The 1113125-nt window shown below is 44.6% G+C and overlaps 7 protein-coding genes and 1 long non-coding RNA gene across 23 annotated transcripts; 3 read left to right on the top strand and 5 right to left on the bottom strand.

The window, feature by feature from the left end:
- Nucleotides 1–2754: 2754 nt before the first annotated feature.
- ucmaa (upper zone of growth plate and cartilage matrix associated a) lies at nt 2755–16280 on the bottom strand. The gene is made up of 5 exons (XM_043713261.2): nt 16124–16280; nt 15174–15239; nt 14999–15094; nt 6933–7031; nt 2755–3667 (listed from the first exon to the last, which is right to left on the bottom strand). Exons 1-5 carry the CDS (start codon nt 16179–16181, stop codon nt 3570–3572), a joined length of 417 nt encoding a protein of 138 aa, XP_043569196.1. The 5' UTR covers nt 16182–16280; the 3' UTR covers nt 2755–3569.
- A 46468-nt stretch (nt 16281–62748) lies between these two features.
- Nucleotides 62749–87823, bottom strand: phyh (phytanoyl-CoA 2-hydroxylase). 2 transcript variants are annotated; one of them, XM_043714171.2, is made up of 9 exons: nt 87674–87823; nt 85538–85593; nt 80505–80615; nt 73862–74030; nt 71955–72036; nt 71001–71182; nt 69019–69168; nt 65422–65556; nt 62749–63202 (listed from the first exon to the last, which is right to left on the bottom strand). In XM_043714171.2, exons 1-9 carry the CDS (start codon nt 87725–87727, stop codon nt 63149–63151), a joined length of 993 nt encoding a protein of 330 aa, XP_043570106.1. In that variant the 5' UTR covers nt 87728–87823; the 3' UTR covers nt 62749–63148. The 2 variants fall into 2 exon arrangements, with proteins under 2 accessions (XP_043570106.1, XP_043570105.1); XM_043714170.2 differs by having other exon boundaries at nt 87635–87753.
- An 11024-nt stretch (nt 87824–98847) lies between these two features.
- sephs1 (selenophosphate synthetase 1) lies at nt 98848–158337 on the bottom strand. 2 transcript variants are annotated; one of them, XM_087999338.1, is made up of 10 exons: nt 158202–158337; nt 157666–158030; nt 136174–136277; nt 128712–128819; nt 121888–122042; nt 118085–118175; nt 117432–117531; nt 103342–103554; nt 102426–102663; nt 98848–99929 (listed from the first exon to the last, which is right to left on the bottom strand). In XM_087999338.1, the coding sequence occupies exons 2-9, from the start codon at nt 157856–157858 to the stop codon at nt 102449–102451; spliced, it is 1179 nt and encodes a 392-aa protein (XP_087855464.1). In that variant the 5' UTR covers nt 157859–158030; nt 158202–158337; the 3' UTR covers nt 98848–99929; nt 102426–102448. The 2 variants fall into 2 exon arrangements, with proteins under 2 accessions (XP_087855464.1, XP_043570112.1); XM_043714177.2 differs by lacking the exon at nt 98848–99929 and having other exon boundaries at nt 101547–102663.
- A 15282-nt stretch (nt 158338–173619) lies between these two features.
- bend7 (BEN domain containing 7) lies at nt 173620–218342 on the bottom strand. 4 transcript variants are annotated; one of them, XM_087999336.1, is made up of 9 exons: nt 218067–218342; nt 214486–214560; nt 205006–205074; nt 199977–200093; nt 197995–198284; nt 186731–186956; nt 184759–184878; nt 181706–181762; nt 173620–176064 (listed from the first exon to the last, which is right to left on the bottom strand). In XM_087999336.1, exons 1-9 carry the CDS (start codon nt 218125–218127, stop codon nt 175991–175993), a joined length of 1089 nt encoding a protein of 362 aa, XP_087855462.1. In that variant the 5' UTR covers nt 218128–218342; the 3' UTR covers nt 173620–175990. The 4 variants fall into 4 exon arrangements, with proteins under 4 accessions (XP_087855462.1, XP_043570110.2, XP_087855463.1 ...); XM_043714175.2 differs by having other exon boundaries at nt 205006–205329; nt 218067–218341; XM_087999337.1 differs by lacking the exon at nt 205006–205074.
- A 1731-nt stretch (nt 218343–220073) lies between these two features.
- Nucleotides 220074–250292, top strand: prpf18 (PRP18 pre-mRNA processing factor 18 homolog (yeast)). 5 transcript variants are annotated; one of them, XM_043714178.2, is made up of 11 exons: nt 220074–220164; nt 221264–221341; nt 221485–221511; nt 225026–225127; nt 226909–227022; nt 228525–228671; nt 235746–235814; nt 240444–240584; nt 244195–244266; nt 247662–247817; nt 248886–250292. In XM_043714178.2, exons 1-11 carry the CDS (start codon nt 220099–220101, stop codon nt 248964–248966), a joined length of 1053 nt encoding a protein of 350 aa, XP_043570113.1. In that variant the 5' UTR covers nt 220074–220098; the 3' UTR covers nt 248967–250292. The 5 variants fall into 5 exon arrangements, with proteins under 5 accessions (XP_043570113.1, XP_043570114.1, XP_087855461.1 ...); XM_087999335.1 differs by lacking the exon at nt 220074–220164 and adding an exon at nt 220309–220512; XM_043714179.2 differs by lacking the exon at nt 221485–221511.
- Nucleotides 250293–266460: 16168 nt separating this feature from the next.
- Nucleotides 266461–1032190, bottom strand: frmd4a (FERM domain containing 4A). 6 transcript variants are annotated; one of them, XM_043714187.2, is made up of 24 exons: nt 1032077–1032190; nt 967267–967403; nt 572927–572992; nt 519540–519634; nt 483016–483108; nt 448168–448252; nt 421827–421883; nt 406034–406056; nt 386035–386118; nt 374033–374098; nt 373417–373474; nt 360826–360912; nt 348290–348366; nt 347734–347872; nt 342624–342765; nt 317660–317793; nt 312212–312334; nt 301284–301512; nt 299709–299765; nt 298640–298877; nt 295780–295947; nt 291355–292217; nt 275529–275628; nt 266461–268460 (listed from the first exon to the last, which is right to left on the bottom strand). In XM_043714187.2, the coding sequence occupies exons 2-24, from the start codon at nt 967309–967311 to the stop codon at nt 268358–268360; spliced, it is 3132 nt and encodes a 1043-aa protein (XP_043570122.1). In that variant the 5' UTR covers nt 967312–967403; nt 1032077–1032190; the 3' UTR covers nt 266461–268357. The 6 variants fall into 6 exon arrangements, with proteins under 6 accessions (XP_043570122.1, XP_043570119.2, XP_043570123.1 ...); XM_043714184.2 differs by lacking the exons at nt 967267–967403; nt 1032077–1032190 and adding exons at nt 271539–271613; nt 636779–637189; XM_043714188.2 differs by lacking the exons at nt 967267–967403; nt 1032077–1032190 and adding an exon at nt 820028–820573.
- Nucleotides 669541–673845, top strand: LOC148145803 (uncharacterized). 2 transcript variants are annotated; one of them, XR_015761046.1, is made up of 3 exons: nt 669541–669620; nt 671921–672081; nt 673488–673845. It is a non-coding gene; the product is annotated as an uncharacterized LOC148145803 (long non-coding RNA). The 2 variants fall into 2 exon arrangements; XR_015761045.1 differs by having other exon boundaries at nt 669554–669625.
- A 73689-nt stretch (nt 1032191–1105879) lies between the features above and the next one.
- Nucleotides 1105880–1107804, top strand: LOC122561481 (apelin receptor A-like). Its single transcript, XM_043713226.2, has one exon. The coding sequence runs from the start codon at nt 1105944–1105946 to the stop codon at nt 1107009–1107011; it is 1068 nt and encodes a 355-aa protein (XP_043569161.1). The 5' UTR covers nt 1105880–1105943; the 3' UTR covers nt 1107012–1107804.
- The last annotated feature ends 5321 nt before the right edge of the window (nt 1107805–1113125 follow it).

The following is a 1113125-nucleotide window of genomic DNA, read 5'->3' as shown; positions in this document are numbered from 1 at the left end:
AGTGGGAGTGCGATAGTTGGACCAGATATGTAATAATCTGCATTCCATCTTTTAAAAAAAAGTCCAAGCAATATTTTTAAAAAGTCTTTTGTTTATGCAACTTTTAAAAAATAGTGTGCTTAATGTTTTGCTTGGTAGGTTCAACAGAAATGCTCCAGTTAAAATCTTCTAAAGAAAACTATTAGGAAAGACATTTTCTTCTCTGCTGACTGAAGGTACCTCATGAAACAAGTTCAGACTGTTTCAATTCAGTTTCTACGAGCACAGTGTAAATTTGTAACTGAATGAGAAATTGCTGAAAATCTTCACCCTCTGTTGAGAGAGAAACTAAGTCAATTCAGGTCATTGAGTCAATCCAGTCCAAAAGGAGGCTACTTGATCCATTGATCCATCCACTGTTAGTTCACTGTAGAGCAAAGACCTTTCATTGGAAATTTGGAAATGAAAAAGATTAGAGGTGTACCAATGTTTAAGCAAGTATGGAGGCAGGAGAAGGAAAGACCTATGAATGATGGGGGAAATTAAATGACAACTAATGATTCAAGGCAGATTGGGGATGGTGGAACCGGTGAAGAAACTATAGGTGTTTTGAGAGGAGCAGTAAATGGCAATAACACAATCATTAGCATCACTTGTGTGAAAACAAATTAAAATGGAAATTGTTGGTCATTTTCTCATTTCAAAATACTTATCAATCTTAGACCATGAAATGTTTTTTGTAATATGTGGGGATAAAAAAATTGTACTCAAGCAGTGAGGTTGTACTTGTGGAGTTAGAGAAGAGATACATTGTGAAGCGTAGGTGGGAACTACCTTCTACCTGGTTAGAACAGCTTACTCAGATACTAAAATGAAAAATATTACATTCGCAAAGTTGTTATTTTTAAAAATGGCATACTAAATAGCCCGGTCCTCAGTTTTGTGTTGTTTGAAAACATTTCCTGAAAAGTCCAATGTTAGACAAAGTATTTAGTTTGGCCAGAATGTAACTAAGTGAATCCAGATACATCGCGTTTTATAGTATTTCCTGCTGATGAACTGAATGTGTTTTCTGCTTTTGAAAAATACACACATGTTCATAAGCCATCAGGAAAAGGATTTATCTACAAAAGTATGCATTGCTTCAGGCCAGGTCTAGTAACACAGTAAACAAACATTGAACCATTTTATTGGCAATTTTAAAAGTATCATTTTACTTGTCAGTAACTGTATCTAAAGTTAGTCGGATCTGATAAGACTTCTGCCTTTGTTTCTGAACTCATTTCAATTATTTCTTTTGAAACAGATGTTTTCAGTGGGGAGTTAGATCGGATGATCGGAAATTCAAATAGTGAAAGAAATTCTTTCTCCCAACACTGAAGATTTTTAGCATCCAGGTGTTTAGGAGGATTATTAGATTTGATAGGGGAGATAAAATCTTTTTTTTGTAGTGTGGGGAGTCCAGATCCAGGTGGGTATGATCTTAACATTGGAGCAAGGTTGTTTAATGCCAATGTTCTCGAATGGGATATAGTAACATCTCCAACTGGTAGTGGTTTAATCTGAGAGTCACCACATCTCAGGCAAGGGGAGAGGTTGAGAAGGAGAGTGGGAATTGAACCCACAGTGTTGGCATCACAAACCAACCATTCAAGCTTAACTGACCCCATTTTATAGGCTAAGGCAAAGGAAGGTATAAGGATAAAGCAAAATGCGTTGGATACTGGAATTCTAAAATAAAAGCAGGAAGTGCTGGAAAAGCTCAGCAGGTCAGGGAGAGAGAAACACTTAACCTTTCCGTTCCTGTTGACTGTTCATTGGAATGGAGAAGTTGGAAACACCAGGGCTTTGATGCTGTTGAAAAAGGGGTAAGAGTCAGGCAGAGCAATATGGAAGGCCAGGGATAAGTTAGAGGGTGGGAGGGATTAAAACCAAAGGTATTGTAAAACATAAGGCAAAGATAAAGAAACAAAACTTTAGTCCAGCGCAGGTGTAACTGCAAAAGTAAAGGTTAGCTCTGCCTGAAAGGAAAATCATGATTGATGCTGAGTGAGGAGTTAGATTCTAAATCAGCCATTATCTGACTGAATAAACCACAAGCTCCAGCTACTAATTGGCCTTTTTTCTGTTCCAATTTCCTATATACCTGAACATCTCGTTCAAATTCAGTCAGTACACATCAGAAATGTTGGCCTCTAACCAGTTGTTAGGAGCTTTAATGCATGGGTTGCTTTGCAGATTATTGGAAACTCCTTTTTGGTTACAAGTTTTGGTTTTGAGTTTTGGTTACAAATAGAATTAGCTTTATTGACTTATGGGACAATAGGTGAGTAGCTGCAGTTTTAAACAGGTTACTACAGTGTTTGACAAAGTTAATAAAAATCCCACTATTTTCTGGAAATTACCTGCTTCAATGGTAGAGATACATGTACATTGGGCAAAAGAATTTCAGTGCAGAAAGGTGGCTGAGGTCATGTAAATCTGCTGAGTTTGTTGTTAAATGGTGTACCATAAGATATTTCCGAGCAATAAAAACTCCTAATAGAAACCGGAGTAGGCCAAACATGAGACTTGGCAACCTTAGAATTTCTTGGAGTTCTCGATGTATGGAGCTGACTACAATATTTAAATTTCATGGATTAACTCAGTTTGTTTTACAGAAGCAAAGTATATTTGCCTTCAGTAATGTCAGCTTCAATCACCAATTATGGAACTTGACATCAGTGGTTTAAAAAGTCACTATTAAACCTTTAACAAACTCTACCAACAAAAGTATTGGGATTAAAATTATTTATTCTGTTTTTTTTTAATATTCTGCATGCAGTTGTAGTACAGCTTAAGTACATAATTAAAATTTATATAGTAAAAAGGAAATTATACAGCAGAAATATTTTAATTGAAGGGGAACCTTCAGCTGCCTGGGCTCTACACTTTGAGTTTTCTTTCCTAAATCTCTCTGCCCTCCTAGCTCTATCTTCAAGACTTGTTTAAAAACTTACTTCTTCAATTAAGTACTTGGACATTTCCCTTAATATTTGCCTTGATGTCTAATTTTGTTTTATACATCCCTATGAAGCGCCATGGGACTTTCTATAACAATAAAGGTGCTTGATAAATAGAGGTTGTTGCTGAGAAAAGCTATCCTTCAATACAGGGAATCTTAGATTAAATAAACCCTAAACTATGGGAAAAGATTTTAATAGCTTAAAGCTTTTGCTGTTTCTTAGCAGTCTGATATTCTGCACATATGTTACTTATGGGAGACTGCCACATGCAATTTTAATATTCCTCTTTGCAACAAAATGTGAAAAATCTTTTGAATGAAGCAATGCTTCAAATTTGTGAACTTGTTACAACATTGAAAGAAAGCCATACAGTATTTATCAAAGCTATGCCCTATAGAAGCTGCACACAATAAATCAAAAACATAAGTTGATTCTTCATCCTTCTGTTGCCACTTTGAAGAGAACTTTAATGAGATTGTAAAACACAAAATCTGTTCTATCTAACCAATCTGTACATGATGTTGCCTTATATTAAAGTATGTAGTTTCATCTTTGACTTATAAATCTGAGGCTCACTGGATTCATTTAATAAATGTAGCGGTTGTATAGGTACGAAGGGTAGAGACCATCATAGTACCACTGACGCCACGACTCAATCTTTTCATGAGACCTTTCATATTGTTCTATGGAATAATTAGAAGAAAAGGATTAGATTGAAATTGACAATTAACTAAAGAAAAGAATTACCAGAGTGTTCCAGATTTGCTCTTGCTCAGACTGTATTTTTTGGGTTATTCAATAATTATTGTTGGCATGTAAAAGGCATCGACAGCATAATTGTTTATCTGATTGTTGATTTGAACTGAAGCAATATCTACCAATGAAATAGTTTAACTTCCAGAAAATGTATATGCATCCCTCGTATCTCCTGTTTGTGGTTTAATATTGTACATTGGTAATACTGTACTCATGAAAAAGTGGAGAAATATCACAGCCTTGCACTTCCATGGTGAAGTAAATTATAAAGCATCCAAATGAGGATGACATGGATTATAATAGTCAGTAAAAGGTTTTATTTTATTTTGTTCATGACGGCTGTAGTTTTAATGAATGCACCTACTGCTTTCAGTATTGGATTGAAGTTGTGTGCTGTTTAAAATAGTGTTTAAAACTGCTACATGTGGAACTAGAGAGCAGGTTCAATGATAAGTATCACATAAGATAGCGGTTGTAAGTTTGAAGACAAATTCATGGTCTGAATGAATATATTTATATACTTCCCTCTCAGTGGGAACCTCCTTATGATTCAAGCCATAAATGTATCATAAGCTCTTCATTCTGATATGATAACTTCAAAAAAAGCTTAAATATATATCTAGTCATATAAAAGTTGTTGCTACAGCTAAATATTTGGTCAAAATGCAGGTCGTTGACATTTACACAAGTAACATTTTGGAGGTATTGAAATCCTGTCTTTGTCACCTTGCTAGTAGAGTGTTTGCAGGTCAGAGTCTGTCTCCATTAGCGCCACCACTGGAGCTGATAGTATATCTGCAGACTCCAGGAGCTGTTCAGTCACATTCAATACTGTGCTTTTCTATAATTCTATCAATTCAGCTTGCACAAGGTTGAGTTTGCCTTTGGAAGCGAGTGATAAGAACCAAAGAGTTTGCAAATTTTGGACAAAGTCAAAGATCAACTTTTACACAAGATCAACCATAACTCAAGTAATATATGGTAGGTATTTTTAAAAGATACCATGTTCTGTACTCCTGATAAACTGGTTAAATTCAGTAAAATATTACTTCAATTTTGAAAACTGCAAATTCTATGAGTCTTCCACAATAGTGCAACTAAGCCTGTGATCCAGCACCAAGGCCACCTACTTCCACCTCAGGACATCCCCTCAGCCTCTACTCTGCCAAAGATCCTGTGTTGCAAAATTATAAAAATGGGCTCAACCCATTCAGTCTTTCTTCATAAGACAAACCCTTTCATCACAGAAATCCTAACGAACTTCCTCTGAGCTTCTATTGTAAGTATGTATTAAGCAAATATACATTGTACTTTTTATGTGGTCTCACCAATTCCCTACACAGATGTAGCATAACTACTCTACTTTTATACTGCACACCCTTACAATAAAGGTCAACGTTCTACTTGCTTTCCTGTTTACCATAACTTCCTGTTAACTTCTGTGATTTGTGTACAAGATCACAACGTACAGCAGCAATCTGTTAGTCTTTGTTTTAGCTAATGTTCTGCTTTGTCATTCTTCTTGTTAAAGTGAACAATCTCACATTTCCCCAAATTTTATTCAATTTTTTGGCCACCCTCTACCTGTAATCATTTGTGGACTTTGTCCTCCTCATTTTACGTCCTTCCTAGATTCCTCACTGTCGACACCTCAAACATCAAGGACAGTGAACCAAAATCCAATGCATCCGCGCTCCAAGAGGCATTTGGAGACTACCTATTTTTGTATCATCAGCAATTTCATCAAGTTATTAATATAGAGTGTAAATAGATGAGGCCCCAGCATTGATCCCTGTGGTACTTTACTGTTTGCCAAAATGAAAAATTCTACACTTAACTTGCCTCTTAATTTTTTCCTAGCGAGCTAAACACCATCTAAGAAAGTATTTTACCGTAATGTCACAAGTTCTTATCTTCTGTAAAAATTTCTTATGTGGTACGTTATCAAATGTCTTTGGGAAATCCTCTTTATCTACTCTAGACATTATAATCTCAAACACACCTCATGTAGGATTGTTACACCGAGTGGAGAAGACTTTTGACCTATTAGTCTGAGGCGTGAAATAATAATATTTTCAGTTTCTAAAACGAGCCTTTTTCCGGGAGTAAAATACTAAGGTTAACATTGACTGCCATTTCTGCCATCTCATACATCTCTGTTCCAAAAGGATAACTTGTTACTGACCATTACCTCCAAAGCACTGAGTAGTTTGTAAAGAATATATCATAATAGCTTGAGTTAACTCCTGATTATTGTCATCAGAAAGCTATTTTGGGTTTGTTTTTGCAGTTGGCCATGTAAATTTGACAATTGTACGTTCAAAGACATTGCTAATTCAGTAAAATATTACTTTCTGCAGAACCCCTCAGTTGAGCAATAAGCCTCTGGAGCAGTTCAACATAATTTCATGGTAAGTTGCCAGTCACCTTTTCGGAACAGAGATCCTGCCATGCAGGTTAGAAAGGGTAATTTAACAAACATTCAGTGCAGATCAATGTCACACTGTCAAAAATCTGATCTTATGGAGATTATTACAGAAAAAAGGAGGATTTTTTAAAAAATTAGCAATATACATAAACAAGAGGACAAAGATTTACAGCGATCTGGAAACAAAGCCAAGGTGATGTGAGAAAACAAAACTTCAGATAGCAAATAGTGAGTGTGGAATGCACTGCCTGGACATGTGGTGGAAAGGAGTTCAATTGTGACATTCAACAGGGCATTGGATTATTATTTGGATAGAAATTATGAGCAGGGACATGGGGAAAAAGGCAGAAGATTAACACTAGGGAATAGAAGGAGAAAGTGAGGACTGCAGATGCTGGAGTTCAGAGCTGAAAATGTGTTGCTGGAAAAGCGCAGCAGGTCAGGCAGCATCCAAGGAACAGGAGAATCGACGTTTCGGGCATAAGCACTTCTTCAGGAAACCTGAAGAAGGGCTTATGCCCGAAACGTCGATTCTCCTGTTCCTTGGATGCTGCCTGACCTGCTGCGCTTTTCCAGCAACACATTTTCAACTAGGGAATAGAACCAGTACAGGTGCAATGGGCCAAATGGCCTCTTTTTGTGCCATGGCAATTCTGTGATTTGAGAATTTTGTATTTTTCTAGTTAACCGCATAAGCCATCACGTAATTCACTTTGAATATACTCCAATTTTACTCATCATTTAGGTTTTCTCTGAATCCTTACCATCTTGCTCCTCTTCTGCAAAACTCTCCCATTCATTCAACTGTTCCTCATGATATTCCTTCCTTCGTTCATCAGCTGCAAGCCTTTGTCTGTTCTCAGCTGCAGGGAAGATCGTTTTTGAACATGTGTTGACTTCTGTATCTTTACCAATGCACATATTTCAAATTGTTGCAATGATTATCCAACCATTTCTTTTAAAGCATGATAATGAGATTATTTTGCTATAATAAATTAAAATTGTTCACTAAGCATGGTAAAATTCATTTAATACTGGTTTTGTACATTGAGCTTCTGGATTAAGTAACACAAACTTCATTTTGAGATGAAACTTCCTTGGATTAAAAAAATCTATTAGAAAATCAACATGAAATGTGGCAAATTATGAACAAATGCATAAAACACAAGAGGGGAATGATGATGTAGTGCTGATATTACTGAACAAGACAAAGCTATGGGGTCTTGTGTGATTAAATTGAAATAGAGTTGCAACCAATGCATCTGGTGGAATTTATTTACTAAATCTTGATTTTGAACAAAATAGTTTCAGTATAAACAGTTTGACCATGAAACTACTGGATTGCTTTAAAATTACACCTGATGTGCTGAAAGCAAAGACGACAAATGTCTTTACTGGCTGGACTCCACGTGACTCAGGACTCTCAACAATCAGGTTGATCCTTAACTGTTCTGAAATGGTCAAAATGTCTCAAAAACAAAGCCATTCCTGAAAACAGGTCTCAAGCAAATCTGTCAGCTCAAAGCTGAACATCTCTGAGGCACTAAGAGCCATCAACATGTATTCAACTACAATCTGTAACTTCATGGCCCAGCACCATTAACATCAAACTTGGAACTGACCCCTGGTAATTGGAGAGTGCAGGAGGGCACGTCAGGAGCAGTACCAGGCATACTTAAAACTAAGATGTCAAAATGGTGAAGCTACAGTTACCTACTTAACTGTTCTTTGGACTGTCACAGATAGGCAATTAATGCTGCCCTAGCCAACAACCCCACATTCCATGAATGAGCATTTTTTAATAATATTAAACAGATAAAAACAACATACAATAGTCAGGCTGAGCAATCCTGGAACCAACAGATCAGATCTAAACTCTGCAGTCCTGTCACAATCAGTCATGATTGATGGTAGATAATTAAACTATAGAAGGCAGAGGCTCCACAAGTATCTTCAACATTGTAGAAGCCCAACATGCCAATGTAAAAGACAAGGTTGATGCATTTGTCGCTCTCTTTATCCAGAAATACCAAGTGGATGATCCATCTTGGCCTCCTCCTTAGGTCCCCTGCAACACAGAGGCAAGTTTTCAACCAGTTCAATTCACTCCACCTAATATTAGCAATGGCTGAAGTCACTGATACTGCAAAGACCCAGATATGGCCCTAGCCCAGCTGTTTCAGTATAGCCACAATACTAGCATCTACTCAGCAAGGTGGAAAATTGTCCAGGTATGTCATGTCCACAAAAAGCAGAATGAACTGTACCATCAGTTGTCTTTTGATCCTCAAAGTGACGTATGGTGTCATTTACAGTGTAATCAAGCAGCCTTAATGGGCAATAACTTGCTCACAACAGCTCAGCTTGAATTCTGCTAAAACATTCAGTTCTTGACTTCATTACATCCTTGGTTCAAACATGCTTAAAAGCACTGAATTCCAGAGGTGAGGTGAGTGTGACTGTCCTTGACATCAAAGCAACATTCAACCAAGTGTGGCATCAAGGAGTCCTAGCAAAACTGGAGTTGATGGGAATTGGGAAAATTTTACTGGAGGTCATATCTGGCACAAAGGAAGATGGTTGTTAAAATAAAGCAGAACTGTGGATCCGAAACCAAAACAAAATGCTGAAGAAACTCAAGTTCTGAAGAAGGGTCACTGGATTTAAAATGTTAATTCTGTTTCCTCTTCATAGATGCTGCCAGACTTGCTGAATTTCTCCATCATTTTCGGAAGATCGTTGTGGATGTTAGAGGTCAATCATTTCACACTCAGGATATCACTGCAGGACTTCCTCTGGGTAATGCTGCAGGCCCAACCATTGTAACTGCTTTGTCAATGACTTTTCCTGCATCACAAAGTTAATGCTGGGGATTTTTACTGATGGTGATAATATTGAACCATCTACAATTCTTCACATACTGAAGCAGTTCATGTCTGTGCACAAAATCGAGATAACATTCAGGCTTGGTTGATAATTGACATGTAACGTTCTTGCCACACAAGTGCCAGGCAATTACCATCGCCTACAGGAGACAATCTAATTATCTTCCCTTAATTGACATTCAACTGCATTACCATCATTGAATCTTCCAACAACATCCTATGTTTAAAATTGATCAGAAATTAAACTAGACTAGCTACATAAATACTGTGGTTACAAGAGCAGGTCAGAGGTGAGGAATATTGCAGTGACTAACTCACCTCTACACTCCCCAAAGGCTGTCCACCACCTACAAACCAGGACTCTGATGGAACACTCCCTACTTACTTATAATCAGTGCAGCTCCAATTCAAAAGATTTAATACCATCCAAGATAAAACAACTTGCATGTTTAGTACTCTATGCATCTCCTTAAACATTTACTTGTGGGTCATTTGCAAGATGCACCAAACCTCCTAGGACAATGGCAGCAGATACATGGGAATGCTCGCCTCTGAGCCACTCACCAGCCTGACTAGAAAATATATCACTGTCCATTCAGTATCGCAGGGTCAAAATCCTGGAACTCCCTCCTTAACAACATTGTGAGTGTCCCTGCACCACAAACACAACAGTCACCACCACGTTCCCAAATGCAACTGGGATGGGCAATAAATGCTGGCAAGCCAGTAACACACTCATCCCATGGAACAAAAATTAAAATGTTTGTTCACACATATTAAAAAAGTAGAACATGGATTAAAACTAAATGTGAATAGAACATAGAAGAATACAGCGCAGTACAGGCCCTTGGGCCCTCGATGTTGCGCCGATCCAAGCCCACCTAAACTACACTAACCCACTATCCTCCATATACCTATCCAATGCCCTCTTAAATGCCCATAAAGAGGGAGAGTCCACCACTGTTACTGGCAGGGCATTCCATGAACTAACGACTCGCTGAGTGAAGAACCTACCCCTAACATCAGTCCTATATCTACCCCCCCTTAATTTAAAGCTATGCCCCCTTGTAATACCCGACTCAATACGCGGGAAAAGGTTCATACTGTCGACCCTATCTAACCCCCTAATCATCTTGTACACCTCAATCAAGTCACCCCTAAACCTTCTTTTCTCTAGTGAAAACAGCCCCAAGTGCCTCAGTCTTTCCTCATACGATTTTCCTTCCATACCAGGCAACATCCTGGTAAACCTCCTCTGCACCCGTTCCAATGCCTCCACATCCTTCCTATAGTATGGCGACCAAAACTGCACACAATATTCCAGATGCGGCCGTACCAGAGTCTTATACAACTGCATCATGACCTCAGGACTCCGGAACTCAATTCCTCTACCAATAAAAGCCAGTACGCCATATGCCTTCCTCACCGCACTATTTACCTGGGTGGCAACTTTCAGAGATCTGTGTACATGGACACCAAGATCCCTCTGCTCATCCACACTACCAAGTATCCGACCATTAGCCCAGTACCCCATCTTTTTGTTATTCTTCCCAAAGTGAATCACCTCGCACTTAGCTACATTGAATACCAGCCCAATAAGATGTCAAAGAATTTCAATTAAGTTTGTTTAAAGCACTACAATAATTTACAAACCCAATTTAAAGGTAAAATTTAGGGGTAGCCTCATTCAATATGAATGCATCAGATTCTGTACCATAAACAGATTCAATGAGAGCCTCTTGTAAAATAGTGGTAATGTCCCTGCCTCTGAGCCAGGAGGCCAGTTTCAAATCCGAACTGCTCCAGAGATGTGTAATAACGTCTCTGAAAGGCTGATTAGGAAAATATGGAGACTGTTAAAATTTACAATTCTATCCAATTTACATTGATTCATAAGGGGCAAAAATCTTTTCCACAAGAAGAAATGAGTTCTCCTATTGTACTGTTGCCAGTCCTCATCCAAACCAGTCTCAGATATAGCATTGGCAGAGCATGGACGTAAATTTTCTTTCAGCACAAGTCCAGTGGCCCTCAAAATAAAACCTAACAATACATAGGATTTGAAGGAAAATGTATTTTAGAAGCAAGACAACTCATGGAAATGGAATTAAATGGCTATCAACAGTAGAACTATCCACAGATAAACCATAGTTACACTTTTTTTCCAGACCTCTATGCATCATTTGAAATAGCTGCCATTCATGGATTGTAGGAGCATATGCGATGTTGCTAATGGCATATTGAATGAGTAACAGATGATGGGTGGGAATTTTACTATACAGCCATGAAAGAGCCCCTTAGGCATACGAACAGTCCTTCAGAGCTCCTGTGCTAAGTATAGAATGTACATCTAGATGGTTGTGACAAGCTCACGGTTCAGCAGAAACATTGATTAGGTTAAAATAATTGGCAGAGTTTCTTATAGACGGTGCGAAGCACCTCAAAGAAAGTCTCAGCTTCCTTGTTAATGTTGGCTGTGGACTGAAAACCATTGCCAGAGTCTTTATGAGAGAAATCCTGATGGGGTTAGGGACATCATTCGCCATGCTGATAACAAATTTGATTACCATGGCAACCTGAAATTAATGTGGGCTTGGAAGCTAAGTATTGACCTTTCAGATGGTAACAAAAACACTGTTTATATTAGGATTAACAATGGATTAGTCAGTGAGGAATAGAGTGAAATTTGGTGAAAGTTTCCAGTGGTCAGAGAGTAACCACAGACTGATGAAATCTGTCGACATGTTTGCTGAAGTTGGCAGCTCTGAACATCTGTAACATTTACTAATTTGCCATAAAACACTTTTTAAAAGCCTCAAAAAAAAATTACTTCCAAATTTTGTCGAAATAATTTCAGATTACTCATGTTTAGGATATTAAAGTATTTAAAGGTTAAAAAACAAAACTAATGCTAATGGTTAAACATTTGTTAAATCCTAAATGTATCGGATGCATCAATTTTCAGATTACATTGATTTAGACAATGTAACCTTAAAAAAAAAGCTGAGCCAATATCACTGATCAGGCAGTCAAATATTAAGAATTAAGTTATTTCAAGTGCCTACCTAGTCAGGATCCTAATCAATTTCAATTTCCGAGAGTATAATGTTCTCCTGAAGATTGAAACTTGTTCAGTTATGAATAAAATGGATTTTGCACCTTAGTAAATTCAGCCAATTTCCTTGATGCATCATGATTTACGGCCTCTTACATTATTAAAGTAACATGGAGTGAGAGCAGGTCATGAAATTGGTCTTCATCAGTAGCACAGAATGAGTATCACCAAATCCACTGATTTCATTGAAGCTGAACATCGATCTGGCAGGGCTGCTGGTACTAATATCCAAGCAGATGATTCTTTTAAAATAATGTATTCTTGATACTTGGGCATCATTGGCTGGCCAGTGTTTGTTGCCCATCCCTAGCTCTCCTAGAGAAGGTGGCAGGGAGCTGCTTCCTTGAACCGCTGCTGTCCACGTGATGTAAGTACATGTGCTCCGCTATCAAGTAATTCTGGAGCAACTTGTTACAACTGAGGACTTGCTAGGCCATTTCAGGGGGCAGTTAAGGCCAGACTGGCAGATTTCCTTCCTTAGATGACATAATTGAGCAGATTCTTTTTGCGACAACCCAGTACTTTCTTGACCATTTATTGAGTAATATTGTGTAAATTATTATTTAATTTAAATTTCCCCAACTGCTGCTTGAACTGATCTCTCCAAAATCTCATTAATCCACATGCCTGGCTCCCTCAACCACCAGTGTTGTGCTCTCATCCCCTAGTTACCTAAAGACTTTCTGAAATTTGAGTTAACTTTTACAATTGCAACTTTACCAGTAGCAGGTGCACCTGCCCAGTCGGTTTTGTTTCTGAATTTATATTATCTAGCACTATCACATAAAGAGACATTGTTGAAATAATAAGCTCCTTCTCACAGACTCCATGTTTCTGTGGCATAGAAATAATGACGTTCACTTAACCTGTGGAAGGTCCAAGATTTGAAACTTTTCAGAAATATGATGAGGAAAAACCATAAGGTGGGGTCAAGGATGACCTGATTGGCCATGATCTCATCGAATGGTGGAGTAGACTTGATGGGCAGAATGGTCTACTTTTGCTGCTAATGGTCTTACACCCAAACTTTTCCAGCCAGACAAAATCTGAAACTCGTCTGTCCTGCCTTCCTTTCCTGTGATTGAGAGTTTGGTACTGGATTCACCTGAGAGTCAGAAGATTCGGATTAAAATTTCACCATGGAGCTAGTCTAAGGTAGCAGTACTCAGGTACACAGTCTGTTTGGAAATGTATTTTGTTTGTGTGCGATATTAAATTGTGCCTGCTCCAGTCAATGTAAAATGAGCCCAGTATTTTGAAGAGCAGGGAATGCTGCGGGTGTCCCAGCCAGAGCATTCCTGCATCAAGGAGGAGAAAGTGAGGGCTGCAGATGCTGGAGATCAGAGCTAAAAATGTGTTGCTGGAAAAGCAACACATTTTCATTCCTGCATCAATCAAATCACCCAGTCGGAATAATGTGCTCATTCCTTCCTCTCCTGTGTGTCCAGCACTTTCCCCTGCAAATCGACCTGGCGCTGGTAAAAAAAAATACTTTGGGCTGTTCTCAAGGTTGAAAAAGCTCGTTTTTAATTATTTTTGAGACCCAACATTCAGAAACATCCGGTTATTACGGAGATTTCGCAAGGGTAAGAAAATGTTGGGACTGTCCGGACATGGAGTTATTTCACATCCCACTCCAAAGCAATTTACTAATGCAGAGTTTGAGAGCTTTTTGGTTTGTCAAGATATTATTGCATTTTATGCATCTGATCATTGCTAAATTAAATTGAGTGCAAAATACAATCGGTTAGAGAGAGAAGCTATCGACTTTGCCTGTGATTATTGTAATCTCGCTGTGCCCCAGGCTAACTCCCTCCCGGCGTTAGAGTTTCACAGGTCTCCTGACTGATAGGATTGATGGCCAACGCACAATGGTTTAATTTTAAAGCAGCCAAAACTGCCTTCAACAGGGAGATTGCACCATTCAGAGTGCCTCGGACTCAGGAGAGTATGTGCAGGGAGAGCAGGGGGTCAAGATTTGGATTCTAAAAATTGATAGTCCCCGAATGGTCCTGGGTTGGACTAGGCTCCAATGAATGTGAAATCTGGGTGGACTCGGCAGTGAAGGAGCCTGACTCCAGACTGTCCCATACCTCCCAGAATGAGCACAGTGAAACCGCTGTGCTCTTCCAGCACCACTAATCCAAAAAACAGTGAAAGAACAGGCTTCCCATGGCAGAGACACCTGATAACAGCAGCTTCTGTCGAGATCTCAGAGGCTTGAAGTTTTCTGTTTGACACCTAACCCACAGTACACTCTCACCCTCTGTATCTCCCCCCACCCACAGAGTTTCAGCTCAGGGAGAAATGGACTATATGGAATCCCCAGGCCAGCTATTCCCAATCCCCATGTAGGGCCACCAAAGACCAGCTCCAGACATCCCACTCCCTGGCCTGCAGGATATTGGATAGTTTCATTTTGGTTAATTGTAACTCAGATTTCTAAAACTGAGAGAGCCCCGGGGGGAACATTCACAGGACCCAAGAAACATCAATTCCTGCTCCCCACCGCCCACTCCCCATTCCCAATTACCGGCTGCTTCCTCCGTTTAACCGGGGCAGTCCACCGGCCCTTCTCTCCTACCCGCCCCCCCCCCCCCCCCCCCCCGTCCCTTCTCTACCTCTTTTATCTATCTCCCTCCCCTCTGCCTCTTTCTCTCTCCATCTCCCCTCGCTTTCTCTCTCTCCCTTCCCTTTGACTCTTTCCCCCTCCGTCTGTTCTCTCCACCCCCCCCCCCCCCCCTCTGCCTGTACAGAGACAGAGGGACAGCGGGTGTGTGTGTTGGGGAGGGAGGGGGGTAGAGCTGTAGTTTTGACAGTTCAGACTCACCCATTATTTCAGCCCTGGATTTCGGCGAGCGCTTAGCACGTCGCTTAAAGAAATTAGAGGCGTCTTGTTCAGAGACGAAAACCTGCCTCTTCATTCCTGCCAAATCAATAAAGAGACTTTTCATTGGAGCGAATAAAAGCGGTTTGTACTGAGTCAGTATTGAAATTCCTCTTACGTTCCTGGTTTCCTGGTTTGCTCGCTTTATCCATCGGCACCGCGGCGCTTTCACTCTCCCTGAGAACTACAGAGGAGAAAATCAAAACAAAAACACCTTTAATTGGGATAAAGGCGCAGACTACCAACATTGAAAAGACAATGAGGACAGCCAGTCAGATTTTTCAAATACTGGGGGCTTCCATTAGAAACTTGCACAGTTTATTCAGTGTCTCCGCTGTCTCTCCCCCCCCGCCACTCCCTCCAGCCCTGTCCGAAGGGAAAATATCCTTCGGGTCTCCTGGTATTAATGAAAACACCAAACCGAGCAAGTGCACATTGAGAATAAACAGTCCCCAGGGACGGCTCTCCTGTTTTACAGCAGCAATTCCGTGATTCTGAATTCTTACTTCTTAAACATGCGTTTCAGTAAAAGGTAAATGTTTTGTGTTAGCAATGTGTCCGTGTAAAATTCCAGGACCAAGGGAGTTAAGTGTCATAGAGAAGCTCTGACTGTGTTTGCAATCATTCAGGTTATTACAATCATCCGAGCCAGAGAGCTCTGGACAAGCGACAAACTGGGGGACACGTTCTGTCTGGGTCTGCCTGTCTGTCTCTCTCCCTCTCTATGTCTGTCTGCCTCTCTCCCTGTCTATGTCTGTCTGTCCCTCTCCCTCATTCCCTCTCTGTGTCTCTGTCAATCTCCCTCTCTATATCTATCTGTCTGTCTGTCTCACTCCCTGTCTGTCCGTCTCTGTCTCTTCCTCTCTATGTCTGACTCTATCTGTTTCTCTCCCTCTCTATATCTATGCCTGTCTCTATCTGTCTCTCTCCTTCTCTATGTCTGTCTGTCTCCCTCTCGCTCTCGACGGTCCCTGACAGAAGCTGGAACTCAAGATTAGAAAACACAAAGCGTGCAAAACTACAGCATTGCTGTCAGAGTACAGGAAAATTTGAATAATTTTTACTCACTTCCCAGAATAAAGATGGTCCCGAGACACGAAAGCAAAATAAACTGTTTCCATTCCATTTTCCCGGGGATCTCAGTGCTCAGAACAATCGTGAAGTGGGTCAGTTTCTGAAAGCAGTTTGAACACTCCACATGTGTTAGAGAGAGGGGCAGAGTGCTGGCATTTCAACCTGACCGGGGCGGGGTTCTGGCTTCTAAACACTTTCATCTCCAGAGTCAGGAACTTGGCCCCCGTGAGGGTACGAAAGCGAGAAACATGCTTCAGATCACAAGAAATAGAAACAAGATCAGAAATTGCAGGAGAAACTCTGGCAGCATCTGTGGAGAGAAAGCAGTGTTAACATTCCCAGAATTCTCTCCACAGATGCAGCCAGACCTACTGAGTTTTTCCAGCAATTTCTGATTTCCAGTGTGAGCAGTTCCTTTATAGATTAGATTATGTTCCCTGCAGTGTAGAAACAGGCCCGTCAGCCCAACCAGTCCACACCGACTCTCTGAAGAGAAACCCACCCGGATCCATTTCCCTCTGACTGATACACCTAACACTATGGGCAATTTAGCATGGCCAGTTCACCCTGAACTGCACATCTTTGGACTGTGGGAGGAAACCAGAGCACCCGGAGAAACCCACGCAGATACAGGGAGAATGTGCAAACTTCACACAGACTGTCGCCCGAGGCTGGAATCAAACCCGGGTCCCTGGCGTTGTGAGGCAGCAATGCTAACCACTGAGCCACCGTGCTGCCCCTTTTTAGAAATAGGAACAGGAGTAGGCCATTCAGCCCCTCAAGCCTGCTGTGCCATTCAATAGGATAGTGACTGATCCGGCGTTCCTAATGTCCGCTTCCCTGCTCTTTCCCCATAATCCTCAATTCCCCAACTGATCACGAATCTATCAGTCTCAGCTTTAACTGTACACAAGGACTCTGTCCCCACAGCTCTCTGTGACAAGGAGTTCAAACACAACCTTCAGAGAAGACATTTCCCATCTCAGTTTTAAATTGGCACTACTTTATTCAGAGAATATGCCCTCTGGATTTATGAGGGAAACTCTCTGTACTCCCTACATACTCCCATGAGGGAAAACAACCTCTCAATATTCACCGTTAAGAAGCCTATGTGTTTCAAGGGCTCATCTTTCATTCTTCTAAACTCCAATTCTAAATTCCACTTCAGGTGTGTCCTTCCCTTAACCAGTTTTCATTGGATATTGACAATCAATAGCCAGTATTAAATATATTTTAGTCCGGCTGAGATAGACAAGCTGAATTTATAATGATTATGTTGAATGGAGCACCCCATCACATAATGTGCTGAGATTTTATTAAAAATAGGAATGCAAAATTAATTTTAAAAAAGTTTAGTAACAAGCAAAACTGTTATAATTCTGCAAATCAAAAATCTTGGATACAATCTTCCGTGAGCTTCTGGCTAGATTAGTCTAATTGTGAATCAGCAACATTATGAATTTAGTCCAACACAGAATCAAATCTCACTGTGATCAAACTGATGTCAAATATTATCTTAGACATAAACAAAATATATGTTTCTTTCAAACATTTATCTTCAGCCTTCAACAGAAATTGTATACAGTCTGCTGCCAAAAACCTAATTATTTCATAGATTCCCTACAGTATTGGAAGCAGGTCCTTTGGCCCAACAAGTCCACACCGACCCTCCGAAGAGTAACCCACCCAGACCCATCCTCCATTTACCCCTGACTAATGCACTTATCCTACACAATATTGAATATTATGGGCCATTTAGCATGGCCAGTCCACCTAACCTGCACATCTTTAGACTTAAGGAGGAAACCGGAGCACTCGGAGGAAACCCACGCAGACATAGGGAGAATGTGCAAACTCCACACAGACAGTCACCCGAGGCTGGAATCAAATCTTGGTCCCTGGCGTTGTGAGGCAGCCGTGCTAACCACTGAGCCACCATGCTGTCCCTTATGGATAATATTGAATGATTAATAATGTGTGGAGTTAATTTTCCCACATTCCTTACATTTGAGTCCTTTTCATAGTGAATAATGTTGACACCACATCACTGCTGCTGAAAAACAAGTCGAAAATTTCAGCACCGTTTTCAAAATGTGGATCCATCCCTGAAATCACCTCAGATATTAATGACAGGAGTGTTGCACATTTCTTATTAAAGACAAGATATTGAATCATTCTAAATGTATAGAATTTGGGGAGGTTGCTGGGAGGATGGGGTCTGAAGAAGGGTCACTGGGCACAAAACGTTAACTCTGTTTATCTCTCTCTCCATGGATGCTGCCAGACCTGCTAAGTTTCTTTAGCACTCTGTTTTTGCACATGACAAGGTGTTTGAATTATTTTAATGTCATTCATTCGTGGAGCATTCACCGTAATCACCTGGATCATTTGCAGCAAACTGTGCATGCACTCTTCCTGCAAAAGAGAAAGTATGTTAGAGATTGGGTAGACTTTTCCCTTCAGGACCTGATTTCAAATCCAGCCCAGGAACACAGGCCTTTACTGTCTACTGAGGGCAATGGGTTTGTTCAGTTTTCTTGGCAATGCAGTAATGTGGAAAATGTCAGCCTGCTGCAGGAGGTGAGACTGAAGCCTGGTTATTGGAAATTGTTCATCTCTATCTACAAGGTGATGGCTCTCGAGGTATCCTGCCGCTCAGCTGTCTTTAGTCCTCCAGCTTCCACTAATCCCATACTCTCTTTCAATGCCCATCTTCAGCATTTACTGCTGTCACCAGCCCACACTCAGTAGTAGCAGTGTGTACTATCTACAAGACAAACTGCAGAAATTGACCCAGGTCCCTTTGACAGAACTTTCCCAACCCATGGGCACTACCTCGAAGGATAAAGGCAGTAGATGCATGGAAATAATATCACCTGTAAGCTCCACTCCAAATCACACATGGAGGAAAAAAAAATAGAAAATAGGAGCAGGAGTGGGCCATTCAGCCCTTTGAGCCTGCTACCCCATTCAATATGATCATGGCTGATCGTCCAACTCAGTACCCTATTCCTACTTTCCCCCACACCTTCAGTCCTAAGAACTATAACTCTTCCTTCAACATTCAATGTTTTGGCCTCAACCATCTATTTACTCTGTTTCTCTCTCCACAGGAGCTGCCAGATCTACCGAGTTTCTCCGGCACCGTTTTATTTCAGATTACTGGGACTCCGGGTAGGGTTACCTCGTTACCAGGTCTCGCAGCCTGAACTTGGAGAGTCCTCATTCTGACAATCTCGGTTATCATCCTTTCCCTGCCCTTGTTTCCATCCATAATATCAGCAATTAAAAGGAATATTGGTTCAGACAACCCATCTCATTTTCAGGTGTGCATCCTAGAATAATGTTACATGGGGCAACACGCCTGACATTTCCCTTTTTTAGACAGTAATACAAGATGCAAGAAAAGTCAAAAGGAAAAGGTGCAGGCGCAAAACAAGGAGCTATTTTGTGATGTTGCAGGCACTATGTCATTGCAAGTTATTTTTTGAGGTTATTGCCAACTGTCATTGGGCTTGACTAAATCTTTGTCTCTAATAAATTTCCCTCAGCTGAATCATCATTTCTTAGATGTGCCTACAATCCCAAAGCTAGTTAACCTGTAATTTCCTGGTGCCAGTCAATCTACCAGGGGAACTATTGAGTAAAAACAATCAGGAGAGGGGAGAAGAGAAAGGGAATATTTGAAGGACATAGAACATTATAGCACAGCACAAACCCTTCGGCCCTCAATGTTGGGCTGACCTGTGGAACTAATCTGAAGCCCATCTAACCTACACTACTCCATTTTCATCCATATTTTTATCCAATGACCATTTAAATCCCCTTAATGTCAGCGAGTCTACTACTGGTTGCAGGCAGGCCATTCCATGCCCCTACTACTCTCTGAGTAAAGAAACTACCCCTGATATCTGTCCTTTGGTTTAAATTGAGGGCTGATAGATATGTCCCTCATGCTAGCCATCAGCATCTGAGGAAAAAGGCTCTCACTGTCCACCCTACCTAACTCTCTGATTATCTTGCATGTCTCAATTAAGTCACCTCTCAACCTTCTTCCCTCTAACAAAACCAGCCTCAAGTCCCTCAACCTTTCCTCATAAGGCTTCCACGCCAGGCAACATTCTAGTAAACCTCCTCTGAATCCTTTCCAAAGCTTCCACATTCTTTGTATAATGTGGTGACCAGATCAGTACACAATACTCCAATGTGGCTGCACCAGAGTTTTGTACAGCTGCAACATGACCTCGTGGCTCCAAAACTCAATCCCTCTACCAATAAAAGCTAACACACCATATGTCTTCTTACCAACCCTATCAACCTGGGTGGCAACTTTCAGGGGTACAATTATCCCTTTCAGGACATTATGCCTTCAATGCAATTCTAGTTTCTGGCTTTCCAGTAATCTATTAGGACCCTGTGAATTAACTGGTTATTTGATATATCATCTGTATTGTATAATGTGGTTAGTAATTGAAAGGGTTAACTGATATCATAAGATAAGATTGGATTACACTGATGCCTCCGTGGGCGGCACAGTGGCATCAGTGGTTAGCACTGCTGCCTCACAGCGCCAGAGACCTGGGTTCAATTCCCGCCTCAGGCAACTGTCTGTGTGGAGTTTGCACATTCTCCCCGTGTCTGCATGGGTTTCTTCCGGGTGTTCCGGTTTCCTTCCACAGTCCAAAAATGTGCAGGTTAGGTGAATTGGCAATGCTAAATTGCCTGTAGTGTTAGGTGAAGGGGTAAATATAGGGGAATGGGTCTGGGTGGGTTACGCTTCGGCGGGTCGGTGTGGACTTGGTGGGCCGAAGGGCCTGTTTCCACACTAAGTAATATAATCTAATAAACTGCACCCATCATGATATAAGCAAATGGGTGGAGCTAAACAGTTTGAGTTCAGATTCCAGTTACAGTTCAATGCTAACGATCCCCATTAGCAGCTATTCATTTTCCCAGGCTGACCTGAACCCATCCCATTGTTCACCCAACTGTGTTCTCTCTCTCATGGTTCCATCTCCACCTATCACTTACTCTTTCTCACTCCCCCCACCCCCGCAATCATCAGCATAAACACCAACCTTTTTCTAGCTACAAACAGTTCTGAAAATCATTTTCCAAGCTTCAAATTGGTTCTGGGCCTGAAACGTTAGCTCTGGGGTATAAGGCTAGTCCCAATAAGGGTGACTAACAACATCATTTGTTGTAAAAACCCACCTGGCTCACTAATGCCCTGTGGGAAAGAAATCTGCCATGCTTACCTGTTGAGCAGCACAGTAGCTCAGTGATCAACACAGCAGCTCAGTGGTCAACACAGCTGCCTCCCATAATCAGGCACCGAGGTTCGATTCCAGCCTCGGGTGACTGTCTGTGTGGAGTTTGTACGTTCTCCCTGTATCTGCGTAGGTTTCCTCCCACACTCTAAAGATATGTAGGTTAGGTGGATTGGCTATGCTAAATTGCCCATCATTTTCCTAGCTTCAAATCAGTTCTGGGCCACAAATGTTAACTCTGCTTTCTCTGCACAGGTACTTAGTTTTTCCAGCAATATCTGATTTTGTTAATGCTCAGTCCTATGTAGCTAAATAATCAATGTGTACATGCACTTATGTCTAGTCTGAGATCTCTCAAGAGACTTTCATGTAATTCAAATGGAACATAACCAGCTAACATCATGCAATAAATATACCCTGTTTATCAAACCTTTACGTGACTCTGCCTTAGACATCCTTCACCACTAGGTTGTGCAGGCTTGGTGGGTTAGCCATGGGAACTGTAGGAGTTACAGGGATGGGTTGGGTCTGGTTGGAATGCTTTTCAGAGGATTGCTGTGGACTTGATGGACCAAATGGCCTGTTTCCATAATGTAGGGATTCTGCAATTATCTGGCCTGGCCTACATGTGACTCTAGACCCTCAGCAATGTAGTTGAATATTATCCACCCTCTGAAACGGCCTGGCAAGCCATTCAGTTCCAGGGCAATTAGGGGTGGGCAATAAATGCTGGCCCTTGCCAGTGACACCCACACCCCATGAAAGAATAAAGGAAAAATTGTGCAAATGTAACTGAAGAAAACCTGAAGCAACGGATTGGAACAGAGCCTGTGAAGGAAACTTAAAGGCAGGAGAGAATTGGGATGCAGCCAATGAAGGAACAGCAGAGCCAAAAAAACCAGGAGAAGCTCAGACTGGAGCCAAGGAGGGAAAGGCCAAGAAGAGGCCGAGAGAGATTTGGGAACGTAACCAGCAGAGGAAAGTTTCCACTGGTAGGGAACAAGGTGAGTGTTAATGAAGGAATGGTGGAGCAATTAAACTTTGGGATCTCTCAATGTATCTTGAATTGGGTTCTCTGACATTTATTTTCTGCTAAGCAGACATGAGGAGTAAAGTACAGCTGTGAAACCGAAAAAGCCATCAAGGAGAACCTTGCTGCATTATTTTAAGGAAACCAAAATATGTGAGGAAAATATATTTTCTTTCCAAACATTCAGTGACCAGTTTGCTTTGTGGTGGCTGAGGTATGAATATTGGCAAGACATCTTGGATCCCTGACATTCACCTGAGCAGACAGATGGGTCTCAGTTTTACAGTCCCACCTGAAACACAGCAACTCCAAGGATACTTATCTGTACTGTGTCACAATATATTGGGGAATAATGTGCTAATAATCAGGTCTCACTGCCACCAAACACAACAAATACTGGAGACCACAGCAGATCAGATAACATCAATGGAGAGACAACAAGTTCATCTAGATTTGAAATGTAACTTGGTCCCTCTCCATGGAGTGGATGCTGCCTGACCTGCTGTGCTTTTCCAGCACCACTCTAATCTAGACTCTGGTTTCCAGCATCTGCAGTCCTTGTTTTTACCTCTCTCCATGGATGCAGTTTGACCCACTGTGATCTCCAACATTTGTTGTGTTCAGTACAGATTCCAACATCTGCAGTAATTTGCTCCTTCATCCCTGCTACCAAAGTTGTGACAAAATGTGAGAATGTTTGAAACAGCCCAATGAAACCACAAAAACCCAATTTGGCTGATTAAGGGCAAAAGCAACCCACGTCTGGTACCTCAGTTGCCAAGATGATAACTCCATCCATTGTCACTCAGCTAACTTAACAAGAGTAGTGTGTTATGAAGGGGAGGTTGACACCCCTCTGATAATTAAAACCAAAACACCCAGAGAAGCTCACCCCACCTCAATCTGTTAATAAAAGTGTAACAATTGGTATCCCCTACCTCTTACCCCCAATCTGTTATAAAGGAGTAGTTAAGTGAAATGAAATCCTTTCACCCACTCTATAATTAACAAGTAACAATTTATTTATCTAGCTCCAACAATGAACAAGTTAATAGAATTACTAACAAACAATTCCCCCAACTACTAACTATTCCCTTACTGACTTAAATCCTAATAGGATGCTGTTCAAATGTACAAGTCCCACTTTTATAAATCCAAGTAATAAGAAAACAATAAATTAAAACATAGTCTCTCAAAGTTCACACAGAATGTTTCTTCCAAAATGCTCCCCTGCCTCTTCAGCTTTTCTTCTGCTGTCAGAGATGTTTCCTCTGTAATTTCTTCTATTCTGAACATCTCTCTCCACTGAATTCTGGCATCAGGAATATTATCTAAGAATGCGTTGTACCTTTATGAATAAGTATTGCATTCTTTCCCCCCCCCAAGAGCTGAAAAGGTTTTTATCTCTTCAGATGGCTCCCTCCCAATTTTCAAAATGCCCACATCTTTTGTATCCTTGATTACCTGTTAATTTCTTTACAATCAGATTGGTTCAAGGTTGCTAGCACCACCAGATTTAAATTTGGTAGGTTTTCAGTATCTAAGGGCTTGGTTTAAACTAATTGGCTGATTCAAGCTCGTTACCAAAACAAAACAAGCCTAAGGTTTTCCAGTCATGCAGCCAATTGTTATTTGTGTATATTTTAGAACTATCTGTGCCGCAACAGCTGATTACAGACCCATAGTTTTAAATCATTTCCAAGCTTTGAAAAGCACTTCATCTCTTAAAGGGACCACACACTCTGCCATCCTATCATTTAAACAAACAAACTATAGCTTCCTGCCTTTCACTTCCCAGATTTCTACACAACTTTGTAACATGTGAAAAGAAAGGATTTCTAATTCATGCAACTTACCCCTTCAAACTACACACACACTCACACAGACACCAAAGACAGCCACACACATACACACACACTCACAGCTACACACACTTACACAGCCACACACATAGACAGACACATACTCTCAAACACACATACACACATTCACAATCAAGGTAGAGAAAAGGCAGATATTATGGATGGAAAAAGAATATAGATAGGGGATGCAACGTTCTGAAATGTCAAAATTCCATAACACAAAATGGAATGTTCTCTTTTTTTTCACAGTTCTTTTGACTTTTGCGATGATGATACACCGTTGTCTGTATGGTGATGGTTATCCTTTGACTCAATAGTTGATCACCATCCACTGAGGTCTTTACTTGTATGAATGGAGAGCGGGATGGAGTTTAAAAATAGTTTAAAACCATGGAGCATATGCTGCAGCTGTACAAGGTGCTAGCGAGGCCAGACCTGGTGTACTAAGTACAGTTTTGGTCTCTTTACTTGAGAAAGGATGTACTGTCTCTGGAGGGGGTGCAGAGGAGGTTCACTAGGTTGATTCCGGAGTTGAGAAGATTGTCTTGTGAAGGGATATTGAGTGGACTGGACTGTACTCACTGGAATTTAGAAGAATGAAGGGGGATCTTACAGAAACATATAAAATTATGAAGGGGATTGATAAGAGAGAAGCAGGGAGGTTGTTTCCACTGGGGGGTGAAACTAGAACTAGGGGCATAGCCTCAAAATAAGGGGGAGCAGGTTTCGGACTGAGCTGAGGAGGAACTTCTTCACCCAAAGGGTTGTGAATCTGCGGAATTCCCTGCCCAGTGAAGGTGTTGAAGCAACTTCATTAAATGTTTTAAAGGCAAAGATAGATTTTTGAACAGTAAAGGAAGTTAGGGTTATGGTGAGTGGACGGGTAAGTGGAGCTGAGTCCACAAAAAGATCAGCCATGATGGTATTGAATGGGGGAGCAGGCTCGATGGGCCGGATGGCCTACTCCTGCTCCCGTTTCTCATGTTCTTATGAATCCTCTGTTTTAGGCTTTTGGATGTTTTCTGTCTCTTCTCCCCCACATGGGATCAGGATGGGAGAGGGGGGTGCGGTGGTGTCGTCTGCAGGCTGTAAGTTTTCATTCTTTCTTGCTTTTGGCACTGACAATGTTTCATACACTCTGCAGTTCAACCAATCAGAGAACTGTTGTCAGGCAAAATTCGCCTGGTATCGTTCGGTCTCAACTTGTCCCTCCCTCTTGTTACTGAAAAGCAACATGTTACAGGCACAGCTCAACCATGTTCAACATTTGTTTTACAAGTTGCAAAGCTCTCATACTTTCTCAATTCAAGCAGTCCAACATCAGCTTATGGTTCCAAAGAAGTGAAAAATATGTGGCCCCTTACAACTGAGGTTTTGACCTGAAATACAGGTTCTGGAATGGGATTACTGACTCAGAATAGATAGTTAATCAAATCATAGTACATGGAATATAATTCCACTACAAGAGAAAATGATCTGTCTGCTCTTATAGCCACTGGCACATTCACAAAGCTGCCCAGCCAGAAAAATGAGGCAAAAATAATGTTACCCACACAAGGAACAGAAAAGAAATTTCTCTCACAGTCAATTCCAAGTCAAACCCATGCTAAATTGTTAGACTTTTGCTTGTTTTTTTGCAAGTTTATAAAACCTTTGACATAACTTATCTTCATATTTAGTTTGAAGTCAATATTTTAATAATTGTCTCACTTTATATCCAGGAGTGTGTTGCCAGAAATTAACACGTGAGGAGTAGTCCTGGTATAGTGTCAATGGACTAGCAGTCCAGAGCCACAGGTCGATGTTCTAGGGATGTGGCTTCGAATCCCAAAACGTAGCTGGTACAATTTAAACTCAACAAAAATCTGGAATCAAAAGCAAGCCTAATGAGGACCACAGAGCTGTTGTAAAAACCCAGCTGGTTCAATAATGTTCTTTCCAGGAAGAAAATCTCCCAATCTTACCCATTGTAGTCTACATGTGACAGAACGCCATCTCATCTACAGTGTTCGTTGCACTCGATGGGGTCTCCTCTACACGGGGGAGATAGAACGCCAACTCGCAGAGCATTTCAGGGAACATCTCTGGGACACATGCACCCAACAACCTCACTGCCCTGTAATTGACCATTTGAACTCCCTCTCCCACTCTGCCAAGGATGTGCAAGTCCTGGGCCACCTCCACCTGGGCCAAATCCAAGCCACCTGATGACTGGAGGAAAAACACCTCTTCTTCTGCCTTGGGGCCCTTCAACCACATGGCATCAACACCAATGTCACTAGTTTTCAAATCTGCCTTCCCCCCACCTCAACCCAGATTCAACCCTTCACTGCCCTCAGCACTGCCCTCTTGACCTGTCCTATCTGTCCATCTTCCTTCCTACCGGCCTATCACCATTACTCCCCACCTGCATTCACCTATTGACTTTCCAGCTATCTCTTGGGCTGCACGGTGGCACAGTAGTTAGCACTGCTGCCTCACAGCGCTAGAGACCCGGGTTCAATTTCCAACTCAAGCGACTGTCTGTGTGGAGTTTGCACATTCTCCCCGTGTCTATGTGGGTTTCCTCCGGGTGCTCCGGTTTCCTCCCACAGTCCAAAGATGTGCAGGTTAGGTAAATTGGCCATGCTAAATTGCCCATAGTGTTAGGTAAGGGGTAAATGTAGGGATAGGTGGGTTTCGCTTCGGTGGGTCGGTGTGGACTTGTGGGGCCGAAGGGCCTGTTTCCACGCTGTAAGTAATCTAACCTCTCCCCCCAGCCCCACCCCCACCCTCCTATTTATTCCCACCTTCCCCCCCCCCCCCCCCCCCACCTCCGCGCACCTCCCTGATGAAGGGCTTATGTCTGAAATGTCAACTCTCCTGCTCCTCGGATGCTGTGCTTTTTCAGAGCAACACTTTTCAACTCTTCATGACAACTATGACACTGAGTCACATAAAGAGATATTCGGTCAGGTGACCAAAATGCTGCTCAAAGAGGTGAAGGAGTTAATGAAAGTGAGGAACAGTAGTGGAGAAATTGTGGGAATAATCTCCAGAGTTTGCAAAACAGGTTCAATCTGAGTCTTGCAGCCTGATTAAGTTGTTTAAGAAGATAACCAGCCTCCTTCCCTTTCCCTGCCCGTGATAGGAGCCAGACATCACCCATTGGTGCCTGCTTCATGACACATTTTCAATTTTTGGTCATTTAGCTAACCAGCCCACATCAATTTGATACTGAAACACCACCTCCCCCTCCACCACCACCCCACAAGAGAATTTCTTCAAGTGTGGGAAAAGAGTGAAAGAGTAAAGGAACATGGTGATCCAGAATGATATGTTGTACTCCAAACTGATTAGAGTGACAAGCTTTGTCTAACAACAGATGTTCCCCTATTAAATCAAAGTAGAAATTTCTACCAATTCAGTCACAAATTCACCGCGTGTTACTATTGGCATGGGGAGTAAGGCAGTGAGCTTGTCTGATCAGACTTACTGCATTTGAACATAATAAATATCCAGAGAACAACCAGGAGAGAAGACTGTTTGCTAGCTTTATCAATTGGAACACATTTCAGAACTCAATTATTGATGGATTTCTTTGTTACTTTAATCAAATTGAAAATATCTACAGTTTGCATTGGTTATCAGTCAAACATGTTGCACCTGTCCAATTAGTTTAACATCTCAGAGCACATTTCCAGTACCTCCAGAAATCGATGTAAAACTATTGTACCTTATCTTGGCTATATCAGTGTAAAATTACAATGAACTTAGTTTGTTCATTATTACTCACCTCAATCAATAGTTATTTAATTGTTAGAAATTTTAGCTCAATAACAATTGGAAACAAATTGTCCCAGTGTCCACTGACCTTTTCTCACGTATGAGGAGGTTAAGTTGATGAGTCAGCAAATGAAAGAGGGAAAGGGCATTGTTTGGGTTGTTGACCTACAGGATCCGGTGGAGTTGGAACATGAGTGAATTCCTTCGGAAGTGACTCAGGGCATGTATTCATCCGGAGTGAATGTTGCTTCTCTTAGTGAGTTGTGACCCAGGATTTGAAGAAGTTGCTCTCCTGCTAGTTGAAAGAGCAGTAGACAGTGGTCACTCAAAAATATACTTGAACTCCATTCAGATATTTTGGTATAATGGAATCCGAACTCATTTTATTTGCAATTTGTCTGTCCAGTTTGAGTTATCTCTTTGTCTCAACTTACTCACTACAACAGAACTTGTCAAGATTTATGCTCTGTGTCATCAGCCAATGAACAAAGATTCCTTTTCATCTGATTATGTTCCCTCGATGGATTCCCATATGGATTCCTCCTTCTCACCACTGCTTCTCTTGCCAAATCCTTCCACCCCCTCATTTACAGTTATCTTATTCATTCTAGCACTTCCCTAGACATGAGGCTTTTATTAATTTTTCCTGTAACTCATCATTTCAAAAAGAGTGTTTGGAATGTAATCTCCCTTGGCTGGTTCTAATACTTAGAAACCTCATTAAGAGCTTATACATTTCCAACTCGTATTGGTACCTAGCTGTTGTGGGAGAAAGTGAGGACTGCAGATGCTGGAGATCAGAGCTGAAAATGTGTTGCTTAGCCTGCTTGGCACACCTTCCTCATTCCCGAAACGTCGATTCTCCTGCTCCTTGGATGCTGCCTGACCTGCTGCGCTTTTCCAGCAACACATTTTCAGCTGCCTAGTTGTTGTCTCAGACAGGGTTCTGGACCCCTGATTCAGGTCTGTGCCCCTGAGCTCAATGACTTTGCTATCTCTTCCACAGTATAATTTCCTTGCCCATTCAAAGCACAATTCTAAACCATTCTATTTTGCTATCATTGAATTTTATTTTTCAACAGTGAATGGATCGATTTATTCATATAAATGTGTGCTTTTATTTCCAAATTGTGAGAAAGTGTGTATGTGTGAACGCAATATTGGTGAGAAACTGCATGAGCTGGCTGATCCCCAGCCCCAAGAATAATTCAGAAAACCCTTCGACATGTCTTGCTGTGTAGATTTCATTAAACCCCAAACTACATTGCAGTGGTTACAAAAGGAATGGTAATGACAATAGGACTGACAAATCACAGAGCAGCAACAGAGATGACAGTATTAATAATTGGGCTGAGAGTAATGGTAACAATAGCAGTAAGCTGAGTCTGAATCATTGGTCACTACTGTGATGATGCTGTCACTTTAAAACATTTCTGTATGGGTTTCCTCCGGGTGCTCCGGTTTCCTCCCACAATCCAATGATGTGCAGGTTAGGTGAATTGGCCATGCTAAATTGCTAATAGTATCAGGTGCATTAGTCGGGGGTAAAAGTAGGGGATTGGGTCTGAGTGGGTTGCTCTTCGGAGGGTCAATGTGGACTGGTTGGGCTGAAGGGCCTGTTTCCACACTGTAGGGAATTGAATCTAAAAACAGTTATTTTGTCCAGGAATTGTTTGAAGAGGGGTTGTAAAGGCAGACTTGCTGAAGTGGTTCTCTCTATCACTTGCTGCTTTATCTGCTAGGTATGTAAGAAGTCCTGTTTAGTGGCTTTACCAGGTTGACACCTCGTTTTCAGGTCTGCCTGGTGCTGCCCCTGGCATGCCCTCCTGCATTCTCCATTGAACCAAGGTTGATGCCCTGGCTTGACGGTAATGGTTGAGTGGGAGTTATGCCAGGCCATCAGGTTATAGATTGTGCTGGAGTACAATACTGCTGCTGTCGATGGCCCACAGCACCTTATGGATGCCCAGTCTTGAGTTGCTAGATCTGTTTGAAGTCTGTCCCATTTAGCACGGTGATAGTGCCACACAACACGATGGAGGGAATTCTCAATGTGAAGGTGGAATTTGGTCTCCACAAGGACTGTGTGGTGGTCACTCTTACCGATAATGTCATGGACAGCTACGTCTGCAGTCAGTGGACCAGTAAGGATGACATCAAGTGAGTTTTTTCCCTCTTGTTGGTTCCCTGCCCACCTGGTGCAGACCCAGTCTAGCAGTTATATCCTTTAGGACCCGACCAGCTCAATCAGTAATGCTGCTGCTGAGCCACTCTTGGTAGTGGACAATGACATCCCCTGAATACATTCTGTGCCCTTGCCCCCCCTCAGTGCTTCCTCAACTTAATAATGCATTTTTTAAAAAAGTATAGTTTTATTGGAATAAATTAACAATGGGGAATCCTGTGTGACAAATTTATGAGAGTTGTTTGAGGACAGTGGCATTAGGAACACAATGACATTAGCAAACAACTGTTTCTATTAATGTTTGGGAAGTAATCATTTGTTGGAGCTCTCCAATTTGAATTTGAAAACACACCCATTGCTTTTCATTCGCCACTGGTTTGGTTAAAACAGACACAATTGCACAAATCCACACGCCGAACTATTGAAGAAAAATAGAAAATGCATGACAGAAAAAATGAAATGGAAGCAGCTGACAAAGGAACAAAAGGAACAGTTTTTGTTATTCAACTTGTATCTACAAATCAGATTGTGAAAATGCAGGCAGCTCATCCAAGCACATCCGATTCATTTAACTTTTTATTTATTCATTTGGAGAACATGGGCGTCGCTGGCTGGCCAGCATTTCTTGCCTAGAGACAGAAAAACTGCAGATGCTGGGATCCAAGGTAGACGAGCAGGAGGCTGGAAGAACACAGCAAGGCAGGCAGCATCAGGAGGGAGAGGAACACAGCAAGGCCGGCAGCATCAGGAGGGAGAGGGACACAGCAAGGCAGGCAGTATCAGGAGGGAGAGGAACACAGCAAGGCAGGCAGCATCAGGAGGGAGAGGAACACAACAAGGCAGGCAGCATCAGGAGGGAGAGGGACACAGCAAGGCAGGCAGTATCAGGAGGGAGAGGAACACAGCAAGGCAGGCAGCATCAGGAGGGAGAGGAACACAGCAAGGCAGGCAGCATCAGGAGGGAGAGGAACACAGCAAGGCATACAGCATCAGGAGGCTGGGGGAACACAGCAAGCCAGGCAGCATCAGGAGGCTGGGAGAACACAGCAAGCCAGGCAGCATCAGGAGGGAGAGGAACACAGCAAGGCATACAGCATCAGGAGGCTGGGGGAACACAGCAAGGCAGGCAGCATCAGGAGGGAGAGGAACACAGAAAGGCAGGCAGCATCAGGAGGCTGGGAGAACACAGCAAGCCAGGCAGCATCAGGAGGGAGAGGGACACAGCAAGGCAGGCAGCATCAGGAGGTGGAGAAGTCAACGTTTCAGGTGTAACCCTTCTTCAGGACTGGGGGTGGATGTGGAGAGAGATGCAGATAAAGGGGGTGGGTGGGGGTGAGGTGGGGGAGGGTTTTGGGTGGGGAGTGGGGCAGGGTGGTGAGGTAGGGATGGGTGAAGACAGGTAGAGGGTACGACCTGGTTGGTCGATGGGAGGAATGAATCCGTTTGGTAGCTGGAAGGAAGGGTCGGTCAGAGGGATGGAAGGGTGGGGGAGGGGCTGGGAAGGGAGTCGGGGGATGTGGAGAGAGGTTATTTGAAATTGGGAAAGTCAATGTTGAGTCCTCTGGGCTGTAGGCTGCCTAGGCGGAAGATGAGGTTTATCGCTGTCGCACTGGATGGTCATGTTGGAAAGGGAATGGGAGGTGGATAGCTTACATCACACTGCTGACTTGTGCCTTCCAGATGGTGGACTGGCTTTGGGGACTCAGGAGGTGAGTTATTTGTTATAGTATTGGTAGACTCTGACCTGCTCTTGTAGCCACTGTCTTTATGCGCTGAGTGCAGTTGAGTTTCTGATGAATGGTAACCCCCAGTATGTTGATAATGGGAGATTCAGTGATGGTAACACCATTGGATGTCAAGGGACCCCAATTAGATTGTCTCTTTTGGAGATAGGAGAAAGTGAGGACTGCAGATGCTGGAGATCAGAGCTGAAAATGTGTTGCTGGAAAAGCGCAGCAGGTCAGGCAGCATCCAGGGAACAGGAGAAGCCCTTATTCCTGAAGAAGGGCTTATGCCCGAAACATCAATTCTCCTGCTCCTTGGATGCTGCCTGACTTGCTGCGCTTTTCTAGCAACATATTTTCAGCTCTTTTGGAGATAGTCATTGCCTGGCATTTGTGTGGCGCGAATGTTACTTGCCACTTGTCAGCCTAAGCCCAGAGACTGTCAGATGAACATGAACGGCCCACAATTACAACATAGGAGTTATAGAGATGATTATGAGCAGAGTAATGTTGCTCAGTCTTGCCCAGGTTTAGCTGACCTCAGCCAGCACGTTGCTAAGCAATTCATGCAGCTGCTTTGAGAGATGGAAACATAAATGGACCGCAGATCCTGCTCCTGAACACAGTGATTCTGGGACAGCATGACTGTCGACTCCCCAGTGGTGAAATGACCCTGTCAAAAGTCATCTGCAGGGATGATGATGGGTAAGACTGCTCGTGTACTGAGCTAATAGATAATTAATACCCTGGAACTGTATTTTGAAAAAGAAAGTTTTCAGGAGAGGAAAGGGAGAATAAATAGCAATAAATGATACAAAAATAATAACATAAAATGTTTCCAGTGATACAGAAGGCAATCAGTAAGGAGAATGGTCGCATGGAGGTTAGTAGAAGGATCAGAATTAATTTACCAAACAGCAACCTGGCTCAATGGTTAATACTGCTGCCTCACAGAGCCAGGGACCCAGGTTCGATTCCAGACAATTGTCTGGGTGGAGTTTGCAAATTCTGTCCATGGAGCGGGTTTCCTCCAGGTGTTCCACTTACATCCCACAGTCCAGCGATGTGCAGGTTAGGTGGGTTGGCCATAAGATATGCAGGGATACAGGAATGGGATAGGGGATGGGTCTGGGTGGGATGCTGTGCAGAGGGTTGAAGTGAACTTGCTGGGCCAAATGACCTGCTATAGGGATTCTCTGATACTAACACTAGTCTACTCCTCTAAAGAGCCTCACATGGATCGGAGAGTCGGATGTAGTCCAACTTTGTCAAACTCTTGCACTGATCAAGTGAGGAATGATGCAGGAGAGAAGCCGTGGTCCACAAGAGAACTACCTTGGAGACCTTGCCCCTAACTCTGTTGACCCAGGTGCCCATCACCCATCCTGTCAATTTACCCAGGACGGGCAGGAGCAGCTCCAAACAAATTTCTGGCTGGAGATTAGGAAGTGCATTTCAAGTAACCCATCCTGGTCCGCTAGTCCATGCCCACAATCCAGATTCTACCTCACAGCCAAGCTGCCCTGCCACTCCGTGCTGTTCCCAAGTTTATAATTTATATTGTACCAGCTCCAGAGAATTAAACTGTGCAATTCTTCAGTCTGACCCTAGTACCTGTGCACATCCACAGCCTGACCCTGATGCCAGGTACTCCCACAGCCTGTAACTGGTACCTGTATCATCCACAACCTGACCCTAGTGCCTGTACCTTCCACAGCCTGACCCTGGTGCCTGTACCTTCCACAGCCTGACCCTGGTACCTGTGAACTTCGAGGAGAAAGTGAGGTCTGCAGACGCTGGAGATCAAAGCTGAAACTTTATTGCTGGAACAGCACAGCAGGTCAGGCAGCATCTAGGGAACAGAAGATTCGACGTTTCGGGCACATGCCCTTCTTCAGGCATGTGCCCGAAACGTCGAATCTTCTGTTCCCTAGATGCTGCCTGACCTGCTGTGCTGTTCCAGCAATAAAGTTTCAGCTACCTGTGAACTTCCACAACCTGACCCTGGTACCTGTGCACTTTTACAACCTGACCCTGGTCCCTGTATCTTCCACAGCCTGACCCGGTCCCTGTATCTTCCACAGCCTGTTCCTGTACCTGTATCTTCCACAGACTGACCCTGGTCCCTGTATCTTCTACAGTCTGACCCTGGTCCCTGTATCTTCCACAGTCTGACCCTGGTGCCTGTATCTTCCACAGTCTGACCCTGGTACCTGTATCTTTTACAGTCTGGCCCTGGTGCCTGTATCTTCCACAGTCTGACCCTGGTACCTGTATCTTCCACAGCCTGACCCTGGTGACTGTGTACTCCCACAGTCTGATCCTGGTACCTGTACCTTTCACAGTCTGACCCTGGTGCCTGTACCTCCCACAGCCTGACTCTGATACCTGTGTACTCCCACAGCCTGACCCTGGTACCTGTGTACTCCCACAGCCTGACCCTGGTACCTGTATCTTCCACAGCCTGACTCTGATACCTGTGTACTCCCACAGCCTGACCCTGGTACCTGTATCTTCCACAGTCTGACCCTGGTACCTGTATCTTCCACAGTCTGACCCTGGTGCCTGTATCTTCCACAGTCTGACCCTGGTGCCTGTATCTTCCACAGTCTGACCCTGGTCCCTGTATCTTCCACAGCCTGAACCTGGTGACTGTGTACTCCCACAGCCTGACCCTGGTACCTGTATCTTCCACAGCCTGACCCTGGTACCTGTGTACTCCCACAGTCTGACCCTGGTGACTGTGTACTCCCACAGCCTGACCCTGGTACCTGTATCTTCCACAGCCTGACCCTGGTACCTGTATCTCTCACAGCCTGACCCTGGTACCTGTGTACTCCCACAGTCTGACCCTGGTGACTGTGTACTCCCACAGCCTGACCCTGGTACCTGTATCTCCCACAGCCTGACCCTGGTACCTGTATCTCCCACAGTCTGACCCTGGTACCTGTGTACTCCCACAGTCTGACCCTGGTGACTGTGTACTCCCACAGCCTGACCCTGGTACCTGTATCTTCCACAGCCTGACCCTGGTACCTGTATCTCCCACAGCCTGACCCTGGTACCTGTGTACTCCCACAGTCTGACCCTGGTGACTGTGTACTCCCACAGCCTGACCCTGGTACCTGTATCTCCCACAGCCTGACCCTGGTACCTGTATCTCCCACAACCTGACCCTGGTACCTGTGTACTCCCACAGCCTGACCCTGGTACCTGTATCTCCCAGTCTGACCCTGGTACCTGTACCTTCCACAGTCTGACCCTGGTGTTTGTACCTCCCACAGCCTAGCCCTGGCGTATGTACCTTCCACAGCCTGACCCTGGTACCTGTATCTTCCATAGCCTGACCCTGGAAACTGTGCACTTCCACAACCTGACCCTGGTACCTGTGTACTCCCACAGCCTGACCCTGGTACCTGTATCTTCCACAGCCTGACCCTGATACCTGTGTACTCCCACAGCCTGACCCTGGTACCTGTATCTTCCACAGCCTGACCCTGATACCTGTGTACTCCCACAGCCTGACCCTGGTACCTGTATACTCCCACAGTCTGACCCTGGTACCTGTGTACTCCCACAGTCTGACCCTGGTACCTGTGTACTCCCACAGTCTGACCCTGGTACCTGTATACTCCCACAGTCTGACCCTGGTACCTGTGTACTCCCACAGTCTGACCCTGGTACCTGTGTACTCCCACAGTCTGACCCTGGTACCTGTGTACTCCCACAGCCTGACCCTGGTACCTGTGTACTCCCACAGCCTGACCCTGGTACCTGTGTACTCCCACAGTCTGACCCTGGTACCTGTGTACTCCCACAGCCTGACCCTGGTACCTGTATACTCCCACAGCCTGACCCTGGTACCTGTATACTCCCACAGTCTGACCCTGGTACCTATACCTTCAATTGTCTAGACCCTAATTTCTGAAATTCTATGCATAAACCTTCATGTCCTCATCCTCCCCCTTAAAATGTACTCCCCCGCAATCAGAATTTTGTTTTTTGTATTCATTCATGGTAAGTCGGCATCACTGGCTGAGTCAGCATTTATTGCCCATCCCCAGTTGCCCAGGGGCAGTTAAGAGTCAATCACATTGCTGTGGGTTTGGAGTCAGGTGTAGGCCAGACCAGACAGTTTCCTTCCTTAAAGGGCATTAATTAATCAGAAGGGGATTTTGCTGACAATTGGTAATGGTTCATGGTCATCATTAGATTCTGAATTCTGGATTTTTAGATTAGATTACATTACAGTGTAGAAACAGGCCCTTCGGCCCAACAAGTCCACACCGACCCGCCGAAGCGAAACCCACCCATACCCCTACATTTACCCCTTACCTAACACTACGGGCAATTTAGCATGGCCAATTCACCTGACCCTGCACATCTTTTGGACTGTGGGAGGAAACCGGAGCACCCGGAGGAAACCCACGCAGACACGGGGAGAACGTGCAAACTCCACACAGTCAGTCGCCTGAGGCGGGAATTGAACCCGGGTCTCAGGTGCTGTGAGACAGCAGTGCTAACCACTGTGCCACCGTGCCGCCCAACTAATTTTTATTGAATTCAAATTCCTCCCTCTGCAATGAAGGATTCAATTGCATCACTTGGGTCTCTAGGTTAATATTCCAACGATAATGTCAATAAGCCATTGCCTCCCTTATCCATGATGATCATTTGAAAAGCAGATGCAGGTGGTTTCCTTCCAAATTCAGGCCTAGCAGCGATACCTTTATGTCAAGCCTCCTCCTCGGTGGTGCACCCTGGCAACGGATTTTTTCTGCCGGGGCATAACCTCAACGACGACACGCAGCTCCTGTTCATCGACCATGACGGTTTAGAGGCCACTCTCAGGACACTGCCTGTCTCTTAGCAGGACCTGATCCTCCCCCTTTTCTCTCGGGGATCTGGGGTGGAGGGTGCTGCACGCAGCGGTCCCCCTGCAACCGCAGATTGCGGTGGTTCACGGACTCCCAGCCCAACTGCTTGTTCTGTGGCGCTGTGGAGTCTGTGGACCACGTGTATATTGGGTGTGGGCGTTTGCACTCCCTTTTTGATTTTCTTAAAAACCTCCTCATCTGCTTTTGGTTGCACTTCAGTCCCACGCTCCTGATCTTTGGGCACCCGGTACGGAGGAGGGAGGGCAGGTCTGAGGACCTCCTCGTGGGTCTGCTCCTGGGCCTGGCCAAACTGGCCATCAACAGGTCGAGGCAGCGGGCCATGAAGGGGGTCGTTAGGGCCGACTGCCTGCCCCTCTTCCGCGGTTACGTTAGGGCCCGGGTGTCCTTGGAGAAGGAATACGCGGTGTCCACCAACACCCTGGAGTTGTTCAGGGAGAGGTGGGCGCCGCAGGGAGTGGAGTGTATTATTTCCCCCTCCAGCTCTATTTTGATTTAATCCCTGCCCTCCCCTTCACTGTTTGATCATGCAGCATTGCCCTTTGATGTGAAGGGCACTGCTTGTCACTGGCCACTCGGGTGTTTCCTTTCTTCCTGGTGGTGGAAACTGAATAAAGATTTATGCAAAAAAAAGAACAGATGCTGGTGTGATGTGTTGAATGTCCTGTTTCTGTGTCATGAGACTCCTGGGATGCTATGATTCCATGATGTTCAGGAATTCACCATCTTAGTGCTTTACATCTATTTGCAGCATTACACATTTTTTTGAAACAGAGGACTGAGGTGAACAAGGCACTGCTATTACAGAACTGGTAATACATTTGCTCACCTATTGCCTTTCCTTGCATTACCTTTACTGGAGGAGAACACTTCAGTGGTCTGGGACATTCGACCTCGGACCTTCGGATGACCATCCTCCAAGGCAGACTTCGGGACAGGCATCAGCGAAAAGTGGCTGAGCAGGTGCTGATAACCAAATTCGGTACCCATGGGGATGGCCTCAACCAGGACCTTGGGTTCATGTCACACTACAGGTGACCCCATTGCACTCTACACACACACAGACTGACGGACAGAGAGAGAGAGAGAGAGAGAAAGACACACACACACCCTACAGACACACACAAACACACACATCCTACAGACACACACACATCCTCTCACAGACTTATATCCCTTTACACTCACACTCACACACATACACACACTCTCTGACAGATACTCATAATACACACACACAAGTTTGTGGGGTGAATTTGTACTTGCAGAATTACATTTTATTTGCTCAAAAACTGTACGAATCCATGTAAGATTCTGTAAATCCGTTTTTTAGATGAGAATCAGTCTGACCATTGTGGCACAGACAGCCTCACACAGGGCAGCTCACACCTTCAATACATTATCTGGGCTGACATGACACCAACTGTTAAAGTTCACCTGAGAATGTAACTTTTAAAAAAGTTCTGTTATTTACATATGAAAGAACTGAAACCAACATGGTCATTCTAAAAGATGAGAGACTTAACAAACAATCCAGGTCTTTTTCAATGTGTAATTTCAGTTACATCACACTGTAAACTTTTGCTATAAATTCTGTGTCTTATAGTTGTATCCTCCACAACCACCTGATGAAGAAGCGGTGCTCCGAAAGCTAGTGCTTCCAATTAAACCTGTTGGACTATAACCTGGTGTTATATGATTTTTAACTTTGTACACCCCAGTCCAACACCACCTCCTCCAAATCATGGTCTAGCATCTGCAGCCAGAAGACAGTGTGATGAGCAGTAAACTAAAACCAAAATCTGCAGATGATGGAGATCGGAAACAAAACCAGAGACTGCTGGAGAAACTCAGCAGGTCTGGCAGCATCTGTTCAGAGTGAAACAGAGTTAACATTTTGTGTCAGTGGTGATGAGCACTGTTTGTGCAGCCTCTGTTGGCGAAAGCACTTTATCTAGTAAGAATTCATTCCCTTATATGATATGTAGCATTACATTCAAACTGAACATCTGTGTCTTAAAGATTAATACACAGGAGACAGCAGGTCAGCAAACCTTGGAGCAGCAATAGATACTTGTATAAAACAAACATTCTTGATTGGGAGAATCAAACTTTGCCACTTAGGCTTTTGGTGATGGAGACTAGCCAAAACATTTACAAAGAGTGTTCCGTTTAGATTTTCATTAGCCTGGTCAGATTAATCTTGCATGTCTAGTGATTCAGTCTCTGTTTCCAAGTTCTAGATCGATACAACAGACAAGGGTAGGGCTTATACAATAAATGGTAGGGCCTTGGGTGGTGTTGTAGAACAGAGGGACCTATGGGTGCAGGTACATAATTCTTTGAACTTTGTGTCACGTATAGACAGGCTGATTATTAATGTGTTTAGCTTTCCTTCATTGTTCAGTCCTTTGAGTACAGGAGTTGGGACATTATGTTGTGGTTGTACAGGATGTTGATGAGGCCTCTTCTGGAATACTATGTCAGTTCTGGTCTCTCTGTTATAGGAAGGGTAGTATTAAGCTGGAGAGGGTTCTGAAGAGATTTACCAGGATGTTGCTTGGGAGCAAGTGAGGGATGCAAATGCTGGTGAGTCAGAGTCAGCTCCTCAGATGCTACCTGACCTGCTGTGCTTTTCCAGCGTCACACTTTTTGACTCTTATGTTTGGCTTGGACTGATTGGGCTAAAGGGTCTGTTTCAATGATGTGTGACCCAATGACTCTATAATACAATAAGGTACAGCACAGGAACTGGTCATTGATGTTATATTGTCTCAGGTAGGTTAGAGCTCTGTGCTTGTTCAGATGAAAGGCATGGCTAAAATTTTGGTCAGTTCTGTTCTTTGGTTTGAACTTTATAGTTAGAGCAAAAAAAAACAAGCCTCTGTACAGACATTACACCTTGCTGAAAAATGTAAATTGGTTGCTCCTTGCAGCATTCTGAAAGGGGCTCATGTTGTGTTTCCACGCAAGGTTGGTGGTGGGTGATGTGGTTGAAGTTAATAAACAGCTCCTGTCTGTTTATGCCAACCAACACCTCATTTCTGTTTATAATAATTACACAGACACGCTCACAGACGTGCAAAAATAGCCTTATTCCTCAAATAAAGTACGTAGATTTGCCACTGCAAGAAACAAACCATACTGTTAATCTGCAATGTTTGTACTATCAAGGTATCCTGCTGGGAAAGAAATTGCCATTTCCAAATTACCATGAAAGAGGCCTTTAGTCATAATGAGCCTGAGGAAACGCCTGCTCTTTAGGTCATAAATTGTCCATGGCAAGCATTCAAACCCAGCAGTGAGAAAATAGTCCACTCTGCCCAGTGTTCATGTTACTGATCTTTAAAAACATCATTTAAGGTCTCGTTAAGGAGCTTAAAACACAAAATATTAATTCTCAGAAATCGGGGAGGGTTACTGTTTGAGTCGATTATTTATGCTTGTGCAATAAAAAATGACAAATCAAAACAAGGGGGGCAATAGCTAGTGGGACTAGTTTAGTTTGGGATTCTGGTCGGCATGGACTCGTTGGACCGAAGGGTCTGTTTTCGTGCGGTATGACTGGATAACTCTTAGTGGTATTATCACTCAGCACTTTTAATCCAGGGCAGACAAACAGGAGGCTGGAAGAACACAGCAAGCCAGGTAACATCAGGAGGTGGAGAAGTCAATGTTTCGGGTAGTTGGCATTCATTTTATTCATCCAGGGGATGTGGGCATCACTGACTGGGCCAACGTTTAACATCCAACCCTATTGGTTTGAGAAAGAGGTGGTGAGCTTCCTTCTTGAACCACTGCTGTCTATGTGATATAGATAGACTCACAATGCCATTAGGTAAGGAATTCCAGGATTTACACTCAGTGACACTGATGGAATGGTGATGTATTTCCAAATCAGGATGGTGAGTGGTTCGGAGGGGAACATGCAGAGGATAGTGTTCACAAAGGAAGGGATTGTTTTCAAGTTAACTTGTTGTAACTAACTGAGGGAAGGGATCCTGATGACTAAAGAAAGGGGTGCTGGTTCATCCCTCTTTACCAGGGCACTGAACAATTTGGGGTATCCCATCTGGAACCATAACCATTTGGGAAACCCCACGGGGGTTTGGGGTGGGGGAATTTGATTGTAACACAATCGGTTGTGTGCTTGATGACCTGCATTGACCTACCTATTTGGCAATGTCTCAATATTAAACTGCCCATCCTTTAAAACTAGTCCATGATCTCCACCCTCCCTATCTCTGTAACCTCCTTCTGCCTTACAACTCTCTGAGATCCTCCAATTCCAGCCTCTTGCCTATTCCCAATTTCCTTCATCCGACCATTCAGCTTAGCTGCTAATGCCCTAATAACTGCATTTTACTTCCTAAACCTCACCACCTCTTCCTTTACAAAGCTCGTTTAGTTCATGCGATATGGGCATCACTGGCCAGATCAGCATTCATTACCCAACCCAACTGCCCAGATGCATCAGTCACATCATTGTGGGTCTGGAGTCATATGTAGGTCAGACCAGGTAAAGGTGGCCACTTCCTTCTCCTGAGAGAACATTAATGAACAAGATGGGGTTTTGGAATAAAGGCAATGGTTACCTGGTCACCGTTAGGCCATCTTCTGATTTGGTACATTAATGAATTTAAATTTCACATCTGCCAGAGTGTGATTCAGGTCAGTGTTCCTCGAATGCTAGTCTGGGGTTCAGGTTTGCAAGTTTGACATGAAATGTCTGATTTATTTTTGATACCCTCTATTTTAAGGATGGGGTTTCAGATTTTACATTTGTAACATGTTTTCTGTGTGTCTGATGTCAGTAATTAACTTGTAAGTATTTCTGTAGTCATGGTGATTTATTTTAAACTAGTTTGAGAGGGCTACCTGGGCAGCCTAATGGATTTATTTATTTTAGGAATTTATGAACTTGCAAGGCTGACAATAGCAACTCGGATTTCTGTTAGAAATGCCTGGACTGAGAGTTTTTCTTAAACTTAAGGGAAAACACACATTATGGACTGAGAGACTTTGAGTTTTACTCTGTCTTCTGAAGTCTTTGCATGGATAAACAGGTATAGAGCTGTGTTCCCGTTTAAACTCAGAAGTATGATAGCTTCAGGAATAACCTATCTCTGGTTCCACTCTAGGAGTGAAAGTCATAGTTCCCTGGAACTTATTGAAGCGTTGGAGAGAAGGACTCTGGTTGAGTATTGTACAAAAGTTGCCTTTTGTAACTGAGCAAGGATTTTTTTTGAGAACTTATAAAAGAGCAGTTTTGGATTAATGAGATTGTAATTTTACATAGAACATAGAACATTACAGCGCAGTACAGGCCCTTCGGCCCTCGATGTTGCGCCGCCCTGTCATACTAATTTGAAGCCCATCTAACCTACACTATTCCATGTACGTCCATATGCCTGTCCAATGACGACTTCAATGCACTTAAACTTGGCGAATCTACTACCGTTGCAGGCAAAGCATTTCATACCCTTAGTACTCTCTGAGTAAAGAAACTAACTCTGCATTTAAAATTATTTAAATAATTAAATTGATGTGTCGGCCGGGCTGGGGTGGACAAAGTTAAAAATCACACAATACCAGGTTATAGTCCAACAGGTTTATTTGGAAGCACTAGCTTTCGGAGTGCTGCTCCTTCACCAGGTAGCTACCAGATGAAGGAGCGTCGCTCCGAAAGCTAGTACGTCTAACTAAACCTGTTGGACTATAACCTGGTATTGTGTAATTTTTAACATAATTAAATTGAGCAGTTTATTCTATTTTATCTTCATTTCTTTTGCCTAGTAAACTTCCCTATTATTGATATTTATATATTGTTTTATTGTGCTTTTGTCTCAGTGAGAAATTACTTCATTAAATTCAAACCAAAACAAAATATGATCTCTCCACAATGCTCAGTGTGAGCACCACAACTTTTCACGTTATACATTAACGATTGAGATGAAGGAACTGAGGCTATTCTGGCCAAGTTTGCAGATGACGCAAAGACGGGTAGCATTGAGGAGGTGGGGAGACTGCAGAAGGATTTGGACAGGTTGGGAGAGTGGGCAACGAAGTGGCAAATAGAATACAATGTGGGAAAGTGTGAGGTCAAGCACTTTGGTAGGAAAAATAGAGGCATGGACTATCTTCTAAATAGGGAGAAAATTCAGAAGTCTGAAGTGCAAAGAGACTTGAGAGTTCTAGTCCAGGATTGTCTCAAGGTAAACTTGCAGGGTGAGTCAGTAGTTAGGAAGGCAAATGCAAAGATGGCATTTATTTTGAGAAACTTGAATATAAAAGCAGGGATATACTTCTGAGGCTCTATAAGGCTCTGGCCAGGCCACATCTGGAGTAATGTGTGCAGCCTGGGGCCCCATATCAATGTGGGTGGACCAGGACAGATTGTGGGTGATGATCACTCCCAGGAACCTGACCCTCTCGACCATCTCCCCCTCAGCCCCACTGATACAGACAGGGGCGTGGTCTCCACTCCACTTCCTGAAGTTAATGACCAGCTCCTTCCTTTTGCTGACATTGAGGGAGAGAGTGTTGTCTCTACACCATGCCAAGCATTCCACCTCGATCCTGTATTCTGTTTGAGATCACACCTACAACACTGGTGTCATCAGCAAGTTTGTAAATGGAGCTGGGGTGAAATTTAGCCGCACATTTGTGTGTACAAGGAGTAGAGTAGGGGGCTGAGCACACAGCCGTGAGGATACTGGTGGAGGAGGTGTTGTCGCCTATCCTTACTGATCGTGATCTGTGGGTTAGGAATTCAGGGATCCATTTGCAGAGGGAGGAGCAGAGTCCTAGGTCTCAGAATTTGGAGATGAGTTTGGTTGGAATTATGGTGTTGAAGTTGAAGCAAAAGCCAATAACTAGGTGTCTGACGTAGGTGTTCTTGATATCCAGATGTTTCAGGGATGAGTGTAAGGCCAGGGAGATGGTATTTGCCGTGGACTTGTTGCGATGGTAGGCAAATTGTACCAGACCAAAGTAATCTGGGAAGCTGCAGTTGCTGTACGCCATTAGTAACCTCTTGAAGCACTTCAAAATGATGAATGATTTTCCTTTGGCACTTAACAGAGGAAAGATTTAGAAGGCACCTGAGGGGCGGTTCTTTCACTCGGAAGGTATATGGAATGAACTGTCAGAGGAAATGGTAGAAGTGGGTACAGTGATAAAAGGACAGATACATGAATTGGAAAAGTTTAGAGGGATATGGGCTGAACGCAGGCAGATGGGGGACTAGTTCAATTTAAGAAACTTTGTTGGCATGGATGAGCTGGACCGAAGGGTCTATTTCCATGCTATATAACTCTATAGCTCTATCTGTAGCTGAAATTTATATATTTGAAATAATTCGAAATTACTATTTGAAATAAATCGGAATCATTATTAAGTAGAGGAACCTGAGCCATTATTTCTGCCAACTGGAGTCTAAAGGACCAGTATATTGGGAAATTTTGCAAACTTTGATAAAATCTTTAATTTTTATGATGACTCCGGGAATAATGGGACTTGATTTCTAGCAGGCCAGTGAGGCATGATCTACAACGAAATCTTAAAAACTTACAATATGACAATAATAATAGCAGGAAAGATCTTGGTTCAATTGCAAGTTCCAGATGTTTGGGTGTAACGTTGTAAAGGCAAATATTGTAAACAGTAACGTCTTTGGATAATTTTCACATTCAGATTACTTGTTACATTATTAAATAAACCAATGTCTGTAACAAGAAGGAAATTCACAGGAACTTTATCTGGATGTTTCCAATTGTAGCTGAAAAGAGTTCACTCACTATTGTAATGGATTGCTGAAGCATTGTTTCCTTCTGTTGAGGAATGTAGGGTGTTTATAACATTTGTTCTCTACAGTAACGCTCAGCCTGTATGTGCTCCACCAGGAATTATACAGCAATTGCAAACCTGACACTGTGCCTCTTGCAAATGTTCTGCCTTTTATGCCTGAATTCTTGGATCATCTCGAAACAGCTCAAAATAAAACTCGTAACTTCCCAATTACAACTGCCAATCATAACTTGATTACAAACAAATCTTGTACAGGTTGTTTAGCTATAACGCGCTTTTCGTTAACCTGAATTTGCTGTAACCCGATTGATGAATTGGGGACATTGTTTCTAATGTGTGCTGGCTGTAACACAATTACATTACCAACACTTTAAGCTCTATTTCTAAAGTTCGATCTTTCTCTAATGTGGGATTGCACAAGAACACAACCATTGAGTTGCAGAAGAACTGACTGTAACTCTCCCACTGGTATTTTATATCAGCTGGTGTGCAGTGGGTTGAAATTTTAGCTCTGAATCACAAGGTCCCATCTCAGGACTTGAATGCATTAACTGAGGGTGTGCTGCAGTGTCAGAGATGCTGTCTTTTGGATGAGGTGATATGTCAAAGGCCCATTTTAACCTCCTGGGTGGATGTGAATGATACCATAACATTATTTCAGAGAAGAGTGATTAGCTATTCCTGATATAAACACAAAATGCTGGAGAAACTCAGTAGGACTGGTAGCAAATGTGGAGAGAGAAATAGAGTCAACGTCTTGTGCCTGGGATGACTCTTCTTCAGGTACCACCATCTTCTTCCTGCACCTGTTGTATTTTGCTTTTGTTTGAGTTGTCTGGAGTCCTAGCCAATATTTATTTCTCAATCAACATCACAAAAATATAGATTATCTAGTCATTTTCCCATTGTTGTTTGTAGAGGCTTCAAATTGGCAGTTTCATTTTCACTCATGGGATGTGGGCAATGCTGGATGGGCCCAACATTTATTGCCCATCCCTAGTTGCCCCTTGAGAAGGTAGGGGTGAACTGCTTTCTTGAATGGCTGCAGTCCATGTGCTGGAGGTTGACACTCCCTCGGGGAGGGAATTCCAGGATTTTGAGCCAGCGACACTGAGGGAACGGTGATATCTTTCCAAGTCAGGATGGTGAGTGGCTCAGAGGTGAACTTGCAGTGGGCTGGTGTTCCAATGTATCTGCTGCCCTTGTTCTTCTAGATGATAGTGATCACGGGTTTGGAAGATGCTATCTGAGTATCTTTGGTGAGTTTCTGCAGTGCATCTAGTAGACAGTGCACACTGCTGCTACTGAGCATCGGTGATTGAGGGAGTGGATACTTGTGGATATGGTGCCAATCAAGCAGACTGCTCTGTCCTGGATGGTGTCGAGCTTCTTGAGTGTTGTTGGAACTGCACCCATCCAGGCAAGTGGGGAATATTCCATTACAGTCCTGACTTGTGCCTTGTAGATGGTGGATAGGCTTTGAGGAGTCAAGAGGTGAGTAAATCATGGTAATGTTCCTAGCCTCTGACTTACTTTCATATCCATGGTATTTATATGGTGAGTTCAGTTCTATTTCTGCTCAGTGGTAACCAATAGTATGTTAATACTGGGGGATTCCGTGATGATTATGCTATTGAACATTAAGGAATTTGGCTTATATTCTCTTTTGTTGAAGATTGTCATTGTCTGGCATTTGCAAATTGCCACATGTCAGTCCAACCCTGGATATTATCCAGATCTTGTTACATTTGAACATGGACTGCTTCAGTATCTAAGGAGTCGTGAATGGTGCTGAACATTGTGCAATCATCAGCGAACATCCCCAATTCTGACCTTATGATAGAGGGAAGGTCATGAATGAAGCAGTTGAAGATGGTTGGGCCTAGGACACTGCCCTGAGGAACACCTGCAGGTTAGACCAGATATCCCAACCCAATCTAGTCCCACCTGCCAGCACCCGGCCCATATCCCTCCAAACTCTTCCTATTCGTATACCCATCCAAATGCCTCTTAAATGTTGCAATTGTACCAGCCTCCACCACTTCCTCTGGCAGCTCATTCCATACATGTACCACCCTCTGCATGAAAAAGTTACCCCTTAGGTCTCTTTTATATCTTTCCCCTCTTACCCTAAACCTATGCCCTCGAGATCTCGACTCCCTGACCCCAGGGAAAAGATTTTGCCTAGTTACCCTATCTATGCCCCTCATAATTTTGTAAACCTCTGTAAGGGACGCTCCAGGGAAAACAGCCCCAGTCTGTTCAGCCTCTCCCTATAGCTCAAATCCTCCAACCCTGGCAACATCCTTGTAAATCTTTTATGAACCCTTTCAAGTTTCACAACATCTTTCCGATAGAAAAGAGACCAGAATTGCACGCAATATTCCAAGAATGTCCTGTACAGCTGCAACATGACCTCCCAACTCCTGTACTCAATACTCTGACCAATAAAGGAAAGCATACCAAACGCCTTCTTCACTATCCTATCTACCTGCGACTCCACTTTCAAGGAGCTATGAACCTGCACTACAAGGTCTCTTTCTTCAGCAACACTCCCTCGGACCTTACCATTAAGTGTATAAGTCCTGCTAAGATTTGCTTTCCCAAAATGCAGCACCTCGCATTTATCTGAATTATCTCCATCTGCCACTTCTCAGTCCATTGGCCCATCTGGTCCAGATCCTGTTGTAATCTGAGGTAACCCTCTTCACTGTCCACTACACCTCCAATTTTGGTGTCATCTGCAAACTTACTAACTGTACCTCTTATGCTCGCATCTAAATCATTTATGTAAATGAGAAAAAGTAGAGGACCCAGCACCGATCCTTGTGGCACTCCACTGGTCACAGGCCTCCAGTCTGAAAAACAACCCTCCACCACCACCCTCTGTCTTCTACCTTTGAGCCAGTTCTGTAACCAAATGGCTAGTTCCCCCTGTATTCCGTGAGATCTAACCTTGCTAACCAGTCTCCCATGGGGAACCTTGTCGAACGCCTTACTGAAGTCCATATAGATCACACCTACTGCTCTGCCCTCATCAATCCTCTTTGTTACTTCTTCCAAAGGGAACAGTTTTTTAAAAATGTGAATTCCCATTAGCTATTATGCAATTCTGTGAGACCATGAGATGAATGTGTGGATAGATTAGATTAGATTCCCTACAGTATGGAAACAGGCCTTTCAGCCCAACAAGTCCACACCGACCCTCCAAAGAGTAACCCACTCAGACTCGTTTTCCTACATTTACCCCTGACTGCTGCACCTAACATTATGGGGAATTTAACAAGGCCAATTCACCTAACCTGCACATCTTTTGGAAGGCGGGAGGAAACCAGAGCACGCGGAGGAAACCCATGCAGACACAGGGAGAATGTGCAAACTCCACACAGACAGTCACCTGAGGCCAGAATCGAACCTGGAATCCTGGTGCTGTGAGGGTGCAATGCTAACCACTGAGCCACCGTGCCACCCCTAAAGAAGACCAAATGAGAAATCAATCTGGGACTACCTTTCTCACCATAAAACAGAAAGTCTTATCAATTTATGAGGATCAAAGGAAAAAAGCTGAAAATCCTACCCAAGTGCCTGTCTTCAGTGCTCGCAGTGGCTGCTTTGCTGGGTTTAAGAACCTCTACGTTTTTCATAACATAAAGTTATGAGATGAAGCTGCCAGTGCAGATGGGGAACGTGTGCTGTCATTTCCTCCTGTGGTGAAAACATTAATTGAGGAAGGCGGCCTCACCTAAGATCAAATCTTCAATTTGGACGAGGCAGGTTTATACTGGAAGCAAATGCCATCCTGAACTTATATTTCTAAGAATGAAGCACACACTCCAGGTTTTAAGATCACAAAGGATCATCTGACTGTGTTGTTGGGTGCCAAGGCTAGTGGAGACTTAAAGCTTATGCCTGTGTTGGTGTACCACTCTGCCAACCCATGGACCTTGAACGGTTACCTTAAGTGCACTCTGGCTCTTAGAAGACAATGACTCCGATGCAGAACGCAGCAGGATTGCAGTTTGTGGCATTCAGTCTTATCTGGTCCCCTATTGCAGAATTACATTTTATTTTGCTCAAAAACTGCATGAATCCATGTAAAACTCTGTAAAACTATACAGAGGGTTTGTGAGTCTGACATCGCATTGGGACACAGACAGACTCCACACCTATTGTTTAAAAAGCTGAGCTACCTTGAGGATGTATTTTAAAAGAAGTTGGAGGATTAAGAACAGAAACCAGCATATCCCATTCTCAAAGATGAATGTTTTAATCTAAGATTGTTTACTGTATCACATCTCCATGACACTGGATTCCTTTGGCTATAAATTCTGTGAGCATGATCTTAACCTCCACAGCTACCTGAGGAAGGGGCAGTGCTCTGAGAGCTAGTGCTTCCAAATAAACCTGTTGGACTGTAACATGGTGTTGTGTTATTTTTAACTTTGCAAAAGTGAGGACCGCAGATGCTGGAGATCAGAGTTGAGAGTGTGGTAATGGCAAAGCACAGCAGGTCAGGCAGCATCTGAGGAGCAGGGGAGTCGCTGCTTTGTGCAAAAGACCTTCATTAGGAATGAGGCTTGTGGACCGAGGGGCTGGTGAGGTAAATGGGGGTGGTGGGGTGGGGCTGTGAGGAAGGTAGCTGAGAGTGTGATAGGTGGATAGAGATGGGGATAAAGGTGATGGGTCAGAGAAGAGGGTGGAACAGAAGATTGGCAGGTAGGACAGCTCATGAGAGCGGTGCTGAGTTGGAAGGTTGGATTTGGGATAAGGTGGGGGGGGCGAGGAAGTGAGGAAACTGGTGAAATCCACATTGATGCCATGAGGGTGAAGGGTCCCAAGGTAGAAGATGAGGTGTTCTTCCTCCAGGCGTCAGGTGGTTAGGGAGCGGCAATGGAGGAGGCCCAGGACCTGAACATCTTTGGCGGAGTGGGAGGGGGAGTTGAAGTGTTCAGCCACGGGGCAGTGGGGTTGGTTGGTGAGGGTGTCCTGGAGATATTCTCTGAAGCGCTCTGCGAGTAGGCAGTCTGTCTCCCCAATAGAGAGGAGACCGCATCGGGAGCAATGGATACAGTAAATGACATGTGTGGATGTGCAGGTGACACTCTGATAGATGCTGAAGGCTCCTTTGGGGCATCGGACAGAGGTGGGGGGGGAGGGGTGGATGCAGGTTTTGCAATTCTTGCGGTAGCAGGTGAAAGGGCCAGGAGTGGAGGGTGGGTTGGTGGGGAGGGAAGCATGGACCTGTTGAGGGAGTTGCAGGGGGAATGGTCTTTACAGAAAGCGGATAGGGGTGGGGAGGGAAATATATCTCTGGTGGTGGGGTCTGTTTGTAGGTGGCAGAAATGGCGGAGGATGATGTGATGTATACGGAGGTTGGGGGGGTGGAAGGTGAGGACCGGGGGTTCTGTCCTTGTTATGGTTGGAGGGGTGGGGTTTGAGGGTAGAGGTGCGGGATGTGGACGAGATGCGTTGGAGGGCATCTTTAACCATGTGGGAAGGGAAATTGCGGTCTCTAAAGAAGGAGGCCATCTGGTGTGTCCTGTGGTGGAACTGATCCTCCTGGGAGCAGATGTGGCGAAGACAGAGGAATTGGGAACTTTGTCCATCCCAGTCCAACACCAGCACCTCCAAGTCCTGGCCCTCTATGAACAGTTTCTTCATGAAAGAACAAAGGTGGCAAAAACTAGAAACCCTTTTTCAAGCCAAGCCGCAAGAAACAGTCTGAGGACAATGAACCACAGCCATCCACTTCTGGACTAAATATTTTCTTTTATCGTAACCCTGCACCCAGAACTGCGCCTGAATGTAACAATGATGCTGATGATGGCCCTCTGCCCGTTTTAATACAGTACCGTAACTCTGCAAACTCAGAAGCCTCTTAATGTGTCAAATTTACTGTATTATTACATTAAAATACAGGATATGATTTCAAAATTTACCTAGGCTGTGCTGATGTTTGCATTCGGCTAACTAGTATTATTGTTTTGATTTTTACTGGTATTTTTGGTGGTTTGCCCCGACCCTGATTTTCCAATCTGCCCTGTTATTTCTATTGCACGATTATCTATTACACGACATCACACAGGAACACAACTACCACGTTATAGCAGAACAGACTCTGTACCTGCCTTTGGCCCATATCCCTTAAAACCTCTGCTTAAAAAAAATCTGTCTCTCACATTTAAATCTCAGAAGCAAGATTATTTCTTGTTCTTTTCTGAATTGTTACCCGATCATCACGGCAATGTTACTCAAAGCTGCACATCAATAGCAAGTGTCAAAAGTAAAAAGGTTTTAACGCACACATTTCATTCACTTTGCACATATCAAGACCAGCATGGTCCCACAATATGGACACTTATCAATGCTTCTGAATGCAAGAAATGGTGCAAAATGAGGTGATCCTATAGCATCCTCTAGTGGCTACTGAAAGCCAGCTTAAAAATCAACTCAAAGAACAAAGAACATCACAGCGCAGGAACAGCCCCATCAGCCCTCCAAGCCTGCGCCAATCCAGATCCTCTATCTAAACCTGCCACCTATTTTCTAAGGATTCCTTTGCTCCCTGCCCACTCATGTATCTATCTAGATACATCTTCAATGATGCTATCGTTCCCATTCATACCACCTCCACCGGCAACATGTTCCAGGCCCCCACCACCCTCTGTGTGAAGAACTTTCCACGCATATCTCCCCTAAACCTTGCCCCCCTCACCTCGAACCCATGACCCTGAGTAATTGAGTCCCCAACTCTGGGAGAAAGTTTCTTGGCTATCCACCCTGTCTACACCTCTCATGATTTGGAGACACCAGTGTTGGACTGGGGTGTACAAAGTTAAAAATCACACAACACCAGGTTATAGTCCAAAAAGTTTATTTGGAAGCACTCTGAAAGCTAGTGCTTCAAAATAAACCTATTGGACTATAACCTGGCATTGTGTGATTGTTAACTTTACACCTCTCAGGATTTTGTATGCCTCAATCAGGTTCCCCCCCCACCTCCATCTTTCTAATGAAATAATCCTAATCTACTCAACCTCTCTTTGTAGCTAGCACCCTCCATACCAGTCAACATCCTGGTGAACCTCATCTGCACCCTCTCCAAAGCATCCACATCCTTTTGGTAATGTGGTGACCAAAACTGTATGCAGTATTCCCAATGTGGCCGAACCAAAGTCTTATATAACTGTAACAACTCTTGTACTCAATACGCCGACCAATGAAGGAAAGCATGCAGTATGCCTTCTTGATCACTCTATCGACCTGCGTTGCCACCTTCAGAGTACAATGGACCTGAACACCGATATCTCTCTGTACATCAGTTTTCCCCAGGACTTTTCCATTTACTGTATAGTTCGCTTTTGAATTGCATCCTCCAAAATGCATCACCTCACATTTGTCTGGATTGAATTCCATCTGCCATTTCTCTGCCCATCTCTCCAATCTATCTATATTCTGCTGACAGATAGATTTCACTACCTGCTACTCCACCAATCTTAGTGTCATCTGCAAACTTGCTAATGAGGCAATCTATACTTTCCTCCAATCATTTATGTAAATCACAAACAACAGTGGTCCCAGCACGGATCCCTGTGGGACACCACTGCTCACAGGTCTCCATTTTGAGAAGCTCCCTTCCACTACTACAATCTGTCTCCTGTTGCCCAGCCAGTTCTCTATCCATCTAGCTAGTACACCCTGGGTCCCATGCGACTTCACCTTCTCCATCAGCCTATCATGGGGAACACTATCAAACACCTTACTAAAGACCATGTATATGACATCTACATCCCTTCTCTCATCAATCAACTTTGTCACCTCTTCAAAAAATTCTATTAGGTTTGTAAGACATGCCCTTCCCTGCACAAAACCATGCTGCCTATCACTGATAAGCCCATTTTCTTCCAAATGGGAATAGATCCTATCCCTCAGTAACTTCACCAGTCGCTTCCTTCCCACTGACATCAGGCTCACAGGACTATAATTACCTGGATTATCCCTGCTATCCTTCCTAAACAAGGGGACAACATTAGCAATTCTCCAGTCCTCTGGGGCCTCCCCCTTTTTCAAGGATATCTGTTAAAGCCCCAGCTATTTCCTCTCTTGTTTCCCTCAGCAATCTGGGATAGATCCCATCTGGACCTGGAGACTTGTCCACATTAAAGTCTTTTAGAATACCCAAAACTTTCTCCCTCCTTATTTCGACTTGACTTAGAGTAATCAAAGATCTATCCCTAACCTCAACATCTGTCATGTCCCTCTCCTCGGTGAATACCGATGCAAAGTACTCATTAAGAATCTCACCCGTTTTCTCTGACTCCACGCATAACTTTCCTCCTTTGTCTTTGAGTGGACCAGCCCTTTCCCTAGTTACCCTCTTGTTCCTTATATAGGAATAAAAGGCTTTGGGGTTTTCCTTAACCCTGCTCACTAAGGGTATCTCATGACCCCTTTTAGCCTTCTTAATTCCTCATTCCAGATTGGTCCTACATTCCCAGCATTCTTCCAAAGCTTCGTCTGTCTTCAGTCACCTAGACCTTACATATTAATTAATTATTAGTTATTAAACTCAGCAATCTTTACAAGATATCCTGTAAATACCAGAACGATTCACATCTTTGGCGTTTAGTTAGTTTTGCTATGACCAGGTGAGGAGAGGCAATTGACTCACCTCTCTCATATGTTTGTTTTAAGCACAGAGTTATATTATTTTAATTAAATGGAATTAACGAGTTCACACCAAAAGGGCTGAATTTCAAGTTGTCTTGAGTCTAAAAAAAAGATAATTTTCTTTTATTACCTACAATGCACAAATGGTGATAAAAACATTCTACTGAAGACACACACAAACCAGGTACTGAACTTAAAAAGAAGCAAGTGTCTATGACAGACAGGAAGTCTCAGACTTCCACAGTATTCAGGTTTTTTTTTATGTCTCTAGAGTCTTTGAGATGTTAGATTTTAAACCAGTCATATGTGCAGCAGGTGGTGTATTTGTAGGTTACAAACTCGGAGTGAATGGTTGCTGTCCATTTATTTTCTCAGATCACCCCTGTCTCCATTCGAACGGTCATCAGCTTTTTCAGAAAAGTTCTGTGCATTCACTCAATTCTACCTTCACAATGTCTCATCCTCATACCCAAAACAAGCTGACAACTCTCCTCACTTACTAGTTAGGATGTTCCTTAAAATCATGTCTTCTGCTATTTGGAGATTTCCTCTAAGCCACTCAAGATGAAACCACTCAACGATTATACATAACAGCACTTCTGCTTCCAAATCCGTGACCGCTACTAACCAGAAGGACAAGGGCAGTGGATAACATAGGAACCCTACCCTCTATAAGTTCCCCTCCAAGCCACTCACCATCCCGCTTTGGAAATATATTGCCAATTCTTCGGCGCCACTGGGTCAAAATCCTAGAATTCCCTAACGTTGCCAGTGTCCCTAGACTAACGTTGCGGGGGCCCCTAGACTAATGTTGCGGGGGCCCCTAGACTAATGTTGCGGGGGCCCCTAGACTAATGTTGCCCGTGTCCCTGACTAATGTTGCGGGGGTCCCTAGACTAACGTTGCAGGGGGTCCCTAGACTAATGTTGCAGGGGGTCCCTAGACTAACGTTACGGGGGTCCCTGACTAACGTTGCGGGGGTCCCTAGACTAACGTTGCGGGAGCCCCTAGACTAACGTTGCGGGGATCCCTAGACTAACGTTGCAGGGGTCCCTAGACTAATGTAGCAGGGGGTCCCTAGACTAACGTTGCCCATGTCCCTAGACTAACGTTGCGGGGGCCCCTAGACTAACGTTGCGAGGGCCCCTAGACTAACGTTGCAGGGACCCCTAGACTAACGCTGCGGGGGGTCCCTGACTAACGTTGCCCGTGTCCCTAGACTAACGTTATGGGGGCCCCTAGACTAACGCTGCAGGGGACCCTACACTAACGCTGCGGGGGGTCACTAGACTAACGTTGCGGGGGGTCACTAGACTAACGTTGCGGGGGGTCACTAGACTAACATTGCCCTTGTCCCTAGACTAACGTTGCCCGTGTCCCAAGACTAACGTTGCAGGAGTCCCTAGACTAACGTCGCAGGGGACCCTAGACTAACGTCGCAGGGTCGCTAGACTAACGTCGCAGGGGTCCCTAGACTAACGTCGCAGGGGTCCCTAGACTAACGTCGCAGGGGGTCCCTAGACTAACGTCGCAGGGGGTCCCTGACTAACGTTGCCTGTGTCCCTAGACTAACGTTGCGGGGGGTCCCTGACTAACGTTGCCCGTGTCCCTAGACTAACGTCGCAGGGGACCCTAGACTAACGTCGCAGGAGTCCCTAGACTAACGTTGCAGGGGACCCTAGACTTAATGTTACGGGGGACCCTAGACTAACGTTGCAGGAGTCCCTAGACTAACGTTGCAGGGGACCCTAGACTAACGTCGCAGGGGACCCTAGACTAACGTCGCAGGAGTCCCTAGACTAATGTTGCGGGGGGTCCCTAGACTAATGTTGCCCGTGTCCCTAGACTAACGTTGCCCGTGTCCCCAGACTAACGTTGCAGGGGACCCTAGACTAAGGTTGCGGGGGGTCCCTAGATTAACGTTGCAGGGGACCCTAGACTAACGTTGCAGGAGTCCCTAGACCAATGTTGCAGGAGTCCCTAGACTAACGTTGTGGGGGGGTCCCTAGACTAACGTTGTGGGGGGGTCCCTAGACTAACATTGCGGGGGGTCCCTAGACTAACGTTGCCCATGTCTCTAGACTAACGTTGCGGGGGGACCCTAGACTAACGTTGCCCGTGCCCCTAGACTAACGTTGCAGGTGACCCTAGACTAACGTTGCCCGTGTCCCTAGACTAACGTTGCCCGTGTCCCTAGACTAACGTTGCGGGGGTCCCTGGACTAACGATGTGGGGGGGTCCCTAGACTAACGTTGTGGGGGGGGTCCCTAGACTAACATTGCGGGGGGTCCCTAGACTAACATTGCCCGTGTCCCTAGACTAACGTTGCCCATGTCTCTAGACTAACGTTGCCCATGTCCCTAGACTAACGTTGCGGGTGTCCCTAGACTAACGTTGCCAGTGTCCCTAGACTAACGTTGCGGGTGTCCCTAGACTAACGTTGCGGGGGCCCCTAGACTAATATTGCGGGTGTCTCTAAAGTTGCAGGGGTCCCTAGACTAACGTCGCAGGGGACCCTAGACTAACGTCGCAGGGGACCCTAGACTAACGTCGCAGGGGTCTCTAGACTAACGTCGCAGGGGTCTCTAGACTAACGTCGCAGGAGTCCCTAGACTAACGTTGCAGGGGACCCTAGACTAACGTTGCAGGAGTCCCTAGACTAACGTTGCAGGAGTCCCTAGACTAACGTTGCGGGGGCCCCTAGACTAACGTTGCAGGGGTCCCTAGACTAATGTTGCGGGGGTCCCTAGACTAACGTTGCGGAGGTCCCTAGACTAACGTCGCAGGGGACCCTAGACTAACGTCGCAGGGGTCTCTAGACTAATGTCGCAGGAGTCCCTAGACTAACGTTGCAGGGGACCCTAGACTAACGTTGCAGGAGTCCCTAGACTAACGTTGTGGGGGGGTCCCTAGACTAACGTTGTGGGAGGGTCCCTAGACTAACATTGCGGGGGGTCCCTAGACTAACGTTGTGGGGGGTCCCTAGACTAACAATGCCCATGTCCCTAGACTAACGTTGCGGGTGTCCCTAGACTAACGTTGCGGGTGTCCCTAGACTAATATTGCGGGGGTCCCTAGACTAAAGTTGCAGGGGCCCCTGACTAACGTTGCGGATGTCCCTAGACTAAAGTTGCAGGGGCCCCTGACTAACGTTGCAGATGTCCCTAGATTAACGTTGCGGTGGTCCCTAGACTAAAGTTGCAGGGGCCCCTGACTAACTTTGCGGGGGTCCCTAGACTAAAGTTGCAGGGGCCCCTGACTAACGTTGCGGGGGTCCCTAACATTGCCCGTGTCCCTAGACTAACGTTGCAGGTGTCTCTACTGTTGCAGGGGTCCCTAGACTAACGTTGCGGGGGTCCCTAGACTAAAGTTGCAGGGGATCCCTCGACTAACATTGCAGGTGTCCCTGACTAATGTTGCGGGGATCCCTAGACTAACATTGCAGGTGTCCCTGACTAATGTTGCAGGGGTCCCTAGACTAACGTTGTGGGGGGGTCCCTAGACTAACATTGCAGGGGGTCCCTAGACTAACGTTGTGGGGGGTCCCTAGACTAACATTGCCCGTGTCCCTAGACTAACGTTGCCCATGTCTCTAGACTAACGTTGCGGGTGTCCCTAGACTAACGTTGCCCGTGTCCCTAGACTAACGTTGCGGGTGTCCCTAGACTAACGTTGCGGGGGCCCCTAGACTAATATTGCGGGTGTCTCTAAAGTTGCAGGGGTCCCTAGACTAACGTCGCAGGGGACCCTAGACTAACGTCGCAGGGGACCCTAGACTAACGTCGCAGGGGACCCTAGACTAACGTTGCGGGTGTCCTTAGACTAATATTGCGGGTGTCTCTAAAGTTGCAGGGGTCCCTAGACTAACGTCGCAGGGGACCCTAGACTAACGTCGCAGGGGACCCTAGACTAACGTTGCGGGGGCCCCTAGACTAACGTTGCAGGGGTCCCTAGACTAACGTTGCAGGGGTCCCTAGACTAACGTTGCGGGGGTCCCTAGACTAACGTTGCAGGAGTCCCTAGACTAATGTTGCGGGGGGGTCCCTAGACTAACGTTGTGGGGGGGTCCCTAGACTAACGTTGTGGGGGGGTCCCTAGACTAACGTTGTGGGGGGTCCCTAGACTAACATTGCGGGGGGTCCCTAGACTAACATTGCGGGGGGTCCCTAGACTAACGTTGTGGGGGGTCCCTAGACTAACAATGCCCATGTCCCTAGACTAACGTTGCGGGTGTCCCTAGACTAACGTTGCGGGTGTCCCTAGACTAACGTTGCGGGTGTCTCTAAAGTTGCGGGGGTCCCTAGACTAACGTTGCGGGGGTCCCTAGACTAAAGTTGCAGGGGCCCCTGACTAACGTTGCGGATGTCCCTAGACTAAAGTTGCAGGGGCCCCTGACTAACGTTGCGGATGTCCCTAGATTAACGTTGCGGTGGTCCCTAGACTAAAGTTGCAGGGGCCCCTGACTAACTTTGCGGGGGTCCCTAGACTAAAGTTGCAGGGGCCCCTGACTAACGTTGCGGGGGTCCCTAACATTGCCCGTGTCCCTAGACTAACGTTGCAGGTGTCTCTACTGTTGCAGGGGTCCCTAGACTAAAGTTGCAGGGGATCCCTCGACTAACATTGCAGGTGTCCCTGACTAATGTTGCGGGGATCCCTAGACTAACATTGCGGGTGTCCCTGACTAATGTCGCGGGGGTCCCCACACCTACACACAATGCAGTGACTCATGAGGCAGCTCAGCAGCAACCCTTCAAGAGCATTTTGGGATGTGCCATAAATGTTGACCCAGTCAACAATGCTGTCACCCCATGGGTGAATGTTTTTAAAAATTAAAGTTCCACCTAAGCCAGCAGAGAGAGCTGTGAAATGTGTGTATGAAATGAGGGTGATGCCTGCTCAGTGAATAAGAGAGCACAGATGGAGTCTTTTAATGATGAGGAGCTGCTTCATTCAGTTCGGTTCAGTTGTAGCCAATCAGGGATCTGTCCTTACTCTTCCTGTCTATCATTGGTGCATTGGAAGGATTTACACATCGGTTATCATCCTGTTTGGCCACATCCATGGTCCCCAAGCCCATCAAAATGAGAGATGGACCCTGATGTTCCCACTGACTGTACCACATGACTGCTAACCTCAAGTAGAAACTTGCTTGATTACATGGAGGTCATTGATAATTCCAGATTGCTGTATTCCTTTTGCCAGATTTTTAAAGAAGTATCATTTAAGGGATGCTGGCCTCACAAAGTGTGCCAAGCCAGCATTTAATGCCCATCCTTATTTGCCCAGAGGGGCAGTTAAGCATCAACCACATTGCTGTGGGTCTGGAGTCACATGTAGGCCAGACTGAGTAAAGACGACAGATTTCCTTCCCTAAAGGACATTAATGATCCAGATGGGCTTTTAGGACATGGTCATCATGAGACTTTTAATTCCAGATTTGTATCGAATTGAAATTCCACCATGATGGGAATTTGAACCCAGATCATTCTGAAGGGTCTGAAGGAGGGTCTGGTATGACCCTTCAGGTTAACTCTGAACCAAAGTTAATTCTGTTCCTCTCTCCATGGATGCTGCTAGATCGGTTATGTTTCTCCAGAATTCTCTGTATTTGTTTCCCAAGAAAGTACCGACGGTGTATGGACTAATAACCCAGCAACAATACCACTCTTCATCATCGCATTTGCTCCAAAGGGCATCAGTTAGAACAACAGTTCTAATCATAACTGCACCCTTTATATGTCAGCTTTCTATGTCCCCATGACTGGTAAGGATCATATAGGGGCACAGTGGAAAATGTGCAGTACAAAGTAACATATTCAAAGGCTGCAGGTTTATTTGCTGCAGGATTCTGCTGGGTAGCGTTACCTTGATATTAGTCCCTCAGGTTCACACACCTTTGCAGCCTGGGCATCTGGTTGTTGGAGAGAATAACCATCCTGCTGTTTATACACTATCAAGGATTCTTTCTGATAGAATACCTTGGTGCATCAACGAAGGGAACCCTGCCTTAAAGTCAGTGCCTGTTCCAACATCTCAACACCATCATTCACTGATATGAAAGTATTATCCCCATTGGTGATCAATGGGAATTCTTCAAGTAGCCTCCTTTCACATTGTCATATTTCCTTTATAGCTCATTATTGGAAACTTTAAATGAAAAATTACTGTATTATAGCCTGCAATGGAAATCTCATGACCACATTCCTTCACTATATCAATATAAAACATTACGTTAATTAACTAAAAATATTTATCATGTAAAATTCTCTACTTCACTCTCTTGTAATACTGAGCTATCTTGATTCATTATGAATTTTGTAATCCAAGCACAGAATGCAATTTGGAAATTAAGATCTAATTTTTATTACTTCTATAAAAAGAAATCACACCCATTTCTGTCCCAGTCTGTTTGCAAAATCTTGTCTGTCACTGGAGTGGAGGCAGAGGAGGGATCCAACGATGTATAATTGCTGCTGCAGCCCTTTGAATCACTGCAGCAAGAAATCTGTTTTCTAATTTACCAGCCGCAGCCGACAGCTCATTAGACAGATGGACCTTGGGGTAAGTAAAACCGGAAAAAGATGCAGAGGCAAAGCCATATTAACAATGCTGGATGGCTGGCTTGTAATATAGAGTGATGCCAACAGTGTGGGTTCACTTCCTGCACCAGCTGAGCTGACCATGAAGGACCTTCGTTCTCACCTGTGTGGTACCCGTCAGGATAAAGCATCATCAGGTTAGCTCAATCTAATGAGAGAACATCCCTAAGATTTGGGAGGACTATAGTAATTTACTCTTACCTTTGCACTCAATATCTGCCTCTCTCTCAGACATGCTTCTGACATCACTGCAAATTTATATTCACAACAGTTAGATTATGGAGTTAATCACTAGCAAATCTTTTAGTTGCTTAAAAGTATTTTTTTTTTAAAATATAGGTAATTTCGCCATTGGGTAAGTTTTTTTCCATCACTACTGTTGCTAATGCAGCACCATTTCCACATGGACACTATGTTTCCTGGATCTATCAGGTCACGGTATTTGAGGAATGAAAATACCCCAGCCAAAAAGCAGCAAACTGAAAAACAAGGTTCAACTGGAAAAAATATTGAGTTACATTCCAGCAATTGCTGCTCTTTCACTTTTGAGAAGTCACTCAAAGTGTTTTGGAATAACGGCAATTGCTGAGTACATGTGATTTTGATGATTTCACTCTAAAAGCAATGGAAAGATAAAAACGTGAAGTTTCTTACTCAGAATTTTGAATAGCTATTTGGAGTGTATTTAACTGGAAAGGCTGTGTGTGGAGGGGAGGTAATGCCTAGTGATATTGGCACTGGAACTGTTAATCCAGAGACCAAGGTAATGTTCTAGGCACCCCAGTTTGAATCCTGCCATGGCAGAAGGTGGAATTCGAATTTGATAATTTATTTTTAAAATCTGGAATTAAGAGTCTAATGGTGACCATGGGACCATTGCCGATTGTCGGAAAAACCCATCTGGTTCATCAATGCCCTCTAAGGAAGTAGACTGCCTTCCTTACCTGGTCTAGAATACATGTAACTTCAAACCCATAACAATGTGGCTGACTCAACTGCCCTCTGAGCAATTAGGGATGGGCAATAAATGCTAATATAGCCAGTGATCCTCATATCCTGTGAATGAATGAAGAAAGGTTATTGTGGAAGTGGACCACCGTAAAGGGAGAGATAAGGGGCAAACATTTACAGGACTGATGCTGTACCCCTTTATCCTAACCTCATTGGACAATCACAAACCAGGATATAATGAAGCAGCTCCAAAAGAGAGAGCCTGATGTGGTAGAATGGTCTTACTCCTCTTTAACCTTTCAAGCAGGCAACATTTTAAAGATGACCTATAAACAGCATATTAAAGAAAGGTACATCAAATGCGGTTAGCCATGTCAATTCTCAGCACTGAGGGTATAGTGAAACATTTCAAAAGCGATTGTGTGTCTGTGCACGTGTCAGGAGCGATCCTGCAACCAAGGTCCCTGAAGAGTTAAATATTTCTGCTGAACACTCAGACTGGAGTCACACAGCTCCTAATATACGTCATATGAACATACCGTCACTGATAAAGGTTAACAACAGAAGGGACCGATTAACCAGTGACGTTCACATGATAGTTAATTGTGTGTTGAGGCTGGTTGAATTGCTTATATTAGACAATAGACAATAGGTGCAGGAGTAGGCCATTCACCCCTTCGAGCCTGCACCGCCATTCAATATGATCATGGCTGATCATTCCTAATCAGTATCCTCTTCCTGCCTTATCTCCATAACCCTTGATTCCACTATCTTTGAGAGCTCTTTCCAACTCTTTCTTATTTGAATCCAGAGACTGGGCCTCCACTGCCCTCTGGGGCAGAGCATTCCACAGGAATTAATACACAGGAAGAGATCATGTAACTGAGTAATGATGGAACCCCACGTCTCTCTATCATGATGATAAGTCACGGGGCATTGCTGGTAACCTGGTTGTTGAAACAGAATAATTAAATAAATCACAACACCCAGAGGTCACTTCCAGCATCCAAGAGTTTCTGAAGTTACACTGATGGGAAGAAACCTCTGGGGGTTCAGAAGCTTCTTCACTGGACAAAGGAACGACATAAACTTTATACATTGGTGTTCAGCTTGACTTTCGCTATTACAAACCAATCGTATTACTAATTGATCACATACACATCCAATCAGGTTAATCATGTGAGTGCACGGTCAGTGATGGGCAGCCTTATTGACAATCCTTTGTCCTCCATGATCTCACGGTGTTTCCCGGACCCTCTTATCTCTAATCTTGGAGCTTTCACAATGCATTGTATTCAACTACATTCCTATAGTGATGACTTCTGCACCTGTAATTCAATCCCCCTGGCCAGCAGTCTGAAGACCCTTACTTGCTGTCCAGGGCTGTATGCTCAGAGCAGACCTGTGAAATCTCTTTAATGGTTACTATGATTTTTTAAAGGAAATTATGTATGTATATTCAAAATCTATGATTATCTGGGAATCTTAACTAAATTAAACGTATTTCTGATGGATTTCAGACTTTAAATCAGCTAAGTGTGGAATTCAGCTATCAGCATACTCAAGTGTGTCCTTATTCAGCTGCTTGAATGTAACACCTTTTGTGTGCTATTGTTACCTTGGATATATTCTGCCTACAAAGCTACAATTGTTCTAATTTATGGTTTACTTTTAACACAAAATAAGTCACTGCTTCAGCTAACAAATTTGCTCTGCCATCGTACGTCAACTAAAACTCACGGCAGCCATTTTTATGTCACCTTCAGCCATGGCCAACCCCAACACTGGTCAAAATCTTTGATTTAAAAGTATTTATATGTGGCCTTTTGCATACTGACTAATCAATACACTAACAGACCTTCTGTCTTAAATAAATTTAATTTTATATCACTCAGCAATATTAATTAACAGATAGAGAATTTGAAACGTAATAAAATTAATATCAAACAACATTAGTGCAATCAGGACAATCAGCATGCCTTGGTGAATCACAGACAGCTAAACTGCAAAACATTCTTTGAGTTGACTACAGCGCTGCCTTACTTATAACTAATGTCGCATGAAGGGTTAAAACAGATAGAACGTATGCTAGCAAAGGTCATTCTGAAGTCTATAAAATTACACTAAAGATGGTGAGATTATCGATTGCAAGTGCAAATAGCTAATGAATCATAAATGTGACAGATGACATAAGGAACGTTTGATGTAATCAGACAGCACCCTCTGACAATTACTCAGAGCCAGATCCCAGTGATTAATCTATAGGTTAGTTCTCTCTCCTTGTACAAGACGTCCTTTGATGGTCCAAATGTCCTAGAAAGATGAAACCACAGAGGTATTAGCATTGAATGCCTTCGGATCAGATTCCACAAGAGCTTGGTGACTTGGGATTACCGTAGCTGCTATGTAATGATTTTAGATTCCCTACAGTGTGGAAGCAGGCCCTTGGGCCCAACAAGTTCACTCTGACCCTCCGAAGAGTAACCCACCCAGACTCATTTCCCTACATTTACCCCTGAATAATACACCTAACACTATGGGCAATTTAGCATGGCCAATTCAACTAACCTGCGCATCTTTGGATTGTGGGAGGAAACCAGAGCACCCGGAGGAAACCCACACAGACACGGGGAGAATGTGCCTGAGGCCGGAATCGAACCCAGGTCCCTGGCTATGTGACGCTGCAGTGCTAACCACTGAGCCACCGTGCTGCCCTCTTTGTACACTTACTTTAAAAAGGGATGAGAGAGAGTTTTAAAAGTATTGCAAATGCATTCTTCATTGTAATTTTGAACGTTTCCTTCCCTCTCCTTGAATCTTATGGAATTACTACTTTCCGGTAATCCCTTTGATCTTTGCTGCCCCTTATCTGATGGAGAGGGATTCCCATTTAAGATGGAGAGAAGGAGAAATTTCCTTTTTCAGAGGGTTGGTAGTCTTCAGAATTTTCTTCCTGGAGAGGAGTTCTGGTCACTTTGCTATACTATTAAACTGGACAGGGTTCAGAAAAGACTTACCAGGGTGTCGCCGGGAACGGAAGGTTTGAATTAGAAGGGGAGGCTGATAGGCTGGGGCTTTTTTCACTGAAGTGTAGGAGATTGAGGAGTGACCCTGCAGAGGTTTATAAAATCATGAGGGGTGTAGGTAAGATGAATAGCAAAAGGTCTTTTCCCTAAGGTGGGGGAATTCAAAACGAGGAGGTATAATTGTAAGGTGAGAGAAGAAAGATTTAGAAAGGACATGAGGCACAACTTTTTTTTTAAACCCAGAGGGTGCTTTGTCTATGGTAATGAACTTCCAGAGCAAGTGGTAGATGCAGACACAGTTACAACATTCCAAAGAATGTCTGGATAAGTATATGAATACGAAAGGTTTAGAGGGATATGGGCCAAACACAGGCAGGTGAGACCAGTTTAGATTGGGAACATGGTTGGCGTGGACAGGTTGGACATAAGGGTACATTTCTGTGCTGTATGACTCTATTCATGGCTAAGTTGAACAATCTTTGATTGACAAGGGAGTTGTGGGTTATGGGAGTGCAAGCATAGGGCATTCAAGACTGGACCAGATCAGCTGTGACGTTACTGGATGGAGGGGCAGCCTCAATGGGCTGAATGGCCTTCTCCTGTGTCTACTTCTTGTTATCTTGGAGCTACAGTTCTGGAATTCCGCAAATTCAGCAGCATTCTCCAGCAGTTAAAATCATCAGCAGGCTGGAGATTGGGAGAAACTGGCTGTGTGTGTAAAAGGTACAAGAACAAGAGGGGCATAGATTTCAAAAGGAGCAAAGGTGGCAAGTGAAAACCACGTTCACACAGAGCGTGGTTTGGGTATGAAAGCACTGCCTGGAAATGTGGCCGGTTCAACTGAGGCATTCAAGAGGACATTCTATTTTTATTTTGATAAAAATAATGTGTAACGGTGTGGGAAAATTGCAGGAGATTGGCATGAGGGAATGATGGTCACTTGAAGACGGGCTGAATGGCCTCCTGCTGCACTGTGAGGCTGTGATTCTGACAGTTAACATCAGAGAAATGCAGTAAATTGTGTTTTGCCTTTAGAGATCTTAAGTTTGATTGGTAAAAAGGATGTCGATTCTCTTTTGTAAATGTGACAGTCGATAGTGTCATATCCAATGGCGAGTGTGAGACCATCATTTTGGAATCTTGTTCTGTGAGGTGCAAGTCAAGACATTTAACATTGTCACAGAGTTTGTTGACTTGCTCGCAATGTTGGTTTAAGGACAGAGTGTACTGATACATAGCAACGATAACAACAATTGCCTTTATGTAGCTGCAGGGATGGATTCCTTACATGAATGCCAGGTCTTTAGGATAGTATAAATATTTGCAGACAATGTCCCACAGAAAGCTTCAAATACTGATGCTCAAAACTGTAGCGGCCACAATCCATTTACAGAAGAAAGTAAACAGCATCAAAATAATAAAGAACCTAAAACTTGTAGCAACTACGTTTCTTATAAAACAGTATGTCAGTTTGACAAAATGTACTTTATTTTTAAGAAAACCTACCGCCAAAGTTACATCTTCATCAATATTGTATTTCCTTCGGCCTACCCCAAGTACCTCTTGCTCAACATTCTCCTGGGTGGTACCCTTTACATCAATGTAGTAACAGTCAGAACTTGCAAAGTGGCACGAGATTGCCTAATAAGGGAAAAAAGCAAATCAGAATGCAAACACAGAAGTAAATGAAGATGTGGAAAGCAATGAAACATATATCCATCCAGACAGACGTCGATGGACAGGCGAAGATCCTCTGATTTTCCTCATTTGAGAAAACGTTTCCTCATTTGTGGACAGCAAGCACAGAACTAGATGGCATAGGTTCAGGGTGAGAGGGGAACAATATAAAAGGGACCTAAGGGACAACTTTTTCATGCAGAGGGTGGTACGTGTATGGAATGAGCTGCCAGAGGAAGCTAGAGGCTGGTAAATTATAACATTTAAAAGGCATCTGGATGGGTATATGAAAAGGAATGGTTTAGAGGGATATGGGCCAAACGTTGGCAAATGGGACTAGATTAGGTTAGGATATCTGGGCAGCACAGATGAGTTGGACCGAAGGGTCTGTTTCTGTGTTAGACAATCTCTATGACTCAATAACTCACCTCATTTGAAATTGTGAGATCTCCCATGAGAGTTGAAAGAAATTGGAAGCCCCTGCAGGGCCAATATGGGGGGAATCTTCAGAGAAATTCCTCTCCTAACCATAAAATCTAGCTCATCTCCCTGGTTCGGAATCCCCTGCCATGATGGCATCGTAGTTACAGCATTGGGTGAATAATCTGGGACGTGTTTACATCTCCCCACAACAGCTCGTAGCTCTAAATGCAATGACTAGAAAAGAAAGCTGTGATTAAAGAAGTAGTCCCAGTAATGGTGATCATGAAACTAACATCAATTGACATAAAAGGCCCATTTGTCCTTTAGGGAAGGAAATCTGGTGGTGACTCTTAACTGCCCTCTGGGCAATTAGAGATGGGCATAAACACTGTCCCAATGAGCAATGCACATATCACTTAAAATAGTACGGAGGAAACAAAATTGTAAGGGTTGACCTCTTGCACTCAGAAACAGGCCCTGCTTTTGTGTGACTTTATTCAGGAGCCACTGCACAAAATGCCAAATTGTTCCAGTATTTTACGATTATCTGGGAGATAAACTGTGCCCTGACATCGATCCAAAATCTGACTTTTAATGTCAATGCTCATTATCACCAAGACATTATGCTGGAATTTATGTGATGTTGGTTTAAAAAAAGGAATCAAATTCAAGTTTGCAACTGTTTGAGTAAAGATAATGAAAACATTAGTAATAAAAAGAAAATCAGTTTGAACTGAAAATGAAGTGCCATCAAAATGAATGTAACCAGTCACTCAAATCTGTATCTCCTGTTTGATTAAAACCTTTCCTATGGTTTCACATACTGGGATGAAAGTCGCCTACACTTTATCCGACTTGGGAAAAAAAATGCCAGACCCAAGAATACACAAGTGAATTGCATCTCAGGGAGCTGCCGTTTAGGAGGAGTGGGGGAGAGAGAAAACGGATTTATAGCTGCAGAAATAAAAGGCTTGCCTTCTCTTTTGTTCAGAACATAGAACAACACAGCACAGAACTGAGATCTCCCGTGAGAGTTGAAAGAAATTGGAAGCCCCTGCAGGGCCAATATGGGGGGAATCTTTGGCCCTCAATGTTGTGCCGACCTGTGAACTAATTTAAACCCATCTCCCTACAGTATCCCATCATCATCTATGTGCTTATCCAAGGATTGTTTAAATCTCACTAATGTTTCTCATAGTTTCTCTCAGCCACTCAAAAAGGCAATGCCTGGAGATAAATCAAATCGAGAAAGAAACATCCATTCAGCAAGAACTCAAATTGATACATTAAATTTTGGGACTGCTAAAGTTACAAATCATTAATTAAACAATTGTGGTCTCAGGTTAAACCTACCACCGTAAGCTGTCGAAGGACTTTTTAAAATTGCCTATACCTAATAATCTCCCCTTTTACTATCTTTATACTTTTTTGTGTGTGCCGCATGTGGAATGTCATACTTTATTGTTTATCTTGGAGTTAGTCAGTAATAAAGTTTGCCTTTTTTCGCTTAACTGGCTCCTTAACTTTGATGCTCAGTTGGCTGGACAGCTGGTTTGTAATGCAGAGGGATACCAACTGCCTGGTTTCAATTCCTTCTCTGGCTGAGGTTACTGTGAATGACTCCCCATCTCAACCTGATGGTGACCCTCAGGTTAAACTCATCACCATCTGTCTGTCTCTCTCAAATAGAACAGCAGCCCCTATGCTCCTCTGGGACCTTTACAATGTTATAACTGAGGCGTGATATAGCAGCTTGCTAACTAATCTTTGTTGAGGCGAACCAAGCCAGTTACAAAGAGCAGTGTCGATTCAGCCCTCCTCACGTGGTTGTAACAAGGCATTTACTGAGATTCAGTTGCCTTCTTGAAACCAGACAGGAAATTATATTTCCAGCATCTCCATCCATACTTCCTGCATCACTGTCTACTCCTTGTCTTTAAATAAAAGGACAAGTGGGCACCTTGCTTACACATTGGATTCTAGCTACAAGGAGGTACACCATAACATTCCAATTAATCTTTTATCCTCCTTTTAGTTGGGGAAATACAAACACAGAAGGACAGTGAAAAATATTCTCCAGTTTTCATAGAATAATAGATGGAACCTGTGACTGATATTACCATAACACAAATAAAAAACACTAAACATAACTAAATTACCTCTGTATACTGCTGTACCTGAATATTACACTGAAGGCTTTTGACTTGCAAAGCACTAACTCAGAATGGTGGACATATCAGTTCAGTGCACCTTCTGACAGGACGATCTCTGTGTTGAGGCAGTCTGTATATAGATCAGCAAGAACATAGGAGCAGGAGTAGGCCATCCAGCCCATCGAGCCTGCTCCCCCATTCAATACCATCATGGCTGATCTTTTTGTGGACTCAGCTCCACTTACCCGTCCACTCACCATAACCCTTACTTTCTTTACTGTTCAAAAATCTATCTTTGCCTTTAAAACATTTAATGAGGTTGCTTCAACTGCTTCACTGGGAAGGGACTTCCGCAGATTCACAACCCTTTGGGTGAAGAAGTTCCTCCTCAGCTCAGTCTGAAACCTGCTCCCCCTTATTTTGAGGCAATGCCCCTAGTTCTTGTTTCACCCCCCAGTGGAAACAACTTCCCTGCTTCTCTCTTATCTATTCCCTTCATAATTTTATATTTTTCTTTAAGATCTCCCCTCATTCTTCTAACTTCCAATGAGTATAGTCCCAGTCTACACAATTTTTCCTCATAAGCCAAATTTCTCAACTCTGGAATCAACCTTGTGGGTCTACTCACAGTACATGGACTGTAGCAGTTCAAAAAGGCAGCTCACTACTACCTTCTCAAGGGCAGCTAGGGATGGGCAATAAATTCTTGCACCAGAATTAAGAGGGTCCAGGTTGAGTTTGTAGGGTTAGTTGGTTTTGCACCATAAGATGATGGATCCTCTTCAGATCTACTGCATTTAAGTGCGTCTCAGGTCTGACCTTTCACCCCTCCATACAAATGTCCCTGTACCTTCCGGAAGCCCTGAGTCCGATTTGTTCCTGATCCGTGAACAAGCAGAGGATGGAAGAATACGGTGTCACCCTTCTCCATCACGAGGTGAATCCTGGGATGACTGGGGTCATAATCACGCACGCCATGATACATCTTATTGACACCATCCTGAATTTACAGTAGATGGAGAAACAACACATTAGTATTATGGTTAACAAAAATCAACTATCTTCAGTTAAAATTAAGAACCACAAATCTGGGTGCTTAAAATTAAATTAGAAGCTATTTGGAAATATATCGCTGTTCCTTCATTGTTGGTGGGTCAAAATCCTGGAACTCACTCCCTAATGGAATTCTGGGTCTACCTACAGCACATGGACTGCAGTGGTTCATGAGGGCAGCTCACCACCACCTTCTTAAGGGCAACTACAGATGGGCAATAAATGCTGGGCCCAGCCAGTGACATCCACATCCAATGTATATAAAACAAACTGAGGCTGCCAATATGGGATAACGGCTGGGTAATTTATTTTTTCCCATACTAACTGAGGAATAAATATTGGCCAGAGCACCAGAGATAACTCAAACAACAAAATGCTGGAAAAAGACATTGGCATTCTGAAAAAGTGTCAGTCTGGATTCAAAACGTTAACACCATTTCCCTCTCCACAGGATGCTGCTCACCACCTCATTCTCAAGGGTAATTAGTAAATACCTGCCCAGCCAGGGACGCCCATATCCTGTGAAGAAATAAAAATAAAAAGAAGCTTTTTTTGTTGAAAACTAGCGATGCTGCAACTGAGAGAGACAGTCGTTATGTTTTTGACAGTTGCAGAAACATTCTTAATTCTTGCTCCAAAATGAAAAGTGAGGTCAACATTTAGTCGGTTCATTCTGAGTCCATAGTTACTATCTCGCAATAAACTACATCTTGCTTAGACCAGAACCACCTCTCATCAGAAATGGATTTCCTGCACCACACTAATCCAAGGTGCCCCTGTAGATCCCCAACTACAAAAGATGGTTGGGGCGAATCTTCCTGATGGTGATCAAGATCCAAGTTGCTCAATATAACATGGTGCTAGCATTGGTCACCTACAGGGTTTAGTTTAGCTCTCCTGGCACAACAACCAACACAAGTCTCACATTAAAAAATAAAATAAGGATTAATGAAAGCAAAATCAGAAAAACAATTTCTAATCAAATCTAATGGTTTGCTTAGCATACATATGCTTTCATTGTGCAATAATGGAACTATGTTTTAATAGTTACCATGACAATTGATTCATTGAGTACATTTAAGACAGAGATGGATAAGTTCATTATTGCTAAGGGGACCAAAGATTACAGCAGAAAGCAGGAAAACTGGGTTGAGAAACCTATCAGCCATGATCAAATGGTGGAGCAGACTCGATGGGCTGAATAGTCTAATTTCTGCTTCTCTGGTCTTATAATTGTCCACCTCATTACTGCAGTGCTTTGCTCGCAAAAATATTATGGTCAGGTTATTTCACTCATCTTCCACACTCCTCTCTATGAATTTCCTCATCTGCAGTTATTTTCCTCTTGTGGGGAGAGACTGAGGGAGGTCATTTAAGATTTAAGGTCCCCTCTTTTAAAGCAGAAATCAGGACCTATTCTTTTTCTGTCACACAGTTGATAGTATGTGGAACTCTCTTCCCTGGAAAGAACTGCAGGCTGCGTCGTTTAAGTTTTATTCAAGACTGAGTTAGACAGCTTTTCAGTAGATAAGGGTGTCAAGAATTGTGCAGGAGAAGGGGCATACAGGAGATTGGAGCTAAGACCATGACCCGATCAGTGTCAGCATTACTGAATGGTGCAGCAGGCTTGAGGGCTCACCCCAATCCCATGACTATGTACCACCTCCCTCCCATTTCCTACCCAGAGTGATTATCTTCACATCGTGTGTTTGCAATGGTGGTTATTCTTTATATTATTTATTGTTTTGCACACAGGTGGCATGGTGCCCAAGTACATACCTTCCACTCTGGGTAGTCATGTCGCTTCAGTCTGCTCTTGTGAGTCCCTGGCAGTACAACAAGGCATCCATTGTTGCGGTCCACTCTCTCCATGGCCGTCCAGGCACACACTAGCTGATCCGCAGGGCGAAATGGGAAGTAATGCAAATCCTGGTGCATGGGATGACGAGATGTCTTTGTTCCTGGAAACGCAAAATGAACGGTGATCACTTCCCCAATTTCAACAAACTTTTATCATCTCTCTTCTGCTCTTACTGAGATATTAATACAGTTTCGGTGAATCCCAGAATATATCTTGAGCTACCAAACTTCACATTACCACCGAGATCTCCTATACATGAGGGAAAGGAAAAACAAACAGAACACTCCACCTTAATAACTACTTCACAAGTTAAAGCTCACTATAATATAATGAAGCAAATGACTTGCAGCTGTTATCAGAAAACTGAAAATAACTCTACAGGCAGAGGGAACAGCATTACTGTTGAAGGATTAATTGGTTCAATGCCTCAAACATTAACAGCTGGAAACTTCTCTGCATATGGCAATATAAGAACACATTAATTACGGATGTTAGAAAACCGACAGTCTTTCCAAACTGCTATAATCAGTCACTGCGTTGATTTTTAAAAACTTCACTCATTACAGGTGGACATTGCTGGTTGATATTGTCCATTCCTAGTTGCCCGTGAGATGGTGCTGATGGGGACTATATGCTAGTCCCACCCAGGGACACCCACAGTAAGGGAGGGAATTCCAGGATTTTTGACCCAGTGACAGTGAAGGACCAGTGATATAATTTTATGGTGAGTGGCTTGGAGGGGAATTTGCAGTGACTGGTGTTCCCAAGTACTTGCTGCCTTTGTCTTTCTGGATTGAAGTGCTTGTGGGTTTGGAAGGTGCTATCTGAGGAGCCTTTTAAATACGTATTCAGTGAACCTTTATTTCCCTTACCCGTATCGGGGGGCTTGTTGATCAGCATGGTGTGCATCGCCATAATGTTGGGGCCTGTAAAGCACTCCACATATTTCAAGATCTAAAAAGCAGAACCAAATCTAATTGAGAGGAATGGCATCTGAAAAGAAACATCAGAGATGACTTCTCTTTGACAATGAATTGGCTGCAAAGCGATTCGGTCAGTAATTTCAAGAATTCAACAAACCACTTGAAAACAAAGAAACTTTACCGTGAAAAAGATGATATTGAATCTGCTGAGGATTTATCACTCAGGTAAGAGACTGACTGACGGAGTCATAGATACTCCAGTATGAATGTCATTTAAATGTTTCACATTATTAATGAAACTCTACAATGTCTCTGATAAGCAACACTGAACTGGTACAACACAGGAGGCCATTTGGCCCGTCATGTCTGTCCTGGCTCTCTGCAAGAGCAACACAACAATCCCTACTTATACTCAAAGATAGTTTCCTAATCAAACTGTTCAGAGATTGATCTTGGAGTCACTCTGCATAGAAACAGACCCTTCAGTCCAACTACTCCAAGCCAACCATGTTCCCAAACTAAACTAGTCCCACCTGCCTGCGCTTGGCCCATATCACTCCAAACCTTTCCTATTATTCAAATGTCTTTTAAACATTGTAACTGTACCCATATCTACCACTTCCTCTGGCAGTTCATTCCAAACACGAACCACTCTCTGTGTAAAAAAATTGACCCTCATGCCCTTTTAAAACTTTCTCAATTTAGAAATGCAGCCCCTAGCTTTGAACTTGCCCACCTCAGGGAAAAGACTCTTGTTATTCACCTTATCCATGCCCCTTTAAATCCTAGAAGGTCTATCCTCTATCTCCTAAGCTCCAGCGAAAGAAGTCCCAGCCTATCGTAACTCAAACATTCAATTTGCGGCAACATCCTAATAAATCTTTTCTGAATTCTCCTCAATTTAATAATATCCCTTCTATAGCAGGGTGACCAGAACTACACACAGTATTCTCGACAATGCCTCACCAACACAACCTTAACATCACATCCCAACTCCTATACTCAAAGGCCTGAACAATGAAGACAAGCATGCTAAATACCTTCTTAACCACCCTGTCTACCCGTGACACAAATTTCGAAGAATTATGTACCTGAACTCCTAGGTCTCTCTGCTTTACTACATTATCCAGGTCCCTACCATTAACTGTATAAATCCAGCCCTTGTGAGTTTTACCAAAATGAATTATCTTGCATTTATCCAAATGTTATTTTTTAAAAATATCATTCACAGGATGTGGGTATCTCTGGCCAGGCCAGCATTTATTGCTGTCCCTAATTATCCAGGGGGCAGTTAAGAGTCAGCCCCATTGCTGTAGGTCTGTAATCACATGTAGCCCAGACCAGGTAAGGATGGCAGTTTCCACCCCTAAATGACATTAGTCAACCAGATAGGTTTTACTGACAATTGACAATGGATTCATGGTCATCATTGGGCTCTCAATGTCAATTTTTTTTTAAAAGAGATTGCAAATTCTACCATCTGCCATGGAGGATTCGAACCCAGGTCCCCAGAACATCATCTGGGTCTCAGGATTAACAGTTTAGAGATAGCACCACTAGGCCATCACTGCCCTGCTTCTGGACAGGTGGGACTTGAACTCAGGCCTCCTTGGTCAGAGGTACAGACACTACCACTGTGCTACAAAAGCCCTTCTATTCCCTTAGCCATATCTTTTGCTCTTCAAATAATTATTCAATTGTACAACCTGCACTTCTGAAAGCCTTGATTCTGCTCCCCCACACTCTCAACTAGTGAATTCCTGAGAACTGCTGGACATATTTCTATCCTCAGGTATCCTTCCTTCATATGAATTAAACACAGCCTTTGTATGCAGTCTTCAATTCTGGTCTCTCACCTCTGGCAAGCAGCAGTATTTAAACAGTGTTTCATTGTTCTCAAAACTTTGGATCTTAGAAATTGCTCGTTGATCTGGAACATATTCCGTTTTAGAAATGGATACATCCCTCATTATTGTTAGTCCCGGAACCTCAACTTCCCTCCGGCAAATCCTCTCAAACTCTTCTCTGAAAAGAAAATTGTGTATCTTGTTATAAAGTGTAAAAATTAACATTCATTCAGTTCATACAGCATGTTGACAATTAGTAGTTTGTTATCGTTAGTCTTCAGTTTACTCCTGAAAAAAACCCAAATCTATTTCATTTTAAGTGGAATGGTAGAAAAATGGATTTATGATTACATATGCCTGTAGTCTTCCTTTCATCTGGTTACGAGTTCCGCAGCGATTTGATCCTATTCAACAGGTCCTGTCCCCTGTCGGATGGTTCTTTATAATGACTGTCACTACTTCACATTTCTTGCTTACTGATTTGGGTTGAATATCATTTCAGTTGTTGATCCAAAAGTTTGTTTTAGCTGTTTTGTTTTTGTAACATTTCTAAGCTTGCCATTATTTCTACTATCTCAGGCCTCTTCCGTCTAGAAAGGAAAAATTTCTGATGCCTGCCCAGCTAAATATTTGGAAAAAATAATTATTCAGTACCTTTACTATCAATGTTATTGAGTCATAGAGATGTACAGCATGAAAACAGACCCTTCGGTCCAACCCGTCCATGCCGACCAGTTATCTCAACCCAATCTCGTCCCACCTGCCAGCACCCGGCCCATATTCCTCCAAACCCTTCCTATTCATATACCCATCCAAATGCCTTTGAAATGTTGCAATTGTATCAACCTTCACTACTTCCTCTGGCAGCTCATTCCATACACGTACCACCCTCTGTGTGAAAATGTTGCCCCTTAGGTCCCTTTTATATCTTTCCCCTCTCACCCTAAACCTATGCCCTCTAGTTCAACATCTTTCCAATAGGAAGGAGACCAGAACTGCACGCAATATTCCAACAGTGGCCTAACCAATGTCCTGTACAGCCGCAACATGACCTCTCAACACCTGTACTCAATACTCTGACCAATAAAGGAAAGCATACCAAACAGCTTCTTTTCTATCCTATCTACCTGCGATTTCACTTTCAAGGAGCTATGAACCTGCACTCCAAGGTCTCTTTGTTCAGCAACACTCCCTAGGACCTTACCATTAAGTGTATAAGTCCTGCTAAGATTTGCTTCCCCAAAATGCAGCACCTCGCATTTATCTGAATTAAATTCCATCTGCCACTTCTCAGCCCATTGGCCCAGATCCTGTTGTAATCTGAGGTAACCCTCTTCGCTGTCCACTACACCTCCAATTTTGGTGTCATCTGCAAACTTACTAACTATACCTCTTATGCTCGCATCCAAATCATTTATGTAAATGACAAAAAGTAGAGGGCCCAGCACCGATCCTTGTGGCACTCCACTGGTCACAGGCCTCCAGTCTGAAAAACAACCCTCCACTACCACCCTCTGTCTTCTATCTTTGAGCCAGTTCTGTATCCAAATGGCTAGTTCCTCCTATATTCCATGAGATCTAATCTTGCTAATCAGTCTCCCACGGGGAACCTCATTGAACATCTTTCTGAAGTCCATATAGATCACATCTACCGCTCTGCCCTCATCAATCCTCTTTGTTACTTCTTCAAAAAACTCAATCAAGTTTGTGAGACAGGATTTCCCAAGCACAAAGCCGTGTTGACTATCCCTAATCAGTCCTTGCCTTTCCAAGTACATGTACATCCTGTCCCTCAGGATTCCCTCCAACAACTTGCCCACCACCGACGTCAGGCTCACTGGTCTATAGTTCTCTGGCTTGTCCTTACTACCCTTCTTAAACACTGGCACCACCTCTAGTCTTCCAGCAACTCACCTGCGACAATCGCTGATACAAATATCTCAGCAAGAGGCCCAGCAATCATTTCTCTAGCTTACCACAGAGTTCTCGGGTACACCTGATCATCCAGCTTTATGTGTTTCAAGACATCCAGCACTTCCTCCTCTGTAATATGGACATTTTGAAAGGTGTCACCATTTATTTCCCTGCAGTCTATATCTTCCATATCCTTTTCCACAGTAAATACTGATGCAAAATACTCATTTAGTATCTCCCCCATTTTCTGTGGCTCCACACAAAGGCCACCTTGCTGATCTTTGAGTGGCCCTATTCTCTCCCTAGTTATCCTTTTGTCCTTAATGTATTTGGATTCCCTTTGGATTCTCCTTAATTCTATTTGCCAAAGCTATCTCATGTCCCCCTTTCTGCACTCCTGATTTCCCTCTTAAGTATACTCCTACTTCCTTTATACTCTTCTAAGGATTAACTCAATCTATCCTGTCTATATCTTACATATGGTTCCTTTTTCTTAACCAAACCCTCGATTTCTTTACTCATCCAGCATTCCCTGTACCTACCAGCCTTCCCTTTCACCCTGACAGGAATATACTTTCTCTGGATTCTCGTTATCTCATTTCTGAAGGCTTCCCATTTTCCAGCCATCCCTTTACCCGCGATCATCTGCCTCCAATCAGCTTTTGAAAGTTCTCGCCTAATACCGTCAAAATTGGCCTTTCTCCAATTTGGAACTTCAACTTTTAGATCTGGTCTATCCTTTTCCATGACTATTTTAAATCTAATAGAATTATGGTTGCTGGCCCTAAAGTGCTCCCCCACTGACACCTCAGTCACCTACCCTGCCTTATTTCCCGAGAGTATGTCAAGTTTTGCACCTTCTCTAGTAGGTACATAGACATACTAAATCAGAAAATTTTCTTGTACACATTTAACAAATTCCTCTCCATCTAAACCTTTAATACTATGACAGTCATCCGCCGTCACTTCCGCCACCTCCAAACAGACCCCAGCACCAAGGATATATTTCCCTCCCCTCCCCTATCAGCTTTCCGTAGAGACCACTCCCTCCCCGACTGCCTTGTCAGATCCACACCCCCCACCGACCCAACCTCCACTCCCGGCACCTTCCCTTGCAACCGCAGGAGGTGCAACACTTGCGCCCACACCTCCCCCCTCACTTCTCTCCAAGGCCCCAAAGGAAACTTCCATATCCGCCACAGATTCACCTGCACCTCCACCCACATCATCTACTGCATCTGCTGCAGCCGGTGTGGCCTCCTCTATATTGGGGAGACAGGCCGCCTACTTGCGGAGCGATTCAGAGAGCACCTCTGGGCCACCCGGACGAACCAACCCAATCAACCTGTAGCACAGCATTTCAACTCCCCCTCCCACTCCACCGAGGATATGCAGGTCATTGGACTCATCCACCGCCAAACCACAACAACCCGACGGTCGGAGGAGGAGCGTCTTATCTTCCGACTGGGAACCCTCCAACCGCAGGGGATGAACTTGGACTTCACCAGTTTCTTCATCCCCACTCCCCCCACCTTGTCTCAGCCGGATCCCTCCAGCCCGGCACCGCCTTCCTGACCTGCAGTCTTCTTCTTGACCTCTCCGCCTCCATCCTACTCCGACCTATCACCCTCACCTTGACCTCTTTCCACCTATCACATTTCCAACTCCCCTCCTCCAAGTCCCTCCTCCCTACCTTTTATCTTCTCCTGCTGAACACTCTCTGCTCATTCCTGAAGAAGGGCCTGTGCCCGAAACGTCGAATCTCCTGTTCCCTGGATGCTGCCTGACCTGCTGTGCTGTTCCAGCAATAAAGTTTCAACAGTCCCAGTCTATGTTCGCAACGTTAAAATCCCCTACCTTAATCACCCTATTATTCTTACAGATAGCTGAGATCTCCTTACAAGTTGGTTTCTCAATTTCCCTCTGACTATTAGGGGGTCTATCATACAATCCCAATAAGGTGATCTTCCTTTTCTTATTTCTCACTTTCTAACTTCCCTGGATGTATTTCCAGGAATATCCTCCCTCAGCACAGCTGTAATACTATCCCTTATCAAAAACACCACTCCCCCTCCTCTCTTGCCTCCCTTTCTATCCTTCCTGTAACATTTGTGTCCTGGAACATTAAGCTGCTAGTCCTGCCCTTCCTTGAGCCATGTTTCTGTAATTGCTATGATATCCCAGTCCCATGTTCCTAACCATACCCTGAGTTCATTTGCCTTCCCTGTTAGGCCCCTTGCATTGAAATAAATGTAGTTTAATTTATTAGTCCTATCTTGTCCCTGCCTGCCCTGACTGTGTTTGACTCGCTTCTGTTCTCAACTGTACCACTCTTAGATTGATCTCTTTCACCATCTCCCTGAGTCCCACCCCCCCACTTTACTAGTTTAAATCCTCCCGAGCAGATCCATCAAATCTCCCTGCCAGTATATTAGTCCCCTTCCAATTCAGGTGCAATCTGTCCCTCTTGTACAGGTCATTTCCACCTCAAATGAGATTCCAATGATCCAAAACTGTGAATCCTTCTCCCATACACCAACTACTCAGCCTTCTGCTCTATCCTCCTATTCCTGCCCTCACTAGCTCATAGCACCGGGAATAATCCAGATATTACTACTCTTGAGGACCTCCTTATTAAATTCCTGCCTAACTCTCTGTAATCTTCCTTCAGAATCTCATCCTTTTCCCTTCCTATGCTTTTGGTTCTAATGTGGACAATGACCTCTTGCTGGCCTCTCTCCCCCGTGAGAACATTCTGCACCCTTTCTGAGACATCCTTGATCCTGGCACCAGGGAAACAACACACCATTCTGCTTTTTCTCTGCTGGCCACAGAAACGTCTGTCTGTGCCTCGGATTAGAGTGTCCCTTAACACAATTGATCGCTTGGAACCCAAAGTATCCCTCATTGCATTACAGCCAGTTTCAATACCAAAAACTTGGCTGTTCGTGCTACGTTCCCCTGAGAATCCATCACCCCTACATTTTCCAAAACAGCATACTCATTTGAAATAGGAATAGCCACAAAAGACTCCTGCACTAGCTGCCTACCTCTCTTACCTTTTCCTGGAGTTAACCCATTTACATAACTGTATCTGAGGCTTTACCCCCTTCTTTTAACTGCCATCCATCACATACTGTTGCTGTTGCAAATTCCTCATTGCTTCTATCTGTCTCTCCAACTGATCAATTCGATCTGATAAGATTCACAACCAACAGCATTTATTGCAGATATAATCTGCAGTAACTCTTAAACTCTCTTTAAACTCCCACATCTGACAAGAAATACATACCACCATACTAAAGGCCATTTTTGCTCTTTCACAATCTACAGACCCAGAGAATAACACCATCTTATTCCTCTACAAAACACTGCCCCAGGTTAAGTTAATAATTATGGCTTATATTTTAAGTTTAAAAAAAGAGACTTATCTCCAAAAACATATAATTAAAAGAACCCACTCTACTCACTACTGCAGACTTTCTTTAGGTCCCACTTAAAAACAATACACTTAACTGCTTCTGAGCTGTGAACTTCACCCAAACAGTTCCTCCAAGATCAGTTGTGAATTTCACTGTTCATTAATCTTCCCAGACGCACTCTGATGTCCAGCGATACATGATTTCAAAATGTTCATCTTCAATTTTTAACCTGTTTTCATTTTTAATGGGATTTACCTTACTCCTTACTATTTGTGATGTTATTGGGAATTTGGATTTTAAAGTGGAGGTAATATTGATGTGTAATTTCAGCTCTGTGAAAATAATTTCTTTAATCCCCAGAGGTCAGAAAGTCATTTGGAACAGTGAACTAAAGACATAATTTCCAATAAGGCACACAATTTAAGTTAAATGACTAGAAGAACTATGACATTAACTAAAGAAGTGTTGACAAAGTTAAACTTCTTTAGAGAGCCACCATTAACTTGGATTCAGTTCAGAATCATGTTCCAATTCAGAATAACACTTTGACACAGGCAGAACGACGCATGTTTTTTGTTTGTGACGTTTCCAAGTTGCGTGAGTTTTTGTAGAGGTTATTGAAACTATTAGGACTGAAAACAAGTCAATGCTGTCAGAATGGAAAGTCAGATAAGTCAGAAGTTAACAAGTTAAGACAGGAATGACACTGTACTATGACTAAATATCTGTAAAGGTTATTGCTGGGAAAAGGTTGAAACTTTGTTTTCTCTCAGAGGGAAGTAAATCCATGGACCTCCCTACCATAAGGGTTGCAGACTTTTGATTGGTAAGTATATTTAAGACTGTGATAGGTTTTTAATCAGTAAAAGTATCAAGGATTAAGGGGGTAAGGCAGGAAAGTAGAGTTGAGGATTATCAGATCAGCCATAATCTCACTGAATGGCAGAGCAGACTCAATGGGCCAAATGGCCTACTTCTGATTTTATATTTTGTGTTTTGCTGTTTATATTAAGATCTTTCTAAATTTTCAAGTGTATATATTTTTATCTTTATCTGTTATTTCCTTTTATGCAATAAACTTGTATTTTTTTGTCAAAGAACATTGGCAGCATAGGTTCACTGACTAACCGCTTCAGTAAATAACTGCAAAAATAAAACTTAGGATCTATCAAGACCATGTTTCATTCAAGATCTGACTGGATCATAGCAGTTATAATACCGAGGGAATTGAAAGTGAAAAGCTTTGGCAAGTTTTTAGGATGTGATAAAGTACAATATAAATGGAAGCTTTCTTTCCTCAAGACTTAACAGCTCACCTGTAGAGCTCAATATTCTCATTAGAAACCAACTTCTTAATAAGGAGGAATCCATTTTCCTCATAAAACTGTCTCTGCTCAGGGGTCAGAACTGTGTTTTCCAAAGTGTAGCTAGGTATAAAAAAGACAACTTGAAATAACAAAATTGAATGCAAAGTAGTTTTGGAACACAAAGTTAACACAAAAAATGTTTTACGTTAGTGCCCAGAGCTTAATGTAGAATACACTATCCCATAGATACTCTGGCATGATCCAACTAATTTAACACATGCACAAGAGTTCTTAAACAGCAGCAGCAGAAGACATTTGACCCAAAGAGAATAAAAATTAAAAATCCTAGAAGGTTAAAGGAGACAGCTATTCATACCTTCCTTCAGGACTCCCACCAAGAAAATATAGATGAAATTATTGTTGTTGATAAATTTGGTTTTAACAAAAGTTGAATTAAACAGCAAGCTGACCAACAGCAAGAATTCCATTCCCAAAAAATCAGTTCAACACCTTGGCATGTTAATTCAGTGTGTTGCCAGGAACTCTGGTACATCACCCACTCACAATTCACTCAGTTGGTAGAGTCCCTCATTATGTTGCTCGACAAATCCTGGAAAAACTTTTCAACAATTTTCTTCCTCTACGATACTCAATTAGGTCAAAACTCAGTCACAAACATGACATGCGTTTATTGGCTGATAACATTCCACCAGTTTCTTGAGATTACATAAGAAAACAGAGGGCACTGCTTCAGTTTTGAGGGCAGCTCGGAGGAGGTGGGACTATTTTGCCTGACAAGGAGAAGGCTAACAGGAGATTTGATCAAAGTTTTCAAAATCAGGAGGGGCCTGCACGTTATGGACATGTTATGGACTCCTCCTGGTCATAAAGGATCAAGAATCACGGAGCACAGATTTAAAACAGTTTGCAAAAGAAGCAAACATGAAAACATCTTCACTCAGCAAGTAGTCAGGGTGTAGAACACAATGTTTGAAAATATGATAGAAGTGGGTTCAACTGAGGCAATCAACGGGGAACTGTTTCTGTTTAAATAATTATCTAATCTGCAGGGTTACAAAGAAAAGATATGAATTTGGCACCAAGTCGAAATATTGGCAGAGTGTTGGTGCAGGCACAAATGGGCTGAATGGCCTCCTTCTGGGCATCGTCATAATTCTATAACTGCAGCAGATGCTCTTATCAAATTTTTTTTCTTGGATCTTGTCGGGTATGGAAGGTTTGAATTGTAAAGAAAGACTGGGACTTTTTCCACTGGAGTGTAGGAGGTTGAGAGGCGACCTTATCGAAATTTATAAAATAATGAGGGGTATAGATAGTGTTAGTGGTAGTTGCCTTTTCCCAAGGATGGGGGATTTCAAGACGAAAGGGCACATTTTTAAGGTGAGAGGAGCGAGATTAAGAAGGACATAATGGGCAAATGTTTTTACATAGAGGATGGTTCACGTGTGGAATAAACTTCCAGAGAAGTGGTGGTTGTGGGTACAGTTACAGCATTTAAAAGACATTTGGATAAGTACATGAATAGGAAAGGTTTGGAGGGATATGGGCCAGGAGAAGGCGCGGGGGGAGGGGGGAGAACTCTAAAACCCATTTAACAACAAATCAAAGCACAAGGACATTTTGTAAATCACACTGATTAATCATTAACTAAAATAAATATTACCAGGTCTTTATTGTGGACTGAGGATCTAAAACAATTTGCAGCTGTCATCAGATTTTTCCTGTACTGAAATGTCTGGACCTTTTGCCTTTCAATTAAAAAAAAGGCATCATTGGGAGTTCACTGCTGATCTCTAATTGACTTTGGCAAACTGGTCGAGAATGTGATGCTGGTCAGGCAGCATCTGAGGAGCAGGAGAATCATTGTTTCGGGCAAAAGCCCTTCATCAGGAAGGACAAACCGGTGGTGAGCCACCATCTTGACTAGCTGCTGTTGAGATGTTGCATGGACAGTGGATATTCTGCAGAGGTTTAATACAACTGAATAACTTGCTCGGCCATCTCATAGCACAGTGTAAAAATCAACCATGTTTTTTGTGCACCACTTGCTGGTCAAACTGGGCCAGGAAATGACATTTCTTTCCCTAAAAGAACTTTTGTGAACCAGGAAACAATGGGGTCAGCCATTCAGGACTGAGATGAGGAAGAATTTCTTCACACAGAATGTTGTGAACCAATATAATTCTCTATAACAGAAATCTCTTGGGATTAGTTCATTAGATATATTCAAGAGGGAGCTGGACATGGCTCTTGGGCGAAAGAGATCAAGGGGTATGGAGGGAAAGCAGGAATGGGATACTGAGATTGCATGATCAGCCATGATTGAAGGGCTGAATGGCCTGCTCCTGCACCTATGTTTCTAGGAGAGTTTTAACAATCTGGTACAAAATCTTTGAGGATGTTATAGACAAGTTGTTGAGGGTCGAGTGGTGGATGTTGTGTATGTGGACTTCAGTAAGGCATTTCATAAGGTTCCTCATAGTAGGCTCGATTAGAAGGTCAGGAGGAATGGGATACAGGGAAATTTAGCTGTCTGGATATAGAATTGGCTGGTCGACAGAAGACAACGAGTGGTAGTGGAAGGAAAATATTCAGCCTGGAAGTCAGTGGTGAGTGGTGTTTCACTCACTCACACAAGAACAGGGCTCTGTTCTTGGGCCTCTACTCTTTGTAATTTTTATTAATGATTTGGATGAGGAGATTAAAGGATGGGTTAGCAAGTTTGCAGATGACAAAGGTTGGAGGTGTCGTTGACGGTATAGAGGACTGTTGTAGGCTGCAGCGTTACATTGACAGCATGCAGAGATGGGCTGAGGGGTGGCAGATGGAGTTCAACCTGGATAAATGTGAGATGATGCATTTTGGAACATCGAACTTGCATGTTGAGTACAGGATTAAAGACAGGATTCTTGGCAGTGTGGAGGAACAGCGGGATCTTGGTGTGCAGGTACATAGATTCCTTAAAATGGCCACCCAAGTGGATAGTGTTGTTAAGAAAGCATGTGGTGTTTTGGCTTTCATTAACAGGGGGATTGAGTTTAAGAGCCGTGAGACCTTGTTGCAGCTCTATAAAACTTTGGTTAGACCGCACTTGGAATACTGTGTCCAGTTCTGGTCGCCCTATTATAGGAAAGATGTGGATGCTTTGGAAAGGGTTCAGAGGAGGTTGACCAGGATGCTGCCTGGAATGGAGGGCTTATCTTACGAAGAGAGGTTGATTGAGCTCAGACTTTTTTCATTGGTGTAAAGAAGGAAGAGAGTGGTCCTAATTGAGGTGTACAAGATAATGAGAGGCATAGATAGAGTTGATAGCCAGAAACTTTTTCCCAGGGCAGAACCTGTTAACACGAAGGGTCATAGTTTTAAGCTGGTTGGAGGAAAGTATAGAGGGGATGTCAGAGGCGGGTTCTTTACACAGAGTTGAGAGAGCATGGAATGCGTTGCCAGCAGCAGTTGTGGAAGCGAGGTCATTGGGGATATTTAAGAGACTGCTGGACATGCATATGGTCCACAGAAATTTGAGAGTTTGTACATTAGGTTTACCTCACATGAGGATGAATGGTCGGCACAACATCGTGGGCTGAAGGGCTTGTTCTGTTCTATGTTCTAAAATCCTAAGTGACACAGATAGGGTAAATAGCCAAGGTCTTCTCCCTCTTGGGGGGGGGGGGGTAGTCCAAATCTATAGGGTTTAAAGTTCGAGGGGAAACTTCTAAAAGGGATCTAAGGGGCAACTTTTTCACACAGAGAGTGGTGCGTGTATGGAATGAGCTGCCAGAGGAAGTGGTGGAGGCTGGTACGATTACAGCATTTAAAAGGCATTTGGATGGATGTATGAATAGGAAGGGTTTAGAGGAATTTAGGCCAAGTGCTGGCAAATGGGACTAGATGTTGTGGTTCTGTTCGCCGAGCTGGGAATTTGTCTTGCAAACGTTTCGTCCCCTGTCTAGGTAACATCCTCAGTGCTTGGGAGCCTCCTGTGAAGCGCTTCTGTGATGTTTCCTCCGGCATAAATAATCCGACAAATTCCCAGCTCGGCGAACAGAACCACAATGAGCACCCGAGCTACAAATCTTCTCCCAAACTTTGAATGGGACTAGATTAATTTAGGACGTCTGGTCAGCATGGATGAGTTGGACAGAAGAGTCTATTTCCATGCTGTACAGCTCTATAACTTTGTGGTAGTTTAATGATCACGAATTATAAGACCAGCACTTAATTCCAGATTAAATATTATTTTTGTTGAAAATTCTGAGAATTAATACTATTAGAGAAATGATAAGTATAGTGTCTGGACAAATACAACAATTGAATAATAGAAACTTTGAAACCAAATGTCCTTCAACGACTGTTAGTTAAATTGTGCACTAAACAGAGCATATTGCTCAGAAACAGCTATTCACCCATTCACCTCCCATGCAGGTTTTGCAGATTGTTGTGATGAATTTCCCATGCCTAATTCCCACAATGCAACATTAGCAGTTACTATTCCAAAATAATAGCCAATAGAAAAGACTAAACCAATGTTTAATCATAATTCTTTGACATTTTCTATGTTTTTTAAGACACTACAATCTGAATTTCGAGATCAAACTGGCGAAGTTAAGATCTACATTACGTGAGGCACCAATCTGGAGAAGGCAGTAATTCAGCAACAGTGCATGATAATTTCTCTTCAAGCCCTTCCCTCGCTGTCAATAAATGAACATCTTGGAAATCTCTCCCTAATGTCAACATGAGCCTACCTATGCTAAATGGTAGCTGTTCAAGAAGGCAGCTCACCACTACCCTAAGCATTCTGAGTGTTCGATAGCAAATAAATCTGGCAAACCCGGTGAATTTCTACAATGGCTTCGAGTAAGTGATTTGTGAAAAGTGAATGGCAAGGGGATGGAAACAAATAACAGGCAGATTGAGGAAATTAGCAAATTAGGGCATGTCTCAAACACCTGTAATTGCTACTGTGCACTGTTAACATGCCACTATTAATTCAGCAAGACTTGGTTCATGACTGTACTTACCAGAGCCTTCTAGGATGAGCATGTGGAATGGTTTCACCAGAGGTGGGACCAGTTGTCTGAAAGATGGATAAAGGGAGGTAACTTCAGCTTTCATGATGGGACCTTGCATGTTGAGTGCAACATTTTGACCATTTCTGGGTGTAAATTTATTTTTGATGCAGCAGGTCATAATCTGAAATGCGCTGACAGTAAGGGTGCAACCTTCCAAAGGGAATTTGAGCATTGAAGGTGAAAATCTGGTAAGGAGCAGAGGAAAGGTGGTGGTACTTGTTGGATAATGCCTTCAAAGCACCAGCACAGACTCCGATGGGTGAGCAACCTTCTCCTGTACTGAATCACTGTCATTAGATTCTTTTTGGAAGCTTGCTGAATCACAGTGGGATCAATGATCAGGTAACTCAGGAGCAAAGAAAAAGCAACCAACTGATGTGTAATCAGATCTACAGTTTCAGTGCAAACTCTTTGAAAAGATGAATATTCATAATGTTTCAGGATTCAAGGGTGTCCCAAAGCTGAGAAGTACTTTTGAACTGTTGCAACATAGAAAACATAGCAGCTAACTTACAGGCAGCAAGGTCTTAGTAACACCAACAATGAGAACAGACTGACCAAAGTTCACTTAACCCAGTTGGTTTGTAGCACCTTCTTCTATGAGTGGTGGGTTCAACTCCCACTTTAGGATTTGGACTGATACTCTGATGTAGTACCAAGGGAGGACTGAACTACTGGAGGAGCTGCCTTTCGGAGGAGCTGCCTTTCAGAGGAGTTGCCCTGCTTGGGCTCAGTCAGGTAGACACAAAGGAAAATTCCACCACACGCTGTTGAAGGAATGCAGGGGAGCGATCACCAGTCTCCAGGCCAAGTTAACCTTCAGTAAATTACAAGAACAGAAACTCATCGGATAGAGGTGGAGTCACTGGAATACTAATCCAAAACCCCAGGGTAATGCTTTGGGGACACAGGTTTGAATCCCAAAACAGCAGATGATGAAATTGCAGCTCAATTAACAAACCTATAATAAAATAAAACTAGCCTCATGATAACCATGTAATCACTATCCAAAGTTATCAAAAGGACACAATCTGGTTCACTCTGATGAAAAGTCGTCTGGACACAAAACATTAGCTTGCTTTCTCTCCATAGCTGCCTGACCTGCTGTAATCTCCAGCATTTATTTTGCCATTATTCATTCACAGGATGAGGGTATCATTGGCCAGGCCTGTGTTTATTCCCCATCTCTAATTACCCAGAGGGCAGTTCAGTGTCAACCTCATTGCTGTGGGTCTGGAGTCACATGTAGACCAGAGCAGGTAAGACAAACAGTTGCCTTCCCTAAAGAACATTAGTGAACCAGATGGGCTCTTCCCAATAATCGACAATGGATTCCCAGTCACTATTAGACTCTTAATTCCAGATTTTTATTGAATTCAAATTTCACCATCTGTTGTGATGGGATTCAATCCCAGGTCCCCAGAACCTTATCTGGGTTAACAGTCCAGCGATAATACCAGTAGGCCATTGCCTCCCCATTTGTTGTTTTCAGTTTACAATCTGGTTCACTTTTGGGAAGGAAACCTGTCTTCCTTACCAGGTCAGGCCTACGTGTGGGCTGACTCTGAGGTCTTGGAGCAATAGATATGGATAATAAATGTTGGCTTACCCCACATCCCATGGACAAATTTTTAAAAAATAAACGATTATATTACAACTGTTGCAAACATTTCCACCTTGCTTTCACTTCAGTAGTGTTTACTGGGTTTAAGGCACTTTGACAAGATTTTAAAAATGAAACTTGATTATTCATTGTTGGGGAGACTTGGCCATTTATTTCGGTACATCTCGGCTGCGATGTCTTTTAACAGCAAACATATTTTTTGAAGATCTCGAAAGGATTAACGCTTTAAAATGATCTTCAAACAATAACTGAACATGTTTGAAGTCTCAACATATCACCTGACCCAGTCTGCTCCCTCTGCATTTGCGTGGCCACCGGGGGTTCCACCAGTGGCCTTGCCTCAGGACCGGTCCCATTAAGATTTAAGCATAAAGCTAACAGAAAGGATGACAGGGGAAAGAGAGAGAGGAATTTTGGTTCACCTCTTCCCCAGCGGGGTGCCGAGAGTTTAAAAAGGATACGACTCCGGAGGTTAGATGTTGCTGGAGGACTTTGAGTCGAGCTGCTGCGGACATTATTCCTTCTACAATGTCCAAAGAGAAATGTCAAAGTCTCAGAGCAGACCAAGGCAGAACTCTTAAGCCCAGAGGGAGAGAGACGCCCTCGGAAATTGCGTACTTACCGTCTCTCTGACACAGACGCCTCCTTAACCCTTTATTTGCAAATTATTGGCAGACCGCTGTTTAATGCAAAATGCAAGTAGCCGTCCCCAGAGCTTCTTGAAAAAGTCTGCAGTTCTGCAAACAAACCAACCCTTACTGAGTCCCTTTCAGTAACATTCACGCTGAGACGTTCACAATTTTCTAAACAAAAAACTCGCATTTCCAAGGCCTCATTTCCAACGTCGGGCTGTAACTTTACAGCTAATGAAATATTTTTTGAAATTTCAGTTTGCACACAGCACACTCCCGCAAATAGAAATGAGATAACCTACAATATCACTAAATCCCTACAGTGTGGAAGCAGGCCATTCGGCCCATTGAGTCCATACCGACCTTCTGAAAAGCACCCCACCCAGACCCATCCCATCCCTGTAACGCTCTAACTTCGGTGGTCTTGACATGCTTTGAAAGGCTGGTCATGGCATTAATCAACTCCAGCCTCCCCACTACTCTTCACCCACTCCAATTTGCCTATCGGACCAACTGATCCACAACAACGCCATCACTTGCCCTTCACTCATCCCTAGAACATTTTGACACCAAGAACATCTATGTAAGAACCTTACACATTGACTACAGTTCAGCCTTCAACACTATTAATCCCTTGAGACTGATTACTAAAGTTAGTGGTCTCAGACTAAGCTCCCCACTCTGCAACTAGATCCTCAGTTTCCCGACCCACAGGCCATAATCAGTGAAGACTGGGGACAATATTTCATCCTCACACACTCAACAATGGAGCCCCCCACAGGGTGCGTACTTAGCCCCTACTGTACTCACTGTATACCCATGACTGCGTCACCAAATACCAGACTAATGCCATTTACAAGTTCACTGATGACACCACCATAGTCGGTCGAATCTCAGATGGCAACAAAACTGACTACAGATGGGAGGTGGAAGACCTGGAAAAATGGTGCACTGAGAACAACCTAGCTCTCAATGCCAGCAAAACCAAGTAACTCATTATTGACTTTCGGCAGGATGTTATCTATGCCCCCCCTACATATTAACATCACAGAAGTGGAACGAGTGGAGAGTGTCAAGGTCCTGGGAGTGGTTATCCACAACAAGCTCTCTTGGACTCTTCATGTGGATGCACAGGTTGCAAAGGCCCAACAACGTCTCTTCTTCCTCAGGCAGCTGAGGAAATTTGACATGATGGCGAATACCCTTGCCAACTTTTATAGGTGCGCCATCGAAAACATTCTGTCTGGATGTATCACTACCTGGTATGGCAACTGTACCATTCCCCAAGTTCAAAGACGGTTACAGAGAGTGGTGAACTCAGCCCGGACAATCACAAAGGCCAAACCCCCATCTATAGAATCCATCTACCAGGCCTGCTGTCAAGGAAAGGCCACCAGCACTCTCAAAGGTGCATCCCACCCTGACAATGTGACAATAAATTCAATTCAATTCAGCTAACCTGTACATTCCTGGACAATTTCTCATCGCCATTCCACGTACCCTGCACATTTTTGGACGGTGGGAGGAAACCCGAGTACCCAAAGGAAACCCATGCAGACACGGGGAGAATGTGCAAACTGTACACAGGTACCTGAGGTTCAATTCTAGCCTGGGATCCTGGCTCTGTGAGGCAGCAGCGTTAACCACGGAGTCTCCATGCTGCCCGATTGTGGTTTTTACAATAAGACCAGAAGACATAGGAACAGAGTAGACCATTTAGCCCATCAAGTCTGCTTTTCTATTCAATGAGATCATGGCTAATACGATAATCTTCAACTCCAGTTAACCAATGTTGATTGAGGGATAAAGATGGGCAAAGACAACAGGAATTTCTTACCTGCTCTTCTTCAAATTTGTACCAATATATTTTTACATGTCCATCTGAGCACAGCATCTCATCCAACAAGTGGCATCTCCAATAGCTCAGAACAGATTCAGATTTACCTTCTGTGCTCAAATCCTGGATTGGAACATAAACAGTCAATCATCTGATTTAGAATGAGAATTCCCAGCTGAACCAGAGAGCTCTGAGAATGGAATTGTTCCTTAGAAGGAGCAACCGATTTGATGAACATAAATTTAAATAGACCATGAAATACTACAGAAAATCTCAGTACGTGCACCGATAATTCCCATCTCTACAAACGGAGTTAACTCACACGATTTTCAGCAGAGATAGTGTATGTAAGTATTTAACTCGTATGCAAACATTTGGTGGTGGCTTCGATTCAGAAAGGTAAGGGTTCAAGTTTCACTCCAGACACAAAAGCACCGATTCTAGGTCGACACTCCCTTGCAGTTCTGGCAAATGCTGCACAGCTGAAGGTAAAATCTTTCAGATTAAATGTTACACTGAGGTGCGTATATTCCCTCAAGTGGATATATTTTGAAGAATAGCAAAAACCAACATTCTGGGCAAAATTGATCCCTCACTTTATCTGGTCATCATTGCTCTGTTGCTTGCAGTATTTTGCTGTTGACACATCAGCTGCCACATTCCCTACAACAGTAACTACAGTGCTAAAATACTTCATTGGCTATGATGCACAGTGGGAGATGCTAAATAAACAGAAGCCCATTTCTTTTGGCTGTACAAGTTAATTTCAAACATCCACACAATTGAACTGCATAGTCTCTTTTCCATAAAACAATGTGTGTTCAATTAGTAGAGTACACCAATATCTTCCAGATCAGCTATGTTGTTTTGTATAGTCATTTGCACCACAAGAGGCCTTTCAATTTTTTTGTGGACTCCCCATGGAACAAGACAATTGTCCCACTCCCCAACTTGGTTTCTATAACCCTGCAAGTTTATTTCCTTCAAGAGCACATCTAATTTCCTTTTAAAATTATTATTTGCACACTCATCACTCTCTTGGGCAGCAGGTTCCAAGTCATTACCACTTAGATTTAGATTTCCTAGAGTGTGGAAACAGGTCCTTCAGCCCAACCAGTCCATACCTACCCTCTGAAGAGTAACCCACCCCAACCCATCTCCCTCTGACTAATGGCACCTAACACTATGGGCAATTTAGCACAATCAATTCACCTGATCTGAACATTTTTGGATCATGGGAGGAAACCAGAGCACCTGGAGGGTACCCACAGGGGCGACGTGCAAACTCCACACAGACAGTCGCCAGAGGCTGGAATTGAACCTGGGACCCTGGTGCTGTGAGGCAGCAGTGCTAACCACTGATGCACCAGGCCGCTTACTGTGTATAAAGGTTCTTCCTCCTGGATCTCTTGATCATAAATCTGTATAACCTGGTCCTCAGTAGAAACAGCTAATGGGAAAGGGTATTGCTTATCTACGTTATCTACAACTGTTGCAATATTGTTCACCTCATATCAAATCTCAATTGCCTTTGTACCAAAACAACACCAGACTTTGCAACCCAAGTTTTCTAATAAATCCCCCTGCACTCTCTAAGGAATCTCTACATACTTCCCAAAAAGTGTTGTGAATAGAACTGGTCCAAAGCAAAACCTTATGTGCATCAATATAACTTTCTTGCTGGTTAAATGTGTTGACTTGCGGGGGAGGGGAATGGAATAGGTTAGGAAGAAGGACAAACCTTTCCAGAAAACCATTCTACTTATTAGTAAATAACGTTTAATGCTCTCGATTTTTAAAGAAATTCAACTTTGTTGTTTCCTGTTGATTGTGCCTTTGTCCACTCCGATCTTTAATTGTTTCGTGTCTAGTTTTTCTATGTTTCTCACCAACTGTTCCTCTCATATAATCCATTAATCACTTGTACATATTTCACTTCCTTCCACCTTGGCCCCTCCTCTTTCTGTAATATTACTACGCTTGTTTGTCATGGTTGGTCAAACTCCATCCTACTGTCACCTCTACAATCTAATTTATGCCAACCTTGGGCTTCAAGGTTCTATTAACATGGGTGGGCTCCCTGTTTAATAGGTTGCAATGCTTAACCTTGACCAGGAATTATGGATCCCAGAAATTATCTTCTAACACAAGCTCAGACAACATAGCACGTGAGACGGTAGAATTGAGATATATCAAGAGGCAAAAAAATTAGCAAGAGTGGTATATAGACCACCAAGCTGTAACATTGCTGGAGGAAATGGAATTAAAACACAAAATCAGAAATGCATGTTGTAAAGAATCACCTGTACCTATGGTGAAATATTTGTTTCTGAGACTAGGATTGAATTTTGATATGGGAAACTATGATGGTATAAGGCATGAGACAGTTTGGATGGATTGGGAGATGGTACTGAAAGGAACGGTAATGGATAGGCAATAACAAATATTCAAACACTGAATGGGTGAACTACAAAAATTTTTATTCCTGCCTGGCGCAACAGTACAAAGAAAACAGTGACCAAGCCATAGCTGAGGAGGAAAGTTAGAGATAGTCTTAGATTCAAATAATTTTTATAAAGTCACAGAATTTGACAAAAAAAACAATAGACCTGAGCAGTGGGAAGTTTAAAAGTTAAAGGAGAACCAAGGGATTGATCAAGATGGGAAAATAGTTTGCAGAGAACATAACAACTTTTATAGTAAGTTCTCACAAGTATTTAAAGAGAAAAAGATTGGTGGAAACTAATGTATTTCCCTTAATCAAAAATAATGAATATAATGAACAAAGAAATGGCTAATGAACTAAATTCATACTTTGCTTGTTTTCACAAAGGACACAAATAATGTACCAGATGTAGAACACAGGGTTCAGTGAAGAGAAACTGAAGCAAATCTGCATTTGCAGAGAAAAGATGTTTGAGAAATTGGTGAGACTAAAGGCTGAGAAATCCCCAGATCCTGATAATCCATATTCCAGAGTACGTAAGGAAGTGGCCACAGAAATAATGGATGCATTGGTGGTCATCTTCCAAGACTCTTTAAACTCTGAAACACTTCTGATAGATTAGAGGGTGGATAACGTAACTCCACTATTTAAAAAGGGAAGAGAAAACAGGGAATTACAGGCCAGGGAGTCGGATATCGGTAGTAGGAAAGACTCTAGACTCCTTAACAAGGATTTTATAGCAGTGCATTTCAAAAACTGCAGTAAAGCAGACACTCAGCATGCATTTACAAATGGGAAATTGTGCTTGATGAATCTATGGCAATTCTTTAAAGGATGTAAGGATGCAATCCTGTCCTCGCAAACAGAAAGCAAAGATTAAAAATAAATGGGTGTTTTTCTGAATGGCAGGCAGTGACTGGTGGGGTTTCACAGGAAACAGTACTAGGACCCCAGCTATTTGCAATATGTTAATAATTTAGATGAGGGAACTAAATGTAACCTCTGAAAATTTGAGATGACACAAGGCTGATTGATAGGGTGGGCTATGATGACACAGCACGAGTTGGACAGGCTGGGTGAGAGATGCACGGCTGTTGTGTATATAATGTTGATAGATGTGAGGTGATCCGCTTTTGATAGCTATGATAGAAAAGCAGACTATGATTTGAATGGCTGTAAATTGAAAGATGGAAATGTTCAATGAGTGTGCCCTTGCACAGTTGCTAAAAGCAAGCATGCAGGTGCAGCAGGCAGTAAAGAAGGCAAACTATATGTTGGCCTTCATAGTGGGAGGATTCAAGTACCGGAACAAGGATGTCTTGCTGCAATTATACAAATCACTGGTTAGGCCACATCTGGAGTATTGTGTGCAATTTTGGTCTCCTTATCAAAGGATGTTCTTGCTATACAGGCAGTACAGCAAAGGTTTCCCAGATTGATTCCTGGACTGGATGCAGAACTGGCTCAAAGGTAGAAGACAGCGGGTGGTGGTGGAGGGTTGTTTTTCAGATTGGAGGTCTGTGACCAGTGGAGTGCCACAAGGATTAGTGCTGGGTCCTCTACTTTTTGTCATTGATATAAATGATTGGACGCGAGCATAAGAGGTATAGTTAGTAAGATTGCAGATGATGTCAAAATTGGAGGTATAGTGGACAGCGAAGGAGGTTACCTCAGATTACAACAGGATCTTGATCAGATGGTCCAATGGGCAGAGAAGTGACAAATGGAGTTTAATTCAGATAAATGTCAGGTGCTGCATTTTGGGAAAGCAAATCTTAGCAGGTTTTACACACTTAATGGTAAGGTCTTAGAGAGTGTTGCTGAACAAAGAGACCTTGGAGTACAAGTTCATAGCTGCTTGAAAGTGGAGTCGCAGGTAGATAGGATAGTGAAGGCGGTGTTTGGTATGCTTTCTTTTATTGGTCAGAGGATTGAGTACAGGAGTTGAGAGGTCATGTTGCGGCTGTACAGGACATTGATTAGGACACTGTTGGAATATTGCGTGCAATTCTGGTCTCCTTCCAATCAGAAAGATGTTGTGAAACTTGGAAGGATGTTGCTAGGGTTGGAGGATTTGATCTATGGGGAGAGGCTGAACATGCTGGGGCTGTTTTCCCTGGGATATGGGCTGGGTGCTAGCAGATGGGATTAGATTCGGTTGGGATAGCTGGCCTGGATAGGTTGAATCGAAGGGTCTGTTTCCTTGCTGTACATCTCTATGACTCTCATAGGACTGACAAATGAAGAAAGGTTGAATCAGTTAGGATTGTATTCATTGGAGTTTAGGAAAATGTTATAATATTCTAACAGGACTAGAGAGGTTAGATGCAGGGAGCATGTTCCTGATGGTGCGAAGGTCCAAAACTAGGGGTCATAGTTTAAAGGATAAAGGGGTAAACGTTCTAGGATGAGGTGGAGAAATTTCTTCTCCCACAGAATCATGAGCTGGAGAATTCACTACCACAAAGAGTGGTTAAGGCCAAAACATTGTGTCTTCGAGGAGATAGATAAGGCTGTTGTGACTAAATGGATGGGGGTGGGGGTGTACAATAGGGTAGGCAAAAGGGAGGACTGCAGATGCTGTAAACCAGAGTTTAGATCAGTGGTATTGGAAAGCTGGAAAAGCTTTTGCCTGAAACGTCGATTTTCTTCCTACTCGGATGCTGCCTGACTTGCTGTGCTTTTCCAGCACCACTCTAATCTGCACAATAGGGTATTGAGCGCAGCGATCAGCCATGATCGTATTGAATAGCAAAACACGTTTGAGGGGCCAAGTGGCCTACTCCCACCTTCTATGTTTCTATCTTTCAGCCTTTTCAAAAGTGTATAGGTGTCAAATTATTAGCTGCTTCAGTAGTGTAATGTCACTACTGCACATGCTGTTATTGGCTGCCATTTAATTTGCTGTTAACTAAAACACATCTCACAGCTGATGCTTAATATGACATGTTTCTCAGTTCAGCTTTTAAAATGTCAGTGTTGCACTACGTTCATTTCACAGCTGCAGGAATCTTGGGTTATCCTTCATGCATTTTTACCGGTCAGTCCTTCCTTAACCTGAGACTCCCTCCTCTTCTCATTCCAACTTTCCAGTAGCCTCTGCACTTGACAAACCGGTTTTAATTTTAATTACAATTTAATTTAGATGTAATCACGGTGAAATTCCAGGAAATTCCCTTTACTCTTCATAGCCATTTGCCCCAGCTAATCTGTTCACTTCAACATTCTTTGCTGAATAGCATCAGATCTGCTAATTTTCTTAAAAAATATATTCAATTAGGGGTATACACATTGCTGTTAAGGTCATGCCTAATTGCTCACGAAGAGCAAGTGTTTAGCTGCCTTTGTTGATTGCTTGGCAGATTACAGTCACTTAGATCTGGAGTCAAATAAAGGTTAGACTTAGTTCAGATGACCACTATCTTTTCCTAAAGGACATTTACAACAATCCTTCAAAAGTAAAACTAAATTTCTGTAGGTGCTGAAAATCTGAAAGAACAAAAAAAACGCTGCAAGTCAGGCAGACTTAATATTTCAAAAAATCTTTCATTAGAATAATAGCTTTGTGTCAGGACTTTTAAAAAAAAAGATTTAATTAACCAAACTTCATTTATGATTTGGAGGTGCTGGTATCGGACAAAGTTAAAAATCACACAAAGGTTTATTTAAAAGTACAAGCTTTTGGAAGGCTGCTCCTTTGTTGAGCAGGTACACAGAATTTAATAAGTAAAAGATCAGAAGTGCCATATAACTGATGCAATATTTTCAACAAACTTTGATGGCTGTTGATTTTTAAAGCACTTAGAATAGGAATGCAGGTGTTAATATGTAAATCCCAGAATTTATTTCAAACTACAGCTCTGAGATAAACCCACTGATAACTTCGGGTTTTAAAAAAAAGTGACATTGCAGCGGAGACAATGCATTAAAGCTGTGAAGTTAGAGTCTGTCTATATCCCAAACTGGAGTCAGACTGGTTTTATTTCTAAAGTAGGAATTCATAAAATATCACATTGACTGCCGACAGATTGTGTTTTTTGAACAAAATAGAATCTGGAAATGCAAATTCACCCCATAGACTTATGTGGGTGGGTGCGTGCGTGTGTGCATGCTTGATAGTGCTCGCAAGTGTGATATGCCTATGACAGGGTGTGCATATGCATATGAAAGACAGCATTTATCTGAGGGTCTTTGATTGTGTTTGTGTGTGTCTTTGTGTGTATGTTTGCTTGTGAGAAAGTAAGTGTGTATAGAGTAGTGGGGTCATCTGCACTGTGACATGAACCCAAGATCCTGGTTGAAGCTGCTCTCATGGGTACCGAACTTGGCTATCAACCTCTGCTCGGCAATTCTGTGTAGTTGCGTATAGAGTCAGAGAGATGTACAGCATGAAAACAGACCCTTCAGTCCAACTCATCCATACCGACCAGATATCCCAACCCAATCTAGTTTCACCTGCCAGCACCCAGCCCATATCCCTCCAAACCCTTCCTATTCATATACCCATCCAAATGCCTCTTAAATGTTGCAATTGTACCAGCCTCCACTACTTCCTCTGGCAGCTCATTCCATACAGGTACCACCCTCGGTGTGAAAAAGTTGCCCCGTAGGTCTCTTTTATACCTTTCCCCTCTCACCCTGAACCTATGCCCTCTAGTTCTGGACTCCCCCACCCCAGGGAAAAGACCTTGCCTATTTACCCTATCCGTGCCCCTCATAATTTTGTAAACCTCTATAAGGTCACCCCTCAGCCTCCGACGCCCCAGGGAGAACAGCCCCAGCCTGTTCAGTCTCTCCCTGTAGCTCAAATCCTCCAACCCTGGCAACATCCTTGTAAATCTTTTCTGAACCCTTTCAAGTTTCAGAACATCTTTCCTATAGGAAGGAGACTAGAATTGCACGTAATATTCCAACAGTGGCCTAACCAATGTCTTGTACAGCCACAACATGACCTGCCAACTCCTGTACTCAATCCTCTGACCAATTAAGGAAAGCATACCAAACGCCTTCTTCACTATTCTATCTACCTGCGACCCTCGAATTCTGCCTTGGAGGACATTCACCTGAAGATCGGAGGCCAAACGTCCTTGACCACTGAAGTGTTCCCCAACTGGGAGTGAACATCCCTGTCTGGAGATTGTTAGGCAATGCCCATTCATCCATTGTTGTAGCGTGTGCATGGTTTTGCCAATATATCATGTCTCGGGGCATCCTTGTCTGCAGTGTATGAAATAGACAAATGTTGACCAAGTCACATCAGTATCTGCCGTGCACGTGGAAGATGGCATGAGACCTTAAGTTATCTCGGGGCTGTGACTTGAAAGAAATTCTGGGATTTACATATCGATCGAAACCTGCACTCCCATTCTAAGTGTTAAAGATTTAACAGCCATCTATCTTTATCTAATACATTGCATCAGTTGTATAATACTTTGATCTTTTACTTGTAATTCTGTATCTTACGCACCTGCTCCACCAGCTACCTGAAGGAGCAATGCTCCAAAAGCTTGTACTTTCAAATAAATCTGGTGGATTATAACCTGGTGTTGAGAGATTTTTAAATTTAATTTACAAGCAGCAATGGTGGGATTTCAATTTGTGGATTTTATATTACATAACCATGTTGGTATTTTTACAGCAAGGTGGCATGCTGAATATAAATAGGTTGGAAGACCAGTCAGCTTGCTATCCTCCCGTCAGCTCAAAATTGGCTGGGTATTAACATTGGAGTCCAACTAGTGAATCTAAATAATGAAGGATCAATTGACCTTTTTATAAACATACTCTGCCCAAACCATTATACTATATCAGATTGACCTGGAGTGCTCTTTAAGCTACAAAGGTCTTCAAATTCCACTTGTACCAGACATGTCACATGTCTGAACAGGTAGATTAAAAACATCTAATGATTGGCCTGGGTAATTGTGTGGGAGTAGGTAGCCCATTTTTAAAATGGCAGCAAGTACCATCTTTGGAAGGTGCTCTTAGCCTATTGGGGGAAATTTCCCTCCCAAATGAAATAGCCTACTTTCTTCCTATTCACACAACTTGTCAACTCCACTTGATCCAGAATCTCACTAGGCTTTCTGAGTGGGCCGATCTGCAGCCTCACCAGTGCCCACAGCGGAGTGGACTCCTGGAGTAGCCTGAAAATCTGACTGACCATCATATCCAGCATCTAATTCTTCCTCCCTAGTGAGGGGTCCCACTCTACTAATTTAACCTCTCAGCTTTCACATTTCCAGCAAGTACAGTTTTTCCTCAAGCTGTGAAAATCTCATATTTACGTATCTATTAGTAGGAAGGTATCAACAAATGCAGAATTTAAACAAAGCATGCTGAACTCTGTTGCAACAGTGTTGTCATACATTCCGTCAACACAAAAGTACAAATTCCTTGGATCATAAATGAGTTAAGACTTATCATTTATCTTGGAGACTACAAAGCCATGGGGACTTTGCCAGGAACAATATTTCTGTAACAGTATTTTCAGATCTGTTGCTGAGAAAATCATTCCTTTGAATGAAATAAATAGGTTGGTGAAGAATATTGCTGAGTTTAAGACACATCAAATGTTGGATGTATTGCCCATTTACAAGATGGTTAGTGGAAAACTGCGATCGATCGGATACCTAAAAATGAATTTCTCTCATGTGACTGCTGTGGTGTGTCAAGCTTAAGAGCATTAAAATGGCAGCAAGCAGGAGTTAAAAAGCTAAATTATGATCATACACCTGCATTTGTGACCACAATTTTCAGATTTTATTTCAGATCAGAATTAGTGATAAGTACAATCTTTTTCACTCTTTATTTGGTCTCTTGATTTACAAAGGTGCTTGAAGCTCAACATGGAGCAAACTACCAGCATTTGGTTTTTCAAAGTTTTCAACAAAATACTGGTCCATAAAGCAGCTTATTTCAGACAAAAAACCTTTTTAACATTTGGCCTGTCAGAACTCCTATGCAGGTTGCTGCAATCTTTAATCCAGCTGGTTCTAAGCTTCTAAAAAGAGGCCAACTTATTTGTAAATTGGAACAAATGTCTAGAGATGATTGAGTATTTATTCTCAATTGATGCTTACATCCAGATGGTACAGATTAATTGCCACTAGATGGCTTCTGGATCATCCACTTTAAGTGTGGTTCTCTTCAAACAGGAGGTAGAATTCAGTCTTAATGCTATCTGTAGATTACTTTTACTGTTAGAACTTTACCTGGTTTCAGAAAATAAGTAGATTTGTATCCACTAGATTACCCTTCTCAAATTCTATTTGAGAAGCTTTAAAAAGGCGACTCAATTGTTTTTTCCAAAATAAAAAGAGAACTTTTTTTCCACTGCAGTATTAATAGTAAGCAAAAATTATACAATGGAACATCCACTGAATTACCCTTTTCAAAAAAGCTATCCAGAATTTAAGATATCTAAGGCACAGCCATTTTATAAATCAAACATTATCAACAACTCTTTCTTACAGCCTTTACAAGATTTAGACAAACATGTATAGCATTCTCTAGAATACTCTTGGGCATTTTCCCCCAGCACTGATGTTAAGGCAAACGGTCTTTACAATTCCCAGGTTCATGATTCTCTCCTTTAAAAGCTAAACAAATGAGACAGTACTCAGTCTATTGCAGTTCTCAACTATCTTTGAAGATCTCAATAAAGAAGAGCCATACCAACTTCTTTGCACATTTACTTTAAAAATGCATGGTAGTGATCATTTCATTCCTTGAGTTTACTGAAATGCTGCTTTAGATGTCAGGCTTAAATCACAGATATTCAATAGATTTGGCCACCGCAACTGCAAAAAAACAAAGTTAAATTTCTTGAATAAGTTGGTGAGCTGAAAGACATTAAGTGGTACCAGGGAAGTCGCAACTGGCACTTGAGAAAAATAAGCAATAAAAAATGTAAAATTTGAAAACAGTTCTAACTCATGAAAAGTTAACCAGAATAAGACAACAGTTCTGTTAATGCACAGGTTTTTAAAAAGTAAATCACGAATAAAGTCAACACAATGATTCAGAAAAATTTAACTAATTCCCAACAGATCTGATATCATGATTAAGTCATTAAGTGGGTTATGCTAGAAGGCAGAACATCATTCCTTAAAAGCAGAATATCACAGATGCTGGAAATTGGAAATAAAAATTTAAATTGTTGGAAACAACAGGTAAGGTAGAATCTGTGGAGAAATGAGAAAAAAACAAACAAACATTCAAGTTAGGGTTTATACCTGAAATGTTAGCATCGTACCAAATGGAGAAAAAACAAACTGTCTGTCCCACAATCATGGTTCAGCGTCATTTGACACTGCTACTCAGTAACATAAAATAAAAATGAAAATCACTGGAAACACTTGTCATCCACCATGTGGGTCTTCTCAAGTATAATTGACCTGAAAATGCGAGAAAGGTGCAAAGGTTGCCAAATAAACTAAATTTGTCAACACCTCATGCACAAAAGTAAAGAACTTGATTCACACATTTGTCATGCGTTTATCCTCCAACAGTTCTTTTCCATTTGGCTGTTAAATAATTTGTTCTGCTAGTAGTTTATCCATTATGACTCGTTAAAAGTCCTGAATGGGTACCTATTGTTGCGATCAGAAGGCAAACTATTTCTTTGAGAAAAAGCAATAGTTTTGTAAACAGATGGAATAAACTTGCACTATTATAAACACACCTTTCAGTTGACCTGATAAGATAGTAACTGAAGTTTTTCACAATGTCAGAGACAGCAATACCTTTCTATTTGAAGAGAACTATTTAAAACAAATTAAAATATGCAATTCCTTAAGCGCCCAAGTTCTCAAACACAGATGCACAAACACAGACACAATATGTACTTCGCTATGAAGTTAGCGCACATTAGAACAAACAAACTCCTATGGTCAAAAAGCTGCATGTGGAATTCTGAATCAGCCCTAAGTCACAGTTATTTTATCTCACTGCACCACTGAAAACCACCTTAAGAACAAATTAAGCAAAATAACAATGCAGGAGTAGTCGGAAATGGGAAAAATGAAATCAACAACAATTTCAACAAATTTCCGATTTAATGAACAGGGTTATTGTGCTATGTGAAAACTATCAGGAAGGAGTAGGGGCGGGGGGCATTGGGGAGATTAAAAGAAAAGGTGGAGAAAGCAGGAAAAAGACCCCAAGAAGCAAAATCCTAAAAAAAACTTTATACACTTTTAACAGATACGAAATCAGAACAAAGGCATGTGTTTACTAACAAAATAACATACAACAAGGTGGATGCTGACAGGAACTGTGCGGAAAGGAGGAATCATTTCAAATATTCATTAGACTATTATGTTAAACTTAAGATGTGACATTGGCGATATAAATCACATTAAAACAGACTAGTCGAGAATTGAGAGAGTATAATTAAAAATAAAAGCTAAGCAGCATTATGCTAAAGATTATTTGTATTTATAGAAAAGCAGATGCAGATATCACTTTACAAAATATAAAATGTATTAAACACTAATAACCACAGCACATAATGTCAACATAATTGATTATTATATTTTTAAAAAGTCATAGTGTAGTTCATTCTGAGCTTCAATCTTAGAGTATTTTACAGTAGCCTTTCGTTTGGTCTGTAACATTTTCTGCATGATAAAACAGCGAACCACAGTGTAAACTAACACGTGTTTGCTACAAAATAATAGAAAACATACCATGATAACATTATTGTTTAAGATTTACCATACTGGAAAGAAACATTTCTTTTCCAAGTGAAGTGCTGGCCATGCGAATATAGCACAGAGGACCTACTCATTTTTACAGACAGATCAACTGAGTCAAGTCAACACTAACAATACATCTTAACAATGTGAAAAAACATTACAAACCAAAGACCAAATGAAATCATGCAAACTGCTGCATTCCATTAATCGTTATAACAACTGTAACTCTTTCTGAAAAGCTTTCAAGGCAACAAATTTGCTGACAAGTAGTTTTCATCTAATATAGTGATCAGACAAATGAAATGCTGCTGCACTGCTGTTGGTAAGGTGTGCTCTATGTGAAGCACTTTGAGAGAGCCTATGCGGCACAGACAGTAAGTGTCTAAAGATTCAAAATGAATCAACAGTATTGGATATTAAGTTCTCAACTTAGAAGCTGCCTTAGTATTAGGTGCATCTTCAGTTAATGTAACAGAAAAACAGGGCAATGGATTTTTTTTTTTATATCCACGCATGATCTGCCAAAAGGCCAACACAAGGCAGACAAGTTAAATTTACAAAGTTGCTTGGGATGGCATCAGAACTGCAACAAGTCACCTTTTCTGTGTGCATTTTTTCTTTTAAGACGTGGCACCAGGAGTTGGATTAACGTTTTGTGTTGCAATTGTTGGAGCTACTTCGATGATCCGTGGTTTGTCAATGATCCTGGCACTACGATTGCCCTTCTCCACAATCCCAATTATCCACGCCTGATATCCTTCGCCATATTTTGGTGATTTTATTTCTGCACAAAACCGAGCTGCTTGTTCCCGTGGAAGACAGATCAAAAGGCCTCCTGCAAATAGAAATGTTTCACAAGTCAACCTTCAGAACACGGTGACAGCGAAAACTGAATGAGTATCTGCCCATGTAATTATAGGGCCATTGAAAGGGGCTCGCAGTACCTAATCATTATTGATGGGGCTATCATGAAACTGTCAAGATTCCTGCTTTGGATACGCCGGTGTTGGACTGGTGTGTACAAAGTTTAAAAAGCACAACACCAGGTTATAGTCCAACAGGTTTAATTGGAAGCACTAGCTTTCAGAGCGCTACTCCTTCATCAACCACCTGATGAAGGAGAAGCACTCCGAAAGCTAGTGCTTCCAATTCAACAAGATTAATTAAACACACTCACCATTTAGATATTTCAACTGGGAAGCATGCCAAACGCAAACATGAAAGAGGGTAGTGCTATGCTCAAGTGCAAAGCCCTGGAAATGAAAGGCACTCACATTGCTTCAAGCTCAAATGTAAAGAGTGCTTAAATGGACAAAGTATTAGGAGACAGTCAGCAACAACCAAATTATAAGGTGAGCACCTTCAAATGGACAGGCAACTCAGAAAAAGCAGTTTCCAGTACAGTACTGACTTAGGTAGAACACTGAATGTTCAATAATTACACAAGTACTACATTTCTGCACAAAACCAAGCTGCTTGTTGCCATTTTCAAAATACTATTCATAGAAGTTACCTGATGTTTCAGGGCAAGTGCCATGCATTAATCCAAACATATTCCCGCATGCTTTGCTCACTGCTGCCATCTTCGCAAGGACAGGAAGGTTATGGATCACAAATGACACTTCATTTCGTTGCTGTTTTGCCAGGTTCTGAGCATGCCCAAGAATCCCAAAGCCTGTAATATCCGTGGCTGCATGTGCATTGAAGGTGTGCATAAGGCCAGCAGCTGCAAAGCAGAAAATTAGAACATTGAACATTACAGCACAGTAAAAGCCCTTTGGCCCTTGATGTTTCGCCAACCTGTGGAACCAATCTGAAGCCCATCTCACCTACACTATTCCATTCTCATCCATATATCTATCCAATGACCATTTAAATGCCCGTAAAGTTGGCAAGTCTACTACTGTTGCAGGCTCCTACTACTCGGAATAAAGAAACTACTTCTGACATCTGTCCTGTATCTATCACCTCTCAATTTAAAGCTATGCCCCTCTGTGCTAGCCATCACCATCCAAAGAAAAAGGCTCTCACTCTCCACCCGATCTAATCCTGATTATCTTCTATGTCTCAATTAAATCACCTCTCAACCTCCTTCTCTCTAACAAAAACAGCCTCAAGTCCCTCAGTCTTTCCTCATAAGACCTTCCCTCTATACCAGGCAACATCCTAGTAAATGCCTTCTGAAACCTTTCCAAAGCTTCCTCATTCTTCCTATAATGTGGTGACCAGAACTGTACACAATACTCCAGGTGCAGCCACACCAGAGTTTTGTACAGCTGCAGCATGACCTCATGTCTCCAAAACTTGATGTATTAGCTTTTATTAGTAGAGACATCATATGCCATCTTTACAGCCCTGTCAACCTGGGTGGCAACTTTGAGGGATCTACATACACAGAAACAGGTCTCTCTGCTCATCTACACTACCAAGAATCTTACATTCGCCCAATACTCTGCATTCCTGTTACTCCTTTCAAAAGTGGATAAACTCACACTTTTCTGTACTAAACTCCATTTGCCACCTCTCAGTCCAGCTCTGCAGCTTAGCTATGTCCCTCTGTAACCGACAACATTCTTTGGTAGTTTCCACAACTGTATCGACCTTAGTAATTTACTAACCAATCCTCGTACACCCTCATCCAGGTCATTTATAAAAATGATTAACAGCAGTGGACCCAGAACAGATCCTTGCGGTTCACCACTCGTAACTGAACTCCAGGATGAACATTTCCCATTAACCACCAGCCGCTGTCTTCTTTCAGCTAGCTAATTTCTGATCCAGACATTAGATAGACATTAATACATTAAGCAGCATATATCGCAACTTGTTTGCAGATATGCTGTAGTTTTTAATGTGAACTTTTGCACAAGGGAATCAGGAATTGATATTAGATATAAGTATTAACATTAGTTCATAAATGTCACATGAGAAAGCTTAAGATTCAATGCCTTTGAAACTTATATCGATCCTAACTGGTGGCTAAAAGCTCTCCATCCTCTAGTTAAGCAATGAGCAATCACGAATAGGAACATTAAAAAAACGTAGTTGAAAACAATCCCCTGAAGTCACATCTGCTAAGTTTCAGAAACATTCAAATTATTGGAAATTTATGAACCATAATTTGAAAAGGGATCGTTGTTATAATTATATGAAAATCCTCAATTCAGACAAGCAGCTGAGCTGTAGCAAAATCTCCATATTTATAGAGAAAGCAGTGTCGAGACTTAAAAATAAACAGTCACTATTATTGCAAGTAGATCAAATTGATGACTGGACCAGTTGGTCAAGATGTCTCTAGCAGTTAAACATATAGCGCCAAACTACACAAATGGAGAAAAACTGCAAGTCTGATAGATGTTCATAATCAATTCAGCTAACCTCAGTCACAGTGGCAGTTGTCTGCAACACATGTATAAAATGTGCTCAACAAAAATAACTGAAGAAAAAGAAAAAGGGTAGTTTGTTTCCTAGTTTCTTTAATTAGAAACCGCAGGTTATACTGTGTATTTTAGTGCTCAGTTGCAAAATCTTATTAGAGTCATAAGAGATGTACAGCAAGGAAACAGATCCTTTGGTCCAACTCGTACAGATATCGAACCTAATCTAGTCCTATTTGCCAGTACTTGGCCCATATCCCTCCAAACCCTTCCTAGATGCCTTTTAAATGTTGCAACTCCACCACTTCCTCTAGCAGCTAATTCCATATATGCACCACACTGTGCGTGCAAATGTTGCCCCTTAGGTCCCTTTTAAATCTTTCTGCTTTCACCTTAAACCTATGCGCTCTAGTTCTGGACTCTTCCATCCCAGGGAAAAGACCTGGTCTATTTACTCTATCCATGCCCCTCCAGGACACCTTCACCAATCAATCCCATCGCCCCGTGGCCGAACATTTCAACTCTTTCTCCCCCCACCCCCCAATTCCTGAGGACATGCAGGTCCTGGAGCTCCTCCACCGCCACTCCCTCACTGCCCCACACTTGGAGGAAGTATGCCTCATCTTCAGCCTTGGAATACTTCAACCCCAGGGCATCAACGTGGACTTCAGCAGTTTCCCCATTTCTCCTGCCCCCAACTTATCCCAGTTCCAACCTTCCAGCTCAGGACTATCCTCATGACCTGTCCTACTTGCCAACCTTCCTTCCCACCTATCCGCTCCACCCTCCTCTCTGATCTATCACCTTTATCTCCACCCCCATCCACCTATTGCACTCTTAGCTACCTTCTCCCCAGCACCACCCCCCTCCCCCATCTATCTCTCCACCACAGAGGTTCCCAGCCTCATTCCTGATGAAGTGCTCCTGCCCGAAACATCAATTTTCCTGCTCCTCCGATGCTGCCTGACCTGCTGTGCTTTTCCAGAACCACTCTAATCTTGTCTCTGATCTCCAGCATCTGCAGTCCTCACTTTCTCCTAGTTGATCTCGGACTTAGCCCCACTCTCTGCAACTAGATCCTCAGTTTCCTGACGCACAGGCCACAGTGAAGATTGGGGACAATATTGCATCCTCACTAACACGAGCCCCCCCAGGGGTGCGAACTCCGCCTCTGACTGTACTTCCAGTATACCCACAACTGTCTCACCAAACACCAGACTAATGCCATTTACAAGTTCACTGATGACATCACCATAGTCGGTCAAATCTCAGATGGCAATGAAACAGACTACAGATGGAATGTGGAAGACCTGGAAAAATGGTGCACTGAGAACAACGTAGCTCTCAATGCCGACAAAACCAACAAACTCATTATTGATTTTTGGCGGGATGTTACTCATGCGCCCCTACACTAACAGTGCAGAGGTGGAATGAGTGGAGAGTGTCAAGCTCTTGGACTCTTCACGTGCATGCACTGGTTATAAAGACCCAACAACGTCTCTTCCTCCTCAGGAAATTTGACATGACTGTGAATATCCTTGCCAACTTTTATAGGTGCGCCATAGAGAGCATTCTGTCTGGATGTATCACTACCTGGTATGGCAACTGTACCATTCAAGATAGAAGACGGTTAGAGAGAGTGGTGAACTTGGCCCAGACAATCACAAAGGCCAACCTCCCATCTGTAGAATCCATCTACCAGGCCCGCTGTCAAGGAAAGGCCACCAGCATTTTCAAAGATCCATCCCACCCTGGCAATGCTTTTCTACAACCTCTACCATTGGAGAGGAGATACAGAAGCCTGAACACACGCACCAGCCGGTTTCATAACAGTTTCTATCCCCCTGTTGTTCGAATACTGAATGAACTCTCAAACTCTGAACATTCGTCTGTACCTGTGTTTTCTTTGCTGCTGTTTACCTATTATTTACTTATCTATGCTACCTAACTCTGATCTGCCTGTATTGCTTGCAAAACAAAGCTTTTCACTGTGCCTCGGTACACGTGACAATAAATTCAATTCAAATCCATCTGCAGTCCTCACCTTCTCCTATATAACATGGGTGGCATGGTGGCACAGTGGTTAGCACTGCTGCCTCACAGCGCCAGAGACCTGGGTTCAATTCCCTCCTCAGGCGACTGACTGTGTGGACTTTGCACATTCTGCCTGTGTCTGCGTGGGTTTCCTCCGGGTGTTCCGGTTTCCCCCCCACAGTCCAAAAATGTGCAGGTTAGGTGAAATGCCATGCTAAATTGCCCGTAGTGTTAGGGGCGGGGGTAAATGCAGGGGAATGGGTCTGGGTGGGTTGCACTTCGGTGGTTCGGTGTGGACTTGTTGGGCCGAAGGGCCTGTTTCCACACTAAGTAATATAATCTAATTTCATAGTCTTAGAGTAATATCAGTAAGAACTAGAAGCAGCCAACATGGAGAATGCAGCAAAAACATTTTCATTAGGAACTGAGATTTTTAGAGATCCCGCAATAAAGATGTGATCAACAATTGGTTGATGGTATTACTTCGGAATTAATCCTATTGAAACAGGTGGCTGTTAGGTAAAGAAAGGATTAGGGTTGGTCGTGATCAAAGACAAATTTTCCAGTATCGTCATCTAGTGGAGATACTGGTGGGGCATGGTTCCAACAAACAGCAGCCTAACAAGATTGAGCACTAAGTAAAATTGAAAGAATGTGGATGCTGTAAATCAGAAAAGAAAACGTTCCTGGATAAGCTCAGTAGGTCTGGCAGCATCTGCAAAGAGAAACCAGAGTTAACATTTTGGGTAGAGGGACCCTTCCTCAGAAGTGATGGTAAATGTCAGTTATTATTCAGAAGGCAGGGTTGGAGGGGCGGTGAGTAAGGAGTAAACAATAGGTGGGATAGAGCTCAAAGAGACAGAAAAACAGCTAGCCAGACAAAAGGAGTGGATAGCAATCTTGAGAGGGTGAATAGCTGCTAATGGGGATTGTTAGTGCTGACAATGGATTGCGCGTAATAGCAGGCAATGTGAGATACCAGTGTTGGACTGAGGTGGACAAAGTTCAAAATAAAACAACACCAGGTTATAGTCCAAAAAGTTTATTTGGAAGCACTAGCTTTTGGAGCACTGCTCCTTCATCAAATGGTTGTAGGAGCAGCACTCCAAAAGCTAGTACTTCCAAATAAATTTGTTGGACTATAACCTGGTGTTGTTTGATTTTTAAATGTTGTCACAAGACCTGGTGTGAGATGTGGGGACTGAGACTTAGAGTTCAAGCCTTCAAATTTTTGAACTAGATATTGATTCCTGAACGCTGTAAGATCCCCAAGCAGAAAGTCAGATGTTTTTCTTCCAGCTAATGCTGAGCTTCGCTGCAGCACTGCAGCAAGCCTGAGACAGTGATACTGGCCAGGGAACAGAATGGTGTGTTGAAGTGGCAGGCAGCAGGAAGCTCAGGGTCACTTCTGTGGGTATAACATCGGTGTTCTGCCAAGCAGTCACCCAGTCTATGCTTCATCTCCCCACTGTAGAGATCACATTGTGAGTTGTTTCTTAGCACGTCGAATGAGCTGGGGATGAAATGGAACTGGGAGTAGTGCAGCCTTGAGCCAATGTGATATGATGCTCTGGAGAGAGAGAGAGGTCAAGAGAGTGTATATGACGATGCATGGCACTGGGTGTGGATCTCAGGATGCAGCAAGAACATCTGTCTGTGCAGCGTTGAACATCTGTGATCCTGGATGGATTCAAAGCACGAGGGATGAAACTGGAGTTGGAAGCCACGTGGGGAGAGTCTGAGCAGGAGGCAGTCAACAAGGAATGTGACATCACTATGGAAACTAGGTTTATCAAATAGTTGGCCAAACACCAGATATTAGTGAAATTAGTGTTGGTGGAGAAGAATAAAAAAAGATTAGAACGGAAATCCTGTCTATTGCATTCACTGGACACAATGTGGTCTCCGGATTAGTGGTGCTGGAAGAGCACAGTAGTCCAGGCAGCATCCAAGGAGCTTCGAAATCGACGTTTCGGGCAAAAGCCCTTCATCAGGAATAAAGGCAGTGAGCCTGAAGCATGGAGAGATAAGCTAGAAGAGGGTGGGGGTGGGGAGAAAGTAGCATACAGTACAATGGGTGAGTGGGGGAGGGGATGAAGGTGATAGGTCAGGGAGGAGAGGGTGGAGTGGATAGGTGGAAAAGGAGATAGGCAGGTAGGACAAGTCCAGACAAGTCATGGGGACAGTGCTGAGCTGGAAGTTTGGAACTAGGGTGAGGTGGGGGAAGGGGAGTGAGGAAACTGTTGAAGTCCACATTGATGCCCTGGGGTTGAAGTGTTCCGAGGCGGAAGAGGAGACGTTCTTCCTCCAGGCGTCTGGTGGTGAGGGACCGGCGGTGAAGGAGGCCCAGGACCTCCATGTCCTCGTCAGAGTGGGAGGGGGAGTTGAAATGTTGGGCCACGGGGCGGTGTGGTTGATGGTGCCGGTGTCCCTGAGATGTTCCCTAAAGCGCTCTGCTAGGAGGCGCCCAGTCTCCCCAATGTCGAGGAGACCGCATCAGGAGCAACGGATACAATAAATGATATTAGTGGTGCAAGTAAAACTTTGATGGATGTGGAAGGCTCCTTTAGGGCCTTGGATAGAGGTGAGGGAGGTGTGGGCGCAGGTTTTACAGTTCCCGCGGTGGCAGGGGAAAGTGCCAGGATGGGAGGGTGGGTTGTAGGGGGGGCGTGGACCTGACCAGGTAGTCACGGAGGGAACGGTCTTTGCGGAAGGCGGAAAGGGGTGGGGAGGGAAATATATCCCTGGTGGTGGGGTCTTTTTGGAGGTGGCGGAAATGTCGGCGGATGATTTGGTTTATGCGAAGGTTGGTAAGGTGGAAGGTGAGCACCAGGGGCGTTCTGTCCTTGTTATGGTCGGAGGGGTGGGGTCTGAGGGCGGAGGTGCAGGATGTGGACGAGATGCGTTGGAGGGCATCTTTAACCACATGGGAAGGGAAATTGCGGTCTCTAAAGGCGGCGGCCTTCTGGTGTGTTCTGTGGTGGAACTGGTCCTCCTGGGAGCAGATATGGCGGAGGCGGAGGAATTGGGAATATGGGATGGCATTTTTGCAAGAGGTAGAGTGGGAAGAGGTGTAATCCAGGTAGCTGTGGGAGTCGGTGGGTTTGTAAAAAAAATGTCAGTGTCAAGTCGGTCGTCATTAATGGAGAGGTCCAGGAAGGGGAGGTGTCAGAAATGGTCCAGGTAAATTTAAGGTCGGGGTGGAATGTGTTGGTGAAGTTGATGAATTGCTCAACCTCCTCGCGGGAGCATGAGGTGGCGTCAATGCAGTCATCAATGTAGCGGAGGAAGAGGTGGGGAGTGGTGCCGGTGTAATTATGGAAGTTCAACTGCTCTACATAGCCAACATGGCCCATGGCTACCCCTTTGGTCTGGAATGTGGTCTCCTCTACATTGGGGAAACACAGCACAGACCAGGTGATCATTTTATGGAACATCTGTGTTCTGCCAGCAGAAATGAGGTGAAGATTCCAGTTGCCTGCTACTTCAGCACACCATCCTGTTACTTGGCCAATATCTCTGTCTCAGGCTTGCTGCAGTGCTCCAGCGAAGCTCAGCATGAGCTGGAAGAAAAACACCCCATTTTCCACTTGGGGACCCTGCAGTCTTCATGACTCAATATTAACTTTAAGACTTGAGCTCTCTCATGTCCCAGCCCCCAACCCTCTTCCCCACACACCAGGTAGAGATGTACAGTATGGAAACAGACCCTTCAATCCAACCTGTCCACGTCGACCAGATATCCCAACCCAATCTAGTCCCACCTGCCAGCACCCGGCCCATGTCCCTCCAAGCCCTTCCTATTCACATATCCATCCAAATGCCTCTTAAATGTTGCAATTGTACTAGCCAACATCATATCCTCTGGCAGCTCATTCCATACACGCACCACCCTCTGCGTGAAAAAGTTGCCCCTTAGGTCTCTTTTATATCTTTCCCCTCTCACCCTAAACCTCTGCCCTCTAGTTCTGGACTCCCCCCACCCCAGGGAAAAGACTTTGCCTATTTACCCTATCCGTGCCCCTCAATTTTGTAAACCTCTATAAGGTCACCACTCAGCCTCCGACGCTCCAGGGAAAACAGCCCCAGCCTGTTCAGCCTCTCCCTATAGCTCAAATCCTCCAACTCTGGCAACATCTCTCCAAGTTTCACAACATCTTTCTTTTCCCTCAGGATTCCCTCCAACAACTTTCCCACTACTGAGGTCAGGCTGACAGGTCTATAGTTCCCTGGCTTGTTTTTACCGCCCTTCTTAAACAGTGGCACCACGTCTGCCAACCTCCAGTCTTCCGGCACCTCACCTGTGACTATTGTTGATACAAATACCTCAGCAAGAGGCCCAGCAATCACTTCTCTTGCTTCCCACAGAGTTCTCAGGTACACCTGATCAAGTCCTGTGGATTTATCCACTTATAACCGTTTCAAGACATCCAGCACTTCCTCCTTTGTAATATGGACATTTTGCAAGGTATCACCATCTATTTCCCTACAGTCTATATCTTTCATATCCTTTTCCACAATAAATACTGATGCAAAATATTCATTTAGTATCTCCCCCATTTTCTGTGGCTCCACACAAAGGCAGGCTTGCTGATCTTTGAGGGGCCCTATTCTCTCCATAGTTACCCTTTTGTCCTTCATATATTTGTAAACACCCTTTGGATTCTCCTTAATTCTATTTACCATGTCCCCTTTTTGCCCTCCTAATTTCCCTCATAAGTATACTCCTACTTCCTTTATACTCTTCTAAAGATTCACTCGATCTATCCTGTCTGTAGCTGACATATGCTTCCTTCGTTTTCTTAACCAAACCCTCAATTTCTTTAGTCATCCAGCATTCCCTATACCTACCAGCCTTCCCTTTCACCCTAACAGGAATATACTTTCTCTGGATTCTCGTTATCTCATTTCTGAAGGCTTCCCATTTTCCAGCCGTCCCTTTACCTGCGAACATCTGCCTCCAATCAGCTTTCGAAAGTTTGTGCCCAATACCGTCAAAATTGTCCTTTCTCCAATTTAGAACTTCCACTTTTAGATCTGGTCTATCCTTTTCCATCACGATTTTAAAACGAATAGAATTATGGTCGCTGGCCCCAAAGTGCTCCCCCTACTGACACCTCAGTCACCTGCCCTGCCTTATTTCCCAAGAGTAGGTCAAGTTTTGCACCTTCTCTAGTAGATACATCCACATACTGACTGGTGATCATATTTTCTGCTACAACACACATCCCATTATCAGCCACTAACAGTCCCCATTAACAGCTATTCACCCTGCCAGACAGATTGTTACCCACTCCTTTGTCTGTCCAACTCTTCTTGTGTCTCTTTGGGCTCTATCCCCATCTTTCGTTTACTCCTTACTCCCTTCCCCTACCCTATCTTCTGCATAAAAACTGACATTTTCCGAGCTATCACTTCTGATGAAGGATCACTAGGCCTGAAACATTAACACTATTTCTCTTCACAGACGTTGCCAGACTTGCTGAGCTTTTTCAGCAATTTCTGTTTTTATTAAGAATAAACAGTATCAAGATATGAGGAAAGAATATTCTTGGAGATAAAGGATTTCTATTAGCTTTCAATGAAATAGGATGTCAAGTCTCCAACATACATTTTCAAAAAATGATAAACTAAATAATAGAAAAAAAACCTCTGACAGATTTCAAAAGAATATTGCCCCAATCTTCTGAAAACAAACAAGATATTTCAAGAGCAACAGTGAAATGAAGAACAGACAAAACCATTTAATATGGCAATGGTAAACATACAACCAAATGGTGTCATTCACAAGGTGAAGGTTGCAGAGATGAGGAGGAAAACTTAATGTTTTAAAAATTTCACTCATGGGTCATGTGGCGTCGCTGGCATTTATTACCCACCCCTAGATGCTCTTGAACTGAGTGGCTTGCTGGGCCATTTCAGAGTGCAGTTGAGTCAATCACATTGCTATGGGTTGAGAGCCAGAAGTAGACCAGACAAAATAAGGATGGCAGATTTCCTTCCCGACAACCAGCAATGGTTTCATGGTCAGTAGTAGATTCTTAATCGCAGATTTTATTATAAAATTTACTGAATTCAAATTCCAGCATCTGCTATGACATATTTTCAAACCCAGGTCCCAAGAACATTAGCGGAGTTTCATGAGTCTAGTGATGATATCACCAAGCCATCAGACCTCCCCTGATGAGGAGGGATAGTGGAACATTGTCATGGAGTGAGTGAGTGAGAGAATGAGAGATTGAGATTACTGCGTGGCAATGTGGTTTAGAGAGAACATCTACTCATCCAATTTAATCTTTCCCTGTAACTAAAATTCTCCAGAACTGACACATCCTCATTAATCTCCTCTCTAGTACGATCACATACTTCCTGCGATGCAGTGACCAGACTGCACACAGTACTTTAGCTGTGGCTTGGCCCATGTTGATGTAATTCTAGCGTAATCTTCCCTGCCTCAATTATTAAAATAAAGCATCTCATTCCTGACACTTTTTCTAGCTGTTTGGCTACCTTCCTCTCCAGGATGCAGACATATTTTCCTGCCGTTTGTTGTGAATTTCTTTACCTTGCTTGCCCTCTCCAAATGCATTACACATTCATACTCGAGTTGAATTAAATTGATTGTTATGTGTGCCGAGGCACAGTGTAAAGCTTTGTCTTGGGAGCAATAAAGGCAGATCACAGAGTTAAATAAATAGTAGGTAAACAGTGGCAAAAAACAAACACCGGCACAGGCAAATGTTAAGAGTTTGAGAGTCCATTCATTATTTGAAAAATAATAGGGTAGAAACCTGTTTCTAAACCAGCTGGTGCATGTGCTCAGGCTTCTGTACCTTCTCTCCGATGGTAGAGGTTGTTGAAAAACATTGTCAGGATGGGATGGACCTTTGAGAATGCTGGCAGCCTTTCTTTGACAGCGGGCCTGGTGGATGGATTCTATAGATGGGAAGTTGGCCTTTGTGATTGTCCAGGGCAAGTTCACCACTCTCTGTAACCGTCTCCAATCTTGAATGGTACAGTTGCCATACCAGGTAGTGATACATCCAGACAGATGGCATACCTGTAAAAGTTGGCAAGGATATTCGCCATGTCAAATTTCCTCAGCTGCCCAAGGAAGAGATGTTGTTGGGCCTTTGTAACCAGTGCCTCCACATGAAGAGTTCAAAGTGGCTTGTTGTGGATGACCACTCTCTGGAGTTTGACACTCTCCACTCATTCCACCTCTGTGCTGTTAATGTCTAGGGGCGCATGAGTAACACCCAGCCGAAAGTCAATAATGAGTTCCTTGGTTTTGCCGGCATTGAGAGCTACGTTGTTCTCCGTGCACTATTTTTCCAGGTCTTCCACATCCCATCTGTAGTCTGTTTCATCACCATCTGTGATTCGACTGACTATAGTGGTGTCATCAGTGGACTTGTAAAAGGGACGGAACTTCTCCTGGTTGAATTTCAATTACAGATATCCCCCGCTTTTCGAACGTTCACTTTATACAATTTCGCTTTTACGAAAGACCTCCATTAGTAACTATTTTTACAAATCTGAAGAGGATTTTCACTTACGAAAAACAGCAAAATTTTCCCCATATAAATCATGCACCTTTGCTTTACATCATTTTCGGCTTACAAAAGGTTTCCTGGGAATACTCTACTTTTGGATAGTGGGGAATACTCGTGCCACTAATGTGCCTACCTTTGTAGTCTGTTGATATTCTCTTGCAGGTTACAGCTTTCTTTATTACCAACACGTCCAATTTTTCCAACTGCAAACTTATTAATTCCCCATTCGCTTAAGTTTAAATCTGTGCTATGCATCACCTAATACAAGGGATATTAGTGGTGAGGCCAGTAAAACGCCAGCAGAAACAGCCTTTCAATCACAAAAATTACAAAGAATAACGATTGATTTTCTAGACAGCCAACCCACTACTTGCCCTGGAGTCCCAGGAACATCTACTTTTCTTCCAATTCTACCGTCTGGAACCTTGAGAAAAGTTTTCCTAAAATCTAAGAAACTACATCGACCATGTTATCCTCTTCCTTGTTACCTCCCTCAAAAGAATTAATTCAAGTTGGTCATAATTATCCCATAACAAATCCATGCTGACTGTCCTGAATCGATTTGACTGCCTTCCAAATGATGATGAATAGCACCCTTCAGAATTCCATTTCCCTAGTAATCTTCCCATCACCAAGCATAGGCTGGTACTTGGTCTCCCCCTTTCTCCCTTTTGAACAAATGTACATTAACATTTGTAAGCACAATGTCTGAAGCCAGGGACGACTTGAAAATGGTTGTCAGCCTCCACTGTTCTCACTGTTTAATTCAAAAGATGCCAATGCCTAGACACATTCCTTGTTCCTGCAGGGGACATGTTCCTGCATATGACTTTATGTAGCTTCTAGCAAGTGAGCCACATTGGACACCTGACCAATAACCTTAATATTTCCTTATCACATCTAATTTTTTTGCACTCTTTCAACTGAATGTCTCCCTCCTTAATGAAGACAAATGCAAAGTATTCATTAAGATTATGTTTCTTTTTCACACAAAGGTAATCTCTTTAGTTTTTAATGGTTCGTTTTTTCTTTTTTTCTCCTAATGATCATTATATCCCTGGAAAACTTTACAATTCTAGAGGAGGTTCGGGAACAATGTATCATTGAAGATGGAAGGACGGGTTGAGAGTGTGGTTATGAAAGCATCCAATTTCTTAAGTTTTATTAAGAGGAGCATAAAGTCTAAAAGTTAAGCTGCAAAAAAGGAAGGGCAGACGTGGTAGGATGCATGAGTGGAAGGTGAGGGGAACTACAAAGGACAGGACGAAGGCATCTGCAAAGAAGAGAAAACCGTTAACAAAACAATGCTCAGTTTACTAGGAACTAAGAACATTTGAAATCACAGATGTAATGAATTCCTTGCAAATCAATGTGGAATCTCCGGCTTAAGGCAACATATGTTCAGGAGCAACTATAATGGAAAACGTTGTGGATGTTGTAAAATTATTAATTGCAAACTTGTGATTAACATGTGCAAAAGCAGTAACAAGTATACTAACTACCTTATTAAAATTTTCCAGCTTTGTATGCACATTATGAAACTGCATTAGCTGTGATCTCACTAGACTTTGGGAGTGATGACTTTTTGTACGTAGAAGCATGTAAATTATTTTGGGGAGAAACGTTTATTGCTAACTTTTGCTAGTTCTTTTATGTAAATCTAAATACAGTTGTGTTCAAGAAATAAATATATTCCTTGTGTGTTGTGGCTTCACGTTTTGGTGGGTGTGTGGGTGATGTATTTTTAGATGGATTGACAATATTAACAAATCCTTCCAATTCTGCTTCTTTGTAAATACAAAAGTACTGCGGTAATAGGACTGCAACACTTAATGAGTAATCAAGAGTGAAAAAGATGTTCGTAAAAAATTAATAAGTAGCCCATAATTGAATTTCAAGAGTCTTTAAAAAAAACCTCAACTTGATAATGTAATATATATATTAATGGACTGGTAATCCACAGGCTAGAATAATAATCCATTATGTAATTACATACAGTCATACTTAATTTGGCAATTTTAGTTTAAATTGATATTCATTTGTACTTCAACTTCTAAAGTTCATTAATTTTTAAGCAAAAAGCATTTAGCATAGATATGGAAAAGTGTTTCAATTTTAATAATGATTGGCTAGTGTTCAGCCACATTCTCTATTCTGGCCGGAAAGGAGGCAGATGGGAAAAACAAAGCAGTAGAGACAACATTATAACAGACTAAGCAGGCTGATAACATGTCAAAAGTTTGCCTGCTCAATTCAGCAAATCTATTAATGGAGGATGATTAGTATTTGACTTAACTCAGTGATAACATTAATAATCAAAGCTGTAAATGAACTTAAATAATCTTCCTACATTCTCATATTACTCCAAAAATGTGTGGTTGGGAGAGGGGGGAGTGGAGAGTCTTTTCTTCTACAGAGGATGACAGAGTTAGGCAACAACTTCTGTACTTCAAATAGAATATCACAGAACAGCCATCTATTTATAAAAGACGACCAGCATCATCAGCATTTTTATAATATTATAAAATCTCGTGTACATTCGAAATGACAAAGAGAATTTTTTTTATAAGGACAAATTATTTAGATATTCTTACAGCATTAATTATCAACGATGAAACAAATCACTTAGGACATACCGGTTCTGTTTAATCGTGCCATGTTCATCATTGCTTCCTGGTAGGCCAACTCCACATCTTCTTGAGTGACAACAAGCTTAATCTTATTCCATTTTTCTGGCTGTTAGTAAAAATATGGTACAGATAATATAAAATTATAATTAATGTAGAATTATACTGAAAATACTTCTGTAAATTAAAAATAGGTTTAGAAATGTGCACTCCTGGCAACAAATGTTATTGATCAGGAATTGTTTAATGGATGGTGATCAAATGCAAAGCATGGCTGAATTTGCAATGAGCTTTGCAAAGCAGGCTACTCTACATGTCAGGGATTAAAAGTCCTAAAATTACTCATGTCTACATATAATATGGAAATTCAACCACCAGAATGCCATCAACCAAAACTTATCGCTTTTCAAATAGCCAATGAGGAATAAGTGTACAAATGTAGAACTTTTTAAGTTTACAAAGAAACTAAACATGTGAAGGATCATCTTGTGGCATGACTAGAGTTTTCATCAATACAATCATAAGAATTAAAAATCAAGGGACAAACATACAGTTTTAAATTGAATTTTGAGCATTACTCAAATACTCATTTTTTTTTGGTGATTACAGGTAGAAACAATTTAGTTAAATACTGCACCATTATAAATGTCGAAATTACTTACTATATCAAGCCACTGGTGCACAGCAACTGCTACTTGAGTTCCAAGTGGTTTTGTTAGTACCAAAACATCGCCTGGCACTGCATTGTCCGGCCTGCAAAATAATTTCACCATACCATAAAGAAGTGCACCATGAATGCTTTGTTACTTCAGTTGGTAACTTATCAGTTAAGCTAAATGCTGAAACTTCTGAATAACATCCAACACTAACAACTGTGCAAATTAAATTAGCTCAAAACAGAAGATTTAGTCAAGTCTATGGATGGCCTATGAATCCACTCAGCACTGTATCGTTCTATAGAGTGAAACTAAATTATATAAATGACATGATTGTTTTTAATATCATAATTTTTTTTTAAAAAAGCACTGAGTCAAACAAAGTTGCACAACACATCCATAATTTAAGATCTATAAACTGCTTTGATTTCAAACTCTTGTAAAATCATACAAAATTAATACCTTTTTCCCATTTGTTTTGAGAGAAAAGTCAATGAAAAGCATTATTTAAATATAATTGCAGCAAAACAGGATCAATGTCATTAGTCACAAGCCTGGCTCTAACTTATTTGCATATGAAGTTACGAAAATGTTGGCGATATGTACTGATAACCATTGAACTATTTTTAGTACAAGGCAAATCAGCACCCTGAGAACTTGTCTTGGAAATGCAACAAAATTACCCTGGCATATCAATTTCACTAAACTTCTAAAAAGGAAATAGAAGGATGCAAGAATATTTTTACACACACTGAAAAACTTAAACAATAATAGTGGAAAACACAGAACAGATTTTTAAAAGGGTTAAAAATAATCTGTACATTGTGGGAAAAAAACAGACTCATGAATGACATTTATTGATGGCACATTTTCAACTGGACTGAAAAGTATTTTAGAGCACGTAACTGTTACAGTATATGGTTGTACAAGTCACTAGTTTTCATAATTCATATCAATTACAGTTTATAAAATAATCACTTTGTTTCACTCAAGAAAGCAACAGTTTACTAACAGTTCTTAAGTTACTTCCTTTATTGGGAAAATAGACAAACAACTTTCCACTACAATTTCCCACTGCAAAGAAAATCATGGTGTGGCAAGTGAAAAACCTACTACTGACTTCTCAAACATAGGATTATCATATTCTCCCCACAATGCTTGCTTGTCTTGTTCTTACCATCAATCTCTTTTGTTGGTTTTGAATTTGTAGACTCCCAAACCCTTCCCAACTCACCAATATTTATGTGCAAGCCTGGAGTCTGGTGGGCTACTGTAACCCAGGGTGCTTAACAATCCAGTGTGGTTGCTCTTTAGATAAAATCTACATCCATGTACTTTCAACAGCTGCTTGACTAATTCTGCTTGCTTCAAACTGTGGGCTTGGATGTCAACTCAACAACATGATCACTCTTTTGCCCAAGATGAGACAAAATTAAACTTAAGAACTTCTCAGTTATAATGGACATAAAAAAGCCAAGTGAAATTTTTCACATTTTATAAAGCAAAGTGTATGCTCTCAGTGCAATATATTATTAAAAATGGGCAATGGGAGCTGTTTGTGTATGTGCAGAATTGTCAGTTTGCCCCTGTATGTGACACAGTGATAATACTCTAGCTGGGGTCTGATCAGTAATTCAGAAATATTTAGCATATCTTCCTTTTTTGTTATATTTTGAAGCCAGCATACTGAAGTTTGCTGCCCAAAGTGATCACTAATTGAATATGTGACTGCACTGATCTTAAAATAAGTTAAATCTGCACATAGGGTGGGACGGTGGCTCAACGGTTAGCACTGCTGCCTCACAGTGCCAGGGACCCGGGTTCAATTCCTGCCTCTGGCAACTGTCTGTGTGGATTTTGCACGTTCTGCCTGTGTCTGCGCGAATTTCCTCTGGGTGCTCCGGTTTCCTCCCACAGTCCAAAAATGCGCAGGTTAGGTGAATTGGCCATGCTAAATTGCCCATAGTGTTAGGTGCATTAGTCAGCGATGGAATGGGTCTGGGTAGGTTGCTCTTCGGAGGGTCAGTGTGGACTTGTTGAGACGAAGGGCCTCCCGCCACACTGTAGGGAATCTAATCTAAAGTCCTCCAATCTTGGGTCCCCTGCTCCAGCCCCAGACCACACTGCATTGACAGAATGTTCCAGTTCTGCGTGTGCGTGGTGTACCACCTAGAGGTAGCCTTGCCCTTAAACATTTTTTTAAGGCTGTGTTTATGTTACAAAGTTAGTGAAATAAGGAAAATACCAAAACATCAGCACCAGAGGGCAACATAGCACTTCAGTGTTCCAAGACTGTCAAGAATGAGGGTGCAAATCCACCCCTGTAAGTTCCTGGAGGCTTCAGGTTCAGCTTCAGTAAAGCTGGAGAGAGGCCAGATACTTTCTAAGAACAATATGAGAAAGCAGCTATTATTTCAGATTTCTTTCAGGGCTTCCTCAAATTAAGTCATTTGTCTTTCTTGCAATTATTATTGGATTTAAATGATCAGACCGTAATTAAATATAACTTATGACTAGTTAAAGCCTGAAGTCTCAAACATTGAGGGTGTGAAAAGACAAGTCTAATACTACATATACAATTAGAGGTAGCCAATTAGTCGTACAACAAACCACAAAATATTTGGATTCACCATAAAACTGAATGCCCAACCTGTCAAAATGATAAGTTCTAATGGACAAGATCACGTTAAAAGTTTACTTTTTGGAAGAGGCAAACTTGTTAAAAAAATTCTTCTATTGGTTTCAGGCTTTGTTGGAGAATAATATCATATTCTGAGTAACCAAAAATGAATAAGTTTCAGAATCCACTAACATTCACAGTAAAAAAAAATTCATTGGGTCGTCAATACTCAAAAATACTGTTGTCAAAGTGGCATGACACAAGGCTGTGATCATAAATGCCAAATGGTGAGCTTTCCATCTCAAAGATAATGACTGAAAGAAGAGTTCAACTAAGATTTGTGCTTTAAAAGTCGGTTCAGAAAAAGATAAAGCAGTACATTGACAGAGCGAGGAGTTAAGCTTTATAAAAATTTACGTTTTACGAATGACATTTGAACAAATCACATCTGCAACTTAAAATTACCACAGAAGTTCAGAGACTTTTTTTTCCCAAAGTCATGAAAACCAATACAATATATATTGAATGCAACCAAACTGCAGTCATGAGTATTTGAAGACATTTTGTCTAAAATTTATAGGAATGGACTGGGCTTCTATTTCAACATCCCAGGTGCATTTTTAAAAGATATGACGACTGTAAATTCCCATGGGAATGAAGAAATATCTGACATTTTGTCCATTTGCAATATCTAATTACTACAATGCATTGAAGAAACCCGTTACCTACCTTTCCAGGGCTATTTTTATTCTTTAGTGAGGACTTGAATATTGATTGCACATAATGCAAGATTTTGACAATGTTGACATATTGACAATTTGTTTAGTGCCATATCATCTGGCATCTTGTGTCAATTGGATTGTAATCCTTAAGTGATTGGAAGAGTTCACTATTGGCTGCTTTAAATGAGTTACACAGATTGTTAACAGGTCTGTTCAGAGTGGAAAACAAAGCAGTACAAACTGTTATATTGTGGCTCCACAGCTATCAGTTCCAACCCTTTTCAGTTTACATTCAATCCCTCAAAATTTAGCAGTAAATTCAATAGAAACTTTAAATGAAAAATCCCTAAACCACAAAGACAAGCATTTATCTTGAACAAGGCAAAAATATCCATAATCTTTGATCCAATATACATCTGAAACATTTTTGTGTTAGAATAGTTACAGATACCAATGATTAAACTTACATGATGAATTCATTTGGTTGGCACACTGTTGTGGCCACACCTCCTAAAATGATCCACGGGTTTAATACAGTTTGTCCACCAGTTACCGATGTACCTGCCTCATCTGCTGCATCTTTAAAACCCTGTATTATTAGTGGCATTACTTTGTCCCGCTCCTGTATGTAAAATACAATTAGACTTTAAGATTAACTTAATATTTTTCAAAACCAGTTCCACCTCTTAAAAATTTTACAAAATGTTATACAAGTCAGGATATAAATTTTGTGTTGCACACCTAATTAATTCACTTATTTTAAAATACTTGGATTACAAATGATGTACGAAAGCCAATATCAATTATCAATAATTAGCAATTGTTTTAAAAAAGTCAAATCAAAACTATTTTCTACTTATTGTTTATTAAACTATGACGTTAGAGACTGATACATGACTGGGTTAAATACAGATGTGCTGCCAATTTCCCAATCATATGAAATAGCCCCAACCTCTCAAAAGCAGATGTGATGCTTGGCCTGGAAGGAGCCAATATGAAGGCATTCATTTCGGTTAACCCAATCTATTTAACTAAAATAACTTAGTTCTATTTTATTCATTAGTTATTCTATTTGAAGTTCCTGATTCCAAGGATTTGAAAAAGGCTGTTCTTTGCAGCACAAAGTTGTTGAGTGGTCAATCCTGAGTCAGAACTCCTTAAATCAGTAAACATGCAAGTTTCAGAAAACAATGCAAAATAGACACTGATGTAAACATTTAGTTTACACAGTTCCAGGACAAGTAGCTCAATACTCCAACGGATCAATTTGAATTGTTTAATATTTCACTCGAGGCACCCACATAGGTCTCTTAAGTGAGTTTGCTTATTGTGAGTGCAAAGTAGCAACTTTGGGCTGTGATTAACAATTAAACCCTAACCTTAAATTGCCCAAATCCAATTCAGATAGCAGCCTTTTTACTAGTGATCAGAAGAGATTGGAACTGGGTTCAAACCTGGTGTAAAAGGGTAACAGCATGAAAATGGTTTACACTACTGATCTAATTACTGTAGTCTACATTTGAATTATTTCTGCTTTCATGCTGACCTATCACAATCCATGGAATATAAAAATGCATGCAGTCCATACTCCCTGCAATTAGCAACGGCATTCTTTTTCTGAATATTTGCTGGACAAATACCAGCAGGGACCATAGGAAAAGATAAACTATCAACTGATAAAACTAATAGTTCCCCAAGACTAAAAAAACAAATTCTATAGTAAAATCTTAGTATGAGCAGTTATTATTGATACCAACTTCCATACCAGAACTGACTTGAAGCATGAAATGCACTCTTAGTAGAGTGACAAAAAAAAAAATCCCTTCCAAGTATTGACAGCATGTAGTTTTATAGGGTAGGGTTCAAGTGGTTGTTTTTCTTCGTAAAAGCATTATACCTTGGTCTAGATATTCAGGTTCTGGCTAACACAGTGAGGAATGGCTGTTTCAAGACCTCTGGCAAATTTACCCTACAACACGTATTCAGCTATGTACAAAAGTGGATTCCACAGATTCTCTGTCATGAAGTGGCATGTCAGTTCATTGCACTTTCATACAACCATAAATTCACCCCAGAAAACTAGAACACTAGACAAAGTTCCGTATTCTTCTTGAATGATTATAACCAAAATCTCTCTATTTATAACATTTTAAGTTATATTTTTAAAAACAAAATCATTAAACTGCTTTACCAACTTAGCCAGCAGTCTTTACTTTTCAGACTGATCTTGGAGGAACTGTTGAGTGAAGTCCACAGCACAGAACCAGATAAGTTAATTGTTTTAAGAGGCCTACAGAAAGGCTGCAGTAGTGACTAGAGTGGGTTCGTTGTCGATTATGTGATTTTGGAGATATGTCTCTTGACTAAACTTAAAATATGGAGGACGAGGAGGAGGATCTCAGATACACAGTCACATAGTTGGGTTAACTCCAGGAAAGGAAGAGAGGTAGGCAGCTAGTGCAGGAGTCTTTTGCGGCTATACCCATTTCAAACAGGTATGCTGTTTTGGATAATGTAGGGGTTGATGGATTCTCAGGAGAACGTAGCACGAACAGCCAAGTTTCTGGCATTGAGACTGGCTCTAATGCAATGAGGGGTACATCGGGTTCCAAGAGATCAATTGTATTAGGGGATTCTCTAGTCCGTGGTATGGACAGAAGTTTCTCAGGCCAGCAGCAAAAAAAACAACAGAATGGTGCGTTGCTTCCCGGGTGCCAGGATCAAGGATGTCTCAGAGGGTGCAGAATGTTCTCATGGGGGAAGAGGGGCCGGGAAGAGGGGCCAGGAAGAGGTCATTGTCCACATTGGAACCAATGACATAGGAAGGGAAAAGGATGAGATTCTGAAGGGAGATTACAGAGAGTTAAAAAGGAGGTCCTCGAGAATAGTAATATCTGGATTACTCCCGGTGCTACGAGCTAGTGAGGGCAGGAAAAGGAGGATAGAGCAGATGAATGCAAGGCTGAGAAGCTGGTGTATGGGAGAAGAATTCACATTTTTGGATCATTGAAATCTCTTTTGGGGTAGAAGTGACCTTTACAAGAAGGACGGATTGCACCTAAATTAGAAGGGGACTAATATACTGGCAGGGGGAATTGCTAGAGCTGCTTGGGAGGATTTAAACTAGTAAGAGCGGGGGGGGGGGCGCCCAGGGAGATAGAGAGGAAATAGATCAATCGGAGACTGGTACAGTTGAGAACAGAAGCGAGTCAAACACAGTCAGGGGAGGCAAGGACAAGGTAGGACTAATAAATTAAACTGCATTTATTTCAATGCAAGGGGCCTAACAGGGAAGGCAGATGAACTCAGGGCATGGTTAGGGTGCCCTGGGACTGGGATATCATAGTAATTACAGAAACATGGCTTAGGGATGGGCAGCATTGGCAGCTTAATGTTCCAGGATTCAAATGCTACAGGGGAGGATGGAAAGGGAGGCAAGAGAGGAGGAGGAGTGGTATTCTTGAAAAGGGATAGCATTACAACTGTGCTGAGGGAGGATATTCCTAGAAATACATCCAGGGAAGTTATTTGGGTGGAACAGAGAAATAAGAAAGGGATGATCACCTTACTGGGATTGTATTATAGACCCCCTAATAGTCAGAGGGAAATTGAGAAACAAACTTGTAAGGAGTTAGCTATCTGTAAGAGTAATAGGGTGGTTATGGTAGGAGATTTTAACTTTCCAAACATAGACTGGGACTGCCATAGTGTTAAGGGTTTAGATGGAGAGCAAATTGGTAAGTGTGTACAAGAAAATTTTCTGATTCAGTATGTCAATGGACCAACTAGAGTAGGTGCAAAACTTGATCTACTCTTGGGAAATAAGGCAGGGCAGGTGACTGGAGAGCACTTAGGGGCCAGCGACTATAATTCTATTGGATTTAAAATAGTGATGGAAAAGGATAGACCAGATCTAAAAGTTGAAGTTCTAAATCAGAGAAAGGCCAATTTTGACGGTATTAGGCAAGAACTTTTGAAAGCCGGTTGGGGCAGATGTTTGCAGGTAAAGGGACGGCTGGAAAATGGGAAGCCTTCAGAAATGAGATAAGAATCCAAAGAAAGTATATTCCTGTTAAGGTGAAAGGAAAGGCTGATGGGTAGAGGGAATGCTGGATGACTAAAGAAATTGAGGGTATGGTTAAGAAAAAGAAGGAAGCATATGTAAGGTATAGACCGGATAGATCAAGTGAATCCTTAGAAAAGTATAAGGCAATAGGAGTATACTTAAGAGGAAAATCAGGAGGGCAAAAAGGAGACATGAGATAGCCTTGGCAAATAGAATTAAGGAGAATCCTAAGAGTTTTTACAAATACATTAAGGACAAAAGGGTAATTAGGGAGAGAATAGGGCCACTCAAAGATCAGCAAGGCAGCCTTTGTGGTGGAGCCACAGAAAATGGGGGAGATATTAGATGAGTATTTTGCATCAGTATTTACTGTGGAAAAGGATATGGAAGATATAGAAAGTAGTGAAATAGATGGTGACACCTTGCAAAATGTCCAGATTACAGAGGAGGAAGTGCTGGATGTCTTGAAACGGTTAAAGATAGATAAATCCCCAGGACCTGATCAGGTGTACCTTAGAACTCTGCAGGAAGCTAGAGAAGTGATTGCTGGGCCTCTCACCGAGATATTTATATCAGCGATAGTCACAGGTGAGGTGCCGGAAGACTGGAAGTTAGCTGACGTGGTGCCACTGTTTTAAGAAGGGTAGTAAGGACAAGCCAGGGAACTATAGACCAGTGAGCCTGACCTCGGTGGTGGGCAAGTTGTTGGAGGGAATCCTGAGGGACAGGATGTACATGTATTTGGAAAGGCAAGGACTGATTAGGGATAGTCAACATGGCTTTGTGCGTGGGAAATCATGTCTCTCAAACTTGATTGAGTTTTTTGAAGAAGTAATAAAGAGGATTGATGAGGGCAGAGCAGTAGGTGTGGTCTATATGGACTTCAGTAAGGCGTTCGACAAGGTTCCCATGGGAGACTGATTAGCAAGGTTAGATCTCATGGAACAAAGGGAGAACTAGCCATGTGGATACAGAATTGGTTCAAAGGTAGAAGACAGAGGGTGGTCGTGGAGGATTGTTTTTCAGACTGGAGGCCTGTGACCAATGGAGTGCCACAAAGATCGGTGCTAGGTCCTCTACTTTTTGTCATTTACATAAATGGTTTGGATGTGAACATAACAGGTACAGTTATTAAGTTTGCAGATGACACCAAAATAGGAGGTGTAATGGACAGCGAAGAAGGTTACCTCAGATTACAACAGGATCTTGACCAGATGGGCCAATGGGCTGAGAAGTGGCAGATGGAGTTTAATTCAGATAAATGTCAGGTGCTGCATTTTGGGAAAACAAATCTTAGCAGGACTTGTACACTTAATGGTAAGGTCGTAGAGAGTGTTGCTGAATAAAGAGACCTTGGAGTGCAGGTTCATAGCTCCTTGAAAGTGGAGTCGCAGGTAGGTAGGATAGTGAAGGCGGCGTTTGGTATGCTTTCTTTTATTGGTCAGAGTATTGAGAACAGGAGTTAGCACATCATGTTGCGGCTGTACAGGACATTAATTCGGCCACTGTTGGAATACTGCGTGCAATTCTGGTCTCCTTCCTATCAGAAAGATGTTGCAAAACTTGAAAGGGTTCAGAAAAGATTTACAAGGATGTTGCCAGGGTTGGAGGATTTCAGCTATGGGGAGATGCTGAACAGGCTGGAGTGTCCCTTATAGAGGTTTACAAAATTATGAGGGGCATGGATAGGGTAAATAGACAAAGTCTTTTCCCTGGGGTCAGAGTCCAGAACTAGTAGGCATAGGTTTAGGGCGAGAGGGGAAAGATATAAAAAAAGACCTAAGGGGCAACGTTTTCACACAGAGGGTGGTATGTGTATGGAATGAGCTGCCAGAGGAAGTGGCATTTAAGAGACATTTGGATGGGTATATGAATAGGAAGGGTTTGGAGGGATATGGGCCAGGTGCTGGCAGGTGGGACTAGATTGGGTTGGGATATGTGGTCGGCATGGATGAGTTGGACCAAAGGGTCTGTTTTCATGCTGTACATCTCTGCGACTCTATGACTCGAGTTACACATAAAACACTCACCAGGACAGCACTAATGTCAAAGTACTCAAGCACTGTGAAATGACAGCTACAGCCTGGAGACAATAACTCTGGTTCCATCTGTATTCTAAGATAAATGTTATGCTGTCCTGGAGCCTGAGAAGGCTATTTTAACTGTACTCAGCAAAACACTGATTAAAGAAGCTATGAGTACCAAACTGCTCACAGCAAGTCAGTCAGCAAGTAGTACAGAACATAGAACAATAAAGCGCCATTCGGCCCTCGATGTTGTGCCTACCTATAAACTATTCTCAGCTCGCCCCCCTACACTAACCCATCATCATCATCCATGTGCTTATCCAAGGATTGTTTAAATCTCCCTAATGTGGCTGAGTTAACTACATTGGCAGATAGGGCATTCCACGCCCTTACTACACTGAGTAAAGAACCTGTCTCTGACATCTGTCTTAAATCTATCACCCCTCAATTTGTAGTTATGCCCCCTTGTACAAGCTAACATCATCCTAGGAAAAAGACTTTCACTGTCTCCCCTATCTAATCTTCTAATCATCTTGTATGTCTCTATCAAATCCCCTCTTAGCCTTGTTCTTTCCAAAGAGAACACACCCAAGTCTCAAGTATCTTGGACTTGTATGTTTCTTTCAAACTAAAAAGGTAAGAAGTGGAGAATGGCAGGTGTCTTTTCCCTAGGGTGGAGGATTTCAAGACTCCGGGGCATATTTTTAAGGTGAGAGGAGAAAGATTTAAAAAAGACAACCGGGGCAACTTTTTTTTTTTGTTTTTACACGGAGCATGGTTGACGTGTGAATGAACTTCCAGAGGACATGGTGGATGTGTGTATAGTTACAACATGTCAGACATTTGGATAAATATATGAATAAAACATGTTTTGAGGAATATGGGCCAAGCACAGGTAGGTGGGACTAGTTTAGTTTGGGAATATGATTGACATGGACTGGCTGGACTGAAGGGTCTGTTTCCATGTCATATCATTCTATGACTCTTAAGTGTATAAATTGGAATGCTGATTGTGTTTATTCCATGGATGCTATACACTCCCAGTGCTTTTGTTTACAATTTAACACAGTTCTTTTTACTTCACATTTCTACTGTTCCGTTGGTTAATTGACCATTGCCTTTAAAGAAAGATTACACTTTGGAAACTTAAATATGCTACGAGCATTACTTGGCTGTCTTTGTTAATATTGTAGCTTACCTTATCTGTCATTTTATTGCTGACTCCAAGCAACATCAACATATTGTCACACTCTGTAACACCCATGGCATAAAGATCACTTAGAACATTGGCACAAGCAATTCGACCCTGTAAAAATTGAAGGGAGGAGTGAAAACAAGAATCAGAATATTAATTTCATATTACTTACCATCTAAGCGATTCTTCAAAAGGAAAACTCCAATACAAAAACACTTTATCTAAAAGTTACAAAGCAAAAATTATTATAGTAAAATCTAGAGCATGTCGATCCAATATAAATTTCATGTAGATATAAATTTACTAACTTGCTTTATGTTAATGGTATTCTATTGCACAGAAAAAGAGGAGACAATACTACATTGGAGACTTTATTCACAGGTGGCGTTCAGGCTGCACTTTGCAAACCACAAATGCACTGTGAAATGCCAGCAAAATCACAAAACAGGGCATGGACAGCACCGTCTGTAGTTGCCAAGATCATAATGGCTTGTAACTTTTAAACCATGTGGTCGTTCCAGGCTGCTGCAGACAATATCTCAGGTTACTGCACATTGCGGCTCATTATACAGAAGAAGCATACAACTCACAACAAGGTGCAAAAGAGCAGTTGGTTTTGGCTAAATGATCGTCTCAGCCTGAACTGTAAATTTTCCTAGAGTCCAAAGTGCCACTGAAACACAATATCATGTATTCTCACCGGCTCTTGTCTAACATTCCTCAGTAGAAAGAGGCAACACTTGATAAACCTGTGTTTTGTTTGCAAGCTTTGGTATTATTACATCAAACATGTTTGTGCCTGGCTCCCTGGCATCACTTTCTTTCATCTTTACCACAACCAGTCATGTCAAAGGGTGACTATTTGCTGATATGGTTCACAAATACTTCCAGTCACCAGAGTATTGACACTGAATAATGCCCACAAGAAGAACATTTGTGCTTGAGAAATGCTTTTGCTATCACAAGACTTCAGAAGCCTCGTCAGGTTTCTTCAAATATCATAATGGCAGCACAGTGGCTCAGTAATTAGCACTGCAGCCTCACAGCGCCAGGGACCCAGTTCGATTCCAACCTCGGGCAACTGTCTGTGTGAAATTTGCACAGTCTTCCCGTGTCTGCGTGGGTTTCCTCCAGGTGCTCCAGTTTCGTCCCACAATTCAAAAGATGTGCAGGTTAGGTGAACTGACCATGCTAAATTGCCCATAGTGTTCAGGGATGTGTACATTAGGTGCATTAGTCAGGTTAAATGTAGAGTAATAGGATAGGGGAAATGGGTCTGGATGAGTTGGTCTTTGGAGGTTCTTGCTGGGCCAAAGGGCCTGTTCCTACACTAGGGATTCTATGGTTCTGACTTTACTGAGGGACAAGTTCATTCTAATTCCTGGACAGGAAGTAGTGAAGAGCAGGAACTGCATTAACCACCACAGATTATTATTTTTGCCATTTATTAAACAATTTAAGCATTCATTAAAAGTTACTCTATTTAAGTTAAACAGGTTATGCAATTTTGCTAACACATTTTATATGTGTGCTTGTATTAATAGTTATACTGGATTCATAATAAAGTCGTGAGAAGATGCTTTCCATGCACATTATAATCACATGATTTCCCCCTTATGGATTAATGTCTGTTGTGACACTTAGCTATGCAAGGAGGAAATTAACTCTTAATAAAAAGGTTAGTTGCATAGCTTGCTAACAAGAAACCCATAGTGAAAGTCATGAACTACTACAGATCAACTGGTCTTCAGTTTTAGGTAAAATAAAGAACTAGGCGGCACCGTGGCACAATGGTTAGCACTGCTGCCTCACAGCGCCAGAGACCCGGGTTCAATTCCCACCTCAGGCGACTGACTGTGTGGAGTTTGCACGTTCTCCCAGTGTCTGCGTGGGTTTCCTCCGGGTGCTCCGGTTTCCTCCCACGGTCCAAAGATGTGCAGGTCAGGTGAATTGGCCATGCTAAATTGCCCGTAGTGTTAGGTAAGGGGTAAATGTAGGGGTATGGGTGGGTTGCGCTTTGGCGGGTCGGTGTGGACTTGTTGGGTCAAAGGTCCTGTTTCCACACTGTAATGTAATCTAATCTAGGCATTATAATCAAATTGAAGGAACGAGAGTCAGAATTGATTCTGAATCAAAGGGCTAAACCTTATTTTGTTGGCTGTGCCGATTTAGTTGTGTTTCATGGAGGCTTTGAGAGTGCACAACCAAATGAGTTTTCTCAAACTGGCCGAGGCACACCTGGCATCCAATACTAGCTTGATTCTACCATTTGTTGTAGCCGACAAACGTTTTCCCTCACTTGCTCTCAGCAACCCAACACCCCATCCTCATAACCCTAAATGGCCTCTGCAAGGTCTACTCACTTACTCAAAGGCTTCACCACATTTCCCCCACCAGCATTAACAGCTGTGCCACCCATTTTCACCTCACTCAATCCTTTCTCTCATTCTAGGAGAAAATGTGCACAACACAGCACAAAAGGCCAAGCTATGTGCCGGGCTGTCTGACATTTGGCCCTTCATCTCCTATGAAGAAAGGAACCCGACTACCTGATGGTCAACTGGCACTGGACAGAGTGTGCTGTGGATCCTTGACCAAAGGCCATCGCCCTCTACTTGATGGAGGACTGCTGACAGCTACGATCAAGTCAGTGCCCTGACGTTTGCCCAGAAATGGTACTATTGGACATCCAAGACGATAGTCTGGAGGAGAATGGCAGAGTTGCCAGGGCAGCATGGTAGCTCAGTAGTTAGCACTGCTGCCTTGCAGCATAAGGGGCCCGGGTTCGATTGGGTTGTATGTGTGGAGTTTGCACATGCTTGTGTCTGTGTGGGTTTCCTCTGGGTGTTCTGGTTTCCTCCAGATGTTCTGGCTTCCTCCAACAGCCCAAAGATGTGCAGATTAGGTGGAGTGGCGACGCATAATTGCCCTGTAGTGTCCAGAGATGTGCAGGTTAGGTCGAATACCCACAGCAAATGTGGGTTATGAGGACGGGGTGGGGTCCAGCTGGAAAGCTCTTCAAGAGCGTCAATGCAGATTCAATGAACCAAATGGCCACTTTCCACGCTGTTGGAAGAAGCGCGAGAGTGAGACCGACTGTGTGTTGACATGTGTGTGTTTGGTAAAGTGTGCCTGTGTGTGTGTGACGGAGTACAAGTGTGAGAGAGGATAAGTGTGTAGGGTGTGCGCAGGGTGTGCGCAAGAGTGCGTGATTATCTAAGAGTGCGTGTGCACTTGTGTGACAATGTATTGTGTGGTGCAGTCACCTATAGAGTGACACGAACTCAAGGTCTCGGTTGAGGCCATCCTCATGGGTACCGAAACTGACTATCAGTCTCTGCTTGGCCACTCTGCTTTGTTGCATATCACGAAGACTGCCTTGGAGTATGGTCACTGAAAGATCAGAGTTCAAATGTCCCTGACTGTTGAAGTGTTCCCAACTGGGAGGGAAAATCCATGTCTGGCGATTGTTGCGCAGTGTTCATTCATCCACTGTTGTAGCATCTGCTTCGTCTCACTAATGTACCATGCCTCAGGGCATCCTTACCTGCAGTGTATGAGATAGACAACATTGGCCAAGTCACATGAGTACCTGCCACGTACATGGTGGACGGTGTTCCCATGTGTAACAGTGGTATCCATGTCAACACTGGCACGTCTTGCAGGGATTGCCTTAACAGGGTTGTACGATGTTGTGGTCAATAGTGTCCTGAAGCCTTGCCAGTTTGGTGCGAACAAGGGTGAGTTTAAAATTTGGCAGTTGTTCAAAGGTGAGAAATGGAGGTGTAAGGAAGGTCTTGGCAAGGTGCTCATCCTCATCAATAATGTGTTGCAGGCTGTGAAGAACATGGTGTAGTTTCTCCACTCATGTAAAGTGCTGGACAACGAAGGGTACCCTATCGGTTGCATCACGTGTCTGTCTCCTGTGGAGGTCATTATGGTTTCTTGCGATCGATGAGTTCAGCATTATATTCACCCCACCGCCCCCCACACATGTAAATCTATAGAGTGAATTTGCATTTGCAGATACATTCTATTTCTGCTCAAAAAGCACACAACCTGCAGGCAGTCAATCCATACAACATTTTATAAATTCCTACTTTGGAAATCGAATCAGCCCGAGTCAAGATTAGGATACAGACAGACTCTAAACTCATACCTTTAATACAATGTCTGAGCTGCGATGTCACCTTAAGGTATCTTGTGAACGTGCCTTAAAAGAAGTTCTCGAATTTACATATTAATGTATAGAAACCTGCAACCCATTCTAAAAGATGAAAGACTTAACAGCAATCTAGGTTTGTTCAATATATCATTTTAATTGCATGACACTGATCTTTTCCTATAAATTGTGTCTTATCCCTCCCCACTAGTTACCTGATGAAAGAGCAGTGTCTGAAAGCAAGTACTTCAAAATAAACCTTTGGACTAAACCTGAATGTTGCGATTTTTAACTTTGTCAACCCCGGCATCTCCACATCATGCCGACCATCGATACTTCCCCTATAAAGCATCTGCCTAGCAGGAAGCTCATCTTGATGTCCAGAACTTTGATGGAAAATGCAGTTACTTGCCCCCAATGAGTAAGATCTCACCGGACGTCTCATGCAATTCTGCCAGATTTCTCACCATTAACCAATGTTGTCCAATGCCCTATAAGATTCTGCTTGAGATTCTGCCTAACTATTTTCTAAATTACTCTAAAGCAACAGACCTACGGAGAGCCTTACCACAGTGCACCTAGATTATGCAAACATATTTAACAAAGTTCTATATGAAAGACTACTGATTAAGTTCCAAGTTTGTGGGATCTAGGATATATATTAGGAATGCCTACAGAAACAGGTGGCCAATAGATGTTTCTTAAAATAAAGATGTCGGAGTCAAGGGAGGTGACTGTGGAACTGTGCTTCAAATTTGCAATGATTTGGATTCAAAATAGATGAAACCTGCATATATTTTTCAAAAGATGCTTAACTAGAGGGAACTTAGAATTGAAGGAACTCAGAAATAGCAAAATGAAAAAGTGTTTGCGGACAAGTGTAAAACACTACACACAACAGAAAAGTGGGACAAATACAGTATGAACTTTTTTGAAATAGCTGAAGAGAAATTTAGGACTTTGGTATGCACATTATAATCAACCAAAACAGCAATCCCAAAGCCAGTAGAATGCTGAACTATATAACCAAAGCCAAAAAAAAGTGCAGGTAAAATGAAATTGTGTTCCTAGTTTTGTCAGTGACAAAAAGACACTTTACTGGAAAACAGTGCTGAAAAGAATTTTAGTAATAATCCCGAAGTCAGAAGTCTCAGTTACGAGAAAGAATAGAAATTGTATGATCACATACTACAGTCAACTCTGAAAGAAGCCTTTTGGGAACTTCCTTTAGAGTTAATAATGTGTTGAGTAAATCAATCAATAATTTATTCAATGTATTGAAAGTAATACAGCTCAATAAAATCATAGAAGTTGAACAGAAACAGGTGGTTTCACTTGCACCTTGATGTTTTAAAATTCCACAATAACTCAAAAGTTTTCAGCTACTGCCAACGCAGTCCTAGTTATCATAATGTAATTTTGCACTTAGTGAAATTTTACACCAGAAAGGACAAATGTCATTGTCAAGCTTACTTCATCAGTACCTTAAAATTAAATTCAAAAAAATTTTAGGTATCTAACAATATTGTCACATTTCTTAATAAACATGTATTTGTTAACCTACATTATTTTAGTCAATATATCTTTAACAGGAATTCAAACAAATTTTGATTCTTAAAGATAAAGTAGGCAAAGGGAACTGCAAAGTTTTTTTGGCCAATATTAAATCTATGTTTATCATAAAAGATTGGCTTTAATGAATAAATTCACCTTCCAGATACTCTGTCCAAAAACAATTCAGGAAAAAGTGGCTTGTCTGATGGTACCCATCCATCAACTTAAATATTTGCTCCTTTCACCCTGAGTAACTATGAAGTATCTGAAGCATGTAGCACCTATAAAATGCGCTTCAACTAGTCATACTGATTCCTTCAACAGCACCTATCAAAACTGTGACTTCTATCACTTACAAGGACAAGAACAGCAGCACCTCCAGATCACACATCACCTTGATTTAGGTAACTGCGCGTCCTTGTTGTTGGGTCAAAATACTTGAACTTCCTACCGAGAGGCACTCTGGGGGTACATTCATTACAAGGCCTGACATGCAACTGTCCATCCCTAATCAGCTTTGAGAAGGTGCAAGCCACTGCACCTTCTCAAAAGTGATTAGGGATGGACAATTGTTGTTGGCCATGCAGTCGTGGCCACATTTTCTGACTGAAACAAAATCTAAGGGATCTCCTTTAGCATTGTTATCAGATTGGATTTTTGAGTACAGTCGTGATTTTTAATTGCTAAAATAATGTTCTTACAATTAACTTCACAAAATAAAATGCTAAAAAAGTTACGTACCTCTATTACATTCTCACTGCTTCCATTCTGACAAAGTGGATAATAGAGAAACATTGCCTATCTCAAATATGGAAGCAACAGTACTGCATAATTGATCTCCAATATACTTGTGAAAACATCGGTAGGGATTTATCCCAGAACACAACATACATCATTTTAAGCAACTCTTCGTGGGCGGCACGGTGGCACAGTGGTTAGCACTGCTGCCTCGCAGCGCCAGAGACCCGGGTTCAATTCCCGACTCAGGCGACTGACTGTGTGGAGTTTGCACGTTCTCCCCGTGTCTGCGTGGGTTTCCTCCGGGGGCTCCGGTTTCCTCCCACAGTCCAAAGATGTGCAAGTCAGGTGAATTGGCCATGCTAAATTGCCCGTCGTGTTAGGTAAAGGGGTAAATGTAGGGGTATGGGTGGGTTATGCTTCGGCGGGTCGGTGTGGACTTGTTGGGCCGAAGGGCCTGTTTCCACACTAAGTAATCTAATCTAATCTAATCTAATTCACCAAATTAGGCAAGATAATTAGGGCGGGGGTGCAAAATAAAAATCAACCTTCAAGAGACCAACAAACATGTGGCAAATTTTCTAATTATCATCATCCTTAATCATCAAATGAAGGGTAAAACTCAAATGGGTGACCAGAACAGCATGTCGAGTTACCACAGGTAAAATGATATGTTATGTACAATACAGAGTACTTGCCAGCTGCAGTTAAACTTGGTACATTTGATTATAAGGAACACTGGTTAGAAATTTTCTTTTAAAACCTAATTTATTCATAGTTCACAGAACCATCAACAGGGTGCTAGTAAAAGTCAAAGATTAAAGTATAAGAGCTAAATACATATGAGGGTTTTAAGTTTCAATACTTTCTGCTGACATATGACAAATTTTCTATCATGTACATACAAGAATGAATCAGTAGATTTGGATAGTAAATGCTTGCGTTTTGTCTAATATTTGTAAACCCTTTTAGTATTACTCGATATATACAAATGTATTATAAGTTTCTCACCATCATGTAAGGATCATCAACAATGGGATAAAAATAATCTGTTGTTTGAACCAGAGACAGTCCGCCATGTCTTAAGGGAATAACACATGTATCCATTCCAATACCTGCAACATTAACAAAGACATGAAAAATAACAAAACTTGTCAAATGACTAGAACACAATAACTGCTCTAGGAAGTAAAACGTAGCACTGGTTGGTGGAAATTAAGCTCTCTCAACTACTTGAAATTACAAATGATTCATTGCATTTTGTTTGGCTCTAATCATTTTGGAATGCAAAGATTTTACCAATGGATTATTTATGTTACCCAGACAAATGACAGGCAGTTTGCATTCAAAGTTACACACAGGAAAATGATTGATGTATGTTGCTGCTGCTGGTAATATTAAGAACATTTGACAAGTACAAAAAAATAATTTGTTTTATTTAAATACTAATAATGCTGAGAAACTAAACATAAAATTAAAATTGGAAATCCTTTAAGATGGGATGAAGTAGGAATTTACTTAAAATGTACAGTTCAGATCTTTTTCCATCAAGATCCATTTGCAACTGGTGTATATCTAAGGACAGCATTAGAGGTGGTTACTCAACAGCATTTAAATAATAAATTCACCACATTTTATTCATAAAACAAGGTTTTCAATATGCAACAGGAGAAAGGTCACAATGCAGTTTGATGCTGCAAAATGCCAATGATTTAACATCAAAAAGAGTAAGCATCCTTCTTGGTGAATATTAGGTCTTGTCATTATCACTGGTGCAAAGTAAACCCCAACAATTGGGATATGCTGGAGAAAGAGTGTAACCTATAAATTGGTAATAAATTTGAATAAAACTGATAGGATTAGAACCTGGACATTCTCCCACTCTTCAGCCAAGAAATTAGTCAATTAAGAGTAGGCAAATTGTAATATGCATGAATAAAAAATGCAAGCCTATAAATCATTTCTAATAATACCTTAAAGTTTAAAATTTGAGACCAACATATTACTAGTCATTACTAACTTCAAAATAATCCATTCGTATAATAATTTTTAGACAAGAGGTTTTTATTCGAATGAAAGCTAAAATTAATCTTTTCCATTTATCAAGATTTTGTAGGTAATCTATTACTATCCTGTTCACTGGACATGCAGTAACTACTTAACCAGGGCAGCAGCAGGGTGCAGGACAGATTGGTGAAAAGAATCACATCAGATACAAATGTAGTACATATTAAAGTAAATTATGAATTGATTCCTAGGGTACACAACATCTACTGATTCACCACTGACTACTCAACTGGTTACATCCTCAAAAAATTCCAGAAGACTGGTTAAGCTTGATTTTCCTTCAGCGAATCTGTGCTGTCCAGGATCAATTATGTCACCGCTTTCAAAATGTTCAGTTATTACATGCTTAAGAATTGAGGCCAGCATTTTGCCCACCACCGATGCCAGGCTGATCAACCCATAATTTCCCGTTTTCTTTCTCCCTCCTTTTTTAAAAAGAGTGGAGTTACATTAGCTAACTTCAGTCCATTGGAACTCTTCCACATTGTACAGAACGCTGGAAAAATGATCACTTATGCATCCTCTATTTCTAGGGCTGCTTCCTAAAGTACTCTGGGATGCAAAGCATAAACCCCTGGGGTCTTATCAAGTTTTAATCCATCAATATCCCCAATACCATTTCTTGACTGATTAGGATTTTCTTCATTTCTCCTTCGTGCTTGACTGTCTCCTAGCATTACTTGTGCCCTCCTTAGTGAAGGCAGATCCAAAATATTTGTTCAACTAGTCTGCCATCTCTTTGCTGTCCATTATGAATTCACCTGATTCTAACTGCAAGGGACCTATGTTTGTCTTTACCAGTCTTTTTCTCTTCACATTTTTTATTTTTATGTTTTCTGCAAGCTTATCTTCATATTCTATTTTCCCCTTCTGAATTAAACCCTTTGTCCTGCTCTGCTGAATTGTAAATTTCTCCCAGTTCTCAGGTTTGCTGCATTCCCTTGCCAATCTGTATGCCTCCTTTTTGGCTTTAACACCGTTCCTGATTTCCTTTGTTAGCCATGGTTGAGCCACCTTCTCTGTCTTACTCTTACACCAGACAGGGATGTACAATTGTTGAAGTTCAGCCCCTTGTTCTTCAAATGTCTGCCACTGCCTATCCACCATCAACTCCTTAAGTATCCTTGGCCAGTTTTTCCTAGCCAATGCATGCCTCATATCAAAGTTAGCTTTCTTTAAGTTCAGGACCCTAGTTTCAGATTTAATTGTGTCACTCACCATCTTAATGAAGAATTCTACAATATTACGGTCATTCTTCACTAAAGGATCTTGCACCACAATGCTGCTAATTAATCCTCTCTCGCTACACAATACCCAGTCTACACAGGGTATTTACACAGGGTAAGAGGAGATACCCGGACGTAGAATTTCCTTGAGAATTATAGTAATGTTAAATGTTATAGCAATGTCAGTATATTAGTAATGGTACACCCAAGTCAAAAGCACCTGTTTATGCTGCAAAAGTCTCAGGAAATTATATGCCACATCATAATTTCTTCTTTGCCACTTTGCCATCAAAACAATTAATAATAATAGGCCACATCCCATTAAAATCAATGGTAATCGTTAATTTGCTTAATTAACACTACAACAATCAGTATTGTCACTTCGAACTCAGTCATGCTGCTGGGCTCAACATTTGGTCTAATCACAGGAACTCATGTTCATGCAAAAAGTGTAGTTTTCTTTAAAGCTGGGAGTGTTTTTTAAAAAAGAATTCTGGTGAACATGTTAAATGCAAAATGTGCAACTGCATTTGCAAAAACTGTTTGCAAAGTCTGGGCAATCAAACTGCAATTGTTCCCATTCTAAAGAATAAACTTGAAAGCTAGCAATAACACAAACATACGAAATGGCATCCTCCTTGGGGCCATTTAAGAAGATCATGGCAGATCTGTTTGCATTTCAAATTCTAAATTCCCACCCATCTCCGATTGCCCCTTGTTACCTACCTAACAAGAATTTACCTACCTTTGTCTTAAAACCATACAAATGTTTGCTGCCTTCTGAGGCAGAATTCCAAAGCTGTAAAACTCTCAGAAAAATATTCCAAGTGATTCCTAATTTTTAAACTGTGCCTTTTTTGGTCTGAACTGACCCACAAGAGCAAAGATCCTGTCCATGCCCACCTAGCAAGACCATTCAGAATTTTATACTCAATTAAGTTAACTCTCATTCTTTGAAATGCCAGTGAAAATAAAACCAGCCTGTTCAAGCTATTCTCATCGAGCAATCCAGATATCAATCTTTCAAATCTCTCAACTGCCTCCAATGTATTGTACGAAGAGACCAAAACTAAACACGGTATCAGAGATGGACTCTCATCAATGCTTTGTACAACTGAAGCATAACATTCTTGCTTTTCTGTTCAATTCTTCTTATAATAAAGGATAGCATTCCATTAGTCTTCAGGCCTGATGTCTTGAATTGCTCCTAGCTATTAGTGTCTCAATCTGTGCTGCAAGTGTATTCTTTAAAATGACTTTTTTCATTGGAATACCAAAATCCCTCTGCACTTCTGAATTCCGCAGTCATTCTCCATTTAAGTAATAATGTGTTTATTCTTCCTGCCAAAATGACTAACTTCACAAGTTAATGAGTTAACACTTAGTCAATTTAATAGTTATTGGTGCAATTTTTTTTGTTTTCTTTACCATGATACAAAGCACAATGACCACTTTCACAAAATGAAATGAGTTTCCTAGTCAGTGACATACATTAATCTTCTGGTCTCCAGATAATTTGCGGCCCCTTGGAAGTAATGATGTACTGTCTTTGTGGGACATGTCCAGGAAGTTTGAACTTACAAGAACTCTCAAAAGAGTCACAAGTTACTGATTCTAAGGTAGAGGTCAAAGACTTTGAACAGTTCCAAATTACCCACCTTGACAGTTACTCAATGTTTGACAGAAAAATCCAAGAATAATTCTCCCGGGTAGGTGAAGCCTCATCTCCTAATCCTTGCATATTTCTGTACGTAGATGATTCATTTACTATATTAGAATCTGCAGCTACAGAAAGATTTCCTTGCAGACATTAGGATCTACCTTACTAATGCACTTTTGAAGAACATTCCAGCAAACTCTTTTCATTTGATGCACTAGCTGAGAAATCCTCTAATAAGTTCTCTATAATTGTCTACTGCAAGCTTACATACATTGATCAATATGTCTTGGGATTCTCAGCATACCATAGCTAATTTACACACCATAGCTAATTTACAATTAACCTGTTCAGATGTCATAAGCACCTTTGGAGCACATGGGACTTAAACCTCGGTCTTCTGACCCAGAGTTAGCATCACTATCACAATAGTCCTCAGTCCGTGCACAATAAGCTTGGCCTCATTAGTAACCCATCAACAGTGCCTGAGTCCTTAGTATCAAATGTATTTTGCAGGATTATGTGCACCTCCTTTCAGATCAGATGAGTTGAGTATCACTCTGCAAAAAGTCATACAGGTCTACAGCCAGTGCAGTTTTTCCTCAAAGGTACCCAGTCTACTTCAAGTTAGGACAAGATATCTTAAAACTGACCAACAGGTGTTGCACTCCACTACTATGCAACAACCAGTATTCTAAGGATGTTGCTGTCAAGCCAAAACTGTCGTCATTTGGTCTACCACAGAAACTAGTAACATGGGATACTATCAGAGCATCTGGACAGTTGGCAGCATCCAAATTTACTGACTGGATTCAACCAAACAGTCAGTGCTTGTAAAATCCAGGATTCTGTGATTAAGCAGCACCTATTTCAACAATTCTGAGTATGCCTAGAATTACACTAAAAACCAACTTAAAATTTAGTTGGGCTCACAACATGGCTTACTTGCACTTGCGAGAAGTTGCATGTATTCATGAATACATTCTCAGTTCTTGCGACAAAAGGAATTGGTCCAGGGTATTACACCTTTTCAGTTGGGTGACTTTGTTTCTGGGTGCACAGCCTATGGCACATTTTGACCAGAGTGGACACACTTTCTTGAAATGAATTTAAACAGAAGGTTTGGGGTGATTGCTCTGGGCACATTCTCTATGACAGTGCCTGGATCAGAGCCCACACTGTCAACCAACTTGCATTAAGTTGCTCAAATCATGTAAATTGTTGCTGCTTTTGAAAGCTGGCACTCTTTGTAACATTGCTGATGAGGGCAAGATGAAAAGCTTGGTCTGCATATCTGTACTATCAAGCAACTATAGAGAAGCATACTAGAGAGGATATGGCTTTACTATGCATATAATTTTGAATCGCTGAGTTTCAAAGTGCTTGGTTTTGATACCGCCCAAGGTGGAAACATATACCTATCCCACAGCACTCACATTTTTTGCAGTTAATTTTCTTGTTCCCAATTTTATATTCCCAAAAATACAAAACACTAACTACACTTAATTCAAAGAAATAATTCTGACTTTGGTTCAAGATAAAAGAATTATTTTAATCCTGATCAGCATTAAATAATCTGTTCAAGAATCCAAAAACTGACTGAGCTACATGCTGATGTAGCTCCCCTGATTGATAACAGACACTACAAATGGCATTATCTGTCAGAAAAAAATATATCGAGCAGCATATTTGAAAAGCAATTTGGTTCCATTAATAAATAAGGAATACTGCTCACGAAGCAGTATTGCAATTTTCACACATTTTTGTCCCATAACTGGATAATTTTAAAAGGTGCATGATTTGCTTTTTTTGAAAGCAAGTTAGGAAATTGTTTAAGTTAGTTAGCTCATAACAACACAATATGTGTCGGCATAAAAAGCACAAGGCGACAGTTTATCCAACATACGAAAGAAATCCAGAGGATAACAGGCACTCACCACTGGATAATGTTAACAAAAATTCCAAACTATGTCATTTTGTCAATACTTTGCATGGAACCAGGTTAATTTCCAAAAGGAATCCAGGATAATAAATGGAAAACATTAGTTAGAAACATTTCCTTTAATTATTAAAATACAAAGATTAAAATAAATCACACCACAAATCTAAAGACATGGAATGAAGAATCAACTAAACAGGATCAAAAGTAAAACTAAACATGGTGCTTGGGGATTACTAATGTTAGAATTTCCAGCAATTAAAATCAGTATATTAAAATGAAAGGTATGTCACACCCATGGATAAGCTTTCTGAAGATCAGTTGCCAAGAACTCATCGGCTGAGCAAAATGGGCTATCAATAATGCTTAAGAAAACAAAAAGTTCCAAGATAATAGACTACAATTAATAAATCATTATCATTTAACAGAATTGATTTCCTTTGCTGAAGATTTTCAGTAGAGAGAAAGAAAATTATAATCCTGGTTAAGGCAAAGTAGCAATATTCTAGCATCTAGAAGCAGTTAATTCATTTTTAAAAAGTTGATTGCCACTGCTAATGAAAACTGTGCAACATCTTCAGTCCTCTGATTTGCATGCAATATTAGAAGACGGGAACAATGTGCATTTGTATAAAGTTAAAAATCACAACACCAGGTTATAGTCCAACAGATTTACTTGGAGGCACTAGCTTTTGAAGTGCTGCTTCTTCTTCAGGTGGTCATGAAGCAAATTCAGACAACACAAGTTATAGCAACAGGATTGCAGTGAAATAGAATGTAACAGTAAACAAATTTATCTATAGTCTTTCATCTTTTAGAGTGATATGTGTTAGCTTCGGTTTCTTCATCTGTAAATCCCAGAACATTTTAAGAATTACATTCTCAAGGTCGCTTTTAACAATAGGTGTCATCTCAGCTCAGATAATAAATTGAAGGGGTGAAGTTAAAGTCTGTCAGTATCCCAAAGTTAGGTCAGACGGATTCTATTTCTAAAGTGGGATTCACAGAATTTAACTTATTTTGCTCAAAAACGGCATATAATGTAATTCTGCAAGCACAAATTCACCCCAAACTTGTGAGGGTGTCTGTGTGAGTGTGTGAGTGAGTGAGTGAAAGTAATGGCATACAAGTCTGTGAGACAGTGCGTGCGTGAATGTATGAGGGGGGATCTGCATATGCACGCATGAGTGTACAGTGCAGTGGGGTCACCTGTTGTGTGACATGAACCCAAGGCCCTCGTTGAGGCCATCGCCATGGTACAGAACTTGGCTATCAGCCTCTGCTCAGCCACTTGTGTTGTTGCCTGTCCCAAAGTCCGCTTTGGAGGATGGTCACCCAAAAGTTCAAGACCCAGACTGAAGTGTTCCCCAACTGGGAAGGAACACTCCTGGCTGTTGATTGTTTGTGCGGGGTCCATTCATCCGTTGCCACAGCCTCTGCTTGGTCTCGCCAATGTACCATGCCTCCTGAAGAAGGGCATGTGCCCGAAACGTCGAATCTTCTGTTCCCTAGATGCTGCCTGACCTGCTGTGCTGTTCCAGCAATAAAGTTTCAGCTTTGATCTCCAGCGTCTGCAGACCTCACTTTCTCCTCAAGGCATCCTGGACTGCAGTGCATGAGATAGACAACGTTGGCCAAGTCACATGAGCACCTACCACATACATGGTGGATTGCGACCTGATGTGTAAATGAAGGTATCCAGGACGATACTTTGATACGTCTTGCAGTGCCTGCTATGACAGGGTTGTATAGCGTTGTTGTGAAAGCCAGACAGTTTGCTGCGAACAATAATCTGTTTCAGGTTTAGTGGTTGTTTAAAGGCAAAAAGTGGAGGTGTGGGGAGGGTCTTTGAGAGGTGCTCATCCTCATTGATAATGTGCTGCGGGCTGTGAAGAACATGGCGTAAGTTTCTCAGCTCCCAGGAAGTACTGGACAACGAAGGGTCCCCTGTTAGTTGTAGGTCGTGCCGGTCTCCTGAGGAGGTCATTATGATTTCTTGCTGTGGCACGTCATAATTGGCAGTCGATGAGTTGAGCATTGTACTTCATTCTTATGAGGCATCCTTGAGTACTTTCAAGTGTCCATCACGTTGCTCCTCATCTGAACAGATCCTGTGTACGCGTAGGGCTTGCCCGTATAGGATGGCTGTTTTAACGTGTTTAGGGTGGAAGCGAGAGAAGTGTGGCATCATGAGGTTATCAGTGGGTTTGTGGTAGAGTGAGGTGCTGAAGTGCCCATCCTTGATGGAGGTGCATGTGCCCAAGAACGAGACCGATACAAAAGAGTAGTCCATGGTGAGTTTGATGGCGGGATGAAAAGCATTGATATCCTTGTGTAGTTGTTTCAGTGACTCCTCGCCATGGGTCCAGAGAAAGAAAATATTGCCAGTCTATCTGGTGTATAGTGTTGGTTGGAGGTTCTGCGAAGAGGAGTAGTCTTGTTCAAACCTGTGCATGAAAATATTGACATATTGGGGTGCAAATTTGGTCACCATTGCTGTTCCTGGAATCTGGATGAAGAACTAGCTATCAAAGATGAAAATGTTGTGGTCGAGGATGAAGCGGTTGAGTTGTCAAACAGTGCTTGGCAATTGTTGGTATTGAGTACTGAGGCTGTTGCCATGATGCCGTCATTGTGGGGGATGCTGGTGTAGAGAACCTCATGATGCCGCACTTCTCTTGCTTCCACTCTAAACACATTAAAACAGCCATCCCCTATGGACAAGCCCTACGCGTACAGGATCTGTTCAGATGAGGAGGAACATGACAGACACTTGAAAGAACTCAAGGATGCCCTCATAAGAACAGGGTATGATGCTCAACTCATCGACTGCCAATTACGACATGCCACAGCAAGAAACCGTATGATCTCCTCAGGAGACAGACAGGAGCTGCAGCCGATAGGGTACCCTTCATTGTCCAGTACTTACAGGAATACCACCATTACACGTCAGACCAGAACCTACCATGTGCGTGGCAGGTACTCATGTGACTCAGCCTTTGTCCATCTCATACGCTGCAGGCAAGGATGCCCTGAGGCATGGCACATTGGCGAGACAGAGCAGAGGCTGTGGCAACAGATGAATGGACACTGCACAACAATCACCAGCTGGGAAGGAACACTCCACTGCACTATACACACTCTCACACAAAAGCGCATGCATATGCACATACACTCACTCCTACAGACCCAGACACACACACGCAAAGCCTCTCTTATACACAAGCTCCTTCTCATACGCTCACACATACACGCCCCACACAAGCACCCTCTCAGACTTCAACTCACTACACTCACACACATACTCGCTCAGACATTCACCCCCACATGCACACACTGTCTCCCCTGCACACACACTGGTTTGTGGGGTGAATATGTATTTGCAGAATTATATGTAAAATTCTGTTAATCCCACTTTAGAAATAGAATCAGTCTGACCTAACATAGGGACATAGACAGACTGTAACCTCACACCTTCAATACATTATCTGAGCGGAGATGGCACCTGTCGTTAAAAGCTACCTTGAGAATGTAATTTTAAAAATGTTCCGGGATTTACATATGAAGGAACCAAAATTAACATGATCACTCTAAAAAGATGAAAGACCCAAGCTAAATTTGTTTAATATTACATTCCATGACACTGCAACCCTGTTGCTCTAAATTCTGTGTCACATGATTCTGCTCCATGACCGCCTGAAGCAGCAGTGCTTTGAAAGCTCGTGCCTCCAACTAAAGCTGTTGGACTATAACCTTGTGTTGTGTGATTTTTACCTTTGTCCACCCCAGTCCAACACCAGCACCTCCAAATCATGCATTTGTACAGATCCCTTACTGTAGGAAAAGAATCAAAGATTATGCAGCAACATAAGCAAACAGAATTTGAAACAGAACCATACAAAGAGCAAATAATATCAAGTCAGATAGCAAGAGCTTCTTTCAATATATAAAAAAAAGAAGAGAGAAGCCAAAGTGAATATAGGCTCCTAAGAAAATGAGGCTAGGGAAATAATAATGGAAAACCAGGATATGGCAGAACAGTTGAATAAATACTTGGCATCGGTCTTCACAGTAGAATATACTAATAGCATTCCAAAATTATTAAATAATCAAGGGCAAAAAGAAATTAATAAAGTAACTATCACTAGGAAATAAATGTGGAAAAAAAACAAATGAAGCTAAAGACTGGCAAGTCCCTTGGACCCGAGAGGACGTATTCTAGAATACTGAAGGAAGTATCTACAAAGATACTGGCTGCACTAGCAGTAATCTTCCAAGAATCCTAGATTCTGCAAAGTCACTGAATTGGAAAATTGACAATTGAACATCTTTATTTATAAAAGGGAAGAAAACAAAAAAAAAGGGGCCACACATTAGGCAACTTAATAAATTGAGAATGCATGGTGTCTGAGATTATATATGAGCGAGGGGTGGGGTGGGGGAGTAATTGATAGGTGGGATATAGCCCAAAGAAAAAGAACAGTTGGACAAAGGTGTGGATAACAATTTGTCTAGGAGAGTGAATAGCTATTAATGGAAACAGTTAATGGCTAACCATAGGTAGCGTGTAATGGTAGATTATGCGATAATAAGTCCTGGTGTGTGGGGTTGGGGGCTAGGCCATGGGAGAGTTCAGGCCCTAAACTTACTGACCTCAATATTGTTCAGGGGTCCATAAATGGAAAATGAGGTGTTGTTCTTCCAGCTTGTGCTGAGCTTCACAGATAACTAAGCTGCAGAAAGGATGTTTCACTATGTGAGAGACAAGGACCAGAAGGCATTATCTCAGAATAAGGATCTTTCATTTCAGACAGAGATGAGAAAAAAATTGTTCTCTCAGACTCGTGAATCTGTGGAATTCTTTACCACAGCAGGCTGTTGAGACTGGGTTGTTGAGCTGAGACAGACAGATTTTTAATCAGCAAGGCTATCAAAGGTTAAAGGGAAAATTCAGGACAGTGGAGCTGAGGATTATCAGATCATGATCTCACTGATTGGTGGAGCATTCTTGTTTGATTCAAAGGCCTACTTCTGTTCCTACATCTTATGGTCTTATTTGAGACCAGGTGACCAAACGTTTCATTAAACAGATGGATTTTAAGGGATAAATTGAAAGAAGAAAGGTAGAAATGCAGAGCATCAAGGGTAGATCAATTAACAGATCAGAATTAGAGGTGGTCCAAGGTTGTGGTAATGGGATGGTTGCAAGGCTGGACAAAGTTAGAGAGATACGGTGGGACAAAGCCACGTGAGATTTAAAGACAAAAGATGATAATGTTAAAGTTTCAAAAAATCTAGATGTTCCTAGAAAGCGAACGAGTGTAAGTCAGCAACCAGAACAGTCATGGGTGAACAAGACTTTGCGCAAATACAGAGATGCACAGAACAGTTTTCGATTTGCTTATATTTATCAAATGCACTGGATTAATCAATTCCAGAAGCAAAAAGGCATGTACACAAAGTTTAGAAATTGATAGATGAAGATAAGCTTCTGATTGCCAATCACAAAACAAAACAGGACACTAAGGGTGCAAACAGTCTGGTTCAACCCGTGACAGTGCACACAGGAAAAAATGGAATTTGTGGTGTGCAAGCAAGTTACTGTTACTAACTATAAATGACTATTGTTCAGTACTAAACCACTGATAAGAGTAAAAAAAAATTCTTTATTGCTCTACAATATCTTCCACTGATGTGGTAGCCAAGGTTTGCATCTTCTCACATCTGCAACGCATCACAGAAAGCCATTATTGCAAGAACAAATTCAGGTCTCTCCAATCATAACAGGAATTGTGCAAGATTCTGACTTGGTATCCAATGAAAGCAGTGGTTGTTACAAAGGTGTCTAACACAGCCTGCTCGCAGCACCACATCCACAAACATTTAATCAACTTAACCATGGATGCTCAGTATAGCAGTTCGTACAAATTGCATGATGCACTGTGCAAAGTCACTAAAACTCCTTAGACAGCACCTTCCAAATCAGTGACCACTTCGATCTAGAAGGTCAAGGTTCGCAGACAAACGGGAACACCACCTACAAGTCATTCACCATCCTGCAAGACCCATGTTCCGTGAATGAGTAAAATAAAAATGCTGGAATTGCTCTGCAGTCAAGTAGCAACTGTGGAGAGAAAAGCAGAATTAATTTTTCAAGTCCATTCTAATGAAAGCTCATGGACCTGTTAACTCTGTTTGCCTCTTCAAATATGCTGCCTGACCTGAGTATTTCCAACACTTCTATTTTCTTTCACTCAAATCCAGTTCACAAATAGACATGAAAGTGCTAATCTAGCACAACTATTATTACAAAGACAGAAATTGTTGGAAAAGCTAATCTATTGTTGACTGAACTAAAGAACGTTTTTATCTCCCATGTAGAATGGTACTCGATGCCTCCTAGCCAGTTGTCTTCACAGTATTGAAGTAGATTCAATTAACTGAATGTCCTGAATTTACCGCATTATTTGGCCTCTTCAGAGCATAATTTATTAAATTATAGATTGCCAATCACAAATATTGCACTTAACACTTTCAAAGTGTCTTCCTATTAGAAAACTAAATCTATATCCTTACTTAAAATTCAGAACTAAATTTTCAATACAGCTGATCCATAGAAACAAAAAGTAGAGAAAAATCTTTCCAATTGACCAACATAATTTTTTTAAAAAACTAAATAAAAATGTTATGCAGCTCTCAGGAGGACAGTGTCAATGGCAACACATTCCAAATACAAGTGGTATCCTACAGCCAAATGAATAATGTTCAATTTTGGAAAAAAACGGCTTTCCACCCATTTATTGACATGTGTTTGGTTCCATCTTATAATTTATTTTGTGGCTGAGAGTGTAAGCAAACATTTCCAAGCCACAAAATGAAAAACCATAAATTAACTTCCATTTTCTCTATACATGCTGACATTTTACTTCACACATCACTACATAGATGGATGGAGTGGCTTTAAATGATTGCTACTAAACATTTTCCTTCCTCTGTATGTTTCCCCCCCCAACCAACTTCTGAAAGCATCTACTTATGTGAAGGTTATACTCCCATTTGAAGTGGCAGCTCCAGAACCTTGTACATTTCTGATTCCTTATGCAAGATTGGAGAAAGTGTGAGAGAAACAGGCATGAAAAAACAGGCACAAAAGTGGCTCATAAAAAGAGAAAAAAAAAGCATGAAAAGGAAGAAATTGTAATTAGATTATCTGCACACAAATTTTAATATTTATAATGGTCACTTAGTTTTTCTTTAGTGCTTTGTGTCCTATTGTCAAAAAGGAAAGTCAGACTAAATATTTCAAGATATATTCACCTTAAAGGATCAACTGTGCTTAGTTCAAATACATACAGACGTGGGGATTACAGGTGCCAGAACCAAAAGCAAAAACTATTCCACGAGTTTTTCTTGATTTGGAGAGAATTTATGACTTTGAAACATATTTCAAAGTTATTGATAACAAAAAACGTTAAAAGAAAGTTAACTCTGACAAATTTAAAGAATATATTTTAGGACTTTTAGTTTCAACAAAAATATAAAATCACCACCTTCTGGAGAAGACTCCATCTGAATGGACTCTAATTGACCGATCCCAGGACTGACAATATGAAGAAAGACTGAATTGAATAGGACTATATGCAGGAAAGAAGTTCCTGATGACTAGGGAGTCCACAACCAGGTATCAAAGGGTACAAGGACGTCATTTAGGACTGAGATCTGGTGAGCCTATGGAATTCTCTGCCACAGAAAGCACTTGAGGCCAAAATATTGAACATTTACAAGGAGATAAGAGTTCTTATGGCTATAAGGATCAAAGAGGATGGGGCGAAAGTAGGAAAATGGCACTTGAATGATCAGCCATGAACATACTGAATAGTGAAACAGGCATGAAGGGCTGAATGGTCGGCTCCTGCTTCTATTTTCTACGTATTTATGAATGAAGGAATTCTTGGGTAATACTCATTTGTACTAAAAACAGCAATACTTATACTTATTCTGTTGCAAAATGTTTAGTTCTGCAATCTGAGCAACTATCACTGTAATCAACATTTGGCACATAGCACAAATTGACTATGGCTTAAAGAGCATGGTTTTCATCAGGCTTGTCAGCAATCTCATGTTTACTGCTGGTCTTTCACTACAGACATTTACATGAAATTCTACAAAAAAAATTTCCAAAAACAAAATCAAACGTAACTTCAGTCATGCATTTTGCAAGAAGTTTTGATCATCTATTGCCTATTCATTTTCATGAACAATTAAGACTGACTGAACCATAATTGCGAATTAATAGTAGTAACTACTCAAAACACTGCTGAATAGCTTTATTTGATTGAGCTAGTAGTCAGGAAGGACTTCAATTGGAGCACACAACTTGTAGTACGTTTCAGACATAGAAAGAGGAGCTTTAAGATCCTACCTGAATTTTGACAGCTAGAGAACACCAATTAGCTAGATGGACAGACCCAATTTTCTTGAACTAACGCATCGAAGAATTTAAATTTGCAATCACTTACACAACAACGATACCAATGATGCAATACAGTTTTCCTTTATAACTACTATTTTAGTCGAATCCCAGAGATATGATCTCAAAAATTCCTGAAGAATACCATGGTTCTTTCCCAGAGCAGTCAGCCTTGAATTTCAGGTTTGTATTTTGTTTTAAATTATATTTTGTGTGTTTTTGGAATGTGGACAATATTGCCAAAGTAGTATTTATCGTTCAGCCCTGGGTATGCTGATCATAACAGTAACCATGCCTAGAATGTAACTTGTGTGGGCCAGAAAGTTACCATCTCTAAAAATAATCCAGCAGGTTTCATGACCATTTTCTAGCATCATTTCACAAGTTAACAAATATTTTTGAATTCAGTTTCACCAACCTACTAACAACATTAGACCTGTAAAACAAACACAACCTTAATTTTGATTGTTCTACAGTAGTTAGGCTGTAGATCAAGTTCTATCCAAGAGGCACTGAAGGAATGCCACAGTTAAAAAAAACTATTTTTTGGACATGTTAAACTGAAACACATTTTGCATTCCTGCAAATGCAAAAGTATGGTTGTTCACCAGACTTCAGTAATCTCAAGTTTACTGCTTGTCCTCCCTGCATGACATTTACATGAAATTGTACAAAAGAAATGCAATTTCAAAAATCAAATCAAATGTAACTTTAGTCACGCACTTTGCATCAACCTATTCCTTTTTTTAATGAATGGATATATGAATGAAGGATACTTGTATTACTGGGAGAACGGTTATGCAATACTGTACTTAGGACATAAGAAATAAAACTATAAAAGGAATCAATTTGAAAATAAAGCATGAATTGAGAACTTGCAAATGAAGAGAGGAAGAGGTTGGTCAATACAGGGCAACAGAATTAAAAATCTAAAAAGGATGGAAGAAACCCATTGGTAAACAGTTAAGAAAATGAAAGAGAAAACAGTGATTGTAAACAAACTATGCTCTTTCAGAAAGGTCAACTTTTCTTCCAGAGTTTTGCAACATCATGCATTGTCGCCCTGCCTAACCTCAAGTCTTCATTCATTCCACCAACATAACAAAATGAATCCAACACTATGATATCGGAACTTCACCATGATGGGTCAATGTATAATATTCAACCAATTCTGTTAAGCGGATGGTAATTTATTTGAGAATTCAAAGTTTGGGTAATTTATTTGAGAATACCAAGGAATGGCAAGTGAAATACATTCCATATGTAACAGAGTGAATATGATATAGTGTGACTACATAAAATCAGTGATAATACAAGAATTAAAGTTACTTGCAGGTGTTAAAAAGATAAACAACAACTTGGGCTAATTTGTGAGATTGCTACTCAAAAGAGTGGAGTTTGAATTTATAAGATTTTATTACTCCATCTGTAAGGCAACATGCAGGCAAGGAAAGGCGGCTGACAGGAAATCTGATTTGGGGACTCAAAATTCTGAGCAGCCTGAACAGAATAGATATGGAGAAACTGTTCTCACTCATGAAAAGTCTAAAGAACAATAATGCACAGATTTTAAGTAATTTGGCAAAAGAAGCAAATGAAACATTTAAAGAAATTCTTTCATGCACAGAGTGGTTAACGTCAGTAATGCACTGCCCGAGTATGCAGTGGAAGCAGGTTCAAGTGAAGCATTCAAAAGGGAATTTCACTTAACTGAAAGTCACAATGTGCAGGGTTACAGGGAGAACAGAACTAAGTGCACTGCTTATTTGAAGAGCTGGCACCGATATAATGGGCCAAATATTCTCCACCTCTAATTTAACAACTCTGGGATTCTGTAAGTGGAGCTTAAAAGCAAATACACACTCACTCTCAAGGTTTAGTATAAATTTGCAATCTTATATTGAAATATGTTGCTTGCTTTTTAATAATTCATTTTGCTTCTTTAAAATTTTAATTTCAAATACATAGTATCTCAAAGACCAGGAGAACAAAGAAAAATTAATGAGGGAAGAGAAAAACTAAAAACTAAAGTTACAATAGGCAAGATACAAAAGTAATGGATCCAAGGAGGATCGCAAAAAAATCCAGTCTTCTGAATTATTTGTATAGAATGAAACAGTTGTATTACAGTTATTTAAACAAGAGTACACAAACTTACCAATTTGCCCTTAACTAATATTTTTCCGTTTTACCTCAACTACCATAACTCTACATTTATAATTGAGATTAAATACCAAAGAGCTCCATATTAATGTTTAACAAGTCCACCACTCCAATTACATAAGGCACTGTAACTGCTACAGTACTTTAACTATTTACTAAAAACAGGAAATCTTAGAATTTCATCAGGTTGTTTACAGGAATTAAAAAAATGCAGATTTAAGTTTGCAATCAGATCAGCGACAATCATATTGAATTACAGGGCAGGTTCAAGGGACTAACTGGCCCATTTTGCTCCTAATTCATATGTCTATGTTTCACCATCTTCAGAACCACTTCCTTGCTCAAGTTCTCTCCACTGACCAACTCCATCCTTCTCCAGAAGCAGATTTCACAGCCAAGATCCATGTTTCAGGTCCATAAAATACATCAATGCCAAGCTTGAGTATCCTTGTCTTTGGATCTCTATGTATTCCTATGCTGAGCCATTCTTTATGTATGAAGAACACATTCTTTGTCACTGCTACTCTATTGCTGATTTACTTATGGCAGTAACCGTCATGACAAGCTGCTTCTCAAATCCTTAGATTATGAAATCTATTCCAGATGTTCACCAATTATTGTGACCGATATAGGACCGATTCCTGGACCTCTGGGATTAAGGCCGGTTTTCCCTAGAATTTAGAAGGTTAAAGAGTGGTCTGATTGAAGTATTCAAATATTAGCTGAAAAAGACAGGGTAGATAAAGATGAACTTTTTCAGGGTTCAGGGTTCTAGATCTCGGGGCCATAGTCTGGGAATGTTTAGGGCCAGACCGTTCAGAAGACATGTTAGGAACCACTTCTACAATTAAAAGGTGGTAGAGGCTTATAACACTGAAGAAGGGCTAATGCCCGAAACGTCGATTCTCCTGTTCCCTAGATGCTGCCTGACCTGCTGGGCTTTTCCAGCAACACATTTCCATCTCTCATCTCCAGCATCTGCAGACATCACTTTCTCCGCTTATAACACTTCTGCAAACGAGTGTGGATGTTGGTTCATTTGTTAATTTAAAACGTGAAATAGATATTTTCTTTTAAAAGCGCAAGTATAAGGGGTTTAGGATATAGGCAGATCGGCCATAATCTCACTGAATGGCAGAACATGCTTGAGGGGCTGAATAGCCTACCTCTGTTCCTATGTATGTCATTTCCTCCAAGTTTCTTAATTTGCATTAACTTCCATTCTGTAAACTTGCATCACTTCATTCATTCTTCTCGTTGGTATCTGGAGATTTTCTACTCTAAAAGCCACTAGGGCCAAGCCAAGTACAAATTCCAAGAAGGGACATCCTACTTCTGCACTTTTCTGTACTAATCTTGTTCTTTAAAATCATGGCTTTGCAAAGACGGTGTTCATCAACTGCTTTCTCCCACTCCACTCTCAATTATACGAGATTCAATTTCACCAACACTTCCCTGTTTGTACCAGCCTTAAAGAGATAATTATTTTTCAACTTCAATCAATTCAAGATTGCCTTTGGCACTTTCTGCAGCTTTTGCCAGTTCATTTATTGACAATCCACAAAGCAGGTGGACACTTCTGCTGCTATTCTATACTTCTTTTGCTAAACAACACTTTTCACTGAATCTTGGTTCATGTACAACAATAAATTAAATCAAACAAACACTCTCATTACGGTTGCAACATTTCTAACTCAACAGAACCTTTCCTAAAAATGGACTGATCACAGCCTATGCACTAACTTGTTATATTTCCAATCATTTCTTAAGACCTTTAACATTACCTTGGATGCAAAATTGTGGTGCAAAATACTTTTCACATTTTGTGGCAGCATCAAGGATAGGAGCGCAATCTGAAACCATAGTGGTTGAGTGCCCTGATGAAAACTGCCCAAGGTTTTTTGTGTGTGTGTGTGTGTGTGTGTGTGTGTGTGTGTGTGGACAATGGCAATATCAGCAAAGTTTCAGTGATGGTGGCACAACAGCTACATCCACAAATGACAATGGCTGTTTAAAGGAATAGAATCTTTTGGGAAGAATATTAGACAAATAACGTCAGCAGAACAAAGTTCTTGTTGCAGTGAAATGAAACAAAGAACCACAAAATGTTGGAGACTGAAAACAAAAACAGGAATTGCTGGAGAAACTCTGCAGACCTGGCAGCAGAAGAAAGCAGAATTAGTCTGGCGACTCTTCATCAGTATTCTCCAGTAATTTCTGTTTTTGTTCTTGTTGTAGTGTCCAGCAAGGAAGGCAGGCCTCCCAGGTTGCCAGTAGACAAATTAGTTAGGATTGTGATGAGAAGGAAGCTTGGAAAAGTCCAGATAAAAATGAAAAGGTACAACTTGGACATTTGGAGAGTCTGACAAGTGAAATAGGTGGATTATAATTTTTTTAAAAAAGGGATGATAATCATTTTTAAGTTGGTTAATAAGGCCAAAGTGGCATTGCTATATGATGGAGAATGAAAATGTGAGATAACTGACTAAGACAATGATAGACTTGTCATGTGCCGCACCATGCCGATCCAGGGGAGCTTTTTCTAATTACAGCATTGTAAATACCCACATCAGCCAATTTGCACTTATCTGAAAGAAAGAAAAGCTCGGCAACTTGGTGCCATATGACCTGTTTAGGTCAGGTTTCAATGATCGAGCTTCAAAGGCTTACAACAGGTGTGTGGAAATTCATAAAACACATTAATCTTACCAATTAAAAACAAAATAAGTAAAACTCAAAATACAAAAGGGTCTAACAGCAAAAAGGAATCAGACAAAAGGTAATGGCAAACAGATTACGTCTTGAAGTTATATTTCAACAGGTATTTGATGCTTCTTCAACATCAATACTGAGTAAGAAACAGGAGCATTTGGTGCTATTTACTTCAATCACAGAACAAGAATATTTAGTTTCCCCAATACCAAAATCTTAATCAAGCCAATTAGCAAAGCAATGAAAATGCTCAAAGCATTCAACAGGTTTGGCATCTGTGGGGAAATACTGATTGAAAGTTTCAGGTTCACAAAGTACTTCAGAATTTCAACCTGGAAATGTTAATTTTGCTTCTCTCACTGCAGATACTAAGTATTTTTAAACTTTATTTCAAATTTGCAGCATGTGCAGTATTTTAAAATTGTACCAACCAGCAAAGTAACTTTGTGAAGGGACATCATTGCTCTCGGAACAGGAAGAAGTCATTTCATTCCTTGAACATGTTCCAGGATTCAATGAGACCATGGCTTGTGTGATCTAACTCTGTGCACACTATTTGCCCATATCCCTTCGATTAACAACTTAAATAAGTGATTTTGCAACAACTGTTGCCTGCAGTAGAATGTTTCACATGTCCAACTATCTTTGCATATGGAAGTGCCTCTAAACCTCAATCCTCAAAAGGTCCAACTGAAATTTATAGTCATAATTTAGGATTGCTCAATCTGTGGAAGTACCTTCTACCCAGCTATCAATTCCCTTAATATTCTGAAAACCCAGATTAAATCACTGTTCAACTTTCCAAATTTCAGGGAATAAAAGCTCTTTTTTGTATTTTTGTCTTAACCTGTCCAAATCCAGGTGTCATTCTGGTAAATCTCCCTTCAAGGACAACATATCCTTCTTAAGTAGTATTGCCCAGAATAGAACACTGTACTTCAGGTGTAGATAAACCAAAATTTTGCACAGCATAAAAAGCAAGGGAGTTCTCCCTGGTTCCCTGGGCAATGTTTATACCTCACTCAACATTACAAAACCAGATCAAGCGGTCATTACCATATAATGTTTGGGGGGGCAGTAGCTCTATTTTCTACATTACAACATTAACTACACTTCAAACATACTTCACTGATTGCAAAGCACTTGGAGACTGTGGACATGAAAACACAATATAAAAACATTTTTCTCTTAATCTCCAGTATTCAAGTCCTCTACATTCCACTCACATTTTTGATTATTTTCTGCACCTCATGATATTTTAACAAAGTTCAAGTTAAAAGTCTCTCTAGATCTTTGTTTCTCAATGTAAACACTCTCATTCTCTATGTAAATATGCAGTTAAACAATTAAATGGTGATACAGAAATGTCTAATATCACACGCTACTTTCACTTGCCAAATATGTAAAGGATTAACAAATGTCTCACTTAATCACTTTGTCAAAACAAATTCAAACTTCAAACATTGACTGTACCATAGAATGGATTATTCAAAACATATACATTGCACTTATTTGCTACAAGGGTTTTGAAGGGTTAACAAATTTCACTAGTGTACCACTTCTTAAAAAGCACGTTGAATAGAGAAACCAGGCTTTATCACCATTTTTAAAAAGCCCTCACCTAATTGAAAATGTGCAAGATCTGAAAACTACAAGAACGGGTGAATGAGGGCAAAAACATTGGAACTTAAAAGAAAAATGTAAAAAGAAAAATTTAAACAACAGAGGTGGGGGGGAGGAGCAGTTCAGTTAACTTTTCACCTTTTTTTGCAATAGCTAGAGCTGGTGATAGTTAAAGAAAGGTAAAGGGGGCAGTTAGAGTTCACTTTTCAATTTGCAAAAGCAAAGTCGGATGATAGTTAAAACAAGGGAAAAGGGGAGAAGTTACGAATTCACTCCACTCCCCTTTTTTATAAAGCCAGAATTGGGATAAATTAAAATGAGGAAGGGGGCACAGTTACGAGTTAATTTTTTATTCCCAGATTTTGTTTTCAGAGTCAAAGTTGAACGAAGTTAAAACACGGAGAGGGGAGCAGCTGGAGTTCACTTATCACAAAACCGGGGCTGAAGTGATCATTAAAGAAAGAGGGAAACGGGGGCGGCCGAAGTTTACTTTTCACTCCCACTTTTTGTTTTTGCATGCCCAGAACCGAGGTGGTAGTGATAGCAGATGAAAGAATGTGCAATGTGCAATAGAAATAATACGAGTTGCAACGCAGGCTATGGTTTTTAAGCTTGCTATCCCCGAAGAGGTTGCAGGCAGGCTCACCCAAACGGGGCATGACCGCCCCCAGGAACTGCTCGTCCTCCTGGTAGTGATTCTCCTGCAGGGCCTCCAGCAGTTTGAGCAGGACATCCTGCGGCACTTTACACCCCGTCCCCTTCAGCTCGGCAAAGCGGGTCAGGCGGAAATTTTTATCCAACTCATAGTTCTCCGGGTTGAACGTCTCCCTCACCGACATGATCGATAACTCATAGGTGTTTGGTGTGCATAGAGAGGTTTAAAAAAATCTTCTAAAAAAAAAGGAAATGTACACGTGTGTGTGTGTGTGTTTTATATATTCACTCTCAACGCTTTAAAAAAGATGTCTCTTCTGTCGCCCTCCTCCTCCTGCTCTCCGCCGAACCTGTGTGCTGAGAGAGACATGGAGATGGTTAACAACAGCCTCCCGTGGCTCTTACAGGGTTAAAATGCTGCTTCTTTTATATTTTGCCGGCCGCTCTGAGGAAATTTTTTTTTCCCCTTTTGGTTAACGGTCGCGGTTTAAATTTTTTAACCCTCGATGGTTCCAGTCGGTGCCTTACCTTCGATCCACGCGCGCGCCTCGGCGGGCAACCCGAGCACCCACAATCCCACGCGCGGGGAGGATCGCGTGCACCAAACGCGCGCTCCGCCGAGTGAGGGGAAACGGGAACCGAAGCGCACGCGCAGAGCGCCGGTCGCCTCCCAACACCTAAACTGGTCCTTTGCGAATCCGCGGAGTGCCATTTTCCGCCGCCGCCCGCCCGACGGAGACTGTGCGCATGCGTGCAGAGCCGGCGGCCGGCCGTTTCGCCGAGAAGGTAAACGCCGTAGAGCCTATGCGCAGGCGCTATCCCTCTTACTCCCCGACAGCGAGGGGAATGCGCAAGCGTAGCAGTGAAAAAAAAACAGGAGCCGTCCACTGAGGGTTGGGAGTTATTGCGCAGACGTGGTTGACGGTGGCCGGCATCTCCATGCTCGCGCGCGCGAGGTAGGCGAACGAGGATGCCTTGGTGGACGGCGCGAGCTCGCACGTCTTGCCCCCTCCCCCCAATCACGCGCCTGTTAGTCCGCACGCCTTTCAGAGAACAAACTCATTCGGCGCCGGGACGCCGACTAGAGAGGAGCGTAGGTTTTGCTGCTGCGAGTTGTGCCCACCCGAAACAATTCTCTTTTTCCACTCTTACGTTTCTATCTTTTTGCAAGGAATTGTTGCCAATGAAGCGTGTGGTGTGCAAGGGTCTCATTTTATTTTCGGAGGGCACGACGACGCTTATCCCGAAGTGGGCCAAATGGCGCCTTTATTGCCGTCCCCTTTAAGAAGTCACGGCGAAAAAAAATTAAAGGGATTGGCGGAGTTCAGTTGAAAGCGATTCTCTTTTTCTTATACTCAGGTAAATGGTGGTCTGTGGCGAATGGTAGCCTTGCACTCTCTCTCATTTTCAATCTAAAACCATATCCGATGTGCTTTTTGTCCCGTGTGGCTGTTAGATGCGACCTTTCTTTCGAGCAACTCCGCGAGAGACGGTGCCTGCACTTTTAAAGGGAACGTCCCTCCGTATCTGCGGAGGAAATGATTTCTTGTCGGCACACGACTTTTTTTTCAAGAGAAAAGATTAAAAGCTTCCACAACCTCAAACCCCCAGCACGCAAAAAGGCGGCAATAGGCCCATTATTAGTAGATTAAACTGTTGAGTTTTGTGTTCCACTTCATTATTCTTAACTGAAGTGTGTCAACCCTTGTTATATACTATAGAGAAATTCCCCAAATGCACATGCACCTGCCTTGTTCAAGGGCAAATAATGTTTGTATTTCCCTTTGTGGTTTAATTAGTACTGATTATTGTATGACATGTATAACGTAGAAACAATTAAATACATTTTTAGTTTGGTTTAATTCAACTAATTTCAAACGATGTATTTGTCCAATGAAGTCAAATATGTATGAAAATATTTTTGTCTACATATAACCTTGTGTTGAAGTGTTTTTTTGCATTAAAGACAATTGCTTTTTACTTGGTGCATTTAATGTTGTAAAACATTCTATGGTGTTTCCTGAGTTGTATCAGTAAGATACATTTTTTGACACTAAAAGCAAAATGCTATGGATACGGGAAATCTGAAAAATGAACAGCATGCTGGAGAAACTCAACGGGTCTGGTAGCATGTGTGGAGAGAGAAGTTACACGTTTTGATTGTGTGACTGGAATATATGACTCAAAACATTGACAGTATTGCTCTCTTTAAATCAGAGTTTCTCCAGGACTGTTCTTATTTGAGATTTTATTCTACTAAAACAAAACTCTATTGAAGTAAAATTGTGACAGATGATCAGTAGTTTGATCAGCGATAGGATTTTAGGAACATCGAAGAGATGATGGTTTCAAGAGGGAATGTAGCTTCAGACTGACACTACTGAAGATGGAATTACTAATGGAGATTTTTAAAATTGCAGGTGTATGAAAAACTAGCACTGGAGGAATAAATACATGGCAGATTGAAAAGCAGAGCTGGAAATGTGTTGCTGGAAAAGCGCAGCAGGTCAGGCAGCATCCAGGCAACAGGAGAATCGACGTTTCGGGCATAAGCCCTTCAGGAAAAGCAGTGCTAGGGAAATTCAGATCTGGCTGTATGTGGATAGAAAAATTAGTTTTGACTACAACATGATTCTTCAATGGTGGCAGATTATTAGGCTGGAAGAGGCAATGTAGATGCAGAAGAGGCGAGCGCATGGAAACATGTAAAAATCAGATGAGGATTTAAAATCAACATCATTAAAGGGGGAATTAGTGAAGGTCGATTGGAGTGTTGAATAAATTTGAAATGAGTTGAAATGTAGGTAGAAGTTTGGAATGTGTGGAAGTTGGGAGCAGCTGGGCGACCATTGTAATCATGTTGGGTTGCAGCAGCAGATGGATTGAGGAAATCGAAGAAACTTGTTTGTTCAGGATAAAGCCAGCTTGCTTGGCTCTAGCTGTACAAAAGGTTTATTCTTTCCACTACTGACGCTCAGTCACGGAAGTGTATAACATTCACAAGATGCCCTGCAGGAATTGAGCAAAGGTCTATGCACGACACCTTCCAAACCCATGACCATTTTTTCCTAGAAGAACAAGGGTAACAAACACATGGGATTGCTACCACCTGCAAGTTTGGTTGAAGCTTTTCTCCATCCTGGTTTAGAAATATTACTACTCTTCAGTGTCACTGGGTCAAAATCTTAGAACCCAAAAGAATACTTATCTCAGTGAACCTGAACCCTACTCTTGAAGGCAGTTCACCACCTCAAGTTCAATAAATACAGAAGGGCAATAAATACTGGCCAAGTCAGCAATGCCCCCATCCTGTGAATGAATTTTTAAAAATGTATTGGTTCAAGTGACTTGCATTGGCTGCCAATCTAGAATTTTCAATTTTTAAATTCCTCATTGTTGAATTAGAATTCCTCACTGGCTACACCTATGTACCTCTGACTACTTCCAGCCTCATCTACTCTTTCAATGTTGATTTCTTGGACACCCGCAGTTCTTAGTTGCTTAACCATTAGTGGCTGTGCCTTCAGCTGCTTGAGCCCTGACATGTGGAGTTCCCTTACTATCTCCTTTTAAGACACGTTTAAAACCGAAGTGTCTTATGATGTCAACTTTGATAATCTTCTGATGTGTTTTTGAATACTTTACCTTGTTAAAGATGGAATATAACTGCAAGTTGATATAAGGTCTACAAGACTTGGACCTAAATGACCTCAAGATAAATGAGATATTTTATTGGTGTGCTGGATGTGTTTGGATGAATTGGTAAGACTTTGATTAATTATTTTATGTACTGGGAGATATACCACTGTGCTCTTAGTGAAATGGGTAAATAGCTACCTTCCCCTTTCCACTAAGAATGTTTACCTGCAGATTCTTCAATGCTGTGTCCTATCCAGAAGCAGGAATGTTCAAAAGGACTCCGTAAAACATAAAAGATAGTATTCTGAAAGGAAAAGTCATGCTGAAGGAGGAGAACAGGTCAAATATCATTTGAAAGAAAAACTAGGTTAATGTTAGACTAAAATTCTTGATCTGACCTGATTCAGTTTTTGAATAGCAGCAATTCAATACGCACAAATGGAGCTGTAATGTTTTTACTGACCTTGTTTACTACTTTTTTTTTTGTTTCCTGCTTTTGTCCTGTTTGTATAGAATAAATATTTAAGACCAGGCTGTTATAGACACATGATTGATACTAATTAAGTCGCTATTTTCCATCAAAATATTTTTTACTTGCAAATATCACAGTCATCTTTCAAAACTATACCCCTTCCTGATTTGAGAGATGTTGGAAGATAGGTTAAATGATCAATGCTTTCACTTGTTCCTTTCACTTGCCACTTTCCTATTGATGCAAATGGGCAAAGGCTTCTGTTGTTTAATTCAGCAGCAGTGTTGTGAACCTCAATATGATCATTATTGATCACACTTAAGAGTCATTGACCTCTGTTTTTATCAAAAGATAATTGACTGTTTCTTTGCTTGGGGAGAGAAAAGGTGACTGCACAAATTATTTGTTTTTTGAATTCAACATGAATCCATTGCCCTCTTGCAAAAATTTTCTTAAAGGTTTTTCTCTCAAACACATTGCTTCCATCACCTCAGGTAGGTAATGATGATTAATAAATTCAAAGGAAACTGGATGAGCACTTAAACTGAAATAAACTTGCAACAGGAATAGAGCGGAGAAATGGAGGTATTGCTGCGCAGAGCATGGGCAATTCCTTGAAAAGCAGAATGACCTCCTCCTGTGTTGTACTGACTTTGTGGCTCTATAGTATCGAGCTGGGAATGGTAACTTCATGCTCTGAGATAAATTGATACTGTTTCAAAAATATAAGGATAATTTAATACTTTTGCAATATCCTGCAGTATAATGGAACAGCTTTTCCATTTTGAAGTTTTCAGTTTGTGAAATGGGAATGTTTTGTTAACAAATATCACCTTTAATGGTCTGTTTGGTATGTCTGTACCTGTAGTGTTTAAGTATATACATGGAAAATTAAACAAATTCCCAGAGATAAATAATTGATACATGTTTATTCTGTTTTAAGGTAGAAATCAATCTGCAGTCATTAATTTTTTTGAAACACACACAAATAACTTGAAAGAACCTTGAACGAAGATTCATTTTGTTTTATGAGAGGAGTATTTCTTTGCAAGGTTCCCCTTTCATTTATTGAGTAAATGGACTGCATGACTTCAGCATTGATCTCTCCGTGTAGCAGATTTAATATCGAGCCTATGCAAAGATGGATCATATAATCAAACATAATACTGAGGTATTCTGTTCTTATCCAATCTTTCAGTTATAAAATTTATACAAGGGTCCATCTAGTGAGTTTTTTCCTATTTTAAAAGTATAAATAGGAAGCAGAGTAAGCCTTACTCTTGTCACAATTGAGTGGGAAATCTTTCATTGTGATGTGGTTAGTGACATATTTAAATCAATGGAATGTTTCCCTCTATTGTTTATTTCTCCCACTTAGTCATGCCACATGCACCAATTCCAATTCTCTCCCCCCAACCAGTCACCAAACTTAACCAAACATTTGAGTAAACTTAGACACCAGGGTTGCAATGTTCTTCACCCATGCTTTGCTAACTCCTGTTTCACAACACTAACTCATCCAGAGGTCTGTAGCCAACATTTAAGTCAAAACATAAAGCGCACGTTCTCTCCCTCATTGATCTCCACTGATTACCTGTTTCCAGCGCCCCAGAAAAGCACATTAAAAGTTATTGCTTTGAAACTATGAATTTAGATCAAACAATAGAAAATGCTGAACATACTTGGCAGATTGGTTTGTACCTGTGGCAAGAGAAAGAGTTCATGTTTTCAGGTCTTTCCTCAAGATTTCCTACACTGCAGTTTATTACTTGTACAAATTAAGTTCATTGTTAATGTGCCTCAAATTGGTTAAGAGTATGAAATAATTATTGATTATTTATTCCATTGTTTTGGATTGAATCATTACTGACAAAATATTTAAGTGAATTTCGTCATATGACTTTTTTTTGCTTTTGATGCTCTAAAGTTTTGACCAGAACAGTTCAAGCTGTTTTCTTTCTAGCTATCCCTTAGCAGCTCCTGATATAGCACTCCTGAGATTGGCTTCATGTGAGAACAGAACCAATCTGGCACAAAACCAATGTTCTTTCTTTGACTCTCATCACACCCCATTATTAACAATTAGGAAACAGTATGAGGTGGGGGGAAGAATTACCCATCAAAGATCAACCTTAAATATTGTTTGTTTTTATAAATTCATCTACTTTGCATTATAACCTTCAATATCCTGGAGGGAGTAAAATTAAGTAAGGAGAAACGATCAAAGTAGATATTGTGAACTTGGGGTGTTGTCATGCAAACTTATGTAGTTATTGATAAATGTTTGCATTTTGAATTGTGCAGTAAGCTTTGACTCTATAAATTTTTTCGATTTAAGTAGGAAGTAGAATCCACTTGTGTGATGAAATCTTACACTATTTGGATCTAAAAGCTACTGTAGCCCTTTGCAAAGTTTAAGTTAAAATGTTCCCAGATGGTTCTTTCAGAAAACACCATTTTACTTGGCACCTAACTATTGTTTTTAAGCAGCTGGTGGTGACAAGATCACTTCCAAACTGTGTTGCACAGTTTGCATCTGCACTGCAAAAAACATTTTGTCTGAATGTAAACTTGTATGTGATGTATGACTATTGACTGTAGTGTTGATATTCACACTTGCAGCTGCTGTAGAGTTATGCAGAACACAATATGTAGCTCTTGTCAAAGCAAAACTGTCATAGAGATGTACAGCACGAAAACAGATCCTTTGGTCCAACTCATCCATGCTGACCAGATGTCCCACCTACCAGCACCCAGCCCATATCCCTCCAAACCCTTCCTATTCACATACCCATCCAGATGCCTTTTAAATGTTATAATTGTATCAGCCTCCACCACTATTTCTGGCAGCCCATTCCACACACTCACCACCCTCTGTGTGAAAAAGTTGCCCCTAAGATCTCTTTTATATCTTTCCCCTCTCACCCTAAACCTATGCCCTCTAGTTCAGGAGCCCCCGACCCCAGGGAAAAGACCTTGTCTATTTACCCTATCCATGCTCCTCATGATTTTATAAACCTCTATAAGGTTACCCTTCAGCTTCTGACGCTCCAGGGAAAAAGCCCTAGCCTGTTCAGCCTCTCCCTATAGCTCAAATCCCCCAACCCTGGCAACATCCTTCTAAATCTTTTCTGAACCCTTTCAAGTTCACATCATCCTTCCGATAGGAAGATCAGAATTGCACGCAATATTCCAAAAGTGGCCTAACCAATATCCTGTACAGCCACAATATGACCTCCCAACTCCTGTACTCAATACTCTGATTAATAAAGGAAAGCATACCAAACTCCTTCACTATCCTATCTACTTGCGCCTCTACTTTCAAAGAGCTATGAACCTGCACTCAATGGTCTCTTTGTTCAGCAACACTCCACAGGACCTTACCATTAAGTGTATAAGTCCTATTAAGATTTTCCCAAAATGCAGCACCTCACATTTGTCTAAATTAAACTCCATCTGCCACTTCTCTGCCCATTGGCCCATCTGATCAAGATCCCATTGTAACATGAGATAACCTTCATTGTCCACTTTTGGTGTCATCTGCAAACTTACTAACTATACACCCTATGTTCACATCAAATCATTTATATAAACGATGAAAATTAATGGACCCAGCACCAATCCTTGTGCCACTCCACTGGTCACAGGCCTCCAGTCTGAAAAACAGCCCTCCACCACCATCACCTTCTGCCTTCTACCTTCAAGCCAGTTCTGTATCTAAATGGCTAATTATCCTTGTATTTCATGAGATCTCACCTTGCTAACCAGTTTCCCATGGGGAACCTTGTCAAATGCCTTACTGAAGTCCATATAGATCACACCTGATCTGCCCTCATCAATCCCCTTTGTTACTTCTTCAAAAAACTCAATCAAATTCGTGAGACATTATTTCCCATGCAAAGGCCATGTTGATTATCCCTAACCAGTACTTGCTTTTCCAAGTACTTGCTGTCCCTCAGGATTCCCTCCAACAACTTGTCCACCACCGACATCAAGCTCACCAGTCTATAGTTCCCTGGCTTGTCCTTACCACCTTTTTAAAATAGTGGTACCACGTTAGCCAACCTCCAGTTTTCTGGCACCTCACCTGTGACTACTGCCCAAGGCTGGAATTTAACCCGGGTCCCTAATGATGTCAGACAGTAATGCTGACGACTGAGCCACCGTGCCTTGGTAATTTAGTAATATCTCAAAACTATTTAAGAAACTAAAGCTAAGTGCAAATCTAAACAATAGTTTAAATTAAGTAGCGAGGCTCTCAAAATATTTTCAATGTTATTTCATCTGGAAAATTGTGGATCCCTTATTCCTAACTACGTGAAGTAGGACTTACAGGGTGTAACAGAATTTACAGCCACCTATTCGTGTAAATATTTTAGTTTGACATGTAAAACAGGTCTCTTCTTTGAAAGGATAAAATTAAAAAGTAATTCCAGGAAACCGTGTGCACTTATCAAACAGACTAAAATGGAGCAGTGGTTTCCTAGTTTTGAAACTCAAAGCACCATTGGACACCTTGTTAATAAATGACGACTTAACAAAAATTCAATAACTTTAATCAATAATGACTACAAGAAGTCAACAAAATGAATGTTGTACAAGGCAAACAAAATCCTCACAATCATTATCCAAATTTAAAAAAAAATTAGCCAATGCATCAAAATTCACTGATATCAATCTTTCCACCAAAGAAATTCAGATTATCAGATTCATTTGATATGGATGTGAGTTTGCTCGTTGAGCTGGAAGGTTCAGTTTCAGCTGTTTTGTCACCTTACTAGGTAACATAATCAGTGAGCCTCCAGTGAAGCAATGGTGTTATGTCCTGCTTTGTGTTTATATGTTTAGGTTTCTTTGGGGCGGTGATGTCACCTCCAGTTTTTTTCTCCGAGGATGGTAGATGGGGTCCAAGTCAACGTTGATAGAGTTGCAGTTGGAAGGCCGTGCTTCTAGGATTTCCTGTGCATGTCTCTGTTTGGCTTGTCTTAGGATGGATGTGATGTCCACAAAAGACTAAAACACTTGGGACAGGACTCACTCCACCCAAGAATTCCTGAACACCATCAAAGACACCAAGATAGAAGACGATGCAATAATAATCTCCTTTGGCATTACAGCCCTGTTCACATCCATCAACATCAACCTGGCCAAAGAAATACTGACTACACTATTAGAAGAACCAAAGACACACACACCAGGCACCAACTTCATCAACAAAAATAACCTTGTCAAGCTAGTGGACTTATGCCTCACCACCCACTTCAATTTCAATAACAAGACCTACAAGCAAATCAACGGAACACCCATGGGATCACTAATATCAGGGTTTCTAGCAGAAGCAGTAATGCAGACACTCAAACATACAGCTCTCCCAACCGTCCAACCCAAACTTTGGGTCATCTAAGGATGATATCTTTATCATCATTAAATGAAACAAATTAGAGGAAACCTTCAAGACCATCAATAACATCCTTACTGGCATAAAATTCACAACTGGAAAACAACAACAAACTGCCATTCCTAGATGTCAGAGTAGAGCAAACAGTTAATGGGGAACTTCAAACCCACGTCTACAGGAAACAACACATATGGACCAAATACTGAACTACAGAAGCAACCATCCCAACGCCCACAAAAGAAGCTGCATTCAAACATTATTTCAACGAGCCACCACACACTGCAGCACTGAGGAACTACGCAGAGGAGATGAAAATCACCTATATAGCGTATTCAAGAAGAACGGATACCCAATAAATAGTCTGCCAAATTCTCAGCAACAAACCCAAACAAGCAGACAAAATGCGCCCAAAACCTTAGCCACTTTACTCTACATCAAAGACATCTCTGAAATGACTGCCAGGCTATTCAGACCCTTTGGCATCATGGTAGCCCACAAACCCACTAACACGAAAACAGCAGCTCATTAACTTAAAAGACCCTATACAGACAACAAGCAAAACCAACGTCATTTACAAAATACCTTACAGGAACTATAATAAACACTACTTTGGACAAATAGGCAGACAACTAGCCACCAGGATACATAAACATCAACGAGCCACAAAAAGACAGACCCACTATCACTAGTATCCTTACATACAGATGAGGAAGGACACCACTTTGACAGGGACAACACATCCATCCTCGGACAAGCCAAATAGAGACATGCAGAAGAATTCCTAGAAGCATAGCATTTCAATTGGAACTCTATCAACAAACACATCGATTTGGACCCCATCTACCATTCTCTGAGAAAAAGAACTGGAAATGACATTGCCAATCCAAAGAGACCTAAACACATAAGCAGAAAGCAGGACATACCACCAATGCTTCACTGGAGGCTCACTGATGATGTTACGTAGTATAGTGATGAAACGTTTGAAACCAAACCTTCGAGCTCAGTGAGCAAACTCACATCCAGAACCTCAACCTGAGCTACAAATCTTTTCAAAACTCATTTGATAGTACAGCAAAACTGGCTAATGTGGAAAGCATCATTCCTCTGATTTTGAACAGATTCAATGTTTGACACTAAACCAAATGCTGAACAGGTTAGCACATTACTACGTACATAACTACATCAGTTATGTGGATACAGTGAGAAACAAGATACATTTGACAACCTCATTACAAGTTTTGAGTAACGTTTCACTTCAAGAATAAAGAAGACTCTGGTCAAAAATAATTAAGTCAACATAACTGAATCCAAGACTATAAGTGCTTCTGTAATCCTTTGTCTGTGGTATTCAGCGTGTCATGTTTAGATACTCTGAAGTCCCTTGCTATCGTGAGTAACAAAAGTCTTTCTAAACACACTGGATTTTTGTCTGGTCTCTCTGCAGATAAGGGTTAGGTTAGCCAGGCAACAATCAGACTCTGGGAATTCCTCCAACAAACATTTCATTTCAAGAACAAATAAGATATGGGTAAAATCATACTTCAATAGTCGATACCAACTCCCAGCAGAATCTATAGATCATTTCATTAATAACCTGTATTTACGATCTGAACTGTATAACTATGTAAACTTACAATGAGTTCATTGGCAAGAGAATAGTCATTGGTCTTTTAAATAAATCAGTTACTGAACTTCAATCAAAAGAGGACCTAACTATGATAACCACTTTAAACAGCAGTGGATAAAGTGTCTCAAATTTTTAGAGCAAAAATTCAATTTAATGCAGAACACTATACAGGGAATGTTTACTACTTCCAGCACATAGAGCATTTGACCAGGGGATACAGACCTCTCAACTTAAAACCATGTGAAAACTTCAATGTGAAATCCTAAACAGTTTAATGCTTCAATATTTTGTCACAGGTGTAGTTCTAAAATACCACATCACTGAAGAGAAAACAATCTAGCTTTACTTCAACAATGTAGTCCTTGTACGTAAAGATGTCTTGAAGATGTCTTAATCTAAAGAACATACCAAGCAACAGACCACATTGTTTTCAAGCCAGAAGGTATATTCATGCTTTGGAATAGAACCTGGAACAACAGCAAATACCTGTATCTTTATATGAAGAACAACTAGTTATGGAAAACCAATAATACCTGGCCTATGACAAATTAACCAGCCATCTAATGTAAACTTGTAAGAAGTAATTTCCTTAAAAATTCATGCAACCAAATTTAAGCTGGATATGGGCACCAATGTTATAGTTATCTCAGATATTAGTCCACAGTTAGCTAAGGTGAACATTTAACCACATATATTTAAAACTGTGTGCAGCTGAGGTACTTAATCTATAATTAAGAATTTAGAGTGATACAACACAGAAACAGACACTTCAGTCCAACTTCTCCACACCAACCAGACACCCCGATCTGACCCACTTCCATCTGCTACCATTTGGCTCTCATATGTCTTTTATATGTTGTAATTGTAGTCAAATCCATGACTTCCTCCAGCACCTTCCATACTTGCACCACCCTTTGCATGAAAAAGGTTTGCCTCAGGTCCCTTTTTAAATCTTTCCCATCTCACCTTAAAGCAATACCCTCTAGTTTTGGACTCCTCCATCTTAGGAAAAACGCTTGGCTATTAACCCTATCCCTGCTCTTTATGATTTTATAAACTTATAGAAGGTCATCCCTCACCCACTAACACTCCAGGGGAAGAAAGCCATACCTATTCAGCCACATGTTATACTGTTATTCAAAGATCACATATATGAGGAGAAAGTATACATAATCAGTTACCAGCAATCTTTTCCATTGTGTAAGAAGGCATTTTACACAAATGGTGAACAATATCTTCGAGCGCTAGTTTTCCAAATTATTTTAAAGATTGGGAAAATGTGAAGCCCCTTACAAAGTTGCTTTGAAAGCTGACATCATATCACACGTCTCTTTACATCTAGGAAAATCTCTCATCTACTAACAGAAAAAAGTAAAGGACATGGTCAATATGGGTGTTATTCCCCTGTGACTAAACTTACATAATGTTGCTCAGGTATGGTCACAGTTCCCAAGCCCAGTGATTCCATTTGAATTTGTGTGGATTTCACACAAAGTTACTAAAAAAAAAACCTTTGTCAAAGTTTGATAAGTTGGCTATGCTTCCCATCAGAAGAATATTTACAAAGCTGGATGCCAACAGTGAGTTTTGGCAGGACCTTCTCATTGAGATATCTGGACTCCTCACACACTATCATTACCCCTTTTGGTCAATACTGTTTTAATGGACCGTCCTTTGGTATTATAGTTTTCTAATGTACTATGCCCAACATTGTACAAAGGTTAAATGGTGACATATGCCACATGGATGATATCCTCATACATGCTCAAACTACTCAGTTCCATGACTGGAATGTGCACAATGTTCTGAAACATTTACAAGAAGCCTTATGCTGAATGATAATTCTGAACTTTCTAGGGATTCCATTGGTTCCTTTGGTCACATTGTAAATAAGGATAGGACGGAGGCTGATCCACAGAAAACTAAAACAGTCAAAGACTTCCAGCTCCAAAATCTTCAGTGGTGTCTGAGCATGGTCAGTCTTTTGGCGAAGTTTGTAACCATGTCTTGACTCTATTATGGAACCCTTGAAAATTTTTTTAAGGAAGTCACAAGCTTAGTATTGAGCTGCAATAATAACAGATGAGCTATCAGAATGTTAATGACATGCTGACTTCCATCACTGTCTTCCCACAATTATTGCAATGGATGCCTCAGCCACAGGTAGTGAGGTGGTTCTTGTTCAGGGATAGCCAGAATCTACATGTTGAATGTGGAAACCTGGTTAGCCATCAAGAAAGAGGCTATAGCAGTTATATGGGCCTGTAAAAATATTTTTGGTGGCGTTTTGTGCCTCAAAGTCATGATTGAGACCAATCATAAATCTTTGGTCACCCTACTGGATGAGGAAAAGTTAAAACCATTACTCATAAATCTGAGATAACAAAAATACCTCCTTGTGTATAATGGTTTTAACTTTTCCTCATCCAGTAGGGTGACCAAAGATTTATGATTGGTCTCAATCATGACTTTGAGGCACAAAACGCCACCAAAAATATTTTTACAGGCCCATATAACTGCTATAGCCTCTTTCTTGATGGCTAACCAGGTTTCCACATTCAACATGTAGATTCTGGCTATCCCTGAACAAGAACCACCTCACTACCTGTGGCTGAGGCATCCATTGCAATAATTGTGGATTATATGACATATATATGACATATATGTCTTATATGACATACTCATAAATCTGAGATAACAAAAATACCTCCTTGTGTATATGTCATATAAGACTCAGTATGTCATATAAGACTCAATACGTCACAGGGAAGTATCTGACATTGGTAGATGCTCTTTCTAGAGTCATAGTTGATGTACTCAGATTTGATGTCAGTGATTCTGGGGCCGATCTATACTTGTGTGCCCAGGCATCAACATTATCTTGGCTGCCTTGCCAAACAGGTGTCACCTCATCAGGGAAGAACCAAGTGCTTTCTCAGTTTATAGACCACATTGAAAACACTTACTTTGAATACAAACAGCACTTCATTATCATTGAAGATTTACTGGCTTTTGATACTCAACTGGTCATTGCAGAATGATATGCTTTGGAGGATTCATCAAAAACAATTAGGCACAAAGTGCAGAGTAGTCCTCTTATCTTGGAAAGACTGAGTCTTGTATGAGACTCCTGAAGCAAATTTGTTATACACGTGGAGACATTTTGCTAACCCATAAGATAAGATAACCAAAGATTTTTGATTTTGGTAGGCCAGGAATCTCCAACCAGTAAAAGGACCTAACGTTAATTGTAATAGTTGTGCCATATATAACAAATAATGTTAGGGACCTCTCAATTCTACCAACTTTCCTTATAGACTTACAACTTGTTTGTACATGGACCATTTCATGTATGAAGGCCATTTTTACAACCATGGTTGGTCTGGAGTCACATGTAGGCTAGCCCAAGTAAGCACGGCTGAATTCCCTCCTTCATAGTAGTGAACCAGATAGGTTTGTTATATTGACAATCATTGCATGATTACCATTAGATTAGCTTTTTAAAATTTTTATTAAGTTAAAATTTCAAGATTTGCCTCAGTGGGATTCTAACCCATGTCATCAGGATTTGGAGATGCCGGTGTTGGACTGGGGTGTACAAAGTTAAACATCACACAACACCAGGTTATAGACAACAGGTTTAATTGGAAGCAAACTAGCTTTTGGAGCAGCGCTCCGAAAGGTAGTGTGCTTCCAATTAAACCTGTTGGATTATAACCTAGTGTTGTGTGATTTTAGCCATGTCATCAGAAAATTCTTGGGTCTCTGTGTCTCTATCCAGTCCAATAATATTATCACTAAGCCACCATCTCTCCACCTATTTGAACCTATAGGATTCACATTGCACAAAGAACACTGATCTCATACAAGATGTTCAACATAGATCCATCTCGATAGTGCTTGGGATAAGAAACAATGGTTATGAATCATGACTAGAGATATTAACACCACTTCCACTGGAGCAGAGAAGATTTGATTTGCCATCTTTTAAAATTCTGAATGTCTTTAACAGAGGAAGTATGGAAAAAACAATTTCTTCTTGATATTCTGCTGAAAATCTAATTCATGCTTTGTTAGTGATGGGACTTCTTTATTCCAATGTTCAACTGGGCAAACTCTAGTTTCCACCTTCCATAAATTTAACCAAATCCTGAACTCTTTATCTTATCTGACTACTCTTCTGTGAGGCATTTCAAAAACACTGTATGAATGCATGTTGTTTGGGAGCCATTGCAAGTTGTCATTCAATTCAAAGCTAAAAAAGTGAGAAGAGAATCCAGAAATCCTTTACACACCAGATGGTTAAACCAGAGAATATTTTTCTAAGATTACTGGTTGAATAAGATATCATTTTAAAGGAAATTTAATATATTTCTAAGTACAGACTATGACAAGGAGGCATAAGATCAGCTTCGGAATGCTCACGTAAAAGAGCCAACATTGACTCAAAGGGACGAATTGCATCCTTCTGTGCCATAAACTAGAATTCCAGGCAAGGGGGTGAGCAGAGAGAACAAATATGGGCAGTGTTCCTGTTTGGAAGTGTACGACCCATTAGTAATCAGCGAGGCCAGTGTTACCAGGCAACCTAATTTTTGTCATTAAATAGTAAGAATGAGTGTGATGCAGGGGAAGAAAAAGTATAAAACATTAAAAAAGATTACAGCTTCTTGGCACTTTAAAGGCCATCTTTTTATTTCCGAAGAATGGACCAATACCAAATCCAACTGATTTGCTGTGTTCCAGTGAATACAGTGTCCTTCCCAAAGGCCAGAGGCCAATAGAGTCAAAGCTACTGCAAAGCTGTAGCATCATTTAAAAGATTCATATTTTTATTGGTGTTACTGTTTGGTATAGCGAACAGTGTTCAACTGTTAGACCACTGGGAGAATCACCATATTACACCAAGTTCAACATCAGCATCTGTAGAGCATTAAAATAAGTAAAATTTGTTAAAGAGGTTAATAAAGCATATTATATATCATGGTAATTTTTTTTAGGCAAGAGTAGTTCTTTAAGGTGACACAACATTATCTCTTAACAATTATATTCATCTTTACAATAAAAATGCTACAAGTATTACAAATTAAAACTGTGACAATATATTACAATAATTTTTACTCCAGTTCAAACAATTTCACAATTTCTAATAAAAATCAAAATTATTTACATTTTCCAGTGATCTTATAAAATTATTTTAAAAAGGAATCAGTTTTAAAAATCTAATGATTTAGTAATTAGCTTCCAAAAAATACCATTATACAATAATTTAATTCAGAAATAATGTAATTGATAGTTTATTCCTGAATAATAAGCGAGTAATATCAACTTGTGTAAAGCAAGGACTTCGTTTAACTGCTTTTTCATCATAATTAGTGTTTGAGCATTTGAAAACATGGTCAGCACCTTTGGAGAAATGTACCCATTTGTTTTTAGTGATGATAATTAAGAGGAGCTGGTTTAAGTACTATTTGGAAATTAGTCGGAAATGCATAATACTGGTTTACTATTAAAAATTCACATTCATCACAGATACCTCAATTTGAATCTACTGAGCAAGGTACAAACAAGACAAGTAAAATAACTTTATACTAGCCTGAAAGAATCACCCTGAATTATTATGCCATCAGGTTTGGGGGATAAACTTGCCTTCATTTTAAAAACGCCTACTGCCTGAGATGAGAGCATTCCCGGAAAGGCCAGTATTGACTACCCATTCTGACATATATTTGAGAATGTGGTGATGGGCTACACACTTGTACCTTTAAGAATTGACAATGTACAGTGATAAGTACATAACTTTAAATTATATTTTGTGTTAAGAAAGGTGGTTAGTCATGTTTAGAGTATCATTTGTGAGCTTGGGGATGAACAGTGAGGAGGTTCTTTTTGTTTTTACATGCATTTTAATTCAGTTTTATAACCTGAATTGGAGTGCTGAGAAAGTTAGGGGCTCAGTGTATTTTTAAAAATGTGGATTGTTGCCTAGCAACATGAATTCAGTGACACAGAGAGAGAGAAAGAACAATCCAGAAGTTCAGAAGTGTGTGTGTGGGCAAGGGAATGCCGCAGAGTAGAGCCAAGGTAGCTGGACATCAGAATTTGAGGAACTCATATGGGTTTGTTCTGAGCTAAAAGTAATAACAGATTTAATTTGCAGTTTATTTTGGGTGAGTGCACAGAAATTCACTGAAAAGAAACAGATTGTGGATGTCCCACTCTGAGTCTAACAAGGGAGCTTTAGTGTGAAGATAATGTTGACTGTTTACTGAACTTTGAGTATTTGTAAAGATATCATTGGGATAAAAGAGATGGTATGAAGTTGAATTTTTTTCTGATGTCTATACTGAAACTTTTCCAACTTTTCCTTTGTCTAGTATAATAGTTAATTTTTTTCTCTGGTTTAATAGATGTTTACGACACTGGCAGCCTCTTGTGAATGTATTCAGTAACTGGCTGTCATTTTGAAAGAAAACAAATTTAAGATCTAACAAACGAGGTTTTGCACTGAATTTATCCTCATTCAACTTGTCCAGTATTGAGATCAGCTGGGATCGTAACAACAGGTACTTTCCGCAAAGTTAATAATTGGTGAGTTCCAGGATTTTGACCCAAATGAACAGTGATGTACCACACGTCAATGTAGAAGAAAAATCACGCCAAGTACAAAACAGGCTGCCTGCTTTCTTTTGCCTGTTGGACAGTGGCATGCAAGATTAATTTATGCTCAATAGACTATTTTAAGAAAACTATTAAATACTAAACTCAAATTGAACAAACAGAAAAAAAAAGTTGCTTTGGTGTATTCTGTATAATTTTCTAATGATACATTTTGGTGTTAGTTGTTAAATTATAGAAGTAATTCTGTCCATGTTTTATAATGTTCCAATAGCAAATTCTTTACAATACTTTTGACAGCAGCACAGAATGGTTATTACGAACACAAAACACAGATTCATAAGAACATAAAGCATCAATTTGTAAGAAAAATAGTTAACTTTGAATGTTAAATAAATGGAAGATTTGCAAAGAACTTAACAGCTGATTTTGTTGGTGTTTTGAGATGCACCAATGAGGGAAAGAGAAATACACACAAGGAAAAAAATGAATGAGTAAAGGACTGTCTTTGATCCAACCACTACAAGGTTTTGTGTTGCATTAGAAAAACAGCTGTCCACACATCACAACTGAACTGTACAGACTGGTTCAGAAGCATTCCACATATCGCTTGAGCTGGCTGCATTAGAGCTCCCTCCTGAAACAGAACATATATTTCAGGACCATTAGTCATTGATTAAAGAAAATCAGCTCATTGAGTACAAGACCACAGTCAACACAAAATTTCAAAATTCTTTTCTGACTCATAACAGCCATGAATTTCCATTATTTTCAAGCAGAATAAATGGGAGACAGTCAAAGGAAAACCAACTGAAAGATCAAGGAAGATACAGGATGCTGCACATTATTATGAATGAAACTTAATCAAGTTACTTTATACGCTTGCTTGTGAAATTCAGCCAATATTTTCAAACAAGTTTCAATCTTTTTACACAGAGGGCAGTACGCATATGGAATGAGCTGACAACAGAAGTAGTTGAGGCGAGTACATTAACAACATTTAAAAGGCACTTGGACAAATACATGGATAGGAGAGGATTAGAAAGATATGGGTCAAGTGCAGCGAAATGGTATAAGTGTAGGTGGACATTTTGGTCAGCATGGACCAGTTGGGCCATGCTGACCAAAATGTCCTGTGCTGTAGGACTCTGACTCGAAGTTAACTGTCACTTCTAGGAGATTGAGGGGTGACCTTACAAAGGTCTATAAAATCATAAGGAGCATAGATAAGATGAATAGCAAAGATCTTTTCCCTTAGCTCTGATGAAGAGTCATCTAGACAGGAAATGTTAGCTTGCTCTGTCTCTCCATGGACATTCCCTGACTTGCTGTGATTGCCAGCATTTCTTGTTTTCAGTCTTTTCCGTAGAGTGGGGGACTACAAGACCTAATTTTAAGGTGAAATGAAGAACATTTAAAAAGGACCTGAGGGGCAACTTCTTCACACAGAGGGTGCTTCATATAGAGTCATAGAGATGTATAGCATGGAAACAGACCATTTGGTCCAACTCGTCCATGCCGACCAAATATCCCAACCCAATCTTGTCCCACCTGCCAGCACTCGGCCCATGTCCCTCCAAGCCCTTCCTATTCATACACCCATCTAGGCACCTTTTAAATGCTGCAATTGTTCTCGCCTCCACCACTTCCTCTGGCAGCTCATTCCATTAATGTACCACCCTCTGTGTGAAAATGTTGCCCCTTAAGTACCTTTTATATCTTTTTCCTCTCACCCTAAACCTATGCCCTCTAGTTCTGCACTCCCCAACCCCAGAGAAAAAGACTTTGTCTATTTATCCTATCCATGTCCCTCATAATTTTGTAAACCTCTATAAGGTCACCCCTCAGCCTCCGACGCTCCAGGGAAAACAACCCCAGCCTGTTCAGCCTCTCCCTATAGCTCAAATCCTCCAACCCTGGCAACATCCTTCCAAATTTCACAACATCTTTCCAATAGGAAGGAGACCAGAATTGCACGCAATATTCCAACAGTGGCCTAACCAATGTCCTGTACAGCCACAACATGACCTGCCAACTCCTGTATTCAGTACTCTGACCAATAAAGGAAAGCATACCAAACACCTTCTTCACTATCCTATCTACCTGCGACTCCACTTTCAAGGAGCTATGAACCTGCACTCCAAGATCTCTTTGTTCAGCAACACTCCCTAGGATCTTACCATATAAGTCCTGCTAAGATTTGCTTTCCCAAAATGCATCACCTCGCATTTATCTGAATTAAACTCCGTCTGCCACTTCTCAGCCCATTGGCCCATCTGATCAAGATCCTGTTATAATCTGAGGTAACCTTCTTCGCTGTCCACTACATCTCCAATTTTGGTGTCATCTGCAAACTTACTAACTATACCTTTTATGCTCACATGCAAATCATTTATATAAATGATGAAAAGTAGTGGACCCAGCACTGATCCTTGTGGCACCCCACTGGTCACAGGCCTCCAGTCTGAAAAACAACCTCCACCAACACCCTCTGTCTTCTACCTTTGCGCCAGTTCTGTATCTCCCTGTACTCCATGAGATCTAACCTTGCTAACCAGTCTCCCATGGGGAACCTTGTCGAATGCCTAACGGAAGTCCATATAGATCACATCTACCACTCTGCCCTCATCAATCCTCTTTGTTACTTCACTGTCAGAGGCAGTGGTAGATACAAGTACAGTTACAACATTTAAGAAACATTTGGATAGGTACATGAATAGGAAAGGTTCAGGAAGATGTGGGCCAAACGCAGGCAAATGTGAATAAATTAGTTGGGGAAATTTGATTGGCATGGACGAGTTGAACAGAATTATCTGTTTCCATGCTGTATGACTCTGACTATTTTTCTAGGGCTCCTTGATGCTATACTGAGTTGAATGTGGTCTTGATGAAAAGTTCTGTCACTCTCTCTTCACCTCTTCAGCTGTTTTGTCCATGTATTAACCAAGGTGTAATGAGTTCAGGAGCTACATGGCCCTGGCAAAACTCAAACTGGGCATCACTGAACAGGTTATTGCTGAACAAGTGCTGCTTGATAGCACTTTTGATGACATCTTCCATTACTTTAATGATGGCTTGGAGTAGACTGATTGGGTGGTAATTAGCTGATTTGGATTTGTCCTGCTTTGCTTGCACAGGACATGCCCGGGCAATTTTCCACATTATTGGGTAGATGCCAGTGTTGTAAGTGTACGAGAAGAACCTGGCTAGAGGAATGGCAAATCTTCAGTACAAATACTGGAATGTTATTAGGGCCCCTAAACTCTGCAGTATCCAGCGTCTCCAACCATTTCTTGATATCACATGAAATGAATCGGGTTAGCTGAAGACTGGTATCTGTGATGCTGGGGACCACTCTAGAGGCAGAGATGCTGGAGGCTGGAAAAGCGTAGCAGGTTAGGCAGCATCCGAGGAGCAGGAGAGTTTGATGTTTCGAGCATTCCTAACGAAGGGCTTATGCTCGAAATTTTGACTCTCCTGTTCCTCGGATGCTGCCTGACCTGCTGTATTTTTCCAACGCCACTTGTGACTCCATGTAGGTAACCTCTATTTATCTGCCTTCATCTATCTTGGACACCTCTTCAAAAAACTCAATCAAGTTTATCAGACATGATTTCCCATGCTCAGAGCCATGCTATCCCCAGTGAGTTGTTTAATTGTCCACCACCACTCACGACTGGATGTGCCAGGACTGCAGAGCTTAGACCTAACCAGTGAGTTGTGGGATCGCTTAGCTCTTCCTATCACTTGCTTTTATTCTGTTTGGCATGTGAGGAGTCCTGTTTGGTAGCTCCTCAGGTTTACATCTCATTCACCTATGTGTAGTGCTGCTCGTGGCATGCCCTCCTGCATTCTCCATTGAACCAGGGTTGATCCCCTGGCTTGATGATAATGGTTGAGTGGGAGTTATGCCAGGCCATCAGGTTACAGATTGTGCTGGAGTACAATTCTGTTGCTGTTGATGGCCCACAGTCTTGAGTTGCTAGATCTGTTTGAAATCTGTTCCATTTAGCATAGTGATAGTGCCACACAACACGATAGAGGGTATTCTCAATGTGAAGGTGGGACTTGGTCTCCACAAGGACTGTGTGGTGGTCACTCTTACCGATATTGTCATAGACAGATGCACCTGCAGCCAGCACATTGGTAAGGATGAGGTCAGTGTGTCTTTCCCTCTTGTTGGGATCCTCACCACCTCCCACGATCCAGTCTTGTAGCTATGTCCTTTCGGACCTGACCAGCTCGATCAGCAGTACTGATGGTTGACATTGAAATCTTTGGCTCAGAGTACATTTTGTACCCTTGCCACTCTGAGCATTTCCTCCAAGTGTTGTTCAACATGGAGGAGTACTGATTCATCATCCAAGAGAGAACAGTACATGGATATCAGCAGATGTTTCCTTACCCATGTTTAACCCGAAACCATGGGACTTCATAAGGTCCGCAGTCAATATTGAGGACTCCCAGGGACCTCTCTCCTGATTGTATACCGCTGTGTCACCACCTCTGCTGGGTCTGTCCTGCCAGTGGGACAGCACACATCAGGGATGGTGATGTCTGGGATATTGTAAGGTATGATTTTGTAAGTATGACTATGTTGGGCTGTTGCTTGACTAGTCTAAGAAAGCTCTCACAATTTTGTTAGTAAGGAGGACTTTCAGGGTCCACAGGGTTATTTTTGCCATTGTCTTTTCTGGTGCCTCAGTAAATGCCAGATGTCTGTCTGGTTTCACTTCTTTGAGACATTGTAGTGACTGGTACAACTGAGCGCCTTGCTAGATCATTTCAAGGGCAGTTTATGAGTCAACCACATTGCTGTGGGTCTGGAGTCACATGCAGGCCAGACCAGGTGACGATGACAGATCTTCTTCCCTGAAGGACGTTAGTGAGCCAGGTGGATCTTTCCGACAAATGGCAGTGGTTTCATGGTCATCAGGAGACTCATAATACCAGATTTTTTTAAATTGAATTAAATTCCACAACTGCCATGGTGGTCCCCAGAACATTATCTGAGTTTCTGGGTTAATAATCTAACCATACTATCACAAGGGCATCACCTTCCTGCAATGATTTTCTTTGTATGACATGATAACATATGTTATAAGTAAAAAGATCAAGTTTCAAGCCTTAACATCCTCTGATATACCACTTTGCATGCCTTTGTCTAAAAGGGATCTTGTGGCACTGTGGTAGTGTCCCTACCTCTGAACCAGGAGACCCAGGTTCAAGTCCCACCTGCTTCAGAGGTGTGTCATAACATCTCTAAACAGGCTGATTTGGAAAATCTCTCAAGGAAGTCATAACGGCTGTGGCTCAAGTCTGTCCTTGGGCTCAATGGGGGAATACTTTGTTTATGACCTGTATTATGTTCTCACTCAGAAGTACTCTGCACTTAAAATTCTCATTCAAGGTATCTGCATTGCAAAATATATTATTTAAATTACTGCATTTCCTTTCTGACAGGCAATTACTGACCATGATTCCAAATGTATTCACCAAAATTATAAACTTGTATTATACTCTTCCAAACAGCTTAACAAGTCATTAGTTATAAAGAAGTCAAATACTGCAGATTCTGACCTTCCCTTTTATTCCATTTGTCCCTTCTCACTTTTCAACATAAAATCCATCACACTTCCACCTTGCTTCAGTTTCAAAGAAGAGTCACATTAGATTCAAAATGTTAACACTTTTCTACACAGGTGCTGCCTGATCTGCTCAGTTTCTCCAGCACTTGTTTCTTATTTATTTCTTCAGTTATGCTATTAATCAACAAGACTACTGCACCACTTTAGTTTCTGTCTGAGAAGCTTTGTTCATGAAGCAACTGGATTACAGCCTCCACACCAGGATTGGACTACTCTATGCGAAGGTCCTAGAGCAATTCATAAGGTGTACATTATTAATGGACTTTCTGATGAGGTCCCAAATAACCTGCTACTGGTCCTACCAAATGAACATGAACGTATGTTCCAGCTCCTTGTTCTTCTCATTCATATGGCCATTTCCATGGCAGTACTTGAAAAGAAGCAGGAGGTTCTTGTGAACACAAACATAGCAACGGTCAGATCATTGGACATTTGCAGTGTTACAGACTCTAGATATCCTGGTCAACATTTCTTCCTTAATGAACACCATCAAAAACAATTCTGTTATGACCATCATCACTCAATCATGTGTGCGACTTTGCTGGTGCTGCATTTGCATATATATTGTTTTGTATCAGAATGGTGTGTTCCTGAAATGTGTTCAATAGGACAAACATCATTGAACATTACCTGGATTTAGAACAAAACCGCTTCCCATCTTTCCGCTGGATTCAAATTGTTCCAGGACTAGAAACACAATCATGCAAAATCAATTAGATTTATTTAATACAGAGATTGCATATAATTAGATGAATCAGATTTATGGAATCGATTTAAATAATTAGTAAAGTATAGCATTCTGCATATGTAAGAACTAGAATAAACCTAATAACCCCTCAAGCCTGTTCCAACTATCAATAAGATGATAGCTCATCTTTCTCCTCAGTGACCACCTTTCTGCATTGTCTCCTAATTCTCTTTCACTTCCAATCCTTTCATTCCAAACATCTATCTCGTCTTGACTATATTCAACAATTGAGCATTCACAGCTCTCTGTTATACAGCATTCTGGAGATTAAGAGCCCTTCGAGAGAAGAAATTTCTCTGTATCTCAATCCTGAGCCTTTATCCAAAGACTATGACACCTAGTTTCCATCTCTCCAATCTGGGAAAACAGTATCTCAACATTTTTCCTGTTCTAATGAAATCACTTTTTATTCTACCCCATTCTATCCATGACTACCACCCATACATGTAGTCCAGCCACCTCCAAACCTACTGAAAAACTATCTATCTCATGCTAGTGTTTATGCAGTCACATTTTAAAGGTTCTGCAAGATCTTCTTATCCTGCTGTTTCTTCTCCCCATTATTAGATGCAAAAAGGATCTCCAACTTTGTGCAGTTCCTGAATTGCCCAGATGCTGGTTTTAATCTACACTTCGACAATATTTGTATCATGTGTTGAATTCTGAGTCTTGCTCATTTCCATCTCAGCTGAAAATGTGTTGCTGAAAAAGCGCAGCAGGTCAGGCAGCATCCAAGGAGCTGGAGAATCGACGTTTCAGGCATGAGCCCTTCTTGAGGAATGAGGAGAGTGTGCCAAGCAGGCTAAGATAAAAGGTAGGGAGGAGGGACTTGGGGGAGGGGCGTTGGAAATGCGATAGGTGAAGTCAGGAAGAAGATTGCAGGTTAGGAAGGTGGTGCTGAGTTCGAGGGTTGGGACTGAGACTCATTTCTATCTCAGGTCACCTCACACTGTTCCTTCAGAAACTTCAGCATAATTTGATTGAGTTTACACTTGCATTCCTTTATTTCAAACAAAATGCATAATATGCCTTCTCTGCACTAAACTGTCCCTGCGCCTATCTACTAACCTGTCAAAAGTCTGATGCCTTTTGGTACAACAAACAAGGGCAGGGCTTAAAGAAGTAATTGTAGGGCCTTGGATAGTGTTATAGAAGAGGGACTTAGGGGTGCAGGTATGTAGTTCTTTGAAGTTTGCGTCACATATAGACTGGGTGGTTAAGGTGTTCAGCACGCTTGCCTTCATTGTGGGCGGCATGGTGGCACAGTGGTTAGCACTGCTGCCTCACAGCGCCTGAGACCCGGGTTCAATTCCCACCTCAGGCGACTGTCTGTGTGGATTTGCACGTTCTCCCAGTGTCTGCGTGGGTTACCTCCGGGTGCTCCGGTTTCCTCCCACAATCCAAAGATGTGCAGGTCAAGTGAATTGGCCATGCTAAATTGCCCGTAGTGTTAGGCAATGGGTAAATGTAGGGGTAGGGGTGGGTGGCGGGTCAGTGTGGACTTGTTGGGCCGAAGGGCCTGTTTCCACACTGTAATGTAATGTAATGTAATGTAATCTAATCTAATCAATCCTTTGAATATAGGAGTTGGGAATTCATGTTGACGGTTGTACAGGATATTATTGAGGCCTCTTCTGGAATACTGTGTCCGGTTCAGGTCGCCCAAATGTAGGAGAGAGATTATTAAGGTAGGAAAGGGTTCAGAAGAGAATTATCAGATGTTGCTGGGTATGGAAGGTTTAACTTACAAAGAAAGGCTGGATAGGCTGGGAAATTTTTCACTGGAGCACAGGAGGTTATAAGGCAATCTTATCAAAGTTTATAAAATAATGAGAGATAGTTCATGATAGTTGTCATTTCCCTTGGATTGGAGTTTTCAAGAGTAGAGGCACATTTTTAAGGTGAGAGGACAGAGATCCAAAAAAAGACATGAGGGGCAATTTTTTTTTCACATAGAGGATGGTTTGCGTGTGGAATGAACTTCCTGAGGAAATGGTAGATGTGGTTACAATTACAATGTTTAAAAGACCTTTAGATAAGTTTGGAGGGATATGAGCCAGGACGAGGCAGGTGGGACTTGTTTAGTTTGGGAAAATGTTCAGCATGGACTGGTTGGACCACAGGGTCTGTTTTCCGTGTAGTATGACTCTAAGTGTTTGTAGCGACTCTTAATCCGTTTTATGTCAACAGTAAATTTCAGTATTAAGTTTGCATATCCACATCCAAATCAACTAAAGAAGGCAGAATCTATATTTTATGGAATGGAAGATTAAAGAGTCAAGTCTGATCATTAAATATTTGCTACTGCTTCAATGAGACATGAAAGCAAAATGTAAGAGTCATTCAACAGCATGACTATACAAAGTTTTATTCATCTAAATATAGATCTATTTTTAGATCCAGGAGTTTTCTTTTTTTCTGTAGAATTCTTGGAGACTTTGTAGTAAATAGGTTATATTACTCCTACTTCAGGTTTCACAATATTTGAAAATGAAGGCAAATGTAATTCATTCAAAAATGTAGATTATTAGCCTTCTATAATAATCACTGTTTCGAGGGTGGTGATGTAGTGGTAATGTCAAAGGACTGGTAATGCGGAGCCCCAGAATAATGCTTTTGAGACATGTTCAAATCCCACCAGGTCAGGTGAATATGTAAATTTGTCTCAGTGATATTGAGCATGAAACAAACATCAGCTGTGATAGAATGACATATGTTTGATTACTAATCCTTCAGGGAAGGAAAGCTGCCATCCTCACCTGGATCTGGTCTACATGCAACTCCAGATCTACAGGAAGGCAGCTCATTCTTAACTGGCCTCTGAAATGGCAAATCAACCCACTCAGTACGAGGGCAATTAGGGATGGGCAATAGATACTGACCTCGCCAGCAATACCAACATGCCATTGAAGTAATGCAGAATACCTTTACTTACCAGAACCCCTTTTTAAACGCTTTCTGGCTAATTTAATTTGATCTTGGAGAATCTGTATCCAATCCTTTGGTCCAGGAAGTCTATCAATCTGATTTAATGTACAGTATCTTTCTGTGAAAACTGAAATATTTAAATTTTAGTTAATTGAACACTGAAATTTATGCCAGTGAAGACATACTCTTGGATCTACAACTTGCAAAATATATATCAATAATCACGTGAAATAAATATCAATAATCACATAAAATTATGGTGTCACCAGAAATTGAAAATTATGTTGTATTATCTAAATCCTTCTTGATCTTAAACAACTAACAATCTCATATCCTTCCCATCTCTAGATGATTGTTCTGTTCATAAATCAAGGTTCTGAATGTTCATGATACATTTGTAAATTGATCTCATGCCTTGTAACTGAAGACCATGACCAAGCCAGCCCGTCCCCTGCAAATCAAGGTTGTAAGTTCAAGTCCCATTTCAGATATTTAAAATTATGTTGATAAGTAGAAACGTTTTCCCTGATGGAGGGATCAATGACTAGATTGAAGGTAAGGGGCAGGAGGTTTCAAGGGGGTTTGAGGAAAAACCTTTCCATCCAGAGGGTGGTGGGAATCTGGAACTCTCTGCCTATAAGAGTAGTACAGGCGGAACCCCTCATAACATTTAGGAATTATTTAGATGTGTACTTGCAATGCCAAGGCACACAAGGCGATGGGCCAAGTGCTGGAAAATGGGATTAGAATAGTTATGTGGCGGTTTTTGATCAGTGACGTTTCAATGGGCTGAAAGGTCTTCTAAGAACTGTTGACCTATAATCCAAGCTGGCACTTCATGATGATGCAACGTCTACTGCTCTGGCAGGGTTCCTTTCTTAGGGTAAGGGAAGCATCATGGTAATATCATTTAATTAGGCAGCAAAAGGTCTGGGCTAATGTTCTGGGGACATAAATTTAAATCCCACCAAGGGAGCTGGAGAAATGTAAATTCACAAATCTATTTTGTATCCTTCACGTGAGGAAGTCCCATACTGTTATTTGTCTGACCTACATCTGACTCCAAACTAGAACAATGTAGTTGATTCCTCACTGTCCTATGAAAAGCCACTCACTTGCATCAAACCCTTCAGAAAAAGAGCTGAACCTTCACCAAGCAGGTTGTAATGCTTCAAGAAGGCAGCTCACCACCCCATTGTCAAAGATATTTAGGGACTGACAATGAAAACTGACCTTGCCTGCGTCACTCATATCCAAAGCTCAAATATAAACATGTGAGAAGCAAATCATTCATTGAGAATTATGTCATAACTCCACCTCACTCCACAATCAGGTCTGGCAGCATCTGTAAGGAGAGAAAAGAGCTGACGTTTCGAGTCTAACTGTCCCTTTGACAATGGGTCAGTTAGACTCGAAACGTCAGCTCTTTTCTCTCCTTACAGGTGCTGCCAGACCTGCTGAGATTTTCCAGCATTTTCCCCATTTGGTTTCAGATTCCAGAATCCACAGTAATTTGCTTTTATTCACTCCACAATCAGCCTTTTATTACTGAACACAGGCTCAAAAGAAACTCAGATTAGTGACTTTCAAATTAGACATTTGTAAAGTTCACAATTTTTTCACACATGCAATTGCACAGAATATATGACAAGCAAAGTTGAAAATGTTTTATATTAATGTGAGCAAATTAAGTAATGTCATTTTGGATGCAAATGAACTATTAACAACATTCTTAAGGCAACCATTGCCCCCAAAATTTAGAAGCAGAAACATGAGACTCAATGTCTTCATGATCATGTAATGCTGCTCAGTGCTCTATGTTCATTCACAAGACTATGCACAACAGCATAAACAAGAGGTTCATTCTGAAGTATGATATAATTATTGAAAAATTATTCTTCACAATGTCTATGATGGGGCATCCAGTCCTTTTGATTAAACATAATACACATTTTGTTAATGTATTCTTTTAAAATTACCTTTTATTGCTCCCACAATGTTTTGATCAAGACCTTTTCGATTATCGTTGGCTCCTCTTTTTCTCTTCCCGTTTGGAAGAGAACTAGCCAGTGTTCGGTCATCAAAAAATGCAGAGACAAGTTTCCGAAAAAGCAAACTTCCCGAGCGAGAGTAGTTCAATAATATGGAGACCAGTTGAGATTTGGGGATAAACACGTCATAGCCTTCTGCAAGCCGGACCTCTGGCTACCAGACATGAACAGGAAATAAAGTGAAAGTTCTTATTTGATTGAACTGTGCCTTCCTCCATTGCCCCCTGCTCAAACCAACAGCACATAAACAATCCCAAAATCAAAAACTGTAATAAATCTGAAGCACTGTTGTATTTTGCCACTGCAATAAAACATTCTAGTGAAACTTCCGAAATTTGTTTAAAATAACAGCAAGTTTTACAATCTTTCCTTCACATCTGTTTCAAATCAACTTTCCTTTTCAAATGAAAACAAAAAATAAATATGATCATTGCCACTGCCAATATCTTTCTACAACATGTCTTGCGGTATATTTTTATGTGACAATTATTTGGTCAACATTCTCACACCAGAGTTATTTCATGTAACAGATTTTCTTCTGCTGTTACTTCTAAATTCTAAACATGTGATTCCCCCTTTACCCTGCTGTAAATAAGCTCTATTCTACTCAGAATGAGTACATCGCTGAACATAGTAACAAAGGCTTCATTGTGTTCAAACCAAGATACAGTACACACCCACTCGACTCCATTTTTCTCATGGCCTCACATGATGGACACCTGTCTTCCATTCCTGCAACAACCTTCATGGTTTTAAAACCCAAATCAATCTTGGTTGTGTCCTCTACTGACATCGGCCTTTATGAATTTTAAAAAAGTTTATTCTATTGGGGATTGTGTGTGTTTTTGGTTGGAACAGCATTCATAGCCCATCGCTATTGCCCTTGAGAAAGTGGTACTCAGCTGCCTTCTTGAAACACTGCAGTTGATGTGCTGTAGGTAGACCCACAATGCTCATGGAATCATAGATCCCAACAGTGTGGAAACAGGCATTTTGGCCCATCAATCCACACTGACGTTCCAAAGAGCACCCCACCCAGACTCACCCGCCACTTCCCTATCCCTATAACTTCATATTTCCCATGGTTAATTCACCTAATCAACATATCCCTGGACACTGTGTACAATTTAGCATGGCCAAGCCACCTAACCTGCACATTGGGAGGAAACTGCAGCACCAGAGGAAAATCACGCAGACATAGGGAGAATATGCAAACTTCATGCAAACAGTAGCCCGAGGCTGGAGTTGAATCAGGGTCCGTGGCGCTGTGAGGCAGTAGTGTTAACCACTGAGCCACCATGCTGTTAGGTAGGGTTTTGACCCAGTGACACTGCAATGTATCCTGGTGATATATTTCCAAGTTAGGATTGTTTTACCGATATCTGCTACCATTTTCCTTCTAGGTGGTAAAGGAAGGTTTGGATAGTGCTGTTATAGAGTCATAGAGAAACAGACCCTTCGGTCAAACCTGTCCATGCCGACCCAATCTAGTCCCACCTGCCAGCACCCGGCCCATATCCCTCCAAACCCTTCCTATTCATATACCCATCCAGAGGCCTCTTAAATGTTGCAATTGTACCAGCCTCCACCACGTCCTCTGGCAACTCATTCCATACACGTACCACCCTCTGCATTAAAAAGTTGCCCCTTAGGTCTCTTTTATATCTTTCTCCTCTCACCTTAAACCTATGCCCTCTTGTTCTGGACTCCCCGACCCCAGGAAAAAGACTTTGTCTATTTATCCTATCCATGCCCCTCATACTTTTGTAAACCTCTATAAGGTCACCCCTCAGCCTCTGATGGTCCAGGGAAAACAGCCCCAGATTGTTCAGCCTCTCCCAACAGCTCAAATCCTCCAACCCTGGCAACATCCTTGTAAATCTTTTCTGAACCCTTTCAAGTTTCACAACATCTTTCCGATAGGAAGGAGACCAGAATTGCACACAATATTCCAACAGTGGCCTAACCAATGTCCTGTACAGCCACAACATTACCTCCCAACTCCTGTACTCGATACTCTGACCAATAAAGGGAAGCATACCAAACGCCTTCTTCACTATCCTATCTACCTGCGACTCCACTTTCAAGGAGCTATGAACCTGCACTCCAAGGTCTCTTTGTTCAGCAACACTGCCTAGGACCTTTCCATTAAGTGTCCAAGTCCTGCTCAGATTTGGTTTCCCAAAATGCAGCACCTCGCATTTATCTGAATTAAACTCCATCTGCCACTTCTCAGCCCATTGGCCCATCTGGTCCAGATCCTGTTATAATCTGAGGTAACCCTCTTCGCTCTCCACTACATCTCCAATTTTGGTGTCATCTGCAAACTTACTAACTGTACCTCTTATGCTCCCATCCAAATCATTTATGTAAATGACAAAAAGTAGAGGACCCAGCACTGATCTTTGTGGCACACCACTGATCACAGGCTCCAGTCTGAAAAACAACCCTCCACCACCACCCTCTGTCTTCTACCTTTGAGCCAGTTCTGTATCCAAATGGCTCGTTCTCCCTGTATTCCATGAGATCTAACCTTGCTAATCAGTCTCCCATTGGGAACCTTGTCCAACGCCTTACTGAAGTCCATATAGATCACATCTACTGCTCTGCTCTCATTAATCTTCTTTGTTACTTCTTCAAAAAACTCAATCAAGTTTGTGAGACCTGATTTCCCACGCACAAAGCCATGTTGATTATCCCTAATCAGTCCTTGCCTTTTCAAATACATGTACATCCTGTCCCTCAGGATTTCCTCCAACAACTTGCCTACCACTGAGGTCAGGCTCACCGGTCTATAGTTCCCTGGCTTGTCTTTACCGCCCTCTTTAAACAGTGGCACCACGTATGCCAACCTCCAGTCTTCTGACACCTCACCTGTGACTATCGATGATACAAATATCTCAGCAAGAGGCCAGCAATCACTTCTCTAGCTTCCCACAGCGTTCTCGGGTACATCTGATCAGGTCCTGGGGATTTATCCATCTTTAACCATTTCAAGACATCCAGCACTTCCTCCTCTGTAATCTGGACATTTTGCAAGATGTCACCATCTATTTCCCTTCAGTCTATATCTTCCATATCCTTTTCCACAGTAAATACTGATGCAAAATATTCATTTTGTATATCCCCCATTTTCTGTGGCTCCACACAAAGGCTGCCTTGCTGATCTTTGAGGGGCCCTATTCTCGCCCCTAGTTACCCTTTTGTCCTTAATATATTTGTAAAAACCCTTTGGATTCTCCTAAATTCTATTTGCCAAAGCTATCTCATGTCCCCGTTTTACCCTCCTGATTACCCTCTTAAGTATACTCCTACATTCTTTATACTCTTCTAAGGATTCACTCGATCTATCCTGTCTATACCTGACATATGCTTCCTTCTTTTTCTTAACCAAACCCTCAATTTCTTTAGTCATCCAGCATTCCCTATACTTACCAGCCTTCCCTTTCACTCTAACAGGAATATACTTTCTCTGGATTCTTGTTATCTCATTTCTGAAGGCTTCCCATTTTCCAGGCGTCCCTTTACCTGCGAACATCTGCCTCCAATCAGCTTTCGAAAGTTTGTGCCTAATACCGTCAAAATTGGCCTTTCTCCAATTTAGAACTTCAACTTTTAGATCTGGTCTATCCTTTTCCATTACTATTTTAAAACAAATAGAATTATGGTCGCTGGCCCCAAAGTGCTCCCCCACTGACACCTCAGTCACCTGCCCTGCCTTATTTCCCAAGAGTAGGTCAAGTTTTGCACCTTCTCGAGTAGGTACATCCACATACTGAATCAGAAAATTATCTTGTACACACTTAAGAAATTCCTCTCCATCTAAACCTTTAACACTATGGCAGTCCCAGTCAATGTTTGGAAAGGTGATCATCCCTTTCTTATTTCTCGGTTCCACCCAAATAACTTCCCTGTATGTATTTCCAGGAATATCCTCCCTCAGCACAGCTGTAATGCTATCCCTTATCAAAAATGCCACTCCCCCTCCTCTCTTGCCTCCCTTTCTATCCTTCCTGTAGCATTTGTATCCTGGAACATTAAGCTGCCAGCCCTGCCCATCGCTGAGCCATGTTTCCATAATTGCTATGATATCCCAGTACCATGTTCCTAACCATGCCCTGAGTTCATCTGCCTTCCCCGTTAGGCCCCTTGCATTGGAATACATGCAGTTTAATTTATTAGTCCTATCTTGTCCCTGCCTGCCCTGACTGTTTGACTCACTTCTGTTCTCAACTGTATCAGTCTCAGATTGATCTTTCCTCACTATCTCCCTCAGTCCCACCCACCCCCCCACCCACCTTACTAGTTTAAATCCTCCCAAGCAGTTCTAGCAAATTTCCCTGCCAGTATATTAGTCCCCTTCCAATTTAGGTGCAATCCGTCCTTCTTGTACAGGTCACGTCTACCCCAAAAGAGATTCCAATGATCCAAAAATGTGAATCCTTCTCCCATACACCAGCTCCTTAGCCATGCATTCATCTGCTCTACCCTCCTATTCCTGCCCTCACTAGTTCGTAGCACTGGGAGTAATCCAGATATTATTACTCTTGAGGACCTCCTTTTTAAATTTCTGCCTAACTCTCTGTCATCTCCCTTCAGAATCTCAACCTTTTCTCTTCCTATATCATTGGTTCCAATGTGGACAACGACCTCTTGCTGGCCCCTCTCCCCCGTGAGAACATTCTGCACTCTCTCTGAGACATCCTTGATCCTGGCACCAGGGAAACAACACACCATTTTGCTTTTTCTCTGCTGGCCACAGAAACATCTGTCTGTACCTCAGACTAAAGAGTCCCCTAACACAATTGATCTCTTGGAAGCCAAAGTACCCCTCGTTGCATTAGAGCCAGTCTCAATACCAGAAACTTGGTTGTTCATGCTATGTTCCCCTGAGAATCCATCACCCCTACATTTTCCAAAACAGCATACCTGTTTGAAATGAGTATATCCACAAAAGACTCCTGCCCTAGGTGCCTACCTCTCTAACCCTTCCTGGAGTTAACCCATCTATGTGACTGTATCGGAATGTTTCCCCCCTTCCTATAACTGCCATTCATCACATATTGTTGCTGTTGCAAATTCCTCATCGCTTCTATCTGTCTCTCCAACCGATCCACTTGATCTGATAAGATTCGCATCCAACAGCATTTATGGCAGATATAATCCGCAGTAACCCTTAAACTCTCTTTAAACCCCCACAGCTGACAAGAAGTACATATCACTGCAAAGGCTACTTTTGCTCCTTCACAATCTACAGACCCAAAAAATAACACCGTCTTATTCCTCTAGAAAACACTGCACCAGGTTAAATTAATAGCTAAGGCTTATATTTTAAGTTTAATCAAGAGACTTATCTCCAAAAACATATCATCAAGAAAGAACCCACTGTACTCACTAATGCAGCCTTTCTCTTGGACAGACTTAAAACAACAATTAACTTATCTGAATCTGTGTTGTAAACTTCGCCCAAACTGGTTCCTCCAAGATTAGTTGTGAAATTCGCAGTTTGTTAATTTTCCCAGATGCACTCCGATGTCCAGCGACATGAATTCAAAAACAGCAAAGGCAGTAACTGTGCAGGTTCTCTCTCTCTTTCTCTCTCTCCTGCACTGTCCTCACCATGTGCTTCCTTTGTCTGTTCTTCTCCCTTTTAAAACTGCTGTTGTTTTGACTTTTTTTTCCAAAGTTCCAAAACAATGCATTAGCATATAAAACAGTAATTGCTGCCTCTGGAATTTAAGGAAATCAAGTCCAGCACCTAAAATACCTTAAACAAAGGAGCAGCTCTTACAGCCAGAAATTTTTACTGATTTAATCATTTACTGATTAAAAATCTATCTCAGCCTTGAATATCCTTAAAAACTCAGTCTCTATAGCCTTCTGTGGTAAAGAACTCTACAAATTCACCACTGTCTGAGGGCAGAAGTTCCTCATCTCTGTTTTAAATGGGCAACCCCTTAAACTTGAAATGATGCTGTCTGGTTCTAGACTTTCCCACAAAAGGAAACTACCTCTCCACATCTACCTGTGAAGTCCCCCAAGAATCTTGTGTGTTTCAATAAGGTCTCCTCTCATTCCTCTAAACTCCAATGAGTACAGACCTGACGCAACTCAATTCCTCTTCACAAGAAAATCCTTCCATACCCAGGATCAGCCTAGTGAATCTGCTCTGCATTGCGCCTCAGGTCGGTATATCTTTCCTAGACAAGGGGCCAACATAAATTCATCAGCAAGATACCAACTTGGAACAGGCCAAATTAGGAGCACAAGTTGCAGAAACTTCGTTTCCTTTGCATTTAGAAGAATTAGGAGCAATCTAATTAAAATTTGAAGGCATTCAAAGGTATATATGTAGAAACTGTAATGGCAGACTCCAAAATGAAAGGACATACTTCTAAAATTACAATGGACAAGTTATGAATAAAATCAGGATTTTATTGACACAAAAGGGCAGTGGAAAGCTAGAATTCATTTCCCAAGAGGCTGTGGATGTTGCATCAATTTAAATTTCATTGACTTCAGGAAGAAAGGGGAAGACATGCCCCTACCTACATCAATGGAACTGAGGTGGAGAGGGTTAAGAGCATCAAGTTCCTAGGAGTGGCGATAACCACCAATCTGTCCTGGACTCCACATGTAGATATGACAGATCAAAAAGGCACAACAATGCCTCTTCTTCCTTAGCCGTTTTAGGAAATTCGGCATGTCCGCAGGACCCTCACTAACTTTTACAGATGCACTATAGAAAGCATACTATCTGGGTGCATACTGGCCTGGTATGGCAACTGCTCCACCTAGGACCATAAGAAACTACATAAAGTGGTGTGCATAGCCCAGACCATCACAGAAGCCAACCTCCCATCCATGGACTTAATTTACACTTGCTATTGGTGCTGAAAGGGTCTCAACGTCATCAAAGACCCTTCCCAAATAATACAGGTACTATAGGGGGTACTCCCAGGGATGGGAGCCTCAGTAGAGGTGTGATGAGTAAGGCAGAACAAAGTAGTAAGACATTATATAATTAAAGTAACTTGAATGTAATTTAAGCTAGTATTTATTCAATATGTTTGTTGTTTAGTTTCAGTTAAGTAGATAGGTTTGTTTTGGTAGAATAGTGGGTTGTTTAGTAACAATGGTACTTTGTTATGGCCTTGTTCTTTGTTCTGTTTGATGGTGTTATTTCTTTCTTTATATATAAATGTTTTGTAAAAGATTTTAAAAAGCTTTTCAATAAAAAATATTTATATTAAAAAAAACCCTTCCCACCCCGATAATGCTCTCTTCCATCAGGCAGAAGATACAGATGCACACATGCATGAACACTTATACCAGCAGGTTCAAGAACAGCTTCTTCCCGGCTGTTATTAAACTGCTGAATGGACCTCTCTAGCTTCATACAATGTTGGTCTCGCTAATGTTAATCTTGCTTTGTGTATCTCTTGTGCAGCCGTAACCTTGTATGTCTCACTGTCTGAACACCCTATGATCTGTATGTCCTTGTTTGCTATGACTTGTTTGCACTGCTTGCAAAACAAAACGTTTCACTGTACTCAAGTACCTGTGACTACAATAAATCAAATCAAATCAATTTGAGACGATGGTCATTTTAAGATTACTTTCACTGTTCCCCATGCTTCTCAGAGCCAAAACATCAAAAGAACTTCTAGTCCTCAACGATGGCTACCAGATTCTTCAGGAATGATTTGTCTGCCTATGACAACTGCTTAACTGCCAGATCTTTGAAAATATCTTCTCACATTTCTGATGAATATCAACTTATAAAACCTCCACATCAAATATTTCACAGGCCACCCTAGCAATTCATTCCCCAAATGTATACAACACAAGTGATCAGATTATTTATAAACTAGAGGGCATTAATTTGTTTGATTTTCCCTCTTCTTAAAATTAAAAGCAAACACCCTGACTTGAAGTCCTTCAGTAAGTGACTTGAATTATATATATTCATTTATGTAATTGTAACAATTAACTGCAAAATTCTTTATTTGCACTTTTTCCTTTTTCTTAAAAGGCAAGATGCAACTTCTTAAAAAGATACTTTTGGAACTGAATTTACATTTAATTTTAAACAATCCGTTTCATTTTCAATCTCTACCAGAGGTAGCTGTTGTAATATATTCCTGTGCAACCTTTCAATTCAAGGTCCAATACCAACAAACTGTTATATTGGACCAGATCAAACCCCCTGAAAATACGTTAAGACGATTGTCCAGACCCTAAACTTTTCTTATTTTAAAGGTAAGTGTGAGGTGTTGTATTCCAGATGCAATTCAACTGGTCAAACTACTCGACTTTAAGTAAAACACACTATTTTTACACTAGAGTTAAAATACAGACCAAATAAAAATAAAAGAATTGGCTAAACTGTAACCATAGAAATGCTTAACTACTACTAATTAACTGTTCCAATATAGTAACATCCCATAAACACACGCTTGACAAAGGCAAATTCAGTAAAACAGATTGTCTTATATGCAATTCCGGCAGCAGGAAGAGAACCCCAGCTTTTAGCTGTAACAAAGAGGGGAATAAGACCTCCCATAAGGCCATGAGACCATAAGAAATAGGAGTGGAAGTAAGGCCATTTGGCCCATTGAGTCCTCTCCGCCATTCAATCATGGCTGGTGGGCATTTCAAAGCCACTTACCAGCACTGTCCCCGTATCCCTTAGTTCCCTGCAAGATTAAGAATTTACCAATTTCTGCCCTGAAGACATTTAACGTCCTGGCCTCCACTGCGCTCCAGTAGCAGTGAATCCACAGGCCCACCATTCTCTGGCTGAAGAAATGCCTCCTCATTTTCATTTTAAATTGACCCCCTCTAGTTCTAAGGCTGTGCTCACATGTCCTCGTATCCCTGCCTGACGAAAAGATCAAAGTAACTGCTGAAAGCTAAAACTAAAAATCTTGGTTCAATGGAAGCTTGATCCCACCCATTCAGGCTGCTTCTACGGTTCCAACTTCAAAAAAAACCTTCCTTTGTTGCAATAATCACATAATCCATCACATTGTCTGTTCCATATATCACCATGACAGGTTTAACAGATACTGGATACTGGCAAGACGATATTCTGCATCTATTACCAGACATCATTTCATTTCTATCATTCTCCACAAGGTTACCCAGAACTGGAATGAGGTTCCGTTTGCTAGTCTTGTCTCCATCTGATCCAGCTTAATGGCTGCTTCACCATAAACTGATGGAACTTTCTCGCATGGGCTGTAAATCAAGAACAGCTTCTTTGCCTTTCTTTCTCTCCCACTCCTTTCGTATCACTGAGTTCATTCACAGATTTTATTGTTGTTTCACTCATTTGAAAAGATAGTTGTTCCCTTACCAAGTTGTTACTGGAGTTGAACACAAGATAGGAATGCTTGTCCTACCCACTCGCTGTGCATAAATCCACAGCTTTGTCCTGTGAGTGAGTGCTCTGTACTCAAATGGTTTCACAATGAAACTCTTGTAAATATCAGTTAACTTTCACACATCTTGTGGAACTGCTCCAACCTACATATTCTGTGACATGACTTGATTGAAAAGCTAGTTATTGGTTAGGATTATGTGCTAACTTTAGATGATTAAGTGGGTTATTGAAAACAAAATAGTTTTAAAGATAGAATGAAAGTCAAGCTTCATTAATAATGTTAAAACTCTACTTGTGTCAATTGCTGTTTCTATTCTGAGATATTGCTCTCTCAACATCTTAAAAAGAAAATCAATTTTAACAAAATAATGAGTTGGTCATAAACTTGTTTAGAAACTAGGAACAGTAAAAAGGTTGGGTAGTTGGTTGCTGGTGTACAGACAGTCCGATAAGAAGTAATTTAGAGTGATTGGATTGATATACCTCCAAATATTTGCTGTAGTTGGCAACGTTCAGATCGAGATCTCACCATGCATAGAAAATCAAATGCACAAACCTTCACCCTGATTCCAACTTAGAGTACTCAAGCACTGTTTAACAACAGAGCTTAGTCATTCAAAACATGATGAGCTGTCACTCAAAGCGATGCCCTAAACATTGAGAACACTTGGACAATACACTTTATAGCAAATATAAACTGTAGCACATGAATTTTCATCCGTAATTCTTTGCAATAGGGGTACTAGTCCTTGATATGCTGTTCAAGGAGGGAGAGACAATTATTTCACTGCAGTGGATAGTGAAAACATTGGGAAAGTTATTCCAGTCTGCTTTGATAATTCCCACTTGCCAGCTTCAAAATATCATTGACAGAGATCTGGGAACAAATCAACAGTGTTTCGTTACGATGGGAATGATGCAGGGTCCAAAGTAAGATGAAGGATGAAAAATTATTAAAAACCTTTACAAAACCAAAAATGTAAAGTCTATTCAGACCAATGAGGGACTTGTATCAACAACTAGGAACATTGTTATGAAATTACTTAATCTTCATTGAATAATCCCTGATAGAAACAAGTCTGAAATGTTGGTCTGATCACAAAGTCAACTGAAGCAAAACATTCAGAATTCCAAACATTTTTCAGTTCCAACCAGCTTATTTTGTAAATGACAAACCAAGTCATACAGCAGTGGATCAACAGCTCGAAACAGAATACTCAACCACTTATATCTATATTTTTCTTAATGACTGATCAACCTTTTCAAAACCAGGTATTGATCCAGTTTACCTTAAAGATGTTAAACTAATGCAGCATTAAATTTCTTTATGGAATCAAAACAAAATTCATCCTCGTTTCGTTTCTCAGTTCCTGAAGATACTTCCTCTTTTGCTGGACAATTGTCAGGGAACCTCTGGTTCTGTGATCAGCCAGCTGGCCATTAGCACTGTCTGGCTGTTTCATCACAAGCCTGTCATAGTTTCAAAAATTCATTTCCAGCAAAGGTCTCAGAGGTATTAGGAATGGAATTCTTGGCTTATCTCAGGTACTGAGGTCAGTTATAAAATACTCTACAACAGAATTGAGATCAGCTGACTTAGCGCAAATCAAAGATCAAATGCAAAAATATTAATTTGCTACACTACTCATTGGATAAACTTACTAAGCCAAGCTTACACTCCTCTTAAAAGAAAATTGCAGTCTATACAGACTGTCCAATGGCTCTCTCTTGGGGCGTTAAACTCTGTATCCCATGTTCCAGGTAGTGAGCTTCTGCACTCTATGTAATAAATCCTTGTACTTACCTCTAAGAGATCATTGTTTTGTAAACTGTCCAGTTCTGAAATGTAACTTTGTATCCGATTTGGTAGACTCTGCCTTGGATTAATCTCGGTGGTCAATTTCTCTGTTGATAACGAATGGCTCTTTTCAGTCTGTGGTAAACTGATGCTCTGATTGTGAACTTTAGGATTTGGTTGAGCTGGAGCAGGCCTGATCCTGTGGATCAGTCTTTTTTTAATGATTTTGTTCCGTAGAAAACTCGAACGAAAAGTAGGAAGATGGGACGACGGAATGTGCACGGTGCTCTGAGGACCTGTAAAGAAACAAGAGGTTTTAATGTAACTCCAGGTCACTTTCTGGTGTCCGCAATAGTTATAAAGACTTCATTTTCACAGATTAAAACTGTATTTAATAAATAAGTACTTCAAGCTAGAAAAAACTATCCATTTCTAAAATATCTTTTAGTTTTCCCTTTTTTGCTGTTACGGTTTTGTGGCTCAGGGAGGGGCAGGACTAGCAGCTTAATGTTAAGGATAACATTATAGATGTACTTAGGGAAGATATTCCTGGGAGAATGTCCAGTGAAGATGTATGGTTGGAACTGAGAAATAAGAAAGGGATGATCACCATTTTCCTCATTCACGATTTCACCAGTTTCCTCATTTCTCCTCCCCCCACCTTACCCAAGTTCCAGCCTTCCAGCTCAGCACCGTCCTCATGACCTGTCCCATCTGTAGATTTTCCTTCTTCCCTATCTGCACCACCTTCCCCTCCGACCTATCACCTTTACCCACACCTCCATCAACCTATTGCATTCTCAGCTACCTTCCCCTCAGCCCCACCCCCCTCCCATTTATCTCTCCACCCCTCCAAGGCCCCCAGCCTCATTCCTGATGAAGGGCTTTTGCCCAAAGCATCGACTCTCCTGCTCCTCAGATGCTGCCTGACCTGCTGTGCTTTTCCAGCACCACACTCTTGAATCTAATCTCGAGCATCTGCAATACTCACTTTTGTCTATAAATTGTGGAACACCACTAGGATCTTTATTTTGGCCCCAGCTGTTCACAACATATAATCAATAATTTGGATGTGGAGAACAATTGTAATATTTTCAAGTTTGCACAGTACACCTAAACTAGGTGGGAACTACGCTATAAGAAAGATGCTTTGCAATGGGCTTTGTGTGTAGTTAAGAATGAGGCAGATAGTAATATAAAGTGAAAAAATGTGAGTTTACCCACTTTGCTTGGAGGAACAGATGTCCAGAGTTTTTCTTACATGGTAAAGAAATGAGATGTATACAGGAACAGGGTATCTTGTCAATAAGCCACTGAAGATTATATACAAATGCAGTGGGCAATTAGGAAGTCTTATGGAACTTTAGCTTTGATTGCAAGTGGACATGATTACATGGTGAATATCAATCCACAGTGCCACTAAGAATGGAGATCCAGGATTTTGACCCAGTAATAGAGAAGGACCAGTGATATCATTTCACGTGAAGGCTTTGGGTGACTTGGAGGGGAACTTGCAGGTGCTGGTGTTTCCATGTATGAGCTGTTCATGTCCATCTAGGTGGGATAGATTGTAGTTTTGGAAGCTGCTGAAGGAACTGTCGCGTACTACTGCAATGCATCTTGCAGATGGTACATACTGCTGCTACTGTGTGTCAGTGGTGAGGAAGTGAATATTCAGGTGGTAGATAGGAGGCTATCATTCAATGCAGATCAAACCACAGGATCTTGCTGAATTATACAGCTCAATGCTATACTGAAGGAAGAATACTGAAAATAATTGGAAACTAAAGATTTAAGTAAATCACACTCACATTGACAAGAAACAGAAAGACTACTGATTCAACTGTGAACTTTAGAAGTTTATTGATGCAGTCTACACTGTTGGAAGATTCCTTGATACATGCCTTGTTTTTCTTCCAAGAAAGCATTTAAATTATAGAAAAAGGAAGAAACTTTACATCATTCTACACAATGAAATCAGACCATACCTGCTTGTCCTTGCATCAGTTCACGTAGAGTTCGAAGCTCGTGCAGTATGGCTAATAATGTTGGCTGACAACTGCACATACAACAGTTCGAACCCATTGCAGAATATGGCATCTCTCCTGCAGAACAACCCAATGTTCTAAATTAATTCGGTGTATGAAAAATGAGCAATAACCCTAGTAATACAAATAACATTTTAGGAGTGAGAAGGAACAAATTTTGATAATTTATAATGAGGTTGGGATTCAGGGTGAGCTTGCCAGTTGGATACAAAATTGGCTTCATAGTAGGAGACAGAGGGTGATGGTGGAGGGTTGTTTTTTGGACTGGAGGTCTACGATGAGTGGTGTTCCACAGGGATCGGTACTGGTTTCACTTTTGTTTCTCATTTATATAAATAATTTGGATGAGAATGTAGGAGGTATGGTTAGTAGGTTTGCAGATGCCACCAAAATCGGTGGTATAGTGGTCAGTGAAGAAGGTTATCTAAGATTACAGAGACATTGATCAAATGGGTCAATGGGCTGAGGAGTAGCAAATGAAGTTTAATTTGGATAAACGTGAGGTATTGCATTTTCATTATACAAACAAGGACATGACTAATATAATTAATGTTGGGGGGCTCTGGCTAGTGTTGTAAAACAGAGAGACCGAGCAGTTCAGGTACATAAATTTTGAAATTTGCATCACAGGTAGATTGGGTGGTTAAGTAGCCATTTAGCATGCTTGTCTTCACTGTTCAGACCTTTGAGAATAGGAGTTGGGATGTCATGTTGAGGTTGCTCAGGGCATTGATTAGGCGTCTTTAGGAATCTTTGTGCAGTTTTGGTCACCCTGTTATAGGAAGAACATTAAATTGAACAGGACTCAAAAAGATTTACCAAATATTGTCAGGAATGAAATGTTTGAGATAGAAAAATAGAAAAGCTGGATGGGCTGGGAGTGTTCTCAGTGAAACACAGGTGGTTGAGGGGTGACCTTACTGAGGCTTATAAAATCATGAGGGGAAATGATAAGGTGAATAGCAAAAGTCTTTTTCCTAGGGTAGAGAGAGGAGAAAGATTTAAAAAGGACCTGAGGGGCAACCTTTTTACACAGAGAGTGGTTCGTGTATGGAATGAACAGCCAGAGGAAGTGGTGGATGTGGGTCCAGTTACAACATTTAAAAGATATTTGGATAAGTTTATGAATAAGAAAGGTTTAGAGGGATATGGGCAAGCACAGATGGAACTAGCTCGTTTGGGAACATGGTCTGCGTGGACTGGTCTGTTTCCATGCTCTATGACTCTGAGGTAGTGGCCATCTGATAGGTGATTTACCAATTTACTTATACAGATCTATTGCACCAAGTCATATTCATCTACCATTCTGATATTCACTGACCTACATGGGCTGCCTCTCAAGTAATGCTTCAATTTTAGAACTCTACTTATTTTCAAATCCCTCCATGTTCGACCTCTCCACTTCTGAAACCTCCTTAACCCCACAACCCTCTGAGATTTCTGTGTTCATTGAATTCTAGCTTCTCTTGCATTCCCAGTGCTAATCTCTTCACTTTTGGCCACAGTGCCTACAGCTGCCTGAACTCTAACGTCTCTCTGTCCTCTCCGATGATACTGTTAAAACCTACCTCTGATCAAGCTTTGGCCAGCTGCCCTAATACTGTCATATGTGGTTCAATGTCAAATCCTGCTTTGAGAGCACGCCTGTAAAGTCCTTGGGAAATGTTATTACATTAAAGGAGCTATATAAATAAATATTGTTGAGGCACTTGTGCACCTGCGTCCTCAGAACTCCTGCCGCCTCTCCTTTCTTGAGAATACGGTACCAGGATTGTTGGCTAGTCTTTGATTTGAGGTTATCTACTCAGTGTTGCAAAATCTGCCATTGGCTTTCAAATGACAGGTCAGACTGATTCTTGATCTGCAGATCTTTGGGTCATGGGACTTGGAGTGCAGGAATTGCCTCTGTCTGCTAGGGCAGCAAGAGAAGAGAAAGAGATATACAAACTGCCAAAATCTGCAGAGAAATACTGAAGTTGCAGATATGTAGGAAAATAAGGCTAGAGAACTAAAAATGAGCTGAGTCCAGGTACTGGCTTGTACTAAGCAAGTTATGTGGCAAACAATGTATTAATGAAGTTTTGTGGAAAACAATGTATTAACTAAGTTATGCAGAAAACATGGAAGATGAAGTAATTTAAAAGCCTCATCTGGACAATGAGTAATGAGGTAATGCTACCTAGGACCTGGGGTCTGGGCCAGTGAGGTAAAGGCAGCGATAAAGCAAATGAGCCTGAGCCAACGGGGAACAGACAGTACAGCTCGAAGTAGACAAGGAAAGGAATAAGACAATGATGCTCGGGCGTGGAACCAGTGAAAATTCAAGAGACCAACCATCGTAGAAACAGATCTTACATCAAGGATGGTGATAACATCAACGAGAGAAGGAACAGAGCACCTGGCCAACATCAGCAGCTCTCCTGCTCAGGTATTAACTTTTGTATTTCTGGACTACTCAGGGAGTGTTGGTGTAGAAATAGGTTCTAGTTTGTGGTAAAATGTATAAGCCACATATGTATTGTCTAATACATTAATAAAGTGACTTCTGAGTTACGAGAGAATTGACTCTTCTCCTCTCTGTACAGGAGAAAGTGAGGTCTGCAGATGCTGGAGATCAGAGATGGAAATGTGTTGCTGGAAAAGCGCAGCAGGTCAGGCAGCATCTAGGGAACAGGAGAATCGACGTTTCGGGCATTAGCCCTTCTTCAGGAAGAAGGGCTAATGCCCGAAACGTCGATTCTCCTGTTCCCTAGATGCTGCCTGACCTGCTGCGCTTTTCCAGCAACACATTTCCATCTCCTCTCTGTACAAGCCACTAAGCGTAGCTGGCAATTTCCAGGCTACAATTTCCAGGCTTCTCTGCTTTCTCCCTCTGCTTCATCTTTAAGGTGTTTGGACTTAAAGTGTGATCCAGGTTGATGGACAAGTTGTCTGATTTGGTAGTAACCTCCTCCTTGTCATTAATGTGAGGAGATCTTCATAGGGCGTGTACAGCTTTTTATTTGTTCTACTCTGGAATGCTGATCATTTGAGAATTGAGAAAAAAATAGGAGCGGTTGAGGGAAACATTTTTCAGCCATCCAGAGATGGTGTACAATTCATGGAGATGGTTTTGAGATAACCTTTTTGGAATGTTTGTGGAGATGGTTTCAGAAGGACACTCATATTGTTTAGACAGTCCTCCCATTGATTATGGAGGTTGCAGAAAGGCATGGATGATGCATCTTCTCCAGCAGTCTTATTTGTTTGGATAAACAGTCAATTAGATTAGATTAGATTACATTACAGCGTGGAAACAGGCCCTTCGGCTCAACAAGTCCACACCGACCCGCCGAAGCGCAACCCACCCATGCCCCTACATTTACCCCTTATCTAACACTACGGGCAATTTAGCATAGCCATTTCATCTGACCTGCACATCTTTGGACTGTGGGAGGAAACCGGAGCACCCGGAGGCCCACGCAGACACGGGGAGAACGGGCAAACTCCACACAGTCAGTCACCTGAGGCGGGAATTGAACCCAGGTCTCAGGCGCTGTGAGGCAGCAGTGCTAACCACTGTGCCACCATGCCGTGCAGTACAGAAATACGATGACAACAACTGCTTCGTACACCAGAGCTGTTGGTGATGTCTTAGTTGTCAAATACTCAGCTGGCATGGCTGCTATACTGTTGGATCAATGTAGGTGAAGTGCACAATACATTCCAGAGCCTCTCCAACATACAGGCAGTTTCCAGGTTGAGAAGGGCTTCCAACCTTGAGTATCTTCAGAAGTTCATCTGTATAAAGGTCAGGCTGGACAATATAAGGTAGCTATTCATAAATAAACAGAATGTTCCTATGTTGGATCTTTAAAAGTATAATTATGGGATAGTGTTCAAATGTAGCAGCATTTGCAAGTCAGATGTTCAAAAGTCAGAGATCCCCTGTATACATAAATTGGAATATTTGGCACAACAGGGTGACTTTTATAGGGGGTAAATATGATTTAGTATTCCTGGATAACAGAGACACTTTGATAAATATCAAACCTGGCATTTCAAACCTAGTATACAAAACTGATTTTCCTGCAGTCTGTAAAATAAAATTAAAAGGAACTTGATTTTCCAAACAATCCAGTTGCAGAAACTTGCTCATTAGCCACTTTGTATGAGTAAGAGTAAATTAAATCAGAGCAGGAGGAAGCCATTCAGCCCTTCACTCCTACTTCACCACTCAATGAGATCATGGTTGATCATTTAACTCCACTTCACTTTCCTGCATTACTCTATATTTCTCAACTCTCTCCTTGTCTAAAAATAGGTCAATGTTATTCGTGTATACGCTCAATAATAGATCATCCACAACTCCCTGTGGCAGAGAATTCCAAAGAGTCACAACCCTCCAGGTAATGAAATTCTTTCTCTACTCAATCCTAGTTTTAGCCTTGTTTTACACATGATGTTGTGTGTCCCCAATTCTTGATGATGAAATATGGATGGAACATCCTTAATTGTTTGATCGTCCACCACCATTTATGACTGGGTGTGGCAGGACTGCAGAGCTTATCCACTGGTTGTGGGATGACTTAGCTCCATCTATTACACACTGCACCTGAGTTGCCATGAAAAAAGTCCCATGTCCCAAGAATACTTATCTTATTGATCAGATAAGTTTATATCTCATGTGTTCTGTACATTTATCGTTACCGGACAGAACAGAAAAAGGCGTGTTGAAATCACTGGATTGATCTTCATCTCCTTCATAAAGTTCACACCTCTAAAAGATGTGTGTTTGGAGCACCTTTTGAAAACTGCTGAGAGGCACAAGTCAATAATATTTTGGGTGGAGATTGTTTAAACATTTTTTAGCTCAGGAAAATGTACTTGGCACACAATGTTTTCATTTTTTCTGAAAGAAACTAGAATATTAAAACTCACATACTCTCTCTAAAATAAAAAATTCACACACCATTCCCTTTTCGCATACCTTGAAGTCTTTCAGTATTCGCTGCTATGACTGGCTTAGATGATCTGGATCCTTCGCCACTATATCCTCCTGAAACACAGGATTTCTGTCTTTGAGTTTGGATATCTTTCCAGATTGTACTCTGGGATGAATGAGGCTGATCGGGACAGACATTGACCTGGTTTATATTACGTTGCAGCCATGTTAAATTTGAAGCTCCTGGTTCCTCCTTCAGTTTTTCTCGACCAGGCATCATTTGCTGATGGATTCTTACACTGTTAACCTTGTTATTTAATAAGCGTCTCATTCCTGACACTTGTTTCTTCAATCCCTCGCATACGTCACCTAGCAAATTATACCAATAATTGTTCAATTTGAAAATTACATCAATAGTTATTCAATAAAAAAGCTTGCATTGTTATATGTGCATGAAAAACAGTGCAATTCAGGATTATGTCAGAAGTCAAACACCAGGTTGTAGTCCAACAGGTTTATTTGAAATCCCAAGTTTTCAAAATGCTGCTCCTTCGTCCAGTGAAGTCAGGTGAAAGAGCAGCACCCCAAAACCTTGTGATTTTAAAAAACCTGTTGGACTATAACCTGGTATCATGTGATTAGATTCCCTACAGTACGGAAACAGGCCCTTCGGCCCGACAAGTGCACACCGATCCTCCAAAGAGTAACCCACCCAGACCCATTCCCCTACCCTATATTTACCCCTGACTAATGTACCTGCCGTTATGGGCAATTTAGCTTGGGCAATTCACCTAACCTGCACATCTTTGGGCTGAGAGAGGAAACTGGAGCACCTGGAGGAAACCTACGCAGACACGGGGAGAATGTGCAAACTTCACACAGACAGTTGCCCGAGGCGGGAATCGAACCCGGGTCCCTGGCACTGTGAGGCAGCAGTGCTAACCACTAAGCCACCGTGATGTCTGACCTTCTCCACCTCAGTCCAACACCAGCACCTCCACATCAATTCATGATTATAAGTGTTTAAAAGTAAAACTGTTCTGTTGTGGCAAACACCCCAAGCTGCTGAAAGAAGCCACTGAGGAAGTGGCAGAAGCTTTGATCACATGTTTAGAAATTGTGGCAGGGTCTGGAAGAAAACCATTGGGAGACTTTTGTTCAAGGGGACATCAAAGAGTAAATTATGAACCATAACTCAGTGGTACATTTCAGACTCAGACTTCATAATGAATTATCATTTAAAAATATTAGTCAAAATAACAAGATCAGTTAAAGTCAAAAGCAAATAGAAAATGCTTGGCAAATAGATGCCAAGCAGATCTGGCAGGGAGAGAAACAGAGCTAACATTTCAAATTGATACCTTTTCATTGGAATATTCATTATAGTTCAAACCAAGTTGTGTATGACGAATTTAAGAAACCTCTTTGAAACGAATTACCAACTGGACAGTAATACGTAATGCAGTTTGTTAGGACTTCCAAAAGGTATTGAAGGACTGCGATAGCAGGACCCTTAAAAACATCCAAGTATTGTGGTGAAAGGAGCAATGTAACTTGATCAATGTAACATAGATAGAAAGATGGCTGAATTGATCACCTCAAGATCCATCCTTCGTCCTATTGGCCTGTCCTCTGCCACGACAGTCTTTGTTAAAAAAATTATGAAATATGAGTAGCAATGCCTCTGACACCTCTTCCCAGGATCTCTTAAAATATCTGGATCTATCCAGACTAGGCGTTTATCCTCCAAGTTATTTAGTTTACATCCTTTTTTAAATATATTTTAGAAATGCACTTATCACATTGCTCATAACATCATGCACTGTTATTCAATATCCTCGCTCCGTGGTAAGTATTGAAGCAAAATAATGATTTAACCTTTCTGTCATTTCTTGATAAATATTGTACTATCCTGTCCATCCATTCCCATCATGGCCTTTTGTTTTTAATTGATGAGGTTATCCCTCTGCTGTCTGTCTGCTTTACATTAGCCTCTTACTTATTCTGCAATTGCTCCCTTATGGCGTCCCGCTCATTATTTAGTTTGCTCGTCTTTCTGTAGATATTTTCCTGCATTCCGCTGAATGTCAATAACTATTGTTATCTGACAAAATAGTTGGCTACTTTATCGTTCCAAGTTCTATTCTTAGCTCTGCATTTTACCTTTCCTCTAACATTAAACTGTGTTATATATGCTCATGATTGACTGGGTGTTCCTCTGCATGTACTTCTCTGAACTGCTCTAGTATACTCCCGTTGCTAGATCAATACTGAACCCTCCTTATTGGAGTTTTAGTCTGCTTAGCAGTAAGGAAGCTGCATACGTTGTAAGAAGTCAATCTTCTTATCCCCTTTCCCTGCCTCTAGGTGATGATAAATTTGCAGAAATGTTTCAGATACCATAGATGCCATAGTACAGATACCGTATGCAGCTTTGGGCATCAGTGTTATACTGGGATCACTAAGGCCACTGTAGACCTCACAAGACCATCTTTGGGAAGGCAAACTCTACTCAAGTAGATACTTGAACTGTTTCCACAGCAGCATAGAATGAATAGGAAAGATTATCTAAAATATTTTGAAGCATTTTGACAGAAAAAAATTGTAAAATATTAATTCTTCTAATTACACAGTCAGAGATGAGGAATCAACAATATATAGATAAGCTTAGCAGCTGGGCAGCATCTGGGGAGAGAAATACACAACTAACATTTTGAGTCCAGTGACTTCCAAAGAAGGGTCTATTCTGAAGTAGGGTCACTAGACTCAAAACGTTAACTGTTCCTAGCACCACAGATGCTGCCAGACCTGCTGAGTTTCTCCAACAATTTATTATTTTGTTCATTTCAGATCTCCCATATCTTTGTTTTATATTAACCAACAATTTCTCTTTTTTTAAACTCACTCTTGGGACAAAGACATTGCTGGTTGGGCCAGTATTTACTGGCTGTCCCTCGTTGCCCCCTGAGGTGGTGGCCAGCTGCCTTCTTGAACCGCTGCAATCTGTGTGCTGTAGGTAGACTGCCCAGGCTTTGAGAACACAACGAAGGGATGGCGATGTATTTCCAAGTCAGGATGGTGAGTGGTTTGGAAGGAAACTTGCAGGTACCTGTTGCTCTTGTCCATTTAGATGGTTGTGGTCATTGGTTTGGAAGGTGCTAAGGCTGAATTTCTGCAGTGCGTTTTGCAGGGAGGTGATGGCTTGGATTTAATCCATTGCAAGCACTTAGTTCTATCACTTGCTGCTTATGCTTATCATCTGTGCTGTGTCTAACGGGAGAGTAAGAGAGAGAGTGTGGGAAAAATCTTTATGAAGTTGCTTAAGTCTGGAAAACACGACTACATACAGTACTCAGGCAGAGACTTGTAATTTTCTCAGTGAAAAGTGTACACATATTTGAAGCAGAACAAGATGAAGAGTCAAGAGGATGCAGGAGACATGGGATTAGTTTTGGATTGTTCTTCAGAAACGGTGTCGTGGACAGCGAAGAGGGTTACCTCAGATTACAACAGGATCTGGACCAGATGGGCCAATGGGCTGAGAAGTGGCAGATGGAGTTTAATTCAGATAAATGCGAGGTACTGCATTTTGGGAAAGCAAATCTTAGCAGGACTTATACACTTAATGGTAAGGTCCGAGGGAGTGTTGCTGAACAAAGAGACCTTGGAGTGCAGGTTCATAGCTCCTTGAAAGTGGAGTCGCAGGTAGATAGGATAGTGAAAGCAGGTGTTTGTTATGCTTTCCTTTACTGGTCAGAGTATTGAGTACAGGAGTTGGGAGGTCATGTTGCGGCTATACAGGACATTGGTTAGGCCACTGTTGGAATATTGCGTGCAATTCTGGTCTCCTTCCTATTGGAAAGATGTTTTGAAACTTGAAAAGTTCAGAAAAGATTTACAAGGATGTTGCCAGGGTTGGAGGATCTGAGCTACACGGAGAGGCTGAACAGGTTGGGGCTGTTTTCCCTGGAGCATCGGAGGCTGAGGGGTGACCTTATAGAGGTTTACAAAATTATGAGAGGCATGGATAGGATAAATAGGCAAAGTCTTTTCCCTGGGGTCGGGGAGTCCAGAACTAGAGGGCATAGGTTTAAGGTGAGAGGGGAAAGATTTAAAAGATATAAAGATATAAAAGGGACCTAAGGGACAACATTTTCACGCAGAGGGTGGTACATGTATGGAATGAACTGCCAGAGGATGTGGTGGAGGCTGGTACAATTGCAACATTTAAGAGGCATTTGGATGGGTATATGAATAGGAAGGGTTTGGAGATATGGGCCGGGTGCTGGCAGGTGGGACTAGATTGGATTGGGATATCTGGTCGGCATGGACGGGTTGGACTGAAGGGTCTGCTTCCATGCTGTACATCTCTATGACTCTAGGCCAAAAGCACAATGAAGCAACGGGCTTCTTCCTACCCTGTAAAGGTCCGTGGTCGCACTTGGATTCAACGACACAAAGAAACTTTCATCGCTGGTCATCTGAAGTAATCTGACTAATCAGCTGGAACTAAGACGATGATTTAAGCCATTCTCCAGGGGAAGGCACAGATACAAGGTAATTTACAAAAATAAGCAAGTGTGATGGAAGAGAAAAACTGTTAATATAATATAATGGGGTCACTCTTCTATGGCCCTTTGCAGGAAATTCTAAGCTGCAACTTAATTTTATACAGCACATTTAATGTTGGGAATTGTCCCAAGGAATTATCCAAAAGTAACAACACTGTGTCCGAAGAGGAAATATTTAGAGATACAATGGCTGAATTCTGATATTTATTTTTGCAATGTAGATTACTTATTAAAAGGAGGAGCTTATAAATAATTATAAGAATATGCTGTATGCAACTACAAAAATCGTTGGAAAGAATTAGCCTTTATACTGTCTTCTATCACATCCTATTTTACTCTCTCATTGTCATTAGCTAATTTCAATTCAATGAAAATTGGAATGAAGAGACTAATGATGACCATGAAACCACTGCCGATAAGTGTGGTGCTGGAAAAGCACAGCAGGTCAGGCAGCATCTGAGGAGCAGGAGAGTCGACGTTTCAGGCATAAGCCCTTCATCAGGAATGAAAGCATTGCTGATTGTCAGGAAAGAAAATCCACATCTGGTTCACTAATTTCCTTTAGGGAACGAAACTGCCGTCCTTACCTGGTCTGGCCTACATGTGATTCCAAACCCACAGCAATGTGGTTGACTCTTAACTGCCCTCTGGGTAATTAGAGATGGGCAATAAATGTTAGCCGAGCCAGTGAGCCCTCATCCTGTGAATGATTTAACAAAACATTGCTCCTTTAAACATTATGTGCAAGTTTCTGCCCCTTTGACCACAGGGGATTTGCAGAGCTGGATTTATTAACTGATATCTGTCAATTATATTTATTTAAAGCCACAATTAAGTCTGAGGAAAGGCATGGGACAAACATTCATTGCCCATCCCCAATTGCCCTTGAGAAGGTGATGGTGAACTGCCTTCTTGAACCACTGCAGTCCATGTGCTGTAGGTAGATCCACAATACTGTTCGGGAGGGAATTCCAGGATCTTGACCCAGTAACATTGAAGGAACGGCGATATATTTACAAGTGAGGATGGTGATTGGCTTGGATTGATGATGTTCCAGATATCTGCTGCCCTTGACCTTTTAGGTAGAGGTGCTATCTGAGCTGAATAGAAAGCATCTTATAAATGGTACACACTGATACTTTTAAACATCAGTGGAAAAGGGAGTGCATGCTTATTTATATGGTACCAAACTTCTTCAGTGTTGTTGGAGCTGCACTCATCCAGGCAAGTGGGAAGTATTCCATCATACTCCTGACTTATGCCTTGTAGATGGTGGACAAATTTTGGGGAGTCAGGAGGTGAGTTATGATTGCAGGATTCCTAGCCTCTGATTTGCTCTCCAGGCCACTATATTTATATGTCAAGTTCCTAGGAGTGACAATAACTGACAATCTGTCCTGGTCTTCCCACGGTAGATATGACGGTCACGAAGGCAGAACAACCTCAGGTGGCTTAAAAATTTAAGTGTGTCCATAAGGACCCTCACCAACTCTTACAGAATGCTTTCCATTCTGCATCTATCTGGTGCATAATGGCTTGGTATAGCATCTGCCCAGGACCATAAGAAACTGCAGAAAATTGTGTGCACAGTTCAGACCATCACAGAAGCCAACCAACATCCCATCCACGGATTCCACTTACACTTCTCACTGCTGCGGAAAGACTCCCAACATCATCAAAGACTCCTCCCACCCCGGTAATTTTCTCTTCAAACCTCTTCCATTAGGCAGAAGATACAGAAGCTTGAAAACACACCAGCAGGTTCAGGAACAGCTTTTTCCCAGCCGTTGTTAGACTGATGGATGGACTCTCTAACTTCAACTTATGTTGATCTCACTAATGTTAATCTTGCTTTGTGCATATCCTGCGCAGCCATAACCTTGTATGCCTTGCTCTGTCTGAGCACCCTATGATCTGTATGTCCTTGTTTGCTATGATCTGTCTGTACTGCTTACAATACAAAGCTTTTCACTGTACTTAGGTACATGTGACTGCAATAAATCAAATCAAATAAAACGAGTCCAGTTCAGTTTCTGTTCAATGGTAATCGCTAGGATATTGACAATGGGGGAATTCACCTTTGACTGTCAAGGGTCGGTTGTTAGATTCTCTCTTATTTGTCTTGCATGAATGTTACTTGTCACTTTTCAGCCCAAATGTGTCTCACTTGTCTTGAGAAAAGCTTGTAAAGTTATGGAAACTATCACTTATTACTGTATGTCATTTCAACCTGTCAGAGGAAGGAAAGCAGTTGATGGGTTATGAGGAAAATAATCAAACATTATCTTGAAGAAGTGTTCAGAAGGATATGATTGCAGTGAGTTCACCATGAAAGCCCCACCTGAGGGGTGGTCACCTTCAGGTTAAACCTCCACTTGTCCCTCCCTCTAAAGACAGAGCAGCTCCATGGTCCTCTAGGACTATGGTGACTTTTTCTTAAGCTGTAGACAGTCAAGTGTTTAAAAAAATTATGTTTAAAAATGTAATTAGTTCATATATAACTTCGTTTCTTCCTCCTGGTTTTAACAATAGTCATTAGCCCTTTCCTTGTGGTTTCTATTTTGCTTAAAATTAAATAAATAAACAAACAGAAAGCAGGAATGGTTGAAAGGTCAATTACTGAAGGGCACAGATTAAAAAGGATTGGTAAAAGGGTTAGAGACATCAGGCGGGCCAGAATTCAGGAAACATTGCCTGAGTGGACAGCAGATACAGATTCAAAGGTCACCAACAAAAAGGAAATGGATAAATATTTGAAGGAGGAAAGTACAGGGATATTGGGGAAAAAACAGGGGGTGGGAAGGAATTGGATTGTTCTTCAAAAAGGCCAGTACACATCAGCGTTCCCTCTAAGGTGTGAGACTGAACAGACACTCAATAATCTATGCACACTGATCGTCGTGCCAACTCTATTCCCAGGTAGGCAAGCAGGAGGCTGGAAGAATCTCCAGTGGGCGGCACGGTGGCACAGTGGTTAGCACTGCTGCCTCACAGTGCCAGAGACCCAGGTTCAATTCCCGCCTCAGGCAACTGTCTGTGTGGAGTTTGCACATTCTCCCCGTGTCTGCGTGGGTTTCCTCTTGATGCTCTGGTTTCCTCCCACAGTCCAAAAATGTGCAGGTTAGGTGAACTGGCCACGCTAAATTGCCCATAGTGTTAGGTGAAGGGGTAAATGTAGGATAATAGGTCTGGGTGGGCTGCTCTTTGGAGGGTCGGTGTGGACTTGTTGGGCCAAAGGGCCTGTTTCCACACTGTAAGTAATCTAATCTAATCTAACACAGCAAGCCAGGCAACATCAGGAGGCTGGAAGAACACAGCAAGCCAGGCAGCATCAGGAGGGAGAGGGACACAGCAAGGCAGGCAGCATCAGGAGGGAGAGGGACACAGCAAGGCAGGCAGCATCAGGAGGGGAAGAAGTCGACATTTTGGGTGTAACCCTTCTTCAACACCGACTTCCAATTCCACACACAGACCTCAGAGTCTGTGCAAAAGATAACAAAATTGGATGGAATTTAGGTACAGATTGAATGAGCTTAGTGACCTCCTTCTGTGCTTCTTGATGATTCTGTACATAATATGAACCTTCCAGTTTTAGCTTCCATAAAATAACATCACTTGTCTTCTATTCTGAGAAAATATTTCAAAATTATTTCACAGATGACTCTATAAGTGAAACATGAATAAGTGGTGCACTGTTTCTCAATATCAGCTCTTGCCATTTGTGCTTGAAGACAGGAATGAGTTGATACAGTAGCGCAGCACATTATAAACCAACAACCGGTACCATGGATATGAGCTCTTGAGTCACACGGAGGTGTAAACTCGGTATTGCAATTGCACTTAGCAATGGGCAGGCAATCTTTTTGAAGAAATAAAAATGCTCATACAATGAAATCCAAAGATGTGCAGGTTAGGTGAATTGGCCATGCTAAATTGCCCATAGTGTTTGGTGCATTAGTCAGGGATAAATGTAGGGTTGGGGAATGGGTTTGGGTTGGTTACTCTTCGGAGGGTTGGTGTGGACTTGTTGGGTCAAAGGGCCTGTTTCCATACTGTATGGAATCTAATCTAATCTAATCTAATGCACAGGACTAGGCTACTTGAACACACCTAGAATTAGAATTAGAACCCCTACAGTGTGGAAACAGGCCCTTCAGCCCAACAAGTCCACACCGACCCTCTGAAGAGTATCCCACCCAGACCCATTACCCTACCCTATTGTTCTAAATTTCCCCTGATTAATGCACCTCGCTTACACATCCCTGAACCCTATGGGCAACTGTGGGAGGATGCCGGAGCACACGGAGGAAACCCGCGCAGACATGGGGAGAACATGCAAACTGCACACAGACAGTCACCTGAGGCTTGAATTGAACCCGGGTACCTGGCGCTGTGAGGCAGCAGTGCTAACCACTGAGCCACCATGCCGCCCTATTAATGACTGACCTGATACCTAGCTCCCATTTGCAATCTCTGACTGGGTTAGTTTGTAACTGGCGGATAGGCAAGACAAAGAAAGAATTTTTCTAAAATAGACATTGTGGAGGGCTGATGAGAGAGTTTGGAGCAGTAGGGTGTTTGTGTGCGCAAAAGAACTATCTTTGTCTCTGTAGCCTAAAACTTCATGGTGAGTCAGCATTATTACAAATTGTAAAAATGGAAAAGCATTGGGAGTATTAGCAAGAAGTATATGAATATTTTACACACAAATTAAGAGCAGGAGTAAGCTACTTAGCCCCTGAAGCCTCCTCTGTCATTTAATAAGATCTTGGTTGATCTGATTACACCATATTGCTGCCTACCCTGATAACCTTTTACCCCGTTATGTGTTTACAGAAGGGAGCCACCACGTCCACACCAACCAACAAAGAACTGACTGCACTAATCCCATGTTGTATCAATATATATTTTGTTGTTTTCTGTACAATGTATAGATAATGAAATAAAAACATACCTGTGACAAAAAGTGTGTCATGTGCCTGCCCTAGGCTTTCAATGCTGCTGTCAGAACAGTTATCATCTTGATAATCTGCAACAAATACCTCTGGTTAGTTAATGTGTACTATTTTGGTTTAGCTGCCCATAACCATGTGTTATAACTGCTCAAAAAAATAAATGTGAATCATATTTTTAACAGAAGCTAACTGGCTGAGAGATGTTCACTATTCCTTTAGTAAGGTATTTAGACAACAGTGCAATAAACATTCATAAATAAAATCAAGGAGCAGAAAGGGCAGGTGGAGTTCAATCTGGAAAAGTGTGAAGTGATTAATTTTGGAAGGTCGAATTTGAATGCCGATTACAGGGGTAAAGGCAGGGTTCTTCACAGAGTTGGAGGCACAGAGGGATCTAGGGTCCACGTCCATAGATCCCTTAAAGTTGTCACAGGTTGATAGGGTTGTTAAGAAGGTGCAAGGTATGTTGGCTTTCACTTGCAGAGGGATTGAGGTTAAAAGCTGCAAGGTTATGCTGCAGCTCTAAAAAGCCTTGGTTAGACCAGACTTGGAATATTGTGTTCAGTTCTGGTTGCTTCATTATAGGAAGGCTGGGGAAGCTTTGGAGAGGGTGCAGAGGAGATTTGCCAGGATGCTGCCTGGACTGGAGGGCATGTCTTATGAAGAAAGGTTGAGGGAGCTAGGGCCTTTCTCACTGGAGCGAAGAAGGATGTGAGGTGACTTGATAGAGGTGAACGAGATAATGAGAGACATCGATAGAATGAACAGTCAGAGACTTTTTCCCAGGACAGAAATGTCTACCACAAGGGGACATAATTTTAAGGTGATTGGAGGAGGATATAGGGGAGATGTCAGAGGTAGGCTCTTTACACAGAAAGTGGTGGGTGTGTGGAATGCACTGCCAGCCATGGGAGTAGAGTCAGATACATTAGGGACATTTAAATGATTCTTGATAGGCACATGGATGATAGTAAAATGAAGGGTATGTAGGTTAGTTTGATCTCAGAGTAGGATAAAAGGTCAGCACAACATCGAGGGCCAAATGGCCTGTACTGTGCTGTACTGTTCTACGTCCGAAACGTCAAAACCATCATTGAATTCCATCCCTTGAAAAGTCCATTCTATCATTGTAGCAGATTGTATTTTAATTAACTCCCAATGTTTTGCTTGTTATTATACCCAATTATCATAAACACTTATTTGAGTAAATATGTTTCCTTTTATAAATATACTGAATTTTAGAGTTCATATTCAGTTTTTCATTCATTTCTAATTTTCTCCTTTTATTTGAAACAGATAATATTATTAAAACTATCAGTGTAAAGATTGGATCTTTTCATTTCACTATATTGTAGACTGAAATAGGATAAAGCAAAGGATTGCTGCTCTTTTTAAAAGACAAAACAACTGCAGATGTTGGAATCCAAGATAGACAGGCAGGAGGCTGGAAGAACACAGCAAGCCAGCCGGCATCAGATGGTGGAGAGGTCAACGTTCAGGATTGGGGGTGGGTGTAAGGGGAGCTGCAGATAATGGGGGGTTGGGGGTAGGCAGGCAGAGTGATGAAGTGGGGATAGCTGAGCACAGGTAGTGGGTACGACCTGGTTGGTCAATGGGAGGAATGAATCTGGATGGTAGCTGGGAGGAAGGGTCACTCAGAGGAATGGAAGGGCGAAGAGGGAGAGAAAGAGGGAGAGGAAGGGGAAAAAGAAGGGGGAGGGGGAGGGTATTTGAAATTGGAGAACTCAATGTTGAGTGCTCCGGGCTGTAAGCTGCCCAGGCAGAAGATGAGGTGTTGTCCCTCCAATTTGTGGTCCGATTCGCTGTGGCAATGGAGGAGGCCAAGGATGGTCTTGTCAGAAAGGGAGTGGGAAGGGGAATTAAAATAGGCGGTGACTGGGTGGTCAAATTGGCCACTGCGGGCCTGGCTGAGCTGTTCAGCGAAACGTTCCCTAAGTTTACGCTTGGTCTCCCCGATGTAGAGAAGACCACTTCGGGAGCACTGAATACAGTAAACTAGATTGGAGGAGAGGCAGGTGAACCTCTGTTTACCTGGAAGGACTGTTGGGACCCTGAATGTGGGAGAAGGGGGTGGTGTGCCGGTAGGTTTTGCATCTCCTGTGGTTGCAGGGGAAGGTACCTGGGGGTTCGGGGACAGTTCCTGACACTCACTGCAATGCTGTTGAAACAGTTGTTGGTTCATACAGTGGGGAAAGCCTAGTTGCAGATGATTGGAGCCTGGGAGCTATGTACAAATGAAGCTTCAGCTGGCAACAAGTAGCTGTTTGGATTCATGACCAGTTATTGATGACACACCGCTCTAGTCTGCGAACAACTACATGCTTAGTTCCCAGGTAGCTTGAGGCTGTTGGGGCAGAAGTCATCACACTTCTCAGCAGGAAGGAGGTGTTTTTGTTGTGCAGTAAAAGCATCTCAAGCTGTTTATTTTCCCTCAGCAGTTGTTGTAAGCTGGGGCCTTTAATTAATAAGTCAAAGATATTTATAAATGAATCAGTCACCCTTTGACTCCTGCAACCAAGAGGAAATAATTGGAGCAGGATGATTGTGAAGCAGTATTCTGATCAATAAATGGGTTAGCTCAGCAAACCCTGCAGACACAGACCACTGAACCACCTTTCCAGTTTTTCCCTCCACCCAAAACACCCATTTTTTTGTATCTTGTTTTTGTCTCGGTGTGTAAAGCATAAATAATAAATGCATTTATAGAGTTATATGTCAATGGTTCATAATTGTTTCTGTAGTTCAAATCTATTTACTTTAATAGACAGTAATTCTCATTAAGTACAGAATCTGGTCTGTGCCTTCTGTCAACCTGGGTTTGAAAGTCAGGTAAGAAATCTGGAATTTGATCTCTCGGACCAAATCATCCAAACTGACCTCGTCCAATTTGGCCCATAACCCTGTAAGCCTTTCATATTAATGAATCTATCCAAATGTCTTGTACTCGCCTCAACCGCTGATTTGAGGCGTGCTTCCGATGAAATGTTAATCAGGATGTGTTTATGTTTTGATGGAATCAGACACTGAAACAAATCCTCTCTCAGTTTGGTGGCTGTAAGTTGGGATCAATCGTTGGTTAAAAAAAAAGTTTCCTTCACACCCACAGTGGAAATTGCGTGAGGCACAATGAAGATTAGCACAGGCAAAGATGCAGTGTCAGGTTAAAAACTCTGCTAAAAATGATGATAAAACTAGATCCCAATTACAATCAGAGAAAGGAAACACCTAACTTCTGCAGGAAATGCAATTTCAAATTAGATGCTCCTTCCCTATTTCCTGATATAGGATCTCAATTTGTGATAGCTAGTTAGTGTTTCATGCTGGTTGATATTTTCCTGGTTAAGGATTTTGCTGGTTATGTTTTCCAGGTTAATGGTTTTGTTGGTTAATGTTTCCCTGGCTAAGGATTTTGCTGCTTGGTGTTTCTCTAGTTAATGGTTTTGCTGGTTATTGTTGCCCAGTTTGATAGTATGGCTGGTTATGTTTGCCTGGTTAATGGTTTTGTTGGTTAGTTTTCCTGTTTGATGGTTTAATGTTAACCCGGGCCGCTGTCTCTCACCTTCATTCACTCTCTTGAAGCTCCGTGACTTCCTGCTCCGTTTCCTCTCGGTGACTTCCATCGATCCCGCCGCAACTCCCGCACTGATCCTCCCCGGGGCCGGGACACACTCAGCCCGCCGCCTGCCCGAGCCGCCGCTTCACTTTGCCGGGGACCAGGCGCCGTCAATCACCGGCACAGGGAGAGAGAGAGCCAGGCCCGACCGACCGTCCGTCCGCCTTCAGGAGCAGAGGAACTCCACCCGAGAGGACCTGAGGCAGGGGGACCCTTCATCCGGGGGGACACTCCACCAAGGAGACACTCCACCCTCCACCAGGGGGATCCTCCACCAGGGGGACACTCCACCCTCCACCAGGGGGACACTCCACCCTCCACCAGGGGGACACTCCACCAAGGAGACACTACACCCTCCACCAGGGGGATCCTCCACCAGGGAGGCACTCCACCCTCCACCAGGGAGACACTACACCCTCCACCAGGGAGACACTCCACCAGGGAGACACTACACCCTCCACCAGGGGGACACTCCATCAGGGAGACACTCCACCAGGGAGACACTACACCCTCCACCAGGGGGACACTCCACCAGGGGGACACTACACTCTCCACCAGGGGGACACTCCATCAGGGAGGCACTACATCCTCCATCAGGGAGACACTCCACCCTCCACCAGGGAAACACTACACCCTCCACCAGGGGGACACTCCACCAGGGAGACACTCCACCCTCCACCAGGGGGACACTCCACCAGGGAGACACTACACCCTCCACCAGGGGGACACTCCATCAGGGAGGCACTACATCCTCCATCAGGGAGACACTCCACCAGGGAGACACTCCACCCTCCACCAGGGGGACACTCCACCAGGGAGACACTACACCCTCCACCAGGGGGACACTCCATCAGGGAGGCACGACATCCTCCATCAGGGAGACACTCCATCAGGGAGACACTCCACCCTCCGCCCTTGATTTCAATACTGTTTGAAGAATTATGAGAATTTTAAGATAAACAAATCACCATACCTGATGATTGCCACTGCATTCTTTTAAAAACTAATAGATAAGGTTAATGCAGATACATAACTCATAATTACCACTGAATTCTTGAGAGTTTGAAATTGTGCCTTACTGAAAGTTTAAAATGAGAGAGGGAGAAACTGGGAAACCAGTCAGTTTATCCTTAGTTGATAGCAAGTTATGGGAATGAATCCGTACAATGTGGAAACAAGCCATTCGGCCCAATGACTCCACACTGACCCTCTGAAGAGGGGCCCACCAGACCCCCCCTATATTTCCCATGGCTAATGCATCTAACCTAGGAGAAAGTGAGGACCACAGATGCTGGAGAGTCAGACTCAAAACACGTGGCTCTGGAAAAACACAGCATCTGAGGAGCAGGTGAGTTGATATTTCAAGCATAAGCCATTCACCAGCACCTAACCTACACATCCCTGAACACCATGGGCAACTCAACATGGCAAATCCACCCTCACCTGCACATCTATGGAATGTGAGAGGAAACCGGAGCACCTGGAGGAAACCCACATGGACACGGGGAGAATGTGCCAACTCCACACAGACAGTCACCCGAGGGTGGAATCAAATTAATTCTCACTGAGCAATTGAACCTTACAAGCTGCCCAAAGAGAGTTGATTCCATTGAAAAGGCAGATTATATCTTCCAGCCCACCAAATGGACTGCAGTGGCTCAAGAAAGCAGCTCATCACCACCAATAAAAAGGCAATAAAATATAAACAGAAATTGCTGGAGAAACCTAGTGTCTTGTAGCTTCTGTGGAGAGGAAAATGGAGTTAACAATTTTTATGATTTTTTTCAGAACTGGAGTAATATAAAACTAGTTCTGCAATATTTGCAATACATTATTTAAAAGTGTGAATTGTGTTAAGGTTATGGGGGGGGGTTGGGATAACTGAGGAAGGCTAGGCCGTGCCGTTGCTATGGCGACACTTCCTGCGCTCCGCCCTCTGACCCGGACGTGACGTATTGTTGTGGCGGCGGCCGCGAGGATGGAGCAACTGAAGGCGGAGATCGAGAGAAAACGGCGGCTCCTGGAGGACAGCCAGCCCTCGGGGGTGAGGGAAAGGGAGGGAGCCCGGGGGGTGAGGAGTGCGCCCCCCCCCCCTCCGGGGGTGAGGAGTGCCCCCCCGGGGGTGAGGAGTGGGACAGGGCCTCCGGGGTGGTCCTTGGGGAAGGCGAGAGAGGGCCTTTGAGGGGTGTGTGTGTTATATCTGTGTTGGTGGGGGAGGAGAAAAGCAAGAGAATAATTTATATTCACCAACTTAAGCAACATTTCTACCACCAACATACGTGATCGTTGGAGAGAAGCTTCTGGATAAATATAAGAAAGATCGCAAGCTTTAATTGTTGGGATTGTTATTCTCTCTTTCCCCCTCTCCTGAAGGTGCAAACTTCATACAGGAGTATGTTTCCCTGTCTTTTAGTTTACTTTGTTGACTTATCTTTTTGTCTTGAAGTTTCTCTGAATGTTTTGTTTTATCGATGTTTGATTTTAAATTGACACTCCTTTATATCTTATAATTAATAGTCTGTATGTGGTGTTCTATAGATCCTAACCCTGGAGTGTAATGTGTTGATGGGAGCAGCTTGAAGTGTTCAATCTTGTAGAGAGAATGCTGACCTCATCGAGGGGTGAGGAAACATCATTCATAGGTTTGAATCTGTCCAGTTGGAACAGTTGCAGAGACCAGGTGATCTACAGCCTAATTCCTCCCTCTCCTGGTGGAATACGATATGATGACATGAGAGTAGAGCTTTCAGCACCATGATATTGTCTATCCACTGTGCAGGTCCATAGGAATGGCAAAAGCACTATGATTATTGGCAACAGTAGGCATAAAATGATCATTGGGCACATTTTCTTAGCTGAGGCAGATCTTGAAATAGAGTTAACATGGCCATTTTGACATCCTGCATCTCAATATTATACAATCAATGGTGTAACTCCTTTCAGCAAATGGGACACATTCTTATGACCCGCATTTTACAGCTCTCTATTCACATTCCAATGGTAGTGGCTATTGTGGGATGAGAATCTGAAAAACTATTGTTTAGCTTCCCACTGTGGTGATGCGTAAAGCTGTTCACAACACAATATTTCTTTCAGAATGTGGTGAATAAGATACAGAGAAATTTACTTTTGTATTCTTTCAGGAATCAAAAAAGTTCTTCAAACGTAGTGAACTCGCCAAGAAGGAAGAGGAGGCATATTTGGAAAGATGTGGCTACAAGGTACTTATTTTAGTTTGAGGTTATGAAAGGTGAATGAACAAATGTGACTTTTCTAAAAGTGTTGCAACCAAATGCATTTCACCAGTGAGATTTATCTGTGAGAATTTAACGTCAAATCTTTCCTGTGAAACTTGTATCAATAGGTTGTAACTGAGGAGCCAACACCAAAGGTATGGGTTCAAAAATAAACTTTATCTTTTTGTTTTGGGCTGTTAAGCAACCCATGTAGCTGACTGCATGACAACAAATAGAATGCAAGTAGTGAACCTGTGCCTTGGCTTTTAAAATTTGGCATTGTTTTATTAGACTTGTTCAGTTAAATAAGATTAATTTAATAAAGTGCTTTTTCAGTCATCAAGCCAAGTAAGTTTCATAATCCATTTGAATAATTTTTTTACTTGTTTCTCATTTATTTAACGTATGACTGATTTCAGATGAAATACTGTATAGATTCTGAATTAGAGTAGAAAAGTACCATATTTCTTATTACGGAAAGCTAGCTTAAATTATTCCTTTAAAAGCTGTGTGTGGAATGAGGCAGGGTAAGAACAAGGACTGCAGATGCTGGAAACCAAAGTCTAGATTGGAGGACTATGGAATCTAGACTATGAAATGAGGCAGTATACTGAATGCGCTGTCACATTATGAATATGTGGGAAATCAGGTTAGAGGACAAGCTTATAACAGTAATTTTCTTGATGTCAGAAAAAGGATAGGCATTTATTTCACTCGATAAGAGAAAAATAATTGGCAAGAGAATCATTTTCTAGTTATGCCTAGATTTGTGATTGGTTTATAGAGTGGTATTGGCAGGTTTTAAATTCTCTATTTGTAGAATAAAAATTTTTAAAGGGGGAATAAAGAGGAAGAAATTGATTTTAAATACATGAATTCTGTGATTGAATAATTGTATTAGGGTAAGAGTTTAAACTGTAATTTTTAAGCTATTTATGTTGATCTTAAAAAGTAAGAAAACTGTTAGTTACTGTGGTAAGTTTCTACTGACAGAATTGGTAGGTAACATTAATAAAGTTATTGTATCGTGTATTGCATTTTTCTTCTCGTGCTAGTCCAATAAAAGAGTAGATTACTCAGAAATTTAAAAAATAGCATTGACACTCTTACATGCATGAAAGCACTTGGAAAGCTTGTGCCTGAATCTTGTGTCTGCAGTGTTGGTAGAAAGTACAGTTTAAACCCAATGCTGTGGTATTGCAGAAGTAGCTGTTTGCCTGCTTTAATGGTGTTACTGCAAGTCACATTCTGTTTTGCATTGTTGATCCAGGCATGGAACTGAAAGAAAAACAGCATGAAATACAAGGATATTGTGAATATTTATCAGCATATGTGCTTTAATTTATTGTGGGAAATGGTTTGGAAATTGTTCCAGAACATTAGAGACAGGTGCAAAGGCTAACTGGCGTACAGTGCAGAAACATCACATTTATCACAAGTGGCCCGTGTTCACTTTGAAGCTCCACATGAATGTACTGTCACCCTCCTCCATCTAAGTATCTTAGCACCTCCTTCTAATCATACTAACCACTGGCCAGTTTTTACACATTATCATCTTTTATCAAATGCAGGTTTATGTTTTTGATCAGCATAATCTGAACATTGTGTTGAAACCTACCTTTCATAACCTGTTTGAATTATGTAACACTTGCATTTCTCTAAGGAAAAAATAAACATGTTGGCTCATTGAAAATGATGGGGCTAAAGAGTAAAACACTTCAAACAGTTGTCGTCTTTTGTATTCTTTTATTGTAATTAAACATTGATAAAGCACACTTTCCTAATGTTTCAAGCGTAAACCTCTACCAAATACTGTTATTTAGAGAGGTTTAATTAAAATTAAATAAGAATATTACATTCAAGCTCATTCATTTGAACTTTCCCATTTGACATATTGTCAGCTTTTCTCCTTACAAACTGTATTACATGTTGACATTGATCTGTCCTTGAAATACACTCTGCAAATGATAGCAACATTCATCCAGGCAGGAAACTGGGTTGAATGAAAATCATATGCTTGCTAGCAGTACTATGCAGAATATAAATTTGTGATTAAAAGTAAGCAGTAACCCTATTGGCCTTTTTTTAAAAAAAGTGCTTCATTAGTAATCCATTGGCTTTCAGATATTTTGGAATATCCAAAGCATTTGGAATTTGCAGTTTAAGTCAGGCTTCTTGTGTACCTCCCACTTCGTTCAGCTCCATTGGTGATTGAACCTTCAGCTGTGTACACTCCAAGCTTTGGATTCTATTCTCTTTCTGCTCCTTTAGGACATTTCTAGTAGTTGTTTGACTACAATTTTTGTCACGTAACAATGCCATAAGATACAGGAACAGAATTAGGCCATCCGGCCCATCGCGTATGTTCCACCATTCAATCATGGTTGATATGTTTCTCAACCCCATTTTCCTGCTTGCACCCAATAACTCTTGATCCCCTGACCAATCAAGAACTTATCTATCTCTGAGTTAAATACGCTCCATGACTTGGCCTCCACAGCTTTCTGTCAGTGAGTTCCACAGATTAACCACCCTTTGGCTGAAGAAATCCCTCCTTATCTCAGTTCTGAAGGGTCGTGCCTTCACTCTGAGGGTGTGCCCTTGGGTCCTGGTCTCTCTTTTCTACATCCACTCTATCCAGACCTCTTCGTATTCTGAAGGTTTCAAACAGATATCCCCCCCCCCCCCATCCCCATCCTTCTAAACTTTTGCCAAGTATAGACCCAGAGTCTTTAACCACTCCTCATATGACAAGTCCTTGATTCCTGGATTGTACTTGTAAACATCCTCTGGACCCCCTCCAATACCAGCACATTATTCCTTAGTCAGTACATTCTAAATGTGGTCTGACCAGAACCTTATACAGCCTCAGTATTACATTTCTGCCCTTGTATCTAAACCTCTCGATATGAATGGTAACATTGTATTTCTCTTCCTAACTATCACCAGAACTTGCATGTTAACCTTAAGAGAGTCCTGCATTCTGACTGCCAAGTCCTTTCGTGCTTCAAATTTCCAAAGTCTTTTTCTGTTTTAGAAAATATTCTGCACCTCTATTCTTTGTACCAAAGTGTAAAACCTCAGACTTTCCCACATTGTTTTGAGTGGCCGTCTTTGGGCAAGTTTAAAACATTCAAATTAGGTGTTAACTAAGAGTGATTTCCATTTCAGTTCAAAGTCCCAAAAATTAAAATATGTGGCTCTCTTACAATGTTTAAGTTGCTCAATTATAATAATGGGAAGATAATGGGAAGAACAAAATAGTATTCAACAAGGAAGGGTTTGGAGGGATATGGGCTGGGTGCTGGCATGTGGGACGAGATTGGGTTGGGATAACTGGTCGAGTTGGACCCAAGGGTCTGTTTCCGTGCTGTACATCTCTACAACTCTATAAGCAATGCAAAAAGTATACTATGTCTGTTTCAGAAAAAGGCAAAGTTTACCATTTTTAAAACTCTAGTCTTTTGTAGGAATCAAAAAATAGCAGATGTTAGGTGGTTTTGGTTTAATCATGTTTGGGAAAGCTGATCTCCCCCAGTGTTTCACCAAACAGGAAATGTGTTGCAAACAGGTTACTTATAATTTTTATGATCTTTTACTTGTGTGATGCTGTAACTTAGAGGTTAGTTCTTGCACTAAAATGTAATGACGAATACGGTTAACGTACAGGTGCAAACAAAACCAATTGAAGAAAATGCTGCCTCTTCAAATCCAGTGCTTGAACTCGAACTTGCAGAAGAGAAGTTACCCATGACCCTTTCCAGGCAAGAGGTAAGATTAAGTCTTGATTCACACTGAATTTTGGAAACTGCCAAAATTCAAGATTAGTTATGAAATAATACATTTTCAGATCCTTCATAGTTAATCAAAATCCACACTGTTTCAATTCAAATATTCTGTCAGAATTGGAGGCAGCATCTTTGGTAGTTAATTTGATACATTTGGTTTCCATGATAATATTTCATTTTCCATGCTATATTGTCAAATTAAGTCCTCAACAGAACACCAAAAACATCAATATATAAAAGAAAAGTTCTGGTTATGAAAGCTTTCTTGATTTTAGTTTTCTGCTTGTCTGCTATATGGTATGCTTTGCAAGAAAGCAGCTGAATAGTCTATATTCTGGTCTCTGCGAAACCCTATTTTAAGCTAGCTGCTATTGAATATGCTCTAGCAATTTTTACTACTTATCATTCTTTTCTTTAGCAACTTTGAGTTATAGTTGCCCAGTGGCTTGAACACTCTGCATTGCTACAGGAAGCGCAACATCACAGTTGGGTGCTAAAAGATGTTGGCCAAGTGCTCTGCCCTTCTGTAAAATTATTTTTACAAAGTTTATTTTCCTTTACTTTAGAACAGACATACAGGGCCAACATTCCTCTAGAAATAATACTTCTGAGCAATGCACATCATTATGAATATGCAAATTGGGTGGATGCATGTAGCAAGGAAGAGAAATCCCATGAATTATAAACCACTGTAAGCTACTGAACAATTTGTGCTGCTCTGCTATTGACGTTGTGCAAGTGGCATTGTGGCATCTTGCTTTTAATATCCCTGAGATTTACTGAATTTTTATCTCCCTCGCATGTTATACTTGCCGATAAAAGTTAAATTTGATAATTAGTGATCTAGGTATCTTTGACAGCATAAAATTGAGTCGCTGCCAATTAATCTCTCTGGCCCAGAAAGTGAAAAATCAGAAGTCTGTATTCTTATTCCTATATGTTGTAATTCCTTTGTGGAAACATTTAAAGGTCTAATTTTCTTTAGGAAGTCTTACTTTTCCTTTATTTCCGCACCCCCCCCCCCCTCCCCATTTCTCTCAATCTGTACCTGATATAACTTTAAATTCAGCTATTCAAATCACCCTCCCTCTTAGTCCTTCATTTGTTTATTTCTCGATCATTAAATGTAATTGGTTAAGGGTAAAACATCAATCTTATCATTCAGCAAGGTCCCAAATGCTTTGTATACCTCTGTCCAGTTATCAGTTTGCACTTGAGAAAACATTGACAAAATGTTTTTGAATTGATGTGTATAAGAATAAACTAATAGGGCCACAGGGTGTGATGTCCTGACCTACCATATTCTGAGCTATAGAAATTTTCTAAGTCAAATTTTAAATTGAGTATAATTATCGAACTTTATGGTGCTTGTGATGGAGTTGCCATAGATGGTGCTGTTGTGCTATGACAATTAATTTTCATTCAAAATTGGCTCAAGTGCATCAACATCTGCCAGAGAGTAGCATTACTTCACTTATTTCAGGGGAAGTCCCAAAAGAGAAGGAAAAATACTACACCATGCTTATGCTTGGTTTTTAGACAGGAAATAACTTTGACTTTTCATAATTATGTTGGAACCTGCAGTTTTGTATTGGATTGCCTTTGTTCAGGAAATGCTTGATAAATAAATACTGCAGAAATCATCTTTTTGCTCAAACAACATTTCACTCATTCAGAAGCTGATCAAAGAATGGCTTATTATTGCAAATATATTTCTGTGCAGAATTCCTGTGATCAAATGAAACCATTTTGCTGTCTTTCAAGGTTATTCGACGGCTACGTGAAAGAGGAGAACCAATTCAATTGTTTGGTGAAACAGACTATGAAGCCTTTCAACGTCTTCGAAAAATAGAAATCTTAACTCCTGAAATTAATAAGGTATTCTTTTTTTGAGTAATGTTTCATTGTCATTTTTCATAGGAATGATCCCTGAACTTAGCATTAACACAAGCAAGAACAATAAGACCTAGATTTAAAACGACGTGCAAATGAAGCAAGGATGATGTCAGAAAAAACTTTTATTCAGTAAGTAGGATATGCAGTGTATTGCCTGGAAGTGTAGTGGAGACAGTCAATTGAGGCATTCAAGAGAGTGTTGGATTTGTTTTTGGATTGTAATGGTGTGCAGGAATATGGAGGAATAGAAAGTAGATTGGCATTAGATAATACAGCCAGTGGTGATGCAATGGTCCTCCAACTGCATTATCATAATTCTGTGAGCTGCTTTTACATGAAAGAATATACATTGTGGTAGCATATTCATATATGGTGCACAGGAACTACCTGGCGAGAAGATTGCTGAAGTGTTTACAAATTTAAGATTTGCAACCCAGAAAGAGACAAATGAAGAGGGGGCACATGCAGGTTCAGTTGAGAGAGAGAGATAAAGATAAAGTGTGGTTTAATTTTGGCAGTTTCCAGACTATCAGAGCTTCAAATAAGTCTGTTTATGCTGTTTTAGGAGTTGAAGATGATGAGCTGGGAAAAGCCCAGAGTTATTTCTTGAGAATTCATTGAGTTAGTTTGTGACTCTGTGTGTGGGTCTGCAGAAATTCACTGAAAGCAAATTTTTGCAATCTCAACGGTTGAGTAAGAAATTCAGAGTTAAGATAGGAGTGATATTTCACTGGACTGGAGTTGAGTTTCTTGAGTATATTGCTGAGAAAAAGACTGACTCTTTTTACTGTTTTTGATCAGATGTTTCCTACTTGTCATAGTGTACGTGAGACTTGATTTCTTTTTTATTTAGTAAACTTGTATTTTTGAAGTACATTAGCACCCTGTTATGAATAGGTTCAATGATTGACCATCACAGTAACCAAATGGTAAAAGTAAAACTTAGGGTCAGTCAAGTCCGGTTTCACTCTGGAATTTGATTTGTAATGTATTTTTTATCAGCTGGGATCATTATAAATAATATTGTTTCCTTTTATTAATATTGATATTTTAATCTGGTATTTTCAAACCAGATTCTGAGAACATATAATAAGATGACCAGGATTAGGAACAGGAGTAGATCGTCTGGCCCCTCAAACCTCATCCGCCATTCAGTAGGATCATGACTGATCTTGTATGCCTAGCCTTGCATTACTTAAAATAACTTCGGAAGCTTTCACATAATAAAACCATATGTATAAGAAACCAGAACATACAAAGACATAGCTACAACTGCTATAAATTTGCTAAAAAAACCTGAAATATTACTCACCTTAGGTAGTTTTGTGATTACTATTCTGCATGATGAAAGGTTAATGTAAGAGAATGATAATGTGCAAAGCTATCCGAACAACAAATGAACCAACAAATATGTAATAATTCTAATTAGCCATTCCAGCCTTCATAACAACTCTAATGCTTTTGTTCTGTCTGACTTCCTACAGGGTTTGAGAAATGACTTGAAAGCTGCTATGGATAAGATAGACCAGCAGTACTTAAACGAAATTGTCGCTGGTCAGGAACATGGTGAAGAGGAAGGACAGAATGACCTAAAAGTTCATGAAGAAAATACAACAATTGAGGAACTGGAGGTAAGAATTAAGCTTTACTAACTCGTTCTTTAAGATAATTCAGAGATAGGACGAACCAAAGCTTTACAATGTTTTAACAATTTGCTTTATTAATATTAAAACACAGTGGTTGGGGGGGGATCCAAGATGGCAGCGATCTAACAGGTCTGCCTTGCTGAGCTTTGCTCCATGACTCAGGCGAAGTGGCGCTTTTACCCTCCTCAACTCAGCTATTTTGAAGAAAATCAATAGTTTAATATTAGTAAAGTTGTTACATACCAATTTTTTCAGTCAGGGAAGATGACTAGAGGCAAAGGACAGAATAAATTGCAACAGGCAGGACACTCCCCTGCAGTATTAGACATACCCGCACCTGCAGTTGTGGCCTCTCCCGAACTCCTGATGGACTCACCTACTCGACAAGGCTTGGCTGCGGAGTTCGCAAAACTCTGGGGGAAGATGGAGGCATCGATTGAAGAGAGTCATGCCAGGCTGCAACTGTTCGCGGCCATGCTGCAGGAATGTGAGCAGGAGCTGCAGAGTCTCAGGAAGCTAGTGGAGGAGGTCGAGCAGCGGACTGTGACAGAGACCTCGGTGGGATGTATCAGGCTCTGGCGAAGCAGGTTACGTGCCTTAGTCGAACAGATCGATAACCTTGAGAATCCAGGTCGAAGAAAAAACACCCGGGTGGTCTGGCTGCTGGAGCGAGAGGGAGGCGAGCAGCCAGCCAGCTTTTCCGAAGAATGGCTACCGCAATTTCAGGGCTGGGAAGCCGACGCGGGCTTGGTACGGATTAAGAGAGCTCACTGGGTGGCGGTGCTCAGGCCCGGTTCCAACCAGCACCCCTACCCAGTCCTAAAGGGACAAACAAAAAATAATGGAAGCCTCCAGATCACTAGGAAAGGATCCAAAAAGCCCTGGTTATTAAAAGATCAAAGATTGTTTTTTCAGGACTTTTCAGCAGCTGTGATCTGCAAGAGGAAGTCCTTTGAGGTGAAGAACAGACTGAGGAATCTGGATATTCAGTAGTCCATCAGGTACCCAGCAGTGCTCCGCTTTAATCATGAATGATCCGTGCATGTATTTGACTCCTCAGAAAAAGCAAAGAACTTTGTGGACACTTTGGAATAGATTAGATGATCCAAAGAACGTGGACAATAATGGTTCTCTTTTCTTTTCCTTTTATTTTTTTCTCTACCTCATGTACTTCTCCTTTTTCTTTATTCCGTTATTATAGAAAGTGTTGTTGGTCTTTTTTACAGTGATAATTGAAGTCAGTGTAGGGTTGGGGATGGGTGAAGTACCTACTTTAAATTTCTTTGTCCTTAATTCCTATTTTGGTTGTTTATGCTTCGCTTGAGCTTGGGGCGTGGCTCAAGCTAGAAGGAGCTATGGAGGTGTAAATGGGTAGTGTAAGCGCCCCCTGTGGGCAGGGGGAAGAGTCTACCATCAATTTTTTTTGTATGCTTTAATTGGTTTAGTTTGTTGGTTTTTAGTAACTTTGAATTCCATGTTCACTCAGACAGTGAAGAGAGAACTCTCCTTCACGAAACAAAGGCTGTTTGAGCATGGCAATAGGTCAGGCAAATACCTGGCATATCTGGCCAGGATAAAGAGCATCCTCCAATCCGTAACATCAATTAGATTAGGATTCTTATGTGTGACTCTAAAAGGATCAATGCGGCATTTCGGAGTTCTTACTCTGAGTTATATCGGTCAGAATGCTGCAACGATAGGTGGGCTATGATCGAGTCTTTTTTTTAAACTTCAGAACTACTTAACGTCCCTTTGACAGTGCAAGTGATATAGGAGGCAGTAAGATAGCTCCAAAGTGGGAAAGCGCCCAGCCCTGATGGTCTCCCAAGTGAATGCTACAAAGAATTTATCAATATCCTGTCAGAGCCGATGCTGGACATGTACAACTATTCGTGCAGTCATGACTGCCTCCCACCATCCCTGAGATAGGCTAATATCTCTCTCATTCTCAAGAAAGGGAAGACCCTGGGGGACTGTGCTTCTTATAGTCAAGAGTGTGATACTGGAAAAGCACAGCGGGTCAAGTCGTGTCAGAGGAGCAGGAGAATCGACATTTCGGGCATTAGTCCTTCATCAGCCCTTCCTGTGCTTCGTATAGGCCTGTTTCGCTATTAAATTTGGACTTTAACATTTTATCCAAGACATTTTCATTGCAATTGGAGAAGGTATTGCTTTGTATTATTAAGGAGGTCCTTTTATAAAGGGCCATAAGTCCTCCAATAATATTAGAAGCTTACTGAGAGAGTGGTGGCTGTGTGGAATGCTCTGCCCCAGAGGGCAGTGGAGGCCCATTCTCTGGATTCATTTAAGAAGGAGTTGGATAGAGCTCTCAAAGGTAGTGGAATCAAGGGTTATGGAGATAAGGCAGGAAGAGGATACTGATTAGGAATGATCAGCCATGATTATATTGAATGGCGGTGCAGGCTCGAAGGGCTGAATGGCCTACTCCTGCACCTATTGTCTATTGTCTAATATGGTCCAAGTGTGTTAGCACCAATCAGTTCAGGGTTTGGTGATCTCTTTACATGCAGAGGAAGAATTCAGTCAGGTAGCGTGGCCATATCTTTTTTTTATATACTCTGGAACAATTTGGTCTAGATGAGGTCTTTGTCAGATGGATGGGGGTCCTGTGTAATGACCCTCTGGCTGCGGTTCTCACCAATGGTATAAGATCCAATAATTTCAGTATTGGTAGGGGCAGTCGGCAAAGTGGTCCCTTTTCACCACTACTTTTTACATTGGTGATTGAGCTGCTTGCAGAGGCTATCCGTAAGGACCCTAACATAGCTGCCTTGGAAGTGGCATCGAGGGCACATCAGATTACGTTATATGCAGATGATGTTCTCCTCTTCCTATCAAATCCGGCAGTTTCTGTATCCCATTTAATACAATGTATTAATTTATTTGGCTCTCTTTCAGGATAGAATAATATAGTAGATATAAGTTCAATTTTGCAAAGTCAGAGGTTATGCCCATGCGGGGTCTTGAGGGAATACCTGATATCACAGGTGAATTACGATTCCCCTTTAAATGATCGCAGAGGGGTTTTCTTTACTTAGGTATTTTTGTTACTCCCACCTTTGATCAATTATTTAAGGCTAACCTGGCTCATTTGCTTGACAAGATTAGCTAAGACCTGCAAAGATGGGAGGCCTTTCCAATCTCTTATGTTGAATAGTCCTTATCAAAATGAATGTCCTTCCTTGTCTGTTATATCCCATGTGAATACTTCCCCTGATGTCTCCCAGGCAAACGTCGCGGAGACTCACTGGTTGGCTTAATTCTTTTATTTGGCGTCACAGGTGGTCCCTCTCTAAGCTTGCCAAATTGCAGTTACCCCAACGGTGTGGGGGAAGGGAGGGAGAGGGACTGGATTTCCCAGATATTAAGAGATACCTACTAAGCTCCCTACTGTCCTTCGTGAGCGACAGGGCCTGAGAGGACCCGAGATCAATATGGATGGATATCGAGGCCTCCCAGGCAAAGTGCCCCCTTACTGGGCTATTGTTTATGGATAAGATGAGGATAGTCATAGAATACTGTCAGAATCCCGTCAAAGCATGGAGAGCAATGCAACAGAGTGAGGGCAGTTTTTCTAAAACCTCCATTCTCACCCCTGTAGTTGGTAAGCCTGGTTTCCAGCTAGGGATGATGGACCCTGAATTCAAATGGTAGGCAACTAGGGGAGTCTCCTGTTTGGGAGACCTGTTTGAGGGGGAGGTCATGATGACCTTTGACCAAATGAGCCGCAAGTATGGATTGCCCAGCCGATTGCCAGTTAATTTCAGGTTCGGGACTTCATCCAAATAAAGACTATGCTTTTGACCAACCCTTTATAGGTCTGACACAGAGAGGAGAGTGCTTTGTGCTGCAAACACTCTCTTGGTTAGTACTCTCTACCACCTACTGGGGGATGGCGCCTGGAACAACATTGAGCAACTATGTGAGGTTTGGGAGCAATAGTTGGGAGTGGAGACCCTTCAGAGACATGGGAGGACATTTGGGAGAACGCGTGAAAGATCTCTATCTGTAACAGAACACACGCCATGCAGTTGAAGGTTCTTCATTTGGCCCCAAATTGTCTTGCGAAATTGAAAAAGGGAGCATCTCCAATGTGCCCCAAGTGCTAAATAAGCATAAGAACCCTCACTCATTGTTTGTGGTCATGCCACAAGCTTTGTTGCTACGAGAGCACTGTGGTCTTGGGGACCGAAATTAAGGTAGACTCTTGGACTTGCTGAATTTATCTTCCTTAGACTCACATGGGAAAAAATTATTTAACATCCTCACTTACTATGTGCGGAAGAATATTTTGATGAGTAGGGTGTCTGAGAACCCTCCAGGCCTGTTGGGGTGGCTTAAGTTAATTATGGAACACATTTGTTTGGATTTCCTCACAAACATGGTGCACCATAAGACAGAACTGTTTTATAACACATAGCAGCGCTTTTTGAATTACCTGGACACAGGCTTGTCTGCCATTTTAATGAAAGCATTTGTTTAACCATGGTGGTTAGGTTTAGTGAGCCTTGTGCCCTGGGAGGAAGAATCCCGAATAAATACGGTTGTAATAATTAATGCTCCAGAAGGTTGGGCACTTTAGTGTGGTTGTGCTGAGTGGCATTATTTATTTATTTATTTAATAGATTTGTAGTGATTGTAGTTTTGATTTGTAGAGTAGGGTAGTAGTTAGTTCGTTGTAATCGTTGTTATAATTTTAAATTGTTATATTTTTGTAGTTTTATAATTTTGTAAAGAAAACCTTTCTCAATAAAAACACAATGGTTATACAGAAAGGAATTATTGCAGCCTTAATTAGAAGTACAAGTCAAAGCTCTGAATGCCAAAGACTTAACTCGGCTTTAGGATATTGAAATGTTGATTCTTTCCAGAGATCTTTCCTTGTATTCTTCACATCTGTGTCGTGGATTGTAGACTTGATTGTATGAAAATTGTAATATTTTACTGATGTCTGAGCAAGCTTCTGGAAGTTTTCTTCCATCCCTCACTTCCATTGTTCAAAATTGGTTGATATCTGATGTTTCCAGTTGATTCTGATTGACTTTCAGGCCGAGCTGGTGGTGGCTTTATCTTTAATCTTCTAGGAAGCACTTCTACACACAAAGCCTGGTGGTGTTTGGAACTCGCTCTTCCGCAAATGCCAGCGGATGCTGGATCAGTTGTTAATTTTCAATCTATGATCGATAAACGTTCAGCAAAGGTATTAAGGGATATGCGGCAAAAGTGAGGACTGCAGATGCTGGAAACCAGAGATTTTATCTCTCCACCCTGGAGGCTTCCTGCCTCTATTCCTGATGAAGGGCTTTTGCCCACATCATCGATTTTCCTGCTTCTCGGATGCTGCCTGACCTGGTGTGCTTTTCCAGCACCACTCTGATTTAAATTAAGCGATATGGATCAAAGGCAGGTACAGGGAGTTCGGCTGTAGATTAGCCATGATCTCATTGAATTGTGGTGCATATTCGAGAGGCTGATAGGAACAGGAGTGGGCCAATGTTCCCTTATTTCTAAATGCATCATCTCAGTTAGCCTTCTGCACATCTTAAGTAATAGTAAGATGTGTGGAATAGTAATAACACTGTTTGGACCTCGTCAGTATACACAGCATTTCACCTTGAGTTCTTACAATTCTAACCAATAGTTGCCACCAAATTCTGCTTTTGGGTAATCTAACACTTGCAGCTCATTCTTTGTATTTTCTTTAAAGTAGCTGCTATTTAGTAATCTTGCTTGTTTTGAACTATTGAGAACTGATAACTGTGTTTTAGAAGTTAATTCCCCTTTTCTGAAACAAAATTCAAAACTGCTGAGACTGAATGTTGGGTGATCTAATGCTTTCATAGTTTGAGATTATCATTTATATTCAATAATATGAAAAGTCTCTGAAAAACCTGAATTTAGGGAAGATACACACAGGATCATCTAGATTTTAAAGCTGTAGAAAAGAATGATAAAAAGATACCAAAGGAGCTTTAAAAAGCTGCTTTCAAAAGGGGACAAACATGTTGAAAGTATAAAAACTATCAAAAGACAAAAATAGAAATACTGAAACTCTGAAATCAGTATAATGGAAATCTTTAGCATCTCAATCACATCTGATAGACTAGGATTTGAATGAGATGCTTCATATTCTGATATAAATATTGAATCTAAAACATTAATCTGTCTTTTTCAGAACATGACTGACTGACTGTAGTTTTCTAGTGTTTCCATATAGATTTCTGTGCCAGCAACATATTTTACAGCATTTCATGATAAACATTGAAAGATAAATGTCATAGAATAAATGATTACAAATGAAAGGAGCGGACACTTGTAAGAGGATATGCTGCAAAAATTGATGTAAGCATTTGTGACTGATATAGTTGGAGGACTGAAACGCTATGTCGGGGTTATCACAGCAGAGGGAGACTTGGTAACATTGGTCTGAGAAAGCAGTGTTTCTTTCAGTGCTGTAAACTTGCTGAGCAACCAGCAAATCAAACTTTTCCTAATTTTTGACTCTACACTGCTTGTGGTAAATAAGCCATGAATATTGAAGGCTGCAGATCCTCAATTCCTGAGGTGCTAGCTTGTCTGCTGTAGAAGACATCAGCTGTCCACTGTGCTAGTGAGAAGATGTATCCAGTAAATACGGTCAAGGTTTACTTGCTATGACCAAGAAACAGAATCTTCAAGTTTAGTAGATGATGAACCTATCATTGGCAGCTTGAGAGAGTCTTGCATAATATTCCTGGGTCTGGGTCCAGAGCCAGTATCTGTGAAAGTGTTTATTTGTACAGCATATCTGCACTAACGTTCTCAATGTGAGTTGCAGTCTTTTTAATTCTCCCTCTTGCAACATCTGTACAATGTCACATGACTATCAAACGAAAAAGCATTAGCCATTTTAAAAAATAAAGCAATGTACTTTCATAATGTCACAACAGCTACAAATAAGTTGTTTTTTTTTTCATGCTAACTGCTGTTAATTGGTTAATTCACAATACTTCCACAAATTTCAACGGATGGTTTGTTTGTTTGTTTGTTTTATTACAGGCCTTGGGTGAATCCTTGGGTCAGGGTGATGACTCTAAAGACATGGATACCATAACCAAAGTTCTAAGGGTAAGACAGCAAATGCTAGCTATATTTTTAGAGCACTTCTTTCGGACAGTGAATTATGCATATTTAACGAGTTGGTCCAAAGAGTTAACCAGCCATGTCTGACATGATGAAACTATCCTTGTCCGGTGGCTATTATTTAATGCCTAGTATACAGGAGCCTAATGCACAAAACTGCTCATAATTAAGCATAATTGCCTCAAAATTGACAGTCCCATGGCAGGGAGACCACGCAATAGCTAGGCTGGAAAAGAACCACTTTCAACGTTTTGAGTTGAAGATGTTCTTTAGAGGCATGTACTGAGGATAAATTACAGGAGATTTAATCTGTATCTGGCATGCTGTACCTGAAGTAGACTGCTTGATGCTATCAATTAACGTTTGAAATGGAAAATGTTGTTTTCCTGGGCAATAAAGTTCCTTTCTTCAATGAGCATGAATTTATTAAAAGGTGTTCTTACCCCCCATAAAGCCCCCAAACTTATTGATTCTGAAGAATTTTAGGTAGTTTAGATGTAAAGTTTCCAGTGTGTGCACATCCCCAAAAAAAAACCTACTGAGAAAACTGTAATCTTCCATGGAATCCTAAAATTTTAAGGCTTAAACTTGTCTGAGATGGTATATATCAGGTCTTCATCTGTGATGGTGTAAACATGGCCTAGGTTTTGTGCATTCTGACCAGGAGAGAAAACGGTTAGCTTTAACAGATGATTAATATGTCGTTGATTAACTGAGAGAATCCTCAGTTTATAAGTCCCCTATTTATATTGTCAATATATTTTTCCAATCAAACTGCTGAGTGATGGTATTACACACCTCTGGAACAGGTGGTCTTGAACCCAGACCTTTTGGTCCAGATGTAGGGGCACTACCACTGTGCCACAAGAGGGCCTCCCTTGGACAGTGACCCTATTTGAGCAGTGACACTGTTGGAGGAATGAAGCCAGCGCTTCCCGTTGGAAAGCATGATTCTGTTACAAAGGTGCCCAGTATGGGGCTTGAACCCATGACCCTGAAATTAAGAGTCTAATAATCTACTGACTGAGCTAGCCAGCTATATTTCACAAGGATATATATCACAATGTGATGCAGCTGTCAGTCTTAGTAGGGTTAATTGTGACTGAAATTGCCTGATAGACTTTCTAATCAAAGGTTCATATGTACTGAATAGTTAGATGTTTTGATTCAATGACCTCCCCCGTTCACTGTGCCAGCAACCCGAAGTAATCATTCCCATCTCCAGACATCCCAGTAATCTGCATTAACTGTTTTTAACATCTGGATGAATTTTGCTGCTGCTTAAATGTTTCAGATCTACTTTCAATAAACCTTGCCTGTTGCGCAAAGTTGGCCTTCAGTACACATGGTCAAACTGTACACTTGTATATTCAAGGGGTATAAATGTAGTACCCCTTTGTGATTTGTACTCTAATATTCTATTTCACTTGTTTTCATGAGGACTTTTCCAGTCTTCTCAAAAACAGATGGACAAGGGCTTTAGTGGGATGAGGCTAAATACAAATCCTTAAGCTACTTTATTTTACAGAAAGTAGGTAGGCATAGAGAATAACAATTGTCGTCAGATCACACATTATCTAAGTACAGAACCTTACAGCAAAGTTATAAATACTTTACCATAATCCCTATTAGCAAGCTTCCTTATCTTTTGCTGATTGTTCGATCTCAGCTGACTCTAGAGTTGAAGTAAATATGAACAAATTTCCCCTTGCCAAACGGAGTTCCCTGCTTGACCTAATCAGATGAATTACTTGACTTTGGAGGCGCCATCATTTCTCCAAACCTCCAACTTTGGAAACTGGGAGCCAGTGTTTTAATGTCAAATTTCTAGCTAAGGCCTACCTCGATAAAATCTGAGCTGTACTGGGAGAGAGAGCCAGGTTTGTTTTTTGGCTATTGTTGCATTCAATGGAATTTGGAGGATTTTCTATCTCGTCCCCATTAGAGATTCAGTAATTAGCTCTTTAAATAACTCAATTGTCCCATTACCCTGGAATAAGTTCTTTGCTTCACTTAGTTCCTTTTAAATAGTTTTAGACATTTCTAATCAACTTGTTCAAAATGTTGTGGCACACCTCTGGAGCAGTTGGTACTTGAACCTGGGCCTCCCCACTATTTTCTTGAACACTACCTTAAATGAGTTAATGAATTACCCTGACCATAATAAGGGTGGCAAGTTGAATTTAGAGTCATACAGCATGAAAACAGATCCTTTGGTCCAACTCTTTCACACTGCCCAGGTTTCCCAAACTGAACTAGTCCCACTTGCCTGCATTTGGCCCATATCCCTCTAAACATCTCCCCCTATTCATGTACCTGAGCAAATATATTTTAAATGTTGTAACTGTACCAACATCTACCATTTCTTCTGACATTTTGTTCCATGAATAAACTACCCTCTGCGTGTAAACAATTGCCCCTCAGCTCCTTTTCCAATCTTTTTCCTCTCATCTTCAGATTATGCCCTCTACTTTTGAACTCCCCCAGACTAGGGAAAACACTTTTTTTTTGTTCACCATATCTATAGCCCTTGTGATCTTTTAAACCTCAATAAGGTCACCCCTCAATCTCCTATGCTCCAGTGAAAAAGCCCAGCCTATCCAGTCTCTTGTTATAACTCAAACCCTCCAGTCCCAGTAACGTCCTTGTAAGTCTTTTCTGCATCTTTTCCAATTTAATAATATCCTTCCTATAGCAGGATTACCTAAATTGTATACATTACTGCAAAGTGGCCTCACCAACATCCTGTACAGCTGCAGGATGATGTCCCAACTCCTACACTCAGTGTCCTGTGTAATGAAGGCAAGCATTCCAAACGCCCCCTTTACCACTCGAGGCCACCAGCATCTCAAAATACTTTATAGCCAATAAAATGTTTTAAAATGGAGTCACTTTTGTAATGTAGGATACGCATTAACCAATTTGCACCTGGTAAGCTGCCTCAAATAGTTCTGTTGTAGGAATAGTCTGTGTTTTTTCTAGTACTCTGCACATTTGCCTTGTCTTAAATAATAACTCATTGCTAAATAAGACTCCTCTCTCGACTGTTTTCATGATGCAGAATAATCAAAAATTTTATTATAGTGTCTCCAGTTCTTGTCAGCTGGTCCATTGAGATTACCACTGAAGGTGCAGTCAACAGAGCAACAAGGAAGGTTGAACAATATACGTATAAAGAAACCAATTCCAATAAGTAGTAATAATTTAAAACCAAACATCAGCTGTCCTAAAGCATTCGGAAGAAATATAGTGGAAGTTTGATGTAACTTGGATCAAATACTCTCAAATTAATTAGACTGCAAGGATCTCATGGCTCCCAATGCCCACCATTTTCCCTCCCTCAACAGGATTCCTTCTTCATCTTGACAACCCCACTCTGTCTTCAGCTTTGCCCCTTGCTTCACTTTTGGACTGACCTGACGAATGGCTCAGCTCACCCACCGAATCGCAGCTTGCGCACACAACCACCAGCCCACCCACCCTCAAATAAAGCCTGTTTCTCTGCTCAGCTCACTTGTCTTGTGCCATTTTGATCCTGCACAGGATCTAATGTCAGCGGTTCGTTATAACAGCGTACAATCCTTTGGGCTCCAACAACTGCATTATCTCAATTTTCACTGCATTTTAGAAACTGTTTTTGACTCAACATATCTCAAAGCACATTTTGTATTAAAAAATGTAGGTATATTATATGGGATTGGGATTAAAAGATAACTTTGCCAATCCATGTTCTTTTAAAACAAAAGTGGATTCAGTGCACTAGCCTAGTCCGATGTCCAAAAAAGAGAAACAATTTGATGCATAAGGTCTGTCAATGTGAAGAAATAGCATACACATGTAATTGTGTCTTCATGTAGGCTTTACAGAATGCAATCATAAAATGAAACCAGAATTGTGGATTATACGTTCATAATCTTTTGTCATTTTACTAATGAAAATCTCTGAACTGCATTTTGAATGTTTTGAGTCTCTATTCAGAGGTAGAACAAAGATTTTTAAACGGCTTTTTGCAGCATCCAAGAAACTTTGCTCTGCATATCTCAGAGTGTTCCATGAAGTAGAAACAATCCTCAATCCTGAAAGGCAGTGCTTTGATCTCCTAATATTTTAAGATTAAAGCCTGAATTGTGAAATCTGATGCTATTGCGCTTCTCCTGACCTGCTATTTATGTGTGTTTCCTAATACTTGACAAAAAGTAGACTTTTCTTCTCTAATATAAAACAGAACTGCAGATGCTGGAGACCTGAAACAAACAAATAACTGAAATTGCTAGAGAAATTCATCAGGTTTGGCAGGATATGTGGAGAGAAAGCAGCGTTAACGTTTCAACTCCTGTGACCTTCAGAAGAGTTCTGAAATGTTTGTTCTCAAGATGGTCATTCATCTGCCTGTGGAACTCCCTTGACCAAAAAAAACAGTAGAAGCAGCACCTTTGACACAGATTCTTGAAAAGCAAAGGACTGAAAGGTTATTGAATGCAGTAATTAGAACAGCCATGATCTTAATGAGTGGTGGAGCAGATTCAAGGGGCTTAATGGCCTAACTTTGCATTAATAACTAATTTGTGTGTTCTTCAGAGTTCTCGAATATATTTTTATGATTTCGTTCTATAGTTTCTTCTTGATGTTTGGGCAAAAGACCTGAATGCCAGGGAGGATTATTTAAAGTGCAGTGTTCAGGGTAAACTTGCTGGAGCCACCCACAAGCAGACTGAATCCTACTTGAAACCTCTCTTCAGGAAACTTCGGAAAAAGGTAAAAATTTTGAAACTGATAGTCACTTCTGCTTTTTTTTTATTTTATAGTTGAGTTTTCTACCAGTTAGGTATGTTATGGTTCTGTTCGCCGAGCTGGGAGTTTGTGTTGCACATGTTTCATCCCCTGTCTAGGTGACATCCTCAGTACTTGGGAGCCTCCTGTGAAGCGCTTCTGTGATGTTTCCTCCGGCATTTATAGTGATTTGTATCTGCCACTTCCAGTTGTAAGTTCCAGCTGTCCACTGCAGTGGCCGGTATATTGGGTCCAGGTCGATGTGCTTATTGATTGAATCTGTGGATGAGTACCATGCCTCTAGGAATTCCCTAGCTGTTCTCTGTTTGGCTTGTCCTATAATAGTAGTGTTGTCCCAGTTGAACTCATGTTGCTTGTCATCTGAGTGTGTGGCTACTAAGGATAGCTGGTCGTGTCGTTTCGTGGCTAGTTGGTGTTCATGGATGTGGATCATTAGCTGTCTTCCTGTTTGTCCTATGTAGTGTTTTGTGCAGTCCTTGCCTGGGATTTTGTACACTACATTGGTTTTGCTCATGCTGGGTATTGGGTCCCTCGTCCTGGTGAGTTGTTGTCCGAGAGTGGCTGTTGGTTTGTGTGCTGTTATGAGTCCGAGTGGTCGCAGTAGTCTGGCTGTCAGTTCGAAAATGCTCTTGATGTATGGTAGTGTGGCTAGTCCTTTGGGTTGTGGCATGTCCTCATTCCGTTGTCTTTCCCTTAGGCATCTGTTGATGAAATTGCGCGAGTATCCGTTTTTGGCGAATACATTGTATAGGTGTTCTTCTTCCTCTTTTTGCAGTTCTGGTGTACTGCAGTGTGTTGTGGCCCTTTTGAATATTGTCTTGATGCAACTTCTTTTGTGTGTGTTGGGGTGGTTGTTTTTGTAGTTTAGGACTTGGTCTGTGTGTGTGGCTTTCCTGTATGCTTTGTGGTGAATTCTACGTTCGGTGTTCTCTGTACCATCACATCTAGGAATGGGAGTTGGTTGTCCTTTTCTTCCCCTCTAGTGAATCGGATTCCTGCGAGCGTGGCGTTGATGATCTGGTGTGTGTTCTCTATTTCTGTGTTTTTAATGATTACAAAAGTGTCATCTTCATATCTGACCCAGAGTTTGGGTTGAATTTGCGGTAAGACTGTTTGTTCTAACCTTTGCATTGCCGCTTCTGCTATGAGTCCAGAGGTGGGTGACCCCATGGGTGTGCCGTTGATTTGTTCATATATTTGGTTGTTGAATGTGAAGTGTATTGTGAGGCACAGGTCCAGTAGTTTGAGTATGCGGTCTTTGTTGATAGGTTCCCCGTCTTGTTGTCTGTTCTGTATATCCAGCAGGTTGGCTATTGTTTCTCTGGCTAGGGTTTTGTCGATAGAGGTGAACAGTGCCGTTACATTGAATGAGACCATAGTTTCTTCCTTGTCTATGTGTATATTTCTGATGATGTTCAAGAATTCCTGTGTTGACTGTATAGAGTGTCTGGATCCGCTGACCACGTGTTTCAGTTTCTGCTGTAGTTCTTTAGCCAGTTTGTGTGATGGTGTCCCTGGTAGTGATACTATGGGTCTGAGTGGGATGTCTGGTTTGTGCACTTTAGGTAGTCCATAGAATCTGGGGGTGTTGTTGCTTTCAGGTTTCATTCTCTGTAGGTCAAACCTAGTTAACTGTCCGTTTTTTCGTAGGTTCCTCAGTGTGTTGTTTATCCTATTGGTGAGCTGTGGGGTGGGGTCAAACTCCCTCTTTTGGTAGGTGTTAGTATCTGCAAGCAGTTGTTGCGCTTTTTGGATGTACTCTACTTTGTCCAGGGGTGAGGTCAAACTCCCTCTTTTGTACAGAGAACACCGAACGGAGAATTCACCACAAAGGTATACAGGAAAGCCACACACACAGACCAAGTCCTAAACTACAAAAGCAACCACCCCAACACACACAAAAGAAGTTGCATCAAGACACTGTTCAAAAGGGCCACAACACACTGCAGTACACCAGAACTGCAAAAAGAGGAAGAAGAACACCTATACAATGTATTCGCCAAAAACGGATACTCGCGCAATTTCATCAACAGATGCCTAAGGGAAAGACAACGGAATGAGGACATGCCACAACCCAAAGGACTAGCCACACTACCATACATCAAGAGCATTTTCGAACTGACAGCCAGACTACTGCGACCACTCGGACTCATAACAGCACACAAACCAACAGCCACTCTCGGACAACAACTCACCAGGACGAAGGACCCAATACCCAGCATGAGCAAAACTAATGTAGTGTACAAAATCCCAGGCAAGGACTGCACAAAACACTACATAGGACAAACAGGAAGACAGCTAATGATCCGCATCCATGAACACCAACAAGCCATGAAACGACACGACCAGCTATCCTTAGTAGCCACACACTCAGATGACAAGCAACATGAGTTCGACTGGGACAACACTACTATTATAGGACAAGCCAAACAGAGAACAGCCAGGGAATTCCTAGAGGCATGGTACTCATCCACAGATTCAATCAATAAGCATATCGACCTGGACCCAATATACCGGCCACTACAGCGGACAGCTGGAACTGACAACTGGAAGCGGCAGATACAAATCACTATAAATGCTGGAGGAAACATCACAGAAGCGCTTCACAGGAGGCTCCCAAGCACTGAGGATGTCACCTAGACAGGGGACGAAACGTCTGCAACACAAATTCCCAGCTAGGCGAACAGAACCACAACAACGAGCACCCGGGCTACAAATCTTCTCTCAAATCTTGACCGGTTAGGTATCCTCTGATTGGTGCACATTTTTTAAAACATAGACTTGTAGTGCACTTTTTAGAATGAAGAAGTACAGATTTCCAGCAGGAAATTAATCTTTTAAATTCCATAGAGGCTGTTTAAAGGAAGTTTACTAGGTTGGCGTGTGGACTGACCATGTTGTCCGATGAGATAAGATTGGGCAGGCTGGTGGTCTTTCCATTGGAATTCAGAAGTGCATAAGGTGATTGGATTGAAGTGTATAAGATCCTGAATGGCCTTGACAAGGTGGATGTGGAAAGGATGAGTGAGTCCAGAGCTCAGGGACCCTGGTTTAAAATTAGGGCTCCCCTTTTAGGACAGATATGAGGAATTTCTTTTCTGTTTGAGGGTCACGTGAGTTTGGAACTTGGCCTGAGCAGTTGGTGGAGGTGGGGTCATTGAATATTTTGAAGGTGGAAGTAGTTAGATTTTAGTTAGGTAGGGAATCGTGAGTTATCAGGGAGAGATGGGAACGTGGAATTTGGAACACAAACAGACCGGGGACAATCTTACTGAATGACAGAGCAGGCTGAATTGGCCAGATGACCTACTTTTGCTCCTAATCTATATTTTTGTAAGTATTCCCAACTCTCAAAGTTAGAATGTTTTTAACTTTAAGCCCTGTGGCGATAATGAAGTTTGATAAAAAAAATTGGAAATATTTTTTCTGTGCAATTACTGCTGTGTCAATGTTTGTGGACTATTTGATTGTTACAGTTTGATTAGTCATATAAGACTTGGATAAATGCTACATTAATTTATTGTAGTTTCTCTAAATACAAGTTTAAATGAGTGTTTCTTCTACTTTCTCCCAGACTTTGTCTCAGGACATCAAAGAATCCATAACAGATATCATCAAATTCATGTTACAAAGAGAATATGTTAAGGTAAGTACTTTAATAAAACCCATTTCTTCACACTGCAGTCCTTAGGTTGATATGCTGTTAGTGTGGGTCTTCCAAGATTTGAAAATGCAATGGTGAAGGAACAGCCAGGTTCCTGAATTAGTATGATGTGTGGCTTGGCAACTTGGTGCTCCCATGTTAAGCTAACCAACCTGTAGTTACCCATTTTTGTCCCCCTCCCTTTCTGAATAAGGGTTTTAAATGAGCAGTTTTTCGTTCCTTTGTGACTTTTACAGAATCACTAAAGATTCTTGGAGATGACATCAGTGAGTTCACTATCTCTCTCTCTATTTCCTTTAGTCAGAGGCTATCTGGATAGAGCTTGGAAATAAAAAAAAGGGTGATCACTTTGGGATTATGCTGCAGGCCTCCAGAAGTCAGAGGGAGATAGAGGCGGAGCAGATATGTAGGCAAATCACAGGAAGGTGTGAGAGGAACAGAATTATCATAATAGGGGATTTCAACTTTGCTCGTATTAACTGCGACAGCCTTAGTGTCAAAGGATTAGATGGGTGGAACATTAATGTGTGCAGCCAGTAGCTAGATAGTCTTACTAGAGAGAGAGAGAGCAGTGCTACATCCAATCGTAGGTAATGAAGAATGTCAAGTTTCAGTGGGAGAGCATTTTGGGGATAGTGACCATTAGCCTAAGTTTCAAAGTCCTTATGAAAATGGATAAAGATAGTGCAGAAGTTAAGTGTCTAATTGGGGGAAGGCCCGTTTCAATATCATTAGTCAGGTACTGGGAGCAGTTACTTGTATGTAAGTCTATATTTGGAAAGTGGTAATATTTTAAAAGTAGTTTACTGAAAGTTCAGGGCCAGTGTGTTCCTCTAAGATTGAAGGGCAAGTCCAGGGAACCCTGGATGTCAAAGGATATTGAGAGTTTGACAAAGAAAAAGAAGGAAACGTGTTAGGTACAAAGCATTAAAAACAGGGATAATCCTTCAGAAGTAAAGAGAGTGCTTGATAAATTAAAGACAGAAGGTGGTGAGGAGATAAGCACTGTAACTATCACAAGAAAAAAGTACAAGGGAGACTCATGTGGCTAAAGGCTGAGAAGCCCCCTGGACCAGATACATTGCATCCCAGGATACTCGAGTCATACAACATAGCTGTTCAACTTAGTAATTGTGTCAGGAAGATGGGCTGAAATGTTGTCAACCTACGACGATTCTGGAACAGGGGAGATTAGTAAGCAAGATTAGATCTCAAGGAATATAGGGAGAATTAGCCAATTGGATACAGAACTGGCTCAAAGGTAGAAGACAGAGGGTGGTGGTGGAGGGTTGTTTTTCAGACTGGAGACCTGTGACTAATGGAGTGCCACAAGGATCGGTGCTGGGTCCTCTACATTTTGTCATTTATATAAATGATTTGGATGTGAGCATAAGAGGTAGAATTAGTAAGTTTGCAGATGACACCAAAATTGGAGGTATAGTGGACAGCGAAGGACAATAGGATCTTGATCAGATGGGCCAATGGACTAAGGAGTGGCAGATGGAGTTGCTGAAGAAAGAGACCTTGGAGTGCAGGTTCATAGCTCCTTGAAAGTGGAGTTGTAGGTAGATAGCATTGTTCACTCAGAGCATTGAGTGCAGGAGTTGGGAGGTCATGTTGCGGCTGTGCAGGACATTGGTTAGGCCACTGTTGGAATATTGCATGCATTTCTGGACTCTTTCCTATCGGAAAGATGTTGTGAAACTTGAAAGGGTTCAGAAGAGATTTACAAGGATGTTGCCAGGGTTGGAGGATTTGAGCTATAGAGAGAGGCTGAACAGGCTGGGGCTGTTTTCCCTGGAGTGTCGGAGGCTGAGGCATGACCTCATAGAGGTTTATAAAATCATGAGGGGCATGGATAGTTAAATAGGCAAAGTCTTTTCCCTGGGTTTGGGGAGTCCAGAACTGGAGGATATAGGTTTAGGGTGAGAGGGGAAAGATATAAGAGACACCTACGGGGCAACGTTTTCACGCAGAGGGTGGTACGTGTATGGAATGAGCTGCCAGAGGAAGTGATGGAGGCTGGTACAATTGCAACATTTAAGAGGCATTTGGATGGGTATATGAATAGGAAGGGTTTGTAGGGATATGGGCCGGGTGCTGGCAGGTGGGATTAGATTGGGTTGGAATAACTGGTCGGCATGGACGGGTTAGACCGAAGGATCTGTTTCCATGCTGTACACCTCTATGACTCTATTAAAAGTCTCTGTGACTTTAATATCTGAACTCCTTGGTGTCATATCACCCATGCTGGGGAAGCCTGTGATGCTCATGGCTGGATAAGCTGGTAGTCAAGGATAAATCCTTATAAAAGATCAACCTTGCTATTTGGTTTCAGTGAGATCATCATAGAATCCCAGCATTGCGGAAGTAGGCCATTCAGCCCATCGAGCTGAAAATGTGTTGCTGGAAAAGCGCAGCAGGTCAGGCAGCATCCAAGGAACAGGAGAATTGACGTTTCGGGCATTAGCCGAAACATCGATTCTCCTGTTCCTTGGATGCTGCCTGACCTGCTGCACTTTTCCAGCAACACATTTTCACCTCTGATCTCCAGCATCTGCAGTCCTCACTTTCTCCATTCAGCCCATCAAATCAGTACCAGCCCTCTGCAGAGTATCCCACCCAGACCCAGGACTGAACCTCGTGACATTTATCATGGCTAATCCACATAGCACATCCCTGAACACTATGGGCAATTTATCATGGCCGATCCACCAAACGTGCATTTCTTTGGACTGTGGGTGGAATCCAGAGCACCCGGAGGAAACCCATGCAGACACGTAGAAAATGTACAAACTCCACACAGTTACCAGAGGGTGGAATTGAACTAGGGTCTCTAGTGCTGTGAGGCAGCAGTGCTAACCACTGAGCCATTGTGCTGCCCATGAGATGTATTGAATGAAGCTGCTATGGCCTATTGTAGCTTGGCATTTGGGAAGCTACAGAGAAACGTCAAAGCCATCCAGTCTTATAAATTTTGCAGCATCTGTTCATTATGGCTGTGATGTTGAGCTGTTGTCTTTCTACAGGATCCATACATTATACTTTGATGTTTAGTAAGGGAAATTACAGAAGACACCAGCATGCAGCTGAACATAATTTTATTATTTCAGAAATGTTGAAGTTTCATTTTATGGAAAGACTGTTCCAGGATTACTGTCACCTGAAAGTCTGTGTCTTCAACACATAAGATGCACAGAACTAATTGTCACTGTTGAATCAGAGTTTGTGCAATAGCAATTTGCATCATCTGGCCATTTAACTTGCATGAGTACTTCTGTTCGATTTATTACGTAAAGTTAATGAACAGTTAACTAGACCACTTTTGTGTCATCATTAAGTGTAGATTTTGTATGAAGCATTTGTCTTCTCCACAGGCAAATGATGCCTACCTTCAGATGGCCATTGGCAATGCTCCATGGCCCATTGGAGTTACCATGGTTGGTATCCACGCCCGTACAGGTCGTGAAAAAATTTTTTCCAAACACGTGGCACATGTATTAAATGATGAAACACAGCGGAAATACATCCAGGTTAGTCCGTTAAATCTTAAGTGAGAGGTTTTATACTGAACTGTGAAAGGTACTTTCGGCTTTTATTAGGCTAGTATGATTTAGTCATCTTTCCACATTTATTTTCTGGTGTAAATGGTCTTAGGAAAGGTACAATATCTGGCTGACACCAGTAAAGGAAAATCAGCTTTTGTATATTCGCTGACTCGCATTGGTACAGGAGATCAACAATCTAATATGTGTTGCCTCTAATGACACCCCAATGTTGTATGATATTATAGATGTAAAACACACTTTTTCTGAACAAAAGGTCAGTCATTTCATGATTATGGTTTCTTGACCGTAGTTAGAAATGTTCAATTGCTTCAGTTACTTTCTGATTAGCCTTAGTTTATAGGCAGCCACAATTATCTTGATTTGGCTATAGAGAGCATTCAGCAGTGACCTTGGAGAAACATGTCTGGTTAACTCATTAACTGCACTCCATAAGCTTTACCTCTTTGTGAGCATCAGAGATCAGCTAATGTTTAAAGAAACTGAGAAACTATGAAAACAATGATAAGAAACAAATCTAATATTTCACATAGCATTTGACAAGCTATGATGAAATTAAGAGGGAAGCAACATTGGACATTTAGCTTAATTCTGAGGTATTCACTTTAATTATGAACAGCTTGTGCAAAGTAGAAACACATTGTTGATAACAATTGCTTCGTAATTACAGGTACAATGAGTCCATTGAAAGACATTTTTGCAGATTGTTGAGGGGGCACCAGATTCTGATTTTCATATGTTTGAAATGAACATTTGGCTGGTAGCTAAAATTGTACCTGTATTTCAGTATTGAATCTCCCTGATACTATAGAAAATTATTTACTGTTAAGTATGGTTAGAGCGTTGGACATTGTACATTGGAATGTGAATTGCCTAATAAATTTGCATGTGTCACCTTTAAAATTGTAAAACGTCTCCAAATTCCCGTTTGATCATTAAAACTTGTGATTCAGGAAAATGCTTAGCCTTTTAGATTACATTCATTTGCCAAAAACCATTGCCCCACTTCACTTTTCCTCAATGGTGTTCTTCCAGGGCTTGAAAAGGTTGATGACCATCTGCCAAAAGCATTTTCCAACAGATCCGTCAAAGTGTGTGGAGTACAATGCACTTTAACCAGCTAGCTTTTGAATGGAACCTTTTCTGTATAATTCCTGGATTGAACTGTTAAGAGTCAGACCTATCGGGAGCTGTAAAGAAGAATTTGTGGGACTGTGCAAGTATTTCAAACATCAATGAAATGTTCTTCAGAAAAGCACAAGCATTAAAGCTGCATGACCCCACAGTTGTGTTTGTTTAGTATTAAGTAACTTACAAGCATCTGCATCCAATTGTTTTTAATTACCCTTCTGGTAATTCAAACCAATTTTTTGATAATTTAAGTCTCGTCAATAGAAATATGCTCACACAGTCTTTGGGAAAATACTTTGAATTCAGGATTGTGTTCACACAAACTTTAAAATGTATGGTTATTGAATATGTTCTGTCATTGATGGTTTTGCCTGAATCATCTGTAAATTATTGTAACTTAAATTTTGAACTCAGTAAGATTTCAGCCGTACTTGGTGGCCATTACTGAGGATTGCATTCTATATTTTGCCCAGGTACTTGCCATTTTCATGACACCAGCAAATGATTGCATTTTCTTTAGCAGTTGAAGGCACTATCGACTCACATTTGCTGTGTCAATAATTGTGTACCACTTCATATTACATTCAAATGCATTTGAGGCAGACTGTCCATACTAAATGTGAATTGGTATTTTGGACATTCTTCAAGTTGTTCTTATACCAAATCATCTTGCTTTGTGTTATCATACAATGCTTTTGTTCTTTCCATTACTTTATGCTGCCGAGTTTAAATTGTTGGCACTTGCACAATAGTCTTGGTTTTGTAAAAATACTGTGTAAATGTTTCATGTTCATGCTGTCTTGTCTTGGCTGCACCTTTAATGTCTGAAACCTGATGCTGTAAATCAGGATATTCTCTCAAAAATCTAATTTTAATATCTCATGAGTATTGTACATGGCTGAAATGTTTAAGCTTGCAGTAAATGCTCTTTTAATTTTTATGTCATTTCCAGGCTTCGAGGAGGAGTAGACAAGAAGTAGACAATAGTTCAGCACTTGAGCAACAGTTTTCATACATTCTCTTTATTCCATCCATTTTTATTTTTGGAGGATGTGCCTGGCATTTACTGAGGACCTTATTTAGTAACAGTTAATAGTGGCTATGCAGTTATATAAGTTGGAACATCCAAAGTACTCCACCTCATAAGTTTACAAAAGACCAGGAAATGCCACTGTAGAATCTGCTGCTGTTTGTGGCAGAGTAGTAGCAAACAGCCAACTATCTTTTCTATTGTCTTGGATTGTAGGATATACTGAATAAGCATCTGTTTTGCAATGAAATCTTAATTACAGCCAAATTTAATAAGCCAAACATATTTTGTGTCCGGATCTTTTGACTCATTGAATGTTGTGTATGGGTAAAATTTTAATTCCAGTCATAGAGTCACAGAGCATGGAAACAGATCCTTTGGTCTAACTAGTCCATGCCTACTTGTCTGCGTTTGGCCCATAACCTTCCAAACCTTTCCTATTCATGTACTTATCCAAACATCTTTTTAAATGTTGTAACTGTACCCGCATCCACCACTTCTTTTGGTAGTTCATTTCATACATGCAGCGCTGCCTGTGTTTTTTAAAAAAACGTTATCACTTGTGTCCTTTTTAAAACTTTCTCCTCTCACCTTAAAGATATGCTCCCTAGTTTTCAACTTCTCCATCTTCGGGAAAAGATCCTTACCATTCACCTTATCTATGCCCCTCATGATTTTATAAACCTGTATGTGATGTGGGACAAAGATTGGCAAATATACTTCCAATCCTCCTCTGCCAATATCACAGACAAGGCAGGAGTTAAAAAGCAGAGCCCCAACAATGCAGTCCTGAAGTCTCTACCTATATGCTGTTCTCAGCTCCCCGGAGTGAAGTTCAAACTGCTAACCCCTTGTAGTTCAGAGACAAGTGCTGTTTCTGGACTGTGGTAACATCAATGAAAGCAAAGTCTGTGGCAATCTTATGGGTTAAGTCACAAATTGTGTGCAACAGCAATGTACATATTGACTGGCTTTCATGTAATCAGTTATCTGTAAGTGCTTTCCAGAATCAATGGCTATTGAATAGGAATTGGGTCATGGGTTGAACCCAGCTGGTGGTTATACTGGACAAGTCAGATCCTAGACATTATGGCATTTTAGACCATAAGTTTTAATTTTGTAATTTGTTTACCTTGATGGTTAATTGCTGAACATATTCACAAGAGACTGCCAATATACTTCAAATGGACAACATCCAAAATAGTTACACACAAAAGGGATTAAAAAAAACTATTCCAAACCATATTAAAGCTTTTGGATGTAGGTTTGCTCGCTGACCTGAAAGGTTTATTTCCAGACGTTTTGTTACCTTACTAGGAAACATCTTCAATGGACCTCATGCGAAGCAATGTTGAAAATTCGTGTTTTCCATTTATATGTTTGGGTTGGTGATGTCATTTACTGTGGTGATGTTATTGTATTCCTGTGTATATACCGTGTATTCAAAAAGAATGAGTACCCAATGAACATAGTCCACTGATTTCTCAGCAACAAACTCAAACAAGCAAACAAAGCACGTCCAAAAACCCTAGCCACTCTCCCCTACATCAAAGGCATCTCAGAAATGACTGCCAGACTACTCAGACCCCTTGGCATCATGGTAGCCACAAACCCACCAACACACTAAAACAGCAGCTAATGAACTTGAAAGACCCTATACGGACAATAAGCAAAACTAATGTCATTCACAAAATACCGTGCAAGGACTGTAACAAAGACTACATTGGACATACAGGCAGAAAACTAGCCACCAGGATACATGAACACCAACTAGCCACAAAAAGACATGACCCCACCCCCATTAGTATCCTTACATACGGACGAGGAAGGACACCAGTTCGACTGGCACATCCTAGGACAAGCCAAACAAAGACACATACAAGAATTCCTAGAAGCATGGTATTCCATGAAATGAACCTTTCAGTTCAGTGAGCAAACCTATATCGAAAACCTCACCCTGAGCTACAAATCTTCTCAACACTCTATATAAAAGCTATTTAAAACTGTCATTACAATTATCAAAGATAATGTTCCAATTCTTTTACCCTGAACAATAACTTCACAGATCCTTAAACCTCAGTGTAGGATCACCCTGTTTCAATTCTAAACTTTCTTCAATTGGCAATTAGTTTCTTTCTGGCTATTGTCTGCCTTCACTCAATGCTAGTTGCTATATCTCTTCATGAGACCCTTAAACTGCTAACACTGCTTTTAAACATGAATTTCTAAAACACCTCTTCCATCGCCTTCCATTTCTAGAACTTCTTCTTACTGACTTTAAATCACTGCGGATCTCTCTTTCTCCTGAAAACAACAAATGCTGGAGATCACAGCGGGTCAGGCAGCCTCCATGGAGAGACAGCAAGCTAACGTTTGGGGTCAAGATAACTCTTCATCAGAGCTGATGTACAGTGTGGAGGGGACAGCATTTATGCTATATTTGGGGGGTGGATTGTAGAGTGGTGGGGGAGAAAGGATGTTAATAGTTCAGATTAAGTGATGGAAGTGTAAGAATGGCAGAACAATGGTGTGTCTAACTGCCAGACTGGAAATAACAGACAGTCCCCTTGGGGTGGGGGGAGGGGAGAGAGGACATGGTGACAGAATGTAACAAATAAAGAAAGGGAAGGACTGGGATTTGGTTCACAATTTGAAGGCGTTGAACTCAATATTAAGTCCAGAAGGCTGTAAAGAGCCTAGTCTTAAGATGCAATGTTGTTCCTCCAGTTTGCAATGTGATTCACTGGAACACTGCAGCACGCTGAGCACAGGCATGTGATCAGGACGCTGTGTTAAAATGACCGATTACGGAATGGTCAGGGTCATGCTTGCACACAGACTGGAGATGTTCCACAAAGTGATCACTCAATCTACATTTGGTTTCTTCAATGTAGAGTAGGCTACTTTGGTTGTAGTAAATACCATACACAAGATTGGAGGAAGTACAGGTGAAATGCTGCTTCGCCTAGAAAGACTGTTTAAGCCCTTGGATGGTGAGCAGGGAGGAGGTGAAAGGGCTGGTGTTGCACCTTCTGTGGTTACATGGGGAGGTGTTTGGGCCAGGGGCTCGGCGGGGGGGGATGTTGTTAGTGGTTAGCGAATGGGCTAAGGAGATCCGGAGTGAACTAACCCTGCAACATGCAGACAGGGGAGTGAGGGGAAGATGTTTTTGATGGTGGCGTTTTGCTGGAGCTGTCTGAAATGGTGGAGAATGATCCTTTGAATGCACAGGCTGGTGGGATGAGAAGTGAGGACAAGGGGAACCCGATCATGCTGTTATGAGTGAAGGGAAGGGGCAAAGGCAGAGCCACAGGTGATAGGTCATCAAATGCTGGAGATCACAACAGGTCAGGTACCATCCTGTTTTCGTTCTCCTGTCCTGAGTGCATTGCTGCTCTTGCAGCCTTTCTACCTGAATGACTCCCTTCTGTTTGGAAGAAACCTGCACGCTCTCGATCTTCTGGATGGTTCTCCTTTTCTGGAGAGAAATCATTTTTGTCTTTGTCTCCTTGATCTTATGACCTTTTATTGCTAAGCAATAGCACTTTTACTTTCTCTGCTACACTTGTTTTATACAGTTCAGAACTATCCACCTTGAGATTTTTTTAAGGCGTACTTTAAATGTACATAAACATATTACCAGGCATTCTGGCGCCACACTCAGAATTCAAACAAAAGCAAGCCCTTTCAAACGCATACAATACAGAGTTGCTTATCAAACTTAAAGCTAAATCTGGTCTTTCCATATTAAGACCCAAGTTTCCAAATAGAACTAATGCACCATGAACCTTCTCATAAGGCAGGAAAAATTATTGATTGAAGTTTTGATTAAGCATTAAGGAAGGGCACTGATATGGGAGGTGGTAGAAACTGATACAATAGCAATGTTTACGGCGCATTTAGACAGACGCAAACAGGCAGAGAAAATAGGGATGTGGGCCATGTGCAGGCAAGAATGGCATCATGGTCAGTGCAGACATGATGGGCCAAAGGGCCTGTTCCTGTGTTGTACTTTTGTGTTATGAGAGACACATGGCAAAGAAATTAGGTTGGCCAACATTTCAGGCTGAATGTTAGGAAACCCATTCTGGTTGTCTGGTCCACCTGAATGTATCTATTAGTTTTCCTTTTGATGGAACATTTTGATTTGAAGAAAAATTTAGAATATTTTAAATGGATTGTCAGGAGTTTTACTGGTACTTGGAATTAATGAATGAATTTTTATAGGGCACACTTTTGTTCTTCAAGAAAATCTTGACTGTTATGTGATATAAAATAAGGGAACCGTATGTTGTCAAAACTATATCTTTGTATTTTGTTTTTGAATGTGGGCTCTTCCTCCATTTTCTTCACCACACCCACCCCAGTAAGTTACCTGAAGCTAAGGATAGCCAGTTGTTTCCTCCCATCAGTTAATGTACACTGTTGCTTTAAGCCAATCTGTCAGAGACTTTATAATCTGTGAACAACCTAGAGGAAAAGATTTTGGAAACAAAAGGAGTCCACATCAAATCCTGAAGACTGGTGACATTGAACTGCTTCCCCCAATACATTTTCTCTCCATTTGTAGCACCAACCTATTTGTCTAGCTGGGTTAAACATGAACACAAGCTAGCCACAAAAAGACATGACCCCCTCTCCCTCACAGCCCTACACATGGATGAAAAAAACCCACCATTTCGACTGGGACAACACATCTATCCTGGGACAGGCTAAGCAAAGACATGGCAGAGAATTCTTAGAGGCCTGGTACTCCAACCAAAACGCCATAAACAAGCACATAGATCTAGATGCCATCTATCAACCCCTCAGAAAACGCACAGGAAATGACATCACCACAAACCCCAGGAACCCCATCGAGGAGAAAGATATAAATAGAAAGCAGGAGACAACAGCTTCGCTTCACTTGGAGGTCGCCACTGATGATGTTACCTAGCCAGGTAATGAAACGTCTGGATATCAAACCTACAGCTCAGCGAGCAAACCTACACCCTAAATAGACTCATGTCAATATGCTATTGTTTGCTTGTGCTTAGAATATACTTATTTGTAGTAAATTGAAATTCTTCTGAAGTGCAGAAACCTGGGCTGTGTTTTCTGTTAACCTGGCTCTATCAGAGAAGTGAACTTGAGATTTTGCATACTTTAATAAAATCCTTAACTTCATGATGCGTAACATCTGTCAGCTGAAATCTAATCTTTCCACAATTCCAGCTTTCCCTCTGCAATAAAGTATTTTCTAGCAATTAGAGCTAATGTAGAAAGAAAAGATGTACAGAATGCTTAAAAATATCTGTGGAAGCAAAACCTATTTGCCATAGCATCTTACTGATTTTGCTGCCACAACATCAGCAGTGGGTATTTCTACAGCACCACCAAAGTAACAATGTAATATGGTGCTTCACAGGAGCACTATCAAAATAAATCGTTCAAATGGCAGTCTAGTGATTCCGTCAGCAGTTACTGGAAGAGCAGCTTGCCATAAGTCACTGGGGAATCACACTGAAAATCGAGCGCCGCTACTCTCAGACTCATCACAAAACTTAAAACTTTAAAAACTACACAAAGATGCCCCAATTTCCCTGTCCTTTAGACCCAGGTTTCTGTATTTAACAGAACTCCAACTTAGAGTCATAGAGTTATACAGCATAGAAACAGACCCTTCAGTCACACACGTCCATGCCGACTACATATCCTAAATTAATCTAGTCCCATTTGACGCATATCTCTCTAAACCTTTCCTATTCATATACCCATCCAGATGCCTTTTAAAGTTACAATTGTACCAATCTCTATCTCTTGCTCTATCAACTCGTTCCACACACACACCACCCTTTGTATGAAAATCTGTCCCCTCTGGACTCAACTCTCTCCTGTCACCTTAAACCTATGCTCTCTAGTTTTGGACTGAGCTGATTCTCGTGCTGGTGAGAATGCTGCTTCTCAGTTCTTTTCTGGATGCTTCCAACGGTTTGTAAGAAGTATAAGTGGCTGGTTCAGTTATAAGAGATCTCCCACTTATCAATGAAGAGTCACAGCTCGCAGCAACTGTGCAAGGATAGATAAACCAGTTTTCTTCAGGTTCAAAGTGGCCTACTGTGGAGAACAGTAATTGGCTGAAAGTCTGAAGGCTCCCCTGTACAGTCCCAGCCCCAATAGCGTTATAGTGTCATACAGCACGGAAACTGATCCTTTGGTCCAACCACAATCCCAAACTAAATCTGGTCAGTCACCTGAGAACTGACCTACATAACATTTGGCAAACGGAAGACCTTTGATTTGCTAACTGGTCACTAATCCACTAACTGATCCACTGCATGTTACCAACCAAATCTCCTTCAGCTCCAGTTCGTCTGTAACCTTCTACGATGGCTGCTGTGTAAACAGTACTTTCAATGAGTGTCAGGTTAATTCTTTCAAAAACATGTCGAAATCCTTGCAATTCCCAGTTTTAAAACAGTTCTCATTTCAGTCCACAAATAGAAAAAAATAAAAATAAGACACATACAAGTTGATAAAAGACTGTTGAGCGAAACTTTTATTTTGGACATGCCGTCTGACCTGGAGAGTATTTCTAGGATTATCTTTTTCCATTATTAATGATAAACAGAGTTGCTATCTGGGCATATTGAAAAAATCATTGCAAAAGTGTTATTTGGATCAGTACATCGAATTATTGCTGTCTTGCATACATTATGAGTAATCTAACTGTTGTAAAACCTTAATTCACAAATAACAGGAGAATATTGAACTTTCCAATGGATCTGACCTCCAGTTAGATATTTCATAAAGAATTTGCAATCTAATAATAGACAATTTCATGCTAAATAAATGGACTTTTGTCAATATTCCATCTTGGGATGTAGGCACTACTGCCCATACCGAATTGTTCTTGAGAATATGGCAGTGACCAATCTTGAATATAACTCCCATATTACTTTGGGTCTGGAGTGTCTAAGGAGGCAGGGCTCCCTCCCTAACCAGAAGGGTTTTTAACAACAAAATGATAGTTTCATTGCTAGATTTTATTTCTGAAATTCCGTAATTGTTTTACCCAAGTCTCACTAAATATAAAACACAAGAGAAAATGTAGATTCAGTTGAAGAGGAAATACATTTTTCAATACGTTCCATGTAACCTATGGAAAATAATTCAGTGCATTTGGATTTCATTCATCCTCCCATGTTTGTTCATCTTGTTTCATTTCTTGATGGAAAGAGTTGATGATCTATTCCCATGGTCCATCCAAAGTTATTCCAGACTTACAGCTACCTGGGTGAACACAAGCATTGTTACCTTTAGCAGGTGGGAAAGTCCTTTAACTTTACTACTTGGCTGAGATCACGGATTTGTTTTTTAACTTAATGCAGAAGCAGTTATGCTAATCTGAGATGATTTATTTGCAACTCTTTTCCATAAATAGTTATTTCACATTTAGATGTCTGCAAGAATTTCAAACACAATATTTGCCAAGTTATTATAGATAATGCAGAAAATAAGTGGCGCAACTAGATTAACCTCTCATAAATGAGTTAATTTATAGTCGAAATGATCCCTAGTGACAATAACACTCCATTGCAATTCATGGAATGAAGCCATTCAGAACAAGTATAGTCTGAAAAAATGTTCTCACGACATTTTTTACGTAACAGTTTCCAGCTGCCTCTTATATTTGAAGCCAGCAGCGGTCTCTAGATTGCCTCCATGTAAACTTTTATTATGACAGCTGCTTTATATCATGAATCTTGTTTCCTCACAAATGTATTGGTCAAACTGACACCTCAATTAAAGCTGAACAACACTGAACAAGATCCATTTGATTTCTCATCTGTGGTATAAACCTTTCCCCTTTTTGTTTCTTACCCACACAAGGTAGTTGCTCAAAGAGGCAATTCATTTAGTGTAAATAGCAACCATTTCACTTCTTCCTTGTTGAACTATAGCCATTAAATTGTCTCATGAGTTGTTAAAAAGGAAAGTTGTCAAGCGTAGTTGGGAGTAATGTTTACCTGAGTTTCTCAGGCTTATGTGAGCATTTTTCTTTCAACAAGTTAAATAAAATGATCTGAATGTTGCAAGGTCAATTTCAGATGAGGTGCTGTACAAATTACAAATTATAAATGTCATTGAGAGTTAAAACAGATGATTGCAAAAGTGATCAGGAATCTGTTACAAAGTTGAAGTTTTAATTTTGCTATATTAAAAATTTTACTTTGCAAGAGGTTTCTTCCACACTTCTCCAACTCAATTGTAATAGTTTATTCTGCTAAAGCTGAAGCGATGTCAGAAGTCAGATGACACCAGGTTATAGTCCAACAGGTTTATTTGAAATCACAAGCTTTCGGAGTGCTGCTTCTTCATCATGATGAAGGGGCAACGCCTTTGAAAGCTTGTGATTTAAAATAAACCTGTTGGACTACAACCTGATGTCATCTGACCTTGTCGACCCCAGTCTAACACCATCAGCTCCTCATCAAGACTAGAACAATTTTAGAGGTATCTTGATTTGTTCTGTGGTCAGTGTGACACCCAGTGTGTTTACCAAATGCTTTATTTTAAAACAAATGAGTGGATAATGAAAGGCAGTTTATTTTATAATGCTGAAATTTAAAAACATTTTTGTTTTATTTTTAATAATTCTCCAACACCCATGCAGACAATGCTTCCCAAAATGTTCATCTCACAGAGTTCCCTTGTAAGTTTTTATACTAGAGAGTTTGTATGAAGAACACAATACTTGTTAGTGCAGTAGTGAGTTGTTCATTTCAGAGACTCAATTTGATATTAGTCTGTCTCCTATGGAATTACATTTGAACAAAAGAACAGAACCTAGATTCAAATAAAATTGAATTGTTGTGTTATGGAACAATAGTACAAATGTTCAGAGTCTTTTTAAAGTTGTATATTTAGTTTTCAGTTCATTATAATTAGTAACTCAGTTTTTAGTTCATTATATCATTTTAGTTCCCATTTTTAATTAAAACTTTCTCTGAAAGTTTATCACAAAATGTGAAATAGGATCAGAGAGGATCATGCAGCCCTTCCAACAAGCACCCGAGCTACAAATCTTCACATAAACTTTGAACTTGCTATCCCATTCAATATATTGATGGTTGATCTTGAACCTTGTTCCTGCCCAATCTCAATCTGTCTTGAATCCCAAAAAACCTAACGATCCATTGAACTCCGTCTCGAATATGCCCAAAGAGTAAACACTGATAGCCTTGAGAAATTCAAAGTCTTACAATTCTGTGATTAAAAATATTTGTTATCTCATTCACAAATGGCCAAACAAAGTATATGTATTATATTCCATGCAATTCCTCCTCTCCCAACCTCCTCTAGCTTTAATCTCCTAGGCTCATTCTAATATAATCTTCACACTCCAGGAGTCAATCTATTGAAACTTCACAATACCTGTTCTCACAGAAATACGATCTTAGACATGGAGACTGAACTGTGTACGATAATCCGATTGTGATCTCCTTCTATTGTTCCATTCTCAAGGCGAGTATAAACAGTTTATAAAGACAATTTCTAGCATAGGTATGGAAGAGGTATTTATAATGAAAGAGTTGACAACCAATTTGTGTCTAGTTAGCTGTGTAAATGATCAGCCTAATGGAACCCTATTTTGTTTAATTAAGAATGCTACAGGATGGCTCAAAATTGAGGTGTTGTCCCATGGGAATTAGTTTTGCATTCTTTTAGCAAATAATTGACGATCTTAATTGATTGTGATCCCTGCAGGGAATGAAACTTAAAAAAGACAAATTTAAACTTCTGGATAGTAGCTGAAAAGACAAGACAGCAAGATTTCATATTTCAAAACTTATATTGTATTAAACAGATGACAGTCACTATTGAAATAACAATATTTTTATCAGCAACTTGTGCTTTAAACTCCAGCAAAGAACATTTCCCTATTATTTTTAACCCCAGAAAAAACGCTTCACAAGTGTAATTTATACTGCTGATGCTTGATCTTACTGGACTCAGGCAAAGGGATTCTTAGCTCCCAAATGTATATATCTTTTCCTTTCCATTACCAACCTGGCAACTTGTAATCCCAGAACGATCTTTCACAGTGAGGGTTTCACCTGGAGAGTTTGCCTTTAGCAAGAACTAGATAAATCTTCTTGCCTCATTACAAATTCTCACACTCTTGGGCTTTTAATTTCAAGTGGGGATTCCCTCCTGGATCCCAGTAGGTTTCCAGTCTCCTGGAGTTACGGGATACCTCAGAAGACCTTGTCTTCTCAAGCTCTATCCATGGAAATGTGAATCACTTGGCCTTATATTCAGGTTTAACTGCATTATAGACCCCAACTCTCTTTTATCTTGAAGGTAAATGTGCAGTTTAAAACGTGTCATTCTCCACACTTCCTTGGGATTTTGGAGAGGAGCAATGTAAAATGGGGAAGCAATGGCCTCGTGATATTATCATTAGACTGTTAATCCAGAGACCCAGGTAATGTTCTGGGGACTCGGGTTCAAACCGGTAGATGGTAGTTGAACTCAATGAAAATCTGGAATTAAAAAATCTAATGATGATCATGAATCCATTGCCAATTGCCGGAAAACCCATCCTGGGTCACTAATGTTCTTTAGGGAGAGAAGCTGCCATCCTTACCTGGTCTACATGTGACTCCAGACCCACAGCAATACGGTTGACTTTTTACTGCCCTCTGGGCAATTAGGGATGGACAATACATGCTGGTTTAGCCAGCAATCCCCCCATCCTGTGAATGTATGAAAAAGGATGCTGCTGCTATGAACCGCTTACTCTCTTTTCCAGGAAAACCACTCTTTAATCTTTAACTGTTACATCATCCAGGCCTGTAGTCAGTAGAATTCAGAATGCATTTCATTTTATTCTCAATTAAATATACCATCTCAAAACATGATAATCATATGCACCTCATGTTTTGTAAAATCTAAGGATGTAAACATCCATGATTGCAGAGGTCAAAAAAGGGCCCCCAATTTTGCAAATATCTAAACTAGCAAATTAAGTGCAGGCAGTTGTATAATGGGTCTTACATTCAATACAGTATGGACATAGTTGCTGTATTGATTAAGGTAATCATTTTTAACGGGATAAGTTTATGTGAAGAAGGTGTTTGGTATGCTTTCCTTTATTGGTCAGAGCATTGAATACAGGAGCTGGGAGGGCATTGGTTAGGTCACATCTCTATGACTCTATGTTAATTTGCAGATCCTAATTCAGTAATGGGATATTCTTGTCTTTCTGTTCATGCAATTTTGTAAGATCAAAATATTTTTTGTGACATCGGTTTATTGTGAAAATACAGACCAGGTGAGAGTGAATCAGCAAGCAGTTTCCATTGCATCAGATGTATCTTCTGTTCATCCTTCACTGAAAACATATCATCTACTAAATGTAGGGTATTTATAGCTGCCTGCTTGCTTCTTTTTGACTCTCATTCACAGTTTAACTCTAACTCCTTGCTTCTGAATAAAACTTCACTAGCTTGCTGCTGTGGAAAGAAATTAATATCAGCTATTAACATTACCTTAAACAGTACATGACTTTTATCATATTACTTTTAATAGTGTATGACATTTATTTCCATAACTGTTCCCAAATGCTTGGTTATCTTGGTTGAGTTTGACATTCATACCTAGGAGAATCTAATATTTGTGAACCTTGGCTTGCCTGCACGAGATTAAAACAAAGTATTTTTCAGGATTCTAAATAATCGTTGCTTGAACAGGCACGGCTGGATAATTGGTGATATGTTTGCGCTCATGTCGAGGTAATTAAGTCACGACAGTGCAAAGCTGTGTCAGAAGTTGTGCAGGTCCCGATAATTTTCTTCTACAATCAGGTAACTTCTCAAGGTGTTCAAATAAACACGTGATCTATGAAGGATTAAACCGGTTTAAATTGAATATTTGTGTTCAGTATTTGACTATCCCAAAATAAATTGGAAATTATGTATGATTGTTACAGATTGTACTATTTGAGGTGGTTTGGTGCAGAATATGCGGCCGCAGAATCGCTGGCCAGCATATGATGTAGAATGTTAGAATCTGTATAGGATAGAAGCAGGCCATTTAGCCTGTTGACTCCACAGCAACCCTCTGAAGGATATCCCATCCTCCCTACCTCTGTATTTCCCACGGTCAATCCACCTTGCCTGCACATGCCTAGTTACCAAGCACAATTTAGCACAGCCAGTCCACCTAACCTGCACCGTTGGAGGAAGCCAGAGCACCCGGAGGAAACCCACTCAGACACATGGAGAATGTGCAAACTCTACACAGACAGTCGCCCGAGGCTGGAATCGAACACAGGTCCCATGCACCTTGAGACAGTGGTGCTAACCACTGAGCCACCGTGCTGCCCCATATGGTGATAATGTCTCTGGGCTAGTAATCCAGAGCTCTGAGTTAACGTTCTTGTGTATTGGTGCAAATCTCACCAAAGCAAATAGTGGAATTTGACTAGCAGCCTCTGACAGTTGTTGCAAAAACACATCTGGATCACTTTAAGGAAGTAAATCTGACAACGTGGCTCCAGAAACGCAGCCTTGTGTTTTATTCTTTTAGGATGTGGATGTTGCTGTCATTTATTATCCATCCCTAATCGTTGTGGACCTAAAGTCACATGTAGGCCAGACCAGGCAATAAGAGCAGATTTCCTTCCCTAAAGGACATCAGTGAACCAGATGGTTTTCCACAGTAACCGACAATGGTTACATAGTCACCATCAGGTCAAGTAGTCCAGATTTTTATTGAATTTAAACTTCAATTTATTGAATTTAAACTGTAATGGCAGGATTTCAACCCATATCTCCAGAGCATTACTCGCAGCTCTTTGGATTGCTAGTTCATTACCAGGATACCACACTGCCTCTATAGATGACGCTTAACTGCTCCGTGGGCAATTAGGGATGGGAAGTAAAGCCAGTGATGCTCAAATCCAATAAATGAGGTAGAAAAAAACCTCCTCTGATTCCCTACATGCACGTTTCTACTTTTGATCATGCTGTTCGACAGTAGGATAGTGGGGTGGAGGAGTTGGCACATAAAAAGAATTGAAACATTTTTTTCACAAGGAAAGCAAGAGAATCCAAGGCCATGCAACATTAGCCATGGTCTTGTAGACTTGGCTTGTTGTAGATAGCATTCGATAAGGCGTGGATGCAAGTTATTCACCATATTGTCAACCAGATTGGAAAGACCAATGACAAGCTGAAATTCAACAAGAGGAAAAAAAAGTTCTTGCGGGGCTAAAGGACAAAAAAAGCTGCTATGATGAAAACGGAATTTGCTGGACAAATGCAGCAGATTGGGCAGCAGTTATGCAGAGAAACACAGTTAATGTTTTGGAAACTGGTACAGGTATTACTCTTCTTCAGAACTGAAGTTTCTGGAAAATGGTGCTTTTTTAATAGTGTTGTCAGAGGGGGGCAGTTGAACAGATGGTGAGTGTGCCCAGAACAAATAGATAATAATAATAATAAGGAAGTGATAGAGATGTAAAATGGGTGTAAATGTTAGCTGTAAAAAAGAGACAATTGGGTCTGCACTGCTGAGAGCAAAGCCAAACAAGCACAAACAAGACACGGCCAAGGGATGGACAAAGGATATAAGAGGACAAAATACAGAGATCATACTCTGAACTTATAGAATTCAATCTGAGTCCTGGAGGCTATAAAGTGCCTGAGCAGAAAATGAAGTGCAGTTCTTCTTGCATTGAGCTTCATTGGAATAATGCAGAATGGAGATGTTATCCTGAGAGCAAGATGTTTTATTCAAATGGTAAGCAATTCTGTTTTAAAAATTAAAAAGCTCCGATGTTTTTTCTCATAGTGCACATCAGCCTGTACAGTTGTGTAAGACATATCCTGGACAGCAGGGACAAGTTGGGCTGAAGGGCCTGTTTCGATGTTGTGAACCTCTATGACTCTACATCCAAGGCAGCTGTGAATTGAAATCCCAAAACCGTTTGTGTAATAGCAGAAACCCTAAATTATTTTTAATTCATAAAGATCCAGAATCTAATTTAAGCACTAGAGGGAGCCTGTGCTTCAACAGTATTTATTAAGAGAAGCATTTTTCAATTTTCATTTGAGCATTGAATTGAATCAAGGGAAGTTTAACTGGCACAAGCAGGTGGGATGTTCCAAATGCATAAACAGCAGTTACTGAAATTCCAAGAAACACACTGCCCACTTACTAATCAAAGCTGATTTAAGATCACAATAAAGTGGTGAATATTTAAGACTGAAGAGGAAAGTCTTCTCTCAGAGGGCTGAGAGTCTTTGGAATGCCTTGCCACAGAGAACTGTGGGGGCAAAGTCCTTGTGTATATTTAAGACTGAGTTAGATTGATAGCTAGATAGATGGATAGATGGATGGATGGATGGATGGATAGATAGATGGATGGATGGATTCTTGAAGATTCAGGGTTACAGGGAAGAGGCAGGAAAGTTGATGTGAAGAATGATCCCATTGAATCATCCATGATCTTATTGAATCACTGAGCAGACTCGGGGAGCCAATCAGCCTACTCCTGTTCCTATTTCATATGGTCTTGCACACCAAATATTTTCAAATTTTGAGGAGAAGTCATCAACTTGACATGAGAACCCATAACATTTCCCTTTTCCACTTCAGGCAATGAATTCCCTGAAACCCACATTTCCAGTGAATCTGCCATGAAGAATTTGAGAGAATAGGAAAGGCTGAGATGGATATGGGCCAAATGCAGGCAAACAGAGCTAGTTTAGTTTGGGAAACATGGTTCAGCATGAACATATTGGACCGAAAGGTCTCTGTCCATGCCATATGACTCCAATATATGTCATTACCATGACAGGAGATGAAGGTGTTTTGCCCAAAACATCGATTCTCCTGCTGCTCGGATGCTGCCTGACCTGCTGTGCTTTTCCAGCATCAAATTTTCGACTTAACATTTGAGAGGGCCATTCAAAAGTCTGATCACAGCGGGGAAGAGGCTGTTCTTGAATCTATTTGTATGTGTATATTCAAAGCTGAGAAAGAGTTTTTAATTAGTAATGGAATCAAGGGTTATGTGGAAAAGGCAGGAAAGTGGAGTTAGAGGTTATCATGATCTCATTGAATGACAGTGCAGACTTGATGGGCTGAATGGCCAACTTTTGTTCCTGCTATCCTCTGTATGCAGTTATGCTTCATACAGTCTGTTGCTGTATGCTCAGAAGTGTAAAGATCTCACATCGCTGAACTAGATGGAGCTTTTCAGCAGTCAATGGAAATTTCATGGGTTTTATACCAGATTTTTGAAAAAAACATTAATATAAATCCCTCCACCTGCAATTGGAAGTAAGGGGCAGACTTGAACCCTTGTCTACACAGAATTAGCCTGGATCCCTAATATAGTGTCATGGCCACTATATCAGCATCTCCCCCAATGATATTTAATTATACATGTCAGATAATCCACATTAGCTACAACACTTTTAACCTTCCAATTTTCAAATTATTTATGCAGTGAAGTGTAGAGTGGAACTGATTTGCTGTCAGTGCCAGATTACCAGGAACAAAGGTCAAAGTCTATTTTATAGTTGTTACATCGCACAGACAATGGAGTGTCACCTATTGTTGGAGCGTTTTGAAACAGCATTTAGACAAATTGCAAGTTCGAAGTCCTTCAATCACAGCTGAAGCCTCCATTCTGTGTCTCAATGAACACCATCTCACTAGCATTTCAAAGCTGTTCCTCTTTAGAACATTAAAACTGTATGTAGAGGATACATACTCAAGCTTTACTCAAAGTCAATAATCCTCACAGTGACACGTCTTTTTTTGTCAAGTATTTTCACCCTCAACACTCCCCACATTACTGGTTTCTGATGAGCCAAAGTCTTGGTCAAAAAAGAATGATATCAGCAGCACTTTAAGTTCAGCAGCTAGCCCTGTCTCCCAGTTGCCTGAATCAAAGACTTTACTTTGACAGCATCACCAAGAAAGAAGGAACTTACATTAAAATAGCGCCTTGCACATCTTCAAGAGGTTCCAAAATGCTTCTCAACCTATGATTTATTTTTGAGGTTTACTGAATGTCGTGTAGTCAAATACAATAGCCAGTTTTCCCAAAGCAAGTTCCCACAGACCGCAATGAGATGCATGACCCATTCAGCTGTCCGGCTCGTGTTTTCTTTGTGGGGATTACAGTTGGACAGGACACTGGAAGAACTTTCCTGCATTTCTTCGAATAGCACCAGTGGTTCTTTCTCTCTGGAGGAGACCAAGGGAGTTCTAATGTTTCACAGGGAGGTGATGCCTGTAATGAGGCAGAGTTTGACATAAGATGGCACGCATCTAGAGTTGTCTCAAGATGAATGCACTCCCAGAGCAGGCTGATGCTTGTAGCTAACCATGAGACAGGTCATGTATGTGACAAGTCCATTTACAAATACCACAGTCAAATTCTCATAACATTCAGTAATAATTTATTTTGTTAATTTCAAGAACAACCAAATTCATTATCTTGAAAATGCTTCATTTAAGAATTGTTGACAACACTGTTCTGCAAAATGTAAAGGTACTATACAAATTCTTAATACAAAAGGAATAAATTAATCGCAGAATTACACAATTCTGCATTTTCTACACCATACATAATCTTCTTTGATTAAAATGAAACAGAAACCAGAGGAGGGGCAGGAGGAAAGAAGGACATTTTACATGCTCTTTTAAGATCCACAGCCATTTTCTGGGAGCAATCTACTGAATTAATCATAACTACATTGCTTTAATTTACACAACTTGTAAGAAAACTATTGACATTTATAGGTGTAAAACCCTACAACTATTCTAGTGGTAACTGTTTGTTGGGTAGCACCTGAATCTGGTTTGCTATGTCCAAACTAAAACTAATACTGATTTAGAAAACATATTGGAATTTTAACATTTTGCACAATGGCATCTGAAACTGTGTTTAGAAAAAATTCAGCCTCACAATGAATGTATGGTCATGTTTGTGAACGTCAGCCTCTCCGATAACTCAACATCAATTCTTCCGGGTCCACTCACAAAGACAAACAGTGCTGTCTGGGGCTTTTTTTTCAGCTTGCTGAAGCAACCCTTTCTTGTCCATGGGACCACACACAATGGTTCTGCTTCAGCTTTTTACTAAGCAGTGTTCCCATAAGCAGGCATTCTTGCTGCTGTCTCCCCCCACCTCCCCCTCCCCCTCCATAACCACCACTCCCCCCAATCTCCCCGCCACCCACCAGCCCTGCGCCAACTCCACCACCGTCCAGTCAAACAGGAAACCATCAAATATTCAGAAGGAGAGAATTAAAGAAAATAAGCTCCCTTTTATATTTTTGGCAAGATCAGTGTCCTGTTGCAACAGTCACCTTGCTGTGAAGTCTGTGCTCCACGGACTTTGTGAACTTTCCGTGCCAGCCATTAAATTATTTCTGATGAGTACTTCATGGGAAAATATTTTTTAAAACTTTGTGAGGCCTTCTAAGGGTTGACAACTCTCCAAGGTCTTGTGCCATAAATCAGCTAAAGTCCTTGAAGAGCATACACGATCGATGAGCTGTTTTGAAGCTTAGACTAGGGCTGGAATTGTACCATTATGCAATATTTGTCCAGTCCAGAAATATGCAGATTATGTTAACTCTGTGTGCTTTTGTTCTGACCATTTTTGATATAATTAATGTAGTAGCTACTAAACCACGCTTCTGAGTATCAGGAACAGTTCATCAGCCTCTGTATATACTATCCACAAATATATTACAAAACTCTGTTGCTTTATTGTAGGAAAACAAGCTTTTGTGCACTCTGGCATGTCTTACAGTGAAGAATGCATTTTCAATATCTTTAACATATTATATGCCAGAGCCATTAATGAAACAAGAGATTCACAACTTTTTATTTGTCAGGTAACCAGTGGTCAATGTCTATCCAATTCTTTCCTTTTAGCTTTTCATTGGTCTTTGGTAATATTCAAGTAAACTTGGTTAAATTCTGAAGTACTTTATTATTACACTGTCTGCATTAGGGAATAAAATAAAATCATGCACCAGGCTTTAAGCGCAGGAGGTCTGGTGCATATGATTCACAGTTTAAAAAGCAGTGTTGTGTGTTATTCATAAAGACCTTAGGACTGATGGCCAGTGGTTACCTGAGGGACTGCACAGTCTGCGGTACTTCAATTAAGCTTTGTCTTGGTTTTGCGGATTGACTCCTTCTGTGAGCGAGCTCAGAGCTGAAGTTGCTGGTTAACGACTGTGTGCAAGAGTAAGGCAGTGACAAGGGGCAGTGAAGTGATCACTCAGGGGTGTCAACGTTTTGTACTTTGATTTGAGGTCAGATGTCAGACGAGAGTTCCAGGCTTGGCATTGTCACTCCCATACCACTGAACGTCTGCCAATTCTGAATAGAGTGGGGAGTCCATGTAGCAAGTATCCTGGTAGGGTCTGCAAAGACAAGAGACTCAAGTCAGGGAATCAGATTATGTCTCAGAAAATCCTTAATTTCAGTAATGATACATGAAAAGATGGTGTGAAGGTCCTGCACAATGAGATCAAGGATCATGGCGATGACATAATTTGACACTTCTAGCTTAGAGAAAATTGTGTTCTCTCAATCTATGCTGCATTAAAGCATACAGGCCTTTGAGCTAAAATGCGTGCTTCGTCAACGCAAATTTGCTGTACCATGATTGACGAATTGGGGATGCTGTTCCTACAGCACAAACTTTTAAAACATGGCTGTGATGCAATAACATCACAATCCTTAAAACGCTGTTTCTAAAGCACAATTTTTCTATAACACAGGGTTGCACAAGAACGTAACCATCGCGTTAGGGAAAGACTCACTGTACACTACAGGGAAAGCAAGGTGAACCCATACCAAAGAATCTCTCTAAGACCAGTGCCGGTGCTGCCTGGGCAAGTTAGCCTTGAGGGCGAGGTTCAGAGTATGGATTCACACAGTGTGAAATAACTCAGCCCCATGTAAGAAACTGGTCAGCTGGCCAAAGTATTGGGCAGCCTCAACAGTTGACCCTAAACCTCTGAGCCACATTGACTGGCATCTTTGAAATCCTATAAGTCCTGTCTCATAAAGCAGCTGGAACACTGTAAATCTAGCTTGGCTTTCTGTTGTGCAGCTAACCCCTATCAGTTATCAGCTTGATGAAAAACAGGGTGTCCTTTGAAATTCTGTAATTTCAAACACAAAGCCACCTTGTTTGAAAACCTGACAAAAAAAAAGTGAAGCTTTTCCAGGATTTCTTCTTTTCACAGCAGTTTGAAATCAAGACGTGATTTTCCCTTCTTTTGGGTAAATGATACGTCTGAACTAAGGTTTGTCAAGAGTTTGCAAATTCCTCTTACATATGGCTCATTGGCATCCGCTCTATCCTTCGGTGACAATAGGACGACGTGACTAAACACTCTCAGATCATAATACAGACCAGGCACAACACACATATTTAAAGTGTGCCAGCTGCTTATTGGTTAGCAGTGACAACCTTTCACTTTGCCTCAATGGATCGACCATGAGAGACCATCTCTCAGAATGTTAGACACAACCAATCAAAAACTGTGCCATTCAGACTCCTCAAGGTCCAACCTTGATGGTCCATTGTGTAACACATGGAGTCAGACAGATCAATATTCTCATGGGAATCAGAAGGAGAAGGTGTATTCTAACCACCTCAACAACAATCTATAAAATCACCTCAGGAGATTGATACAAAATAAACCACAGAATTCACTGACTCAGTTTCAATTACAGACAGGAAGCTAAATAACTAATGGTTTCCGAATGGGATTAATTTTGCCCTGTCATCATCTAATGGGATTGAATAGAAAGTGTTTGGATTTTTATTTTTGGAAAATAACTGAGTCAAATCTTTAACAATAGCAAACACAGAAATTTCTGGAAAAGCTCAGTGGGTCTGGCAGCATCTGTGGAGAGAAATCAGAGTTAATATTTCGGGTACGGTGACCCTTCCTCAGAACTCAGAAGTTCTGAAACGGTAACTCTGATTTCTCTTCACAGATGCTGCAGACCTGCTGAGCTTTTCCAGTAATTTCTGTTTTTGTTTCTGACTTACAGCATCCATAGTTCATTTGGTTTTTATTGAGTTGAATCTTTAGCATTTTCAGGACATTTAAAATTGAAAAACATTGCTTCAGTTCACCAGGCATGGATTCTTATTCGTTAATGAGGTATAGGTATATATTATCTACCCCTAACTGGCCTGAAGGAGGTGGTAATGAGCAGCCTTGCACTATGAAGACATGGCTATTGAATTGTGTCACAGCCTTTCACAGCAATTGTTGGTATAATTTGATGGTGTTACTAGGCTGTTTTAAAGGGAATACAGTATAAGGGTTAGCCACATTGCCTTTGAGTCACATGTAGGCCAGACCAGCTAAGAACAATAGATTTCCTCCCCTAAAGGCCATCAGTGAACAGGAGGTGATTTTACCACAATTCAGTGATTAAATGGTCACTGTTACCGATAGCTGTTTATCCAAGATCATTGAAGCAAATTTTAATTCCTCAGCTGCTGTGATTACCCTAGAAAACTGGTACAGGCGTCTTGTCCTGGATGTATCCACCAAGGGAGTCTCCTCCCAGTGTACAGGCAGGGGTTAAGGTCAGACCCTGGTAATTTCCCAAGTGGGGGGTTTGATAGGATCAAAGTGGGCAGTAGTTTCAGGCTAATGTCTCTACACTACACTTTCAAGCATAGAGTAAGTGTTAGGCAATCAGGTGCACAATAATTCCAAACAAACCTTAAGGCTCAAATACTGAACACATGACAGGAGACAGTGCAGCAGAAACGAAAGTGAGGTTCGGACCTTCTGGTAACCGGGATTGGAAAGGAGAAAAGACCAAAGTTAGGCTAAATGCCTAGTGTCAAGCCACACATTGCATTTACTTCCTGAACCTATTGGAGTGGCTATGGTAATAAAACATCTAAAACAAAACACTGGACTGTTGTCTCAATTTTATTTCTGTCACGTAGGCATGATTTCAACAAAGCTCAGAAACAAAAATAGAAATTGCTGGAAAATCTCAGCAGGTCTGGCAATATCTATGGAGAGAGATCAGAGTTAACATTTTGGATCCAGTCACTCTTCTTTTGAATGTTCTGAAGAAAGGTCACTGGATCCGAAACGTCAACTCTGATTCCCCTTCACGGATGCTGCCAGACCTCCTGAGCTTTTCCAGCAATTTCTGTTTTTGTTTCTGATTTCCAGCATCTTTCGGTTTTCTCCCCCTTTCAGTTTTTATTTATTCACTCATTCATGGGATGTGGGCATCGCTGGCTGGGCCAGCATTTATTGCCCATCTCTAATTGCCCTGAGGAAGTGGTGGGGAGTTGCCTCCTTAAACAGCTATAGTCCTTGGGAAGTAGGGACAGTGACAGTGCTATCAGAGAGGGACGATAAGAAATGAACTATCCCACACACAGTTAAATGGCACAAAGACAGACAGTGAGGGGCGTAATATCACATAACCGATTATTACCATACCTCTACTTTACAGGGCTTTGGTGAGTTGGCGATTGGGTCTGTTCATCGTGAGGTGTGCTCGTTTCTGTTGTACCTCTACAGAAAGGCAGGTGAAAAGAGGAGCAGATAAGACTGAATATTAGTAAAAAGAAGAAAGCAAGGAAAATGTTAGTTAGAATTGATAGTTAGGAAACTAGCAAGAAACTTAGTGATTCCATTTTTTATTGTTAGAACAGTGAAGAATTAGGAGATAACATTGAAACTACTTTATGTTACAGTAATTCTGTTCAGATTTCAACTTCCTACACCTTCTAGAGACATTGAACAGTGACATAGACAACAAAACAGTGACTCGACACCAGTTATAACATACAATAATTCTTCCTGTGCACCCTCACCCTTAACTCTGTTAAATTGGTTCATTTCCTTTCAAAAGGTTAAGTTTACCAAAACTGAATCAGATTTTGTTAAAACCAAAATTTGCAGCTTTTCATTCCTACACCAGAAGAGTGGGGCGAGTGGGGGAGGGGCAGCAATTATTTTGTCATGTTGGCTCTCAGCTAGTCACACCCTTTTGCCCTTTCTCTGAAACCCTGCACCTTTTCCCCTCTTCTAAGATATTTATCCAGCTCCCTTTGGGAAGCTCTGATTGTATCTGTCTTCCACACACTCTCAGGCACTGAAGATCCTGAAGGATTTCCTCATATCTCCTTCAGTTTGTTTGCCAATGACATGAGAGTGATGTTCTCTACCCCCCTCCCCCTCCCACCCATCCACCAGAAGAAGCTTCTCCTCTACAGAGACTCCTCATTAGTCTGAACGCTCTTTGTGAGGTCCCTTATGGTCTGTTCGCTAAGGAGAACAAGTTTGCTGAAAAAAAGACACATTTTATTGAAACTTTCCACCAGCAATAATAACAAAGGGAAAGAAACATTTATATTGTATGAGAGGAGAGTGCTGATTGGCTTGCAGTGAGACTACTGATTGGCAAGTGGTGGCAGATTTGTAGAGATGTTGCCATAAAGAAAGCACCAGTTAGATGTTGTTGACAGTTAACTGCCTAGTTTTGTTTAAATTTTAAACCAGGCAAGTTGAATCGGATTTGTCAAGGCATTTCCCTCAGCATTTGAACCAGGGAGTGTCTGTCAGCTGCTCTGTTGAGTTGAAGCAGGTATAGAACATGCACATGTTCTTTCTGGGTAGAAGGGGTGGGGTCTTGTGTATTATTGTATGTAGCTGTTGGTACTTGCAAGTAAGTGTTTCTGCCTGATTATCCAAAATTGGTTGTCAGTGTAATTTGCAGCACATTTGGGATTATTTAGTAAATGCTGCTCAGTGATAGAATTAGATCTAATGTCAGACACTGTATTTTGGGTTTTGCAAACGTTGGCTGTTTGGGGTCACCATGGTGAATGAATAGAGCAGACTGTATCAAACAGCATATGCCTTTGGCCGGTTGCAACAAGCAAGACTCTGACTACACATAACAAGCTGGTGCTTGCAAAACCCAAAACAAAATTATATGTGTCTCTTTTTTCCAGCAAACAGCAGGTTCTGTACTATGAGATGGCTATTTGTAAACCACAGTTTTATGGGAATTCCTGCATCGAAACAGTAAATTTTGTATCTACAGAGGGAGTAGATAATTGAGTGGTGTCATTTAAATGAAGGCTCCACAACTGAAAGAGAACACTGCCTTCACTGATGCACCTATACCATGATATCCTGGTATCAGACGGTGAGAGCAGGGTTTGGTGTGTAGTTCCAATGAGGGTGTGAGAATATAAAGTGGATCATGTTGACTTGGCACTCCATTTTACACCTATCTCAGGTTTTGTGTGCACAACAGTCAGTGGTGTGTCTCATGTTATTGGAGAAGGATAAAATAGTCCAAAATACACAGCCACAAGGAAAGTGAGGACATTGTTCCAGGTACCTCTTGTGTGCTCTGTACTTACTCATTACAGAGACATAGCCAGAAACAGAAATTGCTGGGGAAATACATCAGATCTGGCAGCCTGAGTTGAGATGGAGACAGACTTAACACTTCAAGCCCAGTGACTCTTCTGCAGAACTGGACTTGAAACTTTAACTCTCACTACAGATGCTGCCAAACCCGATCAATTTCACTAGCAATTTCTGTTTTTGTTTCAGATTTCCACCGACTGTAGGTCTTTGTTTTATTTTAGCAGAGACAGAATTTTTGCCTGAGCAATTATGTAGCCACGGATGGTGCTTATAACACACAGAGCAGACTGGGGGATGGTCCCTCCATAATAACAAAGATGGTCCCTCCATAATAACAAGCGACTGTGGGATCATTCAATGAACAATTTTCCAACTTGTGAAAAATCAACAGGGTTCATTCAATCTTGCTGAAGATCTGTGATATGAGTTGGAACACTCAGTTTCAAATATTTCATTTACAAGTTGCAGTTTTTCTTCACTGGAACTTTACGAAAGTTACAAGTTTGAATTCTGTAACTTTAAATATAGGTCAAGTTTAAACTGTGGTTGAAATAAAATTCACATGCTCCAATATATTGAGTGCTCTCTTTAAACATGTTATCTTACTCCTTTCAGACACAGGAAAGAGTTTTTGAAAGTGCTACTTATTAAGAAGCTTTTAGGAACAGCAGGAGACCAGAAGAAATGAGAGGAACCATAGTGTTTAAATTCTGAAGATGAGATTAACATAGAGATAATGTGAAACCAGAAAATACTGGAAATGTACAACTCCAGCTGTCAGTATATGAAAGAGGAAGCAAGACCAGACTCATAAATCTTCCTATTTTGCTTTTTGAAGTGTCAAAAGATACTGGGACCTAAGGATCTGTATCTCCTGGTTTCTGTAATCTCTGGAAATTAACTGCCTTTAATACTCGTGGTCAGAACTCACACAAACACCAGGTTATAGTCCAACAGGTTTATTTGAGATCACAAGCGTTCGGAGCCCTGCTGCCCGGTCAGGTGAAGTTACAAAGGAGTAACGCTCCGAAAGCTTGTGATCTCAAGTAAACCTGTTGGACTATAACCTGGTGTTTGTGTGATTTCTGACTTTGTCCACCCCAAACCAACACTGGCTCCTCCACATCATGGCTTTAGTACTCATGAAGGAAAGTTCCAGAACATGTATTCCCTTTGAATTGGTTTAAACTTTTTAAACACCCTGTGGGAGGGAGAGGGTTGACTTGTATTTTGACTGCATCAAGTTCAGCACCTCAATACCACAGGCCGTTTTCTTTCAGACACTGCTAGGTACACTGTGCACTTCCGATATTTTCTGCTGTGACTATCTCACATGCTAAACAAACGTAACAGCTCCAACTTGTACAAAACGACTGGGATGGAAATGTGTTGCTGGAAAAGCGCAGCAGGTCAGGCAGCATCCAGGGAACAGGACAATCGACGTTTCGGGCATATGCCTGACCTGCTGCGCTTTTCCAGCAACACATTTCCACCCCAGCCGTTTTGTACAAGTTGGAGCTGTTACGTTTGTTTAGCATGTGAGATAGTCACAGCAGAAAATATCGGAAGTGCACAGTGTACCTAGCAGTGTCTGAAAGAAAACGGCCTGTGGTATTGAGGTGCTGAACTTGATGCAGTCAAAATACAAGTCAACCCTCCTGAAGAAGGGCTTATGCCCGAAACGTCGATTCTCCTGTTCCCTGGATGCTGCCTGACCTGCTGCGCTTTTCCAGCAACACATTTCCAGCTCTGACCTCCAGCATCTGCAGACCTCACTTTCTCCTCCAAAACGGCTGGGAGCCTTACCTTACAATTCAACAGAGCAATACAAATGTTAAGCATTGTGCAATGTTACCCTGGACAGCAGCCATCATCGCTGATGAATTTTGTGGGATTGCTGTTATTAACACTGTTGTCTCACCTGTCGACTCTACTGTCAATCTGTGAAAGCTTGAGCGTCTTTGGTGTGATAATTATTGAAGGCATATTTTTCTATTGTATGATCAAATTGCTCTTCAAAACTTCTCAGACTACATGACTCACCCACTCTGCCAGGATACAATGTGGTGCGGACTGCTGGAAGGAGAAGAGACGACTGAGTCGGTGGACTGTGCTGTGCTCCTCTGATTCCGAGGTGAAGCCACTTGAAAAGAAAGAAAACAATAAAGGTCAGACAAACACATCAATGTGAAGAGTAACCTCACTGAAGACAGGAGATAAATTCTGACTAATGCAATATTTTTAGGATTATGATATTTGATTCAGTATTAGCCTCATCAAAGGAGACAGTACTATTATGTTATAATATTTTTCCAAATACAATGCAATTGTTTCGAGTGAGATGAGATTCATTGAGTGTTAGGCTGGGGTCAACTGGAGCGTCCTACACTCATCCCCTGGCAACTGGTCTTTACTTCACATTAATATAATTTCTGCCTGTAGTTACTGTTTAGATTTGCTCCTCATGTTGCGTTTTTTATTTCGTTCGTTATTTTAGTTTAGACGAGTATTCGACAAGATCCACTGCAGTAACTCACCAAAGGTCCCTACAACAGCATCTTTTAAGACTTCCATCTGGAAGGACAAAGTCAGCAGATACACGGGAACACCACCCTCTGCAAGTTCCCCTCCAAACCACACACCATCCTGACTTGGAAATATATTGTTGGTCCTTCAAAGTCCTGGAACTTCTTCCCTAACAACATTATTATAAAATCATGAAAGGTATTGATAAGGAGAATAGCAAAGGTCTTTTCCCGAGAGTGGGGGATTTCAAGACTAGGGGGCATACTTTTACGGTGAGAGGAGATACATTTAAAATAGACATGGGGGCAATGTTTTTACACAGAGGGTGGTCTGTGTGTGGAATGAACAGTCAGAGGAAGTGGTGGATGCAGGTACAGTTACAACATTTAAAAAGACAATTGGATAAACACACGAATAGGAAAGTTTTCGAGAAATATGGGTCAAATGCAAGCAGGGGGACTAGTTTAATTTAGGAACATGGACTGGTTGAACTGAAGGGTCTATTTCTATGCTGTATGACTCAATGAATGCACTTACACCAAATGGACTGCAGCAGATCAAGACAGCAGCTCACCACCACCCTGCCAAGCGTAGCCATGAATGTGAAGGTGCCGGTGTTGGACTGAAGTGGACAAGATCAGAAGTCATACGACACCAGGTTATAGTCCAACAGGTTTATTTGAAATCACAAGCTTTCGAAGCGCTGCCCGTTCGCCAGGAGGAGTCGTGTGATTTCAAATAAACCTATTGGGCTACAATTTGGTGTCATGCGACTTCTGGCGTTTTCCCAAGGGTAAATACAGAAGGGCAATGAATGCTGTCCCAGCCAATGATCTGCATATCCCACTCACTATGATGTAATTCTTGTAAAGAAAATTGTTAATTATAAATCTCACAAACCATTAACTTACGTGGCTCTTATTGTCACCTTGCTTGTATATTTTAAAGGTAAGACCTGCCTTTTTTATTGTACCTTTCACAACTCCAGTGTATCACAAGATGCCTTATAGACAGGGGCAGACTTTTTGAAGGGCTCGCTCTGTGGTATCGCAACAACGGAATGGTCGAGATGAGCAGCACATCCTACAGCTGTACCTTGTAGTCATTTGGAACTCCCACACATTATGCTAGTGCGTTTCAAAATGAACCCAAATCCATCAGTCGCCAACTGGGCATAACTTGCGACACAAATCTCAGATAGTTAGTAACATGGGACAGCAACCCAATTCACTGTGTCTCTCACAGCAATGTGTAATCACAGAAATGTTATGGCAAAGAAGAAGGACATTCTGAATGCACCAATGCTCCAAACGAGCAAGTTTTTACTTTCCCCCCAATCTCATGTTTTTATTTAAGTAACCATCCAATGCCCCTCCTGAATGCCTGAATCAAACCTGCCCCACCCCCACATTTCCAGGCAGTGCATTCCAGACCCTAACTACTCGCTGTGGGAAAATGACAGCAACTGTCTTCTTTCACCTCCAAAGACAGCAATTCTCCAGCAGACATTTATTATTCTTCGTGATATGCTGCTCATTGTTACACAGCAGACAGATACACACCTGCAGTATTTTGTAATTTTACTCAGATAACAGCAGGTTTTGCCTGAATACGGAATAAATAAATTCCCACTCCTGCACTATTTCTTATGCTCTTACAACTGTCCAACATTGCAATTTAGATGGTGGAGGGAGGTTTATCAAACCTGTTTTAAAAAGCACATGCAAAGTCTCAATTTTAAATCTGAGATTAAGAGCTCTCTGTTATCCAAAAGTGTTTTTAAATTATTTGTTCATAGGATGAGGGCATCGCTGGTTAGGCCAGCGTTTATTGCCCATCCCAGGAGTCAGGTGGGAGTTAACCACATTCCTGTGGGTCTGGAGTCACAGATAGGCCTGACCAGGAAAGGATGGCAGTTTCCATCCCTGAAAAACGCTAGTGAATCAGATGGGTTTGGGAATGTCTAGGGATAAGCATGAACTTAGATTCTTGGAGTTAGGTCCCAGATTTTTTTATTCATTCACAGGATGTGGGCATTGCTGGTTGGGCCCAGCCTGTCCCTTGCTGCCCTTGCGAAGGTGGTGATGAGCTGCCTTCTCGAGCTGCTGCAGTCCCTGGGATGTAGCAAGACCTACAATGCTTTTTCTCTCTCACAGTTTAGTCCATCTGAGCAGCTTGCTAGGCCATTTCAGAGTGCAGTTAAGGGACAATCACATTGCTCTGGGTCTGGAGTCACGTGTAGGCCTGACCAGGATAAGAACAGCAGGTCAATGGTGAAACAGGAGTTTTTTCTCGATGATCTGAAATTTTCACTATAATTATTAATGCGATTTATTGCTGAGCTGTTTATTCCATATCAGCAATGATCCTAATGGCTAGTGGATCTGGTTCGAGGGGTCAGTTGACTTCCTCCACTTCCAGCATTATAGCCAACGAGAGAATTAAAAGGTTACATTTATAAAAGATTATTAATGGGAATACATTCACCACTTTAACTGCCTTTTCTGCCAAAGATTTTAGCCGGTCAACTTTGATAAACTGTAGAATAGTAAGATCTATTAGCAGAACAATATTATTGCAAGCAGAGTATGTCTCCTTGTGACAAACACAGGGGGGTATCTGTGGATTAATGTTAATGAAAAAGATTGGTTTCCTGCTTTTATGCTCTCAAAGGTATTTCCCCCAAAAGTATTTAACAGAGAAGAAAATGTTGCTGAATATAATGTCTAGAACCCTCGTGCTAACAGTGCTGTGCGCAGGGACACCAACAGTAAAGGCATTCAGTTAATCTCACTGGCTGGATATTTTCGGGATTAATTGTGTGACAAACTCTCTAAAGAACGCTCACAGCCTCTCCTCTGATAGCTTGAAATTTTATTTTGTACTTTAACCTCATCAGGGCTCTGGAACGTATGGCCTTCCTTCAAATATAAAAGGAGGCCATTCTGTCCATAGTGCAGCTCAGCCTATCCCACTCCCCTTTTCTCCATTACCCTGGCAATTATTTCTTTTCAGACAATTTATTTTAAATGTATCACAGGTACGTTTTTACAATTCACTCGGGGAAAACATGGGTGATGCTGACTCAGTTGCCCTGGCATTGCAGGCAAGGCCAGAGTCTATTGCCTTGTGGTAAGGAGTTCCAAAGACTCTCAGGTTAGGTTTTCCATCTGTCATAGCCTTTCCCCTGCTTTAAAATGGGAATTAGGAGGATAACCACGGGACCAGTCTGCCTGGAGTGGGTGAAGATAGAAGCGGGAGGCTGGGTGAATACTTTAAAAGACTGGGATGGTTTTTCAACATGATGTTCATATGAGACTTTATGATACTTAAAAGCACATCTTCCAGTAAGAAGCAGTTAGAGAGTGGAACTAGGAAGGAACAGAACAGCACTTAATTTAAATGAAGCAAACCTTAAGATATCCCTGGATGAAATACAAATGAGGACACATAAAGAAAGTGTGTGTGTGTGTGTCCGTGTCTGTGTGTGTGTCTGTGTGTGTCCGTGTGTGTGTGTGCATGTCTGTGTGTGTGTGTGTGTCTGTGTGTGTGTGTGTCTGTGTGTGTGTGTGTCTGTGTGTGTCTGTGTGTCCGTGTTGTGTCCGTGTGTGTGTGTGTGTCTGTGTCTGTCTGTGTGTGTGTGTGTCTGTCTGTGTGTGTCTGTCTCCGTGTGTGTGTGTGTCCGTGTGTGTGTGTGTCCGTGTGTGTGTGTGTGTCCGTGTGTGTGTGTGTGTCTGTGTGTGTCCGTGTCTGTGTGTGTCCGTGTGTGTGTGTGTGTGTCTGTGTACATTCTGTCTGGAGGAAGCTGGCCATATGTTCTATTTTACTAACTTGTATTCTTTCAGCATTTTCTCAAATGAATAGCTTCACAAGTAATCTTTCACACATCACTGTGGTCCACAGAACATAGAACAGTACAGCACAAGAACAGGCCCTTTGGCCCACCATATCTGTGCTAACCATGATGCAATTCTAAACTAATCTCATCTGCCTGCACATGGTCTCTATTCCCTGTTTGCTTATGCATTTGATTAAATGCCTCTTAAACATTTCTATCGTATCTGTTTCTACACCTCCCCTGGCAGCACGTTCCAGGCACCTATCACCCTCTAAGTAAAAAATCAGGCTTGCACATCCCCTTTAAACTTTCCCCTCTCACCTTTAACCAATGCCCCCTAGAATTTGATATTTCCACCTTGGGAAAAAAACTCTGACTGTTCACACTATCTATGCCCGTCATAATTTTATAAACTTCTGCTCCAGCAAAAGGAATCCAAGTTTGCCAACCTCTCCTTATAGCTAATACACTCCGATCCAAGCAACACCCTGGTAAACCTCTTCTGCACCCTCTTCAAAGCCTCCACCTCCTTCCAATCATTAGGAGACCAGAATTGTACATAATACTCCAAATATGGCCTCACTGAAGTTTTATACAGTTGCAACATGACTTGTTAACTTTTACTGAAAACACCAAATGCTGGAGATCACAGCGGGTCAGGCAGCCTCCATGAAGAGAGAGCAAGCTAACGTTCCAGTCTGGATGACTCTTGTTATCTTTTATTCTTTCATGCCCCCACTGATGAAGACAAGCATGCTGTACGCCTTCTGTATCACCTTATCCACTTGTGATGCCACTTTCAGGGAGCTTTGGACTGGCACCCTGAGATCCCTCTGTACATCAATGCTCCTAAAGGTCCTGCCATTTACTATTACAGAGGTGCTAACAATGCATAGTTTCCATCTGCACTCTAACAGGGAGAAACCAGTGGATCTATGACATGGGCTGTGCGATGTTACCTGTGAGACATTATTCAAGTGCTTGCTTTAAAACAGCCAATGCGTTTAACCAACTTGCTCCACATTACTGCAGGGAGAAATGACAGAGAGCAGGACTTGAGAGGTTGCTTCAGAACTCAACAAGAGCTGCCTCCTGATGAGGTGCAGGGTGTTGCTATAGGAGACGGACTGGTGCAGATGATGACAAAAAACACAGAGCTCATGGTATCCTGCTACAATGCTGGACAATTGGACATTTCGACATCCATCATGTGTTCTTCCATTTGAAAGGAATTTTATTTAATTATTGTGTCGGTTGTGGGCATCACTGGCTGAAGTTTGTATTTGAACTAATTGGTCATTTCCAACCCATTGCTGTGGGTCTGGAGTTACATGTAGATCCGAACAGGTAAGGCAGACCCTCCGTGTGAGTGAACTGGATGAATTTGGAATGACAATGGTTACACTAGACCAACTTTTTGTTGAATTGATCCATCTATTGTTGGATTCAAACTTATATCCAGACAACATTCGCCTGAGGTTTGGATACTGGCTTAGTGATGTTATTGACACCCCACTGTCTCCTCACAATCCTTTCACTTATCATACCATGATGTTTCTGGTTTGCAGTTATTACCCAAACTGTACATCACATTGGATTGATTGGCAAGTGGATCCTAATTGGTAGAGGTGTTGCTAACCGAGCAGCAGTCTCCCCTCAAACAGATTAAATGTTAGTTTTCTTGCAAATTGTCCTGATGAGTGTGAGATTAAACGTTTTGGCAAGATGTGACTCGAGCAATTATCTGTGCTAGCAGATAACTGTTTGAATTATATCAGTTAATAGACTATATATATTTGAGTAAAGGTTGAGTTTCTAAAGCTAATTTTTCTTGTCATTTAGGGGTCAGTTTGAACACGAGTGACATTTTAGAGGAAGCTGAGGTCACTGTCCCTCACTGAATGCTGGGGTGGAGTCTGTGTCTATTGAGCGAGTCCTCCCCGAGGCAGCACAGACAAGGGAGACCTGAGGTTGAGGGAGCTGGGCAGCTGCCGCCAGCACTGTGCTTCTCCATAATCGACTCAAGTGTTCGGAAAGCTTGGTCAAAAGTTGGGATTGATTTTTGACACTAGACTGACCGTTAGTGTCTATGGTAATTCAGAAGGTATGCTCGATTTAAAAGTTACTTCTAAGTCCCACAATATAATTACAACAAATCTGCATTTTGCAAGTAAGGGCTAGCATTCCAACCTGGCCCTGGTCCTAAACCAATCCAGATTTCAGGTTACTGTGCTGCTCAATTTTGACTAGAGCAAATATCAAAACTTTATGGCAGTGACATTTCACATCTGCATCATCAACAGGTAAAGTTCCCCATCAGGAATCTGTGACATTAGGAAATTAATGTCAAGTGCCCAAACATATACTCCAGTCATTTCATAGGTCAGATCTTGCTGTGAAAAGACGCATTTTATCAAACTCTTTTATCCTGCACCATAAGGACAATATCATCATGTGCAAGAAATACCACTGTAATGGAAACAGGGTGATGACTGGTTAGTAAGTGGATTCCAATTGGTACAGCCACCGGGGAAAGCACCAGTTTGATGATGACTAACTGTCAACTGCCAAATTATATTTCAATTTAAACTGAGTAAGTTAACTTTGATACCTCAGGCCAAAATCTTGAGCAATGAACCAAAGAATGACTGATGCTTATCTTGTTCAGATGAAACAGGTACAGTGTGTTTACTGTATGTGTTCTTACTGTCTATAAGCAGGGCACTGTAAATTCGTCAGGTCAGGCAGCATCCAAGGAGCAGGAGAAGCTTATGCTCGAAACGTCGATTCTCCAGTACCTCAGACGCTGCCTGACCTGCTGTGCTTTCCCAGCAACACACTCTCTGATCTCTAGCATCTGTACTCCTCACTTTCTCCTCTGTAAATACCTGTTTTCTGGTTTCACAAAGCGCCACACTGTGAGCCTGAATTACAGTCTTGAACTGATTGTTAATGCAATCATTAGTTCACTAATATACTTAGCAAATGTTGTCCATGTTGCACATGTTTAGAATTTAGCAAGAGTGGGGTGGTTGGATTGCAAAGCTAATATAACATTGGCCCAAAATTCAGATACCTTTAACAAACTATTTCTCGGCAATATTAACTATATTGTTGATTGTTCATTTTTGGAGCAGTACAAGGGTTTCTTTTTTAAAGTTATGATGACTAGTTGCCACAGTGTTCAGTTTATGAAGCTCTGATGCAGAGGCTTTTATTAAATAAAAATTCGAATACGTCATTAACAACTAGCATTTATACAATGACCTTTCAATATGATATCCCCAGGTGCTTAAGGCAGGTGGGTGGCACGGTAGCTCAGTGGTTAGCACTGCTGCCTCAAAGTGCCAAAGAACCGGGTTCAATTCCTGCCTCAGGCAACTGTCTGTGTGGAGTTCGCATATTCTCCCTGTGTTTGTGTGGGTGTGGGTGTGCTCCGGTTTCCTCCCACAGTCCAAAAAAATGTGCAGGTTAGGTGAATTGGCCATGCTAAATTGCCTGTAGTGTTAGATGTAGGGGAATGGGTCTGGGTGAGTTGCAGGTCGGTGTGGACTTGTTGGGCTGAAGGGCCTGTTTCCACTACTGTAAGTAATCTAATCTAATTACAGTAATGTTTCCAAAATAAACATTTTTGACAGCAACTCACATCAGGAGATGTAAATGCAGTTTGGAGAGATAGGCTTCAAGGTGCATCTCAATGGAGGAAAGCAGGGATGGGGGGGGTAAGGAGAAAGAAAGGTTTACGGAGAGATTTCCAGGACCGAGGACCCAGGTGCTGAAAGCATGGCTACCACTGCTGGAGTGATTAAAATCAAGGAGGTAGAAAGGGCCAGAGATGCTAAATTGCCCATAGTGTTCAGGGATGTGTAGGTTAGATGGATTGGCCATGGGAAATTGCCCATAGTGTTCAGGGATGTGTAGGTTAGATGGATTGGCCATGGGAAATTGCCCAAAGTGTTCAGGGATGTGTAGGTTAGATGGATTGGCCATGGGAAATACAGGGATAGGATAGGGGTATGTGAACTCGATGGGTTGAATGGCCTGCTTCCACACTGCAGGGATTCAATTATTCTGGTGTCTCCTACTAATGGAACACATTGTTTCCATATCCACTCTTTCCATGCCTCTCGGTATTCTCTAAGTTTCAATCAGATCCCCACTCATCCATTGAGTACAGACCCAGAGTCCTCAACTGTTTCTCATATGACAAGCCATTGTCCAGAGTTAGATTATCTTTTGTTGCTGATGGTCATTGCCTGGAACTTGTGCTGTTACCAAGGACAATGTGTGATGAGTGCAAGTTATGATCTTTCCTTTTGCTCCCTGTCTGTTTACCTGGGGGTTACAGTGGAATTTTGAGAGAGTTCCTTATGCAATGATCGGATTAATAAATCCTAGAGCCAACAATGAAATATAAAGTAATGATAGTAACCATGGAGCATTTGATTTCTGCTTCAAAAAGATTGCCTGATTGATCGACAACTGCTTAGAATTCATATTTTATTTTAGGTTTGCTAAAGCAAGTGACTTGTTATCATTTAGATCAACTCTCTTCTTGCAGAGCCATGTGTTGGGAAATGTTCAATATAGTAGATACAGAAATGCAGACATCATGGTCCAACACTTGCTGCTGAAGCCTCACTTTGTGCCTTTTAGTTACCACTAAAGTTGACAAATCTGATGCACATCCTTTCAAGGTGAGAGGAGAAAGATTTCACACAGAGGGTGGGGTTCGTATGTGGAATGAAATGGCAGAGGAAGTAATGGATGCAGGTACAATTCCAATATTTCAAAGCCATGTGGATAAGTGCATGAATAGTTGAGAGGGAAATGGGCCAGATGCAGGCAAGTGGGACTAGTTTAATTTGGGAAGTTTGGCCAACATAGGTGAGTTGGACTGAAGGGTCTGCTTTTGTTGCTGTATGACTCTATCTGAATAATCTCCTGTGCTCTGAGGTCATACAAAACTCTGGTGCCTGTAATACCTGGTAGGAAGTCCGGCTCCCTCATCACCCTTGTGCTTACAGACCTACACTGGTCCGCAGTCAACCAATGGCTTAATTTCAAATGTCTCATCCACGTTTTCAAATTGCTTCATGGCCTTACCCCTCTCTACCTCTGAAATCTTCCCCAGGCCTATCACCCTCTGAGATATCTGTGTCATCTACTTCTGCGTTCCAACGCCAGCCGCTCCCCCACTGGAGAGGTTGTGCCAACAACCGTTAAGGTGCTAAACTCTGGAAATAGAGCAGACTCGATGGGCTGAATGGCCTCAATCTGATCCTAAATCTTACGGTCTATATCTAATGAAAGTCCCAAACTACATCCCTCTGTGTCCTCCCTGTGAACACTCCCAAAAATCTACATCTTTTACTGATATTCTGAACTTTTTACTTCTTTTCTCTAATTTATTCCTATGACATATAATGCCAGACTATTTTTTTCTTTACTTTTCTAATCTATTTTTGTTTCCTAAGAATTTGATCTTAAGTATCTGTGCCAGGTACCTTTGTACCCGAGAGGGCGATATGATGTGGTGACTATAAACTTTTCACTGTACTCATTTCAGTAGATACGGCAACAAAGCTAATTTAATTCATTCAAACCTTTTGCTCATCTGTACAGAGATCTCCTTATTTGGCTCTTTATCAAATTTTAATTTATAATAATGTTCCTATGAAGTGCCCTGGATGGTTTTGTTCATGGAAGTGCTTTACAGTTATAAGTTACTGTTGTTATGACCGACACTGTAGTTTACCGCAGAGGATATCTGGAAGAAGTGAGGGTAAAGTACATTAACAACAAATAATTCACAGATATGTAAATCAAAAGTGTCATGTGTAGAATTTAACCGGCCTGAGCAGTCTGATTTACATTGTCGACCAGAGATTCTGCTCCTTTTTATGTTATCTTTGGGGATTTCAAAAGGAATGTCACTAAACTATTTTTATCTTCTAAGGAAGTGTTGCCTATTGAATGTCACTTCCCTTAGGAAATTAAATCTCTTGAATAGAGTCTACGAGAGACTGCAGGATATGGCTGGCGAGGAAATGAGTGCAGTGGATCAAATGATATTTTCTTAAAAATGAAATTGAGAGAAGTTTCAGTCTTAAAATGGGGCTTTCATTCCTGCTTCATGCTGAGCTTCGACACCATTAGTCTTTCAGGGTTATTGCAACGACTTGAGGAACTGTCAGTTGGTTGAGTGGTTGCTTTTCATGTTCCATTTCCTCTCTTTCAAATAACTTGAAGAATGTATTTATTCCCCTCAGCTCCTGGGAATACTCTGCCTTGACAGAAGCAGTATGCAAAATTAATCTGCTTTCAAATGATCTCCTCTGGCCTCAGTTGTTTCCCATTGAGATGGTCACGCAGGGCTCTCGAAATGCCTCTCTCAGTGAGAGAGCTTCAGGGTGAAGTGGGGGTCGTTTTGTTTTGTTTGTTCACGGGACAAATCCATAATTCCCCTGGTCATGAGCTGCCCTGAATCGCTCAGATCCTTGATGCAGGTTGACCCACAATGCCATGAGGGAGGGAGTTCCAGGATTCTGACCCAGTGATGCTGGAGGAACGGTGAGATATTTCCAAGTCAGGGTGGCTTGGTGGGGAACCTGTTGGTGATGATGCTTCCTTGCATCTACTGCCCTGGTCCTCTCGACGGTTGTGTGGTGTGTTTGGAAAATGCAGATTAGGAAACCTTGGTAGAGAGTGACCGCAGTGACCCGTTTCCACTCCCAAGAGTTCATGCTAGTTCCCATCGTCCCTGTTGCAGGGTGCCACTCCACGTGGTGAAAGCACAGGAGATGAACTATCCTGTATGGAAGCCACCACTGTGAGGTGTAGGCCATTTAGTCCTTCAATCACTTCAGTCCATTCAGTCCACCAATCAACCACATCGCCCTGTGGCCCAACATTTCAACTCCCCCTCTCACTCTGCCAAGGACATGCAGGTCCTGGGCCTCTTCCACCGCCGCTCCCTCACCACCCTGGAGGAAGAATACCTCATCTTCCGCCTCGGAACACTTCAACCCCAGGCATCAATGTGGATTTCACCAGTTTCCTCATTTCCCCTTCCCCCACCTCACCCCAGCTCCAGCCTTCCAGCTCAGCCTGAAACGTTGACTTTCCTGTTCCTCGGATACTGCCTGACCTGCTGTGCTTTTCCAGCACCACTCTGATCTAGAATCCATTCAGTCCTTCACACCTGCTCCCCCATTCAATAAGATCCATGGCTAATCTGATTTATAACTTTAACTCTACATTCCTGCACATCCCCCAATAATCCCCCATCCCCTTGGTCATCAAGAATCTCCCTTCCTCTGCCTTCAAATATTTAAAGGGTCTGCATCCACTGCCTTTGGAGAAAGGGAATTCCAAAATAAAATGTTCCCTCATCTCTGTTATAGATGGACATCTCCCTTACTTTTAAACTCTGCCACCTGGTTCTAGATTCTCCCACAAGAGGAAGCCTCCTTTTCATATCCACCTGGTCACGTTCCCACAGGATCCCACATCCCTTCTGACTCTTCTAAGCTCCAGAGGATACAGGCCTAGCCTGTCCAGATTTTCCTCATTAGCCATCTGCCCATTCCAGGGATTACTCTAGTAATTCTGCTCTGAACTGTTCCAAAACATTAACATCCCTCAGTCTTGTCTGCAGTGTGCACCTCCTGTCAATGCTATGCTTACTTTCTGTATAATTGCGTGACATTTTAAGCAATATGCAAAAGTGGCAGCCGTGTGTACCATCTACGAGATGTACAGCAGTAACTCAGCAAGGCTCCTTCCAAAGCCATGACCACTACCACCTGGAAGGACAAGGGCAGCAGCAACATGGGAGTACTAGCCCCTGCAAGTTTCCCCTCCAAACCACTCACCATCCTGACTTGGGAATATATCACTGTTCCTTCATTGTCACTGGACCAAAATCCTGGAATTCCCTCTCCAGTTCAACAAGGCAGCTCACCATCACCTTCTTAAGGGCAACTAGGGACGGGCAGTCAATGCTGGCCCCAGCCTGTGATGCCCCCATTCCGTGAATGAATAAAACTCGCTGATCTGGTCATTTTCACGCTACCGTTTATGGGAGTTTCCTGTTTGCAAATTTGGGTTGTTTCCCCGGATTACAACAATGACCATGCTTTCCAATATTTCATTGGCTGTAAAGAGTTTTGGGATAGCTTGTGGTTGTGAAAGGCACTACAAGAATGCAAATGTTCTTTTGCTCTTACACCAAGCAACAAAATTACTGTGTGAGTAATGTTCCCTTGAGGACAGTAGCGATGGGAGCAAATTAGAGGGAACCCTGTGGTGGAATTGTGGATGCAGACAAACCTAACCATTTGTGGAAATGCGAAAAAAAAAATTCCAGACATTGGGCTAGAGGTAGAGCAACTGGAACAGGTTTGAAAAATGGGATTTAGAAATCAAGATGAAGACAAAATTCCAATGTAACAATCAGACTGGCATTGCAGGATTATAATTACAGGACTGGCAGTACAGAGCAATTGCCTGTGCTTTCTTATTTGCAGGGTGGAGTATAACAGGAGCAAACTGCTTCCTGTTTATTTAAATCCAGAATGCAGGCTCCTATGTGACATCAACAACTCATGTACTTGAAACTAGCTCTCAGCGCTTTATCTCGCAATTAAAGAGTTTCTGTTTTGTTGAATGAATGAACAGAGTTTGTACTGCTAGCTCCATGATTCTGGAGTCATACAGCTCAAACTCATGGGTGCTCCAAGTAAGTTCTTCGTAATATGTTCGTGGCTTTCCCGGCAGCATGCGGTTTTTTTTTTGTTTTCTCGTGTGGTTTCCAGATGGAATTCTTGTGGGTGTACGGTTACCGTTCCTGGTTTACTGGTGAAACTGGGGCTTCTTTCATGGCCATTTAAGGGGGCCAATTTTAACCCCAAAAAATGTGTGAAAACTTCAAATGCTGATCCTCAAAATTCTTCACTAACTTCTGGTTTTAGGAGAGTGAGGGTCAATGACACTGACTGATAACTCATAGAGGTGGGTTTTTTTCTAACTCATTTGTGGGATGTGGGTGTCACTGGCTGGGCCCAGCCTAGTTGCCCCCTTGAGAAGGTGGGGGTGAGCTGCCTTCTTGAACCGATGTACTCAATGTGCTGTAGGTTGACTCACAGTGCCCTTAGAGTGGGAATTCCAGGATTTTGACCCAGCAACACTGAAGGAATGCGATAACTTTCCAAGTCAGGATGGTGAGTCCTTGGAGGGGAGCTTGCAGGGGGTGGTGTTCCCATGTATTGGTTGCTCTTGTCCTTCAAGACGGTCGTGAGTTTGGAAGGTGCCAGTTGAGAATCTTTGGCGAAATTCTGCAGTGCATCATGTAGATGGTACACACTGCTGCTATTGAGCATCAGTGGTGGAGGGAGTGGGTGTTTTAATTGTGATGTCAATCAAACGGGCTGCTTTGTCCTGGATCATTTACCACATTAAATGTTCAGCAAAATGGAAACCTCACTCTCTGGACAGGGTGATCTCAAAAAGAGCAGCTCACACGAGTGAGGCAGGACTAAGGAATTTCTTCTCCTGAACTGTCAAATCCACCTGGCTCCACATTTCAGTGCCTCACATTGCACCTTGAAGGTAATGCTCAGTCATGCTTCATGTGTTTGTGGTGAAGATCCAGCCACTACTGCCCATCATACACAATAAACCGTCAAAAAATGATCATTGCAGCAACTGGTCACTTTGGACACAGACGACTGGAAGTTACATTGAAAAATATTTGGTTTGCAATACAACAGCGTGGATTCAATTCCCATCACACTCTCCTCCTCACCGTCTCCCCTAAGCTGGAGTGGGCTAACCCTCAGGTTAAACTCCCACCAGTCATCTCTTTCCAATGACAGAGCAGCCCCATGGTCTGGAAGGATGAGGGGGACTCTACATTCATGTTATTTTCATACTAACTCTTCACTCATTCATATCTAACATCTTTATCATTATTCTGCTGGGGTATTAACACGTTGAATACATATGAGACTTACATTTACAGAGCATCTTTCATAACCTGAGAATGTCCCAAAGCCAATGAAGGAATTTTTTAAGTTTAGTTACAGCTGTAATACAGGAGGCCCAGTCAGCTCTCATAGTGAGCAATGTGATAAAGACCAGATAACCTATATTGTATGATGCTGATTGAAGAATAAATATTGTCCGTGAGACTAGGGAGAACTCCCCTTCTCATCTTCGAAACAGTACCGAGGACCCTTCAAATTATTCATTCGTAGAAAGTGAGCAACACTGGCTATCAGCCAATAGTTAGCCCCAATCTCTAGTTACTCCTTGAGAAAGTGGGGGTGAGCAGTCCATGTGCTGCAGAATGACCTGCAGTGCTGTTAGGGAGAGAGTTTCAGGATTTTGATGCTGAAGGAATAATAATGGATATATTTCCAAGTCAGGATGGTGAGTGGCTTGGAGGGAAACCTGCAGATGGTGGTGTTTCCAGCTATCTGAGAGAGCATACAGGAGCTCTGTTTGACATCACAAAATAAAGATGTTATCACCAACTATACAGCACTCCCTCACCATGACTTTTGTGCTGAAGCCCTGAATCGAGACTTGAACGCTTTGACTCCAACACCAGAGTGCTACAAATTGAACTACGCCTGACACTCATCCAAGTTGTGTTTACATGATAATATCACCGGTTAGATTTCACACATATAACACCTCTGCTTAAAAAGCAAGCAAGAAACCATGGCATAACAACATTTCATGATATGTCTTCGCATTTCCACATCCTGTCGTTTGTGCAAGCACAGGAAGATTGTATTCAAATGCTAAAAATGAAAGTGGTTTGATATGGAGCTTACTATCACACAGAGTAACTGAGCTTGATATCATGCATTCAAGGAGCAGCTGGATCAAGACACGAGGGAGAATCAAATAAAAGGATATGGTGAAAGGGTGAAATGAAGAGGGTAGGAGGAAGCTCTTGTGGAAGAGAAACATTAGCATGGAGCAGATGGGCCAAATGGCCTGTTTCTTTTCTGTAAATACAATGGAAAGAGTGAAGGACAGATTTACAAAGTTGGTTCCAGACATGAGAAACTCCCATTATGAGAATGGATTAGAGAGATCAGGATGGGTTTTCCCTGGGGAGAAGAAGGCCAAGAGGGGATCTGATAGAGGCATGAGAAATCTAGATCGAGTAGATAGGGAGAGACTGTTCTCACTCAGAAAGAAGGTCTGAGAGCAATAGATTTAACAAATGTTGCGAATGTAATCTGAGAAAAATGCTTTCACACGTTGAGTGGTTAGGGGAGGAATACACTGCCTGGAAATGTGGTGGGGGCAATTCTCAACTGAGGCATTGGATAATTATCTGAACAGGAGCAATGGACAAGATTATAAGGCAAAGGCACCAAGGCATAATGCTTGTTGCAGAGATGGAACGATGGGCCAAATGCCCTCCTTCTGTGCCATAATAATTCTGTGCATCTGTTTAAACAGTGAATGGATTGCAAGTTTTACCTGAAACAGCTGATGTTGCTTTGGAAGGTTGAGGCATTCGGGTTATCCTGCTGTGAGCCATGAAGGTGCTCTGGGTTGTGCTGTACGGGGAGCTCCTGTCTGATGAGTCAGAGCTTGTATGAGAGAGTCTGTTGTGCTCCTTCAGCGTGGCTGAAGACCTTTCATACCACGAGCGTAGTTCATCAGACAACGCAGTTCTGTTTGTGTTTCTCTCAGGGTTATCTTTAACAAGCGATGGAGTCCTAACAACTTGTGAGCGTGACGGAGTCAGTTTTACTGAATCAATATCATCGCCGTGCCAAGAATCCTTATAGATCCCACCCGCTGTGTAGGAGTTTGACGTTTTAAATTGTGCTTTCACACTGTAGTGTCCTTCTTGGTCGTTTTCCAAACTGCGAACCACCACCGGTGTCGGACTCCCCTCAATGTACAGAGGATACTCTTTAATCCGATACTGGGAGGAAGGCTGGCTCTGGCTGTGCAGGTAAAACCCACTGCCATTGCCGGTGCCATTCTTACCAGCTAGGTTGGGCATGCTCCCTGAATTGGAGGATCCGAGATTCCCGGCGGATCGGTGCCTCTGCCGCTCCCTGGCCTTGGAGGGCGAGTCCTCGGCAAGAGTGGAGTAGTTGGCATGCATGTGAGCTGGGTAGTAGTGTTCTGAGCTAGAGTGGCTGGTGCAGGAGGAGCAGTCGTCTAAAGGGTCAGAGCCGTTACTGCTCCGAGTCCTTGGGGTATAGAAATCCGGACTCCCTGTTTCGTTCTCTGACACAACCGGCTTGCCCTGGGACTCCAGACTGGCACTCCTGTGTCTAAAGTGCTGTGCTAAACTGTGCAGACGAGTTGGGCTGATATCTACCAACCTGGAAAAGTGAACAAACAGATCGTTACCTTTGGAGTTTGCCCCTTAGGGATGTACAGAAACAAGGAGATCGTTGCAGGCCAGGTTATATGCCTAAAATGCACTGTGGATACTGTGCAGCCTTTGAACCCCCTGCCAAATACTATCCCGCTCCCTGTACTTACAAACAATCTCTGATCCACAATCTTGCAGGCAAAATGATCCACTTTTTAAATTATTTGTCCATGGGATGTGGACATCACTGGCTGTGTCAGTATTTATTGCCCATCCCTAATTGCCTAGAGGGTAGTTAAGAGTCATCCACATTGCTCTGGACCTGGAGTTACATGTTGGCCAGATGGGGTAAATTGCCTTCCCCAAAGGACCTGAGATAGGAATTTAACAATGATTGACAGCTTTCAATTCCATAGTTTATTAAATTTATATCCAACCAGCTGCCTTGGGGGATGGGAACCCATGACCCCAGACATTAGCCTGAAGTTCCTGATTACTAATCTAGTGACATTACCAATACACTACTCTCTCTGCATAATGCAGTTCGCCTCTGCATCTCCCTCTTCTAAGCTTGAATTCATGATGCCTTGTGATCATTAAAGTCCAAGCCACCCCTGGCTACAAGAATCTTGAACTCCTCAACAAACTCCTTTTCCAGTAAAAACATTCCCGGCTTCTGTTGCCTTTGTTCGGATGTCAAAGTCATGGTGTTCTAATTTAGTCACTTAGGCAGCAGGAGGAGAGAGAAGAGGGAGAGGTGTTTGGCAGAGGAGGGAGAACGAACACACAGGTCAGTGATAAAGAGGTGGCTAGAGAGATTTAATGATGGGAAGGGCTGACAGAGCAAAGCAGAAAGGAGATGGTAAATGAAGAAAGTGAGAAACAAGCGAGTCTTGAGGAGCTAGAAATGAGTAAAACAGTAACATCACCAACAACAGCCATCTGAAAAAACAGAAACAACTCTCGTTCTAAAATAATTGAACTCAACATTAATTGTAAAGCTGTAAAGTGCTTAATTGAAATGTTTCTATTCCTCAACTTTCCATTGAGCTTCATTAGAATAGGATAGGAGGCTGAATACAGAGTGAGAGAAAGGGGGAGAATTGAATGTCTGGCATCATTTTACTGTCAAAATTTCAAAGAACGATCTAAGCTTCTGGATGTAGGATTGCTCGCTGAGCTGGAAGGCTTATTTGTAGACGTTTCATCACCATACTAAGTAACATCTTCAGTGAACCTCCGGATAAAGCACTGGTGGTATGGCCTGCTTTTTATTTATATGTTTGGGTTTCCTTGGGTTGGTGATGTCATTTCCTGTTCTTTTTCTCAGGGGGTGATAAATGGGATCCAAGTCAATGTGCTTGTTGATAGAGTTCCGATTAGAATGCCATACTTCTAGGAATTCTCGCACATGTCTCTGTTTGGCTTGTCCTAGGATGTATGTGTTGTCCCAGTTGAAGTGGTGTCTTTCCTCATCCGTATGTAAGGATACTAATGAGAGAGGGTCATGTCTTTTTGTGGCTAGTTGGTGTTCATGTATCCTCGTGGCTAGTTTTCTGCCTGTTTGTCTAATGCAGTGTTTGTTACAGTCCTTGCACGGTATTTTGTAAATGACGTTAGTTTTGCTCGTTGTCTGTATAGGGTTTTCAAGTTCATTAGCTGCTGTTTTAGTGTGTTGGTGGGTTTGTGGGCTACCATGATGCCAAGGGGTCTGAGTAGTCTGGCAGTCATATCCGAGATGACTTTGATATAGGGGAGGGTGGCTAGGGTTTCTGGATGCATTTTGTCTGTGTGTTTGGATTGGTTGCTGAGAAATCAGCAGACTGTGTTCATTGGGTACACTGTACAGGTGATTTTCCTTTGCTCTGCATAGTTCCTCTGTGCTTCAGTGTGTGGTGACTCGTTGAAATAATGTTCTGATGCAGCTTCGTTTGTGGGTGTTGGGGTGATTGCTTCTGTAGTTCAATATTTGGTCTGTATGTGTTGTTTTCCTGTAGACGCGGGTTTGAAGTTCCCCATTGGCTATTCGCTGTACAGTGACATCTAGGAATGGCAGTTTGTTGTGGTTTTCCTCCTTTTTAGTGCAATTTGTACCAGTCAGGGGTATTATTAATGGTCTGATGGTTTCCTTGTTTGTTCAAGTCTCTGCATTACTGCTAGCACAGAGGAACTACAAAGAGCAGAGAAAAATCACCTATACAGTGTATTCAAAAGAAGGGGTACCCAATGAACACAGGCTGCGATTTCTCAGCAACAAACTAGCCTCTGCTAGCAGTAATGCAGAGACTCGAACAAACAGCTCTGCCAACCATCCAACCCAAACTTTGCATCTGCCACGTGGATGACCCCTCTGTCATCACTAAACCAAACAAGTTAGAGGAAACCTTCAAGACAATCAATAATACCCTTACTGGCATAAAATTCACTAAAGAGGAGGAAAACAACAATAAACTGCCATTCCTAGATATCACAGTAAAGTGAACAGCCAACGGGGAACTTCAAACCTGCGTCTACAGGAAAACAACACAAACGGACCAAAAACTGAACTACAGAAGCAATCATTCCAACATCCACAAATGGAGCTGCATTAGAACATTATTTCAACGAGTCACCACACACTGCAGCACAGAGGAACTATGAAGAGCAGAGGAAAATCACCTATACAGTGTCGTCAAAATGGACAGGTACCCAATGAACACAGTCCACAGATTTCTCAGCAACAAACCCAAACAAACAGACAAAACACGTCCAGAAACCCTAGCCACTCTCCCCTATATCAAAGACACCTCGGAAATGAATGCCAGACTACTCAGACCCCTTGGCATCATGGTAGCCCACAAACCCACCAACACACTAAAACAGCAGCTAATGAACTTGAAAACCCTATACAGACAACGAGCAAAACTAACGTCATTTACAAAATATTTTGCAAGAACTGTAACAAACACTACACTGGACAAACAGGCAGAAAACTAGTCACCAAGATACATGAACAGCAACTAGCCACAAAAAGACATAACCCACTCTCACTAGTATCGATACGTAAAGATGAGGTAGGACACCACTTCGACCAGGACAACACATCCATCCTAGGACAAGCCAAACAGAGACATGCGTGAGAAGTCCTAGAAGTATGGCACTCCAACCGGAACTTTATCAACAAATACATTACTTGGATCCCATTAATCACCCCCTGAGAAAAAGAACAGGAAATGACATCACAACAAGAAATGACATCACCACAGGAAATGACACCACTAGCTCAAGGAAACCTAAACACATAAATAAAAAGTGGGCCATACCACCAGAGCTTCACCAGTGCCTCACTGAAGATGTTACCTAGTATTGTGACGAAACGTCTGAAAACAAACCTTCCAACTCAGCAAGCAAACTTACTTCCAGAACCTCAACCTGAGCTACAAATCTTCTCAAAACCCGATCTAAGCTTCTCTATCAGAGCTGGAAGACCTGTGTGTACTTTTATGGCTCCCTGCTCAGGGTTCCGAATCACACTCCCTGCATGTTTTTTCCCTGAGCCCCAACATCAGCAGTTTTGTCAGGTCACTCACCGTGTGGAATGGACATACGGGGGACTTCGGATCTGGAGATCTGGTGTGGACGGCATGCTGGACTGGGAGGAGTTCCAGTGAGAAGCGCTTCTTACAGGACTGCTCTGTAGGGAGCCACCAGCTCCTGCCTCTGCACAGCTCCCTACACTGGGAAACCGTGTGTGCCCACTGGAGAGTAACACAAACACACAAAGTCACTGCAAAGGCTTTAGCTCAGCAAAACATTGCAGATTTAATTTGCAAATACACAGAGTTATGCCCGGCAAATGGAGGCTAGATTCACAATAGAAAAAACCACGTTGATGCAAACTGTGAGAGTCACACTCTGGTGCTTTGTCCAACAGCTCAGTCACTGGAGTGTTTTGCATGATTGAATAAATGACCCAGATCCATCAGCTGGTAGCCCTGGTGGGTCATGGAAGGTACAGTGCCCAAAAACAAAATACATACTTAATTAGGACAAATGTCGGACATTTTTGGCTGACTGGAGATGGACTGCAGAAAACAGGAAAATTTATAACTATGGGCATGTCAGCTTCAACCAGAAACTTAACACTAAAGAAAATAAACTTGCATTTATATAGCACCTTGCGTGACCTCAGAACTTTCAATCAGTTTCACAGCCAAACATCCCTGAACCCTGCTGGGATGTAAGGAAACTCAGCAGCCAGTTTTCACACAGCAAGATCCCAAAAGCTGCTCGAACTGAAATCGCAAACTGGAGCGTTGGAGGTCGAGAGGCCATCTTATAGAAACTAATAAAATAATGAGGGGTATAGACAGGGTTAACGGTAGTTGTTTTTTCCCTAGGATGGGGGTTTCAAGGCGAGGGGGCACATTTTTAGTGTGAGAGGAAAGAGATTTAAAAAAGACATGAAGGACAATCTTTTACAGAGAGTGTGGTTCACATGTGGAATGAACTTCCTGAGGGAGTGGTGGGTGTGGGTACAGTTACAATGTTTAAAAGACATTTGGATCATCAAAGAATCCCTACAGTGTGGAAGCAGGCCATTTAGCCTGACAAGTCCATACAGACCATCCAAGGACTAACCCACTCAGACCCATTCCTCCACATTACTCCTGACTAATGCATCTAACCTACACTTCCTGGAACGTGGGCAAATTAGCACAACCAATTCACCTAACCCGCAAATGATTGGATTGTGGGAGGAAACCGGAGCACCTGGAGGAAACCCACGCAGACAGGGGGAGAATGTGCAAACTCCACACAGTCGCCCGAGGCTGGAATCAAACCCGGGTCCCTGGCGCTGTGAGGCAACGGTGCTAACCACTGAGCCACCGTGCCGCCCATTAACAGCATGACAAGCACATGAATTGGAAATATTTGGAGGGATATGGGCCAGGGGCAGGCAGGTGGGACTAGTTTAGTTTGGGATTATGGTCGGCATGGACTGGTTGGACCATAGAGTCTGTTTCCGTGCTATATGACTCAATAACTCTACTTTTGTCTTTATATCATGAAGGTTGGTTGTGGGATAGATGATGGCCAAAAGACAGAATATCCCCCATTCTTTTCTCAGTGATTCATACATCAGGGCATTTTACTTTAAACTGTGTAACTCGAAGATTTTATAATATTTAGAAACAGGGAAAAAAAAATGATGGATGAAAATAGAATTTCAAATGGAATTGTTGCTAAAACCCAGGTTGGAAACACAAACTGTGCTCCCAGGCCTGAGGTATTGATAATTCATCACTGAGAAGTCAAGGTGTCTCTGCCAATACCTCCCTGTGGACCATTGTAATGAACAGAATCCCTCTCAGCACTGGGAGCTACCTGGGTATTCACTCCCAGCACTTACACACTATTCCCCAGTCAAACCTGACTGTACTTTCACTGATGTTCTTTACTTGCAATTTAATCAGCGTTTACTTCGTATCTACATGTCTGTACAACACACTAGACAGCAATGGCCACACACCTTTTACCTCCTCAATCCTAGCAGCATAAAACATCCTTTCCAACAATAAAGATACAAACATTTAACAATTTAACATTTAACAATTCCTCATTGGGGGCAAGGAACCTTCTAATTCCAGATTAAAAAGCAGAAACAGCACTTCATGCACAAAGTTACTTCAAAATGCTGTAACTGTTGACATGAGCTGCAAATGAAAATGACCAGGTTTCAGTCCCATGTTATGGTTGGGAGACCAGTTGAACCCCAGTACTGGAGAGTTTAAGGTACACTTTGTATTAATCAGCTCCTTATGAACTGGCACTCTGTATAAAAATTTATATATCTCAAATACTCCGCAATGTCCGAGTAGTCAGTTGAAGGTGTGAGTGGGTAGGGTCTCTGCTGGTACATTTTATTTAGGCAAAGTTGCATAAGTGATTTGTGCTGCAAATAAACTATAACAGTCATGTGTATACCACCCCCGCATTACGTTTCTATTACATTGATTATGGGGACCCCTTGATCCAACGGGAAATATTTGATCAGCTGGTACGCTCCTGTCCCATAGGTGCCGGATAATAAAAGGCTGGTTAATTTTCTGAGCCACTTGTTGAAAGATGACATTATACGCTCTTTGGGGCAGGTGGGACGGGAAGCCAGGCCTCCTGGCTCAGAGATAGGGACATTATCACTGCATCACAAGAGCCTTCTGTTGAAGCAGCCAATGACACTTGAGTAAAAGCACTGCACGTGGTATCACCTACACAAGAACAGATTTTCTCTCAGAAACACCGGAGTAAATCCAGTCCATTGTGATTCTGCTGGAGTAAGATCCGTGTTGGAGCTGCATTCTGTGTGAGAATGTCAAATGACATGATTTTGTTTTGCTGCCATTACCAGCCTTGGTGAACTCTGTCTCCCTGAAACCATCGACTCACCTGGAGTGACTGTGAGATCCACGCTTCTTGACCTTTTCGTAGGGTTCGTCTAAAGACGACTCTTTCCACATTTTTGGCTTGATGGGCGATTTGTCGTAATCACTGCGATGGTAGTGCAGCTGCCTTAATCCATCCAGAGACTGGGGGGGAGGAGGTCTCTGGTGTGATGGTGGTCGGGGAGGTAAGCCTTTATGAGGTGACTGTACCGGTGATGAAACACTCGTAACGTGACAGTCTTCTGCAAAAAATGATTGGAGAGTGAGAGTCGAGTCACAGAGTTGTATAGCACAGAGACAGGCCCTTCAGACCAAACCAGTCCATGCCAACAAAAATGTCCCTCCACACTAACCCCATTTCCCTGCACTTGGCCCATATCCTTCTAAGATTCTGGATCAGTGGTGCTGGAAGAGCACAGCAATTCAGGCAGCATCCGAGGACAGGCAAAATCGACGTTTCGGGCAAAAGCCCTCCATCAGGAAACCCGAAACGTCGATTTTGCCTGTCCTCGGATGCTGCCTGAATTGCTGTGCTCTTCCAGCACCACTGATCCAGAATCTGGTTTCCAGCATCTGCAGTCATTGTTTTTACCATATCCTTCTAAACCTTTCCTATCCATGTGTTTGTCCAAATGCCTTTTAAATGTTGTTATTGTACCTGCCTCAACCACTTCCACTGGCAGCTCATTCCATATGTGTACCACCCTCTGTAAAAAAGTTGTCCCTCAGGTTCCCTTTTATTCTTTTCCCTTTAACCTTAAAGCCCAAAAACCTGAAATCTCCAGCATATTTGACTGTTCAGTAAATCATGGCCAATCTTCTGAGTTTTTGAAGTTCATTGTAATGGGTTACATGTTGACAAAGACAGAACCCCTTCATCCCTGGAGTTTGCTTTGGGGCTTATGAATGTCATGCAATGTTGGAACAGCGAGGGTGGGGAGAAAGGAGGGTAAATGGTGCTTCCAAAAGCTGTTCCGTGAAATAACTTCCCTGAAGGTAATGAAAAGACCTGACAAGACTGCTCCCCGGCCCCATCATCTCAACATGAGACACTGAGTGAAGAGACTACTTACCATCCTCAAGAACCAGGGCATCTGACAATGAGCTGTCTTCAGAACCAATGTTTGCTTCTGTGGGAAAAGCACAAAGGAAGGGTTTTATGTAACAGCACAATGTACAGGATGGATGAACCAGGGTGGAGCTGATAACATGACCGTCTCTTGTTGTGGCTGAAATTTAAGCCGGTATCGCTTGGAACATGATGTGATCACTTTCATTGGGGAATACCAGGTGGGCAAGAGACAGAAATCAGATGCCCCTCTCACTTGAACACAACTTACAAAATCTCTCAACAGTACAGGTTACCCTTCTTTTGATTCATTCAAAGGATGTGGGTATCACTGGCTGGTCCAGCATTTATTGCCCGTCCTTAGTTGCCCCTTGACAAGGTGGGGGTGAGCTGCCTTCTTGAACCGTCTTGCAGTCCAGATATTGTGGGTAGACCCACAATGCCCTTAGGGAGGGAATTCCAGGATTTTGACCCAGTGACAGTCAAGGAACAGTGATATATTTCCAAATCAGGATGGTGAGTGGCTCAGAGGGGAAGTTGCAGGGGATGGTGTTCTCATGTATCTCCTGCCCTTGTCCTTCTGGACAGAAGTGGTCGTGGGTTTGGAAGGTGCTGTCTGATGATGTTTGGTGAATTTCAGTAGTGAATCTTGTTGACAGTACACACTGCTGCTACTGAGCGTCGGTGGGCGAGGGAGTGGATGTTTCTGGGTGTGGTGCCAATCAAGTGGGGGCTGCTTTGTCCTGGATGGTGTCGAGCTTCTTGAGTGTTGTTGGAGCTGCTCCCATCCAGGCAAGTGGGGAGTATTCCATCACACTCCTGGCTTGAGCCTTATAGAAGGTGGACAGGCTTTGGGGAGTCAGGAGGGGAGTTAATTGTTGTAGGATTCTGCGCCTCTGACCTACTCTTGTGGCTAATCCAGTTCAGTTTCTGGTCAGTAGCAGGATATTGGTAGTGGGGAATTCAGGGATGGTAGCATCATTGAATATCAAGGGACGGTGGTTAGATTCTCTTTCGTTTGAGATGGTTATTGTCTGGCACTTGTGTGGTGTGAATGTTACTTGCTGTTTTTAATCCCAAATCTTGATATTGTCCAGGTCTTGCTGCAGTTCTTACAAAATTGTAATTGATTAAAGACCTTGTTTGTTCAATAAGTTTGCAAAGCTGTATGACCCTTTGATCTTTTCCTTCTAAATTCTGTGTCCAATGTACTCTCTTTCGCTAGCTGTCTCAGGAACAGCGTTCTGAAAGCTTGTGGTTTTAAATAAACCTGTTGGACTGTAACCTGGTGTGGTGTGATTTTTGACTTGGTTGCAGCTTGACAGACATCATATCTGTCTTGCAGAGTGGTGACTATGACTGGGCATAACACTCTCACTGGGACCTGACCAGAACTCTTTAAAAGTGCAGCATAACTTCCCCACTTTTGGACTCAAAGCCTCTGTTTATGAATTCCTTTGTGCTCTGTTTTAATGCAGCTGTTGCCCCATTCTGATTAATGACTGCATTAAAGGGAATCGGCATGAAGACATTAAACAATGCAGAAGTTAAATCCTCCAGTAACAACATCAGCACTCACCTTCTATGATGAGAGATGCCCTCTGTGTGGGTTTCTTTCCAGACCTGACCCTGTATTCATTGATGGCATTCTCAATGTCCTGCAGTTTTTTAAGTGCATTTAAATAGGACATCTTTCTTTGCTTCTTCATCTTTTTGCTGACATTTGGGTCAGTGGCAAGCCGTCGTGCTGCCTCAGTGATCTGTGACTGAATGGCAAACTCTCTCTCGAGACGTTCCAACTCGACCTCCTGGGGATAAAAGAAAACACCAACTGTACTTATCTCTTTAACATCCAAAGAAAAAGCAGCAAACCCATTCTCTCCACAGCAAGAGAGTGTTTAGAAGAAAGATCAAGAAAAAAATAAATAAAATTGTTCATATTAATATTTCATATTATGTTGGTGTCGATGGGATGGCTAGAGAATAAAAATAATAAAAAAAACTTTTAAAAAATTTTTATTCTCTAGCAATCCCATCGATACCAACATAATATGAAACGTTAATATGAACAACTTTTGCAATGATCAACCCTCTGAACCTGTATCTTGTTTTGCTTTAAAATATTGATCATGTACACAGAGAGATTGCAGGTTTATGACTGGAAATTATTGTACAGTTACTGAGGTGGGTTATCCTGAGCCAGGGCCATTGCTGAGGGAGCTCTAGTCATAGAGTCATAGAGATGTACAGCATGGAAACAGACCTTTCGGTCCAACCTGTCCATGCCGACCAGATATCCCAACCCAAGCTAGTCCCACCTGCCAGCACCCGGCCCATATCCCTCCAAACCCTTTCTATTCACATATCCATCCAGATGCCTTTTAAATGTTGCAATTGTACCAGCCTCCACCACTTCCTCTGGCAGCTCATTCCATACACGCACCACCCTCTGCATGAAAACGTTGTCCCTTAGGTCCCTTTTATATCTTTCCCCTCTCACCCTAAACCTATGCCCTCTAGTTCTGGACTCCCCAACCCCAGGAAAAGACTTTGCCTATTTACCCTATTCATGCCCCTCATAATTTTGTAAATCTCTATAAGGTCACCCTTCAGCCTCCGACACTCCAGGGAAAACAGCCCCAGCCTATTCAGCCTCTCCCTATAGCTCAACTAACTGCACCAACCTGTAATCTACACTGCAAGTATTGCATTCCACAGTGAATTCTGTCAGCTGGAAGTTCATTACCTGACCCTGGTACTGGAACATGGCACTGACTGCAGGGTCCATCATCTGGGCAGGAGTCTGTGACAAACTATCATTGTCATGATGTTGCCTTTCAAAACGTGAACGTTTCTGCCGTGCATATGAATATTTGTTGCTGCACAGTAATATATTTGAGCATAATCACACACAAACTTGCACAATTATTTTGCACAGCAGAAAGAATACAGGCACATTATGATTCTCATATGAAAACTTCTAAAAAGAACATTATCATTTATTTAAAACCCTTCTTTTTAGATAAATATGAGCCCTTTTTTCTTTACTGACCATGGCGATAAATTCTGATAATTCTTTCCCGCATCCCGCAAGTCCTGCTCCCAGTTTGTCAATAACGCGGCAAAGTATGGACTGCTCGAGACGTGATTGATTAAAATGCTCATACTCAGAGGGCCTCCAACCAGCCCTGCTATTAAAGCATGACCCCAACATAGCGAAGGAGTCAATGCCTGAGAGTGACAATGGAAAGTGCCTGTCAAGGGACTGCCCTTCCTCTCCAGCTCTGTGCTTGATGGCAGGCTCAACATCCACGGATGGGGAAAGGTGACAAGGTCCCAAATCCACCCCAGCCAGACCACGGACCAAATCCTGTGTTGCTGGCATCAGTGGGATGCACAATGGTTGCCCAAACAGCTATGCCAAGCACAGGGCCCAGAACACCAGGGCCTAATAACATTCCGAGAGTGGGACATTCCCAATGAAGGGCTTATGCCCGAAACGTCAACTCTCCTGCTCCTCAGATGCTGCCTGACCAGCTGCACTTTTCCAGCACCACACGCTTCAACTCTGGAGTGGGCTGCAAACCCAAGACCATCTGGCTCAGAGACAGGGGTGTTACCCACTGTGCCACCAGCCCTCTTGGATCCTGGTATTTCTTTTAATGGGACGTGGCATTTATTGCCCATCCCAAATTGCCCAGAGATCACTCAAGAGGCAACTACATTGCAGTGGGTCTGGAATCACAAGTCCAGACTGGGTAAGGACGGCAGATTTCCTTCCCTAAAGGACATTAGTGAGCCAGATGGGCTTTGACAACCAGCAATGGTTTCAGTGTCATCATTAGACTAGCTTCTAACTGAATTCCAATTTCATCATTTGCCCTGGTGGGATTTGAACCCCTGCCCCCAAAGTCAAAAGGTAGCTCCTGGGGTCTATCTGATTGTAACTGAGGTGTGTGTCAGGGCAGTGTAGTCACCTCAGTATAGTGGTACAGGTAGGTAAGGTTGTAACAAAGACATATGGAATGCTCTCCATTAGCAGAGGGATACAATAGGAGAAAGTGAGGTCTGCAGATGCTGGAGATCAGAGATGGAAATGTGTTGCTGGAAAAGCGCAGCAGGTCAGGCAGCATCTAGGGACAGGAGAATCGACGTTTCGGGCATTAGCCCTTCTTCAGATTCCTGAAGAAGGGCTAATGCCCGAAACGTCGATTCTCCTGTTCCCTAGATGCTGCCTGACCTGCTGCGCTTTTCCAGCAACACATTTCCATCAGAGGGATACAATACACAAGCAGGGATATGATGAAACTGTATAAGACACTGATGAGGCCATAACTGGAGTATTGTGTGTAGTTTTGGTCACCACATAACGGGACGGACGCAATTGCTCTGGACAGTGCAGTGAATATTTACTGGAATGTTGCCAGGGCTGGAGAATTGTAGCTACGAGGAGAGATTCGAGACGTTGGGGCTGTTTTCCCTAGAACAGAGAAGGCTGAGGGGGTGACATGATTGAGGTGTACAACAATGTGAGGGAGTGAGAGAGAGGGTAGACAGGAAGAACTTGCTTCCCTTGGCAGAGAGTTAAAAAACCAGGCTTTGTACAGCTGTAAAGCACGAAAAAAGACCCTTCGGTCCAACTTGTCCATGCCAACCAGATATCCTAGATAAATCTAGCCCCATTTAGAACATAGAACATTCCAGCGCAGTACAGGCCCTTCAGCCCTCGATGTTGCACCGACCTGTCATACCAACCTGAAGCCCACCTAACCTACACTATTCCATGTACGTCCAGCATATGGCCCATATTGTTCTAAATGCTTCTTATTCATGTCCCCATCTAGATGTCTTTTAAATGTTGCAATTGTACCAGCCTCCACCATTTCCTCTGGCAGCTCATTCCATACACGCACCACCCTCTGTGTGAAAAAGTTGTCCCCTAGGTCCCTTTTAATTCTTTCCCCGCTCATCAATTCAAGCTAAGCAGCAGAAGGGTTAGAAGGATGTGAGGTAAAATGTTTTTACAGAGAGAGTGGTGAGGGTCTAGAGTTCACTGCCTGAGTGAGATGGAGGCACATTAAAAAAGTCCCAGGATCAGCACCTTAAGTGCTGAGAGGTGCAGGGCTATGGACCGTGTGTGGGAAGATGGGATTAGAAAGAGCATCTGGGTGTCACTGGCTCAGCATGGACAAGATGGACCGAATGGGCCTTTCTATGCTGGATCATTTGTAAGGTTTCTATAGCAACCCAAGGCTGGGGAGTGGATATTTCAGCCAGAGCCACCACTTTACCCTTGGTCACTGAATGGAAATTGTTTGACGGTTAATATAAAGTGCAGATGTAGCCAGTAACCTACCATTTTCATATACATGTACCTGGAGGGTGGTGCAAACCTAGTCTTGATGGAAGTAGTCATGGGTTTGGAAGGTCCTGTACAAGAAAAGCTCATTCTTGGATATAAGACCATAAGACACAGGAGCAGAAATTAGGCCATTCAACACATTGAGTCTGCTCTGCCATTCAATCATGGCTGATAAGTTTCTCAATCCCATTCTCCTGCTTTCTCCCTGTAACCCTTGATCCCCTTGATACACAAGAACTTATCTCAGTCTTTAATATACTCAATGACCTGGCCTCTACAGCCTTCTGTAATGATGAATTCATAGATTCCCCACTCTCTGGCTGAAGAAGTTTCTCCTTATCTCTAAAGGGTCTTCCTTTTACTCTAAGGCTGTGATCTTCTGTATGTTCGGTATTCTGTATGTTTCAATTAGATCCTCCTTCATCCTTCGAACCTCTATCGAGTATAAACCCAGAGTTCTTCATATGTTAAGCTTTTCATTCCTGGGACCATTCTTGTTAATCTCCTCTGAACACGTTCCAGGGCCAGTACATCCTTCCTGAGATATGAGGCCCACAACTATGCACAATACTCCAAGCGTGGATGGCTTACTATTGCTTGGCTGGACTGTATTAAATACACATCAATAGTGACCACTAATGTGTGGAAGGAAGGAGAGATATGTCTCAAACACTCACTGCGTTGGCACGGACAGCTCATTATTGAAGCACAATCGGAAATGCATAATCTGAAATTGCTCTCTGTTCAACAATGTTTCCTTTTCCTTTAAAAACAGTTTGTACTGGCATCTGAAACTCCACAGATGACAGCGGAATCTAAAAATAATGCATCTGGCATCTATCCTTCTCTCCTGGGTACTGTGGACAGAGTCTGCATCCACATCACATTCCAAAACTAACACTAATCACAGACCTGTACTCTCAGGCAAAGCTAGACTGAAGTCTCCACATACCAGCTTTGAGGACTGTAAGACGGAGCAATGCTGCAGTTACAATCCCACTCCCATGTTCCTTCGCTGGAAATAAACATTCTATAGCCATGTTCTAATACACAACACAAAGTATTCAAAAATGGTTTTGCTGCTTCTGTTGGACATCTTAGTGAAGGAGGGGCACCCTTGCCCTTGAGGGGGTCCAGCGACGGTTCACCAGACTGGTTCCTTGCATGGAGAGATTATTCCTGTCAGGAAATGATCACGTGTTGGGCTCAGGATGTATTCCATGGGTTTACAAACATGACAGGCGATGTCAAAGAAACACAACCAAGTTGGAAGGGGTAGAAGCTGAGATAGAAGATGCCCTGTTTGAGGAATTTAGGAAACAGAGTCACAGTCTCAGAATCAGTCTGAGATTTGGACAAATAGCTTGACTTTGCGAATCTTTCAAACTCTGGCTCCCAACGAGCTGTGCATATTCAAATATTGAATATTTAAATATTCAAATAACAGGGAGCTGAGGTTGGTCAGTTACAATCATATGGAGCGACAGAACAGTCTAGAGGGGCTGACTGGCCTCATTTATTTCTTATATGCCTGATCTGAAGTGGGGGACTCCTGGTCATGGTTCCATGGGACTTTGTAACTCAGACAAGGAGTCATTCTCCATTTTTGACTGAGTGACCAAGGGATGCATCACACATTGGTCATGGCCTCATATAACATCTGCTTATTCTGTTCCTTTGTTGGAATACATAAACACAGTGGCTGCAAGAGCAGGTCAGAGGCTAGGAATCCTTCAGTGAGTAACTCTCCACCTGACTCCCCAAAGCCTGTCCACCAAGATACAACTCAGGAGTGTGATGGAATACCCCCCACTTGCCTGGATGGGTGCAGCTCCAACAACAGTGAAGAAGCTCAACACCATCCAGGACAAAGCAGCCCGCTTGATTGGTATGACATCCACAAACATTCATTCCCCTACCATCAATGCTAAGCAACAGCAGGGTGTACCCTTTTACAATGACACACGACAGAAATTCAGCACCTCCCAAACCCACGATCATTTTCATCCAATAGGGTAAGAATAAAAAGACATGAGATCACTGAATAGTACAGCACAGAAGGAGGACATTCAGCCTATTGAATGTATGGTGACACTCTTGTAAACAAATCAGTTAGTCCCACAGCCCTGCTCCGTTCCCATAGCACTGCAATTTCTTGCTTAAAATTAATAATCTCTACTGATTGGAACCAGGGGGATGATGGTGACTATGAGGTTGTCAATTGGGGTTGCTAACCTGGGCCAATCAGGCGGCACTGGTTGACCAATACTAACTGGGGATCTAAGGGCACTGCTTGTCACTGGCTACCCGGGTGTTTTCCTATCTTCCTGGTTGTGGAAATTGAATAGAAAATTCGTGCACTTTGTGTCTTTCACTGTGTCTCACACCTGCACACACACACCATGGGTGCTGGGGAAAAAAAAATATATAATAAGCACTACCGCACTTAGGTGGTAGTGTGGGGGAAAAAAAAACTAACTGGGGATCTAAGGGCACTGCTTGTCACTGGCCACTCGGGTGTTTTCCTATCTTCCTGGTGGTGGAAATTGAATAAAGATTCGTGCACTTTGTGTCTCTCACTGTGTCTCACACCTGCACACACACACCATGGGTGCTGGGGAAAAAATAAGCACTACCGCAGTTAGGTGGTAGTTTGGGGGGGGGGGTTTAAACTATATATATATATATAAAATGAAAAAAAATTTTAAAAAACTAACTGGGGACCTGTCCCTCTTCCGCGGTTATGTTAGAGCCCGGGTGTCTCTGGAGAAGGAGCACGCGGTGTCCACCAACGCCCTGGAGTTGTTCAGGGAGAGGTGGGCACCGCAGGGAGTGGAGGGCATTATTTCCCCCTCCAACTCTATTTTAATTTAACCCCTGCCCTCCCCTTCACTGTTTGATCACACAGCATTGCCCTTTGATGCGAAGGGCAGTGTTTGTCACTGGCCACTCGAGTGTTTTCTTTCTTCCTGGTGGTGGAAATTGAATAAAGATTTGAGCACCTTGTGTCTCTCACTGTGTCTCACACCTGCTCACACACAACATGGGTGCTGGGGAAAAAATAAGCACTACTGCAGTTAGGTGGTAGTGAAGAAAAAAAAAAAGAAAATAAAAAAACTAACTCGGGACCCTTTAATGAGAAGTCATTGCTTGTCACTGGCCACTTGGCTGTTTATTCTTCCTGGTGGTGGAATATGAATAAAGGTTTCTACACTCGTTTCTTCACTGTGTCTGACACCTGCACACGTGTATACATATACACACACACACGCACACACACACACATACACAACAGGTGCTGGGGTATAATAAGCACTATCACTGTTAGGCAGTAGTGATCGGGAGAAATAAAAAAAATATATAATCAGCAAATGAGCATCTCCTCAGATGAGAACTGATTCTGAGCTTGCTGGCCACAGGCAGTATACTGTGAATTAGTAAATAAAGGGTGACTTGGTGTTGGGATATCATCCTCTGTGCAGTTACTTCATTAACAAAAAAAAACTAACTGCAGATTTAGAATCTCCTCAGTTCAGGGAACTAACTCTAAACTGGCTGGCCACAGCCTGCGTACTATGTACAATATACTATGTACTGTGTACAGTATACTGTGTATTTATACTGGGTACTGTGTACAGTGTACTGTGTACAGTGTACTGAGTACTGGGTAGAGTGCACTGGGTACTGTATACTGTGCACTGTGTACTGGGTACAGTGCACTGCGTACTCTGCACAAGTAAATAAAGGGTGACTTGGTGACAGGGTACCAGCCTCTGTCCAGTTATTGCATTGTCCAATTCCTTTTGACATCTTCCTGTTGAACCCAGTATACCACTCCCGTAGGCTATGTTCTTCACCTTACTCACTCACTGCATAGCAAGCTTGTTTTAAATTGCACTTTGCTTTTATGCTAATCTTCTGAAATCCATGCCCAGTGTTTTTAAACACCTCCATTCAAACTCCTCTTAGCTTCCAGTGCTCTCAGGGTCAATCCAGAACAAAATGTTTGTTAGGTACGTTCAAGGGGGAGCTGGACATGGCCCTTACAGAGGGCGGGAATGGGACACTGAGATTGCATGATCAGCCATGATCATATTGAATGATGGTGCAGGCTCGAAGGGCCAAATGGTCTACTCCTGCTCCTAGTTCCTACGTTTCTATGCTTTCTTGTCATTCGGTCCAATTTTGCCAAACAACTGTGGTGTTAATTGGATCTGGGTAAAGAGAGAAAGTAGCCTGTGTGAAAGAAACCACATACACAAGGAGTGAGGGATAAATGAGATATGTGAGTTGCAGAACTGATAGTGTGACACAATGCAACTACTGTTAGCTCTCCACAGCTCACCAACCTCACTCACTGGCACAAAGCCGGGTCACATCTGGCACTCGGTGGGGGAGGGGTTCACAGCTTCTGTAATATCCCTTCAAACATAATACTGTCTGTCCCCACAGCTCCACTGGTTTCTATCCCTCAGAACTTCCAATCCGAATGAAAATAAACTCGGCAAACCGCAAGGTCTTCTGTTTCCACAGTGCAAGGAGCTTTGGAGAAATAATTCTTTCTGAATTCAGCAACATGCAAGGCTGGCAGCAATATGTGAAAGACACTCCCTAAGACAAGGCGCTAATAGTTCAGCACGTGGTACATAATTCCTCTTCATTACTAATCCTTCTGTTCTCCTACTAATCCTGTTCTCAGTTGTTAATGCTGAGTGAGCAGCACAGACCTTCAACTGGGCTACAGCCAGAAATACGATTGCCTGGAATAGCCTACATGGTGAAGACAACAGTTGGGTCCCACTTGCATTTAAAGTTCCTCCTTGCCCCAGTGAGTCAGCTTTGCCTTTTGTCGCTGCGGCTGACACCCACAGCTTCCCCCTCCCTCAACAACAAACATCTTCAAAACTATCACTGACTCTCAACATTCTTCCCAATTAGTCTTCACTTTTTCAGCAATTAACAGTTCATGCTGATGGTAATTCTGACTGCAACTGGATTAACGGATAGAATCTGCCTCCTTACCGTCGCTACCCCGAGACTTGACCCTTACTACCCTACCTATCAATGCTGAGTCTGGTATGACCGTTCATTAGTTCAGAAGAGTCATAGCAGGCTTGAAATACTGACTCTATTTTCACAATGCTGAGATTCTCCAGCATTTCCTATTTTTATTCCAAAGTTCTGGCGTGGAATCATAGAATCCCTAAAGTCCAGAAAGATGCCATTTGGCCCATCGAGTCTGCACCAACCTGTGAACAGCATCTCATCCTATCCCCGCATTTTACCCTGGCTAATACACCGAACATGTGCATCCCTTCACTGTAGACCTCTGCAGTATTTGTCTTTTATTTGAGGTGGTGGGCAGGTTTTATCTGGTGTTGTTAACATACAGAGTCTAGATTAGAGTGGTGCTGGAAAAGCACAGCAGGTCAGGCAGCATCCGAGGAGCAGGAAAATTGACGTTTCGGGCAAAAGCCCTTCATCAGGAAGACTTTTGCCCGAAACGTTGATTTTCCTGCTCCTCGGATGCTGCCTGACTTGCTGTGCTTTTCCAGAACCACTCTAATCTAGACTCTGATCTCCAGCATCTGCAGTCCTCACTTATGCCTAGTTATTAACACACAGCTGACCTCCAGCTTGTGGCTGATGTTCGTGGGCTAGCACACACTGAAGCAAATGTGGGAAGCCAAGGATGCAAGTCTCGGAGGTGGAGGGGGGGGTGGAATCTGCTGGTAATTCCAGCGAGAATTCCAGCTCTGGGCACAATCAGGTGGGAAAGAGTAAAAGTGAGCGAGGGCAAAGCCAACCCACTACCATTGGGGTGGAAGAGCTGCAGAAAGATAGACACATAGAAAATTAGTGCAGCAGTAGGCTATTTGGCCCTTCGGGTCTGCTCTGTCAGTTAATACAATTATGGCTGATCATCCAACTCAGTCCCCTGTTCCTGCTTTCTCCCCATAGCCTTTGATTCCTTTAGCCCTAAGAACTAGGGCGGCACGGTGGCACAGTGGTTAGCACTGCTGCCTCACAGCGCCAGAGACCTGGGTTCAATTCCCACCTCAGGCGACTGACTGTGTGGAGTTTCCCCGTGTCTGCGTGGGTCCCCTCCGGGTGCTCCAGTTTTCTCCCACAGTCCAAAGATGTGCAGGTCAGGTGAATTGGCCATGCTAATTTGCCCATAGTGTTAGGTAAGGGGTAAATGTAGGGGTATGGGTGGGTTGCGCTTCGGCGGGGCGGTGTGGACTTGTTGGGCCGAAGGGCCTGTTTCCACACTGTAAGTAATCTAATCTAATCTAATCTAAACTCTCTCTAACCTTTTCTTGTGAATATTCAATGCTTTGACTTCTCTGTGATAGTGAATTCCACAGGTTCACCACTCTCAGGGTGAAGTAATTTCTCCACATCTCAGTCTTAAATGGCCTACCCCGTATCCATAGATTGTGACCTGAGGGTCTTGGACTCCCTGGTTATCAGGAATATCCTTCCTGTGATAACCATATTTAATCCTGTTAGATTTCATCGGTGTCTATGAGACTGCTTCTCAATCTTCTAAAGACCAGTGAAGACAGTCCTAATTGATCCAGACTCTCTTCATACGTCAGTCCTGCCATCCCCAGAATTACGCAGGGAGATAATGGAGGTGATGGCCTAGTGGTATCAGCAATGGGCTATTAATTCAGAGACTCAAGAAATATTCTTGGGATCTGAGTTGGGATCTTGCCACAGCAGATGGTGGAATCTGAATCCAATAAAAGAGTCTAATGGTGACCATGAATCCCTTGTCAGCCTCATTCGAACATTATCCACAACACACTTCCCTGCTCCTTTGACTTCCCTGAGAAAGGAACACCCATTAGATCAAGCTGAAAGTTGCCCAATGAGAGACAAGAAGGCACTCTGCATGGTTCAACTCTCTAACATAAAAAGGACACAGAGGCACTGCAAATGTTGCAATAAAGGTTTCTACAGATGATACCAGAATGAAGAGATGACACAATCAGGAAAGGGAAAGCAGATAAAGATATGAAGGAGGAAGGTGCGAGATGAGGGAAGATCGCAAGAGGCCCAGGCAAACGCAAGCCTGAGTTTGGTTGGGCCGAATGGTCTGTTTTGGTGCTGGACGTTCTGAGTAACTCCAGTCTTACCTCTCCCTTGGGCATGATCTTCTGCTCATCCAGTTTAAAGGAGGTGCCAATACGACGGCGGACAGTTGGAGGCTCCTCTCCAGGGTCCAGGGGATATTCTTTTGGCAACTTTCCTGTCAGTTCCTGCAACCAAAACAAAAATACCCAAAAATAAAGGAGAAACATCTGATGATTTAAGGTACAGAAAAACATTTGCCCCATCCTGTCCATGCTATCCCACCTCCCATCCCTTGGTCTGTCCCTGCAGATTGAGGCTGCTCTGATGTTAGGGAGATATAAGGGTTCAGGACTAAGAGCTGTATTTAAAGAGCACATGTTTATGACTATCGTGCAATTTTTGTTGTTCGGAAAAATATACTTCACACAACAATGTAAAAGTATCATGTCAAAACATTTTAAAGTGCACGTTACTGAAAATACAGTAAAATACAACTTAGAATATAGTGTATAGAACATTCCAGGCACAGTACAGGCCCTTCACCATCGATGTTGCACCGACCTGTGGAACCAATCTGAAGCCCATTGAACCTACACTATGCCATTCTCATCCATATGCCTATCCAATGGCCTATTAAATGCCCTTAATGTTGGCGAGTCTACTACTGTTGCAGGCAGTACGTTCCATGCCTCTACAACTCTCTGAGGAAAGAAACTACCTCTGACATCTGTCCTATATCTATCACCCCTCAATTTAAAGCTATGTCCCCTTGTGCTATCCATCACCATCCAAGGAAAAAGGCTCACTGTCCAACCTACCTAGCCCTCTAATTATCTTATATGTCTCAACCTTCCCTCCAACGAAAACAGCTTCAAGTCCCTCAGCCATTCCTCGTAAGGCCTTCCCTCCATACCAGGCAACATCTGAGTAAATCTCCTCTGAACCCTTTCCAGAGCTTCCACATCCTTCTTATAATGCGGTGACCAGAACTGTACACACCAGAGTTTTGTACAGCTGCAGCATGACCTCATGGCTTCGAAACTCAATTCTCTACCAATAAAAGCTAACACACTGTCTGCCTTCTTAACAACCCTATCAACCTGGGTGGCAACTTTCAAGGGCACTGAGATCTCTCTGTTCATCTAGACGACCAAGAATCTTACCATTAGCCCAGTACTCTGCGTTCCTGTTACTCCTTCCAAAGTGAATCACCTCACACTTTTCTGCATTAAACTCTATTTGCCACCTCTCAGCCCAGCTCTGCAGCTTATCTATGTCCTTCTGTAACCCATAACATCCTTTGGCACTATCCACAACTCTACCGACCTTAGTGTCACCCACAAATTTCCTAACTCATCCTTCTACGCCCTCATCCAGGTCATTTATAAAAATGACAAACAATAGTGGACCCAAAACAGATCCTTGCAGTTCACCACAAGTAACTGAACTTCAGGATGAATATTTCCAATCAACCACCATCTTCTTTCAGCTAGCCAATTTCTGATCCAAACTGCTAAATCACCCTCAATCCATGCCTTAGTATTTTGCGTAATAGCCTACCGTGGGGAACCTTATCAAATGCCTGACTGAAATCCATATACACCACATCAATCACTTTACCCTCATCCACCCTGTTTTGTGATGCACTACCTATCCTTCACAAAACCGTGTTGACTATCCCTACCCTCTTTCTGGATGATTATAAATTTATTATAACTCTTTCCAACACTTTTACCCACAACCAAAGTAAGACTCACTGGTCTATAATTACCAGGGTTGTCTCTACTCCCCTTCTTGAACAAGGGAACAACATTTGCTGTCCTCCAGTCTTCTGGCACTATTCCTGTAGACAATGACGACATAAGGATCAAAGCCAAAGGCTCGGCAATCTCCTCCCTGGCTTCCCAGAGAATCCTAGGATAAATCCCATCCAGCCCAGGGGACTTATCTATTTTTACACTTTCCAGAATTGCTAACACCTCCTCCTTATGCACCTCAATCCCATCTAGTCTAGTAGCCTGTATCTCAATATTCTCCTCGACCACGTTGTCTTTTTCTAGTGTGAATACTGACGAAAAATATTCATTTAGCGCTTCCCCTATCTTCTCTGACTCCACACACAACTTCCCACCACTATGCTTGATTAGCCCTAATCTAGCCATTCTTTTATTCCTAATATAGCTATAGAAAGCTTTAGGGTTTTCCTTGAGCCTATTCACCAATGGCTTCCCATGTACCCTCATGGCTCTTCTTAACTCTCTCTTTAGGTCCTTCCTGGCTAACCTGTAACTTTCAATCACCCGAACTGAGCCTTTGCATCTCATGCTAACATAAGCTGCCTTCTTCCTCTTAACAAGAGATTCCACTTCCTTAGTGAACCACTGCTCCCGCGCTTGACAACTTTCTCCCTGCCTGACAGGTACATACTTATCAAGGGCACACAGTAACTGATCCTTGAATAAGCTCCACATTTCAATTGTGTCCATCCCCTGCAGTTTCCTTCTCCATCCTATGCTTCCTAAATCTTGCCTAATCGCACTGTAATTGTCTTTCCCTCAGCTATAACGTTTGCCCTGCAGTAGAGACCTATCCCTTTCCGTCACTAAAGTAAAGATAACCGAACTGCAGTCACTATCACCAAATCACCAACCTTTTCCCATTTAAGCATGATACACTCTTCGACAGCTCAGCCTGACTGTAATACATGTGACAATTACTGTATGCTTCCAGTGACAAGCCCAAAGGGCTCTCAGAGTCACCAGCCCATCTGTTTACTGAGGCTGTTCAGTGGCCTCTTGGTACAGCAACTGCTCTGCCCAGGACCAGTAGAAACTACAGAGGGTTGTGAATACAGCCCAGTCCATCCCACAAACCAACCTTCCACCCACTGATTCCATCTATACTTCCCACTGCCTCAGAAAGGCAGCCAACATCATCAAAGACCCCTCCCACCCCGGTTACAATCTCTTCCAACCTCTTCTGTCCGGCAGAAGATACAAAAGCGTAAACACACATACACACACACGTGCGCACACGCGCACATACACACACGCACAGATTCAAGAACAGCTTCTTCCCCACTCTTATCTTCTTAATAGAAACTTAATAGAGCTCTCATTTTAAATTTAATGCTGATCTCACTCTCTGTGCACCTTCTCTGCAGCCGTAACATTGCATTCCTCGCTCTGTCCTATTCCCCTAATGCACTTGTGTTTGGTATGATCTCTCTGTACCGCACGCAAAACAAAACTTTTCACTGTACCTAGATACGTGTGACAATAATAAATCAAATCAAAAGAAATGTTAGTGTGTCCCTGAGAACATAGTATTGGACTTTGGAGTGGGTCAGTCTGTATGATTTGATCGAGGAGAACTCTATGATTTGGAAGAGCAGCAGATTTCAGGCAGATCCACGGAGCTGAGGGTCCTCCAGATGTAGTTGATATTTGTCCCAGTCTGTGCCCCAGGGAAACAGTCCTGTGTTGTGGAGCTGCTCGGGACAAACCTTGACAAAAATCAACTGCTGTTTCCTGTCTCCAGACCATTGCAAAGGATGTGTGACAGTCTCTTCACCCCACCTAGCCACTCTGTGGGCAGTGTATGATGGCATGGAGACCAGGCGTGCAGGAAGGCTTGGGTGGGGAGTCAGCCCTGTCACCCAATGCTGTAAAACCCTTCCTAACGCAGCAGCTCTGTCACAGTAAAGACTTGGCGTGACACAATGCTGCCAATATTACAGAGTTGCTGACTGCATTCACCGTCATTACTTAAAGATCATTCTTACAGAATGAAAATAAAACAAAAATTTTTATTTCCTTTATTCATTCACGGGATAAGGCATCGCTGGCTAGGCCAGCATTTATTGCCCATCCCTAATTTTTCCAGAGAGCAGTTAGAAGTCAACCACGTTACTGTATGTCTGGAGTCACATGTAGGCCAGACCAGGTAAGGATGGCAGTTTCCTTTCCTAAAGGACATTGGTGAACCAGATGGATTTCTCCTGACAATGGATTCACAGTCATAATTAGACTCTCCGTTCCAGATTTTTATTGAATTCAAATTCCACCATCGACCATTATCTGGGTCTCCGGATTAACTGTCCAGCGATAATACCACTAGGCCATTGCCTCCATGTGAATTGATGAAAATTCTCAAGACTCGGGAGTGAGGTATAATTTGTAACTGTGATTGGCCCTGCAATGGAGATGGTAAAGAATCAGCCTCCTTCTGAGCTCCTGATGCCACTCACTCCATCGAGAATTAGTCAGCCTTGAGCTTTGAAGAGCCTGGATCATTCACCTAGACAAGGCCCGCAGTGGGAAACCAGGATAATGCAGATTTCAACTGGCTCATCAGAAACTGTAAAATGACCCTCTTTCTTTGAAAGATTATCTACCACCTAATCCGCAAGACTAACCTCCAAGGGCGTAGATTGTTAAACAGCACATCTGGGCTAATGTGTAACCAAAACACAGTGACCTGTGACAAAACATGAGGAAGTTGTGCAGCTTGTCTGTGTAGGATCATGAGGGGCATGGATAGGATAAATAGACAAAGTCTCTTCCCTAGGGTCGGGGAGTCCAGAACTAGAGGGCATAGGTTTAGAGAGAGAAAGGAAAGATATAAAAGGGACCTAAGGGACAACATTTTCACGCAGAGGGTGGTACATGTATGGAATGAACTGCCAGAGGAGGTGGTGGAGGCTGGTACAATTACAACACTTAAGAGGCATCTGGATGGGTATATGAATAGGAAGGGTTTAGAGGGATATGGGCCGGGTGCTGGTAGGTGGGACTAGATTGGGTTGGGATATCTGGTCAGCATGGACGGTTTGGACCAAAGGGTCTGTTGCCATGCTGTACATTTCAATGACTCTAAGTGGTCCAATCATTTTGCGATAGTCATTGTCCTACATGGGAAGCAATATCTTTCTGGGTGCTGGGAGCATGATGTTCAGACTCAGGTACCCATTAAGATGTTCAGTTCTAGCTGAGGCAGACTGGTGCCTACTCTAAGGGAAAAGTTCCTAAGCTTGTACATGTTATTCCGTCACACAAACCTTGCATTTTCAAGTCTTAAAAGGAAAAGATAATTTTAAAATATGTTGCCTTAAATTGAAAGTACCCCCTGCCAGCATTGGGTTCCTCCTCAGTTCCCAAATATTATGCTAATTTGGGACCTCTGTTCTAAGTCTAAAGCAAAATTATCCTGGAACAGGCTATTTCGCTCAGTCTATAAACCAAATAATTTTTATTTTGTCTGCCCGGAGGTGCACATCCCTTTTATTGTATTCCCAGTTCAGGAACAGGAGTGAGTACGTCCCTCAGTAACTGTGCCAAAGCTCTGGTCCAGCATGGAAGACCACAAGATGTAGGCCATTCAGCCCATCGAGTCTGCTCCGCCATTCAATCTGATCTGAGAATCCTCAACTCCACTCTCCAGCCTTTTCTGTATAACCAGTGGAACCAGGAGTTCTGTCACTGGTTAAGAAGCTGCCTATCTCTACTTACCGCTTCTCTCAGGCACAACTTCTTCAGCTCCTCCAGTCGAACTCGGAGGGTGTCCTCCAGAGCATCCTGTCGAGACTTCAGGGCAGCCAACATGTCCTTCTTGGCAGATTGAGAGCTGTCTGATTCCTGGGATCCTGTGGACAAAGGAACTGTTTACTCAAGCAACTAGCAGTCAACACATCAATACGAAATAATGTGATAATTAAACATTTCCTTTATCAGCAAATGACTGTAACAAAGGAACAACAAGAACATGGGAGGGATTACATTTATGGGTGATGGTCTCTTGTATTAATCATGTCTTGAAATGAGAAAGGATTCAACATTCTAAGCTCATGTTGCTAGAAGCTACAATTAAAGGTCTGCCAGATCAATGTTTTCTGAAGATTTTCAGTGTCACTAAGAGTTCGTCATGGACTTCCTCTGCTGGGATTGGGTTTCAGAGAGACTGGGCAGTGTCCAATATCTTTCACCAGCGTCTGGACTGCATTCCTCAACTTCATTCTGTACATACCTGATTACTGAGGCATGCTGCTCTAGTTAATCCTGCCCTCATAAAGAGATGATGTGATGGACCATTGTGAAACACTCACCAGCAACTATGTGACCAATGAATTGTGGCCGATTTCCATCCCCTCCACCCTCCCAACTCCTGAACTCTGTTTAATCAGCAGCACCAAAACGAATTGAAAAAACATAAGATATGGGAGCCCCTTGAACCACTCTGCTGTTCCATCTCACACTATCTGATATCCTTTAATTCCCCTACCACACAAACAGCAACCCATTTCCCTCCTGAATTCACTCAACAGCTGAGCAACTACATCACTCTGGGTGCACAGTTCCCAAGATTCCTGACCTCTTGAGTGAAAACATTTCTCCTCATCTCAGTCCTAAATGGTCAGTGTGTTGTCCTGAGATTTTGACGATTTAGTGATGACACTGGACTTTCCAATCGGGGTAAGTAGCCTTTCAATGTCTACCTCTAAGCAATATATATATTAATTAGATCAACTCTTGCTCACCTGAACTCTCCTTGGAGCACTGACCCATTCTGTACAATCTCTGCTCAGGAACACCTTTCCCTTTAATTTCTTACGTGCACCTTGGAGGTCCATGCACAGCAACGGGTTCTGAAGCATGGTGGTACCACTGAGCTGTGGGTGGAGAGGGTCCCCATGGCCGTGTGACTCAGAGGGAATGTTGCTCAGACAGAATCTCCCTTGTCCTTGGAATCAACCGAGTGAGCCTTTGTAACATCTTCTCCAAGGTGAGTTGATCCTTCCTTAGACCAGAAGGGGCAGCACGGTGGCTTAGTAGTTAGCACTGCTGCCTCACAGCACCAGGGACCTGAGTTCAAGTCCAGCCTCAGGTGACTAATGTGTGTGGAGTTTGCTCATTTGCCCCGGGTCTACTGGGGTTCCTTCTGGGTGCTCCAGTTTCTTCCCACAGTCCAAAGACGTGCAGGTTAGCTGGATTGGCAATGCTAAATTGACCATAGTGTCCAGGGATGTGTACGTTAGGTGGATTACCCATGGGAAATGCAAGGTTGGGGTTGGGGGATGGGTCTGGGTGAAATGCTGTTTGGAGAGTCACTGTGGACTCATTGGGCCAAATGGCCAGTTTCCACACTGTATGGGTTCTATGGACGACTGAGGTTGGACACAGTCTACCAGGTGTGCTCTCGCTAAAATCCTTTGTACTTTCAGCAAGATTTTGTTCCTCTTCCCCAACCCACTTGCAATAAAGTCTAACGTACCACTTGCTGTCCCTGCATACTGACATCCTGTGATTTGCATGCAATAATTTTCCAATTCTTCTGAACACCATGAACACTTTCAGCTGTCAGTGTTTGATATAGCTGTACCATGCTGTGATCTTCCTGTTCCAGATAACTCAATTCCCCACACAACAGTAGTTAGCAACTGACATAGATGGAGGCGAAAGCTAGTGATACGATCACTAGATTATTGATCCAGAGATCCAAATAATGCTCCGTGGTTTAAATCATACAATGCAAGTAGTGGAATTGTAATTCAATAGAAGTCTGGAATTAAGAGTATAATGATTACCATGAATCTGTTGCTAATTGTCGGGGAAAAACCATCACATTTACTAATATCCTTTCGGGAAAAAAACTGCTGGATTCGGCTAACATATATGTGACTCCGGATGCGTGGCAATATGACTGACTCTTAAATAGGGATATGCAATAAATTCTGGTCGAGCCAGTATTGCTCATATCCTGTTGAATGAACAAGAAAGAGTCAATATTTGAACTTGAGAGAGCACTAGCTGAGGTTTAAATTGCTATCATTCTCATGGATGTGGAAGCGTTAGTCAGCATGTTTTCAATGACTTTTCATTCCAGAAAATAAAATTAATTCTTGCAGAGACAAAAGATGCAACCTTTAAGTAGCCCAGTGGAGTTTTATGAAGTAAATTTCAGTGACTTTATGTGAAGTGACAGAGAAATATGAGGGGTTAGTCATTCAGTCTTTAAGACTGCTCCTACCATTAAACAGGATCATGGCTGATCATCCAACTCTGTCCCCTATTCCTGCTTTCCCCCCATACCCTTTGGTCCCCTTAGCTCTAAGAACTATAATCATAAAGTATTGCCTCTTTTACTTTCTCTCTAGGATTCAAACCTTCCTTTTTCTATTCCCTCTAATCGGAATCCCCATTGGGTTCTAGGGTCTGCCAAGAGCTCTCTGATCCACTAGTGACAATGCCGAGAGAGGTTGGCACAGATTGGCAGCTTAGAAAATTGGAATAGGCCATTCAGCCCTTTGAGTCTGCTCTACCACTCAGTATGACCATCCAATTCAGTCCCCTGCTCCCACTTTCTCCCCCATACCCTTTGACCCCTTTACCCCTATAAAGTATATCTACCTCCTTCTTGAAAACATTCAGTGTTTTGACCTCAACCATTTTCTGTGGCAGAGAGTTCCACAGCTCCCCACTCCCTGGGTGAAGACAGTTTTTCCCATCTCAGTCTTCACATCAAACACTCATTACATTGAAGTTACTCAACAGCGGGAAAATGGAACATCCTGATTTTGCTGATAAAACCATTCCTGTTTGTGTCAAAACTGCACGAGTTTACTCACTGCCGAAATACACTGCACTGGTTAGGTGGAATCTCTCACGTTTGTGAATCTGCAAATCAATTTCAGTGGAAGGAGAGCGGCTTTCCCACTGTACTCCTTATGGAGTCTCTCCCACTGGGTTTTCAAACTTTGTAATTTGGACAGTTAGTTTTCCCCCAACTTCCTGTTGTTGCAAGAAACGAATAAATATCACAGGGTCTGCACCTGCCCTGACAGCAAGGACGTTCGGCTGGAAGGAAACGGTGAGCACGCTGAGGAAACAACAGCAAACTGAACTTTGGCAAGATGCCACTGAAGCAATGTGAAAGGAATGTGCGATGGAAGTGTGGTTCAAAAGTTAATCTGCAAAGATTTCAGTGCCCACCCATCGCCCAGCAAACCCCACTCCAATTCAACAACCTTTCTCACAAGCTTCTTACGTGCTATGTGAAAGAAATAACACACTAAGTTTGAAAGTGTTGAAAACTTGGAATAGTTCGCCACTAAATCACATGCAAGGAACTTCCTAACAGGGCATGAAATTTAAAACAGCAACAAGGCACAGCTCACAGGACAAGACATAGAACTCTATCCCTGAAATGAAAATGCTGGCTGCATTAAGCTTCAAGCCTGACAGCTGTGAAATGAATGCTGTGAAACTACATTCCATCTGATTAGTCCCAATGCATTTCCCGATTTGTTGACTGTGACTGTTCCAATTGGTTTTACACAGAATGGGAGGTCGAACACAGAGTAAGCTAACAAGTGCAGCTAGCAACGCAAAGCTTGAAACAAGCTGGGACCTTCGCTAGTTCAGCTTTTAAATCCAGACAGCACTGAATTGTTTCTTCTCTCACTTACTGGAATTATTTTCTACTGGGCCCCTTCCATGCATTAATGGCTATTTACTCCAGCCAACTGGATTGCACTTTCCATTAAATCCACACTTTATTACATTTTGAAAAATACTATCTAAGTTGAAGACTGAGACTCTGCATAATGCATATCTGTATTCACTTTAGCGAGATTGAAAATGTAATATCTTCCAGGGTCTCTTCACTTTGTGAAACTGAATGTTCTGTTTTCTCATCCTGTGAATCCTCGTACCAACTTTACCAGCCTCAGTGGGTAGTACTGGTTGGAGACAAAAATCTGCAGATCATTGGATGACAGTGTGGAAACAGGCCATTTGGTCCCAAGAGTCCACACTGACCCTTGGAAGAGTAACCCACCCAGACCCATTCCCCTACCTTATTACTGTACATTTACCTCTGACTAATGCACCTAACCTACACATCCCTGAACACTATGGTCAATTTCGCATGGCCAAATCACCTAACCTGCACATCTTTGGACTGTGGGAGGAAACTGGAGCACTGGGAGGAAACCCACGCAGACATGGGGACAATGTGCACACTGGAAGTTGGCCCAGTCAGGAAGATGATATAGTGTCTCAGCATTATTTCAATGGTATGTCGGACTGGGATGGATAAGGTCAGAAGATGCTGGAATCCAAACTGGACAGGCAGGAGGCTGCAAGAACACAGCAAGGCAGGCAGCATCAGGACGTGGAGAAGTCAATGTTTTGGGTATAATCAGCTGTGGTATAATCATACATGTCAGCTGTGGATTAGTAGCTAGTCTCTGTCTCTGAGCTGTAATATTCAGAAACCCACTCCAGGGCTTGAGCACAAAACTGAAGGCTGGTGCTCCAGTGCAGAACTGAGGGAAGGCTGCAGGTTCATTGGATACAAGTCTCTTACTGTTCTTTGAAATAATGCCAGAACTCACATGACACCAGTCACCTCACCTGATGAAGGAGCAGCGCTCCGAAAGCTTGTGATTTCAAATAAACCTGTTGGACTATAACCTGGTGTAAGTTCTGACCTTACCCACCCCAGGCCGACATACCACTGAAATAATGCTGGAAGGCTGTAGCATCTTTCTGACAGGGCCAATGTTTAGTGTTTGATCTGAAAGATGGTACCTCTGACAGTGCGGCCCTCTCTCAGCACTGAACAAGGTGGATCAAGTCAAGTTCAAATGAGAAATGACCTCAGGACGTTTCACCTTAAAGTAAAATATAATCGATCCTGACAAGGGTAAACAAATCAGATCAAAGATGGCAATTTAAATGAAGGATTTTACATACAAGGGAAGATTAGAGAGATTGGGTTTATTCCCCTTGGAGCTGAGAAGATTAAGAGGTGACCTTATTGAGGTGTTCAAAATCATGAACAATTCTGACAGGGTAAAGAAAGACATACTGTTTCCACTAGTTGGCAGTAACTCGGAGTCACAATTTCAAGATTGTCAGCAAAAGAGCCAGGAGTGAGATGAGGAGAAACTTCTTTACTCAGAGAGTTGTTCAGATTTGGAATGCACAGCCTGGCAGAGAGGTGGAGACAAAAGCGAGCTGAATATATATTTGAAAGTGATGAAAGTAGAGAGCTACGGAAATAGGACTGGAAAGTGGGACTAGTTGGGTAGCCCGAACAGACACGATGGGTCGAACGGCCTCCTTCTGCAGTGTAAACTTTTATGATTCTAACACATCCGCATTACATTCAGCCAATAATCTGATTAATCAGCTTTCTGCAAGATCAGGACCTCCTCCCACCCCAGAAAGGGAAGGAAGTGCTCCTACTGTCTCATTAAACACTGACCAAAAGTCACCAACTGAAGAAAGCAGCTTAAGGTAACCAGCACTAACAACTACAGCTTGACCTTATGACCTTCCAATCAATGGACAGAGACTCACTCAATGATCTGAGCAGTGCACCCAGTCCCAGTGATGTTGGATTACTCGACAGTGAAAAATAACAGCTTGGACTACTTATGATTACATAACCCCACCAGGACACAGCCACGCTCTGACCATGCACACACTATAACAAACACCTGCAATTCTATTACATGCAACGCTGAAAATCTGCTCAGGAAATCTGTTAATAATGGACAGTTTTCTTTGGTCTTCCTCTTGCTGACTATTTTTAACAATATTCAGTCGTGTGCAAAAGTTAAAAGTAAAAGCCTTAGGATGTGAGAATGCAGTTTACAGAATCTGAGCATTAACTACGCACAGTGAGGCTAATGGCCTGATAAATCAATGATTGAACATTGATTGGTGCATTTGGCCAGGAAGGATGTAGCTTCTCTAGAGAGTGCAGTGAACATTTACTGGAATGTTGCCGGGGCTGGAGAATTGTAGTTATGAGGAGAGATTAGAGAGGTTGGGGTTGTTTTCCCTGGAAAGGAGAAGGCTGAGGGGGGGTGACATGATTGAGGTGTACGACAATGTGAGGGAGAGAGAGAGTAGGCAGGAGGAACCTGCTTCCCTTGGCAGAGAGTTCAAAAACCAGAGGTCATCGATTTAAGCAAAGTGGCAGAAGGATTAGAGGCGACATGAGGAAATACGTTTTCACACAGAGGGTGGTGAGGGTCTGGAATTCACTCTCTGAGTTCGTGGTGGGGGCAGAGACTCTAAACTCTTATAAAAACTCCCTGAATCTGCACCTTAGGTACTGTAAGCTGCAGGGCTATGGGCCGTGTGCAGGAAGATGGGATTAGAAAGGGCAGCATGGCGGCTCAGTGGTTAGCACTGCTACCTCACAGCACCAGGGTCCCAGTTTCAATTCCAGCCTCGGGCGACTGTCTGTGTGGAGGCTGCACATTCTCCCCGTGTCTGCGTGGGTTTGCTCCGGTTTCCTCCCACAGTCCAAAGATGTGCAGGTCAGGTGAATTGGCCATGCTAAATTGCCCATAGTGTTAGGTGCATTAGTAAGAGGGAAATGGATCTAGGTGGGTTACTCTTCGGAGGGTCGGGTTGGACTGAAGGGCCTGTTTCCACACTGTAGGCAATCTAATCTAATCTGGGTGTCTTTGGGTCGGCATGGACAAAATGGACCGAGTGGCTCCCTTCTGAGCTTTATGGTTTCTATGAGTCACTAACAGGATATCCCCACAGAAGATATTTATTTATTTCATTTTAGAGACATATGCGGCAATATTATGGATTTTTCTCACAGGAAGTGGACATCGCTGGCTAGGCCCGCATTTATTGTCCATCCTCACTGTTCCTTGAGAAGGTGGTAATGAACTGTTTTGTTGAACCACTGCAGGAGTCACCATCTAATAATATCATTCGTGTCCATTACCACCAACACGGGCTGTTGGTTCTTGGTATCCACAGAAGGCCACTCACCAGTACAGTGGCTGGTGTACATCTCGCTTTCAATGGTCACAAATGGCCACTCCCCTTGTCAGGTTTAAGTATAATTCATTCATTAGATGTAGGAAGCTTTGGCTAGGCCAGCATGTTATTTCCCATCCCTAATTGCCCACAGTGCAGTTAATTTTAAACTACATTGCTGTGGGTTTGGAGTCACATATAGTCCAAAGATGTGGATTCCCTTCGTCAAAGGGTATTAGAGAAGCTGATGGGTTTTTATGACAATTAGAGTGCCTTTTTCCCTACTGAAGTCAAATTTCACCACCTCCCATGGTGGGATTTAAACCCATGTGTGTGATTCTGGGTCACTCATCCAGTGACAATACCACCTCCTGCAAAAACTTCAGCCTGTTTTATTCTTCAGCATGAAGTTTGGCACAATCCCAAAACAAGGCCACTGTGTCCTTCAAACCACCATCAGAATCGTAAATTGTTTGTAGAAAATAACAGTTTTGCTGCCAAGTCCCAATTCTCTTGCTCCACACTTCCCGCTTGATAAACATACAACTGAAAAGAACAACAATGATCTGAGATGCTTATTGCTGTAAGTGTGGGGTGATAAACACCTCCTTGTGCACCAAGCCTAATGTATTCTGCGGTTTTACAGTAAAACCCAAGGCTGCCCTCTGAGTTCCCCTCGTGACACACAGATGTCAGCACGATACCTGAGATAAGCTTACCCACTGCACTCTCAATCTCTCAGCTGCGTCTGCTACCTGCATCCGGTGTGACTCAATTACCATTGTGTCCAGTCACAATCTCAAAAACCAGAACAATCTGCTCGCAAAACAGAAACAATTTCTGCCAAAAAGAACATCATTTCTCCCCTTTTAATGTTACTGCATCTGATCTTTATCAGTCCATTCAGTGGCCAGGATACTTCTGGAACTTTGACAAGAAAAGCAGTTTGAACAATGTTCTGGCACTGCAGGTAGCCTTCAATTTCTCCCCCAAAGACAGAGGAACAGAGTGACTACAGTCGTGTGAATTCCCCACACACCCACAATCTTAGCCTTGCCATTGTCTGTCTATGCTCATTCTTAATAATTCATTCTACTGGAAGGAAAAGTTCTTCCTGCCTCCTGACTCCACAGACTAAAACCTTTATCACATTGAAAATAGGAAATATGCATGTCTGTCTTACACTGAGTGTGTGCCTTTATAACCATATAACATTCAGGGCACAGAAATACACCATTTCAGCCCCACTCTGCTGGAATCCCATTTAGATCAGTTCAGATTATCAAAATTGCTAAACCGATAATCCTGCGGCTCATCACATCTTCCAGCCCATGAGGCCATTTGGCCCATCATCCCTGTGTTGACACTCTGGTAGAGCTGTCCAACTTCCTCTGATCTGCACACAAAGTCCTGTAACTGCATTTCCCTTCCAGTATTCATCCGATTTCCAACTGAATCTTCTTCCCCTGCCCTATTCGGCAGTGCTTTCCAAAGCACTAACTCACTGGGTAAAATAATTCCTCAAACCACCTTAGGTTCTTTTGTCAATCACCTTGAATGTCTCTTGCTTGGTTCCCAAACCTTCACTAATTGGATGAGTTTTTCTTTAGTCACTACACGTTAGTGAGACCACATCTGGAGTGCTGTGTACAATACTGATCTCCTTATTTGAGGATGTAAATGCGCTGTCAGCAGTTCAGAGAAGGTTTACCGAACGAATACCTCAAATAAATGCATTGTGTCACAAGGAAAGAGTGGACAGGCTGGACTGTATGAGTGCAGAGGAATAAATGGGCACGTCAGTGAGACACACATGATCATGAAATGTCTTGGCAGGATGGATGTGGAGAGGATAGTCCTCCTGTGGGAGAATTGGGAAATAGGGGGTCCCTGTTTATAAGGAAAGGGCTGCTCATTTAAGACAGATGAAGAGAAATTTGTCTCACATGGGGTCATAAGATTTTGGAATTCTCTTCCTCAACATACGTTGGAAGCAGGGACCTTCACTATTTTTAAGGCAGTGATAGATAGATTCTTGATAAGTGAAGAAGATAAAAAGTTACAAGGGGCAGGCAGGAATGTGGAGAAATCAGATCAGTCATGATTCCATTCAGTTGTTGAGCAGGTTCAAGTGGTCTAATCTAATTCATGTCTATATTAAAACACTTCTTCATTTTGAACAGCTTAACAAGTCTCCCCTTAACCTTCTCTGTTCTCAGGAGAACAATTCCTACTCCTCAGTCCTAGACCATTCTAACAATATAGGTGGAAAGAAATGACCAAGTATGAAACATTTTAAATCATAACCTTTAACCTCTCATTTCCCTTCCCATTTCCTGCCTGCCGCCCTATTACTGGTCAGACTGCAGCCAGAGTAAACAGCATTGGGCCCTTTTCCAAAGGGAAATTATTGGCATTGGAGGCAGTCCAGAGACAGTTCACGAGGTAGATCCCAGACATAGAGGGGCTGTAAATGTGTTGCCGGAACAGCGCAGCAGGTCAGGCAGCATCCAGGGAACAGGAGAATCGACATTTCGGGCATAAACCCTTCTTCAGGAATTGCAGCATCTGCAGACCTCACTTTCTCCATAGAGGGGCTGTCTAATGAGGAGAGGTTGAGTCGATTCAGCCTGTACTTGTTGGAATTTAGGAGGTGAACCTATTGAAATATACACACTCTTCGGGAACTTAACAGAGTAGATGTGGAAAGGTGGTTTCCTGTGGAGGGAGAGTCGAGGACCAGAGGGCATCTTCTTAGAGTAAGGAAGCATCTATTTAAGATTTGGATGAAGAGGAATTTCTTCTCTTGGAAGCCTGTGAATTAGTGGAATTCTTTACAGCAAAGGGCTGTCGAGGCTGGGTCATAAGGTACGCTCAATGTCAAGACCTATTGATCTTTTTTTTAATCTGTAAGGGAACCAAGGATATTGGGGGAAAGGCAAGAAAGTGAAGATTATCAGATCAGTCGTAAACTGGTGGAATAAGGGTGCAGACTTGATGGGCCAAATGGCCTACTTTGCATCCTTTATTTTATGTTTTTATTGAGGCTTTGCCCTCTGGTCTGAGATTGTGAAGAGCCCAGTATTACTCCATTCATGAATAGGTTTGTGGGGTGAATTTGTACTTGCAGAATTACATTTTACTTTGCTCAAAATCTGCATGAATCCATGTAAGATTCTGTAAATCCATTTTGTAGATGAGAATCAGTCTGACCATTGTGGCACAGACAGCCTCACACAGGGAAGCTCACTCCTTCAATACACTATCTGGGCCGACATGACACCGACTGTTAAAGTTCACTTGAGAATGAAACTTCTAAAAAAATTGCAATCTACATATGAAAGGACTGAAACCAACGTGGTCATTCTAAAAGATGAGAGACTTAACAAACAATCCAGGTCTTTTTCAATACAGAATTTGAGCTACATTACATTGTAAACCTTTGCTATAAATTCTGTGGTCTTACAATCTTATTCTCCACAACCACCTGATGAGAGAGCAGAGCTCTGAAAGCTTCCAATTAAACCTGTTGGACTATAACCTGGTGTTGTGTGATTTTTAACTTTGTACACCCCAGTCCAACACCGGCATCTCCAAATCCATTCAAAGATTGTGAATCCAGTGTCATTCAGGCAATGAATCAGGCAATGGCGGCTCTCCCCCAAGATCAAGTAGACTGAGGGATGGCTATCCCTACCCTCTCCCCCATACACAAAGAGCTCTTGGTCCTTGCTTTGCTCCCCCACTCCCCTATTCCTCATATCCACATCCCCTGCACTCCCCAACCTGGGCCACTTCTAGTAATGGACTCCAGGATCGCCAATGGACCCATGTCACTGGTGGGTGCTGATGGGAGAGTGATCACAGGGTGGGAGGGGGGAGGCAGCAAAGACAAGGGGGTAACTAGAGCAGGCATTCACAAATCCCTGCGTCCCTGCAACGTCCCTCGGTCAGAAACTAAATGCCCAACAATGGGGATTGTTCCCTGGGCATCTGCAAAGGACCCAAGACCTGGTTTGCTTTAGCAGCTCCCCCAGCCCAGGGGGCTCATGGTGAGTACCTGCGAGAAGGGGGTGAGGCATTTGGCACTAATAGATGGGAAGCAGGAAGGTGGTTCCTGAGCATTTCCACCAGGGATTTAACTGGACCTGAGGTGGCAAACATGGTAGGGTCTCCACCCATCACCCTCTCAAGCAACCAAACTCCCCCAACAAACCCAACACGGAGACTGAGAGTGGCATCAAACTCCCCCCTTTGTCTCCATTATTCTCCACAGATTCTATCAAACCTGCCGAGTATTTCCAGGATTTTCTATTTTTACTACATTGGTGCTTACTCTCCACACAAACAGTATTCCTAATCCCACATTGTCTCCCAACTCCCAATCCCCCTTAATCTGCTCTTGCTCATTTTTAAATACTACCAACATCTGGGCTTCAATCACTGACTCCAGTTGTGACCCTCAGTCTCAGATACAGTCAGGACAGAAACTGCATCAATTGTGTCAGAATGGCCCTGGGTCTCATAGAATCCCTACATTATGGAAGCAGGCCATTTGGCCCATCGAGTCCACACCGACCCTCTAAAGAGCATCCCACCCAGACCCACCCCCTAACCCTGTAAAGCTCCATTCCCAATGGCCAACCCAGCTAACTTGCACATCCCTGGACACTATGGGCAATGCAGCATGGCCAATCCACCCTCACCTGCACATCTTTGGACTATGGGAGGAAACTGGAGGACACAGGGACAGGGAGAATGTGCAAACTCCACTCAGTCACCCGAGGCTAGAATCCAAGTTATTTGTAATTCCCTCTGAATTTGAAGTTAAGTTGTGTCTTTGACAATACAGTCCCTGCCACACTGTCTTGAAAAAGACTCAACTCAGGCTTTTAATGAAGATAATTGAAGAAAGCAAGTAGCGATATTTACATCTGAAAATGACAGGAAAAATGAGGGAGTTCAGAAGTAGGTTTCAGAATTCCTGGAGAATTTGGCTTTTGGGAATGACTCTACCACCCTGTCTAGCCATCAACTACACGTGACTCCAGTCCCTCTGTTGATAATTTATTTTTAATGTCCTCAAAATCACCTGAGCTAGCAAAGCTACTGTAAAACAGATGTCTCAAGGCTCCCCACAAACATTCTCACTACAACCTGGGTTGGGAAAATTACTAAAATGAAATGTAAAACAAAATTGCAGTGAAATTCACAGGACAAGCTTATATCGCAGCAATGAGGTGCTCAACACTTGGATAAGCTTTGCTTGGCTTTACTTTGAGAGGATGCACTGGCAATGTGACTGGCCTGGTGACTCAGACTGCCTGGATGTTTAACTCCAACAATGTGACTGGCCTGGTGATTCAGACTGCCTGGATGTTTAACTCCAACAATGTGACTGGCCTGGTTACTCAGACTGCCTGGATGTTTAACTCCAACAATGTGACTGGCCTGGTGATTCAGACTGCCTGGATGTTTAACTCCAACAATTAGGGCTGAAATAGCTCCACAGAGGCTGGTATCCCATCACCAAGTCACCCTTTATTTAAAGAGTACATGGACTCTGGCCAGCCAGCTCAGAGCCAGTCCCTGGAGTGAGGAGAATCCCTGAGATTCCTGTATATATCTGTCAGCCAAGACTCCTTGATTGGCCCAGGTAAACAGTCCCAACAAAAAATATCGAGCTTAAGTTTTCAGGTGAGAGTCATCACAGCACATAAAGATGCTATTCAGCCCATTGACTCTATTCTCTGCTGAATGGGAACAAAGGAACAGGAGTAGACCATTCAGCCCTTCAACCCACCCTACTATTCAATAAGATCATGGCTGATCAGTGGCCTAATTGCATATACTTGCCTTGGGTCCATATCTCTTGCTTAAAATTAAGTTGTTTTACCTCAAATTTATGTTTAAGAATTGAATTGGCATCGGCTGCTGTTTCAGGAAGAGCGTTCTAAATCTCCACTACTCTTTGTGTGTAGGAGAGCTTTCTAACATCTCTCCTGAATGGCCTGGCCATAATTATAGTCTTACGGCACGGAAACAGACCCTTCGGTCCAAACAGTCCATGCTGAACATAATCCCAAACTAAACCAGTCCCACCTGCCTGCTCCTGGCCCATATCCCTCCAAACCTTTCCTATTCAAATTCTTAGACAAAGACTAATTCTGAGGTTGCTCAGTCCTTGCACGTGTTTATAATGGTGCTGCTAGGTCAGTATTGCTTCTCCCTATTCCTTTTGCCAAAAAAGCATCTCTTCATATTTCTCTGTCTTGAATTCTATCTGCTCCTTGTCCCATTTTCCAGTCTGGAAGCCTGTCTTTCTGCACTTGATTAGTATCAATCTCACTGTCGGCCACACTCTTCCAAATTGGTAAAATTAGCAGACTTTGAAATTTTATGCTTTATTCCAAGATCCAGTGAGGATAAATCAATAAGTAGAATCACAGCTTTCATGCTCCCTACATAAGGTTTACCTGCCCTGACTATAGTCCTTCAGAGTTCCCAAGATGCAGGAGTCCATCCTTTGGATGGGGAAATTGCACAGAAGAGGGGAAGAGGAAAACCAAGGAATGACAGACCAGTTACCCTCACACCTGTGCAGGGGCAATTATTGGAATCTATATTCAAACACGGGATAACTAAACACATTGATATGTTCAGTCCTACATAAGAGATTGTTAACTAAGGTAGAAATCCATGGAACTGAGGGCAAATCACTGACCTGGTTGGGAAATTACTTATGTGGCAGGCAACAGAAAGTTGGGATAATGGGTAGGTACCATGGAGGTAATGGCCAAGTAGAATTATCGCTGAACTGTTAACGTAACAACCCATTAGGGGCCCAGGTTTTGAATCTCACCAAGGCAGAGAGTGGAATTTGAATTCTGTGAAAAATTGCAATTCAAAGTCTAATGATGAGCATGAATCTATTGTCAATTGTCAGGATAAAACCCATTTGGGTCACTAATGTCCTTTAGGAAAGGAAACTGCCATCCTTACCTGGTCTGATCTACATGTGACTCCAGAACCACAGCAATGTGGCTGACTTTTAACTGCCCTCTGGGTAATTAAGGATGGACAATAAACGCTGGCCTAGCCAGCGATGCCGTCATCCCGTGAATGATTAAAAAAAACTTGAATTGGCAGGATGTGACCAGGGATGTCACATAAGGATCTGTGTCAGGTTTCCAATTATCCCCATTATTTATTAATAACTTTGATAATGGCACAGAAAGTCATTTATCCAAATTTGCTGATGACACAAAATATAGATGGCATTATAGACAGCATAAAATTACTCAGGGATATTAAGAGACTAGGTGAACGGGCAAAAGTGTGGCAGATGGAGTTCAATGGGTGGCACGGTGGCTCAGCAGTTAGCACTGCTGCCTCACAGCACCAGGGTCCCAGGTTCAATTCCAGCCTTGGGCGATTGTCTGTGTGGAGTTTGCACATTCTCCCCATGTCTGCGTGGGTTTCCTCCGGGTGCTCCAGTTTCCCTCCATGGTCCAAAGATGTGCAGGTCAGGTGAATTGGCCATGCTAAATTGCCCAAAGTGCTAGGTGCATTAGTCAGAGGGAAATGGGTTGGGGTGGGTGACTCTTCGGAGGGTCGGTATGGACTGGTTGAGCCAAAGGGCCTGTTTCCGCACTGTGGGGAATCTAATCTAACATAAGCAAGTGCTAAGTTATCCATTTCAAACTGAAAAGTATAGATCTGGGTACTTTCGAGATGGCCTGAAGTTAAATAGAGTGGATATCCAAAGAGACCTGATGTACAGATCTTTAAAATGCCATAAACAGGTGCAGAAAATAATTAAGAATGGAAATGCTGGCTTTTATATCTAGAGAACTGGAAAGTACAAGGATGCAGAAGTTATGCTGCAGTTATACAGAACCCTGGTTAGACCCACTTGGAGTTACTATGAGCACCACATCTTCGTAAAGATACATTGGCCTTGGAAAGAATACAACACAAGCTTAGAAGAATGATACCTGGACTCCAAGGGTTAAATCACGATGACAAATTATATGAATTAGGCTTGTTTTCTCTAGAATTTAGGATGTTAGGTAGTGATCTTATCCAAGTCTTCCTATTAACAGGAAAAGACAAGTTAGATAAACTATTTCTACTGACAGGGGATTCTAGAACAAAGGGCATAGTCTGAGAATTAGGGCCAGAGCATTCAGGAGAGATGTTAGGAAGCACTTTGACACACACAGGGTGGGAGAGGTTTGGAACTCTCTTCCACAATTGGCTCTGGATGCTGGATCGGTTGTTAATTTCAAATCTGTGATGGATAATTTTTTTGTTCAGGAAAGAAATTAAGGGATGTAGGCCGAGGCAGGATTCAGGCCACAGATCAGTCACGATCTCATTAAACAGTAGAACAGGCTCAAGGGGCTGAATGGCCAAGTCCTGTTCCTATTAACGAGCTATATTTTATTTCATCAACAAAACAAGACAAAATGCATTGAGGCAAGCAGCAAATTGCAGTAAGTTAGAATTTCCCCCAGATCAGCTTTAATTGGGGGTTTGAGAGCCTCCCGGGAATGGTGCCCCCAATTTTCACTGAGGGATTCTCATGACATCTCAGTCAGAGCCACACTGTTGGCAGGCCTTCAAAGCAAGAATGTAAGGGCACCATAATGTGGCTCCTATCTGTCAGAGGAGGAGACTCCTAACCTGACGAATTACGTCTGCAAACTGAAACATGGTCTATAGGAATACACCAGCTCACTCTCTCACTGGATTCCACACAAACAGGTCTGTGTGACTTTCACATCAGTCACGGAAGAAATGGGAAAAGTAGGGATTCAACAGCTGAAGTCAAATGGAGCATGTGGGCAGCTTTCTGGCTCCACATAGGGTTCTGCTGGGAATTCAACACAGAATGATCTTGTCTGATAGTCAGACCAACATCAGTGAAGTGAATAGTGGGTTCTAAACTGTCCCAAAAGGCTTGTTCCCACTTTTGGCAACTTTTTCCTCATTATTCATCATCAAGTGAAACAAAACAGCAGCAGACACTACATGTTGCTTTGGATATACTTTGCTAATCTTCACTGTCTCCTACAATTAACTTTCCTGCTTCATGTTACTATTGTACTGCAGAGTCATAACACTAAGAAAAAAGCATGTTTCCTTGGACATTTTTTCGAAATTTGGCCTCGTGTTGATTACGCTTACAGATATTTCCAGATCAACCTGTTGTTCAGAGATGTTATTACAGCCAGTCACCATCAGTGTAAAACACACAAAACAACTTCTTGTTTGATCAACATTGAACAGTAATTGTTGCAGTTTCATTGTTAATGTGCGATTGGAAAGCAATGCAGGGGCGCACAGAATTGTTACAGTGTGGGAGGAGGCCATTTGATCCATCGTACCTGCACCATTCTATCCCCTAGTGTCAGTCTCCTGTCTTTTTTCCACATCCCTGTAAACCATTTCTATTCAAATAACCAGCCACTGCCCATCTTGGATGCCTCCATTGAACCTGCCTCCAACATATTTCCAGGCGGTACATTCCAGACCCTCATTACGCTTTGTGTGAAAATATTCTTTCTCACTTCACCTGTTACTTCCTTTGCAAACTTTAAATCTTTGCCGTCTCATTCTTGTACCTTTCACTTGCAGGAACTGTCTCTCCCGACCTACTCTATCCAGCTTGCTGGTGATTTTGAAAACCTCGATCAAAATCTCCTCTCAGCCTCCGTCTCTCCAAGGAGAACAGTCCCAACTCCTTCAATCTGTCCTCATCCTCACACTCCATTGTGTAACACCTTGAGTGTCAGCCGCAGCTCACGCAAAGTGAAAGAAAACAATTTTTTTTTTAATATCCCACAATGAAGTGCTGTCACTAATTTCAAAATTGTCTTCACCCCATGAAATACTTGATGCATCTTTGCAGAACGCAGTCAAAAATAGGAGCATAAATACTATCATTACTGAGGATTCAAGCACAGGGCAATTTCCAGCCTGTGTTTCAGCTCAATTTCACGTTTCTACTCACTCGGGAGGAATGATGGTAGTTCATTATCCTTAACTAAACAACCCACAATTCTGAAACAAAACTAAATTAACTGTGACTTGAAAAAGACTTCTCAGAAGAATGTGCACAAAAGCCAAGACATAAACATACATGAGGAATATTTGTTTCAATTGTCATTTTGATAAAATTCTGATCTAACTTTGTTAGTGATGGAAGAAATGCCTTATTCACACTGGAATAACAGGAATGTGTATTAGACTCTCACTGACCGAAATTCATGTTGAGATGATTAATCCCTTTGACAAGTATCTAGCTGGGCCGGACTGGTTTGTGGTCGGGGATAAATGCAGACTGGTAAAAAGAAACTGCATTTGTGTATAGCCTTTCAGAGCTACTAGCGTATTGAAGTGCTTTGTAGCTTTATTGGTCAGAGTATTGAGTACAGGAATTGGGAGGTCATGTTGCAGCTGTACAGGACATTGGTTAGGCCACTGTTGGAATATTGCGTGTAATTCTGGTCTCCTTACTATTGGAAAGATGTTGTGAAACTTGAAAGTGGTGGAGGCTGGTACAATTGTAACATTTAAGAGGCATTTGGATGGGTATATGAATAGGATGGGTTTGGAGGGATATGGGCCGGGTGCTGGCAGGTGGGACTAGATTGGGTTGGGATATCTGGTCGGCGTGGACAGGTTGGATTGAAGGGTCTGTTTCCATGCTGTACATCTCTATGACTCTTTGATTCAAAATCATGAGGGGCATGGATAGAATAAATAGACAAAATCTTTTCCCTGGGATGGGAGAGTCCAGAACGAGAGGGCGTGGGTTTCGGGTGAGAGGGGAAAGATATAAAAGGGACCTAAGGGGCAATGTTTTCACACAGAGGGTGATACGTGTATGGAATGAGCTGCCAGGGGAAGTGGTGGAGGCTGGTACAATTACAACATTTAAAATGCATCTGGATGGGTAGATGAATAGGAAGGGTTTGGAGATATATGGGTCGGGTGCTGGCAGGTGGGACTAGATTGGGTTGGGATATCTGGTCGGAATGGACAGGTCGGACCGAAGGGTCTGTTTCCATGCTGTACATCTCTATGACTCTATAACAAAGCATTTTTGAAGTGCAGCAATTGAAGCAACATGCGGAAAATGGCAGGGACTTGTGCACAGTAAGATCCCACAAACAACAACATGCTAATGAGCAGGTAGTCTGTTTTCAGTGATGTGAAACAATTTTGAGTGATGGGAGGGTATTTAAGTGAAGCTTAAATTATCATTGAAACATGCTGACACCTTATTGAAACACACAAGATTCTCAGGCAACTTAGCAAGGTAGGCGAACAGTGAGAAAAATCGACTCAAATCTTCAAAACTTGAAATGTTAACTCTGTTCCTCTCTCCACATATGCAGCCAGATTTCCTGAGTTTCTCCAGCAATTTCTGTATTTGTCTCTTTAGTTCTGCACTCACTTCTCATGCATCAAAGGCTAAGATGCCATTTGCCATCGCCTAGATCTTTCCCCCTGAATGGGGGTTTCTAGAAGCAGGGAACAGTCTTGGGATAAGAGGCAAACTATTTAAGACTGAGATGAGGGGGAATCTCTTCACTCAAGAGGTTGGTGAATCGTTGGAATTCTCTGCCCCACAGGGCTCTGGAACCTTCATCTTTGAGTAACATTCGAGATTGAGATTAATACTAAAGGCATCAAAGGGTACAAGATGGTGTGGGAAAATGGTGCTGCAGTAGATCAGCCATGATCTCATGCTGTAACAAGTGAAAATGCTGGACTGAATGGCCTCAGGTTGTTCCTATCTCTTCAATAATTTGTCAAAGTCAGGAAATAAGCTTACTGACGGGAACAGACTGTCCCTTTGGACATCAACACTTTTTAGTCTCGCACAACCTGAGAAATACTCCACATCTCAGTTCCTTTTGACAAAGTAAAGATATTTAAAGAAGTTAAACAATGAGGGTTAAAAGGGGTCATGAAATGTCCTTGCAAATAGGATTAAGGAGAAACCCAAGCATTTTATACATGTATTAGGAGCAAGACAGGAGCTAGGGAAAGGGTTGGTCCACTCAAGGACAAAGGAGGGAATTTATGCATGGAGCTGGAGGAAGTGGGTGAGGTGCTTAATGAGTGCCTTGCATTGGTATTCACCAAGGGGGAAGGACATGGATGGTGGTAAGATGTAGGGAGGACATGGCGATATTCTAGGGCATGTCGATGTTAAGAAAGAGGAAGTGTGCGTGATTTGAATAACATGAAGGTGGATAGGTCCCCAGAGCCTGATGGGACCTATCCCAGGATACTGAGGAAGGCAATAGAGGAGATAGCTGGGATCTTGACAGAGATCTTTCTAACCACTTTAGCCACAGGCAAGGTCCCAGATTCCAGAGAGTAACCAATGCTATTCTTTGTATTTAAGAAGGGCAACAGGAATAATCCAGGAAATCAGAGACTGGTGTGCTTTCTATCAGTGGTAGGGAGATTATTGGAGATGTTTCTTAGGGACAGGACTTACTTGCATTTGGAAAAGAATGGTCATGTTAGGGAAAGTCAGCACAGCTGTGTGTGGGGGAGGACTTGCCTCACAAATTTGGTTGAGGGTTTTGAGTAAGGGACAGAGATGATTGTTGGGAGTAGGGCAGTGGATGTAGTCTGCACGGACTTTACTAAAGCACCTGACCAGATCCCTCATGGTCGGCTGATCCAGAAGGTTTCAGTCACATGGGATCCATGGTGAGTTGGTAAGTTGGATACAAAATTGGCTTGGTCATAGAAGTCAGAGGGTGGTTGTGGAGGGGTGTTTCTCTGACTGGGGGTCTGTTCTGCAGGGATTAGTGCTGGGACTCCTGGTGTTTGTAAAATATATGAATGATTTTGATGAAAATGTAGGTGGTCTGATTAGTAAGTTTGTAGATGACACAACAGTTGGTGGAGTTATGGATAGCGAGGAAGGTCAACAAAGGATACGGCAGGAAATAGATCAGTTGGAAAGTTAGTCGGAGAAATGATAGATGGAGTTTAATCAGGACATGTGTGAAGTAATACATTTTGGGAGGAAACATGCAAGAGGACAGTATACAGTAAATGGCAGGACCTTCAGGAGCATTGATATACAGAGGGATCTTGGTGTGTAACTCCCTGAAAGTGGCATCACAAGTGGATAAAGTGGTAAAGAAGGTGTATGGCACGCTTACCTTCATCAGTCAGGGGGCGAAGGATAAAAGTTGGCAAATCATATTGCAACTTTAGTGAGGCCACATTTGGAAAACTGTGTACAGTTCCAGTCACTACACTGCAGGAAGGATGTGGAGGCTTTGGAGAGGGTATAGAAGAGGTTTACCAGGATGTTGTTTGCATTTTAGTGCATTAGCTACAAGGAGAAGTTGGACAAACTTGGATTGTTTTCACTAGAGCGTCGGAGGCTGAGGGGGCAACCTGACAGAAGTGTAGAAAATTATGAAAGGCATGGATAGGGTGGATAGTCAGAGTCTTTATCGAAGGCTGGAAATGTCAAATACTAGGGACAGGGTAAAGGTGAGAGAAAAAAATTTAAAGGAGATGTGTGAAGCAAATATTTTACCCAGAGGGTGGGAAATATCTGGAACATGCTCCTGGGGAGATGGTAGCAGCAGATACAATAGCAATGGTGTTTAGATAGACACATGAACAGGCGGGGAACAGAGGGTAACACACCATGTACATTGGAATGGGGTTACTTTACATCATGGTCGACATAGAATTGATGGGCCAAAGGACCTGCTCCTGTGCTGTACTGTACTATGTTTTATGTAAAGTCATCATAATCCTACTAGAGGCCTGCTGTCTCATTAGGGAGCGATGATTTTGGTGGTGGTTTAACCTGAGGGTCACCACGCCTCAGGTGAGGGGAGAGGTTGAGAAGGAGAGTTGTAACCTCAGCCAGTGTGGGAATTCTGTAAGACCTTACACTGTATCCACATTGTGTTCCACCTGATCATGACTAACTAGGGGGGGGCAAGTACTGATCCTTGTGGTACCCCACTGGTCATGGCCTGCCAACTGGAGAAGGACCCATTTATTCCTTCTCCCCGCTTTTTGCCTGTTAAACCATCTATCCATGTTACTTAAACCGTCTATCCATATTATCCCCAATGGCACGTGCTCTTTTATTTAATGACCTCCAGTGTGGGTCTTTACCTAAAGCCTTCAGTTAAAGGATTTCATGTTGCAGGTTGGGAACTTCCATGATGGTTTCCCAAGATCTCCAGCTGTAACCTTGGGGGAAGGTCACTGTCGTGCTCCTGGGAAAAACAGTGTAAAGGGACGACAAAAGCCCACAATATGCTTTTTCTCCAGGGTTTCTGTGGACTTTCTGTGGAAGCAATGCTGAGAGATTGAAGGAACCTAACAGAAGGTTTTCCTCTGTGCTGCCTGTGACCAATTAGGTCCTGACAGCACAGAAACCTGCATGTGCACACGCAGAAACCCATGGGGCATCTGTTCCTTCTGAATGCCATGATGTGGAGGAGCTGGCATTGCACTGGGGTGGACAATGTTAAAAATCACACAACACCAGGATATAGTCCAACAGGTTTATTTGGAAGCTCTAGCTTTCGGAGCACTGCTTCTTCAACAGGTGGTAGCCTCAGGAGCAGCGTCCACAAAGCTAGTGCTTCGAAACAAACTTGTTGGACTTTAACCTGGTGTTGTGTGACTTTTAACCTTCTTCTGAATGTGTGTGACTCTCTCTCTGGTCACATTCTGTCAAAGTAGGATCATTGCGATCAGAATGAAGAGAAGGAACACGCACAGGATCCAAATTGACTGGAGGAGGGACTGCATCCACTATCACCCGCTGCTTATGATCAAGTGATCCAGAGTAAAGCAGGAATTAAACACAGTTTCATCTGGGTGGTACGGTGACTCAGTGGTTAGCACTGCTGCCTCACAACCCCAGAGTCCAAGGTTCAATTCCACCCTTGGGAGACTGTTCGTGTGGAGTTTGCACATTCTCCCCGTGTCTGTGTGGGTTTCCTCTGAGTACTCCAGTTTCCTCTCACACTCCAAAGATGTGTGGGTGAGCCATGGAAATGCAGGGTTACAGTGATAGGGTAGTGAGTGCTCTTCAGAGTGTCAGTGTGGACTCAATGGGCTGAATGGTCTGCATCTACACTGTAGGGATTCTATGATCCTTATCAGTGGGAATAGACCTCTTCAGTGTGAAGCACAAAATGCAGCTATAAAAATACTCTTCATGAATTAGTCCATGATTTTAAGGAAAAAAGGAAAGAACTTGCAATTAAATAGTACCATCTGAGGATGTCTTAAACCTGGTCACAGTGAAGTGGTTTGGTAGCCAATTAATGCACAGGCAGCTCTCATGAATAACAATGAAACATAAAATGAGAGAAGCTGCCTGGTTGCTGTTGGTTCAGCAATATTGACCAGGCCACAGGGAGATTTCCCTCTCCTTCCCGTCAAATAGAAACACTGGGATCTTGGACATTCAGCAGATTAGGCCTCAGTTTCTTGTTTCATCAAACGACAGCCGAGTGCTCCCTTGTGTGTCAGCCTGGACTGTAAGCTCATGTTTCTGCACTCGGATATGAGCTCATAACCTTGTGACTGAGAGGTGAGAATGTTATCGATTGAGATACTGTTGACATCTTAATGCATACATCACCGGGAATTCTCCATGGTGTTAAATCACACAGGCGGCGAGGAAAACACACAAGTGCGACAATTTATAAATAATAAATTTGACAATAAAGATTTAAAAGAATACAGAAAAAAGATACTTAATGAAAGCAAAATACTGCAGGTACCTGACATCTGGCACAAGAAAAGGAAAATGCTGGAGAAACTCAGCAGATTCTGAAGAAGGGTGACCAGACTCGAAACATTAACTGTGCTTTCCCTCTCCACAGATGTTGCCAAACCTACTGAGTTTCTCCAGCAATTTTCCCTTTTTGTTTTTGACCTTGGTAAGGATTTGGTAAATTTAAAAACTCTACTTGATATGATTTGGAGACACCGGTGTTGGACTGGGGTGTACAAAGTTAAAAATCACACAACACAGGTTATAGTCCAACACTTTTAATTGGAAGCACTAGCTTTCGGAGCACTGCTCCTTCATCAGGTGGTCTGAAAGCTAGTGCTTCCAAATAAAACTGTTGGACTATAACCTGGTGTTGTGTGATTTTTAAATCTATTTGATATGCCTTCAGCATGTGAGGGAGACAGTAATAAATCTGATCAAAGAATCAAAGGAGGCATTACTCTGAGGTTACAGAAAAGCCAAATATGGTGGACACTGGGAATCAGGAATAAAAACAGAAAGTGCCAGAGAAACTCAGTGGGTTTCGCAGCTTCTGAGGAGAGAGAATCAGAGTTAAAGTTTCAGATGAAACCATCATCTCTAAAGTTGTTTAATCTCACCTTCCGCACAATCATAGCTTCCCTTTGTTCCACCCCTTCCCACTTGCTTAAAACCTGCCAAGTATAACCAACAGTAGGGTGTACCAGCCTGCTCCCCCATTCAGTGAGACCGTGGCTGATCTCATTTTAACCTCCACTCTACATCCCTGCATATCCCCTGATAATCTTCCATCCCCTTGGTCACCAAGAATCTATCTCCCTCTGCCTTAAAATATTTAAACATTCTGCCTTTTGCAGAAGGGAATTCCAAAGACTCACAACCTTCTGTGAGAAAAAGACATGCTTCCTCATCTCTGTTTCAAACAGGTGACCCCTTATTTTTACACAGTGACCCCAAGTTTGAGACTCTCCCACAGGAGGAAACATCCATCTGGTCAAGTCCCCTCAGGATCTTACACGTTTCAATGTTTGGGCAGCACGGTGGCTCAGTGGTTAGCACTGATGCCTCACAGCGTCAGTGACCCGGGTTCAATTCCCGCCTCAGGTGACTGTGTGGAGTTTTCACATTCGCCCCGTGTCTACGTGAGGTTCCTCCGGGTGCTCTGGTTTCCTCCCACAGTCCAAAGATGTGCAGGTTGGATGAATTGTCCATGTTAAATTGCACATTGTGTTCAGGGATGTGTAGGTTATGTGCATTAGTTAGGGTAAATAGAGGGTAGGGGGAATGAGGCTGGGTGGGTTACTCTTTTGAGGGTCAGTGTGGACTTGTTGGCCCCAAAAGGGCCTGTCCCCACACTGTAGGGATTCTATGAATTCAGTCACCTCCAGCTGCTCTAAACTCCAGAGAATACAGGCCCAGCCTGTCTAGCCTTTCCTCATAAGGCCATCTGCTCATTCTAGGTATTAGTCTGGTAAACCTTCTCTGAACTGCTTCCAGTGCATTAACATCCTTCTGGAAGCCTTCATTGCCAGTCGCAATCACTTGCAAATGAAGGGCTTATGCCCGAAACATCGACATTCCTGCTCCTCGGAAGCTGCCGTACTTTTCCAGCGCCACATTTTTCAACTGACCCTCCAGGATCTGCAGTCCTCACTTTCTCCTAATGAACATGACTATCTACCTAGGAAATTCCACGATACCAGTCATGGCCTTGTGAGTCTTTGTGTGGCTGATGCTGTGAGTACGGGTGACCAGTTCTGTCGACATACCCTCAAGCGTTTTCCCAAACCTAACCAAGGCACGTTGATCTGAAACGTTAATTCTATTTCTCTGTTGACTGGGATGAACAATTCCTTGTTGAAGTCTGGGTCTTACCTGATGACAGGAGACTGCCACTGCTTCCACTGATGATTTTGCCTTTGCTTCCCATGTTGGCGAGTTTCGACATCTTAAGAGTCCCAGTTTCGGTGAGATCGATGGCGATTTCACTCAGACTCCTGGCTGCATGAATTTTCGACTGGCAAAAAAAACAACAACAGCTGTAAATAACAAGGCTGAAGGACAGGACACTGGCAGCAAGAACATCATTCAGGATATTAGTAAATTGGAGAGAGTCCAGAGAAGATTTATCAAGATGTTGCAGGGAATGTGGGATTTGAGTGAAAAGGACAGGCTGGGACTTTCTTCACTGGAGCGTAGAAGGTTGAGGGGTAACTTTATAGAGGTTCATAAAATCATAGGGACATAGATAAGGTGAATGTTAGTTGTCTTTTCTCTAGGGTGGAGGATTTCAAGACTTAGGGTACATTTTTAAGGTGAGGAGAAAGATTTAAAAAAGACATGGGGGGCAACTTTTTTACACAGAGGGTGGTTTGTGTGTGGAATGAACTTCCAGAGGACATGGTGGAAGTGGGTACAGTTACAGCGTTTAAAAGACATTTGGATAAGTTCATGAATAGGAAAGGTTTGGAGGGATACGGACCAAGTGCAGGCAGGTGGAAGAGGTTTAGTTTGGGAAAATGGCCGGCATGGACTGGTTGGGCCGAAGGGTCTGTTTTTGTGCTGTATGACTCTGACTCGATCACATGGACGTGGTTCAAACTGTAAGCTATACTGGGGGAGGGTAGGTGGGGAGGGGCGAGTGGGGGTAGGGCAGGGTGAGGCTGAACCCTCAGTGGTTACACTGCATAAACCTAATGCTCACACCTGCTGAGAAACTTATACAAATCCACACTCCCAGATTAAACAGCAAAGTGCAGCATATCAATGGGCAGAATTATGGTGAACGATAGAGATCACAAAGATTGTCCAGGAAAAGGAGAAGGCCATTGAGCTTCCTCTACTGTTCTCGATCATGGTTGATCATCTCCTCAATGCCATTTCCCTGCACCATCTCCACATCCATGAGTCACCAGAAACCCACCGACTTCTGTCTTGAACCTGGTCAAAGGTTGAACATCCACAGCCCTCTGGGGTAGAGAATTCCAAAGAACCGCCCCTTTCTGAGGAAAGAAATTCCTCCTCATCTCAGTCCTCAATGGTCTAAACCTTGTCTTGAGATTATGTCCCAGCTTCTTGACTCCCCAACCAGGGCAAACATCCAAACCACATCCACCCTGTCGCACCCACTTTGTTGCAATCACCAATGCACAATAATAATTAGAGTCAGTCAGGAATTAGCAGTGTACTAACCTCAATCCCACAGTACGTTCAGTTTTGGCCCCATTGGAGATTTGATCATTGAAAGGTGACACTCTAGTGCAGTGCTGAGGGAATGCTTCTTTGTTATAGATGCTGTCTTCAGGTGGGATGTTGCACACAAATCCGACCTCCATTCTCAGGTGCACACAGACAAAACCGTGTGGTGCTATTTTTAAATGTGAACAGGGAGGTTCTCTCCCAGGGTCCCAGTCAATATCTGTCCCTCAGTCGATATGAATGTTATCTGGTCAAGATTGAATTATTGCTTATGGGAGTTTGTTGTCTGCAGATTGGCCATTGTGTTTCCTCCATTAGAATAGCTGACTTTATTGGCTGGGAAGTGTTTTGATACAAGATGAGAGTGGTGCTGGAAAAGCACAGCAGGTCAGGCAGCATCTGAGGAGCAGGAAAATTGACATTTTGGGCTGGAGCCCTTTACCAGGAATGAGGCTGGGAACCTCCGGGGTGGAGAGATAAATGGGAGAGGGGACGGGGCTGGGGAGAAGGAAGCTGAGAATGCAATAGGGGGGTGGGGATGTAGGTGATAGACCGGAGAGGAGGGTGGGGCGGATAGGTGGGAAGGAAGATTGGCACAGTTCAAGAGGATGGTGTTGAGCTGGAAGGTTGGAACTGGTGCAAGGTGGGGGGGTGGTGGGGGGGGGGGGGGAGCACGGTCATGGAAGGTGCTATATAATGCATGTCCTTTTTCTTCAGTTTGCACTTGATGATTAATGACCAATCCTGTTCTCAACTGGATAGTTAACAAAGAAATGAATCACCTCAGACCTAACTGCTCTTGCTGAGAATCCACTATACCTTCATATTCCCTTGAGAGGACAAGACATTTTCTATGGACATTGAAAACCCACTCAGGTAATGCATTCTCCTCAAGGTTTCCCCAGTCCTGAAGGTGTTCACTCACAACAGGGACACATTGTCCCAAGGACAGATATTTCATGATGTGAATCACCTAGTCTCAGAAACTCTTTGGTGAAAGGAGGTCTCATTTCAGATGGATTATTAATCATGAAGCCTCACATTTAAATCATAATCCAATATAATATTCATGTCAAGTGACTCTTTACAAGACTTTAAGAAACAGTTAATTAATTCATCACAGAATCCCTACAGTGTGGAAACAGGCCATTAGGCCCAACAAGTCCACACCAACCTTACGAAGAGTATCCCATCCAGACCCATTTCCCTACCCTATTACTCTATATTTCCCCTGACTAAAGCACCTAACCTTCACATTCCTGGACACTATGGGCAACTTAGCAGTGGCCAATCCACCTAAGCTGCACATCATTGGATTGTGGGAGGAAACCAGAGCACTCCCAGACAGACACGGGGAGAATGTGCAAACTCCACACAGACAGCCTCCTGAGGCTGGAATCAAACCCAGCTCCCTAGCGCTGTGAGGCAGCAGTGCTAACCACGAAGCCACCATGCCATCCACTAAGGGAGGTGAATACATTGCTTCTCACTGCAGTCTCTTGGTTAAACATTCACTGTCTTCTTTGTACTTCCCCATACCATGGCCATCCTTGCTATCACTTTTACATTGTTCCCCAGAGTCATACCAAGCTCTCCCCACCTGCCCTTCAGGGGTCTGCAGATGCCAGGGTGAAAATCGTCACAGACTGGGCACTGAAGAGCACCAATGACCCAGGAAAATTGGAGGCTACAAACCCCAGTTCCCTCGAAGATTAGCCCAGGCCAGCCACTGAGCTTGGGAATGTCAGTCAGGCAGGTTAATCTGCACATGAGGCTGCTGCATAAGATAAGGATGCATGGTGCTAGGGGTAGAGTATTAGCATGGATAGAGGATTGGTCGACTGACAGGAAGCAAAGAGTGGGGATAAATGAATGCTATTCTGGCTGGCAATCAGTGACTAGTGGTGTGCCTCAGGGATCAGTGTTGGGATTGCAATTATTTACAATTTATGTCGATGATTTGGAGTTGGGGATCATGTGCACGGTGTTAAAATTTGCCGATGACACTAAGACAAGTGGCAGAGCAAAGTGTGCAGAGGACTGTGAAACTTTGCTGAGGAACACAGATACATTGAGTTGTGTTTCTGTTCGCCGAGCTGGGAGTTTGTATTGCAGACGTTTTGTCCCCTGTCTAGGTGACATCCTCAGTGCTTGGGAGCCTCCTGTGAAGCGCTTCTGTGATCTTTCCTCCGGCATTTATAGTGATTTGTATCTGCTGCTTCCGGTTGTCAGTAATCATGAGCAAAACCAATGTAGTGTACAAAATCCCATGCAAGGACTGCACAAAACACTACATAGGACAAACAGGAAGACAGCTAACGATCCGCATCCATGAACACCAACTAACCACGAAACGACATGACCAGCTATCCTTAGTAGCCACACACGCAGATGACAAGCAACATGAATTCGACTGGGACAACACTACCATTATAGGACAAGCCAAACAGAGAATAGCCAGGGAATTCTTAGAGGCATGGCACTCATCCACAGATTCAATCAATAAGCACATCGACCTGGACCCAATATACCGGCCACTGCAGCGGACAGCTGGAACAGACAACCGGAAGCGGCAGATACAAATCACTATAAATGCCGGAGGAAACATCACAGAAGCACTTCACAGGAGGCTCCCAAGCACTGAGGATGTCACCTAGACAGGGGATGAAACGTCTGCAATACAAATTCCCAGATCGGCGAACAGAACCACAATAACGAGCACCCGGGCTACAAATCTTCTCCCAAACTTTGAATATATTGAGTAAGTGGGCAAAGGTCTGGCAGACGGACTACAATGTTAGTAAATGTGAAGTCATCCATTTTGGTAGGAGTAACAGCAAAATAGATTATTACTTGAATGGTAAAAAGTTGCAGCATGCTGGTTTGCAGAGGGACCTGGGTGTCCCTTGTGCATGAATCGTAGAGAGTTGGTCTGCAGATGCAACATGTAATTAGGAAGGCAAATGGAATTTGTCCTTCATTGCTAAAGGGTTAAAGAGTTTAAAAGGTAATGTTATAGCTGTACAAGGTGCTGGTGAGGCCACACCTGGTGTACTGTGTGCAGACTTGGTCTCCTTACTTGAGAAAGGATGTACTGGCACTAGAGGGAGTGCAGAGGAGGTTCACTCGGTTGGTTCTGGAGTTGAGAGGATTGGCTTATGAGGAGAGACTGAGCAGACTGGGATCATATTCACTGGATTCAGAAGAATGAGGGAGGGTCTTATAGAAACATATAGAGTTATGAAGGGAAACAATAAAATAGAATTAGGATGTTTCCACTGGTATGTGAAACTACGATGAGAGGGCATAGCCTCAAGGTGAGAGGAAGCAGGTTTAGAACTGAACTGAGAAGTAACTGCTTCACCCAGAGGGTTATTAATCTGTGGAATTCCTTTCCCAGGGAAGTAGCTAATGCTACTTCAGTAATCACTTTTAAAGGTAAGGCTGATACTTTTTTGAAAAATAAAGGAATTAAGGGAAATGGTGAAAACGTGGGTAAGTGGAGCTGAGTCCCCAAAAAGATCAGCCATGATCATATTGAATGGTGGTGCAGGCTTGAGGGGCCAGACGGCCTACTCCTGCTCTTAGTCCTTATGTTCTTAATCTGCCTGTACCAGACTGCAGGGGAGGCAGTGGAAACTAATAATTTAGTCTGCACTCCAACATCCAGCACAAGTATAGTGTATTAAGTTATAAATAGAATTCTCCACTTTAAAAAAATCTTGAGTAGATAATATGACCAAAAAGGCAGAAACACATAATCTCAGAAATATCTGGCTGTGCTCACCTTACTTTGTTTTCTGTCCAGATAGAACTGATGCTGACTTATGGCCATTGCCCAAATGGACTTAATCAGTGCAGTACTGGCGTACCATGTATGTACAGCAATTCCACTGTGACCAAAGGTTCTCCTAGTTACAGATGCCCTGAGAACATAAACAGAAAGCAAGGTTACCACATGATTTTCACTCCTACCCTCAGGGTGTATAGTGTTACTGTTCACGGCAGTTTGATCATTACAAAAGGAATCCTTTCCCCTCGCTGGGAATGTTAGCAGCTTCTCCTCCCACTGGCTTTTGCCTTCGCTGGTTCAAAATATTCCAGATCAATCGTACACTCTCAGGGCATCTAATGCACGTTAAGAAATGCTATTGTTAAATTTAAAATTCATACAAGGCTTTATCCCACCTTTCCACTGAATGTTCCAATTTGTAAACATTGTCAGGATTACAAATATTCCACATTTTTTAGCTTCCGTGCAATTTCAACAGTAAGAACATTAAGGCAGGTATTGTCCAATTAGATCACCGCTCATCAACAATAGCAGTGCTGTTTTCCTTTACCTGCGTGGGTCATGCACTTCCACAGAAAATTTCTTCTCTCTGAAGTACAGGTTCTCCAGCTGCCTCCATTGGAAAATCTTAACAAGACAAAGAATCGACAATCAGAGCCATCTCGTTATTTAACCCTCTTTAAAGACATAAAGACTCTCTCTCTCTCTCCAGGTCCCTTACACACACATGTCTGCACTTTCACCGACTCTCTGCACTTTCCCCCTCTCCTTCCACAGCCAAGGATGCAGGAGAGAGTGAAAAACAAATCCGAGAGGTCAGCACAAACACTTTGGGTGTGTTTTGCTGAGGTCTTTTAAAAATGACGATTAAGAGTCTCTTCTGGTGGACTGCTTTCCCTCTTCATTTTCGATTCCTGCAACACCGGGGTTTCCTGGAGCACTGCACCCTTGCTTCTGAGCAGTAAGCAAAAGCAGCTGTGACTCAGTGCTGGAGAACGGCTGAACATAATTTCCTATCCTCCTGAACTCGCTGGAAGTAAAAGATGAGAAGACATTTAATCACATGCCCCTCTTGGGACCTAACTTCCTGCTCACTAATCTACAATAGCTCCTGACATGTACTACAGCTTGCAGCAATATAACCAGTGGGAACACAATAAAAGCTTTTCAAGGGTGGAGCTTCCTCAGAAACCCTTGTGAGCAGCTGAAAATAAACCAAAATCTGTGCCAACTCACAAGGTAACAATCTTACTCCTAACCTTTCTCATCGAAAAAGAAACAAAAACCTGCCTTCTCTCCTTGAGCGGAGTAGCAATTTCCAAACTTCACTTCCAAATGTTTTCTTTTAACTGGAGTATTTTCTTTCTGAATTGGATTTCTGGCCGGCTGCTGAACGGACATATGCTAATGAGGGTTTTAGGCTCCCATTACTGTGGAGGTTCAGGAATTTCAAACACGCCAGATGTTTGTGTTGTGAGAATTTTCAGCTGAGACCACATGGGGCTGTGTCAAAGGCAGAGGGACCTGGCAAGGCAGGCTGTGACTCCTGGGCAGGAGGCTGCAGGAGATGAGCTCCAGATGCCTGTAATGAGTGTGACCTCCTGACAAAATCATCCGGAATGGAGGCCTCATCTTTCAGCAAGGCTGCTCCGTTCCAGATTCATAAAACAACACGACAGCAGGGCATGATTCAACCAGCCCGCTCCCTTATCCACGTTACCTCCTCCTGCCCAGCTAACTGAGCATTTGAAATAGAACTGGAGCATCTGGACTGGGGTCCAAAAGCAATTTGGAATGTGCAATCGAACATTACAGAGTCTAGATTAGAGTGGTGCTGGAAAAGCACAGCAGGAAAATCGGAAAGTCCTTCATCAGGAATGATGGGGTGGGGCATTCCTGATGAAGGACTTTTGCCCAAAATGTTGATTTTCCTGCTCCTCGGATGTTGCCTGACCTGCTGTGCTTTTCCAGCACCGCTCTAATCTAGACTCTGATCTCCAGCATCTGCAGTCCTCACTTTTGCATATTGAACATTAACACTTGATTCTGAGAAAGCAACGGTGCTCACAGCATTACAGCGGGTTCGCTTCTCTCCTGCTGACAGAGTGAAGTGTATACTTCACATTCTTACACATGAACTGCCACTCAGGCCGCACTATTCAATACGATGATGGCTTCCCCATTATCCCACCATTTCCACCTATCCCCTGCCACCCAATCAAACTCCTCCTCCCCCCCCCCACCCCCTCCACCCCATCCCGTGTTCATTAAGAATCTCTCCATCACTGCCTTGAAAAGATTCAAAGACTTCACTTTAATTGTCTTTTGAAGGAGGGGTCTAAAGAGGAACATTTTTGTCTGATCTCACCCTTAAACAGGCAGTCCATTATTTTTAAATTGGTTCTCCATTCTCTCACAAGATCAAACATCCTCTCCACATTCACCTTGTCAGCACCACTCACCGTGTTGTAGATCACTGACCCTCCGAAGATTAACCCACCCAGACCCTCCCCATAGTACTCTACATTTACCTGTAGACTAATACACCTAACCTGCACATCCCTGCTGCCTCACAGCGCCAGGGACCCGGGTTCAATTCACGCCTCTGGCAACTCTCTGTGTGGAATTTGCACATTCTCCCCGTGTCTGCATGGGTTTCCTCTGGGGGCTCTAGCTTCTCCCCCTCCCCCTCCCCCTCACACAGTCCAAAGATGTACAGGTTAGGTGGACTGACCATGCTAAATTGCCCATAGTGTCCAGGGATGTACAAGCTAGGTGGGCTATGCGGGGGATTGTGGGGTGATAGGATGGGGGGGGGGGGGGGGTAGGTCTGGAGTGGGGTGCTCTCCAGAGAGCCAGTGTGGACTTGACGGGCCGAATAGCCTGCTTCCACACTGTAGGCTGGCAGATTTGTGATGCAGACTGATACCATCAGTGTGGGTTCACTTCCTGCAACAGCTGAGGTACCTTTGATGATCCTGCCCTCTCAACTCTGCCTCTTTGTCCGAGGTGCGGTGAACCTCAGATTAAACTCACATGTGGGAGTGGGCCTGTGTTGACTATAACATCAGACAGACATGACAGCAGACAACAAAATCAAATGCAAGGTGAAGACCTCATCTTCCAGTTCAGAAAACATTTCATCACAGCCCGTCAAGAGATAGCCTGTTAATTGATCCAATGTTGAAGCCAGTGGTCGTGAAATTTGGGACCTCTGACAAAGACTTGCTGCCTTTACAAAATACCTTGACGTATGGTTTCAGTAACTCCTGCTGTTTGTTGGGCTCCTTAAACTGTAGACTGTGAATCATAAAACCCTCATCCTCTAAGTTTGTGTGGTGCATACATCTGAACAAGGCAACAGTGACATTTTCTGTTTCCTGTGTTGATTCCCTCAGTCCCCAATTCTTGGCACGATAAGTGTACAGATGTGTTTATTTATTCAAAACGGCATAAACATCCATCTACCTGCACCAGGAAAAGCAGGATCGATCGACAAGATTGCTGAGCCTGGAAGTCAAAAAATACTGAATATTTCATGCAGGGAAAGGGCCTCAGGGCAGACAGTGTAAGTAAGTGAGAGAGAGAAAAGCCCAAGGAACTGATTGATCATTTGATCAAACTGGAAGGACAGCAGTCCAGGGTTTGCATATGATTCCACAGCAGACAGAAGCTACTCAGGAAAACGCTGCAAAGGAGAGAGCTGTTAGAGGCAGTGGCTTCAAAATCATCCCAAAATTTAGCTTTGGTCAGAGAGTAGTGCAGCTGTGTGCCAGGACAATTACTCATGATGAAACAACGAGAGAGAATCTAACTTTTCCACCATTCAGGAGAGACATTAGGATGCACTGCTACACCCAAAGGGAAGAACTCTCTCCCATGAAAAGCGGCAGATGCTGGATCGGCTGTTAACTTTAAATCTGAGATGGACACATTTTTGTTAAGCAAAGGAATTAAGGGATATGGGCCAAAGGCAGGTGTGTTGGGTTAGGCCACAGATCAATGATTGTACCGAATGGCCTACTGCAGTTCCTTTGTTCCTCCATGATTGATGTTTCTGTGGGTTACAGTTGACCAGAAACTGAACTGGACTTGCCATGTAAAGATTGTGGCTACAAGAGTACTTCAGAGGTTAGGAATGCTGCAGTGTATACTCACCTCCTGGCTTCGAAATCCTGTTCATCATCTACAAGGAACAGGTCAGGAGAATGCCACAAGATCTAGACATGATTCAGGCTTGGGCTGACAAGTGGCAAATAACATTCACGCTGTACAAATGACAGGCAATGGTCATCTCCAATAAGAGACAATCTAACCATCACCCCTTGACATTCAATGGTGTTACCATCACTGAACCTCCCATTATCAACATCCTAGGGGGTTATCGCCGACTTGAAACTTAACTGGACTCACATATAAACACATAACAGCTGGACAGAGGCTAGACATACTGTGGTGAGGACCTTCTGACTCCCCATCAGCTACCAGGGACAAGTCAGCAGTGTGATGGAATACCCCCCACTTACCTGGATGGGGGCAGCTCCAACAACACTCAAGAAGCTTGACACCATCCAGGACAAAGCAGCCCCTGCTTGATTGGCACCACAATCACAAACATTTACTGCCTCCCCCACCAAAGCTCAGTAGCAGCAGTGTGTACTGTCTACAAGGTGCACTGCAGAAATTCACTAGATCCTTAGACAGCATCTTCCAAACCCATTTCCAACTAGAAGAACAAGGGCAGTAGAGACATGGGAACACCATCACCTTCAAGTTCCCCTCCAAGCCGCTCACCATCCTGACTTGAAAATATATCACCGTTCCTTCAGGGTCACTGGGGTCAAAATCCTGGAAATACCTCCTTAAGGGTATTATGGTGTCCCCACACACTGGACTGCAGTGGTTCAAGAACACGGCTCACCTCCACCTTCTCAAGGGGGCAATTAGGGATGGGCAACAGATGCCATCCAAACTATCAATGACCATATCCCATAAATGAATAAAAAGTATTAGTTACTCAATGAAACAGCGGAAGATGAATGAGAACAATTTTGAATATTGACTCTTTCCTTCTGCTTGTTATGAGAAGAATCTTCTCCTGAATCCATTTAAAAATGATATTCCTTTAAATCATGAGCAAAGTAATTCTTCACATTGTTTTGCCTTTTCACTATAGACAGCAATGTTTACTCACATCTGTTTTGCTGGTTGCTATGTATGTTATTTAAGCGCATCGAAACATTCATTCCATCATGCCTGATGAGGAACACATGTCTCAGTGTACGAAGGCTTGGTACTGATTTTCAAAGTTAGAGCCAGAAGCCACATGGTGAAATAATGCAGGTTGGGTCTCTGTTTTTGTAAACTCTGCAGCTGTGAGTGAGCTACTTCCTGGTGCTTGAAGGAGATTGGACAGTTTGGCAACTGCAAGTAGCAGCAACAGCACCTGAGTGTCTCTCTCTGCAACCTCTGGGACTGAGCAGAATGGTCTCCAATTCATTGCAGACACCGAATTTTGAAAGTGAAGTCCATCAAGCCTGCTCTTGGATGGAAATGAGCATCTCAAGTGCTGCCGGTTACCCAGGTTGATATTACCCAATCTGGATAAGGTCCCAGATCAATTCTTCACCCTCTAATTATTGCAGTTGGGGCAAACGTGTGATTGATTGCACTCCACCGGGGCTAAAGGGAAGGGAGACAGCTAGTGTTCACCTTGCTGACTTGGGTAAGACAGATGGGGGCGACACAGTGGCTCAGTGGTTAGCACTGCTGCCTCACAGCGCACCGATCTGGATTCGATTCCACCCTCAGGTGACTGCCTGTGTGGAGTTTGCACATTCTCCCCGTGTCTGTGTGGGTTTCCTCTGGGTGCTCCAGTTTCCGCCCACACTACAAAAGATGTGGTCAGGTGAATTGGCCATGCTAAATTGCCCATAGTAATAGGTGCATTAGTCAGGGGTAAATGGAGGGGAATGTGTCTGGGTGGGTTGCTCTTCAGAGGGTCGGTGTGGACTTGTTGGGCCAAAGGGCCTGTTTCCACACTGTAGGGAATCTAATCTAATTATCAAGTGATTCCTCCATGGCTGAATAACCCATTTCCCACCCTTCCAGCTTCGAAGGTGAAATGGGAAGAAGAGCCCATTGGCTGAAGATTACGCAAAGACTGCAGTAAGAGGAACAAGTCTGACTGTAAAAACAGCACACTCTGGGTCGACACAATTTGAACCATCTTTATTGTTGTTAAATTACTGGTAATGATAGTCTGCTGCTTAATGTTTTCTGCTGCAAGGGAACGCCAGGCTAAATAAACAGAAAGGAACTGCTTCTCACATTGCAAACCTGAAAGGCTGATTAACCAGCAAAACTGATCATTAGCACAAAACATTAACTCAATGGTTCCACGCATAACTGCTGTCAATAAACTCCAAATAGAATTCAGTCCAAGGTGGGCTTTGTGACATTCTGCATAAATGTAAGTGCTTTATTTTATAATTTTATGCAAATTGAAACAGTCAGATCCATCTCTCATTAAAATTCTAATTGTATGCAAATTGCATGATAATACTACCATTTATTCCATCGGGTGGGTTTCCTGTTTCAGTTTTGTGACTGGAGGATTCATTCCCTGCTTTGGCCGTTTGGCAGGAGATGGAAGGTGTTTGCAAGCAGATCTGTGTGATTTATTTTGTGTGATCATTCTTCATTATACTGTTAACACTAAGCTGTGATGACAAATGGTCTGAGATGACTGAATGAATGAAACAAACCCTCCCCTGAAACATAGCCCGTTCTGACTTGATCTCCTGTCAACATTAAGGCACATCTGTTCAACAGCATCCCTTTGTTCCAGGAACTGAGACATGAGTCAGGGGGATTCAGCCAGTTCATTCTGCATTTATTGCCCGTCCCTAGTTGCCCCTTGAGAAGGTGGGGTAAGCTGCCTTCTTGAACCGATGCTATAGTCCACATGCTGTAGGTAGACCTACAAATGCTGTCAGAAATGTGGGCATTGGCTGCTCCGTTTCCAATGGCAGGATCCACGCTTCCAACATATGCCTGAGGCCATGATGGAATCCCCACAATGCACAAGGAAGCCATTCAACCTGTGAAGTCCTGTATCGACCCTCTGAAAAGCATCCCACTATAACCTCACATCTCCCACAGCTAATCCACCAAGCCTGCACATCTTTCAACACTTTGGGGCAATTTAGCATGGCTAATCCAGCTAACCTGCACATCTTTGGACTGTGGGAGGAAACTGGAGCACCCAGAGGTCATTCCTGATGAAGGGCTTATGCTTGACTTTCCTGCTCCGCGGATGCTGCCTGACCTGCTGTGCTTTTCCAGCACCACACTCTCCACCGGGTAGAAACCCACACAGACACGGGAAGAATATCGACGTTTCAGGCATAAGCCCTTCTTCAGGAATGAGGAGGGTGCGCCAAGCAGGCTAAGATAAAAGGTAGGGAGGAGGGACTTGGGGGAGGGGCATTGGGAATGCGATAGGTGGAAGGAGGTTAAGGTGAGGGTGATAGGCCGGAGAGGGGGTGGGGGCGGGGAGGGGAATTTCCCCACCCCCCACCTTATCTCAGTCCCAACCCTCGGACTCAGCACCGCCTTCTTGACCTGCAATCTTCTTCCCGATCTCTCCGCCCCCACCCCCACTCCGGCCTATCACCCTCACCTTAACCTCCCTCCTACCTATCGCATTCCCAATGCCCCTCCCCCAAGATCCTCCTCCCTATCTTTTATCTTAGCCTGCTTGGCACACCCTCCTCATTCCTGAAGAAGGGCTCATGCCCGAAACATCGATTCTCCTGCTCCTTGGATGCTGCCTGACCTGCTGCGCTTTTCCAGCAACACATTTTTCAGCTCTGATCTCCAGCATCTGCAGTCCTCACTTTCTCCATGGGAAGAATGTGCCAACTCCACACCGTCCGAGGCTGGAATTGAACCCAGGTCCCTGATGCAATGTGGCAGCAGTGCTAACCACTGAACTACTGTGCCACGCAAGGTGATAGGTGCTATATACATCCATGTCTTTCTTTCCTTTTGTTGCTTTTAACACCACCTGACTGACAGACGAGATACAGCCAACTCAAAAGCAGCCTAAATAAACAACTGATTATAAAAAGGTCTATCAATATTCTGTGCAGAGCTGTGAAAAGCACTCAGTTCTCATGTAAGCTCTCAGCCATGCTCCTCAGCAGCTCACTCACATTCCCCCTCCTCCTTCGTCACTAGGGTTTCAATCTCCAGTCCTCAGTAAAACGTCCTCAGTCTTTCAGAAGGGAAAGACCTTCCTGTTTGTTCATCACATGTCACAGTGCATAACCCAGCCTCATTTCTGCAGACACCAGACGCACTAATGGATCTAAGATGCTCCCTTGGCAACATCACTGCTTTCTCCAGAGACCTTACACTACATCTGGTTTCAAAATGATTGTCCTAGTTCTTGCCACAGATTCTGAGCAGGATGACTCCCTGTGGAGCAAGGTTCACGTGACTGTCATTTGGAGGCTTCCAGATTTTAACAAAGAAACTGCTTCCAAATTTGGAATTCATCGAGTCATACAGCACGGAAACAGACCCTTCGGTCCAACCAGTCCATGCCGACTATAATCCCAAACTAAACCAGTCCCACTTGCCTGCTCTTGGCCCATGCCACACCAAACTGTTCCTATTCATGGACCTATCTAAATGTCTTTTAAACTGTACTCCCATCCACCACTTCCTCTGAAAGTTCATTCCACACACGAACCACTTCCTGTGTTAAAAAATTGCCCCTCATGTCTTTTTTAAACCTTCCTCCTCTCACCTTAAAATTGTGCCCCCTAGTTTTGAAATCCCTCACCCTGGGGAAAAGACACCTGCCACTCATCTTATCCAAATCTTTCATGATTTTATAAACCTCTATAAGGTCACCTCGCAAACTCCTAAGCTCCAGTGAAAGACGTCCCAGCCTATCCAGCCTCTCCCTATAACTCAAGCCTTCCGTTCCCAGCAACATTCTGGTAAATCTCTTTTCATATCTCTCCAGCTTAATAACAGCCTTTCCGGAAAAGGGAGACCAGAACTGGATACAGTATTCCAGAAGGTGGGGGTGAGCTGCCTTCTTGAACCGCTGCAGTCCATGTGCTGTGGGTTGACCCACAATGCCCTTAGGGAGGGAATTCCAGGATTTTGACCCAGTGACACTGAAGGAACGGCGATATATTTCCAAGTCAGGATGGTGAGTGGCTTGGAGGGAAATTGCAGGTTGGTGCTGAAGACAAAACAAAGATAACAATTCCAGTTGTTAACACAATCTCCCTGATAGGAGTGGTAGGTTGATCAATGGGCAGTGGTGTCGTGTGTCATGAAAGCAGAGGAAGCGACAGCCACGCATGTCTGCTGCTGCTGGAGATCCTTCATGCTCCTTATTATCAGGATTCCATTTCCAACGTAACAAGGGAAACTGCCCACTATGGAAGAGGGGGGTCTGGAAGCAGCATGATGTAACAAGATGCATTGGACAATGAATGCAATTGACAGATTCTCTCTCTCCTTGTAAACATGGCTCAGTGAACTGAAGATTTAAAAACTGAGACTGATGGATACCAGTTGGGGAATTGCTTTTCCTTTCCATCTTTGATGGGGATGTGAGTGTCACTGGCAAGGCCATGTGTGAAGTCTATCCTTGATTGTCCTTGAACTGAGCAGCTTACTTAGCCATTGTAGAGAGCAGTTAAAGAGTCAACTGCATTGCTCTTAGGTCTGGAGTCACATGGACAGTATCAAAGGACAAGATGCACTGAAGTGATCAGAACATCATCTGAAAGTGTTTGGTAAGCCCCTTGCAAAACAGATTTGATGTCAGTAAGTGTGTGGTCGTTTTAAAGGTTAGGGTTACAATTGAATATGCTTTACTGTGTTTGTCTAATCACTTCACAAGCAGCTACAGTCAAGTAAATAAATTACTCGAAACGATCCAAACGATTCACGCTGTCTACCTTTTACCAACCACAGTACAAATAAGAAAGGTGAACCAATTCATATATTGTGTAGAAGAACATAAGAAATGGGAGTGTGAGGCCATTCAGCCCTTCAAACTCAATCCATCATTCAATAACACCATAGTAAATCTAATCCACCCTATTCCCCTATCCCCTGATTTGTTGGGTATCCAAAACCTATCCGTTTCGGTGGAGATACACTGAAGGACTCAGCATTCTCGCTGGCCAGAGAGTCCCAACGATTCACAGACTGTGGAGTGACGAGTTTTCTCCTCAGCAAGGGCTTGGCAAACACTTTCAGATGATCTTCTGTTCACTTCAGTGAGCCTCACCCTTTAATACGAGAGTGTGAGAGTTAATCTGTGTAACGGTGTGTGCATCAGTTAGTGTGCATATTTGTGTTCATGTGACCCCAGGCCCACAGCAATGCAGTTGACTCTTAACTGGCTGACAGTTTGTTCTGAAACTGTGACCCTGGTTCTAGATCCCCAGCCTCAGGCAATATCCACTCTCTCATGCTCTTTAAAACCTACAAGTGTTAGCACTGCACTCACATGGCCAGCAACGGTGCCTATTACTCATGTTTTATTTGTGAATATATTAGTCACATCTGGATTTCCAATCAGCCATACGTGGCTGGCAATGTATTCATTGACAGTAAAGTAAATCTGGGGGACTTTTCCATATTTTCCAAGAATTAGAATCCCATTTCTGTAACTCCAATCCAGTGAGCTGTGTGAGTCGACAAGAATAAAGTAACAATCCATACGCTCTGCTGGAAAGAAATCCAGACAGTTCCAAATGACTCAGCAATAAATCCGGGTAGATTTGTCACCATACACATCTGCGTCGCTCCAGATAAAAGCAGCTCCTGTGTTAAAGTGATCACGGTCATATGTCACCACATCCTCACCACAAACTATAGGAAGTACATTAGGGATGTGTGTGTCTGAGTGTGTGTCTTCGTGCAGAATGTGTATGTATTTGTATGCGAGTGTGTCTGTGTGATGGTTGTGTATGTCTGTGTGTATGCTTCTGTATATAAATGTGTAGTTGTGTGTGTGAGACTGCGCCTGTGTTAGTGTGTGACTGTGTCAATTTTCATCAAATATATCTGAAGTAGGTCAAAGTCAGTAGCACAAATAAAAATCGATCAGCTCATCAGAACTTGCATGCTTGACTGACACATGATCATAAAATAAATACAGCGGTTCACCGCTTTGATTTGTAACCATCTTCCATCTACGGTAGCAGCAAGGTACAGACAAAGCCCATGCTCTGCTCTAGGGTGTCTGCTTCCATCTTTATTTATGTTCCATTTTGTAACCCTCTGCCCAGATTGGACCTCCTGAAATCCTGGATTTGATGTCCAATTGGAATGTCATTCATCCATGAGCCAGGAGAAGGCCATGGTGAGCTCTTCTCTTTTAAAGTGTTCTTGCATTGACTTTCCTGTGGTCTAGTAAGTTGTTTGGCCCAGCAAAGGCCCAGTGCCTAGGCTGCTGGATTAGGGAGGTACAGTCAAAACACACCATTCCACAAGAAATTGTGTGCACACCAGGAACTGTTCAGACACTGGTCGTCAGTATTTGCACTATTGGCCCCCACTTTGAAGACTCACTCTGTGTGCTGCTCAAATTGGAGTGAGACAGTCCATGTTCGATCAGACTTTTTAGATCTGTGACTACGACCCCATAGAAGAACAGGGGCTGTAGATATACAGGGACATCACCATCTACAAGTTGCCTTTCAAGCTACACACCATTCTGACACTTAGCGTCATTCCTTCACTGCTGCTGAGTCAATATCCTGAAACTCCCTTCCGAACAGCCCTGAGAGTTTGCCCCTAAATCACATGGACTGCAGCAACCACCTGCTGAAGGAGCAGCGCTCTGAAAACTAGTGCTCCCAAATCAACCTGTTGGATTGTAACGTGGTGTTGTGTCATTTTTAACTTTGTGCACCCCAGTCCAACACCAGCTCCTCCAAATCGTGGTTCAGGAAGGCAGCTCTCACAGTTCAGATACGGCTTACCAGATTAATACCTGGAATGGGCAGGTGTTTTATGAGGAAGGGTTGGACAGGCGACAACAGGATGAATACTTAATTGAATGAGAGGTGATTTTTTTCTGAATCCTGGGGGTCTTGGTAAGATGAATGTGGAGAGAATGTTTCCTCTTGTGGGAGATTCAGGAACTAGGAGCCACAGTTTGAAAGTAAAGGGTTGTCCATTTTAGGCAGAGCTGAGGTGATTTTGTTTCTCACAGAGGGCTGTGATTTTTTGGAATTTTCCTCCTCAGAAGGCCTGGAGGCAGGTGTTTCAATATTTAAGGCAGAAGTGGATGGATTCTTGATAAGTTAGGGGAGGGAAGGTTGGGAAAGGCCATTGAGGCTAGGCACGAATATGGAGTAATCAGATCAGCTATGTCCTTACGGAATGGTCTAGCACACTCAAAGGGTCAAGTGACCTGCATCTGCTCCAAACTGATATGATCCCACCATCTCTGCAAGGACAATAGGGAAGGGGTAATAAATACTGAGCTAGTCAGCGATGCCCACATCCCATGAATATATTTAAAACCCCCCTGGATTTCACGTGGCTTTCCTCAGCAGGATACAAACATTATTTTTTAGATTAGATTAAATTCCCTCCAGTATGGAAACAGGACCCTCTGAAGAGTAACCCACCTAAACCCTATATTTACGCCTGATTAATGCACCTTAACACTACGGGCAATTTAGCACGGCCAATTCACCTGACCTGCACATCAAACTCCACACAGACAGTCACCCGAGACAGGAAGCAAACCCTGGTCCCTGGTGCTATGAGGCAGCAGTGCTAACCACTGAGCCACCGTGCTACCCCACACTTTGCTGAGTGACAATCAGCACTGACACCTTCAAAGCTCCAATCACTTCAACAAACTCAATACGTTTGCAAATTAAATAATTTATATAATTGGATTCATTCTATTCTTGACAGAAATGGGGAATGTTTTTGTATTTAAGGAATTTACATATTGTTATTAACAGACATAATGAGGTAGCAAAGTTCTACAACATACAGTATTACATGGAATTTTCCACTTACCTTCCTCGGCTTCACTTTGTCATGGTAATCATACTGAAAAATTCCTTTGTAACTCAGACCCAGCCACCAGGGGATCCCTTGCTTGTCCTATCAGATAAATCATAATATTTTACCATTCAATATATGTTGCTGTTAAAATACAGACACTAAATCCTAGAAACACAGGGAAAACCAGAGCCCACTGTGACCGTAAGAAACAGGAATTGCAGTAGGCCATTCGGCCCCTCGAGCCTGCTTCACCATCCAATAGGATCGTGGCAGATCCAACATTCCTTACGTCTGCTTCCATGCCCTTTCCCCTTAGCCTTTCATTCCCCGGCTAATCAAGAATCTATCGATCTCAGCCGTAGATATACACAGGCTCCCTGGGGCAGGGAGTTCCAAAGACTCACAACCCTCTGGAAGGAGACATTACTCCTCATCTCAGTATTTAATTGGTACCCCTTTATTCTGAGGCTGTGCCCTCTGTTCCTAGACTCTCTCATGAGGGGAAACATCCTCGCAGCACTGACCCTGTCAAGCCCCTTAAGAATCCTATATGTTTCAGTGAGATCTCCTCTTGTTCTTATAAATTTCAATGAGTAGAGTCCCAAGCTGTGTCGCTTTTGCTCATTAGACAATCCCTCCATACCCGGGATCATCCTCGTGAACCTTCTCTGAGTTGCCTCCAACGTTATCATCTAATGCTGCTTAACGCCTGAGACCTAGTGGAATACTAGAATAGGGAATGGCTAGATGAAGGGAGAGGCAGTAGTGTGGTGGCACTGCACACAGCAGTAACATTGAGCCCCAGGGTAATGCTGTAGGAAATGTAAGTTCAAATCCAACCCTGGTAAATTATAACATTTGACTCTAGTAAATATATGTAATTAAAAGCTAATTCTAATGATAGCCTTTGTTATAAAACCCAACTGGTTCACTAATGTCCTTTAGGGATGGAAATCTGCCATCCTCACCTGGTCTGGCCTACAGAGAGGAAGTGAGCACTGCAGATGCTGGAGAGTCAGAGTCAAAAAGTGTGGTGCTGGAAAAGCACAGCAGGTCAGGCAACATCCGAGGAGCAGGCGAGTCAATGCTTCAGGCATAAGCCCTTCATCAGGCTTGTGTGCTTTTCCAGTGCCACACTTTCTGACTCTGATCTGACCCACATGTGACTCCACACACACAGCATGTGATTGACTCTTTACTGCCCTCTGGGGAATTAGGGACGGGTAATTAATGCTGGCCTGGTGGATGGCACCCACACCCCATGAACAAGGGAAATAAATTAAGAGAATAGAATTGCTACAGTACAGGAACAGGTCTTTTAGCCCATCGGGTCCACACTGACCTTGTGAAGAGCATCCCACCCAGACACATCTCTACCCCTCACCCTATCCCTGTATTCTACATAATCCAAGTTTACACATCCCTGAACACTATGAGCAATTTAGCATGGTCAGTCCACCTAACCTGCACACCTTTGGAATGTGGGAAGAAACCAGAGAACCCAGACGGGACCCATGCAGTTGAGAATGAGAATGTACAAATGCCACACAGAGGTCACTTGAGGGTGGAATTGAACCTGGGTCCCTGGTACTGTAAGGTAGCAGTGCTAACCACTGAGCCACTGTGCCAGCCCAGATAGTGTCATTAAATATTGGGAATGAGTAATCAATGGGTAATAAAGTTTTTGGAGTGTAGAAATAATGCTCTCACTGAAAGTGTGGACTTGCATTCTGTCTAAATCCTATGTCATTATCATGTTATCTTCTTGTGCAGAACACACTGCACCAAACAGAACTCAGTAAAGACCCAACAGGAGCAGGGTTAATGGAGGTTACTTCTCCTGTTTATTGTGACAAGGTACTCAGACACTGAACTTTATTATCTGTCAATTTCAAGTCACCTTTGGAATATTTCTAGATTAATTCTTCCAAGTACAACTTTTCTTAGGAATAAAGGAACAGCTATTATTAGAAATATTGAGGAGATCCGGCAGCAGAGAGAGAACAGCAGAATATCTCAGGTCTGTGACCCTTCATCCAAATAGTTTGAGATGTTACAGGTTTTAGGCAATTCAAGGGCGAGGGGTGGGGGCGAAGAAAGAAAGAACAAAAGTGAAGGTGTGCAATGTGCTGGAAGACACAAATGATCACTTGACAAATGGCTTGGTGTTACTTGGCCAAGGAGTGGTAATGGGAGGGAGCAGAGATGTGCCTGGTGGAGGTGTGAGTAGTGGATTGATGAACAGCTGGTGTCTGAGAGCAAAAACAGGGAAAAACGAGACCCACAGAGAGAGAGAGAGAGAGAGACCCAGAGAGTGAGAGAGAAACAGAGAGAGAGAGAGAGAGAGGGAGGGAGAGAGAGGCCCGGAGAGAGAGTGAGAGAGAAACAGAGAGAGAGAGAGAGAGAGAGAGGAGCCCACAGAGAGACAGAGAGAGAGCGAAAGAGAAAGACACAGAGAGAGAGAGAGAGCGAGAGAGAGAGCGAGAGAGAGAGAGACCCGGAGAGTGAGAGAGAAACACAGAGAGAGAGAGAGAGGGAGGGAGAGAGAGGCCCGGAGAGAGAGTGAGAGAGAAACAGAGAGAGAGAGAGAGAGAGAGAGTGAGAGAGAAACAGAGAGAGAGAGAGACCCATAGAGAGATAGAGGGAGAAAGAGAGAGAGAGAAAGAGCAAAAGAGACCCAGAGAGAGAGAGAGAGAGAGAGAGCAAGAGAACCCATTAGGGGGGGGGAGAGAGAGAGAGGGGAAACAAATTTTGTTGAGTCTGGGAAGCTTCAAATTCCAAGCAGAAATGAACAGGCCATAACTGAAAGGGGAACAATGACAGAGCAATGTCCATTCAGAGTTTCAGGATGTGCAAACTCAACTAAGTCAATTAATCTTCCCCAATCTACTTTGTTCTTAAACAGGAAGAGGCAGGAGGGCTATTATAATCTATCACCCCTGAAGGAATCCCTGTTTGGAACTGTGGCCATTTAAAAACATCCTCCAAATTTATGGAATGCCTTGAACAAAAGAACAGGAATAGGCCATTCGATTCTGTTCCACCATTCAATGAGATCTTGGCTGATCTGTGGCCTACCTCCATCTACCTGCCTTTGGCCTGTATCCCTTAATACCTTCGCTGAACAAAGAATTATTCATCTCAGTTTTAAAATTAACAATTGATCCAGCATCAGTTGTGGAAGAGAGTTCCAAACCTCTCCCGCCCTTTGTGTGGGGAACATCTCTCCCGTACGAACTCTGGCCCTACTTCTCAGACTATTCCCTCGTTCAAGAATCCCCAACCAGTGGGAATGGTGGATCTGAATCTGCCCTGTCTTTTCCTGCTAATAGCTTGATCAACCCTCAACCTTCAAACTTCTAGAGACATTTTTATAATCTCTCCTCATAACCTAACCCTGACGTCCTCATATCATTCTTGTAAACCTACGTTATACTCCCTCCAAGGTCAACACAACCTTCTTAAGGTGATGTGTCCAGATGTACTCAGAGGTAGGGTCTAGCTAGGCTTGTGTATAACTGCAGCATAATGTCTGCAACCAAAACTCCTCAAGTATAGGTTCTTCGGGTTTGATACGAACTGTTTCTTCACTTATTTGTGGGGTATGAATAAATGCCAACATTTATTGCCCACCCCTATTTGCTTTTGAGAAGATGGTGGACAGCTGCTCTCTTGAACCGCTGCAGTTCAGAAAGGATTTACAAGGATGTTGCCAAGGTTGGAGAGTTGAGCTATAGGGAGAGGCTGAATAAGCTGGGGCTGTTTTCCCTGGAGTGTCAGAGGCTGAGGGGTGACCTTACAGAGATTTATAACATCACGAGGGGCATGAATAGGGTGAATAGACAAGGTCTTTTCTCTGGGGTGAGGGAGACCAGAACTAGAGGGCATTGGTTTAAGGTGAGAAGGGAAAAATTTAAAAGGGATCTAAGGGATAACTCTTTCACGCAGAGGGTGGTGCGTGTATGCAATGAGCTGCCAGAGGAAGTGGAGGAGGCTGGTACAATTACAATATTTCAAAGGGATCTAGATGGGCATTTGAATAGGAAGGATTTAGAGGGATATGGGTCAAATGCTGGCAACTGGAACTAGAATAATTTAGGATTTCTGGTCATCATGGATGAGATGGACCAAAGGGTCTGTTTCTGTGCTGTACAGCTCTATGACTCTATGTGCTGCAGGTAGACCCATAATGCTGTTAGGGAGGGAATTCCAGGATATTGACCCAGCAATACTAAAGGAATGCCGATATACTTCCAAGTAGAACTTTCAATCTTATTTCAAATGTTTTATGCTATACCACACTTACTGCAATGTTTAACTTTTAACTCTTTCTTTCTTTCTAAGTTGTTCCATTGATTCTGTACTTAGGGACTTGGACCTAAGATGGTGCCAGGAATATACAATTATACCATTTTCACTGTACTCCTGTACTTCAGTACATGTGACAATAAGATCAAAATCAAATCAAGTCAGGATGGTGAGTGAGCCAGAGGGGAACTTGCAGGTGATGGTGTTGCCATGTATCTGCTGCACTTGTCCTTCTAGATGAAGTGCTGCCTGAGGATCTTTGGTGATTTTCTGCAGTGCATCTTGTAGATGGTACACACTGCTACAACTAAGCGTCAGTGGTGGAGGGAGTGGATGTTTGTGCATGTGGTGAAAATCAAGCGGGCTGCTCTGTCCTGAATGGTGTCAAGCTTTTTGAGAGCTATTGGAGTTACATCCATCAGGCAAATGGAGAGTGCCTTACAGATGATGGGCAGGCTTTGGGGAGTCAGGAAGAGAATTACTCATTGCAGCATTCCTAGTCTCTGGTCTACTCTTGTAGCCACTGTTTTTACGTAATGAGTCCAGTTGAGTTTCTGTTCAATGGTAACCCCCCAGGATGTCGACAGTTGGAGATTCAGTGATGGTAACACCACTGAATGTCAAGGGGCGATGTTAGATTGTCCCTTTTTGGTGATGGTTATTGCCTAGCATTTGTGTGGCATACATTACTTGTCAGCCCAAGCCTGCATATGATCCAGATCTTGTTGCACTTGAACATGAACTGCTTCAGTATCTGAGGAGTTGCAAATGGTGCTGAACATGGTGCAGTCATCAGTGAAGATCCCCACTTCTGACCTTTTATGATGAAGGGAAGTTCATTGATGAAGCAGCTGAAGATGGCTGGGCCTAGGACGCAACCCTGAGGAACTCCTGCAGACCTCCAACAACCATGACCATCTTCCTATGTTCCAGGTATGACTCCAACCAGCGGAAGTGAACATGTGCTGTCCCTCGCCCCTCCCCTCTGGAATTCAGCTCTTTTGTCCATATTTGAACCAAGGCTGTAATGAGGTCAGGAGCTGAGTGGCCCTGGGGGAACCCAAACTGGGCATCACTGAGCAGGTTATTGCTGAGCAGGTGCTGCTTGATAGCACAGTTTATGACATCTGCCATCACTTTATCAATGATTGAGAGTAGACTGATGGAGCAATAATTGTCCAGGTTGGATTTGCCCTGCCTTTTGTGTACAGGACATACCTGGGCAATTTACCACATTGTGGTAACTGTATTGGAACAGCTTGGTTAGGGGAGCGGTAAGTTCTAGAGCACAAGTCTTCAATACTATTGCTGCATGTTGTCAGGGCTTTGGGTATCTAGTGCCTCCAAGTGTTTCTTGATATCATGTGGCTTTAATTGAATTTGCTGAAGAATCACATCTATGATACTGGGGTCAACTGAAGGAGACCAAGATAGATCAAATATTTGGCACTTCTGGCTGAAGACTGCTTTGATTGCTTCTGCCTTATCATTTGCCCTGATGTGCTGGGCTCTTCCATCGTTGAGGATGGGGATATTTGTGGAGCCCCCTTCTCCAGTGAGTTGTTTAATTGTCCATCACCATTCCCAACTGGAATTGGCAGGACTGCAGAGCTTGGATCTGATTCATTGGCTGTGGTATTGCTTAGCTCTGCCTATCACTTGCTGCTTCTGCTGCTAGGTATGTAAGTAGTCCTGTTTAGTGGCTTCACCAGGTTGACACCTTGATTTCAGGTCTGCCTGGTACTGCTCCTGGCATGCCCTCCTGCACTCTTTATTGTACCAGGGTTGATCCCCTGGCTTGATGGGAATGGTTGACTGGGGGATATGCCGGGCCATCAGTTCACAGATTATGAAACCAATAGAGACAATACTAGAAAATCTCAGCAGGTCTGGCAGCATCTTTGACAAAGGGTCAGTTAGACTCGAAACGTCAGCTCTTTTCTCTCCTTACAGATGCTGCCGGACTTGCTGACATTTTCAAGCATTTTCTCTTTTGGTTTCAGATTCCAGCATCTGCAGTAATTTGCTTTTATCCAGGTTACAGATTGTGCTGGAGTACAATTCTGCTGCTGTCGATGGCCCACAGCTCCCCATGGATGCCCGGTCTTGAGTTGCTAGATCGGTTTGAAGTCTGTCCCATTTAGTATAGTGATAGTGCCACACAACACGATAGAGGGTATTCTCAATGTGAAAGTGAGACTTCGTCTCCACAAGGACTGTGTGGTGGTCACTCTTACTGATATTGTCATGGACAAACATCTGCAGCTGGCAGATTGGTAAGGATGAGGTCAGGTATGTTTTCCCCCTTGTTGTTTCCCACCTGCCACAGACCCAGTCTAGCAGCTATGTCCTTCAGGACCCAATCAGCTCAATCAGTAATGCTGCTGCTGAGCCACGCTTGGTGGTGGACAGTGACATCCCCCACTCTGAATACATTCTGTGCCCTTGCCCCCCCCCCCCAGTGCTTCTTCCAAGTGTTGTTCAACATGGAGGAGTACTGATTCATCAGCCGAGGGAGAACAGTACATGGTAATCAGCAGGTTTCCTTACCCATGTTTAACATGAAGCCATGAGAATTCATGGGGTCCAGAGTCAATGTTGAGGACTTCCAGGGCAACTCACTGACTGTATACCACTGTCCAAGAATTATTTCTTTATCTTTCTGCTTAATACTAAGAAGGACTGTCATGTTCTTTAGTTTTTACATTGTACCTAAGAGTTTGCACCAAGGGACCTTTGTACCTAAGATGGTGCTGTACTTAGGTCTCTGGATTAATAATCTAATGATAATACCACAAGGCCATTTGCCCCTATGTCTTTAAAAAGTTACTTCTAGGCAATGGTTGTTGACAATCTGGACATCATATCAGGGTGGCAGAACAGTCTACTCTGAGCTCTGCAACATCTAACCCTCTTGTCGAAAATGGGCACTGAGCTCACAGTTACATCACAACTTCCCTCAGAGACTCACCTACACGATCGTTCTCTGGGCAGGAACATCCCAAGATGCTTCGGAGAAATACTAGGGGACAATATGTCATATTGTGCCTCCTTCAGGAGATGCCCAAAAACTTGGCCAAGGAGTTTGATTGGAGTGGATGTGTTAAAGGAGCAAAGTGAATATGAGAGGCAGAGACGCCCCATGAGGGAACCCCAGCAGCTCAGTCAGAATTGCAGCAGCATCTGGACATCCCAGACTAATCGCAGCCCTTGATCTTGGTGAGAGAAGTCCTGCCAAAGAGAGAGTCTGCAGCCCTTCAGAAAGTAAAGAAGAACTTCTGGTGAATCCACACGATTGGGAAAGCTGGCACTGACTGCTCTCAATGTTTCAAAATTCCACGAAAAAACCCGATATCCCAGTGACAAACAGAGTAGGGACCGAGGCAAAAGTGAGGCCTGCAGATGCTGGAAACCAGAGTCTAGATTAGAGTGGTGCTGGAAAAGCACAGCAGATCAGGCAGCATCCGAGGAGCAGGAAAATCAACGTTTCAGGCAAAAGCCCTTCATCAGGAATAGGCCTCTATTCCTGATGAAGGGCTTTTGCCCGAAACGTCGATTTTCCTGCTCCAAAAAGAGTAAGCAGTGAGTCTGGTAATCAGCACCTCCACAAACATTCTTTCACTATATGACAGAGAGATATGTGTGCAAATAACTCTTAAACTTGCAGTTCTATATTTTTGTTAATCTGTACTGCAATAACTCACCCGAGCCTCTTTTCACAGCACCTTCCAAATCCATGACCACTCCCATCTAGAAAGACAAGGGCAGCAGCTACATGGGAACACCACTCCCTGCTATTTCCCGCCAAGCCACTGACCATCCTGACTTGGAAATATATCACCGTTCCTTCAGTGTCGCTGGGTCAAAACCCTGGGATTCTTCTTACAACACTGGTGATCTACCCCCAGCAGGAGGACTGTACTGGATCAAGACAACAGCTCACTACCACCTCCTTCTCAAGGGGCAACTAGGAACAGGCAATAAATGCAGGGCCCAGCCAGAGACGCCCACATCCCATGAGTGAATTAAAAGAGAATGCTCATGACTGATTTTCAGTTGAGATGATGTTTTACTGTTGTAATACTTTCTGAGGTGCTGGGTTCATATTTTCTGAGTGATAGCGAGCCTGCCTTGGTGTTTCTGCCACTCAGAAAACAGCACTAATAGAGAATACACAGTTCGAGTGAAAATAACATGAAATGCTAGGAGCATTGTGAAGTGAGGGAGTTAGACCTGATGAGTGCTAACACTAATAACGAGGACAGAAATCAAGAGGAACATAAACAGGCAGTGATGTTATTGACCAGCTGCACATCGCTGAAGGCCACACATGGACACAAGGAGAGGAAGGAAGTGGCAGCATGTGGAGACTGAAACACCCTTGAGAAAAGGAAGAAGTCTTTAATGGGTGACCTCCCAATCTTCTTCATACATTTCTGACCATGTCTCAATGAACTGCAATAAAGCAGTATAAAAGCTGGAGGTGGGAAGTGACCTCGTGCCTGAGCTTAATGTGGAGTACAGCCATGTCAAAGCATTTATCATCTTCTGCTGTCTGTGAAAGGCAACAGTGCTCAGTGATAGAGGGCAGGGAACTCCAGGTAGTGACTTGTGGATACCATCAAGAGAAACCAACTACACTGCGTTCTACGAACATATAAACAAGGAACAACAGTAGGCCGCTTGGCCCATTCAGTGAAACTGTGGCTGATCTGATTTTAACCTCCACTCTACATTCCTGCATATTCTCAATAATCTCCCATCCCTTTGGTCATTAAGAATCTATCTCCCGCCTTCAAAATATTTAAAGATTCTGCATCAATGGCCGTCTGAGGAAGGGAATTCTGCAAACTCTCAATGTTCTGAGAGAGAAAATGCTTCCTCCTCTCTGACTCAAATGGGTGACCCTTTCATTTAAACTATGACCCCTAATTCTAGATTCTTCCACAATAGGAAACATCCTTTCCACATCCCTCCTCCCAGTCAAGTCCCCCCAGGATCTACTACATTCCAATGAAGTCCCCATGGGCTGTTCTAAACTCCCGAGGATACAGACCCTGCTGGTCTAGCCTCTCCTCATAAGGCAATGGAAAGGTTCTAAATGTCCTCTTACTGTTGGAATGTTTCTGCTGGATTCACTAACATTACGACTCATCGGTTTTCAGTCTAACTCACTCCCTTCATGACGCCCACATGTTGTCTTTAATAGCATCATGTTTGTTTGTTTTTATTCATTCACAGGACGTGGACGTCATTGGCTGGACCAGCATGTCCCTAATTACTCAGAGGGCAGTCAAGAGTCAACCACATTGCTGTGGGTCTGGAGTTACGTGTAGACCAGATGGGATAAGGACAGCAATTCCCTTCCCTAAGGTGAACCAGATGGGTTTTCCATCAACCGATGATGGCTTCAAGGTCATCATTTAACTCTTAACTTTTTATTGGAGTCAACTTCCACAATCTGCCATGATGGGATTTCAACCCAGGTCCCCAGAACATTACCTGGATCTCTGATCTAATAGTCCATGATCATACCACGAGACCATCACCACCTTTATGTGCTGCATAAGAGGGCATCTTAGTACATCCCATTTTCTGATTGTTAGAGACTTCAATGCTGACTCGCCACCTCGGGTCGTGTTTGAAAAATAGTGCTGCATTCATTTAATATTTCCCCTTCAAGAAATGTCCAAACAGACAGATTCTATAATAATTTGAATCATTCCACAGAATGGGCCCACCTTCAATCAAACATGTGAGAATGGGAATGAATAAATCAGCATTCTTATTTCTGGTGAAAGTGGAACCGATACAAATACCTTCTTAAAATCTGAGTTTATTTTTCACTGAAAACAAGGAACAGCTTCCAAGAACAGCAACGATGCTGTCAAAAAGCTGATGTGAGTGGGTGGAGAGGGGGTAATCACAGTGAGTTTGGCAAAGTAAATTGCATTCTAAGGAGGTTACAGAGTTATAGAGTCATACAGCACGGAAACAGACCCTTCAGTTCAACTCATGTGCACCAACCAGATATCCCAATCTGACCTAATCCCATTTACCAGCATTTAGCCCATATCGCTCTAAACCCTTCCTACTCATGCACCCATCCAGATACCTTTTAAATGTTGTAATTGTACTAGCGTCCACCACTTCCTCTGCCAGCTCGTTCCATACATGTACCACCAACTGTGTGAAAAAGTTACCCCTCAGGTCCTTTTTCCATCTTTCCCCTCTCACCTTAAACCTTTGCCCTCTAGTTCTCGACTCCCCCACTTTTGTAAAAAGACTTTGGCTATTCACCCTCTCCATGCCCCTCATGATTTTATAAACCTTTGTAAGGTCACCCCTTAGCCTCTGCTGCTCCAGGGAAAACAGTTCCAGCCTTTGTGTTTGGTTTAAAGGAAATAAAGTTTCAGTTGGCAGGGCTTTTGAGAAAATATCACAGCCTCTCCTTGTCTCTTAAGTGATATGAGGATGGTGCTGGAAGGTAGGGTTGAAGTAGATTATCAGTCATGAAGTTACTCAACGACACAGCAGGCTCCAAGATCTAAATGGTTTACTCCTCCTATTTCTTATACAGTATCAGATCAACATTTCATGATGAAACATTCTTCTTTTTTTAAACTTGATGGTTGGTCTAATTTTCTTGAACTGGTTCCTAAAACAGAAGAGTTAAATTTTTTTAGCGTAGGAGGTCACGGGCTCGGGTCGAAATGGCTGAAGCCAACGGTGGAACAAAAGAATTGGGACAGATGAGTCGTCGGGTTTTCACAGCAAGGAAAGAGGCCCTTCAGCCCATCATGCCTGTGCCGGTCATCGAACTTCTATCTGTTCCAATCCCATTTTCCAGCAATTGGCCCTTGTATGCTATGTCAAAAAGTGTGGCGCTGGGAAAGCCCAGCAGGTCAGGCAGCATCCGAGCAGCAGGAGAATCGATGTTTCGGAAATAAGCCGTGTATGCTATGGTGTTTTAAGTTCTCATCCAAACAGTTCTTAAATACCTTAATGGCTCTTGCCTCTACCACACTCTTAGGGCCTGAATTCCAGGTACTCACAACACTCTGGATGAAAAACACCTTCTCGAAACCTCCTGCTCCTTACCTCAAAGCTCTTGGCCGCTTTATCTTTTCTGATTGGACCTTTCAGAACTCTGTGCCACTCACCTTCTCTGCTGTAACCACTGTCACAGGCAGTGGTAGAGGCGATAGGGGTGTTTAAGGGGCTTTTAGATAAGTACATCAATAAAAAAGAAATGGAGAGGTATAGACCAGGGCAGGCAGAAGGGATTAGTTTAATTTGTTATCATGTTCGGTATAACATTGTGGGCCGCAGGGCCTGTTCATGTGATGTACTGTTCTATACTCGAAGGAGAAAACTCCTGTCTATCCAGTCTCTTTTCAGAGCTGGAATCCTCTAGCCCAGGAAAGATGCTGGTGGATCCCCTCTGCATCCCCTCACATCCTTCATATTGTGTAGAGACCAGAACTGCACACAGTTCTCCAGCTGTGGCCTAGCATTGTACACAGCTCCGTGATATTCTTGCTCTTGTATTCAATATCTTTTACTAATGAAGGCAAGTATCCCATACACCTTCTTCACCATCTTCTCTACCTGCCGTGCTGCCTTCAATGATCAGTGAACATGTTCTCCAAGGTTCCTCTGATCCTCTGGGTCCACCCTTTCATCAGGTAATCCCTTCCCTTGTTAGTCCTCCCAAAATTCATCACCTCACACAAACAGGAGAGGGGAGATAGAGAGTTCTTGGAACATGGTAGGGCTGGAGGGGAGGGAGTACAGAGACAGGGATGGTCAAAATTGTACAGGAATTTAAAGACTAGGATGAAGATTTTGCACTTTGAGCTTTTTTTTTCATTAATTCATATGCCAGCGTTTATTGTCCATCCCTAAGTACCCAGATGGCATTTAAGAGTCAACAATATTGCTGATGCTTTGTAGTCCAGACTGCCGAAGGATGACAGATTCCCTTCCCTAAAGGTCATGAATGAATAAGATAGGTTTTTACAGTGGTTGCAATTCAGCAAGAGATTTTACAGTCAATCTAAAAAAAAATATTGAATCCAAATCTCACCATGTGGCAGGGTGGGGATGTGAACCCTTGTCCCTATATCATTAGCTTAGAGATCACAGACATTAACTTGACAATTCACCACCCTGTCTTCCAGAGCTGGAAGTCAGTCAGGTCATCTGTTAGAGACGCATTTCTGTGACTTTCTGAACACAGAACAGGGTTGGGGGTGGGAGTGGGGGGATTCATTTTTAAGTGAAGAAGTTTACCTTTACTGCATAATAGTGCACTCCATAAGTTGGAAGAGATTCTGCAATGCTCATGTAACTGGGAAGGAAAAGAAATGGAAGGAATGTTAGAAATGATTTTGAATCACTTTTCTCCTAGTGTTCCAGAAACATTGAAACATTTACACAGTGAAACCTATAAATAAAAACAGAGGAAAACAGACGGCAGAAGGACTGTGAATATTAAGAATAACTCAAAGAGGAAACATTTGAAATAGGCAAATGAGCAAAATGAACAGAAATTAAACATCCCTGAAATCAGTCATTAAAAGGCATTGGTGAAAAATATAAATCGGATTTGCGTTGACCATAAAAGGGCAAGAGTTTTAAACTTGGAAGTCACTGCTGGTGATGCTATCACACAAACACAGAACGTGTTTGAATCAGATTCCTCACTTCACTGCTTAAATCAAGGAATTAATCTGTTTATTTTGAAACTACACAAGAATAGGCTAGAGAGGGAGTCTGTAGTCAGTTTGCAGGAGAACATTGCTCGTGGTAAAGTCCAGCGATTCGGGGTTTTCCAACAGATCAGGAAGATACAGTCCTGATAAAAATTAATCCCAGAAAATTTATTTCCAGAAAATGCACAACTTACTTCACAATAGCTTGTCCTCTGGTCTGTCCGCTGACCTTCTTGTGGTGTTCGATCACTCTGTCCTCACTGAAAGGTAGCAGATAGCAAGCATTACATTTAAAACTGCACTGTGACTTTTTGAAAATGCTGTACACTGAGGTTAGCACCAGGTTTGAATGGTCTGTTCTTCCATTCATCAAGATTTGTTGGAATGTCTACCCAAATCCCGCATTCCCACACTTTCCACATCTCTTTGAATTCCCTCAGCATCCATTTCTCAACCTTTGTCTTGAATGTGCAATTATTATTTATTTTAAAAAGATGGTTAATTTGAATTTTTAAGAAATTGGCACAGTGTTGACAATGGTTGTCAGGGGCTGTATGGGTGGCTCTTGCTGATCCACAGCAGCAGGCCCATGTTTTATCTCAACAGCAACTACAAAGGGAAAGAATTTGAATTTAATTACCGTGGGCACGGTGGTTAGCACTGTTGCCTCACAGCGCCAGAGACCCGGGTTCAGTTCCCGCCTTAGGCGACTGACTGTGTGGAGTTTGCACGTTCTCCCCGTGTCTGCGTGGGTTTCCTCCGGCTGCTTCGGTTTCCTCCCACAGTCCAAAGATGCGCAGGGCCAGGTGAATTGGCCATGCTAAATTGCCCGTAGTGTTAGGTCAGGGGTAAATGTAGGGGCATGGGTGGGTTTCGCTTCGGCGGGTCGGTGTGGACTTGTTGGGCCGAAGGGCCTGTTTCCACACTGTAATGTAATGTAATGACATACCCCCCCCACCCCTGGACAAAATAATGCTTCGCTACAAAGTGTGAGGCTTCAAAAAGCTTCTGAGACAAATGAGAGGCTGGAAGAAACTCCCACAAAGAATTTAAGCTCAATCCATAGTGCTTTGTGCAACAATGACTCACCAAAGGTAACAAAGCAGTGCTGGAAAAGCACAACAGGTCAGGCAGCATCTGAGGAGCAGGAAAATCCACGTTTCGGGAATGATCGACGTTGATTTTCCTACCCCTCGGATGCTGCCTGACCTGCTGTGCTTTTCCAGCACCACTCTAATCTTGACTCTGATCTCCAGCATCTGCAGTCCTTACTTTCGCAAAGTTAACAAAGCTGGCAATTCGAGCTTCATCTTTGTACAGTGATGGGATATCTTTTTACATAGAGATCTCCAGGAACATCCTCAGGGAAAGAACTCTCAGCTCAAGAAAAGGATTTTGCAGAAATCAATCACTACTCTGCTAGAAGGGTTCAGGCAATCTCCAAGTGCCATAACTGCAGAACGAGTGAGTAACAAGAAACCCTTTCCATTCAAGCCTACTCCACTTACTGAGTCAGCCTGGGCAGGTAACTCCAGCCAATCAACTAAAGCTGCTGTATTCTGAATTCAATTCTTCAACCCTTTCTCCTCAAAAAAGAAATCCTCAAGCAAATAAAGGATCTGCAACGTTACACGTCTGAACTGACTCACATCTTTATAAATACTTTAATTTGTACCTATTTTTAATCTTTGAATCTTCATTTTATCACCCTGTTACGTAATAAATCATAGCAATAATTGCACAATAACCTAATTTTTGATCTTACTTAACACAAAAGCTTGTTACTGGTTATTTTTAAATTAGAACACTCAAAAACTAAAGTTAGGGTAACATTCTACATGAATTCACAGCTAACCAACTCTGAGTATCCATCATCCTCTGGGGGACAGAATTCCAATGATTTACAAATTTCTCTTCATTTCATTCCTAAATTCCAATAACATTGTTTGAGACTGTGACCCCATTTTCCAAATGGGAAAAATATGAGTTTAGCATTGATAAGACCATAAGACATAGGAGTGGAAGTAAGGCCTTTTGGCCCATTGAGTCCACTCCACCAGAATGGGAAGTTGCGTGTGGAGGCTGAAGAGATTGGGGAGACATTGAATGAATACTTTTCGTCAGTATTCAATAAGGAACAGGACATTGTTGTCAATGTGAGTACTGAGTCACAATTAAGTAGAATGGATGGCTTTGAGGTATGTAGAGAAGAGGTGTTGGAAATTCTGGAAAGGGTGAAAATAGATAAGTCCCCTGGGCCTGATGGCATTTATCCTAGGATTCTCTGGGAAGCAAGGGAGGGGATTGCAGAGCCACTGGCCTTGATTTTTATGTCCTCGTTGTCTACAGGAGTAGTGCCAGAAGATTGGAGGCTAGCAAATGTGGTTCCCTTGTTCAAGAAGGGGAGTAGGGATAACCCTAGTAACTATAGGCCGGTGAGTCTCACTTCTGTTGTGGGCAAAATCTTAGAGAGAATTGTAAGGGATAGGATTTATGAACATCTGGATAGGAATAATGTGATCAAGGATAGTCAGCATGGTTTTGTGAAGGGCAGGTCGTGCCTCACAAACCTTATTGAATTCTTTGACAAGGTGACTAAGGAGGTGGACGAGGGGAAAGCGGTAGATGTGGTGTATATGGATTTTAGTAAGGCGTTTGATAAGGTTCCCCATGGTAGACTACTGCAAAAAATACGGAGGTATGGCATTGAGGGTGAGTTGGAGGTTTGGATTAGGAGTTGGCTGGCTGGAAGAAGACAGAGGGTAGTAGTTGATGGCAAAGGTTCATCTTGGAGTGCCGTCACTAGCGGTGTTCCGCAAGGATCTATTTTGGGACCATTGCTGTTTGTCATTTTTATAAATGACCTGGAGGAGGGGTTAGAAGGTTGGGTGAGCAAGTTTGCGGATGATACGAAAGTCGGAGGAGTTGTAGACAGTGAGGAAGGATGTGTCAGGTTACAGCGGGATATAGATAAGCTGCAGAACTGGGCAGAAAGGTGGCAAATGGAGTTCAATGTAGCTAAGTGTGAGGTGATTCACTTTGGTAAGAGTAATAAAAAGATGGGGTACTGGGCTAATGGACGGATACTTGGTAGTGTGGATGAGCAGAGGGATCTTGGTGTCCATGTACACAGATATTTGAAAGTTGCCACCCAGGTAAATAGTGCGGTGAAGAAGGCATATGGCGTACTGGCTTTTATTGGTAGAGGAATTGAGTTCTGGAGTACTGAGGTCATGTTGCAGTTGTATAAGACTCTGGTGCGGCCGCATCTGGAGTATTGTGTGCAGTTTTGGTCGCCATACTATAGGAAGGATGTGGAGGCACTGGAACGGGTGCAGAGGAGGTTTACCAGGATGTTGCCTGGTATGGTAGAAAGATCGTATGAGGAAAGGCTGAGGCACTTGGGGTTGTTTTCATTGGAGAAAAGAAGGTTTAGGGGTGACTTGATAGAGGTGTACAAGATGATTAGGGGTTTAGATAGGGTCGACAGTGAGAATCTTTTTCCACGTATGGAGTCAGCTATTACAAGGGGGCATAGCTTTAAATTAAGGGGGGGGTAGGTATAGGACAGATGTTAGGGGTAGGTTCTTTACTCAGCGAGTCGTGAGTTCATGGAATGCCCTACCTGTAGCAGTGGTGGACTCTCCCTCATTATGGGCATTTAAGCGGGCATTGGATAGGCATATGGAGGATAGTGGGCTAATGTAGGTTAGTTGGGCTTGGATTGGCACAACATCGAGGGCCGAAGGGCCTGTACTGCGCTGTATTCTTCTATGTTCTATGTTCTATATTTAATCATGGCTGATGGGCATTCAAGATCAAGAATTTATCAATCTCTGCCTTGAAGACATTTAACGTCCCGGCCTCCACTGCGCTTCATGGCAATGAATTCCACAGGCCCACCACTCTCTGGCTGAAGAAATGTCTCCTCATTTCCGTTCTAAATTGACTCCCTCTAATTCTAAGGCTGTTCCCACAGGTTCTAGTATCCTCAACTAATGGAAACAAATTCTCAGCGTCCACCCTTTCTAAGCCATGTATTATCTTGTAAGTTTCGATTTGATGTCCCCTCAACCTTCTAAACCTTAATGAATACAATCCCAGGATCCTCAGCCATTCCTCGTATGTTAGGCCTACCATTCCAGGGATCATCCGTGTGAATCGCCGCTGGACACACTCTGGTGCCAGTATGTCCTTCCTGAGGTGTGGGGCCCAGAATTGGATATGGCATTCTAAATGGGGCCTAACCAGAGCTTTACAAAGTCTCAGTAGCACATCGCTGCTTTTACATTCCAACCCTCTTGAGATAAATGACAACATTACATTTGTTTTTCTTAACCATGGACTCAACCTGCATGTTTACCTTTAGAGAATCCTGCACTAGCACTCCCAGATCCCTTTGTACTTTGGCTTTATGAATTTTCTCACCATTTAGAAAATAGTCCATGCCTGTATTCTTTTTTCCAAAGAGCAAGACCTCGCATTTGCTCACGTTGAATTTCTTCAGCCATTTCCTGGACCACTCCCCTAAACTGTCCAAATCTTCCTGCAGCCTCTCCACCGCCTCAGAACTACCTGTCTGTCCACCTAACTTTGTATCATTGGCTATCAAACTCTTTAAGAGTTTCAATCAGATCATCTCTCATTCTTAATACAGTCCGACTCCAGTTAATTCCACTTTACCCCAGGGGACCAATGCAGTGAAATAAAACAAAGATCAGCACTTGCTAGAAATATGAAACAAAGACAGAAATTGCTGGAGAAACTCAGCAGATTTGGCAACATCAGTCTGGAGACTCTTGATTAGAACTGAAAGTAGCAGCAGTGTGTACTATCTACAAGATGCTCCTTAGACAGCCACATTCTATGTCGCTCAAAAAACACACAACCTGCAGGCAGTCAATCCATGTCATATTTTATAAATTCCTATTTTGGAAATAGAACCAGTCCGAGTCAAATTTGGGATACAGACAGACTCTAACCTCACTCCTTTAATGCAATGTCTGAGCTGCGATGTCACCTTAAGGTATCTTGTGAACATGCCTTAAAAGAAGTTCTCGAATTTACATATTAATGTATAGAAACCTGCAACCCATTCTAAAAGATGAAAGACTTAACAGCAATCTAGGTTTGTTCAATATATCATTTTCATTGCATGACACTGTTATCATTTGCGATACATTCCGTGACTTATGATCCTGTTCCACAGCTTCCTAATGAAGGAGCAGCGCTCTGAAAGCTAGTGCTTCCAAATAAACCTGTTGGACTATAACCTGGTGTTGTGTGATTTTTTAACTTTGTACACCCCAGTCCAAGACCGGCTCCTCCATGTCATCCCTTATAATAGCGCTTACAATGCTGCTGAAGACTCGGATGAGGAAAGAATCTTGGGCTATTTTGAAGAAAATAAAAGAAGTTGGGAGTTTCTGCATCCTCCTCTCTGAAAGATTTCTCTCTCAAATATCTGCAGTGTAAACCGGGGTCTGACTTTTATCCGAGTGGAATGCATGTGATGTTACTGTTAGGGAGAGGTTAACGGCACAGACTGTCAAACATCTTCGATATCATCTCAGCTGTGCCTTTATAGTTGGGACAACACTGGGAGAGTCTAACAGCTGTGTAAAAATTACAGCCCCACATTGGTGCACCTGCTGTTATCAATGAGATCAGTTTACCTCCAGTTTATTGCTATCTTCTCAAACTAACCTTACTGTGAATAGTTTGGGAATTTATTGATCTTGTTTCTTTAGCTTTTCTTTGTCAATGTCCTCTCTTCAATTTCTCTCGTTCTCTCCCTAAAGGTGGGACACCCCTCCCTCAGCTAACTCTGCCAATTTCTGAAGCTTCACCTCGCTTCTTTTTCAATAGCCAGCGAGTGACAGTGAATTCACTCTCACCGTGAGGGTCGTCAAAGATTAATATAAGGGCAGGTGCAGAAAAACTTACCATAACATACCAAAGAGAGGCATCGGGTGGGAGTTTAACTTGAGGGTCATGATACCTGAGGCAAGGGGAGAGGTTGGGAAGGAGAGTCCTTCATTGTAACCTCAGCTGGTGTGGGAATTGAACCCACACTGTCAGTATCACTCACCAGCCATCCAGCCAACTGAGCTAAAGGAGCCTACCAACCCAGGCCAGCTCCTGTGGTTCCATTCCACACATTGCGGTGGCCTCGCTGGAAAGGGCTGTATTGAACAGGAAAAGCAGGAGGCCATTCAGCCCCTCAAGCCTGCTCCACCATTCAATAGGATGCTATACACGGTATAATGAGATTGGGAGCAGCTTAGACTGGGTTGCCACCATAATGCCCATCGACAGGAAACAGAAGGGAAAGCCTTTGTGCAAAATTATGGTTAACTCCCCACCCTCACAACTCCCCCCATCTCCACCCTCATCCCCATCCTGATTCCCCACCCTCACAGCCCATCCACCTTCACAGTTCCCACACTCTCCACCCTCACAACTCACATACCCACCCCCGCAGTCCCATTTCCCACTCCCCACCCTCACAGCCCCATCCCCACTCTCACAGCCACGTCCCCACCCTCACAGCCTCGTCCCCACCTTCACAGCTCTGTCCCCACCCTCACAGCCCTGTTCCCTCCCTCACAGCTCCGTTCCCCACCCTCACAGCCCCGTCCCCACACTCACAGCCACGTCCCCTCCCTCACAGCTCCATCCCCACCCTCACAGCCACGTCCCCACCCTCACAGCTTCGTCCCCACCCTCACAGCCCCGTTCCTACCCTCACAGCCCCGCCCCCACCCTCACAGCTCCGTCCCCACCCTCACAGCCCCGTCCCACCCTCACAGACTCGCCCCCACCCTCGAAGCCCTGTTCCCTCCCTCGCAGCTCCGTCCCCACCCTCGCAGCCCCGTCCCCACCCTCGCAGCCCCGTCCTCACCCTCGCAGCCCCGTCCTCACCCATACAGCCCCGTTCCCTCCCTCACAGCTCCGTCCCCACCCTCACAGCCCCGTCCCAACTCCTGACAGCCCCGTCCCCACCCTCACAGCTCCATCCCCACCCTCACAGCCACATCCCCACCCTCACAGCCACATCCCCACCCTCACAGCTCCATCCCCACCCTCACAGCCACATCCCACCCTCACAGCCCTGTTCCCTCCTTCACAGCTCCATCCCCACCCTCACAGCCACATCCCCACCCTCACAGCCACATCCCACCCTCACAGCCCCATTCCCACCCTCACAGCCCTGTTCCCTCCCTCACAGCTCCATCCCCACCCTCACAGCCACATCCCCTCCCTCACAGCCCTGTTCCCTCCCTCACAGCTCCATCCCCACCCTCACAGCCACATCCCACCCTCACAGCTCCATCCCCACCCTCACAGCCACATCCTCACCCTCACAGCCCTGTTCCCTCCTTCACAGCTCCATCCCCACCCTCACAGCCACATCCCCACCCTCACAGCCCTGTTCCCTCCCTCACAGCTCCATCCCCACCCTCACATCTTCATCCCACCCTCACAGCCACGTCCTCACCCTCACAGCCACATCCTCACCCTCACAGCCCTGTTCCCTCCATCACAGCTCCATCCCCACCCTCACAGCCACATCCCCACCCTCACAGCCCTGTTCCCTCCCTCACAGCTCCATCCCCACCCTCACAGCCACATCCCACCCTCACAGCTCCATCCCCACCCTCACAGCTTCATTCCACCCTCACAGCCACATCCCCACCCTCACAGCCCTGTTCCCTCCCTCACAGCTCCATCCCCACCCTCACAGCCACATCCCCTCCCTCACAGCCCTGTTCCCTCCCTCACAGCTCCATCCCCACCCTCACAGCCACATCCCACCCTCACAGCCACATCCCCACCCTCACAGCCCTGTTCCCTCCCTCACAGCTCCATCCCCACCCTCACAGCCACATCCCCACCCTCACAGCCATGTTCCCTCCCTCACAGCTCCATCCCCACCCTCACAGCCACATCCCCACCCTCACAGCCCTGTTCCCTCCCTCACAGCCACATCCCCACCCTCACAGCCCTGTTCCCTCCCTCACAGCCCTGTTCCCTCCCTCACAGCTCCATCCCCACCCTCACAGCTCCATCCCCACCCTCACAGCCACATCCCCACCCTCACAGCCCTGTTCCCTCCCTCACAGCTCCATCCCCACCCTCACAGCCACATCCCCACCCTCACAGCCCTGTTCCCTCCCTCACAGCCCTGTTCCCTCCCTCACAGCCACATCCCCACCCTCACAGCCCTGTTCCCTCCCTCACAGCCCTGTTCCCTCCCTCACAGCTCCATCCCCACCCTCACAGCTCCATCCCCACCCTCACAGCTCCATCCCCACCCTCACAGCCACATCCCCACCCTCACAGCTCCTGTCCCCACACCAGCCTCTGGTGTCTGCTCCTTTATGTAGCAATAAACTGTGAATGAAAAGTTGAGCAATGTTTGACAAACCCCATCGTGTCAGCAAGGGCAGGGACAGATTTGTGTTCGTTTTTGTCTGAGGCTTTGACACAATTCAAAACAACTTAACATTCCTGCAGCTTCACTAACAGAAGAATAAGGTCTTGTGAACTATTTTTCTCCCTTATATTGTTTCTCGATAAACACCTTCATTTCCGCATTGCCCAGGAACTCCAATGGGCATTGAGGAGAGATGTCCTTCCTGGTTGGTGGGTCAGAGTGTGGAACCTGCTCCCATTGGAGTGGCTGAGGTGAAACGTATTGAAGCATTTAAAGGGGGAGCCTGATCAACACAAGAGGAAGAGGGGAAGAGAAGGAAATGCTGAGAGATTACACCAGGAAGGATAGAGGGGTAAGAGAAACACAGGGACTGGATGGGTGAATGGCCTGTGCTTGTGCTGTTTGGTCAACGTATAAGCTGTTGGGATTTGTGAGATCGGGCTCTGGGGAGAGCCACAGCAGGACAGGATGCAGCAGAGGAACTGAAAGAATTGAATTACAAATGAACTCACATTGAGCTAAAGTGGGGACGGTGATTATAGTGCAAATGGATGTGCTCAGGAACCCCAGACTATATTCACTCCTTTTAAAAGCAATGCATCCAATTTAAACTATGTCAGTTTCTGCAATTTGATAAATGACAGTGCTGGGAGAGGGAGCAGCTTTGCAAGTTTCTCTGAAGTGATGCATTCTCAAAAGACACTTATCAGAAATGTGTTTGATGTAAACTCATTGTACATTCTGCTAAACATAGACCTAACTGTAACCTCAGAAGGACACTATCTGCCACACTACTGGGAATTGTCTGTGCCTGAGCTCTCTGATGTTTATGACCTTTCTGCCTGTAATGGCTCAATTAGTGGCAACTGTGTCAAATATAAGAGGGTTCTCACCACTGGGAGAAGGATTTGAGATTACTTCAGCCATTTCATATTGAAGCTCTTAACAGTGATTTGGGAGCCACTCAGTCCGTGTTACAACATTTTGACTGAGCTATGGAGATAAAGGTCTGGCTTTCTGATTGCACAAGTGATCCCACTGTGCACATCTCTGCCATTACAACTTCAGCAATGTCTCACACCAATGATCCCAAAAGAAGCCTCCTCCTACAGTTGCTGAAACAAGTGTCAAGGAATAGAACACCTAACCATGGCATAGCTCACTGGCTTTCTCTCTGCTCATACTGCAGTAATATAGATACTAGGAGCAGGAGTAGGCCATTCAGCCCTTCAGGCCCACTCCGCCATTCCATATGATTATGGATGATTATCCAATTCAACACCCTACTCCTTCTTTATCCTGGTGCTCTTTGAGACAGTGACAGTGCCTGACCTCCTGAGTACACTCAGATTCAATCAGATCTGCTGTCTTTCCCTGTCTTCACAACAGAGTGAGGGAGCTTTAGGCACATGAAGCACAGGCACCGTATCAATGCAAATCGATGAACATTTATTCAGTTACCAGGAGTTAGAGGGATGTGGTAGAGTTGGACTTCACCAGAACCAGAACCCGGTTCTGAGGAAGGGTCACCGGACCTGAAACGTTAACTTTGATTTTTCTTCACAGGTGCTGCCAGACCTGCTGAGCTTTTCCAGCAACTTTGGTTGTTGTTTCACCAGAACTTCCTTCACTAGTCCCATGTGCCCTAACATCACTCAGGAGTGCAGTCTAGCCATTGACACATTGCTGTTAACTCCACGTGGAGAGTCCACAAACAGATGTGAAAACAAACATAACAATCCTAACATCGAGGAGTTGCTGCACCAGGAGTTAATGTGGGTCAACAAGGACAGATGGGGGAGCACTGGATACTAATCAGGACTTCAGATAACCTCATTATAACACACTGGTTCACAACCTTCTGACTCTCAGAGGAGAGAAAGGGTCAAGACAGAGTCAGCACTGATGGATTAGAGTCCGGGCTGAGGTGGGGTGATTGGCTGGAGCTGTAAGATGCCCTAAGAGTTTTTAATTCCGCCTCACGGTACAGATCACACAAGCAGGTCCACTACGTTTTGCTGACCTGTCCTTGGAACAAGCTTTCTTCACAAAAGGTTCTTCACAGGGAAAGCAGAATTTATCTTCTGGAGCTCAAAATAAATTTTCCACAACCAATCCACTTCTGAAGGGACTTTAGACTTAAAAAATATATAAAGCAAATTGACAGCAAAGGGAAAAAATGCACAGCCAGTATCATACTGTCCTGAAATCGCTGTGACAGCAAGACAGCATGTCATGTGGCTTTCACATAGAGACTAACTCCGAATGAATGTGAGGTCTTTTCACTCATTCGTAATCGCGTTGGTTTATGATAGATGCTGGGAGATGTGATTGCGTAATCTGGAGAATTAAGATTCCCACAGATAACTGGGTCAGAACACATTATCACAAAGAAAGTTTTTTAATTCATTCACGGGATGAGGGCATCGCTGGCTAGGCCAGTGCTTATTTGCCCATCCCTAATTTGCCCATCAGGGCGGCACGGTGGCAAGGGCGGCACGGTGGCACAGTGGTTAGCACTGCTGCCTCACAGCGCCAGAGACCTGGGTTCAATTCCCGACTCAGGCGACTGACTGTGTGGAGTTTGCACATTCTCTCCGTGTCTGCGTGGGTTTCCTCCGGGTGCTCCGGTTTCCTCCCACAGTCCAAAAATGTGCAGGTCAGGTGAATTGGCCAAGTTAAATTGCCCGTAGTGTTAGGTAAGGGGTAAATGTAGGGGAGTGGGTGGGTTGCGCTTCGGTGGGTCGGTGTGGACTTGTTGGGCCGAAGGGCCTGTTTCCACACTGTAAGTAATCTAATCTAAAAAAAAAATTGCCCAGTGGGCAGTTAAGAGTCAATCACATTGCTGTGGGTCCGGAGTCATATGTAGGTCAGACCAGATAAGGATGGCAGTTTCCTTCCCTAAACGACATTAGTGAACCTGATGGGCTTTTACTGACAATTGACAATGGATTCATCGTCATCATTAGACTCTTAATTCCAGAGTTTCATTGGATTCAAATTCCACCATCTGCCATGGCAGTATTCGAACCCAGGTCCCCAGAACATTAGCTGGGTCACTGGGTTAACAGTCTAACAACAGCATCACTCAGCCATTGCCTTCCCTGAATCTTAGGAAGAGAATGCTGTTTGCTCTGAATATTATCTTGCTTGGGAACAGAGACACGAGAAAACAAAGTTGTTGATGAGCTGGGTGTGTTCGAGATAAGGATGTTCAGGAGGAGGATGAATGAGGAAGTGTTGGGATTGGCTGGAGAAGGGAGGAAGTTAGCAAATTTCCATCAATTGAGAAAGATATGGGCATTCTCATTAGAGTAGAGAGCAGATAGAGACAGGAACCATTGATGGGAAATGCTGGAAAAGGAATCTAATGAGGAAATGGACAAGGGATGGGCATTTTCTAATCAACCTGCTCAGAGATGTTATTACACACTTCTGTTTTTTTTGGGGTGGGGAATGGGTACTTGAACCCGGGCGTAAAAGGAACTAAGACAGAGTGAGGGGGAGATCCAGAGTGATCCACCCACAGGGAAGCAGAAAACACAAAGAAACACACAAATGGAGGCAGAGCCACTTTATTATGGCAGCTGACCGAAACCTTACTCCGTTTGCACGATTACATATGAGGGACTAAAAATCATTAACTGTGCATTGATACCCTCGCCTTTGCCAGCTCACATGAGCTAAGGAGACAACTGTCCCACAGAATGTGAACATTGTGCAGTGTAAATCGCATTAGGAGGCCGCGAGACTCACCAATAAGCCAGGGATGGATGGTCCTTCAAAGCTTGTGTGGGCAGCACTGGCAATTTCTTTAGGTCGGCCCTTGTGACTTCATTGCTGGAACAGAAAGCAATAAAAAGGATGTCAAGTTAATCCAGCAACTGTGGTTCTCGTAGCGACAGGTCCACATGGAACATTCTGGAACATCTGTTCCTTTTTAGCAAAGAAATAGCACTTTTCCTCAGCGCGATTGAAAAAAAAAGCCTCCGATGATATTTTTCTTTGAAAAAAATCGACACTGAGCCTCAGTGTTGCTGTGTGGTCAGGAACTTGAGTCAGTTTCACTTCCTCCTTCCATGTCCCTCGTTCCCCGTCCCTCAGCACCACAGGAACAACAACAGGTCTGACCCATTCGGGGAGTTTTGAGGGACGGAGGTGATGGGGGGAATGTTGACCTCCCCTTACAGGACCTCAAAAAAGAGTTAAAGAGGGGGACAGTAGGGCCCACCCTCCTATCCCGACTTTATTTTAAGATTGTTCTAGAACACAAAGCCCAGTCTGTGGCAGTGAGGACATACCAACTCTCAATGGTGAGGATCTCCAGATAATCTGAGGCTCCACAAAAATACTTGATGGCATAGCCATCAAACTCCTCTTTGTCTGAGATTGTTGTGTGTAACTTCCTGAATAGTTTTGAAGTTTCTGTACATGATCAGAGAGAAGTTTAAAAGTCTGGTCCTCAGACACTCTCCCTCAGACTAAAACCTAATGTGTTTAATGGCACAGCAGTATGTTTTACACTGTAGCTGCCATCACTGAACTCCTTAACCTCGGTCCAGTCACAATTTAAAAGTTATTGTGATGGGGGTAACTATGCGAAGTGAAACTTGATCAAGGCTGCTTTTGGTTGGGCTTAGTATCCCATACTGAAAGGCAGCAGCTCCAGGTTTTGGCAGTTGTTATAAAGAGCATTAATACTGAAATATAATACGGTCTTGTACACACAAGATGTTTATCTTTGCTGCACAGGCAGTGAGTTCAGCTGCACAGCCCTCCCTCTTTGGGGGGAGGTGGTGTGTGTGTGTGTGTGTGTGAGAGAGAGAGAGACTGTGTGTCTGTGTATGCATGTATGTGTGTGCGCGTGTGAGAGAGTCTGGATGTGTGGATGAGTGAGTGTGTGTGTCTGTCTGTCTGTCTGTGCGTGCGCATGTGTGTGTCTGTGTGAGAGTGTGTATATATGAGAGAGTATGTGTCTGTGTGTATGTATGTGTGTGCGTGTGAGAGAGTCTGTGTGTGTATGAGTGAGTGTGTATATATGTGTGTGTGTGTGCGTGAGAGAGAGTCTGTGTGTGTGTATATGAGTGAGTGTGTATATATGTGTGAGAGTGTGTGTGAGAGTGTGTGTGTGTATGTGTGATGTAGCAGCAAACCCAGGAATGCGACAGCTATGGCACATGTTTAAAATGAGCTAACACACATTTCCATTTATCAGCGACCAGCACAGGGCACTTACCAGTCCATCAGCAAACGGTGAACAACAAATTCCATCAATACAGCGGATTTCATGTAATGGGAGCTTTAAGACACCGGTTGGATCTTTGACTAGCAATGTAGGCCCTGGATTACCCAAGAGTTTATCAGATGGAGACAAAGTGGGATCGTTGATGTTTCTTGATGTTCAAAGGCATGACTGAAGGGCACTTCACAAGAACCCATCCATAGCAGCAGGAGGACTCTATTTGGCCGTTCGATCATTCAACAGGACAACAGCTCATCTATGACCTTAATTCTACTTACTTTCTTGCCTAGTCCACATATGAACAACTTTTTGCAAAGTATTCTGCTTTTTCATTCCAATGACTAAAATGAATAACTGCACACTCCCTCCTCTATCTGCTCACTCAACCTATCTATGTCTGTTTGTAGCCTCTCAGTGCTCTCCACTGACCTATACTCCAGCTCAGAAAACTTGGATGCATTAGTCCCAATCCCTTTATCTGATTCAAGAATATTGATTGCAAAGTCATCAAGAGAAAATCAAAAGAAATTGGTTCGTGCAGCATCCTTTTTTTTTGAGAGAAGCTGGTGTTAAATCTGCTCAATGAGCACATATTCTGCAGCATTCATTCTGCCCAGCGAGTGCCTGACACACTAAAGTGGTAAGGGCACCTTGGAATGGGCAGGTCCAATGGGCGACCCTCTGGGCACTTTACAACTGGGTCATGGAGAGGACAAAGCCCCCCTCTTGTGTCACCAGGCAATTAGAAAGAATTAAATCTCTGAATACTGTTCTTTATTTAATATGAGCACTTACAGCAGCATTACGAGAAATTACCATTTGCCCATTTTGCCATTGTAACATCAAATCCCACCACCTTCATGCCCTCCTCCACTCCCAATGACCTGTCCCTCCCCTCTCCGACTCCCATGACCCTCACCCCCAATGACCCTCACTTCCATCGCCCTCCCATCTTTCACTCCCCATGACCCTCACCCCCAATGACCCTCACTTCCATCGTCCTCCCATCTTTCACTCCCCATGACCCTCACCTCCAATGACCCTCACTTTCATCGCCCTCCCATCTTTCACTCCCCATGACCCTCCCCTCCCCTCTCCCACACCCTTCCTCTCCCCTCTTCCACTTCAATTGCCCTCCTCTCCCCTCTCCCACTCTTCCAAGAATGGTGCCAAGCATGGGGAAGGACGTTCAACAGTGAGGAATGATCATTTAGGCTGGAGGTGCTGAGGGGGGCTGTAACTCGGGTAAGTAACCCCTTTATGCAATAGGAAGAGTGCTGATAATGTGTGAAAACCCCTTCACAAACAATAGGAGCAGTCAACTACTCTTCATCCTGGGGATAGCCCAGGGACCTGGGCTGAATGGACTGTGAGCAAACAGCCTCATCTGCTCAGTCCCTCAGTCTCATTGTTCCAGGTTTGATTCTGAAATATCCTTCCTAATTCAGGCAGGAGACCCCCCCCCCCCCCCCCCCCACCCTCCCTCCGCCCAGCTCCCAGCCAAAGCTGCCCTGGAAACAGGTGGGCAAACCTGGTTCAGAATGGCCATTGGGGCGGAATGGCCTCCTGCTATAATTCAATAATTTAGTGGCCCCAACAGCTACCACAGTTGGAAGCTGTAAACCTCACTGGAACTTTGAGAAATGCAGCACGTTGAGGAAATGCTAAGAATATTTAGGGCAGGCTGGTAAACAGTTTGAAATGTTATCAATCAATAGTTATGTCCAACAATAGAGAGTGTTGTCTTACTGAAGGTTAGAATTGAAGGTTCAAATTCCCAAATAGGGACGTAGCATTAGTTTTACACTCCAGCAACTAAATAAAGCTTGATTGTGTTGAAATGTACAATACGATTAGATTATTTCTTGGCTGCTGATATCTTTGTTTATACAGTCAGTTTGGGAGAGAACTACATTGACCTGTCCCGCCTGGTTTACAATAAGAATCTAGCCTTTTCTTATCAACTTCTTCTTTAAATCAACATATTCTGTTTATAAAATTAAAGTTGAATTAACTTGTAATAGTCAAGTGAGTGATGGTGACCTTCCAACGGAGACCTGACAAGATAATTAACGTGTGTCTTGGTTGTTTAATGACACACACCCGTCCCACCCCCCCAACATCAGTTGGTCACCCTAATGTACTGCAGCCCCGGCCCCTTGGTAATGCCCAGTGTAAGACAAGAAGAGCAACAAGAGAACAAAACAGCAGTACAGCACAGGAACAGGCCCTTCGGCCCTCCAAGCCTGTGCTGATCATCATGCCCTGACTACACCACAAAACAAACCTTCTGCCCTTATTCGGTCCATACCCCTCTATTCCCTCCCTATTCTGTAACCATCCAGATGCCCATTAAATGTCCCCAACGTGCCTGCTTCCACCACCTCTTCTGGCAGTGTGTTCCAGGCTCCTACCACTCTCTGTGTGAAAAGCTTCCCTCACACATCTCCCTTAAATTTGCCCCCTTTCATCTTAAACCTGTGCCCCCTTGTAATTGAAACTTCAACCCTAGGAAAAGAACCTCTGACTATCCACCCTATCGATGCCTATCGTAATTTTGTAGACCTCTCCCAGGTCTCCTGTCAGCTGCCACCTTTCTGGTGAAAACAATCCCAGCCTATTTAACCTTTCCCCATAGCCAATGCCCTCGAGACCATGTGTTACAACTGTTCCTTGTAACAGAACCATTGACGTGCCAGTGATACAGTCTCCCAGAGGCGAAACGCACATCGCAAGGTTTTTGAGAAGAATCAGGAGTCATGTGCTGTAAAACAAACAGTCCTGACAAAAATAAAATGGGCCTGAAACACATCAAGAACAAATTGGTTTGAGGACGGGGATTTCTTTCTTTTTCACAGCTGCATCACCAAATATCTGATTTCATTTCAGTTTCCCAATGCAACAAGAAGATATTTAATTCCAGTGTTCAAATTGCTTCTCCTGCCCCCTGACTTGTTCTGTCATGCCCTTTCCCAACTTCACCATTTCCCCAAGGCAGTGACTCATGGTGTAGGTTGGCAAAGTCAACACAAGAAAATATTTCTGAAGCTGGAGAAGTACACCAGGTCAGATAGCATCCGAGAACCAGGAATCCACCGGAAACGTTGACTTTCTTACTCCTCGGACGCTGTCCGACCTGCTGTGCTTTTCCAGCTTCACATCTACTGACTCTAACTTCCACCATCTGCAGTCCTTACTGTCTCCAAGACACAAGAAAATACTTTTTAAGCAGCGAATAATTAAGATCTGGAGTGTTCTACTGAGTATGGCGGCTCAGTGGTTAGCACTGCTGCCTCACAGAGGCAGGGGCCTGGGTTCGATTCCACCCTCAGGTGCCTATCTGTGTGATAAATGCTCCTGTGTTGAGCCATTAGGACAGTTGACTACATTAAAGATGTTGTAAATGCAAGTTGTTGTTGCACCTGTTATGATCTTTACTTCAAGCGCAGTGGCTGGTTCTCAAGTAAGAACTTCCACTTTTCGCCATAACTTCTTCCAAACACAATTTTGCAATCTGCAGGCACAAGTTCACACAAACTAGACCAAAACCTCTATAAAGTTCAATCTAGCAGAAATAAAGAAATACTCTGCTTACTAAAGGCTGCCACTGGTTAACATGTTGATTGTTACAACAGATAGCCAGTTTTCTAGCAACTGACTGGCATCTCATTTGAACAATGACAACAAATACTCTGGGGTGGCATTGCTATGTCACAGCTCCAGGGACCCGGTTCTACCCTCAGGCGACTGTCTGTGTGGAGTTTCACATTCTCCCTGTGTCTGCCTGGATTTCCTCTGGGTGCTCCGGTTTCCTCCCATAGTCCAAAGATGTGCAGACTAGGGTGGAATGGCCATGCTAAGTTACCCATAGTGTTCAGGTATGTGTAGGTTGAGTGGGTTAGCCATGAGGAATCTGGGTTACAGGGAAAGGGTAAGCGCGTGAGTCTAGGTGGGATGCTCTTCAGAGGATCGGTGTGGGCTTGATGGGCCAAAAGGCCTGCATCCACACTGTAGGTATCCTATGATGTCTCGTTGGAATTAGCCACACTCACCAGCTCTTCACCAACATTCACAGCTAAAGTTGGAAGAGGTTTTAGGATGGATTCTCATTCAATGAAAAGCATCTGAGAACCAGATTAACTTGCAGCAGGATATAGCCAGGGGTGGATGGGAAAAAAGGAATAATTGAAAGGACAATGCTGTGATTTGGAGAGCAGGACCATTTGACCTTGTGATGATCGTTAGACTCCTTTATATTTTACACTGACTCATTCCAAGAAAAAGACCTGTTCTTTCAGGAGTAATGGAGGGTATCACAGGAGCTGCTGAACACAAGGCAGGATGTATTTACTAGGTCAGCTGCTGGCAATATGTTCATTGCTTTCTATTAATGGCAACCGTCTTTACTGGAAACTAAAATATTAACGATTACCTGGAACTGCAGCAAAAACCTGCAATGAGTTGCAACTAATATTGATCACAGAGTGTATTGAAAATGGAAGCATCTCTTAAAACAAAACAGTCACTAAGATACCAGCTAGTGAAGAATATGTTACATCTAAAATAAATGGAAATAAGTATAAGACTCTAAAGGGAGCACCCACTGCTGTTGTTAACTAAAGCAGTTAGAGCAAGTATCAAATTTAAAGAGAAAACATACAGATAATTGGTCAGAATATAAAGAATGACAACAAATTATCAAAAGATTAATCAGGAGAAAGAAATTAAAGTATGGTTTATATAAAAAATCATGAGGGGTATAGATAAGGGAATGGCAGGTGTCTCTTCCCTAGGATGGGCAAGTTCAAGACTTGAGGGGGCATATTTTTAAGGTGAGGAGAAAGGTTTTAAAAAAATGAGGGACAATTTATTTACACAGAGAGTGGTTTGTGTGTGAAATGAGCTTCCAGAGAAAGTGATGGTGGGTAGTTTTAACGTCTAAAAGACATTTGGATAAATTCATGATTAGAAAATGTTTGGAGGGATATGGGCCAAGCGCAGGCAGGTGGGACTAGCTTAGTTTGAGATTATGGTCAGCATGGGCTGGTTGGACCAAAGGATCTGTTTCCGTGCTGTATGACTCTGTGAGAGGGAGCCAGCTCAGAATGTAAAAACAGCCAACAAGAATGTTTACGAGTACTTGGAAAGGAAAAGGGGTCAGTGAAATGAGTGTTAGTTCTGTAGGGAGAGAGAAAGAGTGTAAAGTGTAGGTGACAGTGGTGACATGAACAAAAACTTTGTGAAGGATACAAAAAACATCCGAATGAGATCTGCAAATGAGGAGATCAGAGAAGAGAAGAATTCTGTGAAATCACAACCACAGGGCAAACGGTTTAAATCAAACCGAGGGAGCTTGGATCTGACAAGTCTCTGGGTCCAGGTGAATTTCATCCTAGGTTCTGAAAAGGGATGGCATATGAGGTAGTAGATGCACTACTGTTAATTTTCTAAAGTTCCCTAGATTTCATTGGACTAGAAAGCAGCAAATATAACCCCTCTGCCCAAGAAGGGAGGGAGGCAGAATGCAGGAAACTGTAGGCCAGTTATCTCGACATCTGCCATAGAGTAGGTGTCAGAGTTGACCATTAAAGAGGTTACAGCTATGCACTTAGAAAAGCTCAAGGTAATGGGGAAGAGTTGGCATGGTTTTGTGACAGGGAAATCATGTTTAATTTATTGGAGTTCTTTAAAGGAATAACATGTGCTGTGGATAAAGGGGAGTCTGTAGATGTACTGTACCTAGATTTTGAGAAGGTAGTTGACAAGTTACCAGATCAAAGCTTGTTGTGGAAAGTGAAAAACTCATGGAATTGTGGGTAACAAACAGATCCGCCATGATCTTAATAAAGGGCGAATCCGGCTTGAGGGGCTGAATGGTCTACTTCTGCTCCTATCTCCTATATACATTTGTACCAACCATTCCATGTATGAACAATATGGTCGACATTGTTTCTTCTCAGGCCAGTCTGTGTTCAGCTGCTGACTTGGGGCAGGTTTTATGGAAAAGCAAGTTTGATGATGATGTGAATTGCTGATGTTTGCACTACTTCAGAAACAATTGCTCCCAATTTTCAGATGCAGTTGATTAACTGCTAACGAAGGAAAGATTATACTTGTTTTAAGATAAGGGAGATGCTGGAGAATAGATTTTGTGACCTGCTCTGTCCAAGTTTAATGTCTCTGAGATTTAAATGTTCCAAACTGTTTTCAACCCAGACATGTGCTGCTTCTAGGAAGTGTAAATAGGTCAGGTTTCAAGCTCTACCATTGGTTGTAAATTGTTCAAAAATAATACAATCCCTATTCCAGGAATGGGACTGTCCAATGGAGTATCCAATCAGCTTGGTTTCTATCTACCCATGATCTCAGATTCTGAAAGACCTTCCAATTTTGCTGGTGAGTCTCTCCTGGCTATCCATGGCTCTTACTTGTAAATTCATGGGGCACTGGGCTCTACTGTGTACGTACAGCCACAGGATACTCAATTCCCTGTATTTCATCCATGGACCCACGTTACACTGTGGAGTATAGTGTACAGATGAGGGTCACACACATCTAGCAGCTGACTGAGAACATAACATTATTTTAAACAGTTTCTTTCAATAGTCCGCTCTCAAAGTTTACTTTCTGGGTAAAGATAACTATATTTTTGTGGGCGATAGAGAGACACCATATAAACACAGGCAATGCTGTCCATTGGCTGTAACCACAGGAACTGCAGCTAACCAGGAGCCCTCAACTTACCTTCGGCAGAATGTCTCTGCGCTGATTTGCAAAGAGAATTCTTTTCAAAAATACAATCAATTTTTGAGACAATTCCGATGGAACCTGAAATGATTTAAAAGCAAAGATATTCTCCTTACTGCAGTCTCCTTTCCCATTTATTAAGCAGGGTTGTTGAAGCACTCAACTGCATTTCTGTCACCTGAACTACGATTGTGCGAGTGGAAACCGAAATTTCCTAAACAGCTCATTCATCCCTTAATCAGCAGCAAGAGGTACATCACACACAGTGTCTCAAAACCTGACTGAGCATTCCTGACTGGGACACACATGCCTCACGCTGCGATGTGTAAAGACCAGTTCAAACACTGGAATCCAGTTCTTACAAACGCAAACTTCAAGAAATTCCTTTCCTCTGCAGACTTACTGGTTAACCGCTTGGTTAAAATACAGAGGTTTCAATTGAGTTTGCTCGTCAATGCATTACAGCTACCACATGGGGCAATGTTAAACTCTTCCCCCTTCTTAACTGATTCTGCGGCTTGCACCTCACACAGAGATACCTGTAATTAGTGAAGCTTTCTAACAGGAGGGGCTGTTGCATAAAGTTAGCTGCATTGAATTCTCCCAACTGTCGGAAAACTGCCCAATTTTGGGATTTTTGCAGGAAACAGGATACTACTGTATTCCATGATTAAAGACCAGGTTATAATGAAAGAGTAAATGTGGAGCTAATGATAGGGCTATGCCCTTATTCCATATGTGTTCAGAAGGAGAGAGCTGTTCGTAGTTTCCAATCTAAGTATAATAATCGTCTGTCTCATACAATGCAGCACAGACTGAAACTCTCAAATGTTACTGTGGTCTGGAATGGCTGTTGACAATGAGGCAATGGGAAATGAGGGGAATAAGAAAGCAAATTAGATACAATTTACTGTGGACTTTCCAGGAAATTGTTTGAAAATAGTTTCTGGATATATCTGCACATACATGTATATGTATGTATGCATCTACACAGGCATGCATGTGGATGTGTATATATTACGTCTATGTCTGTGGGTCTGTCCCTGGCTGTGCATTGTGTGTGCATAATTATTCAAGTATGTTGTTACCTTTAGACTCGCTACAGCAGAGCAAGAGGAGAAACGCAAACAAGACGAGGAATGTATTTCAAAACAAGAATGGAAATTATTTAAAAATCTACACTGAACTTGACCAGGAGTGGATGTATGTCAGGGAGCACTGGGATGGTGGATGAACAGGACTTTGTGTGTTAGGATATGGGAATATGGGTCGCAGGGTGTTGGATATGTATAGGTTGTAGAGGGAGTGCAGTGGGAGATGGACCAGGACTGGAAACACAGCAAGGTTCAGTCTCAAGGGAAGAAAGCCAGAGGTAAGGGTTTCAGAAATAGATTTCAATGCTACCCCAACCCTGAAGGAAGACTAACTGCAAGAAGCCAATGACAGCAACAGTAAGGTGCCGGGGTTGGACTGGGGTGGACATAGTCAGAAGTCACATGACACCAGGTTATGGTCCAACAGGTTTGTGTGAAATCACTTAGAGACAAAAAAAACACTGCAGATTCTGGAATCCAAAATAGACAAACAGGAGGCTGGAGGAACACAGCAAGCCAGGCAGCATTAGGAGGTGGAGAAGTCAACATTTCAGGTATAACCCTTCTTCAGGACTAGAGATGGTGGAAGGGGGAGCTACAGATAAAGAAAGGGAAAGGGGAAGGGAGTGGTGAGGTAGTGATAGGCACTCTGAAAGCTTGTGATTTCAAATAAACCTGTGGGACTATAACCTGGTGTCATATGACTTCTGACTTTAGCAGCAATAAGCAAGCAAGAGATTCTTTATTCCAAATGCCAATGATATTCCAAGTCTCCGATACAAACAAGGCTTCCCACTGTGGATGGTCCTGAGCACTGCAGCTCTAGAAGATGCTAGAAATGTCCCTGTAATATCACCTCAGCCACAACAGCAGCAATCAGTAATGTGGGATCTGTATTACAGGGATCCATACACAATGGGTACACACAGAGGCACAGAATAAGAATATAAGAAATAGGAGCTAGTGTAGGCCATTCAGCCCCTTTAGCCCTACTCTGCCAGTCAACGAGATCTTGGCTGATCAGGTGCATCTTCCACACTTGGCCTTCCACTGCCCTCCTGATGGAACAGATGGAGACAGGCTGCTCCCAACTCTCTCCTGACAACTCTGAGGGTGTGCCTGTAGCAGGGGAACTACAGTGTTTCAACAAGGCAGCTCACTGCCATCATTTCCAGGGGCAATTAGGGATGGATCATGAAGACGTTTTAAAGCAGAGAGGTACACATCCTGTGAAAGAATTAAAAATGCTGAAGGAGCTTTATTGAGTTACTGCATTGCATTTATTTCTCCAAAGCCTTTCTTAAATAATAAATAAGCTTTTAAAAATGCAGCTTCCGAAAGATTGTTTACGAACTAATTCTCTGGGTGTTATCTTTTCTCAGACCTCTGGGTTTGTCTCACTGGATAATGGCTGTATCTGATTTACTATCTGAATACAGTAAGTGGGTTAATTGGATCAGAAAGTGTAGTGATGGAGTTGTCAAGGTTTTGAAAGTCATCAAGGCTTACAGCACAGGAGGAGGCCATTCAGCCTGCTGTGTCGGTGATAGCTCTCTGCAAGGCACTCGGTCAGATCCACCGATGTCAAGCTCTGACCACTGCCTCCTGCTGGCCGACTGTCACTTACAGGATGAGCAGCGGGCTGGTAAGGGAACGTGGAAGCTGAACACAAAGCTGTTGACCCCGGGAAACATTGAGGAGCTCAAGAGGGACTACGCAGGTTGGAGAACCGTGAAGCCCCTCTTTGAGTCTCCAGTGGACTGATGGGAAACAGTAAAAGGGAACATCAAGAGGTTCTTCATCCTCAAAGGTGTTCAGGAGGCAAGAGAGAAGCGGGGAAAACTGTCCCAGCTCCAGGAAAGTATGCAGAACCTGCTCCTGCTGCAGATGATGGGGGTGGATGTCACGGAGGACCTCAAGGAGGTGAAGGGCCAGCAAGCCTCGCTCTTTGCTTCGGAGGCCTCCAAGATAATCTTCCGGTCCAGGGTCTGCTCGGTGGAGCAGGATGAGACGTGCTCACGTTTCTTCTTCCAGAAGGTGCACAAAGAGAGCTCCATGCTCAGCAGCCTGAAGGAAGAAGATGGCTCGATAACGTCATCTCAGGCTGACGTCATGAAGATCAGTAAATCCTCTACGCCAGTCTGTATGACGCGAAGCCGACCAACAGCGCGGCCTCCCAGTCGTTCCTGTCCTCGATCACGGAGGTCTTAGACGACAGAACACGGGAGAGGCTGGACCAGCCGCTATCTCTGGACGAGCTGACCAAGGCCCTCGAGTCCTTCGAAAAGAATAAAACTCCCGGAAGCGACGGCTTACCGGTTGAGCTCTATTCCGCTCTGTGGGACTTGATTGGCCAGGACCTACTGGAGGTGTATGTCAGTATGCTCCTGACAGGTACCATGAGTGAATCCATGAGGAAAGGCATCATCACCCTCATCTACAAGCAGAAGGGGGAGAGGGAGGAAATCAGAAACTGGAGACCAATCTCACTATTAAATGCAGGTTACAAAATCTTGGCAAAGGTCTTCGCCAACTGGGTCAGGTCTGCTCTGGGGTCGGTGAGGGTTTTTGCCTGAAACGTCGATTTCGAAGCTCCTCGGATGCTGCCTGAACTGCTGTGCTCTTCCAGCACCACTGATCCTTCTGGAATGTGCCTATGCAGAAGAAGTCTGGAGAGGAATGCAGTGGTATTTGTCAAGGTTCGTCCCGAGCAGCGCCGTGACGCGGGACTCCATGCTCTACGGCTTGTTCCCCGGGACACACACCGAGATGAACATCAACTGTGCCTGGAGGATCATCAACTCGGTGAAGGACGCTCTCTGGGTGGTCCGAAACCTGTTGATCTTCCAGCTGAAGGAGTTGACCCCGACTGAGTGTTGCAGACTGGCACATTCCAAGGTCCAGGACTACGTGTTGAGGGATGCACTGAAGCTTGGGGCAGCTGCCGCCAAGGCGCGGTGGGAAAAGACCACTGTGTAACATCTGCCTGCCTAAGAAGAACAGGGGGCCCATGCAGTCATTTGGGCTCTGCTGACGCCTCAGCTAAATATATGGACATATGATTGATAAACGTACAGACCTGTGTATACAAATGATAAATTCTGATCTCTGTATGTAAATGTTTACGTATGTATGGCATGACCAACTGTACAGACCATCAAATTATTTTATGAATAAAGCATATTTTTGAAATTACAAAAAAAGATAGCTCTCTGCAAGGGCAATGTAACCAGTCCTATTGCACTGCCCGTCCTGATAAAACCTTCACATGGGAATGTGCTCAGGGTGATAATGCATTTTCCTGAGAGATAAATTCCCATCCTTATTTTGAAATGCATCCCTGGTCTTGTCTGCTTAACTTCTCTTGCCCTGCCATAGTGAGTCTAAAGGTAACAACATATTTGAATAATTAAGGAAACAGAGATTGGGAATCATCGGTATTGCTGATTTATCCTTTGTCCCAGAACAGGCAGCATTTTGCAGTGACCATTCTTTTGTTCACATTTAGAGGTGGTAGTCTGCAGGATGCAATATTTCCATACAGTAAAAACTTATAGGAAGGATATTATTAAGCTGGAGAGGTTTCAGAAGAAATTTCCTCAGCTGCCTGAGGAAGAAGAGACGTTGTTGGGTCTTTGTACTCAATGAGTCCACATGAAGAGTCCAAGAAAACTTGTTGTGGATAACCACTCCCAGGAGCTTGACACTTTCCACCTCTGTGCTTTTAATGTGTAGGGGAGCATGAGTAACATCCCATCGAAAGTCAATAATTAGATCCTTGGTTTTGCCGGCATTGAGAGCTAGGTTGTTCTCAGTTCACCATTCACATCAGGGTGCGTAACAAATGCTGGTCTGACCAGCGATGCACCGATCCCTTCAGAGAGTAAACTTTAGAAAAAGACAGGGGCAAGGAAATGATTGTCGGAGATCCAACAGGCAGCGGCTAGGAGTGGGGACCCTCACCCCTCACATCATCACCATGTCACCCAGCTGAGGATGCACCGCGGGCTGGATGACAAGAGCTAGCTGTCGGGACTGCTCTCTCCTTTCCTGTGAAACACACAACACACCAGCTCCTGATTTCCCCCAACAGGAAGAAGTCTCTCAGCTGAGTGACCAACAGTCAATCTGGATTGAACTCTTCCCTGGTCACGCATTTCTGTGATTCAATGATAAGCTTGGCGAACAGAACCACAACAACGAGCACCCGAGCTACAAATCTTCTCCCAAACTTTGATCAATGATAAGCCATCAAAAGCTCAAACAAGTAAACAAAATTTCCACAAATAAACAAATCAAGTGAAAGCACAGGACTACTGTAATTGCTCTGAAGGTCAAAGATTGACTTTAAGCAAACATCACAGTGGGAATAAACTAAATAATCAACCGCTGTGGTTTCATAAATTCTCTTGGCAGGAGCCTTTGTTTCTGTTTAATTTACTGGTTCCACACATTACTCTTGCTCACGTGGTGAATTTTGTGCCATTTACAAGCTACATTCCAGTGCTTAATTAAAATTCAAATTTGCTTTATGCAGTCATATGTGGCGGTCCCCACTTGCACAGTACTTTATTTGCACACAATATGCCAAGCATTTACAGTACTTTTGACCTTTCTTCTCCATGCCAATGTAATTTATTCATTGTGACTCAACTTATCGTAAGCCCCTCAATAGGCAAGATCAGCCTGGGTGCTGTAGTCGCTTTGTTCTCATGCTGTGTAAAGTAAGAATTAATAATCTTGAGGTAAGCAACAGGCTCAATAGTGAGAAGTGATTATGTTATTAAGACATGAGCAGACAATTGGCCAGAACACAAGCTGTAGGAGAAGGGCCTTTGTGAATTAAACAAAAGCCTCTGGTATATCTGATTCTTAACATCTGATGGAAAGCTATCAGGAAATAATATACTAAATTTAGAGAGTGCACTGTATTTTCTAAATGACTTCTTTCTCTTCTAAGATGACTAAGTCATGCTGGTTTTGGGGCTTCCTGATTTTAATCTGGTCAAGCAGCTGTAGGCCATTCAGCCCTTCCTGCCTGCTCCACCATTCAACATGACCATGATTGATTATCCAACTCACTCCCCTGTTCCTGCTTTCTCCCCCATACCCTTTAGCTCTAACAACTATATCCAACTCCATCCTGACAACGTTTTTGAATGACCGCTTTCTGCGGCAGATAATCCCATGGGTTTTCCCTGTGGAATCTGGATCCAGCTGGGATATTTGGCTGTGTGACTGTCGATGGCCTATTTCACAGAGACAGCTGTGGCTCACTGGGTCGTGGTCTCTGGGCTCCCACTGCATGACCGGAGCACAAAAACCAAGGGTGACCCTGGTGAGGGAGTGCTGCAATGTCAGAGGCACTGCCTTCTGAGAGGGTGACAAGAAAAGATCCAAAGGCTGCTATTTGGAAACGTAGCCAGGAGCTATCCTCTTTGTCCTGGGGTCAATATTTATCCCTCATTCTACATCATAAAAACCTTACTCCATGATCACTGCCTTATTACTGATTGTGGGTGTTTGCTGCCCCCTAACTTACTGATGTCTTTCCCACCATACAGGACTGACTATACTCCAAAGTAGTCCATTGGCTGAGAAGGAGGACCCTGTGGTTCTGAAGGTGCTTTATGAGTGCATGTCTTTTGTGTTCAGCTCTTTATCACTAGCTAGCTACATTATCAGGCAGGAGTCCCCAGACTTCAGGAGCAAGCTCACAGAGGGCTGGGTGACTTGCTTTTCACCAATTCATGCGAAACTGGTAAACAGTAAACTTCCAATGTCACCAGGTTCAGTTTAACAGGGCTCCTGGTGGTTACCAGTCCAGGTCCTGGGGAAAATGTAAAACACCTGTCTGAGATGAGTCTGAGCAAATGCTGAATGAATATTTAGGACAAATGAATTTTAGCTTATCTCCATCAGAAATAAACTCAGCAACGGGAACTGGCTGCCAGCCAGTTAAACAGAACTGCCACAATGAACACAGGCTCCAGACAAGGAAAATAAGCATTTTGTCCTCAGGAATGTTTCTCACTTTGGAGAATGCTTGATGTGAGAAACACACTGAGTGCCATCTGTACATTGCAACAATGCAAAGGAATGATAGGAAATGCTGTCACTTCCTCAGGCTAACGCACATAGGTAATTCGGAATGTCATCCATATCATACTCTGTTCCTGAAATCTAAACAGGAACCAGGACCCAGAATGTTACTGAAGCAACATTTAGATTCTCAGCAATCTGTGTACCACTTAATGCCATTAAAACCTAATTTGTTAATCTTCCGGAACAAACACATCAATACTGATTACAAACACTGCAGAGTTCAATGGCACAAGACCATAAGACACAGGAGCAGAAATTAGGCCATTCAGCCCATCGAGCCTGCTCCACCATTCAATCATGGCTGATAGGTTTTTCAACCCTATTTTTCTGCTTTCTCCCAGTAACCATTGATCCCCTTGATACTCAAGGACCTATCTATCTCTCTTTAAGTATGATCAATGTCCCGGCCTCCACAGCCTTCTGTGGCAGTGAATTCCATCGAGTCCTCACTGTCTGGTTGAAGATGTTTCTCCTTATCTCCATTCTAAATGGTCTTCCCTTTACTCGAAGGCTGTGCCCTCGGGCCTAGTCTCTCCTACCAGTGGAAACATCTTCCCAACATCTACTTTGTCCAGGCCATTCGGTAATCTGTAAATTTCAATCAGATTCCACCCCCCCCATTCCTTCTAAACTCCATCGAGTATAATCCCAGAGTCTTCAAACATTCCTCATATGTTAAGCCTTCCTAACTACTGACTCAACCTACAGGTTTACCTTAAGAGAAACCTGGACTAGAACTCCCGAGTCCCTTTGCAATTCAGATTTCTGAATTTTCTTCCCGTTTAGAAAATAGTCCACACCTCTACTCTTCCTACCAAAGTGCATGACCTCACACTTTCCCACATTGTACTCCATCTGCCACTTCTTTGCCCACTCTCCGAACCTGTCCAAATCCTTCTGCAGCCTCCCCGCCTCCTCGATAGTACCTGCGCCTTTACCTATCTTTGTATCATCTGCAAACATAGCCAGAATGCCCTCAGTTCCTCCATCTAGATCATTAATCACAAAAACAACGATCATACGACAAGTCAAACAGAGGGCAACCAGAGAATTTCTCGAAGCAGGGCACTCATCCACGGACTCCATCAATAAACACATAGACCTGGCCCCAATATACCGGCCACGACAATGAACAACTGGAATCAGTAACCGGAAGCAGCAGGAATGGAACCAAATACATTTCACAGCAGCGTTTCACAGGAGGCTTCACAGCTCTGAGGATGTCACCCAGACAGGGGATGAAACATCTGCAAACCAACTTGCCAGCTCGGCGAACATACCCACAACTACGGCAGATCATTAATAATAAAGAAAACTGTTGTGGGCCCAACACTGACCTTGGAAAAGAATCTTGAAAAAGACCCTGCCATCCCCTAATCTAGTGCACAGTGAACCCAGATCCCCAGACTAGCTCTCACAATAAAAGGAATTGAGCTGAACTCAAAACTACTGGGCCAGATGGAGAATTTAGATTCAGTTAACTAAACAAAACTGGAATAAAAAGTCATTGTCAGGTGTGGTAACCAAAGACCAAAAGGTAAAGTTAGTTTCAAAAGATACTCTTCATGCCCTACTATGTTAAGGTAAGGCATTTCCATGACCATTTACTATACAGTGCATATAAGCAATGAACCTGATAGTAGCACTAAAAAGTGATTCATTTATAACTTGCACTTTATTAAAAGAATTTACTTTCTCTGACACAGCAGCAGAAGTGTCAATCATCCAGACCATTTAACCTTTCAATATGTGAAACTACTCTGTAAATGAGCATTGTGAAATTGCTAATGCAGTCAGTCAAACTGGGCCTCAGCTGTATCAATAATCTGTTGGATTTCTGGGTTCCCAGCTAAGGATACATCATGAACATTTTCTTAGAGACTTCCAAAAGAGTTTGCATTTGCTTTTTGCATCACTGAGTCTCTGATAACAGAGGAGGACCTTCAGCCCAGTGAGTCCATGCTGTCTCTCAGCAAAGTAGTCAGTTACACACCCCCACTTTATCACCACTGTCAAGGTGAATTTCTTCAAATGCCTACATAAAATATTTTTGAAATCATTCAACGTCTCCACTTTCACCACCCTGAAGGTTGAGGGTCCCAGGACATTATCATTTGCTAAATAACAACATTCATCCTCACATTCCCCCAGTTCTCTTGATCAAACCCTCAAATTTGTGTCCCCTACTCCCTGCACCATCAGCTAAATGGAACAATTTCTCCTTCTTCACTTGATCCTAAACAACCACAATCTTGCCCACCTCAAACAAATCTCCTGTCAATCTTCTTTGCTCTGAGGAGAATAACCATAGTTCCTCTGAACTAACCTTGGAGCTAAATGTCCTCATCTCCCTGGAGCCATTCTGGTGAATCTATCTCTGCATCCTTCACAAGAACCTTCTACATCCTTCCGAAAGTGTGGTGACCAGAACTGGACACAGCACTCTGACTGAGGCTGTGAATAAGAGACTCAGAAAGTCCAGCATAACTTTTCAAAACCCTGCCTTTGTTTACGAAGCCTGAGCTCCCAGACTGATGCTAATGCAACCCTGGGTCCTCTGTTTCCCCCCGCTAATGATTTTGAATTGGGCCATTAAGTCTATGTTGCTTCTCTCATCCCCTTCCACTAAAGCGCATCACCTCAAACTTGTCCTGACTGAATTCCATCCCCCACTGCTGGCAGCTTCATTGTATCCTGTTACAGTCATTTGCTATCAGCCTCAGCGTTACCTTCAAGTTTGATATCATCGGCAGATGCTCACATTTTTATCCGAAACCTAATATTCAAGTCATTCATGTGTATGCCAGGAAAACAGAAATGATCCAATCACTGACCCTTGGGCATCACCACCATCTAGTCCAGAGAAGAACTACTGACGGCTGGAATGATTCCCGAGGTCAGATGCGTATTTTATGAGGAGAGATCAAGTAGATTAGGCATATACTGTCGGGGTTTTAGAGGAATGAGAGGAGACTTAATCAAGGTATATCAGATGCAAAAGGTGATTGATAAAGTAGATGTCGAAACGACGTTTCCTCATGTCAGTCAATTGAGAACGAGAGGTCATAGTTTTAGGATAAGGAACGGCAGACTTAAAACAGAGGAGGAGGAAAGTAGGAGGAAATATTTCTCTTAGAGGGTCACGAATCTGTGGAATTCGCTGCCCCACAGTACCGTGGATGCTGGGATACTGAATACATTTGAGGAGTTAATCAGATTTTTAATAAGTTGAAGGGTTAGGGGGCAGGGAAGTGAAGTTGAGGCTGAGATGAGATCAGCCACGGTGGTATTGGATGGCAGAGCAGGTCTGAGGGGCCGAATGGCCTGCTCCCAGATTTTATGACCACAACTCACTGTTCTCTGTCCTGAAGCCAATTTCTCGGCTGAGCTCCTCCCATTTCACAAGCTTCAGTTTTGTCAATCAGCCTTTTTACGTGAGACTTTATCAAGCAATGATTTCCTCACTCTGACAAACCACAAGGAAGGAACGTAGATGTTTGTGGTTGGCACAAACGGATGATGATAATAAAATGAAGGGGCGGAGGATGTGGCTGCATCTCAAGCTTTGACAACGGAGACAACCTGATCACAGAAGGAGGCCATTTGGCCCATCGTGCCTGCACCGCTTCTATTCCCTTGTGCCAATCTCTTGCTTTTTTCCCATATCCCTGCACACTAATTCTATCCAGAGAATCCTCTTGAATATCTCAATTGAAGCTGCCCCCACCACATCCCCAGGCAGTATAGTCCACATCCTAACCACCCAAACTGACAAAGTTTCTCTCATGCCATGCTTGCATCTTTTACATATTACTTTAAACCTATGCCATCTCCTTCTCTTCTCTTTTACGAAGGGAACCCCATTCTCCATATCTACTCTGTCTAGCCCGTTCACTGTTTTGAAAGTGTCTATCAGTTCCCCTCTCAGCTGTATATAAAGCAAAATATGGTGGATGCTGAAAATCTGAAACAAACACAGAAAACGCCAGAGAATCTCAGCAGGTCTGTCAGCACTGATGGAGACACAAACCGAGTTAACGTTTCTGGTCCAGGATAACTATTTTCTGTGTTTGTCTCACCTCTCAGCCTTCTTCTCTCAAAGGTCCTACTTCTTCAACCTATGTATCAGAAGCTGCTTAATTTCACAGTCAACATGAATAAAAAACAACAGGGTACAGATATGCTCACAACAGGCTGCAGAAACATGTGAGAGGGGAACGATTTAAAAGGGACTTAAGGGGCAACTTTTTCACACAGAGGGTGTTGAGTGTATGGAATGAGCTGCGAGAGGAAGTGGTAGAGGCTGGTACAATTACAACATTTAAAATGTATCTGGATGGGTATATGAATAGGAAGGGTTCAGAGAGATATGGGCCAAGTGCTGGCAAATGGGACTAGGTCAGATTGGGATGTCTGGTTGGTGTGGACAAATCAGACCGAAGGGTCTGTTTCCATGTTGTATGTGTTAGTTGAAGTCAGGTGAGCACTCAGATTAGCAAATAGTCACAATTAAATCCTCACTGTGTTGATCAGGGAGTCACGTGCAACATAGTTTGTTCAGGCTTACCTTGAGTAATCCCCTTTTGCTTCCTGCAGGAATGAAGAGAGGAGACCATGCGTTAGTTACATTTTATAAACACACAAACTTTCTCGCAATGTCCCAATGCTAACCCTCTGGTTTGTGGAACGCTGTGGCCCAAAACACCCTGCAACATTTTATAAACACACAAACTTTCTCGCAATGTCCCAATGCTAACCCTCTGGTTTGTGGAACGCTGTGGCCCAAAACACCCTGCACCCAGTGTTCTGTTATTTACAGCCTAGGCTACCTGGTATCCTGCATGTGACACTCGATTGTTAACGCTCTGGTCAATGTGAGGTCATCACTAACACTAAATACTGGCTCGCTCCTTATTTAACTGATACATGCATCGGAACAAAATCCACACAGTTTACTTAAAAGATGCATTTCAATAACATTTGTGTTTACAACGACTGATCATTGTGACAGTGCTGCTTTATTCCAGTGACTCTGGACGAGAGGGTTAGCAAGGAGCCTGTGTTTGTGATGATTTTCCAAGGAGCCGGAATTCTTAGCTGAGGTTGGAGTCTCTCAGCAGGAGCAGAAAGGTCCAGGCCACCCCATCGTGTCCTGCCTCTGGCCTGCCTGTCCTGATGAAGGAACCCATCAAAGTACAGAACCACCACAACAAGGGCTAGCATCCTCGGAGAGAGCAGAGTGGGCTGGGGGATGGCAAAGTGGTGAACGCTGCAGGTTGGGACCCCTCAGCAGGGACAAGGGCTGCCCATAATGGAGACCAGCCCCTTCCCCTATACCAACATCAACTATGCCCCTCGCTACCCACCTTCCCAAAACAGACCCAAAACCCTACACATCCCACACCCAGAGACCACCCAAGATTCACTGGGTGGTCATTCCCCTAATGTGAGTGTCCCTCATGAGACTGTCCCTGAGGTGACTGTCCCCTCATGTGAGTGTCCCTCATGAGACTGTCCCCTCATGTGTGTCCCCTCATGTGACTGTCCCCTGATGTGTCCCTCATGTGACTGTCCCCTCATGTGAGTGTCCCTGATGTGACTGTCCCCTCATGTGACTGTCCCTGATGTGTCCCTCATGTGAGTGTCCCCTCATGTGTGTCCCTCATGTGAGTGTCCCCTCATGTGAGTGTCCCCTCATGTGACTGTCCCTGATGTGTCCCTCATGTGAGTGTCCCCTCATGTGACTGTCCCCTCGTGTGTCCCCTCATGTGTGACCCCTCATGTGTGTCCCTCATGTGACTGTCCCCTGATGTGTCCCTCATGTGACTGTCCCCTCATGAGTGTCCCCTCATGTGAGTGTCCCTGATGTGACTGTCCCCTCATGTGAGTGTCCCCTCATGTGACTGTCCCCTCATGTGAGTGTCCCCTCATGTGTGTCCCTCATGTGAGTGACCCTCATGTGACTGTCCCCTCATGTGACTGTCCCCTCCTGTGAGTGTCCCCTCAGCTGTTGCTTCAATATTGTGCAGAGGAAGAAAAAAGTGGCCATTTTCAGTGATTCAGTGGGGTTCTGAGTGGACAGCTGATACCTGGGTCAAGATCAGAGTGGTGCTGGAAAAGCACATCAGGTCAGGCAGCATCAGCGGAGCAGGAAAATCAATGTTACGAGCAAAAGCCCTTCATCAGCTGATATCTGGTACCCGTCCTACCTCTGGCAAAATATCTGCCCCCTTACCCATCCCTGAAACAGTGGTGGTGAATTCATGCCTTCTCTATGTGATGGTGAGCTACAACAACAACCACAAAACCTATATTTATCTAGCAGCTTTAATCTGATTTGATTTGATTTATTATTGTCACATGTACCAAGATATAGTTAAAAGTATTGTTTTGTACGCTAACTAAACAAATCATAGTTTGCATAAGTACATCAGGGTAATTGAACATAATGTGGAATATAGTGTTACAGCTACAGAGAAGGCGCAGAGAAAGATCATATGAAAGGTCCATTCACAAGCTGTTCTTGAATCTGTTGGTACATGTTTTCAAACTTTTGTATCACTTGCCCGATGGAAGAGGGTGGACGAAAGTAGAACCGGGGTGGGAGGGGTCTGTGATGATGTTCGCTACTTTCCCAAGGCAGCAGGATGTGTAGATGTAGTTAATGGGTGGAAGGGAGGTTGGGTGGTGGACTGGGCTGTGTTCACAACTCTGTAATTTCTTGTGGTCTTGGGCGGAGCAGTCGTGATACCATGCTGTGAAGCATCCAGATAGGATGCTTTCTATGGTGCATCTATAAACATTGGTAAGAGTCCTTGTGGACATGCTGTATCTTCTTAGCCTCCTGAGGAAGCTTTAAAGTTATATATTCACAGGAACATTCGATTTGATTTGATTGATTTATTGTCATGGATACCAAAGTACAGTGAAAAGCTTTGTTTACAAACAGTACAGGCAGATCATAGTGAGCAAGGACATTCAGATCATAGGGTGGAAATTAACTAGACAAAGGCTGACAAGTTATATCGCACAGGGGATGCGCTGGAACAATATCAAATGAGCAAGATCAGTATTGTCCGAAGTTACGGAGTCCGTTCATCAGTCTAATAACAGCAGGGAAGAAGCTGTTCCTGAACCTGCTGATGCATGCGTTTAAGCTTCTGTATCTCCTGCTTGACAGAAGAGGTTGGAGGAGAGCATTACCGGGGTGGGAGGGGTCTTTGTTGGCAGCCTTTCCACGGCAACGAGCCGTGTACATGGAGTCCATGGATGGGAGGTTGGCTTCCGGGATGGTCTGGGCTGTGCACACCACCTTCTGTAGTTTCTTATGGTCCTGGTCAGCACAGTTGCTGGACCAGTCTGTTATGCACCCGGACAGTATGCTTTCAGTGGGGCATCTGTAAACATTGGTGAGGGTCCTGTGGATGTGACAAATTTCCTGAGGCCCCTGAGGAAGAAGAGGCATTGCTGTGCCTGCTTGATTGTTGCCTCTATGTGGCAAGTCTCCAACAGACTGTAGGTTATCGCCACTCTGAGGAACCTGACGCTATCCACTGATGTAGAAGGGGGTGTGTCCTCCTCTTTTCCTTCTGAACTCAGTGATCAGTTCTTTAGTTTTGCCGACGTTGAGAGAGAGGTTGTTCTCATTGCACCACAACACTAAGCCCTCTGTCTCCTTTCTGCACTCAGACTCTTTGTTGTTCGAGATCTGTCCTTCTACAGTGGTGTCATTAACAAACTTGCAAATGGTGTTCATTCAAAATTTGGCAACACAGTCCTGGGTGTACAGGGAGGATAGTAGGGGACAGTGGTGGTGGGGGGGGGGGCTCCAGTGCGGTCTGTGGATCAGGAAGCTGAGGATCCAGTTGCACAGGACAGAGCCAAGACAAAGGTCACAGAGTTTTGAGATCAGTCTGGAAGGGGTGGACAAAGTTAAAGTCACACAACACCCAGGTTATAGTCCAACAGGTTTATGTGGAAGCACTGTCTTTTAGCGCGCTGCTTCTTCATCAGGTGGTTGTGGAGTATAAGGTCATAGGACACAGATTTTATAGCAATAGTTTACAGAAAAAGACCTGGATTGTCTGTTAAGTCTCTCATCTTTCAGAATGGGCATTTTGGTTTCAGTTCTTTCATATGTAAATTCCAGAACTTTCTTAAAGTTACATTCTCAGGTGAACTTTAACAATCGGTGTTATGTCGGCCCAGATAATGTATTGAAGGTGTGAGCTGCCCTGTGTGAGACTGTCTGTGCCACTGTGGTCAGACTGATTCTCATCTAAAAAACAGACTTACAGAATCTGACATGGATTCATGCAGTTTTTGAGCAAAATAAAATGTAATTCTGCAAGTACAAATTCACCCCACAAACTTATACGTGTGTATGTGTGCATGTGTACAGTGCAGTGGGGTCACCTGTAATGTGACATGAACCCAAGGCCCCGGTTCAGGCCATCCCCATAGGTACCGAACTTGGCTATCAGCCTCTGCTTGGCCACTTTGCGCTGTTGCCTGCCCTGAAGTCCGTCTTGGAGGACGGTCACCCGACAGTCCGAAGTCGAATGACCTGTACTGCGTAAGTGCTCCCCAACTGGGAGGGAACACTCCTGTTTGGTGATTGTTGTGTGGTGTCCATTCACCCGTTGCCGCAGTCTCTGCTTGGTTTCACCAATGTACCATGCCTCAGGGCATCCTTGCCTGCGGCGTATGAGAGAGACAACATAGGCTGGGTCACATGAGCACCTGCCGCATACATGGTGGGTGGTGTCCCCACGTGTAATGGTGATATCCGTGATGACACTCTGACACGTCTTGCTGTAGTTGCCGTGACAGGGTTGTGTGGTGTTGTTATCGATATTTCCTGAAACCCAGACAGTTTGCTACGAACACTGATCTGTTTGAGGTTTAGTGGTTGTTTAAAGGCAAGAAGTGGAGGTGTGGAGAGTGTCTTTGAGAGGTGCTCATCCTCATTGATAATGTGCTGCGGGCTGTGAAGAACATGGCGTAAGTTTCTCAGCTCCCAGGAAGTACTGGACAACGAAGGGTCCCCTGTTAGTTGTAGGTCGTGCCGGTCTCCTGAGGAGGTCATTATGGTTTCTTGCTGTGGCACGTCATAATTGGCTGTCGATGAGTTGAGCATTGTATTCCATTCTTATGAGGCATCCTTGAGTTCTTCCAAGCATCTGTCATGTTCCTCCTCATCTGAACAGATCCTGTGTACGCATAGAGCTTGCCCGTATAGGATGGCTGTTTTAACGTGTTTAGGGTGGAAGCGAGAGAAGTGTGGCATCATGAGGTTATCAGTGGGTTTGTGGTAGAGTGAGGTGCTGAAGTGCCCATCCTTGATGGAGGTGCATGTGTCCAAGAACGAGACTGATACAAAAGAGTAGTCCATGGTGAGTTTGATGGCGGGATGAAACTCGTGGATATCCCTGTGTAGTTGTTTCAGCGTGGAGGGGATTATGGTGTTGAAGGCAGAGCTATAGTCAATGAGCAGGAGTCTGACCGAGGTCTCCTTGGTAACCAGATGGTCCTGGGAGGTCTGCAGGACTAGGGACATGACATCCGCTGTGGACCTGTTTCATCGGTTCAGCAAATTATAGGGGATGGAGGCAGGTGGGGAGATTGGTGTTGATGTGGGCCATGACCAGCCTCTTGCAGCACCTCATGATTACGGAGGTCAGAGCCACTCGGTGGTAGTCATTCAGGCATGTTGCATGTGCTTTCTCACCGACATGATGATGGTGGTCTTCTTGAAGCAGGTGGGAACTTCAGCTTGTAGGAGGGAGAGGTTGAAGATGTCGGTGAATACCTCAACCAGCTGGTCCACACAGGATCTGAGTGCTCGGTCAGGGACACCATCTGGGCCTGACGCTTTCCTTGGGTTAACTCCAAGGAAGATCAACCTGATGTCTGCAGCGGTGACGGAGGGAACAGGTGCGTACTGGGCTATCAGGGCAGGCATCACTGCACTGCTGGCATTCTGCTCAAACCGAGCACAGAACGCATTGAGCACGTCAGGGAGGGATGGGTCTTTGGCCGCTAACTCCTGAATTGACATAAGGAGTCCCAAGGACAGCTGATCAGCAACTCAGCCACTGAGGTAAGTTTTAAGGAGCAGTGTGAGATAGTGAGGATGAGGAGTTCCCACTGCACGAGATAACTGAAGGCAGCGACAGTGAAGGGATTACAGTCAGACTGGCTTGAGGGGCCGGAATTAGGGAAGAGCAGATACATCGGGAAAGGGGTCAGAGGAAATTAAAGAGGTAGAGTGGAGTGAGGCCATGGAGAAACGGCATGTCGGGCCTCATGTGAGCACAGGAGGTGATGAAGGAACTGGGATTGATGTGCATTAAGACACAAGCAACAAAGTTTTAGATTACTGCAAATTGATGCAGGATAGAATGCTGGGGAACAGCCAAGAGTGGGTTGGAATCATAGCCTCCCTACCAGGCCATTAGGGAGTCCACACTGATCCTCTAGAGACTAACCCACCCCCCTACCTTATTCCTCTACATTTACCTAACCCACACATTCCTGAACACTATGGGCAATTTCCCATTGCTAATCCACCCTAACCTGCATATCTTTGGATTGTGGGAGGAAACTGGAGCACCTGGAGGTGACTCGCACAGACACGGGGAAAATGTGCAAACTCCACACAGACAGTCACCTGAGGCTGGAATCGAACCCGGGTCCCTGATGCTGTGAGGCAGCAGTGCTAACCACTGAGCCACCTGGCCACCTCAACCACAGTTTCTGGTTTACGATACCAATGGTTGATGTAACGAGGGGTGTGCAGCAGATGGAGCTGAATCAGGGACAAAGTCAGACAAGGTTCCAGATGTGGAGACAGATGTTTTTAGTGAAGGTGAGAATATGAGGATTTCACATTTGACACTAGGCTTGTGCATTGACCATTTACTCGCAGAGAGTTGCCAGAGAGAGTGACACAGAGGAGAGTCTGAGGAATACAGCTTGGAACAGAAACCAAAAATAACGGCACTGGTCTTCCCAATATTTGCTCATCCAGGTGTCTGCATTGACAGTCTGATCACTTACTAACCATGGAGGAGTCAAAAACAGAAATTGATGGAGAAACTCAGCAGGTCTGGCAGCACCTGTGGAGAGAGAAACAGAGTCAACTCAACAAAGTGACCCTTGAGAAAATGAAAGCGATGATTCCAAGGAAGAGCTTGGTTTACAAGTGAAAGTTAATGCCTGCTTTTGCCAAGTTAGGAAAAGCAAAATCTGAAATGTCTGAAACTCACATTCCAGGGAAGATTTTCCAAAGGTTTTAGGAAGTGAGGGGGCATGTAGCCAAGAAGGAAAAGTGGATTTGTGACAACGTGCTTCCTTCGTCACTTGCTCCTCTGCAGGGTCATGGGAAATGGAGCTTTGGAAAACATTCTCCAGCAGTTAATCCCTTCCACACGCCCCATTAGCCTCCTGCCTCCTCGTTTCTGGTGGAACACTGGTTCGATGTAATTGCCTACATGTTCTGCCTTCACCTCCATCCCAGGGATTAGTCGTTCCGGATTCTTACTGCAGTGTTGTTTCTTAAGAGTTTCTTCATTCTTTCAGTCCCTCGTGTGCTTCTATTTCAGAGGCTGTGTGGGCAGCTCACTGCAATCCCTCTGATTATATCGCAGAGTCATGACCAGAACAGAAAAACATTCCATCTCCAGTTTTACCGTGAGGAAGGAGAGAGTGTATTTGACCAGTAGGCTTTTCCACTGGGTAAAAACGAGGACTGCAGATGCTAGAAACCAGAGTCTGGAATAGAGTGGTGCTGGCTGGGAAAAGATTAGGACAAAGTGAGGACTGCAGATGCTGGAGATCAGAGCTGAAAATGTGTTGCTGGAAAAGCGCAGCAGGTCAGGCAGCATCCAGGGAACAGGAGAATCGACGTTTTGGGCATGAGTCCTTCTTCAGAAATGAGGAAAGTGTGCCAAGCAGGCTAAGATAAAAGGTAGGGAGAACGGACTTGGGGGAGGGGCGTTGGAAGTGCGATAGGTGGAAGGAGGTTAAGGTGAGGGTGATAGGCCGGAGTGGGGGTGGGGGCGGAGAGGTCAGGAAGAAGATTGCAGGTTAGGAAGGTGGTGCTGAGTTTGATGGTTGGGACTGAGACAAGGTGGGGGGAGGGGAAATGTAGAAACTGGAGAAATCTGAGTTCATCCCTGTGGTTGGAGGGTTCCTAGGCGGAAGATGAGGCGCTCTTTCTCCAACCGTCGTGTTGCTATGGTCTGGCGATGGAGGAGTCCAAGGACCTGCATGTCCTTGGTGGAGTGGGAGGGGGAGTTGAAGTGTTGAGTCACGGGATGGTTGGGTTGGTTGGTCCGGGTGTCCCAGAGGTGTTCTCTGAAACCTTTCGTGATGTGGGATGGAGGTGTACAGGGACTGGATGTCCATGGCGAAGATAAGGCGATGGGGACCGGGGAAGCGAAAATCATGGAGGAGGTGGAGGGCGTGGGTAGTGTCCCGAACGTAGGTGGGGAGTTCTTGGACTAAGGGGGACAGGACCGTGTCGAGGTATGCAGAGATGAGTTCGGTGGGGCAGGAGCAGGCTGAGACAATGGGTCGGCTGGGGCAGTCAGGTTTGTGGATTTGGGGCAGGAGGTATAAACGGGCGGTGCGGGGTTGTGTGACTTTGAGGTTGGAGGCGGTGGATGGGAGGTCCCCCGAGGTGATGAGGTTATGGACGGTCTGGGAGATGATGGTTTAGTGGTGGGAGGTGGGGTCATGGCCAAGGGGGCAGTAGGAGGAGGTGCCCGCGAGCTGGCATTTAGCCTTAGCGATGTAAAGGTCGGTGCGGCAAACTACTACCGCGCCTCCCTTGTCTGTCGGTTTGATAGTGAGGTTGGGTTTGGAATGGAGGGAGTGGAGGGCTGCACGTTCTGAGGGTGAGAGATTGGAGTGGGTGAGAGGGGTGGAGAAATTGAGGCGGTTAATGTTGCGGTGACAGTTGGCTATGAAGAGGTCGAGACCAGGTAAGAGGCCAGCATGGGGTGTCCTGGTGGATGGGGTGTGTTGGAGGCGGGAGAAGGGGTCGACAGAGGGTGGGCGGGAGTCCTGGTTGAAGAAGTAGGCACAGAGGCGAAGGCGGCGGAAGAATTGTTCGATGTCACGCCGTGTGTTGAACGCATTAATCCGAGAGCGTAGGGGAATGAAGGTGAGGCCACTGCCGAGGACTGATCTTTCATCCTCAGAGAGGGGTAGTTCTGGAGGGATGATGAAAACATGGCAGGGCTGGGAGCTAGGACCTGGTGTGGAGCTGGAGCCCCACCCAGAGAACACCTCTGGGACACCGGGACCAACCAACCCAACCACCCCGTGGCTCAACACTTCAACTCCCCCCTCCCACTCCACCAAGGTCATGCAGGTCCTTGGACTCCTCCATCGCCAGACCATGGCAACACGACGGCTGGAGGAAGAGCGCCTCATCTTCCGCCTAGGAACCCTCCAACCATAAGGGATGAACTCAGATTTCTCCAGTTTCCTCATTTCCCCTCCCCCCAGCTTGTCTCAGTCCCAACCCTCAAACTCAGCACCACCTTCTTAACCTGCAATCTTCTTCCTGACCTCTCCGCCCCCACCCCCACCTATCACCCTCACCTTAACCTCCTTCCACCTATCGCATTTCCAACGCCCCTCCCCCAAGTCCCTCCTCCCTACCTTTTATCTTAGCCTGCTTGGCACACTTTCCTCATTCCTGAAGAAGGGCTCATGCCCGAAATGTCGATTCTCCTGCTCCTTGGATGCTGCCTGACCTGCTGCGCTTTTCCAGCAACACATTTTCAGAAAAGATTAGGACAAGCCTGCACATGGAAAACCATCAGCAAACACTGCCTTCCACCAGGAGATTGCTTCACTTCATCTGGCAGAAACTACAATACATTGCAGCCAATCTCCAGGCCGGACTTTAACTCCTTTCAGGATTCTGTGGGGTTAGCATTACAGTGTCAGTCTGAGGAGCATGGTCACTGTAAACACTGGGAGATGGTAGCACAGTGGTAATGTCACTGGATTTGTAATCCAGAGGCTTGGTCAAAGCACATGGTCTCCCTGCCATAGGAAAGATATTGTGAAACTTGAAAGGGTTCAGAAAAGATTTACAAGGATGTTGCCAGGGATTGGAGGGTTTGAGCTACAGGGAGAGACTGAATAAAGAACAAAGGAACAAAGAAAATTTACAGCCCAGGATCAGGCCCTTCAGCCCTCCAAGCCTGAGCCAATCCAAATCTACTGTCTAAACCTGTTGGTCAATTCCTAAGCATTTGTATCCCTCTGCTCCCCACCTACTCATGCATCTGTCCAGACGCATCTTAAATGATTCTGGATTAGTGGTGCTGGAAGAGCACAGCAATTCAGGCAGCATCCGAGGAGCTTCGAAATCGACGTTTCGGGCAAAAGCCCTTCATCAGGCATCTTAAATGAATCTAGTTAAAAATCACACAACACCAGGTTATAGTCCAACAGGTTTAATTGGAAGCACACTAGCTTTCGGAGCGACGCTCCTTCATCAGGTGATTGTGGAGGGCTCAATCGTAACACAGAATTTATAGCAAAAATTTGCAGTGTGATGTAACTGAAATTATACATTGAAGAATTGATTGTCTGTTAAGCCTTTCATCTGTTAGAATACAGTGATAGTTTCACTTCTTTCATGTGTAAATCACAAAACCCTGTTTTTTAAAGTTGCATTCTCGGGTTAGCTGTTAACAATGGTGATAGCTAGACAATATGTTGAAGGTGTTAGCCCCTTGTGTTCTCTGTCTATGACCTGATGTTTAGATTGATTCCAATCTAAAAAGTGAGATAACAGAGTTTTACATAAATTCATGCAGTTTTTGAGCTCAGAGTTCTACATGAATGTATGTGGTTTTTTGAGCAAAGTGTAATGTAACTCTGAAAGTACCAAAAAAATTCACCACACAAAATATATGTGTGCATGTGGGTCTTTGTCTGTCTGTGTGTGTGCGTCGATTTTGCTGCTCGTCGGATACTGCCTGAATTGCTGTGCTCTTCCAGCACCACTGATCCAGAATCTGGTTTCCAGCATCTGCAGTCATTGTTTTTATCTCTGTCTGTGTGTGTGTGTCTGTCTGGGGTGGGGGTTGTGAGTGTGAGAAAGTGTGCGTGTGTGTGTATGTGTCTGTAGTGAGTGCAGAGTGTCTTAAGTCTGTGAGGGGGTGCATGTGTGGGAGTCTGTGTATCTATAAGGGTGTATGTGGGTGTCTGTGTGCGCGTCTGTGTGTATCTGTGTCCGTGTGTATGTGAGTGTGTGTGTGTAGGAATATCTGTGTGTGTATATGTAGTGCAATGGTGATCACCTGTAATGTGACATGAACCCAAGGTCCCGGTTGAGGCCCTCCCTATGGGTACCGAACTTAGCTATCAGCATCTGCTCGGCCGAGCAGAGGCTGATAGCTAAGTTCAGTACCCATAGGGAGGGCCTCAACCGGGACCTTGGGTTCATGTCACATTACAGGTGATCACAATTGCACTACACACACACACACACAGATATTCCTACACACACACACTCTCACATACACACGGACACAGATACACACAGATGCGCACACAGACACCCACATACACCCTTATAGATACACAGACTCCCACACATGCACCCCCTCACAGACTTAAGACACTCTGCACTCACTACACACACACACACACACACACTTTCTCACACTCACAACCCCCACCCCAGACAGACACACACACAGACAGACAAAGACCCACATGCACACATATATTTTGTGTGGTGAATTTTTTTGGTACTTTCAGAGTTACATTGCACTTTGCTCAAAAACCACATACATTCATGTAGAACTCTGAGCTCAAAAACTGCATGAATTTATGTAAAACTCTGTTATCTCACTTTTTAGATTGGAATCAATCTAAACATCAGGTCATAGACAGAGAACATAAGGGGGCTAACACCTTCAACATATTGTCTAGCTATAACCATTGTTAACAGCTAACCCAAGAATGCAACTTTAAAAAAAAGGGTTTTGTGATTTACACATGAAAGAAGTGAAACTATCACTGTATTCTAACAGATGAAAGGCTTAACAGACAATCAATTCTTCAATGTATAATTTCAGTTACATCACACTGCAAATTTTTGCTATAAATTCTGTGTTACGATTGAGCCCTCCACAATCACCTGATGAAGGAGCGTCGCTCCGAAAGCTAGTGTGCTTCCAATTAAACCTGTTGGACTATAACCTGGTGTTGCGTGATTTTTAACTTTGTACACCCCAGTCCAACACCGGCATCTCCGAATCATAAATGAATCTACTGTGCCTGCCTCTACCACCTCTGCTGGCAACGCGTTCCAAATGCCCACCACCCTCTGTGTGAAGTACTTACCTCGTGTATCCCCCATAAACTTTCCACCTCTCACCTTGAAAGCATGACCTCTCGTTATTGAATCCTTCGGCCTGGGAAAAAGCTTGTCTCTATCCACCCTGTCTATACCCTTCATGATTTTATAAACCTCAATCAGGTCCCCCCTCAATCTCCTTTTTTCTAGTGAAAACAATCCTAACCTACTCAACCTCTCTTCATAGCTAGCACCTTCCATACCAGGCAACATCCTCGGAAACCTTCTCTGCATCCTCTCCAAAGTGCCCACATCCTTTTGGTAATGAGGTGCCCAGAACTGTACACAGTATTCTAAATGCGGCCGAACCAATGTCTTGTACAACTTTAACATGACCTGCCAGCTCTTATACTCGATACCCTGTCCAATGAAGGCAAGCATACCATATGCCTTCTTGACCACTCTATCCACCTGTGCAGCAACCTTCAGGGTACAATGGACCTGCACTCCCAGATCTCTCTGCTCATCAACCTATCCCAAGGATATTCCGTTCATTGTATAATTCGCTCGAGAATTAGACTTACCTAAATGCATCACCTCAAACTTGCCTGGACTGAACTCCATCTGCCACTTTTCCGCCCAACTCTCCAGTCTATCTATATCCTCCTGTAATCTCTGACAGTCCCTTATGCTTTCTGCTACTCCACCAATCTTTGTGTCATCTGCAAACTTGCTGATCATACCAACAGTGCCCTCTTCCAGATCATTTATGTATATTACAAACAACAGTGGCCCCACACTGACCCCTGTGGAACACCACTGGTCATCTTTCTCCATTTCGAGAAACTCCCTTCAACTACTACTCTCTGTCTCCTGTTGCTCAACCAGTTCTTTATCCACCTAGCTAGAACACCCTGCACAGCATGTGACTCCACTTTTTTCATTAGTCTATAATGGGGACCTTATCAAACGCCTTAATGGGGCTATTTTCTCTGGAGCGTCAGAGGCTGAGGGGTGACCTTATAGCGCTTTATAAAATCATGAGGGGCATGGATAGGGTAAACAGACAAGGTCTTTTTCCCAGGGGAGGGGAAACTAGAGAGTGTAGGATTAAGGTGAGAGGGGAAAGATTAAAAGGGACACAAGGGGCAACTTCTTCACGCAGAGGGTGGTGTGTGTATGGAATGAGCTGCCAGAGGAAGTGGTGGAGGCTGGTACAATTACAACATTTAAAAGGCATCTGGAGGGGTATATGAATAGGAAGGATTTACAGGGATATTGGTCAAATGCTGGCAAATGGGACTAGATCAATTTCAGATATCTGTCCAGCATGGATGAGTTGGGCTGAACATCTCCACGACTCTATGATTCTAGGTGGTAGCCGGTGGAATTTAAATTCAATATTTGAAATATAGAACTAGCTGCAAAACTATCACCTCGAACAAAAGCATAATGCTGTGTGCAAATGCGTGCACAATATGTTACAGAAACTCAGCAGGTCTGGCAGCATCTGTGAAGAGAGAAATCTCTTCATGGCACCGGGCAAAGTGGGTGGGTGTGACCCTCATGTACTCTAACCTGCCTATGGGCACATTAGAGAAAGGGAAGACGGGGCGATGGCAAAGACAGGATTAGCTTAGGGGGTGGCGGGTCAGGGAAGGTCTACTTCCCTGCCGCCGCCACCTTGTAGAATTTGGAGACCTCCTCCTGGTCCCCAGTGGGAAAACCAGTAACAAACCAGTTAAGTCTTGCAAGTGAATATACTGGTTGTGCTGGAGCTCCATTTTTGAAGCTCTGCCTATTTGCAGAGCACTTCAGAGAACATCTCTGGGACAGCCACATCAACCAACCCAACACCCTGTGGCTGAATACTTCAACCACACTCCCTCCCCCATCCCCACTCCGTCAAGGACATTCAGGTCCTGGGCCTTCTACATCGCCACTCCCTCACCACCTGACGCCTGGAGGAAGAACGCCTCATCTTCCGCCTCAGGACCCTCCAACCCCATGGCATCAATGTGGACTTCACCAGTTTCCTCATTTCCCCTCCCCCCACCTTATCCCAGATCCAACCTTCCAACTTGGCACCACCCTCATGACCTGTCCGACCTGTCCATTTTCCTTCCCACCTATCCACTCCACGCTTCTCTCCGGCCCATTGTGAGGTAGTACCCCTCACAATGTGAGTCCAAGTGGCAGTTTTGCCCAGTCTACAGTGTCTGACCTGGAATTAAATCCAGGGCTCCAACTGGCTCCAAGCTGTTTACTAAACAAAGAGTGTGGCAGATTTGAATTGGTGGTTTAGTCAACAGTCCGGTAAAACATGATGACCAGCAGATCCGAGTGGGTGATGGTCACGTGGGAACGCTGCCCGGGTTCTGCTTTGGGCAACAGGGCCATCTCTGAGATGACTGCTGAGTGTGTCACTGACTCTGGGAGGGCATTTGTACAAACCAGGGCACCCCCAGGCAGCTGCGGTCATTGTGTGTGCGAATCTGCTTTGAATTAAGCACAAAAAAAAACTGACCAAGACTTCAAAGTGAAAAGGTCACAAGCCTTTGTCGTCAAGTCATTGAGCTCAGTTCAATGACAACTTGGCTTCATGCAGTGCCTTTAAGGTACCAAAGAGACCAAGTGCTGCACAGTTGCCTTTTCAAGCAAAAGGTGCTAGTTATCCATGGAAGGAGAGAGAGCAGGTGAGCAAGGGGTTGGTCAAAGCAGGATTCTTGAGGAGAGAGAGGAAACAAGACATAGCAAGGCCGCAAGGTTGAGAGATGATATCCCAGAGCGTACAGACCAGCCAGATGAAGGCTGGCAGCTTAGAGTTAAAGTTAGGAGTGATTCCAGTTGGAGATCCACAAAGGGCATAAATCTTACTTTATTCTTTCATGGGATGTGGGCATCACGGGCAAAGGCCCACATTTGTTGCCCACCCCTAATTGCCCTTGAACCGAATCCTGCCGGAACCCTTCCAGAGGGCAAAGAGTCAACCACATTGCAGTGACTCTGGAAACATGTGAATTACCACAAAGCGTAACTGAGCAGCAGAATGCAACAGGAAATTCTCACATACACAGATAACTGCAGCGAAATAAATGCTCATCTCCCACCCACAGGCAGGACAAATGGAAGGCTGCCCTCAAAGTATAACATGTTATTTAAAAAGCATGGGGCTTGGGAGTTTTTGCCAAGAGCTTAACCTTCAGTCTTTAAATCTCAGTAGGTACCTTAACGTATCTGCTTGTTAACGCAAGTAAAACCATAAATTACAAGACACATTTGTAGACATGTCTGTTAAGTCGGATGAGAGCTGCCAATGGCAGTAAATTAAAGTCTGGGTACTCAAGCACTTACTGTCCCAACTTACTCCAAAAAACAAACAATTTCACTTCATGGTTTGCAATTAAATCGTTCCAATTACATTGATGTAAAACTTCAGATATTAATCTCTTGTGATTGATTATCTATTATACACTCCTTTCAGAAGAACAAGAGAATGTGTTGTCCTCACTGAATAATAGCAATTCCAGAACAAGTACTTTCCAACTTGACCCAAATGCCTATTGTAATTAATTTCCATGAATTGATGATGAGATAGGGAGCAGGTGATATTTGCTGAGATTCCCCATCAATCAGAATCTTAGCAAAGCGAGAATTGGTTCTACAAAACTTAGCTTGATTATCATTCGCTGGGTCAAAAGAACAAAAGCAAAACAAGGAAGAGAAGGTCGGTAAAAATCAAAACTTCAACACAAATGCAATGCTTAGGTGGAACTGTAAATAGTGATCGTTAGTTTTGGTGTTCAATGTAAACAGGAGCATCACTTTTCGTGCATAAACTGCCTGCTGACACACTCAATCTTATCCAAGTCCAGCCATTAACTGTTGCTTTTAACAATTCCCAATAACTCCAGCAAGAGAGCCATTATGATTCATCATCTTTTTCAGTGAATCTCACCTCAGAACACATTGTAAATGTTGCTGGTTAGGGACACACAAAGACTAACAGCTTGAACGTTCCTACCTGTAGTATGTATGCAGCCAATTCAAAAATAGCCTCGGTGTCAACTTCGATCAGTTCCTGCGAGAGAAATTAACCAGCAAAGTTAACATTCAAGGAGTGACATGAAAAGACCAGCTTCCTTGTTGCACTTGCTGCTCAATGGAGCAAGTTTCACAAAGACCCCCCTCTTGCACAAACCGCCTTAAGCTTCAAAGAAGCTTTTCATTCAGAGCTCAGCTGTGAAAACTGAGAGCAGTGCAACTACTGAGCCGAGCAAAACTCCACCTTCCTTTCAGAGGGGACCCTGCTCTACCCAGACAATCTGTTCAAAATCCGAGGAGAAAATAAACGACTCCCCGATTATAAAACTTCACAGGCTCATCTGGCAAATGTTTCCAGCCAACCCACGTGGGGCCACGATGGGGGCTGAGCCCACTCTTACAAGAGAGAGAGCTCTGCACATGGAACAGTCCCCAGACAAAAGGGCAGGCAAACGATTGAAGAGAGCTCATGCGTGAATGCTGTGGCTGTAACACAAACTGCTGCATAAGGGGAAGTAAAACTCAGCCCACCACCCCCTCAGCGGCAGCACTTGCACCACAAGAGTTTGGGGACAGTTTCTTTCTCTGTAAACCCCTTGATTTCCCTCTTAATTGCTTTTTTTTGTGGCTAGGCATCTGGACACCAAGTGCCCCGCATTCTCAGGTGAACCAAGATTCATAACGTCCTGCCAAGCAGGTCAATTCACCTCGTACTGACCTTACCCACCCCAGCACCCGGCCCCTGCTGTGGTTGCAAACCGAGGTATAAAAGGACAAGGCAAGCGATTGTTCTTTCATGTCTGTCATTTAATTAACAGCCACTCTGGCCTTTATTCCCTTTTTAAGCAGACACATTCAGCACAGCAGAGTTCTGGACAGACGAGAGCAAGGCTGGCTGGGTAACAGCTCTGTCATTCCACACACTGATTCTGTGAAATATTAATTTGATTATTTGCATTTTTCTCTTGTGATAATCATCAAAACGGTCAGTTGTCAAGACGACAAAAGTTATTGAACATTTCTTGCCTGAGCTGAGCTGTTTGGTGTTACCAAAAGAGTCATCCACATTTTGAGGGACATTGTACTTTCTGTCAATGACACAATATCTACCTGCCTGTTCAAATCTGTACTTTCTCATTTGTGACAGAGATGATGTGCTGGGAAATTACAGGCATACAGTTTTTTACAGCACAAAAAAGGGTCCTTCAGCCCATTGTGTTCACACCATCTGGGAACCAGTTACAGCAGAGGCTGGAATCTGTACTGAAAACACCAAATGCTGCCTGACCCGTTGTGATCTCCAGCATTTGGAGAGAGAGAAAGCTAACGTTTCAAGCCTGGATGACTCTACATCAGAGCTGGTGTGAGGTGTGAAGGGGGCAGCATCACAGGATATCTGGTCAGCACGGACGGGTTGGGCCGAAGGGTCTGTTTCCATGCTGTACATCTCTATGACTCTATCTGTCCAGCACTTGGATCACACCCCAGTATGTTACGGTATTTCACGTGTTCTAAAATGCTGTGAGAGTTTCTGCCTCTACCATCATTCTCGACAGTGAGTTTTTCAAACACATTACCCTCTGGGTGAAACCCTTTTTCCTCAAATTCCCTCTAAATCTCTTGCCCGTTGCCTTAAAACTGTGCCCCCCCCGCTCAACGACCCCTCGACTTTGGGAAAGAAGTTTCTCCTTGTCTATTCCTCTCACAACTTTGTACACCTCAAATAGTTAGAGTTGAACAGAAAGCATCTAACCTCCTTGAGGGCAGGAAGGCGGGGACAGAGACAGCACGGACATTGACAGTTTTTGTTCATAAAAGGATCTTAAAGTCAGAAAATGCCCCCAAGGTGCTTTGTGGGAACTGTCAACACCTCATTGAGAAATCATTCTTTTCACTGTGCTCGACTGCCTTCCCCTGACTCAGTGATATATGCCCACAGTAGCTTTCCCTCACCAGCCACAAAGGACAGAACTGCGGCCAAAAAATAAATCATGACTTTCAAATGCCTGCCTTTCTCTGAGAGGGAACTGCTTGTTGTCTCTGCCACTGTGTTACTCTGTGAGGGGGTCTGATTCAAAGCTGCAGCTATTCCATCTCGTGGGGAGTACATTCAGAGAGTTAACTGAGAGACTGTGTGCTCCCAGCCTTGTTAACTGGCTGTTATAATGGGAGGTGGACTGTAACAATATCGCTCCCACACACTGATCCGTATTCCTGTCCCGTGAGGCATTGTGAGCATTAATATTTGCAAAAAGGGTCCTTCGAACGGAAAGATGTGAAAGCCAACAGTGGCAGGTACACACCCAGTGACTTAAACCTCTAACTCATTGGCCCAGAGCATTGTGTACGACTCAGCGTTCTTGCAGATTGCAAAAACTGCCTCGTAGAGTTAAATTAAAACCCATTCTGCAATAGGCCAACATTCCAAAACACTGCATCGGCTTCAAATGGACACAAACTACACCAAGTTGCCCAAGTCAAACTGTGTGAACGAGACAGTCTCCAAGCACTTTGGCTACAATACACACAACTAAAGTAGAATATAAAGTTTAAAAAGTTCCTGAACACTCTACTGGACTGCGAGTGAATTATTGAAACCTCATTTTCAATTGTTTAACAATCAGCAGGGAACTGAGAGGATTGTTGGCTTATTAGAAACACAAATGCCTCTCTGGCAATGGTGGTCAAGTCTGTTTTACACCTCTACCCAAACTTTACTATCCCTGCCTGGAGGGAGAACAATGTACGTTGAGTTGGCCAAATAATCTCAGTAAGTACCAGCTCAACTCCTATTCTTTTTCACAAAGGGGAACTGCTTAATTTGTTGAGGAATAAAAGGAATGCACATCCATAGACTTGGAGATTGCACGATGTGTTACCATCCATCTATTCAAACAGAGTGTGTTCTTTAGTGGGGGACAGGGTCTAGAGTGTGCGAAGGCAGACACCTTCCAGTGTAATGAGGAGTTGTGGAAAGTAAACAAGATGTAGCTCATTTCGTCTCTGTAACTATTTACAAACTCTAACAATAGGGTCTGCACTATGACCAAGACTATTGGAAGGACTGAGGTTTGGGTTGGTCACCCATAAGTTCCTTCTGTGCTCCCTCACCAAGTCCTCATGATATTATCATGGAGCTTATCGCACTCATAGAAACATAGAGGTTAGAAGCAGGGGTAGGCCATTTGGCCCGTCAAGCTGCTCCACCATTCAATATGATTATGGCTGATCATCGAACTCAATACCTTAATCCTGTCCATATCCTTTGATCTTTTTATCCACAAGAGTTATATCTCCCTCCTTCTTGAAAACACATAGTCTTTTGGCCTCAACCACTTTCTGTGGCGGTGAATTTCACAGACTCCACACTCTGTGTGTGAAGACATTTCTAGATTAGAGTGGTGCTGGAAAAGCACAGCACATCAGGCAGTATCCAAGAAGCAGGATAATCAACGTTTCAGGCAAAAGCCCTTCATCAGGAATGAAGGCATAAAGCCATGAAGACAGTTCTCCGCATCTCAGACTGAAATGTCCCATCCTGTACCTTAAAAGATGACCCCTGGTTCTGGGCACTCCCACCATTAGGAACTTCCTTCCTGCATTAAACCTGTCTAGTCCTGTTAGAACTTTATCAGTTTCTTTAAAATCCTACACCCCTTGAATCCTCTGAGCTCCACTGAATACAATTCTAACTGACTCAATCTCTCCTCGTACATTAGTCCTGCCATCCTGGGAATCAGTTTGGTAAACCTTTGCTGCATTTCTTCCATAGTGAGAACATCCTTCCGCAGATAAGGGGACCAAAACCACTGCATCGAATATTCCAGGCGTGCCCTCACCAATGGCTTGTAGAATTACAGTGAGACATCCTTATCCCTGTACTAGAATCCTCTCGTTATGAAGGCCAATATACTGTCGTTATCCTCTTGTTATGAAGGCCAATATACAGTCGTTACCCTCTTGTTATGAAGGCCAATATACTGTCGTTACAGTCTCGTTGTGAAGGCCAATATACTGTCGTTATCCTCTTGTTATGAAGGCCAATATACTGTCGTTACCCTCTCGTTATGAAGGCCAATATACAGTTCTTACCCTCTCGTTATGAAGGCCAATATACTGTCGTTACAGTCTCGTTATGAAGGCCAATATACTGTCGTTACAGTCTCGTTGTGAAGGCCAATATACTGTCGTTACCCTCTCGTTGTGAAGGCTAATATACTGTCGTTACATCTCGTTATGAAGGCCAATATACTGTCGTTACGTCTCGTTATGAAGGCCAATATACTGTCGTTATCCTCTTGTTATGAAGGTCAGTATACAGTTCTTACCCTCTCGTTATGAAGGCCAATATACTGTCGTTACAGTCTCGTTATGAAGGCCAGTATACATTCGTTACCCTCTCGTTATGAAGGCCAATATACTGTCGTTACCCTCTCGTTATGAAGGCCAGTATACAGTCCTTACCCTCTCGTTATGAGGGCCAATATACAGTCGTTACCCTCTTGTTATGAAGGCCAATATACTGTCGTTACGTCTTGTTATGAAGGCCAATATACTGTCGTTATGTCTCGTTATGAAGGCCAATATACAGTCCTTACCCTCTCGTTATGAAGGTCAGTATATAGTCGTTACCCTCTCGTTATGAAGGCCAGTATACTGTCGTTACCCTCTCGTTATGAAGGCCAGTATACAGTCCTTACCCTCTCGTTATGAAGGTCAGTATACAGTCATTACCCTCTCGTTATGAAGGTCAATATACTGTCGTTACCCTCTCGTTATGAAGGTCAGTATACAGTCATTACCCTTAGCGAGTTTTGAGAAGATTTGTAGCTCAGGTTGAGATTTTGGATGTAGGTTTGCTCACTGAGCTGGAAGGTTCATTTCCAGACGTTTTGTTACCTTACTAGGTAACATCTTCAGTTGACCTCAGGCGAAGCAATTCTGGAAATTCCTGCTTTCTATTCTTTTTGAATACACTGTACAGGTGATTTTCCTCTGATCTGCATAGTTCCTCTGTGCTGCAGTGTGTTTTGGCTAATTGAAATAGTGTTCTAATGCAGCTTCGTTTGTGGGTGTTGGGGTGATTGCTTCTGTAGTCGATATTTGGTCTGTATGTGTTGTTTTCTTGTAGACGCGGGTTTGAAGTTCCCCATTGGCTGTTCGCTGTACAGTGACATCTGGGAATAGAGTTAAAAATCACACAACACCAGGTTATAGTCCAACAGGTTTAATTGGAAGCACACTAGCTTTTGGAGCGATGCTCCTTCATCAGGTGGTTGTCACCTGACAATTGTCACCTGTCACCTGATCAGGTGACAATCACCTGATGAAGGAGCGTCGCTCTGAAAGCTAGTGTACTTCCAATTAAACCTGTTGGACTATAACCTGGTATTGTGTGATTTTTAACTTTGTACACCCCAGTCCAACACCAGCATCTCCAAATCATGACTACAATCTAGGAATAGCAATTTGTTGTTGTTTTCCTCCTTTTTAGTGTAATTTGTACCAGTCAGGGGTATTATTAATGGTCTGAAGGTTTCCTTGTTTGTTCAAGTCTCTGCATTGATCGTCTTGAAGGTTTCCTCTAACTTGTTTTGTTTACTGATAACAAAAGTGTCATCCGTATATTCAAAAAGAATGAGTACCCAATGAATACCGTCTGCCAATTTCTCAGCAATAAACCCAAACAGGCAGACAAAACACATCCAGAAACCCTAGCCACTCTCCCCTACATCAAAGGCATCTCAGAAGTGACTGCCAGACTACTCAGACCCCTTGGCATCATGGTAGCCACAAACCCACCAACACACTAAAACAGCAGCTAATGAACTTGAAAGACTTTATACAGGGAACAAGCAAAACTAATGTCATTTACAAAATACCTTGCAAGGGCTGTAACAAACACTGCATTGGACAAACAGGCAGAAAACTAGCCACCAGGATACATGAACATCAACTAGACACAAAATGACATGACCCTCTCTCACTAGTATCCTTACATACAGATGAGGAAGGACACCACTTCGACTGGGACAACACAACAATCCTCGGACAAGCCAAACAGAGACATGCACGAGAATTCCTAGAAGCATGGCATTCCAACTGGAACTCCATCAACAAACACATCCAGTTAGAACCCATCCATCACCACCTGAGAAAAGGAACAGGAAGTGACTTCACCATAGGAAATAACATCACCACAGGAAATGACATCACCAACCCAAAGAAATCCATACATATAAATAGAAAGCAGGAATTTTCAGCATTGTTTCATATGAGGTCCACTGAAGATGTTACCTAGTAAGGTAACGAAACGCCTGGAAATGAATTTTTCAGCTCAGCGAGCAAACCTACATCCAAAAATTCATTATCCTCTCGTTATGAAGACCAGTATACAGCCTGTGTGCTTACTTTCAGAGATTAGCGCACAAGGATACCCAGGGCTCACTGAACATTCTCCACTCTCAATTTTGGCCACTCAAATAATAATCTTCCTTCCTATGTTCACGAGCAAAGTGGATCACCTCACGTTTACCCACATTATACTGTGTCTGCCATGCACTTGCTCACTTATCCAACCCCTGTTCAAATCCCACTGTAATCAAATATTAACTTAACACTCAGTCAAGTGTTAACCCTTTCAGATTGTAACAGACCCACATACAACATCTATCCCCTACCCCAGCCTTTTTTACTGAGAACAATTATTGATGTTTATATATAAATGTTTTTATGATTACATTTACCACTATCCCACCTCCACCCAAGTCTTCCGATAATTTGGAGGCTTCACTATTTTCACTGAACATGTTCTCTTCGAATCGCAAGGGTTGGTAGTTTATTGCTGTCCTGAACTGGGTTCCTGATGACTTGAGGCTCTTTCCTTTATTGTCACTTTGCCATTTGCTTCATTCCATTCAGCATTCGAAAGACAACTCCATCACAATCAGGTGAAGTTTTTGCAGTTTGGTTGGTCCAGCTCCAATGGGAGTTCAGACAGTGATCTCTGATTTTCACATCACTTTTCATGATTGTAACTTTTCTGTTTAAAATCTGTGATGCTGTTACAACTCCGGCTAATGTCCATAATGGCAAGTTGCCCTTGTTACTATGATTGGGACTAGTTTTCAATTCCAAATTTATTCATTCATTGTATAAATTTCATTTCCACTGGTTGTCATGGTGGGATTTGAAACTGGATCTTCAGGGAGTTAGCCTTGGCTGATGGAGTGCCAATCCAGTGATAATATCACTCTGCCATCACCTTTTGCCAAAATTCAGGCTAACTGAAAGCTTTAGTCACTCTCCTCAAGTTTAGATGTGGAGGTGCCGGTGTTGGACTGGGGTGGACAAGGTCAGAGGTCACATGACACCTGGTTATAGTCCAACAGGTTTGTTTGAAATCAAAAGCTTTTGGAGCACTGCTCCTTTACGGCTCATAACTCCAGCTGAGTGACAAAATAACACTTTAGCCCTCACCTATCTTTGACCAACACTTTGCACTGACACGAGTGATGGGAACCATGGAATGGTAGTTGGGAATTCCATTCCCGACTGGAATCGGGATTGTTCCTGGAGATAGTATCGCTTCACCTCCTTGAACCCAGGTCCTTCCAGCCCAGCTGTTGAAATAAGTCACTCTGGCTTCAATAGATTCCAATTCTCCATGATCACTGCAGAATCTCCATGCTCGATCTCCAGTGTACTCCTCGAAATAAACCCATTGCAAAAATCATGACAGAAATTTCATTTTTAAGAAAGATTTTATACTCGTCATTGTCCTTTCTTGGCATTTATTAATGCCAAAAACTTTCAAGGCGGAAGGAAAAGGTCATAAACCCATAAGAAATAGGAACAGGAGTAGGCCATTTGGCCCATTGAGCTTGCTCTGTCACTCAACAGGATCATGGTTGATCAAACATTCCTCACATCCACTTGACCAGGTGTCATTAGTTCGTGACTCACTGGGTCCTCCAATGGGTGGCACGGTGGCTCAGCGGTTAGCGTGGCTGCCTCACAGTGTCAGGGACCTGGGTTTGATAACTGCCTCGGGCGACTATTTGTATGGAGTTTGCACATTCTCCCCGTGTCTGTGCGGGTTTCCTCCGGGTGGTCCAGTTTCCTCTCACAATCTAAAGATGTGCAGGTTAGTTGAATTGGCCACGCTAAAATTGCCCAAAGTGTTCAGGGATGTGCAGGTTAGGTGCATTAGTCAGGGATAAATGTACAGTAATACGGTAGGGGAATGCGTCTGGGTGGGTTACTCTTCGGAGGGTCGGTGTGGACTTGTTGGGCCAAATGGTCTGTTTCCACACTGTAGGGATTCTATGATTCTATAAGTGTGGAGCTGGAAAAGACACAGCAGGTCAACAAAACGTTGATTCCTCTGATGCTGCCTGAGCTGCTGTGCTTTTTCCAGCTCCACACTTTATCGACTCTGACTTTCCAGCATCTGCAGTCCTCACTGTCTCCAACTAACTCTAGTCAATTCCTTGCTCCACAGCATTTATTCTACAGTGTGGCTTGCTACACAAGGTGGGATCCCTCCTTACCATATACCTCTTTGTCATCATCAAGGTGTAAGCGTGGAACCAATTCCTTAGGCAGGGTAGAGGGCTGGATTGTCAGCTTTCTGCCCATCAGTAACTGAAAGGCTGCTGAGTCTCCACTGAAATAGAGAAGAGCTTTAATCCAGTAGTCCTGTGTAGAAATTGGAATGCCTTTTCAAGAGTCAATTAATTGCTCTGACTCCACATTCAGTGTTCTATCAGATTCCATCAGATGGTGGGTACTGCCTTGACAGACTCAGATCCGGAACTGGCAGAAGAACCCTTTCAGGAATCATGATCTGTTACTTTAAATAAACACATCATAACCCTCGGGTAAGACTGAGGTCACTGCTTCCTTGGTCAAAGTGTGCAATTTTGTTACCTCAGTCCACTGGGAGGAATGATTGATAATGATGAAATAAGATTCCCCCATCAAATTTAAACAAACCCCATACCCACTTATTCCGAAGGTCTGGTTGGATATTCGATGGGTATTAGTTGTTCGATTTATGGCCTGTGGATGTGTCTGACAATTGGCCAATAAGCTTCTGAGTCTCCTTGGAGGTCCCAGGTCACAATTTTGCCAGCTGGCATCCTCTGGAATGTCATGATTTCCAAACGTTCTTGAGGAACTTTCACCAGGATGTTCTCTCAGAGTGAAGCTCAGCTGAACAACCATTCGCCACACACTAGTGTCTCATCAACAATGGCAGAATGTCTCCTCTACCTGAAATATGTTTTCACGGCCACATCGCTGGGGTTTGCTTCATCCGAACCTCGCATGGCAGGGCGTTCTGATTGTGACTTCTTGGTTATTGTGCCACTGAGGGTATGATCGGGCGTAAGGATTTTGTAAGAACCAAAAGATGCTGTAAGTCAGAAACAAAAACAGAAATTGCTGGAAAAGCTCAGCAGCTCTCCCAACATCAGTGAAGAGAAATCAGAGTGAACATTTTGGGTCTAGTGACCCTTCCTCAGAACTCAAAGGTTTTGTATTTTTCTGTAGTGTAACAATGTGTGTCTAGATTGGTGTTTATTGTACTCAATTAATTATTAACCCTTTCAGACCCAGAGAGAGATGTGATTTTAGTCAAAGTTTTGTAGTTTCAACACAGAAAATAAGAGGAGTAGGCCATTCAGCCCTTTGACCTGTTGCACCATTCAGTATGATCATGGCTGTAGCCTGTTCCTGTTCCCCCCCAACCCCGTACCCGTTGATCCATTTAGCCTGAAGTTCTACATCTAATTTCTTCCTGAAAACACAAGGCTATTTTGCCAAACCAGAAATAGAATAAATTGTTTCTAAATTTTATATAAACATTTCTCTGGTCACAGCGAAAATAAGATTCAATAAGTTATGGAAAAGGGCAGCACTGAAAGCAGCTCTTTGGCCCATCGAGTCAGTGCTGGACTGCTGGCATGCTTCTGAAGTTCATTCTGAAAAAATGTATTGTAACATCAGTCAGTGCAGACCCACAGGGAGTATTTCAATGTGCTTCACAACAAGTTTTGACGATTTTGTTGGAAATACCAAGTCACGAAGATTTTCATGGATACATTTTCAAAGTCATGGCACTAAACAGAGTGTAGATGAGAGTGGTGCTGGAAAAGCACAGCAGGTCAGGCAGCATCCTGAAACGTCGATTTTCCGGCTCCTCGGATGCTGCCTGACCTGCTGTGCTTTTCCAGCACCACTCTCATCTACACTCTGGTTTCCAGTATCTGCAGGCCTCACTTTTGCCTGGTAAACAGAGTGTGATTTCCTCAGGCCACCATGAAGGATTTGCAAGTCATGTGTGATGATGGTTAAACTGAGAACTAATCACCTTTTGCAGCTGGAGAATGTGTGTCAGTGCAGCGATTGTGAACTATCACTGCCTCCCAAACCACAACCACTTCCATCTCGAAGGACAAGGGCAGCGGATACATAGCAACACCCCCACCTGCAAGTTCTCCACTGAACCACTCATCATTCCGACTTGGAAATATATCGCCATTCCTTCAGGTTCAAAATCCTGGAATTCCCTCCCTCAGGGCACTGTGGGTCTCCCTTCAGCACATGGACTGTAGCGGTTCAAGAAGGCAGCTCACCCCCACCTTCTCAAGGGGCAACTAGGGACGGGTAATAAATGCTGGACCCAGCCAGCGGTATGCACGTCCCATGAATGAATTAAATAAAAAACCAGTTAGTCCCAATCCCCTCCCGTTCCCTTATACCCTCAATCCCCTTTCCCAGCAAACCTTCCATTTCCATGCGTTTAATCAATTATGTTTGGAAGGAAGGGTATAACTGCTTTGGAGACAATGCGGTTAAGTGTTAGTGAATTGGGACCTGGGGCGAGGGTGTTGTCCTAGTGTTAGAGCCTGAGTAGAGTGCATTGATATTCTCTGGAGTTTAAATGGAAGAGGGAGGACACATGAAACATAAAATGTTGTGAAGGAGCTTGACAGGGTAGGCGCAGAGAGATTGTTTCCCCTCACTGGGGGAGTCTAAATCACAGGGGAACAATCTCACGATAAGAGGCCCGATCATTTAGGCTGACAGAAATTATTTCACTCAAGGGGTTGTAAATCTTTGGAATTCTCTTCCCAAGGGTTGTAGATGCAGTTTTGGTCTCCTTATATGAGGAAGGAGAGAGGGAGTGAAGGAAAGGCTTACCATTCTGGATGGCACAGTGGCTCAGTGGTTGGTACCATTTCCTCATGGCACCAGACACCCAGGTTCGATTCCAGCCTCAGGCAACTGTCTGGGTGGAGTTTGCACAATCTCCCCGTGTCTCCCCGCCGGGTGCCCCGGTTTCCTCCCACAGTCTGAAGATGTGCAGGTCAGGGTGGATTGGCCATGCTAAATTGCCCGTAGTGTTTGGATGTGTAGGTTAGGTGTACTAGTCAGGGATAAATGTAGAGTAATGGGGTAGGGGAATGGGTTTAGGTGGGTTACTCTTTGGAGGGTTGGTGTGGACTTGTTGGGCCAAATGGCCTGTTTCCACACTGTAGGGATTGTACTCAGACTGATTCCTGGGATGGCAGCACTGACATACGAGGAGAGTTTGAATCAGTTAGGACTATATTATTAGAGTTCAGGAGAACGAGTGGGTGATCTCATAAAACCCTATACAATTCTAACGGGAACTGGACAGAGTACATACAGGAAGAATGTCCCCAGTGTCCAGGCAGTTCAGAACCACAGACACATTATGAAGATAAGAAGTAGACATTTAGGAATGAGATCAGAAGAAATTCCTTCACCCGGAGAGCCGAGGGATTTTACTACAACAGAAAGGAATCGAGGCTAAAACATTGTATGATTTCAAGTGGATTTTTGATCATCCCAACTTGCTGCACCATATACATTATTCTCATGGCGTAGAGTGGGGACTGTGGTAGACCTGAAGCCCGGACTCTTGGTGGTGCCCAGAGTGGGGACTCCTGACTGTGGTAGGCCCGAAGCCTGGACTCTTGGTGGTGTTGGCAAGGTGAAAGCAGCAATGGAACCAGGGAGTGGGGGTTGTCTGGGCCATTGACGTTGTTGTTGCTATACCTGGAGCAAGGGCCCCTTGACGTCCAGAAAACCTTGCAGAGACTTTGTGGAAGTCCTGAGGCCATGCTTGAGACCCAATTGGAACAGAAAATGAAATTTACTTAAGTAATTTCTTTTTATTCTCTTTGTGACTCAAATGGTGCCAAACAGTTGTTACAAAACACCGAACGGAGAATTCACTACAAGGGTATACAGGAAAGCCACACACACAGACCAAGTCCTAAACTATGAAAGTAACCACCCCAACACACACAAACGAAGCTGCATCAGGACACTATTCAAAAGGGCCACAACACACTGCAGCACACCAGAACTGCAAAAAGAAGAAGAGGAACACCTATACAAGGTATTCGCCAAAAACGGATACCCGCGCAACTTCATCAACAGATGCCTAAGAGAAAGACCACGGAACGAGGACATACCACAACCAAAAGGACTAGCCACACTACCATACATCAGCAGCATCTCAGAACTGACAGCCAGACTACTGCGACCCCTAGGACTCATAACGGCACACAAACCAACAGCCACGCTCAGACAACAACTCACCAGAACGAAGGACCCGATACCCAACATAAGCAAGACGAATGTAGTGTACAAAATACCATGCAAGGACTGCACTAAACACTATATAGGACAAACAGGAAGACAGCTAACAATCCGCATACATGAACATCAACTAGCCACGAAACGACACGACCAGCTATCCTTAGTAGCCACACACGCAGACAACAAGTAACATGAATTCGACTGGGACAACACTACTATCATAGGGCAAGCCAGACAGAGAACAGCCAGGGAATTCCTAGAGGCATGGCATTCATCCACAAACTCCATCGACAAACACATCGACCTGGACCCAATATACCAACCACTACAGCGGACAGCTGAAACTGACAACCGGAGGCGGCAGGGACAGACCACTATAAACACCGGAGGAAACATCAAAGAAGCGCTTCGCAGGAGGCTCCCAAGCACTGATGATGTCGCCTAGCCAGGGGACGAAACGTTTGCAACAAAAATTTCCAGCTCGGTGAACAGAACCACAGCAGCAGTTGTTACAAAACACGTTTCACTGCAACTTCCTAGATATATATGACAATACATCATTCATTCATTCTGGTAACAACGTGAATTGATATTGTCTGCTTATCAATGTTCCTGCTACTGGAGACTGTGACTCTGTATTTAGAGTATTGATAACCTTCAAATTTGAACATCTTTGACAAATCCTCTCTACTCCAAACAGAACAACCTCGACTTGCTTGCAAAGAACTGAAGACTGTGACCCCCAGTACCATTTTATCAAATCCCTGCAAATCCTGACATTGGAGCAGTCCAGAGAAAGTCCATTAGAGAAAAAACAAAACTGCAGATGCTAGAATCCAAAGGAGACAAACAGGAGGTTGGAAAAACATCTCCATGCTGTAGGATTCTATGACTCCATGCACTGATGGACATTTTAGTCGGCATGGACCAGTTTTGGTCAAAGGGTCTATCTCTGTGCTGGAGGACTCTATGACTCTATCACACAGGAAAGGTTCATTAGGCTGACCAGAGAGGGAGGTGAGGTTGAGTAAGTTGGGCCTGTATTCATTGGAATTTAGAAGGAGTGGGGACCTTATTGAAACATATCAGTGTTTTTAGGCAGCTTGACAAGACAGACAGAAGGATTGATGCCCCATGTGGGAGGGAATGGGACCAGAGGGCATCATCTTGAAATAAGGGATCACCCATTTAAGACAGAGATGAGGAGGAATTTCCTCTCTCGGAGGATTGTAAATCTGTGGAATTCTAAGGACTCTCGAGGCTGGGTCACAAGGTTGAGATAGAGCGAATTTTAATTAGTAAAGGAATCAAGAGTTACAGGGAGAAGCTAGGAAAATGGAGTTGAGGATTAGTAGAACAGCCATGACCTCATTGAATGTTGGAGCAGCCTTGATGGGCTGAATGGCCTATGTTTGCTCCTCCATCTTATGGATTGGCCCTTGTCTTTCGACATTATTCGCAGTGGTCCCTGCAAACTGATATCACTCACCGTTGTAGATTTTACAGCGTGGGCAGATTGGAAACTGGGTGCAACATCTGGAAGTTTTTGGCTTTTGTTGCTCTGGGAGGAAACCAAAACTCTGTGTCAGCAAAAGACCGAACAGAGTCAAAGTCTGGCTCTGGGATGACACATGAGGTTTCCATCAATTTTTCCAAGAGACCCCTCCTTTTTTGTTGGCTGACAATAGCTGTTATTTCAGAGTGATTAAAAATAAATCCCAGTTTGTTTACCAGTGCTATAAAATACAGCTGTATCCAGCATTTTGTAACACTTAGCTCTAACAGACTGAAAACAGCGATAGTGGCTGCTATCACTTTGAGGTTAAACAACGGTACAGCAAAGCTCTGAATTTTACAGTTTGATGGCTCTTTAGATCTGCTGATAAGGAAACATTTTATTGAAGTTTTCTGTCTTTTCCTCATCAGGACATTTTGCAAGAATACCTACATAAATGGAAAAGTTCCCCATGCTCTGTATGAGAAGTTGGTGTTGATTGGTTGGCAGGGAATTTTAAGTAATACATGTGTTGCCGTGGAGTCAGAGGATAACTGATAGTAAACTGCCAACTTTGTTTAAATTTAAACCAGAAAGGCTTCTCATGATTGACCAAGGCATAGGACTGAGAAATGAATCAGAGAATGGCCGCTATGCATATCATTGAGTTGGAAGAAGCTCAATGTCTGTGTCTCTGTAAAGAATACGTGCACCTTCCAGTGTGGACAAGTTCACCACATTGTGAGCACAACTGAAGTCAGTTATCGGTTTAATACCCAGTACACTCAGAATTATTCAGTGAGCGTTGTTGAATTTCACACTCACATTTAAAGTTGGACACTGAGCTTTGAGTTTGACATTGACCTCCACCAAACACAAACATCTCCCTATGTGCCAGGTATGACTCCGACCAGTGGACCCTATACCCATTGATTCCAGTTTTGCCAGGGCTCTTTGATGCCACACTTGGTCGAATGCAGCCTTGATGCCAAGGTCTGTCACTCTCCCCTCCCCTCTGGAATTCAGCTCTTTGTCCATGTTTCACCCAAGGCTGTAATGAGCTCAGGAGCTGAGTGACCCTGGGGAACCCAAACTGGGCGTCACTGAGCAAGTTATTGCTGAGCAGATGCTGCTTGATAGCCCTGTTACTGACACCTTCCATCACTTTACTGATCATTGAGAGTAAACCAATGGGGCAGTAATTGGCTAGGTTGGATTTATCCTGCTTTTTATGTACAGGACATATTTGGGCAATTTTCCATATTGTCAGGTAGATGCCAGTGTCGTAACTGTACTGTAACAGCTTGGCTAGGGGAGCAGCAAGTTCTGAAGCACATGTTTTTAGTAATATTGCCCGAATGTTGTCAGGGCCCAAGCCTTTACATTATCCAGTGTCTCTAACCATTTCATTTCACATGGAGTCAAACAAATTGGCTGCAGACTGGAATCTGTAATGCTGGGATTTGGTCTCTCAGTTATTAATCCTCTTTTACACAGGATGCTGGGTGTAGATTGTCACATGGGGGTGATTTTAACACTGACATTACTGGGTCATTTTCTACAATTTGACTCCGATTGGACAATTTAAGTTTGGGTGCTTAAAGAAATGGCTGGACAATGCCCAATGCACGAGGTTAGCAACAAGGACCCAGAATGGCTACAGAAGAGAAGGAAGCCATTCTGCCTTGGGTTCTGGTCAGCTCTCTGCAATCAGCTCGTTCCACTCTCCCACCCTTTTCCCTTAACCCAGCTAATCAGGACCCCCTCCCAATTTTGATAAACTGCATCCATTCTCTTCTCAACTCAAAGGAGAACAGCAGCAGCTCCTCCAACAGATTGACTCCATCTCTGGAACGTTCTGACAAATCTCCAGTCAGCCGTGTGGGGCATGGACAGTGTCAGCGGGATGCTCCGTTTCTGAGGTCAGCAAGATGTGGCCAGCTCCGTCCGGAATCTCAGCTCCAGGATAAACAGAGAAGGGTCAGAGAATAGCAGGGGGCAGGGGCTGGGTGAGGGGGAGGGGGAGGGGGATTGGAATGAGGGGTGAGTGTGATCGGAGGGAGGAGTGAGGGGGATTGGAGTGTGGGGGAGGGAGGATGGAGGGGAGGGAGGATGAAGTGAGGTGGGGATGGGAGTGAGGGGGATCGGAGTGAGGGGGGGTTCAGAGTGAGGGAGAGAGGGTAATTGGAGTGAGGAACGGGGTGTCGGAGTGAGGGGGGCTGGGAGTGAGGGGGGGATCAGAATGAGGGGGAGGGAACTCCAGTGATGGGGGGCCGGAAGGGGAGGGGGGACCGGAGTGAGGGAGAGAGGGTGATTGGAGTGAGAGGGTACTGTAGTGAGGGAGAGAGGATGATTGGAGTGAGGGGGGACCGGAGTGAGAGGATTGGAGTGAGGGGGAGAGGGTTCAGGGTGAGGGGGAGGGGGTCTGAGTGATGAGGAGGGGGGAGTGAGTGGCAGGATTTGCTGATGGTGACATCGATGAAGAATTGAGTGACAGATTGATTTGCCTTTTCAGACACAGAGTGAAATGGAGGAAATAGAGGTGTTTTTCCGAAGCTGGTTTCTACAGGAGATTTTCAGACACTTCAACCATGGACCCTGATGTCAGTCTGAGCACAGTGCGAGCCCAGAACACTGTTCTGAGTTGTGTAAATCCAGCACAGTCACTTGGCAAGTTTCCTGACTTCACATCAATGTTCCAATATTGACCTTTGTTTGTGAGAGAGGAATTAAAAGGCCCCAGCTTCGTGTTTGAACATATTGCTTCAACTTGAACCCTCGAGTGCGTCCGATAACTTTGGAAGTGTTCAGAGGGAACAATGAATTCCTGGGAGTGATTACTGGGGAGTAATCTAACCCAGGAGCTCAGATCACCAAAATCACCGCAGAAACCCATCGGATTAGATTACTGCCGTGAAATGACCCCAGGGAACTGTTTAAACGAGACAATGAATCGCATTGTGAACTTTAATGGCAGTGGGAGGTGGGGGGTGGGGGGATAATTCTCTTTCACTTTGAGTCAATGTTAGTTAGCTTGTGGTTTTTAAATAGCATTCTGGTTGGTGAGTTACTGGTCATTTTCATCCCATTGAAACGTTAGTGAAACTGAGCTTTTTGCTCCCAGCAGTTCACTATTTGTTCCCAAATAAAGAAGCACTTTTCTCTCTTCAAGGCATTTTTAGTAGATTTCTGACTTTCTCTGAAGACACCGACTCATTCTCAGAGACTGTTTCAGTGGAACTGGAACACCCTTACTGTCTCACTATGCATGTGTCTGTGTCTCTGTGTGTACGTGTCTGTGTGTGAATGTTCCTGCATACATGTGCATGTGTCTGTGTACATGCACATCTGTCTGTATGTATATGTGGGGTCTACGTATGTGTGTATGTGTCTGTGTATATGGTCAATGTGTGTGTGTACATGCATGTCTGTATGTATGTGTGTGTGGTCTATGTATGTGTTTGTGTCTGTGTATATAGTCTATGTGTGCGTGTGTGTATACATGCATGTCTGCATGTATGTGTGTGTGGTATACATATGTGTGTACGTGGTCTAAGTATGTTCGTATATGTGTCTGTGTGTATGTATCTGTGTCTATGTGGGTGTGTCTGTGCGTCTGTGTGTGTGCGTGTCTGTGTACATGCATGTTTGTATGCATGCGTGTGTGTGGTATACGTATGTGTGTATGTGTCTGTGTATGTGGTCTATGTGTATGCATGTGTGTGTGTGTGTGTGTGTGTGTGTCTGAGAATGCGAGTATGTGTGCTCCTGATCGCGTGAGGTGATGCATTTCTGGGAAACTAACAGGATAACAGAATCCCCAATAAACAGCGGGACAGTGAAGGAACTGGGTAACATTACAGTGAATATCCACAGACTGCTGAAGGTAGCTGGGATGAGCCGAACCGGCGAGTAAGACAGCATCAGAAAGTTTCCTCCATTGGCTGAGGGGCAGTATATAAGAGCAGGGTGGCTATGTTAGCAGATGCTCACACAGCAGTGAGCAGGCCACAGGCCGTGGTCAGTGATTCTGGTCACTACATCACAGAGACCAGGTGCTCCGACTGAACTACAGGCTGACGAGAACATTGCCAATCACGGGGAAGGACGTTCAGCAGTGAGGAATGATCGTTTAGGCTGGAGGGGCTTAGGGGGGGCTGTAACTGGGGTGTGTAACCCCTTTAAGCAACAGGAAGAGTGCTGATAACGTGTGAAAAACCACTTGCAGTGAACAAGGATTAGTCCTCGTCCTGGGGATAACCCAGGGACCTGGGCTGAATGGACTGTGATCAAACAGCCTCATCTGCTCAGTCCCTCAGTTTCTTTGTTCCAGGTCTGATTCTGAAATACCCTTCCTAATATAGGCAGCAGCCCCCCCTCCCAGCTCGCAACCAAAGCTACCCTGGAAACAGATGGGCAAACCTGGTTTAGAATGGCCAACAGGCGGAATGGTCTCCTGCTGTGTCATATTTCGATCATATAGAAACAGTCACAGTATAATCGCCACCAGGACAAAACCCCTCTGATCCTCACCTACCACCCCACCGACCTCCAGATACACCGTATCATCCTTCGTCATTTCCGCCACCTCCAAACAGACCCCACCACCAAGGATATATTTCCCTCCCCTCCCCTATCAGCGTTCCAGAAAGACCACTCCCTCCGCAATTCCCTCTTCAGATACACACCCCCCACCAACCCAACCTCCACTCCCGGCACCTTCCCCTGCAACCGCAAGAAATGCAAAACTTGCGCCCACATCTCGCCCCTCACCTCCTTCCAAGGCCCCAAGGGATCCTTCCATATCCACCACAAATTCACCTGCACCTCCATACATATCATTTACTGCATCCGCTGCACCCGATGTGGCCTCCTCTATACTGGGGAGACAGGCCGCCTACTTGCGGAATGTTTCAGAGAACACCTCTGGGACACCCGGACCAACCAACCCAACCGCCCTGTGGCTCAACACTTTAACTCCCCCTCCCACTCCACCAAGGACATGCAGGTCCTTGGCCTCCTCCATCGCCAGACCATGGCAACACGATGCCTGGAGGAAGAGCGCCTCATCTTCCACCTAGGAACCCTCCAACCACAAGGGATGAATGCAGATTTCTCCAGCTTCCTCATTTCCCCTCCCCCCCACCTTTTCTCAGTCCCAACCCTCAGACTCAGCACCGCCTTCTTGACCTGCAATCTTCTTCCCGACCTCTCCGCCCCCACCCCCTCTCCGGCCTATCACCCTCACCTTATCCTCCTTCCACTATCGCATTCCCAACGCCCCTCCCCCAAGTCCCTCCTCCCTACCTTTATCATAGCCTTCTTGGCACACCCTCCTCGTTCCTGAAGAAGGGCTTATGCCCGAAACGTTGATTCTCCTGCTCCTTTGATGCTGCCTGACCTGCTGCGCTTTTCCAGCAACACATTTTTAAACAGCATAATGGGAGGCCGTTCAGCTCACCCAGTCTGTTACAGCTGTCCACAGCAATTCAGGTCAGTGGTATTTCCCAGGTAATGCCTGTTTCCCAGCTATTACATTTCTTCCATGTGCCTGTCCAATTTCCTTTGGAAAATATTTATTGATTTTGTTGTGAATGTTATGAGGTGGACCTCATAGATTGGGAGGCCCCTGCTTGTGGCTGTTAACCTGGTCCAATCAGGGAGCCCTGGCTGACAGAGAGAAACAGGAATGTCAGGGATTCTGCTCACCCTGAGAGCTGGCTCCGAGGGAGTGGGATCTGTGTCAGTAAGGGATGATTTGGTGATGGGATACCGGCTTCTGTGGAGAGATTCCAGTCTCCACCTCCACCTCCACCTCCCATGTGAGGCAGTCTGTTCCAGATTATTCCCACTTGCTGCAGAAAAATCTCTTCCTCACGTTCACTCTGACTCTCCATGAGACTATAAAGAAATAGGAACAAGAGTGGAAACCGCTGCTCCACCATTCAATAGGATCCTGGCTGATCCAACATTCCTCATGTTCATTTTCCTGCCTTTCTCTGTAACCCTTGATTCCCTGAAGCTCTCAGACTCCATTCCCAGAGCTCTCTGGGACAGCGAGTTCCAAAGAACCACAACCCTTTGAGAGAAGAAATTGCTCCTCATCTCAGTCTGAAACTGGTGCCCCTTTACTCTGAGACTCTACCCTCTGGTCCTAGCCTTTCCCCAATGAGGACAACCATCCTCTCAGCCTTTACCCTGTCAAACCCCTTAAGAATCCAATTTCTTTCAATCAGATTAACTCTCATTCTTCTAAACTCCAGCGAGAGGACTGCTCAACTGCTTAACCTTTGCCCATAAGACAATCTCTCTTTACCCATACCCAAAATCTTAATTCGGTGTTTCTCAGATCTTGCACTGTCAGTTCTTGGGAAGAGGTTTCTTTACGTCTGACTTTCTAAACCCACCCTAATCCTGTTCAAATCCATCAAAACTCCTCACCATCTCCTTTACTCCAAAGAGCACTACACCTCCCCACCAAACCCAATTCCTTAAATCTCACCCACGCTCGCTCAATGTCCCAACTCCACATCTCAGTGAGGAGTCATTTTTAGCTCAGCTTCTCCCCCCCTGGGAGGGGCCACGTTCCATCCTGCCCTGAGGTTATACACAGGAATTAATAATACAGGGTCTGAAACACTAACTCTCCATCACACACACACACACGCGCACACACACACCACACACACACCACACAACACACACACACACCACACAACACACACACCACACACACACAACACAATACACACCACACACACAACACATACACACATCAACACACACCACACAACACATACAACACACACACAACACAACACACACACAACACATACACACATCAACACACACCACACCACACACACAAACACACACCACACACACAAACATGCACCACACACACAAACGCACAACACACACACACCACACACAAACACCACACGCACAGCACACACCACACACACAACTCAAAACACACCACACACACCACAACACACACACCACACACACAACACACACCACAACACACACACCACACACACAACACACACCACACCACACACACACAAACACACACACACCACACACAATACAACACACACACAGCACACACACCACACACACAAAACACACCACACACAAACACACACACATACCACACACACAAAACCGATAAAACAAACTGGATTCTGGCTTTTAATGAGGTTTGAATATGTTCTGCGATTAGAATGAAATTGTCTCATTCCCAGTTGTCATTGAGTACAATGTTGTCATTACCCAGAGTTCCCTATTGTTCTCATTTGCTGCCTGTTCCACTCACAAAGCCCACCCTCCCGGGGGCAGAATACAGAGCTCACTGAAACATCAGTTACTCCAACTCAATCCCTTATGGACCGTGATACCCGAACACAAGCACTCCCATAAATCCCACACTCCCCCCCTGACCCCCGGAACCCCACACTCCCCCCTGATCCCCGCAACCCCACACTCCTCCTGACCCCCCAACCCCACACTCCCCCTGACCCCCGCAACCCCACACTCCCCCCTGATCCCCGCAACCCCACACTCCCCCTGACCCCCCCAACCCCACACTCCCCCGACCCTCCCAACCCCACACTCCCCCTGACCCCCCAACCCCACACTCCCCCTGACCCCCCAACCCCACACTCCCCCCTGATCCCCGCAACCCCACACTCCCCCCTGATCCCCGCAACCCCACACTCCCCCCTGATCCCCGCAACCCCACACTCCCCCTGACCCCCCCAACCCCACACTCCCCCGACCCTCCCAACCACACACTCCCCCTGACCCCGCAACCCCACAGTCCCCCTGACCCCCCAACCCCACAGTCCCCCGACCCACCCAACCCCACACTCCCCCTGACCCTCCCAACCCCACACTCCCCCGACCCTCCCAACCCCACACTCCCCCGACCCTCCCAACCCCACACTCCCCCTGACCCCCCAACCCCACACTCCCCCCTGACCCCCGCAACCCCACACTTCCCCCTGACCCCCGCAACCCCACACTCCCCCGACCCTCCCAACCCCACACTCCCCCTGACCCCCCAACCCCACACTCCCCCTGACCCCCCAACCCCACACTCCCCCTGACCCTCCCAACCCCACACTCCCCCTGACCCCCCAACCCCACACTCCCCCTGACCCCCCAACCCCACACTCCCCCTGACCCCCGCAACCCCACACTCCCCCGACCCTCCCAACCCCACACTCCCCCTGACCCCCCAACCCCACACTCCCCCCTGACCCCCGCAACCCCACACTCCCCCTGACCCTCCCAACCCCACACTCCCCCCCGACCCCACACTCCCCCTGACCCCCCCAACCCCACACTCCCCCCGACCCCCCAACCCCACACTCCCCCCGACCCCCCAACCCCACACTCCCCCCAACCCCCACAACCCCACACTCCTCCTGACCCTCCGAACCCCACACTCCCCGACACCCCACTAACCCCCTGACCTTCCCAACCCCACACTCCCCCCTGACCCTCCCAACCCCACACTCCCCCCTGACACCCCCAACCCCACACTCCCCCCTCACACCCCCAACCCCACACTCCCCTCGACACCCCCAACCCCACACTCCACCAACCCTCCCAACCCCACACACCACCTGACCCCCCCAACCCCACACTCTCCCCTGACACCCCCAACCCCACACTCTCCCCTGACACCCCCAACCCCACACTCTCCCCTGACACCCCCAACCCCACACTCCCTCTGACACTCCCAACCACACACTCCCCCTGGCCATCCCAACCCCACACCCCCAACCCCACACTCTCCCGACCCTCCCAACCCCATACTCCCCCTGACCTCCCTACCCCACACTCCCCCCGACACCTCCACTAACCCCACACTCCCCCCTGACCCCCCACTAACCTCACACTCCCCAACCCCCAACCCCACACTCCCCCCTGACCCTCCCAACCCCACACTCCTCCTGACCCGCCCACCACACACTCCCCCCGACCCCAACCCCACACTCCCCCGACCCCCCATTAACTCCACACTCCCCCGACCCCCACCAGTAACCCCACACTCCCCCTGAGCCCCCAACCCCACACTCCCCCAACCACCCCACCAATCCTAAACTCCCCCCTTACCTCCCTCACTAACTCCACACTCTCCGACACCCCCACTTGCCCCACACTCCCCCTGACACCCCCACCAACCCCAACACTACCCCCTGACCCCCCCAACTAACCACACCCTCTCCCTGACCCCCAACCCCACACTTCCCCTGAACCCCCCACCAACCCCACTCTCCCCCCTGACCCTCCCACTAACCCCACACTCCCCCTGACCCCCAATTAAGCCCCTGACCATCCCAACCCCACTCTCCCCTGACCCTCCCACTAACACCCTGACCCACCCAACCCCACACTCCCTCCTTACTCTCCACGCCACACTCCGCCTGACTCCCCCACTAACCGCACACTCCCCCGACACCCCCACTAGCCCCACACTCCTCCGACCCCCCCACTAACCCCACACTCCCCCGACACCCCCACTAGCCCCACACTCACCCGACCCCCCCCACCAATCCCAAACTCTCCCCTGACCCCCCCACTAACCCCACACTCCTCCTGACACCCCCAGTAGCCCCACACTCCCCCTGACCCTCCCACCAACACCCACACTACCCCCTGACCCCCACACTAACCCCACCCTCCCCTGACGCCCAATCCCACACTCCCCCTGACCCCCCCACCAACCCCACACTCCCCTCTGATCCTCCCACTAACCCCACACTCCCTCTGACCCCCAACTAACCCCCTGACCATCCCAACTCCACTCTCCCCTGACCCTCCCACTAACACTCTGATCCACCCAACCCCACACTCCCTCCTGACCCCCCATCCCACACTCCCTCTGACCTCCCCCACTAGCCCCACACTCCCCCTGACACCCCACCAACACCCACACTACCCCCAGACCCCCCACACTAACCCCACCCTCCCCCTGACGCCCAACCACACACTCCCCCTGACCCTCCCACTAACCCCACACTCCCCCTGACCCCCAACTAACCCCCTGACCACCCCAACTCCACTCTCCCCTGACCCTCCCACTAACACCCTGATCCACCCAACCCCACACTCCCTCCTGACCCCCCACCCCACACTCCCCCTGACCCCCCCACTAACCCCACACTCCCCCGACCCCCCCACTAACCGCACACTTCTCCGACCTCCCACTAACCCCACACTCTCCCTGACCCCCCACTAACCCCACACTCCCCCGACCCTCCCACTAACCCCACACTCCCCCTGACCCCCCCACACTCCCCCTGACCTCCCACTAACCCCACACTCCCCCGACCCCCCAACTAACCCCACACTCCCCCTGACCTCCCACTAACCCCACACTCCCCCGACCCCCCCACTAACCCCACTCTCCCCAACCCTCCCACTAACCCCATACTCCCCCGTCCCTCCCACTATCCCCACACTCCTCCTGACCCCCTACTAACCTCACACTCCCCAACCCTCCCACTCACCCCATACTCCCCCGTCCCTCCCACTATCCACACACTCCCCCTGACCCCCTACTAACCTCACACTCCCCAACCCTCCCACTAACCCCACACTCCCTCTGACCCATCCACTAACCCCCACACTCCTCCTGACTCCCCACTAACCTCACACTCCCCCTGACCTCCCCACTAACCCCACACTCCCCACTGACCTTCCCACTAACCCCACACTCTCCTGACCCCCCCACTAACCCCACACTCCCCTCTGACCCCACCACTAACCCCACACTCCCCCCTGACACCCCCACTAACCCCACACTCCCCCGACCCCCCCCCACTAACCCCACACTCCCCGTGCTGGCGCCACTGGTCTTTGTGATAAAATGCATTTGGATGGGTATATGTATTGGAAGGGTTTGGAGGGATATGGGCCGGGTGCTGGCAGGTGGGACTAGATTGGGTTGGGATATCTGGTCGGCATGGACGTATTGGACCAAAGGGTTTGTTTCCATGGTGTACATCTCTATGACTCTATGACCCTCCCAACCCCACACTCCCCCTGACCCCCCCCACTAAACCCACACTCCCCCGACCCTCCCAACCCCACACTCCCCCAAACCCCCACTAACCCCACACTCCCCCCTGACACCCCCACTAACCCCACCCTCCCTCCTGACCCCCCCACTAACCCCACACTCCCCCTGACCCTCCCACTAACCCCACACTCTCCTGACCCCCCCCACTATTCCCACATTCTCCTGACCCCCCCCACTATTCCCACACTCTCCTGACCCCCCCACTAGCCCCACACTCCCCCCTGACCCCCCCACTAACCCCACACTCCCCCGATCCCCCCAACCACACTCTCCCTTGAACCCTCCAAACTCACACTGACATGCCCACCCTCTAATAACCCGAGACCTACAGTAACCCTACACCCCAATAACCCCATACCCTCATCCCCATACCCCAGTGACCCTGTACCCCTCCCCCAGCCGTGTGTCACCGAGTTATAAAAGTCTGATCGTTACTTCATTCTCAGGATGATGCTGTCCTTAGTAAGGCTAGCCCATAATGCCCCTTCAGAAGGGAGAATTAGCTTCCTCATGAACCTGCAGTGGGGCCTGGGCTCCTTCAGGGGGCAGTCAGGAGTCACCCCCAGTGCTGGGGGTCTGGAGTCACGTGTAGGCCTGACTGGATGAGGCACTCTCCTTCCCTAAGTGACAACTACTGAGTTTTGACACTAACTTATTGTTCCAGATGTATTTAATTAATTCAGTTTTACTTGCTCCTGGCTGTCAGGGTGGGGGTGAGAACCCATCTGTGGATCGTTTGGCTGCAGCTCTGGATTCCCGACACTGTCACAACTGAACATAACCATGGCGCCATTCTGAATGATTCCCGCTGCTCTTGTTGTCCGTGAACATTCTGTCGTCATGATTTGGAGATGCCAGTGTTGGACTGGGGTGGACAAAGTTAAAAATCACACAACACCAGGTTATAGTCCAACAGATTTAATTGGAAGTACACTAGCTTTCAATCAGAATTAAACCTGTTGGACGATAACCTGGTGTTATGTGATTTTTAACATTCTGTAGGTCCACCTTGTTCAATTTTACAACAGGAATTGTTACAGCTGGTGGTGGGGGGTTGGGGGGGGGGGGTGCGGTGAGTCCCCTTCTTACCTTGTAGATACAAGACTTTGCATTTAGGAAGAACAGCTCAATGGTGGCATTGTCCTTCAAATAAGCGATGCTTTCGATGTAGAACCTGCAAAAGAGTTAAAAACCCAGCGTAAACATCGTGAAGGAATGATGTTCTCTCTCTTCAGAACTTCTTATTAAAATTGTGAAGATTTCTTTAATGGTGAGTCAAACTGTGTTTGCAGACTAACATCAGACTAACTGAGTGAATCACATGCTCAGCTTTTGTTTGGAGTACAGAGTAGGAAAGATGATTGGGGAATGTTTAAAAATTCTGATGATCACAATTTGGTGAGATTTCATTGAAAAATAAATGGATAACTTTAACTGTCTACTCTTGTTTGGTCACCATTGAATTATTTGTCCTGTGTTTAGCAACAGCATGAACTTCACTACAGCCAGAGAATTGCTAGGCTCAATATCCCCTCTCGATTACATCACTTAAAGTGTACTTTCTGAAGCAGGAGAGCTCCAGTGTCACTGTGACCTAACCTGGTATTTAGCTGCTTGGAAGGGAATTCTGTACTAACGTCATAATGGGAGCCACATCAGAGAGGGAAGGCACAGCCTCAATCTGGGTGTAACAGGGGATTAGCTAAACAATGACATCTGAAAGGTGATTCTTTAACGCACTTGACCTGCAGTTTTGCCTTTGTTCCTGAGCAGTACATCCCCCTTGCCCTCGCTCACTGTCAGTCAGTGGGGACACTGGATTCATTCTGTATTTATTGCAGAAAAAGTTCTCAGATCAATTTTGTTGCTGCTGTAAAAGATGCAGATGGTGATAGTGAAGGGGCTGCAGCACCTTCTCCTGGGGGTAGCTGAGAAAGAAGAATTGAGGCCACAGTTGGGTCAGCCACAGTAAATAGCAGGACAATGGGCTGAATGGCCTCCTACTGCTTCTAGCTGGCATGTAACATGAGAAATTTCCATCGTTACGTGGCATTTCTGACCCTCACCCAACTCCCAGCCCTTTTTCTAGGCAGATGCCAGGCTGGGCATCAACGTGTGCTTGGTGATCGACTGGGGATCGGCTTGTGGGGGATTGCTTGTGGAAAGGGTTAACAAGAACCGACTCCAAGAACTGAAATCTGGCATCCTCACGGGGCCCACAGGAGTAATCCTTCTTCCGAGAGTGGACCTTGCACACTCGATCTCCAGTCCACGGCCACTGACCCTGTCAGGGTATCAGAGGATGCATGGGACCTCAAGGTGGTTTAGACACGGTGAGGGAGTGAGTGAGGGAGCAAACATGTCACAGACACGCTACACTGAGGCTATATGTGACATTATGCACTGCAGTGTGAAAAACAGACAGATTACTCTGATGGTGCCTTTATACAGCAATCAAGGAAAGTATACAGGCAGGTACAGCAAGCATTTAGGACATGTAACAGTGCATTGGTCTTCACTGCAAGAGGATTTGAATTCAGAAGTTGGGATGTCTTACTACAGTTAGACAGAGCCTTGGTCAGACCACACCTGGGGTATTGTGTGCCGTTAGGGTCTCCCAGAGAGAGAGGGAGTGCTCTGGAGATTCACTCAGCCGATACCGGGGACGGCAGGACTGTCCCATGGGATCCTGGGCCTGTACTCACTGGAGTTTAGAGAGGGATCTGATTGAAACATATAAAATTCTAACAGAGCTGGACTGACTAGATACAGGGACAATATTTCCCCAGGGTTGGGGGATCTAGAACCAGGGGACACAGTCTCAGGATTCCAGGGTAGACCATTTTGGACTGAGATGAATAGTCATTTCTTCACTCGGAGGGTGGTGAACCTGTGGAATACTCTCCCACAGAAGGCCATGGAGGCCAAGTCTCTGAATAAATTCAAAAAAAGAGACAAATAAATGTTTAGATTTTAAAGACATGAAGTGACATGGGGAGAAAGTGGGGATTGAGATACAGGATCAGCCAAGAACATATTGAATGGCAGAGCAGGCTCGAAGGGCCGAATGGCCTACACTTTGTTCCTACGTTTCCTCCGTCAACACCCTCACAATAAAACCACAACAAAATCAGTCAATTCCTCACGGGATGCTGGTGTAGACAAGTTCTGTCCAAACTGAGAGTGGTCTTTACCCAGGACCCAACAGTCTTGAAAGATCACAGGTAGGTCACTAGATAGAAGGCTGTGCGTGGCAAACCAAAATTACAACCAGTTACTATAAAAATGCAGCTAATTCCTTTGAAACCACAAAGTCTAATTGCAGTAAAGAGACTTGTCCTGCTGTCAATTCAGGAAATTATATTTGGTCACATCCTAAAATCCACTGAATTCTCTAACAGATGCTGAGTTGTGTTTTGTGATGTTGCAAACAAACAAACAAAACCTGAATTTATATGGCACCTTTCACAATCAATAGCATCCCAAAGACGCTGAGAGTCAACAAAGCACTGCTAAAGGCTGGTTACTGTTGTAATGTCATAGACTTACATAGCACTGAAACAGACCCTTTGGTTCAACAAGCCCATGCCGACCATAATCCCAAACTCTGGATGTAGGTTTAGTGTGTTGGTGGGTTTGTGGACTACCATGATGCTAAGGGGTCTGAGTAGTCTGGCAGTCATTTCCGAGATGCCTTTGATGTAGGGTGAGAAATCAGCGGACTATCTTCATTGAGTACCCATTCCTCTTCAATACTGTCTGCCAATTTCTGAGCAACAAACCCCAAACAGGCAGACAAAACACATCCAGAAACCCTAGCCTCTCTCCCCTACATCAAAGACATCTCGGAAATGAATGCCAGACTACTCAGACCCCTTGGCATCATGGTAGCCCACAAACCCACAACACACTAAAACAGCAGCTAATGAACTTGAAAGACCCTATACAGACAACGAGCAAAACTAACGTCATTAACAAAATACTGTGTAAGAACTGTAACAAACACTACATTGGACAAACAGGCAGAAAACTAGCCACCAGGATACATGAACATCAACTAGCCACAAAACGACATGACCCTCCCTCACTAGTATTCTCACATACGAATGAGGAAGGACACCACTTCGACTGGGACAACACATCCATCCCAGGACAAGCCAAACAAAGACACACACGAGAATTCCTAGAAGCATGGCACTCCAACAGAAACTCTATCAACAAACGCATTTACTTGGATTCCATTTACCACCCCCGCGAAAAGGAACAGGAAATGACATCACCATAGGAAATGTCATCACCAACCCAAGGAAATCTAAACACATAAATAGAAAATGGGCCATACCACCAGTGCTTCATTCGGAGGCTCACTGATGATGTTACCTAGTATGGTGACGAAGTATCAGAGAACGAACCTTCCAGCTCAGCGAGCAAACCTACATTCAGAACCTCAACCTGAGCAACAAATCTTCTCAAAACTCGATAATTCCAAACTAAATCAATTTACAGCAAGATCCCACATGCAGCAATGTGACAGCAACAGGGTAACCTGCCTCTGTGATGCTGTTTCAGGGATAACTATTGTCCAGGAGACCAGGGACAGCTGCCCCACTCTTCTTCAAAGTCAAGTCATAGGATCTTTTAACCCCTCTGACTCACTGATTGGACAGTGAGAGGGAGGTTAAGAGATAATATCATCCTCAAGTCCTACAGTGTGGCTGGAACCCTCAAACTTCCCCCGACAAGAGGACACCCATGAGCCACAGCTGACCAGCTCATAATGTAACCCGTGGAGGACGTGATTCAAAACCAATTTTATGTCCCAGGATATCCATGTTTTGGAGGGGGCAGTGGCTAGTGTCTCTGGGCATTACAGACTCAGTCATTCCCTAAATACCCAGGGGTTCCCCAGAACTGTACTCAGTTCTCTGGATTAATGATCCAATGAGAATCCCACTGGGCAATTCCCCCTGCCCCATCCAGCCTCTGAGCCAGAAGCTCCCAGTTGGTGGGCTCTAGGCGATGATGGTGAAGTAACCCAGCCAGACCTGTAAATCCCCCTGACCCACAGCAGCCGGAGCTTGGGGTGCTAGCCCGCTATGTGTTGGCAAGGAAACGGAGCCTCTGTCTTCACTATCAACAGCCTCTGAACATCTGTTCATTGCTTCATGATATGTGAATGTCATAGGTAAGGGCAACATTTACTGCTCGTCTCTAACTGCCCTTAAACAGAGGGTATTGCTAGGTATTTCCGAGGGCAGTTAGGAGCCAGCCCTATTGCTATGGGTCTGGAGTCACATGAAGGCCAGACCACTTAAGGATGGCAGGTTTCCTTCATTGAAGGACATTAGTGAACCAACTGTGTTTTAATAATAATTGGGGCTAGTCCACTTGACTGTGGTGGGTTGGTCCACGCGGCTGTGGGTGGCGGGTTGGTCCACTCGGCTGTGGGGGTGTGTGGGGGGTTGGTCCACACGGCTGTGGGGGTGTGTGGGGGGTTGGTCCACACGGCTGTGGGTGGCGGATTGGTCCACTCGGCTGTGGGGTGGTGGGTTGGTCTACTCGGCTGTGGGTGGCGGGTTGGTCTACTCGGCTGTGGGTGGCGGGTTGGTCCACTCGGCTGTGGGTGGCGGGTTGGTCTACTCGGCTGTGGGGAGGGTTGGTCCAGTTGGCTGTGGGGGTGGGGGGTTGGTCCACTCGGCTGTGGGGTGGTGGGTTGGTCCACTCGGCTGTTGGTCCATTTGGCTGTGGGGGAAAGATGTATAGTGCAGTTGAGTGGATAATGTTTGGAAGATATATGTGTTTATGTTACAGCTTTAACAAGTTATAAAAATACATACAGTTTTAATAACGTCATAGAAACGTCAAGCAATGTTAAGAGGAGGGAGGATGCTTCAAACACATGTTGCTAAATTGTTGGAATGAGGTTTAAATGAGGAATAACTCCAGGATTCCCCAGCCCGTGCTGTCCATGTGACTGTTCAGGGCACGTCACATCATCGATAGTTTCTGGTCACAATTTGCTGCTAATGATTCTCAGCTTGCTCAGAAAATACCCTGCATTGTCACGATGTGTTGTGTATTTCTCTGCTCCCCCCACAATCACTCCTGAGGGTATAAGGGCCATCCAGCAATCCAACAGTGGGGGTGGGGGAGGTGTCCTGTGGGAGTTTAGGTCAGGGTCACTCCCACAGTAATGTGACCTCCACTTTCTGACCTGCACTCACTCGGATCTTCCCAAGCGATGAGAGAGGTGCTAGCTAATGTTTAACAGAATTCCTGTGGTTCTGCTCCTAATGGGCCTATGCTCCATACGGAGTTTTGAAGACTGGAAGATGATCTTGCTGAAACGTTGAGTATTCCAAGAGTATCCAACAGGGGACCCTGACAGAAACAAAGACAAATTGCTACAAAGGCGCGGTAGATCTGATAGCACCAACAACCCATCTCCTCCAGTTCCCCTCCGAGCCTCTCACCAATCCCAACTTGGAAATATATCGCCGTTCCTTCACTGTCGTTGGGTCACAAATCTGGAATTCCCTCTCTGAGGGACATTGTGGATCTACCTACAGCACATAGACTGCAGCGGTTCAAGAAGGCAGCTCACCCGCCACCTTCTCAAGGGGCAATTAGGGATGGGCAATAAATGCTGGGCCCAGCCAGTGACACCCAGATCCCACAAGTGAATAACAAAAAAGCAGGAATGCATGTTCCCCCTTTCCTCATCAGATTCCTAATGCCTGATCCGTGACCATACAGTGACCTCCCTAGTGTGAAGATTAGCCTGCTCTAGCAGTCTGCCTGCTCAGCTGGAAACCCAAGCTGACAATCAGGTTTACTTTCAAGGGAAAAGGATGTGCACTGTGGAGTTAAAAGGCCACAGTGTGTGGGGAAACCAAATTTCTAAATCAAAGCAATCAGCTCTCTCCTGGGACAAAAGGTGAGGTCTACAACTTGAAGAGATTTCAACAACATCATTCACAGGACGTGGGTACTTCTGTCTGGGCCAGCAGTTTAGGGAAAGTAAGGTCAGTTTTAAACTAAATACCAAGGGCAAGGGCCCAAATTTGGAAAGTTGTGGTGCATCAAAGAGTGGAGAGAATGCTCCAAAGGAAGGAATTAATGTGGGAAATGATCGACACAACAATAATAAGAAAGGGGAGAGATGCAGGTCTAAGAGCAAACCAACTGGTAAAAGTAGAGATTACTAAAATAATAAAAAACACAACAATAGTCCCACCTGCTCCAGAGGTGTGTAATACTATCTCACAACAGGCTGATTAGAAAAATAGGTTACTGAAAGACAAGATAAAAAGGACTAAACTTAAGGCACTATATTTCAAAGCAGAGTTGAGCGTGTGGGCTGGAAAAGCACAGCAGGTCAGGCAGGATCCGAGGAGCAGGAGAATCGATGTTTCAGGCATAAGCCCTTCATGAAGGGAATTCCTGATGAAGGGTTTATGCCTGAAACGTTGACACTCCTGCTCCTCGGATGCTGCCTGACCTGCTGTGCTTTTCCAGCACCACACTCTCGACTCTAATCTCCAGCATCTGCAGCCTTCACCTTCTCCTATATTCCAATGCACACAGCATTTGAAATTAAATAGAATGGCTAGTTGTACAAATTAAGGGAAGTAAGTACAATCTGTTGGCCGTAATTCCGACATGGTCACAGGATGACTTAGCTTGGGCCCTGAATATTGAAGGGTATTTGAAAATAGGAAGGACAGGAATCTAGGGAACTGTCAGGGACCTAGGTTCGATTCCACCCTCAGGTGACTGTTTGTGTGAGGTTTGTACATTTTCCTTGTGTCTGCGTGGGTTTCCTTTGGGTGCTCTGGTTTCCTCCAATGTAGAGGAGCTGGTGTTGGAGTGGGGGTGGACAAAGTTAAAAATCACGCAACACCAGGTTATGGTCCAACAGGTTTATTTGGAAGCACTAGCTTTTGGGGCGATGCTCCTTCATCAGGTGGTTCTCTCTCACAGTCCAAAGAGGAGTAGGTTAAGTGGATTGGCCTTGGGAAAGACAGGATTACAGGGGTAGGGGAGGGGGCTGGGAATAGGTCTGGTTGGGATGCTCTTCAGAGGGTCAGTGTTAACTCAGCAGGCTGAATGGCCTCTTTTCACACTGTATGGATCCTAACATGATGCCCACTCTTGTTAAGACCCAGAACCCACTCTCTGTATCTGCTCCCTGTTAATTCTGGTATTTTTGCAGCAAGGTAATCACAGTTAATCACTGTTGCAACAAACTTTAACTTCACAGCAAACCTCCTGATCCTAGTTCTCACACTTGTGTTCGGTGAGCACTACCAAGCAACAAATCTAATTGCTGCTGCAAGTTGTTCTACTGAAGTCTGACTGCACTCCTGAATCAGGAAACGTTTTTTTTTCAAAATTAAGGTATATATCATTCAATCAGATCAGGGGAAGACTGTGCAAAGACTGCATTGTGAGCAATAAGAAATGAGGGTGGATCTATCTTCGGTCAGACAATAGGCTGTATCTCCATGTGTATAAATGCAAAATAAAAATTATATTGCTAAGCTCCGACTAAGGGAATTATCAGTGGATGCTAATGAAATGCTTCATTACTTTCCAATTACAAAATGTGCATAAAAATGTTGTTTAAAATCTCAAATAGTTTTGAAATTATGTATTTGGGAAACACTCAAAAACTTAATTTATTGCTTGGGAGATGTCGGTGTTGGACTGGGGTGGACAAAGTTAAAAATCACACAACACCAGGTTATAGTCCGACAGGTTTAATTGGAAGCACTAGCTTTCAGAGCGCTGTTCCTTCATCAACCACCTGATGAAGGAGCGTTGCTCCGAAAGCTAGTGTACTTCCAATTAAACGGACTATAACCTAGTGTTGTGTGATTTTTAACTTAATTCACTGTCAAATGGACTCAAGTTTATCCGGTCAATGAACAGCAGAGGGCGCAGCAGGCTAATAAAACGATGATCAAACTTTGATTTCTTCTCGAAGCAGAAACAAAGCTTCTCTGAAATAACAACCTCAGAGGAATCAAATTTGCAGAATGTTCATCATAAAAGGTCCAAAAATTTCAGAAACAACATTAGATCATAGAATCCCTAGAGTGTGAAATCAGGCCATTTGGCCCAGTGAGTTGACACTGACCGTTCAAACAGCATCCCACCCCATACCTCTGCATTTCCCACGGCTAACATATCTATCCCTGGACATTATGGGGCAATTTCCCATGGACACTATGGTCGATCCCACCCCAACCTACAAACCTTTGGACTGCAGGAGGAAACCAGAGCAAACCCATACACACACGGGGAGAATGTGCAAACTCCACACAGTCACCCAAGGGTGGAAATGAACCCAGGTCCCTGGCACCAGTGCTAACCACTGAGCCACCAAGGCGAACAGCTACATGAGGAGGCCATTCAGCCCTTTGAGACTGTTTCACCATTCGATACGATCATGGCTGATCATTCAACTCAGTGAATCGTTCCACGTAACTCTTTGTCCTTACAACTTTATGATATAAGTTCATTAAGCATGAATTTACATAGCACCGTTAATGAGATAATAGATGGCGAGACCCATCACTGGGTAAATCTAACAGCAGGCCACAAAATAAATAGCAAGGCAGATTAGTCAAAGAGGTCGGTTTTAAAAGGTGTCCGAAACAAGGACAGTTGGAGATTGTAATGAGGGAATTCCTGAGAGTAGGGCCTTGGCAACTGCTGGCATGGTAACCAACGGCAGGGGGATTATAATTGGGCGTTTGAAAGCTAGAGGAGCACAGGGATACAGGACAGACCAGAGGGTGTTACAGAGAGATGGAGGAGGTTACAGAGATAGGGAGGGGTGTAGGGGCTGGAGAGGGTTAGAGGTGGGGGGGGTGTAGGGGCTGGAGTGGGTTAGAGGTGGGGGGGGTGTAGGGGCTGGAGGGGGTTACAGAGATAGGGAGGGGGTGTAGGGGCTGGAGAGGGTTAGAGGTGGGGGAGGTGTAGGGGCTGGAGTGGGTTAGAGGTGGGGGGGGTGTAGGGGCTGGAGGGGGTTACAGAGATAGGGAGGGGGTGTAGTGGCTGGAGGGGGTTACAGAGATAGGGAGGGGGTGTAGGGGCTAGAGGGGGGTAACAGAGATAGGGAGGGGGTGTAGCGGCTGGAGGAGATTACAGAGATAGGGGGGGGGTGTAGGGGCTGGAGGGGGTTACAGAGATAGGGAGGGGTGTAGGGCCTGAAGGGGGTTACAGAGATAGGTAGGGGGTGTATGGGCTGGAGGAGGTTACAGAGATAGGGAGGGGTGTAGGGCCTGAAGGGGGTTACAGAGATAGGAAGGGGTGTATGGGCTGGAGGGGATTACAGAGATATGGAGGGGGTGTAGGTGCTTGAGAGGGTTACAGAGATAGGGAGGAGATTACAGAGATAGGGAGGGGGTGTAGGGGTTGGAGGAGGTAACAGAGGTGGGGGGGTTACACAGATAGGGAGGGGGTGTAGGGGCTGGAGAGGGTTAAAGAGATAGGGAGGGGGTGTAGGGGCTGGAGGTGGTTACAGAGATAGAGAGGGGATGGGGCTAGGGAGGTAACAGAGATAGGGAGGGGGTGTAGGGGCTGGAGGTGGTAACAGAGATAGGGAGGGGGTGTAGGGGCTGGATGGTGGTTACAGTGATAGGGAGGGAGTGTAGGGGCTGGAGGAGGTTACAGAGAGAGAGTGTAGGGACTGGATGGGGTTACAGAGATAGGGAAAGGGTATAGGGGCTGGAGGGGTTACAGAGATAGGGAGGGGGTATAGGGGCTGGCGGGGGTTATGGAGATAGGGAGGGGGTGTAGGGGCTGGGGAGGTTACTGAGATATGGAGGGTGTGTAGGGGGTTACAGAGATAGGGAGGGGGTGTAGGGGCCGGAGGGCGTTACAGAGATAGGGAGGGTGTGTAGGGGCTGGAGTGGGTGACAGAGATAGGGAGGGGGTGTACGGGCCGAAGGGTGTTACAGAGATAGGGAGGGGGTGTAGGGGCTGGGGAGGTTACTGAGATATGGAGGGTGTGTAGGGGGTTACAGAGATAGGGAGGGGGTGTAGGGGCCGGAGGGCGTTACAGAGATAGGGAGGGTGTGTAGGGGCTGGAGTGGGTGACAGAGATAGGGAGGGGGTGTACGGGCCGAAGGGTGTTACAGAGATAGGGAGGGTGTGTAGGGGCTGAGGGGCGTAACAGAGATATGTGGGGGGGGTGTAGGGGCTGGAGGGGGTTACAGAGATAGGGAGGGGTGTAGCGTTTGGAGGAGGTTACAGAGATATGGAGAGGGAGGGGGGTAGGGGCCGGAGGGGGTAACAGAGATAGGGATGGGGTGTAGGGGCTGGAGGGTGTTTCAGAGATAGCGAGGGGGTGTAGGGGCTGGAAGAGGTTACAGAGATGGGGGGGGGGTGTAGGGGCTGGAGTGGGTTACAGAGATAGGGAGGGGGTGTAGGGGCTGGAGGGGGTGACAGGGAGAGTGTGTAGGGGCTGGAGGGGGTTACAGAGATAGGTAGGGGTGTAGGGGCTGGGGAGGTTACAGAGATAGAGGGAGGGTGTAGGGGCTGGAGGGGGCTACAGAGATAGGGAGGGTGTGTAGGGGCCGGAGGGGGTTTCAGAGATAGGGAGGGGGTGTAGGGGCTGGAGGGGGTTACAGAGATAGAGAGGGGTGTAGGGGCTGGAGGGGGGTAACAGAGATAGGGAGGGGTGTAGGGGCTGGAGGGGGGTAACAGAGATAGGGAGGGGGTGTAGGGGCTGGAGGGGGGTAACAGAGATAGGGAGGGGGTGTAGGGGCTGGTGTGGGTTCCAGAGATCGGGAGGGCTGTAGGGGCTGGAGGGGGGTAACAGAGATAGGGAGGGGTGTAGGGAGCTGGAGGGGGGTAACAGAGATAGGGAGGGGGTGTAGGGGGTTACAGAGATAGGGAGGGGGTATAGGGGCCGGAGGGCGTTACAGAGATAGGGAGGGAGTGTAGGGGCTGGAGGGTGTTACAGAGATAGGGAGGGGGTGTAGGGGCTGGAGGGGGTGACAGAGATAGGGAGGGTATGTAGGGGGTGGAGGGGGTTACAGAGATAGGGAGGGGTGTAGTGGCTGGGGAGGTTTCAGAGATAGGGAGGGGGTGTAGGGTCTGGAGGGGGTTACAGAGATAGGGAGGGTGTGTAGGGGCTGGAGGGGGTTTCAGAGATAGGGAGGGGGTGTAGGGGCTGGAGGGGGTTACAGAGATAGGGAGGGGTGTAGGGGCTGGAGGGCGGTAACAGAGATAGGGAGGGGTGTAGGGGCTGGAGGGGGTTACAGAGATAGGGAGGGGTGTAGGGGCTGGAGGGGGTAACAGAGATAGGGAGGGGGTGTAGGGGCTGGAGGGGGTTACAGAGATAGGGAGGAGTGTAGGGGCTGGAGGGGGGTAACTGAGATAAGAAGGGGGTGTAGGGGCTGGAGGGGGTTACAGAGATAGGGAGGGGTGTAGGGGCTGGAGGGGGGTAACAGAGATAGGGAGGGGGTGTAGAGTCTGGAGGGGGTTACAGAGATAGGGAGGTCTGTAGGGGCTGGAGGGGGTAACAGAGATAGGGAGGGGGTGTAGGGGCTGGAGGGGTTTTCAGAGATAGGGAGGGGTGTAGCGGCTGGAGGGGGGTAACAGAGATAGGGAGGGGGTGTATGGGCTGGAGGGGGGGTAACAGAGATAGGGAGGGGGTGTAGGGGCTGGAGGGGGTTACAGAGATAGGGACGGGGTGTAGGGGCTGAAGGGGGGTAACAGAGATAGGGAGGGGGTGTAGTGGCTGGAGGGGGTTACAGAGATAGGGAGGGGGTGTAGGGGCTGGAGGGGGTTACAGAGATAGGGAGGGTGTGTAGGGGCTGGAGGGGGTTACAGAGATAGGGAGGGGGTGTAGGGGCTGGAGGGGGTTACAGAGATAGGGAGGGGTTGTAGGGGCTGGAGGGGGTTACAGAGATAAGGAGGGGTGTAGGGGCTGGAGGGGGTTAACAGAGATAGGGAGGGGGTTACAGAGATAGGGACGGGGTGTAGGGGGGTAACAGAGATAGGCAGGGGGTGTAGGGGCTGGAGGGGGTTACAGAGATAGGGAGGGGGTGTAGGGGCTGGAGGGGGTTACAGAGATAGGGAGGGGGTGTATGGGCTGGAGGGGGGTAACAGAGATAGGGAGGGGGTGTAGGGGCTGGACGGGGTTACAGAGATAGGGAGGGGGTGTAGGGGCTGGAGGGGGTTACAGAGATAGGGAGGGGGTGTAGGGGCTGGAGGGGGGTAACAGAGATAGGGAGTGGGTGTCGGGGCTGGAGTGGGTTACAGAGATAGGGAGGGGGTGTAGGGGTTGGAGGGGGTTACAGAGATAGGGAGAGGGTGTAGGGGCTGGAGGGGGTTACAGAGATAGGGAGGGGGTGTAGGGGCTGGAGGGGGTTACAGAGATAGGGAGGGGTGTAGGGCCTGAAGGGGGTTACAGAGATAGGTAGGGGGTGTATGGGCTGGAGGAGGTTACAGAGATAGGGAGGGGTGTAGGGCCTGAAGGGGGTTACAGAGATAGGAAGGGGTGTATGGGCTGGAGGGGATTACAGAGATATGGAGGGGGTGTAGGTGCTTGAGAGGGTTACAGAGATAGGGAGGAGATTACAGAGATAGGGAGGGGGTGTAGGGGTTGGAGGAGGTAACAGAGGTGGGGGGGTTACACAGATAGGGAGGGGGTGTAGGGGCTGGAGAGGGTTAAAGAGATAGGGAGGGGGTGTAGGGGCTGGAGGTGGTTACAGAGATAGAGAGGGGATGGGGCTAGGGAGGTAACAGAGATAGGGAGGGGGTGTAGGGGCTGGAGGTGGTAACAGAGATAGGGAGGGGGTGTAGGGGCTGGATGGTGGTTACAGTGATAGGGAGGGAGTGTAGGGGCTGGAGGAGGTTACAGAGAGAGAGTGTAGGGACTGGATGGGGTTACAGAGATAGGGAAAGGGTATAGGGGCTGGAGGGGTTACAGAGATAGGGAGGGGGTATAGGGGCTGGCGGGGGTTATGGAGATAGGGAGGGGGTGTAGGGGCTGGGGAGGTTACTGAGATATGGAGGGTGTGTAGGGGGTTACAGAGATAGGGAGGGGGTGTAGGGGCCGGAGGGCGTTACAGAGATAGGGAGGGTGTGTAGGGGCTGGAGTGGGTGACAGAGATAGGGAGGGGGTGTACGGGCCGAAGGGTGTTACAGAGATAGGGAGGGGGTGTAGGGGCTGGGGAGGTTACTGAGATATGGAGGGTGTGTAGGGGGTTACAGAGATAGGGAGGGGGTGTAGGGGCCGGAGGGCGTTACAGAGATAGGGAGGGTGTGTAGGGGCTGGAGTGGGTGACAGAGATAGGGAGGGGGTGTACGGGCCGAAGGGTGTTACAGAGATAGGGAGGGTGTGTAGGGGCTGAGGGGCGTAACAGAGATATGTGGGGGGGGTGTAGGGGCTGGAGGGGGTTACAGAGATAGGGAGGGGTGTAGCGTTTGGAGGAGGTTACAGAGATATGGAGAGGGAGGGGGGTAGGGGCCGGAGGGGGTAACAGAGATAGGGATGGGGTGTAGGGGCTGGAGGGTGTTTCAGAGATAGCGAGGGGGTGTAGGGGCTGGAAGAGGTTACAGAGATGGGGGGGGGGTGTAGGGGCTGGAGTGGGTTACAGAGATAGGGAGGGGGTGTAGGGGCTGGAGGGGGTGACAGGGAGAGTGTGTAGGGGCTGGAGGGGGTTACAGAGATAGGTAGGGGTGTAGGGGCTGGGGAGGTTACAGAGATAGAGGGAGGGTGTAGGGGCTGGAGGGGGCTACAGAGATAGGGAGGGTGTGTAGGGGCCGGAGGGGGTTTCAGAGATAGGGAGGGGGTGTAGGGGCTGGAGGGGGTTACAGAGATAGAGAGGGGTGTAGGGGCTGGAGGGGGGTAACAGAGATAGGGAGGGGTGTAGGGGCTGGAGGGGGGTAACAGAGATAGGGAGGGGGTGTAGGGGCTGGAGGGGGGTAACAGAGATAGGGAGGGGGTGTAGGGGCTGGTGTGGGTTCCAGAGATCGGGAGGGCTGTAGGGGCTGGAGGGGGGTAACAGAGATAGGGAGGGGTGTAGGGAGCTGGAGGGGGGTAACAGAGATAGGGAGGGGGTGTAGGGGGTTACAGAGATAGGGAGGGGGTATAGGGGCCGGAGGGCGTTACAGAGATAGGGAGGGAGTGTAGGGGCTGGAGGGTGTTACAGAGATAGGGAGGGGGTGTAGGGGCTGGAGGGGGTGACAGAGATAGGGAGGGTATGTAGGGGGTGGAGGGGGTTACAGAGATAGGGAGGGGTGTAGTGGCTGGGGAGGTTTCAGAGATAGGGAGGGGGTGTAGGGTCTGGAGGGGGTTACAGAGATAGGGAGGGTGTGTAGGGGCTGGAGGGGGTTTCAGAGATAGGGAGGGGGTGTAGGGGCTGGAGGGGGTTACAGAGATAGGGAGGGGTGTAGGGGCTGGAGGGCGGTAACAGAGATAGGGAGGGGTGTAGGGGCTGGAGGGGGTTACAGAGATAGGGAGGGGTGTAGGGGCTGGAGGGGGTAACAGAGATAGGGAGGGGGTGTAGGGGCTGGAGGGGGTTACAGAGATAGGGAGGAGTGTAGGGGCTGGAGGGGGGTAACTGAGATAAGAAGGGGGTGTAGGGGCTGGAGGGGGTTACAGAGATAGGGAGGGGTGTAGGGGCTGGAGGGGGGTAACAGAGATAGGGAGGGGGTGTAGAGTCTGGAGGGGGTTACAGAGATAGGGAGGTCTGTAGGGGCTGGAGGGGGTAACAGAGATAGGGAGGGGGTGTAGGGGCTGGAGGGGTTTTCAGAGATAGGGAGGGGTGTAGCGGCTGGAGGGGGGTAACAGAGATAGGGAGGGGGTGTATGGGCTGGAGGGGGGGTAACAGAGATAGGGAGGGGGTGTAGGGGCTGGAGGGGGTTACAGAGATAGGGACGGGGTGTAGGGGCTGAAGGGGGGTAACAGAGATAGGGAGGGGGTGTAGTGGCTGGAGGGGGTTACAGAGATAGGGAGGGGGTGTAGGGGCTGGAGGGGGTTACAGAGATAGGGAGGGTGTGTAGGGGCTGGAGGGGGTTACAGAGATAGGGAGGGGGTGTAGGGGCTGGAGGGGGTTACAGAGATAGGGAGGGGTTGTAGGGGCTGGAGGGGGTTACAGAGATAAGGAGGGGTGTAGGGGCTGGAGGGGGTTAACAGAGATAGGGAGGGGGTTACAGAGATAGGGACGGGGTGTAGGGGGGTAACAGAGATAGGCAGGGGGTGTAGGGGCTGGAGGGGGTTACAGAGATAGGGAGGGGGTGTAGGGGCTGGAGGGGGTTACAGAGATAGGGAGGGGGTGTATGGGCTGGAGGGGGGTAACAGAGATAGGGAGGGGGTGTAGGGGCTGGACGGGGTTACAGAGATAGGGAGGGGGTGTAGGGGCTGGAGGGGGTTACAGAGATAGGGAGGGGGTGTAGGGGCTGGAGGGGGGTAACAGAGATAGGGAGTGGGTGTCGGGGCTGGAGTGGGTTACAGAGATAGGGAGGGGGTGTAGGGGTTGGAGGGGGTTACAGAGATAGGGAGAGGGTGTAGGGGCTGGAGGGGGTTACAGAGATAGGGAGAGGGTGTAGGGGCTGGAGGGGGTTACAGAGATAGGGAGGGGGTGTAGGGGCTGGAGGGGGTTACAGAGATAGGGAGGGGGTGTAGGGGCTGGAGGTGGTTACAGGGTTAGGAAGGGGTGTACGGGCTGGAGGGAGTTACAGAGATAGGGAGGGGGTGTACGGCCTGGAGGGAGTTACAGAGATAGGGAGGGGGTGTAGGGGCTGGAGGGGGTTACAGAGATAGGGAGGGGGTGTAGGGGCTGGAGGGGTTTACAGAGATAGGGAGGGGGTGTAGGGGCTGGAGGGGGTGTAGGGGCTGGAGGGGGTTACAGAGATAGGGAGGGGGTGTAGGGGCTGGAGGGGGTTACAGAGATAGGGAGGGGGTGTAGGGGCTGGAGATGGTTACAGGGTTAGGAAGGGGTGTACGGGCTGGAGGGAGTTACAGAGATAGGGAGGGGGTGTACGGGCTGGAGGGAGTTACAGAGATAGGGAGGGGGTGTAGGGGCTGGAGGGGGTTACAGAGATAGGGAGGAGGTGTAGGGGCTGGAGGGGGTTACAGAGATAGGGAGGAGGTGTAGGGGCTGGAGGGGGTTACAGAGATAGGGAGGGGGTGTAGGGGCTGGAGGGGGTTACAGAGATGGGGAGGGGGTGTAGGGGCCGGAGGGGGTTACAGAGATAGGGAGGGGGTGTAGGGGCCGGAGGGGGTTACAGAGATAGGGAGGGGGTGTAGGGGCTGGAGGGGGTTACAGAGATAGTGAGGGGGTGTAGGGGCTGGAGGGGGTTACAGAGATAGTGAGGGGGTGTTATCATGGGCTGATGTGAAAACTAAGTTGCGGATTGTGAAATGTTGGTGCAAGTGATTGTCAGAATGTGGGAACGTTGTGAAACATGGATCTGGCCAGATGGTGAGTTAGCTCCCAGGGAGCAGAAATGTTGGGGAATGTTGTAGCCTGTGCTCAGAATGAAAATACTATAGCGGAGAATATTTGATCGTTGGAACTTGAACTTCGTGAACCTTTGAGATTCCCGCTTCATTTTACAATTTACTTGCTTTCAAAGTCACTCGACTTTGATTGAGTTTGTGTTTCTTTTGCAGTCTTCTCCTGGGTTTTGTTGTTTAAACAGGGACACGGTGATAATACAGACAAGAATGTTTATCTCTGGATTCTGATTTACTGTAATTGGATCATTTCCCCAGAACTCACTCAGGAGTGACTTCATTCAGAGGGAGAGGAGTCAGCAGCTCTTGTAAAGATAAAATAGAATAAATCCTGCCAGCATGATTTATCAAAGCAAAGCCAAAACGAAATGACAAAGATGTGTGGATGTCTACTGTTAGTGCTTAATCAGGCATTTGGCATATTTTCTGCTCAAAATGAAGATGTATTCTGTAAAACTTGTGGAGCAGCTTCCCTGAAACCACCATCACTCTTCAGGGCTACAGTGAGGGATCATTGTGATGCCCTGCTATTCTTTCAAGGGCCCAACTTGCTAAGTGTGTTTATGTAATAAATTTTGAATGAGATTGATTATTGCACTCAGTCCAGTTCTGAAACCCGTCATCTCTGTTTATGACCTGAGGCAGTTCAGCAAAAGCTGAATCCAGCATGGTTTACTCTGTGGCCAATCTCTCATCTCAGTCCGTCCATTAAGAACAGACCCGTTTGTCATGGGAAATGTGTTATGTTTGTCAATGTTATCATGGTTACACATTTCAGTGACTGTTGACTGAACAATTCATCAGAGAGTCAAACCTGGCCAGTGCACACTGGTCCCACACCCTGATGGAAGCCGTGTCACTGATATTCATACTCAGGCAGACAGCAACATGAGGAGCTCAATGATGATGCTTAAAAACTTCCCCTCCCTCTCCAATTTCGAATCCACACTTGTGCTATTTTTAACAGATCTGTCCAATAACCTCTTATCACTGGGGACAGGCAGAAATTGTTGTAGAAAGTTTGCTAAAAATGGCGCTGGGGTAATTAACCTGAGATACCTCAGGGTCAGATAAACATCAGCCCACTGTCGTTCTCTGACATTTTAGGTATGCGTGTTTCTTTTGCTGTCTGTGTACATCTGCTCGGTTCTGCATTTTCCAAGTGTTGCACGCGCATGAATGTGTCCTTCTGAACCTTGTGGGTGAATAATGCTGGGTATATTTGCTTTGCTCTGTGTGTTACATGACTGAAAGTATTGCTGTGTATGTGTGTCTTTGTATGTGTATTTGTGTAGATGTGCATATCCCTATGTGTCTGTGTGTGTGTAAATGTGTGCTTGTGAGTGTGTACCTATGTGTGTGTGCATGTGTGCCTATGCGTCTCTGCGTGTTTGTGCACATGTGTGTAAAGTGTGTGTCTGCATGTGTCGGGGCTTGAATGCTGTTGCTCTGTGTAAGTCAGTGTGACACTGACTGTGTGCACGAATATCTGTTCTTGCAAATGTAAAGTTGGAAAGAATGTTGTGTTTTCAGATTGCCTCTTTAATTTTGGAAATAATGGAAGAATGAAAGGAGTTATGTGACCTGTTCTGAATTCTGCCTAATGTGAAGTTTGGATGACTTGAGTTCAGGCCTAAAGTTCGGTAAGTCAACATTAAGAGGCTTTAGTGAACAGAGCAATCTACAATGGACGGTAAGAGAGGACATCTCTGGATCCCTAGATTCAGGTCCAACTTTCTCATCAAAGGCCATATTCAAGGGTTACTCTTCGAGTCAAGGTATAGTTAACCCTTTATTCCAAACTGACTGTTAACACTTAAAGGGGGTGGCTGGGTTACCTTACTGGGAAGGTGTAGGACGCTGACAATGAAAGAATAAAGAATAACCATTGTGTGGGACTTTGGATTCTGTTGATGGACTGATGGTCATCAAGTCTCACTTAGACATGTCAGGTGTTGTAAACAGTTATTCTTTAAGATGACTATTTAATTCCAAGATTGATTGGATTTGAGGGTCTAGAGGATAGGTAATTAGCATTTCTACCTGGATAAAAGGATCATGTCATTCACACTGCCATGGAGATGAGGTTTGAAAGTGAAGTATACACAGCAAGCCATAAGACCATTAGACATAGGAGTAGAAGTAAGGCCATTCGGCCCATTGAGTCCACTCTGCCATTCAATTATGGCTGATGGGCATTTCAACGCCACTTACCCGCACTCTCCCCATATTCCTTGCGAGATCAATAATTTATCAATCTCTGCCTTGAAGACATTTAACCTCCCGGCCTCCACTGCACTCCGTGGCAATGAATTCCACAGGCCCACCACTCTCTGGCTGAAGAAATGTCTAATTTCTGTTCTAAATTGACCCCCTCTAATTCTAAGGCTGTGCCCACAGGACCAAGTCTCCCCACCTGACGGAAACAACTTTCCAGTGTCCACCCTTTCTAAGCCATGCATTATCCTGTAAGTTTCTATTAGACCTCCCCTTAATCTTCTAAACTCTAATGAATACAATCCCAGGATCCTCAGCTGTTCATCATATGTTAGACCTACCATTCCAGGGATCATCCATGTGAATCTCCGCTGGACACCCTCCAGTGCCAGTATGTCCTTCCTGAGATGTGGGGCCCAAAGCTGGACACAGTATTCTAACTAGAGCTTTATAAAGTCAGTAGCACATCGCTGCTTTTATATTCCAACCCTCTTGAGATAAATGACAACATAACATTTGCTTTCTTAATCAAGGACTGAACCTGCAAGTCGACCCTTAGAGAATCCTGCACTAGCACTCCCAGATCCCTTTGCACTTTGGCTTTATGAATTTTCTCATCGTTTAGAAAATAGTCCATGCCTGTATTTTTTTTTCTAAAGTGCAAGACCTCGCATTTGCTCACATTGAACTTCACCAGCCATTTCCTGGACCACTCCCCTAAACTGTCTAAATCTTTCTGCAGCCTCTCCACCTCCTCAGTACTACCTGCCTGTCCACCTAACTTCCTATCATCGGCAAACTTCGCTAGAATGACCCCAGTCCCTTCATCCAGATCATTAATATATAAAGTGAACAGCTGCGGCCCCAACACTGAACCCTATGGGACCCCACTTGTCACTGGCTGCCAGTCCGAAAAAGTACCTTTTATCCCAACTCTCTGCCTTCTGTCAGACAGCCAATCCTCAATTCATGCCAGTAGCTCACCTCGAACACCATGGGCCCTCACTTCACTCAGCACCCTCCCGTGAGGCACCTTATCAAAGGCCTTTTGGAAGTCTAGGTAGACCACATCCACTGGGTTTCCCTGGTCTAGCCTACTTGTTACCTCTTCAAAGAATTCTAACAGGTTTGTCAGGCATGACCTCCCCTTACTAAATCCATGCTGACTTGTTTTAATCTGACCCTGCACTTCCAAGAATTTAGAAATCTCATCGTTACTGATGGATTCTCGAATTTTACCTACAACCAAGCTTAGGCTAATCAGCCTATAATTTTCCACCTTTTGTCTTGAAAGCCATTGCAACATTGGCTTGCAGGGCTTTCTGAGATACTACTGAAACTTAGAGAACCCAGTATATCCACAAAATCTGAGACACAGTGAGAGTATGGAAAGATAGAGGTGGTCAGTCTCTTTGACCATCAGGTAGATTGTGAGTCAGAGCTCACACTCAGATTGAAGAAATTTATTTGTGAGGATTTAAATGAGATGGAAAGACTTACCTAACTTTGGTTAGCGAGCAACATCTCTAAAGTAACCTTAAAAATCACACAACACCAGGTTATAGTCCAACAGGTTTAATTGGAAGCACTAGCTTTCGGAGCGACGCTCCTTCACAGGTGGTTGTGATGAAGGAACAGTGCTCCAAAAGCTAGTGTGCTTCCAATTAAACCTGTTGGACTATAACCTGGTGTTGTGTGATTTTTAACTTTGTACACCCCAGTCCAACACCGGCATCTCCAAATCATAAAGTAACCTTCATTGTGAAAATCAGTTCTGGGTTTACACTGAGCTGGGAAAGGGAAAGGGAGAAAACCATTAAAATTTGATAATACCTTTGGACTGGTTCTGGGACAAGAAAGTGTCAATTTAATGAAAGAATAAAGAATAACCATTGTGTGGGATTTTGGATTCTGTTACAATACCAAACCTGAGATAATTCCCGTCAGTAAAAATATAAATCACCCACTAAGTAGAATTTGGTCAATGTTTGCTTTTAGATTATTTGTTGTAGGAGATGTCTTAAAATGTAAAATTTTGTCAAGTGATCCTTTCAGTAAGTCACTAGAAACTCAAACATCTTTTTAAAGCTAGTGGTCACTCTAGGGCTCGTAACATTCTGTTGCAGTGTGTACATTTCACTGTGTATGTGAGAGTATTATTCACTGTGTATGTGACAGTAATATTACCCAGGAGGTCAGAAGGTGTAGTAACAGAAGTAGACCATTCAGTCTTTTGAGAGAAAACAATACCCCTCAACTCTGCCCTAGAAAAGCAACATCTAATTTCAAAACCTCCCCAATTCTAGACTCAACCACAAGACACACCATAATTTTAACATCCACCTTGTCAAGACATTTCAGGACTTCATAAACTTCGACAAAATCAACTCTCACTATTCTAAACTCCAGTACAAACAAGCCTAATGTGTCCAACATTTCCTCATTAAACACGCTGCTCATTCCAAGGGATCACTGTAACAAACCTCTGCTGAACCACCTCCAATGTACTTCCTTCCTCATTTAAGTAAGGAGACCTGGACTGCACAGAGTGGTCGCCCCAGGCCCTCGTATAACTGCAGCATAACATTTCTAAAAACCAAAACAATTGCCGTTGCCATAAATCAGAAACAAAAACGCCCTCCCCCTCCCCTATCTTCTGTGTATAAACCGACATTTTCCAAGATACTATCAGGTCTGAGGAAGGGTCACCAGACCTGAAACATTAACTCTGATTTCTCTTCGCAGATTATGCCAGCCCTGCTTAGCTTTTCCAGCTACTTGTTCCTGTTTCTCCTTGCTTTTCTTTCAATATTCCTCTCGCCTTCTTAATCACGAGACGTACCTATGTACTGAGTTTTAATGACTCACGTAATAGATCACCTGGATTCCTCTGCTTGTTGGAGTTCTACAGCAATTCTCTGTTTAAGTAATACTCTACCTTTTTATTCTTTTTGTCAAATTGAACAGCTTCATATTTTCTGACACTAAGCTCCACCTCTATTTATACCAGTCTGCATCATTGGTATAGCACTTTCACAATCAACCTTCCTCACTCTCTTTGTGCAAATGTTGGCACCGTACCTTCGATCCTTGTACCTAAGTCATTGATATAAATCATAAAATGTTAACGGCCAGCGCAGACCCCTGCACACCCCACTTATACATCTCTGAGAAACATTTATCTATACCAGCCAATCTTCAGTTACCCTGCCAATACAACATGAGCCCCTGCATTGTACAATGACCGTTCTTGTCAAATGCCACCTGGAAATCCAGGTACAGCACATCAGCAGCCTGCCCTATATCCAGCTCATGTTACTCCTTCAGGCACTCCCATAAATCAGTGAAACACAACTTCCCTTTCATGAAACCGTGCTAACTCTTGTATATTCCTCACCACGGGCATCAAGATAACGGGACTGAAGTCTCCCACCTTCTCCCTCCCTTCTTGAATACAGGGTTATATCTGCTACGTCCCAGTCTAACAGAACCTTTCCAGAATTGAACACATTTTGGAAAATGCACCTACCACTCATAAGCCACTGTTTGAATAATATTCTATGTTTTTTTATTCTTCCTGTAAAAGTGAAAAACTCAAACTCTGGGATCAAACACAGCTCTACCCGTTTGATCAGTAATCTTTCTTCAGTGATTATTATTTCACCAAATTCCTCCCTTCCTTCAACATTATGATTTACAACTAACTACTGGGACATTTTTAGTGATATGGTGATGACAGCAGCAAAGTATCAATTCATTACATCTGCCATTTAGAGTCATAGAACAATACAGCATAGAAACAGGCCCTTTGGCCCATCATGTCTAGGCTGACCCACAAACACAAAACTCCAAATCCTGCACTAGGTCCATAACATTCTATGCCCTGGCATTTTAACTGTCCATCCAGATGTTTTGTAAATGTTATGAGAGTACATGCCTCCAACACCCTCTCAGCAGCATGTTCTATATTTCTGGGTGAAACAAAAGGTTTTCTCAGATCTCCTCTAAGCCACTTATTCACTCCTGGAGCACAACTAATTGCTTGTTCTCACTCACTAGAAGACCAACACTCACCTTACTCACTCCTTTCCTTTTTAAATACCTGTATTTCTTTCTCCATGTTTTCGCATTCCCGGGAATCTTCCTTTCACGCTCTTATTGATTTATTCTGGTTGACATCACTTGAACCTGTCACTTATCTTTGCAAAGTTTATTCTTTTTTTACAAGTTTGAAACTTTTCCCAACTTCTTTGATGAAGCACAGATGGCAGCTCCTACCCTTGACCATTATTTTCTTTATTAGGAAAGTGCTTATTTTTAGCGATTCTCAGATATCTCTTTACAAATCTGTCACTGCATCCCTCCTGATCTATCTTTGAGCCCAATACCTCGGTTCATTTCAGCTAGGTCAGCTTTCATGCCGATATAAATGCTCTTTTTTAAAGTTTAAAACACTTGTCTTTGACCCACTCTTCTTTATTTCAAACTGGATGTACAATTCAATCATATTATGATCACTAATACCCAGAGGTGCCCTAACTCTGGGGTTATTAATGGATTCTGTCACATTACAGAGTTTGAGGTCTGGTGTAATCTGCTCTCTGGTTGGTTCCTGGACCTGCTATTCCTGACAGCTTTCAATGATGTCCCCATCAAAGCTTCTATTACCAAACAGATTTTTCTAGTTTATACACAGATTAAGATCATCCATGATAATTGGCCATCTTTTCACCACAAACACCAAATACTTCCTCTTACATATTTTATCCTACATTGTGGTTACTGTAATGGGGTCAAAAATCATTATAGAATCCTATAGTGTGGAAACAGGCCATTTGGCCCACAAGTTCATATCAATTCTCCAAACAGTAACCTACCATTCCCCTTTACCCCTTGACTAATGCACATAACCTACACATCCCTCAACACTACGGGCGATTTAGCATGACCAAATCACCTAACCTGTACGTCTTTTTACTGTGGAGGAAACCAGAACACCCGGAGAAAATCCACACAGGGATTTTGCGCAAACTCCACGCAGACAGTAAGTAGTTAAGGAAAGTTTGTGGGGGGGGTGGGGGCTTGCATTTGTGAATAGTTATTGTTTAGTATTCACTATTAAGAAAATAAACTGTTATTTTTCTTTAAATAATGGAATTTGGGAGTTTTCTGTCACTCACATTTTAACAGATGGTGAGGGGAGGTGAGCTTTTATGAGTATTTAGTTTAATTAACAGAGGGGTTCGACCTCTGCACTGTAATAAAAGGAAGAGGAGTCCTTGCTGACTTTGCTGACACCACGGGGAATGTGACAGGGCTTTCATTTGAAAGGCTGCACTAGGGGCTGGTTCTGAAATGGTTCATTAGTAAAACAAAATGGTGGCATTCTAAACCAAAATGGTGGCAATGAAATAATTGCTAGAATAACCTGTTGCATTCCCCTGTCCTGCTATGCCATCTCACCCCCACCCATTGACACAATGCTATTACCATCAATGGTCGCATGGTGGTTCAGTGGTTAGCTCTGCTACCTCACAGCGCCAGGGACCCGGGTTCGATTCCAACCTCGGGTAGCTGTCTGTGTGGAGTTTGCAAGTTCTCCCTGTGTCTGCATGGGTTTCCTCCGGGTGCTCCGGTTTCCTCCCACAATCTGAAGATGTACAGGATAGATGAATTGGCCATGCTAAATTGCCCATTTTGTTCAGGGATGTAGAGGTTAGATGCATTAGTCAGGGGTAAATGTGGAATAATAGGGGAAGGGAATGGGTCTGGGTGGGTAACTCTTTACTGGGTATGGTCAGTGTGGACTTGTTGGGCTGAAGGGCCTGTTTCCACACTGCAGGGACTCTGTGAGTACATTACCCTTTGTGACACCATTTGTTCTGCGTATGTGCTGTCAGTAGTGTCAGAAAATAGAAGTTAGATTATTATAACCAGTTTCTTAGTTTCTGACATGAATTATAGTGGATTTTGCTTAAGTGTCAATATACAAGCATTTACCTAAAAAAACACAACAGTTCCGATTTTTAGATGTAACCTGTCACTGTTCTTTCTTAGGTTTCCAATTGTAAGAGTTCAGTTTGTAACCAATATCTTCCAATCAGAAATTATAGAAACATAGAAAATCAGAACAGGAGTAGGCCATTCGGCCCTTTGAGCCTGTTCCACGTTTCAACATGATTATAGCTGATCATCCAACTCAATCCCCTGTTCCCACTTTCTCCCCATACCCTTCGATCCCTCTAGCCCTAAGAACGATATCTAACACCTTCATGTTTTGGCCTGTGGCAGTGAATCCCACAGGCTCCCCACTCTCTGGTGAAGACATTTCTCCCCATCTCAGTCCAAAATGACCTACCCTGTATCTTTAGACCGTGACCCCTGGTTCTGGACTCCCCAGTCTTTGGGAACATTATACTCAACAGCTGCCAATTGGAAAAGTATCTTCTCTGTTTTTGATCCTATTATTAAAGATGTTGATTTCAAACAGCATCTCAGTTCTCAACTCTCCCTTCCAGGAAACAGCCAACACAGACTTGATGGACCAAAAGGCCACACTTCTGACTGTGCAGCCTTAGTGATGCAGCTATTGAAATAACTTCACAGAGTCTGGTATCCCATCACCAAGTCACTCCTTATTTAAAAGTCCTTGACACTGACTCAGCTCCCTCAGAGCCAGCTCTCAGAGTGAGCAGAACCTTTGACACTCCTGTTTATTTTTTTATTTTTTTTTCCCACTCTACCACCTAACTGCGGTAGTGCTTATTTTTTCCCCAGCACCCATGGTGTGTGTGTGCAGGTGTGAGACACAGTGAGAGACACAAGGTGTACGAATCTTTATTCAATTTTCACCACCAGGAAGAAAGAAAACACCCGAGTGGCCAGTGACAAGCAGTGCCCTTCACATCAAAGGGTAGTGCTGTGTGATCAAACAGTGAAGGGGAGGGCAGGGGTTAAATCAAAATAGAATTGGAGGGAGAAGACACTCCTGTTTATTTTTTATTATTCAGAGGGAGCGCATTGGCAGTATCAAGGTAACGAAGGCAGGGGTAAAAAATATGATTGTTTTCCACTGTTGGACAGGGAACAGGACAAAACAAAGCTGTGGACATTCCAGCGATGAATGTAACTCTACCCTGTGAAATTGGTGAGTTCTATTCTGCGTTGTGGAGGCCTTACTGAGGTAACCAGGGAAAGGGAAATCAGAGGGGTTGTTTCTATTTTTTACCCCCCCACACTACCGCCTAACTGCAGTAGTGCTTATTTTTTTCCCCAGCCCCCATGTTGTGTGTGTGCAGGTGTGAGACACAGTGAGAGACACAAGGTGCTCAAATCTTTATTCAGTTTCCACCACCAGGAAGAAAGGAAACACCCGAGTGGCCAGTGACAAGCAGTGCCCTTCACATTAAAGGGCAATGCTGTGTGATCAAACAGTGAAGGGGAGGGCAGGGATTAAATCAAAATAGAGTTGGAGGGAGAAGACACTCCTGTTTATATCTGTCAGCCAGGGCTCCCTGATTGGACCCCATTAACAGCCCCATTCAGCGAACTCATATTCTATGAGGTCTACCCTGCTGACCTCATTACAATCATTACAGCTGTACCTCCCATCCCAGGGAGGACAGAGTCACTGCCAACTTTTCAACATCAGTGATTAGACATTGATAAGATTAAAAAAGGAAGATACTTGTCATGATGACAATAGGGGATGGGGAGGCATTACAGTCATTTTGGATTCAGGAAGGTAACACTGCAGCGTGATGCAGGGAATGGGCTGGGATTGGGTTCAGGGGCTAGCATTCTGCTGTCTGGCTCACACAGGACACCCCCTGCAGGCGCTGAGGAGAAGGGGAAAACTGCCCTGGCACCCAACATCACCCAAGGTGGCTGGATACAGCAAAAAACATCGACCATCTCCAAGCGCAAATAAAGCCCAAGAACAAAACTAAAATACATGAAAGGAGGCGATGTCCTGAGATGGAAATGATTCATTGAAGCGGTATATTCGGGTCATGTGTGAACTGCTCATTAAATGGCAATGCATTGACATTTACAGGCTCCAACAAGCAATTTATCAACCCTCCAGAGACCAGATTGCAGGAGAGGAGGGAACAGCACTGTCCAGGGCAATTACACCAGGATCTGGACTGATTTCCACTCCAACCATATCCACACTGTTGAAGCAACGAGGCTCTAATCACTAGCAAGTGGTTCTTTGAAGTGACCGCTGGTTTGTAGCCTGTTTTTATGACAGATTTCTGTCTGCAGACTGTTCTGGTAAAAACCGGTCCAGTAGGTAGCACCAGAATCTCACTCAGCAGTCTCTGAAAGCATTGGCCAGCGTTCTGAAAAGCGCTGAATGGAACGTTAAACAAACTATCCTTTCACAAGGAAAACCACTGCTGAACAATTTAACCAGCCCCTAGGTCAGTGTGTAAATTTAGTTCCTATGATGTAGGCACTACATTGTAAATTGGATCGAAAGGTGAAGTATTGCACTAGTTTTGTGTAATTGTGTCACATTTGTAATTTGTTACTTATCGTAAGTTTCTTTTATGAACAATTATTTTTTAAGTTAATTTTAAGTGGCTGTTAGCTATGGGTAACGGTCTTTCTCTTAAGGCAGGAGGGATGTCCCATTCCAGCACAGGTTCTTGAAGGTAACATTCCAATACGGTATTGAGGGAGCCCAGCACTGTCAGGGGTGCTGTCTTTCAGATGAGACAGTAAACCAAAGCTACATTTACTCTCACAGCTGGAGGTAACAGATCGCCTTTGAACATGATCAGAGGAGTTTCCTCTGTTGTCTAAGGCGCATTTGTTTCCCTCAACTAACAGGACGAAAATCAGACTATTTGGTCATGATCAAATTGCTGCTTCTGGGAGTTTGCTGTGTACAAATTGGCAGCTGTGCATCAGATATCACTTGGAATATTGTGTCCAGTTCTGGTCGCCCTACTATAGGAAAGATACAGAGGCTTTGGAGAGGGTGCAAAGAAGGTTTACCAGGATGCTGCCTGGACTGGAGGGCTTGCCTTCTGAAGAAAGTTTGAATAAGCTCGGACCTTTCTCTCTGGAGAGAAGGAGGAAGAGAGGAGACCTGATCGAGATCTACAAAATAATGAGTGGAATAGATAGAGACAATAACCAGAGACTTTTCCCCAGGGCAGGATTGACTGGTCCAAGAAGTCATAGTTTGAAGACATTAAGAGGAGGGTATAAAGGACACATCAGAGATAGATTCTTTACGCAGAGAGTTGTGAATGCATGGAATGCGTTGCCAGCGGTGGTGGTGGAAGCAGAGTCACTGGGGACATTTAAGCAACTGCTGGACATTCACATGGATACCAGTGAGTTGAGGGGTGTGTAGGTTAAGTTACTATATTTTACATTAAGATTAAATCTCGGCACAACATCGTGGGCCAAAGGGCCTGTTCTGTGCTGTACTTTTCTATGTTCTATGTTCTATTACATCAGCGACTACACAGCACAGAGGACTCAGTTAGCTTTGTAGTGCTTTGAGACATTGTGTAGTCATGAAAGGTGCTATATAAAGCTAAAAAATAGAGAATCTTAGGGCGACTTAGGCAGTTTCCTACAAAATATGGTTGAGGAATTTAGTTAGATTGCAGCGAGCAAATCATGGAACCTGAATTTGAAGGTACCCAAGCCTGAAAAAGACCTGTCGGCCAAAGAGGAGTTTCCGATACTCAGCTTCGATTTAGCAACGATTTTGTAAAACCGTATCTGATTAGAGTGACCGGCAGTGAATAATTGATTACACGAACATTTGAAAGAAATAAAATGAGACAGCTTCCAACAAATTCAATTCAGGTCTGACAAATCAAACCGTTTTAAAAGGTTATTTTTTATGGCAGGGATCAAATTTCGACAGATCATCTTGCTTAGAGGCCTACAGTTAATTGCAATACATAATCCTTTGTAATTCCACTGGGGGAAGATTTGATGTGACTCATATTTTAAGGCCTTTGGGGCTCGTACAATGCAGACAGCACTATGAAAGTTTATTTAGCTGGGACATTCTATTTTGGCAGATTTAAATCTCTACATTGTTCTCCAATATTCTTGTCTCACCTATTTACTGACAATAAATTATCCCTGGTCTACCTTGTAAATTAAAATGCAGTTTGGAATATCAACAATGCCATCATTTGCATACTTGCATTTATGTTCAAAAGAGCACAAGTCATCCCTGGTGTACTGGCCTATATTTATTCCTCAGTAAACATCACAAAACAGTAACAAAAACAGAAACTCGGTAGACCTGACAGCATCTGTGAGAGAGAAAGCAGAGTTAATGTTGAGTCAGAACCAGTTCTGTTGAAGAGTCACCAGACCAAAACGTGAACTCTGCTTCTCTCTCCACAGATGCTGCCAGACCTGCTGAGTTTCTCCGGCACTTTATGTTTCTGTTTTAGATCTCCAAGATCCACAGTTCCTTGTTTTATTTTTGTACACAAAACAGAATATTTGTTCATTTGGTCATAGTTCTGTTTGTGGGAGCTGCCTATGTGCAAATTGGCTGCTCTGTTTCAATATGACAACAATGACTGTACTGCAATAGCACTTTAAACTCTTTTGAGGTGGTTGATGGTTGGGAAAAATGCTACATAACTGCAATTTTATAAAAGCTAATATTGTTATGAAAACAATTACGAATGTTATTATTCTGTTGTTTGTCAAGTAATCTAAAGACCACAAAATCTGGCATTTCTCATTGGTCTTCACAATTAATTGCTAGAATAAGCTACAGGAAATCTTAATATTGAAATAAATCAAAAGCTTTAATCTGATGAGACTGTTTCCCCCAATTACTGTGGATTTCATACCAGAAGCATCTTAGAGTCATAGAGATGTACAGCACGGAAACAGACCCTTCGGACCAACCTATCCATGCCGACCAGATATCCCAACCCAATCTAATCCCATTTGCCAGAACCCGGCCCATATCCCTCTAAACCCTTCCTATTCACATACCCCTCCAGATACCTTTTAAATGTTGTAATTGTACCAGCCTCCACCACTTCCTCTGGCAGCTCACTCCATACATGCACCACCCTCTGAGTGAAAACGTTGCCCCTTAGGTCCCTTTTATATCTTTCCCCTCTCAACCTAAAGCTATGCCCTCTAGTTCTGGACTCCCCCACCCCAGGGCAAGCCCTTGTCTATTTAGCATATCCATGCCCCTCATGATTTTATAAACCTCCATAGGGTCACCCCTCAGCGTGGGGTGAGTTCCCAAACAATATTCCAGCTGCCACGGAATGGGTGCCAGAGCAAGTGGCAAGGGAACACCATGAGCTAGAGTACAGGAATGCATCAGACTGGAGTATGACAGTAAACCAGGTGAAAGAAAAGGGAGGAACAATCCAAACGAGGCGACCAAGGTAGCATCCCTCTCCCTCTCAAATGGCAGACGCTCCATTCTGCTGTCTGAGGGCTTTCTTGGTCAGATGAAGAAAAGCAAGGGTAACCTTGCATGTGAACAAGCAACAGAGCCCAGGAACTGTGCGTACTGCACTATTTCTCAAGTCAATTCTGAGATATAGTTTATGCTTCATCTCTGTAATCTCCTCCCACCTTCAAACCCCCTGAGATCTCTGCACTCCTCCGATTCCAATCTCTTCAATAACCTCGCTTTTGTCACTGGTGGCCAAGCCTTCAGCCGTCTGGATCTGAAGCTGTCGCTGTCCCTCCCCAAACCCTTTTGCCTCTCGGACTCTCCTCCCCCCTTTAAGGTGCTCCATCTCAGGACAAAGCAGCCTGTTTCGTGAGCACCAGATCCACAAACCTGCTAGTCATCATTGTGACTTGGATACATCTCGCTGTTCCTTCACTGGGTCAAAACCCTGGAATTCCCTCCCTGAGGGGATTGTGGGTCAACTTACAGCACATGGACTGCAGTGCTTCAGCACCAGAGCTTATGCACAAAATGTCGACTCTCCTGCTCCTCGGATGCTGCCTGAGCGGCTGTGCTTTTCCAGCACCACACTCTTCGACTCTGAGCTCCAGCACCTGTAGTCCTCACTTTCTCCTCGTGTTTCACCCCCACCTTCTCAAGGGCAACTAGGCACAAGCAATAAATGCTGACCCAGCCATCAATGTCCATGTCCCGTGGGTTAATAACAAAATGTGTGGCTTTGTGACCAGCTTTTCTTGATAATGTCACTACAGGGCGGCTTGGGAGGTCTGACTCAGTTAAAGGTTTTGTATACATGCAAGTCATCATTGTTATTGCTAAAGATCAATGCCAAACTTGACAAGCTCCTTCTCTGTGGAAGGTTTTCCATCCTCAAAATTGCAGCGGCACCCAGATTGTTATCATCATTCTAAAGCCTCCAGCAGCCAGACTGAAGAAACAGCTATAAATATTTGGATACAAGTGTAAATCCTCAGTATTGAAGCAAGCATTATAACATTCAAGACTAACGCTCCAGCAGGAATATAAATCAAGGATCTGGGCTAATTTCAGAAACTACAAATACAAGTCAGATGTGTTATTTCTCATCTTCTTAAATAACCAGTGAAGGCAGCATTTGCTTCTTTTTGGGTGCAATCCACTGTTTATATACGCTACACAATCACAAACAGAGTTTAGAATACACTAACAGGAGGCAGACAAGCTAAAGGTTCTTGTCAAATGGCAGGATTAATTAATTCATGCAGGCGAGATGTTTTTTGAAGCTTTACAGCACAAAGCCATGATTCTCTTCTGCCCCTGTTCGTGAGGTCTACATTGACCCTGACTGGGATTAAAGGGACTGTGATTGAGATGTTTGGTAAAACAAACCAAATCTAGCAATGTCATGCATTTCAAAGTCAGAAGTCACATGACACCAGGTTATAGTCCAACAGGCTTATTTGAAATCACAAGCTTTCAGAGCGCTGCCCCTTCATCAGGAGAAGTCTTGCGGTTTCAAATAAACCTGTTGGACTATAACCTGGTGTCGTGTGAGCTCTGACCTTGTCCACTCCAGTCCAGCACTGGCACCTCCACTGCATTTCATTGCTAAGACAATTGGGATTACCTCTGGTTTCGATAGGTCATGCCAGATTTGAAAGTGAGGGCTGGTTCCTTTGATCTAAAGCAGTTTCCAAGGCTGAATGAAAACTGACTGAGCAGACACATGGTGCTAGGTGCCTGGTCCCAGATAGATCTGAACTTGCCCTCCCACAGTGGGAAACAGAAGTCAGGACTGTTTCCTGTTCCTGAATCCTATTGTGGGGTGTATCAGTTATCTTTAAAGGGTGTGCGCACCTTTCGATTGTGCGGAGTCAGGTTCACTGTCCCATTAACGACCTTGGGTGAATCCTCAAAACCGGATGGACAAGTTGGAGCCTTGCAGCTTGAGAGGCTGTTAATGAAGCTGTAGGTCATGGGGACTTGGTGATCTAATGGTATAATCATTCCTCCAGAGGCTAATATCATAAGACCATTGACATAGGAGAAGAAATAAGGCCATTCAGCCCATCAGGTCTGCTCCACCATTCAATCATGGCTCATAAGTTTCTCACCCCATTCTCCCGCTTTCTCCCTTTGGTCCCCTTGACAATCAGGAACCTATCTCTCTCCTCCTTAAATATACTCAACGTCCTGGCCTCGACAGCCTTCTGTGGCAGTGAATTCCATCAATTCCCCACTCTCTGGCTGATGAAGATTTTCCTTATCTCCATTCTAAAGGGCCTTCCCTTTACTCGAAGGCTGTGCCCTCGGGTCCTAGTCTCACCTGCCGATGGAAACATCTTGCCAACATCCACTCTGTCCAGGCCATTCAGTTTTTTGTAAGTTTCAATTAGATTCCCCCTCATCTTCTAAACACCATCGAGTACAGACCCAGAGTCCCCAAACGTTCCTCGTATGTTAAGCTGTTCATTCCTGGGACCATTCTCGTGAATCTTCTCTGAACACGTTCCAGGGCCAGTACATCCTTCCTGAGATATGGGGCCCAAAACTGTGCACACACTCCAAATCTTATCTGATCAGAGCCTTACAGAGCCTCACACGTACATGCCTGTGCACATGGGTTCAAATCCCAGCAGGGCAGCTAATGAAATTGAAATCCAATTAATAAATATGAATGAAAGAAAGCTAACCTAATAGAGACCATGAAACCATTTCTGGCTGTTGTTACAAAATGCACTGGGTTCACTCTTGTCATGATGTGTCACGCTCCCCTGGTTTGTGACTCTAGACCAAACGTGGTTGAGTTGGAAAGAGTTGAACGAAGCACTCAGTTGTATTCAACTGCTATGGTGTTTGATTTAAGATGTGATGCTGGACAGATGACCCAACATTAGAAATAGCACTAACAGCACATAATGCCCTATCCACCCTGCAAAGTCCTCTTTACAACCAACAGGGAGAGTGGAGGTAGCTCACCAACTTCTCCAGGGAAACTGGCGATGGGCAATAAGTGCTGCTCCAGCCAGTGATGGCAGCATCTTGGAATTGAAGGGAAAGGGAAGGTAAGTTAGGGAGATGTGATCCGGTGAGTTGCTGCTCTGATCCCTGTCCTTGGGCTTCTTAGTTAGTTCATGAAGAGAGATAAAACAAACCACTCGCCTCACCCCTGAAACTCTTAGAAGGTTAGAAGGTGATTATATTGCAGTTTTCAACCTATTACAGGGAAAATAAATAGGTTTGACTTCATCTATTTTTAGAGAATAGTTTGGTGGTAATGTTCAATTCTGTCCTGCTGAATGAGTGTGTGTGTTTGGGGATTGTAAAGGGGTGTAGATAAAGTTGCATAGTACTTCTTTTTCTCTGTCTCTTGTTAAAGTTTAGCATATTCAAAAAAATAAGTTATCTTCTGTGACTGACGAAACTTGTGAATTTCTTTTGTCCTGAATAGCAGTCTGCCAGTCATAGTGGTCTAATTGAGATTTTATATATTTTTGGAACAGCAGGGCCTAATTATTGGTGTAGCCTTCCAGTTGAGTTGTAACAATTCAAAAGTAATTTGGACATGGAGTAAGGACCCAGGTGCTGGATTCCTGATACCACATTGAAAACCTGACCCATTAACGCCCTTCCTCTCTCCACAGGCGCTGCCTGGATTGCTGACTATTTCCAGCAATGCCTGGTTTCGTTTGGTTCATTCCCCATGCATTTCCAATTAAACTGAACTGCGCAGAATTCTCAATGTATGTGGTCAGAGAGCTAGGGTTCCAGCCAGAAATAGGAATTGGACAAACTGCCCCTTTAATGTCACCAGGCAATGTCATGCAACTGTAACCTGTTCATCTTCAAAGGACACACGGTGACCACTTAAACAAAGGTAGTAACTGGGTTAGGCAAGAAAATCAACCATATAGTTTGGTTAGTCTTGCATTTAAGTGGTTTTATTTGAACTGACAAATCCCTTTAGGTGATGCTAATACAGATTTGTTATAGAAGTACACAGCATCTGAACAATAAAGTGAAGGTACATTTGTAGCCAATATCATGAACAAAGTCTCATAAACTGAATTTAGTCACTTCCAGACATATTTCCTCAGCACTTTTAGACAATGGGACAAGATATGGATAAGTTGATGCCCACATTTTTTGTTTGTTTATGGGATATGGGTATCACTGGCCGGTCAGCATTTATTGTCCATTCCTAATTACTAAGAGGGCAGTTAAGGATCAGTTACATGGCTGTGGATCTGGAGTCACATGTAAGCCAAAAAGGTAAGGATGGCAGATTTCCTTCCCCAAAGGACATTAGTAAACCAGATGACGTTTTACGATGGTGAATATAAGGTCACCATTAGGCTGGTTTTTATACTGAATTCATTCTTCACCCTTGGTGGGAATCGAACCCATGCCCCAGAACTTTACCCTGTGGAGCTAGATTATAGTCTAATGACAGTCCTAATATCACTCCCTCATCCTCCGAGGCACAGAAAGAGGCCATTGGCCCACTGTATTGTCCATCTGCTGCCTGGTTTCCTCACCCTTTCTCTGTTCCCCTGCATCCCAATAACTCCTTCCCTAATTCCCCTCTGAGAGAAAATAAATCTTCTGTTTAATGATCTGACCCACCCCCCCACCAACAAGCTGGGTTTGAGGAATGCAAACAAGCATGACCTCTGAACCGAGCGTGATGCTTCCTGAAGGGAACAGTCAGTGGATCATAACGAATCGAACAAGAGATATTCACAATTTCTGCTCCGCGTGTGCCACACAGCCTGGTCAGTCATAATCACAGAGAAAATCTGAGGGAACTTACTTCACACAGAAGTACAGCACAACTGGTCCTGACTTTTTCGGGAAGTCATGCTCTAACACTCTGCGATCCAACTGTAGCCAGCTGAAGTGAGCCCTGGAGGGAGAAGGGGAGACAGTATTAGTATATTTAGGAACCAAACCAGCAATATCTTAGACCCGAGAAACAGAACATCACAGCAGCCAGAAAGCATTTAGCGTGCTAGATTTACAATCCGGGAGGAACATTCTGGAGAACATATCCCTCATCCAAATGTCATTGGGTTTGATTTCCATGTTTTTCCTGATGTGGGGGCAATTGTTTGGTGATATTTGTAACTGAGATTTAATTGCCTTGTGCGTGGTGGGACTACAGGTGGGGGAGTGGGGGCATTGAGATAATGGGGAGATGTGCTGGGTCCCCACTCTCTCCTACCAGTGCCACCTGAGTGACAAATGGTTTCATGCTGTAATGGGGCAAAAGGTTGGGGCAGCTGGCTAGCATTTTTTAAAACCCTTATAAAGGGCCAATATCTGGGGTTGCCTATATTTTCCCAGCAATGTGGTAATCCTCTGCTAACCGTGGAGGCTGCGACACAGGGTGGGGTGTGAGTAGGAAAGGCAGATCCCACCAGTCTTCACCCAATGGGCCAATCTAACCTGGGCAATGCAGAATTTTAAATATCATAAACCTCTCCAAGGTCTCCTATCTCCCTCCGCAGTGTCTGCCTCTCCCAATGGGGATACTGAAGCTGTCCTCAGATGGGCCAGGTAGCACTGGGAGCTGCCCACCATCCTGACTGGGAGAGTGAGCTCGGAGCTGGACCAATAGGAGGCCTCCTGGGTATAATGGCTGAGCAAGGCTCGCTGTCATTAAGAGGAGACCCATAACCCTGACCTGGTCCTGATGCCAAGGTGCCACAGCTGGTGGGAAAACATAGCCTGTTAACTCAGCAATTTTATCATCAGAAATGAAACATTTCAAAACAGAGAATTAAAACAAATGATAAAACTAAATGATGCAGGATTCCCCTAATTATGTAAACTCCATTTTCATTTCTTGAGGAGGTCTCTCACTCCCTACAAACACCCCCACCCATTCCAGATAAAATACTGATTGGGAAATCTCCCTGACACTAATATGATGCCAGTTCATTGGCAGGGACTGAATGGGAAATACGTTACCAGGAAGTCCGAGAGACTTGAGCACGGTAAAGGATTATTCTTTTATTTGCGTTTGTTTGTCATGACTCCTGGTTCTGGAGTCCCTGGTCATCGGGAACATTGATGAGATCACCATCCACCTTCTAAATGCCAGTGAATCCAGTCCTAACCAATCCAGTCTCTCTCCATATGTCAATCTTGCTTTTGCTACCAAAGTGGATATCCTCATTATTAAGTTATCCATGTAATTGCTCACTCATTCAACTTGTCTGATACACAAAATCAATATGCATTTTCTAGACCTGAGGGTATTTGCTTCCCATATTCTAACTGACACTAAATTCCTTTCCCCCCCAACATCCTTGTGCTAGCTGACCTACAATGGCTCCTAGTTAAGCAATACCTCCATTCTAAAGTTCGCATTCTCAGCTTCAAACCCCTCGATGGCCTCACTCCTCTCCATCCCAGTCGTCTCCCTCAGCTCCACAACACTTAAGACTGTCTGTCGTCTGACCTCATTAGGATCCTCAGTTTTACTGACCCCACCATTAGCGGCTTTCCTTTCAGTCACCCAGCCTGGTTCTGTTTCCTCCAATGGTCAGGGTCCTAGGGAAGGACAAACAAAAGCGATACTCTGACACTCTCCCTGAAGCCTGGTGGCAGTGATATTAATGGTCAGGTGGAGGTTGTTACTTTCCTACAAAATGGCAACAGCTTGTACATCGAGCTGTGTGATGCGTTGAGTCGAAATGCCTTAATGATGATGTTGAGGTGCTGGTGTTGGACTGGGGTGAACAAAGTTAAAAATTACTATAACCTGGTGTTGGGTGATTTTTGACTTTGCCTTTTAATGACGAGGCAGACAAGAAAAGACAATGAAGCAAAGCCTGGTCTCTGGTCCCACTGCCTGGTGTCCTGAAAGATCTGTCGGCTGTTTTAGACAAATAGTGATCCTTGGGAGAAACACGTGAACCTCAGCCCTCATCCTCCCTGAATCCAGAGACAGTTGACAAAGCTCTGGAACTCCTCCTAAACCTATCCCCCTCATAACCCGTCTTTGGGAACAAAAGCAGAAAGTCCTGGAGAAGCTCAGCAAATCTGGCAGCATTCGTGGAGAGAAAACAAAGTTAACGTTTTGGGTCCAGTGACCCTTCTTCCGAACCCCTCTGTAGGGGGTGCTTCTAAATCTCCTTCTTTCCTCAAGTTTTTAGTTACCTGATTTAACGTATCCCTAAATGGCTCGATTTCATTGTTTTATGGTGTTCCTGTGCAGTGCTTTGGAAAGTTTTCCTACATTAAAATGGTTATATAAATGTACGTTGTTGAAAAGCATAGCAAAGAAAGTTGGGCAGATCAAATAAGAAAGAAGAGGTGTTGACACTGAATGTCACAGTTTAAGGCCCAGGAAGGGAGTTGCAATAAATAAAGAGATTCTGATTCAGCACACAGTCCATATCTTATTAAAATTCCTGTGTTCACTCACTATTAAGAATGTCGCTGTCAGTTTTTGCTCATGCTTTTATGTCAGCATTTAAAATTAAAAGTGCCCCTGCAAACATATATTATGCAAATTCCCAATGTAAACAATTGCCAGTCACACTTTCTTAAAGAACCAACTGAATCACTGAAGATGCTTTTTTGAAAACTCGTCCCTAGGTTCATAGCTCCTTGAAAGTGGAGTCGCAGGTAGATAGGATAGTGAAGGAGGCGTTTGGTATGCTTTCCTTTATTGGTCAGAGTATTGAGTACAGGAGTTGGGAGGGCATGTTGCGGCTGTACAGGACATTGGTTAGGCCACTTTTGGAATATTATGTGCAATTCTGATCTTCCTTTCAGAAGGATGTTGTGAAACTTGAAAGGGTTCAGAAAAGATTTACAAGGATGTTTCCAGGGTTGGAGGATCTGAGCTACAGGGAGGGACTGGATAGGCTGGGACTGTTGTCCCTAGAGCGTCTTTTGCTGGAGTGTTGGAGCCCAGAGCTAGAGGGCATAGGTTTAAAGTGAGATGGGAAAGATTTAAAAGGGACCTAAGGGGCAACCTTTTCATGCAGAGGGTGGTATGTGTATGGAATGAGCTGCCAGAGGAAGTGGTGGAGGCTAGTACAATTACAACATTTAAAAGGCATCTGGATGGAGATATGAATAAGAAGGGTTTTGAGGGATATGGGCCAAGTACTGGCAAATGGGACTAGATTAATTTAGGATATCTAGTTGGCATGGATTAGTTAGACTGAAGGATCAATTTCTGTGCTGTACAGCTTTGTGACTATTTTATATCAGGAACAGTGCTCAGAATCAGATTCTAACTAAAATATATGATTTAAAAAATAATTTCACAATAATATCATCACATTTATCGCTGAAGTTCTTGCATGGAATGTGGATGTCGCTGAAGCTGTGTCTCATCCCTCGTTGCCCTCAGCCTGGATTAGGTTTCCTTGGATTGGTGATGTCATTTCCTACAGTGATGTCATTTCATTTGTTTTTCTCAGGGGGTGGTAAATAGGATCCAGGTCAATGTGTTTGCTCATAGAGTTCCAGTTGGAATGCCATGCTTCTAGGAATTCTCGTGCGTGTCTCTGTTTGGCTTGTCCTAGGATGGATGTGTTGTCCCATTCGAAGTGGTGTCCTTCCTCATCTGTATGTGAGGATACTAGTGAGAGAGGGTCATGTTGTTTTGTGGCTAGTTGGTGTTCATGTATCCTGGTGGCTAGTTTTCTGCCTGTTTGTCCAATGTAGTGTTTGTTACAGTCCTTGCACAGTATTTTGTAAAAGACATTAGTTTTGCTTGTTGTCTGTATAGGGTCTTTCAAGTTCATTAGCTGCTGTTTTAGTGTGTTGGTGGGGTTGAGGCCCAATGAACAGAGTCCGCAGATTTCTCAGCAACAAATCCAAACAATCAGACAAAACACATCCAGAAACCCTAGCCATTCTCTCCTACATCAAAGACATCTCGGAAATGACTGCCAGACTACTCAGACCCCTTGGCATCATGGTAGCCCACAAACCCATCTTTACCGTTTCAAGAGATCCAGCACTTCCTCCTCTGTAATCTGGACATTTTGCAAGATGTCACCATCTATTTCCCTACAGTCTATATCTTCCATATCCTTTTCCACACTAAATACTCATTTAGTATCTCCCCCATTTTCTGCAGCTCCACATAAAGGCCGCCTTGCTGATCTTTGAGGGGCCCTATTCTCTCCCTAGTTACCCTTTTGTCCTTCATATATTTGTAAAAACCCTTTGAATTCTCCTTTATTCTATCTGCCAAAGCTATCTCACTTTGCCCTCCTGATTTTCCTCTTAAGTATACTCCTACTTCCTTTATACTCTTCTAAGGATTCACTCGATCTATCCTGTCTATACCTGACAAATGCTTCCTTCTTTTTCTTAACCAAGCCCTCGATTTCTTTAGTCATCCAGCATTCCCTATACCTACCAGCCTTTCCTTCCCCCCCTAACAGGAATATACTTTCTCTGGATTCTTGTTATCTCATTTCTGAAGGCTTCCCATTTTCCAGCCGTCCCTTTACCTGCAAACATCTGCCCCCCAATCAGCTTTCGAAAGTTCTTGCCTAATACCGTCAAAATTGGCCTTTCTCCAATTTAGAACTTCAACTTTTAGATCTGATCTATCCTTTTCCATCACTATTTTAAATCTAATAGAATTATGGTTGCTGGCCCCAAAGTGCTCCCTCACTGACACCTCAGTCACCTGCCCTGCCTTAGTTCCCAAGAGTAGGTCAAGTTTTGCACCTTCTCTAGTAGGTACATCCACATATTGAATCAGAAAATTGTCTTGTACGCACTTAAGAAATTCCTCTCCATCTAAACCCTTTACACTATGGCAGTCCCAGTTGATGTTTGGAAAGTTAAAATCCCCTACCATAACCACTCTATTATTCTTACAGATAGCTGAGATCTCCTTACAAGTTTGTTTCTCAATTTCCCTCTGACTATTAGGGGGTCTATAATACAATCCCAATAAGGTGATCATCCCTTTCTTATTTCTCAGTTCCACCCAAATAACTTCCCTGGATAGTATCTGTTGCATTTCTCCAGCATTGACACCCAGAATCCTGTTTTCTATGCCCAACTAGAAAACCATCCACTCGACATGTGACTGATATGCATCGATGTGAGGTCTTTACGCAGTTGTGAAATGAAGTGACTTTGGGAATAAATATACCTGAGATTTTCACAGACTGACAAGATTTCATGAGGATCTCAGTCACTGACCATATCAGGCAGATGAGTAACTTATTTCCAATTGGTTTGACTCTGATAGCAATGACCTCCCGTGGCCCATCAAAAAGCCAGGAGCCAACTGAGGAAGCCATGACGTGGAGGTGATGGTGTTGGACTGGGGTGGACAAAGTCAGACATCACACAACACTCGGTTATAATCCATCAGGATTATGTGAAATCACAAGCTTTTGGAGTGCGCTGCACCTGATGAAGGGGCTACGCTCCAAAAACTTGTGATTACAAATAACTATAACCTGGTGTCATGTAACTTCTGACTTTGTCCAAATGAGGAAGGAGAAACCTGCAGGTTGGCCTGGTCATCATTACTTTAATTAGCGTTACATTTGATTAACTGGAACTAATATAACCTGTGCGGCACGGTGGCTCAGTGGTTAGCACTGCTGCCTCACAGCACCAGGGACCTGGATTCGATTTCTGTCTCAGGTGACTGTCTTGTGTGGAGTTTGCACATTCTCCCCATGTCTGTGTGGGTTTCCTCCCACAATCCAAAGATGTGCAGGTTCGGTGAATTGGCCATGAACATTGCCCACAGTGTTCAGAGATTTGTAGGTTAGGTGCATTAGTCAGGGGTAAAGAGAGAGTAATAGGGTAGGGAAATGGGTCTGGGTGGGTTACTCTTCGGAGGGTCGGTGTAGACTTGTTGGGCCGAATAGCCTGTTTCCACACTGTAGGGATTCTGGGCGGTACGGTGGATCAGTGGTTAGCATTGCTGCCTCACAGCACCAGGGTCCCAGGTTCAATTCAACCTTCAGGCGTTTGTTTCTTCTGAATGTGTGAGACTCTCTCTCTGGTCACGTTATGTCATGGTGGGATTGTTGTGATCAGAATGAAGAGAAGGATCAGGTACAGGATCCACATTGACTGGAGGAGGGACTGCATCCACTATCACTGGCTGCTTGTGATCAAGTGACCCAGAGTAAAACAGGAATTAAACACAGTTTCTTCTGGGTGGCATGGTGGCTCAATGGTTAGCACTGCTGCCTCACAGCGCCAGAGTCCCAGGTTCAATTCCACCCTTAGGCGTGTGGCATTTGCACAGCCTCCCCGTAGCCTTCCTTTGGGTGTCCTGGTTTCCTCCCACAGTCCAAAGATATGCAGGTCAGGGTTGATGGGCTATGCTAAATTGTCCCATAGTGCCCACGGATGTGCAGGTTAGGGTGGGTTGGCCATACTAAATTGCCCTGTAGTGTCCAGGGATGTGCAGGTTAGGGTGGATCAATCATAGTAAAAATATAATGGAGGGGGATTAGGTGGGTGAAATGCTGTTTGAAGGGTTGGTGTTTACGTGATGGGCCAAATGGTCTCCTGGAGGGATTCTATGATTCTAATTTAAGCACATTCACTGTGGTGGGATTTGAACCCACATTGCCAGAGAATTAATCTGTCCCTCTGGATGAGTTATGAAGGCAGTGACATTGGCACCATCACTCCATACCGATGAGAGTTTAGACTTCAAGCCTAACCTTAATTGGAAGGAACTTCGACCTTGTGACCAGAGGATATGTTACAACCACAATCACCAGCATTCCACGGGCAGATCCACAGGGAGCAGGCTGAGTGTTACCAAAAGATTTTCCAGGAAACTAAAGATTAAACTGTCAACACTTTACAGAAGGCATGCCAGGAATGTGTTTAAATCCAAATAACAAACACTGTTTTCTATTTTGAATTGTTAAGACAGAATGAACCTGTGATCAGCATTGTTTTTCTCTTTAAAATAGAGGATGGAAATGTAATTGAAAATTCTCTTTCCTGAACACTGTTGAGATTTCTGTGATTTTTGACATTAAGAACATCACTCAGTGTACGACAAATGCTTCAGAATTTTCATTCAGTCATTGTTGTTTGGAGATATTTCTGCTCATTAAATTCCGAATAGCAATCTCACTAATGTGGCACTGGATTATTCCCTCTTGGTGCGTATTAGGAGTGTGTGTCAGGAAATAACACCCAAGAAGTCTGTGATTTTCTGTTCATTCACTTTAAGAAGCAGAAAATAAAGCCTCAGAGTTACCACGGCAACACTGCAGGGGAAGTGCTGGTAATTACAAAGGAATATGACATACTGCTTCATTGAGGAAAGGCACAAGTTTCTCTGCCACATCCACTTAGCGATGCTCGTTTCAGGACAAGAGCAGAGCCACGCTGTTGGAGTGCAGCATTCCTGCCACTGCGACACTCTGGATGAAATGCTAAATACAAGTTTGTTTTAATGCTCAAGACCAATGTCATTCTCTTAGACAGGATGATGCAGTCCTTGCTGCACTGACTAACACTCCCTACTTAACCAACATTCACTCGAAAAAAACAACTGGCCATTCAGCTGATTGCAATTTGCACAGCGTTGCTGTAGGTGAAATAACTATTGGGTTTTTGTACTTAGAAACCAAACCCTTCAGTTAGCATCAAACCATTCTGAAATAATTCCAAGTAAAACCCATAGATGCACTATTGAAAGTTGTGAACTACCTTTGGATAGAACCACAAGTCTCTAATGTAATAGTTGTAATCTTTCCAGCTCCCTGTCTATTTTTTTAACAAAGTATTTCAGAGAGTCATAGAGTTGTAGAGATGTACAGCATGGAAACAGACCTTCGGTCCAATCCATCCATGCCGACCAGATATCCCAACCCAATCTAGTTCCACCTGCCAGCACCCGGCCCATATCCCTCCAAACCCTTCCTATTCATATACCCATCCAAATGCCTCTTAAATGTTGCAATTGTACCAGCCTCCACCACTTCTTCTGGCAGCTCATTCCATACACGTACCACCCTCTGCGTGAAAAAGTTGCCCCTTAGGTCTCTTTTATATCTTTCCCCTCTCACCCTAAACCTATGCCCTCTAGTTCTGGACTCCCCGATCCCAGCGAAAAGACTTCGTCTATGTATCCTATCCATGTCCCTCATAATTTTGTTAACGTCTACAAGGTCACCCCTCAGCCTCTGACGCTCTAGGGAAAACAGCCCCAGCCTGTTCAGCCTCTCCCTGTAGCTCAAATCCTCCAACCCTGGCAACATCCTTGTAAATCTTTTCTGAACCCTTTCAAGTTTCAAAACATCTTTCTGATAGGAAGGACACCAGAATTGCACGCAATATTCCAACAGTGGCCTAACCAATGTCCTGTACAGCCGCAACATGACCTCCCAACTCCTGTACTCAATACACTGACCAATAAAGGAAAGTATACCAAACGCTGCCTTCACTATCCTATCTACCTACGACTCCACTTTCAAGGAGCTCTGAACCTGCACTCCAAGGTCTCTTTCTTCAGCAACACTCCCTAGGACCTTACCATTAAGTGTATAAGTCCTGCTAAGATTTGCTTTCCCAAAATGCAGCACCTTGCATTTATCTGAATTAAACTCCATCTGCCACTTCTCAGCCCATTGGCCCATCTGGTCCAGATCCTGTTGTAATCCGAGGTAACCTTCTTCGCTGTCCACTACACCTTCAATTTTGGTGTCATCTGCAAACTTACTAATTGTACCTCTTATGCTCGCATCCAAATCACTTATGTAAATGACAAAAGTAGAGGATCCAGCGCCGATCCTTGTGGCACTCCACTGGTCACAGGCCTCCAGTCTGAAAAACAACCCTCCACCACCACCTTCTGTCTTTTACCTTTGAGCCAGTTCTGTATCCAAATGGCTAGTTCCCCCTGTATTCCATGAGATCTAACCTTGCTAATCAGTCTCCCATGGGGAACCTTGTCAAACGCCTTACTGAAGTCCATATAGATCACATCTACTGCTCTGCCCTCATCAATCTTCTTTGTTAACTTCTTCAAAAAACTCAAGCAAGTTTGTGAGACATGATTTCCCAAGACAAAGCCATGTTGACTTTCCAAATACATGTATATCCTGTCCCTCAGGATTCCCTCCAACAACTTGCCCATCACTGAGGTCAGGCTCACCGGTCTATAGTTCCCTGTCTTGTCTTTACCGCCCTTCTTAAACAGTGGCACCATATTTGCCAACCTCCAGTCTTCCGGCACCTCACCTGTGACTATCAATGATACAAATATCTCAGCAAGAGGCCCAGCAATCACTTCTCTAGCTTCCCACAGAGTTCTCGGGTACACCTGATCAGGTCCTGGGGATTTATCCACCTTTAATCGTTTCAAGACATCTAGCACTTCCTCTTCTGTAATCTGGACATTTTGCAAGATGTCACCATCTATTTCCCTACAGTCTATATCTTCCATATTCTTTTCTACAGTAAATACTGATGCAAAATATTCATTTAGTATCTCCTCCATTTTCTGTGGCTCTTCACAAAGGCCGCCTTGCTGATCTTTGAGGAGGTCTATTCTCTCCATAGTTACCCTTTTGTCCTTAATATATTTGTAATAACCCTTTGGATTCTCCTTAATTCTATCTGCCAAAGCTATCTCACTTTGTCCTCCTGATTTCCCTCTTAAGTAGACTCCTACTTCATTTATACTCTTCTAAGGATTCACTCGATCTATCCTGTCTATATCTGACATATGCTTCCTTCTTTTCCTTAACCAAACCCTCAATTTCTTTAGTCATCCAGCATTCCCTATACCTATCAGCCTACCCTTTCACCCTGACAGGAATACACTTTCTCTGGATTCTTGTTATCTCATTTCTGAAGGCTTCCCATTTTCCAGCCGTCCCTTTACCTGCGAACATCTGCCCCCCAATCAGCTTTCGAAAGTTCTTGCCTAATACCTTCAAAATTGGCCTTTCTCCAATTTAGAACTTCAACTTTTAGATCTGGTCTATCTTTTTCCATCACTATTTTAAAATGGATAGAATTATGGTCACTGGCCCCAAAGTGCTCCTCCACTGACACCTCAGTCACCTGCCCTGCCTTATTTCCCAAGAGTAGGTCAAGTTCTGCACCTTCTCTAGTAGGTACATCCACTTACTGAATCAGAAACCGTTTCAAGACATCTTGCACTTCCTCTTCTGTAATCTGGATATTTTGCAAGATGTCACCATCTATTTCCCTACAGAAATTCCTCTCCATCTAAACCTTTAACACTATGCCAGTCCCAGTCGATTAAGTTCAAATCCCCTACCATAACTGAAACTGGAGAAGAAGGGCCTGAAGAAGGGCATTCCTGAAGAAGGGCCTGTGCCCGAAACGTCGAATCTCCTGTTCCCTGGATGCTGCCTGACCTGCTGTGCTGTTCCAGCAATAAAGTTTCAACTTTGATCTCCAGCATCTGCAGACTCACTTTCTCCCCTACCATAACTACCCTATTATCCTTACAGATAGCTGAGATCTCCTTACAAGTTTGTTTCTCAATTTCCCTCTGACTATTAGGGGGTCTATAATACAATCCCAATAAGGTAATCATCCCTTTCTTATTTCTCAGTTCCACCCAAATAACTTCCTGGGATGTATTTCCGGGAATATTCTCCCTCAGCACAGCTGTAATACTATCCCTTATCAAAAACACCACTCCCTCTCCTCTCTTGCCTCCCTTTCTATCGTTCCTGTAGCATCTGTGTCCTGGAGCATTAAGCTGCCAGTCCTGCCCATCCCTGAGCCATGTTTCTGTAATTGCTATGATATCCCAGTCCCATGTTCCTAACCATGCCCTGAGTTCATCTGCCTTCCCTGTTAGGCCCCTTGCATTGAAATAAATGCAGTTTAATTTATTAGTCCTACCTTGTCCCTGCCTGCCCTGACTGTTTGACTCACTTCTGTTCTCAGCTGTACCTGTCTCAGATTGATCTCTTTCCTCACTATCTCCCTGGGTCCCAACCCCCACCTTACCAGTTTAAATCCTCCCAAGCATTTCTAGCAAATTTCCCTGCCAGTATATTAGTCCCCTTCCAATTTAGGTGCAATCCGTCCTTCTTGTACAGGTCACTGCTACCCCAAAAGAGATTGCAATGATCCAAAAATGTGAATCCTTCTCCCATATACCAGCTCCTCAGCCACGCATTCATCTGCTGTATCCTCCTATTCCTGCCCTCACTAGCTCGAAGCACTGGGAGTAATCCAGATATTACTACCCTTGAGGACCTCCTTTTTAAATTTCTGCCTAACTCTCTGTGATCTCTCTTCAGAGTGTCAACCTTTTCCCTTCCTATATCGTTGGTTCCAATGTGTACAATGACTCTTGCTGGCTCCTCTCCCCCATGAGAACATTCTGCACCCTCTCTGAGACATCCTTGATCCTGGCACCAGGGAAACAACACACCATTCTGATTTTTCTCTGCTGGCCACAGAAACGTCTGTCTGTACCTCGGACTACAGAGTCCCCTAACACAATTGATCTCTTGGAAGCTGACGTACCCCTCATTGCATTACAGCCAGACTCAATACCAGAAACTTGGCTGTTCGTGCTACGTTCCTCTGAGAATCCATCACTTCCTACATTTTCCAAAAAGCATTCCTGTTTGAAATGAGTATATCCACAAAAGACTCCTGCTCTAGGTGCCGACCTCTCTTACCCTTCCTGGAGTTAACCAATCCATGTGACTGTATCTGAGACTTTCCCCCCTTCCTATAACTGCCATCCATCACATACTGTTGCTGTTGCAAATTCCTCATCGCTTCTATCTGTCTCTCCAACTGATCCACTCAATCTGATAAGATTCGCATCCAACAGCATTTATGGCAGATATAATCCGCAGTAACCATTAAATTCTCTATAAACTCCCAAAGGCAATATAGTGTATTATATTCAAAGTCATTGACAATATAGACCACTCCCAAGTTGAGAAATATTCATCAATTAAAAAGGTGAGGCGCTACAATGAGATAAACTACTATGAGACTGGCTGGACCACAACTAGAATATTGTGTGCAGTTCTGGTCACCACATTATAGGAAGGATGTGGTTGCATTAGAGAGGGTGCAGAGGAGATTTACCAGGATGGTGACTGAGCTGGAGGGTCTGAGCTATGGGGAAAGATTGGACAGGCTTGGGTTGGTGTCTGTTGGGAGGCTGGAGCTCTCTGCTTGAAAGGGTGGGAGAGTCACAAGCTCCTATAACATCTAAGTAATGTTTAGATAGTGTGTCACCATGGCATCCTGGACTGTGCACCGACAGCTAGGAAATGGGATGAGAGTGGCTGCTGCAGTCACAATGAGCCAAATGGCTTCCTTCTGTACTATCAATGTCTGTGAGTCCATGAGAGAAGGAGTCTAGTCATCTCTGTAAGCCATTGCTGTTAATGACTTTTAGCTGAACTTTCACATCCTCGTAATAAAACGATAGGAAATTAATCTGGCTCTTTAGGTAAATTAATGCATTTGCTAACCCACAGAACGACAGGCTACATTTTCAGTTTGCTTCACAGGTCAGATCATTGGATAATCCATTGTGTCCTTCCTTCTACTCCAAACAGCATGTAATAATATTAAGATAAGCACGTAAGTTAGCTCGCTGAGCCTGAAGATTTGTTTACAGGTGAAGACGCCCTATTTTACCCCCTCCATCATCCCACTCATTCTACAGCCCAATGTCAAAGTGATTCTGTATCTCCACTTCCTTCACCAATAGCCAATAGCAGAGAATGTAGATCATACTTTTGGGAGTTCCCTTCATAAACTTTACCCTGACCCCAGTCACTCTTTCTTCCCCCTCTTTAAAAACCTTGAAACCACTCTCTTTGATTTAACCTTAAATCTAAACCTCCCCTCTCCTACTTCTGTATTTACTCGCATGACAGCTGTCTGTGAAATCTCTTGGGACTTTGTTCTTTGCATGAACACACTGCTCAGTGCAAGTTATTGTTTACTCCAGAGTTTCCAACACCGAACAGTCCGTTGGAATTTCATTCACATTGTGTGAAGAACTACCCGATCTCAGTGCTTCACCTCTCTGTCTTTTCTCTGATCGTTGCTCTGAACTCATCTCAAGTTCAAAATCTCATGGCTGAAGCCAGGTAACGTGTCAAACACAGAGATACACAAACTAGGAGCAGGAGTAGGCTATTCAGCCCTTCGAACCTGCTCCACCATTCAAATGATCATGGCTGATCAGCCAACTCAGTCCCCAGTTCCTGCTATCTCCCCATACCTTCTGATCCCCTTAGCCCTAAGAAATATATCTATTCTCTTTCTTGAAAATACTTCACCTCAACCCCTCTCTGTGGTAGAGAATTCCACAGAATCCCCACTCTCTGGGTGAAGAAATTTCTCCTCGTCTCAGTCCTACCCTTAAAATGTGAACCATTGCTCTGGACGCCATGGTCTTTAGGAACATTCTTCCTGGATTTATCCTGTCTGCTCCTGTTAGAATTTTATATGTTCTATGAGATTCCCCCAGTAATTCTTCTAAACTGCTGCCAATGTATATGATTCAGTCTCTCATCATACATCAGTGCTGCCATCCCAGGAATCAGTCTGACACACCTCCATCACCAGAATATCGTGATAAAGGAGACCAAGACGGAGTTGTCATCTCATTATGACCCTGTACATTTACATCTAGACATTCCTGTACTCAATATGAAAGCTAACGTACCATTTGCCTTGGTGCAGCAGATGATGAAGAAGGACACTGATTTAATGCAGCATTTTAATTCATTGTCTTTTCCCTCATTCTCTCTCTCTTCCTCACTCTTTGTCTCCCTCACTGTCCTCTGCATCAAGTCACAGTTGCACTCTCCCTCCTTCTCCCCACTCACTCACAGTCTCCCTCTTTCTATCTCTCTCTCCTTCAATCTCTCCCTTTCTCAGTCACACTCCCTTCTTCACTCACACCCTCTTACTCTCTCAATAACCCTCACTCTCTCCCTTTCAGTGTTGCCTCACTCACTCTTTCATACAGTTACAGCAACATAGAGATGTACAACACAGAAACAGACCCTTCGGTCCAACTTGTTTATGCTGACTACATAACCGAAATTTATCTTGCCCCATTTGCCAGCGTTTGGCCCATATCCCTCTGAACCCTTCCTATTCATATACCTATCCAGGTGCCTTTTAAATATTGTAATTGTACCAGCGTCTTCACCACCCTCTGTGTGAAAATGTTGCCCCGTAGATCTCTTTTATATCTTTCCCCTCTCACCCTAAACCTATACCCTCTAGTTCTGGACTCCCCTACCCCAGGGAAAAGACCTGTCTATTTACCCTATCCATACCCCTCATGATTTTATAAACCTCTATAAGGTTACACCTCAGACTCTTATGCTCCAGGGAAAACAGCCCCAGCCTGTTCAGCCTCTCCCTCCAAGCCTGGCAACATCCTTTTCCGAACCCTTCCAGATTTCACAACATCCTATAACAGGGAGACCAGAATTGAATGCAGTTTTCCAAAAATGGCCTAATCAATGTCCTATACAGCCGCAACAAGACCTCCCAACTCCTCCACTGAATGCATTAACCACTAAAGACAAGGGTACTAAATGGCTTCTTCACTACCCTGTCTACCTGCCACTCCACTTTTAAGGCACGCTGAACCTGCACCCCAAGGTCTCTTTGTTTGGCAACACTCCCCAGGACCTGACCATTAAGTGTAGGATTTTATTATTGGATTTTTGAGTGCACTAATTATAAGCGGGAAACTGCCCTGATTTGCCTGATATGCCTGCCCTGATTTGCCTTTTCAAAACACTCACGTTTATCTAAATTAACTTTTCACTGTACACAGGACAGAGATATATTAACATACAAGAAAAAATGTTGCCCAGTCCATCATCAAGAATTCTCCTTTCCATTCTCTCTCTCTTCTCCTTCCTCAACCTCCCAAACTCTCTCCCTCACAAACGCTGTCTCTCTCCCTTCTCTCTCTCTCTCTCTCTCCATCACTTTTATCCTGTTCTCTCTCCACCCCTGTTTCTTTGGTCATCTCACCCACGACCCCTTTCTCCACTCTCTCAGCCCTTTCATCTTGTTTTCATTTTGCAAAATTCATTTGTTCAGATATTAATATTCAAAGAGCTGAATTTCAGAAGAATTTGTTTTAATACCTGTGCTTGGTATAGATGTTGGGGTGCTCATGCCAGCACATTCACCTACACCTTACAGTGCGATTATTCCCAATAACTTATTATGTGTGGTTTCCCGCTTATAATTAGTGCACTCAAAAATCCAATAATAAAATCCTACCTTTATTTGATAAGGTCCAACTAATATTACAATCAGAATGTCAGGAAGCAAAGACAATCCTGCTATAAATTCAAAGTGAGTGTGAGAGTGGTTTCTTAAATTCATTATCTAAAGCTGTTTTTACTTATTCTCTACCTCACTCTGGGGTTACAACTGTGACAGGAGGAGCATGCTGATAATTAAGTCCCACTATTCCACTGATCACACAATAAATGTAAATTTGTTGACCCAATTACCAAAACAGCCAGATGCTCCTGGCTAGTATTGCTGTCAAATACATAAGGTGCACCCGGAATCCTTAATAAACTCAAAATAATTTGTTTTAAAACCTATTCTTAAAAGGAATTGGAAATCACACCCAAGCTATGATTCAGAATTAAAACTCTATCCCCTTAATTGTACACACAGACACATACACAAAACGATACATCGCTGCAGGAATGACAATTTTCAAAATAAAAATGCAAAACAGAAAAACCACTCTGAGAGCACAGAAGTGTGCAAACAGAGGAAATAATGTGATGGCTTTCCCCTGGTAACAAAACCAAAACCAAAGTGCTGAAAGCTGTAATAGTTCAGCCCTTATTCCTGAACAGCAGTAGGCCATTCAGCCCCTCAAGCCTGCTCTGCCATCCAATAGGATCCTGGCTGATCCAACATTCCTCAACGTCCACTTTCCTGCCCTTTCCCCGTAACCTTTCATCCCCCAGCTGATCAAGAGCCTATCAATCTCAGCCTTAGCTATACACAGGGACTCTGCCCCTACAGCTCTCGAGGGCAGGTACTTCCAGATTCTGAACCCTCAGGGAAGAAATTCCTCCTTTTCTCTGTTATAAATTTGCATCCCGTAAGGAGGTTGCTAGGCAGCCATTGGCTCTTAACATCTTGAAAACTTTGCTTTGCTGTTTCACTAAAGGTCACATGATTTCCAGAATAACGACAAAGTGGGATACAGTGTATATTAAACTGCTGACTTTTGGTTTCTAAGAAACCACCTGGCATAATCTGTTAAAATCCAGCCAATGTCCAAGTCGTCCAAAATCTTCTCGGGTATAAACATGTGTTCCCAACAATGTCTCTTGCGTGCCTTCAACAAGTGACCTTTCTCAGAAGGCTGAAAGCCAGCCCTGATAGGGTTAATTGTTGCTCCCAGGTCTCCCCATTCTGCTGCTGCAGCCTGGAGAGCTGTGGTGGTGGGATGAGGCCAATAAGTGGGCATTAATTCCCAACCCAAAGCCTCAGTACACCCCTGGCGAGAAAGGCCTGTCCAAAATAGAGGCTTATACAATCAGGAGGGGCATGGATAGGGTGGATACTCAGAGTCTTTTCTCCCAGCGCAGGGGAGTCCAGAACTAGAGGACAAAGGTTTAGGGTGAGAGGGGAAAGCACCAAGACATGGCTTGGCTGGTGGTGAGAAGGGCTCTGCCTGTGAGATCCTTTATGCACGCCCGGACTCTCAGCCGCACTGCACACTGCCCTCGAAGTGGCTGCGGGGGGGGACGAGACTGTCACACACCTCCTTCTGGAATGTGCCTACGCAGAGGAAGTCTGGAGAGGAATACAGTGGTGTTTGTCGAGGTTCGTCCCGAGCAGCGCCGTGACGCGGGACTCCGTGCTCTACGGCCTGTTCCCCGGGACACACACCGAGACGAACATCAACTCTGCCTGGAGGATCATCAACTCGGTGAAGGACGCTCTCTGGGCGGTCCGAAACCTGTTGATCTTCCAGCTGAAGGAGTTGACCCCGACTGAGTGTTGCAGACTGGCACATTCCAAGGTCCAGGACTACGTGTTGAGGGACGCGCTGAAGCTTGGGGCAGCTGCCGCCAAGGCACGATGGGGAAAGACCACTGTGTAACATCTGCCTGCCTAAAGAAGAACAGGGGGCCCACACAGTCATTTGGGCTCTGCTGACGCCTCAGCTAAAAATGCAATCGTACAGACCTGTAAATAGGAATGATTACTCTGTTTTCGGTATGCAAACAAATGGAATGTTTACATATGTATGGCATGTCCAACTGTACAGATCATCAAAGTATTTTATGAATAAAGTGTATTTTTGAAATAAAAAAAAGGGGAAAGATTTAAAAGGGACCTAAGGGGCAATGTTTTCACACAGAGGGTGGTACGTGTATGGAATGAACTGCCAGAAGAAGTGGTGGAGGCTGATACAATTACATTTCATAGAATCATAGAATCCCTACAGTGTGGAAACAGGCCCAACAAGTCCACACCGTCCCTCTGAAGAGTAACCCACCCAGACCCATTCCCCTATTACTCTACATTTACCCCTGACTAATGCACCTAACCTACACATCCCTCAACACTATGGACAATTTAGCATGGCCAATTCACCTGACCTGCACATCTCTGGACTGTGGGAGGAAACCAGGGCACCCAGAGGAAACCCACACAGACACAGGGAGAATGTGCAAACTCCATACAGTCACCTGAGGCTGGAATTGAACCCAGGTCCCTGGCGCTGTGAGGCAGCAGTGCTGACCACTGAGCCGATTAAAAGGCATCTGGATGGGTACATGAATAGGAAGGGCTTAGAGGGAGATAGTCCAAATTCTGGCAAATGGAACTAGATGGATAAATTGGACCTAAGGGTCTGTTTCCGTGCTCTATGCCTCTATAAGCCTCTGCTCCAGGACAGGCTTTGGAATCCCCACACCCCCCTTTCCACACCCACCCAACACCGAATCCAAGATCTAATATCCCACCCGTTCCAATATCCTACCCAAATGCCTCAGAACCTGCCACAGCCCACCCACCCTGGGGAGGGGACAGTGAGGGGGGGGGAAATGTGGAGAAAGGTTGGCGTAGCCCATACCACGCCTTCTGTGTGAGAGGATTCTCTAATTGGCTCCGCCATGCCACTGCTCCACCGCAGAGGGTATGACACGGGACACACCAACAGGTTAAGAGGGATGTTATGCTGAGAAGCCCCCACCCCCTCCCACCGTAGATTCTGCAGAGAGCTGTCCACTCAGTGAACTACCAACACTGTCTTCTGTGGCTCCACACTCCGGGCCACAGTGATTTCAGAGCACCGAGTATGTTCTCTGGATCACAGCTCATGAATGTTTCAATGCAGAGAAACGACATGATCCTGGAAAGCTGGCATAATCACAGGAGGCATCTGTGCTCTGAAAAATTACCCTGTGCCAGCTGCTTTGCTCTGGGACCCCAGCCCCCCCATCACTCGGTCTCCCACAGTGATCCAGTCGTATTGTTGGACACAGAGAGGCTTGTCCATAAAAGCTGCTTTTGTTGGGCTTTTCCTTGAAATTGCTGGCTTTTTCTTCAGTGTCTTTATTGCCAAGTTTTGATTGGCAAAACAGAATCTGTGCAAAACCGCTCAAAATCTGACCTTTTCAGAAATGGCCGCAGGGATGAACGAGTTCTGTCATAAAAACATAAAATGCTGCAACTGTCCTGGGGGCTCTCTGACAGAATTTGAAAACATTTAATATTCTGGGTCGAAATTATTTCCCTAAAATGCTGACTGGCGTAGTCCCCTCCTGATTGTAGACTGGGCTGGCACTGCTGCCTTACAGCACTAGGGACTCGGGTTTGATTCCACCCTTGGACGACTGTCTGTGTGGAGTTTGCACATTCTCCCCGTGTCTGCGTGGGTTTCCTCTGGGTGCTCTGGTCTCCTTGCACAGTCCGGAGATGTGCAAGGTGGACTGGCCATGCTAAATTACTGTTGGGTCCAGGGATGTGCCATGGGGGAATGCAGGGCTACAGGGACAGGTAGGGAGTGGATCTGGATGGGCTGCTCTTCAGAGGGTTGGTGTGGACTTGACGGGCTGAATGGTCTGCTTCCACACTGTAGGTAGTTTATGACCATTGCTTTATTTTGGTGAATTTTCAGATTTCTGCATATCATAAAATCTTCAAATGGTAGCAGAGAAGAGGCCATTTGGCCCATTATGTGCGTGTGCAGGCCTTCTGTGGGAATGACTCAGCTTCTTCTATCCTCCATCTTTTCCCCCTGTAACCTTGTTAATTTTTTTGAATAATTATCCAACTTCGGCTCTGTATTTGTGAATCTCTGTGATCTGACATGATGCTGGAGAAATATCATCCACTGATCTTAAAACATTTGCAGATGAAACTTACGCCAAGAACTTTGAAAAGGGGACTTGACGAAATCAGTCTGACCTTAAGCCTTGCACTGAAACATCTCCTGTCGATTAAAACTCAGGGATGGTAATCACAACCCCACTGCTGCTGCCCGACTGGCTGTGCTTTTCCAGCACCACACTATTGACTGATCTCCAGCACCTGCAGTCCTCACTTTCTCCCGTTACAAACACCAGACTAGATAAAGTGGTTATCTTCTACACACAAACAGAAATTGGCTGGAGAAACTCAGCAGATCTGATAGCATCTGTGGAGAGAGAAAAACAGAGTTTACGTTTTGAGTCCAGTGACCCTTCTCCAGTTCTGACTGAACAGGAGTGAGTGTGTGCTGTGAAACATATCTCTCCAGATAATAAACGCTCAGCGTTTTGGATGGTCTTTCATGGTTCCTGTAATACGCAGGCTGCTTCCAATGTATCAATGGGACATTACTGCGGTATGTTTGGTGCTGCACGGTTTTATGATGACAAGGGACACTGTAGCAGGCAATGGAAACGTTAACCCTATTTCTCCCAGCCAGACCTGCAGAGTGTCTCAGACAATGTATGTTGTTTTTTAGTTTCAGATCTCCAGCATCCACAGTTTTATCAAAGCACAGTCATAAAATCACAGAATCCTTACAGTGAGGAATCAGGCCATTTGGCCCATTTGGTCCACACCACCCCTCTGAAAGGCACCCCACCATGTTCTGAGGAAGGGTCACTCGACCCGAAACGTTAACTCTGATTTCTCTTCGCAGATGGTGCCAGACGTGCTGAGCTTTTCCAGCAATTGCTGTTTTGTTGCAAATCAGAAATGATTGGCTTTGTCATCATGAGGGCTACTTTCATCACTGCCAACACATTTTCAGCCAGTAATGGTCCTCATTAGTGGCTTCCCTTTCTCTCTGGCTCACCATTATCCACTAGCTTGTCTGTCCCTTTCTGAGCCCCACTCCACTTATCGTCTACTCTCCCCCCTCTATCCCATGTCTTCAACATAGAGACCACTTTTTCTTTGGTGCAAGAAGGGTCACTGGACCCCAAACGTTGACTCTGCTTTCTCTCCACAGATGCTGCCAGATCTGCTGAGTTTCTCTCTGATTTCTGTTTCAGAAATTATTTATCATGGGTGACTGAAGTAGTCACACTTTAATACGCTGGTAAATTTCTGGCTCCAACTTATTCCTCAACTATTTCTGTAATTAACTAACAGCTTTCCTTTCTCCATCATGTTTTTTTGTGATGGGTTAAATGTGAAAAGAAATTCTTCTTTTGCATAGAAAAATGCAAGATAAATAAACACATGCATGAGAAATGCAGACAGCAACAATGACAGTAACAAAATGTTTGCTTAACAAACCACTTCGAAGATTTTAGTGAAAGTCAAGATCTCAGAATTCTCACACAAAGGCAAAGGTAAGTGGCCACTCACAGATAAGGCACAGACCAGGCATCAGCTGTGCAAGAATGCAGTTTTAAGTCTGTGCAATGTTGAATGGCTGCTCTGAGCCAAGGTAAAATCAAAGGGCCTCAACAGTCTTTCCAGGTGAAGCAGCACTTCATCACTACCTCCTCCAATCCTGTGGATTGTATTGGCTGCACCCAATGTGGCCTACTCTACAGTGGAGAAACCAAACGCAGACTGGGTGATCACTTTGTAGAACACGCACGGTCCATGCGCAAGCTCTGTCACCATGTCCTCTCTCCCCTCCTCCCCATCCCAATGGGCTGCTCTGCTCTTTCCAGTCTGACAGTTAGACACACCATTGCTCTGGGAGAAAGTGAGGCCTGCAGATGCTGGAGATCAGAGTTGAAGAGTGTGGCACAGCAGGTCACGCAGCATCCGAGGAGCAGGAGAGTCAACGTTTCGGGCATAAGCTCTTCATCAGGAGTGAGTTCTGCCATTCGTACATTCCAATCACTTAATCTGCTGTATCAGCACCCTTTCTCCCTCTGCACTTCACCCCTCCCCCATAAACGCTGCTCCCTCCACACATCATGTCAGCTCTGATGAAGAGACATCTAGACCCCAGACATTAGCTTGCTCCCTCTCCGTGGAAGATGCCTGACCCACTGTGATCTCCAGCATTTATTATTTTCAGTAACATTTAAGAAATCAGCCCGAGTCTCATCTGGGCTACACAGCCTGATGGAAAGATGATCACTGATAGAGGACACTACACTTGGACAGGATTGGAGCTCAGCTCCCCTAGTGTCTCTTAGCATCCACCACCAAGGCCCAAACACAAAGACTGAGCCATTCACGTGAGGAAATTACCCTGGGAATCTGTGCCTACTGCAGGGTACAGGCTAACACCAGCAAAGTTTGGCTGCATTTTGGACCAGAAAAACAAATCTTGCATTTCAATCAAAGATTCAATCGAACTGTGGATTCCAGCACAATGTTTGAAGACTTCACGCCCACAGAATACGACACTGCCCAGGGTGGTGTGACCCTATCTGTACCAGTTTCACATTATTTCTCACAATGTACAATAGTAACAGCTGGTCTTTGTTAGGTCTTAAGTGCAGGGTACAGTGAGGCAAATCAAGCTGCATTTACTTAAACTCCCACAGGAAACGTGTGCAGTATAATTTCCATGGTACCCGTGCAATTTCAAATAACAGATTCCACTGTGTGACAGGGAAATTACGCTTTGCAAACATTTATTTAATTTGCTAAGAACATCAACATAGACTGCACTGTATATTGTTTGATTAATAGTGAGGCATAAGCAATTAATGTTTTTCAAGAGTGTTTCGAAAGCTTTTTACAGAAACATATATTTTTATAATTTCACACTTAAGTCTTAGAGGTGACTAAAACCTCTAGATGCTGACAATGGACCTTCTTTCATTTGTGACTGAAATATAATCGAGTGTGTTACTGACTTGTGGTGAGAGATGGTAAACAGAGGCTCCCCAGAAACAGAGGTTTTGGGTTGGGTAGGAATCACGGAAAGCTCTAGATTCACTCAACTGTAGGGCAAATGAGGCCATTTGACAATAGACAATAGGTGCAGGAGTAGGCCATTCAGCCCTTCGAGCCTGCACCACCATTCAATATGATCACGGCTGATCATTCCTAATCAGTATCCTGTTCCTGCCTTATCTCCATAACCCTTGATTCCACTATCTTTGAGAGCTCAATCCAACTCTTTCTTAAATGAATCCAGAGACTGGGCCTCCACTGCCCACTGGGGCAGAGCATTCCACACAGCCACCACTCTCTGGGTGAAGAAGTTTCTCCTCATCTCTGTCCTAAATGGTCTACCCCGTATTTTTAAGCTGTGTCCTCTGGTTCGGCACTCACTCATCAGCGGAAATATGTTTCCTGCCTCCAGAGTGTCCAATCCTTTAATAATCTTATATGTCTCAATCAGATCCCCTCTCAGTCTTCTAAACTCAAGGGTATACAAGCCCAATAGGTGCAGAAGTAGGCCATTCGGCCTTCAAGCCAGCACCACCATTCATTATGATCATGGCTGATCATCCACAATCAGTATCCTGTTCCTGCCTTATCCCCGTAACCTTTGATTCCACTATCTTTAAGAGCTCTATCCATCTCTTAATGGATAGCTGTACCAGACACTCGAGTAAGCATCATATTCCAGAGGGTAACCATTGGCTGTACAAGGAGCTGGGAGATGGCAGACTGGAGTTGGGGGCAGGTTCTGGTAGTGGCACCGCTTGGTTAAGCAGCTAGGAGTGTGAGTTGTGGATCTGTGGCCTTCTGAACGACCTATTGGTTTCTCAAACTTTATAATCAGCTTCACTCCCTTCAGCACTGCTGGAATTTCTCACCGAGGGTTGGTGGCTATCTGTGAAGTGAATATGTGAGTTAATGTTTCGGGTCATATGAACTCAATAACCTCCCCAAGCCTGCTCTGTTGTTCAATAAAACCATGGCTGATCTGATGGTGGCTTCAACTCCACATTCCTACAGAACACTGATCACCTTTAACCTCCTTGTTAGTCACGAATCAAATATCAAGCGACCCCCATCTCCACAACCCTTTGGGGGTAGAGAGTTCCAAGGACTCATCACCCTCAGGGAAAACTGGCTGCTTATCTCCTTCTGAATGTGAAGATCCCTTATTTCTAAACTGTTTCACTTGGTTCTGGTCTCTCCCACGAGAGGAAACAGCCTCTCAGTACCCACCTTCTCAAATCCTCCAAGGATCTTGTGTGTCTCAATGAGATTGCCATTCATTCTTCTAAACTTCAACGGATACAGGCTCAGCCTGTCCAAATGTTTCCCCATCAGCTAATCCCCTCGTCCGAAAAATCAGACAAGTGAACTACCTTTGCTGAACTGCATCTGATGTAATTAAATACTTAAACGTGGAGACCAACTCTGTACACAGTAAAACTAAGGTACAAGTTTTGGTTCCTACTTTAATGTTCCACTTTTCTGAGTTGAAAAACAACATTCTAGCTAGTAATTTAGTTGATGTTTTTAGAGAAGATTACCTACAGTGTGGGAACAGGCCCTTCGGCCCAACCAGTCCACACCATAACTCCGAAGGGTAACCTACCCAGACCCATTCCCCTCTAATGCACCTAACACTATGGGCAATTTAGCACGGCCAATTCACCTGACTCGCACATCTTTGGACTGTGGGAGGAAACCCACACAGAAACAGGGAGAACTTGCAAACTCCACATAGGCAGTTGCCCGAGGCCGGAATCGAACCTGGGACCCTATAAACTGTGAGGCAGCAGTGCTAACCACTGAGCCACCATGTTATAACACTTCAAATGTTGGTGACCTTTCATCACGTCACCTCTGTGTTTTTCTTTCCATATATCCTGCCTGAGCTGATGATTGTATCTGGCTTTTTCTGTTCCTATTATGAATTCCTCACAGTGTGCTATCAGGCTATTGTACTGCTACTCCAGTCTGTGTGTCTTCTGCTGATTGTAAAAGCAAAGGAAGACTTTTCAAAGAAATGCACTGCGGCTTTCCTTGTGAATAAAATTCAAATTGAAGCACACACTGTCTGAATGAAAGTCCAGAGTCTCATTAATCAGACTCAACCATGCGACTATAAGGTACAGAATGAGGCCATTCGGCCCACTGAGTTTCTTTGCCATTCGATCGTAGCTGACATGCTTCTCAACCCCCTTCTCCCTGTAACCCCTGACCTCCTAATCAATCAGGAACCTACCTATCTCTGTCCTAAATACGCTCAATGACTTGGCCTCTACAGCCCTCTGCAGCAATGAGTCCCACAGATTCACTATTCTCTGGCTGAAGAAATTCCTCCCCATCTCAGTTCTAAAGGGTCACCCCCTCACTGAGGCAGTGCCTTCAGGTCTTAGTCTTTCCTACTAATGGAAACATCTTCTCCATGTCCACTCTATCCAGGCCTCTCAATATTCTGTACATTTCAATCAGATCTCCCATCATCTTTCTAAACTCCATCGAGGATAGACCCAGAGTCCACACCCACTCTCCTCATCCTCCAGCAAATCTGCGAGGAGAAAGTGAGGTCTGCAGATGCTGGAGATCAAAGTTGAAACTTTATTGCTGGAACAGCACAGCAGGTCAGGCAGCATCCAGGGAACAGGAGATTCGACGTTTCGGGCACAGGCCCTTCTTCAGGAATGAGCAGAGAGTGTTCAGCAGGAGAAGATAAAAGGTAGGGAGGAGGGACTTGGAGGAGGGGCGTTGGAAATGTGATAGGTGGAAAGAGGTCAAGGTGAGGGTGATAGGTCGGAGTAGGATGGAGGCGGAGAGGTCAAGAAGAAGACTGCAGGTCAGGAAGGCGGTGCCGGGCTGGAGGGATCCGGCTGAGACAAGGTGGGGGGAGGGGGGATGAAGAAACTGGTGAAGTCCAAGTTCAATCCCTGCGGTTGGAGGGTTCCCAGTCGGAAGATAAGACGCTCCTCCTCCGACCGTCGGGTTGTTGTGGTTTGGCGGTGGATGAGTCCAATGACCTGCATATCCTCGGTGGAGTGGGAGGGGGAGTTGAAATGCTGTGCTACAGGTTGGTTGGGTTGGTTCGTCCGGGTGGCCCAGAGGTGCTCTCTGAATCGCTCCGCAAGTAGGCGGCCTGTCTCCCCAATATAGAGGAGGCCACACCGGCTGCAGCGGATGCAGTAGATGATGTGGGTGGAGGTGCAGGTGAATCTGTGGCGGATATGGAAGTTTCCTTTGGGGCCTTGGAGAGAAGTGAGGGGGGAGGTGTGGGCGCAAGTGTTGCACCTCCTGCGGTTGCAAGGGAAGGTGCCGGGAGTGGAGGTTGGGTCGGTGGGAGGTGTGGATCTGACAAGGGAGTCGCGGAGGGAGTGGTCTCTACGGAAAGCTGATAGGGGAGGGGAGGGAAATATATCCTTGGTGCTGGGGTCTGTTTGGAGGTGGCGGAAATGACGGCGGATGATGCGCTGTACATGGAGATTGGTGGGGTGGTAGGTGAGGACCAGTGGGGTTCTGTCCTGGTGGCGGTTGGAGGGGCGGGGCTCAAGGGCGGAGGAGCGGGAAGTGGAGGAGATGCGGTGGAGGGCACCGTCGACCACGTCGGGGGGGAAATTGCGGTCCTTGAAGAAGGAGGCCATCTGTGTTGTGCGTATTTTGAACTGGTCCTCCTGGGAGCAGATGCGGCGGAGACGAAGGAATTGGGAGAATGGGATGGCGTTTTTACAGGGGGCAGGATGGGAGGAGGTGTAGTCCAGGTAGCTGTGGGAGTCGGTAGGTTTGTAGTAGATGTCCGTGTTGATTCGGTCGCCTGAGATAGAAACAGAAAGGTCTAGGAAGGGGAGGGAGGAGTCCGAGACTGTCCAGGTGAATTTGAGGTTGGGGTGGAAGGTGTTAGTGTAGTGGATGAACTGTTCAACCTCCTCGTGGGAGCACGAGGTAGCGCCGATACAGTCATCAATGTAGCGAAGGAAAAGATGGGGGGTGGGGCCAGTGTAGTTGCGGAAGATGGATTGTTCCACATACCCTACGAAGAGGCAGGCATAGCTGGGGCCCATGCGGGTGCCCATGGCTACTCCTTTTGTTTGGAGAAAGTGGGAGGATTGGAAAGAAAAGTTGTGGGGCCCATGCGGGTGCCCATGGCTACTCCCTTTTCTTTCCAATCCTCCCACTTTCTCCAAACAAAAGGAGTAGCCATGGGCACCCGCATGGGCCCCAGCTATGCCTGCCTCTTCGTAGGGTATGTGGAACAATCCATCTTCCGCAACTACACTGGCCCCACCCCCCATCTTTTCCTTCGCTACATTGATGACTGTATCGGCGCTACCTCGTGCTCCCACGAGGAGGTTGAACAGTTCATCCACTACACTAACACCTTCCACCCCAACCTCAAATTCACCTGGACAGTCTCGGACTCCTCCCTCCCCTTCCTAGACCTTTCTGTTTCTATCTCAGGCGACCGAATCAACACGGACATCTACTACAAACCTACCGACTCCCACAGCTACCTGGACTACACCTCCTCCCATCCTGCCCCCTGTAAAAACGCCATCCCATTCTCCCAATTCCTTCGTCTCCGCCGCATCTGCTCCCAGGAGGACCAGTTCAAAATACGCACAACACAGACGGCCTCCTTCTTCAAGGACCGCAATTTCCCCCCCGACGTGGTCGACGGTGCCCTCCACCGCATCTCCTCCACTTCCCGCTCCTCCGCCCTTGAGCCCCGCCCCTCCAACCGCCACCAGGACAGAACCCCACTGGTCCTCACCTACCACCCCACCAATCTCCATGTACAGCGCATCATCCGCCGTCACTTCCGCCACCTCCAAACAGACCCCAGCACCAAGGATATATTTCCCTCCCCTCCCCTATCAGCTTTCCGTAGAGACCACTCCCTCCGCGACTCCCTTGTCAGATCCACACCCCCCACCGACCCAACCTCCACTCCCGGCACCTTCCCTTGCAACCGCAGGAGGTGCAACACTTGCGCCCACACCTCCCCCCTCACTTCTCTCCAAGGCCCCAAGGGAAACTTCCATATCCGCCACAGATTCACCTGCACCTCCACCCACATCATCTACTGCATCCGCTGCAGCCGGTGTGGCCTCCTCTATATTGGGGAGACAGGCCGCCTACTTGCGGAGCGATTCAGAGAGCACCTCTGGGCCACCCGGACGAACCAACCCAACCAACCTGTGGCACAGCTTTTCAACTCCCCCTCCCACTCCACCGAGGATATGCAGGTCATTGGACTCATCCACCGCCAAACCACAACAACCCGACGGTCGGAGGAGGAGCGTCTTATCTTCCGACTGGGGACCCTCCAACCGCAGGGGATGAACTTGGACTTCACCAGTTTCTTCATCCCCCCTCCCCCCACCTTGTCTCAGCCGGATCCCTCCAGCCCGGCACCGCCTTCCTGACCTGCAGTCTTCTTCTTGACCTCTCCGCCTCCATCCTACACCGACCTATCACCCTCACCTTGACCTTTTTCCACCTATCACATTTCCAACTCCCCTCCTCCAAGTCCCTCCTCCCTACCTTTTATCTTCTCCTGCTGAACACTCTCTGCTCATTCCTGAAGAAGGGCCTGTGCCCGAAACGTCGAATCTCCTGTTCCCTGAATGCTGCCTGACCTGCTGTGCTGTTCCAGCAATAAAGTTTCAACTCCAGCAAATCTGCCCAATCACGCCAGGTCTTAAGTCAATATCATTTGAAAGAAAACAGATCAGTGAAGTCAACCTCAAACCACACAATGAGTTCCAACTCAAAATGCTGTTAACTCTGTCCCACTTGCCACGGACATCACCAACCCTGCTGAGTATCTCCAGCACTGTGTTTAAAAACAAGAAACGCTGGAGATTACAACAGGTCAGGCAGTGAGAGAGTCTAGACTTGAAACGTTAGCTTGCTCTCTCACCATGGATGCTGCCTGACCTGCTGTGATCTCCAGCATTTGCTGTTTTCAGTACAGATTTCAGCCTCTGCAGTAATTTGTTCCAATACTGTCAGTGATTGAATCACTGACTTCAGTTTGATGCGTGGGGTCAAGGGCAAGCAAGCCAACAAGAGAACATAAATTATTCAAGACCAGGAAGTGACAGGTATGAAGCAATGTCCAATGGGAAAATATTGGTGATCAAAAGCCAGGTTTCAGATCCATAGCTGATCATTCCCGTAACTTGAATTGAATTGAATTGAATTTAATTTATTGTCACATGTACCGAGCAATACAGAGATCACAGAGTTAAGTAGCATAGATATGTAAATAATAGGTAAACAGCGGCAAAAACAAAAACACAGATACAGGTGAATATTAAGAGTTTGTGATTGAACATAATCATCAACACAACTTTATCTGCAGCTGAAATTACTTCAGATTAAATGCACTGCCACTAAGCACAAACACAGCAAGAACTGTTGGAAAACAAGTTGTTTAGAGATGAGTCTTCTAGCTCAATCTGGTACACGTGGAAAGAAATGAGTTTGTTGAGTTGTCTGATCTCAGTGTTGGCAGCAGCTGGCTACATCCCGGAGGGAAATGAGGGCCCTGGGAAGTATTGGAGAACAGAGGGACCCAGGGATTCAGCTACATAACTCTTTGAATTTTGCGTTGCATATAGACAGGGTGGTTAAAAAGGCTTTTGACACACTTGCCTTCATTGTTCATACCTACGAGTATAACAGCTGGGACGTCATGTTGGAATGAACTTCCTGAGGAAGTGGTGGATGGGGTACAGTTACAATGTTGAAAAGACATTTGGATAAGTACACAAATAGGGAAGGTTTGGAGGGATATGGGCCGGGAGCAGGCAGGTGGGACGAGTTTAGTTTTGAAATATGTTCAGCACGGACTGGTTGGACCAAAGGGTCTGTTTCCGTGCTGTCTGATTCGATGACTGAAGCATTAATGTCCTTTAAATCATCCAAATATCAAGACTGTAAAAGAAAGGATAAAAACAGATAAAGTCACCTTTGTCACAGAGAACCACAGGACTACCACCTTATGAGAGAATGACTCAATGCCAGCAACACGTGTAGATAAGGCTGACCCTGAATCTAACATCTCACCACTTACCAAGCCCTCAAACAAAGAAAGCGAGGCTTCTTTGACTTTACATTTGAAGGATGAGCCTTTTGGTGAGGTAACCTGGTGCTGGTTATTGCCTGGCAGTTTCGTTCAGTCAACATTAGTGTGGTGCTGGTCAGGCAGCTTCCGAGGAGCAGGAAAAATCGACGTTTCAGGCAAAAGCCCTTCATCGGAACCCAAAATGTCGATTTGTTTTTCCTGCTCCTCGGATGCTACCTGACTTGCTTTGCTTTTCCAGAGCCACTCTAATCTCCAGCAACTGCAATACCTACTTCTGCCTAGTGTCGCTCAGTAAACAGTGATGCCTTCAGGAGAGGAGGGACCTTTGTAACACTGGAGACAGGCAGGGTGAAGGATCGAGCTGCAAGATGCTCTATACACTAAGAGGTTGTTAATTATGGAGCCTCATGTTACAACCACTCACCTCCAAACCCAACACTTCAAACCTGCTCTTGTGTGTAGGAGCACACATGAATCTCTGGTGTACACCATCATGTGCCCAGTTCATGCACAGCTAACATCTCAAAGCAAAAAAAGTGAATGTTTTAACATGTGGATTGGTCTGTTCAGGTGATGCTACTGAACAAGAAACAAATTTTCTAATGTGCGTTTTTAATTAAGGCAGTAATGATGTTTCTATTATTAGTGTATTGTACCCCTTCCAAATACAAAACAGCTTCATCTGAAATGGGCACCATCTAATCATTTGGTGTGGCACAATTGCACTCGATATCCACCTCACATCATCAATGCCACACTGAAATGACAAAAGTTAAATACTGCGGATGTTGGGAAACTGAAACAAATGCACAGAATGCTGGAGAAACTCAGCAGGTCAGACAGCATCTGTGGAGACAGAGACAGAGTTAACGTTTGGAGTCTGGAGGTATCATACCACACATCACAGTGAAACCTGGTGAGTTAGTCTCCAGGAAGACACATACGCAAACAGTAACCTGCCTCAGTTACAGGTAACACCAGACAATCATCTCCCTGGGCTGGAGATTACTCTGTACATGTGCCTGAGGCACCTTCAGACTTTAAAACTTGCTGAGAATTTCCTGACCTTGAGTTTAGAAAGAAAGTGTGGTAAAGCTCGCTCTGTAATCTAGGAAACCACAGAAATACGCTGGCTACCACGCAGCGGAAATGGATAAGAACTGGTCACAAAGGAATTTATCCTGAGTGAGATAAGAAGCAAGGCACAATGGTCACTGTGAGAGGGGATATAACTCATCACAGAAACCCCTTCACAGAACAAACAAGTGATATTGACATTGCAAAGACATGACTCCTTAGCAATAATCTTTGCTCATTTTCATAACTATCTTTTGATCAAGAGTGTCAAGTCAATATTCATCCTTGATAATTAGAAATGAACAATCTGTTTGCCAAGAGCTACCTGTGGCTCACAATTCAATTATTCTCTCCTCTCCCTGATCTGTAAAATCCTCTTTACTGAGATAACGGGAAATGGGAAAGGTGACTGTAATTCAATATGTCTGATAGCAGGAATCTTTCAACACAACCCACAGTGAAACAACACACATGCACACACACATACAGACACACACATATACAAATACAAACACACACAAACAAAGACACACACAAACACACAGAGACACACATACATATAAACACAGACACACAGATACAAACACAGACACATACACACACACAAAGAAATACCCAGGCACACACAAACAAACAGATATATACATACATACAAACACAGACACATACACACACATACAAACATAGACACGCACACACACACAAATACAGACACGCACACAAGGAAACACAGACACACACCCACCCACAAACACACACATACACAAACATAGACATACACAAAAACACAAACACACACATATAGACACACGCAAACACACAGATACACACACAAGCACACACAAACACATGCATAAACATACAGAAAAACTTACACACACACACAAATGCGCATAAACATACACAAACACACACTCTCTATTTCTCTCACACACACTCATTCACTCTCTCTCACACTGTCTCTATTTCACACACACACAAAGACACACAGACACAGACAGATAGACAGACAGACAGACACACACACACACTCTCTCTCTCTCTCTCTCTCTCTCTTCTCCCTGAGATTTGACTAAAGCGATTTCACTTGAACAGAGAAAGGAACAATTTCTGACCAGGCTAACCATGATATCACCTGATGACAAGGGCCTGTACTGGCAGGGTTGTTTGGCGTCTACTTCAATTCCTATAAGTGACTGTTTACTACCCTCACCTACCTTGAATGAATAAGCACAGTATCGCTTGTACAGAGGCTGTTTGTAAGCATTCTAATGAATCATTAGATACATTTGTTCTCAGCGTCAAACTTCAGCATTTTTGAAATGACACTTGTTCAGGATTGACAATCCAGCCAATCAGATTTCTTTGAATTTAAAGAGGTGCAATTGACCCGAGGGGAATGAGAAGCAGCTCCAACCAGCCCCTGTGTCACCGTCATCCAACAGCTCTTTCCATCAGACCCTCGCCAGCTGAATTCATTGAACACACTCAGAGTCTGACAGCTTATCCTTGGCCCAGTCACATCTGCAGCAATGTTGAAAGATTCACAGCACAGAAGCAGGCCAGTGGAGCCAGTGTGCCTGATTAGATTCCCTAAAGTGTGGAAACAGGCCCTTTGGCCCTACAAGTCCACACTGACCCTCCAAAGAGTAACCCACCCAGACCCATTCCCCACACCCTGTATTTATCCTTGACTCATGCACCGAACACTATGGGCAATTTCTCATGGCCAATTCACCCCAACCTGCACATCCTTGGACTGTGGGAGGAAACCAGAGCACCCAGAGGAAACCCACACAGACACGGGGAGAATGTGCAAACTCCACACAGACAGTCGCTCGAGGCTGGAGCCGAGCTTGGGTCCCTGGTGCTGTGAGGCAGCAACGTTAACCGCTGAGCCACTGTGCTGTCTAAAACTAAAATCTCCCAACCCACTCACACCTTCTAGCTCCTGGGTCTTGGTTATAATCTGTCAAGTGTGCATCTAAGCACTTTGTAAATGGGATGAGGTTCTACCTCTAGGACCCTGTCAGGTAGTGAGCTCCTGACTCTCGCCAGCCTCTGGGTGGAGAAAGATAGTCCAAAGAACACAGTGAAAGTAGGAGGCCATTCAGCCCCTCAAACTTGTTCTGCATTCAGTGAGATTGTGGCAGTTCTGTAGCCTAACTCCATATACCTGCCTATGTTTAACAAAAAAATCTAAGATTTAAAATTAACAACTCATAGAGTCATAGAGATGTACAGCACGGAAACAGACCCTTCCATGCTGACCAGATATCCCAACCCAATCTAATCCCACCTGCCAGCACCCGGCCCATATCCCTCCAAACCCTTCCGATCCATATACCCATCCAAATGCCTCTTAAATGTTGCAATTGTACCAGCCTCCACCACTTCCTCTGGCAGCTCATTCCATACATGTACCACCCTCTGTGTGAAAAAGTTGCCCCGTAGGTCTCTTTTATACCTTTCCCCTCTCACCCTAAACCTATGCCCTCTAGTTCTGGACTCCCCCACCCCAGGGAAAAGACTTTGCCAATTCACCCTATCCATGCCCCTCATGATTTTATAAACCTCTATAAGGTCACCCCTCAGCCTCCGACGCTCCAGGGAAAACAGCCCCAGCCTGTTCAGCCTCTCCCTATAGCTCAAATCCTCCAACTCTGGCAACATCCTTGTAAATCTTTTCTGAACACTTTCAAGTTTCACAACATCTTTCTGATAGGAAGGAGACCAGAATTGCACGCAATATTCCAATCATTCACTGCTGTTTGTGGAAGAGAGTTCCCAACCTCTCTCACCCTGTGTGTGTAGAAATGCTTCCTAACATCTCTCCTGAATGCTCTGGCCCTAATTCTCAGACTGCGCTCCTAGTTCTAGAATCCCTACTCTGTGGAAGTAGGCCATTCAGCCCATACTGATTTTATGGATACTCCAAAGAGCATCCCACCCATCCTCCACCCTACCTCTGTAACCCTGCACTTCCCATGGCTAATCCACCTTACCTCCATATCTTTGGACTGTGGGAGAAAATCCACACAGACAAGAGGAGAATATGCAAACTCCACACAGACCGTCATCCAAGGGTGGATTCGAACCCAGGTCTCTGGTGCTGTGAGGCAGCAGTGCTAACCACTGAGCCACCGTGCCACCCAAAAACTCCAGCCAGTGGAATTAGTTTATTTTTTGTCTACCCTGTCTTTTCCTGTTAACGACTTGAAGACCTCAATCAGATCGCTCCTCAACCTTCTGAATTAAGGCATAAACAGGTCTACTTTGTAAAATATCTCCTCATAACATGACTCCCTTCCAAATCTTCTGAAAATGTAGCTCCCTGATTATTGCTCACAGGGCAATGGAAATAGAGTTGACGTAGGGGTCTGTAAAATGTGTTTTATTGTGTTCCTCGTGATAAGGGAGTTTGTGCTGAAAATGGAGTGAAGTGAATTTTTGGAGAAAGTTACTGCAGATGCTGAAATCTGTACTGAAAACAGCCAACACTAGAGATCACAGTGGGTCAGACAGCACCCATGGAGAGAGATCTAGACACAAAACATTAGCTTTCTCTCTCTCCCTGGATGCTGAAGTGAGTTTTACTTCAGCTCATGAAACTGGATGATCACTGAGTCTGAGTTTCACACACAAACCATCTCCTGGCTGAACAATAGCAAAATGGAAAGAGAGATATTGGATTTCACACTATGTGCTGAGAAATGTTGAAATTAATGCAGCACTAAAATATGCGATGACAGGAAGCAAGATTTATGGAAGAGCACACACTGTGCAAGTTCCTTAATAATAAATAGACTCACAAGAGTGGGGAGATTAAAGGTACAAAATCCCTGGAAGGTACAAATCCTGCAAAGCACTGAGGCATTATAACATCAGCTGAATTATGAGCTTTAACTTGGGCCTCACTTTAAGCTGCTTGGCAAAAGAACCAGAGGTGACATGAGGAAAGATGCAATTTTTTTCACAGAAGGAGCGGTTCAGATTTCACATACACAGCTGAGAGATTGATGGATAGACTCAGTAACAGCTTTCAAAAAGCAATCGGATAATTATTTGATGGAGAAAGAGTTGGAGAAGGGTATGGGCAGAGTGCAGAGAAGGGGAACTCACTGGACTAGCTTTCAAAAGAAACGGTGCAGTCTTAATGGGTCAAATGGCCTCGTTCTGTGCTGTATAATCTATCCCTCACCAATTTGTAAAAAGATACATTTGTCAACATTTATCGTCTTGCACTTGTCAGGGCAATTTGCATGAAATATCCCATGAAAGGAGAACAACATCTGACACTGTTTGAGAAGAATAATGAGTGGGCTCTGACTGGTAGAGGGGTTGCCATGGAGAATGCACCTGTTGATGCTGATCGACAGTTAATTGTCAGGTTTTGTTAAAATTTAAAACCAAGTAGGTTGATTCCAATTGGTCAGGCCATCGCCTCGAGAAACGAACCAGAGAGTGGGATGTCATCTATCTGTCGTGTGGAAACAGATACGGCTTAAAGGCAGCATGGTCTGTACAGAGCAGTCCCTCTGGATTAATAAGCGAAGCTTCCAGAGCATGTAACTGCACCAGGCTGGGGACCCGACCAATAATCCTGCATTGAGGCAGATGTCACACAACATCAGGTTATAGTCGAACAAGTTTATTTGAAATCACAAGCTTTCCTTTTAAAAATGCTTTTCTAAAAGCTCATTAATGTGTTTTATTCCATCCGAATGTTTGGGTTTAAGTGAATGATGGGAGAGGGGAATAGGATGGGATGATGCACCTGATCAGCCAAAGTTTTTTGACTGGCAGAGTAGGGCTAAAGGGGCTGAATGGCCTACACTAGCTCCTATTTCTTATATTCTTATTCTGTGCCTCTGCGTGTACCCACTGTGTATGGATCCCTGTAATACAGATCCCACATTACTGATTGCTGCTGTTGTGGCTGAGGGGATATTGCAGGGACATTTCTAGTATCTTCTAGAGCTGCTGTGCTCAGGACCATCCACCGTGGGAAGCCTTGTTTGTATCGGAGTCTCAGAATATCATTGGCATTTGGGATAAAGAATCTCCTGCTTGCTTATTGCTGCTAAACCCAGAAGTCATGCGATACCAGGTTATAGTCCCACAGGTTTATTTGAAATCTCAAGCTTTCAGAGCAATTGATTTCAAATAAACTTGTTGGACTGTAATCATGACCTCTGACCTTGCCCACCCCAGTTGGACTCCGGCACCTCCACATTAGTCCTGGATTGGTCATGAGTGAAATCCTTCCTCTTCAATTCACGATTATGACACACCCCTCTATTTTCCTGAAATTGTGACAAAAATACCCAAGCAGCTACTGACATTAACTTCAGAAATGAGCACATTGCTGCGAGGACACCTGACAACGCTTTCAAATTACGTTCTCTAAATGTTGGTGTCGGGTCTGACCGATGTGTTTGCAATCTCTTTGTTCCGGGTGGGGTATTTGAACAGGGATATTGCCTCAACATGTAGCAGAGACAGGAATCCCACTCAATGTTTCTTGGTGTTTGCTCACTAATATTTGAGCTGTGTAATCTTGTGGCCAAAGGTATAAATTTCCCCCCCGAAACCAGAAAATTAAACAGTGTAAGATGCATTATTTACATCAATGATACCCCAATGAGTGCTCACACATTACAGTGATGCTAATCACATCTTGAGTGCTGAGTTATTGATTGATTTTAGAGGTGTCTGACACCCCTGGGATTGATCTCTCTTCATTATTGACACCTCAGCAATCTAGCTTGCCCATTGTTGGTTCACCAGCAGGACAACAGCAACATCCTGAAGGCAATGCGAGGGTAAAAGACAGAACTCACGTTTCATCTGTGAATGCTATTCCAAAATATTCCTTTTCCTTCAGGTTGAAGTGAGATGCCACCAGGTCAAGCAGCTCCTTTGCCAAGAGTTTCGGCTGTGGAATTGAAACAGAGAAACAAATCATTCTGGTGCCTGACGGAAATGCAATCAGTCCGACACTCTCTGGGGACTCATTCAACCTCATTTCTAATCAGTGTTTGTGCAATGGCTGCTACCCTCACCTTTAATTCACTGAGCTACTGACATCGCCTTTTCAACGGAATGGGATTTCTTTTGATTGAGTCCACCACAGAGTTATTCAGAGCAGGGAGAGCGTCTCTATCAACACTTTCACTCTCGCCAAAAAGGATTCTGCGCTTCAAAGAAACACAAAAGCTGGGAGCAGGGGGAGGCCATTTGGCCCTTCGAGCCTGCTCCCCCATTCGTCACGTTTATGGCTGATCATCCAACTCAATAGCCCAATCCTGCTTTCTCCCCAGAACCTTTGATCCCATTTGCCCCAAGTGCTGTATCTAGCTGCCTCTTGAATACATTCAATGTTTTGACATCACTTACTTCCTGTGGTAATGAATTCCGCAGGCTCACCGCTTTTGGGTGAAGAAATATTTCCTCATCTCCATCCTAAATGACCTACCCCGAATCCTCAGACTGTGACTCCTGGTTCTGGACACACCCACCATCAGGAACACCCTCCCTGCATCTAGTCCTGTTAGAATTTTATAAGTCTGTATGAGATTCTCCTCTTTTGTCTGAACTCCAGTGAAAACAATCCTAACCGAGTCAATCTCTCCTCATACGCTGACCCCGCCATCCCCAGAATCAGCCTGGGAAACCTTCACTGCACTCCCTCGAGAGCAAGAACATCCTTCCTCAGGAAAGGAGACCAAAACTCCACACAATATTCGAGAAGTGGCCTCACTAAAGCCCTGTATAACTGCAACAACACATCCCTGCTCCTGTACTCGAAGAGAACAGTGCGACTGCGGGCTAGTCTGGCAACAATGGACTCTTCATTGCTCAAGGAGAAAGTGAGGACTGCAGATGCTGGAGATCAGAGCTGAAAATGTGTTGCAGGAAAATCGCAGCAGGTCAGGCAGCATCCAAGGAACAGGAGAATCGACGTTTCGGGCAAGAGCCCTTCTTCAGGAATTCTTCAGCCCTTCTTCAGGAATTCTTCAGCCCTTCTTCCTGAAGAAGGGCTCATGCCTGAAACGTCAATTCTCCTGCTCCTTGGATGCTGCCTGACCTGCTGCGCTTTTCCTGAAATACATTTTCAGCTCTTCATTGCTCAAACCAGGAAAAGGTTCTGTATAAACCCAGACTGTGGTCTCTCTCTTGGATGTTGGCTGTGCTGATATCGACTGAGCGATACGTATTGGCCAAAACTCAGGGAAGCTGCCTCTTCCTCTAAATTGTGACAGCAATAAATCTTTGATGTTCATCTGACACCTCAGTTGTACACCTTCCCTTAGGAAGGAGCTTCGACCAGGGCAGTACTCCGACTCTGTTGCACTGGAACACCAGCCTGGATCTTGCTCTCAGTGCTGGAGAGGCTGGAGTTTAACCCTCAAACTTTCTGACTGAGAGACAAGAGAGCTGCCCACTGTCACACCTGACACTGACTCTCAGCTCTGAATTTAAATGGGAATCTAGAAGCTCAAAAATACTGACATGGTTTAACAAGGTCATAAAAAAAAATCTTCTATAAGGATAGAATTGAAAAGCAGAGAGACCTTTCTAAATTTGAGCTGTAACTAGGTTAGGTCATATGTGGGTGGCACGGTGGCACAGTGGTTAGCACTGCTGCCTCACAGCGCCAGAGACCCGGGTTCAATTCCCGACTCAGGCGACTGATTGTGTGGAGTTTGCACATTCTCCCCGTGTCTGCGTGGGTTTCCTCCGGGTGCTCCGGTTTCCTCCCACAGTCCAAAGATGTGCAGGTCAGGTGAATTGGCCAAGTTAAATTGCCCGTAGTGTTAGGTAAAAGGAGCAAATGTAGGGCAATGGGTGGGTTGCGCTTCGGCGTTTCGGTGTGGACTTGTTGGGCCGAAGGGCCTGTTTCCACACTGTAAGTAATCTAATATAAGGATAGTTTGGCACTGGAGTAGGTACAATAAAGGTTTATAGGGATGATCCCAGAAATGTGGGGTTTCTAGCTATTGAACAATTTCAATCTCTTTCTCGTATCAGGAAAACAGCTGTGGAGGTGTCCCAATAGAAATCTCTCTAATTCTTGAATGGTTTTGTTAAAATAGATACACAGATAATCTCTCAATCTATAAGGAAGAGCAAAACCAGACGCTCTCAGTATAAGGGAATCACTGAGACAACAACTAAGGAAAAAAGGACGTAAGAGGACGCCATTCAGCCCCTCAAGCCTGTCTGACCATTAAATATAATAATACAGTAATAATAATAAAAGTAACTACAGTACAGTATTTATAACAGAGTGAGAGAAAATGTGTGTATGTATGTGTATAAGTATAAAAAACATTAAAGAAAGATTTCTTAAACTGTATAGATGGAAAAGAAAAGATAACGATTAAAGGTTAATGCTTACTCTTGTAACGCACAGTGTTTTGAGCATCGTGCAAAGTAGTTCAGTCAGAGATGTACAGCATGGAAACAGACCCTTCAGTCCAACCCGTCCACGCCGACCAGATATCCCAACCCAATCTAGACCCACCTGCCAGCATCCGGCCCATATCCCTCCAAACCCTTCCTATTCATATACCCATCCAGATGCCTTTTAAATGTTGCAATTGTACCAGCCTCCACCACTTCCTCTGGCAGCTCATTCCATACACGCACCACCCTCTGCATGAAAAGGTAGCCCATTAGGTCTCTTTCCCCCGATTGTTAGTACAAACTATTGCATGTAACTCAATTTTTTAAAACAATAGACTTTAGAGAGGTCAGTTCATAAGTTGGGCGTTTGTAACCCAGTGAAAGCCTGTACTGAGGGAAAGTGGGGGTGGAGTGATGACATTATGGGACCTGTAATCTCGAGCACCAGATAAATATTGTGCGATCATGGGTTTGAACCTCACTGTGGTAGGTGGTGAAATTGAAATAAAAAAAAACCCAGAATTTTTAAAAAAGTTAGTGAATTTGTAACCCCTTTCAAACGTTGGCTCACTAACACCCTTCGAGGAAGGAAATCTGCCATCCTTACCTGGTCTGCCCTACATATGACTCAGACCCACAGCAATGTGGTTAACTCTTAACTGCCCTCTGAGATGGCTGAGAGGGGCAATGAGGGGTGGGCAACAAAGACTGGCCTTGCCCATGGTACCCACATTCCATGTAACAATGGCAACACAGTGGCTCAGTGGTTAGCACTGCTGCCTCACAGCACCAGGGACTCGGGTTTGATTCCAGTCTCGGGCGACTGTGTGGAGTTAGCAGATTCTCCCTGTGTTTACGTGGGTTTCCTCCTACTCTCTAAAGATGTGCAGGTTTGGGTGGATTGGCCATACTGAATTGTGTCCAAGGATGTGCAAGCTATGGGGATTAGCCATGGGAATGTAGGGTGATAGGGATAGGGTGGGATGCTCTTTGGAGGGTCAGTGTGGTCTCGATGGGCTGAATGGCCTGCTTCCACACTGTAGACATTCTATGATGATTTGCTGACACTTAAAAAGAGTCACTCAGCCGCCCAGATCTCTCTGACCCACTGGACTCCACAGTCTTTCTCCACTTCAATAATAACCTCGTTTGTCTATTCTTCTTGCTAAATTGGACAGGTTCACATTTACCCACCTTACATTCCATCTGCAAATGGGCTGCCCATTCACCTCACCTGTCTTCGTCTCTTTGCAGAACCCCCACCCACCCACCATCACCCCCCCCTCTCCCCCAACCCCCAACCCACGCTGGCTCTCCTTGACAACTCACTTCTCTCTACCTTGGTGTGATCAGCAAATGCAGCAAACCATGTAACGGCCCCATCATCCACAGCGAGGGGTGCAGAATATCACATGCAGTGGTTAAGATGAATAGGTCAGATCCATTTAAGGGCAAGTTAGAATGCTACATGAGGGAGAAAGGAATACAGGGTTACGCTGATGGGGTCAGGTCAGAAAAGATGGAAGGTGGCTTGATTACAGACTAATTACCAGCACAGAGTGATTGGGCTGAATGGCCTGTTTCTGTGCTGTGTATCTGATATCGAAATGGAAATAAAGAATTCATACCAACTTTTTAAAATAAATTTAATTATCCAGCTAATGCTACAGCTGAGGTGTTAATTAAACATCTGTATTCACTTCATTCCCAATAAAATCATCAGGGATTTTAATCCAGAGACTTCCTGAATCAAGCAACCACAAAGTGAAGTGAGTGCGGAAAACAGAATAATTTTCTCCACAGTTCAAGGTTCACGCAGAACGAGTTGGCCGACCTTTCCGTGGGATGATTGACTTCTTCAAATCAATTCTTTTTTATTGGTAATGAAAGAGTTTATTAAAAATGGAGCTTCATCCCTGCCTCATAACCCCATGAAGCTCAGCTGACATCAGTAATGAATGAAATGTGTTCAACTTCGGACCTGTGTCAGAATTATAAACGCACACGCTCACTGCATAATGTAGAGATGGCCTGTACAAATCAAATATTTCATTGCTCTGCCTGTGTTACAAGGGTTTGCCCAGATTTCAGTTGTTTTGATGTTTTTTGATGATCTTACATTTCTCAATGTCTCCTTTGTTTTCAGGCCATTGGGGAACTAGCCAGTTCCTTTAGTTCAATCCATGATAATTCCAAGCCATGCACCAGAAGTGAATGGGAACAAGGTACAGTTTATCCCCAGGAAGGTTCAGGGAGTTGTATCGGCTGGAGTGCTGTACCTTCACTGCTTATTTCTATAACTCTGGGCTCCTTGCTCTTTTCAAGTATTACCAATACTCCTTTCCCTTCGATGTGCATTTGTCTAATATCCTCACAACTCGGTTTTACTCCCTTGATTCTAAGTGTTTCTTCTCTCCTCTTTCTCCAGGCATGACCGGGCTTGATTATGGGTGAGGAGAGACACATGGAGTCATCATCGTCAACACTGTACGCAAGGCTGAGAAAATGGCGTGTCTGTTTGTAAAAACGAAATTGCCCTTTCTTACCCACAGCAACTGTTGGCTGATAGGGGAGTTGGAAATCCACCAACTCAGAGCTCCCTGTGCATCTGACGGTTACAAAACAAGCCCCCACTCCATGGTCTACAAAACAAGACCTCACTCCCTGGTCTACAAAACAAGACCCCACTCCATGGTCGACAGAACAGGCCCCCACTCCCTGGTCTACAAAACAAGACCCCACTCCATGGTTACAAAATAAGACCCCACTCCATGGTCAACAAAACAAGCCCCCACTCCATGGTCGACAAAACAAGACCCCACTCCATGGTCGACAAAACAAGCCCCCACTCCATGGTCTACAAAACAAGACCCCACTCCATGGTCTACAAAACAAGCCCCCACTCCATCGTCGATAAAACAAGACCCCACTCCTTGGTCTACAAAACAAGACCCCACTCCCTGGTCTACAAAACAAGCCCCCACTCCATGGTCTACAAAACAAGCCCCCACTCCATGGTCTACAAAACAAGCCCCCACTCCATGGTCGACAAAACAAGACCCCACTCCATGGTTACAAAACAAGACCCCACTCCATGGTCGACAAAACAAGACCCCACTCCATGGTCGACAAAACAAGACCCCACTCCATGGTCTACAAAACAAGACCCCACTCCATGGTCGACAAAACAAGACCCCACTCCATGGTTGACAAAACAAGCCCCCACTCCATGGTCTACAAAACAAGCCCCCACTCCATGGTTACAAAACAAGACACCACTCCATGGTCTACAAAACAAGACCCCACTCCCTGGTCTACAAAACAAGACCACACTCCATGGTCGACAAAACAAGCCCCCACTCCATGGTCTACAAAACAAGACCCCACTTCATGGTCGACAAAACAAGACCCCACTCCATGGTCTACAAAACAAGACCCCACTCCCTGGTCTACAAAACAAGACCACACTCCATGGTCGACAAAACAAGCCCCCACTCCATGGTCTACAAAACAAGACCCCACTCCCTGGTCGACAAAACAGGCCCCCACTCCCTGGTCTACAAAACAAGCCCCCACTCCATGGTTACAAAACAAGACCCCACTCCATGGTCTACAAAACAAGACACCACTCCATGGTCGACAAAACAAGACCCCACTCCATGGTCTACAAAACAAGACACCACTCCATGGTCGACAAAACTAGACCCCACTCCATGGTCTACAAAACTAGACCCCATTCCATGGTCTACAAAACAAGACCCCACTCCATGGTCGACAAAACAAGACCCCACTCCATGGTCGACAAAACAAGACCCCACTCCATGGTTACAAAACAAGACCCCACTCCATGGTCAACAAAACAAGACCCCACTCTATGGTCTACAAAACAAGCCCCCACTCCATGGTCGACAAAACAAGCCCCCACTCCCTGGTCTACAAAACAAGACCCCACTCCCTGGTCTACAAAACAAGACCCCACTCCCTGGTCTACAAAACAAGCCCCCACTCCATGGTCTACAAAACAAGACCCCACCCCATGGTTACAAAACAAGACCCCACTACATGGTCGACAAAACAAGACCCCACTCCATGGTCGACAAAACAAGACCCCACTCCATGGTCGACAAAACAAGACCCCACTCCATGGTCTACAACAAGCCCCCATTCCATGGTTACAAAACAAGCCCCCACTCCATGGTTACAAAACAAGACCCCACTCCATGGTCTACAAAACAAGACCCCACTCCATGGTCTACAAAACAAGACACCACTCCATGGTCGACAAAACAAGACCCCACTCCATGGTCTACAAAACTAGACCCCATTCCATGGTCTACAAAACAAGACCCCACTCCATGGTCGACAAAACAAGACCCCACTCCATGGTCGACAAAACAAGACCCCACTCCATGGTCTACAAAACAAGACCCCACTCCATGGTCGACAAAACAAGACCCCACTCCATGGTCGACAAAACAAGACCCCACTCCATGGTCTACAAAACAAGACCCCACTCCATGGTCTACAAAACAAGACCCCACTCCATGGTCTACAAAACAAGACCCCACTCCATGGTCTACAAAACAAGACACCACTCCATGGTCTACAAAACAAGACCCCACTCCATGGTCTACAAAACTAGACCCCATTCCATGGTCTACAAAACAAGACCCCACTCCATGGTCGACAAAACAAGACCCCACTCCATGGTCGACAAAACAAGACCCCACTCCATGGTCTACAAAACAAGACCCCACTCCATGGTCGACAAAACAAGACCCCACTCCATGGTCGACAAAACAAGACCCCACTCCATGGTCTACAAAACAAGACCCCACTCCATGGTCTACAAAACAAGACCCCACTCCATGGTCGACAAAACAAGACCCCACTCCCTGGTCTACAAAACAAGACCCCACTCCATGGTCTACAAAACAAGCCCCCACTCCATGGTCTACAAAACAAGACACCACTCCATGGTCTACAAAACAAGACACCACTCCATGGTCTACAAAACAAGCCCCCACTCCCTGGTCTACAAACAAGCCCCCACTCCATGGTTACAAAACAAGCCCCACTCCATGGTCGACAAACAAGCCCCCACTCCATGGTTACAAAACAAGCCCCACTCCTTGGTCGACAAAACAATACCCCATTCCATGGGGAGGATGTCCAAACTCTACCCAGACAGGCACCCGAGGCTGGAATCGAACCTGGGACCCTGGTGCTGTGAGGCGATAGTGTTAACCACTGAGCCACCATGCCATCATTGAATGCTATGACACTTCGGAAACAAAAACAGAAGTTGCTGGAAAAGCTCAGCAGGTCTGGCAACGTCTGTGGAGAGAAATCAGAGTTAACGTTTCGGGTCCTGTGACCCTTCCTCAGAACGGGACCCGAAACTTTATTTCTGATTTTGCTCCAGAGATGCTGCCAGACCAGCTGAGTTTTTCCAGCAACTTCTGTTTTCGTTTCTGTTTTATACAGAATCCGCACTTTCTTCAGTTTATATTATGACATTTCAAGTGCTCATCTACACATGTTTTAAATGTTGGGAGGTTTGCCCCTTCCACTACTATCCCAGGCAGTGTATTCCAGCCTCCCACCATCCTCTGGATGAATAGACTTTTCTGTAAATCCCCTCAAAAGCTCCTTCCCTTCACATTAAAATGATGCCTCCTCAGAACCGAACCTTCAGCACAGTGGAACAGCTGCTTCCTATCTACAACCCAATCTTAGACACCTCAATCTTCATGTCCATGTTGGGGGCCTTTATAAAGGGGGTCTCCTGTGGTGCAATGGTAGTGTCTCTACCCCTAGACCAAAAGGCTCAGGTTTAGGTCCCTCCTGCTCCCAAGGTGTGTAATAACATCTCTGAACAGGTTGATTAGAAAAAAATAGGTTAAATATTTTTTTAAAATTAAGCACCTCAATCAGGCCCCTCTCCACTCCAAAGTAAACAATCTAAGATTTTGCAGTTCCTCCTTCATAACCTGCTAAGGAATTAAGGGATACGGGGAGAAGTGCAGGTAAGTGGAATTGAAATGCCCATCAACCATGATTGAATGGTGAAGTGGACATGATGGGCTGAATGGCCTTGCTTCCACTCCTATGTGTTATGGTCCATCCCAGGCAGCATCCTGGTAAATCTCCTCTGCACCTGCTCCCAGTGCGATCACATCCTCCCTGCAGTGTGGAGACAAGAACTGCATCCAAACTGTGGGTGGGACGGTGGCACAGTGGTTAGCACTGCTGCCTCACAGTGCCGGGTTCAATTCCCACCTCAGGCGACTGTCTGTGTGGAGTTTGCACATTCTCCCCGTGTCTGCGTGGGTTTTCTCCGGGTGCTCCGGTTTCCTCCCACAGTCCAAAAATGTGCAGGTTAGGTGAATTGACCATGCTAAATTGCCCGTTAGTGTTAGGTGAAGGGGTAAATGTAGGGGAGTGAGTCTGGGTGGGTGGCGCGTCGGTGTGGACTTGTTGGGCCGAAGGGCCTGTTTCCACACTGTAAGTAATCTAATCTAAAAAAAAATTCCAGCTGTGACCTCACCAAACATCATTCCCCTGCTCTTATAATCCAAGCCTTGACTGATATTCTTAAAATAATGTGCTGAAATAATGATTGCTTCAGAAAATATGAAAAAAAAGTTTGCAATGAAATAAGTATGTTCTCCTTGATGTAGCGTTTAAGGAAACAAGGTACTTTCACTTCAAAAAACCAAACAACTACAGATGCAGGAAACCAGGAACAAAATCAGAAATCAGACCTGGTGCTGAGAAAGGGTCACTGGACATTAGCTCTGCTTTCTCTCCACAGGACCACCACCAGGACAGAACCCCACTGGTCCTCACCTACCACCCCACTAACCTCCATGTACAGCGCATCATCTGCCGTCATTTCCGCCACCTCCAAACGGACCCCACCACCAAGGATATATTTCTCTCCCCTCCCCTATCAGCATTCCGTAAAGACCACTCCCTCCATGACTCCCTCGTCAGATCCACACCCCCCACCAACCCAACCTCCACTCCCGGCACCTTCCCCTGCAACCGCAGGAGGTGCAAGACTTGCGCCCACACCTCCCCTCTCACCTCCCTCCAAGGCCCCAAAGGAAACTTCCATATCCGCCACAGATTCACCTGTACCTCCACACATATCATCTATTGCATCCTCTGTACCCGATGTAGCCTCCTCTATATTGGGGAGACAGGCCACCTACTTGCGGAGCGTTTCAGAGAACACCTCTAGGACACCCGGACCAACCAACCCAACCACCCTGTAGCTCAACATTTCAATTCCCCCTCCCACTCCACCAAGGATATGCAGGTCTTTGGACTCCTCCATCGTCAGACCACAGCGAAACGACGGTTGGAGGAAGAACGCCTCATCTTCCGGCTAGGAACCCTCCAACCACAAGGGATGAACTCGGATTTCACCAGTTTCCTCATTTCCCCTCCCCCCAGCCTGTCTCAGTCAAATCCATCAAATTCAGCACCGCCTCCCTAACCTGCAATCTTCTTCCCGACCTCTCCGCCCCCACCCCAATCTGTCCTATCACCCTCACCTTGACCTTTTTCCACCTATCACATTTCCGACGCCCCTCCCCCAAGTCCCTCCTCCCTATCTTTTATCTTAGCCTACTGGACAAACTTTCCTCATTCCTGAAGAAGGGCTAATGCCCGAAACGTCGATTCTCCTGTTCCCTAGATGCTGCCTGACCTGCTGCGCTTCTCCAGCAACACATTTCCATCTCTGATCTCCAGCATCTGCAGACCTCATTTTCTCTTGCTCCAGAAGAGCCCTCTGTCACAAAGCTAACACTAGCATTAGTGAGATGTAGCCTTTAATTGAACATTAATGATAGCACGGTGGCACAGTGGTTAGCACTGCTGCCTCATGGCGCCAGGGACCCGGGTTCGATTCCTACCTCAGGCAACTGTCTGTGTGGAGTTTGCACGTTCTCCATGTGTCTGTGTGGGTTTCCTCCGGGTGCTCCGGTTTCCTCCCACAGACCAAAAATGTGCAGGTTTGGTGAATTGGCCATGCTAAATTGCCCATAGTGTTAGGTGCAGGGCTAAGTTAGGGGAATGGGTCTGGGTGGGTTACTCTTCGGAGGGTCGGTGTGGATTTGTTGGGCTGAAGGGCCTGTTTCCATACTGTAGGAATCTAATCTAATCTAATTAATTACCTACTTAAGGGCTTCAGCAGGCCCACTGAGTGGTGAGCATCCTGACACCGGTGGTTAAACAGTAAGTCATGGGGTTTAATGAGTCTGCTCAGCTTTGAACATGCCAGCAGGGAAATCACGCCCATGTGTTTAACATCTCCATCATTGAATTCCCCCACTATCAGTGTCCTGGGGATTACCATTGACCAGAAACTCAACTGGACTCGCCACATAAACACAGTGGCTACTTGAGAAGGTCAGAGGCTGGGAATACTGCAGACAGTAACTCAGCTCCTGAGTCAGAGAGTCAGTGATTCAAGAAGGCAGCTCATCACCATCTTCTGAAGAGCAACGAAGGACGAGCAATAAATGTTGTTCTGGCAAGGTCCACAGCTCATGAACGAGTTAACAATTAGGATTCTGAAAATAATCCCTTAGCTAATCACAATGACACTATTTACGTAGACATAGTGGAGTAGTGTTGATGTCATTAAGTAATTGATCTCATGGTCTCGGTCACTGCTGTTGAGACTCGGCTTTGAGAAGCCGGTGGAACTTAATTTCAATTCATACAGCTAGCATCAAACAGTGGTCTCAGTGAGGGCAACCATGATAATTATCAATGATAATGCAAAAAAATCCATCTGGTTCACTAATGTCCTTTAGAGAAGGAAATCTACCATCCTTACCTGGTCTGAGCCGACCTTAAACTGAAGACCCACAGTAACACAGCGAACCCTTAACTGCCGTCTGAAATGACTGAGTGAGCCACTCAGTTTCAGGGCAATTAGGGATGGACAATAAATCCCTAAATGGCCCTACCCATGATGCTTATATCCCACAAAATTATAAAAATATAAATATGAAAATATCAAATTACCTCAATGCAAACCCATTAATGCACCAAAACTGTTCTGAATTTCCAAAAATCCACAATTCCTCTGTCTAATACTTCATATTAGAGAGACTTGCAACTTTAAATGCAATTTAACATTTGCTGCTTCAGACAGGGTTGTTAATGATCATGTTGAAAAGCCGACTTGACAATGAAAAATGTTCCCCGCTGAAAAGCTATCGGATAAACGAACATATCCCTTTGTTCCAAAATCCCAAGGCATTCGACACACATTTTAAATTATCCTACTTTTAAGCAAAGAACAGAAAAGTAATCACATTTATTAACTGATTGTGATTTTCAGGATGAACAAAGCAGTTAGGTATTTTTCATCGCAGCTGAGGATGAAGGCATTATGTTTCGCTGAGTGATGCTGTTCCAAATTTTGTTACTGACTACCTGCTGGCGCATCAATACATTTCTTTTCATTTGTTTTATCACTGTCAATCCTCAAGGTTCCGTTGTCAGCATCTGCCAACTCTACTGCAACAAACACAGAATCCTGGAGAAACTCGGCAGGTCTGGCAGCATCTGCGCAGAGAGAAACAGAGCGAATGTTTTGAGTCCAGAGACCCTTCTTCAGAACAGTTCTCTTACAGTCCTTCGGGCTAGCTGGATAAGGGCAGCAGACACTTTGGAACTCCAGAATCTTTCAGTTCCCCTTCACCACCTGGAGCAGATAGCACAATGCTCAACCGTCTCTGGGTTAATAACCTGCGACTTCCTTATTCATTTGTTCATGGGCTGTGGGCATCGCTGGCGGGGCCAGCATTTATTGTCCATTCCTGACTGCCCAGGAGAAGGTGGTGGTGAGCTGTCAGTTAACTATGGGATACCCATAGTGCCATTAGGGAGGGAATTTCAATGAAACTGAAGGAGCGGCAATGTATTTCCGAGTCAGGATGGTGAATGGCTGGGAGGGAACTTGCAGGGGGTGGTATTCCCATGTATCTGCCACCCTTGTCTTCTAAGGTGGTTGAGGTCATGGTTTTGGAAGGTATTGTCTAAGAAGTAGTGGGTAACTGTAGTGCATTGTGTAGATGGTACACACTGACCTTAAGACAAAGGAGTAGAATTTGGCCATTCGGCCCATTGAGTCTGCTCTGTCATTTGCTCATCATTGTTATGGATCTCAAACTCATTCTCCTGCCTTTTCCCTGTAACCCCTGATCCCCTTACTAATCAGCAACATATCTCAATCTTAAAGACACTCAATGACTTGGCCTCCACAGCCCTCTGTGGCAATGAGTTCCACAGATTCCCCACCCTCTGGCTGAAGAGATTCCTTCCCACCTCAGTTCGAAAGGGTCAGCCCCTCACTCTGAGGTAGTGCCTCTAGATCCTACTCTCTCGTACTTGTGGAAGCATCTTCTCCATATCCACTATATCAGTATTCTGTAAGTTTCAATCAGATTCCCCCTCGTCATAGAATCCCTACAGGGTGAAAGCAGGCCATTTGGCCCATCGAATCCACACCAACCCTCCGAACAGCATCCCACCCAGAGACATTCTGCTAGTCTATCCCTATAGCCCTGCATTTCCCATGGCTAATCCACCTTAACCTGCACATCGTTGGACTGTGGGAGGGAACCGCAGCACCCAGAAGAAATCCGCACAGATATGGGGAGAATGTGCAAACTCCACACAGACAGTCGCCTGAGGTTGGAACTGAACCCAGATCCTTGACTGACTAAATGTGGAAGGTAGTGGATGCGGTGCCAATTAAGTGGGCTGCTCCATCCCGGTTGGTGTAGAGCTTCTGGGCTGTTGTTGGAGCCACACCCATCCAGGCAACTAGACAGTAATCTCCTCTTCCCTTTTGGCACCAATGTGGGTGCACCCACATGGAGTGCAGCAGTTCAGGTAGGTGGGTCAAAGTCACCTCATCAAGGGCAATTAGGGGCGGTCAATAAATGCTGGACTTAACAGCATCTGGGGATGCTCACATTTCATAAATGTGGAAAGAAACATTTGACAAATCCAGGTTCAATGTCAACACAAATAATTTTAGTTTCAAACATATCTTGTCCATATTTGTATTAGTTTCTTAAGATGTTCTTTTCAGCGAGCAATAGAGAACCAAATAAAAACACAGCAAGCTGTAAATCTGGAAGAAACAGGAAGATAATGGCTGTATGAAATGGAGTTCACGTGTTAGTATTGCCTGCACGTAGAGTTCAGTTTCTTTTCACCCAAAGGAATCATCATGAATTTTCATCAAACTTCACACACACTGAGTCCTTGAGGGTCCTCATTTCTACTGGGAAATTTACATGACCTAATTAACTTGGAACAGTGACAATTCTCATCCAGCAAACATTTTACCATGAACAATAATTGACTTCTTCAAAAATTCAACCAAGTTGAGAAATCCGCTGAATTGATTTTGTTAGCATAGCTTAGAAAAAGACCCTGGAATATTTGATCCTGAATTAACACAAAGCCTGATAATCAGCTGACTAGGCCCATATCAGTGTTGAGCGTTTCACTGCACGGTGCTGGAGAAAGTTAACCTTTGTGCTTTTTCATTCTCAGCTGCCAAAGTGATGACAGAATTAAAGTGAGCTAAACATGCAGATGAACTTACAGAACTGATGAACTGCAGATGAACTGCAGCAGGTAGCATTCCTCTTTCAATTTAAAAGAAAGCCTTTTCCAATGTTTTCTCTAATAAGTACTCTGGAAACTGTAAATCCATTGGCATTGACCAGATTAGTCCAAGCTCCGACCCTAATGTTATTAAAATTATTAGCCATTATGACTTTAAAAATGCAGCTTTAGGTTGTGAAACCAAAACTGCATCTTGTACACAAATGTTTTGAAGTTAATGTTAGAAACGGACCATCCATGGTGTTGCTCATTTAGAGATGTGGTTTGCAGCACAGATTCAACATGCTTTTACTGCTCTGGTCTTGCCTGTCTGTCAAAGGAATCCCCTGGCTAGGGTTCAAACGGGCAAATAATTGTGAACCCGTCAAAGGTTCACGCTCCTGTGTGCAACAGGAGTTTGCATTAAGACACTGACTTTAAGGAATACATGAAGCATTTATTAGCCGTTGAATTACTTTTGAACCACAGTCACAACTGCTTTTCAGGCAAATTCAGCAATATGTCTCACAAAGAGAGGTTGAGTCGATTGGACCTGTATTTGTAGGAATATGGAAGATTGAGAGGTAATCTTGTGGAAACATGCAAGATTCTTAGACAGAGTAGATATGGAAAGGTTGTCTCCCCTTGTGAGACTGTCTGGGACCAGAGGATAAAATCTCAGAACATTGGGTTGAACATTTAAGACAGAGATGACAAGGAATGTCTTCCCTCAGTGGGGAGTGAATCTGTGGAATTCTTTACCACAGAATGCTATCGAGTTTGGGTCATTAAGTGTACTCAAGAGTGAGACAGACAGCCTGTTAATCAGTAAGAGTCAAGGGGAAAAGGAAGTAAAGTTGAGCTGAGGATAATCAGATCAGCAATGATCTCAATGAATAGTGAAGTAGTCTCAATGGGTTGAATGGCCTACATCTGCCACTCACTATGTCTTACGGCCTTATTTGAATTGTCTGAAACCTATATCAAAATATGACAAACACTAATGTTTTGATACACTTTTCCTTTTTCTCCATGTTCCCATGAGCTTCCACTGATGCTGAAAACTCTGTTTTCCAAGGACAACACAACTGTCCATTCCCAATAATTTAAATCCATCAAATTCTAATTCTTCGATAAGTTACCTTTTCTGACGTAAACAGACCTTATAACTGTCAAGCAGTCTTTGTAATACAGGTTTTGTTCGACATAGAGGGTCTTACAGGGGCTTTGCTCAGGATCTGTACAGATTACTGGACACAATGGTGTTGGTAAGTTGAGGTTCTAGTTACCATTCTTTCAGCTGTTGGCAAGGTTGAACCCATCTCTCTCAAGTAGGAACAAATTACTGAAGATGCTGGAATCTACTGAAAACAACAAAGGCTGGAGATCACAGCGGGTCAGGCAGCATCCGTGGACAGACAGCAAGCTAATATTTTGAGTCATCTAGACTTGAAACATTAGCTTGCTCTCTCTCCATGATTGCTGCCTAATACGCTGTGATTCCCCAGCCTTTGTTGGTTTAAGTACATCTCTCAAGACTCTGTTGTCAGTGATCTCTCACTGTACTGCAGATGTAGACTGACTATATACATACGTTGTGTAAACCTATACTACACCCCTTTAAGATAAGAAAGTGTAATCTACTTTTGAATTCAACAGACGGTTCACACAAAGGACGGGTTATTGGTCTTGTTTCAGCAAATGACCAATTAACCTTGACATCACCACAGAATCAATCCCTTCCTGAAAAGGCACAGTTGAAAGAGAACGGGTGTGGGTGGTGGGGTGCTAGGAAATCAGGAGCAAAAGTTGTTTAAGACGATAAGACACAGGAGCATAAATTAGGCCATTTGGCCCATCAACTCTGTTCTGCCATTCAATCATGGCTGATATTCTCCCGCTTTCTCCCCATAACGTTTGATCCCCTAGACAATCAAGCACATATCTATCTCCGTCTTAAATATACTCAATGTCCCGGCCTCCACAGCTTTCTGTGGCAGTGAATTCCATCGATTCCCCACCCTCTGGCTGATGAAGATTTTCCTTATCTCCATTCTAAAGGGTCTTCCCTTTACTCGAAGGCTGTGCCCTTGGGTCCCAGTCTCTCCTACCAATGGAAACATCTTCCTAACATCCACTCTGTCCAGACCATTCAGTATTCTTTATTTGTAACTCAGAGGAGTTACATTCAACACACATCACAAAGGGAGGCCATTTGGCCCACTTGGTCCATGCCAGTATTTATGCTCCCCTCGAGCCTCCTCCAACATCATTCCATCTCAGCTGATCGACAAAGCCTTTGATTCTGTTTTTTCTTATGTGTTTATACAGCTTCCTCTTAAAACACACCCATACTGTTCTGACAGCACATATCACAATCTAAAATCAATTTGAATTGTTATTAACTTTTTGGAACCCACTTTTCTTGGTTATTTTATGAACATTCTGATCAAATTTCCACTTATCACTTCCTGCTGCTGCCCTTGCAGCATTGGGCCATTCTCGAGGTTCCTTTTTCTCAGACAATCAGCATTTTCTCGCGTTCACTTTCTGTTTCCACCAACATTTCAAAACACAACCTATAATGGACCCGGAATTAAATAACTTTCCAAATTTAATAAAAGATTTAAGAATGAATGGCAGTGGGGGGGGGGGGGAGGGGGGGTCGGGGAGATGGTTATGAGAGCCACTTCAGTTCATATGAAAAGCAAAGATTTTGAAACACTACAAGCACCTTAAAAATGGGTATTTTTGCAAATCGATGTACATCGTCTAACGAGTAAAATCCCAGACACTTGAGTAGATTTTATCAAAATTGTTTTCTGCTTTTCCGAAGGCAGTGATTCATAAGAGGGAACATTTCCCTATCCAAAGTTGGATTGATGTGCAATATTATGGATGGACTTTACGCTAGCTCCTGGCTGTGCATATAATGAGGCTCATTCTAACTCTGCTAATCCAAGTGACAACTTTCACATTGTGTGCTTCTGTCAGACAGGACAGCAAAATCCTTCCTTTGGGAGACCCCTGTGTCATTTGAAGACATCCTCTTTCCCAGTCTGGACCTCCCTTTTGAACTCTGCAATGAACTCCATTTCCAGCAATCTGTGAACATGTAACATTAATGAAACACTGAATTCCAAGAGTTGCTCAGTGACAACATTTCCCCCTGTGATAGGGGCAACAGGGTGTACGGCAAGGTTTGTAATCACTCAGAGACAGGAAGGACTGCAGCTGATGGAAGTCAGAGTCAATAGATGTGGAGCTGGAAAAGCACAGCAGGTCAGACAGCATCCGAGGAGCAGGAAAGTATTTGCTGTGTTTTTCCAGCTTCACATCTATTGACATTGTAATCACTCAGATTACTTCAGGGGTCACTAAAAAGCAGTGTGGGATAAACTCCTGCCAATTTTCTTTGCTGGGTGGAACCTTGAGATCTGTGAGAGGCATCAATTTCTGAAACAGGTAGGCCAATCCGTCATCATGACGACTGGCTTGTGTGGATCTCAGTCATGCTAAAGGGAATATTGTGTCTGAGGATATAGTTTCACTTCGACAGATAAAGGGATGGACTCCACATCAGGAATATTTAGTGGGGGCGGCAATGTGGCTCAGTGGTTAGCACTGCTGCCTCACAGCGTCAGGGACCTGGGTTCCATTCTACCCTTGGGCAACTGTCTGTGTGGAGATTTCACATTCTCCCTGTGCCTGCGTGGGTTTCCTCCAGTCTTTATGGTAAAATTAGTCAAGTATTTAAGATGCTTACTCTTTACACCCTGAGCATTGATTTGCAAAAATACACGTCTTTATGTTGCTTGCCGTGTTTCGAAATCGATGTTTTTATATGAACTGAAGTCGCTGAAGTAACCAACAATCCCACCTCCCCCCAGCCATTTTCCAGGTGCTCCAGTTTCTTCCCACAGTCCAAAGATGTGCAAGTTGGATGGGGTTGGCTATGCTAAATTGCCCATAGTGCTCAGGGATATATAGGCTAGGTGGGTTAGCAATGGGAAATCAGGGTTACAGAGATAGCTAGGGATGGGTGGGTCTGGATAGGATGCTCTTCGGAGGGTCACTGTGGACTTGATGGGCTGAATGGCCTGCTTCCACACTGCAGCCATTCTATGCAGGGAAGGATAAGCTTAGTGCTGTTAGAATGAGCACAGGAAGAAGATCTAAGTATTGGTAAGCTGCTGGGGGTTGGAGTCAGGGCTCAGGGAAAGTCTTGGGAACCGCGGAGTTGAGATGATCACAGGAAGTCTATTCTTCACATACAACTGAGCAAGATTAGAGCTCCTGCAAAACCCCAGGGCACATTTGGCTCAGTAAAGAGCTGGAGTTATCCTTGCGAAAGAACACTGGGTGTAGTTTTGACATCCGAAGCAGCTTTGACCCTGAAATGAGGGGTGATTGACTAGAATAGAGCAGTGACTGAGGCAGTGAATAATAAAACAGGTCAACAGGGAGTTTCAAGGCCAGACCAATGAAAATGAAGAATTGTGATCCCTTGTGAAGCTTACTGGGATTTGATGAACCACTGTGTCATTAACATCTGGGTGGAGTTGCTGAGAAGTCCATGGGATCTGTCTTGATCCCATTTGCTGTTTGATATGCAGTATGCTCCTCTGTCTATTACTCACATTTACCACATGGTAATTCTGTGTGTTTGAAATAAGGTGCACATATATTGTAGATTGTGTTACTGACTCAAAACTCGTGGAATCTTGTGCGTTTATAAAGTTGTTGGTTTGGCTTGGGATAGCACCGTCTGCCTCCCGAGTGACCTCTAAATTACAGCACACCCCCTTCCTCCTTGTCTGGATCCACCAGTCAGGCCCTTCAAAAATCCATGGACAGCTGAAGTCTGGGATACTTCTTCGGGGATACCTGCAGTTCCAACAATGGCCACTGCTCAAACCTGGCACTGCTGAGGCTACAGAGCTGCCAATGGTGTCACATGGTCCACTTTAATTCAATTCAGATTGCTCCCAGAGTAATATAATTGTGAGGTAGCAGGATTGTGGCTGGGTGGGTGGAAAACAGACATTTCAATCCCCATGAAATCCATCCCTATAAAGTCACACTCTGGCTGCAGGAGTCATGGACACATTGATAATGTCATTGGACAACAGAACGGGAACTATGATCTCTACCATCTAGAAAGACCACCCTCCGCAAGATCCCCTCCAAGCCACTCATCCTAAACTGACTTGGAAATATATCGCTGTTCCTTCACTGTCGCTGGGTCAGAATCCTGGAATTCCCTCCCTCAGGGCATTGTGGGTCAACCTACAGCGCATGGACTACAGCAGTTCAAGAAGGCAACTCACTCCCACCTTCTCAAGGGGCGACTAGGGATGGCAATAAATGTTTTGGCACTGTCTGCATCTCATAAAAGAATGAAAAATTAGGATTCTGAAAACAATCTCTTAGCTAATCACAATCACTATTGACAGGTGCAGTGTTGATGTTGTTAAGCAATTGATCTCATTGGTCACTGATCTTGAGACATGGCTTTGAGAAGCTGGTGGAATTTAATTTCAGTTCATAAATCTGGCATCTAACGCTGGGCTGAGTGATGGCAATCATGAGAATTATCAATGATTATTGCAAAAAACCCATTTGGTTCACTAATATCCCTAAGGGAAGGAAATCTGCCATCCTTACCTGGTATGGGTCTACCTGTGACTCCAGACCCACAACAATGTGGCTGACTTTTAATTGCTCTTTGAAATGGCTGAGTGAGCCACTCCGTCTAAGGGCAATTAGGGATGGACTGTAATCCTTCATGCATCCCGTGAATGAAATAAAAGAAATATAAATTTAGGGAATTACATGCAATAAATTCTAAGAACTGGAAGTAACAGTAAATGTAGAATCAATATCTGAAAATTCTTCTTTGAACAAGGCATGATTATCATTGTTGTGATTGAATCCTGCAACTTTATCTTTTATAATAAGATGTTTCAAATCCCAGCAAGTTACTAAAAGAATGAAACCTGAAGATTCCACAGTTTAAAACAAAAGAATATTTACCATACAAGAACCAAACAAAACAAACTCATCTTCAATCCTCTCAAAGAATCAAAATGAATCAATAGGCAATTATGTTCAGTTATAATCTATAAATTACACAGAAATGGCATATATGATCAAGACAGACTTTATGAACCAACTTAGTAATTCAGTCAGCATGTAGCTTTCAATCTGAGTCAAAAAATCTTTCAAAACATTGTCTACCTCATGAAGAATTTCAGCTTATCTTCTTCTATTGAGAAAATTCCATTCTTCCATTCTTCTTCCTGCTGACAATAACATACAACCAACCCAAATTCCAACCCCATCTCAATCAGGTCATGATTTGGAGATGCCGGTGTTGGACTGGGATGTACAAAAATCACACAACACCAGGTTATAGTCCAACAGGTTTATTTGGAAGCACTAGCTTTCGGTGCGCTGCTCCTTCATCAGGTGGTTGTGGAGTATAAGATTGTAAGATACAGAATTTACAGCAAAGGTTTACAGTGTGATGTAACTGAAATTATACATTGAAAAAGACCTGGATTGTTTGTTAAGTCTCTCATCTTTTAGAATAACCATGTTGGTTTCAGTTCTTCCATATGTAAATAACAGAACTTTTTTAAAGTTACATTCTCAAGTACAGCAATCAACTAACAGGAAAGTTCCTCCCCAGTTGGGGAACATTTCAGCAGTCCGGGACATTCGGACTTGGATCTTCGGGTGACCTTCGTCCATGCGGACTTCAGGACAGGCAACAACGCAAAGTGGCCAAGCAGAGGCTGATAGCCAAGTTCCATACCCATAGGGAGGGCCTCAACCGGGACCTTGCGTTTGTCACATTATAGGTGACCCCACTGCATTACACACACACATTCTCCGACAGACACACTCCTACAAATCCATACATTAACATAAACCCTCTCTCATACGCTCACAGATATACACCCACACTCAAATGCACACCCTCTCACTGACTGATACCCCTTTACTCTCACAGATACCCATACCGCCAAACACACAAAGTTTGTGGGGTGAATTTGTACTTGCAGAATTATATTTTATTTTGCTCAAAACCTGCATGAATCAATGTAAGATTCTGTAAATCCGTTTTTAAGATTAGAATCAGTCTGACCATTGGGGCACAGACAGCCTCACATGGGCAGCTCACACCTTCAATACATTATCTGGGCCAACATGACACCAATTGTTAAAGTTCACTTGAGAATGTAACCTTAAAAAAGTTTTGTGATTTACATATGAAAGAATTGAAACCAATATGTTCATTCTAAAAGATGAGAGACTTAACAAACAATCCAGGTCTTTTTCAATATATAATTTCAGTTACATCACACTGTAAACTGTTTCTATAAATTCTGTGTCTTACGATTGTACACGCCACAACCACCTGATGAAGGAGCAGTGCTCCGAAAGCTAGTGCTTCCAATTAAACCTGTTGGACAATAACCTGGTGTTGTGTGATTTTTAACTCAATCTGGTCACCACTCAATCTTCTAAACTCCAGGGAATATGGACTCAATTTATGCAGTGTCTCAACAGGGGAGAACCCTCTGTCCCTGAAATCCCAACCGAATGAACATTGCTGTGTGGAGTCCAATGCAAGCTCATCCTTTCTCAGATGTGGAGATCAAAACTGTGCTCAGTAACCCAGGTGTGCTCTCACCATTGGACTCTAGTCTGACTTTAATGTGGATGTGATTCAGCCAAATGGACGATCATGATCAAGTCAGCAAATCAACAGGTTTCCACTTGTGTTAGATAGAAAGCATTGACATTATTTACAGAAATTCGCTTCCCCAATGACAGCAAAGGATTGCAGCTGTGTATAGACAGTATTCCATGCAATATGCATTTGTGATATTTAATTTATCCATGAAAATACTTTGTAATTATGTAAATGAGGTCTAATTAACACAATACTTGATTAAACCTCTGTATTTTCTATAAACTATAAATCTGCTGTTTCATAAAGACAAGACTTATCCTTTGTAAAATGTCTTGTTCTAACTAAATTACAATGTGCATGCAAATTAGTTCCCATATGTTGAAGTAGATTATTATTTAGTTTTTCACTTTCCTTTTTGCAAAAACTACAGTTGTACAAAGATAGCACCATATTTCGCCGATCGAGTTAATTAATATCACGAAATGAGGCTGCAAGATTCTGCGCCAACAGTACAAATTCCATTTGATCATGACCAATAGATCATAAATGGTGAAGGTAAATTACTTCTTTGTGTGATGGAACAAGGAATTTCTAATTATACATGTAACTGATTCCTAACTGTCAAATTAGAATCGTATATCAGGTTAATGAGGAAGAGAAAGTTTCCTCTCTGACAAAGTTTAAACACGCCATAAGAGAGGCAATGTTTCCCCCAGTTTTATAAAGATGCTTTAATCCCATAAGGTCTGCCTTGCTCATGAGAACTGGGCTAACATTTCCCAATTGCATGATTTATAATTCAATGAGGAGTGTCGGACAGCGTGTCGGTATGAGGACCAGCCTCATCCAAAAATCAGGAAAAATCCAAACAGGGCAATTACTGCCCCATCAGTCTACTTTTGGTCATCAGTAAAGAGATGGAAGGGGTCATCAATCGTGCTTTCAAGCAGCACCTGCTCAGTAATAACCTGCTCAGTAATAACCTGCTCAGTGATGCCCAGTTTGGGTTCCACCAGGGTCACTCAGCTCCTGAGCTCATTATAGCCTTGGGTCAAACATGGACAAAAGAGCTGAATTCCAGAGGGGAGGGGAGAGTGACAGACCTCGGCATCATGGCTGCATTTGACCGAGTGTGGCATCAAGGAGCCCAGGCAAAACTGAACTCAATGCGTATTGGTGGCAAACTCTCTTCTGATTGGAGTCATACCTGACACATAGGGAGATAGTTGTGGTTGTTGGAGGTCAGTCATCTCAGCTCTGGGACATCTCTGTAGGAGTTCCTCAGGGGAGTGTCATCAAGATGGGGTAACCATCTCCAGCTGCTTCACCAATTACCCTAAGTCCATTATCACATCAGAAAGGAGAGATGCTGCCTGAGGATTGCACAAGATCCAGCACTATTCGCAAATCCTCAGTCACTGAAGCACGTTTTGTCCATATGCAGAAAGAATTGGATAACATCCAGTTTGGGGGTGATCAGTAACATCCATCCAACATGCAATGACCATCTCCAACAGGACAGACTCTAACTATTGTCCCTTGACATGGAAGTACCACTGCCAGATGTCCCACTAGCAACAGCAAAAGGGTTATCATTGACCCGAAACTGAAGTGGACTAGCTATACAAATACTGTGGCACAAAAGGAGGTAGGAGACTGGGAATTCTGTTTCTGATCAATTCCCCTCTTAATTCCCCAAAGCTTGTCCACCATCTACAAGTCACAAGTCAGGAGTGTGATGGGATACTCCTTACTTGCCTGATTGGGTGTGATACCAGCAACACTCAAAAAGCTCAAAGCCATCAGGTAGTCAACTTAATCAGGACCCCCACATACCTCTGTCCAAACTCACAAACTCAATCACGTAGGAGGACAAAGAGAGCAGACCCGGTGAACAGGCCAGTCACATGCCATCCATTGGATTAGCTGCCACTGGGTCACAATCCTGGAACTCTATTCCTAACAGCACAGTGAGTGCACCCAGACCACACAGGAGGCAACAATTCAATGAGGTGAACATTGTCACCTTCTCAAGGACAATTAGAGATGGGTAATACCTGTTGAGTTTAGACTCTATACTGCAGTGGGTCTTCTGGGCATGAGGATACCCACTGAGCAGCAGGATTCATGGAGGAGAAGGTTTAGACGACATGCACCAGGATGTTGGCCTCGGCTGGAGCGATTCAGCTATGAAGACTGACTAGGCAGGCTGGGCTTGGTCTCCTCAGACCACAGAAGGCTGAGGAGGAGACGAATTGAGGTGTTCAAGGTAGTGAGGGGCAGAAATGGGGTAGACAGGGAGAAACATGTCTCCTGAGTAGAGGGCTCAACAGCTTGAAGCACAGTTTTAAGGTAAGAGGCAGGAGGTTGAGAGGAGATTAGAGGAAAAACTTTTTTACTCATGGGGTGATTGGTATCTAGACCTCCGGTCTTAAAGGCTGGTAAAACGCGGAGACTTGAAGGTATTTCAGGGATATTTAAATGAGCATTGAAATGGAGGCTGTGGGCCAGGTGCTGGGGAATGGGCTTGGAACAATGATGGATTGATGGGTGTGAAAACTAGGGGTCTAGGGGATTGAAAGCTGATTCCCCTAGTTAATGTTACATTAAACCACTGATGTAACTAACTATCACATTCTCAGCTGAAAATGTGTTGCTGGAAAAGCGCAGCAGGTCAGGCAGCATCCAAGGAACAGGAGAATCGACGTTTCGGGCATAAGCCCTTCTTCAGGGCACATTCTCAGGGCAAGGATAGCTTTGTAGGGCTCTTGTAGCACAGTGGTAATGTCCCCACCTCTGGGTCAGAAGTCCTGGGTTCAAGTCCCACAGAGTTAAAAATCACACAACACCGGGTTATAGTCCTACAGGTTTAATTGGAAGCACTAGCTTTCAGAGCACTGCTCCTTCATCAGCAGTGCTCCGAAAGCTAGTGCTTCCAAATAAACCTGTTGGACTATAACCTGGTGTTGTGTGATTTTTAACTTTGCCCACCCCAGTCCAAAAGCCGCATCTCCAAATTGTGTCTGAACAGTTTGATGAGAAATATCGCGGGGCAGTAGCCGTTCCCCTTCACAAGCAGGGCTGGATGTTAGGATGTAGTCAACAGAAAATGCCGGGCTGTGAAATCAGAGGAGGAAATTTTGAGGAAATATGTTTTGGAACAGACAATGTTTAGTCTGGTTGTACCCTTCTCCTCAATACCTGGATATAAATTATTAAAATCAGAATGAAGGGCCAAAGAGAATGGATGAAGAAATGAAAGAGAGAAGTTACTTAGTGACACAGTGACCTGGGAAACTGTTCAGAGAATTGAAAAGATGCATTAACAACAGCTTCCATGTTCCCTTTTGTTCACACAGATTAAGGTGGCAAACATACAATGGGGCTCGGAAGAAAAAAAATTATTTAAAAATTCTTCAGAGCATTTGTGCATAAATCAAGTATTTGTGCACACAATTCTGCTCGGTCTGACAGTTAATTAGGAACCGACATCAAAGATTCAACACAAACAAGATCCCAGTGAACTGTCGGGAAATTAAGACAGAAAGTGAGGAACATGTGGAACACACCAGGGAGGGTGTTTGGGGGCTAGCTCACTCGAGTCATTGAAAATGCAGGCTTTCATTGTTCTACAAAAAGCAGTATCAACAGAACAGGCAGCAAAATAGACAACAGACTGAATATTTCAAACCTGGTACGTATACTGCATGCCCAGTGAGTCTGCAATTCCTATGGTTGTTGAAAGGTGAAGGGCTTATTGACCAGCCAACAAACCTCCCCAGGATTATCAGTCTACAAAATACTTACACACTGTGTGTTAGCTCAGTTGGTTGGATGGCTGGTTTGTGATGCAAAGTGTGTGTTCAATTCCTGCACCGGCTGAGGTTACCATGAGGGTCTCACCTTCTCAACCTCTTCCCTTGTCTGAGGTGTGGTGACCCTCAGGTTAAATGAGACAGCAACTCTATGGTCTGGTCAGACTATGGTGACTTTACCTTGTGTGTCAGAGATGGAAGAGGCTCATTAGACCAAGTAAACCTTCAAACAAATGACTTCAAACACACTTGCTTGAACGTTTTCTAAAATAACAGAGATTTCAAGCAATGTCTTTGCACTAATTTCTGACTGTGTAACCTCAAACTAGCAAAACCACTGAATTAGATATTGAAATTCTGCTTTTAACACAATGAGAAGTCACAAGGTGATTCACTGGAGTGTTACGAAACAAAGTGTGACACCGAGGCACAGAAGGGAATAGTAGGTCAGGTAGCGAAATAACTCCATAGAGGCCATTATCTCGTTACCAAGTCAGCTTTTATATACAAAGTCCTTGACGCTAATCCATCCCCTCTCAGAGAGAACCAAACCTCTGACCCACCTGTTCATATATCTGTCAGCCAGGGCTCCCTGACTGAACAGGTTAACAGCCCCAGTCATACTATAAGTGGTCCACCTGGCTGACCTCCTTACAATCACTACAGGTCGGCTTTCAGGACTGTCAGTGTAGTGACTGGAACTAGGGCCAGGTGGATCTCAACAACGATGAGGTCCCTGATTGGGGTTGTTAACCTGGGACCATCGGGGAGCCCTGGCTGACAGATATAAGTGGGAGATTCTGAAGGACTTATTAGTCTAAGGACTGGCTTTGAGCTAGCTGGTCAGAGCTAATGTAGTGTGTATGTGTAAATAAAGGGTGACCTGGTGATGGGATATCGGGCTCTAAGGAATTATTTCAATCTGAAAAGGGGGAAAATGAGGTAAGAGGCAGAGAGGTGAAAAGAGGGGATTTCGGAGCTTAGTGTCCAGGCAGCTGAGGTCACTAGTAGATTGATTAAAACCATGAATGCTTATGAGACCAGAACGAGAGGCGCACGGAGAACTGGGTTCAAGAGAAAAAAAGTATTCTAGGATCAACCTTTCAGAAAAGAACAAGTTTATTGGATCCAAATACATACTTCAGTCCTGGGAAATGCTTCAATTTTATTTTGTCCCAATCAAAAGCTCCCTAAATGTATGTTCTTGCATTTAACAGGCAGCACAGTAGCTCAGTGGTTAGCACTGCTGCCTCACAGCTCCAGGTTCAATTCCAACCTCGGGTACTGTCTGTGTGGAGTTTGCACATTCTCCCCGTGTCTGCGTGGGTTTCCTCTGGGTGCTCCAGTTTCCTCCCACCATCCAAAGATGTGCAGGTTAGGTGAATTGGCCGTGCTAAATTGACCATAGTGTTCGGTGCATTAGTCAGGGGTAAACATAGGGTAGGGGAATGGGTCTGGGTGGGTTACTCTTCGGAGGGTCGGTGTGGACTTGTTGGGCCGAAGGGCCTGTTTCCACACTGTAGGGAATCTAATCTAATCAAACAGGTTCAACAGTTGCAGATTCAACTTCATGTCCCAGAGCCACAGAAAACAAGTCATACACAAAACAATGCTCTCACTGGCCCAATTCGGGGGCAGCATCATCTCAAACTTTAGAATTCAAAATGTGATTTTGTTTTTCTATTACAATTTTCGACTATTTTTATTGCCAATATTTCGGTTTAAGTGGCACAAATATTGCTGAAATTGAGCCCCTGCTCTGTGCATGGAATCAAAGGCAATAGCTCCTGTCAATCAATTTGCCTTTAAAGTCAAAGACTTCAAAATCAATTTAAATCAATTGTGAACTCCATCTATATTGTGGAATCAATCTAAATGGATTGGGGAATTCTGACTGAAGATAGTTAAGGCTACTGAGAATACGGAGGAAATCACTAGCAGGATATTGTCAATCAGTGAGGGAAAAAATGGCTTTGTTTAGTTCAGAATGGAATATGGAGTGAAATGCTATTTGCCTGAGTGCAAATGCAATAGATTCTGATCAATGGTACAGTCCCAGCATTTGTCAATCTCTTCAGAGCTAAACACATCTTATTTCTTTGTCAAATTAAAAATAGCAGTGTTTGGCCGAACTGCAGGCACTCAGAAATGCGATTTCACTCAACTTTTGTACCCAAGACCAAACTAAATTGAACAGCCACTAATGAATAAGAAAGTAATGAAATGCTGACTCAGTCAACACTCTTATTTCTGATGTATGAGGATTTAAGCACAATTTCAATTCAAGGTTAATCCTTTTAACACTCCATTTGCATCCAATTTCATTGCAGTATGGTCTGTACAAGTCAGATCCGCAGTGTTCTGCTTTTATACAAGTCAATGAGTCTTTTGCAATCCTGCTTGGGGAGATTTCCTCTGCTTATCTGTGCAGGTCAGAATACTATTGCTGTCTGCACAGAGTGACAGCCGTGAGTAATTTGTGGTCAGGTATAGCACACGGTTAGGGACAGCTATATGAGGCACAGGGGAAGAATAACCCAGTAACTGCACATTATTTTGACACTGTGCTTTTGCCAAGCAATGATGCACTTGTGTGCCACTGTAGCAAGGCCAAAAAATAATGTTTTAGCAGCATAACTCTTTCAGAAACAGTGCGTACTTAAAGGATCCACAAACCTCTGCTTTTGTGTTGATGCAAAATGATATTGCATGCAGGAGTGGAGAACTGATGGTATTTTGCAGGAGACTGATCAATGATCAAATGCAAGACTCTTAATACTACCTCCCTGAGTCTGCCTTGCAGCATTTGAACTTCATGGAGGCTGTAGGAAGTCAAATGTAAGGAGGCCTATCTTTATAGTTAATTTTTCAGATATTATTCAGAATTCAGGCCGGTCCGCCCTGTATTCTCTCCAGCGTTATGAAACAATGAGTGAACTGTGTGACAGACACAGAGGACCATTCGCTACATCTTAGCTTATTGACCCAGAGACAGCTCCGCAGTGGTGTCCAAATGCTTTGAAAATAAATTTCACCCCCTGCCATTCCAGTTATTTTCTCCAAACAGAATCTGCTCGGATCAGACAGCTCAGTCTTGGTGCTTTTCCTCTGAAATGTTTCAGCATCTTCCTTGTGTTTCAGTGACTGGAACAGGACACATTATTGAGGACAGTCTGACCAAAGTACAATACAGCTGGAGCTTCACCCCCATGACCCGTGTGCCAGGGTCATAGCTACACATTCCAGCATTCAATTTGTTTTGGAGATGGCTATTCTGCAGAAACTGGCTGTGTTTTGCAATCAGTCTCCAAGAGACAGGAACAACATACATTTATACACACTTTCATGACCTTAAGATATTTCAAAGTGCTTTACAGTAAAAGCTCCATGAAATATATCAGAAGTGTTGCTTTATGACGTTACTGAAGACATAGTCTGTACAGAACATTGTTCCACAAATAACAGTGACATAAAGAATCAGATTTTTATTTCCTGAGGGGTGCTGATTGACAGACACATAATAGCTTGGACATTCGAAAGGATCCTATCAACTCACTCTGAGATCATCATTTTCTGTGCTCTGTCTGAAAGTATCTTTTCACTCATTTTCTTGATGAGGGCACCACAGACAGGGCCAGCATTTATTACCCATCCCTAATTGCTCAGAAGGCTGTTAAAAGTCTGGAGTCACATGGAGGACAGACCAAGTGAGGATAGTAGATTTCCTTCCCGAAAGGACATTAGTGAACCAGATGGGTTTTTACAACAATTCACAGCTGTCAGATGATTGACATTGGGCCAGCTTAGTTTTATTCCAGTGTTGTTTTGAATTCAAATTTCATCATCAGCCATATCTCCAGAATATTAATCGGGGCTTCTGGATTACTAGTGAAATTACCTGTATATCATCACCTTACTCTCTGTCCCTGGTTCAGGGTAATTCTTTCACAGCTTTTAACTTAAGTCGGTCTTTTCAATTACCTTCAATTTTCAAGTCAAATAACACTAGATATTCTCCTTTTGTTCTCTTCTTTTAATGTGAAATCTTCCATGCAAAATGTCGATTACCTCATAAAATGTACACCACAGACTTTTCTTTCACTTATTACGTTTATCAAATTTCTTCCTCAGATAATGATGTGATGTTTCAGAAGCAGCTATATCCTCCAGGTCTTACCCAAACACACACATCCTCCACACACTCACCATGCCATCGTATACTTGGCGTTCTACCTGTTTAGCAACTTGAGAGTGTGGTGCTGGAAAAGCACAGTAGGTCAGGCAGCATCCGAGGAGCAGGAGAATCGACGTTTTGGGCATAAACCCTTCATCAGGAATGAACCTTTCAGGAATATGGGGCTTATGCTCAAAATGTCGATTCCCCTGCTCCTTGGATGCTGCCTGGCCTGCTGTGCTTTTCCAGCACCACTCTAATCTTGACTCTAATCTGCAGCATCTGCAGTCCTCACTTCTGCCTGCTTAGCAACTCACCCACTCAGGAATCATGTCGAGATGAAAAATGCAGTTCTCTCTCCTGCACACTTGATAGTGAAAGAACATCTCATGTCTGTGAAGCCCGTTTGGCCTTTAAATATCAAGTGGCTGATCTATTGTTAAAAAAACACCAAGTATCCATTCAGACCTCACATCAAACACAGTTACTACTTTAATAATCTCTTTAAACTTCAATCAAACTGTGAAAACTCAGAACCCCTTGCTGGGATAATTATTTGAAACTCAGGCAAGCATTTATAATTATATAATGATAGCCCCTGGCGAAATGTCAACAAAGACTTCTATTTAAAGTGAATGAACAGAAGGCAATGTTTCCTACTAAGCTCTACATGACAATCTGTCAGACAAAGAAATCCAGCAGATCTCATTATTTTTAAAACTCTCAGTTGCAGTTAATCCCTCCTTTTCTCATTTTAAAGGTTGGGGATTTAAAAAGTTTCAAATTAGGACACGAGTGTTTATGTTTACTGCATTGATCCGTTTCACTCACACGGTGGGTTTTGTGTTGTGGTTCTGTTCGCCGAGCTGGAAGTTTTTGTTGCAAACGTTTCGTCCCCTGTCTAGGTGACATCCTCAGTGCTTGGGAGCCTCAAGTGAAGTGCTTCTGTGGTGTTTCCTCCGGCATTTATAGTGGCCTGTCCCTGCCGCTTCCGGTTGTCAGTTCCAGCTGTCCGCTGTAGTGGCCGGTATATTGGGTCCAGGTCTATGTGTTTGTTGATGGAGTTTGTGGATGAGTGCCATGCTTCTAGGAATTCCCTGGCTGTTCTTTGTTTCGCTTGCCCTATAATGGTAGTGTTGTCCCAGTCAAATTCTTGTTGCTTGTCGTCTGCGTGTGTGGCTACTAGGGGTAGCTGGTCGTGTCGTTTCGTGGCTAGTTGATGTTCGTGGATGCGGATCGTTAGCTGTCTTCCTGTTTGTCCTATGTAGTGTTTTGTGCAGTCCTTGCATGGGATTTTGTACACTACATTGCTTTTGCTCATGCTGGGTATCGGGTCCTTCGTTCTGGTGAGTTGTTGTCTGAGGGTGGCTGTTGGTTTGTGTGCTGTTATAAGTCCTAGTGGTGGCAGTAGTCTGGCTGTCAGTTCTGAAATGCTCCTGATGTATGGTAGTGTGGCTAGTCCTTTGGGTTGCGGCATGTCCTCGTTCCATTGTCTTTCTCTTAGGCATCTGTTGATGAAATTGCGCGGGTATCCGTTTTTGGCGAATACCTTGTACAAGTGTTCCTCTTCCTCTTTTTGCAGTTCTGGTGTGCTGCAGTGTGTTGTGGCCCTTTTGAATAGTGTCTTGATGCAACTTCGTTTGCAACAAAAACTTCCAGCTCTGCTTGAAGTCAGCACTGAGTTCTGATGACCCAGGCTGAGTCTGGGAATCCTTTCCATGTGGATTGTTCCTTAGCTTCCTCCCCACCCATCTTCCCATAAAAAATCCGAATTTAGTGCAACCAGAAACTTCAATATCTGGGGCTTGTGAGTCTGGGTCTGTCCCACCTGCTCAAACAAATCCATGGACTCTTCCCAACTCCAGTAACATCTGGCTCCAAGTCAGAAACTAAACCTGGAATGTCTCTGCCATTTGAACCGCACCATCTACCCAGTAGACAGGAAGAGAAACCTTTCATCTCAACTGCTTTAAGGAATAAAACAATTTCTAATGGTTCTACGTTTTCCAATTTACCAAGTTTCCACAGGATTGCATGTGTTCCTCTCCAGGTGCGCTGAATGAAAGGTAGCAATGTCATTAACCAGATTCACAGAATCATTACAGCACAGGGGGGCCATTCAGCCCATCCTGCCTATACTGGCTCTTCAAACGAGTATCATTCCCTCGTGCCAATCTCCTGCCCTGCTCCCATATCCCTGCACACCACTTACATCCAAATAAACACCCACTGCCCCCCATCAAATGCCTCCATTGAACCTGCCTCCCCTACGTTCCCAGGCAGTGCATGGCAGACCCTAACTGCCCACTGTGTGGAAACATTCTTCTCTCCCATCTGCCCTTGCTCCATTTGCATATCACTTTAAATCTATGCCTTTCTTGTTCTTCATCCTGTTACGATCGGGATAAAACTTCTCCTGATCGACTCAGTCCGGCCTGCTCTGGACTTTGTAAACCTCTATCGATTGTCCAACCAACCTTCTCCTCTCCAAGGAGGACAGCCCCAATATCTTCAATCTATCTTCACCACTGAAGATCCTGAACCCTGGAACCATTCTTGAAAATACCTAATAACGAGGTAACTCTATCACTATTGACATAAGATGATCTCAAAAGTCAAACTGGCTGCCAAAGTCATAAATGGTTCACTGAACCTGAAACTTTAACCCTTGTTTTCTCTCCACGGATGCTGACAGACCTGCTGAGTTTTTCCAACAGTTGTTTGTTTCATAAAAATGATCCCTCAATTAAGTATTGGCGGGCAGATTAGTGGCTTTGTGGTTAGCATCTGGATTCGATCCCACCCTCAGACGACAGTTTGCACGTTCTCCCTGTGTCTGTATGGGATTCCTCTGGGTGATCACAGCCCAAAGGTGTGCAGGTTAGGGTGGATTGCTGCCCAGAGTGTGATGCTGGAAAAGCACAGCAGATCAGACAGCATCTGAGGAGCAGGAAAATCAACGTTTCGGGCAAAAGCCAATTGCCCCTGGTGTCCAGAGGTGTGCAGGCTGGGTGGGTTAGCCAGGGATAGAGTAGGGGTGTGGGTCTGGGTGGGATGCTCTTCGGAGGGTCAGTGTTGACTCATGGGCCCTAATGGCTTGATTCCACATTGTAAGGATTCTATCAGAGAGAGCTTGGGACTTCTGTTAGGACTTGCAGAAGAACTGTGGAAAAATAATAACTAAACTGTTTATCATTTATAACCAATATAAAAATCCAAAGCTCTTGTGACCTCTGTTGTCTCAAAAATGTCTGCAAGTCTGCAGCAACGGCAACCTCCAAAGAAACACACTACAGTGTCATATTGTTTCAAGGTTCATACCTGTTGCTTCTTTGGTTGTAATTACCAGCAAGTTTTTTTATTGAAAAATACACTCTATTCATTAAAAAACTTTATGTACATACATAGTCCCAAATGCAGTTTGGTTCTGTACGGTAGTAAGTGCTGGGCTTGTTTCCCTGTCGGAAATCGAGAACTAGAGAGTAAGGATTGCCTCAGGATAAGGGGTCACCCATTTCATTCATTCCCTAAGGACATTGTGGGTCTACCTACAGCACTGCAACGGTTCAGGAAGGCAGCACACCCCCACCTTCTCAAGGGGGCACCTAGGGACGGGGCAATAAAGGTTGGCCCAGCCAGGGATACCCATGTTTCACAAGTGAATGGAAAAACATGGTGGTGAGAAAGAATTTCTTCTCTAGCGGCAAATGTGAAACTTTGGAATTATCTCCACTGATGCACTGAATAGGTTTAAGTTTGAGATGGAGCGATTTTTAAATGATAAATCTTAACGGAATATGGGGCAAGTGGAGGGCTGGGGTGAAGCAAGCTCAAGGGGCTGAAGGATCCTCTTTGTTCCTATCCCTTGTGTCCCCATGGACTTATATCCAATGGAGAGCGGGATGGCCACAGCGATTACTAAAGGTCTTGAGTTCCTGTGGAGACTCTGCTCCATTGTCGTACGCTGCTCTGAAGTGCAGATTCACAAGGGAAAAAGTAAGAGGCCTTTTTGATTATATTCCACTACTTTATTTAACCTTGGAAAGACAGTATCAGGACAGTTTTGCTGTACATGCCCTTGCTTCAAGGCCACTAAGGATTCGCTAAAATTACACTGAAATCAACAAGTAAATAATTTAACTTCAGCATTTTCAGAAATATTTTTCTTTACTGTTCCAAATAAATTGCGGTTTGTCTGTGTGGCTGGAGTTGTCATTTCCAGGATCTGGTATTGGGAAAGTAAAATATAAAAACATGTCTAATTGCAACTTCGATATCGGATAAAACGAAGGAGAACTGCAAGTTATAGCTGATGGTTCACTACAGGCAGCTGACTCGACCAATTACTGCATTTTCTGGCTGAAAAGTTTTTCACTGATACCAACACCTCCTAATCCTCTTTTCCATGATAAGATTACCTTCTGTACAACAGGTTTGCATAACCAAAACCTGAAGTTAATTTAAAACTCTCCCTCCGCAGACGCAATTTATGTTCTGTTGCTGCATGATTGCAGCCTGCACCTCATACAAACTAACGGGTCAAAAACTTCACCGTTTATTGGAGAAAGAGAGCGAGCCACCTGTACTTTCAGTAACGCCTCTGGCTTATCCAAACCTGCAACTGAAATTCTGCTAAAGGTGACACAGTTCTGCCCTCATTATTAAAACGCATTTTAATTAATTGCAGTATTAAGTGAACAAAGTTTAATTGGATGCTGAGTACGGTGACATAAGTTCTCGGGTTCCATGCTTTTAATTTTCAACCTGTCACTGCCCGTCTCTCAATCCTTATATTTCACACACACTCTGAAACTGGGTGCACAGGTTAAGTCAGTCGTAGGTTTTCTGCCCATTGTATTTGTGGGCAAACCGCAGGATGTGGCATTCAGAACATCTCCCATATCTCCCTCAAGCAAAAACAGATGGAGATGAATCGGCCTCCTGAATGAAAATTGGCTTAGAGTCATAGAGTCACAGAGATGTACAGCACGGAAACAGACCCTTCAGTCCAACTCGTCCATGCCAACTAGATATCCCTACACAACCGAGTCGCGCCTGGCCCATATCCCGCTAAATCCTTCCTATTCATAATACCCATCCAAATGCCTCTTAAATGTTGTAATTGTACCAGCCTCCACCACTTCCTCTTGCAGCTCATTCCATTCATGTACTACCCTCTGTGTGAAAAATTTGCCCCTTAGATCTCTTTTATATCTTTCTCCTCTCACCCTTAACCTATACCCTCTAGTTCTGGACTCCCTGACCCCAGGGAAAAGACCTTGTCTATTTATCCTATCCATAACCCTCATGATTTTATAAACCTCTATAAGGTCACCCCTCAGCCTCTGATGCTCCAGGGAAAACAGCCCCAGCCCATTCAACCTCTCCCTGTAGCTCAAATCCTCCAACCCTGGCAACATCCTTGTAAATCGTTTCTGAACCTTTTCAAGTTTCACAACATCTTTTCGATACCAGAATTGCACGCAATATTCCAACATGAACTCCCAACTCCTGTACTCAATACACTGACCAATAAAGGAAAGCATACCAAACGCCTTCTTCACTATCCTATCTACCTGCGACTCCACTTTCAAGGAGCTATGAACCACTCTTTGTTCAGCAACACTCCCTAGGACCTATCAGAGGAAGAATAAATATAGGTGAGGAATCACACTGCATGAAAGAAAAAAGCAAGGAGAAGCGAAATTAGACAAAAGGAAGACGGTTTGGAGAGAGTCCAAAAGAAATAGTTGAACATCAGCTTAAAGCTAATGCGTAAACAAATATGTAGATGCTTTCTGAGTGAAGGTAGACTACAGCTTCCATCTGGAGTGCTGCTGATAATTATACCCATTATCGGAACAATGTTGACATTGTCAAAAGGAGACAAGCAATCAAGGGTTTTTTGGCTTGAACTCAACAGGAACAGGGCAGGAAAAAAATGTTTTTTAAAAAAAAACTAGGGGCACCAGTTGATGCGGCAGGAGATGTGGGTGCTGTGTGGTTGGGCCGTTTTTGCCATGGTGATACAATAAGAACAGTTAACCGTCAATCTTAGTTCTCAGACCAGGCAGCATGGGTTTGATTGATCAGGGTGTCATCATGCAGAAAACAGCAGACATTAGCATTCCCCGTGACCCTGTTCCCAATGAAAAGGTGCGATGTATGTATACATGCGTTTTGCTGATGTGAAACAGGGACCTGAGCACCGAGAACCTGACTGATAATCTTCAATTAGTTTCTAGTAACATTCTCAGCACAGTCTGGATTATTTAATAAATGTTGTCCAATAGCAGAATCACATCAAACATGTGCACAAGTGTTCTGGCAATCTCATGGACTCACTTATGACTCAGGGACTGTACATAGCTCACGTAAGTGGTAAGGAATTGGAGCAGAAGTAGACCATTCAGCCCTGAAGCTTTCCCCGCTATTCTATACCACCATGGTTTTCTGCCCCAGGCTCCAAAACCTCATAGGCCTCAACTCTTGATATTTCAAGCTTTTACCTCCCTCCTCTTTAACAATCTGAAGGCTCTAACCTCCACAATTCAGGGAATTTCAGACACTCACTAGTCTCTGGGAAAAGAAATGCCTTCACATCTCAGTGCTCCCTTATTCTATAACTGTATCCCCAATTCAAGAATCCTCGACTAACAGAAACATCTTCTCAACATCTATCCCGTCAAGCCCTCTCAGAATCTCGGTTAAAGGGAAAATAACGTGTGTGCTAGAAATCTGTTTCAAGTACAGCCAATGCTGGAGAAACTCAGCAGGTCTGGCAGCATCAGTGGAGGGAGAAAGAAACGATAACAATCTGAGTCTGCAATGACTCTTATCAGAACTCAGTTCACATTCTCCCCAAAGAGTGAAAACGATTTTGTGAAAATATATCTGGTTTCTTTTTTTAAGTGGTATTGCCATTGGAAGTGTTGTCTCTGGCTTTTGTAAAGACCCCATCCCTCGTTTAACACAGATGGAGGTCATTTTTGAACATCCCGTGAGGACCTGCAGGCAGATAATCTGACAACTCCTGAATGATCGATCTGACTTGGTCAGACCTGGATGTAGTAATTACCTTTCCTAAATAACTTGTATCTTATTCCCAAAACAACTGGAGTGCAGGAATAATCAATAGAGTCACGTGGGAAATCTCAAAGCTGATCTCTTAAACTGCATTCCAGTGTCACAGTAATGACAGCAGTATTCTTTTGTGAAGACACAGGAATGTCTGTCATTCTCTCTCTAAATTCTGAACTGGCTTTTGTTGCCTCTTTCAGAACAAGCCTCCTTCTTGACAGCTCGCTACACTGCAGCCTGTAACATTGGTCCCACGTTAAGAGATAGTTACAACCGAGAATGGTCAAAGCAAAATTCTGGAAACCTGAGTCAAACACAGAGGGTGCTACAGAAAGTCAGCAGGTCTGGCAGCATCAGTGAAGAAAGAAAAACAGAGATAACATTAAGAATGTGATTGCACTGGAGGGAGATTCACCAGGACATTGCCTGGATGGAGCATTTCAGTGACAAAGATGACTGTTTTCTATGGAGCAGAGAAGGCTGAAGGGGAACCTGACAGAGGGGTGTATGATTATAAGGGACAGGGTGAATAGAAAGCAACTATTGAAGTGCAATGAGTGAGGGGGCATCATTTCAAAGTGAAAGCAGAGGTTTCGAGGGGATTTGCGGAAAACCCTTTTCACTCAGATGGTGCTTGGAGCCTGGAATGCATTGCCTGACAGGGGGGCCGAAGCAGGAAATCTTTCAACCTTTAAAAAGTCCTTGGATGAGCATAATACAGGAGATCAGATGCTGGAGATTAGAGTCGAGAGTGTGGTGCTGGAAAAGCACAGCAGGTCAGGCCGCATCCGAGGAATCTGCCTGACCTGCCATGCTTTTCCAGCACCGCACTCTCGGATGAGCATAATATTCAAAGTTACGAGCTAATTGCAGGAAAGTAGAGACGTATAGGTAGTGGCGTATTTTTGGTGTTACAGACTCAATGGGCCGAAAGTCTCCTCTGTACTGTTTGGTTCTGACGTTTTGAGTCTGGTTTGACTTTCTTCTTCAGAACTCCTGAGTGAAATGTGTATCCAAATCCCAGGATATCAATGGAACATTGGGTGAACACCATATTGCCATAAACAATGTGTGAGCTGTGGAGACTGTGATAATGTCACTGCTAATAATCCAGACACACAAGCTAATAATGTGAGGACATGGGTTCAAATAGCACCATGGCTGCTAGTAGAATTTCAACTTAATCAAGAATTCTGAAATATAAAAGGTAACCTTAGGAATGATCACTATGTTGTGAAAAATCACTACTGTGCTTTAGGGAAGGAAATCTTCTCAGCTTATCTGGTCTGGCCTGCATGTGACTCCAGACTTGTGGTAATGTGGATGACTCTTAATTGCCCTCTGCCTGGCAGATCACTCAATTTGACGGCAATTAGCCGTGGACAACAAATGCCCACATAGACAAAAGATAATGGTAGGCCATTCAGTCCTTCAAGCCTGCTCCACCATCCAATATAATCATGGCTGATCATCAAGCCCAATACCCTAATCCTGCCCTCTCCTATGTCCCTTGATCCTTTCAGCCACAGCAGCCATGCAACCTCTTTGAAAACACAATGTTTTAGCCTCAACCATTTTCTGTGGTAATGAATTCCACAGACTCACCACTCTCTGTGAAGAAATTTCATGGAATCCCTTCAGTTTGGAAGAAGGTCATTCAGCCCGAGTCCACACCAACTCTCCGAACAGGATCCCAAATAGCCCCAAACCCCTACCCTATCACTCTCCCATCCCGTGGCTAATCCACCTAGCTTGCCTTTGCCTGGACATTATGGGACAATATCCCATGGCCAATCCACCCTAACCTGCACATCTTTGGACTGTGGGAGGAAACCGGAGCACATGGAGGAAACCCACGTATAGACGGGGAGAATGTGCAAACTCCACACAGATAGTCACCTGAGGCTGGAATCGAACCCGGGTCCCTGGTGCTGTGAGGCAGCAGTGCTAACCACTGAGCTACTGTGTTCCCTTTCTCCAAAAAAAAGTTTGTGTCATCTCAGTCCTAAAACGTTTACCCCTTATCCTTAACCTACAGCCCCTGGTTCAGGATTCCCCCACCCTCTGGAACAGAGGTGCTTTGTTCTTTGTAATGACAAAGCTGACATGGACAAGTTACACAATGATCTAACCTACCATTTTTCACATTAATGAGACAGGATAAAAACTGAATTTCTTTTTGGGTTATCTCTACTGCGAAACACGAATGATCAAAATCCCGAATGTGTGCTTCAGAATTGAAGCAGAAATTGCTCTCTGCACTGTATTCACTTGGAAAACATTGTTCTTCAATTCTCCTCTCCTCCCCGAGAAAAGCTCCCAGCAAGGAACTGAAACCCGGAATCCTGGTCTCAATTTGAGCCAGCAGTCAGACGTTTGAAAATATAAACATGGAGAAGCTCATGTTTCCTGAAGACTGTGTGGCCGCTCTGAGGTTGTATAATAACGCTGTACAATATCAACCATTCTACGACAGCCCAAGTATGTGTATGTGTAAAAAGCAGACAACTGTTTGTTTAGGAAAGTGCTGCACATAATAAAGTTGGTGGTCTCCTGCTGAAATACAGAGATGGGCCCTCTTTAGGTGCTGCGTCTGTGCAGCCATGGCATAATAAAGACAATGTCTGAATTCTTTGCCCATCATTCTTTTCAAAATGCTGACTCTTTGTGGCACGCAACTTTGTGTTGGCTGTCATTTTGACCATTGGCACTATCAGTGTCTTTCTCTGCCCTCACCTGATGCTTAAACACAGCTTTAGAGACTGCCATTAGATAGGGCTCCCTTTTGGCTAACAACACCATTTCAACAATGCTACACACTGCAGAGAAAATACTCTCACGTACATGGTTAATGTTTGAAATTCGCTGCTTAATAGGGAGGTGGATGCAGATTTAATAGTGGTCTTCCAAAGAAAAGTGGATAAATAGTCCAAGAACAAAGAGATAATATGCTGGAATAGGGAGGAAGGCTGGGACTAACTGGATTGCTCTTTGTAAGAACTGGGTGGAGTTACAAGGAACTGAATAGCCTCATTGTAAAATTTCCGAAAGCAACAGGCTGACCAATACAGTTCAATATCTGTCCTTTTTTATGGGGAAGATGGCTTAGGAAGGGAAAAATCCACCAAATGTTTTAAAGGTTAGAAAACAAGCAGGAGTTCAGAAATTTTCGAAGTGAGATGGACAGCAATGATAACATTTGAATTGTTCTTTTGGTTTCAGCCTCTCCCATTCCACCTGAGGTCTCCACAATGCTGCTCAATCTCCACAATGCTGCTCAATCTCCACAATGCTGCTCAATCTCCACAATGCTGCTCAATCTCCACAATGCTGCTCAATCTCCACAATGCTGCTCAATCACACGCCTCCATCGCTTCCTGACAGCTGCTCATTTCCATTCCGGTCCCTACTCTCCTTAAGTGTTCCTTTGCCACATCTTTGCATCTGGTCTTAGGCTCCCTGTTTCCACCTTGCTGTTAGTCCCATCCATCAGAGTCACCTCACCACATCATATCTCTGTCTGTCTGTCTCTCTCCCCCATAACAGATGACTGGACATTTCCATCCTTGCTTGGATACTTTCCACCTTCATCATCTTCACTGATGTACTGGTTTCCGATTTTGTCTTTAAAAGTTACAGATCATTCTGGTAGAACAACATTTGTTAAAACAAATTGGCGATAGAGTGATTGATGAATTGTGGATATTAGGTAAAAACAAAGACTGCAGATGCTGGAAACCAGATTCTGGAGTAGAGTGGTGCTGGAAAAGCACAGCAGTTCAGGCAGCTCTGCCTGTATTCCTGATGAAGGGTTTTTTGCCCGAAACATCGATTTTACTGCTCCTCGGATGCTGCCTGAACTGCTGTACTTTTCCAGCACCACTCTAATCTAGAATTATGAATATTGTTTGGAGAACGTGAACTTTGTATTGAGCGGGTCCAGCAATTTTCTATAGCAATCTTGTACAGCATGATTTGCTCCAGCAGTTTTCCACAGTGCGATTTTCTATAGCGTGGGGTTACTGTGGAACACCACTGTCACGTTATAGCAGAAGGAGAATTACCTGTATTCCACACATGTATGCTATGATAATATTTCAAATCTCTCCCCAAGAAAGCAGAAGTGACCAGCTTCATGATTGTGCTGCTAGCCGACATTATGAAGAGACAGGGAGCAAGGCAGCTCTATGGAGTTAGGTCACAGATCAACTGAGATTTAACTGAATAGTGCAGCAAGCTCAAAGGGCTGAATGGCCTCCTGTCAATTTCACCTGATTTAAGAAGGGCTCAGATTTCAGGGGAAGCAACTGGTCCACGTTTCCTGTAAAACTCTCTGAACAGGCAAATCATTAGGTTAGGGCAGCAGGTAATAAACAGCTGGACTTCAGAACAAACTAAATTTCACTCTGCACAATACCATTCTCAGAATTCATCTATCAACAGAGCTACATAGTTAGGAGGTATCGCTAAACACATTAAGTTTCACATTCATACAGTAAGAATGTATTTATCTCAATGGAATAGGAGTCAAGCAAAATTTATTTAGCTGAAATAAAATTCATCAGATATCCAGCCAAGATAAACATGTATTAATTTAATATAAAGTTCCAGCTTTAATAATTAAATGCTCATTAAATAATTCATGGCCTTTATGTGTTGGCTAAAATAAAACTTCTCCAGAATGTTCTTTTCACAGAAGGAACTATGAATTACACCTTATCTGTCGGGACAGAAGAAAATATTTGTGCATTGAACTTGAATTTCAACGCCTCATTGGTATTTCAAAGGGTAAAGGTACTGACTGCTTTGGCAATGAGCCGGGAAGTCAGATCTCTCCTGAATTAGCTGATCCCACCATCCCTACAGTGTAAGCACTCCAACCTTCTTTATTGACATGCAGTGTGAGCCTTTGTTGCCTGTCCCTAGTTGCCCCTTGAGAAGGTGGTAGCGATGGGACAACTGAATGGCTTGCTAGGCCATTTCAGAAGGCAATTGAGAGTCAGCCCTATTGCTGTGGGTCTGGAGTCATGTGTAGGCCTGATCAGGTATGGATGGTAGATTTCCCTCCCTGAAGGACATTAAGGAACCAGATGGGTTTTTCTGACAATGATTTCATGGCCATTAGTAGATTCTTAATTTCAGACTTTTTTTATTGAATTAAAATTCCACTATCTGCTGTAGTCAGATTTGAACTTGGGTCACCAGAACATTAGCTGAGATTCTGGATGAATAGTCTAGCTGTAATACCACTAGGCCATCATCTTCCCATCTTCTTCAAACGCTGCAGTCCATTTGCTGTAGGTAGACCCACAATGCCTCGAGGGAGGGAGGTCCAGGACTTTGACCTAGCAACATTGAAGGAACGGTGATATATTTCCAAGTCAGAATGGTGACAGGCTTGGAGGGGAACCTGCAGGGGTGGTGTTCTGCTGCCCTTGTCCTTCCAGATGGGAGAGGTCATGGATTTGTAAAGTACTGTTGAAGGGCCTTAGTGGATTGCTACCATGTATCTTGTAGATAGTACAGACTGATGCTGCTGGTGGTGGTGGGAATGGATGTCAAAGATGGTGGGTGGGTCAAGTGGGTTGGATGCCCTGGATGGTCTCGAGCTCCTTAAATGTTCTTGGAGCTGCATACTTGCAGGCAGATCACTAAAACACAAAATACGGGTGGCACAGTGGCTCAGTGGTTAGCACTGCTGCCTCACAGCACCAGAGACCCGGGTTTGATTCCACCCTTGAGCGACTGTCTGTGTGGAGTTTGAACATTCTCCCCGTGTCCGCGTGGGTTTCTCCCGGGTGCTCCGGTTTCATCCCAGAATCCAAAGATGTGCAGTCAGGTGAACTGGCCATGCTAAATTGTCCATAGTGTTCAGGAATACGTAGGTTAGGTATATTAGTCAGGGGTAAATGTAGTGTAATGGAGAATGGGTTTGAGTCACATACTCTTCGAAGGGTTGGTGTGGACTTGTTGGGCCAAAGGGCCTGTTTCCACACTGTAGGGATTCTATGAATTTCACACAGAGTTACCTCTGGTGAAGAATCTGCACATTATTGTCGCTGAATCCCCTGGAATGAAAATTCCTCCCTGTGGAACGTTGGGATGGTGAAGATCACAAAGAGATTTGTGACAGTATACACGCAAAAGCTTCCTGAAGGCAAGATCATGCAACATAGACGTTGATGCATTAAAGACCCTCCCTCAGAAGAAACCGCTTAGAAAGCTCCTGTATGAAAGGACACAATTCTTTGAGAACACCCATCGGCAAGAGGGAATACGGAAAAGGAACCGGAGAAAGGAATGTAAATGATCTCAAGGACCAATCTCACCTCCCAGAAACACCTGCCAAGCGTGTGGTGGAAGATGGGGCTCATCAGTCACAGAAGGCCCCACAGTGACCCAGGACTCAGTGACACGGAGTGTCCTTGGTGGGCCATCAGCCTCGTTAGTGAGTGACTACTGGTGATCTGCACAAATATGAACTAGCTCAAATAAATGGTTTATCAGTTGAATTAAGACAGCTGAATCAGGGTCAAACTGCCCTTCCCAACAGCACTGAGGATGTCCCTACACCCAAAGGACCGTCGAGGTTTAAGGAGACAGCTCACCACCACCTTCTCCAGGGTAATTATGAATTGCCAATAAATGCTGACCCTGCCAATGACAGCCACATCCACAGAAGACAACTCAACTTGTCTTAAGAAGAACACTGTGTGTGTACGTCCGGCCCTCGGTAGGACCTTCAGTTTGACATTTCCAAACTAAAAGTGTTGTACTGCAAGAGATCATCACTTTATAGAGAAACTGGTGCAAATACTCAGCGGGTCAGGCAGCAGTTGTGGTGAGTGAAACAGAGCTAACGTTTCAATTGGAGAATGACTCTTCTTCAGATCACAAAACATACAGAAATGGGGCACTGACTGTGAAGAAATCCTGGAAACTGCCCACTGCAATGATCCCTCAGCTCCCTCCCCACACAAACCCACCTTGTGTGGTGCTGTTACATGGCAGATCCCTGGACTGTCGCCATTAACATTGTCACCATAGTCTTACCAGACGACAGGGGCTGCTCTCTTATTAGAGAGAAGTGACCAGTGGTGATTTAACCTGAGGGCCACCAGGTTAAGACAGCACTGAGACAGCACTGACAGGGAGGACCCAGCCAGGAGGAAAGGTGTGGGGATACCCAGGGCTTTGATGGGGCTGGCCCTAACGAGCTGGGGAGGACGGTGTGGCACAGTCTCGGAGGGGGATGGTTCGGGAAATCTGACACGGGGCAGGGGCATGGCCATGGTTTGGAGCAGAGGCTGCCGCTGATGGTGACAGGGGACCTTATCTTGATAAGGAGGAGCCCCCTTCCCTCTTACAGCCCAGTAAAAGCTGTTGGACTACTCATCTGCTTTGGGTCTCCCCTGCTTTGGGTAAAATGGTGGCGGGGGTGAGATTAGCCTCCTCTTTAATGGGCCTTCACTAGGGGCAAGGGCAGGCAGGTCACCTGACAGTTCCATACAACGGGAGACAGGTGACAGGGAAGATGCTTTCTGTTATAGAACCCATTGGTGGAGGTACTTAAACTCCCAGCTCACTGGGTTCTGCTTCATTCAGAGTGAAGTATGTTTTATTTGAGGCCAACAATGAATCAGTCTAATTGGAAATGGATGAGGATTTGTTAAGCAATACCCTTCACTTAGAATGTCGCTGTCTCACTCACTCACTGTTTCATTATGGTCCCACCTTGGTTTAACAGGAAGGGACAGTATATCAACAGTTTTAATCAGTACGTCAACAAGTCTTTGGAAAAGTGAAATATCACAGCCTAAGAATAAGGGGTGAGCCATTCAGGACTGAGATGAGGAAGAATTTCATCCCTCGGAGAGCTGTGATTTTGTGGAATCCTCTTCCACAGGAAGCTGTTGGACCAGCTCATTAGATAGATTCAAGAGAGAGCTGGGCTTGGCCCTTACAGCTAAAGGGATCGAGGGGGTTGGGGAGAGGGCGGGAATGAGATACTGAGATTGCATGGTCAGCCACGATCAGATTGAATGGAGGGGCAGGCTTGAAGGGCCGAATGGCCTACTCCTGCAGCTATTCTCTACGTTTCTACAAGTTTGCTAAACCCATGAATCCCTCAAAAGTGCCAGCTGGCTTTGTGCTGGATCCACTGCTGCATTCTGCCTCCTTGCCTCCATCTCAATGGGCACCAAAGTTTCCTGAGATTCATGCCGACTGAAGAACCACTCCAGGCAGCTGAGTGTCAGTAATCACTTGAGAAGCCGTAATTACAGGGCAGCGGGGAAGGTTCATTTCCTGTTCCTGGCTTCATCATCTCGATTCCTTCTTGCAAGAGGAGAAAGCACTTCAAGTTTGTCTCATTTCCAGTGCTCACAGCAACAGTATCAAAACGGCAGAATAAGGTCAGTCATCAAGAGTAGTCAGAACAAGCAGGTTATCTGTTTGGTCATGAGTAGTCGTAAGAATCCTTCACATTGTTTAAAACTTCTATAAAACTTCTCTTCACTAAGCGTCATTACCGAGAGCCAGTCACCTGCCTTTGTCCCCTCCAAGCAATCATCCAAGACCCTCTTCAATGCCTCACAATTGGTTAGACTTTGGCACAGTCTGCGAGTCTTCTTTACCCGCAGCCAGTTGGATTTAATATGTCCGAGAGCTAACACAGCCTCTGTACAGCCACTCTGATGTATTAAACTGCATCTTGTTATGAAAGACATCTGTGGAGATGTATTCCTGGTCCACCCTCCATCACAGTCGATTGAACAATCCCATGGGATCACATGGGAAGGAGGACTGGCGGCAGCTCTCAATCCCAACCACCAAGCTACTGGTGGATGGTACCCAGACACCACCCTGTCTGATAGCTGAGTGGACAGCTTCCTGCTCCGTAGTCCACAACTTGGACCCTGAGATCTGTTCTGGTTGAGATCTATTGGCTCACCACTGATCAAGAATCAAGTGTGGAATCTTGCTGCCGCCAGTCCTGGACATACAGTTGTAGAATGGGCTGCTCAGATACAATGTCACAGTGCCCTGATGAAGTGACTCCTCAATAGACAAAGAGAAATGCAGAAATACAGAAAACAGCTGCAGGAGTAGGCCTTTCAGCCCTTCTACAGTGCTCTGCCATGCAATCTGATCACGGCTGATCACCCAACTCAGTCCCCTGTTCCTGCTTTCTCCCCCATACCCTTTGATACCCTTAGCCCTAAGAGCTATATCTAACTCCTTCTTGAAAACATGCAGTATTTTGGCCTCAAACTGTGGCAGAGAATTCCACAGGCTCTCCACTCTCTGGGTGAAGGCATTTCTCCCCATCTCAGTCCTGGTTCGAGACTCCCCAATCATCGGGAACCATCCTTCCCAGTTTACCCTGTCTCGCAACATGCAGATAGAAAATAACTTGGCCAAGAAATTTACTTCAGACAGTGGGATACTGAATCCTGGCTAACTGACTGAAGCAGGGTCATTGCATCTCAACGATCTCTGAAGATATCACAGTTCGACAAACCCATGGAGCCAGAGACATCTTTTGGAAACAAATGGAGAATCCAGGAAAAATATCTTGACCCAGAGAGAGGGGAGAATGCGGAGCCTGCTCCAGCACAAACCATTTGAGTTGAATTGTGTGGGAGAGTGAAATGATCACAAGAAAGAAGCAAGCAAAAGGATTTACTGAGGGGCAAGAGTTGGCTTGTTTGGAGCAATTAGGCGGAAGTGAGGACTGCAGATGCTGGCCTCATTCCTGATGAAGGGCTCCTGCCTGAAATGTCGATTTTCCTGCTGAGCATTTCCAGCGGCACTCTACTCTTTGGAGCAATAATAACCAGTATGGACTAGGTGGACCGAATGGCCTTTCTCTGAGCTGCAATTTGTACAGATTGTACAAATTGTGCAAATGTTCACAACGTAACTATTCATGAGCTACTGGGAAACCAAAGTGAATGATTTATCTGTCCTCTTGCCCCCTTCAAGAGGAAATGACTGCCTTTGTATGTGCTGTGCCTTACTGTTGGTGTGCTGGTCACTGTCCTTGGGCTATCATTTTTTCTGTTGCTACATGAGGTATTCAGCTGTCTTTGGTCCCAAGCCCGTTGGCTGTCATTCTGGAACCGTCTTGGTTTAGTTGGGCACAACCAAAATACTGACAGACCCATTTGTGACCTTTTTACTCAACCGTAGGTAACTGCAGTCAAATCCGGCAGCACCTTCCAATGGAAATACAGATGTTTCTATTCACCCGTGGCACCTGGCTCACTTTAGATCATTTGTCAAGAAAACTCATGAGAAACTTGGCTCAAATATCAATCGTTTCTTGGTCCTCAGCTGAGCATAGTTTCACCAAGTCTGGCTCAGCAACAGGGGACTGATACCCACTTGTACTCTCAGGCCACTACACTGTATTGACATCGGCCAAATGTCTGGCAAGGCTGAGGGGTGACCTTATACATGAGGGGCACTGATAGGGCGAATAGCCAAGGTCTTTTCCCCAGGGTGGGAGAATCCAAAACTGAACGGCATTGGTTTAAGGCGAGAGGGGAAAGATTTGGAAAGGACCCAAGAGGTAACATTTTCACACAGAGGGTGATAAATGTAAGGAATGAGCTGCCAGAGGAAGTGGTGGAGGCTGGTACAATTGCAACATTTAAAAGGCATCTGGATGGTTATATGAGTAGGAAGGGTTTAGGGCCAAGTGCTGGCAAATGGGACCAGATTAGGTTAGATTATCCGGTTGGCATGGACGAGTTGACCAAAGGGTCTGTTTCAATGCTGTATGATTCTATGACTCTATTTCACATCTTTGAAGAGGTGATACAAGTGGAAATTGTTATTGATAATGGGAGGTAAGATTTAGGTAAATGAATCTACACATGTAGACATACACACCCATATAAAAACAACATGTGCACACATGAACACTTGAAAATACACAGATGTGTGTTCAATACACATACACACACAAACAAACACACAGGAACAAATACATGCATACATGAATGCACACACGATGAATGCAAACACATAAACATATACACATTAACACAGACATATAAATATGCATATATGAAAACAAACACACATGGGCATACATATAAATGAATGTGCACACACATAACAGACACACACATGAACATGTACACATCCACATACATGGAGTTGAGTACCATTTATTTCAAACGTAAAAGACAAAAATCAGTTCGTGAATTTGCACCAAGAAAACTTCAGTCCCACAGTACTCACTATCAGAAAAACAGCTCAGAAATGGTCTGACAACGGTACTTAGCATCGTGAGATTATAGAAAGCCGGAAGAAACTGTTCCAGTTTTTGTACCCTGTTTGAAAGTTCAACAATGACCAGACACGATTTTATCTCCTGCAGGTTTCACTCTGTGCCAAATATCTGTGAACTTGCACATTGCTGTTGCTAGGATTATCTGCCTCTATTTCTTCCTCACAGTTTATCCTAGATATTCCAGCTTCCTGTAGTTCAAACTTTCTCTGGCCATTGAAGCAAGGTGTGTGTGTGTGTGTGTGGTGTGTCTGTGTGAGAGAGTGTGGGTGCCTGTGTGTGTGTAGGTGTGTGTGTGTGTCTGTGTGTGTCTGTGTGTATACACGTCTGTGTGTCTCTGTGTCTATATGCCCGAGTGTGTCTGAGTATGGGTGTCTGTGTGTGTGTGGTGTGTCTGTGTGTGAGAGTGTGGGTGCCTGTGTGTGTGTAGATGTGTGTGTGTGCCTGTGTGTGTATGTGTGTGTATGTCTGAGTGTGGGTGCCTGTGTGTGTGTAGATGAGTGTGTGTGTGTTTGTGGGTGTGTGTGTGTCTGTGTGTGTATACGTCTGTGTGTCTCTGTGTCTATATGCCCGAGTGTGTCTGAGTATGGGTGTCTGTGTGTGTGTGGGTGCCTGTGTGTGTGTGTGTGTGTATGTGTTTGTGTGTCTGTGTCTACGTGCCTGAGTGTGTCTGAATGTGTGGATGTCTGTGTGGGTGTAGATGTCTGTGTGTGTGTCTGTGTGTGTATGTGTTTGCGTGTATGTGTCTGTGTCTATGTGTCTGAGTGTGGGTGTCTGTATGTGTATGTGTTTGTGTGTGTCTGTATGTGTGTGTGTATGCGCACCTGCGTGTGTGTGAGATAAGTGACTCAGAAGGAAGAAATTCAGAAACGCAACAGCTATGATCGCCAACCAAATGAACTGCGATGCCAATGTCTGCTACCTGTACACATCTGCTCCCCGATCAGTACGCCTACGTTAAACCCTTTCGTAACACTTCGCATCAGTCAGCTGACGTAACAGAATTCTTCGCATGCTGCATCAGGGTCTCCTGAACAACAGGCAGGCAGGCAGGGGTCATGTACAGCAGCCAAATTCACCAAAAGGAAAAATACTCCACACAAAGTGATTTAAAAACACACACACAGACAACACACATTAAGTACAATGCTTCCATTGTATGAAAGGGAGTTGACCGTTATCAAAAATGTTACAGTATTTATGTCAGGCAGTTGTTCAGGGGGTGGTCCTGAATCACCAGCCTTCCACATGAGGCAGGCTGTCTAAAAACAATGAACTAAACTACCCACCATATTGTGCCAGCAATAACCAAAAAGTTACGATGAGTATTAATGAAGGGATAAGGGTTACAAGCCCATGGGTGACAATAATTTAAAGGAGAGTAGAGACAGGACTAGCTTTCTAACATCTGAAATAACCAAATTCTTTTTGAACAGGTCAAGGAATATGGTTTGATTGAAACCACTGGTATCTGGCATTCTGCCAAACCAAACACAATTCTTAAAGACTGTGCACTTTTAGCAATGAGCGACATAAGGAGGCTACAGTTTTAAAACCTGGGTTCTTGTTCATTAACAAGGTTAAGTCATTGCGTCCGGGGAATTTGAGGCATGTTCAGTAACCACAAGCAGTCCCTGCCAAAACAGTGATGGCTGCTGGACAATCACAGCATCTGGAGCCACCTGCTCAACATTAACATTCTCTGCAAATCGTTTCATTTTCACGTTCATAAGCAAATTAGTTTTTAGTTTACATTTGTGATGGAGCTGTGTAACTAAGAGACTGGGCAGATACCTCTCCCGTTATCCCCCTTTGTTACAGGCTGTAGGGACATGAGTAACTGCAGACCGGGACCACTGTAGCTCCTCACTGTGATTGTAACATAAACAGTGAGAGCTCAGGACCAGGGGAGCTCTCTCTCTGCTGAGTAGGTTTGCACCAAAACCACGAACAGATTTCTAACACAGACATTTACAAATCTGTAACATATAAAACACAGAAGGCAGCTCCCTGGGCAACTGGAGACCATGGCTTTGCACTCAAATTCTCACATTTACAACACAGTGTGTTGGAGCACATTTTCTGCAGCATAATAACAGTCTCTTATCAATCTGTTAAATGGTACTTGTAGCTTGTTAAAGTATTGATAACTGTGTATAACCATGGTTAGACCACAGCTAGAAAAGTGATTGTCACAAGACCAGTCAGGTAGATCTCATAAAATATGAGTTATCTCATTGGGGTTGCTAATCTAGTCCAATCAGGGAGCCCTGGCTGACAGACATAAACAGGAGTGCCCGAGTGTTCACCCCGAGGGGCTCGCTCTGAGGGAGCTGGGGGTCAGTGTCCAGGACTCTCCAAGGGTAAATAAAGGGGGGGCTTGGTGACAAGATACCGGTCTCAGGGGAGTTACGCCAGTGAGAGTATTGTTTGATGGATGTGACAACACTGGAAAGGGTGCAGGGGAGATTTACAAGGACGTTGCCTGGGTTATTAGTGTTGAAGAGAGATTGGACTGATTATGGCTGTTTTCCTTAGAGCAGAGGAGACGGAGGGGAGGAGCAGGGGAAAATGATTGAACTTTATAACATTCTGAGGGACATAGATAGTGTAAACAGGAAGAAACCTCTCCCCTTGATGGAGGGATCAATGACTGGGGAAATAGATTGTTGGTAAAGGGTAAGAGGTTTAGATGGGATATGGGGAAATCTTTTCACCCAGAGGTTGGTGGGGAATCTGGAACTGCCTGCCTGTGAGGGTGGGAGAGGCAGGAACCCCCATCACATTGAAGAGGCATTTAGATGTACAAGGCACACAAGGTTATGGGGAAAGTGCGAGGAAATGGGACTGCAACAGGGTTTTTTTTAACAAGTATAAACTCAAAGGGCCGGAGTGCCTTTTTCTGTGCTGCACATCTCTCTGACTGTATGATTGACATAATATCTGATAAACATTTGTGACTGATAACCAAATGTATCAGATTTTTATTTAACCAGGTGAATGTTACAACCAATGACACAATGGATGCAAAGTTACACTGTCATATTTGTTTTATGCAATAAAATTAATTTAATTAATCAAATCTTGGTTTTGGCCTGGTTAAAATGACCAAAGGCGCTGTAATACCTATGAAGTTCTCCTGATGCAGTAATTACTTTCCATAATTAAGATTAGATTAGATTACATTACAGTGTGGAAACAGGCCCTTCGGCCCAACAAGTCCACACCGACCCGCCGAAGCGAACCCACCCATACCCCTAGATTTACCCCTTACCTAACACTACGGGCAATTTAGCATGGCCAATTCACCTGACCCTGCACATCTTTGGACTGTGGGAGGAAACCGGAGCACCCGGAGGAAACCCACGCAGACACGGGGAGAACGTGCAAACTCCACACAGTCAGTCGCCTGAGGCGGGAATTGAACCCGGGTCTCAGGCGCTGTGAGGCAGCAGTGCTAACCACTGTGCCACCGTGCCGCCCAATTAAGTATTGTCATTTATCTTAGAAACGCAAAATAATTCCAGACTTCGATTTTACAATGTTCGAAATATTCGCTGAGTTTATGAAACAGAGTAACTTTAATCTGAGAATGTAAGCAACTGAGGAAATCTATCAAGTTCGGAGCATGTGCTGGGTGTTTAATGAGAGGCAGAATGTTATAATAGGTTCGTAACCTTTTCTCACTCTTAAATTTTGTCCATAATTAGACTGCGATGATTATTGTCCTTACAGATATTGTTAAGCTGATTTCGCAGTGAAATATTTCCAACACCAAAGTTCCTTTGTCTGAGAAGTTAATTTGCTCTACAATTTTCTTCATTTATCAATTTAATAACCTAATGAGAATTTCCAATTTTCTAAAACAGGCCAGAGAGCCAATTATATTTATTTATACTCCATGCTCTGTGCTATAAACCATTATCAAAGGATATTTTCAAAAACCAACTTTTGCAGAAAATTATCTGGAATGAACAGTACCACTAGAGATGGGAATTTAAAACTCTGAAAACAATGTATTTTTTGAATACCATAGTTACAAATCATGTGAAGAAATTGTAGGATAACCAAGTGCTCCTAAACACTGACTTTAAGCTGGTAAAGAGGTCATCATAGAGGTCTCTTCTGCAACATCAGGGCTCAGGGGCTGGCACTGGCAGTGGGGCTGAGGGGGAGACTCATCACTCACACAACAAGTCCCATAGCTAATACCACCCTGGGAAACTTCTTTATTAAATGCCCCCTTTAAACGTCCACCTCCTGAACCAAGATTTATTTTCAGAAATACTCTGAGACAAAGGCAGGTAATAAATACTGGCCCAGCCAGTAACGCCCATGCCCCATGAAGGAATTAACAAGAAAATATTTACAATGGTCTGAGCTTCATTGCTCTAATGTTAACACAGCCCCACATGCACTGCAGTTATTGCTGAGCTTCAACTGGTTTCTAACGTTAAAAAAATTAAATGATCACCCTCTCTCAATTCAAGGCTGTCTGTGTGTGTGAGTGAGAGAGAGAGATAGTGTGTGTGTGTGTGTATATATGTTGGTTTGTGTGCATGTGAATGTGTGTGTGGGAGTGTATCTACACTTATGTTTGTGTCTGTATGTGTGTCTGTGAGTGTGCATGTGTGTGTCAGTGTGTATGTGTGAGAAAGTGTGTCTGACTGTGTATGTCAGTGAGTCTGTCTGTTCCTATCTGTGCATGGGTGAGTCTGTATGTGTACGTGCCTGTTTCTAAAAGTGTCTGAGCCTGTGTCTGTGTATGTGTGTGTGTCTGTGTGTGTCTGTGTCTTTAAGGTCTTGAATAACAAGCATTTTGAGACTTCACCCAAATGGAAGAGGTGGTGGCTCCACCAGTACACTTGATAAATAAAAACAAAAACTGCTGGAACATTCACCAAGTCTGCATCAAGAGAAACAGATGAGAAGATATTGATCTGAAACGTTAATTTGATTTCTCTCTCCACAGATTCTATCTGACCTGTTGAGAATTTCCAGCACTTTCTGTTTTTATTCCTGGTTTCCAGCGTCTGATGCAGAACATTTTTGCCGTCATCCAGGTAAGTGCGCTGATGAATCTGTCTTACCTGCACAAGAAGTTCCAGCTTCCTGTCATCGAGGAGGTGCACCTGGCATCGCCGCCCCTCTGTCATCTGGAAGGGAACAGAAAAAGAAGAGTTGGTCAAAGGCAGCACGAGGGACAGTGACAAAGGAAACAAACAAGGCAGACCACCAGAAATGACACCCACCCTCTGAATTCTCAAGAAATTAGGTTACTCTGAACTGATTATTTTCTGGAGAAAGAGTTTTCTGGGAACATACTGGAGAAACTCGGATCTTTGCACAGACACAGCCTCACAACACTGTACACTGAAGCTGCTGGCTGGAACTGTCGAGGTTTGGATGAGAACTCACATAGCCAGCAAAGTCTGGCACCATCACGTAAAGGAAATCCTTTGTAAAGCAGACTTCCTATAAATGTCAAACAGTCACCACTGCACAATAAATGGGTCTGCTGTATTCTGTTTTAATGTGGGGTGTAATGGTAGATGCTTTATCCTCCTGCTTTTACTATGACGAATCAGTTTGCTAGTCCAATGAAAATAGATGCCAGCAACTCCTGCAGTTTTTGAATTCATCAAACGTACTGTTAAAGGCAGACTGCATCTGGACTTTTCAGCTGATTTTAGCGAATACAGAACATAACATATCTAAACTTGAATTGACCACACCCTTATTCTCAGCAATTTACTGCTCAGATGTTGTTTTAGTGGAGAGTGGTGAGTAACAGGTCACTCAGAGAGCCTGCATTGCTGTGGCAATGTACATTTTTACACATATGTTGGATAGAGACAGTGAGAGGGTCTATCACACACCTGACGAGGAATCTCACCCACACTCAGCACCCACCACTGGCTTGTGTCAGAGGGATTTGCATGTTCTTACCAAACCTATTTGGCCATGTTACCAGCATAGAGTCGGGAGTGTGGTACTGGAAAACCCACAGCCGGTCAGGCAGCATCCGAGGAGCAGGAGAATCGACGTTTCGGGCATAAGCCCTTCATCGAGAATGTGAATTAGCACGGCGTCCCCAGTATCAGGTCTTGCAGTGGGACTTGAACCTTCTGCTCAGTGGCATTACTCGATTGGAACATAGTAACAGGAGTAGGCCATTCAGCCTCTCAAACCTGTTCTGCCATTCAATGAGATTATGGTTGCTCTGTGGCCTAACTCCGTATAACTGCCTTTGGTCCATATCCCTTACCTCCTGTTAACAAACATTTATCTCTCTCAGATTGAAAATTAACAACTGATCCAGCACTCGCTGCCATTTGTGAAAAAGAGTTCCAAACATTCACCACCCTTACTATCCAGCCAGTTTCCTTATTAATTTAACATAATGACATTATTTCTATAACGCTTCCCAACAGCAAGGCTGAATGTCTCAGGCAGTGCCTGTATTATGTCCTGTGAACTTTGTAATGTATAGGCAAGCCAAATCCAAGGGTTATTCCTTGGCTTGCTGACCTTGAGTTCTGTAATGCGTCCTGTACTTGAGTGTTACTCGTCCTGGGGCCACGGAGGGAGAGATATCAGTAACATCTCTTCTTGCTGAGTGTTAGCCTACTGGGAAAAGTGTGTTTGGACACTGGCAAATATTGGATTGGGCACAACTGGGAATCAGCAAGTTTGGGTTCGACTCACGCAGAGGGTGGTGTGTGAATGGAAAGAGCTGCCAGAGGAAGTGGTGAAGGCTAGTATAATTGCAACATTTAAAAGGCACCTGGGTGGGTATATGAATAGGAAGGGTTTAAGAGGGCTATGGGCCAAGTGCTGGCAAATGGAAGCAGATTAGGTTAGGATACCTGGTCAGCATGGACAAGTTGGACCGAAGGGTCTGTTTCCATGCTGCACATCTCTTTGACTCTATGAGTTGAACTGAGAATCAGCAAGTTTAGGTAGGTCTGAGTTATAGAGTCATACAGTATGGAAACAGATCCTTCAGTCCAATAAGTCCATGCTGACCATGATCTCAAACTAACTAGTCCCATTTGCCTGCTCCTGATCCATACCCCTCCAAACCTTTCCTTTTCATGTGCTTATCCAAATGTTTTTTAAATGTTGTTATTGTAGCCACATCCACCACTTCCTCTGGAGGTTCATTCCACACACGAACTACCCTCTGTATGAAACATTTGCCCCTCATGCTCTTTTAAATCTCTCTCTTTTCACCTTAGAAATATGCCCCCTAGCCTTGAAATCCCCCACTCTAGGGAAAAGCCAACCATTATTTTATAAACCTCTATCTGGTCACCTCTCAACCTCCTACACTCCAGTGAAAAAAAATTCCCAGCCTATCCAGCCTTTCTTTATAACTCAATCCTTCCATACCCGGCAACATCCTGGTAAATCTCTTCTGAACCCTCTCCAACTTAATAATTACCTTCTTATAACAGAGAGACCATAATTGGACACAGTATTCCAGAAGAGACCTCATCAACATCCTGTACAACCGCAACATAACGTCCCAACTCCTGCACTCAAAGGACTGAACAATGAAGGCGAGTGTGCCAAACGCCTTTTTAACCACCTGTATTGCAAAATTGAAAGAATTATGTACCTGAACCCCTGGGACCCTCTGTTCTACAATACTCCCCAAGGCCCTATCATTAATTGCATAAGCTCTGCCCTTGTTTGTTGCACCAAAATACATTTATCTGGATTGAACTCCATCTGCTACTCCTCAGCCCACTGTCCCATTGATCAAGATCCCTTTGTTATCTTAGAAAACTTTCTTCACTGTTTACTATGCCACCAATTTTGGTATCATCCACAAACTTACTAACTGTGCTTTCTATATTCTCATCCAAATCATTAGTATAACGAAACAGGACCCAGCAGCAATCCCTTTGGAACGCCACTGAGAATCAGCAAGTTTGCGTTTGACTGAGAACCAGCAAGGTTGGGTTTGACGGAGTCTGAGTAAGTAAATGTTTAGACTCTTGTCTCCAATTCACACACAAAGAATAGCCAACCTTGCAAATCTATTGAACCATACCCTCCCTCCCCAATATGAATACCTGCCTTGAGAAGAGGGGACATGAAGAATAAAATTACAACAAAATATTCTCCTTCTCAATATACTAAGTAAACAAGGGTCAAAATTACAGCAGCTGGGCTTCACACGTCCTATATACCTGCAGAAGTGAAGAGGACCTTCCTCTATTTATTATTGGCTTTTTATTAACGGTGATTAAGGCCTTTAGCTTGTGGCTTCCACAAGAAAATGCACCGCCCCCACCCCTCCCTCTAATTCTCTGAATCCTTGTCATAATACCAGAATTTCAGCATCACATTTACTGTATACCAGCTGCACACTATGTGGGCCTGGCACAATACGGCCATGGAAGTGATGCTACACCTCTCCAAATCATTGGTCAGGCAACGTTTCAATATTGTGTTTAGTTCTGGGCATCTTCTTTAGGGAAGATGTTAAAACCCTGGACAGAGTGCAAACGAGATTTACTAGAATGATACCTGGAAAGAGGGATTTCATATACAAGGGAAGATTCGAGAAATTGGGTTTATTCTCCTTGGAGCTGAGAGGATTAAGAGGTGACCTCATTGAAATGTTCAAAATTTTGACAGGGTAAAGAAGGATATTCTGTTTCCACTGGTTGGTATGTCAGTAACTAGGGGTCTCAATCTCAAGATTCTCAACAGAAGAACGTGGAGTAAGATGAGGAGAAACTTCTTTACTCAGAGAGTTGTTCGGATTTGGAATGTGCTGCCTGGGAGAGCGATGGATATATATTAGAAAGCTATTAACTGAGAGGGCTATGGAAATGGGAAGTTAAAAATCACACAAGACCAGGTTATAGTCCGACAGGTTTATTTGGAAGCACTAGCTTTCGGAGTGCTGCTCCACAACCACCTGATGAAGGAACAGTGCTCCGAAAGGTAGTGCTTCCAAATAAACCTGTTGGACTATAACCTGGTCTTGTGTGATTTTCAACTTTGTCCACCCCAGTCCAACTCCAAATCATGGTGGAGATAGGACTGAGACTAACTGGATAGCTCTTACAGACCTGACGGGTTGAATGGCTTCCTGCACTGTAAAGTCTGATGATTCTATTCTACGATTTTGACATGATCCAGAACACAGTGAGCACAGCGCCCTCCAATCCAGATCTGGTGAGCTTTAAAGTGGACCTGCAGACTTCAGGCTTTGTTCTGAAGAGCGAGCATTGCCAATTCCTTCGAAACATCTAGGTAGCTCAAAACAAAGTTTATACAGTACGTCACTGAGCTGCCAAACAGCTTCTGGAACTGATGATATCAAAGGAGAACTCTTTTGTTCCTACAACCATTGCTGTCAACACAAAGTATTTCTTCCCACCTCCCACCCACCCATTCCTGATCAAACCTTTCAACTCCCCTGAAATCAAGGTCTGTTATAATTTAGGCCGTTGAGACAGTGGCTTGGTTTTTGATCATTTTCGGTCCAGTGCTGTACATTCTGTGATGCATTATGTCAATTCACAAACTGTTTCAAATCAAACAGAAGGCTCAGGTTCTATTCAAACATTCTGCCTAAATATTTACTCGGAGTTCTTCAGAGAATGTTCCATTTATAGGCAAATTCCACGATTGCAAAAGGGCTGCTCACGAGTGATACCATCCATACAACAAGTACATCTTCAACCGTTTTGCTCATCCTCGGATTTGTTTGATACTCGCATGATTCTGTTGGGGGGGGGGGGGGAGATGAGAGAATTATGTTGCATTCTCTGATATTCTGGTCACCACACTTTACAAAGGACCCGGGTCTCCATGAGAGGTGTTCAGGTGATTAATCAGAACAGTTCAGGGCAGGCGCAGAAACCAGAGACCAAGTACTACCCCGATCCAAACACAGACAGCCTCCCTTCCCCAGGAGCCCATCATCCCTGCCCCTGACCCAAATGCAGTTAAAAATTAATTACAAATGCTGGAATCCAAAGTAGACAAGCAGGAAGAACACAGCAAGCCTGTAAAAATTCATTTATGGGATGTGGGTATTGCTGGCTGGGCCAGTATTTATTGCCCCGTCCCCAGTTATCCCCTTGAAATGGTGGGGGTGAGCTGCCATCTTGAACCACTCCAGTCCCTGTGCTGTAGACTGACCCACAAAGCACTTAGGACAGGAATTCCATTTCTTGCAGCAAATACACAAACATCTTTAATGGACATGTTTATGAAGTTACTGCCGTATCATTACATTTGACCTAATGGTATGAAGCTCTGGGTCTCGATCTTACTGAGCTCCGTCCCCTTGCAGCATGGCATGCTGAGTGATGCAGTATACTGTATATCCAAACTGCTTAACCTGAGTCCATACTTGTGAACACCCCTGATTGTGTAAGTACCAGGAGCTGTAATAAACCTTTATTAAATTCGCCAATAGGACGTGATCCACATTTCATCCTTATGTTCCAGGAGCCAGCCTCAGTATCACAGCGTGACACAACAAGAGCATCAGTCTATCATATATCAACACGCCATGGTGACATGTAACGTCAGGCCCTGAGTTTCCTGCTGTTATCAGAGTTTAGAACGGACCTCTCAAGTGCTAATCCTGATCTCTCCCTCTGCACCTTCTCTATGGTTGGAACACCGTATTCAGCCCTTGGCTCTGCTACCCTGATGCACTCTGTATGGTACGATCTGCCTGCATATAAAACAATACTTTTCACTGCATCTCGGTGCATGACAACAATAAATCAAATCAAGTCACAGGGTGGGTGCTATAATTCCACAGTCAAGATTGGCGGTGCTGGAAAAGCACAGAAGGTCAGGCAGCATCCGAGGAGCAGGAGGAGTTCCTCATGAAGGGCTTTTGCCTGAAATGTCGATTTTCCTGCTCCTCGGATGCTGCCTGACCTGCTGTGCTTTTCCAGCACCACTAATGTTGACTCTGATCTCCAGCATCTGCAGTCCTCACTTTCACTATAACTCAACATTCAGCTTCCTGCCCACCCCCAGCAAAACACGGGCCATTTCCTTTCTGCATATCCCACATCATGGACAGTGTGTTACTGATGCCAGACAGATCAATCAATGCACTTCATCAAATCACACAGAGCTTTACTGATAGCTAGTCAATGCAAAATGCTGCTAACACATCAGCATAGACAGTGCTGCATTTTGATAGCCCTCAGGTGTACACTCCGAGTTAGTCAAAGCAGGTGTCCATACACACAGTGAGCAGCTGCAACCATAGCAGCTGAGTCCGAGTGAAGGCAAATTCCACAAAGCAGATCATCAGAAGCTATTCACAAGGTCAGACTTCCATCTGATGGGCAGTGGTGGGAGGTCTATACCTCACTGTTGATAGGTTACTAGTGACACAAACTTTCGGAAATAGGGTTACATGCAGGGCTATGGACCAAGGCTGGACATTTGCTAGCACAGGAGCTCCAATGGACTGAATGGCAGCCTGATCCGACCTTCCAACTCAGCACTGCCCTCTTGACCAGTCCATCTTCCTTCCCACCTATCTCCTCCACCGCCCCCCCACCGACTTATCACAATCACCCCCCACCTACATCCACCTATTGTCATCCCACCCACCTTCCCCCGAGTCCTACACCCACCTTCCCCATTTATCTCTCAGTCCCCTTCCCCCTCTCCAGTCCTGCAAAAGGGTTTATGCCCAAAACATTGACTCTCCTGTTCCTCGGATGCTGCCTGCTCTGCTGCGCTTTTCCAGCACCACAAGTTTTGACATTTCATTCAACCACTTAGAGTAATAGAGCCATAGAGATGTACAGCACGGAAACAGACCCTTCAGTCCAACTCATCCATGCTGACCAGATATCCCAACCCAATCTAGTCCCATTTGCCAGTATTTGCTCCATATCCCTCCAAACCCTCCCTATTCATGTATCCATCCAGTTGCCTTCTAAATGTTGTAATTGTACCCACCTCTACTACTTCCTCTGGCAGCTCATTCCATACACATACCACCCTCTGCAAGATGATAGTCAACGATGAGGAAAATAACTTAGTCCCATTCCCATTTCTCTGGAAATTAAGAGCCTGACAGATAGCTGGCTGGCAGCTTCTAATTCCTAAAGAACTCCATTGGGTTCTTCATCTTCGCCACTAATCCACTCACAGCAATCACTCCTCACAGGAAGAAGGTCCTAAGATCAATCTTCAATTTATTGATTCTACCACCAGCCTCTGCACAGTCACAGAATAGTCACAGTGCACAAGGAGACCATTCAGTCCATTGTGTCCATCATTCCTTAATGCCAATCTCCTACTTCTTCCCCCTCTTCCTGCACATCATTTCTATCCCATGAATCACTTCTGCGCTCCATCAGCGCATTTACATCCTTCCTATAACGTGGTGTCTGTGACTACACATAATATCCAGCTGAGGTCTAACAAGTGTCTAACTCCAGTCATAGTTTAACAGGGAGCAGCGCTCCTGACTTCACACATTCCATTGTATTTGCTATCACAGTCATCCAACCTCAACTGAAACACAACCTCAATTTATGTAGAACCCTTACCAAATGCAGTGAAATGTTCCAAGGTGCTCCATAAATCAATGTTGGAAACTCCAGGTAGATAAACTCAGGTCAGTCAAAGAGCTCCTAAGCAGTTCTGCTAGAACACGCGTTTCATCAGCGCAAGTTGACTATAGCATGATTGACAAATTGTGGACGTTGTTTGCATAACATGAAGTTTATTCTGAACGGGTATAGCAATCTTCTAAAGTGCGATTTTCTATAGCGGTTTTCCATGGCACAATTTTCCAAAGTACGAGGTTGGAGAGCAACCCAACTGTCGCTTTATAGCAGGACGCCCCCATATGAAACAAAAGACTGACACTGAGCTACACAGGGAGATATCAGGGCAGGTGATCAAAACCATGGTCGAAGAGGTCGATTTTAGGGACTGCTATAAACTGGGGAGGAGTGTGGGGACGAGAGTCAGAGTGGTTTCAGGAGGGAATTCGAGAGCATAGGTCCTGAGTAACTAAAGTTGCAGCCCCCAATGGCAGATTGTTTACAATTAAGGAAAGCCAAGACATTGGAATCTAAGGTGAGCAAATATTTGTGAGGATTGTGGAGCTCAGAATGCCAGAGATAGAGAGGAACTGGACCCTGGGGCATTAAACCAACTATGAGAATTTTAAGGTAAGGCATTCCTTAACTGGGGAGTTAGTGAGCCTGTTGGTAAACACGATGACTGCAGATGCTGGAAACTCCTTGGATGCTGCCTGAACTGCTGTGCTCTTCCAGCACCACTAATCCAGTTAGTGAGCCTGTGATCAGCTCAGGAATCCAGGGGCTCAGTCTCATGTACTGGGGCCGTGGGTTAAAATCTCATCACAGCAGCTACTGACTTCTGAATTTAATTCACAAAGTAAACATATTCTCAGTGACAATGACCACGAAATAATTGTTATAAAATCTCAACCAGTTCACTGATGCCCCTAAGTGAAGGAAATCTGTCATTCTGACTCCAAATGCACAGCGATGTGGTTAGCATGCCACCTCACAGCACCAGGGACCCGGGTTCGATTCCTCAGGTGACTGTGTGGAGTTTGCACATTCTCCCCGTGCCTGTGTAGGTTTCCTCTGGATGCTCCGGTTTCCACCCACAGTCCAAAGATGTGCAGGTTAGGGTGGATTGGTCATGGGAAATTGCCCATAGGGTCCAGGGATGTGCAGACAAGGTGGATTAGCCACGGGAAAGTGCAGGCTAAGAGGGATAGGATGGGGGCTAAGTCTGGGTGGGATGTTCTTCACAGCACTGGCACAGACTCAATGGGCCGAATAGACTCTGTCTGCACTGCAGAGATTCTATGACTCTGAAATGGCCTCACAAGCCCCTCAATTCAGAGGCAATTAGTGGTGGGCAATAAATGCTGGCCTTGTTAGCCATGTCTAATCCCAGGAATCAGTGTTCATTGAGTATGGGGATGGTGGCTGAAACGGTTTTGATGTGATTAAGTTACAGACAGCAGAATACGAGAAGGTTACAAGGTCACAGAGGGTAGAATGGGGAACAGGAGGGCAAAATCAAATATATCTTTGTTCTTTTCTTTGCATTACCTCATGAAGAATTCTTTGTGAAATATAATTTTCTTCCTCCCCCCCAACTCTGGGTTCAGTTTGCAGATGTTTTTCTTTTATTTATTCGTGGGACGTGGCTGTCACCGGATGGGGCAGTATTAATTGTCCTAATTTCCTCAGCTCCACCCGGCCAACACCAACATCTCCTTCCTGGATTGTGAACATGGATAAACCTGGGGTCACCTGACCTAAACATGGAGGTTTTCACCACATGACTGCCAGTCGCCATTTTTTCACGACTGCCACCCTTCCCCACGCCGATCAAATATTTTCACAACTCACCATCACAAATGTTCAAACAGGTGAAACCAAAGCATGATTTTTTAAAATAATCCTCTGCTGTTCCCCTCATAATTCTCCAGATTATTGCCGTTTAAGTCCTAGAGATTCCAGAACATTCCTGAAGCAATGGCTGCCCCCAGACAAACTGTATTAGCCTCTGGTCAGCCCTCAACAAGTGGGTTCATTCGATTTTAATGAGTCCATTAAAAGTCTAATAGAACAATAACAATGTACCCAGAAACATGATTTAAACCTTATTGATACAATACTTTATACAGTTTGATTCATTTAACTCTCAGACAAGGAACAACATATCAAAACACCCTCCCTGGCATTCTCTCCTGGGGTTTTAGAATACAAATGTTTGATGTAGTTTCTTGAATTTTTAACAGAGAGATTGGCCTTTTCAAACTTAATGGATTACTCCCTCTTTAAAAAGGTCAAAGAAAGCATTTTTAAAACTATTGGCCTTAATTCAAGTTACCCACTCGTATATGTTTCCTAAGTTAATGCATTGAGCAATTAAAACATTTCCAAACCTTTACAGTTTGACAAAGGAACCCTCTGCAGCAAGAGAAAAACATCTTCCTTTGTTCAATTTTTAAAATCTGCTCCATCGTTGAGGCTGTATCACATGAAAAAAAATTTCTAGCAGCCAGTGTTTAAAACTCCCTCGACCAGTTGAGTTAACATGACAGGGGCACCCTTTCCAGCTGTAACATTACTGCATTTTGACATGATTTGTTTTTAGTATTACAGTACCCTCTAAGCATGCAGAGCACGTTTGGACTACAAAATTAATACCTCCTTGTTTTAAACTCAACATAAAATCACAGGCACCGGGCCTGAGGCTTTACAGCTGTATCTGGACTGACTACATCCCATTCTCTGGCATCTGGGCACAGCACAGTAACTGCTCAATCTGTGTATCAGGAGCACAGACTGTCTGAGCCCCGCAGCACCGGTACGGCATTCATTCCCAGCAACAACAGCAATCAGCAGCAGCATAGAGGAACATACCACTGCGAACCTGTGAAGGAGCAGCTGTGGTTTCCGATGGGCTCTGTCAGGCCGACTGCAAACTGCTGGGCAGCTCACATCCAGCCAAAAAAACACACACTCGGAGAGGCAGGGGTTGTGGGGGGAGGGGAGAGAGCGAGAGACAGAGGGTGGGGGGGGGGTGAGGGGGGAGAGAGTGGGGAGGAGGGGGGTGGTTGTGGGGATGGGGAGTGTCACAGAAGCTGCCTGCAGCCTCAGACGTTAGGGTCATGTGAAACTTGGGCACCTCGAACAGAGCAGTGAGTGTAGTCAGTCAGTACAAAAATTCACCACATCTGGCCAGCAGGAAGAAAGGATTTGAGGCAGGGGAGAAATAAACCTGATGGCTTGTTCTTGAAAGAAAGGAAACGAGAGATGAAGACTGGAGCACTTTGCCTTTTCCCCAGACCCTGTGTGTCAGGGAAAACCCAGTCTGACTGCAAAGTGCTTTCGAGTGGAAGAGCCAGTCATGTCAAGACTGCAAATGCAGAAGAGTCAACGGTTAGCAGACTGTAATCAATTCAGAATCTATTACTCTTAGATCCTGGAATGCGCTCTCAGATACAGAGTGAAGTTGGAATGTCTGCTCCACTCCACCCGGATGCTGAGTCACGGAGAATAATGGGCCCACCCAAGCACCAGGAACACTCTGTCTCTCACCCAGTCTCCGACTGGTGTAAGCATTCACAGTGAGCTGAGCACCTCAGTTAGCAGCTCCTATCAGCTGTGGCTCTGTGTAGACATGAACAGTTCTGAAGAAGGGTCACTGGAAATGTTAACTTGATTTCTCTCTCCACAAATGATGCCAGACCTGTTGAGTTTCTCCAGCAATGTCTGTTTTTGATAGAGATAGAACATAGAAAATTACAGTGCAGTACAGACCCTTCAGCCTTTGATGTTGCGCCAACCTGTGGAACCAATCTGAAGCCCATCTAACCTACACTATTTCATTCTCATCCATATGTCTATCCAATGGCCAATTAAATGCCCGTAAAGTTGGCGAGTTTACTACTGTTACAGGCAGGGCATTCCACGCCCCTCCCCACGTTCCTCGGAGTTTAACCCTTCATACCTAATGGAGAAGTGGTGAGGGGGCATGTGGGTATGCGAGGGCAGCAGATGTGGGATAAGGGGTAGGGTCAGGGGTAAGAGGCAGGGTCAGGGGTAAGAGGCAGGGGAGTCTGAATTGAGGGAGGATACGGGAACGAGGGAGTGTAAGGGAGCAATGGGGTGAGGGTGGGGACGAGGGAGTGTAAGGGAGCAATGGGGTGAGGGTGGGGACGAGGGAGTGTAAGGGAGCAATGGGGTGAGGGTGGGGACGAGGGAGTGTAAAGGAGCAATGGGGTGAGGGTGATGACGAGGGAGTGTAAGGGAGCAATGGGGTGAGGGTGGGGACGAGGGAGTGTAAGGGAGCAATGGGGTGAGGGTGGGGACGAGGGAGTGTAAGGGAGCAATGGGGTGAGGGTGGGGATGCGGGAGTGTAAAGGAGCAATGGGGTGAGGGTGGTGGGTAAACAGTATGTGGGGTTGAAAAGGCATTTTAGCTTCAATTCCCATTCCAGAGGCTGAGGTGTGAACTCCCAGCTGATTGAGGGGCTTCCACACTGTTAGAGGTGCTGGCTTCTGAATGAGGCAGCAATACTCCAGAATCTCAAGTTCATGTTCTGGGGACGTGAGGTCTAATCTCACCAGGCCAGATGGTGAAACCTGAATACAATAAACATCTGCATTAGATGGCTGCTGTTCATAGAATCCTGACCGTGTAGAAGCAGGCCATTCCGCCCATCAATTCACACCAACCCTCTGAAGAACATTTCACCCAAGCCCACCCCCTCCCCTGTAACCCTGCATTTACCCCGGCTAAGCCACCTAGCCTGTACGTCCCTGGACACTATGAACAATTTAGCATGGCATGTCTTTGACAGTGGGAGGAAACCAGAGCACCTGGAGGGAAACCATGCAGATACAGGGAGGATGTGCAAATTCCACACAGTCACCTGAGGCTGGAATCGAACCTGAATCCCTGGTGCTGTGAGGCAGCAGTGCTGACCACTGAGCCACCGTGCTGATTGCCTATCTGGTTCACCAATGTTCTTTAAGGAAGGAAATCTGCTGTGTTTACCCGGTCTGGGCAATTTGGGACGGTTAATAAATGCTAGCCTGGCCAGTGATATCCACATCCAGCAGAGGACTAATCCTGGAAGTCCTGACCAATACTGATTCCCACTGACAATATCACACAGAGGTGGAATATCTGAACATGATCTTGCTGTGTGCCACCTGGCTGCAACTTTCCAAGATGACAGTGGGGACTTTGAAATATTCTGTTTGCTGTAAAGCACTGTGGGACATCCCGAGGTTGTAAAAAGCACTATATAAATGAAAGTCTTTCTTACTTTTTTTTCTGTGCAGAAAGATTGATCGACAATGTTGCTGACTGTCAGATGATGAGTTTGCTCTCAGATAATACAAGATGCCAGCCTGGAAGGATGCGGGTGATGCCAGTGTGGTGTCTTATATCCAGGACAGCAATGATGAACAAACAGAATGGTGACATTGAACATTTTTGAATTATTCCAGGATGCAGAGAGGTCACCGACGGAAAAGGGCTCAATATATCAGGAGCTCGAGAATAAGATTTAACTGAATTATCATCTTAGAAAAGATCGTGTCACATTGGAGGTGATTACAATTACAACATTTAAAAGGCATCTGGATGGCTATATGAATAGGAAGAGTTTAAGGGATATGGGCCAAGTGCTGACAAATGGGACGAGGTCAGATTGGGATGTCTGGTCGGTGCGGATGATTGGACCAAAGGGGCTGATTCCATGCCATAATGCTCTATGACATTACCAAACAGGGAATTATAATCATTGCTATTGATTATAATAATTAATACTGCCAAGACATCATCAGATCTGACAGGAGCAGAGGCACTTGGCTTGAACAGACTGAAGTGATCCCCTCGAACAGCATTTAACAAAATAAAATCTCAGGTCACCCTGAACCAGATTCTGACTCGCGATCACCGCTGAGCTGAAGGGTGAGGTGATGAGGAAAGAAGGTCAGACTGAAACCGCCTCATCTAATTGGTACCTTTGATATCTCAGTGACTGTTTGCTCTTGTGCATGAGGTGATACCGAAGCCCCAATTAACACAGTTAGATTCAAACGCCTCTCCAGGAAAGTTCACCCACAGTGCACAGAAAGGTATATTTTGTTGTCTAGAGCTCAACAATGTTCTAGGCAGCATGCCACACTCCCCTGGAAGGGGCTCTCGCTTAATGTCCTGTGAAAATGGTAGACTGTAATTATGGCTGCCTCAAACTCAGTGCTCACCACTGCAGACTCAATCCAAACTCTGAACGTGTCAATACCAACAGGGTGCACAGGGTAAGCGTTTAATCAACTGCATGATGTACACTGGAGGGACACAGCCTTCCTTTTACAAGGAAACTAGTGCTGTGTTAAATAACAAGAGGCCAAGCATCACCAACACCCAACCATCCGCTTGTGGCCAAGTAAAATGGAGGAGAAGGCACCGGACACAGTGCACACACCTCCCAAGGACACCTCTCCCCCAACCTCACACACCACCTTCCCCACCAGAAGCAGATCTCACGCTGCTCAGGCCTTGTTGATCTTTGGTAATCGCAAGGGATGCTGTCGAGAAAGAGTACAGACAATTGGAATACAGCTCCCTGGTGTGGACTGAATGTCAAGCCTAGAGCTGTACCCGTTACTGAGTCTCAGTATCACTGACTCGACAAGGTCCCTGGCGCTGTGAGGCAGCAGTGCTAACCACTGAGCCACCGTGCCGCTGTACCAGACGAAACGTCGATTCTCCTGTTCCTTGGATGCTGCCTGACCTGCTGCGCTTTTTCAGCAACACATTTTCAGCTCTGATTTCCAGCATCTGCAGCCCTCACTTTCTCTCGCTGTACCAGATATGTGAGTCCAGGGAAGTTGAAGGCTTCACAAAAGGATTCCTTTGACTTTCTCCTGAAATCTCTTTCAGGAAGTTGTTCCCTCCAGCCTGTAAGAATCTGTGTTTGAATTTACCTTTTTGCCAAGGGGTGTGTTTATGGGATGTTACGATATTAGAACAGTTAATTAGCTAAGTTGTCGTATCGGGTTGGTTAAATTTTCAAGCTGTTGTTACTCTAAATTCCACTTCCTTTTGTTCGTGTTTCTACTGTAGTGTTTAAATAAACTCTGTTTGACTTAAAGCCATGTGGTTTGACCAGCTGCATCACATCTGGAACACCCACTTCACATCTACCTCTAAACTACGAAAGTGTTAGGGTCTCGGCGACCTTCTTAAAATATTTCGGGGGTCTGTCCTGGTCCATAACACTGGGGCACCAGGAAGGGGTGAGACAGGTTCAGCAGGAAGGTGATGGTGTTATGAGCCGGTGGTGACCAGACAGTATGGAATGAGGGGGTTAACCGTGGTGATAGGACTCAGAGGCCGGGGTTCCCAGGACAGTAATGACTCGGGACAAATTACGATGAACCTGAGGGTGGACAGGTGGTGCCAGGTGCTCTGAGTGTGCTGACACTCTTCCTCATGGTGACTGTCCCTTCCTAGAGCCAGGAGACCCAGGTTCAACACCCATTTCCTCTAGACTTGGTGTGTCATAACATCTCTGAACAAGTTGATTAGAAAATACCTTAGAGGATTCCAACACCACACTTTACTGGCTTTGTTCTCAAGGTTTGCATGTTAGATAACACAAAGAGATTCCCGCTTGGCAGAGGGATCAATGACCGGGGGCAGAGATTGAAGGGAAGGGGCAGGGAATGTGAGGAAAAGCCCTTTCACCCAGAGGCTGGGAGGGGAGTCTGGAACTCTCTGCCTGTGAGGGTGGGGGAGGTTGACAAAGTATTTAGTTGTGCCCTTGTGATGCCAAGGTACACAACACTACAGGCCAAGTGCTGGAAAATGACATAAGAATAGTTAGCGCTCGTTTTTGACCAGCATGGATTCAATGGGCCAAAGGGCCTTTTTTGAGCTCTAGAGCTGGCTTTCCACACGACAAACTACCCCATAGCTGGGACATCAGGTTAGAGTTGGGTTTTAACTTACAGCCAAACTCTCTTCCGTAAATGACAATTGATGCGAGCTTTATTGTTACGGCTGAAACTGAAATTAATAGATTTTTTGCTATGCAAAGGTAATAAAGCTGGGTATGCAGAATTAGGTTACAGATTAGCTGTGATGCAGTCAGGGGCTGCTTGGTAATACTCCTATGAACTGCCTGGTGATGTCTCATCACAAAAAAAGTGCTACAAAAATACAAGTTGTTGATGATTAAACTGAATAGCAGAAGAGGATCAAGGGGCTAAATGATCTTCATTACACTGACAGAGTCTCTCCCCAATCTTTGCAAGGTATGTGAATGCAATTGGTCTCTTTACAATTCCAATCCAATACTTCTCATTACTGCAGGAGTGCTACGTCACACAGTGTGTGTGATTTACAAATACATATAAACATCATTGATTTTTGAGTTTGGACTTGTGAATTTAGACTAAGGGCATATAGGATTTTCTCTGTGACTGAAGGGTTTAATGATTAACTTGTAAGTATTTCTGTAGCCATGGTGATTTCTTTTAAAACAGTTTGAGAGAGAAAGCCTCTAATAACTAATTTTTTTTCTTTATATTGGGAGTGTTTACAAGTGAATAAAGTATACAGCATAGCACAGTAGGCTTTCTGATGGAATATTCTAGACACTTAAAGTTTGGGGGAAACACCCATAATTTGGAAAGAAAATGCTCAGTTTCAATCTCATTTTGGAACTGTTCTGAAGGGTTCTTAGTTGAAGATGGACATGTAAAACAGTTACTCCTGCTTCTCAGTTCCTCCTGAGAAAGGGAGAGGATAGTTCATACTTGTTAAAAAGATAATTGCCACAGAGTAAGGAGTTTAATGGTAGTTCTCGACCAGAAGTATTCAGGTAACGCCTGATGGAGTTATTTGAAGCTGAGAAAGTTTAAACTCAAGTACATGAACATTTTCCAGTAGGAACTATCAGAATCTTCAGACTGAGAGTTGAAGTCATGATTAAATTAAGCCTTTGGAGGTGATAGGAAGGAAATTCTCTCTTTTGCGAGGGCTGTAAAGATACTTGCGGGATCTGGAAAGGAGAGTGTTTTGGGATTAATGGGATTACACTTTTTGCATGCATTTTGAAATCTTTAAGCGTATGTTATATTTAAAGACTTTGATTATTCTATTTCATCTTTATTTCTTTTGCGAAATAAACTTCTCTCTTTATGACTCATCTTCACCATTTCTTGTTTCTGTCCTACTTTGCCACTGACTTAAGCAACTGAAAACAGAAATTGCTGGAGAAACTCAACTGACAGCATCTGTTGAGAGAGAAACAGAGTGAATGTTTTGAGTCCAGTCACGCTTCTTCAGAACTAGCAGCTGCTGACTTTCTCCAGAAATTGCTGCTTTTGTTTCAGATTTCCAGCATCTTGGTTTTGTTTGAACAAAGTACACCTTGTCTTAGGAGCACGCTCAAACATTAACTCATGGTGAGGAAACTCATGCACATTGAGGAACAGAATGGAAGCTTATCTAGTTGGTATCAGAGAGAAACATGGAACTTACTCCTCAGGTTGTCACAGTACAATATATTAGGTGAAGGATTTAGCTAATCAAGTTCCTTCTTTCAATATGATTATGGTTCATCTGATAGCGCCTCAACTCCACACTCCCACTTACTCCTGATCATCTCTGATTCCCTGATTAATGAAGAATCTATCTATCTCTGCCTTAATCACATTCAATGTCTCAGCATTCCCCGCTCTCAGGGAAGGGAATTCCAGAGAATCATGTCCATATTAAAGAAAGAAAATATTCACATTCCTGCCTTAACTGGGAGACCCTTATTATTTGAACTGTGCCCCCTGGCAGTGTACCATGTTATAATGTCAGTAATTAAATGCATATGTCTGGGAAAGTTCAAAAAGTTCTTAGAAACCGGAAACCAGTGGTTTTTATCTTTCCATTGTCTGGATATCTGTAGATATCTGCATATCCTGTAGATGCTTCAGTCAGGCTTGCTTGCCAGTTTAAGCAACAACTGAGGTGGGGGGCTGACACTGTGGAGTGAGCCAACTATCAAAAACTGTTGAACAATGTCTGGAAAGCTACAACACTAATCACCTTGGCAAAAAAAGCTTTTCATTTGAAAATATCATTTGAGTTATTTAATACAAGGTTTCACAAATACCACTTAAAGGAGACTATCACAGAACTGTCACAGTATAGAAAGAGACCATTCCCCTCATGTCTGTGCTGGCTCTCTGAATGACCATTTCCCCAGTGCTTCTCACTGAAACCCTGCGCAATGCTGTTTTTGAGATAACAATTTAAATCCCTTTACAGAGGATGGATTGAACTTGGCTGCCCTGTACATCCAGACCCTGAGCACTCTGGGCAGTTGCTTCTTTTGCCACTTTATTCAAATCTGTGTCCTCTCCTTCTCAATCTCTTTGTGAGTGGGAATGAGTTCTCCCAGGCAAAGGTGAGGACTGCAGATGCTGGAAACCAGAGTTTAGATCAGAGTAGTGCTGGAAAAGCACGGCAGGTCAGGCAGCATCCGAGGAGCAGGAAAATCGACGTTTTGGGCAAAAGCCCTTCATCAGGAATGAGTTCTCCCAGTCTATTCTGTTCAGATCCCTCCCAATATTTCACCAATTAACCTGCTGCTGTGCCATGACCTGAGGGAGAAAGGTTGACCCACAAAACGATGGACTATTTGTTGGAGAGTGTCATGGAAATGTTGACATTCGCCAGAACAAACAAAGGCTTTGGTTTAACAACTTCCCAAAGTTTTGGCACGTGCCATGGTTAACGTAGAGTGTGTGGGCAGGTTCAGGTGTGTGCCATTCTAATGGGAGAGAAGCCGATGTAAAGTTTAGGACTGGAACGCTTGACCAGAGGAATTACATTGGTGTTAATGGCAAGAATGTCAAGTTCAAAACCATATCCACAATAAATCAGAGTCAAGGCAAGAGCTGTACTCCTGTGTTGGGTATGAGGTTCCTTCCTGACAGTAAAACAGATCAACAGAAATATGTTGGAAGCTGCACTGAGGCCATCTACAGAAATTAGAGAAAGCTGATGCTCAAAGTGCATTTAATTGTGTTCTCTGCTTATTCTAAATAATATTCGCTACTTGTCATTCCATTTAGCAGTTGTATATATCACAAGAAGATCAAATTAAATGACATAGATGTAAAATTATTTTATTACATAAGACACTCTTGCATACTCAGAGGACTAAATCAAAACAGATTAAAATATTAAGTGGACTTGCACAGGGGTTTTGATTCATAAGATGCCTGTAATGAAATGTGTGCGTTTATTAGGAACATAATTATTGTTTGAAAGAACACAATAGCACAGGGACAGAGCAGGATCGATGATAGTTCAACGTACTTCAGGCTACACACACTCGCATCTCTTGGCCTTGAGGTTTTTAGACCAGTGGAAATGTGCATTATAGTTTGTGTCTTCACCTCAGGACACACTGACTGTTGGGCAGCTGTTATCTTAGTGCTATTATTGCTAGATTATTAATCCAGAAACCCAGATAATGCTGTGGGGGCCTGGGTTTGAATCCTACCATGGCAGATGGTGGGATTTGAATTCAATTAAAAAATCTGGAATTAAGAGTCAAATAATGACCATGAATTCATTGTCAATTGTCAGGGGAAAACGCATCTGGTTCAGTTCTGTCCCTTAGGGAAGGAAACTGACATCCTTACCTGGTCTGGCCAACAAGTGACTCCAGACCCACAGCAGCCTGGTTGATTCTTAACTGTCCTCTGGGCCATGAAGGATGGGCAATAAATTCTGATCCAATGGTCCAGGGTTCAAGTACTGATTCAATTGCAGGTTTGAATTCACGTGTAAATTATGCGCAGATGGTAGCGGGGGTTGGAGGGAGGATGGGCAAACTGACCAAAGTACCATGGTACAGGGAGCCATGCAAGAGGAGGGGAGAGAAGCAAAATGTAATGGTAATCAGGGATAGTATACACAGGGAAACAGACACTGTTCTCTGTGGCCAGGATTGAGAGTGCCTCCCTGGTGTTCGGGTTCAGAGTACCTCATCCGGGCTGCAGACAAACTTGGAGTGGGAGGGGAAGATCCAGATGTCGTGGTCCACATAAGATACAGGCAAAAAGAGGAAAGAGGTTCTGCTGAGGGATTATGTAGCCAGCGACTAAAGTAAAAAGCAGAACCAAAAAGATAATGATGTTTGGATTACTACCTGAACCAAGGGGCACATGGTCATCAAGGGTAAAGTGGCAAATGCGTGAGTCAGATTGATGTAGGAGAAACGGACACTGGTATCGATATTGGGGAAGGAAGGGACTGTTCCAATGGGATAGGTGCTACTTGAATGATGCTGAGACCAGAGTCCTGACAAATCGCATAACTAGGGCTTTAAACTAACCAGTGGGTCGTGGATACAGTTGCATAGAAAATAATGGAAAATGTTAAAAGGGGGAAAGGTCAAGAGAGGTGATTAAAGTTTCCAGAACAACTAATAGGACATAGAATATGGAAAGGATCAGCAATCTAACTTCAGGCTCAGCATTCAAGGGGACAGCTATGAGAAGGTGGGGTCTGTCAGCACAGGACAGAGAGTGGTGTACTCCAATACACACAATATATAGAACAAGGTAAATTAGTTTGTGGGGCAGATTGCAATTGGCAGGTGCAATGTCGTGGGTATCACAGAGACGTGGCTACAAGGGCATCAAGGCTGGGAACGAAATATCCAAGGATACCCATCCAATTGCAAGATGGGCAGAGGGAGCAGGGTTACTTGTTAGTAAGGAATGAAATTAAATCGATAGAAAGAAGCAATATGGAGTCTGAAGGTGTAGATTCTGTGTGAGTGGAGTGGAGGAACCGCAAAGGGAAAAAATGATCCTGATGGGAATTATGTTCAGGCCTCCTAACGGCAGTCAGAATGTGGGTAAGAAAATAAATTATGAAATAGAAAAGGCATACAAGAAAGGCACTATTACAATAATCATGGGGGACTTCAACATGCAGGTGGACTGGGAAAATCAGATTTGTAGCAAATCTAAAGAAAAGGAATTCCAGGAATGTCTACAACATTTTGCTTGGAGCAGCTTGTGGTTGAACTCACTAAGGAACAGACAATTCTGGATTTGCTGATGTGTAATGAGGCAGACTTGATTAAGGACCTCAAAGTGAAGGAGCCCTCGGGGGCAGTGGCCATAATCTAGAAGCTGGGATTGTAACGGTATTATAATTGAGTAAAGGTAACTACAAAGACATGAGGGAGGAGATGGCCAGAGTGGATTGGAAGGGGAGCCGAGCAGGGAAGATGGTGGAGCAGCAATGGCAGGAGTTTCTGGGGGTAATTTGAGAGGCACAGCAGAAATACATCCCGAGGAAGAAGATACATACCAAGGGGAGGATGAGGCAATGGTGACTGGCAAGGGAAGTCAGGGACAGCAGAAAAGCAAAAGACAACGTATGCAACGTATTGAAGATTAGTGTGAATCCAGTGGATTGGGAAGCCTTTAAAAACCAACAGAAGGTAATTTAAGAAAGCAGTAAGGTGGGGAGAAGATGAAGTATTAAGGTAAGTAACATAAAAGAAGATTGCATGAGTTATTTTAGATAACTAAAAGGTAAGAAAGAGGCAAGAGCGGAAAATGGGGCTGGAGAAATCGTAATGGGGAACAAAGAAATGATGGGGGAATGAATCAGTACTTTGCTTCAGTTTTCATGGTGGAAGACACCAGCAGCATACTAGAATTTACAGAGAGTCAGGGGGCAGAGGTGAGTGCAATGGCTATCACTCAGGAGAAGGTACGGGGAAAGCAGAATGGCCTGAAGGTGGATAAATCACCCAGTGCAGATGGACTACAGCCCAGAGTTCGGAAGGAGAAGCTGAGGAGATTGTAGAGGCACTGGTGGTGATTTTTCAGGGAGGGTCGCAGAGGACTGTAAAATGGCTAATGTAACACCCCTAGTTAAGAAGGGAGGGAGGCAGAAGACAGGAAACTATAGAACCGGTTAGCCTGACTTTGATCATCAATAAGATTTTATTAAGGATGAGATTGCAGATGCACATGGTAAAATAGGACAGAGTCAGCACAACTTCATCAAGGGGAGCTCACGCCTGACAAATCTGTTAGAATTCTTTGAGGTAATGAGCAAGTTGGACAAAGGAGAGTCAGTGGATGTGATCGATTTGGATTTCCAGAAGGTCTCTGCCAACGTGCCACACAACAGGTTACTAAATGAGGTAAGAGCCTATTATGCTTGAAACAAGGTCCTGGCATGGGTAGGGGATTGGCAGACTGGAGAGGCAGAGAGTGGGGGTAAAGGGGTCTTTTTCAGGACGGCAGCTGGTAATGAGTGGGGTTCCACAGGGGGTCTGTGTTGGGACCACAACTAATCATGTTATATATTTATGATCTGGACGAAGGAACTAAGGACATTGTTGCTATGTTTAGAGATGACACAAAGATAGGTGGAAGGACAGGTGGCATTGAGGAGGTGGGGAGGCTGCAGAAGGACTTGGACAGGCTCGGAGAGTGGGCAAAGAAATGCTGATGGAACACAACGTTGGCAAGGATGAGGTTATGCACTTTGGTAGAAAGAATAGAGATGTAGGTTATTATCTAAAGGGAAAGGCTTTGGAAATCTGAAACACAAAGGAACCTGGACTCTGAGTTGAAGATTCTGTAAAGGTTAACACGAAGGTTCAGTTGTCAGTTAGGAAGGCAAATGCAATGTTCACATTCATTTCTAGAGGGCTAGAATACCAGAGAAGAGATGTACTCTTGAGGCTGTATAAAGCTCTGCTCAGACCACATTTGGAATATTGAGAGCAGTTTGGACCCCGTATCTAAGGAAGGACATGCTGGCCTTGGAGGGGTCCAGAGGTGGTTTCCAAGAACGATTCGTGGCTGAACGGCTTGTCATATGCAGAGTGATTGAAGACTCTGTGCCTGTACTCGATTAAGTTTCGAAGGATGAGAGGGGGATCTGATTGAAATTAATAGCATACTGAGAGGCCTGGTTAGAGTGGAGGCAGAGATGTTCCGACCAGCAGGAGAGACTAGGATCCGAGGGCACAGCCTCAGAGTGAAGGGATAACACTTTAGAACTGAGATGAGGAGGAATTTCTTCAGTCAGTGGGTGGTGAATCTGCGGAATTTGTTGTTGCACAAAGCTGTCGAGGCCAGGTCATTTATTGTATTTAAAACAGAGACAGATAGATTCCTGGTCAGGGAATCAAGGATTCTGAGGAGAAGGCAGGAGAATGAGGTTAAGAAACATATCTTGACCAAATGACGGGAGCAGACTCGAGGGGCTGAATAGCCATATTCTGCTCCTCTGTCTTATGGTCCAACGTAAATAGCAGGCAGTGAGATTCAAAACACAATGAGATCTGGCAACAGCTAGATAAAATGTGGGAATTATATTTGTGAAGAGGAACTCCTTTTCATGGAGATGTTTGTTTAGAAGGATGCTGATATAAGGCAGGGTCCCCAGTTTATAAACATCCGACTTACGAACGCTTGTACTTATGAATGCAATTGCATAGAGGGGTGTAATTTTGAAGATCATGCATGTGCACATTGCCTGTACTTACAAACGGCTGTCTTATCTTGTCCTAGATTGTCTCCCAACTTACATCCAACTGTCTTGGGAACAGACCCAAAAATAGAACCCATTTCTAACCGAGGGACTGCCCAAATTCCAAATTACTGCACCATCCAGCACTGACCAACTTAACCAATATCCACTAATGAAAACTCCATTAATGCAAAAATTACTGCCCAACATTTACAGGAAGTAAGTATTCCATCAAACCAACAATTTAGAAGATGGACATAAATGACAATATGTGGCTTGTGTGCTGATTTATGTGGATGAATAAATAAGAGGTAGGATTTTATTTAGATAAGAGGTGGGATTTTATTTAGAGAATAATCAATATTTCACAGTGAGTTAGAGCCCGATAATGGCTATGATTATGACAACCACTTGAAAATAATCATTTTAATGGGCAATGTGCATTGATCCACAATATTAATATAATGATCTTTCTTCAGTGTGTACAGCTCAGGAACAGGCCCTTCGGCCCATAACGCTGTGCCAAACATGATGCCAAATTAAACTAATCCCTTCTGCCTGCCCTTGGTCCATATCCCCCCATTCCTGGTATATCCATGTGCTTATCTAAAAGCCCCTTAAATGTCCCTATTGTATCTGTTTCCACCACCACCCCTGACAGCATGTTCCACACTCCTACCACTCTCTGTGTAAAAAAAAACTGCCCCTCACATCTCCTTTGAACTTTCCCCCTGACACCTTACATGCATGTCTCCTAGTTTTAGACATTTCACCTCTGGGAAAAAGATTCTGACTGTCAACCCTACCTATGCATCTCTTGATTTTACAGACTTCTATCAAGTCTCCCCTCCACTTCAGAGAAAACAACCTGAATTTTTTCTAGCCTCTCCTTCAAGCTGATACTCTCTAATCCAGGCAGCATCCTGGTAAACCTCTATCGCACATCTTTCCTGTCACATGACATTACACATTTTACCAGAAATGTAAAAAAGAATTAAAGATTGCAATCAAACACATGGGGAGGTTGACTCTCCCAGAACTATCCAGAAAGTTACCAGAAACATCGAACATAGGAGCAGGAGTAGGCCATTCAGCCCCTCAAGCCTGCTCCATCATTCAATATGATCATTGCTGATCACTGAGTTCAAGAACCTAATTCCACAGTCCACCAAACCCCTCGATCCCTTTATCCACAACAGTTATATCTATCTCCTTCTTGAAGACACATAATGTTACAGCCTCGACCACATTCTGATCCATTGGTCTGGAAATTCAATGTAATAGGACGGCCTGACTTTCAGATGCTGGCTAGTCTGCCATATATTTTCCAGCTTATTCTGCTGTTTTTCTTTTTGGACTGAGATGAGAAATTGTATCGCCCACAGGATTGTGAATCTATGGAACTCTCTGGTCTTAAAGGTAGCGGATATTCGATTGTTGAGTCCCTTTAAAGCCAGGATCGATCCATGTTTGATCTATCACAGGAGCCGGAAAGTCCAAGATCAGCCGAAGGTCTTACTGAGTGGTGGAGCTGGCTCAGTGAGTAAGGTGGTCAACCATGAAGAAGTGTGAGGTCTAAAAAAGGCAAGGGATTACACGAAAATAAGGCCAAGGACTGCCAATGCTGAAGATGTGAAGTAAAACCAGAAATTGCTAGAGAAACTCAACAGTCAGGCAGCACCTGTGGGGGAGAGAAACAGAGTTAACCCTTCGAGTCCAGTGACCCTTCACCAGAACCGTGCCTTTTTTAGACTTCACACTTCTTCATGGTTGACCATCTTACTCACTGAGCCAGCTCCACCACTCAGTAAGACCTTCGGCTGATCTTGGACTTTCCGGCTCCTGTGATAGATCAAACATGGATCGATCCTGGCCTTAAAGGGACTCAACAATCGAATATCCGCTACCTTTAAGACCAGAGCGTTCCATAGATTCACAATCCTGTGTGCGATACAATTTCTCATCTCAGTCCAAAAAGAAAAACAGCAGAATAAGCTGGAAAATATATGGCAGACTAGCCAGCATCTGAAAGTCAGGCAGTCCTATTACATTGAATTTCCAGACCAATGGATCAGAATGTGGGTTTTGTTTGTTTCAGCTCTCCAGCATCGGCAGCTCTTTGTTGTATTATACTGCTGTTCCTTAACGCCTGATATTCTGCAAAGGTTTTTATTTCTTGTGCAGAATTGCTCAGACAGGGCAATTCAACAACAGGAGCCTCACAGTTTTATCAACTACATGATTTGGAGACACTGGTGTTGGACTGGGGTGTACAAAGTTCAAAATCACATAACACAATGTTAAATAGTCCAACAGGTTTATTTGGAAGCACTAGCTTTTGGAACGCCGCTCCTTCACCAGGTGGTTGTGTTCTCCACCTAGCTAGCTACTGCTTCCAAATAAACCTGTTGGACTATAACCTGGTGTTGTGTGATTTTTAACTTTAACTACTACATCTAGTCAGGAAGACTTGCCAAAAGTCAAATAACAAAAATGTGGACTTGGAGTAACTGCAGAAGGCAATGATGGAAAGCTTCCCTGAGGCTACTCCTACACACTCAACAGGATGGAACCTGCAGGAGGTCAGTCGGCCTATCGAATCTGGGTAAGGTCTTTCAAAGGGCAACGCAATTAGTCCCATACCTCCCTTGCCTTTCCTCAAATCCTAGAAATGTTTCTTCTTCAAGTACTTATTCAACTTCCATTGATTGGCTGCTGCAGAATAACAACAACCATTTATATTTCTATAGCACCTTGCAATGCAGTGAAATGGTCCAACTTTGGAACAGTACCACTAAACAAGAATCGAACCTGCACCACATTGGGTCAGATAACGAAAAGTCGGTCAAAGAAGTACCTTAATGGAGGAGAGAGAGGGAAAGAAGCAGCAAACTTTAGGGAGGGATGTTCTGCAGCTGGAAGCACATTGGTCCATTGATGAAAATTAGGGATGTTCAGGATGTCAGAATGGAAGGATCTTGGAAGGCTATAGAGAGTGGAGCAGGTTAAGAGTTGGGAGGAGCGAAGGTCTGGAGAGACTTGAAAACAAGGGTGAGAAGTGTAAAATTGAGGTGTTTCTTAACCTTGGGCCCCTGCACAGGGAATAGTGTCACCTCAGACTCCACATTCTGAACCCTAACCACTCAATACAGGGCGAGGGGTGTAGATTGAAGGGAAGGGGCAGGAGGTTTGGAGTGGATGTGAAGAAAAACCTTTTTACCCAGAGGCTGGTGGGGAATCTGGAACTGACTGTCTGTGAGGGTGGGAGAGGCAGGAACCCCCATCACATTGAAGAGGGATTTAGACATGCACTTGCAATGCTAAGGCACGCAAGGCGATGGAGTATGTGCAGGAAAGTGGGATCAGCATAGTTAGGTGGCTGTTTTTGATAGGTGTCGAGAGTGTGGTGCTAGAAAAGAACAGCAGGTCAGGCAGCACTGAGGAGCAGGAGAATCGATGTTTCAAGCAAAAGCCCTCCATCAGGATGGTGAGGTTTTTGATAAGTGCAGACTCAATGGGCCAAAGGACCTCTTCCTGCACCGTAGATCTCCTCTGGACCCCCCTCCAGCACATCCTTCTTTAGATACAGGGTTCAAAGCTACTCACAACATTCCAAATGTGGTTTGATCACAGCCTTATACAACCTCAGCAGTACATCTCTGCTCTTGTATTCTAGCCCCTTTGAAATGTGTGTCAACATTGTAAAGACATCTCCAGATAACACAGCAGGTATTTCCCTGTGGAGAATCTGAAAAGAGATTTGCCAATTTGATGCTTTTTAAACCTGGTGCCAGTTATTGTGGCTTTGTACATAGGATGTGGTCATCATTTGGTAGGCCTGTATTTATTGATGGGTAAAAGCAATGACTGCAGATGCTGGAAACCAGATTCTAGATTAGAGTTGTGCTGGAAAATCACAGCAGTTCGGGCAGCATCCGAGGAGCAGGAAAATTGAAGTTTCGGGCAAAAGCCCTTCATCAGGAATACAGGCAGAGTGCCTGAAGGGTGGGGAGATAAATGAGAGTAGGGTGGGGGTGGGGAGAAAATAGCATAGAGTTCAATAGGTGAGTGGGGGTGGGGATGAAGGTGATAGGTCAGGGAGGAGGGTGGAGTGGATAGGTGGAAAGGAAGATAGGCAGATAGGACAAGTCATGGAGACAGTGCTGAGCTGGAAGTTTGGAACTGGGGTGAGGTGGGGGGAGGGGAAATGAGGAAACTGGTGAAGTCCACATTGATGAGCGAGTCTGTTTCAGGACATGGTTGAAGAGCTGCAGGGCAGATGGTTGGCAATTGTTAAGAGTCAGCCACGTCACTACAGACCACACCAGGTAAGGACGGCAGATTTCCTTCCCTAAATGGCACTGATGAACCCAACAATCACACAGCAGCTTTGTAACTCCAGGTTTTTTTAAGTGCATTCAAATTTCACCATCCCCCACTGTAAGATTCAAACCTACGCTGTCAGAGCATTAACCTGGGTTACTAGTCCAGTGATACAAGTGCTAGGCCACTGACTCTCCCAGCAGAGTAAACCATTGGAGAGACATTCTTTACAAAGATTGTTAAGGTTAGAGTTTGAGGCACTAATGACAGCCACAATCTGTTCCTAGTTATACGTCTGGTAAGAATCAGGGCATCAAAGAGAATTCTGGCTGTTAAAACATTTCTTGATAAACCTCTTCCTAGAATTTTCACTGCATTTTTGTCATTTACCCTGGCGTCAACCAGCATTAAACTGAAGGTTTATTGTTTATTTTTCACCACAGTGAGGTTTTTCTCAGGCTCGTTGGCAAGTGGAACCTGTTGGAAAATACTATTTCCTTTCACAGGGCAGTGAATGTTTCCGGGACAGAAACCTCACAGAAATTACGTTCCATCTCTACAGAAGGAATGACAACTCCTGTACCTGAAACCATATGTGCCTCAGCAGTTGGGCCTCAATGAGCTCCATCCTTGGGCTACAATTATGTATGACTCTCCCATAAACGCCTTTACAAGGAAACACATTGTACAACAGCACTGAGAAATTCTTCAACCTCCTGGAGACATCACCAGTGGATCCATAGTGAGTAAGGCTGAATGAGTATTGTGTACTTTATTGCAAAATGAATTATTCTGGATCAAACATCATATCATATGAGTGGAAGACTAAGAGGAAGTTCAAGCAATGGTTGGATGAATTCCAAGTTAAAAATGTTCACCATACTTTGGAGTTATGAGCCATACTCATGACAGGTGAAGTAATGAGCATAGTCAATTCAGGACCATTGACATCTGTCTTAAAAAATTCTTAGCAGGCTCCTCCAGGTAGGTGTAGGAAGGATGCATGTCCCCTTGTTGTGGGTCTAGAACCAGGGGTCACGGAACAAGAGGCAGGCATTCACAGCTGAGATGAAGAGGAACGTCTTCACTCAAAGGGAGTGAACCTCTGGAAAACTCGGTCCCAGAGGCTCAGTCATTGAGAGTTTTCGAAAGGGGGATTGACAGATTTCTCCAGATTAAAAGCATTAAGGATTACAGGGATAGTGAAGGAAAATGGTTTTGATGTAGAAGATCAGCCATGATTTTATTGAATGGCGAAGCAGATCCAATGGGCTGAATGGTCTCCTCATGCCGATTATGTCTGAGAGACAATTGGTTATATAGCTCAAGGAGCACCAGTCCACAACCAGGACGGAGCAAGGTGAGGAAGCAGGGACTCTAAGAACTAACACAGCCATCCTGGGGCCTGAAACAACACTGCTGGTGTCACACTCGAAACCATCGTGACAACTGAATGAAGAGACCCTCACAGCTTCCCCCCCCCCCATCGAGAACCTGGGACAAGTGCAACATAAACCAACACCTAGTCTCTCCAGTGCATCTACAGGTCATTCTGCTATAACGTGCGTTTCATTAACATTAACTCGCTGTCACGCGAATGACAAATTGGGGACACTGTTTCTAAAGTACAAACGTTTAGAATGTGTTGACTGTAACGTGATTACATCGCCATCACAATAAACGGTATTTCTAAAGCGTGAGTTTTCTATAACATGGGATTGCACAAGAACACAGCCATCACTTTGCAGAAGAACTCCCTGTATCGGACGGCAGGACACACTCACCTGGCCAACACTTGGCTTCGTAATGAAAGGAAGTGTGAAAAAGGAACGGAACAAAGGGTGAAAACGGAAACAAAAATGAACAGCTCCATCTGTCTGAAAATCTACAGCATTCTCTGCCTGGAAAACAGCTTCATTGACAGCGTGGGAATCAGTTTCTCCCCAGGTAGACGTCTGTGCTTCACATGAATACTTCACTCCAATCACACAGGCCGAATAAACTGGAAAACATCTGTCTCCACTTTGGACACAAATAACAACCAGTGAAAAACTTGGAAATTTTTTCCAACAAAATACATAAATGAACCATGGAAAGAGTTTTAAAATTCATTCAGTGGACATAGATGTCGCTGGCTGGGCCCAGTATTTATTGTCCATCCCTAGTTGCCCCTTGAGAAGGTGGGGGTGAGCTGCCTTCTTCAACCTCTGCAGTCCATGTGCTGTAGGTTGACCCACAATTCCCTTTGGGAGGGAGTTCCAGGATTTTGACCCAGCGACAGTGAAGGAACAGCGATATATTTCCAAGTCAGGATGGTTTAAGAGCTTTCATATTTAAAACATGAAGCACAAGCAACCGATTGTTCAGAAATAAGGATATCGACCTGAAACAGAGTGTGATGTTGGTGGGTGTGGAACTGAAGCAGCACAATGCAGGGGAAGTGGACAGCATGGACAACAATAACAGTTACAAAGCTGTATCAGAGTCCAAAATCACCACTTCATGTGTATCGGTCCCCGAAAACAAGAAGCATGTCATGTTGGCATACAGTACAGAACATTAATCTGTTTACATTAAATAGTTGTGGGAAAATTAAATTATTGGAATTTTTGGAATTCTGACAATTTGAGATATTTGCTGTTTACAGAGTTATGTTTTCAAGAACTGTGTTTACAATGAACCACACATTATGCAACTCACATAGAATTATGTCACACATTATATAAGTGGCAGGGAACTGAGCATCACTACCTGGAGAATCACTGAGATTGCACTGAATTAACTAAATACAATAAAACACACCAAAGGACTGTGGATGTTGGAGATCTGAAACAAGAAAAACTCAGCAGGTCTGGCAGCAACTGTGGACAGCAAACAGTTAACATTTGGAGTTCTGTGACCTTTGTTCAAAACTAAATACAATTTCTGACCAGCAAACACAGCTAGAAATGGCTATTTCTTTCTACATTCAGATATTACTAGGTTGTAAAATCCTGTCCAGTTGATATCACAGCTCTGTACGTTTATACAGAATTTATTCTCTGCCATCTCTGGAAATTATTATTCTCAACTGTTCTCAGTGAGATAGTGATTCCAAGGAAAGGTAAGTAACTACTATCGGGATCTGAGTAACATCCCTGTGTCTCCAGGAGTGAAGTTACACTGAAATGTCACTCAGTGGGAGAGGTACACGGTTTTTTGATACGATCCTAGGTTCATAGCATCTACTCATCAAGTTTCAAAATCCTTTTCCTGAAGTTTTGGAACTCTAGTGCAGTCACTCCCTCTCTGCCTTTCACAATGTTGTTATATTTTAAAAGTGAATCATTAATAACATACATAACATGAAAGAAGCACAGCTGTAATTAAACCAAAAACATTCCAACAGTCAGATCCCAGGGCCTGGGAATCAGAAACACTATTTGCCTTATTCGGATAAAGCTTTGTGTGTTATGGGTGAATAGCTCTCATTTAAAGGGGCACTGCTTTCATCTTAATGTGTCCTTGGAGAGAGAGCGAGAGCCGAATCAGAAAAAGTTTTCAGTTGAACACGTGGCTGCAAGGATAGTGTAGGAGGGAGGGCTTCAGGTATTTGGACAATTGGACTGCATTCTGGGGAAGGTGGGACCTGTACAAGCAGGACGTGTTGCACCTGAACCAGAAGGGCACCAATATCCTGGGGGGTAGGTTTGTTAGCACTCTTCGGGGGGGGTTTAAACTAATTTGGCAGGGGGATGGGATCCGGACTTGTAGTCCAGCAAGTAGGCTAGCTGTTTGTCAGGATGTCCAAGAATGTAGGGAGGCTGTGGAGAAGGTACCACTGACAGGGAATACTTGCGGACACAGAGATGGGTTCAAGTGCGTATACTTCAACGCAAGAAGTATCAGAAATAAGGTGGGTGAACTTAAGGCGTGGATCGGTACCTGGGACTACGATGTTGTGACCATCATGGAAACGTGGATAGAAGAGGGACAGGAATGGTTGTTGGAGGTTCCTGGTTACAGATGTTTCAGTAAGATTAGGGAGGGTGGTAAAAAAGGAGGGGGGGTGGCATTGCTAATTAGAAATGGCATAACGGCTGCAGAAAGGCAGTTTGAGGGGGATCTGCCTTTGGAGGTAGTATGGGCTGAAGTCAGAAATAGGAAAGGTGCAGTCACCTTGTTGGGTGTTTACTATAGGCCCCCCAATAGCAGCAGAGATATGGAGAAACAGATTGGGAAACAGATTTTGGAAAGATGCAGAAGCCACAGGGTAGTAGTCATGGGCAATTTCAACTTCCCAAATATTGATTGGAAGCTCTTTAGATCAAGTAGATTGGATGGGGCGGTGTTTGCGCAGTGTGTCCAGGAAGCTTTTCTAACTCAGTATGTAGATTGTCCGACCAGAGGGGAGGCCATATTGGATTTGGTACTTGGTAACGAACCGGGACAAGTGATGGGCTTGTTAGTGGGTGAACATTTTGGTGATGGTGACCACAATTCTGTGACTTTCACCTTGGTTATGGAGAGAGATAGGTGCGTGCAACAGGGTAGGTTTTACAATTGGGGGAAGGGTAATTATGATTCTGTAAGACAGGATCTGAGGAGCATAAGTTGGGAGCATAGGCTGTCAGGGAAGGATGTCGTGGAAAGGTGGAACTTTCTCAAGGAACAGATACAATGTGTCCTTGATATGTATGTACCTGTCAGGCAGGAAAGAGATGGTCGTGTGAGGGAACCTTGGTTGACGAGGGAGGTTGAATGTCTTGTAAAGAGGAAGAAGGAGGCTTACATAAGGTTGAGGAAACAGGGTTCAGACAGAGCAGTGGAGGGATACAGGATAGCCAGAAGGGACCTGAAGAAAGGGATTAGGAGAGCTAAGAGAGGGCATGAAAAATCTTTGGCGGATCGGATCAAGGATAACCCAAAGGCATTTTATGCGTATGTGAGAAACATGAGAATGACGAGAACGAGGGTAGGTCCGATCAAGGACAGTAGTGGGAGACTGTGTATTGAGTCGGAAGAGATAGGAGAGGTCTTGAATGAGTACTTTTCTTCAGTATTTACGAATGAGAGGGACCGTATTGTTGAAGAGGAGAGTGTGAATCGGACTGGTAAGCTAGAGGAGATACTTGTTAGGAAGGAAGATGTGTTGGACATTTTGAATAACTTGAGGATAGACAAGTCCCCCGGGCCTGACGGGATACATCCTAGGATTATGTGGGAAGCAAGAGAGGAAATTGCAGAGCCGTTGGCAATGATCTTTTCGTCTTCACTGTCAATGGGGGTGGTACCAGGGGACTGGAGAGTGGCGAATGTTGTGCCCCTGTTCAAAAAAGGGAATAGGGATAACCCCGGGAATTACAGGCCAGTTAGTCTTACTTCGGTGGTAGGCAAAGTAATGGAAAGGGTACTGAGGGATAGGATTTATGAGTATCTGGAAAGACACTGCTTGATTAGGGACAGCCAGCACGGATTTGTGAAGGGTAGGTCTTGCCTTACAAGTCTTATTGAATTCTTTGAGGAGGTGACTAAGCATGTGGATGAGGGTAGAGCAGTGGATGTAGTATACATGGATTTTAGTAAGGCATTTGATAAGGTTCCCCATGGTAGGCTTATACGGAAAGTCAGGAGGCATGGGATAGAGGCAAATTTGGCCAATTGGATAGAAAACTGGCTAACCGGTCGAAGTCAGAGAGTGGTGGTAGATGGTAAATATTCAGCCTGGAGCCCAGTTACAAGTGGAGTTCCGCAGGGATCAGTTCTGGGTCCTCTGTTGTTTGTAATTTTTATTAATGACTTGGATGAGGGAGTCGAAGGGTGGGTCAGTAAATTTGCAGATGATATGAAGATTGGTGGAGTTGTGGATAGTGAGGAGGGCTGTTGTCGGCTGCAAAGGGACTTGGATATGATGCAGAGCTGGGCTGAGGAGTGGCAGATGGAGTTCAACCCTGCCAAGTGTGAGGTTGTCCATTTTGGAAAGACAAATAAGAATGCGGAATACAGGGTTAACGGTAGGGTTCTTAGTAAGGTGGAGGAGCAGAGGGATCGTAGGGTCTATGTTCATAGATCTTTGAAAGTTGCCACTCAGGTGGATAGAGCTTGTAAGAAGGCCTATGGTGTATTAGCGTTCATTAGCAGAGGGATTGAATTCAAGAGTCGTGAGGTGATGTTGCAGCTATACAGGATCTTGGTTAGGCCACATTTGGAGTACTGTGTGCAGTTCTGGTCGCCTCACTTTAGGAAAGATGTGGAAGCTTTGGAGAGGGTGCAGAGAAGATTTACCAGGATGTTGCCTGGAATGGAGAATAGGTCGTACGAGGATAGGTTGAGAGTGCTAGGCCTTTTCTCGTTGGAATGGTGAATGATGAGGGGTGACTTGATAGAGGTTTATAAGATGATCAGAGGAATAGATAGAGTAGACAGTCAGAAACTTTTTCCCCGGGTACAACAGAGTGTTACAAGGGGACATAAATTTAAGGTGAAGGGTGGAAGGTATAGGGGAGATGTCAGGGGTGGGTTCTTTACCCAGAGAGTGGTGGGGGCATGGAATGCGCTGCCTGTGGGAGTGGTAGAGTCAGAATCATTGGCGACCTTTAAGCGGCAATTGGATAGGTACATGGATGGGTGCTTAAGCTAGGACAAATGTTCGGCACAACATCGTGGGCTGAAGGGCCTGTTCTGTGCTGTATTGTTCTATGTTCTATGTTCTATTTCTTGTGCTGAGAATGGAATATTGGATTCAGATTTACATCAGAACATCAGGAACTTGTAAATAAATAAGAGATAGTTTCATATTGGGGACGGTGCTCCTTGAGAACAATTTTCTTGGCAGAATCTAACTCTCCCAATTACACGGCAGTTTCCGGTGATCTGCTCAGTTTTATAAACTGAGTGCTGACATGTAACTGATGGATCATGCAGTCATCCTGGGGCTTGTCTGATGTGAACCTTCCTGCGCTTTCTAACTACTTTGCAAATACACTGCCCGACAAACAGTGCAGAGGCTCAATGTGTCTTGCAGAGAATTAGGAGCCTCACTCCAATGTTGGTGACAAGCTCTTTCTGCTGTTTGACTTTATTTGCTGTGATGATAATATCCGATTCAGAGCAACTTGCTATCACAATGTGCTCTCATAGCAGTAAACTGGTGATGACAAGCATATGCTCACATACACGCAATTGTACAAACACGCAGATACACACACACAGAGACACAAACACACACAGACAAATGCACACAAATACACACACACACACACACTCACACATACACACAGACAAATACACACATACAGAGACACACATACACGTACACACACACTCATACACACAAACACTATTCGGGACCCCTTTAGTTTCTGTTTTACAGATTATTAAGTGTGTGGGTGTGGCTGGGACTGAAGTAAAACCCAAATCATGCTTTGGAAAGTTGAACAAAGTCAGATAATTTTCTGGTAAAGGACCAGATGGCTACAATGTAAATACATGTGCCCAAGTGACAGTCAGCTTTTCGAATTGATGTCCACTGCTGGAACATGGGATAGGACTGAGCTGCCTCTCATCAACCAGCAGCGACAAGGTGGGCTGAACGGTCTCCTTCTATGTCATGACTTTTCGATGATGATTAGTGATTGACACTGGGCCACTGCCAGCAGATAGCAGGAAAGATGGCCGAAATCTCAGGTGTTACAGAGTGTCTTAAAGGGTGACTGAAACATAGAGAGACATGGGGAGAATGGGATCGGCACAGCTGAAGGTGTGATCACCAACGTTGGTATTGAGCCTGCATTGTGCAGAGACGGTGACACTCAGTAGAAAGTGACAGAACCTTTAGAAGCACATCATCAATGTTTACACAAAACGTCCCACCCCAATCAATCTGGGGGTTATTAAGTCAGAATTTCCACTGCTTATTTTAAACTCAATTTTTTTTTTCAGACTTAACAAAACTGGTTCAGTGAAGAAATCCAGTTACACTGAATATCTTTCATCTGAGGCTGATCCATATGAAGCAGGTTTCACTCTCCCTGCTAGTGCATTCACCAGGCTGAATGTAGTCAGGACAGAAAAGACACTCCCCCTCTAGTCTTTGTGGGAGTCGGGAGTGTCACCTTTTATCATACAAGAACTATCTGGGGAGGGCTGGGATTGGGGGAGGGTTATTGCCATGTTGAGCTTATCCATGGGTCACCGAATTCACCCTCATCCCCACTCTCATAGGATCCACCCGACTGCTGGACAAACATCACCAGTGCCAGGAGAAAGGGCATTAATTGGTCGCGGAAAGGACTGGAACAATCTCTGGGCAGGACAAATGCCCTCTGCCCGTCCCACTCTCCCACCACTAGCCCCACCTCCCCAGGGAATTGGTCAAATCCAGCTCCTATCAGTGCTCCTGGGAGAGAGATTTCCCAGGAGTTTTGTACCTCAGTGGGGAGATGTAACCACCCCATGTGCAGGAGTGAGCACGTTGGCTGTTACACCACAGGAAAGCGCGCTGAGAGTGGTCAGTAAAACACATGGTGTGAATTCTGATGCTGAAGGATGACACTGTGAGCTGCTGACTACTACCATGTGGCGTGAGTCAGTCTCCAGGATGTGGCTTTGCTCTGTGCAAGCTCACTCTGTGACAGTATAACTACAGTCTGTGCTGGGAAATACACAAGCAGTCAGCCAGGACACCTGGGAACTTTACAAAGTTCCATGTACCCCTTTTTCAAGTGGCACAGGGTGGCTGTGCGGGTGGTTCTGTTGATATTTTGAAAGTCTGACTGCAGTTTGGACCACACTGAGCAGATCTTACAGCAATTACAGAGCTGGGCTTTACTTGACTGGAGACAATCACAGAGTCAGGCATGTAGTTCTCCTCCAGCCCCCGATGACACTGCTCCCCTCCAATTCTAGAATCTTGTGCAGGCTCAATACCAACGTTGGTGATCACACCTTCAGCTGTGCCGATCCCATTCTCCCCATGTCTCTCTATGTTTCAGTCACCCTTTTAGACACTCTGTAACACCTGAGATTTCGGCCATCTTTCCTGCTATCTGCTGGCAGTGGCCCAATGTCAAAGTTTATTTGAGAACACTCTGGTGAAACACCATACAATATTACCAGCACTATATAAATACAGATTGCTGTTTGCTGGCTGTGTGTGGGACCGGTACTGTGACTGTGACTCAGGAGATATGAAGCTCCAAAAGCCACAAGGTTTACAGCAGCCACCAAATTGGAACTGAAGATGTGGAGAATGAGTACATTGATACGAAAACCCCATTATGTACAACATATAATTTATGTTGCTACAGGGATCACTGCAATCAACAGAACTATTCCATATGTGCCCACTAACTGAACCCTTTAATCAAATGAGGTTTGTCTGTAATGTATTTATTTCAGAGGGTATTCTGTATCAGAATAAAGGTTGATTTTTACAGGACCACCACACATGTCCTGCAATACACTCCATTAACAACAGAGACGGTGCGGAAACCTTAGCTTGAATTTGCGAACTGTAATTACATAAACATTTTCTGCACAAATTCTTTTCCTCTGTGATATATCTGCCATGAGTAATGCTGGAAAAGGAATCTGAAAAAGGAACTTAAACTGTCATCAACTTCCCATCCACTGTTTGATATGAATTACAGTTGTCACTAATTGTGTAAGCAGCCCAGTGCTGAGCCCTCCTTCACCTTCAGCCGTTGTCAGTTTTCTATCAACCTACTTTCCAACGATTTCATTGTGGGCTTTGTATTGGCTGCATCAAGTTTCAAACTAGCAGCCCATCCTTTGGTTTCTACGTACTGCCCCCCTTCCACCAGAGCAACAGCAGCTGATCCAACCCCATGACACTAACCCATTACTCCCACCACGGGTTATGACACAGCAATGCCCCCACCCCCTCCCCACACATACACACACTGGTGGCAGACTGCTCTCTGTGAGAAGATGGTTTGTGATGATGGTCGGCAGCTCTTGCTCAGTGCTGTCCCAGCAATGTGCAATCTCAGCTGAGTCTCTGCAGAGGGAGCTCAGCAGCTCCCCCATTCACTGGCACCAAACACACCGCTCCCCCTCCCCCCCACACACCCCCTCTGCTTTCTCCATGATCTATACATGGCCAGCTGAGCTCACTGTTTCTTCTCAGCCAATGGCCGTCCAAACAGTCCGAGGGTCTCCTAGGTGCCAGTGCTAATGCCCACCGTCTTCACGTTTCGCAAACACTCAGAGTACACACCCGTTACTGAACTAATGATCACGGCTCGGCTGCTGCACTGGGTGGCTGCAGCACTGAAAGAACATCCACTGGCCACTTGGACACAACCTCCCGGGTATCAATATCTCCATAACACCTCAACTCAACTCGACCTGGATTGGCCCCTGCTGCTAGAAGGTTCGAAAGTGAGGAACTTCAAACCCAAAGGCGTCTTGGCTCAGTCAGCAAATTCCACAGAAAAAAAAGGTCCCAGTTTGCTCTCAAACTCTGATTGCAGGTAACTTATTCCCAAGAAGCTAGTCACAGAACACTGGGCCTCAGGTATGTGACCAATAGACTTTAATTAACCAAAAGTACATCATCCTGACAGTAATATGATAGACTCCAAGGGATTCAGGAAGGCAGCTCACTCCCACCTTCTTAAGGGACAACTAGGCATGGGCAACAAATGCTGGGCCCAATCAGTGAGGCACAAATCCAATCAATGACTTTAAAAAATTAACACATTAATATTGGAGACTCCAACACATCTACGATACACTTACATTAGATTGGAACACACTATAACCAGGAATCATAACATGCTAACTCTGCAAACAGGGTTGAGAGTGTGTTGCTGGGAAAGTGCAGCAGGTCAGGCAGCACCCGAGGAGCAGAAGAATCGACGTTTCGGGCATAAGCCCTTCTTCAGGAATGAGGCTTGTGGGCGGGGGCTGAGAGATAAATGGGAGAGGGGTGGGGTGGGTAGCTAAGAAAGTGATAGGTGGATGAAGGTGAGGGAGAAGGTAATAGGTCAGACAGGACAGGTCTGGAGGGTGGTGCCAAGTTTGGAGATTTGGGACTGGGATAATGTGGGGGGGAGGGGAAATGAGAAAGCTGTTGAAACCCACATTTATCTTGTGTAGTTGCAGGATCCCAAGGTATTCTTTCTCCAGGCATCGCATGATAATGGTTTGGCGGTGTAGGAGGCCCAGGACCTGCATGTCCTTGACGGAGTGGGAGGAGGTGCTGAAGTGTTCAGCCATGGGGCGGTGGGGTTGGTGGGTGCGGGTGTCCCAGAGATGTTCTCTGAAACAATCCGCAAGAAGGCGTCTTGCTTCCCCGATGTACAGGAGATCACACCGGGATCTAGCAGATGACATAGATAGAGGCACAGGCAAATTTCTGATGGATGTGGAAGGATCCCATGCGGCCTTGGACAGAGGTGAGGGGAGTGGTGTGGGCGCAGGTTTTGCACTTGCTGTGGTGGTAGGGAAAGGCGCCAGGACTGGGGTGTGGGCTGGTGGGGGGTGTGGATCTGACGAAGGAGTCACGGAGGGAATGGTCTCTCCGGAACGCTAATAGGGGTGGGGAGGGAAATATATCTCTGGTGGTGGCGTCCGATTTTGAGGTGGCCGATGAATGCAGAGATTGGTAGGGGTGGAAGGTGAAGACCAGAAGAGTTCTGCCCTGATTGTGTTGGGAGAGGTGGGGTTCAAGGGATGTGGAGCATGAAGTGGAGGAGGTGCGCTGGAGGGCATCGTCAACCATGTGGGAAGGGAAGTTGCAATCATGGAAGGAGGAGGCCATCTAAGACTTTCTGAGGTGCAAGTGGTCATCCTGGGAACAGATGCGGCGGAGGCGGAAGAATTGGGAATAAGGGATGGCGTTTTTACAGGAGGTAGGGTGGGAGGAGGTGTAGTCAAGATAGCTGTGGGAGTTGGTGGGGTTGTAGTAAATATCTGTGGTTAGTCAGTCACCAGAGACAGTGATGGAGAGGTCCAGGATGGGGAGGGAAGTGTCCAAGATGGTCCAGATGAATTTGAGGTCGGGGTGGAAGGTGTTAGAGTCATAGAGTCATAGATGTACAGCATGGAAACAGACCCTTCGGTCCAATCCGTCCATGCCGACCAGATATCCCAACCCAATCTAGTCCCACCTGCCAGCACCTGGCCCATATCCCTCCAAACCCTTCCTATTCATATACCCATCCAAATGCCTCTTAAATGTTGCAATTGTACCAGCCTCCACCACACCCTCAGGCAGCTCATTCCATACACGTACCACCCTCTGTGTGAAAAAGTTGCCTCTTAAGTCTCTTTTATATCTTTCCCCTCTCACCCTAAACCTATGCCCTCTAGTTCTGGACTCCCCGACCCCAGGGAAAAGACTTTGTCTATTTATCCTATCCATGACCCTCATAATTTTGTAAACCTCTATAAGGTCACCCCTCAGCCTCTGACGCTCCAGGCAAAACAGCCCCAGCCTGTTCAGTCTCTCCCTGTAGCTCAGATCCTCCAACCCTGGCAACATCCTTGTAAATCTTTTCTGAACCCTTTCAAGTTTCACAACATCTTTCCGATAGGAGGGAGACCAGAATTGCACACAATATTCCAACAGTGGCCTAACCAATGTCCTGTACAGCCGCAACATGACCTCCCAACTCCTCTACTCAATACTCTGACCAATAAAGGAAAGCATACCAAACGCCTTCTTCTCTATCCTAGCTACCTGCGACTCCACTTTCAAGGAGCTATGAACCTGTTGGTAAAGTTGATGAGCTGTTCAACCTCCTCATGGGAGCACGAGGCAGTGCCGTTACAATCATCGATATAGCAGAGGAACAGATGGAGGGTGGTGCCGGTGTAACTGCAGAAGATGGAGTGTTCCACATATCCGACAAACAGGCAGGCATAACTGGGGCCCTTGGCTACCCCTTTGGTTTGGAGGAAGTGGGAGGATTGGAAGGAGAATTTGTTGAGGGTGGGGATCAGTTCAGCCAAGCAGATGAGGGTGTCAGTGGAAGGGTACTGGTTGGGACGGCATGAGAGGAAGAAATCGAGGGCTTGGATACACTGGTCATGGCGGATGGATGTGTACAGGGACTGGATGTCCATGATGAAGATGAGGCGATGGGGGCCGGGGAAACAAAAATCTTGGAGGAGATGAAGGGCATAGGTGGGGAGTTCCTGGACTAAGGGGGACAGGATGGTGTCGAGGTAGGAAGAGATGAGTTTGGTGGTTCAAGCGCAGGCTGAGACAATGGGTTGACTGGGCAGTCAGGTTTGTGAATCTAAGGAAGGAGGTAGAATCGGGTGGTGTGCGGTTCATGGACAATGAGGTTGGAGGCTGTGGGTGGGAGATCCCCTCAGGTGATGAGGTTGTGGATGGTCTATGAGATGATGGTTTGGTGATGGGAGGTGGGGCCTTGATCAAGGGTGCAAGAGGAGGCATCTGAGAGTTGGCGCCTGGCTTCAGCAGTGTAGAGGTCAGTGCGCCACACTACTACTGCTGCACCCCGTTGTCTACGGGTTTGATGGTGAGGTTGGGGTTAGAGTGGAAGGGTTGGAGAGCTGAGTGTTGTGAGGGTGGGAGGTTGGAGTGGGTGAGGGGGATGGACAGGTCGAGGTCCCAGCCCACAAGCCTCATTCCTGATGAAGGGCTTTTGCCCAAAACATCGGTTCTCCTGCTCCTTGGATGCTGCCTGACCTGCTGTGCTTTTCCAGCAACACACTCTCGACTCAGCTCCAGCATCTGCAGTCCTCACTTTCTCCTAACTATACAGAAAGGCCTCACTGGTGTAAAAATGTAAAATGGACAGTAAATGTATTCCCCAATTATTCAATGTCATATTATGACCAGAAATGTTGAATCTTCCCACAATGCAAGAAGCACAGTAAATTGGGAAGAGGTTGCGAAAAATGAAATAACATTACTTAAATTAAGAAACGAGAAATTACAATGTAACCCTGGCAACCAGGTTCAAGTCTTTGAAAAACAAAACCTTTTTTACCAAATTCTTAACAAATGAGTCGTCGTGCGATAAACACTGAGACTTCCCTCCCCTTGAGAAACTGTTTTGACCTTTGCCAATGTGATGAGTCAATCGCCCAATGGCAACACAATACTAAATGAGAACAGAAATGTTAAGCCTTCCTGGCAAAAATAATAATCTTCCAAATTATTTCACAGCAAAAACGATGATGACAGAACAGTGGCCCTGCACCTCCAAGGATCTTTGGCGTTATCATTTCTGAGAAATCACCAAGGTCGAGACTTCAGGTCAGCAATACTGTCCTTGTGCATCCATCAACATCAAATCCCACTCGGAAGGCTAATGCAAGTCCTGAATGAGATCCCAATTTAAACAACTATGGACAGAAAGGGAAATGATTCCAGACTCAACAGTCAGGATTTGAAGGGCTGAAGCTTGCTTACTCAAGTGTATTACAAGATATTCTTTGTATTATTTGATCAGGGGCGTAGGGTTTACCAGCGAGGGTAGTGTTCCTTGTCAACCCCTAAATGACCATTTGGCAGTTGTAAGTGAACCACATTTACTGAGTTAAAAATCACACAACACCAGGTTATAGTCCAACACGTTTACCTGGAAGCACTAGCTTTCGGAGCGCTGCTTGGAACTATAACCTGGTGTTGTGTGATTTATTTAACTTTGTCCACCCCGGTCCAACACCGGCTCCTCCAAATTACACTTCCTGTGCGTCTGGAAACGAGAACCAGGCGACCTAGGTTAAAAACAAAGGGGGTGCTCATTTAAATCAGAGACAAGGAAACATTTTTTTCTCTCAGAGGGTTGAGAGTTTTTGGAATTCTCTTCCACAAAAGACAGCAGATTCAGAATCTTTAAATATTTTCAAGACAGAGGGATAAATGATTATCAGGGACGTACAGGAACGGGAGGACATTTGGCCCCTTCAGCCTTCTCCATCATTCAATGATATCAATGCCGATCTGATTGGTCCACATTTCCCTCCGTCCCTGATAACCTGTCACCAACCCCCACCCTCCCATTGCTTATCAGGAAGCTAACTACCTCGAGCTTAAAAATATTCAAGGGGCCTGCTTCCACTGCCTTTTGAGAAAAGGTTAGAGACCCCCTGGGTGAAAGGTATTTCCCCTCAGCCCGATCCTGTACAGGATATTCTGCATCTTGCAGCAGTTCTCAGTGGGAGCATTCCGTGTTACCTTTCGGGAAATTATCAGTGAGCTTACCACAGGACACTGTCTGAATATGGGCATGGGATGATTACTTGGTTAGAAATGGTGCATAGGGATATGGGGAAAGGGCAGGATTTTGGCAAGAGGTAATAGATTCCGTTCAAGCACGATGGGCTGAGTGTCCTCTTTCAACACGGTAACAATTCTGTGATTCTGTGGAAAAGAACTGTACTGGCTGCTTACCCTAAAAAATATAGGAGATTCCTTATCACACCTCCTCAGTAAACTGGGAAACTTCTAGGTCCACGATGGCTCAGTGTTAGCACTGCTGCCTCACAGCACCAGGGACCTGGGTTCAATTCCAGCCTCGGGCAACTGTCTGTCTGGAGTTTGCATGTTCTCCCCGTGTCTGCATGGGTTTCCTCCAGGTGCTCTGGTTTCTTCCCACAATCCAAAGGTGTGCAGTTAAGGTGAACTGATCAGGCTAAATTGCCCGTAGCGTTCAGGGATGTGTCGGTTAGGTGCATTAGTCAGGGGTAAATGTACAGTAATAAGGTAGGGGATTGGATCTGGGTGGGATACTCTTCAGAGGGCCGGTGTGGACTTGTTGGGCCGAATGGCCTATTTCCACACTGTAGGGATTCTATGGTATTTATTTACTTATTCACAGGATGTAGATGTCTCTGGGTAGGTCAGCACCCCTTAACTGGCTCCAGGTAAGAATCAGCCAAAATAATCCAAAGAATTGCGGATGCTGGAAATCTGAAACAAGTACAGAAATTGCTGATGGAACTTGCTAGAATTGTTCTGAAGGAGGGTCATTGGACCTGGAATGTTAACACAGCTTTCTCTCCACAGACTTAATGAGTTTCTCCAGCAATTTCTGTTTGAGAATCAATCACATTGCTGTGGGTCTGGAGTCACACATAGGCTAGACCAGGTAAGGACAGTAGTTTCCTTCCCCAAAGGCTTTTAGTGAACCAGATGGGCTTTTTCCTGACAATGTTCATCATTACACTCTTAATTCCATATTTTTTATTGGATTCGAATTCCACCATCTGACCCAATGGGACTGGAAACAGGACCCGAGAACATGGCCTGGGTTGGTAGATTAACAGTCTGGTGCCAGTAGCACTAAGCCATTGCCTCCCTTTGCTCTATTAAAGAGCTGTTAATATTCCACCCTTGTGTTACTGGGAAGTTTGCTGTCTGAGCTGCCTTCTGCTTTAATGGAGGGTTGTGAGTAAACTCAGAGCTGGGATGGAGGCGCAATCACAGGGATATCCCAATGCTGGGGTCACCACAATGACTCAACCTCATTATTCCTGGAAAACATATTCATCGGAGCTACTAACTGGTCGTTAAGGAAGTTGCTGTTGCTAACGCTAATGACAGAAGGATAGAAATCCTTTCTAAATCCTGAACGCAGCATCTGTCACACAGCCACCAGGCAACCCTGGTGAGTTCTATTTTTAGCTGGCTGCTTGCTCAGTAAATTGGTTTGCCTGTCGTTTATCGAAATATTTGCAAAACGATCCATTTCCTCATTGTGAGGGGAAACAGCAGGTTTGCTTTTCCTGGGCCCAGGGGCTGGGAGTTAGAGGGGAGAGGAGCACAATGGACACTCACTGGAATGGCTCTCCTGATAGATTCTCGGGGAGAAGGGGTACACTGTCCAGGGGTGGGACTGGCTGTGGCTCAGTCACTCTCTAAATGGAGGCCCCTGCTCCTTTCAAAAATTGAGGCCCCCTCTCCAACTTGGGTTCCTTCCTGGCCACCCTGGGCCTGGAGGTTGGTCATGAGACACTTCAGAGGGGCCCTTCAGAGATGGAGGTTGAGAGATCTGTGGGTAAAGAAACCCCCCTCCCCCATCTCCATGTGTCACTGGGAGAGCCTGCCTGCTCTCCCGCCCCTGCTCTCCTGTATCAGCTTGTTCATTGTGTCTCTCCTTAAGACCCTCCATAATGTGGTGTCCTCACTGTCTCCAACCTGCCCTCAGTAACTCCCACCTCCAGCACTGCTACCCCTCAGATTGGGGGAGGGGGGAGCCTGATCGGGGGAGGTGCCTGACTCAGGGGAGGGTCTGATTGGGAGTCTTCTCAGTCACCCGATAGGCTGGCACCTTTCTCACTGGAGTGTAGGAGGTTGAGGGGTGATCTGACAGAGAGTGAACTGCAGGGGTCTTTTCCCCACAGTGGAGGAGTTCAAAGCCAGGAGGCATACTTTTAAGGTGAGAGGTGGAAGATTTTAAATGTTCATAGGGTAACTTTTTTTTTACAGAGAGGGTGGTTCATGTGTGGAATTAACTTCCAGAGGAAATGGTGGATGTGAGTACACTTACAATGTTTAAAAGACATTTGAATAAATACATGAATAGGAAAGGTTTGGAGGGAGATAGGCCACGTGCAGGCAGGTGGGACTAATTTAGTTTGGGATTATGGTAGGCATGGACTGGATGGATGGAAGGGTCTGTGCTGTATGGCCTGAAGACCCTCCTGGTCTGGGTACCAGTAAAAGTGCACACCTGGGGTCTGTACTTCACCCTTGATCTCACCATCGGTGAGACAAACAAAAAACAAAGGACCTTGCAGCAGAGGAACAGGCCCTCTGGCCCTCCAAGCCTGTGCCAATCCAGATCCTTGATCTAAACCTACCACCCAGGGGGGAAATCCCACCCAAACTTTGACAATGCTGTCAGCTTGGTCTTGACTGCTAGAAATCCCCCCACCTTTCCAACCGTGTCCTAACCACACTGCGGTTAGATAGCTCACTCACATCTTCTCGAGAAACAAACTGGGGAAGGGTATTAACCAACTCCCACATGCCTCGAACAAAGAAGAGAAGAATTAGCCTCAGTTTTTCTCCCCGCTTCTGCTGAAAGTACTGAGGCAGGCGTAACGTTCCACACAGACTGACAGCCTCTGGGTCTCTGCCATACTAGCTAAGACAACGAGTGTGTTGTACAATTACAGGCACACCACTCAACTCAACGGGGGTGCATGGGCAGTGAGTAGTCTCTGCAGCAATGGTTAACCGATGATTTTCTCTCACTTCCTCTGTAGGGCACAGGGCTCTGCATTATCAGATCCACCTCCTTGACTCAGGGGCAGCTCATTCTGTCCAAACCGTGGATCCTACACGGTCTGTGGAAGACGGGTAGCAAGGTCAGGCATGCCCACAGTGTATGGGTGCTGATGACATTTCAATATGGTGACCATGCATATCCACACCTATAGGTAACCTCTATACCCATCCTATAAGTCAATCTGCAATTTTGTCAGGATTTTATAAAGGTTGATTTATAAACCAACATTGACAGTTCACTAACCCTGCTTTAGCATAGCAAATGGCCCTAACATGACTTGGTGCAATTTTAGGAAGTACTAGCAACTTATTTTTGAAGCAAACACAGAAAGTGCTGGAGAAACTCAGTGTCTATTGACAGAGACACAGAGTTAATGTTTTTAGTCCAGTGAACCTTCTTCTGAACTCAGTTCATGACTTAAAATGCTTTCTCTCTCCAAAAATGATGCCAGACCTGCTGAGTTTCTCTAACACTTTCTGTTCCTGTTCCAGATTTCCAGCATCTGCAGTTTTTTGTTTTACTTTTCATCAAGTGAATTTACCAGCACAGGGGGTGGTGGTACTATCACAGGACTTTTAATCCAGAGACCCAGGTACTGTTCTGGGGACCTGGGTTCAAATCCCGCCATAGCACATGGTGAAATCTGAATTCAATAAAACTTTGGAATTAAGAGTCTAACAATGACCATGAATCCATCGTCAACTGTTAAAAAACCCATTTGGTTCACCAACGTCCCTGAGGGAAGGGAATTGCCACCCTTACTTGGTCTGGTGTACATGTGACTCCAGACTCACAGCAAAGTGGATGACTCCTAATTGCCCTCAGGGCAATGAACGCTGGTTTCGTCAGCTACAGCCTCACTTCCACACTGCTTCATCTAATCATTCTGCTCTCTCTCCTCTGCCCACCGAACCTCCTGTTAATGTATCTGTGTTCTGCTCATATTTCAATGCATGTAAGTCGTCCGCTAAAAAATGAGTCGTGCTCTTCCTGCTGGTCCAATGCAGTTATCACAGATCAGAAGGAGAACGGTAACAGATTAGTAACAATTACACGCATCCAATCACCAAACAGAAACTCCATCAACAAGTCCTGTCGAATTGTACACTTTATTGCTATCAGTCAGCATGGATTGATTATGCCAAAGCGTCTGTTTTTGTGCTGTATGACTCAGAATCACAGGACCATTAATGCTGCAGAATGAGGCCACTCAGCCCATCACAGAGGGCCATGCACTCAGATATCAAAAGGGTTATTTCCTTCAACACTTTAATAGCAGCTGAAACAGCCTGCAGCTCTCATGGGAAATTAAGTCGGGTCACTTTCTTCTCCTTTGGCACATGGGGGGGGGGGGGGGGGGGGGGGGGGGTCTGCGCAGCTTTGCTCAGTCAAAGCAGCAGATTAGTAACGTTCAGATGCTGGTGTCTGTGTCAATGTTTCATGGATAGATTTACCGAGGACAGGTTGTCAGAACCTTGAAGAATGCCATTCCACATGAAGACCGGGAAATCCTGCACTGAGCCCAGGGAACTCTGACACACTTACTGTCTGTCAGGGGCACACCAGCGGGATTCCAATATGTCACTGCTCAACCTTAACTCCTGGAGGGACACTTGAGTATGGAGCTTCTGACTCAGAGACGTGGCACTACCACCAAATCCCATCACTGTACCTTCAGCTGATGGCAAAATAACTTGAGGTTTTAATGTGTGTTATACAGAAAGACTCATCAGACAATGGAAGAAATTCACAAACACAGATCGCTGGTGAACACCCAGATCACCCTGTCCAGCTCAATTCATGCAAACTGGGACTCAAAAATCAGGTTTCTCTGGGGGAAATCCCATGATGAATAAGCCAGTTCCTGTGCTGAGCAGTTCTAATGTGCAAAGTTAATTTTCCTTACACTACGATGCAACTATTGCTTTGTGGTGGACAGTTTTCTGAGAGGAAACTTACAAAAAATAAATAAATCTGTATTTCTGAGCCACAGCTGACTGCAGAGGTTCACGTCCAATGAGTTTCAATCACTTCCTTCTCCACCTCATAGTTCTGTATTCTGGCCAGGGGTCACCTGTTCCTCACACAATATTACTTCCTCTCTCCCTGCACCAGCCATTCCACCAAAGCATGAAGCAAAACACAAGAGAACTGAACCGAGCTGCTCGGATTTCATCACAGTCTGTCTTGTATTCAGACGAGTACCAATCAGTTTACAATGAATGAATTTCTAATGAATATATCCCACTCAAACAAGCTGGCAAGACAGAAAAAAAATCAATGGGAAGAAGTCGAACAAATCTGCAATCCCCTGTCCTCACAAAGCTGCTGCACATTATTTATTGACTTGAAACTAAACTGGGGAGTAAACATGTCAGAGAGACACAGGAGGGGACTGGGAATGGTGCTGCTGGGGTCACGGAGATGGATTTCCAGAGGTCTGTCAGATTTGGATATTCTGTGCTGTGTACATAAACACACATGTCCTGCAGTCTGCTCCTGCTCTACAGTGGCCAGCCCTGTTAGCCGTTTCTCAGTCAGGAGCATTCCTGTATGCCGTAATACTCTCTTACCAAAGCAAGATACTGTGCATGCTGGGAATCTGAAACAAAACACAGGGAATGCTGGGAAAACTCAGCAGGTCCAGCAGCGTCTGCACAGAGAGAAACACGCACCCCAGACATCTGATCACCGCAGAAAAAAAAACCCTTTGCCATTCCAGTACTTCACTGAAGGAGTGCTGCACAGCCAGAAGTGCGGTCACTGCTATTCTCCTGTGCTTCTGCCTGTGAAAGATTGCAGGAAGCTTTGTGGTTGGAAAACATTCCTGAAACATGACAAAATGTGAACCACGTGTAGGACCGCACCTCTCCCATGATGCTGCCAGAGGGAAGCTTCTGTTAGTGCCAAGTTATCCCCATGATGAGGTACATTCATTATCACATTAATTAACCCTTTACAGTACCCTGCCTTTTCGATGTGATGCCAAATCGTGTCCCAATTACCCATCAGCTGGAAGTAAATGAAGCTTTGAAGGAGACCAGGCCAGTTGCCTCTTGAGTGCACCTCAAAACCATCCTTTTATCAACACCACAGAAACAGATTATCCAGCCATGACTGTGCTGTGTACAATGTGCAGTGATGTGGAGGTGCTCGTGTTGGACTGAGGTGGACAAAGTCACAACTCACATGACACCAGGTTATAGTCCAACAGTTTACTTGGGATCATAAGTTTTTGGAGCACTAGTTCCTTTGTCACTTCATCTGACGAAGAGGCAGTGCTCCAAAAGCTTGTGATTTCAAGTAAACCTATTGGACTATAATCTGGTGTCATGTGACTTCTGAGGAGAAAGTGAGGACTGCAGATGCTGGAGATCAGAGCTGAAAATGTGTTGCTGGAAAACCGCAGCAGGTCAGGCAGCATCCAAGGAGCAGGAGAATCGACTTTTCGGGCATGAGCCCTTCTTCAGGAAGAAGGGCTTATGCCCGAAACGTCGATTCTCCTGTTCCTTGGATGCTGCCTGACCTGCTGCGCTTTTCCAGCAACACATTTTCAGTCATGTGACTTCTGACTACAGTATGCACTGACGCATCATCCACATCAGTACCATTTGCTCCATGACTCATGCTGGGGATCAGATGTTGGGAGGACGTCTCGAGGTTGGAGCGTAAGGACACAGAAGTTTCGCTGCTATACAAAACCCTGGTTAGACCCCACTTAGACCATAAGACCATGAGATACAGGAGCTGAATAAGGCCATTTGGCCCATCGAGTCTACTGATACATTTCTTAACCCCATTCTCCTGCCAACACCCCTTAACTGCTGATCCCCTTACCAATTAAGAACCTACCTATCTCTGTAGGTTTAAATACACCCACAGCCCTCTGTGGCAATAGGTTCCAAAGATTCACCACCCTCTGGCTGAAGAAATTTCTCCCCATCTCAGTTTTAAAGCGTTTTCCCTTCAAACTCAGGCTGTGCCCTCGGATCCTGGTCTCTCATACTAGTGGAGACATCCTCTCCACGTCCCCTCTAACCAGGCCCCTCTGTATTCTGTAAGCTTCAGCTGAATCTCCCCATTGAAACTTGGAGGACTGAGAGGAGATCTGGGCACTACACCTTAGAAAGGATAGATTGACATGGAGGGGAGTATAACATAGATTTAAAAGAATGACACCTGGACTTCAGGGATTAAATATTGAGGAGAGATTATACAAATTAGGCCTGTTATCTTTAGAATTTATAACGTTAAGGGGTGATCCAATTAAAGTCTTCAAGATACTATTGTGAAAAGACAGGGTAGATAAAGATAAATTATTTCTACTGGGATTCAAGAACTTGGGCATAGTCTGAGAATTAGGGCCAGACCGTTCAGGAGAGATGTTAGGTAGCACTTCGTCACACACAGGGTGGGAGAGGTTTGGAACTCTTTTCCATAAACAGCAGTGGATTCTGGATCAGTTGTTAATTTTAAATCTCACAGGTTTATTTGAAATCACAGGCTTTCGGTCACCTGACGACAGAGCAGTGCTGCAAAAGTTTGCGATTTCAAATAAACCTGTTGGACACCAATCTGGTGTCATGTGACTTCTGACCCCAGTCCAACACTGGCACCTCCACATCAAGTTTAAATCCGAGGTAGATAATTTTTGTGAAGCAAAGGTATTAAGGGACATGGGCCAAGGGCAGGCATATGGAGTCATGCCACAGATCAGCCATGATCCCATTGATTGGTGGAACAGGTATGGAGGGGCTGAATGATCTCCTCCTGTTCCTGTGAGACTATGGAGTTGTTGACCTCAGGGACAAATCTCCAGTGCATACAATGAGAACAAGTTTGCTGCAAATACTCAAAAGGGCCTTGGGAAAATTGCTGAACATGGTCAATGCAGGCTTACAAAGAAAGTAGGTGGGTATTTGATCCACGTCTCATTGCCTGTGTGTGCAGACACCAGAGAGGACATTTGGGGTGGGGGTGGGGGGTGTGGCTGACAGTGATGATGTATAAAAATCTGATTAGGGTTCATTAACCATTTGGCCTGTTCCCTTCCTTTAACATTTTTCATGCTTGTTTGTGGGCAAACACAAAACGCACTAACACGCTCAGCATTTATAGAATGATGATGACATGCCCAATGAATTAAACAGCTCCAGTTTCCTTTCACATGACCCTGGGCAGGCAGGACTTAATAAACGGGCTGCCACAACATTTTTCTGGCAAATAAACAATTTTCAGAGGCAAGGATGTGGTATCAGAGGAGCTTGACTTTGCAAATGTGGGGAAAGGTTTTCAAATGGAATATTCTGTCTGACAAAGATCATGAACTGGAATCCAAATAATTGTCATGACAGCTTCACAGGTTTCCTACAAATTGAGTCTAACATCAAACAGAGCCTTTGTACAAAACTCACTCTCAGAAAAGTTACAGAACATGACTCGCCATTCATCTCCCCACCATTCTATCATCAATCATTGCTGGAAGTCAGGAGATTTGACATCTCTCCATCGGAGAATTGTAAAACTGTGTGTGATAATTGGAGCTTCTATGGTTTAATAGATCCCTGACCATTTTCTCATTGACTTGCCATTACATCTCCTTGTTTCATTTGTTGGACAGTAAGAAATGCATGGACCAGTACATCACCCTTCCCATCTATCCACTCCACCCTCCTCTCCGACCTATCACCTTTACCCAGCTATCGCATTCCCAGCTACCTTCCTCCCAGCCGCCTGGCCCATAGACCTTATTCCTGATGAAGGGTTTATGTCCAAAACATCCATTCTCCTGCTCCTCAGATGCTGCCTGACCTACTGTGCTTTTCCAGCACCACACTCTCGACTCTGATCTCCAGTTTCTGCTATCCTCACTTTCTCCAAGTGTAGCAAGGTAGCATACCGGTCATATGTCAATGGACTAGTCATTCTAGAAGCCTGGACTCATGATCAAGAGAACATGAGTTTAAATCACCATAACTGGGGAAATTAACTCAGTTAATTCAATACATCCAGAATAAAAGAAATAGGAATTACCAGACTGTTGTAAAATTCCAACTGGCTTGATAGTCTCTTAAACATGAACATCTGTTGCCCTTAACCAAGTTGGGTCTACATGTGACTCCAGGCCTACATCATTGTCATTGACTCTTAAATACCTTTTGAACTGGCTGTGTGAGCCACTCATAACAGCAATAATTCTTGACCTCACCAGCAATGGTCACACACTGGGAATGATTAACAATGGCAGAACAACACAATTTTCCCTATTGTATGAGTCCCATATAACATTCCCTGCTGGGAAGGAATTTAATGAGGATGGTAATGGCTTCAAAACCCTCTAACCAACCATGTATGTCTCCTGCCGGTACTTCATCATGGTTCATATTCACACAGGGATCGAAGTGACCCTATACAGAAGCCATTCTGATCTCTGAGTCCCCATGACTGGCAGAAGGAACCCTGCCACATGGCTCACAGCTCTGCGGGGGGGACATCTCATTGTTGCACTCCCAGCTGGACAGAGATCTCACCCCAGGGAGGTAGGGACCAATGACAGCACCAACCTGCATGGTGGATACTGACCAGTAATAGACAGGGATTTGATCACCGTTTGATCCCTAGAGGAAAGTAAGTGAGGGTAGGATGTGGGGAGGGCAGGGTTAATGTAATGGTCTCAGCTGCTGGTTATACTGGCCAGGTCACTTCCCAGGATGAAGCTTGAAACTCCACAGGTTTAGTTTCCGCATTTGGCTACCATGATTCTTTGGTGACCTTTAAGCGGCAATTGGATAGGTACATGGATGGGTGCTTAAGCTAGGACAAATGTTCGGCACAACATCGTGGGCCGAAGGGCCTGTTCTGTGCTGTATTGTTCTATGTTCTATGTATGATGGTTAATTACTAAAATATATTCACATAATGCTGCAACTGTCCTTTAAAGAAAAACCCAAGTTTATTTAACAAAAGAAAAAAAGCTGTACATATGACAGTTTAAAAATATCTTAATATTAACATCAAAACAAAGTTTTAGCCTTCTTTTCTCGGCAATATCCATTACAGACACTCAAACCCATAGAAATATCACTCCTATCTCAATTCTGTAATTTCCTACCTAACTAACTCTGTCCTGTTTTCCTTCTGGGATTTAATGAGACATTTTTACAACTTCTTTCTCATTCTGCTTCTTGGTCTGCTGGTCTAAACATACATTTAATTCTGTTAAGTTGAAAACTCGATTCAAGCTCTCACAGTTTAAAGGCTTTATAAACTAAAATCCCTCTGTTAGGAGCGTTATCTCCTCACTGATCCAAAACTGGGAGGACACAGAATTGTATCAATTTACAAGGTTTTATCTGGGAACATTCCCCAAATCCCAGTGATCCTGGAACTCAGAATTCAAAAAAAGGAGAATTTATTGCTTTCAGCCTGGGAATTCTCCACGCATCTGCTAGTGAAAACAAATCCAAACCAGGATGGTTTGCATCTGTCGTCCATTCCCAATCCACCAACCTCCACCCCAGCACACAGGCACCAAAACACACATGAGAAACACTGAGCTGCTGGAACAGAGGGGTGTGCAGTATGTTCACCAACAGCTGCTAACTCCTGCAAGGTTTTGGATGAACTGGATTGAAATCTGTGAGAGATTAAACTGGGTTACAGTGGAATCCACACTGACAAATGGAGCAAATCAGCACAGGAAATCTGAGACTCCCGATCAACAACAAGAACCTACATTTACATAGCACCCTGATTTCCAACCATGCTCTCATGAGCTGACCTGCAACTCTACTTCAAGTCCCAATCAGTTCTGGTCACTGTAGTGCCACACTTCCTTCTCTTTACTCATTCATGGAATGAAGGTGTCGCTGGCTCGGTATCATTTACTGTCCATCCCTAATTGCCCAGGGGGCAATTATGAGTCAACCACATTGCTGTGGGTCTGGAGTCAAATATTGGCCAGAACAGGTAAGGATGGCAGTTTCCTTCCCTAAAGGACATTAGTGAACCAGATGGGTTTTTCTGACAATCAGCAATGGATTCACAGTCATTATTCGACTCTTAATTCCAGATATTTATTGAATTCAAATTCCATCATCTGCCATTGCAGGATTCAAACCCCAGAACATGACCTGGGTCTCTGGATTAACAGTCCATGGATAATACCACTCGGCAATCGCATGCCTTACATTCAGCACAGATTGTTCTGCTATAACACACGTTCCTTAATGCAAATTCGCTACAACATGATTGATGAATTGGGGACACAGTTTCTAAAGCCTGAATTTTTAAAGTGTATATTGGTTATAATGCCATTCCAGCCCCATGAGTTTAAATTGTGCTGCTATTACACGATTACCTTACAACGCGCAGTTGCATGAGAACGGTACGCAGTAGAATATAACGAGTCAGGTACAAAGAAAAGCCAAAATGCTATCCAGTTTGTTCACTTTGCAACTAAGTTGATGTGATAGACCCATGTTCATTTCGTGCTGCACTGGTCAAACTCATGTTCCCTTGAGTACAAAGAACTGCCTGTTTGCTTTCTGAAAGATTTGAGCATTTCTGCACTCATCTGTTTTATACCAACCTCGAGAGTTTAATTACTTGCTGTGTAGTGATTAGTGGTTGCCTGAATATTCCCTGTTCCTTCAGTACAAAGAGCTCCACCATATACCGCTGCACAGTCCTGGCTGCCACAGACATGTCTAGCACCAAGTCCACAACTTGTTTGATGAGGCTTCAAGCGACCTCAGGATAACTGCAGGAGATGTAATGAAATTGTCTTTCACTCCGTGATATTTGAGAATCAGCCCCTGATGCTTTCTCAAAATTTTAATAAAGTGAAATCATTTTCCTGCAGTGAAAATGAGGCTACAGGAACATATGTCTTCATATCGTTACTGTGACAGACACAGCAATACAACTTACACACACATTCTTCTCCACTTCACTGAGGGAAATAACTCACTTGGGCAACATTAGGTCTTCACAGCTTCATTTTTTAAACTTTTTAACATTCATTCAGGGGATGTGGGCATCGCTGGCTGGGCCCAGCATTTACTGCCTGTCCTTATTTGCACTGGAGCAGGTAGTGGGATCTGCCTTTATGAACTGCTGCAGTGGAGGGTATTTGGGAGCAAGGTCCAGGATTTTACTGCAGCAACTATGAAAGAACACTGTCCTCACAGGATGGTGAGTGGTTCGCTGAAGCCTGGAATCAAACACTTTAGAGAGTCCGTTCAGCCCATCACGTCTACACTACAAAAAATACACCATTTGCCTACTTTCCTGCACAAGACCCATAGTCTTGAATGTTATGCTCATCCAAGTCCTTTTTAAAAGTTGAGGTTTCCCTCCTTGACTACCCTCCCAGTCATACAGTCATAGAGATGTACAGCATGGAAACAGACCCTTCAGTCCAACTCGTCCATATCGCAACCTAATCTATCCCACCTGCCAGCACCCAGCCCATATCCCTCCAAACCCTTCCTATTCATATACCCATCCAAATGCCTTTTAAATGTTGCAATTGTACCAGCCTCCACCACTTCCTCTGGCAGCTCATTCCATAAAGTTGCCCCGTAGGTCTCTTTTATATCTTTCTCCTCTCACCCTGGACTCCCCCACTCCAGGAAAAAGACTTTGCCTATTTATCCTATCCATGCCCCTCATGATTTTATAAACCTCTATAAGGTCACCCCTCAGTCTCCGATGCTCCAAGAAAACAGCCCCAGCCTGTTCAGCCTCTCCCTATACCTCAAATCCTCCAACCCTGGCAACATCTCTCCAAGTTTCACAACATCCTTCCGATAGGAAGGAGACCAGAATTGCACGTAATTTTCCAACAGTGGCCTAACCCGATGGGTCCTGTACGGCCACAACATGACCTCCCAACTCCTGTACTCAATACTCTGACCAGTAAAGGAAGGCATAAAGTCAGTGCAATCCAGACCCCCACCACAGTCTGGGTGGAAATATTTTTCCTCAAAACCCCTCTAAACCTCCGGGCTTTCACTTTAAAATTATACACAGAGCCATTAAGTAATACAGCTCAGAGACAGCCCTTTGACGCAAACCGGTCCATGCCGACCAAAATGTCCATCCACACTAACCCCATTTCCCTGCACTTGGCACATATCCTTCTAAACCTTTCCTATCCATGTGTTTGTCCAAATGCCTTTTAAAGGTTGTTGATGTACCCGTCTCAACCACTTCCTCTGGCCACTCATTCCATATGTGTACCACCCTCTGTGTAAAAAAGTTGGGCCTAAGGTTCCCTTTTATTCTTTCCCCTCTAACCCTAAACTGGTGCCCTCTGTCCTCGATTCCTCAACCCTGGGAAAAAGACTGAGACCCTATCCATGCCTCTCGTGGTCTTATACACTTCTATAAGATTTCCCCTCTGTCTCCTATGCTCTAAAGAAAAAAGTCCTAGCTTGTCCAACCCCTCCCTATAACTCAGACTGTTGAGTCCTAGCAACTTCCCTATAAATTTCTTCTGCACTCTTTCCAGTTTAATAACATCCTTCTTATAGTAAGGTGACCAATACTGAACATAATACTCCAAATGCGGCCTCACCAATGTCCTGTACAACTGCAACATAACATCCCCTTGCTACTGATCCTGTGACTAAGGGGAACAGTTGCTTTCTAGCCACCCTGCCCATGCCCCTCATAATATTATACCCCCATCAAGTCCCCCCTCAGCCTCTCTGCTCCAAAGAAAATAACCCCTCTGATGTAGAGTCATCTAGACTCGAAACGTTAGCTTGTTCTCTCTCCATGAATGCTGCCTGGCCTGTTGTGATCTCCAGCACTTTTTGTTTCCAGTACATGGTTCATCCAGTCACTCTCCATCGCTGAAATGTTCCATCTCAGGCAACATCCTGGTGCATCCCCTCTGCACCCCCTCCAGTGCAATCTCATTCTTCCTATAGTGTGGAGTTGGGTGAGGAATTTACAGATGGTGGTGTTCCCATCTTCAATGGATATCAACATATTTTAAATGAAGGCAGACCCCGTGCATCAGGCGAGGAATGCAGGGCAGCCAGTTACATGGGGAACATTAGATTACAAGGAATGTCTACTCCATATCGAACTTGCTGTTGGTGGTGATTTTCTCCTTGACCTCTCACAATCCATTAACCAGCTGTTGGTGTGCCTACACTACACTGTTCCCATTACAAATTATCTCCACAGGAATCCAACCTTGCCAAAGGGCAGGGAAAGAAGATATTTTTAAAAAGGACAGTCATTAAGAGGCAAGGGTAGCAAAAAAAAACGAGGGAAGAACAAAGACTATTGAAATACATGGAAAGTGCGATGTATTCCTGGGCAAAGATTCATTCAGATTTCTGTGAAAAGCCCACTGTCAGCAGCTGCAAAGAAGATTGTGGGTTGGTCTGTGAAAAAAGGTTGATCCACAGAGTCTTTGTTTAGCTGGAGATGGTCAGACGCAACAAGCAGTTTTGATATTCACCTGAATGCTGCAATAAAGAAAGATGATGCAATCTAATTTCCTGCCTCCAGTTTACTGGCAATAAAAGTTTGTGTGTGTGTGATAGAAAGTGTGTATATGTGTATTGAGTGAGTGTGTGTGTGTGTCTATGTGTGTGAGAGTGTGTATGTGAGAGTGTGTATGTGAAAAAGTGTGACAGTCTATGTGAGAGACAGTGTGTATGTGACAGAGAGTGTGTGTTTGAGAGAGAGTGTGTGTATGTGTTTGTGATAGAGACAGAGAGAATGTGTGCGTGTGTGTGTGTGGTGAGAGAGAGGGAGTGTGTGTGTGAGAGTGTGTGTGTGTATGTGAGTGTGTGTGCGTGAAAGAGAGGGAGTGTGTGTGAGAGGGACAGACAGAATGTGAGTGTGTGTGAGAGAGAGAGACAGTTTGTGTGTGTGTGTGACAGAGTGTGTGCATGCATTACAGAGAGAGAGAGTGTGTGTGCGTGTGTGTTTGCGAGAGTGTGTGTGAGAGAGGGAGTGTGTATGTTTGAGAGAGTGAGAGAGAGAAAACGTATGTGTGTTGTGTGAGAGTGGAAGTGTGTGTGAGAGAGTGTGTGTGTGTGAGAATGTGTGCGTGATTGAGACAGAGTGTGTGTATGTGCATGAGAGAGAGAGCGTGTGTAAGTGTGTGTGTTTGAGAGAGAGTGACAGTGTGTGTCAGAGAGAGAGAGTTTGTGTGTATGTGACGAGTGTGTGCTTGATAGAGAGAGTGTGCGTATGTGTGAGACAGAGCGAGAATGTGTAAGCGTGTGTGTTTGAGAGAGAGAGTGAGTGTGTGTGTGTGAGTGACAGAGTGTGTGTGTGTTTGAGAGTGTGTGTGAGAGAGGGAGTGTGTGTTTTTGAGAGAGTGAGAGAGTTTGTGTGTGAGAGAGTTTGAGTGTGTGTATGTTGTGTGAGACAAAGTGTGTGTGCGCGTGTGTGTTTTTGAGAGAGAGAGTGTGTGTGCGCATGTTTGAGAGAGAATTGTGTCTGTGTATGTGAGAGTGTGTGTGAGAGAGAGACAGAGAATGTGTGTGTGAGAGAGAGAGTTTGTGTGTGTCTGTGTGTGTGTGTGTGATAGAGAGACAGAGTGTGTGTGTTTGACAGAGAGAGTGTGTGTGTGTGATAGAGAGACAGAGAGTGTGTGTGTTTGACAGAGAGAGAGTGTGTATGACAGAGAGTTTGTGTATGTCTGTGTGCGCGCGCGCGTGTGTGTGTGTGATAGAGTGTGTGTATTTGAAAGAGCGAGAGAAAGAATGTGTGTTTGCACGTGTGTGTAAAATGAAAGTTTGTGGAACTAATAAAGGTTCACTGAAGTGTTACAGTGCAGAAGGATGCCATTTAGCCCATCTTGCTGGATTGGCTTGTTAAATCTGCTTCATGGTGGCTCAGTGGTTAGCACTGCTGCCTCACAGCAGCAGGGTCCTGGGTTCGATCCTGGCCTCAGGTGACTGCCTGTGTGGAGTTTGCACATTCTCCGTGTCTGCATGGATTTCCTCCCACAGGCTAGGTGAATTGGACATGCTAAATTGCCCATAGTGTTAGGTGCATCAATCAGGGGTAAATGTAGGGGAATGGGTCTGGGTGGGTTACTCTTCAGAGGGTTGGTTTGGACTTGTTGGGCCGAAGGGTTTGTTTCCACGCTGTAAGGAATCTAATAATTAGCTCATGCCACTCGTCTGCCTTTCCACCCCCATACTCATTAAAATGGAGCAAGGCCCTTTCTACAAGTTCTGGTGCTGCAAAATATTCTTTGCAGTAAACCAGACAATTGGAAACATATACAAGGTCATCGAAATCAGGCAAGGTCTGACCAGTTTATACTCAGCAATAAATATTGAAGGAGGTGCAAAATTTGTAAATAACTACAAATCTCAGCATTTCAGTACTCATGAGAAACAACACATTTTGTTGAAGCATATCATCACACACCGATCAGGACAGTTCACAAGAATAGCAAATTAATAAGAATACGTTTCCACTACATGAAAGGACAGTATTGCAGGTTGATGAGTGGACTCTGACTGGTGTATGCACTATCACTGAGAATGCACCCACACACGCTGATTGACAATTAACTGCCAGGATTTATTTAAATTTGAAACCGGATAGGATCACATTGATTGGTCAAGCCACTGACCTGAGAAATGAATCAGCAAATGGCAATCACCTATTTTGTTGAGTTCAAACAATTGCAGTTTCTGCCTGAGGATGATCTTATTTTGTACAACGATTAAAGAGATAATTTCTGAACTCATTCAGAAAACATATATGTTACATATCTTCCATATTATAGCTGCTGTTTCCTGAACAAACCTTCCTAAACGTTGACTGTTTTAAAGCAGGATTTGTTCTTTTGATATATTAATGCATGAGATGTTTGATGGGTGGGCCATGCCCATCCCTAATTTGCTCAGATGGCTGTTAAGAATCAACCACATTGCGGTGGGTCTGGAGTCATATGTAGGTCAGACCAGGTAAGGATGGCAGTTTCCTTCCCTAAAGGGCATTTAGTGAACCAGATGGATTTTCCCCAATTTGTGCTCGCTATTAGACTCTTAACTCCATATTTTTATTGAATTTAAAGTCCATTCAAATTCAAATCTAGGTCCACAGAATATGACCTGAGTCTCTGGATTAGCAATTCAAGAAGGGTCACTGGACCTGAAACGCTAACTCGGATTTCTCTCCACGGATGCTATCAGACCTGCTGAGCTTTTCCAGCCTTTCTGTTTTTGTTTTTGTTTCTGATTTCCAGCACCTGCAGTCCTTTGTTTTTTTTTCTCGGGATTAACAGTCTAACGATAATACCAGTACGCCATCACCTCTGTCCTTTCTGTCTCAGAAGCCCCAGATCTTACTGATCCAGATTATAACTCCATTCCTGCCATTTAAAACAGCATGCTTCGGAAAATCAGTGGGACTCTATAACATTGTGTACATTATCCAGACCTTACCAAACAGGCTTTTGAAGTTTGCGTGACAGAATCTAACGATCCAGCCACATAATTAAACTGCTTTATATATTTGGAGTTGACTTCACTGACAGAACATTTTGCACTAGTGGTGAACTTTGTGAATCTTGTTATTTCCCACATTTTGAACTATAATAGCTTCCATCCTCTGTAACTATTCCCGCTTACAGTCAGAGCCTGCTGAAACTCCCACTAGCCCAGAAACAAAGCACTACTCCATCCGTTCCCATTTAAAATGCCTTAAAGCCAAACCTTACTTCAACTATCTGATTTGGACATCAATCTGTGACTTTTTTTTCAGTCCAGCTGTCTTTATTGAAACAATATCGCAAGTGCTTTCCAAAAACTTGTTCAGAGAGTTAATACTCTGCATTTAAAATGTATTTTGCCATTTCTCTGGTTTGCTATTCACATGAATAAACATTTCATTCTGACACGCGAACTAAATCACCCAATTAGTGTTAAACCAATCAAAAGCCTGTCCACCATCTACACGGCACAAGTCAGGAGTGTGATGGAATACTCCCTACTTGCCTGGATGGGAGCAGCTCCAACAACACTCAAGAAGCTCGACGCCATCCAGGACAAAGCAGCCCCCACTTGATTGGCACCACATCCACAAACATACACTCTCTTCATCACCAATGCTCAGTAGCTGCAGTGTGTACTATCTACACGATACACTGCAGAAATTCACCGAAGATCTTTAAACAGCATCTTCCAAACCCATGAACGCTCCCATGAAGAAGGACAAGAGCAGCAGATACATGGGAACACCACCCCCTGCTAGTTCCCCTCCACTCCCCATCGCGACTTGGAAATATATCGCTGTTCCTTCACTGTCACTGGGTAAAAATCCTGGAATTCCCTCCCTAAGGACATTGTGGGTCTACCTACAGCACATGGACTACAACATGGTTCAAGAAGGCAGCTCACCCCCACCTTCACAGGGTCATCATAAAACTGAACGTGACACGAGTCACTATGGTAGACAATCAAAAGCTTGGGCAATGAGGTGGATTTTAACAATCATCTTGTGAAGGATCAGACAGATTTGGGAAGTACGGAACATAAGGGTGTGGCTGCTCAAGAAGGAATAATTAACAAAAAGACTTGAAGATGCTCGCGAGGCCAGACCCAGAGCAGTGCAGAGATCAGGGAGGGTGATCGAGGAAGAGGGGCATGACATAACAATGAATCCAGCCGTGACTGAAGGAATGGAAGCCTCCTCTCTCTCTCTCTCTCTCTCCGTACGTCTGAGATGGGATCGGGGTGGTGGGGGTACACCATATAAACAACTGTCCGCTAGACTGAAGTTCCATACCCCTATCGCTGAGCAACAGCATAAAGCAAACAGTTTGAACTGGCCTGCTTGAGGTGAGGAGCAGCTGAGATTCAGCAACGGGGACAGAACAGAGATAACATCCACCAATAGTATGCAGACCTGAGAGGATATAGCCCATGGACAGTGCATGGAGTTCACTGCTGGCTATAACATTGTTCTTTTCACTCCCATCAGCATCCTGCATCTGCTCCTGTTGGGAGATCCACTCTAAAGGTGGCACTTGGCTGTGCTGCCCCATCCACCCCCATAACTCAGTTGGGACGCTCCCACCCCCAACCCCGTGATATCCATTATCCAACAACATGAAGGTCAGGCTCTCTTTCTGCTGGCTGGCACTCTACCCTCAGAAACCATCTCCGGAGCCTCTCAGCTTTGATCAAATACCCAAAATATTGATGTTCTCTTTCGTAGATGATTGTTTTTAAGAGCTCGTTTTGCTCTTGCAAATTCAAACATCTCTCCATTTGTCTCAGGAATGCAGAATTGTAAGCAAATGTCTTAGCATTCAGATTTCAAAAATCTCTGCTTCCTTCCACAGATCATAGAATCACTGAATCGCTATAGTGTGGAAGCAGGCCCTTCGGCCCATCAAGTCCACACCGACCCTCCGAACAGCATCCCACCCAGACCCACACCCCTACTCTATTACTATATCCCTATATTTCTCATGGCTAATCCACCGAGCCTACACATCCCTGAACACCACTGGCAATTTGGCTTGACAAATCCACCCAACCTGCACATCCTTGGACTGGGGGAGGAACATGGACCACCCGGAAGAACCCCACACAGACACGGGGAGAATGTGCAAACTTCACACAGTCACCTGAGGGTAGAATTGAACCCCAGTCCTTGATGCTCTGAGGCAGCAGGGCTAACCACTGGGATCTTACTGTCTAGATTTCGGATATTCTCAGGAGAATTTACAGGTTCACTTGTTTCAGCTTGATTAGAAGGAAAACAAAGACTTGCAAATGTGGAACTATGAAGATCAGGTGTAAGGTTATCGTTTGAACAATGTCAGCTTCTCAGTAGAATATCCACCAGTGGATGAGAAACCCATTTGCTTCTATTGTACGGTGGATGAAGCTCTCACTTTGTGTTTCCATTTGAGTTACTGTGTTATTTATTCCTCTTTAGGGGACTATCTCCTGGATATCTTCAATGGAATTACTGTCAGTGTTTTACAAGCATTGTATGTTTACCAGAGGTTCTACCTCAAATGGAAAAACAGCTGGTTCTGAAGAAGAGACAACTGGGTTCAAAATGTTCCTCTCCCCACAGATGCTACCAGACCTGCTGAGTTTCTCCAGCACTCTGTGTCATCCCACAAGGCACAGAAAACAGAGGACACAGAACCCAGTGTCCCTCCTATGGTTCGGTGCACCACACTTCAATTTGTCAATAATATTTCTGGATGTGTGGAGAACAATTCAGCTTAGGGCGCTGCTCTGAGTGCAGTGTATATAATCAGGGAGGTGCAAAGCTTCAAATGAAATAGAATCTAGGGCAACATCCAGGGGACAGAGAGAGGACCTTGCTGTGCCTTTGTTCAGGATGTAAAGTGGCTGCAATGAAACCCAATTTCAATCCAAAATCATTCGCCTGGATTCAGCCAATTAACATACATTCAGCCCCACTCCGTGTGACTGAGGGGCTTGATATCTGTTTCTTGGACTCTTCAGAAAACTAGCGTCACAAAGACTTGAGTAGATGCTACTCTGGTCGATGCCCCATTCTGGCTAAACACGACGTGGTCCTAGCTTCCTACTGTTTACTCGTCTCCAGCAGAGAGAAATATTCTTTCCTCGGGGAGAGAAATGCATACATACTTGTCGTGGGCGGGGGTTTCAATCCATATTTTTCAAACACTCATGGGAAGTGGAGAGGAGCAGAAGTACTTGTCCTACTCCTAATGATCAGAAACAGCACCGTCCCATCCCAAAGCTATGGATCACAGCCCCTGTCCCCAGCCCCCATCTAAGGCATGGAGAAGGGTTACCTGCAGAGGTGTGACAGGTTCCGAAATCAGCTTTCTGCTGCTCTATTAACAACCCCCTTGGATTTGTGGTCAACAAAAAGTTGCACTAGAGCCTGTCAACTTACTGAAACAGCTTAGCTTTCTCCGTGTATTTGATCACCACTGGCCATCTGGCTTTAAACTGGAGGAGGTGGATTCTGTTAAAGAGCGTATTTACATGCTAAAGTCCTTCACATTGCAGTGGAAACTAATTTCAAGACAATAAATGTAAAATAAACCCAAGCAGACTACCTTCAATAACACAGCCCCCTGCCTCAAACGAACTTTATGCAAGATATACTATTTTTAATTCTTAAAACTCACTCCAGTTTCCTTTCAATAAATAAGAACCAGGGTTTCCATGGCAGAAGTTGTGCTGTGTTTATAACATACAGTCTTGATCTGAGAGCATAGCCAGCCACCAGAGTACCAGTACAAAGTGAATTTCCCTACCTGATAAACACCTCGAGAGACACACCATGGTCTCAGGAGCAGCTGGATTGCACGGAGATTACCAAAGCGCCAATTCCTCAGAGCTCGGGCCGTAAAGTTCCAGACCAGACTATCCCAGTTATACAGCAAATCTTCAAAGCTGAACAGAACTGTCGCCATTGAATCAGCAAATGTAACCCCGTGGAGTTCAAAATGATTCTCTTGAGTGCTGCTACCCCGTCAATACTGCAAACTGAAAACCACACTCTCAGCCTTTTTTTTTGTGTTCGGTGCAATTCCTGGAGCCAAAGGAAGAGGGATGAAGCCAACAGTAACTTTTCTTCCTTCCCATAAGAAGGAGTGCTCCTCAGAGACCTCAGAGTGTGCTGTCCAAAAAGGACCAAACTCAGAGCAACTTCAGGTCCAGCGATACATCTTCACATTACACAGATGAGAAAAAGCCTTCATTCAAGTCTCTTGTGACAAACAAAGGGCTACTCCCAATGTTCACGTTGTTTTATTTTTGAATAGGATCAGCTGGTTGTTTGACTGCCAGAACTGTGTCTCGGGAAAAATGAACTCTCAGTGTTGTTTTTCTGCCAAAATTCCCTTGACATTCCATTTTGCTGCTTTGGGTCAATGGCACAAAGTGCTGTGTATTATATACACTGAGCCCCAGTAAAACAGGGCCAACTGAATAACCTCGTTACAAGATAACCATAAAATGACATATTGCTTTCACTGTTAAGAGGTTACAGCTCTGTTGATGAAACTAATTCTTTAATTGCATTCACTCATCATCTGCTTCCTGTTCCTGCGAGCCAATCAATTTTGACATTTCCTAAAATATTGAAACGGCCATGAAATGTTACATAGAATAGTTTAGTTTCAGCTTCTGGTTTTCTGAGTTTTTGAAGCCAGTGACCATGTTCAGAAGTGGAATTCGATGTAACACCTCATGGTCATTTCAATATTTTGGGAAATGTCAAAATTGATGGGCTGACAGAATTCCACTTCTGAACACGGTCACTGGCTTCAAAAACTAAGATAACCAGAAGTTAAAACTAAACTATTCTGTTCCATCCACATCCCGTGATAGACAGCAGATCTAGAGTGGTGCTGGAAAAGCACAACAGGTCAGGCAACATCCGAGGAGCAGGAAAATCAACATTTCGGGCAAAAGCCCTTCATCATGATTTTCCTGCTCCTCAGATGCTGCCTGACCTGCTGTGCTTTTCCAGCACCTCTAATCTTGACTCTAATCTACAGCATCTGCAGTACCTACTTCCACCTAGAAAGCAGATTTAGACAAGGGAGGATTTTCTCTTGTGAATATAAAGTTGACCTGTGCATGAGACAGTCAGTATTATCTGGTGATCAATTGTCAATATGTTTTATCGTGGAGAATATGCAGTGTGCAATTTTCCAAGTGTATGTACACTGCTTACTGAAGGTTTTTTTATCATAGTGTCATAAACCAATTATGATTTCCAATTAAAACTTTAATCTTCTTGCATGCAATTATTTGTCTGCAGCAGCAACGATTTCCAAAAGGTAAATATTAATCCTACCACCAGTGATTAATAAAAGAGAAGATTTGTACAGCGCCATTAGCAGCTACAACACCTTCCAAAGCATTTCACACTCAGTGAACTGTGGTGATGTAGCAAAGCCAATTTGTACATAGCAATTCCCACCAACAAGAGGACCAGTGGATCTATTTTTGTTATAAAAACCGAAAGAACTGCGGATGCTGTAAATCAGAAACAAAACCAGAAAAGCTCAGCAAGCCTGGCAGCATCTGTGGAGAGAGATGAGAGTTAACATTTTGGGTCACCTGAAACATTAACTCTGATCTCAAGTTAATGTTTCAGGTGACCCAAAATGTTAACTCTCATTTCTCTCCACAGATGCTGCCAGGCCTGCTGAGCTTTTCCAGCAATTTCTGTTTTTGTGTTTCCATTCTTTATAGGTTTTATTGAAACAATAATACTGACCAGGATACTAGGGAACTACTCCACCACTCTTCATCAGGGAAGTGACCATGCGATCTTTCACATTCACATCCACACTGTACTCCGCAGTTCGGTTTGAATTGTGTGCTCAGCCCTCTGAAACTGTATTCAAACCCACAGCCCACAGTGCTGCCCACTGAGCAGAATCATCAGCCTCATACTGACTGATGTATCAATCAGAAACAGACCAATCAGCCCAAACATTCCACGCTCCTGTGTATTCTTCACTTCAGCATCCTCATAGCCTTTCTCACCTCCCACTGGGACTGTCTAGTCCCATCTCCCTCAGATGCTATTCCAGCCTCCTGTTAAATAATCCTACACTCCACACCTCAACCCTTCTCTACAGCAGCCAGTTCCATATTCTCACCACTCTGAACAGTGAACAATACAGCACAGGAACAGGCCCTTCGGCCCTCCAAGCCTGTGCCAGCACATTCTGCCCTTCCATACTAAAACTGTCTTCACTTACAGGATCCATATCCCTCTATTCCCTTCCTATTCCTGTATTCCTCCAGGAGCTTCTTGAATGCTGCTATTGTATCTACTTCCACCACCTCCTCTGGGAGCACGTTCCAGGCACACACCACCCTTTGTGGGAAAAACGTGCCTTGCACATCTCTTTTAAACTACCCCCCTCGCACCTTGAACCTGTGTACCGTGGTAATAGACCCCTCCGCCATGGGGAAAAAAGCCTCATATTATCCACTCTCTCCATGCCATTCACAATCTTATAAGCTTCTATCAGGTCGCCCCGGACCTCCTGCATTCCAGTGAAAAAAAACCCAGTCAATCCAACCTTTTTTCATCGCCAAGATCTCCCATGCCAGCTAACATCCTGGTCAACCATTTCTGTACCTTCTCCAAAGCATCCACATCCTTCTGGTAGTGTGCTGACCAGAACTGTATGCAATATTCCAAGTGTGGCCTAACTACAGTTATAGAGTCATAGAGATGTACAGCACGGTCCAACCCGTCCATGCCGACCAGATATCCCAACCCAATCTAGTCCCACCTGCCAGCACATGGCCCATTTCTCTCCAAACCCTTCCTATTCATATACCCATCCAAATGCCTCTTAAATGTTGCAACTTGTCTATCTTTATACTCAATCCCCCTTCCAATGAGGCAAGCATGCCATAGGCCTTTTTTTTCTGGTTTCTTCTCAATTCCCGACTGGATTTCTTGCATCTTGTCCTTTGGGAATGGCTGAGGGTTTGATTCCTCTCCACAAGAGAAAAATGTTGACGGGCTTATGCCCGAAACGTTGACTCTCGGATGCTGCCTGACTTGCTGTGCTTTTCCAGCACTGCACTGTTTGATAACAATCTCTTCATGTCTACTCTATCATCACCTCTCATCATTTTACAGAGCTCTGTTAGCTCACTTCTCAGCATCGTCTTTTCAACAAAGGTGAGATCCAGTCTGTTCACTCTTTTCTAATTCATGTTGCCTCACAATGTTGATTGTCGTATGAGTCAACCAATGCCAGGGAAGCCTTAGGGTACAGTGTTGCCACCAATCTTCCTTCCTGCAATGAGCCTGTTTGGTAACAGGATAAACTCCCGGTGAATTGGCACTTATAAACTCATCAACTTGACTTATCAAGAAAAGTTAAACCTTTATTTACTAGAATTTAGAACAATAAAGGGTGAATTTATTGAAATATACAAGGCAATGGGCCAAGTGCTGGAAAACAGGAGGGGAATAGTTAGCTGCTTGTTTTTGATTGAGACAGACTCGATGGGCTGAAGGGCCTTTTCTGTGTTGCAGACCTCTATGACTCTCTTCTGAGGAGCCTTGACAAGTAGATGTTCAGAAGACGTTTCCACTAGAAGGGGTGTCTCAAACTAAGGTCAAAGGGAATCTTGTAAAGGAATGTCTTCTCCCAGAGGAGAGTGTATGTTTGGAATTCTCTACCCTGGACAGTTGTGCAGGCGAGATCACCAAAAGTATGTGAAGAGGATGGAGATGGGTTTTTGAAACGTTGGGGAGTTGAAAGCTATGAGGAACTGGCACCAAAGAGGAGTTGAGGCCTGGGGCATATCAGCCATGAGTTTATAGAAGGGCAGGGAAGAGTGAGGAGCTGAATGGCCTTATTCTGCTTTCATTTCTTATATCTGAAAAGTTTGGAACTCCCTTCTGCATAAGACAACCGATGTTGAGTCAATTGTTAAATTTTAAAGTGAAGACTGATAGGATTTTAGTCAGAAGTATTAAAGGTAGGTAGGGTGAAGATGAGTGCACGGATTTAGCTCAGAAATTAGCCGTATACTCACTGAATAGTGATGGAAACAAACTCGAAAGACTTAACACCTCCTTGTTCTCCTGTGATTTCCATCTGCATGTCACTGAGTAACTGCTTTGTATTGGGGATCATTCTGATCCAAGTTCGGCCATATCGATTCATTCTCCACTACAGATCACTCCCACCAGACAGCAGCTTGATCTGTCCTACAACAGGTTATTATCTGTACAACCTCTGCACCTCACATTCAAACCATCACCGCATTAAATGAAAGCATGAATCTCCCAAGTTGTACATCCAACTTTGACAGAATTCCGTGCTCCCTTTTTACATGCTGCTGTCATTTTGACACATGGGAAACTTTAGAACAAAGTGACCTCGAAGATGAACTGTTCAGGCTAAATGTTTTCAGCGCTCCATCAGTGTCTGTGCTTTTTCCAAAAAAAGAATCTGGTAACCCTGAAGCCAGAAGGTCCTGTGATATAAACAAATAATCCCCGAAAGTCTCTTAAATTGCTTAGATTGTACTATTCTGGGTATTCTCCCAAACCCTCAGCAATGTCAGGCTGGGAGCTATTTCCAGACATGCTTCCCAGTTACAGATGTCAGTCCATGAATATTTTCCATTTATTCACAAGGAAATAACAGTCAAGGATTGGCTGCAATTGGCAATCAGAATTGTTTTCATACATAATAAAATTACAGTCAGTAAAAAGTAGCCAATACAGGGACAATTAGAGAAACAACAGAATTTCTGAGTGAATACCTGCGTGAGGTAATGTGATTCGTTTTCATGTCGATATCTACCAACGTATTTGTTATTCAAAACTATTTCACTCTGTTATGCCATAAGCTCTGTTAATCATTTCTGTTCATCCCTGGGCCCAGTGGTTAGCACTGCTGCCTCACAGCGCCAAGGACCCAGGTTTGATTCCACCCTCAGGTGAATGTCTGTGTGGAGCTTGCATGTTCTCCCCGTGTCTGTGTGGATTTCTCCTGGGTGTTCCAGTTTCCTCCCACAGTCCAGGGATGTGCAGGCTGAGTGGATTAGCTATGGGATATGCAGGGTTATGGGCGTAGGATGGGGTCTGGGGAGGATGGAGGGTCCCTACAGACTCAAATGGCCTCTTTCCCCCTGCAGGGATTCTATGATTGTTCTCATTTGTATTTTTTGACAAAAGCCGATACAATACTTGTGGTCCTCAGTGTTGGAGAGCTGCTTGTAGAGATCCACTAGGTGGTTGTTGTCATCTTTAAGGAGTCCATTCCAGGATGTGTGGACTGCCCCATCGGTTGGGCAGCAGAGGGGTGGGGGGTGAGAGTTTGGAGTGATGGGCTGTTGAGGTGGGGGGAGGGAACGGTTGTGCAGTCCCTTCAACACCTCGATTTCACCCCTGCATCTTCCTGAGGGGTTCGGTACCTTCCTGAATAAACCCCCTCTGTATCAAAGGGGGATTGTCAGTCCTGTGGAGTGAAGGCACAGGGGCTGACCTCTTCAGAGATGCTTACAGCACATTCCCAGCGTGTCTTCCAAGTCTTCCCGTGATGTTGGGGAGGGAGAGATTATTAGATTAGATTACTTACAGTGTGGAAACAGGCCCTTTGGCCCAACAAGTCCACACCGACCCGCCGAAGCGCAACCCAACCATACCCCTACATTTACCCCTTTACCTAACACTACAGGCAATTTAGCATGGCCAATTCACCTGACCTGCACATTGTTTCACTGTGGGAGGAAACTGGAGCACCCGGAGGAAACCCACGCAGACACGGGGAGAATGTGCAAACTCCACACAGTCAGTCGCCTGAGGCGGGAATTGAACCTGGGTCTCTGGCGCTGTGAGGCAGCAGTGCTAACCACTGTGCCACCGTGCCGCTGCACCCAAGTTCTGAGTAGAACTGCCACTTGAGAGTCTGGGGTCAGCTGTTCTCAAACTGGCATTCACTGGCCAGCAGAGCCGGCTTTGGTGAATGGTGCCTTGTTTATTGGGCATGGCAGCTGGGTAGAGGATGCTGCAACTCAACCCCATTCCAGCCGCTGGATTTGGAGGATGGTGGGAGGGTGGGAGGCAGTACCTCCTGTGCTTTCAGGTGACTATTGTCCTGGATGCTGTACAGGACAGGAGCTAGAGAGAGCTGTTCATCAAATGGATAGTATGCAGCAGGGTTAGAGGGTCGAGGGGCCTGTTCCTGTGCTGTAATTTTCTTTGTTCGTTGTATTCTATTAATGGGAGCAAGGTGGGGATGCTGAACCTGTACAATAATATTTCAACATTCGCTGGAGAATTCTGCACAGTTCTAGGTGACGCATTATCAGAAGGATATCATAGTCATAGAGTCATAGAAATGTGCAGCATGGAAACAGACCCTTCGGTCCAACTTGTCCACGCCGACCAGATATCCCAACCAATCTAGTCCCACCTGCCAGCACCCGGCCCATATCCCTCCAAACTCTTCCTATTCATATACCCATCCAAATGCCTCTTAAATGTTGCAATTGTACCAGCCTCCCCCACTTCCTCTGGCAGCTCATTCCATACACGTACCACCCTCTGTGTGAAAATGTAGCCCCTTAGGTCTCTTTTATATCTTTCTCCTCTCACCCTAAACGTATGCCCTCTAGTTCTGGACCCCCCCACCCCAGGGAAAAGACTTTGCCTATTTATCCTATCCATGCCCCTCATAATTTTGTAAACCTCTATAAGGTCACCCCTCAGCCTCCGACACTCCAGGCAAAACAGCCCCAGTCTGTTCAGCCTCTCCCTAAAGCTCAAATCCTCCAACCCTGGCAATATCCCTCCAAGTTTCACAACATCTTTCCGATAGGGAGGAGACCAGAATTGCACGCAATGTCCCAACAGTGGCCTAACCAATGTCTGTACAGCCGCAACATGACCTCTCAACTCCTGTACTTAATACTCTGATCAATAAAGGAAAGCACACCAAACGCATTCTTCACTATCCTATCTACCTGCGATTCCACTTTCAAGGAGCTATGAACCTGCACTCCAAGGTCTCTTTGTTCAGCAACACTCCCTAGGACTCTACCATTAAGTGTATAAGTCCTGCTCTGATTTGCTTTCCCAAAATGCAGCACCTCGCATTTATCTGAATTAAACTCCATCTGTCACTTCTCAGCCCATTGGCCCATCTGGTCAAGATCCTGTTGTAATCCGAGGTAACCTTCTTCGCTGTCCACGACACCTCCAATTTTGGTGTCATCTGCGAACTTTCTAACTGTACCTCTTGTGCTCGCATCCAAATCATTTATATAAATGACAAAAAGGAGAGGACCCAGCACCGATTGTTGTGGTCAGAGAGGGTGCAGTGATTTACAAGAATGGTTCAAAGTTTGGGAGAAGATTTGTAGCTCGGGTGCTCGCCAGGGAATTCCTAGAGGCATGGCACTCATCCACAGATTCAATCAATAAGCACATCGACCTGGACCCAATATACTGACCACTGCAGCGGACAGCTGGAACTGACAACCGGAAGCGGCAGGGACAGGCCACTATAAATGCCGGAGGAAACATCACAGAAGCGCTTCACAGGAGGCTCCCAAGCACTGAGGATGTCACCTAGACAGGGGATGAAACGTCTGCAATACAAATTCCCAGCTCGATGAACAGAATTACAAGAATGGTTCCAGGGATGAGAATCTCCCATTAAGAGGAGAGATTGAAGGGGTTGGGACTGTTCTCCTTGGTGAGGGCAAGTGATTGGGGAGGCAGCTGCTGTTCGTATTACTGTTAAACTATTAATCCAGAAACTCAGCTAATTTTCTGGGGACCCAGGTTTGAGTCCTGCCAAGGCAGATGGTGCAATTTAAAATCAATAAAAAAAATCTAGAATTAAGTATCTGATGATGACCATGAATCCATTGTCAATTGTTGGGAAAACCGTGTCTGATTCACTGATGTCCTTTCGGGAAGGAATCTGCCATCCTTACCTGGTCTGGCCCACATCTGACTCCAGACCCACAGCAACAGAGTTGACTCTTAACTGCCCTCTGGGTAATTAGGGATGGGCAATAAACGCTGGTCTAGCCAGCAACACCCTCATCCGTGAATGAATTCTTAAAAAGCCCAATGGAAGATTTGGGAGAATTTGCAAACTAATGAGGGGTCTGGAAAGCATGGATGGGGGAACCTGTCTCCCCCATGTAAAAGGACCGAGAATTGAGAAAACACAGGTTTAAAGTAATTTGCAAAGAAGCAAATGCAATGTGAGAAAAAAACTTTTCATGGAATGTACTGCTGTATCCAGGGGAGTGGAGAGATGCTCTTAATGAAATGATATCTTGGGGGGACTTGACAGGGTGAATGCTGAAAGCATCTTTCCTTTTTTTGGAAGAGACTTGAACTAGGGGAGACTTTGAAAATCAGGAGTCTCCAATTCAAGCAGCAATGTCTATGGGACTCTCTTTCCCAGACACAGTGGCACAGTGGTTAGCATTGCTGTCTCACAGCACCAGAGACCCAGTTTCGATTCCAGCCTTGGGTGACTGTCTGTGTGGAGTTTGCACATTCTCCCCGTATCTGTGTGAGTGCCCAAAGATGTGCAGGTTAGGGTGGACTGGCTGTGGTAAGTTGTCTGTAGTATGCAGGGTTAAGAGGACAAGGTAGAGGATGCTCTTCAGAGGGTTGGTACGGGCTCGATGGGCTGAACGGTCTGCTTCCATGCTGTAGGGATTGTATGATTCTGATTTAGTAACAGCAGGGGAAGTTGGGCCATGAAATATTCATAAAGCTGAATTGGATTCTTGACTGGCAAAAGGAGTCCAACAGGAGAGGGATGAATGGAACTGTATAATCCACCAGCAGATTAGCCAGGATCTTATTATAAACTGCAGCAGATTCGAGGGGCTGAAAGGCCAGCCCTTGCTCCTATGTACATGCACAAGGGCAAACAACAAGATTAACTTGGAACCTTGTTTCCTGTGGCTCAGTTTCGGGTGAGCTGCTTTTTCTGCTCACCGAGTCTGGTGAACCCTAGAATTGTTTCAAACTGTGAAGATCGAGGAAAAGCCTAAAGGGAAAATGCCAGAACACCAGTCAAACAGACAGTGCAGTCCCAGTCTCTCACTCACAGCACGGTTGACACAGGCTGACATGAGGAACACATACTAAGCACAGTTAGCACCTGACCACAGGCTGCACCAACAATGTGCAAACTCTGCGGTCCTGCCACTCGAGGGAATTAGAAATTTCCTACGCTGGGATCGGAAATCAAGACTTTGCATTATTAATTAACAGCAGTATAACAAGGACATGAACATTGCATTACCATCAAATTCACATTGCATTACAATCAATTCCAGTGCGACACTGTCACGGTGACAGTCCATTGCCGTACTGTGGGAGTGCTACACTGTCACGGTGACAGTCCATTGCCGTACTGTGGGAGTGCGACACTGTCACGGTGACAGTCCATTGCCATACTGTGGGAGTGCTACATTGTCACAGTGACAGTCCAATGCCGTACTGTGGGAGTGCTACACTGTCACGGTGACAGTCCAATGCCGTACTGTGGGAGTGTGACACTGTCACGGTGACAGTCCAATGCCGTACTGTGGGAGTGCTACACTGTCACGGTGATAGTCCAATGCCGTACTGTGGGAGAGCCGCACTGTCACGGTGACAGCCCAATGCCGTACTGTGGGAGTGCTACACTGTCACGGTGACAGCCCAATGCCGTACTGTGGGAGTGCTACACTGTCACGATGACAGTCCAATGCCGTACTGTGGGAGTGTGACACTGTCACGGTGATAGTCCAATGCCGTACTGTGGGAGTGCTACACTGTCACGGTGATACTCCAATGCCGTACTGTGGGAGTGCTACACTGTCACAGTGACAGTCCAATGCCGTACTGTGGGAGAGCCGCACTGTCACGGTAACAGCCCAATGCCGTACTGTGGGAGTGTGACACTGTCACGGTGAAAGTCGGATGCCGTACTGTGGGAGTGCTGCACTGTCACGGTGACAACCCAATGCCGTACTGTGGGAGTGTGACACTGTCACGGTGACAGTCCAATGCCGTACTGTGGGAGTGTGACACTGTCACGGTGACAGTCCAATGCCGTACTGTGGGAGAGCTGCACTGTCACGGTAACAGTCCAATGCCGTACTGTGGGAATGTAACACTGTCACTGTGACAATCCATTGCTGTACTGTGGGAGTGTGACACTGTCACAGTGACAGTCCAATGCCGTACTGTGGGAGTGCTACACTGTCACGGTGACAGTCCAATGCCGTACTGTGGGAGTGCTACACTGTCACGGTGACAGTCCAATGCCGTACTGTGGGAGTGCTACGCTGTCACAGTGACAGTCCAATGCCGTACTGTGGGAGTGCTACACTGTCACGGTGACAGTCCAATGCCGTACTGTGGGAGTGCTACACTGTCACGGTGACAGTCCAATGCCATACTGTGGGAGTGCTACGCTGTCACGGTGACAGTCCCATGCCGTACTGTGGGAGTGCTACACTGTCACGGTGACAGTCCAATGCCGTACTGTGGGAGTGCTACACTGTCACAGTGACAGTCCAATGCCATACTGTGGGAGTGCTACACTGTCACAGTGACAGTCCAATGCCGTACTGTGGGAGTGCTACACTGTCACGGTGACAGTCCAATGCCGTACTGTGGGAGTGCTACGCTGTCACGGTGACAGTCCAATGCCGTACTGTGGGAGTGCTACACTGTCACAGTGACAGTCCAATGCCATACTGTGGGAGTTCTGCACTGTCACGGTGACAGTCCAATGCCGTACTGTGGGAGTGCTACACTGTCACGGTGACAGTCCAATGCCATACTGTGGGAGTTCTGCACTGTCACGGTGACAGTCCAATGCCGTACTGTGGGAGTGCTACACTGTCACGGTGACAGTCCAATGCCATACTGTGGGAGTTCTGCACTGTCACAGTGACAGTCCAATGCCGTACTGTGGGAGTGCTACGCTGTCACAGTGACAGTCCAATGCCGTACTGTGGGAGTGCTACACTGTCACGGTGACAGTCCAATGCCATACTGTGGGAGTTCTGCACTGTCACGGTGACAGTCCAATGCCGTACTGTGGGAGTGCTACACTCTCACAGTGACAGTCCAATGCCGTACTGTGGGAGTGCTACACTGTCACAGTGACAGTCCAATGCCGTACTGTGGGAGTGCTACACTGTCACAGTGACAGTCCAATGCCGTACTGTGGGAGTGCTACACTGTCATGGTGACAGTCCAATGCCGTACTGTGGGAGTGCTACACTGTCACAGTGACAGTCCAATGCCGTACTGTGGGAGTGCTACGCTGTCACAGTGACAGTCCAATGCCGAACTGTGGGAGTGCTACACTGTCACAGTGACAGTCCAATGCCATACTGTGGGAGTTCTGCACTGTCACGGTGACAGTCCAATGCCGTACTGTGGGAGTGCTACACTCACACAGTGACAGTCCAATGCCGTACTGTGGGAGTGCTACACTGTCATGGTGACAGTCCAATGCCGTACTGTGGGAGTGCTACACTGTCATGGTGACAGTCCAATGCCGTACTGTGGGAGTGCTACACTGTCACAGTGACAGTCCAATGCCGTACTGTGGGAGTGCTACACTGTCGCAGTGACAGTCCAGTGCCGTACTGTGGGAGTGCTACACTGTCACAGTGACAGTCCCATGCCGTACTGTGGGAGTGCTACACTGTCACGGTGACAGTCCAATGCCGTACTGTGGGAGTGCTACACTGTCACAGTGACAGTCCAATGCCGTACTGTGGGAGTGCTACATTCTCACAGTGACAGTCCAATGCCGTACTGTGGGAGTGCTACACTGTCACAGTGACAGTCCAATGCCGTACTGTGGGAGTGCTACGCTGTCACAGTGACAGTCCAATGCCGTACTGTGGGAGTGCTACACTGTCTCGGTGACAGTCCAATGCCACACTGTGGGAGTGCCACGCTGTCACAGTGACAGTCCAATGCCGTGCTGTGGGAGTGCTACACTGTCACGGTGACAGTCCAATGCCGTACTGTGGGAGTGCTACACTGTCACAGTGACAGTCCAATGCCGTACTGTGGGAGTGCTACACTGTCACAGTGACAGTCCAGTGCCGTACTGTGGGAGTGCTACATTCTCACAGTGACAGTCCAATGCCGTACTGTGGGAGTGCTACACTGTCACAGTGACAGTCCAATGCCGTACTGTGGGAGTGCTACGCTGTCACGGTGACAGTCCAATGCCGTACTGTGGGAGTGCTACACTGTCACGGTGACAGTCCAATGCCGTACTGTGGGAGTGCTACACTGTCACGGTGACAGTCCAATGCCGTACTGTGGGAGTGCTACACTCTCACAGTGACAGTCCCATGCCGTACTGTGGGAGTGCTACACTGTCACAGTGACAGTCCAATGCCGTACTGTGGGAGTGCTACACTGTCACAGTGACAGTCCAATGCCGTACTGTGGGAGTGCTACGCTGTCACAGTGACAGTCCAATGCCGTACTTTGGGAGTGCTACATTCTCACAGAGACAGTCCAGTGCCGTACTGTGGGAGTGCTACACTGTCACAGTGACAGTCCCATGCCGTACTGTGGGAGTGCTACACTGTCACGGTGACAGTCCAATGCCATACTGTGGGAGTGCTACACTGTCACAGTGACAGTCCAATGCCGTACTGTGGGAGTGCTACACTGTCACAGTGACAGTCCAGTGCCGTACTGTGGGAGTGCTACATTCTCACAGTGACAGTCCAATGCCGTACTGTGGGAGTGCTACACTGTCACAGTGACAGTCCAATGCCGTACTGTGGGAGTGCTACGCTGTCACAGTGACAGTCCAATGCCGTACTGTGGGAGTGCTACACTGTCTCGGTGACAGTCCAATGCCACACTGTGGGAGTGCCACGCTGTCACAGTGACAGTCCAATGCCGTGCTGTGGGAGTGCTACACTGTCACGGTGACAGTCCAATGCCGTACTGTGGGAGTGCTACACTGTCACAGTGACAGTCCAATGCCGTACTGTGGGAGTGCTACACTGTCACAGTGACAGTCCAATGCCGTACTGTGGGAGTGCTACACTGTCACGGTGACAGTCCAATGCCGTACTGTGGGAGTGCTACACTCTCACAGTGACAGTCCAATGCCGTACTGTGGGAGTGCTACACTGTCACAGTGACAGTCCAATGCCGTACTGTGGGAGTGCTACACTGTCACGGTGACAGTCCAATGCCGTACTGTGGGAGTGCTACGCTGTCACAGTGACAGTCCAATGCCGTACTTTGGGAGTGCTACATTCTCACAGAGACAGTCCAGTGCCGTACTGTGGGAGTGCTACATTCTCACAGTGACAGTCCAATGCCGTACTGTGGGAGTGCTACACTGTCACAGTTACAGTCCAATGCCGTACTGTGGGAGTGCTACACTGTCACAGTGACAGTCCAATGCCGTACTGTGGGAGTGCTACGCTGTCACGGTGACAGTCCAATGCCGTACTGTGGGAGTGCTACACTGTCACAGTGACAGTCCAATGCCGTACTGTGGGAGTGCTACACTGTCACGGTGACAGTCCAATGCCGTACTGTGGGAGTGCTACACTGTCACAGTGACAGTCCAATGCCGTACTGTGGGAGTGCTACACTGTCACGGTGACAGTCCAATGCCGTACTGTGGGAGTGCTACACTGTCACAGTGACAGTCCAATGCCATACTGTGGGAGTGCTACGCTGTCACAGTGACAGTCCAATGCCGTACTGTGGGAGTGCTACGCTGTCACGGTGACAGTCCAATGCCGTACTGTGGGAGTGCTACACTGTCACGGTGACAGTCCAATGCCGTACTGTGGGAGTGCTACACTGTCACGGTGACAGTCCAATGCCGTACTGTGGGAGTGCTACACTCTCACAGTGACAGTCCAATGCCGTACTGTGGGAGTGCTACACTGTCACAGTGACAGTCCAATGCCGTACTGTGGGAGTGCTACACTGTCACAGTGACAGTCCAATGCCGTACTGTGGGAGTGCTACGCTGTCACAGTGACAGTCCAATGCCGTACTTTGGGAGTGCTACATTCTCACAGAGACAGTCCAGTGCCGTACTGTGGGAGTGCTACACTGTCACAGTGACAGTCCCATGCCGTACTGTGGGAGTGCTACACTGTCACGGTGACAGTCCAATGCCATACTGTGGGAGTGCTACACTGTCACAGTGACAGTCCAATGCCGTACTGTGGGAGTGCTACACTGTCACAGTGACAGTCCAGTGCCGTACTGTGGGAGTGCTACATTCTCACAGTGACAGTCCAATGCCGTACTGTGGGAGTGCTACACTGTCACAGTGACAGTCCAATGCCGTACTGTGGGAGTGCTACGCTGTCACAGTGACAGTCCAATGCCGTACTGTGGGAGTGCTACACTGTCTCGGTGACAGTCCAATGCCACACTGTGGGAGTGCCATGCTGTCACAGTGACAGTCCAATGCCGTGCTGTGGGAGTGCTACACTGTCACGGTGACAGTCCAATGCCGTACTGTGGGAGTGCTACACTGTCACAGTGACAGTCCAATGCCGTACTGTGGGAGTGCTACACTGTCACAGTGACAGTCCAATGCCGTACTGTGGGAGTGCTACACTGTCACGGTGACAGTCCAATGCCGTACTGTGGGAGTGCTACACTCTCACAGTGACAGTCCAATGCCGTACTGTGGGAGTGCTACACTGTCACAGTGACAGTCCAATGCCGTACTGTGGGAGTGCTACACTGTCACGGTGACAGTCCAATGCCGTACTGTGGGAGTGCTACGCTGTCACAGTGACAGTCCAATGCCGTACTTTGGGAGTGCTACATTCTCACAGAGACAGTCCAGTGCCGTACTGTGGGAGTGCTACATTCTCACAGTGACAGTCCAATGCCGTACTGTGGGAGTGCTACACTGTCACAGTTACAGTCCAATGCCGTACTGTGGGAGTGCTACACTGTCACAGTGACAGTCCAATGCCGTACTGTGGGAGTGCTACACTGTCACAGTGACAGTCCAATGCCATACTGTGGGAGTGCTACGCTGTCACAGTGACAGTCCAATGCCGTACTGTGGGAGTGCTACACTGTCACAGTGACAGTCCAATGCCGTACTGTGGGAGTGCTACACTGTCACAGTGACAGTCCAATGCCGTACTGTGGGAGTGCTACACTGTCACAGTGACAGTCCAATGCCGTACTGTGGGAGTGCTACGCTGTCACGGTGACAGTCCAATGCCGTACTGTGGGAGTGCTACACTGTCACGGTGACAGTCCAATGCCGTACTGTGGGAGTGCTACACTGTCACGGTGACAGTCCAATGCCGTACTGTGGGAGTGCTACACTCTCACAGTGACAGTCCCATGCCGTACTGTGGGAGTGCTACACTGTCACAGTGACAGTCCAATGCCGTACTGTGGGAGTGCTACACTGTCACAGTGACAGTCCAATGCCGTACTGTGGGAGTGCTACGCTGTCACAGTGACAGTCCAATGCCGTACTTTGGGAGTGCTACATTCTCACAGAGACAGTCCAGTGCCGTACTGTGGGAGTGCTACACTGTCACAGTGACAGTCCCATGCCGTACTGTGGGAGTGCTACACTGTCACGGTGACAGTCCAATGCCATACTGTGGGAGTGCTACACTGTCACAGTGACAGTCCAATGCCGTACTGTGGGAGTGCTACACTGTCACAGTGACAGTCCAGTGCCGTACTGTGGGAGTGCTACATTCTCACAGTGACAGTCCAATGCCGTACTGTGGGAGTGCTACACTGTCACAGTGACAGTCCAATGCCGTACTGTGGGAGTGCTACGCTGTCACAGTGACAGTCCAATGCCGTACTGTGGGAGTGCTACACTGTCTCGGTGACAGTCCAATGCCACACTGTGGGAGTGCCACGCTGTCACAGTGACAGTCCAATGCCGTGCTGTGGGAGTGCTACACTGTCACGGTGACAGTCCAATGCCGTACTGTGGGAGTGCTACACTGTCACAGTGACAGTCCAATGCCGTACTGTGGGAGTGCTACACTGTCACAGTGACAGTCCAATGCCGTACTGTGGGAGTGCTACACTGTCACGGTGACAGTCCAATGCCGTACTGTGGGAGTGCTACACTCTCACAGTGACAGTCCAATGCCGTACTGTGGGAGTGCTACACTGTCACAGTGACAGTCCAATGCCGTACTGTGGGAGTGCTACACTGTCACGGTGACAGTCCAATGCCGTACTGTGGGAGTGCTACGCTGTCACAGTGACAGTCCAATGCCGTACTTTGGGAGTGCTACATTCTCACAGAGACAGTCCAGTGCCGTACTGTGGGAGTGCTACATTCTCACAGTGACAGTCCAATGCCGTACTGTGGGAGTGCTACACTGTCACAGTTACAGTCCAATGCCGTACTGTGGGAGTGCTACACTGTCACAGTGACAGTCCAATGCCGTACTGTGGGAGTGCTACACTGTCACAGTGACAGTCCAATGCCATACTGTGGGAGTGCTACGCTGTCACAGTGACAGTCCAATGCCGTACTGTGGGAGTGCTACACTGTCACAGTGACAGTCCAATGCCGTACTGTGGGAGTGCTACACTGTCACAGTGACAGTCCAATGCCGTACTGTGGGAGTGCTACACTGTCACAGTGACAGTCCAATGCCATACTGTGGGAGTGCTACGCTGTCACAGTGACAGTCCAATGCCGTACTGTGGGAGTGCTACACTGTCACAGTGACAGTCCAATGCCGTACTGTGGGAGTGCTACACTGTCACGGTGACAGTCCAATGCCGTACTGTGGGAGTGCTACACTGTCACAGTGACAGTCCAATGCCGTACTGTGGGAGTGCTACACTGTCACAGTGACAGTCCAATGCCGTACTGTGGGAGTGCTACACTGTCACAGTGACAGTCCAATGCCGTACTGTGGGAGTGCTACACTGTCACGGTGACAGTCCAATGCCGTACTGTGGGAGTGCTACACTGTCACAGTGACAGTCCAATGCCGTACTGTGGGAGTGCTACATTCTCACAGTGACAGTCCAATGCCGTACTGTGGGAGTGCTACACTGTCACAGTGACAGTCCAATGCCATACTGTGGGAGTGCTACATTCTCACAGTGACAGTCCAGTGCCGTACTGTGGGAGTGCTACACTGTCACAGTGACAGTCCCATGCCGTACTGTGGGAGTGCTACACTGTCACGGTGACAGTCCAATGCCGTACTGTGGGAGTGCTACACTGTCACAGTGACAGTCCAATGCCGTACTGTGGGAGTGCTACACTCTCACAGTGACAGTCCAATGCCGTACTGTGGGAGTGCTACACTGTCACAGTGACAGTCCAATGCCATACTGTGGGAGTGCTACGCTGTCACAGTGACAGTCCAATGCCGTACTGTGGGAGTGTGACACTGTCATGGTGACAGTCCAATGCCGTACTGTGGGAGTGCTACACTGTCACGGTGACAGTCCAATGCCGTACTGTGGGAGTGTGACACTGTCATGGTGACAGTCCAATGCCGTACTGTGGGAGTGCTACACTGTCACGATGACAGTCCATTGCCGTACTGTGGGAGTGCTACACTGTCACAGTGACAGTCCAATGCCGTACTGTGGGAGTGCTACGCTGTCACAGTGACAGTCCAATGCCGTACTTTGGGAGTGCTACATTCTCACAGAGACAGTCCAGTGCCGTACTGTGGGAGTGCTACACTGTCACAGTGACAGTCCCATGCCGTACTGTGGGAGTGCTACACTGTCACGGTGACAGTCCAATGCCATACTGTGGGAGTGCTACACTGTCACAGTGACAGTCCAATGCCGTACTGTGGGAGTGCTACACTGTCACAGTGACAGTCCAGTGCCGTACTGTGGGAGTGCTACATTCTCACAGTGACAGTCCAATGCCGTACTGTGGGAGTGCTACACTGTCACAGTGACAGTCCAATGCCGTACTGTGGGAGTGCTACGCTGTCACAGTGACAGTCCAATGCCGTACTGTGGGAGTGCTACACTGTCTCGGTGACAGTCCAATGCCACACTGTGGGAGTGCCACGCTGTCACAGTGACAGTCCAATGCCGTGCTGTGGGAGTGCTACACTGTCACGGTGACAGTCCAATGCCGTACTGTGGGAGTGCTACACTGTCACAGTGACAGTCCAATGCCGTACTGTGGGAGTGCTACACTGTCACAGTGACAGTCCAATGCCGTACTGTGGGAGTGCTACACTGTCACGGTGACAGTCCAATGCCGTACTGTGGGAGTGCTACACTCTCACAGTGACAGTCCAATGCCGTACTGTGGGAGTGCTACACTGTCACAGTGACAGTCCAATGCCGTACTGTGGGAGTGCTACACTGTCACGGTGACAGTCCAATGCCGTACTGTGGGAGTGCTACGCTGTCACAGTGACAGTCCAATGCCGTACTTTGGGAGTGCTACATTCTCACAGAGACAGTCCAGTGCCGTACTGTGGGAGTGCTACATTCTCACAGTGACAGTCCAATGCCGTACTGTGGGAGTGCTACACTGTCACAGTTACAGTCCAATGCCGTACTGTGGGAGTGCTACACTGTCACAGTGACAGTCCAATGCCGTACTGTGGGAGTGCTACACTGTCACAGTGACAGTCCAATGCCATACTGTGGGAGTGCTACGCTGTCACAGTGACAGTCCAATGCCGTACTGTGGGAGTGCTACACTGTCACAGTGACAGTCCAATGCCGTACTGTGGGAGTGCTACACTGTCACAGTGACAGTCCAATGCCGTACTGTGGGAGTGCTACACTGTCACAGTGACAGTCCAATGCCATTCTGTGGGAGTGCTACGCTGTCACAGTGACAGTCCAATGCCGTACTGTGGGAGTGCTACACTGTCACAGTGACAGTCCAATGCCGTACTGTGGGAGTGCTACACTGTCACGGTGACAGTCCAATGCCGTACTGTGGGAGTGCTACACTGTCACAGTGACAGTCCAATGCCGTTCTGTGGGAGTGCTACACTGTCACAGTGACAGTCCAATGCCGTACTGTGGGAGTGCTACACTGTCACAGTGACAGTCCAATGCCGTACTGTGGGAGTGCTACACTGTCACGGTGACAGTCCAATGCCGTACTGTGGGAGTGCTACACTGTCACAGTGACAGTCCAATGCCGTACTGTGGGAGTGCTACATTCTCACAGTGACAGTCCAATGCCGTACTGTGGGAGTGCTACACTGTCACAGTGACAGTCCAATGCCATACTGTGGGAGTGCTACATTCTCACAGTGACAGTCCAGTGCCGTACTGTGGGAGTGCTACACTGTCACAGTGACAGTCCCATGCCGTACTGTGGGAGTGCTACACTGTCACGGTGACAGTCCAATGCCGTACTGTGGGAGTGCTACACTGTCACAGTGACAGTCCAATGCCGTACTGTGGGAGTGCTACACTCTCACAGTGACAGTCCAATGCCGTACTGTGGGAGTGCTACACTGTCACAGTGACAGTCCAATGCCATACTGTGGGAGTGCTACGCTGTCACAGTGACAGTCCAATGCCGTACTGTGGGAGTGTGACACTGTCATGGTGACAGTCCAATGCCGTACTGTGGGAGTGCTACACTGTCACGGTGACAGTCCAATGCCGTACTGTGGGAGTGTGACACTGTCATGGTGACAGTCCAATGCCGTACTGTGGGAGTGCTACACTGTCACGATGACAGTCCATTGCCGTACTGTGGGAGTGCTACACTGTCACGGTGACAGTCCAATGCCGTACTGTGGGAGTGCTAAACTGTCACGGTGACAGTCCAATGCCGTACTGTGGGAGTGTGACACTGTCATGGTGACAGTCCAATGCCGTACTGTGGGAGTGCTACACTGTCACGATGACAGTCCATTGCCGTACTGTGGGAGTGCTACACTGTCACGGTGACAGTCCAATGCCGTACTGTGGGAGTGCTACACTGTCACGGTGACAATCCATTGCCATACTGTGGGAGTGCTACGCTGTCACAGTGACAGTCCCATGCCGTACTCTGGGAGTGCTACGCTGTCACAGTGACAGTCCCATGCCGTACTGTGGGAGTGCTACACTGTCACTGTGACAATCCATTGCTGTACTGTGGGAGTGTGACACTGTCACAGTGACAGTCCCATGCCGTACTGTGGGAGTGCTACACTGTCACGGTGACAGTCCAATGCCGTACTGTGGGAGTGCTACGCTGTCACAGTGACAGTCCAATGCCGTACTGTGGGAGTGCTACGCTGTCACAGTGACAGTCCAATGCCGTACTGTGGGAGTGCTACGCTGTCACAGTGACAGTCCAATGCCGTACTGTGGGAGTGCTACGCTGTCACAGTGACAGTCCAATGCCGTACTGTGGGAGTGCTACGCTGTCACAGTGACAGTCCAATGCCGTACTGTGGGAGTGCTACGCTGTCACAGTGACAGTCCAATGCCGTACTGTGGGAGTGCTACTCTGTCACGGTGACAGTCCAATGCCGTATTGTGGGAGTGCTACGCTGTCACAGTGACAGTCCAATGCCGTACTGTGGGAGTGCTACACTGTCACGGTGACAGTCCAATGCCGTACTGTGGGAGTGCTACACTGTCACGGTGACAGTCCAATGCCGTACTGTGGGAGTGCTACACTGTCACAGTGACAGTCCAATGCCGTACTGTGGGAGTGCTACACTGTCACGGTGACAGTCCAATGCCGTACTGTGGGAGTGCTACACTCTCACAGTGACAGTCCAATGCCGTACTGTGGGAGTGCTACACTGTCACAGTGACAGTCCAATGCCGTACTGTGGGAGTGCTACACTGTCACAGTGACAGTCCAATGCCGTACTGTGGGAGTGCTACGCTGTCACAGTGACAGTCCAATGCCGTACTATGGGAGTGCTACATTCTCACAGAGACAGTCCAGTGCCGTACTGTGGGAGTGCTACACTGTCACAGTGACAGTCCAATGCCGTACTGTGGGAGTGCTACACTGTCACGGTGACAGTCCAATGCCATACTGTGGGAGTGCTACACTGTCACAGTGACAGTCCAATGCCGTACTGTGGGAGTGCTACACTGTCACAGTGACAGTCCAGTGCCGTACTGTGGGAGTACTACATTCTCACAGTGACAGTCCAATGCCGTACTGTGGGAGTGCTACACTGTCACAGTGACAGTCCAATGCCGTACTGTGGGAGTGCTACGCTGTCACAGTGACAGTCCAATGCCGTACTGTGGGAGTGCTACACTGTCTCGGTGACAGTCCAATGCCATACTGTGGGAGTGCCACGCTGTCACAGTGACAGTCCAATGCCGTACTGTGGGAGTGCTACACTGTCACAGTGACAGTCCAATGCCGTACTGTGGGAGTGCTACACTGTCACAGTGACAGTCCAATGCCATACTGTGGGAGTGCTACATTCTCACAGTGACAGTCCAATGCCGTACTGTGGGAGTGCTACACTGTCACAGTTACAGTCCAATGCCGTACTGTGGGAGTGCTACGCTGTCACAGTGACAGTCCAATGCCGTACTGTGGGAGTGCTACACTGTCATAGTGACAGTCCAATGCCGTACTGTGGGAGTGCTACACTGTCACGGTGACAGTCCAATGCCGTACTGTGGGAGTGCTACGCTGTCACGGTGACAGTCCAATGCCGTACTGTGTGAGTGCTACGCTGTCACGGTGACAGTCCAATGCCGTACTGTGGGAGTGCTACGCTGTCACAGTGACAGTCCAATGCCGTACTGTGGGAGTGCTACACTGTCACGGTGACAGTCCAATGCCGTACTGTGGGAGTGCTACGCTGTCACGGTGACAGTCCAATGCCGTACTGTGTGAGTGCTACGCTGTCACGGTGACAGTCCAATGCCGTACTGTGGGAGTGCTACGCTGTCACAGTGACAGTCCAATGCCGTACTGTGGGAGTGCTACACTGTCACGGTGACAGTCCAATGCCGTACTGTGGGAGTGCTACACTGTCACGGTGACAGTCCAATGCCGTACTGTGGGAGTGCTACACTGTCACGGTGACAGTCCAATGCTGTACTGTGGGAGTGCTACACTGTCACAGTGACAGTCCAATGCCGTACTGTGGGAGTGCTACACTGTCACGGTGACAGTCCAATGCCGTACTGTGGGAGTGCTACACTCTCACAGTGACAGCCCAATGCCGTACTGTGGGAGTGCTACGCTGTCACGGTGACAGTCCAATGCCGTACTGTGGGAGTGCTACACTCTCACAGTGACAGCCCAATGCCGTACTGTGGGAGTGCTACGCTGTCACGGTGACAGTCCAATGCCGTACTGTGGGAGTGCTACACTCTCACAGTGTCAGCCCAATGCCGTACTGTGGGAGTGCTACGCTGTCACGGTGACAGTCCAATGCCGTACTGTGGGAGTGCTACACTGTCACAGTGACAGCCCAATGCCGTACTGTGGGAGTGCTACGCTGTCACGGTGACAGTCCAATGCCGTACTGTGGGAGTGCTACACTGTCACAGTGACAGTCCAATGCCTTACTGTGGGAGTGCTACGCTGTCACGGTGACAGTCCAATGCCGTACTGTGGGAGTGCTACACTGTCACAGTGACAGTCCAATGCCGTACTGTGGGAGTGCTACACTGTCACGGTGACAGTCCAATGCCTTACTGTGGGAGTGCTACACTGTCACGGTGACAGTCCAATGCCGTACTGTGGGAGTGCTACACTCTCACGGTGACAGTCCAATGCCGTACTGTGGGAGTGCTACACTGTCACAGTGACAGTCCAATGCCGTACTGTGGGAGTGCTACACTGTCACAGTGACAGTCCAATGCCGTACTGTGGGAGTGCTGTACTGTGAAGGGATGGCATTTCCTGTTAGGAATCTGCGGAGAAACAAAACTTTACAGGGTATATAGTCAAAACCGCTCTTACTCTGAGCTGTGCAATCCCCATAACATCAGGGCCAAAGCTGTTGTACAAAGTAATTTGGCCGTACCAAAGCACCATAAATAATGATGGTGCATCACTGTGCTTAAAGTGACTTCTTGTTCAATAGCATGGGCCAACTGAGTCGTTACATTGTCTAGCCTGAATAACTGAAGGATAATGATGTTGGGCATGAGGAAATTAGCACATGATTCCAAAACCAAAAACAAAATATTTGCTGTTAGATATGATTCTGCAGGCTTTTTTAATCACTTGTGGGACTTGGATGTTGCTGGCTGGGCCCAGCATTTATTGCCCATGCCCAGTTGCCACTTGAGAAGGTGATGGGGAAGTTGCCTTGTTGAACCGCTGTAGTTTACACGTGTAGGGACAGCCACAGTAGGGGTAGTGTGGGAGGTCCAGGAGTTTCAGCCAGCAATTGGGCTGCACATGCTGAACAATCCTGAGTTCATGAAGAATGACACTAACAGCAAACCTTCATTACTTTGTTACATGGATCAAACCCTTTTGCAGGAAACGGCGCACATTCAGAAAGATAGACCCATTCTCTGCAAACAAAAGTAACATGCTCATGATTTGTATTTTTTAAACATTATCTGAGAGCTTGGGGAGTCTAATGTTTCTCATAACTCTCTCCCTGACAATGTCTCAGCTAATCAGATGACCTGGGGTGTGCAGTGAGAGAGGGACTCACTGAAATCCTTGTAGAGGGAGGAAGAGAGCTTCTTCAAGGAAGGTATCCTTGCAAGAGGATTTGCAGTAGGTTAAAATCTTCTAGGAGGAAGTGAGGACTGCAGATGCTGGAGATCAGAGCTGAAAATGTATTGCTGGAAAAGCGCAGCAGGTCAGGCAGCATCCAAGGAGCAGGAGATTCCTGAATTCCTGAAGAAGGGCTCATGCCCGAAACATTGATTCTCCTGCTCCTTGGATGCTGTCTGACCTGCTGTGCTTTTCCAGCACCACACTCTTTGACTCTGATCTCCAGCATCTGCAGTCCTCACTTTCTCCTCAGCTAATCAGAGTCAATATTCCAGCCAATCAGCACCAGTTCCTTTTGCAGTAGAAATTGATCTTCTGAAATTTGACATTTTTGTGTGTGTCCTGATGACTGCAAGTCAAAATGCTTCAATACCACATCTCTCCCTCTCTCTCTAGCAACATCCAAGTTCTGTCCGACCATCCTAAGGATTTACATGCTGTAGCGCCTTTTCACAGACTTGTTACTGCACAGAAGGAGGCCATTCAGCCCATCATGCCTGCACTAGCTCTTCAAATGAGCATCATTAGCATTTGGTCATTTTAATGACCAGAGGGCATGGATTTCATCAAATTGTTGCAGTGTGGAAGCAGGCCATTTAACCAATTGGGTCCAAACCAACCAGCTGGACAGTATACCAGCCAGACCCACCTCCATTCCTTTACTCTGTAAACCTGTATTTCCCATGGCTAACTCACCATGGGCTGCACATCCCTGGACACTATGGGCAATTTAGCAAGGCTAATCCACTCACCTGTATACCCTCGGGCTGTGGGAGAAAATTGGAGCACCCAGAGGCAACCCATACAGACACGGGGAGAATGTGCAAACTCCACACAGTCACCCGAGGGTGAAATCAAACCCAGGTCCCTAGTGCTGTGAAGCAGCAGTGCTAACCACTGTGCCACATGCCAGCCAACGTTGCAGTGCTGCACCACTTTAAAGCAGCTAATGTGTACACAGCAAGATCCTACAAACAGCAATGTGATAATGACCAGATAATGTAGTTTGTGATTCATGTCTGAGGGATACACATTGCTCAGAAACCAGCAAGTTACTCACCTCAGCAGATGGGCTCTGTGTTTAACTTCAAAGTACTATTTATCATAATGGTATGTAAATAATTTTAAAAAGCTAACTCAACCAAGGGGGTATATTTTACCTTTACTTTAACTCACTTATATCCAAAAATCCTTCCGGCTCACATCCACTTTGGAAATATGAAATCCAGGGTGTAAGTGTGAGATGCGCAGAACAATTCCAGTAATGAGCGTTTTGGAAGATTGTCAGTAGGCAATTTTATGCAAACTAGTTTGATCAACTCTTTCCAAAACAATAATGGAAAAGCAGCTGCAACAGGAAATGTGGAATGAGAATGTTAAGGAGCAGTTGAGCAGATTTAATTCACAAGAGCCATCACACAGTCCTTGTGGAGAGATTTCTACATGAGATTAAAGCAAGCAGTCAACAGTGAAGCCTTTTTGATCTGGGTTTAGCAAAGTATGATTCATCACAGGCTATTATCGAAAGTGCTGCAGGCCCAGGCCCAGAACACAGTGCATACAAAACACCATTCAGACCTCTTCAGGCCCCTCTCAACTGCTCAAACAAAGAACTCGTATGTTAAGCAATATTATGAAGTTATGCATTTTCCTGTCAATAAGGAAGGAAATTACCTCGATTAATGGACTGATTCTGAACAACAGAATTCGGGTTTAATGGCTCTTTATGTCAGGGAATGATGATGTACGTTGGCTCATAACTCTGTGGAAGGACAGGCAGATCGGAAAAATAAAATGGTCTCTACATTGACCTCAACCATCTGTGACCAGAAGATAGTTATTCATTGAACCTTACAGCCCATCAATATTTTCTGCAAAGCTGTTAGACTTCATATCAAACCAATTGGCCTGACACCAGGGTAGACAGTGATACACAAATGAAACTTTAAAAAGAATCTACAATTAAAAGCTTCTCTAACAGGGACTATTTAACTAATGAGATTCCTGAAGAACGTCGATTCTCCTGTTCCCTGGATGCTGCCTGACCTGCTGCGCTTTTCCAGCAACACATTTTCAGCTCTATTTAACTAATGTCTATCGTCATTGAAACCTATCTTGCTTCACAAATGTCGTTTAGGGAAGGAAACTGCCATCCTTACCTGGTCTGGCCTCCATGTGACTCCAGACCCACAGCGATGCGGTCGACTCTGAAAATTCAGCTCCACGCTTCAGGTCATTGGAGCAGCGTGGTGGCTCAGGGGTTAGTGCCGTTGCTAAGGGGTTAGTACTGTTGCTCAGGGGTTAGTACTGCTGCTCAGGGGTTAGTACTGCTGTTTCAGGGGTTCGTACTGTTGCTCAGGAGTTAGTACTGTTGCTCAGGGGTTAGTACTGCTGCTCAGGGGTTAGTACTGCTGCTTCAGGGGTTAGTACTGCTGCTTCAGGGGTTAGTACTGTTGCTCAGGTGTTAGTACTGCTGCTCAGGGGTTAGTACTGTTGCTCAGGAGTTAGTACTGCTGCTTCAGGGGTTAGTACTGTTGCTCAGGAGTTAGTACTGTTGCTCAGGGGTTAGTATTGCTGCTTCAGGGGTTAGTACTGCTGCTCAGGGGTTAGTACTGCTGCTTCAGAGGTTAGTACTGCTGCTCAGGTGTTAGTACTGCTGCTCAGGAGTTAGTACTGCTGCTTCTGGGGTTAGTACTGCTGCTCAGGGGTTAGTACTGCTGCTCAGGGGTTAGTACAGCTGCTTAGGGGTTAGTACTGCTGCTTCAGGGGTTAGTACTGTTGCTCAGGGGTTAGTACTGCTGCTCAGGGATTAGTACTGCTGCTTCAGGGGTTAGTACTGCTGCTCAGGGGTTAGTACTGCTGCTCAGGGGTTAGTACTGTTGCTCAGGGGTTAGTACTGCTGCTCAGGGGTTAGTACTGTTGCTCAGGGGTTAGTACTGCTCAGGGGATAGTACCGCTGCTCAGGGGTTAGTACTGCTGCTTCAGGGGTTAGTACTGCTGCTCAGGGGTTAGTACTGCTGCTTCAGGGGTGAGTATTGCTGCTCAGGGGTTAGTACTGCTGCTTCAGGGGTTAGTACTGCTGCTTCAGGGGTTAGTACTGCTGCTCAGGGGTTAGTTGAAACTTTATTGCTGGAACAGCACAGCAGGTCAGGCAGCATCCAGGGAACAGGAGATTCGACGTTTCGGGCACAGGCCCTTCTTCAGGAAGGGCCTGTGCCCGAAACGTCGAATCTCCTGTTCCCTGGATGCTGCCTGACCTGCTGTGCTGTTCCAGCAATAAAGTTTCAACTTTGATCTCCAGCATCTGCAGACCTCACTTTCCCCTGCTCAGGGGTTAGTACTGCTGCTTCAGGTGTTAGTACTGTTGCTCAGGGGTTAGTACTGCTGCTTCAGGGGTTAGTACTGCTGCTTCAGGGGTTAGTACTGCTGCTCAGGGGTTAGTACTGCTGCTTCAGAGGTTAGTACTGCTGCTCAGGGGTTAGTACTGCTGCTCAGGGGTTAGTACTGCTGCTCAGGGGTTAGTACTGTTGCTCAGGGGCTAGTACTGCTGCTCAGGGGCTAGTACTGCTGCTTCAGGGGTTAGTACTGCTGCTCAGGGTTTAGTACTGTTGCTCAGGGGTTAGTACTGCTGCTCAGGGGTTAGTACTGCTGCTTCAGTGGTTAGTACTGCTGCTCAGGGGTTAGTACTGCTGCTTCAGGGGTTAGTACTGCTGCTTCAGGGGTTAGTACAGCTGCTTCAGGGGTTAGTACTACTGCTCAGGGGTTAGTACTGCTGCTTCAGGGGTTAGTACTGCTGCTTCAGGGGTTAGTACTGCTGCTCAGGGGTTAGTATTGCTGCTCAGGGGTTAGTATTGCTGCTCAGGGGTTAGTATTGCTGCTCAGGGGTTAGTACTGCTGCTTCAGGGGTTAGTACTGCTGCTCAGGGGTTAATACTGCTGCTTCAGGGGTTAGTACTGCTACTCAGGGGTTAGTACTGCTGCTTCAGGGGTGAGTATTGCTGCTCAGGGGTTAGTACTGCTGCTTCAGGGGTTAGTACTGCTGCTCAGGGGTGAGTATTGCTGCTCAGGGGTTAGTACTGCTGCTCAGGGGTTAGTACTGCTGCTCAGGGGTTAGTACTGTTGCTCAGGGGTTAGTACTGCTGCTCAGGGGTTAGTACTTTTGCTCAGGGGTTAGTACCGCTGCTCAGGGGTTAGTACTGCTGCTTCAGGGGTTAGTACTGCTGCTCAGGGGTTAGTACTGCTGCTCAGGGGTTAGTACTGCTGCTTCAGGGGTGAGTATTGCTGCTCAGTGGTTAGTACTGCTGCTTCAGGGGTTAGTACTGCTGCTCAGGGGTTAATACTGCTGCTTCAGGGGTTAGTACTGCTGCTCAGGGGTTAGTACTGCTGCTTCAGGGGTGAGTATTGCTGCTCAGGGGTTAGTACTGCTGCTTCAGGGGTTAGTACTGCTGCTCAGGGGTTAGTACTGTTGCTCAGGGGTGAGTATTGCTGCTCAGGGGTTAGTACTGCTGCTCAGGGGTTAGTACTGCTGCTCAGGGGTTAGTACTGTTGCTCAGGGGTTAGTACTGCTGCTCAGGGGTTAGTACTGCTGCTCAGGGGTTAGTACCGCTGCTCAGGGGTTAGTACTGCTGCTTCAGGGGTTAGTACTGCTGCTCAGGGGTTAGTACTGCTGCTCAGGGGTTAGTACTGCTGCTTCAGGGGTGAGTATTGCTGCTCAGTGGTTAGTACTGCTGCTGCAGGGGTTAGTACTGCTGCTCAGGGGTTAGTACTGCTGCTCAGGGGTTAGTACTGTTGCTCAGGGGTTAGTACTGCTGCTCAGGGGTTAGTACCACTGCTCAGGGGTTAGTATTGCTGCTCAGGGGTTAGTACTGCTGCTCAGGGGTTAGTACTGTTGCTCAGGGGTTAGTACTGCTGCTCAGGGGTTAGTACTGTTGCTCAGGGGTTAGTACTGCTGCTCAGGGGTGAGTACTGCTGCTCAAGGGTGAGTACTGCTGCTCAGGGGTTAGTACTGCTGCTCCAGGGGTTAGTACTGCTGCTCAGGGGTTAGTACTGCTGCTCAGGGGTTAGTACTGCTGCTTCAGGGACCCAGCTTCAATTCTCACCCTAAGGCTGTCAGTGTGGAGTTTACACATTCCCCCCTGTGTCTGAGTGGGTTCCCTCTGGATGCTTGGGCTTCCTCCTACAGTTCAAAGATGTGCAGCTTAGGTGGATTGACCCTGGGAAATGCAAGGGTATGGTGAGGGAGGCTGTGTCTGGATGGGATGCTCTTTGGAGGATTGCTATGGGCTATTTCCACAGAGTTGGCATTCAATGATTTGGGCAGGAGTCTGAGATACTCTGTTATTAAATGGATCCTTTACAAAGTGCATTTCCTTTTCCCCTGCACGTTCTCTGAGTCACCTACTGTTCCTGGGAGTGTTCCCAACTCTGCTGGGGATGGGTTGGTGATGTGGACAGTAGTGGATCGTGCTAAGCTGCTATTTGATTTCTCCCTCTGTGTGTGGGAGCTGCCCGAGCTTTAGGGGGCCAGAGTTACCAGCAGAGACTTGAAAGGCACTCTTGGAGAAAGAATCTCATTGAAATATGCGGCAAACAGTGAGAGATAAGGTCAACCTGACCCTGTTCCAGCAGTAAATTGAAGAATAAGGGGCCTACCTTCCGACAGAGAATGGGAAGGACAGAGTTTAATCCACGGGGTGATTGCAGTAAAATAAGTAACAGACCTCAGGGATAGCGAGATGTGTATTACTCGGCTTTTGCAGAAGAGTTTGGTCGCTGGGCAACTCATTTCTTACAGGTCAACAGTGCCGAGAATGATCAGTGCATTAATTAAAGGCAGCCTGTGGGAATTATGAAACTGTAATCCTATTAGGATTTCTGACTGATAGTTTGCTTTACCCTAAGTATTTAATATTCTCTACTCGCTCCCCTTCAGCAGCTCTCCCTCCACCCTTTGTGCCCCATGAGGAGGTATGAGGGCTATGATACCCCAAACCTCAGCTCAGTGACCCCCACTTCCTGGATAAGTGGAGTTACTGAATACTGGCGGGCAGACCGGAACATTCCAAGGCGTGGGACCACGTGCTGGAAGGGGTTGTGTCCACAAAGCCTGCATGGATAAAGGGCAGTTCAGGGTCCTCACAGAAACATGTGTCAAATCCTGCGCAATGGCCACATCATTTAACATCAACGTAGGGCCATTCTAAGTGGAATGGGGTATACTAGAGTGATGTTGTTCATTTAAGCAAACCGACCTACATGCAACGCCTCTGCTGAACTGAATAACTCTGCAAAGTTGTTTGCTGAATAATGGGTGGTATGGTGCCTCACAGCGCTAGGGACCTGGGTTTGATTCCAGCCTTGGGCGACTGGCTGTGTGGTGTTTGCATGTTCTTCTCGTGTCTGTGTGGGCTTTCCCTGGATGCTCTGGTTCCTTCCCACAGTCCAAAGCTGTGCAGGCAAGGTGAATTGGCCAAGGGGTAAGGGGACTGGGTCTGGGTGGGATGGTCTTCACAGGGTCAGTGTGGACTCAATGGGCCAAATGGCCTACTTACACACTCTAGGGGATTTGATGATTCCATGAAAGTATATGCTGTAGAGAAAATCAGTCAGTAACCCAGCCACCGGCGCTATTTGAATGCAGCTTGATCCTGGGATTGAGGCTGGTGCTCTTTCCAATGATGAAGGTATAAGTTCCAATTTGACACTGCCCTTTCCTAACCAGGGCTGTACAGATTGATTCTAATCTCTTCATATTCTCATCAACGCTTGCTGCCTTCTGCTGCGCTTACATCTCGGATAATCAGGAGTGTTCTTTTTCTCTGATACATGGCTAATCCGCCTATCAGTCCAAACCTATGGAAATGTAATCATGTTTTCCTGCGAACACGATTGATCTGTGACATGAGCATATTTAAGATGGGTTCTCCTTTACACACAGTAAATATAAAACCATAGCAAATAGGAACAGGAGTAGGCCATTCAGCCCTCCTCACCTGCTCCCCCATTCAATATGACCATCGAACTCAGAGCCCCATTCCTGCTTCACCCCTATACCCTTTGATCCCTTTAGCCCTGAGAACTATATCTAACTCCCTCTTGAAAACATTCAATGTTTTACCTGTATCACTTCCTGTAGCATTTCCTGTTATTCGACATTCCCAGCACAAAGCAGTCCCCCGGCCTATCACACTGGAGCAGGTCTGGCCTTGCAGAACTGCCACAGTCCCCGGGATGGAAGCAATTCCAGGATTTTGACCCAGCGACACTGAAGGAACAGCGATATATTTCCAAGTCAGGAGGTGAAAATGAGGACTACAGATGCTGGAGATCAGAATCAAGAGTGTGGTACTGGAAAACTCCTAATGAAGGGCTTTTGTCCGAAACGTCGACTCTCCTGCTCCTCAGTTACTGCCTGACCGGCTGTGCTTTTCCAGCACCACACTCTCAACTCCAATACTGCCCTTGTCATTCTAGTATCTGGATGGTGTCGAGCTCCTTGAGTGTTGTTGGAGCTGCCCCCATCCAGGCAAGTGGGGACACTCCTGAGTTTTGTCTTGTAAATGGTGGGCAGGATGGAGAGGCAGGAGGGGAGTTACTCACTGCAGCATTCCCGCTTCTCCTCTTGAAGTCACATTCCCGCATGTTAATAATTCTCCTGCATACCACTTGGGCATTCCCAAATTGAATCACTCCAACCCTTCCAGCAATGTCTACAGCTGCCTGGATACAAAGCCCAGGAGTTCCCTCATTAAACCTCACCAACTCTCCACCTCACTTTGGAGAAAGGATCACTTGACCCGTAACGTTAACTCTGACTTCTGTCCACAGATGCTGCCAGACCTGTTGAGCTTTTGCAGCAATTTCTGTTTTTGTTTCTGATTTACAGCATCTGCAGTTCTTTCTCCATCATACATATCCCTTCAAAGCCCCTTAAAACTGTTCTCTTTGATAGAAGTCATTATTTAATACTTGTGGGCGGCACGGTGACACAGTGGTTAGCACTGCTGCCTCACAGTGCCAGAGACCCGGGTTCAATTCCCGACTCAGGTGACTGACTGTGTGGAGTTTGCACATTCTCCCCGTGTCTGCGTGGGTTTCCTCCGGGGGCTCCGGTTTCCTCCCACAGTCCAAAGATGTGCAGGTCAGGTGAATTGGCCATACTAAATTGCCCGTAGTGTTAGGTAAGGGGTAAATGTAGGGGTATGGGTGGGTTGCGCTTCTGCGGGTCGGTGTGGACTTGTTGGGCCGAAGGGCCTGTTTCCACACTGTAAGTAATCTAATCTAAATTTCCTTGTCTGACTGTCATAGAGACGTACAGCACGGAAACAGACCCTTCGGTCCAACATGTCCATGCCGACCAGATATCCCAACCCAATCTAGTCCCACTGGGTGTCAAATATTGTTTGATAATGTTACTGCCATATGCTCAGTGCATTTTGTGTGAAGGACACTAAACAAATGCAAATTGCTATTGTTGCATCATGCCAAACCTGGCCAAACCAATACTGAGTTTAACATCAACATGGTAATCTTTCTAGAGATGGGATAAACTGAACGTGTGCTGCAGTTTGTACAATGCACACTGGATTCACAGCTACGTCAGCAAGTTACCATGAACAGAGATAGCGATTCTCAGTCAGTCTGCAACTTCTTGTACTGCCAGGAGTAAAAGAATTTCATTAGTATTCATCTCTTACCATCACCTCACAAACTCCTGAGGTCAATCATTTCCACAACTACGCACTTGGAACTGTGATAATTATTCATTTCTCTGTGCAGTTCTAATGGCTGATGATTGGCCACAAAATCAACACAATGCTTCCCGCAATCATCCAAAACCTTCACTGAGACCGTCGTTTTCAAATTGCCATCGTACTGCACGGAATGAGCTGTCAAGCTTCATCAACTCGCTGATGCCCGTAAGGTATCATTTTTTGTTATAGCAATTAAAATGATTATTTCAAAAATGCTCACTCGTTTAAACAAGGCCTGCGTGACAGAGTGTTATCGTGTGTTAGCGGGAGACATTTTATAGTTCACGAGCTACAAAGTATTATAGGCCTTTGAGAATTAAATTGCAAAGACATGATTCATTCTTGGAAAGTTAGGTATTTCTTAACAGGTTGCGCTCTGAATACCAAAGAAAGAATACACTTGCGCGTGTATTAAGTCTCATTCTCAGGAGGCTGGGAAGTGGTTTACATGTTTGGCATGTTTGCCTTCTTCAGTCAAAGCATTGAGTACAGGAGTTGGGGATGTCACATTGTGGCTGTGAACAACATTGGTGAAGCCACTTTTGGAGTACTGAGTACAATTCTGGTTGCCCTGCTATAGGAAGGATGTTATTAAATTGGAAAGGGTTCAAAAAAGATTTACAAGGATGTTACCGAGACTGGAGGGTTTGAGTTATAAGGAGAGGCTGGACAGTCCGGGACAGTTTCCTGGGAGCGTAGGAAGCTGAGGGGATCTTATAGAAGTTTATAAAATCATAAGGGGCATAGATAATAAGAATGGCCAAGGTCTTTTCCCCAGGGTGGGGGAGTCCAGAACTAGAAGGTATAAGTTGAAGGTGAGAGGGGAAAAATTTAAAAGGGACCTAAGGCGCAACTTTTTACACAGAGGTTGGTACGTGTATGGAATGAGCTGCCAGAGGAAGCGGTGGAGGCTGGTACAATTACAACATTTAAAAGGCATTTGGATGGGTAGATGAGTAGGAAGGGTTGAAGAGGGATATGGGCCAAATGCAGGAAAATGGGACTAGTTCAGTTTACGAAACCTGGTTGGCATGGATGGCTTGGGCCAAAGGGTCTGTTTCCATGCTGTATGATTCCATCAGGTAAATAGTTTTTTTTTAAGTGTAAGCACAGTGGCTACAAAGCTAACTGTGGTAACTTGTACACAGCAAATCGTCACAGTACTAAATCAGGTGGATGTTCAGATATTCTGATTTGTGTCATAAAACTAAAATTGCTGGAGAAACTCAGCAGATCTGGCAGCAGCTGTGGAGAGAGAAACAGAGTTATCATTTCGGGTCCACCCAGCCTTCCTCAGGGCACATCTGAGAAAGAGTCACTCAATCTGAAACGTTACCTCTGATTTCTCTCCACAGACGCTGCCAGACCTGCTGAGTTTGTCCAACTATTTCTGTTTCTGTCTTTGTTTTATTTTACTGATTTGTATCACAGTGGATTGATGGAGGCATTCTGTCCCGGGATGCCGAGAGAACTCCCTGACCGTCTCTGAACAACTCCACCGCACTATCTCACATCCAGGGTGGCCTTCTGTTTCAGCGTCATATTTGAGAGGTGGCACTACAGCCTGGGCTGCACACCCTCTGGATTGCACCTGGGTGCCTGGCTCAATTTGGGCAGAGGTTTACAGGGAGTGAATGGCTGCCCTGGGCAAAATGGATCTCTCCCACTCAGTCCTGCATTTGTTGAAGGACTTCTGACACACAGCTCAGAATGTCACTACGATGGTTCAATGCTTAGCACTGCTGCCTCACAGCACCAGGGACCCAGGTTCAATTCCACCGTCCAGGTGACTGTCTATGTGGAGTTTGCAAATTCTCCCCGTGTCTGCCTGGGTTTACTCCGTGTGCTCTGGTTTCCTCCCACAGTCCGCAGGTTAGGTGAATTGGCCATGCTAAATTACCGATAGTGTTCAGGGATATGTAGGCTAGGTGCCATGGGAAATGCAAGGTTACAAGGATAGGGTAGGGGGATGAGGTCTGGGTGGGAATGCTCTTCAGAGAGTCAGTGTGAACTTGTTGGGCCGAATGGCCTGTTTCTGCACTATGAGGATTCTATGACACCAACTGATAAATCAAAGAACCAAGAATATATATTAAGGTCTTGCTTATTTGTGAAAACCTTGATGCTACAGATTCTAATTGTTCAACTTTGTATGCCTCCAACCGTGTGTGATTATTCTGGGTGGTCAGATTTTATCACTGGGTTCAAATCCAACCCACAATGTTTGGAAGCAAATCTCATTTCCTTCCTGTGTCTGTGTGAAATGTTGGTAAATCTCCATCTAAACCCCAGTGACACTGGGCCCAGAGTTAAACACTACCCTGAGTTTAGAACATAGAACAATACAGCGCAGAAAAGGCCCTTCAGCCCTCGATGTTGCGCCGACCTGTGAACTATTCTCAGATTGTCCCCCTACACTATCCCAAAATCATCCATGTGCTTATCTAAGGATTGTTTAAATCTAGGAGAAAGTGAGGACTGCAGATGCTGGAGATCAGAGCTGAAAATGTGTTGCTGGAAAAGCGCAGCAGGTCAGGCAGCATCCAAGGAGCAGGAGAATCGACGTTCCGGGCATGAGCCCTTCTTCAGGAATGAGGAGGGTGCGCCAAGCAGGCTAAGATAAAAGGTAGGGAGGAGGGATTTGGGGGAGGGGCGTTGGAAATGCGATAGGTGGAAGGAGGTTAAGGTGAGGGTGATAGGCCGGAGTGGGGTGGGGGCAGAGGGGTCAGGAAGAAGATTGCAGGTTAGGAAGGCGGTGCTGAGTTCGAGGTTTGGGACTGAGACAAGGTGGGGGGAGGGGAAATGAGGAAACTAGAGAAATCTGAGTTCATCCCTTGTGGTTGGAGGGTTCCTAGGAGGAAGATGAGGTGCTCTTCCTCCAGCCGTCGTGTTGCTATGGTCTGGCAATGGAGGAATCCAAGGACCTGCATGTCCTTGGTGGAGTGGGAGGGGGAGTTGAAGTGTTGAGCCACGGGGTGGTTGGGTTGGTTGTCCGGGTGTCCCAGAGGTGTTCTCTGAAACGTTCCGCAAGTAGGCAGCCTGTCTCCCCAATATAGAGGAGGCCACATCGGGTGCAGAGGATGCAGTAAATGATGTGTGTGGAGGTGCAGATGAATTTGTGGTGGATATGGAAGGATCCCTTGGGGCCTTGGAGGGAAGTAAGGGGGGAGGTGTGGGCGCAAGTTTTGCATTTCTTGCGGTTGCAGGGGAAGGTGCCGGGAGTGGAGGTTGGGTTGGTGGGGGGTGTGGACCTGACGAGGGAGTCACGGAGGGAGTGGTCTTTTCTGAACGCTGAGAGGGGAGGGGAGGGGAAGATATCCCTGGTGGTGGGGTCCGTTTGGAGGTGGCGGAAATGACGACGGACGATACGATGTATATGGAGGTTTGTGGGGTGGTAGGTGAGGACCAGTGAGGTTCTGTCCTGGTGGCGATTGGAGGGGCGGGGCTCAAGGGCGGAGGAGCAGGAAGTGGAGGAGATGCGGTGGAGAGCATCATCGATCACATCTGGGGGGAAATTGCGGTCTTTGAAGAAGGAGGCCATTTAAATCTCCCTAATGTGGCTGAGTTGACTACATTAGTAGGTAGGGCATTCCATGCCCTTACCACTCTCTGTGTAAAGAACCTGCCTCTGACATCTGTCTTAAATCTATCACCCCTCAATTTATAGTTATGCCCCCTTGTACACGCTGACGTCATCATCCTAGGAAAAAGACTTTCACTGTCTACCTTATCTAATCCTCTGATCATCTTATATGTCTCTATCAAATCCCCTCTTAGCCTTCTTCTTGCCAATGAGAACAGGTTCAAGTTTCTCATCCTTTCCTCATAAGACCTTCCCTCCAGACCAGGCAAATCTCCTCTGCACCTTTTCCAATGCTTCCACATCCTTCCCGAAATATGGGGACCAGAACTGTACACAATATTCCAAGTGTGGCCGCACCAGTGTTTTGTAGAGGTGCAGCATGATATTTCGGCTCCGGAACTCAATCTCTCTGCAAATGAAACCTAACACACCGTATGCCTTCTTCACAGCACCATCTACCTGGGTGGATTATTACTCAGTGACGAGGCCACTCAGAGAAGGGGCTCCAGAGAGATACTGTGAGCAATTGAGAAACATTATGTTGCTGGAGGCGGCATGTCTTCTGAACTGAGCAGCCCACAGTACAGAGCACTTCACTCTGCAACATCGAGTGCCCTATCTGACAGGGCTAACGCTCAGCGGATGGTGACTTCACCTCAACTTGGGCTATTCTACCTTGGGAGTCTGAAGGTCACGCAATCAGGGAGGTGATGTAGCCTAATGGTGTTATTGCTGGACTGTTAATCCTGAGGTAAAAACAATGACTGCAGATGCTGGAAACCAGATTCTGGATTAGTGGTGCTGGAAGAGCACAGCAGTTCAGGCAGCATCCAAGGAGCTTTGAAATCGACGTTTCGGGCAAAAGCCCTTCATCAGGAATAAAAGGGACCCAGGTAATGTCCTGAGACCTGGGTTCGAATCCATGGCAGATCGTGGAGTTTGAATTCAATTTAAAAAAAGGTGGAATTAAGAGTCTAATGATAACCATTAAATCAAAGTCAATTGTTGAGAAAAACTCATTGGATTCACTAATGTCTTTTGGGGAAGAAATCTGCCATCCTTACCTGGTCTGGACTACTTATGACTCCAGACCTGCAGCAATGTGGTGACTCCTAAATGCCCTCTGGGCAATTAGGGATGGGCAATAAATGCTGGACCAGCCAGTATTGCCCTCATTCCATGAATTAATAAAAAAAAAATTCAGATGCAACTCAAGAGACGCAGTAGGCCTGGCAGGAACTTGCATGTGGTACTGAGCAAGGCTTTTGCAGGGAAATTACTCCCATCATAGGTAAGGATGGCAACGTTACCCAACATCTCACAGAAGTGACTTGGAATATGTTTCCAATTGCAAACTATCCCAGGAAGTAAGAGATAAAGACAGAAAGTGTGTAAAACAAGTGAGGACACAATCTGAAGCAGTGAATGCACCAGGGAGACCTGGGGACATGATAGATTTTTGCTTTTCTTTTATATATTTACTCATTGCCCCTTGAGAAGGTGGGGGTGAGCTGCGTTCCCGAACCGCTGCAGTCCGTGTGCTGCAGGTTGACCCACAATGCCCTTGGGGAGAGAATGGACCCAGTGAGGTACTGATAGCCAGATGCAGACTGGGACTGACATGCTGTAAAAACCCCACAGTGTTATTCCAGAGAGAGAGGCTGGGGATTTTTCCAAAGCTGTTAATTCTCGGGTCATGTGAGAGGAGAGGCAGGATGTGTGTGTGCTTCAGAGGCACCTGCTCACTTGGTGTGCCAGCGAGATGTTTGCTGGAGAGCTTGTGAAGGAGATGAAGAGCTGGAGAACAAAAGCCTCCTCCTCACGTCGTCAAGAGAGAGGAAACAACATGCTGACCTGATTGGAAACAGCTGTCACACTCATGCAAAGTGGATGGAAACAATCCTGGAAAACAGATCCACTGCATGGGAATTAATCCTTTGCTCTGGAAGTATTCCCCTTCGTTTTGAAGCAGCTATTTTCACAGCCCTCTTGCAACAAAGACTCTCGATCTGAAAAATGATCCATCTGAAGGTCCTTGTCCTCAAGTGGAAATGTCATCTGGTCTTGCCGACCCTATTTCTGCTGCCTTCCTTAGTGCAGTGAGCTCCTGCTTGAAGCCTCCAGCCTCCAGCCTGCTGTGCACTCCAACTCCAGCACAGCCAGCAGGGATCTCACTGTTACATTCTGCCCACTTGCTCTCCTAACCCTCACTTCCCCGAGACCAATCTCTTCACCAAGTCTTTGGTCATTTTGCCTGTAACAAGGTTTAAAGGTTAGGTGCAAGCTGAAGTGAAACATTGGTGCTATGGAAATCGTACAAATTAATCTGGAGTGTTAATCTGGAATTGTGAGATTCCTGGGGTGGGGCTGACAAACATGGGACCAAATGTTGCACAAAGATTTAAGGAGGAACATTGGATTATCTGTCCCAAGGTGAGCTGGGCCGGCATGGTGGCTCAGTGGTTAGCACTGCTGCCTCACAAGGACCTGGGTTCAATTCCACCCTCGGGCAACTGTCTGTGTGAAGTTTGCACATTCTCCCCGTGTCTGCGTGGATTGCCTCCCACAGTCCAAAGATGTGCAGGTAAGGTGGATTGGCCACACTAAATTGCCCACAGTGCTCAGAGATGTGCAGGGCAGGTGGGTTAGCCATGGGACATGTGGAGTTACAGAGCTGGGTCTGAGTAGGATGCTCTTCAGAGGGTTGGGGCAGACTCAGTATCCTGAATGGCGTCTTTGTACACTGCGGGGATTCTCTAAAGCTCGAAATCTATCATCACTGCACAATGTTAACAGATCTGGCTCCATTTATCATCAGTAACTTAAGTACATTGACAATGGCTTTTATATTATATTCAGATGTTGTTACCATTTTTCTTGATTCCGACGGATGGAGGCAATGAAGAAATAAAATAAATTCAACATTGATGCTGAGAAGCTGGAAATGATGCTTAAGGGAACAGACTGTGGAAGAAAATTTCCACAGACTACAATCTAGTGTCATACCTCACACCCATCCCACTGGATCAGATTTGAGCTATGGACCACACATCTGCACCATGACTGAATGACCTCTTCCCACTTTCCCGAAACCCCCTAACTCTACACCCACCTCAGCTCATCTGATGTTGAAATCCTCACTTATGTCTTTGTGACTTCTCGATTTCATTGTACCAGTGATGTCTGGCTGCTTTCCTGACTCTGAGCTCATTCAAAACTCTACAATCTGTCTCCTAATATGAATCAGGTCCCATTTACCCACTGCCTCTGTCTCACTGTCCTGCAGTGACTCCCAGGCAGGAAACCACCTGGACTGTAAAATTATCACTCTTGATTTCAAACCACTCCATGGTCTCACCCTCCCTATCTCTGTGACACCTCCAATCCCATAAACCTCCTAAATTTCTGCCTCTTTTAATTGCTGATTTTAATTGCTCCACACTGGTGGCTATACCTTCAGTTGGGTGGGCACTACATTCCGGAATTCCTTTCCTAAATCTCTTCATCTCTGTCCCTTCATTTCCTCCTTTAAAAAACTCACCTATGCCCAAGCTTTTCGTCCCAATTTCTCTTGAGGGCAAGGTGCCAGATTCTTTCCCCCATAATTCTCCGTGAAGCACCTTTTGTCATGGTCTGGGTGCTAGACAAGTGCAACTTGTTGATGTGGAAGGTTTTGATTCAAAGGTGAGCTGGGATCCAGTAACTGTAACAGCACAGATTTGTGCCAGTGACAGTACGTGTTGGTGTGGGGACACTGGCAGAGTGTGGCCACAGTGAGTATTCCAGGCACGACCCCTCTTTGTGAGGGAGCAAATTAAAGAACTGTGTGCTAACTGAACTATGGAAAATGCCAGCAACTGCTTAACCACTACGCAATGAACCCAGCCCCTTAACACAGATGTCCCTGGTTGTGATCCATTAACATAAACTTAGTTGGACAAAACTTTAGAAACAAAAACAGATATTGCTGGAAAAACACAGCAGGTCTGGCAGCATCTGTGGAGAGAAATCAGAGTTAACTTTTTGGGTCCGGTGACCCTTCCTCAGGACCGGACCTGAAACATTAGCTCTGATTTCTTTCCACAGATGCTACCAGACCTGCTGAGCTTTTCCAACAATTTCTGTTTTTGTTTCTGATTCACAGCATCTGCAGTTCTTTTGGTTATTTGGACAAGACTTTGCTGGGAGGTTTGTTGTGGTGCACTGGTAGTGTCCCTACCTCTAGGCCAGGAGATCTGCGTTTAAGTCTCACTTACTCCAGAGGTGCATCATAGCATTCCTGAACAGGTTGGTTTGAAAATATTGACATGATTAACACCGACAGCTTGGGAGAGATTCCTGTGGCATTTCGGTAGTGTCTGGGGCCAAACGTTTTAGGTTCAAATCCCATCTCTCTTGCAGGTGTATTATACCATTCTGAGCATATTTATCAGATAGGATCTGTTCTGATGAAGGGCCATCACCTTGGAACATTTACTCTGCTCCAGGAACTCGAGTTTTTCCAGGATTCTGGGTCTGGTGGCATGTGGGCAATGCCCCTATGTCTGTGTGTGCAAAGTTCACGTTCCACTGTCCCTAAAGGTATAGTTGAACAGGTTGATTAAAAATATACACTTTGAATTTTTGGACTCTTGTGGCACAGTGGTAGTGTTCCCACCTCTGAACCAGGAGGCCTGAGTTCAAGTCCTAGTCATTCCAAAGGTGTGTCATGGAACGTCTGAACCAACTAATTGGAAAATATCCAATTTGTGTCTTAGGTAGAGACTTGCAACAAATGTTAAAAGTATTGAAACAGTTAAATCTTGCCATTAATACATTATAATGTATAGTACTGGTGCAGCATGATTCAAATCCTGATTATAGTTTCACAGTAATTGTAAATAGCAGACATTTTGTGAAGGAATCAGAGTCAAGAGTGTGTTGCTGGAAAAGCACAGCAGGTCAGGCAACATCCGAGGAGCAGGGAAATTGACGTTTCGGACAAAAGCCCTTCATCACTTCCACCATTTTGTGAAGGAATGTCTAAATATGGGAGAACCAATCCACTTGAGAGGGTCCAAACAAAACTTGAAAAACTAACACATACTTTTCTCTCACTACTCTGTATTCCAAATATCTGCCCAGTCAAAGACAGAAACTGATGGAGAAACTCAGCAGGTCCAGCAGTATCTGTGAAGAGAGAAACAGAGTTAATGCTTCGGGTGCAGTGACCCTTCTTCAGAGCTGATACTAACTAGGAAAAGGTGATAGCTCCTCGATCTATCAGTTCTGAAGAAGAGTCACTGGACTTGAAATGTTAACTCTGCTTTCTCTCTCTACAGATGCTGCCAGACCTGCTGAATTTCTCCAGCAATTTCTGCTTTGGTTTCAGATTTCCAGCATCCACAGACCTTTGTTCTATCTACCCAATCAATCCATGAATACAGCAATATTCCTAGCCTCATTCAAGCATTGCTTCTGTGTCACTTTATTGCCATGCAAGCTTATTAAATCAGAGGAGGAAGCAACTTCTGGGCAGAGCACCTATTTGGTCAGAGTTCATCCCTATTCCTTATTCAAAAAGATCGACTGAAACAATTGATTTTTAACTTGTTCTGAAACATCTTAATTTTTAAATGGAGACCGTCCAAGTTGACCTTCTTGACTGTTTGTTGCGCTGGGATTATACCCTCATCGGGTAATACTCCAAGTGAATGTTCCACCCAGTCCGGCTCTGGCACATCACTCCAGATGAATACATGGAATGCAATCTGTACAGCTGCTCTGGGAAACAAGATTATCCAGTCCCTCTCTCATGTCACTCGAACAGAGTGTGACAAGGCACCCCACTGTGACGTGTCTTCCCATCCAAGTTTAAAGGGAAGGTTATATTTTGGGTTATGAACAGGCTTGAACAACAAAATATTCATGCCCATGCTTTCAAACCGCCTTTGATTTCTGGGAAATTCTTTTGCTTTCTGCATCCTGTTAGACAAAGTGACACGGTCCAGCGTTGATGAGGGACCGTGCTGTGCACATCACATAGTGAATGACTTTCATTACAGCAATTATCAGTCTGACTGCAACATGATATAACGCAGATGATAAGAATTCACAGTCACACCACGAGCAGCTTTGCAAAGCTCAGTGATGGCAGTCATAAACTGTGCATTATGTACGTTATTAATATAATGGCATAACATTTAAGACTGGTTCACACAATCAAGTCTTCATAAGCTCCATCATCAAATGTCATTTAAACAAAGGCAAATATTCAGTGTGTGATAAAGGTGGTCAGGCTAGATGGGAACAGTCCCACTGTACAGGCAAACTCCTGCCAGTTATAATGAAAGGTCAATTTATAATCAAGACTCACGCACAATGGAGTCTACCTGAAGCTGCACAATTAAAGCATATTTTCAGATGACATTAATGGGACTGACAGAACAGCTCCGCTTTGATGATTAACCAGGACATTAATTATTTTCCCAATTTCATTTTGCACGATGAGCAGTTGCTTCAGGCATAGGGTGTGCTGCAGGAAACGGGGTACTGCTGGAAAACTGATCTCTCTCTCTCTCTCTGACACATCCGTTCAATGCCCCAAAGCTCATTTGCACCTTTAACAGCAGCCGCTCGACCCGCGCACTCCAAAACCAAAAATAACCGCAGCAGAATTCAGCGCAATCAAAGAAGTTTCTGCACAGGAGCTTTTCCTAAAGCCTGTAAATGATGCGGGGACTGGGACCAGCTGTAATGCAGACTGACATCCCCTTCCCAATGAGGGCAGGAATATCCCTGCTCTCAGACTGGCGAGACCCCCCTCTCCCCCCTGCCCCAAGCCCCGTTACCTTCTCACGGCTGCTCCGTTTCAGGGTTCCGTACCGAATTCTGAACAAGGGTCTCCTGGCCCGGGCAGGCGAGACTGCAGACTGGACAACCATAGTGGAGGCTCGAAGCGAAAATGCAAAAAAATAGAGAAACCGAACAACTTCCAAAGCCCGTGTCTACACCAGATTCCTGAAATTCCAAAGCTCAGCACACGGGGGTTTCACTGCATCTGCAGGATGATCCTGCTGGGGAATTCTTTAACCCACCACCCCCCTCCTCTTGATTTAAGAGAGAAAATGTGCAGAAATCTCCAGTGGTTGTTGCCCCGTGCTCTATACACACTCCGCTCTCTTATTCAATAGCACCCCGTCTCCCAGGAACAGCAACAGGAAAGCCTTGGGGGGGGGGGGGGGGGGGGGGAGACGTTCCCAAAACTGTCAAGTTTAGTCTTTGCTAACAGTAGATGGTGTGACAGAGTCAGTTTCCTAATCTGCCTGGATCAATGTGAAATGTGCCACATGATACAGGACCCCCCCCCCACCCCACCCGGTTTGATGCAAAAACAGGTCACATGGCCGGTTCAGGAAGAATATCTGATGTATCACCATCTGGCTGCAGAGATGAGTGTGAGCACAGCACAGCACAGCACAGCGATTCCTGATGCAGGCAAACTTCAGAAAGACTTCAGTCTTCAATCTTCCACAATAAATGCTGTAATCTCATCACACAGCACCATCAGATTGTCATGGACAGCCTCTTCACTAGGCAAACCACTCTACCGTCCTCTTGTTCCGTGTCGCCTGCTTTGTGTATCTGGTCTGGATACCAGATAAGGCAGAAGCTGCAATTGTAGGTTTATACATGAAGCAACGTCTGCACGTGTGAAATATCTTACTGCCTTCAGTCTTAGTGAAACATTGTGCAGTTAATTAATGTTGTCATGTAACCCTTTAATGTTAACACACAATCATTATTGTCATCTCGTGCAAACAAGCAGAGGTTATAACACCAAGCTGTGCAAGACATTAGTAAACTCTGCAACATTCCAGTGAAGGAATACAGCAGATAATTGTGTGGTGAAACCCTTCTCTCAGTTTTTTGATTAGATTAGATTCCTTACAGTGTTGGAACAGGCTATTCGGCCCAACAAGTCCACACTGACCCCCCAAAGAGTAACCCACCCACACCCATTTCCCGCTGACTAATGCACCTAACACAATGGCCAATTCATCTAACCTGCATATCTTTGGACTGTGGGAGGAAACCCATGCAGACACGGGGAGAATGTGCAAACTCCACACAGACAGTTGCCCAAGGCTGGAATCAAACCTGGGTCCCTGGCACTGTGAGGCAGCCGTGCTAACCACTGAGCCACCATGCCACCTGTAATAAAGGATATTCTATTCTATACAGCCCCCAATTCCAGCTTGTCTGGAGATGTTTTCCAATCAACCTGCTCAGAAATCTTATGAAACCCCACTAGGACTTGAACCCATGCCTTCTGGCTCAAAGGCAGGGACTCTCTCACTGAGCCAAAGAGCCTCTGTTTATGAATAAAATGAAACAGATGATTTAATCCAATGGAAGATAAATAATAATGAAGGGTGAAGATTCAAATGAAAGACAAGTGCACATTTTCATTGAGTCACAGCTCAGGGGGCTGTGGGGATAATGATATTCATTTCCACCCATACCTGCCTCAAATAAAGGACCTGTCAGTGTGGATTACCATATCACTCTTCAATCTTTTTTAAATGACTCAGTTGTTTTCAGTGATTTATATATTATGTGATTTTTAAATGTTTAGTGTAAGCAACACCTTCACTTTGTTTCTACTTTATAACAAATCCATAAACCATAAGAGACAGATTTTTGTTTTATTCATCAATGGGATGTGAAGGAGCAGCAGCACCGTTCCATTTCAGGATAGTGAGGGGCTTTGCACAGGAACTTGGAAGGGTGGTGTTCCCATGTATGTGCTGCTCTTGTCCTTGGTCATGGAAGTGATGGTGGGTTTGGAAGGTGCTGTCTGAGGATATTTGGTATCTTGTAGATAATGTACACTGCTGCTACTGAGTGTTGGTGGTGGAGGGAGTGGATGTCCTGGATGGTGTCAAGCTTTTGAGCTGCACACCTCGAGGGAAATGGGGAGTGTTGCATCACACTCCTGACTTGTGCCTTGTAGATGGTGGACAGGCTTTAGGGAGTCAGGAGGGGAGTTACACACTGTAGGATTCCCAGCCTCTGACCTGTTTCTGTGGCCACAATGTCTATGTGGTGAGACCAGTTCGGCTTCTGGTCAATGGTCATCTCCGGGTGTTGATAACGGGGGATTCAGTGATGGTGTCACCACTGAACATCAAAAGGCCAGAGCTTGACTCTGCAGCTGGAGAACATTGTTACCTATGTGGCATGTATGTTATTCACCACTTATCAACCCAAGCCTCAACATTGTCCAGGTCTTGTTGTAGGCAGGCACAGTCTGCTTCACTATGTGAGGAATTATAAATGGTACTGAACACTGTCTGATATTTTAGAAAAGTCCCCATTTCTGACCTTATGATGGAGGGAAGGTCATTGATGAAGCAGCTGAAGATGGTTGGGCCTAGGACACGACCCTGAAGAACTCCTGCAGAGATGTCCTGGAGCTGAGATGACTGACCTCCAAAAACCATGACCATCTTTCCCCATCTTTCTCAGTGCTCAATATGAGTCCACTAAGTACAGAACATCCACCCTAATCCCAATGACATGTATTTTACCACGTCAAGTGCACCTAATTCAATCTCCTGTGATTGACTGTACAGAATCTGATAGCATTCAGAATCTTAAGCTTGTCTCACATTCTAATGCTCCAATCCTGGACATTTTGATGAAATGATTGGATGTAATCAACAAAATAGAAAGTGTTTTTTTCTGTCTGTGATTTTTATCAATTGCATCTTGCCTTGGTTTCTTTAATTGTTGGATATTCACAATTGTTTGGCTTCTAGTCAGTCTTGATTTGAAAATTCTTATCCTTGTGTTCAAACCACAGCCTTGCCCCTCTCTATCCCTGTAAAGTCCTCCAGCCCTGACATTCCTCCCTATCGATCTAACCTCCTCCAGCCCCGACAATAGGCTCTGTGCATGGGAAATCGTGTCTCACAAACTTAATTGAGTTTTTTGAAGAAATAATGAAGAGGATTAATGAGGGCAGAGTGGCGGACATGATCTGTATGAACTTCAGTAATGCTTTTGACAAGGTTCCCCATGGGACACTGGCTAGCAAGGTCAGATCACATGGAATACAAGGAGAATTAGCCATTTGGATACAGAACTGGCTTGAAGGTAGAGGTCAGAGGGTGGTGGTGGAGGGTTGTTTTTCAGACTGGAGGCCTGTGACCAGTGGAGTGCTGGGGCCACTGCCTTTCGTCATTTATACAAATGATTTGGATGTGAACATAGGAGGTATGGGTAAGTTTGCAGATGACACCAAAACTGGACGTGTAGTGGACAGCAAAGAGGGTTACCTCAGAGTACAATGGGATCTTGATCATATGGGCCAGTGGGCTGAGGAGTGGTGGATGGAGTTTAATTCAGATAAATGCGAGGTGCTGCATTTTGGAAAAGCAAATCAGAGCAGGATTTATACACTTAATGGTAAGGTCCTGGGGAGTGTTGCTGAACAAAGAGACCTTGGAGTGCAGGTTCATAGCTCCTTGAAAGTGGAGTCAGAGGTAGATAGGAAGTGAAGAAGGTGTTTAGTATGGTTTTCTTTATTGAGTATTGAGTACAGGAGTTGGGAGGTCATGCTGCAGCTGTACAGGACATTGGTTAGGCCACTGTTGGAATATTGCATGCAATTCTGGTTTCCCTCCTATTGGAAAGATGTTTTGAAACATGAAAGGGTTCAGAAAAGATTTACAAGGATGTTGCCAGGGTTGGAGAGTTTGAGCTACAGGGAGAGGCTGAATAGGCTTTGTCCTGGATGGTGTCAAGCTTCTTGAGTGTTGTTGGAGCTGCACCCGTTCAGCTCACCCCTGACCTGTGCCTTGTAGATAGTGAATAAGCTTTCGGGAGTCAAGAAGTGAGTTACCACAGGATTCCCAGTCTCTGACCTGATGTGGTAAACACAGCAATTAGATGGCTTGTCCAGTCAGTTTCTGGTCAGTAGTAATCCCCAGATTGTTGGTAGTGGGGGGATTCAGTGATGGGAATGCTACTGAGTGTCAAGGTGTGGTGGGTGGGCTCTCTCTTGTTGGAAATGGTCATTGCTTGGCAATTATGTTATTCATCACTTATCAACCCAAGCCTCAATATTGTCCAGATCTTGTCTGAGCAGTCCAGAATGTTGCGGAACATTGTGCAATCATCGGCGAATATCCCACTTACACAACAACTAGGAACAAGGGTAGCCCATTCAGCCCTTGAGTCTGCTCCACCATTTGGTATGATCATGACTGATCTCAACTCAGCCTCAACTTTCCAACCCCTTTCCATTACTCATTAAAAATCTATGTCCTCCTTAAATTTACTCAGTGCCCCAGAATCCACCACGTTCAGGGACAGTGAACCTATGAGAGAATTAATTCCTTCTCATCTCTGTTTTAAATCTGCCACTGCCTTAGATTAAGGCTATGACCTTGGGGAACTGGACATTATGCTGGAGGGAAGGTCATTGATGAAGCAGCTGAAGATGGCTGGGTTAGCTGAGGAACAACTGTACAGATGTCCCGAAACTCAGATGAAAATCACATCATCCAAATACTCCGGTGAGCTTCTCACTTGTACCCCACTGACACAATACCTCACCTCCCCACCTCTCCCCCCGGACTTCAATGTCACTAAATAAGCAGCAAATGGCTTTTCTCTCTGGCTCCCAATCCCAGGTTCCTTTGCTAGAGCAAAGAATCCCTAAATGCACAAAGAGGTCATTCAGCCGATCAAATCTACATCAATTCTCTGGAGGGCACATCACCCAGATGCACCCCGGTTACCCTATCCCTGCATTCCCCACAGCTAATCCACCTAACTTGCGTATCCCTGGACATGCTGGACAACAGAGTATGGCCAATCCACTTGACCTGCACATTTTTAAACAGTGGGAGAAAACTGGAGCAATCAGGGGGGTCCAACACAGACATGGGTGCAACGTGTAAACTGCACACAGACCGTCGCCCGAGGATGGGATCAAACCTGGGTCCCTGGTGCTGTGAGACTGCAGTGCTAACCACTGAGCCATTGTGCCCGCCAGATGCTGAATGCTACGACATTCTTCCATCCTGCCTCTGTTTGAGATAATTTTGTGTGTTTGCTTGTCCCCCTCCTGCCCGGAGTTAACCAATCACATTTGTTCCCCTCGCCCACCTCCTCTCAGTGTCACGGAACCCTTCCTGCACATTCCCTTAGCTCCCTGACAGTGTATATGTGAGTTCTGCTCCCAGTCCCTCTCGCTCCCTTCACTGCACAAATAAATAGCTTTAATGAGAAACTGAAATAGATTTAATCGTAACTCATGATGTTAAGAGGTAAGTAGATAATTTAAAAACCCATAAGAACAGCCACAGCTAGTTAAATACAAATATAAACATAATTGTCTGTGTGTAAACAAGATTTTTTTTGTCAGAGGAATAATCAGGAAAGCAAAATTACAAACTGGTCCAGAAAATAAACAGAGATTTGCAAGAAAACTGTTAAGATGTTACACAGAACAAGATATAAATGACAAAGATCAATGCAAAACCTTCTTTCCACAGCACTTGCTTCATATTTCAGGTTCTTGTTTGTGAGCAGTGCTGCGGGAGATCTAAGAGTATTGATCCAAAAGCCCCCTACTCTCCACTCAGAAACATTTCTATTATTCCTTCACTGCATGTGGGCATATGGGCAAGGCCAGCGTTTACTGTCCATCCGTTAGTGCCTTTGAATCAAGGGACATGCCATTTCAGAGGGTAGTTTAGAGTCAACCACTTTGCTGACATGCATTTAGGCTGAGGGGGCAAAGTTCAAAGGAGATGTGAGGAGCAGGAGAAGGGTAGGAGTCTGGAACATACTGCCAGGGATGGTGGTGGAGGCAGATACAATAGGGGCATTTAAAGGGCTTTTAGATAAGCTCATGGATATGCAAGGGATGGAGGGATATGAACCAAGGGCAGGCAGAAGGGATTAGTTTAATTTGGCATCATGTTCGGCGCAGCATTGTGGGTTGAAGGGCCTGTTCCTGCGAGCATAAGAGGTACGGTTAGTAAGTTTGCAGATGACATCAAAATTGGAGGTGTTGTGGACAGCAAAGAAGGTTACCTCAGATTACAACAGGATCTTGACCAGATGGGCAAATGGGCTGAGAAGTGGCAGATGGAGTTTAATTCAGATAAATGCGAGGTGCTGCATTTTGGGAAAGCAAATCTTAGCAGGACTTATACACTTAATGGTAAGGTCCTAGGGAGTGTTGCTGAACAAAGAGACCTTGGAGTGCAGGTTCATAGTTCCTTGAAAGTGGAGTCGCAGGTAGATAGGATAGTGAAGAAGGCATTTGGTATGCTTTCCTTTATTGGTCAGAGTATTGAGTACCGGAGTTGGGAGGTCATATTGCAGCTGTACAGGACATTGGTTAGGCCTCTGTTGGAATATTGCGTGCAATTCTGGTCTCCTTCCTTTGGAAGGATGTTGTGAAACTTGAAAGTGTTCAGAAAAGATTTACAAGGATGTTGCCAGGGTTGGAGGATTTGAGCTATAGGGAGAGACTGAACAGGCTGGGGCTGTTTTCCTTGGAGCGTCAGAGGCTGAGGGGTGACCTTACAGAGGTTTACAAAATGATGAAGGGCATGGATAGGATAAATAGACAAAGTCCTTTCACTGGGATTGGGGAGTCCAGAACTAGAGGGTACAGGTTTAGGGTGAGAGGGGAAAGATATAAAAGAGACCTAAGGGGCAACATTTTCACGCAGAGGATGGTACATGTATGGAATGAGCTGCCAGAGGAAGTGGTGGAGGCAGGTAAAATTGCAACATTTAAGAGGCATTTGGATGGGTATATGAATAGGAAGGGTTTGGAGGGGTATAGGCCGGGTGCTGGCAGGTGGGACTAGATTGGGTTGGGATATCTGTTCAGCATGGACGGGTTGGACCAAAGGGTCTGTTTCCAAGCTGTACATCTCTATGTCTCTATGACTCGATGCTGGACTGGTCTATGTTCTATGTGTGTAAAAGAGTATGGTGCTGAAATAGCACAGCAGGTCAGGCAGCATCTGAGGAGCAGGAGAATCGACATTTCAAGCATACGCCCTTCATCAGAAATGAGGCTTGTGGGCCAAGGGGACTGTGATATAAATGGAAGGAGTTTGGGGCTGGGGATGGGAAGATAGCTGAGAGTGTAATAGGCAGATAAGGTTGGGGGTAATGGTGATAGGTCAGAGAGGAGGGTGGAGCAGATAGATGGGAAGGGAGATAGACAGGCAGGACAGGTCATGAGGGCGGTGCTGAGTTGGAAGGTTGGAACTGGGGTAAGGTGGGGGGGAGGGGAAATCCACATTGATCCTGTTTGGATGGAGAGGCATTCTTCCTCCAGGTGTCGGATGGTAAGGGTTTGGCGGTGGAGGAGGCCCAGGACTTGCATGTCCTTGGCGGAGTGAGATGGGGAGTTAAAGTGTTCAGCCACAGGGCAGTGGGGTTGGTTGGTGCGGGTGTCCCGGAGATGTTCTCTGAAACCATCCACAAGTTGGCTTCCTGTCTCCCCAATGTAGGGACTCCACATTGAGAGCAACGGTCACAGTAGATGAGGTGTTTGGATATGCAGGTCAGATGTGGAGGGATCCTTTGGGGCCTCGGATGGAGGTGAGGGGGGAACCTGTGCTCACACCTCCCCCCCCACACCTGTCCATCTTCCTTCCACCCTCCTCTCCAACCTATCACCATCATCCCCCCACCTTCATCTACGTATTGCGTTCCCAGCTACCTTCTCCCCAGCCTCATCCCCCATCCCCCTTCTATTTATCTCCCAGTCCTCTTGGCTCATAGCCCTATTCCTGATGAAGGGCTTATACCCGAAAGATTGACTCTCCTGCTCCTCGGATGCTGCCTGACTTGCTGTGCTTTTCCAGCACCACACACTTTGACTCTGATCTCCAGCATCTGTAGACCTCACTTTACCCTATGTTCTATGTGGGTCTGGAGTCATGTAGGCCAGACCTGATAAGGACAGTAGATTTCCTTTCTTAGTGAACATTAGTGAATCAACAAGAGTTTTTACAACAAATAGTTTCATGGTCACAATTACTCAGAATAGCTTTATATTCCAGTTTTGATTAATTTGTTGAATTTAAATTCCCCCAGCTATCCAGGAGGGATTCAGACCCGTGTACCCCGAAGACGAACCTGATCTTTTACATTCCAAACTCATGTTACCGTGACACCGCTCTCTTCCAGCATTGGGAATCAGACTGATTGTACATGACAATGAGAATGCCCCAGTGCACTGCTGTGTTTGACACTCATGCAAACGTAATTAAAAGGAACGTTTGCAGGATGTGGGAAGTACAAATACGTCCTAAATGTTGCGGTTCCTCTAATGAACAAAAGCTGCTGCAACATCCTGAGTCATGAATAGAAACACAGATCAGCTGTTTGCAGGCGAAATCTACAAAGACCTGTCCATAATGAACTTGGCCAACAACAGCATTATCAAATGTCTGAAACATGAGTCCAATTCCCAAAAAAATGGCTTGCGGACATGTTTAGTTACATTTCTTCCTCCTGTAAAATGAAAAGTCATGAAACAAACAATGGTTGTTCTGTGGGGAATGAGAATCTGCAAACTGTAACAAATCATGTCAGATATACAATGCTCCAGGAAGACCATCTTTTTTCCGGGTATTTACTGAACCATTGTAACGTCTTTCACAATGTGGAAACAGGGTGGATTTTTGAGGTAGAGATAATCTTGATGTTTCTAGGACAAACCACATTGTGCTGTATCATTGCTGTCTTGGAGATGTGACCAAAGAAATGCTGAATGCTGGGTTAATACCACCACTACAACATCAGAAAATAAAATTTCATACAGAAGTGTTCAGGTTTTGTACGGTAATATCTGTTAGCAATTTCCTAAAATATTTTCTCCACACGAAGAGAACCGTAAGGATGTAATTTGTTGTCTCCTTCACACTAACATCTGGCCAGTACTTATGTTTCTGAAGTGCTCAGTGAGGTAATAATGATTCATCCACACTGAGGGCTCTCAGCAGTTTAGTGAGGGTTAAGATTATATACTGCACACTGCTCTTCAGTCAACTGAAAATCAATATGGCTTCATCTGCTCAGAGAATTTATTTTCTCTGCAGCAAGAAGGGTTTGGGGAAGGAAGGTTTCAGAGATCAATGGGGAGACTGAAGCTTCTTGATAAGTAAAGTCACTGAGTAAGCTGTAACATGTCCACCATGAAACATATAATCCTGGAGCAGGAGTAGGCCATTCGGCCCTTCGAACCTGCTCTGCCATTCAATATGTTCTTGGCTGATCCTGTATCTCAATACCGTGTCCCCACTTTCTCCCCATGTCACTTCATGTCTTTCAAATCTAAACATTTATTTGTCTCTTTTTTTGAATTTATTCAGAGACTTGGCCTCCATGGCCTTCTGTGGGAGAGTATTCCACAGGTTCACCACCCTCCAAGTGAAGAAATGATTATTCATCTCAGTCCAAAATGATCTACCCTGGAATCCTGAGACTGTGTCCCCTGGTTCTAGATCCCCCAACCCTGGGGAAATATTCTCCCTGTATCTAGTCCGTCCAGCCCTGTTAGAATTTTATATGTTTCAATCAGATCCCTCTCTAAACTCCAGTGAGTACAGGCCCAGGATCCCATGGGACAGTCCTGCCGTCCCCGGTATCGGCTGAGTGAATCTCCAGAGCACTCCCTCTCTCTCTGGGAGACCCTAACGGCACACAATACCCCAGGTGTGGTCTGACCAAGGCTCTGTCTAACTGTAGTAAGACATCCCGACTTAGAGTCAGAGAGATGTACAGCATGGAAACAGACCCTTCGGTCCAACCCGTCCAAGCCAACCAAATATCCCAACACAATCTAATCCCACCTGCCAGCACCCGGCCCATATCCCTCCAAACCCTTCCTATTCATATACCCATCCAAATGCCTTTTAAATGTTGTAATTGTACCAGCCTCCACCACTTCCTCTGGCAGCTCATTCCATACACGTACCACCCTCTGCGTGGAAAATTGCCCCTTAGGTCCCTTTTATATCTTTCCCCTCTCACCCTAAACCTATACCCTCTCGTTCTGGACTCCCCAACCCCAGGGAAAAGACTTTGTCTATTTATCCAACTATGTCCCTCATAATTTTGTAAACCTCTATAAGGTCATCCCTCAGCCTCCGACACTCACGTTTTCTTTCTGTTTTTCACACTGCACTGTATAACTTCATGTTTTGCCACAATTTACTGTGAATGCCACACGTTTGCCCACTCTCTCGCCTCATCTAAATCAAGTTAAAGCCTCCTGGCATTGTCCTCACAATCCCGCCAGTTTTGTGTTGTCAACAAACTTGGAAATGTTGTATTTGTTTCCCCCAATCTGGGTCATTTCGATAGATTGTGGATACCTGAGGCACCAGTGCTAACCCTTACCTGCCTCTGGCCATTGCTTCCTACTCAGAAAAAGACTCAATTATTCCCACTCCCTGTATCCTGTCTGTTAAACAGTTTTTGATCCATGCCAATATATTACCACTAATCCTATGGGGTTTAAGCTTTCCCCACTAAGCTCATATGGGGATTTAAATAAAAAGGTTCTAAAACTCCAAACATGCCACATCCACTGGTTCTGCCTGATTTTCCTACGAGGTACAGACTCAAAAACTTCCAGCAGATTTATTAAGCATGATTTGCGTTTCATAAACCCATGCTGGCTTTGTCCAATCCAGAGCTTTCCAAATGTCTGCTATTGAAACATCTTTTGATAGAATCTAGCATTTCCCAATTACCCTGTACTGATGTCAGGTCAACTGGTATATAATTCCATGTTTCCTTTCTACACCGCCCCCCCCCCTCCCCCCCACCAACTTTTAAATTAGCTACCCTCCAATCTATACAAAGTTAAAAAATCACACAACACCAGGTTATAGTCCAACAGGTTTAATTGGAAGCACTAGCTTTCGGAGCGATGCTCCTTCACTACCCACCTGATGAAGGAGCGTCGCTCTGAAAGCTAGTGTACTTCCAACTAAACCTGTTGGACTATAACCTGGTGTTGTGTGATTTTTAACTTTGTACATCCCAGTCCAACGCCAGCATCTCCAAATCATGACTCCAATCTGTAGGAACTGTAGGCAGATGATCACCAGTGTATCCACTCTTTTTACGGTCACTGCCTTCAGTACTCTGAGATGTAGATTATCAGGCCCTGGGTATCTCTCAGCCTTTAACCCCGTTAATTTCTCCAGCGCCACTTTCTTACAGATACCAATTTTTTTTCAATCCTCCCTCTCACTTTCCTAACATTTCTGGGAGATCTCTTTCGTGAATAACAAGGGGCATGGTCTGAGAATGAGGGCCAGACCGTTCAGGAGAGATGTTAGGAAGCATTTCTACACACAGGGTGGGAGAGGTTTGGAGCTCTCTTCCACAAACAGCAGTGGATGCTGGATCAGTTGTTAATTTTAAATCAGAGAGAGATAAATTCAGCAAAGTTGTTAAGGGATATCGATCAAAGGCAAGTATATGGATTTCGGTCTCAAATCAGACATGATCCCATTTAATGGCTTACTCCTGTTCCTATGCTCCAAAGACAGAACAAAAGCTGTGTGTTTGATATTTCTGCCATTTCTTTGCTCCCCACTAACACTTCCCCAGCTTCAAACTGTAAGAGACCTACATTTGCCTTTATTAATCGTTTTCTCTTCACATTTTAACCAGAGTGAGGACCTTGGAGATTCAGCTCATCACTGGCTCCAAACAACATCCATCTTGGACAATGGGCAACAACATCTCCGGGCACAATCAGTGGGCACCAGCTGTACCCACCCTCCATCTGCAGACTGTGATACCTGGCTTCTGTCAACTCCTCGAAACCACCACTGCACCTCCCCCTGACACACTGGCAGAATGCTCACGAAGCCCAGATGGGAATAGCTGAGCACTGCAACAACTGGCATTGAGATGGCCACTGCAGTGACATTGTGCCCAACGGTAGGCTCAGAATAGACCAGGCTGCACCTCAGGTGTGCTCCCCTAGCACCCTGGCACCTCCCTGCACCCTGCACCATCTGTTCCAGCCCAGTTCCCAGCCAGAGCTAAATACTGTTACCATGACTGTTCCCAGGGGCTCGTTGGTGCAGACGCACAGACTGGCTGCTCACCACATTTGTCCATACACTATCTTAAACTGTTAACAGCAATGGAGACTCCATGAAAAATACCGCTGCATTTCCACATAAAAATAACAAATCTGATCATTGCGTACAGTTCTGGTCAACACACACCAAAGGTTGTGGATGCTTTGGAGAGGGTACAGAAAAGGTTTACCAGGATGTTACCTGGTATGGGGATTTTAGCGATGTAGAAAGGTTGGATAGGCTGGGTTTATTTTCACTGGAACGCAGGAGGTTGAGGAATGACCTGATAGAAGTTTTATAAGATTGTGAATGGCCTGGAGAGAGTGGAACATATGAGGCTTTTTCCCAGGGTGCAGGGGTCAATTACTAGGGTAGACAGGTTCAAGGTGCGAGAGGGGGGAAGTTTAAAAGAGATGTGCGAGGCAGGTTTTTCCCACAAAGGGTGGTGGGTGCCTGGAACGTGCTGCCAGAGGAAGTGGTGGAAGCAGACACAATAGCAGCATTCAAGAAGCACCTGGACAAATACAGGAATATGAAGGGAATAGAGGGATATGGATCCTGTAAGGGAAAGCAGTTTTAGTATGGAAGAGCAGAATGGGGCAGAATGTGGCAGCACAGGCTAGGAAGGCCGAAGGGCCTGTTCCTGTGCTGTACTGGTCTTCATCCTTTGAAAGCAGGAGAGGACTAGTCAGCTTGCTGTGAAATGTCACCCCAACCCTCCACTGACTCATGCCCCATGGATGTTTGAAAACTCCAACAACGTTTACCTTTACCATTCATCACAATCTCTGAGAAAGTGATGGCTGCCCTTAGCTCTCTGACTGAGTGAACATCTGTGAGGCAGCTTTAACTCCACTTGAACTTTGAGCTTTACCCTAAACTGTGTGCATGGCCTGAACAATCACCTTAAAGGTCTGGTTCCTCAGCAGTAAAAATGGTCTGCCTTAAATACTTTTCAAAAACCATGAACTCACCTCATAACTCTCTTGAATCGAACACACACAACCCAGCCACAACGCCACACATTACCGCCCCTCCCCAAAACGATGGAATTTCTCTCTGCCCTTACCTGCAAAGGTGATGGCCCAGTGGTTTTATTGTTAGACTACTAACCCAGAGACCGAGGTATACTTTGGGGTGACAGTGAAGAGGTTTATAAAATCATGAGAGGCGCAGGTAAGTTGAACAGGGTGGGGTGTTCAAAACTTATTTTTAAAGTGAGAGGAGAAAGTTTTAAAAAGGATGTGAGGGGCAACGTTTATACACAGAGTGGTTCACATGTGGAATGAACTGTCTGAGGAGATGGTGGATGCGGGTACAGTTACAATGTTTGGATAGGTATATGAATAGGAAAGGGTTGGGGGGTATATGGGCCAAATGCAGGTAGGTGGGACTAGTTTAGTTTGGAAAATGGTGGGCATGGACTGGTTGGACCAAAGGGTCTGTTTCCGTGCTATATCACTCAATGACTGTATGAACCAGATTTCAATACAATCAGGGTAGATGATGGAAATTAAAACCAATTTTAAAAAATCAGAAATTAGGAAACGTCTAATGGTGACTGTGAAACCATTGTCAATGACTGTAAAATCCCATCTGGGTGACTAATGTCCTCCCAGGGAAGGGAATCTGCTGTTCTTACCTGGTCTGGCCTATGTATGATTCCAGACCCACAGCAATATAGGTGACTCTTAGCTGTCCTCTGCAATTTGGGATGGGCAATGAATGCCAGCTGAGCCACTGATGCCCACATCCTAGAAATGGTTTTCTTTTAAAGAAAGGCCTTTTGAACTCCGCCCCTCCCACTGCCTGTGAGTTTGACATTTCTTATTGAAGGGTCATGACAATTCTCCTGCCTTGAAATGGAGTCCTAGTGGGAAAATCTTTAGTAACCTCTCATCTAGTGTGTGCCTGTGACAATCAGTGACAGAAAACAACTGCAGTTGGTGCAAGTTTAAATGAGCTTCAACCAGCTTTGTAAAACATGAAGAGATTACAAATGCATATCATTTCCTGTGGAAGAAACAATAAATTGCTTTGCACAGGAACAACTCAAGTTTTCAAAATCTTTGTCAAGATGTCAAACTTACACTCTATGTCTGAATTATTAAAGAATGAAAAATTAAATCGTAACAAAATAGACAGAGCTGGTTAAACGGGAGGAAGCAGCAACCCATTAAACAACATTCAGCTTTATGGAAGGACTTATCCATGATACTGAGTGAGTGAAGCAGTTAGCTTCGGATCTGTGAATTGTGGACAGTAGACCAGTGTGATGCTATGCACATTGGCTGTTCCTTTCCACTGACACGCTTGGGAACATCAAGCCAAACTGCAAAAGGCAGGGCTTCTGATGAACAGTCATTCCAGACCCGAAACATTAAGGAGGCTTTGGAGAGGTTGCAGAAGAGGTTTTGTAGGATGCTGCCTGAATGAGCTACAAGGGGAGGCGAGAATAACTCAGGTTGTTTTCTCTGGAGCAGCTGAGGCTGAGGGAAGACTTGATAGAAGTCTATACAATTATGAGATGCAGAGATAGGGTTGATAGAGTTGAAATGTCTAAAACTAGGGGGTGTGCATTTAAGGAAAGACGCGGAAAGTTCAAAGATGTGAAGGGCAGATTTTCTTACACAGTGATAGGAGTCTGGAACACACTGCCAGGGGTGGTGGTAGAGGCAGGTACGATAGGGGTATTTAAGGGTTTTTTACATAAGCACATGGATATGCAAGGAATGGAGGGACATGGACCAAGGACAGGCAGAAGGGATTAGTTTAAAATGGTGTCATGTTTGGCACAACATTGTGGGCCAAAGGGCATGTTACTGTGCTGTATTGTTCTATGTTAACTCTGTTTCTCTCTGGATACTGCCAGACCTGCTGAGTTTTTCCACTAATTTCTTTTTGTTTGTTACAAAAGTAGGTGTGTCCAATTTCACGCCAGCTATTTTTCACACCTTTTCTGAAGTTCAAGGTTTTAGGAGATGAAACATTGCACTGTGAAAAGTCTGAGGTCGCTTATCGTCAGGTTAAAAGGGAGCAGCTGCACCCCAGCAATGGGTTTGAAATAGCAGCTTTTACTACATGTGCCACCACACTCCTGACAAGGGTATCGAACAAAGTGATCAGCTCAATCAGTCTCAACACAGCAGACTGTCTTTCGGTGCTGTCATTGCATCACTAATTGGATTATCCAGAAAACTACCAGCCACGATAAACGATTTAATAAAAAGTTGGCAGCAAAGGTTTTGGGAACCTCTATGTAAACTTCTTCAATAACAGAGAAACACCATTTAGTCTCTGAAGGTTTTGTTCTAAGGTTGTAGATTTAATACAGGAATTATAAATACACACAAAGCTATGCTTAAGTTTCTTACATGAAACACTGTTGTATGTGGCAATTACTACCTGAAAGGGTACAACACAAGAGAAACTCAGCTTATCAGGAGCCAAAGGCCTGCTCCTGAGAGGATCAATCTCATTCTGTGATTTTCAAAAATTCACTCGTGGGACGTGGGGGCCCAGCATTTACTGCCTGTCCCTAGTTGCCCCTTGAGAAGGTGGGGGTGAGCTGCCTTCTTGGACTGCCAGTGATCTGTATGCAATGGGTACACCCACAATATCTTTAGGGAGGGAATTCCAGGATTTTGACCCAGCGACACTAAAGAAATGGCAATACATTTCCAAGTCAGGACTGGGCGTTGTTCTGAAGAGCGATGTTCCCCTGTATCTGCTGTCTTTGTCTTTCCGGATCTAAGTGGTTATGACTTTGGAAGATACTGTTTGTTATTAAGTCTGTGCGAGAGCATTTCAGTAGCAATAATGTGTGCTTCCTTTTAAATAAAACCTAATGTGGAGACTTATGTAACCTAGATGTATTATAACGAGCTACAAAGTACTGTGTAACGAACCAGTATTGATCAAGACTGAGCCTTTCTTCTGCTGAAGACCGTGTGGGCTTCCTTCCTGAACTGGTATTTCCTAAACGGAAACCAGTAAGAAGGATTAGTGACACTAAACCCAGCCAAAGCATTCCATGCAGTCCCACTGGATGGGAATCTGACATTGTAGGATGCTGGCAACACCATGTTCCAAAGTTATAAGAATCAGGAGCTATTAAAATTTCATGGGAGTTAATAAACTGGATAACCCCTGAAAGGAAATTGAGGATTGGTATGCATGATCACACCCCACCCTCCCAACCCAACAACCTTTCAATGGGATGTATGGTTGAGTTGTGTGTTGGATGTGGCGATTTGGCGATCATTCACATGTCTCTTAAAGTTATACTGCATGTTAGCTGTGACACAACAATCACAATCTGATCACGGCCCAACTTTAACTCACTCGAAAACCGTTTGCTCAGAATTAAAATCAGGCCCCGAGACTTCTTTCGTCTCAATGGTAGATATTTTATCATCATTAATGCTGCGTATGCATCATTCATCTCTCCTTCCTCTGTGGGGGGGTTCATCGAGAGGGCTCCCAGTGTTGTTACTTACTGACATTAGCCGGCATTTCACAAAAGGAAGAGGCTGCTGATGCTGGCGATGCTGAGGCTGTTGCCAGGCAACAAAGCAGAATGGCTGACCACAGGACAGCATGGTTGACAAGAGTTTCTGACACTGTAGGGGAGGTCTCCGCACAGTCAAAAGTAATTGTTTGAACCCTCACTATTTCATGTTTCCAATTAGGTTATGCAGAGGACTCACTGTTACATGAAACTAATGTCAGGGCTTTCTTTACAAAGCTGTAAACCTTTCTACAAACTTTCTTCAGCACTGAAAGGTCCGAGGCAGTGGATTCACCTTTTTTTCATTAAAGGGCCCCTTTTCAAATGGATGATTTGTCATAAACTTCACCCAATCACCATCATTCACAAAGCAGGGAAGTGTTGGCCCGTGGGAAGAGTATTTATATAACTCTTTCAGGAAAGCTCCTGACTCTTCCTCACGAACAGCCCTCCTGGGAGAAACTACAACAACAATTTATATTTATGCAGCACCCACAACACAATGAAGTGATCCCAAGTGTTTCATGGAGCTGTCACTGAACTAGACAATGTTACTTCTGTTTCTCTCCGTACAGATACTGCCAGACCTGCTGAGTTTCTCCATTAATTTCTTTTTGTTTGTTACAAAAGTAGGGGTGTCCGATTTCATGCCAGCTATTTATCACACCGCGCAGAAACACATTGAAAGGCAGCGCTCTCCACACTGTACAAAAGGGCTGATCCTCTACTCCCCATCTGTCTCACTTTCACATTGTTTTGTCCAGGAAATTTCTCTGGATGCCAGAGGGTGCAGACACCAATCCTCCTGAGGTTCCCTTTGTTCACGGGCCAGGGATGAGCCTCTCCTTCTCTTCGCCATCTCTAACATTTAACTGGCTTTATCAAGTTTTGATAATTGTTTGGGTTGGACATGAACAGAGCTCCTTCACTGGGACTATCCTCTGCTTTGTAATCGATGAGAGACAAGCAAGAGACTGGAAGAACATAGCAATCCAGACAGCAGGTGGTGGCGGAGAAGTCAACATTTTGGGTGTAGCCCTCTTTCTTGACTTCTGTTCTGCAGTTTGATCACTGAACTGCTATAGATACAGTGAGATCTCCAACAAGTTATCTACACTTGATGGGGCAACACTTATGTCAGCCTCCGATATACAGTCATAGAGATGTACATCACAGAAACAGAACTTTCAGTCTAACCCGTCCATGCTGACCAGATATCCGAACCCAATCTAGTCTCACCTGCCAGCACCCGGCCCATATCCCTCCAAACCCTTCCTATTCATATACCCATCCAAATGCCTTTTAAATGTTGTAATTGTACCAGCCTCCACCACTTCTTCTGGCAGCTCATTCCATACACGTACCACCCTCTGTGTGAAAAAGTTGCCCCTTAGGTCTCTTTTGTATCTTTCTCCTCTCACCTTAAACCCATGCCCTCTAGTTTTGGACATCCCCTTTCTTGGGGAAAAGACCTTGTTTATTTACCCTATCCATGCCCCACATGATTTTATAAACCTCTATAAGGTCACCCCTCAGCCTCCGATTCTCCAGGGCAAAAAAACCCTCTCAGTTTAACAATATCTTTCCTACAGCAGGGAGACCAGAATTTGTGGATAATGTGCTACTGAAAGATCCAACAGATGTTTAGTATAGTTCCTGAAACCTACATATATGACAGTCTGAGGCAGTGGTCTGTCTGGCCAGTACAAAGCAATTCCGTTCCAAACTGCAGCACACTACCCACAGCACATCATGCTGCTGATGGCTTCAGTTATAATGGAGACTGAGACCTTCATAGATATTTTTAATCAGCCTGTTGAGAGATGTTATGACACACTTCTGGAGCAGGTGGGCCCTGAACCTGGGCCTCCTAGCTCTGGGGCAGGGACACTACCACATCACCGCAGAGGCTTCATTGAGACCTCCACATCATAACATGATTTGGCGATCATTCACATGTCTCTTAAAGTTATACTGCAAGTTAGCTGTGACAAACAATCACAATCTGATCACGGCCCAACTTTAACTCACTCAAAAACCGTTTGCTCAGAGTTAAAAATCAGGCCCCGAGACTCCTTTCGTCTCAATGGTAGATATTTTATCATCATTAATGCTGTGTACGCATTATTCATCTCTCCTTCCTCTGCAGTCTGTTAAATTTCACCTGCTATTTCGTTCCCCACTTACATTTTTTGATCCATCCTGTGATTTCTGAACGGTTTGATTCCTCAGTTAGTATCAGCTGGCTACACTATTTCCATCAGCTTCCTCACTGACACAATGAGAGCCAGCAGTGGTCCCAATGTTGACCTTGCAAACACTCCACTCTGTACTTCCCCTGCACAGTTCATAGCACTCTCACAAATATCCATTCTGTTTAACCTTCAACTCATTTTTTATCCATTTCCTGCATCTCTGCAGCACTGGGAGGTTAATGAGTAATCTTTTTGTGTAGAGGTTTGTCAAATGTTACTTGGCAGCATCAGCCCCTTGTGCTATGAATCAGACACTCTAACTCACAATTGCTAAAGCTCAAAGCTTTTAGCCTTTTGGTGTCTTGCCATCACATCTTGGGCTGACCTTGCTTAATGTAAAAACGTGCACTTTTGTCACCTGCCTGCTATGTTCTGCACTGATTCAAACTAACACACACTCAATTAGGCAGCATTACTGCACATCACTTCATTCACTGTTTCCAAATAGAACAACAGATTACTATAGCTGCTGCTTACAAGGTTAGTTTGCCTTTACCAAGTTATTTTAATCAAATTTTGCCCATCAATGTGGAGGCTAGGCTCCAGTAAACTTGGTTTAAGTTATGGAGCTGAAATAGCATTTGTCACTAATGGTAACACTGTGAAAAAATGCTAAAAGATTGTTTCCCAATCAGTGTAACAAGAAAAACGTAACATTCAGAAACCCATTAGGTGCAAGTTACAAATGTAGCATTAAATGGGTTCTTAATATTGCTCAAAACGAGTATTTTGTGAAAATAGATTAATTGTTTGACAGCTCCAAAACAAAATGGCTATGATCCCCTGCAGGGCAGTGGTACTATCCCTAACTCTGGGATAGAAGATCTGGATTCAATTCCTGACCATCTAGGTATACAGGTGCACCGTTCCCTGAAAGTGGCAACACAAGTGGATAAAGTGGTCAAGGTGGCATATACCATGCTTGCTTCATCACTTGGGGCATAGAGTACAAAAATTACCAAGTCATGTTGTCATGTTTCAAAGTTTAGTCAGGCCACATTTGGAATATTATGTACAGTTCTGGTCGCCACACTACCAGAAGGACGCGGAGGCTTTGGAGAGACTATAGCCACAGTTTACAAGGATATTGCCTGGTTTGGAGGGTATTCGCTATTGGACAAACTGGGTTTGTTTTCACTTGATCGTTAGGAGCTGAGAGGGCGACCTGATAGAAGTTTACAAAATTATGAGGCATAGATAGAATAGATAGTCAAAGTCTTTTCCCCAGGTTAGGAATGTCAATTAAAAGGCGATATAGGTTTAAGGTAAAAGGGGGTAATTAATGGGGATGTGAGAGACAAGTTTGTTTACAGAGAGGGTGGCAAATGCCTGGATTGTGCTGCCAGAGGAGGTGATGAAGGCTGATGTAATAGCAATGTTTAAGAGGCATCTTTAAAAGATACCTGTTCCTGGGCTGTAAAGTTTCTTTGTTCTTTGTTCTTATACAGGAACAGGCAGGGAATAGAGAGATACGGACAGCGTAGAGGCAAAACATTTTCACTTTAGAAAAGTGCCATGTGTCGGTGCAGTCTTGGTGGGTCGAAGAGCCTGTTCCTGTGCTGGACTGTAGTTTGCTCAAGCCTGGAAAAGTTTTTAAGCAAGTTGATTAAAAATAAATTCAGGTTTACAAGATGATTAGGGGTTTACAAGATGATTAGGGGTTTAGATAGGGTCGACAGTGAGAATCTTTTTCCACGTATGGAGTCAGCTATTACAAGGGGGCATAGCTTTAAATTAAGGGGGGGTAGGTATAGGACAGATGTTAGGGGTAGGTTCTTTACTCAGCGAGTCGTGAGTTCATGGAATGCCCTGCCAGTAGCAGTGGTGGACTCTCCCTCATTATGGGCATTTAAGCGGGCATTGGATAGGCATATGGAGGATAGTGGGCTAGTGTAGGTTAGGTGGGCTTGGATCGGCACGTTACTATCGCACAGAGCATATGTTTAGTGAGTAATTGCAATTTGGAATTCTACACATTGTATACATTACAGAAGTCTTTTTCATGTGAATACAGTTGAATGTCTCATTTACTGTACCATAGCCACTAGTGGTTAATAAATATTGTATGCTTGTACAAGACAAAAAAAAGAGACTTGCACAAAAGGCATGTTTCTGAGCCATCAAAGGTCTTTATTCGTAGGTGGTGATGTCAAGTGGTTATAAAACCACTTAACTAACAAAGCTGTCACTGAGACAGCCCATGCCTTGTGCTATCTCACCAAAAGAGGATTTCTGAACCAAGAGGTTTATTATAAAGGGTAAACACAAATTACACAATGCTCACAGCAATAAAGACAATAGGAAATCTATAGCTCTAAAATTGTGAACAATGTTGTATTCATTCAGACTATTTGAAAGACAGCTGCTATTTATATTCAGGGTAATGAATAACTCCATACTTCCACTAACCTTCATTATCAAGTGTCAGGATTGCAAAAATCAAGACTCAATGGCTAATTTAAGCAAATTAATGTAATGTATTTCTCGCAAAAATATGCTAATCCCACCAGTGAACTACATCATGTAGGTGCACCATTGGACACATACAGACAGTTATGATCTCCTGCACCCATGAATATGTACCACCACCTCCCATAAACCAAGGGTGCCCAACACACATTAATCCAGATGCAATGCGCATGAAATTACAACACTAGTAATGCGTTACTGGGTTCATTTTATTAGGGGCAATATTCCTCAGTTCACTGAGACTGGGGAAGTATTAATTACAAACTTCTCTCTTACATCTGAATATTAACAGTTGGAACAAATTAAATGCTTCCCTTCTGATTAGACAGGAAACATTGTTTGTGTGATAAACCTCCCATTGTTTTCCAGATCTCTCACTTCTAATGGAGTTTGGAAGGTTAAAGGAAGAGAGGTTTAAACTCAAGATGCAGTCTGTAAAACTGTCTCCTGTTTTACTGATGGGTGATCCTGCTAGTCCAGAGATGATTAGATAAAACAGCCATATATATCTAAACCAACTCCATGAATGTTTGTTATATAATTACACCATGATAATGACTGCCATTATAATGATCTTTTAATGTACACAGCAGATGTGAGAGTTGTGGTTTAGTCCACCATTTATCGCCCAGCCCTGAGAAGGTATTGGTGAATTCCTGCTTTGAACCTCTGCATTTCTCCCGACTGACTGGCTGAGTTCCTAACTGAAGTCCCCACACACTGAAGAGTACCTTATTAATTGCTGTACAATTTCCTTAAAGCAGTTCTATGAAGAATAAATTCTCTGTTTGTATGCTCTCAACACAGCAGGATCAGATTACAGTCTCTTACAGAGCAAGGTAATTGATCAGTTCTATTAACACTTATCTTCATAAACTTCAAGATTTACTGACAGTTTCTTAACAAGATGCTGTCTACAGATTTAACTGGGAATTTCCGATAGTAGCTCCAAGTTTTAAGCACTACATCGAAGTCACTGAATAAGAGGAATGCAAGGTACTTACAAACACATCCATAAGAAGATGCTCCATCTTAACTTCGAGGTCTTCCAGTTTAGCAGCCAGTGTCATGGTGATCCAGATCCAAATCTCTACCCTCCTGCCCAGAACGTTCTAAAGACTGATTCCACCAGTCAGAAACTACAGTTTCAGTTCATTCACTGTTACTCAAACTCTACAGGCAACAATTGTGATGAAATGTCTCCCCAAACCTGTGCTCAGGCTGGTACTGAGCCATCGTGTGTTAGGCACTGAGTATGAGAGACTGCCACAGTATGTGAGAATCCAGCAAAATGTCCCACCAATCGACAGTAATATTTATGGGAGCGGTTCGTTCTCAACTTTGAACTTCTTTCTGTTCATTGCTGACCTTTTGTAGATAGCTATCCACAGTGAAGAGTATTGTACAGTGTTCAGCAGCTTTGCAGAAGCTGGCTGCTAAAACTGTAAGACCTTAAGTATTCGCACGAGCAGAGTATCAATAGCTCCTTGTGTCTGTAGTCAGGATTGTCTCTATTAACATGAGGCTACGAAAGGGCACCAGCTCACAGAGAACAAGAAAATACCATGAAAAGAGCTAACAGTATTGGCCAAGTCTTCTGTGAGGAACCTCTATATCTATTTTTGCCATCGAACTTTAGAGGCACGGTATATTTTGTAAGATTTCATTCTGATGCAGACAGAGTGAAAACGGTGTCAGGCATGAAGAAATTGATGTGTAGAATTTTAATGACTTGACTGAATTTTACTTACTTCAGCCACCTGACACACAAACAGCTGGATCAAATAATCTAAATCGTGCTTTTGTGGTGAGGTAGAATTCACAAGATACCCAGACAAGCTGTCAATCATCTAGAGAGAGCTATGAGAGCGAAGCGAGGAAAGAAAATTAGAATTCCCCGAGAGTCAGCTACTGAGAATGAGGAATACAGTCAAAGCTTTCTTCTGATTTCACTTTATAAAGAAAATCTAAAACACTATCTGCTGAAAGGCCTATGTACTTTTGCCTTTCATCTGACGAAGCAGAAATGCTCAGAAAATTGCTCACGGAGATCAGCGCTCTCAGTAATTTTGCGAAAAATGGAGATGAAGACAATGGAACCAAATTATTACAGAGTTGAGAAACCTCTGGGAGCCATAAAAAAACAGTTTGATCTGTTTGCAAAAGGCCAGCCCCCATTTCTGACAGAATCTAACCATCAATCCTTGACATTAGAACATAGAACAGTCCAGCACAGGACAGGCCTGTCAGCCCATGATGTTGTGCCAAACATACCAATTAAACCAATCCCTTCTGTCTGCCCTTGGTCCATGTCTGTCCATTCCTTGCATATCCGTGTGCTTATCTAAAAGTCCCTTAAATGCCCCTGTCGTACCTGTCTCCACCGCTGTGTGTTCCAGACTCCGACCACTGTCTGTGTAAAAAAAACTGCCCCTCACATTCTTTTGAACTTTCCCCTTCTCATCTTAAATGCACCCCCCCCCCCCCCCAGTATCAGGCATTTCAACGGCTTCATCATCACTGAATCCCAAACTTTCGGGGTTTTCTTTGGGGTCGCCATTGACTAGAGACAAAAAATACAGTTCAAATTTTGAATCCAGTGGGTGAGTTCTGAAGAGGGTCACTGGACTCAAAACATTAGCTCTGTTTTTCTCTCTCTCTCTCTCTCCACACAGGCACTGCCAGACCTACTGAGTTTCTCCATCAATGTCTGTTTATGTTTGTTGCTAAAACTAAAACCTATTTGACAAATGTACTGGAGATTTTAGAAAATATAACAGATGTAACTATTAAGGTGGATGAAGGGGAGCCAATAGAGGTAGCAGATCCTGATTTCCGAAGGCATTTGACACAATGCTGCATGAAAGGTTAGTGGGTAGATAAGGCTCATGAAGTTGGGAGCTTTGAAAACAGACTGGTTTAGAATCCTGAATTGTACTTTTGCTTCCAACAGCGCAAATGCTCACCTGCAGCTGCCAGTGAAAGCTTCAGTTCATCCAGAAATTCCCCAAAGATCCTCAGACAACACCTTCCAAACCCACCACCAGTTCCATCGAGAAGGACAAGGGCAGCAAATACATGGGAACACCATCACCTTCAAGTCCCCCTTCAAGCCACTCACCATCCTGACTTGGACATATATCGCCGTTCCTTCAGTGTCACTGGGTCAAAATCCTAGAACCCCCTCCCTAAGGGCATTGTGGGTTAACCCACAGCAGTTCAAGAAGGCAGCTCACCCCACCTTCTCAAGGGGGCATTGAGGGGCAGGCAATAAATGCTGGCCAGCCAGCAATGCGACATCCCATAAATGAATAAAAGAAAAAAAAACCTTTATTATCTACTTTACAGTTAAACTGAAAAGCAAACTGTCCCCTGTATTTCCTACCAATTATCTGCAAGTCTATCGTGTCCTCAGGATGATCCAACTTCAATGATGAGTTTGTACATTCCACTTGCTGAGCACTATATTAGGGACTAAAGTGCATAAAACGCTGAGCATTTGACAGGTAGATGCTGAGAGGGTGCTCCTCGTCTACAGAGTTTAAAACCTGGGAGTCCCAGGCATTTAGGAATGAGCTGCATAGACGTTTTGTCAGTCAGATGGTTGTGTATCGTGAGAATCTTCCACCCGAGAGCGTTACAGATATTCAGACACTGAGTACATTCAAGACTGAGACTGATAGATTTACAGGCAGTGGGGAAATCAAGGCATTTGTAGAAATGAGAGGAAAATGAGATTTCATGCAGCCAAAAAACAGACCATGCGGCTAATTAGGTTCAAGAAGCTATGAAGTGTAATGCGAGATCTGGTGTTCTTACGAGACTGACAGGATTTGCTTGCTTGAATCTTTTTGGAGAACACGGTGCCAATGTCCAGGTGCATCAGAAATCACTGAATCCCTTCCTCATGTTGTTCCATGCCATGTGTTACCCATAGACCTAGACTGAGATCCCAACTTTCTCAAGCTGAATTATATAGCTCTCTACAAAACCACGTAACTGATCTTTGCTCTCTGCATGTTTCATTGGGAATGCGTTTACGGTGAACCTTGGCAGTGCCAGCATCTCAATCTTTTTCAAGTCCCCACAGAGAGAATCAGGGCAGACTAGCCTTTTGTGAGCTTTTGTACACTGTACATTTGTCTGAAACCAAGGATCATGAGCAGGAGTAAGGCTAGTTACTCCTAGCCGTGGTGAGTTGAGGATAACAAGGATTCAAGTCAAAAGGTTTGTTGAGAGGATGTTTACACCTGTGGACAAAGGCAAGAACAATTATGCCGACTGTGGATAGAGCTCACGGGGAGGTATTAGGAATAGCAGGTCTTTTAATGGTTGCACCTCAACTGTTTAATTCCAAGAATCACAACATTTAAAAGGCATCTGATGGATACATGAATAAGAAGGGTTTAGAAGGATATGGGCCAAGTGCTGGCAAATGGGACTAGATTAGGTTAGGATATCTGGTCAGCATGGACAAGTTGGACCGAAGGGTCTGTTTCCATGCTATACATCTCTTATGACTCTAATAAAGGAGGTGGTAGAGTTTATAGAATAGATTGTATTGAATTGGATACAAGACCCATGTGATTCACAGTGTCATAGAGACACGCTTTGGGAAGGAAAACTACTGTGACACTGAGTTACTGAATTTCCAAAGAAATCACTGAATCTCAAGGAGACAAAACAGTCTGAAAGATTCTGAGAGAGACAGAGCAGAAGACAAAGGCAGCTAGTCCTTCGCCTGAAGCAGAGAACTTTCAGATCCTATTGTTCTGAGTGCAGAACATGGGTGAGAGCTCATGGTTAGGATGAAGACATCAGTCTGTGAAGGGTTAAAGGAGGCTGGAAGATTTGCTTAGCTTGGGCTAGAGTGAAGGAATCCCAGCATAAACTGCCAAGTGAAGGCTGGTTCTGGGATTAGAAGGTAACAGGTTGGGAAAGCATAAAACGTAGGTAGTAAACCATTAGTTTTGGGAGAATTAAGTGTCCACTTAAAAGCTCAGCACAAAAGTAGGATGGGATTTTTAGTAATGCTTCAAATCACATGGGGATATTTTCTTTCGTTGAAAATAAAAATCACTGCCAAACAGTGGTTCATAAATGTTGCTTTTAGTTTATTTGTTACAGTAGTTGTCTGGAAATCTGGTGTAATCCTTTCAGTATGTTACTTGGAGTCAAATTGCTGTTTTAAATGTTGTGCCCTCAATGGGAACGATAACCATTTTTTGCCACAATTGTGAAGCTTGCGTGTTTTAATTGTTAAGTGCATGTGCCATGCAGCTGTCCGTGAGCACTAATGTACTCAAAATCACACCCACTACCCAATTTCCACAGTCAGGGAAATTTTTCCAAAACAGAAAATTGATGAATTATTCAAGACACCTTGAACCCCTCATTATTGGCATTGCATTTTGGGCAAGACTTATACAATTAAAAGTGGGCCTTTGGGTAGCACCAGCAGACCTAGGGGTTCAGGCACACAATTCTTTGAAGTTTGCATCACAGTTAGACAGGGTGTTTAAGAAGTTGTTTTGCACACTTGCCTTCATTGTTTAGCCATTTGATGAGAGGAGTTGGGGCACTATATTGAGCTTGTCCAGGACATTGGTCTGGCCTCTTCTGGAATACTGTGTCCAGTTCTGGTCACTCAGTTATAGGAAGGACATTATTAAGCTAGAGAGGGTTCAGAAGAGATTTACCAGAATGTTGCTGGGAATGGAGGGTTTGAGGCTGGATAGGCCGGGACTGTTTTCACTGGAGCGTATGAGATTGAGGGGTGACCTGATAGAGGTTTATAAAATAATGCGGGGTACATAGAAGTTGAATGGCAGGTGTCCTTTCCCTAGGGTGGGGGATTCCAAGACCAGGGGGCATATTTTAAAGGTGAGAAGAGAAAGACTTAAAATAGACCTGAGGGGCAAATGTTTTACACAGAGAGTGGTTTGTGTATGGAATGAACTTCCTGAGGAAGTGGTGGATGTGGGTACAGTTACAATGTTTAAAAAACATTTGGATAAGTACATGAACAGGAAAAGTTTGAGCCAGGAGCAGGCAGATGGGACTAGTTTAGTTTGGGATTATGTTGGACCGATGGGTCTGTTTCTGTGCTGTATGACTCGATGACTCTATTACAAAACAAAGATAATAGCAGCAGGAATAGGCCCTTTCACCCAAAGAATCAGCTCTGCCATTCAACATGAATGATCCTTGAACACAACCACATGCCCTGCTCCCTCCTTGACCCCTTTAGCCTCTAGAAATCTATTTATTTTCTTAAATATATTCAGTGATTTGACCTCCACTGCCTCCTGTGGTGGAGGATTCCACACGGCCATCACCCTCTGACTGAAGTTAAACTTTTGTTTAAAGGGGAAAGTCACTCTGAATGAAAATATTTCAATTTGAAATGCTCTCTCCAGGGACACTGCAGGAAACAATTGTTTCCTTTTGTTTGGTTTGGGCAGATTTCATTTGGACCAGGCAAAGTGAGGACTGCTGAAGCTGGAGATTAGAGTCGAGAGCGTAGTGCTGGGAAAGCACAGCAGGTCAGGCAGCATCCAAGGAGCAGGACAGTCGACTTTGGCCCAAAACATCGTCTGTCCTGCTCCTCAGATGCTGCCAGACCTGCTGTGCTTTTCCAGCACCACACCCCAGATTTCAATTGGAGCTGATCGGTCTGAACATAGCCTTTGGGACACCTGCTGTGTTTAAAGACATACTCCTTGAAAAATCATTCCACACCCTGTAAAGGTAACACCCTGTAAAAGTAACGGACAGAGAGACAGAAACAGGTGGAGAGGTTTCGGGAGAGAATTCCAGAGAATCCGGCCAAGCTAGGTGAAGGGATGCCTGCCACTGATTTGTCACTTAAATTGGCACCTTGCAAGAGGGCAGAATGAGAGGGTTACAGTCCATCTTAGAGGGTCATGAGGCTGGAGGAAGGGCTGAGACCACGGAGGGCTGTGAAAACGAGGATGATATTTTAAAACAGAGAGGCCTGCTAGATCAGCAGCGGTTGTCGGGCAGTCACCGGACGCTGGGATGATGGGTGAGTAGGACTTGGAGCACATTATAACATGAACCTCAAGATGCTCAAAGACCTGGGTCTACAATTTTGCAGCTTCCTGATGCACAGACCTCTTCTCAGCCAGATGTGCAATGAAGCAATTCGACCTAATGCCCTTTGTGTCACTCTGTGAAGTGAGAGGTAAAATTCTATAAAATTAATCGGTCGCACTGCATCAAAGGATTCTTTGTCATTTTTAACTGCCACTCAATAAAAGCACTCAATTCCTGGGTCAAAACTGAATCAGTTGCAGAAAGTCAAAGAACTGCGGAATTCAGAAACAAAAATAGAAATTGCTGGAAAAGCTCAGCAAGTCAGGCTGCATCTGTGGAGAGAAATCGGAGTTAACGTTTTGAGCCCAGTGACCCTTCCTCAGAACTGACACCAGATAGGAAAAGTGGGATTGATGCTGATGACAAAGTTGGGGTGTGGGATTTGAGGAGATCAGTGGAGAGGGAACCCAAAATGTTAAATCAGTTTCTGTCTCCACAGATGCTGCCAAACCTGCTGAGTTTCTCTGGCAATTTCTGAATTAGTTTCACAATCAGTTACAGATCTGTTTCAAAATTGGGACAGCACAATGGTTCAGTGGTTAGCACAGCTGCCTCACAGCACCAGGGATTGGGATTTGATTCCAGACTTGGGTGACTACCTGTGTGGAGTTTGCATGTTCTCCCCGTGTCTGCGTGGATCTCCCCCCACCCCGTGTCTGCATGGGTTTCCTCTGGGTGCTCTGGCTTCCTCTCACATTCTAAAGATGTACAGGTTAGGTAAATTGGCCATGGAAAATTGTCCAGGGATGTGTGGGCGGGGGGCTCAGCCACAGGAAATGCAAGGTTACGGGGATCAAGTCAGGATGTGATCTGGGAATGGGAGAAATGCTGTTTGAAGGATCAGTGCAGACTCAATGGGCCAACTGGCCTCATTCTGCATGTGGGGGTTTTATGGTTATACTACAAGCCACTACCTCCCCATCACTGTCGAATTGTAAAGTTATAGGAATAGAACTAGGCCATTCAGCCCCTCACTGCTGCTCCGCCATTAACTGAGATGATGGCCAATCTGTAGACATCAACTGGCTTATGCCCGAAAAGTCGATTCTCCTGCTCCTTTGATGCTGCCTGACCTTCTGCGCTTTTCCAGCAACACATTTTTAAGCTCTGATCTCCAGCATCTGCAGTCCTCACTTTCTCCTAATCAACTGGCTTGGGCACAACCTGCCTTAATACTAGCAGCTAGCACCTATCGATCATGTTCTGTCTCTCAGTCTGAGATACCAGCACCCAGACAAATATGAAGCAGAAGTCTCAACTGCACTGTCTAGGTGCTTCCACCCCCGTATCCTTCCACCCCCGTATCCTTCCACTCCCATAGCCTTCCACTCCCATAGCCTTCCACTCCCATAGCCTTCCACCCCGTATCCTTCCACCCCCGTATCCTTCCACCCCCGTATCCTTCCACTCCCATAGCCTTCCACTCCCATAGCCTTCCACCCCGTATCCTTCCACCCCCGTATCCTTCCACTCCTATAGCCTTCCACTCCCATAGCCTTCCACCCCCGTATCCTTCCACTCCCATAGCCTTCCACCCCCGTATCCTTCCACTCCCGTATCCTTCCAGTCCCAGATCCTTCCACCCCCGTATCCTTCCACTCCCATAGCCTTCCACCATCATATCCTTCCACCCCCATATCCTTCCATTCCCGTATCCTTCCACTTCCATAGCCTTCCACTCCCATAGCCTTCCACTCCCATAGCCTTCCACTCCCATAGCCTTCCACCCCCGTATCCTTCCACTCCCATAGCCTTCCACTCCCATATCCTTCCACCCCCATATCCTTCCACCCCCCTATCCTTCCACTCCCATAGCCTTCCACTCCTATAGCCTTCCACTCCCATAGCCTTCCACCCCCGTATCCTTCCACTCCCATAGCCTTCCATCCCCGTATCCTTCCACGCCCGTATCCTTCCCCCCCACAGCCTTCCACTCCCATAGCCTTCCACTCCCATATCCTTCCACCCCCATATCCTTCCATCCCCGTATCCTTCCACTCCCATAGCCTTCCACTCCCATAGCATTCCACCCCCGTATCCTTCCACTCCCATAGCCTTCCACCCCGTATCCTTCCACTCCCGTATCCTTCCACTCCCAGATCCTTCCACCCCCGTATCCTTCCACTCCCATAGCCTTCCACTCCCATAACCTTCCACCACCATATCCTTCCACCCCCGTATCCTTCCACCCCCGTATCCTTCCACCCCGTATCCTTCCACTCCCGTATCCTTCCACTCCCAGATCCTTCCACCCCCGTATCCTTCCACTCCCATAGCCTTCCACTCCCATAACCTTCCACCACCATATCCTTCCACCCCCGTATCCTTCCACCCCCGTATCCTTCCACTCCCGTATCCTTCCACTCCCATAGTCTTCCACTCCCATATCCTTCCACTCCCATAGCCTTCCACCCCGTATCCTTCCACTCCCATAGCCTTCCACTCCCATATCCTTCCATCCCAGTATCCTTCCACTCCCATAGCCTTCCACCCCCATATCCTTCCATCCCCGTATCCTTCCACTCCCATAGCCTTTCACTCCCATAGCCTTCCACCCCTGTATCCTTCCACTCCCATAGCCTTCCACTCCCATATCCTTCCACCCCCGTATCCTTCCACTCCCATAACCTTCCACCCCCATATCCTTCCACTCCCATAGCCTTCTACTCCCATATCCTTCCACCCCGTATCTTTCCACTCCCATAGCCTTCCACTCCCATATCCTTCCATCCCCATATCCTTCCACTCCCATAACCTTCCACCCCCATATCCTTCCACTCCCATATCCTTCCATTCCCATATTCTTCCACCCCCATATCCTTCCACCCCCATATCCTTCCACTCCCATAGCCTTCCACTCCCATATCCTTCCACCCCCATATCGTTCCACCACATATCCTTCCACTCCCATATCCTTCCATTCCCATATCCTTCCACTCCCATATCCTTCCATTCCCATATCCTTCCACTCCAATATCCTTCCATTCCTATGTCCTTCCACCCCCATATCCTTCCACTCCCATAGCCTTCCACCCCGTACCATTCCACTCCCATATCCTTCCACTCCCATATCCTTCCATTCCCATATCCTTCCACTCTCATATCCTTCCACTCCATATCCTTCCACTCCCATCCTTCCCTTCCCATATCCTTCCACCCCATATCCTTCCACTCCCATAGCCTTCCACTCCCATATCCTTTCACTCCCATATCTTTCCACTCCCATATCCTTCCACCCCATATCCTTCCACTCCCATAGCCTTCCACTCTCATATCCTTCCACTCCCATATCCTTCCACTCCCTTGTTAACCAAGGATCTTTCTAACTCTGCCTTAATAGTAATTCAATGATCCAGCTTCTGTGGATGGGAATTCCACAGTTTAGCAACCCTCTGGGAAACAATACATTCTCTTCATCTCAGTCTTAAATGGGACACAACTTAGTTTTAAATTGTGTCTCCTGGTTTTAAATTCTTAGCAGCAGAAAACCTTTCACTCTGTCAACACTATCCATTCCCTTCCAGGTCTGAAGAGGATCAGTGGGATCACCTCGAAACCTGTCGTATTCCAGTGAAAACAAATCTAATTTATGGAATTTCTCATCACAATCAAAGTCCTCACAGGATTTTCTACGGAAAATGGAAACAACTGTCCAAGGCCTCGAACGCACAAGTTCACAGTGAAAGGGTAAGCTCATTATGGTCTGGTTCCTGGGTGTTCAGTGAGTTCTCTGTTCCACCACCAGCTTTCCGAATGTTAATCTCCTTAGTGAGGAGAAGGCCGTGAGGAGATTAGATCAAGATTTTCAAAATCATCAGCTTGCTGGACAAGCAGATAAACGGGAAGAAACCGTTTCTGCTGTCACAGAGACAGGAATGAGAAGGCACAGATTTAAAGTGACACGCAAACTAACCAAGACTGAAGTGAGAAAAAATATATTCATACAACGAGCAGTTAGAGTCTGGGATGCATTGCCTGGAAATGTAGTCGAGACAGGTTAAATGGAATGTATATTTGGATTGTAATGAGCAGACATGGGCCTGCAGAGGCCCATCCAACCTGTTCCACTTTCAATGAGATCATGGCTGCCCTGATAATCCTTGACTCCACTTTTCTGCCTTTTCCCCATAACCCTCAATTTCCTTATTAATTAAAAATCTGTCTATTCCAGCCTTCAATATACTTAATTATCCAATCTCAACAGCCCAAGCTTACTACAGGAAGCGAGGGAAGAGATTGCTGTGTCTTTGGCGATGATCTTTGCGTCTTCACTGTCCACTGGGGTAGTACCAGATGATTGGAGGGCAGCAACTGTCATTCTCTTCTTCAAGCAAGGGAACAGGCATAACCCTGAGAATTACAGACCAGTCAGTCTTATGTTGGTGATGGGCAAATTATTGGAGAGGATTCTGAGAGACAGGACTTATGATTACTTGGAAAAGCATTGCTTTGCTTAGAACTCACTGAACCTTACTGAATTCTTTGAGCGTGTGACAAAACATATTGATGAAGGTAGAGAAGTAGATGTGCTGTATATGGATTTTGGCAAGGCTTTTGATCAGGTTCCCCATGGTAGGCTCATTCAGAAAGTAAGGAGGCATGGGGTACAGGGAAATCTGTCTGCCTGGACACAGGATTGGTTGACCCATTGAAGACAGAGGGTGGTAGTAGATGGAAAGTATTCAGCCTGGAGCTCGGTGACCAGTGGGCGTTCCGCAGAAATAGAACATAGAACATAGACAGAGAACATATAACAGGATCTGTTTTGGGACATTTGCTCTTTGTGCTTTTTATAGATGACTTTGATGAGAAAGTGGATGAGTGGTTTAGTAAGTTTGCCGATGACATGAAGGTTGGTGGAGTAGTGGATAGTGTGGAGGGCTGTTGTAGGTTGCAATGGGACATTGGCAGGAAACAGAACTGGGTGATAAGTGGCAGATAGAGTTAACCTGGAAAAGTGTGAAGTGACTCATTTCGGAAGGTCAAATTAGAATGCAGATGACAGGGTTAAAGGCAGGATTCTTGGCAGTGTGGAGGAACAGAGGGATCTTGGGGTCCACATCCACAGATCCCTCAAAGTTGCTACACAAATCGATAGGGTTGTTAAGAAGGCATATGATTTGTTGGTTTTCATTAGCAGGGGGATTGAGTTTAAGAGCTAAGAGCCATGAGGTTATGCTGCAGCTCTATAAAGACCTGGTTAGATCACATCTTATGACCTACAACCACCTGGTGCTGGTGGTAACTGGTGTGCTGTTACTACGGCTGCAAGTACCACCCAGCACTGTCAACTTTCATGAATGCGACTGAATAATGTACAAGTTAAAATTGCCTTAAACACATTTTTAGAGAACATTACAAACATTAAAACGACAGCTTCCCAAAAGCGGCCAAACACTGGGAAGACATTCCTTCGACAGATAACGCAGTTAGACCATTTTCCCATTTTCCAAATGTTGATTGACTTGTCTACGGATTTTGTAATCATCAGTCAGGTCACAGCTCCAACTCTCTCCCATCTGCAAACACATTCAGTAAAGGCCCGTTCACAAGCTGTGCGTTAATGACAGGAAGAAACAGCTTTACTCTGGTCACCAGAGCGTGAGCTGTACAATCAATCTGCTCCACAAGTCATCTCGCTGGGTGAATGTTTGTATAACCCAATTTTACGTTGCTATTACTGAGTACAGATTTTGCAAGCAAAGGTTAAATGGAATGACTAACCAATTCTGCGCAAGTCTCTCGACCTTACACAGACGGCAACTTCATATACTTGCACAGCCACTTCGATAGGTTCATCTTAATTGAATATGCCAATTTTACTTTTAAGATGGATGTTGCATTTACACAATGCCTTACACATCATCAACATGTCCCAGCATACTCCACCGATTGCTCCAAACATACAGATGCTGCTGCAATTGCAGCGGTCAATGAGCAGATTGGTCCCATCAGTGGGTCAAGAACTGGGCAAATACGGTGAGCCAGGTCGACAGGCAGGGTGGCGTACTAAAGGGAAGAGAAACAAATTTGTCCAGCAAGATCCCGCAGTTGTCAAAAACCCAGATAACCAGATCTTACTTTTTAGTGATGTCGATGGATGCACAAATATTCTGGATGTAGGTTTACTCGCTGAGCTGGAAGGTTTGTTTTCAGATGTTTCGTCACCCAACAGGTAACATCTTCAGTGAGCCTCTGGACATCTTTGGATGGCTTCGTCTGGAGGCTCACTGAAGATGTTACCTAGTAGGGTGACAAAATATCTAAAAATGAACCTTGCAGCTCAGCAAGCAAACCTACATCCAGAACCTCAACCTGAGCCACAAATCTTCTCGAAACTCGCCAATGCACTAATATCACCAGAGAGAACAGCTCCGCTGAGCTTTGGAATCGTGACTTTTGTCTGGGAAGGCAGTCAAAATCTCTATTTAGCGAATCCTCTGGCAGGTGACAGCTCCGACTGCAGCATTCCCTCAGCACTGCAGCACAGTGCCAGCTCTGAGACTTGGTTTCATTGGGGTGTCAACATATCTCAGGGCCGTGTGTGTTATCAACTGAACCAAGGCTGACACCATTCTCTACCCAACCCCTTCACGTAACATGGGTGGCACGGTGGCTCAGTGGTTAGCACTACTGCCTCACGGCGCCAGGGACCCATGTTTGATTCCACCCACAGGCGACTGTCTGTGTGGAGTTTGCACATTCTCCCCGTGTCCGTGTGGGGATCCTCACATCCATAGTCCAAAGATATGCAGGTTAGGTGGATTGGCCACGCTAATGTACCCATAGTGTGCAGGGTTACAGGGATGGGGTGGGTCTGGGTGAAATGCCTTTAGGAGGTTCAGTGTGAACTCAATGGGCTGAATGGCCTGCTTTCACACTGTAGGGATTCCATCGTTCTATGAACATGCCTGGAATTGTGGTGAAGACAGTCTCAACCAGAACACTCAGTAGAGCACTGGACCATTACATAGAACATAGAACAGTACAGCACAGAACAGGCCCTTCAGCCCACAATGTTGTGCCAACCACTGATCCTCATGTATGCACCCTCAAATTTCTGTGACCATATGCATGTCCAGTAGTCTCTTAAATGTCCCCAATGACCTTGCTTCCTCAACTGCTGCTGGCAACGCATGCCATGCTCTCACAACTCTCTGTGTAAAGAACCCGCCTCTGACAACCCCTCTATACTTTTCTCCAACCAGCTTAAAACTATGACCCCTTGTGTTAGTAATTTCTGCCCTGGGAAATAGTCTCTGGCTATCGACTCTATCTATGCCTCTCATTATCTTGTATACCTCAATTAGGTCCCCTCCCCTCCTCCTTTTCTCCAATGAAAAATTTCCGCGTTCAGTCAACCTCTCTTCATAAGATAAGCCCTCTAATCCAGGCAGCATCCTGGTAAACCTCCTCTGAACCCTCTCCAAAGCATCCACATCTTTCCTATAATAGGGCGACCAGAACTGGACGCAGTATTCCAAGTACGGTCTAACCAAAGTTTTATAGAGCTGCAACAAGATCTCACGACTCTTAAACTCAATCCCCTGTTAATGAAAGCCAAAACACCATATGCTTTCTTAACAACCCTGTCCACTTGGGTGGCCATTTTAAGGGATCTATGTACCTGCACACCAAGATCCCTCTGTTCCTCCACACTGCCAAGAATCCTATCCTTAATCCTGTACTCAGCTTTTAATTGGATTAAAAATAATGTGCATGAACATGGGGGAGACAGGTACAAGGTAATGATGCTCAGGTGAAGAGCCTCTGCAGCTGGAATGAACTGAATGGCCTCCTGCTGCACCAGAACAATTCCCATGATTCCGGAAAAGAAACAAATGAGCACAGCAAGAGGTTGGTTTATGCTGCACACATTCACAAGGGAACATACACTCACTGTGCATTCTCCCCCTTTATCGTGCCAGCTCAGAAATACTTCCTGGAGTCACAAGGTAGATGTCCCTCTGAGTGGACCATTTCACTCCAACAAGGTTAACATCGTACAGCAGTGCAGGAGGAGTGTGCTGCTGGCTGTACAGGGCAGGGGGTGCACTGTAATGATTTCCCAGCCATATCTTCTTATTGTGAGCATTATTGTCAACATGGCAGCAAAACATCTTGCTATTTAGATGGTTCCCTATCTCTTGGTTCCCCTGGATCCTAGTCCTTGGAATTATTTAAAACTTGATAGTCAAATGGCCTTTTGTGTGGAGTTTTAGTCTCTTTATCTGAGCAAGGATGCTCCTGCTCTCGAGGGAGTACAGCAAAGGTTTCCCAGACTGATTGCTGGGATGGGAGGATTTACATCTGAGGAGTGATTGAGTCGGTTAGTGTTGTGCTCTCTGGAGTTTCGAAGAATGAGGGTGGGAATCTCATGGAAAACTATAAAATTGCAACAGGACTAGACTGGTTAGATGGAGGAAGGATGGGCGAGTCCAAAACCAGGAGGTGTAGATCAAGGATGAGGGATAAATCTTTTAGGAGATGCTGGGAATTATCTTCACCCAGAGAGTGGAAAGCCTGTGGAATCCACTCAGTCCCACAGAAAGTGGTCGAGACAAACCATTATATGGTTTCGAGAAGAAGGTAGATATCGCTCTTGTTACTAAAGAGATCAAGGGATGATGGGGAGGGCATATTGAATATTGGTTATATTGAATAGCAGAGCGTACTGGAGGTGTTGATGGTCTACTCCTGCTCCTCTCTTTGATGTCTCTACATTTCTTTGTTCTGCTCCTGAATCTTCTGGTCTTATGTTAAAATATAGAGTGGGATGACCATAAAGAGTTGAGAACTCGATGAGTGGTCATTTCTTCGAAGCAAAAAAACTGATGGACCCTCCCAGCTCTTCATCCCCAGAGGGTCCAAATACCAATTCCAAAACACTGCAATTCATACATGGCCAGTGAACAGGAAAAGACCCATGCTTATCCAGCTCTTGTCATAACCAGAACACGTGACGAGCCAATGTGGTACATTTCGAGTGCAGCTCCTGCTGAGATGTATGCAATCAATTTGTTCACAGTTAGATTTCACAAACAACAAAATGATAATGACTAGAGAATCTGTTGCCGTAATGATGTTGATTGAGGAATAAATATTGTCAAGAGCCTCAGGCGAATGCTGTGGCTCCTTCTGAAAGCAGTGTCTTCCACATAGCCCTTCACCGCAGTGCCTCCCTTCCCCATTCCACTGCTCGAAACCCACCCCCCATAAATGCAATAAAGACAGGGTCACCCCTGTCCTCACCTAATGTATCGTGCTTAAACATTTCCACCAAGTCCAACTAGACCCCAGCACCAAGAACATCTTCCCCTCTCTGCCTTCCACAAGGACTGTGCCCTTCACTAATCCATGGTTTGCGCGACTCTCCTCATCGACACCCCCCTCCCCCCCCAAATAAAAACCTGCTGGTACACCACCCTCCTCACCTCCATTAGGGCCCCAAACAGTCCTTCCAGGTCAGACAGAGGTTCACCTGCCTCTCCTCCAATCTAGTTTACTGTATCTGGTGCTCCGGATGTGGTCTTCTCTACATCAGGGAGACCAAACGTAAACTTAGGGAACGGTTCACCGAGCATCGCAGCCGGGCCCACAGGGGCTGACCGGACCTCCCAGTCACCACCCATTTCAATTTCCCCAATCACTCCCTCTGTGACATGACCATCCTTGGCCTCCTCCATTGCCAAAACAATCCACAGCTCCTACGGGAGGAACAACATCTCATCTTCCGCCTGGGCAGCCTACAGCCTGGGGGACTCCAACTTCAGATAAGCTGCCTTCCCATTCCCCAACTCTCTTCCCAGTCCCTCCTCCTCTCCCCTTCCATGCCCCCATTGACTAACCAGGTCGTACCCTCTACCTGTCTCCACCTATCCCCACCTCACTACCCTGTTCCTGCCACCCCCTTTATCTGCAGCTCTCCTTACCCCCAGCCCCCTTCTTGAAGAAGGGTTACACCTGAAACGTTGACTTCTCCACTTCCTGATGCTGCCTGGCCTGCCTCCTGCATGTCTTTCATGAAGCTAGGATTTAACATGTCACCTCAAGCTGACACTGTGATATAATGTGCTTCGTGTAAACCGCCCTGAGGTCAGTGATTGCAAGCCTCTGATACTGGCAAAAGACAAAACTACACGTCCGTAGAAACCTTAGGGTTTAAAAACAGGCCATTGTGCCCATCATGCTAGTGCTGGCTGAGAAGAAGAAAGGACAGCCGCCCATTCTAGCCCATTCCCCAGTGCCTGGTTTGTAGATTTGTAGGTTCCAGCGATTTAGAAACAGATCCAGGCTCTTTAGAAATGAGATGAGGCAATCTATCAAAAGACACCAAACTGGGCAGGAAACTTCTCTTCGACACCCACCACCCTCTGGAGAGAAGCCTTTCCCCATGTCCTGTTTAATCCTTCTACCAATCACGATAAGTCTGTGCCTCCAGTAACTGACCTACAGCAAACCGATCTTCCCTGGTCACTCTCTCAAAGTGAAGTTTTAGACTCTGCACAGGAGAGCGCTATTAGATAACCTACTGCTGCACACGCATATAAACACAGGTGTGCTATTGAACAAATGGAGATGAAGATCCTTACTGAGAGTTGAAAATGTGTTGCTGGAAAAGTGCAGCAGGTCAGGCAGCATCCAAGGAGCAGGAGAATCTCCTGCTCCTTGGATGCTGCCTGACCTGCTGCGCTTTTCCAGCAACACATCTTCAGCTCTGATCTTCAGTATCTGCAGTCCTCAGTTTCTCCTTACTGAGAGTTAAAGAGCCAGCAGACTCAGAGAGAGTGTGTGTACAGGCCCTCTTGACCCGAGATACTCCAGACCGGAATCTCAAAGTGAAAAGAGTGGGATTGTCTTAAATGACAAGATAAGGGAGACCTATCCAACTGTGCAGAGCCCCTTCATTACTGCATTGGAGCTCAGGTACGAATGTATGTGTTCAAATTGTGGACCTTTTGTGAATGCAGCCAGCGTAAAGCAATCACTCATCTGTAGCAATGTCCATCATGAAAGGCTGTTTTCTTACAAACCCTGTGCTTTCTGCAGCCTATTGCATGGTAAGCTCAAAATTCCTCCTGGTGATGGTGCTGATAAGTATGCAATAGGAACAGGAGTAGGCCATTCGACCCTTCATGCCTATCATGTCAATCAACAAGGTCATGGCTGATCTGCCCCAGGCCTCAACTCTTCTGTTCTGTCACCTCCTCTTAGCCCTTAACTCCCTGATCTTTCAAAAAAAGACCTGACTACCAACTCTTGGAATAAACTCAATGATTTAGCGTCCACAATGCTGAGAGAAGAATTCCTTCACAGCTCAAGTCTAAAAATAAGTTCCCTTAAAATAATCAATGTGTAATCCCGTTGTAATATTCACAAGTCTTGCACAATTAAACAATTTCCCATTCAAGCTCGTTATTAGCATTGAAAGCGACAATTTGATCAGCAGACCTCCTGAAGATTACCAGGCCGGATTATAGTCAAGCTGTGACCATATTTGAAACCAGCCATAAATCGCAGACTGGGTTGTGTTCCATTGATGCACCATTTGGAATATGAAGAAAATGTTACGGGATGGAGGCCGGGGATCTGAGGCCATTCCTGAATGAAATGAAGATGCTGGAACTATGCAGTGGACTGGGCAGTGTCACTGGAGAGAGAAACGGATGTTTCAGGCAGTCAGAGGTCTATCCTAACTTTGCTGCGAACCACACAATACAAAGTTAAAAATCACACAATACCAGGTTATAGTCCACCCTCGTCCACCCCAGTCCAACACCGGCACTTCCACACCATGTACATAATACTGAGATGTCAGAAAATGACAAGAATGAAATTTGTTTTACTCGATTTTGAAATCTGAGAGAAATAACCAGCTGTGCTTCCTCTGGCATGGAATGTTCTAGTCTAAATGAGTCTCCTTGGACTGCAGGGATATTTTTATCCATTCTCAGGATGTGGACATCACTGGCTGGATCAGCATTTCTTGTCCTTGAACTTAGTAGCTCCCAGGCCATTTCAGAGGGGTCAGTTCAGAGTCAACCACATTGCTGTAGGTAGGGAGTCACATGTAGGTCAGAGCAGGTAAGGACAGCAGAGTTTCTCCCCTAGTAGGAAGTAGTGAACCAGATGGGTTTTTACTGACTTTTAATTCCAAGATTTTGTTTAATTGAATTCAAATTTCACCACCTGCTATGATGGGATTTGAACCCACACCCTCAGAATATTGAGCCTGTCAGATTATAGTCCATCAATGCTGTGACACAATCTCCCCGTAGGGTCTGTTGAGATGGACTAAAGACTGTTTCATTGTAAGCAGTGCCATTAGCATTCAGTCACCCCAAACTATTCACCACTGAGCTCATTTAATAAACCTGAGTGAGGGTAATCAGCCCTGGGAAATCTCGCATAAAGGGGCTAATACGTCTCCTGGAACATGGACAGCATTGAAGGAAAAAGGATCAAAATTCCATTTCTCAAGTGTCTCTTTAAAATGATATGATTAGGAATGATCACTTTGGTTTTCAAATGTTGATTTCACAAAACACCTTCAGAAACATTATGTAAACATCAGCTAACACAGAAAGCCATGCTGCTTCTCCCCTCAACTGCAAAGCCTGAGTTCAGAGACCGGAGGGTGTCTCTAACATTGACTTTCTGGTTTGACAGTATCCACAGCCAGTAAGTGCAGCTGTGTGAAGGTTACCAGTGACACGGTCTCGACATTAGCATGCACACCGTGTCACACATGACCTATTTTCAGAAACACCGCATCTATAAAACAAAGCATGACTGATTCAGTGTTTCAGTGAAACAGAATCACAGGAAAAAGGAGCCATTCAGCCCTTCAAGCCTGCTCCACCATTCAGTATCCAATATCATGGCTGATCATCCAACTCAATCTCCTGTTCCTGCTTTCCGCATGCCTCTTTGATCTCTTTATCCTTAAGTTATATCTATCTCCTTCGTGAAAACATTCAATGTTTTGGCCTCAACTGCTTTCTGTGGCAGAGAATTCCACAGGCTCCCCACTCTCTGGGTGAAGAAGATGTGCAGGTCAGGTGAATTGGCCATGCTAAATTGCCCATAGTGTTGGTGCATTAGTCACGTTTAAATATAGGGTACAGGAATGGGTCTGGGTGGGTTACTCTTTGGGGGTCGGTGTGGACTTGTTGGGCCAAATGGCCTGTTTCCACACTGTAGGGAATCTAATGTAAATGTCCTACACTGAATCCTTTGACTGTGACCCCCTGGTTCTGCGCTCCCCGGTCAATGGGAATACCCTTCCTACCGTGTCTGGTCCTGTTAGAATTTTTTAGGGATCTGTGAGATCCCCCTTATTCTTCTTAGCTCTGATGAAAATAGACCTGACCAATCCAGTTTTGCTGCCTTCAGACCCAATATGCTGTTGGTCAGAAATATGTGCTGTGGGTTTTATACTTTTCAGGGAAGTCTAAACTTACCCAAGTTCTTTGGAGAGCAGGGTACCCTTATGGAGAGGCAGAGGAACGTATTAGATTGCTCCAGGGATCCCTTTGCAAAATGGACCAGTGTATTTTTGGACAGGTCTTTGGAATTGTCAAACGTAGATATGAATATGTAGAGTAGAGTAGAGAAGCTCAACAGAACCATCAAGCTCATGTGGACTGTCAGACTGAGGGGGACTGTCAGGGTCAGGGGCACTGTCAGGGTCAGGGGGACTGTCAGGGTCAGGGGGACTGTCAGGCTCATGTGGACTGTCAGACTGAGGGGGACTGTCAGGGTCAGGGGCACTGTCAGGGTCAGGGGGACTGTCAGGGTCAGGGGGACTGTCAGGGTCATGGGGACTGTCAGGGTCGGGGGACTGTCAGGGTCAGGGGCACTGTCAGGGTCATGGGGACTGTCAGGGTCAGGGGGACTGTCAGGGTCAGGGGCACTGTCAGGGTCAGGGGGACTGTCAGGGTCAGGGGCACTGTCAGGGTCAGGGGGACTGTCAGGGTCAGGGGCACTGTCAGGGTCAGGGGTACTGTCAGGGTCAGGGGGACTGTCAGGGTCATGGGTACTGTCAGGGTCATGGGGACTGTCAGGGTCAGGGGTACTGTCAGGTTCAGGGGGACTGTCAGGGTCAGGGGGACTGTCAGACTGAGGGGGACTGTCAGGGTCATGGGGACTGTCAGGGTCAGGGGCACTGTCAGGGTCAGGGGGACTGTCAGGGTCAGGGGGACTGTCAGGTTCATGGGGACTGTCAGGGTCAGGGGGACTGTCAGACTCATAGGGACTGTCAGGGTCAGGGGGACTGTCAGGGTCATGGGGACTGCAGACTCATAGAGACTGTCAGGGTCAGGGGGACTGTCAGGGTCATGGGGACTGTCAGGGTCAGGGGGACTGTCAGGGTCATGGGGACTGTCAGGCTCATGGGGACAGTCAGGGTCAGGGGGACTGTCAGGCTCATGGGGACAGTCAGGGTCAGGGGGACTGTTGGGGTTAGGCTATTTAAATCTCCTGCCCTTGGAAATTAACTCAGGCTGCAGTTTAAATGAAAATCAGTGCTTGCTATGTTGCTCTTTCTATTCACATAAATCTGATAGTTATCATTGCAGGATTTGAGCTGCATGATTTGGGATAAGCTGATGAGGGATAGTCAACACAGTTTTGTGAAGGGTAGGTTTTGCCTCACAAACCTTATTGAGAAGGTGAGCAAACAGGTGGATGAGAGTAAAGCGGTTGATGTGTTACACATGGATGTCAATAAGGTATTTGAGAAGGTTCCCCACGGTAGGCTAGTGCATAAAATGCGAAGCATGGGATTGAGAGCGATTTAATGGTTTGAATAAGAAATTGGTTCGCTGAAAGAAGACAGAGGGTGGTGATTGATTGGAAAGGATCATCCTGGAGCTCAGTTACGTACCGCAGGGATCTGTTTTGGGTCCACTGTTATTTGTCATTTTTATAAATGACCTGGATGAAGGCGTAGAAGGATGGGTTAGTAAATTTGCAATGATACTAAAGTCAGTGGAATTGTGGATAGTGCCAAAGGATGTTGTGGGTTACAGAGAGACATAGATAAGCTGCAGAGCTGGGCTGAGAGGTGGCAAATGGAGTTTAATGTGGAAAAGTGTGAGATGATTAACTTTGGAAGGAGAAACAGGAATGCAGAGTACTGGGCTAATGGTAAGACTCTTGGTAGCGTAGATGAACAGAGAGATCTTGATGTCCATGCATATAGATCCTTGAAAGCTGCCACTCAGGTTGACAGGATTGTTAAGAAGGCATACGGTGTGTTAGCTTTTATTAGTAGAGGGATTGAGTTTCTGAGCCATGAGGTCATGCTGCAGCTGTAAAAAACTCTGGTGCGGCCACACTTGGAGATTGTGTACAGTTCTGGTCACCACATTATAGGAAGGATGTGGAAGCTTTGGAAAGGGTTCAGAGGAGATTTACCAGGATGTTGCCTGTAATGGAGGGAAGGTCTTATGAGGAAAAGCTGAGGGACTGTTTTCTTTAGAGAGAAGGTTGAGAGGTGACTTAATCGGGACATTTAAGACAATCAGAGGGTTAGATAGGATGGACAGTGAGAGCCTTTTTCCTCGGATGGTGATGGCTAGCACGAGGGGACATAACTTTAAATTGAGGGGTGATAGAAATAGGACACATGTGGGCAATTTAGCATGGTCAATTCACCTGACCTGCATACCTCTGGATTGTGGGAGGAAACCGGAGCACCTAGAGGAAACCCACACAGTCACCGGAGGCTGGAATCCAACCGAGGTCCTGGCGCTGTGAGGCAGCAGTGCCAACCACTGAGCCACTGTGTCACCCACTGCAAGCCACCCATCCGGCTAACTGAGCTAAATCAATCCTCAGACAGGTAGAGAGGGAGAATAAAGGCAGTCTGCACCATCAGAATAAAATAGCGAACTGCAGATGCTGGAGATTTGTGACAAAAAAACAGAAATTCGGCACAGTGGTTAGCACTGCTACCTCACAGTGCCAGAGACTTGGGTTCAATTCCCGCCTCAGGTGACTAACTGTGTGGAGTTTGCACATTCTCCCCGTGTCTGCGTAGGTGTGCTCTGGTTTCCTCTCACAGTCCAAAAATGTACAGGTTAGGTGAATTGGCCATGCTAAACTGCCTGTAGTTTTAGGTGCAGGGGTAAATGTAGGGGAATGGGTCTGGGTGGGTTGCGCTTCGGCGGGTCGGTGTGGACTTGTTGGGCTGAAGGGCCTGTTTCCACAGTGTAAGTAATCTAATCTAAATTGCTGTCAAAGCTTACTAGGTCTGGCAGTATCTGTGGAGAGAAAGCAGAGTTAAGTTTTGAGTCCGATGACTCTTTATCAGAGATACAAAATCCTGTTAAGAAACAGACCCCAATTCTGACCAGTAAACAGACAGAAAGGTTACAGCTCTGGAATGTGACTGTACTGTTTCAGTGACATTATGATTTGAAGTTTCATTACAGCAAGGTTGCCTGGAAGACTTTCCAATCCAACTCGAAATGAGATGGTTTTCAGTTCAAAGGCAGCTCAAGGGCAAGTTCTGGGGGCAGCTGCAAGAGGGTAAGACCAAATCATGGACAATTCCTACATCAGACACAGAATAAGGGATTTCCTGATTCAATGTCTAACTTCCAGTCCTAAACCTTTCATAGATCTTATCCACAGTGAAAATAAATTTGTTTGTAAATTTAATTAACATATTGGCAACAACAACAAAACAAAGTCACATTTAAAACTAACATTTTTCAATTGATATAATTCCCCAGAGACCAGCATTGTTCTTTACTCTGAATTACTTCCGAAAGTGAGAGACATGGAATTACAGCTTCTTGCTCCAAGCAGGAACCAATATACAGTCATAGTGTCATAGAGTCATAGAGATGTACAGCACGGAAACAGACCCTTTGGTCCAACCCGTCCATGCCGACCAGATAGCCCAACCCAATCTAGTCCCACCTGCCAGTACCCGGCCCATATCCCTCCAAACCCTTCCTATTCATAAAGCCCTTCTTCAGGAATGAGGAAAGTTTGTCCAGCAGGCTAAGATAAAAGGTAGGGAGGAGGGACTTGGGGGAGGGGTGTTGGAAATGTGATAGGTGGAAAGAGGTCAAGGTGAGGGTGATAGGTCAGACTGGGGTGGGGGCGGAGAGGTCGGGAAGAAGATTGCAGTTTAGGAAGGCGGTGCTGAATTCGATGGATTTGACTGAGACAGGGTGGGGGGAGGGGAAATGAGGAAACTGGTGAAATCCGAGTTCATCCCTTGTGGTTGGAGGGTTCCTAGGCGGAAGATGAGGTGTTCTTCCTCCAACCGTCGTTTTGTTGTGGTCTGACGATGGAGGAGTCCAAAGACCTGCATATCCTTGGTGGAGTGGGAGGGGGAATTGAAATGTTGAGCCACAGGGTGGTTGGGTTGGTTGGTCCGGGTGTCCCAGAGGTGTTCTCTGAAACGCTCCGCAAGTAGCCGGCCTGTCTCCCCAATATAGAGGAGGTCACATCGGGTGCAGAGGATGCAATAGATAATGTGTGTGGAGGTGCAGGTGAATCTGTGGCGGATATGGAAGTTTCCTTTGGGGCCTTGAAGGGAGGTGAGGGGGGAGGTGTGGGCGCAAGTCTTGCACCTCCTGCGGTTGCAGGGGAAGGTGCCGGGAGTGGAGGTTGGGTTGGTGGGGGGGTGTGGATCTGACGAGGGAGTTACGGAGGGAGTGGTCTTTACAGAGGAAGAACGCCTCATCTTCCGCCTAGGAACCCTCCAACCACAAGGGATGAACTCGGATTTCACCAGTTTCCTCATTTCCCCTCCCCCCACCCTGTCTCAGTCAAATCCATCGAATTCAGCACCGCCTTCCTAACCTGCAATCTTCCTCCCGACCTCTCCGCCCCACCCCAGTCTGACCTATCACCCTCACCTTGACTTCTTTCCACCTATCACATTTCTGACCCCCCTCCCCCAAGTCCCTCCTCCCTACCTTTTATCTTAGCCTGCTGGACAAACTTTCCTCATTCCTGAAGAAGGACTTATGCCCGAAACGTCGATTCTCCTGTTCCCTGGATGCTGCCTGACTGCTGCGCTTTTCCAGCAACACATTTTCAGCTCTGATCTCCAGCATCTGCAGATCTCACTTTCTCCTCTTCCTATTCATATACCCATCCAAATGCCTTTTAAATGTTGTAATTGTACCAGCCTCCACCACTTCCTCTGGCAGCTCATTCCATACACGTACCACCCTCTGCGTGTCTTGAGGAAAAATTCACGTTTTGGAGGCAACATGCTACTGGCCTTTCGAAAACGTTATCAATGGAAGTGAACAGATCTACCCAGCATCTGAACTGCACAACTCTGCACTGGACTATTCCAGGAGACAATGAGGACTGCAGATGCTGGAGATCAGAGTCGAGAGTGTGGTGCTGCAAAAGCACAGCAGGTCAGGCAGCATCTGAGGAGCAGGAGAATCGACGTTTCAGGAATAAGCACTTCATCAGGAATGAGCCTTGTGGGCAGTAAAGGCCAAGAGATAATTAAAAGCAAAATACTGCAGATGCTGGAATCTGAAACCAAAAGAGAAAATGCTGGAAAATCTCAGCAGGTCTGGCAGCATCTGTAAGGAGAGAAAAGTGCTGATGTTTCGAGTCTAACTGACCCTTTGTCAAAGCTTTGACAAAGGGTCAGTTAGACTCAAAACGTCAGCTCTTTTCTCTCCTTACAGATGTTGCCAGACCTGTTGAGATTTTCCAGCATTTGCTCTTTTGGCCAAGAGATAATTGTCTTTCTGTGGAAAGGTATCTGGCAGGAATGTATCTGTACTTCCGTGCATGTTGTCTTCTGTATCCATTGCACCCGACATGATCTCCTTTCCATCGTGGAGACAGGATGCCAACTTGCGGATCATAGAACATAGAACATTACAGCGCAGTACAGGCCCTTCGGCCCTCGATGTTGCGCCAACCTGTAGAACCAATCTGAAGCCCATCTAACCTACAGTATTTCATTTTCATTTATAAGTTTATCCATTGACCGTTTAAATGTCCTTAAAGTTGGCGAGTTTACTACTGTTGCAGGCAGGACATTCCACGCCCCTACTCACGCCCCTACTCATGTTCCTCGCAGTTTATCCCTTCATGCCTAATAGGGAAGTGGCATTTCAGAGAACATCTCTGGGACACCCGCACCAACCAACCCCACCGCCCTGTGGCTGAACACTTTAACTCCCCCTCACACTCCATCCAGGACATGCAGGTCCTGGGCCTCCTCCATCACCAAATCCTCACCATCTGATGCCTGGGGGAAGAACGTCTCATCTTCTGCTTTGGGACGCTCCAACCCCCCAGCATCAATGTCGATTTTACCAGTTTCCTCATTTCCCCTCCCCCAGCCTTATCCCAGTCCCAAGCCTCCAATTCGGCACTGCCCCCTTGACCTGTCCATGTTCCTTCCTTCTCACCCATCTACTCCACTCTCCTCTCCGACCTCTCACTTCCACCTCCACCTACCTATCACATTCCCAGCTACCTTCCCCCAGCCCCACCTGCCTCTCATTTATCTTTCTGCACCCCCCCACCCCCAGCCCAAAAGCATCATTCCTAATGAAGTGCTTATGCCTGAAACGTCGATTCTCCTGCTCCTCGGATGATACCTGACCTGCTGTGCTTTTCCAGCACCACACTCTCGACACTGGACTACTCTCCATCACATTCAGGGCTATCTTCCATACTGTATCCTTGATATATACAAAACTCAGCTCCCATTATGTCTCGGTCCTTGCTTCCATCTCCCATGTGCTCACTAACCTTCATTGGCTCCTGTTTAAACACACCATTGTTTTAAGATTCCCAGCTTGGTTTACATATCCCTCCATTGACTCATCCCTCCCCAACTTTACAAAATAGCTCCGCAAATTCTGGTCTTTTGATAATCTCGCATTTTAATCATTCCACCATTGTGGACATGTCTGGGTCTCTTCGATTCTCTCCCTTAGCCTACCCCATCTCTTTCCTCCTTTGAGATTCCTCCTTTATAATCTAAATTTTGGAATACGTTTTTGGCCACCTGCCCCAATATCACCATTAGGTATCAACGTCCACGTGATAAATGCTCCTGTGTCAAGCCTTGAGACATTTCACAACATCAAAGGTACTCTGAATGCAAGTTGTTGTTGTGTGCCTGTTATAATCTTTACAGAATGACAGAATCCTGAACAGATGCACCAGCAGGTTCAGGGACAGCTGCTTCCTAGCCATTATCAGACTGATGAATGGACTCTCCAGCCTCTAATAATGCTGATCCTGCTAATGCTGATCTCTCCTAGCGCACGCCCTGTGCAATGTATCCTGTATGCCTCTGTGTAAATGTTTTATTCTGTACATCCCTGCTTACTGCTCGCAAACAAAACACCTCGTGACAATAAATCAATCAATCAGAATGGAATATTTCAAGTAAAATGGCTGATTATTGAATCAGAACCTTCAATTTCCTCCAAACACAGTTTTGCTGTCTACTGGCACAAGGTCACACAAACTAGACTAAAAACTCTATAAAATTCAACCCAGCAGAAAAAAAGAAATATTCTGCTTATTAAAAGTTTCTAATGGTCAACATGTCGAGTCTGACAACAGACAACCAGGGTTCCAGCAACTGACTGGCATCTCCTTTGAAAAATGACAACAAATGCCATGGGGTGGCAAGGTGGCTCAGTGGTCAGCACTGTCCCCCCACTGGGCCAGGGATCTGGGTTCGATTCCAGCCTTGGGTGACTGTCTCTGTGGAGTATGCACATTCTCCCTGTGTCTATGTGGGTTACCTCCCACAATCCAAAGATGTGTAGGTTAGGTTGATTAGCCATGGGCATTGCAGGGGTACGGAGATTGGGTAGGATACTCTTTGCAGGGTCGATGTGGAGTCAATGGGCTGAATGGCCTGCTTCCACACTGTAGGGATTCCACTTTGAAATTGGATTTTGTCGTAGTTCTGTATGATTGCAGGAAAAAAGAAGATACAAACATCAAAAGTGCAGTATTTCCCTTGAGCAGTCTTCGAACTTGCTGATATAACCATAATTAACTCACACAATCCACTTATCCATTTATTTCAGATTAACTGTGTAGCAGAAAATAATAACTGGGAGGAAAGGAATTAAAGGCAATTGCACAATCACAATTTTGATCAACAACTTCAAACCAATTAAAGTTTGTCTCTGCTATTTGCAGCCTCTTGAACTCTTGAGAATAGGTATATTATTTTAAAAAAGGTTTTCTTGCCAGCTTTTGGTTCACCAATAAAGACAGAAATAATGTGGTACAAAAGTGCATAATTTCTCATTTTATATCATAAGACAAGTTATGAAGCTAAAATTTCCAGCATAAATCACCTCAGCAATACTGTTGTGCTGTTGAGGTCCCTCAGGTTCTCCCTCTCTCCATGCTAGTGTGTTAGCCACCATGGAAACCACTGACGCTCTCGATTTACACCCCATTAGTTACAGTCGGCCTGTCTTCCCCTGTAAATAAAATTTAGAAGGGAAACTCGATCTGGTTTGTCACAGACAGCAGTCACCCTGTGATGTTAATCAGCAAAGTGGTGTGAAGATCTCACATATGAAGTGATTCCGTGAAACAAGATAACGTGTAAACAAGCTGCAGAATGAGTTATCGATGGTATCAAAGTATACAATAGGAGGCTTCGCCTGACAAAGACAAGCCAAACTTTCATCTTCTCCTATTGGGCCCCTCAGATTTCACAGAGGTCTGGGCAGGGTGGGGTCTGGACAGGGTGGGCTCTGGGCAGGGTGGGTGCTGGACAGGGTGGGTGCTGGACAGGGTGGGGTCTGGACAGGGTGGGGTCTGGGGAGGGTGGGTGCTGGACAGGGTGGGGTCTGGGCAAGGTGGGATCTGGGCAGGGTGGGGTCTAGACAGGGTGGGATCTGGGCAGGGTGGGGTCTGGGCATGGTGAATGCTGGACAGGGTGGGGTCTGGACAGGGTGTGGTCTGGGCAGGGTGGGTGCTGGACAGGGTGGGGTCTGGGCAGGGTGGGGTCTAGACAGGGTGGGTGCTGGGCAGGGTGGGGTCTGGACAGGGTGGGGTCTGGGCAGGTTGGGTGCTCGGCAGGGTGGGTGCTGGGCAGGGTGCGGTCTGGGCAGGGTGGGTGCTGGACAGGGTGAGGTCTGGGCAGGGTGGGTGCTGGGCAGAGTGGGGTCTGGGCAGGGTGGTGGGGTCTGGACAGGGTGGGTGCTGGGCGGGGTATGGTCTGGACAGTGGGGTCTGGGCAGAGTGGGTGCTGGGCAGGATGGGGTCTGGACAGGGTGGGTGCTGGGCGGGGTGGGTGCTGGGCAGGGTGGGGTCTGGGCATGGTGGGGTGTGGGCGGGATGGGGTCTGGACAGGATGGGATCTGTGCAGGGTGGGTGCTGGGCAGGGTGGGTGCTGGGCGGGGTGTGTGCTGGGCGGGGTGTGTGCTGGACAGGGTGGGGTCTGGGCAGGGTGAGGTCTGGACAGGGTGGGGTCTGGACAGGTTGGGTGCTGGGCAGGATGGGGTCTGAACAGGGTGGGGTCTGGGCAGGGTGGGGTCTGAAAGGATGTTTCCTTTAGTGAGGGACTCTGAAATGGGAGTGATAGTGTAGACATGAACAGACCCCCACTACCCCCCCAAATTAAACCGGGGTAGGAAGACTGCCTTTGCTCAAAGAGGGACATGAGTCTTTGGTATATCCTTCCTCAAAAGGCAGCGGCAGCAAAGTTTGAATATTTTTAAGGAAGGGGTAGATCGATTCTTATTAAGCAACTGGGTGAAAGGTCATTACCCAGGTGGGACTCGGTGGGAGTAGTCATGATCTTGTTGTATGGCAAAGCAGATTTGACGGGCCGAATGGCCTGCTCCTAACTTTTATATTCATTCCTGAATTTATAAAGGGTCGAATACATTACAACAGCTCTCAGCAATGTTATTAGTCATTGGGAATATACAACAGTAACAGAGAAACAGGGGGCATTATGGAACATCACATGAGAATTAGAAATCTGTTTCTGTCCAATACTGAGCTGCTGGAACAAAATCAAAACTACAGCAGACTATGACAACTCACCATAGTTCCTTACCACCCTTATACAATATGGCACTGATTTACACAATATGGGCTCTGGGTTTACGATTGTCTCTCGATGTACTGCATTTTGGGAAAGCAAATCTTAGCAGGACGTATACACTTAATGGTAAGGTCCTAGGGAGTGTTGCTGAACAAAGAGACCTTAGAGTGCAGGTTCATAGTTCCTTGAAAGTGGAGTCGCAGGTAGATAGGATAGTGAAGAAGGCATTTGGTATACTTTCCTTTATTGGTCAGAGTATTGAGTAGAGGAGTTGGGAGGTCATGTTGCGGCTGTACAGGACATTGGTTAGGCCACTGTTGGAATATTGCGTGCAATTCTGGTCTCCTTCCTATCGGAAAGATGTTGTGAAACTTGAAAGGGTTCAGAAAAGATTTACAAGGATGTTGCCAGGGTTGGAGGATTTGAGCTTTAGAGAGAGGTTGAACAGGCTGGGGCTGTTTTCCCTGGAGCTTCGGAGGCTGAGGGGTGACCTTATAGAGGTTTACAAAATTATGAGGGGCATGGATAGGATAAATAGGCAAAATCTTTTCCCTGGGGTTGGGGAGTCCAGAACGAGAGGGCATAGGTTTAAGGTGAGAGGGGAAAGATATAAAAGAGACCTAAGGGGCAACGTTTTCACACAGAGCGTGGTATGTGTATGGAATGAGCTGCCAGAGGAAGTGGTGGAGGCTGGTACAACTGCAACATTTAAAAGGCATTTGGATGGGTATATGAATAGGAAGAGTTTGGAGGGATATGGGCCGGGTGCGGGCAGGTGGGACTAGATTGGGTTGGGATATCTGGTTGACATGGACGGGTTGGACCGAAGGGTCTGTTTCCATGCTGTACATCTCTATGACTCTATGATTAAAAACAATGCTGGTCCCACCATTCAACAAAGGTATTCATTTACCTCAACCTCATCTCCAAGGTCCTGTGATTCGTTCAATGCCCAATCAATCTCTGTCTGGAATACAACCAGGATCTAAGCATCTACAGCTCTCTGGGGGAGGGATTCCAAGATTTACTGCCCTCAGACTGAAGACATTTCTCTCCATCTCAGACCAGTCCAACCAATCCTTCAGAGTGAGATTTTGAATTTGTGGTTCTCAATTCCCCAACCAGTAAGCGATTTGTGGTTGCTCCACGTGAAAAAAAACATCAAGCAAACCTTCTAGAATATTAGAGGTGATGTTAATGGAATCCAGAACCTCAGGCTAATGCTCTGGGTTCAAATCTCAGCATGGGCAGATGATGAAACTTTGAATTAAAAAAAATCTGAAATTATGAAGCAAGCTGATGGGTGTCCATATTATCATTGTTTTAAAAAGGCATCTGGCTCACTGATGTCCTTTAGGGAAGGAAATTCACCATCATTACCCAGTCTGGATTACACGTGACTCCAGACCCACAGGAACATGGTTGATTCTTAACTGCCGTTGGGAATGACTGATAAAGAAACTCAAAATGTCCACCAAGGGAAAGACATTGGGAAGCAGCACCCGAGATGGATCTCGACACCGGATCAGGAAATGGAAAATGCAGCCCAAATGACATTACAAAGTCCTCCTAATCAACAATCAGAGGATTGCGCAAAAGTTGGGAGAACTGTCATACAGACATGGCAAGCAACAGCTTGACATAGTCATACACACAGAACCATCGGTTAAAGCACACGCTCCAGAAAACCATGACAATCTCTGGTTACAACCTGGTAGAAGGGGTCGTTAACAACGCTAAAGCAGCAAAGGAAGGGAGTGTTCATTTAGGTTCAAGGCCACTTGGCTTCTGTCCTCATTACACTCTGGTCTCAATGTGGAGAAATAAGTATAATTGGTGAGGCAGAAAAGACAGCCCTTGACGTTAAGGCAGCGTGTGACTGAGAGTGACAGCAAGGAGCCTGAGCAAAACTGGAATCTACGGGTATCAGGGGACAAACTTTCCGGTGGTTGGAGTCATACCTGACACATATGGAGATGGTTGTGGTTGTTGGAGGTCAGTCATCTCAGCTCCAGGACATCTCTGCAGGAGTTCCTCAGGGTCGTGTCCAAGGTCCAACCATCTTCAGCTGCTTCATCAATGACCTTCCCTCCATCATAAGGTCAGAAGTGGGGATTCTCACCGATGATTGCACAATGTTCAGTACCATTCGTGATTCCTCAGAAATGGAAGCAGTCCATGTTCAAACACAACAAGACCTGAATAATATCCAGGCTTGTGCTGACAAGTGGCAAGTAACATTTACACCACACCAGGGTCAGGTAAGGACCATCTCCAAAGAAAGACAATCTAACCAACTCCCCATGACATTCAATGGCACCATCATTACTGAACCCCCTCAATATCAACAATCCAAGAGTAACCACTGACCAGAAGCAGAATTGGGTGAAAGTGAGGACTGCAGATAATGGAGGCGGAAGATGAGGTGCTCTTCCTTCAGGCATCGGGTGGTGAGGGAGAGGCGCTGGAGGAGGCCCAGGACTGGCATGTCCTCGGCAAATTGGGAGGGGGAGTTGAAATGTTCGGCCACGGGGCGGTGGGTTGATTGTTGGGGTGTCCTGAACCAATTTATTGCATCCGTTGCTCCCAATGTCGTCTCCTTTACACTGGGAGCGCTTCAAGGAACATTGCTGGGATCTTCTGTCTCGGACCCCTTCAATCCCAGGGTATCAATGTGGGCTTCACCAGTTTCCTCATTTCCTCTCCCCCCATCTTACCCCAGTTCCAACCTTCCAGCTCAGCACCACCCTCATGACCTGTCCTACCTGCCAATCTTCCTTCCCACCTATCCACTCCACCCTCCTCTCTGACCTTTACCCCTTTCTCCATCCACCTATGCACTCTCAACTACCTTGTCCCCAGCCCCATCCTCTCCCAGTAATCTCTCCATCCTCGAGGCTTCCAGCCTCATTCTTGATAAAGGGTCCCTGCCCAAAACATCGACTTTCCTGTTGCTCGGATGCTGCCTGACCTGCTGTGCTTTTCCAGCACCACTCTAATCTTGACTCCAGAAGCAGAATTGGACTAGCCAGCAGAGCAGGTCAGAGTCTGGAATTCCTTTAGCAAGTAACTCCCCTCCTGACTCCACAAAGCCTGTCCACCATCTACAAGGCACAAGTCAGGAGTGTGATGGAATACTCCCCACTTGCCTGGATGGGGGCAGCTCTAACTACACTCAAGAAGCTCGACACCATCCAGGACAAAACAGCCCACTTGATTGGCACCACAAACATTTACTCCCTCCCTCACTAACGCTCAGTAACAACACCATGTGCCATCTACAAGACACACGGCAGAAATTCACCAAGGCTCCTTCGACTGCACATTCGAAACACATGACCCCTTCCATCTGGGATGAGATTGGCAAATGAAGCATGGAGGCACCATCAGTGGCATTGCTCCCCTCCCATTTGATAAGCTGAATGGGCTACTTCAGGTCTTATGGTCCAAGTTACATACCATCTGACTTGGAAATATCTCACCGTCCCTTCAACATCACTAGGTGAAAATCCTGGAACTCAATCTGTGACTGTCCAGTCAGGATTCCTACAGCACATGGACTGCAGTCAGTTAAGAAAGCAACCAACCACCATCTCTTCCTCTGGGGCTATTTAGGGAGGGGCAATATATTCTGTATCGGCCAGTGACTCCCACATCCCATGAACAAATAAGAGACACACTTTCACAGTGGTACATCATCAGGGTCATTCCAAACTCCTGAGGTAGCAAGCTCACTTGGAAATGAAGCACATCGATTATAACCAAAGACTTGTTAAAATTCATTGTAATTCTGAATTTACTAAAAACCAATTCAAAACCCCCTATTAAAATGATGGGCCTGTCAACAAAAGTGTGCCGCAAAATCATTGTCACCATCATTTTTACAACTCCTGCATTCCAGACCCAACTTAATAAGGAGCTTACCAAAATACAGAGCATTTCAAATACACAGCAGACTGCACAACTGAAAAGAAACTCGGTAAAACCAAGGACTGCAGATGCTGAAAACCAGAGTTTAGATCAGAGTGGTGCTGGAAAAGCACAGCAGGTCAGGCAGCATCCGAGGGGCAGGAAAATCCCCGTTTCGGGCAAAAGCCCTTCATCAGGAATAGAGGCAGGGAGTCTGCAGAGTGGAGAGATAAATGAAAGGGGGGTTGGGGTGGGAAGAAAGTAGCACAGAATACCTGGGGGTTGCAGTGAGAGAGTGACTCACTGAGATTCTTGTAGAGAGAGGAGGAAAACTTCTTCAAGGCAGGCATCCTTGCAAGAGGATTCACAGTAGGATTAAAATCAACTAGGTAAAAACAAGGCTGAAAAGAAAGGCTGTCTTTTTGTAGGAAGAGATTAAGAGAATTTCAGGAGGAACTGTCAGAAATGATAACCCATCTTTTAGCTTCTCTGTAGCTGACAGCAATTTCAGTTTCTATTTTAGATTTTCAGTGTCTACAAGTTTTTTTGGGTTTTTTTTGCTTTAATGAAGGAAGCTTTGAACCGTTTTTAAAGGCTGTTTCAGTTCTGATTGAACTTGAATCTCACTGGACACAAATCCCTTTCGTCAGTAGCAGCGAAAGCTCCTTGTTTCACCTACACACACAACTGCGTCCTGATGCATGAATTTACCTTTTCTAAAAAAACGTGACAGTGGCTCAGAACTTCAGCCAAAACAGCTAGACCCCCACGTCAACAAATCGGAGGATTAGTGAGAAATCATTTGGATCACTAGGCAAGTAGTTTACACAGAGGGTGGTAGGTGCCTGGAACGCGTTGCCAGCAAAGGTGGTAGAGGCAGGCACAGTAGATTCATTTAAGATGCATCTGGACAGATGCAGGAGTAGGTGGGGAGCAGAGGCATACAGATGCTCAGGAATTAGGTGGCAGGTTTGGACAGTACATTTGGATCAGCTCAGGCTTGGAGGGCCGAAGGGCCTGTTCACGGGCTGTAAATGTTCTTTGTTCTCTTTGTTCTTTGAACACACTTCAGGGCCAGTACATCCATCCTGAGATACCAGCCCTAAAACTACGCACAATACTCTAATGTGATCTGACCAGAGCCTCAGACATACATTCCTGCTTTTATATTCAAGTCCTCTCAAAATAAATGCCTGCATTGCATTCATTTATAAAATCCTGAGGGGCATAGATAGGGTAAGTAGACAAGGTATTTTCATCAGGAGTTCAGAACTAGAAAGCATAGGTTTAGGGTGAGAGGGGAAAGATTAAAAGAGACCTAAGGGGCAACTTTTTCACACAGAGGGTGGTACGTGTATGGACTGGGCTGCCAAAGGAAGTGGTGGAGGCTGGTACAATTACAACATTTAAGAGGCATTTGGATGGGTATATGAATAGGAAGGGTTTGGAGGGATATGGGCCAAGTGCTGGAAAACGGGACTCGATTAGGTTAGGTTATCTGGTTGGCATGGATGAGTTGGATTGAAGGGTCTGTTTCCGTGCTGTATATCTCTATGCATCTGTGACTATGATTCTGTTAGTTAGAATTTGTGGTGGAGAAAGTGAGGTCTGCAGATGCTGGAGATCAAAGTTGAAACTTTATTGCTGGAACAGCCCAGCAGGTCAGGCAGCATCCAGGGAACAGGAGATTCGACGTTTCGGGCACAGGCCCTTCTTCAGGAATGAGCAGAGAGTGTTCAGCAGGAGAAGATAAAAGGTAGGGAGGAGGGACTTGGAGGAGGGGCGTTGGAAATGTGATAGGTGGAAAGAGGTCAAGGTGAGGGTGATAGGTCGGAGTAGGATGGAGGCGGAGAGGTCAAGAAGAAGACTGCAGGTCAGGAAGGCGGTGCCGGGCTGGAGGGATCCGGCTGAGACAAGGTGGGGGGAGGGGGGATGAAGAAACTGGTGAAGTCCAAGTTCATCCCCTGCGGTTGGAGGGTTCCCAGTCGGAAGATAAGACGCTCCTCCTCCGACCGTCGGGTTGTTGTGGTTTGGCGGTGGATGAGTCCAATGACCTGCATATCCTCGGTGGAGTGGGAGGGGGAGTTGAAATGCTGTGCTACAGGTTGGTTGGGTTGGTTCGTCCGGGTGGCCCAGAGGTGCTCTCTGAATCGCTCCGCAAGTAGGCGGCCTGTCTCCCCAATATAGAGGAGGCCACACCGGCTGCAGCGGATGCAGTAGATGATGTGGGTGGAGGTGCAGGTGAATCTGTGGCGGATATGGAAGTTTCCTTTGGGGCCTTGGAGAGAAGTGAGGGGGGAGGTGTGGGCGCAAGTGTTGCACCTCCTGCGGTTGCAAGGGAAGGTGCCGGGAGTGGAGGTTGGGTCGGTGGGGGGTGTGGATCTGACAAGGGAGTCGCGGAGGGAGTGGTCTCTACGGAAAGCTGATAGGGGAGGGGAGGGAAATATATCCTTGGTGCTGGGGTCTGTTTGGAGGTGGCGGAAGTGACGGCGGATGATGCGCTGTACATGGAGATTGGTGGGGTGGTAGGTGAGGACCAGTGGGGTTCTGTCCTGGTGGCGGTTGGAGGGGCGGGGCTCAAGGGCGGAGGAGCGGGAAGTGGAGGAGATGCGGTGGAGGGCACCGTCGACCACGTCGGGGGGGAAATTGCGGTCCTTGAAGAAGGAGGCCATCTGTGTTGTACGTATTTTGAACTGGTCCTCCTGGGAGCAGATGCGGCGGAGACGAAGGAATTGGGAGAATGGGATGGCGTTTTTACAGGGTGCAGGATGGGAGGAGGTGTAGTCCAGGTAGCTGTGGGAGTCGGTAGGTTTGTAGTAGATGTCCGTGTTGATTCGGTCGCCTGAGATAGAAACAGAAAGGTCTAGGAAGGGGAGGGAGGAGTCCGAGACTGTCCAGGTGAATTTGAGGTTGGGGTGGAAGGTGTTAGTGTAGTGGATGAACTGTTCAACCTCCTCGTGGGAGCACGAGGTAGCGCCGATACAGTCATCAATGTAGCGAAGGAAAAGATGGGGGGTGGGGCCAGTGTAGTTGCGGAAGATGGATTGTTCCACATACCCTACGAAGAGGCAGACATAGCTGGGGCCCATGCGGGTGCCCATGGCTACTCCTTTTGTTTGGAGAAAGTGGGAGGACTGGAAAGAAAAGTTGTGGGGCCCATGCGGGTGCCCATGGCTACTCCCTTTTCTTTCCAATCCTCCCACTTTCTCCAAACAAAAGGAGTAGCCATGGGCGCCCGCATGGGCCCCAGCTATGCCTGCCTCTTCGTAGGGTATGTGGAACAATCCATCTTCCGCAACTACACTGGCCCCACCCCCCATCTTTTCCTTCGCTACATTGATGACTGTATCGGCGCTACCTCGTGCTCCCACGAGGAGGTTGAACAGTTCATCCACTACACTAACACCTTCCACCCCAACCTCAAATTCACCTGGACAGTCTCGGACTCCTCCCTCCCCTTCCTAGACCTTTCTGTTTCTATCTCAGGCGACCGAATCAACACGGACATCTACTACAAACCAACCGACTCCCACAGCTACCTGGACTACACCTCCTCCCATCCTGCACCCTGTAAAAACACCATCCCATTCTCCCAATTCCTTCGTCTCCGCCGCATCTGCTCCCAGGAGGACCAGTTCAAAATACGTACAACACAGATGGCCTCCTTCTTCAAGGACCGCAATTTCCCCCCCGACATGGTCGACGGTGCTCTCCACCGCATCTCCTCCACTTCCCACTCCTCCGCCCTTTAGCCCCGCCCCTCCAACCGCCACCAGGACAGAACCCCACTGGTCCTCACCTACCACCCCACCAATCGCCATGTACAGCGTATCATCCGCCGTCATTTCCGCCACCTCCAAACAGACCCCAGCACCAAGGATATATTTCCCTCCCCTCCCCTATCAGCTTTCCGTAGAGACCACTCCCTCCGCGACTCCCTTGTCAGATCCACACCCCCCACCGACCCAACCTCCACTCCCGGCACCTTCCCTTGCAACCGCAGGAGGTGCAACACTTGCGCCCACACCTCCCCCCTCACTTCTCTCCAAGGCCCCAAAGGAAACTTCCATATCCGCCACAGATTCACCTGCACCTCCACCCACATCATCTACTGCAGCCGGTGTGGCCTCCTCTATATTGGGGAGACAGGCCGCCTACTTGCGGAGCGATTCAGAGAGCACCTCTGGGCCACCCGGACGAACCAACCCAACCAACCTGTAGCACAGCATTTCAACTCCCCCTCCCACTCCACCGAGGATATGCAGGTCATTGGACTCATCCACCGCCAAACCACAACAACGCGACGGTCGGAGGAGGAGCGTCTTATCTTCCGACTGGGAACCCTCCAACCGCAGGGGATGAACTTGGACTTCACCAGTTTCTTCATCCCCCCTCCCCCCACCTTGTCTCAGCCGGATCCCTCCAGCCCGGCACCGCCTTCCTGACCTGCAGTCTTCTTCTTGACCTCTCCACCTCCATCCTACTCCGACCTATCACCCTCACCTTGACCTCTTTCCACCTATCACATTTCCAACGCCCCTCCTCCAAGTCCCTCCTCCCTACCTTTTATCTTCTCCTGCTGAACACTCTCTGCTCATTCCTGAAGAAGGGCCTGTGCCCGAAACGTCGAATCTCCTGTTCCCTGGATGCTGCCTGACCTGCTGTGCTGTTCCAGCAATAAAGTTTCAGAATTTGTGGTGACTTTAGTGTCCTCTGGAACCTGTGAGGACAGGATGAGTAACTATAGATATGCTCCAGTGAATAAGATCAAAGAGTCAATACTCTGGAACGATGCATGTAAATATGTATTTTAATGTATTTACAATACAGACTGAAGGCTATTTGGCAAATGGGTCTGCCTACCTTGTTCTTCTCATCCATTTAACACATTCTTCTCGCAGAGCGCTTTGAGGAACATCTCCGGGACACCCGCACCAATCAACCCCACTGCCCTGTGGCCGAACATTTCAACTCCCCCTCCCACTCTGCCGAGGACATGCAGGTCCTGGGTCTCCTCCACTGCCAATTCCTCACCGCCCGACGCCTGGAGGAAGAACGCCTCATCTTCCGCCTCGGAACACTTCAACCCCAGGGCATCAATGTAGACTTCACCAGTTTCCTCACTTCCCCTCTCCCCACCTTACCTCAGTTCCAACCTTCCAGCTCAGCACCGTCCTCATGACCTATCCTACCTGCCTATCTTCCTTCCCACCTATCCACTCCACCCTCCCCTCTGATCTATCCCAGTCACCTTTATCCCCACCTCCATCCACCTATTGTACTTTTTCTACCTTCTCCCCATCCACCCCCCCCCCCCCCCCCCCCACCGCCGCATCTATCTCTCCACCCCACAAGCTCCCAGCCTCATTCCTGATGAAGGTCCCTGCCAGAAACGTCGATTCTCCTGCTCCTCTGATGCTGCCTGACCTGCTGTGTTTTTCCAGCACCACTCTAATATTGACTCAGGGTTAGATGTTGCCAATACTTTCAGGATTCCTCTGCTCATGAAAGTTTGCCAAACCAGCTTGTCAGAATCATAGAATGTTACTGTAATGAAGGAAGCCATTCAGTCCACTGGGGTTGTAATGATTCTTTGGTAGAATTATCTAAATTATTTCCATCTTCTCCTACTCTTTCCCCATTGCCCTGCAATATTTCCTTCTTCCAGATTCTATCTTCTCTGTTGATAATGAATCTCGTCCCATCGTCCTTTCAGGCCACACATTCCAGATTACAGAGACTTGCTGTGGAGGAAATGACTTCTCAGGTCACCTCCTGTGCCTTAGACAATTGCCTTAACTCTGCATCCCTCTGGTCACTGACCCTTTGCCACCCCAAGACATTGCTCCTTACCCAGATAAATCCATCCCTGATTTTGAATACTGATCAAATATCCTCCCAACCTTCTGCGCCTCAAGGTGAATAATCCCAGCTTCTCATGTGAACTTAAATTCCTCATCATGGAATCAGAGGATGGGTGCAACACCAAAAGAAAGCATTTGGCCCATCCAGACTGTGACATCTCTCCAAATGAGCAACTCACCTGATGATTCTTCTCCCACCTTCACCCCTTGGTCCTGCAGATTATTTTTGATAATTCAATTGGGGGATGTTGAGTGTGGGGCATTTATTGCCAGCCCCTTATAGCCCTTGAAAAGGTGGCGATGAGCTTCCCTTTCAGATAATAATCCAATCCCTCTCAACAGAATGCCTGGTACAGTTGAACTAAATCTCCCCTGCATGCCTGGACAGCCTCAGCTGGATGTGGTGCCAGAAGTAAGAACAATACTCCAGCTGAGGCCTAACCAGAGTTCACTTATTCTCATCATGTGGAAGGCTTTGGGCTAGTGGTATGATGGCTGACTATAAAAGCAGAAACCATTTAAAGTTGTGAGGACCTGCCATGGTCGGTAGAGGAATTTGAATTAAATAAAAATTTGGAATTAAGAGCCTAATAATGGCCATGGAATCAATGTTGATTGTTGAGGAAAAAACTCACCTGGTTCACTTATGCCCTTGAAGGAAGGAAGCAGCAAAATGGTTGACTCTTAAGTGCCCTCTGGGCAATTAGGAATGGACAATAAATGTCAGCCTAGCCAGTGAAGTCAACATCCTATGGATGAATATTGTGACAAAACTGTGGCTAAGAGGTATATTTTGTCTTTTTTATTGAAGAGAGGTTGTAAGACAGAGGTGTTGAGCTGTCTATTTGATTCCGATAAAGTAAACAGCTTGTGAGGTCTTGGGTTTTTTTCTTCAAGTTGGAACAATAGATGCAGCCTGGATGGATGGGGTCAAGCTCCGCCAGTAGCAGGGGGTTTAAGTTTGAGTTTTTCAGGCACAGTTGCTGGGGTCTTGAAGCAGGGTTTGGAAGCTGCAGAACATCTCTCCCTGCTACTCTCTCTCTCTGAGTTTTCTCTTCATGTTTTCTCCCTCCTGGACTAGAGAATGGCCTGTCAGACAATCTATTTTACTGAATTTGTCTTTTACAGTCGGTTCTGCTGTAACACGGCAGTTCCATTCTTGTGTAACCCCGTGTTATAAGAAAATCGTGTAATAGCAGCACCATTTAAACTAATGGGGCTGGAATTACTTTATAACGAATACATTCTTTAAAAGTTCGCACTTTAGAAACAATGTCCCCAATTCTTCAATCGTATTATCGTGAAGTCGCATTAACGAAACGCACTTTATAGCAGAATGATCTGTATCAAGGGTGTGTTTATGGGATGTTACTATATCGGAACAGTTACTGCTTAGTTGTAAAATAATTTATTATTCTGTTAAGCTTTCCAACAGAGTGAATCATTCCAGTTTCTTTCTGTTGTTGAATTTCAACTATAGTGGACGAATAGAGTGTGTTTTGCTTCAAATCTGGAAATTGACCAATTAAATTGCATCTGGAATGCAACACCTCACACTTACCTTTAAAATAAGAAAAAGTTAGGGTCGAGACTATCTACTAAACATATTTTGAGGGGGTTTGGTTTGGTCAATAACAAGTGGATAAGAAAATCAGGAGGTAAACAAATCAATCATTTTGCTCACTGATGTTGGGATACAGTTTATACCTTAGAAACTTCACGTCAGCCTATCAAAATGTGTCCAAAATGAAACAGACTTGTTCAAAAGTGACTTCTTCATTGTTGTCATTGATTATATCTATTGCTTTTTTTTGTTGTTTATGAAGCAAATCGCTGTAAAGAAGTTACAAAACTGTCAGCCTTTGAGGTGACAGTAAATACAATGTACAGCAATTGACTGTCTTCCCACAATAACAGGACATGGGAGAGTCACAAAACTTCAAATTAATTGTCAAGTGACCAGTTTTCAAAGTAGTGTATTATCATCAATTGTTACACAACTAAATTGGATTAGTTTATGTTCAAATACGACTTTACTCTTCCTGCCTAGGACATGAGTTGGTGAGAACCTGCTGAGGTATCTCGATGTGAAAAGCTCGGTCTACAGTAACATTTAAGTGAGGCTGGTGGTTTTATTATTCGACTATTAATCCAGAGACCCTGGTAATGTTCTGTGGACCTGGGTTTGAATCTCAGCAAGGCAAATGGTAGAATTTGAATTCAAGAAAAATCTGGAATTAAGAGTCTGTTGATGATCATGAAACCATAGTCACAGAGTTATACAGCACAGAAACAGACCCTTCAGTCCAACTTGACCATGCCGAACATAATCCGAAACTAAACTAGTCCCACTTGCCTGTGTTTGGCCCATATCCTTCCAAACATTTCCTATTCATGTACTGTTCCAAATTGTTTTTAAATGGTATAATATACCTACATCCACCACTTGCTCTAGCTGTTCATTTCACCCTCTGTGTGAGAAAGTTGCCCCTTGGGTCCCTTTTAAATCTTTCACCCCTCACCTTAATGCCCTCTCATTTTGAACTCCCCCCATCCTATGGAAAAAGACCTTTGCTACTCACCTTATGCAATCCCATCATGATTTTATAAACCTCAATAAGGTCATTGTCAATTGGTGGAAAATCCCATCTGGTCCACTCATGTCTTTTAGGGAAGGAAATCTGCCATCCTTACCTGGTGACTCCAGACCCACAGCAATGTAGTTGTCTCTTAACTACCCTCTGGGCAATTAGGGATGGGCAATAAATGCTGTCCTGGCCAGTGATGCCCACATCCCATGGAATATTTTTTTAAATCCTTTTTCAGGTTATCTGGTAAAAACTCTGGAACAATTCCAGAAGTTTTAATGGTGAGATGTGGAGGGATCTTTCTGAATAGCTGAACAAAGATGACCTTTCCGATCTGTAACCAACTGACCGGTCCCTCCTGTGTCCCTCTGATAAGCCAAGGCCAAGTGAAAATGAGAATCTGACGTAAGGAGATTCTCACTGAAGCTTAACTTTCCCACACCTAATGTTCGTCTAACATCAGGAATTAATGCAAATCTGCACAGAGCAAGTCTGCCAAATCTCAGACTCTGTCTAGAGAAATAATTCCTCAATATGGTATTCAGTGAGGGTGACATATAATCTCCAGCAGGATGAAGTAAAGGAACTGAATTTCTAATACAAGCTTCAATTCGCTTGATGGAAGCTTTCCTCCATTGATTTGATCAGAAGCACCCTGCAGCTAAAGCTATAGAAAATCACATTCTAAATACGACAAGAAGAAGGACGAGTGCCAGAGGAGGTGGGATAATGACGGAAAACAGTTCAATTTGTACCACAAATCGTTATTTTAGTATTCAATATGTCACACAGGAGAATGGCATAGCACAGAATCAAGCTACACTGCACAAAAGAACAAATGGATTTGCAAACGTTCTAATCAGATTAATCTGAATGCACACTTATGGCTTTGTGCACAATAACATACTGAAGTATTTACGGATTGATTCAATGCGTGCAGTTTGGAATTGACAGAGGTGGATGGGGATTTGCTAGCTAGAGATAATAATCATAAATCTGCTATGAGTAATTATTACATCATTAATAGTTTTTTGAGGAAAAGGACAAACGGCAGCAGGAGGCAGGGCCTGAGCTCTGTGTGTACTCTACCTGAGTTGTACTAATGTCTGTCACTGACAGTGCAGGAGGTTCTAATCATTGCCAATATAAGGACAGCTGATAATCTACCGCACTGCTCATTAAAAACTGTGATCTTTAGCCCTTATTATAATTCAGGCAATATCATCTGTGGCCTCCGTGATAATCACTGCACCACATTCCCAGCTGTCACAGTGTGTGAAATGCTAATTTTTTTTGGAATATACGTTTTATATATATCCAGTATCACTTGCTGTGATTACAAGCTTATGAGCTGCAGTATATCATAAGAAACATTAATAACTCACACGGCACCAAATTACAGACATGGTAAAGTACAGTGAAAAAGAAAATTGTCTTTCTTTTCTGATTATATAGGATTGAGGACTTCCAACTGACGATGATATTGTTAGAAACAGAATGAGTATTCAGGAAATTAGATCTGACCATTCGGTCCATCTGGTCGTGATTAACCTTCTAGTCACCTTCGTGAGTGAAACTATTTAACAGGCCTTAGTTGAGATTTTATTCTTTCTGTTGTCCTGGGCTAGTGTCTTGTCACTTGGAACCGTGAATGGCACATCTGAAACACAGGTTCCTGAGGGTCAGTGTTGACACGGAGCTGGCTTATAAATGGCTTCAGGTTCAGTCGATGAAAATCTGCTTTCTCCTTCAATAACTTATCAACATGAGAAGGAGCTGGTAACGTTCAAACTAAAGCATCAGGCTTCAGCTCAGCGAGCTTTCATTCATTTATTTAATTATTCATGGGTGTGGGTGTCGCTGGCTGGCCTGCATTTATTTGCCATCCTTCGTTGCCCTTGAGAAAGTGACGCTCAGTCCCAGTCTGAAACTGTTGCAGTCCTTGGAATACAGGGACATAGAAAGGGACCAATTTAGAGAAAGTCTACTCCCTAAAATCTACAAGAGGCACTGAAGAAATTCACCAAGGCTCCTCAGACAGCACCTTCCAAACCCACAACCACTTTTTTCTAGAAGGACAACGGCAGCGGATATATGGAACACCACCCCCTGCAAGTTCCCCTTAAAGCCGCTCACCATCATGAATTGTAAATGTATCTTCATTCCTTCATTGTTGCTGGATCAAAATCCTGAAATTCCCTCCCTAAGGGCATTGTGGTTCAACGTACAGCACATGGACTGCGGTTGTTTAAGATGGCAGCTCACCCCCACCTTCTCAAAGGGCAACTGGGGATGGACAATAAATGCTGGGCCCAGCCAGCGATGCCCATGTCCCAAGAGAAAATTAAAAGATAAGTTGGCCACACAGCTCTTGAAGGCTGCTCTGCCATTCAATAAGATCATGGTTGATCATAGCTGTGGGACACTCATTGTTTTTAGGAAGGGAGTCCCAGTGTATTGATCCAGCAATACAGAAGGAACAACAATATGGTTCCAACTCAGAATGCTGTGTGGTTTGGAGAGACCCTGGAGATAGAGGAATATCTGCTGCCCCTGTCCTTCTCAATAGTAGAGGCTACAGCTTTGGAAAGTGCAGTCGGAGGAAGCTCAGTGAGATACCTCAGTGTAACTTATAGACGGTGCCCACTTTGCCTACTGTGTATTGATGGTGAAGGGAGTGAATGTCGAAGGCTTTAGATAGGCCTGGACCAGGAACAACAAACCACAGAAACAGATGTAAGCATGTGCTTTGTCTGACTCACGCATCGCTAGACAGAGAGTTTTTTAAGGCTACATTTACTTGGATATAAGGAAGTCTGCTGTCCTTATCTGGTCTGGCCTATGTGTGACTCCAGGCCCAGACAAAAGTGGTTGACTCTTACCTGCCTTCTGTTAATATTTAGCAAGCCACTCAGTTTCAAGGTCAATTAAGGATACACAAGAAATGTTGGTCTTGCAGGTGGCCACACATCCCCTGAAAGAATAATCAAAGGAACAAACCTGACTGCTGTGATTCCTTTAAGATAAAGTCATCACAGTCCCATCGCTCCTCACAGACAGAGAGAGAGAGAGAGAGAGAGACTGGTGGTGGTTTAACCTGAGGGTCACCACATCACAGGCAAGGCTGAGGTAACCTCACCTAGTGCAGGTTTAGATTAGATTACTTTACAGTGTGGAAACAGGCCCTTCGGCCCAACAAGTCCACACCGACCTGCCGAAGCCCAACCACCCATACCCCTACATTTACCCCTTACCTAACACTACGGGTAATTTAGCATGGCTAATTCACCTGACCTGCACATCTTTGGACGATGGGAGGAAAGCGGAGCACCCGGAGGAAACCCATGCAGACACGGGGAGAACGTGCAAACTCCACACAGTCAGTCGCCTGAGGCGGGAATTGAACCCGGGTCTCAGGTGCTGTGAGGCAGCATTGCTAACCACTGTGCCACCGAGCCGCCCACAAAGGTCTTGAACCCTTGCTGTTGGCATCAGTCAGCATCAATCCAACCAATTGATCTAACCAACCCTTTACAGTTCAATGGTGACTGACTACATGCTAAAGAGGCCAGTGGTCATGGAAGCTGGCCTTACATAAATGTAAGTCTTTTTTTCTAGGCAGCACAGTGGCTCAGTGGCTAGCACTGCTGCTGCACAACGCCAGGGACCTGGGTTCGATACCAGCCTCGGGCAACTGTCTGTGTGGAATTTGCATATTCTCCTCGTGTCTGTGTGGGTTTCCTCCCACAGTCCAAAGATGAGCAGGTTAGGTGGATTGGCCATGCTATGTTGTCTGTGGTGTTTAGGGATATGTGGGTTAGCCATGGGAAATGCAGGGTTACTTGGATAATCTTCAGAGGGTTGGTGCAGACTTGATAGGCTGAATGGTCTCTTTCCACACAGGAGGGAGTCTATGAGTTGAGTTCTGGAGAAATACAATCTCTCCGTGGCAATGTGTGCACAGGAGATTTTTAAAACTTTTATTAAGATTGGAAATGCTGAGATTGCAGCAAGGACAGTGAAGAGGAGCACTGAAAGAAGAGTTTAAAATATTGAAAGAGCTTAGACCTAATAAACAATAGGAACTTTCTCCATTGGCTGAACAGGCAAGAATCCGGAGATAGAGCATGTCAATGGAACCACAGGCAAGTTGACGGGAAGCTTTTCAACGGAATAAGAGGCTGGGACTTTGAATCCACTAAGCGGAAAAAAATAAACGGCAGATGCTTTGTCAGAACTGGAGAAGGGTGAGTGATCTCAAAACATTAACTGTCTCTCTCTCGCTCCACAGATGCTGCCAGACTTGCTGAGTTTCTACAGCATTTTCTGTTCCTGTCTGTGACTTTGAATCCATTGCTTGATCGAGCAGTGGGTACAGATTTAAAAACTGCCTTCAAAAGGAAATTAGTTAAAACCCCAGGGAAAACAAATAGCAGGGATTTTGGGAAGAAACTGATGATCAGGATCAGGTGGATTGCTTTTCAAACAAAACCAGTGCAGACTTGATGGGCTGGACAGCAGCCTTCCATCATGTACCAACCTATCATTTCTGGGTGTAGAAAAGAAATGATTTGCCAAAGATCTGCAAACTGGACAGTGTTGCTTCAATCATGTTAATCAGAAATGTAACAAAAAAAATCACAAAGTTTGCAAAATCCCAGCTGAAGACTTGACAGAAGTTGAACAAAAGATATGGAAAGCTGAGAAAACCATGTCTAATGGTAATGTGTAACATATTCTAAAAGCAATCTCGCTGTCTCTGCTGCTAAATTACACTCCAAAAATGTTAATCAATCACCTGAAACCATCTGCTCAGAGACTCCACCTCACACAGATGCTTCTGCATCTTAACTACTCTGTTAGTTTTTCCAAACAGTTTTGTATAATGTGATTGCAGATTTGGCACTTATTATCCCTGCATCAAGTCATTAAAGAAGATTAGGAGAAAGAGCATATTTCGGATTGATTTGTGTAGCATGTTACTAATTATTGCATTCTAATATGAACATTTCTCACAGCAACTGCTTTCCCATTTTCTCCTCTTAAACATGATCTATTCTGTCTTCCCTCGCAATCTTTTGTGTCTCAGACAAGTATCTGGCAAGGGTCACTCGGAAATGCTTTAGGAATTGCCAAATATCTAACACCAAAACCATCGTCCTCATCAGCATTTTCTGTGACTTCCTCAAATAAAATACCCAACAGCTTTGTCAGGTGAGATCTGTCCTATCTAAGCTCATCCATTGATTGGGTTCAATTTAGACAAATGACTGTGGATTGTGTCTCTAATCATGGTCCTTAATAATCCACCTCCAACTGAAATGAAACTTGCCACAGTTCCCTGGGTCAACACTCAACAGCAGCAGCCTGCTGACCCTTCCCACGTACTCAGTTTATCATCTCGACATCGAAACCTGCTTTTAAATGGATTGGTTTCACTAATTTATTGATAGGAACCAGGTCAGATGTGTAGCCATGGTTATTTCACAGAATCAACATATGATTTAACAGCTTCTTTCTTGTTTATTGATTACTGGAAGACTCTAAGGGCTGGATTTTCCTGGTGGCAGACTGGGAGCTGGGGAAATCAAAATAAGAGGGACTCAGATTGGGAACTTGCCAAGGGAGGGAGGGTGAAGCAGCTTGGCTCTCTGCTCTGCTGCAATGGTTGTACACTAGCATGGCCTGAATGACACATAAGAACTAGGAACAGGAGAAGGCCATTCAGCCTCTTGGGTCTGCTCTGCAATTCTGTCAGATCAGGGCTGATCTCATCTTGGCCTCAACTCCATTATCTGCCCGTTCTCCATAACCCTTTAACCCGTTACTAGTTTAAAAATATGTCTGTCTCTTCCTCAACTGAATCCAATGCTCTGACACCCACCTCACTTTGGAGTAGTGGCCTGGGGTTGTCTAGATCAGCGTCGAGAGTGTAGTGCTGGAAAAGCACAGCTGGTCAGGCAGCATCCGAGGAGCAGGAGAATCGATCTTTCAGGCAAAAGTCCTTCATCAGGAATGCCTCATTCCTGATAAAAGGATTTGCTCAAAACATTGATTTTCCTGCTCTTCGGATGCTGCCTGACCGGCTGTGCTTTTCCAGCACTACACTCTCGATGCTGATCTTCAGCATATGCAGTCCTCACTTTCTCCTGATTATCTAGTTCACTCAATGGTCAGCTCCTCCCAGCAGCTGCATGTTATATTCTGGTGGGTAGAGCTTATCATGTGGTGTCATTTAACCCTTTCATGCACCAGTTATCCTTATACATGATGCTCCATACAGCCAGGCAGGAAATATTTCAACATTCTCATCAGCTATTTGTGGATTTGTGTTGTTGACTGATTTCCCAGACTATCATTTTCACAGTGGGGTGCCTACAAATTGAACATTTTGATGGACAGCTCCAATTGCTTATAGAATGGAAATGTTTGTTTTTTTAAGGGATCGATTGAAGAATTTCATAACATCAAATTTCATAATATCTTTTACTATTAATTACTGTATTTTCTCTAACAATGAACTGAACAACTGAGTTTATTTCCTGCCATCTGAGCTTTATCTATGATGGATACCTGGTGAGTTGGCATGAAGAGGAATGTGCAAAGCTTGATGAGTGGAGTAGGGTCTGAATTGGCACTGAGTTGGCTAGAAAGGAAAGATGATTAGAAGCATAGGGGATATGTGGGACCACAAGAGAGAGGGCACAGGGGACATGATCTTGTGGGGCATGAAGGGTGTGGGGACCAGGGGGAAGTTACAAAGCATGTTTTGGTATAGATAGGGCATGACAGTGAGAGGAATGAGAACAGGAAGGATGTTTTACGTTTTAACCTTTATTTTCTAAATGGGAAGAAAGTTCAGAAGTCTGATGGGCAACAAGACTTAGGAATTCTAGTTCAGGATTTTCTCAAGGTAAATTTGCAGGTTGAGTCAGTAGTTGTGAAGGTAAATGCAATGATGGCAGTTATTTTGAGAGGACTTGAATATAAAAGCAGGGATGTACTTCTGAGGCTCTATAAGGCTCTGGTCAGACCACATTTGGAGTATTGTGCTCAGTTCTGGGCCCCATATCTCAGGAAGGATGTATTGGCCCTGGAGCATGTTCAGAGGAGGTTCACGAGAATGGTCCCAGCAATGAAAAACTTAACACATGAGGAACGTTTGAGGACTCTGGGTTTAAAGTCAATGGAGTTTAGAAGGATGAGGGATGATCTAATTGAAATTTACAGAATACTGGATGGCCTGGACAGAGTAGATGTTGGGAAGATGTTTCCATCGGTAGGAGAGACTAGGACCCGAGGGAACAGCCTTAGAGTAAAGGGAAGGTCTTTTAGAACAGAGATAAGGAGAAACTTCTTCAGCCAGAGAATGGGGAATCTATGGAATTCACTGCCACAGAAGGATGTGGAGGCCGGGGCATTGAGTATAGTTAAGACGGAGATAGATAGGTTCTTGAGTATCAACGGGGGTCAAGGGTTATGGGGAGAAAGTGGGAGAATAGCATTGAGAAATGTATCAGCCATGATTGAATGGTGGAGCAGAGTCGATGGGCTGAATGGCCTAATTTCTGCTCCTATGTCTCATGGTCTTAAACTTTGAACATGGTGCCGGAATCGGCAGGTGGGGCTTTCTGGCCAGGCCCACCTCGAGAGCTGGAAGCCTCCTCCATTCTTCCCAGGGATCAGTCTGCCTCTGCCTGAAAAAGGGACCTGACGATGGACACGTTTAGAGGTTGTGAATTTCTCCTGCGTGGCCACTCCCAACTCAGGAATGGAAATCTGAGTTTTTTTAACAGCTCTTTCATTATTTTTAGTAAAACCCTGATCTCTCTCTCGAGATTGTTCCCAATATATTCCTGCTGTTAAAAGATTTGGATAGGCGTCTCCACTTTCTCACTATAGTATTTCACATTCTTAATAATTGAATTTCCTTTCCATTCATTGTCTGTTTTGAATGCCATAAAGTAATCGCAAAGTCTGAACCCCTTTCTTGTTCGTTTTCTTGCTGCTGAGGAATGCACTGATCCATTCGCTTTTAGTCATGATGCTTCAAGTACATCCTCATTTTCTAGTAAACAAACTCAAAGCAAATTCAATTCGTGGGCAGTTAACTCTGCAGCAACATTTCAGCATTGTCATAAGAGTCCTTTCTTTGGAACTCAATAATTTTGATTCTTCTGTTTGTATTCCTTAACAAAACCGCACTGTGTCATCAGCACCTGTAAATATTCACCAACTTCAGACTGGTCAGGATTAACCGCTGGACTATTCAATCACAAGGCCTGATTACACTAACTCCATCAATCCTGTTCCTTACACCTCTCAATGAAGTCAACCAATTCAAACTGATGCCCAATCTGTTCCAGGATGATTAAAGCTAACAGCTTCCATCAGGCAATCTTTCTTTGTGTTTGGTGTGAGCCTGGAATACAAACTTAGCAAAGATAACCAGTCTGCAGTACAGCCAGCTTCACTCCGAAATCTGAGGGCTATCACTGAGGATTCTTCAGTGGTAGAATAACTCAACGATGAAAACTGTTCCTTAAGAAAATGACAACCATCCCCCACCTACATCCCCACCCCACCCCAATCCCTGTAGTTTGTTCCCACCATCCATCAGAACTGTGACAGCCACACATCCATCATATATGACAGCCACTGAATCCAGGTAAAATTTTCAGTTGTTGATCAATTTCAAGAAGGTGGGACAGAGAAGCAGGAGTAGGCCATTCAGCCAATTGCTTATCCCACCATTCTAGCTGACGGCTGATCATCTAGCTCACTTTCCTGCAGTATCTCCACTCCCATGATGCCATTAGTCTCCAGAAAGCTGCCTTCCATCCATCGACTCCACTTGTACTTCCCACTGCCTCGGGAAAGTAACAACCTTCATTAAAGACCCCTCCCACCCCGGTTATTCTCTCTCCCACCCTCTTCCATCGGGCAGAAGATACGCAAGTTTGAAAACACGTACAAACAGATTCAAAAGCAGCTTCTTTCCCGCTGTTATCAGCCTTTATAATGGACTTCTCAAATTTTCATTCTGATCTCTCTCTCTCTCTGCATCTTCTGTAACTCTGTGCTCTGCTCTCTCTTCTGCTACCCTGCACGGTATGATCTGATTGACAGCACAAAAAACAACCCTTTTCACTGTTTCTCGGTACACATGACAACAATAAATGTATCATTATATGAACTTGCTCAATGAGAAAGGTTCCCCAGTCATCTGATGTAGAGAATTACAAAACTTCACCCCCTGCTTTCCTCCCCTCCCCCCACCAATTGGCACAATCTGTCTCCATCCTCAGTCTTTATCCTTCAGTTCTGAGGCTAGAATAGATTGAAGGAGTTGGGACTGTTCTCTGTGGAGACAAGAAAACTGAGAGGAAGATCTGATGGAGGTCTTCAAATTTATGAGTGTACTGGACAGAGTAGTTAGGGGGAAGCTGTTCCTGCTTGTCAACAAAAACAAGACCAACAAGGCCATAGATTTAAAGTAAAGTGCAAAAGACATGAGGATGAAGTGAGGAAAATAAAAGAGAGAAGTGCGGGTGCTGGAAATCTGAAACAAAAACAGTAAATACTGGGGAAAATCAACAGGTCTGGCAGCATCTGTGGGCAGAAAGCAGAGGTCTGATGAAGAGTCAGTGGACCCTACTTTCTTCCCAATGAAGCTGGCAAGCTGTCGAGTTTCTCCAGCAATCCCTGTTTCTCCAGCGAAGGAGAATGTGTTCACACAGCAGGTAGTGAAGGTTTGCTATGCACTGTGTGGAATTGTGGTGGAGACAAGTTCGGGTGAGTCATCCAGGAGGAGCACTGGATGATCATTTGAATAAAATCAATGTGCAATGGAATGGGGAAAAGGCAGGAGATTGGCACTTGCTAATGACACTCGTTTGAAGAGCCAGTGTGGGCACGATGGGCTAAATAGACTCCATTTGCACTGTAGCATTTTTGTGACTGGGTGAAATGGACTGATCCTTATCCTGAAACTATACCCCGGGTTCTAGAGTCACCCATATGGGGTAAACATCCTATCCACATCTACCCTGTCACACCATGTAAGCATTTTCTAGTCATTAATAAAATGGCCTCTCACCCTTCAAACTCGAGAGATGACAGGCCCAGTTCTCTCAATCACTCCTCATAAGACACTCCCACCATCCCAGGGCATGCCTCCAAAGGTCCCTCTTCCACCAATAAAGAGAAAAAAGCTCTACACAACACTCAGGGTGAGATCTGCTCAAGGCTCTACACAGCTACAGCAAGACATCTTTACTCCTGCACTCAAAACCCCATGCGATGGGGACCAACGTGTCATCTGCCTTGCTTCTTGCTTGCTCTTTGTGACTCTCTCATGGAGGAGGAAGCAGTGAGATAGAGAGTTGATGAACTCCAGGGGCAGAGGCAGCGCAGGTAGAAGTTTAGCCAAGAATGGACAGCAACATTCAGAATCAGAGATTCAGAAAGTAAGGAGATGGGCAGGAGGTTTAGAAGGAGTGCAGTGATAAAGGAAGGAGAGAGACGTGTGACTGGGGAACTAAATTCAAGACTAACTTGCAAGACCCGTATCCCACAATGAAAATTTAAAACAGAAACTGATTGATTCTGACTTTAGATACAATGGATGCCACCAGAACTCCATCGGGCTGTCAGGGAGTACAGAGTTTGCGTAGATCGTGAGGAGTTGGAGACACTGGAGGTTGGCAAGGCTATTCAAAGGCTGCTGGAGGGACCAGGTTTTCAGTAACAGTCAGAGTGAGGCAGGACAACCAGAGGTGGAGGTACAGACTTCAGGTTATAGCAGTTCAACACTTGGGTGTTGATATTGTAGACAATTTATTCAATTGGACAGCGCAGGCAAAAAAACATTTTCTTCTGAGATATGACAATTGAAATGATTTATGCTAATATACCAAGGATTGAAGTGACTGGGGTTGACCAACTGGGGCGATATAAAAGGGAAACAGCAACAAGAAGTCCAAGCAGCAGGCCAAGGAGGGAACCGGAATTGCCCGACCTCCTGCGTTTTGTCCTCATTATGCTCATGGCTGGATGTCCTTGGAGAGAGAGTGAGAGCAGCCTTAAACATAGTCTATAACTCTGCCTCCACAGCTCGCTGAGTAGACTCACAATCCTCTAAGAGTAGGAATTCCTCCCCATCTCAATTTTAAATTGGCATCCCTTTATTCTGAGATTATGCCCACTGGTCTTAGACTCTCCCATGTGGCTTAAAATCCAAATAGCTGCCTATGACCCTCAGAACCAGTTCTGAGGAAGGGTCACTGGACCCGAAACGTTAACTCTGAGTTCTCTCCACAGATGCTGCTGAGATTTTCCAGCAATTTCTGTCTTTGTTTCAGATTTCCGAGCATCTGCAGCTTTTGCTGATTTTTGCCCTTTGTTCCTCAGTACGTCTTAGGGAGCTACCATTCACTGTGTATATCCTCCCCTTGTTAGACTTCCAAAATGCGCCAACTCACATTTCTCGGGATTGAACAGAAAACTCATGTTTGCAAACTCAAGTTAAACTGTGTGCTTGAGATCATTTCATTTTTGATAAATTGTGGCAGATTTTGTGAAAAATAGTTAATACACATGCATATTCACATCAGAATATCCCCTTTATAGATCAGGGAATCAGAGTTCTTTGCTCAGTTATGGATTGAGGATACAAATCTGTCAGGGTAAATGGTAACAAGAGTGAGTGTTACACTGGAAAAGTGTGTTACATGCCAGGAATTATAAAATATTATCACACCTTGCCATAAAGAAGCAACATTCTCAAAAGTTTATTTCCCTATCACAGAAGGAATTATCTTGTCATTATATTGATGGACCTTACAGTGAAATAAACCCTGAAGCTTCAATTAATAAAGGCCAATTTTTGTATAAATTTCGGGAAATGTATATATGCTGATAGTTCTCAGCAGCCTTTGTGTTTTGTACATTTAATTATCTGGTGCTTATTACTGGGAAAGGTGAATAAAATACACTTGGAAGCTACAGCCCAATTAAATGAGCTCAGATGGCAGTTTAATTGGGTCTGCATTTCATTATAACTTCATTACAATTCTAAAAGAAAAATTCCAGAAGGTGAACTATGAAAAAAAACTACAAAGAATAATCGTGATAAATGAAACAGCTAAGAGAATTAACCCAACAGAAGGTGCTGTCTCTTGAAATAAATCCTCCCCATATTTTGGCTAACCGGTGTCCTCACTGAGTTTCACTGAGGGTTTCTCCTGCTACAATCCTAAACTCACCGTACTGACTACCTACAGCGGTGCCCATGGCCCAATGCTGCCGCTCACCACTGCTGAGATATTGCCGAATTCCTGGCCCCAGGGCCATATTTATAGAGGTTTACAAAACTATGAGGGGCATGGATAGGATAAATAGACAAAGTCTTTTCACTGGGATCGGGGAGCCCAGAACTAGAGGGCATAGGTTTAGGGTGAGAGGGGAAAGATATATAAGAGACCTAAGGAACAACTGTTTCACGCAGAGGGTGGTACGTGTATGGAATGAGCTGCCAGAAGTTGTGGTGGAGGCTGGTACAATTACAACATTTAAGAGGCATTTGGATGGGTATATGAATAGGAAGGGTTTGGAGGGATATGGGCCGGGTGTTGGCAGGTGGGACTAGATTGGGTTGGGATATCTGGTTGGCATGGATGGGTTGGACCGAAGGGTCTGTTTCCGTGCTGTACATTTCTATGACTCTATGACCTGGCGAAGGTGGCAGGCAGTTCAGAGCTGCCATGGGGGGACACAGGGATTTGACACGGGCTGGGGGGGGAAGGCCCTGCTTTGCAGACATGGCCTTGAGGGGTGGGGCAATGACTCCAGATTCCACGCACGGTGATTGGCGTTGGCACACTGAGCGTGGCATTGATCTCCAGTTCCAGCTCCACCCTCAATACCATCATTCCAACCAAACTCATCTCCAAACTCCAAGACCCGGGACTTGGTGCTCCACACACCCCCCGCAACCACACCAACTTGATCTTCGACTTCCTGATTTTACAGTTCTCTGTCCCTCAGGTGGCTTCTGACTTATCCAAAATGTGAGCCGCAGCGCATACACCACAGCACAGCCAAGGGTGAGATCATGATCAAACCCTCATCCTCACCATTTACATGATCACTTCATCCTCCACCACACTCAGCTGTATCTGCTGCTTATTTACCAAGTCACTTTCTCTTCTCCTGTGTTTTGCTGCTGTCTTCAATTTATCATCATTTGTTCCCCTGGAATTTAAGTGCAACTTTAATGTTATTTATCAAATGTCCAAGTTCCAATGATCTGTATCTGTGATAAACAGGACATTCCTCCTGGACATCACTTCCTTTTGTGACAAAACGCAACATAACTCCAAATATGTTTTCTGTTGTGTATTTACATAAGTGTCTCATTCAAATGACTGCTCTTAGTCTTTGGAAAACTGTATCCACCGCATTGCCCTGGTCAGCCCTTTCTGTTATAGTCTTTTGCAAAGGATTACTTAGAGTAATTTTAAACTAGACACGCGCTTTGGGAATCTGTGCCATTCATTCATTACAAATTGTTCTCTCTGTATGCTTTCAAATGCTATCATTTAGCCCAGAGTTTAATATCCCACTGCACTGTACCCATATCTCACCACACCATTCCCATGTCCCACCGCACCGTTCCCATGTCCCACTGCACCGTACCCATGACCACTGCATCGTACCCATGACCACTGCATCGTACCATCACCATATCCCACCACACCATATCCATATCCCACTGCAACATACCCATATTCCACTGCACCGTGCTGATCTCCCACCACACTGTACCCATATCCCACCATAGCGTACCCATATCTAACCGCAGCATACCTATACACCACCGCACTGTACCCATATCCCACACAATGTACCTATATGCCACCACACCATACCCATATCTCACCTCACCATACCCATATCGCATTGCACCATGCCCGTATCCCACCTCACTGTACTTATATCCCATCTCATCATACCCATATCGCATTGCACCATACCCATATCCCATCACACTCTACCTATATCCCACCTCACCATACCCATATCCCACTGCACCATACTCATATCGCACTGCAGCATACCCATATCCCACTGCAGCATAGCTGGGCGGAAGTGAGGTCGGAGCACAGAGGCTGTTGGGAAGGTTAGTGAGTGCTATTTAAGTAGATGTGTTCTAGGCCCCAGGTCCTACACAGTCGGGCCTCCCACCCACCCTCCTCCTCTAACATAATTAAGAATCCACAGACTTGCAGCAAAAAAAAGGAGTTGAGGGATGTGTCTGGTGAGAATATTCCGAGTCTTTGGCTCAGGAGTCTTCGGCGAAGAGGCTGAGTGAGGAGATTATGACACAGTTGAAGAGGGTGAAGACATGACTGCCAAGCTAATTCAGAGTGCTGCGTGCATGATGTGGGAGGTCAGGGACACTGATGGTGTCTGTGGCTCCTATAGCTGTGGAAAGTGTGTACACATTCAGCTGCTGAAAGAGCATGTTGCAGCACTGAAGAAAGAACTAGATGACCTCAGGCTCATCCGAGAGAACGAGAACCTTCTGGACAGGATCTTCAGCGAGGTCATTACACTGAGCATACCAGAAGAGAGAAGGGAGATGACGATGAGGAAGAAAGAGATGATTCAAATACAAAAGACCCCAGGGGAAGTACCTCTCGTGAACAGGTTGAATCTCTTGGAAACTGTGGAGACAGACGACACTGCCAGTCTGAGAGGCGGACAGGTCTGCCACGCGAAGATCGATTGAGGGAGTGCAGCGTAGGTTCACGAGGTCAATTCCTGGAATGGCGGGATTACCTTACACTGAAAGACTGGAGCGAATGGGTTTGTATACCCTTGAGTTTAGAAGACTGAGAGGGGATCTGATTGAGACATATAAGATTATTAAAGGATTGGACACTCTGGCAGCAGGAAACATGTTTCCGCTGATGGGCGAGTGCCGAACCAGAGGACACAGCTTAAAAATACGGGGTAGACCATTTAGGACAGAGATGAGTAGAAACTTCTTCACCCAGAGAGTGGTGGCTGTGTGGAATGCTCTGCCCCAGAGGGCTGTGGATGCCCAGTCTCTGGATTCATTTAAGAAAGAGTTGGATAGAGCTCTCAAGGATTGTGGAATCAAGGGTTATGGAGATAAGGCAGGAACAGGATATTGATTAAGGATGATCAGCCATGATCATACTGAATGGTGGTGCAGGCTCGAAGGGCAGAATGGCCTACTCCTGCAGCTATTGTCTATTGGAGGCAGAGCTGAGGAGTGAGACATCATGCAGAGCCGTGGTAATAGGGAACTCCATATTGAGAGGACTGAAAGGGGTTTCTGCGGCAACGGGCGGGATTTGAGGATGGTGTGTTGCCTTCCTGGTGCCAGGATCCAGGATGTCACCGACAGAGTACAAGGAATCCTCAAGGGCGAAGGTGAAGAGTCAGAGGTGGTAGTGCATGTCGGCACAAATGACGTCGGGAAGAAGAGGAGGGACATTCCACAGCGGGAATTCAGAGAACTCGGAAGAAGGCTGAAAAACAGGACTTCCAGGGTGGTTAGCTCTGGTTTGCTTCCAGTTCCTTGGGCTGGAGAGGGCAGGAACAGGGTTGATAATGGAGTTGAATGTGTGGCTGAGGAACTGGTGCAGGAAACAAGAATTAAAATTCTTGGATCACTGGGGTAAGGATAAATTATACAAGTGGGACAGGTTGCACCTTAATAGGTGGGGAACCAACATTCTGGCAGGTAGGTTTGCCACTGCAACACAGGGGTGTTTAAACTAAGTAGTGGGAGGGTGAGGGGACAAACTAGAAATTTAAGAAGTAAGTTAAAGGGAAAGTGAGATTAAGAGAAGTTAAGAAAGACACCAGAATCAACAGAGCAGAAAACTCAAGAAGGGATCCTACAGTATGGTCAAGTGAAATAGGGATTGATAGGAAGGGTGGGGGGGGTAACAAATTAAAAATATTATATATGAATGCACGAAGCATAAGAAATAAGGTGGATGAGCTTGAGGCTCAGTTGGAAATTGGCAGTTACGATGTTGTGGGGATATGTGAGATGTGGCTTCAAGTGGACAGGGCCTGGGAAATGAAAATGCAGGGCTATATGTGTGATCAAAAAGACAGTCTGACAGGCAGAGGGGGTGGGGTGGCCCTGTTGGTGAGGATGATATTCAGTCCCTTGCATGGGGGGACATAGAATCAGGGGATGTAGAGTCAGAATTTCTCAGCTCTATCCATACTAAGGGTAGAAAGACCCTAATGGGAGTTAGCTAAAGGCCCCCAAACAGTAGTCTGGATGTAGGGTTTAAGTTGAATAAGGAGTTGAAATTGGCCTGTCGCAAAGGTATTACTACAGTTGTTATGGGGGATTTCAACATGCAGGTAGACTGGGAGAATCAGGATGGTACTGGACCCCAAGAAAGTTGTGGAGTGCCTCCGAGATGGATTCTTAGAACAGCTTGTGCTGGAGCCGACCAGGGAGAAGGCAATTCTGGATCTGGTGTTGTACAACGAACTGGGTTTGATCAGGGACCTGGAAGTAAAGGAGCCATTAGGAGGTAATGACCATAATATGGTAAGTTTGAATCTGCAATTTGATAGGGAGAAGGGAGAATTGAAAGTGTCAGTATTGCAGTTGAACAAAGGGAACTATGGAGCTATGTGGGAGGAGCTGGCCAAAGTTCAATGGTGCAATACGGGTCCCTTTAGGAATGGCAGGCGGTGACCACTGGGGTACCTCAAGGTTCGATGCTGGGACCGCAGCTGTTTACAATATACAGTAATGATATAGATGAAGGCATTAAAAGTAATATTAGCAAATTTGTTGATGACACAAAGTTGGGTGGCAGGGTGAAATGTGAGGAGGATGTTATGAGAATACAGGGTCACCTGGACAGGTGAGTGGACGGATGCATGGCAGATGCAGTTTAATGTGGATAAGTGTGTAGTTTTCCATTTTGGAGGGAAGAACAGGAAGGCAGATTACTACCCAAATGGAGTCAAGTTAGGTAAAGGGGCAGTACAATGAGATCTAGGTGTTCTTGTACAGCAGTCAATGAAAGCAAGCATACATCTGGAGCAGGCAGTGAAGAAAACTAATAGCATGCTGGCCTTCATAACAAGAGGAATTGAGTATAGGAGCAAAGAGGTCCTTCTGCAGCTGTACAGGGCCCTGGTGAGACCACACCTGGAGTAGTCTCTAATTTTGATGAAGGACATTCTGGCTATTGAGGGAGTGCAGCGTAGATTCACGAGGTCAATTCCCGGAATGGCGGGACTATCATATGTTGAAAGATTGGAGCGACTGAGTTTGTATACGCTTGAGTTTAGAAGACTGAGAGGGGATCTGATTGAGACGTATAAGATTATTAAAGGATTGGACACTCTGGAGGCAGGAAGCATGTTTCTGCTGATGGGGGAGTCCTGAACCAGAGGATACAGTTTAAAAATAAGGGGTAGGCCATTTAGAACAGAGATGAGGAGAAACTTCTTCATCCAGAGAGTGGTGGGTGTGTGGAATGCTCTGCCCCAGAGGGCTGTGGAGGCCAAGTCTCTGGATACTTTCAAGAAAGAGATGGATAGAGCTCTTAAGGATAGTGGAATCAAGGGTTATGGGGATAAGGCAGGAACAGGATACTGATTGTGGATGATCAGCCATGATCATAACGAATGGTGGTGCTGGCTTGAAGGGCCAAATGGCCTACACCTGCACCTATTGTCTGTTGTCATATCCACCGGTCTATCCATATCCCACTGCACTGAACCCATATCCCACAGCACTGTACCCATATCACTCTCCACCATATCTATATTCCACCATAATGTACCCATATCCCACAGCAGTATACCCATACCCCATCGCACTTTACACATATCCCACTGCAGCATACCCTTATCCCACCGCACTATACCCATATCCCACCACACTGTACCCATATCCCACCATACTGTACTTATAACCCAACACACTGTACCCATATCCCACCACGCTGTACCTATATCCCACTTCAACATACCTATATCCCACTTCAACATACCCATATCTCACCTCACCAAACCCATATCCCACCGCACTATACCCATATCCCACCGCACTGTACCCATATCCCACCGCAATGTACCCATACCACTCTGCATTGTACCAATAATCCCACTGTACTATACCCATATCCCACAGCAGGATACCCATACCCCATTGCACTGTACTCATATCCCACCACACTGTACTCATATCCCACCACACTGTACTCATATCCGACCTCACCATATCCATATCCGACCTCACCATACCCATTTCCGACCACAGCATACCCATATCCCACTGCACCGTACCCATGTCCCACCACACCCTACCCATGTCCCACCACACCATACCCTTATCCCACCGCACCGTACTCTTATCCCACTGCACCATACCCATATCCCACTTCACAGTACCCATATACCATCATAGCATGCCCATATCCCATCGCAGCACGCCCATATCCCACCGCACGTATTGATATCCCCTCCTATCATGATAACTTTATTTTGTCTTGATGCTCCTTTCAAGTTTAGCTGTGAACTGAATCTAGTGCTTCCTAATTCACGTGTGATCTCCAAACACATTGGTACAATTTTACTAAACACAGATGAAACATTTTAAAAAGCTAACTTAATAGTTTTTAGCGTGTTGTGATTCCCACCATTTCTTAATTATTCTGAAACAAATGCTGCATTGGCATTCCGAATCTGTTATATCAATTCTCCGAAAAGTCATTAATCTGTGCAGTGATGTTGAACCAGTTCAAATCCTTTTGTTGTTCTTCAACATGTGATATCATTAATAGTGATTTAGCAAGGGTGAACTGCAAACTGAGTTCCAAAGCATCCAATAGTGCTGTATAATTCAATCTACATTGATAAACTGACAGGATAAGCTTAAGATTCACAATGACTGACTTCCAGCATTAAAGGAGATTGTCTCACTGTAGTGTAACTGGCAATCTTATATTGTGTTCACCACAATAACTTACACAATAAGACCATCTTTATAAACAATATAAACAAGCTGATGGAAGTTCCCTCTCCATAGACTCAAATAATTAATGTTCTCCAAAACATCACAGTTATGGTTTAACTATAATTAATAACAATAAATATTTATGTTTAAACTATAACTGTGATCTTCTGCAGCACGTTGATTCTTTCAGTGTAATTTATGGACAGAAAACTCATTTCTATCTCAATCTGTGCCAAGTAAACATTACTGGATTCTGTAGCGGTTGTGTTACAGAATGGACAATGTGTTTGTATATTGATCCCAAACCAGACATTGTATTCCATAGAATCCCTACAGTATGGAAACAGACCTTTCAGCCTAACAAGTCCACAGCATGATATTTGAGTTTCCTGTGTAAAGAATGCAGGGGTTGAACAAAAGCAATTATATTATGCTTCAGTTATACTGGGCACAGGGGAGACCACACAGAGTCATACAGCACGGAAACAGACTGTTCGGCCCAACTAGTCCGTGCCGAACATAATCCCAAACTAAACTAGTCCCAACTGCCTGCTGCTGGTCCATATTCTTCCAAACTTTTCCTATTCATGTATCTGTCCAAATATCTTTGAAATGTTGTAACTGTACCAACATCTACCACTTCTTCAGGAAGTTCATTCCACAAACAAACCACCGGTCTAAAAAAATTACCCCTCATGTATTTTTTCAAATGTTTCTGCTCTCACCTTAAAACTGTGCCCCCTAAGTTTTGAAATCCCCTATTGTAGGGAAAAGGCAACTACCAATAACCCAATCTATACCCCTCATTATTTTATAACCTTCTACAAGCTCTCATGCTCCAGTGAAAATATCCCCAGCCTATCCAGCCTTGTCTGAGTCTCCTTATTCATGGGGAGATGGAAATGCACTGGAGCAGTTCACAGAAGGTTTACTAGATTGATATCTGGAACGTGTGGATTGTGTAATGACAAAATACAGGACAGACCGGCTTGTCTCTCCGGGAGTTGAAAAACGTTCAGGTGACTTTATTGTGCTGTGTAAGATCCTGAATGATCTTGAGAAGATGGATGTGGAACGGATGGTTCCTCTTGTGGGGCAGTGCAGAGGTAGAGGCCCTGTGTTAAAGTTAGGGGTGTTCCCTTCCAGGCAGGGATGAAGGGAGAATGAATTTCCCCGAGAGGGTTACATGACTTTGCAATGCTCTGCCTTACAAGGCAGTGGCAGACAGGTATTTGTATGACAGACATAGAGAAATTCCTGTTGGGGGGGGGGGTCAAAGGTTATCAGGGACACATGGGGATATGGAGACAGTCCCTTCACCCAAATTATTGAAGTTCATACTTTTACGTGTGTTTCACAATGAAGAAGAAATGGAAAACCATGTAAAAAGAAAGACTTGCATTTCCATAGCACCTTTTTAAAATCATTGAAGTAATTCTGAAGTATAGACATGGTTGGAATATACGAAATACAGCACAGCTAGCTCCCACAGACATCAACCCAGTCCATCACCCAAGCCAATCTTCTGTCCACTGACCCCATCTACACTTATTGCTGTCTCAGGAAGGCAGCCAACATCAAAGACCCTCCCCCTCCACCCTGGTTATAATCTCTCCCGACCTCTTCCAACAGCCAGAAGATACAGAAGCTTAAACACATAGACCAACAGATTCAAGAATAGTTTCTTCCCTGCTGTCTAATGACTTCTGAATGGGCCTCTCAAATTTCAAATGTAATGTTGATCTTGCTTCTTGTGCACTTTCTCTGCAGCAGTAACACTGTATTCCTCGCTCTGTTCAATCAGCCTGTGATCTTTCTGTGGTCTGATCTGTCTTTACTGCACACAACATAAAACTTTTCATTGTACCTAGGTACATGTGACAATAATAAATCAAATCAAATCAGGGGTGCTCTCCCTGGTTTCCTGGTCAATATTTAACTTCCTGTCAACAAAGGAAAAATAGATTACCATCATGCTGTTTAAATTCTAACAGTGACTCCCTGGCTGTGGAATACATGGAGACATCCAGTAGTAGTGAAAGGTGCTACATGAATGTAACTGAGAGTTACAAATGACAGTGTGTAGCAGAATAACACACATGACTGAACACCATCAAAAATTCATGTGGATAACTTTTTGCCCCTACTACTTTATGCCGAGTCTCAGACCAAGAGTCTCTTACTAAATCATTGTGTTAGCTGCTGTTTGATGTTTGTTGTTAAGATTTAAGGGTGAAACTGAAATATAACCCAAACACAAAACTGAAAGTTTCAAACATTGCACAAAAAGCTCTGAGGCTGACAGGTCTCTGGTACCACAGAAACACAGCAAAGCCTGTTTACACTTTGGTGGGGAAGAGGGCTCTAAAACGCGGCAGCAGCTAATGTGACCGAGTTCCCTTTAATGTCGGGAAGGTAACACCATCAATTGGTGTTTCTGTTTCAATTCCATTTTGACCTCAAATGAAAACCTAGTATTTTACATTCTCCACATGGCCTATAATTAAATTACTTTCCTAGTTTCATTAAAGATTTACAGCAGAACAAGATGTTACATTAAAAAAAACTGCAGACGATGGCAATATGAAACACAACTGAAAGTCCTGACTCTGTATCCGTTGAAGTATAAATCTCGGAATTACATACTGCCAATCAACCATCTGTCATCCTTAAATGGGATTGTCAGATAAAAGTCTTCCAACGCTATTGGTCACCATCTAGTCTCACCTTCACTGAGGTACAATACCTGCTGTTCGATGGCACATCCTGAACATGTCCAATGGATGTTTGCCATCGATGGTGACTGTGGGCCAACCCCTCTGTGAAAGGGAATGAATGAAACTGATTTTTAATTGGGAGAAGAATCAGGGGAAAGGTTGGGTGTGGAGTGAGGATTATCAGATCAGTCACAATCCCACTGAATGATGGAGAGGACTCGATGGACTCAACGGTCTATTCCTGCTCCGATGTCTGAAAACTTTAGCAAATGGTTGACATTGAAACAGGTCTGGGACTTTTTCACTGGAGCGTGGGAGGTGGAGAGGTGACCTTATAGAAGTTTACAAAATAATAAGGGGTATAGGGTGTAGGTTTGCTCGGTGAGCTGTAGGTTTGATATCCAGACGTTTCATTACCTGGCTAGGTAACATCATCAGTGGCGACCTCCAAGTGAAGCAAAGCTATTGTCTCCTGCTTTCTATTTATATGTTTGTCCTGGATGGGGTTCCTGTGGTCTGTGGTGATGTCATTTCCTGTTCGTTTTCTCAGGAGTTGATAGGTGGCATCTAGATCTATGTGTTTGTTTATGGCATTGTGGTTGGAGTGCCAGGCCTCTAGGAATTCTCTGGCATGTCTTTGCTTAGCCTGTCCCAGGATAGATGTGCTGTTCCAGTCGAAATGGTGGTTATTTTCATCCGTGTGTGGGGCTACAAGGGAGAGAGGGTCGCGTATTTTTGTGGCTAGCTGGTGTTCGTGTATCCTGGTGGCTAACTTTCTTCCTGTTTGTCCTACGTAGTGTTTGTGGCAGTTCTCCTCTGTTTTCCGAAGTTCGTCTGTGCTGCAGTGTGAGGTGGTTCGTTGGAATAGTGTTCTGATACAGCTTCGTTTGTGTGTGTTGGGATGGTTGCTAGTGTAGTTAAGTATTTGGTCAGTGTTTGTCGGTTTTCTGTATTCGCAGGTTTGTAGTTCTCCAGGTCATCTCCATCAACATCGACCTGGCAAAGGAAACACTTACCACACTGTTGTGGTTCTGTTCGCCGAGCTGGAAGTTTTTGTTGCAAATGTTTCGTCCCCTGGCTAGGCGACATCATCAGTGCTTGGGAGCCTCCTGCGAAGCGCTTCTTTGATGTTTCCTCCGGTGTTTATAGTGGTCTGTCCCTGCCGCTTCCGGTTGTCAGTTTCAGCTGTCCGCTGTAGTGGTTGGTATATTGGGTCCAGGTCGATGTGTTTGTCAATGGAGTTTGTGGATGAATGCCATGCCTCTAGGAATTCCCTGGCTGTTCTCTGTCTGGCTTGCCCTATGATAGTAGTGTTGTCCCAGTCGAATTCATGTTGCTTGTTGTCTGCGTGTGTGGCTACTAAGGATAGCTGGTCGTGTCGTTTCATGGCTAGTTGATGTTCATGTATGCGGATTGTTAGCTGTCTTCCTGTTTGTCCTATATAGTGTTTTGTGCAGTCCTTGCATGGTATTTTGTACACTACATTAGTTTTGCTCATGCTGGGTATCGGGTCCTTCGTTCTGGTGAGTTGTTGTCTGAGCGTGGCTGTTGGTTTGTGTGCCGTTATGAGTCCTAGGGGTCGCAGTAGTCTGGCTGTCAGTTCTGAGATGCTCCTGATGTATGGTAGTGTGGCTAGTCCTTTTGGTTGTTACCACACTTTTAGAAAAGACCATCACACACACCCCAACCACCATCAATCACATTACCAACGAAAACATCATGAAGCTTGTGGGCCTGTGCCTCACCACCCACTTCACTTTCAACAATCTACAAACAAACCAACGGCACACCCATGGGATCTCCGCTATCAGGATTCATAGCAGAAGCGGTAATGCAAAGACTAGAACAAACAGCCCTACCCACCATCAAACTAAAAATCTGGGTCCGCTACGTATATGACACCTTTGTCATCACAAAACGAAACAAGATAGAAGAGACATTAACATCATCAACAACACCCTCACAGGCATAAAGTTCACCAAGGAGGAAGAAACCGACAACAAACTCGCATTCCTGGACGTCACAGTCGAAAGAAAGGACAATGGAGAACTACAAACCTGCGTATACAGAAAACCGACAAACACTGACCAAATACTTAACTACACCAGCAACCATCCCAACACACACAAACAAAGCTGTATCAGAACACTATTCCAACGAGCCACCTCACACTGCAGCACAGACGAACTTCGGAAGACAGAGGAGAACCACCTATACAACGTATCAAGAAGAACGGATACTCAAAAACTACAGTCCGCAGATTCCTCGAGAACAAACCACGACAAGCAGACCAAACACAGCCAGAAACCCTAACCACCTTACCATACATCAAAGAAGTTTCAGAAATGACAGCCAGACTACTGACACTATTTGGAATCCTAGTGCTCACACAAATCCACCAACACTCTCAAACAAAAACTAACAAACTTAAAAGACCCAGTACAACCCGTGGACAAAACCAATATCATCTACAAAATTCCATGCAAGGCCTGCCACAAACACTACGTAGGACAAACAGGAAGAAAGTTAGCCACCAGGATACACGAACAGCAGCCAGCCACAAAAAGACACGACCCTCTCTCCCTTGTAGTCCTACACACGGATGAAAAAAACCACCATTTCGACTGGGACAGCACATCTATCCTGGGACAGGCTAAGCAAAGACATGCCAGAGAATTCCTAGAGGCCTGGCACTCCAACCACAACGCCATAAACAAACACATAGATCTAGATGCCATCTATCAACCCCTCAGAAAACGAACAGGAAATGACATCACCACAAATCCCAGGAACCCCATCCAGGAGAAAGATATAAATAGAAAGCAGGAGACAACAGCTTCGCTTCACTTGGAGCTCACCACTGATGATGTTACCTAGCCAGGTAATGAAACGTCTGGATATCAAACCTACAGCTCAGCGAGCAAACCTACACCTTAAACCTCAACCTGAGCTACAAACCTTCACAAACCTTGCAACAAGGGGTATCGATAGAGTTAATGGTAGTTGTATTTTTTTCCTATGATGAAGGATTCCAAGACAAGGGGACACATTTTTAAAGTGAGAGAAGAAGGATTTAAAAAGGAAATGACAGGGCAAACGTTTACATTGAGGGTGGTTTGCATATGGAGTGAACGTCCAGAGGAAGTGGTGGATGTGGGTACAATTAAACATTTAAAAGACATTTGGATAAGTACATGAATAGGAAAGGTTTGGAGGGATATGGGCCAGGAGCAGGTAGGTGGGACTAGTTTAGTTTTGGATTATGTTCGACATGGACTGGTTAGACCGAAGGGTCTGTTTCCGTGCTATATGACGCTATAATTGACTTCTACAATTTATGATCAGAACTTCCATGTAAGTCAATTCCTGTGGACTCTCTTGTACTCGAGCAGTGAAGTTTAATATTTGCTCTGTGCTAGTGGAGTAACCTGAGCAAATCATTAACTTTCAGAGAACATGATGTGGAGGTGCCAGGGGTGTACAAAGTTAAAAATCACACAACTCCAGGTTATAGTCCAACAGGTTTATTTGGAAGCACTAGCTTTCAGAGCACTGTTCCTTTGTCAGCTGGCTATCTGAGGAAGGAGCAGTGCTCTGAAAGCTTACACTTCCACATAAACCTGTTGGACTATAACCTGGTGTTGTGTGATTTTTAAAAAACTTTTGCGGAGAACAGAGGAAGGAACAAGAATTATCCTTTTGAATCTAATCAAGGGAATAATTTTGCTTCCATTTTGTTATCATATCCCTGTGCCTGACTAAACGAACAGAGTAAATAAAGTGGATGACATGACTACAAATTGTGAGAACAGAATTTATTTTGTTGGCAAATTAATTTGCAATAGCAGCATTTGCTTCAGGCAAGGGATCGAGGAACTGAGTAAAGGTCTCAGCAAATTGCGTACGTTGATAACAACAGAAAGTTGCCTAACTGGTTCTTTTGACTTTGATTCCTGCCAAATAGCCAAAGGTAGAAATTGTTTTTACAAACTAATGATAGTGTTTACAGTGTATCAAACCCAAGACAAAAAGGTCTGTACAATTCAAACATTATCCATCAATGGTCATCTCTGTTGTGTGTATACTCTTCAGCATTCATCAGCACAGAATACCGACAGTGAGGAAACAGGCCCTTCGGCCCAACAAGTCCACACCAGCCCTCCGAAGAGTAACTCACCCAGACCCATTCCCCGACCCTATTATTCTACATTTACCCCTGACTAATGCACCCAACCTACACATCCCTAAACACTACGGGTAATTTAGCATTACCAATTCACCTGACCTGCACATCTTTGGACTGTGGGAGGAAACCGGAGCACCCGGAGGAAACCCACGCAGACACGGGGAGAATGTGCAAACCCCACACAGACAGTCACCTGAGGCTGGAATCGAACCCGGGTCCCTGGCGCTGTGAGGCAGCAGTGCTAACCGTGCCACCATGTTAGTTATAAAAACTGTCAATAACGTTTTCCAATCCCAAGATGGAATTGGCCAAAGTCCCTAGTGTCCCTTCTTCATAACTGGGATCTGAAGAAAAGTCACACTGGATTCAAAACATTAACTCTGTTTCTCTCTCCGCAGACACTGTCAGATCCACTGAGTTTCTCCAGGAATCACTGTATTTGAGATTTCTACCATCAGCAGTGTTTTACTGGATATAGGTTTGCTTGCTAAGCTGGAAGGTTTGTTTTTGTTCTCATGCATGAAGCATGTTCCAACCAGAACTCTATTAACAAACACGTTGACTTGGATCCCATTTACTGCCCTTGAGAAAAAGAACCGGAAATGACATCACCATAGGAATTGATGTCACCACAGGAAATAACATCACTAACCCAAGGAAACTCAAACATATAAATAGAAAGCGGGCCGTGCCACCAGTGCTTCATTCGAAGGCTCACTGAAGATATTACCTAGTATGGTGACGAAACGTCTGAAAACAAACCTTCCAGCTCAGCGAGCAAACCTACATCCAGAACCTCAACTTGAGCTACAAATCTTCTCAAAACTCACTAGCAGTGTTTTACGTTTAATTTTACTCAGACACACATACACATACACACACATACACACACAGAGGCACAGACACACAGACAGACACACAATGAAGCACACACAATAATGTAGAATTGGAAATTAGCCTCATGGTCAGTGTAATAAGTCAGAAATGTCCCTTTAGAATTTTGGTAAAAGGGATGACTCTATGACATGAGGAGTGTTGGATCAGCCATGACCCTACTGAAAGGTCGAGCAGGCTTGAAGGGCTGAACTCCCTACTCCATTCCTATCTCTTATGGCAAAAATTCCTAACGTGGAAACTTGTCAATGTGTTTCTAAAGAATCATTCCACAATGATATTACATCTGGTCTTCCACCTGGAAGACCTCGCACATGGGATGAAGGTCCCATCAGCTGGGCCATCATTTATAGTCCATCCCTAATTGCCCAGTTAAGAGTCAACCACATTGCTGAGGTAAAGAAACCAGATTTCCTTCCCTGAAGGGCATTAATGAACCAGATGGGGCTTTCATACAAATCGCCAGTAGTTAGATGCTCACTATTGGACTAGTTTATTCCAGATTTGAGGAAACTCAAGTTTAATGTCAGTCATGTCCAGCCCATGGCCAGGATGACAATGACAATGATATTCCTGGCTGACCACAAGAAACTGCTCCAAAATTGGAGCAAGTCAAAATTCTCAAGCATAAAATACCATTATTGAGGAATTATCCTCTGTGTAACTGTCCAATGATCAGTGGCACTCCTCGCTAATACTAACAATGACAGCTTGCAGTGAAATAGCAGCTTAATGAAGTAAAACATCCCCACGGTCCTTACTCTTATTATTTGACATGAAGCAAGTAGGAAACAGGGCCAGATGACCAACAGCTTGTTCAAGTGGTTTCCTTGTTATTAGGATGTGACTGTTCCTGGAAGAGCTGGCAGTGCCCACTCCTCATGGCCCTTGGGAAGGTGGTACAACGTGTCAGAAAAGGTGGAGAAAGAGGTTACTGCATGGAAAGGGTGAGGGAGGGATTTCAACAGCAATAGGCACAGGCGGCTGAAGGGAAGGCTGCCAAATAGTGGAGCAGGTCAACTTCAAGACCTGAGTGAGGAACTCCCCCCCCCCCCCCCCCCCCGCCAACAAAATTCAAGCAATATTTAGATATTCACTTGTACTGCCATAGCACCCAGGGCCACAGGCTAAAAGCTGGAAAATGGGATGAGTATAGTAAGGTCGTTGTTGATGAGTGCAAACATGCTGGGCCAAATGGCCTCCTTTTGTCCTGAGAATGTCTTATAGAGGCTCAAGAGGCCAGAAATACAGGAGCATAGGTACAAGGTTTAGAAACCTGGAGGAGATTCCAGAGGGAGGGAAGGGTGGATTTGAAGTTGAAGATGGGAATGTTAAAAAGGCAGACACTGACAGGGCAGTAGTCAGCATAGATCAGTGAGCACAGGAGGGATTCCTGAGGCAGACAGGACATGGGCTAATCGATTGGCTCAGCCTTACCAAAATGAGAACTTAGACAGCACGATGGCTCAGTGGTTAGCACTGCTGCCTCACAGTGCCAGGGGCCCGGGTTCAATTCCAACCTCGGGTGACTGTCTGTGTGGAGTTTGCACATTCTCCCCGTGTCTGTGTGGGTTTCTTCCGGGTGCTCCGGTTTCCTCCCACAATCCAAAGATGTACAGGTTAGGTGAATTGGCCATGCTACATTGCCCATAGTGTTCAGGGATGTGTAGGTTAGGTGCATTAGTGTGGATGTGCTGGGCTGAAAGGCCTGTTTCCACACTGTAGGGATTCTATGATGGGCAGGCAAGGCCAGTTAAACCTGGTTCACAATAGCCAACTCCAGAGGGCAAATAGAAAAGCACAGATGAAGGTTTCCACAGTAGATAAGCTGAGACAGGGGCAGAGTCACAGATGCTCCTACTGATGGCTCAAGGTACAATACAATGCCAAGCTTGTGAAGGGCTGGGGTCAACTTCAAGAGGAAGTGAGGACTGCCAATGCTGGAGAATCAGAGTCGAGAGTGTGGTGCTGGAAAAGCACAGCCAGTCAGGCAGCATCCGAGGAGCAGGAGAACCGATGTTTCGGGCAAAAGCCCTTCATCAGGAATGTTTAACCTCAGGCAACTGCACAATGGACGGCGTCGGGGGCAGGTACATAGACCTTGGGATGGGGACTGAAGTCAATTTCCATTACCTCAGCGGAAACATTAGCTGATTTAGAATGTTGTGCGATTGCTCAGCCTACAATGTTATAACGCCACACAATTTCCTCGATGAATTTTCATCAATTTCACATGGTAAATCTTTCAAAGGAGCAGCTGCTCCAGAGTTTCCTGGGGTCTCTGTGAAATTTCGACAGATGAGGACAGATCTAAGAGCCTGCAAGAGGATGCCAAATAAACTCGTCAATTACCCATTAACTTTCAGGCTCCTGTATCAAGAAGTCTAGATCCTGGTTACAGCACAGACTGTGGGATAGAAATTAAGATTCAGCTCAGAGTCAAAATTATTCTGTAGTAATTAATGAAACTGAATCCATCTGTGCTTAATATTCCCTAAATCAAAGTATTTCAGCTCATTTTAGATGGTTTTCTTTTTCCCTCTGCAATGGGGTTAAGCATTCACAGCGGTATTGCAGCTATTAATGAAATAAGGGGTTACGTCCCAAGGAACGGTGTTAAATATCGGGAGGTTGATAGCATGAGCTTTGGGGACAATGATGCAAGTCACACAGTGAATTCTATCTAACAGGTAAATCTCACCGCTATTATTCAATATTTGCTCTTAAAAATCAGTAGAGTCACTGATACGCTTGACAGGAAAATAAAATGCTATTCGACGATGAAATGTTTTATATTAAAAAAACAGTTTAATCAAAACGATGGGGGAGTGGGAGTACAGACTGAGTGATATAATTACCATGAGTCCTGGTTTTTATTGTAAGTGTGAACTCAATCTCACTGCGTTCATCAGAGAGCTCTCCTTCTCAGAGGGTTGTCAGCCTGCGGAACTCTCTTCCTGAAAAGGTGGTGGGAGCAGAGTCTTTGGTTATTTTTAAGGCAAAGGTGGATAGATTTTTGATGAGCAAATTGAGGTGGGGATTCAAAGGTTCTTGGGGGGGGGAGGGGGAGGAGAGGCAGATGGGAATGCAGACTTGAAGTTACAGGCAGATCAGCCATGACTTTATTGAATGGCAGATCAGCATTGAGGGGCTGTATGACCTACTCCACAGAATTCCATAGAATCCCTACATCGCGGAATCAGGCCATTCGGCCCAGCACGATCACACCGACCCTCTGAAGAGTATTCCACCCAGAGCCACCTTATCCCTGTAACCCTGCATTTCCCATGGCTGATCCAGCTAGCCTGCACGCTACAGACATGGCCAATCCACCCTAACCTGCACATAGGCCCTGCTCCTAATGGTGATGTCCACATGTACGTATATTGAAAAAAGCTTTTTAGACAAACAAGAGGAAGTCTTGCATTTATGGAAGTCCTTTGTAAGCCTCCAGGCAGCTTGGCTAGCTCAGCTGGATGGAGGATTAGAGTGAGGTATGGGATAAAGCCAGCACCAGGGCTGCTGTTAATGCAGGCCCTACCTCCTTGGCCTACCTCACACTGATGGAGTGGTTTCCCTCCAGCTGTACATAACCAATTATCTCTCACTCTCTAATGAGGAAGAGATGCCAATGCTCCTTTGCGGATTATTCAACCTCAAGGCATCTCAGGGCTGCATTCCAACCAATGAAGGCCATGTTACAATGTGATTTAGACAGTAATATAGAAGAGGCAGCAGCCAATAGATGTACAGCAAGCTCCCATTAACAGCAATGTGACAACGTTCCAGAGAATTGTGGGATCATTATTAGCCAGTATAATCCTGCTTCCAAATATGTCAAGGATCCGTTCTAATCACCTTAAAGAGAGAGAGGTTTAACATCTCTTTTAAAAACAGCCTCGATTCCAGTCTGTTTTCATTGAAACCATTGCTTTTCTTTGTCTCCCATTCACATCACTGTGTCCTGCTTTATCTTTGTGCTATAAATACATCAGCTTGCGAACAGCTGCCAACACTGCTCTCTGCATCAGGCAAATTGAACTAGCTGGAGAGAACACAAACAGCAAACACAGTAACTTTCTGTGCCTTGCTTTGAATCCCTTGCAGTGAAAGCTCTGCCATTTTATTCAGACGTTGTTGTGGCAAGGCCAGCACGAGGTCACCACTGACAGGGTATCACAGTTAAATTCTCCACTTTCATCCCCTTGACAACAACATCTCAAAAACACAGAGGGGTCTGGAAACGCTCAGAGATTGACATTTTAATCATTGATGAGCAACAAAGGGGCTTTTTATTTAATGTTACAGCGCAGTACAGACCCTTCGGCCCTCGATGTTGCGCCGACCTGTGAAATTAATCTGATGCCCATCTAACCAATACTGTTGCATTATTATCCATATGCATGTCCAATGACCATTTAAATGCCCTTAACATCGACAAGTCTACTACTGTTGCAGGCAGGTCGTTCCATGCCCCTACTACTCTCTGAGTAAAGAAACTACCTCTGGTATCTGTGCTGAATCTATCACCCCTCAATTTAAAGCTATGCCTCCTCGTGTTAGCCATCACCATCTGAGGACAAAGGCTCTCACTGTCCATCCTATCTAACCCTCTGATTATCTTATACATCTCGATTAAGTCACCTCTCAACCTTCTTCTCTCCAACGTAAACAGCCTCAAGTCCCACAGCCCTTCCTTGTAAGACCTTCCCTCCATACCTAGCAACATCCTCGTAAACCTCCTCTGAACCTTTTCCAAAGCTTCCACATTCTTCCTATGAACAGAACTGTACACAATACTCCAGGTGCAATCTTACCAGTGTCTTATACAGCTGAAGCATGACCTCTTGGCTCCGAAACTCAATCCTCCTACCAATAAAAGCTAACACACCGTATGCCTTCTTAACAACCCTATCAACCTGGGTGGCAACTTTCAGGGATCTATGTACATGGACACCGAGTTCTCTCTGTTCATTGACACTGCCAAGAATCTTCCCATTAGCCCAGTACTCTGCATTCCTGTTATTACTTCCGAAGTGAACTACCTCACACTTTTCCTCATTAAACTCCATTTGCCACCTCTCAGCCCAGCTCTGCATCTTATCTATGTCCCTCTGTCACCCACAACATCCTTCAGCACTATCCACAACTCTGCCTACCTTAGTGTCATCTGCAAATTTACTAACCTATCCTTCTACACCCACCTCCAGATCATTTATAAAAGTGACAAACAGCAGTGGCCCCAAAACAGATTCTTGCAGCATTTCACTGGTAACTGAGCTCCAGGATGAACACTTCCCATCAACCACCAATCTCTGCTTTCTTTCAGCTAGCCAATTACTGATACAAACCGCTAAATCACCTTCAACTCCTTATTTTGTGCAATAGCCTACCATGTGGAACCTTATCCAACGCCTTACTGAAATCCATATACACCACATCAACCGCCTTACCCTCATCCATCTGTTTGGTCACCTTCTCAAAGAACTCAATAAGGTTAGTGAGGCACAACCTAGCCTTCACAAAACTGTGTTGACTATCCCTAACTAAATTGCTCCTTTCCAGATGATTATAAATCCTATCTGTTATAACCTTTTCCAACACCTTACCCACAACTGAAGTAAAGCTCACTGGCCTATAATTACCAGGATTGTCCCGACTTCCCTTCTTAAACAAGGAAACAACATTTGCTATCCTCCAGTCTTCTGGCACTATTCCTGTCGACAGCGATGGCATAAAAATCAAAGCCAGAGGCCCGGCAATCTCCTCCCTGGCTTCCCAGAGAATCTGAGGATAAATCCTATCCAGCCCAGGGGTCTTTCAGATCTTGCAAAATTGCTAAAAAGTGTTCATTAAATGCTTCCCCTATGTCCTCAGATTCCACACAACTTTCCACTATTATCTTTGATTGGCCCTAATCTTACTCCATCTCGTGCACATCCTGCACCTCCACCCTCAAACCCCACCCCTCCAACCGTAACAAGGACAGAACGTCCCTGGTGCTCACCTTCCACCCTACCAACCTTCGCATTAACCAAATCATCCGCCGACATTTCCACCACCTCCAAACAGACCCCACCACCAGGGATATATTTCCCTCCCCACCCCTTTCCACCTTCCGCAAAGACCGTTTTCTCCGTGAATACCTGGTCAGGTCCACGCCCCCCAACAACCCACCCTCCCGTCCTGTCACCTTCCCCTGCCACCGCAGGAATTGCGAAACTTGCGCCCACACCTCCTCCCTCACCTCCATCCAAGGCCCCAAAGGAGCCTTCCACATCCATCAAAGTTTCACCTGCACATCCACCAAAAAATTTATTGTATCCGTTGCTCCCGATGCGGTCTCCTCTACATTGGGGAGACTGGACGCCTCCTAGCAGACCGCTTTAGGGAACATCTCTGGGACATCTGCACCAATAAACCACACCACTCTGTGGCCCAACAGTTCAACTTCCCCTCCCACTCTGCCGAGGACATGTAGGTCCTGGGCCTCCTTCACCGCTGCTCCCTCACCAACCGACGTCTGGAGGAAGAACACCTCATCTTCCGCCTCAGAACACCGCAACCCCAGGGCATCAATGTAGATTTCACCAGTTTCCTCATTTCCCCTCCCCCCACCTCACCCCAGCTCCAACCTTCCAGCTCAGCATTGCCCTCATGACCTGTCCTACCTGCCAATCTCCGTTCCCACCTATCCACTCCACCCTCCTCCCTGAGCTATCACCTTCATCCCCACTCCCACTCACCTATTGTACTCTATGCATTCTCTCCACCCCCACCCTCCTCTCATTTATGTCACCACTCTGCAGGCTCCCTGCCTCTATTCCTGATGAAGGGCTTTTGCCTGAAACGTCGGTTTTCCTGCCCATCGGATGCTGCCTGACCTGCTGTGCTTTTCCAGCATCACTCTAATCTAGACTCTGGTTTTCAGCATCTGCAGTCCTCGTTTTTACGTAATCTTACTCTAGTCATTCTTTTATTCCTGACATACCTATAGAAGGCCTTAAGGTTTTCCATGATCCTATCCACCAACAACCTCTCATGTCCCCTCCTGGCTCTTCTTAGCCCTCTCTTTAGATCTTTTCTGGCTAACTTATAGCTCTCAAACCCCCTAACTGAGCATTCATGCCTCATCCTCACATAAGTCTTCTTCTTCCTCTTGACAAGAGCTTCAACTTTTTTAGTAAACCATGGCTCCCTCTCTCGACAACTACCTCCCTGCCTGATAGATATAAGACCATAAGACATAGGAGTGGAAGTAAGGCCATTTGGCCCATCGAGTCCACTCCGCCATTCAATCATGGCTGGTGGGCATTTCAACTCCACTTACCCGCATTCTCCCCGTAGCCCTTAATTCCTTGTGACATCAAGAATTTATCAATCTCTGGCTTGAAGACATTTAGCGTCCCAGCCTCCACTGCACTCCGCGGCAATGAATTCCACTGACCCACCACTCTCTGGCTGAAGAAATGTCTCCGCATTTCTGTTCTGAATTTACCCCCTCTAATTCTAAGGCTGTGCCCACAGGTCCTAGTCTCCTCGCCTAACGGAAACAATTTCTTTTAGCCACCCTTTCCAAGCCATGTATTATCTTGTAAGTTTCTATTAGATCTCCCCTTAACCTTCTAAACTCCAATGAATACAATCCCAGGATCCTCAGCCGTTCCTCATATGTTAGACCTACCATTCCAGGGATCATCCGTGTGAATCTCCGCTGGACACGCTCCAGTACCTTCTTGAGGTGTGGGGCCCAAAACTGAACACAGTATTCTAAATGGGGCCTAACCAGAGCTTTATAAAGTCTCAGTAGCACATCGCTGCTTTTATATTCCAACCCTCTTGAGATAAATGACAACATTGTATTTGCTTTCTTAATCACGGACTCAACCTGCATGTTTACCTTTAGAGAATCCTCGACTAGCACTCCCAGATCCCTTTGTACTTTGGCTTTATGAATTTTCTCACCGTTTAGAAAGTAGTCCATGCTTTTATTCTTTTTTCCAAAGTGCAAGACCTCACATTTGCTCACATTGAATTCCATCAGCCATTTCCTGGACCACTCTTCCAAACTGTCTAGATCCTTCTGCAGCCTCCCCACTTCCTCAGTACTACCTGCCTGTCCACCTAACTTCGTATCATCGGCAAACTTCGCTAGAATGCCCCCAGTCCCTTCATTCAGATCATTAATATATAATGCGAACAGCTGCGGCCCCAACACTGAACCCTGTGGGACACTGCTTGTCACCGGCTGCCATTCCGAAAAAGAACCTTTTATCCCAACTCTATGCTTTCTGTCAGACAGCCAATCCTCAATCCATGCCAGTAGCTCACCTCGAACACCATGGGCCCTCACCTTGCTCAGCAGCCTCCCGTGTGGCACCTTATCAAAAGCTTTTTGGAAGTCTAGATAGATAATATCCACTGGGTTTCCCTGGTCTAACCTACTTGTCACCTCTTCAAAGAATTCTAACAGGTTTGTCAGGCACGACCTCCCCTTACTAAATCCATGTTGACTTGTTCTAATCCGACCCTGCTCTTCCAAGAATTTAGAAACCTCATCCTTAATGATGCATTCTAGAATTTTACCAACAACCGAGGTTAGGCTAATTGGCCTATAATTTTCCATCTTTTGTCTTGATCCTTTCTTGAACAAGGGGGTTACAACAGCGATCTTCCAATCATCCGGGACTTTCCCTGACTCCAGTGACTTTTGAAAGATCTCAACTAACGCCTCCACTGTTCCCTTAGAACTCTAGGATGTAGCCCATCGGGGCCAGGAGATTTGTCAATTTAAGACCTTTTAGCTTTTCTAGCACTATCTCTTTTGTAATGGCAACCATAATCAACTCAGCCCCCTGACTCCCTTTAATTGTTGGGATATTACTCATGTCTTCCACTGTGAAGACTGATGCAAAGTACTTATTAAATTCTCCAGCCATTTCCTTATCTCCCATCATTAGCCTTCCAGCATCAGTTTGAAGGGGCCCAATGTCTACTTTTGCCTGTCGTTTGTTTCTTATGTATTGAAATAAACTTTTACTATCATTTCTAATATTACTGGCTAGCCTACCTTCATTTTGATCCTCTCCTTCCTTATCTCTCTCTTTGTTATCCTCTGTTTGTTTTTGTAGCCTTCCCAATCTTCTGATTTCCCAGTGCTCTTGGCCACTTTATAGGACCTCTCTTTTTCTTTGATACATTTCCTGACTTCCTTTGTCAGCCATGGCTGTCTAGTTCCTCCCCGGATAATCTTTCTTTACTTGGGGATGAACCTCTGTACTGTGTCCTCAATTATACCCACAAACTCCTGCCATTTTTGTTCTACTGTCTTCCCCACTAGGATCTGCTTCCAGTCGATTTTCAACAGTTCCTCTCTCATGCCCACATAATTACCTTTATTTAACTGTAACACTATTACATCTGATTTTGCCTTCTCTCTTTCAAACTGCAGACTGAACTCTACCATATTATGATCACTGCTTCCTAAGTGTTCCCTTACTTTAAGATCTTTTATAAAGTCTGGTTCATTGCCTAGCACTAGGTCCAAAATAGCCTGCTCCCTTGTGGGCTCCATGACAAGCTGTTCCAAAAAGCCATCCTGTAAGCATTCCAAGAATTCCCTTTCTTTGGATCCACTGGCAACATTATTTACCCAGTCCACCTGCATATTGAAGTCCCCCATGATCACCGTGACCTTGCCTTTCTGACATGCCTTTTCTATTTCCCGGTACATGTTGCGCCTCTGGTCCTGACCACTGTTAGGAGGTCTGTACATAACTCCCATTATGGTTTTTTTGCCTTTGTGGTTCCTCAATTCCACCCACACAGAGTCCACATCATTTGACCCTATGTCATTCAGTGCCATAGATTTAATTTTGTTCTTAACTAACAAGGCCACCCCACCCCCTCTGCCCACCTCCCTGTCTTTTTGATAAGTTGTAAATCCTTGGATGTTTAGCGGCCAGTCCTGAACCCCCTGCAACCAGGTATATACTTATCAAGGACCCGCAGTAGCTGTCCCTTGACTAAGATCCACATTTCAAGTGTGTCTATCCCCTGCAATTTCCTTCACCATCCTATGCATCCTACATGTTTGCCTAATCGCATCATAATTGCCTTTCCCCCAGTTAAACCTCTTTCCCTGTGGTATATACCTATCCCTGCCCATTGCTATTGTAAACATAACCAAATTGTGGTCACTATTGCCAAAGTGCTCAACTACCTCCAAATCTAACACCTGGCCGGGTTCATTCTCCAGTACCAAATCCAATATGGCATCGCCCCTCATTGGCCTGTCTACATACTGTGTCAGAATATCCTCCTGCACATATTAGACAAAGAATGACCCATCTAAAGTACTTGAACTATAGTATTTCCAGTCAACATTGGGGAAATAAAAGTCCCCCACAGCAACTACCCTGTTCCTCACACTCCTATCGAGAATCGTCTTTGCTATCCTTTGCATTGTCACTCACAACATGAGACTCAATGGCACAAGATGAAATGCGCATGAAAAAGTTTCAAAACAACAAGCAATTCTCAGATTTTTTTTAATAGATCTATCATAAAGTACAATGTTTTCACACACACAATGTGCTCTCAAGGAGTCATCCTGGACCCGAAAGGCTAGCTCTCCATAGATGCTGTCAAACGTCTGCAACACAAATTCCCAGCAGAACCACAACAATACACAGAGGCACACACACACATCCACAGAGACGTGTACATGCACACACACATACACATCCACAGAAACTCCCACATGCACACACACACACAGACACACACAGACACACACACAGACACACATAGACACACACAGACACACACACACAGAAATTCACAGAGGCACCCACACGCGCACACAAACAAATTCACAGAGGCACCCACACGCGCACACACATTCACAGAGACACCCACACACACACAGACACCCACACACACACATCCACAGAGAGGGAGAGAGAGAGAGAGAGAGACACACACACACATGCTCACAGAAATTCACAGAGGCACCCACACGCGCACACACATTCAGAGACACCCACACACACACAGACACCCACACACACATCCACAGAGACACCCACACATACACAGACACCCACACACACACTGACATACACAGACACCCACACATACACTCTCTCTTCCCACCTTCCTCCCCACACCCTGTCATCCTTCTCTGGTCTGGCCTACATGTGACTCCAGACCCATGACAATGTAGTTAACTGCACTCTGAAACAGCCAAGCAAGTCACTCAGCTCAAGGGCAATTAGGGATGGACAGCAAATGCTGGTCTTGCCAGTGACACCCCGAATCAATAACAAATCAGTCAGCAACTGTGGAGCTATCTGACAAATTCAGGTCAGCTCTTGTCCTTTCCAGCACCTGCTGTCTGGGATAGATCCAGCCTTACACTCAGTGCTGACAATTCCTCCAACCTTGTCAACACTGCACAGTGAGACGACTCACTTTTCTCATTAAATAAAAACTGAAAGAACTGCGGATGCTGGAAATCAGAAATTGCGGGAAAATATGAACAGGATGGGTATGGAGGGATATGGGACAAATGCTGGCAAAAGGGGATAGGTTTATTTTGGATATTTGGTCAGCACGTACAGGTTGGACTATCTGTCTGTTTCTGTGCTGTACAGCTCTGTCTAGCTCAGCAGGTATAACAGCATCTGTGGAGAGAAATTAGAGTTCACGGTTTGGGTCCAGAAATCCTTCAGCTGAGGAATTGCTGAGCTTTTCCAGTAATTTCTGTTTGACCTTTATCATTTATTGGTTATTGTAAATGGGATTCTTCGCGAGACAAAATGAGTCACACGTCTCCTCCGAGTAATTTGCAAGTTTGGTTCCGTGACTAAAAGCTTTTATCGGAAATAACTGCCAAGCTCATTGAGTTGAAATCCTGTGTTGGCTCGATCGTTTGTTTCTGGGACTTGTTTATACATTTTACCTTTGGGCGCCTAACACTGTGAAAGATGTTTTGCACTTTAATCTTCCGTCTTCCCATCAAGAGAAGAATGAAGTAAGATTCAGACAGTTACCAGCTTGTCCGTTTTCACTCTGACTCATTAACATCTGGAGCCTCCCAATGAGACTCACTGCTAATGGGAAGCTTCTACCATGGGCTCAACCATGACTGCATTAAATCACTCAGATCTCAGGCCATCCCACAAAACCTTTTAGACAAAGGTGGGTAACACAGGGGGGTTAAGGCCCCTCTCCCACACTATCATGATTTAATTGCCCCCCCATGTTTCCCTCCTCTTTTTTATTTACCTTTCGTTTATTTAAGACAGCCCCTTGTGAGTTTTCTCTTTGTGTAATTAGTTATTTGAAGGTGGATTTTCATAAGGAAAACAGCCTCAGAGTGAGGGACTGACTCTTTAGAACTGAGATGGGGAGGAAGCTCTTCAGCCAGAAGGTGGGGAATCTGTGGAACTCATTGCTGCAGAGGGCTGTGGAGGCCACGTCATTGAGTGTATTTAAGACAGAGATAGATTGGGTCTTGATTCGTAAGGGGATCAAGGGTTACAGGGAGAAGGCAGGAGAATGGGATTAGGAAACATGTCAGGCACAATCGAATGACAGAGCAGACCCAATGGGCTGAATGGCCTTAACCTGCTGCTTTATCTTATGGTAAGATCTCAGCTCATACTCCAGTGCAATGCACAGTTCCTGTATTCATTCTTACTTGCTAAAGTATTTTTGATTCAGTGTGAAAATTAGTAAGAATAAATTTAAATCAGTACTTTTCCCAAAGACTGAGGGAGATCAATAACTGCTTGGATCTTTCATTGTTTCCCCAAGACCCTCAATCATATTGGGACTAACCATCTGTAGGGGAATCAAAGAAGGGTGATAGCACAGGAGGCCATTCAGCCTGTTCCTCCATGCCAGCTCAGTGTGAGGGTAACTGCTCCTTTCAATTTTCCATTGAGGTGTTTCTCCAATTTTCCCCTAAATCTTAGCTCCACCGTACTGTCATGATGCAACATTCCAGATTCTGACCACTCGCTCAGTGAACGTTATTTCTCATATCGCTTTGTCAAGCACCATGTCCTCTGCCTCTTGATTGTTCTGCCAGTGGAAACAGGCACTCTCAATCGAGAAGGCTTGTGCTTTTCAACGCCATCGAGCACCATGCTGGTTATTTTACGTGGGTTTGCCAGGTCAAGGCTGACCTGTACCAAACACAGAGTTAACCCTGGGATATCCTCCATCACATGCGGAGTTGCCTGGTCACTGACAATTGCTCGAGTCACTAAAGGCTGCAAACATGCATGGTGCTCATTTTTGTAAGTCCACCACGTTCCTAGGCAAGATCACGTTCCCAAGCTGTCGTTATGTTCTGTGAATTTATCCTGATGCACTGTTACGGAGAATTACTGGGAGTTTCTCTGTCTGTACAGCACAGAAACAGGCCATTCGGCCCAATTGCTCAATGGTCAGCCTTATGCTGCTGATGAACTTCATTTCACCCCATTGGCAGAGTTTTCTACACTCTGGAGAGAACATAGACTAGTACAGCACAGGAACAGGCCATTCAGCCCACCATGTCTGTGCTGACCAAGATGCCATTCTAAAGTAGTCACATTGCCTGCAGGGGATCCGTCCCCTCTACCCTCTGCCTGTCCTTCTGTCTGTCTAAATGCCTCCTGTGGCAATGCTCACAGCTAACAATAACACAAAACCTTTCTCCTTCCATCTCTCCCTAATCAAATCAGCACAAAACTAAACATTCCCATTTGTCACTGGGTAGAAGCAAGGCCTGAATCTTGCTGCAAAAACAGACATGTTGTTGAAGCTTTTCATCTTGCATTCATCAGGATACAAACGCAAGAATGCCAAATTTTAAACAACATTAACAACTCATACTGCAGGAGAAAAGGGGGCTAACTGAGTACAAGCTGCACCCAAGCATCCTGAGCTTGAGAAACCCAAAATATAGGACATAGAACAGTATAACACAGTACAGGCCCTTCAGCCCTCAATGTTGTGCTGACCTTTTATCCAAAGGAGTCTGGGTAATCCAAGATGGAGGATGGGAAAAAGTTGTGGCTTTAAGAGTTGCTCCTTTTATGAGGTATTTTAGGTGTTTTCCTCGAATTCCAGGAACAGCAATTACTGTGTATATGCTGCTGCATTGTTTTGGAACTTTGGGGGAAAAAAAGTCAAAACAACGGCACTTTTAAAAGGAACAAAGACAGACAAAGGCAGATGAGCACATGGTCAGAGAGTGAGAGACAGAAAGAAACCTACACTGCTATCTGACACAGCAGTGAATCTGCACGGTTACTGCCTTTGCTGTTTGAGTTCACATCTTCCTTGGATATCGGAGTGCGTCTATGAAAAATTAACCAACAGAGAGAGATTCACAGCTGACCTTGGATGAACCTGTGTAGGAAAGCTCACAGCACAGGAACAGGTAAGTGTATAGTTTTTAACGGGTAACCTTGCTGTAAGTCTGCAGTAATGCGTAGAGTGGGCTCTTTCTTGACTGTATGTTATATTGAGACCAGTCTCTTGATTAAATTTTAAAAAAATCTAAACCATAAGTACTAAGTTAGACAGGAGCACTGTTTCTCAGGGCAAAAAGACTGTTTTTATTCTGGGTCTGTAAATTGTAAAGGAGCAAAGATGGCCTTTCATAAAGTGATGCGCCCTTCCTGTCGGATGTGGGAGTTTAGGGAGAGTTTCCATGTTAGTGATGATCATGTCTGCAGGAAGTGTCTTTGGTTGCGAATTTTGTCAAATTGAATGGATCATTTGGAGCGGCAATTAGAGGCAATGAGGAAATTACAGGAACTAGGGGGTGTGATGGATGGAGAAAGTGAGGACTGCAGTTGCTGAAAAAGGGCTCATGCCCAAAACGTCGATTCTCCTACTCCTTGGATGCTGCATGACCTGCTGCGCTTTTCCAGCAACACATAAGTGATGGATAGCACTTATAGGAAGGGAGAAAAACTGGAGATACAGTCAGATAGATGAGTTGACTCCAGGAAAGGTAGTGGGGGGGGTAAGCAATCAGTGCAGGAGTCTTCTGTGGCTATCCTCATTTCAAACAGGTACGCTGTTTTAGAAAATATATTCAGGGATGGACTCTCAGGGGAATATAGCATGAACAGCCAGGTTTCTGGTATTGAGATGGGCTCTAATGCAATGAGGGGTACGTCGGGTTCTGAGAAACCAATTGTCTTTGGGGACTCTCTAGTCCGAGGTACAGACAGACCTTCTGCGGCCAGCAGCAAAAAATGAGAATGGTGTGTTGCCTCCCTGGTGCCAGGATCAAGGATGTCTCAGAGAGGGTGCAGAATATTCTCAAAGAGGGAGAGGGGGTCGAGCTGGAGGTTATTGTCCACATTGGTACCAATGACACGGAAGGGAAAAGGACGAGATTCTGAAGGGAAAGTTAGGCAAGAATTTAAAAAGGAGGACCTCAAGAGTAGTAATGTCTGGAATACACCCGGTGCTACAAGCTAGTGATGGCAGGAATAGGAGGATGGAGCAGATGAATGCATGGCTGAGGAGCTGGTGTATGGGAGAAGGATTCACATTTTTGGATCATTGGAATCTCTTTTGGGGTAGAAGTGACCTGTACACAAAAGGACAGATTGCACCTGAATTGGAAGGGGACTAATATATTGGCAGGGAGATTTGCTAGAGCTGCTCAGGAGGATTTAAATTAGCAAGGTGGGGAGGGTGGGACCCAGGGAGATAGTGAGGAAAGAGATCAATCTGAGACGGGTACAGTTGAGAACAGAAGCGAGTCAAACAGTCAGGGCAGACAGGGACAAGGTAGGACTAATAAATTAAACCACATTTATTTCAATGCAAGAGGCCTAACAGGGAAGGCAGATGAACTCAGGGCATGGTTAGGAACATGGGATTTCATAGCAATTACAGAAACATGGCTCAGGGGTGGACGGGAGTAATGTTCCAGGATACAAATGCTACAGGAAGGTTAGAAAGGGGGGAAAGAGAGGAGGGGGAGCGGCATTTTTGAATAGGGATAGCATTACTGCTGTACTTATGGAGGATATTCCTGGGAATACCTTCAGGGAAGTTATTTGGGTGGAACTGAGAAATAAGAAAGGGATGATCACCTTATTGGGGTTGTATTACAGACCCCCTAATAGTCAGAAGGAAATTGAGAAACAAATTTGTAACGATATCTGTAAGGGGCGGCATGGTGGCACAGTGGTTAGCACTGCTGCCTCACAGCGCTAGAGACCCGGGTTCAATTCCCGCCTCAGGCGACTCTGTGTGGAGTTTGCACATTCTCCCCGTGTCTGCGTGGGTTTCCTCCGGGTGCTCCGGTTTCCTCCCACAATCCAAAAATGTGCAGGTTAGGTGAATTGGCCATGCTAAATTGCCCGTAGTGTTAGGTGAAGGGGTAAATGTAGGGGAATGGGTCTGGGTGGGTTGCGCTTCGGCGGGTGGTTGTGGACTTGTTGGGCCGAAGGGCCTGTTTCCATACTGTAAGTAACCTAATCTAATCTAATAATAGGGTGGTAATGGTAGGGGATTTTAACTTTCCAAACATCGACTGGGACTGCCATAGTGTTAAGGAATTAGATGGAGAGGAATTTCTTAACTGTGTACAAGAACGTTTTCTGATTCAGTATGTGGATGTACCTACTAGAGAAGGTGCAAAACTTAACCGACTCTTGGGAAATAAGGCAGGGCAGGTGACTGAGGCTTAGATCAGAGCTTGCTACCTTCTCCCCAGCCGCACCCCCCACCCCTCTCATTTCTCTCTCCACTCTGGAGGTTTCCTGCCTCTATTCCTGATGAACGGCTTTTGCCTGAAATGTCGATTTTCCTGCTCCTCAGATGCTGCCTCACCTGCTGTGCTTTTCCAGCACCACTCTGATCTAAACTCTGGTTTCCAGCATTTGCAGTCCTCATTTTTGCCAAGGTGACTGAGGTGTCAGTGGGGGAGCACTTTGGGGCCAGCGACCATAATTCTATTAGTTTTAAAATAGTGATGGAAAAGGATAGACCAGATCTAAAAGTCGAAGTTCTAAATTGGAGGGAGGCTAATTTTGACAGAATTAGCGAAAAACTTTCAAAAGCTCATTTGGGGCAGATAAAGGGACGGCTGGAAAATGGGAAGCCTTCAGAAATGAGAAAATGAGAACAGGATATTCCTGTTCGGGTGAAAGGAGAGGCTAGTAGGTATAGGGAAATGCTGGATGACTAAAGAAATTGAGGGTTTGGTGAAGAAAAAGGAAGCATATGTCAGGTATAGACAGGATAGATCAAGTGAATCCTTAGAGGAGTATAAAGGCAGTAGTAGTATAGTTAAGAGGGAAATCAGGAGGGCAGAAAGGGGACATGAGATAGCTTTGGCAAATAGAGTTAAGGAGAATCCAAAGGGTTTTTACAAATATATTAAGGACAAAAGGGTAACTAGGGAGAGAATAGGGCCCCTCAAAGATCAGCAAGGCGGCCTTTGTGTGGAGCCACAGAAAATGGGGGCGATACTAAATGAATATTTTGCATCAGTATTTACTGTGGAAAAGGGTATGGAAGATATAGACTGTAGGGAAATAGATGGTGACATCTTGCAAAATGTCCCGATTAGAGAGGTGGAAGTGCTGGATGTCTTGAAATGCATAAAAGTGGATAAATCCCCAAAACCTGATCAGATGTACCCTAGAACTCTGTGGGAAGCTAGGTAGGTGATTTGCTGGGCCTCTTGCTGAGATATTTATATCATCGATAGTCACAGGTGAGGTGCCGGAAGACTGGAGGTTGGCAAACGTGGTGCCACTGTTTAAGAAGAGCGGTAAGGACAAGCCAGGGAACTATTGACCAGTGGGCCTGACTTTGGTGGTGGGCAAGTTGTTGGAAGGAATCCTGAGGGACAGGGGTGATACTAGGATCAAGAGTGGAGATTCGAGTCGACAGAGGTAGTGGAGATTATCACTGGATCGTGATTGGACGTTGGAGGATCGTTTGGTTGTGCTGACCTGCTCTTGGTGGATCTTTATGCTGGCTTCGGTCTAACGCCAATTCAGGGATCAGCCAACCTCAGAGCTATGGTCTCAGCAGCCACCCGCAGCCCTGGCCAGGGCATTCGCAATATAGTCAGGGTGACTGTGAAGAAAGTGGAAGATCGTACACCAGTCAATCGGATGGTATTTGTCAAGAAGGTGCTGTTGGGATGCTGCATGTTTGCTGCAGCAGACGTATACTGCCTGAGCTAATTATATGGGCAAATGATGGAAAAATGTACAGACCTGTATAAAAATGATACGTTTTGATCTCTGTATGTACATGTTTACATATGTATGGCATGACCAACTGTACAGACCATCAAATTATTTTATGAATAAAGTATATTTTTGAAATAAAAAAAGACGTATACTGCCTGAAGGTATCATCACCCTCATCTACAAGGGGAAGGGGAGAGGGAGAGGGATAGGGAGAGGGAGGAACTCAAAAATTGGAGACTAATCTCACTGTTGAATGCGGATTACAAAATTCTGTCAAAGGTAATCACCAACTGGGTCAGGTTTGCTGTGGGTTCGGTGATTCACCCTGACCAAACCTGTGCTGTGCCGGGCAGGAAGATCGCTGAGAGTCTCGCATTCCTCAGGGATATGATCGCCTATGTGCAGGACAGAGGGTTGGACACCTACCTGATCAGCCTGGACCAGGAGAAAGCCATTGACAGGATATCACACAGGTATATGAGAGATGGCAGATAGATGGGTGACAGTGAGGGGCCTGGGAGGAAGCAGCCAGTGCAGGGACCCCCTGCGGCCGTTCCCCTCAAGAACAAGTATACCGTTTTGGATACTTGTGGGGGGGGGGACTTACCAGGGGCAAGTAACGGGGCTCAGGCCTCTGGCACGGAGCCTGTCCCCGTTACTCAGAAGGGAAGGGTGGAGAAGAGCAGAGCAGTAGTAATTGGGGACTCGATAGTGCGGGGCACAGATAGGAGGTTTTGTGGGAACGAGAGAGACTCACGTTTGGTATGTTGCCTCCCAGGTGCAAGGGTACGTGATGTCTCTGATCGTGTTTTCTGGGTCCTTAAGGGGGAGGGGGAGCAGCCCGAAGTCGTGGTCCACATTGGCACCAATGACATAGGTAGGAGGAGCGCTGAGGATGTTAGGCAGGCTTTCAGGGAGCTAGGTTGGAAGCTCAAAGTTAGAACGAACAGAGTTGTTGTCTCTGGTTTGTTACCCGTGCCACGTGATAGAGAGTCGAGGAATAGGGAGAGAGAACAGTTAAATGCGTGGCTACAGGGATGGTGCAGGAGGGAGGGATTCCGGTATTTGGATAACTGGGGTTCTTTCTGGGGAAGGTGGGACCTCTATAAACAGGATGGTCTACACCTGAACCTGAGGGGCACCAGTATCCTTGGTGGGAGGTTTGCTAGTGCTCTTGGGGGGGGTTTAAATTAACTCTGCAGGGGCATGGGAACCCAGACTGTAGCTTTAGGGTGCAGGACCTGGAATGTAGGGAGGTTAGGAACATGGCATCAATTTCAAAGGAGGGTGCCTGTAAACAGGAAAGTGGTTTGAAGTGTGTATACTTCAATGCAAGAAGTATATGAAATAAAGTAGGTGAACTTGCAGCGTGGGTTGGTACCTGGGACTTCGATGTTGTGGCTATTACGGAGCCATGGGTAGAACAGGGACAGGATTGGCTGTTGCAGGTTCCAGGGTTTAAATGTTTTAGTAGGGTCAGAGGTGGGGGTAAAAGAGGGGGAGGTGTGGCATTGCTTGTCAAAGATTGTATTACAGCTGTGGAAAGGACGATGGATGAAGACTCGCCATCTGAGGTAGTTTGGGTTGAGGTTAGGAATAGGAAAGGTGAGCTCACCCTGTTAGGAGTCTTTTACAGGCCTCCTAATAGTCCTAGAAACGTAGAAGAAAGGATTGCGAGGATGATTCAGGAGAAGAGTGAAAGTAATAGGGTGGTTGTTATGGGGGACTTTAACTTTCCTGATATTAATTGGGAAAGCTATAGCTCAAGTTCGTTAGATGGGTCAGTGTTTGTCCAATGTGTGCAGGAGGGTTTCCTGACACAATATGTAGATAGGCCAACAAGAGGTGAGGCCATACTGGATTTGGTTCTGGGTAATGAACCAGGCCAGGTGTTAGAATTAGAGGTAGGTGAGCACTTTGGGGACAGTGACCACAATTCGGTGACCTTTACTCTAGTGATGGAGAGGGATAAGTGTGCACTACAGGGCAAGAGTTATAGATGGGGGCAGGGAAATTATGATGCTGTGAGGCATGACTTAGGATGTGTGGCCTGGAAAAGTAAGCTTCAAGGCAAGGGTGTAATTGATATGTGGAGCTTGTTCAAGGAGCAACTATTGAGTGTCCTTGATAAGTATGTGCCCGTCAGGCAGGGAGGAAAGGGTCGTGTGAGGGAGCCGTGGTTTAATAAGGAATTGGAATCCCTTGTTAAATGGAAGAGGGCGGCCTATGTAAAGATGAGGCGTGAAGGTTCAATTGGGGCGATTGAGAGTTATAAGGTAGCCAGGAAGGACCTGAAGAGAGAGCTAAGAGCAGCAAGGAGGGGTCATGAAAGGTCCTTAGTTGGTAGGATTAGGGAAAACCCTAAGGCTTTCTATAGGTATGTCAGGAATAAAAGAATGACTAGGGTAGGAATAGGTCCAGTCAAGGATAGTAGTGGGAAGTTGCGTGTGGAGGCTGAAGAGATTGGGGAGACACTGAATGAATACTTTTCGTCAGTATTCAATCAGGAACAGGACATTGTTGTCAATGTGAGTACTGAGTCACAATTAAGTAGAATGGATGGCTTTGAGGTATGTAGAGAAGAGGTGTTGGAAATTCTGGAAAGGGTGAAAATAGATAAGTCTCCTGGGCCTGATGGCATTTATCCTAGGATTCTCTGGGAAGCAAGGGAGGAGATTGCAGAGCCATTGGCCTTGATTTTTATGTCCTCGTTGTCTACAGGAGTAGTGCCAGAAGATTGGAGGCGAGCAAATGTGGTTCCCTTGTTCAAGAAGGGGAGTAGGGATAACCCTAGTAACTATAGGCCGGTGAGTCTCACTTCTGTTGTGGGCAAAATCTTAGAGAGAATTGTAAGGGATAGGATTTATGAACATCTGGATAGGAATAATGTGATCAAGGATAGTCAGCATGGTTTTGTGAAGGGCAGGTCGTGCCTCACAAACCTTATTGAATTCTTTGACAAGGTGACTAAGGAGGTGGACGAGGGGAAAGCAGTAGATGTGGTGTATATGGATTTTAGTAAGGCGTTTGATAAGGTTCCCCATGGTAGACTACTGCAAAAAATACGGAGGTATGGCATTGAGGGTGAGTTGGAGGTTTGGATTAGGAGTTGGCTGGCTGGAAGAAGACAGAGGGTAGTAGTTGATGGCAAAGGTTCATCTTGGAGTGCCGTCACTAGCGGTGTTCCGCAAGGATCTGTTTTGGGACCATTGTTGTTTGTCATTTTTATAAATGACCTGGAGGACGGGTTAGAAGGTTGGATGAGTAAGTTTGCGGATGATACGAAAGTCGGAGGAGTTGTAGACAGTGAGGAAGGATGTGGCAGGTTACAGCGGGATATAGATAAGCAGCAGAACTGGGCAGAAAGGTGGCAAATGGAGTTCAATGTAGCTAAGTGTGAGGTGATTCACTTTGGTAAGAGTAATAAAAAGATGGGGTACTGGGCTAACGGTCGGATACTTGGTAGTGTGGATGAGCAGAGGGATCTTGGTGTCCATGTACACAAATCTTTGAAAGTTGCCACCCAGGTAAATAGTGTGGTGAAGAAGGCATATGGTGTACTGGCTTTTATTGGTAGAGGAATTGAGTTCCGGAGTCCTGAGGTCATGTTGCAGTTGTATAAGACTCTGGTGCGGCCACATCTGGAGTATTGTGCGCAGTTTTGGTCGCCATACTATAGGAAGGATGTGGAGGCACTGGAACGGGTGCAGAGGAGGTTTACCAGGATGTTGCCTGGTATGGTAGAAAGATCGTATGAGGAAAGGCTGAGGCACTTGGGGTTGTTTTCATTGGAGAAAAGAAGGTTTAGGGGTGACTTGATAGAGGTGTACAAGATGATTAGGGGTTTAGATAGGGTCGACAGTGAGAATCTTTTTCCACATATGGAGTCAGCTATTACAAGGGGGCATAGCTTTAAATTAAGGGGGTGGTAGGTATAGGACAGATGTTAGGGGTAGGTTCTTTACTCAGCGAGTCGTGAGTTCATGGAATGCCCTGCCAGTAGCAGTGGTGGACTCTCCCTCATTATGGGCATTTAAGCGGGCATTGGATAGGCATATGGAGGATAGTGGGCTAGTGTAGGTTAGGTGGGCTTGAATCGGCGCAACATCGAGGGCCGAAGGGCCTGTACTGCGCTCTATTCTTCTATGTTCTATGTTCTCTCCAAAATGGGCTTTGGGGAGGGAATCTGCAATTGGATCAGACTGCTCTGCACCAACATTGTCAGTGCAGTCTCAATCAATGGGTGGGAATCAGATAGCTTCCCAGTCAGATCTGGAGTCAGGCAGGGCTGCCCTCTCTCTCCTGCCTTGTTTATGTGCTGCATAGAGCCATTTGCCAAGTCCATCAGGAAGGATGCGAGCCTGAGAGGGGTGACTATTCCTGGCAGCGGGGGCCTGCAGGTCAAGGCCTCCCTGTACATGGATGACGTTGCCGTTTTCTGCTCAGATCCGCTGTCCGTGCACAGACTCTTGTGCATATGTGACCAGTTCGAACGGGCCTCAGGGGCCAAGGTCAACCGAGGCAAGAGCGAGGCCATGCTCTTTGGGAACTGGGCCGACCAATCCTCAATCCCCTTCGGCGTTAGGACCGATCACCTGAAGGTGCTGGGTATTTGGTTCGGGGGGGCTGGGGCGTGCGCCAAGTCTTGGGAGGAGCGTATCAGCAAAGTGAGGCAGAAACTGGGCAGATGGAAGCTACGGTCGCTCTCCATCGCGGGAAAAAACCTGGTCATCAGGTGTGAGGCACTGTCATTACTGTTATACGTGGCACAGGTCTGGCCTATTCCCAGAACCTGTGCCGCTGCAGTCACCCAGGCCATCTTCCAGTTGATACGGGGGTCAAAGATGGACCGGGTCCGAAGGGACTCGCTGTACAAAGATCTGGGCAACGGGGGAGACAATACACCCAATGCCACCCTCACCCTGATGGCCACCTTTGTGTGTGGCTGCATCAAGCTGTGCGTGGATCCCCGGTACCCAAACACCAAGTGTCACTACGTACTGAGGTTCTACCTGTCCCCGGTGTTGCGAAGGATGGGCCTGGCCTCGCTGCTGCGGAACGCTCCGAGTAGTTGGACCGTTACATTTCACGCGGGCGGCACGGTGGCACAGTGGTTAGCACTGCTGCCTCACAGCGCCAGAGACCCGGGTTCAATTCCCGCCTCAGGCGACTGACTGTGCGGAGTTTGCACATTCTCCCCGTGTCTGGGTGGGTTTCCTCCGGGTGCTCCGGTTTCCTCCCACACTCCAAAAATGTGCAGATTAGGTGAATTGGCCACGCTAAATTGCCTGTAGTGTTAGGTGCAGGGGTAAATGTAGGGGAATGGGTCTGGGTGGGTGCGCTTTGGCGGGTTGGTGTGGACTTGTTGGGCCAAAGGGCCTGTTTCCACACTGTAAAAGTAATCTAATCTAACCTGTCCTTCGTGGAGAAGTTTATGAAGAAAAACACCTTTGACCACAAGTCCATCAGGAAGCGGTCAGCACATAGTGTCCTTGAGACCCTTCGGGAAAGGGAGAGGGCAGATCGTATCGAGCGGTTCCCTGAGCAGACTGTCAAAGCCATTTGGCAGAATGCCTCATCGCCAGAACTTTCCAACAAGCACCAAGACATGGCTTGGCTGGTGGTGAGAAGGGCTCTGCCTGTGAGATCCTTTATGCACGCCCGGACTCTCAGCCGCACCGCACGCTGCCTTCGAAGCGGCTGGGGGGGGGACGAGACTGTCACACACCTCCTTCTGGAATGTGCCTACGCAGAGGAAGTCTGGAGAGGAATGCAGTGGTATTTGTCGAGGTTCGTCCCGAGCAGCTCCGTGACACGGGACTCCATGCTCTACGGCCTGTTCCCCGGGACACACACCGAGATGAACATCAACTGTGCCTGGAGGATCATCAACTCGGTGAAGGACGCTGTCTGGGTGGTCCGAAACCTGCTGAGCTTCCAGCTGAAGGAGTTGACCCCGACTGAGTGTTGCAGATTGGCACATTCCAAGGTCCAGGACTACGTGTTGAGGGATGCGCTGAAGCTTGGGGCAGCTGCCGCCAAGGCGGTGTGGGGAAAGACCACTGTGTAACATAGAACATAGAACATAGAACATTACAGTGCAGTACAGGCCCTTCGGCCCTCGATCTGCCTGCCTAAGAAGAACAGGGGGCCCATGCAGTCATTTGGGCTCTGCTGACGCCTCAGCTAAATATGTAATTGTACAGACCTGTATATATGAATGATTACTCTGTCTCTATATACCAAGAAATGGAATGTTTAGGGATGTATGGCATGACCAATTGTACAGATCATCAAAATATTTTATGAATAAGGTATATTTTTGAAATTAAAAAAAAGTATACAGCCTGAAGGATTTCCCTATTTCAATGTGACCTTCAGGAGCGTGAAGAATTGCGAGCAGCTCCTGAAGGTCTTCAAGAAGGAGGGGGAGCCTCTGTTCTCCATCTTGTCGGCAGTCCCGTTGTGTGTGCTTCCTGCGCAGAGGCGTCAGGTTGTAACAATCCATATGTACAACCCCCACGTTCCAGCAGCCGATGTCCTGACCTTCCTGAGAAGATACTTCCAGGTCAAGGGAGAAAGCACCGATGTGGTCGACCCTTTCGGGATCTGGACCAGCAAGCGGCAGGTCAGGGTAACCCTGAGGGTCGATGCTAGTAGGAACATCCTCCACCCACCCTCCAGCTTTGCCATCGGAGGGAGCAGAGGTAACCTGACATACGCAGGGCAGCCGAAAGTGTGCCGAACCTGCGGGAGGTCAGGCCACGTGGTGGCGGATTGTAAGGTGACCGTCTGTCGGAACTGCAAGAAGGAGGGTCACATGACCAAGGAATGTAGAACATAGAACATAGAACAATACAGCACAGAACAGGCCCTTCGGCCCACAATGTTGTGCCGAACATTTGTCCTAGCTTAAACACCCATCCATGTACCTATCCAATTGCCGCTTAAAGGTCACCAATTATTCTGACTCTGCCACTCCCACAGGCAGCGCATTCCATGCCCCCACCACTCTCTGGGTAAAGAACCTACCCCTGACATCCCCCCTATACCTTCCACCCTTCACCCTAAATTTATGTCCCCTTGTAACACTCTGTTGTACCCGGGGAAAAAGTTTCTGACTGTCTATTCTATCTATTCCCCTGATCATCTTATACACCTCTATCAAGTCACCCCTCATCCTTCGCCGTTCCAATGAGAAAAGGCCTAGCACGCTCAACCTATCCTCGTACGACCTATTCTCCATTCCAGGGAACATCCTGGTAAATCTTCTCTGCACCCTTTCCAAAGCTTCCACATCTTTCCTAAAGTGAGGCGACCAGAACTGCACACAGTACTCCATATGTGACCTAACCAAAGTCCTGTACAGCTGCAACATCACTTCACGACTTTTGAATTCAATCCCTCTGCTAATGAACGCTAATACACCATAGGCCTTCTTACAAACTCTATCCACCTGAGTGGCAACTTTCAAAGATCTATGAACATAGACCCCAAGATCCCTCTGCTCCTCCACCTCACTAAGAACCCTACCGTTAAACCTGTATTCCGCATTCTTATTTGTCTTTCCAAAATGGACAACCTTACACTTGGCAGGGTTGAACTCCATCTGCCACTCCTCAGCCCAGCTCTGCATCATATCTAAGTCCCTTTGCAGCCGACAACAGCCCTCCTCACTATCCACAACTCCACCAATCTTTGTATCGTCTGCAAATTTACTGACCCACCCTTCGATTCCCTCTTCCAAGTCATTAATAAAGAGGCCTAGAACTGTAATCTGTGCGGAGAGGCGGGCCACATGTACAAGGCCTGCCCAAGACGAGGGGCCACCACCTATGCACAGATGGCCGGAGGTGGCAACACGAGCCGTGGACCACATAAGACCAGCAAGGTACCACAAACCAGCATGGGAACAGTGTCTGGAGGCACCCAGAAGGAAGGGCAGGCTGTAGCGGGGCAGACAGCGGGGAGGTACAGCAGCCGATCCAACTCCCACAGGACAGATGGAGGAAATGCAGGAGGAGCAAATCAAGGAGGCAGAGGGGTGGGTTCTTGTAAAAACCAGGAAGAGGACACCTGGCCAGGGCCCGAAAGCAACCCAGCAAAGGGGGAAACGACACCTACACGACGAGGATACAGGCAGCTCTTCAGATGGTGAGGATGGCATAAGGAAGGTCATCACCAGAGGAAGAGACAGAGTGCCGTGGGGAGAAAAGAGGGCAGCACCCCCCCAAGCAGGAAATGACAAACCCTCTGAGGGGGCTGGTAAAGACCACCTCCCACCTGGTGAGAACCAGGTGGTAGCCACCGCCCCACAGCTCCAGGTAACTGGGAGCAGCGATCCTTGGACAGCCCTGCTGTCAGACAGACAATGGGACTGTGCGAACCCTGGTCCCAACCCGAAGACACCAGAGGGAAATGTCCGCAGTGGGGAGCCGGACAGCTACCTCAGCCCTGCGAGGGTCCAGCAGTTCGTGTTCACTACTGGAATGCAGATAGCTACCCCAGAGAGGCAGGACCAGCAGCAAATGGACACTGGCAACCTCATAAACTGTTTATGAGGTTGCCAGTGTCCTCATAAAAAATGCCAGTATTAATGTGTGTAGCATTAAATCGGCTACGCGATGTGTTTCTACGATGGCTTTCCTGGCCAACGTTAAAGTCGACGTCCTGTTTCTGCAGGAGTGTGGGATACCGCACCTCAGCAGCTACAGGAGATGGTCGAGCATGTGGGCCGTCAGTTTGGACGGGGACAACGATAGCCGCGCCTCCGGCCTGGGTATCCTGTTGCGAGGAGGCAACTTCATCAGCTCCGAGGTTAAGGAGGTGGTGGGCGGATGCCTCCTCGTTGCTGATGTCTTGTACAGGAACGCTACCCTGAGACTGATTAATGTGTACGCCCCAGTGGGTAAGAGTGAACAATTGGCCGTCCTGCAGCAGCTTCCACTGTTGCTGCCTCCGTCCAGGCCGGCCATTCTGGCCGGAGACTTCAACTGTATCATCAATGCAGATGGACGATCCGGCGGGTGGGACAGTAAACTGGACGCCAAGTCCGGAGCCCTGATGGACATGGTAAAAGATGCCAAGCTGCATGACATCTTCAGTACCCCCGCAGATGGAGCGAAGCGTACATACACCAGGTCACGGGCAGACGGGTCTATCCACTTAAGGATAGATTACCCGTTTATGGAGAATGGGTGCTGATGCATGCTTATGGAGGATTCATGGACGCAGATCAGCACCCATTCTCCATAAACAAGCATCAGAACCAATTTCCATAAACATACAACAGCACCCATTCTTCATACACGTACATCAGCACACATTCTCCATATACATACATCAGCACCAATTCTTCATACACATACAAAAGCACCCATTCTCCACAAACATGCATCAGTAGCCATTCTCCATAAACATACATCAGCACCCATTCTACATAAACATACAGCAGCACCCATTCTCCATATACATACATCAGCACACATTCTCCATATACATACATTAGAGGCCATTCTCCACATACATATATCAGCACCCATTCTTCATGCACATACACCAGCACCCATTCTCCATAATTATGCAGCATCACCCATTCTCCATGTATATACACCAGCAACAATTCTCCATATACATACATCAGCACCCATTCTCCATATACATACACCAGTACCCATTTTCCATAAACGTACGTAAGCAACCATTCTCTATAAACATACATGAGCACCCATTCTCCATAAACATGCATCAACACCCATTCTCCATAAACATACATCAGCACCCATTCTCCATCAACATACATGACCAGACATTTTCAATAAACATACATTAGCACCCATTCTCCATATACATATATTAGCACCCATTCTCCATACACATACATGAGCACCCATTCTCCATACACATGCATCAGCACCCATTCTCCACAAACGTACATCGACACTCATTCTTCAGAAACATACATCAGCACCCATTCTCCATAAACATACATGAGCACCCATTCTCCATCAACATACATCAGTACCCATTCTCAATTCACATACATCAGCACCCATTCTCCATATACATACATCAGCACCCATTCTCCATAAACGTACGTCAGCACCCATTCTCCACAAACATGCATCAGAACCAATCTCCATAAACATACATCAGCACCCATTCTCCATTAACATACATGACCAGACATTTTCAATAAACATACATCAGCACCCATTCTCCATAAACATACATCAGCACCCATTCTCCATATACATGCATCAGCACCCATTCTTCACAAACATACATCAGCACCCATTCTTCACAAACATACATCAGCACCCATTCTTCACAAACATACATTAGCACCCATTCTCCATCAACATACATCAGCACCCATTCCCCACAAATGTACATCAGCACCATTCTCAATTCACATACATCAGCACCCATTCTCTATAAACATACATCAGCACCCATTCTCCATCAACATACATGACCAGACATTTTCAATAAACATACATCAGCACCCATTCTCCATACACATGCATCAGCACTCATTCTCCATATACATGCATCAGCACCCATTCTCCATATACATACACCACCACCCATTCTCCATAAATATACATCAGGACACATTCTCCATAAACATACACCAGACCCACTCTCCATAAACATACATCAGCACCCATTCCCCATAAACATGCATCAGCACCCATTCTCAATCAACATACATCAGCATCCATTCTCCATAAACGTACGTCAGCACCCATTCTCCACAAATATGCATCAGAACCAATCTCCATAAACATACATCAGCACCCATTCTCCATCAACATACATGACCAGACATTTTCAATAAACATACATTAGCACCCATTCTCCATATACATATATTAGCACCCATTCTCCATACACATACATCAGCACCCATTCTCCATAAACATACATCAGCACCCATTCTCAAATATACATACATCAGCACCCATTCTCAAATATACATACATCAGCACCCATTCTCCATAAACATACATCAGCACCCATTCTCAAATATACATACATCAGCACCCATTCTCCATACACATACATCAGCACCCATTCTCCATAAACATACATCAGCACCCATTCTCCATATACATACATCAGCACCCATTCTCCATAAACATACATCAGCACCCATTCTCCATCAACATACATCAACACCCCATTCTCCATAAACATACATCAACACCCATTCGCCATAAACATATATCAGCACCCATTCGCCATAAACATACATCAGCACCCATTCTCCATAAACATACATCAACACCCATTCGCCATATACATACATCAGCACCCATTCTCCATAAACATGCATCAACACCCATTCGCCATATACATACATCAGCACCCATTCTCCATAAACATGCATCAGCACCCATTCTCCATAAACATACATCAGCACCCATTCTCCATAAACATACATCAACACCCATTCTCCATAAACATACATCAACACCCATTCTCCATAAACATGCATCAGCACCCATTCTCCATAAACATACATCAGCACCCATTCTCCATAAACATGCATCAGCACCTATTCTCCATAAACATACATCAGCACCCATTCTCCATAAACATACATCAACACCCATTCTCCATAAACATACATCAACACCCATTCTCCATAAACATGCATCAGCACCCATTCTCCATAAACATACATCAGCACCCATTCTCCATAAACATGCATCAGCACCCATTCTCCATAAACATACATCAACACCCATTCTCCATAAACATACATCAACACCCATTCGCCATATACATACATCAGCACCCATTCTCCATAAACATGCATCAGCACCCATTCTCCATAAACATACATCAGCACCCATTCTCCATAAACATACATCAGCACCCATTCTCCATAAACATGCATCAACACCCATTCTCCATAAACATACATCAACACCCATTCTCCATAAACATACATCAACACCCATTCTCCATAAACATACATCAGCACCCATTCTCCATAAACATACATCAACACCCATTCTCCATAAACATGCATCAACACCCATTCTCCATAAACATACATCAGCACCCATTCTCCATAAACATACATCAACACCCATTCTCCATAAACATACATCAGCACCCATTCTCCATAAACATACATCAGCACCCATTCTCCATAAACATACATCAGCACCCATTCTCCATAAACATGCATCAACACCCATTCGCCATATACATACATCAGCACCCATTCTCCATCAACATACATCAACACCCATTCTCCATAAACATGCATCAACACCCATTCTCCATAAACATACATCAGCACCCATTCGCCATAAACATACATCAGCACCCATTCTCCATAAACATACATCAACACCCATTCTCCATAAACATGCATCAACACCCATTCTCCATAAACATACATCAGCACCCATTCTCCATAAACATACATCAACACCCATTCTCCATAAACATACATCAGCACCCATTCTCCATAAACATACATCAACACCCATTCTCCATAAACATGCATCAACACCCATTCTCCATAAACATACATCAGCACCCATTCTCCATAAACATACATCAACACCCATTCTCCATAAACATACATCAACACCCATTCTCCATAAACATGCATCAACACCCATTCTCCATAAACATACATCAGCACCCATTCGCCATATACATACATCAGCACCCATTCTCCATCAACATACATCAACACCCATTCTCCATAAACATGCATCAACACCCATTCTCCATAAACATACATCAGCACCCATTCTCCATAAACATACATCAGCACCCATTCTCCATCAACATGCATCAGCACCCATTCTCCATAAACATACATCAGCACCCATTCTCCATAAACATACATCAGCACCCATTCTCCATAAACATACATCAACACCCATTCTCCATATACATACATCAGCACCCATTCTCCATAAACATACATCAGCACCCATTCTCCATAAACATACATCAACACCCATTCTCCATATACATACATCAGCACCCATTCTCCATAAACATACATCAGCACCCATTCTCCATAAACATACATCAACACCCATTCTCCATATACATACATCAGCACCCATTCTCCATAAACATACATCAACACCCATTCTCCATAAACATATATCAGCATCCAATCTCCATAAACATACTGCAGCACCCATTCTCCATAAACAATAATGCCCTGAGGTAGTGATGCCCTGAGGTGTCGCAGAAGGGTTGGAGGTGCATAACCAATTGAAGCTCTTCAGTAAAACTGAGAGGAAGCAAATGCACTCTCTCATAAACCATTTATTACAAACAAATAGTATCGCAACTGGGGTCGGTACAAAGTCATCAAACAATATCACACAAAGAATTACCTGGTCAGAGACGTATGACATAGTGGGCGGCACGGTGGCACAGTGGTTAGCACTGCTGCTTCACAGCGCCAGAGACCCGGGTTCAATTCCCGACTCAGGCGACTGACTGTGTGGAGTTTGCACGTTCTCCCCGTGTCTGCGTGGGTTTCCTCCGGGTGCTCCGGTTTCCTCCCACAGTCCAAAGATGTGCAGGGTCAGGTGAATTGGCCATGCTAAATTGCCCGTAGTGTTAGGTAAGGGGTAAATGTAGGGGTATGGGTGGGTTTTGCTTCGGCGGGTCGGTGTGGACTTGTTGGGCCGAAGGGCCTGTTTCCACACTGTAATGTAATCTAATCTAATTGACATTGTCAAGGAAGGAGCTGTTCCGCCAGTAAAGTCTGCCCTTACCATTTTCAGGAACTGTCCATTTATTTCCATTCCCCAAATTCCTTTCCTCATATTCCTGCAAGGTTTACTCCTCTCAGGTTTTAAAGTTGCCATGAGATTGTTTTCTGTGGGTTCACGGGGAAACGTTCTGAGCGGAATAACAAACTGGTTACTTTCAATCAAGCCAGAGATGGTTAGCATTGTGATCAATTCGTTGTTGGGAGGAGTTTGCTCAGTCCAATTTGGCTGCTGCATTTTCCACATTAGACTACACTTGAAAGACATTTCAGTTCATTGTAACGAGCTTCGAGACATCCAGTGGTCATGAAAAGTACGAAATAAACAGCAATCTTTCTGAACAGAGCTGTACCATTGTCAGCACTAAAAACATAAATTGTGCACTTAACCTGTAAAAGGAGATTGTTACGGACAATTTGGTTAATCACGGTTCAACTCATCTCCATTCCCAGAACTGCAATTATTTCTTAAATGATTCCAAGATTTTCCTTACTCAGAATTCCATTCCAAATCTGAGGAAGGGTCACTGGACCCTAACCGTTAACTCTGATTTCCCTCCACCCAGACCTGCTGAGATTTTCCAGCAATTTCTGTTTTTGATTCCATTTCATGTGTGGAACACTCGTTCAGAAATGCACTTGTGATGTTACCCTTGTCTTTGTGTCCATGTTCCCTGTGTGCAGCCCTCAAGATTTATTTAATCTCTATCAGCCTTACAGATTTACTGGTTCCTATCCAATGGATCATCTCTCTCTTTCTCTCTCTCTCTCTCTGTAACTGAGGCTGTGCATTCCTTCTGAAATATTTGGTAGTGGGGCTCAGTCTGGTAACTCCTCTTGAAATCATCTCCATTTCAGAATACCTCTCTTCTGTGGCTGGGATCAGAAACACACAGAGTGTTTTCCATGGAGTTGGACCAGACTGGGTACCACAGTGGCTAGCACTACTTCCTTACAGCGCTAGGGTCCCAGGTACAATTCCAGCCGCAGGGGACAGTCTGTTGGGAGCTTGCACATGCTCTTTGTGCCTGTGTGAGCTTCCTCCCACATTCCAAAGATGTGTAGGTTAGATGGATTGGCCATGGGAAGTGTAGGGTTAGGGTTGGGGGTTGGTTCTGGGTAGAATGCTCTTCAGAAGGTTAGTGCAGACTTGACCGAATGGGCTGCTTCTGCGCTGTAGGGATGCCATGAGATTACTCCAAGTGTAGTTTTGTAATTCATTCACGGGATGAGGATGTCACTGACCAGGCCAGCATTTACTGCCCATCCATAATTGCCCAGAGGATAGTTAAGAGTCAATCACATTGCTGTGGGTCTGGAGTCATATCTTGACCAGGTAAGGACGGCAGTTTTCTTCCCTAAAGGACACAGGTGAACCAGATGGGATTTTCCCCAACAACTGACTCTTATTCAATCCACCACCTGCTGGGACAGGATTCAGTCCCACGTTCCCAGATCATTACCTAGGTTTCTGGATTACTAATCTGGTGATAGCCATCAGCCCTTCCCGGTATGTTTTACAACATTGATAAAGAAACAGAAAAGATTACCTAAGTGAGACGCTTCTAAAAATATGCACAGCCACATCAAAAATAGGAGCAGGAGTAGGCCATTCAGCCCTTTGACCTTGCTCCACCTTTCAACATGATTATAGCTGATCAACTCAGTCCCCTGTTCTCACTTTCTCCATGTGCCCTTCGATCCCTCTAGCCCTAAAAACTATATCTAACGCCTTCATGTTTTGGCCTCAGTTGGCTTCTGTGGCAGAGAATTCCACAGGCCTCCCACTCTCTGGTGAAGAAATTTCTCCTCATCTCAGTCCAAAATGACCTACCCTGTATCTTTAGACTGTGACCCTGCCCTGCCCTAGCTCCGGACTTGCCAGTCATTGAGAACCTGAAAGTACAGGATAATGCATGTCTGATAAATACAGCTTGTCAGATCCACAAGCACACAATGAGTATTCTGAGTAAAATATGGCCTAGGTTTGGAAAAGCAACCTTTGGTTCTTATCTTGTCACATTCATATTGGTTTGAGTCTCCCCCCTGTAGATTTTTGTGGAAATGCGACCATCTGCTGGGTAATCCTCCTCTGGACTCTTCACAGTGTCAGTGAAACCACCCAATGTTTCTGCTATCTTTGACTCTTTCAGTAACTTGTTGAAAAGTGTGGTGCTGGGAAAGCACAGCAGGTCAGTCAGCATCCGAGAAGCAGGAGAAGATTTGTAGCTTGGATGCTCGTTGTTGTGATTTTGTTCGCCGAGCTGGGAATTTGTGTTGCAGACGTTTCATCCCCGTTCACCTCTATCGACAAAACCCTAGCCAGAGAAACAATAGCCAACCTGCTAGACATACAGAACAGACAACAAGACGGGGAACCTATCAACAAAGACTGCATACTCAAACTACTGGACCTGTGCCTCACAACACACTTCACATTCAACAACCAGATATACGAACAAATCAACGGCACACCCATGGGCTCACCCATCTCTGGACTCCTAGCAGAAGCGGCAATGCAAAGGTTAGAACAAACAGTCTTACTGCAAATTCAACCCAAACTCTGGGTCAGATATGTGGATGACACTTTTGTAATCATTAAAAACACAGAAATAGAGAACACACACCGGATCATCAACGCCACGCTCACAGGAATCCGATTCACTAGAGAGGCAGAAAAGTACAACCAACTCCCATTCCTAGATGTGATGGTACAGAGACCACCGAACGGAGAATTCACTACAAGGGTATACAGGAAAGCCACACACAGACCAAGTCCTGAACTACGAAAGCAACCACCCCAACACACACAAAAAAAGTTGCATCAAGACACTGTTCAAAAAGGCCACAACACACTGCAGTACACCAGAACTGCAAAAAGAGGAAGAAGAACACCTATACAATGTATTTGCCAAAAACGGATACTCGTACAATTTCATCAACAGATGCCGAAGGGAAAGACAACGGAATGAGGACATGCCACAACCCAAAGGACTAGCCACACTACCATACATCAAGAACATTTCTGAACTGACAGCCAGACTACTGCGATCCCTAGGACTCATAACAGCGCACAAACCAACAGCCACTCTCAGACAACAACTCACCAGAACGAAGGACCCAATACCCAGCATGAGCAAAACCAATGTAGTGTACAAAATCCCAGGCAAGGACTGCACAAAACACTACATAGGACAAACAGGAAGACAGCTAACAATCCGCATTCATGAACACCAACTAGCCACGAAACGACACGACCAGCTATCCTTAGTAGCCACACACGCAGATGACAAGCAACATGAGTTCGACTGGAACAACACTACTATTATAGGACAAGCCAAACAGAGAACAGCCAGGGAATTCCTAGAGGCATGGCACTCATCCACAAACTCCATCAACAAACACATCGACCTGGACCCAATATACCGGCCACTACAGCGGACAGCTGAAACTGACAACTGGAAGCAGCAGATACAACTCACTATAAATGCTGGAGGAAACGTCACAGAAGCACCTCACAGGAGGCTCCCAAGCACTGAGGATGTCATTTAGACAGGGGACGAAACATCTGCAACACAAACTCCCAGCTCGGCGAACAGAACCACAACAAGCAGGAGAATCATATCTAATGAAGGGCTTATGCTCGAAACATTGATTCTCCTGCTCCTTGGATGCCGCCTGACCTGCTGGGCTTTTCCAGTGCCACACTTTTTGACTCTAGCATCTGCAGTCCTCACTTTCTCCTCTTCCAGTAACTTGCCAATTCTTAGCAACCTGGAGAAAGTGAGGACTGCAGATGTTGGAGATCAGAGTCATGAGTGTGGAAAAGCGCAGCAGGTCAGGCAGCATCCGAGGAGCAGAAGAGTCGACGTTTCAGGCAGGGGCCCTTCATCAGGAATGAGGCTGTGAGCTGAGGCCAGCTGTCTGATGGAACCCACTGAAGGCAGCCCTCTGACAGACAGGAACGAAGGTTTGTGTAAAGGTTTGTAGCTCAGGTGCCTGTTGCAGTTATTGTGGTTATGTTCACCGAGCTGGGAAGTTGGTTTGCAAATGTTTTGTCCCTGTTCTGGGTGACATCCTCAGTGCTGTGGAACCTCCTGTGAAGCGCTGCTGTACTGTCTGGGTTGGAATCTATTTGGTTTCATTTCTACTGCTTCCGGTTGCTGGCTCCAATGGTTTGTTGCAGCGGTCAACTGGCCAGTGAACGCCACGACCAGCTGTTCCTAGTAGCTATATACGCAGACAACATGGATCACAAATTCGACTGGGACAACACAACAATAATAGGACAAGCCAAACAGAGGACAGCCAGAGAATTTCTAGAAGCGGGGCACTCATTCACAGACTCCATCCATAAACACAGACCTGGACCCAATATATATACCGGCCACAACAACAAACGACTGGAACCAGTAGACGGAAATAGAAGGAACGGAACCAAGTATATTCCAGAAGAGACAGTACAGCAGCGTTTCACAGGAAGCTCCACAGCTCTGAGGATGTCACCCAGACTGGGGATGAAACATCTGAAAACCAACTTCCCAGCTCAGCGAACATACCCACAACTACGACAGATGAAAAAGACGTTAACGCTTCAATGCCTACACGCCATCCCAATTTCTATGGACCCACACTACTGCAATCAGAAAAGAATGACATTGTAAATCAAGTAATTCCTGACAGGGTTAAACCTTTACTACAGTAAACACAACAAAAGATTTGTGTGGCTTTAATTTAGCGCCTGACTACCCCTAACCTTTGCGTTTGAGACCGGCAAGACATTTGTGACAGTTTAATTTTCCCGACGAAAGAGGATGGGAGAAACCATCCAAAGTTTCCAACTGGTAATTCCCACATTAATAACAACCCCCAAGGTTATCAAGGCACGTTATTTCCCAAACTCGTTCCTTTCATTATTTCATCTGCATTTTGCAAATACATTGGCTTAATCAAATGATGACAAGAATCAAAAGATTAAATTATAAGCCAATCTATGGCAGTAGTTGTGGTTTGAATTATGTGGCTTCCATTATACTCTGCATCTACTCTCTCAGAAACATACATCTTTGCAGACATCCTCCTGTCAGCTGGATCAGTTGCTGTGCTGTAATTAGATGCACAGACCACACTAAACTCAGTTAGCAGAGTTCAAACATTAATCTAGGCTGCAATCTAAAGCCAGGCCTTTTAATGGAGTCCACAATTTCATTACTCGAGATACCAGCTAGCTGTCCTCAGGCAAATCGCCCTTATACCTTCATTCACTTAATGTTTGCCATTCGTTTCTGATCAAATAGTCCCCGCCTCATAAACTAAAATGATTATCTTGAAAACCAGTTCCCTCAAATTGATGGGATTTAGGAAAGTTGGCAACCCAACCATGTCTCGTTCTGAGGTAAGACGAGGTCAAAGGGCAGGGAGTGAGGGCAGGTACACACTCCATAATGGTGTGGCTTCAGAAACACAGAGTATCTGAGCCATCTCCATCGAGGCAGTGAACTGAAGCTCAGGATGGTGGGGGAAAGGTGGGGTGGGGAGGGGGGAAATGAAGAGGGAATCCAGCACGACCCACAGCCTCCTCATCTCGCTGATCTCTTCCAGTCCCTCAACCCTCATTTTCTCTATTTTCCTTGAATCCTTGACGTTTTCACGGAGTCGTACAGCATGGAAACAGGCCCTTCAGCTCAACACGTCCATGCTGACAAGGTTTTCCAAACTGAACTAATCCCATTTGCCTGCTTTTAGCCCATATCCCTCTACACCATTCTTATAAATAAATCTGTCCACATTTATTTCAAATGTTATGATTGTACCAGCCTCCACCACTTCCTCTGGCAGCTCATTCCATACACACACCACCCTCTGCGTGAAGAAGTTGCCCCTTGTGTCCCTTTTAATCTTTCCCCTCTCACCAGAAACCTGTGCCCTCTGGTTTTTGCCTGCCCTACTCTGGGAAAAGATCTTGGCTTTTCACCATATCCATGCCCCCCCCCCCCCCCCCCCTGTCATATATTTCCAGTTGAAGTCTCTCCACTGCTGGTGGCCTTGCCTCAGTTACCTAAATGCCAAGCTCCAGACTCCCCCCACCCACAGCCTCTCTCCCCGAACCTACCCTCTGACCATGCTTCACATCTCCTCAAATGTTCTAGAGTCAGGTTTCATAACGGCCCTGTGAAGTGTCTTGGGACGTCTCATTGCATCAGAATATACCACATGGCCCATCATATGAGAACGGACCATTTGCTCAAAATATCCACAACTGAATGTAGACAGGCCAACAAGGGGCGAGGCCATATTGGATTTGGTACTGGTGAATGAACCCAGCCAGGTGTTAGATTTGGAGATAGGTGAGCACTGTGGTGATAGTGACCAAAATTTGGTTACGTTTACAATAGCAATGGGCAGGGATAGGTATATACCGCAGGGAAAGAGGTTTAACTGGGGGAAAAGGCAATTATGATGCAATTAGGCAAGATTTAGGATGCATAGGATGGGGAAGGAAACTGGGGGGCATGGACACACTTGAAATGTGGTGCTCATTCAAGGAACAGCTACTGCAGGTCCCTGATAAGTATATACCTATCAGGCAGGGAGGTAGTTGTCGAGAGAGGGAGCCATGATTTATTAAAGAAGTTGAAGCTCTTGTCAAGAGGAAGAAGAAGGCTTATGTGAGGATGAGGCATGAAGGCTCAGTTGGGGGTTTGAGAGTTATAAGTTAGCCAGAAAAGATCTAAAGAGAGGGCTAAGAAGAGCCAGGAGGGGACATGAGAAGTTGTTGGTGGATAGGATCAAGGAAAACCCTAAGGTCTTCTATAGGTATATCAGGAATAAAAGAATGACCAGAGTAAGATTAGGGCCAATCAAAGATGGTAGTGGAAAGTTGTGTGTAGAATCTGAGAACATAGGGGAAGTGCTTAATGAATACTTTTCGTCAGTATTCACATTGGAAAAGGGAAATGTTATTGAGAATACGGAGATACGGGCTACAGGATTAGATGGGATTGAGGTTGACAAAGAGGAGGTTTTAGCAATTTGGAAGACCTGAAAATAGATAACACTCCGGGGCCAGATGGGATTTATCCTCGGATTCTCTGGGTAGCTAGGGAGGAGATTGCAGAACCTTTGGCTTTGATTTTTATGTCATCATTATCGACAGGAATAGTGCCAGAAGACTGGAGGATAGTAAAAATGTTGTTCTCATGTTTAAGAAGGGGAGTCAGGACAACCTGGTAATTATAGGCCAGTGAGCTTACTTCGGTTGTGGCTAAGGTGTTGGAAAAGGTTATAAGGTTATATTTATCATCATCTGGAAAGGAATAATTTGATTAGGGGTAGTCATCATGGTTTTGTGAAGAGTGGGTCATGCCTCATAAACCTTATTGAGTTCTTTGAGAAGGTGACCAAACAGGTGGATGAGGGTAAGGCGGTTGATGTGGTGTATATGGATTTCAGTAAGGAGTTTGATAAGGTTCCCCATGGTAGGCTATTGCACAAAATAAGGAGTTGAAGGTGATTTAGTGTTTGGATCAAAAATTGGCTAGCTGAAAGAAGACAGAGGGTGGTGGTTGATGGGAAGTGTTCATCCTGGAGCTCAGTTACCAGTGAAGTGCCACAAGGATCTGTTTTGGGGCCACTGTTGTTTGTCATTTTTATAAATGATCTGGAGGTGGGTGTAGAAGGATGGGTTAGTAAATTTGCACATGGCACTAAGGTAGGCAGAGTTGTGGATAGTGCTGAAGGATATTGTGGGTTACAGACGGTAAGATGCAGAGCTGGGCTGAGAGGTGGCAAATGGAGTTTAATGAGGAAAAACGTGAGGTAAAGTGTGAGATAGTTCACTTCGGAAGAAGTAACAGGAATGCAGAGTACTGGGCTAATGGTAAAATTCTTGGCAGTGTAGATGAACAGAGAGATCTTGGTATCCAGGTGTATAAATCCCTGAAAGTTGCCACCCAGGTTGATAGGGTTGTTAAAACCCCAAATAGTTCACTAATGCTTTATCCCCACAAGGAAATCTGCTGTCCTTCCCTGGTCTGGCCAGCATGAAAATCCAGTCCCACATTAACGTGGGTGGTACTTAACTGTCCTCTGGGTAATTAGGGGTGGGCAATAAACGCTGGCCTGGCCAGTGATGGGCATATCCCATGAATTGATCAAAAATATCAGGAGCCAATGGAGTGATTTGTCGGGTGAAGGTCTAAGCAGTCTCACGTGGAGCTCTTGTTGAACATCCACAGGCAAAGACCAAGGAGGTATCCACACAAACTAATACCATCAGGAGGTGGGGGCAAAAAAGAAACAGAAGAGAAAACAGCCACGTTCAAGAAAAATCTTTTGTAATCATGTGTAGAATCGATTCCAGTTGGTTTGGGTCCATAAAAAAACAGCAGATTTTTAAAAGATTGCTGTAGGAGGAATATAATTAGAATAATTTTACAATTCTCACTGTGAACCAAACCGGTCAGTGGAAATGCAGTATCGATAACTTTACAGAAACTTATTTTATGCAGCCACAGAGGTTATTTATCATTTTCTCCGCTGCTTGGAGTTGAGTCTCTCATACATATTCATAAAACAATTATGCTAGTGCTTGAATATAAAAGCATTAAATACTCATAAAGAGTTTAGCCTGAGTCTATCACACACTGTACTGTCATAACAATCTCTCTGTTCTTCAAGATCAATTTTATGCTGTCAGCAGTCAATGTAATCTACAACTCAGATTTATTTCCTTCTAAAAATTAACATTTCGACGTTGATGTTAAGATTAAAGGATGGCTCACTGGACTTCTCCACCTTGTCACTAAGAAATTCAAACCAGAGGGATGTTCCTTGGGTTTCTAACTGAACTGACTGCTCTCATCAAAGGCAAAGGGAGCTAGAGCGACCTGGGGGCCAAACCAAGGCTCAGTTGGTAGCGTGCTCATCTCGGAGGCAGGGGGTTTGGAGATCAAACTGCAGTCCAGCCAGTGCTCACTGTTCAATACTAAAGGCACTGCTGAAGGAGAGCTGCCTTCATTCAACTCAGGCCCCGTAAGCAATCCCATTGTACTGAGGAAGAGCAAAGAATACCACAGCCACCCCTCAATCAGTTCCACTCTGCACAAATTAACTGCTCACATTTCCTGCATTACGTTGGTGATATCGGCTCAGTGCCTGGAAAGTTCTGTGCATTGCCCTGAGGTAATGGGAACCGTCATATAAATGCAAAATCTTTGTTGTATAGCAACTCCAGGTTGGGAAGAACCTGAGTAACATTTTGGAGCTTGATCACCATCTGGTGGCCCATGTTGGTAGCGCACAGTGAAGCTAATGCATGAAGACACTCTCCTGGAGCCATTGAATTGCCACATTGTGGACAGAGGCCATTCAGCCCATACTGCCCCTGCTCCTCCAAAGAGCATCCCACCATATCTAACCCCCACCATTCTATCCCTGTAACCCCACATTTTCCAAGGCTAACCTACTCTGGATACTATTGGCAATTTCCCATGACCAATCTACCTAACTTGCACATATTTGTACTGTGGGAGGAAACTGGAGCAGCCGGAGGGAGAATGTGCAAACTCCACTTAGACAGTCCCCGAGGCTGGAATCGAACCCAGGTCCCTGGTGCTGTGAGGCAGCAGTGCTAACCACTGAGACACCGTGCCGCTAATCAATATCCCTCCATTAAGCTTGGGCGAGAATGGAGACTGAGTGAAACTCAGAAAGCAGGAGGAACAAACCATTCACATCATCTGGAGAAAGGCAGTGAGGTTGATACCAGATTGGAAACAATACAAACTGCATCATACATCTAAAATATCGCACTAACCATTGTTCTCTTGTGTAACATTTTTAAATCATCTCCCATCACTAAACTTCTGACATTGATTTAAAGTTGGGGATACACATCAGCTAACGTTCCTCTGCTGTAATTCTAAATGACATTGGCATGTTACAACATTTTGTGGTTTAACTCAAACTTATTAGATACATTGACACCAGTTGTCACTCATTTCTGTCATTTTTAATACTGAGAGGTTGTATTTACACAAAGCCGTTAGCCTGAAGGTGTTAAATGCAACACGTAGAAGGATTCATTAATCAGAAAAACATGTTGTTTTATTTACACTAAGTTTGGTCCATTTTTTGGTTTTGTCAGGTCAGGGACTCTCAGTAACGAAGAGGATATGTCCGGTTAGAATCAGGAGCTGTGACCCTTAAACCTGCTCTCTTATCAATAAGATCATGGTTGGTCTGTTTGTGTTTCCAACCCCTAACCTCATCGCCACACTCCCTCCCACACCCCCTCCTCCATCCATTGCTACCTCAAAAATATTCCATGACTGTCTCCAATGCCTTCTGAGGCAGAACCCTCTGAGAATAAACACACAGTCCATACCACTTCTCCAGAGAGCAGCCCACCCATACCTAGCCCCCACCACCATAGCCCTGTAACCCCATATTTCCCATGGCTAACCCAGCCAGCCTTGCACATCCCTGGACGCTAAGGGCAATTTAGCATGGCCAATCCACACTGACCTGCACATCTTTGCTCTGTGGGAGGAAAGCCAAGCAGACACGGGGAGAATGTGCAAACTCCACACAGACAGTCACCTGAGGGACAAAGTCAGTTCCCAGGCATGGGGTAAAGTAGTTCCTAACAGACCAGTGGGGAACACACTGCATTAGGTCAGGGTCAATTTCCCCACATCACAAGGATTCAACTCGAAGCAATGTAACAGCTGCAGGAGCCGACTGGGAGTGCTCCAGGCTGCGGGAGGGGAGCATCCTTGCTGTGGAGGCTGCTGGGAAGGCAGAGACTCAGGGAACAAGGTCATGGGGTCAAAAACAGAAGTGGCTGGAAAAGCTCAACAGGTCTGGCAGCACCTGTGAAGAGAAATCAGAGTTAACGTTTCGGGTCCAGTGACCCTTCCTCAGAACAGGAGCACAGAGATGTTCTAATGTGGGAATGCCATGATAAGGAAGGGGCTGGGGGAATGGAGTATAGTGTCCACAGCTGGAATGTGTAGGGATGTGGAATGGCAGGCTATGGGCACACTGGACAAGACAGGAAGGAGCCAGGGTGTACAGATGGAGGATGGGGACCTGATCTGAACGGTGATTTGGAGTGGAGTGTTCCATGTCCTCTGTGGCAGCAGGGAGTGAGGGTCAGGGAGCAGTAGGAAGTGAGCGATTGGTGGGAGCGAAGGGTGGTAGGGAGTGCGGGGTCATAGGGAGTGAGGGTTATAGGAATCGAGGGGTCATAGGGAGGGAAGGTCATAGGGTATGAGGGTCGGAGGGAGTGAGGGTCATACAGACCAAGTGGGTCGTAGGGAGTAAGGGTCATAGGGAGCGAGGAGTCGTAGGGCATGAGGGTCATAGGGCATAGGAAGCAAGGGATCAAAGGGCGTGAGAGTCATAGGGAGTGAGGGTCATAGGGAGTGAGGGTCGTAGGGAACAAGTGGTCATAGAGATCAAGGGATTGTAGAGAATGAGGGTCATAAGGAGCAAGGGGGTCATATGAACTGAGGGATCATGGGGTGGAAGGGGTCATAGGGAGTGATGAGAACAATGGCAAAGGCTGTGTAGAAATATTGAGGAAGGGTTGTAGGGAGCGAGGGGTCATAGGTAGTGAGGGGTCGTAGGGAGTGAGGGTCAGAGGGAGAGAAGGGTCGTAGGGAGTGAGGCGTCGTATGGAACGAGACGTCGTATGGAACGAGGGGTCGTAGAGAGTGAGGGGTCATAGGGATTCTGGGTTACAGGGAGTGAGGGGTCATAGGGAGTGAGGGGCTGTAGGGAATGAGGGGTCATATGGACTAAGGTGTCATAGGGAGTGAAGGGTCATCGGATTGAGGGATCATAGGGAGTGAGGGGTTGTAGGGATTGAGGGGTTTTAGGGAGTGAGGGGTCATACCGACCGAGGGTTCGTTGGGTGGAAGGAGTTGTAGGTAGTGAAGGGTCATAGGGATTGGGGCTGCAGGGAGTGAGGGTCAGAGGGAGTGAGGGGTTGTAGGGATTGAGGGGTCGTAGAGAGTGAGGGGTCATAGGGAGTGATGGGAACAATGAGGGCTGCTCCTAAACTTGTGTAGATTTAGTAAGGAACGAGGATCTGCGTGACTGGGAATAAGATTGCTGAGTTTTGGAAGGAGTGAGTTGCATCTGGAGGGAGCTGAGCTCTGATAATAATTTGGAGGAGATTGGGATGTGAAGGAGGATCCATGTTAAAACAGGGAATGTGGCTGAATTCCTTATCGGAATGGGGTGGTAGGATCTTCCTACTGTCTTGCTCAGCCTGGACCCACACAGCTCCTGTTTCTGACTGTACAGAAAAGATTTCCACTGTCTCCAGCATCAGCTGGTTACGCACAGAGTTCAATCCTGAAGGTGAGGGCTGGGTTCAGGGGCAGAGGGTCTGAGCTCCCGCAGATAACTAACATCCGAGTGAAACAGTGAGGACTCAGGTAATACAAATGATAAGAGTCAACATTTCACCAGCCTGGACCACGACAAACAGATTCTATCAATAAGCACATCGACCTGGACCCAATATACCGGCCACTGCAGCGGACAGCTGGAACTGACAACCGGAAGCGGCAGATTCAAACCACTACAAATGCTGGAGGAAAGATCACAGAAGTGCTTCACAGGAGGCTCCCAAGCACTGAGGATGTCACCTAGACAGGGGACGAAACGTTCCCAGCTCGGCGAACAGAACCACAATAACGAGCACCCGAGCTACAAATCTTCTCCCAAACTTTGAGCTGAATTTAATACATTACCAGCTGACCTCTGAGAATGAGTCAGAAGACAGCTGTTTAATACCAGGAGTGTTTCAATGTAACCGCACTTACAGTAAGATTATCCAATGTGTTAAACTATTAATATAGAAGACTGCAAAATTAATGCATGTGAGCTATACACAGCTGATTAATCTTGTAGCATCATACCAGGCAGCCTGGACCATCAGTGTTTCGAGGTAACTTCATGAAGGGAGAGAAAACAGTGGAAGTAATCTCGAAGATAAAGGTCAGATTGTCAGCTAACCAGTGGGTAACACCCCCCCCCCCCCCTCAGATAGCACACTGCCAAATTCAGGGCACTGCACGAGGTACCAGTTAAACTCTTGCGTTGCTTCGCTCCAATGTGACACACTAAGAATTTCAAAGTCTCAGATCATAAAAGGAACTGATGAGGTTATTAGAGAGCAACACTTTCTTCTGGGGCAAGGTTTGGGGGCAGTCCTCGAAAAGCAGACAGACGTTAAGATTAAAGTCAGGCTGCTCCAGGGGTATATCAGAAAGCTGGAATTACAATACGAAAATTGAAGCAGACCGCTAAGTGAGCATGAGGATATTGAGTGAACAAAGACGGGTGAATGTAGTGAAAGATGTTGTGTATATTGCCTCAGAGTCAGTCTGCCTTTAAGAGATGTGCTCATGATATCGTCACTGCATCACAACATGTGATCAGAGGGTATAAAGCTCTCAGACTCCATCTTCTTACCTTTGACCACATGAAGCATGGCGTTCGACTCGAAGCCTGCTCCTCTGTTAATCTAATAGGTTAAGATTAGCCCAGACACTTAAGTGCCTCAGGAATATAATCTGGATCAATAACAGTTAACTGGATACAGTAGGGACTGCAGAGGCCAAAGGTCAGAGTCAGTAGATGTGAAGCTGGAAAAGCACAGCAGGTCAGACAGTATCCGAGGATCAGGAAAGGCAATGTTTTGGGCCGAAACCCTTCATCAAGACAAAAGGTTTTGGCCTGTAACTTTGACTTCCTGTCCCTTGGATAATAGTTAGCTGCAGTGTCTGTTGGATTCTTCAATGCCACGATTCCGTGCCTAGTTTCTGACATTACAGGAGATAACATAGGCATTGCCGCAGGAGGTAAAACACTCTTTTAAGCGCAAGCCCACGCCAGGCACAGATCAGTGATATAACTGAGGGGCTGAATGGCCTCCTGTTCCTGTGTTCCTAAAGGCTATGGATGGTCATGGCAATAGGATGCTAATTTTTTATGATAGCTGCTGTGTCAGAAATGGACTAGTTTCCCTCAAACAATTTCAATCCAGATTTTCCAAAACAACTACTTTCGTACAGAGAGGAAGTGATGGACTGAAATGACCCAGCCTCACTGCTGTTGGATAAGAAGATTTTACAAGGAGGTAGGTCTCAGGAAATTATTGAGTTGTTCACTTACAAAGCAATTTATCATTTTCTTACAGTAAAAGACATCATTAAAAGGAAGTTTACAACTCCACCCCTTGATAGAATTCAAAATAAATCTGTGGAAACACCAGCCTTGTTGGAATTACATTACAAACTGCACAGAGCTCATTCCAGTTTTACAGAAGTGCTCAACTACTAGCAACGTTTATCTTGAGAAATGGAGCCCCCAATCAGCAAAGAGTTCCTTTCAACTTAGTCTTAAGCACATAGCTAAAGGAGCTTCTTTTATAGTGCATTTAATCTCTGTCCAGTTTTATTGCCCAATTAAAAGCTGGCTTGGGGTCACCAGCACTATTTCAATGAGGTTATATTGCCAGATTTTCACAAAGTGCAGAGGTTCTGAAAATCAGAAAATCAGTTTATTGCTCAATCCGAGAACAGATCATGGTTTTATAATTGCTACTTTGGTGTGTGAATTAACCACAGTTAATTCCTGACATTGTGCCCAAACACCTTCCCACAGTAGGCTGTTTAAACCTGTTCCTATAACCTGCACAATTCACTGCTGTAGCTGTCTGCTGTGGAACAGTAACTGTGCAGTAACAACCCTCATGAAAGGAAGTCACCAGGTACCCCACACGGAACATTAATCATTCGAAAGTCTGCCGTCAAAACTCTTCACTGGGTTATTCTTCACACAAACAAGAGTGTGCCTCCAGTCCATCTGCATATTGTTTTAAAACACTGAAAACCCAAACCAGAATTCACACCTGGTAAAACATGGCTGCTCCTCCAGCTGATGGAATTCAGTGCAGTATCTCCCAGCATCACCACAGGGAACTTGTGTATGTGCACCACAGATAGATGATTCACTTAGTATGTATCTCTGAGTGTATGTGTGTGGGGGTGTGTCTATGTGAGTGTCTGTGCATCTATGTATGTATCTGTGTGTGTTTACTACGTGTGTATGTACATGAGTGCACATGTGTAAGTGTGTGTTGGTTTGTGTGTATATGTATGTGTCTGTGTGGGGTGCATGTCGGAGTTTGTCCAGGTGTGTGTGTGTCTCTGTGAGTCTGTGTATGTGTGGTGTGTGGGTGTGAGTGGGCCTGTACGTGTGTCTCTGTGAGTCTGTGTATGTGCGGTGTGTGGGTGTATGTGGGCCTGTACGTGTGTCTCTGTGAGTCTGTGTATGTGCGGTGTGTGGGTGTGTGTGGGCCTGTACGTGTGTCTCTGTGAGTCTGTGTATGTGTGGTGTGTGGGTATGAGTGGGCCTGTACGTGTGTCTCTGTGAGTCTGTGTATGTGCGGTGTGTGGGTGTGTGTGGGCCTGTACGTGTGTTTCTGTGAGTCTGTGTATGTGTGGTGTGTGGGTGTGAGTGGGCCTGTATGTGTGTCTCTGTGAGTCTGTGTATGTGCGGTGTGTGGGTGTGTGTGGGCCTGTACGTGTGTCTCTGTGAGTCTGTGTATGTGTGGTGTGTGGATATGAGTGGGCCTGTACGTGTGTCTCTGTGAGTCTGTGTATGTGCGGTGTGTGGGTGTGTCTGGGCCTGTACGTGTGTTTCTGTGAGTCTGTGTATGTGTGGTGTGTGGGTGTGAGTGGGCCTGTACGTGTGTCTCTGTGAGTCTGTGTATGTGTGGTGTGTGGGTATGAGTGGGCCTGTACGTGTGTCTCTGTGAGTCTGTGTATGTGCGGTGTGTGGGTGTGTGTGGGCCTGTACGTGTGTCTCTGTGAGTCTATGTATGTGTGGTGTGTGGGTGTGTGTGGGCCTGTACGTGTGTCTCTGTGAGTCTGTGTATGTGTGGTGTGTGGGTATGAGTGGGCCTGTACGTGTGTCTCTGTGAGTCTGTGTATGTGCGGTGTGTGGGTGTGTGTGGGCCTGTACGTGTGTCTCTGTGAGTCTATGTATGTGTGGTGTGTGGGTGTGTGTGGGCCTGTACGTGTGTCTCTGTGAGTCTGTGTATGTGTGGTGTGTGGGTATGAGTGGGCCTGTACGTGTGTCTCTGTGAGTCTGTGTATGTGCGGTGTGTGGGTGTGTGTGGGCCTGTACGTGTGTCTCTGTGAGTCTATGTATGTGTGGTGTGTGGGTGTGTGTGGGCCTGTACGTGCGTCTTTGTGGGTCTGTGTGTGGGGATATCTGTCTGTGGGTGTTAGGTGTCTGTGTGTGTGGGATAGTGTTTGCATGTGTGTTTGTGTAAGTGTGTGTTCTATGTGTACTTGTACATACATATATCTGTGTGTGTGCTTTAATCTGAGTGTCTTTGCCAAGTAACAATTTTTCCAAACACCATTCCTAAATCAATGAGCCTTCCGTGTTCTGCACGGAAGACTCCAACAGTTCATTCCCGAGGGATTGTGATTGAATAAAACCACTACTTTAAAAAAAATCTAAGAGCATGCTAGCAATCTAACAGAAATCAAATCTTTAAGCAACAATTTTCAGGACACTGAGCAATGACTGTCTGCTACCTTTCGACTGTTGGACAGAAAGATGTGGACAGAAAGAGAATTGCTGCAGTCCTCTCTGCCTCAGCCTCCAGTTTTTTACAATTATTCCTGCTAACAGAATACTTTCCAATAAAACAGATTGCTCTGTAGCACTCGGATGCTCTGCCTCTTTTCTGAAAGGACAGTACAGAAGGCTATTTGTGGGCAATATTGTCGATGAATCCCTTTAATGTCCCTGTTTCCCTCCCCCCCAGCTCTCCCCGTGGCTCGGTTCCTTGTAACCAGGAGAAATGGGGCTGGCTGGAGAGTTTCCCATTTGATCAGTGACAGACATCACTACCAGGCTATTCACTGCTGAAAAGAAAAGCAAGTTTAAACATGGCTGGTGCTTGCTTAGAAATCCTCTCCCTTTACCCACTCAAAGAGCGACAATATTCTCTCCACACACTCTTTAGACAATAATGTTCGGCAAAAACACGACACTGCCACAGACAAGAGAAATGGAGAGAGAGAGAGAGAGAGCGAGACAGTGCACAGTCTCTGGGAAAACAAAAGCTGAAACAGTACTCCCAGGGCTAACACAGCCTGCTCCTCTCCCCTCAGGGCTCCGTTCTTTTTTAATAAGAAAGATTTGCTTACCTTGGTACGCATCGGAGAGAGAAGTCCTTCCATTTCTGTGTTAGATTCATAACATTGCCCTCTGCCTGGGTCTCTGCCTAATGCTTTCAGGCATCCCACGTTAAAAAAGGCCACGCGAGCTGCAGTGTGATCTTCTCCATAACAACCTGCCCAAGTTGGACCAGCAGCAGTGCACACACACACACACAGAGCTAGTTCCTACCGGAGTCTCTCTCTCTCTCTCTCTCTGTTCCTCTGTGGAAAATGTTCACTCCAAGCTTCAGTGACAAATGCTGCCTCTCTCAGGCACTGTATCCAGCACAGGGGCAAGTGTTCTCATCCACACCGCTGCTAACGGGTCATGGGGGAGGGGAGGGGGGTGAAGACTGAAAGGTGCTTACTTTGCACCTTTGATTACATTGATGATGGAAGGGTTTTTACAAGCTCTGGCAGTTTTATCCCCACCTCATGTCACTCACAGGGTTCACACACATGTTTCCCAGACACTCAGATCTATTACAAAGCACACATCATGTGCTCTCACTTGTGTTCTTTGGATAACACACTCAGCCAGTGCCCCTCGATGCTGTTTCCCCTTCACCTCCTGCCCAGGCAGAAACACATCCCTCTACTTGTAGCAGCTAAAACCCGCCTTCTTCGTACTGTCACTGAAAGAGGAGCCCTGTCACACCAGGACGATCTCCATTTACTGAACACAATGAAACAACTCGACACACAAGAAGTCATCTGCGCTTTATCAGACAAAACCTGACACTGAGCCTCCAAAGGACAGATCAAAGACAGGTGGCCAAAACTCAAAGACAGCTTGGGAGACAGACTTGCATTTGTATAGCACCTTCCATCACCACCAGACATTCTGGAGCATATCACAGCATTCCAGTGTAGGAAACTTGTGCCCAGCAAACTCCCGTGACCTGCAGCATGTTAATGACCCAGATCATCTCATGGATGTGGATTCAAGGCCCCGACAGCAGAGGTAAGGGGGTAAGGAAGTTATTAAGGGAGGAAGGAGAAATAGAGAGATGTCCAGGATCAGCAAGAGAATTCCAGAGCTTAGAATCCAGGCAGCTGACAGCACACTTGTTAATGAAATACAGGATGTGCAAACATCAAAATTTGTACCCACACAATCAATCCAGAACATTGCATTCCCTGCCAGAACATCTCGCAGTTGGTTAGTGAAGATGCAGAGCACAAGTTAATCTTTATTCAGTTGTAGATTTATTCAGAAAGTGAGACAATACAAATATATGACTTCTGACCAGACAAACCACCACCGGTCTTCATATGTACAAAATGAATGCCCCTCCTCACTCATTGAAGCCCACAATCTGTGGACACCAAACCTTAATTTATACAATTAACTTTTTTTCTGTTTTAAATCATATTCACAAACAATATTGTGAAACAAATCAATGAGGGAAACAGTGATTTTTCCACATTCCCTACAGAATAGTTCACTACAAAATGCCCTTTTCTGGAATCATCAACAATCCTTTAGAATTCCTTTTCAGGAGACAATCAGAATCATTAATAACTTGCATCAGTCCATTTGATCTCGGAGTTCTTTTTTTTCTAACATTAATTTTCCAAAAGCAATGTCAATCTTTAATCCACTCTCACCCACGATATTTTTTGGGAAGTCATAAAGATGTACAGCATGCAAACAGACCCTTCAGTCTAACCCGTCCCAACCCAATCTAGTCCCACCTGTCAGCACCTGGCCCATATCCCTCCAAATCCTTCCTATTCATATACCCATCCAGAAGCCTTTTAAATGTTGCTATTGTATCAGCCTTCACCACTTCCTTTGGCAGCTCATTCCATACACGTACCACCCTCTGAGTGAAAACGTTGCCCCTTAGGTCTCTTTTATATCTTTCCCCTCTCACCTTAAACCTATGCCCTCTAGTTCGGGGCTTCCCACCCCAGGGAAAAGACTTTGCCTATTTACCCTATCCAAGCCCCTCATGATTTTAGAAACCTCTATAAGGTCACCTCTCAGCCTCCAACACTCTAGGGAAAGCAGTCCCAACCTATTCAGCCTCTCCCTGTAGCTCAGATCCTCCAACCCTGGCAACATCCTTGTAAATCTTTTCTGAACTCTTTCAAGTTTCACAACATCTTTCTGATAGGAAGGAGACCAGAATTGCACGCAGTATTCCAACAGTGACCTACCAATGTCCTGTACAGCCGCAACATGACCTCCCAACTCCTGTACTCAATACTCTGACCAATAAAGGAAAGTATACCAAACACCTTCTTCACTATCCTATCTACCTGCGACTCCACTTTCAAAGAGCACTGAAGCTGCACTCCAAGGTCTCTTTGTTCAGCAACACTCCCTAGGACCTTGCCATTAAGTGTATAAATCCTGCTAAGATTTGCTTTCCCAAAATGCAGCACCTCGCATTCATCTAAATTAAACTCCATCTGCCACTTCTCAGCCCATTGGCCCATCTGGTCAAGATACTGTTGTAATCTGAGGTAACTCTCTTTGCTGTCCACTACACCTCCAATTTTGGTGTCATCTGCAAACTTACTAACTGTACCTCTTATGTTCACATCCAAATGACAAAAAGTAGAGGACCCAGCACCGATCCTTCTGGCACTCCACTGGTCACAGGCCTCCAGTCTGAAAAACAACCCTCCACCACCACCCTCTGTCTACCTTTGAGCCAGTTCTGTATCCAAATGGCTAGTTCTCCCTGTATTCCATGAGATTGGTTGCTTTCTATGGTGCATCTATAAAAATTGGTCAGAGTCTTTTTGGACATGCTGAATTTCCTGAGCCTCTTGAGGACGTAGGGACATTGACATAATGGTTAAGAAAGCAGGACAATGTAGCTGGACCAGGAAGGTGGTTTCAATTGTGTGGAAAGTTCTGGAAAAAGTTAAAGGTGGAGAGGTCTCAACAGAGGTTATTCAAGTTTCCAGAAAAAGAGAGGATGGAAAGGGTGGGGAATCTAACTTCTGGCACAGCAGGTGAGGGGACCACTTTGAGAAGGGGGGCAGTCATTGCAGGACCCAAGGGTGTTGGACTTAAATGTATACAGTATGTGCTTGTAGGTCAGCTTGAAATCGGCAGGTTGTGGGTATCACAGAGACGTGGCTGCAAGGGAATCAGGGCTGGCGATGAAATATTCAAGGGTACACATCCTATCGAAAGAACAGGCAGGTGGGCAGACTGGGGTTGGGGGCTGTCACCTTGTCAATGAGAATTAAAATTAGAACACAGAACATAGAACGTTACAGCGCAGTGCAGGCCCTTCGGCCCTCAATGTTATACCGACCTGTGAACATTGATTGTTATCTAATGAACAGCACTCAGTGCTTTTAGCCATTGTTCACAAAACCTCCTCAGGGTTTGTGAGAAACAGGGATCCCCTTTAAAGCTGAACACCTTTAATCTTCAATCTTTCATATTTCATTGTGGGACATGGGCGATGCTGGCTGGGCCCAGTATTTATTACCCATCCCTAGTTGCGCCTCGAGAAGGTGGGGTTGAGCTGTCTTCTTGAACCAGGTTAAGCAGTTGTGGGTCTTTGACAAACTTACAACAAATCTCTAATACATGAAGACAAAAGGAAGGTCACAGAAATCACCAAGGTCATGACCTTCCATTGATATGATATCGATGATTTCTCAAACCCTCATTGTCTTATTATCAATCCAATGTTTGGGTAAATAGGACTGGTTCCCTAAGAGGTTATTTAAAAATGGGTATTGGTCTTAAGACGGATTGGGAATGAACCTACAAATAGAGGTGGGTAAGGGGTTAAAGTCATCTTGGCATCATGATTAACTCCCCAGGTTCAACACCCAGAGTGATTCAGACCAGCGTTAATAGCCATCCTCTTGAAATAAAGTATACCAACAAGGGACAGACTGGGGGTGAATATACCAACAAGGGACAGACTGGGGGTTAATACACCAACAAGGGACAGACTGGGGGTTAATATACCAACAAGGGACAGACTGGGGGTTAATATACCAACAAGGGGCAGACTGGGGATTAATATACCAACAAGGGACAGACTGGGGGTTAATATACCAAAAAGGGACAGACTGGGAGTTAATATAGCAACAAGGGACAGACTGGGGGTTAATATACCAAAAAGGGACAGACTGGGAGTTAATATACGAACTAGGGACAGACTGGGGAGCAATATACCAACAAGGGACAGACTGGGGGTTAATATACCAAAAATGGACAGACTGGGAGTTAGTATACCAACAAGGGACAGACTGGGGGTTAATATACCAACAAGGGATAGACTGGGGGGCAATATACCAACAAGGGACAGACTGGGGGGGCAATATACCAACAAGGGACAGACTGGGGGTTAATATACCAACAAGGGACAAACTAGTGGTTAATATACCAACAAGGGACAGACTGGGGGTTAATATACCAACAAGGGACAAACTGGGGGTTAATATACCAAAAAGGGACAGACTGGGAGTTAGTATACCAACAAGGGACAGACTGGGAGTTAATATACCAACAAGGGACAGACTATGGGTTAATATACCAACAAGGGACAGACTGGGGGGTAATATACCAACAAGGCACAGACTGGGGGGGCAATATACCAACAAGGGACAGACTGGGAGTTAGTATACCAACAAGGGACAGACTGGGGGTTAATATACCAACAAGGGACAAACTAGTGATTAATATACCAACAAGGGACAGACTGGGGGTTAATATACCAACAAGGGACAAACTGGGGGTTAATATACCAAAAAGGGACAGACTGGGAGTTAGTATACCAACAAGGGACAGACTGGGGGTTAATATACCAACAAGGGACAGACTGGGGGTTAATACACCAACAAGGGACAGACTGGGGGTTAATATACCAACAAGGGACAGACTGGGAGTTAATATACCAACAAAGGACAGACTGGGGGTTAATATACCAAAAAGGGACAGACTGGGAGTTAATATACCAACAAGGGACAGACTGGGGGGGCAATATACCAACAAGGGACAGACTGGGTGTTAATATACCAAAAAGGGACAGACTGGGAGTTAATATACCAACAAAGGACAGACTGGGGGTTAATATACCAAAAAGGGACAGACTGGGAGTTAATATACCAACAAGGGACAGACTGGGGGGGCAATATACCAACAAAGGACAGACTGGGGGTTAATATACCAAAAAGGGACAGACTGGGAGTTAATATACCAACAAAGGACAGACTGGGGGTTAATATACCAAAAAGGGACAGACTGGGAGTTAATATACCAACAAGGGACAGACTGGGGGGGCAATATACCAACAAGGGACAGACTGGGTGTTAATATACCAACAAGGGACAGACTGGGGGGCAATATACCAACAAGGGACAGACTGGGGGGGCAATATACCAACAAGGGACAGACTGGGGATTAATATACCAACAAGGGACAAACTAGTGGTTAATATACCAACAAGGGACAGACTGGGGGTTAATATACCAACAAGGGACAAACTGGGGGTTAATATACCAAAAAGGGACAGACTGGGAGTTAGTATACCAACAAGGGACAGACTGGGGGTTAATATACCAACAAGGGACAGACTGGGAGTTAATATACCAACAAGGGACAGACTGGGGCTTAATATACCAAAAAGGGACAGACTGGGGGTTAATATACCAAAAAGGGGCAAACTGGGGGTTAATATACCAACAAGGGGCAGACTAGGGGTTAATATAGCCACAAGGAACAGACTGGGGGGCAATATACCAACAAGAGGCAAACTGGGTGGCAATACCCTAAAAAGGGGCAAACTGGGGATTAATATACCAACAAGGGACAAACTAGTGGTTAATATACCAACAAGGGACAGACTGGGGGTTAATATACCAACAAGGGACAAACTAGTGGTTAATATACCAACAAGGGACAGACTGGGGGTTAATATACCAACAAGGGACAAACTAGTGGTTAATATACCAACAAGGGACAGACTGGGGGTTAATATACCAACAAGGGACAGACTGGGGGTTAATATACCAACAAGGGGCAAACTGAGGGTTAATATACCATCAAGGGACAAACTGGGGGGCAATATACCAACAATGGGCAGACTGGGGGGTCAAAACACTAACAAGGGGCAAACTGGGAATTAATATACCAACAAGGGACAGATTGGGGGTTAATATACCAACAAGGGGCAGACTGGGGGATAATATACCAAAATGGAACAGCCTGGGGGGCAAAACACCAACAAGGGGCAAACTGGGGGTTAATATACCAACAAGGGACAGACTGGGGGGGCAATATACCAACAAGGGACAGACTGGGGGTTAATATACCAACAAGGGACAGACTGGGGGTTAATATACCAAAAAGGGACAGACTGGGAGTTAATATACCAACAAGGGACAGACTGGGGGTTAATATACCAAAAAGGGACAGACTGGGAGTTAGTATACCAACAAGGGACAGACTGGGGGTTAATATACCAAAAAGGGACAGACTGGGAGTTAGTATACCAACAAGGGACAGACTGGGGGGCAATATACCAACAAGGGACAGACTGGGGGGGGGGGGTCAATATACCAACAAGGGACAGACTGGAGGTTAATATACCAAAAAGGGACAGACTGGGAGTTAGTATACCAACAAGGGACAGACTGGGGGTTAATATATCAACAAGGGACAGACTGGGGGTTAATATACCAACAAGGGACAAACTGGGGGTGAATATACCAAAAAGGGACAGATTGGGAGTTAGTATACCAACAAGGGACAGACTGGGGGTTAATATACCAACAAGGGACAGACTGGGGGTTAATATACCAACAAGGGACAAACTGGGGGGCAATACACCAACAAGGGGCAGACTGGGGGTTAATATACCAAAAAGGGACAGACTGGGGGGCCAATATACCAACAAGGGACAGACTGGGGGTTAATATACCAACAAGGGACAGACTGGGGGTTAATATACCAACAAGGGTACAAACTGGGGGGCAATACACCAACAAGGGGCAGACTGGGGGTTAATATACCAACAAGGGACAGACTGGGGGCAATATACCAACAAGGGGCAAACTGGGGGGCAATATATCAACAAGGGACAGTCTGGGGTCAATATACCAACAAGTGAAAGACTGGGGAATAATATACCAACAAGGGGCAAACTGGGGGTTAATATACCAACATGGGGCAGACTGGGGGTTAATATAGCCACAAGGAACAGACTGGGGGGCAATATACCAACAAGAGGCAAACTGGGGGGCAATACCCCAAAAAGGGGCAAACTGGGGGTTAATATACCAACAAGGGACAGACTGGGTGCTAATATACCAACAAGGGACAAAACTGGGGGTTAATATACCATCAAGGGGCAAACTGGCGGTTAATATACCATTAAGGGACAAACTGGGGGGCAATATACCAACAAGGGACAGACTGGGGGTTAATATACCAACAATGGGCAAACTGGGGGATAATATACCAAAATGGGACAGCCTGGGGGGCAAAACACCAACAGGGGGAAACTGGGGGTTAATATACCAACAAGGGACTGACTGGGGGGGGGGGGGAATATACCAACAAGGGACAGACTGGGGGTTAATATACCAACAAGGGACTGACTGGGGGGGGGGGCAATATACCAACAAGGGGCAGACTGAGGGTTAATATACCAACAAGGGACAGACTGGGGGGGGGAATATACCAACAAGGGACAGACTGGGGGCAATATACCAACAAGGGACAGACTGGGGGTTAATATACCAACAAGGGACAGACTGGGGGCAATATACCAACAAGGGACAGACTGGGGGTTAATATACCAACAAGGGACAGACTGGGGGCAATACACCAACAAGGGGCAGACTGGGGGTTAATATACCAACAAGGGACAGACTGGGGGCAATATACCAACAAGGGACAGACTGGGGGTTAATATACAAAAAAGGGACAGACTGGGAGTTAATATACCAACAAGGGACAGACTGGGGGTAAATATACCAACAAGGGACAAACTGGGGGGCAATACACCAACAAGGGGCAGACTGGGGGTTAATATACCAACAAGGGACAGACTGGGGGCAATATACCAACAAGGGGCAGACTGGGGGTTAATATACCAACAAGGGACAGACTGGGGGTAAATATACCAACAAGGGACAAACTGGGGGTTAATATACCAACAAGGGACAGACTGGGGGCAATACACCAACAAGGGACAGACTGGGTTAATATACCAACAAGGGACAGACTGGGGCAATATACCAACAAGGGGCAAACTGGGGGGCAATATATCAACAAGGGACAGACTGGGGACAATATACCAACAAGTGAAAGACTGGGGGATAATATACCAACAAGGGGCAAACTGGGGGTTAATATACCAACAAGGGGCAAACTGAGCGTTAATATAGCCACAAGGGACAGACTGGGGGGTCAATATACCAACAAGAGGCAAACTGGGGGGCAATACCCCAAAAAGGGGCAAACTGGGGGCTAATATACCAACAAGGGACAAAACTTGGGGTTATATACCAACAAGGCGCAAACTGGGGGGTATACACCAACAAGGGACAGACTGGGGGTTAATATACCAACAAGGGACAGACTGGGGGTTAATATACCAACAAAGGACAGACTGGGGGTTAATATACCAACAAGGGGCAGAGTGGAGGTTAATATACCAACAAGGGGCAAACTGGAGGTTAATATACCATCAAGGGACAAACTGGGATGCAATATACCAACAAGGGACAGACTGGGGGTTAATTTACCATCAAGGGCCAAACTGGGGGATAATATACCAACAAGGGGTAAACTGGGGAGCAATATACCAACAATGGGCAGACTGGGGGGTCAAAACACTAACAAGGGGCAAACTGGGGATTAGTATACCAACAAGGGACAGACCGGGGGTTAATATACAAACAAGGGACAAACTGGGGGGGGCAAAACACTAACAAGGGGCAAACTGGGGCATAATATTCCAACAACGGGCAAACTGGAGGTTAATATACCAACAAGAGTCAGACTGGGGGTTAATACACCAACAAGGGGAAAACTGGGGGTTAATATACCAACAAGGTACAGACTGGGGGTTAATATACCAACAAGGGACAGACTGGGGGTTAATATACCAACAAGGGACAGACTGGGGGTTAATACACCAACAAGGGACAGACTGTGGGCAATATACCAACAAGGGGCAGACTGGGGGTTAATATACCAACAAGGGACAGACTGGGGGCAATATACCAACAAGGGGCAAACTAGGGCTTAATATTCCAACAAGGGGAAAACTGGGGGTTAATATACCAACAAGGGGCAAACTGGGGTATAATATACCAACAAGGGGCAGACCGGGGGTTAATATACCAACAAGGGACAAACTGGGGGGGGGGAGAAACACTAACAAGGGACAAACTGGGGCATAATATTCCAACAACGGGCAAAATGGGGGTTAATATACCAACAAGGGGCAAACTGGGGGGGTAATATACCAACAAGGGACAGACTAGGGGTTAATACACCAACAAAGGACAGACTGGGGGTTAATATACCAACAAGGGACAGACTGGGGGGCAATATACCAACAAGGGACAGACTGGGGGTTAATATACCAACAATGGGCAAACTGGGGGTTAATATACCAACAAGGGGTAGACTAGGGGTTAATATACCAACAAGGGACCGACTGGGGGGCAATATACCAACAAGAGGCAAACTGGGGGGCAATACCCCAAAAAGGGGCAAACTGGAGGTTAATATACCAACAAAAAACAGACTCGGGGTTAATATACCAACAAGGGACAGACTGGGGGGCAATATAGCAACAAGGGACAGACTGGGGGTTAATATACCAACAAGGGACAAAACTGGGGGTTATATACCAACAAGGGGCAAACTGATTAATATACCAACAAGGTGTAAACTGGGGGGTACATACCAACAAGGGACAGACTGGGCGTTAATATACCAACAAGGGGCAAACTGGGGGTTAATATACCATCAAGGGACAAACTGGGTGGCAATATACCAACAAGGGACAGACTGGGGGATAATTTACCATCAAGGGGCAAAATGGGGGTTAATATACCAACAAGGGGCAAATTGGGGGGCAATACACCAACAAGGGACAGACTGGGGGTTAATATACCAACAAGGGACAGACTGGGGAGTCAAAACACTAACAAGGGGCAAACCTGGGGTTAATATACCAACAAGAGGCAAACTAGGGCATAATATTCCAACAAGGGGCAAACTGGGGGTTAATATACCAACAAGGGACAGACTGGGGGTTAATATACCAACAAGGGGCAAACTGGGGTATAATATACCAAAATGGGACAGACTGGGGGCAAAACACCAACAAGGGGCAAACTGGGGGTGAAATACCAACAAGCGGCAAATTGGTTAATATACCAACCAGGGGCAAACTGTGGGTTATATACCAACAAGGGACAGACTGGGGATCAATATACCAACAAGGACAGACTGGGGATTAATATACCAACAAGAGACAGACTGGGGGTTAATATACCAACAAGGGAAGGACTGTGGCATAATATACCAACAAGGGGCAAACTGGGGGTTAATATAGCAACAAGGGGCAGACTGGGGGTTAATATACCAACAAGGGGCAAACTGGGGGATAAAATTCGAACAAGGGGCAAACTGGGGGATAATATTCCAACAAGGGACAGACTGAGGATTAATATATCAACATTGGACAGACTGGGGGGCAAAACACCAACAAAGGGCAAACTGGGTTTAATATACCAACAAGGGGCAAACTGAGGGTTAATATACCAACAAGGGGCAAACTAGGGGTAATATACCAACAAGGGACAGACTGGGGGTTAATATACCAACAAGGTGCAGACTGGTGGTTAATATACCAACAAGGGGCAGACTGGGGGGCAATATACCAACAAGGGACAAACTGGGAGTTAATATACCAACAAGGGACAGACTGGGGGTTAATATACCAAAAAGGGACAGACTGGGGGATAATATACCAACAAGGGGCAAACTGGGGTTAATATACCAACAAGGGGCAAACTGAGCGTTAATATAGCCACAAGGGACAGACTGGGGGGTCAATATACCAACAAGAGGCAAACTGGGGGGCAATACCCCAAAAAGGGGCAAACTGGGGGTTAATATACCAACAAGTGACAGACTCGGGGTTAATATACCAACAAAGGACAGACTGGGGGCTAATATACCAACAAGGGACCAAACTGGGGGTTATATACCAACAAGGCGCAAACTGGGGGGTATACACCAACAAGGGACAGACTGGGGGTTAATATACCAACAAGGGACAGACTGGGGGATAATATACCAACAAAGGACAGACTGGGGGTTAATATACCAACAAGGGGCAGAGTGGAGGTTAATATACCAACAAGGGGCAAACTGGAGGTTAATATACCATCAAGGGACAAACTGGGATGCAATATACCAACAAGGGACAGACTGGGGGTTAATTTACCATCAAGGGCCAAACTGGGGGATAATATACCAACAAGGGGCAAACTGGGGAGCAATATACCAACAATGGGCAGACTGGGGGGTCAAAACACTAACAAGGGGCAAACTGGGGATTAGTATACCAACAAGGGACAGACCGGGGGTTAATATACCAACAACGGACAAACTGGGGGGGCAAAACACTAACAAGGGGCAAACTGGGGCATAATATTCCAACAACGGGCAAACTGGAGGTTAATATACCAACAAGGGTCAGACTGGGGGTTAATACACCAACAAGGGGAAAACTGGGGGTTAATATACCAACAAGGTACAGACTGGGGGTTAATATACCAACAAGGGACAGACTGGGGGTTAATATACCAACAAGGGACAAACTGGGGGGCAATACACCAACAAGGGGCAGACTGGGGGTTCATATCCCAACAAGGGACAGACTGGGGGTTAATATACCAACAAGGGACAGACTGGGGGCAATATACCAACAAGGGGCAGACTGGGGGTTAATATACCAACAAGGGACAGACTGGGGGCAATATACCAACAAGGGGCAAACTAGGGCTTAATATTCCAACAAGGGGCAGACCGGGGGTTAATATACCAACAAGGGACAGACTGGGAGTTAATATACCAACAAGGGACAGACTGGGGGCAATATACCAACAAGGGGCAAACTAGGGCTTAATATTCCAACAAGGGGCAGACCGGGGGTTAATATACCAACAAGGGACAGACTGGGAGTTAATATACCAACAAGGGACAAACTGAGGGGGAGGGGGGGGGAGAAACACTAACAAGGGGCAAACTGGGGCATAATATTCCAACAACGGGCAAAATGGGGGTTAATATACCAACAAGGGGCAAACTGGGGTATAATATACCAACAAGGGACAGACCGGGGGTTAATATACCAACAAGGGACAGACTGGGGGTTAATATACCAACAAGGGGCAGACAGGGGGTTAATATACCAACAAGGGACAGACTGGGGGGCAATATACCAACAAGGGACAGACTGGGGGTTAATATACCAACAATGGGCAAACTGGGGGTTAATATACCAACAAGGGGTAGACTAGGGGTTAATATACCAACAAGGGACCGACTGGGGGGCAATATACCAACAAGAGGCAAACTGGGGGGCAATACCCCAAAAAGGAGCAAACTGGAGGTTAATATACCAACAAAAAACAGACTCGGGGTTAATATACCAACAAGGGACAGACTGGGGGGCAATATAGCAACAAGGGACAGACTGGGGGTTAATATACCAACAAGGGACAAAACTGGGGGTTATATACCAACAAGGGGCAAACTGGTTAATATACTAACAAGGCGTAAACTGGGGGGTACATACCAACAAGGGACAGACTGGGCGTTAATATACCAACAAGGGGCAAACTGGGGGTTAATATACCATCAAGGGACAAACTGGGTGGCAGTATACCAACAAGGGACAGACTGGGGGATAATTTACCATCAAGGGGCAAACTGGGGGTTAATATACCAACAAGGGGCAAACTGGGGGGCAATACACCAACAAGGTACAGACTGGGGGTTAATATACCAACAAGGGACAGACTGGGGGGTCAAAACACTAACAAGGGGCAAACCTGGGGTTAATATACCAACAAGAGGCAAACTAGGGCATAATATTCCAACAAGGGGCAAACTGGGGGTTAATATACCAACAAGGGACAGACTGGGGGTTAATATACCAACAAGGGGCAAACTGGGGTATAATATACCAAAATGGGACAGACTGGGGGGCAAAACACCAACAAGGGGCAAACTGGGGGTGAAATACCAACAAGCGGCAAATTGGTTAATATACCAACCAGGGGCAAACTGTGGGTTATATACCAACAAGGGACAGACTGGGGATTAATATACCAACAAGGACAGACTGGGGATTAATATACCAACAAGAGACAGACTGGGGGTTAATATACCAACAAGGGACGGACTGTGGCATAATATACCAACAAGGGCAAACTGGGGGTTAATATAGCAACAAGGGGCAGACTGGGGGTTAATATACCAACAAGGGGCAAACTGGGGGATAAAATTCTAACAAGGGGCAAACTGGGGGATAATATTCCAACAAGGGACAGACTGAGGATTAATATATCAACATTGGACAGACTGGGGGGCAAAACACCAACAAAGGGCAAACTGGGTTTAATATACCAACAAGGGGCAAACTGAGGGTTAATATACCAACAAGGGACAAACTGGGGGTAATATACCAACAAGGGACAGACTGGGGGGCAATATACCAACAAGGGACAGACTGGGAGTTAATTTACCAACTAGGGGCAGAGTGGGGGTTAATATACCAACAATGGGGGGCAAAGTGGGGGAGGTCAAAACACTAACAAGGGGCCAACCAGGGGTTAATATACCAACAAGGGGCAAACTGGGGGATAATATACCAACAAGGGGCAAACAGGGGGATAATATACCAACAAGGGGCAAACTGGGGATTAATATACCAACAAGGGACAGACTTGGGGGCAAAACACCAACAAGAGGCAAACTGGGTTTAACATACCAACAAGGGGCAAACTGGGGGTTAATATACCAACAAGGGGCAAACTGGGGGTTAATATATCAGCAAGGGGCAGACTGGAGGTTAATATACCAACAAGGGACAAACTGGGGGTTAATACACCAACAAGGGACAGACTGGGGGGCAATATACCAACAAGGGACAGACTGGGGGGGCAATATACCAACAAGGGGCAGACTGGGGGTTAATATACCAACAAGGGACAAACTGGTGGTTAATATACCAACAAGGGGCTAACTAGGGGTTAATATACCAACAAGGGACAAACTGGCGGTGAATATACCAACAAGGGACAGACTGGGGGTTATATACCAACAAGGGGCAAACTGGGGGTTAATATACCAACAAGGGACAGACTGGGGGTTATATACCAACAAGGGACAAACTGGGGGTTAATATACCAACAAGGGACAGACTGGGGGTTAATATACAACAAGGGGCAGACTCGGGGTTAATATATAAACAAGGGGCAAACTAGGGGTTAATATACCAACAAGGGGCAGACTGGGGGTTAATATACCAACAAGGGGCAGACTGGGGGTTAATACACCAACAAGGGGCAAACTGGGGGGTGGGGCAGAGGAGAGTCCTCACCAGGCCATTCCCTTGTAGATGACAAAGCTCGATAGGGAGTTGTCTTCTCCAGAAGGAAGACGGACCAGGTGGTGAGAAGGAAGATCCTGGGAAGAGTGCCCCAACAGCTCATCCATGTTTCCTGTGTCCACTGGTATCAGTGAGCCATCCCCAATCGTCAGGGGTGTATACTTTCTTTATCTAATCAAATATCATACCTAAACTTCTTAACAAACTCGATAAACCATCAGCAAATTGCTTACAAATAGTCTGCTGCCTATATTTGGATAATAGTGACAATGAAACCCCTGCCTTTATAACACGTTTTTAAGTTTAAACCTTCCCCTTTAGAGATAACCATTCTCTGCTGTCATTTCAATCTAACTGTTGAGGGAGGAGACTAGAAGTCAGTCTTTATTTAGTTTTAGATTTGTTCACAGAGTGAGACATTATATAGTTTCAGAACTGTCAACTCACCACCAGTGTCAATAAGTGGCTCATAATATATGCCCAATGTGTCACACCTTCCCCCTCCCCCATCATCCATACATAACCTTCATTTATACAAAAGTAACATTCCCACCCGTCTCCATCACATGATCTGAAAGGTCCCACACAGGTCTTCATAAAACACTCACAAACATTCTAAAACCATGGCTGGGCATGTTTGAGCTTCTTTCAAAATAACTTCCACCTGAGCTTTGCAGCTGAGGTTCTTGTACTAATATCTTTTTTGAAAAAGTGGGACCACACAGATTTCCATCCAGGATCTCAGATGCTTTCCCATTGCTAGTGACATGTGAGGCAGACAAACCAAGATGAAGGGCTTATACCCAAAACACCGACTCTCCTGCTCCTTGGATGCTGCCTGACTGGCTGTGCTCTCCCACCACCACACTCTCAATTGTGATCTCCTGCATCGGCAGTCCTCACATTCTCCTAGACAAACTAAGGTAACTTGTTTCCATTCTATTTCCCTGGAACAGGTTTGTGAATGTGGTGCTGGAAAAGCACAGCAGGTCAGCCAGCATCCGAGGAGCAGGAGAATCATTCCTGATGAAGGGCTTATGCCCGAAACATCGATTCTCCTGTTCCTCAGATGCTGCCTGACCTGCTATGCTTTTCTAGCACCACACTGTTTGACTCCAGCATCTGCAGTCCTCACCTTCTCCCTGGAACAGGTTGTCAGAACTGAACTTGAGGAGTAATGTCCGTATCAAGGGGAGACAATCAGTAGATGCTCCTCATTAATAGAATTGACAGGTTAATAGCTGTCCTGTTTGGCTGTGCAATGAATACACCTTTAGACATGAACTACTAGTGGTGACTTCCTAGTAACATCACTGGAAAATAGTCCAGCAAGGATGTGGGTTTGAATTCCACTGTGACAGATGGTGAAAATTAAATCCAATTAAATTAATTCTTCTTTTCCATTCATTCTCAGGCTTGGCAACATTTATTGCCCAACCCTATTTGCAGCTCAGAGTCGACCACATTGTTGGAGCCACACATAGGGTCGGCAGTATCCTTCCCCAAAGGGCGTTAGTGAAACAAATGGGTTTTTACAAAGATTGACACAATGTCCTCATCAGACCAGGTGTCTACTCCAGATTTTTGGTGAATTTAAATTTCACCATCTGTCACAGTGGGATTTGAAGCTATGAACTGGAGCTCCGACTTTGGGTTCTGGATCACTAGCCCAGTGACCTTACTACAATGCCACTCCCTCCTGCTAATGCTGATCATAAAACCACAACTAATTATCGTGAAAACACATCTGGCTCTTGAGTGTCCTTTCGGGAAGGAAATCTGCAATCCTTAGCTGTCCTATGTCTGACTCCAAACCCATGGGCGGCTCTTAATTCCCCTCAGAAATGACCATAGGAGCCACGCTGTTCCAGTGGCAACGAGGGAAGGCCTGTGGAGGCCAAGTCATTGAGTGTCTTTAAAATCAAGGTTCTTGATTAGTAAGGGAATCAAGGGTAATGGCAGAAGGAGGGAGAATGAGGCTGAGAAACAAATCAGTCATGGTCAAATGGTGCAGCAGACTCAATGGGCCAAATGGCCTAATTCAGCGCCTATCTCTGAAGATCTTATCGTCCTGGAATGGGTCTTCCAGCTGAGCAACAGAGACATGAGCCACTCTGCCACATGATCTCTTCCATCCAGCTGTGAATGTTGAACGTATTTGACTAGCAACAGCTGTCAGAGCAGGCTGCAAACTGTACAGTTTCAATAAGGCGCCCTCCCTGCATTACAAACTCCCGAACCCCTCCTATGCAGCACTTGTACTTTTTCTGAGGACTTCCCCATCGATGATGAAGCTAGAGAAGTGATTGCTGGGCCTCTTGCTGAGATATTTGTATCATTGATAGTCACAGGTGAGGTGCCGGAAGACTGGAGGTTGGCAAACGTGGTGCCACTGGTTAAGAAGGGCTGTAAAGACAAGCCAGGGAACTACAGACCGGTGAGCCTGACCTCGGTGATGGGCAAGTTGTTGGAGGGAATCCTGAGGGACAGGATATACATGTATTTGGAAAGGCAAGGACTGATTCGGGATAGTCAACATGGCTTTGTGCGTGGGAAATCATGTCTCACAAACTTGATTGAGTTTTTTGAAGAAGAAACAAAGAAGATTGATGAGGGCAGAGCAGTAGATGTGATCTATATGGACCTCAGTAAGGCGTTCGATAAGGTTCCCCATGGGAGACTGGTTAGCAAGGTTAGATCTCATGTAATACAGGGAGAACTAGCCATTTGGATACAGAACTGGCTCAAAGGTAGAAGACAGAGGGTGGTGGTGGAGGGTTGTTTTTCAGACTGGAGGCCTGTGACCAATGGAGTGCCACAAGGATTGGTGCTGGGTCCTCTACTTTTTGTCATTTACATAAATGATTTGGATGCGAACATAAGACGTACAGTTAGTAAGTTTGCAGATGACACCAAAATTGGAGGTGTAGTGGACAGCGAAGAGGGTTACCTCAGATTACAACAGGATCTGGACCAGATGGGCCAATGGGCTGAGAAGTGGCACATGGAGTTTAATTCAGATAAATGCGAGGTGCTGCATTTTGGGAAAGCAAATCTTAGCAGGACTTATACACTTAATGGTAAGGTCCTAGGGAGTGTTGCTGAAGAAAGAGACCTTGGAGTGCAGGTTCAGAGCTCTTTGAAAGTGGAGTCGCAGGTAGATAGAATAGTGAAGAAGGCGTTTGGCATGCTTTCCTTTATTGGTCAGAGTATTGAGTACAGGAGTTGGGAGGTCATGTTGTGGCTGTACAGGACATTGGTTAGGCCACTGTTGGAATATTGCGTGTAATTCTGGTCTCCTACCTATCGGAAAGATGTTGTGAAACTTGAAAGGGTTCAGAAAAGATTTACAAGGATGTTGCCAGGGTTGGAGGATCTGAGCTACAGGGAGAGGCTGAACAGGCTGGGGCTGTTTTCCCTGGAGTGTCGGAGGCTGAGGGGTGACCTTATAGAGGTTTATAAAATTATGAGGGGCATGGATACGATAAATAGACAAAGTCTTTTCCCTGGGGTCGGGGAGTCCAGAACCAGAGGGCATAGGTTTAGGGTGAGAGGGGAAAGATATAAAAGAGGCCTGAGGGGCAACTTTTTACGCAGAGGATGGTACATGTATGGAATGAGCTGCCAGAGGAAGTGGTGGAGGCTGGTACAATTGCAACATTTAAGAGGCATTTGGATGGGTATATGAATAGGAAGGGTTTGGAGGGATATGGGCCGGGTGCTGGCAGGTGGGACTAGATTGGATTGGGATATCTGGTCGGCATGGACAGGTTGGACCGAAGGGTCTGTTTCCGTGCTGTACATCTCTTTGACTCTATGACAAGGTGCCCACAAGGGTCATGTAGCTCGTGTCTGTAAAATAATCATGGCAAACAAACATTGCATTGTGATGAATCTGTTCCATTCTGAATTCAGCTCTTTATTACTTCCTTATCGCCACACATGGGACAAGCTAGCATTCACATAGGGAAGCACAAAATACACTTCTCACGATTGTACACACTGGAATCACAATAACCCACTGAGGCATACAGTAGATTCCTTACTCCCACACAGTAATGATGAGGATGGATTTACTTCAATGCACTTTACAGTTCCAAAGAAATGTAAGGTGGTGTTTTCTGATTCGTCCCAAATGCAGCCCTCTATGATTTTACAATGAACCTCACTTGACGGACCTTGGGTTACAATGCATTTTGTACTGAGTGATCTGACCATGGCTAGGATGAGGTTTCGGGCACTATAGGTCAGTCAATGGCAGCAATGAACACAGCCCCAGGCTACTGCTCCTGATCACTGTCAAACAGTACAATTTGGAACATACATCACTGTGGTGATCTGGCACAGTGGCTCTGCGGTTAGCACCACTGCCTCACAATACCATGGACCCAGGTTCGATTCCCACCTCAGGCAACTGTCTGTGTAGAGTCTGCACATTCTCCATGTGTCTGCATGGGTTTCCTCCCACAAACCAAAGATGAGCAGATTAGGTACATTGGCCTTGCTAAATTGCCCATGGTGTGCAGGCTAGGTGGGTTAGCCATCGGAAATGCAGGGTTACAGAGATAGGGGGTTGGGTCTGGGTGGGATGCTCTTCGGAAGGTTGATGTCGACCTAATGGGTCGAATGGCCTGCTTCCAAGCTGCAGGGACTCTCTGGTAAATGCAGAATTGGATATTGCAGTGAATACAGAAAAAAAGAGTCTCTCAAATCGCTCAGGTTTGGCTACAACCTGGTGGAAAGAAATTTTAAAATTTAAGAGTAGGGTTAGGCCATTCGGGCTCTCAAGCTTGCTCCTGGATGATGAAGATCCTTCAGCTAAACTCCACCTTCCCACATTAGTTGTAGACCCTATGATTCGCAAAATATCCAAAGGTTTATTGAGCTCCATCTAAAATATACAGAGTAACAGCGCAACAAAGAGAGAGTGAGAGATTCACAACGACAAAATTTCTCTTCCCTTCAGTCCCAAACAACCTCTTTGAAGAACACAGCCTGAGTTCCAGATTCTCCAGACAGTGGAAACATTTCTCAGCATCTCCCACTCCAGAACATTTGAAATGGCTTAGGGCTGGTGTCATAGGCCTGTTCGATCCGTGCTCTCATCTTCCATGCAATCAGCAATTTCAGAGAGGAACAGGCGAGTGTGGAGAGGGCTGAGAATAGTCAAGTGTCCTCTTCGAACGAAGACAATCTTTAGTTACATTCAGCAAGAGTTTTCACTCCTTCACAATTAGGCTAAATGCCATTTGTCAGCTTTAACATCAACAAATATCTAAAGAATTTTCTTTACTTCTTTCACTGGACATGGGTGTCACTGGCTCAGCCCAGCATTTCCTGGTTGTCCCCAGATGCCCCTTGAGAAAGTGGTGGGGAAGCTGCTTCCTTGGACCATGTGCTGTAGGTAGACCCACAATGCTTTTAGGGAGGGAGTTCCAGCATTTTGACCCAGTGACAGTGAGGGAATAGCTGATATATTTCCGAGTCAGGATGGTGAGTGGCTCAGAGGGGGTGGCGTTCCCGTGTATCTGCTGCCCCTGTCCTTCTAGGAGGTTACCGGGTTGGTTAGTGCATTGGAAGGAGTCTTGACGAGTTGCCGCAGTGTGTCTCACACTCACCACGTCAGCGGTGCTCATTTGGTAGCAGCCCTCCATTCTCTTGGTTTGAATGCTCTGGGGGCTCAGGTTCCCCTTTACAGAGCTGGGCAAACACCCGAGAAGTGCTGCACTGTCAGAGGCACTGTCTTTCGATGAGAGATTGACCCAAGCTTTTGGCTACAACTCTCATCCCAATAGGTTGAAGAAAACGAGGTGAGTTACCCTTTGGGAGTCAGGCTGCTAGTTAGCCCTCATCCAGGGGTGTTTGTGAGAGCTGCCCATGTGAAAATTAGTTGCCACATCCTTTAATTACAGGAGGCTAGCTCTCAGAAGGCAGTTCATTGGCTGTGAAATGCCTGTAGACATCCTGCAATCAAAGAGGCATTCTATAAATACAGGTTGTTTCTTTTTATGCTGTGATCAACCAACACATCCATAATTTCCCTCAAAACCAGCTTTGTGTATCATTGGATACAAACTGAAAATATGTCCAAGAACTGGGTGAATGTCATTGCATGGACTTTACAGTAAAACACAACTTGACATGCTCCTATCCCTCAGTATTCCCTCACTGACTGTAAATACCAAATGTAAAAGGGAAAGTTGTCTCTTCCCGCCTCACACTGAAACCATTTCCCTTCCTTCCCACTGTGCAAGACCTATTTCAAGCATCTATAAAGATTCAGATTTAGCAACTTAACCAAGAGGAGGAGAGACATTGATATTCAGCAGAGATAGTGTAAGTGAAGCAACCAAAAAGCTGTGCACCCTCGGCTGGTGTCCCTGAGGAACAGTAATCAGGTCTATCTTGTAATGTCTGGGATTAATCCTCTCCAAGAAACGGCAACGACTTCTCCAGAAGATGCTGCTAATTAGGAGGCTGAGATCAGCTGGCATCCCTCATATCGAGAATCAAGCATTCAGGCAGTTGGGAATAGACGGACTAAACAAAGTGAGCATCAAGCTGTTGCCATGACACTGGCAGAACAAAGCAGGGAGCAGAGGCCTTCATAAAAACCTTCGAGATCATCAATCTCTTTCAGAGTTCTACCTTTAACAAAGTCGCCTGCTTTTTACGACAGACTGCATCTAAAATACAAATTGCTGCCAGTTGATTTCCACACAAACCGACCTTTCCTTTCGGGATATCTACCTGAATACAAACCTAGCTTCTAAATCAGGCCGAATAATAGGTTTTCACTGCAGACTCCAGTGACAACAGCTGACGTATAATTTCACATTGGTCCCAGTATCTGTTGCTCTGCTGCTGTCTCTCTGCAACAAGGAACAGCCACCACCTGCCAACAGCCACATTCACAAATCGTAGACAAATGAAATCAAGGTCTTTTTTCATGAATTTGCATTTCTTAGTAATTATCTTCTTTAAGGTTATGTGGAGTCACAGCTGATGAAGGCTGGATGGGAGAGGAGGGAGGGCTGGTTATAAGCTTCACATTTGAAATGCTTGCTGACTTAAATTTGCTTTTTATCGATTCACGGAGCATGGGCATTGCTGCGTAATGCCAGCATTTATTGCCCATCCCTAGTTGCCCCCTAAGAAGGTGAGCAGCCTTCTTGAACTACTGCAGTCAATGTGCTGTAGGTAGACCCACAATGCCCTTGGGGTGGGAATTCCAGAGTTTGACTCAGTGACAGTGAAGGAATGGTGATATATTTCCAAGTCAAGATGGGGAGTGGCTTGGAGGGGAATTTGTAGGAGGTGATGTTCCCATGTATCTGCTGCCCTTGTCCTTCCAGATGGAACTGGTGGTGGGTTTGGAAGGTGCTGCCGAATGAAGTTCAATTTCTCTGCTGCCCTCACCCCACTATCCTGAGTCCCTCTGAATTTGCTGCACTCCTGTCTCTCTCAGATCCAACCCTGACTTGGCTATCAGACCCGCTGAGAAGGGTGGTGCTATCAGCATCTGTCAGACAAAGTGCTAACTCTCAGACACTTCCACCTACCTCCCCCTGGATCACACACCCACCACTGAACATCAAGCCCTTGGTGTCAGCACTGTTACTGACCTCATGTCCTCTGGAGATTTCCCATCCGCAGCTTCTCAACTTACCATTCCCCAACTCCATTCAACCCACTACGAACTCATTCCCCAATCCACAAACAGGACACTCCCGGGATCCCTAGTGTTTTAGTCATCATTCAGTTGAGGAGGCTGAGGTCACATTGACTGTTCTCAATGAAAAGGTCCAAGTTAGGTAAGAGTTTGAGGGGAGGAATCTAGGGGAAGGAGAGTGTTAGGAATGAGTGAACGGCTCCGTCAAGGGAGGGGGGGGGAGGGGGGGGGGGGTGGAGGAAGGACTCCAGACTAAAGAATTGGACACGGAGGTAAAGACAATGGAAGAAGAGTTCAACATCATGTCACACCCAACATCAGTGAGATGGGGGTGTAACTGATAAAAGTGAGTCTTTTGCTGAGCACAGATTGTTTGATGTCAGAGGGCACAGGTCAGAGGGTACAGTTAGCTCACAATAAACCATGGGACTAAAAAAAGTGGTGAGTTCAGAGGGAACGGAGTGGGAGCTAGGGTTCTGAGGGCTATCAGTCATTGGAGCTCAAATTCCTTAGCACCAGAAATATTTCTGCTTAAGATAAAGAATGAACTGTATCTGGGAACCAGAAAGAGTTTAGAGATAATGGTCCAGCCTGGACTGCCCTCTGTGATAAATTATTCCACACATTCACTCCACTCTGAGAGAAGAAATTCCTCCTCATTTCTGCCTTAAATATACAGGCCCTTTACTTGAAGAGGATGTCCTTTGGTCCTAGACTCTTCCCTCAAGAGGATACAAAGTTTCCACAACTACCTGCCCCTTAAGAATCTTGTTTCAATAAGCTCACCCCTCATTCTCCTAGATTCCAATGCGTACAGGCCCAACCTACTCAACCCCTTGTCACAATGCAGTCCCTCTTGGTATAAGCAGAGGGAACTTTCTCTGACTGCCACCAATGGCAGTTTAAATGTCTTTACGGAAGGGGCTGACAACTGTTCCCAATATTCCAGCTATGGTTGACTCTTGCCTTACATAGTTTTAACAAAACCTCCCTACTTTTATATTCCATTCCCTCTGAAATAAAGTCAAATATTCCAATTGCGTTCTCTCGTACTCACAGATCTTGAATGCTAATTTTTTGTGATTCTCCCTATACCATTGCTTTCAGAAGTCTTTTTCCATTTAAATAATATTCAGCTCCTCTATTCTTCCTGCCAAAGTTTATTACCTCACATTTTTTCTGCTATTCCATCTGCCAAGTTTTTGCCCATTCACTTATCACTGTCTGTGTCCCTCAGTAGACTCTCTGTGTCCCTCTGTAGACTCTCTGTGTCCCTCCGTAGACTCTCTGTGCCCCTTTGTAGACTCTCTGTGTCCCTCTGTAGACTCTCTGTGTCCCTCTGATGACTCTCTGTGCCCCTCTGTAGACTCTCTGTACCCCTCTGTAGACTCTCTGTACCCCTCTGTAGACTCACTGTGCCCCTCTGTAGACTCTCTGTGTCCCTCTGATGACTCTCTGTGCCCGTCCGAAGACTCTCTGTGCCTCACTGTAGGCTCTCTGTGCCCCTCTATAGACTCTCTGTGTCTATCCGTAGACTCTCTGTGTCCCTCTGTAGACTCACTGTGTCCCTCCATAGACTCACTGTGCCCCTCTGTAGATTATCTGTGTCCCTCTGTAGACTCTCTGTGCCTCTCTGTAGACGCTGTGTCTCTCCGTAGACTCTCTGTGTCCTTCTGTAGACTCTCTGTGCCCATCTGTAGACTCTCTGTGTCCCTCCGTAGACTCTCTGTGTCCCTCTGTAGACTCTCTGTGTCCCACTGTAGACTCTCTGTGCCTCTCTGTAGACTCTCTGTGCCTCTCTGTAGACTCTCTGTGTCCCACTGTAGACTCTCTGTGCCCCTCTGTAGACTCTCTGTGCCCCTCCGTAGACTCTCTGTGCCCCTCTGTAGACTCTCTGTGCCTCTCTGTAGACTCTCTGTGTCCCACTGTAGACTCTCTGTGCCCCTCTGGAGACTCTCTGTGTCCCTCTGTAGACTCTCTGTGTCCCACTGTAGACTCTCTGTGTCCCTCTGTAGACTCTCTGTGTCCCACTGTAGACTCTCTGTGTCCCTCTGTGGACTCTCTGTGCCTCACTGTGGACTCTCTGTGCCTCTCTGTAGACTCTCTGTGCCTCTTTGTGGACTCTCTGTGTCCCTCCGTAGACTCTCTGTGCCCCTCCGTAGACTCTGTATCCCTCTGTAGACTCTCTGTGTCCCTCTGTGGACTCTCTGTGTTCCTCCGTAGACTCTGTATCCCTCTGTAGACTCTCTGTGTCCCTCTGTGGACTCTCTGTGCCCCTCCGTAGACTCTGTATCCCTCCGTAGACTCTCTGTGCCCCTCCGTAGACTCTGTATCCTTCTGTAGACTCTCTGTGCCCCTCCGTAGACTCTCTGTGCCCCTCCGTAGACTCTGTATCCCTCCGTAGACTCTCTGTGCCCCTCCGTAGACTCTGTATCCCTCTGTGGACTCTCTGTGCCCCTCCGTAGACTCTGTATCCCTCCGTAGACTCTCTGTATCCCTCTGTAGACTCTCTGTGCCCCTCCGTAGACTCTGTATCCCTCTGTAGACTCTCTGTGTCCCTCTGTGGACTCTCTGTGCCCCTCCGTAGACTCTGTATCCCTCCGTGGACTCTCTGCGCCCCTCCGTAGACTCTCTGTGTCCCTCTGTAGGCTCTCTGTGTCCCTCTGTGGACTCTCTGTGTCCCTCCGTAGACTCTCTGTGTCCCTCTGTGGACTCTCTGTGCCCCTCCGTAGACTCTCTGTGTCCCTCTATAGGCTCTCTGTGTCCCTCTGTGGACTCTCTGTGTCCCTCTGTAGGCTCTCTGTGTCCCTCTGTAGACTCTCTGTGCCTCTCTGTAGACTCTCTGTGTCCCTCTGTAGACTCTCTGTGTCCCTCTGTAGGCTCTCTGTGTCCCTCTGTAGACTCTCTGTGCCTCTCTGTAGACTCTCTGTGTCCCACTGTAGACTCTCTGTGTCCCTCTGTAGACTCTCTGTGCCCCTCCGTAGACTCTCTGTGTCCCTCCGTAGACTCTCTGTGTCCCTCTGTGGACTCTCTGTGTCCCTCCGTAGACACTCTGTGCCCCCCTCTGTGGACTCTCTGTGTCCCTCTGTGGACTCTCTGTGTCCCTCCGTAGACTCTCTGTGTCCCTCTGTAGACTCTCTGTGTCCCTCCGTAGACTCTCAGTGCCTCTCTGTAGCCTCTCTGTGCCCCTCTGTGGACTCTCTGTGCCCCTCTGTAGACTCTCTGTGTCCCTCTGTAGACTCTCTGTGTCCCTCTGTAGACTCTCTGTGCCTCTCTGTAGACTCTCTGTGCCTCTCTGTAGACTCTCTGTGTCCCACTGTAGACTCTCTGCGCCCCTCTGTAGACTCTCTGTGTCCCTCTGTAGACTCTCTGTGTCCCTCTGTAGACTCTCTGTGCCCCTCCGTAGACTCTCTGTGCCCCTCTGTAGACTCTCTGTGCCTCTCTGTAGACTCTCTGTGTCCCACTGTAGACTCTCTGTGCCCCTCTGTAGACTCTCTGTGTCCCTCTGTGGACTCTCTGTGCCCCTCTGTAGACTCTCTGTGTCCCTCTGTGGACACTCTGTGCCCCTCTGTAGACTCTCTGTGTCCCTCTGTAGACTCTCTGTGCCCCTCTGTAGACTCTCTGTGTCCCTCTGTAGACTCTCTGTGTCCCTCTGTAGACTCTCTGTGCCCCTCTGTAGACTCTCTGTGTCCCTCTGTGGACTCTCTGTGCCCCTCTGTAGACTCTCTGTGTCCCTCTGTAGACTCTCTGTGTCCCTCTGTAGACTCTCTGTGCCCCTCTGTAGACTCTCTGTGTCCCTCTGTAGACTCTCTGTGTCCCTCTGTAGACTCTCTGTGCCCCTCTGTAGACTCTCTGTGCCCCTCCGTAGACTCTCTGTGCCCCTCCGTAGACTCTGTATCCCTCTGCAGACTCTCTGTGTCCCTCTGTGGACTCTCTGTGTTCCTCCGTGGACTCTCTGCGCCCCTCCGTAGACTCTCTGTGTCCCTCTGTAGGCTCTCTGTGTCCCTCCGTAGAGTCTCTGTGTCCCTCTGTGGACTCTCTGTGCCGGTCCGTAGACTCTCTGTGTCCCTCCGTAGAGTCTCTGTGTCCCTCTGTGGACTCTCTGTGCCCCTCCGTAGACTCGCTGTGTCCCTCTGTAGGCTCTCTGTGTCCCTCTGTGGACTCTCTGTGTCCCTCCGTAGAGTCTCTGTGTCCCTCTGTGGACTCTCTGTGCCCCTCCGTAGACTCTCTGTGTCCCTCCGTAGACTCTCTGTGTCCCTCTGTAGGCTCTCTGTGTCCCTCTGTAGACTCTCTGTGCCCCTCTGTAGACTCTCTGTGCCCCTCCGTAGACTCTCTGTGCCCCTCCGTAGACTCTGTATCCCTCTGTAGACTCTCTGTGTCCCTCTGTGGACTCTCTGTGTTCCTCCGTGGACTCTCTGCGCCCCTCCGTAGACTCTCTGTGTCCCTCTGTAGGCTCTCTGTGTCCCTCTGTGGACTCTCTGTGTCCCTCCGTAGAGTCTCTGTGTCCCTCTGTGGACTCTCTGTGCCCCTCCGTAGACTCTCTGTGTCCCTCTGTAGACTCTCTGTGTCCCTCTGTAGACTCTCTGTGCCCCTCCGTAGACTCTCTGTGTCCCTCTGTGGACTCTCTGTGTCCCTCCGTAGACACTCTGTGCCCCTCTGTGGACTCTCTGTGTCCCTCTGTGGACTCTCTGTGTCCCTCCGTAGACTCTCTGTGTCCCTCTGTAGACTCTCTGTGTCCCTCCGTAGACACTCTGTGCCCCTCCGTAGACTCTCTGTGTCCCTCCGTAGACTCTCTGTGTCCCTCTGTGGACTCTCTGTGTCCCTCCGTAGACACTCTGTGCCCCTCTGTGGACTCTCTGTGTCCCTCTGTGGACTCTCTGTGTCCCTCCGTAGACTCTCTGTTTCCCTCTGTAGACTCTCTGTGTCCCTCCGTAGACACTCTGTGTCCCTCCGTGGACTCTCTGTGTCCCTCTGTGGACTCTCTGTGTCCCTCCGTAGACTCTCTGTGCCCCTCTGTGGACTCTCTGTCCCCCTCTGTAGACTCTCTGTGTCCCTCCGTAGACTCTCTGTGTCCCTCTGTAGATTCTCTGTGCCCATCTGTAGACTCTCTGTGTCTCTCTGTAGACTCTCAGTGCCCCTCTGTAGACTCTCTGTGTCCCTCTGTAGACTCTCTGTGCCCATGTGTAGACTCTCTGTGTCCCTCTGTAGACTCTCTGTGTCCCTCTGTAGACTCTCTGTGCCCATCTGTAGACTCTCTGTGTCCCTCTGTAGACTCTCTGTGTCCCTCCGTAGACTCTCTGTGTCCCTCTGTAGACTCTCTGTGCCCATCTGTAGACTCTCTGTGTCCCTCTGTAGACTCTCAGTGCCCCTCTGTAGACTCTCTGTGTCCCTCTGTAGACTCTCTGTGTCCCTCCGTAGACTCTCTGTGCCCATCTGTAGACTCTCTGTGTCCCTCTGTAGAATCTCTGTGCCCCTCTGTAGACTCTCTGTGCCCATGTGTAGACTCTCTGTGTCCCTCTGTAGACTCTCTGTGTCCCTCTGTAGACTCTCTGTGCCCATCTGTAGACTCTCTGTGTCCCTCTGTAGACTCTCTGTGTCCCTCTGTAGACTCTCTGTGCCCATCTGTAGACTCTCTGTGTCCCTCTGTAGACTCTCTGTGCCCATCTGTAGACTCTCTGTGTCCCTCTGTAGACTCTCTGTGCCCATCTGTAGACTCTCTGTGTTCCTCTGTAGACTCTCTGTGCCCATCTGTAGACTCTCTGTGTCCCTCTGTAGACTCTCTGTGTCCCTCTGTAGACTCTCTGTGCCCATCTGTAGACTCTCTGTGTCCCTCTGTAGACTCTCTGTGTCCCTCTGTAGACTCTTTGTGTCCCTCTGTAGACTCTCTGTATCCCTCCGTAGACTCTCTTTGCCTCACTGTGGACTCTCTGTGCCTCTCTGTAGACTCTCTGTGCCTCTCTGTGGACTCTCTGTGCCCCTCTGTAGACTCTCTGTGTCCCTCTGTAGACTCTTTGTGTCCCTCTGTAGACTCTCTGTGTCCCTCCGTAGACTCTCTGTGCCTCACTGTGGGCTCTCTGTGTCCCTCTGTAGACTCTCTGTGCCTCTCTGTAGACTCTCTGTGCCTCTCTGTGGACTCTCTGTGTCCCTCTGTGGACTCTCTGTGCCCCTCTGTAGACTCTCTGTGCCCCTCTGTAGACTCTCTGTGTCCCTCTGTAGACTCTCTGTGTCCCACTATAGACTCTCTGTGCCCCTCTGTAGACTCTCTGTGTCCCTCTGTAGACTCTCTGTGTCCCACTATAGACTCTCTGTGTCCCTCTGTAGACTCTCTGTGTCCCACTATAGACTCTCTGTGCCCCTCTGTAGACTCTCTGTGTCCCTCTGTAGACTCTCTGTGTCCCTCTGTAGACTCTCTGTGCCCCTCCGTAGACTCTCTGTGTCCCTCCATAGACTCTCTGTGCCTCTCTGTGGACTCTATTTGTCCCTCTGTAGACTCTCTAAGTCCCTCCGTAGACTCTCTGTGTCCCTCTGTAGACTCTCTGTGTCTCTCCGTAGACTCTCTGTGCCTCTCTGTGGACTCTATTTGTCCCTCTGTAGACTCTCTAAGTCCCTCCGTAGACTCTCTGTGTCCCTCTGTAGACTCTCTGTGCCCCTCCGTAGACTCTCTGTGCCCCTCTGTAGGCTCTCTGTGTCCCTCTGTAGACTCTCTGTGTCCCTCTGTAGCCTCTCTGTGTCCCTCTGTAGACTCTCTGTGCCCCTCTGTAGACTCTCTGTGTCCCTCTGTGTCCCTCTCTGTGTCCCTCTGTAGACTCTCTGTGCCTCTCTGTGGACTCTCTGTGTCCCTCCGTAGACTCTCTGTGTCCCTCTGTAGACTCTCTGTGTCCCTCCGTAGACTCTCTGTGCCTCTCCGTAGACTCTCTGTGTCCCTCTGTAGACTCTCTGTGCCCCTCCGTAGACTCTCTGTGCCCCTCTGTAGGCTCTCTGTGTCCCTCTGTAGACTCTCTGTGTCCCTCTGTAGCCTCTCTGTGTCCCTCTGTAGACTCTCTGTGCCCCTCTGTAGACTCTCTGTGTCCCTCTGTAGACTTTCTGTGTCCCTCTGTGTCCCTCTCTGTGTCCCTCTGTAGACTCTCTGTGCCTCTCTGTGGACTCTCTGTGTCACTCCGTAGACTCTCTGTGTCCCTCTGTAGACTCTCTGTGTCCCTCCGTAGACTCTCTGTGCCTCTCTGTAGCCTCTCTGTGTCCCTCTGTAGACTCTCTGTGTCCCTCTGTAGACTCTCTGTGCCCCTCCGTAGACTCTCTGTGTCCCTCTGTAGACTTTCTGTGTCCCTCTGTGTCCCTCTCTGTGTCCCTCTGTAGACTCTCTGTGTCCCTCTGTAGCCTCTCTGTGTCCCTCTGTAGACTCTCTGTGCCCCTCTGTAGACTCTCTGTGTCCCTCTGTAGACTTTCTGTGTCCCACTGTGTCCCTCTCTGTGTCCCTCTGTAGACTCTCTGTGCCTCTCTGTAGCCTCTCTGTGTCCCTCTGTAGACTCTCTGTGTCCCTCTGTAGACTCTCTGTGCCCCTCCGTAGACTCTCTGTGTCCCTCTGTAGACTTTCTGTGTCCCTCTGTGTCCCTCTCTGTGTCTCTCCATAGACTCTCTGTGCCCCTCTGTGGACTCTCTGTGCCCCTCCGTAGACTCTCTGTGCCCCTCTGTAGACTCTCTGTGTTCCTCTGTGGACTCTCTGTGTCCCTCTGTGGACTCTCTGTGCCCCTCTGTGGACTCTCTGTGCCCCTCCGTAGACACTCTGTGCCCCTCTGTAGACTCTCTGTGCCCCTCCGTAGACTCTCTGTGTCCCTCTGTAGACTTTCTGTGTCCCTCTGTGTCCCTCTCTGTGTCTCTCCATAGACTCTCTGTGCCCCTCCGTAGACTCTCTGTGTCCCTCTGTAGACTCTCTGTGTCCCTCTGTGGACTCTCTGTGTCCCTCTGTAGACTCTCTGTGCCCCTCCGTAGACTCTCTGTGTCCCTCTGTAGACTCTCTGTGCCCCTCTGTAGACTCTCTGTGCCCCTCCGTAGACTCTCTGTGTCCCTCTGTGGACTCTCTGTGTCCCTCTGTGGACTCTCTGTGTCCCTCTGTGGACTCTCTGTGACCCTCTGTAGACTCTCTGTGTCCCTCTGTGGACTCTCTGTGACCCTCTGTAGACTCTCTGTGCCTCTCTGTAGACTCTCTGTGCCTCTCTGTGGATTCTCTGTGCACCTCCGTAGACTCTCTGTGCCTCTCTGAGGGCTCTCTGTGTCCCTCTGTAGACTCTCTGTGTCCCTCAGTAGACTCTGTGTCTCTCCGTAGACTCTCTGTGTCCCTCTGTGGACTTTCTGTGTCCCTCCGTAGACTCTCTGTGTCCCTCTGTAGACGCTATGTGTCCCTCTGTAGACACTCTGTGCCTCTCTGTGGTCTCTCTGTGTCCCTCTGTAGACTCTCTGTGTCCCTCTGTAGACTCTCTGTGCCTCTCTGTGGTCTCTCTGTGTCCCTCTGTAGACTCTCTGTGTCCCTCCGTAGACTCTCTGTGTCCCTCCGTAGACTCTCTGTGTCCCTCCGTAGACTCTCTGTGTCCCTCTGTAGACTCTCTGTGTCCCTCCGTAGACTCTCTGTGTCCCTCTGTAGATTCTCTGTGCCCCTCTGTAGACTCTCTGTGCCCCTCTGTAGACTCTCTGTGCCCCTCTGTAGATTCTCTGTGCCCCTCTGTAGGCTCTGTCGTCCTCAACACTTGCCCTTCAGCGTTAACTGTCATTTCATTCCTGGTTGCGTGGATACCCGCAGTCTATGTGTAGCTCGTTACATCTGAAACCAGTGTCAATGCCACAGTCAGTGCTAACACCAATATCACGTGTAGATCACCAGAGCTTAGTGAGGAACATCATTGGTTTCCATGTGTCCAACATGTCGATTGCACATTCACTTTCTTCGTGCCAGTTATTAATCGATTTTATAAATCATCGTGGTGCCAGCACCGATGCCTGCGACACTTTGCTAGTTACAGATTTCCATCCTGACAATATCCCAACTCTATGTCTTCTATTGGTTAGCCAATCGTATATCAATGCTGACACACAATCTCCAACTCCATGGACTCCTTCTTATTATGTATTTAGGGTAGCACATTGCTCAGTGTTTAACACTGCTGCCTCACAGAGAATATTACAGCGCAGTACAGGCCCTTCAGCCCTCGATGTTGCACCAACCTGTGAAACCAATCTGAAGCCCATCTAACCTATATTATTCAATTTTCATCCATATCACAACATCAGGGACCTGGGTTTGATTCCAGCCTCGGGGCGACTGTCTCTTTTGCACGTTCTCCCTGTGTCTGCAAGGATTTCCTCTGGGTGCTCTGGTTTCCTCCCACAGTCCAAAGATGTGAAGATTAGGGTGGATTGACCATGCTAAATTGCCCGTAGTGTCCAGGGATGTGCAGGTTTGGTGGGTCATCCATGGGAGTTAAACGGTTTGGGTGGGATGCTCTTTGGAGGGTTGGTGTGGACTCGATGGACCGAATGGCCTGCTCCCACACTGCAGGGATTCTATGTCGCTCACTGTTTGAGACCTTATCAAATGCCTCCTGAAAATATCTGTCCATTCTCTCCTATCCTCTTCTGTTCGGAATTATTCAAGTCGTTTCCCTGGAATGCTGCCTACATTTCCCCTCTCTGATTAGTTCAAAACCCTCTCTAGTCCTAATTATACAATTTGTCATCCAGCTTCAAGTGAAGCCCACCCCAACAGAACAGCTATTGTTATTTGCTCCTTTGGTTCCTGATATTTCTTACACATGTTGAAGAGCAGTTTCATTATGCCTAATGCTGAAGACTCCATGCTCAAATATCCAACACTTTGCATGATACACTGTATTGACAAACTGATTTTCTTGCCTCCTGAATGGCTTGACAGTTTAATATTATATGCCAAATATAGATTCTTATTCGTGGCATAAGAGTTTGAAACAACAGTACAGCCTATATAAACTGCACAGATGCCATACTGCTGATTAGACCATATTGACTAATGAAGCATTAGCAAGTCTGGCACACTTACAGTATCAAACAGTAATGATTTAGATCTTCTTGCTGATTTGAAACTTACGCTGAGAATCACTAACTTGTCATGTCAATGACGGAGCTGAACATCTGCCGGGAATGTTAAAGACACCTTCATCAGATAAAGATTTTGTGTTGAAGTGTGTCCTTTACCGATATTAGTAAAATGAGAACAGGTGGAATAGTTTGATCATAAAGTAACACTTTTCTTATTTCTCTTTCTCCTCACCAGTCAGTTCCTAAAGATATCTCACCAGCCTGCTGTATCCCAAGTGCGATACAGTTAATTACTTTATTGATCTGCTACACTGCTTGGTGTTAGCTGCCAAAGTGAATCACATTCACATCAAGGAGCTTGTTGCTCAAGACTGAAGTCTACACTCAGCATCAAGGTGGGAGAAGGTCTGTATTACACACTGTTCCCGTTCCAGACTCTGACTCGCTTCATTACAAGTTCCAGAAAACATTAATCGATAATCTGCTCTCTGCGCTGTTCACCCTGCTGAACATTGAGACTTTTGGGTAAGCAATAGTTCCTTCAATGATTTCCTGCTATGAAGGGTTGTGTATCTCCCCAGCAGCAGGCCGACTATCCTTATGAGTCTGACTCATGATTGTGGACATCACTTACAGCTCTTACATGCAGTGGGGAAGGATTAAAAGGACAGAGCTGCATTCTGAACTGTCAGCTCCTCTGTCCAAATCATTTCAACTCTGGGGCAATCCACACGGCCGGCCCTTTGGAACTTTCCCAATGAATGAGGGGCACACAGAGGTTCCCTTTCCTGAAATACCAGCTTGAAATTTCACCATAGGATATAGGAGCAGAATTGGACCATTTGGCCCATCGAGTTGCTCTACCATTCAATCATGGGTGATGTATTTCTCAACTCATTCTCCTGCCTACTCCACATAACCCTGATCCCCATAGCAATCAAGAAGATGTCCATCTCTGTCTTACATGTACGGCACGGTGGCTCAGTGGTTAGCACTGCTGTCTCACAGCGCCAGGGACCCGGGTTCAATTCCAGCCTTAGGCGACTGTCTGTGTGGAGTTTGCACATTCTCCCCGTGTCTGCATGGGTTTCCTCCGGGTGCTCTGGTTTCCCCCCACATTCTAACGATATGCAGGTTCGGTGGATTGGGGCTGTGCTAAATTGTGGCTAGGTGGCTTAGCCAGGGGAAGTGCAGGGTTACAGGGATTGGGTGGGAAGCTCTTTGGAGGGTCGGTGTGGATTCGAAAGACTGAATGGCCTGATTCCACACTGTAGGGATTCTATGGTTCTAAATATATGCAATGACTAGGCCTCCACAGCCCACTGCGGCAATGAGTTCCACTGGTTTCCCCACCCTCTTCCTGAAGAAATTCCTCCCCATTTCGGTTCACCAAGTCTCCATGGTGGCACACAATTACAGGGTCACCATCAGGTCAGTGGACTCTCTCTCTGGGCTGCTGGCCAATCAGAGGGCTGCTTAATGGCCATGCCATTGCCACTAACTGAGGCAGAAAGTGCTCAGGCTACAGGAAGAAGGCAATTGCACCTCCACATAGTTACAGGATCTCGAGGGGTCGGTGAGAATCTCCACTCAGAATGTTCCGGGAACATGTAGGTTCCAGGAATTGGATATGTTGCAGGGTAAGGGGTGCAGGGAGTCACATGTAGGCCAGACAAGGTAAAGATGGCAGATTTCATTCCTGAAAGCACATTGGTGAACCAGATGGGTTTTCAACTAGTTTACAGTCGTCATTACCGAGTTAGGCTTTCAATTTCATATTTATTCATTGTCCTTAAGTTCTACCCATTGGCGTGGTGTGATTCAAACACAGATCTTCTGGAGTTGGGTTAATCCCTCAGCTAACACCATCATCTCGCCAGTTCACCAACACTGAAGACTGACATGAAACATCAGATGGGATGCTAGGCTGCAAGTTACTGGGAAGTTTTTGATCAATTCAAGAATGGGACAAAAGGAGATTCAAACTGGAATTCTAATCTTTTTTTTTACACAGTTCATTGTACCCAAACATGAGGGAAAAACGTTTAGTGGTGAGATAGCTGAGTCCTAATCACAAAATTGCTTACATAATGTGTTAAGATTGCAGCTCATGCTAACTTGGCAAGTTAAATCCCGAAGTAGTATCCAGTGTGGTCAAACATCAGTTTTATTTTCTATTTTTGATTATCATGGAGATTAGTCACTGAACACTACCACGAAAGGTACTTCTAACAAAAGAACCTACAGGTTAATTACACAAAAGCAGGAATCTTTGAGGATGCAATCAGGATTCTGTTTAAGTGGAAGATTAACTTCTGCAGGACTGAGCGCTGCAAGTATTTGGGGAAGAGTTGGGTGGGAAATTGCAGAAAATCCTTCTGCTGGAATCTTTGTGTGAGCTCTCTACCCACTTACACAATCACTGGAATTGTCAGACAGGATTTCTCATCCAAGGAAGGGGCATGTGTGACAGTGCAGCACGTCCTGCAGTGCAGCACCAGGCCATTGGGTCTCAGGTGAGGATACACCGGAATTTAGCTTGACCTTCTGACCCGGAGGCGAGTTACTGTAAATCATAATGACTTTAGCTGTAGGAAAACACTTTCCCACCAAAATATACAATTATACATTACACACAAACAACAGCACTACAGAGAAATAGCTAGGCTTACTAGAAGCTTCCCAGTAATTTCAATATCTGTACTCGGCCAAAGATGACTTTATGCACTGTTTACAGTTAAACAGTTGCATTCCTCAAGAAAAAAAACATTACACACTATTCCAAACAAAAAATCAAAGGCCTTCATAAGTCAAAGGTTTTCTTTTATCTTCTGAAAATAACAACGTTTTATGATATTGTGCTTTGATAATGGAGTTAGTTTTGCATAACAATATGCACTAACTGCGAGTCGCTTTCCTGAGCTATGAAGGCTATTTGTTAGGGTTTTAACGGCACAGGTGTTGCCTCTGACAAAAAGAAGTCAAATCATAGGCATTGTGAAGAGAAGCTACTTAGGTTTCAGTTTAATTGTCCGATACCTGAGTGAATCAGGTCCTGTTTTGCTTTCACATTAATCCTTGAACAGTAAATTTTGCAATATTAAAGCTCAAGGCAAATTCGAATAACAAAGAAGTGAGTTCCATTCCTTTGAACAGAGTTTGAAAGAGGCAGTTCAATAGTTTCACTTGGCCACAGTGTGCTGGGTGTGATGGGAATAAACGGAGTCAAGTATCTCAGTAACTTTGATGGGGCAGAGCACCCTGCCGTCTCATCCGAGACACCCCGCTCACAACATTCCCCACGGACAGGCACGATCAACAAACAGGCAGCTGCACCTAACAACGGAGCCAAGAAACATGGGCAGATAAAAACGACCAGGACATGTCGAGTCAAGGTTACGTGGGATGGGGCAGGTTGGGGCATATCCAAATACAAAACCAACAAAGGATGATGAAAATCTGAAATGCAAACAGAGAATGTTGGCAGCATTTGTGGAGAGAGAAAATCAGTTAGCACTTCGAGCCCAGATTGTCTTTGCTGCACAACAGAACAGAATTCAGAGTCATACCAGACCCAAAACGTTAATGCTGTTGTGCCGAGTTTCTCCAGCATTCTCTAACTCTGTCTCTCCCTGATCTACAGATGCTTCCTGATCCTCTGTGTATTTTCCAGCTTTTTCTATTGTCATTTCCATAAGGAACAGGAGCAGGAGTCGGCCATTTGGCTCAAGTCCACTCTGCCATTCAATAGGATCATGGCTCGTCCCACACTGTCCTGAGCTACAGAGCAGAAGACTGTCTCAATTTGTCAATTTTGCCACCTCCTTGTCCAGGGCAACTAGGGATGGGCCACAGATGAGGGCACGACAACCAATACTCGCATCCCATGAATGATTTATTTTAAAAGTTGCATTGAAATCCTAAAATGATCACATTCCCATCACTTTTTAAGTCCTGCTCCTTCTGAGCCATCAATCTGAAGTAATCTCTGTGTTTCTGATGTCCCTTCATTAATTACACTCATCCTGGTCTCACAACATCAGAAAAACACCTTGGATTCAGTATTCTCCTAACTCCACCTCAAGGTGAGAGCAATGCCTTCAGTCAGAGATTTTCTGAAAAATTCAACTCAACGTTTTCCATCAGCAAAATCAATGTTAGCAATGACTTAGTCAGTCACCAGTACAAAATGTTTTGAACAGAGGTGAATAGACTACTGTACTATTCTCATGTTTCTGGTATTGGAGAAATAACTCCATCATCAAGTTCCAAGTTTACGACAATAAAACAAAGACTTGCGTTTCTATAATATCTCATACAATCTCTGGATATCCTGAAGCACATTATATCCAACAAAGTCTTACCGAAGTGTAGTCACAGTTGTCATTAAGGGGAGACTGAGATCTGGCAGTAATGACGGACGAGATATTGAGAGGCCCAGGAAACATAGTTCTGGAGACAGCCTTCACATTGAGAATCCCCTCTATCGTGTTGTGTGGCACTATCACCGTGCTAAATGGGACAGACTTCAAACAGATCTAGCAACTCGGGACTAGGCATCCAAAAGGCACTGTGGGCCATCAGCAGCAGCAGAATTGTACTCCAGCACAATCTGTAACCTGATTGTCCAGCATATCCCCCACTCAACTAGTATCACCAAGCCAGGGAGTCAACCCTCTGCAGGAGGAGAGAAACCTAAACTGACTTGTCAACCTGGTGAAGTTACAAAGCAGACTTCATACAGTGTAAGTAGACATCATGGTGGCTCAGTGGTTAGCCCTGCTGCCTCACAGCACCAGGGACCCGAGTTCGATTCCACCCTTGGGCGACTCCTGCGTAAAGTTTGCATGTTCTCCCCATGTTTGCGTTGGTTTCCTTCAGGTGCTCTGGTTTCCTCCCACAGACCAAAGATGTGTGGGTTAGCCGTGGGAAATGTGAGATTACAGCTATAGGGTTGGGGGGCTGTGTCAGGGTGGGACATTCTTCGGTCAGTCAGTGTGGACTCAATGGTCCAAATGGGGTTCATAAAGAAGAAGCAACAAACAAAACTAAACCCAAAGGAACAAGGTGTAATCTACAGTCCTTACATATGGTGTGCTGGTGGACAGTGGAACATGTGGTAATGGAGGGAACTGCACAATGTAAAACGAAAATTCTTAAACCACTAAATAGAAGTCAATAAAGTTATGAGATACATGGATAGAGTTGACTGTCAGAATCTTTTTTCCCAGAGTTGAAACATGTACAACTAGGAGACATGCATTTAAGGTGAGAGGGGCAAAGTTCAAAGATGTGAGAGGCAGGTTTATCACACAGACTGCGGTTGGAGTCTGGAACACAGGGGCGATGGTGGAGACAGATACAATAAGGGCATTTAAGGGACTTTTAGATAAGCACATGGATATGCAAGGAATGGAAGGATATGGACCAAGGGCAGGCAGAAGGGATGAGTTTAGCTTGGCATCATATTTGGTACAACATTGTGGGCTGAAGGGCCTGTTCCTGTGTTGTACTGTTCCATGTTCTAACTCACTGAAGGGGCAGGTTCCAGAAATATCCCCAACCTCAACGATGAAAGAGCCCAGGGCATCAGTGCTAAAGAGGAGGCTGAATTATTCACAGCAATCTTCATCTGGAAGTGGATGATCCACCTTGGCCTCCTCCAGTGATACCAATCTTCAGCCCAATTCAATTCACTTCACATGACATCAAGAAACAGTTGGAGACCCTGGATTGTGCAAAGGCTATGGGCCGTGACAACATTCCAGCAATAGTACTGAGACCAGTGCTCCAGATCTTGCTGCTCCCCTAGCCAAGTTGTCCCAGTACAATGACAGCACTGGCATCTACCCAACAATGTGCACAATTGCCCAGGTATGTCCTGGATTCAAGATGGCGGCAGAGTTGGTTCCTAAACCAGAGATCGCCTGCTCTGTCTGTTTCTTTTCTTATTTCTCATCTATTTTTAGCTTTTTAACTTCTCCTTCTCTTTTTCTCTCTCCTTACCTTCATTTCGATGGCAGTGGAGAGTTGAGTCAATGTGAACTTGAGGGACACCTGGCCTTGAGGAAGCCCAGCACAGACTCCCTGCTTTAGAATGACCGCAATGCTGAATTTTCACCTTTATTTCTTTATCTTTTTGAATTTATACACAACGTTTTGTACCTAGGTATCTTTGCATGTGAGATGGAGCCGGAAATGGCAACCTTGTACACATTTCACCATACCCCGTATCCCTATCCTAGAGCACATGTGACAATAATCCTAACGATAATCCTATACACAAAAAGCAGGACAAATCCAATCTGACAATTACTGCCCTATCAGTCTCCTCCCGATCATCAGTAAAGTGATGGCAGATGTCATAAACAGTGCTATCAAGCAGCATCTGCTCAGCAGTAATCTGCTCAGTGACGCCCAGTTTGGGTTCCCCCAGGGCCACTCAGCTCCTGAGCTCATTACAGCCCTGGTTCAAACATGGACAAAAGAGCTGAATTCCAGAGGGTACAGGAGAGTGACAGACCTTGGCATCAAAGCTGCATTCGACCCAGTGTGGCATCAAGGAGCCCTGGCAAAAACTGGAATCAATGGGTATCAGGGGGCAAACTCTCTGCTGGTTAGAGTCATACTTGACACATATGGAGATGGTTGTGGTTGTTGGAGGTCAGTCATCTCAGCTCCAGGACATCTCTGCTGGAGTTCCTCAGGGTAGTGTCCTAGGCCCAACCATCTTCAGCAATGACCTTCCCTCCATCATAAGGTCAGAAGTGGGGATGTTTGCCGATGATTACACAATGTTCAGCACCATTGGCAACTCCTAAGGTACTGAAGCAGTAAACGTTCAAGTGCAGCTAGACCTGGATAACATCCAGAATAAAAACAGAAATTGCTGGAGAAACTCAGCAGGTCTGGCAGCATCTGTGGAGAGAGAAACAGAGTCAACATTACGGTCCAGTGATCCATTCTGAAGAAAGGTCATGGGACCTGAAACATGAATTCTGTTTTTGGTCCACAAATGCTCCCAGACCTGCTGTGTTTCTCCAGCATTTTTTGTTTTTGTTTCGATTTCCAGAATCGGCAGTTCTTTGTTTTGTTTTTTACGAAGTCTAGCTCTGGCTGACAAGTGACAGGTAATATTTGCACCACACAAGTGCCTGGCAGTAACCAGTTCCAACGAGAGAGAATTTTGTCATTGCCTCTTGGCATTCAATGATATCATCATTACTGTATCACCCACTGTCAACATCCTGGGGGTTACCACTAAATTGAAGCTGAACTGATCCAGCCATATAAATAATGTGGCTAAAATGGCAGGTCAGAGGCTGGGAATCTTGACTTAAATAACTCCCCTCCTGTCTCCCCAAAGCCTGTCCACCATCTACAAGGCACAAGTCAGGAGTGTGATGGAATACTCCCCACTTGCCTGGATGGGGGCAGCTCCCACAACACTCAAGAATTTTGACTCCATCCAGAACAAAGCAGCCCCCACTTGATTGGCACCACATCCACAAATATCCACTCCGTCTACCAGCGACACTCTGTAGCAACAGAGTGTACTGTCCAGAAGATGCCCTGCAGAAATTCATCAAGGCCCCCTTAGACAATATCTTCCAGACCCATGACGACTTTCATCGAGAAGGACAAGGGCAGCAGATACATGGAAACACCACCCTTTAAAAGTTCCTCTCCAAGCCACTCACCATCCTGACTTGGAAATATATCACCGTTCCTTCACTGTCGCTGGGTCAAAATCCTGGGAATACCCTCCCTAAGGGCATTGTGGGTCTACCCACAGCACATGGACTGCAGCGATTCAAGAAGGCAGCTCACCCCCACCTTCTCAAGGGGCAACTAGGCTCAGGCAACAAATGCTGGGCCCAGCCAGCGACACCCATGACCCATGAGCGAAAGAAATAGCCAGCATTACACATAAAAGCATGTGGTTTGAAAACAGCAATTTAATTCCTTACATTTTTTTTGCGATATGTATAATATTAATGCGGCCTAGCTTCAAACACCAACAACTCTTGTTACTACAACGTCTGCCTGAGAGTGCTGCAATATTATGTTCCAAGTCTAAAATGCAAATGGTTTTTGGAGCCAGGCAGAGGGAACTGCAATATATTAGTGTGGAAATGATAAGACAATTCAACTACATTAGGTTCATTACCATCTTCTCTGATGTTAATCCCACTGGCTCACTGACAGTCTCAGATAGTCTTCGCGTCCAGTAACCCTCCCCCACTTACTGTTTATAAACCTTTAGTATTCACCAGGTGATTAAAAAGAGACAATATGGGGAATACCTAATGGGAATGCTAATTCTAATTTTTCCAGCATTCCTTCTCAAAAGAGGTGCCAATTAAGAAAACCCCACTTCAACGTCAGGGAGGACAGAAATAGGGCCATTGTGAACAGCTGATCACAGGGAAGTCACATATTCAAATTGCTGGTCAGACTGAATATTCAGTTCATTAATAACATTATCTCTGCAGTTGATTGCTGACTGACTCATTAGACATTTTCAACGTCTCTTCAAAACTGAAGTGGCAGTTGTCAAAGTTCAATTGCAATGTGTGGCAGCCTCTGAACCTCATTACAGCAAACCAGTAGCCTACAGGATTAGAAAATGCGCAACACTCAAAATACATCAGTCATATTTATAAAATATTAAATACACCCTCCTTTGTCATGTGCTGTACATTGTTAGACCCTAATATATTTTACATGATGAAACACTTCAGGACAGATTCCAAAAGCCAGTGACAGCTGATTTGAATCTGTCTGATCAAATCTATGCGGCCGTACTCTGGTCGACATTGTAGAGACCACTCCTGTTGTGGCAGCTTTGTACAGTTCAGGATTTATACAGCTGTGCCCATGCAATGTTATGTGGATGAAGAGAGTCCAAAGTGATTGCTTCCATCTTTTAGGCAAGGCTGAGAGTCTTCAATGACTGGGAAAGGACAGTGGGTCTGATGTGCATGAGAACTGGCCCTCAAGGTGGGGACCTCATCCAACTGACAGACTGTCAGTTACCTCCTTCTCACACCCCTCGTGCTGTGCAAATGGCAGTACTATCGGTGGGTGCGATACTCTGCCATCTCTATCCAGTTTAGAAGACCCACAAAAATAAAACAAAGAACAGGGTGTGCTGGAAATCATTGCAATTGACAGCACTGGAGAAACTCAGCAAGTGCGTGGACAGAACGCAGAGTTAATGTTTTGAGTCCAGTCCCCTTCTTCGGAACCATTCTGAACAAAGGTCATTGAACTCAAAATGTTAAGTCTGTTTTCTCTCTCCACAAGTGCTGCCAAACCTGCTGAGTTTCTCCAGCAATTTCTGTTTCTGTTGGAGAACACCCACCCCATTCCTGGTCAGTTCAATTTTTACTGACAGTGGAAGGGAGCTGGAGTGAATTACAAATGAGGGAATCAGAAAATCAGCCAGACCCTCTGCCTCACTCTTTAAAAATAATCAGCTTTAGCTGGTACTCAGAGCTCAAACTGAAAGCTGTGCTGCCCTAAAAGGACATCTGTTTTACGTTAGAAAATAACTGCATCGGTTTGTGCACTTGCACTAAAGATCTTTTTGAGTGTTCCAGTGGATGATGATTATGGCTTTATGAATGATTGGCTGAGCTCCAAAATCTAGGAGAAAGTGAGGACTGCAGATGCTGGAGATCAGAGTCGAGAGTGTAGTGCTGGAAAAGCACAGCAGGACAGGCAGCATCTGAGGAGCAGTTTCCTTCCTGATGAAGAGTTCTTGCCTGAAATGTTGATTCTCCTATTCCTGCTGTGATTTTCCAGCACCACACTCTCGACTGTGAGTTCTAAAAACTACTATTATCTGAGTAGGAATTCTCAGTTTGCCCAGTTAAACAGGCTCTTAAATAATTAACTCACTTTGATGTGTCCTATGACTAGAAATATGGTGCCTGGACTCTTTGCAAAATCTCAACTCAGTACATTAAGCATTTTGTTTCTTTATATTCTTGGTCCAATTAAGTTTCTGGCCAGTGGTAAACACCCAGGACACTGATAGTAGGGGTTTCAATGATGGCAGTGCCACTGAATATCAAAAGGCAATAGCCCGATTCTCTCTCAATGCAAGTAGTCATTGCCTGGTTCTTGTCTGATGCAAATATAACATATCACTTGTAAGCCCAAATTTGTACGTTGTTCCAGTCTTGCGGCATTTGAACACAGACTGCTTCAGTATCTGAGGAGTTGTAAATGGCGCTGAACATTTTGCAATCATTGGCAAACATACCTACTTCTGACCTGATGGGTGAGGGAAGGTCATTGATGAGGCACATGAAGATGGTTGGGCTTAGGACCTTACCCTGAGGAAGTCTTGCAGAGATGTCCTGGAGCTGAGATGAATGACCTCAAAGAACCATGACCATCTTCCTATGTGTCACACAGAATTCCAACCAGCAGAGAGCTTTTCCCCGATACCCACTGATTCCAGTTTTGCTAAGGCTCCTTGATGCCACATTCAGTTGAATGCAGCTTTAATGATAAATGCTGTCACTCTCACCTCTCCTCTGGAATTCAGTTTAATTGTCCACATTTCAACCAAAGTTGTAATGGGGCCAGGAGCTGAATGTCCCTGGCGGAATGCAAACTGGGTATCACGGAACTGCTTGTGGGTGAGTAAATGCCACTCAATAGCAGTGTTGACAATAATGAATACACTTTGGGGGCAATAATTGGTTGGACCGAATTTGTCTTGCTGTTTGTAGATGGTATGCCTGAGTGATTTCCTACATTGTTGGATAGGTGCCAGTGTTGTAGCTGTACTGGAACAGCTTGGCTAGGGGAACGGCAAGTTCTGGAGCACAACTCTTCAGTGCTTATTGCCAGAATGTTGTCAGAGCCGACAGCATGGCCTGCCCCCAATGCTGTTCCTTGATAACATTTGCGGTAATGAAACAGACTGAGGATTGATGAGTTGCTGGGACCTTTGCGGTGGGGTTGAGATGGATCATTCACTCAGCCGATCTACCTGAAGGTGATTTGCAACATTGCTGAGAGGACTTTCACACTGATGGAGTGGGGGCCATCCTCACAGCGAATAGGGAGGTGGGTGGGGTAGGCTGGTCGGGTGTACTTGAAGATTTGTCCTTGCTTCAGTGTTTACATCTTGTCCAGCATTGCCCAACCTTGCACACTGACCACTTGAATAATTTGGTTATTTTTGCTAAGATTTAAAACAATAAAAACTCCACAATAATTAGGCAATTGATTGAGTGGTTTCCTAAATGCTAGAGGTGTCACTTAAACCGTACAACATGAAAAAATAATGGACATGGACTGAGTTCAGGGAAACCTTTCTCCTCATTTGAATTTTTATTTCATCAGGTACGGTGATACTGTGAAAGTCAACGACTGTGCACATTCTCTCACCTGACAATTTCACAAGGAATACCCCACAAAGGAAAGCTTCATAAATATGCAGTTTCAATATTGATGCACATGGATGCAAGGACAATTGTTAGGTTTTAAGCCAATGTCTTGTTCTCATAGTCTGGTTCTGTTATCGGATAGTATTTCCTGACCACAAAGTCATGTTCCCTTTAAGATCAAAAGAGATACAGAATAAAAGAATAGTCAAGCTGTAATTACAGTAGTGTCATAATGAGAAGCATTATAATTAAAAATGGTGAATTATAGCTTTACGAAGCTACATTCACACAAAGGAGCGGCTTCACATCAACACACTGACATCTCCCAAACTGGGTCCGTGTGCACACAGAGAGGGGTGTAATCAGGGGCATGTTGAGATGTGTTTGTGTGTGTGGTGTTGTGTTGTGTATGTTTAGCAGTGTGTGTTGTGGAGTTAGGAGTGTGTGTGGTGTGTGTACATTTTTGACAGTGTGTGTATGCTGTGTATTCAATGGTGTAAATGGTGTCTTTATGGGGTGTATGTATATGATGTCTGTGTGTGGTGTATACATAGAACACAGAACAGTACAGCACAGGAACAGGCTCTTCGGCCCATTATGTCTGTGCTAATTATGATGCAATTCTAAACCAATCCCACCTGCCTGCATATGTCCATATCCCTCTATTATCTGCCTGTCATGGTGTCTATCTAAATACCTCTTAAACATTGCTCATGTATTTGCTTCTACACCTCCCTTGATAGTGTGTTCCAGGTACCCACTGCACTCTGTATAAATAATTTGCCTCACACATCTCTTTTCGACCTCTCCCCTCATGCCTTAAACCTATACCCCCTAGCATTTGGCATCTCCAATCTGCAAAAAAGCCTCTGACTTTGTCCAACTTCTCCTTCTAGCTAATACACTCCAATCCAGGCAACATCCTGGTAATTATCTTCTGGACCCTCTCCAAACCTGCACATCTTTCCTATAGCGTGGAAAGCTAGAACTGTACATAATACTCCAAATGTGGCCTAACTTGATACAGCTGCAATAAGATTTGCCAACTTCTATATTCTGTGCCCCAACTGATGAAGGCAAGCATGCTGTACACCTTCTTTACCACCTTATCCACTTGCGTTGTCACTTTCAGGGAACTATGGACTTGCACGCTAAGGTATTCCTAAGGGTACTACCATTTATTCTCTACATTACTCTGCCTTTGATCTCCCAAAGTGCATTACCTTACACTTGTACTGATTAAACTCCATCTGCCGTTTCTCTGTTCAAGTTCCCAGCTGATCTACATCCTGCTCTATCCTTTGGAAACTGTCCTCACTACCTACAGCTTCACCAAACTTACTAATCAGACCATTACCATTTTCATCCAAATCATGTGTATATATTACAAGCAACAGAGGCTCCAGCAGTGAACTTTGTGGAATACCGCTGGTCACAGACTTGTCAGTCGGAAAACCATCCCTCCACAGACACCCTTTGTCCTCTATTACCAAGCTGATTTTGTATCCAACTTACCAATTTACCATGGATTCCACACAATTTGGTCTCGTGCACCAGCTACCACGAAGGACCTTATCAAATGCGCATGCACATGTGTGTGTGTTTATGTTGATTATATGTAGTTCGAGGGGTATGTATACAATGTATATATGGGATGTAGGTGTAGTGTATGTGTAGGGTGTGATATGGGGTGTGTGTTGGTTGTGTAGATACGATGTGTGTGGGGTTGGTATATTGATTGAATGCTTTTATTGTCAGGTGTGTTTTAAAGTGAGAAAAACAATGAAATACAATGAAAAGCTTTTCCACTGTTGGTGTGACCAGTGCCATTTTGAATAGTTTAAGAATAAGAAAGAAAGATTTAGTTCAAAGAGAGACCATGAGAGCTGAGCTAGCTCATCATCATCTACCACGCCTGTGCCACTATCCCTCTTCCACCACTTCACCACCATCCACACCAGACCCAACCAATGCCAAATCCTCAGGCGCCATCTTCCGCTGCTGGGCCTACCTCGGTGATGTCACCTCCACTGATGTAGCAGCTGCAGATTCTGATTCCAGGTCCCATGATCTCCCCAGAAACGCAACTAAGGGCCTCACCTGAACCCACTCTGGGCTCCCGCACTACCACCACGTGGTCTGCACTGACTGTGTGGATGTGTGTTCATATAGTGTGTGTATATATAGGGTATGTTTGTAGATGTACAGTTTGTGTGCATATATGGTGTGTTTAAATATGTGTGTGTGTGTGCATATACACTATGTGCAAATGTGCTGGGTGTGTATATGGTGGGTGCATATACTGTGCGTGTATATATATGGTATGTGTGTGGATAGACAGTGTGTGGTGTATATGATGTGTGTGCATATGGTGTGTGTGTTTGTATATTTGTATGTGGGGATGGCATATACAGTGCGAGCGTATGTAGTAGGGCATAAACAGTGTGCATGTGTGTGTGTCTGTCTGTGTCTTTGTGTGTGTGTGAAATAGAGAGAGTGTGAGAGAGAGAATGTGTGTGTGAGAGAGAGAAATAGAGAGTGTGTGTGTGTAAGTAATGGCATATAAGTCTGCGAGACGGTGCATGCGTGAGTGTATGAGGGGGGATCTGCATATGCACGCATGAGTGTACAGTGCAGTGGGGTCACCTGTTGTGTGACATGAACCCAAGGCCTTCGTTGAGGCCATCGCCATGGGTACAGAACTTGGCTATCAGCCTCTGCTCAGCCACTTGTGTTGTTGCCTGTCCCAAAGTCCGCTTTGGAGGATGGTCACCCAAAAGTTCAAGACCCAGACTGAAGTGTTCCCCAACTGGGAAGGAACACTCCTGGCTGTTGATTGTTTGTGCGGGATCCATTCATCCGTTGCCACAGCCTCTGCTTGGTCTCGCCAATGTACCATGCCTCAAGGCATCCTGGACTGCAGTGCATGAGATAGACAACGTTGGCCAAGTCACATGAGCACCTACCACATACATGGTGGATTGCGACCTGATGTGTAATGAAGGTATCCACGACGATACTCTGATACGTCTTGCAGTGCCTGCTATGACAGGGTTGTATAGCGTTGTTGTGAAAGCCAGACAGTTTGCTGCGAACAATAATCTGTTTCAGGTTTAGTGGTTGTTTAAAGGCAAAAAGTGGAGGTGTGGGGAGGGTCTTTGAGAGGTGCTCATCCTCATTGATAATGTGCTGCGGGCTGTGAAGAACATGGCGTAAGTTTCTTAGCTCCCAGGAAGTACTGGACAACGAAGGGTACCCTGTCAGTTGTAGGTCGTGCCGGTCTCCTGAGGAGGTCATTATGGTTTCTTGCTGTGGCACGTCATAATTGGCAGTCGATGAGTTGAGCATTGTACTCCATTCTTATGAGGCATCCTTGAGTACTTTCAAGTGTCCATCACGTTGCTCCTCATCTGAACAGATCCTTTGTACGCGTAGGGCTTGCCCATATAGGATGGCTGTTTTAACGTGTTTAGGGTGGAAGCGAGAGAAGTGTGGCATCATGAGGTTATCAGTGGGTTTGTGGTAGAGTGAGGTGCTGAAGTGCCCATCCTTGATGGAGGTGCATGTGCCCAAGAACGAGACCGATACAAAAGAGTAGTCCATGGTGAGTTTGATGGCGGGATGAAAAGCATTGATATCCTTGTGTAGTTGTTTCAGTGACTCCTCGCCATGGGTCCAGAGAAAGAAAATATTGCCAGTCTATCTGGTGTATAGTGTTGGTTGGAGGTTCTGCGAAGAGGAGTAGTCTTGTTCAAACCTGTGCATGAAAATATTGACATATTGGGGTGCAAATTTGAGTCACTCCTCTCGGTGTTGGACTGTCAGAATGCACCTTTTCAGTCTGAACAAAATAATAGGACCTCTCTACCCCCCTCATTTTACAGAAATCCTTTACTCTGTATGTCAGCTGCAGCATCAATGAATATTCAGTCGTGTTTCATACAGTGCGACATGAAGGCACTGGCTTTATCTCTCAGAATGGATTACAAAGTGTAATGCCATTTCTGCAAATTTCCTCAAACCTGCTTCCCTGCTCAGAAAGCGATAACATTCAAAATGAAGAGATTTACAGCTCTCCCTCCTTACTTTCACACTCACTAACTGTTCTTGCTGACTATGTGGCCCCAGGTCGCATGGAAACAGTCAGTACAATCCAATAAGTAAATCTCCTGCCCAGCAACCTGTCAATCACACGGGAGCCCAGCTATCTCCTGACTCTGACTGACACCTTCCCTGAAAAGATCTTAGGACGAGCTGTCAATCAAACTCTCCACCAGAGATTGATACAAAGTGTTGTGAACAGACACTGAGGTTAGGAATTCCAAATTTATTACAATTACAGATGGACACCCTGAATCACTCGGAACACCCTGGATCACTAAACCCCTGGGTAAGACAGGATGAACTGGCTCCCTTCCCTTATCCATTGCCCGCCATTCCCTACCTCCAACATCAATTAGTTGCAACAAGTTTAATTAACAAAGGTCCCCCCCCCCCTTAGAACACAGAACAGTACAGCACAGGTACAGGCCCTTCGACCCACAATGTTGTCCTGAATATGACGTCAAATTAAACCAATCCCTTCTGCCTGCCCTTGGATCATATCCCTCCATTCCTTGCATAGTCATGTGCTTATCTACAGTCCGTTAAATGCCCCGATTGTATTTGCCTCCATCACCACCCCTGGCAGCGTGCTCCAGACTCATATCACTCTCTGTGTAAAAAAAAGCTCCTCACATTTCCTTTGAACTTTCTCCCTCTCTCCTTAAATGCTTGTCCCCTGGTTTTAAACATTCATATCCCTGGACCAAATGAATAAATGCCTTAAAGGAAGCTAACTTTCCCTTTCCTGAGTTAACAAGAGAGTGGGTTATTAGGTACTAAAGATTGGAAGCAGTAATATTGTACATGCATTAGAAATGAGATGTGAACCCTCCAAAAAATAAGATCAGTCCCCTTGGGTCGTTCATGAGGAGTAAACAGTGGAACATTGATAACTGAACAGTCGATTTTGGGATTCTAGCCTTTGCAGTTTTATTGAAATCCTTTCGTCCTGTTTCCTTTTGACAAAATTGCTGACGAGCTGCTCCTAGTAATCACGATGATATCAGCCTTTCCCGGCAATAGACAGTGGCCAGTGAATGTTCTTCAACCATGGTGTTCATAGCACTCTCAGACTCAAACACAAATACTCCAGCTCACCAACAAACCTCTTCAACTCGCGCACACAAACCAGGGTTGGATTGTGGCTTTTAATCCCTGTTCTTGTGTATTAATACACAGGAAAGACACAGGAAAGACACAGGAAAGACACAGGAAAGACACAAACCATTTCTCTCAGCAGATTGCTGTCTTTTCTCCCATCATGTTCACAGACTGTGATAACCCTCATGCAATTACAATCTAGTTTGTAGTCCATTTCTCCCTTTAACTCCATCCTTTTGAAGCCCCTTTGCTACCTCATGAGGCGAGACATTCCAGGACCTCTCTCTCTCTCCCCGCCCCCACTCCCCACAGTCACTGAATTTCCATCTGCAGTCATCTTTTTGAACGATGTCCTTTTAAAAACAAACACGTTTGAATTAAAGCTGATTGTGTCCATAGTGATCTGGGGCTATGATCTCAAAAAATAATCAACAAAGGAAATATTCATTACCTGCACTGACTATCCATCAATCTCTGCACCACATGCAGTTCCCCATCAAGTCTGACTCTCCTATCAGCCTTCAAGTAGTGTCAATGCAAACAGGACTTTGGTTTAACGTTCCTGTTAGTCAGTGCAGCATCTGCTCTCTCTCTCTCTCTCTCTCGCTCTCAAACACACAGACACATACATATACCTGTATACAGAGACACATACATATGCACACATAGAGAGAGAGAGAGACACACACACATAAACAGAGACAAATGCAGGCACACATAGCTTCTCATATACATTTTCTCACATACACACACACATACCACACAGACACATATTGAGGCACACACAGCGATACATACAGAGACACAGCACCCCCCCCCCCCCCACCGAAACCACAGAGTGTGAATCACCTAACTGAAATATTCCTTATTCTTTTCCACTGACTTGGGAATCATAAATTCATATTTCAATCAACAACAATTAGTTTAGATTCCCTACAGTGCTGTGTTCCTCTCCCTCCTGATGCTGCCTGCCTTGCTGTGTCCCTCTCCCTCCTGATGCTGCCTGCCTTGCTGTGTTCCTCTCCCTCCTGATGCTGCCTGCCTTGCTGTGTCCCTCTTCCTCCTGATGCTGCCTGCCTTGCTGTGTCCCCCCAGCCTCCTATCTGTTTCCCTTGGATTCCAGCATCTGCAGGTTTTGTCTCTATTCAATGCGATTATGGCTGTTCTGTGGCCTAACCTAAAATACCTGCCTTTGGCCCACATCCCTCAACACGTTTGCTTTAACAAAATGTATTTACCGTTAAAATTAACACCTAATCCAGCATCCAATGCCATTTGTGGAAGACAATTCCAAACATCTCTCACCCTTTGCCTAATAATGTGAATCGTTCTGGTTCATTATTGCTGCTAAATTGTAACAACGTTGACGGATGGATAAGTTTATATCTGGCAAGATGCGAACATTCAGCAAGCGTGTAAATGAAATTCATGGAGATGGATCAGTAAATCAAATGTAAAATGACACTGACTGTAACACAGACCTTCACATTAAATGCAACATTTTGGACGAAAACTATACTGGATACATCAAAGGAACTGTTTACAGTCATTTTGATATTTAATTATCAGGAATTCGGTTGGAATAACGGACCGTAAATAATAAAAGTGGACGATATTTGTAGGAATACCTTTCCTGCACTGTTACATCGGTCTGAAATAAATCAGAAACCATCCACGCATGCAGATGGATGCATTAATATCCAGAGAGCTGCATCACTTGCTGCTACAGAGCTCGCTATGTATCGGCCAAGTACATACTGTTAGCTGAGGAATAGATTTGTTGACAAGTTGAAAAGTGTAATCATTCCAAGTTTCTGGAACCACAAATGTACCTAAAACCTTTCAAAGATTTTCCTATCATCACTGTCAACTTTTCCAAACACAAAAATAAACTCAGAACCCAAAGCTGATTACAGGAATTAGTTGAGGTGACCTGGACAACAATGAAACACTGAACTCATTCCCTCACTTAATCCTTTAGAAATGGCTCCTGAAATCACCGAGAGATTACTCCCCCTTCTAGCAGCTTGAAGAGAACAGTATTGTTTGCAGGTGTTTCTACCTTGGATAATGTGTCCACTGTACGATCAGAATTTCTATCACGTCAGTCAGTTCTGAGCTTCCTTTCACTTTTATTGGTGCTAAATAGCAGGTTTATCAATTCTTTAAGCATATATAGAAAATTGGAGCAGGAGGCCATTCAGCCCTTCGAGCGTGGTCTGTCACTCTATATGATCATGGATGATCAGCCAACTCTGTCCCCGTTCACACTTTCTCCTCCATACTTTTTGACCCCTGTAGCCCTACGAATTATATCTTGAGAGGTTGAATTTTGGCCTGAATCCCGTTCTGTGGCCGAGAATTCATTAAACTCCCCAATCTCTGGGTGAAGAAATCGTTCGGCATCTCTGTCCCAAATGGCTACTCTCTTTGCAAGTAACGAGACTGAAATTATAGGGAAGAGAAGTAGCAGCAAGAATTATTCAATCCACTGACGCACCAGAGGGAGCAAAGCTTTCAATCCCCATGGCCAATAGTTTGGTTTAGTTTTGTATTAGTTGCACAGTTACAACTGGGATCCAAGCAACACCATTTATTTTCATTGTGCACGCAAAACAGTTAGACGAATATGAGCACTTGAAAATGTAATGACGAATTGATGCACACACTCAATGATTTTGAATACCAACAGAGCTGGGGCCCACTGAAGGCTAAACCTATGAAGGTACATACAAAAGGTTTGGCACCATAAAAATACATACAAAGTTTCCATTCTGCATTTCCTGGAAGCTTGTTGCTCCAGGAATGTTTTCCTATCCATCCATGGAATTTGGCCAACATTTCTTGCTCATTCCTGGTTTTCCTCGAGAGTATGGTGGTGAGCAACCTTGGAGAACAACTGGAGTCCTTGATTCACATAAAGGATGGCAAGGTGGCTTAGGGTGGCATGGTGGCACTGTGTTTAGCACAATGTTGCCTCACAGTGCTAGGGGCCGGGGTTCAATTCCAGCCTCATGCGACTGCCTGTGTGGAGCTTGTACATTCTCCCCGTGTCTGCGTGGGTTTCCTCCGGGTGCTCCGGTTTCCTCCCACAGTCCAAAGGTGTGCAGGTTAGATGAAGTGGCCATGCTAAATTGCCCATAGTGTTCAGGGATGTGTAGGTTAGGTGCATTAGTTAGGGGTAAATGTAGAGTAAAAGGGTAGGGGTATAGGTGTGAGTGGGATACTCTTTGGAGGGTCGGTGTGGACTTGTTGGGCCGAAGGAGGTCGAGAGTGTGGTGCTGGAAAAGCACAGCAGGTCAGGCAGCATCTGAGGAGCAGGAGAATCGACGTTTGGGCATAAGTCCTTCACCCTGAAACATCAATTCTCCTGCTCCTCGGATGCTGTCTGACCTGCTGTGCTTTTCCAGCACAACACTTTCAATTCTGATCTCCGGCGTCTGCAGTCCTCACTTTCTCCTTATTCGGCTGAAGGCCCTGTTCCACATGGTAGGGATTCAAATAAAGTAATATTAAGGATGGGTAACTCTTAAGATGTGTATATGTAATGATTACTGATGTCAAATTGTTTTGATGTTATGAGTCACAGAATAATGTGTGATTAGACTGAATAATAGAGGGGAGGTGACACTGTACAACAGATCGTTGAGAGTTCAAAACACAGCAGCCCTTAATTAGCGAACTGCCCTCCAGTTAGCCAATGGGTCAGAGCGTCCATCTGCAAGAGGGACTAACAATCCAAATGAGTTGTGTCCTCGCTGGGTGTAGACACACTTGCAAATGCCTCTGATTCAAAGGAACATGAGGAGATCATAGCGAAGATGAGGCACAATCACTATCCTGGAGCCAACAGATCAGAGAGATAGTGACAGAGCTGACTGTTATCATCCAGGCTCAGACAGTGGATCTATCCTGTACCAATAGAAATTACGTCAAGGAAACTCAATGAAGGATGTCAGGGTTCCCAGTGCTTGGAGAACTGTACCTAATGAGTCATACAAACCACAAAGATCCAGTCCTATCCCGTGTTGAATTAACTGATCTCAGGGGAAGTGGAGGCAATGGTTTGGCTTTCAAGCTAATGAAATAATAATTAGTGACAGTTTATAAGCAGCAAAAGCAGATGAATAATGTACAATGCACAACTGGCATAGTGAATGCTTTCCATTTTCCATCAGGAAGGACAAACAGTAAACAGCGCAGAAAATGTGTTGCTGGAAAAGCGCAGCAAGTCAGGCAGCATCCAAGGAGCAGGAGATTCCTGAATTCCTGAAGAAGGGCTCATGCCCGAAACGTTGATTCTCCTGCTCCTTGGATGCTGCCTGACCTGCTGAGCTTTTCCAGCAACACATTTTCAGTTCTGATCTCCAGCATCTGCAGTCCTCACTTTCTCCTCAAACAGTAAACAGTCAGGTACTCCCAGATAAGTGTGTGTGTGTGTGTGTGTGTGTGTGTGTGTTACTCTTCCCAATCTGCTGCAGCCCAGTTGAATGTGACATGTTTTCCTGCAGGTGGGCATTTTGGGCACAGCCACCAGGTCTCCAGGTAGCAGCCAAGACCTCTGTGCCCTTCAGGAAATCTGACACACTGAGACAGAATGTTAGTGAAAAGCACAAATGAAACTTGCACATGGCACTTAGTTCCTAAACAGTGGAATTACTGCCAACAAATGAACTGCAACTAAGAACAGAAATTAAAATAATGTCATGTTCAACACTCTTATAGATGAGGAACACAGAATCATTGAACACCCCATCACAGAAGGAGGCCATTCAGCCTACTGAGCCTCTCCTAGTTCTTTGAAAGATACTTCGTCCCACAAGCCCAGCTTTTTGTGGTCACTCCTTTTGTTTAATGTTGCTTCAGGTTTGCAAACTGAAAGGTGGTAATGCCAAATCTTCGGGATCAAAGCTGGCCCTAGCTCAGGCTCTCTTGCACAGAATTACCCAGATATTCATTCATACAAACACTTCGCTATAAAGTCCAGGCACTGATAAGAATGTTATCCTGAGGACTCGAGAGTTGATGGGAGTCAGCATCAGAGTAACTGAACAAAGAGCTGGCAATCAGCTGTCAATGTAAAATGAGGAGGGAGACTGCCAATAGCTGCAGAAGGCAACATTTTAAATGCACTTTCAAACATCAGATTCTTTAATCCAGGTCGATCGGGTTGTTAAGAAGGCATACGGTGTGTTGGCATTTAGTGGGAGAGGGATTGAGTTTCGGAGCCATGAGGTCATGCTTCAGCTGTACAAAACTCTGGTGCAGCCACATTTGGAGTATTGCGTACAGTTCTGGTCACTGTATTATAGGAAGGATGTGGAAGCTTTGGAAAGGGTTCAGAGGAGATTTACCAGGATGTTTCCTGTTATGGAAGGAAAGGCATACGAGGGAAGGCTGAGGGAACTGAGGCTGTTTTCATTAGAGAGGAGAAGGTTGAGAGGTGACTTATGCGAGATGTATAAGATAATCAGAGGGTTAGATAGGGTGGACAGTGAGAGCCTTTTTCCTTGGATGGTGAAGGTTAGCATGAGGGGACATAGCTTTAAATTGAGGGGTTATAGATTTAGCACAGATACCAGAGGTACTTTCTTTACTCAGAGAGTAGTAGGGGTGTGGAGTGGCATGCCTGCAACAGTCGTACACTCGCCAACAGTAAGGGCATTTAAATGGGCATTGGGCATACATATGGATAATAATGGAATGGTGTAGGTTATTTGGGCATCAGATTAATTTCACAGGTTAGCACAACATCGATGGCAGAAGGGCCTGTACTGTGCTGTAATGATCTAAAAAACAGAAGAACTGAGAATGCTGGAAATGTCAAACAAAAGAGAAATTGCTGGAAAATCCCAGCAGTTCTGACAGCAAACGTGGAGAGAAAGCAGAGTTAACATTTCGGGTCCAATGACCCTTGTCAGGGACAGTGTGTCACAAAAACCCATTGGGTCTGACATATTGGAGAACACATTGGGGTTCTTGCATATAGTTAGCATAAGAAGGTAAACAGAGGGTGGTGGTGGAGGGTTGCTTTTCAGACTGGAGGCCTGTGACCAGCGGTGTGCCACAAGGATCGGTGCTGGGTCCTTTTCATCATTTTCATCATCATGGGTGCTTTTCATCATTTATATAATTAATTTGGATGTGAACATAGGAGGTATGCTTAATAATTTTGCAGATGTCACTAAAGTTGGTGGTATTGTGGATAGTAAAGAAGGTTATTTCAGGGTTCAACGGGACCTTGACCAGAGGGCCAATGGGCCAAGGAGTGGCAGATGGAGTTTAATTTAGGCAAATGTGAAGTGCTGTATTTTGGAAAGGCAATTCAGGGCAGGATATATACACTTAATGGTAAGGACCTAGGGAGTGTTGCTGAACAAAGAGACCTTGGAGTGCAGGTTCATAGCTCCTTGAAGATGGAGTCACAGACACGGTAGTGAACAAGGCATTTGGTACACTTGCCTTTAGTGGTCAGTGTATTGAGTACAGGAGTTGGGAGGTCATGTTACGGCTGTACAGGACATTAGTTAGGCCATGTTTGAAATACTGTGTGCAATTTTGGTCTCATTGCTATAGGAAGGATGTTGTTAAACTTGAAAGTGTTCAGCAAGATTTACAAGGATGTTGCCAGGGTTGGAGGGTTTGAACTACAGGGAAAGGCTGAACAGGCTGGTGCCATTTTTCCTGGAGCGTCAGAGGCTAAGGGGTGACTTTAAAGAAGTTTACAAAATCATGAGGGGCATGGATAGGGTGAATAGACACAGTCTTTTCCCTGGGGTGGGGGAGTCCAAAGCTAGAGGGCATAGATTTAGGGTGAGAGGGGAAAGATATAAAAGGGACCTAAGGGGCAACTTTTTCACACAGAGGGTGGTACGTGTGTGGAATGAGCTGCCGGAGGAAGTGGTGGAGGCTGGTACAACTGCAACATTTAAAAGGCATCTGGATGGGAACATGAATAGGAAGGGTTTGGTAAATTGCTGTAGATTAATTTAGGATATCTGTTCAGCATGGATGAGTTGGACTGAAGGGGGCCTGGTTCCATGCTGTGCATCTCTATGACTCTTAAGAATTCTTGTGGTGTGCTTCATCAATTCAACATGCATTTTCTTTAAGGCCCTGGTCTGGTACTTATCAGAATATCCAAGCTGCCAGTCCCAGACACAGCTATGATTATTTCAAAAGATCAAAGATTATGACCAGAGGGACAGAGACCTTTCCTTGTTAAATGGTCACACGCTGCATGTGTATAGCCACAGGATGAAATACGACACCCTGCTGTACCATATCAAATGTTAATCATTCCGACATTCAAGGTTCACCACTCAAGATGCTTACTCATGTCCCTGTGCACATACAAAACTGTTCGCCGTCTATGTTTAGTGTTTGAATTACTTTACAATTGCAAGGAGACAGCTCAGAAAAAGAAAAAGTCTCAAAAGACTGCAGTTTAAAAGCGCTTATTATAAATTACCATAGCTTTTGCACCAAGGCTGTTTTGCCGAGTTTATATTCAGACTTCCAAGCACCACATTTCCCTGTCTTGTGAGCTCAGCTTAAAATGCATTCAGGCGTCATTTGCAAAACTTACCACCAACAGCACTTTAATGCAAATTACAGGAAAAACCATTGATAAAAGCTAACCAACAGGGCACAGGGTGCCAGGTATGGTTCAGTGGGTACGGTCTGGCCTCTGAGTCTCAGAGACTTAGTGAATGTTTAAGCATATCACAGAAAGTGATGGTAAAGTTTGATCACAGCTTGTCTGTTGTAAGTTCAACTCCATCCTTGGGCGATCGATACAGAGTTTAATAGCAGGGAGGTAAATAAAGCGTTGGTAAGGCCACAGTTAGAGTATTGTCTGCAGTTCTGGAATTCTAGGAGGGATGTGATCGCACTGGAGAGGGTGAAGGGGAGATTTATCCAGGATGTTGCCTGGGCTGGAGAGTTTCAGTGTTGAAGAGAGACTGGACAGACTGGGATTGCTTTACTGAGTGCAGAGGAGACTGAGTGTGCATGATTGAGATGGATAAATGATGAGGGGCATTGATAGGATAGACTGGAAAGAACTTTTCCCCTTGATCCATGACCAGAGGGTATATATTTAAGGTAAGGGGCAGGAGGTTTGGAGGGGATGCAAGGACATTTTGCTTCACCCAGAGGCTGGTCGGAGTCTGGAACTGCCTGCCTGTGAGGGTGGGAGAGGCAGGAACCCCCTTCACATTGAAGCGGGTTTTAGATGTACAGGGACACACAAGGTTATGGGGAAAGTCCTAGGAAATGGGACTAGAACAGACAGATGGTAGTTTTTGACCCACACAGACTCGTTAGGTCGAAGGGTCTTTTTCTGTGCTGTAGATCACACTTGTATCTATGATGCTGGGGGAGTGCGACACTTCATAGACTCTACCTTTCAGATGTGGTCTTATACTGACCTGTCACACAGCTTGAAATAAAAGAGTGCAATGTGATATCTTTAAGAAAAGCTGGGTGGGGGATGGGTGGGGGCAGCGTAGGGGAGAGGAGGCGGGAGGAATTTCTATTCCTAAATCAACATCACAAGGACATCATAATGATCTGGTGATTACCACGTTGTGTCCATGGGAGCTTACTGAGTATAGATCCGCTACCACGTTTCCCAAATTAAAGATGTCTGCAATTCAAGAAGCAATTAACCAGCTGTAAAGCAGTTTGGAATGGCCCAAGATCAAGAAGGTTACTATATAAATGCAACAAACATTGTTTTCTCCAACACCTTATCAACGGGCACTCTTGATAAAACCAGCAAAAACTATAATACCTTAAATACCTCGATGGCAAAGTATTCATGCTGTAATTAAAGTATAACAGTGGTGTGTATACCCCTGCATCTTATTTCTGTTACTTTCTGTGGTTTTTATGTTGATTTTATGAAGTGTGTTGATGTTTTTACATTGATTTTTTTTGAGGGATGTCAGTGTTTCAAAGCTTCACTTGGTCAGGGTTTATTGCGGTCAGGTGGACCTCCTGATTATCCAGAATTTCAGATCAACCAACACAATCCTGGTCCTGTAGGTGTTGGAAAATAAAACGTTCGCTGACAATTCTTTTATGGGTTGCAGTCGGGCTGTGTCGCTTTCAGCTTGTGAAACTCGAGGAACACTCATGAGAAATAACAATTTTTATAAGAATTTTTACCTGCCAGTAACAAAGCAGCATTTTATAACAAAGAAAAACCGAAAGAACAGCGGATGCTGTAAATTAGAAACAAGAACAGAAATTGCTGGAAAAGCTCAGCAGCTCTGGCAGCATCTGTGGACAGAAATCAGAGTTAACATTTCCTCAGAACTTTATTTTCGATCAAAGGATTAATTTCATTCAGACCAGACATGTTTCCACTGCAAATTTAACCAGCTAACTGCTGCAAATTTTCACTGGGTTCTGTCCACATTTTGTCTTTCCAAGTCATTACTATCTCTTTGGTTAACAAACTGGAGACTTGTTGCTCAGAGAACAATATGTACATTTGAAAAAATAAACAACATAAATAATTGATTTCTGCACAAAGTGTTCAGGAAACAAATGGGCATAGTTCAAAAATCTCAACAACCACAAAGTTCAGAAATCAAGATTTTGCAAAGACACTATCACAGATATATGGACCTTCTCAGCTGTACTGTTATCTCAACAACCACGACCTCTTCAATGCAGCACCAACTATAACGAATGATGTAGGATGCATGGCACAGAAACAGGCCAATTGGAATCACAGAACCATTGCAGTGCAGAAGGAGGCCATTCTGCCCATTGTGCCTGCACCGATTCTATTCCCCCAGTGCCAATCTCCTGCCTCTTCCCCATATTCTTGCTCACCATTTCTAGCCAAGTATCCAATGTCCCTAACAAATGCCTCAATTGATCCTGCCTCCACCACATTTCCAGGCAGTGCATTCCACACCCTAACTACCCACGTCGCCCTTGCTCCACCTGCACATCATTTTAAGTCTCTGCCCTCGCAGTCTTGTCCCTTTTACAAGCAACAAAAGTTTCTGCCAGTCTGTTCTATACAGCCCCATAGGTGATTTTGAAGCCCTCTAGGAGATCTCCACTCAACCTTCTCCTCTCTAGGGAAAGGACAGTGCCAACACCTTGAGGACTTGATCAAACTAGTCCATGCTGGTGGTAATGTCCCACTTGAGTCTCCTCCTATCTTTCTTTATCTAAATCCAGGTTATGCTCTATTGCTTTCTTCCTGATACATTCATCCAGTTTCCCTTTAGATGGGCCTGTGTCTCCATAACAATAGATCAGGGTATTTTCTAGATAGAATGAAGTTAAATACAGTAGATGTCGAAGCAGATTTGGGGGTTCAGGTGCACAGATCGTTAAAATGTCACAAACAGTGCAGAAAATAATCAAGAAAGCGAATGGAAATGCTGGCCTTTAGATTTAGATGATTCCCTACAGTGTGGAAATAGGCCCTTTGGCCCAACAAATCCACACTGAACCTGTGAAGAGCAACCCACCCAGACCCATTCCCCTACCTTCACCCCTGACTAATGCACCTAACACTACAGGCAATTCAGCACAACCAATTCACCTAACCTGCACATCTTTGGACTGTGAGAGGAAATTGGAGCGCCCAGAGGAAACCCATGGGGAGAAAGTGCAAACTCCACACAGACAGTTGCACAAGGCAGGAATTGGACCCGGTTCCCTGGCGCTGTGAGGCAGCAGTGCTAACCACTGAGCCACTATGTCGCCCCAAGGACTCAAGGACTGGAGTACAAGTACATAGAAGTTATGTAGCAGTTATACAAAATCCTGGTTGGACCCCACTCAGAGTACTGGGAGCAGATCTGGGCACCACACCTTAGGAAGGATAGATTGGCCATGGAGTGAGTACAGTATAGGTTCACAAGAACGCTACCCTGGATTTCAGGAGCGAAGATATGGGGAGAGATTATACAAATCAGGCCAGTTTTCTCTAGAATTTAGAAGGTTAAGGGGTGATCTGATCAAATTCTTCAAAATATTAACAGGAAAAGGCAGAGTAGATAAAGACAAACCATTTCCACAGGTTGATGATTCTAGAACTAGGGTCACAGTCTGAGAACATTCAGGAGAGATGTTAGTAAGCACTTCGACACACAAAGGGTGGGAGAGGTTTGGAACTCTCTTCCACAATTGATGCTGGATGCTGGATCTAGTGCTAATTTTAAATACAATTTTTTTTATTAAGCAAAGGTATTAAGGGATATGGGCCAAACACAGGCATATGGAGTTTGGCCACAGATTAGCCATAGTTTCACTGAATGGCAGAACAGGCTTGAGGGGCTGAATGGACTACTCCTTTGCTATTGTGCTCCAATATATCAGAGGCCAGCAGATTCAGGAGTTTATCATGCTTCATCCACCTAATCTGCACATCACTGGACACTACAGACAATTTAGCATAACCAATCCAGCTAACCACCTTTGGACTGTGGGAGGAAATCACAGCACCCAGAGGAAACCCACGCAGATATAGGGAGAATGTGCAAACTCCACACAGGAATCAAACCCGGGTCCCTGATGCTGTGAGGCAGCAGTGCTAACCACTGAGCCACGGTGTTGCTCATGCAACCAGATCATTTGGGATCTTCTAGATCAGCCAGCAGATCTGGTTGCTACCTTCTGTTCCCTGGTGAGCCCCTGTAAATGTGGAATAACGAGCTGCTGGTGAGGTGTTTAAACTGCAGACACACTTGGCCAGGTGAGGGGAGCGGGATGAATGAAACGCACTGAGTTGTTTAGGATGAAGGTGAATGGTGCTCAGGGGTGATTGTTTTCCTTCACTGTTTCATCTCCCAGCCATGGACATCCAGCTCACCCTGTCCCCATTCCCCAGGCAATATCCCCAAACCTTGACAAGTTCAAATTCACCGTTTGCCTCCCCAGCTGGACAGTCCCAGAAACTGCTGCAAAATTACTCCAACAAACATTTCATTATGCAGTTCCTATGGGACCAGGTACCAGATGATCAATATTCCAGTTGATCAAGAGGTCCTCATAATCAGCGTAAAACCACATACAGTAATTCATAGAAACGTGATGCAGGGGTAGACATGTCACTGTTAGATTTTATTGACAGCATCAATCATTTAAATAATTATGCAACTTCCCCTTAAATAAAAATTACCAGCAGAAGCCTTCTCACTCACATCCTCACTGACCACTTGGACATCACGGACACTGCAATTATACAGTAACTTCTGGTAATTGAGGTATATAATTTTTGACGGTTTATCAAGAATGCCAGTTCATAAGGAGCTGTACATAACCGCACTCCACAATTTACTCCAGACCACGAGGTCAGGAGAGAAAAACAGTCTTATTTCTTTCTCCACACACATACACTGCATCATTCAAAGCTCTCCACAGAGGGAGATCTTAACAGATCCATTATGATACCCTTGCTTGATGGTCCTCAGGATATCGGACAGGTTGAGGAGTTAATGAAGGGAAAGCAATAACAAATTCTCCAACAGAGACCATTACAGGGTAATACTGAACAGTAGGACCCAGTAGTCAGGAAAACAGCAGTCAACCTGCAACCAGGAGACTTAAGTAACTTCTGTGCTTGACTGGCCTTAGTACAGATGCCCCAAGAGGCAAATTTTCTTGGGAAAAAAATAGATTTTATTGAAATACAACAGTGTAAAAAGTGTTCATACTTTAGCACAATGTGGTTGAGTAATACTAAGCTTTTTTATATTGGTCTATTGCTGATCCCTTGTCACTCCTCTGTGAGTCTGGGTATGAATTCAGTCAATGCTGTAGAAACACAAAAACAAGCAAAAGAAGGCCATTCAGCCCTTCGAGCCTGCTCCAACAGTCAATATGTTCATGATTAATCACCCACCTCAGTTCCCTGTTCCCACTTTCTCCCCCATATCCTTCGACCCCTTTAGCCAGAAGAATTATACCTAATTCCTTCTTGAAATTATTCAATGTTTGGACCTCAACTGCTTTCACTGGCATGAATTCTCACTCTCTGGGTGAAGAAGTTTTCCACATCTTGGTCCTAATTGGCTTATGCAGCATCTTTAGTCTGTGTATAAGGATTGGTTTAGCTCAGACAGCAGATAGAGCAACACCAACAGTATTGGGGTTCAATTCCCACACTGGCTGAGGTTACCATAAAGGACTCACCTTCTCAATCTCTCCCCTGGCCTGAAGTACAGAGAGCCTCAGGATAAGCTACCATTCCATGGTCTGGTTAGACTATGGCAATGTTATCTTTTGGACTGTGACTGGTTCTGCACTCATCAGTCACTGGGAATGTGGAGGTGCAGGATAATGCATGTTTGGTAAATATAGCATGTATATATCATGTATGAAAAAGCCAAAGCACACAAATATTCTGCTTAAAACATGGCCTCATTGCATCCCATTTCCTAAGCAATGCTACATATGATTTTTTTTTCAAAACAATACACATTCAGAGGTAACTAACTAATTCTTAATGAGGCCAGCAGTATACAAAATTGGGGTGACACAGCGGCTCAGTGGTTAGCACTGCTGTCTCACAGCGCCAGGGACCTGGGTTCAATTCCAGCCTTGAGTGACTGCCTGTGTGGAGTTTGCACATTCTCCCCATGTCTGTGTGGGTTTCCTCCCAGAATCTATGGATGTGCAGCTCAGGTGAATTGGCTGTGCTAAATTGCCCATAGTGTTCAGGGATGTGTAGAATAGGTGCATTAGTTAGGGGTAAATATAGGGTAGTGGAATGGATCTGGTGGGTTACTCTTCAGAGTTTTGGTATGGACTTGTTGGTCCAAAGGGCCTGTTTCCACACTGAAGGGATTCTATGAAATGTGGACAGTTCAAAATCAGAAATTGTTTGGAAAAACTCAGCAGGTCTGGCAGCATTCTGTGGAGAGAAAGCAGAGTTAATGCTTTGGCACAAAGGTCACTCTGTTTTTCTCTCCACAGAATGCTGCCAGACCTACTGAGTTTTTCCAGCAACTAGTTTTTGATTCTGAATCTACAGGGAGGTGGGGTTGGTTGGTGTCGGTGTCCCAGAGATGTTCCCTGAAATGATCCGCAAGTTGGCGTCCTGTCTCCCAGTATGGAGGAGAACACCTCGGGTGCAACGCATATTGTAGATGAGGTGTGTGGAAGTGCAGGTAAATCTCTGCCAGATGTGGAAGGATCCTTTGGGGCATCTACAGTTCTAAGCTTTCTTGGTAAATGAGGATAGTTTGTGGCTGCCTGTTTAGTCTTTAAACTGACAGAAGGAGCCAAAAAGACATGTTGTTTCTCTGATTACAATTGCCTCTGTCCATCAAGCTGACAAGCTCCAACCCGAGGAGTCTCTGGGATAATGTTCCTCTGCATCCAGAAAACTCATCTGGAAAATATCCTCCAATTATTCTGTAATTAATATTATCATGGCTCTTTTTGAAGAGATGCATGAATATTTCAGCACTTCCACTTAGTTATTTTAAAACTCTTCCCCAGTCTGAGAACCACAGTCAATAGCCTGAATACATTTTAAATTCTCCAGACAGCAAGTTATGTGTTTCCCAATTAAACCAAAATCAAAAGAGGCGGTTTTACAGAATTAAGCAGTTTAAGTCTGCCAAGGGATTATGCAGAAAGGTTTTAAACACTTGCAAATGTAATGCACTGTGAAGGAATCTGTGGTTTCAAAGCCAGTGAATTTTTAAGACAGGCTCTAATTTAAAAAAAGAATCCAAGAGAAAAACTGCTGTGGAAACCAAGACTGAAACTGAGACTGGAAGCCAAAACTTTGAGCTGAATCTATATGAAAGGATCTAGTCCTGTTGAAACTCAGGAGAAGATGAGTCCAGTGGTGCAGTACAGGCAGATCGAAGAAGATAGAGGCCGAGTTCAGCAGCTGAGAATAGGCACATATACACTTGCTGAAGTAGTTCTTGTCATTCTAACACTGGTACATCTAGGCTATTGTAAGTAGAGTTCAGGAGATTCTACAGACACCTGCTATTTTTGGTGAAAACTGTGTTTGTGTAAACTCAGGTTGGATGCATGCTACTGTCAGCTGAAGATCAGACTACATCCTGGAAGCAGATAAAATTAAACTCTCGAAACAAAGGCACAATTTTGAAGGATTTTGTGACTGAGTTTGAACTGCTGAGGAGAAAGTGGGTACTGCAGATGCTGGAGATCAGAGTCAAGAGTGTGGTGCTGGAAAATCACAGCAGGTCAGGCAGCATCCGAGGAGCAGGAGAATTGGTCCTGCTTTGGGGATCCTTCCACATCCACCTGTGCCCACACCTCCCCCTCACCTCCATCCAAGGCCCCAAAGGATCCTTCCACATCTGGCAGAGATTTACCTGCACTTCCACACACCTCATCTACTATATGCGTTGCACCCGAGGTGCTCTCCTCCATACTGGGAGACAGGACGCCAACTTGCGGATCATTTCAGAGAACATCTCTGGGACACCGACACCAACCAATCCCACCTCCCTGTGGCTGAACACTTTAACTCCCCCCACCCACTCCATCCAGGACATGCAGGTTCTGGGCCTCCTCCACTGCCAAACCCTAACTACCCGACATCTGGGGGAAGACCGCCTCATCTTCCACCTTGGGATCCTGCAATCACACAAAATTAATGTGAATTTAACAGTTTCCTCATTTCCCCTCCCCTCACCTTATCCCAATCCCAAGCCTCCACTCAGCACAACCCTCTTGACCTGTCCATCTTCCTTCCCACCTATCTGCTCCACCCTCCTCTCCAACCTATCACCTTCACTCCCACCTCCACCCACCTATCACATTCACAGGTACCTTCCCACCCTCCCATTTATCTCTCAGCCCCCCAGCCCACAGCCTCATTCCTGATGAAGGGTTTATGCCCAAAGCATCGATTCTCCTGCTCCTCGGATGCTGCCTGACCTGCTGTGCTTTTTCAGCACCACACTCTCAACTCTGAATGAACTGCTCAGCCAATGTATAAAATCTATACATTAGAATCGACAATCAATGCCTGTTGGTTCATGTTTAATACTGATTCTGGGCTTTAGCTTATGAATGATTATCTAAGATAGTGTTTTGTGTTTGCTTTGACAATTGTATGGCAAAAAATATTTTATTTAACACATGGAAAGTTCTGGCTTAATTCTTTCATTAAATAACTCAGATTTTGGATTTTGTTTGAAGTTACTGGTCTCGCTCAAGATCATGACAACATTTCAAAGTAGTGAATGATTTCACACAAGAACAGAGGCCCAGTTACTCAATACATTTGTATGAAATACAAATCACTTTATTTGTAAGCTGCCCAGTAACCTTCAGGTGTCTGAAAATTACCCAGTGCTTTTGTGTTAATCTCCAACTATAGTTAGAATCAAAACAAAGACTTGATTTGGTGGAGAAATGAGTGAGCTAAGACAGAGATACTGTCATTTATAAAGCAGCAGCAATGTTATCAGATCTCAGGTGTGGGTCTCACTTGTTCAGAGCTAATGTTATAATTTCCCCATGTTGCTAATATTGCTCTGTTTACAAGGAGTGCACTCCCATTGCTGGATACCAAAACCTCCATGTCATTTTATAGGATCAGTCTTACTCCCCTATTACATTTGTACTCTGTGCTCTCCCCACCCCCACCCCCCCAATTCAACACGACTCCCTCCAAGGTAAGAAAGTTCATCAAAGAACATGTTCCATTCATTGACCATGATGACTGAATTTGTGTTTTCCATGGAGGTAGGAATTCCACTGTTCCAGATTAATGAAGAAATTGATGTTCAAAATATCAGAAGTGAATTTATAAAACATAATTGTCAAAATAGATCCAACACAAAACAAAAACCAGGCCATTTTTCTTTATGGTACAGTTTATTAACGTTTTGGTCTGTCAAATCATCTATAATTAATAATCAAACCCAATCTCCTGGTTAACCTCTTGCTTTGTTAACAATTATTGGAAACTCTTCCTTAACACTGCAGAGCTTCTCAGTGTTGTTTTAGGGAGCCAGCCACATATCAACTCTTAGTTTAGTTAAATTTAGCAACCCCCTTATCTCTGAGTCAGATGGGTGTGGGTTGAAGCTGCAGTTCAGACTATGAGCATACAGCTAAGTCTAACAGCACAGCAAACACTCAGCTGTGAAACAGAGTCCTGCCAAACCCTATCACTTTGATCCATCTCCAATACATTTCAAGAGGGAGATTTTTCTGACACTCTAACCCTGACCCTTTGTGTCTACAGAATATTTATTTATTTCCATCCTTTAAAATTGTTTTAAATCTCTAGCCTCACAATGCCATTTGTAATCCGTTCTGTTCAAGCCTGCAGTTTTGCATTAAATCAGGGCTGTTTTAATTCGGTGGTCTTAAAATCAAAATATTTCTTTAATATAACAAATTTATTTTCTCCTGCAAGCTTTTACATTCTGTAGTATGGCAATACTGCATGAAATATTTAAGGTAAGTATACATTGAAGGTAACAGGAGGAAAGTTCAAATGAGATATGAGGGGCAAGTATTTTACACAGCGAGTGGGCAGGTGCCTGGAACACACTGCTGGGTGGTGGTGGAGTCAGATACAATATGGCATTAAAGGAGTTTATAGATTATCACATGAATAAGCAAGGAATACAGGGATATGGTCCATGGGCAGGCAGAAGGGATTAGTTTGATTTGCATCATGCTTAACACAACATCATGGGCTGAAGGGCCTTTTCTAAGTTCTAAATACAGAGGAACCTCAATTATCTGGCGTTCGATTATCTGTATATCGGATTATCCGGCAAGTTTGTAAGGTCCTGATGCTTGGCTAAACTATGTTATGCTGCATTCGATTAACTGAACAAAATACTCCCCACCTGTGTCCTTGGGATAATTGAGGTTCCTCTGTACTTCCAATAAAGCTTTAAATTCAGTTAACTAGTAAAATGGTTTTACTTCTTGCAAGCTTTAAATTCTGTTAAATATTAATGCTGTATCTCTGTACTCAAAGTTTGTGAGAAGATTTGTAGCTCAGGTGCTCGTTGCTGTGGTTCTGTTCGCCGAGCTGGAAGTTTTTGTTGCAAACGTTTCGTCTCCTGTCTAGGTGACATCCTCAGTGGTTGGGAGCCTCCTGTGAAGCGCTTCTGTGGTGTTTCCTCCGGCATTTATAGTGGCCTGTCCCTGCCGCTTCCAGTTGTCAGTTTCAGCTGTCCGCTGTAGTGGCCGGTATATTGGGTCCAGGTCGATGTGTTTGTTGATGGAGTTTGTGGATGAGTGCCATGCTTTTAGGAATTCCCTGGCTGTTCTTTGTTTGGCTTGCCCTATAATGGTAGTGTTGTCCCAGTCGAATTCATGTTGCTTGATGTCTGCGTGTGTGGCTACTAGGGATAGCTGGTCATGTCGTTTCGTGGCTAGTTGGTGTTCATGGATGTGGATCGTTAGCTGTCTTCCTGTTTGTCCTATATAGTGTTTTGTGCAGTCCTTGTATGGGATTTTGTACACTACATTAGTTTTGCTCATGCTGGTATCGGGTCCTTCGTTCTGGTGAGTTGTTGTCTGAGTGTGGCTGTTGGTTTGTGTGCTGTTATAAGTCCTAGTGGTGGCAGTAGTCTGGCTGTCAGGTCAGAAATGTTCTTGATGTATGGTAGTGTGGCTAGTCCTTTGGTTGCGGCATGTCCTCGTTCCGTTGTCTTTCCCTTAGGCATCTGTTGATGAAATTGCGAGGATATCCGTTTTTGGCGAATACCTTGTATAGGTGTTCCTCTTTCTCTTTTTGCAGTTCTGGTGTGCTGCAGTGTGTTGTGGCCCTTTTGAATAGTGTCTTGATGCAACTTCGTTTGTGTGTGTTGGGGTGGTTGCTTTCGTAGTTCAGGACTTGGTCAGTGTGTGTGGCTTTCCTGTATACCTTTGTGGTGAATTCTCCGTTCGGTGTTCTCTGTACCATCACGTCTAGGAATGGAAGTTGGTTGTCCTTTTCTTCCTCTCTCGTGAATCGGATTCCTGTGAGTGTGGCGTTGATGATCCGGTGTGTTTTCTCTATTTCCGTGTTTTTAATGATTACAAAGGTGTCATCTACATATCTGACCCAGAGTTTGGGTTGAATTTGTGGTAGGACTGTTTGTTCTAACCTTTGCATAACTGCCTCTGCTATGAGTCCCGAGATTGGTGATCCCATGGATGTTCCGTTGATTTGTTCGTATATCTGGTTGTTGAATGTGAAGTGTGTTGTGAGGCACAAGTCCAGTAGTTTGAGTATGCCGTCTTTGTTGATGGGTTCAACGTCCTGTTGTCTGTTATGTCTGTTCAGCAGGTTGGCTATTGTTTCTCTGGCTAGGGCTTTGTCAATAGAGGTGAACAGTGCCGTTACGTCGAATGAGACCATGGTTTCTTCCTTGTCTATGTGTATATTTCTGATGATGTCCAAGAATTCCTGTGTTGACTGTATAGAGTGTCTGGATCCGCTGACCAGGTGTTTCAGTTTCTGCTGTAGTTCTTTCGCCAGTTTGTGTGATGGTGTCCCTGGTAGTGATACGATGGGTCTGAGTGGGATGTCTGGTTTGTGCACTTTAGGTAGTCCATAGAATCTGGGGGTGTTGTTGCTTTCAGGTTTCATTCTTTGTAGGTCAGACCTGGTTATCTGTCCGTTTTTTTGTAGGTTCCTCAGTGTGTTGTTTATCCTATTGGTGAGCTGTGGGGTGGGGTCAAACTCCCTCTTTTAGTAGGTGTTAGTATCTGCAAGTAGTTGTTGTGCTTTTTGGATGTACTCTGCCTTTGTCTGCTGGTAGTATGATTATGTTCTTTTCGTTTCTTAGTGATTTTAGTGCTTCCCTCTCCTTGGTGTTGAGGTTATGTGTTTGTCTTTTCCTTGTTATCAGAGGTACGATACTTTGTCTCACTGTTTGTTGTGTCTCTTCTGTCAGTCCATTGTTCCTGAGTGTGTATTCTAGTGCTGCTAGGAAGTCTGCTGTCTTGGCGTCCCTGTGGTTGTAGTTGAATCCCTTGGCCAGTATTGTTCTTTCCGTGTCTGTGAGCTGTCTGTGGGAGAGGTTTTTAACCCAGGTGTGTGCTGTGGTGTCCTCTTTGTTGTGTGTTAGTTTGGCCAATTTTTCTTTTAGTTCCGTTTTTTTGCGGTGTGTAGTCCTGTTCTGTCCTATGGTGACAGCCTGTTCTATGGTCTGGGTCCATTCCTGATTCGTGGTTTTTGAAATTAACGACTTTTGGCGCGCAATTTCTTGTCTGTATCTGTGAAGTCTGTTGTAAGCGTCTGTAATCATTACCTGGATCATCCTGAGTCCATTCTGCCTGGCTGTGTCTCTGGCTTGTGGATTGTTGACTGGTGGCCTGTATCTGACACTTGGTGGAAGGATGCGATTCTTTCGGCATTCATGCAGGAACCGGAGTTGTTCGTATGTGGCGCTTAGGCAGTTAGCACAGGATTCCCATTTCCTGGCTTGTCTTAGCGTCTCTCGCCCGTAGGTGTTCAAAGTTTGTGAGAAGATTTGTAGCTCGGGTGCTCGTTGCTGTGGTTCTGTTCGCCGAGCTGGAAGTTTTTGTTGCAAACGTTTTGTTCCCTGTCTAGGTGACATCCTCAGTGCTTGGGAGCCTCCTGTGAAGCGCTTCTGTGGTGTTTCCTCCGGTGTTTATAGTGGCCTGTCCCTGCCGCTTCCGGTTGTCAGTTCCAGCTGTCCGCTGTAGTGGCCGGTATATTGGGTCCAGGTCGATGTGTTTGTTGATGGAGTTTGTGGATGAGTGCCATGCTTCTAGGAATTCCCTGGCTGTTCTTTGTTTGGCTTGCCCTATAATGGTAGTGTTGTCCCAGTTGAATTCATGTGGGGGGAGGGCGGATACAGTGACCTGTGACCTCTGTGAACGCATGCCATAGTTACGTGGTCTGTAGTTAGGGAATCTGTAGTAGCCAATAGCACACTGAGAAACATCACAGAGACCTACAGCACAGAAAAAGGCCCTTTGGCCCATCATGTCCGTGCTGGTCAAAAACAACGACTTAACTACTTTAATCCCATTTCCCATATTTTGGAAATAAAATTCTATGGCCACAGCCTTAGTTTACCTTGTAACTGAAATTGCAGCTTAAATTATGAGTGTTCTTTTGCGTTTAATTCTGGTCGCCACATTACAGGAAGAATGTGGAGGCTTTGCAGAGGGTGCAGAAGAGTTTACCAAAACGCTGCTTTGATTGAAGGGTGGAGGCTAGAGAAACTCGGATTGTTCTATCTGGAGCCGCAGAGGCTGAAGGGAGACTTGATAGCAGTATATAAAATGACGAGATACACAGATAGGGTTGATGGTCAGAATCTTTTTCCCAGAGTTGGAATGTCTAATGCTAGAGGGCATTTATTTAAGGTGAGAGGGGGAAGTTCAAAAGAGATGTTAGGGGCAGGTGTTTTACACAGAGGGTGGTTGGAGTCTGGAACATACTGCTGGGGTGGAGGTGGAGGCAGATACTATAGAGGCGTATAAGAGGCTTTTAGATAAGCTCATGGATCTGCAAGGAATGGAGGGATATGGACCAAAGGCAGGCAGAAGGGATTGGTTTAATTTGGTGTCATGCTCGGCACAATATCGTGGGCCGAAGGGCCCGTTCCTGTGCTGTACTGTTCTATGTTCTAATCTTTAAAAAAAATCTTTAAATTCTTCCAACTTTCTTGTTCTGTCAGATTCTTCCTTGAAATATATTAAATTTCCCTTTTTGTCACCTTAAATGAACTCTGTGATTTATCTGATATTGTGGTGTTGGTACAAATAATTTCCTGGACCTTGCTCTGAGTGCTGCAGTTGTCCCTTGCAGCTCCCACTCACTATGGCAGTGAGACTTGTTCTGAAGGGCACACGCTCCCTTTCACTTCTTCCCTTCCCAGCCTGCCATTTTTAAAACTGCTTTTTTCACTCCACTCTTACTGCCAAAGTTCTGAAGCACACCCATAACGCTTCCTTCTCTAAGGACTCTATCTCCTCTCAAGATGGCTAGTCTTTAGTCTCTTCCTAACCCTCACTCTCTTACTAGCCCTGAGGTAAAGGTTTATTTCTGCAGCACTGACTTTGCCTTGTTGCTGCTCCCGCAAGGGAATAATGGTTAACATGTGCTGACTATAACAAAAGAACAAACAACAATGCAGCACAGGAACAGGGTCCTTTGGTCCCCAAGCCTTTCTAAACTAAAACCCCTTTGCCTCTGCGAGGTATGTATCCCTCTTATTCCCTGCCTATCACGTAACTGTCAAGACACCTCTTAAACGTTGCAATTGTGTACGCCTCCACCACCTCCTCTGCCAGTTCATTCCAGGCACTTACCACCCTCTGTGTAAAAAATCTGCCTTTCACATCATGTCGTAATGGGCTCTGGGAGAGTTGAGGTCATTGCTACCACCCTTCCAACCAACTCATCCATGCCAACCAGATATCCCAAACTGATCTAATCCCACTTACCTAGATTTGCTCCTATCCCTCTAAACCCTTCCTATTCATATACCCATCCTGATTCCTTTTAAATGTTGGAATTGTACCAGTTTCCACCACTTCCTCTGGCAGCTCATTCCATACATGTACCACCACCCTCTGTGTGAAATAGTTGCCCCATAGTTTTAAATCTTTCCCCTCTCACCTTAAACCTATTTACCCTATCCATGCCCCTCATGGTTCTATAAACCTCTATAAGGTCACCCCTCAGCCTCTGATGCTCCAGGGAAAACAGCCCCAGCCTGTTCAGCCTCAGCCTCTTCCTATAAGTCAAATCTTCCAACTCTGGCAGCATCCTTGTAAATCTTTTCTGAACCCTTTCAAGTTTAACATCTTTCCTATAGCAAGACACCAGAACTGAATGCAATATTCCAAACATAGCCTGACCAATGTCCTGTTCAGCCATAACATGATATTCCAAATCCTATTCTCAATGCATTGACCAATGAAGGTAAGCATACCAAACACCTTCTTCACCACCCTGCCTACACGTGACTTCATTTTTAAAGAACTATGCACTTACACTCCTAGGTCTCTTTTGGAGTCACAGAGTTATACAGAATGGAAACAGACCCTTCCATCCAACTCATCCGTGCTGACCAGATATTATCAACTGATCTAGTCCCATTTGCCAGCACCCGGCCCATATCCCTCTAAACCCTTCCTATTCATATACCCATCCAGATGCCTTTTAAATGTTGCAATTGCACCAGCCTCCACCACTTCCTCTGGCAGCTCATTCCATAAACGTACCACCCTCTGTGTGAAAAAGTTGCCCCTTAGGTCTCTTTTATCTTCCCCTCTCACCCTAAACCTATGCCCTCTCGTTCCAGACTCCACCACACCAGTGAAAATACCTTGTCTATTTACCCTATCCATGCCCCTCATGATTTTATAAACCTCTATAAGGTCACCCCTCAGCCTCTGATGCTCCAGGGAAAACAGCCCCAGCCTGTTCAGCCTCTCCCTATAGCTCAAATCCTCCAACCCTAGCAACATCCTTCTAAATCTTTTCTGATGCTTTCAAGTTTTGCAACATTTGTCCTTATAGCAGGGAGACCAAAACTGAACACAGTATTCTAAAAGTGGCCTAACCAATTTCCTGTGCAGCCACAATGATATTCCAACTCCTGTACCCAATGCACTGACCAATGAAGGCAAGCCTGCCAAATGCCTTCTTCACTATCCTATCTACCTGCGACTCCACTTTCAAGGAGCTATAAACCTGCACCCCATGGTCTCTTTGTTCCTGGTTTACCTTAACAAAATGATTGCATTTTGGTAAGGTAAACCTTACTTGCATTTAAAAATAAATTGATATTAACAAACACAAGATTGTGCCTGTTTCGAAGTGGTACATTTTAATAGAAAGTTTTGTTTAATAATCTGACTCCTGAAAAGGTTCCAGCTTTAGCCCATGCTCTGTGTGCTGCACCCCATTGGAATTCTATCAATTCCCACCAGCAATTGTAATTCAGAGAAATGTGGAAATGCAGTAGGTTTGCACGATCTGCTATTGTTTTATTTAATCCCTGAGTTTGAAGGATACTAACAAGGATAGTATTTATTATCTGTCCTTAATTAAGCTGCTGTTAACATGCACAGAGACGTAACAATAGATCTCGACACTGCTGTACACTGTCAGCATTTCTTCCCAGGCACATTGGCAAAAATCAATGGAACATATTGGATAACAACACCTCCCTAGATGGAAACTTCTTTACTGTGTGAGCTACATATTGGATAACAACACCTCCCTAGATGGAAACTTCTTTACTGTGTGAGCTACAGAACATATTTACACATGAATCAGGAGCAGAAATAGACCATTCGGCCCATCAATGTGCTCATCTATTCAATAAGATCACGGCCAATCCATATGTGCTTTGAATTCCAAAGGAGCTGTACAGGACATTGGTCAAGCCATACCTGGAGACCTGTGTGCAGTTCAGGTCCCTACACTATAGGAAGGATGTGACTGCACTGGAGGGGGTGCAAAGGAGATTCACCAGGCTGTTGCTGACCCAAAACGTTCACTCTGATTTCTCTCCACAGATGCTGCCAGACCTGCTGAGCTTTCCCAGCAATTGTTTCTGAGTTACAGCATCCACAGTTCTTTCAGTTTTTAATGAGCGATGAAGAGAGACTGGATAAGCTCGGGTTGTTTTCTTCACAGCAGAGTAGGCTAAGGTGGGCAACACCTGATCGAGGTGTGTAAGATTATGAGGGGCATGTTTAGGATGGATAGAAAGCAGCTGGTCCCCTATGTCGAAGAGCCAATAACAAAGGGCATAATTTTAATCTTAAAAGAAGGAAGCCTAATATCTAAAAGCTTGTGATTTCAAATAAACATGTTGGACTGTAACTTGGTGAAGTGTGAATTCTGACTGTCCACCCCAGTCCAACGCCGGCCCTTCCACATCCTGGGTATTTTAAATTGACATGCTGTGGCTGTCACCAAGACCCTGTCAGTGAGTTCTGAATCCTGGTCACATTGGTAGTGACAAGTTGACAAGGGACAGAAGTCTGGCAGGTCACTTATAGAAGGAAGAGGGTGGTTGGAAATATCAGCAAACAGCTAATTGTTAATGAGAGAGAACGCCCCAAACTCCAAGTTCAGCCTCTGAGCGCAAGGAACAAGGAAACAGACCTTGAAAATTATGTAAGCCAGCCATTTACACTTTGCTTGGCAATGTGTTCTGAACCACCAGTTTTTTTGAGCAAAGTGCTGCCAATATTTTGCAATGACCCCAGTGGGTACGGTAAACAGACTGGAAGCCTGGACATATTTTTAGAAGATTTTCAAGTCACAGATAATGATTTGAGATTGCAATCATAAGTTGCATAATTGAAATAGAGCATTATTGGTCAGATACCAAGGCTACTGACAGGATTACCGAATGCAGGGGACAGAGCAAGGTCATTCAGGCCAACAGTCCCAACCATTACGTTCCACATCAGCCCCCTTCTCAACACATCAGCATATCGCTCAATTGCCTCCTACATCTGTGTAACAGCCCCATATATACCCATAAGGCTCATCAAACAACATTTTCCAAATGCACAACCACAGCCATCTAAAAGGACAACAATACCCTGAAGTGACTGTAATGAGGTCAGCCAGGTGGACCTCATAGAATAGGAGTTCCCTGATTGGGCTGTTAACCTGGTCCAATCAGGGAGCCCTGGCTGACAGACAGAAACAGAAGGCTCAAACATCCTGTTCACTCTAAGAGCCGGCTCTGAGGGAGCTGGATCAGTGTCAAGGTCTCTCCACGTGTAAATAAAGGGTGATTTGGTGATGGGATACCAGCCTCTGCCGAGTTATTTCATATTCCCTGCAAATATACCTTCCAAGCCACGCGTCATCCTGACTTGGAAATACATCACTGTTCACTGTAACTCGGTCAAAATCCTGAAACTCTCTTCCTAAGGGTATTGTGGGTCTAACTACAGCACATGGACTGCACCGGTTCAAGAAGGCAATTCACCCCCACCTTCTCAAAGGGGCAACTAGGGACGGGCAGTAAATGCTGGGCCCAGCCAGCGACCTCCACACATTATGAAAGAATTAAAAAAAGCTTTGGTTGCTCTGGAAGTGAGTTTCACATTCTCACCGCTCTCTGGGTAAAGATGTTTCCCTTGAATTCCTATTAGATTTATAAGTGATTGTTTTATGTCAATGGTGCTCAGTTCTGGTCTTACCTGCAGGTGTAAACATCTTCCCTACGTGCAATCTACTGGATTCTAAATTAAAGTAAATTAAATTTAATGCGAACTGTATTAAATCCGAACATGTTAAATTATTTTACTGTGTATTTGAGGTGAATCCAATATGGAAAAAGCCAAGCTATCAAACATGGAAATGTTACAATAGCAAATGAACCATTCAGGAACAGTTCGCTGATGGGTAATCTTTGAAAGGATAGTTGACAATGAGACAAAGGTTTATGGAGGTGGATAGATTTGATATCTCTTACAAACATTGGCTTTTATAGTCTGGGCACAATTTATGGTTGGATCAATTTTTAGCAATAACACAGTTGATATCAACTTTAAGGTTTGGCAAAATTTATGTTAGAAGCATCTTCGCTTTAAATAATGCCTCCTGACTGAGTATTACAAATGAAAGCAGCCCAGTAACAGAGCACCAGGAACGGGTCACACATACTCAGCAACTTGAATCTCTCCATATTTGTGCAATGGTATCCTAGCAACCGTCGTCACAGGCAACCGCAGCATCCCCAGATACGATTCAGTGGCAGCATCAACTGCTTCAGCCCTGTGCCTAAGGCTCTTGCCCAAACTCCAGAGAATAACGAACCGACGCAGCCACCACGACCGGCCAGCGTCTTCACTCCTCGTTATGTGGGACTGGGGTGATTAATAAATTTAGCCACGTAACAAGAGCAGAGATGTCGTTTCCAGAGAGCAGGACATCAACATTTCTCTATAATGCAAGATCATGCAGTGTAAATGGTTAAATGCATTACCATGGTGACAGCTTGCTTCCCACAGACCTATTTAACATTCTACACAACACCATGACAGTGGTGATAAGGCATGCGGCGAACCTGTGCACACATGGGGTGAATAAAAATGAAACATTTATTAACTCCTTCCAAAAGACATTTTTATTAATTTCGCTACTTTTGAAACTGTGGCCTTCTCCAGGTTCCTCATCTCCTGGTGATTTGGTTTTTGAAGAAAGGCTATTTTTGAGTGCTGCGTATGATTACAGTAATCATTTCCACACAAGACTTGAATGATAAATGCTGGCTCCATTTCAACATACACCATTGTAAATGGGTCATCGAAGGAACCAAACCTGGTCTGAGATATTTTCATCCAAATCATTGCACCTGTTCAGCCTGACTTCCAGCTTACACATCAGTCCCACGACATACTGGGACAACAGATGGTCACACATAGAACATAGAATGTAGAACAATACAGCACAGAACAGGCCCTTCGGCCCTTGATGTTGCGCCAACCTTTGAACTAAAGTAAGCCCATCCCCCAACACTATCCCATCATCATCCATGTGCTTATCCAAGTACTGTTTAAATGCCCTGAAAGTGACTGCGTTAACTACATTGGCAGGCAGGGCATTCCCCGCCCTTACCACTCTCTGAGTAAAGAACCTGCCTCTGACATTTGTCTTAAATCTATCACCCCTCAATTTATAGTTATGCCCCCTTGTACACACTGACGTCATCATCCTAGGAAAAAGACTCTCACTGTCTACCCTATCTAATCCTCTGATCATCTCGTATGTCTTGATTAAATCCCCTCTTAACCTTCTTCTAATTGAGAACAGACCCAAGTCTCTCAGCCTTTCCTCATAAGACCTTCCCTTCAGACCAGGCAACATCCTGGTAAATCTCCTTTGCACCTTTTCCAATGCTTTCACATCCCTCCTGTAATGAGGTGCCCGGAACTGTACACAATATTCCAAGAACAGCCGCACTAGCGTTTTGTACATTTTCAGCAATGACATCACGGCTCTGGAACTCAATCCCTCTACAAATGAAACCTAACACACTGTATGCCTTCTTAACAGCACTATCAGCCTGGGTGGCAATTTTCAGAGATCTATGTACATGGTCTCCAAGATCCGTCTGCACAACCACACTACTAAGAATCTTTCCATTGACCCAGTATTCTGCCTTCCTGTTATTCTTACCAAAGTGAATTAGACTCATCTACTTTCATTCCTTCTAGATTTGGTAACAACTCTTCCTAACTAACTTTGATCCTTTTTAGTCTAATAGCCCGTATCTCAGTCTTCTCCTCTACAATAATCTCCTTTTTGTGAGTGGAAAAGATGAGAAATATTTGTTAGCACCTCTCCGATCTCCACAGGGTCCACACACAACTTCTCACTTCTGTCTTTGACTGGCCCTATTCCTGCCCTGGTCATCCTTTTATTCCTCACATACCTATAGAAAGCTTTAGGGTTCTCCTTTCTTCTACTTGCTAAAGACTGCTCACGTCCCCTCCTTTGCTCTCCTTAACTCTCTTTTTAAATTGTTCCTAGCTAATTTGTAACACTCCATCGCCTCAACTGAACCATCTCGTCTCAACCTCATATAAGCCTCCTTCTTCCGCTTAGCAAGAGATACAATTTCTGTAGTAAACCACGGCTCCCTTACCTTATCACTTCCTCCCTGCCTGACGGGGACATACCTATCAAGGATATGCAATATCTGTTCCTTAAACCAGCTCCACATTTCGATTCTTCCCATCCTCCACATTTTGCCATCCCATTCTATGCATCCTAAGTCTTGCCTAATTGCATTATAATTGCCTTTCCCCCATCTGTAAGTCTTGCTATGTGGCATGTACCTATCCATTTCCATCGCTAAACTAAACGTAACTGAATTATGGTCGCTCTCTTCTAAGTGCTCACCTACCACTAAATCAAACACCTGGCTGGTTCATTACCAAGCACCTGATCCAGTGCGGCCACAACATCAAAGTCCCAGGTACCTATCTATGCTGCAAGCTCACCTACCTTATTTTGGATACTTCTGGCGTTGAAGCAGACACAGTTCCAACCAGCTTGCTGTCTGCCAGCACATTCCTGTGACCATGTCCTCCCTCCTCCCATCCACCTGTGTACTAGAACTCCAACACAGGTTCCCACCCCCCTGCTGAGCTGGTTTAAACACACCCGAATATCACTGGCAAATTTCCCACCCAGGATATTAATACTCCTCTGGTTTAAGTGAAGACTGTCCTGTTTGTAGAGGTCCCACCTTCTCCAGAATGAGCCTCAGGACACTGAAATACCCCACAAAAACCCTCATTCCTTCAGAACTGACTGCTAAATAATCAGCAACCATGATAGAATGGTCAGGGTGGCCTCCACATTTCGATGGATGCGACTGTTCTCCACTCGCTGCCCTTTTACATTGTCACTTTCCCAGCCTTCAGCCTGAATCCTCCAGAGGTGGCAATCTTGGAGACAAGAAGGAAGGTGCCCAAACACTGCCCCTGTCTCACATGTTCAGGGTTTACAGCTCAGGGTCAACCTTCCTGCTCAACTGAGGCTGCCCGGTGGTCCCTCAGCATCACAGAATCCCTGCAGTGCAGTTAGAGGCCCATTGAGTAGGAGAGGATTCAGAAGAGATTTACCAGGATGAGCAAACATGGGCCATTTTGTTATAAGCAGGTACGGGTGACTCCCTCACCAGGTATGGAAGGTTTGAGTATAGAGAAAATTATAAGCCTGGATAGGCTGGGATTTTTCACTGGAATGTAGGAGGTTGAGAGGCGAACAGATAGAAGTTTATAAAATAATGAGTGGTATAGATAGAGATAATCATGTTTGTGTTTTCCCTAGGGTGGGGGAATCTCAAGACAGGGGGCATTTTTTTAAGGTGAGAGGAGGGAGATTTGAAGAAGGCATGGGGCAATCTTTTTACACAGAGAGTGGTTCGTGTGTGGAATGAACTTCCTGAGGAAGTGGTGGATGTGGGTACAGTTACACCATTTAAAAGACATATGGAGAAGTACACGAATCGGAAAGGTTTGGAGGGATATGGGCCAGGAGCAGGCAGGTGGGACTAGTTTAGTTTGGGATTATGTTCAGCATGGACTGGTTGGATCGAAGGGTCTCCTTCTGTGCTAGATGTCTCTATACTGCCCCTCCGAAGGGTATCCCAACCAGACCCACATGTCCCCAAATCATCCCTGTAACCCCACACAGGGTTTTTACCATGACTAACCCAGCTAGCCTGCACGTCCCTGGACACGATGGGCAATTTAGTGTGGTCAATCCACCCTGACCTGCGCATCTTTGGGTTGTAAAAAGAAACCCACACAGACATGTGGAGAGAACGTATAAACTACACACAGGCAGATGCCCAAGGGTGCAAGTGAACCCAGGTCCCTGGCTCTGAGAGGCTGTGGTGCTAACCACTGAGCCACTGTGCCACTGAGTAATGGTCAATTAAGGGCCTCAGCCTCCACCACTGGGGCTGGCCCAGCTGTAGCCACCCAACAGCCCACCCTCCACGGGCAGCTTGCCAGCTGTGGTGGGGGCCTCCCTCAATCCATGCGGGGGGTGTCCACTTCGAGGCACCAGACTGCACTTGCTTTCAAACCCCTGGCACACACTCCCCACACCAAACCTATGAACATCGCCCTCCTCCCCCCCTTGAACTGCTCACCTACATATTCCTGGGATCCCCCCACCCCGGTAGAGGAGCAGCTTGGGGTCGCTCATCCAATGGTCTCTCCTCAAACTTGCTGAGAGCACAAGCTGCCGGACTCTGATTTTCCGGCAGGTTCTGCTGGGTGGCACCTCATTCAAGGTGAACTGATAAACAAGGAACAACAGTAGACCATTCGGCCCGACCAGCCTACAATCTTTCATCTCCTTGGTCATCAAGAATCTATCTATCTTCAAAATATTTAAACATTCTGCACCCACTGTCTTTTGAGGAAGGAAATTCCAAAGACTCACAACCCTCTGAGAGAAATAAAAGTTTCCTCATCTCTGTTTTAAATTGCCCACCCCCCACACACTCCCCCCACCTCATGTTTAAACAATGACCCTTAGTTCTAGATTCTCCCACAAGAGAAACAACCTTTTCACATCCCCCCCACACACCCACCCGACCCCGGTCAAGTCTGCACAGGATCCCATCTGTTTCAATGAAGTCACCTCAAGCCATTCTAAACTCCAGATGATACAGACCCAGCCGGTCTAGCCTTTCCTTGCAGAGAGCTGGCACAGGGTCAGCAGGCTGAATGGCCTCCTTCTGTGCAGTAGCCATGATCCAATGGAGAAAATAGCGCTGATATATCATGGAATGCATAGTAAAATCGATATTCCCTTCACTGAGATATCACTGTGAGCAGATATATCAGGCTGAAATTTGGCTTTTGCAGGATGCGGAAGATTGGAGTACATTCTTCCCGCCATTAATCCACGCCTTGGAGAGACCACACCAGGAATATGTGTGCAGTTTTAGTCTCCTTATCTGAGGAAGGATGATCTTGCTATAAAGGAGTACAACAAAGGTTTACCAACTTGATTTCTGGAATGGCAGAATGTATGAGGAGAGATTGAATGGATTAGGATTGTACTCACTGGAGAACAACGAGTGGAAATCTTATAGAAACCAATAAAATTCTAACTGAACTGCTCGGGTTGGATGCAGGAAGGATGTTCCCAATGACGGGAAGTTCAGAACCAGGGTCACGGACCAAAATCATACGGTAAACCATTTAGGGCTGAGATAGGACAGCAGTAGAACCATGGAAATACCACAGAAAGCAATCAAGGCTAAAACATTGTGTGATTTCAAGAGGGAGTTAGGTATAGCACTTGGGCCCAAAGGGATCAATGGGTAAAGGGAGAACAAGAAAAGGGAAATGAATGATGGACTATTTTAACAGTGGCATAGAAAAAGTACAAAGAATAATTCAACTGTCTCCTATCGGAAGGATGTTGTGAAACTTGAAAGGGTTCAGAAAAGAGTTACAAGGATGTTGCCAGGGTTGGAGGATTTGAGCTACAGGGAGAGGCTGAACAGGGTGGGGCTGTTTTCTCTGGAGCATCAGAGGCTGAGGGATGGCCTTATAGAAGTTTATAAAATCATGAGGGGTCTGGATAGGGGATAATAGACAAGGCCTTTTCCCTGGGGTGGAGTAATCCAAAACTAGACTAGATGGGTTTAGGGTGAGAGGGGAAAATTTTAAAAGAGATCTATGGGGTAACTTTGCAGAAGGTGGTGCGTGAATGGAATGAGCTGCCAGAGGAAGTGGTAGAGGCTGGTACAATTACAGCATTTTAAAAATGTCTGGATGGGTATTTGAATAGGAAGGGTTTAGAGGGATATGGGCCAAATGCTGGCAAATGGGACTAGATTGGGTTGGGATATCTGGTCGGCATGGACAAGTGGGATGTTTCCATGCTGTACATCTCTATAACTCTATGGTGTGGCTAACCTATTTTGGGTGTTAATGATCATAACTTCAGTCAAAATGCCACAGGTAAGTGCAGCTTCAGCATCTGTGGGTCCTCACAGCCTGACGATGTACCATCACCAACACAAGGTGGGTAAAGTGTGTTCGTCTGTCTCTCCCCAGTCAGAATCATGAGAGAAATGCTAATTATAGTGAAACTGATAATATTCCACATTCACAAAACATTTGGATCTTACTGAGAAAAAAAAGACGACTTTTAGAAATATTTTGAACAACTCTGATTTGATTTATTATTGTCACTTGTACCAATGTACTGTGAAAAGTTTTGTTTTACATGCTGTTCAGGTAGATCATACCGTACATAAACACGAGGAGCAGGAGTAGGCCATCCGGCCCTTTGAGCCTCCTCCCCCATTCAATACGATCATGGTGGATCTTTACATGGACTCAGCTCCACTTACCTGCCGCTCACCATACCCCTTAATTCCTTTACTGTTCAAAAAATGACCTACCTTAACTTTAAAAACATTTACTGAGGAAGCCTCAACTACTTCACTGGGCAGGAAATTCCACAGATTCACAACTCTCTGAGTGAAGGTGTTCCATATGACCATAAGACCATTAGACATAGGAGTGGAAGCAAGGCCATTCGACCCATCAAGTCCACTCCGCCATTTAATCATGGCTGATGGGCGTTTCAATTCCACTTACCCGCACTCTCCCCGTATCCCTTAATTCCTTGCGAAATCTCCCCCACTGCGCTCCGTGGCAATGAATTCCACAGGCCCATCACTCTCTGGCTGAAGAAATGTCTCCTCATTTCTAAATTGACCCCTTCTAATTCTAAGGCTGTGCCCACAGGTCTTAGTCTCTCCGCCTGGCGGAAACAAATTCCCAGTGTCCACCCTTTCTAAGCCATGTATTATCCTGTAAGTTTCGATTAGATCTCCTCTCAACCTTCTAAACCCTAATGAAAACAATCCCAGGATCCTCAGCCGATCACCATATGTTAGGCCTACCTTTTCAGGGACCAAGTTCTTCCTCAATTGAGTCCTAAAACTGCATTCCCTAATTCTGAAGCTATACTTTCTTGTCCTAATTTCACCTGCCTGTGGAAACATCCTCTCTACTTCTATCTTGTAATTCCTTTATAATTTTAGATGTTTCTATAAGATCTCTCCCTCATCCTTCTAAATTCCAATGAATATAATCCCAGTCTACTCAGTCTCTCCTCATAAGCCAACTCCCTAAACTCCAGAATCAACCGAGTGAATCACCTCTGCACCCCCTCCAGTGCCAGTACATCCTTTCTCAAGTAAGGAGACCAAAACTGTACACAGTAAGCCAGGTGTGGCCTCACCAGCATCCTGTACAACTACAACATAACCTCCCTGCTTTTAAACTCAATCCCTTTAGCAATGAAGGACAAAATTCCATTTGCCTTCCTAATTACTTGTTGTACCTGCAGACCAACCCTCTACGATTCATGCACAGGAACACCCAGGTCCCTCTGCAAACCAGCATGCTGCAATTTCTTACTGTTCAGTAATAGTCCTTTTTATTGTTATTCCCAACAAAATGGATGACTTCACATTTATTAACATTTTACTCGATCTGCCAGGGCTTTGTTCATTCACTTTGCCCACATTCATTACAAAGTTTCACAATCCTCTGCACGCTTTGCTCTGTCACTCATCTTCCCATCATCCACAAACTTTGACACACTACATGTGGTCGCTAACTCCAAATCATCTATACAAATTGTGAATAACTGTGATCCCAACACTGTTCCCTGAGGCACACCACTAGTCACTGATTGCCAACTACAAAAGCACTATTTAACCACTCTCTTTGCTTCCTGTTGGTTAACCAACCCTCAATCCATGCTAATACTTTACCCATAATGCCATGTATCTTTACCTTATGCAGCAGCCTCTTTTGCGGCACCTTGTCAAAGGCCTTTTGGAAATCTAAATACACCACATCTACTGGGTCCCCATTACCCACTGTGCCCGAAATGTCTTCACAGAATTCCAGTACATTAGTTAAGCATAACTTGCCCTTTGTGAACCCATGCTGCATGTGTCCAATGGGACAATTTCTATCAAGATGCCTTGCTATTTCTACCTTGATAATAGACTCAAGCATCTTCCCCACTAGAGGTTAAGCTACTGGTCTATAATTCCCCATCTTTTGTCTACCTCCCTTTTTTAAACAGTGCCGTCACATTTGCTGTTTTTCAATCTGCTAGAACTGCCCTAGAGTCCAGTGATTTTTGAGAAATTACCACAAGTGCGCTTGCTATTTCTCCCGCCGTCCCTTTTAGTACCCTGGGATGCATTCCATCAGGGCCAGGAGACTTGTCTATCCTTAGCTCCATTAGCTTGCCCAACACTACCGCTTCCGTAATAATGACTGTTTCCAGGTCCTCACCTCCCTTCGTCACCTTGTCAATTACTGACATGTTATTAGTAAACTCCACTGTGAAGACCGATGCAGTGTACCTGTTCACAGCCTCGCCATTTCATCATATCCCATAACTAACTGCCCCTTCCCATCCTCGAAAGGAGCAATGTTTACTTGAGCCACACTTTTTTGTTTTATTTCTTTATAGAAAAATTTGCTATCTGTCCTTAAATTCTGAACTAGTTTGTTCTTATGTTCTATCTTAATTTACTTTATGGCTTTTTTTGTGGCTTTCTGTTGACCTTTAAAGATTTCCAATCTTCTAGTTTCCCACTGGTCTTGGCCACTTTATATGCCTTCGCTTTCAATTTGAGAGCCTCCCTTATTTCCTTTGACACCCATGACAGATTACCCCTTTTCCTACAATCCTTCCTTTTCACTGGTATATACTTTTGCAGAACACTTCAAAAAATCACTTTGAAAGTCTTCTACTGTTTGTCAACTGTCCCAGCAGAAAGTCTTTGCTTCCAGCCTACTTTAGCCAACTCCTCCCTATTGTAATCTCCCTTGTTTAAGCACAGGATGCTGGTACTGGATTTTATCTTCACACTCTCCACCTGTATTCTAAATCCAACCATACTGTGATCGCTCCTTCCAAGAGGATCCCTGACTATGAGGTCATTAATTATTCCTGTCTCATTACACAGGGCCAGGTCTAGGACATGCTGTTAAAGAAAACTATCACAGATCCATTCAACGACCTCCTCCTCAAGGGTAGCCTGACTGACCTGATCTGACCGATGAACATGTAGATTAAAATCCCCATGCCATTTTTACAGGCGTTCGTTATTTCTTTGTTTAGTGCCAACCTCAATGTGATGTTATTATTTGGTGGCCTACAGATTACACTTATCAGTGACTGTTTCTTCTTAGAATTTCTATTTCCACCCAAATGGATTCAACTTTATTCTCCATAGAACCGATATCATCTCTCAGCACTGCCCCAATATTGTCCTTGAATATCAGAGCTACACCACCTCCCTTACCTTCCCATCTGTCCTTCCGAATAGTCTGATACCTCTTTATATTTAATTCCCCATCCTGACCATCCTGTAACCATGTCTCCATAATGGCTACTAAATCATATTCATTCGCAATGATTTGTGCCATTAACTCATCTACCTTGTTACAAATGCTACGAGCATTCAAGTAAAGTGCCCTTATGCTAGTTTTTGTACCCTTTTTTGAATTCCAACATCTCCAACAACAATATCTCCTGAGCTCTCCTTCCTTTTACTTCTTTCACAGTCTGCCTTGTAGTTAAACCCTCCTGCACACACGCTAACCTGCTGCTTTCCTTTTCAGTTACCACCATACTTCCTGCCACTTCTCCCCTTCCCTTCCTCCCAGCTCATTAGTTTAAAGTCCTAGTGACCAACCTATTTATCCTTTTTGCTAGAACAAAGTGCATTAGCGTAATAGAACAAAGCAGGGAAGACAATGTTATGGCTGCACAGAAGGTGCACAGATAGCAAGATCAATATTAAATTTAAAATTTGAGAGATCCATTCAAAAGTCTGATAACAGTGGGGAAGAAACTGTTCTTGAACCTGTCGGTATGTATTATCAAACTTTTATATCTTCTGGCAGAAGAAAGTAATACTGGTGTGGGAGGGGTCTGATTATGTTGGTTGCTTTATCGAGGCAGTGGGAAGGATAGATGGAAGAGGCTGGATTGTGTGATGGACTGGACTGTATTTAGAACTCTCTGCAATTTCTTGTGATCTTGGGAAGAGTAGTTGCCATACCTCACTATGATGCAATCAGATAGGATGCTTTCTATGGTGCATATATAAAAATTAGTAAGAGTCTTTATGGACATAAGATAAACTAAAACAATACATGTCATAAGATATTTGTATTATGTGACTAATACTGTTAGGTGATAGTTCATACACTGAACATCATGTCAATGTTACCTGTGAGAACTTGTGTAATTGTAAGTTAGACACAAAGAATGGAATCTTCCCAGTCTCTAGGCGATGCTGGCTGCGTCCAGAAATTCAGGAAAATCAGGTGAGATATTGAGAGAGGGCCGACTTGCTGTCCAGGCTAAAAACTCACACATTCTGATCACCATCTCTCCTGCACATCAAGGAGAGATTCTCACTGGGTGAGAAACCAGTTAAAGGATTGTTGCTCATTACCACCTCACTACCAACTAATCGCAGCTAATTAATATTGCAAAGACCAGGATAGGGGTAGTGAGCTTTGATTTCCAGCTCACTGCCCCAGTGACGGGTAACAATGTGCCAACTAACTCGCCGATTCTCCCACTCACTGGATACAGACCAGAGGCTGGCAATCCCCAACAGGAAACTCAGGGCAGGTACCAGCATCTCCAGCTCGCTACTTCCTCCTCCAGTGCTGACACATGGAGGGCACACTCCATGGGCATCTCACACACTAGGCAATTGGCCTCAGGGCAGGCTTCATGGGCAGTAGCCGCAATGCCGTACCTCATGTCTACAAACATTGGCACCAGACACACACACACACACAAACAGACACACACACACATACAAACAGACACACACACACATACAAACAGACACAAACACACAGCCACAAACCCCCCACACACACAGACACACATGCACGGGCGCACTCACACACACATGCACAGAGTCACGCACACACAGACACACATACGTCCACGCACACCCATACAAACACACACACACAGACACATTCACAAACACAGACAGACAGAGACACACACACACAGAGCGGCCTCTCTGCACCTCTCTCTGAATCACATACAGCAGCTTCTGTTCTTCAGTGTTTCACTCTGGAGCACCCCAGCACCTTTCACGGCAATGCTGCTGCATGGGGCAAACACCCAGCTCCCAAACCAGACCAGAGAGCATCTCAGAGCTGTTCATTTACTGTGTTAGCACCCACTCCCGCTGCAAACTCACAGCTAGCCTGCCTTGACTTATTGTGCGTTAGCCCCTCAGCCAGAGCTAAAAAGCGCATGGTCTTGCTTTGCTGGTCAGCACAGACTGAGAGCTAGGCAGGGGTCATCAGGCAAGGGGATGCACTGTTTGCAGTTCAGCACCATCCTATCTCAGTATCCCAGCTCTGGAGGTACCAGCAGCCCATGTGGCAAAGACGCTACACATGCATCAACGAAATGGCCATGTCTCACAGCTGAAGGGCAGTAGATCCTCAGTCAATCCAAGGGTGGCTGCTGTCAGCCTTGGCGTTCCCATAGTCGGCCACCAGTGTAATGATGCTTTACGACGAGCGTTTTATCCTGGTTTCATTTAAAGAGAAATTCAGGGACAAGTGGCGAACAGTTCCTGAGAAGATAAACAACTTGGAAAGGCTTGGGTTTTTAAAAAAAAGTTGGAACAATAAAAGCAGCCTGAACAGGTGTGGTCAAGCTCCCACCCACAGACCCTGGGATTTTTAGTTTGTAGTTTTCAGTTGCTATTGGAGGCTTGAAGAAGCGAAAGTGATTTCGCCCTCTCTCGATTCCAGCCAAATGCTGTGGGTTCTCTTCCTGGGCTGCTGGATTGCAAATGAGACAAAACCTGGTTTCCGAATTTGCCTTTTTCCAAGGAGTATGTTTATGGGATGTTATTACATTGGAAAAGTTAATTATTAATAAATCCACCAAGCATTATTCTGTTAAGTTTTCTAATAGAGTTAAGTTATTCCAAGTTCTTCTTTCTTTTACTTCCAAATTCTGAGGAAAGGTCATCTGACCCGTAACATGAACTCTGATTTCTCTTCACAGATGTTGCCAAGCTTGCCGAACTTTTCCAGCAATTTCTGTTTTTGTTTCTGATTTACAGCATCCGCAGTTCTTTCCACTTTTTTTTAATACCATTTTAACTATAGTGTGTTTGAAAAAATTGTATTTTGCTTAATGTTGGATAGTTTGATCAATCAATTGTATCTGGAACACAGCGCCTGACATTTACCTTTAAGATAAAAAAATAGGGTCAATGCTACCTTGTTAATATATTTAGAGAAGGTCTGGTCTCGTCCATATCACTGGCATCATCCAATACCTATCCAGGGATCTTATCTTTCTATCAGGTCACAGGTTAACTGGGAGGAGTACTCAAGTCCACAACTTCTACAAAAGGTATAAATTCCCAAAGAAACACCAAAATGACCAATATGCCTGAGTAAGTAATACTCAGGACAAATGAAATTCACACCAGGTTTTGTCAGTAACAGGAAAGAGGTTGAATAGGTTGGAGCTGTTTTCCCTGGAGCATCAGAGGCTGAGGGGTGACTTTACAGAGGTTTACAAAATTATGAGGGGCATGGATAGGGTAAATAGGCAAAGTCTTTTTCCTGGGATGGGGGAGTCCAGAACTAGAGGGCATAGGTTTAGGATGAAAGGGGAAAGATATAAAAGAGACCTAAGGGGCAACTTTTTCACGCAGAAGGTGATGGTGGAGCCTGGTACAATTGCAACATTTAAAAGGCATCTGGATGGGTATATGAATAGGAAGGGTTTGGAGGGATAATGGCCAGGTGCTGGCAGGTGGGACTAGATTGGGTTGGGATATCTGGTTGGCATAGACAAGACGGAAGGGTCTGTTTCTGTGCTGTACATCTCTATAACTCTATGACTTTATGACTCAATGATCAGGTGACAGTAAGGATTGCAGATGCTGGAAGCCAGAGTCAGTAGATGTGAAGCTGGAAAAGGGGAATGGGTCTGGGTGGGTTAGTCTTCAGAGGGTCCGTGTGGACTTGGGCCGAATGGCATGTACCCACACTGTAGGGATTCTATGATTCGAGGTCAATGCCCTTTTGTTGGAATTGGGGAAGATGAAAGGTGTTGCAAGTTCTAAACATGTTTCTCTCTCGCCCGCCAGCTGATTCCAGGCAGGTTAGACAGCATCCGAGGAGTGGGAAAGTCAACGTTTCAGGCAAAAACCCTTCGCCCAGTCCTGATGAAGGGCTTATGACTGAAATGTTGTCTTTCCTGCTCCTTGGATGCTGTGCTTTTCCAGCTCTACATCAATTGACTTGGTTAATTACAACACTACTTTAACAAGGACAGGATAAAAACAGGATTTCTAAATTTTGAATTTAAATCATGTCCTCTCAAAAATCCAAACACACAAACAATCACCACTGAAACAGACAAAAGTCACATGGTCTAACACACAGACTAGGAGTGGGGGAAAAAGTGAGAAAACAAAATTGCAAAGATCAGAAGTCCACAGCATAAGGTGAAAAATTATTATTTCAGTGTCCTACTGATTTCAACACTGATTACACACTACTGCCTTCAAGGCGATGGTGAATCTTTGATTTGTTGGTTGGTTAGGAGGACTTAGGACTTTTCTTGTATGAAATGTTTTTGTTAGTTTTCATGCAGTTCTGTCTTTTCCCCACTTTGAATGAGTGAGAGAGAGGGAGAGAGATGGATACTTTCTGTCTGCAGGTTCTAGATGTTTCCACTGTCCACTGCTCTTGAACTTACACCTGTTTAACCCTCGGCATCTCAACCAATCAGAGAGCTGTTGTTGGGCAGAACTTCCTTTCGTCAAAACATTCTCAGTGTCCAATGTTGCTCCAAAAAGCAACATTGTATTGTACCAATCAATAAGATATGTACCTGATTTCTATTTCAAGTTAGAAAAGAATCATATTCAAGTTACAGCAGTCCGACTTCCAGTTCAGTTTGCAGTTCTCAAATGTGAAAAATATGTGGCCTCTTAGAATGGAAGTGTCTTTACTCAGCTATTTCAATCTACATTCTTTACTGTTTTTAGAATAAATTTGATAAAGCAAGAAAGCATTTGAGGTAAACCAACTGGGATTAAGTACGGGGTATTGAACAGAATGGGATGAGTGAGTAGCTAGTACAATGTAGTTGTACTGGAGATGCTCCTGGGTTTCTATAAAAGTGTTCAGAACTTTGATGGCACTGGGGAGTAATGGGAATGAATTAGTACAAGAGGAAAATAATGCAGACGCTAGTAATCTGAGATAAAAACAGCAAGTGTTGGAAGTACTCAGCAGGTCAGAGAGAAACAACACAAACAGGCAGCACGGTGGCTCAGTGGTTAGCACTGTCGCCTCACAGTGTCAGGAACCTAGGTTCGATTCCAGCCTCGGGTGACTGGCTATGTGGAGTTTGCACATTCTCCCCGGGTGCTCCGATTTCTTCCAACAATCCAAGATATGCAGATTAGGTGAATTGGCCATGCTAATGGTCCACAGTGTTCAGATATGTGTAGATGAGGTGCATTAGTCAAGTATAAGTGTAGGGGAATGGGTCTGGGTGGGTTAGTCTTCAGAGGGTCGGAATGGACTTGTTGGGCTGAATGGCATGTACCCACACTGTAGGGATTCTTTGATTCCAGATCAATGCCCTTTCATTGGAAATGGGGAAGGTGAAAGGTGGAGCAGGCTCGTGCCTGCCATCCGATTACAAACAGGCTCCCACGTTCCATGTTGTCCCATCCTTGTCATTTACTCAAAACCTAACTCTAACTTTTTGACTTTAACTTTTTTCAATCCCGGTTAAAGGTCATTGACTTGAAGCATTAACTCTGTTTCTCTCTCCACAGGGGCTGTCAAACCTACATGAGTGTTTCTAGAATTTTCTATCTTCAGCTCCAAGTTTTGCCACAAATGAGTATATAGTTTTCATTTTTCCGAGACAATTTAATCTCTGCTTAGCCTCTGGGATTTGTAAATAACCAAGACCACCAGCAATTAAGACAAAAAGGTAGAGCTATCAACGTTAAGCAAGCACAAACTGTGAAACACACAACCTCCTCTCTCAGGCTCGAAGATATTCAATCTGAGGATATTAAAGTATTTGCTTAGTCATCTCCACGTTTCAAACTAACCCTTTAAGAAAAACCTTTTGGAAACTCAAGTCAATCAGTTCAAGTGGTTTTCCCACCTCCACTAATTTAGTTAGATTAAAGACTGCAATCTGATTTCAGGTGCCGTCAAAATGTCTAAATTCCCTCGTGCTCTGCTCACATTGTAATCAGGGATCCAATATTCCACATATCTTGACCTGTCATTATTTCCCACAAGTCGAAACTCGCTGAAATAATGTGCAGTGCAGCACTGTGAATACAAATGGTGACTAAAACTGTTCTGCTAAATGGTTCTGTAGCTTTGGTCCGACTATTTTAAATAAAGGTCACTTGCCAATTACGATAAGCATCTGGATATGGCACAGTCTGCTCAACGTACAACGGATGTGACATACTTTCAACAAAAAGTGGCCACAAATGTCTTTTTCAATGTATGCAAAGAAATACAGATAAGCAGTCTTTTTAAAAATACTTGTGAATATAAATTAATACATTGCACTTTTAATGATTGTATCAATGTGACATTCCCATCGATTTGATTCCAGTGGTTTGTGAGTAAGGAACAATTAGCAGATCAGCATTCTGCCAAAGTCAGCAGAGCGCTTATCATCTGTCACTGAAACCTGGTGAAATGTCAACTAATCGCTGTTACATTTGTAAAACAGACCCCAACAGAAGTGACTGGAGACAGGAGAGGGGAAAATCTGTTCTATTTTAATTTTAAAATATAGTTTGTGATAGAGCAGACACAGAAGAGATGTAAATTTCCAGTTAAAAACATCCACAGTGATCCACTGACTCCCAGAAATAGCATGGAACTGGAGCAGGAGTTATCAATTATACTTCCTCTAGGATGGACTCATAATTAATGGAAGTCCAGAGGCAGTGCAACAATTTATATTCATATAGCGCCATTAAAGTAGCAAAAGGTCCCGAGAGACTTCACAGAAACATTACAGAACAGGTATCACTCTGATCTGAGTAAGGTCAGGGGTCAACATGAGGAACTGAACTGAAGAAACATGCCAGCCTGATTCCTGATGAGGGGCTTTTGCCCGAAACGTCGGTTTTCCTGCTCCTCGGATGCTGCCTGACCTGCTGTGCTTTTCCAGCACCACTCTAATCCTTATTCACCAACCTGTCTACCTGCAACTCCATGTTCAAGAAGCTATGCACCTGCACACCTAGGTCTCTTCGTTCAGCTACAGTCCCCATGGCCCTACCATTAACTGTATAAGCCCTATTCTGGTTTGCTTTACCAATGTAACATCTCGTATTTATCTAAATTAAGCACCAACGGCCATTCCTTGACCCATTGGCCCACCTGATCAAGGGCACAGCAATTCAGGCAGCATCCGAGGACAGGCAAAATTTTGCCTGTCCTCGGATGCTGCCTGAATTGCTGTGCTCTTCCAGCACCACTGATCCAGAATCTGGTTTCCAGCATCTGCAGTCATTGTTTTTACCTGCCTGTTTAACATACAGGTTCAGTTGGCAGTGAGGAAGGCAAATGCAATGTTAGCATTCATTGCAAGAGGACTGAAATACAAGAGCAGGAATGTATTTCTGAGTCTGCATAAGGCTCTGGTCAGACCACATTGGGAATATTGTGAGCAGTTTTGAGCCCTGTATCGAAGGAAGGACGTGCTACACCTAGAGGGGATCCAGTTGAGGTTTATAAGAATGATCCCGGGAAAGAAGGGGCTTGTCACATTAGGAGTTGTTGAGAACTCTGGGTCTGTATTCAACGGAGTTTAGAAGGATGGGGGAGAACACAGTGAGGCCTGAATAGAGTAGACATGGAGATGTTTCCACTAACAGGAGAGTCTAGGACCTGAGGGCACAGCCTCACAATGAAGGGATGACACTTTAGAACTGAGATGAGGAGGAATTTCTTCATCCAGAGGTTGGGGAATCTGTGGAATTCACTGCCACAGGGGGCTGTGGAGACCAGTCATTAAGTGTGTTCATGGCAGAGTTGGATAGGTTCTTAATGAGTTAGGAGATCTAGGGTTATGGGGAGAAGGGTTTAAAAATATATCAGCCACAATCAAATGGTGGAGCAGACGCGACACACCAAATGGCCTAATTCTGCTCCTATATCTTATGGTCTTATATACACAAAAGTGGGAGTGTCCTGGAATAAAACCAGAAAATGCTGAAGAAACAGTTGGTAGCATCTGTGGAGAGGGAAACCCAGTTAATGGTTTAGGTTTTAAATAAGAGAAAGTCAGAGGTTGGGCATTGAACAATGAGCAAAAGGGAAATAGATGGAAGACCGAGACATTATTCGTGATGAAAGAGCAAAGGGATTGGTAATGAGACCAGTGTAGTACCAAAGCTGGTGTTCAGATGAGGTGTGAACGGCAGAGTGTTGAACACCTGCCATCTGAAAGCAAAGAAAGAGAACTAGACAGTAAAATCAGACAGAATGGAAATAAAAGGAAGGCAGACATTCCAGTCTGGACTAATGCACAAAAAAAGATTTATTATTATTCACTCACTGGATGTGAGCACCTCAGGCTGTGCCCAGTATTTATTGCCTTGTCCCCAATTGCCCCTTGAGAATGTGGGGGTGAGCTGCCTTATTGAACCGCTGCAGTCCATGTGCTGTAGGTAGACCCACAATGTCCTTAGGGAGGGAGTTCCAGGATTTTGACCCAGTGACACTGAAGGAACGGTGATTCCATATACCTGCTGCCCTTGTCCTTCTAGATGGAAGTGGCTGTGGGTTTGGAAGGTGCTGTCTGAGGATCATTACATTCCACCTGTTGACTCTTTTTCCTTCTCCCCTGACACTACTATTTCCAGCACTTCTGTTTTGATTTCAGCTTTACAGCACCTGTAGCGCTTTATTTCTACATCTGTATACACTAACTTCTACGAACCCATCATGGGCTTGGTGACCTTACAGTTAGTTTTCAGTTAATGCAGTAGTTACATTCCTGAAAATCTCCACATTAAGTGAAACTGCATTAATCGGGCACATCCCGAACTTGAAAATGCTTGATTTGACTCTTCTTTGCAAAGAGAATTTTAAAATTTAAAACTTAAATTCAAGTTGACAAAAGACCCCATGAAACTGCCTACTTATTATCCAATGCCTGGTATCAGAGATCTGCATTGCACAAATTGTGGCTATCACTTATTCTACTGGATTTGTGGGCGGCACGGTGGCACAGTGGTTAGCACTGCTGCCTCACAGCGCCTGAGACCCGGGTTCAATTCCCGCCTCAGGCGACTGACTGTGTGGAGTTTGCACGTTCTCCCCGTGTCTGCGTGGGTTTCCTCCGGGTGCTCCGGTTTCCTCCCACAGTCCAAAAAAGATGTGCAGGGTCAGGTGAATTGGCCATGCTAAATTGCCCGTAGTGTTAGGTAAGGGGTAAATGTAGGGGTATGGGTGGGTTTCGCTTCGGCGGGTCGGTGTGGACTTGTTGGGCCGAAGGGCCTGTTTCCACACTGTAATGTAATCTAATCTAATCTAATGTAATCTAATCTAATCTAATAATGGATTGAGAGCAGGGTGTAGACTGACTGAGTGATGTATTGTCTAGAAGCTGTTACCTCTTGAAGCACCATAACAATACAACACCAAAATCAATTGTGACATTTGGAATTTTACAAAAGCTGTAAGTCCATGAATAACAAGGTCCCCTGCCCTGAACTAATTATGTTTTACAATACTGTGAGTGAGAAGCACTCCCTTATGTCATATTCTATTATGCAGCATTAACAAACCATGTGCCCATGTGCTGATTACAGCAATTGGGAGAAATGTTCATCGCAGCCCGCCCACACTAATGAGTGCAATTATTGTTATGTAAACGATTCAGAAATAGGATTAACAGAGTGGCATCTGAATTCACCTCACAGAGCAACATCTGAGAGAAACCGTACGGACAACAGGGACATTATTTGCAATGTCAATAGGAACCTGGCAACTGAGTTCCAGGCTGTGCCAGGAGATAACTGGGTGAATTTCAGAGTTTTACAATATTGCTTGGTACTCCAGCAATGGGAATGCTCCAGCCAGCCGTTTGATTGTGTAAAATCTCCGCATCTGAGAAGGTGACTGGACACATTTGCTTTCTTCCTCCCTATAAGATTGTGACCAAAGTGTATTATGACCATGAGATAGAACTCCAAAGTGGTATGGTCATTTTTAACTTGTAATTCTGAAATGTGTTTTTAAAAGAGGGTTGATGCAGTCAAAAATACTGTTTACTGGAAAAGTAAAAGTAAATTTACTGAAGAAGGACATACTCCACTCAACAGCAAATGCATTAATCCCAAACTGTAGACATATTTGGTGTTGTCCCCTTTGAATAATTTACAGGGACAAGCCTGTTAAAAAGTCTGTTTCAACTCTACTGAAGTGTGTTGGTGGGACTCCTGTGTGTGAATAGGCTGAAGTATCCATGCGTGCTTATCTTGATTCGAGCGTTAGTGTGCTGTGAAGGTCACAGTCAAAGAATATCCCCTAGTCACCCCCATGTTGCAGGTAAAGTGACTCTTTTACTCGGTGCTAGAAAACAGCTATCATGCCAGAACAAAAGCAAACAGGATAACGAAGAGACTCTCTCTCTCTCTCACCAGGAACTCTGCAATGCAGTCACTGTTGAAAGGAATCAGAGCAACAGAATCTTAACCAACTGCAAAACTAAGAATCTTGAAACTGGTTGTTTAACTACCAAGATCAACACCATCAGTAACGTCAATATTCAACTGTCCACTCTTTTAAATAATTCTGAGACTGAGCCATTGTATGTTTTTTATCTTTGACCTTTATGTACTGGCCATTTATTTCGAATTTGCATGTGTGTGTGAGACTGTGTGTGAGACTGTGTGTGTGTGTGTGTGTGTGAGACTGTGTGTGGTGTGTGTGTGACTGTGTGTGGTGTGTGTGAGACTGTGTGTGTGTGTGAGACTGTGTGTGTGTGAGACTGTGTGTGTGTGTGAGACTGTGTGTGACTGTGTGTGTGTGAGACTGTGTGTGTGACTGTGTGTGGTGTGTGTGTGACTGTGTGTGTGTGGTATTTGTGTGTGTGTGTACTCTGTTAACCCGAGAAAGCCTGGTTAAATGGCTCCTTTTAAACCATGAAATGATTTGAGTCTGGGAGAAGGCTATCCATCCACGAGGGAAGGGATCTGTTTTTAAACTAACAGCATTGCAACCGCAAAGGTGAATATAGAAACAGGGCCAGTTCAACCCACTCACCCAGGAGGGAAACGATTGGAGATATTCCGCCTGAAACTGTAACAAATTGGGAACCAGGCCCGGAGTCTGAGTGTGCCAAGTGTTAGGAACACAGGAAAGGAGGAGAAGCTATTCAGCTTTACTGAGCCTGCCTGCTATCCAGATGATTATGGTTGACTGTACATTTCAGTGGCTTTTATTCACCCTATTTCTATAACACTGTAGCCCACTGGTAATCAAGAACCTTCAACATACTCAAAGACTGAGCTTCTACAACCCTCTAGGATGCAGAATTCCAAAAGTTCACAACCTTCCGAGTAAATAAAACGTCTCCTCCTTTTGATCTTAACTAGCATCCTCCTTGTTTTTAAATTATGTGCCTTTTTCAAGACTTCCCAACCAAAGGAATCATCTTCCCTCCATCTAACCCCCTGTCTAACCTTTGAAGTATTCTGTACGTTTCAATGGGATCATCTCTCATTCTTTGAAACTCTAGAGAATACAGGCCCAGTTTGCTTAATCCACCTTCATAGGCTAATCCCACCGTGCCGGGAACAGGTGTGGTGAGCCTTCCCTACACTCTCTCTACGGCAAGAATATCTTTCCTGAGATAAAGAGACCAAAACAACCCCCAATACTCCAAGTGCGATTGAAACAAGCTCCGAGACAATTGAAATAGGACGTCATTACTCTTGTACTCAAATCGTCTTGTAATAAAAGCTTACCTATTAACCATAATGCTTTCCTAATAGCTTGCTGCACCTGCATCTTCTCCTTTGACAAGCAAGTCCCTTTGCACAGCTACACTTTATAACCTCTGACCTCTGGGCAAGCTCTGTCCTTGAGTATGTTCAAGGTAGTGATTGGTGGATTTCTGATTCCCATTGGAGTACAGGGCTATGGAGATGGGGTGAGTTGAAAAGTATTGAAGTGTTTACGAAATACTCTGCACAACTGTTCTTTCTACTGCATTTCATCTGCCATCACCACGCCTGTCCAAGTCCTCTCAAATCCACTTCACATCTTCCTCACAACATATAATCCCATTTTGTGTCATCTGCAAATTTGGAAATATTACATTCAGTCCCCACTTCCAAATCATTGATACATATCATGAACAGCTGGGGACCAAGTATTTATCCTTGTGGTACCCCACTAGTCACAGCCAGTCAATGTGAGAATCACCCGTTCATTCTGACTCTCTGTTTTCTGTCTGTTAGCCAATCATTGATCCATGCTGGTCCATTACCTCCGATGGCTTTAACTTCTCTAACCAGCCTCCTGCGTGTAAACTTTACCAAAAGCCTCTGTAAATCGAAGTATATTATATCCAAAGGCTCTCCTTAATCAATTTTTTGCCCACAATCCACATGATTCTGTACAATGTTCAACTTCACACTAGAACATGGAACTGCTGGGGTTAGTAGTCCAGAAACAGAGGTTGATAACTCAGAATAGGGGAATTCAAATCTCACTTTGGGCAGATCGAGAATATGAATTCAGTTATAAAATCCTGGAAAGAGAATCATAGAGATGTACAGCACAGAAACAGACCCTTCGGTCCAACCCGTCCATGCCGACCAGATATCCCAACCCAATCTAGTCCCACCTGCCAGCACCCGGCTCATATCATTCCAAACCCTTCCTATTCATATACCCATCCAAATGCGTTTTAATTAAAAAGAAAATTCAAACTGACCATGAAACCAACTGTTGTTAAAAAAAAGTGGTTTATTAAGAAAGGATATGTGCTGTGTGTATCCAATCTGGTTTATATGTGACACCTGTCCAATATGGCTGCTTCTTCTCCAGGTGGTAGCACTGAGAACTCAACGGCACTGAAGCATTGTTTTCTCAGTAATTTCCCTGTAGACAAGGGCAAGGAAGACAAGCAGCAGGCTGGAAGAACACAGCAAGCCAGGCAGCATCAGGAGGTGGAGAAGTCAACGTTTGGGGTATAATCTTTCTTCAAGGGCAAGGAAGCAGGTCACATGCCTGCCTAAATGAAAAGGGGTTCAAACCCTACACTGTCAGTGACCATCTGAACCACACACTAACCATTCAGGTAACTGATACCCCCCTCCTACATCCTCTCAATGTCTGACGTGCACAACCTGAGCCAGGGGGTTTGGGGGGGTTACTGTCAGATGTTATACTCGGTCAGAGACTGAACAGACAAAATTGCAATGAAGTCTCTACAATGACATGGAAATTCACGTTGAAAGCACTTAAAATCTTTCGGGACGAATTAATTTGGGCATGAGAGGTAGGATAACATTGGTCTATTGGAAAGTCGACCAAATAAAGTCGTTTTTAGTGGTTACACTGAGGTACAACTCATAGAATATGAGTTCCGTGATTGGGGCTGTCAAGCGGGATAAATCAGGGAGCCCTGGCTGACATCAAATGTTTGATTGTTAGAGACAGTGACCCTCTGCTATCTGACTCTGTACAAGGCAGTACTGTAGTCAGTACTGTATATATAAAGGGTAAATTGGTGACAGATACCGGCCTCTGGAGTTACTTCAGTTGTGAAGTAAGTTTATTTTCTGGGAAAACCTTCAGGTCCTCCAAGAAAATAAATCTTAGGCCTTTATGACTCAGAGTTCTCAACTACATTTGAGATTTGTCCTTGTCACGAACAGTATTTTCATATTTCAGTCCCTCAGTAAAAATCACGTAGTGACAGGTCAATGTGCAGTTTATAACATGGAAGGGCTGTATCCCACTGAATGGCAATGTACTGTAAGATCGATAACCTGAAGTGGTTTAGATGTCGCCTTTCAGTCCTTGTTATAGGAAGGATATTATTAAACTGAAGAAGGTTCAGAGAAGATTTACCAAGATGTTGCCAAGAATGGAAGGTTTGAGATACAAAATCGACTGGAAAGACTGGGTCTTTTTCCACTGGAGGTTGAGGTTAAGCTTGTTGAGGTTTATAAAATCATGAGGGGCATGGATAAGGTAAATGACAAGAGTCTTGTCCCTAGGGTGAAGGGGTTAAAAATTAGGGGACATATTTTTATGGTGAGAGGAGAAAGATTTATAAAGGACATTACAGGTAACATTTTTACACAGAGGGTGGTTCGTGTGTGAAATGAACTGCCAGAGGAAGTGATGGATGCAGGTCATAGAGTCATAGTGATGTACAGCATGGAAACAGACCCTTCGGTCCAACCCGTCCATGCCAACCAGATATCCCAACCCAATCTAGTCCCACCTGCCAGCACCCGGCCCATATCCCTCCAAACCCTTCTGTTTCATATACCTATCCAAATGCCTCTTAAATGTTGTAATTGTACCAGCCTCCACCACTTCCTCTGGCAGCTCATTCCATACACGTACCACCCTCTGTGTGAAAAAGTTGCCCCATAGGTCTCTTTTAAATCTTTCCCCTCTCACCCTAAACCTATGGCCTCTTGTTCTGGACTCCGCCACAACAGGGAAAAAGACTTTGCCTATTTACCCTATCCATGCCCCTCATAATTTTGTAAACCTCTATAAGGTCACCCCTCAGCCTCCGATGCTCCAGGGAAAACAGCCCCAGCCTGTTCAGCCTCTCCCTATTGCTCAAATCCTCCAACCCTGGCAATGTTTAAAAAACATTTGGATAAGTTCATGATTAGGAAATGTCTGGGGGGAATATGGGCCAGGAGCAGGTAGGTGGGACTGGTTTAGTTTGGGAACTTGCTGGCATGGACTGGTTGGACCAAAGGGTCTATTTCCCTATGACTCTATCCGTTTTCCAGTTTGACTTTGAAACAACATGTCCTCACCATCTAAGCCTCTTTGCAGATTTCTTGGTTGGTTTGCAGCTTCTTCCACACTCTTCCCTTTGTCTTACATTCACTGGGTTATTCGTCAAAGCTGCAGCTTATTTTTCCAAGAAGCAGCATTTCAATTTTGTATTTTCAATAACCTTTCACTGGATTTGAAAGGACTCATCAATCAAACAGCAATTACAGTAATGTCAGAACATCGAAAGAACTTTCCTGCAAAACGAATATTCTAGCCTGAGATAATCACAGAGGCAGGGGGCATTACTTCATTAAGGCAGATATTGTACTTTTAAAATTTTAGGATCCTGACTATATTCTGAATAAAATGGAAACTCTGATGACAGTTATTCCCTTTACATCAAGCCTTTTAGGCACATCTATTATCAAAATGGGAACATCATTCACCTACAAAATCTGATTTACTGAATCTACTTTGACCTCAGTCAATTTGTCAAGACGGGGACTTGAGAGGTGTACAAAGGTGATCACAGGAGATGAGAGTATACACCTAGCATAGAAGGTGGTCATTCAGCCCATTAAGTCTTCTCCAGCTCTTTTGAAGAGCAATATAGTTAGTCCCAAATCCTGCCCTTTCCCCCATCCCTTAGCAATTCCTCCTTATTCATTCAATTCCCTTCTGTTGACTCTGTATCCAACATCCGATAAGGCAGCTTTCCAAATCCAAACCAGTTTGTTTTCCTCAGCCACTCGATGTGAGCATCGCTGACTGGTCCATCATTTCTTGCCTTTGAGATGGTGATGGTGTTGAAAAATGTGATGCTGGAAAAACATAGCAGGCCAGGCAGCATCCGAAGAGCAGGAGAATCGACGTTTCGGGCATAAGCCCTTCTTCAGGAATGAGGCTGGTGTGCCAGGCTGGCTGAGATAAAAGGTAGGGGGGAGGGGATTTGGGGGAGGGGCACTGGGAATACAATAGGTGGAAGGAGATGAGGGTGAGGGTGATAGGCCGGAGAGGGGGTGGGGGCGGAGAGGTCAGGAAGAAGATTGCAGGTCAAGAGGGCGGTGCTGAATCCGGGGGTTGGGACTGAGATAAGGTGGGGGGAGGGGAAATGAGGAAGCTGGAGAAATCTACATTCATCCCGTGTGGTTGGAGGGTTTCTAGTGGAAAATGAGGCGCTCTTCCTCCAGGCGTCAGGGTCAGGGTCTGGCGATGGAGGAGGCCAAGGACCTGCATATCATTGGTGGAGTGGGAGGGGGAGTTAAAGTGTTCAGCCACAGGACAGTTGGGTTAGTTGGTGCGGGTGTCCCAGAGGTGTTCCCTGAAACGTTCTGTAAGTAGGCGGCCTGTCTCCTCAATGTAGAGGAGACCACATCGGATGCGACGGATACATTAAATGATGTGCGTGAAGGTGGTGAATTTGCGACGGATATGGAAGGATCCACTGGGGCCTTGGAGGGGGGTGGTGCGGGCGCAAGTTTTGCACTTCTTGCGGTTACAGGGGAAGGTGCCGGGAGTGGAGGTTGGGTTGGTGGGGGGTGTGGACCTGACGAAGGAGTCGCGGAGGGAGTGGTCTCTCCGGAATGCTGATAGGGGAGGGGAGGGGAAGATATCCCTGGTGGTGGGGTCTGTGTGGAGGTGGCGGAAATGACAGAGGATGATACGATCTATACGGAGGTTGGTGGGGTGGTAGGTGAGGACCAGGGGGTTCTGTCCTGGTGGCGATTGGAGGGGCGGGGTTCAAGGGCGGAGGAGCGGGAGGTGGAGGAGATGCGGTGGAGAGCATCATCGACCACATCGGAGGGGAAATTGCGGTCTTTGAAGAAGGAGGCCATCTGGGTTGTTCGGTATTGGAATTGGTCCTCCTGGGAGCAGATGCGGCGGAGGCAAAGGAATTGGGAATATGGGATGGCGTTTTTACAGGGGGCAGGGTGGGAGAAGGTGTAATCTAGGTAGCTGTGGGAGTTGGTCGGTTTGTAGTAAAGATGGTTAGTGGGTGGCACGGTGGCACAGTGGTTAGCACTGCTGCCTCACAGCGCCAGAGACCCGGGTTCAATTCCCGACTCAGGAGACTGTGTGGAGTTTGCACATTTGCCCCATGTCTGCGTGGGTTTCCTCCGGGTGCTCCGGTTTCCTCGCACAGTCCAAAGATGTGCAGGTCAGGTGAATTGGCCATGCTAAATTGTCCGTAGTATTAGGTAAAGGGGTAAATATAAGGGAATGGGTGGGTTGCACTTTGGTGGGTCAGTGTGGACTTGTTGGGCCGGAGGGCCTGTTTTCACACTGTAAGTAATCTAATGATGATGGTGAGCTGCCTTCTTAAACTGCTGTATTCCATGATGCTGTAGCTAGATGCTTTGTACCCTTAATGGGTAAAAGCCTTTGTCAATGTATTGTCTATGTTTATGAACTTTATACCTAAATGAAAGTTAAAGTCTACTGATAGATGGATTGTCAAGGGGATCAAGGGTTACGGAGAGAAGGCGGACAAATGGGCTGAGAAACTTATCAGCCATGACTGAATGGCAGAGCAGACTTGATTGGCTGAATGGCCTATTTTCTGCTCCTATATCTTATTAGTTGAGAGAATAGGCAACTCATCTAGAAATGTTCCATTTAAGAAACATCTACCAGTGACACTATCACACAGTGAGTATATCATCAATTTCTGACCTCTTCACAACACTCTGAAAGAACATTACCAGGTTATTGAATCCTGAAATGGCAGGTTTTTTAATATATCAGTCTTCTGAACTTGACCTTCAGCTGCTCCCCCTCCACTTCATGTGGTTCAGTCTGGACCTGCTGTGCTTTTCCAGCACCACTGTAATCTTGGTGCTCTCCCAATTCTGGTCAAAACTAACAATGGCACTAACTGTGGATCACTGGCTGAGTGTTATCCTCAGTAATTATAGTCAGAAATGGAAATGTTAAGAACACAAGACCATCTTCCCAATGATTTGGGCCAAATGAGCTCATCCAAAGTTTTTCAACAGCTGCCAATGTTGCAGTTTTTCAATGTCACCCCGTGTTTTCATAATACTTAGCTTGTGACAAGAAACAGTTACATCCCGCAGTAAAACAAGAGTGAAGAACAGAAATTCCTCCCCACACATCATCACTTTATGCTGTTTCAATGCAGGTTGCTTTCACTGTTGGGATCATTGGCAGTCTCCCAGTAAAAACTGGGAAGTCACCTTCTTGCATGGTCTATGAATGGAGTTCGATGATGCTGGTGCATTTTTCACTTTATTGTTGTCACTGATATTTTTAATGATTTCCAGAACAGCAAGGTGGTTAGCAGTGCTGCCTCATGGCATGAGGTACCTGGGTTCAATTCCATCCTCAGGTGAGCATCTGCGCGGAGTATGTACCTACTCCAGTGTCTCTGTGGGTTGCCTCTCGGTGTTCCGGTTTCCTCTCACTGTCTAAAGATGGATTGGGTAGACAGTGGGGTGGGTCTGGCTGGTATGTTCTTCAGAGGGTAGGTGTGGACTCAATGGGCCGAAAGGCCTGTGTTCACAGTGTAGAGATTGTGAATATGAAATCAAAGCAAAATGATGCGGCAAGTCTGAAATATAAAGAACTTACCTCGACGCTAACGGTCTTTTCACAGCAGAGAGCGGCGCGAGCTGGGCGGAAGTGAGGTTGGAGCGCAGAGCTGGTCGGGAAAGTAAGTGATTGATATTTGAGTGGGTGTGTTCTAGACCCCCCTCCCATCCTCCTCCTCTAACCTAATTTTAAAGTCCACAGGTAAGCTACTCAGTGTTCTTGTTTTGGAGACGAGGTGTAGAGTAATGGCAGCGCAGGCAGTGGAATGTTCCTCCTGCAGGATGTTTGAGGTAGGGGTGACCACCGATACTCCTGCCGACTTCATCTGCAGGAAATGCAGTCAGATCCTGATCCTCACAGAACGAGTTAGGGAACTGGAACTGGAGTTGGATGAACTGAGGATTATTCGAGAGGCTGAGAAGGTGATAGATAGAAGCTACAGAGACATAGTTACGCCAGAGAACAGAGGTAGCTGGGTAACAGTTAGAGGTGGGAAGGGGAGGAAGCAGGCAGTGCAGGGATCCCCTGTGGTCGTTCCCCTAAACAATAGGTGTACCGCTTTGGATACTGTTGGGGGGGAACGGCCTAGCAGGGGTAAGCTGCAGTGACCGGGTCTGTGGCGTGAGGTCTGGCTCTGAGACTCAGAAGGGAAAGGGGGAGAGGAGGAGAGCGCTAGTTATAGGAGACTCTCTAGTTAGAGGGACGGACAGGCGATTCTGTGGGCATGGGCGAGACTCACGGATGGTTTGTTGCCTCCCGGGTGCCAGGGTCCGAGACGTCTCGGACCGTGTCTTCAGAATCCTTAAGGGGGAGGGTGTGCAGCCAGAAGTCGTGGTGCACGTTGGCACCAACGACATAGGTAGGAAGAGGGGTGGGGAGGTCATTCAGGAGCTCAAGGAGTTAGGCTGGAAGCTAAAAGCTAGGACGGACAGAGTCGTCATCTCTGGGTTGTTGCCGGTGCCACGTGACAGTGAGGCAAGGAATAGGGAGAGAGTGCAGTTGAACACGTGGCTGCAAGGATGGTGTAGGAGGGAGGGCTTCAGGTATTTGGACAATTGGACTGCATTCTGGGGAAGGTGGGACCTGTACAAGCAGGACGGGTTGCACCTGAACCAGAAGGGCACCAATACCCTGGGGGGTAGGTTTGCTAGCACTCTTCGCGGGGGGTTTAAACTAATTTGGCAGGGGGATGGGATCCGGACTTGTAGTCCAGCAAGTAGGCTAGCTGTTTGTCAGGATGTCCAAGAATGTAGGGAGGCTGTGAAGAAGGTAGCACTGACAGGGAATACTTGCGGACACAGAAATGGGTTCAAGTGCGTATACTTCAACATAAGAAGTATCAGAAATAAGGTGGGTGAACTTAAGGCGTGGATCGGTACCTGGGACTACGATGTTGTGGCCATCACGGAAACGTGGATAGAAGAGGGACAGGAATGGTTGTTGGAGGTTCCTGATTACAGATGTTTCAGTAAGATTAGGGAGGGTGGTAAAAAAGGAGGGGGGGTGGCGTTGCTAATTAGAAATGGTATAACGGCTGCAGAAAGGCAGTTCGAGGGGGATCTGCCTTTGGAGGTAGTATGGGCTGAAGTCAGAAATAGGAAAGGTGCAGTCACCTTGTTGGGTGTTTACTATAGGCCCCCCAATAGCAGCAGAGATGTGGAGAAACAGATTGGGAAACAGATTTTGGAAAGGTGCAGAAGCCACAGGGTAGTAGTCATGGGCGATTTCAACTTCCCAAATATTGATTGGAAGCTCTTTCGATCAAGTAGATTGGATGGGGCGGTGTTTGCGCAGTGTGTCCAGGAAGCTTTTCTAACTCAGTATGTAGATTGTCCGACCAGAGGGGAGGCCATATTGGATTTGGTACTCGGTAATGAACCGGGACAAGTGATGGACTTGTCAGTGGGTGAACATTTTGGTGATGGTGACCACAATTCTGTGATTTTCACCTTGGTTATGGAGAGAGATAGGTGCGTGCAACAGGGTAGGTTTTACAATTGGGGGAAGGGTAATTACGATGCTGTAAGACAGGATCTGAGGAGCATACGTTGGGAGCATAGGCTGTCAGGGAAGGATGTCGTGGAAATGTGGAACTTTTTCAAGGAACAGATACGACGTATCCTTGATATGTATGTACCTGTCAGGCAGGAAAGAGATGGTCGTGTGAGGGAACCTTGGTTGACGAGAGAGGTTGAATGTCTTGTAAAGAGGAAGAAGGGGGCTTACATAAGGTTGAGGAAACAGGGTTCAGACAGAGCAGTGGAGGGATACAGGATTGCCATAAGGGACCTGAAGAAAGGGATTAGGAGAGCTAAGAGAGGGCATGAAAAATCTTTGGCGGATAGGATCAAGGATAACCCCAAGGCATTTTATGCGTATGTGAGAAACATGAGAATGACTAGAACGAGGGTAGGTCCGATCAAGGACAGTAGTGGGAGACTGTGTATTGAGTCGGAAGAGATAGGAGAGGTCTTGAATGAGTACTTTTCTTCAGTATTTACAAACGAGAGGGACCGTATTGTTGAAGAGGAGAGTGTGAAACGGACTGGTAAGCTAGAGGAGATACTTGTTAGGAAGGAAGATGTGTAGGGCATTTTGAACAACTTGAGGATAGACAAGTCCCCCGGGCCTGACGGGATATATCCTAAGATTATGTGGGAAGCAAGAGAGGAAATTGCAGTACCGTTGGCAATGATCTTTTCGTCTTCACTGTCAACGGGGGTGGTACCAGGGGACTGGAGAGTGGCGAATGTTGTGCCCCTGTTCAAAAAAGGGAATAGGGATAACCCCGCGAATTACAGGCCAGTTAGTCTTACTTCGGTGGTAGGCAAAGTAATGGAAAGGGTACTGAGGGATAGGATTTATGAGTATCTGGAAAGACACTGCTTGATTAGGGACAGCCAGCACGGATTTGTGAAGGGTAGGTCTTGCCTTACAAGTCTTATTGAATTCTTTGAGGAGGTGACCAAGCATGTGGATGAGGGTAGAGCAGTGGATGTAGTATACATGGATTTTAGTAAGGCATTTGATAAGGTTCCCCATGGTAGGCTTATTCGGAAAGTCAGGAGGCATGGGATAGAGGGAAATTTGGCCAATTGGATAGAAAACTGGCTAACCAGTCGAAGTCAGAGAGTGGTGATAGATGGTAAATATTCAGCCTGGAGCCCCGTTACAAGTAGAGTTCCGCAGGGATCAGTTCTGGGTCCTCTGTTGTTTGTAATTTTTATTAATGACTTGGATGAGGGAGTCGAAGGGTGGGTCAGTAAATTTGCAGATGATACGAAGATTGGTGGAGATGTGGATAGTGAGGAGGGCTGTTGTCGGCTGCAAAGGGACTTAGATATGATGCAGAGCTGGACTGAGGAGTGGCAGATGGAGTTCAACCCTGCCAAGTGTGAGGTTGTCCATTTTGGAAAGACAAATAAGAATGCAGAATACAGGGTTAACGGTAGGGTTCTTAGTAAGGTGGAGGAGCAGAGGGATTGTGGGGTCTATGTTCATAGATCTTTGAAAGTTGCCACTCAGGTGGATAGAGCTTGTAAGAAGGCCTATGGTGTATTAGCGTTCATTAGCAGAGGGATTGAATTCAAGAGTCGTGAAGTGATGTTACAGCTGTACAGGACTTTGGTTAGGCCACATTTGGAGTACTGTGTGCAGTTCTGGTCGCCTCACTTTAGGAAAGATGTGGAAGCTTTGGAGAGGGTGCAGAGAAGATTTACCAGGATGTTGCCTGGAATGGAGAATAGGTCGTACGAGGATAGGTTGAGAGTGCTAGGCCTTTTCTCGTTGGAATGGCAAAGGATGAGGGGTGACTTGATAGAGGTGTATAAGATGATCAGGGGAATAGATAGAGTAGACAGTCAGAAACTTTTCCCCCGGGTACAACAGAGTGTTACAAGGGGACATAAATTTAAGGTGAAGGGTGGAAGGTATAGGGGAGATGTCAGGGGTAGGTTCTTTACCCAGAGAGTGGTGGGGGCATGGAATGCGCTGCCTGTGGGAGTGGCAGAGTCAGAATCATTGGCGAACTTTAAGCGGCAATTGGATAGGTACATGGATGGGTGCTTAAGCTAGGACAAATGTTCGGCACAACATCGTGGGCCGAAGGGCCTGTTCTGTGCTGTATTGTTCTATGTTCTATAAGCAGAAAGTGCTAGAAAAACTTGGCATTATCTGTGGAGGGAGGGACAGAGTTAGTGATTTGAGTCTGGATATGACTTCTTAGGAATTTAACCCCTGCAATGACCTTATTTCCTTATCGTCTCACTTCACTGTGTACCTGCACAGCAGCTTACCATTAATTGATTGCGGGTCCTCTCCTGCTGCATTAGTAGTATCCGTACCCCTGGACTGGGTGGTCCAGGTTCAGAGCTGTGTAATGACATCTCTGCACAAGTTGATTCGGAAAGCACGGGTAAAACAGAAACGGGGATTTTTGCGCCACGCATACCCCCACAAAACCAATTACAGGTACTCATCAGACAGCTAAATAAGAGTGGTGCTACAGAGGAGAACATGGTAAGTCTGAAACAAGCAGTTTGTTATTCTGTTGACACAGCACAACCACAGGCTATCCTCAATCCTATCCCTAATCTTATCCCTGGCCCTATCCCTAACCTTATCCCTGACCCGATCCTAAACCCTATCCCTAACTTTATCCCAGACCCTATCTCTAACCTTATCCCTGACCCTATCCCTAACCTTAACCCTTATCCCAGATCCTATCCCTGACCTTATCCCAGACCCTATCCCTGACCCTATCCCTAACCTTATCCCTGACCCGATCACTAACCTTATCCCAGACCCTATCCCTGACCGGTATCCCTAATGATTGATCATAACGAATGGTGGTGCAGGCTCGAAGGGCAGATTGGCCTACTCCTGCACCTCTTGTCTATTGTGTATTGACCCTATCCCTAACCTTATCCCTGACCCTAGCCCTATCCCTAACCTTATCCCTGACCCTATCCCTAACCCCATCCCTGACCCTATCCCTAACCTTATCCCTGAACCTACCCTGACCCTATCCCTCACCCTATCCCTAACCTTCTCCCTAACCCTGTCCCTGACCCTATCCCTAACCTTATCCCTGACCCTATCCCTAACCTTATCCCTGACCCTATCCCTGACCTTATCCCTGACCCTATCCCTGACCCCATCCCTGACCCTATCCCTGACCCTATCCCTGACCCTATCCCTGAACCTACCCTGACCCTATCCCTCACCCTATCCCTAACCTTCTCCCTAACCTTATCCTTGACCCTATCCCTAACCTTACCCCTAACCTTATCCCTGACCCTATCCCTAACCTTCTCCCTAACCTTATCCCTGACCCTATCCCTAACCCTATCCCTGACCCTATCCCTAACCTCATCCCTGACCCTATCCCTAACCCGATCCCTAACCTTATCCCTGACCCGATCACTAACCTTATCCCTGACCCTATCCCTAACATTATCCATGACCCTATCCCTGACCGGTATCCCTAACCTTATCCCTGACCCTATCCCTAACCTTATCCCTAACCTTATCCCTGACCCTATCCCAAACCTTATCCCTGACCTTCTTCCTAACCTTATCCCTGACCCTTATCCCTAACCTTATCCCTGACCTATCCCTGACCCTATCCCTAACCTTTCCCTAACCCTATCCCTAACCTTACCCCGACCCTATCCCTAACCTTATCCCTGACCTTATCCCTGACCTTATCCCTGACCTTATCCCTGACCTTATCCCTAACCCTATCCCTAACCTTATCCCTGACCCTATCCCTAACCTTCTCCCTAACCTTATCCCTGACCCTATCCCTAACCTTATCCCTAACCTTATCCCTGACCCTATCCCTAACCTTATCCCTGACCCTACCCTGACCCTATCCCTGACCCTATCCCTAACCTTCTCCCTAACCTTATCCCTGACCCTTATCCCAAACCTTATCCCTGACCCTATCCCTAACCTTTTCCCTAACCTTATCCCTGACACTATCCCAAACCTTATCCCTGACCTATCCCTGACCCTATCCCTAACCTTTTCCCTAACCTTATCCCTGACACTATCCCTAACCTTATCCCTAACCTATCCCTAACCTTATCCCTCACCCTATCCCTGACCCTATCCCTAACCTTATCCCTGACCTTATCCCTGACCCTATCCCTAACCTTATCCCTGACCCTATCCCTGACCTTATCCCTGACCCTATCCCAGCCTTATCCCTGACCCTCTCCCTGACCCTATCCCTAACTTTATCCCTGACCCTATCCCTCACCTTATCCCTGACCCTATCCCTGACCCTATCCCTAACCTTATCCCTGACCTTATCCCTGACCTTATCCCTGACCTTATCCCTGACCCTATCCCTCATCTTATTCCTAACCCTATCCGTAACCTTATCCCTAACCTTATCCCTGACTCTTTCCCTGACCCTATCCCTAACTTAATCCCTGACCCTATCCCTGACCTTATCCCTGACCCTATCCCTAACCTTATCCCTGACCCTATCCCTAACCTTATCCCTGACCCTATCCCTATCTTTATCCCTGACCCTATCCCCAAACTTATCCCTGACCCTCTCCCTGAACCTATCCCTGACCTTATCCCTAACCCTTTCCCTGACCTTATCCCTGACCCTATCCCTGACCCTATCCCTGACCTTATCCCTGACCTTTTCCCTCACCCTATCCCTGACCTTATCCCTGACCCTATCCCTGACCTTATCTCTGATCCTCTTCCTGACCCTGTCGCAGGGTAGAGGCAGCACAGGCACAAATATTCAAAAGCAACCTGATGTAAACACTCTGAACATAATCCAACAGTGCTGAACACCGAAATAAAGTGAAGAACCGTGGATGCTTGCGATCTGAAACACACAGAAAAAAGAAATTGCTGGAGAAACTCTGCAGGTCTGGCAGCATCTGTGGAGAGAAAGCAGAGTTAACGTTTCCAGTCTAGTGATTCTTTGTAAGAACAGATTTAAACTTGGGCAAAGTTCTTACCTGCACTGGGGCATGGGGCTCAAGATGGGAACTGTCCCACAATGCACTGAGAAATCTGCAATTCTGTCCGAAAGTGCTAATAGGTGACACATGGCATGCAAATAGACACCTGCTAAACTGAAATATGACTTATGGATGACTTAGAGGATTACAGGTTAATCCAAAAGTCAACTTATGTATTATCACCAGGAACTTCATTAATAAGGTCCTGTGGTGACTAGATCTGGGTAGCAGGCTTGTTTCAGAAAGGTCAGACCCTGAAGCCAGCCAATTGGTGAAATCCTATCGATTAATTATGCTCAAACCACGCTGATTCCAGGAAGTGACCAGGATGTTGAATACATTTCCAACAATGTCGCCCAGACACCCACTGAGTGGTTGATTACCCAGTCCGGAGTCTGATTTCTGCTTCGGCCTCACAGCTCTCTTTCAGACGTGCCAGTTACCATGACAATCCAAAACTGTCACTGGTGCCCTCACTTTCATTTCGCCTGACCATATGGTGATCTGGATTCTTGTAATGGTAACAGCTGGGGGCTTGTTTCCGTGCAGTCAGTGGTAAAATCAGGAAGAGCGTTGAGACCAAAGGCCTCAGTCCTCCACAGGAATGGCAGGGCAGAGCAGTCAAATGGAGACTGTTTCCCTCTACAATAAATGATGGCAACAAAGACCTCCACTTTCAGAGGCAACAAGCATCAGACTGTGCAAGGTGGAAAAACGGAAAAAGTAAATGTCGTGAGAGTCAAAAACTCTGGCCCCATGTTTTTTCTATAATTATTCTTAGGGTGTTTGCAGCAAGGCCCTTGTTGCACACTTCAACTTGGGCAGCACATTCCACTCTTCCTGAGGGCAGTTCAGAGTTAACCACATTACTGTGGATCTGGAGTCACATGTAGGCCAGACCAGGTAGAGATGGCAGATTTCCTTCCCAATCAGATTTTTTTAAACAGTTTCATTTTCACCATTAGTCACTCTTACTTTGTACCCCATTTTGATCTAATTATTTCAATTGAAATCCCCTCCCAGTTGTTCAGATGGGATTGTATCTCATTTTCCCAAATCATTATTCCTCTGGATTACCAGCTCACTAATATTGTCATTATTCAACCCAACCAAGTTTATGACAAACTTGAGTTGTATGGTCTTGAAATAAAGTTACTGAGTTTAATCAGTGTGTGGCAAAGGGGTTAGCACTGCTGCCTCACAGCATCAGGGACCCGTGATCGATTCCAGCCTCGGGCAACTGCCTGTGTGGAGTTTGCAAATTCTCCCCGTGTCTGCGTGGGTTTCCTCTGGGTGCTCCAGTTTCCTCCCACAGTCCAAAGATGTCTTGGAATCATAGAATCCCTATAGTCTGGAAACAGGCCATTTGGCCCAACAAGTCCATACCAACCCTCCGAAGAGTAACCCACCCAGACCCATGTCCTCTACGCTATTACTCTACATTTACCCCTAACTAATGCACCTAACCTACACATCCCTGAACACTATGGGCAATTTAGCATGGCCAATTCACCTAACCTGCACATCTTTAGACTGTGGGAGGAAACCGGAGCACCCGGAGGAAACCTACACAGACAGGGGGAGAATGTGCAAACTCCACACAGTCACCCAAGGCTGGAATCAAACCCAGGTCCCTGGCGCTGTGTGACAGCAGTGCTAACCACTGAGCCACTGTGCTACCAGTAGAGATGTGCAGGTTAGGTGGATTAGCCATTGGAAATTGCCCATCGTGTCCAAGGGTGTGCAGGCTAGGAGGATTAAGTATGGTAAATGCAGGGATATGGTAGGGTGCTGGGTCTGGGTGGAGGGTTGGTGCAGACTTGATGGGCTGAATGGCCTCCTTCCTCACTGTGGGGATTCCATGATTCTAATTGAGGACCACAATGTTATGAACAGTGATGAGAGAATCTGTTTTCTTGGTGATGGTGACTGAGGGATACATATTGGCCACAACACTAGGGAGTGCTCTCTGAAAACAGCACCATTGGATTATCACATTCACCAGAGCAAACGCATGACAACTCAACATCTCCTTCAAACCACAGCCAGAGCAGCTCACCCCAACACTCTTTGGAGGGTCAACCTAACCTTCGCCCACAAATCCTTGAGTGGGACTTGAACTCACAGCATTATGAGTGAGAGGCACTCTGCTGACTGAGCCACAGATGACACTGCAGCAATTAACAGAGGAAACGATAAGTGCCTCATTTTTAATGCCTGCACAGAATGAGGCAAGTTGAGAAGTCAAATCAGGTTCCTCAGTGTAGGCTGAAGGAGCATGGAGTATCGTCAAACAGAAATACTTGGGTCTAATCAATTTTCTCTTCAAACCCACCAGGACAAGTTTTGCAAAATTTAAATGGATGTTTTTGCAAAATACATAATGTGAACAGTTGAGCTGTTCTGTTTTCAAGTCAGAAATCTTACATAACATCCTCCTTCCATGTCCTTTACCCACTCCCACACCCAACGCTAACCCATTTTCACCCACCCACCATCCTTATTTTCAGCTTTTCTCCTTCCCTTGCTCAGTATCAATTATCCTTTTAGCTGCCAAACGTCCTTTCTCTCTCTCTCTCTGGGCTCCATCTCCACCTATCTGCTGACTCCTTCCCCCTCCACCTCCTGTCAACATAAATGCCACAATTTCCCAAGCTACTATCAGTTCTGAGGAAGGTTTACTGGGCTCGAAATATTAGCTGTTTTCTGTTCACAGATGATGCCAGACCTGCTGAGTTTCTCCAACAGTTTCAGTTTTTGTAGAACATCCTCCATCTAAATTTTCACGAAAGCTCAAAGGCTGCTATTTCGGGCTTCGAGTTATCTGTCAACCAGCCCCAGCAGGTGGTTTCAGAAAGAAGCTTCTGATTGAAAGGTGACAGAGCTGGTTTATCCCCCACAGCCCCAGGAGCACTGGATAATCCTTGAATTGTGTGTTTGCCAAAGAGAACTCTTCAGGCTGGGACTAGATTGGGTTGGGATATCTGGTCGGCATGGACGGGTTGGACTGAAGGGTCTGTTTCCATGCTGTACATCTTTATGACTCTATGACTCTAAGTCAAAACAGTTGAATACCGGCCAGATCAAAGCAGTCATCGCCTCCAGCAGATGAAATATTATTTTGAGAGAGCCAATGGGCGTACAGAATAAGCCAGTGTGTGAATCTTGACAAATAAAGACAAAGTAGTGCAAGAAATTGGGATTACTGCAGTTATGTCAGTGTAGACTTGATGGGCCGAAGAGCCTTTTCTGCACTGTATGAATCGATGAATCTAAAGTACAAGCCCAAGTTGGAGCATTTGATCCTGAATTCCTGAGAGAGATGAGGCAGCAGGGCTAAGGGCTGACCCTTCAGATGCAGTGACGGTGAATATCAGGCAGATACCTCACTGCAGGAGAGCTGGGGAGAATGTCAGTGTGGTAAGGCTGAGAAAATAGACAAAAGCTGAAGGCTGGCTCATTGATTTCTAAGCTGCTCCAGCTTACTTGCTCCTGTCTGGTTTGAGGTGAGGGCCCTAGGCCCAGTATCTGTCAGGACTCAGTGACAGCAGCCAAGGCTGGTCTGAATCACTCTCACCAGCTGAGGGTGGCTCAGGAAAATTGCAGCATGGAAGGATTATCTTGAACTGGTTTCATACCAGGTAAGATCCTATTTGTACAGAACGTGAGTGGGGCTGAGCACTGAGCTGCTGTAAGTAAAAGGTAAGTTTCCACAGTCCTGCCAGACAATTGGGCTGCTTGCTCATTATGGAGAGAGAACAGGTGGGGCTTTAACCTGAGGGTCATCACAATTAGTAAACAGTGGGGGTGGGGAGTTCATCGCAGTACGTAGGTGTGTGGCTGGATATGTTGATTCCTCCCCTAACCTGGTCAGCTGGCCAGGACTCTCTTACTGCTCATAAAGTCGAGGTATCATAAAGGAGGAGTTCCAATCAGCAACGATCACAATGGAAAGTGAGCATCATTCAGGTACATACCCCGGAGAATGCAAACTCACGTAAAGACCCCAGAGCACACAAGCTTGGACACACACGCCTGAGGCTGGAAGCTACTATCACACAGTGCCTGGGTGAGGTTCCCAAATTTGTTACAGTTCCAGTCGGGGCACCTTATTAAGCCCCCAACGTGAAAAATGGGGAACTGGCTCTCCTTGGTTATTCACTAGCCTCCTCAAGTGCTTATAACAACATCGATTAGAAAAAGAATCCCTTCCCTTGAAGTTATCTTTCCCCAAAGCCAAATGAATACCTGTTTTCAAAGAAGCCAATTTCACCAGCATTTCTGGAATTAACAGAAATAGTGATTTTCTTAATGACTAAACACACAAAGAATGAATAACACAAGCACATACACACAGATTAGAAATAAAAGGTGACTCTAGACAGGTAAAAGTTGAAATACAGATACACAGAGCAGTCTCTGAATGGTTCAGAAAGAGCTGATAGGTGGATTCTGCAATAGATATCACTAGTAGCCAGGACATTTTTGGTTGGACAGATCATTTCAAGATTTTTGGCTCTATAGGTTGACAGAAGCTCTTTCTTTCAATTCCTTTCAGCAGCAGCTGACTGGCAGCATTTGGAGTATGAGAGACCACCTACCATTATCATTTACCTGCAGTGCAGGGGTGCTTAAATAGTTGTTCTCAGAGCTGTGACCCTCACAGCACTCCAGTTTGTGTATGTCAGTGGCTTGAGGTTGTAATGTGTGGACTAGAATTACAGTCCACATTTAACCCCTCTTGTTTTATATGTAATCCTGGAAGTTAAAAACATAAATATTCTGCAATAGCTGGCTTTCTGCTGGGGAAGGAGCTGGGGTACAGAGACTCTCAGAACCTCTGTGGAGACAGAAGCAGAGTTAACATCTCATGTCCAATAAGATTTTTCCATTTCTCTCTCTAAGTTGATGCCAGCCTTGTGAGTTCCTCCAGCACATTCTATTTTTATTTCAGCATCAGAGCTTTTCATTAGCCTTTGCTATCTTATCCTGTTACATTTCTCTCTCTGTTTGAAACATTTAACCCCATCTGTTTTGGGTTCACGAATGGCCTACAGGAAGCTGGTTGCTTGTACCTAGTCTGACCATGTTCCTCCAGACCCACAGCATACCCCCTTGATAGGGGTTGACTCGTAACTACCCTCTGACGTAGCCTAGTGAGTCCTACTATTGACGCCAAATGAACTTTGTTCATTTATAATTCATTCACATGATATGGGAATCCCTAATTGCACTTAAGTACAGAGATGTTCAGGGTTAACCACATTGCTTTGGGTCTGGAGGCACAGGTAGATCAGACTAGCTAGTTAACTTCCAAATGGGCTTTCCACAACAATTCAATTTCCTGATTATGGTTAGACTCTTCATTCCAGATTTTTATTGAATTCAAACTCCACCATTGACCATGGTGGTGTTTGAACCCACATCCTCAGAGTATTGTCCCTGGACTAACAGCCTAGTGATAATACCATTAGGCCATGAACTCCCCCAGTGCAGCAGTTATTCAAGAATGCAGCTCACCACCACCTTCTCACACTAACCCAGCTAGCAACACCCAGGTCCGAAACAGGAATACAAGTAATGCTGTTGTACAAACAATAAGTACTAGGGGCAGGAGGAGGCCATTCAGCCCCTCCAACCTGTTCCGCCAATCAATACAACCGTGACTGATTTCATTTCAGCCGCACTTTCCTGCCCACTTCCTATAAACTTTTAGCGAGTTACCAATTTGAAAATCTGAAGAAGTGTCACTGGATTTGAAATGTTAACTTGGTTTCTCTTCAAAGATACTGCTGAACCTGTTGAGTTTCTCCAGCACTTCCTCTTCTTGATTGTTATGGATAACGGGCTGTCTGCCGCCTCCTTAAAGTTACTCAGAGTCCCAGCATCTCCTGCACTTCAGGGAAGTGAATTTGACAGATTCATGACCATCTGAGAGAAGTAATTTCCCCTCATCTCTGTGTGAAATCTGCTCCCCCTGAAACAGTGACCTCTCGTTCTCGACTATCCGACATGAGGGAACATCAGCTCTGTGTCTATACTTTGTCAATCCCAGAGAATGAAACAATGTGATCTTCTCTGAATGATGTTGTAACCGTGATACTGTGCAGGCACTCTATTGTAAATATACACCAGATTCGAGAGTGTGGTGCTGGAAAAGCACAGCCGGTCAGGCAGCATCCAAGGAGCAGGAGAGTCGATGTTTCGGGCATAAGCTCTTCATCAGGAATGACCGATAAAGGGCTTTTGCCTGAAACGTCGATTCTCCAGCTGCTCGGATGCTGCCTGATCTGCTGTCCTTTTCCAGCACCACACTCTTGACTCTAATCTACAGCATCTGCAGTCCTCACTTTTTCCTTGTAAATATACACCAGTCCATGATATTGCATCAATCTGATTATTAAAAATGAGACAGGACAAATGCTATATATTGTTTATCTGTACTTTATAAACTGAGTCAAACACTATTCATTACTTAAATCAGTAACAAGGGTGCTACGTGGAAATGTTTACTTCAGTCAATGCTACAGTATATCAATTGAACAAATACATTCACTCACAGTAAATGTGTCATTAAGTCAACTTATTACACACACAGGAGAAAGCCCCTGCTCGTCCAATGCCAACCCCACTCCACCACCCATCAGTAACTGCTGAAATCTTTAGAATGACAAGCCCATTGAGCCGGCAAAGCCGATTAATAAAACAAAAGATTTCATCTCTTTCGAGGCTCCCTTCAATAAATCTCAAACCTCACTGTTAAATTGGGCATGCTGCACATTACTTTTTAATGTTATTGGTTGAATCTTTCTTCATGTTCCTCACTGTGACAGAGATATTCTCTGTGGTGTCAACATTTGCTCTTATCTGTGAAACCAAAGCCACTGAAACACAGGAACAGCAGGAGGCCATTCAGCCCTCTGAGCATGTTCTGCCATTCAATGAAATCACGGCTTATCTGCAACCAATCTGTTCAAACCCACATTTGCCCCAATTTCCCTTCAGTTAGGAAAGTTCAATCAATCTCAGATTTTAAATGAACAACTGATTGGACGTCAATTGTCATTTACTGGACAGTGTTTCAGATTTCTACAAACTTTGTAGTTTACCTTCCCCTGGTGTTTTGCCTTTTTGTAGTTAGCTTTGGTGTGTGGGTTTGCTTCCCAAATCTCTCTCCTGAAAGGTTGGAATTTAATTTTGAGACTCTGCCCCCAGTCCGAGAATCTCCAAAACCAGTGAAGGCACCTTCTCTCCATCTCTCCGCCTGCTCCCTCATAATATCATAAAATCTCTGATCAAATTCACCCCTTAACCTTCAAAACTCCAGGAAAAACATTCTGTAATCGCTCAAAGAACATAGAACATTACAACGCAGTACAGGCCCTTCGGCCCTCAATGTTGCACCGACCTGTGGAACCAATCTGAAGCCAATCTAACCTACACTATGCCATTCTCATCCATATGCCTATCCAATGGCCAATTAAATGCCCTTAAATTTGGCGAGTGTACTACTGTTGCAGGCAGGCCATTCCATGCCCCTGCCCACCTTCCTCACAGTTTAACACCATGTCTAATGGGGAATTGGTGAGGGGGCATGTTGGTGTGCAGGGGCAGTAGATATGGGCCAAGGGGTAAGAGGCAGGAGAGTCTGGATTGAGGGAGGATACGGGGACGAGGGAGTGTAAGGGAGCAATGGGCCGAGGGCTATTCCCTCTCTGAATTACAGCTGATCATTAAATGTAAACTAAATGGAACATTCCTTCATGAATAGGTTCCTTGACACAGTCAAGAGAGAATCATAGAATCAAACAGCATATCCTTCTCTTTCACAAAAACTGTAACATTTTCTCTGACAAGTTTATAATCAATTCTCTTGTTTGAAAGTCACATTTGGTCTGTTTACCATCAGCTGGGCAATCCAAACCATGAACGGCTGCAGGTGGACCCACAATGTCCTTAGGGAGGGAACTTACAGGACCCTAACCCAGTGAAAGTGAAGAATGGTGATATATTTCCAAGTCAGGATGGTGAGCGGCTTGGGGGGGAACTTATAGGGGGTCCCATGTATCTGCCACTCTTGTCCTTCTAGATGGAAGTGGCTGTGGGTTTGGAAGCAGCTTTGGTGAATTTTGACAGGCAGGTGGGACTAGTTTATTTTGCCTGTCCTCGGATGCTGCCTGAACTGCTGTGCTCTTCCAGCACCACTGATCCAGAATCTGGTTTCCAGCATCTGCAGTCATTGTTTTTACCTAATTCATGTTGGCTCCTGGTCCAGCTTAAAACCTCAGCTTTAAAATTCACATGTTCCTGTTCCTTGACGTTGTTTCACTGGGCTAGTAATCGAGAGCTCAGCCTAATGTCCTGGGGGGCATGGGTTAGGATCCAGCAGGGCAGATGGTGACATTTGAATTCAGTAAAAATCTGTTCAAAAAGCTGACTTAATCAAGTCCAATGACTTGTCCTACCTGCCTATCTTCTTTTCCACCTATCCACTCCACCCTCCTCCCTGACCTATCACCTTCATCCCCTCCCCCACTCACCCATTGTACTCTATGCTACTTTCTCCCCACCCCCACCCTCCTCTCACTTATCTCTCCACCCTTCAGGCTCTCTGCCTGTATTCCTGATGAAGGGCTTTTGCCCGAAACGTCGATTTTGCCTGTCCTCGGATGCTGCCTGAATTGCTGTGCTCTTCCAGCACCACTGATCCAGAATCTGCATCTGCAGTCATTGTTTTTACCTATTTTGGGAACATGTTCACTGTGGACTAGTTGGACTGAAGGGTCTGATTCCATTCCGTATGACTGTATGACTGGGCAAAGGGCCCTTGATGGTGGTGCTGAGGGAGTGATGCACACATGCAGTCATCCTTTCACGAGCAAACCATTGGAGGAAGAGTCTACACTTCTCTTGGAGAACAAACATCGACACATGCATGGGTGCTGATCTCATCCATACATGGGCAGATAGTAAGAGAGCTCCTTTCATGTCAGTGTGAGACATGGAGGTCACCACTTTAACAGTCACCATTCACACTGGGAACACGGGCTCATACTCTGCAAATAGGCCCCTTTCACACAGAAGAGGCTTAAAATAAACCCTCTCAGAATTTATCCTGTCACTTCCTCTCAGAATCCTTGATGTTGCATTCGGGTCACCTCTCGTTCTGTTTAATCTCCAATCTCCTCAACCTTTCTGCATATGTCCAAGACCTTCATCACAAGGATCAGCCAAATTAACCCTCACTCAACCCACCACCTCCAACACACACGTATCCCCCCTCGAGTAAGTGCTCTCGGTCCTGTCTCACTGATAGAGCTAATGTTTGCCATTTTAAACTCTATTCCCCTTGCAATAAATTCTACAATTCCAATACTAACACCACAGGAGCATTTACTGCCCCAGGTTACAGCCTCAGTATTGGATAATCACAAACAGTATCAATGACAGATGTGCGCTCCTATTCCTAATCAAAGGAGCACCGCTGGAAAAAAGCAGATCTGTGGGCAGCTGAAAAGGAAATGGTACAAATATTTCCCGCTCAAAACAAATAGGTGGTTTGTAACACTTCCTGTAAAACTTGCGCTGTTTAGTTTGTGATTCTGTGTTTTAAATCAGTATTTCTCTGAGACTGAAGGTATATCTATGAATTCCCGAGACACAATGTGCGGAAGCACTGGGAACCCTGGTTGATCGAATCACACCACACATTCCAACTTCAGTCAGTCTTTCATTGTAGTAAACGTTCATTAAAACAGAGTGTCACTAGAATGCTTTAGGTTCCTGCAAGCATTCGCATGACATATGAAGGAAAGGAGTTTAAGAGTTTGGAAGATAAAAAAATGTCTTATTCCCCCAGCAAGTCACTGAAGGTGTAAGTATTTCTGTCAGATATTGTACCCCAAATTAAAGATCAGAACGAATCATGATCCTTACTCAGGTCAAAGAATGCAGACCATTCAGCCCATCGAGCCTGCTCCAATGTTCCATACGATTGTAACAGATCATCCTCTTCAATGTCTTTTCCCCACACTCTTTCCACATCCCTTGACATCACTAATGTTTAGAGGTCTGTCAGTCTCTACTTTAAACACATGACTAACCTTCCACTATCCTGTGGGGTAGATCATTCTGCAGATTCACAAACTCTCAGAGGAAAGAAATTTTCCTCCACCTGATTGTGAGTGACATCTCCCTCATTTTGAACAAGGCAGACTAGGCCCAAAATATTCACTCTCCCCAAATACTACCTGACCTGCTGAGTTTCTCCATCAATTTCTGTTTTTGTTATTTTGAAGTCGTATCTACTGGCTCTAGAGCAGGAGAAACATTTAGCTGCATCTTACCTGTGTTACAAAGACAGATCAAAACCCCAAAGTAGGTACTGACACTTTTTAAAAAACTTTTATTTCCAAGTTATTTTCTAAAAGAAATAAACAAACTGTGGGTATCTCACTGGTTAGCTCTGCTGCCTCGAAGGACCAGGGACACGGGTTCAATTCCAGCCTCAGGCGACTGTCTGTGTGGGGTTTCTTTTGGATACTCTGGTTTCCTCCCATACTCAAAGATGTGCAGGTTAGGTAGATTGGCTGTGCTAAAAATTGTCCATAGTGTCCAGGAATGTGCAGGGTAGGTAGGTGTCCTTGTATACCACTTACCGAAGGTAAGCATGCAGGTGCAGCGGACATTGAAGAAGGTAAATGGTATGCTGGCCTTCAGAGAGACAGGAGCAGGGATGTTTTACTATAATTATACAAGGCCTTGGAGGGACCACATCTGCAGTGTGTAGGTTTGCTCTCCTTATCTGAGGAAGGATGCTCTGGCAATGGAGGGAGTGCGATGAAGGTTTACCAGACTGATTCCTGGGAAGACAGAATTGACGTTTGAAGGGAGACTGGATCAGTTAAGATTTTATTCACTGAATTTTAGAAGAATGCAGGAGGATCTCACAGAAACCTGTAAAATTCCAATAGGGGTAGACAGGGTAAATACAGGAAGGATGTTCCTGGTCACCAGGAAGAAGAGAACCAGGGATGAAGATGTGGGATAGGCCATTTTGGACTGAAATAAGTGGAGCTTTCTTCACCCAGAGAGTGGTAAACTGTGGAATTAAATATTTTCAGGAAAGAGTTAGATATAGCTCTTCGGATTGAATGGATCAAAGACTATGGGGTGAAAGCAGGAACGGGGACTGAGTTGGATGATCAGGCATAGAGTCATAGAGATGTACAGCATGGAAACAGACCCTTCGGTCCAACCTGTCCATGCCAACCAGATATCCCAACCCAATCTAGTCCCACCCGCCAGCACCCGACTCAACCCATACCCCTCCAACCCTTCTTATTTATATACCCATCCAAATGCGTCTTAAATGTTGCAATTACACCAGCCTCCACCACTTCCTCTGGCAGCTCATTCCATATACGTACCACCCTCTGTGTGAAAAAGTTGCCCCTTAGGTCTTTTTTATATCTTTCCCCTCTCACCCTAAACCTATGCCCTCTAGTTCTGGACTCCCCCACCCCAGGGAAAAGACTTTTGTCTATTTACCCTATCCACATCCCTCATAATTTTGTAAACCTCTATAAGGTCACCCCTCAGCGTCCGACGCTCCAGGGAAAACAGACCCAGCCTGTTCAGCCTCTCCCTGTAGCTCAAATCCTCCAACCCTGGCAACATCCTTGTAAATCTTTTCTCAACCCTTTCAAGTTTCACAACATCTTTCCGATAGGAAGGAGACCAGAATTGCACGCAATATTCCAACAGAGGCCTAACCAATGTCCTGTACAGCTGCAACATGACCTCCCAACTCCTGTACTCAATACTCTGACCAATAAAAGAAAGCATACCAAATGCCTTCTTCACTATCCTATCTACCTGCGACTCCACTTTCAAGGAGCTATGAACCTGCACTACAAGGTCTCTTTCTTCAGCAACACTCCCTAGGACCTTACCATTAAGTGTATAAATCCTGCTAAGATTTGCTTTCCCAAAATGCAGCACCTCGCATTTATCTGAATTAAACTCCATCTGCCACTTCTCAGCCCATTGGCCCATCTGATCCAGATCCTGTTGTAATCTGAGGTAACCCTCTTCGCTGTCCACTACACCTCCAATTTTGGTGCAAACTTACTAACTGTACCTCTTATGCTCGCGTTCAAATCATTTATGTAAATGACAAAAAGTAGAGGACCCAGCACCGATCCTTGTGGCACTCCACTGGTCACAGGCCTCCAGTCTGAAAAACAATCCTCCACCACCATCCTGTCTTCTACCTTTGAGCCAGTTCTGTATCCAAATGGCTAGTTCTCCCTGTATTCTGTGAGATCTAACCTTGCCAAACGCCTTAGTGAAGTGCATATAGATCACATCTATCACTCTGCCTTCATCAATCTTCTTTGTTACTTCTTCAAAAAACTCAATCAAGTTTGTGCGACAGGATTTCCCACGCACAAAGCCATGTTGATGATCCCTAATCAGTCCTTGCCTTTCCAAATACATGATCATACTGAATGTGGGAACAAGCTCGAAGGGCTGAATGGCCTTCTCCTGCTCCTATTTTCCGGATTTTTAAATAAGATTCTGACTGGAAAGATGTACGACCAGACTATGTCAACCAGCATTCTAACCTCTGGAGAAAATGCTGGAAAATCTCAGCAGGTCAGGCAGCATCTGTAAGGAGAGAAAAGAGCTGATGTTACGAGTCTAACTGACCCTTTGTCAAAGCTAGACTCGTAACGTCAGCTCTTTTCTCTCCTTACAGATGCTGCCAGACCTGCTGAAATTTTCTAGCATTTTCTCTTTTGGTTTCAGATTCCAGCATCCGCAGTAATTTGCTTTTATTCTAACCTCTGGTATTGAACACGGGATCAAGCTGCCTGCCAGTTAGTGAACCATCGAGGTCTTTCATTGGACAATTTTTCACTCATGGGGTACAGACACCTGAACAGGGAAGGAATAGCGGGGTACGGACCATGTGCAGGCTGATGGGATTAGTTTAGAATGGCATCATGGTTAGCACAAACATGGAGAGCTGAAAGACCTGTTTCTGTGCTGAACAGTTCCACATTCCATCAGCAGGAAGGTGTTCCATACAGTGACTGAACACAAAACAACTGAAATTTATTCATGAATAATGTGTCATGTTTAACTCTTCACAGTCCCAATTGGCCTTCCACTCTACACTAACAGATTAGACGTAATCCAGAACATGGTTGCCTGCAGTGTGTTTCGATTCAGCTACTACTCACTGACCCCTGCACACCTCCACTGGAAGGTTATCACCATGGTTTTCAAATCTCTCCATGGCCTCTGTCCTCCCTCTCTCTCTGTAATCTCCTCCAGCCAGCAGGAGATTGATTCATGATAAGGATTGGGGTTTGTGGGGGGGATGGGGGGCAGTAGGCAGGGATCTGTGGTAATCAGATCAGCCAGGATCTAACTGAATGGTGCAGCAGGCCTGAGTCACCTATTCCTGCTCCTAAACCGTTAGCCCGACACCCTTCAAAATCTTTGCTCTCCCTCAGTTTGGGCCTTTAGTATTCCAGATATTAACTGCTCCCACCATTGCCAGTTATGCCTTCACCTGACTGGCCTGGAAACTCTGAAAATTCCTCAGCCAGCTTCTCTCTCTCTCTCTCTCATTGTTTAAGGTGCTCAATCAAAGCCTAACAAATTTGGGTCTTTGAGGCTCCTACATCTCAGTGTCAAGCTCTCTCTGATAAGCACTTTGGGTAGTCCACTGTGTCTTTGGCTGCTGTAATGCAGGTGAAGTACATGGGAACATTTTCACTCGTTTCCATCATGCATTACAATGAGAAGTGGACTCATTATCCAGCTGTGGGCTGGACAAGATGGTTCTGTTCTGTGGTCTGTAGGTATTCATACAGATGCACTGACAATTTATAAGCCATACCGGCAGGGAGAGTTAGAAGGAGCTCGAGTCCACATACCCTGCTTGTTATTCCTCAGAGAAGCAGCAAATGTTGACAGTGGATTCAAAAACAGAAAGAGCTAGATGTCATCTTGCTGACAGCTGAAGAAGTTACGTCCTTAACGACGAAGTTGACTTTGGATTTGGGGAATCTCATTAACTGAAAACAGCAGTTGACCTGTGACCCCATTCAACCAGCAACTATTTCTGATGACGTTATATTCCCGAAAGGAGCACAGCTCTCCCTATTCGAGAGTAAGACATTCTTGTCGTAATGTCACCTTTTGGTTTAGCATGTGGTTTTTTTTCAAAGACGAGCTTTCAGTTTTATCAGGTGTTAGTAACTCCACTCAGATTTGGACTGAGGTAGTAAATTGTGGTCTGCTGACAAAGCAGACAGCTGTTACACAGTTCAATAGCTGTTCATATGTTCTGTACTAAGGTTTGAGAAGGTGTATCTATGGAGTGGATTGAATTAGCACAAGGTGTGGGCTAGATCTGAAGGAACACACTGACAAGCAGCTACAGTCAGAGCTCTTCCAATGTGCCAAAGCAGCCTGGATTGAGTTGTACAAATCAAAATCCAGGCTAGAACCAGATCCACGTTTTCTCAAGGGATGTTTCAAAGCAAGAACTTAATCTACATAAATAAAGCTGTCAAAAAAATTAACATTTCCATATCTCTGCAAGCAGAGATTTCATGACAAGACATTCTGATTCCAGCTACAGCGTTGAGGTTTTTTTAAAAGTCATTGTTGAAATGTGGATGTCTCTGGCTGGGCCCAGCATTTATTGCCCTTGAGAAGGTGGGGGTGAGCTGCCTTCTTGAACCGCTGCAGTCCACGTGCTGTAGCTAGACCCACAATGCCCTGAGGGAGGGGGGGGGGGGGGTTCTAGAATTTTGACCAGCGACAGTGAAGGAAAGGTGATAAATTTCCAAGTCAGGATGGTGAATGGGTTGAATGGGAACTTGTAGGGGGTGGTGTTACCATGTATCTGCTGCCCTTGTCCTTCTAGATGGCCGTGGGTTTGGAAGGCATTTCTGAAGAAGCCTTTACAAGGTGTTGCAGTGCATCTTGTAGATGGTACACACCGCTGAGACTGTGCAACAACGATGGAGGAAATTAGATTTTAAGGTTGTGGATTTGGTGCCAATCAAGTGGGGGCTGCTTTGCCCTGGATGGTGTCAAGATTCTTGAGTGTTGTTGGAGCTGCTCCCATCTAGGGGCAAATGGGGAGTACTCCACCACACTCCTGACCTGTATTTTGCAGATGGTGGACAGGTTTTGGAGAGTCAGGAAGCAAGTTACTCGCTGCAGTGTTCCTAGCCTCTGACCTGCTCTTGTAGCCAAAGCATTTGTATTGCGAATCCAGTTGAGTTTCTGGTCAGACATAAAGTTGTTGGGAAAATGGAAACATTTAAAAATCAATTCTAGACACGTCTGGACATCTCAGAGGGAGTGTTGAGAAGGCAGTGCCTGATGCTAATTCTTTCTCTCATCTCCCTCACTGAGACGGAGTGATGAGGGAAAGGCAGAAATGCGAGTGGCTTCTCGAAACAGAAATTATTTTGGTGGCAGATGGGGAAGACAGACTGCAGTAAAGGAATTTTTGGATTAAGTTGCAATTCTCATTGGCCTTTGTTGCGTTTTCACAATTCTTCCCTTGAGGAGCGATCAGACAAAAGAGAATTACAGTCTGACAGGTCAGAACCTGAATGTTCTCCCCGTGTCTGCGTGGGTTTCCTCCGGGTGCTCCGGTTTCCTCCCACAGTCCAAAGATGTGCAGGTCAGGTGAATTGGCCATGCTAAGTTGCCCGTAGTGTTGGGTAAGGGGTAAATGTAGGGGTATGGGTGGGTTACGCTTCGGCGGGTCGGTGTGGACTTGTTGGGCCGAAGGGCCTGTTTCCACACTGTAAAGTAATCTAATCTAATCTAATCTAAAACCTGTACCCATCAATAAACCAGGTTCGACCTGACAAGGCTACAGAGAGGCTTGTGTTATACAGTCCGGACAGTGACGTGGGGAGGCAGGCGAACCCACCTGCTGGAGGTGGTCAGGATGCCAAGCCTGCCAGCACTGTCTGGAATAGGGTGTGAACTGTGGCAGTTGTGGATCACAGGGACTGAGAGCTGCCACTAAACTACAGGCTGGCTCTTGGTCACAGCTACAAGTTGGCTTCAGATTTAATAAAGGGGAAAGTGAGGACTGCAGATGCTGGAGAGTCAGAGTTGATAAAGTGTGGTGCTGGGAAAAGCACAACAGGTCAGGCAGCATCCGGGGTGCACGAGAGTCAACGTTTTGGGCAGGACCTTTCTTGAAGAAGGGTCCTGAAGAAGGATCCTGCCGTAGCACTGACTCTCCTGCTCCTCAGATGCTGCCTGACCTGCTGTGCTTTTCCAGCAATTCCTGTTTTTGTTTCTGATTTCCAGCAAACACAGGCCTTTCCATTTTTAATACAATTAATTTGTCATTAATGATCAGATTTGATTATCAAACCAAACTTTGACATTTATAATAATTGCCCAGTTGTATAGGAGTGAATCACCTGTTCCTATTACCTACATTCTTATAAAACAGCCGCCTCACTTCAAAATATACTTCACAGGGTATCCAAAAAGCTTTACAGCCAAGCGTGATGGAAGTCACAATATAAATTGGAACATAGGAACACCAGTAGGCCATTCAGTTCCTTGAGCCTGTTCCACTACAGAATGTGACCATGTGACCTGACCCCATATCCCTGTCATTGGCCCATATCCCTTAACACCTCGACTTAACGACAATTTATTCATCTCACTTTTAAAATTAGTAGCTGATCCAGCATCCATTACTATTTGAGGAAAAGAGTTCCAAACCTCTCCCAGCCTTTGTGTGTAAAAGTTCTTCCTAACCTCTCTCCTGAACGCTCTGGTCCTCATTCTCAGGTTCTGCCCCGAGTTCTAGAATCCCCAACCAGTGGAAATAGATTATCTTTATCTACCCTGTCTTTGAGGAGAAGGTGAGGTCTGCAGATGCTGGAGATCAGAGCTGGAAATGTGTTGCTGGAAAAGCGCAGCAGGTCAGGCAGCATCCAGGGAACAGGAGAATCGACGTTTCGGGCATAAGCCCTTCTTCAGGAATGGGGAAAGTTTGTCCAGCAGGCTAAGATAAAAGGTAGGGAGGAGGGACTTGGGAGAGGGGCGTCGGAAATGTGATAGGTGGAAAGAGGTCAAGGTGAGGGTGATAGGTCAGACTGGGGTGGGGGCGGAGAGGTCGGGAAGAAGATCTCAGGTTAGGAAGGCGGTGCTGAATTTGATGGATTTGACTGAGACAGGGTGGGGGGAGGGGAAATGAGGAAACTGGTGAAATTCGAGTTCATCCCTTGTGGTTGGAGGGTTCCTAGCCGGAAGATGAGGCGTTCTTCCTCCAACCGTCGTTTTGTTGTGGTCTGACGATGGAGGAGTCCAAAGACCTGCATATCCTTGGTGGAGTGGGAGGGGGAATTGAAATGTTGGGCTACAGGGTGGTTGGGTTGGTTGGTCCGGGTGTCCCAGAGGTGTTCTCTGAAACGCTCCGCAAGTAGCCGGCCTGTCTCCCCAATATAGAGGAGGCCTCATCGGGTGCAGAGGATGCAATAGATGATATGTGTGGAGGTGCAGGTGAATCTGTGGTGGATATCTACTACAAACCGACCGACTCCCACAGCTACCTGGACTACACCTCCTCCCATCCTGCCCCCTGTAAAAACGCCATCCCATTCTCCCAATTCCTTCGACTCCGCCGCATCTGCTCCCAGGAGGACCAGTTCCAAAAACGCACAACACAGATGGCCTCCTTCTTCAAGGACCGCAATTTTCCCCCCCGACGTGGTCGACGATGCCCTCCACCGCATCTCTTCCACTTCCCGCTCCTCCGCCCTTGAACCCCGCCCCTCCAACCGCCACCAGGACAGAACCCCACTGGTCCTCACCTACCACCCCACCAATCTCCATGTACAGCGCATCATCCGCCGTCATTTCCGCTACCTCCAAACGGACCCCACCACCAAGGATATATTTCCCTCCCCTCCCCTATCAGCATTCCGTAAAGATCACTCCCTCCGTGACTCCCTCGTCAGATCCACACCCCCCACCAACCCAACCTCCACTCCCGGCACCTTCCCCTGCAACCGCAGGAGGTGCAAGACTTGCGCCCACACCTCCCCCCTCACCTCCCTCCAAGGCCCCAAAGGAAACTTCCATATCCGCCACAGATTCACCTGCACCTCCACACATATCATCTATTGCATCCTCTGCACCCGATGTGGCCTCCTCTATATTGGGGAGACAGGCCGGCTACTTGCGGAGCGTTTCAGAGAACACCTCTGGGACACCCGGACCAACCAACCCAACCACCCTGTAGCCCAACATTTCAATTCCCCCTCCCACTCCACCAAGGATATGCAGGTCTTTGGACTCCTCCATCGTCAGACCACAACAAAACGACGGTTGGAGGAAGAACGCCTCATCTTCCGGCTAGGAACCCTCCAACCACAAGGGATGAACTCGGATTTCACCAGTTTCCTCATTTCCCCTCCCCCCACCCTGTCTCAGTCAAATCCATCAAATTCAGCACCGCGTTCCTAACCTGAGATCTTCTTCCCGACCTCTCCGTCCCCACCCCAGTCTGACCTATCACCCTCACCTTGACCTCTTTCCACCTATCACATTTCCGACGCCCCTCTCCCAAGTCCCTCCTCCCTACCTTTTATCTTAGCCTGCTGGACAAACTTTTCCCATTCCTGAAAAAGGGCTTATGCCCGAAACGTCGATTCTCCTGTTCCCTGGATGCTGCCTGACCTGCTGCGCTTTTCCAGCAACACATTTCCAGCTCTACCCTGTCTTTTCCTGTTAGTACCTTGAAGACTTCGATCAGATCACCTTTCAACCTGCTAAATTCTGGAGAAAACAGGCCTGCTTTGTATAATTTCTCCTCATAACTTAACCTCTGAAGCCCAGGTATCGTCCTTAAATGCAAATCTTTCTTGACATTTTCTGTTGACTGCATTAAATAAAGTCTACCTTCTGGCACTGCACAGGGCAGTTTGACAAGAGACCCGCAAGATGAGATTTATCATGTTTACTTATGACTTTTGACATAATGTAGTGACAGGTCTTGTCATACTATAAGTTGCTCATCGTTGTCATAAACAATTCAAGCCGGTTAGAACAAGCCGACAACAGCAGCTTTGATTTGCTTTTCCAATTGGGCACTTCCTTGAGAGACATGAACTGAAAAATTGAAGCACATTAGGATTTCTTTCGCTATTTGCTTCTCCACCGCACATCTCCTCAAAGAAATAAATTTGCGTTGACACTCGAACAGTTTTCTTTGAAAAAGAACTAATCAATAAAATTGCAAATTCTCTCATTTCTACTGCTCAAAGATTATGTTTGTACATGTTCTGCACAGACACCAATTAAATAGAGTGGTAAAACACTGGCTTTCTTCATCAAGTCATCTTTTTATACAGCAATGAGACCACTTAGTGTGACAGGCAGCTACTGCAAGCTTTCACAGTGACAAAATGATGAACAAATGCAGTAAGATGGGAGAGACATGACCTGGGATGTTCTGATAAGCAGTGCACACTCCCAGCAGCCATTCCTCAGCACAATGTAAGGGGAACGACAAGCAATTTCCCATGAATGAAAAGCAATTTAAAATAAATATATTGTAAAATTTGAAGAGTTTATTTCTAATCCCCGACGTTCTTTCACAATTTCAGTTACTTAGATTCACATTTCTCGAGACACAGCAGGTGAGCTGCAATGCAATTAATTCAGATTGTGGCACTTTCACCCACAGACGTATCCCTCTGTTTTTGTTTGGGGTAGCTACCATGATTCCAGCTCCCCCAAACTCACACTCGCCTCTGGGGTAGAGGAGCATGTGTTTCTTCATAAAGTAACATACCCAGCCTGCACCATGTGCAAGCAAAGTTACATCCAAGTATTAATTACTAAATTGGTAAATTTTATATTTATCAGATGTCTCCAGTAGTTGTGATGTCACTCATGCATTTGTACATTGATCCACTAACGTAGCATAGAGAAGGCCATTCGATCCATCAAGTAGTGCCAGCCCTTACAGAGAGCAATCCAGTGGTTTCACGTACCTCACACTTTCCCCATATTTCTGCAACAGATTTCTCTTCTATGTATTTTTCCTATTCCTTTCTCAGAAGTTACATTTAGCTTATTTTCTAACAGACGGAGCATTCCAAATTCTGAGCAATTAAAGATTTATACAGCACGGAAACATCCTTTGTCCAACTCGTCCATGCCGACCAGATATCCTAAATTAATCTAATCCAATTTGGCTCATACCTCAAACCAGAGTCTAGATTAGAGTGGTGCTGGAAAAGCACAACATGTCCCCAGCATCTGCAGCCCTTGTTTTTACCTCATTGATTTTAACCCTACTGCGAATCCCCTTGCAAGGATGCCTGCCTTGAAGAAGTTTTCCTCCTCTCTCTACAGGAATCTCAGTGAGTCTCTCTCTCACTGCAGCCCCCAGGTCATCTCCTCTGCCCTGAAGCTCTTCAACCATGTCCTGAAACAGACTCGCAGCACTGTCCCCATGACCTGTCCTATCTGCCTATCTTCCTTTCCACCTATCCACTCCACCCTCCTCTCTGACTTTCATCCCCACCCCCATTCACCTATTGTAGTCTTTGCTACCATCTCCCCACCCGCACCCCCCTCTCATTTATCTCACCACTCTGCATGCACCCTGCCTCCATTCTTTTGCCCAAAACATCGATTTTCCTGCTCCTCTGATGCTGCCTGACCTGCTGTGCTTTTCCAGCACCACTCTAATCTAGACTCTGGTTTCCAGCATCTGCAGTCCCTGTTTTTACCAAGAAGCAGTGGGGACCTTGCAGAAGTCCTGGAGCCATGTTTGGGAGCCTAGCCGATGAAGATGAACTCTATTTGAGTACTTTCATTTTGCACTTCATATTGGAGTTGGATTGTGGTGGCAGAACACTTTTCACTGTATCGCCCTAGTTATATGTGACAAGAAAGGTTTCATTCATTCATTCACCAATTACATTTTAGTCAGTATGACCCTTGGGGGCTGTGTTGAGCGGTTAGCAACTAAGGCCCTGAACAGATCAATTCACAGACACTTAAAGGCTCCACCATGAGGTGACCTACCTGTCAGAAAAGCAAGCAATCGAGGCAGCGGCAAATTGGGGTCATTTGCCCCAATCCAGGAGCCCCTGGAGGCACAGAAGATGGGAAACGAGTGGCCTATGAAATCCATCATCTTGTCCCTGCCTCAAACTCCTGTGACCACAACTCCCTGAGAATCTGATGTAAACTACTGCCCTGCTCATACTTCCTGAAGAAGTCCTCAACTGCAACTCTTCAGGTTCCCAAAGTTACCAGCCTCTGATTGGCCAGAAAAGTGGAGAGCCTGCCCTGGTGAGGTCTGTGCCACGTGGAAAAGCTCATCAAGCTGCACTTCTCCAGTTTCTCCATGCTGGGGACAGAGAGTCACTTACCTCTGAACACAGCACAACACCTTTCCCTGTAATCAGAGAAGGTGTAACTCCTGCCTGATTAGTTCCTCCGTCCTCAGTATCCAAGGTCCCAGACACACTTTCCCAGTGAAGCAGCATTTTACATGCAGTTCACTCAATCTAGCTACCTGACGATTGAGCAGTGCTTCTTCCAAATAAACCTGTTGGACTATAACCTGGTGTTGTGTGATTTTTGACCTAGCCTACTGTATTCACTGCTCACAATGCTGTCTCCTCTACACTGGGGAGACAAAACACAGGCTGGGCGAGTGTTTTACAGAACACCTACATCCTGTTCACAAGGAAGACCCTGAGATTCTCACTGCCTGCCACTTTAACAGCCACCCTGTTCCCTGGCGAAGATCTCTGTTCAGGCTTGCTGCAGTGCTCCCCAGAGACTCAGCGCAAGCTGGAAGAACAGCTCCTCATTTTGTACTTGGGGACCCTGCAGCTTTCTGAACACAATATCGAGTTCAATAATTTTAGTGCCTGAGCACCTCCTTGCATGTCCCTCCCCCAACCCCGACACACCAGGCCTTGTCATCACCTGGCCTGCATTTTTTTTAATCATTCATGGGATATGGGCAATGTTTATTACCCGTGCCTAGTTGCCCCTTGAGAAGGCGGGGGTGAACTGTCTTCTTGAACCACTGCAGTCCATGTGCTGTAGGGAGACCCACTTTGCCCTTAGGGAGGGAATTCCAGGATTCTGACCCAGCGACAGTGAAGGAACGGCGATATATTTCTAAGTCAGGATGGTGAGTGGCTTGGGGGGAACTTGTAGGAGGTGGGGTTCCAATGTATCTGCTGCCCTTGTCCTTCTAGATGGAAGTGGTCATGGGTTTGGAAGATGCTATCTGAGGAGCCTTGGTGATTTTCTGCAGTGCATCTTGTAGATGGTACACACTGCTGCTACTGAGCGTCGGTGGGTGAGGGAGTGGATGTCTGCGGATGTGGTACCAATCAACTGGGCTGCTTTATCCTGGATGGCATCGAGCTTGTTGAGTGTTGTTGGAGCTGCACCCTTCCAGACAAGTGGGGAGTATTCATCACACTCCTGACTTGTGCCTTGTAGATGGTGGACAGACTTTGGAGAGTCAGGAGGTGAGTTACTCACCAGAGTATCCCTAGCCTCTGACCTGCTCTTGTAGCCACTGTGTTTACGTAGGGAATCCAGTTGAGTTTCTGGTCTATGGTAAACCTCAGGATGTTGATAGTGGGGGATTCAGTGATGGTAACACCACTGAATGTTAGATTGTCTCTTATTGGTGATGGTCATAACCTGGCATTTGTGTGGCATGAATGTTACTTGCCACTTATCAATCCAAGCCTGGATATTTAGATCTTGTTGCATTGAACACAGACTACTTCAGTGTCTGAGGAGTTGCGAATGGTGCTGGACATTGTGCAATTAGTGCCCCACTTCTGACCTTATGATGGAGAGAAGGTCATTGCTAAAGATGGTTGGGCCTAGGACACTACCTGCAGAGATGTCCTGAAGCTGAGATGACTGACCTCCAACAACAAATTCTAACTGTTGTTAGAATACTGAATACTGAATGGACTCACAAGCTCTTAACATTCGCCTGTACCTGTGTTTTTGTTTTTGCCGCTGTTTACCTATTATTTACTACCTATGCTACTTAACTACATGATGTACCTGTATTGCTCGCAAGACAAAGCTTTTCACTGTGTCTCGGTACACATAACAATAAATTAAATTCAATTCAATTAAACCACGACAATCTTCCAATGTGCCAAGTATAACTCTAACCAATGGAGAGTTTGTCCTGATACCCACTGATTCCAGTTTTGCCAGGGCTCCTTGATGCTGGTACAACTACCCCATTTTCAGCTCCTGATGGTCTCCATTCGGCTGACCTTTACCCATTCCTTTGGTCTGCCCAATTGTTGTTCTCTCTCTCTGGGCTCCATCTCCATCTATCGTTTACTCCTCCCACCCCATGTTCAGCAGATAAATCAACCTTTCCCCAGTTACAGGCAGTTCTGAACAAGAGTAACTGGAGCTGAAACATTATCTCTGCTTTCTCTCCACAAATGCTGCCAGACCTGCTGAGATTCTCCAGCGAATTCTGTTTTTGTTTCAGATTCCTTGTAAATCCTGTTTGAGCATCTCCTTCAAATCCCCTTGAAGCCTTCACTGCTCAGGGCAGTACAAACTCCCAGCTTCCCAAGGCAATATGGCATTAACCCCTCATCTCTGGAGTCATGCTAATCAATGGATTCGGCATCTTCTCTAAAGATTTCACATGCTCCCTAAACCACGGTGCCAGAATCTAGCCTCAACTAGGGTGCTGTAAATATTCAGCAGAATGAAACCGTTGTATCAGCTTATGGGGCATTGTCTGGACCTGGCTATTCTTCATTCAGTATATTTAAGACAGAGATTAGATTAGATTAGATTACTTACACAGTGGAAACAGGCTCTTCGGCCCAACAAGTCCACACCGACCCGCCGAAGTGGAACCCACCCAGACCCATTCCCTTACATTTACCCCTTCACCTAACACTACGGGCAATTTAGTATGGCTAATTCACCTAACCTGCACATTTTTGGAGTGTGGGAGGAAACCAGAGCACCCGGAGGAAACCCACGCAGACACAGGGAGAATGTGCAAACTCCATACAGTCAGTCGCCTGAGGCGGGAATTGAACCCGGGTCTCTGGCGCTGTGGGGCAGCAGTGCTAACCACTGAAGGATGACAGGGAGAAAGAAGGAGAATGGGGTTAAGAAACTAATCAGCCATGGCTAAATGGCAGAGCAGACTTGAAGGGTTGAATGGCCTAATTTCTGCTCCTATGTCTTATCGTCTACAGTCTTATTCAAGTTTCATTTCTTGGAAGTTGGTAGGGATTCTCATTCTGGTTAAATTAGGATAGTTGCTGCTTGATCTGAAGTGAATTGAGCATGCTCAACATCCCCAAAACAGCATCCCCAAGTGGTCGCCTTACAATAATGACAGTGTACATTTTCAGTATACTAGAGAGAGATTCTCGAGAACATTACTGCAACCCCTGGCTCACGTATTCATACAACATTCACCGGAGATACAGAACAATGACCACGTAGAAAGAATTTTAAATCCTTTGAAGAATTTAATCCATGAAACATTTAATTCAATTCCCAGAATTGATATGGAACTTCTATTATTAAGCTTTATAATAAATAAACTCACATAGACCAACACTGCAAGCGGACAAATTAACTATACACGTATAGTTTTATAAACCTTCAGTTATATTTTGCGGTAATAGTGAACACACAATGCATTTGTCTAAAAGTGAACTCCCTGCTATTTTTATACTAATTCATTTAGGATCATACCAGATCAAAACAGTGAATTGAAAAATAATTACAGCCAAGCTTGTCATAACATTGAAAGGTATGGGCCTTTTCCAGGAAGGTGGGACTAGCACAGACTGAGCATAGCACTGACAGAACAAACTCGATGGGCTGATAAGCCTCTTCCCTTCTGTATGATTCTTTGATTCATGTGAGCTTCTCACTGTCATGTCATCATTTGTATTCTTTTTTACATAGTGCTTCTCAATTTAGAACAAAATAAGATGTGTGTGCCAAGTGAAAGCCACAGGTAGGCTGAGATACAAATCAGCTAAGAGAACTTTGTTCAGAGATTTTATTCCCCACTATTTTACAGAAATTCATTTAACAATTGTAAAGAGAATGGTGACTTAGTCTTCTAGCTCTGAACAGTGACAAAGATCATTACTAATTAATTTACCGTTCAGTAGTCTTAAGTACACGAGGAAGGAACCTCATCAATGTCTAAATCATTCAGAAAAAGTATTTGTCACAAGGGGTAGCACTTAACCTATTAGGACTACAATGAACAGCTGCTTACATCGACTGAAAGGGAGACTTCACGCAAACGCAAAGCTGTGAAATAATCACGTGTGTACAAAACCATCCCACACAGTAGCATCTATTTTTGCAAATATATCAAAACCAAATTGATGCTTTCTTATAGAATATATTGCTAAATATTCATATGTACACAATCACTCAATCCCAATTCATACTGTTAATCTGAATTCCCATCTCATTCTTCTCAGTGTGACACCTACTCACTACACGTGTAATGGACTCCTAACCTTGATCCCATGTTGTACAGCTCTCTGCAGAACTGCCCAAGACAAAGACCCAGGATTCCTGCTAATTCTGTTCTTCTGTGACTGAGTTCGATGACCTCATCCACAGGAAAAGTTAATGCATTTTGTCAATCAATGGCGTTTTTACCCAGATCCATCCTATCTGATGTTTCTTTGTTGAAGTGCAGCACGGAACTCCGAGTAATAGAGAAAAAGCACACCACAGGTATCAAAATGCAACCTTTGATTAGATTTGTAATGACATCGGAACACTTAAAGGACAAGCAAACTCTATTGAACACAGGAAGTGCACTGAGCACTGGCAGAAAATAATACTTCACCTTGCAACCACTGAAGGACAAACTGATGTTTATTCACTTAACCCTTCTCCCCCTCCCCCAACCCTATCAAAGTTTGCAAAGTAACCAATTCTTGGTTATTTCTGTTGTGGAGGTGCCGGTGTTGGACTGGGATAGACAAAGTCAGAAGTTACACCAGGTTATAGTCCAAAAGGTTTACCTGAAATCACAAGCAATCCGGCTAACAAAGGGGATACGCTCGGAAAGCTTGTGATTTCAAATAAACCTGTTGGACTGTAACCTGGTGTCATGCAACTTCTGACCGTGCTATTTCTGATGAGGAAACTGATCAACCTCCAACACTACAGATTTCTACTTTTTATTTTTAGATGGATTTTAAATTTATTCTGAATTTTGCTTTCTCTCTGCACATGCTTAGTGCAATATTAAGTCACAGTCCATTTGCTGAGGGATGTATCTGTGTTAGGATGGAATGGTGCATACAGATGTGAAATGCTGTGCGCACTGTACATGTTAAGCAGGGTTCAACATTGATACTGCCCCGAAGTGGCACTGTCCAAGCCTTCAGCATCTGCCAGTAGGCCGTTAGGCAGTGTGCAAATGAGAAATCATTGTCATGGCAGCTGTCTGCAATCACGAAGGGTCCTGTTTGACCTCAACTTTATTGTCTATATGCAATAATGGAAATTAAATCTATGCTGCAGGTTAGCAATCCGAGCACACTCACTACATCAAGGGAGCTGCTGGTTCTGCAAGGAAAACTCGTGTATTTAGAACATAGAACAATACAGCACAGGAACAGGCCCTTCGGCCCACAATGTTGTGCCAAATGTAATGCCAAATTAAACCATTCCCTTCTGCCTGCCCTTGGTCCATATCCCTCCGTTCCTTGCATATCCATGTGCTTATCTAAAAGCCTCTTAAATGCCCCTGTCGTATCTGCCTCCACCCCTGGCAATGTGTTCCACACTCCTACCACTCTCTGTGTAAAAAACCTGCCCCTCACATCTCCTTTGAACTTTCCCCTCTCATCTTAAATACATGTCTCCTAGAACAAAGAACAAAGAAAATTACAGCACAGGCACAGGCCCTTCGGCCCTCCAAGCCTGCGCCGATCCAGATCCTCTATCTAAACCTGTCACCTATTTTCCTAAGGATCTGTATCCCTCTGCTCCCTGCCCATTCATGTATCTGTCTAGATACATCTTCAATAATGCTATCGTTCCCGCCTCTACCACCTCCACTGGCAACATGTTCCAGGTACCCACCACCTTCTCCGTAAAGAACTTTCCACGCATATCTCCCCTAAACCTTTCCCCTCTCACTTTGAACTCATGCCCCTGGTAATTGAGTTCCCCGCTCTGGGAAAAAAGTTTCTTGTTATCCACCCTATCTATACTTCTCATGATTTTGTAGACCTCAATCACGTTCCCCCTCAACCTCCATCTTTCTAATGAAAATAATCTTAATCTACTCAACCTCTCCTCATAGCCAGCACCCTCCATACCAGGCAACATTCTGGTGAACCCTCTCTAAAGTATCCACATCCTTTTGGTAATGTGGTGACCAGAACTGTACACAGTATTCCAAATGTAGCTGAACCAAAGTCCTATACAACACTAACATGGCCTGCTAACTCTTGTATTCAATATCCCGTTCAATGAAGGAAAGCATGCCGTATGCCTTCTTGACCACTCTACTGACCTGCACTGCCACCTTCAAGGAACAATGGACCTGAACACCCAGATCTCTCTGGAGATCATTTCTCCCCACGACTTCTTCATTTATTATACAGTTCCCTCTTGAATTGGATCTTCCAAAATATATCATCTTGCATTTGCCAGATTGAACTCCATCTGCCATTTCTCTGCCCAAATCTCCAATCTATCTGTATTCTGTTTTATTCTCTGACAGTCCCCTTCATTATCTGCTACTCCGCCAATCTTAGCGTCACCTGCAAACTTGCTAATCAGACCACCTATACCTTCCTCCAGATCATTTATGTATATCACAAACAACAGTGGTCCCAGCATGGATCCCCGTGGAAGCTCCCTTCTACGGCTACTCTCTGTCTCCTGTTGCCCAACCAGTTCTCTATCCATCTAGCTAGTACACACTGGACCCCATGTGACTTCACTTCCTTCATCAGCCTACCATGGGGAACCTTATCAAATGCCTTACTGAAGTCCTTGTATATGATATTAAAAGCCCTTCCCTCATCAATCAACTCTGTCATTTCCTCAGTGTACACATTTCAACTCTGGGAAAAGATTCTGACCGTCAACCCTATCCATGTATCTCATAACTTTATTCACTTCTATTTAGTAGCTTAAGAATTTTTTTTTGCATTCCACAGTTCCCTCCATTAACGGGGAAATTTCTTCACTCAGAGGCTTGTGATTCTTTGTGGAATTCACTATTCCCAGAGAATTAGGGATGCTCCATCACTCAGCTTTCTGGCTGCTGAGGGAGTTAATGAGATACGGAGATACTGCAGGATGGTGAGGTAAGTCCAGCCTGGATCTTGCTGCATGACAGAGTGTGCTCGGCAGAACAATTGTGCTGCTTCTCTCTCTCGCCTTCCCTATAACACGGCCTCTGACTGTCGAGAGTATAAAACACTGCTTCTTGTCTTCTCAACACACCTATTAACGATTTTCAGACTATTCTAACCCCAGGGCAAGGTCATCATCTGCAAATCCATATATGCACAATGACCGATAAGCATTTCCCCTCAGAAGAACACATGGGGTGTTGGTGGGAACAATGTTTAAGCTGATTTATATTTATATTTTCTGTATTAGGGAAGGGTGAGGCATACTTGCTTCATGTTATTGTTGTGTTTGTAGGCTTGATCCTGGAGGCCTGTGTGTTTGCATTTTTAATAAGCTTTTATAAGCCCTGCTGTACAGAGATGTGGGAAAATGGCGATTAAAAGTTGAAAAAAATCCTCCAATAGCAGCATCCAGTAACAGATCAAAAAGACAGAAGATTCCAGAAAGGTAGGTGCGCCAGAGTGTGGAGGCAGGACTCTCAAATAAGAAATCCTACAAAACCGCTGGAGACTGAGTCCAGGGAACCCGTCTGTTAGCTCTGAAATTAAAGTCACAGTGAGCTTCGTTTGCAAATTCTTTCAGGTGTTTCTTGGAGAGATCCCAGCTGAGAAGAAATTTCCAATGAATGAACAGAAATTCACCAGAAGGAAACCAGGTGCAGCTGTACCAGCCCAAGCAAGACGTGTTAGTGTGGACATAATGGAGACCCTTCACTGAGCTTTGGGTGATAATGCTCAGGTAAAAGGAATCATGTGAAGTTGAATCCTTTTCTGGTGCTTATAATGAAATCTTTCCAAGCTTTTTGCTGTAATACAGTTCATGTTTCCTTTCTCATAGAGTCATAGAGATGTACATCACAGAAGCACACCCTTCAGTCCAACTCGTCCATGCCAACCAGATATCCCAACCTAATCTAGTCACATTTGTCAGCACTTGGCCCATATCTCTCCAAACCTTTCCTATTCATATACCCACCCAGATGCCTTTTAAATGTTGTAATTGTACCAATTCCTCTGGCAGTTCAATCCATATACACACCACCCTCTGCATGAAAAAGTTGCCCCTTTTAAATATTTCCCCTCTCACTCTAAACTTATGCCCTCCAGTTCTGGACTCCCCTACCCCAGTGAAAAGATCATGTCTATTAACCCTATTCGTCCCCCTCATGAATTTATAAACCTCTATAAGATCACCCCTCAGCCTCCGACGCTCCAGGGAAAACAGCCCCAGCCTGTTCAGCCTCTCCCTTTCGCTCAAAACCTCCAACCTTGGCAACATCCTTGTCAATCTTTTCTGAACCCTTTCAGGTTTCAGATATGTTTTATTCTTTGTGTTAAAAGTACAATGGCAGCCTCTTGTGAATGTGTTCAGTAATTGACCTCTATGGCAAAAATAAATGGCAGGAAGGAGCTAACGAGCAAATTTTCATTTTGGGATCTGACCTGTTCTCTATTAACATCAGCAACAGTGTGAAAAGGCAGTTGACAGCTCAAAGTCAATTCTCTCCACAATCAAAATATTCAACCACTGGTGGCACTCAAACCAATTAAGAAAAGATTCAGCCAGGTTTCCACCTGCCTCAGTAAAGGGTTAGTCAGAAAATATTCAGAATAACTTTAACCATTGTCCCAGAATATTCACCTGAATCAGCTGCATTCTCAGTGCGATACTGCTTTGACTCCAGTTGCTAAAAATGTGTTGCTGGAAAAGCGCAGCAGGTCAGGCAGCATCCAAGGAGCAGGAGAATCGACGTTTCGGGCATGAGCCTGACTCCAGTAGGTCAACTATCAAAACATTCGATACAGTTGGCAATGTATCATTTCTACTGGGGTCTTTCCTTACCTGAGGAGGATTTCCTTATGGGAGGATTAATATTAGGGGCAGAAATTTAGAATAAAGCATTATCCATTGAAGGCAGAGAAAAGGAGAAGGGATTGTTAATGTTTTGATTTCCCTTCCCAGATACTAGGGAACAATGTATGTATCCAAGGTTGAGAAAGGAAAATTCTTGAATTCTTGAATGGTTTGAGTCCAGTATGACTCTTCTTAAGAATCCTTGGAAAAGACTTTTCTTCTGAAGAAGATTTAAACCATATTCAAAACATTAACTCTGTTTTTCTCTTAACAGACGCACTTTGTGTGATTGTTTCAGATTCTGTCCTCAGCCTTCTATCACAAAGAGCTGATGTCTATTACGTTGAAAAAGGAAGAACAACGAGAGGGGCATAGATTTAAAGTGATGTGCGCAAGAAGCAAGGGTGACGTAAGGGAAAGGTTTCTTTCACACAGTGAGTGGTTAGGGTGTGGAAAGCACTGCCTGGAAATGTGATGGAGGCAGGTTCAATTAAAGCATTCAAGAGAGGCACTGCATGGTTATTTCAATGAAATTAGCAAATCAGTGTGTATGGATAAAGGAAAGGGGTTGTCACTAGGTAATGATGCCTAGATTTGCACTGTAATAATTCCGCTCTTCAGTGAAGTTTGCAGAGATAATGAATAGGTATGAAATCAGCACCTTTGTTATGTCGTGCACAGAACAATCGTGACAGTATTACAAAGCTTTTTTTAAAGCTACATTAAAATGGTAAAAGATAAAGGCTGCCCAGTGTCGCTACTCAAGAATCACCTGCCTTCTCTCAAGGAGTAAAACACTCTATCAACTCAAGAGGAAACAAAATGGCACATTCCAAGCTGATGCTGTGTGATTTATATATATTTTACAATCATTTAGTTTCAAGTTTGGATTTTGAATGAGTGCAATATATCTGTGAATCTGAAGTGGTCGAATGATTAACTTGAAATCATTAATTATCATAGCATCCCTCAGTGTGGAAAGAGGCCATTCAGCCCATCAAGTCTGCACCAACCCTCGAAAGAGCATCCCAGCCTACCCACCCTCTCCCTGTAACCTCACAATTTCCCATGGCTAACACACCTAGCTTGCACATCCCTGGGCATTATGGGCAATTCAGCATAACCAATCCACCCTAACCTGTACATCTTTGGATTTTGGGAGGAAACTGGAACACCTGGAAGAAACCCACACAGACACGAGGAGAATGTGCAAACTCCACACAGACAGTCACCCAAGGCTGGAATCGAACCCGGGTCCCTGGCACTGTGAGGCCACAGTGCTAAGCACTGAGCCACCACATGTGTAGCCATGGTGGATTCTTTTAAAACACAGTATGAAGAGAGACTTCCCAGAGTGTAATGGGGTTTTGTATACATTTTGAGAGTTTACGAGTTTTGGAGCTTAGCAGAAACACAGGGCTTGAAAAGAAGTTTTTGCATTTCAGTTTAGTGGTTTTTGTTGAGATCTAGTCTCAAGCCAGATTTGTAATACAGTTGTTCCTGAGAAAGGAAAATAATTTAGGGTTGGTAAGAAAGAGATCTCAGTGTAAGGCATTTAATTTAAAAGTTCCAGCCCAGAAGTATTTAGTAATGCCCAGGAGGGGTTAGTTGAAGCTGAGAAGTCTAAACCCAGTTGTATGAAAGAAGGGGTTACATGTGAATTGTTGAATTTATTCTATTTTATCTTCATTTTGTTTGTGTAATTAACTTTTGTTTTATTATTAAGCCCAAACCAGCAGCATTGTGTTTTTGTATTTCAGTGAGAGAACCATTAAAACCAAAAAATAAAACAAATGTCATCCGTTGAGCCAGGATTTCAGTCTGGAATCTGCCTTGTTCAGTAGTAATGCCAGCTGGGATCTTAACATTAAACTCCATGCTCTTTCTTGAAACCAATTTAAAATGCTTAAGCAGATCCTATCAAAACCCTACGTGTGCAGCACATACATAAATAAAACCTGTTGATTGGTAATTGTGCTATTTTAACCTTCTCTTTAACCACAAAGATATTCGCAAATTCAAACTGAAAAGCGGCAACCAAAGGATGCCAACTGATGCAACCCACCATTTTCTTTGGAAAATGACGAGGCACTTCATACAAGCTTACATGGGTAATGTAGCCATATTGGTCAGTTGCTTTAAACTATAACAACAAAAGCTTGAAAGACGTAATTTCATCAGAGGATCCACACGGAGATCATTAGAATCCAGGAGACCAGCTGCAGTCAAGCAGCCAAAATAATGATAACAAATAACAATCCCTTGAAATAGGGGGCCCCCTTCCAATATGTTCCAACTTCATGTTTATAAGATATACAACTCCGGACAAGACAATTACAAGAAAACTCACAGCTCACAAGAAATCTCTGCTCTTCAAGTCATTCACTCCAGCTAAAGCATCAACTCAACTAAGAAACTGCAGACCTGCTACAAAGAAAAAGTATGAGACAAATTACTCCTTGTAACTTTCTTTCTTCTTTTGTATCTAATTTCTGTGTAGATGGTGTTGGTGGGTCAAGTGAGTGAGATGCTGTGATTTTGCTAACACCAAGGAAATAGGGAACAAGCAATTATCCTGCTTTAAAAGTTGGCAAAACCTTGCAGCTGGAATAATGCAAAAAAAAAGGATGACTCTGACACATCAGCTCTTCTCTTTGTCTTTCTCTTTATCACCTGTAAAAATATATACATTGGAGCAAAACCTTCAAATGTAGATGTGAATGTGAACATAAAGAGGTTTGGCAATTTCTGACTGCATTAACGATCAGATATTTATTTGTAGGTGTATGAATTTGTGAGTGAGTGTGGGCATTGTAATTGTGTGCGTGTGAATTTGACAGTGTGTGAATATATGAATCCGAGTTTGTGTGAGTTTGAGAGTCTGTGAATTTGCGAGGGTGTGAATTTATCAGTATGCGAATTTATGAGGGTGTGAATTTGCAAGGGCGCAAATTAGGGTGTGAATTTGTGAGGGTGTGTGTGTGAATTTGAGTGAATGAGTGTGAATTTGTGCAGGACTGTGTGTGAGAGTGTGTGTGAATGTCCTGACTGACCTTTAAACATGTCACCTTTAAAGAAAACCCCACTTCCAATGGGGCAGCGACTTTCCCATGGGTGGAGCCAGCTCATTAATGCTGGTGCAGGGTGGGGGGCATGGGGCAAACCCACATCACTCTCCCATAATCTTAGACCCCCTTCCTTTTCCCATCATTACCACTGATCGAGGGATGAGTTTACAACTGGTCCCAAGGAGAAACAGAAACAGCAACAAAGGAAGACAGAGGGATTTAAGAAGTATCAATGACTGAAGAAATAAATGCATGATATATATCTAAATGTGACTTATTCATTTCCTTCAGGCACAGCCAGAGTGGTAGGTTTTATCGTAATGGATTGATTTATTTATTGATTGATAAATTTATTATTGTCACATGTTAGATACAGTGAAAAGTTGTTTTGTGTACTATACAGGCAGATTGTACCATACACAGTGCATCAGGGTAACAGAACAGAGTGCAGAATACAGTGTTACAGCCACAGAGAAGGTGCAGAGAGAGATCATCATTAACATTTGAGAGGTCCATTCAAAAGTCTGATAACAGCGGGGAAGAAGCTGTTCTTGAATCTATTGGTACGTGTTTTTAAATTTTTCTATCTTCTGTCCAATGGAAGCAGGTGGACAAGAGTATCACCAGGTTGGGAGGGGTCGTTGATGATGTTGGCTGCTTTCCCAAGGCAGCAGGAAGTGTAGATGGAGCCAGTGGTTGGGAGGCTGGTTTGGGTGATGGACTGGGGTGGGTTCACAACTCTGTAGTTCTTTGTGGTCCTGGGCAGAGCAGTTGCCAAACCAAGCTGTGATGGGCTGCTTTCTATGGTGCATCTATAAAAAGTGGTAAGAGTTTTTGTTGACATGCTGCATTTCCTTAGCCTCCTGAGGAAGCAGAGATGTTGTTGTGCTGTCTTGACCATCATGTCAATGTGGGTGGACCAGGACAGATTGTGGGTGATGATCACTCCCAGGAACCTGACCCTCTCGACCATCTCCCCCTCAGCCCCACTGATACAGACAGGGGCGTGGTCTCCACTCCACTTCCTGAAGTTAATGACCAGCTCCTTCCTTTTGCTGACATTGAGGGAGAGAGTGTTGTCTCTACACCATGCCAAGCATTCCACCTCGATCCTGTATTCTGTTTGAGATCACACCTACAACACTGGTGTCATCAGCAAGTTTGTAAATGGAGCTGGGGCGAAATTTGGCTGCACAGTCATGAGTGTACAAGGATATAGTAAGGGGCTGAGTACGCAGTCTTGTAGGGTAATGGTGTTGAGGATTATGGCAGAGGACGTGTTGTTGCTTATCCTTACTGATTGTGGTCTGTGGGTCAGGAAATGGAGGATCCAGTTACAGAGGTGGGGAGCTCATTCCAATGTCTCAACATTTAGAGATGAATTTGTTTGTAAGTGTCTGAACTTTGCTTTCAACATGCCCAGTTTCCAGCCTCCCCCTTTAGCTAGCTTATACCCAGCTAAACTACCAGCTGCAACACTCTGTGAGCACAGTGTCCTTCCCCAACACTGGGATGCAGGCAGCACTGGGAAGGAGTCAGTCGCAGGAATATCTCTATCATCCAGATCAGAGCCCCCGGTGCATCCATTCTCAATCTTGGATATCCCACATACTGTGCTGACAATGCACGCTACGAGGAAACATTAATTTTTGTTAACTTTAGTTATTCAACCGCTTTTACCAGTCCATGAAACCTACACTGACCACCTTGTCACCCAAACATTTGGAAGAATTGTGAGCTGTTCTTGGGCGTGTGGCTGGGAATTGTACGTCCTCAAGATGCTGGCACAGTCACTGCTTCTTCCTGTAGCACCTTTTAATGTCTATCAAACTCAAATGACAAGTCAGTCTGTCTATCAGCTCTGCAGCTGTTGTGGGCAGAAACAGATGGCAGTTTAATAGGTACCTTGTTGTTGTCATATCTCTTACAGTAATGCATAATTCTACTGGGCTTCTTTTTAACTTGATCAACTGTCACCTTAAAGACTTTGGTCGTGTGCAAAGTGACTGGTGCCATCCCACCAGTTGGTGCAATGAGGTACCCACCAGCGCTGCATCACCAGGCACTTGTGAAAGAGTCACTTATCTCTATTCGTAACCACCCCAGTGATCTCACATCACAAAAAGCTCACCCCACACACTTCGCTGCCTTTCAACATTTATTAGCTGCAGATGTGAGAATCTGAACGGAATTAATTAAGTGGTCGTAGAGCTTTTTTATTTTCTCTTACATGACGTCATAAAACAATAAGCAAAAACAGCAACATTTTGTTTGCAAAATGATATTGTGTTGTCCATACGCAATCATGTTTTAATTCTGAGATTATCAAAACAACAATGAGCAAGATCTGCCGTATGACATCATGTGGATCTCCCAGTCGAAGCCAGCCACAGGCTGGAACAATGTCTTTGCTCCTTGCCATAACCAGACTGCCAGCCTTTGTCTTTGTACAAAAGACCTTCATCAGCTGGACAATTAAGAATTGGTTCTTCTAACAGCACAAAGGCACAGTTCATTCACCGGGGTAAGTAACACAGGGTTACTCAGCTAAGCCCTAATATCATTCGGTATGTTGTTTCTGTCAGAAACTTCTGCACACAGTCATGCCTGTGTGCGCGTGACACACACACACATATTATTAAGCTAGAGAGGGGTCAGAAAAGATTTACCAGAATGCTGCCAGGTATGGAGAGTTTGAGTTATGTGGAGAGGCTGGATAGGCTGGGACTTCTCTCACTGGAGCGGAGGAGTGACCTTATAGAGGTTCATAAAATATAGAGGGGCGTAGATAAGATGAGTAGCAAATGTCTTTTCCCTAGGATGGTGGATTTCAAAACTAGGGGGCCAATATTTAAGATGAGAGGAGAAAGATTTTAAAAAGACATTGGGGCAACTTCTTTTACACAGAGAGTGGGTTGCGTGTGGAATGAACTTCCTGAGAAAGTGGTGGATGTTGGTATAGTTATAACGTTTAAAAGACATTTGTATAAGTTCATGAGTAAGGAAGGTTTGGAGAGATATGGACCAAATGCAGGCAGCTGGGACTAGTTTAGTTTGGGATGTGTTCGGCATGGACTGGTTAGACTGAAGGGTCTGTTTCCATGCTGTACAACTCTGTAACACATACTCACACACACACACACATTACAGTACACTGAATCACGTACATACACAAACAAAACACTCTCAAACAGACACACACTTAAATACATACACAAAAAACACACACACAGACAAACATATACTCAAACAGCCAAAGTAGATCATAGAGATTTTATCTTCTCCACAAAAAATTAACCAAACCTTTCTAGCCATGTGTATATGGAAAGGTAGTTAAAGATTTTGACTGTAAATGCAAAGAACATTTCTGTAGCATTGCACCTCTTTTACACCGTGTTCTTGAGCTGCCTAATGAGCCTAGGCTGAGCATTCCCCTGAGAAATTATGACAGCTTCTGTGGGTGGCAAGCCCTGATCAACTCAGGGCTTCACTCATTTATTTACAAAAAGCCACAAAAACCTCATCACTGTGTATTACCTGAAGAGGTCCAAAAGCAAAATGAGGGGTTTGCATCATGCACAACAAACCCAGGATGTTGCTGAACAGCAAAATACAAGACAAATCTTCAAAGAGATGGTGTGAAATCACAGCAGTGCAGAATGTGTCAGTTCAGCAGAATCACTTACCGTGAGTAAACTGAAAGTAGGCTCAGCAGCAAGTTGCACAGCCATGGTCCTCTGCTCCAACTGAGATATGTGCAAACCCCCTCACGTTAAGCAAGTTTCTGACCTTCCTGTTTTCCTGTTGAAGAGCATCCATGCACCTAGAATCAGCAACAGAAAACAAAAAAATGGGACATGCCAGAACAATGCTTAAATACAGCCTGCAATCAGCTGTGCAACAGAAAATAAATGCAGCACAGAGAGGGAGGGATTGGTGGTGGTGGTGGAGGGAGGAGGGGGGAAGTGGGAGAGAGAAAAGCTTAATTAGATAAAAAAATAAAAGAACAGTGACTACGTCTCTTAGCTCAACCTTGAAGCAGTGGTTTCAGAGAAGATTCTAAAGACAGCAGCAAGGTATCAGCAAAACGCAACACCAGCTATTCAGCAGCAATGAGACAGCAGCTACCATGCTCCTAGCAGTGTGTGGTCTAAGCAAACAGCTCCACATACGCGTTAACCCTCTGATCTCTCGCCACATCAAACTCTCCCAATGTTAACACCAGAAAATGTGAAGAGGGATAGCATGTCAACGGAGCTCTGTCCTTGTTCCTTTTCCCAACTATGGTGCACACTGGAGAACTTTTCAACTTACCAGAAAGACGTTGTAGATTAGATTCCCTACAGTGTGGAAACAGGTCCTTCGGCCCAACCAGTCCACACCAACCCTCCAAAGAGTAACCCACCCAGACCCATTTCCCTCTGACCAATGCACCTAACACTACAGGCAATTTAGCATGGCCAATTTACCTCACTCGCACATCTTTGGACTGTGGGAGGAAACCGGAGCACCTGGAGGAAACCCACACAGACACAGGGAGAATGTGCAAACTCTCCCAAGGGTGGAATCAAACCTGGGACCCTGATGCTGTGAGGCAGCAGTGCTAACCACTGAGCCACCGTGCCACCCCAAGATGGGTAGACGGGTTAATCTCAGAAACCGAGGCCCTCTGTGTGATTATCCATTGATTGTAATTAATACAAATTGGGTTCAGGACTCTTCACTTGAGTGAACTCGCCAAAATTGGACTGTTAGGCCTAATGGTAAAGTGACCACAGTCCCACTCTCTCAGTACACAGAAGTATCTGGTGATAGTTTCAGGGTTAGGGGAGGGGAAGAGGTTGAGTAGGAGAATCCTTCATGGTGACCTCAGCCGGTGCGGGAATCGACCCCAGGCTGTTAGCATCACACTGCATCACAACCCAGCCACTGGGTGGACCAAGCTAACTGAGCCCCCTCGTCAACTCAACATCCTGTGGAACTGCCAATTCTACTGGAGCCCCCAGAGATTTTGTGGAATACACATGATGAACTTTGAGAATAGCCACTCGACGTCTGTTGCAGATCCGAGCAGAGGCTCTTCAAAGCCAACGGATTAATTAGCGGGTTTCACCATAATTAAAAACAGTGATATCGTAAGTTACTGGACATTTGAAACAGACAGCAATCTGTAATAGGTTTATACATCAGCCTGGCTACAACACATTACCACTGATGATGTCAATATTTCCATGGACCATTCGCAGGCTGTCGTAAGAACTAGGTAATTTGGAAGTTTTGAACAGTCGATGAAATGTTTAGATCTCGAATGAGCTGAACAATAATAAATCTTGTTTAACAAACAGCTGGTGTGATAGTTCAGCCAGTTCCATTTATTTAACTGTTTCAATTGATTCCCTTCTCAGTGCAATGGATGGGGAGACCGAGTTACAGCGCAATGGAAGGGGAGACTGAGTTACAGCGCAATGGATGGGGAGACTGAGTTACAGCGCAATGGATGGGGAGACCGAGTTACAGTGCAATGGAAGGGGAGACTGAGTTACAGCGCAATGGAAGGGGAGACTGAGTTACAGCGCAATGGAAGGGGAGACTGAGTTACAGCGCAATGGAAGGGGAGACTGAGTTACAGCGCAATGGAAGGGGAGACTGAGTTACAGCGCAATGGAAGGGGAGACTGAGTTACAGCGCAATGGAAGGGGAGACTGAGTTACAGCGCAATGGAAGGGGAGACTGAGTTACAGCGCAATGGAAGGGGAGACTGAGTTACAGCGCAATGGAAGGGGAGACTGAGTTACAGCGCAATGGAAGGGGAGACTGAGTTACAGCGCAATGGATGGGGAGACCGAGTTACAGCACAATGGAAGGGGAGACCGAGTTACAGCGCAATGGATGGGGAGACCGAGTTACAGCGCAATGGATGGGGAGACCGAGTTACAGCGCAATGGAAGGGGAGACCGAGTTACAGCGCAATGGAAGGGGAGACTGAGTTACAGCACAATGGAAGGGGAGACTGAGTTACAGCGCAATGGAAGGGGAGACTGAGTTACAGCGCAATGGATGGGGAGACTGAGTTACAGTACAATGGAAGGGGAGACTGAGTTACAGCGCAATGGAAGGGGGCTCAGTTACAGCGCAATGGAAGGGGAGACTGAGTTACAGCGCAATGGAAGGGGAGACCGAGTTACAGCACAATGGATGGGGAGACCGAGTTACAGCGCAATGGAAGGGGAGACCGAGTTACAGCGCAATGGAAGGGGGCTCAGTTACAGCGCAATGGAAGGGGAGATTGAGTTACAGCACAATGGATGGGGAGACCGAGTTACAGCACAATGGAAGGGGAGGCGGAGTTACAGCACAATGGATGGGGAGACCGAGTTACAGCGCAATGGATGGGGAGACCGAGTTACAGCGCAATGGAAGGGGAGACTGAGTTACAGCGCAATGGAAGGGGAGACCGAGTTACAGCGCAATGGAAGGGGAGACCGAGTTACAGCGCAATGGAAGGGGAGACTGAGTTACAGCGCAATGGAAGGGGGCTGAGTTACAGCGCAATGGAAGGGGGCTGAGTTACAGCGCAATGGAAGGGGAGACCGAGTTACAGCGCAATGGAAGGGGAGACCGAGTTACAGCGCAATGGATGGGGAGACCGAATTACAGCGCAATGGAAGGGGAGACTGAGTTACAGCGCAATGGAAGGGGAGACTGAGTTACAGCGCAATGGATGGGGAGACCGAGTTACAGCGCAATGGAAGGGGAGACCGAGTTACAGCGCAATGGATGGGGAGACCGAGTTACAGCGCAATGGAAGGGGAGACTGAGTTACAGCGCAATGGAAGGGGAGACTGAGTTACAGCGCAATGGATGGGGAGACTGAGTTACAGCGCAATGGAAGGGGAGACCGAGTTACAGCGCAATGGAAGGGGAGACTGAGTTACAGCGCAATGGAAGGGGAGACTGAGTTACAGCGCAATGGAAGGGGAGACTGAGTTACAGCGCAATGGAAGGGGAGACTGAGTTACAGCGCAATGGATGGGGAGACCGAGTTACAGCGCAATGGAAGGGGAGACCGAGTTACAGCGCAATGGAAGGGGAGACTGAGTTACAGCGCAATGGAAGGGGGCTGAGTTACAGCGCAATGGAAGGGGAGACCGAGTTACAGCACAATGGAAGGGGAGACCGAGTTACAGCACAATGGAAGGGGAGACTGAGTTACAGCACAATGGAAGGGGAGACTGAGTTACAGCGCAATGGATGGGGAGACCGAGTTACAGCGCAATGGAAGGGGAGACTGAGTTACAGCGCAATGGAAGGGGAGACCGAGTTACAGCGCAATGGAAGGGGAGACCGAGTTACAGCGCAATGGATGGGGAGACTGAGTTACAGCGCAATGGAAGGGGAGACCGAGTTACAGCGTAATGGAAGGGGAGACTGAGTTACAGCGCAATGGAAGGGGAGACTGAGTTACAGCGCAATGGAAGGGGAGACTGAGTTACAGCGCAATGGAAGGGGAGACCGAGTTACAGCACAATGGAAGGGGAGACTGAGTTACAGCGCAATGGAAGGGGAGACTGAGTTACAGCGCAATGGAAGGGGAGACTGAGTTACAGCGCAATGGAAGGGGAGGCGGAGTTACAGCACAATGGAAGGGGAGACCGAGTTACAGCGCAATGGAAGGGGAGGCCGAGTTACAGCGCAATGGAAGGGGAGACCGAGTTACAGCGCAATGGAAGGGGAGACCGAGTTACAGCGCAATGGAAGGGGAGACCGAGTTACAGCGCAATGGAAGGGGAGACCGAATTACAGCACAATGGAAGGGGAGACTGAGTTACAGCGCAATGGAAGGGGAGACTGAGTTACAGCGCAATGGAAGGGGAGACTGAGTTACAGCACAACAGAAACCTGTGGCCTTTTGTTTTGGATTCCCCCACCCCAGGGAAAAGTCGTTGCCTGTTTACCTTTCCATGCCCCTCATCACCTAATAAACATCTATAAGGTCACCCCTCATCCTTCAAAGCTTCAGGGAAAATAGCCCCAGCTCATTCAGCCTCTCCCTTTAGCTCAAACCCTGCAGCCCACATTTAAGACAGAGATGAGGAGGAATTTCTTCTTTCAGAGGGGAGTGAATTTGTGGAATTCTTTACCACAGAAGGCTATCAAGACTGGGTTACGTCTATTCAAGATGTGGAGCAGATGTTAGACTGAGGTGTACAAAGTCAGAAGTCACTCAACACCAGGTTATAGTCCAATAGGTTTATTTGAAATCACAAGGTTTTGGAGGGCTGTCCCGAAAGTTTGTGATTTCAAATAAATCTATTGGACTATAATCTGGTGTTGTGTGATTTAAATCTATTTAAAGCTGAGATACACAGATTTTTAATTAGTAAGTGAGTCAAGGGTAATGGGGAAAAGGCAAGAAGGTGGAGTTGGGGATTATCAGATCAGCCAATGAGCTCGTTGAAGGGTGGAACAGACTCAATGGGCTGAATGGCCTCGTTCTCCTGTGTCTCGTGACCTTTTGGAATGACCCCTTTTCCAAATGGACTGGTAACAAGAGGCTCTCTACCACCTTGTCTAAATTATAATTCAGAGCACCATTATAGGGAAGGTCTGAGCATTTTCATAACGCTTTTAAGAAATCAGGTTTTTTCCTGTCAATACTAGTGAGAACGCGTTTCCTGCTCACTGCAGAGTCAGTCTGTTCTTGGCAGTTACCAGGAAAGAGGAATGGGTTAGTCAGAGGATTAAAGCGGAAAAAGAGCATGAGTAGCAGTGGGGGTGGAAGAGGCAGCCAAGTGTAAGGCCAGTTCTCACTGTAACCCCTCTGGTTGGCTGCCCAGGTGTAAGGCCCAGCCCTGCGTCACAGAGACCCCCTACTCCCTGGAATGTCTCTCCAGACCTTCACATCTTCCAGATATTCCAAAGCTCTTTCCAACTACAGAATCCCACCGAGGCAAACATGACATTTGAATTCAATCAAAATGTAGAACTAAGAGTCTATTAATGATTGTCAGAAAACCTATCTGGTTCATTAATGTCCTTTAGGGAAGGAAATCGTCTGTCCTTACCTGATCTTGCCTATGTATGACTCCAGACCCACAGCAATGTGGTTGACTCATAACTGCAGTCTGGGAAATTAGGGATGGGCAATAAATGCTGATTTGACCAGTGACACCCTCTTCTCGTGAACTGGCATTAAAAAAAACATAAATTATCCTCAACATGTAGTCAGAGGGTTTATTTGTTTAGGACAGAGGGGCAGAATTGACGGATCTCAGATGGAGAGCCAATGGGAATGTTCACCACAACCTGTGCCCATCAGGCCCCAGCATCAAGCACATCCCCCCGCCTCCCCAAAGCTGCTGGCCAATCAGATGCTGACAGCTGTGTGTGAGCACCACTGGGAGCTGGTGGCTGCTGCCAGTACTACACGCATTGGAGGCTTCAGGTCAGGGCTAAGTGTAGAGTTGTTCAACAGGGACATTTGCAGTTTGTGCTCCTGTGTGTCCACCGCCAGTAGTGAACAGCCAACAAGGCTGTAATACTGATGACTCCGCACATACCCCAAGGGGTAGGGGTGCAATACCAATGTCCCTGGTTGAAAGAATACAAAATGGGTTCTTCCTATTGGTCAAGAACTGCAAACATTTGGTGAGAGGCTGTGAGTTGTGTTGACCACACGTACAGATCCCTGGGCGAAAGACTGCAAAAGCAGCCTGAAGTAAGGCCAATAATCAGCAACGTGTCACTGGCATCTTTGTAATTGCCAAAGAGATAGCATTCATCTCAGGGCACTTGCTGGGGCCATTCATCAGGAGCAGGTGTTACTCGGACAGCATTTGCTAGAAGTTAGCCTTTGTGTGAATCATTGCCAGGTGAGCGATTCTCTCTTATGGGTTGGGGATTGCTGTAAGAATCCAGTGTAATCCAGTATAAGGGACCAAAGGCAATTCCCTTAAGAGAATGTGAATAGACTTTGTTAGAAAAATTAACTCTACAAGAGACAAAGACAGAGTGAGAAGGAGAGAAAGAGGGAGGGAGACAGAAGAGAAGAGCAGAGAGACGGGGAAGAGAATGAGGGACAGAAGGGTCCATTAGAGTTGATGTCTTAACATGTTAATGGTTTCTACGGACATTAAGAATTAAGTTGACTGACTTAAAATCTCATTGGACATTGTAAGCGTCAGATCTTCAAGAAACCAAAATGAGAGGAGCCCTGCATTCCTGGAAACCGCAGAAAGACAGACTAACACACACTGAACGTATTCATTAATCTTTGTGTCCAACAAAACTTTTTAGTTTGCATTCTCAGTTAGTGACTGTCCTTTCTTTCTTCGAGAAGAGCTGCCTTGCTCTGAGCGGGGTTGGTATTGAGAGGCCAGGAGATTGTCCATCCTCCACCTGAATGCCAATGTTCTTGTTGAGTAGTGGAGCAGGCTCACTGGGCCAGTACTCTGCTCCTGTTTCCTGTGTTATCAATTCTCATCTGGCCACCTTCCATCTCTGCACCAATGTCCACTCATTCAACCCCTCTGTTGCTCACACGCTGTCCCCCATCGAATGAAAAAAAACCTTCAAAATCTACATGACTCCCTATTAAAACATTAAACTTAAGATACATGTAAAAGGGTGGCATGGAGGCTCAGTGGTTAGCACTACTGACTCTCAGTGCCAGGGACCCAGGTTCGATTCCACCCTTGAGCGACTGTCTGTGTGGAGTTTGCACATTCTCCCCGTGTCTGCGTGGGTTTCCTTCAGGTGCTCCAGTTTCCTCTCACAGTCCAAAAATGTTCAGGTTAGATGAATTGGCCATGCTAACATTGTCCATAGAGTTAAGTAGGGGAATGGGTCTGGGTGGGTTACTCTTCAGAGGGTCAGTGTGAACTTGTAGGGCTGAATGGCCTGTTTCCACTCTGTAGGGATTCTATGATTCTTCTATGAAAATTCCACATCAAAATTCCATGTCTGAACAATATCTTACAGCACACAGACTGGCCAACAGGAGGATTTCAGGTTTGTATGCAGTTTGTGTGGTCGCTTGACTGGACACACTTGTGATTGAAAATAACACACAACAGACTCTTACTTGATTGAGGGAAACAAGGCACCCTCTGGCTTTATACAATCTGTAGCCAGCAACAGTTATTATAGATACCCACCTTCCAACACAGCCTGAAGGTATTCTGTAAAGTTAGCATTAGCATTGTCAAAAGGTTATTTAAACGTCAAATCCAGAGATCACATTTAGGTCAATTTTATAATTAATGCAGAGAAATATAAAACAATGATAAACATGCAAAAATAATAGAAAGAAAGACTAAAATGTATGAAAGCTCAAGTGAAACTTCACCAGGATCACTGCAGCCACTGGCATCAATTCACCCAGCAGCCATGACCTCGTCCTGATTGGCCATCCCTAGACTGACTACTCTTCAACTAGCCCAAGAAACCTTCCAAATACCTCTCTTGGTTCACTGGAAGGAAGTCAATGTTTTCACTGGACATTCAATATAATATATCTGTAAACTCAACCATACCCAACTCTGGATATCAACAATAACTCAATCATAGCTCAACTGTATTTCATCCGTAACAACCCCCCCTTCTACATAGCTATGGAGAAGGAGAGAAGCAGGCAAAATGGGTGGATATTTAATTGGGGAAAAGGAAACTATGATGCTATCAGACGTGAGTTGAGAAGCATGGACTGGGAGTAATTGTTCCATGGAAAGGGCACTATAGACATGTGGAGACGGTTTAAGGAACAGTTGTTGCGAGTGATGCATAAATGTGTTCCTCTGAGACAGACAGGAAGGGGTAAGATAAAGGAACCTTGGATGACAAGAGCGGTGGAGCTTCTCGTCAAAAGAAAGAAGGCAGCTTACGTAAGGTAGAGGAAGCTAGGGTCTTGCTCAGCTCTAGAGGATTCCTGAAGAAGGGCTTATGCCAGAAACGTCGATTCTCCTGTTCCTTGGATGCTGCCTGACCTGCTGCGCTTTTCCAGCAACACATTTTCAGCTCCAGAGGATTACAGGCAGGCGAGGAACGAGCTCAAAAATGGTCTGAGGAGAGCCAGGAGGGGGCACAAAAAAGGCTTGGCGGGAAGGATTAGGGAGAATCCAAAGGCATTTTTCACATATGCGAGGACTAAGAGAATGATCAAAGAAAGAGTAGGGCCGATCAGGGATAGCATAGGGAACTTGTGTATAGAGTCTGAAGAGGTAGGGGAAGCCCTAAATGAGTTTTTTGCTTCTGTCTTTACTAAAGAAAAGGACCTTGTAGTGAATGAAACCTTTGAGGAACAGGTAAGCATGCTGGAACAGATAGAGATTGAAGAAGCCGATGTGTTGAAAATTTTGACAAACATTAAGATTGACAAGTCGCCAGGGCCAGACCAGATTTGTCCTCGGCTGCTTTGGGAAGCGAGAAAGATGATTGCTTCGCCGCTTGCAATCCCTGGCAATTACAGATCAGTCAGTCTCACGTCTGTCGTCTGCAAGGTGTTAGAAAGGATTCTGAGGGATAGGATTTATGACCATCTGGAAGAGCATGGCTTGATTAAATGTAGTCAGCATGGCTTTGTGAGGGGCAGGTCATGCCTCACAAATCTTATCGAGTTCTTTGAGGATGTTACTAGTCAAGCTGATCAAGGTCGAGCCGTGGATGTGGTGTATATGGACTTCAGCAAGGCATTTGATAAGGTTCCCGATGGTAGGCTCGTTCAGAAGGTCAGGAGGAATGGGATACAGGGAAATTTAGTTGTCTGGATACAGAATTGGCTGGTCGACAGAAGACGGCGAGTGGTAGTGGAAGGAAAGTATTCTGCCTGGAAGTCAGTGGTGAGTGGTGTTCCACAGGACTCTGTTCTTGGGCCTCTACTCTTTGTAATTTTTATTAATGACTTGGATGAGGAGATTGAAGGATGGGTTAGCATGTTTGCAGACGACACAAAGGTTGGAGGTGTCATTGACAGTATAGAGGGCTGTTGTAGGCTGCAGCGTGACATTGACAGGATGCAGAGATGGGCTGAGAGGTGGCAGATAGAGTTCAACCTGGATAAATGCAAGGTGATGCATTTTGGAAGGTCGAATTTGAAAGCTGAGTACAGGATTAAGGTTAAGATTCTTGGCAGTATGGAGGAACAGAGGGATCTTGGTGTGCAGGTACATAGATCCCTTAAAATGGCCACCCAAGTGGACAGGGTTGTTAAGAAAGCATATGGTATTTTGGCTTTCATTAACAGGGGGATTGAGTTTAAGAGCCGTGAGATCTTGTTGCAGCTCTATAAAACTTTGGTTAGACCGCATTTGGAATACTGCGTCCAGTTCTGGTCGCCCTATTATAGGAAAGATGTGGATGATTTGGAGAGGGTTCAGAGGAGGTTTACCAGGATGCTGCCTGGATTAGAGGACTTATCTTATGAAGAGAGGTTGACTGAGCTCGGACTTTTCTCATTGGAAAAAAGAAGGAAGAGAGGGGACCTAATTGAGGTGTACAAGATAATGAGAGGCATAGATAGAGTTGATAGCCAGAAACTTTTTCCCAGGGCAGAAATTGTTAACACGAGGGGTCATAGTTTTAAGCTGGTTGGCGGAAAGTATAGAGGGGATGTCAGAGGCGGGTTCTTTACGCAGGGAGTTGAGAGAGCATGGAATGCATTGCCAGCAGCAGTTGTGGAAGCGAGATCATTGGGGATATTTAAGAGACTGCTGGACATGCATATGGTCACAGAAATTTGAGAGTTCATACATTAGGTTTACCTCACATGAGGATCAATGGTCGGCACAACATCGTGGGCTGAAGGGCTCGTTCTGTGCTGTACTGTTCTATGTTCTAACCATTACAACATTTTTACTTCAGTAAAAACAATGAGGTCTTGTTATTGGCTAATAAAAATCTTTTTTGATTCACTCTGAAACTGAAAGAACATGTTGCCACAATTTATTTATACAGTGTTAAAGTCATAGAGGGTTATGTTCCCTATGGTAGGGTTCTTCAACAGGGTTAAAATACTTAGAAATCTGTGCTACTGCTCTATTGCTCATCGACACACATCTCCTCCAAACCACCATCCAAAAGTAGTGTTGGTTTTCATATTTACACTGACAACACTGACTCTATTACACGACCTCTCCCTCTCTGCCCCCCTTCTCTCTCCCCCCTGCTCCCCCTCCCCACTCTCTAGAGTCATAGAGTCATACAGTATGGAAACAGACCCTTCAATCCAACCTGTCCACGCCGACCAGATATCCCAATCCAATCTAGTCCCACCTGCCAGCACCCGGCCCACATCCCTCCAAACCCTTCCTATTCATATACCCATCCAAATGCCTCTTAAATGCTGCAATTGTACCAGCCTCCACCACATCCTCTGGCAGCTCATTCCATACACGTACCACCCTCTGTGTGAAAACGTTGCCCCTTAGGTCTCTTTTATATCTTTCCCCTCTCACCCTAAACCTATGCCCTCTAGTTCTGGACTCCCCGACTCCAGGAAAAGACTTTGTCTATTTATCCTATCTATGCTCGTCATAATTTTGTAAACCTCTATAAGGTCACCCCTCAGCCTCCGACGCTCCAGGGAAAACAGCCCCAGCCTGTTCAGCCTCTCCCTGTAGCTCAGATCCTCTAACCCTGGCAACAACCTTGTAAATCTTTTCTGAACCCTTTCAAGTTTCACAACATCTTTCCGATAGGAAGGAGACCAGAATTGCACGTAATATTCCAACACTGGCCTAACCAATGTCCTGTACAGCCGCAACATGACCTCCCAACTCCTGTACTCAATACTCTGACCAATAAAGGAAAGCATACCAAACGCCACCTTCACTATCCGATCTACCTGCGACTCCACTTTCAAGGAGCTATGAACCTGCACTCCAAGGTCTCTTTGTTCAGCAACACTCCCTAGGACCTTGCCATTAAGTGTACAAGTCCTGCTAAGATTTGCTTTCCCAAAATGCAGCACCTCACATTTATCTGAATTAAACTCCATCTGCCACTTCTCAGCCCATTGGCCCATCTGGTCAAGATACTGTTGTAATCTGAGGTAACCCTCTTCGCTGTCCACTACACCTCCAATTTTGGAGTCATCTGCAAACTTACTAACTGTACCTCTTATGCTCGCATCCAAATCATTTACGTAAATGACAAAAAGTAGAAGACCCAGCACCGATCCTTGTGGCACTCCACTGGTCACAGGCCTCCAGTCTGAAAAACAACCCTCCACCACCACCTGCCTTGTACCTTTGAGCCAGTTCTGTATCCAAATGGCTAGTTCTCCCTGTATTCCATGAGATCTAACCTTGCTAACCAGTCTCCCATGGGGAACCTTGTCGAATGCCTTACTGAAGTCCATATAGATCACATCTACTGCTCTGCCCTCATCAATCTTCTTTGTTTACTTCTTCAAAAAACTCAATCAAGTTTGTGAGACATGATTTCCCACGCACAAAGCCATGTTGACAATCCTGAATCAGTCCTTGCCTTTCCAAATACATGTACATCCTGTCCCTCAGGATTCTCTCCAACAACTTGCCCACCACCAATGTCAGGCTCACCGGTCTATAGTTCCCTGGCTTGTCTTTTTAAACAGTGGCACCATGTTTGCCAACCTCCAGTCTTCCGGCACCTCACCTGTGACAATCGATGATACAAATAGTCTCTGGTGTTTTCAGATTCTGACATTCTGGTATTGGATGAGCTAACATGTCCTCCAATTAGTTGCTGAGCCATTGTCTTCAGTGCCCATTCTAAACTCTGTTCACAAGTCCATGTGTCTCTCTGACAGCTATCTGACACTAATCCAAATCGCTCACTACACTCACCCTGAGCTGAGGATTTTCATTGATACATTCATAGGATCTGGGGGTTGGAGTGTTTCTAACGAGGTTAGCCAGTGGTCCTCAGAGAATATGTGTTCCCTGATTGGACCAGGTTAAAGCCCCAATCAGGGAACCCTGGCTGACATATATTATCAGGAGTGGGTGTCTCTTGAGAAGTTGTTGTTTAGGGAGCGGTAGTCGTCGTGGGGAGTGGAGTGTATTATTTCCCCCTCCAACTCTATTTTGACTTAATCCCTGCCCTCCCCTTCAGAGTTTGATCATGCAGCATTGCCCTTTGATGTGAAGGACACTGCTTGTCACTGGCTACTCGGGTGTTTCCTTTCTTCCTGGTGGTGGAAACCAAATAAACATTTGTACACCTGTAAAAAGAAAAGAGAAAGAAGAAAAACGGGAGTGTCTGAGGTTCTGCTCACTCTGACTGGGTGAGTCAGTGTCATGTACCATCCACATGTTAATAAAGAGTGACTTGGTGATGGGATACCGTCCTCTGTGGAGTTATTTCAGGTGTCGCTGGCTAGATCAATGTAACAGGGCCTCAGACAGCAGATGGCAGTGGCGAGGGTGGGTGGGGTAGAGAGTACATCAACTGAGGTCCCTTCCTGCAAGGGAATGCTGGGAGAATGAGGCCAGGGGCCACAGGACATAGAAGGAGCAGAGCACCAGAACTTGTGTAGGAAGCCTTTGTTGTTGGCCAAGAACGAGGAAGGGGGTACCGGAGCAGGCTGGCAAATGCAGGATGCTAGACAGACCGAATGGCAATACCCCTGGGCTGGAGGATCCTCACTGAGTGAGACAGAGAGACAGAGCGAGGGAGAGACAGAGATGACCAATGGTGATTTAACCCGAGGGTCACCACACACCAGCGACACACAAAGTTGAGAAGGTGGGACCTTAATGCTAGGCTGACCCCCTGCTATTGGTGTGACTCTGCATCACAAACTGGCTGTCCAGCCAACTGAGCTAACTGACCCTTGCTGCTAATGTGCATCAGTGGTGGAGCGAATATTGAAAGTTCCACCAATTCAAAGGTTGTTTTGACCTTGATACTATTGCACTTCTTGAATGTTATTGGAGCTGTACTCATCCAGGCAGATGGGGAATGTTCCATCACACATCAGCTGTCTTTACTCCAGTCTCAGCTCAACTCAAAATCTGATGACTCCGTGATGCTTCTGACTGGTCTCCAACGCTCTAACTTTCTATAATCTTCTGCTGGTATCCTTACTCATACCCAATCCCGCTCACCCACCACAACAAGATAATGGCTCCCAGTAAAGCAATACCTTGAATTGAAAATCTATATCCTTGGTTTATCAATCCCTCAAATCACCTCATCCCTCCTTATCTCTGGGATCTCCTTCAGTTTGACAGCTCGGTGTCCATCAATGCTGGCCTTTTGTGCACCCCTGGCTTTGCATGTTTCAATGTTCGTGAGCGTACCTTCAGCTGCCCGAGCCCCGAGCGCTGGAACCCCCTCCCTAAATCTCACTCCTTCCCTTTCCTCTTTTTAAGATGCTTCTTAAAGCTTCTCTCTTTAACTGCAGTTTGGTAATTTGTCTTAATACCTCCTTATGTGGCTCGATATCTCTTTTATTTTTATAATGCTCAGGTGCGAAGCATTGAAGTGCTATTGTTAGTTTTGGTGATACTGTTTCACAGAAGTTTACAGTAGAGGTCCTACAGCCCATTGTGTCTGTACTGCCAAATATAAACTAGTCCCAATTTCCCAGTACCAGCTTTATAAACTTGAATGTTATGACATTTCAAGTGCTCATCCAAATACTTTTAAAGGTTTAAGATTTCCCCCGTCAACTCCCCTTCCAGGCAGTGCATTCCAGACTCCCCCCCAGGGGAAGGTCTAATCCCCTCTAATTTCTGCCTTTCACTTTAAATGATGCCCCTTTGTTTAACTCAGATTTTAATAAGTTAATCTCTTATTGCTACAAGTGACATTCAGAAAAGCCGTTCCCCATAGCTGGCCATTTCACTTTTGAACCTTTTAGGAAGAATTCAGGATCAATGCCATGCTTGTTATTCCTTACATCTGTAAATCTGTATTCAATTCTCAACACATCTCCACAGCAGCACAACCATCACACCTGTGATCTCCACACCACCGGGCAAGTCAAAAACACAATGGATTGCATTTAAATAGTGCCTTTTGGACTTCCCAAACCACTTTGCAGCCAATGAGTACATCTGAAGTGTAGTCATTGTTGGAATGTAGGAAATTCAGTCGGCACTTTATGCACTGCAAGCTCCCTCAACCTGCATGACAATAACGACCAGGTTATCTGTTTTAACGTGTTAACTAGGGGATTAACATTGACCATGACATTAGGGAAACTCCACTTCTCCAACCTAGAGCCCTGGATTGGTCACACCTATTTGGAGGGAGCAGACATAGCCTTAGGGTAAGCTTTCATCTGAAAGATGGCAGCTTCAGCAATGCGACATTCCCCCAGCCCTTCCTGCAAGCACCAACCGCAGTGTGTTCACATACACCCCTGCAATAGGTCTTGAACCCACAACCCTATCACTCGAGAGAGCTACCCACTGAGAGGGGACGGACAATTTTTTTAAAAATCGCTAAATCACTTCACTAAAGTCTCTTGTCCAAACTCACATGTGATGAGATCCTGGAAGGAGGAGCAGTCTTTGTAAACTTTGTAACAATGCCCACATTTAAACAAAGTTAAAAATCAGACAAAACCAGATTATAGTCCAACAGGTTTATTTGGAGGCACGAGCTTTCAGAGCGCTGCTCCTTCAGCAGGTGGCTGTGGAGCAGAATCATTTGACACAGACTTTATAGCGACAGGACTGCACTGTCAGGGAAAGTAATATTAAATAAATTTAGATTAAGTCTTTCATTTTTTAGAGTGATGATGTTAGTTTCGGTTCTTTCATACATAAATCCCAGAACTTTTTTTAAAAGTTACATTCTCAAATAGCTTTTAACAATCTGTGCCATCTCAGCTCAGATAATGCACTGAAGGTGTGAGGTTAAGGTCTGTCCATGTCTCAGAGTACAGAATCTTAAATGGATTTATGCAGTTTTTGAGCAAAATAAAATGTAATTATGCAAATACAAGTTGATCTGTTTCTTTTAGGAAGTATTTTTGATTCCCAGCCTTTATCAAAATGTGAACGTCATCGTGTGAAAACTAGTTCCCTTCCTCTTGCTGTGAGGGGAGGTTATGATGGTGAGTGGAGACTTTGGTCTGTCTGTAGAAACATAGACAATAGGGGCAGCAGTAAGCCATTTGGCCCTGCACCACCATTCAATGTGATCATGGCTGATCATCCAATTTCAGAATCCCATTCCCACCCTCTCTCCAAACCCTTGATCCTTTTAGCCATAAGGGCCATGTCCAGCTCCCTCCTGCATATATCTAATCAACTGGCTCCAACAGCTTCCCGTGGGACAGAATTCCACAGGTTCCCAACTCTGAGTGAAGAAACTCTTCCTCATCTCAGGCTTAATGGCTTACCCCTTATTTTTAGACTGTGATCGCTAGTTCTGGATTTCCCCAATATCAGGATCATTTTCCCACATCTAGCCTGCCCAGTCCCATCAGGATTTTATATGTTTCTATGAGATCTTCCCCCTCATTCTTCTAAACTCCAGTGACTACAAGCCCAGTCGATCTAGTCCTTCCTCATATGTCAGTCCTGCCATCCCGGGAATCAGTCACTCACTGTTGGAGGGAGGATGGACTGGCAGTTATCAGCACACTGCCATTATGCACGACTGACAGACAACCTGCAAACAAACTCAAACCAATGGTGAGAATATCTTCCACTTCCATTGTTAGAAACTACAAACTCTTCATGGATCAGGGAGTAACCAGCGAATAGCGAGCGTGTGGAGTTCTCTGCCACAGAAGATAGTCAAGACCAAATGGTTTCAAGAAGGAGTCAGGTATACAGGTAGTTCATCGTATAATGTGATGGTTGTGTTCTTGTGCAACCCCGTGTTATAGAAAAATTGCTTAAAGTGTTGGTGATGTAATGGTGTTACAGCAACACACATTTTGAAAGTCTGCGCTTTAGAAACAGTTTCATTCAGTAAAATAAAATCTAAGCATGAAAAAGCAGAACAGAAGGGCATAAGAGGTACAGTTAGTAAGTTTGCAGATTACACCAAAATTGGAGGTGTCGTGGACAGCGAAGAAGGTTACCTCAGATTACAACAGGATCTGGACCAGATGGGCCAATGGGCTGAGAAGTGGCAGATGGAGTTTAATTTAGAAAAATGCGAGGTGCTACATTTTGGGAAAGCAAATCTTAGCAGGATTTATACACTTAATGGTAAGGTCCTGGGGAGTGTTGCTGAACAAAGAGACCTTGGAGTGCAGGTTCATAGCTCCTTGATAGTGGAGTTGCAGGTAGATCGGATAGTGAAGGCGGCATTTGGTATTCTTTCCTTTATTGGTCAGAGTATTGAGTACAGGAGTTGGGAGGTCATGTTGCGGCTGTACAGGACATTGGTTAGGCCATGTTGGAATATTACGTGCAAGTCTGGTCTCTTTCCTATTGGAAGGATGTTCTGAAACTTGAAAGAGTTCAGAAAAGATTTACAAGAATGTTGCCAGGGTTAGAGGATCTGAGCTACAGGGAGAGGCTGAACAGGCTGGGGCTGTTTTCCCTGGAGCGTTAGAGGCTGAGGGGTGACCTTATAGAGGTTCATAAAATCATGAGGGGTATGGATAGGGTAAATAGACAAAGTCTTTTCCCTGGGGTCAGGGAGTCCAGAATTAGAGGGCATAGGTTTAAGGGGAGAGAGGAAAGATATAAAAGAGACCTAAGAAGTATCTAAGGAGATCTGTGTTCAAATGCAGCAAGACCTGCACAATATCTAAGTTTGGGGTGAGAAATGCCAAGTATTGACACCACACAAGTGCCAGGCAATTGGCATCTCACGATAAGAAACAATCTCACTGTATCTCCTTGGTATTCAATAGCTCACAATCAACCAATCAGTCATAAACATACTGCAGTGAGTAACTCACCTCCTGACTCCCCAAAACCTGTCCACCATCACCAAAGCACAAGTCAGGACTGTGATGGAATACTCCCTTTTTGCCTGGATGGGGGCAGCTCCAACAACGCTCAACATTCTATACATCATTCATGATGAAACCACATGATCAGCATCCCATTCACCACTTTCAACATTGGTTCCCTTGATCACCAAGACTCAGTAGTTGCAGTGTGTACTAGGTAAAAACAATGACTGCAGATGCTGGAAACCAGATTCTGGATTAGTGGTGCTGGAAGAGCACAGCAGTTCAGGCAGTACTCTCTACTGCAAAAATTCACCAAAGATCCTCAGGCTGCACCTTCTAAATCCACAACCACTTCTATCTAGAAGTTCGTGGACAGCAGATACACGGGAGCACCATCACTTCTCCAATAATTTCCCTACCACTGATGGAAAGCATACCGGCCTCTAATTTTCTGGATTATTCCTGTTGCCCTTCTTTAAAAAAAGGGAACAACATTAGCTACTTGCCAGTCTTCTGGGACATCCCGCTTGGCTGAAGTTGAAAATATATAGTTTAAAAAAGTGAAGTCACGACTGCCCTATTCTCTCATCAGAGAGACGTGTGGTGGTTTAGCCTCAGACAGGAGGAGAGGTTGAGGTGGGGCACTCATGGTCACCCCAGCCGATGTGAGAATTGAACCTGCGCTCTGCATCACAAACGTAGCCATCCAGCCTGCTGAGCTATGAGCAAAGACATGGCAAACCAAGTCATACATGGGAAAATGCAAACCTGTTAGGGACCTTTTATCAGTGAACCAGCCACCCTGTGCCTCCTGCAAACTAATGGAAGCATCTGGAAAAGGAACGGTGAGATGAAACCGTCTGACTAGCAAGAACCAACTCAACAGACCTTGTGAACACAGACTATTGAACTGCCTTTCCAAGTTTTCCCCAAGTGTGTGTGTGTGTGTGTGTAAGGGGGAATTTAAGGGTTTTAATCAGTAAGGTTATATGCCAGTGGTGCAGAGCTGTTTACCTGCAGTTAATGTCTAATTCCTTGTAATAGTAATTCTCATTACGCACAGAAACCTGCTCTTGCTGAAACAAATTGGGAGAAATCCTTGTGCACTTTTAAAATAATCTTTAATATTTGCGATGACTTTGACGCCTGATTTCCAATGTGCTACCCCAGGGATAAGGAGTCGGTTCTGCTATCATGAGTGTTTCTTCAACACGAATTGGCTATAACGCAATTGAAGAAGTTAGACCATTATTTATCGAACACAAACTTTCCTTTTCTGTATTGGCTACAACACGACACTGGTCCCATTGGTTTAAATGGCGCTGCTATTACATGATTTTCTTAGAACATGGGATTGCATGGGAACACAACCATCATGTTATATCAGAACAGACTGTAAAAGCCATTTATTTTTTCTCTTCATTTTTTTGTACTAGGTAATATCAGACAGAGTAGCAATCAACAGAAAGACAAACTGTCCAAGATGTGACAGAATATTCTGTGCTTGCTGAAACGATTAGCAAGGGGCATGACCTAAGATGTCTATCAGGTCAATGTCAAATAATGAGCAAAAGTATCCCTCTGCTCAACCAGGAGCAAGCATTCCGAGAGGTTCCAGCCCTGCCCATTCCAAATCTCACGGAACAAAAGTACTTGCAGGGATTGAAGACTGCTGATCTAATTAATGATGAAAAGGGCCTCACACAGTGAAGCCAGATGCTACTGCGTAATTTTATAACATGCTCTTCAAAAAAAAAGTGATGAAAGTGGATTCGGCTGCTGCAGGAAAAGAAATGAATACTAACGAACTATTGCAGTACAAGAAGGATGAGTGCTCGCTTCAGGCCTCAACATGAAGGGAAGGTCCACCACAAATCTGATGGGTCGAATGGCCTATTTATGTTTTGCAACATTTTGTGATTCTTAGAAATTTACCCTTTTGACTAAGAATTTTCGAGTATTTCCATGGAAGAAGGAAAAAAACAGCCTCTACCTCCACTGGAGTGACCGTGAACAGGTTCGTTAGTACCAACCGTGGATTGCGATAACTATCGGTGAGTCAGCAGACACCTGAATCAGAATGGTGACAGCACTGGCCCTGCTCCTGAAACTTCAGCACTTAGTGCACTCTGATCTTTTAGTGAAATGTTGAGATTGTTCAAACATGACATTAAAAAAATGATCTTAATCACTCGTTCAGGTGTTGTAGAGATTCCAAGAGAGAGCACAAAGAGACACCCTTTGGCTCACTGTCAAACAACCATCTGTTCTAATCCCGGTTTCCAGCATTTGGCCAATAGCCTTGTACGCAGTGATGTTTCAGAGATCATCTCAGGTGGACATCTAAAATCCACAGTAAAAACAGCCAATGAGTTCTCACAGATTCAATAACAGTTTCTACCCTATTGTTATTAGACTTCTGAATGGATCTCTCAAATTTTAAATGTAATGCTGACCTTGCTCTCTGTGCACCTTCTCTGCAGCTGTAACACTGTATTCCTCGCTCTGATCTATTACCCCCATGATCTTTGTACGGCATGATCTGCCTGTACTGCACACAAAGTAAAACTTCTCACTGCGCTCACCTGTGACAACAATAATAAATCAAATCAAATCTTGGTGTCTCGTTCAACATTTATCCCTGAGTCAACACAATTAAATCAGACAATCTGTTCGATATCATATTGCTATTTGAGGGACCTTGCTATGCCCAAACTAGCTGCTGTGTTTCTTTTGTAACAACAGTGACTACACTTTAAAAGCCTCTCACTGGTTGTCAGGCACTTTGGGCTGTCTTGGTTATGCAAGTCTTTTGCCTTCTGATTTCCCTCTACACGGCCGACATTCTCCACCACTTCATTCTCAGAGAATATCCAAAGGATAAATCTCTGTTCAAACCTGCGCCTCACACTGTGCCAGGCTCCAGGAGATCTCTCATCACCATGGCAATGCTGAGGAACATTCATCTTCCACTCCATTGTATTCTAACTGAGGAAGCTGGGCGACAAACTGTGGTAAACAAAATACATTACATTTGCCATCAGCAGTTTTAAAACACTGTTTGGAAAAATTATCCAGAATACCCCTGCACATTTACCAGAGGCAGATCAACTGGAAATAAGAACTGTTCTGAAAAAGTATCACTGGGCTGAAATGTTACTTCCGTTTCCGTCGACAGATACTGCCCGATCTGCTCAGTTTCTCCAGCAGTATCTTTTTTAAAGATTAGATTCCCTACAGTGTGGAAACATGCCCTTCGGCCCAACCAGTCCACACCGACCCTCCGAAGAGTAACCCACCCAGACCCATTTCCCTCTGACTAATGCACCTTGCACTATGGGCAATTTAGCATGGCCGATTCTGATTTGGTTTGATTTGATTTATTGTAGTCACAGCATCTAAGTACAGTGAAAAACTTTGATTTGCGAACAGAACAGACAGGTCATAGCAAACGAGGACATGGAGATCATAGGGTGTTCAGACAGAGCGAGACATACAGGGATACAGCTGTGCAGGTCAACATTATATATGAAGTTGAAGAGGCCCATTCATCAGTCTAATAACACCCAGGAAGAGGCTGTTCTTGAACTGTTGGTGCATGTGTTCAAGCTTCTGTACCTTCTGCCTGACGGAAGAGTTTGTAAGACAGCATTACTGGGGTAGGAAGGATCATATGCTAATAGTGTGTTGGAGATGTACAGCACAGAAACAGACCCTTCGGTCCAACTTGTCCATGTGAAGATCTGGACCCCCCGGGTCTCTCTCTGTTCTGTGATCGGTCAATAAACACTCACAATTAGTCTGTTTCCTTAAGACTTCACTCTTTATTTTCTTCATGTGGCCGGGAACAGAGCATCCGGAAACACAGAGGTTGGGTACATCTGTATTCCTCGGAGGAGCTGCACACGTGGCTTAAACAAAGACATTTTTATACTTTTCTTAAAGGAAGGTACAGGCCATGATCACACAGTACATTCAGACAATTACCAATCAATATATGATACTGCTTGATTTGACAGTTACTTGGTCCAATGATATTCCCTGGGAACCAACTTTGTTTTCCATCACTCAGGCCACCCTTATCTCACTAACCAAGTCTTTGCACCTGCATCTGAAGGTCAGTTAGGATGGCCAGTAATGTCTAATCTAGTCTAGTTATTTCTATGCTGAAAAGGGAGCATTGTCTGTTAATCCTGATTGAAGCAGACTGTGGTTAGTCAATTACGCAGCTATAGCAGAACTGTCAATTTGCAACCGAGAAGCCATTTTGTCATGTTATTTGCATCAAGAAGCCATTTTACTGCCACCTAAGTTATTAAGCACAGCTGTTATGCAGTTGTTCCTGACAACAACTAGTTACCTCAGCCTGTTTTCAGATCCTCATCTCCCTCCTTTGGTCATTCCATTACTACCGCGCAGGATGGGAGCAAACAGATTAGATCAGTCCAATCGAATGGAAGCTACAGACTGCCATACTTCCTCCAAGGAGGGGGGAGTAGGGGTAGGCAACCACTTCTCCTCACCTTCATTTGGATGGAGAAGCAGCACTTTCTGGGGGAAACCGATGCTGTCAACAGAAGTTATTACCTTGGCAATAATACATTTAACAATAGCAATGCCAGCAAAGAGACAAACTAAAACAATACGAATATACATGGCCAGATTTATCAACCAGTTGTACCATGAGCCAAAACCCCAATCTCTCCATCCAGAGCCTTCTGTCAATTGATTGAAAAAGGTGTGGATGTTATCTACATGCTTGGTAATGTTCTCAATGAGGTCAGTAACCCCCATCATACATTTGCCCTTTACTATGGCGCAAACCCCACCCTCTTTGGTGATTAGGTAGTTGAATGTGTACCACGTTTTACTGGGAAAATAGATGTAATTCTGAGAGCATGTCCTTAACTCCTGCTAAGACTGCGGCCATCTCATTGCCCAAAAGGGAGAGACCACAAATGAGGTGGTTTCGGTTTTAAATGGTTAATAATTCCTGTAGATACTCCTAAGGAAAAAGCACTAAGAAATGTGTAACCCACGGACTGGGCTTTACTGTTACCCAAAGCCTGAGCACCCCTCCAAAGCATGCAGAACTCAGGTGAAACTGAACACTTGGCAGGGAAACCCCAACCCCATTCCTAGGTAGTTGGACGGGGAACGGTAGTTGGGAAACATGTCTCTACAGCTACAGCACAGGGAGAACCTATTTCATCAAGAACAAGGAAGCTGGTCGCTCTGCCTTGGCTGAAAAAAATAATAACCATAAGACCATAAGACATAGGAGTGGAAGTAAGGCCATTCAGCCCATCGAGTCCACTCCGCCATTCAATCATGGCTGATGTGCATTTCAGCTCCACTTACCAGCGTTCTCCCCGTAGCCCTTAATTCCTCTAGACAACAAGAATCTATCAATCTCGGCCTTGAAGACATTTAGCGTCCCGGCTTCCACTGCACTCCGTGGCAATGAATTCCACAGGCCCACCACTCTCTGGCTGAAGAAATGTCTCAGCATTTCTGTTCTGAAATGACCCCCTCTACTTCTAAGGCTGTGTCCATGGGTCCTAGTCTCCTCGTTTAACTGAAACAATTTCCTAGCATCCACCTTTTCCAAGCCATGTATTATTTTGTACGTCTCTATTAAGTCTCCCCTTAATCTTCTAAACTCAGTATAGATAATGGAGAGGGCTTCCCAATAAGAAGCAGGCCTGTCTTTGTGACTTCCCCAACTGTATGGGTAGTCCATGGCTACAAAGTATGGACACCCTGGTGCTTAGGGTGAAAGTTGTTCAATAAAAAGAGGTGGGTCTTTCGGTAAGAGATGCAGTCATTGTCCCAGACTGGTTCTTTCCATCCCTCAATTGGGAAGATGGTGGTAGGATTAGGGGTCTCACAGTAGAGGTGGGTGCCATTACCCATACCACAAAGAGCCTGAACATCAGTAATAACAGGTATATGCATGAGATGCGAGGCCCCACAGGGGAGCAGGAGCAGTTAGTACATTTCAATAGGAACATTATGTCGAGTAAATGCCTGAGAAGTGTTCCATACTCCTTTGTAGGAATTCGGGAGGGAGAAAGGGGTCAAGGAGTCCTTTGTTAGATGTGAGGGCTTAACAGACCACATCATCCTGGCAGAATATTTTGTTGTAACTTTGAAACAACAAATTGTTAGAGAAAGACGGTATTTCCTCCTTTTCTCTTTTGTGGCGTGCAGACTTAGACCTCAATCAAATTGGCATAAAACACCCTGACAGGGTAAAGACCATTGAGACTTGTTCTGTAAACGATCTGTCCAATCTTCTTGATGCAGTTGACCATTACGACAGTCATTCTTGGTAACGTTCCATGCATTGAAGGAATCAGTCTCTCGGCACACAAAGACATCTTTTCAGCATAAATGGTACATAGTCTGTTGTTGCTCAGGATCACACTGATAAATAGTCCCTTCTTGAGCACTAATGCCGATGACGATGAGTCCACATAACAGGGCAAGTTCGATCTTCATCATCTCCCCCCTTGCAAGGGTCTCGTCTGATGACTTTGCAATGATGGAGGTGCCCAGCGACCTTGTCAGCAGTAGGGATGGTGAGGAGAACCTGGAAGGGCCCCTCCCATTGAGGTCGGAGGCTGCAGCATGTCCATTGTAATAGAGTATAAACCATTCCCTCCTTGCATAAGTGTGTGCAACAATGCACATAATCAACTAAAATAGCCAGCAGCAAAGAGGGAACACCAACCTGTCCAGCAGGGGTCACCCACATTCAGGTTTGAGTATCGAGGGAGTACCCTATTTGAGGCCATAGTTTGTGCTGCTCAGCAGGGGGCCTCTCCTGTGATTTTCTGTACCGTACCCGGGTCTGGCATACCTGTCCCCATACTGTCTCTATCCGGGTTTTGCTGGGGGCCCAATGGGACCAGAGGTTTGGGGTGTAAGGCTGCCTGCTTGGCAGCTGCTTCCACCTGCCCATTCCTTTGGAAACTGTATCAGTTGTCTCAGTGTGAGCTGAACATCTTGATAACTGCCAGATTGATTGGACAAAACAGCATTACTATAATGCCACCACCATGGGGGTGAAAAATCCTCTATGATCCCACAAGGCTCCAAAATCGTGGGTCACACCAAAAGCACAACGAAGAGTCAGTGTATATTAGCAGATTTACCTTTTGCTAGGACACAAGCATGTCAATTCCCCATGTTAGCTCCAAGGTAACATTAAAGACACATCACTCCCCAGTGGCCACATTTCCACAGTTAAAGCAAAGGCCAGCCATTTGTCCCAGGGGGATTTTGCTGTCTTGTTCCCAGTCTCAAGGGTGTAATACTGGGATCTGCTCAGCCATGGTCACTGGTGGGCACCTGAGGTAGGTTAATCCCCCAGTGGGTATCCTGGTCTCAATCAACCCTGTCAGGACTGGCACACAGCATTTGGGATTGCAAGGGCGCTGGATATAATCAGTTTTACCTGTAACTTGCATCGTGATTCAGTCTGGCTCTGGCCATCCCAATAGAAAACCACTGCTCACCTCATCTACGACTGGAAACTCCTGGACTAGTTCATACTGTTTGTCTGGATCATGTCAGTGACACCAGGAGGAAAACATTGCAAAAGCATAGGGTTAAACAAAGGTGCATCAGCTTCTCAAATTTGTTTTCAATTGTATATCACTTCCGTCAGACAGAGAGCCACATATTTCAATCTTGTAACACAAGCCATTCGAATTCAGGCTACTCCCAGAATTTTGCTGCGTTTACATCCGTATCACCCTTGCACATATTAAGCAAATTGGCCCAGTTTGTTCCTGCGGTCAGGGGCATGCTTCATTAACATTACTCTAATTCCCAGGATTGGATCTGGTTTAGGAAGGGGCAGGTCGCTAATCCCCATGATATCGGCTAAGAAGACTGGATGCTTCATTTTCAAAAGGAGGAAAGGTTTGTAATTGGGGGGGGGGGGGGGGGGGGGGGGGGTTGGTTGCAATCAGGAGATGTTAGGGGCTCAGCAGGTATCCAGGAACAAATTCTCCATCCTCATCCCTATCAGTGTCATCCCCTTTCTCAAATACCGTTGGTATGCCAGACATAGGTTCTACTTGGAATCCCGAGCCTAAGCTCTTTATTTTAGAGCCTTGTTGCTTTAACCCTGTTTGTATATTCTCAGTCATAGTGGCCTTACTCTGTTTCTTATGTCCCTTTTAGTTTTTCACCTCCCCAGTCAGTCAGCCATAAACACTTCCCAGCTTTTGGGAGTTCCATCTGTTATACCTACCTCGGTCTCCCAATCGCTTGCAGAATTCCTTTAACTGGTATCTTTCCATTCTTTAGCTTGCAACTAATTAATGCGGCCATGCTTCAAATTAACCATGAGGCGATGAGACAGGTCACTGACAATGTGTAAAGGAACAAAACCAAGCGATCCTGCCAGTTAATTCTAATTTAGTGATTCAGGGCTAATACAATTGATTATATATATTTAAAAAATCATTATCTGTAATTCAGAGGTGGAAACTGAACAAGTTTCTAAGACATCTTAAAAGTCATCAATATAAACTAGAAATCCATTTAGTCAGTATTCAATATTCAAATGTAAAATGTGTACAGTTTCCAAATCTGAAATCCATTATAATTACCTGGTTCTAGTCCCTTTATTTAAAGCCCAGATTAAGGTTCCTTAAGCGGTCCTGACTCGTCATTGCTCATTTTCAATACTCTAGGCAGTGAAATAACTGCAGCATCCTTAAAAAGGTTTTGTCTAATCACATTGTACCAAAAAAACTTCTAATGCACAAATAATGGCCGAATCCAAAGACACATATTAACAATAGGATATTAATTTTGTTATATGATTTACCACAACATAATGTTGAACTGAAACTTCAATTGTCATTGAGGGAGGGGAATTGATATAAAATAAAGCTACGACTGGCACACCATAATCGCCAATGAAACACAGCAGTCTTAAAATTAAGTGGACACAAACTAATCTGAAACAAAAATTAAATCTGCTAGTATCATTTTCTGAAAACAATGCTGTTAGTTTGGGATATTTTGGATCTATCTTTACAGTTCCAGTTTTACAAAATTTAACAAAATTAAATAAGGTTCATGCAATTCCTCCACTCAATGAGCAAATGTTAAAGTCTGAAGTGATTTTCCTCAATGTTCGATTTAGATTGTAACTAATATTGAGCAGAGACCTGCTCTCATCCTGGAACAGAATGATTCTGCACCTGAGGCCCAGATTTAGTGCTACTGCTTTACTTCCTTTAGTCAATTCTTTCATTAGTACAACATGTAGGTGTGAGAGGGGTGAAAATGGTCTTTGGTAGTAGCAGAAAATTATGGGGAATTTTCTACCCTACTGTTGTTAGAATACTGAATGGACTCGCAAACTCTTAACATTCGCCTGTACCTGTGTTTTTGTTTTTGCCGCTGTTTACCTATTATTTATTTACCTATGCTATTTAACTCTGATCCGCCTGTATTGCTCACAAGACAAAGCTTTTCACTATGCCTCGGTACACGGGACAATAAATTCAATTCAATTCAATTCAATACTGATGTTAAATGGTGCAGAATCGAAGGAGAAGACATTTTTAAAAAGGTTATAATGTCGTCTTCCTCCACATTAACTGATTTGAAATCAAATAAGATTGACTTTCATGTAAGCATAAAAGTGATTAGTTAGAAACTGACAGTAGGGTAGTCATAGCATGCAAGAAGAACAGGGGTTAATATTTCATTTCATAATCACTGATGGATCCTTAATCTTAAAAGAAATCATGTTAAATTCCCTAAATGCATATCAAATTCAAAACAGTCCCTGATCTCGAGCTCCAGGGAACAAAACACAAACATTCACTCACCAACAAGCAAATGTGCATTCAAATCTAATCTCAAAGGGTCAAACTTTCTGCAGGCTGCAGGGAAGCAGCACTGAGTCTCTGTCTGTCTGTCTGTCTGTCACTCTCTCACACACACACACACACACACGTACATTTTAAGGGTAATGAGGCACTCACATTCCAGAACACAGTCAAAGTTAGGGAGTTTAGCCTCATAAATCCTAGCTGTGGCACATAGCTGCTTAACCAAGCGTGCAAGAATTGTGTCACTGGCCATCTTTCTTTTTTTAACACAACAAAAGCAGCAACTGCCCTCTAAATTTCATAAACAGAGAACAAACACCAAAACAAAACGAACAAAACCATAGCAGACAAACAAGACAAAGCAGCAAAGCAAATCAAGCCAAGCCGAACAGATACACCACAGAAGGCAAACCTGACCTAAAACTTTTACTAATCAACAACCTGGCAACGAACAACAAGACTAATGATTTCTGCAAAACATTTGCGACACTCTAAAACCCTAACAGTCTCGTTGTAATATATTGCGATACTTCTTTGTTTCGTCTTTTACAGAAAAATTTGGAAATCCATTTAGACAATGCCAATTTGACCGAATTTGAGTCCCCGACTCATTTGAAGTACTTCCTTGTGCAGGTTCCCGAACTGTTAATGGAGTCCCCAACTTCTTTTTTCTCAGAGTCCCCAACTCTATTCGGATCCATGATCCGCAGGTCGCTGGCCTGCTCGCAGGAGTCCCTGACTCCTTTTGAATCTTTTCTGAATGAATTCTTCCCAAGGCCGATCCTTCTCGGGCTGGACTAAGATGATAAGCAGCGAGGGGTCAAGTCAACCGCGACTTGGATATAAGGAAAACCAAACGGAGAAAATACTCACGCCTGGTCAGCCGATTCCTCTAAACTCAATAGTGGGGGAATCAAGAGTCTTACACTGCTGCCACAATCCGTCTGTACCGAGTCACGGCACCAGATGAAGATCAGGACACTGTGTGGGTGGAGCTCTGTTCCATAATCGGTCAATAAACACTCACAATTAGTCTGTTTCCATAAGACTTCACTCTTTATTTTCTTCATGTGGCCGGGAACAGAGCATCCGGAAACACAGAGGTTGGGTACATCTGTATTCCTCGGAGGAGCTGCACACGTGGCTTAAACAAAGACATTTTTATACTTTTCTTAAAGGAAGGTACAGGCCATGATCACACAGTACATTCAGACAATTACCAATCAATATATGATATTGCTTGATTTGACAGTTACTTGGTCCAATGATATTCCCTGGGAACCAACTTTGTTTTCCATCACTCAGGCCACCCTTATCTCGCCGTTGCACCTGCATAGAGTCATAGAGTCAGAGAGATGTACAGTACGGAAACAGACCCGTCAGTCCAACCCATCCATGCTGACCAGATATCCCAACCCAATCTCATCCCACCTGCCAGCACCCAGCCCATATCTCTCCAAACCCTTCTTATTCATATACCCATCCAAATGCCTTTTAAATGTTGCAATTGCACCAGCCTCCATCACTTCCTCTGGCAGCTCATTCCATACACATACCACCCTCTATGAGAAACAGTTGCCCCTTAGGTCCCTTTTATATCTTTCCCCTCTCACCCTAAACCCATGCCCTCTAATTCTGGACTCCCCACATTATCTATTTACCCTATCCATGCCCCTCATCATTTTATAAACCTCTATAAGGTCACCTTTGAGCCTCCAATGCTCCAGAGAAAATAGCCCCAGCCTGTTCAACCTTCCCTCAAACCCTCCAACCCTGGCAACATCCTTGTAAATCTTTTCTGAATCCTTTCAAGTTTCACAATATCCTTCCAATAGGAAGGAGACCAGAATTGCAAGCAATATTCCAAAAGTGGCCTAACCAATGTCCTGTACAGCCACAATATGACCTCCCAACTCCTGGACTCAATCTCTGACCAATAAAGGAAAGCATACCAAACTCCTTCTTCACTATCCTATCTACCTGCGACTCTTCTTTCAAGGAGCTATGAACCTGCACTCCAAGGTCTCTTTGTTCAGCAACACTCCCTAGGTGTAAGTCCTGCTAAGATGTATTTCCTAATTTAGTTCAGGGCTAGTACAGTGGGAGCTCGACAACAGTCAATGGGAGTAATTAAGTGAACACATGGCATAATTGATAAATGTGCCTTTCTAATCCGAGTAAGTCTTGTTAAAAAATAATGCAGATGTAAAAGGACTCTTTGTGATTCCAGCCTGACCAATTATAGCAGCTCCTGTAATCTGGAATGTAGTTCTGTCACAAACACACTGAATGTAATGCTTAGTACTTGGGCAGAGGAGTATATTTGAGCTTCAGCTGACAAGATGCACAGCTGGAAATTTTTAAACTAGTGCAATTCCAGGATAAAAAGGAAGAGATTACCATGAACAATGGTAATTAAAAACATTGCTCGTGTCCAAACTTGGCTTTCCAATGTGATGATTTTGATAAGTTAAGGTGATACTAGCAGCAAGCTGACCATCCTTTATCTACCCCAATTTGTGATTTCCCCTCCCATCACTTATTTGGGATTTTGTTTTAACTGATCTCAAATGTGGAGGACAAGGCTAACTTTTGCAATGATTTTTGTTGTCACATGTACCTAAGTACAGTGAAAAGTTTTGTTTTGTGAGCAGAGCTGGCAGCTCATAGCAAACAAGGATATACAGATCATAACGTGCTTAGACAGAGCCAGACATACAGGGTTACAGTTGCACAGGAGGTGCATGAAGCAAGATCAACATTTGATTTGAAGTTAGAGAGGTCCATTCAGCAGTCTAATAACAGCAGGGAAGAAGCTGTTCTTAAACATGTTGGGGTGTGTTCAAACTTCTGTATCTTCTGCCTGACTAACTCATTTTATTTAATAAAGCACACTCAGCAGTTGTTTCAATATCATTAAAGGAACATTTAAAATACACAAAAATCAAAGCTCTTTTTATTTTCTTCATGGGATATAGGTGCCACTGGCTGGCCCAGCCTTTACTGTCCTGTCCATTGTTGCCCCTGGAGAAGGAGGGAGTGAGCTGCCTTCTTGAACCGCTGCAGTCCATGTGCTGTGGGTTGACCCACAATGCCCTGAGGGAGGGAATTCCAGGATTCTGACCCAGTGACATTGAAGGAATGGTGATATATTTCCAAGTCAGGATGGTGAGTGGCTTGGAGGGGAACTTGAAGGTGATGGTGCTCCCATGTATCTGCTGTCCACGAACTCCTAGATAGAAGTGGTTGTGGATTTAGAAGGTGCAGTCTGAGGATCTTTGGTGAATTTTTGTAGTAGACAGTACACACTGCAACTACTGAGTCTTGGTGATCAAGGGAACCAATGTTGAAAGTGGTGAATGGGATGCTGATCATGTGGTTTCATCATGAATGATGTATAGAATGTTGAGCGTTGTTGGAGCTGCCCCCATCCAGGCAAAAGGGGAGTATTCCATCACAGTCCTGACTTGTGCTTTGGTGATGGTGGACAGGCTTTGGGGAGTCAGGAGGTGAGTTACTCACAAATGCACCTGAATGATCCCTGTATCTCCCACACAGACCAGAGGGAACTTCTCATCTCAATCACTGCCTGCTGCAAAGCAATGTAAAGGATCAGAGTCACCTCTGACAAGAAATGGTGTGAAAAGAAGCAGAATTTCTTAAATAATGGCCTGTGTGTTCATGAGTAGAATCTCCCAGGTTTAAACAGTCCATGATCTGCACGCTAAAATAAATAAAGAATTGTGGATGCTGGAAATCTAAGACAAAAAAAAAACCAGCTGGAGAAGCTCAGCATGTCTGGAAGCAACTGTGGAGAGAGAAAACAGAGTTCATGTTTCAAGTCCAGTGATGTTAAGGCTGCTTTCGCTCTCCAGAGATGCTGCCAGACCTGGTGAGTTTCTCCTGCACTCTCTGATTTGTTTACTTTCAACATGTACAACTGCAGTTGGCTGTTGGGTTTTACCATCATAAGTTAATGGAATAATATTATCCAGGGTAACTCCCGAGATCACAATCAGTAACTGAGACTTGATCAGCACACATTTATCCATGGGATGTGGGCATCGCTGGCTGGACCAGTATTTACTGCCTGTCCCTAGTTGCCCTGGAGAAGATAGGGGTGAGGTGCCTTCTTAAACCACTGCAGTTTGTGCATTGCTCAATGCTGTTTGCGAGGAAATTCCAGAATTTTGACCCAGCGACAGTGAAGGAACAGTGATATATTTCCAAGTCTGTGAGTGGCTTGGAGGAGAATTTGCAGGGTATGGTATGCCATGTATCTGCTACCCTTGTCCTTTCAGATGGTCATGGGTTGGATATGTGCTACAGATCTTTGGTGAATGATAGCACACACTGCTGCTACTGAGCACCAGTGGTGGAGGGAGTGTATGTTTGTGGATGTGGTGCCAATCCAGGGGGCTACTTTATCCTGGATGGTGTCAAGCTTCTTGAGTATTGTTGGAGCTGCCCCCATCCAGGCAAGTGGGGAATATTCTACTAGAAGTGGGCACATGGGTGATTGTCTGTGGAAAAATTGGGCTCAATTATCAATGTAGTTTTCCCAACTGAGTGGAGTTGGGAATTGGCAAATTTATTAAGCACTGCCTAAAGTGATCATGTCATTTCAAATTTTTGGGGGCACGATATGGGGGGTTTAGCTATATACTTAGAAGGAGAAAAAGCTGCTGTTAAGGTCTCCCTCACAATCATTCCGATCTAACTTGGACTTCACTGGTATCCTGACATAAACTGCGTCTTGCTTAGAGCGGGAGTCTATTATTAAGCTACCCTTTGGATTTTCTCTCCAGGCAGACCCTCCGGTTCCCCCCTGAAGTGGGGGATGGTGGTAATAAGTCTACCAGATGTGTCTTTTACCGAGAGCACCTGATAAGAATCATCAGACAGCACGGGGTGGATCTGATTGCTCAGTTAATAACATGTCAGTAAGACCAGAAAAGGAAGCCTGATCACCTCCCCCCTCCCCCCCTGCCGAAGGACATTAGAGAACCAATTTTGGGGTTGGGGGGGGGGGGTGGTTTACAACATTTGGTGATACTTGTCATGGTCACCATTTACTGACAGGAGCTATCAATTCCCTTGCTGCAAAGGTCAATTCTTGGTTCAAGAACATTAGCCTAGGCTCTGGGTTACTATCCAGTGACTTGCCATCATTCCCCCCCCACCATGAGGATTGCTGCGTATCAGGCTGTTAGCATAGTTGGGGTTCAGTTATAGCTTCAGTGGACAGCTCGCTGACAATTTAATCCCATTGCACACACTGCTCTCCCGGTGACAATGAGGTTCAGTGTCTCCCTCTGTCAAGGTCAAAATCACATGACACCAGATTATCATCCAACAGGAGCAAGGTTCCGGAAATTTGTGTTTTCAAATAAACCCGTTGGGCCATAACCTGGTGTCGTGTGATTTTTGACCTTGTTCACCCCAGTCCAGCACCGGCACCTCCACATCATCCCTCTGGAGAGAAAGCTGTAGAACACTTGTCAGAAAAGCAACCTTGCAGAAAGGTGTGCTTTAAAGTGGCTGTGTAAATCTCAACCCAATTTTAATTTGGCTTTGTTAAGCTACCTCACAGACAATCGAATACCGAAAGAATGTTTTAAACTTTTTTGAATGTAGCAACCAAAACATGACCCCTCAAGTAAACAAGTTAAATCCCACAACCCAACTTGGCTATTACCCAATTAATGGCGGAATTTAGTTATGATTCCAACCAACAATCTCTGTCTCTGGATGTGTCCAGGGTTGGATTTCTAGGCAGTGTTGCCATGAAGGCATTGAGTCATACAGCACAGAAACAGACCCTTCGGTCCAACTAGTCCATGCTGGCCACAATCCCAAACTAAACCCGCCCCACCTGCCTGCTCCTGGCCTATACCCTTCCAAACTTTTCCCATTCATGTACTTATCCAAATGTCTTTTAAACGTTGTAATTGTACTCACATCCACCACTTCCTCAGGAAGTTCTTTCCACAAGCCAACCACTCCCATGCACAAAAAATGCCTTTTATGTCTTTTTTAAATCTCTCTCCTCTCACCTTAAAAAATTGTCCCCGGTCTTGAAATTCCCCATCTTTGGGAAAAGACAACTACCATCAATTCTATCTAGACTCCTCATTATTTTCCAAACTTCTGTAAAGGTCACCTCTCAACCTCCTATGCTCCTGTGAAATGAGTCCCAGCCTACCGTTTATAATTCAAGCTTTCCACCAACATCCTGGTAAACCTCTTCTGAACCCTCTCCAGCTTAATAATATCCTTCCTGCAACAACCAGACCTGGACAGAGTATTCCAGAAGAGGCCTCACCAATGTCCTGTGCAACCTCAATATAACTTCTCCTATACTCAAAGAACTGGGCAATGAAGGAGAGTGTGCCAAACTCATTTTTAACCACTTCGTCGAAATGTGACAAGTTTTAAAGACTTATGTAGCTGTACTATAGGTCCCTCTGTTCTACAACACTACCCAAGGCCCTACCATTAATTGTATAAGCCCTTCCCTTGTTTGTTGTACCAAAATGCAATACCTCACATTTACCTCAATTAAACTACATCTGCCATTCCTCAGCCCATTGGCCCATCTGATCAAAGTCATGTTGAACTCTGAATAACCTTCTGCACTGTTCACTACACCGCCAACGTTGGTGTCATTTACAAACTTACTAACTATGCCTCCTATATTCTCACCCAAATCATTACGTTCTGCTGAAGGAGAGTTCTGGTGTTGGATTCTTAAACAATATTTTCACCCTTTAGGTCAATGATTTGTTACTTTTGATGATTCTTTCGATTCTTTCATCTAAAATATTGCAAGTTTGCAGCTTGCCTTTGCAAGCGGGCATCAGAGCCGCCCCGCATTTGCCACGGGACTATGCCTGCATCAGGAAACGATAAGAATTCATTTTTGTGTTTTAAACAGCAGTCGCAGCTTTAAACCCACAAAAACTCAGCATACTGCCGGTCTGCCCACGTGACCGGGAGATAGGAGACAGAGGACAGATAGAATCCACACTAGACCAACATTACCCATGACTCATGGGCCAAAACTCCGGGATTAATTAAATATGGAAACCCATCTCCTAATCACATCAAGAGACTGACTGAAACACACACATACCCATCGATACGGAGCCATTCTGACACAAAGGACAGGCATCCACCAGACAGGTATGGACAGACCAATACACACCAACACCCCAAGGGAACAAAGGGGGGTGCTAGCCCCTGCCCTCACAGAGAGAGACAAGCAGATAATACCCGGACCCGTTTTACATAAACCAATTAGCACCCTATTGTGCGTGCCCTGCAACTCTCCTGGGACGGCAGGAAACAGCCTATTCGCACCTACTCCAGTGATGATGGGGAACTATCATCCCATTCATCCTCAAATCCCACACATCCTGACAACTAAAAGTATATAATATGTAGCTGCGCGCGGGAACAGCAGAGCAGCCGAGATTCGGACCTCGGCTGATCTCCGCCGGCGTTACTGCAGTAATAAACGTTACCGATTGTTGAACCGCACTCTGGGCTCGGACTGATATCATTTCATCCGCGCTAACAATTGGGGGCTTCGTCCTGGTTAACGACGGCTGCTGGATCCCTGCGACGGCACTGGGTGAGTATCTTTACTCTTATACTTCTCATGTAAAAGTCTCCCAGTGCCCCGCAAGGGACTTCACTGCCGGCCGTTATCTTAACCTGTGAACAGAGTGAGTCCGGCAGTCGTGTAACGGTAGAGTACTCTTTAAAAGTGTGTGTGTGTGTGAGTGATCCTTCGCGGGTGGGCGAATGGGGTCGCGGAACACTAGTTAAAGTGTGCGTGATTACTATTATTGTCGTTTATTGTCAATGTGCTACTGTGACTGACGGACTATCCTTGGACTGACGACTTTAGGTACGAGACCCCAACAGATTGACCCCCCTGTTTAAAAACTGACCAAACAAGTCTTCCTGGTTGACCTCTGCAGTGGGAGTTAGGGGACCCCATTGTACATTGAGCTCGGTTTTAGCGCCTTCCTTGCGTACGCGGTAGAGGCTGGGAGGTCTACGCGCGCTACAAGAAGGGAAGTCCTCCAAACCAGCCCGAGACGCGGGGCCTTTGGGCCAACCAGCGGTTATACACTCTGCCCATTGACCTCGTGGTCCAGAGGTATTGGCCTCTGTAGGATCAGGCGCGGTTAGGTCTGACTTCACGCCCCCCCCCCCTTGCACTCGGGCCCCTGGTTCATGCCCAGTGTTTGTGGAGTACACACGGCCGCTGAACGTCAAACGGTGAGAGAGAGACTCACGGAAACCCGGGGTTGCGCGCTCGGGAATCGACACGTGCCCCGTCTGTAACTATCCCCCCCCCCCCCGCCCAGGTTGACCCGCGGGGCTAGGGTTCGACTTACAGGGAGTGGGCTCCCCGACTGGGAGATTAATAAGCCAGTGCCAGCAACATCCCTTAGCACGCCTGCTGGCTTTACTTTAAAGTAGCTTCTGTTAAGTTACACCCGCTGCGCCCCTACCATGGGTGGGAGCGCGGCCGAAGACCTAGATTGGGGGCCAGAGGGTTCCCTTACCCGTTTTATAGCCGACAAGAATAAGAAACTTATTAAGGCTATGCTTCATTTCAATCCTGATGAGTGCAAGCCAAAAAGCTTCAACCTCATGTCTCTTTTTAGACATGTTTTAAGTTCAGTACTACCAGACAATTATTTTTACAAGATGGTTATATTTTGGGGCTGTCAGTAAATTAGGGTAACATAGAGGCAGATTGAATTTCACCAACAGCAAACTGGATTGTTAAGATTAAAGGTGTCCCTTAGTTGTTTTCGTGGGAAGGTATTCACACTTGTAGACAATGGTAGATTGTGTTAAAAGTGAATGGACTGTTAGTCTCCAAATCTCAGGTATTGAGAATGCCAGACTATAGTTTCTTTGGTTTAAATTAGTTACTTGAGTCCAATAGTTGGAAACTAAAGGTTAACTAATGAACATTTCTATCTGGCTGGATACAAGAAGACTCATATGATTCATGCTGCCATGGAGATTGACCTTGACAGACGAGGGGTCTACAAAAAGCCATTTGTAGGACTGGGTTATTGGCTTTCCAAAAGATATCCCAGAAGTTCACAAGTTAATCTGCCAGAATCGAAGAGGAAGCCAAATAGCAAAGTTAACAAGAACAAATTTCTATGTTTACCTTGTGGGAATGCAGATGGAACTTCATGCTCAAATTGGAAAGGCCAAATTTTTAAGGATTTAAAATGAGGCTGCAAGGTTTGCTTAACTTGAGCTGGGGAGATAATGTCCAGGAAGCTGCTGGAAAGGAAGACTATTGGCAAAAATATGACAGAACAATTAGAATTTGAGCATGAATTCCACATTGATTAGACCCAAATACTCCATACAATGAAGGTGATGATTTAATTGGATTGTTTAAGATAACTAAAAGAGTTGAAAGGGCAGACAGAGAGAAACGATTTCCTCTGGCAGGAGAATCAAGAGCAAGACTGTGTAAAATTAAAGCCAGACAGCAAAAGGATAATGTCAGGAACATTTCTTCACACAAAGAGTAGAAGAAACCCTAACCTTTCACTTTGTAAAAAGCCTTGGACCCTGCAGGTCAATTCAAAATGTTTAGACTCAGACCAGGGCACGCACTTTACTGGACGCGCAATGAAACTGGCCTGCCGCCTCCTAGGCATCAGACAGCGCTTCCACGTCCCGTTCCATCCCCAGAGCTCCGGGATGGTCGAGTGCATGAACAGGACCCTCAAAGCTGCGATCGCCGAAACAGGGCAGGGCTGGGTGGACGTTCTGCCCTGCAAACTGATGCGCTTGAGGGCCACCCCAGGCCGCTCCACTGGCCTCACCCCCTTCGGGCTCATGACGGGGAGGGCCATGCGACTACCAGAGAACGTCATGGTCGGGGGGGAAGACATGGCCCCCCCTGAGGGACAGGATGACGCGCTATATCAGGCAGCTGGACACGCAGCTGCGGGCCCTTAGACAAACTGCGCGCGACCAGCAGGACATTAGGGACCAGGCAAAACTGCAGCCGCAACTGCCCGCCCAACCCCTTCCCGGCGTTGGGGACAAAATCCTGGTCAGGGCCGCCCCCGACCGGCCTGGCTTCGCCCCCCAGTGCCTGGGACCGCACAAAATCATCCTCACCAGCAACACGTGCGCCTGTGTTGACATGAAGGGAAAGGGCAGGTGGAAACACTGGTCCCAGCTTAAACCCTACCCTTAAGCCCCGACCAGACAGACTCCGCCCCCCCCCCCCTTTTTGACTTGACTCTAACCACCCCTCTTTCTCCTTACAGTGCAACGGGTGGACCGGTTCCAGGGAGACGTGCTCCTACACACACTAACCCTACACCCTTGGTAAGGGTGCCTCTCTCCCTCTCTTCCCACAGATCATGTTTCACCGGTGCACCGCTCTCCTCCCTGCTCTCCTCTTCGCCCTACAACTAGTGCCTTCCTTCCCCGAAATATATGACGACTTCTACCGCCACAGTGTTGCCTTCAACGCGTCCGACGCCATCTGTATTCCTGCAAGGGGAAGTTCTCCCGGGCGTACAGACACTCTGTTTATTCTGCACGTCGGAGCGCGACCCGTGGCCGACCGGCCTCCGGCGTGCTGAGGCGATGGACTTGAGGGGTTGCATGTTCGGGACAATGTGTGCCATGCCAGAGGACCTCTCCTCTGCCTCGGCCTTTGATGCCTTTACTGTACGGGATCTGTCTGTTTGCGGGTATTACGAGCTACTAATGCCGCGGTAGTCTCTTTGTATTTGTGCTTTCCACCCGCCCCGACCACACCACCCCCGACCACGATTCCCGAGATATTGCCATGCCCCTCCCTGGGACCGGGGCCCGCGGGGGGACTGGTATTGTGGGACGAGGGAGAGGCCCTTTCTGACAACGTCCGACACGAGGTCGTGCCTGTGCTGGTCAATATATCGGGCATCCGGGTACCGGACTATTGCACAGCACAGGTACGCAACCTATACGCCATGATGGGGAAGGAGGTTATAGAGAGGGCCATAGACGCCATGGGGGCAACCCACTACCGAAATGATATACATAACACGCACACACAACGACACAGACGGGACATAGTCAATGATGCTCTCACAGGACTCAACACGGGGACATCCGTAGTAAACTCCCTAGACATCCAGGGCCTTAACGAAAAGGTCGAGCAACTAAAAGGGGTAATGAGGGACCTGCTACAGAGATCTCTCACAGATCAGGCAGACCAGGCACGCCTGGGGGAAGAGGGAGCGTACATCCAGCTCGACGGCATTGCAGTCCTGGAGACACACGCCCACACCATTAACCGCCTTATAGACCGGGAAAGAGAAAACACGGCCCATATCAACGAGGGGCAGCTGTGCCATGCATATGGCCTGTGGATGGTAGCCCAGATCCGGCATAATCGTGACCAGGTCCAAAGGGGGAGGTGCCCGACTGGATCGACAGTGCCAAACTGGCCTCACTCGCGGGGCGCTCCGGGCCGCTCGACAGCCGGACTCTGAAGGGTATGAGGAGAAAGTGAGGTCTGCAGATGTTGGAGATCAGAGCTGGAAATGTGTTGCTGGAAAAGCGCAGCAGGTCAGGCAACATCCAGGGAACAGGAGAATCGACGTTTCGGGCATAAGCCCTTCTTCAGGAAAAGGGTATGACCAGAGTATACCCAGTGGTTCCCGACTGTGAGGTCAGTGAGGCGACAGGAGTCGGGATTGTCCTCCTGATCCCCGTGGTCACCCCAGAGTCGGGGCCATTTCCCCGGTTTCACATTGAGAACATCGATTAGCTCACCACACAGCCATATCTCGAAACGGCGCTGTGTACGGGATGCCAATTACAGGCTGCAAGCGGCGGGGGGCAATTACCATCTGCCCTCACCCCTTACGAAGGAGTGAAACAGCGGACTGCGGGTTCAACCGGACACAGGGCTGCACCCTTGAAATCGAACCCACGGGTCCCCACTTCACTAGGGCGGGATATGGTGAGGGGCAGGGGGGGGGGGACGACAATACTGTGTCTCCACTCTTGAAACCTCATTTTGGTATAACGGACTGCAGTGCCCGATTCCCCAGCACGAGTTCTGCTTCACCCCCAGGCGCCCAGTCATGGTTGGGCAAGCTCACATCTCAGAGGTCCGACGACGGAACCCCGAGTCCATACAAACTACTGATAAATTCAGGGACACCCTCAGGAAATATCAGGAGCCTGAACAAGCCCCCATCCCACATTTGGCTGAGGTCTTACGGGAGCTTAGGACCCGGGTAGGACACTCAGTGAAATTGTATCACCAGTTGCGGTCACATGTAAAGGACCTAGAGGAGGACACAGACACAGCTCTGCAGTCCCAGGGGTGGGCGCAGAGGGTATGGGATTGGGGCCTGAACGTGAACATCCATCCCTGGATCCGAATCATCCTCACACACCATTGTAGGCATACAATTACTGCTGGCTCTGGCCTGGCTCCTGGTGGCGTGTCATTCATGCCGCCAGCACAAAAAACGAAAGGCCAGGAAGACCATGCTCCACGCCATCGACTCCTGGCGGGCGATCAGGCACCGTGAGCTCACAGGGCTCGAGTTAATGTGACCTTCTCCCGGGACTATCCAAAGGCCCCATGACTGCAGCATGACGGCCGGCGGAATGTACCGGGCGAGGAACCGACTTTCAAGGTATCGGCATCGGGGGTGTGGACGTGTCCAACCCCTTGCCGAAAGGGGGGACTGCAAGCGGGCATCAGAGCTGCCCCACATTTGCCACGGGACTATGCCTACATCAGGAAAAGATAAGAATTCATTTTTGTGTTTTAAACAGCAGTCGCAGGTTTAAACCCACAAAAACTCAGCAGCTGCCGGTCTGCCCACGTGACCGGGAGATAGGAGACAGAGGACAGATAGAATCCACACTAGACCAACATTACCCATGACTCATGGGCCAAAACTCCGGGATTAATTAAATATGGAAACCCATCTCCTAATCACATCAAGAGACTGACTGAAACACACACATACCCATCGATACGGAGCCATTCTGACACAAAGGACAGGCATCCACCAGACAGGTACGGCCAGACCAATACACACCAACACCCCAAGGGAACAAAGGGGAGTGCTAGCCCCTGCCCTCACAGAGAGAGACAAGCAGATCATACCCGGACCCGTTTTACATAAACCAATTAGCACCCTATTGTGCGTGCCCTGCAACTCTCCTGGGACGGCAGGAAACAGCCTATTCGCACCTACTCCAGTGATGATGGGGAACTATCATCCCATTCATCCTCAAATCCCACACATCCTGACAACTAAAAGTATATAATATGAAGCTGCGCGCGGGAACAGCAGAGCAGCCGAGATTCGGACCTCGGCTGATCTCCGCCGGCGTTACTGCAGTAATAAACGTTACCGATTGTTGAACCGCACTCTGGGCTCGGACTGATATCATTTCATCCGCGCTAACACCTTCTTATCAGAAGTAGCTTCCCAGATCTGTGTTACATTTACCACTGACTGAAACCACAGCTTTCCTGTGGATAACTCCTTAAACTCTTCAGCAGGGCAATGATTTGTCCTTGTGATGTGTGGCATCTATTTATCAGATAGCCTGTATCTTTGACTTCTTCTTTTCCCCAACATGGCTAATTGCTTTCAATTTCTCAATAACTTTGTCCTTGTCCCTTAATAGCTTATTCCAGAGTTATTGCTGATCCCTTCGTTTGTAATAATTTAAATTTGTCGACTCTTTCAATCTATGAATAGTTATTAAAGTTCATAATCATAGAATCCCTGCAGTGTGGAAGCAGGCCATTCGGCCCATCGAGTCCACACCAATCCTCTGAACAGCGACCCACCCAGACCCACCCCCCCGACCCTATCCCTGCATTTCCCATGGCTCACCCACCTAGCCTGGACACTATGGGACAATTTCCCATGGTCAATCCACCCTAACCTGCACACTTTGGACTGTGGGAAGAAATTGGAACACCCAGAGGAAACCCACGCAGACACAGGGAGAACACGTAAACCCCACACAGTTGCCCAAGGTTGGAATTGAACCCGGGTTCATGGCGCTGTGAGGCAGCAGTGCTAAACGCTGTGCCACCCAATAATACCACAAGGACAACTGGGAAAGGCAATAAATGCTGCCTGGACAGCATGTCATGAACAAATGAGCAAACACTGTTTTCCACATAAAGACCAAATTAACAGTTGCACCATTAGGAAGTAGAGGTTAATAATTTAAAAGAAAGTACATACTTAAATTTCCCAAAGCCAAGATATACTTCCAGCAGTTCGTTGACAAAGTTTTGATTTCATTGAATCCCTACAGTGTGGAAACAGGCCCTTCGGCCCAACAAGTTGACACTGACCCTCCGAAGAGTAACCCACTCAGACCCATTCCCCTACCCTATTACTCTACATTTACCCCTAATTAATATATCTAACCTACACATCCCTGAACACTCTGGGCAATTAGCATGGCCAATTCACCTAACCTGCACATCTTTGGACTGTGGGGGGAAACTGGAGCACCCGGAGGAAACCCACACAGACACGGGAAGAACGTGCAAACTCCACACAGACAGTCGCCCGAGGCTGGAATCGAATCCAAGTCCTTGGCGCGGTGAGGCAGCAGTGCCAACCACTGAGCCACCGTGCCCTGAGGGCAGGTCACAGGACTAAACCCCACTTGTACCATCACCAAGGCCGGCGTCCCAAATACCCAACCTAATCCAATCACCCTGGTCTCAGGGTCAGTGAGATGTGGCAGAAAATGTGATACAAATATTTTGATGAGTTGTTGCACTGTTTCCAGCAGTCATGCAAACAATAACCACATCCTCAAGAAATACCGTCACCGGTGTGAGTTCATGACAGAAACCCAATGATTATCTTCAAAGTATAAACACAACAAACATTGTTGGACTGCCCATCCCTGACGGGTATGAAAACAGGAAAGTGACATGATAAGATAAAGGTTGCTGTCTGATCTATGGCTCAATTATTGGTTACATGACCCACTGGAGCACTGCGCCTGACGCTTACAATGATGCATAAACCTGTCAGATATATTTAACCTGGAAAACTCCAAACCAGCTCGATTGCATTTAGTTACCATCATCGGCCACAACTTGTAGCTGTAAGCTCATAAATCACAAATATTTAGGCACTGATTTTCAAATCAGAGCGCACACCAGAAATATGCTGGAGATGTCGGAGATTCTCAAAGTGTAACATCTGGTCATGCAGAATCATTCTGCTTTTCTAACCAGACTTTCAAAATTATATGAGGAGTACACACTGTAGATGACTAAAAGGCGTCACTATGAGGCACCTTCCTTTATATAATGACAGACAGATTTTGAACGATGCCGGGGGGTGGGGCTGGGCACAAATTCAGTGGTGGCCTTGAAAATGGAATTGTATACACACTTGAAAAGTGCAAAGTGCAGTGTAAGGGCCACTTGTATTGGTCTGGACTGTAGACTAAAAATAGGAAAAGGAACAGCTTTGGTCCAAAGGAAAGTCTGGAAAAGGATGCTGACATTCTTAAAGAAACAGGTTCCTGGAACCCATTATGTTGCAGCTACAAGGTTTCTTTATCCAACCCTTGGGAGGGACCAAAGCTACACACACCTCAGCTCCTCGTGAGGTGCTCTCAGGGGCAGTTCTGCTCAGTGACAGATGTTTGATTGGTTTTCCAAGCAAGATCAGTTGCACATCTTCAGGAGTACTCATTCCACAAAGCTAGTCTCTTTTTTTGCTAAAAGTTGTCCCTTGGCCCAAGGAGATTCTGTCCTTGATTTTTTTCAGATGAGCAATAAACCGGGCAGAGCTCCAATCAGTCTGGTTTGGTACAGAGATGAAAAGGATTTTGAGAGGCCTTTTATTTATATTTAAACAGATGAGACTTCAGGCCAAAGTGGTCATGCTTTAGAAGTGACCCGTATAATGAAAGGGGAGTGGTCAGCTCTCTAGCTGAGCTGAGCAGTTTTAGTTCAGTCTTGAACTGGGAAGTTCAACAGGGAGCTGTGTGGGAACTCTCTCTCTGTTCTGTCCTTTAAGCATATCCTGTAAGCATGTGTTCCATTTATACTGGGTTTTAAAGGGAGCTTGTTCATTGTGACTGATGTGTATATTCGGAAGAGCATAATTAAGTCTAGCTGGATACGTTGAGTTCTATAGGGGTCGTTTCTTCTGTTCTTTGTGTTTCATGGTGTAATTTTGTGAATACATTTTTGTCTGTTTTAAAATCTAGTAGTCTACATAGCTGAAAATGTGTTGCTGGAAAAGCGCAGCAGGTCAGGCAGCATCCAGGGAACAGGAGAATCGACGTTTCGGGCATAAGCCCTTCTTCAGGACTCCAGGGAACAGGAGAATCGACGTTTCGGGCATAAGCCCTTCTTCAGGACTTTTCCAGGGAAAGGAGAATCGACGTTTCGGGCATAAGTCCTTCTTCAGGAAGTCCTGAAGAAGGGCTTATGCCCGAAACATCGATTCTCCTGTTCCCTGGATGCTGCCTGACCTGCTGCGCTTTTCCAGCTCTGATCTCCAGCATCTGCAGACCTCACTTTCTCCTCAAAGTGAGTCTCCATAGCTATCTTACTCTGAGTAACTTTCACTGTACACTTACCAAAACAAATTGCAAAGTTAGGTCTAGGGCTGCCTGCTTAAGAATGTTTTTAGTGGTCTAGCCTAGCCCATAACATCAGCATAGTAACAACTCCTTGATTGGATCCTGGGTGAGTGGATATAGCTGTGTGTTTGGACAACACAACAGAAACGTTCGTGAAGGAGAAACCATCTCCCTCTGTCTCCTTTCCGTGAGTGAAGCAGCTGAAGTTAATACTGAGCAGCTCATCACTCACTCACTCTGTCTCTCTCTGCAAGTTCCGTTCTTGAAAGGTAAAGGGATCAACCATCTTCAGACACAGGCTCCGAAAGCTTGTGATTTCAAACAAACCTGTTGGACTACAACCTGGTGTCATGTGACCTCTGACTGTCTTTTAATTTGGGTTTGTCAGTCAGATAAATTGGACAGTTTGAATAATTTTATTAAATCTCTTCACATTTATCATGATTCTGGGAATACTGGGGCTTGATTTTGAGCGTGTTACCCCAGGGAGCTGCGAGAGCAGGGATAGGGGGAAAGGATGGGAGAATGGAACTAACTGAATTGCTTTTAACAAGAGACATGGTCAGTCTTGATGGGCTAAATAGTCTCCTTCAATGCTGTGTTTTACTCTGCAAGGTTTCAGGCTTATCAGTGCTCCTCGGGATTATAATGTGCAAGGCCAGTCTTGAACAAAATCCAAGGCTGCTCGTCTATCAGTTTCTGATGTGGGATTTTGTGTGCCTGAGAGACTGATTCCTCTTGGGCAAACAGGGCAGCATTTCACAACAGGACTGAGACCTGGAGAGCAGGATTTGCTGCCTTTTGTTCTGTTTCTGTCACTGTGGTGCCTCATCGTTATGGCACTTGGACTTGAGAGAGATGTAGCTCAACGAACAAGTCTCAGCCATTTTGAACAATGCCTGCACTCAGATGTACAGCATGGAAACAGACCCTTCCGTCCAACCCGTCCATACCGACCAGATATCCCAATCCAATCTAGTCCCACCTGCCAGCACCCGGCCCATATCCCTCCAAATCCTTCCTATTCATATACCCATCCAAATACCTTTTAAAATGTTGTAATTGTACCATCCTCCACCACTTCCTCTGGCAGCTCATTCCATACACGTACCACTCTCTGCGTGAAAACGTTGCCCCTTAGGTCTCTTTTATATCTTTCCCCTCTCACCCTAAACCTATGCCCTCTAGTTCTAGACTCATCCACCCCAGGGAAAAGACTTTGCCTATTTATCCTATCCATACCCCTCATGATTTTAGAAACCTCTATAAGGTCAACCCTCAGCCTCCGATGCTCCAGGGAAAACAGCCCCAGCCCATTCAACCTCTCTCTATAGCTCAAATCCTCCAACCCTGGCAATATCCTTGTAAGTCTTTCTGAACCCTTTCAAGTTTCACAACATCTTTCCGATAGGAAGGAGACCAGAATTACACGCAATATTCCAACACTGGCCTAACCAATGTCCTGTACAGCTGCAACATGACCTCCCAACTCCTGTACTGAATACTCTGACCAATAAAGGAAAGCACATCAAACACCTTCTTCACTATCCTATCTACCTGCGACTCCACTTTTAAGGAGCTATGAACCTGCACCCCAAGGTCTCTTTGTTCAGCAACACTCCCCAAGACCTTACCATTAAGTGTGTAAGTCCTGCTAAGATTGGCTTTCCCAAAATGCAGCACCTCGCATTTATCTGAATTAAACTCCATCTGCCACTTCTCAGCCCATTGGCCCATCTGGTCAAGATCCTGTTGTAATCTGAGGTAACTTTCTTCACTGTCCACTACACCTCCAATTTTGGTGTCATCTGTAAACTTACTGTTGGTGATATTTACTCCCAGGAACTTGAAGCTCTCAACCACCTCCACCTCAGCACCACTGATACTGACAGCGGCTTCCACTCACCATTCCCCCCCCATTCTCTGGCCACACACCCCCACCATCCCCCCCTCCCATCACCACCCCCTGTGCCACCTCATTCTGTCAAAGGTTTCCAGTGCCTTTGGTTTTTATGTCAGTTTTCCAGCAACTGTGGGATTGCTCTTTTGGATCAGAATGTACAAATGATCCAGCTGTTTCCTGGTGATTCTCTCTCTGCAGCCTAGTCAACTAATTTATTTCATTTAATTTCACAATGTGATTTGCATGCACTAATCCGGAGTTGAGCCTCGTTCCAATATCCTGTCTGTGTATTCCATTCCTGGTGCTTTCACCCATCAGGCTCTCTGCCTTTATTCTTGGTGAAGGGCTTTTGCCCGAAACATCGATTTTACTGCTCCTCGGATGCTACCTGGACTGCTGTGCTCTTCTAGCATCACTAATCCAGAATCGTTCAATACCTACTCCCTTAAAAGCACAGAACCATAGAATCCCTACAGTGTGAAAACAGGCCATCCCACCCAAAAAGTCCACACTGACTCTCTAAAGCAAAATCCACCCTACCCTATTACTCTATATTTACCCCTAAACTACACATCCCCGAACACTAGAGGCAATTTAGCAGGGCCAATTCACCGAACCTGCACATCTTTGGACTGTGGGAGGAAACCCACAGACATGGGGAGAATGTGCAAACTCCACACAGGCAGTCGCCCGAAGCTGGAATCGAACCCAGGTTCCCGGCGCTGGTGTGGCTACAGTGCTAACCACTGAGTCATCGTGCCATCTGTCATCAATAATTCTATAAGATGAGTATAAATGTTATTCACTGATTTGTGAAAACTTTTCTGAGGATGAGCTCCAAAGTCAATATTAATCTTACAGGCAATCCATTACAACAGAGTTATATAAATTATATATTATAATTAAAACAACAAAGATACCCAAACACATTGTTGTGCAAGGGCAACATTAAAGATTAAATAATTTCTTCAGATGCCTTGGATTCAGGCTGTGTGAAGCATGGAGTCAACAGGAATCTCCAATGGGAGTCAATGGAAAAACTCTCCACTGATTATATCATGTATAACACCTAGGAAGGCAGCTGTGATTCTTGGAGGTCAATCATCACAACTCCAGGGCAGTCCTGCAGCAGGTCGCCAGGGCATTACCCCAGGGCAAACCATCTTCAGCTGCTTCCTCTGACCATGCACAGCAAGATCTGTACAACACTTAGACTGGGCTTGATAAGTAGGAGAAAGTGAGGACTGTGGATGTTGGGAATCAGAGTCGAGGGTGTGGTGCTGGAAAATCACAGCTGGTCAGGCAGCATCCTAATGAAGGGCTCTTGCCTGAAACATCGATTCTCCTGCTCCTCAAATGCTGCCTGACCTGCTGTGCTTTTCCAGCACCACACTCTTGGCTTGATAATTGCCAAGTAACAGTCATACCAGAGTCGGGAAATGGCCATCTACAACAAGAGAAAATCTCCTCTAGACATTCAACATTACTAGGCAGTCTACTATCAACATCCTGGGGTGTAGACATCACATTATCACCCCTGGGGATCACAAGTGACTAGAAATGTAGCTGAATCTGTTATGTCCACGTTGATGCTACAAGAGCAGGTCAGAGGCTGAGAATTCTGTGTTGAGCATAAGGCACGTGTGAACAGTTGAGATGGAGTACTCTCCATTTTCCCTGTAACTAACCTGAAACTGAACTGGACCAGTCATGTAAATACAAAAGCAGATCACAGGCTGGGATTTCTGTAGCGTGTAACTCCCCTCCTGACTCCCCAAAGCCCCTCTGTGCTCTACAATGCACAAGTCAGGAGTGTGGTGGAATGCCTCCCACTTGCCTGGATGGGTGCAGCCCCAACAACACTCCAGAATCTTGACAACAGCCAAGATAAAGCAGCCCGCTCAGCTGGCACCACATCCACCACTTTCAATAGCACCGTGTATCACCTGCAAGACACACTGCGGCACTCCTTCCACAGCACCTTCCAAACCTGCAACCTCTACCTCCTAGAAGGACAGATGGAGCAGATACATGGGAACATCACCCGCTTCAAGTTCCCCTCCGAGCCACACATCATCCTGACTTGGAAATATATTGCTGTTCCTTCAGTGTCACTGGGTCTTTATAAAATGACTGCATTCAAAAGTGTTAATAATCCTGTGATTCATGTGTAATGGATTGAATGGTCAGCATACAAAAAATATATTAAAAATAAAAGAAACAAAAAGCTTGAAGTTTAATTTGTGAACCACCCAAAGCTAAGCACTTTCTAATGGTTTTGTGTTACTATACCTGCCTGGCACAATGATGAAGGTAATTAGTGTAATCTGTAAAGGGCAATGCTGAACATACTGAAAATTATGATCATCCTAACATCATTTAGACAAACCCTCAGAGTTCCATAAACAACTCCCCTTGTACTTAATTGCTACTGTAAATTTTATTAGTGCTTTTATAAATTTATAGGGTATATAGGTCAGATTGCTGACACAAATTGGACTATAATATAAAGCACTGGCAGCTGTTTTTAGATTGCAATACTGTTAATTTACATTAAACGTGATCAATTTCCTTTGAAAGAAATGTAACACTGTTGTACAGTACATCGTTTTTGAATGTGTCTTCAGCCAAATTAATTGGATATTTGACTCAAACAAAACAGAAATTACTGGAGAAACTCAGCAGATCTGACTGCATCTGTGGAGACAGAAACAGAGTGAATGTTTCAGATCCAGTTCTGAGGAAGGGTCACTGGACTCGAAATGTTATCTCTTTCTAGCTCTACAGATACTGTCAGACCTGCTGAGTTTCTCCAGCAATTTGTTTTTGTTTCCAATCGTCAGCATCTTTGTTTTAGACATTTCTCTACATTGTCAGTGAAGTTATAATGCATATTTTGGAAGAGAATTTTTGTATTGTATTCAAAACTAATCTGACATTAATGACAGATTATAAACCATATCGACCATTGAAGACTGAACTTTGCAATGTTAGAATCAGAGGGTAGTGACAAAACCAGAGTCCATTCAGGCTGGCTTGCCCATGCTAGCTCTCTATTACAGGAATTTACTGAGTCCCATAGCCCGACGCTCTCTCTCCAAAACCCTTCAAATTGTTTTAGAACATAGAACATAAAACAATACAGTGCAGAATAGGCCCTTCATCCCTCGATGTTGTGCCAACCTGTGAACTATTCTCAGCTCGTCCCCCTACACTATCCCATTATCATCCATGTGCTTATCCAAGGATTGTTAAATCTCCCTAATGTAGCTGAGTTAACTACATTAGCAGGTACGGCATTCCACGCCCTTACCACTCTCTGAGTAGAGAACCTGCCTCTGACATCTGTCTTAAATCTATCACCCCTCAATTTGTAGTTATGCCCCCTCGGACACGCTGACGTCATCATCCTAGGAAAAAGACTTTCACTGTCTACCCTATCTCAGCCTCTGATCATCTTGTATGTCTCTATCAAATCCCCTCTTAGCCTGCTTATTTCCAATGAGAACAGGTTCAGGTTTCTCAGCCTTTCTTCATAAGACCTTCCTTCCAGACCAGGCAACATCCTGGTAAATCTCCTCTGCACCTTTTCCAATGTTTCCACATTCTTCCTGAAATATGGCGACCAGAACTGTACGCAATATTCCAAGTGTAGCCACACTACCATTTTGTACAGTTAATCAACCTGGGTGGCAACTTTCAGGGCTCTACGTACATGGACTCCAAGATCCCTCTGCACATCCACACTACCAAGAATCTTTCCATCGACCCAGCATTCTGTCTTCCTGTTATTCTTCCCAAAGTGCATCACCTCACATTTAGCTGCACTGAATTCCATTTGCCACCTCTCAGCCCAATTCTGCAGTTTATCCAAGTCCCCCTGCAACCTGTAACATTCTCCCACACTGTCCACTACTCCACCGACTTTAGTGTCATCTGAAAATTTACTAATCCATCCATCTATGCCTGCGTCTAAGTCATTTATAAAAATGACAAACAGCAGTGGTCCCAAAACAGATCCTTGTGGCACACCACGAGTAACCAGACTCCAGACTGAATATTTTTCATCAACCACCACTCGCTGCCTTCTTTCAGAAAGCCAGTTTCTAATCGAAACTGCTAAATCACCCTCAATTGAATGCCTCTGCATTTTCTCCAACAGCCTACCATGTGGAACCTTATCAAAAGGCTTTACTGAAATCCATGTATACCACGTCAACTGCCCTACCCTCATCTACATACTTGGTCACCTTCTCACAAAACTCAATGAGGTTTGTGAGACACTACCTGCCCTTGACAAAACCATGTTGACTATCTCCAATCAAATTGTTGCTTGCTAGATGATTATAAATCTTATCTCTTATAATCCTTTCCAAAACTTTTCCTACAACAGAGGTAAGGCTCACTGATCTATAATTACCTGGGTCATCTCTACTGCCCTTCTTGAACAAGGCCACATTTGCAATCCTCCAGTCCTCTGGTACTAAACCTGTAGACAATGACGACTCAAATATCAAAGCCAAAGGCTCTGCTATCTCCTCCCTCGCTTCCCAGCGAATCCTTGGATAAATCCCATCCGGCCCAGGGGACTTGTCTACTTTCACTCCTTCTAGAATTGATAACACCTGTTTGTAACTAACCTTGATCCTTTCTAGTCTAATATCTCGTACCTCATTCTTCTCCTCTACAGTATCCTCCTTTTCCTGAGTGAGAACCGATGAGAAATGTTCGATTAGCACCTCTCCAATCTCCACAGGGTCCACACTCAACGTCCCACTTCTGTCTTTGACTGGCCCTATTCCTACTCAAGTCATCCTTTTAATCCTCACATACCTATAGAAAGCTTTAGGGTTCTCCTTTATTCTATTGGCTAAAGAGTGCTCATGTCCTCTCTTTGCTCTTCTTAACACTTACTTTAAATCCTTCCTAGCTGATCTGTAACTCTCCATTGCCTCATCTGTACCATCTTGCCTCATCAGCACATAAGCCTCCCTCTTCTGCTTAACGAGAGATGCAATTTCTGTAGTAAATTTCTGATGAGGTTCCCTTACCTCATCACTTCTTCCCTACCTGACAGGGACATGCCTATCAAGGACACGCAATATCTGTTCCTTAAACAAACTCCACATTTCTATTGTCTGCAACCCCGCATTTTGCTACCCTATTCTCTGCATTCTAATTCTTGACTAATCGCATTATAATTGTCCTTGCCCCATCGATAACTCTTGATCTGTGGTATGTACCTAACCCTTTCCATTGCTAAACTAAATGTAACTGAATTATGGTCACTCTCTCCAAAATGCTCACCTGTCACTAAATCGAACACTAGGCCAGGTTTATTACCAAGCACCAGATCCAATGTGGCCTCCCCTCTTGTTGGCCCTCCGACATACTGTGTCAGGAAACCCTCCTGTACACATTGGTCAAAAACTGACCCATCCGACGTACTAGAGTTATAGCATTTCCAGTCAATGTTGGGGAAGTTATAGTCCCCCATAATGACCACCCTGTTCCTTTCACTCCTACCCAGATTAATTTTGCCAATCCTCTCTTCCACCTCCCTAGAACTCTGCAGAGGCCTATAAAAGACTCCCAGCAGTGTGACCTCTCCTCTCCTGTTTTTCCTTCATCTAATTCCTCTTTTAAAACCTCGAGTGAATCTGTCTCCACCAAACTCAAAGGCAGCACATTCCAGATCCTGACCATTAACTGCATACACGCAGTCCCACATCAACTCTTTGGTTCTTTTGTTAATTATCCTTCAATCTCAGATCTAATCCTTGTCCTTTCCCCTGGTGGGAACGATTTCAGTCTCTCTCCTGCGTCTAAACCCCACGTGATTTTGTACACTTCTATCCAAACCCCTCTGTTCCTCCCCCTGGGAGATCAGTCCCAACTTCATCAATCTATCCATGTCACTGAAGTCCCTCACCTTCTGCAGAGGATTCCTAAACAGTGAGACCCAGAATTGGGCAGATTCCCCCAGCTCAGGCCGAAGCAGTATTTTATGAAGAGGTGCCTCCACCTGAATGGTTTGATATTTGATGTATTCAATTAAAGAGCCCAGGATCCTGTTTACTGTCTTAACCATTCTTTCAAGCTGCCTGGCTACGAGCAACAATGTGTAAGTGTATCTGCCAAGGACAGGTTTCTGCACCCCCATTAGCACTCTAGTTTGTGTTGCCTGTTGTATTAGTGTAACGGGTCCAGACTGGATATCCCACATTTATTTAAGATACTTACATCATGAGATCAAAGATGGTGGAGATCCAGTAGGTCTACCTGCTGGGCTCTGCCCGGAAACCCAGACAAAGTGATGCATTCACCCTCCCTTTCTACCCATTATGGTGGAAATCACTGCTTTTAGACCCCAAATAATAGACCCCAATATTTATTCATTTCAGTGCTTTTTTCAAAGAAACTGAAAGTGACTACAGGAACATGCAGGGCACTCCCCTGCAGTACTGGACACGCCCGCGGGGTCAGCCTTTGTGGACTTACCGGTGGAGCAGAGCTTGGTCTCAGCGTTTGTGAAACTCCAACAGTAGTTCAGTGACGGGGGAAACCCTGGCCAGGTCGGAACCAATCTCAGCCAATGCTGCAGAAGCATGACCAGGAGATCCAGCATCTCGGGCCTTGTGCAGGTGGAGCAGCGGCCACAGCCTCCAGAACCACGGTGGAATGCTCACAGGGCCAGGTCCAGGCCCTGGAATGGCAGGTAAGGGCCTTGGAGGAGCAGGTCGATGAGCTCGAAAATCGAGGCCGTCGGATGAATATCCGCCCGATGGGGCTGCGGGAGTGGGAAAAGGGAGGCCAGCTGATCAGCTTCATGGAGCAATGGCTCCCACAGGTTTTGAAGCTGGACGTTGGGGCAGGCCGAGCGGGCCCACTGGGTCGCAGTGCGTAAGCCCGGATCGGACCAGCACCCCCGCCCGGTCCTAGGTGTGACTCCAGCACTATAGAGATAAACAAATGGTGCTGGAAGTCTCTCGAGCACTGGGGAAGAATCAACAGGCTCTGATGTATAAAGGATCAAGAATTATGTTCTTTCAAGACTTTTCTGCGGCTGTGATCCGCAAGAGGAAGGCCTTTGATGAGGTAAAATGGAGGCTGAGGGACTTGAATATTCGATATTCTTAAGGTATCCGGCAATATAACGTTTTAGAGGGTCTGTGTTGAATTTTGACTCACCGGAAAAGGCAAAGGACTTCCTAGGCAACTTAAAATACACTGGCTGGCTCAAATGATATGGACAATCGTGTTCACTTTGTTTTCTCTGTAGTTTACCTGGTTTGTCTTTTCAATATGTGAGGCTCTTCTTTTTTCTCTCCTCTCTCCTTTCTTTCTCACCTTCTGTTATCCTTTGTTTTTCTATCATCCCGTTTGTTTCTCCTTTTGTTAAGGACAGAGTGGGGGGGGGGGGGAGGGAGGGTGGGTGATTTCATTTTGTTTTAACCAGAACTGCCTTGGGTCAAAGTATGGATGGAACAGGTTGAATGCCCACTCTTAATTTTCTTGTCGTAAAGATGCATGTCACCTTTATATAACTTTGTTTTGTCTGGGTGTGGGGCATGGCTTCAGCTAGAAAGAGCCATGGAGGGGTTAGTGGGTAGTGTGGGAACCCCTGTAGGCAATGGGAAAAGTCTTCTTTTATTTGTGTTATATATAACACTGCCACCCACCCGACAACGACCCCTCCAAGGCCAAACCATTCCAGGACATAAAAGAGGTACGGCCACTCCACCCGGTCAAATGCTTTCTCTGCATCCAGAGAGACTACCAAGCCCAGAATCGAACCATGCTGACAAACCTGAATCATATTTAGCACTCTCCTAATATTATCAGAGGACCTGCGACCCCTAATAAAACCTGTCTTGTCCTCCTTTACAATGAAAGGCAAGTCCTTCTCCAATCTCAATGCCAGCATTTTCGACAAAATTTTAACATCTACGTTTAATGACGATATGGGCCTACACAAAGTACAATCCTCTGGGGCTTTCCCTCTCTTGAGAATAAGAGAAATATTTGCTTCTCTCAGAGAATTGTACATAGCCAACATTGGCCCAGCCAGCACATTTATAAACTCCTCATAAAACTCACTCCGAAATCCATCTGGGCCAGGTGCTTTATCACTCTGGAGCTGCCTCACCGCCTCCTGTATCTCTTGGATTGTCAGAGGGGCATTCAAAAGAGATGCCTGTTCTGAAGTTACACCTGGGAAGTCCAGGGTCTTAAAAAAGGACTCCATCTTCGCCAATCTGTCCTCACAGCTGTCTGACCGATACAACTCAGTAGAGCTTCCTAAATGCTGCATTTATCATTTTGGAATCACAGGTGATAGTACCAGCACACTCTCACATGGATGTGATAGATTGGAGAGCATTCTTATTTCTGGCCAGGTACGCCAGATATCTACCCGTACTCAAACAACCTCTGTTTCGCAAAGCAGATTTCTCTCTTTGCTGTCTGGGTGAGCATAGCATTCAGAGCAGTCCTGAGGGCCCTAATCCACTGCAACTTGGTCACAGACGGTGCACCAGGAAACAGAAATTTTTGATAGGATGTGGCGGCCCTTTTTGAGCCATATAGACGCAGATTTGCCGGCTATATTGGTCAGGGCCTTTGTGTAGCTGTGAAGGCTGTGTCTGACTGCCCGGGGGCCCCGGGAGGAAGAATCCTGAACAAACTGCTGCTCCCGATGATGGGGAGCTTTGGTGAGATTGCACTGAGTGTTGTAACCTCATGTAATTTAATTTAATTTGCCTTGGTGGGGTGGGGGGGGGGGGGGGGGGGGGTGATGGAGTGCTGGGGGAGAAAGGATGTTGACAGTTCAGATTAAGTGATCGGAATATGAGAATGGCAGGACTGGGCACCAGTGTTAGTTAGTGGCAGACAGTTACTGGCAATGAGACAGTGGCAGTGAGCTAGTCCTAGAGTTAAGGACAGTAGAAGCATTTGTGAAGAGTTCTTTCCCTAACAGTTACCATTAATCCGAAGTTCAGAGCTGAAGTTTACAACAAATATGACTGAAAACTGCCTGCAGCACAGCATTCACAACCAAAGCGCTGAGTACAGTTTCTCTCAAAACCAGAAACAAGTGGACACTGTGTGTCTGGTTTTAAAGGTGGTAGTTTACGAGGCCCAGGGCAGCTCCAATGTGGCAAAGTGATCAGAGAATAAAGTACAGCGCAAACATCTGAAAAATAATTCTAATTACCATCAAGATACATGTGCACAGCTGCCAATCAATTCTAACATTTTGCTTTACTCAAAAACACTGCACCAGCCTGGCATCAGTTTGCCACCTCCATGACATGAGTGCAACCTGCAGCTGTAGGGACTGACCAAATGCCAACCTCAAAAGCACCAAACAGAGAAAACCAACAAAAACATCAGAAAAAGCATTACACTGCAACACCATCTTTTATGTTGGCATCTCAATGAGTGTGGAACTACAAAAGGAAGACAGAAAGCTAACATTTGAGCATGGATTGTCACTCCAATGGCATTTTATCAGAATTGCAATTATTTAAAGAATGGATCGATCTTCACCTTCTGGGCCAACAAATAGCTGATAAAGAGAGGTAGTCAGATTCCTAACTGCTTTGGGAAATGAAGGATTAAGAAAAATCATATCCACTGGTATTTCTAATGATGGCTGTAAAGATTCTGACAAAATGTTCCAGATTTCAGAGTATTAGCTTAACATTCGAGTCAATTGCAGGAAGAACAGGTTTGAGGCTGTGTGATACTAACATCAGCTAAGCTCAACAACTGACCAATATTTAGGCGGATGTCAACAATAAAGTCCTGAAATTATAGGCATATGGAACTAGTCAATGTCTCTGCCCCAAAGAAATAGGAACAGGAGTCGGCCATTCAGCCCCTTGAGCCTGCTCTGCTATTCAATAGGATCATGGCTAATCTGACATTCCTCATGTCGACCTTCCTCATTAATTCCTCATTAAATACTTCAGAAAACAGGTAAGTTTGGGAGGGCAGGGGGGGAAAGAGGGGTTGGTTAGCGTGGACAGCTGATCTGGGATGCAGAATGACGCCAACAGCGCGAGTTCAATTCGTGCAATGACTGAGGTTACCATGAAGGACTCCTCCTTCTCAACCTCTCCCCTCACCATGCTGACCGTTCGGTCAAACCCCCACCCTCGAAGGAGAGATTAGATTACATTACATTACAGTGTGGAAACAGGCCCTTCGGCCCAACAAGTCTACACCGACCCGCCGAAGCGCAACCCACCCATACCCCTACATTTACCCCTTACCTAACACTACGGGCAATTTAGCATGGCCAATTCACCTGACCTGCACATCTTTGGAGTGTGGGAGGAAACCGGAGCACCCAGAGGAAACCCACGCAGACACGGGGAGAACGTGCAAACTCCACACAGTCAGTCGCCTGAGGCGGGAATTGAACCCGGGTCTCCGGCGCTGTGAGGCAGCAGTGCTAACCACTGTGCCACCGTGCCGCCCACAAAGGTCTTGAATCCTTGCTGATGGCATCAGTCAGCATCAATCCAACCAATTGATCTAACCAACCCTTTACAGTTCAATGGTGACTGACTACATGCTGACATTGCTGACATCTCCAGGGTCAGTACAGCGTCCATCATATAAACTGGACGGTCTCATGCACCAAGACAGCATCCGGCAGTTTGTGACAAATGGGAGCTTTGTTCCACAAGATGGCACTGGGCAGAAATATACGGGAAATCTAATTATCCAGGGCAATCCAAGATGCAACAGAATGCCCCACAGCAGCAGGTGAGCTAGTACCAATCACAGTTTACATCGAGTCTTGTAGCATGAAAACAGACCCTTCGGTCCAACCAGTCCATGCTGAACATAATCCCAAACTAAACTAGTCCCACCTGCCTGCTCCTGACCCATATCCTTCCAAATCTTTCCTGTTCATGTACATCTCCAAATGTCTTTTAAATGTTGTAATTGTACCAGCATCCACCACTTCCTCAGGAAGTACATTCCACACATTAACCACTTTGTGTAAAACATTTACCTCATTTTTTAAAACATCGTTCTCCTTCCACCTTAAAAACATGCCCTTTAGTCTTGAAATTCCCCATCTTGTGAAAAAGATAACTACCATCAACTCTATCTATACCTCCCATGATTCTGTGAACTTCTATCAGGTCACCTCTCAACCTCCTACGTTGGAGTGAGAAAGGTCCCAGCCTTCCTTTATAACTCAAGCCCTCCATACCCGGCAACATCCTGGTAAATCTCTCTGAACCTTCTCCAGCTTAATAATTACCTTCCTATAACTGGGTGACCAAAACTAGACACAGTAGTCCAGAAAAGGCCTCATTATTGTCCTGTACAACCATCAACATAACGTCCCAACTCCTCTAATCAGAGGAGCAACGAAGGCAAGTGTGCCATTTTAATCATCCTGTTTATATGTGACACAAATTGTCCTAAATGGTTTACTTTGTATTCTAAACACAGTGAGGAGAATAATTCAAATGGCAAATGCTCCATTTCCTGGCTACCTTGGAAGGTGTATGAGTGAACTGGAGACAATTTTTGGACACAATTGGTTGAGGAGTGCAGAATATTCTGATTATGGTGGCCAATGTGTCAACAGCCGTTGCTGTCATGGGATCGATAATTTGCTCCACAAAAGGGAATTTAGTGAAATAGTCAGTCACTTTAATGCAATCATGTCCTTAGATATGGAAATTATCAGCAGTCCCTGGGCTCAGAAGGAGTCTCGTGTGGTGGAGGGATATGGGTCAGGAGCAGGCAGGTGGGACTAGTTTAGTTTGGGATTATGTTTGGCATGGACTGGTTGGGCCAAAGTGTTTCTGCATTGGATGACTCTATGACTATGACTGAGATGAGGAGAAATTCCTTCATCCAGAAAGTGGTCAGCCTGTGAAATTCACTACCACAGAAAGCAAGCAAAGCTAAAACATTATGTCGTTTCAAGAAGGAATTGGACATAGAACTTGGGGCTGAAGGGATCGGGGGAGATGGACAGATTGGCCTAATTTATACTCTTATGTATTATGGTATGGGAGAAGCATGGTCATAATGAATGGTGGAATAGTCTTGAAGGGCCAAACGGCTTACTCCTAATTTCTGTGTTTCTACGTTTGACGGCCCCATAGAGAATGCACAGTTCTTAAAGTTAAAACCATGATGGGCAAGAGTAACGGTAACATGCCAAGATTCCTGGCAGTGAAGTTAAATGCACTCCTGAGGATAATGGTGTCTCGTTAACGGCAGCTCCCATGTTTGAGAGAGAGACCTCTGCACAGTTCTCCCTTTCCACATTCTTACCACCCAGCACGTGGAAGGGGGGGGGGGGGGGGGGGGGAAACCATGTTCAAAGGAAAAGAGATGGTGGTACAGGAGTCTGACCAATGAGCACGCAGTCAGCCATTCAAACTGGAACCAGCACAATGCATACAAGCTTGAGATTTTCAGATCAACACACGGTCCACGGGAAGCTACGACAGCCATGTTGGAATGGGAAAGTGTCAAATCCTGGAAAGAAAGCATATCCGAACAGCATACCATCCCACCCCCAATAGATGGGATCGCAGCTCCCTACTGAAGGTATCATCGTAGACAACACCCCGCACAGCAATGACAAATCATCTCCACCCATCCGCAGTAACAGACAGTACAGTACAGCACAGAGTGATCCTACAGAGCTTCTGGTCATGTTGTACACCCACTAAGGCCTTATTTCAACATGTATATGCGACAACATGGGTTCAATTCCTACACCAACTGAGGTTAATATGAAGGGTTCTCCTTCTCAACCTCTCCCCTCGCCTGAGGTGTGGTCAGGTCAAAGTCCCACCAGCCATCTCCCTCCCTCATGAGGAAGCAGCCCCATGGTCAGGTAAGACTATGACGACTTGACCTTTTAAGTAATCTTTAAATATCGTTGTGTCCATTATCAGAAAAGGGGAAAAGAGGATGCTGCATTGTTCCAAAGATTCTTTGGAACTCTCTTGCTCAAAACGTGGTGGAGTCTGTGAATATTTTAACGGGGAGATTCCTGATAAACAAGAGGGTGAAAGATGATCAAGGAAAGCTGTAAATGTTGAGTCATCAGATCAGCCATGATCTTCCTGAATGATGGAGCAAACTCAAGGGGCTGAATGGCCTGCGCTTCGTACTAAGTTGTATATTTATATTACAATGAACCACAAGAGGAAATGCCAAGCTGCTTAAGATAGAGCTCTTGGATTATTAATTGGCATTTTATCTAAAGCTGTCAGTCACAGAGTATGAGATAATAAAAATCAATCCCATTTTCATCAGCTGTCAGAAGGTATTCAAGATCAAGGCAAAATCATGATGACATAACTTGCACCTTCCCTTCCTCTGGGGAAGGAGGGACAGTTATAAGGGATGTGGCAAATCGGAGGGAAACGGGAGGGTGAGAGTGTCCGGTGTAGGAAGGGGCAAACAGGAAGGAGCAGGGCGTGTTTAGAGAGGGAATTCCAAGTGGCACCAAGGGGGTAAACTCACACTCTGTCAGCGGCAGCACAATCCAATCTTCTGGAAAAGGCACTGACACTAAGGAGACACAACAGCTCCCCAATTGTATCCAAGATTCTGAGGTAAAACAACCCTGAACAAGGTGAGGGAGACAGAGACTTACCACCGTGTGTTGCTCTGGAATGTCAAAATCAAACAACCTTCAATCTCATTCAACATTTCTTCCTATCACAGAAAGATTAGCAAGAGAGTTCCCCACAGATCTCAGGGAGAGATGGAAATCTGTGTGGAATCAGTTTGAAACTGGAGCCAATTGGAATCCCCCTGGCTAAAGCAGCAGTGATGACATCAAACTGTCAGGAGCCAATCCCACGGCAGTATTCTCATAGAAAGAAAAAAACAAAGTTAAGATGGACCCTAAATCCTTTCAATTTTACCTTCAATTTTTACAGATAAAAAATAATTTATTCAGATAGGCACATGGAATTGAAATAAATGCTGACAAGTCATGAGCTTTTTTTAAAAAAAATTGTATTTAAAAATGTGATTTTAAGAGAAATTTGCATTCTGCAAATATAAGATTGCTTTTACAATCTTTTTAAAAAGGTTGTTCCTTGTTAACTCTGATATTATCCTTTTAAAAACCAAACTCCACATCCTGCAACAAAACGTAATTCTTTAAAAGGGTTTTCACAGCCAGATAAACAGGTTTAAAAAGGCAAGTTCACACTAGTTCAGTGATTTCTAACTATTGCAGAGTGGGGGAGTACAACAGCTCACCCTCACCCCATGCAGAGGGGCAGAATCACCAGCAGCAACTTTCAATTTTCACGTTTAAAATGTGCATGGACAGATTCCAGAAGGTGCACTCAGTTTCACAGGAGCTACAATGGGGAATGCTGCCAATCTCTCCATCACTAACGTTGCCAAACCCTGGCCAATGTTCAACTTGCTGTTTAAACTGACAGACTTTCAGGACCTCATAAAAAATAAAATATTGTTCCTGCACTCGATAGGCTGGGACTTTTTCCCCAGGAGCGTCAGAGGCTGATGGGTGACCTTACAGAGGTTTGTCAAATTGTGAGGGGTATGGATAGAATGAATAGCCAAGGTCTTTTCCCCGGGGTAGGGGAGTCCAAAACTAAAGGGGAAAGAGGGGAAAGACCTAGAAGGTACCTGAGGGGCAACGTTTTCACACAGAGGATGGTGCATGTCTAGAATGAGCTGCCAGAGGAAGTGGTAGAGGCTGGTACAATTACAACAATGAAAAGGCATCAGATGGGTATATGTATAGGAAGGGTTTAGAGTAATATAGGCCAAATGCTGACAAATGGGACTAGTTCAGTTTAGAAAACCTAGTCAGCACAGACACATTGGGCCAAAGGGCCTGATTCTATGCTGTATATTTCTATGACACTATAAAGCTAAGCATATATCAATCTACTTCTTAAATATACTCAGGGACCTAATCTTCACAGACTTCGTGGCTGAATTTCACAGGCTGACCAACCTCCGAGTGAAAACAGGTTTCCACCCTTCAGGTGTAAGTGGTCTATTCTGTACCCTGAGCCTGTATTTAAGGCTCCCCACTCAGGGGGAAACATCCTCCCTGCATCAGGTCTGTCCAGCCCTGTTAGAATTTTATATCTTTCAATCAGGTCAGCCAAATCTCTCGTGAAAACATGCCCAATCTCTCCTCAAACAACAGTCCAGCCAATCATGGTATCAGCATTGTGAGCATCCACTGCACTCTCTCTGGGGAGAGAATATGCTTTCTTACTCATACCAATGATGTTTAAGATGATTATAAGTTGTTAATTCAACAATTTCAAGGGTTCAATGAAAATATTTACATGAGAAGACAGTGCAGCTGTACCTAAGAATTGTCTCAGCAATCGGACAGTTTCCAATCATCATGAACACCAAAACGGCAGCACGGCGCTCCCTCAGCGCACACCCTTCGACAGTGCGGCACTCCCTCAGCGCCGACCCTCCGACAGTGCAGCACACCCTCAGCGCCGACCCACCGACAGTGCGGCGCTCCCTCAGCACTGACACACCGACAGTGCGGCACTCCCTCAGCGCCGACCCTCCGACAGTGCGGCACTCCCTCAGCGCCGACCCTCCGACAGTGCGGCACTCCCTCAGCGCCAACCCTCCGACAGTGCCGCGCTCCCTCAGCGCCAACCCTCCGACAGTGCCGCGTTCCCTCAGCGCCAACCCTCCGACAGTGCGGCACTCCCTCACCGCCGACCCTCCGACAGTGCAGCACACCCTCAGCGCCGACCCACCGACAATGCGGCACTCCCTCACCGCCGACCCTCTGACAGTGCAGTACACCCTCAGCGTCGATCCACCGACAGTGCAGCACACCCTCAGCTCCGACCCACCGACAATGCGGCACTCCCTCACCGCCGACCCTCCGACAGTGCAGTACACCCTCAGCGCCGACCCACCGACAGTGCGGCGCTCCCTCAGTGCCGACCCTCCGACAGTGCAGCACCCCCTCAGCGCCGACCCACCGACAGTGCAGCACACCCTCAGCGCCGACCCACCGACAGTGCGGCGCTCCCTCAGCACTGACACACCGACAGTGCGGCACTCCCTCAGCGCCGACCCTCCGACAGTGCCGCGCTCCCTCAGCGCCAAACCTCCGACAGTGCCGCGCTCCCTCAGCGCCAACCCTCCGACAGTGCCGCGCTCCCTCAGCGCCAACCCTCCGACAGTGCCGCGCTCCCTCAGCGCCAACCCTCCGACAGTGCCGCGCTCCCTCAGCGCCAACCCTCCGACAGTGCCGCGCTCCCTCAGCGCCAACCCTCCGACAGTGCCGCGCTGCCTCAGCACCAACCCTCCGACAGTGCCGCGCTGCCTCAGCGCTGACCCTCCGACAGTGCCGCGCTCCCTCAGTGCCGACCCTCCGACAGTGCGGTGCTCCTTCATGTTATAGACCAGGCCAGACCCTCTCAAAATATTCAAGAAGTAACCAGACCATAACTTTGCTTGTTGTTTTAAGCAGTTGTAACGCGGATATCCTTGGAGGAATGCAGCTGTCAAACCACTTACTTAGCTTTAAACAAACCAGAATTTATTTACAAGACTACTGAATAAAACACAAACAAAAGATAACATAACCTATCTGAAAACCCAACAGATCATCCCAATTTAATGATACTGTTTCCAATATTTGCAACAATCCCTATAAACACCCCTTGGCACAAAAGGACAAATCAAACCCAGGGTCTTACAGGAGAGATGTCGGAGAGAGGGAGGGGAGCATGGACCGGGTGTCTTTGGCTCCAGCAGCTTCCAAACTGCCTGACGGCTTTCAGTGAATAGCCAGACTGCCAAAAAAAAAACCAAATCCAACCAGAGAAAAGCTGAGCTGGGGGAACTGGCCACTCCCCTTTCATTGTACAAGTTTTTTCGTAAAACTTAAAAGCCTTTTGTCTGAGGCAGTATCTGTTGGCTATAATCAAACTGGTCCTAAAACCCTTCAAAACGAGACTTTTCAGTGTCTGTATTGTTTACGACCTCTCTGAACAAAAGCCAAGGAGAACATAACCTTGTTATAGGAGCAGTAACATCACACTCAGTACTGACCCTCAGACTGATCCTCCTACTACCAGCTGAACAGGAGTTTAAATAGTATTAAACATGAGAATATCCTGTAGATGCCAAAAATGTGAAACTCAGTCACATGGAAAGAGCAAGTGAATGAATGTTTCAGGTCTTTGACATTTCCTGAGAAATCCTGATATCTACAGTCAGCCGTGATTCCACTCCTACGCACATTGACTCTCTCTCTCTCCACAGAAGTTGTGGAGCTGAAGAGTAACATGCATTGGTCGAGTCAGCATCAGCGACTCACACCCAGACTCTGCCAGTAATTATGAGGACAGAAAATAATGCGATCACGACAAGGTGACCTGTTATTGTGATGGTGACTCGGCAGGAAATTGCTTTTCTTTGATTAGTGTGATAGGAATCCTGCAGCAAGTAACCCAGCACCTGACTCCCCAAAGCCTGACCAACACTGTCCACAAGGACTATCATGAAAAACAGACAATATAACCACTGCCCCTTGACATTCATTATTCCTCTTCTGTCTACATGTGGGGGGTTGACCACTGACCAGAAATTCAGTTCCACTCACCATATAAACACAGTGGCTACAAAGGCTGGTCAGAGACTAGGTATACTGCGACAAGTAACTCACCTCCTGACTCCCCAAATCCTGTCCACCATTTACAAGGCACAAGTCAGGAGTGTGATGGAATACTCCCCACTTGCCCTGGATGGGGGCAGCACCATCAACACCACCCAGGACAAAGCAGACCCCACTTGATTGGTACCACATCTACAAACATCCACACCCTCCACCACTGACGCTCAGTAGCAGCAGTGTGTACCATCTACAAGATGGGCTACAGAAATTCACCAAAGATCCTCAGGCAGCACCTTTGAAACCCACAATCACTTCCACCTAGAAAGATAGGAGCAGCAGATATACTGGAGATGCCCTACCTAAAAAAGTTCCACTGTTCCTTCAGTGCCACTGGGTCAAAATCCTGGAATCCCCTCCCTAAGGGCATTGTGGGTCTAACTACAGCACATGGACTGCAGCGGTGCAAGAAGGCAGCTCACACCCACCTTCGCAAGGGGGCAACTAGGGATGGGTAATAAATGCTGGGCCCAGACAGCGACACCAACATCCCATAAGTGAATACACATACACTCTAGATCTTTGACAACAACCTGAACTGACAGTTGGAGCCTCTGTTTAACACCTCACCCAAAAGAGGGTGCCTTCGACAGTGTAACATTGCACTGCAACGTCAACTTTGACTTCAAGAAACATATAGAGTGTTGGAAAAACTCAGCAGGTCTCTAGATCCATCCAGAGAATCTGCCAGGCCTGCTGAGTTTCTCCAGCATTCTCGGTGTTAGTTTCAGGTTTCCAGCATCAGCAGTATTTTGTTTTTATATCTTTCCACTCTAGTCCTCAGGAGGGGCTGTGAACCCAGGCCTTGCTGGGTTCAAAGGCAAGACCACTGTTCATTGTCCCGACACAAACATGTGCCGATGAGTTTGCTCTTTATTTGGTAACTAACAGCAGGCAGGGATTGGCATGTGTGGACATTTCAAAAACAAAAACTCTACACTTCATAAAGTTCTCCGACGACTCAACAGAAGCAAGTGAAGAAATCCCTGACACCACACAATCATCAGCTTTGCTTCCCTCGATGCTGAGGCTTCACCACATGCTGCCTATGTGTAAGTTAAACTGCACATTCTCAGGCAGGCTGCTGTTTGAAAACAGTTCAGTCAGATAAATGGATGCCTTTGCCAACTGTCGGCCAACCCATGGATCCCTTGTATGTTCCGAACCCTCGAAATTCAAGTGCCCTTAAAACAAACAGGCAGAGCTGATATCCTCAGTGAAAAGACTGCATTGCAGCACCATCAGCCCAAGCAGGGACACTGTATGCAACAGGTCTACACACAGAGAATCAAGGGCAAGCAGTTTGCAGGAAATTCACAGAATATTCTCTCCCCAATTCCCTGGTTTTAAATCCAAGCCTCGGGATTAATTTAAAAATCCGGTTCCAATCTTCAAAATTACAGCATCGCCTCTGCAAACTTCATTACTCAGCACCTTGCCTGTAACACACACACACTCACATATATAATCTTGAATAAAAACCTACCTTATATTTCAGGACGGGAAAACCTCCATTTGCATTACTATTTTCATCTTCTGTTCACACAATTCCACCTCAGTGTTTGCATTATTGCAATCTGTCCCGGTGAGTGTGCATACACACACAGGCTCTGACACTCCGCCCAAACAGCAAGACCGCGTAGCTGTCAATCAGTCCCTCGCTCAAAGACAAATCCTGTTCTGTCCACCGACAGAACGGTGCAGTACGGTCCTGCGCAGCCCGAATCTCTCTCTAATCACACCCTTCCATTCTTTAATACCGTGCAGCCCTGATCCTTCAATCTCACATTCACACCATCCTGGGCAACCCTTCATATTGAAAAAAGCCCACTCTCTATGCAGCTCCTGTACACGCAGGTAACCTGCAAACAGATCCGTTAGTGTTACAGTGCTGTCTTGTGCAAGATGCAAATACCTCCGTTAATTGCAGTCCCCGTTCGAACAGGACCTTGCACAAGTTCAGTTGGTGCCAGGAGTTGGCAATCTGCCCGATTAAGATCTCATCCCATCCATGACCTTCAGCACATCACTCCCAGTAGCAGCATGGTGCAGAAATTCCAACCCCTTTCAAAACAATTACCCCAGCCATGCAGAAGGACAAGGGCAGCAGATACATGGGAACACCACCCCCTGCAAGTTCCCCTCCAACTCACTCACCATCCTGACTTGGAAATATATCACCGCTCCTTCAGTGTTCTGTGTCTAAATCCTGGAATTCCCTCCCTAAGGGCATTGTGGGTCAACCTACAGCATATTGACTGTAGCTTATCAAGGCAGCAGCTCCCCATCATCTTTTCAAGGGTCAACTAGGGACGGGCAATCAATGCAGGCCCAGCCAGTGACACCCACATCCCAGTGAATGAGTAAAACATTCACATCCAAGCAATGGAGCCAGACCCTCCTGAGGCGATGCCACAGTGCAGTCCTGACTAACCAATACATTGCTGTCTTAGGAGACAATGTAGTTTTGGGAAATCATATCTAGTTGTAGAAAGATACTGAGCACTTAGGAACTTAAGAACACAGGAACAGGAGTAGGCCATTCAGCCCATCACACCTGCCCTGCCATTCTATATCATGACTAATCATCTACCTCAATGCCACTTTCCCTGAGAGATCCTTTGTATGTAGTCTCCAGAAATCTCTGCCTTGAACTTGTTCAATGACTGAGCTTCCACAGCCTCCTGGGACAAGGATTCCAAAGATTCAGCAGCCTTTGGGTGAAGAAACTCCTTATCTCAACACAAAACTGTCAGCCTCTTACTCTGAGACTGTGCCATCTGGTTCTCAACTCAAAAATGGATAGAATCGGCATTAAATATACAGTTAGGATGTGATCGAGCCACTAAAGCTAAATGAAACATTGCAGCAGCATTTGGCCATTCAACCCATCGAGTCTGCTCTGTTGTTCAATCATCACTGATATGTTCCTCAACCCCACTCTCCTGCCTTCTCCCAGTAACTCTTGATCCCCTTACTAATCAAGGTCCTACCTGTCTCTGTCTTAAATACATTCAATGACTGAAATAAAAGGGGACCTGGTGATATTTGTAGATGCAAAAGGATTTACTAAAGGTTTGTCTCTGTGGGCTCAGATCAACCTTCTAAATCTTTGCATTTATCTTCAATCCTTTGCAGCCTCACTGTTCAGCCTCACCTTTCCCATCTCACAGGAAAACATGCCTTGCTTTCACTTCCAGGGGTGTGGGAGAGCGCCAAGAAAGTAAACCTCAATTTCACCTCCAGGGGGTGCAGGACCTCGAGGGGGTGCGGGAGTGCTAGGAAAGCACACCTAGATTTCACCTCTGAGGCGTGTGGGGAGTGCCTGGCTCTGAGTTTATGTATGGAGTCCATGACAAGCTATAGTTCTGTTGCCTGGAATTTAGAATGGTGCAGGATGTTTTTATCAAAGGTTTCAAGATATATTGGGGAACAGGTAGGAAAGATGGAGGGAAATTATTTTCACAGGTTGGTGCATCAAGGATGAGGGGACATTGGACAAAAATTAGAGACGGATTTTCCAGAAGTGAAATTAGGAAACGATCAGACAGACAGAGGATGGGAGAAGTTTGGAACTCTCCACAAACAGTAACTAATGTCAGATCAATTGTATTTTCAAGTCTGACGAAGCTGATTGATTTTGGTTAAGTGATATGGAGCAAAGGCAGGTAACTGGGATCATTGGGCAGGTCAACTGTTATCTTGTTGGATATTAGACTCTATACGTGGTCGAGCAAAGTGTGCAGCTGACATTGAAAATCTGCAGAGGGATACAGATCAGTTACGGGAGTGGGCAAGGGTCTGACGGATAGAGTATGATGTTGGTAAATGTGAGGTCATCCATCTTGGTTGGAATAGCAGTGAAACAGATTTATTTAAATGGTGAAAAATTCCAGCATACTGCTGAGCAGAAGGAGCTGAGTATTCTTGTGCATGGATCACAAAGCGTTTGATTGAAGGTGCAGCAGGTAATTCAGAAAGCAAATGAAATGTTGTCCTTTGTTGCTAGAGGGAAGAAATTTAAACACAGGAAGGTTATGCTGCAGCTGAATAGGGTTTTGGTGAGGCCACACCTGAAGTACTGTGTACAGTTTTGGTCTCTTTACTTGAGAAAGGATGTACTGGCACTGGACAGGGTTACAGAGGAGGTTCACTGGGTTGATTCTGGAGTTGGCTCATGAGGAGAGAGTGAGTAGACTGGAGCTGTACTTATTGGAATTTCGAAGAATGAGATGGGGGGATCTTTTAGAAACGTATAAAATTATGAAGGGGATAGATAAGATAGAAGCAGGGAAGTTGTTTCCACTGCGGGGGGTGAAACTTGAACTAGGGGCTTAGCCTCAAAATAATGGGGAGCAGGTTTTGGACTGAGCTGAGGAGGAACTTCTTCACCCAAAGGGTTGTGAATCTGTGGAATTCTCTGCCCAGTGAAGCAGGTGAGGCTACCTTGTTGAATGTTTGTAAGGCAAAGATAGATAGATTTTTGAACAGTAAATAAATTAAGGGTCATGGTGAGAGGGTGGGTAAGTGGACACCCTTCAATCCAAATAGTCCACACCAACCATGTTCTCAAACTAAACTAGACCCACCTGCCTGCCCCTGGCCCATACCCCTCCAAACCTTTCCTATTAATGGGCTTATCCAAATGTGTTTTAAATGTCAGAATTGTATCTGCATCCACCAGTTCCTTCGACAGTACGCTCTGTCTAAAAAGGTTGCTTGTTTTGTTCTTTTTAAAACGTTCTCCTCTTAATTTGGGGGCATATTTTTAAGGTTTGAACTCTCCCACCCAACGGAAAAGACTTTTGCTATTTACCTTATCTATGCCCCTCATGATTTACAAACCACTAAAAGGTCACCTCTCAGCCTCCTACACTCCAGAGAATACAGTCCCAGCCTATCCAGCCTATTTTTATAACGCAACCCTTCATTTCCAGCAACATCCTGGTAAATCTTTTTCAAACCCTCTGCCATTTAATAATATCTTTCCTCTAACAGGGTGACCAGAACTGGACACAGTATTCTAGAAGTGACCTTACCAATGCTGAAAATGTGTTGCTGGAAAAGCGCAGCAGGTTTTCCTGAAGAAGGGCTCATGCCCGAAACGTTGATTCTCCTGCTCCTGCTGCGTCAGGCAGCATCCAAGGAGCAGGAGAATCAACGTTTCGGGCATGAGCCCTTCTTCAGGAAAACCTGCTGCGCTTTTCCAGCAACACATTTTCAGCTCTGATCTCCAGCATCTGCAGTCCTCACTTTCTCCTAGGAGACCTTACCAATGTCCTACAGAACCTCAACATGACGTCCCAACTCCGATACTCAAAGGAATGAGCAATGAAGGCAAGCATGCTAAGCGCCTTCTTAACCACATCCTCTCTCCCGTCTATACGTGACAAACTTCATAGAACATAGAACAATACAGCACAGAACAGGCCCTTCGGCCCACGATGTTGTGCCGAACATTTGTCCTAGCTTAAGCACCCATCCATGTACTTATCCAATTGCCGCTTAAAGTTTGCCAATGATCCTGACTCTGCCACTCCCACAGGCAACGCATTCCATGCCCCCACCACTCTCTGGGTAAAGAACCTACCCCTGGCATCCCCCCTATACCTTCCACCCTTCACCTTAAATTTATGTCCCCTTGTAACACTCTGTTGTATCCGGGGAAAAAGTTTCTGATCGTCTACTCTATCTATTCCCCTGATCATCTTATACACCTCTATCAAGTCACCCCTCATCCTTCTCCGTTCCAATGAGAAAAGGCCTAGCACGCTCAACCTATCCTCGTACGACCTATTCTCCATTCCAGGCAACATCCTGGTAAATCTTCTCTGCACCCTCTCCAAAGCTTCCACATCTTTCCTAAAGTGAGGCGACCAGAACTGCACACAGTACTCCAAATGTGGCCTAACCAAAGTCCTGTACAGCTGCAACATCACCTCACGACTCTTGAATTCAATCCATCTGCTAATGAACGCTAATACACCATAGCCTCATCTTCCGGCTAGGAACCCTCCAACCACAAGGGATGAACTCGGATTTCACCAGTTTCCTCATTTCCCCTCCCCCCAGCCTGTCTCAGTCAAATCCATCAAATTCAGCACCGCCTTCCTAACCTGCAATCTTCTTCCCGACCTCTCCGCCCCCACCCCAGTCTGACCTATCACCCTCACCTTGACCTCTTTCCACCTATCACATTTCCGACGCCCCTCCCCCAAGTCCCTCCTCCCTATCTTTTATCTTAGCCTACTGGACCAACTTTCCTCATTCCTGAAGAAGGGCTAATGCCCGAAACGTCGATTCTCCTGTTCCCTAGATGCTGCCTGACCTGCTGCGCTTTTCCAGCAACACATTTCCATTGCTAATACACCATAGGCCTTCTTACAAGCTCTATCCACCTGAGTGGCAACTTTCAAAGATCTATGAACATAGACCCCAAGATCCCTCTGCTCCTCCACCTTACTAAGAACCCTACCGTTAACCCTGTATTCCGCATTCTTATTTGTCCTTCCAAAATGGACAACCTCACACTTGGCAGGGTTGAACTCCATCTGCCACTCCTCAGCCCAGCTCTGCATCATATCTAAGTCCCTTTGCAGCCGACAACAGCCCTCTTCACTATCCACAACTCCACCAATCTTCGTATCACCTGCAAATTTACTGACCCACCCTTCGACTCCCTCTTCCAAGTCATTAATAAAAATTACAAACAGCAGAGGACCCAGAACTGAACCCTGCGGAACTCCACTTGTAACTGGGCTCCAGGCTGAATATTTACCATCTACCATCATTCTCTGACTTCGACCGGTTAGCCAGTTTTCTATCCAACTGGCCAAATTTCCCTCTATCCCATGCCTCCTGACTTTCCGCATAAGCCTACCATGGGGAACCTTATCAAATGCCTTACTAAAATCCATGTATACTACATCCACTGCTCTACCCTCATCCACATGTTTGGTCACCTCCTCAAAGAATTCAATAAGACTTGTAAGGCAAGACCTACCCTTCACAAATCCGTGCTGGCTGTCCCTAATCAAGCAGTGTCTTTCCAGATACTCATAAATCCTATCCCTCAGTACCCTTTCCATTACTTTGCCTACCACCGAAGTAAGACTAACTGGCCTGTAATTCCCGGGGTTATCCCTATTCCCTTTTTTGAACAGGGGCACAACATTCGCCACTCTCCAGTCCCCTGGTACCACCCCCGTTGACAGTGAAGACGAAAAGATCATTGCCAACGGTACTGCAATTTCCTCTCTTGCTTCCCACATAATCCTAGGATATATCCCGTCAGGCCCGGGGGACTTGTCTATCCTCAAGTTATTCAAAATGTCCAACACATCTTCCTTCCTAACAAGTATCTCCTCTAGCTTACCAGTTCAATTCACACTCTCCTCTTCAACAATACGGTCCCTCTCGTTTGTAAGTACTGAAGAAAAGTACTCATTCAAGACGTCTCCTATCTCTTCCGATTCAATACAGTCTCCCACTACTGTCCTTGATCGGACCTACCCTCGTTCTCGTCATTCTCATGTTTCTCACATACGCATAAAATGCCTTTGGGTTATCCTTGATCCTATCCGCCAAAGATTTTTCATGCCCTCTCTTAGCTCTCCTAATCCCTTTCTTCAGCTCCCTTCTGGCAATGCTGTATCCCTCCAATGCTCTGTCTGAACCTTGTTTCCTCAACCTTATGTAAGCCCCCTTCTTCCTCTTTACAAGACATTCAACCTCCCTCGTCAACCAAGGTTCCCTCACACGACCATCTCTTTCCTGCCTGACAGGTACATACATATCAAGGACACGTCGTATCTGTTCCTTGAGAAAGTTCCACATTTCCACGACATCCTTCCCTGACAGCCTATGCTCCCAACTTATGCTCCTCAGATCCTGTCTTACAGCATTGTATTTACCCTTCCCCCAATTGTAAAACCCACTCTGTTGCACGCACCTATTTCTCTCCATAACCAAGGTGAAAGTCACAGAATTGTGGTCACCAACACCAAAATGCTCACCCACTAACAAGCCCATCACTTGTCCTGGTTCGTTACCAAGTACCAAATCCAATATGGCCTCCCCTCTGGTCGGACAATCTACATACTGAGTTAGCAAAGCTTCCTGGACACACTGCACAAACACCGCCCCATCTAATCTACTTGATCTAAAGAGCTTCCAATCAATGTTTGGGAAGTTGAAATCACCCATGACTACTACTCTGTGGCTTCTGCACCTTTCCAAAATCTGTTTCCCAATCTGTTTCTCCACATCTCTGCTGCTATTGGGGGGCCTATAGTAAACACCCAACAAGGTGACTGCACCTTTCCTATTTCTGACTTCAGCCCATACTACCTCCAAAGGCAGATCCCCCTCGAAACTGCCTTTCTGCAGTCGTTTTACCATTTCTAATTAGCAACGCCACCCCCCCTCCTTTTTTACCACCCTCCCTAATCTTACTGAAACATCTGTAACCAGGAACCTCCAACAACTATTCCTGTCCCTCTTCTATCCACGTTTCTGTGATGGCCACAACATCGTAGTCCCAGGTACCGATCCACGCCTTAAGTTCACCCACCTTATTTCTGATACTCCTTGCATTGAAGTATACACACTTGAGCCCATCTCTGTGTCCGCAAGTACTCCCTGTCAGTGCTACCTTCTCCACAGCCTCCCTACATTCTTGGACATCCTGACAAACAGCTAGCCTACTTGCTGGACTACAAGCCCGGATCCCATCCCCCTGCCAAATTAGTTTAAACCCCCCCCGAAGAGTGCTAGCAAACCTACCCCCCAGGATATTGGTGCCCTTCTGGTTCAGGTGCAACCCGTCCTGCTTGTACAGGTCCCACCTTCCCCAGAATGCAGTCCAATTGTCCAAATACCTGAAGCCCTCCCTCCTACACCATCCTTGCAGCCACGTGTTCAACTGCACTCTCTCCCTTCAAACATTATGTGTCCAAATCACCAATTTTCTATTCACTACTCAAGGCCCTACCATTAATTGTATAGGTCCTAGCCTTATTTGTTTTACCAAAATGCAATACCTCCCATTTATCCAAACTAAACTCCATTTGACATGGAATGAAGATTTAGGGAGCAACAAGTCAGTCATTTTTAACATAACATGTTTCAGGGGGAGTATGCTTTCGTAGGAACAAGTAACATTGGATATGGGGTTTTCAAATCTCACTATTGTGGATTTCCTTGTCTCATATCTGGGGCAGTAATAGTATCATTGACATTGAGATTTGTTACTGTTAGTCAATATTCTTTTCATCAGATATTGCCTGTGATACTCAGCACGTCTGGCAGTATCTCTGGACAGCGAAGCAAAGTTAATGCTTCCAGTCCCATCTGGGCCATTTTTTGGATTTTCTGTCATTATTTCAGATCTCTAGTAATCTGCCAGAATTTACTTCTATCCTTTATCATTTTGTTAAGTTATAAACAGGATATGCAAAGGCAAAATGGATGGACTTTGATCTTTTCTCAACAGCTTTGATGAAACTCCAGTCAAGAAAACAATAGCTAGAAACAGTCGCTGAATTTTACAAAGATACAGAGAACAGTACAACACAGGAACAGGCCCTTCGCCCTACTAAGACTGCCTTTCGAAACTAAAAACCTTTTTCCTCTACACTGTCCATATCCGTCTATTCCCTGCCTATTCATATATTTGTCAAGATGCCTCTTAAACATTGCTATTATATCCCCCTCCACCACCTCCGCTGGCTGCGCATTCCTGACACTTACCCACTCTGTGTGTAGAAACTTGCCTCCCACATCTCCTTTAAATTTATCCCTTTTTACCTTAAACCCTATGTCCCTCAGAAGTGACATTTCTACCCTGTGAAAAAGACTCCGATTATCCATTTTATCCATGCCTCTCATAATTTTGAGAACTTCTATTAGGTCACCCCTCAGCTTCTGATGTTCAGGTGAAAACAAACCCAGTTTGTCCAATCGCTCCTCGTAGTGAATACCCTCCAAACCAGATAGCATCCTAATAAATTGTTTCTGTACCCTCTCTGAATCCTACACATCCTTCTGGCAGTGTGGCAATCAGAACTGTACATGATATTCCAAATGTGGCCTTACTAAAGTTCTTTACAGCTGCAACATACAATTTTTATATTCTACGCTCTGACCAATGAAAGCAAGCACGCCATATGCCTTCTTGACCACCTTATCCATTTTTGAGGAGCTGTGGACCTGTGTGCCTGGATCCCTGTGTATGTTGATGCAACTAAGGGTTCTGCCATTTACTGCATACTTCCCTCCTGCATTAGATGTTCCAAAATGCATCACCTCACCTCAGAATAAACTCCATCTGCCATTTCTCTGTCCAAGTCTCCAGTCTATGACCTGCTGGATCCTCTGGCAATCCTCCTCACTATCTGCAGCTCCCCTAATGTTTGTGTTGTCTGTGAGCTTACTGATCAGGTCACCTACATTCTCCTTCAACCTAAAACAAACAACAGGCATCCCAGCATTGATCCCTGCAGAACATGACTAGTTACAGTTCTCCAGTCAGAAAACCACCTGTCCATGCAACTCTGTCTTCTAACCAGTTCTGTAACCATCTTACCAGCTCACCACAGGTCCCATGTGATTTCACCTTTTGTATCAGCCTGCCATCAGGGTGATAGCCCTTGTCAAAGGCCTTGCTAAGTCTATATAGCCAACATCTACTGCCCTAGCCTCATCAACCATCTTTGTCACTTCCTCAAAAAACGCAATCAAGTTTGTGAGACATGACTTTCCTACACAAAGTCCATATTTTTCCAAACGTGAGTAAATCTTATCCCTGGTAATTTCACTACCACTTTGGTAGTGAGGTTAGAGAGATTAGACAAACTGGGTTTGTTTTCAATTGAAGATTTTTATGGGCCTGTAATTTCCCTGTTGCCTATCTTAAACAAAGTAGTGATGGCTATTCTCCAGTCCCCTGGACCCTCTCCTGTGCCTAACGAGGATATAAAGGTTTTGCAAAAGGCCTCAGTAATATCCTCACCTGCCTCCCTTGGCATTCTGGATTAGATCTCATCAGGTCCTGGCAACTTGTCTACCTTAATGCTTCTTAAAGCACCCAAAACCTTTTTTTTTAATGTTGACATGCCCTGGAATATCAATGTACCCCTCCCAAGTCTCACCATCTACCAGGTACATTCTCCTTCCTCAATACTAATGTAAAAGTACTCATTAAGGGCTTCACCCATTTCCTCAGGGTCTACATAAATTTTCTCCTTTGTCCTTGAGTAGACTTACCCTTTCCCTCGCTACCCTGTTGCTCCTTATATATCTATCAAGCTCCTTGGGATTTTCCTTAATCCCATTTGCTGAAGATAGTTCATGGCCCCTTTTAGCTCTCCTAATTCCATCTTTGAGTTCTATCCTGCTATCTTCCTATTCTTTGAGGGCTCTGTCTCTCCTCAGTTTCCTAAACCTTACATATACCTCCTTTTTTTGACTAAGCTCGTAATTTCTCTTGTCATCCAAGATTCCCAAATCTTGGCATACTTATCATTCATTTTCACAGGAACATGCCAGTTCTGAACTTGAATCAACTTTTCATAACACTACACACAGATGTGTACAATACTTGCATTCATCATGGAGTTGGATTTTGAAACTATGTACTATCGCATTAGCCTAATTTATGTGCACAAGTTTCGGTGAATATCCCATGAAAGATATACCACAAAAACAAAGTGTGCTACAGAAACACAGCAGATCCAACCTTTTGTCAAAGGGTCCCTGGACTCAAAATGTTAACTCTGCGTTTCCTCTCTCCACAGAAGCTGCCAGATCTGCTGAGTTTCTCTAGCAATTTCCATTCTTGTTTCAGATTTCCCCAGCATTCCCCAATTCTGAGATTGTTTGAGTAATGTGTCACCTGATCTGGGAATCAAACAAACGATGTACAGCTCTGAAAGGAGTAATCAACTTGAGATGACAAAGGAGCTGGCCTGGGGGACTTTACAGATTAGCAAATAGTCACACTATATTATTGGAAGATAACAAGATAAGTATGGATCACAATGAGTTTTCAACTCATCCATCCAAACAACCCTGCACACCCCTTATCACGGAATGTAATTGTCTCATAAATAACACCCTTTAGGCCCTATGGGAGCTCATCAGCAACCTTAATTGTTCCCCACAAGAAGAACTTCCTTACTTAATAGTTTTCCTGCAAGAAATGTTGCTGAAATAAACACTGCAAAATGAGGAAGTGTTCAGCAACTCAGGCAGCCTTGAGAGTGTGAGAGTGTGAGAGTGTGAGTGAGTGAGTGAGTGAGTGAGTGAGTGAGTGAGTGAGTGAGAGAGAGAGTGTGAGTGAGTGAGTGTGTATGTGAGAGCGTGTGCGTGTGTGTGTTCTTCATCAGAAATTGAAAGAGATGTGTGACAGGATGGAAAATGGAATGGATCAAATGACAAACGAGTTGGAGGTGTAAGTCGAAAGGAAGTTGTCTTTGTCAGATTTGGTTTTGGGAACAACCCATGGACAGTTTATGGCTTGGAATCGTTTGCTGCTGTCAACTGAGTCTTGAAGAGTCTCTCATCTTAAAGACAATGCAGTTTATTGTCCGACAGCAATCAGTTACAGGTTACTTTAGTAAGATTGATTTAATTATTTAGTGTAGTGAATCAGTTTAATTAATTAATTTTTAGCTTAGTTAATCAGTTTACCAATTAATTAAATTTCTAGTAAACTGATTAGCTAAACTAAATAATTCCTGAAACAAAAATAGCAGTTGCTGGAAAAGCTTAGCAGGTCTGGCAGCATCTGTGGAGAGAAATCAGAGTTAATGTCCAGAGCTGTTCTCATCTTTTCACTGAGCACTTACCAGTCTTCAGAACAATGTGAGATAGCAACTTTTGCCCCATTGTGTTTCATTGTTCTTTGTTGGTGTTGCTGAGCTTTTCCAGCAACTTCTGCTTTTGTTTCTGATTTACAGAATTCTCAGTCTGTTTGGTTTCTAAATAATTCCTGTGGCGGCTTGATGGGCTGAGTGGCTTTCCTCTGTGCTGTAACAATGCTGTGATGAACATTGTCACAATCCATCATCAGTTTGGGTGGAGTGTAATTCAGTGCCGAACATTAATCCTTGCAGAACCATCACCGAATGCGAAAGGAACAGGACAAAGAAAGGAACAAAATTGTGGGTAGAGAAGGTGTGAATGGCAGAATGGTGGTCAGCTGCCAACTGACAGCAAAAGAAAACAGATAAAGAATCTAAACAGAAATACACAACCACAACAAAGAAACAGGAGACACAATGGGGCTGACGTTGCTATCTAAAGTTGTCCCAAAAGCTGGCAAGTGCTCAGTGAAGAGATGTGATGCTGTTTGTTCAGCTTGTCTGGAGTCTCCCTGGAACACTGGAGGTGATCGAGGCTGGAGATGTGGCATGGAGCAACAAATGAAATGTCAGATGACTGGAAGCTCGGGATAAAGCTTACAGAGTGAATTGAGGCAGTTCTGCAATGTGGTCACCCAAACTGCATTTGGCTTTCCCACCCTTCCAGTTTATCTTAAATGGTGTCCAGCTTTCTATGTGGGTGTCACACCCACAGGTCACCTTCAAGTATTCCAACACAGGCTTGATTTATGACTTGTTGCTTGTGGGAGGGTTTTGAGGGATCAATCGCTCCATCACTCATCACCCAGCCTGTGTCTTGCCCTTTGAATCAAGGTAGGGTGGCACGGTGACTCAGTGGTTAGCACAGCACCAGTGACCCCGGTTCGATTCCAGCCTCGGGCGACTGTCTGTGTGGAGTTTGCACGTTCTCCCCGTGTCTGTGTGGGTTTCCTCTGGGTGCTCCAGTTTCTTCCACAGTCCAAAGATGTGCAGGTCAGGTGAATTGGCCATGCTAAGTTGCCTGTATGTTAGGTGCATTAGTCAGAGGGAAATGGGTCTCAGTGGGTTACTCTTCAAAGGGTCAGTGTGGACTGTTGGGCCAGTTTCCACACTGTAGGGGAATCTCATCTAATCTTAATACAAGGTGCTGATATGGGAAGTGCACTTGAACATGTGCTCAGCGATGACCCCCGTGATGCTCCTGGTGAAAGGCTGGGCAATGGTGATGCTATTAATCATTAGTAGGGACACAGCTCTGCATTACTGCTTACAGGTACTTACACAGCACTGTTAGCAGCTGCATGTCAGTCCAGAGCTGGGTGCTCTGAGCTTTCCCAGGGAAGGAAGACAGGGACAGTTTGAGCAATGCAACGTGATGTGATGTGTCAGATACACAGTAACCCAGTTTCTCATCCTCATCTTATTTAGCCCATGTTATGAATCAGCCTTCCAGCGTTAACTAGTGACTGAGCAATCAAGGTTGTAGGTGCCAGATTTTACAAAACGTTTGGGACAGCGGCCAGTTGCACTGCACTCACAAACTTTGACAATCATCACTGCAATGTAAAGGCATTGGGACGTCTGATTGTCGTGAAAGGTACTTTATAAATGCACATCTTTCTATTCATATGAAATCATAGAATCCCTACAGCCTGGAATCAGGCCATTCAGCCCAACAAGTCCACACCGACTCTCTGGAGATTAACCCATCCAGACCCATCCCCCTATCCTATTGCTTGACATTTACCCTGACTAATACATCTAACCTATACATCCCTGAACACTATGGGCTATTCACCTAAACTGCACATCTTTGGACTGTGGGGGGAAAACTGAAACACCTGGAGCAAACCCACACAGATGCAGGGAAAATGTGCAAACTCCACACAGACAGTCGCCCGAGCCGGCAATTGAATCCGGGTCCCTGGTGTCGTGAGGCAGCAGTGCTAACCACTGAGCCACCATGCTGCCCTGTGGTGGGCACGTTGTTTCCCTTGCTTCCCCAAACATTAACAGACATCAGTCCACAAGGTTGAAAGTCCAGACTGATCCTGAATTTTCACACCATCCCGTTCCAGGAGCTAATCCCTCTTGGTCTACGTTCCTGAAATTGTTCACGTTGCCCTTTACTTTTGGAATTCCTGCCTGTTGTATTTCTTTCATCCCCAGGACACTTCAGTTTGGATTTCATTTGGTATTCTGACACAGGGGCAGCACAAAATCATTTCGTCTGCCAAGGGATATTATTTAGTGATGCTCGGGGAGGATTAATAAGGTCCCAGGTTTACCATTCCCAGGAATAAAAGATAGGCAAAAAGCTGTTTGCAATTCCCAAAACACCAGTAAAAAGCCCAGAATCCCTGTAATGCAATCATGAAGCAAATTATTCAGTGACTCTGAGCCAATGGCCCAGGAAATTAGCTACCTTTGTTCAAATTGAAATCAAAGTAGATTCCATTCTTCGTTGCACTAGGTCTGTTTGCCCAATTGCCGCATTCTTTCACAGAAGGTCTGGGAAGTGAATCAACCACACTGCCCCATGGCCCAACATTTCAACTCCCCCTCCCAGTCTGCTGAGCGCATGCAGGTCCTGGGCCTCCTCCACCGCTGTCCCCTCACCACCAGATGCCTGGAGGAAGAATGCCTCATCTTCCGCCTCGAAACACTTCAACCCCAGGGCATCAATGTAGACTTCACCAGTTTCCTCATTTCCCCTCCCCCCACCTTACCCCAGTTCCAACCTTCCAGCTCTGCACTGTCCTCATGATCGGTCCTACCTGTCTATCTTCCTTCCCACTCCACCCTCCCCTCTGACCTACCACCTTCATCCCCACCCCCATTCACCTATTGTACTCTTTGCTACCTTCTCCCCAGCTCCACTTCCCCCATTTATCTCTCGACCCTGGAGGCTCCCTGCATCTATTCCTGATTAAGGGCTTTTGCCCGAAACGTCAATTTTCCTGCTCCTTGGATGCTGCCTGACCTGCTGTGCTTTTCCAGCACCACTCTGACCTAAAATCTGAGAAGTGAATCCTGTCAAGGATGGACATCTCAGAATTCTATTAATAAATTCTGTGCAACTTGGTGGAAAACTTTGAATTTTACAGACAGAGAGAAGGATTTAATCAGCAGGTATATACCCAACTGATAATTATTGTAAAGGTAAAGTCGCTATAGTCTTACCAGATTATGGGGCTGTTCTCTCATTAAAGAGGGAGGTGATTGGTGGGGGTTTAACCTGAGGGTCACTGTTCCTCAGGGGAAGGGAGAGGTTGAGAAGGAGAGTCCTTCCTGGTAACCTCAGCCAGTGTGGGAATTGAACCCAGGGTATTGGTATCACCCTACATCGCTGTCCAGTCAAATCAACTAACCAACCCCTGTGATAGCTGTATTCTTGGTGTGATTTAATAATATCAATATTTAGAGGGTGTTGAAGTGCTAACTTTATTGGAAACTATCTTACTATTGCTACCCCAAAACTGTACAAGAGACAGAGCAAGATCATGAGACATTGCATCACTTTGTGTAATGATATATTTTGTATTTGACTAGCTGATTACACATTTGGAACTAATTTATTTTATTGTAGTAATTAACCATAGTCCATGAGAGACCACTAACATCTCTCTCTTTTAGTTCTATAACTTGAGGGAGACATCTCTCATTTGAACATGAGCCAAGGAAGGAGAGAGGACCTTTCTTACAGCCAGTGCCCATATCATTCTACAGCACATTCTGAGTTAACCAACTCCCCATTATCCAGAGTTAATCAAGTGGACAATCTCCCTGAGTAATTCGTTCTTTTTGGTCATCAGCAGAGGCAATATATCATGAATTTAACTTTCCTAAAAGCTTTCTAATAAACACTGGGTCCATTTTGTGAGTCATCACCACTGCCTCTAATCACCCTTTCACTGTAACTATTAGATTTAGAATCTTTGCAAACACATTAGGCCAAGGGATAAGACTCCCACTGTCAAAATATTCAGGACCTTTTGTTCTCTCAGCAGCCCTCAGGGTCAATTTGATGGGACATCTGGTGCTAATACACTTCCTCTCTGTACTCTGCTGCTACACTGCATGATGTCAGAGAAAAGAAAATCTTTGAACATTGTGAATGTTAGAGAAATGAAATCAGCCGATGTACCCGAACTCTGTCGGTTTTGTGCAGTTCCTCATGGTGTATCCTGCTCACATTGTTAAAGCCATACTACAAACATCCTCAGCCCCTAAACTACGAGTTGACCGGCTCAGTAAAGAGCGAGAGGTGATCAGGGTTACAACTGTAAGCTGTAGAGGGTCAGATCTCCTGGAGGAGAGTGATCTCTGAAACAGGCTGCCCTGTTTTACTGAATTCCTTCCCGTGACAGCTGAACGTGTTTCTGATCACTTCTGACAAAAGGATGGAGAGGTATTTCCCAAGTCTGTCTAGTCCTGTTAGAAATTTCTATGAGATTCCCCCTCATTCTCCTAAACTCCAATGAAACTATTCCTAGCCAATCCAGTCTCTCCTCGTACATCAGTGCTGCCATCCCCTTTCACAGTATTCTAGATGTGGTTAGATCCCTGTATAAATTAAACATAATACTTTTTGTTTTATAAGGGTGAGAACTAGGTGGTCTTATTGAAATATAGAAGACCCTCAGGGACTTGACAGATTGTTTGCCCGTGTGGGAAAGTCTACAATGAGGGGTCTCTCATTTAAGGTGGAAATGAGGATCTTCTTTCTTCACAGAGGCTGGTGTGTCTGTGGAATTCTCTTCCCCAGTGCAGGCGGATCACTGAATATTTTAAAGACTGAGGCAGATAGATTCTGCCATCACAAGGAAACGGAGAAAATACGATGGGAGTAGGCCATTCGGCCCTCTGAGCCTGCTCCACCATTCAATGTGATCATGGCTGATCATGCAATCTCAGTATCCCATTCCCGCCCTCTCCCCATACCCCTTGATCCCTTTAGCTGTAAGGGCCACACTCAGCCCCCTCTTGAATCAATCTAATGAACTGGTCCAACAGCTTCCTACAGGAGAGAATTCTATAGGTTCACGACTCTCTTCGGGAAAAAATTCTTCCTCATCTCAGACTGTGATCCCTGGTTCTGGACTTCCCCAACATTGGAAACATTCTCCCTGCATCTAGCCTGTCCAAGCCCTTCAGGATTTTATATGTTTGTATAAGAGCCACTCCCTTCACACTCTCAAATTCTAGCGAATACAAACCCATCGATCCAGTCTTTCCTCATGTATCTGTCTTGCCATCCCGGGAATCAATCTGGAGATCTTCGCTGGACTCCCTCAACAGCAAGAATGTCCTTCCTCAGAGTAGGAGACAAAAATTGCACACAATACTCTGGGCGTGGCCTCACCAAGGCCCTGTATAACTGCAGCAAGGCAGCCTTATTCCAATAGCTGAAAATGTGTTGCTGGAAAAGCGCAGCAGGTCAGGCAGCATCCAGGGAACAGCAGAATCGACTTCAGGAATCCTGAAGAAGGGCTTATGCCTGAAACATCGATTCTCCTGTTCCCTGGATGCTGCCTGACCTGCTGCGCTTTTCCAGCAAAACATTTTCAGCTCTGATCGCCAGCATCTGCAGTCCTCACTTTCTCCTCAAAGCCTTATTCCAATACTCAAACCCTCTCGCTATGAACGACTGCATGCCATTAGCTTTCCTCAATCTGTCCCAAGTCACCGTGCAGCCACTTAGCATCCTCCTCAGAGCATACACTGCCACCCAGCTTAATGTCGTCGTTGGAGATATGGCATTCAAATCCTTCATCCAAATGATTAACGTATATTGTGAATAGCTAAGGTCCCAGCACTGAATCCTACGGCACCCACACATCACTGCCTGCCGCTCTGAAAAGGACCCATTTATTTCAATTCTCTGCTTCCTGTCTGCCAACTAGCTCTCTATCCATGTCAATACAATACCTCTGATACCACAAGCTTTAAACTTCCTTACTAATCTCTTGTGTGGAACCTTGTCAAATACCTTTTGGAAATCCACTTATTCATCCTTGTCCATTCAACTGGTCACATCCTCAAAAAATTCCAGAAGACTGGTTAAGCATGATTTTCCTTCAGCGAATCTGTGCTGTCCAGAGTCAATTATGTCACCGCTTTCAAAATGTTCAGTTATTACATGCTTAAGAATTGAGGCCAGCATTTTGCCCACCACCGATGCCAGGCTGATCAACCCATAATTTCCCGTTTTCTTTTTCCCTCCTTTTTTAAAGAGTGGAGTTACATTAGCTAACTTCAGTCCATTGGAACTCTTCCACATTCTACAGAACGCTGGAAAAATGATCACTTATGCATCCTCTATTTCTAGGGCTGCTTCCTAAAGTACTCAGGGATGCAGAGCATAAACCGTTGGGGTCTTATCAAGTTTTAATCCATCAATATCCCCAATACCATTTCTTGACCGATAAGGATTTTCTTCATTTCTCCTTCGTGCTTGACTGTCTCCTAGCATTACTTGTGCCCTCCTTAGTGAAGGCAGATCCAAAATATTTGTTCAACTAGTCTGCCATCTCTTTGCTGTCCATTATGAATTCACCTGATTCTAACTGCAAGGGACCTATGTTTGTCTTTACCAGTCTTTTTCTCTTCACATATTTTTTATTTTTATGTTTTCTGCAAGCTTATCTTCATATTCTATTTTCCCCTTCTGAATTAAACCCTTTGTCCTGCTCTGCTGAATTGTAAATTTCTCCCAGTTCTCAGGTTTGCTGCATTCCCTTGCCAATCTGTATGCCTCCTTTTTGGCTTTAACACCGTTCCTGATTTCCTTTGTTAGCCATGGTTGAGCCACCTTCTCTGTCTTACTCTTACACCAGACAGGGATGTACAATTGTTGAAGTTCAGCCCCTTGTTCTTCAAATGTCTGCCACTGCCTATCCACCATCAACTCCTTAAGTATCCTTGGCCAGTTTTTCCTAGCCAATGCATGCCTCATATCAAAGTTAGCTTTCTTTAAGTTCAGGACCCTAGTTTCAGATTTAATTGTGTCACTCACCATCTTAATGAAGAATTCTACAATATTACGGTCATTCTTCCCTAAAGGATCTCGCACCACAATGCTGCTAATTAATCCTCTCCCATTACACAATACCCAGTCTAGGATGGCTTGCTCTCTATTTGGCTCCTCGACATATTGGTTGAAGAAACCATCCCTCATGCATTCCAGGAAATCCTTCTCCATCGCATTGCTGCCAGTTTGGTTAGTCCAATAATATATAGATTGAAGTCACCCGTAATAACTGCTGTACCCTTACTGCATGCATCTCTAATTTCCTGTTTGATTCCATTCCCAAAAAGTCAAAAGTTATTGAGGGGTAGACGTGAAATTATGGGCACAGTCAGATCAGCCATGTTCCTATTGAATGGCAGACCTGGTTTGAGGGACCAAATGGCCTCCTACTGTTCTTAGTTTGTATGTTGGCATGTAATTGTTGTATCAGTGCCACCCAGAACAATGTTTATTTTAACAATTAACTTATGACATTGGTTGTACAGCTCCAACTATAAGTGTTTAACGCTGCAGGAATCTTAATAAAGCCTTATCATAATGATCAGTTTGTCCACGAATCCAGATTTTCGATATAGCCTGTTGTAGGTGCTGTAGAACCAACCATTCACAGGTAATGAGAAATTGCTGGAGAAACTCAGAATATCTGGTAGCAATTGTTGAGAGAGAAAGACTGAGTTAACAGTTTGTGCCTAGGTATGACTCTTCAGAGTTGACATTTCTTCAGGTTTTTTTTCAAGTTTCCAGCATTTGCAGTATTTTGCTTTCACAAACAGTTAATTGTTGGCACTAATCCTCCTTTCTATTCTACTGAATAAATGATATAGTGTTTCAGAGGTGGGTGAACATTGTGTCATTAAATGCGAACATTGTGTCATTAAATGCACACAATATCTTAGAGTCATAGGGTCATAGAGATGTACAGCATGGAAACAGACCCTTCAGTCCAACCTGTCCATGCCGACCAGATATCCCAACCCAATCTAGTCCCACCTGCCAGCACTTGGCCCATATCCCTCCAAATCCTTCCTATTCATATACCCATCCAGATGCCTTTTAAATGTTGCAATTGTACCAGCCTCCACCACTTCCTCTGGCAGCTCATTCCATACATGTACCACCCTCTGCGTGAAAACGTTGCCCCTTGGGTTTTCTTTATATTCTTCCCCCCTCACCCTAAACCTATGCCCTCTAGTTCTGGACTCCCCCACCCCACCCCCCACCCCCACCCCTCCCCAGGGAAAAGGCTTTGCCTATTTACCCTATCCATACCCCTCATGATATTATAAACCTCTATAAGGTCACCCCTCAGCCTCCAAAGCTCCAGGGAAAACAGCCCCAGCCTGTTCAGTCTCTCCCTATAGCTCAAATCCTCCAACCCCGGCAACATCCTTGGAAATCTTTTCTGAACCCTTTCAAGTTTCACAATGTCGTTCCAATAGGAAGGAGACCAGAATTGCATGCAATATTCCAACAGTGGCCTAACCAATTACCTGTACAGCCGCAACATGACCTCCCAACTCCTGTACTCAATAGTCTGACCAATAACGAAAAGCATACCAAACGCCTTCTTCACTATATTCATCCTGCTCAGGTACGTTATGACACACCTCCAGCGCTGTGACACTTGTACCCAGACCTCATGTTTCAAAGGTAGAGCCACCAGAACAACACCGCAAGAAATCCTTCAACTCTTGTTGCTACACTTTTAAAATAAAACTTAAACAAGTTGGACAATAATCACCCTTTAGACAGTAATTGCCCTTTAGACAGTAATCCCCATTTCTATGCTGAATACTGAGGTTAAGGGCCTTTTTGGTCTACAGAGGTAGAGGATAAACTTACTAGTGAGTCTTAATGAGAAGAGGTATTTATTTTCTTACATTATAGCAATAGGTTTAAATTACATATAAATGTGGTTAAATCTCTGGGACCTGATATAGTATATCCCAGGGTGTTGTGAGAAATTAGGGAGGAAATTGCAGTGGCCCTTTTAGAAGTATTTGTATAATCTATAACTAGGGGTGAGGTAATGTTGTGCCTTTGTTTAAGAAGAGATGTAAAGAGAAGCCTGGGAACTACAGACCTGTGAGTCTGACTTCAGTGGCGGCTACGTTATTGGAGTTGATTCTGAGAGATAGGATTTACATGCATTTGGAGAGAAAAAGACTGATTAGGGATAGTCAGCATGGTATTGTGTGTGGGAAATCATATCTCAAATGTAATTGAGTTTTGTGAGCAGTGGTTGATGAGGACAGAGTGGTGGAATTTGCCTACATCAACTTTAGTAAAGCCTTTGACAAGGTTCTGCATGGTAGACTGATTAGTAAAGTTGGATCACATGGGATTCAGGGAGAGCTTGCCAATTGGACACAAAATTGACGGATGGCAGAAGGTAGAGTGTGGTTGTGCGGGGTTGTTTTTTGGACTGGAACCCTATGACCAGCGATGTTCCACAGGGATCGGTGCTGGGTCCACTGGCCGCTTGTCATTTATTGAAATGATTTTGATGAGAATATAGGAGGCGTGCTCAGTAAGTTTGCGGATGACACCAAGATTGGTGATATAGTCAACAATGAAGAAGGTTATCTAAGATTACAAAAAGGGATCTTGATCAATTGGGCCAATGGGCTGAGGAGTGTCAGATGGAGCTTAATTTGGATAAATGTGAGGTGCTGCAATTTGGTAAAACAAACAAGGATAAGATTTATACAATTTTGGTCAGGCCCTAGGGAGTATTTTCAAACACAGAAACCTAGGGGTTCAGGTACATAATTCTTTGAAATTTGCATCACAGGTAGACGGGGTGGGGGTGGGGTTGGTTACGTAGCCATTTAGCACGCTTGCCTTCATTGTTCAGACCTTTTGAGAATAAGAGTTGAGGTTGTACAGAAAGTTGGTGAGGCCACCTTTATGTACTGTGTGTAGTTCTGGTCGCCCTGTTATAGGAAAGACATTATTAAATTGGAGTGGGTTCAGAAAAGAGCTACCAGGATGATGCCAGGACTGGAGGGTTTGAATTACAAGGAGAGACTGAATTAGGGCTGGGACCTTCTATGCTGAAGCGTAAGAGGTTGAGGTTTATAAGCCTTATAGAGGTTTATAAAACCATGAGGGGCATAGATAAGGTGAAGAGTTAAGGGTTTCTCTCGGGTGGGTGAGTTCAAAACTAGGGGGAATATTTTTATGGTGAGAGGAGAAAGTTTTAAAAGGGACCTGAAGGGCAACTTTTTCACAAAACAGGTGGTTTGTATGTGGAGTGAACTGTCAGAGGAAGTGATAGATGCAGGTACAGTTACAACATTTAAAAGACATTTGAATGGGTATGTGAATAGAGGTATATGGGCCAAATGCAGGGAAGTGGGACTGGTTTAGTTTGGGAAGCTTGATCAAGTTGGATCAAAGGGTTGTTTCCGTGCTGTATCACTCTATGACTCTATAACTAGGGTTAGGCAATAAATGCTGGCCCAGCCATTGATGTCCATGTCCTATGAGTGAAAAGAAAATAGCTAATAGATTAACAGTGGAAAGGTAACAAGTCCTAAGGCATATAGTTGGTGTATCTGTTCAAATTGCCAATCTCAATCCTTCTCAAATTATTCCTCCTTTTGGCCTCTTTTGGAATATTGTGTGCAGTTCTGGTCTCCTTCCTATCAAAAGGATGTTGTGGAACGTGACAGGGTTTAGAAAAGTTTTACAAGGATGTTGCTCGGGTTGGAGGATTTGAGCTATAGGGAGAAGTTGAATAGGCTGGGGCTGTTTTCCCTGGAGCGTCAGAGGCTGAGGGGTGACCTTATAGAGGTTTATAAAATCATGAGGGGCATGGATAGGATAAATAGACAGATCTTTTCCCTGGGGTTGGGGAATCCAGACCTAGAGGGCATAGGTCTGGGGTGAGAGGGGAAAGATAAAGAAGGGACCTAAGGGGTAACGTTTTCACTGAGAGGGTGATACATGTATGGAATGAGCTGCCAGAGGAAGTAGTGGAGGCTGGTACAGTTCAACATTTAAAAGGCATCAGGATGGGTGTATGAATTGGAGGGTTTCGAGGGATATGGGTCGACATGGAAGAATGTGACCAAAGGGTCTGTTTCTGTGCTGTCCATCCCTGGGACTCTCTGACTGTATGAGAGGTGATCTCGTAAAGACCAATACAATTCTTCAATGGAAAGGCAGTATCAATGAAGGAAAAGATGGCTCCTCTTGCTGGGGTCTGGACAACAGGAGGCACAGTATCTTTTCTCAATCATTCACAAAATGACGGCATCGCTGGATAATCCAGCATTTATTGCCCATCCCTGAGAGGCAGCCACATCGCTGTAGGTCTGGAGTCACGTGTAGACCAGACCAGGTAAGGATCAAAACCGAAAGAACTGTGGATACTGTAAATCTGAAACAAAAACAGAAATTGCTGGAAAAGCTGTAAAGAGAAAGAACTCTCAGTTTGCTCCCTCTATTAGTCTCCCCATCACCATAGCCAGCTGAGTGGAGCTGTGACAGTGGATAAACTACACAACCCACTCTGGCTGTCTGACAGAAGGCAGAGACTTGGGATAAAAGGTTCTTTTTCGGAATGGCAGCCGGTGACAAGCAGTGTCCCACAGGGTTCAGTGTTGGGGCCGCAGCTGTTCGCATTATATATTAATGATCTGGATGAAGGGACTGGGGGCATTCTAGCGAAGTTTGCCGATGATACAAAGTTAGGTGGACAGGCAGGTAGTACTGAGGAAGTGGGGAGGCTGCAGAAGGATCTAGACAGTTTGGAAGAGTGGTCCAGGAAATGGCTGATGGAATTTAATGTGAGCAAATGCGAGGTCTTACACTTTGGAATAAAGAATACAAGCGGACTACTTTCTAAACGGTAAGCAAATTCGTAAAGCCAAAGTACAAAGGGATCTGGGAGTGCTAGTCGAGGATTCTCTAAAGGTAAACATGCAGGTTGAGTCCGTGATTAAGAAAGCGAATGCAATGTTGTCATTTATCTCAAGAGGGTTGGAATATAAAAGTACCGTTGTGCTACTAAGACTTTATAAAGCTCTGGTTAGGCCCCATTTGGAGTACTGTGTCCAGTTTTGGTCCCCACACCTCAGGAAGGACATACTGGCACTGGAGCGTGTCCAGCGAAGATTCACACGGATGATCCCTGGAATGGTAGGTCTAACATATGAGGAACGGCTGAGGATCCTGAGATTATATTCATTGGAGTTTAGAAGATTAAGGGGAGATCTAATAGAAACTTATAAGATAATACATGGCTTGGAGAGGGTGGACATTAGGAAATTGTTTCCGTTAGGCGAGGACCCGTGGACACAGCCTTAGAATTAGAGGGGGTAAATTCAGAACAGAAATGCGGAGACATTTCTTCAGCCAGAGAGTGGTGGGCCTGTGGAATTCATTGCCACAGAGTGCAGTGGAGGCTGGGACGCTAAATGTCTTCAAGGCAGAAATTGATAAATTCTTGATGTCACAAGGAATTAAGGGCTACGGGGAGAATGCGGGTAAGTGGAGTTGAAATGCCCATCAGCCATGATTGAATGGCGGAGTGGACTCGATGGGCCGAATGGCCTTGCTTCCACTCCTATGTCTTATGGTCTTATGGTCATCTTCAGTTCCCTTCACGATTAACCAGTTAGGGACAACAATGGTAAAGTTACCACTGTCCCAGAGGACGGTAGGGCAGCCCTCTCATTAAAAGGAGACAACTTAGGTGAGTTTAATCTGAAGGTCTTCACACCTCAGCAGAGGGGTAAGGTCAAGAAGGTGGAACCTTCATGGTCACCTCAGCTGGGGTGGGAATTGAATCCATGGTGTTGGCATCATCCACCAGCTGGCCAGCTTACTGCTGTGTAGGCTAATGTACAATCAGTAAAACAGCATTGTGCCCTCTGTCTATTGACACATCACTGATGCAGCAGCTGCTAATGGCAAGTTATTTGGTGTAAGTTATTGTGGGTGCAGGAATCACCACAATGCAAGTGGCAATTTGAATTTTAGATTTTCTCTCATGGCAAGTCAGCACTTGTATCCCAGGCCATTTCTGAGGGTCATTCAGAGCTGCCAGATGAAGTGGTGGAGGCTGGTACAATTACAGCATTTAAAAGGCATTTAGGTGGATACATGTATACGAATGAGGTTAGAGGGATATGGGCCAAATGCCAGCAAATAGGACTAGATTAATTTAGGATGTCTGGTTGGCACGATCGAATTGGACCGAAGGGTCAGTTTCCGTGCTGTACAATTTTATGACTCAATATCATGAATACATCAGCCAGACCAGGTATCGACAACAGATTTATTTCCCTAAAGGGTATTAGTGAACCAGTTGGGCTTTTAATGAAAAAGGTAGCAGCTACATAGCACCATTGCTGAACATCACAAATTGAGTTTAAGCCGTGTTTTCCAACATAGTGGTGAAGTGTCATTACCAGTGGACCAGCAGCAAGAACAAACTCTTGTCAGTTTCTCAGTACTAAACAGTACAGAAGCTGAGAGTTATTGCTTAATCAGCAAGTAGCTGTTTTACATGAGCATAAAACTCAGACATGTCAAGGAAATTGCAAAAACACTTGTCAACATTCAGAAATCTGCATACATTATGTAGCAGCAATCTTTTCACTGACCCTTTGGACATATTGCAAAACCAAAGGGATTTTATTCAAAGCACAAACCCATGTCTTTGCCTCTGAACTGATTTGGTTAACTGTAGAGGTTTTTGAAATAGGGAAGCTGTTTTGTCAGAATTTTAATATCCAGATTTAAAAGGTTAATTGCCAAGTGAGCTGCTAGCACAGCCCCCAGGATGAACAGGATGGTACATTTCCCTGAGGAAGGGAATCAGAAAATGTTATCCTACTTGACCTTGCAAATAACCTCGAGACAGATGGATCAAAGGCAGCATTTGTAGCAGAATGCAGGGGGTTTCTGTTGGTTGGATAATCGACATATTGTAAACTAAATTTAGAAAGGAACATGAAGGAGAAAAATCATTTCTTAAAATTAACTTTGGCATTTCCTCTGTTTCCTTTGAAGATGCACTGTGTAAGCAAATACCTGTTGTTTGAAACAATTACACACTGTAAATAGTACACAGCAGCATCCCATTAACACACTGAGGTGCAACAGCTAGCTGGGGTGGTCGGGGGTGGGGGGGATGGGGGGGGTTCTTGTGGCATAATGGTAATGCCCTTACCTCTGAGCCAGGAGACCAAGGTTCAACTCTCAAGGCATGTCATAACATCTCTGAAGAGATTGTTAGGAAAAAGCTGCATCAGTTGTGGCTCATTGATTACTGAGATCGAATCCCATTCCACATTCTTGAGCATAGCCATCCAGGCTGTGACCCAGCGTCACCCCAAGGGAATAACAATCTGTGACCCAGTGTAACCCTGAAGGAATCTTAGACTGTCGTTATGGACCAGGCCAGACCCCCCTCAAAACATTTCAGGAAGGTATCCCAGACCCTAGCTTTGCGAGTTGTTTTAAGAAGGTGCCAAGTGAATATTCCAGGAGGGAAGCAGCTAGTCCAACCTCTCAGTTTTAAACAAAACAGAATTTATTTACAGAGTACTGAATAAAACATCAATAAAAGAGAACCAAATTTAGAATGACTTAGCCGATCTGAAAACCTATCACCCAACACTAAAACACAATTTAACAAAGAGCTGGTCCGATTTCCTGCAACATCCCATAACACCACCCCTTGGCAAAAAGGTATATTCAAACACAGGCTCTTACAGGAGCGAGATGTTAGAGAGAGAGAAGATCAGCATGGAGCTCCTACTGTGGGTCACCAGCTAAAACTTGACCAGTAGGTTCAAAACAGACTGTTTGCTAAGACCAAACTAAACCAAACCAGAATAAAACCCTGAACTGGGAGTACTGGCCACTCCCCTTTCATTGTTTAAGAGTTTTAAAAGAGAAACTTAAAAGCCTTTTCAAGTAGATATTTCCAGACATATCAGAACCTCTACCTTTACAATCCCTCTTGGAAAAAAAATCAAAGGCAACATAACCTTGTTAAAGGGGCAGCATCGTCACACTGTGATCCGGTGTAATCCTAAGGGGATTGTTCATTGGATAGGTACAGGGACTGCCTTTCTGGGGCAGCGTTAAACTGAACTGTCCACAAAGTGAGAGTAAGAACTCCCATGAAAATGTTACAAACAACAACAGGGCAAAAGTGAGGACTGCAGATGCTGGAAATCAGAGTTTAGATCAGTGTGGTGCTGGAAAAGCACAGCAGGTCAGGCAGCATCCGAGGAGCAGGAAAACCGACGTTTCGGGCAAAAGCACTTCATCAGGAATGAAGGCAGAGAGCCTCTGGGTTGGAGAGATAAATGGAAGGGAGTGGGGCTGGGGAGAAGGTAGCAAAGAGTACAATAGGTGAATGGAGGTGGGGATGGAGGTGATAGGTCAGAGAGGAGGGTGGAGTGGATAGGTGGGAAGGGAGATTGGCAGGTAGGACAGGTCATGAGGATGGTGCTGAGCTGGAAGGTTGGAACTGAGGTAAGGTGGGGGGAAGGGAAATGAGGAAACTGGTGAAGTCCACTTTGATGCCCTGGGGTTGAAGTGTTCTGAGGCGGAAGATGTGGCGGGTGGTGAGGGAGCGGTGGTGGAGGAGGCCCAGGACCTCCATGTCCTCGGCAGAGTGGGAGGGGGAGTTGCAATGTTGGGCAATGGGGCAGTGGGGTTGATTGGTGCGGGTGTCCCGGAGATGTTCCCTAAAGCGCTCTGTGAGAGGCATCCAGTTTCCTCCTTGGCCAATAGTTTTTATTCAACTGGTGACCACTTAATTAGATGAGCACATTGTGACCTATGGGATCTTGCTGTGTGCAAATTGGTTGCCATGTTTCCAACATAATATTTTGGAAGTACCTCCTTGGCCATTAAGCAAGTGGGAACTTCCTAAAGCCATGATAGGCACTATATAAATGCACATTCATTTTGTAAATGGCAATCCAGTGGTCAGAATCAAATTGTCAAAAATCAGACAGCGGTTTTGAATTGTTTGTAACAATCAGTGTAAATTGGTGTCGATGATGAATCTCCACCATGCCAGCCCTCGCATTTTCAGCTGGGGATTTTAATGAGGCATTAACATCGAGCTGTACCAGAGATAGGGGACAGTATAAACCTCAGAGCAGGAGTACTACAAGACTTCAGAGTTGTGCTTTAAAGCGATATTTGCTCACCTGTTCTGCTATGATAACCGTCGCATGTTCAGTCTTGTCTCTGTGCCTCTGAGTGCAGGCTTGAGGGGCTGAATGGCCTCTTCCTGTTCTCATATTCCCATATTCAGGTTGATGTAACCTCTAGTGCATACTGTACCTGCTGCTTTACATGCACAGGGTATGTGCAGATTATCTTTATTTTGTTTCCATTTCATGTTTACAGTAGAAGTTGGGGAAGTAAGTGTGTGGAAAGTAATGATGTTAGAATTTTGTAGGTGTTGTGATGATTAAAGGTTTGGCATTTTGATTAGTCAGGCTTTGATGCGGCAGTAGAATTGTTACAAGAATCCTCATCTCTTTGTATTCTTTAACGTTCCTCACTTACATAGGCACTGCATGTGTTTCATATCAGATAATAAAGGTGTGTGGAAGTGGCTGGAACTATGTGATAAAACAGAGCTGGAATGGACTCATGTGTCAGTGCTTTTCAAATGAAAGGTGGTGTGGAACGTGTGGTCATCACCATTTATATGCCTGTAATGATAAAATAGTAGATGATAATGACGGTACTCGATGGACATATCTTATAAAATTTCACAGAAGTATGTCCAAATGGATTTGACTCACATTCTAGAGGAACAAGAGCGATTCATACTGAGTTTAAAAACAGCCACAGACAGGACAACTTTATTTGAACTCTGTTATTATTATGTTGAGTGTTTGATGGACAGACCGTTGTAAATGTTGCCCAGGGCACCAATGTCTTGGGGATGATGTTTGCAACAGGATACAGAGGATAGCCATCAGAACAATATCTGTTGCATCAGAGTAACTGGGATAGAGCCCAGGGGTCATTGTCAGTAAGTGTTTGTACTGCCTGTTGTGCAAATTGATTTGATTCAGAGTTTGATGGGGAGCTATCTGGGGAGGGGATTACACCAGCATGTGTTGCTTTATGATTGCATATATAAACCGAGCTGAAGGTGGTGTTTACAGACAGGATTACACAGTAAGCTATCAGACTGCAGTTCACACATCAGCAACGATTGCGCTGCAAACATAAGAGTCTCAGTGACATAGTTAGAATCTTACAGAGAAAAACATCACAGCCTAAGAATAAGGGGTAAACCAGGACTGAGATGTGGAAGAATTTCTTCACTCGGAGAGCTGTGAACCTGTGGAATTCACACCCCAGGAAGCAGTTGGTGCCAGTTTATTAGATATATTTAAGGGGGGGGGGGTGGGTGGGTGTGGCCCTTGCAGCTAAAAGGATCCAAGGATATGGAGAGAACGTGGGAATGGGAGACTGAGATTTCATGATCAGCCATGATCTGATTGAACAGTGGAGCAGGCTCGAAGGGCCAAATGCCCTAGTCCTGCACTGATTCTCTATGTTTGCTGATTTGAATAAAACATCTAATGTAGAAACAAAATGCATTTTTATTTTGGTTTAGTTTAATAAATTTGCCAAATGTATATAGCATGACATTGATAGGTGCACACATATTTCCCATTTGAAGGCATGCAATTCATGAATAAAATGAATTCTCCTCAGCGCCAATAAATATATTCCTTCATTTCATTGTGTTGTGTGATTTATAAAGAGCATTCTGTAGTGCACAAAAACAGAAATTGCTAGAAAAACTCAGCAGCTCTGTCAGCACCTGTGGAGAGAAATCCCCGAGTTACTGCTTTGAGTCCAGTGACTTTTCCTGAGAACTCAGTTGAGTTTTTCCGGCAATTTCTGTTTTGTTTCTGATTTCCTGCATCCACAGTTCTTTTTGTTTGGGTTTTGTTCTATGATGCAGATGGATTTGCATCAGGAATGAGTTTCGTGATCTGCAATGTAATATGGAATTGATGCCCATTCCTAGTAGTGTCTGAAACTTACAGATTTAGAAAGTTGGGCTTGCGCAGTGTGTGATGATCTCAGTCAGGACAGGAAGTACCCTGGAGATTTGGCTTTGGGACAGTAATATCGAGGACATCTGTCTTTGTTCAGGAGGTGCTTGGCTCCTGAAATGTTAAAGAACAATTATGACTAAGGCTGAACTATTGACAGGCACGGACGAATGGAGTTATCTTTTGCTCCTGCCAAACATGTTGTTGTTTTGAACAATTGGGTCATAGTGACAGCACAAATAAACATCTGACTCATTCAGAAGGGTCCTCTCTGGTTGATACCATCCAGCGTTCTATTGTAGAGGCTTCACAATGCGTGGGCCACATGTCTGCATGAGAATCTTAGTCAAAACAATGAGACAATAACTACAATTCAGAGCTAAAGGAATCAAAGAGTGTGGGAAAAAGTAGGATCAAGGTAGTTGTAGTGATTCTAATTAGGTCAACCAGGTGGATCTCCTAGAATATGAGTTCCCTGATTCAGGCTGTTAAACTGATCTAATCAGGGAGCCCTGGCTGATAGATATAAATAGGAGTGTCAGGGGTTCTCTGAGGGAGCTGGATCAATGTCAAGTATAACGCACGTGGGTGACTTGGTGACGGAATACCAGACTCTGTGGATTTATTTCAGTAGTGAGTTGGATGATCAGCCATGACCATATTGAACAGTGGAACAGGCTTGAAGGGCTGAATGGCCTACTCCTGCTCCTAGATTCTACATTTCAGTGTTTCTTAAGTTCTCTTTTTCAAATTCAACACACCATAATAAAAAAAAACCTGTTATAATGCACCTCAGAAGCAGTTGAGACTGAACAGAGATCTTCAGGTCTAATTGTACGGCCACATCATTTCATCACAAGACCCTAACCATTAACATGGTCTACCAACAATTTAGTGAAGTCACAAGTACACGAGCTTTGGGATTTCACTCACAATTCGTGAAAATATGGGATTGTCAAAAAAAGACGGGTTCCCTCATGGTTCAGGGAGTGAAAGCTGCCAGTTTTACCCAGTCTGGAGCCCCACATCAATGTGGTTTACTTTTAATTGTCCACTGAGGTCTTCTCCTATTTTCTATTCATTTATGGGATGGAGGCATCACTGGCTGGGCCAGCAATTATTGCTCATCCCTAGTTACCCATTGAGAAGGTGGGGATAAGTTACCTTCTTGAGCTGCCATGGAGCAGCACAGTGGCTCAGTGGTCAGCACTGCTGCCTCACAGCACCATGGACGCGGGTTCAATTCCAGCCTCAGGCGACTGTCTGTGTGGGGTTTGCACATTCTCCCCGTGTCTGTGTATGGGTTTCCTCCGGGTGCTCTGGTTTCCTCCCGCAGTCCAAAGACGTGCAGGTCAGGTGAATTGGCCATGCTAAATTGCCCATAGTATTCAGGTTAGGTGCATTCGTGTGGGATAAATATAGAGTGGAAGGAGAATGGGTCTGGGTGGGTTACCCTTCGGAGGGTCGGTGTGGACTTGTTGGGCCAAATGGCCAGTTTCCACACTGTAGGGAGTCTATGAGCCGCTGCAGTCCATGTGCTATGGGTTGACCCATAATGCAATTAGGGAGGGAATTTCAGGACTTTGGCCCTATTTGATCCAGTTAGTCCAATAGGGATAGACACATAAACATTGGAATTTAAATCAGAGTGATGCTGGGAAAGCACCAGCAGGTCAGGCAGCATCCAAGGAGCAGGAACAAAAAAAAATATCGACGTTTCGGGCAAAAGCCCTTCATCAGGAATCATTCCTGATAAAGGGCTTTTGCCCGAAACATCGATTTTCCTGCTCCTCGGATGCTGCCAGACCTGCTGTGCTTTTCCAGCATCACTCTGATCTAAACTCTGGTTTCCAGCATCTGCAGTCCTCACTTTTGCTGACATAAACATTGGCACCTGGATCCCAAAAATTATCAAACAAAATGTACGGAGACTGTGATGGAGTAAATTCATTTATTTACAGTTCAAATTGGACACTTCCACCCAATCCAAACCAAAACCCAACAAACATATTGTTGAATTTTAGCGCTTACTTTACACTTTTCGTGTATCTCAGGAAGTAACCATAGCAACAGGAATTATTAACCTTATTCATTAGATTTTTGTGAATGATGCTAGGGCTTTATAATGTAAGTAGGTAATAGACCAAACATGGGTCATTAGATCTGAAATGTTAACTTTGCTTTCTCTCCACTTATGCTGCCAGCCCTGCTGAGTTTTCCCAACAGTTTCTGATTTTGTAATAGATAGTAATTTGTGTTATTCTGTAGAAGATGTTCTATTTAACATACAAGATATATTTCTATAGCTCCTTTGTTGCAGTAAAATGCTCCCATGTGCTTTACGTGTACAATATAAAGAAATGGAAATGTGTTGCTGGAGAAGCGCAGCAGGTCAGGCAGCATCTAGGGAACAGGAGAATCGACGTTTCGGGCATTAGCCCTTCTTCAGGAATGAGGAAAGTTGGTCCAGCAGGCTAAGATAAAAGATAGGGAGGAGGGACTTGGGGGAGGGGCGTCGGAAATGTGATAGGTGGAAAGAGGTCAAGGTGAGGGTGATAGGTCAGACTGGGGTGGGGGCGGAGAGGTCTGGAAGAAGATTGCAGGTTAGGAAGGCGGTGCTGAATTTGATGGATTTGACTGAGACAGGCTGGGGGGAGGGGAAATGAGGAAACTGGTGAAATCCGAGTTCATCCCTTGTGGTTGGAGGGTTCCTAGCCGGAAGATGAGGCGTTCTTCCTCCAACCGTCGTTTTGTTGTGGTCTGACGATGGAGGAGTCCAAAGACCTGCATATCCTTGGTGGAGTGGGAGGGGGGATTGAAATGTTGAGCTACAGGGTGGTTGGGTTGGTTGGTCCGGGTGTCCCAGAGGTGTTCTCTAAAACGCTCCGCAAGTAGGCGGCCTGTCTCCCCAATATAGAGGAGGCCACATCGGGTGCAAAGGATGCAATAGATGATATGTGTGGAGGTACAGGTGAATCTGTGGCGGATATGGAAGTTTCCTTTGGGGCCTTGGAGGGAGGTGAGGGGGGAGGTGTGGGCGCAAGTCTTGCACCTCCTGCGGTTGCAGGGGAAGGTGCCGGGAGTGGAGGTTGGGTTGGTGGGGGGTGTGGATCTGACGAGGGAGTCACGGAGGGAGTGGTCTTTACGGAATGCTGATAGGGGAGGGGAGGGAAATATATCCTTGGTGGTGGGGTCCGTTTGGAGGTGGCGGAAATGGCGGCGGATGATGCGCTGTACATGGAGGTTAGTGGGGTGGTAGGTGAGGACCAGTGGGGTTCTGTCCTGGTGGCGGTTGGAGGGGCGGGGTTCAAGGGCGGAGGATCGGGAAGTGGAAAAGATGCGGTGGAGGGCATCGTCGACCACGTCGGGGGGGAAATTGCGGTCCTTGAAGAAGGAGGCCATCTGGGATGTGCGTTTTTGGAACTGGTCCTCCTGGGAGCAGATGCGGCGGAGTCGAAGGAATTGGGAGAATGGGATGGCGTTTTTACAGGGGGCAGGATGGGAGGAGGTGTAGTCCAGGTAGCTGTGGGAGTCGGTTGGTTTGTAGTAGATGTCTGTGTTGATTCGGTCACCTGAGATAGAAATAGAAAGGTCGAGGAAGGGGAGGGAGGAATCTGAGACTGTCCAGGTGAATTTGAGGTTGGTGTGGAAGGTGTTGGTGAAGTGGATGAACTGTTCAACCTCCTCGTGGGAGCACGAGGCGGCGCTGATACAGTCATCGATGTAGCGGAGGAAAAGGTGGGGGGTGGGGCCAGTGTAGTTGTGGAAGATGGATTGTTCCACATATCCTACGAAGAGGCAGGCATAGCTGGGGCCCATGCGGGTACCCATGGCTACTCCTTTCGTTTGGAGGAAGTGGGAGGATTGGAAAGAGAAGTTGTTCAGGGTGAGGACCAGTTCAGTCAGTCGAAGGAGGGTGTGAGTGGAAGGGTACTGGTCGGTACGGCGGGAAAGAAAGAAGCGGAGGGCTTTGAGTCCTTCGTGATGGGGAATGGAGGTGTACAGGGACTGGATGTCCATGGTGAAAATAAGGTGTTGGGGACCGGGGAAGCGAAAATCATGGAGCAGGTGGAGGGCATGGGTGGTTTCCCGAACGTAGGTGGGGAGTTCTTGGACTAAGGGGGACAGGACGGTGTCAAGGTATGCGGAGATGAGTTCGGTGGGGCAGGAGCAGGCTGAGACGATGGGTCGTCCGGGGCAGTCAGGTTTGTGGATTTTGGGCAGGAGGTAGAAGCGGGAGGTGCGGGGTTGTGGGACTATGAGGTTGGAGGCGGTAGATGAGAGATCCCCCGAGGTGATGAGGTTATGGACGGTCTGGGAGATGATGGTTTGATGGTGGGGGGTGGGGTCATGGTCAAGGGGGCAGTAGGAGGTGGTATCTGCGAGCTGGCGTTTGGCCTCAGCGGTGTAAAGGTCGGTGCGCCAAACTACTACCGCGCCTCCCTTGTCTGCTGGTTTGATGGTGAGGTTGGGGTTGCAACGGAGGGAGTGGAGGGCTGCGCGTTCCGAGGGTGAGAGGTTGGAGTGGGTGAGAGGGGTGGGGGAGTTCAGGTGGCGGTTAATATCGCGGCGGCAGTTGGCTATGAAGAGGTCGAGGGCAGGTAGGAGGCCAGGACGGGGTGTCCAGGTGGATGGGGTGTGTTGGAGGTGGGAGAAGGGGTCGTCAGAGGGTGGGCGGGAGTCTTGGTTAAAGAAGTAGGCGCGGAGGCGAAGGCGGCGGAAGAATTGTTCGATGTCACGCCGCGTGTTGAATTCATCAATTCACCTTCATTCCCCTACGCTCCCGGATTGATGAATTCAACACGCGGCGTGACATCAAACAATTCTTCTGCCGCCTTCGCCTCCGCGCCTACTTCTTTAACCAAGACTCCCGCCCACCCTCTGACGACCCCTTCTCCCGCCTCCAACACACCCCATCCACCTGGACACCCCGTGCTGGCCTCCTACCTGCCCTCGACTTCTTCATAGCCAACTGCCGCCGCGATATTAACCGCCACCTGAACTCCCCCACCCCTCTCACCCACTCCAACCTCTCACCCTCGGAACGCGCAGCCCTCCACTCACTCCGTTGCAACCCCAACCTCACTATCAAACCAGCTGACAAGGGAGGCGCGGTAGTAGTTTGGCGCACCGACCTCTACACCGCTGAGGCCAAACGCCAGCTCGCAGATACCTCCTCCTACTGCCCCCTTGACCATGACCCCACCTCCCACCACCAAACCATCATCTCCCAGACCGTCCATAACCTCATCACCTCGGGGGATCTCCCATCCACCGCCTCCAACCTCATAGTCCCACAACCCCGCACCTTCCGCTTCTACCTCCTGCCCAAAATCCACAAACCTGACTGCCCCGGCCGACCCATTGTCTCAGCCTGCTCCTGCCCCACCGAACTCATCTCTGCATACCTCGACACGGTCCTGTCCCCCTTAGTCCAAGAACTCCCCACCTACGTTCGGGACACCACCCATGCCCTCCACCTGCTCCATGATTTTCGCTTCCCCGGTCCCCAACGCCTTATTTTCACCGTGGACATCCAGTCCCTGTACACCTCCATCCCCCATCACGAAGGACTCAAAGCCCTCCGCTTCTTTCTTTCCCGCCGTACCGACCAGTACCCTTCCACTCACACCCTCCTTCGACTGACTGAACTGGTCCTCACCCTGAACAACTTCTCTTTCCAATCCTCCCACTTCCTCCAAACGAAAGGAGTAGCCATGGGCACCCGCATGGGCCCCAGCTATGCCTGCCTCTTCGTAGGATATGTGGAACAATCCATCTTCCACAACTACACTGGCCCCACCCCCCACCTTTTCCTCCGCTACATCGATGACTGTATCGGCGCCGCCTCGTGCTCCCACGAGGAGGTTGAACAGTTCATCCACTTCACCAACACCTTCCACACCGACCTCAAATTCACCTGAACAGTCTCAGATTCCTCCCTCCCCTTCCTCGACCTTTCTATTTCTATCTCAGGCGACCGAATCAACACGGACATCTACTACAAACCAACCGACTCCCACAGCTACCTGGACTACACCTCCTCCCATCCTGCCCCCTGTAAAAACGCCATCCCATTCTCCCAATTCCTTCGACTCCGCCGCATCTGCTCCCAGGAGGACCAGTTCCAAAAACGCACATCCCAGATGGCCTCCTTCTTCAAGGACCGCAATTTCCCCCCCGACGTGGTCGACGATGCCCTCCACCGCATCTCTTCCACTTCCCGATCCTCCGCCCTTGAACCCCGCCCCTCCAACCGCCACCAGGACAGAACCCCACTGGTCCTCACCTACCACCCCACTAACCTCCATGTACAGCGCATCATCCGCCGCCATTTCCGCCACCTCCAAACGGACCCCACCACCAAGGATATATTTCCCTCCCCTCCCCTATCAGCATTCCGTAAAGACCACTCCCTCCGTGACTCCCTCGTCAGATCCACACCCCCCACCAACCCAACCTCCACTCCCGGCACCTTCCCCTGCAACCGCAGGAGGTGCAAGACTTGCGCCCACACCTCCCCCCTCACCTCCCTCCAAGGCCCCAAAGGAAACTTCCATATCCGCCACAGATTCACCTGTACCTCCACACATATCATCTATTGCATCCTTTGCACCCGATGTGGCCTCCTCTATATTGGGGAGACAGGCCGCCTACTTGCGGAGCGTTTTAGAGAACACCTCTGGGACACCCGGACCAACCAACCCAACCACCCTGTAGCTCAACATTTCAATCCCCCCTCCCACTCCACCAAGGATATGCAGGTCTTTGGACTCCTCCATCGTCAGACCACAGCGAAACGACGGTTGGAGGAAGAACGCCTCATCTTCCGGCTAGGAACCCTCCAACCACAAGGGATGAACTCGGATTTCACCAGTTTCCTCATTTCCCCTCCCCCCAGCCTGTCTCAGTCAAATCCATCAAATTCAGCACCGCCTTCCTAACCTGCAATCTTCTTCCCGACCTCTCCGCCCCCACCCCAGTCTGACCAATCACCCTCACCTTGACCTCTTTCCACCTATCACATTTCCGACGCCCCTCCCCCAAGTCCCTCCTCCCTATCTTTTATCTTAGCCTGCTGGACCAACTTTCCTCATTCCTGAAGAAGGGCTAATGCCCGAAACGTCGATTCTCCTGTTCCCTAGATGCTGCCTGACCTGCTGCGCTTTTCCAGCAACACATTTCCATCTCTGATCTCCAGCATCTGCAGACCTCACTTTCTCCACAATATAAAGAAAACATGGCACATAAACAAATACTGGCCCAGAAGACCAAATACATTGTCAAGGAAATAGGTAGAGGAGCGATTTAGAGGGGAAAAGGCAGGGTGGGAGGCAGAGAGGGTTAGGGAGGACATTGCAAAGTTGGGGCACAGCTTGCTGAAGGCACAGCCAACAGTGATAAGTGATACAAACTGGAAATACTCAAATGACCATAGCTTAAACAACATAAATATGTTGGAGGGATAAGTGGCTCTCGATGATTATTGGGAAAGGGTGGAGTAAGATGATGGAGGGACTTGTATACAAGGGTGAGAACCAATCAGATAGTTGTTGCCAGGCAGAAGGCATTTATCATCAATAACTAGTCACTTGTTTTCAAAAGTTGACACAACCTTTGGCTCCAGCCCATGTGCAAACTGCACTGGAAGTGGCAGCTGTGTAAACAGTGCTTGCAATGAGAGCCAAGTTGCTTTCTTTTTAAAGCATGCAGCAATCCTCCAACAATTGGTTTGAAAACAGTTGTTTCTCATTTCAGTTTGCAATTAAAATTAGAGAAAAATAAAGACACAATGTTCATAAATGTAATAGAATTGATTTAATAAGATTCGATGTTTCTTTTTCAATATATTCCCCACTTTTCATTATGAATCTTATGAGATATAATCAGACTGGATTCTCTTTAGAAGTTAATGTCACACTGCAGTGATTAGGGTGGCCTGTGGTTTTCTGTCTGCAGATTTAACCTTTTTCTCTCATTGTACTCCTCTGTGGATTGCCCCCTTGATGGGCTGGAAAGGTTTGTAAGCTTCAGCAATCCCTAGAGTGACGCTTTCAGGAGCTCTTTCCCTTGACCATGGGAACTGTCCACCTTCCTGTACCCATTCTAAAGTAGGAGAAAGTGAGGTCTGCAGATGCTGGAGATCAGAGCTGAAAATGTGTTGCTGGAAAAGCGCAGCAGGTCAGGCAGCATCCAGGGAACAGGAGAATCGACGTTTCGGGCATAAGCCCTTCTTCAGGAAGCCCTTCTTAAGCCATTCCTGAAGAAGGGCTTATGCCCGAAACGTCGATTCTCCTGTTCCCTGGATGCTGCCTGACCTGCTGCGCTTTTCCAGCAACACATTTCCAGCCCCATTCTAAAGTAGGGTCACTGGACTCGAAACATTAACCTTGTGCTTCTCCCTCCACAGATGCTGCCAGATCTGCTGAGTTTCTCCATTTAATTTCTGCCTTTGTTTCAGATCTCCAGCATCTACACAGCTTTGTTTTATTTCACTGTTGAAGGTAACACAGGCTCAATGATTTTAATCAAGAATCTCGAAATCCACTCTTCAATGATCAATATCATCCAACAGTTATGACATTCTACTGTCTACTCTTCATGGATGACTCTGTGACTAATCTGTATATTGAGTTTTAACTTTTATCTTCTTCAGAGGGGGCTTACTGCTTATTCCTAACATTTTTATTTCTTCTCCAGTTTCGTAACTAACAAAGTCACTCATTCATTACCCGAAGATAGCCTGATAAAATCAGTCCTTTTAAATGTAAACCCAGTTGGTCCAAGAGGAATTTATCCACAAGGGAAGGGATCAGTTTTTAAACTAACCTTGTGAGCAGCTGAGGGTTGGGATAAGGGCTGGTTAAAGAAGGGAGCCAGTTCACTTCCCCTCAACCAGGAGCTGAATGACTTGATGCTTTGCCATTCCTTCAGTGTCACTGGGTCAAAATCCTGGAACTTCCTCCCGAAGGGCAGTGTGGGTCTACCTACAGCACATGGACTGCAGCGCTTCAAGAAGGCAGCTCACCCCCACCTTCTCAAGGGGCAACTAGGGGCGGGCAGCAAATGCTGGGCCCAGCCAGCGACACTCACGTCCCTTGAACGAACAATTAAAAATACTAAATTATCCTTGGCTTAGAAAATGGCACCATGTGACAGTCTCATTCATTAACAACCAAAATGTAAGATTTTTAATACATTTGATTTGAAATAAATTATTGCAGACTTGAGGAAGTGATTGACTGGTCTAGTTGTCTAACATTATTTTGATTGTGTAAATATAAGAAACAATGTTATTAGAATTGGAATTAGAATCCCTACAGTCTGGAAACAGTCTCTTCAACCCAACAGGTCTCTACCGACCCTCCGCAGAGTAAGCCACCCAGACCCATTCCCCTACTCTATATTTACCCCCAAACTAATGCATCTAGCAAATGTTTGTCTCATTATTACCAGTCACAGGAGAAAAAGACAGAGATGGCATTACACAACTCAACTCAGAGAGATGTCATTGGGGGCTTTGATAAGTGACCCAGTGACATAGGTCCGTGTCTCACTGAGATATTGCATTGACACATTTGTGGGTTAAAGCTTACAAAACATAATCCATAGCTGAGGATCCAGGAATGTAAGGTGATCATGGAGCATTTGCAGACGGCACTGTTTAATTGTCATTCACATTTCAGACAGTGACTGACAAATAGGCAGAACCAGACTGTTACACAAATTGTTTTAAATTTAGCAAGCAATTTTGAAGGTGCAATGTCTGTAAACCACTTCATTAATACCATATAGAATTAAACAAACATAGAATTGCTATTTGTGTGTCACTAAGACCAACTATTTAAGGATGAACTGAGAGATAAACTCAGAGATTGCTGTGATTTTTTTCAGCCTGCACTGTTATTGATCATTGCTTTGATAGACAAGTTACTTGGGTTGAAATATAAGACATAGCAATGTTGAAGATGTAATTTTCATATGGTTTTCCAATTCTTGGTTTTTGATAACCAGAGTTAAGTTTCACTTAGTTAATGCTGCATTTTACTCAGGCTGCTTGTTTAATATTCTTTTGTTCATTTGCTTAATGCAGGATGTGTAAGTGATCAATTTCAGGTTTCCTTTTTTAATTCAAAGCCAACACCAATTCTTATGTGGATCAGGGTAAATTCTTTGCTGAAACACAACCAGAAATTGCTGGTGAAACTCAGCAGGTCTGACAGAGAAAGCAAAGTTAACATCAGATTCAAAATGTTAACTCTGTTTCTCTCTCCAAAGGCACTGCCAGACCTCCTGGGATTTTCCAGGAATTTCTGTTTTTTTGTTTCAGATTTCCAGCATCTGCAGCCCTTTATTTTATATCAAATATTTTTCTTATTCACTCAGGGGGCACGGGTGTTGGTGACAAAGCCACACTCAAGAGGGCGATCGTGAGCTGCCCTCTTGAATACATCTGAGTGCCTTGCGAGTCCATCTCAGTGGCAGCTAAGAGTGAACCACATCGCTGTGGGTCTGGAGTCACATACAGGCCAGACTTCATAAAGCAGGTAAAGTTCCTTAAAAAGATTTAGTGAGTCATATGGGTTTTAACAATCTTGTATTTTCATGGCTCTCACTACTAATAACTTTGTTTACCAAGTTTATTCAATGCACTTAATTTAAATTCTCTAGCTCCGACAATGAAATTTGAATTTAGTATCATCAAGTCATCAGTTTGGGCCTTTACATCGCAAGCGTAGTACCACAGTCACTCTGTGATCATACTTCCAAGTCAGAATCACCACCTCTTGGTCATTATCAATACACTGGACGTAGCTGTTTATGAATTTACTTCATTGACCAGGTAAAGTGTGAAGAAAAGAGTTAGGAAAGAGATATACTGTTAATCTACTTAAAAAACAGGTGTCTAGGTCAAGCCTCTTTGACGACTATTCCTTCACCTGTCAGTCTTGGCTCAGGATAGTCCTAGTCTGAATGAGGAGGTTGTGGGTCAGTGTTTCCCTGCACTGACCTGATGGAGTGCTGCATTATTGGGAAAGCTGGGTTTTATTAAAACTGAAGCATTGTCTGCTCTTGCAAGTGGAGTCAGAAAGATCGATGGAGCGGTCTGAAAAACTGTGAGACAGTTCTCTCAACATCTGAAAGCCCTAAAACAGACAACTTTGTCTCTTACCTCATTGCTGTGCAGCAGAGCTGTGGAACTCTTACAGCATGGCGATGAGTCCTTTGGGGTCTGATACTCCAGGTTCACCTCCCATTCAGGATTTTTAAAATTCACCTGTGGGATGTGGGTGTCACTAGCTGGACCCAGTATTTATTACCCTAGTTGCCCCTTGAGAAGGTGGGGGTGATCTGCCTTCTTGAACCGCTGCAGTCCGTGTGCTGTGGGTAGACCCACAATGGCCTTAGGGAGGGAATTCCAGGATTCTGACCCAGTGACACTGAAGAAACGGCGATATATTTCCAAGTCAGGGTGGTGATTGACTTGGAGGGGAACTTGCAGGGGAAGGTGTTCCCATGTATTTGCTGCCCTTGTTCTTCACGATGGAAGTGATCATGAGTTTGAAAGATCTTTGGTAATTTTCTGCAGTGCATCTTGTAGACAGTGCACACTACTACAACTGAGCTTCAGTGGGTGAGGGAGTGGATGTGGTACCGACCAAGCGTGGGCTGCTTTCTCCTGGATGGTGTTGAGCTTCTTGAGTGATGTTGGAGCTGCACCCATCCAGGCAATCCAGGAGGCAGCACACTCCTGATTTGTAGCTTGTAGGTGGTGGACAGGATTTGGGGAGTCAGGAGGGGAGTTACTAGTTGCAATATTCCAAGCCTCTGACCCATTGTTGTAGCCCAATGTGTTTATTTGGTGAGTCCAGTTGAGTTTCTGGTCAATGGTAACTCCCAGGATGTTGATAGTGGGGGATTCAGTGATCATAGGACCATTGAATGTCAAGGAGCGGTGATTAGGTTGTCACTTCTTGGTGATAGTCATACTGGTGTGGCACAAATATTATATTGCCACTTGTCACTTGTCAGCCCATTTGATGAGCATGAAGATCATTATATGGCAAGTCTGCTTGTTAATCAATCTGCAAATCATTATGTTGTGTCTACAGCATCAATAGGAATGACAGAGTCTCTTTGTTACAGAGTAGCACAAAATGCAGCCTCTTGGGACAAGCCAAAGATTTGTTCCAGCTTTGGAAATAGACACAAGAATGAGCCTCATCAGAATAAATTCACGGGATCTTGCTGTGCAACAATCAGCTGTGTGTTTTCTCTGCTCCCTTATTCTACCCCATTTCTAGGAAGTTCTGGAACATTGTGCTTTGAAATGCATTTTTGTTCCATCAAACCTTTCAGTTACATTGCCTGGATTCCTACCTTGGTCTCAGTGCCCAATTGGTCAAGGAAGCATCTTTAGTCTATTTAATGCTATCAAATATATCGCTGCTCCTCCAGTGTCAAAAACTGGCTGACAATTCTGGAATTCCCTCCCTAACCCCATTGTGGGTCTACGCGCACCACGTGGACACCAATTGTTCAAGAAGGCGGCTCAGCACTACCTTCTCAAGGGCAACTAGGGGCGGGCAATAAATTCTGACCTAGTCAGCAACACCCACATGCCGTGAGTGAATAAAAAATGTTGTACAAAATTATTTTCCACTCAGTATGTGATACCAACATGGATAAGACTGTAAGACTATAAAGCATGGAAGCAAAAGTAGACAAATTAGGCTATCGACTCTGCCATTCATTTGACAATCCTCAATGCCACCTTCCTACCTTTTCTCCATAAGGTTGGATTCCCTTCCTGATTACAAGTCTGTCTAGCCTGGCCTTAACGCTGATAAACGTGTTTCATTTCAAGCAACCATGAAGATAAAAACATCTTCAAATTTAGTTTCGAATCTTGAAGATATCTTGCCATTAAGAGTTAGGAGTTGGATATATGTTTTGGGTCTAAAGGGATCAAAGGATATGGGGAGAAAATGGGAGCAGGGTCTGGAGTTGAATAATCAGCCATGATCACATTGAATGTTGGAGCAGGCTTGAGGGGCCAAATGTCGAGAGTGTGATGCTGGAAAAGGACAGCAGGTCAGGCAGCATCTGAGGAGCAGGAGAATCGATGTTTTGGCCAAGAGCCTTTCATCAGTAAAGAGGCTGGGAACCAAGGCAGGGGGGTGGAGGGATAAATGGGAGGGGGTAGGGCTGAGGGGAAGGTAGCTGAAAGTGCAACAGGTGGATGGAGGTGGGGGTAAAGGTGACAGGTCAGAGAGGAGGGTGGAGCGAATAGGTGGGAAGGGAGATAGGCAGGTAGGACAGATCATGAGGATGGTGCTGAGCTGGAAGGTTGGAACTGGGGTAAGGTGGGGGGAGGGGAAATGAGGAAACTGGTGAAGGCCTGGAGGAAGAACGCCTCATCGTCCGCCTCGGGATCCTCCAACCCCAGGGCATCAATGTGGATGTGACCAGTTTCCTCATCTGTCGAATGGAATGGGAGTTTGTCTCTGAGAGGGCAATTAAAAATCACGTCACATTCGGGAACTTCAATGAGTAGAACATGTCTTCAGGACGGATGGCCTTGACAATAGAGGCCATTGAAGTAATCAATGTTTATTCTGCAGGAGGAGAGTGCGTGTCCATTGGTGACTTTCAAGAACTGTACATTTTAGAAAAGTCTTTAATAAGGATATACATTTGGCACAGAAACTGCGGCAACAATTTCCAATGTCTCCAGGCTTTCATATGTAACATGAAAATGGCTCATTAGGAAAAGATATTGAAATTGAGTTTCCACCCACATGACTCCAGTAAATAGGTAAAAACCTCCAAACAAATTCAGCATGAATATCATTTCTCAAAGCAACGTTTTTATTTATGCTTTGGTGTAACACGGGTGGAGGGTGTGCCACCACTTCAGGGATTTGCTGTCTGAAGTGATCAGGATATACAAACAATAAATGGATACAACTGCTCCTGGGTATTGTTGTACAGCAAGAATACATTTCATGCAACTTCCAAAAGATACTGGGAACAGGAAACAAGTGGTAATGCATTTCAAGATTGCCAATAACTGCAAGGAATAATAAAAATAATTATAAATGACACCTTGACTATTGCAGTCAATTGCAGAACAATTAATTATAAACACAAGGTAGGAGATTTGAAATTTGAAACAATTAGGATTTTTATTACCTAAAATGGAAATGTTGGAAATGATTGACTTTAAGCTGATCAGAACAGTTTGGCTGAAAGGACAGCACTGACCCGCTGGATTTGTAACAGTAACTCAGTCTCTCTCTCAAAGTTTGTGAGAAGATTTGTTCCATCAAATAGGACAAACAGGACAAACCTATATAGGACAAACAGGAAGACAGCTAACGATCCGCATCCACGAACATCAACTAGCCACGAAACGACACGACCAGCTATCCCTAGTAGCCACACACGCAGACAACAAGCAACATGAATTCGACTGGGACAACACTACCATTATAGGGCAAGCCAAACAAAGAACAGCCAGAGAATTCCTAGAAGCATGGCACTCATCCACAAACTCCATCAACAAACACATCGACCTGGTCCCAATATACCGGCCACTACAGCGGACAGCTGAAACTGACAACCGGAAGCGGCAGGGACAGGCCACTATAAATGCCGGAGGAAACACCACAGAAGTGCTTCACAGGAGGCTCCCAAGCACTGAGGATGTCACCTAGACAGGGGACGAAACGTTTGCAACAAAAACTTCCAGCTCGGCGAACAGAACCTCAGTCTCTCTCTCTCTCTCTCTCTCTATCCACAGAGGCTGCCCGAGTTGCTGAGTATTTGTGGTGCGTTCTGCTTTTACTTTATGTCTCCAGCATCTGCAGAACTTTGCTTTAATTACTTGAACCACTGAGAACACAGGGAACTCTTCACAGAAAAGGCAGATTATTCCCAGTCTAAAGCACAAGAAGTTTAACATTGTAGATAACCATTTTCAAAAAATAGCTTGGAATAGTTTTGTGGACAGAATTACAGAATTGTTATGGTGTAGCAGGAGGCCACTCGGCCCACTGTGCCTGCACTGCTTCTATTATCTAGTGCCAATCTCCTGCCTTTTCACCCTCTCCCCACACAATGTGACTATGAAGTGTCAATTCCTCCAAAGCTGCCAGTAATTACGACAATAAGTTGAATATTGTACTCAGTTACCCAGTTGCACAGATACTTTCAGACACATTGAATAGAATAAAATACGCAACTCCAAATCCAGGTCTGAATGCAGAATAATTGAGGTCCACATAAGAATACCAAGCAACAAATTAAATTACATTTAAAAAATACATTAGTTCTGAAACCAAAGTGGAATTTTCTCCATTTCCTTTTCCAAATTGGAGTTCCTCTTGTTACTGCCGATTTACAACAACCAATAATAAAGAAGAAATTACTTTGTAAGTGTTGTCTCTAAATCATTGTGTTATTTTCTTCCACTTGTAAAACAGGTTTCTCTTCCAACCCTTCTGCCATCGCTACCCTGAAATCACCTCTATGTTGTCTGTCATGCTCTGGGAAGTATCTTGTCTCTATTTGACATTTCTTCATGTCAAAGTAACTTCCCTTTTTTAAAATACGGAAAATATTTAAAGGACATCAGCAGGCAGGGATTCTGGCTTTCTTGAATTCCTACTGTGGGAAAGCAGGCTATTCAGCCCATCGAGTCCATATTCTCCCCCCAAAGAGCATCCGGATCACACCAAACCTCTCCTGACCCTTTCCCTCTAAGCCTACATTTCCCATGGCTAACCTGTCCATCCCTAGACACTATGGCAATTTAGCACGGCCAATTCATCCTGACCTGTACATCTTTGGACAGTGGGAGGAAACCCACACGGACAAAGGGAGAATGCGCAAACTCCACATAGACAGTCACCTGAAAGTGGAATCGAACCCGGATTCTAGGCACTGGGAGGCTGTAGGGTTAACCACTGAGCCACTGTGCCATGGTGTAAATAATTGTGGCTAAAGATCCCAAGTCAAAGTTAACAGTTCCTTGCTCTCTGAATGGCTATGAAAGCATGGCAAAGGCATGAGATGGTTTACAGTGTTTCCTGCTGTCTAAAGTCATTCTCTGTTTTCTGCTTTGCAGTTTAACATATTCATGGCTTTAACTATGCGATGGTAAAGATAGATAAGCAACACAGATAGCTTGAAGATAAGTTACACATAAGCCACCTATGTGTCTAGGAATGTGTGCAAAGTTTTCATGTGTGTTAGATAAAACAAGAATTGAGAGGAAGACAGAAAATAGTAGAAAATTCAACAGTGTTTGGAAGGAGAGGATGGATAAAGAAGGAAAGATTGTGGAAAACATTCGAAATAAGTTTAAAGCATTAAGCATCACGGTTCAGTGGTGTTGTTTATTAGCAATGATAGGAACTTCAATCCATGCCCTTTGGAAAGGACAAGTTAATTCCCAGTGTGCACAAATATGGTAACTGCTTTAACTGGTTCAGTGATTCTCATCTTACGGAGAACGACCTCTATCAGAGTTATGTCACCCAATATGAAAGGTTTCAATCATCTTATTAAAAGGAAAAATATTACCTTTTCACAAAAAGATAGAGAGGTTCTGCAGGACAGACATGCACAGGACTCCCTGCTGCTTCACCCATTGAAATAGTGAGTAGCTGAGACTTTACAGATCAAATGGACACTTCTCATTTCTCTCTCTGTGCTGAGGTGGCTGCTTTTAACTGAGACTTCAGTGGAATACTGCCATCAGCTGGCTTTCACTCGCTGACCACTCCCTATCCATACTGCAATGGTTCCTGCCAAGGGAGGACCAGATTGGTCTCAGTTGTGTTCTAATAATCTGATAAAACTCACGGCAGGAGTGTTGTCCCTGGTTGCTTTCTGACCCATCCGCAATGGGGAAGGATCACTGTACTGACTGAGTTTGTGGGTGAGATTAACTACAACTATCCAACAGATATCTAGACATCCTGAGAACGGTTGTACTATTTATTGTGGAAAAGGAATTTCCCGAACTCAATTAATAATTCTACACCTTTGAAATAATTTTATTTTGGAAAATGGACTGTAGGTGTTGACAAAAACTGTTTTATACATGGCCATCAGATACACTGTAGATTCTTGTCCATTGCACTGAGACAAGATTTAACATTAATTTACGTTCAGACAAAAGCTAATCTGATGGTGAGACTGTGCCGACAGTATTCATTAACCCGGTGTACAGTTCACATCTTCCTAACAAATTGCTCCTGCAGTGTATTGTTTAGTAATCAGCTACACTCAACGTATCTGAGTGCTACACCTGACCTGGTGCTGCTTTTAAGCATCTCTGTTTTGTTTCAATTTGTAATCCTAAAACTTTCTCATGGAATGAACTGTTGGCATCTTAATTTTGGAGTCTCCAGGAATCGGAACCTTTCAGATCTCAGTCTGTTGCCAGATAAAACTATTCTCTGCAGACAATTAGGAGTACCAAGAATTCTCATCTCTACTTAACTGAGAAATTTTCAAACATTCTGATTAGTGTGGATAGATCAGCTGAACAATCATTTATATCCATACGTGATTTTAAAGGAAACGTTTGCTTTGAAATTTTAATGAGGGCTCTTTTGTGATGCAGTGGTAATGTCCCTATCCTGGACCAGGGGGCCTGGGTTCACGTCCCACCTGCTTCAGATATATAATTATATCTCTGAACAGGCTGATTAAAAACTTTCATTAAATAATTTTAAAAATGGGCAGTTATTGCACTTCCTAGTTTAACATTTCTTAATCTGGAAGTAGATATGACGAACAGGAGAAGGACTCCTCCTCCAATTGCAAGGTTTGTGAAGGTTTGTAGCTCAGGTTGAGATTTAGGGTGTAGGTTTGCTCGCTGAGCTGTAGGTTTGATATCCAGACGTTTCGTTACCTGGCTAGGTAACATCATCACTTGGAGGTCGCCACTGATGATGTTACCTAGCCAGGTAATGAAACGTCTGGATATCAAACCTACAGCTCAGCGAGCAAACCTACACTCTAAACTCCTCCTCCAAAATAGACATAAACTATAATGATCGAAAAGAACATTTAGATCAGAGCTCTTAAGGTAGTCATCGGATGTTAACTTACCAGCTAACGTATCCACGTTGAGTGAGGATGTTAACACAAGCTGTACAGAATCTCATACCATGCAAGGAACTTCCCTCGACAAGGAAGTGTGATTTTCCTCAAAACACTTCAGATCTATTTCAATTTTGAAATACAGCAAGAAGGGAAATGGAATTTTAGCTTTTATTCTGAGTGGGGTTGGAGTTTAAAAGTTGGGATGTCTTGTAACAGGGTGTTGGTGAGGCACTGGCTGCTCTGTGTACAGTTTTGGTTCTGATATTTAAGAAAGGACATAGTGACATTGGAGACTGTTCAGGAGAGATTCCCCCAGCTGATTCCTGGGCTGAAGGGGTTGACTTATCGAGATCAGTTGAACAGGTGAGGCCTTTATTCAATAGAGTTTAGAAGAATAAAAGGCCATTTTATTGAAACACACAAGATTCTGAGGGGGGTTTGACATGGTAGATGATGAGAAGGAGGTTCCACTAATGTGGGAGTCTCAAACAAGGGACATAGTTACAGATTAAGGAGACACTCAGTTAAAATGGAGATGCAAAGGAATTTCTTCTCCCAAAGCAACATAGGGACATAGAAACAGGAGTGGACCATTCAGTCCCTCCAGCCTGTTCTGTGATTCAATGGGATCATGGTTGATCTGTGGCCTAACTCCACAGTTAGGCCATAGACTAACTCCATATACCTGCCTGTGGCCCACATCCCTTAGTACCTTTGCTTCACAAAAATAATAACTGATCCAGCATCAAATGCCATTTGTGGAAGAGAGTTGTAAACCTCTCCCAACCTGTGTGTGTAGAAATGTTTCTGAACATTTCTCCTTAGCGTCCTGGCCCTCATTCGCAGACTATCCAGAGGGTAACTAATGTCTGTCCTCTTTATCCCAGACAGCTGTGGCAGTTAGATCACTGAAAGTATTTACAGGAGGCAAATAGAGTTTTGAAATATTGGTGAGTTGAGGCCTGGGGCAGGTCTGCTTTGATATTATAGAATGGGAGGGCAGTCTTGAGGGGCTGAATGGCCTCCTCCTATCTTCTTGTGTAGTAACTGCTGCTTTCTGGTGAAATGGGTAAATAATCAGTTAATTTGGTTTTTCTGCTAAATTGCATCTTTACATTCACTTTAACGGGATGATAAAGTATTGGATCAATTAATGTCAATCACCTCTAATAAGGCAGCACCAACTCAATACTGCATTGATGTTTCTGTCTAGATTCTGTGTTCAGTTCTTGGAGTGAGATTTAAGCCCATGACCTTCTAGACCAGAGGCGTGAACAAGGAACACCTCAGCTCAGAAAGAACCTGTTTTATCAAAGCTTGGGTCAGATTGTTCTTTGTTGAAGGATGCCTGAGAAAATAAAGGTTTGCCCAGCCCCTGGTGGACTGTCCAACAACTGGAAGCTTGGGCTGGTATCGATACTGACCTTAATGCACCTGTCAAAGGTAATCATAAACCTGCCAGGTTTCATGAATGATGCCAAATGTCTCCCTGATCAATATCGAAGAGAATGTTCCACTGTTTCCCCTGGACAGGATGAGTTAAAATGAATTTGGATTGATCCCGACAGTATCCCCATCCATGACCTTTAGAGTGGGTTCCAAGGAACTGTTGTCCTCGTGTACAGATTATAACCACTTCCAAAATGTACTTCAAGCAAACTGCCTCCAAATTGCTTCATCAGATTAAGATCTTGAGAGGACATTAGCAGTTTCCATCCCTTCTAGGCAGGATGATATCATTAAAACTAATTTAATTTACAGTATGGATTATGTTTATCTAAACTTGCAAAATCCCTTACAACAGCTATTTCGTTGAATTTTTTTTAAAAAAAGACTGTGTTGTCAAGAGGATTAACCAGGAAAAGGGTAGGCCAGTCTGTGATTATATTATTTATCACTCAGTTTCATCATTGCCTTATGTTTTAGGGTGGTGCTCATTTGAAATGGGAAATCCACCTCTTTCGTTCATTAAATCTTTTGAGGCTTGTAAATCTCTTGACATCTTTTCCTGAATTATTTTTACATTCAGGAATCTCTAGCTAAATAGTTTACACATCCTCTCTGTAAGGCAGCCTTAATGTGATATGTATTCAGGGGACTCCTGACTCTGTCATGTCTGCCTTTAGTCACTCAGATCCAATGGGACACGGTGGTGGCTCGAACTAAGAAGCAAATTTGTCAGATGTACTGTAGGTGGCGATGGTCAGCCATTGTTTCTGATGAGACAGGACGGCTACCCTCTAAGGGATTCCTAATGAGGATTTTATGATCGAAACTCCTGCTCCTCGGATGCTGCCTGACTGGCTGTGCTTTTCCAGCACTACATTTTTTGATGCTACCCTCTAATGCATGGTTCCTGAACATCATGTAGTTCACATAGGGAACTTTCCTGTCGAGGTCATTGTTGACCCAGTTTCAATGTGATGACTCATTGAAATTATCAGAAATGCAGTTGATGTCACCACTGGAGCTTCCCAGGCAAGAAGATAACATCTTTGCTTTGAGAGGACAGGAGGTTTATTGGGGATAAGGTTGAAATGCATGCTGCTGATGGGGTGAATTGTACATATCAAAACTTCATGTGGAGATCACTTACAATTAACAAGGTAAAGGTAATAAATAAACATAAACAAGGTAATGGCCAACTTTCTCTGATGACAGTGTCATTCGTAACATTGGCACTTCAGAAAAAGTGAAAAGAAAAAATACTATTAAGTAATCAAATAAATTTAATCAAGTTTTTTCAGATTTGCCTTCAGCAGTCTGTTACCCTTCGCGGCAAATCCCAAGACAAAAATACATCCTTAAAATGACTCAATGACACTTGTAACTTTCATCCTATTTATCTCAATCTATGTGGCCTGACAATTTGTTTTTATTCACTCACAGAATGTGGGTATTGCTGACTAGGCCAGCGTTTATTGCCCATCCCTGATTGCCCAGAGGGCAGTGAAGAATCATCCACTTTGCTGTGGGTCTGGAGTCACATGTAGGCCAGACCAGGTAAGGACAGCAATTTCCTTCCTAAAGGAGTCTAGTGAACCAGATGGGCTTTTTGACAATCTGCAACAGTTTGATAGTCATCATTAGACTCCTAATTCCAAATGGGAAACAGTGAGGACAGCAGATGCTGGAGATCAGAGTTGAGAGTGTGTTGCTGGAAAAGCGCAGCAGGTCAGGCAACATCCTGATGTTTCGGGCCAAAGCCCTTCATCAGGGATGAATAGTAACACCAGGCCCAATTTCAGTTTCAAACCTCAGTTCCCAAGACTGGTCAGGAAGTCCATATGACCACTCATTATTTGGACTATTATATATGACCAGACAAAAGGTTTCTCTGCATGGAATCATTTTTATTCAGAACCAAGTGGTCAAGATTAAATGAAGCTAGCCTCCTCTTCCGCAGAATGTTTGTATATCTACAAGACCAAGTTCCATAAATACCTCCTGCTTCTTTGTTTGAGCGCAATCAATCATGGAATGTTAGGATCTGGGATGCTTCTTGAGATAATCAATCCGGTTGAGAAAAATCCTACAGAGAAAGAGGATCCCATTGAGAATGGGAAAATGACCCTTTCCCTGGTCGACTCAGTTTGTGTAGTGAATGACAAGTATTTCCTGTAGTTGTACATCAATTATTTCCGTTTACTTTTCCAGAACAAATATTCCTAAATCACATTTAGATCTCAGTTGCAACAAGACAGCTTGGTTTCCAAAATTTGGAATATTGGATTTGCAATACCTGATTGGAATGACAATATAAATAAACTCCAATTAAATATTGTAAACAGAAATGCTGACTACTGTCTCGTGACCTATACTTTTTAATATTACAAGTAATTATGCAGAACTTGAGTTGCTGAAATCAGATACATTTCACTGAAGCTTTTTGTCTGTTGTCTCATGAGGACAATTTACAATAAATACCAATGTAAAGAGGAAGGAACAGTTTACATTGTATGAGGAGAGACTTCTAACTGTTAGTCAGTGGAATCTGATAGAGGCATTTCCATGCAGAATGCATCAGCTGGTGTTGATTGACAGTCAATTCCCATTGCTTCATTCGAAGGTTCACTGAAGATGTTTCCTAGTATGGTAACGAAACATCTGAAAGCAAACCTTTTAGCTCAACAAGCAACCCTACATCCAGAACCTAAACCTGAGCTATAAATCTTTTCAAAACTCGCTAGTCAATTTGCAAATTTTGTTTAAATTTAAACCAGGCATATTAATATGATTAACCAGAGCGTTGTCTTGAGAAATTAGGTGGAGAAAAGTTATTACTTGTTTTGATGAATTGAAATAGGTGCAATACATGTAGAACTTCAAGTTGATAAGAATTTTCTATACAACAGATTCATATTGAGACATTTAAAATAAATTGTCACTAAATTAAGCAAAGAACCATTATATGTATTATATGCACCATTAAACACAAATCTCAAATCACTGATTTACATCTTCCTTGTTAGCATGAAGAGTGAAAGTACAAAATTAGTTACGCAAGAACAAGATTGCTATTGAGAATGAAGGCGCTGAAGAATTGGAGTTTCTTTGATTGAGTTGAATTGAATTAGCTTTATTGTCACCTATTCCTAGGAGTACATGTTGTTCTGCTATAATACATATTCCGGCAACTCGAATTCACTGTAACGTGATTAACGAAATGGGGACACTGTTTCTAAAGTGCGAACATTTATAACGTGTGTTGGCTGTACCGCGATTACATCACCAACACTTTAAGTGCTATTTCTAAAGCATGATTTAAAAAAAAAATACGGTGTTGCACATGAATGCAGCCATTGCGTTATTGAATAACTACCAGTACAGTGTCACCACTCATGGCACCATTTTAGGTACAAGAACTGAGGCACAGATTTTTCAGTCCAGTTTAGATTCATGGAATCATAGAATCCCTATAGTGTGGAAACAGGCCATTTGACCCAACAAGTCCACACTGACCCTCTGTAGAGTAACTCACCCAGACCCATTCCTCTACCCTATTACTCTACATTTCCCTAACTAATACATCTAACCTACACATCCCTGAACACTGCAGGCCATTTAGTTCTTGGGGAGAAAAAAATTAGAACAATACAGAAATAAAAAGTCCCCAGGGTGGCGGTCTCTCAGCCTGTCAGCAGCCAAATGTAGCAAACTTTCGGCCTGGTGTGTCAGTCTTTTGGCCGCCCATGGGGTGGTCTCTCTCTGACCCATGTGGCCTCAGCGTGGACCTTTGGTCTTGAGGTGATTCTGGAGTGGTCTCCCAGCCTTGAGAGCCTCAAGGTGAAGCCCAGCTCAATCCAGAGTTAAAGGTCTGGCACGATGTGGAGGCTAGGTGCTGACGTGGACTAGGTTGGAAGGACCATTATTCTGAACTTTTTATTTCTCTATTTCCTAACTTATTCCTACAATCTGCAGCGTTGGACTTGTGATTCACCTCTATCTCAGTGTGTCAAAAAAATGAAAAAAGAACCATTACACATGGGATCGTTTTTTCCCATTGACCATGTCATCTCAAATGTTAGGCCTTCACCAGATCACTTCACTTGACTTTGATCTCTCCAGAATTGATTGTGATAATTCAACATTTTGAAGAGATTGTGACCCATCCAAAGAAAGTGGTAAATTTTGAGCCATTATGGTCAAAGAAATAATACATAACCAGAATTAAATATTTAACAATTACCTTTTTGAATTACTCTTACATATAAATATGGAGAAAATATTTTTGTGTTTCATACATGTGATACAATCCTATACTGGTCTGATCTTCTTCAAAGAAATCTATTGACACCAAAGGATTTATTGAAGCAAAGCAAAATGTGATTATTCAGTCATTTTTATCAGTTTGCAATTTTTGAAGTTTTGCAGTAAAGTTTGACGTTCAATTCTGATCTCCCTGCTGTAGGAAGGATGTTGTGAAACTTGAAAGGGTTTAGAAAAGATTTACAAGGATGTCGCCAGGGTTTGAGGATTTGAGCTATCGGGAGAGGCTGAATAGGCTGGGGCTGTTTTCCTTGGAGCATCGGAGGCTGAGGGGTGACCTCATAGAGGTTTATAAAATCTTGGAGAGGTATGGATAGGATAAATAGTCAGGGTCTTTTCCCCAGCGTTGGGGGAGTCCAGAACTAGTGGGCATGGAGTTAACGTGAAAGCGGAAAGTTTTAAAAATTACACCAATCCTTTTGGGGTAATATTTTCACACAGAGGGTGGTGCATATATGGAATAAGCTGCCAGAGGAAGTGGTGGAGGCTGGTACAAATACAACATTTAAAAGGCATCTGGATGGGTATATGAATGGGAAGGGTTTGGAGGGATATGGGCCAAGTGCTGGCAAATGGGACTAGATTGGGTTGGGATATCTGGTTGGCATGGACGGGTTGGACCGAAGGGTGTGTCACCATTGCTACATCTCAAAGACTCTAAATGAGGCTCTTGATGAGGCCACCTAAAGGAATCACAAACCTTGTTGGTGTGAGAGGGGCAGGAGGAGAAGAATACCAAAGCAGATTCACAATGGATAGAAATATTTTGATTGCTCCAGGTTGGTTGTGTGAAATGCAATGTTTTCCTGCCAAAGGAATCCGGAGGCATGAACAAGATTCAGGTCAACAGTGACAGAAAGTGAAGAGAGATTGAGTCACACTTTTCAGACACTTAGATTATAGTCTCAGAGTCACTGGATGGAGGGAACATCAAACAGAGGTTACAATCAGTGAGGAGATCACATCATGCTTTGGTTAAGAGGGGTATGGATAAAGGACACATTGCTTAAGAAACCTGCAGCTGTGACCATAGAGATATAGAGACTGAGGGTGGATAGACAGCACAACTCATTCTGTTCTGATTGTTAACATTTGGTTGAACATAGAGGAATATTATTTTGTTATCTTTCATGAACATAAAATATAATAACTTTAAATTTATCTCACAGCCGGGCCTGGCCACGAGTGGAGTTTGGTGGGCCGGAGTTCACCAACCTAATAAACATACTCACTGTTCAGGAGTCAGCAGGGATTTTATCCTGCTTAAGTATTCCAAGTACGCTCTATCCAAAAGATTTATGTTACGAGGAGACATAAATATAAAATATCCTTCAATGGATCAATGAGATCTTTCACACAGACGGTGCTGGGAACGTAGACTTATTGCCTCGCAGAGTGGTTAAAGTAGTTAGTAACGCTATACTTAAGGAGGCTGTATGAGAGAAGGAAGGGATCGGAGGGTGGTGGTGGGGATGGGGGTGGAATTAGAATGGGGAAAGGCCCAGGTAGGCTCAGCACAAACCCATTGACCCAAGCTCTGTTTCTGTCTTTGAGCTTCTATGTGATGGCTTCTCATTTCAATAATTTGTTTCAGCAGCAGGCAAAGTGTGTACTTACCTCAATCATGGCTGGATATGGAAGGGAGAACAGAATTAAAATCAACCTCCAGGTGTTTAAAGAACACATTCACAATTCCAACAAAAAACACCATGTCCAAAATCAAATTATATTCAAAATAATTGACTCCCCAGCATCTAATAAACAGCTGGACTTCAGACCAACAAACTTCCAATCAGCTGGATAGATTGCTGCCTGAGATGGGGGGAAAACAGCCTCAGGTTTTTCACCTTTTTGCACTTTAGCTGCAATTTTGAAATGTTAACATTTAGTGAACTTTGCCAGAAAAGGTGCCGAGATATGAAGCAGTCACTGAAACCGAATTAAATCCTCTGCTTGGAGCAGTAGGTTTAACTGATGGGATCAGGTCAACAACCTGAAGAGATTGTTTCATCGACAATGGTAAGGTCACATCTTTTGCAGTAGCAACCAAGTTATAACTTTCATTATTACATACACGCTGGGGAGGACTGGTGTAATTTGAAGGAGATGAGGCTTACAGCATTATACACAGAGTAGGCATCTAAATGGAGCTTAGTTAGACCCTCTGGCAGTAAGTACAAAGATCCAGTTTCAATCTAATAATAACAGCACACACCAGCAGTGTGCTACTGGTAACACTCACAATTATGTGCTTCTAACTTCTCTGAAAATTTGTGCTTAATTGAAAGAATGGCTTCAGATCACTTCAGGACAGAACTCCAAACCATTCCAGCTTAAGTTCCCAAAGTAAACATTTGAAGACAGGATTAGTCTGGAGTGTATTATCTTGAAAACTGGAACAAAACTGCAAAGTTCACCAAATATTAACAATATCTCACAATCGGGACAGGAGAGCAGGAGGGTACACTATTTCAGGCTGCTTTCCCTCAGGTCAGGCAGCAGAATGTCCAGCTAATGCAGGAGGTTACTGGTCTGAAGCTCAGCTGCTTATCAGGCGCTGGGGAGTCACTTACTTTGGCTTGGTTTTCATTTTGATATTGTAGTTATTTTTTGTCAGAATTGTAAACACGTTGTTTAAAAGCTGGGAGGTCAACTTTCATTATGTTCTTTCTTCCCTCTCCTGCCACATTTGAGACAACTTTGCTTGTTGCTAAAGCAGCTTGCTGAATCCAGAGCAACTACAAGGAAAGAGGGTGGATGGGTATAGCTAAGAGTGGAAAACAGAATATAATCATGAAATAGTGCAGGACAGAACAATCACCCCATTGCATCTGCACTGGCTATTGGGGTCATATAGCTCAGGTGGTTATACAGCCTCATTCGTGATGAAGGGCTTTAGCCTGAAATGTCAATTTTCCTGCTCCTCAGATGCTGTCTGACCTGCTGTGCTTTTCCAGCAGCACTCTAACCTTGCCTGTACAGCCAGTTGTGTGACAGCAACAGAGTGAGTTCAGTTCCTGTTTACAGTGAGGTCACGATGAAGATCTCACCTTCTCAACTCATCCCTCACCTGAGGCACGGAGAGCTGGAGGATAAAACAAAATCAGTCGTCTCTCACTCTCTGGGACTGTGAGGACTTCACAGTTATCTTGTAAAGAGCACTGTCCCGCTCCTACACTCTATCCCCACATCCCTGTAACCTTTGCTCCTTTCCACATTTAGCCAATTCCCATTTGAAGATGAGTTTTGAATCAGTATTAGGCATTGCATTCCAAATCCTAAAAACCCTAAAAATCCAAAAGATCAATTTTTCATCAGGCCTTCTCTGGTTCTTCTATCAATCACTTTCAATCTCCTTTCTGAGTTGTTCAATTGTTTAGATATCCATTTGGCATTAATGATAAGAAGCCTCTCCATATTCCTTTATAACTGGTTGAGTAAATGGGGTCACAGAGATGTACAGCACGGAAACAGACCCTTTGGTCCAACTCGTCCATGTTGACCAGATATCTTAAATCAATCTAGTCCCATTTGCCAGCACTTGGCCCATATCCCTCCAAACCCTTCCTATTCATATATCCATCCAGATGCCTTTTAAATGTTATAATGGTACCAGCCTCCACCACTTCCTCTGGCAGCTCATTCCGTACACGCACCATCCCCTGCAATGAAAACGCTGCCCCTTAGGTCCCTTTTAAATTTTTCCCCTCTCACCCTAAATCTATGCCCTCTAGTTCTGGGCACCCCACCCCAGGGAAAAGACCTTGTCTACTTACCCTATCCATGCCCCTCATGATTTTATAAACCTCAATAAGGTCACCCCTCAGCCTCTGACGCTCCAGGGAAAACAGCCCCAGCCTGTTCAGCCTCGCCCTCTGGTAACTTCTTTGTAAATCTTTTCTGAACACTTTCAACATCCTTCCTGTTGGTCTTGATCGGCCGTTTCTTATTCCCTCGGACAGAGTCCTTTCCTGCTCCCGCTCACTCTGTGCGGTAACAGTTCACACTGGGGGGATTCCGGGGACAGAAACAGAAACTGCAAACTTCAACTTTTGCCTATTCCTTTCAAATCCTGCCATGCATTAGCTGCCTATCTCCATGGAAACAAGTGAATCTTGGAATTATAAGCCATCCCCCTTGTCATAAAGCTGTTCCCTTTTTTCTAAAAGCTGTTCCTTTTCTCAAGGACAGTGTGTCCTTGATTTTTTTCAGGCGGGTTGTAAACGGGCTGGGCTCGGATTAGACTGGTATGGTGCAGAGATTAAAAGGCATTGAGAGGCCTTTTTGTTTATAGGTAAACAGATAAGACTTCAGGCCAAAGTGGTCATGTTTTAGAAGTGACCTGTATAATGGAAAGGGGTGTGGTCAGCTCTCTAGCTGAGCAGTTCAGTCCAGAACTAGTTGGGAGTTCAGCAGTGAATTGTGTGAACAGACTCTCTCTCTCTCTCTCTCTCTTCCCTTCTAACATCAACCTGTAAGCATCTATTCCTTTTTTTAATGTGTTTAAGGGGGTTTGCTTATTGGGGCTATTGTGTCTATTTGGAACAGCATAATTAAGTCGAGTTTGGATAGACTGAGTTCTGTAGGGGTTCTTTATTCTGCTCTTTGTGTTTCATTGTGTAATTTTGTGAATAAAGTTTTGTCTGTTTTAAAACCTGGTAGTCAACCTTGCTAATGTACTCCGGATAATTTTCACTGTACATTTACCGAAACAAATTGCACAGTTATGGTCTTGGCTGCCTGCTTACGAATGTTTTGTCTGGCCTAGTCCATAACACCCTCTTTGTTGGCAAAAGTGCATTGTGAATGTGTAACTGAAGTGTATTTCTGAATTAATGCTATTGGTAATAACCACATGGGTTCAACAGCAGGGTGACAGGTTACAGAGAAACGGAAAGTGAAGGAGTTATCTGTTTTAGTCATCCCTGGGACGTGGGCAGAGCTGACAGGACCTGGCAGTCCTTGAAAGAACCAACAATAACACCACCCTCCTAGAAACCCATGTGTGTTGGGGAAAGGTGTGTGTGTGTGTGTGTGTGTGTGTGTGTGTGGTGGGGGGGGGGAAGAAGGGGAGGGAAGAGACAAAGAGCTGAGCACGAGTAAATGAGACAGAGCAGCCCCTCACAAACGTTTCACACACTTCCTGAAGATGTCTTTCTCTATGCACCACATCCACCATCGCCAGTTGGAAGTGCAGCCCGTGGACTCCAATGCTTGGAGATGCTGCATCAGGGGGAGTTACAGTCACCTTTCAGATTAAGCTCAGGGCCAGCATGATAGAGAAAGAGTAGCCTGGGCAGTGACTACAGCATCACCTGCACCCAATGTGGGAGAGTTGGACAGTAACTAATACTGACAGCAGTGAGTCTGCAACCAACATCCCTAAAGTCTCTTGCTACCAAGGAAAGCAGAGAGAAGAGAATGCTTAGTATCAGAACCCGCATCTGAGGTTTTGGTGCAATGAAACTGAAATGCCCTTGTGCATCCTTCTGTTTATTCAGCACAATTAAATCAGCTGTCCTGCAGCCCTAACCCAGATTTAAAGAGTGATGCAGTAGTGGACCTGTTTAAATTGTAACATCAGAAAGGAAGTGGACTTGACCAAATTGGCTTACACCTTGGTTTTAGTTTTGTACTTTGTCGGTGATCATTTCAGGTGCACTTTCTTTTTCTAAATGTAAAAGACACAATTACAGAAATTTTCAAGTAACAGAAATTCTATAAAATGCTAGAAATTAATATTATGGGCAGAGGTGTGACACATCTCAACAATAAATAGTTCTCATGTCCTTCACATGCACATCCTGTTTTGATAATTTCTGAATTTTTGCATGTTGTCACCAGGTTAGCTGTGGTGCAGAAGTTATTTGTATCAGCAAAACTGGGTGAACAGAGATGAGAATGTAGGTTATAGGAGTAGGAGTCAGCCAGTCAGCCCTTCGAGCCTGCTTTGTTCAATACGATCATGACTAATCATCCAACTCAGTTCCCTGTTCTCCCTTTCTCCCCATATCCTTTGATACATCTAACCCCAAGAAATATATCTATCCCTTGCTTGAAAACTTTCAAAGTTTTGATCTTAACTACTTTCCGTGCAGAGAATTCCACAAGCTCACCAATCACTTGGTGGAGAAATCTCTCCTCATCACAGTCGTGAAAGACCTAACTCTTACCTCTTCTGCACTCTCTAATGCATTCATGTCCTTCCTATAGTGTGGTGCCCGGAACTCTCCACAATATTCCAGCTGAGATCTAACCAGTGCTCCTCCAAGTCCATCATTACCCTCATGTCCTTGTATTCTGTGCCCCAGTTAATAGAGCCAAGGCCACTATGTGATTTATTAGCAGCTTTCTCTACATGTCCTGCCACCTTCAATGACATATGAATATTCAGATATGTTTTAGAACATCCTGAGGTCATGATACATGAGGTGATACATAAATGCAAGTCTTTCTTTTACAATATGGCTTGATGTTTTTACTGACTTATCCATGAGGACTCATAATTGTTGCAGTTTTAAATGTAGATATCACTTTTCTGAATGTTATATGTTGCATATCGAGCACATATTTCAACAGTAACTTAATAGTTTAAGAGCAATATTTTACTATCTCAAACAAAGATTCCAAGATTTATATAATCACCTGATAAGAAGTGTGTATTTTATTCCTTTGCTGTTAAGCTTTTTTGGAATTGTTTCTGTCATACAGGACTACTGTCTCTGCTACTCACAACCAATTATGGTTCTTGCCATAATTATGTTGCAAAAACCCCTTTCCTACGAATGGATCAATCTTAATGAACATTTGAAATTCACTTCTGCCTTAAGTAGACTCATAGAATCCATAGAGATGTACAGCACAGAAATAGACCCTTCGTTCCAACCCGTCCATGCCAACCGATATCCCAACCCAATATAGTCCCATTTGCCAGCAATTGGCCTATATCCCTCAAAGTTGAAACTTTATTGCTGGAACAGCACAGCAGGTCAGGCAGCATCCAGGGAACAGGAGATTCGACGTTTCGGGCACAGGCCCTTCTTCAGGAAACTATATCCCTCAAAACCCTTCCTATTCATATATCCATCCAGATGCCTTTCAAGTGTTGTAAGTGTTGTAATTGGCAGCTCATTCCACACACGCACCACCCGCTACGTGAAAATATTGACCATTAGGTCTCTTTTATATCTTTCCCCTTTCACCCTAAACCTATCTTCTCTAGTTCTGGACTCTCCCACTCCAGGGAAAAGACTTTGTCTATTTATCCTATCCATGCCCCTCAGCCTCTGACACTTCAGGGAAAACAGCCCCAGCCTATTCAGCTTCTCCCTGTAGCTCAAATCCACCAACCCGGCAACATTCTTGTAAATCCTTTCTGAACACTTTCATAACATCTTTCTCGGTGGCTCAGTGGTTAGCACTGCTGCCTCATAGCACCAGGGTCCCAGGTTCAATTCCAGCCTTGGGCAACTGTGTGTGTGGAGTTTGCACATTCTCCCCGTGTCTGCATGGGTTTCCTCCGGGTGCTCTGGTTTCCTCCCACAGTCCAAAGGTGTGCTGGTCAGGTGAATTGGCCATGCTAAATTGCCCATCGGGCATTAGTCAGAGGGAAATGGGTCTGGGTGGGTTACTCTTCGGAGGGTCGGTGTGGACTGGTTGAGCCGTAGGGCCTGTTTCCACACTGTAAGGAACCTGATCTATCTTTCCGATAAGAAGGAGACCAGAATTACATGCAACATTCAAACAGTGGCCTAACCAATGTCCTGTACAGCCAAAACATGACCTCCCAACTCCTGTACTCAATACTCTGACTAATAAAGGAAAGCATACCAAACGCTTTCTTCACTATCCTATCTACCTGTGACTCCACTTTCAAGGAGCTATGAACCTGCACTCCAAGGTCTCTTTGTTCAGCAACACTCCCTAGGACCTTACCATTAAGTGTATAAGTCCTGCTAAGATTTGTTTTCCCAAAATGCAACACCTCACATTTATCTACATTACATTTTACATGACATTACATTATTACATTACATTGTGGAAACAGGCCCTTCAGCCCAACAAGTCCACACCGACCCGCCGAAGCGCAACCCACCCATACCCCTGCATTTACTTCTTACCTAACACTATGGGCAATTTAGCATGGCCAATTCACCTGACCTGCACATCTTTGGACTGTGGGAGGAAACCGGAGCACCCGGAGGAAACCCACGCAGACACGGGGAGAACGTGCAAACTCCACACAGTCAGTCGCATGAGGCGGGAATTGAACCCAGGTCTCCGGCGCTGTGAGGCAGCAGTGCTAACCACTGTGCCACTGTGCCGCCCACAAAATTTAAATTAAACTCCATCTGCCACTTCTCAGCCCATTGGCCCATCTGGTCAAGATCCTGTTGTAATCTGAGGTTACCCTCTTCGCTGTCCACTGCACCTCCAATTTTGGTGTCACCTGCAAACTCACTAACTGTAGCTCTTTGTGATTTTATATAAAATCACAAAACGTAGTGGACCCAGCACCGATTCTTGTGGCACTCCACTGGTGACAGGCCTCCAGAAACAAACTTCCACCACCATCCTCTGTCTTCTACCTTTAAGTCAGTTCTGTATCCAAATGGCTAGTTCTTCATGTATCCCATGAGATCTAACCTTGCTAACCAATCTCCCATGGGGAACCTTGTCGAATGCCTTACTGAAGTCCACATAGATCATGTCCACTGCTCTGCCCTCATCAATCCTCTTCACAACATCTTGTTTGTGTGACATGATTTCCCACGCACAAAGCCATTCTCCTTCAGAATCATCTCTCCTGCCTAACTGAGTTTAATTCCTCACTCCATCCCTTGGGAACAGACCGTCCAGTATAGAGCTGGACCCAAGAGGAGAATTCAGGTCATCACAAGGAAATTCAGAGCCCACAAGGAAAATTTCTGTTTCTCCCACCCTGAGGTGCTTCACTGAACTCATCTCAAAATGTGTGACCCACCTGGAGAGCTTGCTAACCCCCATACCACTGAATGTTGGCAAGTATACTGCCTGAACTGACATCTGGGGCACTCCGATGGCCAACTACGATGAGGCTGGCGGGGGCAGGGGGTGGGAGTGGTGAAGATAAATGCTATCCAAGTCAGGGTGAATTTTGGTGCTCACTTTGCTCCCTCAGCTCACCAACCACCCTATCAGACTGTCCCACTGAATCCTGCTCCAAATTAACATCAACAGTTTCTTTGGGAGATTTCAGGTGATTCTTGGGTGTTACATGACATTCTTCAATGAGGCCTGGTCCTATTTGAAATGAACCTGCCCAATTCTAGACAGATATCCAGCAGCTCACACCTCCTCCCCTCCCCATTTGTGATAAAGACATGAATAAAAGCTGAATAAGGAGAAGGAAATGCAGTCACTGTTCACCCCTCTCTCCCCATCCCCTGGTGAAGAGATGCCACAGAATTATTAACACAAAAATAGACAGTGCCAGAGGGACTCAACAGGTCTGGCAGTACCTGTAGGGAGAGAAACAGAGTTAACATTTTGGGTCCAGTGATCTTTCAGAACAAGAAAATACAGAAGGATTTGTTCTGAAAAAGGGTCACTGGACCTGAAACATTAACTGCTTTCTCTCTCCACATTTGCTGCCAGACCTGCTGAGTTTCTCCGCCAATTTTGGTTTTTGTTTCAGATTTCCACCATCCATTGTTCATTTTATTTTTGCCTGAATTATTAACACTTGGACAAGGTGGGACCTGCTCCAAGTGAAAAGCAATAAATACTGATTGAATGTTGTACTTTCCCTGCAGCCCCATGGTGGAGAGTTGCCCTTGAGTTTACCTCTGAAATGAGTCTGAGTATCTGACACATAGGCCAACGATGGGTTTCAGAGTGTGGGAGATCACTGATTTGTCTGTCTCACAACGCTGGCTGAGCTAAATGCAGAGTTCATGCCCGAAGGTAGCACAGTGACACCCACAATAAGATCAGACACGTTGTCAGACCACAGCAGTTTCATATAATGTGATGACAAGTTGACACCTTTGCTTACAATATAAATAATCATCAACATGTCCTGGCACACTTCAATTCTTGCTCTGTCCAAATTGAGAAGCTGCTTCCTGAGAAAAAAGGAGAAAAGAAAGACCTGCATTTGTGTAGCACCCTCCATGCCTATCGGACATCCCAGAGTGCTTTACAGTCAATGAGGTCATTTTAAAGTAAGGTCACTGTTGTGATACAGGAAACACAAGCAACAATGTCCAGCTAATCCATTTACAAGACTTTGATCGAAATCAAAAGTGTGGCGCTGGAAAAGCACAGCCGGTCAGGCAGCATCAGAGGAGCAGGACAGTTAATGTTTCGAGCATAAACTCTTCATCCAGAATGTTTGATCAAAGGGTAAATATTATTCACAACACTAGAATAACTCCCCCACTAACATCATAGGATCTTCTCCATCCACTTGAGAGGCAAAAGGGAATCTTTGGTTAGTGTTGGAAAGACAACACCTCCTCAGTATTGTCTACACACATCAGGCTAGAGATTCATGCTGAAGTTGGACTTGAACCTACAGCCTCCTGAATGAGAGGAATGGGAATGCTACCCACTGAGCCACCAGCCAGTCTATACACAGCTGGAATACTATTTGCCTCAGCATACAGAGAATTGGGTGTAACTGAGCACAACATAGTGTTGATTCCTCCAACATTTGCTCTCGCTTTGGGAAGGAGTGCCCTCAATCCTTTCTGAAGTGGCTACTGACAATCCACCTTATGCACTCACCCCCACCACACACTCACGCATACACACACACACCTCCTTCACATGGTGACTGGCGTTGTGAAGGGGCAGCATGTATTCTGTAGGACAGGTTCAAAGTACTGAAAGCAACTTTGGAACAGATGTAAAACAGGGCCTCAAACAACAGGGGGCAATGGTGGGAGTGGGCACCAAGCAGGAGAGCTCAAGACATTTAGCAGACCCTCTGTGGAGGAAAGGTCATTGAGAGACATCATAAAGAGAGGAGAGACAGACAAAGGATTTGAACTCCAGTCTTCATTCCATGAAATTACTCTGATTTCCAAGCTTCACTTCAATTACCATTCATGTTTGAGAAGTCCTGATGCCAGTAAAATTAAGACTCTCTGCTTCATGATTTGGGACTGTCTATCTTCTTAAATCTTGGCAGGTTAGGGACTGGGAGATTTCTGAGGTGAGTAACTCACCTCTTGATTCCCCAGTGCCTGTTCACCATTGACAACGCTGTACCTACCTCCAGACCCGAGTGAATTGGGCTGCAAATATTACGTACCACTAAAATGATAATGACCATCTCCCACAAGAGAGAATCTAACCATCATTCCTTGACACGGAGTGACATTACTTTCATGGAACCTCTCACTATTAACATAGTCCAGAAACTGAACTGAACTAGCCTTATAAATACAGTGACTATAACAGCAGGTCAGAGACTAAGTACTCCTCAGTGAAGTAAGTGAGTAACTCACCACATCTCCCAAAGCCTCTCCACATCAACAACACACAGCACAGGAACGTGATCGAATATTCTCCACTTGCTTGGATGGGTTCAACTCCAACAACAATCAAGCTAAACACAACCTTCACAATAAAGCAGCCTGCTTGATCAACACCCCATCTATGACATTCTTCCTGTTCACTCTCTCCACAGTGTGTACCCTTTGTAAGATGTATTGCTGAAATCACTGGGGCTCCTCCAACAGCACCTTCCAAACCCACAGTCTCCACCACTCAGAAGAACAAAGGTGCATGGGAACACCACATCCTGCAATTTCCCCTCAAGTCACACATATGACCCTCATTTGGATCTGTATCGTTGCTGTCCCTTCTCTGTAACTTGGTCATAACTCTGGAACTCCATACATCACAGCACGATGTGTGCCCATACACCCCAATAATTACACTGGTTTAAGAAGGCAGCTTCTCAAGGACAAGTAATGATTGGCAATAAATGTTGGCCCAGCAGTGATGCTCATATGGCTTGAATGAAATTTTTTTTTTAAATAAGTGCAGTATCTGACATTCCAAACTGTAGATGTTTGGTAACTGACACGAAATTGTCAGTTTAATTTTGGTGATTGCTAATCATATAGCCCCTACAGTGTGGAAGCAGGCCATTTGGCCCATCGAGTCCACACCAACCCTCCAAAGATCATTCTACCCAGACTCATACCCTAACCCTGTATTTTCCATGGCTAACCACCCCCCCCCCCCCCCAACCCCCAACCTACACATTCCTGAACAATTTCCTACAGCCAATTCACCAAACCTGCACATCATTGGACACTGGGAGGAAACCGGAGCACCCGGAGGAAACCCACACAGACACGGGGAGAATGTGCAAACTCCACACAGTCAGTCGCCTGAGGGTGGAATCGAACCCGGGTCCCTGGTTCTGTGAGGCAGCACTGAGCCACTGTAATGAATTAATAAACTATCTTTATGACCCCAGAAGATTTTTATTTTAAATGTTAAGAGATAAAAGAGTAATAAAAATGAGGTGGCTATAATTACAGCGATTTCAGAAAACTTTGCTATGACACAATATCACATTCAAGCTAATCATAATGAATCCAGGAATGACTCATTTGTATCGTAAGGTGATTTAACGGTAATTAATCCAGACAATATTTCAGCATTCGGTTCTCTGAACTGAGAATTGGAGTGCAACTTTTCAGTTAACATGCTGCTGACCACTGCCTTTCTGAAGACACCCAGTCAGCGATCTTTCTGTCCACTCCTGCAATTCAGAAAGTTGTTTTGTCACTTATACATTTGGACCAGGAGCAGCGAGCAGGTGCCATCCCTGAGTTTGAAAGTAAGAGACGGCTGTGTACCGTTACATTAGACAAACTTTAAAAAGCAGTTAAAAGAAAATCACTCAAATTATTCTGTAGCCTGAGTTCCAGAACGAATGAGGATGAATGATGACAAAATACATAAACTGAATTCTGAGCAAATTAGAGAGACAAACAGAATGGTACTGTGACAGATGAATAAGGAGCTATCAATAAATCTAGGAGGCAATCAATCTCAAATTGAGAACTGCAAGTCTGGGCCAGACTGCAAGTGTGAAATCAGAATTGGTTGTATAGTTTTGCATGCTAAAAGGTTGAAATAGTGAGAATGCAGATAGGTTGGAATCCAGCAAAGAGTATGATGTTAATAAGAAATGCACACGCTATTACTACTGCATTCAGATTGCTGCTGTTTGCAGTCGAAATAATTACGTAAATTAGCTGATGAATATTTCCGTGTGCGCTATAAATGTTTGATAAGTCTGCAGCTCAGCACAATGGCTGTACATAAGTGCTGCCTAAACTGGGGAAACCCATTCATCTATGCACGGCAGAACTGAACAAATATGTCGGTTCTACAGAACTTTATTTGAAGATTAAATGAATAATTGATTAAAGCTAATGGAAACCACAACTTTGTAAGCCAAGAAAGGGGCAATTTCATTTATGAAAAAAACAAGCAATATTTGGCAAGGTAGAACAAGCTAATTTGCCACAAATTAGTGATCAGACAATTTACACATGAACTTGAGGATTGTGTTAATAAAATAATCAACTCTTTAAAAGTCATGCCTGAATTAAATTAAAGTTTTAATGATATTAAAATAATCATATTTTGTTCCAGAGTTGAACAGTTATATCAGATCAGTCACTCGCCAGAAAATCAGATTTTACTCTTGATGCAACGTTATCAGAGCAGTTTGAGAATCATATATTAAGAAAGAAAGACAAATGCATTGTGTTTTGGAGATTACGACATTAGATTAACCTGGTTAGCAGAATTTACAAAACATAATCATAGCTATAAAAATAAAATTTAATATTTTAACATTGCTATTAGCATAAGCAGGTTGTGAACCTACAGAAAAATAGAACACAGATTCATTTTCCATTGTCCAAACAATAATTGTCCAAATTGATACTAACACTGTACTTGTTAAAAAAAAGAAAAAATTACATTACTAAAATAAAATTACTTTTTATAACTGAAATTTAAAAAGAAAAAGAAAAAAGATAATTCTGAATTTTGGCCAATTCTTGGAACGGTGAAGAATCTGTAATGGATTTGATGTATCTATGGGAAGTCTGAAATGAAAATATATCAAACAAATAAATACTAACTTAGGTGCTCAATCTAAGACCCACTATATACTTTCTCTCTTATCTAACTCGGATCGATTCGCTAGCAGACATTTCATTGTATATTTGTCTTTAATTAATCTTATCTTGAACAAAAAATGCATTTTGGAAAAACATTAGCTTCCTTCATCTTTTCAAGAATCTTCAACAAAATAAAACATAAGTTGACTCCTGGTGATATATTTATTACAGATTCAGCTTAAAATTTAGTGAAATTTATTCCAAGGTGAGGAAATTTTAAAGAGGTGAGAAACGGCCACTGATACCTTAATAGGGTTCAAATGGAAATTCTGATTTTTACCTCCACATGGCTACAGCCATCCAAGTCAGGTATAAAGTATAATTATTATTCGGCAATCTGGACACCATCGTTAAACATGAATTTTTCTCTGTTAGAAACATTGCAAACTGGTCCCTCCTACAACTGAAGATCAGATGTTTGTGGTTTAAAGTGTAAATTTGGGAACTTTCAAATGGCCATTGGTCTCATACTTGAAGACCATTAACGGGGTCATAAAGGGAAATGCAGATCCACGTAGGAGATTTTTTTTCAAAGATCGAGTACTGGTGTAACACGTTAATGTTCCATGATTTGGGTAAAACAGTCAGAGTCATTAAAAACAAATATAACCCAACAACAGTTAAGAATATCTATCTTTCAGAGCACTATTATACTGGTCAATCTGCGTTTTGTTGATTGATTGGACATTTGCTTCCATTACTCAGACAGACTGAGAAACATCTCCAACCCGTGAAAAATAATGTTTTAGAAGACATATGATTGAGTTGAAGTGTGCACAGTGAATAGTATTTTCCTGAATGTTTTTATAAAGTCTGGGAATGAGTTGTGTAACATTGTATGGTGAATTTGTAATGTCTGAGGTTGCACAGAGAATTAAAGTATTAAATATTTAAATATCTTACCTTCTTCCTCCTGATAGAATCCCCAATGTAATTTCCCCAGACGATTATAATTTTGTAAATGGAAAAATGTATTCATTTTAATCATATTTTCACCACGACAAAATGAGGTGGTCCATCCATAATGAAATCATATTTGTTCAATGTGTTTAATGTGTATTTATTACCGTCAACAAAGAACACCCTCTAACATAAGAAAGTATCAACAACTAATTCTAAGAACGCCAGACCTGAAATTATGTTTGAATTTGAAGATTAGTTGTGTGTTCACAGAACTCATTCTCACGGTACAGTGCTGACCTTGTCTGACCTGTGTTGTGAATTACAATTTTGGTCGCCATTTCACTCATTCCTGTGAGTCAGGTATCTTTTTCCAAAAAAGAGAGAATACAATGAGAGCTCATCTAGCTTTTGCGGCATCATACTGGAACCTACGCCTCAAGTTTCAGAACCCAATAATATCCAGACTTAGAGCATTGAGGTGGGAGTGGCTCAGTCAGCATGGGTATATCAAAGGGAAATGATAGAACATACAACAGCACAGCACAGGAATAGGCCCTTCAGCCCACAATGCTGTGCCGAACATGACCCCAAATTAACCTAAACTTTCTGCCTGCCTTTGGTTCAATTTCCTCCATTTCTTGCATATTCATGTGCTAATCTGCAAGCCCCTATCATATTTGCCTCCACCACCACCCCAGGCAGTGTGTTCCACACTCCTACCACTCTCTGTGTAAAACACTTGTTCCTCACATCTTCTTTGAACTTTCCTCCTCTCACCTTAAATACATGGTCCCTGCTATTAGACATTTCAACACTGGGAAAAAGATTCTGACCGTCAACCCAGTCTATAGATTTCATGATTTTACAGACTTCTATCAAGTCTCCCCTCAGCCTCTGCTGCTCCAGAGAAAACAACCTGAGTGTTTCTAGCCTCTCCTTATAGTTGATACTCTCTAATCCAGGCAGCATCCTGGTAAGCCTCTTCTGCATCCTGTCTGAAGCCTCCACATCCTTCCTGTAATGTGGTGAAAAGAATTGAACTCAATGCTCTCAGTGTGGTCCAATCAATGTCTTATAAACTGCAAAATGACATCCTGACATTTGTACTCAATGCCCCGACCAATAAATGTGTGACATTTTGAAGATGTAACCAGCAGAATAGATGAGAAGGGTATATTTGGATTTTCAGAAGACTTTCAATAAGGCCACACATGTGAGGTTAGGAAGTAAAATTCGATCATAGGGACTGGGGGGCAATATACCGGCATGGTGTGAGGATTGGTTAAGAGACAGATAACAGAGAGTGGGAATAATCTGGTCATTCTCACTTTGGTGGGCTGTGGCTATAGGGTACCATGACTATCATGTTTGGGCCTCAGCTATTCACAATAGATATCGATGATTTAGATGTGGACCATAAATAATCTTTCCATACAAAATTATAATCTAATCAGGGAGAGTCAACATGGATTTATGAAAGCTAAATAATATTTGACAAAATTGTTGAGATACATCTTGCAGTTGTAATAAGCAGAAAAGATGAAGAGGAATCAGTCGATGTCATATATTTGGGGATATTGCCGAGGGAAGGATGTCCATGGCATAGAGAGATGGTTACAGACATTCACCAGAATAATCTCAGAGATGGCAGGGCTGTCTTATGAGAATTGAAGAGACTGTCTCGAGTTTTGAAAAATGGGACATGATCTGATTGAAACTTGTAACGTTCTTTCAAAGCTGGACAGGGTAAATGCAGGATGGTTCCTTCCTTGTAGCTCAGTGAGGTGGGGGTGGGGGAGAAGTCTAGAATCAAAGACATAGTCTCAGAGTAAGAGGTCAGAGGCTGAGGGTGACCTCATAGAGGTTTATAAAATCATGAGGGGCATGGATAGGATAAATAGACAAGGTCTTCTCCCCAGAGTGGGGGAGTCCAAAACTAGAAGGCATAGGTTTAAGGTGAGAGGGGAAAGATTTAAAAGGGAACTAAGGGCAACATTTTCACACAGAGGGTGGTCCGCGTATGGATGAGCTGTCAGAGGAAGTGATGGAGGCTGGTACAATTACAGCATTTAAAAGGCATCTGGGTGGGGATATGAATAGGAAGGGTTTAGAATGGTATGGGTCAAGTGCTGGCAAATGGGACTAGTTCAATTTAGGATATCTGGTTGACATGGACAAGTTGGACCGAAGGGTCCGTTTCCATGCTGTATGATTCTATGACTCAGATGAGGAGGAATTTCTTCCCTTAGATATTGGTGAATATTTTATATTCTCTGTACCAGGTGCAGGCATGGCCCAAGGGCTTTTGCCTGAAACGTCGATTTCGAAGCTCCTTGGATGCTGCCTGAACTGCTGTGCTCTTCCAGCACCACTAATCCAGAATCTGGTTTCCAGCATCTGCAGTCATTGTTTTTACCCAGTTGTTGAGTGTGTTCAAGGCAAATGTTGATACGTTTCTAGGTATTAATGACACTGAGGGATAAGGGAGTGTGCAGGAACATGATGTCAATGTAACATAGGTGAAAGTGAGGACTGCAGATGCTGGAGATCAGAGTCTAGGTTAGAGTGGTGCTGGAAAAGCACAGCAGGTCAGGCAGCATCCGAGGAGCAGGGAAATCGACGTTTCGGGCAAAAGCTCATTCCTAATGAAGGGCTTTTGTCTAAAATGTCAATTTTCCTGTTCCCGGATGCTGCCTGACCTGCTATGCTTTTTCAGCACCACTCTAATCTAGACTGTCAATGTAATATGTCAACCATGACCTCATTGAATGATGGACCAGGCTCAAGGGGCTGAATGGCCTACTCCTTTGTGCGGTTACTCTGTTCCTGTCCACTGTACATAAACTAAACAAGATTCACTTTGCTGCTTCTCAGTTGCCAATGGTCTCTGGTTTGCCTACTTGTACACCCATTACCATGCCCTTTGACCTTTGCACCATTATCCCTTTTGTTGAGGAAACCCACCTGCTTTCCAACATTAATTAAATTCAAGGTGCGTCAGAATTAGAATTTTGTTTCATTTTCAAAACTTTTATAATTCCACTTGACAGACATTAGGGTAAACCGCAAGATTTCATGGTCTCAGAATAAAGGGGCTCCAATTTCAGACAGAGATGAGGAAGAATTTCTTCTCTCAGGGGGTTGAGAGTCTTTGCAACCCCCTGCCCCACAGAGCTGTGAGGCCAGATAACACATGTATGTTTAAGGCTGAGATCGATCGGTTCTTGATCAGTTGGAATAAAGGGTTACGAAAAAGTGCGGGATAGTGGACGGGAGGAACGTCAGATCAGCCATGATCGTATTGAACGGCAGAGCAAACTCAAAAGGGCTGAATGGCCTCCTCCTGATCCTATTTCTTATGGCCCAAGACGTAGCTTGTTCAGGTGAGGCAGAGAAACCTTTTGACTGTTGTAACAGTCAGTTACAACAAACACTTTCTAGTTCTTTTTAGCTTGCAGTTCTCCCACTTTAATGAAAATGTAATTAACTAAATCAAAATGAAGCAACCAGGTTTTTTTTCAAAGAAAGCAAAAGGAATTTCACTACTTACTAACCCTGGGTCTGAAATCTCCAATCTTCTGACACAACTACAAACAAATGAATAGTTCATAAAGTAAAATAATACCAGGGTATTGAGAAAAATGTCAGAAGTCACACGACACCAGGTTATAGTCCAACAGGTTTATTTGAAATTACAAGCTTTCAGAGCAGCGCTTTGGACTATGACCTGGTGCTGTGTGACTCTGACTTTATCCACCAGCACCTCCACAGCATGTTGTCATATTTAGAATACAGTTAATTGGAGCATTATATTTCTGCTTTACGGAGGATCCTATCGTCACTGGGCTGCATTCCTCAGAGCTGATTGACAATGTCAGAACTTGCAAGATACTATCAGAAAAGTGTGACAATTGGAGGGATATTCACCAATGGTCGAGTACAGCTCCCTGGAAACAAGCACAAAACAGCAGAGACAACATACAGGTTTCACTCTATTTCAGTCACGGAAGGTAACAACTTACAAAGATCTCATGAGGGATACAATTACAAACCATTTGTGGTGGTAGACTTTTGCAGATAGTGGGACGATGGTATCATGTCTTCACTAGAAAAGCCAAACCTTTTATTCTCAGAATGCACATGGTGTTACTCTGAATTGTCCTCATTCCTTAATAGTACAAAGTAGTTTGAACAATTTTGATTGACTTCGTTAGCTGTCATCATGAGAAATCTTTAACACTGAGTGCGACTGAACAGACTTCTGTGGTTTTCTCAATTTATTTCTTTTTCAGTATTAAATGTGAACTTTATGTGCGAAAGCAGAGAATGTTGGAAATTGGAAAATAAAGAATCAGAAAATGCTGGAAAGACTGAGCTGGTGGAGAGAGAAACAGAATTAATGTTTTTGACATGAATATCGTGAGCTTTTGTTTATTCTGTGCATAGTGAGGATAGACTTGGCCCTTGTCTCATCACATTCAAAAGATGAAGCGAGTGTGATTTTCAGTCAGTTTTGCCAAGGTAAGACCTTAACCATCCGTTTGGATGTTTACAGGTTAGATATCTGTTTGTGAAAAGCTGATCTGTATCAATACTTTAAAGAAGGTCTACTTCTCTGTTTTCCTTGTTCAAGATTGGACGTGAGAATATTCTTTGTGAACCTTACAGCTTTAAGATTCTCACAACTCGATGTTTATTTTGCACTCGTTCAGCTGTTAGTCTTGCAGAGTAGTCTGCTTTCCTATCTGCTCTGGGTCCAACAGCAGATAAATTGCTCCTTGCACTCTGGCCTCACAATGGAGCTCAACAAGCATGGGGATAAGTTTAAGAATATTTCTCCAAACTGCAATCAGTTGGTATGCTACTGTAAGGGGATGATTTATCTTGATGAGAGGTGTGAACGATTCTGCTTGAGATACCAGAAGGTGTAAATCGAAGCAGATGAATCTCTTTACACTGAAGATGTTTACCAGAGTCAAGATGTGACAGAAACTAGAGGTTTTCTTCCAGACAGATGGAAGTTTTGAAAGAGTGTAGATTTAATATAGAATGGACATTTCTTTTAAAAAAAACAATTGCACACTGCTAAGCTTGCAAAGTCAGGAGTGGTTGCTAAACACAGCAATTCATCAAATGGGCAGAGATACATCATCAAATAAATTAACCTCATGAAGCATCTCAGAGCTCTGAGATGATGCCACTTCAATATCAGTGACCACATACGGTATACTGCCTGCCAGCTGGTGGCCAATCAACCCCCGCAGTGGGTGAGGAACGGAACCTGCTCTGGGTTTATTGTAAATGCTGCAAAAGGGAAGCTGCAGATTGTGAGCACAGTTGTACAGCAGCCTAGTTAGAGCTGGCTGGTTTGTCTCGGGGCACAAGAACAATGACCACCTCACTAGAACCCACCACTGAGTACGACTACCAGACCTACCCGGGTCTGTTCTGTGACCTTCAGGATGTGACCTATGCAAAGACATTCATCATTTTAATCTACTGCCTGGTTTTCATCTTTGGCACCTTTGGGAACATTGTCGTAATTGTTATTATGAGATCAAAGAAAAAGTCGAACCGTTTGGCTGATGTGTTTATTACCCACTTGGCAATTGCAGACCTGGTTTTTCTCCTTACATTACCTTTCTGGGTAGCTTCCATCGCCCTGGACTATCACTGGCCCTTTGGACAGAGCCTCTGCAAGATCTGTAGCTATATTCTGGTTGTCAACATGTACTCCAGCATATTCTTCTTGACTTGCATGGGCATTGACAGGTATTTGGCCATTGTGCTTGCCCTGAACTACAGCTATCTGAGGAACAGGAGGTATGCCATTGTTACCAGCTTGGTGATCTGGCTTCTCTCAATGATCCTGGGACTGCCCACTCTCTTGTCCAGACACTTGCTGGAATATGATGACAAGTGGATCTGCTCTGAGGAAAACACCCTCTCCAAGAATGTCTTCACCCTTGTGATTAGGTTCATATCTTTTGTCTTGCCCCTGGCTATCATCACCGTGTGTTACTGTTCGGTGGGTTTCAAACTCTACAGGCACTTCGACAGAAGGACTAAGGAGCAGAGGAAGAAAAGGAAGTCAATCAAAATTGGCTTCTGGATCATCGCCATGTTCGTCTTGTCTTGGCTTCCTTACAATGTCTTAAAGACCCTGGATGTGTTTGTCCAGATATTGACTATCAATGTTTCGTGTGACACCCATGAAGCCATGAGTAAAGGTCTCAAGGTCTCCACCTGCCTGGCCTTCTTCAATAGCTGCGTCAACCCAATTGTCTACTTAGTCTTCGATTGTTATTTCAGGGAGAGCTTCATGCAACTGCTGCCCTTTCAGTCAGCCAGGAAACCAAGGAGCCATTCATCCACATCAATGGCTGATTCAACCAAATCCCAGAGGCATAACGCCTCATTGAAAGAACCATTCAACTTGTCAAAAATCAGTTCATAATCCAAATCAGGTGAAGGGCTGGTGATAATCCAGACAAACTTGTACAAAGTGTGGCGCTGGAAAAGCGCATTCCTGATGAAGGGCTTACATCTGAAATGTCGATTCTCCTGTTCCTCGGATGCTGCGTGATCTGCTGTGTTTTCCCAGCACCACACTCTGGGCTCTGATCGCCAGCATCTGCAATCCTCACTTTCTCCAACTAGTAGAAATTTCCAGCTGTGTTCTGCAATGCTGCGTCCGTAACTGCTAAATGTGAACCTTATTTCACTCCTTCATGCTCCTCAACGCTGTCAGAACTTTCTGTACAGTTCAGAAATTTAGCTCAACATCAAAAACACAAAACCCGAGAAGGTTTGTAAAAGTGAAATAGTTAAGAATTACTCTCATGAGATGTGGGTGTTGCTGGGGAGATTTGCTTCCAATTTCTACTTGCCCTTGAGAAAGACTAGGCGAGTTACTTTGCTACAATAGATGGTAATGTTTCACTGAAACAAGGTGCAAAATATTTGTTTTTTCAGATGTAACATTGTCTGATGGGTTGGCGTTCAATGGTTCGATTATTTTTTTAAACAACACATCATGTCATTTCAGCAAATGTTTAAAAGGTTGGAATTAAAAGCTTGCATATGTGAATCTGCGCCTTTTCTTCATTTGACTCAAGAATTAGGAAAACAAGATAAGTATGTAAATTATCTGTAAACTCCAAAGTATGCCAGGTATATGAATGAATGGTTTATTGTCACATTTATCTAGGAACTTACCGTGAAAACCGTTTTGTTGCCAGAATCCAGTGTCGTTTTGAGTTACAAAAAGAATAAAAAGAAATTATTTAAATCGAGTTTGTCTTCTGCTCAAATTGGGTCTCAGTACCTAAATACATTCCACTAAGTTAAAAAGGCTGTTTACTATGCTTTGCAGCACTTTGCAGTTTTAAATTCAATTTATTTATGTGATGCAATGCACTGTTTTCATTGAAAAGTATCGCAAAAACATTAAATAAACAAAAAGATCTTCATAGCTCCTTGAAAGTGGAGTCACAGGTAGATAGGATAGTCAAGAAGGCGTTAGATATGCTTTCCTTTATTGGTCAGAGCATAGAGTACAGGAGTTGGGAGATCGTGTTGTGGCTGTACGGGACATTAGTTAGGCCACTGTTGGAATATTGCGTGCAATTCTGGTCTCCTTCCTATTGGAGAAACGAAACTTGAAAGGGTACAGAAAATGTTTTTTTTAGATTACTTACAGTGTGGAAACAGGTCCTTTGGCCCAACAAGTCCACACCGACCCGCCGAAGCACAACCCACCCAGACCCATTCCCCTACATTTACCCCTTCACCTAACACTATGGGCAATTTATCATGGCCAATTCACCTAATCTGCTCATTTTTGGACTGTGGGAGGAAACCGGAGCACCCGGAGGAAACCCAGGCAGACACGGGGAGAATGTGCAAACTCCACACAGTCAGTCACCTGAGGCGGGAAATGAACCCGGCTCTCTGGGGCAGCAGTGCTAACCACTGTGCCACCGTGCTGCCCACAAGGATGTTGCCACGTTTGGAGGATTTGAACTGTAGGGAGAGGCTTAATAGGCTGGGGCTGTTTTCCCTGGAGGGTCAGAGGCTGAAGGGTGACCTTACAGAGATTTATAAAATCATGAGGGGCATGGATGGGGTAAATAGGCAAGGGTCAAAAGTGTGGTGCTGGAAAAGCACAGCAGGTCAGGCAGCATCTGAGAAGCAGGAGAGTCGACATTTCAGGCAATAGCCCTTCATCAAGAATGAGGCTGTGAGCTGAGAGGGCAGTGAGATAAATGGGGGTGGGGGTGGGGCTTGGGGGAAGGTAGCTGAGAGTGTGATAGGTGAATGGAGGTGGGGGGTAATGGTTATAGGTTGGAGAGGAGGGTGAGCAGATAGGTGGGAAGGAAGATGGACAGGTAGGACAGGTCTAGAGGGCAGTGCCGAGTTGATGAGTTGGAACTGGGATAAAGTGGGGGGAGGAGAAATGAGGAAACTGGTGAAATTCCCCTTGGTGCCCTGGGGGTGAAGGGTCCCAAGGCGGAAGAGGAGGCGTTCTTCCTCCAGGCATCGGGTGGTGAGGGAATGGCATGTTCTTGGCAGAGAGGGAGAGGGAGTTGCAATGTTCTGCCACAGGGTGGTGGGGTTGATTGGTGAGGGTGTCCCAGCGATGTTCTCTGAAACGCTCAGCAAGTTGGCGTCCTGTCTCCCTAATGTAGAGGAGACCGCATCGGGAGCAACGGATCCAGTAACTGACATGTAAGGAAGTGCAGGTGAAACTTTGATGGATGTGGAAGGTTCCTTTGGGTCATCAGACGCAGGTGAGGGGGGAGGTGTGGGCTCAGGTTTGTAATTCCTGCGGTGGCAGCGGAAGGTGCCGGGAGGGGAGGGCGGGTTGGTGGAGGGCGCATGGACTTGACAGGTGTGTCGCGGAGGGTATGGTATTTACGGAAAGTGGATAAGGGTGGGAAGGGATGTATATCTCTGGTGGTGGGGATATCGGGAGGGGAAGAAATGGAGGGCTTGTAGGCCCTGGTCATGGCAGATGGAAGTGTAGAGGACTGAATGTCCATGGTGAAGATGAGGTGTTGGGAGCCATGGAAATGAAAGGCTTGGATGAAGTTGAGGGTATGAGTGGTATTCTGAATGTATGTGGAGAATTCCTGGACCAGGGAGGATAGGACAGTATCGAGGTATGTGGAGGTGAGTTCAATGGGGCAGGAGCAGGCTGAGACAATGAGTTGGCCAGGGTGGTCAGGCTTGTGGATCTTGGGAAGGAGGTAGAACCGGGTGGTGTAGGGTTCCCAAACTAGGAGATTAGAAGCTGTGGGTGGGAGATCCCCTGAGAGGATGAGGTTGTGTACAGCCTGGGAGATGATGGTTTGGTGATGGGAGGTGACATCATAATCGAGGGGGCGGTAGGAATAGGTGTCTTCAAGTTGGGGCCTGACATCAGCAATGTAGAGGTCAGTGTGCCAGAGATATATTTCCCGCCCCACCCCTATCCGGTTTCCATAAAGACCATTGCCTCCACGACTCCACACCCCACCCCCCACCAACCCACCACTCAAAACCTGCACCCACACCTCACTCCTCACCTCTGTCTAAGGACCAAAGGAACCTTCTACATCCATCAAAATTTCACCTGCACTTCCACACATGTCATTTATTGTATCTGTTGCTCCCGATGTGGTCTCCTCTACATTGAGGAGACAGGATGCCTACTCACAGAGTGCTTCAGAGAACATCTCCGGGACACCCACACAAACCAACCCCACCACCCTGTGGCTAAACACTTCAACTCTCCATCCCACTCCGCCTAAGACAAGCAGGTCCTGGGCCTCCTCCATCACTACTCCCTATCCATCCATCGCCTGGAGGAAGAATGCCTCATCTTCTGCCTTGGGACCCTCCAACCCCACGGCATCAATGTGATTTCACCAGTTTCCTCATTTCCCCTTCCCCCACCTTATCTCAGTTCAAACCTTGCTACTCAGCGCCACCCTTATGACCTGTCCTATCTGTCCATCTCCCTTTCCATCTATCCGCTTCACCCTCCTCTCCGACCGATCACCATTACCTCCCAGCTCCATCCACCTATCGCTACCTCTCAGCTACCTTCCCCCCAACCCCACCCCCTCCCCATGATCTCACCACCCCCTTGGCTCACAGCTTCATTCTTGATGAAGGTCTTTTACCCAAAATGTCGATTCTCCTGCTCCTCGGATGCTGCCTGGCCTGCTGTGCTTTTCCAGGACCACACTCTCGACTCTAATCTCCAGCATCTGCAGTCCTCAGACTCGACTGAATAAACAAAGTCTTTTTTTTGAGTTGGGGGAGTCCAGAACTTGATGCCATAGGTTTAGGGTGAAAGGAGAAAGATATAAAAGGGATCCAAGGGTCAACCTTTTCACGCAGAGGAAGTGGTGGAGGCTGGTACAATTACAACATTTAAAAGGCATCTGGATGGGTATATGAATAGGAAGGGTTTAGAGGAACATAGGCCAAATGTTGGTAAATGGGACTAGATTGGGTTGGGATATCTGGTCAGCATGGACGAGTTGGACAGAAGGGTCTGTGTCCGTGCTGTACATCTCTATGGCTATGTGACTAAATCTTCAAATCTTCGAACCCCTGTTCAGATCAGACAAAATGTAAACACAGTTACATCTCCAATTCATGGGTTCATGTTCCGGTAGAGGATCATTGATATAGAAAACATGGAAAATCGAAGCAGGAGTTGGCCATTCGGCCCTTCAAGCCTGCTCCATCATTCAATATGATCACGGCTGATCATCCAACTCAGTCCCCTGTTCCTGCTTTCTCCCCATACCCTTTGATCCCTTTCATCCTAAAAACTATATCTAACTCCTTCTTGAAAACATGCAGTATTTTGGCCTCAAACTGTGGCAGAGAATTCCACAGGCTCCCCACTCTCTGGGTAAAGTCTTTTCTCCGCATTTCAGTCCACCCCATATCCTTAGACAGAGGGCCCTGGTTGTAGGCTCCATGGTCATTGGGAACATCCTTCCTGTGTTTAACCTGTCTAGTCCTGTTTGAATTTTATAAATTTCTCATTCCTCTAAACTCCAATAAACATAGTCCTGACTGATCCAGTCCCTCTGCATACATCGGTCCTGTTGTCCCAGACTCGAGTCTGCTGAACCTTGGTTAATCCTAAAGAGCTGACTGACTGCACGAGTTCTCACAGAACCTTTATTGAAACCATGCCCCATTTTTATGGCACTAGCTCCTGGTGTATTTTGATCGGTAATAATCATTAAAAATCCTAAATGCTCTTTGTGAAGCAATGAAGAGCAACCATGTGTACAAGGCCAGGGGTTAAACTGGGAGGTTGGCAGGTGAGTAAGGGGTAAGATGTCACCTGGGGTTTGGGGGGTAAGGGATTGCACATAGATGAGGCATCAGGTGAGTCAGAAATTAGGAAGTGGGTGAAGAGTTAGATGGGTGAGATGGCAAATAGAGAAGTGGGTGAGGGGTTAAAGTGCCAATTGGGTGAGAGGATAAGGTGAAAGTGGGTACTGCAGATGCTGGAGATTAGTCAAGATTAGAGTAGTGCTGGAAAAGCATAGCAGGTCAGGCAGCGTCCGAAGAGCAAGAGAATCGATGTTTCGGGCAAAAGCTCTTCATTAGGAAAGGGTAAGGTGCCAGGTGGGTAATGAGTGGTGTGGCAGGTCGGTCATTTGGATCGAGTGGGTCAGGGCTAGTCAGGTGAGTTGTGTCATTGAGGGGGAGGTTAGTCATACAGCGTCGCTGTTGGGTGGAGTGAGGGTAGTTAGATTGGGTTGGACTGAGCACTGAGGGACCTCAGGGCACAGTTTGGAGAGTTGGTCCTGGTTGGATGATGGGAGAATTGTTGGGGCATTTAGGGCATTTGGTTCAGTGAGCTGGGAATGTCAAGGGTAACTGACGGGTTGGGAAGGAGTCGGAAGGTCTGTGTGTGGTTGGGGGAGGAGTCAGAGGATTGGAGGATGGTAGAACTGGTTTGAAATGGTCCAGCATACAACCATACAATCATAGAGTCACAGGATGTACAGCATGGAAGCAAACCCTTCGGTGCAGCTCATCCATGCCGACAAGATATCTTAAATTAATCTAGTCCCATTTGCCAGCCTTTGGCCCATATCCCTCCAAACCCTTCCTATTCATATACCCATCCAGATGCTTTTTAAATGCTGTAATTGTATCAGCCTCCACCACTTCCTCTGGCAGCTCATTCCATACCCACACCACCCTCTGCATGAAAAAGTTGCCCTTTAGGTCCCTTTTAAATCTTTCCCCTCTCATCCTAAATGTATGCCTTTTACTCTGGACTCCCCCACCCCAGGGAAAGGACTTTGTCTGTTTATCCTATCCATGCTTCTCATAATTTTGTAAACCTCAGCCTCTGACGCTCCAGGGAAAACAGGCCCCAGCCTGTTCAGCCTCTCCCTCCCGCTCAAATCCTCCAACCCTGGCAACATCCTTGTAAATCTTTTCTAAACCCTTTCAAGTTTCACAGCATCTTTCCTAAAAGAAGGAGAGCAGAATTGCACGCAATATTCCAAAATATTGGAATGTCCTGTGCAGCCGCAATATG

Source organism: Chiloscyllium plagiosum, unplaced genomic scaffold (assembly GCF_037043375.1).
Source record: "Chiloscyllium plagiosum isolate Xiang-an unplaced genomic scaffold, Cpla_swu_hap1 HiC_scaffold_23, whole genome shotgun sequence".
Taxonomy (NCBI): domain Eukaryota; kingdom Metazoa; phylum Chordata; class Chondrichthyes; order Orectolobiformes; family Hemiscylliidae; genus Chiloscyllium; species Chiloscyllium plagiosum.
This window is presented reverse-complemented; position numbering and strand designations above follow the sequence as displayed.

Coding starts and splice junctions, on each gene's coding strand:
- ucmaa (XM_043713261.2), bottom strand. CDS start 16,181: ATGGAATGGAAACAGTTTATTTTGCTTTCGTGTCTCGGGACCATCTTT. Junction 15,240..16,123: donor GACCATCTTTATTCTGGGAA/GTGAGTAAAAAT, acceptor TCTCCTCTGTAG/TTCTCAGGGAGAGTGAAAGC. Junction 7,032..14,998: donor ATCCAGGGCTGAAATAATGG/GTGAGTCTGAAC, acceptor TCTTCCCTGCAG/CTGAGAACAGACAAAGGCTT.
- phyh (XM_043714170.2), bottom strand. CDS start 87,727: ATGTCCGCAGCAGCTCGACTCAAAGTCCTCCAGCAACATCTAACCTCC. Junction 80,616..85,537: donor GCTCATCCTAGAAGGCTCTG/GTAAGTACAGTC, acceptor TTTTATACCTAG/CTACACTTTGGAAAACACAG. Junction 63,203..65,421: donor ATGAAGATGTAACTTTGGCG/GTAGGTTTTCTT, acceptor TCATCTTTCTAG/GACATTTGGACCATCAAAGG.
- sephs1 (XM_087999338.1), bottom strand. CDS start 157,858: ATGTCGGTGAGGGAGACGTTCAACCCGGAGAACTATGAGTTGGATAAA. Junction 117,532..118,084: donor TGCACCAGTGGCTTGATATA/GTAAGTAATTTC, acceptor TTTTACTAACAG/CCAGAAAAATGGAATAAGAT. Junction 102,664..103,341: donor CACTTGCCCTGAAACATCAG/GTAACTTCTATG, acceptor TTCTATTTGCAG/GAGGCCTTTTGATCTGTCTT.
- bend7 (XM_043714175.2), bottom strand. CDS start 218,127: ATGGAAGTCACCGAGAGGAAACGGAGCAGGAAGTCACGGAGCTTCAAG. Junction 214,561..218,066: donor CTTCAAGAGAGTGAATGAAG/GTGAGAGACAGC, acceptor TATTTGTTGCAG/ATTATCAAGATGATAACTGT. Junction 181,763..184,758: donor GCGTTTAAAAAGGGGTTCTG/GTAAGTAAAGGT, acceptor TTGTGTTTCTAG/TCCTGGAACAATTTGAATCC.
- prpf18 (XM_043714178.2), top strand. CDS start 220,099: ATGGAGCAACTGAAGGCGGAGATCGAGAGAAAACGGCGGCTCCTGGAG. Junction 221,342..221,484: donor TGGAAAGATGTGGCTACAAG/GTACTTATTTTA, acceptor TTGTATCAATAG/GTTGTAACTGAGGAGCCAAC. Junction 235,815..240,443: donor CCATAACCAAAGTTCTAAGG/GTAAGACAGCAA, acceptor TTCGTTCTATAG/TTTCTTCTTGATGTTTGGGC.
- frmd4a (XM_043714183.2), bottom strand. CDS start 636,937: ATGGCGACAGTTCTGTTCAGCTTTGAAGATTTGCTGTATAACTGGGAT. Junction 572,993..636,778: donor TCTCTCGAGGTGTTTATCAG/GTAGGGAAATTC, acceptor GTTCCCTTCCAG/ATGACAGAGGGGCGGCGATG. Junction 268,461..275,528: donor ATTGTATCCTGGCAGAGTGG/GTGAGTCATGTA, acceptor TTGTCTTTGCAG/ACCCTACCAGGATACTTGCT.
- LOC122561481 (XM_043713226.2), top strand. CDS start 1,105,944: ATGACCACCTCACTAGAACCCACCACTGAGTACGACTACCAGACCTAC.